The 1,153,433-nt window shown below is 36.5% G+C and overlaps 1 protein-coding gene across 3 annotated transcripts; it reads right to left on the bottom strand.

The window, feature by feature from the left end:
• Positions 1-560,504: 560,504 nt before the first annotated feature.
• Positions 560,505-1,099,450, bottom strand: LRRC4C (leucine rich repeat containing 4C). 3 transcript variants are annotated; one of them, XM_055717132.1, is made up of 5 exons: positions 1,098,829-1,099,450; positions 666,790-666,875; positions 665,495-665,633; positions 616,617-616,749; positions 560,505-563,500 (listed from the first exon to the last, which is right to left on the bottom strand). In XM_055717132.1, exon 5 carries the CDS (start codon positions 563,457-563,459, stop codon positions 561,543-561,545), a length of 1,917 nt encoding a protein of 638 aa, XP_055573107.1. In that variant the 5' UTR covers positions 563,460-563,500; positions 616,617-616,749; positions 665,495-665,633; positions 666,790-666,875; positions 1,098,829-1,099,450; the 3' UTR covers positions 560,505-561,542. The 3 variants fall into 3 exon arrangements, with proteins under 3 accessions (XP_055573107.1, XP_055573108.1, XP_027663774.2); XM_055717133.1 differs by lacking the exons at positions 665,495-665,633; positions 666,790-666,875; positions 1,098,829-1,099,450 and adding exons at positions 619,841-619,919; positions 656,196-658,030; XM_027807973.2 differs by lacking the exons at positions 665,495-665,633; positions 666,790-666,875; positions 1,098,829-1,099,450 and adding an exon at positions 656,196-658,030.
• Positions 1,099,451-1,153,433: the final 53,983 nt, after the last annotated feature.

Below are 1,153,433 nucleotides of genomic sequence, written 5' to 3'. Positions count from 1 at the left end.
ATTACTAACCATATGTTAATATTTAATAAATTCGCATTATATATAACAACCATTGACCTGTCCAGGCATTTAAAGTGTGATGAAGCAATTATCTTCTGATAGAAGATAGAGGGGCATAAGCAACTATCATCCCTATTTTGTATCAAACACCACTTGCAACTATGTAACTATTCTAACCCAGGTAGTACATTATGCCACGGTCTAAAACTGCACCTACCTCAACCACACTTAGTATTAAACAATACTGAACAAGTTTAAGGCAAAACTTGTCAAAAACATATCAAATATAAATACTTGCTCTACATCATACAAAACTAAATAGAACAAGCAAAATACTTTAGTGTCCGTATCTCATTAAGCACTGTGAAAAACCATGTCCTGATGGAAAGAGCAGTTATAAAGCTCCATCATTGTATTTCAGTAGTACAAGGGGAGCAGAACCATACCCAGACATCAGATACAGTCTCAGCTTATTTGCTCATTGCCCTGAGCTCTCAGATGCACTGATACTGCCAAGCTAGATGTCACATTACTCCATACACCAGGACTGACTAATGCAACCTAGCTTTTATCATCTGATGTTCAGGAATAATTATAGGGATTATAATAGCAAGATCTTAAGTAAATTAAATGCAGAAATCACTTCTAGCAATGTTGCATCACTTAAAGTACAGAATCAAGGACTGTGTGTGATTCCAGGGTTGTGTGACACAACAAATAGGAAAAGAACCAAACTGAGTATTTTTCTCTGGAGAAATTACATCAGAATAATAGAAAAGCTTTCACCCACAGCAGACACATTAGGACATATTACATGAACCTTTTATACATATATAAGGAGTAATAGGAAGACTTTGGAATTTGAATTGTTACTGATTTTCTGTGTTTCTATTGCGAAGGAGCCTAAAACCATGAGAAAATATGATTGTACAAAATAACATTAAGAGTTAATGTTACGAGCTAAAGGTTGGAGTTTATGATCTTAAAGGTCTTTTCCAGCCTAAATGATTCAATGATTCTATGAGTTTTCCAGCTTTGGTAACTTTTTTTAGCATTCAGTGCATCCAAAAGAGTTTGATATTTGCCATTAGAAGTAATAGCAACTTGGTTACAGGTATAAAATGAAAAATGGTTCAGTGAGCAATATCTCTCTTTCCTAAGAACATTCATGAACAAAAATAATTTATCTGCACCATCCTGCTCTAAGCAGGTGGTGATCAGACAGAGAAGCAAATGTGTTATCATATAATCATGTAGTACTTTATTTACCATATCTTTTGATAAGTAAATTCTTAGTTAATTAGACATACTCTGCTCCCACCCATTGCAGCAAAAGGAGCTTTCTAGATGCACAGCTTGCTAAAGCAGCTTCTGACTCTGCAAAGGATATTGCTGACCCAATGGCAACACATTGCTGCCATCAGGATTATACCTTTCCCATGTGACATTCTTCATTTTAGGCTGGAGTAGGCAACATTTGTTACACCCTCCTAGTGCAAATGTCTTTTAAACTGTGACTAGGTTTTGTCACAAAAGCCCAACCAGCGAACATATTTTGTGAGCTACTCGATATCAATATATTGCTCTATGATGCCATTCTACTGGTTTCTGAATGCGTAGCTCTTAGTTCAAAGAAAATACAGAAGCTACACGTTGAAAATGAAAGTAGAATTTCAGTGAGACTTGTAACTCAAACTGACTTTTTTTCAAAGATTTATAAACTGAATGAACTCTCAATTTTTAATAAGCAGCATGTAAATATTGTTGAAGTAGCCTGACATTATGACAGAACTGGTAGCCACCTTAAGCCACAAATACTCTACAGCTGGTGAGAGTTGGATTAAATATTTTATATGAGAAAGTTGTACCTCTTCATATGTCCTTAGCTTTGTGAAAACCACTTAGTGAAGTCATATATAAATGCAATTAGATACCTATAATTTTTTTTCAAAATAAACTTTACATTAAACACTTCCAAACCAGAAATTGTTTCTTATTTCAGGTTTTAAAAAGTGTTCATGTTTGGTTTTCCTCTTCTTGCCTATGTCCTATTTGATTAAATTGATTCAGTTTGACTAAATTGAATTTCTTCTCTGTTGTTTTTTTATTTTTAATCTCTAGTTTTCTAAGATTCTTCAACTTTTCAAAATTCTTCACACAGGAAAAATCTTTAAAAGAATAAATAAGGTAAGAATACCTTAGATTAAGTGAAAACATTCAAAGCTTTACCCTTTTTAAATTTTTCAAATTTCAAAACCAAAACTTCATTCTATTACCAATAAGATTAATTTAATTTTTTTTTTTTGGTAAGAAAACTTTAAAATCCAAATTCACAGGACTCAGCCAGCTTTCATGGAGACTCTTCCTGCATGTAGGAAGAACATGTCAGAAAAGGTAAGGAAGGTATCTTTTCCAGTGTTGGGAAGGGTAAAGAAGTTTGCCTGAAATGAATCAAAAGTGACAACAAAAAAAAAATTTGGTGCTTTAGTCTGAAGTCACTCATGACGTTATTCCAGAAACCATATCTTTGTGTAAGTGCATGGAGAGGGCGTGAGGGTGGCATAAAAACCTTAATGTATGTAGAAAAATAGCCTGCCAAATCCAAATTCAAACATTTTTGTTCCATTTGATGAGAATTCCCTCTCCTTTAAATTTCAAATTTCCTTGCATCTACTTAGTATTTTTAGTTATCCTCTTTCAGTCTCACAATCAATATTTTACTTTTACTTTTTTGCCAAAGTATATCCAAGTAATATAGAGAAAAATATATAGATAAGTAAGGAGATAACATATAGATAAGTAAGGAGAGAGTAAATGTATTTAAAACCAATTTTAAATTACTAATGGTTTTGTTCTCCTTTTCTGTAGATTAAGCAAACCGCTTAAATTTTACTGACAAAACTGGTTATAATGAGCAGACTCAAGTATCACCTGTGAAAATGGAATTGTATATTCAGTCACATGTATTCCTAACAGAAATATCTCTGTTCACAGGACACTTTTCTTCACAAAGAAGAAAACCAATGAAATTAAAAGGAAGCTTTATAACTCTGGGCAGTAATTCTCATTCTTTTTTCTACAGAAGCTAACAAACTTTTCCTCATGGTTGTACAAAATTTGGCAGTGGACACTGGGTTGACAGGGAAGCTTGGTTAAGACTTAATCTGGGAGAACCCTTTCTCTTTGAGAGAACTGATAGTCCCAGGAAACCAGTCAAAGGAGGATAGAGAATACAGATGCATTGAAGTACACTGAAGCTGAGGTCTTAGCCCTATTGTGCATCACTTTAAGTGAAAGGAGAACGCTTATCTGTAACAAAGATTGTAACTTCAATTAACTGGGAATGTAAATGCTTATTAGTCAGATTAACAATGCATTTGAAGGAAGAACTTCGCAGAAATTATGTTTGACTGGCCTCAAAGGAGTGAAAAAGAAGGCAATGAAGGTATTTATTCTGTAAAACAAAACTGTCAAGAAACAATGTGTGAAGTTTTTGCTTGTTCAAACTAAATTTTGTTCACACATTTTTACGGGTTCTTTCAAAGGAAAAATAGATGAGCAGCACATATATTCTCCTGTTGTTTGACAAGATCCCTGTTCTAAATTTGCAAGGAGCATGCTTCATGCAGGTTTTCCAAAATTTATGACATTTATTAAGTCTGATAAGCGTGTGTTTCACAAGGTTTTTTTCCCTGCAGATTTTGTTGTTGCCTATTACTTTTGAAGGATAGGTCATATTTGAGTTACTACTGTAGTACTCACAGGAACATCCAAAGAAATTTAATATAGAGTAGCTGGAAATGTTGCAAGTTTGTTATTCTGTATAAACCTCTAGAATTGGAATAAGCAATAATTGAAATGTTCCATTAGATGGTAACTAGGATTGAGAATTAGAATGAGTGAAGGATTCAGATGTTGAGATTAGAGGACTACATTTAATATTTGCTTATTCAATGAGTACAGTCTCCCTTATATAAATTACAGGTTCCTTCAGAAAACTGGATTATAAGCATATAATCTGAGATTATATAACAATGAACACCTACAAGGTAGCCAAATTAAGGTTAGTTCTGGCATTTAACTTGAGCATTTTTTTCCACATTAGTAGATTTCTATCTTTAGGTGTAATTATTACATTAGCCAGTGTGCAAAAAAGCAAGGAAGGACTGACGATTGTTCTAAATTCTAGGTGTATTAAAAGCCATGAAGCTCTGGAAAAGGGGGAGACATTGTCCTGTTCTCCAGACTCTAAACACAAAGACATCTTTTTCCTGTATCTCTTAGTACCTCCATGGAGAAAGCTGGGTTTCAAAACTGTCTTCCTACCCCACTAATTTCTTTCTTGGTACATAGTAAATTCTACATTAAAACTGCTACTAGGCTTTCTCTCAGACATCATTCTGTTCAGCCTCAAAGAAGGTTCTGCTGTGCTCAGTAGAGGGGGTTTACTTGGACCAAACTATATCCATTGCCTGACATGCTCCAGTTGTCATCTCTTCACAGAATAGAAACAGTTTAGGTTAGTTCTGGTATTTAACCTGAGATGATAAAGATGAATAATGAAATATCCATGGTGTAGATGTCCCCCTTGCAAGTCAGGCAGCGTGAAGGGGTTTGGTTTTGATTGTTGGGGTTTTTTTTAGAAACATAAGAAAAATTACATTTAGGGAATAATTCCAATAACATTTTAGAAGTCTGTTTTCAAATGAGAAGAACCATGCCCCAGATGTGCCTAATCCTTTCTGTTCTAAGGGAATGAGAAAGCAGAAATGGAGTCACTAAAAGTAAAATTAGATTAGATGAACCTCACTTGGAAAAACATTACAGACTATTCTAGCATGACAGCACATGTTGTGTAGTTAGTTATTTCATGCAAGGGACATCAAAATATGCATTAAGAGGGAATTATATCTTGATCATGTAGATATAACACCTGTGGTTTCTTTTTTTTTAATCCATTTAATCTTATTTTCCTTGAAACATGTATTTTTTACCCTAGTGCTAATGCACTGACTGTCACAATGGTGTTCAGCCTTAGGCTAGGCTCTAAATATAAGCAATACCAGAACCTGTGTTTTTTTCCAAAAAAATCTGATAGAGGAAAGGAACATTAACTTGAGTGTCTGCATATAATCAAGTTCCATAATGAAAAGATAACTATTCCAAAGTAAGCTTAGGAAGTGAACTGCTGTTGTATATTATCAGTTCTGAGGAAACTGCAATTTGTCATAATAGTATATTGTGAAGTACTTGATGTGGACAATGTTAAATTTTAAGTTAAAGTTGACGAAGATTACTGTAGACAGATAGAGACCTGAATATTGAGATAAGAGAACTATATACAGTCTTCAAACGGAAGAATATATTCAATAGAATATATTAAGGCTAAGAGTCTGAAAAAATGGAAGGGAATATTTTTCTATTACAAATAGAGAAATGAAAAATGCATTAAATACACTGCATATCTGATATCTTAAAGAAAATGTCATTGCCTGCACCAGTTTTTTGAACAAAAGAGAATAATCAAGTCAATCTTACAAAGTAAGAAAATGACTTGAATATTTTCCTGCTTTCACTACAGGCCTACCTCAGTGGACTGCCATCTCCATCTTAACAGCCCTTTACTGATTGAGACCATGTGACATGACTATTTTCCATGGACCACAAAAATCACTTCATTTTGTCTGATGTGCTAATTGCTGCAAGATCAGCTGAAGAAATAAATAAGACCTGACTAAAGCACAGCAGTGTAATAATTAGATACTTTAGCTGTGGGGTGTATTTTTCATACTGCAATTAAAAGATAGAAACTTGCATAGCAACATCACAGCTTTTTAAAATACTAGTCTTTGAGAAAATGTTTCTCACAGGCTTTTAGTGGCAAGTATTATGAAATAGTTTGATTTGTGATTGTGAGCAGTCAGGTAGTGCTATGTAGAGAGAAACTCTGGTGCCACAGTGAAAAACAGACAAGTGTGGAGGTATAAATTTTGGGGGATGTGTTCCTGCAATGTGAACACCAAAAAAGTTGTATTTCTTGAAGTGTTTTCTTTCCTTTCTAGTGGTTCTGCCCCTTTTAAGGATGAATCAAATAGAGTGTACAACTTCTGTCATCTGTGCCCTTTGGTTTTAAAGCACATTCTTACAGTACTTGAACCTTAATAAGGATGATTGCATTGGTTAGACTTACCTATGAAAAGCATCTCAGTAACTTTAATATTAGTATCAATATTAATGTTATAAGCTTCACAAAAGCAAGCATTAACTACATTTTTAGTCTGGAAAGCTTGACTAATACTAGATTAAGAAAAAGCAGAACTGTTAAAAGTAAGTTCATGCTGGGTGGCTTTTCCCCTTCCAAAATTGCTAGTGTCGACCTAATTTGAATTTCAACTGCTTGAATGCAAAGGTCACCCAGAACACAGGCAAATAAAGGGACTTAAAAACTAGATGTCATACCATTTCAGGCTGTTCAAGGAATTGCTAAATAGCTGCAGAATAAAAATAATGCCTATAGTGGAAGAACCAGTTGATGAAAACCTCACCATTTTTGTGTCTACAGTAGACAACACCTGTTTCACTTACACTTTTTTAAATGGGCCTTGACTGTAACAGTAGCATGATATACACTTACTGCTTTTTTAAGTGGAATTTTATGATTAAATGCCAAAGAAATATTGATATATGTGTAGCACATTGACTTGAATTATCATGTTAATTTTTCTTAATCAGTCTAAACATCTCAAAAATTTTTTCTTTATACAGCCTGGCACCATAATCAAATTAATTAGTCTTCATCCATTAGATATCAGCTATTTCTGGATATTCACTAAGGCCTAATAACTGTCATTCACCACTATCAGAATTGCTATTAGAGACATTACTATGAATATATCAAACTATGTAACAATTTTTTCTCCATCGACATTGTTTGGGGTTTTTTTGTTACAAATAACTAACGATGTTTATACACCCAACAGTAACTTCTCTATTTGCCACATAGAATAAGCCACAGGGAAACAGCACATAATAATGAAAATTGTAATCAAGTGTTTCAAGCTATCTTCAGATCATTTTGGGTACTGAATCTGGCAGTAGAACAGAGAAAACTGGAGCACTACCATTAATTCAACCAGCTTGTCTTCAAGAAAGATGAAGACCTTTATGTTCCAGTTGTACATGTAAACACTTGATAACTTTCTAGGACAACTGTCAGCTGAGCATTGTCTCTGACAAAGCAGTGCACATGGAGACCAAAAATGCATATGCCACTACAGAAACACTGACAACTTAAAGGAACAACAAATTCTTGATTCTCTAGAAACCATGCATGCCCAAATTTAAGTTCTTATTTAGTGGAACTGTGACTACTGACTGTATGAAGCTTTGGCTCAGACCAGTTTTCTTCTAAATTAAAAAAAAAAAAAGTGCCCCTTTCATTCTTTTCCCTCTCATCTATCAAGTGTCTGGTTAACCTCTCTATCTTAAAGAGTGATAATTTTCAGAAGTCCCATGCTCTCAAGCTGAAATAACTTTATGCAAAGGGAAGAGTCATTGTGTGCTTACTGATGCACAGTGAAGTGTACAAGGACACATGAACCAAAAATAATAATATATCTGTATTTATGAACTACGTAGCACCCCACTAACCCTTACTAAAAGACAGGACATTTTAGCTCAAATCTCAAACCATCATATCTCTGGAAGCTTTATTGGTCAGAGCTGTGAGGGAAATCATGTATTCCAAAAATATACCATCAAATTTATCTTGCCAAACACTGAGGCTGCAAGGAAGGAGTCACATAGGAGAGATATATACGTGTATACACGTTGTGTATAAATAGTCAGGATTTTCCTACAGTTTAGCTTGTTTTGGTGCCTCATGTCTCATAGATATGGAAACTGGTCTTTTTGTTATCCAAAGCTTATTTATTTCACAAAAGTATAGGAATCCCCCTTTCTATAACACACTCAGCTGGCAAATCTAAACGACACTTAAGTGAATTAACTTTTGGTTATCATGGTGAAAAAAAGGAGAGTTTAAAGTGGAAAAAATGGTCATAGAAGTGAATGACTTTATGGACACATTTGACTTTGATGAGAATTAAACTTCAAAGTTTTAAATGCAGCATTTTAAATCAGTCCTTAACCTAACAGCATAATCCAATCTATCTGCAATAATTCTACTGTACCTGCAAGGTCAGTGTTGAGTGTGTACCTAAATGGAATGCAACACTATGACTTTCTAGAATAGAAACAGCTGTTCTGACAAATAAATTAGGAAGGAATTAGATTGGATTAATTTATAATTCATAACACCACTCATTTTACAAATTCCTCTCCATATGTATTTTTTCCTGTTTCTAGAATCACACTATTAAATAACTTAAATCATCCAATTTCAAAAATAAATGCTTATGAATGTTTAATAATTAGCACCAAAATCCCATTTTTTAATAAATGCAGACGAAGGTTTTTTTCACTGAAGTCATGAGGGCTTTCAAGTTACTCACACTTATATGAAAGTCCCATCCAAAATGTACAATCAAAACTTAATATTTTACATCAGTAGCCTACTAAAACTTCTTCAGCCTCACTACCAGGCATAAAGAATTTATTATTCTTAAAAATGGGTAAAAATGTTTAAAGAATTTTTCAGTTTATACACAAAAGGTGTGTTTTCTGTAACTTAAAACTGCTGGTTGCCAGTGTCTCTAACCCCATAAAAATTCAATGTAATTAAAAAAACCAATCTCTTCTGCAACGTATTTTACTCATCAGCACAAACTGTACAATGCCACCTGCGGTTCTGAGAAGGTCTTCCATATAATTTTGCTCTTTCAGGACTTAATGCAAGACCCTGTCTCCCTTCAACAGAGAGACTCTTAGCTGATCTTGAGAAATAAGGACCTTACCCTACTTTTGGTCTGAGAAAAAAGAGCAATAGAAAAGAATTCTTGAAATATGTAGGCTACCTCTTTACTGTTCCTTTGCCTCATTGCAAAATTTATCTTAACAAGGTAAGTGTTGCTGTAGTCCTTTAAATGCTAGTATAGTCATGTGTTAGCACACTTACAAAGCTATGCAGGCATAAGCTAACACAAGGCCAAACTGCTGCTCAAGATATTTCCAGTCACTGAAAAATTTTGATGTTAGGCATTATATCAATATTAAGTCATTCCAATCCTACTTTTTAAAATTCAGTTATTTTTCATTTGTGCTGGTACAGCAGTGTATTTGAATCCTCTGTGCAAGGAAATACAACTTCTCTTTTAAAAAGCTGATTAATCTGATTCTGATCTAATTTGAAAGATATGAAGCCAGTATAATTCCAGCAAACAACTGATATCTAAATTAGGCCCTAAAGGAAAAAGATTAAATCACTTTTTAAACTTAGCGGCCTAAAATAGGTACCCTAAATAGATTAACTTAAATTCAGATTTTTATATTCATAGAGTTGAACTTTTTCTTTTGTTATCAGGCTTGAAGAAACTGGTCATACTAACAGAAAGGATAAGTAGTGCTGACTAAAGACAAAAAGTAACAAAGGCAATGAAAGATTTGCTATAGCTATCCAAACAAAGTAAATTTCAGCATGGTTTAGAGAAAAATGAAAATGGAAAGATAATCTAAATGGCATTCAGGTAAGGCATTTCATCTTTTTGATCTTTACAATGCTTTTCAACCATTTAGGAGTGAATCCACTAATGGTGTAAATTTCTTTTGACTAGAATGCTGCAATACCAAAAAGTCTTTTATTTCAAATTATTCTCTCTTTAATCAGTGCAAGTCTAGTATCTATTATACTAAATGAACTGAACACTTCCAACATTTTTATCAGTTTTGAATAAGGCAGATGTTGATGGGATTGAGGGCTTAAAAACCTTTAAGTGAATTACTTTTCAAGGATAGTCAGTATTTCATCAGTTTGCTGGACATTAACCTTGGATTCTAAATTTAAGCTCCTTTATACCCTTTCACAGACACATTAGCATTAGATCACTTCTGCTTTGTCTCTGAAGGTTAACAGATTAATGACAGTCTATGTATTCAAGCCAGTAAACTACAACCCTACCAGTGTGCAGATGCATCAGAAATTGCAAACAGAAGGTGAAGGCCCGCTGCCTGCCACACTCCAGAACTCAGCAAAGTAGTCCTCTTTGCAGCCTGGACAAAAACAAGTGCAATTGGATTAGAGAACTAGCTTCAAGTTAGTAACCTATGTTATTTACTTTAACACAAAGGAAAAGGTTGACTATACTTTCTAATTGAACTATGCATTTCTTTTCTGGAAGGATTTTATCCTTCCTGTACCACCACTGATAATATGCATAAAGCCAACTCAGTGTTTTTTTAGTTAGCTGGAATTTTCTCTAGCTTTGTTTTACAGCTGTATCTACATCCCACAGGTACAGATACAAGAAGTCACCTAGGCTAGTAAATACTTCTGACCCTACATCAGCCTATTCTGAATCTTAATTTTATATCAAAGTTTCTACACCAACAAGAACAAAAAGGAAACTGTCTCTTAGATTAGGATATTTGTTTTATTCCTTTAGAAGTGCTCTTACTTGTTAACTTGTTGCTGCCTTGGCAGTTACAGAGTTGACATGATGCTCTACTCATGTGAGAATGATATTTTTCTCGGTATATCATACTTGCACTCCTCTGGGTCTCCCTTTTAGCTAGCTAGCACTTTATCAGGTCTTACTGCTATTGTATTTCTTTTGTTTTCTATTCAAGTGAATTTTATCCTTGGGAAGGGTGCTAGACTGACAGCCCAGGAGAACTGAGGCCTCTGTTATCCACAGAGCCGTTTATTTCAAGCCACAGTTAGAAGCAGAACTTGAGGGGTTGAAAAGGCAGTGTTAACTCTTGCCCAGAATTTCTTTGAAAGTTGGGACTTCCTTCCATAAGAATGCCACTGTATTTGCATGTCTTCCAAAGAAGTCACCCGTAATAGCATTTTTTTAAAATCCACTTCTAATTGAAATAACTTCTAATGATAAAAGAATCACCTTTCCTTATCTTCTGTTTTTCAAAAAGGGATGATGAGGGGAAATGGATGGCTCCACTTGGAGTCTGTCCTTCTTCGTGGGTTCATGCACCTACAACACCCTGTCATGTTTTAGCTTTCTTCCTTGAATTCTTGTCATTGTGAGAAGTCAACCCAGTTTTCCCGTTGCAATTTCATCAGGACCTTGGCTCAGTCTACATGACTTCTTTGTCGCCCCCCCAGTCCCCAAGAAAAAAGGGATACAGAACAAAAGACATTTCCTCAAGTGTCACTGAAAAGTAGTCAGCATAATCTGAAACAGCCATTGTGGATGTTGGCTGAGGCAAATTAACTTATTTTACTAGTCCATAGTTTTCATAAAGCCAGTTTCCCCTTTATAATGAAATGCTTCTTTAGTTCACTGAATTTAGTTCAGAGTAGACTGACCTGAGGAGTTGTAAACTTGTCACAATTCCTCTGTGTTGACTAATACTTTGCTATATGCAGTGTAATCTGCCCTGAAATCGCAGCCTTTCTGAAAAGTGAAATGTTTAGTTTCCCATAACACTGTTTCAAAGTAATTACTCAACTTCAAGCATCTATAAGGCAAATTTATGTTACGTTTACCCACTGGTTTTCAAACCTGACTTTGTGTTTTCATAGTTATAGTTAGTTCCCTGTTTCACCTCTCTTCTCTCATTTACCATAGACCTTAGTTTTAGAATGCTTCTGTTGTTTCCACGTGCAATTTTTTACCAACTTTTAAATTTGTAACTATGGTCTAGAGAACACATTCCATGCATCAAAGCTTCAACATTTCTGTTCAAAGATCAACTAAACCACAGTATTTTTAACACCATCAATACGTCACCATGCCTTTTGTCCAATTGAGCATTATCAACCACAGGAAATCTAGTCTCCTCAGTAGCACAGACCAAGATTAGAATTCCAGAGAATTTGTATATATACAATGATGATATGTATGTCATCATAATCAGTTTATTTTTGCAAATAGAAATGTCCTCACAGCTTAACCACAGCTTTGGAAAACATACAGAAAATTGCATGTCAAGATGATAAATCTGTCAATTTGTAAAGCTGCTTATTGTTACGGGCATGACACCAACAGTAAAATAAGGAAAACTTCATCCTGGATACAACAGACATATCACACCTGACCTTCAATTACTTTATCATGTGACTGGCTGCATTTATTCATACTATTCTTTTGGCCATTTTAAAGGAAGAAAAAGAAATTAATACAAGCCAAATTTCCTGTATGGAAAGCTGGTTGTCTTTACAATAGGCAAGACAACATAACTTTCAGAACCAGCACTGTATTTTATTAGTATATAATGAATATTCTAAACATCAGCCACTGACTGTCTGCCATGACAAATGGTGACCATATTCACCCATCTTGAGGAAATCTCAGTGTTCGGCTAAGTAAAACTGATTCAGACAACTGCTTTCAGTGATACTGGAAAAAGGTTACTGAGTGGTGAATGGGAAGGTGTCTTGCAATTCTCTACAGCTGGATCTGCAAACTAGACAACAACAGATCCCAAGGAAGGGAGATTTGGTGCTGACACATTGCTGGACGTTCCAGTTCCAGGTTCCCTATGCCAGAACTGCAGGTTTGGAACAAGTTTTCAAGTGATATTTTTATTTTATTTTTACCTTCCAGGAAAAGTCCAGTTTGAACCCAAAGGTAATCTGAAATTTACAAATAATTTCTACTGTATGTTAAAGCATTTATCAAAAGCAAGATATTTACAGGTCAGTTATAGTGTAAATTTTCCATGTAAAATACAGGATAACAAATCAGTTTTGCATGGACTACTGAGATGTGCCTTCAGGAGTTTAGTGGATTCTGCACCAATGACTCTGGCACATATTTATTTAACAAGTAAAAATCACAATTTTATTTGTTAAACAAATAATTTATAAAAGGAATAATTAACAGTCATCATAATATGAATGGAAACAAATAACAGATAAAATTACATAATGCCTTCAGAACCTGACAGACTGAATTTTATGTTACCAGAAGCCAGTTTTTTCCATCTAGCCCAGCACTAGCAACTGGGGCACCAGGAGGAGCTGTGCTTCCATACCAATCACTTCCAAAGCAGCTGGAACCACTTCATAAGCTCCCAGTAACATTTTCAATTGGAGTATAGCAAGCCTCAGATTCTCTGTATCTCTGACGCCAAAACCCTAGGGGTCGACCCTGAGTCTCCCCTGGTGCTTTCTGCCAGAGGCTCCAGGTGGGGCCTTCTCCCTGGCTGTGGTGTAGAGTACATTTTTACATCTTATCCTGCAGACTGGCCCAAGGGCTACTGCATGAACTATCTCATGATTAATTTGTTCAAAGGGTTGTCACTGCTCAGGGCCCTATTTGAAAAAATTCCTCTTCCAGGTCACTTGATAGAGGGGGCTTACAATCAGACTGTAATTTGGATCAGTCCATGGCAAATGGTAGGGTTGTGTTTACACCCCTGGGGCAGTCAGTTCCAGGTGTACTGGATGCCACTCCGAGTGAAAACAAACTGTGGCCTGCATTTTGCTGGCAAAGGCGTTGAGAAAAATGCATTTGTGATATCAACAGCATCATACCACATGGCTGCGTTTGGCTCCAGTTCTTACTGAAGTTCTGGCATGTCTGGTATGGCATTGCTCAGCAGCAGCATGGCTTCATTCAGGCATGCTAGTCTCCATTTTCCATCAGAATTTTGCACTGGCCATATGGGATTATTAAAAGGTGAGTGCATCCCTGTTGATCACTCCTTGGCCCTCCAGTCAATGAATCATCTTATGGGTGGGAACCAGGGAGTCTCAGTTGGTGTGATATTGCTGCCAGCGTACTGTTGTGGTAGCAATTGGTACCTGCTGTTCATCAACCTTCAGCAACCCTGCAAGAGAATGGTCCTTCAAGAGACCAGGCAAGGTAGACAGCTGTTTAATTTCCTCATTCTCCAAGGCAGCTATACCCAAAGCCCACTGGTACCCTTTTTGGATCCTTGAAATACCCTCTTCTGACATAGTCTATACCAAGTATGCACGGAGCTTCTGGGTTAACCACAATGGGATGGTTTTGCCACTTATTCCCAGTTAGGCTTAGTTCAGCCTCCAACACAGCATCCACTGTGTACTGGTGTCTGTTAGAGACTTATGCTCCTGTAGATCTGATGTGCCAGGCCATTGAATCCACATAGTCCAGTAAATCCGGCTGTCCCTTTCCTGCAAATGGCTGGAGGGCCCCTCTAGTACTGGTTATAGTATTCACTTCTCACTTCTTGTAAATATGAATCAGAAGTTCCTTCATTAAGATCAAGGGTAAGATCAGATCTTTTGCTCTGTCTGTGGAAAGCCCACTGGAGAATGGAGCAGCAACTTTCCTCAAAGAACCCCCATTTTTTGATTGGTTTTCCTTGTAATTCATGTACCTGTGCCTCTAGGGTCAAGGTAGATTTTCCATCCCACTTCCTCATGTCCTCTGTATGGTCCTGCTGGTAAAACCACAGTGCATCTCGTGGTGTGTACTTTCTCTATCCTCTCTCTTGGGCAAAAGAGCACTTGCTGTTAATACCCAAGATACCTGCCCATATAGTTGGGGAGCAGGACATAACCTCTTTGAATTGCTGGAGCTCCTGGGACAGGTTTTTCCACTCATTGGATAGTTTTTCCACAGCCAAGGTGCAAATCCATAGGGAGGAAGAGAGATTTTCTTCATGTTGCCAGAGCTGGTGAGCCACTTCATCCAACTATCATGGTTTAAAAATCCAGCTGGCAACTAAGCACCACACAGCTGCTCACTCACTCCCATGCCTACCCAAGTGGGATGGGGAGGAGAACTGGAAAAAGCCAAAACCTGTGGGTAGAGATAAGAACAAGTTAATAATTGAAATAAAATATAATAAAATAATAATATTGTCATAATTGCAATGAAGAGGGAAACAACAAAAAGAGAGAGAGAAATAAAACCCAAGAAAAACAAGTGATGCACAATACAATTGCTCACCACCCACATGACCGATATCCAACCAGTCCCTGACCAGTGATCGGGCCCTTCCAGCCAGCTCTCCCCAGTTTATATATTCAGCAAGACAATCTATGGTATGGAATGCCCCCTTGGCTAGTTTGGGTCAGCCGTCCTGCACCTGCTCCCTCCCAGCTTCTTGTGCACCTGCTCACTGGCAAAGTATGAAAAACTGGAAAGTCCTTTACTTAGGGTAAGCGCTACTTAGTATTAACTGAAACACCAGTGTGTTGTCAACATTATTTTCATCCTAAATCCAAAAACCAGCTCTGTCCCAGCTACTAAGAAGAAAATCATCTCAGCTGAAATCAAGACAAACAGTTTAGGTGGGAAAGAAAAAAGGAACAAAACATACTGACATCTGAACATATTTTATCATTAAGTTAGCTTGTATATTTACCCATGAATATAGGAAATAGAATTAGAGTAGTTACTTGGGTCATAAGACTGAAGTGTGTTCTAAACTCGGAGCTTAGGGACTCCTCATTTAAATTCTGATTGTAGCAAATCATCATTCTGTGATTGCATAAAAACCTCTTGGCATCATCTAGTTTTCCAAAAGTTCCAAAGATGAGGTTATCCCAAGATTTTTATGATTGTTTGAAGCAATAATAGTTTGATTGTATTTTTCAACTTCAGAGATTAAACTATCTTCCATGAAAGTCTGCTGGTTATTTTAATTTTTTCCAGCCTTGAACTAAGCTCCTTGTTATGCTGAAATAACAGTTCAGTTTCTGCTAAGCTAGAAAATAAATGCAGTTATGGGACAAGGGGTCTGTCCTTCCATGTGCTACTGCAGAATGGTGTCAAAAGTGGTGCCTTTAACTGACGCCATAGGACTGACCTAAGAGCAAGAATGGTGCATCTGCAGGTAAGACCTAGCTGAATGGCTCCTTTTGCATCACTGCCATGGCACTAACACAAAGAACACTGCAGTCTGGAATCACTATTCTGCCTGAAGGAAACATGAACTCAATAAACATATCTAAATTAAATAAATCCAATTTATAACTTGTTTTCCAGTAGAGTGTAGAAAAAATATGAAAATAAAGACAAATAAATATAGTTTACCTGAATTTTCTTTCAAAAATTAAAATGCTCTGTCTTAAATTAGCTCCTCTAGAATCAAGTCTCTCTATATAATTACATTTGGCATTAGGTCACCGAAGATGTAGTTTTGAAGAAATTTAAAAAAAAACCCTAAAGCATAAAATAGATCTTTTAAAAAGTTTAGAAATACTTTATCTGCTAAATGCTACTTAAAGATTATCTTGTCAAGTCTTCCTTTTCCAATTTCCTAACATCCCTGTGGAAAAATCTAGAGACTACTGACATAGAAAAGAAATCCAATAAAATGTTAATACATCTTAAACCATTAGTTGTTTTCCTGATAGAAAGATGGAAATGAATCAAGAACAAACTGAATAATTAAGACCAAGCAGAATATTTTTGCATAAAATAAGTAGGATTCAGGTCTCTGTTTGAAAAATACTGATTATAAATCTTAATCAGGACTTTTTTTACATTTCATGAAGGTAATGAGTGCATCTCTCCTCTTGCTACTAATTATATATTCTGATTATCCTCTTTCCTTCTGTTTGTGGGTGTCAGTGAAGTATGCCTAGCTTTTTTTTTCCTTGAAATTTTATTTTGTGTTATTTTACTGACTGACATATGTTAAAATTGTTTAACTTAATTCTTTTTGATTAATCCTTCTTGAAGCATGATGCAGACATTTCTCATACTTAAAAGAAAATTTATGTATTATGATCTCCATTTTGGCTGTGGCACAGGTGGCACCCCAATACCACACAGTTCTAGGAAGTATATTGGTCCTTTACTTCACTTGGACAGCTGTAGAAACCCTATATTCATAACAGCCATATTCAACCCTGATTTCAGGATACTAAAGAAAAGTCTTAGAAACACAGAATATATTCATAACAGCCATATTCAACGCTGATTTCAGGATACTAAAGAAAAGTCTTAGAAACACAGAATAAAAAATAAACACTAAGCTGGTACTTGTTAAAATATCATAGTAACAATACAGTATGAACCATGCTTTATTTTGATCAAAATGTTTAAGAATCAGCTTAAAAATTTGGATCAAGTAGTGAAGGCTAGTGGCAAGTGTTCACATTTCTTGTAATGAGAAAGCAAGCTTTTCAGAACAGAAGATATTCTCAGAAGCCCCACTAAATCCGCTTTAGATATTGCAGATAAGATGCATTGAGCCCCTTATTTTAGTTAGGCAAAGGATACTCTGGATGATTTGCAGCGATGCATACAGACATATCAGTAGTTTATGCCAGTAAGAGCTTGGTAGAGAAAGTCTTGATGTTGGATCATTAATTTAATCTTCCCATTAATGCAGGCATATTTTCAATACTTTGTGCAGTGTTATTTTAGTGAATCATTTGATGCAATATACATCAATTATCTTGGTGATATCTTATATTCCCCAGCTATCAACATTAAGACATCTTTTCCTTGCATTGCACATAATTCTTCCTTACCATTATCCTAATTTTAATGTCAGTAGAACCTAAGCAGTTTTGTGGTTGGTTTTTTTTTTCTTGGTTGTGCTTTTTTTTTTTTTGTATATAGATCTTTCACAATTTGTAGATTCTTGTTTAAAAGCACTTTTCATCCTGACAGATCAAGGTACCTGCTTCTTCCTTCCTCCTTCAGCCTCTCACAAGCCATGTTTTATTCTTGCAGCTGCTGCAACAGTTTGATTTCAGGTGACTCATCAGCCATCCAGATACAAAAATACCACTTCTGAGGTAGCAGAAGTACACAGCAATGAAATTCTCTGCCACCATCATCAACTCAAGCCCTGTTGCTCTAAGAACTGTTTGTCCTTCAGATATGTCTTTATCCCCAGGGGAACTCCAGGCCTTAAAGAAGCTTTTCCAGAGCCCTCCACTTCCACCTGAATAGAGATGAGGGTGGAACAGGTCAGGTCATCCTTCTGGTTATGTCAGGAACCTCTTCTCTCCGAAATAGAGAGGGTCAAGTAGGTGTCAGGATAAGGCCTTAATATGGCACCCTCACCTCCTGGCCAGGAGCCCTGTGCAGCCACAGGAATCCACTACATCACTTACTCCTGAAGTTCAAAGCAAACTTACCTTTTCCCTGCCCTGAGGCCTGTTCCCGTGTGCCACCCTGTCCTTTCTGGAAAGCCTTTCCATCAGTATCTTTTCCAGAGCTTCATTTTCCTTCCTAATACAGTCCCAAAGTTCAGTAGCTGGGAAAAGTCTTTCCTTTCAGGATTTATCAGAGCCAGTAACTAGGGTTCTGAGAATCATTCCTAAATTCCCAGCAGTAAGAGGAGTAATTTATTGGAACAGGCTTAGAAGGGACAAATAGCGCCACTGCAGTTTTCAAATACATTTCCTGACAGCTTCTTCATTTGAACAAGTTAAAAACATTTTTGTACATTATAATTTGATCCTGCCTGTTCTGTAAACATCTCTAACTGCTCTTTCCTGAATTTCTTCTTTGCTAATATTTCTTAAAATATTCAAAATGGAAAAGAACATTCCAGATGCTAAGTGCCTATTTCATGATGATTGCATTTTAAGTAGTATCCAAGAGGCATCACCTCTTAGATGTGTTTTGGAAACCTTTATATTGCTATCTGAATATGGCAAAGGAGGTAGTTTTCACAGGCAATCGTATCTGCCACTAAATATCAACTGTACAAAGACAGGAGTGGAGTAGTTTGAATTACTTGCTGAAATGAAGCATGGAAATATTTGAATTGGCTTTGAGAAGCATTTGACTAGTACAGACTATAAAAAACCTTTTCCTGTCTTTTTGCTATCAAGTGTTGGAATTTGAATTGAAATCACCACATGAACTATATACAGCTTCATCTGAAAGGTGCAAGGGACTCAAATGGAATTCATAGGATCATAGAATTGTTTGGGTTTGAGACGACCTGTAAGGGTCATCTAGTCCAATGCCCTTGCAGCGAGCAGGAACATCTTCAGCTAGGTCAGGTTGTGCAGAGCCGCATCCAACCTGACCTTTTATGTTTTCAGGGATGGGGCATGTACCACCTCTCTAGGCAACTTGTTCCAGTGTTTCACCGCCCTCACAGTAAGGAATTTCCTCCTTATATCTAGTCTAAATCTACCCTCTTTTAGGGCATTTGTAATTTTATACACCTTGCCCTATTGCTACAGGCCCTACTAAAAAGTCTGTCCCCATCTTTCTTATAAGCCCTCTTTAAGTATTGAAAGGTCTTAATAAGGTCTCCCTGGAGCTGCCTTTTCTCCAGGCTGAAGAATCCCAGCTCCCTCAGCCTTTCTTCATAGGAAAGGTGTTCCATCCCTCTGATCATTTTTGTGGTCCCCTCTCTGGACCTGCTCCAACAGGTCCATGTTTGTCCTGTCCTGAGGACTCCACAGCTGGACACAGTACTCCAGGTGGATTTTACTAGAACAGAGGCAGAATGACCTTCCTCAATCTGCCAGCCATGCTATTTTGATGCAGCCCAGGATACAGTTGACTTTCTGGGCTACAAGCTCATATCTAGCTTTTCATCCCCGCAAGTGCTTCCCTGCAGGGCTTCTCTCAATCCCTTCATCCCTCAGCCTGTATTGATACCAGAGGTTTCCCCAACCCAGGGTCAAGACCTTGCACTTGGCCTTGTTGAACTTCATAAGTTTCATGTGGACCTCCTTCTCAATCTTGTCCAGGTCCCTCTGGATGCCATTCCATTCCTCAAGGATGTCAACCACACCATTCAGTTTGGTGTCGTCTGCAAACTTGTTGAGGGTGCACTCCATCTTGATGTTCACTGGCTATGAATTCTTTGAAATAAAATGAGTTTGCAAAGTTTTAACATCAAGAACTGTGATAAAATAGAGCAAAAGCATCTGAACATCTATGTATCCATTTGAACTAAACTATAACTGCTTATTTGGTTGACTGTGCTTTTAAATATATAGTTCTAATTTATATTACAGTTTACTGTACTGATAAGAGGAAAAGCTCCTTGTAATTAAACTGGCATATACACAGCTCCTACTTTTGGCAGTCAAGCACATATTCTGAAGTAGGTAAAGAACTTATTTCCCTTAATGGCCTTTAGAAATTACAGTGTGGAAAATTTGCTTATGTTTGGCAATGATATAAAAGACATAATAGGCTTGCTCCTAAAAATCTCGTGTGTGCCCAAAACAGCCACCTAAGTTTTCAAAATGTACTAGCTATTCTAGTGCCTCTGCATGCAGGTCCTGCTTTACCTGCATCCTTACATCCATAACCACATAGATATTTACTCCCTAGAACAAACTTAAGGCAATACTTGAGATATGCTGCCTTCAGAGGCTAATGTACCTACTCAATAGAATTCAGCCTTAATCCACTCAGTACTGGCTGTGATGTGAGAGATGTCTCTGACCTGAAACTGACCCTTCTGGTGAAAGTTCAATTTAAACAACTAAATTACAGACTTTCAGCTTTTTAAAAATTGCATATTCTGTCAGAAAAAACAGTACTTCAACACAACAAAATCTTTATGCGGTCAATTTTGAAGAGCTGGCCTAATCAGCCTTGTGTTGAAAATGTTTGGAAGAGCTAATGAAAGTCATTACTGTAAGTCCTCTATGGTGTTACCACTAATACAAGCATAACACATTTAAGATTTTTAAATGCATTTCCATGTACCTTCACATCTTCACTGAAAACCTAAAACAATGTTATGCAGTAGAAGATAGATCTTTTTAAAATATCTATTCTTAATTTTTTCCCAACCTTAGACATGCTATGGAAAAAAGTCTTATAAATAACAAGGAAAAGCCCTGTTAGTCATTCTTGAAGTGGTTAGATACTTGTCACTTTCTCTGAAATTTTTACTGAGTCCTGAAAATTAAGTAAACCACATATTTAAAGATTGGTACCCGAAATGGTCTTCATGACTAATAATTGCCAAAACATTGATACGATATTCAAATTACTAAATCTGGAAAGGTATTGTAGAAAAGGTTGCTACAAACTTTTCTGACACTTTTCTGATTTGATGTCAGTGTTGTGGGAAAATTACTTGGCGGGGGTGGTGGGGAGGGATGTGAATTAGAGAAAACTGGAACCTAATAGTAGTATTATAGAAAGCTTTTTAGGGTAAAATACAGCTATTGCTTTCAGTTGGCATGCACAGAATCTACTTTACCGTGGCTGGCTCCCTAAGCAGCACACCCTGCCATCTCAGCACATGCTCATACGAGTAACGGAAGGCAGGCAGAGCGGAGTGGAGACCTGCAGCCAGGCTACATTGTATGCCCTGCAGGAATGGGAACTTGATGGTACCACACAGCTGATAAGCCACATAGCAGCTGTCAAATGAAGAATATACGAGAAGATGTCCACTGCTGAGCCGACAATTGTGGCAAAGTTACTCTCCTCAGATGAAATAATCTCATTGTAATACCAATGCACATCTCCATCCTAAAGTTACCAACTTCCAAGGTACTGCCACACCTCACTGGCAATGATACCCAATCATTAACAAAAATATGTATGACTAGAGTCACTCAAGCTCCACCTAAATTTAAAGAAAATTGACTGAAATAAGTCCAAGAGCTGGGAATTCTTGTTTAAATTCCCAAATTGCCAAAATCAGATTTAATTTTTAACTGTATTTTAAACTAATCTGTGCACAAATTTTAGGTCAAACTGACCCACTTTTCAAAATTGTTACGAATAAAGGGACTTCTAATCAAGGGATTCAGCCTTGGGAAGGAGGGGAAACAAAGAATAGATAGTGAAAAGAATACCATTATGTAAGTTACGCAAAAAGAAACCTTCAAGTGAGGAAAGTTCTGGCCACAAGAGAAGACAAGTTGATAAGGTGTTGCAATCCACTGATATCAACAGCAAATTAGTTGAAAATAGGACAAAGATAATAGTGGTAGTGGGAGATCATGACCTCCAACTCATATACCCCCCCCCCGAAAGAGGGCAAAACCCCACTTCAGGAGCATGTGTAGTTAATAAAGAACTTCAGCAGTGCTATCTGAGAACACGTACTAATTTGCTTTAGAAGCGAGAAACTTGTAACCAATCCTGTGTATGATAATGAATATGCAATATACTATAAAGTATAAAAAGTAAGCAAAGGAGGGAAGACGTTAGGGAAGACTCCATTGTAACTTCTGGGATCAGTTGACTGGCTGAACCTGTCTTCTCTCCCATAGGGATGCCTACTGGGTAAGAACTTTATTCTGTGACTGACTCATGCTAGCTTTATTAGGTGTATTTTTTAAGCTTGTTTTGCTTTATCACCAGCAATCTTTGAAATTTATTCTGTTACAAGCTTGCATTTTGTATAATAAAAATCTTCAGCTGAAGTTCATTTTGTATAAAGCTCCAGAAATTTGAGTAGCTGTTATAAGGGATTTGACTCAGTGACTCTGTCAGCAGGGGTCCCTGAATAGGTTAGTTGAATCACCCGCCGAAACAGTGGGCTGTCAGAACACAGGTAGCAGATAGGCTGGTTGGACACAAAGGTCTCATCTTTCTTGTGAAACTGACAGGTTGATCAAATATAAAGGTTTCAAGGAAACACCCCTTCTTAACATGACAAGTGTGAAAGATGTTTTTTTATGGTAGATGGATTTTTAGTCTAATCCAGAACAGCTGTAATTCAACAATATTGAAATTCTGCAGGCAAGTCATGAGATAGCCACATTAACATATGACTTCAGAGTAACAGTGAAGTTAACTGTAGAACAGTGGTTCTATAGTTTGAATGCTATATTTTCCATTTAATTGCTGATCCACTATTAAGGGTGTCACCCTCAGCTGTTCTTCAGAACTGGTTTTCTGGAAGAAACTGCATTCTTAAAGTTACTTTCATAGATTAATAACAATTAAACAACTGGTAAAAGCAGTGGTACTTTTCTAATTGTTTTCTAACTGCTGTATTTGTTAGACATTTTATTCATTGCGGGTTATTTGATCAAGGGAAAATTGTCTTTTTTATTCCTACATTACACCACAGATACCGTGCTTACTAGTAAAAAAAATCTCAAGTCTATGCTATGACATTTGTCAGACAAATTACTGTCTGTAAATAATTAAAACCACAGGAAAAAAAATCAAAATAAGATGGTGAAACAAGCTTTCAGCAAACTCCACTGAGAAATAAACCACAGAAAAGAATAATTTTGATTTAGTTTGCAAATTCTATAGTCCAGTATAAAATTCTTGCCCCTCTCTCCTGGGAAACCTCTACATGCAAACAACTACACAAACAGGGAAGACACATGATTTTCCACAATGTTTGGAGCTAACAGAGGCAATCAAATAATCTAGTCTGACTTCTTGTATATTTAATGAGACATCAAAATCAGTCAGTTACTCCAATCTGAATCCAGTTGCCCGAGATAGGGTACTTTAGTCCTGTGGACAGCATATCTCTGAATGCAACAGCCAGCAAACAAACAGATGAAGGCACCAATGCCCTGAAGTGACAAGGACTGATTAAGCATCCCTGTGACAACAATGTTGCAGGAAAGGGCAAAAAACTATTTAGCCACAACTAAACTACTAAAATAATAATAATAATAATAATAATTTTGACAGTTTGAGACTGAAGCTTTGAGTAACATTCAATCTCTTGGAACCAAAGAACAACCCCTACTTCTCTTCAAAATACTAACTTTCCATAATTTGCCAGCAGCTGCAGTCAAAATAAATAGATTTTCCCAACTGTTGCACAAACTGTCTGTTGCAGTATGTTTATTAGGTACCTTCCCTTCCTCCTTATGGCCCAGGATAGGAACAACAGTCCATGACAGGATTCACAGCTCTGTCTTCAAAGACAGGCACAACCCTGCACCTATTTAGTTTATTTCTCCACCTTTGTCTTCTCCATTTTGCTTCTAAATAGGCCATAGATATCTCTTAAAATATGTTTCTGAAGAAATGCTAAGTATTGATTAGGCTTGCCATCTGCCTTATAAGTTGGGCCAGTATTTCCTTACCTTTGCTCTAGAAAACCACATTTTAACTCTGGGTTGAATTTACCTAACTTGATCTTTTCAGTAGCAGTTCTAACTATTCTTTTCAGCAAGGTTGAAAAAAGTGCTATCAAGTATTGTTCCCATGAGCAGGGCCCTTTGCAAAAACAATCTAGTTATCTCTCAGTCTTCTGTTCAGGAGGCTGAACTTAAGGTCAAATGACTAATATCTCAAATGCTGAGGTGGCTTTTCTCTACACATTACATGTTGAGCTAACAGACTATCTGGAAGAATGAAGAAAACAGAAAGGAGGTATTCTTGCCCATTATAGGCTATAATTAAACTAGGACATAAATATGTAGTGTATTCCATTTAATACATCTAAATATTTATTTGTTCCAAATATATATGACTAAATAATGGCACCACAGCAATCAAATGTAAGCAAAAGTTATTGATAGATAAAAGCAAAAGCTGCATTAAACAAGTTATAACAAATGTCAGTAGGTAATTCAAGTAGGGCTGAAAGACCCAGACAAGATAATTCTGATTAACCTTAGCTGTAATTTCAAGTCACTTGTGTGCTGTGAAAAAAAGTCATTTTTCAGTAGTAAAGACTTCAGGATAAAGATCACTTTTCCCCTCGCTAAATCCAAGTGAATTATAGACTGATGGGATTTTTATCCAGTGATCAAATAGTTGTTTTACTGCTTTACTACTGTGAAGTCACTTTGTTGTTAAATCATTCTTTAGGCATCTGGTATTGTTTTAATTGTGTAATTTACCACAATGTTCATCAGATTTGCTTCTCATTTCAGTGATGCCATGTTAAGTAAGGCACATAACAATAAACCTGAAAAAAATAAAATAGCAAAATAATCCTAGAAGAATAGTAGCTATGTAATCTTCCTAAGCACTGTTCCTTGCTACTATTCCAAGCAGAGTTAAAAGTAGTCTATTTCTTGCCGTCTCTTTGAGCACCAGAAAACAAACTATTACTGCCCTGCTCAGTGAATTAACATAGATAATAGTAAAGCTACAAAACCAACATATATTACTCTTGAAACAAGCCTTCAGAAACAATGCAATGTCTTTAATATCTAGGAAGAGGTGTCAAGGGATATTTCCTCACCAGTTTGAAAAGCTTCTTGTTCTCTAAAAGATAATTCTGGGGCATTTCACAGGTGCATTTCTTGCACAAATGTCCTTTCTGTGGTAGGTAGAAGTTATCTTGATTCATTATACAAAATCTTTCCAAGACACACAGCTCATCAATGCTTACAGTAAGAGAGACCAGCAGTTTGCATTTAACCTCCTGTTTAATTTTCTAGATAAAAGAAAAGCTGAAATATGTTTTACCTTCCAGATCACTGGATCTATTACTACTTAGCAGTGACTTAGAGCATCAAACTACCCGTGAAACTGTAGGCCAGTCAGTCTCAACTCTATGCCTGACAAGATCATGGAGCAGATCCTCCTGGAAACTAGGCTGAGCCACATGGAAAATAAGGAGGTGACTGGTGACAGCCAACATGACTTCACTAAGGGCAAATCACGTCTGACAAATTTGGTGGCCTTCTACAATAGGGTTACAGTGCTAGTGTATGAGGGAAGAGCAACTGATGTCATCTACCATCCTACAAGACGTCCTTGTCTTAAAACTGGGGAGACATGGATTTAATGGATGGACTACTTGGCGAATAAGGAATTGGCTGGATGGTCACACTCAGAGTTGTGATCAATGGCTGTATGTCCAAGTAAAGACTGATGATGAGTGGTGTTCCTTCCTCAGGGGTCTGTACTGGGGCTGGCACTTTTCAGCGTATCTGTTGGCAACATGTACCTTGAGACTGAGTACACCCTCAGCAAATGTGCCAATGAAACCAAGCTGTGAAGCGTGGTCAACACACCAGAGGGAAGGGATGCCATTTAGAGGGATCTTGAGAGGCTTGAGAGGTAGGCCTGTGCAAACATTGTGAAGTTCAACAAGGCCAAGTGCAAGATCTTGCACCTGGGTTGGGGCAATCTCAAACACAAATATAGGCTGGGCAGAGAACAGATTGAAAGCAGCCCTGAAGAGAAGGATTTGGGGGTGTTTGTGGATGAGAAGCTCAACACAACCCAACAATGTATGCTTGCAGCCCAGAAAGCCAACCATATCTTGGGCTGCATAGTAAGAATGTCAAGGGAGGTGATTCTTCCCCTCTGCTCCACTGTCATGAGACCCCACCTAGCGTACTGCATTCAGCTCTGGGGCTGCCAACAGAAGAAGAACATGGACCTGTTGGAGTGAGTCCAGAGGAGACCCATGAAGATGATCAGAGCACCTCTCTTAAGAAGACAGGCTGAGAGAGTTGGGGTAGTTCAGCTTGAAGAAGAGAAGGCTCTGGGGAGACCTTACAATGGCATTTCCATACATAGAGGGGGCTTATAAGAAAGACGGGGACAGACTTTTTACTAGGGCCTGTATCAATAGAGGAAGGGGTAATTGTTTTAAACTGAAAGAGGATAGATCTAGATTAGATATTAGGAAGTAATTCTTTACTGCAAGGGTGGCAAGATGCTGCAAAAATCCTGGAGAGGTGGTAGATGCTCCATCCCTGGAAGTGTTCAAGGCCAGGCTGTATGAGGCTTTGATCAACCTGGTCTCCTGGAAGGTGTCCATGGCCAGGGGGTTGGAAGTAGGTGGTCTTTGATGTCCCTTCTAACGCCAAACATTCTATGATTCTATGATGGGGTTATCCACTAGGCACAGTCTGGATATCATATGTAGTGCCTGCTTGCATCAGCTTCTCATTTTAATGATTTTGTGAAGAGGTAAAGCGAAGCAAAGGGACCATAAAGTGCAACTTGATTATTTTATCACTGTTATTCTAAAAAAAGCATGAAAGCTTATTACCTCCTTATAGTATTCTTATTTGGACCTCACAAAATCAATTTTTTTCTCTGAAACCTTCTCTTCAATGAATGTTGGAGTAGCTAGCAGCTTTCTGCTAAGCTGCTTTTTAGCATCTGGGAAAGTAGTGGGAGGCAAACTTCTTTGTGGGGAAGCCTACTATCCCTCTTAGAAGGACTTTCTTATTCAGTGCAGCCTGATTTGAAATCTGCAATCCAACACCCAGCTGAATCATTTCAAAGGAGTAACTGCTATTTCACTGTAATTGGTGTGGCAATAAAATATCAGTCATGATTTGAGCAGTTTATGCTTGCACAAAAAAATAGGAGTAAAGCCCTACAAGACTTTTGTTTGTGTATCTGAATCCGCTACATTATTTATGCTGAGGACAACAGACTGTATGGAACTGCTATAGAATCTTCCATTGTCTTCCATGTGTCAGATGACAGCAGTGAACAGGAAGATGTAAAGTCAGTCCTGCTTTATCTGCACACAACACATCAGTCACTATAGCTGCACCATATGCTGGTAACACATGCAGTGCTAGTTTTAGACAGTACACTGACCCACCTCTTGTCTGGGGCAAGTTATAAGGTTATAATTGTCATAGTCTAAAAAATACATCCTGTAGATCCATCTCAGGTGGAATTACCAAAAAAGCCAGTTCTAAAGGCTATTTAGATGACATTGAGATATCGAGACAGTTTAGATCAAGCTTGGAGCTCAGGTGGTGTGTGGTGCATCAGACTTACACAGTGAGGACATCTTTTGCAACCATGTAGTCATATGCAGCAGAAAGATTCATCTGTTGATGCCTCTGAGTGTAGTATACCCCCCTTCCCTCTAAAAAAAGAACAAGAAATGACTGACAGCTCTAGGAATTGTGTTAGAGGGCAATAGGAATCAAGCAGGAGTTGATGGCCAACCTGGGAGCTATACACTCTGGAAATTCAGAGTAACCATGAAGCTACAGAAATGACCCAATTGGTAAGAGAGACCTATTCTACGAAGCTGAAAGACTAACATTTTCCTGGAAAACAGAACTGTGGCTGTAGAGCATAAGCTCTGCAATGGAAATTATTCAGACTATACTGCTTCAGCATGATAGATTTCTGTAAAGCACAGTGGAGGATACAGGAACTTCTTTTAGTGAAGCACACTGTTGGTGCAAACATGAGAAAGCAACTGATGGCAATGAAGCTCTAGGACACAGAAGAAAAATACTACAGCTGAGGGAAAAATGAATCTGCTGCTATATCTGGATCATAAACAAGAATCGGTACCCAAAGGCAGATGGTAGATTAATGTTCTTTACTTAGAGTGTTTGGAAGGAAAGAGATTCTTCTGGCCACACTTGTGTACAACAGAATGATTTCTTATTTTCAAGGCCGTGCAAAGTTGAATTAGTCTGGAGTGGTGAATTCAGTATCCTTATGAGAAACCACTGCAATCAGAGAGGCTCTGTAGACCAAAAATACCTCCAAGACTTCATGTAATACCATAAAAATTTCTTCATGGGCTTGGGGAAGGAGCACAGCTTTATACTGAGAGTAGTTAGCAGTACAGCCTGGATCATGACTGAAGAACAGCCTCAGGTCCTACCAACTCCTCACAGAAAACTCACCATATCTGGAGAAATGCTTCTGAACAGGAAGCTCTCCTGGCACGGATGTGGGGAGGTAAAGGTATTGCTGTGCATCAGAAAGCTCTTGGACAGTACATATAAGCACCTGGGAAGTGTACGTATACTGAATGCATGGAGAAGGGAACATAACACGTATTTCAAAGACCTCTTACAGGTAGCAGGGCTCCACAGAAAAAGTCATAGACAGACAAAAGCACATTTCTGTCACTGCATGAGTTCTGGGAGATATGTAATGCAATCACCCAATGTTGTGCCTTAAGAGCAGTTCTGCATGGAGCAGAGTCAGCTGGTGCCTGTCTGTGCCTCATGTCTGCTCAAGTATTCTGCAAAGTTCACTGGGATAACAGCAAATTAAAGCAGAGTTCCAAGCAAGGAACAAGCTGGCATTCTGTTTATGTCAGGTTGTTCCCCTTTTATTTTACAATAAACAATCCTCAAGGGAAAAAGGCTACAATGATTTTATTATTATGTCTTTTTAGGTAGTAATATTCTCTGTAGGTTCTTTTCCATTTGTCTTAAACTAGTTTCCTCTTCAATACCATGTGAAACATTCAATGTTTCCAAAGAGAGTATTCCTAACCATTTGTACTGGAAAAGTTGTGGATACATAAAATGTAATCCATGTAGATTTTGGAGGGTTTTCATATATTAATCAAATCAGAATTTATATATATAGTCAGAACTGTGGTAAACACTAATGTTTTCTGAAAACGACATGCAACAACAACAAAATCAAACAAGGTGAATTAGATGCATTGTTAACCCAAAAATACATCAATAAATATTTACAAATATTATCTCCAGTGTCAGCAGAACTTGCTGGCAACTTGGCTGGGACAAAACCGTTTTATATGCAAACAAGCAAGATTAAAACAGAATCTAAATGACCTTTGTCACATTCATCACTGAATTTCAGATAACTGGTAACCAACCATCACATCAAATAACCCTTAGATATTGGACTAAGGAGAAGCAGTTATGCTTTAGATGCATTGGCTAGCTCACTGAGGGACTGGCAGCTCAACCTTTAAAAAACAGCATAAACCCTTTGCTATTGCAGTATATTACACAGACAGGTTCTTTCTATCCTACTCAGATCACTATTTGTTTCATTACTTTTGATCCCGAGTTAAACCGTTGAGAAATAATCAGTGTCATTGACCCCTGTTTGATTAACTCTATTCTTCAGTGGTCTCTGAGGTTAATACCAGTTTTATTACCTTTTTACTGGATAACTTTATTGAATGTCATGGGGCAGTACTAAAAGCCATGGACTGAAAGAAACAACACCTGCAATAGTCTACATGGAAACAGAACTCCAGAGGATTTGCAGAAACCTGCTTACATTTCTTCAGATTACTCGGGGAAAAAAACACAATTTCAGAACGTCCTATCACTCTATGGAATGAGGTTTATTAGACTGAAACAGAAAGAGCTAACAGTATCTGCTCAGGACTTATTAACATAAAAATATACCCTAGTGTTTAATATGCTGCAGTCCTCATACTTGTGTTTATTTCTAATGCAAACTGTTAAAAATTCTTTCCAGGCACATTAAAACTTACTAAGCTTCAATACTGTCAGAGGCCAAAGGGGAACGCTGGTATGCTTTTGTGGCATCGCTTGTTTTTTAAGCCGTGACCTTCTCAAGAAATTACAGAAATACATGTCAGTGCCCTTCTAAAGCCATTTTGCAGCCAAACAGTAAGAACTGAGTTCCTGCCTACCACTACAGCATGACATTAGCCATAAACCACATCCAAGCAACTTAAGAAATTTAGATTTTATAAAAAATCCAGACAACTATAGGCTTTTTCCATTGACACAGCACACAAAACTGGAAGTATGCTTACTGAATTGCAATGCAAAATGTTCATATTAATATTTTCACACATATAATAGTCTCAAGGCTTGCTGGAAACTAAAGCAAGTGAGGGGAAGAAAAGGATATTGCATGGATCGTTTAAGACAGAGGAAGCGACAGATTAAGGAATAGTACCAGAAGAAGGCTATTTTACATCAATATTTTCCTAGTTTGCTCTGTGAAATGTGTTTCTTCAGTCTAACAAAGTTGCACAGGCATAAAGGGTTGTAATGCAGATTATCACCCAAAATTTTCTTATCATACAAGAACATATGTTATTTGCTGAATCTCAGTAAAATGAGGGAAAGGGAAAGAGAGAAAGAAAGGAAAATCACTAGATAATCAGTTATGTCCTTCCTAGTTGTGGGTACAAAGTGGGACTCCATCCGACTTGAGTAAGTAGCCAAAGAGCCAACAATTTACTTTTGCAAAAAAAAAAAGTTGCAGTTTTTTTTAAATAAATTAGTCTGAAGTTCTAAGCAGCAACATAATGGACAGGCAGCTCCATTTAGGCTGACAGAAGCTCATCATGCTTTGCTAAATCACATTTCTTCTCTCAACAGCAGCAGAACTAGCCAGCAGCCCGTGCAGCTGACATAACTAACATTCCACTGTTTTGAGTGGAAAAATGTACTTGGAAGCATATTGACAGTGCTTAAGAGTAGTACCTGAACACCTGTTCCTTATATTGACTTTTATATCTTTATGGGTGTCAACAGCTAAGAGCAGGTAATTATGATTTTGATGTTTTATTACAAATTCAGAGGCCTGAACTTCACTTTAATTTTTTTTTCCTAACCCCTGCGTATACTACAATTACTTTAAAATAACAATGTACTAAATGAACAAAATGATTTTATGACACAAAGCATTACTCAAGTGTACGTTGCTCACATATGTATTGGCACATTTGTATGTATAACACACAAGCATATATATGTACATATTGTACCACTAATAATCTTGTTGCTTTAGGAACTTTTAAATTAGTAAAGAACAGAAAAGTAGCCTAAGTGGCAGAGACAACTTAAAACAACCCCTTGTTTGAAGGAGTCCTTATTTTTACTAAGTTTTTTAACTAACATTTGTCTTTGTTGGTGAAACTGTAAAACATTTCCTATCTTGTCTGACAGTTACATACTATCACATACACATTTATATACAGATAATTGAGAGTGAGTTCCAAGTAGAAAGGAAACCATCCCTTTCCTACAAAGCAATGAAGTCAGAAGAAGAGTAATAGGCAGAAGCAACACTCTCAGCAAAAGGCTTTAAGAACTTTAAACTTAGAAGACAAATGTATTTTGAATACTCTAGCCTATAACAATCCCAGCATAAAATGTACCTGTGACACTTGGCAGGGGAGGGGGGAACCCAAAGAAACCAAGAACAGTCTTCATACCTTCAACTCCACAAAGTACAGTTGACCAAACACAAAGATTCAAAAACCATTTTTTTTTTTTTTTACAACAGCCCTTTAACTTTATTCTTGGGAGAGGGGGGCTTGCTTTAACTTCCTCCAGCTTTTATAGTTCTGGTGACAATTCCCACCTGACACATCATGCCAACCAGGTTTGTCAGGGCCCCGAGGGTGCTGATTGTCCTAATGGCCCTGAACAGCCCCACCTGATTTCCCCCTTCTCTGCCCATGGCCCTGAGGTGCTATTTAGGCTCATCCTGGTCTGTTGTTTGGGGTTGTTTTGAATCTGCTTTTGTGTCTGTTCCTGTGCTATGATATCCTACTTCATGGGATGGTAGCTCTTGGTGTGGCCTTGTTTTCAAGGTAACAGATTAGTTTTATGTATTTATTTATTTATTAGGAAATCTCTAAATCTAGGAAAGCTTGATTTAACTAAAACTTTTAAAATTACTTGGGAGGGGAGGGAGTATGTTACCACAAAATAGAGGAAAATAGGCTGTCGCTCTCTGTCTGTAAAGCTCAGTTTATTTGAATTTACTGTTATATGCTTGAGTCAGGATAGGTATTTTTCATTGCTTGACTCTAATAATATGATTTTGGAGCCTAGTCTTCTTGCCTTTTATCTGAGAAGGAAATGAACAGGTTTTTGTTAGATCTCTCCATAGGTACCTGTGTGATCTTCAAAGCCTAATTATTCTCCGGCACCCCTTGGTCACAGCCCTCCACTATTGCAACTGTAAGCTGACACTGATGCAACAAGTATGCCTGTACTCTGCTAGACCAATGTCACATCCAAGAGCCCCAGCTTTAGATACCTTCTTGGAAAAAGTTATGTTTAGAACTAGAATATATTAAGGGAAGCTGGTGTTTTTCCTCTTTTGCCTTTGAACTTAGTTAAAGGTTGGACTAATTTGTCCCTTTCTTTGAAGTATGGGGAGCAGGATAAGGTTTCAAGAAAAGTCAGAAATGGTGTGTAGTCAACAACAGAGTATATTTAGTGTCCTGTCACAGAAGTACTCTGAGTGCGAGCTGGGTTTGCATGAGCACTAACATGCTGTACCAGTAACTTACAGCTAGGCCCACGTTGGCTTGCCTTTGGACTTGGGCTGGTAGCTTGGGAAAATTGCCAAGTTCATGTGGCTGCATGACCTTATGGTCAGCATGATCTTATGATCAGAAAAGGCCAGTTAAAGTGGGGCAGAATGGATTTTGGTGTCCCTGACAAGAGCAGGGACACTGCTAATTCAGCAGAGAATGGCATTCATTATGTGGAAAGGGGTTAAAGAGACATAACAGAACTTGCAGCACATGTTTTGGATATCAAGGTTATAACTGCACTGTGATTTTAAGAGGTAGTTGCATAGTGTGGTTTGTATTTCACTTACTCTTTTGGAAAGTGGGTGCATTCTGTTCTCTTATAATTGTTACTAGCTTTTTAGAAAAATTAATCCTGAAGCTTGTGATATTAAATATTCCTAGCTAGGGGACCTGCTGGCAGCCACTGCTGCTGTGCCAGCTGCACTGCCAACCCCCACACCCACCCCCATACACAAACCTGTCAGCCTGGGTAAATCAGATTAAAGTAAATAAGCATGTTAGACTATTAAACTGATGTTTATATTGGTATATAAAGTAGAAAGGCTAGTGGTGCATTAGGTAGCCATGTATGATACTCAATTAGATCAATTTGGAACCAGGGGCTTACCTGATTTTCTCATGAGAGCTGTGGCAACAAGTGCTAGTACCAGAGGCAAGGGGAAAAATCACCTCCTAAAGAGATCCACCTTTGGATCTGTTGACAGATAATGAGACCTAGGATGGGATGTGTGGACTGTGAGGATCCTTCAACATGGTTAATTATGCACAAAATGAGGTGGTGGGAGATGTGAGGCAAGGCAGCTGTATTTATTAGCATAGTTTGAGAATAGCCAAGGCTTTTAGAAATAGTCCGGGGAAAATAATTCTGAATATATTATCAGGGGACTGAAGATTAGAAAGGGTTGAATCAATGAATGCCTATGCTGTACTACAGAGGATTCTAGGTAGCTCTTTCATCTTTGGTGGCAGGAATTAAAAAAAACACCAAAGCAACAACCAAACAACCACCAAATGCCGTATTCATGTATTTGGGATTAGGTGTCAGGGAGTGTTTTATTTTACTGGGAAATATTATTTCCTAGCATTTATGGCTACCCAGTGCATTACTGTTTTTTATTATATATACCAGTGTAAATGCTAATTGAATACCTTGCCATGCTTATTTTCTCTCCACAAAGCTCAAATGTGGTATAAAGGAATGCACCTCAACCAAGTTTCCCTGAACTGACCCCTTTAGCAATCCAGCTCAGATACAGGTCCATAGCTTGTATTTTCCTCTGGTTTAGTTTTTAACTTGGCTCAAGCCTTGTGCTTTCTGCTGGCCTTGTGATCTGTAGGGTGCAATCAAGTATGAGAATTTATTGGAGAGGAGGATGTAAGTCCAGGATGTTTTCAGACTGCCACTTAACTCGATATTTGTGTCCTTCAGGAGCTCCCACACCTCTAAACCCATTTGCATTCCTGTCCCTTTCTGGCTGTCACTTTTGTGAAAATTCAACCATTTTATGAGGGTTTTTTTTTTTCAAGAGGGAAGAAAGTCTTTTGTCTACAATGCATTTTACATCTGAAGCTCCTCATATAATATATCAAGCGTCAAGAAGAATATTAGTTGCACTGAAGTGCTGGATCTTAAAAGTGTTTCAGTTGTGATCTTGACAAGTTGAAAGTTTATTAAAGCAAGTTTGTGTACGACAAAAAATTAATTTAAGTTATGCTTTGCCTAATACCTTCCTCTAGTGATGTTTCTCAAATGCCTAGTGAGTGCTGCCATCTTGTTTTTTGCCTCCCTCCAAAATATGTAGGGCTGCTAACCTGGATTAGTAGCTGAAACTCTGAATTAGCACAGCTGAGAAGAATTCTAATGAATGATTTTAACAGTCTGCATGTACTGCTTGAGGTACCTTTATTTCATCACTTTGGAGGTGAATACACTTCAGTGCAGTCGTTTGTTCAAGTTGAGATTATCCCTTTGCTCTATGGCTGACAAAGGGAAACAGGGGGACATCCCAGAGTCAGATGTGCAATCGTGATGTAGGCTGCTAGCCACGATGCCTAGACAGAGGGTAAAGCTTGGACTCTTGATCCAAGTGAGACATCAAACTGATGAGAAAATAGGCTCAAAGTGTGTTATTTTTTTAAGAGAAAATGTGGGGGAAACTCAATATCTGATTTCTGACTTCCTCTAGTTTCTTGGAGAAGTGAAGGAATGCATAAGTGTAGACTATTATTCTAAACATGTTCCATAACAGTTCTCTGTGTGCAAAACGACCAATGTAAATGAAGTTTGGCTTGTTTATTGCACCCATGTGATGTTGACAATAATTCCCTAAATAAAAGTTTATTTCTAGCAGAAAATTTAGGTGAGAAATTCAGTCAGCTATTTCTATTTCATGCCAGTATACCTTTAAAACTGCTTCCAAACAAAGACAAAACAATAACACCTTTCTAAAATAGGCTTCTTTTGAAATTTTAAATATTCCTATGTTGATGAAATAAAGATATTTACTCAGAATTTTGGAACAGGTGTCTGTCATGAAAGATATTAACCCTTATTCACAATTCTACAATTTAAGGGGTTTAAATAATTTATTCAAAATGAGCAACACTAGTTAATAATTATGCAGGTCCACAGTAAGATTAATTTTTGCAAGAGAATACATTGGCACTGTTCATGTGAAATATTCTATCAGATAAAATGCAGTGACAAAGAATATTTTGTAAATATTTGGGAAGACATTCATAAAATAAACCTTTATTGATTTTTTTTTTTCCTGTTTACAAACAACTTAAAAGTATTACTCGGCTGCCTCTGAGCTAGGTAAATTAAAGGACTCAACTGAACTTTTTCAGAAGGGCAATACTTCTTCCTAAATGTATGCTTCCTAGCATTATACTATTCCCTTATTTACACTCCCTCTCTTAGAAGAGAAAGCCTAATTCTTTTAAGTATCAATTTTTGAAGCACTTCAATAAAATTCAGGGTGAAAACCTGCACAAAACTACAAAATATCACTTAGTACCGTAAGTTCACGTTTTTGGCTTCATGCTCACAAATATCTTGCAGGCTATGATTTTTAAACAATTTACTCCTAACTAGGGCCATTGAGTATTGCCTTAAAACTTCCAATTCAGAAACTGTGCAGGCAGAGAGGAAGCAACTATGACTGCAGGGTTCTGTGTATTCGCTGAACCACATAGTTTAGTGCTATAAAATAGCCAAGTATTTTCTTGGCACATTAAGAAAGATACAGCTGAACAATATCTTGCTTGGCAGAGGAATCAGGAATGCTCATTTTCAGCTACACAAGTTATGATGTGAAAATGTGTTCCTTTTCATATAATTAGCAGAAACATGTGTTTATGATCTGTGTGTCCAAGGGAGGAGACAAATGAAATAGAAGCAGATGCCCCAGGATGATATAGTAGTGATGTGTATCCCAGGAGCCTGAATCTATTCCTGTCTATTATATTATTAAGCTGGAAGGTGACCTGAAATCAAAGGTGAAATGAAATCTGACTGTGCAAACTGTGCGGCTAGCATACAAAATAATTCAGGTCCTTGTCAAGCTACATAATGCTGAGCCCATTTCATCTGGCTGTGGAACAGGTGTTTTGTAATGGCAATTCACATGATATCACCTGTTTTCACTCCAGGCTGTATCCAAAACAGCTAACGAATATCCATCATATCCATTTTGTGCACGTACAGTGTCGAGTAGATGCAAGTAACAGGTCCATTATTCCATCCTGGATTTGGAAGGCGGCAGTCTGTGCCTCTGTCACCCAGAGCACCGCGTGAGACAGTGGCCAAAACTCCTGGAGGCATGTCTCTTGGCAGCATGCCATGCATGATCTGAAATACACAAAATGTGTATCTTGTGAGTGCAGGTACCATAGCAAGCATGTGAGTGGAATTGGCTTTCCCTTTGCAGTTGTCTCCTTGCAGCTTTGCTACAAGGTTGTTACAGTGTAGCAATACTGTTTCCCATGCAACCATAAACAAAGAACAGGCTGGTTTTCAGGTACTTGGGCATGGAAGTGAGGAAAAAAAGAGTGTCAGTTTCAGTGTGTGGAGAAAAAAATTAAACTTGCTTTCCTATTTCATTACTGTGGTCTAGCAACAAACTTTTAAATAAAAAGAGGATGGCCAAGCCACTACTTCAAGCCTGGGGAGTGAATTTTCTTTTTAATTTCAATGGGTGGAGGAAGTGAATCCCCAGGGGGAAAATGCAATTTCTTCTAGAGCTGAGTAAAGCCAGGATTTTAGACTTGGTATTTCCCAGTGAGCTGGCAGTGGGAAGCTAATATGTACAGGGCAGCTTTAAAGCATCTCACTGCACCTTGTACTGCTTTGGATGCCATGTGAGGTTGCCCAACCCTTTATGCAGTGTACAGAGGCTTGACAGAGCCTTTTGATCTCCATTTTTGCTGCATCTGCCTTAAAATGGGGTACTGGGTTTCCAAGTTCTTGATTTGGCCTTGAGTGCTCTTGGGCAGCCTGTTTGTACCACGGGCGAGTGAAAATCTCCCAGAGGAACAGCTGGCTGGGCAGCGGCCAAACTGTTTAACCGAAACCTGTGCGTTGTAGCTGCCTTCCACTTTAAATACATCACACTGATTTCAGATGATAGTTCATCTATAACTATCTGGTAAGGATTCCCTGAAACAGCTTCTACATTTTGGGCGTTCAACAGAAATGAATTATGACCCTCTAGAGATATCAATCTTGCTAAAATGAATCAACGCAGTAATAAATGGTAGGAACCTGAGAAAATAGTCTCCTAAGAAGGCCCAATGAAGGATAAAACTTTGGAGTTTTTCTCCATGAATAATGATTGAAGAGCAGAAGAGAATAACCTGCATGGGCTTAATTATTTCTATTCCCTGTCTTTAGCTGTTGACAGAAAGATTTAATTAAATCAGAAGAAGACTTCCTCCTGATACGACAACTACATAACAGTTTACAATGTTACTTTTAACAGCTAGAAGATAGATGACATGAGAGGCAAAGCTTATTCAGCTGTACCTAGCAGTGTCCTAATGATGCCTGCTAATGCTACTGTAGCTATGATCCTTTACCTTGTAGAAAGGGCATGTATTTTTCCTGTTAAAGCATTAGCTATGCATGCCATGAGCAAATACAGTTTAAGCAGCATTTAAAAATCTGGATTCAATCACTCAAAATTTGTAACAGAAGACTAAGACAGATGCATTTGGGGGTTTGGGATGTTTGGGGGTTTTTTTGGGTTTTGTGTTGGTTTTGTTTTGGGTTCCCCCCCCCCCCCCCCCCCCCCCGTTACCATGCTTGATAAAGTTTAGATAAAATACTCTGGGAAAACTCACATTCATAATGAGAAATTGAAGCAATGTTTTTGGTATTTGATAAACATCAGCTGTAAACTGATGTTCTCACAAGTTTAGAAACCAGTTTTGTCATAAAATGTGGGAGGCAAGTCAGAGAATCTCTTTTCTATCATTATAAATTCACTCTCCCATTGTTCTAGGAAAAGTGACTGGCAATGTTTCAAAGACATTTTGACATGTATTCGTTCACACTTAAATGAATTATTTTTACTGTGTTGATATCTTTCCTTTATATTAAAACTGTTTATATTTACCTTTATATTGCCCTGCCTGTCATAATAGTATATAATAAATTCTAGCAAAATATTTTGCTGATAGCAAAATTGTTGAAAAAGATACTTCTAGGCAGGGGAACAGGATGGTAGAGGAAAACTAATGTGTGGTTAGTCATCACATATTGATACCCAAGTGTCATGTCTATGGCACATATCCAGGTATCTGTTGGGGAAAAAACAGCAAGCAGGCAAAACCCTAAAAATCCATTCAAAACCAACGTGTAAACCAGAAAAGCACCATTGAATATATGCATTATAAACTGTTTGTTGGACTGTTAGCAAGCAGACATTAAGTACATATTATCATGTGAGAGTTTATGATCCTTTTGGTAGCTATAGTCTTTATTACAGATCTGCAGAATATCTCGGGCTAAGACTGTGAGGGTTTCTTTATTTGTACATTCTTATTTGAAGTAATTTCACTACTCTTGTGAGTTCTAAGCTACTGTGAATGTTTTCTAAACATGCTTTTAATCAGTTAGGAATAAGGGGGAAAGGAAGCTGCTATCAATGTATAAATTATAAACCAAACCATCACCTTGCCAAACGTTTTTGGAGCTACTTAAGAACCTTTAACCCTTTTTAACAAATGCCAAGAGAAACTCAAGCTGTGGCTTCTGTGGTGTTTTTAGTTATCCTTACAATGTTTTAACAGGTATTGCAACACATACTGTATAGGATGCACACATCAAAATTTATGTGACAGGGAGAATGTTTAACAGTTAAAGCAGGCAATTTGAAGCAGGGGTGTTAGCTTAATGTTATTACTGGGTGTGCTGCAGAAGAGAATTTTCCCTCCAAATGTTAAAAGCCCTGTTTTTCCACTTGTTCTGTGCTTGAAGTCCCAGTCCTGCCATAGGTTTTTTTGGGGGTTTGGTTTTTACTTTATGTAAATAGGGATAATTACAGATACTATTGTATAGGTGTTAGACAAAGTATTCAGTAATTATTATGAGACACTCAAATGCTAAGGTACTGTGGACACATAAAAACAAAGAAAGGCCACCTATCTCTCAGGAATCAGAAGGCTGAAGAGCTTTGCTAAGTTGTGTAAAGTACCCCAATATTCCTCACCAAAGGAACATTTATTCCTTAAAAGCAAATTTTGTTAAAAGCTTTGAGTGGCACAATAAACTGAGCAAATGCAGCTCTGATGAAGAAATTCCTTGCATTGTTTTGGTTTATATAAAACTCTCAGATGTAGTTTTCTTTTCCAACTTGGTCTTGTAAGTAGTATGACTATTATTTCATGCATTATGACAGCATATTAAATACCATTTGAACTTTTCTTACAATAGTGACCAGAATAACTGACGTGAGAATTGTTATCCTGATACACCAACACTCCTCACTAGTTGTGTGTTCCCTTGCCTCCAATTCATCTTGTATTACTGAAATAGCACTAAACAGGCTTAATGCTTGTTTGCAAAGAAATTGCAATTATGGTTGCTCATTGCATATAGCCTCCGTACTGAGCACAACCCTGTGTTTCTGAGTCACCTACACTCACTAGACCGTAAGTAATTGTGTGAAACTAGCTCTCTGTAGATGTTAAAATGTCTTTGAAGGTTGAGTGCCCTTTTTTGAACTTGGGTAAAGTGATTCATATGTTAATTACTCTGAGTACTAATGTTAAAGTATATTTGTTGGTTAAAAAAAAGTGTTTCAAACTGTGATACTGAAAAATGTAAAACCATGATTGTGCAATATGCAAGTTTCCTCTCTGCAGTGAACCACTAACTGAAGTCTGTTCGAAGCACTTCCAAAATGAATTTTGAATCAGGACATGATAACCTTTGGCTGGGGCTCCCTACAATGAGACTTATCAGGGAGACTTATTTAATCATAGTCCAGTCTACAATGAAAGGTCTAACTTCATACATGAAAGGACAGGCAAGACTCAGCTCCCTGCTGAAAGTACCAGAAGACAATCACTGTAGCCAGTTGTGATTCTGCCTATGTGCATTCGCATCTTGTTTTCTGAGACAAATTCATTTTTATCTTTCTTCCCGCCTCACCCCACTCCCTACCCAATCAACATATCACTGGGTTGCGTGTCTTGCCAGCCTGCATCAGTCATGTTGAATTACATGGGCAGCCCAAAGCTGCTGATATGACCTGACATAATTTAGCAAGTGATTTCTCAGCGGAGAAGGTAAAGATGAAAAGAAGTACAATTTTTTAAATTAATAAATTTGTTTTCAACAATTTTGAGAAAACATTATGAAACAAACCTAGAGGAACTTGTTTCTAAAACAGTAGTGAAGGAAAAAAAAACCAGAGAGACTTGTTTTTTCAAAACAAAAGCTGGTATTTTGACCATTTTCCTGCTTCTAAAAGGCATAAATTTGCAAACCAAGTGTATAAATAATGAGAATGCATTGACCTTTTTCATTACCAAGAAAATACATGTAGAAAGCACATCTTTTACTGAATATAGGTTATGCATACATACTTCCGTAAAGAATTATAAAAACCCTTTCAATGTGCTGTTTTAGATTTTTACCCGTTTGATTTTTTTCCTGGTGGTTCCCCCCCCAATAACTTTGCAGTGAAATTATATACAATAATGTTGCCTCTAAAGTGCAAGTCCATTCCTGGTGTCCAATAAGCCAGTCGTATGCTGAGGTGAGATATTTATTACAAAGTTGTGCAAGTCTGGATGCTAGCAAACAGAGCTAGCATATCGCAGTACAAAGTTACAAATTATAAAGTACATTATATACAGAATCGTATCACTTCCCAGAGGGCAGTTCCATATAGATGATTTGGTACGCATTTGCATATCCATTACCTAACTTATTTTACTATTACACATACCCTTGAGGAAGGGTCTTTTAGTGGAACTGGGTCTTTCCCTTAGGGATTTTTTAGTATTTTTAAGTGATTTTTAGTATTATAATGAGGATAGTTCACTTCTAGGGCAAGGCTAAAGACCAGAAGAGCTAACTAATCAGTGTGGCATAAACAAAATAGTCTAAGTGTAAGGATGTTCTTTGGGTTTTTTTTCTCCCAAGGCTGACTCCCTTGATTAGAAGTCCTTTCATTCATCATTCTTGACAACTCTAGAGGGTCAGCTTGACCTAAACTCTGTGCAGATGTAAACAGTAAATCAGAGATCAAGAATTCAGGAGTTTTAGACTATGATAGTTAAGGTTTCCCTACATTCACATCTGACAAGGTTTTAAACCAAGCCAACTTTATTGACATCCTAAAGTACAGTCACAGAACTGGAGATTGTTTGAGTAGTACATTACACCCACTAACTTCTCGGTGTTATACCAGTTAAATAGCTTACGGTTTTAAGCTTCTGTATGAAAAATGTGAGTATAATTCCAAATAACTTGATGTTAGATCCTGATCCCAGTGGGCAAGCATAGATGCTATACTTACCATTGTCTAAGGACTCTGTGACTTTCCAGATGTAAAGGTATACAATATGTTGTAGCAGAGCTCTGGTCAGTCTGGGGTCGTATATGCTCTGTGTCTGCAGACAAGAAGATGATAGCTTCTGTTTCTGGTATGCCTTTCTTTCCCCATCATTTCCCCACAGCAACTGATTGCTTCTTTCTAGATCAGCTTGCATTTGCTTACATCAAAAAGGGGGAATAGGGGACAAATCACTGTTTTAACGCGTAAGCAGAAAATAAGGAAACATGGGCAAACACCTAAAAGGATATTTGGGCAGGACAGAACTATTTAATTGGCAATATATGCTACAGCAGATAAGATGATTTACTACTAGCTGTATTGTATTAATCACTGAGAGATCAGTGTTATGTACTGAAACTCTCTAGTATATGTAAAAATCATTTGAAGAAATTAATCCTCTATCTTTTCCTTGTGCTTCAGTATTCATTACTTCTAACTACTCTTCTTACAATGTAAGCTACAATAAAAGCAAACATTACTGCTTTTATAGAAAGTGCTAGGAAATTTTAACTGATAAAGCATACTTGGAACTCCTATTCAAAGGTAATGCTGAGAGGAAACAAAAAAAACCCAAACCCAAAAGACAGAAGTAAAGAAGAATTTAAATACATCGATGAACCCCCAAAGTGTCAGGTTCTATTTCTTTTTGTGCTTTGATGGCAGGTGTGTAGTTGACTGGCTTAGTATTAGATCAAAACTTGAAATTTAGACAAAGTATTTAAATATCTGTAATGAAAAACAAGAAAGAATTTGAAAAGCAGAAGATATTACAAACAGTTAACAAAACATGGCCTGCCTTGGGAGAAGGGATGGACACCATAAATATGTCAAACTGGGGCACAACAAGCTAAGCTCAAGAAGAACCAAATGGTTAATGAGACTAAACAGAAACTTACTGGAACTACGTGTGAACTATTCTAATTAGCATACTAAAAGAACCATCCTTGAGCAAAGAGAGCCCCCTACTAACAAACCCTCTCCTCACAGAACATGTCTGGTGAAAAAAGAGCACTGTACCTTTAAATGGAGATGAGGTTTCTAAGAACAAATGAGAATTAACTGTAACTAAACGTGATTGTAAACAATTGTTCAAAGTGCATAAAATGTTTCATTATGCATTAAGAGGTGTGCTAGCTTTGTGGATTTACCACCTAGTGCCCATCTCTGGCAGACATGCAATAAATGGTATCTCAGCTGTGTGTGTAAGACTGGCTCTTGCACACAGGGTAGCGAGGTCTGCTTGTGAGTCAACAGGTAGAAAAAAACGAATACATGAACTAACAGGCTTGGCACTCTCCAATATGCCATGGGACACATGTGTCCTGGGATGTATCAACAGGATATCTCTCAGGAACAGTGGTAATGGTGATATGGAGAAATAGTGTGATGACGTGCGGAATTAGACTCTATAACTCGAAAGTTATAAAGTAGGTATGTTTATTGCGCGCAGATGCACGGGGGATCGCTCCTCCACAAGCGTGCATACCCGAAGTGACGAACCATCTCACATTTATACAATAAAACAAATGAATATTCAATTAACGCCTATACATATTCGTTACCTAAACCCCGCTTCGTATGTTAATTAGCTTATCAGTCCGTTTCCTGGAATGTGGTGGTCTTGCAGGTTTGTAGGTGATTCATGTTCTTGTGACCATCCGATCTTCTTCAGGTGATTCATGTCCTTGTGACCATCCAATCTTCTCCAGCAAGGAGACTTAGCACTCCCTCCCTCTAGATAGCATTTGAATGTCTCTCATCTTTTCTTATTCTCTTTTAAATAGCCCCTTTGTTAGAGGAAGAAGGGCAGGCGTCTCCCCTTTGTTAGAGGAAGAGGGGCAGGCGTCTCCTCAGAACTGTAGTTGTCACCGCACCCATGACTAGTCACCATACCCACATTCCTTAAGCAGACACATACAATCACAATCCATGTCCATTATCCCCATTTCACATTATTTCTCCATATCAGTGAAATGGGGACAATGGACATCGATTGTGATTGTATGTGTCTGCTCAAGGAATGTGGGTATGGTGACTAGTCATGGGTGCGGTGTCTGGTCACATAGGCACACAGCTCTGAGGAGACAACTACAGTTCTGAGGAGACGCCTGCCCCTCTTCCTCTAACAAAGGGGAGACGCCTGCCCTTCTTTCTCTAACAAAGGGGCTATTTAAAAGAGAATGAGAAAAAGATGAGAGACATTCCAATGCTATCTAGAGGGAGGGAGTGCTAAGTCTCCTTGCTGGAGAAGATCGGATGGTCACAAGAACATGAATCACCTACAAACCTGCAAGACCACCACATTCCAGGAAACGGACTGATAAGCTAATTAACATACGAAGCGGGGTTTAGGTAACGAATATGTATAGGCGTTAATTGAATATTCATTTGTTCATTGTATAAATGTGAGATGGTTCGTCACTTCGGGTATGCACGCTTGTGGAGGAGCGATCCCCCGTGCATCTGCGCGCAATAAACATACCTACTTTATAACTTTCGAGTTATAGAGTCTAATTCCGCACGTCAATGGGGTTCTTTCACACGTTTGTGCTCTGCACCATCCTTCATAGTGCTCAGCCTTTAATTTTCCTATTACATGTTCCCACGCAGAGAACAATTCCGAATCCTTCCTGATGTGTTTTTAAAACTATTTGCTTACAGTGCCTACACTGTTCAAGTTCTTCCAAATCCCAGTGAATGAATCTTAAATTCCTACAAAGGGACCTCTTTTTCCTTTTTGTCAAGTAAAGGCAAATGTCTTTGTCAAGAAACAAACTGTAACAGTAGTTTTTGTTATGCTATAGATTTATGTGGTGGCTATAAACTCTTCCAGTTTGAGCAGGAAAGTTGCAGATTAAGGGAGACCAAATTAGCAATAATGTAACTTTTAATTAGATAAAGTAAGTTTATCATAAAAACCATAGGTAGCACCAGTAAACAACAAACTAGTGAAAAACCTAACATAATAATCTAAATACTGCAATGTGTTTGATACACAGCAAATAAGAAAAGTCCAGGGAAATTAATCAGAAGGTGCCAGCATTGTGTTAATTCAGGTCACTTTAAAATCTTCTTCTTTAATCTTTCACATGCACAGGGGAAAAGGAGCTTTTTATTAGATTCTTTCTCTTAGGATATCAAGTTAACAAATGTGTCTTTAGAGTTGAGAAATACCAGTAATGTTGACTTAGAGGGTGAGGTTCAATTCTCAAATGTCAAGAAAGGTGACTGATAGGAAGATTTGCAAAGGAGTTTGCATGCAGGTGATTTTTGCCACATCAACTCTGCCGTTGGGAATTTCATATGTGTTTTAGGAATGTGTATTCATGAACATATGTGCATCAACTGTCCTGGTTAAAAGCAGTTTGGGGAAGGCTCAGCTTTGTATCCTATTCAATGTTAAGCAAATTTTTAGCAGTTCAGTAACTAAACCATGATCATATTTCCCTGGTTATTATATATTTTCACTGTTATAAATTACAGTGAAGTAATGTTCACAAGATTCAGACTGTGACACTGCAGTGTTTTGCCTTTTTTTTTTCATAGTCAAAGGGCTAGAGAGAAGCACTACAATTAATAAGCAAAGTGATGTGAAGTAGTTAAGTATTGTGAAACAATCAGGAACTCGGGATGAACAAGAGAAGGACTCGAGTTTAACATTTTGCTTCAGGTTCCCTCTGAAAACAGTTTTTCTATAAAAGTGTGCATATTTACACTTACTTAAATCCTTAGATTAAAAATACTTTGTGTACTGTGTCTGAGAAATCTAAGACAAATTTTTGTCATTGTTTGCTGTTTGAAAATCAAAACGTTACCACTGATTTGCCTAGTGGTTTAATGTCTCAGATTGCCTTTAACCTCAGGTTTAATTACCTCAGATTTCTTTGTAAAGACTCAGTGGAGCTTCTGTTTGGTTTCTTAAAAATACTTTTATTTACCACTGGACAATACCCTAAAAGCAATGGTTGTGGGCACTAGTGTTCTCAGAGATTGATGCCATGTGTAATTTGTGTTGAAGAATCTGTTGAAACCAGATCAAATCGAAAGAGGGCAGGACAAAGACAGTGGAAGTTCCCAATGTAATTTTGCTTGTTTTTTTTCTGAAAAGCATGTGGACTGCTTATTGATCTCAAGCAGTTCAAGTTCAGTTCTGTGTAGTGGTTCACAGGTTCTGCTCTGCATCACACTGGGATGTTGGTTTCTCAGGAGGGAAAGTGTCTCTTATAAAAGAACCACAGCACTTCCCGCACAATTAACCATGCTGCATTTTGTAAAAATAAAATTGATTAATATATGGGGTTTTTTTCTAAAACAACTGCAAAAAATCATAGATTTGGATACTTGTAATAATTAGCTTGTTGTGTTAATTGAGACATATTAATAAAACGCCACTATATTCACACACATCTGGGAATTTAATCTTCAGTAAGATCTTAACCTTTTCTTTATGTTAATGGTTATTGCTTTCACTAGATGGCACTTTGTGTCTCTTCATCAGAATGCTAGACTTGTTAAAACTCTTTAATTCAGACAAATGCCCACTTTGTCTCACCCCCCTCATACAGACTTGTTCTGATCTTAGTATTTGTGTTTACAGACATTTAATGAATAATAAAATCTGATTAATAAAGCTTTTTCAAATGAAGATGCATGTGATGTATGTAGTGGGAAAGCTTTGCAGTACAGCCCACACCCCCCCTGTAAAGAAATGGAGGACTCATTTAAAAAGGATTAGATGTGAAAAATAATTGTGGGAAAACCTTCATTTTTTTATTTTTTTTTTCCTCCCCTCATCCCACAGGATGAGAAAAGTGAGCGTATTGTCACTAAAGATATTTGGAGACTGATGGTTATTTCTAACAAGGGTGTAAGCCAATTATTAGAGTGCAGCTAACCCTGTTTAACACTATTGTGGTTTAACCCCAGCTGGCAACCAAGCACCACAGAGCCACTTGCTCATTCCCTTCCCTGGTGGGACAGGGGAGAGAACTGGAAGGGTAAAATTAGGAAAACTCATGGGTTGAGATAAGAACAGTTTAATAATTGAAATAAAATAATAATAAATTGTAATGAAAAGGAAAATCACAAAAAGAGAAATAAAACCCAAGAAAAACAAGTAATGCAAATGAAAAATGATGGCTCACCACCAACTGACTGATGCTCAGCCTGTTCCCAAGCAGTGCCCCTGAGGCCAGCTTTCCCCTTGGTTTATGTGCTGAGCATGACACCATATGGTACGGAATATCCCTTTAGTCAGTGTGGGTCAGCTGTCCCGGCTGTGTCCCCTTGCATGTTCTTGTGCACCCCCAGCCTCCTTACTGATAGGGCAGCATGAGAAGCTGAAAAGACCTTGACTTAGTAGAAGTGCTGCTCAGCAACAACTAAAATGTCAGTGTGTTGTCAAATTGTTCTCATCCTAAATCCAAAACACAGTACTATAGCAGCTACTAGGAAGAAAATTAACTATCCCAGTTGAAACCAGGACAAACACTCATGAAAGTTCCCTATATAAATTTGGTTACAGGTTGTATTATTCATTATAACTTGCAATTGAAAAAAAGAATTCCTGTTGTGAGACAGTTGATGTATCTCTTGTTCACTGGTTGGTAAATACGTAATTAGTGTGTTAAAACATGCACCAGAAGTAGGAAAGAGCATGTAAGTCCGTACCCTCTTCTCTACTTGAGTTTACTTCCTTGTCTGTTCCACCATTTCTCCCTGTTTTCCCTTTACCTCCTTTAATAGTTGCCCACCATGAATGTGTAGTTAAGTTCAGCATTAAACTTGTAACTACAAACGCCTTTTTTTTCCTGTTTGAGTTTAGTGTTTGCCAGAAAAGCAAAAGCAATTAAATCCATTTAAAAGAATAAATATTATTGGATCTGAGTTAGAGAGCTCAAGGTAGAAACAGTCAGTCATATCTGTTCTTATTCTTGCTTATCTTCCAGGTATCTGATCCTTCATTTTAATTTTAGTTATGATGCTGTAAACAACTTTCACAGACTGCGTGAGGTGAGTACTGGTATCAGCATGGAGAACTTTGTTAGCATTTGCAACAAAATTATATCACAAGATCTATGTGGGGGAAAAACTATCATTCATGTTTATAAAGCAACCATTCCTTCACTCAAGGGCATCTTCCAAGAAACTGAAGAATTTCTTACTATGTATGGTGTATATATTGCTTTCTCAAGACACACAAATTCCTTGGGATTTCTCATACATTGGCATGAAAACACAAACAAATGTTGCATACTATTTTACTTATTCATATGGTAGGGCAGGTAAAAGTTCAGGTAAAACATGTTCTGTCACATATTATAAAAAAGTGTGTGTAAACATATATACACACTACAGAACATTGCAAACAGTCACAAGTAAACATTTTGGCCCATTCTCTTCACTTGTATTCCTTTTCCTAACAGTGATTTTTAACATCTGTGTTGCCTCAAGAGCTTCTTCAGGTACAACAGGAAGGATGTGGGATCAGCATCTGTATTCACCATTTTAAAAATATACTTCCTCCTCTGCTCAAACAAATAATCAGTATAAGATAACCACCATAAGAATATTTGTGTTTGCATGAAATAAATTTTATAATAATCATAGTGTGTAATAAAATGTCTTGTCTTTGCTTTTGTTACATGGATTTCCTACCAGCTTCCATACAAAGAATAGTAACTATTTCAAAATATTATGCTGTTCTATAACTGCCATATGTTGGAATCTGTCAAGTCAATAAATAAACAGTTTACCTTCCTGCTTTTTAGTCATTACGGGCTGTATACATTTACATATATTATTACATAAAATTAGTACAGTCATCCAAAATTTTTCTGCATGGAACACTGCCAAGGTTTATATGCTAGGGCTGAAATTTTCTATGACAAGGATATCTTTCTGTTGGAAAACCAGGGCTTTATTTTCCAGTCTAAAATTTCAAAATATAAGTGACCACATTGGCTTTTCACCTGTTAGATGAAGTTTAGCTTGGAGTCACCTTTGCGTCAGGGATATGTCTTCTGGTATTTTATGATGGTTTACTCAAATGTTTTCATTTTGAAAGCCAGCCTTCAGCAGATGCTTCTTAGTATTTAGGAGTGAAACTGGTAAAAATTCCATTCTCACTGAACATAGCCACCTTCATAGATGATTGACCTGCAGCTATAATTTTATAGTAAATGTCTCTGAGGAGACAGTACTGACAGTAAGAACAGGCACCAATGCACCAACTTAGTTCAACTCCCAGATGTTTGGCCAAGAAAAGCAAGAATCTAAAGACTGCAATACTAGTGACTTATCCTGAAAACACCACATTAGGGGATTTGTTGTCAATACATTTTCTTTAGGGTTTTTTTTTTTAATGTTTTTCAAGCCTAAAGAACTGCATATCATATCACAGTCCTAACAACAGAGTTCTGTGGAAAAAATAATATGCAGCCACATAACCAAGACTTCATTATAATGTGGATTTGGAGTGGGACCAGTGAAAGTTTTGCAATGAGCATTCATTCTGGCAATTTCTGAATCATTGACATTGCAACCTTAGTCTTTTTAATGTAATGCAATTGTTTGTATGCATAATTTGGTATAAAAAGAATAAAAGTTACATATAAAACTAATGGTCCCAGGTTGATATCTACTGACAAGTCAATTAATATTCATGACATTTTGGAGAGAAGGAACAGCAGATGAGTCTTTTTTAAGGGTTTTAGGACCTGTTAGAGGGTAGGATTTAAAGTTAGCCTAAAAAGACTGCTATTATACATTTGTTTTCTGCAGGAGAAAGTTTTAAATGTTTATGCATTAAATTGATTCTTCAAAGCAATGAATACAGTCTTTGACAGATTTGTGCACAATTAACAATTTAGTGGAGACTATGATCTTTGGGCTAAAACTAGGTTGAATGCTTCTGAGGATGAGACTGTGGAAGAACATAACCTGGAAAGCAACAAAGGAATAGCTGATGGATGTGTAGTTCAAGAATTCGGCTAGTTTTGTGGGTTTTTAAAAAAAAAAAATCATGTATTGTTTTACACAATATGACATGTTATAACACACAGTTCTACTGTATAGCTATGTTGTGGATGACCAAAAAAAAAAAAAAAAAAAAATATCCTTTGGTTGTTTTAAATGAGATACCTGGTAACTTAATGAGGTGCTTACCGGTTCTTGCGTTAAGAGAAACTGAATAGTTATTCTCTATTCATCTCAATATCATTCATACCTTTCCTCATGTGTTTTCCAAAGTGAAAAATTATGATATATGTGATTTGCCCCAAATCAGTATCAGTTGTCAGTATCAGTGTTGCTTTTCCCTGCAGTTTTCCAACTCTAATTAGTCCTTTTAAAATGAACTTTAGAAGGTACTAAACTTGCATCAGGTTTATAATTGACAGTATATAAAGGATTTATATAGTGACATTTCCTTTTTTGCTATCAACTTCATTCCTAGTAACTCTCAACATACAATTTTCTCCTTTGACTACAAATAATATTGATTGACATTTTCAGAGACATATCCATGACTTCAAAAATCACTTTCCCGAGTATCAATATATTATTCAGAGCCATCACTGTATGTAATTCATTAGAGTTATAGTCTCCACATACATTCAGTTCACACTGGATTTTATCTGCCATTTTATCACTAAGTCATTCAGGATTTTGACTGTTTTAAACTTTAAAAGCAGAAGTCCCAATGCAGATTTTTGTGGACAATCTAACAGCTTTCCCCAATTTGTTTCTGTGCTGGTTTTTTTTAGTTTTTCATTGGTTATTAATTGCTGAGGAAAACCAGCTCTCTTACATCATGGCAACATAGCCTGTTTGCTCTTGAATTTTAAAAATTAACTCCTTGGAAGTCATATATAATGCACCAACTTTCTTTTGCAAAAATTTTGATAAGTTATGGAACACAGTGTCACCCAGCAGGAATGCTAACAAGGCAAAAATTACCTATCAAAGCTTCTGTTGTCACCTACCAAAATCAGAAACACAGAGCATCCAATAGCTTTTTGGCAAACCATTTGTGGTTGATTGACCTTTAATGGACACCAGGTGCCACCGAGCTGCTCTATCACTCCCCTTCTCAGCAGAACAGGAGCGGAGAAAATAAGATGAAAAAACTTGTGGTCAAGATAAAGGCAGTTTAATAAAGCAGTTTTAAAGATCACATGTTCAGAAGCAAAGGAAAACAAAAGCTGTTACTCTCTACTTCCCATCAACAGGCGATGTTTGGCCACTTCCTGGGAAGCAGGGCTTCAGTGCACATAGCAGATGCTCTGGAAAACAAACATCATAAATAACAAATGCCCCCCTCCTTCTCCTCTTTCTCTTAGCTTTTTTTATCTGAACAGACTTCATATGGTATGGAATATCCCTTTGGGAAATGTGGGTCAACTGTCCTGGCTATGTTGCCTTCCAAGATCTTGCCCACCCCCAGCCTACCAATGCCATGGGGAAATGTTGGAGAGCCAGCCTTGGTGCTGTGCAAGCACTGTTCAGCAGTAGCCAAAACACTGGTGTGTTAGCAGCACCCTTCTGGCTACCAGTACAAGCACAGCCCTGGGAGGGCTGCTGTGGGGCTCAGCCAGACCCAATATATTCTTGCAAAGGTGGCTTTCTAATAGATTATTAATAAACAATCATTATTTAAGTCAAATATGGAAATAAGCAAAACAAGATAGAATTTGGTAAAAATCACTTCCAAGTTTTGGACCAGTAGTTTCTTATATTTCTGATGACAGTCATACATACCCAGACATGAAGATCCACAAGCAGGCAAGAAAACAAGAGACTCAGAATCTCTGTATGTCTGCATCTACACCCTATTAATTAGAGCTTTTATATAGGACTATCAAATTCACCTAAGAAAGAGAATACCTAGGATTGAATCAGACAGGCTGAGGATCCATGTAAGCGTTCTGTCTACTTTGATGACAAAGAGGAATGTGTCTGTTTCCTTGGGAAAGGATGGACTTTGGTCATATATCAGCACTAGAAGAGGGCTAACAAATGAAATCTGGAGCAAAAATATGCAACACACAACAAGGTACATATCATTACGTACAATGAGATATCTATCTTCAAGCTGGCCGAGCTAGGTCTGAAACTGGAAATCATGAACATGCTAATTAACATCACAGGACTGGGGCCTGCCACCTTAGGTACAGTGTCAAACTAACATAAGTTTGTTGCTTTTGGATCCCAAGTATCTTCATTTGGACACACGATATTAAGCAAATGTAGCAGCTCTGTGATAGCCCTTCAAGGGTCCCAGAACATGCTTTCTTAACATGCCCTAGGCATTCCCACCTAAACTCCCTTTGTGGCCCACCACACATGAAAACACATTTTAGCTGTATGTCTATATAATGATTTGTATGAAAAAAATTGCTTGAGATGTGAAACTTTATCAGTTATTTTGGTTTAGCCATAGTCAGGTAGCAAATACTTCATGGATGCTGCTGTGTTCATCTTTCAAATCTGCTGCTAATTGTGCTGCTTCAGTTGTTCAATGTTGTATTTGCCTTCATAGGACAATTAGGGTAGTAAATGATTTTCAGTGAAAGGGCCTGTGTAATGAGGTGTTTGAACTCAAACATGCTAATAAAGCCACATTAGTAACATGATTGTCTTTAAAATAAATATAGGAGAAATAGGAATCTTGTTAAAGGACAGAAAAGTACTATTTCAACCAAGTAGTAATAAAGGAGATAATGAATATGGAAATAACATTAAGAGATTTTGAGACGACAGATTATTTAGACTAAATTTTAAGGAAATGTATTATTCAGTCATATTTCAATGCTTGAGGATTGTTTTCAGCCATTCTATTTCTTAACCTTGCTCTACTCTTTGTTTTACAGCTCTTGTTTGGGTAGCATGTTATATTAATAAACATGATCTTACCAGTGAGACTCCAGAAAAGAGGTCAATTCCTACTTTTGTTCTGTTATACAAATTCAGTGTCGATTGATCTCAAGATTTATTTCTGGCATGCTCTGACATATGAGAGATGTGAATGTGGTATCTGGAATTGTAGATATGTGTATACACTCATTTTCCACTCCAAATGGAACATACAGAGTACTCTATATAGATGAACTAGTTCTCAAAAAAGTTATAAACAAGAGACCACAAATCGTAATACAAAACGTGATGCTACATACAGGTAGACAGACATGCAGACCAAATACTGCTAGTAATTCCTGCTCATGTCCTGTAACACAGTATCTCAGTAACAGACAAAACTCAGTAATTCAGTCCACCATGGAAGCTTGCTAAAGCCTTTCATTTTTAAAGATGTTACTGGAAAATCCCACTGAAGTTTAGGTGACTAATAACATGTATCTCTTTTCTCTTGCTATACCTGAGCAAATTGGTTCACAGGAACTTTGTGATGCTTCAGCTTTCAGAAGCCATTGTTCAACTCCATATTCCTCACATATGTCTGATCCCTTAGGCAATGTCAGTAGAATTGAATATAATCTGAGGAAACATTAATACTTGCAGTCTTCCCTCAGCAGCAAAGTTACATCTGTGATCAGCTGTTTTCACAATTTCCTCTTGAAGAATTGAGTAAGTTATTTCCAAGCACTTATAGAATCACTGTTAGCAGAGGTGAGGAGGAGATAGTGAGGTCAGGATTGGTGTGATGACCCTTAATTAAACTTGGTATATGAATCAGGAGGATGGACTTCTTCCACAGCTGCAGGCCATCACAGAGGATCAAGTAAAATTTTTATGGATTACAAATTTACCTGTCTAGCATAAACCACAGAAGTTTGGAATAGAGAAAATAGGAATAGAAACAAGAAAAAGAAAAAAAAATCAGTTGTCTAATATGGCCAGGATAATTGCTAATTAGAATAGCCTCTCCTAAGTGATAAACTTAGACAAAAGAAGTGCCTAGCACTACTTCAAGTATTTAACTTTGCAGAACTAGTAGTGCAAGCTGTACTTTAAAAAAAAAATAATCTTTTGTATTTATAATGAAGATACCTGTAAAATGAACTATACAAACATATTGTATACACAGAAATATAAGGAAATCAGCAGTTCTAAAAGGCAAACAGGATAATCTAATGCTTGAGTAAGAAAAAGAGGCACTTTGAATGTTTTGTTATGTTTTCCAATCTGTACAGTCAGTCATCTGCTCTACTTTTTTTCCCCTGCCTCATCAGGATGTTGCAAATTTTCAGCTGCCTGCTCAATGGAGTTAATTAATTCCAGCACAGGTGCTTTTGATTGTATTGCATAATCAAACCCTTTTTTTCTTTTTCCTATTTCTCCCTTTGTATCTTTACATCTTTTTTTTTGTTTGTTTGTTTGTTTTATTTGTGTTTTTTTGTTGGATGGTTACAAGTTGGATGGCTGAAAGAGCTGAGGATTGGTGTTTATGTTGCCAGATGAAACCAGCTCTGTATAAAAGGGTAATAGGGTTAACATAACAGAACTGAGTTTGAAGCACATTAAAATGTGAGCAAACAGGTTCAGTGCAGAAACTGAGTTTTGCAGATACATTATTGACATTGTTTGTAACCTGAGATTTTCTAATGTGTCTGTATTTTTTGATAAGACTTTTGTGGAACTTTGACGCATTTTGAAAATATAACATGCTAAATACAGAAGATAGAGAAGATTGAAGGTTAAAACACTGACATCTGCCATTAAAAATCAGATCCTGGCCCTACTGAACTTGTGGAAAAATTCCCAGCAACTTCATTACAATCAGGAAACTGGGAATTTCTTTTCAAGGTAAGTAGAAATTAATTTTATGTTTAACTTTGCATGGCTCAAAGTTGCCATTGAGTATTTTCAGCATAAAAGTCATATTTTATTGTCCAAAAACCCCAGATTCTGGTTCAGGCTCCTTTATCAGAGAAATAAAACCCTGGATGATATGTTCAGATTAGGCTACGCTATTGCAAACCCTCTGAATTTCTAGGACATATGAAGAGAACAAAGGCAATCTCAACTGTGTAGAAAGTCTGTACAAGGGCAGCTAGGAAGCTTGTTTTGTACAAGCAGTTTTTGGATGGCAAATGTCAGCTGAAAACCACTTTGTGTTGGTTATGGAAAATGTATTAGAACTGACCAAACCCTGTGCATTTAGTTGGCAGCAGATTACAAGAAAACCCCAGCAATTTAGACACCGTTTTGGTTTACTGACAAGGAATTCCATTCATATGAAAAAGGAGTCACAGTGGAGAGAAGAAGCTCCTCACTGTCAGCACATTAACAAACAAAATGCAGCATGGAACACAGATAAAATTGTTTAGCACCTCCCAGTCAAAAAACAAACAAGCAAACAACAAACAAAACCCCCCTCCAGTTTTGAAAACAAACAGAAAAGCAGCAGTCAAGAAAACCCAAATGCAACTTTTGCACTTCCCACAGTCACAAGCTGAAAAAAAAGGGGAAAATTGCCTAACACTAAGAAAGAGAAGTGAAATTGCAGAAATGTTACGTTATGAGTTGTTTAATAAGAGATACCTAAAGGAGAGACTAGAACTAAGTATTGTCATTTAAGAGTCTGATGTAACATGACAAAACTATCAACTCACTCTAGCTTGTTATTCAACAGATCAAAAATGTTTCTCTATTAAAATATATTAAAAAAGAAGAGATAAGACAGCTTACCCAGTATTTAGTAATTCAGAAGGAAGCTCTTATCTTTGAGTCAATTGGGCTACAGATACAGAAAAACACACATTATATAAGAGTCTTCTTTTTAAACATAATAAGCAACTTGTTGACAACAATTAGATTGGGATGGTAACTAGCCTTGCACAGCTAATAAACACGTACTGAGTCCTGCTGTTAGGAGAACAGTTGCTGTCTGACCTCCAAACCCATTATATGATACAGCTGTAACGTAAGGCACATTTCTAGAGGTTCCTGAATACCAAAAGCTGAAGCTTTACAAGCAGTGAGTGTCCGGGCCCCATGGGTGCCGATGGCTCTGCACAGCATCCCCTGGTGGTGCTGCTGGGCCCTGGCTCCAGCCCCTGTAGGTCTTGACCACAGCTGCCTTCAGCCCTCTCAGACAGCTAGGAACTGTATGGTGCTGCTGCAGTTGTCAGAAGTTTTTCTAAAATGCAATTTAAGATTCTGTGTTCTAGGGACTGCTAATGGTATCTTCCCATAGCAGGAGTTTTGCTCTGCATCTCTAATGAGACTAATATATACAGGAGAGACAAAGTGAATAAAACCTGTCCTCAGCTAATAGCTGGATGAACAAAGCTCCCCAAGTTTTCATTTTCAGGTCATGCTATTAAATCACTCATGCTACCTATCTAACGTGCCAGAAACTCAAGAGTCAATCACTCAGGTAGGTGACATGTAAAAAAATGCTTAGGCAATGGTGAAGATAGGGGAGATCAGAAATGATTTAACTCCTGTAATACATTTCCAGCTTATTATTGGCATAGGAGGAATTCAAGGACTGAATTAGACAAAATACTTGATGTATTTAATATTCCAGAGGAAAGGTGTACTGAATAAAGTAAACTGAAAATTGAAGCAGTGGCACTGATGCATCTTGCCTTGTCAGTTAGCCTTGTACTATTTCAGAGATATATATTATTCAAATCCATAATATATAATTTCTTTTGTTGCTTCACAGCGTGCCAACAAGTAAAACATGTACCATCTAATGACTGTAATACAACAGTGCCTAACCTTTCAGATTTCTCTCTGGGTATCAGCATACTCTCCTACACAGTTCAAGAAAGAAAAATCTGTAGAAAAAAATCTGCTTTTGCGTCATTTGTTAGTATTCATAAAATAAAATTACCAGTTTTCCCAAAGTCCAGAAAGAACCATAAGTCTTGTGCTGAGCACTGCCAAGTTCAGTTTACTTTTCTTGTTTACTTAGTCTTTTGTTTCCCATGAATGGATTCAGAAGAAAACAATACACTTCCCATTTGGTAAACAGTAGCACTCCCTCTAATGCCTGGTCCTTTCCACCCCTTCCTTTTATCTTTTTAATAAAGACTGTATCACACAGTTTTTTGTTTGCTTATTTGTTACTGTTTGTCTGCTGCTGTCCATTATGATACCACCAGGCTTGCCAGAAGAGCCTGGGGTAATGTTATTGTTCTGTAAGTAATTGCAGTGTCCTCAAGGCTATGCAGAAGAGGATGAAAATGATCTTTCTGCCCCATGACTCATCATCATAAACACTTTTAAGCAGTTATTTTCTCACAAGAGCTCCTGATACCCTGATGCTGCAACTTTTCCAGTAATTGAGACCTGTTCAAGAGCAGTGTTGAAATACTTTATGGCACAGGACGGGTAAAACAGAGCTATTATCCTCAGACTTAAAATAAGAAGAGAACTGAGAAATAACTTAAATTCAGATTCCCTGATCTGATGCTGCAGTTGTGTTTTCTGCATGTGAGTTAGTTTTACCTGAATTAATTAGATCAGCTGATTTCAGGGAGAATTTTAATACATGGGGGTGCAATTTGAGAGAGTGCTAGTTGTCCGGTATATTTTCAAATTGTGACTCAGCGGAACTACCTGCCAAATCTCATGTTTATGTCCATATCAAAAGGAATTTTAATCTTTCAAATCAAAGATAAGTGCCCTATGACAATGGAATTATAACTCCGGCTCCGTTGTGTGATCATTAAGCTTAGCCACCAGCTAATCAGAAGTGTGAATTTCTGAAATAAACACAGATGCAACAGTTCTCATGTGCAGGAGCAGCTCAGCAGCTAATGCCCATGTAGGCTAAAGTGGAACAAGAAAAATCTTGATGTCTGGAGACAGTTTGTAGGTTTAGAGCAAGCCTGTCATGCTCTTTTGACTCCCTGTGAAATGCAGTGACACATTTCTGCTTCATTTTAAAAATGTGACTGCAAGTGAAAATACTGGGCAGTAGAGATGAGTTATATTTGTGTTGCCAGGAAAATGCATATTTTGCACAAACTGTGAAGCAGGCTTTCAAGGGAAGCATAGGGAGAAGCAAATATGTTAAGATGAATGGAGCATATAATTTCAGTAACCTTGCAACGCTTAGAGATCTTGCAGTTCTCTCCAGGCTAACAGTTGTTAATTCAGGAAATTCAGAGTTAAATATATGCATAAAAAATGGGTGGAAAAAAGTCCAATATGCAATGAAGGTTAATATACAAGCATATTCATATTCAGAGTACCAAAAGATTAAACTAGAATGTAACAACTATTCAGTTCCCACCATTGCATTTTCTGATTTGCAGCCCCAGTGCTGGAAGTGGGGAAGGTTATCAAACTTAGAAACAGAATTCCACAACAGTCATGGGCAAACACTCTCCTGACTCAACTGATACACTTGTGTCTTCTTTTTAAAAGCCATCTCAATGCACTCCCCTAATATTGCCTAATTTCTCATAAACATAACTAATATTCTTTTCTTTATAAAACAATTTGTGTAGATACACACAATGAATCAATTCAGAGTATAAATTAACTCAGTAGTTGGAGGGGTCCTATAGGAGACCATTTCAGAGGATCATTTATATAAATACTTTGAGAACTAAAACTGTGTTCAGAAACTGCTTTTTGCTTTATAGGTATTTTTTAGTATCATCACTACAACACCTTTGAACAGGAAAAGAACTCCAAAGCAGCCCACCAAAATGAATGATGGAGAAAGAGTGGCTACTTCTGTTGTTAAATTTTGTAATCAATACTATATGGATATATGGTTCTGTTTAACAGTCTGCACATGTTCTCAAAGAAACAGAATGCGTACATTATTTTGATTCAGGATGTCCCACAGAAGGAACTATCAAGTATGATTAACTGAGGTAATTGCTGCTTAGGACAAGGAGGCTTTAAAGAACAATTACATCTTGGAAAGTTGGCAACACAAACAAGATATATCTGATCCTTGTTGCACAGATAGACAAAGAGATGTCCTTAAGTGAACTACCTTCATTATAATACTAAAAATCACACCCCCTACACCAGATGTTCCAGCCCACAGAGAGGACGTTCCTCAGAAGAAGGGCTCAGGGGTAAGAAAGAGGAGGCATGTGAGTTTCTAATCCTCGAGTAATAACTTTTGATCCATTAGATCCAAATCAATGTGCTTATTGCACGGAGAAAGGTCACTGGAAAAGTGAATGTCCAAAATTAGAGCAGAGGACCATTCAAACACCAAATGTGATTTGTTGGTGATGGGAGCTTACTATTCAGAATCAAGAGGACCAGGGTATAGAATAGATATATCCCCAGCAGATCCCATGGGGGATTCAGCTGGGGAAGAAGACAGTACTTTTTTTGGTAGATACAGGTGCAACATATTCGGTAGTAACAAGTTGTAAAGGACCATTAAATAAATTCCATGTCAGTGACTGGGGCCATGGGAAACTGAGATGTAAAACATTTCTTACTTCCTATGAAATGTAAAGTTGGAAATAGAATATTAACACATACATTTTTATATATGCCAGAACCTCCCATGCCACATCTAGGTGAGACTTATTCAGTAAACTGGGATATAAACTTCAAATAACCTTTGTTAAAAATAAGATTCAAATTCACATTCTATAAGATAATGCTTGGAAAGCACAGTTATGTTTACTGCAGGATGCTGGTGGCAAGATGAACGAAGAAATAGCTGAGGAAATCCTGAATGCAGTAGCTCCCACAATATGGGCCACCCAGCAGCCCTGAAGAGGTATGAACATAATTCCAGTTAAGGTACAGCTGAAGTCTAATTCAAAACCTGTAAGAAAAACCACTATGCTAAAAAACTGGTAGTGAGAATTGGTCTTGAACCACTGATAATAACTTCTTACACTATAGACTGTTACATGATGTAGTTCTGAATATACTTCCCTGTTCTCCCAGTGAGGAAGCTTCATTTGCAGGACTACGTATTAGTTTAAGATTTATGAGTGATCAACCAAATTGTTGTGGATGTACACCCATTGTTTCCTAATCCATATTAGTTGTTGTCTAATGTCTCTGAAAAGGATGTTTATTTTACAGTTTTGGATTTGGAAGATGCTTCCTTCTGTATCCCATTGGAAACTAAAAGCCAGGAGATAACTTGCTTTTGAATGGAAAGTCTGACTACTGGAAGGAAGATATAGTTATGCTGAGCTGTGTTGTCTCAAGGATTCAAGAACAATCCAACCTTATTTAGTAATGCCTTAGCCAAAGAATTGGAAGACTGACAAAATAAGAATCCGTAAATTACTTTGTTACAATATGTGGATGGTCTACTTTTAGGAGCTGAAACTAAATAATAGTGTAAAGAAACATGTTTGTGGAATTTCCTAGGACTTTCAGGCTACAGAGTGTCTCAAACAAAGGCACAGTTAGTAAAGCAAACAGTGATTTACTTTGGATTTGAAATTTCAAAGGGACAAAGGAGGCTGGGAACTGTATGAAAAGAAGTGATTTGCCATATAGCTCCCCTTAGACAAAAAGGGAAGTTTGAGGTTTCCTGGAAATGTCCAGATAGTGCCGAATGTGGATTCCAAATTATGGACTAATGGACAAACCTCTATATGAAGATATAAAAGGACCTGGGGAGGACTTGGGTTGGACACCAGAATGTCATAAAGGCTTTGATTCTACTAAAGAGTCTTTAATGAAGGCCCCAGCACTGGGATTGCTGGACCTTACTAAACCTTTCCTGAATTATGTCCATGAAGAGCAACACAGCATTGGGAACACTAACCCAAATGTTAGGATACTGGAAAAGACCAGTTGCATACATTCACAAACAATTGGATGAAGTAAGGAAGAGATAGCCTGCATGCCTTTGGGCGGTGGCAGCAACAGTGCTGCTGATTGAGGAGGCTTGAAAATTTACTTTGGGGCCAGTTATCACTGTATATGTCCCTCATGCTGTTCTAGTAGTTTTAGAACAAAAGGGATGTCATTGGTTGTCACCAAGTAGAATGATACAGTACCAGGTAGTGTTAGCCGAACAAGATGATGTCTTGTTAAAAACTATTTCCACCTTAAATCCTTCTACCTAAGACTGATGAGGGTGATTTATTATGATTGCATTCAAACCCTCAACTGAGTATACTCTAGCAGACCAGACTTGAAGGACATGACACTAGTGGACCCTGACTGGACTTTATTTACTGATGGAAGCAGTTTCTTTGCCAACAGAGAAGGAAAAGCCAGGTCACGATATAGGAAGAAGAGATCAAAACAAAGGTCCTACCTCCTAACACTTCAGCACAGAAGGCTGAATTGATAGCTTTTATAAGGTTCTAGAATTGTTTAAGGACAAACGGGTCAGCGTATATATTGACTTTAAGTATGTATTTGGTGTACTCCATGCTTATGGAGCTATCTGGAAAGAGAGACAATTTTTATCACCACAGGGAACCCCAATTAAATATGATAAAGGAAATTCTGATATTTATAACAGTGATTAATGAATCAAAGGAGGTGGCAGTGATGCATTGTAAAGCTTATCAACCTGGTCAAATAAATATTGCCTGAGAAAAACAAAGGGCAGATGAATCAGCTAAACGGGTATCATTTAAGATGACAGAGGCACTAATTTTTGCTTCAGAATTAACATTGCCTGCTCCCAAGTATTCAGCAAAGGAAGATAAATTAGCCAAAATATTGTAGTGCAAGAAGAATGAAGATGGTTGGTGGATTACACCTAATGGACAATGTATAGTGAACACTGCAGTTATGACAGAATTATTACAAAGAACTCTTCGAGACATTCATACAGGAGCAGATGCATTAGTTCTGAACATCCAAAGATATGCCATAGGACCAAGGATGCAACAGTTTTCTGAAGGACTTGTCAAACAATGTTCAGTTTGTCTTAAAAATAATCCAAAAATTGAGAAAAGGTCTCCACACAGAGAGGTAAAGAGGGGTTATATTCCTGGGGAACACGTGAATAAAGTTTTCTGAATTACCCGAGGCTAAGGGTATAGGTATTATTTGGTGATGGTAGATAACTTTTCAGGTTGGTGTGAAGCTTTCCCATGCTGCACCGACAAATCTAAGGAGGTAGTGAGAATACTCTTAAAAGAAGTAATTCCTAGATTCAGCGTTCTGGATAGAATATCATCAGATAGAGGCCCTCATTTTGTAGCTGAAACTGTTCATTGTGTCTCTGCCTTTCTTAAAAAAAGCAATGGGAACTCCACACTCTATGGAGACCACAGTCTACTGGAAAAGTAGAAAGAATGAATCAAATATTGAAAAGTTTTATTGAAAAGAAAATATTGATAAATTATGTCAAGAAACCTGAGAAAAATGGGTAGACATACTCCTCATAGCTCTGTGTATTACCATAACACCCAGGACTAAGGAAGGGGTAAGCCCCTTTGAGATATTATATGGAAGACCATATGCTATAAACCTTATAGGAAGAAGTGAATGAATGCATATTAGTGGAAATAAAATTATTCAGGAATGTCTTTTGTCTCTGTCTAGAACAGTTTCTTCCCTATATAGATACATTCACCGGAGAGCACCTATCCCCTTAGACACTTCAGTTCATCCATTTCAGCCTGGAGATCAAGTACACATCTGGGCATGGAGGGAAGAATCCTGGAAGTAGAACTAGAAAGAACTTTACATGGTGTTATTGGTACCTAACACTGCAGTTAAGGTTTCAGGGATTGATTCATGGGTACATACACCCGAGTGAAAAGAAGTCCAAACATCTATTGCTCCATTGAAGAAACTGACTCTTTAAAATAAAAACTGAAAAAGGCTTCATGAATTGCACATGGTCTGAATTTGAATCATAGATAGAGATCAGTTTTATCCCAGGAGTGGTGATGTATTTAATTTTGGTAATTGCATTAACGTTTTTTTTTTTTTATAAGATTCTTGTGTAAAAATGGGTGGTATAATAGTTGATCATTCTTTACTATATGATAAATTCAAATCAGGAACTTTGAAATCACAATCTGTATCTAAAACTAATCCAGAGAACAGATCAAATTGTTGATAGATGAAATTGCTGGATTTGTAAAAATTCTCTGAACATCCACAACAAAGGTTGTCTCTACTAGCAGTACCCTTGCCTGGAAATGCAAGTTGGACTCCTATATTCTCAAATAATAGTGCATATATCTACCCAAAGGCAGATGAAAGACAAATTTGGGATGTAGAAATTAGTAACCCAAATATAACAAAATATGGGAGATGCATTCAAAGGTGTATTAATTGACCCAATCCTTTTGGATATGATCTAATCTGTAAATACACAGTCAAAACTGGAAATAACCCATATTGCACAAATATAGTGGAAGCAGGAGATGCAATTTGTAGCAGCAGATGAATGGAAAGCCCCCTATAGGAATAGATGGTATTGGGTATGTGGAAACCAAGCTGGAAAGATCTTGCCTTCAAATTGGGCTGGTACCTGTACTATGGGAGCTTTAATTCTTAACATTACTATAATAAATCAACCACAATCTAACAGATGGATTTGCTCATATACGCGAAGACAAAAACAAACAAACCCCTTAACTGAGAGTGAATTAGAAAAATCAGTAGCAAATATCTCAGCCACAGTAGAAACTAGCACACCTAGCACCTAAACTTGTGCAACTTTGCTTTAAAGGCAGTATCTTGTATTCTTAGACTTTGATTTTGTACACTGGGTAACAAAACTCATTTTTGAGATGACACTTCTATAGCTGCCCATAACTGTAGCTGGGTTTTTAACAGCTGTAGGTGAACTCATTTGTTTTTAGTGCTTGAAGTACTGTAATATTCTCATTAATAAAAAGTCCCATGGAAACATCCAAAAGAACATCTGTAAAATTTATTTACTGGAAAGATTTTTACTACTGTATTTGAATTCTCTCAATAAAATTTGTTATGGCTGTTGGTATGTCTGAAAGTAGATATTTTTATTAAAGAAAATATGGTATTACATACATTAAATGCAACCTCTCGTGCCATGAATAATTATTCAGTTTTTTGTGAGTGTGAAGTGAGGATGGCAGAAAGGAGAAGGAAAGAAAAAGTGATCTCTCTGAACTTTTCTTTCTGCTCACGCTACTGATGAAATGCCTTGAAAGCTTGTAAGTTGTCGTTCCACAACATATTTCTCAAACAGGTTAAAGGAGGTTGACTGTGGCTTTCCCCGAGATAAGGAGTTCTCTGTCCATCCAGGGCGTATCAACAAGCACTGTTTCATTCACAAAATAACTTGCTTAAATCAATCTTCTCTGGAATTCAGTGGCTGTGAATCAGTTTCAAGATTTCAGGCCAAATGTGATTATACAAATACCCCTTTCTGATGAAATCACCATGAAATGAACTGATTTGACAGTATAAATTATAAAGATATTGATTAAGCCACTTGTAATGCAAATCATTAAATGAAAGGTTGGTTTACACTTTGACTTTTTAAATGCTTACACTTTAATAGTATTGAAGAACTTAATTTAAAAAAATAAATTTAAAAAACCCCTGGGCTTTGTGGTACTATGTGCAACATTTCCTTTGTAGCAATATGCAAACTGATTTCTCAGTGAATGTTTCCCTGTGGTTTCCTGATTTTTTATTTGATTTAGGGATTACTCGGCATTTCTCCAACAGGCATCTTCCAGAAGTGATGGGAGCCAAATTACCCTCTGACTCCATTGTTATCTCCAGGCCATTTCTATATTCTTCCTGTCAGATACCAAACAGACTCAAGAACCTACAGTTACTTCCTATTAACTGGAGCTAAGAAATTTGATTTCCAAATAACCTTAATTTTATTTCCAAAAATTTCATGACTGAGATTCTTTTCTTGAGCCTTCTTTTTTCAACACAATTTTATTTCCATGGTGTTTTGGGTAAGGACATAAAAAAAAGGTTGAAGAAGGAGGGTTTTTATTTGTTATGAGAAAGTTTGCTTTTACAGAATCTCCATGATTTATTTTCTTCTCCAAGTGAATGAATCCTGATCAATAGATTGGCCTTCAACAAAATTAATACAGTTCAACAGACTGAATTTTCAGATGTCGATTAATCCCTTATTTTCCTAGAGGTCATATGAGAAGCTTTCTTGAAAAATAAAAGTCACCAAAACTCCCTTGATGGAGAGAAACAGGGATTTAGAAGATGTGGCAGGTCCAGTTTTACCTGTTAATGAGATTTCACTGGTATCTATGAGAGAAAACCTTTGGCCTGGAGGGTTGAATCAGCTGTGGGAAAATATCTTTTGTTACACACTTCAGTAAGACAGGTGGAATTGCATCATTTTAGAGAAGTAAATTATAATTGTATTCAGAATAGATGATAAATATTTATTATTTCCATGAGGAGAAAGGGAAGTAATGGCAAAATTTAATGTCAGAAGACCATACTGATATTAAGACAACATCAGGGAGGAAATGAAGCAATTAAGGACACAGACTGATGACTGTCAAGAATTTCTGGGGTTTGGACAACTGTTTCAATAAAACACAAAGATATTAAGAGGTTGAGGGAGGGGAGCAAGATTTATTTCAAAGCTGTAACAAAAAAGTCCAGCCATGGCCTCCTCACTGCTTTCAGCCATAGAAAAATGCTGAGCAGCCACGCTGGTAGATCAGAGAACTTCAAAAGCAACAAATGCTCCTGCATCTCCGATCTGTTTCTCTATTAAGAAAGCTGGATGTGGTGGCCCTTGAAAGATTGAATGAGAACCTTCTTTTCCCCCCTTCCCTTTTTGTATGCAGGTGGATGGAATAACTCCAGCTCAAATGTGCTACAGAGATAAAATGGGCTGCCAGCTGGCTAAAAAGAGGATGTACATTTGCCAGCCTAATGTAAAAATGTCCAGGTTGTTGGGAGACATCTGAGGAATGGGCTGCAAGTGCTCCACAGGGAATGGGAGCAGTGCAGCTCATCAACTTAATCCACCATTGGATTTGTTTATGTATTTATTTCCAGAGTAGGGACTTGTATTTGCTTCCCTCTTCCCCTTGCATTTCTTGGGATTCTCTGTGTTCCCTTACCCCCATGTTAAGGCTAAGTGGGAGAAGCTCTCCCCTCCCTCAGGTGGCCATACTCTCAGATACTATGCTCTGGGCCCCAGCTCAAGCCAGATCAGAGGCAGAGAAGCAAAACCACCACAGAGTAAGGAATACTCAACCTGAATGAGAGTAATAATGATTAAAATGTTATAATTTTTGGAGCTGAAGTAAAAAACAACAACATAATAACACCACAAAATTTCAAGCTCTGGTGTGTAGCTGCAGAAGACATAGCAGCAATGCTGGTAAAGTCCAGAATCTGGACAGATGTTCCAGCTTTCTGAGGCTTTTTTTTTTTTTTTTTTTTTTTTGTCTGGCATATTTTTAACAGGTAAAAGGAAAAGATAGATACTTTACAAGCAATATTCAGCAACAGTGAGACCAACCTGCAGTTCTAACCATTTGGATACGAACATGAAAACTGAAGTATAATATTGTATCTTTAGTCCAGTGATATACCTGAATGCAGACAACTTCTGGGAGAAACCTCATAAAGAATCCCTTCAGTTTAAGAAAAGCTGATTATCATGTAGATGCAGTTACCAAAATCCTATATAAAAAAGGATGAAGCTTCTCATGTGTTTCTATGAGAACAGGTTGCTTTTTCCAGTGCTTGGCAACCCAGACTGCTGGCCTGCAGCAAAACTTCCACTGTTTGTATGCAGATAAATTGTATATGTGAAGTAGAGCTAATGCTGTTCCTCAGAAGTTCATCTGTACATGAATAGAATGGCTCGCTATTGCAGACGTGATGAGTTTGATGTGTCATAGTTGCTTTCTGCGTCTGTGTGCATGATTTATCTAGAACTGCCCCAGTGCTCAACATCTAAAAATTGTCAGCTGTAATGTCAGGATGAAAGAAAAATGGAAGAGGCTGCACTACAATCAATTTGCTGCTGGCACAGCATATGCTAGAGACATTATGTGACCATCATATATTAAAATTGCCTTTCTACACATGACTTTAAGGCATATTCATGTCAGCAAGAGCAGAATCTGGACATCAAGCTGCAATTTTCCACCTTTGCCTGTTGACTGCAGGGCGTGATGGTGCAGAACAAGTAGGGGTGCTACCACCTTGTGATCAGAAGTTGAAATTGCTCAATTCAGGTAAGAAGGCTCCCTTTAGAAGAGGACCACTCCTTATTATCTGAAGAAATTGACATTTATTTTGATTAAATGTTATGACAAGGATTTTCTTTGTTTATTTATATGTTGTCAATTTCACCATAATTTAGATGAGAAATGCCACTTTTGCAGAGACTTGTTTGAACCTCAAGTTTTAAGCAATTTGTAACTGAACACTTTAAAGTGATGTTTTTATTGCACTCTAATGTATATTTCTGAAGCAAAAGCCTAGGGATGTAGTGATTATTACAGACCTAAATCTTTGTAACCACTAACTATTAAATGCAAAAGAAAAAAAACCATAAAATGCCAGTTAATGGCACGCTTCTTCATAGCTGCAAAGATACAAAATTACAGATTTTTTTTTTTTTTTAATTTATTTTGGACTGGGGGAAAAAATATTATCCAAAATGTTATCCAATATTTGAATTGTTTTAATACTGTTGAAGGAAGCTAATACTATGGTACTAGAACTTTCAGACAATAGTAACATCAAAATATTTTTCATTCATTTTGCAACAAAACTGGAAATTTAGAAGTAGTCAGACTATTTGACTATGTTCTTTTAAGTCTTTATTTTATAAAAGTGTTTTGAACGAACCTCTTGTACCACCTATCTGCTTAGCTATGTAAAAAGTTTAAGATCTTCTGAATCACACCAAAGCTAGGCTTCATCTTTATTAGCAAGCTATATGGCTCAGAAGGAGTAAATTTGTATGCAGACAAAGACTGTGCTAGAAATCTGACAACTACAACATTCTAATTTCAGGGGGGTTTGGCACAAAGTCTAGTTTGATCCTGTAGGTACCATCTTGTTTTATTTTTTTAAAACAGGAATCCTCTTTTCATGCTCCAGGGCCACTGTGTGACATCAGCCTAAGTGCACTAAATACAAATGATAGAGATTTCCTTCAAAAGTTAGAGATTTCCTTCAAAAGTACACTCCTAATCTAAACCGAAATGCTAATGTTTCCCAGACAGTCAAGTAGATGTTTCACCTCTCCCAGTGGCCTCATTGGTGTAGCAATTTAAAAACAGTGAGACAGCTCCAAAAGGCAAAACTGACAGAGGACTTGCACAGCACACTGAAAAGAGTATTCCTGTGACATTTGCTCAAGTTTCACTTTCAGGCTGTGTTCTACATTCTGTGTAAAATCTGTTAACACCAGGTCATATTCACAATATTTATGCTCCCCAAAATACCCACCTAAGTATGTTTCTGGATAGCTTAAACTCATTTACGGTCAAGACTCCATTACTCACATGTTTGTATTTGATTAAGTATTTACTCATTACTTATATTACGAGGTTTCTGTAGGCTATTTTATGCATTACTGATATGTTACAATATCCTAATAGAATATGGGGGAAGAAAATAATGTTTAGGCAATAATATTTTCTGAGCCTCTAAAGAAAGAACATTTTATAGAATTTTCTAAATATTTCTTAGAGTTTTCAATTCATACCAAAAAATATATCTAATAAAATTAAAGTGAATCTGCCAATTAAGATTTTTGAAACTTCCTTCAGTCTTTTTAGAAAGGGACAGAAAACCAAAAGCAATTTTTGGTTTATGAATGACATTAACGTCACCTTCTTGTCCAGGGTGTTTTAAAGGGAGAGAAAACAAAATCAGATATTCCCCATTGTTATTTCTATAGCCTGCTTTTAGTACACCATGTTTCTGCTGGAATGCTGAGTGTCTGAATTTGGTAACTAACATCATACGACTCAATGCTATAAGTATGTGCTTCTCATTATGTCTTTTTTTCAAATTCCTATTCTCTTTCATTTGGCAAAGATTATTATGGTATTATGATCATACTTTCGTATCCAACTCAATATCCCTCTGTGACAGTATGATGGAAAATTTGCTGTGAATAATCCCTTTCCCTGACTGCCAGTTCTTACACTTGCAACCTCTTTCATAATATGCTCAGACTCCTCTGGTATGTCACTTGGCTCCAAAATGAAGAACTGGTCAGTCTGCCAAGATCCTTACAAGGGATACAGCACAGGCTTTGCACACCACGATGGGTGGAGGTGGGGGCAGAATGTAATGAAAAATATAGGGAAGAAGGGATTTCCCCAATCTAAGCAGTGTATCCAGGCCTGAAATCCAAGTTGCAATTTAAAGCTTAAATTTAGATTTGCTATTAATCTGAACCCTATATTTAAAAATAAAATGTGAAAAATTGCCAAGAAAGTGTGAACATATTTACATGTCTCCATGAGATTCCATGCTGTGCTATTATGAAATAGGATTGTTTTGGTAGCAATATGATAGTCTTTAAAGATTACCTTTAAATCCTGGATTGCTGTTTATTGACATTATTAGGAAAACTTCACATCTTAGTACTGAAAATGGCTTAGAAAGTTGATTCTTCCCATTCTGCACAGTTGATTATTTTTTCTGCTCAACCCTATATATCGGCTAGATGTATATGTGCTCAAAGGTTCTTTAGTGGCTATTTTAAAGGATAAAATTACCTTCCTACAAACTAGTTGAGGTTTTCCCTGAGTTCCAGTGGTATCTGCCTATACTGATAAGTTGTTTCCCACTGATTACAGGATTTTGTAAAATAAATTGTACAAGTATGAATTCTACAGTTATAATTTTGTGGTGTTAGAAATTATTTCAAATTATGCATAAACCAAGTTTAATATATCCTTTAATATAGCATGCAAATATTAATAAAAATGGAAGTGAATGTTTTCAAGGTGTTCAAATAGGGGGGCAGAAAATGAAGCTAAAAAAATAGACATCTTTTTACTTACTGCCACAGTTATTTTAACTAAACAACAAAAGGGCTTCTTTTGCTTTGACATTATTTAAAATGTGGTGGTATGTAAATGTTTAACTATCCTGACAAAAGTCTGTCTGGGTCAAAGTGTGTATATATTTTATGTACATTGAAATCCCAAACTTTATTTCCACTGAAAAGGTGGCTTAGCAACCCTTGACAACACTTCAGCAGTTTTCTTCCTATGCAAATATTTGTTTCTTGTCATTCTTCAAGAATAGCTACATCATATTTTATTTCAACTGCCAAGCAATCTCACTTCATTTCCCAGGATTTTACACACTTAGCAGTAGCTTGAATACATCCTGCATTTATCAAGCACTGACGTTCTCTTTGATTTCAAAGTCTACCATTGATCCACTTATTTTCTTTCTAGAAACCCAAGTGAAAGGAACTATTTATCCAATTTAGTAGTGATTTTGCCATCAACCTTCATAAATCTGTCTCTTAACCTTTTCCTTTATAAGACTGCCACCAATTACTTCTTATACATTGCTATTAATATTATTATTGAGTTAATGTCATCTGATTTGTCCAACTCCTGTACATAGAATATACTTAAAAACATTTTGTCTTTCCTTAGGTTGATTTCTTTACCCCTTATTTCATGACACATCACTACTATTGATACCTAATAATGTGACTTCATGTTTAACTTTTAGGAGGAAAATGAAAGCATTTCTCACTTCCAAAATAGCATTTGAAAATCCTGGAATAAAAGCTATTAAACCCTTGTATTTTTAATCAGTTTTGGGAGAAAACAGAAGTAAAGGCCTCAGTTACTCATCAACATCCCTACCTCAGCACCTTCTGAGGATTCCAGTATATCACCATTTGTTATCAGACCACTTTCTCTGCAGTTGCTGCTGTTTGAAATTTGTACTGGATATCCATCCATGCTTTCTTAACCATTTTTTCTGAAATCAAATTGTAATATTATTCTTTTTTAGTCAAAAAATACCCAAAAGTTCAGGTACGATCATGGTACCTTGTACTGTTTGATAACAGTGATAATGGATTTTTTTAAACTAAGCAGGCCTTCAGCAAGTATTCCTCCAATACTGGGATCTGCAATATACAAGAAGAACTGATCTTCTCTTTAGTTGTGAAAAAACATTACTGATTTGGTTTGTGGTAGTCTTTGTTAGAATCCTCCTTCTGCCTTAGTAAGGGTGAGCAATTTTCCTCCTTTCTATGGCATGGTATATTGTGCCACTAGCATAACTATCAACCCATCAATGTTTTGGGATATTTGAACATGCCTGCTCTGAAATCTAGCACAGTGGTAAGCAGCACAAATATATCTGCTTCAGAAAAGAAATGAAAAGTAATATTTGCTAGTGTCAACGTAAATAACAATTTGAACCACTCTCAGTAGCAGGCAATGGGCTGCTGAAAATCTGAGCTCAAATCTGGAAGTGTTTGGAAGAGGTAAAGCACAAAGGTAAACAGCCTCAAGTTTCTGAAGAAAAGTTGAATCTTGATTTTTCTGATGCTAAAGGTTTTGCCAGGTGATCAAGAATGATCAATTAATGTGGTTTAAAAAAGTTATTGTCTATCAGTTTAGCCACAATCTAAATTTATGCTCATACTCTGAAGCTTCTCAGCTATGATGATGTTAGCTAAACACCTGCTTCTTCTGCTTCAGATAGGCTACAAAGGTATACTTGCTTTTATAGTCTCTATTTGCAGTGAATAACAAAGAAAACCAGAGTCCCAAAAGAATTATCTGAAATGTCTTGATATGCAACAGCACAGCCTAACTACTAGGCATTTGCTGCTTACAGACTTGTGGCATCAAATGTAGTATATTGTGTTTTAACCTTTCAAAGCAGAAGCCCGATTGTCTGTTTGCTTGGTTAATATTCTATCTGTTAATATAATGCATAAAAGAGAAAATACGCTTTTTCCTAGTTTGGTCGTAGCCGGAGAGCGGGTGGGGAAAAGCAGGTCCACCTCAATTCTTTGAAGAAAAGAATATTAACACCTATCTCCAAGGGGGAAACCTGGGAAACTGAGCAGAAGTTAATCCTGGTTTCACATGGAAAATTCCTGAAGAGGGATAAGGAATTAAGACATACAGCATTCATCAGTTCAATGTCAACAATATCTCCTTGACCAGTATGCCTGCCATCTCATTCACAACACACACTCTTCATTGACTGCACAGAGTCCCAAAGTGACTACCACAGAAGTTTGTGCATCCTGGAACTTAACTTTGAATCCTTGTAGCTGTTTATGTAATATAGAAGATATGCAAGTGTTTCAGTAATAGTTAATAAGAAATAATGGCAGATCTCGCTTGCAAACTCCAGCCTCAAGCAGCTCTCACTGATTCCTTTGCTGCTGATCTAATCCAAGAAAACCTAAAGCTATTCTTAAATACACACCCTTTTTTTTTTTTACCCTTCAGATTGTTCAGAGACCTGGCTCAGTCTGAAATCAACGGACACCCTGAGTGCACAGTGTGAAAAAAATGAAATATAGTAGTTATGATTAAACTCTAGCTAGGAAACTGTAGTGGGACAAGAAATATATTTAGCCATTGAAAAGGTGGTTAAATAGGTTTACTGTAATTATATTACAAATTAAAGAGGTGAATCAAATACATGTAATTCCAGTTTAGAAGACTTCACTTCAGGGTATTTCCCCTCCTAATAGAAGAGGAAACAAATACCAAAAACCTTGTTATAAGAATGATTTCCAGCCAAAGAAGTAACACATGGGATTTTGCAATACCTGTGTAATAAATACATGTTTACTGAAAACAGTAGCAATAACACATTTAGTAGCAACAACTCTACTGTATTATCTAATGATTATATGGTAAATATCCCACGATAATTTTGGTTAATTTCTTCTTCATTAGGTAACACAATTTCATCATTTCCAATTAGGTCTAGAGAGACACATGAGTTCTGAGAGATGTGCTTTTTTAGCAGCTGGCTCCAAACAGCATGTAAAGAGTCATTTTGCCTCACTTTGAAGCATTCTGGCAAACACTGTCAGGGTACATTTTCAGAAACTTATTTCAAACCATATATTATTCATGGGTCTATTTGTCTATGAAAAATAGGCTTTCTTATATTCACAGGGATTTACTTCTCCATTTTTTGAAGGGAAAACAAGAAAGGAAAAGTAAAATGCAATTCAAGCACACCAAAGCGCAGTATTAACAGAAGAAGGGTTACATTCACTGGCTTTGCACTTCTAAGCTGTTCGGAGCAGAATGCTCAGTGTTACAAAGAGTACCTAAACTCCCCAGTGTTTAAATTGCATGCCTGCTGAGAACTGCAGACAGGGTGGCAGCCTCCCCTAACCAGCTTGCTCAGCAGGGATTATACATTCATGTTCTATCTTCAGCACTGAAAGTCTTTATATATCTAAGTCCTATTGAAACAGCCAGCCTAGGATAAACGTTCTGTTTAGGAAATCCTTTGGTTTAAAAAAAGTGTTTAGACTTTCTCCAAATTCTTTATGAAACTGAGTTTGTGCTGTGTATCCCAGTGAAGCCAAAGAAAAATCTGGAGTCATTTGAGAAGACCAGGATTAGACCTGTATATGCAGAACTTTTGGCTTGCCTAAAACTGTAGCTGAACTGTATTTTCCTGACCAATTATAAAGACTTTCTTCACCTTGGACTTTCACATTTTGCAAAGTTAGCCTAAGAGGCTAGCTTGAAGCATTGCCTGAAATCAAGGGCCAAGGGAGCTAGCTTTAGTAAAAAAGTTTCTCTTACCTTAAAAAAGGTGAAGCCTTGCGTATCAAAACTGGCTTTTAGCAAGCAGTTCAGAGTTTCTGTGTGGATGCAACAAATTGAAAATAGCAAGTGGAGCTGGGTTTTCTGGTGTTTCAAATTGGTATGGAGTAAGATGTCTACTTCAAACAATTTGTGAAAACTCACACCTGATTTATATTAGGTTTCTTTATTTCTTTCTTTGGTGGGGCAGGTGAGAAGTGTTTGCTACAATATCTACCTAAGCTTATCTCTTCTTAAGAGTTCAATTTGTGTCATTTCCCCTTTCCTTACAGTATTTGGTTTTGTACCAGGCAGATCAACTCTGCTAGCTCCAGCAGGAATAAAAAAAGCAGCACTCTAACAAGGGTTACATTTCAACACTAAGCACTTCTAGCCAAAATAATGTCCTTGTTTACAGAGAACTCCATTCACTAGATTTAGATCCATATGACAGAAACGAGTCCAGAATACATTTCAGAAGTGATGGTAATAACAGGGTGGCTATAAAATCGAAACGTGCTGATACAGACACAAATAGCTAAGTTGGGCAGAACGTACAGATACCTTGCTGCCTTTCTTGGAGACAGATTTTGCTACCTTCATTTGTGTTCTTGAAAAATTAATCACAACATTCATTTTTCATTACAGACATTAGCATGTTATACCAGCAGGAAACGGGTAGCTTGAACAACACATGTAAATCACTGGAACATGGAATTATGTAAGTTTAAAAAATGGTTACATATGCCTAAACATCCTTTGTGTTGTTCCATTCATGAGTTGTAGGACTGGAAATAGGAACACAAGCAAGAAGAAGAGAACAATTGACCAAGTTCAATAGGAGCTGTGGCTGATACAAAGTTAAATTCTGTTTCTGATGCCATTTTGCATCAAGCGTCAAGGTCCTCCCTGCAGCAGTCAGGGGAGTACCATGCTAGTTTGATGGGCTAGATTCATGTAATACACATAGTCTGTACATCTGATCTGAATAGAAATGTACAAAATCCTTATTATATATGAGGATGGCTCATAAAATCAAATTATTCTGCACTACATACTCCTTACACTTGGTTTGCCTACCCTTTTTTAACACTTCTCAGAGTCATGTGAAGAGAAAAAATAAATCCAAAACTACTCAAAAATTACTTAATTGGATTATACCTACCAGAGTTTGTGTGTGCAAAACCAGTTCATATTGTTATGTATTTTCTTCTGACAGCTTCCAAGTCAAGGAAGGAGGTAAAAATAGGAAGTAGGCTCTTAGTCCATCTTTTCTGACAGGGGAGGGAGAGGAAGGAAGGGAGGAAGGGAGGGAGGAAGGGAGGAAGGGAGGAAGGGGGGAAGGGAGGGAGGGAGGGGTTCAGAATGACACAAATGGGGAAGAGAACTGTGGGCATCATCAAGCCTGCTTTGTCTCACTGCAGAGGCACACTTTCTGCACTTAACTTTCTTCTTTGCCCTCAGGTTTTTTACCTACATTCTTTGGTAGTGACCTGCTTTAACTGAGTAATGTCTTGAAGCATCTCACAGTTTGTCCTTTTACTTTTATCCCTTCTTTACATAGAAATAAAGAGTATATAAAACGTCAGCAAAATCAGTTGTATTTCACACTACATTTGTGAATCAATAAACATGCAAAACTTACTGCAGAAGACACAATTTTCCAATCAGCTTTTTTTTAGCTGAATGGCCTTATAAAGACAGCAACCCGGTTGCAGATTCAATACATGCTAAGAAAGAACGTGAACATTCTGGTAAATGTATTCTTATTTGACAAGTGGCTCTGCAAGGCAGGAAATTAAGAATATAATCTGCTACAGTTAATGTAAACAATTTCTATAATGTTACCATTACTTTTTAAAACAGAGGAGCAAGCACTCATCGGTCTTTTTTTTTTTTTTTTTTTTTTTCCTGTTTTACTTTGTTCTTCTAAAATCTCCCATGAAAAAAGAAACCAGGCTAAAAAGAAACTCTGCCTAAAAGTGGCAGAGCAATCTCTTGTAGTCACATATTTGAAAGCTTTACTTACGTGAGTCTTTTGAAACTCTTGGTAAGAAGCTACAGGCGCATTAACAAATAAAATATTATTACAATAATATATGGATGAGCAGATGAGAATGTTCAGAATTTCCCAACAAAACATCTTTTTTACTGGAAAGTTTCTTATCCTAAGTGTCTGAAGTATCCAAAGTATCCTAATCATTAGGATTAAAACTCCTCATGAATCCTTTTGAAGTCACTAGATTGTTTTAAGCCTGCTGTAGAATTCGTGACTAAATAGATTCCAAAATAGCCAATATAGAAAATGTGTTATATTTGCTTATGTGTTCAAATATCTGTGTTTGATCTAATATGCTTGTGAGAGCTTCCTTATGTACTATTAATCCACAGACTTCATGCTTTAATAAAAATCTTACTTTCCACTTTTCTGTAACAGAAATTACCAAATAGCCACATTTTTGTTCTGATTGAACCCTAAATATAAGTACAGTTATTTACAAGTCAGTAGGTAGGACCATAACACACTAAACCAATCTTTTAATTTTATTAACTTTTAACATAATTTACAAAAAATGCAGTTTCAGTTTTTAGATTTTGGTTTTAGTTCAATCAATTGTTTCTTTCCAAAAAAACTAATGAATAAATTGAATAATTATGTTTGAAAACTTGAAGCATTAGAAAAGATGAGGTATTTCAAAACTAAACAATATTTTGTATCAAAATAACATCCTGGGTTTAAATGTGGGGAAGGGTGTGTGTTTGGGCTTTTTAAGTGTTGTGTTTGAAAGGGTGGAAAGAACAATAAATAACCTGTAACTAAGAGAAAGATTTCGTATCTCTTTAGAGAAAACATGTGGATTGACATTCATGCAGTCTTCCTAATTATTCATCGGTCATGCTAAAATGATTCTCATTCTATTTTTCCATTGCCAGACCTAGTGCTCCAGTGTTTATTGCTCTCCCGTCTATAATACATGCCTCAAACTATGTCATTTTTCTGACTTCTGTGAGGTATAAAGATACTAAAATAAATTTAAATTACCCTTCTCAAATACTGGTAATATTCTAAATGGAACAGCACTACAAGCTGATTTGAACTAGATTTCAATATATTAATTTAAATAATTATCAAGACTAGAAGCAACAGCACCACAAACAGAATACTGAAATTTTACTCTGCTTCTGGAGTTTAAAGGTACCCATGTTATTTCCATGTTACTATGTAGACTTTGCCTGTATATAAAATAGAGTTTCACCAAATGACTCAGCACTAAGCCAAATAGTTCTGATTCTGCTGGACTTTCTAGAGCATACGTACATCTAGAAGGAACTGACAATAACTGCCAATTCAAAGCACACTTTGACATTTGAATGCAGAAAGACTGATGCTTACTTGGTTTAAATTATACCCGTTACTTATTCACCTTCATGGTGCTTATTCTAAGACCAGATACATAGTGCCAACACTGACTAAAACTAAGTGTAATACTGTTTAGAGGCAATAGATAGTATGCTGCATAACTAAAACTGTAAGAGCTGCCTGCTTTGAAGAAGAGAAACAGGGAAAAGAATCTGAGACCATAATCCACCAAACAGAATTTTTCTATTTCTTGTTCACTTTCTTTCCTGTACTGTCTCCTTTTTTTTTTTTTTTTTTTTTTTTTTCTTTTCTTCTCAGTATGCCTCTCTTTGTCCAGAATAAATACTTGAAATGCTGGTTAACTACATGAATAAAGGAGAGTTTAATCTAACTAAATTGCAAATGATTTACAAAAATGCATTTTCCCATCTTTACAGAGGAAGAGAATAGCTGCTTTAACATTTAAGCACATGGCATTTAGGAGTACATTAAAACCAACTACAATCCTATATTTCATCTAGGAAAATGGGAATAATTAACATGACCATACATGGATATATTTTAATTCTCTCAAGGCACCTAAAGATGCAGTTCTTTTCTTATTATTTTTGCTTTTAGCAATAGAAAAAGGAGAAAAAAATATTAATCAAGAAAGAAATTAACATACTTATTTAAGGATGTCTTCGGGTAGCAAGCAGTAAATTGGTTACGGAGCCACACATGATGAATGGCAGATATTTTGTGTTATCCAATTTACACACTTATAAAAGTAATGATTCAGCGAAAAAATAGCATGTGGTTCCATCACTGGACACTGTATCCTAATTTATATGAGAAAAGGGACAGAGTTAAGGGTATTACCATAATTTTGTCATTTTCTGACTTTTAATAATTTTATTTTATAGTCATTGCTCTTTTAAGGACATTATTTTATATGAATAGTAAATATCTTACCCAGTTCTCTTAATTTATTACAAAGATAACACTTCTAATTAAACTTTATACCAGAAATCTCTGCTGTTCTAATCCATTCCTTAATAAGGACTGTCCTTATTTAGACAACCTAGATTGATTGATTTTTTTCTAACTGGAAATCTGAAAACATAATTTCGCTTATCTGCTTGACATCATACCAATGAAACTGAGATTATAGCACAGGAGTTCATGGCTTCCACTTGCAAATTCAAGCTCACTAAAAAACAGAACTTCTTTTCTTGCCTGCATAAAAAGTGCCTGTAATTCAGTTCTTCACAGTGCATTTGTATAAGCAAAAATGGGCAATTTACCTCTATTAATAACTGAAACAAAGTTATTAATGCCAAAAACGCTGTTGTCAACCAAACTGTGTATTTGTGGAATGAGTTTCCCATTTCTAAGACTATTCAAGTAAGAGTTCCTTTCCATTTTCTGTGGTATAGTCAGTAAAGTAACATTTGCTATTTGCAGCTACAGTTAGTAAGAATCATGAATGTGATCCCATGCTAATCGCTGTTTTACACTGTGATTCAAGAGGCAAACTATTTTACCTGGTGGCCATGTGTCTTGTGTTTGTGACACAGCATTTCAGCATAACAGCTGGTGTTCAGTGCACACATTTGCAAAGTCACTGCCTGAACTTGTAGAAAAAAAGGTGCACTTAATATTGTAGTTAACTAAGAATATGAATCACATTAATTATTTTAATGAATATTTAATATTAATGTAACCCTGTTTATGGCTTATTTGGGTAAACATTTTGAAGCTTCCAGGTACTGCTTCATGGCTATATGTTACATGGGTGCAGGTATAGAAAATTACTATGTGTATGTAACAAGAGGGGGAAAGGTAGTTTCTTAAAATGATGCATGTTATTATCAAAGCTAGTAGCAATAAGCTAAAACTGGGGTATGTTGACTGTACTTAACTTAGGCTTTCTGAAATATTACAGTTCTGTTTATTTTCAGCTATTCGTTAATTTAATCAGTATTCCATCCTCTTATTGGTCCCTTTCTAAAATAATTTCTGCCAGGGAAAAAACTCTGAAAATTAGATACTTACATCATTTGTGAATTGTAGTATATTCAGTGTAATTTTCTGCTTTCATTTTCAGTAATTCTTTATGCATATATCTTGTTAAAACTATTTACTTAGATTGTATTCTATATTTTAGATCTATTCTGTGTGAGTCATTTAATATACCAATACCAAAATTTAATTTTCTGCAAAAGGATGAAAATTACAGTGGTAAGTTTAGTTAATTTTGCATCATTTGTAAATAACTTCAAGTTCCTTTGAAGAATGGTGATTTATAAATATAAATTTATATATAAATATAAATAATGAATTTTTAACTCCTTACTGTTTGGTGAAATGTATGAATTTTGGATTTAAAAAATAACAATAATATATGTCAAACAAGCAAACAAACAAAAATATATATAAACAATCAAATAAATAAATACATGACCAGTAACTAATATAAATGGGAACAGTATCTGCACATAACATCAAAAACCATGAGCTTGAAAAATGCATGGTTGATCTACCTTATCCAAACAGGTATTAAGAAAAAGCAAACTTAGAAAAGTATTCACGTAGTCTGTGAAGTACAGTGTGTATGAGGAGTAGCAACGGGCATTTTTCTTAGAGCTGCAAACAGCATGAGAGGTTACTTTATTTCACATTTCCAGTTGCTCAGGGATTTCTTATCGCTGCCCTGCTGTCACTTAGTCTTTTGTCATAATGCAGAAGAGCAAAGAAACAGAATAACATAAATTCTTTGAAGAAAGACAGAATAATTATTCTCTAAATGTTGGTCAATCATGACAATTTTTCGTTAACTGTGTAAAAGACAATGTGTTATAGTACTGAGGCAACTGCATTATTTCCCTGACAAACTCTACCACTTAGTCAAACAAGAAACCTGCCAAGTACTCTAAATGGAAGACAGTTTCATTTGAAAAAAATCAATAATATTTGAATTCAATCTGCTTTTAGTGAAAGATAGCATCTACCCACCTTCCATTCATATTACCAAATCAGATTTACCCCTTAACAGAAATTAGTTAAACATCTACAGTTTATATGACTAGAATGTCAAGACTCTAAAGTTCTAAAAATCTATCTTGGCCAAGGGTCATAAAAGTAACAAGAGAAAGATGCTCTTTCTTTGGTGACAGAGAAAAAAGAATAGGTTTGATCCTCATGGCAGTGCTGAATGAAAGTGAAAAATACTAGGGAAAAAAACCAAAGGGCTTTACTACATTTTCTTTATTTTTTTTTTTTAATCCTGAAGATAGCATTTGCTTGAAAATCTAAAAGGAAGAAGCTTGAACCCTTTAATTTCCAAACATGTAGAAAATAATCTCTTCAGCTGATGATTGAGAGTGCTAAAAATCTTTAAAACTACAAATACTTTATTGCTACCTATAAGTTTTCCTAAAAAAAAAAAAAAAAATAAATCTTGTGTTCTGGAAAGAAGGTATTGTGGCATCTGCAGCTAGCAAGTACTATTTTCACCAAAACTTGCCATTTCTATTTTGAATTATGAAAAAGAGGAATTAAAACATTATTTAAAAAAAAAATAAAAAAATTCAGAGTTAATCTTCCTGCTGTATGCATGGATTTGAAGCATGGTTAGATTGCGTCTGAAAATTTCTTCATTAAGCCCGGCATTTAGGGAATAAATTTACCTATTTTTATCCATTCGGTTTCGCAATATGGGGAAAATTTTTAATGGATCTGTGTGGTTGTAATAGAAAGTACTTGTTTTATTTCCTTCTGTTTGTGTTCTATTCCTTTATTAAAAGAAGGACTGAATTAGGGAAAGATTGCTTCTTTCCTCAGAGGTGAGAGTGCTCAGTTGGAGAAAAAAGGTTCAGATTCATGAGTGGGGGAAACAGGAGAAGAGAGTGCTTCTGAACAAGGAGTGGTAGCTCATGCATTTTCTAAGGGAGAGAAAGGACTAGGAACCGTAACTGAAGTAAGGTGAGAGACTTCCTAAGGTTCTGATACAGTTTTCTGCAACTCATAATAAAGCCACTGAAATTACTTTCAGGACAGAGGACTTACCTATTACAAGGTCAGAGTGTGTGTTCGGGAATTTTGATAACAAGCCTATTTTATTTCTCTTCTGCCTTACCACTATGTCTATCCCACCTTAATTTCTGAGTTTTCTCTCTTCAAGTTTACTTCAGTTTATCTTTCTAATAATGACCTTCGAGTATGAAAACATTACAATCTCTTAGCTTCAAGGAAAATGGACAGGAAGAAGTCATTCAGAACTCACAATCATCTCACTGCAGAGTACGTGGTGTTGCCTCGTGAAGATTTATACATTGTTATTGCAGTTCTCCAAGAAACTAACAGAATCAACAATGTATTTTTTAGCTTCTGAAAGGAAACAGATTCCAATTCATATTTTTCAACATGCACTGATTATGAAAATAAATGCTTATTTGCCATTAATTCTTGAAAAGCCTGTCTTAACTTTATATCCTCATTTGTTGTGTGGTTTGGTGTTATTTTGGTATATGAGTGTTGAAACATCAAAAGGATATTACATATATTGTTTCCTGTCTTATGCTCTCCAATAATAGGACCTTCTGAACAGTTAAATCTAGTCCTCTCCTTTTAGTTTCCTCAACCTAACACAAAACGTTATCAAAGCTGTAAAAAACCACCTCTTTTCTCTGTTATTATTCAGAGGTCTTTTCTAAAACTGGATGGCTTGCTCTACTCTTTTGCTTCACCATTGGGTATGTCCCTCAAATAAAATTTTCCTACTCTCCGCTCTCCGTTGAGATTATGTTTTGTTTTGGTTTTTTTATGTCCCCCCTCCCAAGTGCAATTTCTCAGTTACCCTAACAGCCCTTAGCATATCTGTTCCAGTTTGAGTTCATCTTTTTTTGATTGCAGCAATTACAGGTGTACACAGCCTTCCACATAAGGTCTTGCTGATAATTTTGTACAATTTTATTTTCCTATCTGTACTTAGCCTTAAACACCTGAGAAGTATATTGACCTTATTCTCAGCCATATCACATTTATAATTCACAATCATCTGCTAAGATAATACACTTCTTTCTTTCTTTCCCTCTGTTTTCCAACTGAAGAGACTTCAGCTTATAACAGAAATTTTTCTGTTAACCTATAACTTGATGTATTTAATCACTCAATTTTTATTATTCCAGTGTTCTTTACCATTCATTTATTGTGTAATGTTACATTTCTGTATTTCAAGATCATAGATCTTAAGAATCTTTCCTCATCCTTAAAAAAGTCACAGACTAGTAGCAAGAAGTCGCATGTTTGTATGCTATCAGAATTTTTTGTCAAAAGGAATTGTAATTTAGGTTATCAATAGGATGAAGCTGTTTATGGAAGTGCATAGTGGAGGGGTGAGACACAGGCTGCATAAATAGAAATGAGACGTTCAGACTGAATATAAAGGGAAACTTTCACTGTGTGGACTTGAGAACGCTGGAAAATGTTGTCCAGAGAGGTTGTACAACCTCCATTCTCAGGGTTTTTCAAGGCTTGGCTGGATAAAACCCTGAGAAATCTGGTCTTAACTCATAGCTGGATGTGCTTTTATCTGTAAGTTAAACTAGATGTCCTGCTGAGGACTCTTCCAGCCTGAATAATCTTCACCATAAAAACATGTCAAGGAATGTGTGTAGGACAATTCTCACTGTGGTAGCTGAATACAGACAGAAAGGTCTTGAATAAATATAATTTTTGATATGGAGTTATGCTTGAGTCTGAGGGGGGGTCAGGTGGGCAAGTCCTGCATAGAACTTTTAAAGAAACTTTTGTACTGGCAAAATCTGGTTTGAGTCCTTTATTTTTTCCTATCATTTTCCCTATCATTCCCATAGATTAAACTTACTTGTTCGATAACTATTTTTTGTTTAATAGTTTTCTAATTCCCAGGCCATTTATTCAAATTTAGGGTGCTACCTGACACTAAATAAATGCCTTCATACCAAATATTTCTGTGCTTCCTAGCCTGCTGTTTTTCTTAATTTATTACATTACATAGTAAAATACATTCATTAATTATATTAACAACAACAAAAGTTGCAGAAATATCATTTTGTAATGTGATCCATGGGGTTTTTTGTGCCCAAAATTAAACATTTTCAAACAGCTTAATGTTGAGGTAGTTATAGCCTTTAATGAAAATATTCTAACGTTCTTCACCCTTGGCTTCAAAAACTTTTGCCACGGAAATACCCTTTTTTAAAGTGTAGTGTTATGTTTGGGTTCCTTTTAGTTCCATATTATTTTTTCTTATATTATAATATAGTTTTTTATTACTCTGTGAATTATTATATTACTCTGTGAATTAAAAACATGTTAAAAGTATTAAATACTCTGTGATTATATACAGGATATGTAATTGCACTTACACCAAAGTCAGTATGGTCTTATTTGAGAGAGACAGAAAAGAATTTATTTACTTTGAATTGTTGTTTTTTTTCTAATAAGTTAATTTTGAATTAATTTCAGACCATTTCTCAGGAGCAACCTCAAAATTTAAACACATACAAGATGTTTTTATAAATACATTTTGGCTTAAGGACACAGATGGACCCTTGTGCTTAAAAGAGAGCATCAGCCATTTTGAGTAATTTGATTTTATTCTCTGAGTACCAAACAGCTTCCACAATTCACACAGCATACCAAATGGATGTTCCGCAGAAGAAAAGAAATAAGAACAATAATCCAGGCTTTCTGCTGTAAATATGAACCAAGCTTCTTCTAAGCCAAGAAAATGCTGGACTTATTATTCATAAGTGCATTTCACTGTGTCTGGTGTACCATAAAATGAAGTACCATGAAACTTGCATTAGGAAAATTCAGGTATTTTATGAAAAATTTGCTAGATAGATAAGAAGCCTGAAATGATTCTGTTCCACAGTGATCACTGTGGAATCAACCAAACCTGATCAGTGTTGACCTTCAAGAACTTAGGGGCAATCCAAATATCACAGTGATCTAAGGCTCTTATGGTTTCCAGGGGAAGAAAAGCATAAGGACAGCTGTTACAAGTAGTAACAGAGAAAAGGAGTTTAGATTCCAGCTGTGATCAGCATTATTAATGTAGTGAGATTCCATGGATTTAGATTGAGGTTGACAGACACTTCAAGAATTAAAATCCTTCCAAATTGTTTGAGATTCTGTGCAAAACGTTTAATACATGCCTTACTAAGAAATTTAGCTTAAAAAGCTGATTTGCTGGATGTTTACCCAATCTCCAAAGTTGTAAAGGAATTTTTATGTTTGATTTCTTTCCTTCTCCACATATCCTTTCTATGTATTTACTGTAGATAACTTTGTAATAGTTCTAGTTTTACAAGCATATGTTGCAAACCATAAAGCAGTGATGTATGCATGTTTACAGCCAGCAATTTCAGCTTTATCTAGGTTTTGTAATAATCCTCTTATTTGTAGCCAGTGAGATTTTGCTTACCAATTTGATGGAGCCAGTGAACTCAACGGAAGGATGATTAGGAGTTCAAACGGAGCCCAAAAGCACTAATACATCAGTCCTCCCTACAGTGCCATATGCATGCTGTTTCCCAGCTCTTTCACACATCTGCATCTTTTCACTCAAGTCCTTGACATTCCTTCCATACAAAGCATCTCAGCCCATCAGCCCAAGCTTCTAGCCAGCTGCAATTACATCAACACAGCACCACTTCTACCTCTGATTGACACCAGATCCTGGCCATTTTTAGCATAGAGGCTTCAATATCAAACATTTATTAATCCAACTTTTATTCTTTTTTACATATTTTGTGTATGCATGGGGTATTTTAACAGTAAGAAATATAACAGAGTCTTAAAAAAATGTGCCTATCTATGTATCTTACTATCTCCATTAAAATAAGTTAAAGATAACTGAGAGGAAAAAGTAATTATGGAGGGAATTCCAATTTGGCACAAGAAAAACAACAGATCCAGGGGGCTGTACCAGTGGGTGATGAATACGTTGGTGCCAATGAATCTTGCAATGTCTTTAAGTCTGCTTGTTATTGTTTATCTTCTGGTTGGCCACCACTTGCCACCATCCAATTCCTAGCAAAGCATCACATTGTACTTCCAAGTTTATTTCCAACTGTGTGATTATTCGGTGTTGGGATTGCTGAGTGCCTCTCTGCTTACTGATGGATGCAGACTGAAAGGTTGGCTGATGTGTGAAGCTTTAAGTGATTGCCAAAATACTCATTTCCAGTTTAGTCCTCATAGAGATTTTTGAGATTTCTGTAGTTTTTCCATTTGCTTTCCCTCAGGATTCTCTTTATAAGTACCATTTTTCCTTTCTGTTTTTTTATAATGAAGTTTTGGCTTAAGCCAAAAGGTCTGCTAGAGAACCAAAGGAGATTGCCTTTATGTGATGCTCGTTTCTCCAGTGAGTTAACGCTGTCCTATGCATCTATGTGCATTTCAAAATTTGTCTTACCTTTTCAGGGGAAAAGAAATTCCAGCAAACTCAAGAAGGCTCGCTGCTGTAAAGGGACAGTGGAATTCTTAATGTTTTTTTAAAGGGCAGAGAGTGACCCTTACAAATACATTGCCTGAAAGACCAAAATGCTCCATTAGCATTCAACCCTCACAGATGGAAGCTGTGCTTGTGAGTCCCTCCAGAACTGAAAGAGAAAAGAAGGCCCCTTTCCTCAGGTAGTGCCTGGCAGTAAAATCTTCCATAGCTGCAATGTCAGTTTCAGAGTTAGAGTCACTCTTGAAATGGAATAGCAATGTGTACACACAGACATATATTAGCAATAAATCTGTTATCACCTCTGCTTCCCAAGTACACTTTGCATTGCAGTTTGAAAACAGCCCAGAGTATTTTCTGCTTCTCCACAGATTCTCAGTTTCTATTTTTAAGTAAAGAGAATGTCTGGGGCATTTTATCCAATATTATACCAGTAAAAATCTGTGTTGTAGTATAGAAATTAAAGAAGTTTCAGACGGATTTCAGAAAGGTGATTAGAGAACCACTCTGCATCATCTCTTCACAGGAACAAATCAATGGCTTTTCCCTCAACAGATCAGTGTCAGATAGAGGAGAATTATGGAAAGTGGAAATTAATAAACACAGGGAAAATCCAGGTATACAGATAGTCAAATGACTGGATAAGCACTGGCACGATTCCAGAGCAATGGGAGAATTTCTTGGAGCAAGACACAAGGAAGAATAAAGAAGAGAAGTGGGAAGTGTCATGGAAAACTGAGACAGGAGTTAAACATTACAGGTTTTGTTTCAGGAATCATGGTTGAATTTGGCAAATTTCTCAAAATAATAAAGATTCCATTATTTTACATATATATATATATATATATATATAAAGTAATAATAAAGATTTTAATTGGAAAATTGTTGTAATGCCTCATTTGGAAAAGGCTGATTTATCTGATTTATTTCAGAAGTGGAAGTGGTTTGCTCTATCATAGAATCATTTAGGTTGGAAAAGACCTTTAAGATCATTGAGTCCAACTGTAAATCTTCTTGCAAAGTTCTTTGAAAAGTCGAATTCTTTACTATATCAAAACCCCATGCTTTATAGATATTGCAAGTATAAATTTGAAATTCTTGACAGTGGAAATGTATAAATAGCTTTTACATAAAAAATTACAAAAAAAAGCTAAGTCACTGCCATGATACACAGATAGTTACTGCCATGATACACTAACAGTGATCCTATTTCTGTAAATACCAGCCTTCTAATGCTATGAATTATAATTTAGAGGCATTTTAGTTGCATCAGTAGACTTCTGTGCATATGCTATATCTACAGATAAGAATGTTTTAGAAAAAGAAAGCCTTTGAAAGCAGTTTCCTAAGCAGCAAAAAGGCAAGCATAACACTGAATTTGCTGGGGATGGATCTAGGATTGTTGAAGTGAAATTTTCCACTTCAGATGGTAATCACAAGGGTTATTCCACTTAAACCTGAATTAGGCCTTAAAATTAAATTTTAATTTAACATACTGCTACATAGAGTATAGAGAAGCCATAAGCATGGGGCCCCCTTTCATGGGGGAAGTCCATGAATGCCCCATGACCCCTGTTGGCCAGAATTGCATCCAGCAAAGTTGTTGGATAAGGTACTTTATATAATGAATAATAGAACTGTAAGGTGATAAGATGGTAAGTTTTTTCAGGAGAGGTATGCAATCCTTTTAAGTCAGCTCTGTCTGCAACTCCATTACCCTTTCTCTGGGGAGTCCTTAGTTTCTTCCCATCATTACCATCAAGTCAGTGGCGCCAGAGTGCTTTCTGCCTCATTGTAGGGAGATACAGAGACAGCAACACCATTAAATTCCATTCTCTTTTTCATGTAAAATAGGAAATGCATATACAAAGGGTCATCTCTGCGTGTAAAAAGATGTGCTTAGGTAGAAGCAGGGAATAAAAATAAAGAAAACAATGTCTTCTTGGAGATTTAATTAGCTCAGAAAGCCTGCTAAATTCCCATAATTAATATATGTAAGTGTGTAGGAATAATTTTTAAAACATAAAAGCTTTATTTCTTGTCCTGTTCTCTGGGTTATAAAATTTACTTATAGTAGATCTTACTCTTGTTATAGTAGTAGCAGTAACCAGCTTCAGTAAGAACCACTAAAAATTAGGGAAACAATGACAGCCACTATTCTTGTCATATATTCAGTACAAAAAACCTGGACTACTCAAAAGAAAATAAAAAGTTCACTCTAGGTTTTAAGGTCCAAATAAGCTGCTTCAAATCCAGCAGAACTTCCAAACTGATTCTCCTTTTGAAGGTTTAATCATCAATAAGTTACCATTCTTTTATGCTGACTGAAGAACAATAATATATGGATCAATGTATCATGATGTCTGCTTGCATATTTAAAGAACAGGAAAAGGAGAGCTTATCAAATAGAATGAAAGGTCATATCTTCCAACCTCATGGAGTTTCTTGGGCTTTTTTTCCCCCCAGTGCTAAAGAGAGCAACAATGAAAAAAATCTTTAAATCAAAACTATTGAGCAGCATACTGAGTCTAGATTTTCCTTGGTGTATTATACATTTGTAGCATATTGCATCATAGTATTTATTTAAATGCACCATTTGGTTGTACTAGGCAAAGAAGACATGGCTGTTCCAACAAATACGATGCGTTTAGTTCTGCTGTGCATTAAAACTTGGAAACTAAGTAACACATTATACTGCTTCTCCCATCTTCTTACAAGTTCCCTTGTATTTTCTAATGGTTTGTCTGACATTTATTTTCTCAGGCATTCTGTATAATGTCTTCTGAGCTACTTTAATCAACAATTTAACAGACATATTCACATCCTAATATTAGGGGGGGAGGGGGGTGGAAGGGGGCTGGTACCATTGGCATTCTAGTACTTGCATAAGCTGTCATTATTTTCTCTTTGGATCCCATTTGACACATTGGTTTATGTGGCCATAGTTATACTGCATATATATGTGGATTTACCAGTACCAAACTCTAAGCTACAGAGTCTGCAGGCACACTGAAATTAATTTATGATTTGTTTTAAGAGAGAGAGAATATTTACTCCAGCAGATGAATTAAATTTCTCATTTATAATTGAAACACATCAGTAGAAAGACTGCTCAAAATTTCAATGGGTAGCAGTAGAATTTCCTGAACCATACTCCTTGATATGGATTTATCTAACTGCGTTGCAGAGGTTCATCATATATAGGTAGTTTGGTCTTCTTGCTCAGTAACCAGTTAACTTTGTTGTCATTCCTGTGCATCTAAGGGATCCTAAATGGTCATTTTACAGGTAATTTTTTTACCTGCAAGTATTTTTGAGCATGCTAGTGTGACCTGGATTCCAATGAACTAAGAAGTATCAGATTCCCCCTAAAAAACCACAAGACAAATATGTCTTTGTGCTTTCAAAAGTATTTTGAGACAAGGTTAATTCTTCAGATTATGCAGCAAAACAAAATTGGTTTTATAGTGTTGTGTGATAAACACTTCACTATCTGAAAAAGCACCCCACAGTTATAAAAACATAGTTACAATCCTTTGGAAAAGTGAATTTTACTTTAGTTCATGGACACTTGTGGGAAAGAAAACCAACACAGAAAGATGAAAGAAAATGCAAAAGCATAAGTATTGGCTAATGTTAAGGAAATTTTCTATCCAGTTGCCAGAATAGTTTTCTTCGTACTTTTTCTAAGGGACAATACTACAATTATTAGAGTGGAGAGTATTGGAGAAATTCTTCTCCTAAAACCATGGAGAAGAGTACTTACAAAAATTAAAGGCAAACAACCGTCTTGTAGTATCTTTGCTTTTTGTTACCAAGATAGCTGTAACGACACTGAACCAGTTTCTGTATCACTGTTATCGTTGCAGTTATGAAAATGATGAAGTTTCCAAGTGTGTATACACTCAGGGGTATACTAGCCACCATCCAGTCTGCTCATGGAAATTTCAGGCATGCAGAAGAAGGAAATTTTAGATGGATCTTTTTTTTGTTCCATGCTCTCCAAGACACTTCCTTCTCTCAGGAGGCATCCAGAGTCATTTTGCATCAGCGGAATAGTAGAACTTGGTATTGTCAGTAATGTCTTCTAAGAGCTGGGATAACAGCTGTTTGTGTGTCATAATTCCTATTCTACAAATTCTTTTAGCTTAGAGTCAGATGCATTTAAAAACTGATCCTACTGTTTCATCACTGCTGCTTGTGATGTTCCCAGTTGCTATAACTTGCAACATAGTGACAACCACAAAGTCCTTGGTGACTACAGATTTGTTACAACACTTTGCATTTATATTTATCCCAAAGGATACCAAAGTGTTTTATATACCAGGCACACAGCAATCACTTCATCCACCCATGAATCAGACACCACTGGGGTGGAATACAGCAGATGTTTAACAGCATAAAGCAGTATTACACAACAGTTTTAAGACAGAAAGTGAAAAATGTCTTATCAAAATGACACCACAGAAGGAATTTAGGAAGGCAGAATGTAATTAAGCTAACTGCAGTTTATACAAGAAACTGATGGTAACATATTATTCTTACAAAACAGTGTCATAAAATCTTTAGAAGACAAGTGATAAGACTTCAGTTTTATATCTTACCTGCAAAGTCAAACCTTCAGCAGCACAATGGCTTATAATACAATACCACAGGTAGGTAACTGTCAGTATTTAGAAGGTGCAATTAACACAAGATAGTTAGCTATTGAATGACAAAAACAGCTGTAAATATCTAAAAAGAAAATAAAACAGAGCTTGATCACTAGAAGAGCCAGACCCTAAGCACTGATTTCAGCACAGTTCTGGAAAAATACTTCTAGTCTCAGTGAAGTTATTGTGGATTTGTATCACTGTATGAGACACCAAATCCTGCTACAGACCCTACTAATACTTCATTTGGTTGAAATATTAAATAATGAATACACATTTTTTCCTGGGCAGTAGCAGTATTTTCTCCATTATCTTAAGAGCATAACATATGTTGCACCCTAGCAACACTCTGATTGGTTCATATTTTTTAAAAAAAGTCCGCCTAAGCCATATCACAAACCAATACAAATGTTAAGGCTTTTTTTCCCCCAGAAGCTTTAAAATAAAGGAAACCTCATGCCAATAAATTGCTTGGTTTTGAAACTTCCATATAGTGTTGCTTAAGCTTTCTTAGCTGTAACACCAGCAGGAGGGCAAGAGTTAGAGAAATGGTGGTGTTGGTTTTTTTAAATCTCTACATGACAGTTCATGGAAAAGCTATCATGGGTAGATCTTCATAGTTGCAAAGTTTTCTATCTACACATATTCCTAATTTTTTTTAAAAAAATGGCTACAAGACTCACTGTAAAGTAATTTCATGACTTTTTTGGTGGTACTGCTTAAAAAAACCCAGAAAACTAAAATTTCAAGTACTTGGAGAAATACTGCTGCTATGGAAATAAGGATAAGAACCATGAATATGATGGGCTAAGCATATTATAAGATAAAATAATCTATATACATTACAGACAGCATTAGTAATTTAGAAATTAGTAATTTAGTAAGGAAAAAATATTTTTTTTGCATCCTAGTCATCTTGACTACTGTGTAAAGGCAAGCCAGCAAACTAACTCCTAGAAGCAAACATAGCTGTTTAGGCATTATCATCATAATTCAGTGGCTGAAATTTGAGGCTACTGCATAACAAATGAAAAGAACAAGTAGGAGGCATACATGCAATAGAACTTCAAAAAAAACCAACTTGAGTCTGAAGCCTTGGTTGAACTAATGAGATAATTCTGTAACTTTCGCAACGCATTCCCAAGGAGGAAGTTAGTGCATTTAAATTTCAACACTTACTGAATCTTCGAGTTGTACACATATCTGAAGATAGCTGAAGGCGGATTAACTTGTCCTGAAGCCACAGTTTATCCTGAAGTTTGCTCATACTCAACAGTCAAGTCACTAGGAATGCATTTTTTATGATTTCGCCCGTCACAGAATTACTTTCATTGAAAGTTATGAGTAACGAGGACTTCTATCCCTGATCTTAATGCTGCTTAAAGTCACCTGCTATCTTTATTAATGGTCATGCTCAGAATGCCATTACAATATGCAGAAATGTCATTTTATACGTCTGAACAGCAGAAATAAATTCCTGGGAGTTTCAAAGTTCAAAATAAAGGGATCACCTGAGAGAGACACTCTCCAACACTTACTGATGTTTATGGGGTTTTGTTTGGGGCTTGCATAACACTTTAAAAACAACATTCACATTTCTTGAACTAAAGAAATGTTTCAGTGAGGATTCTTAGGTATTATTATTCCTGTAGATATGAAATATATACCTAATGTATGTAAATTTTTTACTTAAAATCCTAATACAAAATTTTTAATTAATTCTCTGACTGCAGAGATTTTCCAAAGAATTTGAAAGAAGATACTGCCTCTAGATATATATCCTGTGTTTTCAAAGAACACAACTTTGCCACAAGCAAAATAACATGGGATATAAAAATTACTGAATATCCATATGAAATTCCTTCGCTTATTCTAATATTGTATCCTAATTTATTTAAAATATTGATAACTTCATGATTATTTTTTCCCCAAGGCTGACAGTTAGAAACACAAATGCACTCTCAGTCCCAGCACAAAGTAAGCCACCATTTTCAATTGAACAGTTCTATGGCAAATTCAGGAATATTGGTAATAATATAATTCCCTGTTCTAAGTCAATGTGGTTTACAATTATTAATTCTATGATCTGTCATAGAACAGAGAATGAAATGTGACTTCTAACTGGCGGGCAGATGCTCCACCTTCTCAGTAAGCATTCTCTGTCAGAAAGTGGAGCAGAATACTTGTGAAATGAAATAAACTAACTCTCTGGTCAATACAATATTTTTAGGTAACAGAATGTTGTTGGTTTTTTTTCTTTAATTAAAGGAAGTTATAACTTCAATAGATGATGCAAATTAAGAGTCTTTGTCAATAGTCCAGTATAACCCAGCTCCACAACTCTCCCTGCAGCTGCTGTAACTGGAAAATGTGTAGAAGCAGCCCAGAAGATTTTGTAAGGAGTCAGCCAGGAAGCCAATCATACACCCAGATGCTACATTGGAAACACAAATTTTAGACCTTTCCATCTGGGATCTTGCATCTGCCAAATTTCTCACATAAGTGGTCACAGTAGTTAAGTTCTATGCTCCAGATGAGAGGGAAAGGGACCAAAGGGAGCTGTTTACCACCCTGCAATCAACAGGAAAATGCTGTGCCAACTGAAAGTGTAATCATATCTACAGCAATGTGCTAATGAGCTCTGAAAATGTTTAGCAGAATAAGAGAAGTCTCTGGAATACAGAGAAAACAGACACACTGTACACAGACATCAAATTATATGCTAACATTTGTGATTAAAAATCTTCATTAGCCATAAGCTGTCTGTAAAAATAATCAAATCAAGCTGATAGTAAAACTATGCTGGATTGCCTAGCTTGATTGCATATCTGTGGTTCTTTCTTCACAGGTAGCTCATCCATTAGCTAAAACATTCACTCCCCAGACTCTTGCCCGAGAGAGGCTAAATATAAGTTGTTTTTTTTATAGCTAAATATTAGAAGGTTGGTTGGTCAGTGAAAAAAAGAAGAGTTTAATTAAACAACAGTAACATCCAAAAAAACCCCCACCCCACAAACCTTCAAGCCCCCAAAACAGAGAAGAGACATTTCAAGTCCTTCTCATTCTGAGGGAAAAATTGTTAATGATTCATTCACAAAACTTCTCCTAAGTGATTGACAACACAACAAGTAAAACTAGTTGTCTTCTGACTTGAGGTGGCAGTGAGCTGTGTTTATATTTGGTAAGATGGAGCACTGTCTTTATTCACCTTTTCCCTAGGTGAGATTACAAACTGAACTGAGGCCTGTCTTGCAATGTTTCTGTGCAGCACCTGGTAAAGTAAACTTGACTACATTGTATAGAATCTACTATAAATAAGCAAACAAACAAGAAAAAAGAAAACACAACAGAAACAGCCCTATGGATACTATAAATCAAAAGAACAGAGAGTGCAACCTCCAGACGTCAGGAAACACGTTATGACCTAAACTGATGGGCAAACTAGTGTATTTCTGAACAACATAATTAGAAAATACAAATGATATATAAGTTCCATAGGGTGGACCCATTTGATAAAGGTGGTCAATAAAATGGTATTCATGGGCAAGCAAATTGGTTGAACCTGTTTTACAACTTTACAAGAGACCAAAAAACAACATGAAATGCTTTTTCTTTAAAGATGCCCTAATTTTCTTTAAGGAAGAGAAAGATTGTATGAATATATGGAGGTTCCCCTGAACTGACCCTAATAAAGCATGAGGCACACTCTGATACAGTTAATGCATGTTAATGAGGGAGCCATATGAATTCCATTTGTTATTCTTGCTAATGTATAGCCTTGGGAAGACAGTAAACTGGGGAAGCTACAGAGTGACAAATCATTCCACTCCTTCTGGCTGTTTGCTCCAGTAGTTCATTAATTTGTATAGCAAATGTGGGAAATATCAATATATCATCAATATTAATGTAGTACCACTATGGGTGTAAAATATTTATCTGGGACAGCTGGTAACGATGTGCTCTCTGTCACTGTCCTTTATGTCAGTCCTCTGAGCCTGAGGTAATTTTTCCTCAAACAACAATGTAGTACTTGCCTTATTTTTTTCCCCTAACAAGATGGTCTGCCTGTGCACTGCTTACAGGTCTTGCACAAGCAAGGTATATCTTTACAGAACAACCCCCCTTCATAAGCAAATAGGTTGCATGCAGGAAGTACAATAATCATAACTGCACAATCATTTTCTGAAGGTGTGGAGAACAATGAAGTCACTTGTGTTTCCCCAGACCAGGGAGCATAACCTGAATTCTAGGAGCTTGATAGACCATATTTTGGCTAGTTTTCCAGACCAGATGGCACTAAAGGGTGATACTAGCTGGCCTGCATCCTTTAAAATCAGCCGGCCCATTTCTTTGGACAGTTTATCCAAAGACTTCCTTATTTTCCATCAAGGCTGTTAAGTAAATGAAGCTGTAAATATGGTCTACTGTTATTTCTTGATGTTTCAGCTAATGAAGCAAGACAATAATACAAAGCAAGCCAAACAAAACCAATGAAATCCAAGCACTTCCAAATTAAGCAATAGCTAATTTGTGAACAATAAGTCTAGCTGAGATGGCTGTACATCTTCCTTTTGAATGTTGTGTCCATTTCTTTTACACAGTACTATTTTTACTGCATTCCATAAGTAAACAAGACAGTGTCTGATAAAATTCAGAGCGATTAATTTATTTTTTTTTTCAAAGATAGCACAATCCCACTCTCCTTTGCTGAAAGCAAGCAGGAATTTTCCTCCTTCTCTGACATCCCAGAATGCAGTGCTGCTTCAGACTCCTCCTCTTTCTCCTCCTCCACCACATTTCAAAGCATGAGGAGCTATAAGTTTAAAAGGTTCAGTGAAAGGTGTGGCAGAGGAGGATAGAGAATGTCTGAAGAGAGATATATGAGAGGAGGATGAAGAACGTCTGACCTGGCAGGAGATGAGAGAACAGCTGGGTATTGTGAAGGAGAGTAAGAAAGATAAACATGGTTATCTAGTAATAAATAGGTGTCTGCATGCTTGTAGTAATATATAGCTATGTAACTGCATGAATGGTTTCTGCCCTGAGCCTGCTGGTACATACAGCTGGAATTTGTATCCAGGCTCAGAGATATAAATATGAGCTTCTCTGTACAATAAAGTGTCTCTGGTTGCACCACAGCCTGAGTCTGTGCCTTCATATGCCACAGAAAGGAGGCTGGAACTGTTTGTTGTGTTATGCAAAGCAGTAAATCATGCAATACCCATTTGCTGATTGCTAATTTTTTCTTCAAGCACCAATACACTGCAATAGGTCCACCACCTTAGAGAAATTCATCACAAGAGCCATGGACAAAACCCTGCAGCAGAAGATGAATACATTCTCAGTGAAAATGTTTTAAATGTAGTTGCAAAGCAGTGCACAATAGTAGTTATTATGATTTTGAGAAAACACACAGGCAATAATAGATCAGAAATAGATCTTCAGCCTATAACATAAATAAAAATAGCATGTAAATGGAATGTGTCATAAACATAGCGAACTCGAAGAAAATGCATCTTGTAATAGGGCAGCAGGAATTACAGGTTTAAACAGTGACATGCTTGGTCTTACAAAGTGAATGCATTCGTAAGAAAACACACAAAGAGCTAGAGAAGATTTTGCAGATAGAAAAGCTGTAATGGAACTGAAATGGCACTACCGCTATGAGAGTCTGCATCACCCTGCATCAGACGCTTGGAGAGGACCATTGGTATGGAAGTTAAAGTTACAGAAGAAAAAACAGGAAAACCAAGAGCAAATATACTCAGTGGTGATTATCTGTCAACATGTGTTTGCTGGCTATTTTTCATGTGATATTTCCTCTAAGTAGGAGCTTATTTAACTTGGGATCTGTATATAAAATGAAAAGGCAGTATTTTCTTCACTTAAAATCAGTGATTATTGTGGAAAGATACTGAGACAACATTCTGTGCTTGATGTGTTAGTGTTTTCCCTCAGAAGTCATAAGAAAACAGATAGTAAACATTTAGATAAATTTTATATTGTATTTTGGGAGATGTTTTCTTAGATGGGCATTTGATTTTAACTTGTTATCTTGAGACATTTCAGATTAAAATATAACATTAATTAGATTGAGATCCCAGGTTCTTCACAGATGTTCATATAGGGAGAAAGAAACAAAACAAAATTAAAAGAAGAGCATGACCAGAGCTTTGAACTGTTTTGAAGATCTGGAGTTGTTAAGCTGAAATGAAACCACAAACTCGGAGTTCAATGAGGTAAAATTACCATAATCAAGTCAGCATTACAGATAGAACATCATTGCTGATGGAATCAATAACTTGTTTACCTACAGAGAAAAGAAACTGGGGTGAAAGAGAAGGGGCTAGTGGTGAGAGAACAAGGAAGTCCTTTATCTAGTACAGCTACCAAACCCAGCAATGTTGCAATACTGTTTAGGCAGAGCTATTGAATGCACAAAAGATTCAGATCTTAATAGAAAGCGTTGAATAAAAAAAGCATTGGTATGTGCAAGTTTCACTTCCAGGACTGCTTTCACTTGAACATCCAGTGAGTAGTATACCTCAAAATCTACCTCTAGTCATCTTTTTACAGCCAAACAGAATGACACAGAATGTTTAAGGCAGACATTGAAAGCTGATCCTGTATTCCGGATAGGACAAGGCTCAAGGTATGAGTGAGCTATACAGTTTTACATGTGAACAGTAAGATCCCTAAAAGCTCTTTCTGAATATGAACAGTGTGTAAAGCTTCATATATGGGTATAACTAGGTCCTGGAAATCCCAATATGGAGGAAGACAGAAAGCATTAAATCATCAGACTGTTACCTGAAAAATTTTCAGGCCAGTGATGACTGCAGTTTGAGATTGCTCAGTCCATAGACTGTATACTTTAAATGGTGCTGCAGGTGTCTGGGAAGATACAGACATCTCAAAGACTGGTTAAACCAAATGGCTTTTATGTATATGGACCCTAGAGCTTGTGTTAGTAGTCAGTAGTTTTAAGATTGGCTGTAGAAAAAAGAAATAGGGAACTTACTCTTTAAAGGGCTCCAATTATTTTGTTGTATAATTCATTCAACAAAGTGCTCTAACAGATTCAGGCAAAAAAAAAAAAAAAAAGTAAACCTTTGTGAAACAACCTGTTTTTAAATTATTGTAAACACAGTGTTCTCTGTTTCAGTTAAATTATTTCTTAAAACCTTTCTCTTCTTAGCCAGCACAAGTTCTGTAGAAATATTCAGTCCTACACCCTAAAAGCAATTACATGTGTAACAGAGCCTGTTTCTGCCCATGACCTTTATTTAAAAGCTTCTTTAAAATCTTTCAGGTGTGCCTTATTTAGATAAGCTTAGAAAGCTACTAAATTACTGTTTGTATTAAATTCAGAAGAAATAAATAGCTGAAAGGATAAGGAAAGGGACAATGGCGGATAAAGGTTTAATGAGCAGATGACATGCATTTTGTGATGAACTGGGACAATTGAATTACCTGGTCATCACATGTGTGCAGTATACATACTGTCTTACATATATCAGTAGGCAAGTTAAGATCCAATGGGTTTTCAATGGATAGTACTTCACATCATGAGGATTATTACTGCATTATCCATAAGTAAACCATGCTTACTAATTTGTGAGTAGGAACAATAGAAACCAGTCTTGCAAGAAGATATTAAAGCTAATAGGAAAACTAATGAGAAGACAACTGGTTTTGTTCTGTAATACGGCTGACACTGGAACTCCCCATATTACATAAAGCTGTTTTGATGCTGAATGGTGCATGTACAGTTTAAAGGGATAGAACATGGCGTGCTAACATGGTAGTGGAAAACGTCTAGTGCACTCAGCTCAGCAGGCAGACTCCAGTTTAAGTCACAGGAGCTTGATCAAAAATTCCTAACCATCTCATCCCAATGATCAAAGTTTCACAGTCAAATACTGCTGCAAATCTTAATAATCTCTTTCCCTTAAAAAAAGAAAACTCATTGTACAGGAACTCTATAAGGTGATAAAAACATTCTGGAGTCATAAGATCAGAACCCTTGATCATCTCTATCAAGAGATATTTATACTCAAATTCTTCCAAATCTGGTGAGAGTTGTCTCTTATGAATCAAGGTGAGCTGGAGCGCCAATATGGACTCAGCATTATCCTGGTTATTGCAGGTGAACAAGAAAGATAGCATTCGTTCCTTTCATTCACCTGAAATTGTTTATTTTTGCTGTGTGTCATTTGAAGTACTCAAAGTTACTTGTTCTGGTGTTAAATGCTAGCAGAAGAACTACTGTAATGCTTAAGCTCATCTCTGCCTTGAGGTCAGTGACAGGCTTATTTGAGGCTGTAAACAAGAGTTAGATTGGCTATATTATTCTTGACAAAACCAAGTTATTTATGAGAAATTTTAAGTATCAAATATTATTTTAGATTTATATTTTTCTTATATACATATATAAATATACATATATTTATAAAGTACAGCAAGAAACAATGAAATAAAAGGTTTAATGTTACCTGGGGCATGAAACAGAGAAGGTAAAGACATAAAAATTGAAGCACATTAAGGAATTTATTAAAATTATCTAACAATCTGTATGCTTTATTGCTATAAAAAAGCATCTAACCACACACTGATTAGTATATCATTTGGTTCTGCTGTCCAAGTGGAGACACAGGCAATTCATAATTTATTTTCTTGTAAAAAGCATTGGTTATAGTTGTCAGTTGTTAGTTACTGTATGAAAGTGGTTGTTCTAAAATAATAGATTGCAAAAGACCTTTTCAGTAAGTATCCCTACATATAAACTCATTTGTCAAATTTACTACAAGATAATGCAAAGGAAAACAAATATAGCCAAAAGAAGTACCATTAGTTTTAGAATAAATATCCACATAATGCTGTTAGCATTAGTTTATTAAAATTAATTTATGTGGGGGTTTTTTGAGTTTTCAGAAGAAAACTTGTTATCTATACACAGTTCTGAATGCCTAGAACACAACTTACTAAAATAAATATATTGAATTCACCTGATCTTTTCCCCAGTTTTCTTAATAGAAAAATGGAAGACAAAAACAGATAGGCTTTATAATATGTCTAGATTTCTAAAAACTGAATTCTAGACCAACCAATTTAAAGGAAGTTAATTTCTATAATCAAGTACCTTCAAAGATAATCTGCCAGCCACCTTGCTTTTTACACTATGAGGGTCAAGGTCAAGTACCTTCTGCTAACTGCAAGTGTCCAAGTCTTAAAATCTTAGGGGATTTACAGGCTAAAGTGAACACCATTAATTTAATCAGAAAATCTGTAAGAAACCAATATAGATCATGTAACTTGTACTTTGAATATACAACATCTATTTAGGACGGTGTTTTTGAAGACAAGTTAGTCAGTGATGTAAAGCACTGCAACTCCAGTAATAAACACCACAAAAAATCCATTTAAATCGTTCATTTTGTATTCAGAATAAGTTTTCAACAGCATCAAGTGTAGCTTCAGGCCTCATTTACATTGAGCAACTACCCATTATATAATTTTCTTTTAATGTTCATTTAGTAAACACCAACCACCAAGGCCCTTTAAAGAAATGTTACATAGATGATAATAAATCTATCCTACTGAACACTGAATATAGGTGACATCGCTGATTCTGTCATTTCCTTGACTTTGCAATCCTACTGTCTTTAAAACTAACTTTTGGAATGCAATCATAAATTACACATAGTTTAAATTTTTATTGTGGGTTGGTTTTTTTATAGTCTACCAAACAACAAAAAGACTTTAAATTTACAACTATTGCAATAGTAATAAATTTATTACTAACTTTATTTTGCATATTCTCAGGCCTAAATTTGCAAATGTCTCGATTTTGGTACTTGAGTGGACATGACTAGAAAGACACTAAAACCCAAATAATTCAGTATAGTTATAATTGTAATGAACTTATCTGATGTCATCCAAGAAACACCCAACAGGACAAACAAAAGAGACTAGGACTTCTTGGCCAGGTTTCTCTGTCCAGTTATACAAAACTCACATTTGCCAGAGGCAAACACATACACAACAATCTGTATAGTTATTGGATGTAAGAAAGGACTGTTGTGACTGACCTTGAACACGATTGCTGGAAGAAAAGAAGTGGTGCTGGCCTTGGGGTTAGCGATAGTGATGCCTGAAAGTGAAATGAAGAAATAATATCTCTGTCTGGAGATTAGTACCCAAAAGTGGAATGAGGAACACTCCAGCAACAGTAAATGAAATTAATGACATAAATCTGGCATGGTAAAGAAAGGTGTGAGGGGATAGTGGTGTGAAGTCCCCCATGATCACAGAGGAACAGTGATGATAGGTCTGGCTGCTCTGAGGCAGCATAGAGACATGGATTCTCCTACGGAGCTGTGGTATCGCTTGTAGATAGTATGTAACCATAAAAGGTTAAATGTGAGCGAGATGTGTATAAATTTGTGGTTTAATAAGATGGGGTCTTGTACTATCACTACTAATTTTAGTTATTGGTTTCTTAATTTTAATAGATCAAAGTAGTATTTGAATGAAGCTAGGCTTCATAGATTTCCGTCATAATCATACCCATTAATTGATCACTTCTTATGTGATCATACACCATTATGAAGTCGGTGTGTGGTATGTTGTCAGAAGGCATAAAAGGTTATCAAGATCTGCAAACTGATTCTTGTGTTCCAGCACCATGGTGGGCCTGTGGCAGGCAGCTCCTGCAACAGCTCCTGCTTCCCTCACACCTCCATTTCCCTCATTTGTCCAAATGCAGACTTACACACAAGAAAGTTCAAGATACAATGGGTTAGAAGGAAATAAAACAGATTGTACCCCATGTAATCAAGGTCTTTAGAAGAATTACTTATGAAGGATGTCAAGGCAAGAAAGACGATGAATAACATATTGGAGATAGATGACATCAACTGCGTAAGACAGGAAAAGGGTCATTACTTCATTGCAAGCACTGACTTAATAGTTAGACAAGCCAGTTCTGCCTTACATCAAGCAGTAAAAGACAAAGGAAAATTACGGAAGGGATAGCAGCAGTCATCAGAGTAGTCAGTTTTAAATTATATCAGTCAGACAATTATTTTATCCACGTCCAGTACTAGTTCTCACAACTGTCCTCAAAGTTTTAAAAATTGGTGGTCACATTTTCTAGGCAATCTATGCCTGTTAATTATGTTATGTGAATTGCTGACTCAGGCATGTTCCAGGATCCATTCCTTCTTCTCAGCTGCTACAGTGAGGCCTGTTGCACACTTATACCTAGGAGGCCTTTCCATCCCAGCCTGATCGACGCATCTCTCTTCAAGTCTGCAGATTCAGCCAGTAGCAGGTCTGAACTTGTATTGCAGATGGACACATTACACACACTCACACAACATTTAACATGGCTGGCCACACAAGCCACCACAGGCAGAGCAGTGCCTTTATCAGCATCCACATAAATATCAGCAGCACTAGCATAAACAAGTACTGTTTGTCCAGATGATTAAGGTCGAAGTTCCCTAGAGAAAACACCCCCCCTCTCACTCTACGTTCATAAGCACACTCGAGTTCACCTACATATCCCTCAGATACTAGCATGGGCCCTAAGTCCTTAAAACTTACGTTACAGAAAACGTAAGGAACACTATACTGTAAGATCCCACTTGAGATCAAAAAACCCCTACATAGTTATAAATATCACTATTTAAAATTATTTACCTTTTCATTACTTTCCAGCATTTTACATTTTCAGAAGAGAAGGGCCTGGGATTCTGGTGGGCAGCAAGTTGCTTTTGTTGACTTTGTCATTGGTGATTTTTTAAATACTCCTTCTTATATTCAGGCCTTAACTGTTTATTGCATCATGGGTTGTTGAAACAAATTTTTAGTTCCTTTCTGTTCTGCTTTGGCCCCTGTTACTTAGGCAGAGGCTCATGTACATTCAACAATACTTCATCTATATATTTGACACTAAACTGATAAAAGTAATACACGGAAGTAGGGAGGTATGATTATGTCACATTGTTTCAGGGTCTGAAACATGCTATTACAATGCAATTACATCTTCCATTTGCAGAAGATTAAACTTTGTATCCATATTTTTCCTTTACAATTCCACACTAAGGAGTGTCTGTTCAACACTTTCAATTTAGAAACATACACATATAAAATAATATCAGACATTTTAGCCAAAGAAGTCCCATTATGGACAAAGGAGATAAAGGTACACATTTTAATGTTTGCTGTTTGAGGAATGAGGCTCCTGACAGAAAGCAGTTGTTGCTACCTGACAGTACATTATGGATAAACTGAGTTTCTCGTAAACTCTTTCCACAGATCTAGTTTCCACCTAAAAAGTATAACTTCATTAAACACTTGGGTTTTATAATGCTTAATTTATTCAGGTCTGCTGAGCAGATAGATATTCAACAGCCTCAATTTAACCAGTTCTTCAGAACTGGGAAATACAGCCACACACTATAGGTTGTTGGGTTGTTTTTTCAGAGACCCTGGAAGAACTTGGCAACAGAAACACACAGCTTGGACATACCTTTGGCAATACACAGTGTCTTGTTCAAGACCAAAGCCTCTCATCTGAATAGCTCTGCACAGTGCTTTTTCAAAATGGCAAGCCTTAAGAGCAAAAGATACATAAAAAACAAATTATTAAACCCAGAAAAATAAAAATATGGAGTCATGCACATATTAAACAGAAAGAAAAGGTTGGATATACATCTCCAAACTTCTGGAGACTGATTCATATCATATTAACACCTTGTATTATCGTCCACATATGATGAACAATATTAGCTTTCATGGAAATCTCACTGACATTTCATATTAATTTCAATTATTTTCTTTGAAAGTTATTATTTGTGATCAGATTTTAAAACTCTTCTGAGGAATATGTCTAACACACAAACCATAACAGAAATTGTATTTATTTTCAGTGCTTTTAATTGTACTTTTTCTGATTTCAGGTTACCAGTTTTCATTGCAGCTAAAAACGTTTACTCAAAGGTAAAATATTGTAAAAGACAAAATTCTGCGAAGGTCAGTTACTGGAAAAAATTAAAAATCTAAATTTATTAATAGTAAATAAAATACATAATTTTAAAAATTAAATACTTTTTTCCTTTGAAAATGTTGTATTTAGTTCTGTAGTGTCACAAGTGGACAGATAAAATAATGATTGCTGCAAACCACTGATCAGTCCTTTGCAATTACTTTTAACTATATTTTCTGAGTCCTACCGTAGTCTGAAGCACTGTGCATGTGAACAAAGTGCTTTTTGCACAAAATTAGTCTACCCACAATCAGAAGCTGCTCTTTACCAATAAATGCAGTTTATTATTATTAGCTGGGTTAACTGGTCACTTAACAGGCAATGGAAAAGTACACTTGGAAACTCGTGCTGTATTAATTCAGTTGAGATAACTTTCTGTCCAGTACAAAGAATTGAGGAAAGGGAGCTGCCTACCACAGGCTGCTGGGGAAGATGAGAAGAGAAAACAGATTCTTTTTACAGTAATGGCATAAATGTAGTGTGATTAAGTACTAATAAGATGATCTAGAAAATTTTCATCACTGGGAATTTTATAGATTGCGTTAGACAAGATTTTGTCCCAAATAGTGCAAGTGACATTGGTCCTGTCAGGGGGACAGAGGGCTATATGACCTACAGATCTCCTTCCCAACCTTTCATAAAAAAAATAAAAATTATGTCAGTGGAAAGTCCAATTAATCCTGTCTTTTCCCCTGTTCATATAAACTGCTTCATATAAACCCTCTTGTGATAAGACCTTTTCCTTTCATTCATCAGTACTAGACCAATAAATCAGGAAATGTCAAAGCCAGAGCATGCAGCCAACTACAGGAGTTGGCATTCAGAAAATAAATTGCTATTTAACAGCTCTACGTTACTACTTATAAGTAAGTACAACTGTTTTCATGAAAGATATGTGAACATTTAATCAGGAATTGCCCTTGTCTAATCAAGACTCTTTCAACAGAAAGATTTTCAAGCAATAAAAAGGATGGTGTCTGTTCTCCAGTCAAAGATAGTTGATACAAGCAGTTCAGGAGAAGGAAAATCAAAACAAAACAAAGTAAAATTTATCTAACAGTAGTATTCAGTATTATGTTATATGGGTAGGTAAAAAACAGAGTGACAATATATGTTATATGTATACGTATTAACTGTAGGTGTTTCATACAGGCATTTATTTAATATTACTATTAGGGGGAAAGAAAAGAAAAAAAAATGTCTTTTTTTCCTTCAAGGCAGGCTATCTGGATTCGTGCTTAGGAATTCCAAATCTCCAAGATGTAGCTTAGTTAGTGACTGTAGATAGTACCCAGTAAAGTTTCATAATTTTCTGTTCTACTGGAAGTACTTCATACGTATAAAGAATGGTTTTTGTTATTTATTCTGCCTCATAAGAAAAATGCAAGCATATTTTATAAATATCAGTTTTATAAGTCTTACAGAATTGGAAGCTCAGGTCCTAGGGAATTTATCTGGGAAGAAAAAAAGATCTCTTTTCCCTTACACAAACACTACTCAATCCGCTGTACATGCATTGGATGACAAAGCACACAGTCATATGGTTACACTGCCCTTCAACACTACAAGGTTTACATAGACTTGGGGACAGGCACAGCTAGCAGATGTTAAGAACACCAGCTCTACACATGGCTTCCACATCCAAAATATCTGTGGAGAACAGCAAACATTAGAATGGGATATATTATATAGCTCTGTGATCACTCTACTTTTTAGTGATGGCCAGATTTTCAACTGTTCTGTTTGCAGCTGGACCTTTCAATGCAGACACTGAAGTATGAGCAAAGTAAAATCTGAAGAGAGGAAGAGTAACATATACCTCCTGCAGCATTGTTCTCAGATTTAGGAGAACATTGTCCAGCCAAAGAAGTACCCTTGAATACTATGGATGGCTCAGACTGTCTAAATGTCAGTCTCCTCTCTTTTCTGCTTTTTTTCAGCACTCCTTCCTCAGCAGGAGCTTCTTGCTTTAATCAATTGCTTAATTATATTTGTGAGTGGAGAAGTAGCACTCGGTTACCACTCAGGTTATTTATTTAATTTTCACAGGTTTCTGGGTAAGGGCTCAAAATTTTTTTACAGATAATCTCACAAGCTGCTCTCTGGCTTTTCTTATTGCCAGTCACTGTAATCTCACAAGCTGCTCTCTGGCTTTTCTTATTGCCAGTCACTGATTGCATATAACCCTTTTGCTAATCAGGCAGATAGAAGGGTGGTATGTCAGTACACCTAACTCTGCAGTCCCTGGAAGAACTATTGTAAGCAGACAGATGTCTAATTTTCTCTGTCAGAATGAGTTTGAACACACATAAGGATTTTTTTTCCAGGGAGAAGTACAGTGTCATCTGCTGGAAAAAGCTGTGTTCCTATGTTTTAGGAGCAAGTTTGTTCAGAATTTCACATTTAATTAATAGAAGTACTTGCAGCCACTGCATGAGCACATTTTGTTTGACACTCTGACCAGGATTTTGTTGCAATACAGCAAGACTGTATTGCAGACTCAATAGAGTGATTATGGAATTTCCCCAAGTACAGGAACTGAAAGAAACTGTAAGGCAAGACATCTGAGGAATTTTTGTCTGAGAATTTCAAGAAGAGCTCTGCCTTCAAACAAAAAGTTGTAAACTTTCATCATTGCCAGTATCAGACCAGTTTGTACTGGATCTTTGCTCAGCCACACATGGACTAGTAGAAGGCCAGAAACTACCTTCCACCTTATTTTTATTATGTAAAGTGTCCAAGTACAATCTCACAATTCATCTCTTAAATGCAAAAGCTGCTTATGGAGCGCGTGCAGTCTCAGATCTCCCTTATAATAACAGAGATGCACCTGACTAAAAGCTAGCACTTCTGCACAATTATTACTAATTTCAAGTGAAATATTAGTAAGATATTACATTAACTAAGCCCTATACGTTAAGTGATTGAAGAGAATACAGTATCAAAGACTTCCAATGCCCAACTAAATATTTAAATCTTACGTTTTGGATTTGAAGTCTGGTTCCTGCATAGCAGTGTATTCTAATATGGAATCAATCTTTACAGAAATCTGGAGCAACCCCCCTTCTTCCTTATTTGAAAGAACTGTCATCAGTAAGATCATGAATATCATTTCACTATATAGGAATACGAGGATATTTTTGTTGGGACCCATTTCAGTTATCCTTAGATGTATAAGCAGCTCACTTCTTGATTGAAATTCAAACATTACAGATTAAATTGCATCAGTATGAGCTAGGACTTTCTTGAAGGACCTTTTTGAAGATTGCCATTGCTTCCTGTTATATGAGACTTCTCAAATTTGCTAGTAATGCATTACAGAAATAATCTTGTCTCTCTACAAGCTGTATCTGCTTTCAGCAGTAGTGTTGCTGCACAGCAAAGTTTGTGATTTTGGTGGGGGAAAAAGGAAAGTCTTTTTAGTATCAAATAATGAGATAGATGCTATGTAACGTTTATGCTCAGGATTCATAATGTACCATCATAGCTCATTGCTTAAACCTAAGATCAAGAGAACAGCAAAGAAAATGTAATAATAATGAAGTTAAAGACTTAAATACATGTAAAGCAGGATAACCCTATGGTAAGAATTGTTTTAGTTTGGGATTTGGAGAGGGATGTCAAGTTTTCTGTAACCTGTTTAACATGGAAACACATTCTGATATAAACATGCTTCTAGCACATGCAAAGGAAGAACAAAACAAACCCAAATTGTAAATTAAAGCAACAATGGTAACACTTATGTTGCAGTCAAATACCTGCTGCCTTCAGCTAACATGCAATATTGTCCATAGAATACTCCTTAGGAATTCACACAGAAGAATAGTAAACAACCAATCTCTGTCCAGGTACGGAATACTGGTATGCTATACAGACTTCTAGTTGAAAAGCTGTTTCATCAATGCCAAACAATAGAACAGCATTTGCTTTTTTCAGGAAGGAAGAAAGTCAGGAAGAGCCATATTTATGTCTAATAGTCTACTGAACCTAACAAGATGCTGACAAAAAGGAGGAGCGCTCAGGTGAGCTTAAAGGGTTACTGTGTACAATCACTTTAGAGAAACTCAGGCTGCAGTGACTGTTACCTGTTCAGATTCACACATCTGCTGCCCACATTTTGAAAACACTTGTTCTTCAGCACCATCTTTTCTTATCTTGCTGCTGTCATGTAGCAACTACCCTTCACAGAATGCTAACATTTTTGTTAGTGGTACTTAAAATGTTCTGCAGCAACTAGACTATTTCTCTTTATTAACCAACAGCTGTTAGATGTTTTTAAATAATTTTCACAGGGTTTGTGAAAGTGTGGCAGCTAATTACTTATAATTTCACATCAATTTACTAATTTCCAGCCCAACAGGATGCCCCTTGTCATAGATGTGCCAAGACTGGCTTTTAATGGCCTCAACCCAGCTGGCTGCTACTGGAACCAATTTGTGCCTGATGTAATTTCCAGATATCCTTACCTGTATGGGTTCCAAGAAAAAGAATTTTAAAGAAAAGAATAAAATTACAAAGTTTTCAAAATGGTCTTAATAAAGAAGTCTTTAATGTTCTTCCCTTCACCCACCCTAGAAGCGGACTATTTATAGCACATTTGCAAAGATAGGTCTTGAAAATCTTTTTCTTTTTCCCACCATTTAGAAGTTCGGAAGTTTTTGCTGTACTGACAAAAATGCTGAATAAGATGTACTCTTCATCAGCCTCAAAAGCCATTGGAGTGGACTTTGTTTTTTTGAAATGCCAAATTATAAATAGAGAAAAGTTCACGTATACAGTTTTATCAAAATTAGGACAGAAACTGAAGAGTTTATGTGCGGCTTAGTGCTATTTTGGCTATTTGAAACTTCACTTTGAATTTTGATTTGCTGGTTGGTCCCATTCATAAACTTCTCCATACAGTATACTAATAAAAGTAATGTTTAGGACCTAGAACCTTCACAGACTACATTATCATCATCATATTTTATCTCTACTAACAGGACAGTGACAGAGGTTGTAGTGCCATGTTAAGTCTTATATAAAACCATAAATCAGGGGTCCTCAAACAGTGGCCCGTGGGCCAGATACGGCCCCCCAGGGTCCTCAATCCGGCCCCTGGTATTTACAGAAACCTCCACACACACCCACCCCACCCCCCCCCGCCGGGGGTTGGGGGGTGGGGGTGGGGGGCGGGCGGAACCAAACAGCCGCAGATGGCTGTCTGACACTTAATCTGGCACCGGCCCCCTGTTTAAAAGTTTGAGGACCCCTGCCATAAATGATTCACAAAAAAACCCCCATGGATCTCCAACCAGGCAATCATTTCCAGTTTTGGACAAATCTTTAATGACACTTCAAATTTAAAATGCTGAAACTATTAGCAAGGTTCATATCTTTCTTTGTCCTCCTGTGTTCATCACTCCTTCAAATACATACAACTCAGTATAAGATTTCAGACAAGGTTTTCGCTAAATTAATTAGAAACAGGAAACATTTTTCATGTTGAAAGTGGAAAATCCATACATTTTTAAAAATGACATCCAAGATTACCTATAGTAGTAAAAGTATCACAATTTTAGAGAGGAGTAACTGTCCTTATAAAACATTAATTTCAGGTTTGGGACTGTTCTTCCATGAGATTTCATTGGGATTTCTGCTTGTATCTTTTGCCAAGTATTAGCAGAGGTTTCCCCCCCATCATCAAAGTATCAAATCTTCCTATTCATAGTAACTCATTTTAAGATTTTACATTAATGTAGATTACTTATACATAAGCCAATATATCACAACTTTTTTCTGAGGTATCTCTGCAAATGCACATGTACATTTTAATGTAACACATTAGCACCACAAAATGGGTATTCAAACCCCAAAGTATTTATGTGTTTAGAACAGTTTTGTCTTCCAGTTGCTTTTCTTGTCTTTGTACTGATAAGCAAAAGCACAGATTTCGTATCTGAGTTCTGGTTTCCTAGAAGTATTTGGATCTAAGATTCTGATTCAAGCAAATCTTTGCTAAATGTTTTTAGTGTTTAGCAAATAGCTTTAAGTACATATTTTAGAAGTTCCCAGCTTATATTTTGCACTAAGGCACTATACCAAATACTAAATAAATTTTTTCCCTTTGTTTACAGCTGCACCGAAGTCTAATTAATAAGAAAAAAGGAATGGAAATAAGTAAATACTGTAATGTTAGATTCTTTTTTTCTTGTAGAACGCACACACAAATCAAAGCAGCTGCTTAAAGTAAGTCTATCTTTTTTACATTAAGATATGAAAAATAAGAAATTCTCAGATACCTTAGACTAGTGTGCTGTAGATAGATAATGTCTGCCCTACCCTGTGCATTTGAAAAGTTATCAGTCCTGGTTAGCAGCAGAGCAACTTCAGTGAGCCCTGGCCTGTAAATCAATAGGCTGAATTCTCCTGGCCCTTTCTAAATTCCATTTCCAATTCTACAGTAGGGATTAGTGTAGATTTAGCCCCGACAGACAGATAAAACCAGGAGTATGTGCAGACTTAGTATTTAATAGACTGGATCTAAGGTATCAGTGGCCTGAAATGGACTGACAGTTAATGTAGATGGGGAAAAGAAAAGCAATCTCCTGCTGTTCTTGAAACAATAATGCCTTTATTCTCTCCAGTCCCTAAATCAGAAGATTTCTGCCTTGTTCCTGCTTTAATATGCCCTTTGTATACTAAAAGATTTAACAATAGTGTAGTGCATGTATTAAGAGTCAAAAATTTTAAACTCTGAAGGTTTTTTTAATTAATTTGTTGCATTTTTTTTCTTAGCTGTGAATATTCTAATACACATTTTAATTTGAGTCTGGGGAATGATCTCTTTTTCCTCTTATCAGACAAATTAATGTAATTTGTTCTTTTGGTATAAGAATTATTTACTTAAAAAAAAGAAAAAGACTGGGCAAAAACCTGTAAGTGTCTATGGTGAAACGGAAGAATTTGAAAAACAGAGGATGGATTATATCCTTACAAACAGTTAACAAAACATGGCCTTGGGAGAATGAACAGACACCGTAAACACGCCAAACTGGGACACAACGGGGTAAACTCAAGGAGAACAAAGTGGTTAATGAGAGCAAACAGAAAATTACTGGAACTATGTGTGAACTATCCTAATTAGCATACTAAAAGATCCACCCGGGAGCAAAGAAAGGCCCCTATTAACAAAGCCCCCTCCCCACAGAACATTCCTGTTGGGGAAAAAAACCCACAGCAGAACACTGTACCTTTTAAAGGGATACGAGGCTTGTAAGAACCAATGAGAATTAAGTGTGACTAAACGTAATTGTAAAAATTGTAAACAATTGTTCAAAGTGTATAAAAAGTTGTATTATGTGTTACGAGAGGTGCTAGCTTGGCGGATTGCCACTAGCACCCATCTCCGCACAGACATGCAATAAACAAGCATCTCAAGTGTCTGTGTATGGATCAGCTCTCACACACCAGGTAAAGAATCCAGATTTGGGATAAAACTTTTGGGTTGTGAGACGCCTTTTATGTCATCTTCAAGTATATCACAGAATAATCATGGAGAGTCTTTTAGACCTAAACGGCATTGGAGAAAACTGGAAAACAGCAATAAAATCACTACTCTGAATACCTTCCGGGAGCTCAAAGGACTGACTGGACTTTTCAGATGAGATTAAAATGTTTGTACTTCTATACTTTTTCCTATAGATCAAATTTGATCTCTGCTAAAATGCAGCTGTGTTTAGTGCTGCCTGTTAGATACAGGATCTGCCTTGACTCACTTAAAAGAACCACACACACAAAACAAACAAATTAATTTTTTTCAGTCACGGCTACAATTGCAACTTTAATGGTATGTTTTCAATGAAGTATAAGGAAAGCCAAAAACATGGCCAGAAAAAGAAAGTACAACTGAACAGTTAATTACATGCTGAGTTTGGGGCTTTTTTTTTCAGCGGAGGCAAAAAAAGTGATTCATATGCAGAAGATGGCAAGTATAAAGAAGGAAAGAAAGAGAAGGATTCTTTAAGCTCACAGAGATCCATGCATATATTAGGAGGTAAATAACATGTTAGGGCTACTGGCTGCCATGCATCTTCTACTCTTATTTTATATGTATGAAGATGCCTTAATACTTCATTTACAACTTATACCCTCAACTCTGTTTTCTTTACTGATCAGGATAAGGATGTCCACCGAAATCCGGGAATAAACCCCCTCACCACCACGGCAGCATTAAGCAGCAGGCAGTACTTACTCTGGCGCCAGACACCCGGGGGTCGCTCCCCCTAACGTATGTCACATAGCTATCCATATTCATTATATTGCCTGGAATTATTTGCGTATGTGTGAGTCTTCTTGGGACCTTCCTTAATATTATAATAGCCTTTTATGCCTGCGCAGTTATACCTCTGGGTGGTCATCTTGACGGTCTGGTGGCTCCTCTTCATCTCGGTGTTTGGTCCATGACTCCCTAAGTTCTGGCACATATCCCTTACTTAGCACTTCTTCACAAAGTACAGAATCAGCTCAGCATGCTTTTACTGCTGCAGACCCTCTCTCACCACTTAACACATTCCTTGACTAAGGTAACACTTCCTTATGTGGTTAGCAGCTACAGCAGAGCTGGGAAGCCTGAACAGCTGGCCCCAAGGACCTGCAGCTGAAAGCTACTTGCTTTATACAATCCAAACTTTCACACGACTCTTTCATTCCCTCCTCTTCTTTTAAGGATTCATATTTTTACAGCTGTGATCCTCTATTCTAAATATATTCATTTCTACAACAAAGGTTCATGCAGCAATTACAGCATTGTATCAAGGAATTTAACTGTAGCAAAGTCAATGTAGTTGAAGCTCTGGAAAAAATTCTCCATGAGATTTCACAAGGCCAGGAAGAAGACTTAAAATGTTCCTTAATTTTATTTCTAAACATTAATACCCCACTCTGAGATGCTGATCTTCTAAAATTGGTGCCATGACCTCTCCCTTTCACCCTTTTTTGAAAATATTTTCTTTTGTGCTTATATTCGAGAATATTACTAGCTAGCCTTCTGTGGGGAAGTTGTGAAGTTTCTCCAACATCTTAAACACCGTTCCATTCCTTGATATCCTGTGTTCAAGGAACGGGACAAAATAAGTCTTTTTCCTTCTTTTCACACATTAGTCAGGAAAAAAATTCTAAAAGCAGTTTTAGCAGTCATCAAGGGAGTAACTGTTCTGGAAGTTTTGGTGGAAAAAGGAAGCTATAATCTGTCATTAACAGGTTTCTTTAATATGCCTCTGGAAATCACACAAGCTTAAAACCTGGTGGTAGGAAGACTTATATAGTAAATGTGTTTACACAGTGTATATTGCATACAATGAGTAAAAAATATATAAGGAAGAGGCAAGTGAACAGATGCTTCATGTGGTAAAGGGAATGATGGGTTCACTATCACTGTTCAGCAATCCGGATCTCATATTGTTAAATAGCTTTCCCTATGGTCTTCTCCCTCATTCATGAGTTTTTCAGCCTAATCTATTAAACTGTTCTCCTCACAGAACATGCTATATACTTTTGCTCATCCTTGGTATCTTAAAATCCTTTAAAGCTTTACTGTGACTTTCTTGAGACAGAGGAAGGAAAATTAACTGTATATGCTGTTGCATGGAGGCCATACATTTCTACAGCTGCATAATGATGTTCTTATTTTATTTGCTGTCGCTTTCCCCATAGTTTCTAAGATTCAGTTTGTTCTTCTGGCCCCTAATGAGTTGCTATTTTCATAGAAGTACATATTATAACTCAAGTGTCTCATTCCTGAATGATGAGAGTTAAGCACTGAGCCCATTACTATACATGTAAACTTAAAACTGATGGAGTGGAGTGAGGGATACTTTGTATTTAACTGTGTTCAGTTTCCACATTGACATTTTATTGCTTAATCAATGAGTAGTGAAAGGAGATACGACAGTTCTTCATTATCAGATTCTGTCTCTACTCACCCAAATAATGTAAGAACGTAGGCAAATTCTGTCACTGCTATTCACAGCTTTTTTTTTTTTTTTTTTTTTTTCCCCACATGATGAATGAGTGCATTGAACAATATAGATCTGGCAAAACTTCATGGGTAACCTTCACTGTGGGAACAGATTATTTACTCTTATTCTGTATGTCCTCTTTTTCTCTTTGGTAATAAGGACCATATCAAAAGTCTACCTAAACTTCAAAAAATGATTTTTAAGTCATTTCCTTTGTTCATACATTTGCTAAAGTTCTTTGAAGGAACTACAGAAGGTTTATGAGATAACTTTAAAAACATGATGACAGTCACCTAGTATGTTGTTCATTTATGAGCACCCTAACTCTGTTCTTTATTATATATCCTATATAATTTGCTGATAGAAATATCAGGTTTATCAGTTAGAGTTATTAAGACTTATGGAATCTTAGAAAAACAATTATGTTATTTTACTTAATAGGAGATTAGCTATTGCATATTTCAGTTCCTTTACAGCTACAGGTAAAATACTATCTAGTCCTGGCAGCTGTTACATTTATTTATTCCATTTTTTACATTTGTCTATCTGCTCAGTAGCTGCTTCTACCAACTCTTAATTTTGGAGGGATCAGCTAATGAGTCCTTCATGAAGACTGGTGAATCTGTTTGAAGGGAAATGAAGTCAATAGTTTCTCTGTTATGAGGTATTGACAGTTTCAACAAATAAACATGATTTTCATGTTACCCTACAATATACCTTCCACCTTTGAATCCAAGTCACAGTACTCTTGAAGACAATATGCTGTCAAGTAACAATTCAATTAGACAGACAAGCCATGTATCATCAATACTTGGTGATTAAAATGTCCTCTGTTATCAGCACTATCATCCATTAGTTAAAGGCAAGATCCATTTCAACAGAGGAAGATCAGAAAAATGAGTTGCAGCAAATTTCATTAATCAGCTCCTAACTGCTAAAGACTGACAGAATTATTTTATTTTATATTATTTTACTTTACTTTGTTTTGTTTTGTTTTAAAGAAGGGAATCCAGAATCAGCTACTATGGAAATGTCTGAAGGTGAAAATAATAAAAAGCTAGTAATAGTATGACTACTGTTCAATTTTTAAAATTATATTTGTGATCTTTGGTGGCTTGTCAGCATTGGATATTACTAACCTTTTCTTAGTGTTATGCAGAAAGCTTTAGACGTTTTGTACACTTTGCCTGAGATGAAATAAATTGCTTTCTTCACTGAATTAAAGCATTATGGATGCAGAAGAGTAGGCTAACTGGAAATAATATCTTAAAGAACAGTAGTATTCAAAATCCAGAAGATTTTTAAAGACAGTGAAATTGTATTACAATAGCATCTTCAGATTTGCTCATCACCACTATGTACAGGAGAAACCACTCAGAGGAAGGCACACATCCACTAGATAGAACATCTATGAAGGTGAACAAGATGTAGGGAAGAAAAGGTTTTCCCCTCTTTTTCCCCTGCTCTGTCATACTAGTCTTTTTACACCTTACTAAAAGAAAAATACTAGGATGTGTAACATATACTCTTTTTATATCTATATGTGATAACAGCAAAAGTAATAAAAAAGCAGCCTGCAGGTTTAGAGAAGGGAAGTGATGTTATTCAATTTTGGTGTCTAGGATTTTTAGGGTTCTCATAGAAGTGAAAGAAAAGCTAAATTATGCAGTCTAAATTAGCATTCATTTCTGATTTGCCTTTGGAATTTTCCTCTTTCTCAACATCAGCAAAGCAGTGAGACCAGAGAAGTCATCTTAATCTATGCATTTGAGTCCTATAGTTGAAAATTTGAATATATAAAAAAAACCCCAACTCTATTTCTTTCCACTTTTAAACCCTTATCTTACCAACCACGTTGTTGTTTCAGTCTTCAGACTTTGTTTGAAGACAGGATTTCTATCTCCATCTGGAGACCCCAAAATAAAATAAAGCATGTTTTTTTGATAAATCAGCAATTGAAAATGACTATTTATGAATGGGAATCTGTCATCAACACAATATTTGCTTAAATGGTAGTGATTTATTAGTCTCATTTAAGTTGCAGGTTCACATATTTGAACTTTTAGTTTAAAATATAGATACCAATTTCAGGATATTGCAATAATTAAAATCCAGTTCCAAAAAATTCTTCCTAAGTTTCAAGTTAGCTTTGAATTCTGTGGCTATTCACATTCCATTGAGATTAATAAGAAATTAGATGTAAAAGAGATCACTTATGATATTTGGGTTGAGTGAACTGCACTACAGTGAAGCTGTCACTTGCTTTAAGTAACAGTGGCTCTACCTGAAGAGTACTTTTGCAAAAATTCCATTAACTTCTTAGGGTAAACCTATTATGTAAAGGAAAGCAAGGCCTTGTCTTCTGTTACGAAGTATTTTCCACATTTGTGGGCCTTGTGCATAATTGTATTAAAACATCAAAAGAGAGCTGTGATAGATATATTCTTGCTGAATATATTTCCAGTTTAAACAAATACATTGTTTTAATCTTGCGTTTGTTTTATACTTTATTCTTCAGGATTTTGATGAGTAAAGCTTACAATTATAAGCACTGGCAAATAAATCACAGAATCACGGAATGGTTATAGTTTGAAGGAACCTCTGAAGATAATCTAGTCCAAATCCCTGCTAAAGATAGTTCATTACAGAAATACAGAGAGCACATTACAGAATCACATCCAGGTGGATTTTGAATGCCTCCAGAGAAGGAAACTCCACAACCTCTCTGAGCAGCCTGTTCCAGTGCTCTGGTAGCCTCAGAGTTAAAGAATTTTTTCCTCATATTCAAGTGGAACTTTCTGTGTTTCAGTTTGTGCCTGTTGCCCCTTGTCCTGTCGCTGGGCACCTCTGAACAAAGCCTGGCCTCATACTCTTGACACCTACCCTTAAGATATTTGTAGACATTGATAAGATCTCCTCTCAGTCTTCTCTTCTGCAGGGGAAGTCTTCCTTTCTCCAGACTTCCTCTCTTGCCTTCAGCGTCTATGAAACCAGAGGGCCGGCCTTGGCAGTGAAGACTGAAGCAAAAGCAGCATTCAGTAACTCTGCCTTCTCTGTGTCCTTAGTCACCACAGCGCCCACCTCATTCAGCAGTGGGCCCACATTTTCCCTAGTCATCCTTTTCCTGCTGGTGTACTTGAAGAAGCCTTTCTTGTTGTCCTTGACATCTCTCACCAGATTCAATTCCAAACAGACCTTAACCTTCATAATCACCTCCTTGCATGTTGTGACCACATCCCCATATTCCTCCCAAGTGAACTGTTCCTTTTCACACATCCTGTACACTTCCTTCCTCTGAGTTTTGCCAGAAGCTCCTTGCTCACCCATGCAGGCCTCCTGCCCCCTTTGCTTGATTTCTTACTCATAGGGATGCATGTATCGTGAGCTTGGAGGAAGTGATGATAGAGTATTAGCCAGCTTTCTTGGACCACCCTACCCTGTAGAGCCCTAACCCATGGGTTTCCTCCAAGTAGGTCCTTGAAGAGGCCAAAATCAGCTCTTCTGAAATCCAGGGTTGCAGTCCTACTTATTGCCTTGCTTCCTCAGTGCAGGAATATCATGGTCACTGCAGCCAAGGCTGCTCTCAACCTCCACAACCCCAATCAGTCCCTCTTTGTGAATACAAGGTCCAGGACCACACCTTTCCTCATCGGATTCTCCACCACCTGAATCAAAAAGTTATCATCAACACTCTGCAGGGACCTCCTGGACTGTATGAGCCTAGCTGTGTTGTCTTCCCAGCAGATACCAGGGAGGCTGAAGTCCCGTCCCACCCCAAGAACCAGGCCTGTGGTTGTGAGGCTGCCTCCAGCTGTCTGTAGAAGGCCTCATTGACTTCCTCTTCCTGCTCAGGTGGCTTATAACAAACACACATCAGGTTTTCCTTCCTGCTTGCATGCTAATTACCTAACTCTATTCTTATACCAACTTGTATCAGAGACAAATATTGTGGCAATGAAAATTGCAGTGTTAAACAAGAGAAAATTACAGAAGCCCACCTCAGATCATTGATGAAATTTAACTTTTCCCATATTCCAGTTCAGAAGAACTCTGTTGCAAGAAAATGGATGTGATTTAATAGCTCAGTAAAGCATGAAAGGAGTTTGTCATCACACAACACTTGCCTTGTAGATGTCATTATCTGAGATCTCATCTTTACTTTTCAAATTAGCAGCCTTCATGATGATTAAAATGATAAATTGTGCTATTCATGAGAAGTCATACTGATATTATTTATATTTTCTTGAAGGTAAATTCTATGTATTGCGTGTTTTCAGAAATCCCATTTTCTATGGAAAAATATGTCTGTCTCAAATTTATTAATGATGAAATGATGGCCTTTCACTTTTCAGTATGATCTATAATCAGTAGCAAAACCAAATTTGCCTGTTTTGGAGTTCTAGTGCTGGATTTACTTCTCCTTCCTTTCCCCGTTTCTCTTTCTCTTGCTTTCCAAGCAATATTTATAATGTTATTTACTTTTATTTCCTAACTGAAAATGAAAGTGAAAGGGAAGGGTCACCAAAAAGAAATTACTCTGGCTTTGATGGAAAGCAAGACTTATTCTTACAGCTTCATAAATCTATGGAACTTCTTCTACTGATTTAGAATATCCTATTTATTATTCTCACTATCTTGCCTCCCCATAAGGCAAGTGTGTCCTATACAGCTGTTGTGTATGTCATTCTTACTACAGATATCTCACTGTGGGTAGCATTTAATGTTAATTACAGTATCTCCCTCTCCATTAGAGTGTTTGTCTCTCCTTCCTTCCTGTGGCTGATTATTATGCCTACAATCTATCTGTGTACTTGTTATGGTTTGTAAATGTGCACCTTCTTTCCTGGTGGCTATTATATGTATAATCCTTTACCTTGTTCTCATTACATTTATGATTGGATGACACTTTTGACCAGAATAATATGGCCTCTATGGCCAAAAAAAGAGGAAAATTATTCTTGGTAAAAAACAGTGTAGCAAAATATTGGCTGGCTTTTGATAATTGCTTCTTTCAAAGCAAATAACTCCGTTCTCAGGCATGTATCCTTCCTTGGCTTATTTCATTTCTTCAGTGAAACAATTTCCACTAGTTTGTATTTTTTAAGACTAGGTTTACCTTTCCTGTTTCAAAATACTATAAGGCCTGAGCTACCTTTTCTGTTTCATATCATTATTAAAACAGGGGTATATATTTTTATTTTATTAAGAATATAATTGCTGGACTACGGAAGAGACATTATTAACCAAGACACAAATCTCCTCTCGGATATAATCATTGATTCAAATCTAAGAAGTTGAAAAGTCACAATTATTATAAGGCTATACGACATGATTTTATGATCATCCATGAAATGCTGGAGATATATATATATAAACCCAAAACTTTGTCAGCCCCTTAGCTTTAAGTGTCTACTAGGTGGCCTGTTATCAAAAATCAAGGCCAAAGAAGAAAAGAAAGCAATCAAAGCACTCAGCTGCAGGCAAGGTAAAATCTCTGCATCTACAGTTGTACAGTACTCGGAAAGTTTGCCAAGACTCATAGTAATGGGGTAATTTTAGACAGAACCGTATAGGAAAATAGGCCTGCTCTGACAGGACCAGAAGTCAAACAACTGTTATTATAATGCAGATGTTAATAACTAACTTTTTTAAATTTCAAACTGACTAAAAAGAAAGAGCCAAAAAGAAGAAACAGTTTATAAATAACTTTACCTTTGCCTCCTTTGGTCTTTCAGACCAAGTCCTTGTTTTCAAACTTGGTTTCAGCCAACTGACTTGCTGAGTTAGAATCTCTGCAGAGTATCGTAAGAAATTTCTTTTCATCACCTCTGGGTCCTGACTGTTGGCTTTCCTCAAAATTTCTGTCTCACTATGAGCTGAGGACTTTCAGCTCCTTTATATGAGCTACTCATTGTTTCTGTATGGCAGTCCTGTTACTCTGAACCCCCTCAGCAGAACGCTCAGCTACCCTCAGAAGAAGTAGTTGCCCTCTCATTTCAGGGGTACGCAGCTGCCTAATCACTCACCTTTTCAGAGGAAGTTGACAATACTGTGAACAAAAAATCTACAACCAACAACAAACAAAAATAAAAAAATCCCCTCCTCTTCACATTAGCCAATTAATTTTCCAAATGTTAAACCTTCCCAGCTCCTTGACCAAGCAAATCATCCCACATCCAGGAGCTAAAACCAATCCTTTTTTGCAACATTTGATTTTCCCACTACCATTTATAATCATATTCTATATATCTCTCTGTGTGTTCCTTCTTTAATTAAGACCATGCTTAATCCCTGTCCTCTTAACCCAAGATTTCTTCCTTATATAAAGTTCACAGCTTTTCAATGACTAGGGCCAATATCCCAAAGTATGTGACTGACAGTATAAAGGAAAAAGTGGTGGAACAGGAAATGTAGTCACTGTTTCAGTGTCTGTGGAAAAAAATCATTAGTATATAGAACTGTCAGTCCTGTGTCACATTAATTGTAAATATATTTAAGTAAATAAAACCTCAGTTCGGTAATTTGCAGTGTAAATATGAAGCTAAATTGAAATTGTAATCTATGTTTTAGCTCTGCCTTCTATATTTAAGTTTCTCTTCACTAGCAAGGGAGGGTAACTCCATAAAAATTATTCATCAACCTTTTTTCTTTGAAAAAAATAAAATAATTAGCTGTCAATTGTCATAGTTGGCAAAGAGGACATATGTGAATTTTGGTGAAGGTAATTTCATTTCCTGTGTCTCATTATGTTCTTTAATCTTCCACAGCATATGTCTTAAATTAGAACTATCATTTGTGTCAGCCTAGATTAGTTCATTTCTTTGTAGCTGCTGAGAAAAAGTAGAAAAATTTACCACCACAGTAGAGTGGTATGTTTTGAGTTGTCATAATTCAAAATAACAATAAAGAAAATCTGATTTTAAAGGCATTAACATATGGAGGCTAATGTTATACTCTTCATGATGGACTCTATTCTCATTTCTATACCTGCATGCTCAGTATAGGTGAGGCTCTTTCCAAATCCAATAGTGGGGGTTAGTCAGGAACTAGGTTAAGCCTTTAGGTATATAATATTTTATAAAACTGCAATTATTTTTTTAATAAATGTTTTAATATTGTCCTACCCACTAGTTGAAAATATTTTTTAATTTCACATTGAATTATGGTTACCTCTCGATTAAAATGTGTCACATTTAAACATATTTATAATTCTTTATACAATTAAAGCAAATATTCTACATCATGTAATGTATTTAGGATTTTCATTTAGGATTAACATCTGAATCAAACTCCTTTGTGGTCCACTATATATTATGCTCTGTGTTGTTTCAATTTAGTAGCTGCTTAGCATTCGGCAAAATTTTTAACTGCGCTTAGTTTTGAGATTAAATTTTTCCAGATTTGAAGCCACAAGGATCGACATATTCAAAATACATGCATGCATAAATTTATATGGGATTCAGTCAATATCTTTGTTATGGAAGTGTTTGTGAACATTTCTCTGTGAAAGTTTATTTGTATTGTAACCCCTTGTTTATCTGTTATAGCCTACAAAGTGATTAAAACTTACAAAGATTCACTGCCAAAAAAAGCATTTAAAAATGAAAAATACTATTGAAAATTATATTTGATTATAAATATTTCTGTAAGGTAAGGAATTTGAGACTATAATTAAAAATAAAGCAATAATGTATATTCTATTTGTGTCTGTATTGCTTTAAAAATCCCAATTTTGCCCCCTTCATCTTGACAACATTTTTTTAAATGTTAGGCTGTATTAAGGAACTTCATGCTTGCTGAAGAGGTGGGGGCGGGGGGGGTGGGGGTGGGGAACAGAGGGGGAGTGAAAGAATGACCCCAGCTCAAGCATTCATTATCAATATTGTATAATTTTCAAAGTCTGTAGACTAAGAATATGTCAGCATGAAAATGTGCTGGATCTACTTTTATCCTTCTATACATGAGTAGTAGTCTAAAGAAAGTGCTAAAACTGCATGTGCCTAGTCAAAAATTTAAATATAAATTATTCAGACCTGCTTTTGTGTTCCAATGTCAAGTCACAACGCTAATGGTAGGAAAACCAGCAGGAGTAAGGTGGAAGGAAAGCATAAACATCAGTGTTACATTCAGGAATTAATGGTCTAAGTGAGCTGTTCCTCAGTGACACATTAAAATAGAGAATTTGGAAATAGTCCTGGCCTGTTGGCTTCCTTAGCCGAACAAGAATTTTGTGGTATTCAGCTTTTACAATGTAAGTATATACAACAATTTTCATGTTCTATAACTGACCCATATACCATTAGTGATAGACATATAATGTGTTCATCATGTACCATGATAAATTTTCTACATGCTGATGTTAATTAAAAGTAATATCTGCCCAAGGAACTCTATAAGTATTTTGGAACCATATCTGAAAGAAAGCACAGTGTATTATCACAGTATTGCTGAGTATATTGGAACTGGGAACATACTGAGCACACTGAACATTCTATAAAAATAATGTAATCAAATTATTTAAAAAATATATCTAATAGCTAATTTCTCACAAACTACGAAAAGTAGGAGTAAAAGAGAGTAATGACTTCTTTATAGATTTTTTAAAAATATTTTTTCAAGATGATAATAAAAATTTCTGTCTTTTATTCTATAAAAAATTCTAAAGAGGCAAAAAAAACAACCAAAACAAAACAAAACAAAAAAACCCCCACCAAAACCCTTTCCAACTTTTTATCATTTTTCTTTTCTCTTTTGTCAGAAAAATTTGATTTTTCTTTGTTTTGCATCATTTTATTGAAAAAAACTCGCTACAAGATGAGCAGGCAGGAAGTTAAGTCCAGGCTTCAAAATAATGAGCTTACAACACCATCTTGAGTCCTGAAGACAGGAGATGACATCATCTAAAAAATAATTTCCATCAGAAGTCTGCCATATCTTTATTTCCGCAAAGGAAATCATATAGTGTATCAAAGCTCATATGAGAGCTGCTTCGCAGAGTCTCAGATGCTCCCTATGATGCTGTATCATTACGTACATTTTGTTATTCAGTGAAGTTTACAGATACCTATGTTTTAAACATGTGTGTAAAATTTTATAACAGAATGTACGAATAAAACTTGGTGTCTATGAAGATTCTGTCTTCCTGCCCTTATGCTCTACAAGCTAATACCTTAATAATTTTGGCTCTGACAACAAAGCAAAATTATTTAGTATTCTTTTCATGTGGAAGCTGTTGACTGATCATTAATCATGTTTAGTTGCACCTGCAATTATTTTTTCATGTATTTAATATGCCAATTTTATTGCACAGACTGCTCTCGGGAGGTTTCTAATAGTGATTAAAGCAATGTTAATTGTCGCATTTATTTCAGGATTGCTTCAATGTCAATGTGATCAAAGGTGATGGAAATGTCGAAGTTTCCACAAGTGTAAAAAGTTTGGATTAGAATTTCCAGAAATCAGACTGTATTTCTTTCCAGGTCACCAAGAAAATAACCTTTCATTAATATCCATGGGTTTTTGTGCCAATGTAAAGAATTTCCAAAGTTTCTTACATGGTACGGGTACTGCTTGTTTATACATGAGCACATATGTCCAAGGACGTTATCTATTCTTGCTGTTACCTTGACATCCTCTCTATTTCCACAGATGTCTGTATCTTTTCCTCTTGCAAGCTTCTTTACAAAGTGCTGATAACATCTGAGTGTAGTCAGTGGCTGATATAGTAAAATAATTGATCACATTTGGAACACAGGCATTTTAGTCATGTTGAAAAAAAGATTAAGGGGAGAGTGTCATGTGAGAAAGTATTAGCTTTACACTGCATGTTGACTTTTTCTAAGCACATCAGGGCCTCCAAGGATTTTTTGTTTTACTTAAGAGACTTCAAATTTTTTGCCATCAGTATAAGTTAGCACACTTATTTTTAAAGGAAGAATCACTCAGCCTAGATCAGGGGTCCTCAAACTTTTTAAGCAGGGGGCCGGCGCGCGGATGAAGTGGCAGGCAGCCATCTGCGGCTGCTTGGTTTCCCCCCCCCAACCCCTGGCGGGCTGGGGGGTTCTGTAAATTCCGGGGGCCGGATTGAGGACACTGGGGGGCCGTATCCAGCCCGTGAGCCGTAGTTTGAGGACCCCTGGCCTAGATCATTGCTACAGTATGTAACAGATCTCTCAAAAGTGACTTTTGAAAATGAAAACCAGTATTCATGAACACTCTTGTTTCAAGCAGGCTGTGCAGAAATGCTGTTCTGTAACATTTTATAATTCTGTGCAATATAGATGTGTCAGTCCACTGAGGACCTCTCAGTGCAATTTTTCCTACTCTAAAACTCAAGTGTCTGATGCTTGGACTTCTGTAGTGGCAGCATGAATTGATTTCAGCTTCTAACAGACAATCATTTGACTATGGCATGATGGTGACAAGGGTTTAGGAAGTTCTTAAAAAATCACTGTCCATTACCTAAGAGAAGGGCTTTTTTGGAAGTTGTGACTGGAATAGGTCAATATAGAAGTAACAACAGATTAATAATCTTTTAGACTGAGCAGTTAGAATAGAAGGCAGAGAGGATGATCTCCCATATTATTTGTAACTCTATACCTGCTGAGCAGAGAAAAGTGAAATGCTTGAAAGAAATTTGTTAGATCAGTAGCACAGACAGCTTTATTGGTACTGCATAATGTAATAAAGAATAATTTTTAGCAAAGGCTGAATATAAACTGAAATTACTTATCCTTTTCATCTACTTAAGGAGCCTGATGAGGATGTTTCAGTGGACCTGATTTAATTTCTCTTTGTTTACGTTCTTCAAGGCACAATCTGCCTGTTTATTTGACAAACTTCACTCAATTTATGTCTATATGAGAATAGTATATATTGAATCAGTTATAATTAAATGTCTTTCCCCAAAGGGGACTAAAGTACAACTAATTCTTCATTCCCATTAGCTTTTCCTATCAGGCTAGCAAGTGTCTGTGTCCAGCAAATGCCTGTCTTCTGCAGTTATGATGGCAGCTGCGTCTATTTACAAAAAACTTGTGTGACAAGGTTTTGGTAGCAGTGGGTGGTGGTGGGTGTTATAGGGGTGGCTTCTGTGAGCCGATGCTAGAAGCTTCCCTTATGTCCAACTGTGCCAGTGCCAGCAGCTCCAGGACAGACGGGCAGCGGGCCAAAGCTGAGCCCATCAGCAACAGTGGTAGTTATTTCTGTGATAACAAAATTTAAGAAAGGAAAAAAGCTGCTGCATAACAGGCCATGGTGAGGCAGACTGTTCCCCTCAGCCCAAGGACATTAAAGGTGGAGCAGCCCATGGAGAACCCATGCCAAGAGCAGTTCCTGAAGAACTGTAGCCCATGGGAAGGACACATGTTGGAGAAGCTCATAGAGAACTGTCTCCTGTGGGAAGGACCCCAGGCTGGAGCAGGGGAAGAGTGTGAGGAGTCCTTCCCCTGAGAAGGAAGGAGTGGTAGAAACAACGTCTAACGAACTGACCACAGCTCTCATTCCCTGTCCTGCTGTCCCACTCAGGGGCATGAGTTAGGGAAACCAGGAGTGATGTTAAGTCTGGGAAGAAGGGAGGGGTAGGAGGAACGTGTTTTAAGGTTGGTTTTTATTTCTCATTACCTACTCTGACTTTTTGGCAATCAATTATATTAATTTCCCTGAGCTGAGTCTGTTTTGCCTGTGATGGTAATTGCTGTCTCACTGCCCTTATCTTGACCCATGAGACTTTTCTATTTTCTCTCCTCTGTCCAGCTGAGAAAGGGGAGTGACAGAGAAGTTTAGTAGGCACTTGGCACCCAGCCAAGGTCAACTCAACACAATGAAAAATACTACTATTTTCTTCCCCCTTTAAATTGTTTTAATGCATAGTTTTACAAAATACATTTTTGTTGGTAGGTTCCCTGGTACAGAGGTTTTGTCCAGGCAGTTGGAACAGTAAAAATCCACTAAAAATCAGGAGTGTTTGTTCCTTTTTTCCCTCCTAAATCATTATATGCTTAAAATCAGATTGCATGACCTGGCTGCCTGAAAAGGCAGTGGACTGTAATCTTTCACCCTGCTTATTCCTCATAGATTTTGTAACTATATTAACCATGCTGGTTGACTTGGAGATATGAACTAGAAGTAGAATGGGATGAGTTGGAGAGCAGGGTACAGGTATGGTCATGATGATTCAATGCTGATTTGCTTTCTGAATACAAAGCCTCTCCTTTCTTTGCATATTTCCACACATTGCATGTTAAAGCTATCTAGGATTTAGGCGACTAGAGCACGGATAACTTGGCCAGACCAGATTTTGAAAGAGAGGGAGAAGGTTTACCTGTGCCTAGCAAGGTACAGACAAAAAAACCTGTAAAGCGATCAAAAAAAAACCCCCTCCTTGAAAAAGCACTGATTCCAGAAATAACATGACTGCTTCAGCAGCAAAACCAATACAAACATAGATTTTCACACCATCGTGACAAAAGGTCTCCAGTGTTCATTGTCCTTGTAAGGGTCTTCACAGAATTCACGGAGTTCCCCAAGTAAGGAATATGCTAATCTTTTTTTCTTGCCAAAGACAATTCTGAAACTTTTAATAGCCTTTTGACATCTTTAAGGTTCTTTAATTAATATCAGTTTATTTCAGGTAAATTAAATATATTTCATGCAACACGTATCCTGAAAGAATTGTGTCTGACACCAGAAATGCTAGACATCATTCTGAAACTACCTTAATATTTAAAGTATTGAGTAGTCCTTATTTTAAACTAAGGACAGAAGAATATTTTTTTGCAGTGCGTATGCATGTGTCCCTTCCCTCACAGGCTCACTGCAAACCTGTTTTGAATTTAGGTCATGAAATAAAATGGTACTGCTGGAGATGGGGTCCTGCTCCTCAGTTATCTCTTGCCTAAACCTCAGAATGGACCTTGACAGCTGACACAGAAGTGTTTCTAGCTCTAAAATACTGACAATTTAATATATACAAGTATACAAAATAATATGAACCTTTCACTTTGTCAAAATTTAACTGATTGACAACTCTCTGTATCCATTCAGGCATATTTGCTCCATACAAACTCGCAAACTGAAGCCAGAAATAAATTCCCCCTGAGAAGTAGTAAAACTGGATATATAATACAGCTTTACTGAAATCCCATTCTGTTGTCAAACAATTATTATTGAAAACCTAGGGGCAGGAGATTCCTGTGGTAGTTTGGGTTTATCACAAACAAAACCACATCTTTTTTTTCAAGTTTTCAAAAATTTGATCCTCTGCTGTTTAGGCTCTTAAATGAACTCACAATTTCATAATGCATTCTTAGAGTAAGTAGAAATTCACTTAACATAGGTAGAATAAATGTCTTCTGGAAGCTATAACACAACAACAGAACCTAATGTATTCAATCTATTTTTAACCTAAGCCTTGGAATCTATATTTTGCATTGCATTGAAAGATTGTATAAAAAGAGGAAGAGTATTAAAAGTGTAATTTTTTAGAATGCATTAGCTTTTCTAAAATGAAGCATCCTGACTCCCTTCTCCAGTTTGCTGATCCTACTGTCATCTTTTCCTCATGTAAATTTCTTGTCTTCTTAACAGAAAATATCATAAATTAAAAACCATAGCATCTGAGCGGTGTATCTATCTAATCCAGCAAATTAACTGTTAAGGAGGCTAACTGATTTGCAATAGGTCTCATATTATTTGTATTTATTTCCTCATTGTTAAATAGACTTGGTGGGGGGTGGGCAGGGGAAGTGAATGAGACTACACTTAATTGCTCAGGTTCCCCTCACCCTCCTGAAGAACAACAAATTTACAGATGTCATCACAGGTGCTTTTAGCAGATAAATTTATCTCATTTGTAATCTCTCTGAGGATTTTGATGGAATGACAGTCAACTGTCATTGTCAAATCTAGCCTTTAAGGAGAAATAGAAGTTACAGTTGGCTTCAGGCTTTGCTTCATTTAATATGAAATTTGTGATGGTGGAGGTTAGAGGAAAGAATTATATTTCTTTTTGATGAGCTCCTTTAAATTCCTGTATTTCATATTGAAATAGAACTTTTTATTTTAAACTCTCAGGAAGCAGAAATTCTAACATTTTGATTGACTTCTGTATAAATACTTGGCCTTAAATTAATGTGTACTAGTAAAGGATGCCATGCTACATGTAGAAGATTACTTGGTCTGCTTGTTAGCTTGCTTAAGGAATGATTTCCAGTTCTGGGACTCTGAAGTGAATATGCCAAGAACTCCTGGGAAAAGATTATAAAACATAGACAGCTTGCATCTCCTTTGGAGTTGTTTGATTGCTTAACTGAGGGTAGGTTTAAAACACCTTTAACACTTCGGTAGTTCCTTAGGAAAATTGTAGAAGACATGAAATTTCTATAGCTGTTAATTAATTTGAGTGACCTGATATGTTTGGAAGACACAGGAACTTAAAGACCTCTGAAATCTTCAGGCTGGCTAGAGCCCTGCAGGTGAGGGCTATCAAGTGATAAATAGGTGCTTTACAGGACATATATTTTTGTAAAATATACGGAGATGTAAACACATTTATTGATAAAACAGAACAACTTCCAACATAAAACAGTTTTCAGAGTTAAATACTCTATAGTTTCTTAATAGTGCTAATTATTTGAAAAGTTACTTAAATTAAGTGAATATCAAGGCAGTTGATGGCAAAGAAAATGGAAGATAACTGGAAGATAACATAAAATCATAGAGAAATGTTACTAGGGATCACTGACATACCTGTTACAAGGTCATGTACTAAATTACTAATTGTTTATATCAGTCATAGTCTGCCTAACTCTGCTGTTGTCTTTCTCCAGTGTTTTTTCTTGCTACAGAGCCTTGTAGGATAAAAAATCTATCAGCATTACATTTTGTCCCCTGAGTTGCCTTGCCATCTCTCATTGTGAAGTCCTCACAAGAAAATACCTGAAATCATGAAGAATCCCATTGCATTTCTGGCTTAGAAATTAGTTGTAAGAAATTCAGTGATTTTTTTCCTCATGAGAGTTTATTGTCTTCTGGAAATCAATTTGCTGCTCTTTTCAGGTAGCTAAGAAGCATATGCATATGTGAACAAATTACCACCTACAGAAGAAATACAGAAGGAGTTTTCTTGGTATGTGCCTGTTGAGTTTATAAAGCAGATATTTTATTGAGTAATACATTTGTTTGTAAAGAGCTTTAAGAAAAAAAAGCAGAAATGCAACATATTGTCACTGTTCTGTTCTCTATTGTGTTCATATTAAAAAACTGAACAGGAAAAACTTGCTCAATCTCTCCCTTCATACAAACACTTGATTTTTGACTGTAATTGTCGTTATATGTGCACAATGTTGCCAAGAATTCTAACTTACTGAGGAGAGTTTTGTTTCTAACAATAATGACATACAACATAGTGTATCTTTAGCTATTCGTCATAAGAACTTCTGGTCTCTGTTTGAACAAGAATTAATTTATATAAAGGAAAAGATATAATTCGGGAATTTTGAATTGTTGTGCAGCACTTTGATTTGTACTTTTTTCAAATAAAACACCTCAGTAAAATCTGCATGCAGCCAGATATGTTTCCTTCCTTTATTTTTCCTTAGCAGTGACAATGAGTGCTAATTGTTTCTAATTTGATTTTTGATGGGTTCTTACCTAATTAGGCACTTAAAGAGTTTTTACAAACTTAAGGAGATGTTCTGATGAAGAGGAATAAGACTCATTATCCTTTTTACATATCAGCACAAAAGCTTTCTAATGACAAAAAAATACATTTTCATATTCTTGCCTGACCTATCAAGCACTGTGATTTTCTAATCTCATTTCTGTACTTGAAAGCTTCAGTCTTGGAATGTGACACATTGCTAATGTAAGATAGTGCCGCTATTGCTCTGACTACTAATTAATCTTTATAATTATAGCATCTTCCTACAATAATCATGATGATAAGCTGGATAATAGGAGTTAAGAGGAAAGAAGTGTCTTCATTTACACCGTAGATTGAAATACCCTTACTTGATGGAAGTTGGTGAAAGAGAAATATCAATTTACAGTAATGGACTTGTACTTATGAGGACTTAAGTATAAGCTGATCACAATTTCTTTTTCTTGTTCTCTCTCTAGCTTTTTCAGGAAAAACATTAATGCTTTGTTATGACAGATTGGATGGAGGAACTCTTCAGTGCATGACAGTATTTCTATTCTTCCTGGAGAGAACACAGTTAATTGGTTTGATATATCATAAAGAAGACACTACTAATGGTCATTCATAGATCCATTTAAAATAGCAAATCCTTTTTATGCCAACTACTGTGTAGGCCTATAATACATCAGACTCAGTTAAGTGAATGATTTTTTTTTTTTCCTGGTGGCAAGGCTATTAATGCAGGTGTTCCTGTATATATTTGGCAGATGGATCTGTGTCTCCATCTGTCTACATCGTGTTTAATAATTTTCATGTTTGTAAGCATGTATTATCTTTGACCAGATCAGGATTTATTCCTTACCTTATAAACATAATTGATGTAGATTTTGACAGTTTAAGTCTTGCTACACATTACAGCTGAAGTCAATACTTGGAAAATTGTGTAGCTTTATCTATACTAACACAGTTAAGAAAGTAATTTTCTACTGTTAGACAAAGATTAGGCATTGAGAAGGATTTGATAGAATTTTTTATGTTGCTGTAGTTATTTTTGTTTGAATAGGGAAATTAAGCATGTTTAGACTTATATAACTTGAGGATGATATAATTCATGTGAATAATCAGTTAATATAGCTTATTTAAATATATAAAACCCCATTGAATTCATAAGGAAATGTACTTGTGTGTGTGTGTGTGTGTGTATAACTATATATGTTTGTTATTGTGATCTTTGTTTTCTCCAGTCCTTGACTACTAATTATAATGGTTAACAACTTAACAGACTAGGTTTAATCATCAGGGTTGTAAATACTACTTAAGTTTGAATCACAATTTAGGATTAATTAAAATTCTGCAAAAAGCAGCTTGATTCTCTGTTGTCCTGCATTTTGTGCTATCCTCTGTATAAGACTGGTAGAAAATGACAGCATTCTCTTTCTAACTCGTGTTGAAAGTACCCAGTCTTTTGGCAGGAGTTGTAACATTTAATGTTTCTTAGCCAGGTTTAAATAATATTAAAGTGGTGTTAACTGCTAACATTGGGCCCAAGGAAGTGAGAAGAGGGTAGAAGAGAGAACTGTGAAAACAATAAAACAACCATTCAGATATCCCAGGGGCTGTTCAGAGAAAAGAGTTTAGCCCTTCATCACAGTGCACAAAACCAAAAACTCCACAGCAATTGCCATTTCGCAGAAAGATAAGTTCCATGTGGCTTTCAGGATTAATATTGTAGAATGAGACTTAGAGTTTGAAAAGAATAAATTAGCAAGCAGTTGCACTTTTAAGGCTGTTTGGAAGTTCTAAAGTCCTTTCATTCATGGTCAACTACATAATCACAAATTTAGAGTGTTTAATCCCTGTTGAGCAATATTATAATGACCATTCTATTGTGGACTAAAGAAACTGAAATACAAAACATTAGAATGAAAAACATTATTAGAAAAAATACTTTTATCAAATACGCAGAAGTGAAAACTTTACATTTTAAACTCGAGTGTTTCATGTTGTCCTTTGTCCATTGGACAAAGTTACTATCAAAGATAGGAAGGTTTTAATTTTTTTTAAAAAATTATTCTTAAAAGATGTTATCATGTGACTGAATCTTTTCCAGTTTGACAAAAAATTTTGGAGGAAAGACAGTTTAAACATTTGCTTTTTCTTCCTGTTTCAAAAGATACTTCATTCTAACAGATACATCTTTATAAATTTTCACAAAAAATAATGATCTAATGACAGTCTAAACTGCTTAGGCATTTTATTTCTCAGTAACTTGAAGCACACAGGTGGTCAGTTGTGACAGCCCAGCTGATGGCCAGTAACTAACTTTGTTAGAATAATGTATTTGTACTCATACAAGCTACCCTCAGTCATTGTTTTAAAGGGTCATAGTATGGTATAAAAGAACAATTAACTTCTAAGCAAAGATGCCACTTTTAGAAAATTCCACATTTGGTGTTTTTCTAAAAGCAGATACTCAACTATAGATGCTGCAAACATTTCTTTCATGTGAAAAAGTGAAAAGAGACCTAATTCTGCTAAGAAAATACAAATATATTTCAATGATCTGTAAGCAGCTGAGTCTCATTGTGTTTTGTACTTTACATTGTGCCATTTTCATTTTGTTCCTTATTTATGGTGTCAGTTACAGTTAGGTATATTGTCCTTCATATGATGGGGAGAGATACAAACAATAAGGGCTTCATGAATGTCATATTTTTGATATCTCAGTCACTGAAAACTACAATGTAATGCACGTAAATATCATTCTCGGACAAGGACATTGCATCTTAATTGCAGTGGAGGCTGCCTTTTTTTTTTTCATCCTATTTTGGAATCTGTTTTGGACAATGATTGCTTTTCAAAAGACATACAAGACAAATGTCAACAATTCTGCCACCACAGCAGTTAACATGTGTTCCTAATTAATTCTTAAGCAGATAATCAGCTATAAGTGTATTGTGAAACCAGATGGCCTAAGATTTCCAGGATATCTGGCAGTGAAGGATGCTTCATTATAAATCCAGTGTTGAATCCAGGACTGCTCATAGGCATGTGGTATATGTTCTAGCTGAAGGTGGACTAAATAACTTTGAAATATGAAAAACAGAGATAGCATTTTTCAAAGCTTTTATTCACAAGTATGTCGGGAGACAGAATCTGGGAGAACTGTCATTGCTATTGTTCGCTCTCTTTTTACTATAGTTAGCATAAGTATGGAACGATTGTAAGGCTTATCTTGCATGCCAAAATACTTTCAGATCTATTTTTCAAGAATGCTAAATACATCCTTAATAATATTATTTTTCCAGATACTCTGCAAATGTACTCAAGGATAAAATTTCTCCCTTGAACTACTGAGGCCATACACAACTGGCAAATCAATGATGGGAACAAAAATTGATATTATAATCGATTTACCATGGATGAATATAGACATCTACTTTCAATATGGCTCCTACCAGCAAGGAGGAGAAGGACAGACAAGATTTACACTCCCTTTCAGATTTCACCTTCTCTGGTTTTTACCATGAGAATACATTTGCTTATGGAGAAAAAGATGTTTGTGAACTGTTTGCATGAATTGATCATCATTTGTTATTTTTTATATAACTGATAGAAGTATACATTTTTTCTTCAGATTTGAAGGAATTTATGACAAATAATGAGCAGTGAATAATAAAAACTTATAAAAAATAGTTTCACAAGGCATATTTCCTCTATACCACAAGTCCTCTGGCTATGCTGGCCTTAAAGGGAAGCAGTGACAGAAGTACAGAAACTCAGTAAATAAGAATTATGTTTAAATGTCAAAATATTAGCACTTTCAGTTGAAAAAAAAATCTTTCAACATTTTTGAATACAGATGGTTCAACTTTCATTGTCTAAGTCAGGAGCAGTGCTACACTGATGGCGCATTTTTTTTGGAAATTCCCACCATCAGTTCTCCACTACAAAAACATGTCAGATTTCTAAGCTCAAAGTATGACTGAGGATAAAATAACCTTTTTTTCCCCCTTTCTTCAAAAAAATTATTTTCCTCCCAAAAAATTGAAAGGCATTATTTTTGTTGTATTGTGCATTTTTCATTCCAAAAGAAATGCAGATCATTAACTACATGATGGTAAAAACCTAAGTTTCAGTCTAGACACATATGTAATGATTAGACACTGTTTTAATGCAGGGATGGAGAAAAAGGACACCTGCTGACAGAAAAAAACCTCAGCCAAACAAAAAACTTAAGTTGACAAGAATTTTTCTCTTATTAGGCTGAAATATGGCTTCTAACATTGTATTTTGGAAGACAATTCGCCTAACCAGGCTTTTCTGAGTAGTATTCTGGGGGTCTCATAAAAATTTGGACGTGTCCCAGATTTAGTGGAATGTAAAATTCCATTATATTTGTACCTCAGTTGCAAACAGTAAGCATTTTTCACAGTTACTTTGAACATGAGATTTGCAAGAGAGAATCAGGTTTGATGTCATTTAATTTGGTGTCTTGCTCCAGAGAAGTAAAATCTTTGACATTGGACAGGGCAAGGTATTTCAGTAGAATCCCAAGCATGCTGGTGTGAAACACCCCATTGATACCTTATAACAAAGACTTGAAACACGGTAGGGCATATCCTAGTGGGGCATGTTTTTTTCAATGTCTCACTACTAGTTCATGAATTTAAACCGAACTTTTTATTTCAGTTTAACTAAAGAAAAGCAGAAGTTTCAGTATCTTTAGTAAATGGCAATTGCTGTAACTTTAATAACATGTTCCCCACAAGCATAGCCAATCCTTTCTTAAAATTTATTCAGTTTATGACACTGTTTTCTGTAGCAGTCAGTCATATGTGATAACTTATACATCCTATGCAATACTTTGACCTTGCTACTTTGTGTTTTTTGAAAACTTGGTACTCTTGTCTTCTGACACAGCAAGACAGAATCTCCCTATAGCTTCTGTAAACAATTCTGGGTTTAGACCCTTCTTATAGTTTGTCCATTATACAGAAAACATTATATTGTTTTCACATTCCTGTTTTTTCATATTGTCCTCTATTGACCATAAATTTGTGATATCTTTTTGAGATTTGAAATATCCAGCTCTGTGCAAAACCTAGCTGACTTTGCAATACTGGATTATACACTAGCGTGATAGTATTTTGTTCATTAGATTTACCCTTTTTGTGCATTGTGTTTGTTTAGCTTAGTTCAGCTGCATTCATAAAAGAGATATAAATGGAATTATCAGAACGGGGATAAGGATCTTTTTCTTATCTAATTCTATAACTTAGTTCAGTATTGTAAGGAAATAGGGTATTAAACTATCCCTACCTATGACATGTGATACTTCACACTTATCAGAACTGAACTTTGTAATCCTTATAGTCTACAGAAATACAACTTGTTATTCAGTTAAGGACCTAAAAATAGAGACAGAAACTTGCACTAATTTCATTCAATGAGTCCTCAACAGAAACAGTGGCTGTTATTTGGAAACCATGTATCAGTGATGAGAAGTGACCATTGCTTTCTATTCAAAATGCAGTTATTTCTATTTTGTCAATGTGCAATTCAACTGTCCAAAAATGTATCTTGTGTACAGTATCCTGCTATCATATTTCATCTTTGGAGTTGAAAAGAATTTTGGCATCAGAACTTCTTCATCAAAAACACCCATCAAAAAATGTTATGCCCTGTATATGTTACTTATTATTTACACTTACTGACTGAATAGTAGGGCATCTGCCTCCATCTCTTTTCTGTGCAGCCAAAATTTTTTGCTTTAGATGTAGTCTATGCCTGGAGTATGTGAATTAAGGAACATTCCTGAAATCAGGAAGTATGTATATTTGCTACATTTTCAAACACTACTGTGCTGAATTCAGTGATAGCATTGGCACTGTCGCACTTGGCTGTTTTGATATACTCCAGTAAATTCTGAAAATAAATAAATTCTGTTTTTATTAAGATAGAAAGTGAAAAACATTTTGTTCCAGAGTGATCCTAATCTAGTCTGACTTTTCGCCCTGGTTAAGCAAAAACAGAGATGGAACTATAGCTGATTAAGCATTTACAACCATATCCTACACCATGCTGTCTCCAACTTAAAAATCTGATGTAGCATAAACTCTGTAAATTCAGCATATAACTACTGTGGATTTATTCTGACACAGGTGAGATTTCTCAGTCTGATGTAGAAGACTCTTAAAGTCCATAGGATTTTTTACTTTCTTTAACCAGTAACGAGATTTCTTCTCTGAAAAATAATTTTCAAAATCTGATGGTTACAAGCTACTTGCTGAGGGTAAGGCTAAGAATATTCAAATGTAATATTAACTAATACTAGTAGATACTACTTAGGAAACTCCAACCAAATATGCATCCTGTGCAGATTAGTGTAACTCCAGAAGCTGGTGTAAGATAATCCTTCTGTATGCTTTGCAATGATTATAATGAAAATCACATACATAAATATTAAAAGACATTAATCATAGTAATAATAAGGGGTAGGGCTCCTCAGCCTACCTCTGTGCACCACTGAAAGGTAGTACTGAACTTTAATAATGAAGCTGTACTCTTTTGAGTTAAGTTGTCCGAAACTTAACAAGAATATGCTAATATGGTGGGATAAATTAAATTTACTGTCCTTTAGAGCAGTTATATAAAAAAAAGAATGTAGCAATATTTAATAGTTTTGAGTTTATGGGTAAGGTCTTTCTTCATGTGGTTTATTGGAAGAAAAGGTAATTATTTTGGAGAGCAAATGAATGAAAACAGATGAAGTGAATTTACCATAAAAATAAAATATAAATGGAGCTACTGTTGCACAAACGCATTATATTACTATTAATTCTACAGTTCAATTAACTTAATTAGTTTATTATTTAAACAAAATTACCTGTTTGCAGCTGGTGGATCACATTATTTGAACATTAACCATTATTAATATTCTGTCAGTCAGCGAAGCATTAAAATAGAAACCTAACTATTCAAGGTGGTGTAAGTTATACAACAAGTGATATTCCAGTTCTCAAGGGCATTGCATAACGCTAAAGTAAGGCAAAGGCTGATATTTTTAAATTTGTGCACTAGAAACTTGGCACCTCTGCCAAAGTGAACAAAATGCCTAATAGTGAAATGACAGAAGTGTAGGTGTCTAAAATGTCTTGAGTACATGGGCCTTAAACACTGTATTTAAAGAAAAGCACGCAGGTTATTTCTGGGTTAACTTTGCACCAGGTAAAATAACAAGAAAAATAATCAGTATTTATGGAAATCATTTGCTCATTATTACTGGATAGCATTTAATCTCACAGATGTTGAATGTGCAATGTGAAAAAAAAATGCAGCTGGGAGCAGGTCTGAGTGCAATTTGGAAGTCACTGTAATTGAGGAGCTTGAAGTCTTTCATTTCCTAAAGGAATGTTTTAAATGCAGAATTGTCCCATGTGAGGATAACTGTCCTTCTAAGAGGCCTGAGCACTAACATACCGAACCAGTAAACATTCCATTTAAAAAATTATGCTATTAAAAGACAAAAACTTGGGTGTGAAACTTAACTGACAGGAATTTTTCTGTCTCTGTTATGAGCTTTTTTGTCTGATACATTTAATTAGTTACTATAATAGAAGTCATTCTTTTATAGTCAGTGACAATAATTAACTTTAATTATCTCAAAATAATATTTTAAGGATCATCTCTATGACTGAGTTTTAAAACAAACCATTCATCCCAAGGCATGATTGCTTGACTGATCATCAAAAGACTGACTTCTGAGTCTTTATCTGCCATAGGTGTGAGGGACACCCTCATTCCTGAGACTACAGCAGTTCCAGAATCAGAACTTCAGCAGCACAGCAGATATAAAAGCAAATTAAAGCAGTGCTTGAGGAGTTCAGGCATTCAGGTATCTGTCGCCAGGACCAGTCACCCTCTAAGTGGGCAATTACTAAGCTTTAAAAACTCACCATGTCTAAGTGTAGCAGTAGCTAAGAAGAAAAAAATAGGTGAAAAAGAGAGTTCTGATTATTCAGAAGAATTAAAGAAACAAGGAACACTGTAACAGTTCTCATGGTTCCAAAACTGAAATAGTCTACAAATGCGGCAACAGTGTTTCCTTTCTCAGTGCTTCTCCAGCCAGTAAGAACTGGCATTTCAATGAAAACAAATTTGATTAGTAAGTTTCCTTATATTTGGTAGATAGTCTGTTCTGTGTTGTTAGTTTAATCATCACAAATTCACCACATTAAAAATGTTCAAGGTATTGCAGAAATGCTACTAAGGATCACTGATTCTTAGGATATGGGTTAAGATTTTTATATACTTTTTACACCCTTTGTGTGTAAAATGAAGAAAACGTGGCATGTTATTTTCAGAAGTACAGTCTCTGTGGTGTTTCAACATCTCAAAAATGCTTAGCTATTCATAAGTAGTGCAAACCAGTTGTTTCACCTGGCTGATTTCTGACACTGGCCAATGCCAGATGCTTTAGAGAAAAGTATAAACTGCGATATGTAAAATGCTTACAGTAGCTGAATTAACAAAAATTGAATAATTTAAATTTAAAGAAAAAAATTACATTGAGTTCTCAGTCAGTTGCTAACCAGCTGAAACGAGATACCTAAATTTATTGCTGTTCTTTGCCATTTAGTAAATGTCATGGTTTAACCCCAGCTGGCAACTCGGTACCATGCAGCTGCTTCCTCACTCCCCTCCTCCCCCTAGTGAGTTGGGGAGGAGAATCAGATAAAGATATAACTCATGGGTTGAGTTAAGAACAGGTTAGTAACTGAAATAGAGTAAAATATACTACTACTAACAATAATAATAATAACAATAATAGAAATTAAAAGGGAGATAAAAAGAGAGAAAGGAATAAAACTCAAAAAACCCAAGTGATGTACAATACAATTGCTCAGCACCCACTGACCCAGCCAGTTCCCAGGCTGTGACTGGCCCCTCCCAGCAAACTCCCCCCAGTTTATATACCAAGCATGACAACCTATGGTATGGAATATCCCTCTGGTTAGTTTGGGTCAGCTGTCCTCGTTATGTTCCCTCCCAGCTTCTTCTGCACCTGCTCACTGGTGGGGCATGAGAAACTTAAAAGGTCCTTGATTTAGAGTAAGCATTGCTTAGCATCAACTAAAACGTCAGTGTGTTATTGACATTATTCTCATCCTAAATTCAAAATATGTCTCTGTACTAGCTACTAAGAAGAAAATTAACTTTATCCCAGCTAAAACCAGGACAATAAGCATCATTGTAAAAGATCTCCATCAGTTCATTTATGAATATGAAATATAAACTGTAATATGAAACTACTGACCGCAATGGTATGCCATGTCAATAATGCTAACTTCATAAGGATAAATTATTTTTCATGTATTCTATTGTAATCTACTGATTGAAGTGCAAAAAAAGAAAAGAAAGACTTCTTGATCTAGCATTCTTCCATTTTAGTCTTGAACAAATCACTTAATTGTGTAGTATCTGCTTTTGTATTCCTTGGAGAAGCTAAAATTATTTGGAGATTAAAGACTTACGGTGTTGATTTTCATCCATTTTGAACAGCTGTAACAGAAATCTCAAAATTCCTCCAAGAAGGGGGAAAAAAAAAAAAAAAAAAAAAAAGTATTCACCCTCACTACCTACTCAGCATACTGATAATAAGGCAGGGATGAGGACAGTAGTTAACTATCTGTCCATTGTCAGAGTAGCATTACTCTTTTTCAGCTTTCCAGAATCTTTTGGCCATGTTACCTTTTACCAGTTCATATTCTGATGCCTCAGTAGATTCTCCTAATTAAGTAACTTTACCTTTATTTCTTACTTATGATTCCTGAATCATATGTTACATTGTTGACTATGGATAATTTTTTATTCTATGATATTTACAAGCTGCTACAGCTTTTTTGCACTGCTGAGGCTCAAGAACTGCCTTGGCCTCCTTACTGAGCCATTAAATGCACTGCATTTCTGGGCCACTGAAGTACATTTGTCCTGCTTCAGTTCTGGCAAGGATTTACAAGTACTTGACCATTTCAGTTGATACTAAACCTTCCATTTCTGAATGCTTCTGCACATATGTTCATTTCAGATTCTGTTTCTTAACAGTATATAAAACTATGCACGACAGAAACTAATGACATTAGCAGTGTCGAGTTGGTACCAGATGAAATCTACATACAGAGTATGATATGTGACAAAGAAAGTCAGAAATAAACACAGTCTTGTATTTCCTGAACAAACTAATAAAAAAAAGAACCCTGAGTAAATATGACTGGGACAAATGCTGTGTATATATCTGAGAAATATGTCACTTTATTTTTGTGATGAACATACAAAACACCCTTCATGATTGCAAATGTATTTGACATACAAAGATTATCCAAATGATGTGGTTAAGAAATTGTTGGTCTGTGAAACTTACACACTGCTGCTTAATGTAAAGATTTTCTACTGCTTTTTTGACATGAGTGTACAGACATCTCATGTTTGCTTATTCTCCCTCTTCTTGATTTGTTTTAAAGGCAGAATTACTAACAACAAAACGATCTCAAAGGGATATTTTTGTTCCCAACTGCACACAAGGAATCCACAGAATTTCTGAAGGAAGCTTTATTATTTGGGCCCTCTGGAGGTGTAGAAAGTGAATGGAAGGTAAAATACAGATCTCTGATTAAACTCAGTACTGAACACAGCTCCTGGGTTGCTAGCAGTGTTACACAGAGGGGGCAAGCAGAAAGGGTGTGGAGGCAAAATGCTGGAAACCCTAACTGTTTCTGCTGCAGCCACTGTTGTCCTCCACAAAGAGGAGCTGGAGACCCATGGTGCATAAGGCGGTGGCTACTGCAAGGACCCTAAAGAAAAATGGGGGATGGTATTGTGGATATTAAAGTATTTTCTGCAGATCTTTTTTGTAACTGTGTGATGTTAATATCACATTATGAAAGTACAGACTGTCCCCCCATCCAGAGGGCATAAAGCCTTTCAAGGAGTTCAGAACTGACTTCACTAGCAGTACACCCACTCTGGTAACCTGAGTGAGAGGGTGTTAACAGAGGCATGTTGATATAGAAAAAACATTACAGCATGGCTTTGCTTCAAAACCAGAGTGCAAAATTAAGCATTTCATATAGTTGCCCTGTCTTCCATCACAACTAAATCAGCTTGGGATACCCTAGGGGTGGAAGTAATTTTCTCTCTGCCCCTGAACTAGGATGTGAATTTCTTACAAGAGAGAAAAATAACACTACTAAAAATGTTTTAGTGAAGGCATGGCTTCTTTTTCAATAGGTAAGTAGATTTTTCCCTATTCTTTTTCCCTTTTCTTTTCTTCTTTTTTCTTTCCTGACAAAAGAAGAAAGATCTTTTGCACCATATGAGACCTAATGCAATGACATCGGGTTTACACCTATTTAACTGGGTCCCCTGATTTTTATCCTGCGTTCATATTCCATGTGTGTGTCTGTGTGGTAACCCGTGAGACACAAATTTTTGATGAGTAAGACAGTGGACTTCCATTAGCAAGAACAATTTTTTCCTCTCCAAAACCATCCTTTTTCATTCTAATAAAAATTCATGTTTTATTGATATACATGTTATGTTGAAGATTTTATCTCCAATAACATCAGTTTCTAAATATTCAGAGATCACAAACTTTGTAAAGTTTTGGAAGGTGCTGTCACACACTCTTATTTCCTTCCATTTCAGCAACATTGCTATTCCAAGCCTTTTGTTAACACCAGAAAACAGAATATAAGCAAATGTTCCTAAGGACAATCACACAGACTCCTAGGTTATTAACAGTAGTACCTTACTCTTTAGTGGTAACTATATAGTTCAAGAGCCAAAATTGTTTAGGTAACAATACCCTGTTAATAAATACTGCAAAACTTGCAGAATATGAGACATAAAAACTTTTCAGTAAAATCTACTAGTATGCTGAACATTATTTGCTTTTCAAGTATTGCTGTTTGTGGTAATTAACTTGTAAATAACACTGAGTAATTCTATTCCAGAAATGTGGGCAAAAACATTTAAAATCAATTATAAATTTTACAATGCAGAAAAATTGTAGGAATTCTTAGAAGCTGCTATCATAATATTCTTGGTGTCTTTCAGTTATCTGGTTCTGGAAAAGAAAATCAGAAATTAGAGGTTATCTATTTGTGTACTTTAAATATATATATGAAATTATGTCATATATGTATATGAAATTAACTGCATCTGGGGAAAAAAAATAATTCTTTCCTAAAATGGATGGCAGATAATTCGCACTGGTGTCTTTGTGAAAAACATACTCATTTGCTACTGCTTCCAGAGCAAAAGATTATTTTAGTTTTATGACACAACATTCACTACTTGTCTTTCTTACAAACCTTATCTGTGAGTTATTACCAGATGCTTAATCTTTCCATTCTGTTGCAACTGTGTGAGAGTTTGTTTTGAATGAATTCCATTACTGCAGATTCCATAATGCTCTGTTCTTCCAAAAAAAAGTCTTAAGCTTTTAGTAGTAATTTTATTTCAGGTATGTGCTTCTTTCATAATAAAAAGGTTTATTTGTTTTTTAAAGATTTCATATGTACAGAAAAATTTGCAGTGTCTATGTAAAAGCTACAGAGGGAGAAGAAAGAGAAGAGAAGCAAAAAATGGAAGTGAGAGGAGGGAAGGAGAAAGGAGAGGAGACTGGAAGGATGAGGGGGGAGAAAGGGATGCTAAGGAGAGGAGGTAGAGAAAGGTTAAGAAGAGAAGAGAACACGGGAGATAAAGGAAAGGTATGGAGAGAGGAAGGATAAGGATAGGAAAGGAGAGGGGAAGGGCAAGAAAGAGAGGTGAAAAAAGGAAAAGAAAAAGGCAACTTTTAATTACCAGTCATACCTTAGGAAAACCAGATTTTATGCTTGTGGATACAATTATAAAAGACAATGGTGGTGAAGACTGCAATGATGCCTCTCATTTTTTTTTCTGTTCATGGGTCATCACTGAATTTGAGTTGCATATACTTCCAGATACTGACTTTTTAACAACTCAGTACTGACTTTCTAAAAAATGTGACATCCCCTTTGTTTGATGCTAGCAATCTAAAGGTATTAAAAATTATTTGTGCAACTCGGGTGCTACACACTTGAGAAATAAACATACTGCCATTTTATAGGTTGCAAAAAATCTTATTTTCTTGGACTTCTGGATGGATTTTGGCCTATCTAAAACACATATATCATGAAAACCTGTTTGTGAAACTTGACTTGTTTGTCTTGGAGCTGGACATGCTACAAAACTGCTTGATTTATGATATAAGGTGAAATGCTTTATAATATCGGCTTAAAAAACTTTAAGATAACATTTCATAATCCAGAGCTTCTCAGAAGAATCCAGTCTCCAACAGGCAACACCAATATGAAGAAGCTGGAATGGACCATCACTGGCACAAGGCAGAAAAAATGAAAAAGGAGACCAGACTGGTCTGAGTTCATGGAATAGCTGCATATAAACACCAAGGATACAGAATGGATCTTGGGGAAGAAAGAAGAGTACTACGGTTTCAGCTCCCCCTTTTGAAGATGAGTTGGGCCATCTTAATCACAGAGGCTAAGAACATCAAAAACTGTGGGTTTCAGGGTCTGTTGGTAGCAAAAAACTCATGGTATCTTTTAGACAAGGCTCAAGTGGTACGTTGGATTTATGTATGATTTGCAATTATTAATAGAGTACCAAGTAGTTAAATATAAAAAAATGCTTGCCCAAAGTTTTAAAATTTACTTGGTGTTTCAGTCACAAAATACTCTCATCACAGCAGTTCCCAATTCATGGCAGTAGGATCTGTTTGTAGTCTGCTGTGTTTCATCCCAGAGACAGCTGCATTCACCAGTACGCCAGTTTTGGCTAGGATAGTTAATTTTCTTCACAGCAGCTAGTACAAGGCTATGTTTTGGATTTGTGCTGAAAACAGTGTCGAAAACACAGGGATGTTTCATTATTGCTGAGCAGTGCTTACACAGAGCCAAGGCCTTTTCTGCTCCTCACACCGCCCTGTCAGTGAGCAGGCTGGGCGTGCACAAGGAGCTGGGAAGGGGACACAGCCAGGACAGCTGACCCCAACTGACCAAAGGGATATTCCATACCATATGAGGTCATGCCCAGCATAAAAAGCCAGCAGAAGAAGGAAGGGATGTGGGGATGTTTGGAGTGATAGTGTTTGTCTTTCCAAGTAACCATTATGTATGATGGAGCCCTGGAGATGGCTTGAATGCCTGCCTGCTGGTGGGAAGTGGTGAATGAATTCCTTAAGTTGCTTTGCTTGTGTGTGCTTTATCATTAAAATGTCTTTATCTCTACCCATGAGTTTTCTTGCTTTTACCCTTCTGATACTCCCACTCTGAAGTGGGGGCAGTGAGTGCGCAGCTGTGTGGTGCTTGGTTGCTAGCTAGGGTTAAACCATGACAACCAATTGCTGCTCTTAGGCACTTATGTACTTCAAAAGTCATGTACAAAAGCAATTGGAAAACATCCAATAAAATCTGGTCCAATAATATGGAAGAAGTCATACAGCAAATTGAGCACCATTTTGTCTTTTATCCTTTCCTACTCATTCCCCATATCTATTAAAGCTTATAAAGAATTGCTCAAAAAATAAGAGCCTCCTTATTTTTATTAATAACACATAAATTAATCTCATCATAAAGTTGCTATTCACAGACAATTTTACATTATGGGCTGCTTGTAAAAGAAAAAAAAAAATTGCTGAAATAACTCAGTAGATGATCTAGAAGCAATTAGGAAAAAAAAAAAAAAAAAGAAATTAATTAAATCTGTCCTGAGACTCCTGACACAGATGAGCAGCTGTTGCCTGTTCAAGCATTCTGGTTGACCGAACACAGGCCTAAATTTCTTCAGAGTATTAACTGATTGGGGACTGTAAATTTTTACTATTCTTTTCTCCTCCACTAGTTCTCAGTTAAAAGACTGAAGCATAAGATGAGTCATTACAAAAAATGTAAACAAAAATTAGTTCCTCACCAACATTAAAAAAAACTCTATTAGGCTGGTTGGATGAAAGCCAAATGAGTAACTAATAAGGTAATCCAAACTACTGTTTTAATCAGTAATGAATATCAGCTGCACAGTAGTTTCTAACTTTTATCTCCAAAACAAATCTGTTTGCCTCTTCTCCAACTGTACTGTCACCTGATCATTTCTGAAAGTGAGAGCTGCAAAACTCAAAATATCTCTGCACATCTCTGAGCTGAGGAGACCCAGTGCTGCTACCTCAGGCCATTACAGAAACAATGGCAGGGTGCAAAGACTATCCGGGGACTCCATAAAATTTAGAACCAATTATCTGACCCTAGCAGTTACATGTTACTGTTAGTTAGATTGCAGCAAATACTATATTGAGGGTCATGGCATATGTGTCTTATTTAACATATCTTCCCTAACAAAGCTGAAAAGGCTGGAAAATGTACAGAATGAAAAAAGATGCTTTGGGTTTAAGACAGGTAAATTCCAAAATCGGTGCTATGGAGAACTTGACATTTGTCAAATTTTCACTGACAGTAGACAAATTGCTTGAAAAGCAAAACAACGCAAAAGCAAAACTCAGTCTCCAAATTTATTTGATACTGAGCTAACACTGGGAGAAAATTTTTATTCTCATATGACTTGTCTCCCAGATGCTTTCATTACTTAATAAGACAACATTTAATGGCAGTAGGTTCTAAAATGACAGTTTTTAGATAAATTCATGGCTGGGTAGTACCTGGCAGTAAATTGGGTCCTTTTTGTCTAGGCTTCAAATACAGCCTGCTTGGTTAAAGCCTGAAGTTGCCATGGATGGATTTTACACACTGGAGAGCAAAGTTGTCAAACTCAGTCAGTTTCACATCTGAGTTTTTACTGGAGACAAATAGTCCCAGTTGATACTAACTGGCATCCTTACTGGCAGTGTGAGGAGGAACTAAATCTATACTGGCTGCAGAGACATCAAAACTACCTGGGAAACAGGCTTCTGCTGAGCAAGCCTAGGAAAAAGGTAATAGCTTATTCTGCTGTTTCTTATGTAGATCCATGAGACCTAACTGGGAGCTGGACTAATGCAGTGTTATCCAAATGCTAATGCAGATTATTCAAATAATGCTTACATTTATCATTAATTATTTTGTTTGAACTTCATGACATGTACCAGTGTCTACAACCCAAAAGACTAATCAAAAGGTACAGAGGGCTGAAAGAATTATTTGACATTTATTGTGCCCTCCCAACAAAGTAAAGCTAAAATAAGGTTTTGTGATCTGTAAAATTATCTGCATCTCTCAAAAATACAGCAAAATGAAACATCTTGTAAAATGTCTTTATCCATTTGATGAAGGATTTTAATGCTCTTTTCTGCCAATCCAGTGTGCTTTAGCAGTGCTAACTTTACTTGATTGCTGAGAAAGTAACGAGTTAATTGGTATTAAAACCTCCACTTGTAAATCTGTTTCCTAGTTTCCTCAATGAAAGATGTTTTGTTCTGTGGCAAATCTCAGAACAGACAGCTGAGCACACTAGAAGCTATTTCCTTTTAATACATGTTATAACTGTATTAGCTTCAGATGGCTAAACAGGTAGTACAGTATTTTGAGCAGCCATTTGTAGTGCATTTATGCATATGCTAAATTCAGTATCCAACATAACATAAAATAGTGGGTACATTTTTGAGCTGTCAAACATCTTGCTTCCTGGTGCTTTATTATATATTTTAAACATAAACTTCTGAATAAGAAAAAAAAAAAAGATGTTTGCTTTTTTTCAAGTGGTTCTGAAGGAATTGTAGTGTATTCTGGTAACGGCTAATGACATGAGAGAGAGTCCAGTGTAAAATGCAGACAAATTTGGCAAGTTCCACCATTTGCTCATGACAGAGCTATCAAATCTCCTGCTTCATGAAGGATGAGCTCATTTTTTTTTTTAAATGTGTTGTGCAAATTCATTCCATTTTGTATTTAACAAAGATTTTCATTTAGTAGAGGCTACTAGTCATAATTTGTAATATGTTGCATAAATTTATACTTTATTAATAAAATATGCATGTGAGGAAAAAAGCTACAGCTGGTGCATATAAACTTTTCTATACACTCTTCTTACTAGTTGCTCATGCAGCAATGATTTACAGTTGGGCCCAATGTGCTCAGTGGTGTGTTGTTTTGCCACCAACACACGGTTGTGGGCATGCCAGATGTATTTTGTCCAATAAATACATTGAGCAAAGTTGTTTTGTGGAAAACTAATATAAAACACATCTGTGTCACGTGGTAGTCTGTGAAGTAGGGATTTCTGAGCTTGTCCCAAAGATAAGGAAATGCACAAAGTTCTTAAATTCTTAGTTTAGTGTATTTTGTTGTTAGATTATACATTTACATCTCTCCCTTTACAAGTGGAAAAACATAATTTTTCCTCAGAAACCTAGTAGATATGATACAACCTAAATGAGAAAAAATACACCATTTCACATTTCCTAGAGGTTTGATGTCAAGCACGATTAGATACTTCCCACAAAACTTCCAAGCACTTGTTTTCAGAGCTGCTGTTCTCTACAGGTGCAAGAAAAAGCTATGCATGCATACCAGTGGTCCTCCTGCTTTAAATAACTATAAATCGTCCAATTTTCCATGCAAAGAATCCCAGGAAGTCATGTGTCAAAAAAAAAAAAAAAAAAAAAAAAAAAGTAATGCTGTATACAAATGACAGAGTCAGTTCTTGGAGAGTGTCCTGTCTACTATTTCCAGATTCCTGTCTGCAGCTTTCTCAGCCATGACATATGGCTGTTAAGGAATTCTGTCACCACTCCCAAATCAAGGACTACGGCACAAGAGCATTGTACTTCCTCTTGTGTGGTTTTAGTGCCTTGCTGTGCCAGAGTCTAATGCTCATTGCAAAGAAAAAGACTCACTGGGTTTGGACTTGTTCCCAGTGCAAGACCTGCCCCTGTGTATGGCCACACCAGCCTGGGTCAGCACTTACTCAGGGATCTCTGTGCAGTGCAGGTATGTTCTAGTTATGATCCTGTTCTAATTTTAAGCAAGCAATATTAATGGCTAATGAGGATTGTTGTAATGAAGATTGCTAAAACGTTAAAGCTTCAAGGCTAAGCTGTCACTCCTACTCAGCTTTCAATTTTTACTATATCAGCTTGATTTTTTCCTGAATCTAGTGCATTCATCCTATTTATAAATTGAACACATATTTTTTTCTAACAGTCAGTCTTAGTAGATCCACAGATCCACAAGCTTTTGGCTTTTTTTAATTTTTTTTTAAATTTTTTTTTCTTGGTCATGTACCTTGCATACCTGAAATCTGACCCTTGGACTTCCTGGCTTACCTTGAATGTGCCTTTTTTTTTTTTTTTTTTTTTTTTTTTTTTCTTGGTCATGTATCTTGCGTACCTGAAATCTGACCCTTGGAATTCCTGGCTTACCTTGAATGTGCCTTATTACTGCCAACTTGTCTGGTGATCAGCCCTTGTTAGTATCTGCTCTGGACCTGCTCTGTGCTCTTAGCTTGGGTACTGTGGAACTGTGCCCTTGTCAGTGAGAGAATTGCCTTGCTACCACCCTTGGCACCCAGCTTGCTTTCCCTTGGGGTGCAACCAAATCCTCCTGCTCCCTAATGACTTTGGAGGCAGGACCATGCATGTGCTAGTGAAGTCTTCTATGCTGTGATTGTAAATTTAATCAGGGGATAGGTTCAGTTTCTAGGGTTTGGTCCTTATAAAAATATTTCCTTACATATTATGACTCAGAGAAAAGAATAACTTCCAGTGTCAGGCACTAGCACTGATGAATCTAAAAGCCATCAAGCACAGATCAGGATGCTGTGGTAGAGATTATCAAGGTAGAGATTGCTGCTTGTTATGCTGAGTCACTGCCTCAAAACTAGTATGTCAAATAAGGTATACCACAGATGTATTACAAAATCCTGTTGACACCAAAGTTATTGGGAGTTTTGTCATAAATTTCTGTGTCATTAAGTTTTAGTTCTGAAACATTAATTTATACTTGTCATATGGATTCCAGAACCAGCATAGCTCTGTATTGTTCTCCATTAGAGCTACCACCTGGTAACTGGCTGGTGAAAGGTACTTATCAAGAACACTCTGTGGCTCAGGAACAGCTGTATAAGGGTTATAATTAATATCATGCAATAGACATGGCAGGCAGCATTGCAATGTCTACCATCTTAAATATGTGTTAAGCAAATGGACTGCAGCAAGGGGCATTTGTGATTAAGTGTAAAATTTTCAGAAGTGTCTAAATACAGCCTAAGAATAATTTTCAAAAACAAGGTAAGATATCGGGTTTCATAATTTTTAAGAAAGACCTAAGTTATTCTCACTCTTCATATTTGGGGCAGTGAAATATTTGCTGCGCTCATGTTCTGAGCTACCGGGAAAGGACCTAAGGCTGCAGCAACAGCACAGTGCTCAACATAACCTGATACATTTCTCTGTTGCCGGCCCTATTAGTACAGTTTCACTGACACACTTGTGCACTTGCTTTGTTCAGAGAGTGCCTTGAAAGAAATTTAATCTACTCACAAATATAGCAGGTAGACACAGCCTCCTTTCTGAGAATGAGCTTTAGCTTCTTGGGCACATAAATGAGTTCAAGAGAATTAGACTAATCTCAAAAATAGGGTTCTGTTTCAGACTTTTCCCATTTCTGATTAGACTGGCAATACTTTGAGATTATACCTTTGTTCAACAGAAATCTTTTGAATGACAGCAAATGAAAATGCAGTCATATAAAATTCATTATATGGATTCTAATGAGACCTCCTCACCAAGTTCTCAGAACTTAACAAACAGCAAAGGATGGCAACTTTTCAGTGAAGCCTTTAGTAAAATTAGTATTTCCTTGTGATTAATGTCCAACAATTTCTCTGGAGCGACATTTCTATGAATAATCTTCTTTGCTTCCTTTAATATTTGATTTTGTTTAAAAAAGTTTTTTTTAATATATATTAATTAATATAATATAGATATTATCAGCATATCTATAACAGTTTATTTTGTCTTCAAGGAAGGTAACTTTTGTGACTCACAAATTGTCTTAGTACTCTTTGATAACAATGTCAGTCACGGTCAAGACATTTTTATATTTTGCTTTATCCTGAATGCCAAGAGCAGACTATTAGCCATGCACTCGAGAAATTAAAAGAGGGGAGGGAAGGGGAGGGGAGGAGAAGAGAGGAGAGGAAATAACTTTTGGTGTCTAAGTTTCCTAATTTGTTTAAAACTCGTCCAGTTTCACAACCAGATATGCAAACCATTATTTGGCATTTCTTTCATCTGCAGCTTGGACATATTACAGCTTTTTAAAAAAAACTTTAAGCATTTACTGACATAGTTGAATTCAAATGTGGTTTTTATCTGTGGACAACTCCTTGAGATCTGTGCAATTAACCATAGTTTCTCCTCCATCATGTTGATGACATATACAAAGTAGAAGTTTCTATTTCTGCACATTTTACTTTTGTACCCTTTTTTCTTGATTGTGAGGATGGAAACTCATACGTTTATGTGCAACTGATTCTTCACCTAAAAGTGTAAGGCTTTATGGGCAGAACTGTTTAAGTATACCTCTCTGGGCACGACCTGTGTATGATGTACCCATCATATGGAAAGTGATTGCTGTCCACTGTTTTTGAAAGAACATAGCATGATTGAAAACACTAAGTTGAAAACACAAAAAAAAATTGTTGAAATGATGAGATAATCCCTGCCAGTGGAGCACAGGTTTATGCTTCTACTGTTACTTAATTGAAACTTACAGTTTAAAATAGACATTCATTTGAATAATATGGGTCACTGAGTGGTTTCCAGGGTATTGGATAGCAAACTCTTGTGGTCACTAATGACATCTTATTCCACTTCTACACTAAACAAGAAAGGGGAAAACTAATCTTAAATGATCTATTTTAGTTACAAAGCAAACACATGTGCTTTTGGTATTGCACAAATACAGATCTGTCAAAAAAAACCCAACACCACCACTCCCCCCCCCCCAACATATTTGTGCAAAAATATTTGACTCTAATACTGCAATGATGAAAGCAATGGGCACTGGAGATTTTATCAGGACAAATGGTATCTTTGAATGTAAAATTCAGACATTTTCCAGAACATATTAGGGTATGATAAACAGTAACTTCTAAAGAACGTGACTGTGTTCAGTTCATCCCTACCAATAACACATGCCAGATTTGAATACTGTAGAACAGAAAGGTACAGAAACTCAAGAAACACCACTGTGGGCTGTAAACATGAAGTTCTGCCAAAATGAAAGCTCATATATTCTTCCTTTAGTGAAGTGAAAGCCTTTTTCAATATGATGTAGACAATGAGGGAAATGCACAATTTTTAACAGTATCCATTAAACTGTGGCATGCCTATTGGTGGATGAAAGTGGGGGTTTTGCCTTCTTTATTTTTAAGAATATGCCAGTGCTACAGTGAGAGTAATAAATCAACATTTACAATTTAATGCAATCATATGGTGGCTTCTTCATTTTCAGAATTCACAGCAGCGATAAGATTTCAGACCATTTTCAAAGTGATAAAAATGAACCATGGTTCTGCGGTTGTTTCTAAGCACCATTTTCAGTTTCAAGTCTCTTTTCTATCTGATTCATCCATGAACATTTTTCTGACCCAAACAGTGGCAAACCATGCAGAATGACTTTACTTACAGAAGAAACTGTAAGTGCCTTGATCAACTGCAATTAAAAAATGAAAATAACTGATATGTCGTCTTAGCTGTGCTAAGCAAACTCAGACCAGTGTGTTCCACTGACCAGGGACTGAGAAGAAGCAAAAACATCTTTCACAAGTAGTTAGATTCTAACCAGAGAGGAAGCCTCAAATAAAACCTACTTACAGATAAAGGTAGGAGAAGGTGTGTGTGAGCTCTGTGTAAAACTAATTTTCCCTGATGGTCTATGAAACACTGAAAAGTATAGAAGAATATTGGGGGGGTTGCATACATAGCTTTTATGTTTCTTTTAATCCAATCCAAGAGCAGAAGCAATGGAAAGATAACTTCAAGAAATCTTTTCTTTCTCTCATCAAGAATAATTTGTTAACCTGAAATCCTGTGTTTATGTTGAAGTTTAAATTCATAAATAAGTATGAGTGCTGTAAAAAAAATAATTATGAATCTGTATTGTTTGAATTCATCATATTTTTTTGCAGGGTAAAAAAAAAAAAATCGATAAATTTTCTGATTGATTTAATGCCATAACTGCCCAGTCAACTGAACTTGTCATTGTTCTAACTCTGTATCTAATTGTATTTTATTTTTCTGTACAAGTGCAAGTATTAACTGCATCATGCAGTGGGCTTTAAAATAAAAAAGTTATCTTATTTAGAAAATAAATATTAGATAGAAATGTGTTAGATGAGTGATATATATGACATATATCTAATAACTTATTACATAAATATAATGCAATAGACAAGACATATATACTATCAAATATAGTATATTATATTTGTAATTTAGAGTAAAAACCTGAGTTAATTTTCATTACTAAAATTCTCATGCATTTAAAAGCCACTAGTACATTTAGATGGACTTGACTGAAATAAAAAAAAATAAAATAAAAAAGTTTGATACTTTAAAAACTGAGTTAAAATACACCGCATTACTGTATGTTCCCTGATTTTCTCTTTGTCAAATGCAGTTACTCAGAGTACATGGCTTATCTGGGTGCTTGTAACATTTCAAGCTGTAAGAAACCTGTCAGGATTATTATGTGTTTTACAGGCTTTCTAATTTTTTCATCTGGCATATAGGAATTACATAACAGTCCACTAATCTGAACCTGAACTGCATTTTATCAAAGAAGGCAAATTGTCCATGGAAGAAAAGTAATGGTTATAAAACAATCATGCAAAGTATGTAAAAGTCATTGAAGATTTTTGAACATGTTAATCTCACATAAATTGAATGCAAATGTAACTTTTAGGACAAGAGAAAACACAATCTTTTAATTCTTGTGGAGCACAGTTTCTGAAGCGCTGTATACTAACTACTTAGATTAGTGTCAACGAGAATTAGTAAATTAGAGTATATAATGCTGTTTTAACCATCCTATCTGTAACAAAATATGCTTATCAGGAAGAGTTCAGTAGGACTGGGTATCATCAACAATGGTTGACAACTCATACTGCACCTTCTGTGTAGTGTGTTTTATTAGATGCTGGTTTTGATACGACTAAAGCCAGTACACTCTAGAACATCTGAGAGATTGGCCTCATATGGGTTTATGCATAAAACCCCTAATATACTGTGTGAATAAGATTAATAGTGTTTATGATCTGCACATGGACTGAGATCTTTCAATGTATTAAGCGGGAGCAGGAAATAGAAGTATTAGAATATGAGAATTAATCATACAGACCAGATGAAATGTCTGTGGATATCTTGTCTCAGACATTTACCAGTAGCAGATGAGCAAGGAATAAGGTAAGAAAAGGGGGGGTGAGGGGGGGGGGGTGGAGGAGGGGAGAGAGAGAGAGGTGTAAATGATCCTCCTCTTGGAATACACACCCAGTTTCCAGGAATTAGTGGTGTACAAATTTTCTGATCTGGAAATTGCATCCACACTGTCAAGTTTAATGGGTTACAATAGAAACACCCCTTGAACTCACTCCTATTATCAAGCTTTTGTGACAAAGTGCTCTGCAAGTAACTATTTTCCATAAAGTGTGAAGCATGAAAAAATATTTTCTTTGAAGTGTGTCCTTTGAAACTGTTATCATATTTCCTAAAACACCCTTCTTTTTTCATTATAAAGTGCTTATTTTCTTTCATCTTCTTCAAACTCTTTATTCATTAATAGATTTTTATTATATCATTTAAATAAACAGTGATGGTCTATTTCATTTATTTCTAGAGTTGTATACAGCCATGATAATAAAGCAATGGGAATTTGTTCTTTCAGGTAATAATAATGCAATCCCCATCTTGAGTCAACACTAAATTCCGTGGGACACTTTCACTTTAGGTAGGCTTGGTGTAAGTTGCAAAATTAATGTTTTGTTCCATGTTAGAGATGGCAACACTGCATCATAAGGGAAAGAATTATATATTTGTAAAAAGTATTTGCAGCTTTCAGAATGCACATAATGATATAATTATCTGCATATTTTAAAGTAAATACATACATACTGCTGCAGTGTAGCCCTCAACAGATGAGCTCACCAATAGCCGTTGCCTCATGTGCAGCAAACAGCACATTTAATGATCTTTCGAGTCATTTCTTGGTGAATTCAGTGTTATGTATTTTTAATGTACCCACAGCTATCACATTCTTGTTTTAATTCACATTATTTTGGCTCAGCCCTATAAAGATTTGTAACCCATATAAGTGTAGCACTGAATTCATTAATTTTGTGGTACTATTCACATGTATAAATGTAAGCTTATATATATAAATCTTTAGAGGGCTGGGCCAGCAAGAACAGACAACATCAGTAATTATGCAAAGCAGCTTCAAAAGTCAGCTGAATTTGACCATTTACTTTCTTCCTTTCTGGATATCTGCTGAGATGTAATGCAGCTGAGAAACTATCTTTGGCCATAAGCAGAAGTCACACAGAGAAAGAAGTGAAATGTCAGTTTTTTCTCCTTTCCACAAAACCACAAAAAGTTTAGCTTTCACTTAATGTGTTTTTCACTCATATGACTATAATCAGTAAGTTGATGCTGGTGTGCAATACCCTCAGCCAACAAATCATCTAAATGTGGTTGCAGATGTCAGGAAAGAAAATGTACTAGTTTGCATTTGAAATTATAAAGGTTCTTAAGCGTTTCACTGTTTAGTTTGTAACATCACAAGATCAGTTGTAGAGGAATGAAGGCAGTGGGTTGATTAGCATTGATAATATGCAGCTGTGACCTTGCCTCGGGGGTGGCAGGTTGGTTGACATGGACAATGTGCAGCTGAAGCTCTTTCCTGCTAAGTAGTTAAATAGCCCTGGGGATTGGGGGGGGGGAAGGGCTGGATGGGGGAGGAGTAGTGTGGTCTGATCTTGGGAGGAAGGAGAAACAGCATGGACAGTAGAATCTGACTGATGGTAAAAGCCTCGTTGCAGACTACTGGTTTGTTTGTGTTGCAACAATTGGTGCCCTGTGTGAGGCTGAGTCAGACTACAACTGGCATCCAACATAGATGAGACAAGCAGGAGAACCTGTGACCCATAACAGACGCTGTGAGAGGTGAGCTGTTGACAGCTAATCAATATAGGTGTATTGCACTATTTGTTGTCTACCTTAACCCAAATTGCAACTATCAGTAACACAGGTTTGGATACTATGGGCTCAGGATACCAAGCCATGAGAGAAGCATCTGTTTTCTGACAGACTCTATGTCTATTGAACTGCCAGATTAAAAGTTGCTTCTGGACCTATTTCTTGCCCAAATACTGATCCTTCTGAATATTTTTTTTTTTCACATAACTTGGTCTTAGAGGAAATTGTATTCTTCTGCTTCTTGAAGATTGTGCTCCTATTCAGGTATTTAATGAAAATCAAATCAAATCTCCTCCTTCCCCATTAAAAAGTAGGAAATTTAATCTATTTTCAAGTATGACTAATTTTTATTTATATAAATATTTCATAGTTTTTCTTATAGTGAACTGGGTTCGATGGGAGTATACAGAACTGTAAATTCAAAGTATTCTTTATATAAATTAATATTGTATCTCACAACGTGACTTACAGCAGCATTTTCATTAGTCTGAAGTATGTAAAGCTTAACAAATGAAATACATAAGTGGTATTGACTTTAAGTGATATGTCCCTACCACAGTGAAAGGGCATCCCACTGCCCTGTTCCATGTTTTGACACTGATATAACTCTTAGGCTGTAAAATATGAATTACTAAATGTTTTGGGTTTTTTTGATGAAGACTGGTTAAATAGCTGTTTAATTAGCTTTCTTTAAAGTTAGGAGTGTTATAGTTAGGTATTAAGGAGAAACTCTAACTGAAAGAGTTAAGCTAAATATTCTACCAAACATTAGAATGTCTTTCACTAGAGCAAGGGTCCTCAATCCGGCCCCCAGTATTTAGACACCCCCTCCACCCCCCACCAGGGGCTGGGGGGGAAACCAAGCAGCCGCAGATGGCTGCCTGACACTTCATCCGTGCGCTGGCCCCCCGCTTAAAAAGTTTGAGGACCCCTGCACTAGAATCTAATAAGAAGAGATTGCACAATTATCTCTCCAGACATTATCTGACCTTAACGACCAGAACCAGGTAGGGCTGGGAAGTCTTTAGGATGCATAGAGTATTTTGGAAGATGATGTAGCTCTGTTAATCACCAAGAAGTATGTCTGTCACATTTTCTATTGCTGGCACAAGGTATTCTTTAGAAGTGTGAAGGCAGAATGATGTGGATGCTTGAAAGGAAACCATGAAAGCTAATATGGTTAATGGACATTTACATCATGCATTTATAAATTTCAGAGATTATCTCTGAAAATCTGTGAGTTTTGTTCAGAAGTCTGTGGCAGAAGATGAGTTAAAGAACTGCTTTGTAGTGGGTGATGTGGTGTTACAGATATTCTATGCCAAATTGTTTGAGAAATTTGTATTTTCTAAAGATAAAATCCTGCTCTTAATATATTAAAAAGTTATCAATTTGGGTTTTGTGGAGACAAATGTTACCTGTTCTGCAATTAGAAATATCTTAGGCCATACAACAAGATATACTTAACACATGATAAAAGACCTATACAAATTTAAGAGAATAATGCAGTGACTCCCAGCAAGTTTTAAGTCATACTCAAACATATTAGCTATGCACTAACTAGTTCCACAAACGTGGGAACAGTTTACATAGGAGATACATAGCATGCACAGTTTTGGTGGTCATTAATTGAATTATCAGTTGTATCAAAACCTAGGCACTGAAATTAGAACTATTTTGCATACCTTGGACTTAGATTCTTCTGAGTGGACTGTTTGCACAGTTTCAGACTTGTGTAATACATAGGTTGTTCCTGATTGACATTGTAGGCAACTGATATAAATTTTAAACAAAAATATTAGTTTATTTTTTTATCTTTTCCTGTTGTGTGATTTCCAGATGCATACTCTAAAGCTTTTTCTGTTGTCCATAAGGACAACCACAACATATAAGTATGTACAATACTCTCTAATTCTGAAACACTGCTCCCTTAACATACTTGGTACTCGTTATGCCTTAGTGCATAATCTAAATTTTCAGATAAGGCACAGTACAAAGCACAGACAAGCATAGCAGAGAGGCTAAGAAAGAAAAGTGAAGAAATATGACTAGTGCAAAGGAGTATGTCAAATAATAACTCGGATAATAAGGGAGCTAAATCCATAGTGAATGCTGATTATAGAGCTAAGTATTTCTACTAGTTTGTGTTTGTCAGGATACTGATAAATGATTATATGGTAACGTGAAAAATTTCATCATCTTAGAGGAAAATTAAATCAGACTGGAATCTCCTTGCATTCTTTATAATTTATATACATAGAGCTGACAAAGCTTAATTCATGCTCGTTTATATATGTGGATGAGTTTTCTTCAGAGACAGTCTAAAGCTCTACTTGAACAGTGGAATTCTGGTTTTGGCAAAGCAGCATGATAAAACAATGTACTTCAGAGAGTCTTGATAGTCTTCACATGATGTTATAATAACATCTTGAAGACACTTCCCTTGCTTGCCTTGTCTCTTGGAATATTCTTCTTTTCTTGAGTATAGATGTATTTATATTAGTGGCCCCAAGTCTTTGTCTATGCAAGAGAGAGCAATGAACTTTCAGAGAAACCTTTGGAGACTAAAGTGCTTCAGACTTTTGACAGTGACAGAATGCCCCAGGGTCCCTGTAATTCTGCGACAATAAAAAGCCTGCTGTTGAAATCAGTCAGTGGTTCCATGGTTATCTGTTCATTACACAGAAAAGAGTATAGGTATGTACTCATTTCTCCTTTGCTTGAGCCTAAGAAACTATTCAAATAAGTAGGAGTGATTACTTTTTTTTTAATCATTTTGCTGTCTTGAGATTTGAAAGACATAAACAGAGTGGCTTTTTTCCCTGTCCTCCATTTTTCCACTCTTCCCTCACTTTTCTTGTTAAAGTGCTTTCATAAATGAGACACTGAATGTTTTTTTTTTTTTTTTAAAATACATTCTTTCAGTGTTCCCCTATGGACATGCATTGTGACTGGGATGATAATTACTATGCAGTATTTATTATGAGATACCTTAAATAACACTAAAGTTCAGAGATAGCAACAGCTGATAGGGGAGAGGTAGAGACAGGCTTTTAATGCCTCTAGATCCATGAAGGGCTCTCATGAGGTATGGGCAGTCCTCTGGGAGATGAAGAAAATAGGCTCTGAAATGAGAGACATGTTCTACAGCCAGCAGGAGCACTGAATCAGGTAAGGATAGGGGCAAAAGGAAAATTCTGTTTATTATCGCTAGTAGGACCCGGTGTCAACAAATCTGCAAGATGACTTAATTTGGACAAAAAAATGGGAGAGAAATGGTCAAATACATATGAAGAACAATTCAGTAGTAAAGGCAGTAGATGGCATAAAAAAAGGATATGTATATGTATGTAACACTGAGAGATATAGCTTCCATATTTGAGCTATGAGATTTACTGGATTGACCTCTACTACCGGTGTAATGTCTGTGTTGCATACTTATGTGGGTTTGGGTGTATGCAGGAAAAAGGAAAGAAAGCATTTTTGAAAATTTGATTTGTGACTCGGATGTTTATTTTTATAACCCCTGAAGCCCTAGATCACTAAATTGATCCTTTACCAGAATTTCCTAAAAACCAAGTAACAAAGCTTCCAGATTAAGACTGATGACTTACACTTCAACGTTTGATTTTCTTGATAGCAATGTTAACATCAGCTCACGTGTCTGAAGATACTTTCTCTAGCTCACAGTGGAAATTCTTTGCATCTGAAGGCTTGGTATGAAAAGTGGAATAGTGTTAAAAGCTAAGTTAAGTGACTGTAATACTCATTAGGAAGCCAGCCATAAAAATGCTTTAATTTTAGAAAATTAGATAGACTTTCCAGAATCCAGTTGTGCGCCCATACTTGTTCACCATTTTAATAGTATTAATGTCTGGCTTTTGACAAAGCACATCAAGATAAAGTGCAAGTATAATCTGAGAATATTCCTCCCAAAGTCTATAAACCTGGTGAACAAAAGATATGGAGCAAGAAATTAGTAAAAAAACTGATAGTTCTTGACCAGGTACAAAAAGCAGACCTGACAATAAGTCCCATGGTACCCACACAAAATATCCTTAATCAAAATATTTCAGTTTATACTTCATCTTCTAAATGTTGGGTTTTTTCTCCCTCCACTCTGTTTTATTCTTTAATCTTATGGTAATTGAATATTCTGTGGAAATGTGTAATTTGATAATAAGTATTGGAGCAATGGCTACAATTTCTGGTGAGGCCTTGTACTCTAGATGCCTTGAATCAGGTGAAAGGAAAATAAATTAGCATATCTAACTTTTCTCCATCTCTTCAGTTTGTAATGCTAAGTGCTCAGCAAAACAGACTAGAAATTTGCACATACCTTGAAAGACAATAACAACTTTACTGTCTGTACTTTGTTGAAATTTGTATTTCGGATGTCTATTCATGATAAAATACTATTATCTGTGAACATTACTTAACAGTTGGGTTTCAGGAAGATTTTTCTTTAAAGGCAAAACCAATTGTATTTGACCAAATTTATATAAGTACATGTTACAGAGTGCATTTCATTAATTATTTTGATACAAACATTTAGTTTGTTTCTGCAAGTTCCTTGTAATCTTTCATGATAGCAACGTAATATTTAAGAGTTACTATTTAAATCTTTAGTCAGTCCAGGGCACTTCGGACAACGACTATTGCTAAATTTCTTTTCCAATAAACACAATATGCTGACTATCTGTGTGTGCATGTGTCTGTTTTATGGGTTTTTCATCAATCAGCAAAGGAGAGTTGAAGAAACTCTTGTGTAAACAAATTTTAGTATGCAAAAGTAGCAAGAAGTATACAGCTATAGATAACACTGAACACTCAAATATTAGAAAACATTCTTATGGCAAAAGAAAAGATGTGTAAATTTAAAACATTGCCTATAGAAAGTGTTGCTTGTACAGCTTTTTGCAGTAATTTTGAAAACTAAATGTTTTAAAAATGTAAGATCCTGAAGTACATGCCCAAATATCAGTACACGCTTTGCAGGGAAGAAGTAATTCAAAACCTAAATACATCTTCACATCAGCAAAATGTCTCTATGTAAAGATTTCATTTCAATGGCATTCTCTAGAGAGTGGTGAATAACTGGTTATGGAAACAGAATAATTTTCTTTGTGACTGGTGAGAAATTAATACACTCATTTCAAACAGCCTTTACCCTTTATAGCTGATATATATGAAATACACTTTGACCTAATACTGTGGCAGCAAGGGTACAACCTCTGTATTTTATGTTGCTTCTCTACAGTAAAAAGCATTTTGCTATCAGTCGAGCTCATTAGAAAAGGGGAAAAGAACAATGATTACCCTACAATTTATATAAAAGTATATGTGCTGACTAAACTGACTGCTGAAATTAATCAAATTAATGATGTGGTGAAAGGCCAAAAAAGTCAAGATCAAAACAAGACAGACCACCAAAACTTTATCACTAGTTGACTACTATGTTTCTTGCCCAGCACTATCAATGCTGCCTTCTACTTGCTTGCTTGCCTGCTTTGCCCACCTTCTGAATAGGACACTTAATTGAACTCGGTAAGTGGGATTTAATACATGATAAGGCATTACAATTTGCTGATCAAAGTTGATGTGAGAAACACACTTTCTGATTATGTTTACCTTTGTTTTTATCCATTTTTTTTCCTCCACGGTAATTGCATCTATAATAACTGTACATCCCAAGATGTATCTATCTTTAGGTTTGAAAATGTCCTGATAAAAAGTGTTTCATATCTAAAATACAGGCATTCTCATTAAAAGAACAGCTTGTAGTAGTCCCAGTTAAAACAATTATCTCCAGATCATAAACAAGACTGTTCAGGGGACAAACTGCCAAAAGAAAGGGAGAGCTTGCAAATGTAAACTGTACTTGGGCATTCTGTCAACATTTTAGATCTGCAAGTGTTATCTGCGCTTGCTGAAATACTTCTGGGCTGCTTGTGCCCCATGCTCTTTTAAAAGATACTCATATGTATTTTTTCTGTTCTCTCATTTTACCCATTTAAGGGCTGTTGCAGCAATTAGTGATTCTCTCTTTCTGGCATTATTTCATCCAAAATCAGAGATTTTTGTGACCTTTGATTTGGCTTCTTTAAGATTTTAAGCGTTGATAGAAATTTATGGTGAAACATCACTGAATTTGATGCTTCTCTATTCACAAATAGGTTTATCCAGCAGCGTATGTTGGGTTTTTTTTTCTTTCCCAAAATAGTTTATATTTACAATTTCAATGTAATTGACATCATTTTAAAAGAAAGGGGAAAAGATACTGCTATGGAAATAAGAAATTTTCTGCTTCAAACTCTGAATATAGCTTACAGGAAGAATAGGATTTGGTAAATTACTGTGGAATGATTTGGTTTATGATCACTTACAGTAAAAGGTACCTAGGAATGACAGATGTTTTTGATTGGATTTTGCAGATCAAATGCTGCAAGAGAAGAGTGCCTGATATGTCACAATATGAATTTTCATCTTCCAAATAACCACAGCTGAGAGAAGATACATACATATGTATTTTTGAATCGAGTAGGACATGTGATCTAATGGCTGAAGCAGAAACCCCACATAGCAATGTCTCCCAGAGAAGTCCTGTTCTCTTGCACTCTGTGGAAATTTTGCCACCAAGTTCAGTAAGATAATGATTTCACTCCAGGAACCAGAAGTCCTAAAATACCTTTTCTATACGTGATTTCTTGTGGCTGTGTAGACCCCAAAGTCACAGCCACATAAACTATCACAAGAATATTTTCTTGGCTTAAAAATGATAGTTATTAACTCTTTACATTCTCTCACTGCAGAAGCAGAAATAGCAGCAATTTTATTTTTAAACTACAATCATTAAGAACAATTCTGTCATTCCCATAGATACTTGTGGTTGGGTTTTGTTCCCCCCCGTTGATGACAAATCTGAACCCTAAGTGACTGCATGTTCTCCTATGGAAAGTGGGGCACTGAACTCAAAGTTTGTACAGTTCTCTTGACAGGAAATCCAAGTATGGCAAGGCATGTGGGACCTTTCCCAGGTCTCATATGCATAAGCAAGGGAGATACGTGTCCTCTGCCCACGTCATCTTCATATTGAAAAGTGAATGTCCATAATCTAAGAGAGATTAAAAGATGCACTCACAAGAAATGCAGGTTTATTTTCAATATTTAATTACCCATATTGAGCTAAGAGTTCTAGGACTGGCTTTTAAAAATATCTGAAATCCAAGAAAAATTATGAATAACCTGATTAGCAGTTATCTAAGAACAGAATAGTCTAGAAAAATAACATAATTTAGTCTTTTTGCAAGTTATAAACATATCTTGTAATCATAATTACTATGAATATGTAGGAACATGCAACACTAAGAAACATCATCAGAATAGATTTATATTTCAAATGATGGTAAATTTGGGTTTAAACTGCTTACCAGACTAGAGTTATAATGAGATATAATTTGGAAAGCTGCATACAGTCCTAGCACTAATAAATTCTGTTTTCAGGTTTCCTATGCCAAAGAACAAACAAAACAACTGCTATCCTGCAGTGATAGAAATAAGTAGTTTTCTGCTCTATATAAAGCCATTTTCCAAAGTCAGGATGCTCTTTAGCTTATGATACGGAAAATATTTAGCCATTATATGCACATACATAAGCCTGCCATGAAAAATGAAAGGTAAAAAAAAAAATAATCTACATTAGTTACCCATACAGTCTAGACAGTGAAGAATTGCAATCACTTCTCCCTAGTATGTAAAAAATAGAAATTTGCTGAACAGGAGAGAAACTAACAACTCTGTGAAAAAGACAGAAACAAAAACACAAAGTCATGAAGATAACTAGCACGAGCAGCAAACAAACTGTACGTACTTTTATTATTCAATAACAAGTACTATTACCCTCAAGAACAACAAAGATATAGAAGTCAGACACTATATCACAATAAGAAAGTATAGGATTCACTTATATGCGTTAAATGGATTTATTGCCAACTGCATGTCAGGTTACTACACCTGCTCACTATAAAGCACTGCTAAGCAAGAAAGGAAGCTTGAAGGTTTTAGCGAGGGTAGATTTGTGATTTGGTTAAGGCTGTAGCTGACTGAAAACCTACTAGAATCAGAACTGTAATACAGTAGTCTGCCTTGTCATAAGAAGACCCAACCCTTTGGTGAAAAGAGGAAAGGGGGCCTTCAGAAAGGCAAGCTTTGTATCTGGAAATGGGGTATGAAAAATGGTTTTGGTAAGTTTCAAGGTTTCTATGGTTTAAATCTATAGAGATGCATGGCTTTCTGTCTCTCTGGGAGTCTGAAGTGATCTGTTTATGTCTAAGAGAGAGAAAAGCTCTTTGAAGTCGCTTGGCAGCTGAGTTTCAGAAAAAAGTCTCTGAGGGGGAAATGCTGCACAGTAGGTGAAATTGTTAAAGGCCCTTGCTTCTTATGGTTATACTTTTAGGTAAAATTTCTATGCAGAAGTGTTTGAATTTCTTTACAGGTTTTACTACCTAGGCAACTGTCCTAAGAGGGAAGTTCTGAGACTTCCTTTGAATTAGAGGTAATTGAGGTAGATTGATTCACACATCCTGGGGTAGCAGGCTCTGGAAGGCATTCTTCTAAGCCTTCTATGGAAATTTGGTTGATTTAGGAGCAACAGAAGCAAGCAGGTTATCTTTTTTAAAAAAGTTCTGTATTAGTAAATATTTCTATATAGAACTCAGGCAGAAGAAGAAAATGTGTTTTGTCTAGTGGTCACTGCCAAACTGGACGTTACCACCAGATCTTGTGGTAGTTGCTTGCATTTTGAATTCTCCTCTGAGCTGCATCATAGCGTTGTGCAAATTAGAGATGACCAACCCCTACAAATAGTTGAAACCAATCATTCAATCTGATAATTAAAATCTACATCTTAAGTACTTGCATGTTAGAGCAAACATCCTATAACAATGTTTGCTTTCTCTTTGCTAAAATTTCATCCATGAAATAAACGATGAGGAAGGAAAAGTAACTGATGGCTGTTTACTGAATAGTGGCTGGTGCTCCTAATCTGTCTCAGCTGTGCTGTGAATGCACTTTCATGGAATTTAGCTGCCTTTTTAAGGAAAACCTGAATATCCTTTTTCTGTCACAGATGGATAACCTGGCTTGCCAAATGCATGTAGCTGAAAACTGAAGATTCATGATTCTCAAAGCTGTTGTCCAGGTAGTAAATCAAAACAAAAATACCATCTTCATTTTTTCATTTGCCCTATAACCATGTAACATAGAGACTACAGGAAACAAATGTGTTCCTTTTGACCTATTGTTTTTTTTCTAAAGCAGAGATGGACCCTAAAGTTTCAGTCCTAAATCTTTGTTCAACCAGTTAATCCTCTGAAGCTAATTTGTGTCATTAAACTAGATCAGGTATATGCCCACTCAATTATGTATATGATGAGTTATCCTGAGTGGGAAACAGTGGCTGAAATGTTACGAAGATAATTCATCTTTGAGTTACTAGTTGCTGTCGTTTACCTGATACAGGAACACTACAGTAATGGAAAAAAGGAGGGAGAGTAAATTTGAAATAAGCTCCAACCTCAGCTAAAGCTTGCACTTGCCTGTGAAAAGACTGGCAAAGCTTGAGACTTCCTGGGTTAAAATTCAAGCGCAAATCATTCTTCTACAATTCATTTGAAACTCCATGAAGATGAAGGACATGATTCCTTAAGTCCTACCATCTAGCTGCAGGCTCCTTGTATTTGAAGGTCCAGAGAACTAAGCCATCTGAAAAAGAATTGCCTTGCTTGTTTCCAAAGTCCAGTAAAATTAATTATCAGTTGACATGTCATGTATGTTGTGGGATCAAAACTGGATATTTAACTGTTGGTTTTTTTAAATGTAATAAGGTGGTGGAAGGCAGACAGATTAAGCATGCTGAAAATGGGTTTTTAAAAAATATTCCTGTCTGGTGTACAGAGGACTTGCTCAATATAAAGGTTCTAGAACAACAGATGTGTTTCTAATTGCGTTCCTAAAATAAAATTTGGAGTCTGCAGCACAGGAAATATCCTTCAGAAAAGGGCACCAGCTGCAAAACAATAAAATGAGCTTTAAACATTTATCCAGTGACTGGCAGATTTTTTGCCCTCTTAGACCTTATAAAGTTCATATTTATTCATGTAAAATGTAAAAGAGAAGTTTTAGCTGGCATAAGTCCTAAAATAAACTAAACCTTTTTGACCATTCATGTAGTAAGTGGCCTGAAATGAAAGACTGTGGGTACCTGCAGTACAAGCTGTTGTGATTTAAATGAGCAGTGTACTCTCAGGTAATAAACGTTTCAGTCACCTAAATACTACTGAAAGCAGTGGTACACTGACATTAAACAATTCTTCTATTCAGTTAAGTAGTGTTGGAAAATTCCACACTCAAACTGGCATTTCACTCAAAGTTATCTATTTATTTGAAATTTCTTAGTAGGAACATTTCTTAAAAAGCTTACCTAAAGAAAAATAGGGCACCAGTGACTAGTCTAACACAAGTCTTAAGAACCAAGTACAGAGTTGGTTGTATGGCTGATACTGCTTAATTTTAATCATGCTGGTGGTCAGTGTGTTCATGTCAGAGTATCTGTTGTAAACTATTCTCTTGCATTGACATGCTTGAACAAATCACTTCATAAATGAAGTACCTCAGTTACTCTTTTCTCACTTGACTGTCTCATCTATTTAAATCCTCAGCTGTAAATTTCAATTTAAATTTCTAAACATTGCTGCAATAAACATAAAGATGCCTGTTGGCTTAAATGAAAGTCATGCTCATTTAGGCAAAAGAGATTAACCTAAGGATAAATTTAACTGGTAGAATAGGACTAAATGGAAGATGGACTAAGACTGGAGTAGCAAGAAATCATAGGAAAAATTTAAAAAGGAAGTTGTATTTGTACCAAGATAATTCCTGGAAGAGAATTTCAGTTCAAAAGCTCAAATGATTCTGTGCTAATGGCTTTATATACCCTGTGCCCACTTTCGAAGGCCACCAGACACCATGTTAATCATTTTTGGATTAGTTTGAGGAAACAAAACACATAAAGATGGGTTTCCTTCCCTTCTTTAGTATAGAAAGAAAAGACTTTAAAAACAAAAACAAACAAACCACCATTAATAGGAGTTCTTTAGAAAAAGAAAAAATGAGGCTTCAACTATTTAAAAAAACAACAACAAAAACCAAACACTAGATGGCTGAAACACAGATAGCCAAAAGAACTATCATGAGTGGGGAAATTCACTTTTACTGGAAGACAACAGCCACCTTCTGTATTTGGTTTCCTTTGAGGGGAAAAAAAAAAAAGGAAACGTAAGAAACTTGAAATGCACGCTATGATTCAAATAATTTTTTCTTCTGTTAAGGTGGGAGTTTATGTGGGTAGAACAGGGGACTGGGAGTCAATATTATTGCTTTCTCTTCCCAGTTCCACAGCTGATTAACTGTGTAACACAGGTAAACAGAAACCTGGACATTAGCTGCATGTAATCTTGCTCAAGATCCAAACAGAAACCTTAAGCTGAGCAAGTAAGTGAATTTAGCATGATACCTTGACACTCAGCTACTCACTTAAACTGATCTACATCTCTCCCTATTTTAAATGCATCCATGGTTCTCACTGACTGAACAAAAGTGACAAATATGTTAGTAATAGAGATGAGATTCTACACAAAAAAATTAGACCCAGCAAATTTACTTGTGGGGCTGGTTACTGTTGTGGCTGGTTATATACATGACAGAAAAAATTTTATGCAGATTCTGGGTCTTTCTTAGTCATGGTAATAAATACGCCCCTCAAGCTTGAGAAAAAAAGAGGGTTCTTTGTACCAAGACAATTTTTTTCTGTTTGGCTAGGACTTCTGCTCTACTGCTTCACGCTCTTTGTTTTGCTTTTAGCTTTTCCTGTGTTTTGTGAAAGGGAAAAAAGCCATATATGTTTGAAGTGAACATTGCCTTTTCCTGTTGCTGTTACTGTTTGAACTAGATGCTGTATGAATTCCTGCAAGAGCCTGGTTCTTGCTTGCACTGGTGGAATGTCATACAGAATTGGTTAAGTGACTGTTGCTGTTACTCAGGAAAGTTATGAACCCAGGCCATGGTTATAATGCAGTCTGCTGAAACACAGATTATGTAAAATCTGACATAATTTCTAATAATATTTTGGTGAAGTTATGTGGCAGAAAATGTACTGGTATTATAAGAGCTTTCATTCATTTTATTGAAGCAGATTCCTCCTTTTTATGGCATCATAAACTTTTCTCTCTCTGAGTCTTGTTGTGACAGAACTCAGAAGAAAGGAAGCTTTATGAGATTATGGTAAATCAGAAAGTATTAAGGTACAGAACCTGTATTTTCATTATTCAAAAAACTGATATTCTGCAAAAAAGTTGGAATGAAATTTGGTTATGTATGTTTTATAGATGCGCATTGAGTAGTACAAATTACATAAAACCAGTATCTAGTATTAAGATATTTCCATATGAATGGCTTATTAACTTTCTTATCTAGTATTAAGATATTTCCATATGAATGGCTTATTAACTTTCTTATGCACGCATGTGTAACATACACTTTCTAGATTTTCTTAAATACATATCCATAAAGGATTCAGTGGCTAGAAGAGATAGAGATATCACATAGTTCTTCCATGCTTTTCTCCAACAGGAAAGGAGCACATTAATATCTTTTGAAAATTTTCCATTTGTTCATGTGTACGGAATTCCTGCCCCTTGCAATTTCATTTGTGCTTTCTGTCATCAGGGGATTAGAAACTTTGGATTCCTTCAAAAAATTAGATAGAGATTTATGATTTCTGACTCACTGACCTAAAATGATGCATTACAAACCTCATTTTTTGTGAAGCAGATAAAAGATATCAACTCAATCTTTTTGTTGGGAAAAATACAGAGAGATTAAGTGACATACAGAAATGATGAATTCCTTTTTATAAGTTAGAATCCTGTATCTGAGTATCAAAAAACCCCACCAAAACCAACCCAAAAACAAAACTAAAAAAAACCCTACACAAAACCCCAAACCCAACAAAAACACTTTTTAAAAGAAACCTTAGGAATAGACACTGTCACAGTTTTGCAAAAAGCATAAGAAAAAAGGAAGAGACTTAGTTGAAAACAGTGCTGAGTGTAAGATTCCAGGTGATATAATATGAAATCTCTATACTACTGGAGCATCAAACACTGAATATATTACCAGAACCAGTCATGAACACTCAATCACAGAGCAAACAACAAGCAGTTTTATGACATGTACACAGTCCCAATAGTCAGAGGAATCATGTATGAATGCTGCTCTGTAAATCTCATAATTAAAAAACCCACTTCATTTTTTACCTGTACCTGGTTATCTTGGCACTAAAATATGGGAGAGGATGGTGAAAAAATACATGAGACTGGGGAGAAAACAAATAAAATCTACTATCTCCAAAGAAAATCTTCATGTCATTGATATCTTGCACAATGTATTCAGGACAGTTACTAGTGAATAGCTAGACTGTATACGAACTCTATCCCTAAGAAGCGGTACTCTCATGTGACTAGTGGTTTTTTTTTTTTTTTTTAAAAATCAACACTATACATTTTCTAGAAGATATAACCACATTTAATTAACTTAAATTACATTCTGTGTGGGATTTTGTTACTCAAGGATGTAGCCTGTCCTGTTCAGATACTTCACAGAATCTAATTTACAGCTGTGAAAGAAACTACACACACATCCTTGCAGACACAAAGTTGGTACCATTCTTCAGACTATATTCTGTCCATCAGAAGAAGAAATTTTTCTTTCAATAAATAGAATCCTGTAAACAGAATATGATTTCTCGTATCTACTATCAGATACTGCTGTTGATTGATAAAAATATTAATATTGTTTTTATAGTTGCTGCAGCATTGGCTTTCATGAAGAAGCTTACAGTCATGCCTAATTCAGGTATGAGTGTGCTGTGCTGGAGTTGTTCATTAATGCAACAAGATCCTACCTAGGTTTTAAAAGGTTATTTTTTCTACCACAGTTCCATGTAATTCTAAGAGGAACTTAATTTTCTTTAGTGTTATGCACTAAAACAGTGTAGGATATTCATGTTACTGTAAATGTAAAGAGAGAGCCTGTAGATAACATAAGAAGATTCTATTGTATTCTGTCCTCTATGTAAGGAATGCAATGTCTAGCTAAAACAGCAGTTCCTTTGTATAGGTGATATACCAAGTATGAGTTGTGGGCTGAAATGGAAAAGGTGGATGAAAATGTGTGTAGAAATACAGAAAAAAGAAAGCAAATTGAAAAATAAATGAAAAGAAATTCATATTCAGATACTGTATCTGTGGGCAAAATGCTGCACTCACTGACGTAAGGCCAATTAGAGTGTGATGGCAGAAGATTGTGCATGTTTGGAGACTAGAAGTGAAAGGGGAAAATAATTAGACACACCATAAGGTGTCAACAAAAGCAAATATATTCTTGTTATTTGTGAGATACTGCTATCATCTTCATACTCTCTCAAAATTAGTGTGCTTAGACTTGAAGGAATAGAGGGATTGTGTCTGTAGCTAGAAATCATCACTTAGGAGGCACTAGGCACACGAGATTACTGTATTGCCAGACCAAGAGACAACCTAAAAGAGGTAGGCTGTTTGTGCACAACTTTCAAGCACATCATTGCAAAACAATCGCTGTCACACAACTCTGGCATAAGGCTGTTTAAACTACAGTGCAAAAATGTTTGCTAACTCAAATTCATTTTCCAAATCTTGTGCTCATTGAGCAAAGATTGTAGGGTTTGACAAAGCTTTCTCAGCATCAGAAAGTACCTGGATATTGGCTAATACATTCTGCATTACTGCTTTTCAGTTACAATGTTAGCTTTAAATCAGTGGTGTTTAAACCAGTTTAGGATTGGTTCTTGGTTTACTTCCAGCAGCTGTACTTAAAATAATTCATATTTATAGTTGCAATATTTAATTTCCAGTTATTATGAGTGAAGGGAAAATTAGATTTGCTCTTAGCTTTCACAGGCCTTTACAGGAACCTATACTTTTATGATTTCCTACAGGACTCTTTCTGAGTATTTTATGAACAAGAAAAACTTTGAATGTTTATTCTCTACCTACATTTATTTACTTTTGTGACCTGGATTAGGTTCCATTTCAGATATCTGTTAGTTTTATTTTTTGATGATGTTTGTTTATGCTCTCCCCCCACCTTCCCTAACCCCCACCTCTTGCTGACTATAAGTTTCAGTCTTCTGTTGATGTGTCTTTTGCAGTTGTTATTTTAATTTTGGTGTCCCAACTGTTTGTGCCTCACTACATCCTCTTGTTCTTTCTTTGCTTCAACTATCTCTTCTCTGTTGAGCTTTTACTTCCCTTTTAATTTAAATGTTTTATTTGCAGAATAATCCAATGGATTACATTCCACATCCTATATCATATATTCTAGGATAGATAGTTTTGCTCTGATAATTATTTATGCCATCAGAAGAAATGGAAATGTTTAGTATTAGCATATAAAATAATTTGAATCACTGACTTAAGGAAGTAGATACGAGATTAAAAGGACAATTTTTATTTGGGAGCTGGAATCTGAGCATTTCTTTGTGTCTGGTGACACACTATATTTCATTTTCACTAAAATGAGAAATAAAATTTAGGAAGCTCTACTCACACCAATGAAGTACAGCAATGGAAAAGCAAACCCCAGAAATGAATTTGTTTTGATCGAATTCTGGTGATTTACAGTGGTACAAGCAGGAACTGAATGTTACCCGTTAGATTTCCGGAACAATTCTTTAATATCATTTGCATTATTTTCAGCCTAATTCTATTCCCATTGTTCTTTTTCTCTTCTTCTCCTATTCTTTGTCTGTTATCTACTTACTAAGCAAAGCCAACCTTTGTTGTAGAGCTTTTAAATATTTTCCAGAATACAGTATTTTTATATGTATTTTTTTATGCTCCATAATAATGTAAAATGTTCCTTGAAAGTTTCAGATAAAATTTTGGGGTTTTTTATTTAATATTTCTTGAAATAATCTTTATTTTTCTAATGATAACTGTCTAGATTTGGAGGCATTTTTATACTGAATCCTTGACAGTAGTACCTAAATACATCCTGGGATTCTTAATTCTCTAGAAAGCACTTTGTCTTCATTCATCACCCCATTTGCCATACTGCAACATTTCCTTAGGTAACTTTCTTTTATCTGTCAATAACTATAAAGAATTCGGAGACATACACAAAGAGCCAGCAAACAGTACCAAATGCATGTCAGCGTTACGGCATTTATGTATGTTTACATTGGAGAAGATACTTGCATTATTATGTTCTCAATACAAAGCAAGAGCCTTCTGTTTAAATTCAATTTCAGAACAAAGTTGATTTCTGTTTCTAATAAAACAGTCAGAGGTGTGATTGAAAGAATTGAGAGTTACATCACAGGGAATCAGAATATCATAAATCTTACCAAAGACATAGGTAAAATGCCCTTTTTGGTTTTAATTTTTATACTTAAGAAATCTCCATAAGTTGGTCAACAGTGACAATAGCATTTTTATTCATCTTTTTGCATACACAGAAAATAGAGGGAGTGCTAGGGAAATTCCTGATACTGACTTACAGAAAGAGGACTCTGGAATAAAAGTTAGAAACTGGCCTGATGCTTCATTTTTAAAAATAACTTGGCATGCAGCTTAATTAAACTTCTTACTTGATAATGGAGGGTCTAGTTGAAACCAGAGTAGGAATCAAAATTTCTTGTTTAAATGGAATGAAAACTATTCTCAGCTTGACTGATTTTTACAGTACTTATGATTAGACTCAGCTGCAAGTAAAGCTGAAAAGCTTTTAAAGACACATCTGAGATATGTGATCCTAAATTACATGTATATAACTGTTATGATTTTACTGAGTGTTTCTAAATGCATTTATGCCTGTCTTGCATCTTCTATACCAGCATATAAACCACTTGTCCATCCACTCTATAGTGGTCCACACGCACCATAGGAAGTGTAAGGGGAGTACATTTGTTTGTACATTGTATTATGCAGCAAGGATTTCAAACATGACAGTTGGTTGAGGAAATGGTAGCTTTTTGTAAGAGCCCTAATAAGGGAAAGTCTATCAAAATAAAAATCTGGTTTCTTAGGCTTTAGTGAAAGTGATATTTTTTATCTTGTTGGGATGTTGAAAAGATTCTTTAAAATGACGTGAGCATTTCTAGGTCCTGCGTTATTTTCTTCTATTACCATACCTCTGCTGGCTGATACCACCAACTTGAATAACTGATTCCCTTCCCTATGACAGAACTACTTTCAGCTTCCCAGAACTTTAATTTTCTTTGGTAAATTAATCACCTCAGTTGTGAGTTCTATATCTAAACTACACAGAAGAGTCTACAAAGCTCTTCTGATTATGTGCCTTTCTCTTAGGTAGCAATGACAGTTGGTGCTGGTTTTGCATGGTGACTTCAGCTACGTAAGCATCACCTCTATTCCTGGTGGGTATTTCAGTAAAACAAATTACTGAAGTACCAGATTTAAAATAACACTTCTTTTTTTTAACACCAATGTTTCACTTATGTGCACTATCATTGAACTACAAACTCCTGTGCTGGCTCATCTTTAAGATCACCATAGGCCTAGAAATAAATAGCTGGGGGCAGGAAAAAGGGAAGTTTTTAAGACAGCACTATCACAAGGAAAACGGTTTGTAGATTTGCACCCTTGGTTCCCTCATAAGAGATCAGACTTTTATTAAACAATGTATCATAGGTAAAAGTTAGTACCTAGCTTTGAAGGTAGTGACACACAGTACTTATTTGGGAATATCGCTCCTCTTATCAATATATGTAATATCAATTAAATAAAATCAGAGCCATATAAGCTGCATACGCAGTCTTCCTGTGCAATTGACTCTTCCTTTAAAAGTAATCTTAAAATAAAAGGGTCAATATAGAATTATATTTGTTGTGTTTCCTTATTAAATGTGACAACTTCCTATAATATTTTGCAGGGATTACTTATAATGTATTACATCAACAAAATGCTCTTTTTCAGCCTAGGAATCCGGTAATTTGGTTTAATACAGTTTACATCCCACCAAAAATAAAACACTTTCTCTCACGTTATTATAGGACAAGATCTGCCCAAAGACTTTCATGTCATGCTGATGTAAAGTAGTTGGTACTTTAAATCTCAGTGTCAGAATCTTCTCTAGTTATAGCAGGGACATCATAGGTGCATCAAATAGTTTCACATAGGAATGAAAAAGACCTATTTTTCTGCTAAGCTGAAGAATACTTTATGATATAGCCTGTTTGGTCAATGCCTATAAATGTTTGTTTCCTTACACTTACCAGAAGCTGATATTTTTTTAGATGTCACCAACTGTTATTTGTACTCAAACCTCTTTTTCCACCTTTTTCCCCATCCTTAAAAAGAAGTGCTAGTGCAAACAAATCATCAATGAATATCATTGTTATATATGTTGTCTTGTGAATCTTCTGCTGAGATCTCCTCTAATCAGTTGAAATACCAGCAGCCATCTGAATAGCAGATTATATAGGAGCGGCCAGCTATGGTCCTATCTGTTCTCTAATTCATGCATTTATAATTCGTCATATAGCAGATGAATTACTTCAGTGAGAAAGGACAAAAACATTGGGTACAATTACCCTCATTTTGGCTAGTTCAAAGGGGTAACTATAAATAGCTTAGCAAATTGTGTTTGTTTTCTTAAAGGAAAAGGTGGTTTAGAAGGTCTGAGCTAAGATGCTTTTGAAGTTTTTGCTTATGTGTTTATCCAAAAAGAGTTTTATTAAAATTTGTGCATTTCTATACTGTAGAACAAAAACATTTCCCAGTTGTACTGCACACCCACATAAAATAACCATGCCTTTGTGCAGGAAAGACAAACTGATGATAAACAATGTAATAAAAGGCGTGCCTTCTTCCATTGTTTCATCTGTGTGAATTCTGAAGAAGGGAGCGGAGGGAGAGGAGAACAGAGAATATTCAACATCCGTGTTAAAAGTACAACAAGGCCATAAGTATTGCCTCAGTAAACATTTTAAAAGTATCATTAGTTAAGATACATACAGGTATATGTAATGTGAGTGAATCTTGCTATATGAATCTAAGCAAGTTTGCCAGAGTAACGATGAGCTCGCACATGATTTATAAAGCATTTCATCCCCATACTTCCTGTATTGTCTCTTTTTATGAGGAAAAGGACAAATATATAATCTGCAAATGACATATAGTGAAAGGATACAAAACAGTAGTAGCAAAAAATAGTAGCTATAGATCTTACAGTCCATAAGCATACTTTTTTCTTTAAAAGCTAAAATTAGAAGTTGAAAGAAGAAACTGGTATTAAACTTGTGATAAGTACTGGTCTTATATTTCCTCAGACTTTTCTGAAGTGCATCTACATTTTTGTTTACTTATCTTTATTCTGCAAGTGTTTTAGGAGTCAATGCTTCCTCCACGTGTTTTTTTAATGAAGTTATGCTTATTGTGCTAATATATTAATTCTTATGTCTTGCACAATCTCTAACTGAAATTAGTGGAAATAAATAGGCTCATGACCTTTTCAGCCAATATGGCAATCAGTGCAATTGTGAATGTAGCATAACAGAACTGACCTATCATATTTTCCTTAGTGGCTCAAAATCTTCCAATTCATGAACGGATGGGCCATCAAAATTACGGACAAAATAAAAAGTGCTCGCTAGTTACAGGAAAGGGCAAGAAACCCCTGTTTTAACCAAGGTAGGAAGTGAGCTTCCCATCTTACACTTCAGAATGATTACCTACTCAGCCTCCATTTTCTCTCGTTCAATTGCATCTAGAATCTGCACATGTCCATTATTATAGCTATCATCTAGTAGCCTGGAAACTGAACAATCTTTATTTTTGCTTCTTTTTCTTCAAGTTTTTATAGTATAACCCAATGGTTGTACTATATTGGCATCACCATGCCGTGAATCAGTCTGATTGGGATAAGCTGAGAATTCTAAGGTTTAGTAATCTGTACTGTCATCTATAGCTAAGGTTCCCTTAACAAGCCCAAGCAAGTAATTGCTATTTTGTCCTACATTTTCAAAAAGTAATTAGCTGTTTTGGAGTCCTAAATATTTTATTCCAAACTGGTGATGTCTTTTATAGATATGACATTCATAAAATGAGTAAGTGTTAGACCTTTTAAAATTGCCTCCATATCAGCACTTTGATACTGAACAGTGCTCATCATTTCTATTCACTTGGTAATCCAGATATACTTTTCTCGTGTTTCTATATTTTAATTTTCCAAGCTCAATGTAGTTATATATTAGAAACCCTAGGTAAAATCCTCTCTTCCTCTAGCTTTCTTTGGCTTCCAGTGTATCTACAAGGGACTTGCATATTAAATATTTAGAGTAGGATCCTCTTTCTATGTGCAGAAACAGGTCTGAAGTTCTTACACTATATCTATGGTTCAAGGGTGTGCATTTTAAATGATATTTTCACAACTCTTGGGATAGCGATATCATTCTGGAAATGTGTCAGTAGCAACCTCTTTCACCATCTAGTCTTATTTCTCCTATTATGCCTCTGTGTTTAAGATTTATTTGGATAATGCCCTTAATTATATAGTTTAACTTTTGTCAGCCCTGAAATGGTCAGGCAATTAGAATTAAAATATTTCAGTAGGATAGACAATTGGACTAGATGATTGTCATAGGTCTCTTCCTCTTTTTCTATATCAAAAATAAAGAGAAATCACCATTAATTATTTTAAAATGGTAATGTGAATCCTTTTCAGCAAGTGAAAATAATTTAGTTTTGTTCTGATTTAGCTTGCATGTAAAACTATGCCTTTCTTTGGCTTTATCTGAAAAACTTTAGTTTTGAGAAAAGGAGGCTCAGGAAACCTTATTGCTCTCTACAGCTGCCTGAAAAGGGGCTGTAGGCAGGTGGGGGTGGGTCTCTTCTCCCAGATAACAAGGGACAGGACAAGAGGAAATGGCCTCAAGTTGAGGCAGGGGAAGCTTAGATTGGATGTTAGGCAGAATTTCTTCCCTGAAAGGGTGGTCAAGCATTGGAACAGGCTGCCTAGGGAGGTGGTGGAATCACTATCCCTGAAAGTGTTCAAAAATGTGTAGATGTGGTGCTTAGAGGCATGGTTTAGTAGTGGACTTGGCATTCCTGGTTTGATGGTTGGACTTTATTATTTTAAAGGTCTTTTCCAACCTAAATGATTCTATGACACTGTACCTATCCTTATCAGAAGCTTAAAAGAATATATGAGGCAGCTGATAAATTCTGCATACAGATCTGTATGTATTTCTATTAATATGTTTGTATATGGCTATTGTTTTTCTTTTCCTAAAGGAGACACAATATCTGTAATTTTTTTTATATTAACTAATTATTACAGCATTCAGTGAAAACCAGATCTGTGAGAAATCTCATTTCTATTGTCATGTCTTGAAGTTTTTAGGAGTAGGATGGAAAAGATCAGATGGTCATAGTTAATCTTAACTATAAGTATCTTACAATTAATTCAGACATTACTGTGTGTCTGTATGGACAGAGATTTTTTAAAGACATTTTCTTTCTTTTGGAGATTATAACCCATGGGAAAATGTGCTACCTAATTAGAAGCAGTATGTCTGGTTTTTCATTATAACATTCAATCTCACAAATAATGTCTCAGCTCACTCTAGTCACGGGAGATAATCTAGTTTGTGGCTGAGCTTTGCAGAACTGAAGTGTGTGGGTTCCAGCTTACAGTCTTGGAGCACGAGGCCAATTTAAATGATAATTAAGTCTGTTTTCTGAAAGGTTCATTGTGATATTTTTACATCTCCATTGTACTTGATGTTGATGCTTGTACTAGTTATAAGAAGATACCTCTAGGAACAGAAAAAATTCAGACATACTTGCAGTCACCTAGTGTGTATTCCCAAGTGTGAGATAGTGTACCAAGACAATACACAAAGGTTTATATTAAAGACTTATATACACATATCTCAATGTAAATTTCTTCTACAGAGGCCTTAATGTCAGACAGAATTTTATTTCTTTCAGAGAAATGTAGTTGAATTTTGATTTGGTTTTGTGTAACAACAGGGTTTTGCTACTGCTGGTGCTGCTGAACAGACTGAAAGCCTGGATTTAGTCCGTTACTTCTGTATGTGTCTCATCTCATGAAACCCTCAAGGGCTCTTTGCATATTTGATATTAAATACTTAGCATTTGTAAAATATAGGAAATATAATACAAAAGGACTATTAATATTTGAGATAAACAAGCTTCATAGCTGAAGTCAAGAGATGAAATTTCACATCAGGGGTTTGGAGGAACAGCCTAACATATGAGTGACATGAGTGTGAGCTACATAGAATGTACAGACTTTAAGAGGTCAGGAAAGGAATTTAAATGTTCAGCACTTATAAATGAGGTTGAATTTTGAATGGGTTAACTCCTGTTTAGGCATTTAGTCAGTTCTCTGTAACTACTAACTACAGGAAAAGGGTAATGACTTAAAAACCATTAGGCTTTACAAACATCTCTATGACTTCAGAAACAGTTTTATAGTATAAACCCATTTTCCTTAGGATCCTAAAGAGGGCTTGTAGTAGTTTAAACCTAGCCAGCAACTAATTACTATGCAGCCACTCATTTGCTCCCCCATGGACCCCCGTGGGATGGGGGTGAGGATTGGAAAAAGGTAAAACCCATGGGCTGAGATAAGAACAGTTCAATCACTGAAATCAGGTGAAAGATAATAATGACAACAACAAGAAGAATAATGAGGAGGAAAGAGAGGAATAAAACCCAAGGGTGAAAAAAGAGAGATGCACAATACCATTGCTTACATTGGCAAAGCATGAGAAACTTGAAAAGTCCTTAATTTAGAGTAAGCACTGCTTAGCATCAACTAAAACATCGGTGTGTTATCACCATTATTCTCATCCTAAATCCAAAACACAGCACTGTACCAGCTACTAAGAAGAAAATTAATGCTATCCCAGCTGAAACCAGGGCAGTGAAAAAATAGAAGTGCTCTGAATAGAGAAAGAAAACTTCATAAAACTCCTTAATAAATGTAGCGTGTATTTCATTGAAGTATACTGCTGTACTTAAGTGCTCTAGTGAGTGAGTGAAATATTACACTGATGGCACTCACACTTTAATTTTAGTTTACTTGGGTTTATAAAACCTTTGCAAACAGATGTAAAAACATGTCACAGTTTAAGTGCTTTTGGAGTTTCTGTGTTTTAGGGGTTTATGGACTCATGATTCATGCTGTTGCATGGTAACCACTTCTGAAGCCCCAATAGCACTTAGCAAGAAATAAACTATGTTCCTTGTGCCCATAATGGGAGTGTACTAACAGCTAGAAGCTCTTTCCTCTTCTCAGTAAAGCTGGACTAATATTAAAGAAGCCTTAAGTGTTTAATATTGAAAGTAAGTTGTTATATCTAAACCTTAAATTGTTAGCGTGTTTTATTAGGACGTAAAAGATCTCATACAATCTTTCCTCTTAGGCCTTGAGTTAAGCTGTGGGCAGCAGCAGAAGAGCTATCACGGTCAATATGTCACAGCAAGTCTTGAGAAATGAGAACAGAAATGAAAATAAGAAACTTTTCTAAATATTAATTCAGAACCAAGGAAGGTCATTATATTGTCACTTTTTGTTTTATTATTGGATTATACTTTCAGCAATTTTTTTTTCTCTTGTTATGATTAGGGACAATTTGTGGTTTAGTGTATCTGAAAAAAATAATTTCTTTCTATCCTAAATGCATTCTGCCCAGTACATTTCCTGTCACAATTATAATGAATGGTATGATTTTATTGAATGTTAATAACTCAAATTTTCTGGCTATAATGGTACTTTCATGTGATTAGTACGTATACAAAAAAAATAACTGGACAAATAATGTTGTTCCTAGTGCTGCAAAGGGATTTGTGCAAATGGAAAATAAACAAATCTCTCTTTAAAGCTGGGGGTTTATATATCATTCATGTGCTCTTAATGTCTGATTAAAGTCCTATGGATCTTGGCTTTCTAGAATGGCTTCCACACAGTTGGTTCTGTTCAGTCAGCAGCCATGATGTAGCATGAGAGAGTGAGGGCAACAAACAAAGCCAAAACTGCTCATCTTTACACGGTATTTCTCCTTTCCATGTGGCTTTTTCAGACAAAAAATATAAGCCATTCAATTTCTGTCTCTGTTCGTATGTAAGATGCTTTCACATGTTCTAAGTCAGCTCCCAGACAGGGCAATTCCTTGAACAAAGCCTGCTGTTTCCAGCCATCAGTAGGAGAAAACACAAGTTACATTTAAAAACAATGCTCTCTTTGTAAAACCTGATAGATATAATTGAAACAGATTAGAAAGAAATAACAAACCCCTCTGGTTGTCATGACAAGTAAGCAGTTTGACAGTAAGGTTCTTATGGTCAGATGGGTAGCCAGCCTTCAAACCCTACTGACATAGGTTATGAATTATCTGAATACTTAACTGTAATCCCTCAAGAGAAGGACTGCAACTGTGAATATTTTTATAAACACTGAATTGTCTTTTGTTAGCTCAGTAGCTCCATTAAACTGGGGATTGTGAAGCTAGAGTTATTTGCTTACCCATTTACTAACAAATGTAGCAATTTAATAGTTAGAATGCTTTTCCATAAATAAAGGTTGCTAACTGAAATAACTTATTGCCATATTTTTCAAATCTTGATTCTACTAAACCAATAATCAGTCTGTTATAAAAACTGTTCTGGACCCCAAATGACATTAAGGAGTTTGTCACAGGAAAGACATATACCATGAGCTGTATACATGGTAGCATTTCTAATGAACTTTTGGCAACAAACATGTAGACATAATCAGCACACTTAAAAAAAAAAAGAAAAAGAAAATATAGAGCAGCATTTACGATTACTGGGTAATTTAAAGGCAGTTTGAGGATCTGGGGTTTGTTCTTTGCTCTTGGAAAATGGGGAGGTTGGTGCATCTTAGGGTGATCTTTTTAAAGAAAAGGAGGTTTATGAGTAACTGAAAGAGACAAATAGCATGGTCTTTTCTTCTCCTACACGACCCTGGTACCTACAAAAAATTTTTGAATCTCTTGGTGAGTGTTGACCATGTTTATCAGAGATAGGAGTCAAAAATTTTTATTCCTTTAAACATGGTGAAGCTGATAGCTGTATAGAAGGTAGGTATGATGACCAGTTTATATGTTCATACGTAACTCTTCAGCTAGCTAAATCATACACTTCATACTTGCTTATCAAGATGAATATGTTTGGTACAGGAAGAGATGAGGAAAAACTTGTAAGGTGTATGAACTAGGAGGAAAATCCTTGGAAGAACATAAGGACACAAACCTACAGGAAAACAGTTTTGTTCATTCTGCTAATTCAGAAGAATAACTTCTGTGGTTTTTTTTTAACAATGAAGTATGAATCTCCTTTCAAAATATGTATTCAGAAATGCCAGAGATGAGTCAAGTATGAATAATGCTACTTCTGGAAGAAAGTATTATGGGCAAGATTCCTTCAACAAAATGTTACTATGCATACAGTGTTTTAATATCAATATCTATAAACAGATCAAATTTGAGCATTTTTTGTAATATGCAAATATTTTGAGGCAGTTTTTAATAGTGCACTTTATGTGTATAAGTCTACCACTTAATGGAAAGTAACTCCTGTATCATGACAATTCCTCTGGTTTCTGACTTCTTTAAAGTCTATTTTGTGCATTCAGAAAGATATTTAAACCCCTCTTATTCTAAAAGAGAACTTGTGCTAGTGAGAAGAGTATACATATCCAACACCTTATTAAAAATTCTAGCCTTTGTGCGTTTTACCAACTTTACTGCATAAATGCATTCCCAATCTTTAACAATGTAATATATCAAGGAAATCTGGTTGTGTTTGTTCTAAGTATAAAGTGAATTTGACCTCACAGTAAAGTAACTTATAAATTAATGTACATTAATCTGTGTTAATATTCACTTCCCTATTTCTTCTAAGTAAGGCAACTGAACCTCAGGCAAGTGAATATAGTAGGAGATAAATGATAGTTTACATTTATCTTGTAGACCTACAATAATACTGGAGAAAGAGATTGTGACAAAGTACCAATGGAGCTGGAGGAAGAGAAGCATTTAACATGGCATGACACAAGTACCTCCTTCTCCTCTGTGCTCTATATTCTAACCTCTAGAAGACTTTCCTTCTTCAATATTACAGTCAGATCCTTTTTCTGTTTGAACAAGTAGGAATATCTTGCTCTTTACACAGAATGACTAAACAGAACCATCTACTTTACCAAATAGTACAGTATAAGCATGATGGGGCAAAGAATAGCTTAAGCACCTTTAAATGTAGTGAGGATCTTTGATGCTTGTCTAGAATTTTCTTGCTATTGTTAGAAGCCACATATTAGCCCTTGCTTCAATGGTGTCACATTCTAGAGTATTCTCCCCTGAGGCAGTAGGTGAGTCTTTTACTGTAACACAGGAGTATGGCTCATTGCTATCTATCCTGATATCTATGCCACCATCATCCTCCGGTTCCCTAAGAATCAGGATAAGCTTTGGCTTCAGTTTTTTAGCTCCCATGAGGGGAAGGTAAATTTCTTTAGACGTTTATTTCTTCAGACAAATGTTACAGGTACCAGGAAGTCTGATTTACTATGCGAGATGAGGATTTAGCTTACAGCTATTTAAAAGTGGAGGTGAGAGGAAAGACGATTGTTTTCCCGTCATCAGGGATAAAAGGAAATGTAGGACCAAAAGACTAGGAAAAGTGAAACATAAAGCTCCAAAGCTTACAATTTAAACTTAAAATGCTTTTATTTTCATTTGATTTTATGTTACTAAGGAGCAATACAGCTGTATCAAAGCAGCTATATTGTTCTTCCATAATTTAGTTTCATTATTTCATTTCTTCTAGTTCTCTGTAAGAAACAGGAAAAACTTTTGGAAATGGAGAACTATGCTGAAACAGCAAATCCTTTTTTATTTTTCTGCTATTAATAATTTAGGTTTTTACAAGTATAGAAATATGCTCACTAGATCTACTGGGCTAATCCATGGCTCAATCCATACATGCATTTTTAGATGGATGTGTAGTCATGGCTTTAAAAAAACCATCTCAAACAATATGACTTTACAAACATAATTATTTACAGAACTATAATAATATTTACCATTATTAATCTTGATTTTTAAAGAGGATTTTTTTCTTTTGGGAATGTAAAAAGTGAGAAAACAGTTATGAAACATAATCAAGTGTATTTTGGTTTCTTTGTGCTTAGATAGGCACAAGAGCGCCTTTAAAAAAATCCAGAGACACCTATTGACTCCTGAACAGAAATTTGTTTGAGGTAGCCCTCATGACACAGAAGGTTAAAACAAACAGTACTAGGACTAACCATAAGAAAAGCTTTTAAAATATTACCTTGTGGCTCCATTGCACATCTACTATGCAGAGGTGAATTCTTCCACAGTGCAGAGCCACCATCGCTTCCTGTAGCATACCATATATACAGGCCAAAATGACCATTAAATCACATAGTCTCGATGGACTTTGTATAGCTCTAGCCAGTTATCTCTATATTACTGTTTTCAATTAGGACGTCTTAGGAGGACATCTATTGTCAGCTTGAAATTTCAAGAACAGATAATTTACCTTAGAAGTTACTTTTGATGGTAATTTCATATCTGTTTATTCATATAGCATGAGGTCATGACAGAACTATCTTCATCTTTACGGAGTTTTAAGATATTTAATACTTTGAGTTTTAGACAACACGGAGACAGATAGCTGGGTTTTCTTGCTTATTGTATTACTGTGTTCAGGCTGAACCGGAAACAAAAATAATCTAAAATATTTCTGGGTTTTGTCAGCCAGGGACAAAATGAAAGCAGATTTACCTGTAGAATATAAAAATATGTTTAAACAAATACATTCTGTAATAATTTTATAATTCCTTCAGTTAGCCTTCCATTTTCACATAACTAATTTTAAAAGTTTAATGATAAAAATGTCTATTTGTCTTAGTTATTGGGATTTAACTGTCTTATAGTGGTTTTAATGGGAGCCTTTTACAATTAAAGCTGAGAAAGCTAAGAATTTGCTCTGGCAAAAGATAACCAGCAAGAACATCTCTTTAAAAAATCAGTAAGATATCATACATTTGAAGACTTAATATTTAATAATAAAATGAGCTGAATCACAGTTGGATGGTGTCACATTTGGAAAGTTCAGTTCTTTAGACCTTACTGAAGCAGACTTTAATTTTCTGTTCAGTGCTAATGAACTTTAAAAATACTATTTCAGAAAGCTTTTTTTCCTGTTAGTTTTGGGTTTTTTGAATTCACTCACAGCTCTTAAAGTGTGTTAAATAAATGGACAATACTATAGCAAATTATTGTAACATGCTTACAAAGTTACTGAACCAAAAAACAGGACACACTCAATAATTTTGAAACACCGAGCATGCTGAAAGACATAGTTTTTGTTCATTTAGAAACTTTTGAGAAGGGAGCCGTGAGTGAGAAAAGCTACTGAACGGCTATTGTGGCTCCTATTAAAGGAGCAGTAATGTCCTTTGCCCAATACAGCACGGTTTGCCCAAGGAAACTCCAGCCTCATCTTGAATCCAGATGGCTTAAGGAGAATATGCAGAATGATGGTGTGTTGAATGAAGTACTTAGCTTGTCATTTGTGTTTTCTGATTTCTAGATAAGCCGACAACCTTCCAAAAATCATAATTTTATTGGGACAAATGTTGAGAGACACTCTGACAGTGTAAAGCAAGGACCCATATATCTGAGTTTAAGAGAAAGAAGTGAATTGCTAAAGGGTATCCAAATGTTCTTGCACACTGGAATTTTACAGTGTTGTTGCTGTCTTGCTGTTGGTTGTGGGTGGGTTTTTTTGTTTGTTTGAACTAATGTTTTAATCAGAAGTCCTATTTAATCACATATTTTGTGTTCCATCATTAGGATGATTTCTTGTCTTTGTAATGGAATTGTCAACCTGCTATTAATCCAAGATAATAAATTATAATACCCATGAAAGACTGAGTTCTGTGAAGTAAAAAAAAAATATAAAAAGTCAAAAATGAAATTAATTTTAATTGTGAAAAAAGTGAGGTTTTAGTACAGATGCTATTTTTATCAAAACTCTCTTTTTCTAATCTTCTGTATTTCTTATCCTTATTCCTCTGTTAGGCATTTTCACAACAAGAAAGTCAAAACTGATATATGCAGAGCATGCCTTCTGTGTCAGTAACTTCTGTTTATATGAGCAGAGGAAATTAAAATGTGATGCATAAAACTGTTAAAAATCTTGTTTATTAATACAATGTATGAGGTATTTAAATTTTTCCTTATTAATAAATATTTCAAAAGTGATAAAATACACTGGCCTAAAATTACTTTTTTCTGCGTTTTGAGATTTTACCTCCTTTCATAAAGCTTTATGGTATTTTGTTCGTTCTGAACGTTGAAAGTGGCACAGTGGGCAAAAAAAAAAACATGAAAATTTTAGTTTGCACTTTTGATGGCAGCATCTTGAAAAAATGATAGGTTGTATTTCAAATTCCTGTAAAGTCTTTGGCTAGGAATAAATTAGTTTAATATATGAATATTTACAAATTACTGAGGGAAATTAACATGGACATTACATTTTAGATTAAAGCAGAAAAAAAGAACTGATAAATAATAACTGCTGTGCCTTTTCTATTTTAGTGATTTTGTGACTGCAGTTTTTAATGCTCAATTTAAGTCTCAAAATTTTAAATTAACATTTAAAATCAAGTCAAATAAAACAAAATTCAGCAAACTGGGTGAAATTACACCTCTGTTCTCGTGATAGAGTTTGTATGTTTGTTTGTTTTCATCATACTGTACACAAGTTGGCAGAAAAAATCAACCAGTCAGGGCTTGAATTTAGTTGTCTTAGTTTATTTAGCTTACCCCTTAAAGTGAAAAAACATACTTTATTTGTATCCAATGTTTTTGTGAAATAGAATTCTGATTTAATTAGGTAATTCTGACCAAGAGTGTTAGCAGTGCAGAATATTCTTCTGAAACTCTCCAGCAGTGCTAAATACTGATGTTCATTCGGTCAGAGTTATTACCACCCCTGAAAAATAGTCATGAAATTGAGAAGTGATTCCTCAAGCCACTGAACTGAAAAACTCATAGATTCTACTACCCCAAAATCTGGGTTTCTTTGAAGGACATAATCTTTGTTTATAAAAAATATTTCTCTTAACAGGAAAACACAGTTTTAGGTTAGACAAATCAACTCATTATGTAGTATTCTCTGAAAACTTAAGGAAAAGAGCCTTCAAATTTTCCTACATTATTTTATTGATGTGCTTTCTATTTCAAATTGAGGTCTTAATTGAACTAGATTTATTTGTATCCTTTTTTTAAAGAGGTAGAGAAATGCCTGAAAATTTAAAAATGTGTAAAATTCTATAAGGATTTTTTTTCATAGTTTCCTAATTTAAACCACTGAATGACAAATTAACCAGCCTTCCCTCTCTCTTAATCTTGAATGCTTTGCAGTTTTCAGTACATTGTTTTTCCAGGCTATGTACATCTAGAAGACATCTATAACAGAAGTTGGCCAGATCCATATTGTAGAGAAGGAAGCAGCAAGATCAAAATAATACATAAGATAATAACTGTAAATTCAGGAAATAAAAGTAATTACCTATAAAATTCTGTCACTGATTGAATTACTGATTGATATACGTCACTGATAAGATGTATTAGTTTACAACTCCACCTTAACAATTTTCTTCTGAGATCTATTTGCATTTTCCTTTCTCAATACAAAACACAGCTTGCTTTCAGAGTACTGTGTTTTTTTTTTTTCCTTGTTCACTTTTTTACCTCCCTGTTGACAGGTTAATCAACTTACTTACACTAGCTGTGTAAGCATCCCATTCTATTTGAACATGTTCAGGCTTCTGCAAATACCTAAACTGGATTTTTCAAAAATACTCAGCAATAACCTCAACCATCTCCTGAAACTAGCAGACAAATTACAGCAGTGTCCAATGGAACAGATTTAGGCCAAACCGCCCAGTTTCTGAATAAAAGATTCTTGATATTGATCATGCTTAGAAGCCTAATGACACATTAGGTTTTCTCCATTGATATAGCATTTGATTTATATAGCTCTTTCCATGCCAGTAACACAATGTTGATTCTTATTCTATTTGCTTAAAAGCTCTTCATTTTAAGGTTTTGCTGATGTTTTTCCCTTCTTTCTTCTTACCTCTTCTGATACTTCTAGGAGTTTTTCCAGAAGAGAACAACACACTGTGACTGCAGCCTTGGAGAGATTGATTGTCTTTAGCAATTTTCACTTTACTGCACACCTGGCTTGCATGTTTCCCTAAATATACAGCAAAGTGAATGTTACCAAACCAAGTCAGTTTTACTTGGAATATCAGTATCCTGATGCAGAAAGAGGTATAAAATTGCGCAGGCAGTGAGGTGAAACAACTTTGGGCAGCAGAAGTAGATTTGTAGGCATGTAGGAGAAAAAAGCGCTCTCACATAGCTCGGTAAGTATGTTTGCAAGTTCTAATGTGGGGGTTACAAAAATACCCTACCTCTCATGTCTCTTCCTTTCAGTCTTTAAACATTACTATTAGTAAATGAATCTTAAGACTAGACTGTAAAAATGGAATCAGAGGAAGATATCGTAGTAAATGAGGATTCATCCTTTTTATTACTTGAGTTCTGAGAGAGTGCAGTGTCTAAAATCACAACCCACAGGTATTGTTCCAAGTACCACTTAGCAATGTACTAGAATACTTTTGCAATTATCTAGATGTTAGGTGTAAGCTATCACATAGGTATTTGCTGTGACAAAAAGTCTGTGACCTGCAGCAGGAAATTTTCATTTTTGCCTACTCGGAGAAACTTCTTTAAAATATATATACATTTTATTTTACAATCCCTACAGGATTTTTGTTTCTGTAAAAACCCCAGAAGTGTTGGGTCATACATAGTCTATTTTGCTCTCAGGTTTTTAAAATTGGGAATAAATTAACCTAAACCTAAATTTATACAAAGGAAGGGTAGCTAAAGTGCTATGAAATCTTGAGAAATGTTAAGAAAAAAGATCACCCCAGATGGCAGATGTTATATGTAAAGCTGAAAAAGCAAGGTGTGCAGAAGGGAGAGATTTGAGAAACTGAATATATGATATGGTACTGAAAGCTTTCATAGTGCATTAGGATTACAGAAACATTACTGATATATTTTCTTAACAATGATTAATTGATTTTATTTCTAATACATCCTGATACAGTATAACACCATTCTTTACACAAAATTGCCTTGGAAGTGCCCAAAACTGCCAACATTTTCCCCTCCCACCCCACAAAGAAGAGAAGAAGGGCTGTTTTTTAGAATACTGGTAACACATTTTCTTAACTGGAGAGTTAGGTTACAGTTTGTTAGTGAGCATTTTGTGACAGTCTAATTATAGACCAAAATCTAGAAAAACTTTATACTCATTTTTGTCTGATTATATATTTTTATAATGCATATGCATTTACAATACCTGGAGAGTGTGAACACTTATCATAATAGCAGAATGCTGTAGGTATGATTTATGATAACATATTCACATTTAGTAATCTCTTAGGAAACTTGTTTGTTTTACAGATTTGTGGGTTTGCAAGCCAATCAATGATTTTGCTAATAACCATCATATGAAAACAGAAAATAAGATTGCATTTTTCCTTATGTAAGCAAGAACTTCATAATCTGAACATATCTGACAAGTCAACTGGTAATATCTGATGCAGGACAGAATCTAGTTCACTTTTCCAAGGAGTTTATATCTCTTGTTCTGTCATTAATGAGTTTCAGAGCAATTTGGAACCTAGTATGTTTGATCTGGTTTCAGATCAGCCGTTGGAAAGGATGTAGCAGTCAGTTTGCATTACTTGTGCATGTTGATGACCTTTTCTTCAGCAATATTTTTCTCTTTCCCATTATCATAGCAGAGGCTGAACTCTGGAAGGCAGCAGTTGATCAAAAGCAATTGTAATGTGACAGAAGTGATTTAAGAGAGTAAACAAATCCCTGGTTTATGGTTGGAGTGATGAGCTATGCTTGTTCTCTAGTACCAAGGGATCGAGCTTTATGGTTGAAAGTTTTCAGACCTCAAGGTATTCTTTAATTTCCAGGTAAGCTAGAAGTTCAGCTTTCTCATCATGATACAGCTTGACCTTCAAGAAAATTCTGTTTGATCCACTTCTGTTCACTGAAATTGTCTACTGTTTGTTGTGACAATTTATGTGTTTTCTATGTTTTCCAAATATGGACTCCCCCAAAAGAGAAGAAAGATCCCAAAGCTTGACTCTTGGTGAATCCAATTAATGCAGCTCATTCCAGAAGTGATTTGTATTCATTCAGTCATGGTAATGAGATCACATTTGTATCATCTTTGGCATAATGAAGGGCATTAACATCCCTTCCGAGTGACCCAGGACTAGAAAGCTATATTTCTAGTACAGTGGAAGTGAAGTGTATCTTAAAATAAATGCTAAAGATGAAGGTTCCACGTCCCATGTATTTCATGCCACTTACTGTACAGATGTTCAATTCCTTTGTTAATTTAATTATTAAATTTAAGGGATAATAACAGGTGGCTTTTCATTCCACAAGTTTAGCTGCTGCTGTCTTTAATTTTTGTCCTGAGCTTAAATAGTCTTATCTGTGTCCCATTTCTTTAAAGGGCTTCCTTCCTTCCTTTTTCCTGACAGGGACACTGCCATGACTTGAAAACATGGTCAGATCCTGGGAATAAATGTCTCTCTCTTTCCTTCCCAGTATTCTCTTTGTGTATTTTCTTGACCACTCTGGATTCCATATAACCCCAGGAGAAAATGGCATCGAGTAAAATAGCAACAAGTGCTGCATATGCTCTTGAATATATGAAAATGGAGGTCTGGTGGTTGCTAAGGAAACAAAAAACCACCACTTTTACTGTGCACCTGAGGAACTATCAAATCATTATGGACCAGAAAAGGAGAGGAATATAAATATTTCAGTAATATGATATGAATTTTCTACCCTTTTTTTCTGGAATGCTTTGAATGTATCACTGCTGGGATATTTAATTCTGAGATACTTTGCTACAAAAGAATGTATGTGATATATGTTGACTACCCTTTTGATAAATATCCATACAGATTTATTAGTGCATCTTTTAAATTTTAACACCAACATGGAGTACATTATGCTTCACTGTCAATTATTGAATGAAAGCTCATTAATCTCCTACGAAGCAGTGGGAGGCCCATCAGAAATGCTATGATGTACAATTAGAGTAAAACCTTTAGGACTGTTTTTCTTGCTTCTGTTCTGTCACTACATATGGAAATGGGCTATTTAGCAAGTATTAAGAATCATTCTAATTTGTAACTTTCTTTCAAAGGAAATTACAGGGGTGCACAGTATGCCGGCTTTGGTGTTTTTTTTTCCCCAGCTCCTAACGTATTCCGTTCTCGCCTGCTTCAGAAAACCCTTATTAAGAATCTGATGATACTGAGTTTGCCCTCCTAAGGGAGTTTTGGATACTATTAAATTCACTTAGCAAGGGAAAATGCTGACTGTTAAAGTGACACAATCCTCACTTCTTAGATAATCATATATAAGGGACCAATTTAAGGGCTATCAAGATTATATAAGTGCCCCTCTTTAAATAAACATTTATGTCAAATGACTGAGAGACTCAGAAGAGATACCTACCTTATCAGTTTTGAACACAAATTAACCATTAATATGTTACACCAAGTTAACATTATGCGTAATAGACTTAATTTTCAAAGTTTTTTCCCTCTCTGTCCTCTCCACCCCCCCACCCCCTTCAGTTCTTTGCTGGTGTCTAACTACTAAAAATCATAATTTCTAAATCATTTAATGAATTTTGTACCAAATTGAAATATCTAATATTTGCTTTCTGATATTGTAACAAAAAAGAAACAGATCTGTTAGAACATGCTAAACATGTTTCCAACGTGCAAAACATGCCAAAGAAGCCTGTTGATTTCCCTTTACATCTGAAGGGCCATCTTATTATTAAGGTAAAAAAATCAACAATTTATTTAAGTATATCCATTGAACTAGAAAACTGTATTTTTTGACACTTTAAAAGGTAAATTGAATAAATACTTGTCAATCACTGAAGCAGATCTTAAGACAGGACCACAAGAATTACTCCAAAGCACAAAGGCCTTATTAAAACACAGAATGGGAAAATGTTCTTCAAAATGGGCCAAAGCTTTCTTTTTAACAAATGACAACTGATTAAGCTTAATTTTTCCAAGATTGAAAACTGAGTTTTGTAATTTTTTTACTTTTATTTTGGTTTTACTTTGCTTTTATCACATACAGATGCCTCATATATTTCTGAGCAATGAAAAAAAAAAAGCTAAGTCAAAGAAAGACCTTTAAGGTGTTGCTGAGTTAATAAGCAGATATAAGTCTTCTCTTTATGACACAATTATATACACCTTACAGATTTAATTTCATTATATATGAGGGGCCAGATTCTATTATCTGTATTAAGAATAACATCCTGATTACATCAGCTGAAACCTTTGTTCCTGAACCCTGTTGTGGATCTACCTCAGAACAAATATGACCTAAAAGGTCATTGGCTTTATCCAAAAAATTCAAAATTCTGATGGAAATAATTTCTGGAAAAAAAAGGAACATTCATTTGTGAGTTCAAAAATAAGTTAATACCTTAAAATGCATAATCTCAATATTTCCATTTTATGCCTTTGGCTTTGTGTAGAAATAATATAAAACTCATTCCAAAGTCATAGCAATCTTTGTCTCTTTTCCACCTTATTATTAAATAAAAATAAAGGTGAATGCTAGATTTGATTTCCTAATTTGTTCTTCTGTACTCCATAAACCTGAATGCATTGAAATTCTAGGTTCAGGTGGTATAGTTTTATCCAGAGCAATTCTACCAGATACTTACACGCTGTAACACTTATTAAAGAACTGAAATATTTTAATTTCTGTTTATTAATTTGAGGGAAACTTTAAGCTTGCAATTTCAATACTAAATTATGGTCTTAAATGAATAGTGCATATCACATTCATTCAAAGAGTCACCGTTTCCTATTTTAAAATTAATTGTAGTCAATGCATGGATTTCACAGTTTATCAGTTTGAGAGTCATAAAAATTGCCTCAGAATTTCCCCCCACTGTAGAAGTACACCAGTCTACATGTGTCCACCTTGTTGGCTTGTGTGCTATGAATGCTGGAGACCAAGTCCCTTGCTTTTGAATCTATATTTCTACAATGTTGCATGTGGCAAGATAAACGAGCTTTTCAAATCACAGCAGTAACTAAAAATAAGAATATTTAGTATGAACTTAACAGTTACATGTCTTACAATACTATCATGTCTAAAGACTTTCTGGAAAAGATCCTGTTGACTGTGTGGAAACATTGCTGAAACAGTATCTCTCTTTGGACTTACTATAAGAATTTAACTTGGTTATTTCAAATTTACATAGAAAGTATTGAAAACCTAACATTGATGTATTTGCCTTCCTCTAAATTTCAGTCTTGATCAAGGTCAAATTGAAAATGCAACTTATCACAGCACAGGATAAGGACAATTTTTGCCTCTGTAACCAGCCAAAAAAGTACTTATCACACTAATTATACCAATCGCAGGGGATTTACTATAATGTCAGATTTGTCCCTAGAGGGGCATTGAAAAATGTCCATTAATATAACCAGCATTCTTTCTGTATTTTCTTTTTTATTCCATTGCTTCAAGATATCGAGTCCAAATCAAGCTCCTAGTCCTAACATAAAAGGCAGCAGGGGACCACATCAAATTTATTTTAAAAGAGCTTATCTTGGAAATACTCTTATGGGGTCTTGTAGCTAACATGGGCAAAGTGAACTAGAGACGAGATAGATTTTCATCGGAAAAGTGTATCAGAATGTGCTCTAGTCTCAGTGGTTTCATGGACCATTGCAAAGACCCACTATTCAAAAGTAATTATATGTCGCCAATAATTAATGGAATATACCACATCTGCTTAATATTTTGTGAGTCAGATACCATGACCTAAAGGACATTGCAAAATCATATGGGCAAAATGATTGGAAGCCTTAATACTTTTGTAGAAGTAATTGAGAAGATTGAAGACTATCTCAAAAAGCAGATAAGTAAGAATGAGCAGGGTAAATGCACAATAATAAATAGTATAAAGAAGGTAGATTAAAAAAATATTTTGTAAAAAATCAGAGAGACATGAGAAATCAAGTTGGCAACTATAAATCCTAGTAAGATATACTCTGGTCCCAAGTCGTGTGAAATACTGTGGAACAGTTTGGTACATACTGATACTGAAAAATTTAGTAAGATTTAAATAAGTACTTGATATTTTGGAAGAATGGTACTATTGGGAATTAACAGGTGGAAGGGAAGGGTACATTTTGGTATTTTTAAACTAACTTTACCTTCTCTAAAAGCATCTGTCTAGAGGTAAACACAATAGATAGGCAGTGGGTATAATTACTACATGAATAACAGAAGCCTTTCAGTCTAAGACGTTACAATGACTACCAATAGATGACTCAGAGGAGATGCAAAAAAGCCTTATCATCAAGAATTAATATGAGTAAAAAGCTTTTAATACAATAGTTATGTGTATATGAATTTGTGAAACAAATTATGATTATATTTAAAAACAACCTACCCTTATGAACAGAAACAAAACAGAACAGAACAGAAAGCAAAACAAAAAGATACTCTGTTTCATATATTTGCAGCACTTTATTTAACTCCAATTTGGAAAAAATAAAGAACATGCCAAAACATATCTAAGAAGAGAAACAAAATCCTGATCCTGAAACAACCTGCCTGCTGGGATGGCTGGGGTAGGGGACTGTGGGCCAGTGCTCTGAAGCCTGCAAGCCCTACCTTCACTGTTTCCAAATTGCCAAGTACTTTGCTGCTGTGCCAAAAAGAAAATAGGTTTTGGAACACATTCCCTTCCCCCAGCACTTCACTGACTTGGGAAAGATTCTGTTACAAAATCAGCATATTACACACACACACACAAAACTTTCTTTCAGGTACCAGTATTTATGAGTCCGTGTTCAGTATCTCCATATTAATGTGACTGATAGTATATCAACAGAATGGCTTTTTCTCATTGTTCTTTCAATGAGAAGAATAGGATTTCAGGAGCAAATACAGCCATGGTAAACCAATAAAATGTCCTACTGCTGTAATAAATTGACATCCAGTAAGGATTAGTATAGATAAACGGTGTTTTTTCTGGTGTATGGGGACATCTATTGCTACCACTATCCTCACTAGCATGTATATTTCTGCTTTCAATTGATTGAGCCAACTGAAAGACAAATGGCTACTTCCTTTAGCCATTAAAATTACAGATTATTTGATCTGAGGAACAAAAATAATTGCTTTCAGAGAGAAACTGTTTTCTGTCATGTATGCTATTCCACAGCTTTATGACGGTCTGTTTACTTTGATTTATAATCAAGATGCTCTTATTACCATTATGCTTGCTGTCTATCACTTATGCTCCACCTTGGGTTAAGACCAAGAGTGAAAGGGAATGATACAATGAAAGACTAAAGCCTGAGGTAGATTGAATTACTTCGTTTCCATGGATAGAAAAAAAAAAATAGAAATTGTTGATAAAATGAGTGTTGCTATGAGAGGCAAATACACTGGTAATTTTATTTATGTTTTTTATTTATGTATTTATTTTGGTCAGTTCTAAGTTAGGATCAATTACAGAATACATCTGAGGTCACTGAAAAACAATGTTAGATATTAGAAAGGATAATGTGTAATTAACAGGAGAACCTAAAATGGTATAAATGAAAAGCATAGTGAAATGTGCTGGAGCTGTGATGCAGAGTGATGCAAGACAGAATTCCATGCCATTTGGCTGTATTTGCCATGGCATTTGTCATTGTATTTAGTAACTGTCAGGAAGGTTTGAGGCCAGATATAAGTGTGTACCATCTGATGACTAAGAAGTTCGGTTTCTTACTGGGGTTTAGAGAATAAACTGCTGTTAACTTTTCCTCAGACCTACTCCCCCTCATGCAACACTGGTGAGCTGACTGTTAATGTTCTTATTCTATATGTTGCAAGGTTAATAACATTAGGGTGCACTGCAAATCATGTAAGCTATGTGCTACAATGCAGTGTCAAAGAAATGTCAGTTGGGTTTTTCTGAACAGAATTTATAACATCTTGCAGCGCAGTGATGATCAGATATTTTCAGCTCTTTGGAAAACAGTTTTAAATGTATGAGGCAACACAAAAGTATAAATCCCACTGTGATCTCTGCACACTGTCTTGTTCTGGAAATAGGGAAATGTACACAAGGGTATGGAAAAAGATAGAAATAAACCCACTATCTGTTGTAGGTCTGCATTCTGCTGCATGAATTTAAGCCTAAACAAAATCTATATATCCAAGCATCATAAGTCAAAGAGATAAAAGAAACGCATGATTATGCTGACATAGGTTTTATGCACATAGAACAGATGTAACAAAATACATTCCTTCATATAGATTACACTGATGTGGGTTTTACTGGTTTGTGGAAAGAATGGGGTACTGATAATCTTACAGTAATTCTGTAATTGTATCAAAATCACAGACTGTACTCTGTAGTGTTTATCCCCAATAGGGTGGACTTCCATTTCTCATGGGCAGCATATGTTGACATTTTTGTATTGATATCTTGCACTGATTAAGTTAGGAAAGGCAAGCAGGTGACATTCAGGTTGGCTTTGGAATCAGACAGAGATTCCTAGACTTCCATGGATTAGATACTGAAATATTTTTTTTCCCCAGTTTTTTTAATACCATTAATATGAAGATTCATGAAGTTTTTACTTTCTAATTTAAATCTGCACACAGTAAGTCTCTTAAAAGAATGGGTCGATTTTAAGGGGAGCTGAATACTCACAAATCCAACACAATGAAGCAAATTGGTATTTATGAGTTGTGCTACTCTTTTACTTGGGTTCTTAAATGAGTATTCAAATATGATGATGTTTTACTTATGTTTTTATGAGGTAATGTCTCTTTTAGCAAGTTTTATCTTAAGTATGGGATTCTAAAAGAACAGTCACAATATAGCAAGAGAGTGTAATTTGTGTCTACAAGCTGAATTACATGACATATTAGACTATGGCAAGAAATATAGCAAACACCATGTGTCACCAATACTGCTATTGAAAGAAGATACAGGATCAAAAGGGGTGAAAAAAGAAACGTGAAATTTTATTAAATGGAAAACCATAGATATCTCTATTTCAACATCTCCTTTTCGGTTCTGATAAACTGAAAGACAAAAATTCAGCAAGACAGACTGAAAGGAGTTTAGAGTGACAGGCCAAATCATGTGGCTAAAGACAATGAATAGTGTTCCATCAGGGAGAAGGACTAATAGGAAGAATTGCAGCAAGCTTAATGACACAAGCTAGCTAACCACCATGGCTAAAATATCCCACCAGCTTCAAAGTGTTCACTCTGCCATGTGTGGAGGCATTGTGAGACCAGAGAACAAAGAAGTCAAGGTCTAAAAATACCTTTTTCCAAGAATTATGACCAGAGTGCCTGATGGTCTTATAGTGGACCACATCTCTTCAAAAGTCTTCAGTATCTGGAATCATGGTAAACAGCATGTAGTAGCACTTCAGTCCAACTTATGCCACTTGGCTTAAAGGATATCTACTATCCTTTTCTCTAGTTTATCAAAAATGAAAGTGTAGCTACATGTAGAAATAGAGAAATTCTAGGTAGTTTTGGTAATAAGAGCTTTTGTTGCTTTGTCAAAAAACAGAAATCTACTCTTGTTGTAACTATACCAGTCCCCTAATAAACATCTTAATAACTCAGAAGGCAGATATGGCTCTATAGATATATACCGAGAAAATATTGCAGCTGTATACAGGGAGTAAGAGTTACCCATAGAATAAAAAAAAAATCAAAAAGAAGTAGGACTGTTTTTAATTGAAAAGATACAGATCAAGAAAATTAAAATGTAAAGTAAAAGTAGGTAATTTATGAATCTCAGACCTTTTGCTCATGTTGTCTATTAATCTGATTTGCAAATTCATATGGATCTTATGGAAAATGATGGGTTTTGATCTCACTTGACAAAGATAGCAAAGCCAGGTCATTTCTAAACTGTTGTGGTTTGGTTTTGGTGGGGTTTTTTTTTGTTTGTTTGGGGGGAGGTTTTGTGGGTTCATTTTTGGTTTTTTTGGTTTTTTTTTGTTTTTTTTTTTTACTTTGGAAACATTAGTGCATTCTTGAAAGGTTTGTGACAGGAGAAGTTGGGCCTCATAGTCACCTGCATATCAAGACCACTGTTCAATGAATAAGACTGTCAGCTTGCCATACAGTTCATCCAGTTGTCAACCACATATGTGGTATTTTCTTAAAACCTGCAAAGTCTAAATGCACCAATTAATACTCTTTGTTTGAATATATATGCTGTGTGAGTGAAAGGAGGAGAAACCTCAGATTTATTTTTTCAGATATAATGTGAAAATTTAAATTTGAATGGAAGCTATAATATTTGCATTTTTAAATTTATATCTCATTTGACACTGTCTGTGCCATGACGAGTAACAGATGCTGTCAGTACAAATTACAGCACTTACGTAATATTGTGACATACTTCAGTGAATTCAAGCATTCATCTCAGCTGACTGCCTCTTAACAAGGGCAACCACTTTTCACATCTATACTTCCCCTTTCTTATATTATCAATGCCATTGTTTAGAAAAAAGTAAAATAACACATTACTTATTAATATCTCTTTTCTGGAATTAGTATAAGACTATCTTTGCTTAGTACTGGAAATTTTGTGCATGAAAACCTTTACCCAGAATATCATGGACATTGATTTTATAGGCAATCATGCGGTGAGAGCAGTACATTTCAATCTTATCTTTAAAGCCCACTTATTTCACTGTGAACTTCTCCATTTCCTTGATTTTCAGCCATTTACCTTAGTACTGCGCTCTGATCATACCTATTTGCCAGAAATAACGTGATCTTATTTGCTGGGCTTGGGATGATATACAGGAATGTAGATACCTTTCCTTATTATTTCATTTGAAAAAAGATGCAAAAAACCTTAACAGAACAAAAGGGAAAATATAAAGGTAATAAGCATCAGGTGATGTAACTTTTTGCACCGTAAATTTATATTCAATTACTACTCACGAGGAGGAGAGTACCATTAAATTATCAGCAATAATCAGGATGATGACTACAGTGGGGGGTTTTTTTGCTCCCTGTTGGGAGTTGTACTGAGCTCGAGTTGAATTAAATATGAGAGAGGGATAAAAAATGGAGTAACTTTTATGACAGGGCCTGGAAAATATTTGGATTCACCAACTACTGCTTATCTTAAATAATTAATATCAGTCTTTCCAAATGGCTTACCGTAATCAAGGCAAGGATCTCAAGATACTTGTTCCAACTTTTTGAAACAGTGGCCAATAAAAGGAAAACTCAGTTGAGACAGATGGTTAAATGTGCCTGAGGAATATAGGTAGAATTGAATGCCATTATTACAAAATTCATTAATCTAAATGGCTTGGTTATCTGAATTTTAAACAGCTCTTGTCTCTGTTCCTTCTGATGTCACTGCTGCTGCAGGAATTTGGTGTTGATTTGTAAAGCATACAACTGTTTCTTTTTCTTTTCTTTTTTTTTTTTTTAAAACGTTTTTTTGGTTTGGGCTTTTTTTATTATTATTAAAATAAAATGCTAATAGTATATTGGAAAAATATGTATTTACCCTAGAAGCCCCAGCAGTACTCTAGGGTAGACTTTCTCTAATTCCATTAGGAATGTTTAGAGCAACAGCAGAAGCATTTTTGAAATTATATTTTAGATTATTCACTTCTCCTAAAAGCGTATGGACATAAGACATACACAATTAATCACTTGCATGGATGCACACTACCTGCAAGCCTTGTCAGCTAGGTGTTCAGCTGAGGTTTTTGGAAGCAGCTGCTAGAACTTATCTACAACATCGCATCCATGATAATATGAAAATTGTGTAAAAGAAGTAGTTAGAAATTAGTATATCAAAGCTCCTCAAAAAAGGAATAAAAATAAAGAATACAGCTGCTGCTGAAGGGCAGGGTTGGTTTTTTTTCCAAATATTACTACTCTTTTTCATAAAAAATAGCTGAAATTGCTCACAAATCATTCCAGGAGTGTTAAGCTCAGGTGGGAAAAGAATTCTGTTTTTAAAACATACCATTAATTATAGGAAAATGAAAGAAGATAAATGGTTGCTTGTCTTGTGAACTTTTACCTGAAGATTCCTTTTCAGTGAATGTTATTCAACGGGTAATGTAAGGAATTCTTTTATTTGTTTGTTTATTTATCAAATTTTGAATTTTTCATGTCTGTCAAAGACCCTCTTATGACCACTGAAGGGTAGGCAGATTTGATGCAGTCTACTGAACTTTCCTGCTTATCTGAGGCTACATAAGTAGAATCACCATTCATTCAGAACATGCCTGCTAAAAATACCTTCTTCTATGGACATCTTCTACAGAGGCATTGTATGTTACCCTTTTGATAGCCAGGAATATTACACTGTGGAAATCATCCTCATATTTTTTTTTTCTTTTTTCTCATTAACTTCTGTTGTCTTTTTCAATATACCTTTGTTTTGATCAGAGGTGTCTGCCTCTGTTTCTGTATTGCCCTTCAAGATAGCAGTTTTATGCTTTTCCCAAATTGTTTCAGGCTTTTCTCTTTACCAGAGAATATAGTGATCAGAGCACTCAGGGACACAGATATGCTGGAACAAAATTTTGAGAAAATGTAAAGAATCAGCAGGTAATCATTTGATATGAAGTCGAGCATATTATAGAAATTCGCCCTTTTATAAATATGTGGACAGGTATTTTCCAACCAGAAGACCTCAATTTTCTAGGTATTCACTTTTAAGTTCACCAGGAGCACACATTGGTGGAGCATTTTGGTTGAGTAATAACACACTGTAAGAGCCTTCTATTTACTAAATACTTTCATATAGCTTCATCCTTTCTTATACTACAAGACCTATTATTGTAAAACACATGTGAGTAATTACAGTCCAAATTCTTATGTCAAGTGCTTCCAACAAAGTAAATATTCATTAGTAATGCCGCCTTAGCCACAAAATAGTGTACATAATCAAATTTATATGAGCTTATAATTTAGGCAAGGGGACCTAAAATTAGCATGGTCAATTTTCATGCAAGAATTGTAGTCACTAAAAGTCCTCCTAAAATACAACCTGGAAAAGACAGCACACATCAAATGGCACACTACAGGGCTGGCACAGGATGGTGGGAGGCAGGTCATCCTGAAACAGTATTCAGTGCCAGTGACTCCCATCTCACTCATGTGAACCACACGTAGGAAGGGCTGAAAACCAGGGTACATTTCCTTTTAGAGAGACAAACTACCACAGAAGATTACAAGCAGCAGCTTGTCTATTTGAGAGGCAGCATTTCTTGGATCTGACTGAGTTTCTGCTGACAGACACAGAACCTGCAATTTGGAAAAGACAAAAGACAATCTGGCAAGCTCTCTATGAAAGGTTTTCAACACCTATATTAAACTGCATGCACAAAGAAGGTCTTACACAAAAGAAGTCTCAGCTGAATTATTTTTTTGCTACATGTTGTAATATCTATTTTAAGAACACGAACTAGCGTCATTTCATGCCTGGCTTTTGTGCAAAATATTTCCTACATCAGTATATCTCAATTTTCCTTAAGCGAGGCATAGAATAATTAAATTAGGTGAATTAATACCCACAGCATTAAACTTCTAGTATGTTTTCAACATATTAGAGTGCTGGTTTAACTTTACTGTATTACAATTTCCAGTTTATACACACATACACATGTATTTTAAAGGCAGAAAATAAATTTGGTTGTTACCATCCTAAATAATAGGAAGGGGATATATTAGGCTAATGAAAGTATTTCCTTTGCGTTAGTGTTTCCTTTGTATCAGCACTGGTGTTCACAGGAGATATTTCTCCACTGCTACCTATATTTTTTTTCTCCTATCGATAATTCTACCACACTTTTGTATTGCTATTCACCCTTTTCTGATTTGTCCACATCAGTGGTATCTCCTGTAAGGTTCCATATTACAGAAATTCCTCTTATTTAGCATTTTAAAGATTCAGTCCTGGAAACCTTAAAAATGCTTATCTCCTGTTATGAGGATACCTGTTACTGTGACCCCTGTATGTGAAATATAACTCATTCTATGGTGTATGACATAAATAATGCAATTTAATGTTTCCCTTGGAGGCGTATATGTTTAGCGTTCTAGTGGAATATTTCCTAAAGCACCGATTTATTTGTTTGGCATTTATCATCTCTGATACAGCATTGTGTAACAGGTAGGTTAGATGCAAAATTTGGATTATCTTCTAGATTTCAGCCCTACCACCTGTCCCAAAATTGTTGGCTAAGTGTATTGTCCTATTTCATGTTAAAAACAGAGAACATTTAAAGATTCAAGATAGATTTAAATTGCTGCAATTCAAGACTGGTTTTTTAAGGCACAATAAACAAAGATTATTTAATATTGTTTCTTTAAATTTTAATCAATATCATCATCATGAGCCATATTGGTATACTGATTAATGTATCAGCATTTAGCACCAAGGCAGTCTGACTGGGAAAATAAAAATCTGAAAGAAGGTCAAACTCTTCAGACAAAAAAAGTCCCATTCTTTATTGGATTTTACGTATCATTCATTATCTTTCAAGAAAAATTGTGTGAAGATTTGCTACTCAAAGGATCCTGTCTCTGTCAAACAGCTGTTTGTTTAAACACTAAAACTTCAAGGGTCAGGGAAATGTAATCCTGAATGACTACACACTTTTTCAAGTGTAACGTTATGTAGAAGACAACCAAAAGAGATAAATAAGTGAAAAGGCTTGATGATTTGAATAAGCCATCCACAGAAGCTGCACATATTCTCATTCTGGTTATAAACTTGCGGTTGTCCTGCCACAGTGCAGGCCCACTGCTCCCTAAGGCACAGGGTGCCAGGAGTGGCAGGGGATTGCCAAAGGGATGAGCAGGGCAGGGACCTGGCCAGCCCGGGATGGTGACACTACCCCCGGTGAGGGATAAGGGCAGGCTAGAGCTGGAGGAACAGCTAGCTTCAACCCAGGCTGCCAGGCCATTCCTTATCAGCAAGGCAGGCCCAGCTGTGAGATGGTGGACCTGGGAGCTCCAGCGGGGCCCAGCAGTAGAGCCTTTGCCTAAAGCAGCTTCCGTGGGATGGACGTCAGCCCTGGCCCAGGTGGTGCTGCTGAGGACCCTCACCCCAAGGCCCCCAGCAGGGAGGGGGCAGCTCTGGGCTGTGCAGCCAGGCCCCCAGGAGGGGGGACACGCTTGGGCCTCTGGCACCAGCTTCTCCTTTGTGCTGGTTTTGGCTGGGATACAGTTAGTTTTCTTCATAGTAACTAGTATGAGGCTATGTTTTGGGTTTGTGCTAAGAGCGTTCCTCGTAATACAAGGACTGTTTCATTATTGCTGGGCAGTGCTTACACACAGCCAAGGCCTTTTCTGCTCCTCACACCGCCCTGTCAGTGAGCAGGCTGGGCGTGCACAAGGAGCTGGGAAGGGGACACAGCCAGGACAGCTGACCCCAACTGACCAAAGGGATATTCCATACCATATGGTGTCATGCCCAACATAAAAATCTGGGGGAAGAAGGAGTGAGTGGGACACGTTTGGAGTGATGGTGTTTATCTTCCCAAGGAACCATTACCTGTGATGGAGCCCTGCTGTCCTGGAGATAGCTGAAAACCTGCCTGCCGGTGGGAAGTGGTGACACTATAACTGCTATTTTGTTGGATTTTTTTGTGGAAGGTGGAATTTGTCATATCTTTTTGATCACGTGCTCCTAAATAGACAAACAGAAAAGTCAAAACCCCAAGAAAAACACTTGAAAAGATTGTGTATTTAAAATTCTGGGGAGTCTAGGTACATCTTGATAGTCCTTGTGGAAGACGGAAAAGTAGTCCAGTTTAAAATGAAAGACAGCTATTCTTTGCCCAGAATATTTGTCAAACATGACATGAAAATAAACTGTGGAGCAGGTTGTTAAGGCCAAAGACTGCACAAGCGAGTGCACTGGTATCCAGCAGAATGACCTGGAAAAAATCTACACTATTATCCTTTTACTATGGAAAAATATTCTTCCAATTGAACAATCTGTTTCATAAGCAGATCTTGTTTTCAATGCCATCCTACTCAACTAAAAAAAATAAAAATATATCTCATATGAACTGGACATTTTTTCCCCTGGCCCAAACTTCCCAAAATAAAGACTACAACTTTTCTCTTTTAGTATTAAAAAAGCATTTACATTGCATCCTTCCTACATTTTGACCATAGCTGATAAATACAGAGGAATGTTCAGATTGAAAGGTGGAATAAAATATGTCATCAATATGCAAAGTCTCCTTTCAACTATTCACGTCTCTTGGTCATGACAGATGTGTGTTTTAAATCTGGTGTTGTCTAGCAATCATGGAAGATTTGCTAATATTGATGTTTACCACCCTGAAACAGAAACTGGCATCCAATACTAATGAAAAGAATCTAAAGTGATTGTTATCCCTCTTTCAGAATATTCTAAGAACTATGTATTTCAGAAATGTCTGTGAAATTTTAGACAGCACTTAATATTGTCATCACAACTTGATTGTCTGTCTGCTCTCATTCATTGTTACCAAGTCCCCCTTGTGCTGCTGTTCTAATGCTAACTGCTTTCACTGGTGATCCCACCTAAAGCAAGGTTGCTGAACTGACCTGTGATTTTCACTTTTTGATACAAGTCCCTTCCCATAGCATAGTAAGACTTTTTTTTTCTTTTTTTTTTTCCTACCAGTTTATCTGTCATCATTTCCATGAAGACATTTTCAGAAAGATCTGGCATATGTTAGAAGAAATGGGACAGTGCAGAAATAGTCTTCTATTTTCTGAATTGTCAGATCTAATCTCCATTTGGTGCCTTCAGTTCTTTTGTGTAATTCTTTTTGTACACCTAGCATGTTCCATACTGATCAGTATGGCCACCTGCATTCAGATGTGAATAGTTTCATTTATACACCTTCGTGGGAGCTCTAAGACAACACTGAAAGGAGTCAAAGACAGAGAAAGTCTTTGTTCTTTAGTGTGGAGGAGCAAAATGAAGCTTTCCTTTCCCATTTTTCACTTTCTAGCTCACCTTTCTTTAGTTCCAACATAGCAGGAGCAGACCTCCAATAGACCCTCAATATTAATACATTTTTAAAATATTAATCAAGACCGGGCTATTTTGATTTTATGCCATGGCCATTGCTGTATATTTGGGGATAATAATCAAATTTGGGGGCAAGTCAGAATAAATGTTCATTCTGACAGAGCAGAGACAAACTTTGGTATCCTAATAAAATGTCTCAAATCTAAATCTGCTGTCTATGTTTTCCCAGCAGGTCTATCAGAGTAGAATTGTTCACCAGGAACGTAGAAGGCACAGAACTATCACAGTTGTGGTATTCCTTCTCCTGAATGTTATAACCTGAAAGGATTCAAATTCAAATCCATACTACACTGCTGTAATTAGGCAACTATTAACAATATATGGTGAAGAACATATTATGTAGAGACATGCATACTAGTGTATGCTTGTAAGTACCCATTGCTTTGTAGAATGAATTATCAGCCTGACACATGCATGACAGACACTAACTCTGGGACTTCCTTCTATGGCACAGACACAGTTTCTATAAAAACAGAATATCCTTTCTCAGAGAAATTAAAGATTAAGAAATACATTTCTCTGAGAAAAGAAATTTTAAGAGTAAGATATAGTACTAGTCTTAAAACTCAAATCTGTGATAGGTCTTGTGGTTTTTGTACAGATAGCCAGCAACAGATAAGTTTAAAACATTTTATTACAATAACCAGTAATATCCATCAAGGTTATCTTTTATTTCTTTATTTCTTCCATGTTTTTGTTTTCAGTTTTATTTATTAAGGGTGTGTGTGTGTGTAGTATTTCTGTAAGTTACTCTACTAAAGCTGCCTACTCATTTATGATCCAAGCATACCTCTGGGAACCCATTTTCCTCCTCTTCCTGTTTATACTGGAAATAGCGCAATCAATCGGTGCAGTAGCAAAGATCTTCATGAGCAAATCATCCTCTAACAGTTACTTTTGGCCAAATCGATGAGTGAAGTGGCCTCAGCAGGAAAAATTAAATCTCAAAAAGGTTTTAAATCTTACTTCTGAATATGAAATTTTTCTTAATTGAAACAGTTTTCCTTACAAGTTATTAGTTTTAGGTTTTCATTGTTTTTCTCTCCTCCATATACTCTCCATTATTTTATTGTACTTAATTTTTCTGGAAGATAGCCACTGGAGAATATTTATAGACTCCCAAATATAGCATTTTTTTTTTTTTTTAAAGTCTATATTTTAGTTTTCATACGTTTTACCCTTCATTATTTAGTTGTATGCTCAGTGCTCAAAATAAATACAAAAGTGTCTTCTGCCTCCAAAGATTATCCCTATTTGCATAAGGTCTGATTTCTTCTTTTTGCTGAATTTCTGACAAAATGGAACCTAAAATATGGGTTAATAGTTATATAGTAAATATTTATATATCCATGAAGAATCTAGTATTGAATATTTTATAATGTATTTTGCCAGATAACTCAATTGAAAATCTAGCCAAATGTTTTCAAGATCAAAACACTTGCAAAAATTATGATATTTGTTTTGACTCACAAGTTAGTTTTTTTACCAGCTTCAAAACAAATGATAAATATATATTTGTCTGGCATTCATTAATAAACATGCAGATATGACAAGTCATGGGAAACTAACAGGACAAATGCACCAAGTTTTGTGGTTCTCTGTTATTTCTGTTTATCTAAATAAATATCTATTTATTTAGAACATTCTAATAATTTGTGAAGAAATGGTTTTAGAAATAATAAATAAATAATAAATATTAAATATTTAGAATAAATACAGACATTTCAGCTTGAGTAATGACAGAGAAAATACTTACTTAAAAAAATATTGTTTGTTAATTTTGGTTGTACAGATTAAAAATGAAATTAGATTAACTTTTCTCATTTAGTACATGTGAAATAGCTGTGTGAACACATGTGAATAGCTGTGTGGTTCCAGACCATTTCACAAAACATGATCACAGAAGACTTTTTTACTTTTGCTGGCAGTAACAGGAAACATATGAAAACCTAAGAAGGCAATGAGAAGTGAAAAACTTCCTTGAGTCATGGGTTCCCAGTTAAGGCTCACAATATATTGTTAGAATGCTTCAGGAAGAAACTGATATCAGATCATATTGTAAGAATGAGAAAAAAACTTCAGAGCAGGCTTTTGTCTTCTCTTTTATTCTCCACAAAAATTGTTGGTGAAGTAATTTTAGTCTAAGATTGAAATATGCTGCACAGGGGGGGTGGGGGGTGAGGAGTGCGGGGTGGGGCAGGGGGGGGGAATAAAACCAGTAAGCATCAGATCCCAATGCCTCTTCCACTTTGTAATAATTTTCAAAGTACAAAACTGATAACAGCCACAGATACTTCTTACACATAAGAGGGTAGCCAAGTGTCTATTTTGCCTTCCCTATTATTCTCCACTTTTACCTTTTTCTAATTTCCAAACCTTCCCCTACAAGTCTCACATCTTCTGTGCTTGCTTCTTACATGACAATTGTTATTGGCATTCTTGTTAAACCAAGAATAGTTTTTATATGTGTACCCTTATTTTATTATTATTTTGTCAAATCACTGCTTTTAGGTTTTTTTAGTAAAAGATAATCATGGTGAAGATGTCTTGTTGTGCTGACTTTGCGTTACATAGTAGCTGTTCTTTTACATTGAATGAGTGCAGAAAGGAAAATGTGACAGGAAGCTAAGTGTCTTGGAGACTGTCAACAGACCCCACAGCTCAGCAGCAGAGTGTGGGTTAATATATTTTAGAGTTAATGAACATTCTAATTTCTTTTTTCATGTTTTCAGTACTACTCTTCTACCTACTTCTCAGATTAATTTCCTGTGAGTTTATGAAACTAACCAATCAAAAAGCATAGAGTCCTTCGAAAGTCCTTTGTAAATCGTATGTTGGTGCTGTACTCAGCTTATAATAATTGACAATAATAATAATAAAAAAAGAAAATAAAATTGAGACAATAGAAAGCTAAAAAGGATGAGTTGCCATATAATTTCATGGCTTTCATGATTTGTGTTTCTTAAACTACTCAAATATGACACCTCAAGAACATATTGTTCCAACTTAAATATTGAATGAAAACTGAAGACTAAATAGTTATTTGCACTGGAAAAAGGAAGGTTCAAAGTAATTCATTTTATCAGTGGCTTGCCTATGAAAACATAGAACAGGATTAATTTGTGATTTGTAACCTCAGTATAACTGAGAGGAAAATTTTACATAAAAAATCTCATTTAAAGTGCTTAATTTATGACCTCAAAAAATACAGTTTAAAAATATCTTTCAGTGTAAATGTAAGTAATTCTCAAGTTCCTTATTATATGCATTTCCGTGTTTTCAGACATTGTAAACATGGAAGAGAGGGTTAATGTTCTGAACTGTAACTACTTAAAATGGGTTACTGAGGTAAAGCACATTCTTTCTTCCTATGGAATTACAGATACCACAGATTTTCTTAAGCTTGACATATCTGGGTGTTTTGTTTCTTTACTTTGTGTAGAAAAAAAAGTCACAATCTAGCTGTATTCAGACCTCACATTGTTTCAACTGTCAAATACTGCTATAGGGCCTCACACTGACTACCATTTTGATGAAGCTTCCTTGAAAGTGTTACTTGTACGAAGGTGGACTCAGTAAAATTTTGAAATTATTTTATGAATCTATATATGTCTAGGCAATGTAGCTTCATAGTTCTGCGTATTACTACTTCTCATATGCAATTGATCAACTCTGTCTACTTCTGAACTTGAACAAGAATGTGGAGAAAAAATCAAACTAGAAAGCCAACGTGCTGTTATGTTTTGCTTCTGCCAATGGAAAATAAAACATATCTGAATATAGCAGATAGAAGAGTTCCAATAGCAATGGGTTTACATAGAAAAGTACTTCAAAGGATCAAAATGTCAATAAAGGACAGATTTTGAAAAGAACAAATGAAAGGACAAAAAAATGGCTGCAGTCTGCTTGATGGTATCTTAATTTTCCAAAACATACCTTCTCAGCTCTGTTGTTCTTTTGAGATGATAAAATCCAGTGTATTCGGGTTTTATTTTTTTTAGAGAGACTGGGAAAACTGATATCCTTAAACCAAGGGCTGTTATGAATCTACAGCGGTTTGCTGCTCAGGCCTCTGTTTTGACATCATCACTTGCATTATACAAGAAAACTCACCATGGGGGTTGATTTGATCACTCAACTCCATGATAACTTCAATTATAACAGAGTTCATGATTTTAAAAGACCACCCTACATATCTAAGTGTGTGTGTCAGTAATAACACATATACTTGCATTACTGAAGCACAACTGTAAACCTAGTTGGATATCAGTTAAAAAATAATCGCAAATGAAAATCACTTGTAATACTAGTGTGTTATCTTGTGGTTTTGTGTGATAGCTCTGTATCTAATGCAGCTGCAATTTTCATGTCAGGATTTTCTTTATGTATTTCTGGAGGTGCAATAACAAGACAGTATGTTATTTGCAAACATACACATATCTGATGTGCTTTCAAAGCATTTAATATTAAAATAATTTGAGATGCTAAAATAAAAACTAAATGTAGATGTCTCACTTCACTGTAGAAATTGTCATGTGTCTTGACTAAGGCTACTTTCACCCTCTTCCAGGTTAAAATTTGTGGATATTAATCTGCTTACACACCTTAATATGCATACCTAATAGCACCTTTAACTTAGATGAATATATTCTGTGGAGATCAATGCCTGCTACAACCCAATAACTTCTAAGTGTAAGTCTCTGTTTGTGCAAATAAAGGATTAAGTCCTACTCACCACTGTGATAAATAGCTTATAAATAGTAGTAGCTTAAAGTGAAACCCCACTGATTACACATTTTCTCCACTCTTTAGTGAATAATTGCTCATTCTGTTTCAGGGCAAGACATAATTATTCTGACCAAACATTTGCAGGTTTTGGCTCTATGTTGACAAGCTTTCCCAAGCTTCATTAAAGCATAGCCAAAAGCTTATTAAGACACATGAATAACAACAATTAACTTAAGTGTGGGTTCAAGCAAGGTTCAAACTGGATTTCAATTGTAATGCCATTAAAGAAGCTGAACTGGGAGTTACCTATACTATGCATCAGAAACTTAAATATACTTCACAGTGTTCTATGAAATAACTACATTATTTATCATATTTAATGCAGTCCAAGGTCATAGAAAAATACAGCAGCGATAAAAAGTCATAAATGTGCGAGATACAGTGCACTCTATATTGTGCAGTATATTGTTCAGAATGATTCCAAAAGGCTAATAATGTCATGAGAAGTAATAGGCTAAATGATCCAGAAAAATTAAGTTAGTGGTGCCCATCAACTCAATTACTTCATTCTCAGAAAGAAAAGTTAATCTTAGATTTAACTAAGACTAAACTAAACTTTTTATAGTTTAGAGATTACATACTTAGTTAATAATTTTTTTTTCTCCCTATACTCTGAGGCAACATCCTATTTCTGTGCTATGATACAAAGAGTATGCCGTACTTTGAGTAGGCAAACTTGAGAATTTTTTCACCTGTTTCCTATTCAGATATATGTCCTATTGCATTTAATATTCGGAACATGGATCCTTAAAGTACAGCTCATGCAATGTACTAGGCTGGAATCATGTTTGTTCAGGAGCCTTTAAATTACATCACTTCTGAAAGAGTGAAAGAGGTTAACCTATAGGGTAATTTTTAAAATACACAACTTTTGCTACAGAAAAAAAATAAAATAAAACTAAAGAACCAAGGCCTAATAAGTAAAAATACCAATCCATGTCATATTTTACAATACAATCAGAACTAAAGTCATTATCATGCAACCAATGTATTAACTCCTAAAAATGAACAGTCCAGCACACCTTGTTCACCACTTTGTATCAACTTTCATGTACAGTAGCAAATTAGTATTAGTAATAGAGAATGAGAGTTATGTAGATGAAATTCTGGCTGTATTTAAGTCACTGGCAGTTCTGTGTGTGATAACGGGACAGACTGAATGACCTACTGAAATGTAATGAAGTCTAGATTTCAAAACATTGTTACATGTATAAGAAAGCATGAATTGTAAGCATATATCTCCATGTCATATTTGGAGGGAATCATAACATGATATTTTTCTGAAGACCAATATGGGAATTTTTAAAACAGTCACAACTTAGTGAACTGTTCAGAAAACTCAATTCACTGAAAAAGACTGTAAAGAGCAAGAAAAAGCTACATTAGTAAAACTATGCCTAGGGAAGCTGGGTTTTTTCCTTTGAATTTTGATCTTTTCTAGTGTCTGTGATTATTAAGAAAAATAAACCTTTCAGGTTTTATTACGTGTTCTCCCCATCTTCTCTTGACATGAAACTTTGTCATTGATTTAATTGCAGGTAAAAGGTGTTCAATTTACTATGTTAATAGCTATGTTATCAACTACAGTTGATATTAGCCATCAGTAAGCACGCATAATAGGAAAACAACAACTTTCCTTGCATTGCTCAATACTCAGGTTTATAAGACACCTAAGGAGTGCCATTGAGGGCATATGTGCATCTGGCTCCACACATCTGTTGTGGTAGAATAGATTTAATATCAGATGCATGGATAACATATTTTTTTTATTGTTGCTACTCTTGATTAAATCAACCTAATACAGAAATATAAATCAAGTAAATTCAAGGGTCTTATTTTTCTTGGACAGCTCAAAAAAAAATCTAGTAATATAGAGGAATACAAAGAAAGAAAAACTTTACCAGTGAAAACAAATTTCACAGAGATCTAGGTTGTGTGTGTAGGTCTGATAATCATACCTAAGAATGTATATGCAACAGAGAAAAAAGCTTGCTAGTCTTTCATTTGTACCGATGCTGGTTTTGGCTGGGGTACAAGTTAATTTTCATAGCAGCTAGTATAAGACTATGTTTTGGATTTGTGCTGAAAACAGCGTTGATAATACAGGGATGTTTCATTATTGCTGAGCAGTGCTTATGCAGAGTCAAGGACTTTTCTGCTCCTCACATCACCCTGCCAGTGAGCAGGCTGGGGGTGCACAAGAAGCTGGAAGGGCACACAGCTGAGACAACTGACCCCAGCTGACCAAAGGGATATTCCATACCATATGACATCATGCTCAGCCTATAAAGCTGGGGAAAAAAGGACAGGGGAAATGTTCGGTCTGATGGTGTTTCTCTTTCCAAGTAACCGTTGCATGCCTGCCAGTGGGAAGTGCTGAATGAATTCCTTGCTTGACTTGGCTTGTACATGCAGCTTTTTACTATTAAACTAGCTATTAAACTGTCTTTATCTCAACCCATGAGTTTTCTCAGTCATACTCTTCCAATTCTCTCCATCCCACTGAGCCACAGAGCAAGTGGCTGTGTGAAGTTTAGCTGCTAGCTGGGGTTAAACCCGGACAGCACCCTGCAGTATAAACTGCCTGTCTCTTACACAGGCTCAGAGTACTTGATCATCCCCAGTCAGGGGTTAGCTGAAACAAAGACCACAGGCAGCCTTGATCAAGGACAGCTGATGGAGTTCATTAAGAGCTGCTAGAGCTACCCTTACTTTAGTATTTGACTTACCTGGCAGCAGCAGAAACCCTCAAGAGGGTTTCCAAGAATTCCTGGATTCCAGGCAAAGCGCCCAGAAAGCTTGACAAGATCTCAAGAAAATCCCAGAGAAGTGGAGCCCAGAAAATGCTGTGCAAAGTGCTGCATCTGTTGGCTGCCTCTGGGAGCTGTGCTGTTACCTAACATAAAAACCTAAATTTATTTCCAAGCATGTTTTCTTCTTTCAGCAGAAATGTTAAAGCATTATGGTAGGCAGCAGGGCAACATTGCAATATATCTAATTTGGATTTGTTTTCTTGTGTATTTATAAATAAATATTAACTATTTCTCCTAAATTTATATATGTGAATTTTCCCTTTCAACACAGAGTTCTTGGGTACACTGCAGGATCAAGGTTTAAAAATCACAATTTATATCACACATTCATAGCAAGTAAAGAGTAGTTTCTTACAGCAATTTAAGTCTAGTCTAGAATCTGAAAGAGGGTTTAAACAAAGGGACACCACCCCGAAAATAATAACAAAATTAGATATTAGCCCGCGAGTTTACCCAAACTGCAATACTTTTTTGATTATATTTCTTCCTTTCTATATCACTTTCTTCAGTTGGACAGATTCAAAATGGAATTCTGACTCCAGCTGAAATGATTAGTTTCAGAGCTTTTAGGGCAGGGACTTTTACTCATCAACATATACATAGGTAGCCCAAAGGTCTGATTATGTATTTGGGGTGAATTTACAGCTTGCTTTCTGTAGTGACCATGCCAAGAATAATCTACTACATGTTTTCTTATCGGTGGTCTCAACAAATGGCAATAAGATGAGGAAATGCTGCACCAAAAGCAATTCAAAAGCATAAAAAACAAAATTCCTTAGGGTAATATACAAACAGTATTATATAGAATAGTAGAATATTTTTTCTTTAAAAACAGAAATACATTAAATATGTTAATTTTAAATGGAGCCATTCAATGTCATGTGCATTACATAGTTAATTTTTCCCTCCTTGTGCATATATTTAAAGAGAAGGTATCTCTTTGATATTGACCACTGAAGAAAATGTCTGTATTTGGGAATAAGTCTTTTATGCAAGCAAGAATGAATAGAATCAATTCTAACCCAAACACATCAAATTCACTAATTCACCCTATTGTCTGTATAATGAATTCCTTCCTACTGAAACACTTCCTACTGAAAAAAGGGCAGGAAAATGCCACAAATAGAATGAACATAACAACCAGAAACAACCCAATATTTTATTTTAAAATTATTGCATTATCAAGAAAATTGAATTGTTGAAAAATGCTGCTATGTGAGACAGAAGTCAGGAGTCTGTGTTTTCAGTTACAGTGACCAGTTTTCTCCTCAATACAGACTGCATGCACTGGAAGCAGCCTATGGAAATCCTTGCTTTGTTTTATTTTTTCCCAAGACACTGGGTTCTCCCCATTGATGGATATTATGACTCTTTTGCTTGGAAAATTTTCTTCCTTTTAAAAATTATCCCCCAAATGAGTGCAATAGTAGCCAATTCAGAAAAAAAAGAATGCAAAATCTTGTCCTGGCAGGTAAGTAAAAAGAAGGTGATTTTCCATGCTTCTCTTTATTATTTCCAAGTCTACCTATATGCAATCTGCTATCAGTCTGGGGTGTCCCACAGTTCAGGAAAAATTATTTTCAGTACACTTTTAAATACTTATTAATGCAATATTGAAAGTTCAGAGACAGCAATGCAAAGATTACCAGTAATTTTAAAAGCAACAGGTACCATGAATAAGCAGCAAATCATTATTTTCAAAAGGTCATTCAGCACAATGAGCTCCTGTATCTTACATCAAAATACATACAGGATGTTATTGCTAAGAATGCTAGATGACATTCAGAGCAAAGGCTTGCTATAAAGGGAGTACTATGATAGCTATTTTCAGTAACTTGCCATTTAGTTCTGTCAGTGATGAGCTGCACAATATCACAGGACATACTCTGCTTTTTGGTTTGAGCTGGAAACCTGATTCTGAAATGTACCTGATAATAAAATGAAATAAAGTGTCATTAAATTTATTGCAGAACTATATTTAATTTCAAAAAAGTTTAAGAAATTGGTGAGTTTTGACTGGAATTAGGCATGGCTTATTATCCTTTACTATCTGATTTAGAGTAACACCCTTACGATTTCAATTTAACATTTGTGTTTCAGTACATGAAGCTGTGGAGAAGAGTTTTGTACCTCTCCCAAAGTGCAATCAAACACATCCAAGGCAGAATAATATAAAGAAAAGAAAATGTAGGCTATGAGCTTCCACTGTTCATCATTCTGAAGTCAGTTCTTATTTCATTATGTATATAAATAATAAATACAAGGTGAATTTCAGATGTCTTGACTGTCTCATCTTCTGATATTTGTATTTAGCCATACGCAGTTATGGAGGCTGAAGAATCTAAAAAAAAAATAAAATAAAATAGTGATTTGGTTATGGAAGTATTGTAATGTATGATGAAATACAATAGAACAATGCAAAAATACCCAAACAAGTGTATGAATGGATGAAGGATGATATCTCTAGCAGAACAAAGAAGAATGAAACAGGAAAAGAAGCATAGGATCTACAGGTCTTTGTAGAGGGAATTTACAGAAGTTTTCAAGTCTGTGGTTTGCGAAGAAGCAGACTTGTCTCAAAACCTTCATACATTTTTTGAAGAATAATTATGATCAGAGATCTTTAGCAACATTTTAATAGTACCAGCTTGGGCAAGAAAGGAGGAGTGAGCATAATTTGTGTGTACTGGGGTGGAAGGACAGAAAATAGCATGAGTACAAATTCACAACACTTGTATCCAGTTCTAGCAAAATTCTGTGTCAAAGGAAGACATGAGCTGGAAGATGCTCAAAGGGTCTTCTGGCTGTTGCTGTATTTACTTCTGCTTCACACACGGAACATTTTTTGTCTGGTACTAATGCATGGGGTGCAATGCACTCTGCTGCTACTTAGGTAGTAATAGTGTAGTCTGTGATAATGGGTCTCACAATATGATGAGCATGGAACCAAAAAAAGGGGTAGGAAAATGTTATTTTGTGTCAACTTAAACACAATATGAATGGCCTTGTTTGCACAAGATGTCAGTGAGAATGTATATTCACTAAACGTAACTGCATGTAAGCATATGAGTGTGTTTCATTTTGTCAGGAATTAAAACCTAATTGAATAACTACTAAAATTGAGATTCTACCTAATGTTTTCCTTAAAGTTGCAGCAGAAAATTAGTCATCTGAATCGAATTATCAGAAATGCTCAGCAACTAGTAAATGTCTATTAGGTACTTCATCAAAACAAACTTTCTGTTTTCTTTAGTGAGGATGCTTAATCCACCAATCTTTGTCTGTGCTTGCTAAATATATAACTAAGCTTTCTCTTCATTCCCCTTCCTCCCTTTCCTTGAAAACAAAGACCCCATCAAAACATCTAGGTACAGAAATAGACAAATCATCTCACACAAAAGTCAACAATCCCCTTAATTTACTAGTTTTGAAGTTATCAGGAAGTCAGAGAGTGAGTGTCACTGAATGAAAGAGGATGGCTTCAGCACTGTGTCAGGAAGTAACAATGATCTATACTTTAAAATTAAGGCTTCGGTAGCCATGAACAGTTATTCCTGAGAACCGTTTATTCACATAGCTCCTCTCTGAATCACAAAAATTAAGACTGCTGCTGTAAGAGGCTGCTAGAAATACTGAAAATTCATGAAGTGATCTGTTTTATATAGTTTCCATTCCTCCATGAAAAATCTCTTGGTTTTGGTAAACATGGAGGTTTCCAAAGCTCCATGAAAAAGTCTCTTTATAAACTATTAGAAATCCATTCTGGTAATAGTATTTTTAATATTAAATTGTTTAATAACTCTTGTGACAACAACTCATAAAAGGAGTACTCACACGTTCATAATAACAGAGAATTCTGCCATAGACTGCAAGTAACATCATGCACAATTTAATAGATTAATAAATTCATTGTTAGTACACTAAAATATTAACAACAAGCCATCTATACTGAGTTTTCATTATGGACATCCATGTTGGAATACTTATGCTAGGATAGTCTTGTTCTCTTGTACTAGACAGTAGGATGGGCCCTGGCCGGCGAGGCCTGGTCCTGCTCCCCTGTGGAGCCCTCACCACTCCCGGCCCCCAGGGAGTCTCCAGCCTCACTGACCCTGGCCCCATCTTAGACACTTGTGGTGGGTTGATCTTGCTGGACGACAGGATCCCACCAAGCTGCTCTATCGCTTCCCTCCTCAGCAGAACAGGGAGAGAGTAAATAAAACAGAAAAAAACTTATGGGTCAAGATAAATGCTGGTTAATGAAGCAACAGAAAAAGCTGCATGCATGAAAGTGAAGGAAATCAAAAGCTGTTATTCTCTACTTCCCATCAGTAGGTGATGTTCATCCACTTCCCAGGAAGCAGGGCTTCAGTGCGCATAGTGGTTACTCTGGAAGACAACCACCATAAAGAACAAATGCCTCCCCAGCCCCTTCCTCCTTCTTTCTCTTAGCTTTTATATCTGAGCATGACACCATATGGTATGGAATATCCCTTTGGTCAGTCAGGGTCAGCTGTCCTGGCTGTGTCCCCTTCCCAGCTTCGTGTGCACCCCCAGCCTGCTCGCTGGTGGGGTGGGGAGCAGGAAAGGCCTCGTCTCTGTGTACGCCCTGCTCAGCAATAATGAAACACCCCTGTATTATCAACATTGTTTTCAGCACAAATCCAAAACATAGCCTTATACTAGCTGCTGTGAAAATTAACTGAAAATGAACTGATGGAAAATTAGCTGTGTGATTAAGTATTGCGCACTTACAATTAAAATGTTATTCTTGCTTAACTGAAACATTTTATAAAGTACTAGGGATAACTGGAAACTTACAAAATCAAATCCTGAAATCCTTTTTCTGACAAAATTCAAGGCAATGTAAGGTTTGCCTGGAGAAGGCTGATTCTGTTTGCCTGACTGTATTCAAGGTAAGTTCTCAAGCATTTAATGAAATAAATGTTAAAGAACTTGATCCATGTAGTGCTGTTGACTCCATCCAAAAATCATAGAGAGACTTCATTACTTCATTAAACTTTTCAGTTAATGTGTTTATGATGCTTATTTTCATTTCCTTCTTTTTTTTAAAAAAAATCTTTAGAAACTAGATTTTCAAGCTGCTATTTTCAACATTATGGACAGAAACTTGAGTTATCATAGGTACTGCTCTGCTATGATCTGCTGCAGTTCAGAGAAGAGCACCAAATAGCATGAGACACATGCTCATTTAATAATACCATCCATGATTTGGACAGAACAAATATACACTGATGAAGACTCTTTGTAGTGCCTTTGATGAGGGAGTTATATGGAATATCCCACAAGACAATTTCAGGTCTGACACCATTACAGTACATTTTGTTTTAAGATTCCTCTTCCAGAGTGTGTCCAGGAAACTATTACCAAGACTAAGAAAGAACATTTTTGGTTTTAAGGTAATATCACAGAGGAACAAATGCAGTTAGTAAAGGCTTCTTCTTGGCCTTAAAGAAGCCAAAAGTCCCATTATGATAAAAACAAAAACAGAAATAAGGGATACATTATTTTTGTTTGGTTTTGTTTCTTGATTCAGTACCTGTAAGCATGACTCTCCAAAGTTTGCTGGAGGAATAATTGCTACTGTTACATTTTTCTTAACTGAGAGAGAAGTACATTAAGGCAAAATTTATATAAATAAAGTGATATACAGAAGTTACTTCAACAGAATTTGCCATACTTTTTTGATTCTTACTTGTAGTATGTCATCAAGGTGGTTTATATTGAAGTTTGGGAATACTGTTGAGACTTTGATGGTGCCAGATTTTGTGCAAACAATATTTTATTATTATTTGCATATATATAAAGTTATCTGACATTAAAAAAATATGCACGGTGATGGCTGATGATTTTTTAAAATTTTTAATTCTGTCTGTATTTAGAGAGTTGGAGTGGACACTTGTCTGCCTAGCTCCTACCAGTATATTTTCAGAGACCAATATTTGTCTTCAGTTTTGCAAGTTATCAAAGCTTGATTTCATGTGAAATATAAGGTCAGCTTCACATATTTCAAGAAAGCAGCTGGCTGTTTCTTGATGTGTTAAGTTATGCCAATAAAAAAAATATAAATAAGGCTTTCATCTTAAGATTCAGCTTTCCACGAAAATAAGTGCAGTTTAACAGAATTTTATTCACATTGCACCATAACTGAGATGGGCCAACATTTTTGCTCAGGTACTGCAAATACTTAATTCAAGAATCTACAGATTATTGTATAGCATAATTTACGGTGTTTATTAATAACATGATTGTGTTTATTTTTAAATGACTGGTCTGTTAGTTTGCAATACAACTGAAAACATTACATCTTAGCTTTCTAAAACTTAGACTTCTGCTACAATAGGCAGCAATTTGAATGCAGGAATTTATTGCAGAAACAGTTTTCACTGTTATCACTGACTAGACAGCTTATTTATAATTGTGTGAAATACTGGAAGGCTACTGAAGGTAGTCCAGAGCAATTTAAAACCCTAAAGTGAACTTCTGAGCAGAATCATCCTTTAGCAGGAGGAAGTATCTGCTTACACAACACAACCAGTCTCCTAAATCAAGTTAAGTGCCTAAATGTAGAATGTATAAGTATCCTCCACCAGCACTAAACCAGAATTTTGTGGATCATATACTCTTTTATGTTTTAAAATTGTATCAGGAATAACAAAACCACACTAAGCTTTGTACACGACAATGGTTCAACTTCCATATAAAAGTTAAATGTTTCCTCCAGCCATCTGTCCAGGCTGCACCCAATGATTTACTGAAAGGTGCCATTAGAAGTTGTCAGAACCCTGAAAGAAGGAGGGGAAAATCAGATGGCAGACCAGGAAGGAAAATAGGAATTGAAAATGCTTTTTTTTCAAAGACAGTTGACAGACAACTTTGATCTAGTTTATACATGAATGGAACTTTGAAGAGCTTAGATATTCCCTACCTAATTGGGTGCCAAAGTTCATTATCATACTTTACAGTCCCTGACTATTCAAAAATTTGATTTTTTTTCCCCTAATGTTGATTTTTATCTAAAAAGTGCTGCAATGACTTTCCCAGAGGCAACTTCTACCTTTTGGAGTACAAAGCCTTATTTTTGATTTCTAAAAGAATTAGGATAAAGTATCTTTTTACTCTTTGTCATTGTAAGCTTTGGGTTTGTTTTTTTTTTCCTCTAGTGAGATATCATTTGAATTATCTTTTAATTCTGAAATGCCATGGGGAACTACTGGGATGTGATTGTGTTTGTCATGTATTTTCCAGCTGAAAAAGTGAAGTAGGGTGGCAAGTTTCAGCTCACAGTCTCTGGCATGGAAAAGTACTCTATTTCTGCTATAATAGTATTAAAATGAAATGAAAAACAGCTTGTAGTTTCAGGTGTCATATACCTTGCAAAATTTACATTAGAATGTTTGATACATTAAGGAAGAAAAAACCCTTTAAGTATTTGTAGCCCCTCTGATATTTACAACATATGGAAATGTGTTACAAATATCATCAGAAATACTTGGTTAAAACCATTTTATTCACAATAATTTCCTATGGATGCTTATTATTGCTGTGAGTACTAGAAGAATTAATCATTGATTACCGTTCTATTATATATATATAGAGAGAGAACTTGTTGATAGTATGGACTAACAAAACAAATAATAATCCTAAACAAGTTATTATATCTTCTCAAGTTAGTTTATTTCTTTAAAGAGGCTATTACAGAAGTAGACATTTTTTGTGTAATCACTACCAGGAGTAGGAACTTAGCATGGTTTTAATAATCATCTGGTTACATGCAGAGCTTTACTTAAGAAAACAGTTAGGTGTGCTAAAAGCAGACTTTAAAGTACTTTGCACAAGTCAAATGATAAACCCAAAGTTTAGTTTTTGCATGTCAATGTGCAAACAGAAGAGCAGAAACAAAAATAGATATAAAGTACTTTTTTTTTGGTAAGAATAGATTGGCTTAGAGCAGGGGTCCTCAAACTACGGCCCGCAGGCTGGATACAGCCCCCCAGGGTCCTCAGTCCGGCCCCCGGTATTTACAGAACCCCCCTGCCCCGCGCCCCCCCCCCCCCCCCCCCCCCCCCCCCCCCCCCCCGCCAGGGGTTGGGGGGGAAACCAAGCAGCCGCAGATGGCTGCCTGCCACTTCGTCCACGCGCCGGCCCCCTGCTTAAAAAGTTTGAGGACCCCTGGCTTAGAACAATGTGTTGTACTTCCACATGTATCTTCTCCTGGTTTTGTTCACTGGGGTAGAACTGTCATTGAGACCAGCTATGTCTATGTATCCTCAAACTCTAAAAGTATTTAAGGATGATGTGTGTCAATTTTTAAAGGCCTCTTGAAGAGAAAGAAGTATTTTTATAGTGTAGACTACTAATTTCATTTTCTTATTAGCATATCTACATTTAAAAATACTTTTTAAAAAATAATCTTAGAGGATTTTATGGCAATGACAATAGATATAGATCTGTCACTTTATGTCTGGTTTAGACACTTTCAAAATAGCCCTGTTTTTAATTGGAAAATTATAAGGAAACCCTTTTTATATATATAGTGTAGCTGCAATATAGCCTAATATTTTTTCTATTTGGATTTTCTTTTTCCTTCATTTATTTGACAAGGGAGTGAATATAGAGTGAAAATAGTGGAAGCTTCTTAAGCATTTTAAAGAAATTCCTTTCCCTTAGAATATTGTTTTGTATTAACAGTGGATATATAAGAGAAGGGTGCTAATTTTAGTTTGTTGGCAAAGTCTTATGGTGATTGATTGTGTTGTACCTTCATAAACTGTATTTGCAGGCAGTTGTGTTAGTCGCTATTTTTTCCTCAGCAAATATGTTTCGTGAGCAAAGACATCATGGGTTGTGTCTGCTGATCTCTTTGTAAGATGTTTCTCAGATATATATACAGCTCTCCAAAATTCCTAAGTCCTCTTGTAAAAAGTGACTGCTGGATAGAAATTATCTTTGTAGTAGTGCTTTTTCTACTGGGAAAGCAGGGGGATGAATTCAGCACTTATTAGACATTAAAGAATGCAAAAGGAAAGAAAGCTATTAACAATATTCTAATCATCTCCTAACCTGTTACTGGCATTGGGAGCTGACTAGGTATCATAACTTCTAAATCCCGAGAAAAAGATATTTTGTTACTTCTTTTGCTTACCAGGTATACTTTTTGTCCTTAATAAAAGAAAATTTGTTTTTAAGTCTTTAAATAGCAACTTACTATAGCAAAATTAATTTTAATGAATAAGTTCTAATAACTATTTCCCCTTTTTAATGACAGTTGAAACCCACAGAGCTGAGCCTTAAAATGAACATTTTAAAATGAAAAAATGTGGTATTTATAACACTACAAATTAAACTAACATCATTACTTTTTATGAAATGGAATTATCTACAGAAAAAGCAGAATGAATCCAGTCAAGAGATGACAGTATCAATATAATCCACTCTTTCTGTTGGCAACTGTGTGCTGGGTTGACCTGTGCCAGCTGCCAGCTGCCCAGCCAGCCCCTCATGTACTCCCCCTCCTCAGCAGGACACGGGGAGAAAAAAAGATGAAAAACCATGTGGGTTGAGATGAAGACAGGGAGATGATTTACCAGTTCCTGTCACGGGCAAAAGAGATTAGGCTTGGGGAAAATTAATTTCATCTATTGCCAGTTAAAATGGCTTTGAGTAATGACAAGGACAAAATTAAAACACCACCTTCCTCCTCCCCATCCTTTTTCCCAGACGCAGCTTTACTCCTTCAGTCCTGATTTCTCTACCTTCCCCCATGCCTTCCCTGAGAAGCTCTTTTCTGCAGCTCCTTCTTGTCTACACTTTTCCTTTGCTCCAGCGCGGGCTTCCCACCAACCACAGTTCCTTCAGGAAATAGCCAGCTGCTCCGGCATGGGACCCTCCCTGCCCTGCAGTGTGGAGATCCGCTCCAGTGTGGACTCATCTGTGGGCTGCAGGGAGATCCCATGTCCACTGTGGTCTCTTTGGCAGACTGCAGGAGAACCTCTGCTCTGCCTGGAGCACCTCCTCCCTCTCCTTCTCTGACCTTAGTGTTCACATTGTTGTTTCTTACATTATTTTTTTTTCCTCCTCTCTCTGCTTTCTGGCATTTTTGCCTTTTCTTAAAAATGCTTTTACAGAGAGTTTTCTTTTCTCAGCCTCTTTATGAGTATCTTTTTATCTTGCAGCCTTAGAACTAAAATTATTACCCTTGTCTTTGCTATTTGCCTCTTGTTTTCTGACATCATTCTCTTCATTACTTATACTCTGACCTCCACAATATTATGCCATTCCTGTCCATGAGAAATAGTCCATCAGCTCTATTATTTTTGCTAACCACTCTAGCTTTATCCCCCTTCCTTTTGTCTCCTTAGTTAAAAACCAAATGGGTTTCTCATATTCACTTTTGGAATTAGCATATTTTCAAGTTTTTCTATACTTTTCATTACATCAGAAATAATATCTTCATTTTCATATGTGTTTTCTCTTACATCTCTATGAGACAGTATATTCTCTGTAATACCGTATTTGCTAGACTCATGTTTATTATGTTTTCTCTACACAACACCATAAAAACCAGAATGTACTTCCAGATCAAATGAATAGAGACACAGGAGGAAGATAACCTCCAAAAGCTAGTATTGTTATTCAGTAAAGGCCTCTGCATAACCTTATGTTTATTTACAGTATTTGTTAATCCTCCATTTTGATCTGCACTTATCTTTGCTGAAAAACAACATATTTAAGAAGACACTTAGAAGTCACTTGCTGAAACTCAGAGAGTATTGGAATAGAAAATAAAAATCATGAGCTCTATTGTCCTACAATCTAAGTCTGTAACTGTAGACAGTACTGTAAAGTCCTAGATCAAAATCTTTTAAACTTCTCATTTTTTTACCAGGAAAACTCCTCTTACTTTACAGATTCAATTTTTTTTTTTTTTTAATAGAAATAATTTATAAAAATTACTTGTTTCCCTAAAGTAAATATCAATGGTTTTTAAAGAATATTCCATTCAGGGTAAGTGAGTAAAGAGTCCCATTTCCAAACTACTCATTAGTTTTGTGATTAATGAGTGTGAAGAATAATGAGGTATCTGAAATGAGAGTACCAATAATTAAATTGATTGCATGAATTTTTGGATTAATAAAATCCAATTATTCTCATATGTAATTGGCACAAATTTTATTTGTATCTCCTTTTTAATAAGTTTGCTAATGCTATCAGAATGTAAACAAAGCAAACTAATTGTAAATTAATACAAAGTTCAATTAAACCTCAAAACCTTGCCAAGCCAGGTTTGTGTACAGATTAGTTCAAAGTCCTTATTTATCTACTGAATGCATGCAAAGCTAATGGACACAAAAATACTCATTTGTGAGGGGATGATATGGAGAAACTGGAACAGCATCATTCACGCCTATGGAGACACCTAGTTTTCTGTGTTTTGTAATGGCACAGATTTTTCAGACTTTGAGATCATAGAATTTTTAGTTGTTATATGAGGAAATATAATTGCTGTTATATAATAGGAAAGATTGGTGTGCAGGAGCTAAAGCCAGTTTACAACATTCCAAGAAAGCAGGGGAATTTTTTAATTTTTATGTCAATAAGACTAAGTAATTGATTCCCCTTTGTTTCCACCACACGTTCTGTTTTGTTGATCATGACTGGAGAATAAGATGAGAATGATCAAGAAAGAACTGTTTATAACAAGAACTTTCTGAACTAGAATGAAAAAATGTCTCAAAAAATATAAAGAAAAAAACCAGTCAGATGCTCAGTGGGACTTACTGAATACAGTATTAGAAGAGTAACACTTGTTTAGATCAGTAAAAAAAAGGGAATTTTCTTTATGTTTTAAGGTTATCTCTGTTTGTTCTCTGAGAAACTGATGAAATCCTAACATGCCAGCTCTCTTGCTGTGAAGGTAATGAAAGAAAAGGAGGACAACATCATGGTAAGCTCTATTAGGAACATCTATTCAGGAAAGAAGTGAATTTGTTTGGGTTTTTTTCCAAACAACTACAACAAAGATTCACCAAGTACGACCTGGTGATAATAGGAACCTTTAATTATTGAATATCTGTTAGAAAAGCAAGGCTCAGATAAATTGAGATGTTCCTGGAAAATCTTGGGATCAGCATTATCATGAACTGTAGGAGATTATCAACAGATGAGCTATTTTAGATTAAATTTTAACCAAAGTGGTAGAATAATAATAGAAATTTATTTCAGTAGTGCTTCTGATTTTAAGGACAGAAAGGAGTGAAATGAAGACAGTGAACTTCAAAAAAAGCAGACCTCAATTACGAGAGGAAACTTGTTAGGGACTTGGGTCTAATTCAAGGGATAAAGGGTTGTAGCAGAACTGACAGGTACTGAAAGAAACCATATTAATTCAACAATAGCAAACTGTCCTATATTAGAAGAAAGACAAGAATCCTAGTAGAAGATTGATAGGGATGTATCAGGACATCCTGAATTTTCTAGAAGTAAAGATTAAGAAAAGTCACACACAAAGAAGGGAAAACAGGATCTGAAGAAGTAACTCAGGCTTATAGGAAGGATACAATAACTAAAAAAAAAAAAAACAAAACAAAAAAAACCCCACCCCAAAACAGCAACTAAGACTTAAATTTACATTTAAGAAAGGACTTAAAACAATAAAATGTACAGAAAATAAAGAAAATATGTCTGTTCCTAGATGGGAGGATATAATTGTGATGAAGAGAAGCCTTAAAATATTCAACTCTTAACTTCAGTCTTGGCAAAATAAGTTAATTGTAACCACATAATTAACAGAATCAATTTTAGCAGTGAAATAGAATACAACAGGATGAAAAAGCTTCTTGGTTTTTTTCCCCACATTTGAAACTCAGGGTTTTTTAACCGGTGCCAGGAAAAATGCAATAGCCTGACCACAGCAAGAAAGGCTTTTTTATTCTGCAGTTTTATGGTATATTTAATAATAATAATAAAAAAATCTCATTGCTTTCTTGCAGACTAATGTTTCTGTCTTTGAGGATCTCCAAACTCACAATACCACCATGAATCATAGTAGACATTATTGTTAGCTGAATTAGGAGTTAACATTTTGTTTCATGCTACATACAATGGCTATCATTACTTGATTTTTAAATTCTTTTTATTCAGTATTTTTGTAGATGTGATGAGCCATAAAGGGCCCCATGTTACCTGTGCTATTTAGAAATATCTAAAGACAGTCCACTCTCTGAAGATTTTTATGTTTACACATTTGAGAGGTTCATTGCACTCATATGAATTAATACATATAAGTACATATAAAACAGTGCTGATTAAAAAGTACAAACTAGCAGTGAAGGAAAGAAGGTATATCACCTTTTTTTGAGATGAATAGCATAAAGACTGAGTATACATAGGTGGTTTTGCAGGTATTAGATAACAATACCTCTTTAGGCTCTTTTGTAATGTATTGCAAGTATGCATGTAAATACCTATAAATAAAAATAGAAATATCTCCTTCAGAAACTTGTCTGTTCAAACTGCCTGAGACTGTTCTCAATGTAGTGTGAGGAGCAATAACAGCCACAGACATTTTGGCATGTTCTTGCTTTCTCTATTGCTGTATTAATCCATAGAGAGTATACCATGATTTCGTTATTTTGCCGGTGCTGCTGTTCCAGTAAATTAATTCTTTTTTTAGATTTACTTTCTTATATAGAAAAATACTGAGTTTCTAAAGTCATCACAAGTACACAAACCTAATACCTTACTGATCACTCAGAATCCACGACAAAAAATACATAATCCTAAATAGAGATGGTCTGATACCATGCTAGAAGATACTACTGCTGCTAAGTTTAATAAAATAAGATTTACTTGCTGTCTTTATCATGACCAAGATCACATTCTTGTAACAATCCAGAATGACACAGTGAAAACCACTACTGAAATGCTGAACTTGGAGACTTGACCCCCAGTTCGGTAAAAAGTCTCTCCAGCTGAAAGCTACTTGCCCCTGTGCTGCACTCAGACCACATACTCTCTTTTCTGTATATTCAAGTTGAAGACATTTCCAAGTCTTTGAAACACCCCCCGCATAACTCCAGTGTTGGAGAAATCCCCCTTGGCTTCTTCCTGCCTGAGACTGTACCTCCAGTAGCTATGGTCTTGCCTGAATTCTCCAAAAAGCCAACAGAAAAAATTCTGCTAAAACTTCTAGAATTTGTGAAGAAATAATGTGACCAGAAGCAATTACACTGATTCATGAAACATTTCCAGAACAAATCAGTGTTTATTGGCTAACTGGAATATTCTACACAAAGTCCTACTGTTTGCATGACCAAGCCAAACCTTAACTTAGACTGGCTTAGCAAAGTTGTCTGTGTTGCTTGCCCAAAGATTCTTAATTTCTCCATTGTGTTCTGCTGTAAAAGTTAATAATCAAGCTGTTCACACTTGGCTCCCTGGCTCCCAGCTGTTACAAACGTGATGTCCAGTCATTGTCCCTCAAGATGAATGCATAGCTCTTCAGTTCCATTCAGAGCAACAGATATCTATGTGTTATTGCTGATTTTCACTTTTCTCAGACCTCTTAAAAAGGCATGCTCTCCAGGAAAAATTTAAGTCATTCAGCTCTGGTGGGTAATTTTTAAGACAGATGAGTACATTCAGTCAATTATCTTGTTCAGAAAAATGTTACAAAACAGCTTTACATTGTACATATAACTTTTCATTTTCCATACAGAAGGGAGGTAGTAAATAATCTTTGTTGCAGAGAAAACTTAAAAATAAGAGTTCTAGTTCAATCATTAAAAGAGTTTATAAATGTTTAAAGGCTAGACTAGATTAAAAAATTTGTAATTTTTAGCTTCTTGTTAATTCCTGGAACTTGAATAATGACTTGGGGAAGTAGGCAGACTGATTTTTATTTTGTATAATTTTCAGTATAAGCTGAATTTCTCTTACTGAATTTAAGTGCAACTTTTAAACTAACAGAAATTAAAAACTATGTTAAAGTCACAGTGTATATGTTGATAACATTCAGCCATGATTTCTCTCTGGTTTTTTTTTTTAAGTTTACTCAGATGAGTCACACAGATGCATTCACGTGAAGGTTTATTTTCCTGTTGATGTCTTCTTGTGAAGAGACAAAGGTATCTATGCAGTGACCTATAACCAAAGCAGTATTAATGGGACATTTGGAGTACTGTATATTTGAAATACTGGTGCAGAGGTTATCACAAGAATTTGGCAAATACTTGGTCTTCCATTTGAGTGAGGTACAAATCGCTCATAAGCAGGTCTGATAAATAACTAATTATTCAAAACTCCAAAATATTTTTTTTTCTATTATCTGCATTTACTAAATGGAAGTTGGCATAGAAATATGTCACTTCTTAGTTTTAAAAACTGTGCAGTTCCTCTATTTTACTCTCAGGTTGACCACACATGCACAAATTCTGCCTCCTCACTCTGCAACTGCCAAACTTACAATAGTTCTTTGAAGGGGATATATAAAGCCAAGGTTTATGAGCTATAATCCATGAAGTCTCTTTTACAGTGCTATGTTAAGGATGCAGTGTCCATTAGCAAAATCTATACTTTTTCTACTAAAGGATACCAAAGATAATCCACCAAGGATATTCTTTTTCTACTGAAATTCTGTCCTTACACTTCACTTGTCACTTTTCTGTTCCCAATACACACAACCTTTTAATGGGCATTCGATTAACCCCGAACATTGAAAACAACATGACAACAGGACCATGTCAGCTGTCAGTTGCAGCAGAGCTTCTCTTTTATTCTAAAACCAGGATGCAAGTTCTTATCTTTCAGATCCCATTAGGACCAGCTCCATTGTGAAAAGTAGTTAGTTTTAAGCATTATAATAAACCTGCTTTGTACTTAGGATTTAACCAAAGAGCTGATCTAAACAGGCTCAACTGTATCCTGGGTTTGGTTTATGGTCAGAATAATATAACATAACAACATACACATATATTAGTATAAGTTAGAAATTTAGCCAATTTTTCCACTGATATCTGGTAATAGGAATAAAGGACATACAGTATGGCATCTTATGATAAAGCCCTCAAATAATCCCATTATGCACTGTTTATTGTATCATCATCTGCAGTGAAGTATGACTATTAACTAAAGCTAGTCCATGCCTTAGATCATACTTTTTCACCAAGGTCTGTGCAGCTGAACCATTCGGCATTTTTATTCAAGGCATATAAAATAATAGGATCTTACATCCTCTAGCCAATATACTTTAAAATAAAGTGTCACAAATAACCTCTCTCCCCCACTTCCCCAAGCCTGCTGCTTATATTATCTATCTATCAACCTATGTGTTTATTTAATTAATTACATATTTACATGTGTGCGTGCACACACACATGCACCACCCACCCCCTTCATGTTCCACTAGGGAGGGCAGATGTAGGTCTTTCATTTGGATTTGTGTTGCAATAAAATGTCTGATGATTGCATGTTTTATTTTCTTTATTCATTCAAGGAGATCACAAAGTCTAATAAAAAGCACAAAAATTTACTGTGATGTGTTGATGTTAGACCAAATAACAGGAGAGGAAAAATATCAGTTTCTAATTAGAACAGTGCAAATACATTGATTTCTTTCTGGTTTTGCTACTGAACAGGTTAAATTGACATGAAATATTCTTCTGTATGTGTTTTTAAAGTGCATTTACAAATGTTTGGGTTGTGGAATGCTGGTGCCTCTAAATTTCTTCAGTAATCAGTGGTGAGAGATAGTTTCTTTCAGGGTCTGAATAACTCTTGGAGCAGCTTTTCACTGTTTAATAAACACAGAAAGGGCCTAGAAAAAATGGTGTTCATAGGATAAAATTAGATTTTGTGAATGGGCCTTTCCTATGGAAACAAGGTCTACCAGCTATCAATTCTTTTTTCTTTCTTTTTTTTTTGATTTATTTTTTTTTTTAATTTAGGCCAAGCCAGAATGTCTTATTTTGAAGTGATTACAGTAAAGTCAAGTATCAAAACACTAAATGTCATGGCTAGATTCTCTAATCCACTGAGTAACAAACTTCATATTAACAAACCTGGGTCATATTCACTTGTCTACATGGCAGCCTCACAGCTCCTGATATGTAAGACACAATGGATTCAGTTACCCACTTTCAAAGCTGTATAGTGAAACCGGGAACACATTCCTGTCACACCACTGGGGAATCTGGTAATTAGAGTTCATTTTTTACTGCTGATTTTTGTTTTTACTTTACCTACCTATCTGTTGTTTTTTTTTTTTAAATCAACCTAAATCTCAAAAGTTTTGTAAGTGTCAAAATTAACTGATCCAACACTCAAAATAATAATTTTTTGTTTCAGTTGAAGCTCTTCAGTTAATCAGACACAAACTATTTCAGTCACCTTGCAATTGTCTTTTTAAGCTACTAACCAATTGATCAAAAATTCTCCAAACAAACCAAACAGACAAGAAGCCCTCTAATACAGTTGTAATTCTAATGTTTAAAAGAAACCATAGATGTCTGAGAAAACTGTTGAGTGCAATGTCTAAGCACTGTTAAGGGAGGCCAGTATTAGAATTTAGACAAGTATCATCTTCTCTTTCGATAACACAGCAGAACATAAAAGACATTTGTCAAGTCATAAACCAGATCCTGATTCTCATAACAGAGGTTGTCGGCATTCATAGAGTAGCTCTCAATTAATACCAGTGCAGGGATAACAAGTCAGTTTTGTTTTCATTTACGATAAATTGCTAAAAGGCAGATTTTGCAAAACAATGTTTTCCTATATTTGGTATAAGATCCTCTTTACCCTTATACCTGAAAGTGTCCCTTTGAAGAAAGATAGATACTTTTTTTTTTTCTATCCAAGGTTTTATAATAAGCTGCAGTTGTCCAGAAGCTATAGCATGAGTCATGAGAATTTTCTCTGTAAATATTCTGGGTTTGGAACATTTTCCTAGGAACTGGCAGACATGAGTTCTAAGCTTTCCTCAGTAGGTGCATGTGCAGTGCTTTGCACAGGATCACATTTCTCTTTTCTTCCTGAACGGGATGGTCAGTTAACATGTAGGTATGTATGACTAAGGTGTGTTCACAGGATCCTACCTCGCATTTATTGAACCCAATAAAACAATGAACGTCTTCCTCAAGGACTGACAACACTCAGCTCATAAAAAATGACATTCCAGCAGCATGGAAATAAACACAATGTCAATGTTTTAATATGTAGAGTCAGTATACAGGAAGTTTGCTCTAACTATATTAACACGTATTCAGAACCTATTTCATACCTTTATGTTTTTGATGATACAACATACTTGACTCCAAAGTGAATATTTCAAACAGAACTGTTAACAGGATTTATGACAGGACTCTTCACAAAATGTAGTTAGCAATAAGTTACTAAAAATATAGCAATGAAGAGTTGAAGACTTTAGCTAGATGATCTGTATAGCAGTAAATCTGCTATCCCCAAATCCTCTGCCTGAGATAACAGATTCCTTTAAACCAACAAGACAGAGAAACGTGCAAACACAATGTGCATTACAACACAGACACATCCTCTCTGCTATCTTTGCACCTTAAATAAAAGGGAAAAAATAAATAAATGGGTTAAACACAATACCTACCATGTTCTCCTTTACTTCTACCTTCAACCCCTGAAACATACATTAAAATTAAAGCTCTGATGAAACATCTATGTGTTAACTCTACTATAAACTCTTCCTTATTAGCAGCATGGTCCTTTGTTACATTTCAATAAGCTTTCAAAATCAATAGCTGTCAGTTGCATCAGTGGAGTTATATTAAGATTTATCTGGTGTGTTTCTTTTACATACTGTGAAAGAACTCTGTAGTTTCAGCAAAATCTTTTGCTTGTTTTCTGTTGAACAGATATTGGTGACCTCTACAGAAGGAAAATCTAATTCAGGGCCCAGTGACATCCATCATTTTGCCACAGTGAATTATTGTGGGTTAGTTCACAGCTGAATACTTCAGTGAAACAAGCCTGTCATTTTACCATGAGTTGCCCCAATATGTTAGTCTTGAGTAGGCGCAGACTCACAGAGGAGTACTAGGTAGAAGAGAAGCATTTTTCCTCATTTAGTTCAGTCAGATTTTTTGTAGCAGCAAAGGCAAAAAGACACGACACATAATCTAGCACTAAAAAGTATACACAAGATGCTCTCACCCATGCTTCTCAAAAGTGATAGACTGCATTCAGGTTTTAGAGCACAAAAACATTTAGCCCATTTAGAAGAATGGTAGAGATCATCTTGATGATCTTTCATGCCTATGCACAGCAGATTTCATTGCTCCCTGCTGATGTGTTTCACAGTACTTCAGAGACATAGGGTAAGGGTAAGCCATGCTCAATACTAAGTTGTTAAATAGGGTATACTAAAGCTACATCACCAATGACACTGTACCAGCGCTTGTCTGTGAAGAGATCACATCCTGTACTTGTAAACCCCCTTAAATCAGAACAGTTTCAGGGCAAACTTGTGCCCAGTTCATGAGTTAACTGTACACAAGTTTTAACTAAGCCACTAAATATTACATGCATGAAAAATGGCTAGGTATACTTAAAAAACATCAGAATCATGAAGAGACTTGAACCTTGCATTACATGTGTATGTAAACTTCTGTTAAATTCATATGGGTCCCTCTGAATAGTTTTCATTAGATTTCTGTATGAACTTCACCTGAAGGAAATCAGGACCTCTTTCCTGTCCTTAACTTAATATCTTACTTTTTTTCTTTTTTTTATATTATACCATGTAGAAATGTAGCCTGAATTGATCATAGGGTATTCTTTTCCTTATTACCAAATTCTGCTTGCTATTCTGCTGTCTATTCACTTACTAGCGAAGACAGTTTCCTTTCCGGACAATATTTTAAAGATGAGGTTTATTGCTTATAGAAATCAGCAATATGAAGAATATTAGCAGATATTGGGTACTTAAGGACAAAAAAATTGGTTTTGTCCAGACTCTTCAGAGATAAAGTGAAAAATTTTGTCTTGACTAAACAAGACTTCATCAAATAAAGTGCAGAGACTGACAGTCATTTTATAGCCACTGTTGGCTTTTGTGTAGAAAGAATTTAAATGGACTCATTTTACATTTTGTTTGAAGAAGAGACTCTCAGCACTCATCCCACATACCAAAAATACCTCCTAGAAAACAACAAGCCTTTCAGGGGGAAAATACAACATGAATATAAGCCAGCAGAACATGTACTGACTACCCTTCTTCTGTCATCTGCCATAAATTCCTGTTCATTGCAGCAATATTAAGAGCATCTCATTCAATGTAATAAGGAACATTCACAGAACAATCATTCCTGAAATGTAAACAAATACAATCATATTTCTTACATATATGGACTTTGTAAGTCTGTCTTCTATTTTTTTCACAGACAAAGCCCATGGAGATTCCTAACATATATCTTCTCATGTTCCTTTATATAAAGATAAATTTAAAAATATTTATTTTAAATCACTTTATTCTACTTTTGAGTGCAACATATTTTTTTACTTTAATATCCTAAACAGTACTCTTTCATTTGCTTTAGCATTACTTTCAAATTAATTCCTTGCTGAATTTTTACCTACTTAGTGACAGTGCTGTAACTCTTAAAGCCAAAAAATTCCGTTTTTCTTTATTTTTAATTTGTGTGGATTGATAAATTTGAATAATAAAATGGAAATTGCTCCTAGGTAGGGAATAAGGGAGAAAGTGTATGACTATGGTCTTTGTGTTGCTGTTGTAAGTACATGCAATTGCAGTTAAAATATCTAAAGTATTTTCATTGTTTTCTCCCAGTCATATTATAGCTTGCAGATAGGAGAGTAAAAATTTACCTTAGAGTCACTGTTTTCAGAGATTATAAGACTCTTCTTCACTCCTTGTGACAATGATTGAAATTGTGACTACTCAATAGTCTCTGAAAATCAGAGATTAAGTACAAAAGGAATAATTAATCCTTCATGGATTTCTCTAATAAAACTCCTACTAATTCAAATAGGAGCAGAATCTGGCTTTCAATCAGTAGGTCCAGCTGTAAATAGTCCAATTCCTGCTCTTTGATACTTCCAAATAAAAGGTTAGCCATGCTCCAAAAATAACGTAAATGCAACTAAAGTAAAGGTTAATCTTCCTCTCAGGATTACATTGTCTCAAGGTTACACATGTAATTACTTTAAAGATGTGTTCAAGCACATATAACCTGGCAGCGTTCGGAAGAACATCTGGAAATACTGATATAAACTGGATAATGTGTTATTAATTCCAGAGGACAAAATAGAAACATTAAGGCAGCTTCCTAACAAATTAAGCTGAGGCAGGTTTTATCTTCTGTACTTTGTTCAAAGGACAGAAAAACAGCTTAAGTGTATTGGCCAGCATTGTGTACCTCTAGCAATTACATAGAGAAAACTACTATTAAATCAGTTGTATCCCTTGGAAACTAGTGTTAATAAAGAATAGGATGTTTCTGTCCAGCTCCCAGTTTGCTACTGGATGATTTTTTACTGTTGTCACATGTGCCCTTTACTACTTCAGAATGGCAGTTTAGTTAAACAAAGGGATTTGAAATCAGTCTTCACTTAGTCTTCTTATAATCCCTCTCCATTCATTACTGTATGGTCAGAGTTTCCTTGCATGCCCAGACAAGGACTTTGCAAGAGATTTTGGACTGTCTTGTGTTCTCTAACCCCCTCCATAGCTTGCAGTCCACTTAAGGGCACTAAACATTTTTAGAAATGTTAGATCTAGGCCTGTTCTTTTCTTTTCAGAGTCTTGATATTTTGCACTTTATACTTCTAGCTTTCTGGCCATTGGTGCAAGAATTCAACATGAACAGACATGGCTTTCTCACTCCCTTTAAAGTTTGCCTGTTTTCCTCATTTACTAAACCAAGGAAATATTTTTCTATTAAACATTTTTCTTGTCCTTATTCTGCTCATAACACCAAAAATATATATGGTAACAATTTTATCCTTGCATTTAATGTCGTAGTGGCCTGTACGTTGAAGATGCAGGCTGAAACAAGTCTGTCAGTTCTCTGACTCTGAGTTGCTTATGATTCATATGACAATAAAATAAGAAACTAGCAAGGACACTGTGTCATTTGGGAAGTGGACAGCATGTCTAGTTATCAGTGAAAGCAGTCAAAACTAGGCAGACATTATCTCACTGAACATTTTATGTAATAAAATACCAGCTGGTAGACAGAAAGAAAAATCCCATTCATGGGAAGCAGTTAACTAGTGGCTGACTTCCAAAATATTATCCAATAATCAAACCAATAAAATATAATCATAAACATTAAATAAAATCATGATTGTTTTACACTAACTGGAGAATGGAAGCAGTCAGCATAAGACAAAGTGAATATCTGAACTGAGAATCCATGTATCTTTACATTTCTTCTGCTTTGTAAGAATCGTCAGTAGTATAATATTTCTGGCCACTTCAGAAGACCAGCTGGGGAGGTACATCATATGGAAGCAGTAAACTGAAGGTCTTACTGGATGTAAGAACATCAGCTAAATTCTTGATTACTGAACCCAATCCGAAGAGTAATTGTATACTCTAATGAGTGGGAGACATAACTCAGCCACTAGGCTAGGAATTTGTCTGAGAAGGCACATAAAGGTACAGCTTCTACAATAATCCCTAACTCTGCATAGATCTACTAACAAAGGAGTATTACCAGCAGAATTTCATTAGTATAGAAGATTGGATAACACAATAAGAAAAGTATTGATACAAAAGTCTTATTTCATTTATTCCAAAGTCTCTAGTTTTAGAATAGGAACCAAAGATTTTTTATATCAGTTCATTTCTTAGTGTGACATTTACCAATTTACTGATTTATTCTTTCCTGAGTTATATCCTAATTATTGGAACATATTTTATTTCTTGAGAGAAACAATTAGGTGGAGAATTAGAACTTGAATATCTGTGGGTTTTTTAAAGCATTAATATGCCAAATAAGTCATATATTCAGCAAAACGTTTTCCTCTGGTAAACACCAACAAAATGTGCTAGTGATTGAAAAGCAAAGTCTACATATTCATCCATTTATATTCTTTTTAAATTTTCCTCCAAGCTTGGTTTCATTGACAGGTAAAAAAAAAGCAAAAGGAAAAAAGAAACAATTCAAAAGAAAAGTTAGTTCGAAGCAAAGGTGAAAAAAGTTGAAAAGGAGTTTCCATGTAAAATACTAACCATCTGTGAAGTCTTTGTTTGCTACAATGTTTGCATACTAAAACTAATTTACCATGATGCATATTGTAATAAACTAAGAAAAATTTAAAACAAAACTAATCTTTTGGCTGAAAGAAAACAAACCAATGCAGACTGAATAACATGCAAATAACGGTCTATACTTCGTATCTCATAGGTGAAATGAGGGTACTCATAAGCCACTTTCACAGGCATAAAATATGTCAAGAAAAACAAAGCTGTGATAATTACTGTCCTCACAGTCATTTTATGTCCCTTATGGCTTGCTGGGAGTCTGAAGCCTGCTAAATCATGTACTGTTAAAGCAGAAGACCAGCAAAATATTCATCCCTCCTGCAGCAATTTCCTTACAAGCACAGTTGTTTGTAACTTTTCTGACTTTTGAAAGAAACTCTAGACTCTTGAAGTAATTGACATTTAGCACTTATGAAGTACTGAGTAAAATTCCTTTAGTAAACCACAGCCAAAGTCAGGGATTCATTGAATACCATGAGTCATATCTTTAGCATTATGGATGGCACATTGAACAAATTCATATGTAGTTCGTCATCTTTAATGATTCTACATAAATACAAATCTTATAAATTCACAAACTGGAGTTTAAGTCTAAAGGTTAAAAGCAGATAGGAGAAAAATACAGGTTTTCCACATGTCTTGTTAGCCCTTTAGATTCCCCAAACCGAGATTTTTTAAATGTAATTTTATTACATTGAAATTACTTTTGCATTATGTTATCACTTTTTAAAATTATTATTATTATTATTGTTATTGTTATTGTTATTATTTTTTTCTTCTGTTTTATTTTTTCCTTCTGTTTGTTTGTTTGGCTTTTTCTGTTTCCAAGCTTATGGTGCAAATTTCAAATTGTCTGCCTCCCACCACAACAAAGAAAATAAAAGAAAGCAGCTTAAAACCCAACCAACACCAAATCTAACGTAATCAGTAATGATTCTATGAAGCATTTTTTAGGAACTGCACCACAATCTTACCTTTTTTTTGTTTTTGCATTGGGATAGTAAATTTTCCTTAATATTGTACCCTATAAAATTATTGATGTGTATTAAGTAGGTCTTCACCCAAGAGAAGTCTTTTTCTCAATATGAGAAGTGATTGCAATATACCCTTAACTTTCTCACAGCTTTTTCTTATAATTAAATATTTTTCAAAACATTTTGAGAATCTTGATTCATAGTTTCTTTGGAACTTCAGCGTCGTCACATAAAAGGCTTCATTACTCTTCCCCCCCCCCCCGTGTATTTTTTATCGTTATTTAAAATGTGGGTGGGCTTTTTTCTTTTTTTTTTTTTTTTTGGGGGGGGAGGCATTATGAGTATTAGATGAAATAACATCTATCTGTCAGCCTCTGCAATTTGATAGTAATGTCTTTACCAGCTCAACAGAAAGCATTCTGCAAGTGGCTGTGTGAAATCCTACTGTACAAAACAGAGTGGAGTTCTTCCTGGCTTCAGTGTTCTCGCACAGCTGACTCAATTTACAACATTTAAGCAAGACTTGCCACATTAGACCATATGTTTGATAACTGGAACATTTGCAGTAGGGCAAAGCCTGGGTGTATATTGATCACTTGGCTGCTGGGTCCTACATCTGCTGTAACAAAGAAAATACATGTCAAATGCTGCACCTCATTTAAAAGGAAAATTAGTACTTCTGAAATGGTAACAGTTCAACAGATTGCCAGATATTTCATGGGGGATTGCCAAAATCTGATAAGCAGAGGATCTGAAGCAAGGATCAGCTTTAATGAGGTTGAAGTTTTTTGTGTAACTTTGAAAAGAATAAGGTTGCTGCCATATATTTCTTTCAGTATACAAAATTTCTGTAATATACTTTTGTACAGAAGGTAACTGCATAGTACATTATGAAAAAATAACAATGTGTTACCTTTTACAGCACCTTCCTGGTAAGGACTGAAGTATATTTTAACACTGAATAATGAAATTTCACAATACCCTTCCTAGGTGCAGGTATATGAGGAACTGAGGGACAGGAAAGCAAGCATACTTGCAAAACTGCATCGGGGCAAAGCAAAGACACTGGAAAATGAGTCAACGCTGTGTGGGTGTGAGGGTTTTATTGGTTTGGGTTTGTGTGGTTTTTTTAATTAAAAAATCCTTTTCACTTAGATTTTTACATTTTTCATTACTAAAACAAATACCGTAATAAAGTAAAAGTGAGATTTTTTTTTCATGCCTGTTTTTATCTCTTTCTGTTCTTTTCAGAACACAAGTTTTTAGTAGCTTTAAATCTCTCCCTGTTTCCTTTGTTTTTCTTTTTTAAATAATTGAGATTTTGTTATTCAAGTAAATGATTCTACACTGCATAGCTATGGCTTTCTTCTCTGATTTATAACAGACATAACTGTCATGTGGATTTAAATTTTTATGATGTTCCAGAGACTCCAGAAAACAAGTTCAAGCTTATTTCAGTGTACTCGATTTTACTTAAATTCACTGACATAGTAAAAGAAAAATTCTGACAGGAGGATGGTACTGTATACTAGTGCTGAAAAGAACTAACAAAGTATTTGTTTCAAATGTAAAAAGTACCAGATCACACCAAGGTAAACAGTCCTAAATAACTAGTCCATTTTACATAAGGAATAATATAAACATGAGCGTGCAAGTGTTATACATGAGACATTGTATTCTTGTCTAACATGAATACGTCCATAGGTCTTGAAAAGGTTAAGAGTATGAAGCACTTGGTATTTTTGAATATCAGTATTATTTTTTTTATGCAAGTGACTCTGAGTAAATGAACTTAAATACGGGTTGTGAGAGGAAATAAAATGCCTCTCCTTCAGTCATAAACATGTAGAGCACTAGGCTGGAGCGGAACTTAGAAGCTCAGATCATTTTTCTGCCAAAGCTACATCAATTCTATTGTTTCTGTTAGATGTTTGTCTACCAACTCTTAAAATACTCCAATAACACAGAGTTTGCGATTTCTCCTGAAATTTGATTCTTTATTAAAAAAATCCTCCTACTAAAAATCCTGATTTGTTCTTAATGTCTCTTCATATTTATTGTGAGCCATAGTCTGTTCCCCTCTTGGCTAACAGCCCGCTTATTACATGTGTTGAGTCTTCTCATCCTTACACTTAGCAGCTCCCACTCTTTTGACCACTCCCTGAGCATCATACTTACTAGACTTCTACTCACACTCAGTCTACTCTTCTGTCCTCAGTCACCCTTCTTGAAATGTTAGTCCAAAAACAGGACTCCAGCTGAGGTTTTGTGAATATTCATAGAAACTGTACTTTGTTTGAAATCTGCCAAGTGCTTTTTCTTTTCACAAAAAGCATAACCCTGTGGTCAGCCTGTGGATAACTAAATTTCCTAAATCTCTTTCTGTAAAACAGCTGCCTAGCCAGCTGTTCTCATTTACTGCTTCCCCTCTATGCATGAGGCCTTTGATTTTGTCAAAGGAGGAAATGAGATGAGATTGATAGGATTTGTCCTTGGCTAATCAATATTTGCTGTCAATTATTTACTTGTTTGCTTTTAGGAAGTATTTTTGCTTAAAAAATGTTTGCTAATGTAACTGTAGCAAGTAGCAATATAGTACCAAGAAGGAGTTTTTTTTTGGTGAAAATTTGCTTTACATCTAGATACGAAGTCTTGTAGTACATGCACAAGTACACTATTAGTGAGCTTGAATCAGCTTTCCTCTTGGAGGAGCAAAGATCAAAATCACACACTAAGGCACCAGACAAATGCCACACTTGCAGCATGGGCACAAGGTCCTTCAATAGTTAACTCTCTATGCATCCACATTGTTTACCCAGGACCAGCAAACGTTCAAAATTTTTTCTAGGTAAAACACGATATTCTAGAAGCACAATAGCCTCATGAGAGATCACTGCACATTGAAACTCAGTCCCTCCCTCTTCACACTGTTCCAGTAAGTGACATAGATATATACCCAGCAGCAACACTGGAGGAAATTGAGGCAATTACAGCTCTTTTTACTGAGCAGCCTTTAATGAAGGCTTAAAAACAGCCGAAATAGTTAAATAACAAAATACTGAAGGAAAATGAGTAAGGATTATTACATGCAAAAATGCATTGATAGGGATATGACACTCCTTCAGGAAAATCCATGTTATCCATATTTCTGGGAGCTAGCAAGATACAGAAAATCAGTTGCACTCTTTCTGTATCTTTTCCTGAACCAGCAGCTTCTGGTTACTGCCAATGACAGCACACCAGCTTATGTGGACCATCTTTCACACGGTACAACTTAATCTTGACTATTTTTATCTGAAATATATTCATAATATTAGATTTAAATTAATTTACTTGCTTTTTGCAAGTAAATTAAAAGGATAATTTGTTCTTGATAAAGAAAGAGATTGTGATATTAATGCTTCTTCAGAATATTTTATTAATCTTCGATTTTGAAGGGAGTCAATACAGACATGGAAGGAGAAATTTTAGTGGGTGCATGTTGCCTATTTCTGTGGGAACACTAGGTGTTTGTAATGAGTGATGGCAAGAGACAGATAAAAGTACTCCTTTGGCTAGGTTCTTTCTATCTAATGAAACATTTATTTATCTTATAGTGTCAAAATCTGAATCAGGTCCCCTGTATTAATTAATTTATGGCCAGATGACATACATGTAGCAATGTGTTAAGAAGAAAACAGTAGAAGGAGAATCAGAGCAAAAATATATAGTATCATGTCATAGTCATCTGAGGGGAGGGGAGGAAAGTGAAGAAATTCAGATCATAACTTGGATTTTTGAGATCTCCAGATATACTGCCATTGGTACTACTGCTAATAAAAGTCAACCAAACTCAATTTGAGATGTAGAATTTAATGCATCTAGTAAATCCTTAGGTTATTACTAACAAGCAAAACTTCTACCAATTGCAAAAGATCCCATATTCATGGTCAGAAAAAAAAAATTGCTTTGTCCTGTCTATAGCTAACTTTTCTCTGTTCTAAGCACCTTCATATTACACAGGAAATAATGTATTCATTCTGTCAGTGCAAGGGAAATATTCCCCAATTACTGCGTATGTCACAAGGGCTAAGAACAGCGGTACAACATCTGTGATGGAGCTGAAAGAATTTTGCAAACACTTGCTTGGACAACAAATGCTTTTTCTCTCTTTGTAACTTACTAAGCTCATTATGTTAATGCATGGGATGATTTTAAGGAAAGAAATTTAAGACTCAACACTAAGACAAATTTCCTATGGCAATGATACTGCTAACTTTCTGAGAGAAATGTGAAATATGTAAAACTGGGCTAGATAAAAGACTGGTGAATGTGTCCCAGGAACATCCATCCAGCTCTCTGGTATTTAAGAATTATTACGTACCCTGAAGGATCTTCTTTATCTCTGATTTCTATGACAAGAAATTGATGACATAGAGCTCCTGAACCATTGCTCATACACCCTGCACTACGGCAGAGTGCTGTTCTGCTACCTGAACCCTTGGTGCCTGCGATACCACAACAGTGCATTGTTGTGGTAAATGCCAAAAGATATCAAGGCAGTTTGAGAGAAAACAAGACAGGCAGCAATAACGCTCAGTATAAACTGTCATGTCTGGTTTTCTATGCCCAACCTTCTCAGGAGAGAGCTACTGTGGTTGCCTTTCAGCTCAGGGAAGGCAGTGTAGCAAGGGAAAGAGTGGCGGTGTGGTGGTGTGAGCACAGCCTGAGTAACAGGGGAAAGAGTACATGTTATGGCGGAGAATGCTCACATTTTCTGTCGTGATTTTGGTAGCTAAGCACTTGTTCAGCTCAGAGGGTCCCTTTGGAGATGAACAATGAACTCATCATCTCTGCTTATGTGTGGAAATTCCAGCTGAAATTACCTGTATCTGTGAGAGAAGAGCATAGGATACAAGTATGGTGATCTGGAAAGCTGAGAGACAGGTTAATAAAGGAAAAAAAATTGGCAAAGAAACTACAAGAAAGGCTGGACAAGAAACAGGATTATGGACTCTTCCTGTGTGGAATCCACTTGGCCTGGAGTGACAAGTGGGTGCTACTGTCAACCCAGCTGCTGTGGGCAGTACTGCTCCTTCTGTGACAGTGAAACTCTCATTGCGGATGTGTAACTAAGCAAGCAAAGGTTGCTGTCATCTTGTTCTAGAATCTCATATATTATGAAATGCAAAAGTTCTAGAAAGTATTTTAGTTTCAGGCTTAATTACAAAGTCAGGAGTGTTACTTAATTTTATCCTTGTCCATGCTTAGAATTGGGAAGAAATGAAATCCCTTTTAGCATGATTTTTGTACCTTCTGTTTCTCAGGACTGGATACAGTTCTGTGTATCACCCTCTCCCTCATACCTATTTGCACATCCTGGGAAATGACTGCCCCATAAAGCCTGTTCTCCCCATCTTGCTCTTCCATTTCTTTGATGTAGTATTTTACCCCTTTATTCCCATAAGTAGTGTCTGAAATGAAGTCATGGGCTGTATAATTATTTTTTATTTTCTGTGCCATATATCTAATCAGATCTTAGATATCTTATTTACTATTGCACAGTTTTCTAATGGGTTACAGTTATGTAAATGAGAACACACAACTTTAATCTTGCTTGATTCCTTCCTCTTAGATCAGTTTAGAATAATAGAAGTGAGCTGCTCATTTTGCATCCACTAGATGCCTTATGGAAAGCTAACACCAGGACTTTTAAAATTTGAAATTCATTGCTATGCCAAGTAGAAAGATGCTTTTATTTAACACAGGAAAACAATTGGATGCCTGAGGCATCTGTGTTCTATGTTCATCTGTCATTAATTCACTATGTGTCTTAAGCAATTCACTGAGACCAAACTGTTTACGTTCAACCAGCTAAATATATCTGAATAAACAGCATTATTTTGCAATTTTTTGAATGAATCTGTGGATATTTAGTGTATTAGAAAATCATACTTCACTATTAAATGCTTTTATGTGGATTTAAATTTCTCTTTTCTAACTTCAAACAGTTTAGGCTGAAGATTTTAATTTTTCCCTTCATTTCAGTATTTAATTGATATAAAATATCCATAATTTAGACTGCTTTAAGAAATTTTTAGCCTTTTAAAGGACTTTAATACCTTCAGACAAAAAATATTCTGTAAAAACAAAATTTAATAATATTTATGGAGAGGGAAAAATTATAGAGTATAGGAAATAAGGAAATAGTCACTGAGTTCTCTTTCTCCCTGTTCCACTTATTTACCTCCTCACATCCTGTTTCCTAATCGTTGTGATTCTCATCAGCAATTAAGCTCACTGATGATTTTCTGCTCAGCATTGTTGCACATTGCATCAGAGCAACATGATCTGGATTATTTTCAGCCCATTCATTCCCCTGTTGTGCATTTCTCCCTTATTTACTTTTGACCAATACTATGAGTCTACAAATTAACACAAGTTACTGAATTTTTGTTGAAACTAAAAATTTCTAAACCACATTTTTGGGTCAGACACTAGGCTTTGGACTGGGCTCTCAGACCTTGAGTAGCACATTCAGATTCTACTTGTAACCTTAAATTCTGCATGCATTTGAAAATATTTTCTAGCTTAAGATTTATTTTAAATGAGGATCAAATAAGTCAAGAATATCTTTAAACTTGGGATTCATTCTGCTGATGTTACACAAAAAAATGAAATAAAAACACCAAACTTGAATTACACTTGTGTCAAGAGAAGCCAGTTACCAAGTGCTGATCATACAACCTGTGCTCTGGCTACCACAAACAGATGGGATTAAAAAGCCTCTCTCTATATATACCCCAAGGAACAGACGGATATGAGTACTCAGATCCCATTTTCTCTGAGCCATCAGCAATTTCTCATCTCTTACCATGAAATTAAACTGACATGACTTTTTGGGTTTGACCCATTCATCTGCAAATCACTATTTGTATGCTATATGTCTTGAAAATATTTTCTGGCATAGCAACTAGTGTTGCAAAGAAGAAAAGTGTTTCCACGGACAGGAAATTACACATTATACTTATGTAAGCATTCTTATAACCTAAGTAAATTAAGTCAAAATAGTCTAGGAAAATCTGCAAATGTAAAACATTTTTAATTTTATTTCATTTTTGCATTTACTCCAAGTTAAATATTGTAGATTTTTCTTACTTTGAACTAGTTTAACAAGTCTCCTACCCCAAATAATTTAATTACAACATTAAATTGTCCAAGACTAATCCAGATTTCAATTGTGAAGCTGTAAATCAGATGTAGCTCCAGTGAAATGACTGTGAGAATCAAATCTGTTATACAAAACAATGTATCTCTTTCTCAATTGAACCTTACTAGGGATTTTTTTTTTTTATTATTTTGTACCTATTTCTATTTATCTGCCTCTCCAGAGGTCTGAATTCTTTTATAATGAGAAAATAAAATTTAATCCTAACCTGCCTGTGGACTTTACAGTAGGTGTCTCAATACCTCTCAAAAAGTGCTCTATCCCAGGCTATCTCCTACATACTGATCAATATATTTTTATTGTATCAGGAATTCCTTCAAGGAGACTTCTTGTGGCGTTTTTTTCAAGAACATGTCTTTTAAATCATTAGATGCAGGTATTTTTGTTGGGTTTTTAAAGTCTATATTTCTTTGCTTCTTGGTTTCTCTCTTCTTAAAAACACTGTTTAGTCTGAATTTGGTAATCATCCTGGGTCCACAGTATTTGGAATATTATTATGCAGCGAGGTGGTTCCAAATTCTCCTTCATGAAATGGTATTTTCTAAATCTTTATTCATTGCTTCCTGTTTTTGAAAGCCAAGTCTCCTAAAATTCCAGATGTCATAAAGCTAAACTCACTCATTCAATCCTATTCATTCATTTGAAAATCAGAACGGATTAATTAAAAAACAGCAATGTTAACAAAGATGAAAGAAAATTACATGTTTAGCTTTTGAATACTTAATTATGTGAAGGCTTGTCTGTGTTTTCTGTTAATTTCAGCGTAGGCTGAGATAGGACTTCATGTACCTCTTACACAAGTTTGAATTGGAGGGTGAATCTAATAGTCTGCTTTGTTATGCAATATGAAAAGCATGAAAAAGAAACATCTGAAAAACCATAAATAAAGAGTAACGGTTATGTAATTACAAGATGTTCCAATATGTTATGTCAGACAAAAGGTGCTTAAGTCCTAAAGTTAAGTATGTAAACTGGTGAAGTCTTATGGCTAAGCACAAACCACCCCCATTCAGGATTTCAAAACCTGCATAATGCCTTTCCAGGGTCAGAGGTGTTTCATGTAGATAAGCTTTAGTGACTTTTCATACTTTTGAAATGATCTACTTCAAAACTTGTTTTCTTCAAGTTCACTCTGCCTTTGATAACAGATCATAAAACATGATTGCTTCTGATTTAACCTTTTTAGTGTTACCTGTACTCACCTGCCAACTCACAAGTTAACTAGTCAAGCACTAAAGACCTAAAACTTTTTTAGAGTTGCGAGTTAAACATTAGCATACAACAAAAGATTAGTAAAGATATGCCTATTTCTGCCTTTCAGTCAGTAAAAATAAAGCATTAACTTTAAGTAATCTTTTAATATCTAAACTTTTAGGAACAAAAGTTAATGATTTTTTCCTAAGAAACTTAGACAAAAAGCTGGGGAGATTTTTCCTCCATGGAACTACCCCAGGCTACAGTCTGCCTAAAGTCAGTTATCAGTCTTGTAAGAATTTACACAAGGTATTTCACGGTAATATGCTGATGACATTTGCCAGCTAATTCTAAATGTTTATCGACAACTCTGCAGTGATTTGCTGCATTTCTGTAAATACGCTGTTGAAATTGAGACAATTTCAGCTAAAAACATTATGCATAGAAAATGTATGTTGCCTTTTAACTCAGTTAAAGCCCAGAGCTCTAATCAAGTCAGACATGCAATCTGGAGAAGGTGTGGGAAATTCAACCTAACAGAAAAACTCGAAGCATCACTACTCAATTCCTTTCTGTATTCCTAGTCTGTTCATATTTGAAATGAATTGGAAATAAAACTACTGTTTCTGAGTATTGCTATCTTTGGTCAGTTAAAAACAATCCAGTTCCTTTCCTAGTTGACAACAAACCTGAAGAACACATTCTGGCTGATGACAAAGACAGCATAGAGACAGATAAGGACATGATTGGTGTCTGTACATGAAGAAGCAGTCAAGAAACAAGAAGGTTCTTTAGTAGTCTTCAGCAAATATGTATCAGTTATTTCCAACTTAAACTTCCTTAACCAGGAAGATTCACATCTTTATACTAGGATACTGAGAGCAAGTAAAAAAAAGAATTTTTGCATGTGTTAATAAGGCTCTGGAACGATCTCACATGAGTTTGTGAAAGGCATGGCATATATGTCGGAGGTCTAGTAAGTGCCAGACTATTTCCATCCACTTAATAATTTTATTTATCACACAATTATCGGACAGTGCTTTCACTTTATAGACTGAGTTTGTTGTTCTTCTGCACTGATTATGTACCTTATAAACTGCAAGAGGAAATGTTATTTTATAGATTGCAATCAGGATGATAATATATAACTTTGATTAATCAAGGGTGTTTGATTAATTTTGATGTTGAACTTAGAATAATCCCATGCTGGAAGAAAGAGCTGTTTGCTGTCATTCAAGATTGGTAATAATATAGATTTAGTGGAATGCTTATTTATGAATCCTCCAAACATGGATCTGTAGCTTTTCTAAATTTTGTCTGGAAAAGATGAACAATGCTGTATAGGAAATTCCACATCAGTGACATATTTATGATTATATATAGTATGCAATGCCTGACTATTGCTTGATATGTCTGGAATAACCCTCATTTATTTATGTGTACCATTTTCTAACAGACTGTGGTGATTATTATGTTCAAAGTCTTCCCCACCCCCCCCTTTTTCCCCCCTGTGCTACCTATGGTGCCATTTGCACAAGTCATACTAAATGCAACTCTATGCAGCCCACAGTTACGTCCTTTTGATAGTCTGTTAGATACTGTATGTATAAATGAGAGTAATCTTTACCTGGAAGTCAGTTCTCTCTATTAATTTGTGTAGACTTGCCTAAATTTCTTTAGAATTTTCAAGGGACATACTGCCTATTTGTTTAGTTAATCTTTATGGCGTAATTCTATATTATTTAACATGATCTTTCTATGTCTTTAACAAATAGGACAACCACATGTAGCATACAGACCAGGAGAAACAGTATTGGGTGATGCACGTTGCATGAAATTAAAAGGGTCTATTAAAAAGATTAAAGAAGGGAAACCATAAAATTATGATAGGCCACTAAATATCATTAAAATCAAACTAGAGAATTCTAGCATTCCTATTAATTTGAGGACAGCTAGTAGAATTAAGTTATTCATATCAGACAACAGCGTACCCAACTTTGTGCTGACACAGATTACGATGGAGACAAGAAATGTAATTTTATTTACAGCATGTGTTAAACTTGCGGTTTTTTCTCCTGTATTCTCTTGAATTACTTATGTGGCAATAACTATCTTTTTGTAAAGTTAGTAGGTGTGTATTCCAGTGCCAAGCAGAATCACATCTACTGTGACAGAAAGACATTATAATGTATTTCATTCTCTTTTATTGATCTAGTTGTTGTTTTCTACTGTAAGTTTAAACAGAACTGCCAGGGTTACAGAGACTAGAAGTGATAAAGATACCTTTCAATCACTTTCTGTGCATGCCTGGATGAATACAAGGTGCTGGGCATCTGTTCTAAACCAGAGAGATGTGAAGTCTACTGTAAAAGCACAAACTAATACTCCCTTTCTGGCCTCAGTGTTTGGTGTGGCATAGAGACATTCTCATCTCTATTACACACAGCTAGAAAAAGCACACTGAAAATCTGTTAACTCCCATTTGTGATTACAGCTTAGTGGAATACTGCTATATGTTACACATGAAGGTTAGCATACAGTGATAAATAGAAGCATATCTTCAATGCTATTGCTCCATGCACAGCCAAAGAACACTGAAGGTTAAATACAGTTGAGCCACAGACATGAGATATGAAATACATTCCAAGATTTATTACCATTGTAATAACAGCAAGGAACATTCCAGATATAACAGATAAGAAACACTTCAAACAGTTAGGATGTTCCTAGGGATAAATATTAACAATTTCCTCATGGCTTTTGGCTGCAACACCTGCATGTAAATACAGAGACCTGCAAGAAAAAAACGTGAGAGGCCCTGTCTGTGTTTCCTGGTGTCAGAAAAATTTGAAACTTAAGTAGTGAATTATTATCACCAGTTCTTAAATGTTCTTTTGAAAGCCTTTATGTGGCTATCGCTGAGGCTTGCTTACGTTCCTGCCTGGCCTCAGGTGCATGGTGTGATGATGGCTATAACCAGTATTACTGTTGGAAATAAGAAGCTTCGATTCCAACATCTCAGTCCATGTATTCACTCCTCAGAGTTATGTGGACTCCTGGAGGTGTTTTTCAGTACAAGCGAACAACACAGAACTCTCAGATGATGAATACACTATACAGATAAAGATGAGAAAAAATTTCAAATTCAGATGTAAGTACAAGTGTCACATTTTTGTTCTGGTTTCAAAAAAGTTCTACAGGTCATTTTTTATGGTTAGCAAAAAATAAAGGATCTTTTTGATCAGACTAATTTAAAATAATGAAACCTGGAGCCTAGAGGTGGTGTCTAGCTTTCTTAAAAGCGAACTAGAATAGTTTTAGTGTTTTCACAACTCAATATACCTATACATATCCTGAAACAGAAAAATCTCAATCTTAACTCCTTTAAAATCAAATCGGTAAAGTTTATGAGGGAGTTAAAAGCAAATGGATTTAACAATACGTCACTAGACAAAATACTGCCCAATAAGAATGGTAGAATGAAGTTGAAGAACATGTCTCTAAAATTTGACCTGGACCTGTAATAGCAAGGGTTTTGAAGACAGGGGAAAAAAAAACACAAACCAAAACAGGCTTCTTTTTTTTTTTTCTTTCTTTTTTTTTTTTCTTTTTTAAATCTGGGAATAACAATATTGCTATAACTTAAAGTAGGAGTATAATTTTTTGATGACTTAACTCACTACTGTATTCCAGATTTAAACCTGGTTTAGGTATGACATTTAAAAGCATTTTGACTATTCTCTCTCAACAGCTGCTGATTCATATAAAATACAAACCACCACAAAACACCATGATGCCAGCATTTTCTGCACATTCTGTTATAGCAGCAACAGAAGGCTGCTTTGGCAAAAAGAATTTATACTGTTTGAAGAAGTTTGCACATTTGAGTTTCTTTTATCTAAAAAGCTATCAGCATATCATGTCTTTGACTAGCCAAATAAACTCATATAAGAACATTAAAAATATGGGTTGGGTGTTTTTTAAACCAGCATGCCTAATCAGATCCAGCTTACTAAATTTTAAGGCAAGAATATGTTCATTTCGTCTTTCATGCATGCTCAACAAAGTTCTAAACTTTTGTTTTTACATTATGGATTTGAATATTTTAAAGGAAAGAAAATAGGTTTTATATAATACGGCACCAAAAAGGGTCCAAGATCCCTTTGCTAATGCAATGGGCTGCCTTGAAAAGTACAGAAAACAACACAAACATTTACAGAGGCCTTCTAGACCTATAAACTACCCACAGAGCTTGGAAAGTTTTTCTTTTAAGAATGCCCATATGAGTTATAAATGCATACTTCACTTTTATGTTCTCATGGCCCATTAAATCTTTTTTAATGCAATATTATTTTGAATCAATAGGTTTTGAATGTACCAAAGTACAATAAGCTGCAGTTTTCATGAAGGAATAGATACTATTATTCAAATATGTCTATTTTCATCATACATTCACTAAAAAGTATTAACTTTAGTCTTAAAAATGTGGACTAGGATTCCATGATTTATTCAGGCAAATAGACCTTTCAGCTTCTGGATGCAGTGTTAGGCACAATTTATCCATGTAGGCATTCCTATTAGACTCTTGTCATTTAATATGGTGGCTGTGAATCTTTCCTCCGATCTGCTCCAGGTTTTTTATTGCAGATTCTGAAAATGGCTATATTGTTTTAATTCAGTGTCTATGTAGTACTATTATCAGAGACTAAAATTGCAAACTCTGTTTTGGGACTAAATGTTGCAGAAGATCAAGCAGAGGAATAATTTCAATACAGATCTACTCTTTTGAGAAAACCATTGCATTTCCAAATCTGTTACTGTTGGAAGATAATGATGAGCTGCTCCTGGCTTCCAGATCCTGCAGCACTGAGAAATCAGCATCATCTAGTTCCCACCTATTTTTGAAATCCAAATGAGCAGATAACGTTTTTTTTTGTGCAAAGGCATTATTTTGCAGCTATGAGAGGCTGCTACTCTGGCCAAATTCAGAACTAAATGCGAGCTGTAATGACCAAAATTTTCTTCCTCTTAATAGGCAAGATACCTGCGATCATCTGAGAGAGCTTCTTATAGCAGTGGCTAAAAGGTGTTAGAGTAGTGGTTAAAATATTATGACATGAGACTGGAAAGAGAGCTTAGACTCTAAGATTTCTTTCAGAAAACACACACACAAAAAAGAAGTATCTTTTCTTACATGTGTTTAACTGAAGTTTTAGTTAGAACCTTGTTCAGAATGACATTTTATGCTGTAAGCTAACATTTGTGCCAGAACTGAAATGTGCAAACAGCACTCTCAAGGTCTCCTTTTGACATTTAAACCTCAAGGATAACCTTTGTTTTATCCTATAGCATTCTAAAAGGATTTTATTTACTGGAAGCAAAACCTTAGTCTCCTGTTAAGGCCTAGGGCAGCCGGTGTGGTTTCACATCACAGCAAGGGAGAGCAGCAGAATTTTTACAGCTGTACCAAAAGATGCACACATTTTCCTTTGTAAGTCAGAAACACAGTACAATGAGTGTCCTCATGGTATTACACTTCAGTTATAGCAGATGTGATCTGTAAAGGAACCAGGAGCATCATTTTTGGCTTTGTCTTGATTGTCAGTTGACCAATCACAGACAGCAATTAAACATCCACCAGCCACTTGCTCACTGCCCACCCACTTCTCTCCCCTGCTTCCTCCCTAACAGGATGGAAGAGAGTACTGGAAGAGCAAAAGTGAAGGAAAAAAATTGTGGGTCAAGGTAAAGACTGTTTAATAAGCGAATGAAATGGAAAATAAGGAAGTGATACTAAGTCATCAGCCACCACCTCCCACAGCAAACCCATGTCCAGTCAGTCTCAAAATACTGGCTACTTTAAAAAGATTAACCCCCAGTTTTATCACTCTAAACATGCAAAATGGAGACCAAACTACTACTAACAAGCTCTGACACCTTCCTTGGTTTTAAAAAAAGAATTATTTTTTTAAATTATTTTCATCTGCCATTCTAATTCTTCTTAAAAGGTACTTATACCAGCAAAATAAAATCTGACATAAATTCCTCATTCAGTTTTTCAGGTCATGAGGTTTGAGCTATTCAGATAATGTCATCAGCTGTTCTTAATGTTTACCCGGCCTGAACTGACCCTGAACTGAAAGTTTGTTACTAATAATTAAAAAGTTCTAATGGGTTTATTATTGATTTTTCAAGTTTTTCTTTTTGGAATTTGTTCTCATACACATGCATGAGAATACTTTGCAATGTAATAACTCAGGATGCACAGGAGAGGTCAGTTTCTGTTCTCATAACTATTGTCATGCAAAATACTTTATTCCAGGTCCTTTTCAGCACAGGAAAAGTTACCAAGGTCTCTCTTTCAGCTGCTTTTGCCATCTGGGTCTATTTGTCCTTGTTAGCTTAGCCACTGACACAGAAGGCTTGCTCTGAGCATATTTACAGAGATCATAATAAATTAACTAACCTTTCTTGAGGATGAAAAATTTGATCTTGTGTTGAACATTCTAGAGATTACTGGCAACTTAACGTGAGAGTTTAAACAAGCCACTGTTTCATTGTTCATTATTCTAAAAAAGCAGTAAAACCCCCTCACGTCCATTAAAATCAGATATAGTTGGATGTCTTGACAGATGTCTACCTCAGGCATGTAGGTTTTCATGTTCCTATGCAAATGTTGTTAATTCATTTTCTAAAGCAGTTAGGCACATTAGAATTTTCATGGCCTAAAATTCATAAATGTGACAATTTCACTTTCAGAAGTTAGACAGTAGCTGGCTTTAAGACCTAATAATGGCAGCTGTCTGTATACATTAGATTTTAAGATACAGAAGTATTATTTTATACTTACTATCCAAAAACTAAGGCACCAAAATGTATTATTTTTACAGCTTTACCTGGCAGTTTTCTGTAGGTCTCCTTTTTGTCTCATAATTTTGAGGCAAGAGGCTATTATTGCCAGGGAGCAGCAAAAGTGGCTGCTCTACAAAGCAAATTAAGCTGGCAGCCAAGGGTGACAGCAGGAGAGACCAGGGCAGTGCCCTGCCAGGTGAGAGGTGCAATCCCGGCATATATGACAAGAAGGGCAGAGCAGATCCAGAGACAGTAACAAGGCTCAGTCAACAGTTCAGTACCCAGTGGACTAGTCTGTCGTGGTAGAGCAGATCTAAGATCAAATACAAGGCTGAGCGCAGACACAGCTGCAACAGGTCAGAGAAGGATCAAGGGCAAAGGCCTGAATTAAATACAGCTCCCAGTCACAAGGGGAAGTAGGGGGAGCATGTAGACAAGAGTTCTCATAGATCTTTTGATGGAAGCATCTTCAAAGGTCTCACAGCTGCACCATATCAGCTTTTAGCCCAGGCTAAGGGTCTGAGGAGGGAAAAAAGAGATTGCATGGTCTTCTGATGCACGTAGAGCCCTGACAGCACTGCAGGTATAGTGAACTTGAGAAAGTATAAAACTAGTGGAGACTTCTCATCTATTTAGGCAAATTTCAGATTCATTACAGTGCTAGAACGGATTCAGGTGAGAGAAGATAGATGAGTGAAAGCCCGGAAGAAAGTCATGTAGAGTGCAGGAGTTAGTACTAAGTATCTCTGCTTTTTTTTAGACTGCAGCTATTCTGCTATATTGCTTGGTCTGGTCTGTTTTCTTTCAACCTGGTTCTGAATATGCAAGTCTGAACAAATCAAGATTTTGTGTGTTAAAGATAAGCAGCACCTGGTTACACTGCATCCTTTAGCAAAGCCACTTCTACTCAAAGATTACTTAGAATAGTAAATACATGAGGGATTCATGAAGGAGCAATGACAACAAATAATATTTCTTCATGAAGATGTTATTCAGATAAGGCTCTCATACCCAGTCCTTGATTGCTTAAATATAAAGTGTCACTCTAAGAGAGTACAGTTGATTTGGAGGTGGCTTTAGCTTTTACATTTATAAGAATCGACATACTATTTTCTAAACAAGACATTGCATTATCAACGAAAATGTGAGCTATATTTGTTTTCATTTTTTCTAATCCACCAAAAAAGAGTAATATCACTGCCTCTTCAAATGCACAGTAAGTTTAAAGCTGTTGCTGTGCCACAGGTAGCAGTACATGTTTAAGCATAAATAGATCTAACCAGCTTGTGTCCTTATAGGAAGAAACCTGATCATCGCTTGTTCTAGTTCAGCTAATCAAGATCGAGTATTTACTTCTCAGACTGTGTAAAGACAAACCTGAGTTTAAAAGGTTGTAGTACCTGTAGTAAACTAATATTAGAGAATGTGAGAATGAGACATGTTTATGGCCTACAGTAACTGTGATTACAATAAGTAATGGTGTAGAATAGGAAAAGGCTCTGTGTATTGTCTGTTCTGAGTTCTGATTGCTTTTTTTAGCATTTTATTACCTATCAAATTACCTTATCAAAGCTAGACAGGGATGGATTTATTAATGGTCCCATTTCTACCCAGGCATGTACGAGCTCCAGCATTTTTCTAACCTGCTTTGGATTTGTTTTTTTTTACTAAGAGCAGGCAGTGGTTACTGACACCTTTTACCATAACTCCAAGAGACTAACTCAAACTCTCAAGATTAATTCTAAATAAAAGTAAGCTAGAAAAATGCTAGGAAGCTATTAATGTCAAATAACAAAATACTAACTTTGCCATCTGTAGTACTTAAATAATATGTCTGCAATTGTTAAATATTTTCATTTCTGTAGCGCCCTTTACTGCAGCTGTCTGATAAATTCTGTGGTATGAAGTGGTTAAAAGGCTCATAGTGAAACCATGTAATGGAAAAAAGTAGTAAAAGAACAGGTGGATCTACATACACTGGCTCATGTTAGACTCAAACAGGGAAAACTAGAAGAACTGTTAGGCTTTATTTTTACATTTGAGGCTCAACCTTCATTGGCAAAGCAGCACCTAGGCATTCAGGGATAGTTATTCAAGGCTTCCTTCTACCTGCTAATCTTCCTAAATGACCAGAGAGCAGTACGGGAGAGAGTTTGAAAATAAAGTAGTTATTAGACCGTTATCCTAGATTTTTCTGGATATTATTTACTATTTTTTTGTATAGTGTCCGGAAAAAAAAAAGTTATGATTACATATATGAAAAAAGCTGTAAAAGAATTTCTTGTCTTTAGAAGGAAATGACCTTGAATTCAATTTCTGCAAAATACTTAAGGAGCATTTTATCGCTAAAAGGCTCTGTCTTTTGAATTAGTTTTCCAGTGTGAACTATCTGGCTCACAGAACCATTCTAAAAATGCAGTCATGTCACTGTTCTCAGACTCGAATGACTAGGTTACCAGACAACCGTATTTATATAGAGTTTATAGTAAAGAGGTTTTGTACCATTTTATCCCACATGTGAAATATATATTTTTTTTCCCTCCTCTATATTATGTGACCCCTGGACATTCTTACAGAAAAGTCTATTCCTCCTCTGTATTTTACAAAGCTATTACAAAATGAGCAAGGCCTTGAATGAGCATCACTCCAAGGACCATACTAAGAGTATTTTTTAAATGTTCTCTCAGTTAATTTTTCTTTATCAAATATATGCATATATAATATGTGTGTGTGTATATATATATATAAAAAAATATATTTTAAAGCAAATACAGCATTACATTAGAACACCTATCAATACTCTCTACAATGTAATTAACTTCCTTCCTTTGGTGGAAATATCTTACTAGAAAATACATGATACATCCTAGGGTTATATTTACCTTCTCGATGATGCCTGACATTCAGCCACTGATTAACTGGTATCATGAGTTTTTTTTCTGGCTTTTTCAATTCCAGTTCATCATCTCAGAACAGTACTTCAGTTCTGTTGTCTTCAAGTGCTAGACTTAGCATGCAACATCATTACACTTTTGTCTTTTTTTCTCTGCAGTATCATCAAGTCACCTCATAGTTAACTATTTTTTGCAGTGACAGTGCTCCTTCAGTGTTTAATCTTAACATATTTCATTAGTACTCCTGGCCTTTGTGCAAACATGATTAATGAAAATGTAATAAAATCCAGCACTTTAAAAAAGGATGTCTCCAGACAGAAAGTAAAGATCTTGTGGTGTAGATGGGGTAGTGAGATGTAGATGCTTTGACACACCAAGTAGAAGAGTTGTATGAACTTGTATATAGCCACACTGCTTTGCAAGAGTGCTGTTTCAGTGAATAAAATCAATAGCTCCCTTCAGACGTTACCTTGGAAGATTGTAATATATTTTACTTTTTCATCATGAATTTTTCATATTAATTTACTTTGTTGAAATATGGAGAGGAATATACTCTCTTGTCTATATTTCTGCAGTTCCATTAGGGTTTTTGAATTCAGGGCAGGAGATCAACTTCCTGGTTGTTTCTATTTTTTACTTACATAAACGGTAACTGGTGTTCTACCTTAGTTAAAGGGGTGGGGGAAAAATGCATTTGTCTTCTAGGGGGAAAAAAACCCACCAAACAACAAACCAACATACAGTTGGCATGACAATCCTAAAAAACCTACTATACTACTATATCCAGAAGTGGAGGAAATACTTTTAAATGTAGAATAATAATAATAATAATAATAATAACAACAACAACAATAATAATAATAATGTAAAAATAATTAAAAGGGTTATTTTCTGAAATTACTTGTGTGTGTTTCAGAAAGAAAATGTTATCTCTTAATTCTGAGAGAGATAAAAAATTGCTTGAAAAGCCTTATCCTGAGGTTTTGTGAATCAAAAGGAGTCATTTAAGGCATTACAGATTTTTGCTGAAGTAGGAGCTTCCTGTGCAATGCTTGGGGGTTAAATGTATTCATCAGATACTTAAACCAGAAAAAGCACATAGCAGACTACTGTCACGTCTTTTCTTAGTGGTACGGTAATTATTTCTCAAATACTCTATACAATTTTTCTATCAGTCATTTAAAGAGGAAATTGATATGTCATATCCAGAAAGGAGGTAAGTCCCACAAGCAGACTTCTCTTAGCTTTTTGATGAGAAGTTTTGGTCCCCCTACTGATAAACCAATCTAAAAATTAAAACACTGATATCATTCAGTGACCCAATGGATGCAAATTATGGTCCTAAATTCTAACATCACCTTAGCCACTTCTAAGAATGAGCATTTTAGCAGCAGGAACTCCACAACTGCGAATTTGTGTGCTTTTTTTAAACAACAACAAAAAAAGTCCTAGATCCCAACTTTCTTTTTCAAGTAAACCTGGGATAGTGGTCTTGTGTTTCCTGCCCCACTTTTTTCAAACTCCCCTAGAAATTTATCCAACTGTCAGTTTGTTTGGGGCTTCTACAGGAAGTATGGTGCTCAGCAGTTCAAGGACAGGACAGGTACAAAATGATTCACTTGCCACTATATTAAATGATTTACCACTGTTTCTTTTATTGTAAAGCACTTTATATACAGAAACTGTCTTACTAAAGCAAATTCTTGATTTAACCTTAATCAAACAGTGCCTGGCTCAAGAGATGTTCATGTTAACCTCAAGATATAGTAATATCACCTCAGTGCCCAGCTGCAGTGGTGGATTTCTGTGGGTTTTATTTGGCTTTTTTTGTGGGGTATTGGTGGTTGGGTTTGGGGTTTGGGAATTTTTTTGTTTGTTTCTGAAACAATCCTAGAGGTACAACACAGCAGTCTTTCCAGTATCTTGTGCAAGGAAAAAATGAGGCTAAATGCTACACCGATATGATGTAAATAAAGTATCAAAAAAATCTGTTATATATACTTCAAATAGTGCAAGATCAAAAAACAGTAGGGTTTTTTTTATATATATGCTGAGTAGAATTTTAACGTGTTTGAATTAATCAGTGCTATTGTTTCATCTGCAAATAGTTGTATGCAAGTTTGAGTGCTCATGACCATTGCTTTCCATTTTCCTAATTTTCTCAACAGAATATAACTTCTGACAAGATAGGATATGGAACTCCTTCATACATGTGATAGAGGTTCTATTATGACATAAAGCCACTCGTGAAGCATAAAATCACCTCTTCTTTTGAACACTACCCAACTGTGAACTTATTTTTATTATTTCAATGTTTTCCCATGAACTAAGGCAACACTCCACATCCCCACAAATCACAGAACTTTCACAGATTTTATTCATTTAACATTCCATGAGTTTTTCAAGATCTGTCATTCAGCTAACATAAAAAAAAAAAAAGTTAAATTTATTAAGAGAAAAGATGCAATAAAATTTATATGGGAAAGCATTTGATATTACATTTTGGTTGGCAAAAGAATGGAATACTTTGGCAACTCAAAAGTGTATCTTTAGAGATTGATGTAATGCTAGCGAGTGCAAGGTTACAGGATCAGGATTTTAGAACTTCATTAATGGTCTGCCCTACTTCAGGAGGTATGGGGAAGCAATGTATTCCAGTGATGATCATTATGAAGGGCTTAGATACTTGTATCTAAGAAACATGCATCAGGGGATTCACTTGCATTTAGGTTTTATTCATATTGCCACTTCATCAAAGCCAAAGAAGCAAAAACTTTGTATGAACTTGAATTTATGGTCTGGAGTTGTTATTGTTATGACAATTCAGTTGACCACTGTGAATACAGGAGGACTGAGAAGCCACTACAAGCAAACAGACCTATAAGATACTCATACTTTGAAAAAAGAATAATAAATCAGCATTCCTTTATAAAAAAATTAAAAGTTATATTTACTGGATATCTATTAATAATTATAAAGACACTTTAAACAAGTAGTAGTAGATCTTGTAGGAAGGTCTGATATGAAAATTCTTAATAAAGCCTCAGTAAAAATGTTTTATAACTGAAAAGTAACTCCTAATACAAGCCAGTATTTAATTACTTTTCAGGATTAAATATTAAGTTTATCAATATAGAGACAGAATTAAGTTTGGTTTAGGTTTACTTCTACATTTTTAACTTTTGGATGTTCGTTCAGTAGTATTACTATGTTGTACTGAATGACTATTATTTCAGATTCCTAATTCTCAATTGTCTTCCTCTGGAAAACTAAAGTATAATTTTTCTTTGATCCATTTTGCAACTAAAATATTACATAAATGCAAGATACCATAATGGCTTTCCACAAAATCCTCCATTCATAGGTGTCTAGATATGTGCTAGAAAAATTCCTTTAGGCACTTACAGATCCACTCATGTGGATACCTGAAAATGTCATAATGCTGCAGGCTGTGCAGTGTCTAAAACATTAGCCTGTTGGACTCAGAAACTGTCCATTCTTCTGCTTTATTAACCTGAGAGGACTCATCAACACACAAAGGTACTCAAAGCACCTTTATGATTATATTCCCGTGGGATGCAGCATAGCACAACAAATTGCCATCTAATCAATGTGTTTGATGACCTGTGTTGCAGTCAAAGAAGCTGATTGTGGTGATTGTGTAGATGGTGCTTTTTGATTGGTGTCAATCCACCTGCCTAATGTCTCCAAACAGTAGACTGCTGCAAGGAGGCATGAACAGTACTGGTAGCTACAGTAAACAGCAAAATGTTTTGAATTGATCTTTTAGATGAAACACAGTGTGGAAATGTTTAAAAACTGAAGTTTTAAGTGGTTCTATTAAAAATGAAATAATAATAACATGCGTGCTTTATTCTAGAGAGAATTTCTTAATGAAGCCCCTTTGATTTAGCTGAGTGCATACACATACAGTTTAAAGGCCTAAATCATTAAAATACATTACTTCTTTCTTGCCATTCAGAGATTCTGTGGATACTGCACAGAAGGTCTGATGTTCCACCGATTAAAAACAACAACAACAACAAAACCAACAAAAAATACACCAACAAAAAATGTTGGGCCAATTCATACACAATTTTTGCTTTGCGTGCATGTGTGCTTTCTGCTGACATCCTAATTGTAAGTAAAGCCATTACATTAATGTCCTATTTCTGCAGCACAAGCTTGCAGACAAACAATTGTAGGTATTGAACAAGGAGTACAATTTAGTATATTGTTATTTTTTTAAACCACTTGTAAAGAGGTTATCGGTGACTGAGCCCAAACACCTTTTAGGCTTGTAGAAACAAAGAAATACAAACAGATAACCTGTGTTGTAAAATATTTTAGGGGTCAATTACAAAATTGTTTTACATTTTATTTGTATTGTTACAAAATACTTTAGGGGTCAATGAGTCAGAACTCTTCCTGCATGTTTTATATTACACTTCATTACTCAATACAAGAGTGAAAAAGATCAGCATTGGGGGAAAAAAATGGAAGACTGAAAAATATCACATTTTTCTGCTCCAAGTTAATACACCTTGTTAATATTTTAGCCTTCTCATGCTTCGGTTGATAGAAGACATAGGTTCTCTGTGGTGTCCTATTTTATTTAAACGTAGTGCATCTCAAGTTATTACTTCTGCTTGACCTTATTACTTCTTACCCTCTACACCCTTCAGGTAACAGGCAGTAAATAATTACACATAGCTGCAATACACAGATATGCAAAGTAACATGCCTTACCATTGAAATTGCCTTCACTAGAGGTTGCTTCAAGGGTAGCTTTTTTGGGGGTGAAGGGAGAGGAAGGGTATTCTAACAAGCTAAGAAAACATAGATACTGTAACTTAACACATGTCTTTAGTATGGTAACAGCTTGCAGAAAGACTGTTATTTTCTAAAATGAGCTAATTTTGTCACTGATTAGGATCTAATTGTATTTTCCTGCCTGATGAGGTTCAGATGTGGCACATAACCACCCCACCCTATTACCTATTTTATGTTTGGTTTGATTCTCAACTTCAGAGCATAAGAAATTTTATGGCATTTAAAGTTGTGCCACTTTGAAAATGCTAATTCAGGCACCTGCTCTCCCTTTTAGCTCTTACTTCCTGGGATAGAAGTTGATACTGAGTATCAGCAGGATGAAGGAGAAATCATCATAGCCCTCCACTGTATTACTGATACAATGAACTGCTGGTTGCAGAGCAGTAGTAGGGAAACAGCAGTGATGGTACTACTCTCTAATGGCAGGCTGATGAAGCTGCTTAACTTCATATTACAAAAAGTCAGTCTGCACTCCCAAAAACTGATTTTCATCAATTTTATCAACAAGTGTCCTGAAAACAGAAGGTCTCAGTCAGTATTAAGGAAAGCCAGCAAACTCCGGGGTTGGTGGACAGTGTGACCGATTAATCCACTTCTCACTAGCAAAGACACATGACTGAGTGACGGAGAATGAAAAATCCAAGCAGTTGTCAGCATCCTAATGCAATGTAACACATAAACACTAATGTCTACTGGTGAATTTGTACCCTGACGTTTCAGCATGCTGAATACAAGTTAGTGATTTCAGCATATTTCTAAAACTTAATTGTAAAATGAGAAAGAAAAAAAGTTTGTTCTTTCCCAAATCTTCAGGTAACTGCCACTGACTCTGAACAGAAAGTAACAGAGATGTGCGGTTTCTGGATCATAACCTTGCTTTCAGGGAAGCACAGATTCTGCTCCTGTTAAACACCACAGTTGCTGGTGTCACTTAACAGTGAAAACTTTGCAACAGAGTTAGTGTGTTTTCACTGCCTTTTAAGGATAATCAATGTCGGTTGCCAGCTCATTGCAAACATTTTTCATGGATCATCAGAAACACTGTACCTGAGGGGATTGCCTTTCTTATTCCACTGAAAATCTGGTGTACCTGCTATTTACTTTAAGGTACAAAATGTAGTCTTGAAACTAGCAGACCAAAACAATGACTACATCACACTCTAATTATTTTTGCTGGGAACCCTTACTTTATGGACATAAAAATCCCTAATGGTGCTTAGCAAAGAATAATTTAGCAATGTGAGTTGCATGTAAAGGAACACAACATTTAGATCTAGGGGGTTTTGCTTTATATCACAAACTTTAAATTAGAGAACAACGTTGCCCTGTCTTTCAAAATCATGTCATCCTCAAAAATTAAAGCATGACAATTGGGCATCTTTACTGAGCCTCTCACTTCAGAGTTATTGTGAATGGTTTCCTGCTTCAGAAATCTAGCTTATGTCAGTGAGGGTTTGGGGGTTGTTGTGTTTTTTAGTTGTTGGGGTTTTTATCTAGAGAAAAGTTGAGGTTAATTCTTTGCACTGTGCCTCCGAGCAGCCAAGAAGGTACAGATTAAGTTGAAAAAGGTGCCTATAGGAGCAGTCTAAGTAGCTGACCTCATGCTGCAAATCAAAGCAGTTCTGTGATTTACTCCAGCTAACACAGCCTAAACTAATTCTCGGTGGAGTTGTCCAGCAGTGCAATGCTCAGTCACGGTTACAAAATACCTGCCCCGGCCTTAAGTATCTGGGGAGATTTAGACATTGATACTTTAAGGGTTTTCTCCTAGTTCATTGATATAAGATATAGTGCGCTGTGAGAAATTCTCAAGCAGGGAGACCTAACACTGTTAGATTTTTGTGTTTGATGGGGTTTTTTTGTGGGTTTATTTGTTGTTGTTGTTTCTGGTGCAAGAACAAATCTGTGCCTGAGATGATCTGCTATTTCGTTACTTATCACAACAGAAGTCTGGGATTTAGGAAGCCTGGGTCCTGAGCAAGAAAATATTGTATGATGATCCATGAAAGAAGCAGGTTGTCATGCATTATTACTGCAGTATGCTTTAGCTCAACATGAACACGGTAACACAGGCCACTCACTCTAATAGACCAATGAGTAGAGCTGTTTTCTTCTGCCACCCTTGTTTTGGAAAAATTCCCCCTTGCTACCAAGATTCTGAAGCAGAAATGAACTAACTGAAGAAAATAAAGTAAACAAGCAAAAATAATATTTTTAATATATTTTCCTGATTCCCTCACTTTGTCTTTTCTCTCTCTCCCAGCAGGTGGAAAGTGAAGTCAGGTACTATTTATCAATGGGCATACTAAACATCACTGTCAAAGGGATCAAAATTCAGCCTCTGCTTTAAATGTATGTCATTGTATCTTTTCCACTCATTTTAGAGTATAAATTAATCCTTCATTACTTAGCATAGTTTCCTCTACTGAGCCAGAGCTACATATTTCTTAAGAAACTAATACATGAGCATCAACCGGAAAACAGCAGTGGTAGCTTTTTGTGTGGTTTTTTTGGCTTTAGTTTTTATTTGAATTTTTTATTAGTGGAGGAGGAGTGTTGAGGGTTTTGTTGTTGTTGTTGTTCTGAGGGTTTTGTGTGTTTTTTATTCAGGTTTGTTTTATTTTTTAAGAAATAGTCTTAAAACTTAAACAAGAAACTAAATTGGATAGTCTAAAAGTATATGGTTGTACACATATGTGGAGTATAGATGTGTATGACAGGAAAGCTGTAGAATGATCAGCAGTTTTAGTAGAAGTTAAATGACATACTTTCTTCATACTTTTTGGTCTGTGTCATGAGTGGCAATTCAATCTGTATCTTTTAACCATCAGGTTTTGCAGGGTTTCAATTCTCTAGGCAGCTCTAAACAGTAGTTAGGTCCTGCATTTCCCTGTAGATCAATAATGGGCACTTTACATGACATAGAAAAAACAGAATTCAAGAAATAACAATGAGCAGTTAAAAATCTAGAAGGCAAATGTAAGGGCAACGTGAAATAAGTAGCACTTATTAGTTGTAGTTTTATAAAATTAAATCATATTCCATGTGATAGTAGTGACTTTTCAAAGCCTATTGCTCAAACTACTAGATAAAGTGAAAATCTATAAAAACCTCTGTAGAATTGCTCTGGTTTTAAATGGTGCTTTTCAAGGGGACTCTCCCAATGCTTCAAACCCTGTAATGATTTTCTTCACAGTTCTCAGCAAATTAGTATGTTCTTTTGATAAGTAATCAATGGTTCTCACATCTACTGTACAAACAGAAAAAATATAGTTTGATTACTGGGAAGATTATTTGTGGGTTTTGGTTGTCGTTTTTGCATTTTATTTTTAGGCTTCTTAAAAAAATGATAGCAGGATTCCCTTAAGCTTATGAATCCTTGGAAATTCTTTCATTGCATCTTATGTTAAAATATCTTTAACATAATTTCACATAAATTAAAATTGTGAGTACTCTTTGGGCTATTTAATATTGTTTTGCTTTCAGTAGCACCTTTACAGATGTGTAAAATTTTGGCTTAGCTATCAGAATTTGCTGTTAGATTAACTGACCTAGTTGTGTCAAATAAAATATCTTTGGTTGCATCCATCTACAAGTTAGGGATATTCTGAACAGAGATCCGTGAACTCGATGAAAGGTTTCTGCTGTGGTATATGCAAATTATTGGTATTATTCGTACAATGTATTCATATTGTAAAATTCAGTGTGCAACTGCAGATGAACTCTTGGAAAATGGACGTTTTATTGATGATAGAAGAAAGAGTAAAATTAATACAGTAAAAAGTCATGTGGTATGCTGAGCTTCATGCAATCCATGTAAATACTCAAACTTCTGTTAAATAAATAACTGTATATATGTGTGTGTGTATACTTTTTTAGTAGTATAACATTCTCCCTCTACCTTTTCACTCGTTCTTCTAATCTCATTGGACCTCTGTGTGCTTCTTGAACATGTTGGGTTGTTACCATTTGACTGGTGGTCTTTCTGAACAGAAGTTTTCTTTAACTTCTATTGACTGCAGTCATGGACTCTGTCTTTGGGCAGAACTACAATGCAAAGCTGGTTGGACCTCTGTGATTATGAAACTGAATAAGATGCTACAGCCCAAAGGTGATGGTATTTGCTTTTTCAGATTGGATGTACTTCCTAAGGTATCTCTATATTGCTTCCATTTCAGTTATTGGTTTTATGGTACTCATGAGTTAACCAAAACAAATGGAGAAAGGAAACAGGAAAATAGTGTAAATTCTACAAGATGTTAATGTACCTTTTTCATTCTTTATTTTTAATTGTACCATTAATGAGGTCTGATATTCCCACCTGGAAACTATTTGACATGAATCAAAAGAATTTTAATTACTCCAAGAAATATGATTGATCAGAGCTACTTCATCTTTAATTGCATGTTCATTCACTTGTAATCTAATACAAATTATTATTTTTTAATTGCTAAGGCTTTAAGTGGTTTAGAGGAAGACCACCAGAAAGCAATTTTACAGTTATATAACCTATTGTGAGCAATCCTTTACCTTAATTTTGAAGTTTTTACTACGTTTCTGTTAGTTAAAATCATTTACTGTTTCACCATAATTAATTTTTGCTTCTTCAGAAGCAACTTGAACTGGAGCTTCTTGTTTCAATGGAACAAATGGCAAAACTTAGGACAAGACCTGATGCTTCCTGTTCAGGTACTTCCATGTGCTACAATATTGCAAATTAGAGAACAGAACTGTTCCAATACTTATGAAGACGAAAATGTGCTAAGAAAGAGGTTAAAACTAACTTAAAAGGCATAGAAATTAACTTCTATGTGAGTAAAATGCACATAAACATTTCAAAATAATTGTAAACACATAAAGAATTCCTATCCATTTTCCCATCTCTTTTCCATCAAGAACTTCTTCATGTATAGTATGCCAAATACTGCAAAAGCAAATGAGTTTTCACTTCCATATCAATGGCTCTATGGGTTTGTAATGTTTTCTATCTGCTCTAGTATGCATTACCATCTGGTGTCCAATTGGAGAACTACAACGTGTGTGTGTGTGTACATGTATATATATACATGCAGTCCTCTACATACACTTGTACATATGTACATGTAACAGTTATGCACATGTTTAATGCATGGCCATCTGATGTCTGATGCTAAAGTTATATTGTAGCGAGATTCAGAATTCTCTGAAGCAAACTCACAGTGGTAGGAACCTGAAATGTTCATAATACTTGTTTAACTAGAAATAATTTTTTTATAAAAAGTGTATAAGATGATTTTGTTAAACCTAATAGTCTGTGAATGAAATATAGTGGATATTGACACAGAGTCACAAAGAATGATTATATTGTGGATGTATTGAAGCGGAACTGATGAGTTTTGGACTTTGATTTTTGGCTTCTTTTTGCTCCTTCTTCTGTACTAGATTCTGTAGCTACAATCTTCCACAAGAAGATTAAGAAGGTAATTAGTTATTTTCCAGTTTATATTCTAGTTCTTAAAGAATTTGTTATCTATTTGTGCTGCATCTAACCCCCAGGTTCTAATGATTTAAATTCACTATAAATATAACTAATGAAACTCAGGAACTTGTATTTCATGTTTATAGATAGGTATCTATCTGTTCATGTGAAGTTTTTCTATTGACTTCCAAATTATGTATAACAAGATTTATTTATCTGATAGTACCTGAGACTGAAAAAAAGAAAGTACTATTTTTCTCCAGGAAGAATCAGTCATGCAACTGAACTGTTCAACAGTGTACTAGTCAATTTCTTGAAAAAATTTTTACCATAATTGCTGGTTGGGAACAAAAGTGAAAGGAGAAACAAATCAAATGGGCCATTGTTCTTGCAAATATTTGTGAACATAAAAAACTGTAAGAGGAAAAAAAAACCACCATACATCTGTATCAATACTTGCATGGAAGTCCATAGTTCATGTGGAATATTATAGAAATCAAGGCTGATTTTGAGAATGAAGGAGATTGAGTCTGTCCTCAAAAATTGAATTTACAAGTAAATACCATTGGCAATTAATATTGCAGTCACATTGACTCCAAATTAATTCATCTTGATTCATGTTGTTATGATTAATATCAAGGACATTAATAATCATTAACATTTATTGCAGCATCTTGCTGACTGGTATAATATTTTGTAAAACTGGCACTAGCATTGTGCATCTGTCTTTGCTATTTATGTAGACATAGATGCAGAAAAATTTATAGAAGTACTGTTACAGCTTTAAAAATGTAGGCTTCATGAGCTTGGCTGTTTCCGTGCCTGATTGCAAATTCACTGGCACATGCCAACAGGCTTAGTGAATGCCAGATGAGTTTCTGTTTCTTCGTTTTGTAAGCTTGTGTTATTACACATCAACATATTTTCATTTCTGAATATGGACCAGCTATTCAAAAGTGATGGGTTTAAATTATATACTTCAGGTGTCTTTTCCAAGAGTCATAGGTACACAAAAAAGTTACATATAAATCAAGAATTATCTTTATTCACATTGTATACCATTGGACTTTAAAAGATATTTTAACCTCTTTGACATTATCTAACCCACTCAATAGAACTATTAGATATAAAGTTAGATATACATATAACTCTGCAAAACTGACATCTGAAACTCAAATGTACATGGTGTCTTGCACAGGAGTGGAATAAATATCTACTCTAAATGGTAGTGAAAGTTTAACTACTTTCCAAACGCCCCACTTAGTAGAGGGAAAAAAAAGTGTGTGCTATTTCAATTGTAGTAGTACCTATAAAATAGATGTCTTTTTGCATTTTCAGAGACTGTACAAATATTAAGGGCTTAAACTTCATTGACACATTTCTAATAGAAATTAGTCTCAGACACAATTTTGTAAAATAAATACATGTAAGGAACAAAATATTTTCCTTTCTGTTCTTTTAAAATAAACTTTATAAGGATTTAACTTAAATACAAACAAACCTTATTCATGAATGAAAGAATAATTCTAGAAAAGCTAACAAGTGGCTGATCACTAAATAGTAGATGAAATCTAATGATAGGATTGGAATTAGTTCTGTTGAGCATCAGGAAAAACATACCATGTAATGTGGCTTACCATTTCTATAATTAAATGTGATTTAGAGGCAAGGAAGTAGCGCAATACGGCAAAATGAATGCCTGCTCTTTTATATAGAGAAATAATTAGACATGTGCTTTATACAATTCTGAAATCCAAGGACCTGGTGAGGGGGAGCAGGCGGGCATTGTTTGTTCATTTTCTTCTTTATACAGCATTCAAAATTTGCCAGATATATTGTTAAATTATAGGTTTTCTTGTTTTCTTCAGCTTTAACTGAGAAGCCTAATAATAATAGGCTCAAGCTTTGAGGCATACTACAGCTAATGCATGCTACATTAAACAATTACATTATTTTTTTAGTGGGAGGAGTTATACATTTAAATGTGCAATTTTAAGTGTATCTTCTGCTAGCTTCTGATGTTTTAAATCTGCAGTCTAAATTCTTCAGGAAAAACAAATTCCTGAAAGAGCCCATTAGTGTCCTTGAGTATATCCTTCATGTATTAGGTGTAACCCCTTGACACTGTTCCCACAAACCACCCAACACCAGATATGAGAAAGCACAGAAGATACTGAAAATTGTTTCTAGTGTGACATCATTATTCTACAGAATGAAGCATGGAGGCAATCCATGTCTAAGAGGTGTTTAATGCATTACTGTTCATTTAGTTCCTCTAGAGTTTACCCAGCCTCACTGCTTAAGGGGAGTTTTTTTTAGGTAATCTAAAAGTATACAATTTAACTTTTTTTTTTTTTTTGCAATGGAACATTTCTATAATATGAAATGAAAGAATTCCCCAACCTACCTCAGGATCACATTTTTGGTATGCACTGTGCACTTGTTTAACAGCACAAGCTTTAAAGGAAAAATAAGAAATACAAATTTGTTTCATTCATTGCCTTTTTGAGAACTCTCACTTTGAGAAGAGGGCTATAACACACCCTTCCCATTTCACTAATATTGTTCTGTACTGGGGCAGGGAGGGGGAAGTGCTGTGAGGAGAGGTGAGAGATGGTGAAGGGTTCTCTCCACATCTCAGTAATAAAGACCTGACAACAAGTGGCTTAATAAGATAACTCCTTTAATAAAACAGAGTAATAAAGGAATATAGATAGTGAGTAAATCTTGTATCCCATCAGATGCTGAGCACCCCACATTTGTGTGCTGCACAGAACGTGTGTTGTCCATGGGGAGAAGCCCTGCCTTATGGTCCCTTGAGCTAATATATAATTTCCTTACAAGAAAACAATTTTTTCCTTAAAGGATGTTTTCATAAGAACTCCTTGATACCTTTTCAAATACAGGTAAGGCCACACAGGTGGCATAATTATTGGTACCAAGTGGGAGCTGCCTGTAAGGCTTCTCTGTTACTATGAGCTGACTGAGGTTATTCTGCGACCAAGTAATTTGCGCAGCAAGACACAGCCCCGAGTGCCACACTGTGTGTGCAGCACAGCCCACACAGGCCTGCACCTGTGCAGCAGTCTCCTAGTCAGGATCAATACAAGTGTCCTGTATCATCATTACAGATGTTAAAACTTTGATAAAATTCTAAAAACATTCAGAAAGGAAAAGCATATGGTCTTTGGATATCTTTACAGTCATGCATGAGTGCTATGGAAATCTGTAATGCTCATAGAACTTGATCTCACTCTGAATAAGCCTACAGTCCTGTTGAGAGCTAGATGGGCAACAAGGCTGGATAACCATTGAGATAACTGAGTGTGTTCTGGAGTGCTTGGAGGTGGAAGAATAAAACCAAAGCTTGTCTTTCTGAATGCAATTATTTCTACCTTCAAAAATCAAGCTGTAAAAGGTGGTAGAAAAGAGACCTACCTCTTCCATGTTGTATTTGTGCCACTGGACTTCATAATCCTTCATTACCAGGTTCTCCTATTAAATCTTTTCCTAATTTGCCTATCATGCTCTTTTAACAAGTTCTTCGTCATAAAAATCTATGAGCCAGAAGGTCCCTTTCTGAGACAGGTATCACAAGGACAGGACTGAGATGCAGTTTTCTGTTTGCGTCGTCCAGAATTTTCTCTTTTTCAGTCACTACCAGAAGGAGAGAGTGATACAATTGCTTACTGTTAGTGAGAATACAGGCACCTAAGGAAAACAATCAATTAGGAAGAGCTTTTGGTGAGATATAAATAAATATACCCACTACTTTAGAATTTGTGTCAGTTTTTAAATCCTTTAATTAATGGAGATTCAGCATATGTAAAATAAAGCACTTTACTTTCTGTTGACTTCCTGACTTTTTGATGAATCTGAATGGGTTTCTGTTTGAACCAGTGTTTCTTTTAGAAACAATATTGAATAAAAAACGCACAATTACAGACAATCCACCATAACAGCAGCTAATTTTTTTTAATAGCTAATTCAGTCTTTGTTAAACAATGGGCATTTTGATCTAGTCTGTACTAATCTACACTCAGTGATAACCACTGGAGAACAAAGTTAACCATCTGGTTGATGGCTACCAGCTCATACAGCTCTCTCTTACTTTTCATTTCCAAGTTTATGCTCTTCTTAGGTTGCTACAGCAGCTCCTTAAGCTTCTTTTATTGTAGGGCTCTCTTCATATTATCAACATTTGCTCTGATTTATGGACACCATTGTTACAGTAGTAGTCAACAAACGTCAAATAAGAGGTTATATGTTCTCCTTAATCTTACTCAGTGTTCTCCTTTTTTTGCTCATCCAAGGAGAACATTTTTTATTTTGGACACCGCACAGCACTGAGAGTTCATTCATCATTATCCATGAGTTCTTCTCAGAATCATTGTTTCTCACAGTAAATTTTACCAGGATAGGTTTTGAGTTTATTAATTTATTTATTTTTTTTTTATTTTTGTTACTTGACCTTAAATATAGGTGTATCATAACATTTACTTATTAGTCTTTTTTCTGTATTTAGCTTTCCAAGAGATTCTGCATAAAGGCTTTGGGAGCCAATATCCTCTAATTTAGGATATGACCCTTGCAAATCCTCTCAATAAGCAAGTAGTGCTCTCCTACAGTTCCATGGCATTGTCCCAGAAACCTACTTGTGGAAAAATGACTGAAGTTATGTTATAACATTAATGAAATTTTAGGGTAAAACTGCAGCTGCTACTTCCAGGATGGGATGGAGTTGCTATGAACTGAACCTACTCCCCAGTATTTCCTCAGGCAACACAACCTGCAACCTTAGCACATGCTAAGAGGAACTGAACTGAACTTGGGTGGGTGGGTGGGTAGTGGTGGTGGTGAGGTGCGGAGTGAAGACACCAAGGCCAGGCCCTGTGGTACTCCATGCAGGAAGGGGAACTTGATTGTACCATGTACTGATAATCCACATAGTAGCTGTCAAGCAAGGAAGTTGTTGGCTGTTGAGCCACAAACTGTGGCAAGTCACTTTCCTTGTATTAACTTTGCTCATTACAATCTCATTATAATACCAAAGCACATCTCTATCTCAAAGCTACCTGCCTCCAAGGTACGACCACCCCTCACTGAACATTCACATTATATTTTTGTTTGGCTGTGCTTTTAAAGTGAGAGAACTTTACACCTATCAGTTACAAAAGTATATATGACTAGAGTCACTCAAGCTCCACCTAGAAGTAAAGAAATAATATAAAAGTTAGGAAGGGGAGAAGTTGGGGAAAACTCCATCATAATGGCTGGGATTGGTCGACAGACCAAACCTGTCCCCTCCCCCATAGGGAGGCCTATGAGGTAAGAACTATACTACACTCTATGTATACTTAGTGATTAACTCCAAGTAGCTTTTATTAGTGATTAGATTTTGTGTGTATAATATTTCACACTTGTTCTTGTAGTTATTGTACTATCAACGACAATCTCGAACCTTAATCTGTCACGAATCTGTATAATAAAAAATTCTCAGCTGAGATCTGTTTTGTGTGTTTCCAGGAACCTGAATAATTTAACTAGTGAATCTGTCAATGTGGATCCCTGAATAGGACAGGTGAATCACCCTCTGATGCAGTGTGCTGTCCAGTAGAGTCTCTGTAGTGAGCTCTGACAGGCTGGTCTGGTACAAGGGTCTTTCCTGGGATGTTGACAGACTGGTAGAACATTAAGGGTTGGGGGCAGAACCTCCCCCTTAATGTGACACCTACACTTTTGACTTCTTCAGCCCAACCTGACAACTGGAGCAACCGTGATAACAGTAATGGAAGCCAGAGAATGTGTTAACCCAATTCTGACAATAACCCATCCCATATGGACAATTAGGAACAGAACTGTAAGAATAAAATAGTTGGTGGTAAGGACCTGGCATCCACAATACAACCATTTGGGTGGGATTTACTTCATATTTGCTTTAATAATTTGCAATAACTGAAGCTGACATTGTAGAGGCATCTGGTGACTCTGATAAAGACATGCTATTTAAGAAAAAAAATAATAATTTCCTACACCTTTCTATTTCTTCAATAACTCCCAGACAATTACAACCATTAAAGATTTAACATTATAAGAATGTGAATCTTCCCAAAACCTTTCAATAATATAAAAGAGAATTAATGTATTCTTATAAATAGGGTATTCCAAAGCTTTTCTTTAAGTGTAAGTGGACAGGTAAATTACTTATTTTCTCCATATTTCATGATGGTTTGATTAATTTTGTTGGTAACATCTTGATTCTTGCCCCAAACTTGACTACTGTATGCTCTGCCCCTTTTGCCACCTATTAGCTTTCTTTAAGAGTAAACCTTCATCGACTATTCTTAGCCTACCCGTTCCTTAAAACAATACATGTCACTTTGATTGCAGAGGAAACTATAACTGTTGGAGACAACATTGCACAAAATCAGACCACTTTCTTTATACCTTTTACTTTGTCAGACATTCAACTCCTTAATCTTATAGCTTCTGTCTTTCTTGTGTACTGGTAAGTGTGAAACTATTGAGAAGATAATTTTATCATTTTCTTTTCCATTTTGACAGTCAAGATTCAGTTATGATTTATTATATATCCCAATCAGAAAGGTAACCAAGGATCTTTAATACATAGATTCTTAGCTATTGGCTTCAAACATATAAAATTTTAGAATTTTATCTAAGATTCTGGGATTTAGAAAGTAACCAAACTATCCTTTCTTCTGGTTCTTGCAGAGTGTACATTATACTATTTTAAAATATCTTGCCGAATAGTCAGAGCTTTTTGTTTAATATGCTTCAGACTGAGCAGCTGATCCACTGATTTGCTCGCTGAATATTTTCACCAGTCTCCATTCCATTAAAGCAACTGAAACTCCAAAAATAGCTGCAGTTTCTATGATGAAACATGCTAACGGCTGGAAACCGCTGGAATTCTAGGCTCCACATCCTAATGTCGCCTTTATGTCTGTTATGCTGCTGAAAATGACTGCCAGGTAATCTATTTGACATTATGAGTCTTTTCATTTTTCCTTGAATTACAAGTACTAATGTTCCTCAAGCTACTAGGAGATTTCAGGGACTGAAGTCTGTAACTGAAGACTGAAGTTATGTAACTCTAAAGACAGAGTTACTGTTAACAATCTCTATGTTATCAGATGCATCTCCTATTGGTAATGATTAGGCCTCCCACCCTCCCTTCCACTTACTAACAGAGTTACACCTGTGGTAATCTTCAATCCTGGGTGCATGTTTGTTTGAGTTAAGAACAATCTTTCAGCACTGAATGAGAAGAGTTTTGGTCTTACCAGGAGTCAGCACAGACTTCCTCTTGCTACAAGGGTATGCACTGTATGTGTGACAGATACTTGCATGCACAGAAGTGGTAAGCAAGCATTTTTTACGGTCTAATTTTCCAAATATTTAAAGACTTTTTCTATGTAATACAAATGCCAAAAAAACATAATATGGCTCAAGAATAGGAATGTTAAAATACACTTATTCCTCATAAAAGTTAAATACAGCAGTGCCCAAGGTGGTGTTCCATTTGCAGTTTTTTAAATTTTCTCTGACTGTGCCCATTTTCTAACGACTCCAAGTTCCTTTTTTCTCATCTTTCAAGTATTTAAAGGAAAACCTACATCATCTTGCAAATGCTTTTCTATGGTCTTGTATGGTGTGTATCTATTGCTTCCTTTAACTTAATTTTTCCTTCAGAAATTCTTCTTCTAACACACTAATTACTAGAGACACCTAAACCAAAATATCTCTCTGTGTCCATGCATGGCACAGGTACACCACCTTTTTACAGTTCTGGTTCTTCATGTTGTGGTTTTATACCTTATTTCTTCTATTTCTTCCACTTTTAAGAGATGTGAATGAAAGAAAACAGTAACAATGTGAAACAGTGGATGGACAGAGGATGAGGGCAGTTTGTAGTGTTCTTATTTACTGAATTATCATACTAAGAACTAAAAAAGGGGAAATATATATATCCTATTATTACAATTATTAATTGCAGATTCCCTGTGGTTTACTTCTAGACAAAAAAAATATTACTACTAGGTTATTCATTGAAGGAACTGGAAGTGAGCAGTGGTTAAAATTATTTCAGAATATTGGTTAAATTAAGGCAAAATGTTTAAATTAAAAAATGAAGACAGATTTTTGATCCATTTTTATTTTTCTTCCGAAAGGTCTTAAGATCAAATTAATCTAAATGTAATGTCACAAGTAGTCCTGCTAGTCTAAAAGCCAATACATGTAATTTTACCTTAAATTTGAGAGTGAGAGGTTATTAGAAAAAGATAAATTAATTTCACTAAGAGTTTTTTTGAGAAACATACAGAAATAACAGTTTATTTGCACATTTTCACCTCAGTCACATAGCACCCCTCTTGGGGTATAACTTTTGGTGGACTTCAGGGATAATAAAGCATCCCAGATTCTCTGGCTTAGTCAATGACCAGTCTCAGATCACTTCCTTTGTAAAAAGGGTACTGTGCTGTGCTGCTTTAGTGGTGAAAAATAGAAACAGTACAGCTCCACAAAGGACCTTTACCTCAAACAAATGTTGGCCTAACACATGAAACATATATCTGTATTGAATATGGATAACTGCAAATAAATATGACTGTGAAAGTGTAATAATGAAACTCAAGGACATTCCAGCTGCATGCTAGTAACCTACTTATGTAGGTTTTGTCCCAGCTGAATCTCCAAGCTAACAATTTGCATGCCTTTTGACTCTCAGTTGACACTGAATAGAAGTCTATTTTGAGCTCTCTATATACATTGGTCCAAATTCTGAGTGCTTACCATAAGTTTAGAAACTAACAGTATAGATGAACAATGCAATTATATTTCTTTTAGTTTACTTTTTACATTTATTGGGACCTATATATGAGTATGTACTATCCATCCAGTATTCTCATTGAATCTGTTTGAGGATTTTCAGTATTCTCTCCAGCAGATCAAATTAATATCTTCTTGTTTGTCTGTTTGATGGTTGTCTTCTTCAGATCATCATTTGCTGTTTTAATTACACCAATTCAGAACTATCATAGGCTATTGGGCAAATTGGTGAAATTCAATGGCAGGATTTTTTTATTATTTTTTTTTTATGTTCTGTCCTATCCAATATTAACATTTCAGATTAGGAATTCACTTTTACTATTCATTAGTATTACAGAGCATAATTAATTGATTTAATGTTTTGGTATTTAAAAAAGTGTTGTCTCAAAATAAGCTAATTATTTATACTCCTTCCATGGTCAGTGGATAGATATCAAATGGTCTTAATATAGTTGGGATGAACTATCCTTTGGAACTATTTCACCTCATTAATCATAAAGGGACCCAAATACACATCTGGCACTTATACAACTAGATTTCAGGTATCTAATGTCCTTCTATACTGTGAAAGGTTTTTGACTTTTTCCTTCTGAAAAATCTAAATATATTATGACCTTCATCAAGCATTTAGAGATATGTTCCATAACTCAGAGGACTGTAATGACATTTGCCCCTGTTAGAGATGCTTATTTTCCCATTAAGTTTATAAGTGATTGTAATGTCTTTAATTATTATTCTAATACTTCTTTCTTAAGAAGTATTTAAAAAATCCACAAATTATTCTAGTGACTCTCTAAAAGGTATTATATTCTATTGTGGTATGGTTGATGATTGAAGTGTGTCTTTCTACTGTAGTCATGGTGTATTCATTACCTTGTTAGCAGTGCAGAATTCACAAAAGCACAATGTGCAGCAATAAACTGCTGGTGACTCCCTCTTAAACTGTTCAGACAGAATGAAATACCAGAGAACTGACTTAACCAAACATTTAGGGTCACATGTAAAAATGAACTGCTTTATGATGATCACTCCTGCCATGTTTTCAGAAAAACGATTGAACTAAAAACACTCTGAAAACAATTAAAGCTTGAAGCTTAGTTTTATTTCAGTATTCACTATTTTTTCCCCAAATACAAAAGACAAAAGCTTACTACATTCCAGTTTCTGATAAACCCAGGATGTAGTTTCACGTTGAATGCTGTTTATGATTTTTTAACATCTTTACTGAAGCTCTGTTTGATGTACAATAATGTGAGATGAGAAATCCAATTTTTTTAAAAGTTTTCATTGGAAATTGAATGTGGTGAGGTTGGCAGCTTTTCAAACGATGCAGGAAAATATGCTAAATAAGCTCTTTTGAAGAGCTAAATGACACTTGAAATGTAGCCAAGACCTTGTTTCCTAAGGGCTACTGAATGCAAAGAATGTAGTTAGAGTGGAAACTACTTAAAGAAGTAGCTGCAAACAAATGAAAGTATGGAGCTGTTCTACTGTGTTAAAACCAGTCGATTTATATCACCTATGCAGTTTTGGATATAAGTTTGAAGTACAATACATTAATCTAGTTATTAACATTAATATTTCCACCTTTGATCTTTTCTATTTTAGTGAAAGTTTTCAGTAGCTATCATAACCCAGCAAGTTTTCTTGCAAGACAATCTAAATATACTTGCAGAATAAGCAGCCCTATCAGCTAATTCCTGCTTATTGCCAAGTGAATGTTTAGATAAATAAATTATCTTTAAGCAGAGGACTTGAAGTCTAGAGGAAAAATTTGCAATTTTCGCACATCTTATATTTTAAAAGTAGCATCTTATGTTCTAGAATATTGTTCATAAGCTACTAGTTTTGCGGCATGGACAAAAGTCCAGCAACTGTAGAAAGCATGGAAGCATCCAGCAGCTTGTTTTCTTCATACACCAGATTAAAAAAAAAAAAAAAAAATCATGACGGAGAAAACAGAAAAAGAAGCATATAAGTACTCCAAACAAAACAACATAGCACAAAGTCAGCTGGGTTAATCAAAATGATCTTTATTATCTCACTTGCAAAAATTGACGTAAATGGGTGAAGTCTTCACACATTCTCTTTTCTTGACTTCCTTCTGTGTGAACTAGCAGTAATAAAACTCTTCTGCACCAAAGGAATAAGATAAATCCATTTGTCTTTATTATGGTTTCAGAAAGTATTTTTACAGGCACTATATAAAAAAACTTGTAAGTAAAGGAAACTAATGACCTTGTTTCTCAAAAGCCACTGAACAGCCATCACATAGTCAAAACATGTCAGTTCTGAGCCACTAAAATTCTCTGAGGAATGTCCCAGAACAAACAGCATTCATCAAATTGTACTTTTTATGAGTCGGAATTCTGTTGCCTTAGAATGGTCATCTCTTTCCAGATGCTTTGACCTTCTACTTCTTGGTGGAGCTCCCTTTAAGTATAAATGACTGAAGGTGCAATCTATCTATGTCTTATGTTTATAATTCTTCAGTTCATAGGTTTAGTTATGCTTTCCCACTTACACTACCGAGGGCTTATGTATAAATCTATCATTGCATATAACTTCTGTCCTGAAGATGATTTGTAACCTTAGGCAAAGAAGAAATATTTTTATTTTATTTTTTTTTTTAAATTTGGGTGGGTGGGTGGGGTGGGGAAAATCTTGTTTCTCCTTTTGATGCCAAAATGTCACAGAGTAACTACTCAGAGACGAATTTTGTCTTTAAACGGCAAAGGTATTTATTTTGTGCAACATTGGGGAGCTAGCCTATTCACACCATACAAACTAGCTCCAAAGTTTTCAGTGAAAAGTCAGGTATTTTACACATTTTTCGTGAGAGGTTACATCATCTTTACATACATGTTCATTGTTTTTGACACCCAGTCATTCCATTCATAATAGGTGTGATCTAGGTGGAATAGACCTTTCAATTTTCTTTGTTCAATGATTTCCTGACTTGATAGTCTCCTTACCTCCTTCAGGAGCCCACATTATCTTTTCTAAAGAGTACATTCCTTTCTCAACACAAACAGAGCATCACCCAGAGCATTGTAGCAAACTCATCCTGACTAATCTTATTTAAAAAAAAAAAAAAAAAAAAAAAAAAAGACCTTGTTTTGTTTCACTTTCAGATATCTATCTTCACATTTATAATACTAAGTTTTGGGAAGAGAGTAAAAAAAGTGATTTCTTCTTTCTTTAAAATGTTTTAGGAATGTTTCTTACTACCATCTTACTATTTTCCTTAATGTAAAGACAGTCTTTTTAAAGTGCAAAACCCAATAAATCCAATGATTACACATGCACAGCATCAGTTATTAATAATAGAAGTCCACATTTGTTTAACTTAGTCATTTACATGTGAGGTGTTTACAATGAACTTTACAAGTCAGCAGCTTTTAAAATTGGATGCATTCTATTCAACTTCTCTAGAATTGCAACTTAATCTGTGCTAAATCTGATTCATAAAATTTGAGTCTAATTGTTGGTGGTTTTTTTTTTAATATCCTTTTCTGCTAGAATTACAATTAGCCCATAGCCTTTGAGATCTTTTAACCATTCAATTCAGATAATTTGGGAGTACACACTCTGTTTACCTTCTGTTTTCATAATAGTTTCTGTTTTGATAAATGACAATTTGTCTTGATAAGAATTTTGACCTGGTTAGTTAACCCAAGTGCTGAATAACAAGTGCACTTGTTATAGACCTGCTATGGACAATGTTACTTGCTAATGGACTCTGGGACCCATTAGCATTGCTTGGCAGACACGTATAATATTGTATTAATAGATTATAAAAGAGTGAGCTGAAGGACATTTTAGAGCTGCTTTACAGTAGCATTTAAGTGATTTTGAAGGTTTGATTTTCACACCAGTTGAATATAAGCTGATTTTCTCAAAGTTTAAAAAAATGTATAGCTAAGTACCTCAAATATTTGTTCAATAGAAGTCATCAATTAGTCAAATCTTAAAACTGCTTAAAAATGCAGACAAAACTACTATTAACTTTTTAATAAATTGGCAAACTTTAGGTACCTTGAAGGTCAATGAATTACAATTTTTGTTAAATTCTAGATTTCAGTCATCTCTGGTAAAAGCTGGGAACAGAAGTCAAGAGATCATTTCCCTAATTATGAAATCATTACAGCTTCTTGAAATAATTATGTTAGAAAATACTACTGCTGCTGAACATGATCTTCCAAATCTTTCAAATTTTTTATGAAGCTTCAGAATGAATGGCTTTGTTTCAAAAACAATAAAAAAACCCTTTCTGTTTTCTCCTTCTACAAGCTATAAGGAACAGCTGTGATTAATATAAAAAAAAAAAAAACAATGCCTAAGGTGATGTAGAAAACAAGGTCCTTTGAGGGGTACAAATGAGCTTGGTATTAATTGAGGGAAGCTGTGTCTGACTAAAGTGAAACAAGCAAAAATAGAGAGTACAAAGATGTGTGAGAGAATATATTAAATATTTTAGTAGTAGTTTTATTCCCTTTCTGCCTGAGTCCCACTTCTGAGTTTGCACCTCTTCTTCTCTTATATATATGTGTATGTGGCAGAGGGGCTTTTTTCTTCTTTTAATATCAGTACATTTTTATTTTGCTGTAACTTAATTTTGGCCAGCTATCAGCTTGATGCACCAACTGGTAAAGGCCAAGTGTGAACTTGCTTCCCAGCATAGCTTATGTATTCCTGTCAATTTTTGCCTGCTGAAAACATTCCTTTGTGCAGCAGCCAGCAACAGAAGGAACAGAAGCCAAGAATCAGTGATAAGGTTTTTCTTTCCAAATTGTATCATGTTGCACATTTAGAACCTAGAGAGTAGGCAGTTTATGTACCTCCATTGATAAAAGACAATGAAATTTAATTGAATTATTTTACTTTTATTTCTGATTATTTAAAAATTTATAAACAGAAGACAGATTTCATTGTTATGAGCATGATGGCAAACAAATCATAACATAAACATACTGAAATCATTCCTTTTCTTTGGCTCACAGAAAACCATAGAAATTACATTAAGCATTTTGAAATGTCACGTTTTCGAAGTTGGTAAATATACTCATCTAATTAGCTTGGAGTAGACTGAGGTATGTGCTACCTAAATATAAAATGTAAGATGAAGTTCTGAATATGAATGAAGCATTGTTTGACAGTATGCTACTGTGCAAAAAGCATATTTCTAAATCCACAGAAGGATTTCCACAGACCTCTATGAATCAAGAGTTCTGTATCTGGTGTTCTCAAGAATCCATTTTGTGTCATAATACAACACCCATTATAGATATGTTTCTTCTTAGGAAAACTGTCTTCTAAGTGAGATGAAGAATAAATATATGCTATTTAATACTGCTGACAAGAAAGCTGATAAATTGTCTCTATCTGGAAAGTGTTTTTGTTTGGGGTTTTTTGTTTTTTTGTTGTTTGTTGTTTTTTGTTTGGTTTTTTTTTTTTAACTGTTGTTTTTTTACTGGCTACAGCACAAATATGCTCAGTTCACAGGAAAATTATTGGTGTGTCTTTTACTTGATATGGCGTTGCAACTTAGATCCAAAAAAGACAAGCTAGATTTGTTCAGTCTTACACACCTTTTTAATAAAAATTCTAAAAACATTTTTCTGTTTATATACTTACAGATTTTCAGTGTCCATTAACTTACAATTCTTCCCTCTTCTGTCTCAAAGAACTTATGCATTTCAATGGCGATTCAAGAAACTAGCATTGTCTTTATAACTGAAATCTTTACTACTAATGACCTAACTGCACATATTATAAGCTAGCTTACTTTCCTGTGGTTTATCTGCTGAAAGCTGACTTATTTTTTAAAAGATTAAAAATTAAAATGAAATTGCACATCATTATTTTGACATAAACAGGTTAGCATCACAGAAAAAACCCAAACCTTCCATGTTCCAGATCCACCCAATACAATAATGCCTCTAAAATAGTTCAAAGCTCATCTCTCATATCTCCATGTTGTGTAAGTTTCTTAAAATAATCACTCAGTTAGATCATCATGTATTTTTAGTTGTGTTGAGCTTTATGTCAGATTTCACTGGTTGAGATGCAAGTAAACTTGCTTTGTGTGTTGACAGAAAGATAAACATCTCTGGAATATACTTGCTCAGTGACAGCACAGCTTTCCATTGTTTTCTTCCTCAATATGTAGATCAATTTGTAAAGTTATGAGGCATATGGATATTGATATGTATCACTTTATAATGAAATAATACACATAATGTTTGACCCATTCTTTGCACAATGAGAAAAGAAAGTGTTTGTAATAAAAACATAATTAATGTAATCAGGGAGGAAGAAAATTAAAAGAAAAAAAACAAGTGTCAATACAATAATATTATGATATTAAAAATTTTCTGGAGATTTGCTGACTGGACTACAACTGGTTTCAAAAACATAGTGGTGTACTCACTCGCTTATTTGAATTTTTGAAACAAATTTCCCGAACTGCATGGTACAATGGGAATTCTGAAAAGCTAGATATTGGGGTTTCTGTTTAAGTTTCATTAAACTTTAATTAAGTAAAAAATTTGTGTTTTAATGGGGTCTAGGACATTCCTAATTTTGAAGACTGATGTCCTCATCTGTCTTAATTTTTTTTAATGATTTGATGTACTTAAAATTTCTTATGCAGCTGAGGCTTGTCAGAAGATAATACACATTATGGATTTTCATTTTCTATTATTTAACCCTATTTCTGACTTAATATTATTTAAGCTTTAAATAAATGGTCTAAAAGTTTTCATGCTGTGTATCACTTGAAAGATATCTTTGGTATGAGGGCTGAGTGATTGAGAAAATGAAAAAAATGAAGAAAAGCTGGGTTGAGAGTGAAGGAAATCAAAGGGTGTCAGCTGTGGAAAGGACCCTTAGCATGGGGTATACTTTATTAGAATTTGGTGGAGTTCTTGAAAGAAAAAATAGAGAAAGATTTTTTTAGGGACTAGTAAAATAGAAGACATAGATTAACAAAGATAAAAATGTGTTTAAAATATATATGCCAAATGTATTTTCTAGCTTTTAAAGTTCTCACTTTAAAGCCTTTGTTTTCTAGTTCAATTAATTGGATATAATATATATACATAAATACTACTAATATCATTGTATGATCATTTGCAAATCCAAATTGCTTAAATACCTGGCTCAGTGCTGATAATTAGGAATTTACAGGCCTGTCACATTTACTTATTTTGGTAGACTTTACTTTTAAAATTCTCATCTAGTCATTGGCAAAACTGCATAATATGAGATCATTTTTAGCAAAATTTAAGATTGGCTTGCTTCTCAACCCTCAAAAAATGGGTAGAGTGAAAAGGTTACTTCCAAGTTAGTTTATCTTACAGAAAAAAAGGATGTATCTCACACACTGGATTGATTTGTGATACCTAGGTTTGCAATTTATAGCTTTTGGGGAACTCTACATTTGTACTAGTCTTTCTTTTGGCCTTTCTATAAAGGTGGACTAACTCTCCCCTCTTTATTTGTTCTCACTTCCTGTTGTTTTGGTCTTTCTGGTGTTTTTTTTTTTCTTGGAAATTTTGGTTGTTTTTTCAGTTTTTTTTAAAGAATACCTCAATTTCCCATATAACTAATATTTTTCTGTGTCTAATAATTTTTAATACAATTCACTATTAAAATTATTTTATCCAGAAAAGTCACAAAATAGTTCACTTTAGGAAGTAAATCTCTGGACATAATTGAAATTATTGTTAGAAAATCTGTTTTGTAGTGGTAGGTCTGACATGGAACTACTGCTTCCTTTTGATTAGTTAATTTAATGAGACAAGTCATATTCATAGAACAATTGTTTTCTCTGGTTATGATTATGCTTCATTATCTTTTAACTAAATCAACATTTTACCAGTCTTGCTTTTTTTCTACCTGAACTAAATGCTAAAAGAACACAACTATTTTTCTGGTAGTGCAAGTACTGGCTGAATATGAGAATTCTCTGATTGAACAGAACCCTCAGCCATGTAGTACAGAGAGGAAATACTTCAGGGCAAAGAGATAGGATCAAGTGGCTCCCACAACAGGGACCCAAATTCTTTATACTGTACTCAGTGTATGCAAACAAGGGTTGAGGTGGACTGTTCAGGTTTGTATGGGAGTAGAAGGGACAGCACTGGCACAGGTTGAGAAAGGCCAAACACTTTTAACTGCTGCTCCACAGCTGAGGTTGCTCTCCAAACTCAAAGAGCTCTCCTTGAGTTCTCTTTCTGTGCGATGATGAACCAGTGTGGTTAAGGGTAACATGCTAGGTCATAATCGATTAAAAGCACTCACAGGCTCTTTGTTAGTTGGTTGTAATTACTGCCTTCCAGCTGATACATACCAACTGCATGAATGCTTCCAATTACCATCATGAAAACATCAAGTAAGTTAGCTCAAACCCCTTTAAATCCCTTATGTTTTCATTCACTGTTCAGAGTTCATGTATTATATTCCAAGACAACTTAATTTCAAATTAAAAAAAAAACAAAAAAAAAGTAGAAGAAAATGACTGGTACAATATTTAGAATTTGAAGCAAATTGTTGTAGAAATTGCCCAGAAAGTAAAAAATATAGGTTCAGTTTTTCCTTTTTTATCTGAGGTAGCTCAGATCAAAGCTTGTATTTCCATGAGAGTGCCCTGATTTCAGTGAATTAAGTGGTGCTAGAGGGGTTGTTTTCTGTCCCTCCTGTTTAAACTGCGCTACTGGACAGTCAGGACTACAGGGTTCCTGGGACTTAGAGAGTGCTAGTGGAAGCAGAACTTTGCAGTGTATCTGAAACTCTCCTTTGAGAGTTCTTACCCTGTTCCCAGTTTTATGTATTTTACCTAATAACTATTTAATGCAAGCATGTAATTGAGACCCTGTCATTTAGGGTAATCAACTGAGATTTTTACAGTTAAGTTTTATACCTCTCCATGATAAACCAAGCTACAGTGTAGTGCTTCCCCTGGGCCCAATTAATCTTTGTTTGCTTTTCTGCAAGTGAACAGCCCCAACAAGAGGGGCATATAGGTTGTTTGTAATGGTCCTCTTATGGGAGGTAGGAGATGCAGGTTTAAATCTCTTAGGCAGGAAAGAAAATTTAACCTAAAAATCTGTTACATCCTACCCACTCGAACTGCCAAACAAGTATAAAAAGGCCAAAACTATCACTAATCATTTCCTTCTTCAAGAACTTCTACAGGAATTATCTGGTGTCATGATTTTTGGGTTTTGTTTTTTTTTTTTTTAAATTCCATACAGGCCCTATTCTTGGCTAATCAGTGTATCTCAAATATACTGTTAATGAAATGATGAAATTATAACTTAACCAACCATACTGATTTTAAATCATTGTACTTTAGACCACTTTAATCTTCAGAAATCTTAGATACCTATTGCTGTGATAGTGTTCTTTAATCTGTATGCTATAATACATACGGGTGTGGAGGTTCTAAGAAAACTGTGCAGCAAGGCTCCTATACTGTACGGAAAATAAGAAATAAGAGAGGGAGGGGGGAGGTGATTTCCTCAGTCCCAAAGGAAAATACTGCAAAGTTCAGTGTTGAATATTTACATGTAAATATATACCTGAGAGCTTTTGCCCTTCCCAAAATGTCCGTAAGTATAAATGATTTATTAACACAATATACCTATTACGATTTATTTGCTAATAGGGAAAACTTTTCTGCAGCATAACAAACTGGAGACCTACAGCTGAGGTTAGATGGATGGGGGACAATAACCAATAGTGCTTACTTGTTTAGGAGTTTAAGACAGCATGCATATCTAAGCGACAGATACAGGGCAGTGAAGACATATGGACAGAAACAGACTACAGGCAAATTCTTTAATTTTCATAAAGAACAGATTAATAAAAATGTTTTAACTGTCATCACTCTAAAACCAAACAAAAACTATGCTAAACCTTTGAAGACATCCAATTGAAAAAGAATTAATTTTCCAATTAATAAATATTATTACTTTCTAATTTCTCTTGCCAACTGTTTAGCAGCATGCTGCTTATTACTTATCATAAATAACAATGTTTTACTAATAGCTTTTTAATGAGTGATAAATAATTGCTCCATTAATATAAAATGCACTAATTTGTTCTACTCTTGGACTCACTCCTCTCCTGCTTGATATGCATATATTTTAAAATATTGTGGACATTTATATTATTTTTAAAAATGGAAACAAACCTGAGATAACTATCTAATAGATACTTGCTGACAGATTGATATGTTAAGAGCATGAAGATGACTCACGTTCTTCTTCCATCTTTATGTTTACTGATACACTATGAAATTGCTTAGTTTTTCTGCACTGAATTTAAATTTGATTTGCCACATTCATTTGTACAGAAAAAAAACAAATGGAGGTCAAAATATCTACTTAGGCCAATTCTCAATGGATGCCTCACTTGAATAAAAACTTACTATTCCATGATAATTATTAAATGTATGGAGAAAATTGCAGATCAAAATCCATAAAATTCTAGGGTAATTACATTGTAGTTAAAATATTTGGGCTAAGAAATTCAAGTTATAACTATTTATATAATGATAAAAACCACACAAAATTTGCTCAGTTTATTCTCCTCGCCCTCCCCCCTACCTATTTTCAGTAAGTCCTCATTCAGGTATAGGGTCCATTAATTTTGCATTTTATGCAGAATTCCACTAATTTTTCCTCCGCTACATGAGAACATTCAGAAAGATTTCATATCCTACTTCAGCTGACATACTGGCTGAGTGAAAGCTGAGAATAAATGCTTCAGGATTTCATTTCTTGAATGGGACTTTTTTCCTAAAGCAGAGAATCTGGGGGCATATTTTACATGAGATTATACTTGAAACTTCAGTGGCCTTAACTGGTACACAGCTCTTTAATTAAACTCTATGCAGAGATAAGAATTTTTCTCATGGGAAAATATTTTAATGTATACTTGAGATGTAGATACAGACTTCAGTTTTAAACTCTGAAAAATCATAACAAGAGGCGTATTTGTGTTGCAGTTTTATTAGCATAGTCTTGCTAAATTGGTAGCTGCCCTCAGTGGTACAGGATAATGACATGCAAAATTTTGTGTTTATTCTTCTTGTTCTCTGATGAGATACTGTGTCTCCTATGGGGCTCTATTTTCCAGTATTTCTATACCTATAGAATTTCTCTGTCTCTAGATAAATGCTCCTTGTGACACCATGCACCAGCCTAGAAATGGATTTTATGCATACGATGAGAATTCTGTTTTTGTTTAGGGAACTTCAGTGGATTTTTTTTTTCCCTCTGCTTATCTGTGGGGTTTTTTCGTTATTGTTGTACGAAGAATACACTCTTTTCCTTCAATTCTTTCTAACAGAATGCCCTTGATCTCACCCCAAGTTATACTGTAGAAATATAATAATGTAGAAAACCTGTTTCCTCTGCTAACTAAAACCTTCTACTCTATATTGAGAAAAGTCTGTGTATATAAAAATAGCCTTTGAGATGCATAGCTCTTTTGACAGATTTACTAAGTGAAAGCCCTAATTCTGCTGGCTGTTTTGCACATTGCTTTATCTACATCAGTATAAACATGCTGGTGCAAAAATCGGCCCAGAATTGGCTCAGCATCTTTAGAATTTACTTGCAAAATCTAATGTAATCATAGTTTTAGCATATTCAAACTTGCCTTGGATAAACAAAAGGAGAATGATATTCCTATAACTTGTCATCAAACTGACTTAAACACTAGGGTCTGTTTAACATTCCATATACTATGGGAATATAAGAGATTGCTCCAAACCAGTTTTAATCCAGAAAACCATTGGCCATTGGGGAAAGAGCTTGGCTTCTAAAACCTGAGAGGCTTAGGCGTGGTGCTGCACTAATGGGGCACACAGCTCTTTGACAGGTGCTCATAAGTTAGGAAAGGACTGAGGGTTTTGTTATAGTCAGTGGCCACATTGGCCATAGAGACCATGAGGTGATAGATATTAGGAAGCTAAGGAAAGTGAGGAAGGAGAGTAGCAAAGAACTTCAAGAAAGCAAAATTCAGCTTGTTCAGGGAAGTAGCAGGGAGAATCTGTGGGAGGCTGCTTTGAAGGGCAGAAGAGAGATGACTGATTTTTCAAACAAATTCTTTATAACACAGAGGCAGTCTGCTCCATTGTACAAGAAAATGTGGAGGTGTAATCAGAGGCAGTCTGGATGTTTGGTGAAGTCATCACTGAGCTCCAATGCAAAAGAAAACTGTCATGGCAGCAATGAAGCCAAAGCAGAAGAAAGAGACAATCAGAAATTACAGCTACACAAATCAGAAGATACTCAACATTAGGTTACCTTGAATCTAGTAAGAATGCCCTGATCTGTCAGTATTTAAAACTCTTCCCTCATAGCAGTCTCTACTTCCCTGAGATAGATCTAGATACATATATGCATGTATATGCACATATACAGACACACACGTATATGACATACGCAGAATTATATTCACTTGCAACAATGGAGACATGCAACCAAGAACAACTTATAGGCCTCCTCCAGATACATGACAGAATTATGAAGTTCAAAGCTCATCTGGAAATTAAATTGTTAACTAGCATGAAGGGCATAAAAAAAAATTTGATTTGATTGGAAATCTAACTGGCAACCAGTTACAAATGGCATCCCTCAAAGGATGATACTGGAGCTGATTTAACATCTTCATTAATTACTTAAATGGTAGGATAGGATGTACTGCCAGCAAATCCACTGATGACGCTGAAGTGAGGGTGGTAAACTGGAAAGCAGAGCGGGGTTGCCATTTAGAATGCTCTCAAACAGCTGGAGGTTCAGGCAAAACGCAGGCAGAGTGTGAAATCCTGTGTTTAGGACAGAATAATCCAATGCAACAATACAAACTGTACAGATATTGGCTTTGGAGAAATGGATCTGGTGGCCGACAAGTAATTGAGCATGAGCCAGGAGTACGCCCTTGAAGTGGTGAAGTATGGGGTGGTGAAGTCTACCATCCAGTGGTTCATTGGCATCAGTGTAGCCAGCAGGTGAAGAGAAGTGATTATTGCACTCTACTAGATACTTATAAGACTGAACCAGGAGTACCATGTCCAGGTTTACACCACAAAAAATAAGAAATGTTTTTCTTTCATGAGATTAATTCACAACTTTACCATTTGATTTTGAAATTTAAGAATGATCTGGCAAGAAATCTGCCATTTTGTGGAAATAACCTGTGATTCCAATGAGAGCTAAAATTAGTCTCTATTTTGATTGCATGATTTACCTTAGAATTATAGGAAAAATTAATTTGGCAGGGATTATTGGAAATCAGGACAGGTTCTACTGTTTGTTAATCTGGTACCCTGCTGTTTTATGTGTTGCAGTATAAAAATGATATCATCATTTATGATGTTTCGTCTCTGAAAGCATAATTTAGGATTTTGCCCTTATAATAATGAATAAAGGTTGTGATTCCAGGGAATCACAGCTCTTCAGATTAAGTAGCTTTGTATAACATTAGCTAAATTTATTCATGGTGACTTCATATTCTTTTGCTCTGTTACTATCACCCTTCTGAAACCCTGCTTCATGGTGTTTACCTACTATGTCATCTTTATGGACAGTAATCTTTTCCCCCTCATTCTATCAACCTTTATTTTACCAGGCTATACAAACAAAATTCTTCTGGTTACCAGTTCTGTAACAGCTTCTACTTTCTTCTCATTTTGCTAGTCATGCTCCATACCTGATTTATTTTGAATTAACCTTTCTTTACTAGAGCTGATCAGCACCTAAAAGGAAGTCTTATCAGTGATTTTTGCAATAGTATTAAAACTTCTGATTGAAGTACTTTCACCAGTACACCCCAAATTTGTTTTAATCTTCTTCACCATATTATACTGGCAGCTCAACATCATCTGTATGTTGAAAACGACCATGTAGCCCTTTTCCACTACCTGATGAGATCTTAAGTAATATGAGACATTTTATTTACTGGGCAGGCTGCCTTGCTTCTGTATAACTGAATTCCGCTCCATCTCTTTTACTTTCAGATTACTCATTGCTTTCTCTATGAAATTCTGCTCATCTCACATGGGTGATGCCACCCAATAAATTTTATCAACACTACCCTGTTCTTAGCGTTGCAATCTGTAAGTGAAATTACATAAAATAGAGTTTTCAGACTAATCCTCCAAGGATTAGCAGGTTGTTATGCATCCTTTTATTATATTCTGTCTCTGATGATAAAATTTCCCCCTACCTTTCTGTTTGTATACAATCCCAATCTTCCCCTATCCCACAAATTTAATATAACACTACAACCAATTCTTCACTGAAAAGCTGATAGATAATATCCATATTACTGCCTCAGTATAAAAATTCAGGCGTAGCAAAACCTGTTTAGAACTATTTTTGCAGCCCTGATAAATAAAAATTATTCTAATACCAACTGTGAGTCTAAAAGAATACATTAATGGCTGGCAACCCACATATGGACCTTTTTTCCTCTGTTCACTTATTGTTGGAAAAAACGAGAGAAAGGAAGTGTGACACAAAATAAAAGGATGACCACTAACTAAAAATAACTATGAAACATGCTTTATTTAAAGAACTGCTAAACTCTGTCATTATGCAACACCACCTCTGAGAGCAACAAAGAAATTCGCAGGAGTCCAAATCTGAAAACAGTGATTGGATGCTGAATGCAAAGTTTCCATTTAAAATATTAATAATTAATAAAGAATTTTAAATGCAGTCATCAAGTAAATCCAAACTCCTGCAGATCTTTACTGGATGAACTCAAACTCCTTTCTCTTAATTACTTGTACTTTGCTCAGAGACTTTATGTAATACAATAAACGTTTTTTTTCCTTTTCAAAACTGGACAATGTTTAACGGGTTTCTTATATTCATAATGGACTGGACCTAATACTTTTTTCCTAAAAATTCTTGCTACAAGTGGGTTTCTTGAAACAAAATTGAACTAAACAGTCTGAAGCATGTCCTTTTAGAGCAAAATTTGATTTCTTTGGGCTTCTTAAAAAGCAGTTAACTTACAGCACTTAACAAAGTTAAAAACAAAACTCAGAACTGGTCAAGCATGGATGTTCAGAATGAAAAAAAGAGCTATGGAGAAGCACTGTGCTAAGATGAAAACCAGGTGAATTTTACAGGAAAAAATTGGGCAAGTGATATAGGTAATAGGTTCTGCATAGTAGTGTTAATTGCTGGTAATACTCAAAGCAGGCAAATATTCTGCAAGCTTTATTTTTCCAGTCTCCTGCACTTTTCTATATTATTCATCCAGCATATGGTTACCTATGCTGCTCAGGATCAGGAAAACGGATAATATGTTGGACAGAATTTCTAATACCATCCATACTGCCCTGTAGTTCTACAGGATTTTAATCTGCTCTTCTGAATCCACATGTGTCTTTAGTGACAGAAGGACACATCAGTCTAGTAATTAGTAAAATTATTTTTCTCATAGAACAGCCCAGGTTGGAAAGGACCTCAAAAGATCATTTGGTCCAATCTTTCATGGAAAAGGGAGCCTAGATGATATTATCTAGCTAAGTTACATTTTGAAAACCTCTAGTGATGGGGACTCCACCATGTCCCTGGGGAACACTACATTTTTAAATAAGCATTCAAGCATCGGATTTTGTGGTTTGAAAATCTCAGTGGTGGAAATATTGACAAAAAATATGCCATATATATCTATAGATGTTATATGTAAAGAAATTTGGATGCTTTATTTCAAAACATGTTTACGTGTGAAGAGAGACACTTAGTGTTTAAAACATCCATTGGAATAGGAAGATCTGCAAATTCCATAGATTTGAACAATGGTTTCTTATGTTTAGGTGAGTAGCCTAAGCATCATTGGCTATTTGGTTTTAAGTACATCCCATCACACGTTTTTTAGTGAAAAATATGTTCAGTATGTAAAATGTATTGATGCATCCCGGGAAAAATAAAGTAACCCTTAATATCCTAACAGTATTTTATGATCAGAAAACTATATTCTACATGTTTTCTTATCATTCTTCTTATTATTACTCTAACAGGTACCTTTAAAGAATGTTGCTTTTGAACATGACATTTAAATTTTCTATGCGTACTTGGCATGTCTTTGTGATTGTGTAGGTACTGTAACAGATGGGCAATATGCCAGATTGCAGTGCAGGGAGTAATAGAACAGAAAAAGCAATATGAGGCCTAATATTCAGACATACAAAGTTCAGCATATTTACTGAATTGACACGCTTTTTGTAGTCTCTAACCATGAAATACATACCACCTGGAGGGGAAAAGAATACAGGTGAATTTATCATTTACCCTCATGTCAATAAAGTGTTTTTTCAATTATTTAAATGTTCACAAAACCCCTTTTTAATTATTTACTTAGATCACTGGTGTCAATGAGCAAAATATAAGAAAATGGAGCATCACTGTCATTATCAGATTAGTTTAGGTGTTTAATGAAAAAATATTAAATTATATTACCTTCTCACTTCCCCCCTTCCCATTTAATCTTGTCTCTAAGAGTAAATAAAATTAAATTTAATGACATTTCATTTCTGAAAGTACCCCACAAATATAATTTCTCCCTAAAAAGAGTGAAATCAGATCACCCAAATGCTTCACCACATATGACATAATTTGATTTTAGAAAGTTCTTTTTAATATGGAATTTCTTGTTTGTTGTTACAATTGTATTATTAATAAATTGTAGCACACAAACAGAATAGTGGATGCATTTCCCGGCTCTTCTATCTGAAAGTTTATAATCTCAACACTGGCACATAGAATTCAGGCTGTCATCAGTCTTTTCCACAATTTTTTTTCGAGTATTCCAAAAAAAAGAACATCTTAGCTGTTTAACAGAGAAACCATACATCCTTCACACATTATCATATTTACTCAACGATAACCCCATTAAAATTCAAAGTGTGCAAGATTATTTAATCATCAGTTCAAACCTGCGTAATTAGAATGTTCTCATTAAAATAATTAGTCCCTCTCCTGAAGGGCTAATCCATTGATCTGTATTACTTCTATGTTAAGCCTTGAACTAATGCCCTTCCTGAGATGAAGAACTATCAATAATAAAAGACCATTAATTAAATGCTGATTAAAGAGATTTCTAGTTCTGCATGTAATTTTATTAGCAGAAGGTGTTTGTATTAATAATATTCTACTGTTATTTTGTCTTTCATACCCACAACCTGCTCTGTATCTGTATCAAACATATTTCATCATGTCTGTTTCCTATGATGTGTAGAAGCTAGGGGGCATGTCTTAATTTGGATATCTATCAACCTCTTTCTCCTCCTACCTGTTTTTAAAACATTTTCAAACATGACCAAACTCTTTCTGCGTAACCAAAATCCAACTAGCCTGAGACAGAATTTCCAAAATAAAATGTGTCAGTAGAAAATTTAAGGCTGAACAATTACTGTTTAGGAGCTGAAAACTATACAGCTAGTGTTGGGCAACTTTAATTAAAGACAGAGCTTGCCCTTCAGCATTTGTGTATTGTGGGTTAGAGCCACAACCTGTGGTAGGTTACATTTCATCTCATTGCACATGTATTAATCAAGTAATAATGACTGAAACAGCTGTAGTATTGGGGGGATGTTCTCTCTACTTTTCCAGAAGTTGTAATAAGTTGTAAGAAGAAAAAGTTCATAAAGAAGGGAATGTTCAACTCTGCTCAGCTCTGTTCACTGTTTTTATTACCTATGAACAGTACAGAATGCTGATCTGTGCAGTCTTAACACACTTCTGTGTATTTATAAATGTTTTTATCTAAACCACAACATTTAATTCCAATGAAACATTGTTGTGATTATGAAGTCATAGCCATGGGAGTCTTGAATCTTGCATCTATTTATGGTTTTCTACAGACTTCCTTCCTGGCTTGCCCTCCATCCTTTGAACAGAATTTTTAGAAACTTCAAGCTATGTTCCTAAATCCAAGGGTAAGCCAAGGGTAAGAAATTCCCTCTAGAATTTCCAAAAAGACTTACAGGTTCTAATCATCTCTGCTCAACTTAGTACAATGTCTCCGAGTGTCAACACTTGAAAAGGGAGTATACTAATTCATTCTCCCCCTGCCACTGGTCCCATCTTTTCCCAGAATATCACAGGACACTCCAATCTATTAAGAAAGGTAAAAAGCACTTTTAATTTTCTCATTGGCCAGTAATTTTTTCTGATAAAATGCATTTTGTAGAATATTGACTCCTGGATTCCCTGTTCATTTTCTACCTTTTCAATAGAATTAGGTAACTAAGAGATCTAAAAATTGAGACAAGAAATTATCAGTATACCTGAAGCAGGTTTCCCTAGTTTAAAATTAATCAAAAGCAGATTTAAAAACTTAATATAGTAGTATTTAAAACAATAATTTATATCAGTAAGAGTGGCCAGTGTAATAGAACTCCACCATAATAAAACAAGACTTATGGATTTTGTTTTTTATTTAAAATCTAAATAATAATTCTGCTGTTTGAAAAGGAATAATTGTCACCCCCTGTACACATATTAATAGCTAGAGATCCTAAGGTACAGAAAAGCTAGGGAGTCTTTCCCATACACAATTAGAAATACACAGTAGAGAAAAACTGGCAAAATGAAGGCAATTCAGGTCAGAGACTGAATATAAAGAAAAAGTGAGAAAAGATTAAATTGAGAGTTTGTACAGAAAATTCTACCACAAGGAAGCAAAATTTATATTCTGTCTTTCATCCTGGACCTATTCTGTTCATCCTTAGCTAACAATGTGAATATCAGCACATGGGTATGACATACAAACTTATGCAGAAGGTTTAGTGTATATGTGCAAGAGAATCTCAACACAGAAATTCAGTTTCTGTTCGCTTAGAGCTACAGGTGGCAGAATTCTCTCCTAAGCCAAAGAATCATCAGTTTTACAAAAGTTATGGTAGCAGCAGAAACAAATTTCTTCATCTTTACTGAATTATATTTTTTAGAATGACTTCACTGCTTCAGTATTGTTATTATTGTTCTTTGTGATAGAATCATAGGAGAGCATTGTGAGTGCTTTCAAAACTCATGAAAATTGCAGGCTGTGCAGGGAGACTGTCATGGTAGTAATATATGGGTATTAGTGAATTTCAATCTTAAATGCACTAAATCCCATTATATATTTCTGGTTGGAAGTGTACATAACAAACACAGATTTTTAATTCTGTAATGAAGTATTAACAAGCCTCTGAAAATATTAGGAGCTGAAATTTAAACTAATATGTTTCGTACCTGTATGTTTTTTTAAATATTTTTAGCAGTGCAGTTTTGAAGAAAAATAAAAGTTACAGATAAGAGTTGCCTTAGACACTTTGCCTTGGTAGTAAACAACAACTTGTTCTCTGATATGTCAGCATCCCTATTATGATACAAATATTTAATAAGAGGCATCTTTAGAAATCTGTTTTGTTACATTTTAATACACAGTTTCCCAATAGCTTTGTAGGAGGAAGAAGAACAGAAATCAAAATATCAAACAAAAGAGAAAGCATTTATTAATAAAACAATAAAATATCTTTTGTAGGAATATCTGCATGTGTAGGACATCATTAAAGTCAAAGCTGAAGGAAACTTAAAACTGTAGTTCAAAATGTGTATATATTTGTGGCTTTTTCCTGTTCAAATATATACTAATATTTTCTGTTAAAGGCATTTAAAAAATGTATTTTGTTATTTATTTTATGCATTGGCTTGATGTGTGCAGACTTGACCTTTAAAGTTATAATATGATAAAATTTAATTTAGAAACAAAAGTTATTTGAAATGAAAAATTGAAAGAATTGATTCTGAGACTATTCTCATGGACCAGAAAAAGCTTACTGTTATTCTTACTAGAGTTTAAAATTTTTAAAATAAAATCTTTACAGAGAAAAATTTTTGTTGGAAAAGAATAGTTATTCACTGTCATGACAGAAATGCCACAAAAAACTTGAGAACCTCCAAGAGAGTTTTCCACATAGTACACGTAGAAAAGTGTGCTTAATTGATTCTTACCTCGCATGAAAATAGAATTTCTCAAAAGGGACATAAATATATGTAAACATGGCATTTTTACAAGTGGGCCAAAGTATCGCTGCTGTTAAACTCAAGAATGAGCCGAAATGGTCTGCTTTTATAAGAACAACCCTTACAAACATCCACTTCTGCTTCAGATGGTCTATTGTTGCAAAACTTCAGAAAAGACACAGATGGCAGCAAGGCAATAGTGTAACCTCTAGCAGTATAAAAGCTCAGGCAAATATGCCTTCACATGAGCTCCAGTCTCCTGTAATCAGTCTAAAGGCAGTATTGTCTGTGTTCTGTATAGTGGTGACACTGCTGTCATTACGTAGGGAAATAGTGACCCATGGTTATCCATGACTGGGCATCTATTCTTCCAACACGTGCTCCCCAGCAGGGCAGCTCATCTCTCCTATCTGTGTGCAGTCAGTTTATTACTATTTCAGCCTGATGAAGGCTACAAAAGATGTAACTAGATGCCCCTTGTGCATCAGGAAGCAATAATATATAGAAGTAATTCCATTAATAGAACAGTTTTTCCATGCCTTTGTTTTTATTTTTAACACATGTAATTGTATTTAAAAATGACAGCAATAAAAGAGAAAGAAAAAACATTTTATATGGGTAAAAGTGCAGTTTAGTCATAAATGAAAAGCATCATATTCAAAGCACAGATTGATAAAAGCAGTGCTTATTGCTTCCTTTATTATAGTTTAAATAATTTATCAGCTCTGCATCCTATTTATTGATTCTCTGAGCAGGCAGAAGGATAAGGAATTGAAAATATTTAATGCACTTCTCTCCATTTTTATCAGATTCATAATATGTAGTTGATTCATAATTTCAAATACTGGAAGCACAAGATGTTTGTTCCTTCTTCCTGCTGGGAACACTATTCAGTACGTCAATACTTTTCTTTAGGAAACCTGGCATTTTTCAGAAGACAATCAATTTTTCAGGTAAGACATGGAAGTTATACCATCTTTTAGCCTAGACTGAATCTTTGGGAACATCATGAATATGTTCTGCCACACTAGGCAGGATACTGCAATGCCAAATCACAATTCTCCCTATATTGCAAAATAAAAGTGTATGTCTCTTTTCTTATCTAGCTCGGTAACAGTTGCCAAACCAGCAAAGACAATAAGATGCAATAAAGTATATATATATATATAAAAACCCAAACCTTAAAATTATTCCCACACTTTCTATCTTTTCTGATCTTTTTAGACCACTTGACTTTTTTAGCTTTTAATAAAAGGGAGTGCATTATACTCTCCCCAAAGAGAGGACATAACTAATGTATTTAGTGGTGCACAAGAGATGAGATGGTTCTTACTAATCTCTATTTCCTTCAGTAGTGGTTCAGAGAATCACAGCCAATTTATCAGGTTACTGTTTGTAGAAGTTGGACATTCACCTAACGATCTTCTTCAAAATTGCATTTTAGTGGTTATATGGTTTCTGTATATGTTTAAGCATCTGACCCTCTTGCTGAAAACAGCAATCTGCTACCATAAACCTGAACGTTCTTGCCTTGGAAACACAGCAGTGATGGAATAATTCCCATGTAAGGAAAGGAACAAAAAAACCAAAAAACACCAACCAGTTTTAGAGACACATGGCAAAAATCACTGATATGCTTGCTATCTTTACAAGATTCAAACATTGAGTGAAATAACAGAAAAATTACCTACTTAAAGTAAGAAGTACCTCACACTTCCTAAAGTCTATAAATGCTTTCAGGTGTTGAACCAAACCCTTAGATAGCATATGTCAATTGTATTGATTGTAAGTAGGAACTACCCAGATTTACACCAACTGGGGGTATTATTCCAATGATTTCAAGAGAAACAAGATAAGTCTTTTATCACCATGGGCTATCAATTATTCTATTTGTGTCACAGTTTACTAAAGTGAAAAATAATACTATCCATATCACAGATATACTGAGAAGAGTACTAGTTATCTTTTGCAAAAGTGCTCTAGCAGTCTTGAGCATATTATGTATATATCATCATAATCATAACAGCAGAAACAAATAAGGATAGGTAGCAATATGACAGCTTTCTCAGTCTGGAGAAGACACCAGATAAATTTCAAAGGATAAAGCCTTGATAAGCCAAAGAAATTAAACATCTACTCGGAGCTCACTTTTACAACAGCAGTCAGTCATCAGCTGAGACAAGTTTACACTTGGAAGACCTGAAGAGAAAAAGTGGCTTACCTTTAAGGCACTTATTGCTTCCCTAATACTGCAAATTGCATTGCATTCCAAGGAGTGCCAATTTAGCTTCAAAGAAACCAGGTATCACATCAAAAGCAGCGTAGTCATAACAGCACGGCACTTGGCACTGAAAAAGTCTTCCTAGTAAGTAGCTTACTCAAGGTAAGGTGAATGCACAAAGTGTCTCTCTGGTACTGTGCCATCCACTAAGGAGACACTCCTTGGATTACAACAATAGTGTACCTGAGATTGTTTTCTGTAAGACTAGGGTTCTGGTGAATTACAGCAGATGTTGGGTGCTACTGAGCCAGTATCTTCCATTCTCCTCACTGATGGAAACTGTAACCTTTTTGTGACACTTTCTAGTTCCCTTGACATAGTTGACATGCTTTGTATTTGAAAAAGTTGGAAGTAGGGTACTTGCACCTTCAAGAGCTAATGTTCTCCTTCCTGGATAATTTAGGTACAGAGAGAAAATTCCTCCTGTTAAAGTCTATTTCCTTCAGCATCTTTTTAAGAATCCTCACAGCTCAAACTCAGACGAAAATCAATGGAAACAATGATAAACACCAAATAACACATTGAAGCTAATCACATAATCATTTTCTCACCTCAGGATTCTTTTTCTGAAGTGCAAATTCTCAGATGTCCTCACAGGTCACCTTTTGTCTGTTTTATGCCTGACAGTGCTAAGCAGCTGGGACACAGATCCAAGACTATAAGCATGTTTCTCATTGCATTGTCTAGAGACTATATAAAACTTAGGAAATTGATATGTCATGGAAATAGATGTGTGCAATTGTGATGTTCTCACTCATGTATATTGTGTAAAGGTTTTCTCCAGTTACATTGCAGCATAAGGTTTCAAGACCCATATACAATCTGTTGGTGCTGTAGAATTTTAAAGATTATATTGAAGCCCCCTGGAAAGCTATGCAAAATACTTTATTCAGGTAGCAATATCTCTGCTACTGTTTTACAGACTTGACATATTTCTGTATTTCTTTCAAATAGTTCTATCAATTCAAATTTAGATTTTCTCACAAGAAATAATAAATCTAAACTAAGTAAGTTTCTGAAATAGCCTTCAAATGTCAACAAAGAAAGTATATTGGTATGGCCATACTTTCAGTGAGGCTAAACTAAATCAGTAGTACATCACTAAAGATTTAGCAAATTATACATCAAATGACTTAAATATACTGATGTGAGTCTAGCTCTGTTTTCTTTTTTATATTTAAAAAAAAAAAAAAACAACAACCAAAAAAACCCCAAAACCTGTGCTGCACAGAAACATTATATAGCACAGAAATCCTTATTAAGTCTAGCAGGTTGTTTGTAGAACTTGATGTACAATTAAAAGTTGTTTCAATACCTCACTGAGTTGATAATTAGAAAATTCATTCTAATTCCACACTAAAACTGTTCACATACATTTCTGCTTGTGCCAGTGCTGTCTTTCAGCTTTAGTATCACTTCCATCTGAAATGTATGTCATATAGAAAATAACAGCATAGAATTCACTACTCAAAAACAATGTAAGAACATAAATTTTTCATACAGTGTTTTTAAATTCTTCAAATTGCTAAGCATAATATTTGGGGACATACATGCAAATTTCATATTTTCCATTTTAATTAAGATTTTGTTCTACTTTCTCCCACTTATGTGAAAAGAATAAAAATCAACCAAATAAAAACTATGCAATCTATTTCTCAGAAGTGACAAAGTCACAAATAAGAGTTATAGACTGATAGAAGAGTAAATTTTAACTTCAATGTGTAGTTCCTTTTCTGTATTCTTTCTTTAGATACCCTGTATATATGAAAAAAAAAAGGTTGGGAAGGAAGCCACAGCTGTGTCATTTTATTAAGGGCAATCCATTTTTATTAAAATCGTATTACAAGAGAAATAAAAGCTTCATGTCATTCAAATAGTTTCACCAGTAGGACTACAAGCTCAAAAAAGTCAATCCTCCTGACAAAATTTTTAAAGCACCCTTTCATTTTGTTTAATTAAATTTGAATTTTATAAAGCCTTCCACCTATAAAAAATACGGGAAGTTTTTACTACTGAATCACAGTGTGAATTAATGAATTGTTACAAAGCTAATCACTTCTGAAGATTTTAATTATTCCTTTATGTCGGTATGTGTTTCTTTTCTGTTGATTTATATAGTGAATTATCAACAAATAACATTCAAGGAGCTTTTTCCGATAATTAAAACAAATTCAGACATGAAAATTTATTTGATTAAGATTATGTCTGTACTTTTTTCTGGCAATAGCATTGTAGAAGTGTGAACCTTTGAAATTAATTTCTTAATTAATAACTCAGAGAAACGAAATGGTGTGTAGGTCTATCTAGATTTGATATTATCAACTTTCCAACTGATCTTGAATGTGTTCCTGGAAGCCTTTCACCACATGACTATTTTTAATTCAAAACAGAAATCTTACTGAATTAGAAGAGCACCTTCTGCAAACTAGATTGGAAATGGCATGAGTGCAGTTGGAAAAACCTAGGATCCTTCATGTGAGCGAACTATTTGGATCTTTGCAATACTGAAAAGACTATGGCTTCTGCAACTGATTTGTCCCTTAGGGATTAAATATGTAAGAAAGATGGGCAGATGAAAGGACAGATGAACGTATTACTTCTAACGGCCAAGTCACTAGAATAAGTTGTGTTTTGAAAAAGTGTAGTTACTTGTTTTCCACACGTGTTTGTGTGTGGTGGTGGGGTTCCAGAGAAAGTGAGCAGCTAGGTAATTCTGAGAGCAAGGTGATGAAGGATTTGAGGATCATGCCCCAAACTTCTGAATCTCAGCAGTTTGCACAGCTGTCATATGAATATAATAACACTTACCTTGTCCTCAGAGACAGTGTGTAATTAGTTATCTAGTAAATGCATGTAAAACACTTTGAAACCCTCAAATGAGACATGATTCTGTTACTGTGAGTAGGCAAAAATGCAGTTCTCTTCACTGATTCACTTTCTTTTTCAAGCGGCAGCATCTATTGTGTGGACCATATTTTTTTTAAAATTACCATAAAATCTTTGCCAACAAGGAGAGGTGTTGTGCTGGACCATGTCCTCGCCAACAAGGAGGGTCTGGTAAGGAATGTGAAGCTCAATGCCTTGCCTGCAGTGACACTGTAATGGCAGAGTTCAAGATCCTTAGGGCAGCGAGGGGGTGCACATCAGGATCACTAACCTCGGCTTCAGGAGAGCTGACTTTGGCCTCTTGAGAGATCTGCTTGGTAGATTACCATGGGATAGAGCCCTGGAGGGAAAAGGCAACCAAGAAATCTGGTTAATGTTCAAGGATCACCTCCTCCAAGCTCAGGAGTGATGCATACCAACAAAGAGGAAGTCAGGTAAAAACACCAGGAGGCCTGCATGGATGAACGAGGAACTCCTGGACAAACTCACAAAAATGAAGCCTACAGAGGGTGGAAGCAAGGACAGGTAGCCTGAGAGGAATACAGAGAAATTGTCTGAGAAGCCAGGGATCAGGTTAGGAAAGCTAAAGCCTTGATAGAATTAAATCTGGCCAGGGATGTCAAGGGCAGCAAGGAAAGCTTCTATGGGTATGTCAGTGATAAAAGGAAGACTAGGGAAAATGTGAACCTCTCCAGGAGGAAGCAGGAGACCTGGCTACCTGGGACATGGAGAAGGCTGAGGTACTCAATGATTTCTTTCCCTCAGTCTTCACCAGCTAGTGCTCCAGCCACACCACCCAAGTCACAGAAGGCAGAGGCAGGGACTGGGGGAATGAAGAACTGCCTGCTGTAGGAGAAGATCAGGTTTGAGACCATCTAAGGAACCTGAAGGGGCACAGGTCCATGGGATCTGATGAGGTGCATCCACTGTCCTGAAGGAACTGTCGGACGGGGTGGTTCTCCCCCTCTACTCTGCTCTTATGAGACCTCACCTGGAGTACTGCATTCATCTCTGGGTCTCCAACAGAAGAAGGACGTGGACCTGTTGGAGCGAGTCCAGAGGAGGGCCACAAAAATGATCAGAGGGATGGCGCACCTCTCCTATGAAAAAAGACTGAGAGAGCTGGGGTTGCTCAGCCTGGAAAGGAAAAGGCTCTGAGAAGACCATACTACAGCCTTCCAGTACCTAAAGGGGGCCTACAAGAAAGCTGGAAAGGGACTTTTTACAAGGGCCTGTAGTGGTATGACAAAATGTGCTTTAAACTGGAAGAAGGTAGATTTAGATTAGCTATTAGGAAGAAATTCTTTAATGTGAGGGTGGTGAGACACTGGAACAGGTTGCCCAGAGAAGCTGTAGGTGTCCCATCCCTGGAAGTGTTCAGGACCAGTTGAGTAACCTGGTCAGGTGCAAGGTGTCCCTGCCTGTAGCAGCGTGGTTGAACCTAGATGATCTTTAAGGTCCCTTCCAACCCAAACCATTCCATGATAAAACAACTGGTAAATCACAGTTAGTGATTTACAGTATTTTAAAGACTGTAGAGTGTATACATATACTTCAAATCAAAATATTACCAACATATCTTAGCATGTGTGGAACTTAACAAGTCAAAAAATGTAATGCTTGATGTAGTTATAGCTAAATAATTTTCCTCACTGAAAAAGAAATGTCAGCTAAAGTGGAAGTGTTCAGAATACAATGAAATCTGGGCTCATCTAATGAATGGAGTGAATTTAAGTGCCAGATTCATCTCTGTGCTGGTATTGACATGAGACAAAGAAGAAATGCATTTGCAATGGGATAATTTAGCAATGCAAGGTAAGGTTACCAATGGTGGATACTTTAGGTTGCATCTGCTTCTTTTCTCCTGATGGGTCCAGCAAGAACCAGCAAACCCAGGACAACAGGTTCACTGAACTCTCATTATCTCTTGGCTGTCATATAACTTCAATATGGTCTTTTTTCCCCTCCACTTCAGCTCTGTCTCTTACTTATTCTAGAATGTGTGCTACTTGCATATTATGATTCGAGTCTGTGTACTTAGTTTGAGAACATATGTGTTTTCTGAGAATGAATCTCAAAACAGGTGATTTAATACACAGAAAGATGATGTTTCCCACTCTGGGAAGAAACTGATTCATCATTTAGGAGTAGAACCCTTAAGGAAAGGTTTGTTTATGAGCTTCCAGACTCATGAAGTCTTCCAGAATATGGCATGTTTCCCTTTTCACAGCAATTATTCTCTCAGTAATTTCTTAGTTGATACAACATAATTAAAACACACCCAAAAGAAAAGCACAGCCAATGAACTTTGAAATGATATCTGTATGTAACATAATATTAATTTAAATAACCAGACTTCTCCTTGGCTGATTTCCTTTTATCTTTCTTGATTTGGCTTTAGACTTTTCAATCTTTACTCATTTCAGTAAGCCTTTGTTCAAACACAGTCTAAATATGACTTAGAATAAGGTCTGAAGCTCAAATGAAGCCAACAAAAATACTTTGAGACATAAGTAAGAGTAACTTTCTGTCATTGTCAGTAATGTTTGCATCTTCAGGTCCAAAACGGTAGGGTGATTCAGTGTAAACTGAAACAATAATAGGTATTTTTATATTATATATACAGTAAAAAAAGCCGCTGGATTTTACTGTCCTCTCTACTAACAAATCATGTGTAAATCATGATTGTCATCTAAGTTCTTAGTTATAATAAATATTCTTACTTTAAGGGAGAAATTAGATGTATTGGGTACTTGGAACAAAAAGGATGCTAAATTAGGGGTTACGTAATATTTAGAAAAAGATACCTCATTAATCAGATGTGAAAGTGCTTATGTCGGCTCATTTTCTTCTTTCAAGGCTGAAAGATCCTTATGCAGCTTTACTTCTGCTCGTATGCATGAGCAGCATAGTTTAGTCTTAAGTTCCCTGGTCATAGTCAAGGACACCACTAAGTTTCCTGTCCAGTATTGGAATAGGAACATTAGATGTTTAGCATGTACTTTGCATGACAAGAATTAGAGTCCTTCACAAAAAATAGTTGTAGATGTTTACTATGTTGAAACCAAAACAGGAAGAATGTTGTAGGGAAGAGGACAATAATGTCAGTGGATATTATCTTCCATTCTACAAATGATGAAGTAGTGTTACTCTTCCATATATATGAATATTAGCTCTCTGATTACTAGTAATATATAACTGAATTACCTGTCAAAGATGATTTTTGAATGGAAACCATCTCCTGTTCTTCAGAAGTAATTACATCGCAATCAACCAAAGTTTTTTTCTTTCTCTCCACTCTGCAGTGAGACCACAGTGGTGGTCTACAACTGGTAAAAGCATAGATAATGGGACAAAAAAATATTTTGCTTTTGAAAGAAAAATAATTTTAAACAGCCACTGTGAAACAGTATAAACTGCATTCTCAGGTGTTCAGACTGCACACTGTGGCTTCTTGCTTTTTTGCAATTTGCAAATGATTGCTGACCCTTAGTGGCATCTCTTCCATGAGTACCTGACAATATGAAATTGAAGTACCTGCCCTCAACAAATAGCTATTGGATTTCAGGAAATATTGGAAAATGAAGACTGAGATTAACTTTTATTTTTATGTGAGCATACATATGTGTATAATCAAGGATTATAAGGGCTTTATTTTTTTCTTTCTCAGGTAAAGCTTGTGTTGAAATTGGGGAAAAAAGTCAAGAGTGACTGGAGAATTATATTTCAGCCCATATTAAATTCTTAAGAAGGACTGTCTTCCTTAGACAGCAATCAGGTTCAATGGATTCAGCTTATATTTTGAAAATAAAAAACTTGTCTGGAATAAATAATGTTTTTAAACTACCCAAGCAAGGTTAGAATAGTGCATCCAGGGCTAAAACATGTATTTTAAATGTAGAATTTATCACAGAAATAAAACCAGAAGCTTCTAGAAAATAGGGAAATAAAATCTTAAGGCGCTACATCTGTGAGGTATGCTTGGAGTTGCACATATTTTGCACCTCTATACACTCTTTGTTCTTAAGACTGGAAAGATCTAGAGATTAAACTGTCAGCTGTAGGTAAAAGAAAACAAGGTTTAACACCTGGTCTTCATGTAAAACAGCTTTCCTATAGTTTTCTCACTTAAACAAGGGTGTTTTTATTAGGGAACATGTGGTCATCTTAGTATGAGTATAGTCATGTGCTATTGTGCTCATTTTAAGTATGTTCTCATGCCAAGGTCAAAATTAACACCTTTAAATCAAAGCCAATAGCCATTAGTCAATCAGTAATGTCTTAGAGCAATGACAAGTCAATAATTTGCTACATAATTAGTAAAACAATATTACTATGCTCAAGTTTTATCACCTATCATAGAGTTGAGAAAAATGGGTATAGGAGGTTTTTAGTAAAGTTTTGTGCCTGACATCTCCTGATTACAGAATTTTACTAAATCTGTTAATCTTTAGCCACTCCATTTTCTGTTGATGGCCTACCTGCAGTTGTTTGGAAAAAAACAAAACAAAACATAACAACACAAAACACAACCAAACAGCTACCAGATAATGTATAAATGCTTCCTCTGGGGAGATTCAGCATACCTGCTCCTGAATATAGGATATAAGTCTTAGCACACTCTTGTGGTTCTTCTTACAAAGTGTCTAATATGACAGTGTTGATCACCATGCCAATAGTAGCAAAGAACCAGACAATTCACAACAAAATTGTAGGTCCCAGTTTATTGCCTTCAACTTCCCAGGTAGTGTGAAGTATTGAAGTTGATGGAGTCACAAAAACAGAGGAATGAAAAACCAGGTCTATGCTGAATAACAAAATTATTGTTCCAATTCTAATTAGGTCTTTTGAATAACTATTCAGAAACATAACTTATGATGATGATAATCTGTTGTATGAGAGAACAGTTGCTTCTAATTGCTTTGTTATGAGAAAAGAGCTATGAGGAAGAGGTGTTAGAGCAGGTGCAGCTGGAGGTTAAATGCATTTCAGTGGATTCTGATGGAGAAGACAAGCAAGCCATAATCTCAGCATGCAGACACATTTGGATATAGACAGTCAAGTATATATGCATACTTACAGGAAACTGTATTTGCAGAAATAATTTTGCTGGAAGGCTCTAATTCTATAACAAGAAATACCATAATGAATGTGGACAAAATTATTTCAATTCATGACTCTGGCATTCCATTAAGAAAGATATTCTGCATAAGTGATGAGGTTACAATCATAGTTTTATATAAAAAGTGACATTTGAGATAAAGAAACTGTTAATGCTCTGGGCAGATATTCCATTTTTATATCTAGAATAACCAGCACATGTAGTGTTAAAATATTTAAAATTTACATAAGAATTTGAAGTATGAAAGAGAACCTGATTCTACTCTTCAAGAATTTGGTGGGCACTATTCAGGTTGATGGAGACTTAATAATTTGGTGGATTATAGAAAATGAAATGAGAGGCTTGGGTGTAAATAGCTCCAGCCAGCATGGGTTTAGACTGAGGATCATAAGGATTATGCGTACTTCAAAGACATAGTTCAAGCAGTACATAAGTTTTTAGCAGTGGCAATGGTATTACCTGGCATATTATATTCAGTTGTATGTTATAGAAGGTTTTTTAATCTTTTTTGTTACACCCTCTTAAAATAAACAACCTTTACAAGCAAGGTAAGAGAGCAGAGCTCTGAATTAAAATCAAGTTTTGCTTTAATTATAAATTAGCTTTAGGATTTGATTATTGGTGTTTACTTCATCAAAATGATTTTATTTGAATTGAAATTCAAATGAAATTAGAGATCTGTACATATCTTGCTGTAAAAAAAAAAAAAAAAAAAAAAAGAGTTTACCTAGTTTGCAGCACAGAAAATTATTAGGGAAAAGAAAAAGCAGAAAAGGAAAGAAAAAGTTAGTACTGAATGAAGTGTGAATTAATATTTTGGCATGCATAGATATTATTTCTGTTTGAATTTGAAATCCTTCCTGCAATCCTACCAAGATTCTCCTTGTGTTCAACAAAGATTTTGAGATGTCAACATCACACATCACCTATACTGCATGTATATTCCATCTAAACATGAGAGGCCTAACATCTGAATAGTCTAGTTTATGTCCAACTCAGCTGCTGGTGCTTCAGTACATAACATCTGTGCTACCATGAACTAAGTCTTTAGTGACCCTTTGTGATGCTGTGTCGTTTATTTTGAGCCAAGTTAAAGGAATGTGATGACTTCCATTTGACTTTATGAAAGTATTGGAGAAAATGTTTCAGATGATAGGCCAAACAAGAAGGAGATAAAAACACAGGATATTGCATTTCACAGACTACTGAGTCTATCATCATAATCATCAACATCAAACAAAGAAAAAAAGTATTCTTGGATTTTTAGTAGGGTAGTGACACTTTGAAACAGGGCTGCATCTGTAACTAGATCTCTGCAATACAGTCTGTGTTTTGAAGTGAATGCTGAGAAGATGAGGCCTTTTCTTTCAAGCTTACATTCTGATGACTGATACTGTCATGGCTTCATGTGGGTGTGTATACATATGCACACATGCACTTGCACATTATTAAATCTCAGATTTACACTGCTTTTCTGCTGGCAGCATTCCCAAGTCATTGACCAAAGGAGGCCTAAACTTGCTGAAAGCACAAAGAGAAGCAAACACACATCACTAAGTGTGTACTGAATATTCAAAGTATGACTTTACAAAAGCTATAGTAGAGGATCAAAAAAGATACAGCTTCTGTCATTCAGTTCAAATGCTCAGAAGGTATGCTATGTCTCATCTGGACAAAACTGAACAAAAGGTAAAGTTTGATAGGCTTTTGACGTACCTCTGTGACAGTAAACTATCTTTGCATGTTGGGATCTGATCCTGAAGTCCACATTCACCCTTTACTCTACCTTTATATCAATATTTTTGACTGTAGTAAATGCTGTAGGAAACCCGCTTTGACCTAGGTTTTTGAGTGGTACTACCATGGACTGCAAAATTTAGCCATAAGAAACTTCTTCCAGTTCTTTCATAAACATGAATAAATACTATTTTCAAAATCATGTTCAATTGCATTGAATTGAATTAATATTTGATTTTTAAAAATCTTAATTATCACTGTTCCAAGTATTTATTGATACCTGGCCAAAAATAATTTTAAACTGATTTAAAACAAGTTTTTGAAATTTCAAATCTCAGAAACTGATGAGACTTTAGGCTACACAAATTTGTCATAAAGAAATTCTGACTTTGGAACTGTTGCATATTAGCACTAAGGAGTAACTTGACAAGTTATTCTTACAAAGATCTTACTTGAACAAATATTCAATAATAGTTAATAATTAAGGTTATGAGTCAGATCTTAATTTAAATAAATACTCCTGAACTTACTTTCTTTATTTTTTTAATTTTTATTTTTATTCATGGACGAATTCTAATGGTGAAAAGATAATTCATTTTGGGGAAGTGTTCTTTTTTTTCATGTTGGTTGTTGGGGTTTTTTTGTCCCCACTGTTTGGATATTGCTGGCACAAGCAGTTTTGCTACTCTCTGTAAAAGTTATTTATTCCCAATTCATAAAACATAACACAGTGCTATTGTAAAACCAGACTTTACAATATCACAGCTTGATATTTTATATACTGATGTTAAGCTTCAAAAAACAAATGACCATTTTAAGTAATACAGTAGACCTCCCCTACCTTATTCTCTATTTTTTAATGAACATCAACCCATGAGTAAGGCTAAGAAGACTGCCTTGTCTAGTCACAATTTAAGAAGGAAATCCCTATTTACACTGCTTCACCAGCGGTAGCATTTTTTTAAAAATTTTGCACAGAATCATTAACTTCCCTAATTTTTCACTATCATGTTAGTTAAATTGCCTAATCCTTAATTTTAATTAACCTAGTGGCTGTACAGAGAAAAATCTAACAGACCTGAGTCTAAGGACTGCCATTTGTAGTAAGACTGATGTAGATCAGTGTTGTCTTTCACTTTGAAGAAAATGCATTGTCTGAATTTGCTAGTAATACTATTCATGAATTAATTTTCATTAATAAAATTTGATAACTGAAGCAGCCATAAGCATGCATTATGTGGGATAGTGGTCATTTTCATAAAAAATTGCAACTGTTCGTGTATTGCCTTCTCTGATTCTGCTTTGCCCGCTCAAATGCTAACTTGTCCCAGTCTTGTCAGAGACATTCGGAGTTGTCTGAACTAAGACATGTCAGCAGATTTCATTATCATAAAGTGTTACCATGCCAGGATATACATCTGGCACTTAGCCTGAAGGAATCACAAATCCAAAGTGAATGGTAAACCAAAGTAAACGTGAGATGCCAATACCAGTTTCTGACAGCACACTTAGGAAATCCTCTATAAATTGAAGTGTCAAAGTCATTTCAGTCCCTAGGCCAGTCTGGTATTTGTATCACTGGAAGCATCAATTTCCTATAGAGGAGCTATTGGCTTGTGTGAAACAGACGAAGGAACTGATCAACATATCGATTAATCTCAATGGAACACGCAAAAGTGATGTCTTTGTTTCCTTTGTCACAAGCTGTTATGTTTTTCATAGGGACATAGTGAAAAATCTATAAATGTGTTTTGATCAGTATTTTCTACGGAAGCTGGAATTTTTAACATCCTTGCCATTGATCACCGTCAGTTCAAATCCTGCTGCATCCTATAACCTGAAGGAAATGGAGCAATATATGCACCCAGATGGGAGAATTTCAGCCACCACCTTCCTGTTACATCAGGATATCACTGACTGAAAAGAAGACATTCTTTTCTTTGGCTTGTTAGTGAGTGCATGTTTCTGAATGGTGCTGAAGGCCAGTGTATTCCTGGAAGTACAAATATTTTGGATAAGACATAAAAAGATTCTTTAAAAGATCCTACCTCCCTTTTCCTTCCAGAGTAGGCATTTGAAACCCATTCTGGCTAAATGCTAACTTGACTTATTTTTTATTTTGTTTTCTTTTTCCTGTAGAAGCTCTACCTGAATTGTCAGTGGTTAGTACTATGGTAAAGATGCTTTGTTATTTGTGGCTCTGAACTCTTGACTAATTCTTGAGTTTGTGCTGTAAAAGCTGCATTTCAACTTGAAGTGGCTGTTTAACAGTAATGGTTGAAGTTATACATAAGATAGATCTGTACATAAAATGCTTTGGTCAAATATCATGGCTAGTATTATTCAATTTTATATATATTAATAAATATTAAGAATGCATGGTACTTTTATTTATTCATATTTACAACTAAGTAATGGAAAGAAGCTTAAGGAATAAGACACATTACAGATTAAAAAATGGGGTAAATAATACTTCATAAAATGGTAATGATTTTAACTCTGACTCAAATGTATAGCTAGTTTCTTACCAGACTGTTGTTTTGTGACCTGCTTGAAATGAATGTGAGATTTTCATAATCTGTTGCCCACATCCCAGCAGAACATCAGATTTCACTAACTGGGGTCTACTTTTGGCAGGCCCAGATGGCAGCTTGGCTTTGCTTTTAAATGGGTGACCTATTTTTTGACTTCCATAGTAGATTCTGTAGATCCAAGGAGGACTTGGCCTCCATGTGGTTGTGCTTGGGGCTGCAGTTTGAAGTGCTGTCATTTAATAGGTGGTGTTACCGAATCAACACTTGAGTGAGCAAATCATCACATCTTTCATTGGCTATAAATGGATTTGAAAAAATATACTACTGAATGTATTCTGCTTTTCTCTATATACTTTCTTTAGTCATTTTAACAATGGCAATTGCAACTAAATACTGACTTTCTGTTTGTACCAAAGTTATGTCTGTAATCCTGCTCAGTCTGTAGTGTGATACCTTTGACATTTTCCCATGGCTCTCATCAAGTTCCAAACTCATTCCAAATTTATGCCCTTATGCTTTTTTGTTGGATTCCTCTTCTCAGACCTTGGTGCCAAAGAGTAATTGGCAGGGTTTATTAGTCTTCTGCACTAGCAGTTACATCATTTGGTTTTCCAAATTGCTTGATTCCTCTCTTGGCACAAGACAATCTAGAATGTGTTCCCTTGGCCCTTTATACAAAAGCATGAAACGGCACCAACAGCAGATGATGTGGTGACAGCAGCCAATTTGGCATCAGAAGAGACAGCATCAGGAGTCTCAGTAGGAGCAGAGAATGCTTTCTGTGGCAATACCCTCTTGCTGCGTCACAACGCCAACATGCTCTTGGCTTTCTTGTGTGAGGGATGTTCTTCTGGTTTGATTAATTCTGTTTCAATTTCTCTCCATGGAATTTCTTATTTAAAGAAGGAAAAAAGGTTGAAAGCTGTTTTTCTTCCTTGCTTCAAAATGCGTTTGATTGCTGCCGTGCAGGTTTCTGTTGCAGAAGTATTTTGTAAATGGATCCCACACAGTTCTCTATACAGATCAACCACAGTAAACGCAATGAATAAACTAGAACAGTACAAAACCAGAAACTGGAGATGAAAATAACTGTAAAATACTTAGTGCTTTCTTTTAATGCAAGAAAATATTACAGTGGTTTTTTTCTAAGCCACTTAAAAACGTGTGACATGAAAAAACCCATGGCACTTCCCTAGTGAGATTGTTCTGCTATTTATAATAGATATGACTCAAGAACTGTTTATTTGATATTCACTTTACATTTTTACCCTTAGTTTTACCATAAGCACTGCTTTTAGCAGTTAATGAGGTTTCTACATGGACTGCAACCATTTTAAAAATCAAAGACTGTTTCAATCTTTTTTACAAAAAATATTTTATTACAGGAAAATTCTCATGGAGTACTATGTTGTATCAATTTCCTATAGCAATCAATCCATATAATTCAGGAAAATAACAAAAGCTGCTGAAGACAGCTAGTATTCCATCGATTTGGTTTAAAAAGACAGTATTTATTTTTTTTTTTTAAATCAAATAATTTCTTGTATGTTATTGTTGTTATGAATTATTCGTACAGTGATATCTTCACTCTTTTACCAACTCTAGATATTTTATCTGGAGTATTCTTCAAAACAGTTTCCAACAATTTTACTTCCATATAATAAAGATACCTTCATACTAGTTAAAAAAGCTCTGATCCAAGTGAGGAATTGCTGAAATGCCTTCAATATATTGTTTCCCAGTTCAGTCTCAAATCACTTCTACCTATAATTAATCACAGATCTATGGCAAATGTTACTGGCCACCATGCAATTCAGACAAAGGGGATTGAGCAATATAGTAGGAATGAGTGTTTTTTATTGTATTTCAGATTCTTTAACTATTAATAAAATTGGGACTAAAAGTTTTCCATTGATTTCCTCTGTGTGCTTGTATTACTGTACAGCACTTTTACTACTAGTAAAAAAAAATTCCTTATAGTTTCATTCGCAAGCAGAAGAAATTGGCTATGTAGAATAAGTCAGACAATGATAAAAATATGGAATTACATACTTTTTACACAGTTATTACTCTTAGTGGTTTATTGTAGTATTACTTCCTTCTAGCTCATATATAAATTGTCTAAGGTCTCCTCTGAGAATTTATAAGAAAAACTATATGAGTCATTATAACACAACCGAAGTTTACTGTGAGTGAGAACAAATACTATCCTACCACCACTATGATTTCTGAAACATTGCTCAAGTTGTGAAGGAGGTCTTGTTTTCTCTTACAGCACAAAAAATAGGTAGCCACCTGTGTCTCACAACGTATCTGTAAATAACAGACTGCACCAATTATGTTAAAGTTTTGCTGCCATGCATTAAAATGAAATGCAGCAGAGGGTATGATTTATAGCAGAATGCACCATTTTGGTTTCTAAAGCTGATAAGCAGAGAAGCATGAATTATTAAACTGAGTCACAGCTTTACAGAAAGGCCAGTAATCAAGATTTGCTTGTACAAAACAAGAAAGCTGTGACTAATTTCATATAATGATGTTTGCCTAACAAAATTGTACATTTAAGGGTCAGCTTAATAGCACAAATATGATTTCAAGGTAAAGGAGTACCTTTGCTTTTGTTGTGCAATTCAACTGCTACATATACAATAGAGTATTAAGTTTTGAGCAAAGTAACACAGAATTTCACCATTACTTCAAATAGTAGCTTAAAAAGAAAAAAAAAACCACACAAAAAAATAAAAGAGTTATAAAGAAAAAAATTCAACCGTTTGGGAAGGGTGACATTGCAAAGACAACAAAGACAAGGATTCAGATCACACAGAAGTCCTTCAGTGTGTCTTAAATTGTTAGGCTTAGAAATCATAGCAGATCAGGAATGACTTCTGGTACTTCAGTTTTCTAGATAGGCTGAAATTATTTTAAAGTGTGTCTGCATTTTTCACTGTGCTTCTAGCCCTCCTTCCTGTTTCTAGTTTATTGGAAGACAAAAAGCAGAGATGAGTACATATGATTATTATTTTTTTAAAATAACAGAACAAAAAAAGAAAAGTTTTTTCTTAGGACAGATGTTTTGTCTTCAACTCAGTTCCTATGGTTACAAAATTCTTCTCTACCTTCTGTACCAAACCAATATCAACTGTGAAAGTCTCAAAATTAGAGTACTTGACTGAAAGGAAACAGCATAGAAAAATGTCTAAGGGCATATCTATAGCTACAATTCTAGGTGAATAATTTCTCAAGATTGACAAAATTAGCATTAAAACTTTAGGTGAGTAAAGTGAGTGAGACAAACGGGGGCAGGGGAGGGGGGAAGTACAATTCAGTCATCTATACTTGCTATAAGACATTAACTTTTGTCCTGCATTTCATTTTATAAGAATGAAGACAGTTAACTTATGAAGCAATAAAGGTCGTAGTTATTGGATCTGAGACAATATGGGTAACTCAGGATATGGATTAATTACAGTTAAAGTGTCTCCATTTTCACAAAGTTAATAGTAGTCTGGTCCATACTTCATGCTGATCCCTGGGAAAGAAACTGTGTTCCTCTACTTCTTGAGGATTTCTTTACTACTGTTTTACTGTCTGGGAGCAGTAGGATTTCACCTAGTTTTCTCTGTGCTGTTCTCTTCAACATTGTATCTTTGTGAGCATCCCCACTACTGATGTCTCTTCCTAGAAATATTCTTGCTGAATTTCTCCTGCTTAGAAAGGTTTTACTCCTCCTCTTATCTAATCTCAGCAGGTTCTTTTTTAGCATGGGGTCATTTCATCAGTCGTAAGACATCTTTAGTCAGTCTTTAATAAGAACTCTTCTTTCTATATTACAGTCTCTCAAGTTTTCGTTCAGTGCTGTCATTGCTTTCCCTTACTCCTTTGGTTTCTCTAGGCACGGGACATTCCGTTCCTTCTTGCTTGACTCATGTATCAAGAGCCTGAAGTTCCAAAAGAAAGGGAACACAAAGAAATTTGTATCTGAGATACTCAGAGCTCTTCCAGCACTTTCACAAAGACTGTGAACGGTCTTGTTACTTAATGACAACAGCCCCAATTCTCTTTCTGATGGTCTTTCAGTACTTCCAGCATTTGCATCAACTTTTTGCAAATTTTCAGAAACTGATTGAAAACATCTACAAGGCGTTACTGTCACCTTGTAACATTATTGATTTGGATGTGGGTGCTTGCCTTGATTTAGCAACACTTAAAATATTTAAGTTCTATAGGTTGCTTTGAGTATAACGAAATAAAAGAAAGTCATAAAGGAATAAAGAATAAAATAACATGTTTCTGAAGAAAAATAACTTTGTTCATGCAGTGTAATAAAGGGTCTCACATAACTTCCACTGGAAAAGCCTTTAGAAAGACTTCTTAGGGAGATAAATTGAGGGGCAAAGAATGAAGGAAGAATACTTTATGAAAGCAGAAAATCTCTTCCAATAAACAATGGGCAAGAGTGTAAAATATAAAGGACGCTAAAGGATCTTGAAGTAGCTGTGCTTCCATTAAATCACACAGAGTGTTTAGCTATCATAGTGATAGGCTTTCCTTATTGGTTTTATTACTACTGCTAGTCTATATTTATATATGAAGGATAAGGTCATTGCCTGTGAAATATCTGCCAGACAGACATACAGGTCAGCTCTGTGCTACTGTCTGTATATAAGACACATCAGGTACAAAATCTGGGAAATTTATGCACTAAGCCCTTTATAACTCACAGAAGAGGGTAGATGAGGCTGTGTCAAGTACCTTTTTCCAAAAGTTTTTTTTTGCTTTAAACCCTGCTAACTAAGGTACCAGCTGCTTCTTATTTCATTAGGATTATAGGAATAAAGCCCTGTCTGTGCTGAATCACACCTGAAGTGGTTGGATGTCCCTACAAAATTTGGAAGCTAAAACCATTTCTGCCACACCAGAGCAACTGAGTTGAATAAGTACAAACAATCTCCCTCCCTTCTCCTTCCATGTCGTGTACAGGGCTGGGGAAAAAGTGATCGCTGCAAACAGACAACTGCTAGAATAGACGTGGTCCACAATAATTTAATTATGTTAGTGTAACACTTGTCCAGTTACACAATTTTTAATTAGTATAAAATCATAGGGGATATAAGAAACAGTTTCAGCTTTCTAGCACTGGTCTATTATCCAGTTGTTACATTTGATTGTATTTGTGATTTTTTTTTTCTTTATTTTCTTCCAAATTCAGGAAGCTTTGAGATTATTCCCAATACAAAACACAAAACTCTTGGAAGTGGCCAAAACTTTCACAAGATAATTCTTCCCCAATTTGATTTGTCAATCTGTCTTCTCAGGATCCATTTGAATGTCTTAGAAAGAGATCATAGTACTAAGATAATGTGGTAAACCCCAGGCTATATTACTGTACAGTTAGGTAAAACAAATGTTTTTTCTGTTAGCTTGTAGTCAACCGGATCTCGTTCTTCTCATTCTTCTGGTGCCCATAAATGATGAACTGTGTCAGCTACAGTGTGACCTTGCATTTTTTATTATACTGTGTTCAACATAACCTTAAAAGCACAAAAATGTACAGACTGCTTTAAGAACATATCTAGCTTAAAACAGTTCCTACTGCTTTTAGAATGTAATAAGCACTTTGGAATTAGCTTCTACCAATATAGATGCAACAGAGACCACATACCAAAATTACTAGTTAAAGATTAGAATTTTATATAAAGATATATATATATACTGGTTTGCTTCAGTTTAGCAAAATCTGAGACCGTGGTAAAGCTGATACAGTTTCTGAATGCCAGAAAAAGTATAGACAAATGGTATTAATTAACTTCTATGTATACAGTCAGTACAAACATAGGAAATACAGTCCATATTTCAAAATTATAAAAGTTCAGATTTTTGCCACTTTATATTAAGACAGTAGCTGAGTGGGTAAAATACCTGAATTTCATTCATTATAACTTAATTTCAATCCTTACTATGAAGTAAAAAAAAAATGAGTTGGCTTTAAATATTTCAGATAGTGTCCTAACCATTGGGCTATTAAATATTTCTATGTCTGTCTAACTCCTGGCCATCTCCTAAGATAAATTTCCTATTGAACTGACACATTTTTGTCAGAGCTTTTAAGGAGTTTTCCTGATGTACTAGCATTATTCTTATCCTCATTCTCTATGAAAGCATATGTTGGACAACTGCTTGAGTCATGCCATCTCAAAATTATTTTGGGATAGCTACATCTTAATGGAAAGAATAATCAGTTAACAATACAAGACAGAACATAATAGACAATATGCTGGAGTAAAGCTGTTTCATTGTCTGCTAGAAAAATACTTAAGTAACATCTGTATAATGAAATTTAAATCAAAAATTCAGTGACTTATTTGATTTTTTAGCAACTTACTACAGTTTTTTGCCAATCAAACTCATGGTTGAAGTACTTGCCCCTTGAAGCCAATATTTTTTTTTTCCATTTTTTTGTAACAAAACTATGATTGCATTGAATACATTAATACATTTTGTAAAGTAGTCTTTGCATCTATGATTTTTACAATTAATGAAGTATTATAGAGCTTTTAGAAAACAGCATTTATTTCTGAGTTTTTTTAATACTCTTTGTATTGGTTCTGATGAAAATGAACCTTTTAAAAATGAAAGTTCTTATGAATGATTTTGGGTTTAATATGTAAATTTTTCATTGAGCAATTATTTTGAATGAACAGTTCTCCATAGGTTTTACCTCATAAATCTGTTCTGCTATTACTACCAATATGCATCTGATTCAGAGCAGCGCTCCAGAGAAAGACTGCTCAAACCCATACTTGAGGCATGGTGTGCACTTGACGTGTTTGTGTTTTGAGCTAGAAAGCAGAATTAGATAGTTGAAATAGCAACAGTGAGATTCTCCAAACTACATATCAAATCTTTTCTATAACAGTAAATTCAGCCTAGTAAAAGGCATTTTATATTAATCCCTCAAATACATTTCACTGGATCATCAGAAAAGTAAGCAGAGCACGATCAGTGTTGAATAGAAAACATTAGGACCAAAACACTAATTTCTTTTACTTTCTGAAATGAAAATTATAGGGTTGGAGAAAAAAAGAAAAGTGTGCGTGGGGGGAGCACCACAGTTAGTTACTAACATCACAAAGCTGATTTCCGCTATTCAATCTATCAGTCTACTGATACAGCCTAGCAGAAACTAGTCAGAATCATGTTTCCAAATGTCATTAAACAAGAAGTTTTGACTAAACTTTTGCAACAACAGTTTTATTAATTTCAGAGCAATGATGTATCAATTAAAACTAATCCATCTCTGAAGCAGAAAATGCTGAAACTTCTTTTATCCTCAGGAAGGGCGTGGATTAATCAGTAATTACAAAGCATTGCTTAGCCCCTCCATTTACTTTCATCTTGTGAGGAGATTAATAGCCATCCTTGGGACACCAGCTGCTTTCTATTTATCAAAGGAATGCTAGGAGCTGGCAGTTTTGCTGGAGGACTAAGGGCAAGGCAGGCTATGAAGAGCTAGCAGCGCCTTTGGATTCAGGCAGGAGGAGGAGAAACAAGCGCTGGTTTGTACACCTGATCCTCCCAAGCACTCCCCCCACTCCCTATTTGGACACAGGTTTCTTGTCCTTCCCAGCTTAGTTGGTTGCCTAGACCTAAGGCCAATAGATTGTGCTATTTCAAAGCACTGCAATTTAATTTCATTTGAATGTCTTTCCCCTTGCCCCCCTGTCACACCTCAACGAACAGCAAGACTATCTTTCAGCAAAAATTAATGTAGTTAGCATGCCGTGAGTCATGGAATTTCGTTTTGGAGAGCCATTTTACATTTCACACCTCTAATGTCTATGGCTACATCATATTCATGCACCTCTCCATTTCATTTTAGCTTTAATGATTACATATTTCCCTATTTTTGTCTTCTGTTCAAAGTCTCTCCACAGTCAGAAATACATGGTAAAGTACAGTGAGGTGGTTTTTGAAAAAACATTTGTTGTTTCTTTTTAACCATTTCTTTTCAAATGTGAGTAAATGATTGAATATCATATTAAATATATTAAATGATCAAGCTACAGTTCAGTCTCATATCTATTCCTCCAGATTATTGAAAAAATATGTAAAAAATTGTTCTTCATTGTATTATTAGTGCCTGGATTTTAACTCTGTTTTCAGATGCACTGAAGATGGTAGCGTTGGACTCAATAATTTAAGAATTATTTAAAAACAGTTTGTACAGTTCCATAATATTGAAAGTGCTAATGGTTTGCAGTTGATGCTAATAATATAGACACAAGATTTAAAACTTGATATTTACATTTACATACAGAAGCCACACGGCTTCTATATACTTCAGGTTTTAATATTAAGCTTCTTATATTTATATTATGTTGCACAAAATAATGTTTTTAATATTTTTCCAAATTTTTCAGTCAGTATTCTTTACTTGCCGTTCAGCTGCTGAGACTGAGCACCATGTATTCCTTTATATGTTCCCAAAGCAGAATTTTAAAAAGTGCTTGTTCTGACGGCTGAAATGTGTCTTTTGAAGTTCATCTATACCAGTATTTTAGTTCATTCATGGGGAAAAAAATACAAATAATAATGTATAAGTTATCTTGATAGACTGTTCAAAAAGTATTATTTTTAAATCCTTATAGCAGGTTTTCATAGGTGAAAATTACATAGCATTATTGCAGTCGTGGTATGAAAAGAACAGTTCTATGCACTGTGAAAACTGTTATCTATTACTTCAACTGAAACAGAATAATTTTTGAAATTTGATTACTGAATATTTTCTGCAAGCTGCTTAAAGCTCAGATTGCTTACAGAAATCTGGAGATATAGAAAAATATATGGTTTGTTTCATGAAATGAGAAATGATCACAATTAGCAAAATAAGTAAAGATAACTGGAATTGCACTTTTCAAGATTAGTCCAGTCTTTCTTCTTCCTAAAGCAACTCTTCTTTTTCTTTTTTTCTCTTTTTTGAGGTGTCTTTGAGTAAAAACTGAAAACAGAGTAACTACTTCAGAATTATAAGGAAGTTTTATGAAAGTAGTGGACTTAGGACTGAGTGAGAAATATATGGATATCTGCCTAACAGTGCAAAACCATTCAAACTAGCTCTGTGTTGATGTCTCCTGGACAACAAATGAAGCAGAAGAGGTAGGTAGATTGAGCATGTATTCTAGGGGCCAAACAAAGAATTAATGGACGGAGGTAATTACAGGGTGGTCATTTATTCAAGCTAATATGCCACAATCTTCAGTACTAGTACACCTACAATCGATCATGTTAAATCTAGAGACATTTTAACAGAAATTCATTGTACCATTTGTTTCACAATTCGTTTTGGAAGGGACCTTGAGGGGTGTCTAGTCCAACCTCTCAGTCAAAACATGGTGGACTGTGAGGCTGGCCGACATTACTCAGGGATTTATGCAGTTAGGTCTTCAAAAAACTCCAGTGATGAAGTTGAACCAGCTGTGCCAACACTATCTTCTGCACCAGACTTTTGGAGAAAAGGAACTGAATTTTACGTTTACCTGGAATGGAAAAAAACACCAAGATGAGAATGATGGAAGTGTATAAAGGAGAAGTTCATGATAGTAATTTTCTCAGGCTGTTTATTAAAATCTGACTTATTGGCTTATTTGAAAAATGCAACATGTTTCTAACAGATCTGTGTCATTAAATATGTTTCAGGAACTGAATCTTAATAGTAAAACTGAAAGAAAGCAAAAAAAGGTTAGAATTTTGTTTGGTATTCTGTGCCAATGTAAAAATACCAGTCATGTTCTTAGATTTCTATTCTAGGTTTAGATGCTGATGGTCTGATCTACACCAATGAATAACAGCTCTTCTGGGATTTCCAGAGGTCAGAGACAGTGTTGAAGGGAAGCATTTCGTGAGATAATTTTCCTTTAAATATACACTGATGACATCTCTCGCTTGATCGCAACTGGCAAGTGTCCATGTTGTGAAACCTAACACGTAGTAAGACCTTAAAATAAGGTTCTCCAAAATTATGTAGTTTGGAATACTGAAGTTATGCAAGATTTATTTCTTCTTTGTAAGCTTCTGTTGCTCCATTAAAGCCTGCATTCATGTGAAAATTTCTTTTAGTCAAAAGTTATTTTTGTGGAGTTACAAATATTAGAGCCTAACAGATGATCACTCATGAAATCAACACTGGAAATGCCCCTCTCTTCCATGGCATGTAAGATCATCGATGTAAAAAAGTATAGTCAGTAGTGGGTATCTGAAATATATCTGGTTTTCTGCTTATGAATAATCATATCATAAGCTGTAACGTAGCTTTTGTTTATGTCTTTCAAATGACTCATTTTGTTTCAGATGTTCTGGTCATACACGATTCACTAGAGGCACAGTATAATCTCATTAGCCTTCCTCATGCCAAGAGTTTTCTCTTGTGTTGATGACTTCCAGCATGTTTCATGTACCTTTTGTTTTCTTTTACCTAGTATTCTTTCTACTTGGAAATAAAAAGACAAATGAGATAATTATGTGTAATTTTGGTTTAACATTATTAATATTACATTACAGCAGGATAGTACATCCCTGGGCAATACAAGCACTTAAAGTTGTGTGGATAATATTGCAATGAACTTTCCTGGGTGAACCATATATATATATATATATGATTAGCTACAGCATTACAGTCTAATGATAAGACCAGGAAAATCTGAGACACAGGATTCCTGCTTTCTGTTAAACCTGGTCAAAACAAAAATCAGCATACAGCTGATTTGGTACATTTAGATTTTTTGATTCCCTTGTAGTACCTGAGAAAGACTTATTTATTTCATCTCCTACTACACACAGCTATTAACAAATATTTGTACAAAGCTATTCCTATGAGCTGAATGAACTAGCTGCAAAGAAGTTACTTCTGAATAGTTTTATTTGGCTATATCTCTGGCAACTCTAATATCTGTACTGTGTTTATTTGGGTGTCTGGGTGCCATTATTTCTTTTCCTTGTTTAACTCAGAGATTAATATTTTTAGTTTAGACAAATTAAAAACACCGTTCTTACCTCTTTTTACAAATGTATAAATTATTCAGACTAATACACGTATCCCAAGCAAGCTGTCCACATGAAATGAAATGTCACTGAAATACTGAAATTTTGTTTGCTTATTAATGTTTGATATATTTTGATATTTTAGAAAAAAGATGAAAGCCTAATAAAAGGAATGCATGCTGAATAGGGATCTGGAGCTTAGATATAGAATGCCATGATCTTTTTGTATGGTTTTCATTCTGGATGATATCACTAACTATGTGATCCAGAATTTGAATTTAGGTAAACTGTTGGATTTAAAACAATTTTAAGCACTTTATTCACCATAACAATAGAACTTTGAAATACAGGTGAAAGTATTAATAGAGTTAAGCTGAATTTGCCAAATAATTTCAGCCTAGACAAAAATGACACAACTATAAAAGCAATGTTGAAAAAATGAGCATGTTTCAAAACAAACGGTTATTTGCTAACCTTTTGCTTGAGGTCATTTCTCTTAAAAGCCAATCAAATCAGCATTTATATCACAAATTTTAAAGATGCATGGAATTTAATGCACTTGATTCAATCAATTTTGCATGCTCAATAAAAATGGCTGAAGACACAAGGGATATTTATTGGATATCCCTAGAGGGGTTTGCAAATTTTCCTTCTCTGAAGTAAGTATCTATCATACCACAATATAAAAATGTACATAGTGCTTAAAATATTCATTAGGTTTCAGAAGCAAGTGAAGAAAACTAATTACTCTAATATGCAGTGATAAAGTGCTCACTCTGAATAAATGTGATTTTGGCTCAAATCTCCTGTTTCTCAGCGTAAGTGGAATTTGACTTGTCATACTTGTGCAGCTGTTCTTTTTGTCTTGTTGTGTCAAAATTACCACTACATGCGATGAGCAGGATCCCATACCAAACAGAAGCAATAGACAGGATCCAAACAATGCAGGTATATTTTCCTTTTTGAATGATAAACTAATAATTATGTGTGTATGTGATACCAGTGCATATACAGAATTGAATAATAGTGCTTGCCCCAATTAATAGATTTCATGGCAGATTTATATGTCTAAAGACAGCTTGGCCTATGCTGTTATGGGTAGTTTTTACATGTTGTTGCACAGTTCTAAACAAAATCAAAATATGTGACCCCTATACAATAGCATGCTTTCCACCAATACAAGGTCCTTTTTCTTCTCAACATCTGTAAGGGTATGACTTTCAAATACATAAGTAAAGGATTCATTAGCATGGCTGAGCCATGCATAACCCCTTCTTTTAAGAATTAATTTTGTTATGCTCTAAAACCTCTAAAGCCATGTGTGTTTGTATCTGTGGGGCCCCTGGTATCATCCTGTGCCTCTACTTTCAGGGCTTCTGCTATAATCATGGAGGCCATTACAATTTCATGATTGTTTACCCTGATAACTTAGAAGTGGTAGTAAGTTACACAGAGATATATGTACACATAAATATTATATCTTTTAATATTAAATAATATATATAAAATATATGTTGATGTTTTAACATACATAATGCTTTTGCAACTACACTTTCATTAATATCTATCTAAACTTGTTTGATTTTGTTGATGTTATAAAAGTCTGGCAGTTTTGATGAGCTAAGGGTTAGTTCACTGTTTTTTTGCCTTCTATCTCAAGCACTGAGTAGCAAGACTTTTCTGTGCCCTATTGCTAAATATTTCTAAGCTATTTTTTTTCAAGTCAGACATTCAAGCCAAAATAAAATGTTTAAGTTTTTCATTGTGCAGGAAGAAACCAAACCAAAGTGAGCACGTGATTCATGTTTTATAATTTAATGATGGTTATGTTTGAGGTTTACAATGAATGTACTAGTCACGTAAGTTTGATTTTGATGGTGTGCTTGCCAATTAATTTTTCATGAGGCTTCTTTGTGAACAACTGCAATGACTTTGTCATAGATAACTACATTTCTACATTTTTCTCTCTGGTCAAAGAAAAGAAACTTTACCCTACAGTTTTAAAATTTAATTAGTTAAGAGGTAATTTATTTTTTGAATATTTTTTTCATAAATAAGAGATACTAAATATTTTTAATTACATTTATAGAGACTAACTATGAAGAAGAACATTCTGGTTCTGTAAAGCCTTTTTGGGGAATTCGAGAATTTAGGGATTGGGGAGTAATAGCGCTCGTGTGTGTGTGTGTGTGTACACACACACATACATTTGAGGTTTCTTCTCCTTTAAATCTAAATTCAGCTAAAATCCTCTCCTGGGTTTTCCAGTAGGAGGAAATTGTAGGTGTTCGATCACACTGAAAAATTCTATGGGAGACAAGCAGAAGATTTACATTGTAATGCTACAGAAATTACAAGGAGAGTAAAAGGAGAATTTTTTTCTACATTCCATTTGAGCAGATTCTTGTTATTGATAGTAATTACTGTGTTTAAGAGACCACAGAACCTGTTTTTGCTACTACCCATTATTTCAATTATCGTGCACTTTTCGGCGTAGCAAAGCACATAGGCACCTCTCTTACAGTTCTTAGATCTTCATGACGATAGCAACACTATTATTAATTAATGAGAAGTTGTTCAGCTCTAATTTCTCTCTGTCATAGAAAAAAGCTGGTATATTCATACCACTTGAATTTTGATGATAAGAATCCCCATTAGCCATTATTAGACATTAGCACAATGTCCATTGTGCGGACTTTTCCCCTTTGTTTTTCATCTTGCTGCTTTTTGGGAAAGATGTTAATACATGAAGCACTGGGATTAAGCCAGCTGTTTTCCATCTTTTCACTTTCTGCTAGCCTTCAAGTCACAAGACAGAAATGCAGGCTCCCATATGAGAATAAGGCCAATATTCAGTATGGAGGATGATGTCCCTGCACTGCTACCCTGAGGAACTGGCCTTCGCACTGGTGAAACTCGAATCAGTGGCAAAAGTACCCATCACGGCCACAGTGTGGCTGAGATATTGGACACTTAATTGAATCACAAAATTATACTTTTTCCTGAATAAGTGCAAGCTCTTTCATGTATAGTTTTTACAAATAGTAGCAGTGTAGGAACTGAGGCAAATGAAATGTGTATGTGTGTGAGGGGGAGAACAATGCATAATGTATGGTTATTTTTTCATTCTCTATCACGTGGCATTTCTGTTCTTAAATAGCTCAGCTGTAATATTAACAATTACATGAATCATGCCACATGATTTTAACCTTCATGGCTGTTATATAACAATAGCTTAGAAGTTTTAGAAATCACTTTCATTATGGCTGTGAAACTCTTCAATTATTCATTTTTTTTTTCTTTAAGAACAAACTATTTTCTGAGTGTTCTTTCTACTGCTTTTGGCAAATCAACCCAGCAAATCTGTCATACTCTCACACCTCTATATCTTAACAGTAATGCAATTAGAGCTTGTTATTTTTTTTGTATTTTGTGTTATATTTATATCTCATTCCCTAAGCATCCACCCCATGGACTTCCACATAAGCAAATTGTGTGTCAGCAGTGTCTGCTTCCAGTATTTACAGGAGTCATTTGGTTTTCCTTTCATTTCTGGGAAAATGCCTATCATCTAAAGTCAATGGGAAAAAAAAAAATTAAGCAGAAAAAAAGCCTATCATGTTATTCCAATACCAGTAAAGCCTGGCAAAAAATATTACTGAATTTAGTGGGACAAATGAAATCCTTAAATGTAATTGTTATATTGATTAATTACTTCACATAGAATATAGAAAGGTCAGGAATTAGTAGTGAGACTTCATTGCTGTAGAGGAAACTTCTGGGGAAAAAAAAGTAAATTTTTCTCTATACAAAAAACTCTGGTTAAATGGCATTTCAATATAGCAAATTAAAAATTTCCAATTTAAGGAAATCATGAGTCCATGTATTCTTATAGATATGTACCATAATAGAGTCAGGAATAGAAGAGGAAGAAGTTCTACAGCTATCTAAGTTCTAAATACTGCTGGAAGCGTGCATTAATTTCTTGCCTCTCTTTTTAATAGTATGGTATCATTCATACCATAATGAAAAAAAAAGGGGTAAAGGATTTGCATATTTGTATTTAATAGAATAAAAAGAAATACCAATGTCTTTCACACTGCGTTTTGAAACTAGAGCTGGGCTTACTGAAAAATTCCAAAGGAATAAATAACCACCTATATCAAAAATCTCTAAAATCTAAAGGAACTAAAACCCCACATTGTCTCAGAAGGCTGCTGAGTGAGACTGTGCTGTTATTTGGGACTTACCACTGAAATTCTGATAGTTTTTTATCTGATACATATTCTGTAAGTCTTGCTTGTTTCTTTCTTGGTGCTAGAGAAAAGTTCATTGCACTCTTTTCTGTATTTTTCAGTGTCATGGTCACTTGTGTTCCAAAATTCAAGTGCCCTTTCTAGGATAGCTGCAAGACTCCATCAGATATTTTAAATTAATTTAGATTAAACTGAAAATCAGTATTTAGATTGGACATAAGGAAGAATATTTTTATGCTGAGGGTGATGACATACTGGAATAGGTTGGAATAGGCCAGGTTGGGTGGGGCTTTGAACAACCTGATCTTGTGAAAGATGTCCCTGCCCACGGCAGGGGGTAGGACTAGGTGATCTTTGAGGGCCCCCTTTATTCTGAACCTTTCTATAGTTCTATGATTTAACACATGTAAACATTTTGTATTCGGAAAAGTGTTGTCTAAGTTCACTGTAACAGACTGATTTTTACAGCTAGCAGAACTGCAGAATAATTCCTTTTGTTTTTTTCTTTTTTTTTCCTTTTGTGAACAAGTCCTTGTTCCACTCTTTCTGGCCTTTGCCTTATCCAGATAATTTAGACAATCATAAAAGTGTTCATTCTTCTTTTTCCTTTAGCAGAAGGTCTAGATATTAATTTACCTCATTCCAAGCTGATCATTAATTAACACTAAAGTGATGAGCTCAAGAGAAGAGAGACATAGAAGTAATAAGACAGATAGTTCTGCTGCCTTGAGGCTCAGAATTATGAGTTCAGTGCCTAAATTTCTGCTCTGAACTGTCTCTAGGCTTTGATTAAATGGGTATGCTATTCATCACTTGCTTTTCTGCAATACCTTTTTGAAAAACTGAGCCTTTGTTTTCTTCTGACAAAATATTCTTCTTTCCCTTCTTTACATAACAAGTACTTGTCTGCAGAGCTGTGTCAGGGTCTATGCCAGTGAGATCCACCACCGTGCAAGGGGAAGGGCAGGGTGAGGACCTCCGTATAAAGCAGCTCCTCAGGAAGGAGGGTCAGCCCTGGCAGAGGTTCTGGCAGAGCTGCCTTCCCAGGACCACCAGCTGCAGTCTCCGAGCTGGGCAATCTCAGTCTTAATAGTCAAACCTTCAGGAGAATAAGGATGCACTCAAGGCCCTGGCAGTGACTGCAAACTCTGTCTGAATTTAGCTGGATCTCTTCAGTGTTAGAAATGTTTGAAAATAGCTCTGGATTACCTTTGCTGAGTGCCAGGTATTAAGCCAGCCAGAACCTCCTCCGAGCAGGTATTTATAGCTCTCCCTTCTTAGCATGTCTTCCATAACTATTAACTGTGCATTTTTTAAAACCCTGGTCCTTCATCACCCCTTCTTGTTTCCCTCAAGTGGAACAATTATTCCTTCTATGATGAAAGAAGAAACAACAGTAACAAAGTTAGGTTTGTAATTTCACATTGGTACTGACTCTGTGTCCTCACATTGAGGATAATACTAGAAAAACTATTTAATTACTCATGAACAATAAAGCTCTCTCCTGGAACTGCACTTTCTATCAATTGCTTATAGTCACGTTTATTCACACTAGTCTATGTGAAATAGTTACAATAATTATCCAAAACACAGGAAGCATATTTCCTTTTTAAATTATTATTTCATAATTTAACAGTACTCTAAAAATGAATTTATCACTTAGAAAAAGTGATGACATCCTTGGAAATTTACTTATGTCTTTATCTACAGAGACTACCTCACTAGCAGGAATACAAGCTCCCATCATAATTCTCTAAAAATAAACCAGATGAATTATTTGCTCTGCTCGCTTATTGGATCTTTAATTAGGAAATGCTACAGGAGGTTATGCAGCTTAAAGCTTCATGAAATGGGAAAGCAGAGATGGAGGTTGAGAAGGAAAGATGAGTGAGAACACTTTCCTATTTAATTATTAGATTTCATAATTGTTTATGCTAGAATTTGTGTGTTTATGAATATACACACAAGATAATGAAATAGCTTAATGAAAGACACAAAGTCAAATTAATTAATTTTTTAAATAGGCCATTATTCCTGCCCCAAATGTATTTAATTGCTGATATAGAGAATATTTCATTCACATTGCTTATTTTCTTTTCAGTCTACCTGCATCAATATATTTTGAAGAATCTGGATATTTTAAGACTCTGGAGGCAGTCAGTATAGTATTGGCTATATATGGGTACCACTGAGCTTCAAACTAGCCAATTGTTGCTCTATTTTTCAATATAAATCACAGCAGGGCACATATTACTTCAATTTGTGACAACTGCCTATGAGTTTAGGTGTTGTTCCTAGCAAGCAGATACCCGATGTGGTAACAATGGCTAAGAACCCTTTGCTCTTTCTGTACTTCTGGAACAAGTGATCTGCAGTGGGACAATGCAGCTGGCAGCAATGTAGGACTGAGCAGAACCTGAGGCTCTAGAACTTGCAAGCCAAAGAGTTGTCCAGCAAATGCTCTGACCATAACATACTGTTGTGGTAGGATGAAGTTTCAAATTTACAGTAATGAATCAGATATTCAGACTTTTTTTTTTCTCAAAAGCAAATCTGGAAGCCATCAGACAATAACAGTTTTTACTCACATCAAAGCTAAGAGTACATATTCTCAAAAAAAGTTTAGTTATTTGTGTATCATAAATTCTGAAATAGACTTACAAAAATTATTAACTTGTGATCTCACTTTGCAATTTGAAATCTTACTCAGTTTCTACAGAGTTATCCAACAAATAATTTAGGCAATTCTTTTGGCCTATATAATTACTGCATAAAACTAGAATTTATGTAAAAATTCTTCAAGTAATTTAATTTTATTAGTGTCACATAATAAAGTACTCAGAGATGATAACTGCAGCAGTGACTTTTCCGCTTAAAGCAAATAAAATAGAACTTTTAAAAAGCATCTAGAAATACATAGCTAGCATTTACGAGCACTAACAGTTACTTATAATTAAGGGTCATATAAGAATAAACATATGCCCGCACCACACATTTATTTCAGCCTTCTGAAAACCTGCAACAGTGTGTTGAAAAATTACAGCAGTAATTCTGTAAGGCATTCTGTGTGCCATGGGAAAGTTAGGAGATCTAAAGTTTTGGAGGAGATGAGGTAGCAGACTGTAAAATGAAAATAGTAATGCATCTGTATGATTTTGTGGTGATTATACAATTATACATATATAAGAATCACAATTGCCTATAGAACAAAAACGGTTCATTCTTTTTTTTTTCCATTAATTTATTTTAGTTTAATTGTTTTTTCAAAATTAATCTCTCTAGCCCTTCTGTGAATTCTGTTATTCTCTTCTTCAGAACACAGGGTTATATGTACTCATCAGAGGTCACAGAGAATAATGTTCCAATTTACATATTGTAGCTGACCAGCAAAGAAAATGAATAAGAATTGAATATTTTCCTTTGTCCAGGAGAGGTTAGGTCTTGAAAAACCAATTTATGTTTTGCATATATATATAAAAAATGTAAATAAACCACAAATGCATGTGCAAATACATGCACAGCAAAATTACTTAATAGAAAATCTGTTCTCATGAAAGCGTGCATGGATGTTCTTCTGACTGACGTAGTGCAAAGCAGAGCCCATCATGAACAGCATATGACTCATTCCTGGAAGTTCATGACATCATCCTCAAAATCAGTGATGAAATATAGAACAGTCATTTCTTATCCAGTGTTCTTTTGAATGAAAGCCACTGAATCCACACACTGTGAAGGACGCATCTCAGGCAGTAGAGGTTTACACTCTGTAACTCTTGGCATTTTTGCAGTTTATAATTTTTCTGAGAATCACAGTGAGACCACAGTGAAACACAACTCCACATGTGGCAATATAAGTTAAATATGTAGGTATTTTTGTCTCTTTTATTACACAGAACAGGATTAAATTTATATTATTCTAGTGGTAAACAAAATACAAGCTTCAGTCAAAGATTTCCTCTGCTCTGCACACTATGCATTGTCCTTCTTGTACTCTGAAATTCAGGAATCAAACATTAGTTTAATAATTGCTTTATTGTCACATGTATCAAAATGTATATACAAAATGTAAAGCACGTTAAATTCCTTCTGGATAAAAATGTCTAAATAGATTTCACATGCTATTAATAAATTTCACTGGACAGTGAGACAAAAGATTTTAAATCTACCAAATAATGAATATATATATATTTAGCAACTAATTGAAAGAGTTTTGCCTTTTCTGGTCTGTTTTCTCATTTTCTCATATTTTACCGATTTCACACATTAGGGAAATCAGATTAATATTAGCAATCATTTGCTTAATAATATAAAGACATTAAGATCAAAGCAAATCAGTATCTTTTTTCTACTATGGGGAAGAGTTCTGTTTAAACAAACAAACAAAAAATCTATACAGTTACTCTAATGCTTTTTGTTTGCATGCTCTGTCATGCTAATTTCTCATATTGAAAGACACAGATGTAAAGACATGCATGTCAATTAACAATCAGCCAGAGGATGCTTCAGAGACTTTTCCCTAAGGAATAATAAAAAAAAAGGTTAAGGAGAAAGAGAAGAGACCTAATTGTATTAGATGCACAAAGCATCAAGCTGGGCTTCAAATGACAGCATACATATGTATATAAAATATATTATTGCCAATTAAGAGTTTTTTAAAAATTGTACTGATAAATATGAAATGAACTTACAGTTGTTAAAAGCAAATAAAATGGCATACTGAACATAGCATGACCTCCACGAGAGTGTTTGGTCTCAATCTGGACTTCATTTATCACTTCTTTTGCACTATAGATTATCAATGAATTTTTTTAATCTTCAATCCAAATAAAATGCATCAATACTAAAATTATGTAAAAGAAAAGACTCTTTACATTTTCTAGAGTTTTGTAAATAAAACCTCTTATATTTGGAGAGGAGTGAAGAAACTAAATAAAATATGAGACAAACTAGTATAAGTTGATTTACAGTTACTGGTTTCTCCTATGTTAGTTTTATTTCTGCTTTGTTTATTTATATTTTAGCCCCATGCATATTGGTTACCCATTTGTGAGAAAGCAAATTTAGTTGGGCTTTCTCAACGTAGTACTGCAAATACCAGTGGAACCATAACAATAAAATAAATATTGACAAGTGTGGATGTTTATTTGGGGAAAAAAATAATAAAATAAAATTTTTAAAAAGTAAAAAATTCCAATGCCGGAGGTGCATTTGCCACTTCTATTAGAGGTGTCATGCTAGTATGAAATCTCAACATTTTGCAAGAGAACAATCTTTGATTGCGTTTTGCGTTTGATGCACTGAGAAAAACTCAATGTTGTTCTAATAACCAGTCTGCTACTGGACAAGGAAGGAAAATGACGCGCTCTGCTTTGTGCATTAACTTCCATCACACTTCCTGAAATTCCTCTTCAGTCAGGAATCCTTCTAGGGTATTCAGCGGGGACCTAGTCTTAGATCCAGATTCTGCACCTGACTGCTTCTCTTTCCTTTGTTCAAACTATGATGATTTGCCATTAAAAGCTTAATTTTCCTCGAGCCACTTATTAACATAATTCTTATCCTCTTGATTTAATCTTGGAAAAATTCAGCTGTGTGCATGTATCAGGTAACTAACATCATCAGGATTCCTTTAATCATTTCCTTCCTTAGAGTTGACCTAAAATATTTTTAATTCTGACCACAGGGGGAAAAAAAACAACAACCCACAGTCATACTGGTACTGTTGTACAAGAAATGATAATATTCACAAACAGGAATGCATCAGAAAGAGGGAGAAAGAAACAGCTTTAGTTCATGAACCTAAATAAACCTAGCTTTAAAGGTCATAAACCATTAAATAAAAGTTCATAACCAAAACTACAGCGAATTGTTTATGCTAGCATCCTTATTTAAAAATACAATACCCCTCTCCTTTCCTTTTTGTATCTAAACATGATGTTGCTGTCTGTGAAATATGCCAGATGGACCAAACTGGAGGTACAGTTCTTGCTTTATTACAAAATAAATTTAGCAGAAACACCCATGTTTCAATCACTCTGACCCAATGTAGAGAGATTATGATGTAGGATGCTTAAGATGATTACACCGGCCTTGGTATTCCTCATTGAAATCAAGATGGTGGGGGTGTTTATTGTAGCACCATGTAATCTATTACAGATGATTTTTTTTTTTTTTAGAGTAAACCTAGATATCTATTGGTAAAGTAGTATATCAAGGGATCCCACCTCTACAAGCTTTCTCCCGTACTCATTTGTTACTCTAATAGTCTTCCTCCACTGTCACAGTTAGTAGAAACAGAATACACCCAGAGACTAACTTTTTTTATATTCATTGCAAATGCTGATGCTGTCTGTTTAAAGTAAAATTACAGAGCAGTCTTTGCCATTTTATTTTACCTACTTAGCTTTCCACTGATAAAGTACTGTTGCAAATTTATGGTAAAATTTGTTAAGATTCCCCAAACAAAACTTTTCACTTTAGGGAAGCACAATATTCTTCATCTAAGGACTGGGTGATTGATTTCTCTTGGTGATTTATTCATGAGCTGGAAAGGACTACTTTTCCCTCTAAAGAATCCTTTTTTTCACTTTTAAAAGTAGCCATTAATTTGTAAAAAGAGCTGTCACTGACGAAGGATGAAGGCAAGAGACCCTACGAATACTAAAGAGAAAGAAAGTCCTGAAATGGGTCATAAGTAGTAGGAGACAGTTATATTCATGGTAGATATTCATGAGGGACAAGCTCACTTTGAACTCCAAGTCCTCATATCAAGAAGCTCCCTTTCATTGTTACAAGGAGTGGTAGCCTAGCTGCCCAGTCCATCTGAGGGAATGGACATATTGGGGACTTAGGTTCAAACTGATACTGAGGTTCCTACATGCTTTTGCATGGAGTAGGAAGTTTTCATACAGCCTGTGCTACCTATCTCTGAGGAGTGATGGCTATCCAGGACAAGCCAGATTATCTCTATACAATTTAATTTGGGGCAGTTGTCCTTCTGGAGACTCATGTCATCATAATTTAAGGACTGGGAGACAGTAGGAAAGACAAAAATTTGGTTCTGAAGGGGAAAAAGAACACCAAAAGAATTCTGACACAAAAAGCAATCTTCTCTATAGCACGCTAGGAATGTTTCACAATGAAACTATAAACTGCTTCTGCTGATCTATTATGCACATAACTAGCCATACTTTCATGCATGTTGTCTGTGTGCAGTCTGTTCAAAACCATCTTGGCTTGCTGGGTAGTCTCTGATGGTTTTGGAGTAAGAAGAAAAACAGTAGGGTTCACCAGGCACAAGCTCTGGTGGTGTGTAGCAGCTCCTGATAGAACTGATGGCATATGCTGGGATGTGTTGGAGCATGCTGTGGTTGGCCAGCATAGCCTTACTCGGTTGCTATATGTGTTTATATTCATTTCTGGCAATAGCAATGCATGTCTCCAGGCAAAGCACATGCCGTGTTTTAGACTCAATACATGCAAGTTGCCATTCTCTCAGGCAGGTCTCTAACTCTTATCCCTTGGGAGAGGATGGCTCCGGACAAGACTGCATGCACAACTTTTCTGTAGTCAGGATCTCATGTGCAATTCCTCTGTGCTGCTGGGGGCCTTTCTGAGTGAAAGCAGGATCAGGCTTGTAAAGCAGGAAGAGGTTAAATCCTGCCTGTCTTGAACACTTTATGAATAGCGCTGTTGGGAGGTTGACTCACTAGAACTCTTCCAGGTCTGAGTAGTCCCAGATGTTGTGCTATTAAAAACTGCTGGAGGAGGGAGTCTGCCCCTCACTGTATTTGACGTGCTCTCCTATCACTCCTGGCTGCATTCTATCCTCACAAAAATGAGAAGTGTTGCAGTGTTGCCAGAAGTGGATGTAAATCTGGCTTCATATTCTTACCTACTACAGAATTAACTAGAAATATGTATCACTACAAGAACAAATCAAAGCAAAACAAAATCTTATTATATTTATGTTTAGTATTTTTCATTCTATTCCTCAGTTTATTTTTAGTTTCTGAGGGGATACAGCTGCTTTTGCATTGCATTCCTTATAGAAGGCCCCAGCTGAAGATCAAACTATATGTGGGCTCTGGCTCTTAAAGGCTGAGTTGCTGTTGCACTTCTTATGTGGGCAAAGGTTGAATACTTCTGCTGAAGACTAAACATTGAAACTGTGAGTAAGCAAAGAAGGAAATGGCATGGCCAGACTGCTTGGAGAATTGCATAACTGTTTCCATGGTTTATGATTTTGTATCGTGAAAAGGCATGGAAACTCCTGCTGGGTATGAAATAATAAACTGTTACAACACAAATAATAGAGTGTTTTGAGTTAGCTTAGGAAATGAAATGTAAGACAGTGCTGTGTACTTAATGATGAGCTTCTGGTGGTAGGGATGTAGCTTTTTTTAGATCTCTTGTGCTTTGTAATGCTACAATAACAGAAATCAATAATACTAATAAAACCATATGCTGTATTAGATGTTACATAGTCCCACATACATAAATAATAGAATGACATATTTTCTTGCCTCCCTGTTAGCTGGCTGAGCAGTAGTTAAACATTTCCAAACTGATACATTATGAACTGTCCAGAATAATAGCGAAAACCTATATATAAAGGTTTCTGGGTTTCTGAGGCAACCTAACTAATTTTTAAAGATAAATTTAGTGATTTATTGTCTGCCCTGACCACCTGCTATGTTCAGCGCATTTCCACACTATTACCTCCTTTCTTGAGCAATCTATATAAGTCCCATATTAAAATGAATTATAAGCATTCTGCCACCCAGAAAGCCACCCTTCTTGTTATTTCCTTTATTTTAAATGTATTATAAAGGAGTAACAAAAAATAACAATGCAGTTACTCAATTAGATTAAGTGAAAAGAAACATTAATCTAGAATTATATTTTTTGGAAATTTGTGAAAGAGAGATTTTACTAGTAACCTAAGAAAAAATAGTTTAAAGTTAGTATTATCTTGCTTTTCATAAGTAATTCTAAAAATATCTCAGTGAAAAGTATGTAAAGTGAAAGAAATCTAATTAGATTTCTCATGGATTGAAAATACCAGTTCCTTAGAATACAATTTATAAAATATGTCTTTAATAGCTTGCTCTATCATAAACACAAACAGCTTGAAATCCTATTCATTTTTTAGAAAGGGAAACTTGGCATCATGCCTGCCTGATAATATTCATTTCATTAAGTCAAAGATGAACAGGAAATATTCTAGTCTTTCAGACTGGAGTTGCTGAATGAAGGCAATTGCATGCTTCTTGAAAGACAGAAATAATTTTAAAAATATGTTTTTGCAAGAAAGTAATATACTGTGCAGTTTCAGAATCAATGCATCTCTGGTTGCAATTTTGCAGACCTCTCTGCTGATGAATAAAATAAAAAAAAAACAACAAACAACTAAAATAGTAGAGGGAATGGTAAAACAAAAGGAATGGAGATTTCTTTTTTACCCTTTTTATGTGTGGAGACTGGAAGTGATTTGAAATTGTAAGAATTCTGTAACAGCTTGACAAGTTCCCCCTAGCATATAGCCTCCTATAGAATAAAATCCTAGTTATTTTCCTAGGAAGGTGCAGCAGAGCTAGGAAACATGAAAAAGAATGGAAGGGATGAAGACTAGGTTTCTTCTTTCTAGAAGCAGACTAGGTTTCTTCTTCCTAGAAAAGATATGAAATAGGAGAGATATGATCGAAATCCTTACAATGAATAATAATAGGAAGGTAAATAAAGGATTTACTTTCATATAGCAAGAAATGTAAGTTACTCACTAACATTCTATGGTTACAAAAAAAAAAAAAAGTGTTTTTGTTTGTTTCTGCCTTAGAAACTCATTGCTGTGGGCTGCTTTAGGGTCCAAAAGTACAGACACAAAAGCGGCTTAGGCAATGCTATAGAAGACAGGAATATTGATCACTGCAAAACAGAAGAATATGGATGCAATCCCAGTTAAGGAAGTTCTAATCACCGATTAATGAAAAAGTATACCCAAGTAAATATGACACTGTATGCTGCTTTTTCATCTATTCATCCATTTTGTCTCCACTAGTATAGCAACCCAGAAGGAGATTTTCTCTGACAAACAGTATTAGATATAAATTCCATGTGCCTTCTACTGTATTTTCTGGAGAGGTAGCATGAGGGAAATTCTATGACTATAAATCCACTGCTTATGGGAAAAAAGTTTCCTATCTCCATGAATTTTTCAACTCATTTCTTTTAATCTAGTAATGTATGCTTCAGATATCCAAGGATTCATTTATTCAGGGAGAACTGAAATGCCCAGGCAATGTACAGACAGTACCTAAGCACAGGGGCAGTGCTTCTATTCTGTGGGATATAAATTAAACCCATATTGAAAGTGAAGAAAACCATGAGCTTTCTTAATGGAAAAAAAGGGGGCAGATAATTTTCTGAAGAATTTTAAGTCTTTTTCTGTGAAGGACAGCTCTTGTCTGTACGTCCTTCAGTACTAAGGACATCCAGCAATGAGTAACAAAAACAGCAGAGGACTTAGCTTGTAAGGTTTGCTTGTGTTTCAAGCTTTCTTTGTAGAGAAGCAGGCAATTTACTGCATGTATAAAAAAGATAGAAAGAGCTGTAGCTGATACTTTGTGCTCTCTTTCACCTTTTGAGAGAAAGAGAATTTGCATTACCCCTTTTGTACTCGAAGGATTTTACACGTGTGTCTTATCCCTCAGCTTTTAGATTTTTCATTCTGAAGAGCTCTTCTACTAGTAATGCAGTTATGAAGGACAGCAGAGACACCTGCATAGGCTCCTGTCTGTCTTTAAATGCTGAAAGTACTGATTTCTCTCGCACATCAAACAGTTGTTGGCAAAGCCAAAGGACAAGTAGAATGTAGCCAGGTTATCACCTGCTAGTTATTGCTTAGATTTGAAGGAAACGTACACTCCCCCACCCCAGAAGTAAACCAGAACAAATAGACTTACACTTCTGTATCTGTATGTGAATTTTAAACTATCTAATTTTATACATAACAGTTGTACCAGGCAGACTCTATTTACAGTATTCCTGCAGTTAAGAAGACATTGATGTTCTCTGGCAATGAATGTTTCCATAAGAAAACCTGCTATGGTGGTGCCTCATTCCAGTGCATCAGCCGTATGTTATTATGGTTTGGGAAAATCAATTAAATATTAAAGCTGAAATTAAAACAAATTCTAGATCTTTTTAATTATCTGAAGTTAAAAAATTTCAGAAGGACAGTATCAAAGTCTGCATGGTAAAAGTAGTTAATACGTAACATTCAGAACATACAAGTTTCAATGTTTTACCATGTCACTGATCATTACCATAAGCCAAGACTTTTCTGCCCCATAGAAGAGAAATGGATACAGTGATCCTAAAAGTCTGATCCTTTCTAGTCCTGAAAACTGACTAAATTAAAAGAAATCTAAAATTTATTTTATGATAAAGTGAAGAAGAGGTGGAGCTTAATCTTTGTAATTAAGTCATGGATTTGGTTGCATTTGACTCTATGTTTATGAGGGACACTCTTCTGGCAGTCTTTCATTGCGCAAAGACTGTTTTTTCTGAAGACTTCAGTCCCTACTACTTTTATAGAAAACTTAATGCAGGTTGGGCTATATGTAAATGTCATGTGATTGGATCCAAATATGAAAATATCAAAACTCAAAAGGAAGAAATGGACAGAGAGCATTACAGGAAGAAACTGTATCTGAAAGCTACAGATACATCATGGCACCAAATTTTAGTTGTGTGCCTATATTAAGAATTATTGAGAACTTCCATTGGTGGAGAGAAACACAGATCAATGAATTATTCACAGGAACATAAAGTACTGCACAGCTTATCAGGCTTTGAAATGTAGGAACTGAACCAGGAACTGAACCATTAACAGATCCAAGCATGGTGGAACACTTCACGAGATGGGACTGTGTTTGGGCATACATATGTTATTCATCTGGTAATAAGACGTTGATATAGTTCCATGTAACTATTGTATATCAATGTTATACATAACAGTTGTTCTAAGAAGATACTGTTTGCAAGATTCTTCTTTTACTATTACAAAATATATTGCCCATTCACCATTTGTGGTAAAAATGCAATATTGTCTCAGCTTCCTTATATTGCTTCAATAATCTACAATGGCTTCCACAAGCCACTACAAAAAGAGTCCAAATAATCATTATCAGGGAAATGATTAGCTCAGCTAAAATGTAACCTGTCTAATCTATGGATTTGGATTTAGGAAAATGGAAAGGACACAGCTGAAAATTAAAAAAAAAAAAAAAAAAGAAAAAAAAGGAAAAAAAGAAAAAAAAAGTTTTTCTGAGAGTTTAATGCGAGTGCATTTATTAATAGGAAAATATGGTGTGGAAGGCACTGTCCAGTTAAACTATCCAGTAGACTGAGATAAAATATTGTGCCTAAGTTCACTTTTGAAAATTTAGTCCTGCGATGAGCAGAATGGAGACTCTGAATGGGTAAGAGTAATTTTTGTTTATGGGTATTTTGTGCATTTCTATGATGCAGTTTTTTATTTATTTATGAATAATTTGTGTTTTGTGGCAATATTGCTAAAGTACAACTACATAAAATTCTTTCTCAGCACTTATTCCAGTATTTGGAAATAACCCGGCAATATCTTATGAAGTTGGGTACTATTAAACTAATTTTGGTCCAGTAGATAAATCATTTTATGAAGGCAGCTTACATAATTTTCCTTTCTTGCCTCGGAGTGACTGAGTATCCTGTAATACCACTAAATTATCCTGTGCCTCACAGCAGAAAATTATCTGTTCAGCAACATTATACTTATTTCTACTTTTACTATTCAACTGTGAAGTGACTCACAAGACTGCTTCAATTTAGCAGTCCTCATGTCTGATATGGAAATCTCGGTGGACAGACAACAGGCATAAGGTTAATCCACTTTCATCTGTGAATGGGAATTCTCCCTTTATCCTCAGTGGTACTGTTATAAAGCACATACTTTCAACAGCTGTGTGTAGATATTGCAGTTGTAATATATGCATCAAATAATTTGCAACTGAAATAACTTCCCTTAAATTATGTGAAAGCAGCTTAACTAAGGCCCTTTTGTTTAGTAACAGATATATTTGTTTTCTACAACTACATTTAAAAAATAAGTAAAGTTATCCCCAATATCAAGTAAATCCCCATGGTGCTATTTTTTTCTTCTTTTTTTTTTTTTTTTTTTTTTGGGGGGGGGGGGGGCGGGGCGCGGCACTCACTAGGGTGTTGTTTCTAGCCTCAGTTATGCCAGGCAGAACGTCAATAAATTACTTTTGCTTGATGAAAGAGTTCAAACTATATGGAAACCTTTTATGTTGGTTTTGCTTTATTTAAAAAAAAACCAATATAAATTCTTTATCAAGTACTTTCCTTCTTGTTATCACTATGTGAACATATAACTAGCATGGATGCCATGATTATTGTGTTTAATAATATATGTTTGGGTTTTTTGTAAATGTGAAGTAACATACTGTTTATCCAGAAATTCTTGAGTACCAAGACCATGCAGAAATAATAATCTTAAAAGAAAATGTTATGATATCTATGTGGCTACAGTGCTTCAGAAAATATGTGGAACACTATTTATGAAGATCAAACTATCTTTCTTTCCCTTTTCCTGAAACATTCAATACAGGCAATTTTACAAATATACCTTATTTAAATTTCCCTCAAAACCCCTTTTCAGAGAATGAGAAAAAAAATTGAGAGTAAATAAAGCAGAATGAAAAGTATGGCCCAAATAAATAATCCATTAAGCATTTCAAAAATAGTTTCACCAAAAATGTTGTGACCCTTTTACTCGCTTTACTTATTCCTCAGTTCACAACATACTCTGTAGATAAACTTTACCCTGTAGATAACCTACACCTGTGCTCAGTACATGAAAAATTTTGCTGACTTCCCAGGCCATGTAACGCCTGGGAAAAAACAAAGCCAAAGGGAGAGGTGGTTTCTTGTCACTTTCCTGTTTTCTTCTGGGTTCTTTTTCTTCCAAGATATTTTTTCCCTTTCCTCTCCAATTTATTTCCTTTTTGTCATTACAGCCTCTGGGTTCTTTTCCTCTCTATTCTGAACTTTTTCCTTCTATAATATTCCACTCTTTTATTATATCTGATTTTTAATATCCCAGTCTCTACAGCTCACTGTCTGTATGTCTGACTTGTGACACCATAAGCTGCTCTGGGTCCAGGCAGGCACCTTCTTGTTGTGGTTTCCTTTTAAAAGAAAATAAGAAAGACATTCTTAACTGGGAGAGCAAAGCCTGTTTTCAAGGCAAGTCCCAACTAAAATGCTCCCATAACAGATAAACTTCTGATAATCCTTCCCTAATTCTTTATTAATTAATTTGTATAAGAAAAATAATTTTCTTATTTAATATAAAAAATTATATGAGCTAAATTAGGTATTACCATTTAAAAGAAAGATCTTGGCATCACTGTGACTGGTTCTTTCACACAGTGGGCTCAGTCTGTGGGAATAGTCAAAAACGATAAATAGAATATTAGGAACTATTCAGAAGAGACCAAGCAAACAAAACAGAAAAACATTATGATGGTCTTTAAAAATTTTGCTAATCCCGTCTCAAAACAGGATATAATAGAACAACAAAAGATAGAAAACAACATAAAGGTGTGAAGTTATTTTTACAGTGAGAAACTGTACACAAGAACAGATGAGAGAAGATATACAACTTTTGAAATTATGAACAACAACAAAAAAGTAAAACTATTACTATTGCGTTTTTTTTAAGGATACCCCATTAGAAAGTAGCAAGTTTGACTTTAAATATAATAGAAAAAAACTTTACTATTCATGGGCACAATATGTTGCAAAGCACATTTCAAGTGGTCTCAGAAGGGGTTTAGACAAATATATGCAAAAAAATATTAACTGAGAGTTTATTAAACCAATGCTATGCTAAGAGCTGACATGGTAGTTATAACCTGTTGTTTAGGCTCTTCTCCTAAACAACTGTTACATGTAACTAATAGAGATGAGAATCTTGTCTAATTTAGTATGCCAGCTGTTAAAGCCCTTACCTCTTTTCCACATGTTTTTTTTAGGTGTGCAGCTTCTAAAAAGAAATGCAATAAAACTAAGCACTTCTCATCTTGGTGTATTTGTTCCTAGCAATTTTTGTCAGAAGCAGTACTGCATTTTCAGCTTAAATTCCAACTCAGGGAGTATCTCTGTTTTGAAGGAAAAGAAATAATCATTGATTATATTCCATATAGAAAATGATCCAAAAAACATATATCCAGCTAGCGATATCACTAAGGCAGCAAACGTCAATTATTATTTTTTAAAAGATGTCTTATCTATGAATACTGTTTAGATGCAACTTCTGCTAAGTGGTAGTTCAGTAGGAGGTAAACTGTTTTCTTAACACTGATGCCTTCCAATAAAGTGATTAATATAAGTTTTATGCCACTTACATCATTAAACTTGTATATAAAATAAGAGTTATATAAACAAGGAACTAAAAAGAATATACCATTCTGTGGTAACACAGTATTTTTCCTTCCTGAAGGTCGACTAGGTGTATTTTAAGGTGCCTTTGAAAAACAGATTTATTTCTCTTCATGTCTTCTGCAAGATGCTCTTGCAAACCATTCTACTTCCGGTCAGTCCATAGTTGTTTGTCTGGTACAGGTTGACAGCTTGTACATCTGTACTCTGGGGTTTGCCTAAGGGTGCATTTCCTATTTCATTTGAACAGTTGTACTGTGGAAACTTCAGGACTGTTTCTGGTGAACCAGTCATCTGCTGACTGTCTGGATTATAGCATCAGATGCCAACTGAAACTTGATGAAGTTAGTAGGGTTAATAACCATTGCAGTGATGGTTTCCACATCCTTTTCAAATGGTCTGCCTTCACTGGAAACTGGAGTACATTTTATTTATTTATCTGGAATCAATTAACCTCTGTTGTCATGAAAAAAAAAAGTAATAGCATTCACCTTTGGAGAAGGTATGTTTCCTTTGGAAACATATAATGTATGAATTCCTGCAGTTTTTGAAAGAATCCTGGTAAAAGCTCCAAGGTACATTTTTGCTGAATCCAAAGGAGAATGCAGTTAAAGGCTAAAATTCCTATAAAACAATCCATTACATGGGATGATACAAGAAGCTAGATTACCTTGTAATGGTCTTTGATTAACCTGAAGCACAGAGACTTGCTCATGAAAGACAGATCTTCATAACTTTTTTTCTTGTCAGTTTTTTGAGACATGATTTGTTTATAGTATGGAGCAAAACAGACTGTGTCTTGTGATCTGCCACTGTATTTTTGAAAGGAATGATTTCTTGGATCCTTGGTTGCATTTTCTAGCACCTTTTAGTGGCATTTCCTCATGAATGGTGAAGATTACATCACTACTATGACTTTCTGCTTAGTCGAGGAGTGCTAGTTTCCAAGTACTCTCAAGTTATTGCTGTACATTCTGAGAATTACTTGTTCTTCAGACGTGGGTTTATTTATTCAACAATATAGACAGATGGCAATGTAGCAGATTTAAGTCACTTTTTAAAAAACATTTATTGCCATTAAACTAAACCTAATTTATTTGTTCTTCATAGTTTAGCTTGTGTTCCCAAGATCCAGGCGATAGGGTCTGAAGACTATTATTACAGTGTTTCTCTAGTTGTTTTGAGCAACAATTAAGAGAAGACAGCCTATCATACTCAGAAGTCCTAGGAAAGATCATAGATGCAAATCATCACAGTATGCAGTCCCCTGTCCAGAGATACTAAACTCATGACAATGCCCACCATATCAAGTAGGAAATCTATAATATTATTAGGCATCTGTTAGCATAACCTATGAGATAGATAAGGTAGGCTTTTAAGAGAAGGATGGTTTGTCTGAAGGAGTAATTATGGAGTGTACTGAAATGTCCTTTGTGATGACATCTGTTTGCTGATACATTTTGTTGTATCTTCCAAGTGGGCAACGCTGTCAACATACTTATCCTTCAGGCAAGGAAGAAACTACTTCCATGCAACTCTAAGAATTATTTGGTATATCATTTTGTGGAGGCTCACCACACTGTCCCTTAATTACCCTTAGATAGTTCTTTGACACTTTGTGTTTCAAACATGCAATTAGTAACCGTATATGCTGAAAAGCATCAACAAATTCACATATTTGAGTGAACAAGAGCTCAGCAGTGGTTTTCCCAAGAAACCAATATTGTGACCTCCATCTTGGAAAAGCAACATAACATGGAAAGGTTATCACATTAAAGAAAAATTTATTTGAATCCAATTAGTTCTACAAATGACCTTTTATGTCCCAGGCATGGTCCCCTCCATTGATAATTTTCCTGTCTTAAACTAAAAGCTGGATTTATACTAAAAGGCAGGACAATAAAAGCCATGCTTTAGAAGGAAATAAGGGGAGACTGGGACATGTGGACAGCTAGCCTGATACAAAGTTTAAAGGGTAGGATCAGGTTCTGATCTTCTTGTTGATGAAGTCAAAATCCACAAGTCAATCTGACAGAAAAATCTTTATTTAGCAGCATGAATTTGGCTTTATAATTCCTGAATTTGAAGCCAGGTACACAGTATTCTACAGAGATGTTAAATAGTTACACTTCACTTAATTCACAAGCAATGGTATTCTCAATCCAGATTGCTCTGTTCAATAGGCTGAAGAGGTAGAGAAAGAACAGCAGGCCTATTCATGAAAACTGTGGTTTGCCTTGGTAAAGAGACCTAATATCTAGACTGTGCTCATTTTGATGTTTCTCTAGGGAAGTGAGAATTAAACTGAGTCTGAGTCTTGATCTACCACTTGCTTTGAGTGAATTCTGGCTAAATTGGGGGTAAATTTGTATGAAAATCCAGATATGCTTGGCTAACTTCTGCCCTCAGATTGTTTTTAAAATAGAATTTTCACTAATTGTAAGAAAAAAACCCCACCTAGACTGTAAGTAAGCAGTAGTTGCAAAGTTTAGTTTGATCCAAGGAGAATTAATCACTATTTAAAAACAAACAAAACCCAGACAAACAAAATTCTGCTTCCTAGATAAATCAATTATCTGCACCAGTAGTGGTTTTTATTTCTTTAAAATTCCTGATAGTCATGTGGGCTCTCCTGCATTAGATTCCACTTGATTTTATGAATGAACCTGAATTTCTCACATAGTTGTTCCTTTAAAAGAATTCTGTAGTAGAGTTCGCTTCATAAATTATTATAACAATAAACTTGCATAACTGAAGAGATGAATAGCAGTCTCCTAACCACAAAGTAGATTTCAGTTTGTGAATTCTAGGGTCTGCGTGGCTCGCTGGATTAACTTTGTTATGGGCTCTAGGCTTTGGTTGAGATGGGACTAGAATAACTGGAATGGTTAATGAAAACTTTAGCTTCAGATTATTTTTCTTGTTATGACAGGAGAAATATCTACAACTGGCATGGTCCATGTGAGTAAATGGAATATGCTCAAAAGCATTAGAAAGGCTGAACCAGATTGGTGAAGGCCATGTCTAAGTCAGGTGTATACTCAATAGGATGCAAATTTGCCAATTAATTTCACCTCTTGCATAGCGTAACTTGTCATTTTCCAATTAAGTGGAGGTATCAAAATAACACATTTTCTGCTGTCTACAGCACATTTGTTTCCCTAGTGGAATTTTATGTTATGATAGTTTGATATGTCATGTTTTTTTCTTGTATTTCATAGCACTTTATTTCCATTAAAATGAGATATACTGATTGAAGTCAGAACTGAAATTTAATTAAAAAATTAATCAGAAGTGTCTCTATAAAGAGAAACAAAAGCAAGTGTCTTCCTTTTTTGTTTGTGATTAACTCTGGAGATGGTTGTGTGTGTTTGCCTGAAGTACTAACAGAATTTCTAACATTATTTTTTAAGATCTTAACATATATACTTGCCTCTAAAGAATTATGACAAGCACCTGAATATTATTTTACTTATAAATATACCATTATATAGACTTTACTTTATATCTTGTCGAATCGAATTAAAACCTTTATTCTTAACAGTACTGAATAAATGGTGGACTTTTACCTGGTGAAAAAAAACATGCTGATGTTTGGCTTCTACGTTGATAACACCTAGATATGCCATCTAAAGTCAGTCAGCATGCAGCCTGTAGATGTCTGCACCCTCTTATATTTGTGGTTGTGTTTCCTAAGCTAGGAAAGAAATTTTGTATCAATGCAAGTAGACCAATGATAATAATAATAATAGTAGGCATATTGGTTTTATAATTAGGAAGAAGGCAAAAGTATGCAGCATCTAATCATGACCTGTGGAATTCTTTGCTAGAAGAATTCAGTAATTGACAGTCATATTTTTTCACAAAATAATTTTAATAGGGTTGAATAATTCTAAGACTAACACAAAATGTGTTTTATGCATGATCAGATCAAGATAATCATATTTTTTGCTTCTGGGTATAGGCAGACCAATACAAGAGTTGAAAAATTTACATACCTCTCTCCTCTCATGGTATCTTAGAAAATATTGCCCTGCTGTTTCATTTTACTTTGACATAAAGAGGGCAGAGGGGATATGGAGAGACAGGTATTTCCCTCTTTCAGGATTAGGTGCTGTTTTAGGATTATGAGAAAATTAATCCAGGTACTAAATTAGTTGTCAAGATATTATGACATAATACATGTTAGCACACTAAAAAGAAAAGGAGCAAATAACTAAATAACTAAAATAACAAGAAGTTTGATTAGGCAAAACCTTTATACTCTTTATTTTCATTCCACCTTTTAAAAGAAATTATTTTGTAGATTGATTAAGAGATTTACAAGACCAACATTTTATGCAGACAACAGATGTGGATTCATCACTATTTGTGAAAATGTAATTTTCAAATTCCAGTCTAGTCAGGGTTTGTGTATTTTTGTATGAATGTTGACAAAATAAATACAGAGCTTTATAGAGGTGGAAAGTTTTGACATTTTAGGATCTAAAAAAAAGAAAAACCTTTCTGTTATTTGCTTCTATTATACTTGGTTCATTTTTCCCTATAAAATTAGTTACTAACTTTGTTGATTTTGCAATTTGTGTCCTCTGAATCTTCTTCAAAAATTCCATTTTTCAAACACATTGCCTACACAACTGTAAATCATCCTGACTAAAATTTAAGAATAATGATCTGCAGAGTCTCACTTTTATCTGGTATTTCCAAAATTGTAATTGTCTTGTATCTCAATTCTGTAGCCTGACACAATTGTTCTTAAAGGCATCACAGTCTTAGCTATTATTCTTAGTTTGTTATTTTCATTAATATCTGATCCAAGGTAATCATTACTTTGGCAATCACACTAGATCAGATTGTTCAGGTCAGCAGCCCTTGCAGAGTATTGAACTGTGATCAGCACCTGAAGTGCGGACTTCCATTTGAAGTCCTAATTGCTGATGTAGCTCATGGGGCTGTTCTTGCAGTAGTCAGCAGAGACATACAGATGGGTTGGGATACTGCAATAACAGATAAAACCTGATACTTTTATCAGCACAAATTAGACAAAGTAGGAATGGCAACAGAAGAAGCACAATGATCAAACTTAGAAGTAAGGTGTACAACAAAACTGTCCAAGGCAAAATTATCCATCTTTAATACTCTGAATATGATGCTTGTGATGCAACATGAATTATTTTTCTCAAAACCAAACCAAACTGACACTGCTCATTAACCAGGAATCAGTCTTTGTTGGTGTTTAAGACCATGAGAGATTTTTATAGTTATCTGGCCTTACGTCCTTACCAGACCTGTAGATGTTCAACTCCAAATTTCTATGTCTTTTCTGATGACATACAGTAGAAATTAAACATAAAAGCATGATTGCTCACATTTGATTGTATTTTAAATACTTCAACTACTTGAAAGTCATATTGCCTTACAACTATAATAGCTTCTCTTATTTACAAGAAAAATGAGTGTGTATTTCTTTTGCAATAACTGTAAGGAAAATTCTGCCTTCTTGGATTATCATATTCTAACAGTAGTCAGTGGAATGGTGTCAGTGAAAATGTATTTACTGGTCTCTCAATTCATCTTGATGTTTTGTTTAAATTAAGGTGGTGTTGGAGGAAGTAGCCAACTTAAAAAGTACCAGCATAACTCCCAGCCTGCTGTTTCTTCCTTTCAGCCCAGAGGTGTTACATATTACTCCCCCACTTCTTGCAGCTTCAGTGATGTGAAGAAATACATTTTCATATTGAGAACACAAGATCCCAATTATGTCAGTCAGCTGAGATAGCATAAAGTCTTTAGTTAGTTGCAAAGCACAGACAATAACACTAAAACCAGTTTATCTCATTACACCATGAAAATGTGATGTGTTCCTATGCTTATAATTACATTTATATATGCAATATTCCTTGAGATCTTTCAGTGGCATTTTCCTTTGACAAGATAAAAACAGTGGTCAGAGTATCCTACAGTATCTTTACACTTTTCCCATAGTATTGTAAAACTCTTCTACTGAAAAGAAAAAAATTAAATGATACCATTTCTATAGGTCTTACCACTCTAATTAGATGGCAATGCTCCAAGACTTCTGATGGTGTTGCAATTAAGGTGCTGGATTTAAATTTAGGAAATTTGAGTTCATTTCTAGCTTTGCAAAGCACCTTTCTAGCTTTCCCCTCTGGGTTTTGGGGTTTTTTTCTTTATTTTTTTTCATTTGTATGGTACAGAATGATTACTATTCCTAATTCTCAAAGGATTCAAATGTTCATGTACTCATGCTGGTCAAAGCCAAAGGACTTCATATCTGTTAAAAAGAAACTATTAAAAGTCTGTAATTTACATGTAGTAGAAAATATTAAATAGCCGGGGCGGGGGGGGGGGGGGGGGGGGGAAGCCTAAACTGATATCAGTATGGCCCTTTGTTTGCAATCCAGATCCTCTTAAAATTTCCAAGCATGGGTGTCTTCAGAACTAAGCATTTATTACATTGTTCTATCTGTTCAACTTAATAGTTTATGTTTCTGACCACAAATACATGTCTTTCAAAATGCATAGTGAATGATTGGGGTTTTTTTCTGTTTAATGTAAGAGTTGAAACATGACTTTTGTGTAAACGGAATGTATTGTAAACAGTACATGTAAACAGTATGGGGAGATGAAGAAGATAAAAATTTTGGGGGGTTTATTATTATGGACATGTATAATACATACAGCATGAAGTTCACAATGCAATGCTATGTAAATATTGACTTTGTAAAATAAAACCACAGTGGTATATACAGGCTCTAGCACTGTTGCTCAGGATCTCAGTGGCTTTGCTAAAAAAAATGTTTAAAGATGGAAGCCATGGCCATTGATGGCTAAATGCTAAGTTGAAAATTTTATTTTGAAAATACACTTCACAGTTCATTTCACAGCTATGCACAGACATGCCTTTTGCTTTTACAATTCAAAAATTTCTAGGATGAGATTAGGATTATTCTTTTAAAGATTTTTTTTGTTGGTGTAAAAATCTTTACAGACAAAATTTTGAACACTTTTATTCCATATAGGTCTACAGAGAATTATATTACATTAATTAAGCTACATTAATTGAACTACAATCACTGTACCACCCTTTATTTACTTTAACTTTTCACTTTTTCCCTCTGTTGCTCTTTGCTCTGCTTTCTTTTTTCTTCTTTTCTTCTTTGCTGTTTGATAGAATATGCTTACGGTTCATAACGCTGTCTATTGTTTTAAAAAATGGGTCAAATATTGCCAAAAGTCTATATACTAGTCAAGGACCTACTGCAAGACAAATGCTACCGATACTCTAAATAATAATTTTTACATTAAAAGAAATTTACTTTGAATTCCAATTGCAAGAAAGTTCTTTGCTATATCTGTGTCTTTCTGAAAGTATCAAGAGATTCATCACATCCAGCAAACCCCAGATCTCTTTAAATTTCTTCTTAAAACTACACTAGCTCTAAGCTTCAAAGGCACAGCTGTATTTCTACAGCAGTCAATGAATGCTTAAAGGGAGGAGAAAAACTAGGATCTCTGTGTCAGTAATTTACTAGAATTTCCTGTAGAAAGAGAAGGGTGAAATAGAGCAGGGCCTTTACTTGCTTGTGCTCAAAGATTAGAGAGAAAGAGAGAGGGAAAAAAAATAAAATGGCCAGAATGAAATAATAAAAGAGAGAAGCTTATTCAAGAATAAACTGGAACTATTCTTCAGTTTTCACGTTTGCCCTGTCTAATCTTGGTTCAGCACTGTAGGAGCTCTTCAGCTTTTACAGCCTGTGCCCAGGCTGCCAGCGCCAGCTCAGTTCAATGCTTGCATCTGCTAGCAGTCCCTGGGTTTCCCACATCTCTGTCATACTTTCCAGCTGAGTTTTGCTAGAGTGTAGCCTCCTTTTATTCTCTTCTGTGCACTGCCTGTGGCTGAAAAGGAGTTGGTTTTACTTATTTATTTTTATTAAAAGGCAATATAATAAAGATGAGCCAGAACAACCCCCAAAGCTTTGGCTCCTATTATTAAGTGTAAATCAACTGTGTCCAGCTCTCTATCTAGTCCCTACATTAAGGTCAAATGAACCTCTCCATCTGAGTCCTTCTGAACTTCACTCTTGGGAGCTTAGTCCGATCTCTAATAAAATCAGCTTTTTTTTTGCCTTTTTTTTTTTTTTTTCTATACACAGAAGAAAAAGACTATAACCCCCTTGAATAGGAAGCAGTATCATATTAAAAGATACTCTTGCTTGACAGACATTTTTTCCTCATGGTACAGAATAGGCTGCTGTGACTACTAAAGAAATCCACTGTCATGTGCTGCAAGTGCAACCAGTAGAGATTCTGAAATAGGATATGCTCAATAGGGCAGTCCTGCTGCACTGAATTTCTGATGTGCCACAGTGTGTGTTATCAACAGGCTTAGTGGTCTCTCTCGAACAGACAGCAAACCCTGCATGGGTTTCATCGCTGTTATTCTTTTACCTAAAAAAAACCCCACCTTTTTCCTTCTGCTGCTGCAGAATGCTTTGGGGAGAGAAAATGGCCCTGTTATCTTCATACACTGAATAGTTTATTAATGAAAGAACCAATTCCTACCACCATGGCACCTTTAAAAACTTATTAAATTACAGCAATAATTTTCTGTTAGCCATGCTACTGATCCCGTTTGGGTTTAAAGTTATGGCTCGTTATGTTTAGCATCTGCTTTATGCACACTGTTTTCTCATTATGAATAAATTGATAAATCAATTAAGGGCAGTGAGTTTTGCATAAGCTTGCAGTAGAGAAATTGAAGATTATGTTAGTTAACCCATGATGCATCAATGAACTGTTTTCCTACTACAGGCCTATCTGGAAAAGAGAGAATACTGGAAGTGTGAGGATATGAAAAATAAAGCATCCCCCTGAAAGGGGGAAGAGTGTGTCATCCATCTGAATTAGACTTCCAGGCTATCTGCAAGCTTAAGTAATTATGTTTAGGGGTAGGGAATCGGATGGTTAACCCTGCCCTAAGTCCATGTTGCTTTCAGCACCTGAACGGATGAGAAATTATGTGAAGATGACTCCCCCCATCTATATAGATGACAGTGATTACCCTCACATTTGGAGAAAACTGATCTCAATAATAGGCCATATCAAACTACAATATATTCACTTTGCAAATTCCAAATCAATTCTCTAACTCAGGCCAACAAAATTGTTCTGGGTGCTACTTTGACTTTGCACCAACTCTTGAAGGGTTGTGGCTGTTGTAGGGATAAAATATCTTTGCTTCTAGACAGCTAAGTAGAAATTCCTGGATAAAGTGGGAGTTTGTGGCTGCGGGGTGATCACTGCCATAATCTAGTGTGAATTCACAGATAACGCAAACAATAGAATTCTGTGTAATATTTCTTGCAAAAAGAATACAGGTAGGGTTTAAGGCTACATAAAGAAAAGAATATTTGACAAGGCTGGAAAATTACCCCAAGTATATTGACAATCTTCAGAATTATATTTTGGGTTGTAAATAAAGAAAAAGGCACAACCTGAAACACTAGGCAAGAAAATGGGTAATTAGTTTCTTATACACTAGTATGCCAACTTCCAAGAAATACATTTCTTCACTTTGCAAATATGAACAAGGAAGAAAGTAGACAAGAATGTGAGAAAGTAATTCAAACAATATAAAAGCCCATCTAAATGAATAAGTAAAAATCATAACCACTGCAGAAAGTATGGCAAGTATCACATTTCTCAGAAAAGTTCATTGAATTCTTGAAATACTATAGAAAGTCACCTGTCTTCTGATATGCGTAAGTGAGAGCTATCTAAGGAAATGTGAGGGGTAAGGAGAAAGAACAGTAGAGCTGAAACCTTTTTGTTACAATAGTACACAACAATCTGGCAAAGTGAAAAAATGAACAGGTCTGTTAATTATTATTTTAATGTAAGTAAACACACAGCATATCTAGCTCCCAAAACAAGCAAGAGATATTGTGCATGACTTTTGGTACCGTCTTTGTTGCTGCCAAGTTTTCATGATTATTCTGGCTTCTGCAGATGCCTGTGTGGTGGTAGAGAGCTGGAGCAGTAATAGTAAGAATTCTTGCACATGACAGCTTTCCAGGGATACAAATTTCTCCCAAAATCACAGTTTCTGCATTGTTTCTCCCTCCCTACCTCCACCCCAGCCCACAGAGGACACTGTGGTTTTTTTTTTCTCTAAAACCCATTTATGATATCAAAGAAACACCCTTAAGAGTTTCAGGGACATTTTAAACATTCATTAAGTGAAATTCTGTTTCAAATGCACACATGAAATAGCACAAGTATTTCATTAAAAACCCTGATACTTGAAACTGAACAGTCCCCTGAGAGTTTCCTGTACTATTGTCACTTTTTCCCTCTGCTCAGGTGACACTGTGCTTCCTTGGAATCAAGAAGATCAAAGCAACTTCTGACCTCGGGTAGTTGTGAATTATGAAAACAACTACAGGTGCCTCAGAGACTTCCACATTGCCTGGAGTTTGAGTTGTAAACTTAGCAGAAGAGTAGGGAAGACGAGAATGGAAGAGAGAAGAGCAGTTATGGGAAGAAGGGAAGCCATGAATGAGATTGAGTGTTAATTTTTTTCTCTAGGATTAACTAATACATCTAATAAACTGTGAAAGCTTATCCTAATGTTAACTTCTTTCAGATTCTTCTTAACATAAAATATAATATATTTTTATGTTCTTAACAGAATGGGCAAGAAAATGAGCTGTCTAATTTCTTTCTATTCCTCCTATTCTGCCTTTCATGCAGAAAAAAAACCCCAAAACAAAACCAGAAAATAAATCTTTTGATGTTGGATTTTTGTTGTGTAGAAATGCTGTTCTTCCTGCAATTTCCCTTAGGTTAATAGCTATTTCTCAATTCCTAATCTAATAAATTGTATGCTTTTATCTAAAAAAACCCAAACAAACAAAAGCCCAAATCCCAAAACACTTTACATATCTTAGTGAATAATATTATTTTATTTAGAAAAAAAATATCTCTATGGTATTACTGATCTGCAAGGATTTGACATAAGTTTTTTATTTCAAACAAAAGCAAAGTAAAAAATTGAAAGCAATGGAAACTTTACCCATGACATCTGGTTCTGCTACACTTTTAGATCCTTTATCAATGACAACCTGCTACTCTAAAATATGTTAATGTTTTGCATATTCTTTGGATGACAACTTTGTGTTCCACAGAATATGACAAGTTTCTCTAGTAAAACAGATTATCTTCAAACATCATTTATTGTCATAAATATTTTGTGTAAGACTGAAATCCTTCATATGCAATATCCCTTAATTCTGAGGTTTACTTAACTTTTCATCTTTTAATGTTAACTTTTATTCAGGACTGAATTTTGAGCATTTAGTCAAAAATTGCACAGAATGGATATTTGGCTGTTCTGCTCCTTCTATTCATTCACCTTAAGAATTTGATTCCAGTCCCTCAGGGTCTCTTTGGGAAAATAAAAAGATTAAGTCTCTTTACACATTTTTGTCAGAATTTGTGGGGTTGGTTTTTTGTTTGGTTGGCTTTTTTGGTTTTATGTTTTTGGCTGGGTTTTGGTGTTTGTTTGTTTGTTTGTTTTTTAATTTAATAGTTAAGGTACATTGTCTTCAGGACTGTGAAGAACTGTTCATTTTCAGGGCTTGCATTAAAAGGTTTTTTTATATATTTCTTCTATTAATCAAGAACAAAATCTTCCACAGACAAAACTCAAAAGTGATGTGATTTGTTTTTTAAACAAGTCCTATTATCTTCTTTGTTTGGAATTTGCTCCTGAAATCAAAACTTTAGTAACCCAATTTGAATAAAATAAATAAAGAACTACAGGAGAAGTAAAACAAATTTTGTATTAGAGCTTCCTTTGTAAATGTGTGGCTAAGGTGTGGCCCCAGATTTAGCTGCTATGGGATGCTATTGCTCCAGCAAAGCTTGGATAACTGTATCCAAGTGTTCCTGCTCAGATTTGTCTGTAATATATGTTTGATAGAACTTGGCTAATACTCACACATATTTACTACAAGCACTAGTTCAAATTTTAAACGTTATAGAACACAGTCTTGAATTTCAGCTGTTTGCTCTTCATTACAATGTAAATAGTTGTAATATCTTAGACAAAAAACAGCAAGTATTAATTATAAATTATTTTAATGTCCTTTAAAAAAAAATACCCAAACCCCAAAACTGCTGGCTTTGAATTGAGTGGTGTGTGTTTGTGCACCTGAAATGTCACTTTTTATATAATTTTTCTTCTAAAACTTAAAGACACCCTCACTCCCACAAGTGTCTGAGGTCCAAAGTTTTCTCTTTGGAGGCTGAAAAGTTTATTCTCTGTGCATCTATACAAGCAAATTTATTTCTTTTTACTTCTTATTAAGACTTTCCATACAGTCTAAAGGGATCCCCTTTCCCCTTCCAGATTTTATCCGCCGTGACGCAGCAGAGCTCTGTAGGAGAAGCTGACTATGAAATTAGCATTCCAAAAAGAGAATCTGCTATACTGTTGTCACTGCAAATAAACAGAAGTGCCAGCACTACAGAGACAAGTAGGAATCTAAGATATACAGAGTGCAACTGTCAAGGCTTACAGTGCCATGCCAAAATTGAAGGAAACATTTTTTTTAACGTTTTGGTCAGCGTTCAGATGCTTTCAAAGGACAAAACCAATCCAGTTAATTCCTGCATATTGCTGTTTAGAGAAAGGTAACAAAGAATTTGCTCAAGCCCAGTAAAAAGTTTTTAAGTAAATTTTGCCCTGCTTTCAACATACAGTGGCTAAAACTATAGATAAATGGACAAATCCAACCAAATAATCTTGATATAGCTGTTGGGTTTTTTTCTTGAAATGTAACATGTTGGGAAAGACGTGCATATTAAGCAGGTGAGTATAAATGGAAAAAAAGAGTTTTAAGACTCCCTTGTACGATGTTCTGATTTCTCTCACTCTTTCTCTCTCTTCCTTCTTAAGCTTTGTCTCACTGGCAAGAAAAGCACTGAACACTAAAAAAAATTTTTAGTTTTAGTTTTTATCAAGTACTTGTGAAATGGAACAAACAATCCATAATGTGTTTAAAAAAAAAAAAAAAAGTGCTCATAGTTGTATTTTTCAAATTCTTTTGCACAAGAAATTTTGCATGAGTTAGTTTGAAGAAACCTATATAGACCTTAACATTAAAAAGAAAACAGAAAGTTGTAAAAGAGGTTTTTGGAGTAGTTTAGAATGCTAGCAAAAAATGTACAAAAAATAGAATACTACAAAATTCACTGCATAAAAGGTATGCAGCTTTCGTACTAAGATTATATCTCATTTTAATTTGTCAAAGTCACAGTAAGAGATGGAAATCTTCTGCAAAATCTGTTATTTTTTTAAAACTTTTATCTTCCTGGGCTTTTTTCACTCTCTTCTACCTGTAAACATGTGGCAGCCATATTTTTATCTGATTGTGGCTATAAAAAGAATTTATGTGTCAGTCCAAGCAGCCCTAAATAGCGTGAAACAAATGATATGTTTAAAATAATAATTGTCCTGGGGTTTTTGACCAATATCTCCGATATGGGTCATGTTAGAATCACTGACTCTTTCTTCATTTCCGTAGTCTGACACCCATTAAATATTAATCAGCAGCTCTGAGTACTGATGGACAGCAATCATCTTTCCCTTAGGATATGCTCATTCATTCATTCACAATCTTTCTGCTGGAATGCATCAGTGTGTGTTTAGAAAAGGCAGGCAGTAAAGGAACCAGTAGTTCCAACGGTTAAAACAGATAAATTCAAATCAAAAGAAGTGTGCACACTACTTTTTTGCCATAAGTAATGGCAATTAACTTTTGGAATATCTACAAAGAGAAAGAATGTATACAGCACCTTTTCAAGTCTTTTCAAGCCTGGATACTTTTGTATAAGTTTCAGTTATGTGAAAACACAGTGGTTTGTGTAGTAGAAGAGTTCCCAGCAGGTAATTCAGGAATTTCTTCCATCTTTTTTAGCAGAGATTTTTTGGTGGGTTTGCATCGGCCCATTTCATAGTCTAAAAGGATTCGGTGGAATCCTGACAGTATATAGCCTTCCTGAAGACGAAGTCACCATACACCTAGTATAAGATTTGTTAAAGATTTGCTATGTTGCTACTTAAAATCCTACTGCTGTTCCAAATTCACTTTTATACCCTATATCATAAGCTCAGGGAGGAATTATATATTCTCAAGGAAACTAACTTTCTACAAACTTGCTTACTTTGTAGTCACTAAAATTTGAATAAATAGCATGACCATAATTTAATTTCCTTCCAGGATTATATTATTTATTTCTAAATAAATCAAACTCAAAGTCTGTAAGAGCCAAATATGTAAAGCACCAATATTTGATTGAAACAGGACATAAAATTTAAGTTCTGACTCTCTTCGAGCAGCAAAAGCCATTGTATGCCTCTTGTCATGTCTGGGAATTTAAATATCCATTGACACCTTTCATTTGGCTGAAGCCAAATGAAAATGACTCCATTCTAATCTTACACATGTAAGCATATTTAGTATTGTTATTAAGTAAATGTAATGTTTAGTAGTATTAGCTAAACTGGTAAGGAAATTTCCAAATTTTTATTTTGTTTTGTTTTCTCTTTTCTTTTTGTAAAGTGACATACAGCATAATCTAAATTCAGGATAGTTACTATGTATTTCTTTCCCTTTCCAAGATCACCTGGATTACTTTCTGGAATTGCTAGGTTCATCAGCCAAGCAGAGAAGGTTCTTCTCTCCATTATTTTTTTCCCTTAGAATCTGAAAACAACCTAGTTACAGTACACTAAAATAACAATCTTTGTTGGATCTCTAAAGTAATGCCAAGTCTTTGAAACCCTCCTAACCAATTTCTCCTCTTCTTCAGGCAACATTTGCATTTAACAGTCCATTTATTTATAAGGCGCCTCCTGACAAGAGCTCAGAAGCAGTTGCCTGTCACAAACCATTGGGAGTCTCTGGAGAAGCTACAGAGCCAGGAGTCATTATAACTCATCTGTTTGGGTAGCAGCCAAACTTTGGCTGCCACGGTTCAGCCCCAGCAGGCCCATAAGGGCCCTGCATCTGCTCCCTCACTCCCCTCTCACCCAGGGGGCAGGGAGGAGAATCAGAAAGGAATGCAGAACTTGAGAGCTGAGGTAGAAATCTGTTCAAAAACAATAACATCTTGGGAAATACTGTGCTGCTGAAGTTACCTAGCCTACAGAACTGGGGTTTTGGGGTGGGGGGGTGGTGTTGAGGGTTTTTTTGTTTGTTTGGAGTTTTGTTTTCTACTTTTCCCCATGCTATTGAACTTAAATGTGTAGAATAAAGTTTCAAAATGCATAGTCTTCATTAGTAAACCTCAGTTCAAGAGTTCCTACCACAGGCTGTTCGTTTCTGCTTGCATTTCAGGTTCTGTGTCCCTCCAGTTGTTATGACGCAGTGATTTATGGCAATGTGCTATAGCCAAATCAGTAACAATAAAATACTTGTCCTCTTCCTTTTAATTTTTTCAGAAGGTTCTCTTGACCTAGATGTTTTCACAGATCCAGCTTGCGTTATGGTCCCATGGAAAGTAGTCTGGATACAACTGCAAACAGGAATCTGCGAGGGGTTAAGAGAAGTTTAGTGCTTAAAAATGGCTTTTCCATTCAAGTTAGCATGGTTTGAAACTGTTGCCTGCTTAATTTGATCTTTGTGCTCATAACAATACTCAATTATGCTGATAATAATCTGCATAAAAGATTTTCTGGCTGTCTGTAGGAGTAATACAGATGCAGTGGTGTTAGGCATAAGGAATTTGAGAGGCAAATGCAACTTGCAAATGCAATACCTTAATTCTATTAAAAGCATGTAATCCTGTAAGGAATACCAGTCTCTACATCAAGGAACTCACTGTATACATAATCAAGAAAAAGAAAGGAAAAAAAAGTTAAACAATATTATTCCTGTTTTGGAGACAAGGTTTTGGTAAGGCAAAATAGTTTTTTTCATCAGAAGATGAGAGCAGAACTGAAGTAAAAACTGCACTTGAATTTCATGGCCTTCATTTCAGATGATCCAGCAGGACCTGGACCTAATCACCTGTGCACATTTACTGAACTTTAAACCTGAATGTAATCTGACTTGATTGTTCCAGTATTTCAGGCCTGATTCTCCTTTAACCTTTAGCTCTATCATTGATGCACACTTGCACAGCTCCCTGAGAAGTAAGGCTAATTAAAGCAAAGTATCTGCCACACTATGTTTGCAATAAGCTTCACTTTTATTTTGTTGATGCTGTTAAGAAAAAAATGGTTCCAGCACTTAAATCTATGACTGGTCAGGCTGATTTCCAATACTAATCAATTTTAATTTTCCCTGAAAGGACTGACTAACCAAATGGAGTGATAAATGGTAGTAAAACTGTTCATAAGAAGAAAAAAACCAAACAACTAAACCAAAACCTGTTATCTCTGCTTGTTTTCATATGATAATTTGGCCTCTGTTTGATTAAAAATTAAAAATGTGCGTGTCAACTTTTTCAGTTTAGCAGTCATATAAAGAAGAACTTCAGAAATCATCAACAGTATAATACAGTGACAAAACAAAACTTCTTTTAAAAGTTATTTTATTCCGAGTCCAGTGTACAAAGTTTGGTCTTATAAAAAGCTGATAGCCAGAGACACTGTTACTGAGCCTTAGGCTTAATAAGCTCAGTTAAAATGTTCTTTTATTTTCCTTAAGATTACCTTTATTCTTTTTTTTTTTTTTTTATTTCTTTTAGCCTTTCAGAAGAAGAGCCATCGTTACAGGTAACTAACTTATTCTAATTCTAGTTTGGAAAGGAAAGACTAGGCCTCCTGCAACCATAGCAAGAGTTCCCCTCCTGATAAGGAAGCTCTGTCAGATTTCACTGTGTCAATTATATGTCAAGAAAGCATTAAGGCGCTGCAGGGAAAGGCAATACAGAAAATTACAAGTTTAATTTATATGTAACAATAAACTGGTTTCCACAGAAATAATTTCCATGTAATATAACCAATGTTTAAATGGCAATATATGAAGATTTTTTTTTTTCCTTTTTGGTTGGAAAGAATGAAATGCTCATTTCAGGAGTGCTATACAACATCATTTTCTCTCTGTTCTTCATTTGTCTTCAATTTTTTGACTTTCTTTTGAAAACAATTCTGAAGTTCAGGAACTTAAAATAATGCAATTTTGTAGAAACTCAAGGTATACCTTCTCAGAAATCGTATAGCCTAGAAGTGTGAAAAGGGAAAGAAATGTTTTATCATATGGAGAAATTCTGTTGGGGTTTGGAAAAGTCCTGCTGAATTTTAGCTTGTTTGGTTTTATATTTGGATTTTTTTTTTTATTAAAAGAGAAGCACCTGTTGCCTTAATGGTGCCACCTGAAAGGAAAAGCATTTAAGCTTCAGCTCCTCTGACATTTTGAAAATTAATGAGTTTCAACACATCATTTCTGCTGGTTATAGATGTAATTGTTTAGATAGTCCAGATAAATTTTGGATGAGCTGCTAGATCTCTAACATTTATCGTATTTGTCATCAACCCAAATTTTCAACACTTAATTTAATCACTAATTTAGTTTCATTTCTGTTTCAATAAAGGTTTTAGTTCATTTATGATTTTCTTCAGTCTAAGAAATACCATTTGAAGTTGTAAATAAATGGGGGGCGTTTAACAAGCTTGGCCACAAGCCAGTGGGAACCTTTGTGTCACACTGTGCAATGTTGATCCTTCCAGTGCTCTTACTGAATTAAGTAAATATCAGCCGTGTCTCCTTTTTGAGAGTAATTACTGAACAACATAGAAAAATGTAACTATTACCTTACAGACTGCTCAGACCAGATGAATTCTTGCCTACCATTTCAGTTTTAGCAGAAAATTTAAATGTGTGGAAAATAAATGTATTTTTAATTGCTTAACTTTTATTTTCATTCTCCTTTCACCTTTTTTCTTTGATGAAAAAAGGAAATAAAAAGATGGAGGGAAAAGGAAAGTATAAAAAAAAAAGGAAAGTTTTGCTGAAAAGAAAAGAAAAATGTCATACCTGCAAATATATTTTATAAATATTTTTTCACTTTTTCATTAAATGTTTTAGTGATCACTTTTTTTACCAATCCTAAGTGGAATTAACTTTTTGAAACATGAAGTGAAAATGCACAAGCTTATATTATTCGAGATTCTCAAATCTTCCTATATGTATATATGCCTGTGAAAGACATCTTTATGTGCATACTACTGTAGATGTCATTGGAACTATTCATTTGAATAAACTCTTGCTGGACCACAAGTGTTTGGTCCCTGTGTTTTCTGAGTGTTCTGATATGTTTTTTCATCACAAGGTTGAATATTTTATTACCTTGAATGTTCAACAAAAAAAAATGCTAATGAAGTTGAAAAAGAAATGTCCTTTATATTACATTAGTCAAAAAAATCTGGTTTGATGATGGAACTGAGTCTATAGCCCTTATTTGTTGCTTATTGACTTACTACTGTTTTCATTAGGAAGACAGATTTTACTGAAAAATGCTGATTTGCAAAAATCAAACTGCCTGTGACAATATGCTGTGGTTTGGGGGTTTTGGTTGTTTTGTTTTGTTTCGGGGTGCTTTTTTAGGGTTTTTAATGGAAATAAAGACAGTTTCTTTTAGAAATTCCCCTGGCTTCTTTACTATGTCAGCCTGACAAAACTGGTCAACATAATCCCCAGTTTTCCAATAATCTGCAGCCCCAGATAGGTAAATGGCTAGACAGCCCTGAGAAGATGCTTCAGGCTGTCCCTGAACATTTGGATCTGAAAACACTATTCATATAATGTGACCTAGGATTAGGAAATCCAGACCTTAAAGGATTTCTGCACACCCTGGTATGGAAATATAAATCTGGAAGACCTACAAAACTAAATTTTTTTCAGGCCTATACTGTTACAAACCTTCTGGGCAGTTTTGGTTAGATTTCTGTGGAAGTTAGAAAGCAAACTGTGAGATCAACTTCAGTAAGGAATGAACAGCCTACCAGGTCTTGAATGAGCATTGTTTAATGATGAAGCTTAAATAAAATCAAAACCAAACCCTTCTTAATTTATTGCCAGCTATAAACCAAATTCAAATATGTGTTTTTTTCAACCAAATTTTTAGGGTTTTTTCTAACAAGGTATAGAGAACTGTATGGTCAGATGAAATCACAGATCTGGGAGAGGGAGACAGAACAAGCAAAAGGTATGTTCAGGAAAAGCAAAGACCTTCCAGGGCAGAGTATACAGTTTTTACAAGCCCAAAGGTACCAATAAATATAGCGGGGAAGTAGGTTTTCAGAAAACAGAAAGTATGTTTGGGCAGAGTAAGAAAGGATGAAGAAAATAACAAAATAAATAAGAATTATTTCAGAAAGAACATAGGTAGATAATACTCAGAAGAAATGCCTCCAGTATTTCGCTATGAGCTGTGCAATCCATTGGATTTTATTATTTGTGGAAATGCATATAAAAGTAATCAAATGGGACACCACTTGTGTCCGATAAAAGCCAAACCACAACTAGTTCAGTTGCCTTGACAGTTTGTGGACTGTTCCTTTAAGACTCTCTGTATGAACTTTGGGAAATGTGATGAAGTTGTTCACTATCATCTATTGACATCTAAAACCAAAACATCATTCTGGATTTGACTGGAACATACTAGAAACCTTAGTTATCTTAATAAGAGTAAAGTTAGATCTGGTATTATTGAAAAATCTTTGTGCTAATAATAGATACTATCACTGCAGAAAAAACACAGGAAATAGCTCATCTAGAAAAGAAAAAGCTCTTTAAATTCAAAACTTTTATTACAAAAGGCTGAAAAATATTACCAATTACCATATGACACTTCTTTACATGGAAGGGGGGGAGGGGGAGAAGTGTTCTTGTGCTATTTCGTCCTAACCACAGGAAAGGAGTTTTAATGAGTTGGATTGATGGACATGTAATGTAATGGCTAATAATATTTTGTTTAATCAGTTGTGCACATTTAACTCCCAAGATACAACAGCCTTTTAAAGGAAAAAAAAAAACCAAAACACCAAACCCTGGTCCTGACTGTTTTCTAACTTGACTGTTTTTTTCTAGCAAGAGGAGTTCCTAGGAATTGGAGGTTCCTACAGTTTATTTTACCAAAAGTCTTTGCTAAATGTTGACTCATTTCTGAATGTATGCCACTTTCATATATTGCTGCAGGGTTAACACCTTGATTTGGCACTCAAGACTGGCATTAAGGAAAATGAAATACTTCTCTAACTTTACAACCTTTTGGGCAAGCAACCATTTTCCAGGGTATTTCTGAACAACATATATATATATATATATATATATATATATATATATGTTGCAAATCAGTTCTCCAATACTATCTGACATTTACTGTGTTTGTTAAATCAGCTTTTCATCAGAAGAACAAGCAATTTAACTAAAAACAAGAAGCCACAAAGTAGCTTTTTGAATTTAAAAACAGTAAAAATCACAACACTCTCCACTTAACTTGAAGGCCAATGGGGCTGTGGAGATCAATGAACATAAACAACACTACATGAACAAGTTACTGGTTCTCCAGATGTGTCTGCTAGAATTTCAGAGCTAGAGTACCTTTTGTAGTGACATACACAGTGGCAAACCAGAAGTTCCTTCTTCGTTTTGTTTAGTTTCATTAATTTTAAGTGCTGTGTCAGCTTAGAAAAGCTGAGAGGAATGACCTATCTTGCTGAACTAGCTGGGAGTGCACTTAGTGCTAGGCAGAAAGACCAAGCAGCAGCTCAGTGCTTTAGAAAAAAGAAAAAAAATGTGTTTACATGTTTGAGTCTTGTATCTGTTGTCTTCTTTAATGTGAACAGTTGCAAACATTCAAATAGGTCTGCAATTTTCTGACAAAAGGAAGATAGAAACACAAGTTTTCTCAAAAAATTTCAATTGATATATAGACAACAGTTACAGTTTTTGATAACAGGCAAGAATGAAAGTATCTGCTACTTTGTACAGAACAAGAATTATCTTTTGCTTCCCCTTCTCAAACACTAAGCGGAAAAGTCTGGTGTTCTGGCCTCTATAAAATAACCAAAATTTTTCACTGGTACCATCACTGGCTCAGCTATACTGGAGGGAGCTTGTTGTGTTAACATCATCCACCATAGAGTTAAAGGCTCACAGCATCTGTCTGACAGATGGAAAGGTTTTGCCTACCCTGGGCAAAAAGGTAAGACTGAACTGTTAGTCTGAATGGATTTCTATTTCCTTTTAGGCATATTGGAGAGGTTTAACTACATATTGCAAACACAGCTTTCAAGACCATGTCTTCTGGAAGAGCCTATGAAAATCTTATCTGTAGTGACTTTTTGATTTAAAAATACTGTTGCTGTTGGCAATACAGCTGTACCAGTATTAACAACTCTGGGAGCCTTGCTAAGATGACATTTTCAGCATGCAAAGTTAAGGGACAGAGGTCAGAAAACATCCAGCAGAAACAGATACCTACTTCAACTACCAGTGGTGATTTTTATAGAAAGGAAGAACCTGTATGGTAACTTCATTACACAAGTTGACCTATACCTGCACTGTAAATGGCCATTATTTCAGATTTATGCAATGGAAGACTACAGGATTGATGATTCACATAATCACTAAATTCTAGAAGTACTAAGTGTTGCTTCCCTGTCATAGCTGTAAGATAAAATTAGTTGGTATTCCAAACTCAGCTAATAGTGGAAAATACAATATTAAAGTAGGACTAGCAACCTGACTGGCAGCGTCTGTAAAGAGGTCAGAAACTGAATGCTTAATGGTAGATGAGCTGTTCTTTCAATTGTTGGGTTTATTTTCAAGGTAGACTTAAAGAAGTTTGGACAGAAATGGTAGAAACCGATGTCATTTTCTAATCCTTCCCTGTGGAGACAAACTTTTCAGTCTGGCACTTTCACAAACTGTTTTATATAAAAATCTCTTACAAAGCTACAGTCCTGAGATGTTCCTAACTTCTTGACATTGATAAAAGAAAACACTTTCTTAATTATTTATCCATATGCCAGAAATATGCAGAAAAGAACAGAATTTTAATTTCCAATAGAGCTTTTTTTATTCCAGTGATCTTAAAAAAAAAAGAAAAGAAAAAAAAAAAAGAAAGCATTTAATAAATAAATAAGAAGCTGTTTTCATCTGCTGGCACTGCAGTAAGTATGTAAGACAAAGAGAGCACCTACTATGCCTTTAGCGATACTTTTCATACATTAGATGTTAGACATCAGTGACAGAATGCTACTGTCTGCTTGTCCAGGGACACTGGGGCAATACATTTTTCTTTCACAATACTTGGTGCTTCTCTCATTCTTTTCTTATAGCATCAGATATTAACTGGATATTAAAAACTCCAGCTTGACTTTCATGATGTGTTATGTCATTGAAAACATAAGACAAACCTGTTAAAGAGAACAGACAAATGTGAATTTTCCAAGTGCTAATGTTCAGCTTCTGGGACTCTGAGCATAAAAATGCTTTTGGGGACTCTTCCTGACTCTTCCCCTCTCCCTGCTCTGCCTTTTTTTTTCTCCTTATTCTTGCAAGCACGCAGTATGTTCTTCTCAGGCTAATCTACTTAAAGTGTTACCAAATTTATTCTACTCACTGTGGCTGCTTCTGCCTGTTATTTGTAACATCAGAGATATGTGACCAGTTTTTAATATATGGAAGTCATCTTTTTTAAATTTAAATAAGTCCTTAACAATCCCTCTTGGATTTTCTCTCCTCCAAACATTAGTGGGAAAAGGAAGGAAAAGAAAGATGTTGCTATCACATTGCCCACAGAAACCTTAAGCTTCAGAGCTGGGTGCAGATTAATGTGGGTTTCCCAGGTGGCTGGATACATTCATCAGGGCCTTGGGGGACACCAGCAGTCTCTGCAACCTCTCCCTCTGCCCTTCCTAGGGGCTGAGCTGCCTGTGCTCCCCTGACTCTAACCCATCACAGCTGGGCAATCAGCATCAGCAGCCCTCTGCAGTGAGCTGAATGAGGCAAAACTGAGGAGCCTTGCTGGTGGCTGCCTCCTGTTCCCTCCCCTGCAGAGCAACATCTAGTTCTTGCCTGAGCTGCACGACATGTTTGTTGTGCCTGGCTGTATCTCTTGTTGGTCCTGGCTAGACCTGCTTACCTGGCTCCCCAGATAGACCTTGGACCTGACTCATCACTGCAGATTGCTTTGGCAACCATTATCTGCCCCTGGTTACTGGACCTTTCCCACTCTGCTTGCTCACATATTGCAGGTTGGTGTCCTTACTGGTGAGGCTGTGGTCTTGCCCACCCTGCTTACCACCAGCCTGGGTTCCACAGTGGAGACATCTTGTGCTGCCCCAGCACCCTCCCCTGAGCCTGGGACCAGCTGAAGGCTGAACCAACCCACATGATATCTGCCTTCCCCTGGCCTCAAAGGCACTTCTGTATGGCTGTTTCTTACAGCAACACCTCCCACAGCTGAGGGCAGAAACGATGGCAAATGAGGGTATAGTGATGCTAGATATGTAAGGATTCCTTTTGGTAGACAAAGTCCTTAGGGTTTAGTTATGATATGTCTATGTTTCTGTGCTTGACTGCACAACCTCTGGCTTTAGATTCTGAATATCATTAGGGGGCTTAGGGTTTATTCATGTAATTATTTTCCCTGCAGAAGTTGTATACAGTTCTGGAATAGAAGTACTTTGTGTTCCCAGTAATATAAATAATTGTATATATTGCTGTGCATAAACGATATCTTGCAACTGGATATCTTTTATACTCTTACTTGTATGGGAATGAAGACAGTGGGTTGATTGACATTGATAATATGCAGCTGTGGCCTTGCTTTGATGATGTGCAGCTGTGATCCTACAGCAAAGTCGTTAAATAGCTCTGAGGAGTGTGGGAGAAAAACCTGGATGAAGCAGAGACAAGGAGGAGTGTGGTCTGGCCTCTGGAGGATGGAGGAACAGCATGGACAGTAGAGTTTGACTAATGGTAAAGCTTTTTACTGCTTGCTGTTTTGTTCATGTTGCATTATTTCCTGACCACAGTAACTCAAGTGCAAAAATTGGTGCCCCGTGTGAGGCGAACTGATTTGGATGTGTGAAGTTTGTATGAGACCACAGGTAATGAGCGGTGATGGCAGTACTCAACATAGCTGAGACAGGCGGGGAGACCCTGCAATCTGGATCACGTAACAGACGCTGGGAGAAGTGAGCTGTTGGGGACTAATCGTGTTTGTGTTGCATTATTTCCTGACCACCGTAACTGAATCACAACACTTGCTTAGTGATAATAGAAGGGCAACTTCTTTAATATTCAGTGTTAGAAAGGAATTGTCTACATCTAGTGGCATGAATAAGTAGAATGGGATTTATTGTGACCAGAGGCTGCTTCTGAAAGACAGTGATGCTTATTTTTTAACTTATTTCTGTTTTTTGCAATGTGATGGAAAACTACTAAAATTAGATGGACACAAATTCAAGGTCATTTTGAGAAAAGTAAACTTAGTAATAACTTTGTATATTGTACGCCTCTGAACTGGTAGGTTTAACTGGCATTCAGTCTTAGTCTTGACAACACAAACTGTAGGTTTGCTTTGCTTCTCGTTAGTATTCTTATGGATTTGCTGATTTAGATTAGAATGGCAGGATTTTGTGGGTCACACCTTGAGCTGACATGAGTGCTTGAATTTGCTATTGCTTGAAGTAATGTTTAAGGGCTGACCTCACCTGATACTTTGTGAATCTAGACTGTGCATTTCTAACCTTCTATGAAAATGCCACAGATTATTTGTTTCAAAATGCTGAAGGAGGCCATAGTCATCCTTGATTTTGGAAGACTATCTCTGAAGATGAGTAACGTGGTAAACCTCCATCTTAAGGTCAAATTTTAAAACTTTCCAAAGCCTTTAATGACAGAGCCATTATTATATGAAAATTGTTCAGGTTTGTTTTTTTTTTACTTAGCTTTAAACAGGCTTCATGTAACCTAGCAAAAAAATCAATAACTAAAAAAATCACTGTTACAGTTACCCATGTCAAAAGAAGTGCCAAAGAGTATTACTATCTTGTTGAATGAATGAAAGTGCACACCTAATTATGTACACCACAGAAATATCACCATTATTATTATCAAAGCACAGTGAAGAGTTTATCAGAAGCTTGAATACCTCTTGCAATGCTCTGAAAAGTTGCATTTGGAAAGTTCTTGACAAAAGTTTTCTGGAGATAAAAAGATATTTTCTGTCTCAAACTATACGTATTGCAGCTGGTTTGAATTCTGCTTTTACTTATTCATTTGCTTGTTTTGTTGCAGAGGGTTCTTCTGTTTGTTTCTAAATTAATCTTAAAAGGAAGGTGCATTAAAATTTTACAGCAATTTCTCATTTAAAGAATCAGCCTAGAGCTATAGATGTGATATTCTAATGCTAAAATTGCTATGTCCCTATTACTTCTCTGAAAGTATTTATAAAGTTCGAACTATTATCTTAGGTGTAGGAATTTCATAATCTTAATAATGCTTGATAGTATGCCGCAATGGTCTTGTTTTGGGACCTTAAAAAAAAAATAAATCACCTTTTAATCTCAGGCTATTTAACATGAATGAGCCACCCCCAATGCCCAGGTAAGAACCTCGATAGAGGTCACCAAACATCCCTACTTTGGTTGTGATAAAACTGAAAAGTATTGCTTTAAGTTTAGCTTTATTCCTCAGAATTGCACATTCACATTGAAATAAATACTGGATGTGTGTGGCTGCAAATGTATACTTGTGTATGCAGATGCATATATTATATATGCATATGCAATACACTTCTGTCAGTAAAGACAAAGCCATTCATTCCTGAATTTCAGAAACAGATATGTAATCAGCAGCCTACCTGCTCAGGTTATACTATGATTCTCATAATCACAGTTCTTCAACAGTTTCAAATAATAAATGGCAAAAAGATCATTACAAATTTACCAAAACATGTCTAAAGTAAAATCTCAGAAAAAAAAAAATATTTTATTTACTAGATGTGTCTAATTACTAGACATATATTTTCAAATATTTATTGAATATTTACTCTTTTTAAAAGTCATATATAAACCAGCAACTCATAAACATATAAATACAAGTAAATTACCTGACAGAAGTATCAGATGCATACAACTTGTAAGATGATCATTACAAGTAGAGGGAATACAAAACCGCCACAGTATTTAAGTTAGTACTGTATAGGAAATCAATAAGGTACACAGGATATTAAACAGTGTTCTTTAGTACCTTGTGTATTGGATGCAGGCAAGTCATCTAATGAAAAATATCCAAAAGCAGCAGGGGAAAGAGGGGGGAAATCACTTTAGTTTTCTTAAAACTAGCATATTGGACTTTCTAAAACCAGTTTTTCTGAATGATGAATACTAGATCTTGGCTAAGTTACAGCCGTGCATTTTTCAGTGATAATAAGAAACAAAACCCCTGTAAACTTCAGTGAAGAAAGTTCATTCTGTACTTCAGACAAGTATTATATCCAATGGAATAAATCCACTGCTGGTGTAATTTGGAGTTAATGACTTACATTGGAGATTAGTTTTCCTTGTAGCTTTAAAGACTGTTAAACTGGATGAAGTTTAAATAGGAAGCTGCTTGTTGAACAGATACTTCCTACAAAATGTGTGATGTGTTTATGTGGTGGGTTGACCTTGGCTGGCTGCCAGGTGCCCACCAAGCTGCTCTATTACTCCCCTGTCCTCAGCAGGACAGGAGAGGAGAAATGAGATTAAAAGGAACTTGTGGTTCAAGATAAAGGCAGTTAAATAAAGAAAAAGCAAAGGTTGCATGTGGAAGCAAAGGAAGACAAAGATTTATTCTCAATTTCCCATCAGTAGGCAATGTCCAGCCACTTCCCAGGAAGCAGGGCTTCCTAACGTGTAGCTATTGCTCTGGAAGACAAATGCTTTAATAAAAAATGTCCCTTCCCCTCCTCCTTTCTCAGCTATTATCGCTGAGCACAATGTCACATGGTACATAATATCTCTTTGGGCAGCTTGAGTTGGCTGTTCTGCTATGTCCCCTCCCAACCTCTTGCCCACCCCCAGCCTGCTGGTGCAGGGTGGGTGGCAGGGGACAGAAGCTGGGGAGACAGCCTTGGTGCTGTGTGACCACTGCCCAGCAGTAGTGAACACACTGGTGTGTTATCAACACCTTTCTTGCTATAAATACAAAGCACAGAACTGTGAGGGCTGCTATGGGAAAGGTAGCTCCACCCCAGCCAATAAAGTTTATTTCATACCACAATATTTATGAAACATTACACAGTCCCTTAAGACTGTGATTTCTGTGGTTTAAACAAGAGGATCAATGGAAATCAGTTGACATCTCTGGAGGCTGGCTCTGTGCAGAGCTAGCTTTTGTAAGCATTAAAATATTCACTTCATGTCCCAAAACAAGATCAACAGAGAACAAATGAATTTAGGAAACCAATAACACCCAGTATATTCTCTAATAGGGGTAGTTCAAAACTAGCATTTGCCTCTTTACAACTGCAAGCAATTGTATTAAAGATCTAGACCAGCATGAGAAGTTGAGTTAATGACGTGCTACACCCTAGTTGACAGCTTTCCATTTTTGTATGTATTTCAACTGAATTTTGCAAAACTGAAAGATGGTGAAGCAAACTTTCCTTGGTATTCAATTTAATATCGCAATGGGCAGCGCTTAGATTAAGCCTACAGTTCACGTTATCATGCCAACAATCAGTTTCAGCACCTTGTGTTAACATGGGTTTCACTTGCTTGTCAGTTTCTGCTGTGTTTTCCTCTTTGGTTTTGGGTTTGTTTTATTATATTTATTTATTTAGAATGCCTTAGAAAATTTTTTAGTCTTTATACTGTTTACACTTACAGATAGATGAGTTGTTTATTTGTGTTTAGTGTTTGTATTTTTAAGTAGCTCGTTAAACTGTTACCAGTTGGAGAAAAAACAAACGTTCCTGAATGCTCCAGAAAGTAACATGCACTCAGAAAGTACATCTATTTAAAATCTTTTGTTATGATTTTTAACATAAGATTTAAAAAAGAGCTAACTTAGACATTGAATTTAAAATAACTCCAAATAAAAAAATACTTAAACTACTTTTTTAAAGTATCAAAATACAGTATTTTGGTATTATCAAAAATACTTCCTTGTTGTTGTCATGAGAAGAATTTTAGTAAAATTGATCTGTTTGTAAATTTTCAACTTTTTAAATTTGGGGGCTCAAAACTTTCCCCTGCATTTCTATGCTTTCCACATTTTAATGATATGTAATTCATGTAAATTATTCAGTCTAAGAGTCTGTCTAAGGTTATGTCAAACCTTTTTGACAAAGTAAGCAAAAGGTAGGGGGAATACTGACACAGACTGGCAGATTTCTATCAACTGAATTTTCAGTCCTTTAAAAAAATTAAAATGTGAAACAAGAAAGCTCTTCATGAGACAAGATTCTTTGTCAATATGGAAATAATCTGAAATGAAAAGGCTGCTGTATTAAGAAAAATTGCTTTTTAAAAATAAACTATAAATAACAGAATCAACAAATCACAGAAGGAAGACAGCCTGTATAAGGTTTTAAGTTATTCATCTGGCTTTCCACAGTAGAAAGTTACTCATCTACACATAAAATTTTGGAAGTGCAACAAGAAGAAATACGAACCAAAAAATAATGAAAAGCATGACTGAACATGTTTATATTAAACATGACCTTTCTCCAGATCCTACCACAACAGGTAAACACAAATAATGGAAATTAAATACAGGAAACTGTGCAAGTATAGTGAGACTTCTATAACCAGAAATAATGGAATTAATATTTCCTGTATGATTTGGCAGTGGCTGTCTTTTGACCTTTACAACACAGCAGAAGACTTACCTATTCTTTCAAATGCTTGTTTGGAGGACTGGCTCCTATTCTGATGGGGGAGGGACTGTTAGCTGGGCTTTCCTTTTCCCCTTCCTCTACTGGAAAAGAAGAAAAAAGTAATGTTTTACTAAATTTTTTTACTTGTGTATGTATATATACACACACATATACATATAAATATATATATATATTTAATGTAAAATTGAATAATATACAACAGAGCTCAGAACTCCCCTGGATATGGTTTTTAAAGCTTACTTTGAGACAAATGAGACAGAATGAAGTGTTTAAACTACCATTGCTGCATTCACCTACTGTCAGCATTTGTAATGGTGCAAAGGACATATAAAAGGATATCATTCAGTTTTTCTTCTACATAACCTTTGTATTCACATTGTACAATGGTGTAAATGATAATACATTAAAATAAGCAAAGCAAAAGAGAAAAAAAGCAAATAATGAATCCTGTTACATTTGGATACATACGTTTTTTTATTCCCCTAACCTAAAATCAAATGTAGGACCACACATTTTGCTTTCACGGTATGTCAAATATAGAGTAAATTAGGAGACATCAAAATTACTAATTAAATTTATTATTGGCCCTTTTTTAATGGGAAGTTAAAAAAAAAAAAAACAGTGAAAAAACAACAGAAATATAAAAGTAATTCAGAACAACATTCCCAGAATCACCATTGCAAACCCTGGAACAAATAAGAGGAAGAGAATTACCAAGTTATTCTTGCTCAGTAAAAATGGCTCCAAGAAATTGCTTTTTCTCCTGTAAAACATATCTCAAATGTTTAAAATAAATAAAACAATGGTGCTATCTTTATTAGGGGTTATGAAATGAGTAATCAGCCCTACAATTTGTAGCATAGTATTTTTCTTAATAATACCACCTCTTGTTTGCATGCATTTATTTTTAAAAACCCTCTTTTCACGCAGCATTAAAATAACACCAGGTGTTATGAAGATATTTTACAAAAATAACTTGTAATCAAAATCAGTTTTGACTCAACTTGAGTTCACATATGTCAGTTCTAGAATTGCTCTGCCAAGCCACTACTTGCTAGAAGTAGGACAGGCACAAGGGAAGACAGGAGAGAAAGAAAGATTTCTTCAAACATTCTGCAAAAAATATTGTGACTACTTTACATTTAATTATGCAATTAACTCCTTAAAGAGACAAAAATCTCCTATCATGCTTTTGAAAACTGTTTATTCACTGCTTCAATTCATGTCCAGAATATTCATAGACAGAAGTTACAAATATTTCACTTAAGTTCAGAGATTTAGAGAAGATTTGTAGTTAAGCAAGAAAGTGCAAGAAATGAATTAGGCTTTCAGCTGACAACCTGTAAAAGACTATCTATAGTTATGTATATCCACACTTATGTTTCCCATGCATGTCAGACCTTAGGACTTATGAGCAGGGGAGAATATTTAAAGCCCAAATAAAGTTCAAACTTCTAATCTGAATTAAATGTTTAATCTCCGCTGAAGGTACACCCACCTAATGCCAGTATATTTGCCTAACTTTTGTGGCATTTGACTACATCTCTGAAAGCCAGAATGGAATTGATTAAAAAGCTCTAAATAAAATACGACCACAAGCAGGTAGCAGCATCACAATTCATGAAGGCCTGAAGCTGGTGTCTCTTGATTTAGTTTTGTAACAGTAGGAATCAATTAATACCTTCAGGTTTTTTCTTCATGCGCGTTCTCTTGCTGAGAAATTACACCACCTTGATCCTTATTCAAAGTGTATGTCTTGAAAATATAATGTCTTTGGATCACAAAGATGTGCCAGTCAGAAGGACAGAGTCACTGACTTGGCTCTGTGCTCATCTGATGTATCCCTGATGCTTAGCAAGCCAGGTGACATCTGACATAAGTCCGATTTCTTTACCTCTGCTTATTACTGAAGCATGAAGAAAAGTGGATTTTTTATCTCAAGAAGGACAAGAGCAAAAGACACCTTTCACCTTTTTGTAAAAAAGACTATGTAAAAATTGGGAAAGAGATATTAAAAAAAGATGATGGATGAGTAGATGGAATTTTTTTATGCCAGAAATTTTACAGATAACACTTTCACAGCAGAGAAAGCGTCAAATAATTTACCCCATTTTTTCCATGATATATGAACTCTGTATTTGATATTTTTCTTCTGGAAAACAAAGTACTGTTCACAGTGGTTAAGGAAAATAAACAAGCTATTGTCTTCACTTAGGAGTTTTCTGGACAAAACTAGAAGCTTTTCATTTTCTAGCAAACTTTGGAATTGCTATGGTATTCATAAACTAAGTATCTGAATTTTACAATTGACTCTTAACTTACCCAGAATTCAAAATCCTGAACTAAACTCTGTGGCATTTTAGTATGATAAGAGTTTTTTCATCTATGTTGAGTAGTCTATTTTCTTTTTGTATATGTTTTTTTTTTTCTCTGAACACTGCTGCTGAGGTAATAATTTTTGCCATACATTTGGTGTTTCTAAAATTATTTTAATAACTTGACCTGTTATTTTCTCTGATAAGATCCAACTATTTATGTCTTGCAGATGTTTTCTTTTGTCCTGGTTGATCACCAGCAATAATAAAATATAGAAGATACAATCAATATGCACTAAAAACCCCTAACATTTCTATTCACAGATACATTACTAAATTTTTTTTCATTGCAGGCAATGCTTAAAAGATAGAATACTGTGAATCCTAGAAGGTCAAATGTTTTAAAAGATTTAGGCTCCTTGTAGCTTCCTTCAGCACGTTCCTAACATTCCAGGTATTACAGATATAGTACACAAAGAAGGGCAAATTCAATGCAAAACTTTTCCAAAGTACCAACCTTGAGATCAGACATCTTTTCCTATGGAATCCTCAGGGGAAGGAAGACTGTACCTGTCCACCTGGCTGTACAGTCACCATCCTGATAGTGATCAGTTAAGTCTACACAGCAAGCACAAACCAGCTGGGCCACAAGTGCAGCATAAAGCAGTACAGGGGATATAAACCTGTTTGGGTTTAATTCTGTAAAGCACAGGAGTTTTGATAAAAGTCTCAGGTCTGAGTTTCCCATGTTCTGATACCTATATTTGCATGAAGCCGTTACACTGCTTCTGCTGTGAAGATCCCCAGAATTCTCGTCGACATGAACAGAGGTGCCAAGGTCAAAAAATGCCCTATAAATAGATACAGAACTGGCAGTGTGCTTACTGCTAACAGAAGGTACACTTTTCATGATACTCATGTTTAAAAATCCCAGTATTCTACTTTGAAAAATATTTTTTTAATTTGAAATTTCCTTCAGCTAACAGTTTTAAATTGATAGTATGCTAAGAGGTTGTTTTCCAAATTATTTTTCTTGTGTAAGTCTCAGTATCAAATTAGTTAATATTCACAATTATTATATAATAGCTTGAAATAATCATAAAAACAAAAGCAACAACAAAAATAAGAACTGTGTGCTTAGGAAATATTCTGCCCTTTTCAAGGACAGATATTTCAAGGAATGGCTATTCCATTGTGTCCAGCTTAGAGCTCATCTGGCTGGAACTGGAAATGGTCCACACCTCTTCCACGCAACCTGTCTGGAAGGCTGCGATGTCCATGTGTTTTTTTTAAAGTTAGTTTTCTCATGACAGAAGATAGAAGAGGATCGATCCATCTGCATGGTCCTAGTCCTTACAGTTGGTGAGAAAAGCTTAATAGAACATCCTAAGGATGTCTAGAAAAGCCAGACTGAGATGCTTAAAAATCACAGTCTCAATGATAGGGTTCTATTGCTTGAAGTTTATTGTAAATCTGTATCTAGTACATAACCACAGAAGACATTACCAGTATATTAGAGTACACAGACCAGGTAATTTCATTCCACTGGTGTAACAGGGACTGCAGTGCGATACGAGATGTGAAATACCCTGCTGTGAAGTAAAGAATTGGCTGTTTTGTCTTGGGAAGTTAGGCAAACCAAGTCACCATCTATGCTTGGAGCATGTTTTCTGCAACTTGACAGGAACTTTTAGTTCTTACTGGCATTTTGGAGTATCACGCAGAACTAGAATAGAAGTCAGTTAAGGAAGACATTGATTCCTAGAAATGTTAATATATAACTAAAGAAACAGAAAGACAAAATGGGAAAACTGGATTTAAATTGTTAGTTGCAATGTTTTCAGAAATGCTATCTATAAGTAAAAAGGAGTTTTCTGTCAGTGTTTAAGAGGCTTTTGGATAATGCCCTTAGTAATGTACTTTAACTTTTGGTCAGCCCTGAAGTGGTCAAGCAGCTGAACTAGATAATTGTAGGTCCCTTCCAGCTGAAATATTTGATTTGATTTGCTGTGGTTGGATTCCATACTATGTTTTATCCTGTTATATATTTATTACAGGATGATTTATACTGATTATAATTTTTGAGGGAACAGTATCATTTATATTGACAATCTTCTAGCCGTTTTAGTTTTCTTTAACTTCTGTGGAAAGGACCCAGTTCTGTATTTAACCATACGTAGGTGTCATCTTGCACACAGAGCTCCTCTGTACTGACACAGCAGAACTGAAACCTTAATCTCTGCTTTCTTTCAACAGCTATGTATCACAGAACCAGAATGTTAGAGGTAGAAGCCAATTTAGATACAGTTATGTTCAAAATCTTTTCCAGCTGAGTCTCACAAATTTCAACCAATGAGCTTTACATTGATTCCCTGAAAGGAAATACTACAGCCTGTTAAAAATCACCACAAAAAATTACGGATTTTGTGTGCTTTGTAGATTACCTTCCAAAATTGTGTATGTGTGTATCTAAATCCAAACACAGTGTGTTCTCTACTGGCAATAATCAGATGGCTATTTTCACATTCATCAGAAGCCAAAATAAAGATATTCATTATAACCATGACACATATGCTAACTGCTTGTCAGGAAGACCTAATGACCTAATCATTAGGCCATCATTCTTTACTGCCTCATTCCCTGCAGCTGTTCACTGCAGTAGTGCAGCCTGCCCTTAAGGCACACAAACTGCTGCCCGAGGCCAGCTCTGCAGCAGGGGATGGATCTAGGGCCAGGCACTGCAGAATCCACATTCAGAGGATACAGTCCTCCAGACTTTTCTCTAGTACTTCTGATCCTTTTTACATGAGTGCAATAGATGGTTTCTTATTTCCTGACACACAATGATTTTTCAATGTTAGGATTTAAAAACATTTCATACGGTCAAGGAAACCACTTTATGTTAGTGAGCTGCACTGTACGGCTACATCTTACAGACCTAGAGTCAAAACAAAACCCAAACTTCATCTGTGAATCATTTGTCATATCTGAAATTCAAATAATTTTATAGATCATATTTCCTAAACCCCGGTACCTCCTTCTGCTCTATTTTAGTACTTATTCTGGTGTGGTAATGACTGTTTAAACACAAAGACTATTTTTCTGGCCTTGAACCATATTTTACTGAGGTGATTTATAAAGCCTAACTGGTTGTGGGCATTACTGGACCGATAAAACATATCCTATGGTATTGATATTCATTGAATATAGATAATGGACACTTCATTACAGTTCAAACCATTAAGTAAATAAAAAAATACACCATCAAAAATCAAAATCAAAAACTAACACTGTTTTGTAATTATTGCTTTTTTACAATTAAAGGAAATAGAATAACCAATGAAGTCTATAAAAAAACTGTTAAACACAAAGTTGAAGACAGAATTTGACATAAGATATTAAATTCCAAATTGTTGGAAGCTGAGAAGGTTGCCAGGGAAGTCTTACAATACAAATTTCTCTGTTCTGATACTGCTTTTTCCTAAGCATTCACAACTGGCTATTTTCAGAAACAAGATATTAGGCTGAATGGATCATGAATACCTGTTGCATTATATTCTTTAGCAGAATACATCCGTCTTAAAGAGATAATTTTAACTGTTTCTGAAATGCAGCCTTTCCCATCATTATTTGTTACGCAATTTGGTACAGTAAATGAAAGCAACTGCTCAGTTTGAACCTACAGAAGAATGTAAATAAGGAAGTTTTGTAATTAATTCACCCAGAGATTTAACCAGCATATTGGATAAAAAATAATGGTTTTTGTTCAACCATGTAAATACCACAAATAACAAAAAATACCAGGAAAAAAAAGTATTTTCTTTCCTTATCATTCCCACTTTTTTAAAATAGTATGAATGCTAAGTTGTAGAGTAGCTTTTGTTGTCAAATTCTGGTGTGCTCAACAGTAATATTTTACTAATTAGGACACTGCAGAACAGATTCAGCCTCCTTCCATTCAACAGTGGTGGTAAGTGATGATGGAGTCTGTGCATATTATTTCACTTTACATTAAATGTTGCATTTTTTCCAAACACGAGCATCCCAGGGCACACGGTTCTGGTAGACTTGCTATGCTTTCCTGCATACCCTATAGCAGTAATACCCTAGATATATCTGTTGTGAAGTTATTTACTGCTACTCAGGCATTGAATAATATAAGGGAGGTTATGGAAGAGGAGTTGAAGTGTACAGATTCTTGGCTACCTCTGAACAATAGTAGTTATATGAACATCCTGTGACACATGTAGAAAGTGTTTACTAAATCTTGAATACTACTTTAACGTAAGCTGTAGTTTTGTTCCCCATTCCATAAGTAAACGATTTACCTACTGGTCATAAGGCATTCTGTTTCATTGCACATTTTTTCAAGTGTTATTTAAAATTTGATTGGATTGTCTCACTGATTTTTAGGTACTATTATCTTTTTGGGTTAGTTACAACAAAGTTTCAATTGGCAAACCCAAATCCACTTGAAATAAAAAAAGCTCAGTTATGCCTTCAATTTTCAAGTAATATTTAGATACCATTGCAGAACAGATCATTATCATCTATATATTGGATAAAAGGGACCCTAAGTATCACATAATATGAATGCAAAGAATTTTAACTGAGTAAAATAGATAATGACTTTCACTCTGTCATCTGTATAGGGAAAGACTACCTGAGAACACTTGAATAAAAACTTAACGTGAAATTCCACTGGATTTACCACTGATGATGATGTTTTACAAATCAGTTTCCACTATTTAACTGCTTAAGCTTTAGTGAGTCCAAATTTCTTTTCTAATTAATTTAGCTTTCCTGACATAGCAATCTGCATTGCAATGGGATTTTACTTCCTTAGTGTATCTTCTAAGACTTATTCTATCTTTATTATGCCTGCAAAACTTGTGTCGTTGTGATTATGTTCTGCTATAGTAAAAGTATATAGATTCATAAGGAGATATTTTTTTAATTATTTTTTTCCCCCTGTTTTGATTTGGTGATTTGTGTTTCAACAACCCGACTAGAATCCCTCTAGTCCTTTCCCCTAACTGTTCTGCTTTTCAAAATGCACAATATGATCTATACTTAGCTTTTTTAAAAATGTAAGGACATCACTGTAATTCCTGTAAACAAACATGAACTTTTGCTTTGATCTTTAGACATCACAAGATCTTTCAACAAATATTCGTTAAGAACAGGTGAATAGTGTATTCCTGGACACCATTTCTGTTCATTAATCAAGTACTTAAAAATAAGAATCTGGAAGACATAGTTTGAAATTATTTATCAGGTATTTGGATAAGTGATTCTTGGAATAATTTGATACTGTGGACTACTGCTATTTTTCTCTTATTCTGTGTTCTTTGATTGCAAACAGACATGAAACATTGGATTTATCTTGTCTAATTTCAAATGTCTGAAAGATTGTCTCAATCTAAACTAGTCATATAATCTCTGTTTATTGAGAGAACTAGACATTGTAGGCAGACAATTTGTCTAAGCTGTCTTAGATGCTTATCTTCAATGAGATGGATCACTCCCTGAAGGTATTTATTTTTCTCCGTTGACTATAAAGGAAGACTAGATGACTAGTTTAGATGACAACTTTTACTTGTCTAATGTTTACTGAGATGGATCCTACACAAAGTTCCCAGAAGCATTCTGGTTTATGAGGCACTGAAGCATTACTGCTTTGAATACCAGATTTCCAACAAAAATAGTCTACAATTCCTTAAACAAAACTACCTCCCTCTGCAATCCGTCAAAGTTATTTTAGAAATGTTTACAATTTTAAAATCTTATTAATGGCTTGGTACAAAAGGAGAATTTTACCTGAAAGTTTGGATGCAGTGTTCTAAAGCCATATTACAGAGGATGAAATAATTAATGTAAATATAAATAAAATTCAAAGATTATAAGAATACTGTCTTATTCTCGTGATGATCAATCCCTTTTTGACTCAGGGTTATGATAATATTGAATAGATCAAAACCATCTTGCTGATTTATCATTTGTCACCAACTCTCATACTTAATCTTAGCTTTCAGTCATGTCCTGGTTTTAGCTGGGATAGAGTTAATTTTATTCTTAGTAGCTGGTACAATGCTGTGTTTTGAATTCAGGATGAGAGTAGTGTTGACAACACACTGACATTTTAGTTGTTGCTAAGTAGTGCTCACCCTAAGTCGAGCACTTTTCAGCTTTCCATGCTTCTCCTGTGAGCAGGTGCACAAGAAGCCAGGAGGGAGCAGGGCCAGGACAGCTGACCCGAACTAGGCAAGGGGGTATTCCATACCATAGAACACCATGCTGAGCATATACACTGGGAGGAGATGGCTGAGAGAGAGGCTGATTGCTGGTTGGGGACTGGCTGGGCATCACTCAGTAGGGTTTTTTCCCCCTCCATGGGTTTTATTCCTCTCTTTCCCTCTCCTCTTCGTTACAATTATTATTGTTTTTGTTATTATTTATTGGGGTTTTGGGTGGGGTGGTTTTTTTCCTTTATTTCAATTATTAAAGTGTTCTTATGTCAACCCACAGGTTTTACCTTTTCCTGATTCTCCTCCCCAACTCACCAGGAGTGGGGAGTGAGTAAGAGGCTGTGTGGTACTTAGTTGCTAGCCTGGGTTAAACCACGACAAATGATCTGCAAATCACCTTGTTATACACAGCATTTACAGTTCATACTCTTACACCCATAGGAAGTCACCATTAACCAAAATTCACTCTTTTCTGTCAGTGTTACAAGGTTTAAATATTTCTCCTGCAAGTTCTTATAATTGAGATAATATCTTCATGGGCAATATTGGCATAGTGTTGTCCAAGCCTGCCTGCATGAGGCAATTTCAGGGAAGACTGACAAGCATCTCTAACAAAATATGCACTTCAAGATGCATACTGGAAATACTGGAGACTGACAGAAGTCATAGAGCTGTTGCAAAGGGCTTTTGAACTTGAATTTCAAATACTGTTTAAAAAAAACAGATAAAACACACACACTCACTCACTCACCCTCTTACTCTCAAACCCTAAAGTAAAACAAATACAAACAAAACAAAACCCCAAAACTCTCAACTGGTTAATTTTATTTTAACTGGATTTATACCATACTGTGTTTGTGTTACTGTAACTTTTCAGATATTAACTGCCACCTTTTAGGGACAATCAACTCTCAAACATATGCCCCGGCTAATTTGAAAGAAATTACTTCATCTGTGCAAATTGCAGGTCAAATCAACTTTATCTCGTGTTCCAGTAAAGGCATCAATACAATATTAATAATACTAGTAATTTCAGATATTAATTAAAGTAAAACCATTACCTTAATTTTGTCTTCTTGGTGTGTAAAAGACTAGTCATCATTGATGTTTTTCATTCAACTCCTAACAGTTCCCTTTGCATGAATATTACAGAATGAGGTAAGGAAAAAAGTCCATCACAAGGGCCTTCCATTTCAAATGCAACTAGATTGCATTTAGCTGTCCTGTGAGCCTGTTCTTTAAACTAAGCTTTCTAGGACCTTTAATGTTTTTGCAACTGCTGAAGAAGATAATAAATTAAAATAGTACTTCTAGATATGAAAAAATGGTTAATCATAACAAGATGAGTAGGATTGGCTGTATTAAAACTTTAAAATTTTAGAAGCCTTTCCAATTCTAGGTGATGTTATTGTGTCATTTTTTACATCGGTATTTCTGTCCTTTGGTCTGTAGAGGACTGAAATTAATATACTATGATACATCTTGTTTTCATCAATTTCTCTCCTTTCTCTGGAAAGAAAGTCAGCCAAAATAAACTAAATTAAGGTATCACAAGCTGAAGAGCTTATCTGAACTTCCAAAGTATTTAACATTCATCAATTATCATCAAGGTTATTATTGATTTTCCTGCTATTAAAAAGCATAGCATTTGGGTATAATGATGGGAAACTTGATGCGTGCAGTATCAGAAGATTAAAAATGGTGTTCTTGTACATGAACTGTACTCTTATTCCATACTTTAATTAACTGAATAGTAATAATAGTGTTCAGAATAGCTCATTTGTTAACAAGCTACTAAATAACTTATCAACTATGATGACTATTGGCATGATGTCTCAATAAAGCACATTGTTACCTTGATTTGGTTTATTACATAAAATCAAATTTGCAATACAAGTCTCGGTGGAGGCATTTCTATTGTTAAGGTATTGAAGGATAGGACTTACAATTACATTTTTCTCAGAACCTTGCAGACAGCAGTTTATAGCAGGGCTGACCTTTAAGTTATGTGGGAAGATAGACTGGATGGATTGTAACTTCAAAAATATTATAAAGTACCTAATATTCTCTGTTTCTCTACAATTCTAAAACTGTAAAGAAAACAAACAAACAAAATCCAACAGGTTAGCACTTGCTTAATGCTTTAATAATTACAGTTACATTGAAGCACTTGTTTAAGTTTAAAAATACATATGAGTACAACATACTTAATCAAATTCTACAAGCTCTAGTTTCACCCAAAAGCATTTTAAATTAGGTGACTCATCTATTGTCTTATTAAAGTAAATGTGAGAATTCATCATAAGCCATGAAGATTATAAAATACTGTCCAAAAGATCACGTTTTAAGCACTAATTTTGCATTTCTATTCTCTACAGTGGAAAAAAAAGTATTATTGAATACAATACATTTTACTTTAAATATCCTGAGGAAGAACCATTCTGTAACCAAACTGAATAGATTTATTTTAGGCCTGTCACATTTTGGGGGTAGGCCTATCAAGTAGATGAAGCCAACATCCTGACTGATGTTAAATTACTGTAATCTGGTGGAATGTGTCCCATGTTTGAACAGGAAGATTGTTGGTTTTATTTTAAGTATTTTTTACATGGAGATAATAACAAAAATGCACATATACATGCATATATTTATGTAATATCACACATATATTTATAGAATTTCACACAACTTACACCTAATGCACACTGTGATTCTGCCTCTTACATGTGCATGTACTGTATTTATGTGTCTATTCACACAGTACTTTAGGTGAATGTGTACCAGTGTTATTGCAGGGTTGCGGTAAAAGTCAGTGCACCAGCGAATGCTCTGCTCAAGGTCCACCTTAGCCTTTCTGTACAGCTGCACTCTGGAGAGCTCAGATCTGCAGGGGTGGAAAGTGGACAAAGCAGCTGCCTGAGGAGCCTGATTTAGTTCCCATCAGGAAAAGTCCTGATGCACCAGCAGGATACGATACCTTGAAAAGCACAAATGTAGCCGCTTGATATTTAAAATTGTGTCACAGGAGAAGGAATAGGTGGTGGTGTTTCATCACTGTGCTTTTTCTAGTTCTATAGCAGTTAGTCTAGTTTGATACACTTCTGTTCGTTTACCATGTTAAGCCTCACTAATTAACAAGATGATAAAATCCGAAGGCTGAGGGATGGGACTCCTCCCCTCAAGGGAACTTTACCCTGAAAAGGGACCTCTTGAACTCTTCTTCCCATTCACTGTGATTTATGCGCAGTGGAACACCTTCAAGAGCAGAATCTAAAGCTAACTTAGATATGTACATTTAAGCTTATCTGTTGATCGAGCCCAACCTACCAGATTCTGATTATGTTTCTAAGAATGAAACTCTGAAGTAGCATGAGTGAAGTACAAAATCAGAATAAGGTGTCCCAGATAACTGTATAAGGAGGAATTTTTGTAGTGTATTCTCCAGGCCTAACAGGAGAGAAGAACTGAGTCAAACTACTTCCTATAGAATTGCAATTTATTTATGATTTCTAAGGTGCCTATGATGCAGATCCCCATAAATATTAATGCATTAGGTCAATCAACACTCCTGTGAGGTAAGGGACTATAATTACCCTAACTTTATAGACAAGGAATTTGAAGCTTGGAGAGGAAAAATTATTTCTCTGCTATTGCATGACCCGGACAGAGAAGTACAACTCTTGAGTTTGGCTTATTACAATCTTCTAACTTTTCCTGCTAAAGAAAGAATCACTAGTGTGGCATTAATTATTCTGAAGAGTGGCAGTCAAAACCTTTTTCCTGATTATTCATTTTTCCCTTACTGTGGGGGGCATGGGACAATCTCAGTTATGGTAATACTGTGATCTGTACATCTTCCAGAACAGTTCTTTATTCTTCCAGAACCTGACTGCTTCTTGTTGTTCTGACATTTTCCACTCACTAGTGAAACTCTACCAAATTTCCTGTGAAAACTGATATGTATATTTCTTGCTGAAGAGCAATAATATTCTTCAGAGTTACAGAAATTACCATGGTTCAGTACTTGGAAAAATGAAGAAGGTCCTCTTATGCATCTTGTAATTTCTGATAGATGATAACACAACGTATAACTCACCCTGAAAGAGAGGATTTTGCTATGGGCATTTATATCTCCTGATATCATCCTAAATTCCCTGAGATCACCATAGACCTCAGATTTTGTATGGCTGACAATAGAGGAACAAAAAAATTCTGGGTATTGGTAGTCAGATACTGAGACTTTAATTTTGTTATGTGAATATTTTCAGATAAAGTTCATAGTGATTAACATTCATTAGAACTCGTAGACAGCTCCTTCATGATGAAATTGGTGTTTATTCATTTCTAATAGAAAAACATTAATCTCCTTTAAAAAAAGAAAATTCACTACAATTGGTACTAAATAGCTCTTTTTCATTAAATCTTTTCAAAGCAGAGATCACCATGGTAGAAAGTTATAATGCAAGCCAAATATATTTCTTGAGATGCTCTGACATATCCTTAGGATACCTGGAGTTGGTAATGTGGCTTTGCCAGAATGAAAGGAAAAGGAAAAAGGAATACAAAGAGTCACCATGGTATCTCAACCCCTGTACTTTTCATAGACACAGACAGACTCAATTCTTCTCTTCCCTCTCTTCCAGCATAGTCAGTTTCTCATTAATAGCATGTAAATGCAGTAAATGCAGCTGCTAACGTGTTATTCTCTAGTCATTTGTTGCAGCTGATTAAGGAGAGAAATGTAAAAGGTTAATTTTCTAATTACATACTCCCTCGAGGTAAATTATGCATGTTATCACATCCATTGACACTCTATAATGGGCACTTTTATTGCTGTGATTTGCTATAAAACTGTGTATCTTCATCCAGTTTATTTTTAGTAAGCAAGAAGATGGTGGGAAGGAAAAAATAATATCCATCCTATCAAAATTTATTAACTCTTTCTGGAGAGCTTGCTAACAGGATATTAAAGAAAATGCCAAAAAAAAAAAAAAATTTCTTCTTGCTTATCACATCTAATTTGTAATTTCCAGTAAAACTGTAATAAATTGAAGAGAAAGCAATGTGACTGGGCTAAAAGACACACTAATGTTGGATGCCTTCCAGTAAGAGTTTTGAAAAGCAGCTACATCTGAAATTCATATTAAACAAGAATTTCCTTTGGACATGAATGCAGTGTTTTCCAGGAAAGAGTTACCTGAACTCATCAACTATAAGACCCTTTAATTGCCAGCCAAGTGCTGACCCCACCTAATCTGAAAGCTACTTTTCAGGCTCCCTGTGCTTTCCGAATAAAAATCAATGTGTTCAGCTGAGTAATTCTAATAAAAATGAAGTGTGTTTTGCTAGTTTACCTACTATAACTTTCATTACTATCAAAAATGGTGGAACAGAAAAGTACCATGGACACAGGTGATCACCAACCATTTAAGATGTTAACCTTGTTTCAGTCTAAAAACAAATTATTTGCATTTGATAATTTTTTCATTTACTAAAGATAATAAATTGAACAGTGGAAAAACAAGCCAGGAAAGGGAGAAAGATGAGATAAAAAATGATGAGGATTTTTCCCTTAGTATTTCTCCCTATCTCTAATATATATGTTAAAAGAGTAGAGCAAGGGAATGTTATGCTATATGACTTCTGCATCATTTGAATCAAATTCAGTCGTAACAATACAACACTGATATAAACATATGAATGTATAATTAAATTTTTTGTCAAAAAATAATTTCCAGGCCAGAATTGTTTCAACAGAAATTTTCAGCTGTCTTGAATGAGCATATTAATATACACTAGAAGTTTATTTAATGATGATATGATCTGAAGTTGTGTTGCACTAAAAAACTTACTAATCAAGATCCAGAGGACTAAGAGTAATTTAAAACTTTAAACTGGTAGATTAGACAGAGAGAATAGCTGGGAAGGAATTTAGAATTAGTGGAGACCATGGCCTTGTTTCGTTCCCGCTGACAATAATCCATTTTTCATGAGGCACTGGCACACTAGTAGTTCTTTTCTCCCTGCCAGTCTCTAATATAAAGAGGGTTTATGGCCCTTTACTGCTGTGTAACCCTTGTATCTCTTCAAATTTTTTATCACTATTAACTTTGTCTGCTGTAGACTCTGTACAACATCTAGTCGCATCAATGTAAAGCAGAATAAACAAAGCATTTTGTGTGTCTGAAATGTAGCTACAATTAATGGATACTCAGAGTTCTACTGAAACTCCGTTGAGTTATGCCCAGTAACACTAATAAATATTTGGCCCTTTCATACTTTCAACATCAAACTAAATCTCTGCTCTTTCCTTTTCCTTTCTCTTTCTCTCTCTTCAAAAAGGAATTCTGAAGAATAATCTCTGAAGCTCCATGTATTTGTTTCTCCCATGTCAATTTACTATAACTGTTTATTACAGAAACAAAACAAATTTTTTCAATATTTTGATGTTATACCTTATGAAAATCAGTCTTTCTCCTGCGCTGTGTCCTCCTTTACATTATCCTGAGAATGGTCAACTAGTGGAAAAAAGAAGGTGATGATTCTAAAAAGGTGATGACTCATGGATGAACAATAAGGACAGAAGGACAGAGACAGTCTCTTTAAGCTGCAGTAGATAGCAGCTCAGGAGAGAAAGAAACCAAAGGGGTTTTTTTTGTTTGTTAGTTTTTAGTTAAATTAAGGTTATATGAGATGCAAGTGTCAAAGCCTAAATTTAATTTAAGGGTTAACAATAACTCTGTGGAGCCTATTTAAAGGGTTACGGAATGTTTCTGCTCTATGACACCAATCAGTTGTCTACTTTATCCCATGTAATGAGTAATAGCTTTTCACAAGTAAGCGTGGGTCTGATTCAGTCTTTCATTACATGGGTGATGTCTATGATTCCAACACATTTTGGATCAAGATAAATACAGAAGCATTCAGAGGTCAAACTGCAGCTGCTAGGTAATAGATGGCCACAGAGCACCATCAAGACTCTAGCACATATACCTAAAGTTTTACAAGACATCCAGATGTGGAGGCAAAGAAAAGTATGGATTGCTGATGTGTGATGAAGTTAAGACAAGACACGCAAATTCATCAGCATCGGCTCCAAAATGGTAAGAAAAAACATATCCCAAACCTCTGCATAGTTGCCAAACTAAGAAGTACGTAGGACAGGTGAGGACAAAACAGCTGGTATCCTTTGCCGTCCTTGTCATTGCAATGGATCCTGGACCTCACACGTGAACGTAAGCATCATGGTGCCTGACTAACTGGACAGGCTGAACACTACTGTCATGGTACCTGGCAGCAGGATGGACTTTTTGGTCACCCCACAGACTTCTGTGTTTGTGAGTATGGAACAGTGAGAGAAAGTGAAAGTAAGGGAAACATGTTTTGTTCTAATTTTAATTTTAAACAAAATCAGTCCCCTCCTCTAATTTTGCTATTTGCTATACTGTTGATAAAATACCCAAACAATGTTTCATATCTATCTAGATATAGATACAACAGAAAATTCCTGGTATGGGAACTGCATCAAAAGTCATGTGAATGTGTAGAATTATTAACTGAGTTCATGACACCTAAGATTCAAGGAAAGCTGCTTGCTTTTTGATTCTATATGTTATACTTTGACTAGGTTGTGTAAGTCTGATGCCAAAATTGGCTGATAAAAGGTAAGCCAAATGAAAAGCATACAAAGAAAACACTTTTATGATGGTTATAAGTGTCTGTGATTATGGGTTCATTACTGCTCTGTTGTTTGGAGAATTAAATTTATGATATTGTACTTATGAAGAAATAAAGCCAGTGAGAAATGCGAGTAACTGTCCAAAACAGTCCCAACATGAGCATCAGACCTTTTCAAGAGCTGAATGTCTAGTTAATTCTTCATAGATCAGACAACTTTTTTTTGCTGGCCTTGGAATTTCTTTCTATTTCACATTTTACATCTTCAGGGAAGGAAGATACCATAGTAATTCACTGCATTTATGTACACTTACCCACCAGCAAACTACTTTGATCCCTGGTGTAAGCATACCCTTTCTAATGGAATTACACAAAGCGTGAATTTGGCCCATGTTATTTATTCATACAGTAAATGCTATGACTTTTCAACTATCAGATCCACACAAATATTCACCTGCAATCCATTCTCTGTGCAAAGATTGCTAAACAGCTGTGGCAAGAAGGGTGACTGGAGGCCAAGAAGCTCTGATACACAACAGAATATTTGCAATCTCCTGTGACTTGCATAGATTAATTGAAAAATCCTAGAGAGCAATAATTAGCTTACTGACAATTCCACAAGAATGGATATCAGCACAGAGGAGAATCTGATGTCTTTTTTTAATCTTTTTCATTTTATAAAGTAATAAAATAAAACTGATATAACACAAATGTGGATTGCATATATACACAACAAGGAGGCTCTTTGTTCCCCTTTTCTTGTTGAAAAATAAATTGCTAAAATTACAGTTGTAGTTGTAATATAAAATGTTATAATTATCTGTCTTATTCCAAAGTTCTCAATCTTCTGTTTTCTTCTGTTGACTGATTCTAAGAATCCTTGTGCAAACTCCATGTTACTCTGCTGTGATTTTTTCCTGTACAAAAAGTTCAATAAATAAAGTCTCTAACATATTGTTTCAGAAACATATGAAACAATATCATTTAAACTTTTCATGCCAACTCCTGAAGCTATTTACATCATGTCTGTACTTTTAACACTTTTATTAAAACTTCTTTGTGATGCTTGCAATACACAAACCAAAGCTGTTTGGTACAAAGAGGTTTTAAATATCGATGATGAATCTTAAGAGCTATAGGCTAGTTAGTTACATTGTTCTATGAGATTTCACTATATGAAATTTATTGTTTATGTTTACTATATAAGGTGTTTTGAAAAACAATGCCTGTACCATGGTATTTTAAATGGAATTTAATTATAGTAAAGCCCGTTTTATGCTGCTAACAAAGCACAGCTTTTATTTACTGTTTACAGGCTCTGCAGCTAATTTATAGTGATGCGGGGGGGGGGGGGGGGAGATATCATTTAAAAGAGCTAAAATTATGGGTCACAGGACGCTAAGTTTCCAATGTTGTCTCTTAATTTAGAGTTCAACATTTAGTTTTTGTATCTAAAACCTGGTTGTTTTTTGTGATAACACCATTATTAGTTGTGATGTTTTAATTGATAGTCATCACTCAAAAGAATCTGAAATCAACATCTTTCAAATGCCAACTTCATCTTCCATGAGTTTAAAATTGGCTGAAGATTCCAGATTTTGTCATCAAATTTCTAAATCTTCTCATGGGATTGTTACAGATTTGCTAATAAGTTAAGATTGATTGACTTTATTTGATTTTATAAAATCATTTTTAATAGAAATATAGAGGGATAAGAAATATATTTTAATGAAACTTATAGTTGCACAGTAAAAGCTGTTATGAAATCCTTTGTACAGTCCCGTACCAAGGCCAGAAGAATGGGCTAGAATCACTGTTTAAAACTTTGGTAATAAATTTAGAGTTTGAAAGGTTTCTTTGTATTTGACTAGTCTTCTGTATGTAGAAAGTGTATTGAAATGTCAGAATATAGGATTAATGGGAACTGGGGAGAGTCGACTAGAACAGCTTGTAGTTACCTGCCAAGAAACCATGAACTTTAGTAAAAGGTAATTCCGGCAGGGGGAGATCGCGACCACTGACTCATATACCACCTACCCAAATCATACCCCAGACCCATTTCTGGACTTTTCTAACCTTTACTGCGCAGAATCGGATATGGGAGGAGAATATGTTAATGGTTTTCAGGAAATATAATGTTTATGCATGAATACTTGATGAATATGTATGAATAAGTTCTATATATGGTGTCTGATTTTGAAACTTGGTGTGCGTTGATTGTAAGAGGACTCACTCACACACCCGGCCGTCAATAAAGAAGTGTCTGCTTATCTACATCACATTGGTGTCGATAAGTTCTTCATTCCGAGATTTCGGTAGCAGGATTATATTCAGCAAATATACAGTAACGATGCATCATTTTGTCAAAACTGGCTTCAAACTTACTGGTTCATGAGCCCTGCATAAACCTTCAACTTATGTTTACTGGACCATCAACCAACATTATTCTGATACTGTTAATTATTAAGTATAATTTGTTGAACAGTTTTAGGGGTTAGTTTTGTAAAAAATAAAATTAATGATATTTTTTCATGTAGGGAACTTTGTTTTCATTATTAATTTTAGTAAGCTTATAAATGTGATAAATGGATTTTAACCACTGGTGGCTGGTAGATGTCTGTGTTCACAAATTAAAAGTAGAAGGATAGTACGTGAGTTAAGGGGCTGAACTGATGAAGAGAATTTTGGTTGCTTTGAGTTAATACTTTTAGTGATTAAGAAGTGATTCAGTTCCTTGGTAAGTCTGATCACATATTCACAGGCCTGGGAAAGCCTCTAACATAGCTTGCTGTAACTTCAAAAAAGCAGGGATAATTTACCCAATCCCTTTAACAGTAGAGAGGGGGGGGAAAGGATGATTTTTCCTGCACGCTTGATCAGACCAGATGGAAAAAGTGCCAGCTTCCAGGAGCAAAGAGAAGTTCATGAGAACTTTAACAAAGTTCTCCAAAATGTCCAGGAACAGTTAGGAAATTTAAGCCACAAAAAGTCACGTGTGTGTTTCTCTTTCAGAATCATATTTTTTGCAGTAATATAACACAGTGTAGTGTGTTCATCAGCTGCCACATGTGCCTGGGGAAAGAATTTTAAACCAGATTGGGACTTTATGGAAAATGTATTTAAATAGTTGAACTATTGTGGAAAGAGCAACTCTTGGATAAGCTATTTTTTAAATGAGTCACAGGCAGCATTTGTCTAAGAAATGCTTCGGATAATCCCTGGAAAATGCTGTTGAAATATGTTCAAGACCTGAGTGACTTAAATGCCTAAATCCAACACAGCGGTCCCTTGAAACCTTTGCTGGTGAATTTTCTCTGGGTAGTGAGTCTCCTATGTGTTTCCTTTGTGTTTGTTGCCAGCTACCACAAGGTTTTGTATCTTTCATTAATGCATAGTTATCCAAATTTGCTCGTGTTTTTGAAACTCAGTGGGCCAATGAATAATATGTTTCTCTTTAATTCCAACAGGAAATACTGGCATTACTCTTTGGGATTATGTCCTGAATAGTCAAGTAGTTATCTGAAGTTTCAGCAATTGTCAGCAGTATTTTGAGGATTTTTTGGGTTGCAGGAGGTTGGTTGTTTATGCCTTTTTTGGGTTTTGGAAAACAGAAATTAATATAAATTGTAATGTTTGGTTAGTGTTTAATCTAGTTCAGACTTAACCTCACTTTATTCGAGAAAGGAGGTTTGCTGAGTCAGAAAATAAAGATACCTAAAGATATATAACACTCCATTTCAGTGCAATGTATTTTGAGGATGAGGTGGGAGAACCCACTCAATAATAATCTAATTATACATTTGGCTTGACTTGTAAAATTCAAGGACAAAAATACATAGTAAATAAATTTACTAACCCTTTAAAATCTTTGAAAGACTTCAGCTGTTATTTAAATTTATTCTTCAGACTCATCATTGAGTCTGAAGGAGTCCACCTACTTTCAGGTTTCCACCTTCCTTCTACTCAGATGCTTCCTAAATATAGAACTGCTGGCAGAAATCTCACCACAAAATGTCCAGTATGTCCTTAAATATAATGGAGATGTTCTTTGCTTTAGCCCTGCCAAGTGGCAGATTGCTGGCAGCTGACACAAGGGACAGATGGCTATCCAACTCTATCTGCACCCTATTGAGATGAACAAGTGACAATCTGCAAAATACTCAAAACTAATTTGAACTGGTTCAACCTCAGGAAATACAAGAGTCTCTCAGGTTTCTCTGGTGATGTGTAGGCAGAGTTTTTGCTTTTTCATGCAGTGCTCTTTGGCATAAAGATCTCAGTGCTCTCACATAAGTGCAGCTGATCCATTATGCCCCAATCACAAAGATACCAGAATTGCCTGTGAAAAACCTGTGAGGGCATTCTGGTTAATAATATGCAAGTGACACTGAGCACCAGTTGTTTGTGAGATTTCATCCACCCAAGGGTTCTTCACCAAGCACATGTTTTTAAGATAACATCATGCTTTCTCAGGCTGTATAAGGAACCAAACCATGAAAGCTATTGGGTCTTTGTTCTAGGCACCTTACCAGAAGAGATGGAAGCAGAAAACCAAGGGATGACTGAAATAAATCCAGTAATGTTAGTGAGGCTAGCTGGATCAAATTTTAACTCAGAATGATTTAAGAAACAGATTCTAACAATTATGTTATTATACCCTTGTTCTGATGCAGGTGGCTCTGGAAAATGTGTGGCAGTAGATCAAAGGTTTTCACTATTCTGTTGCATTGTAAACTTTTCCAATATTCTTTTCTTGAAAATTAGACAGAAGGTACTTGAGGCAAAAGCATCTCATATGTTCTGCAAGTTCTTTCCGATGTGCAACATTTCAGGCTATGGTTCCACAGCTATTAGTATTAGTTTTCTACATGCTGTATTGCCCAGCAGAATCTATATCAGATGGAAAGATATGACTGCATTTATGTTTAATTAGCTAAGGCACATAATAAGGATTTTCTGCTGACATTATGCTTTCAGACTAACTTTATGTTTACATAAGAAAATATGTAACACAAAGTATGCTGGTTTTTTTTTAACAAATCTGAAATAGCAAAGAAAACATACACTGGTTCTGCACTGGTGACCACAACATTCTTGTTCTCGAGTTAGTATCCCTGAATTTGGATTAATTGTATCTTTGAACCACATTCTCAAACTTCCTTTAACTTTTTGTTAGGAAGGGCAGAGGCCATCATGATTGGGCAGTGCAGAAGAAACCAGTGTTCATTTATCCAACTTTGCCTGAAACCAATTTTTGACACTTCTAATGGAAATTGAATCCTTACTGTTTCATCAGCTGTAGTGATGAGTAGAAGAAAATAAAAAGTTTCCTGAAGAGTGTCAAATTAAAACCCCTTATGTTAACAGACTGTATGATAGCTCAAATCTTACAGTACCTTAAGAAGGATCTTGATGAGGTTTCTGAAAAATCAAACAAAGCAATAAATCCCTTAAACTTGGAGACCGATGTATGCTTACTGTGATTTGTAGCCCCACATGCCCCCATGAGTTGTCTGGTATTATGCTTTTGTGAAAATAGGAGTGGATGAAAAGCAGGCAAAGTCAAAGGCACAAAACAAACTTTGGTTTTTCCCTGGAGGGGAGCAGAAACCGGACTGAGACATAGAACCAGGGTCAAAAGTTTGGTAAAAAGATTTAGATCACTGACAACCTCTATGTTAGAAATCAAATACTGTTCTACTTGGACCCATAAGAGGTCCAAGGCAGACTGTATGCATACCTACATACTTGGAGAGTTTACATTCTTATTAAACATACCTGCTACAGGCAAACCCCACCATTAATCATACCCATACTACTGGCCTCTTTAAATGTGTATAGCAAATTTACATATTTATACGTTGGTTTATCAATAAGTTATTAGTACAGTAAAATCTACTTAAATACTTAATATATCTAGGTCACATTATGTGAAGACGTTAGCATCAGGAATTTCAGTTAGTACAGTTGAACATTATAGAAGTACAGCTAAGAACAAACTCTATTCATCAGAATTGCAGAAAACCACTGGAGTAAGAATTAATTTTCATTTTCTGAATATAATTTGTCCTTGAACAAATTTGATCATCAGTTGAATTACAACTTGTTGCTGACAATCATCATTAGCATATAAAAACCACAGGAAAATCCATCTGAATGCAAGAAAAAACATTTTTACTGTAAGGGTGGTTGAGCACTGGAAAAGCTTGTCCAGGGAGGTTGGAGTATCCTTGGAGATACTCAAAACTCAACTGGCCACCAACTTTGGCAACCTGTTGTAGCTGACCCTGCTTGAGCAGGAGGCTGGACAAGATGAATTCAAGAGGACCCTTCCAACCTTTAATACTCTCTGATTAGTAACAAATCATGGCCTTTTCATTGTTTGCTACTCCACTGAAAAAAAGAGTTTAACAAAAGAAATCCTATTGGCTGTGAACTCTGACTACCAGGTTTACCCCTTAGCAATACTAGTCCAAGAGAAGGGCAACAACAAATCAGTGAAGAGTCTATTTATGAGATTATTTCCTAGGATACCTTGATTTTTATGTGGACAACTGAAAGAGGTTAGTAAGTATGCACATTTCAGGAAGGATGCACATTTCAGGAAGGATTCCCATTCCCTGAGCGTGACGCGTCTAAAAGTTAAGGACCTTGTCTAAATGGGTCACTGAGACTTTCTAAAATCAGTGGGGAATTCCTTTTAAAAGGAAATTAATACCAATATAGATGGGGAGAGAAACTGAGATAGAATGAATAAGCCTCCAGAGGCGTTGATCTCTGCTTGCTGCAGGAACAGAAAAGACCAGCTTAAACTATATCATCTTAAAAATTTAATGCTTTTAGATGACAGATGGTATGTCTACACTCTCTTCCTACCCACCTCTGCCAAAATTCCTGGGCTTTGCTGGGGTTTTTTTCATTATTGTTTGGTTTGGGGATTTACTGCCTTGTAACTATTAAAAAATCAGAACAGTCCTCTTCATATTCAGAATCTGTATAGATACCAAATTTTTATCAAACCCATATGAGAGTATTTTTGTCTTTATGACTTCTATTTTGTCCTAATGAGTTTTTCAATATGATTATATAATCTACTATTTATAACGTACAAAATGCCTGGGTGTATATTCAAACAAATCTCTTTAAGTACAAAAATAGCAGTGGTACAATATTTTTTAATCCTTCAGTACTGAAATCTCCCTTCAAAGTTGCTAGCAGAGTGTGTGCTAACATTTAAGATTAGGGACAGGACTTCTAATTCTGCTCAAATAAATGTTTTAGGTACACAGATGCGTACAGGTAGGAAAAGTACTTTTAGACAATTCTAATAAAGAAAGAAATATCAAAATATTTCATGCATTCAGTTTGTGTGCATTAAGCATTGATATGAAAAAGCAGAATGAAACTGTAAAAGTCTTAATTCTTTCAAGTGTGTCAAGTTAAATTGTTAGATTTTGACTTGTGTTCAAATTACTCAAATATTGTTTTAAAAGATTCAAAATTGATTGACACGCTTTCTAATTAGAAAGTGTTGAAACTTCTGTGAGAGGGGTTTTTTTGTTTGTTTTTATTCTTGATACAAATGTGTATTTCAGATTTTAAATAAGAAATAGTAATTTAAATAGAAATTTCCCTGAAATATTGAGTTTGTGTAATCCCACCAACAACTTTACCATAATTGTCAGCAAAGATGAAATATTCATTATTCACATAGTTTTAGGGTACATTGGAACTTTATGGGTCCTCTGGCAAATGCTATGATGAGTTAATTGATGATTTGCAAGGGAATTATTCATGTTGAGTTTTCATTTCACTTATAACAATAAAGTAAGAGATTACATTAGTATTGCTTCTAAACAATGGATAAATGCCATGCCTAGCACTGTGTGCAAGCCTATTCAGAGTACTTAACAGGTGTGAATTGTTGTTTGCTGGGATAAGCCTCCCACTGTGCAGCCCTTTTGTTGGCTGCAGGCTGCTTTTCTGCTGTATTGCTGCTTCTAAATGAGTCAATCTCACTTTAATGCAGGATTTTGCGTATGTTAATTCTTTGTACACTTGTTTATTTTTAAAGTAGTTGAGGCAATAACAGTGAATCTCTCCAAAAAGCCTGTATTTCTGCAAGCTTCTGACTACCTTGCACCACTCCAACCTCTTTTGTGTTTCTTTCTTCAGCAGGGTCTGATTCAATTAAAAGGAACTACTGTAGTAACTTATAGGAGCATCAATCTGACTCTTTAACTGTAAGACCAAAACCTCTTCTGTGGCTTAGAGAATCATAAACCTGCTGCACTGGTTACTTTACCCAAAATTATATAAGAAAAGTACAGAGAGTACAGACAAGCCTATGGATATCCGTATCTACAGGCTGCGTCAACTCTGAAATGAAAGTTTTAATTTTGGCTTTGAAATTCACAGTCTGGGAGGTTCCTGCAGAGCATTGGTAATAAATTTTTGATGCAGGTGGTGGAGGAGACAAGGCGAGGTATACTTAGACCTTGCCTTCACCAAGGGAGACTGGTTTGGAATGTGAAGGTTGAGGGCAGCCTTGGCTGCAGTGACCATGAGATGATTCAGGAACCTGCATGGAGGAAGTAGGATTGCAACCCTGGACTTCAGGAGAGCTAGCTTTGGCCTCTTTGAGGACCTGCTTAGAGGAATTCCATGGGTTAGGGACCTAGAAGGTAGGGTGGTCCAAGAGAGTGGGCTAATATTGAAGCATCACTTCCTCCAAGCTCAAGATATGTGCCTCCCTTATAGTAAGAAAACAAGCAAAGGAGGCAAGAGACCTGCATGGATGAGCAAGGAGCTTCTGGCAAAACTCAGATGAAGGAAGTATAGAGGTGTGGAAAAAGGAACAGGCCTCTTGGGACAAATATATGTTGTCAAAACATACAGGGATGCGACAAGGAAGGCTAATGTCCATTTGGAATTAAATCTGGCAAGGGATGTCAAGGACAACAAGAAAAGAATGATTAGAGAAAATGTGGGCCCACTGTTGAATGAGGTGAGTGCCCTGGTGACAAAGGGCACAGAGAAGGCAGAGTTACTGAACGCCTTCTCTGCTTCAGTCTTCATTATCAAGGCCAGCCCTCTGTTTTCCCAGAGTCTGAAGGAAAGAAAGGAAGTCTGAGGAAAAGAAGACTCTTTTGGTCGAGCAGGATCATCTTAGAGATCATTTAAGCAAACATGACACCTGCAAATACACGGGCCCTGATGGGATGCACCCCCGAGTGCTGAGGGAGCTGGCAGATGTTATGCTAAGCCTCTCTCACATCATCTTTGAAAGGTCTTGGAGGACAGGAGAGATGCCTGAAGACTGGAGGAAGCCAATGGCACTCCAGTCTTCCAAAAGGGCAAGAAGGAGGACCCAGTAAACTACAGGCCAGTCAGTCCCACTTTCATCCCTGGAAAGGTGATGGAACAGCTCATCCTGGCGGTTATTTCGAAGCATGTGGAGGAAAAGAAAGTTGTCAGGCATAGTCAACATGGATTCACCAAGGGAAAATCATGCCTGACCAACCTGATAGCCTTCTATGATGCAATGACTGGATGGGTAGATGAGGATGTTGCCTACCTGTACCTCATCAAGGATTTTGACACTGTCTGCCATAACGTCCTCATACGTAAAAGCAGGAATAGTGGGTTAGATGACTGGACAGTGAGGTGGACTGAGAACTGGCTGAATGGCAGAGCTCAGAGTGTTGTGGTCAGCAGTGCAGAGTCTGGCTGAGGCCTGTAGCTAGTGGTGTTCCCTGGGGGTCAGTATTGGGTCCAGTCCTGTTCAGCTTATTCATCAGTGACCTGAATGAGGGGACAGAGTGTGCCCTCAGCAAGTTTGGTGACGATACAAAACTGGGAGGAATGGCTGTGCTGCCATTCAGCGAGACCTGGGCAGGGTGGCAAGCTGGGCAGAGAGGAACCTGATGGAGTTCAACATAGGCAAGTGTAAGGTTCTGCACCAAGGGAGGAACAACCCCACACACAGCACAGGTTGGGCCTGACCAGCTGGAAGGCAGCTCTGCAGAGAAGGATCTGGGAGTTCTGGTGGGCAGCAAGTTGCCCACGAGCCAGCAGTGTGCCCTTGGGGCCAAGAAGGTCCATGGGACCCTGGGTTGCATTAGGAGGAGCATGGCCAGCAGATCAAGGGAGGTGATCATTCCCCTCTGCTCTGCCTGGTGGGGCTGCATCTGGAGTGCTCTTTCCAGTTCTGGGCTCCCCAGTTCAACAGAGAGAGGGAACCACTGTGGAGGGTCCAGCGGAGGGCTGCAAGGATGGTGAGGGGACTGGAGCATCTCCCTTGTGAGGAAAGGCTGAGAGAGCTGGGCCTGTGTAGCCTGGAGAAAAGACTGAGAGGGGATCTTATCAATGTCTACAAATACCTTAAGGGCAGGTGCCAAGAGGACAGGGCCAGGCTCCATTCAGTGCTGCGCAGCAACAGGCCAAGGGGGAATGGGCACAAACTGCAACACAAGAACTTCCATCTGAATATGAGGATGAACTTCTTTGAAGATGACAGAGCTCTGGAACAGGCTGCTCAGAGAGGTTGTGAACTCTCTTTCTCTCGAGATGTTGAAAACCCACCTGGATGCAATCCTGTGCAACCTACTCTGCGTGAGCCTGCTTTATCTGGGGGTTTGGACTAGATGATCTCCAGACGTCCCTTCCAACCATGGCGATTCTGTGATTCCAGCTGGGGTCATCTGTAAAGACACAAAAGAAGTCCTGTGTTGTAAAACATTTCAGGGTTTAGAAAGTCAAAAAAAACCCCAAAGCTTTTTGCAGCTTTGGCATGAATTACTATTTCTCTGTCAATAGACTGTATCTGAATTTCATTCAAGGATTTCTTCATATAAATCTCTGACTAAAACTTGTCCATAATTTTTTTTTCTACTGTTTGTATTCTAAATTTAGTTGAGGCATGGAAGATCCAGATATACAAATCAGATAAACTAGTATCTTTTCCCCATGTCTCTTTTTCATAATTGCTCTTCTCTCTTCACATAATTGCTGTGTTACAGTATTGTTTAAAATGGTTTCACATTTTGTAATGACATTGTAAGAAAAATTAAAATGTCATCCTAGTTGATTCTGTTTTTTCAGTTAATACAACCAAGATGGCAATTGACTTCAATTATAAATGTAAACTCCTTGTTAATATAGGTCTGAGCACTTCTACAGGTTATATTTCATATGTTTACAGCTAAATAAATAGTTAGATAGTCTCATCTCTTCTACAACATCAAAAATTCCAACCACAGAGCTGAAAATTTGGCCTAACTAGGAGCAGATATGTGTAGTCTTCAAACTTCTTTTAATGAGGCCTTGAGACGACTTACCCTTGCACTTTCTGATGACTTTTTCTGCCGCCTTAGAAAATCCAGTTTGAAACTTACAAGTACAAACAAGTGCTATTGTTTGGGTTCCCCCCCCAAGCTACTCTAACACAAGTAATTTAATGTGGCTTAAAGCCTGATGTTTTTGTAGATGTGTGGGCAGATTCTAGGGCATTTGCTTTCTACTGGTACCTCTGGCATCTATGAAATATTGTCTTCTTGATTTTAAAATGCGTATGGACTTTTTGTACTGTAGCATAGTTAAAAGGTTTATTTCTTTCTCCTTTCTTCACACAAGAACCTATACCACAGAAAAAATAAGTTGTTTAGACATCCTTGAAAACTGAAAAATATTGAAACAAATTAAATGCATTGTCCTGTCTCATATAACAAGTATTTTATTTTAGATGTTATTATTTGCCAAACGATAGAAAACTATATATTTTTTATACGGAGAAAGAGCAACTCTATGTTTACTATTACCCTCAGATTTCCCTTTGTGGACAGAAAGATATATTTATGACACTCTGTCTTCTTTCATTTTTAATGAAAGACCAAGTATCAGTGGTCATCATACAGTTTAGACATAAATTTCCTAGAAGACTTTCATCTGGGCGAAACACCCAATGCTCCTTGACAAGGTAGTTAAAATGTTGATCTAGATGAGGCCAAAGGTATTCAGGTAGGGTGTTGAAATCCTCTTAAAAGAGAAAACTCTGCCTGCCCAGTTTGTTTAGTTGGACTGGAGTGTAATTTTATTGTTGGACTGTTCGAATGTGTGTGGTATTTGTTTCTCTGCCTCCCCCAGCCCAGAGTTCAGTTTAGTAAACTCACGTTATTTTTTACTTTATTCCTAATTACATCTCCCAGAAATTCGTCAATACTTGTCTGAATTCTGCAGGGAATTATTTCATATATTGTGTTTGAACACTTTAGAAGATTAACACAATGTCTTAACAATTCCACACTTGCACTGGTAGAGTTACATTATGAAAATAGCTGCTTGTTAATTTGCAAAGTTGAGATCTGTAGCAATCCACAAAGTATAGAAAATGGAATGCAACAATTCTAGCTGCAGAAGTTACCAAAACTCATACAGCTGTTCGGTGCCAATACCCAAACTGTATGTGCATCTCCTGCTTTGTGCCTCCTGATCGGTCACACCCCTGCTTTGTACTGCTGCCCCAGAAGTGGGGCCATTCTCTATGGCTGGCTTCTTCCCAGGGGACTGGAGACAGAGATGGCTGTTCTCCATCTCTCCTCTCCTGCTGGCAGTGATCCCACTCCCACACCTTTCTCTTCTCTTCCATGTGAATCTGGTCTGTCTGCTTAAGTATTCCCTCAGTAGACTAAAAGATAAGCTAGTATTCATTAATTAGCAGTAGCAAATCTTAATCAATATGCTACATTCCTGCTCCCTGCGCTCTTCAAAACATCAACCAGTCCTGGAGGCAGAAACCGAAGGGATACTCATCTGACTTCAGGAATTTGTCATTTCTGGCTTCTGTGCTTTCTTAATATAACTATTGGGTATCATGATAATGAATTCATTAAAGAGAAAAGGAGAGAAGAAACTATAATCCATTCTACTTAAATCCCTTAACATTAGACAGAACTCTCTACTTTTCATCAAACAACTGTAGGTTTTTATAGACAACTAAGTCTTTCCTCTGTGACTTCTTCATGCTAATACTGCTTTTGGAGGAAAAGGCCCTCCTTGATACCCACTGAAATGCCTTCATTTTAAGTTTGAGAACATACCTTATGCCTTTTGCCACCTTGCTGTAAAGGGAAAGAAAACTTAAATGCTTCTGTGTCTCTTGAATACCTATACTCCATAATCAACTACCCACATTTTCTTTAAGGCCACATATTATGAACTCCTGAAGAGCTTTCATACCAAATAGATTTTTTTAAACCCTTGATAGGTCTTATCTTTTGATGAATTTGAATATATAAATAGTGACTGACACTGGACAAAGCTTTTGTAAGTATGCCTTTACTCCACATAAAGATTATATGTAGGTTTATTATGACCTCCTTTATTTAGGTTTAATTAACCTTATGCAGAAATAGTTCATATAAATTCTGGACAATGTTCATGTGTTGATAATTTACATAACCTGTATTTTCTCTGCTAGAAGAAACAAGAAAGCAAGCTGTCAGAAGTATGTTCCCCGCTTCTGTTTCCCTTACCTTACTCTCTGAGCCTCTTATTTTGCCTGTTTATAAATACACATAATATATTCCAGTTACTGCAAAAGAGATTTATCAATAATGGCTGAAATGTTAAAATGGTTTAATTTAGCTTTATCCACATATTGGTTGGGATCACCACAAGGAAATTTTTTATGAAATTATTTCACTGGCTGAAATTATTTCAGAACAGGTCATCTGTAGTCAAAATAATACCAAATATTCAAAAATGTTTAGGGAATCAATAATTTGCTCATTAGAATTTTTTTTCCAATTTCATGTTCTTTTTGGGTAATTAACATCATTAAGAAAAAATTGCCATGAGAAATACAAAATAAATAGATTTGTTTTAAGAGAAAAGACTACTTTTGTATTTGTTTATGTAACAATAGTAGAGCTGATAAACATTTTGCTGGTTTTGCAGATTTTGAAAGAGAAAACGTGTGTGTTTGTGTGTGCTGGGAGAGGGATTCTCTCTGTCCCTTGTGCAAAAAATATATCCTGCAAAATAAAAGTTCTGCCACTAAGCAAAAATATCCTGCATTTCATTGTCATCATATTACATTATCAACATACACTACTTAATTTTAAACCTCATTCTCAATTTTTATTCTCATTTCCTCATCCTGTTTAAATCTGCACTCTGGAAGATGGGATAACAGTAGCTGCCAAATACAATCATAAATAGTGAAAAGGGAGAAAGTAATTTTATCTTTCATAAAGAGTCTTTTCCCAATATTTGATAATGTCCTTTATATCCATCATAATATGTAGCTACTAAGAATGGACACATCTATTGGCAAGTGGCTAATAGCTGAATTCAGAATATGATATTCAGGGAGAATGAAAATATGCTGGCTGGAATGTATCTCTATAAAGACTGAAAATCCTTTGGAGAATCTCAGTAAGTTACCAGCTTGTTGTCATATTTGTAAATAAACAGAATTATTTTTATAATAATTCAGCAGAGTGTGACATTTATTTTAGCTGGAGATCTAAAGAACAGCTTTAGGGCTGAACAGTGACTATATAAATATAAACACTGAGACAAACAGGCAGATTTCCTCTCTATATCATAAGAGCACATGTTGTATCACTGCCAAACTAGCAAGCTTTATATACAAGAGAATGTCTTTTTTTTTTTTTTTTTTTTTTTTTTTTTAAATGGCACTGACCTTATGAGCCTCTGGCATTCTCTCTTCTTTGATGAAGAGATCTTTCCTATCTGGACTGCACAGAAAAAGGTTTTATGAATAATTGCTTGGCAGACTCATTCTTTAAAGTTGCCAGGTTGTACTGGGGTGATCAAGTGTCCCATTTCAACTCAGTTTGATTTATTGGGACAAGCAGAATTATTGATTGTAGGAAGAAAAATATAATATTTTCCAGCATTTTGAATGTAAATCAATTTAATTTTAGAATGTATTTTCAATGAAGTTTTGTGTTGAAGGAATTGTTTGTTTTGTGTATTATGGCAGGGACGTGTTCTTCAACAAATTTATATTTCAGGCTTTGAGTCCTGTAAGCATTACTACTGAATGCTGTGGAAACACTCTGATCTCAGTCCTGCTGCTGCATTGGTGTATTTTTTGGACCCTGGCAGAATCAAACTGAGCTTGCTCAAATTCTGACTGAGACATGACCTATTTCTACTGTATGATTGTTTTTATGATTATTGTTTATTAAAATATTAATGTAAGTTTTCAGAAGCACAATTGGCTTTTACTGCAATTCGTAGCCATACCAGTGTCTTGAAAGTGGGTAGAGGAGTGCACCTGTCTGACATAAAGTGAGTAGTGATAAGAATCAGGGGAAAGTAGTCTAGGTGCCGAATCTTTCATGAATCAGTTCAGAGTATGCTTCATACAGAGTGGAGGCACTTAGCAAGTTCTTAAAACTCCTAGCTTGGAACACCCCATATGTGTCTCTTATCTAGCTGTAGAATTGCTTCAGGCACATTAGCTTCCCAGGCTTACTGCTACAAATATGTTGTCAAAGCATGTAGATACCTTTATACATTAGGTCAGAAAATGTTAGTTTTCTAGGAGAACCCTGAGGGCAGCAAAGCTTGAAAATAAAATAGGAATGGAAAGGCAGCTCTAGAATTGGAAGATCAAAATTAACAGTAATCAACCCATAGAATTCAGAACATAATTTTTTTACTGCTCTTCCTCAGTCTTCACTTTTTCTTCCAAAATGCTTACTGATGTATCTCTAATGAAAAACTCTAGTACTCAGACACAGGCAATGATGGTTGTCTGTATGTGACAGGCTGGGCCACCATACAACTGCTTTCTCGAGCAGGTTTATTGGTTTATTGACTCAGGACTTACTTGGTTTCTTGCCTGGGGGCAATTGTTTTTTAGAAAGGATGAAGAGCTATGCTCTAGTGATATCTAGATGTGTTCTCTAACAAACAGGCTACCAGATATGAAATAAAATGTTTATCCCAGGCCCAGAGACATATATTTCTAATCAGTATCCTGCAGCCAATCTGCTCCATTCCTACATAGATCATAAGTACAAGCCTAAGAGGAATGACTGAGTTGTGATACCAAATAGAAAGGTTTAACACGTGAACGTATTTCTTTTAGTGCCATCCACTAGAAAGGAGACAATAATTTTCAGTATTCTCCAAGCTGTGGTTCAGGAAACTGCTTCTCCATACCATTCAGTGAGCTGAGCTCAGAACAGTGAAGCAGTAAAAGTACAAAAAGTTAATTACAAAGCAACCTTGCTTGCTATGCAGACCATAATTCTTACATACTGATCGGAATAAAAAATTAACAGAAGATTGACTCTGGTGATTTTTGGTTTTGGTTGTTGTGTTTGATGGGTTGTTGGTTTTGGTTTTTTTTTTTTCTGATTCTAGCACTAATCAGGAATGTAAGACTGCTAGTGCAAGGCAAAGAAATTGCAGTTTTACATTTACATTTACATTACCATGCAGCTAGCTACAGGGCAAAAATATCAGCTTTAAATCTTCAGAATTTACCATAGTGACTAGTAAACCAAGTCCTTGCTACTACCAGTAAATACAGTTTTGAGGAGTCAACTGAACTGCTGTTGTACCTCAAAAATTTGGGGTTTTTCTTTGTACTGCTTAAATTACAGTGTAGTCAAATCAGAGGCCTGTAACAGCTATCCATTATAAATAAGTTCACTAAGCAGGGTATAATTAATATTAATATGCCTTGAACCTAAATATAAGCATACTAAAGTAGTGTTACTAGCAACAGTGTGTAAGTACTTCATAAGACTGTCATAACTTAGCCAGACAGAAGATAAATGTTTTAAGTAAGCATATGAGCAATGTGAATCAAGGACCATGTATCAGGTCATATATCACAACTAATTTACCATATAAATGTTTTGTAATGAATAAATTTAGTAAATTTTGGTTTAAAATATAATATTCATGAGTGGTATCAGTCTTTACACTTCCATCACAGTGATATATGATTCCCTGATCCATATGTTGCCCAACTTATATTTGCTTGTAACAAGAATGTTAAGAGGCATCTTGTTCCCTGCTTCCTGTTTAAGCCACTTAAACTACATTCATCAGCTATGCTTATTTTTCACACCAGGCCATTAATGTGAACACAACCTAGACTTGTGTTTTTTGGTTTGGCCTTCCCATTGCATTATTAGTGGCATCCCTCTTCAGGAATGGCAAATGGATATTTCCCTTGCAGTAACATGGTTAACTAAAATTATAGATTCTACCAAAGGCAGGAAAGTGCAACAGTAGTCTCTGCTGTCCTGCAGTGTGAGGATGATAATAGGAAAGATAGAAAAAAATGTTAACTAGTAACTCTTTAGTCACAGATCATTTAGGTCAGGACAGTGTTGCTGCCAGATTTCTTTAAGAAAGACTACCTTTGAGGAAATGAAGAGCTTTTATTCCTGTTAGCGACAACAGTACATGGTGAGGAAGATTACTGTTTCTTGCCTCTCTGTGTTAGCAGCCATGAATGATCACAAAGCATGAAGGCCAATAAATAGGAAAGTGGCTATTTTGTAAATACTAGGGATGTGGAACACTCTCCCTCTACAGCTGCAACTGTTTGAAAAATGTGTTTAATAAAGCCTCACACATTTTTAAACTGATTAGGATTTTAAGGCACAACTCAAGAGCAAAGGTCCAAATCACTGAGCATAGTGGGAGGTTGTATGTTCAGCTTCTTAATGAAGTCATCAATTGCTTTAGAAGAGTTGTTGGAAGGCTGTATAAAACTAGAAAGTACTATGGTTTGTGACTCTTTGTCTTTCTACAAAATGTATGTATGCCTTTCTGTATTTCATTACCTGCTACTGAACAGAATGACCATTCTGTCAAACACATTTTACTACATGCTTCCTTATAACCACAGTTCATTGACACTTTAAGCTTATACTCCGCTGAGTAAGTTTGTTATGCAATATGCAGTCATCTATGTTTTGGAAATGTTGCTTTCCAAGTTCCCAGTGTTAAAAAAAAAAAAAAAAGAAAAGAAAAAAAAAAGAAAAAAAAAAAGAAAGGTACACTTAATTAAAAGAGCGGCAGCAGTTTGTTCTTTCTCCTTTGACCTTTGACTTCCCTTACTAATGCCTGACATTTTTATGCTGTTTTCTCTCTGCTCCCAAAACATCAGGTTTCCTCTTGTCTCCTTCCCATATCTGTTATCATCCTCCTTGTTTCTTCAGGTAGGTGTCCCACCAACTTGCAGCCCATTGTCATTATCTTTTCCTTTGTCTGGCAACTTTTGTTACTTGTATGCCTTCTGTGTGCAAAACACACCACACCTGTCTTTCTTTGCCCTTTTGGTGGTCACATTGCTCACAGTTACATGAAATACTTATAGATTATGGCTAGCTATGTCATCACAGTGTTGTAAAGTACCTCTATGGAGTTGTTAGCAACACAAGCTTATATTTGGGTTCAAATCTTACTAATACCAACTGCATCCTACCTAATGAACTTAAAATGTATAGGTGTCACAAGTCTTAGCTTTGGATGTATTCCTGATGCCTTTTCATTTCAAAAGGTATTTACATGTCTAATATCTGCTGACATACATATTTTAGAAACATGTCTCTTGTGCTCAGATTTTCCAGAATTCTGTGCTTCTTTTTTAAGCACTAAATGATACCACATATTTAGCTAGCTATCCTAGGATTCCTCTGGCCTAACTTTAGCTTAGATTAGATGTCTTATTTTTAGATGTCTGCTCCCTTATGCTTCATCCATAGTCAACAGAAAGAGAGGCACAATAAGAAAGTGATTCATCTCTTCCTAAAATAGGTGTCTCAAGTAGGTGGGCTTCATCACAAGTAACTACAAATGCAACTGGAAAAAAATATCTAAATTTGATAAAAAAGGACAGATTTATAAGAGGATTTATAAGGTTTTCTATCCTTTCCAGAGCAAACCAAAGTATATATAAAATTAGACTGTGTTATATCATTCTCAATCATTTGGCATGTGCTAATGCTGGATTTTCATTTTTGCACTGAATAAATCACATGCTGTGCTATTGCAAGAAGCAGATGAATGATACTGCTTTTTTAGGGCCTATAAAATGGATCCATAATTAACCCTTACAGAAGGTACAGACAACTAGTTTCATAGAAAGGAATTACTATCAAAATGATTCAAATTTCACATTAATGCAGAGACTTTAAAAGTTTGATTCATTTGTTGCTTTGCCAGTACCACTGTTACTACAGCTACTGGTATCTTTGATAAACCAAAATATTTACAAAAGGTTGCACAGGGGATTTTTCTCACTAAATGTGTATCATGAAATGTTGCTAACTGCATAATAGGTGACAGAAAAAGAATATATTCATTAGCATCCAATGTAACCTAGGACACATGACTCAGGATGTATCAGAGTGAAAGCATTTATGCTAGTATTGTCTTCTAAAACTTGATTAAGAAAACCCTGTAAGTTGTCTTATTCTACAAGGCAGTTCTGTAGCTCAGCTACTGTGTTACAAAACCTGAAGAATTCTAGATTGTAACGCATTTCATATTGCGTTCAGCTATCATTATAACTTATCAGAAAGAAAAGTGAGTATCTTCTAATTTTCTTCTTGTGAGGTGATGGTAAATCAATTACTTAACAGTTTCTCTTTTCTTTCTCTGCCTGGCTACAGGCCTTTCAGATTGTAACATGAATGCTTTCTCAGGTTACAGCAAGTGAGGGATGTTTTAGGTACTACTCCAGGAAGGTATTACAGGCTGCCATTTCCTATTGTACTGCTTGTGGTTTCAAACAGGATAGAATTCTTCATTGTAACAGTTTGACATGTTTGAGCTTCTGTTCTGTTTTACTTTTTCTGATGGCAAGTCAGTGCATGAGAATCTCCACTGAATCTGGTTTGTGAATTGTAAAGAATTTAGCAGGCATTTGATAAGTGAGTGCAGTGGTTCTTTGCTACCTTCTGGGATGATGGGAACCTTTTTAGAATAACAAGGTGTTCATTCTTGACTTTGATATGAATTTTAACCTTTTAGCTCATATTGGCATAGAGATTTGTAGTATAAGCACTAGGGACAGTATGAACAGAGAACAAATTGGAATAGCAGGGCATAAAAGCACAAGGAGGAATGGCAGATTGCTCTGATGGCACCCAAGCCAGCAGGGCATTAGTGTTACAGCACATCCACAGGCAGCTCCTCAGGATACTCAGATCTAAAAAGGAGGAGCTAAGACAAAAAATCAAAACCAAAGCTCTGCCTCTTCCTTTCATCCCTGTTCTTCCAGACATATTTTGTTTTGTCCACCTAAGTCTTCTCTCTGAAAGTCTTATGAAGGTTTTGGTTTTCTTCTATTTTTTTTTCAGGTCACTTTTTTGGTTCGTTTTTGGGTTTTTTTGTTTTTTTGCTTCTGTATGCATTATCTAGACCCAGATAAGGGTTACAACAATTCCAGGTTAGAAAAATTAAAATTGCATTTAAATGTCAATTAAAACATACAAATTTCTTATCAGTGTTATTAAGTATATTGGCTAGGACCTTTCAGGAATTAATAATCACTAAATCATATGCCTTAGTCTGTATAATAACAAGACTGCCTCAAATTCTGTGATTAAAATATGTGACCAAGTTCAAAACCCTAAAGGCAGTTTTAAAAGAAAATAATTTCATTAGAATGTTTCATAATTTCTTATTGTCATTGCAATGCATGCTATCAAATATGTCTTTTTCATCCATTGACAAGAATTGGCAACATGAACACTATGCACACAGAGATGACAAGTACAGATTCAACCTTGTCGTTCAGGGCAAAACTGTTTGGTGGAATGAATGTGGTGGGTTCAGGTGTATAAATCCTGTTTCATTTGAATTTACTAAAGAACTGAAGAATTGAAGAATTGAAGTGCCAAATACGAAATTACTAATGGTCTATTTGTTAGTCACATGAATATTTATTCTATTTAGAAAACAAGGATAGTGTCCAGTGTTGAGAAATAATGGTTTATGTACCAGAACTGGACGATGTATTAAAAAGTCAAGTAGTTTACTTTCATATTAGGTTGTGCACCTACTGTTGTAGAACCTGCTGATTCCAGTCCAGGTTCCTGCCTTAATCAGTCTGCAAATAAATTTGGGACACTCTCTATGACAAATACTTGGAAGGCACTGGAAGAGTATAACCAAGTATGCAGCTAGAGAGGACTAAATTAAACTGATCAGATATTACCCTGCCACCTGCTTACATTTTAGGTGCTGAAAATACCTAATGGACATCGTAATAGAAGTTAACTACTTTCTCAAACCGCGGAAAGTTTAATGCAGAGATACTAGGCTACATTTGAGTAGAAAGATATTCCATGAAAGAGGATGGGCTCGAGAAGAGATTGACCTACAGGCAATAGAGTGATGGACACATTCAGGTTATAAAAGAAGCTAGCCAGGTATGGGTCAAGTCTTTAAGATTATTTTTATACTCAGATCTCATGAAGAGGTATAAGAAGCAAAAATTACAAACGGTTGTTTCTGACGAGAGTGTTATACATTTGGTTGTTCTTCCTTTGTCTTTTCTCCAGATGTTTCAGATGAGGTATCTGTTATGTTCTATTTATTTTCTCATTAATGTATCAATTACACAGTTCTTTTTAGAGCTGATGGGAGCTAACCATTTCATGTTTTTGAGCTAACAAGAGCCCATAATCTCTTCTTAGCTATTATATATGAGCCAATGTATATGTGTATATTGGACTAATCGAAACACAGCTCATGTTCTTCAACAGATTTTATGTGACTCAACCGGAACAGTGTGCTTCATGTCACCTTTCAGAGAGAAAACAAGTCACAGATATATTTTTTTTGTTGTTTCATATTCTGTTAATAATGTTTTCTTGCTGTGATTTGTTCATGGAAAGGGCCTTAGTCTTCAAACATACATGACATAAAAAAGTTCTACTGGTTTACAAGCATTTCTTTGGTACCCACATAAATTGGCTGATATGCTAGGTCCAATATAACTGGAATGCAACAAATTAATGTAATAGTGATAAAACCAGTGCCGCATACATCCTTATATCACTAGTTCAGTTTATTTCAACTGTGAAGGTAGTTACAAAATTGCTTGATTCAAACAGATTGAAACAGTTACTTAGGCTTTCTGGAAATTTAATTGTATGGCATACTGAATAAAAGTAAAGACTTTCAGCTTACATTTAAATTTTGACATCTGAACAGATTAAAACACAACATAAAAAGTTCTCTGCTATTTAGTAATTAAGTAAATATTCTTACTGATTTCATTTTGTCATGTAAAAAAACCCAAACAACTGAACAAAAGAAACAAAAACTTAATGAAACTATTGCATACAGTTACCATGGCAAGAAAAGTTGTTTAAACCACAGGAGTTTGTTGTAAAATGTTTTAAATATATAATTTTTAATTCTAGCCCAGGCTCTTTACATACCAATTTTAACAGAAAAATATTATTCTCTCTGCAGTACATCAAGGGTAATAAACCAATATTTACTTTTAGTGTATATTGAAAAACTGAGCATTCTATACAAATAAAATAAAATAAAATAAAATAAAATAAAATAAAATAAAAAGAAAACAAGCCATCTTATCACAAAGTCATAACAACTCTTGGCTATCTTACCTAGTCAGCATCTGTTAAATAGCCCAGCTACTCTCTACTGAAACAAGAATTGGCATGCTACTTGGCAGGTGTTGGAAACCTAGGCCTCATTCAAAGCCCTGAACCTTTGACATGTATTACATTTCTGAATTACTTTTTCTAAAATCTATACAGTACCACGGTATAGCACTTAACATAGCGGTGTCTTTAGCATGCAACAATCTTAGTGAACTTGGCCTACATATGAGTTTCAGTACAAGTCTCTCCATCATGCATTAGCAGTCCTTGTTAACTAGGGAGGGCCCAGAAGACTGGAGGTTAGCCAGTGTGATGCCCATCTACATGAAGGGCAAGAAGGAGGATCCAGAATACCACAGGCGCGTCAACCTGACCTCAGTGGCAGGGAAGGTTATGGAGAGATCATCCCGGGTGCTGTCACACACCACATGCAGGACAACCAGGGGATCAGGTCCAGGCAGCATGGGTTTATGAAAGGCAGGTCGTACTTGACTAATATAATCTCCTTCTATGACAAGATGACACACCTGGTGGATGAGGGAAAGGCTGTGGATGTTGTCTACCTGGACCTTAGCAAAGCCTTTGACACTGTCTCCCACAGCCTTCTCCTGGAGAAACTGGCTGCTCACAGCTTGGACGGGTGTACTCTGTGCTGCATAAAAAGCTGGCGGGACACCAAGCCCACAGAGTGAGTGGTAGTAAGTGGAGTTACATCTGGCTGGTGGCCATTCATAACTGGTGTTCCCCAGGGCTCAGTACTGGGGCCAGTCCTGTTTAAATTCTTTATCGAGGATCTGGATGAGGGGATCCAGTGCACCCGCAGTAAGTTTGCAGGTGGCACCAAACTGCAGGGGGAGTGTTGATCTGCCTGAGGGTGGGAAGGCTCTGCAGAGGGATCTGGAAGGCTGGACCCATGGTCTGAGGCCAATTGTATGATGTTTGAGGAGAAGTGCCGGGTCCTGCCCTTGGGTCACAACAGCCCCACGCAACACTACAGGCTTGGGGAAGAGTGCCTGGGAAGCTGCCTGGCAGAAAAGGACCTGGGGGTGCTGGCTGACGGCCAGTTGAACATGAGCCAGCAGTGTGCCCAGGTGGCCAAGAAGGAAAATAGCATCCTGGCTTGTGTCCAAAACAATGTGGCCAGCAGGACTAGGGAAGTGACTGTCCCCCTGTACTTGGCACTGGTGAGGCCACATCTCATTGTGTTTGGTTTTGGGCCCCTCACTTCAAGAGGGACACAGAGGTGCTGGAGCATGTCCAGTGAAGGGCAGCAAAGCTGGTGGAGGGTCTGGAGCACAAGTCTTAAAAGGAGCGGCTGAGGGAACTGGGGTGGTTTAGCCTGGAGAAAAGGAGGCTCAGGGAGGACCTTATTGCTCTCCACAACAACTTGAAAGGAGGCTGTGGACAAGCACGGGTAGGCCTCTCCTCCCAGATAACTAGCAACAGGACAAGAGGAAACAGCCTCAAGTTGTGCCAGGGGAGGTTTAGATTGGATATTAGGAAAAATTTCTTCCCTGAAAGGTTTGTCAACATTGGAACAGGCTGCCCAGGGAGGTGGTTGAGTCACCATCCCTGGAAGCATTTAAAAAACACACTGAAGCAGTGCTTAGGCACATGGTCTAGTGGTGGACTTGGCACCCTGGGTTAACAGCTGGACTTGATTATCCTAAAGGTCTTTTCCAACATAAATGATTCTATGATTCTATGGTTATGAATTTCAGATATGTACACAATGCATCAAGATTAGAATTTATGCAGTGACAGGTATCACAGAGGAGGATTTGGTTCAGAGGAGGATTTGGTTAGATGACAGGTCATGCATTTGAGGAATAGGGAAAGGAAGAAAGGAAATACTGCCTTGCACCATCAAAGCATAGTTAACATTGTCCTTCATGTGTTAGTCTACTTATCTGTCAAGTTTAGATGTAGAAATATGAACTGAACTAGACGACCTACTGAAATTCATTCTAATTTTATTTTCTGTGACTGCTCTATTTTAAAATACTCTTTCTGATCTCTTTATCTAATACCTCTCTGCAACTGTTCTGTATATCTTCTTTTTTATTACTTTGGACACTCCAAAGGAGAAAAATTAGTTTATTCAAATAAGAAATAAATTAACAACCAGTCAGGTTCAAGTGGATTTGAACTTACTTTAAGCAACAAGATTTTGTCCTTCTTCAGCTGAAAGCCAGACACAGTTGAAAAGTTCATTATGAAATTGTCATATTGATAATGTCCTTGTTCTTTCTGTATTTTAAAAGCCAGAACGACAAAATGTCTGCTAACATAATTCCATCAGAACATCACTTAAAAGACTTTTCTTCCTCCACCTACACCTCTAGGAGAATAAATCTTTCTTTACTGAAAAGGGCTTGTTCTACTCAGCAATATTATCTTTGTCCCAAGGGTAGTCTCTGACTTTCCGAGCCTGACAGCTTCATCAAAGTTTTCAAATTGTGTTTTCCCTCTATTTCAAAGCAGAATATTTTTGCTAACCTCCAGCTGGAATCAGGTCACCAGCAGTACTCAACCACCGAGCCCTGGTGCTGATGAAGTTTTTGTGCTGACCCTTTCACACCAGATTTTGTATTGTCCTCATTTTTAAACCATATCCATTACAATTGATGTAGGTATTTGAGTCAGAATGATCATGTAGGCTTGGGATAAAAATGATGGTTATTTGGTTAAATAATGGTACTTGGAGAATTCACTGTTGCAAATAATCTGCTAATACATGGAAGGATGCTACAGCTACTTTAAGGAGCATATATAATAACTTCTGATTCCTCTGTGTGTGTGTGTATGGAAACCATAACAATGTGACTGAACCTTTCAGCGAGCTTTAGCTGCTTATGTTCTAATGCATAGACAAAATATTAAAAGATAGAACTGAAGTAAAACTGCAGTTTTTCAAAATCATGGAAAGCAGACTTACTTCCACACTGTGGATGTTTTGCCATGCCCCAGGTACACTAAGAGAGATCTGATGCAATTAGAAATCTGGTGCATAAAGAAATGTGATGGGTTTTTTTCATGAATAAAATCGTACAGGACACCAGCAACAGAAATTTACTTGATTCAAACAAGAACCCATAGTACAGAACTTAGAACTGTTTTTGTCTTGGGGCCTAACATTACTGGGGTAAAACAGGAGAAGAGCAGAAACAAAATATCAGACCATCTACAAGACTCTTCACAATTCCAACCCACATACATGACAGGTGATTTGTGCTAAAGAAACCACACATTAAAAAAGTTCAAACCAAACGATTACAGTACAAACCAGACAGCCTTTCATTCATGAAAAGAGTAGTTCTTTATATTTTTTTTTTATTTCAGACCACTCCCTTCACAAGTTTTTGAAAGTTATTGTTTTCTGTCACATCTGCATGCAAAGTTAAGTAACACTGAATATAAAAATCTGACTGCTTTTCATATGACCTTTTTCCATACTGGGCATCATTCTAACAACTTGCATACGAAAAATACTGGAATGTAAGTATACCATTTGAAATACAAAACTATGCTCAAAATAGAAGGCAAATATTTGAAAATAAAACTGTTCTTGACATTTGTAATAATGTTCTTTACCTATCAATCATAATCTATAAATTCATTCTTGTAATTCCTTTCTTCATTTCCTTCTTTGCTATCACATTAAAGTTCTCATTCTCACCTTCAAAGCTTTGCAGAACATTACATGACCTTATATCTCAGATTTCACTATATCCCTCCTCATTTGTTTGTGCTGTTGTGGTTACTGGTGTCACTACTTCTTGATTTTATTCTCCTATTCTCATTTTCAGGCTTTCTGCCATGCAGTTCCATGTATAGAAAACAATTCATAAAATTAAGTCTTCCCACAGAGACCCAAAGTCTATATAAAACAGAAGTTTTTTACACATGGAGGTTTTATAAGAGAAATAAGAAAGAGAACTCTTAAATTTCAACTCCAAGTTGACAAATGTCTCAGTATGTTCACATTTTATTTCTTGTGGTCTTTTAGGCTGAAAATTTTCTTGGCAAAACCTAGTAATACATACGTCAGCGAACATATGTACCAATAGGAAGTTAAATTTCCACAGGTGAAAACTAAGGTCTTTCCACCAAAATGTGAAAGCCAATCATTTTCTGTGCTTCATTAATACAGCATCTGCTGTGCCTGGGTTTTCACTCCAGGGAGAACAGTTATTACACATCATTGACTCATTCTCTGATGTGGCTGATTACAAAATAAGTTTTAAAAGCAGAGAGTTTTACATTGTATTTTAATGTGGGAAAATATGACCATGTCAGACCAAATGGCTAAGTGTAAAATGGTCACGCTGAGGTCATCAGTTCTAATGTAAGGCAGCTACTGATGACTGTTCTTAGCTGTGCACATGGCTGCAACAGGCAAAGTTTGTGTTTGCACAGATTTGTTCTCAGAGTTTTACTTACTTTGAGGAAAAAATTGAGAAATCACCTGAAAAAATTACGCCAATTGTGTGATCAGACAAATACATGATATGGAAGCCTCCTTCAGTAAGGCTTAAGAACTTTTCTGCAAGGGTATTAGGGGTTTTTTTTATGGTCATACATAATATTCTCTTGAGTATGGAATGCAAAGGAAGAGGAATGACCTCACTGAGATATCCTCTGCATAGAAAAATAGAAAAATACTGGATGGGAAAAAAAGCATCTTTCCACACAAAATTTTGTGTTGAAATCACATTTTGACTGCTTCATTCATTACATGTCACACTGTTTCAAGATTGCCAGGGAAAAAAATGTACCACCAGAGGACTCTAGTAGAGCCTTAATATCCCAAGGGCAATCCCACATGGTATCATTCATGTGTTTCTCACAGATGGCATCTATTGCTGTGGTGTTTTTAATAATTCCCTGAGGTGAAATTGGATGACAGAATCATCCATTCAAACTGTCAGAAGGCAAAAATTCAACACATTTCTGATAAGTGGATGGGAATTTTCTTGTTTGTTTTGCTGTTGACATTTGGTTTATTTGATAACTTCTATCATATAGCCACTGATGGGATTGACTCATGGTATTATCTGCATTGTCCTCCTGTGTCTGAAGTTGTGTCCAATTAAGGAGTTTTGATTTACAGAGCTTTTTACAGGATGTTTTATTCCAGTTTTTCAGTCCTCATGTTATCAAAAGTTCAGTTTTAGAAGTATACTTCTAATGCTCTAATACTCTGCAGCTAAGAGACCTGGCAATTTTTTTTTAAGTAAAACCACTGGATTTCAGGATTGCTAGCCTACTATAGTCATGAGTGTTGGGGAGAGATTAGATTAGGCTAGATGGAATGATAGATTCACTGCATTCAGATTAGGTTTATGTTGTAAAAAATTTTACGTCTGCAATATAAGCATCTCATATTTTTTTAATTATAAATGGTGCCATCAATCATCTTATATTTGTATTACACCATTTCCCTTGCTCTATTTTTTTTCTTTCTCCCCCCTGCATTCTGTTGAACAAAGATCTGATCAGTCAATTTGCTTTTATTTGTTTTGTGATTACTGTTACTGTTGATACTAAAAGACTCAGTTGTTATTACTGAAGTCGACTCCTTCCTATTCCTTGTTTTATTTCATTCATGAGTTATGTCCTAGCTAATAGTCAATAAACAGTTTGGGATATGGGCTTTTGTTCTCAACCAGTTTGTACATAGCCCTATACAACAGGCCTAGAAATGATCATGACTCAGTATTACTGTAATGGCAATATTACCGTATTTAACATTTGTAGAACTGTAGGAAAAGCTGATTCTTTTCTGGCTCACTGGCTGAACAAACTAAAGCAAAACCAAAGTGCGTTGCAAAGGGGATTTCAGGTCAGAAAATGCAACCTGAGACTCAACACTTCCTGTTTAACTTTCTAAAAAGTCAAATTCTTAGACTGAGAAACATGTGCTTGTTCTATAATCAGTGGAAACAGGTTTATTAAGAAGAGGATTCATCCAGCTTTTATGAACACCTACCTAAATACAAAAAATATTTAGAGAGGTCCTTCACTCTTGCTTCATTTTCAGTAGCTTCAGCGTTAGAGATAGTGTTCCTAGAGATGCAGATATACCAGATACTATTGTTTTATCTAAACAGCATTATTTATTTGGCCAAAGTTAAATGCAATTAATCCCACTTTAAATGCTTACCTTATAAGGTGTGGGCATAGATAAAAAAAATCTAAATTTCTAAATAGAATACTTTTTAATTTAAAAAAACTTAAGTTGAAAAACAGCTTTTTTTTCTGGCCAAGCTAATTTAATAAAAACCCTGACTTTTAAAATTTTTGTTTTATTTTATGGACCTGATAAAAATTTCACAAGAAAATTTGATCCAATTCTAGTGTTTATTCTAGTTTTTCTGTTATTGCAGGTCTTCATTTTGTTACAGCTGATTAACTGATTCTTTCAAAATAACATTCTATTTGCTCATATATCATTATCCTCATGACACTTGCATAATAGAGTCTAAGTATTTATGTATGTGTGTCAGACTACTGTAGAAACAGGGATGGTATTTGTAATAAACAATGTGTATGTCTCGTACAGAGTTGAATTTTCAAGACAATTTTATCCACCACTGCTCACAAAGTATGTGAGCTATGTGTTGCTGACCAACAGGGCTCTTACTCATGTCTGTCTCCTGGCATTATTGACTAGGGAGGAGAGAGAACTTATACATCTTCAAAAGCACCTGGAGAAAAGTTGTGCTGGTGTCTAAGTACATCTATGGGCATTTTACATTCTTATTTGAAAGTCAGTTTCTACCTGTAAGAATAGTTGGACCAGAGGGATTTATGTGCAGATTGCTAGCATGGTAATACTTTCAACATGAGGGCTTTTCAAGCTGTACTTTCAAGACCCCATAGAGCAGGCATGGCTTGCCCACAATCACTGACTCCTCAAATAGAGTCTTCTGCAAGACTCCAAATACAGGGATGCCCAGGGTAAAAGTGAGGAAGTAAAATCAGTTTTCAAGTGCACAGCACTATCCTCTGTCATACCCAAGAATGATGGAAAGAGTTGGCATCGTTACTTTTCTAGTGACATCCACCTCTGCCTCCAAAATAGTAGCACAAAGTCAGGTAGTAAAACACAAAGAGATCAGAAGCAGTACAAATGATAGTGAACAGATGACCACATGGTACTTACGCAGTTTTCTCCATACTTTGTAGTTGTTGTGACCAATAGCAGCTACCATAATTTGGAGTTCAGCTTTGACAATCATCCAGACCAGACACAGCAACTTCAAGGCCAGCTTAGTACCTTTGGCTTTGAATGAACTAGTGCCTGAGCACTTTAAAGATTCCTCATGTATCAGAAAATATTACAATAATAGAGATGGCAAAATTGTCAGTACTTAAGCCAAACCTTTAGGATCTGGAAAAAGGCAGTTTCCCTTAAGAACATGCACTTACAAATCTCACATTAGTCTTTGAAGGAGAAAGAAATCAATAATTAGATTACAGTGCTGTAGACTTTTCTCTCATGGAGGCATCAGCACAGTTTCTGAGCTTTGGTCACTAATCTTTCTAAAAAATTACCTCCATTTTAGTATTTAGGTGATTAGGACTGTTGTGAGAGGTGACTAAGCAATAAGGAACATAACAAATTAAGCAAAGTAGTTTGTGACAGCTTCCTCCTCATTACTTTTTTCCTTCTGTGTTGTCAGAGGACAATGTAAGCTGCATGAATACATTTAATCACACTCTCTCTGCTCCCTGAGGTTATTGGTGGCCAGGTGGCAGTGACTGTGAGAACTTTACCACACAGGCATAAAAAAAGAGCAAGCATCTTGAGAAAATTTTGCATTAGATTCATACTTCATTAATAGTTGCATTCCAAGTTCACAACAAAAACAGAACACCAATCATATTTTTTATTTTCTTAAAGTGTATGGGATATACACTGAACAGTGACACTATCAATAGAATCCATGGAAAGGCACTTGCACTGGAGCCAATTTGACTGGCTTTCTCAAAGGTGGTTCACTAAAGGTAGGAGGATATCTAAAGGGGAATGTTCTCCCGAGGCCTGAATCATACTGCCAGCAGAATTACCCTCAGCAGTATCAGGGCTTATGATATAAATAAATGTTTATTTACTTTGTATTGTTAACTATGAAAAAAATGCTAAAAAAATCTTTTTCTAAAGAAACAAAAATATCATAACATATGAAGTATCTAACTCATAAAACAAATTATCATCGTGATAAGGAATAGAAAAGCTTAAAAAACAGTATAATAGCAATAATTACATAAGTGTGTATGCACTACAGCAAAGGCATTTGGAGAATGGTTATTGAATCATAAACGTGTGATCAGATGTTTCTGCAACATATGATGATCAGCAGTGCATAGAAATTTCTTCACAATTTTACTTCTAATAATTGAGGTTGGCTCTAAAGATTGCAAAAGTGAGCAAATGAGCATTTTATACCATGATAGAGACAAATTCAGGCAAATTATATAAATGATATAAGGATAAACTGGTGTTATCACCAAAAGTATTTTGGCCAGCTGGTTGCTGCCTAATTAGTTAAAAAAAAAACTTTATGACATGCTATAACCCATATGCATTAGGACTAGTTAAATTATCAAAGCATAAATATTTGCCTGGTTCATATGTTCCAGGGAAGCCCTTAAAAAATTAAATAGATGAAAATAATTACAAGCAAAATAAAATAGAAAAGGGAGATTCCTTATGTATGGAAATTGCCATCAACTGTTCTTTCATTTTCACTGTTTGGGGTGGTTTGAAGGAAGCAGAGAAAAATCTCATGAACTATAATTTAAGCACAAAAGGCTATTTTTATATCTGCATGCATAGTTTGAATGGACAAGCTGAAGTATATATTGCTGACCTGTATGGAAGCCATGGCAGTAATTTAAAGGAAAGTCAGCACCCTGAATCATGTGGCTATGAACCATGTGAGCCAGTCCAATGCCACTTCATTTTGACTAGAGCAGAATAAAGCTGGCACATTAAACTCTCAAGGTCTTTGAAGACTCTCAAAAGAAAATTTGAACAGTTTGGTGCATTTTCTCTTTTTCTGGCCAAGGATCTCTCCTTCCATTTTCTTTAGCTGCAGAGCCAGACCCCAGAACACACAATCCAAGTTGGTTCCAAAGTAAATGTTGTATTTCCAAAGAGGCTTATTTCATAGGCTGCAGAAAACTAATTAAGGATGTGGCACACTTCCTATTATATGTAATATTCCTCACACAGCAAACTTAAAGACAATTTCAACTTTCTCTCCATGTAGAGGTCAACATCCCATCTTGGTTACTTTAGTGTGATGTTGAAGACAATTACATTTGCATTACATTTTATTTAATTTGTCATTTCAAAGATCATAATTTGATCCCAGTGTCTTCTGTGTAGGGATTGTTTAAGCAGGAAGACTTCATAAGATGGATGACAACTCTTAAATGAATGAGCACTTGATTGTGTACATAAGAGGTTTAAGATACAGCCCTCAAACTGTAACCACCCAAACTGGCCTTCCAGAAATAAATATTTTGTAATTGATGACCTTACTAAATTTAGATTACTTTTTTCTGTCTTTTAATAAAGTAATCTCCATTGCTCTAAAGTATAAAAAATGACATTTTGGTTGCCATAGTGACATATTTTTTCTTAGATGTTCCTAGCCTGAATGTCTTTGTCTTTTCTTCTTGCTTTGTTTTAGCAGGATAAAGGCCACAGCTACAATAAATGCAACCTCACTTTTCTTTATTATAAATAAATGTAAGAAAAAGGATATCTGCCCTAATAATAGAATGTGTTCATACTTAATTACTGGGTGCCATTATTTTGAAGGTGTAATGTCACTGACAAACATACTGGCTCCCTGCTCCACAGAGTAATTAATAGTGTTGTTTATCGTACAATAAGTTTTTCTCTTTTATCAGACACAAATTGTTAAGTAAATTAGATACTGAAATGCATATGGGCTTAAAAGATAGTGAATAATAAAGTATTAGCAAGGATTTAATGATACTGAAATAGCTGGAGAGAAAAGTAGTATTCTGATGCAAACAGTTTCCATGGTAATGACTTAAAGCTTTCAATACTGAAGGGAAAAAAAAAAATCTTAATTTAAAACCTGTATGTTTGTATATATATTTTTAAAACCCGAATGCATCAGGCATAGCACTACTCCATTTCAGACAAATCTTTCATCTTAGAATTCACTGCAGTCCAAATCACCATCAGTGGACAGGTATTTCTGCCACAGAAAATCTGTCACCTCTGCAAGAACCAATGTGCTCTTTTGCTCCTCAGCAGAGCTGAGATTGTTTTTCTAAATTCTTTTATATTAAAAAAAAACACTGCAAGAATTCATTCTGTCTATATTAAGCCTAATTACATGTAATCATCTAGCTATAAGCAGGTGAATCGTTTCTTCACAGGTTTGCTGTCTAAATTTATTAGCCCATCAAACCATGACTGTGAGTCATATAAAATACTTCTGCATCACTGAAATTTGGTCCCCTTGAGATACTTCTCAATAGATCAAACTGATATAGAAAAACTAATAATAAAAAAGGCAAAAATTATATACTTCAGATTCCCAAATCAGATATTAAAATTTCTCTTTCAAATAATGGAAAATGAGCACTTACATCCTTATTATTTTTGGGAATAAGCACCCTCTTGACAAATTTTCTTGACCATGTATGGCAAATTAATTTAAAAGCTTAAAGCCAAAATTTGTAAGTTTCTGTTCATAAATGGTTCTTTCAATTTATAAGGACTATAAACATACTCTATACCTTTTCAATGCTAAGCATAGCTTTAATTTGCAAGTCAAAAAATGTTGTTTCAGCATTAATTTAGAAGATACTGACTATAAACACTAATGACCAGGAATATTCTGGCTGCATTTTTTTTTCCCAAAGGCTATATGAAGATAGACACTGTTCTTTCATCTAGAGATGGAAAATTCCACCTAATGGCTTCAAAAAAGCATACATGTTCTCTTGGCTTTTTAAAAAGTCCCTGTGTTCCTCACAGGAAGGGGATGGCAACACTTTATTCCATTACTTTGTGGCTTATCTTTGAAGAAGAAAGCCATCCAGAATATTAAGTTTCTCTGGGGAATTTTAATTATTCCATTGAAAAAGTGGTAATGCTCATTATAATTATATACTCATACAAATAAGAGAAAGCATCTAAAATCCTCAATTCTGTATTTTCTTTTGTCACTAAATTTATTTTTAATCTTTTCTATTAAAAAAAATATATATGTTGCTCTAGACTGCCCCAAGACCAACTACCCACCACCACAATAGAATCCTCACAATGCAACAGAAACGTCACAAATTAAAAATTAAGTTGCAGTTTATAGACCTGGATTAGAATGCAATTTACATTATGATCTGGCCTGAAATCAAATACCTGTGAGGTTCTGTGGACTGGAGATCAAGAAAAACTATTTCTCCTGAATTATATTTTTCAAATACTCTAAAATGATGGAACTGTGAATACAATTTTGAACAAGTCAATTATTCATTCATTTCAGTTGATGAAATATGAATAAAAATACAGAAATCTAGATTTAAGGTGGGGGCAGGGGTTATAACTAATCTCCAAATCAAAAACAGAGGTTCAAATTTGTATTGAAATTATATTTCAGATTATTGACAGATCAGGAGTCAGAAAGTATTAGACTGAGCTCAGCCACTCTAATTAAAATTTGTCATTGAGACAATTATGTGATGTTCTTCACTGTAAATTATCTAGTACCTATATATTATAGAAATTATATTCTTATATGAAGAATCACCTTTGAGAAAATGGATTGCTTAATTCTTGTATGACAGCATTAAATCATCTCTTACACCTTTTTACAATGGATGAAATGGATCACGGGGCTTTCTTTTGTGTGCAGCTGAACTGCTGAAAGGGACCTTGCTGTGCAGAGGTTAAAGAGCAGAGGGAGAAAAGGACTCTGACACGTTCATCATTTTGTTATGGGAACCCTCCTGCTCCAGCCCCGCTTGCAATGTACACTTCTACTGCTTTTTGAGTCCTAGGTTATTTAACAAAATTGCACAACAGGAAAAGAGTAAAAAGCATCTGTGCTACCCTTTACAGTGTTTTATTGATGATTCTCTAGGATGACTTCTAAGCTTTGTTTGCAAGTATTTACTGCAAGTGCTATAATGCCACAGTACTGAAACACTCCCTTGTAGATCAGTGTCTTTCATGTATGCTATAAGGAAGTCTCACCCACACAAAATTCAGCCAGATAGCCAAATTTTAACAGAAATCATGAATATAAACAAAATTTGTAGGTGGTTTGATGCCTATTTAATGTGTGAGTGTATGAAGGTATAACTGAAGTACAGGCTTATTTTTTTTAAATGCCTCATTTACATTTATAAATCAGAGAGGGAACTAGAGAAGTTGTTGGGGAATGAGGTGATTTCTGCCAGGAAATTCAGAAGAGGAGGTGTGAGCACCTAGATTGTTAACAACAAGCATTTCCTTTCTTCTTTCACATATTCTTGTAATTCTTTTAATCTATACCACATACATCTTTTTTGCAACAATGAAGTATCTACAACTGACTGAACCCATCAAACGTCAGGTGCTGCTTTATATTTCAGTCACTCAGCCAGGAAGAACAGAAGCAAATGTTCGTATGTGCTGACTTTAGGCAACCATTATAGCCCACTGAATGAAGCATATAAAGCTGAGCTGGATGAATATTCCTCCATGATGATCCTTCAAGGCAGCTTAGTGGTAATAAAATGTACCAGAATCAGATTACTCTGTCTTGGTTCATATAGAAGAAAAGCTTTCTCTTTAGGGCGGGTTTTTAAGTTTGCCTGCATGAAATGAGACACAATTTTAGTGGAATAAGGATTGAAAAAAGGGAGAAGATGGAGTTGAAAAGTTTGATAAACAAACGAAGTTATAAACTTTTTCATGGTATAACTATACAAGGTGTTCTGAATATAGATGGCAGAGAAACAAAGACCTTAGATGCTTTAAAGAGTAAGTTTCAGATCTGGCATTTCTTTATCAGCCAGACCCTGCCGCTGTGTGGTAACAGAAATGAGCTGGTTTTCCCCTATTCAAGGAGCATATCAGATCCTGCATTCAGATGTGCTTAAGGCCAGGAGGAACCATTAGATCACTTTGTTTCACTATTAGTAGTAATCACTTATTGTACATCATGCAATTTATTAAGTCTAAAATTTTTAGTTAAGCTAGATCCTCACTAGGCAAAATTTGAAGCAAGCACCTGGAAAAACTCTGACATTATTTCCTGTCTATGTTCAGTTGGTGTTGTGTTAAGGAACAAAGGTAGCTTTTATCAAAAAGACACACCAGCATGCTTTTTTTTTTTTTTTTTTCATTTGCCACAGTGTTTGCTGTACTTTCTATGACAGAGGTTTGTGCTTTTGTATTCTTAGTAGATTTTGAGGGTAAAATCAGCAGAAAAAAGCCTGGTTCTCAAAAGAAGATATCTGTATGATCATCAGAATTTACTATATTCTTTATTTTAGAGAAAGGTTAGAAACTGAAAGTAAAACCAGCATCAGAAATTTATCAGTCTAATCAAGGAAGAAATTCCTGTCTGACTCTAAATTAAGTGAACAGTATTGTCCTGAGTATATAAGCAAGGCATATCAACCAGACAATCTAGAGAGATTTTCATACCATGTCCAAAAAGTAGTCTGCCATAACATTTGATTTCCTTCTGTGATTTGCTGAGGCCAGTGTCTGATGCTTCACACCATGACACAATAATATCATAAATACAACTTTATTTATTTCGCTGTGGTTGCTATCTCACAGCTCGTAGCTACATAGCTCATAGCCACCACTCATGGGTCCCCAGTGTAAATCACTAGTACAGTAAACCGGCTTTGCTCACTCATGTTTGCTAACCCCCCCCAAAACAAACAAACAAACAAAACCCAAACAAACAAAAAACAAAAACAAAAACAACAAAAAAGGAATGTTAACTTTGAATGACAAAACTTCATAGCAGAGATTTTATTTTTATTCTGGATCCATTCTATCTTTATGGCCAATTGAGACATAACCTATCATCTTGCTCTTTTGCACAAGACAGAGTCTGAAAAAAATCCATAAATAAACACCTTATCTTGTACACTCATTTTAAACTCCACAGAAACGCCATTGTATGCCTGTACCACTGGTGGACTGTGTTTTCATAATCATGACATTACACCCTAAATGTTGTTTGGGAAAAAAAATATCTACAAATGCAATGTGTACAAAAGTCTCGATAGAGTAATGAATTACTTACCCAACTGCTTTTCCAGACTAACCCGCCTGAAGCTGCCCACTTTTTTTAGCTGTTAATAGAATGGAAATGGCAATCTTCTAGTTCTTTTTAATTTCTCCAGTTTTCCAATACTTACTAAATATTCAGATTAAAGTTTCATAGAGCTTTTCAGCTAGTTAATTCTAGCTCTTCAGTTACATAATATTCATGCCTGAAGATTTAAAATTCTTTAAATTTAATACATGTTGCTGGCTTTTTTGCTATAAATAATTTTCCATGCCCATGTCCTTCCCATAGGATAGTATCCAATATCCATTTCAAGTGCAGAACAGGGATGAATTTGACATTTCTGCTTTCCCCAAATTACTGTCCATGGTGGGTTTTTTTTTATCCTCAAGTAGCAAAGGCACTGTAGCTGTTATAGGATATTTTTTTTTTATTAAAATGTTTACAGATGTAGTCTTATTGTTTCTAATTCCCCTGACACTGAGATTGCACTGAGGCTTTCTCATCAGTAAATTATATGTCTTTCCTTTACCGTTTTCCATTCTTTCATACACACACAGAAATGGGAAAAAGTAAGAGGTAAAGAGCAAAGACAAATTTTATACATGACTAACCAAGTGATGTATATTTAAATCACTTTCCACATACCTAATTAGATAGTATGGCTCTTTCTCTGGCATAATTTCTCTGTATGTGTGCTACACCTGTCACAAGGCAGCCACATTTACTTTCCAAATTGACATGTAACTGTAGAAGTTTAACAGACTGAGCACAGGGCAGAGTTTTCAAGTTCAAGTTTGCCAGCCATTTTAAAGAAGACAAGAAGGGAATGTAGTCAGGGAAACAAACAGATCCTGAACCCTAAACCAAATCATTTCTTGAAATTGTTAGCACAGGCTGGTGCACACCACCACTATTGATTTAACTCTTTTTCTACTTATTTCAGAAAACAATTGTTTATTGTAGAGGTTTTTTCCTCTTTCACACAAACATGTCCATAGTAAGCATACTTAAGTCCAATGTGACCTAAATATAGTATACATATCCAGGTACCTTACATGCATATAGGTCATATAATTGAAATGGCTAAAATAAATGTAGTCAGGTTTTTGCAGTGCTCCAAACTTGAAGGCACTGAGTATATAAAACTGGCCAGAGACTATACAAAATGCACTGGAAGGCAGACTTAAATCTCATTTTCGTATTCGTATTATTTTACTACTTACCAATTTTTCATAAAATTTCCATCTTCTTTGTTTTCTTTCTCTAGTTTCTGCACTGTCTTCGCTTCCCTAAAAGGAACAGGAGGTAAGAAGTACCTGATGTGAGCAGAGACTTGTTGTCAATGATTATCACTGTTTTAATAACATTTAAATGATTGTTCTTTCTATTACTATGATTCTTGTTTCATTTTATTTAATACACTGGTTGTAAAACTGAGATGGCTCTAGGATCAAGTTATCATTCTCACACATACAATATATTGTTCTAATGGTAAATGACGGTTCCTTTTGCTTCAGCAGTCACTCATGTTGATTCATTCAACAGGAAAGGACAACTGTCAATGGATTATTTAGTGACAGTGGTTAAATAATTTTGATTAGGTATATTGGTTTTAAATATTTATTCCTCTTAAATAATGTGTCTCAGGTCAAATTATTCAAACTACTGTTAATGAATAATGTTATGAATTTAACAGCTCTGCTTTGATGAATTATTTTTTTCAAAACCAGCTTTGTTTCTCATATTTTTTCTTTCATATTTCTTAGATATCTGTACATAATCAGAAAGTTGATGGAAAGTAGTTCATCAAAAACTCTGAAATACTTTGCTGAATACATATTAAGCAATGTAGTATTCACCATTTCAGATGTGTTTGGTTACTTGGTTTATGCATCATTGTTTTCAAGACTTGGAACAGGTGAATAGTGAATGGTGAACCTCAAGTGTTACATTTCAGGGAGAAATTCTAAAGGTGAAAGGAGTCATCAAAAAATCAAACCTTACAGTTTCACTGTATGTATTTTTCTTTACCTTATCCAAACACTTGTCAGTAACAATTATTACTATAAAATGAAATAATATCACTGAATTTAGTATTTTTACTCAGAAGTATCCACTCAGCAATCTTTTCCCTACATTGCAACTCAGGATTTGTATCGCTAACGTTAAAATAAAGCTGATTAAGTATAAAGTGTGGCTTTACCCAAACTTGTCCATACTCAGTATCAAACTGAAGAGTTTAATTTCTCCATGTTGGAACTTACCTAGGGTCTTTTATGAACACAGGCCTTTAAACATTTTTCTCTACCTCATCATAAAGTGTACTGGAAGTATTTGCTCATACATTACCGCTGCTATATTGGAACCATGTGAACATGCTCTAAGTCCAGATTACTCTGCTCCAAAGTAACTGATTTCAATACTGAAGGTTGCTTCTTATTAAATTTGATTTATTTTAGTATTTCTGCTTTCTTTTTTTGATCCTCACTCTGAAATATCTGTACATACCTCTATAAAAAGCCAAGACTTCATGGGTCAAGAATCTGATTTGAGAGAGGAAAGTTATGTTCTTATGGATCTCAGGACTGACAAAATTTGTCTTCGGCATATACTGTGTCATGCATGTACTAGCAGGATGCCTGAATATCTATATTTTGGGAGAGCATGAATAGACACTATGGCTATCTTCCAAATTGTACAGTTCGGCAAGACAAAAAGATGGGGCTATGTAAGTTCTCCATGGCAACTCAAGGACAGAAGATCAAACAGGTTTGTCTATGAGATGTTGCTGCTACAAAGTGGGTATTCTGTACATTGAAGTTGTATGCGAAACTTCTCAATGGCACCATGCAACAGAGAAAAACACTTCTTTTAAATTCAGTAAGAAAGATTGCTAGGGGCTAAATGAAGTTTACTTACACGTTTTTATCATGTAGTTGTCATACTACTACAGTTGTTTTTCCATGCTTCAGTCTTGCCCTGACAGTGCTGGAGGGCAGGTGTGAAAGTAGAGGAGGTGTGGGTGGGAGATATGAACTTAGAATAAGGATAATTTACAATTTTATTGCTTCCTTTTTAGCTCTTACAAGTTTAGTTCCTTAAAATATGATTAAAGGTGATAAGACATTAAAGTGATGCATTGACAAATCTAAACTCTGGACAAGAAAATACTCTTGTAGTTCTTTCCTAGGCTATGGATAGCTTTAACTATCTAGGAGGGGAGGAAAGGAGAAAGGGAAGGAGAAAGGGAAGGAGAAAGGGAAGGAGAAAGGGAAGGAGAAAGGGAAGGAGAAAGGGAAGGAGAAAGGGAAGGAGAAAGGGAAGGAGAAAGGGAAGGAGAAAGGGAAGGAAAGGAAAGCAAGAAAAATATTATTGTTATCTGATTTATATCAGAAAATAGGAGATGAAGAAGGAAAACAGAAATAACAGAAAATATAAATAGAGAGTATTAAAGACAAGCAAAATCAGTGGTTAAAAATATATTTTCCTAGAACACAGCAATACATATATCCAACCTCATTAAAGATGACTTCAGAATCAAATTATGGTTTTCAATGTTGTTGGTAAGACCGTTATTATTAAAAGAGGGAATTAGTAGCTTCCATTCCCAGCTCTGCCTTGTACTGAGTGCATCAGGAAAGATCTACTTTTTCTGCTAACAACTGGATCCATCAGAAATAGAGTATGACAAAGAACTTACACATTTTAAACAGTGAATAAGCCCTATGCAAGGTTTTAGGCTGACAAGAGAACTTGTATTTTAAATGCAAACCTCGTATAAAAAATACCTCTGGTATTGCCAGTGAATGTAAGAATTAGCACCACAGAATATTTTTTATTAAAATATAGATCAGTCTCTGTAGAGGAATGGAGCTGGGTTAATTAGCATTGATAATATACAACTGTGGGTTGGCTTCAGGGGCGGTCGGTTGGCCGATATAGATAAGGTGCAGCTGTGGCTGGTCCTGTTCGGTGGTTGGGCAGCCAATGAAGAGAAAGCAGCCAAGGAAGAGAGGAAAAAGCAGAGAGAAGAGGGAGAAGGTATGCTTGGGATGAGGAGAGACAAGGAGAAGGCAGCAAAGGGACTGCATGAAGAGTGTGTTGGTATGAGATGGTAAAAAGGCCTTGTTGCAGCTTGATAGTTTGGAGAGTCCTGTGACAAGTCTCCTCAATGTATTTTCCCTAGAACTAGGTTAAACTGATTCAACCTTCATCCTGCAGGAATCACCTTAATCAATACTCACATTGTCCAAAAAATGTATTTTGTCAAACAGCTTAATTCTCCTTGTCCAGACAGTACATACTATCTACAACCTCAAGGCTAGTGTATGTTGCCAAAGATTCATTCTTTTCAACCCACTATCTTCTTGATTAATCAAGTAAAACAAATCCCCAAAAATCTTTTATTCAGCTATTGTATTTCAAGTAACTTAAAGATGCAAAATAAGCTGTATTTAAAAAAAAAAAGTCTTAATTGATTTTCTGCCAATAACAGTAGCTGAAGCCATATATCAAAGAATATTTCTGCCTTTCACAGGCACAAAAATGAAGTAAATATCTTTGAAGTATATGTAATGTTTTAATCTTATTTATCTCAAACAATGAAGAGCCGTTTTTTGGATACATGCTTGTTTCAGTCTAGCCTGCAGTTCTGCCACTTCTACTTTCAATTAGTTCATAAGGCCATCAACAGCAGAGACTAAGAGCTAACGTGATCCAGCAAAGTATTTTGTGTTATAAATATTGCTCTGACATTCTGAAATGGCTTTGGTTCAATTACCTAAACTTGCCCAAAATTTCCCTTGATCTTAATGGGGCAAGTAATTTTTGGCTACTTATCTGACAGAGTTAGTTAGCTAATGTTGCAATTAATATACAACTCTCTTACTGTCAACAGGAGCACGTGGGCTAGAGCAGTTTGCTTCCATGCTAGTTGAGTTAGTACTGCCAGGAGAGGATGCTTGATTGTCTACAAAGTCAACACTGTACACCTCCATACAACACCAAACCTTGGAGAATGGAGCCCATATGTATCCTTGAGCTATCTTCAACCGAATGGGAAAATTTATATGGTACAATATGCATTTAAACAGGAAGAACTCTTTCTAACTCAATCTAAATAGCATAATCTTCACAAGTAAGATTATTTTAGCCTGTGGCTACACTGCTGGTTCCAGGGTGAGTCTGCTTGAAAGTACCCTGCTCAGTGCTCTGCCGAACAATGCAAAGCTCCCCTGACATCTGAAATTTGTTGTTATGCTTTGCTGTTGCTGAAACCCATGCATCTCCTGAGAGGCAGAACAATGTATTAGAATCCTAAATAAGGGCCTGGAATTGTGTCTAGACCACAGCTGAAACCAGTGAAAGGTGTCTTTTGTATAATCAGTAGGAAAGGAAGAGTATAGACAGTTTCTGTGCACTGGTGGCATTATCTAAAATAGCTCTACCCAGTGCAGCTCACACTTCTCCTAATGAATTTCAGATACAGAATTACTGAGAAAACATCCATTGTTAATCCAACATTAAATTCTCTGTCCCTTTAACCCTTTTCTCCCCCATGCCTACCTGACATTTTTCCACACATAACTAATAACAATATTGCATATTTAATCCAGAAGTCTAGTGGGGGGGAATAAAACTCACTCCAAGAGGGGTTTACTTCACCAAATGCCTGTCAGCTATTAAATCTTCCAGTTTCCTGAAGCCTTCAGAACAATAATCGAAGAGAAGCGAGCAGAGACAGGGTAAGGGGAGGGAGGATGATTTTTTATTTGTCTTGTCTTGTTTTTCATTTACAGTGAGAGATTAGTGAGCTGGAAAAAGCTATTAGGACCCAAACAGGGAGGTCTGATGCCTCCTACTTACTTGGTGGGGCCATGACTGTATCTCATTCATATTCTAGTGGATTGGCCTTTTGTGGCCTGCTGAAAAGCCATAAAGGCGATGACAGCAGGAATGACTGCATCACAAGTGCAGCCTTTCTCATTTCCATCTCTGCTCTCCTCTGAGACTGACATTATTAGAAAGTCAAATGCAATGGCTGCAGGCTTTCTTGGTTTTTTGGTGTTTTTTTTTTTTCCTTTTAGTTTTTACTTTATTTCATGCCACAATCCAGGCCCACTGCGTTCCTGTTAACAGTCCAGCCACTTCCCAGTAGGTGCACATGAGTGAAGTCTCTGTTGTTCTCTGTTTTTTGTTTGAACTCATTTCCTCAGCTGTTTTTATAGTAAGGAATTTAAGCTTGGGAGATATTTCTTTAATGATCTCATTCTCAAAAAGCCATAGGTTAAAAAAAAAGAAAAAATAAACTAAGAAAAGCAGTGGGGGAAAAAATCCCTCACTATCCATACATTGAATTAACCATGATGATGATTTTTTTGAATGTATTTACACCTTAATACCTTCCTTGGGATTCAGGATCAATAGAATTATAATCTTATTAAAGGACATCACTTGACTCAGGAAGATTACTTGATTCTAATGAAAACATGCAACTGAACAGTGTAATAGTGAAAAAATGGACATAACATGAAAGAGAGATTTATATGATTAAATTAACAGCTGTGATTTGAAGATTTTGAGACAAATCTTATTCTGAGTATATGAATATGGAAATATATATGATTTAGCTCTTTAAGCACCAGGCAAGTGTTTCCTAACTTGCTTTACTAATAGGTATTATAGTAGAAACAGAGAGGGAAAATGGAACAGAGGTAGTGAACAGGCTAGTTATTGGCCTTTACCAACTGACTGGATGCGAGCATCTTCTATAAGAAAACAGTTACAAAAATTCTAAAGATATATGTGAAAGAAATAGGCAAGAGACTGATGTGGAAAATCAACATGCAGACAAAATAATAATGATATATATATATCTGCACCAGAATGGTGAATAAAGAAGAGCACTGTTGGAAGGGTTGTGTTTTATGGGAAGCATTTAAACAGTATATAAAGAGCAAATAAATGGAATGCCATGACATTTACTATGCATTGGTCTTTCTGTGCTGCATGGACATTAAAGAGCCTATGGCAATTTCACTGTCAGCAGGATTTGTCCCCAAGTCCTTGACCAAAATTTGCCTTCCTCTCTCTTGCTGTGCTGCATGCTGATTTTCCCTGGTCTGTTTGTTTGCCAACATTTATCACAGAGGTAAATTTATTTCAGTGATGACTGTGGCTACACAGCTGTAGGACAACATGTTATACAGAAGTTATGAATGAAAAATGTTGTTATTATTGCTATTATTATGACATGAAGACAGAATTTGGAATTCCAGCTAGCATCACTCAAGTTCTAAGATCCAGCATTTAAGATTCAGTGTTCTTGTTTTGCTCCCTAAAGTTACAAGCCTGAACCACCTTGTTAGGAAACAGATACAAACCTTTACTATTTCTTTTTGCATGGTCCACTTTCCATGGTGCAACAGTTCTGATTTTCTTCTTTTTTAGGAGGTATAACATTAAAAAGAAAAAAAAGATATTACAGCTAATAGAATAGCATTGATATAATGCTAATCATATAACATTTTTTAGCTAACAACATACCATCCTGAGCAAAAACGTACTGTGTAAGATGAATATCTAGCACAAGAACTATTGACCTACATCAGGTACATGTTTGTGCTCAGTGTTATTAAAAAATATGGAACATAATTGATTTCTTTCTTCATGTTTAACCATGATCTTTTTATAAATGTGGTACTCATTACTAGGCTTCCACTTCCCAACTCAGAAAGGTGCTTACTAGCAGATAGTAAGAAGAGTTCTCATCAGCTTCCATGACAGTTGGTGAAAGAGAGGATTTTCACCTCCTCCATATGTGTTTAGCGCCTTCTGTCAAAAGCCTAAAGTGGGCAAAATTCTGGCTTACCCTCTGTACGCTTCACTTTCACGGTGCCCTGGAGTTTACTTTTATATCTTTGAAGATTTCTACTAGCATAGTAAGTGTTATGACTACTGCCTGGAGACACTGCAAAATGCTACATCTTCAGTAGAAATTTACCTTTTCTCCAAGTTTTGAGAACAGGATGCTCCTTTTTCTAGGTACTCATTATACCATGTACTTTTTGTCTTGAGTTGGTAGCTCCCCACCCAAACAAACCTGCATGCACTTAATCCCTCTGCTTAATGGTTATGGTTTAACGCCAGCCAACAACTAAGTGCCAAGCAGCCACTTGCTCACTCCACCCTGGGGGAATGGGGGAGAGAATTGGGGGAAAAAAAAGTAAAAACCATGGGTTGAGATAAAGACAGTTTAATAGGTAAAGCAAAAGCTGCGTGCACAAGCCAGGTCAAACAAGGAATTAATTCACTAGTTCCTACCAGCAGGCAGGTTTCAGCCATCTCCAGGAAAGCTGAGTTCCATCGTGTATAATGGTGACTTGGGAAGACAAAAAACGTAACTCAGTATGGCCCCCCTGCCACCTTCATTCATCAGCTTTATATGCTGGGCATGACACCATATGGTATGGAATATCCTTTGGTCAGTTGGGGTCAGCTGTCCCAGCTGTGTCCCCTCCCAGCTCCTTGTGTACCCCTACCTTACTCGTGGGTGGGATGGAGTGAGGAGCAGAAAAGGCCTTGGCTCTGTGTAAGCACTGCTCAGCCATACCAAAAGCATCCCTGAATTATCAACGGTTTTCAGCATAATTCCAAAACATAGCCCCATACTAGCTACTATGAAGAAAATTAACTCTATCCCAGCCAAACCCAGCACATTCATGTACAAATGTTAGAAAGCACTTTAGCACCTGTCAGCATAAACCACCCACAGCCAAACAGCAGGGCATACGGGGGTACTGCAGCAAAGTGTGTCTAACAGCCACTGGCCCTTCAGACACAGGGAGAGCGTCCAGCAGGTGATGCTGGTGCATCCAAGCACCAGCAGCACTAGTCAAGCAATTCCTTGAGCAAAGGCAGCTCCAAAACATGCAGCAGCAGCAGCAGAATCCCAATGCTGCTGTTACCGTGGAGACAGTCAGAGAGAGATCATGCACACGCGTGTGTCTCTGTATGTCTTTGTGTGAGGGGGTGCATCAAGGAAGGAAAACTGGGACGAACTTCAGGAACAAGCATTTTTTGGCCTATTTTACATGCAGGGTGACCACTGTTCTGCTTTACCCAGTCTTGCTGCAATTCCCCATCACACAAATGTGTAATGGCAACAATTCCAACAGTAGTTCTGTACAAAAGGTCAAGCATCTTTTGACTATGTTATTGTATCTGCCTCGCTCTATGTCAGACATCATAAGGAGTTTTTATTGTCTTGTCTTGCAGAGGCACCAGAAAAAGCATAAATCAAAAGACACACTGATTGCAGCTGAATTGGGCATTACTGTTCACCAGAAGTAACTCATTCTGTCCTGTTGTTTCACATAATATAACAAATATTTCCATAATATTTCTTTACCAACTGTATGAACAGTCAGTGAAATTGAGGACTCTGCAAAGGTCATTGTTACTGAAGGAGGCTGAGCAGAAATTCCTTACTTCAGTGTCCTTTCACAGATCATTTCTGTTCTTTATGTGCTGTATTCTGTCCCTGTGATGTCTTTGCTATTACGTTAAATGGGTAATCTTTGTATTCAGACCTTAGAAAAGGTTAATGGTTATTACTGCTATATGGTACAGGAGGTAGAGTTCAGAATGATAATTCAGATACATGCCCATACCTATTTACGTAGAGAGTTGTTTGAATATTAGCTGAGTCTCAACTGCTTCCCTCTAATCAACCCACCCCAACCCTAATTTTCCGCTCCTGTTCATACACAGAGCCACAATGCCACATGCCTCTCGTACCTGCTAAACCTCCCTTGCCTTTGGCTCCATTGTCCTTGATGGAAAGCAGCCAGTACATCTCCAGGGCAGGGTGTTCTCTTGCAAATATTTTCTATCTTACAATTGTTTAATATGTCAGATTAAATCATTATTAGCATGCAAATATCCAAAGGAAAGAAATATAATTCCCACCCCAGTTGCTGATATACTATTTTTAAAATATGCTAACTTTGAAAGAACTTAAATGCATTTGATGTTAGAGAAATACATGGAAAACAGCTGTACTTGCTGACTTAACATGATATGGCTGGCAATGAAGTTATGCACTATCCAGTCATATCTGCTTATGAATTTCTTTTATAAGAATCCTGGTTTCAGCTGTTGATACTTTTGCTGATTTTAATAATTTGGGCTGAGAATTTCCATTAAACATTCATCTGGAAGCTCATTTCAAATAAAACAATCCAGTGCCTTGCAAACATGTGTCTTGTTTTGTCCAGATAGAACAATATTCCACCTTCTCCACTTTGAACTGGTAGTGTCTTGCTGGAGGCTTGAGAAAGAAGGTTCATTTGGGGTTTGGGTTTGAGTTTGGTTTGTTATGTTGTTGGTTTACTTTTTTAATCACAGAAGTCTTCTTATGTTTAGAAAAAATTACAAATTAATCTGGAAAAAAGATTCCTAGTGAAGTGTCAATTTGTCAGGAAACGTAGTTCTGAAAAAAAAAAAAAAATCAAAGCATTTTTAGAGAAAGTGTTAGCTAGGATAGAGAAGGAAAGTGAAGGATGGGAAAAACCAGAAAAGCTAGTGAAGGGAATTCAGAAAACTAAAATATTTCCCTCTTCCGAGAACAATGACCAATTACTTGAAATGGATTTGCTAGTGTGACTAAACAGGCAGGGTCTGACCCAGGGCCTAAACATGCTCTAAACTTGGAAAGAACTATCCAGTTTTTTAAAACTGTAGGTTGGTAAATTGGATATGTGAAAAGCTTCATATATCCCCAGAATAGGTACTTTTTACACAGCCACTCCATCTTTCCAAATAAACTTCTGTCTGAAGTTGGAGGAATACTTCAGTATTATTTGGTTATTATTCTTCCTCAATACAGTTGAATTTCCTACTATAATCCACAGTGGAGAATGTCATGTAGGTATCAGGAGGTCAAGGAAGTGGAGGATATCTCTGTGGAAAATACACGAGTGCTGTGTTACCTTTAACACCTCAGAACATTTTACCACTTACAGAAGAATAAAGAGCTTTCTAAGTATTATATAGCCCTTATTTTCCATATGTTATTCTTGATTAATCTTTCTATGACTATTGCTTGAAAAACCTTTAATGTATCTAAACAGCTGCCTCTCAGAATTCCTTCAACGGAAACAGAACTTTATGATGAAAATAAAACCTATCGCTTAAAATAGAAAACAGACTGTTGAGTCTGTCTGGATGTATTGTCCAAGGATCCATAAAGACTAAATTTGTCTTATATGATCATCTGGTTTCAGATAGGAATAATTTTCCCTTCTGCTGGGTACATGCGAATGCAGTAATTTAAGAACCTTTTCTTGATAGCACAAATCGATGGATCTCTTTCATCTACCACTAGATGTCATGCACTGATATCTGTCCCAACAGTGTAGGCTAGGATTACAAGCTCAGATATAGAAATAAATGAAAATTCTTCCCGTTAAACCTTTTTCACTTCTTGTTGTCATTTAAAATGTCAATAGTTGCATTATTTCAATTCTGGAAAAGGAAATGCTGTGTCAGTGACATTACAGGTAGCAATCACTGATGGAATGCAAGACATCCTGAAATACCAGGCAAAGGCAATGAAACAGAAATGCGCTAGTGTAGTGGGTAAACATATATTAAAAATATGAGAAATCTGACATCTCCTGAACACTTGATTTTTTATTTTAGCAGATGTTTTTTTCATGTTCTCAATGAAACCCTTACTTAAGAGATATTTAATAGTGGACATATATTTCTATTTTAAAATGGTTTTTCCAAAAGTAAATTAAGTATCTGAATTCTTATTAGACAATATCTATGAATGTTTCCTGGTTGTTTTCATGCTTGAATAAACTGGACATACATATTATAAAAAATTTGAAATTAAGTACAGAAATGTTAGAGAGCAGCTGGACCATTAACATCTTTCTTTCCCTAAACAGTGAACTAAAATAACAATAGCAGCCAAATTCACCTCATTCACCTCTGGCATCATTTAGGAGGATGGACTGTCCCATCCCCCACCTGCACACATTTTATTTTAAGCTGCCTGTTTTGGAAAGATACTTCAGATATACAGTACCAGAACTGATAAAAAAAATTTCTTTCAAAGCTTTTTTTTTTTTTTCCAGCAGAAAATGGTTCATTCAATACATTTCTTTTTTTCTAAGTGTCCTTCTTACTGTAAAAAAAATATTTTTTTCAGTTTCAAGCTGACTTTTTGGCATTAAGGGCCATTTGGGTTTTGTTTTTACCAAAGAAATGAAAACCAACTATTTTCAAAGAACATTTTCTAAAAAAAAAAGAAAAAAATCAGCAAAAATAAGCATGAAAAAATAGGGTTTTGCCTGTGTCTCTGCAGAATCCTTTTGAGATAAATTTTTCCATGCCATTTTATAATGAGGTAAAGTGATTTGCCTCAGTTTATATAATGCATTGGTGACAGGAGCATAAATAGACTCCTAGCATCCAGATTTTCAGTCTTCTCTTTTAACTGAATGTTCCCAGTTAAACAGCTAGCAATATAATCTTCAGGTCCCAGCTCTCCCAGCGCCTGTTTGTGATTGCTGATAATTCCTCCTCCCAAAGATATGTATAACACAGAATTTAAAAACAGACTAGATATGTGGAGAACAACAGAAAACCATGGAAACAAGATGAGGTTAGTGGCACAAGTCCATGCACTATATATATATATATTGAATGTTGCAGTTACTTCACTAAGCAACAGCTTAATATAGGGTATAAAAACAAATGTTAGAACATTTTAAAATTCTAGATTAGACAAAAATGACATATAAAAGCACAAAAGCCCAGGACAGTGGCAGTAACAGTACTACCTCAATAAAAAACCATGCTGCTGACAGAGTTGAGCCTGATGCTGTTTATTAGGTTCTCAAGTGGTTCTAAAGGTCATGAAAGCCTTTCTATATAACATGATTATAGTATAATGGAAAAAGGTAACTTGCTCAATCCCCCAGTTACTGCTTGGTTTTATTGAATTTCAGTACTCATTTCTGCTTAATTAGAAACAAAATTAAATTTATTTCAATGCCAGGTTGTTGTCGCTGTTTGTTTCAAACTACATTAGCAAACAATATGAACGTTTGCAGGTAATATTTACATTTTGCAAGAAAATATGTTTGCCTGGTTTTTGTCATCTGAGAAAATGAAATAATTGTGAATGATGCCCTAGTCAACTCCTAGTGGGTAATGGTGAAAATGGAATGATGTACACTTAAACTGAACAGAGATACATTGTGAGCTAGAGAAGACTGACTTTAAATGCCATATTACCATTTCTCACTATAAAGGAACAAATTCCATGTTAGTACAAATGAAGTAGTTCATGGCACTGAGTTGAGCCATATGTGTCAGAATGAGCAGGAGAGATGCTGAAAGGTCAAATGTACCAAGTATCAAAAAGTTTGACAGAACAGACAGAAATTCTTCATCTGCAAAATCTTCCATTGGAGAATGTAGATTCCTCAAAATCTAATATTTACCAGTTTTCAACATTAGCAGAGTTCTGACAGAAAGTCAGGAAGGCTCCGGATAAATCTTGCCTGCCAAAAACCTGTCAATACCTGACTGCTGAGCATTCAGCCACTTTCTTGGGAGCTGTTTTGGCCAGCTGCTGAGCCAGGGCTGGGGGAGCTGGGACTGAAGGGCTGGCTTTTACCCAGGCTTTTGGTTTAGGAACCTCTGTGCCAAAAGCGTCCCTTTCCTTTCTGTCAAACTCATGCACTCAGGAGGATTCAGGTCTCTGGCCTTTCTTGCTGAAGCCTTCAGATGCAGGAATTGGTACTTTCAGGCCTTTTCACTGCTTTTAAGATACCACCTCAGCTTAAGCTGTGCTGTGCTATTCCTAAGATGCTACAGGAAGATGGCTTCTGCATGCAAGTGCACAAGTTGGCAAGCACCCAGCTGGTTCCCTACAGAAAGTGCTGCCAGAACACTGCTGTCTTTGCTCTGCTATGTTGGGCCTGGGCTCTCACGTTGCTCTGGCCATACACCATGGTCCTAACCAGAAACACTATGGTCATTCACTCCTTGATGATCTCCTGTAAGACAACACAGCTGTGACACATCATATGCTATTTAACTTGTCATTATGGCCTTAAATACACCTAACAAGGCACTTTGCATGGAGAAGAGCATGAGTATCCACAAGCAAGGTAACCGAAAATCCTACGGATGTGTTCTTTTGAATCTTTTGACTCTTTTGAAGAAGTTTATATAAACTGAGTTTTGAAGAGATTTATATAAACTGTTTAAAAGATAAAAAATAGCTGTTATCTGTAATTTAACATTCATCATCCCTCACTTGCCACAGTAGCTTAATTGTGTATGTAGAATAAAATATCTAAGACTCTTTCAAAAAAGAGAGAAAATATTTTTGTCCATAGTCTTTGACTATCTTGAAATTCTTTAATATTCTTACCCTACCGCAATTTCACTCTCATCTTTGTATCAGACTTCTATCACCTTTGTATCAGACTTCTTGTGGTCCAGAGTGTCTCTCTCCCCGAACAAGAACAGCCTCACGGGCTGTAAGAACATCCAGTGTAGAAAGCAAGTAAGAATTTAACATCCGACGACAGGGAAGATTTTCAGTCATGTTTCTGCAACAAATGTACTTCATGAGAGTTAATATTTATAGCTACATTCTTGTGATAATGGTAAAAGGAAATAAAAGGGGTGTATGCTAGGCTTTCTGCTTATGCAAAAGAGCAAAGCATGACAGTAAGTTCTCAGTGTGTTATGGAGAATCAGAACTGGAGTGTCTTTAAGGCAATAATCTCTGGCAAAGCCACAATGATGTCCTGTTAGGATTTAAAAATTGTATTAATCCAAAAATGGTCTGTGGGTGTATATAGAGTTATGAACATTATGAATGCTGAAAATTACTTTTGATCTTAATCATTTTAGGTAGAAACAAGGAATTTTATCCCTCTCTCCATTTATCAAATAAAACAGTTAATAAAGCCATTCTTTAGAAATTACATTCAATCATTAAATGTTGTATGATGCTAAGGAAGGTCTTAAAATGGTATGAAGCAGTATGCTTAGGCCACTGCCACTTTTCAGTAACAAGCAATTGGACAGTAAGCAAAACTGAAAATAACATGCTTGGAAAAATAACTTAATTTCTATTTTTATGCTAAAGCATTCCATCCACCCCCTGAAGTGCTAAATACTACTGCAAAGACATATTTATTGATTATTTTCTCAACATATCTGACTTCGTTCTTCTGACCTTTGTGAAAATACACTGTTTCATTACGCCTTGTGGAAGAGATTTGCTAAAAGTTAATGGGATCATGTAAAATAGACTAAGTGAGCGCAGAGAATTATGGGAATAGGATATTCCAATAAGCAATGGAACCCTGCTTAACAGGACCAGGAGTTCTTAAGGTTTCCAATTTCTTAAGGTCCAATTTCACATGCAAAGGCTTCCTTATGGATTGAATGCCATAATCTATATGCAGATGGTGCCATGGCCTCTGAACTGGGGGAAGAAGTACTGTCAACAAGCACGAGAATCTATCATAATGTTTTCAGAAGTCACAAAGGAGCAATGAGTGAATTCCCACATTTCAAAATTACACACGGATATGTACCTAGTTACTTGTCTTACCCTGCAGTAAATAGCAGGCATACTGAATTATCTATGCTTCGTCTGATTCAAGGAACAGTCCTGGCATCTTCTTCCTTCCTATCACTCTGTGGGTATGTTGCTTTTTAATTTTGCCTTTCTAAGTTCTTCCTTTTAAAGGGATTGACAGCTTTGAACTATCTTCTGAAAGATCTAAAGAAGGCAAAAAGAAGCCAAAAACCAGCAGTTTCTCTAATAAACAAAGTCACACACCCCAATCTGTTTAAAGTATTGCAGAAAGCAACCACAGAGGCTTGGGGCAACTAGAATCAAAGTCACCTTGATAGTAACGCTGTTAGGAAGTTGTTTTTTAACTTCGTAAGAGTATGTAGCCTCTGAAAACACATGAAGAGCCAAACAGTAGTTCTATTCATTTCTCTAACTTCCCCTCGTCCTTTAAATGGTAGCAATGCATACTATAAATGGGGAACTTTAGCCTAAATTTTCAGATGTTATTGCCGCTTTCCTTTACATTCAGCTCACATGGGGTAAAGTCACCTCTGATCTCCATGCTTCACAGTCTGGCTGTGCTACCTACCCAACATCTTAAGATGGTGATTAACCTACATGCTCTCCAGCATGCAAGAGAATTCAAAAACTTCCCTCTCACGCTGAGTTCTGACTGTCAATCTCTTTCTTGTAGGAACTGCTCGAGGAAACATTTTCCAAATGGAATGAATGCACCACAATCAGCTTGAACTGTTTACTCTCTGCTAGGAAACACCTCGTGTAATGCTCATTGTTTTGGCTGTTTGACTATAACCTTGAAAAAAAGAGGCCAGGCTATAAGCAAAAGTTATAGAAAAATGCCCATTTCCACTACTGAGGATATAACCTAAAAAACAGTCTTCTGTGGTACAGAGAGAGTACATTGCATAAAAACATAGCTTCTCTTTTTTTAATCATAAAAAACCCAACACCAATATCATGATGTGGATATATATGTTCTTTACTCATGTTATGATGTGTTAGCTAAGTGACAAGAACTAAGAGTTCTCCTGTATGTCCCTAAAAGGCAAACATTGAACACTGCCTTCTGTCTGTGACTTTTCCTCACAGCTTCTTTATCTGAGATTAGTCTCTGTGCTTGAGTAATTCCCATTGGCACAGTTGCAGGCAAAGCACTACTGTCTGCCAAACTTCTGAATTAATCATTGGAGAGGGTAGTACCCCAGGAGTGAGAACCTGGAGGCTTAAAATTAACATGAATCCATTTTTATTTTTTGTAGCTTTGGCACTGAGCAAAGGGCTCTAGAGCATGATCCGTTGCATCAGCTCTCTTTAAAAAAAAAAACACAAACAGACAAAACAAACCATTTCTGGGTTTCATGTCTTTCCTGCAGTGTGTGAGAATTTTGTTTTTTGTTTGTGTCATTTAGTTGCGTCAATTGTTATTTTGCACCATTTTGTATGAAGTCTGTTATTTTATGTGGGCATCTTTGTCAATAGCTGTCTAAAAATAAACACTCCTAAATGAGTTCTGAAGTATTCTCTCACTTTTATAGACAAACATAGCAACAGAAGAAAACGTTGCAAATGAGCGCTCAGGGTCACACATCTGGTAAAAGACGTGGAAGCTGAATAAACCTGGAAGCACCTTTCTTCAGTTGAATCTAGTGATTAGCCAGAATTAAAGGCAGAAGTTTGATTTGTGCAAAACTTTAGGTTTCAGAAACTTATTGTCTTAGAGTAAAAATGTCTTAGAATTGCTGATAACCTGGGAGGAAGGCAGGGTTTAAGGCATCTGCCAGGGGTGATTTGAAACACAGACTGTGACTATCAGCTGAGTCAGGGATAGGTGGGATGAGGTGAAGGACAGCTTTGAATTCAATTGAGTGCTATAATCACCAATCCATTCCAGAGTAGATCTTATTTCCAGCTGAATTCTACAGAACATTCCCATGAAATCTTTGGTTCCTTTGCTGAATCTATTCTTTTCCTAGGAAAAATATTCTAAAGACAAATTTCCAGTGAGCTCTATCCAGTGTATTTTTGCACTATGCACTGAGTCTTAGATACCTAAGCAGTTTAGTGGGGGAAAAAACCCACACCTTTCAACCTTTCATCCTTTTCATGGATGGAAAATAGATTGGAACTTGTAGCAATAATAAGGAACATTGTTGAGACACCTAGTATCTTATTTACATTATGTCTTTAATTTATAATTGGAATAAGAGGGATTGATATGCATGGTCAGACTATACACCAACCAGCATATGCTGCTTCTCAACTGCTGTCAGATGAAGCAAGATAAATTTTCTTTCCAGCTTTTCAGCACCTCTGATTCTGTTGACTTTACTATATTCAGTATTGCTCCAGACCAATGCAGCACTTTGCAGAAGTTTTGTGTCATTTTTAGTGCTTAAAGTAAACTCCCTAGTACTTTCTCCATAAGCTTTATTCTTCAAATATTGACTTATTCTAGTTGGCTTTGCTGGAATGCCCTCTAATTTTTTCCAGTGTCATTCATGCAATGAGAGGACTGTTATTTATATGAGAATTACAATAATCTGTCTTATTAAAAACTCATTTGATTACATATAGTCCATTTTCCATAGGTTTCCATGAAACTGTTAACTATCCCAGCCTTCATTGCTGAAAACAACATCGTACGTGAAAAATGTTCCAGATTTCCCTCCCTGTGTATTCCCAATCATTCCCCTTTATTCTCTCTAATGGTCTTCCTTAACAACTCTGTTGAACATTAGCAGTACCTTTTAAAAAGATGTTATATGCTTCTATCAAGTCATGCACACGGAAAATGATCATGCTGCATGGACTTCCTAATTACTTCCAAAGATGAAATTGCTCTCCAATAATTGACCTTTAGAAAGTCCTACTTTCCAACACATGTAGAAAAGCATGTCAAGTATTATGGCGTACTGACCTGTCAAGGAGTTTTACTGAAAGCAATACTGGATCTGTAGCTTACAGTCCCAAATTTTAAAAGTATAAAGTAGCACTATAATCATTTTTTTCATGTTTCTGTATACCCTTTATTCAACAATTATCATATGTAAGAAGAATGCCACTTATTTTGAGAAGCATTATTGGCATTTCATCACTATTAGTCAGAAATAGCTTTTTGAAATATAAAGGTTTTTGCTACTCTGTTATTCTGTTTTGGAACACTGAAATCAAATTTAATTTTAACAAGACCTATTTCAAAAGACAATCCTTACCCCACTGTAAATATAAAATAGAGACAGAACATGTTCCTTCTGCAAATGGGAAGATGGCAAGATCTTCCTGTCACAGGGTAGGTAGAAGTATAAGACACAAATGTGAGATAAGTTTTGTTTAAAATCAGACAATAAGGTAGCATATAAACAGCAAGCATGTTCTTCCCATTAGATACTTCTTGCTTTGATCCCTTGGTCATGTTCAGTTTATAGTCTGTAGAAAGGAATTTTAACTTCATTAACATCTTACACTTGCTTTATTTATTTTAGTGCCCCTTGATTTTCCTTCTGAGAATTTATTTTCAGTGAAAAAAGCATTTGATCTTTAGGTCTTTGGTTCAATTCTAGCCTCTTCTGGTAAAGTTAGCAAAGTACTCAGAAGATGAAAAGTGTTAAGTATAATATTATTAGAAAAAAAATTGTTATCATCTAATAGTGTTTCAGTTGTTTATAAACTGGTGGCTTCATTTCAGTGGCAAGGAATGGATCAGGTAACAAGAACTCTCATGGTAATTGGAGGTTCTGATATCAGTGTCAGCAGCTGAGCAAGCATTACATACTTCAGTGCATCTCTTGCTCTGGTGTTAAACTTCTGGTTCAGTTTGCAGATGATCTGCAGTTTCACTGTGGACACACTCGGTTTCCCTTTTGAAGGGAAACTGTTCTTTAAAAAGAGCATAATTCAGAGATCTAAGATCTTAAAAATTCATGCAAGAATGAAATTTACTGGATTTTTTGTGTATGGATGGGGTTTTATGTTTTAAAAAAGCAAAAAGTAACGCTGAAGCAACTTTCACATTAAAGGAAAGCCTAGCTCATTAAAATAAGGGAATTATTAATGTTAAACAATGCAATTACTATGTTAGAATAATACTCCAAAATCATAATGTCATGAGACTGAAGGTTGCTTGGCTGAGGTCAATGGAAAAAAAAAATCCTCACCATTTGATCTCTCCAAAGAAACATCTTTATGCACAATACTGATTTTTTAATATTTTATATTATTTGTTTGGTGGGGATGGATGTTATTAAGATCTTAATTCTCCTCTAACAGGGGTTTACATAGATACTAAATTAAGCAAGATCTACTTGTCTTTTTTGTGCCCCAATGTATCAAAGGAAATCAAAGTAACTCAGGTGATCTGAGGATAAATCCACTGCTGGTTATAAGAACTCAGACACTAATATGATTGACACTGCTCATAAGCTGCTAAATAAATTAATTAATTTGCAAGTAATGAGTTACCAGCTCACTCCCACAACAGATTGCTTCTGTTCCTTCAATTTCAGACCCTGTGACAAAACTCTCTCAACTACCCATGTAGTCTAAGCTTTAACTTAGCTTTCCTCAAAAGTTTCAGTGACATTTGTTCTGTTATTGCCATTGCCTGCCATCTCCTATTTATATTCAAACACCATTACCACCAATAGACAAAGTAAACAGCAGTTACATCTATCTGTTAGGCTGCCTGTGATAGGCATTATTACAGTTGCTTAGCAGCCAAGTAGACAAGATAATACATAACTTTCACACCGGGAATGAAAGAGAAAGCAAATTCAGGCAGTTAGAATATTAATAACCAGCTAAGAGCCTGGTAAGAAAAGTCTGAATCATGAATTATCCCAAGAGATCAGCATCAAAACTTTGGTTTCAACTTTCAGGTTTGAAATACCTGTATATTCTGTATGATTTTTTTCCCTGCAAATATAGCTTAATTTCACAAAGGGCTTTAGTATTACACTGCCATTCTTTTAAGCTCTGTCCCTCCATGGCCTCCTAGGCTCCTTAACTAATCTACAGATAAGTAAACCTGGTATCTTTACCATGTAAATTGGTAGAATTCTTTCTAAAAACAAAATTTAGGAGCCAGATGGCTTAAAAATTATATATCGGTGAAGAATCAGCATGATTTCTCAAAGAGCAATCATGTCACACAAATCTAGTGAAATTCATTGGAGTCGATAGGTATACTAGCAAGAGACATCTAGTTGGTGTAGTCTGCTTTGGTTTTCAAAAAACATTGTGTAAAGTCTTTCAACAAAGCCTCTCAAAGAAACTAAGCTATTATAGAATAAGAAGGAACATTTTCACGTGGATAAAGAAATCTGTAACATAAAGGAAATACGGTAAAAGCATACAGTCAGCCTTCACAGTGGAGGGATGTCTTACATGTGGTTCTGAATTGCTGTCTGTGTTGTTTCACAAAACCACAAATGAATCAGAAAATGAGAAAATGAATCGATGAAATGAGGGAGGTGGCCAATTTATTCATGGTAACAAAGTATTACAGTTAAGAATGATGACGGTCTGCAACAAAGGAGTTCACAAAAGTGAGTACCTTGGTAATAAAAGGGCAGACAAAATGAAGTATGAATAAATGTTAAGTGATACATGTAGAGAAAAATATATTCTTACTTATATAGAAAGGGATCTAAACTGATTATTACTACTCATGATTGAGATTTGGATTTATAATAATGAATCCCAGGAAGTTTCAAGTTAATTATCAATAGTTATCAAGAAAGCACATAGAAGGCCAGGAAATATTTCAAAAGGAATGGAAATCAAAAGAGGAAGCCTTGTTATGCCATAGTTAAATCCATGGTACATCTGAAAATTGAATATTTGTTCAGTTCTGGCCTTGCTATTCCAAAAAGAATATGATAAAATGGAAAAAATTCAGAGCAGCCTGGAAGCAATGTTCAAAGATAGGGTATGGGTTTTGTATGATGAAAAAAATAGGTAATTTAATAGTTTTCAACCTGGGAAAGAGAAAGATGAGCAGGGAATATGATGAAGGTCTTTAAAATTGGTAGTGGCATGAAAAAAGGAAATAGGAGTCTCCTGCAAAAGACAAAGTAGAAAGAATCAAATAAAACTAACATAAGGTTCAAAATAAATCAATGGAAATACTCCTTGACACAGTATCTATTTAATGTGAAATAGTTTGCCAGTGAATGTTTTGACTCCTGAAACCCTTCAGAGGTTTAAAAAATATGACTGGGAAAAGAATATCCATCAAGAACTATTGAATATGAAAAATTATTACATTCAGGAAGTCTCTGAACCTCATATTGCTGAAGAACTGGTGAGTATTGCAGGAAAGTAGATGGCAATATCCACTTCTTTAATGTTTAAAGGCTGTCCTAGGCACCCGTGAGCAGTCAGCACCTGTGAGCAGAAGACAGAGTATTTAACCTCTAAATAAGGCAGAGGAATGGAAGTTGAACTTCTTGCCCCAGAAGGTGTATAAACATGAATTCATCCTTAGATGCTTATTATGGTATAGACTGAGATGCTTATGGGAGCATTCAGAGGCAATTTTAGTTGCTCATGGAATTTTACTAACAGAAAAATGAGACGCTGTTGGATTATAAGCACCTCCTTGGGCCAGGTAACAGCTAAATTGAGAACTGATCACTATCTCGGGTTTAGATGCCTAAATATTTTTGTGGGCATAGCTCAGAACATTGAATTAATAGATCATTTTAAGACATTAGATACCTTGAGTATGGAAGGTATCCATATCAAAGGAGATATTTTAATCCACTTACATTCAATTTAAGATCTACCATAGTAGAATGTGCTTCTTCCCCACCCCCACCAAATCAACTCATGTAACAATCTCCAAAGCAAAGGAAGGATTAGGATTAAAAGTATTTTTAATTAAGTCGCTGAAATCCTTACTACATTTATGCATTCCTTTTTGGTAAATATGCAGTAAAATATGTAGTAGCACAGCCATGAACAGCTTCATTGCTCCCTATCCTTTAATAAATGTCCACTATAAATCTTAGCAGCAGATTATGCGCATGTCAAATCCATTTTTATAGTGGCTGAGTAGATTTAAAGTCCAAAGATATTATGTTGATAGCATCACTTTGCTGGTTATAAACAAAGATAAAGAAATGTGAGATTCATTATAAGCTATTTCTTATTTTCCAAGTCTTGCAAAACAGTCTTCTGATTAGACTGTACTATAAGCAGCATGTTATTAAAAGTTATCTTTCCATTTTTTTAAGTAAAAAATTCATGGTCAATTTGATCTGCCAGTCTCCATTTTTCCTCCCATTTCTGGTATTGTTTGTTGTGATTTTTACTTCAAAAAGTATAGGAAGGTACAGCAATTTTCAATTCCAGAGCTTTTTATCTCACAACATGAACATATAAACTTCCAAAAAATTTTTGCACTGCTATAGGTCTCAAAGCACACTCTAGACCTTAAGGATTCACCCTTCTTGCTCCTTCATTATTTAGATAATTACTACAAGCACTATTAGAGATGGAAAACTAGCAGTCCAAGGTCTAAAGACTTTAGAATTTAGAGGTTTAAGAGACTTTTCCTCACTACCACTCAATGTTAAAATCTGTATTGATTTTAATGTGAGACAATTGTACCCCAGACCTTTGAAGAAAAAATGTACTGGTTTGGATTTTACTAAGAACAGCTCTGAGAAAGAAACCATGCCATATGTCAGAACCCAAATTCAGCTTTCATTCTTTATGTTTAGAGGCAATTTGTGCATAAAACGGAGTTATCTGGGAAACGTGCATATGTGGGCTGAGACTCCTGGAAAGGCATATTGTTTGAGAGCTGCCTTTAAGTTCATTTGTTCCAGGGCTTGTTTACAGATGTAAATAAAAAAAAGTAACACTAAGGGCTTATATGAGGAAACTCACCATCATAATTAGACAGATATCATTACACCAATAGAATTCCCTGTGTAGATTTATTTTTAAACTTAATTCATTTGTATTTTTAACTACAGTAATACTACATTACATATTTTAGGGTTTAGATTAATAAATACCTCATGCATTTGGACCCTTAAAACATAGTCAGAATCTGCATTTTATTTCTTTTGAACCAGGAAGCTGGTGTTCAACATCTGAAATGCTATCGTGGGAAATGACAGACAAATGTGAGAAATGTCGCATGTATATTGGAGTAAAAGGTTGGTCTTCAAAGAACAGACAGCTATGTGATTCTATGTATTTCCATGTATTATACATCATCTGAAAAAGGGATCTTGACTTTCATAATTTGGATCTGATACTTGCATTTTGATACTGCAGTCCTAGCATTACTTTGTTCAGATCAGGGCACAAATTCTTACAGAGGTGAAGAGCACCATACTAGCCTCCCAAGCAAGAGGCCTCGTCTTCCTTTCTGTTCCAGGGTAATCAGCCAGGTCAACGTAAACTACAAATTCTTGATTTCAAAGAGAAACAGAGGAGAAAAAGTACTCATGCAGATGGCTTTGGTGTCATGATCTGTCAGCAACACATTTGAATGTGAACATTTTCCCACTACTCTTTACCCATAGTTTAACCTGATCTGTTTGACTTTCCTCTGGAGCAGAACAAAAAAGAAGAACAAATGGCTGTCCACAGTCTTAACAGCATTGCACTGACACAGTACCACTGTAGTTCACTCCTCCAAAGACCCCTGCATCCATGCCCCAGCCTTTCACAGACTCAAGCACTACAGAGGTAAGAAGCGCAATGGGACAGGATTAGTGCATTGGCTGTGCAAACAGGAGGTAAATCCAGCACAAACCCAATCTCAACCCTGGCCTGAACAAGCAGACTAGATGTATACAGATACGGTGTGCCACATGACTTATCTTGGCCTGAGCTTTGTACAGTCTAGAGGGATTTAGCAGTCAGAATGAAAACTACAAAATTTTTGGTTTCTGCTTTGAAGCAGAACAGTTTCAGATGAATTCTGCTTTGAGATCTTGCTTTAATTCAGTCCTGAAAGTCAAATTAACTGTACAAAGAAGAAACTAACAGAGATATAATAAAAAAACACTACTTCCTTGAATTATTTTCCCTGCCTAACTCATTTCTACCAAGAGTATTATCTGGAGTGTCTTCTATGCTGCCTAATGGGAAAGATGCTTAAGAATTTCTTGGTGGCCATGTAAAATACTAACTTGGGAAAAGGGAACCTCTATTCTATCCATATGTCTCTTTTGGCACCAATGTCATCAGATCTCAATGTTCTTTTATACAATCACAGATGCATCTTATCATTAGTTTTAATTGAACAAATACTGCACCACAGCTTGGCAATTTGGTCCTCCAGAGCACTGATAAAAAAACCTTTAGGGCATTGGTGCCAAAGGATGACATTTTTATTAGTTGTTCTCTGCCAGCTTCAGCAGTGTGCCTGCTGTCCCTCCATTCCACGTCTAGCCTGTGTTTCCTTCTCTTATTCTGCTTTTTCCACTCCCTTGCCCTAGATGACACAAAGCCCTATCAAGCAATGTTGTTCCTTGCTAATGTCCCTGTTGCCTAAGTCCTAGTACTTTCAGGAAACCCATTGTAAGAAAAACGAGCACAAACCTCATAGCAAAGCTTAAGAGATTCCCATGACTTCTGAAATGACATTATTTTGTAATTCTGTTTCCGATTGTGATGATGTTCTGATGCAATGTAACAATTTGGCAGCTCTATTTTCCTATGGGTCTGGCAGGAGGAAAAACATTGCTACAAAAAACACACATTCAAGAATAACAATTTATTTATCAGTTTATTTATTCATTTAAAAGAGCATACAATTATAGAACTGGTTGCATTTCAGAGACACTGTAAGTGCTGATCAAATCAAGTCTTTGATTTTTAAAGATGGCTTTAATCACTTCAAAATGTATCTGCAGGTAGGGAAAATTAAACATGATGCTTTTTTTTTTTTTTGCTTTTTTTTTTTTCCTTCAGAAAGTGATGCATTCTTTTCAGCCACAATACACCAAACCTAACCTTACAAGTGGCAGCCTGTCACCTGATGGAACATGAGCAGAAGAGAGGGACGTTCTTTCCAGTGACTTTGAAAGAGACCAGTGTACCTAATACATTTTTGCTAGCAAAGTCAACTTTACAAATTCCCAGTAATCTTACCCCCAGCCGTTCACTCCTATCCCAGCAGCACTTTATTGTCCCTTCAGCTGTTTTGATACAACAGTTTGCAGAGCCTTAGTATAAACCAGATGATTGAAATCGTGATCAGAATTAAATAAACAAACACACTTCTGGAGAATTTTTTTTTAACCTTGGTCATTTCGTAAATCTGCTTTACGACACAGTCACACAAACCATTATGCTGACACAACTGTATAGACTGCAAATCATACTGGACAGCCAGAATAATCAACCAGGCATATGAACTTTGGTTCCCAAAGCACTTTTTTAAAACAAGCAATTAAATTCCATGTGAACTAAGACTCACAGAAAATAAGTTGGCCTCCCACTGGCAGACTATCAACAAAACTCTGGAGTCATAAGTTCCACTTTCCTACTTAAGTAAATAATGCCCCTGAAAAGAAATGCTGCAAAATTTTTGCTAAAGGGCTTTGCATCAGTACGGACAATAGAGTTCTCCTTTCTACCCTGAGGATCTGGATCTGAATTTAGGTACAGTTTGCAGTGAAACTCTCTGTATTAAAAAAGTCTGAAATCAATCCCTGTCACAGTGTTTTCCCTTTCAACAAATATATCAAGGAAGAAAGATCCATATTCATTTTTTTTTAAAATATGAGCTTTAAATAAAGCTCAGCACAAATATTGCTCATTGTTTTGTAGTTGGCCCACTTTACCATTACGAGCTCCAGTCTTCAAGTTCATGGGGAGTTTAAATGTAATCTTACCATTTGCATGTTCTGATTGGCATTAGCTACACTCAACCAAAAATTTGGATTTTTGTATGGATGTTTGTTTCTTTTTTCCATAGTGTCTTCCTTCTAGTTGGCCTAATTTTAAATCATTTTTAGCTCTCCATTGATTCTAATTAAGCTGCTTCTAGGTCTTACGAGCTTCATTTAATAAATCAAGGTATTTATTTATATAATAAAAGATAACCAAGTCACCGAGCTTGCTTTCCCAGACTCCCTCAGCTCTAATAATAGACAGAAAATCAAAGGCACCCATTTTAAATTTAAGTGCCTGCAGCACAGTAGCATTGTGATAAAAGTATCAGAACCCTGGCTTAGCCAAATGCTTCACAGATATTTTTTGTTTGTTGACACTTTGCTGCATCCCCTCAGTGTTTATAATATTTTGCAATCATGCTGTATTAAGAAAGTCATCTGCTCTAAAAGGAAAGATCTTAATCATACAAGTAGGAGGAACTTTTTCTTTTTTTCTCTCACCTGCAGGGTTTATGATGCATAAGTGAGCATTTCTGTTAGAATTATTTAAGATTCATACAAGAGAGATCACATAACACATTAAGGTTTGTGGAAATAATTTATTTTTCTGATGTAATTGCATGATTGCAAAGAAGTGCGTAGGATACAATGGTGTGAACTCTGATCCCTGATCCAAGTGCTTTGTTCGATGAAAGATACCCAGTTTTAGCACTGTGCGGTATCTCAGAGTTTGCAGGCATCAGTTGTATGACAAAACTGGTTAACTTTCATTTCACTGTGCTCTACTTTTCTCCTTCTTTGCAGTCAGGACATATACTACTGCTTTGCAGACAAACAGACACTTCCTATACATGCCTTTCTTGGTTACAGACATCCTACAGTCAGATCTGTGTTAATCATTTCCATCAACACAGCAAAAAGTTATTAAGTGTTTGCCATACAAACAAGATATTATTTCTCCAGCTGGATACTGCCAACCTCTTTACCGCACTCTGCTCTCGTCACAGTGGTTGGGCAGTTTTAAAATATTTCCACTTTAGCCTCAGGCTAGTGTGAAGCCTTTTTGCTTGTTTGCTTTTCTTTCACCCTTTCTCTCTGCCAATATTGTGAAAGAAAGATGCTGATGGGGAAGACCTTGATAAGCCATGTAAAGCTAGGATTAGTTAAAGAGTATTGATAAGAAATGATTCATCTTTCCAATCAATTTGCTTATTAGAAATACGGTCCTTTGTTGTTTTTCCTTTCTTCTTTTCTGCTTTCAAAGTTTCTCAGACTAGTAACTTTTCTAACTGATTGAGTAAAAAAAGTGTAATGCCTACACTTACATTTTGTACTGGAGACACATACTGGGCATGAAAATATCTGTGCAAACCAACCCTGTATTTCCATACAGCCTCCTCTTCAAAGTTTCCCTGGACCGCATTCCAACAAAACCACTCCCTGCATCATAACTCCCTGCATTCTTTATCGAGGATCTGGATGAGGGGATCCAGTGCACCTGCAGTAAGTTTGCAGGTGGCACCAAACTGCAGGGGGAGTGTTGATCTGCCAGGGGGAGTGTTGATCTGCCTGAGGGTGGGAAGGCTCTGCAGAGGGATCTGGAAGGCTGGACCCATGGTCTGAGGCCAATTGTATGATGTTTGAGGAGAAGTGCCGGGTCCTGCCCTTGGGTCACAACAGCCCCACGCAACACTACAGGCTTGGGGAAGAGTGCCTGGGAAGCTGCCTGGCAGAAAAGGACCTGGGGGTGCTGGCTGATGGCCAGTTGAACATGAGCCAGAAGTGTGCCCAGGAGGCCAAGAAGGAAAATAGCATCCTGGCTTGTGTCCAAAACAATGTGGCCAGCAGGACTAGGGAAGTGATTGTCCCCCTGTACTTGGCACTGGTGAGGCCACATCTCATTGTGTTTGGTTTTGGGCCCCTCACTTCAAGAGGGACACAGAGGTGCTGGAGCATGTCCAGTGAAGGGCAGCAAAGCTGGTGGAGGGTCTGGAGCACAAGTCTTAAAAGGAGCGGCTGAGGGAACTGGGGTGGTTTAGCCTGGAGAAAAGGAGGCTCAGGGAGGACCTTATTGCTCTCTACAACAACTTGAAAGGAGGCTGTGGACAAGCACGGGTAGGCCTCTCCTCCCAGATAACTAGCAACAGGACAAGAGGAAACAGCCTCAAGTTGTGCCAGGGGAGGTTTAGATTGGATATTAGGAAAAATTTCTTCCCTGAAAGGTTTGTCAACATTGGAACAGGCTGCCCAGGGAGGTGGTTGAGTCACCATCCCTGGAAGCATTTAAAAAACACACTGAAGCAGTGCTTAGGCACATGGTCTAGTGGTGGACTTGGCACCCTGGGTTAACAGCTGGACTTGATTATCTTAAAGGTCTTTTCCAACATAAATGATGTTATGATTCTCTGATATCTGAATCAGATATACCGGCAAACAATAATGCCCCACTCTATCTACCAAAACATGGTGTTAACTGTGACAATGGTACATTAAATTAAAAATATTTATATGAAAAAAGAAGTAAAGGGAGTTATATTTAAAATTCTGATAACAGGTAGGCTATTGCAAGAACTATGCAACATAGTAGTTTCTATACCTGCACCATAGTAGTTATAACAATTTCTGATACATGTTTTCTTACCATAGGTACAATTTCATGGAAATCAGTAGGACTATTTTCAGATTAAGACAAAAAATAAGGATTTTGGAATATTACCTTGCACTGCAACTAAAAGCTAAGGTAAATTATTCAGAAACTCTATTATAAGAGAACATGATGAGCAGCTGGACGCATATTCCCTCACTTCAGAGAGCAACTAAAGACTTACCCATTCATTCTTCTTTTTCTGATCTAGCTTATCTGTACTTGTTTGTTTCCATTAAGTATAATTTTAATCACAAATCATGGTCCAGCTCAGCTGTTCACTGTGTATTCAGCCATACCACCCTCGGCAGTGTTTTCATGAGATATTAAAAATTAAGTAGGGTTGAACTCGGTCACCACCTAGGTGGAATGAAACCCCAAATGCTAAACCAGTTATTTAAGAGGCTGATGTTTTTCTTCAGCTACTACTACATGTCTGCTTGGAAAATAGCACTTACTTTCAGTGGAATACTTGGATATAAATTACGGCTTTTCTGTATTTCAAATGACAAAACATTTAATTTGAGAAAAGACAAATTTACATAAATACACGGATTTATGGTTATTCTCTTGTCATAAAAATATAAATATATCGAAAATAAAACTTTTTTTGGAATCAAAATAATTTTCATAATGTAATATAATCCATAATCCATGCAGCATGTACTTCAAGGCTAACCTAGAAGCACCCTATTTGGCTGATATGTAAAATTAACTAATGTTTCTCTTAATTATTTTTCATAAGAGAGCAAGTGATGTTTTTTAAAGGCTATAACAGAAACCAGATGGAGCATGCATTCTTTGTTCATAAAATAATAGCTGTAGATTCATGTGATGAATCTGTTTCCTATTTCTCTGTAATGCATAGTAGCAAAACTTTAGCCCACAAGTAACTGCCTTTAAGTATGGCATCAATAGCGTGGTATGTTTTCTTGGTTTTGGCTGGGACGGAGTTAACTTTTTTTTTAGTAGCTGGTGCAGTGCTGTGTTTTGGATTTAGGATGAGAATAATGCTGATAACACACTGATGTTTTCAGTTGTTGCTAAGCAGTGCTTATAGTAAGTCAAGGACTCTTCAGCTTCTCATGCCTTGTCAGTGAGAAGGCTGGAGGGGCACAAGAAACTGGGAGGGGACGCAGCCAGGACAGCTGACCCCAACTGGCCAAAGAGATATTCCATACTATCTGACATCATGCTCAGTATATAAACTGGGAGGAGTTGGCCAGGGGAGCAGAATTGCTGCTTGGGGACTGGCTGGGTGTTGATTAGTGGGCATGAGCAACTCTATTGTGCATCACTTGGGATTTTTTAGATTTTTTCCTTTAGTTTTATTTTTTCTCTTTTTAATATCTCCTTTTCCATTACAATTGTTGGTAGTAGTAGTAGTATATTTTATTTCAGTTATTAAACTGTTCTTATCTCAACCCATGGTTTTTACCTTTTTTTTTCTTTTTTTTTTTTCTCCTGATTCTTCTTGCCATCCCACTGGGGAAGGGGCAGGGAGTGAGTGAGCAGCTGTGTAGTATTTAGTTACTGGCTGGGGTTAAACTACAACATATGTATACCTGAGATATATTTGCCATAACAAAGCAGGGCCAGGCACTATTTGCTGGCCCTAAGTCCACGTGACATGGACTGTATCTCTGCTTGACAGAAGCTGGCTGTGGATCTGCTGTGGCTTTAAGTTATTGTTAGACTTATTTTAATCTTCTAGTCTAGTACATTTAGCAATATAAGGGCACAGTTGGTGTGCATTAGAATGGTTTTTAATAGCATGAACCTAAGGGTAAGTGCTGCTTGCCACTGGTTGTGGTATGAAGGCTTATTATGTTAACTGGAGAAAAAATTTCAATAACATTGAATTAAAATGTAAGCAAATTAAAACCAAAGTGAGCAAAAGTTGTGGCAGTCCTGTTCATACTGCCTGCTCAGAATGCTTTGTCCTCTCAGCCATACAAATGTATTGTCTTGAAGAGCACCACTTCACACACAGCAAAGCTGAACAGGGAAGACACTAATATTTAGTAAGAAGAATAGCTTGATAGTACTGTGTCCTAGCCTTGATTAAATTTTATATATATAATATATATCCTATTAGGCTACATAGGTATACTTCTAGAAAAATACAGTAATTACTTTTAACTGTTCCCCATAAAAACTTCTAAATATATGACTATTCTGAAGAATTTTGAGAGGACATATACTAACTTGCACAAAACATCACATGGCTCCTCTAAACAGCTGCATTCAAACTAACAAATATTTTAATGAATATATTTTTCATCTAAATGTACATTTGAGCTTATGGCTACAAGCTTTTTTCCATCAGATGTTGCCCGACTACAAATATAAACAAATATCACTTTCCATCTTTACCAAATCATTTTCAGGTGAGTAACAGTTGTTGGATTTGGTTAATAATTGCCATGTCTCTAAAAAATTGTTCCTGCAACTAGGTCATAGCACAATGTTTGAATATAAAGTGGAGACTGAACTCAAACCACTGAAATATTTAATAGAAATCAGCCAAAAGTATACTTCTGATCTTAATTGTGCTGTTTTACAATTACAAGAACATAAATGATATTGGAACTTCATTTCTGGATTCATAAATGCAATGGCTGTGATCCCAATCTGGCCTATAACCTGAAGGTGAGATTCTTTTCTGCATAATGTAGGGTTGCAGAGCTGTAGTGCTCAAAGATATTTCAAGGATATCTTAACTGGCAGCAGGGATTCAATAGATGTCACAAGATCACAATAGTGGGTGTGATGGCATCTTCAAGATGGCACTACAGACAGTTGACAGATAAAAGAAGTTATGAACAAGAAGACCCTGCATACTCATGAACCCTAAGTCCCTTGGAGCTATAAAAACTTAGGCTGTACATCTCACTGTGATACTTCCGACCCACACAAGGCAAAGACTGAGTGCCTAACGTTGTTTTTAACAACAGGATTAAAGTTAAGCAGATAGATTAGTGGCCAAGACTTATTTTAGCTATGTTCACATGTACTTCACATGATAATTTTATTTCAGCTTGACTTGATTAAAACATTTAATTCATAGTCAAGGGAGAAAACCAGCTGAAACTACAGGAATTAACACAGTTAAAGAGAAATCAGAAAGTCTACTAAAATGGAGTAGAATCATATTGTAAATGACCTTTACTGATGACAAAAAATGACATTTACAGCACAAAAGAGTATACATATATAAACCACTTCAACTAGTTTCTGCTAAAATTGTAGGCATCCTGGGAACCAGATGGAAACTGGATTGAGGCTAGATAGGAACCAGTAAATCTTCAAGATGAGATCACAACCAGGGGTCTAAGCCTGTTGACATCTCCCATCAGTGAAAACAAGAATGGATGTTTAAACACCTATTTGTATGATCCTCTCCATACAAAAGTCAGAAGCTGCTGTAACTACATCTTGACCTACCAAATTAGAAATTAGCTGGGAAAGGCCATGTTTTGAAAAAAAAATGTGCTTGTTATCAAACCTGTGCAGATGGGTAGAGAAGCACAGACATGAGTTGCCATGCCAAGGCGCAGTCCCTGTTGCAGCCTAGCCTTGCTTTGGCTGATGCTCTGCTGCGTGTCCCACCTGAGGCGATTTTCAAATCCTACTTAAGCCCCCAGTTCTTGAAACCCCTTAAAAGCCAATGCTGTAGGTACTGCAAGCTCAGGACCTTTGAGCATTTGGGTTTGAAAGTGAAAATGAATGAAACATCAATAAATCCCAGAGCACAACAAATAAGTCAGGGCGCAAGGTATCCCAGAAGCCCAAGACTTTTACCACTGGGATATTATCTAGTGAGGAGGAATCCAGGCTTCATTCATATCACAGGAAGGCTGCATTAAATTACAAATGAATGTTCTGAAGTTAATGAATTTAATTGATTTCAAGCTGAGTTGGGGAGTTAAAGCTGGCATTCAGACAGGGAGAGAGTATTTAAATACAGCTATCATTAGCACACACATGTTATGGTCACCTAATACCAGGACTTTTCCCTCTCACAGCATGGGGTAAGGCCACTTAAAGCCTTTTAGACTCCTTCAGCAGAATGGGGAAAAGACTCAGAATTTTCAGGCAGGACAACAAATGATAAGACTTTCAATTTTAGGAAACTGAGGTAACTACATAACTGCCCTCAGTGGAAGCTTACAGCACTGGTTAGAGTCAGAAGGTCTGAACCAAACGTTATGGAGAATACTGCTCTTTTCAAAATACCAGTATGTCAGGCCCTAGTCCTGAAGGAAAACCTTTTGATACATAACTATATTCTTTAGCAGATGCATTTCTTATTGGTAGTGTCACGCAGCTCTGCAGGTAGGATTAAACTGAATAAGCAAAGCAAATTATTTTAAATGTAGAAAAGGCAAAGAACATCAAGAAATGAAAAGGCAGGAGAGAAGTCCTATGATAAGTAGGTGTTGTTTCATATTCTTTCACTGCCAGAGTTTTAATGATTAAAAATTAGTCTGTGTTTTCCATCTTAAACATAAAAGACTAGATACCCATATTAATTTCTTAATACAGTAATCAAACTAAAGTTTTTTTCTCAATATCACTCTGAGCTTTCTACTACTGTCTTTAAAATGTTGTATGACAGAATTTGTATGTAAAGAGGCTGCTCAATATTAACAGTAAAACAAAACAAAAAACATTGAAGCTCTACAAAAACATGTAGCTATATAATGTGTTAAAAATCAATACAGGGCAGTGAATAAAAGACAGCTGTCATTCAAAATCAAGTTAGTGTTCATGCAGTAATTTCCTTCATATTCTCCATCACATAATTATGATTAAAAGTATAGTAAAAATAGCAACAATAATAATAACTTACATTTTATCAAAGGGAAGTTTAAGACTAACAGTTTATATCATTAGATTCCAGTGTAAATGTTACAGATTTTCTGTGAAAACTGCGAGTATAAGATAAATATGTGGGATAATTGAAATAACAATGATTCTTTGCCTCACACAGCATCTTAGAGATCCAGTGCTTTAATGTCTGTAAAGCATTTAAAGATGTCTGAGAAAAATGTGCTTTGTAAGTGCAGAGTATTCTTGATATTCAAGCACCATGTGACAGGTTTAAGACAGACAGATATTCAAATATGATACGGTAATACTGAAGGCATATAAAAATTAAGTGAATACGAATTTATGCTCTGAAATCTGCTTGCTTACTGTTTATGTATTTATTGACCTATGAGCACTTTTACAAATGATATTTCTCTGAGTGAACTTTTGGGAACAGTTTTTTCTGACTTGAGTCTGTGGCATTCAAATGCACACATCTGCATATACGTGTGACATCTGTTATTTCTTCAGAAAACGTCACAATCAACTTATAAAATGTTCACCATCCAATATTAGGGTAGAATTTACAATTTAATCAGTCTGGTTATTTACTATGCTTACTATTATTTCTAATTCTTCATAATATTTCTAAGACATAGTGTTGGCTACAAGATCACATCATAAGATCTGATTCAATTTCACTTATATAAACCTAATAAATGTTTTTACTGCTCCATGGGACTTCAAATTAAAGTGTAAGTTCAAAGACAGAAGATGAATACCAACTCCTAGATGAGAACTGAAGGGAAACATCATAGAAGTAAACAGTCAAAAGATATAGCTGTAGATTATCTACAAGTCCATTTCTAGGATAACTCCATCTATGGTTTTGTGGCACAGTTCAGCAAATCATGCAACTATAAGTATCATTCAAAAACTGAAGTCTGTCCAAGAATGACTCACTGAATATGTCCATAATACAGTCATAAGAGTGGTGCAACATAGTAAAGGCAGACCTGATTTAGCCTTTAAGTATGTTTTTCTGACTGCAGAGCCTGTGGCTTCACAGCTCTCACCATAAATCAGAATACATCAGATGTACAAAGGCTTGTTCGCTAGCGGTTGAAAGCTGCCCACTAAAGAAAACTCTGCATATTTTAACCCACTTTTACTTTTGTTTTTAGGATTCTAACTTTATTTTAACTCCAAAGGGACTGACAGTTGTTACACATCCATTTTCATTGACATATTTTCCCGCAAAATATTTGGAATTTGCTTTTCTTTTAGTTGTAAAACTCATGTAATATCCTATCCAGTGATCCCAAAGAAGTGATTGAATATGTTGTACACTGTGAAAAATTTAGAACTTGTCAGCTTGGAAAGAAAAATAATAAAAGTGACAAACACAGAAATCACAGCTTTCAGTCAGAGTGGTGGAAGAAAGGACAGGACACCTTAATGTCTGATCAGCTTCATCAAAGTATTTACCAATCCCTACTTTTGCACATCTTTAAAATAATTACGAGAAAAAAAAAAAAAAAAAACAAACCAAACCCGAAGTTATCATTTCAGTACAGACATACAGTACTCAGGCAAAAGATACATAGACATCAGTCAAATGAAATCAGTAGAAGGGAAAGAACTGAAGAAAAAAATGTCAAACTCGGCAGAATGAAAGGCAACAAAAATAATGTCAAAAAGTTACAGATCAGGAGTATGTGGTTCATACTCAGGTTGTCTCTTTCCAGCTTTATTGAAGGCATCAAACCTTACAAGAAGTCATAAATAGCTATTAATTCCTTTGATAACTATGAAAAAAAGAACAAAAAAATGTTTTTTGAGCTTGTAGAACTGTCATGCATAATTCCATCAGTATCATGTACCAAATAGTGTATGGCATGGGCTGATCAACACAACTACCCTGATACCATAACAGCAACTAAGCAATATATCTTGTCTTTCTAAAATAAAGCTTGATTGTTCCCCATTTAATATATATTTCTCTCTGCTAGGGCTTCTGCACTGGTAGGGTGTACTTTAGTGTGATTTTTAAATGAATGATTTGGAATGGCAATTGTAAACAGATGTCTGTAAACTTAACTGTAATTTTATGTACCTTCTTCTGAAAACAACTTACAAGTATTTATTTTTCAAATTTACAGATAATTTTCATACCTAAATAATAGGGATTCTAAAAATCTTATTCCTAGTACAGCCTTTCAAGGTTGCATTTTAGGAAAAAAATGAGCCACAGTTTACGCCTAACACAGATTTGCTAAGGCAGGCTACGCAGGCTAGACCACGTCAGTGTCTAAACAAGGTCTTGGCCACTGAAATTAAAATGGGAGATGAAGATTCTCCTGAAACCGGGTGTGGGTGGGTTACTGCATGTTCTGCAAACTGGTCAGGACAGTATTTTTTTCACATTCAGTAACCCTGGCCACCGCCGTGTCATGTCAGGGAATTCTAAAATAGGAATGGTGTAGGTAATTCATTCTCTGGGTTTTTTTGCCATCCTTATGCATCTTACCTAGTTCAGTAAAGCTTCACACTGAAAATTTTACCATATGTATAAAAAGCATACAAGTCTTTTTCCGTGTTTGCTTAAAGAGAAACTACAGCCTACATGGTATTAATAAAGTATGTTTTTGGTTTTACATTAATTAGTGTACCCCTCAGTGATGTTCTGCAATTATGCAATTATCTGCAAAGATAATAGTTGTGCCTAATGTGCTGGAAAGAATTACACTGACTCTCTCAGAATAATGCAGTCTTGATCTTTGCCATCTGTCTTGGGTGTCCAGTGGAAGGGGCTGAACTTATCGCATCAGTAGTACCCTAAAGGAAATAGACTGGAAATACTTTCCAACTCTTGCCACTATTTTCTTACGGCACATTATAAAATCTTTAAAGAGCCTTCTCTGTCCAGCTGTTTCAAAATGAAACAAATAGATGTGCAAGATGGTATCTAGGTTTCCCATTGGATTTCCTGTCCCATTATCACTTTCAGCTCTCAGAAATTATAATCTCCATTTATTTTAGGTTTTTTTTGTTCTTCCTGTCACCACAGACAAGAACACAAGTCAGGACTGAGCCTCCTTCCCTGCCATGTGACATGACAGGGACATTCAGCAACATTTGTGTACAGGGCGGGTTTGTGCTCCTGTGATCACTCAGTCCTGGGAATGGCCCTGGATCACCCTATGCAGAGCTGCCCAGCAAGGAGGTAGCTCCCGCTGGTACCAGTAGTGTCAGGGAGCTAGGGGTTGATGAGCAGCTCGTGATTCTCCCCACTGGGTCTGCCTTCTGCCTTCCCAACTACAATAAATCCTTGCCTTTTCTACTTGCCTGTTTTGTGACTCTTCCTTATTTTCCTGCTATTGCTTCTAAAGACTACATCTTTCTCTAGAGTTAATCCATTCATTGACTTTTGCACATGTAGATTTAATATATTTGAGTGGGAATAGATTCATATATTAATCTGTAGATTTATATATTAGTCTGTAATATCAATTTACATCACTTCATTCTGACTAAGCTTTAAGTTTAGGGTAGTTTATCACCATTCTGTCATTATTTCCTTCCCATGCTTCTCTTATTGAAGGGAAAGAAAGATAAAAAATATTTATTTCATACATTTTTATTCTTCACTTTGTATTTTACCATTACTTTTTCTGAGTAGGAGACTGAGTATTTTGTTTGATAAATACTTTTTAGGGTAATTGCATTTTCCTGGATACTTCCCACGGAATTTTACATCTTTCCTATATGAAACATGAATGAAGACCTAATTTGTATTCCTTGCAATTTAGATTTCTTTTTCCTCTAGATGTCTCAGGATTTTTGTTTCTCTTTTTTTTTCTTTTTTTTTTTTTTTGGAGATTTCTCAGCTGGTATGGCTACACTAACTCCAGTGATATAGACAAAGATTGTGCAGAATTGGACCTTGAACTGTGAAGGTTAAAAAGTGTACTGGAAAACTAAACCTGCAGTTTCTTTAGGAATATACATGAAAAATTCTAACAGATCTTTCCTTGTTTTTAATGCAGTGAACTGAGCTCATATTTGCGCTTGCTTTTATAAGGCATGAATTATCAGCAATTCAGATGTTCAAAATCCTTTAAAGTATGCAAAACTCCTGCTGGCAAAAAAAAAAGGCAACGTGAGGGGGGGCCTGTACTGCTGCCTATCCTGCTGTCATTGTTTTCTTAAGAAGCTATTGATAGTCTTGCTTTACTTCTTACTCCTACTGTCAATGTTTCAGTAGCATCCTCCTGCTCATATTTCTCTTTAATACATTTACTCCTGTAAGTCAGATAGATAGACACTGCAATGGCTCTTTGCAGTATTTGTTTTCATGTATTCCTTCATTATGGAACTCATTTCAGCTGGACCATTAAATAACTTCTAAGCAGCAAGAAAGAGGCAGTATATCCATCACATGGTGAATACGAAGCATTTAATGCAGATCTCAAATCAATACCTTTCTTCAAATACTAATTTTTATTTATTTCTCCTCCCCAGGGCTTAGGAAATAAAATATGATATTCATGCCAGTGTGGATTTATAACACCAGGAGGGAGATGAAATAAGAGAGCTGAGCATACTGTATTAGCTATTATTCATAAACTATTTCTACTTGTCAGATGTTTGCTGTGAGGCTAAGAATGCTGTACTTCCCCTCCCTTTGTTTGACCAAAGCTGATAAGTTGCCTCAAGTTCACATATCACCACAACTGAGGACAAATTCTGTGACTAAGAGAATCATTCCTGTTTCCTGGTACACTGACTCTGTGCCTTCCTCCTAAAGAAAGCTTAGTTAATATTCCAAAGGCAGAAACCTAGACTGTCTTCATAAGCATTGAAATTTTCAAAGGAAAAAAAAAATACTCTCACCTGGGATTTTGATCTTGGTTGTCTTTCTGACATTGTTGCTATTGAGAATAAAGCAAGATTGGGCCTAGGGAGACTTCAATCTCAGCTTAGATTTCTCCAATACTTTGTTAAGTGAAGCCATTTCATATTTCTAAATTGATTTAATGTCAATATGTTGTCTAAAGTTCAAGTCAGGAAAAAGTGATGTCATATTTTTAAATATTTTAGAGTTGGTATACTTTCATCTTTACAAACAACAGACTTTCTCCACCACCCTCTCTCTCTTATCTTCCTCCAAGTCCTCTGTCCTCGTAAAACCTTATCAAAGAATTTGGCTCACGATAGTTTTCAGCTTTTGCCCACGAATAGACTTACACATGGTCCTATGTGTTATTTTTTGCAGACATAATTGTTTTAAACTATCAAGGCCTGATAGCTTTTGGCAAGCTCATATGCTTTTTCTTTTGTGCTACTTATTCTACACATTTAAGCAGCTAAAAAATATAGATAAAATTTACTTTACACATGACACAGTCAAAAGAAGGGAAAGAATTTTAATTTTTTTTTTTAGTAATGTTAAATGCGTGGACCATTTCATACTTTTCAATCTGTGAATGTGTAGCAAGACAACATTTTGAGTTACAAATGAAGAAAGATATGTTCATATGTTTTCATTACTCCTCTGTGGGGGTTATTAACATTTCCAGTAAACACTCATACCAGCCGAATCATTAAAATATTTATCCAACAACATCCAGAGGTGTTCTGATTTTTTTAAAAAGAAAATCCTTAACAGATGCTACAATTAAAATGAGATATCAGGAACTTTGCCACTGGAAATAATTCCTTATGTTAATAATTTAGCATAAAACTATACAGTTTTAAAATTTCTTTGTCAGTGAAAGCTGAGTATCAGCTAAGCAGACTTCAAAAAGTAGATCTGTGGGTGGATTTTGACCATCCATCTTCCACTTTCAGGATTTCAATAGGGCAGGGTATAAGTAACCTGAAGACAACATATGATTTGGGGAAAAGTGTCTGCCAGGAGTGTATAACAATTATTAACAATCAAAATCCTTTTAAAATATAGCAATCTTTCCATTTGTTACTATTCGTTTGCAGTTGTGCTTTGGAATACCTCCCTGTGGCTTTGGAACTGCAGATACAGAGAGTAATCTCTTGACCTGCTCTACTGATTTTACCTAATGGTTGCAGGAGAATATTCTACAAACCACCCCAAGACTCTAATACTTCTAAGAGCTAAATATAAGCGCAATCTAGTTTTAAAGGTTATACGTGCTTTGATGTATATATATATATATAGATATAGATATAGATATAGATATCCAGCAAGACCAGAGCATTATAGGTGAATAGTGCTGCGCCAGTGAAGAGAACCCTCCTGGCCCTTTATTGAAACTGGCCTGTCTGGGAAAGATGGGATAAAGTTGTGCATTAGAAGGGAAAAGCATCTTTCCCACAAAAAGAGCAGTCATGCTACTGAAAGCATCAGACTGATTTCTCTTGTTAGTGACAAATTTGTTGGCAATTGACAGTCAGAGGTGGTTCAGTCATCATGGTTTGCCACTTAACATTACTGTACATCTCCTGTAAGCCAGGATTGCAGCATGACAACATTCCCACTGAAAATTTCTTGATCACCTCAATTGTCCCTTAGTTCCTTCCATGTTTCTGTTTGTGTCAGGAGATTCCAGCATAAAACTTTAAGCATGTATCTTTAGCAAAACACTGGCAATCTAGGAACCTGTCAGGGGAACCTTATTTGATCCCACAATCTCAAAAACCCTTGGGGATATAAAATTCTATGTCCCATGTATTACTATGTCTGTAACAGTGTATACTGCTTGCAGAGGGGTCGGTGTGCACCAACCAGCTCTACTTTGTAGCTTGCTTCAGTTTCTTTCTCCCTTTTTACTCTAGAATGTGTAGAGATTTCAATCTCACAGTATGCTGTCTAATAGAATATTGCCTTAGGACTGACCTGCTCCGAAGAATAGGTCTGGTCTTGTGGTTTTGTTTTTTAGGGGCTTGTTTGGTTTTTCTTTTAAATTTAACTTTCTGCAATTCACCACGGCTAATCATCATTGCCACTATTGCATTTCATACTGATTTGCTAGTAGAAAATGCCTAAAGCAGTTTGTTTGGTGTTTTGGGTTTTTTTTTTAATACTCTCCTTCTTCACATTTTGCCTGAGGATGATAAAGAAAGGCGAGTGGTCTCTGCACTCTCTAAGATACTGCTACTTCCACAATAAATCAGAAAAAAAAACCATAAGTGCTTTGGATTGATATAGTTCAGGCTCTGTGAAGGACTTTTATTCTCCAGTCCGTATTCTATACACAATGGAATCCATTCTGACTTTGTAGTGGGAAAACTTACTGCCTTGAGATTGAAAGGGACCCTAGCTTTTATGAAAGGACTCTCTATTTCCCATATTCCCAAGATGGAAGCTGGAGGGCTGGGGTTTGGGAGGGTCAGTGAAATAGGTTCCGTGAAATTTGTACAGTACCTTCTAGCTGAACATTTTGGAAGGAAAAAAAATAATTTCCACAGTACCATTTGCTAGCCTTTGTAAGTTCTCAAAGTTTCTCTCACTTTCTGAATATGTTACTTTACCACCATGAAGGTGGCTTGCCCCATCTATTCTGCAAAATAATCCTTCCCCTGAGGAGCTGGCAATCTCCCAGCAAAAATCTCAAGCTCTTTGTTACTTGGAACTGTGTGAAGATTGAAAACATGTCTCTGCGATTGGTCCTATCACTGTAAGGCAGGAACTATTAAGTGCTAGAAGGGATGAAATGTATGTATCTATCATGACTTTGACATCTTTCCTCATTTTTCCTTCCTAGGTAAGAAAATTCTGCATTTTCAAACTCGAACAAAGGAAATGCCCTGAGGGAAAGAAGTAGTTTTCATTCTTTTTTATGCCTGCATTTGTTTTCTCTCAGTTTAGTGCCAGACTACCACAAAGTGGGGTTAATCAATTACATAGTTTCACTATTCTTAATGATACAAGGTCTTTCTAGAATACACCCCTTCTCTTGAACACAGGACAATCTGGTTTGTTCCTTTTTTTTTTTTTTCTTTTCCAAATAAATGTAGTATCATCCTAAAACACAGATTAATTAATGAGGACAAAACTGGTAGATTTACCCCAAAATGTTTGGCCTCTGTGTATCATGACTCATTGCCACTCCTGCTTCCTAAAGTGTTTGTATGCAGCACCCAGTGGAAGCATTGACAAAAGGGTAGCTGTTGCAAGTTTTGTAATACAATGATATTTTTTTAAAATCAGGAATTAGTTTCATACACTACCACTTCTTGATAACAAATACTTCATACTTGATGACCTGCCACTGAAAACTGCTTCAAATCTTTATGCTTTCAGGCCTGGTCTCATGTGATGGAGCTTCTAAGAAGCATGGGATTCTGCCATCTTCTGGAACAGCAAACTGAAGAGGTGTGCCAGGGACTAGATGATCTGTAACAGCTTCTTGAGCTTGGCTAGTTTAGGGTAATAGCCTTTCCAGTGGGAAACAACCTTAGTTTCTTGGGCCTTCCAGTACATGCATCTTTCTGCATGTGAGTTTCTGACCAGGTGCTTTCAAGGCTTCTAGTGCTCCTGCTCCTCCAGCTCAGTAAGACAGTCTCAGAACTTCCAGAATTTCTCTCCCATATAGAAATTTACTTGGCTTTCCAGAACTTCCTGATCTGAATTTCCAGAATCCTTACCTTACCTTGTCCTTCATCATTCTGGGTATCCTAGAAATATTCAGAAGGTTTTTGTAGCTCGGTATAAAATAGGGGGAGACTAGAAGTGATACCAGCTCTGATGGTGCCTCACAATTGACTTATTTTGTATTGAAAAAATCAATTACAAACAATATAGTTGTGTTCCTCTACAACACTACATCAGCTATAGTTCTAAACATAAGCGCCTATTGGTATTAGAGATGGAGGAAAGAATGAATATGAGAAAATCCATATAACTATATACATCTATTCACATAATATGGACCTCTGATACTGATCCCAGTCTCTCAGTGCTCACGCATGTATTAAGACTGCACTTTCTTTACCATGTAAGGAAAGGATTGAAAAACGGGCCACACCATTCAGCGTGGTATCTCTCAAGTTAACTCAAATGTTTACTCAATTTGGTCTGTTCCCCGACTGGTAATTTCAATCACCATAGATGCTTCACTCAGCTGATAGCAGGTTATGATCAACGGGTAAAGTGAACTGAAGAGCTAGAAGTAGATGTGTGCACCTAAAGAACACCTCTGTTAACACAGTTTAAATAAACCATTTTGAAAGGAAAGCGTGGTTTAATGGATGACCTTGTAAGGGCCCTGGAAATACAGGACCACATCATCTGGCAGCAGTTTTACAACACCTAAATAGGTTATGCTCATCCAAGTAATATATTTACGTTGTTTTTCCCCTTATTCCAAATGCGCTTTTATGTATTTTTAGTCAAGCTTTCAGTCTCCTCATGCTGAAAAATTGCTGATGTTTTCACTCTGTAGAAATTGAGGACATTTCTGCTCTCTGTACCATATGAATCAGCAAATCTTCCTCTCAAAAAAATTTCAACACTTTCAGAACAAAGCAGGAATAAATAGTGAACTTGTAATTTTATTTTTTTTTATTCTGTTGCTGCTTCTTACTTAGAAAATGAGAGGAGAAATTAGTACAAGAATCATCTCTAGATCTTTCCAGAGCTCAGGGGAGATTTCTCTTTCTACAGCTTATTCTCCCTCAATTATTTGCATACTTGGATTTTTTTCCTATTATAATTTTTGAGAGGAATGATCATTTATACAGGGGATCAGTACAGAAAACAAAACCTTGGCTTTTTGCAGAAAAAAGCATGAATTTCAGATCCAAAGTTTTTCTGTTAGAAAAGGTAAGGAGTTTATTTTGAGTATGTTTTTTCAGATGCTTTCAGTACTTTTTTTTTCCAGCTCACTTTTCTTCACAGCACACATTTTGGTACTCTGCTTAGTTTGGTTTAGCACGTCATACCTAAAAAGGTGCCTTTTAATTTCTTGGGTTTATATGTAACTATATAGAATGAAAGTAACTATTATTTGCTAATCACTAGTGCAGCTTTTTGCTAGTTTAGGCTGCTTTGTCAAGCCAGTAAGTATCAAAAAAGGGTGTGATTTTTTTTCACATATGTATGTCACTATTTATTTGCCAGTAATTACGTAAGGCACAGTGATGTATAATCTGTAAGTGAACAAGGTACTAAGAAGAGCAGAGAACAACTGCAAGAAAATAAAGTATTTGTGACTTGCCTTCCTCAATGTTTGGGCAAGAGTATTACAGGTGATGGACTTCTGCAGAGTTGATGATCAGTACTTTTCTCAAATCATGCTCCTTTGTTGTGTAATTATTTATTTGGTTTTACTATTGAAATCTCAGGATTCCTTCCTTTCAAATGAAATAATGACATTTTGTTGACTCCTGTTTAGTTGACCATTCTAAGCCACTGTACCAGGGCTTCTGAGAGTGGACAAGTAATTTAACAGAAGTCCCAAAGAAGTTTCCTTTGCCCTATGCCAGAACTTGTTTCAAGAATTCAGGTTTCTGGAATTGATGATGGCCTAATTTAAGAAGGTCACACAACAAAAGAGGGAAGGATAGACCTAACAAAATGCCATGCCAACTATACATGTGCTTCTAGGTATGAGTTCTGTTATTTGTCCACCTCAGTTTTCAATTCACAGAAAAAAACTGTAAAGGCCCTATAGCTTCTATTGTTGTAAGATCAAACTCTGGTTTACTGGATACCCCCTGTATCTCCTAGCAGTTTGGTGTATCCATTTATATCAGACCTACCACCAGTGTTAGTTTAAGGCTCAACACAAGAACCAGGGAATGTACTGTATCCAAATATGGGGAGAACAACTACATCTTACTTGGAAAGTGTGATGCTAAATAGTCTGTGATCCTCCTTGCTGGTGGCCTGTGTTTACTCATGCTCTCCTTAAGGACATGCCAGCACACAACACTAATAATGCCTGAAAGCGGCTAAGAAGATAATAGCCAGATAGGATTCTCACCAATAGCTCAGCAGTCTTCTAATCTCCAGATTTGATTCTTCCTTCATCTACACCACTTAAATCTGCAATTAATTCCGTTGACAGTGGAACCATTGCACTGGTGCATTATGTAGATAACTGAGTGGAGTATAAGGTCTTTTGCAGCAACAGGACAAACTGTAAAATGTGTCTCCAAGTCATTAACGTAAATATTGTCCTTTTTTCAGGTGATAACAATGATGTGAGCATTATCTAAGGAAGTATGAATGCAAAGACAGTCTTCACGCTTAGAAGATATTACAAGAAACAATAGATATTAAAAGACAGAGGTAACAGGAAAGAAAGTGAATATTTGAAACTGTTTTATGCTTCTTTGACACACCTTTTTTTCCCTCTGTCAGAACAACATGGCAGAGAAGAAATTAGGACTATATTTGCTGGAATTGAAGAAAAAGTGAATCTTTGGAAAGAATTTCAGTAATAACAATAGAAACTGGATGTGAAAAATTAAATACATTCCAGATAAAGGGGAATAAGCAGTGAGGAGAGAGTGCACAAAGGACAAGAAGCAGACATTAGGATGAATTCACAGGTGGTGATTAATGCGTATTCAATGTGCTCATATATTTACAATGACCCTTTAATATAATAGGTAGACTAACAAATGTTTTCAAGAGTTTGTGTTAGGGACGTATGAACTTAAGCTGTTCATATCATTAGTTTTACCCAGAACAGTTTGGAGCATGTAACATTTTGTCCAAAGCCTTGTAATGGTGAGTACTTAGCATCCTTTATTTTTTAACAGAAAAGTATTTGCAATACATAATTCACAGCCAGTCTCTCAGCTGGTCTTTGATTCAACTCACAGGATCAGCGCTGTCTTTTACCCAGGTTTTGCACTGGCCTGCTAGCTTGTTTTCACAGTGTGCTATATAATCTACTGTCTTCTCCTGTTTAGTTTAAGCATTTGAGGGCTTGATCTTTTTCTTTCTTTTTTTTTTTTTTTTTTTTTTTACCCCTCTGTCTTCTTACTGTAGCAGATTTCAGCTCTTTTCTAGGTCTGTTCTTATTTAGCAGTCATCTTCCAGAGGCAAAGAACAATTTCACACAAATCTTCTGCTTCTTTCAGTGTTTGCCATCCTGCACACACATTATCTTGCTGTTGCAAAGGGTCATGCATGGTGTTTTATCACATTATATGTTTTCTTTGACCTTTTTTTACTATTCATAAGAATTTAGAGTATTCTTGTTTATATCTTTGGGTGGTTACACAATCAGGTAGTGTTCTTGTGAACTTCATGTCAAACAGTATGTTAGCCAGTGACAATCCCAGGCTCAAGAGCATTGCTACATAAATTTGTTGTTTCACTTAACCCCCAGATTTTTAATGAACTGGTTTTAGTAACTATGATACTACTTTCTATGAGACCACTAGACTGTGGATACCCTGGGCTTAGAACTTTAGTTTTATACCATTCTAAAAAAATATACATGCACAAAATCAAATCATGATTGAGTGTCTACCATTACTATAGTTGGCTTCCCACAGTTTTTATATCTGAGACATGTCCTGCAACTGTATACTTTAATAATGCTATCTGTGTCCAGTGGGATAATAATACAGAGCAAACATACATTCTTGGGTTTGCTTTTGTTGTGTCATTAGCTTCTCTAATTAGATTAAAAATGTATTTTAATTGGATCGAGCTCTTTATCATTATCTTTCTCTCAAAAAGGATACATCAGACATGCAAACTTTAGCTTGCACTTTCTACTTTCTAAAACAACAATTTTTTTCAATGTTACTTTATTAAACACCCAGTTTGCATAATATAGTAAAAGATTATTCGCCCAGTACATAATCAGTTCTCCTTGTCTATGTTCTATGTCTAATTTTTTCTCATAGTTTTAACTCAGGTATTTAGTGTGCTGTCTTATGCACTAGTGTCCTGCTCATATGTCCTGCTCAGCTGGAGGTCTGATTCCACTCACAAGCTGCCTTTTGAACAACGCCTAGTAGTTACACATTCCTGGCAATAATTCCTCTTGCTGTTTTGCTCATGTACTCTTCTCTTCTGGATTTTTTTCTTTTCTCTATATTTTGTAAAGTATCTTTCTTTCTAACAAGCATATCAGCTTTGTACAAAGGCAGGACATTGTTTAGGCTTCATGAAGAGACAAAAATCCTGCTTGAACATTTTCTATCGCTCCCCACAGTTCTAGGAAGTTCAGCCTGTATTTGAGTACTATATTCTCCTCTTACTACCTTACTACATAGGAATAATTTCACCCAGTCTTGGTGTTTACAATGTACATCCTTCTCTCCAGTACAGTCATCCAATCTCTCACTGTAGCTAATGCAGACCAGGTATAGTCAATATAATCTAAAAGGCAATTCATCTCATGGTAAGAAAGACACCAAAACTTGATCCAATTAACCTCCCTCCAAGCTATACTCACTAGTCTGCTTTTCTCAGCTTTTGTAACACTTCAAAGTTGCTGAGAGAATACCTTTATAAACAGGAAAAAATATTAATTTGCTAACCAATTGCACTGTAAGGTTGTTCACTTGCCCATCCAAAATCTTCCATCAGCTTGAAAAATTTTGATAGCTATTTTGTTTGAGACAATCATTTCAATAAACCCTTATCCTGGTTGTAGACTTTTAATCATAATCTAGTCTTGAATTAGGAGTCTTCCAGATCAGTGGCCTCAAAATTATGAAAAACATTTCAACAAGTCTTCCTCTTTTTCTATTCCTCATATGTAGCTGATATCTTAAAGAGGAGAATATTATTGTCAGTAAAGTCTTTTCCAAACTTCTGTGTATCAGTTTGATAACTGACCTGTTCTTTTTCCTTGGCTATTAAAAAATCCTGGAGATTTCAAGCCACTGATCTTAACAAGGCAGAATGACATACTTCATATTTTTAGTACTTTCACTTAACTTCATGAAGTGATACAATACTGATTTGAATCTCTTAATCCATTTGCTTTATTTTGGGCAATTTAAGCCTTATTAGAAATTGATGCTTTTTATTCAGGAACTTTTCTTTGTGCCTGACATTAAATTCTTCTGGTTTTATGCATTTTTCTTACATCTAAGCTTGTAACTTTGGCTTCTCACTGAAACTCTTCTCCATATAGTCAAGTCAGTATCAGGAAGAACATAAATGAGAGCCCAAATCAACAGGAAGAACTAGAGTTTTCAGGACCTACCCATGAAAACAGAAGAGACAGATTTACTGCCAGGTTATACTGCAAGTAGCACACAAATATTTTTTCAGATACAGGTACCATAGCATAACTGCTCCAAGAAAGTCTTCTTGACTGGGATCCATTCTTAGAGGAAAAATTTGGTGTGATAGTTGTTACTAACTTATAGCTAAAGCATGGCCAGGTAGGTATATGTTTTCACAGCATCACAGAATGGTCAGGGTAGAAAAGAACCTCTGCAGATCATCTACTGCACCCCCCTGCTAAAGCAGGTTCACCTAGAGCAGGTTGCAGAGAGTTGCACCCAGGTGGGTTTTGAATGTCTCCAGAGAAGGAGACTCCACAGCCTCTCTGGGCAGCCTGTTCCAGTGCTCTGGGACCCTCAGGGTAAAGAAGTTTCCCCTCATATTCACATGGAACTCTGTGTTGCAGTTTGCACCTTGTCCCTTTGTCCTGTTGCTGGGCACCACTGAAAAGAGCCTGGCCCCATCCTCTTGACACTCTCCCTTAAGATATTTGTAGACATTGATAAGATCCCCTCTCAGTTTTCTCTCCTCCAGGCCAAACAGGCTCAGCTCTCCCAGCCTTTCCTCACAAGGGAAATGCTCCAGTCCCCAAGTCATCTTTGCAGCCCTCATCTTTGTTTTCCTGCTTACCATACTTTCAGCTTGTAGCACAGGACAAAGCCAGATTCATAAGAGTGATACTGTTGTTTTCTTCTCAAAAACTAAGTGATGAGCTAGTCCAGCTTGTTACTTCTATGGAGATTTCTGTAAAAAGTAACAAACGGACTATTTTAAAACTTTCAGAAAATCTCAAAGGAAACTAATTGGGACCACATAGTAATTTAGGCTATCTATAGTCAGACCCAGAAGAGATAATGTATCCTTTGGAAATAGAGATCTATGGTATACAGAGGGTCTTTCTAGAGGTCTTCCCTTTTTTAATCTTTGAAAGTTCAAAAGACTGCAATTGTAAAAGATTACTATTTCTCTGCTTATTTGCAAACAGAACTTGGGAGCAAGGTTTCAATTTCAGCTATAAATGATAAAATCTCCCAACCATTTCTTCCCCTTTCAAGTATAAAACTTTAAACTATGACTTTTAAAAAGTCACAAAACCAAATCACACTCTCCAGGAAAATGCCATAAGAATTCAATGGAAACTGCAGAGGAAGAAAAGCTAGAAATTGTTTTGAAGTGGTTTATTTTTAATCAAGCATTTTACTGTTCTTCACTGGTCTGGAATTCTCTTGAGTCTAGAACATAGTAAATATAAAACATTGAACACTGGAGAATGTTTAAGTGCTCATAAACACAGTAGTTGCAATGTTGTATTGAAAAAACACCCTCAAAGGTAGAGGTCTTCTTTGTGTATACCAATAACCAGATGTTAGACTATCTCTTTTGCAGCAGTAATATCTTTGGATAGTACTAGACCATTTGCATGTTCAGTGAATGAAAAAAGATGATCTATAGATAGATTTTGGTACCCCAGTGTTTTCACCTTTCAATTTCTGTGCACCACATTTTTGAGTGCTGTGTTATTGGTGCCAGTTCTGCAAACTTCAAAAACTGCAGAGGTGCAAGTTTGTCATAAAATACATTCAGAACCTGGAAACTCAAAAGATGTTTCTGAAGTTGTACATGTATGAAGGCCACAGGTTAGCCTGTCTGAATTCTGGTGCTCGTAGCAAAGCCCGGTGAAGCCTACATGTCCTATGAATCCAGATAAGCCATTAAAAATTTTGTTCTCCTATATGGAACACCTCTGCCAGTAGGTACTCTTACATATTTCAGTGCAAAATTTGAAATTGCAAAATCATATTTGACTATTGCTTGGTGGTTTTACAATAATGTAAAAGCCAATTAGCCTGAACTTATTTCATAAAGGATTGTGGTCTCATCAGATGTCATAAATTAAGTTGTGCTAGGTCAGTACTTTGTTAGGAGTAATACATATGTGCTTCAGGAAAAAAAGACCTGAAAAAGAATTCGGTTCTCAGCATGACACAGACTTTTTGTTGTTCTTGTTTGTCCTTAGGCAAGATATAAAGAACTTAGAAAGGTAAAGGTAGATCCCTGTAGCTTTTGAGAACTTCTCACTCCCACCCACATTACTCCCTGTTTCTCTGAAGTGGAGCACAGAAAGCTGTCAGGCATGTATGTTATACAAGATCTCTCAAAACAAAATCAAAAGTAGAATACTGAAAGGAGACAGATTTAGAACTGGCTGAGAAAAAAATGAGCAATGGCTACCTTGGAAAACAAAAGCCACCTGACATTCCTCCCAAAACCATTGCCTCCCAAAGCTAAAACCATTCAAAGATACATGAAAATGCTTCTTGATGTTTGGAGCATACAGCATAGGTTGAGAGAATAGCAGAGGAAAGACAATCAAATACTGATTTTTAGCCCACAGTCCTAGGCTTGATTCTGTATTTTACATCTATGTAAACCTGATTTTTTGCAAAACTTTGCTGAGTAGTTATTAGAAGCTAAGTCTTCCCCATTTCTAAATAAATTTGTCAACCATACAAGTCCAACAACTTTATTTCATGCGATGTCTCTGTTGACTTGTTTGCCTAATAGTGACACTGCTCCAAGAGAGGAGACATTCGCATGCCTTAGATGACAGCCTGCCATTGCTGAGCTGTCTTTGAATACTACCTTGCTTTTGTTAGCACAACACAGAGAGTGTAGACTGGCAAACCCCTAAGAAAGAAGGATCGCGGCAAGTTAACACTGACTAACTTTTGGAAAAATCTGTGGGTTTAAGAGAACTGACCAAATCAATGTCAGTACAGGCAAAACTTATTAATGCGCTTCTTGCATTACTTGAATATAATATTCGAAAAACAAACACACAAAAAAATGAACAAACATGGTTATAGGTGCAGGTTACTTACCACAACAGTGTATTTCCTTAAGTTCCTCACTGTAAATTTAGCCTCACCCAGGGTTATCAGCTGAATGAAGCTTATTACTAAGGTAGCTAAGAAAGCCCAATTATTTAAAGCCTATGCATTTAATTGCTGAGAAAAATCAACTAAATGCCGAACGTAATTTTCTAAATGAGAAAGGAATAAGAAATGCCAGTGATAAGTGTATTGTCTTCATGACAGCATCTAATTGCTGACCCTATAATCCTATTGTGCCAAACGACAGCGGATCTTACTGATGAACTTCCTGATTCTGGGGAGCAGAAATGAAATTAAAACCTTGGATCAGACTGCTCTCGGATCAGTGTGTTTACTGATCTTGATGGGCTTCATCCTGGAAGATGCTGAGAGCTGCTGTGAAGCATAGTTTGTGTGTATCTTCCAGTAGAGAGCTGACAGCCTCCAGCATCTTTCATAGACCCCCCAGTACCCTGCAGAATGCAGCTTCCTATCCAGGGCTTAGAAAACAGCTTTGGGACTGATTACAGTGTATTGTCTCCTTCCTCAGCATTTAGCATTGATGTCATCTGTCTATAAACCTTATCAGATCAGGTCAATTTAAAACTAAAACCCTGACAAAAACAAGCTCAAAGTGAGTTCTACTTTTTTTTTTTTTTTTTTTTTTTGACTGCTACCTTACATTCCTCATGTATATACAACCTGTATGTCATATGGCTTACATACAGTGTGATGTAAATGCACATACATGTTAAATCAGTCTTTATGGGCTCATATATGCTGCTTCCAAAATAGTATGTTATCACACTGTACAATACATTGTACATTAACACTGTGTTAATATATATGAATTAGTTAAAAATAGAAAAAAATATCGACAGGTTAGCAAGTCAACTCATTAAGCTTAAATCTCCCTGACCCTTAATTTAGCCAATGAAACTTAATGATTCCCACATTATTAGCCTAAAATTGAAGACATTAATTAGTAGGAGACTGTCATCTATAGGACTAGTATAGTAGGAAGAAAACAGAAAAGTGAATGTTGCTCCTTTGCTTATTCTCCAGAAGACTGTGTATAGACAGAAACACAGTATCTGTAACTGACCTAATATTTCACTAATTATACATTAGACACACACTAGATGATTCAAATTGCCTTCTTTCTTAGCATTTTTTTCAGGTCAAAACTTGGTATGTAAAGCAACATATTTCAGTGATTTATTCATATGCTTCAACTTCCCTGGTGAGTATAGTCCCTTTACATTTCTTTCCTTGACCTCAAATGGAACAATTAACTGAAATTTTGCAAATATTTGGGAACCAAACATCGGATCAATTCAAATCTCATCAATCTAATTATTTTGGGTTTGTGCTTTTAAAATACTTAATTTGGTTTGATTTTTTTATATTACTAATTATCATCCTAATGAAAAGCTATTTCTAAAATATGTGGAACTCTTTTTGAAATATGTGGGGTCTGTCTGCTTCAGAAGTCTGTCAGAATGTTTTCTAAATGGAAAATTTATTAAAACAGATTCTTGGTTTTGATGAAGCTGTGTGTTCCATAAAAAAATTGATCAAAATATTCCTGAGCAGCTCCACTGTGAAGCTTTATTAATGTTTGATCAGCATTTTGAGAGCTTAGCTATAGAAGTGTAAATTGCTCTGAATATGATGATTAAAATCTCACAGCACAAAGTGACAGAAACAAAAGTTAAATAAAAGCAGAGAGGTGACAGTGAAGATGAAATTATTCTGTTACTCAACAGTCTTGAAATAGGTGTGTTCATGAGGTAGAATTTTGACCCATCATGCGCAGCAGAAGAAATAGGAAACATGGTCAGAATGACTACAAATACCAAAATTAAAATTAAATTATACATCAAATAACTCTGGTAAACACACAATGTAATTAAAAAAGATCAAGTAGATGTTATGAAACACATTGTTTCCAATATCAAATAAATCAATGTCTCAAAGAACCGTTAAGGGCATATGTGGATTTCACACTTTGTTCTAATTAAACTAGAACATGTGTAGTTATTTCATATAGACCAGTCATTTGTTGCTCTAGGGAAATGCTTTGTGGCAGGCACTTGAGTTCAGCAAAGGTTTCCTCATACCACAGGCATGAAACTAAGACAGTACAGACAGAAAGCATAATAAAACTGTAAAACTCTTCCTCACATGCAATCAGATCACAAAGATGTTGCACTTTAAAAAGCATAAATATTATAATCCACCTACGGTTGGCTGTAATTGGTGCTTTGCAGGTGGGCAAAACACTACTAGGATGAGAAATTAAACACAGGTCCTTTTGGTTAATGGAGGTGGACTGGTGGTAAGAACTACCTGTGTTTCCAGAATAGCAGCCTAGTTCTCCAACTACTGCAGTCAATTGACTTTTTTTTATCTGACACTGGTAAGAAAGGCTCAAGCTTTGGTCCTAGCTGCACCAAGTATTTGCCATCTCCATACCAACTGTAATCCACAGCAGAGGGACAGTGCCTTCAAACAACCACAGCTCCTCTGAGGATTAAAATATGCACTATCTAAATGAAAAGTAGGCAGTAATTTTATCAGTCACAAGTGTGAGGCTTCTTCAGGAATACAACGGTGTCTATTCTAACAGAAGTCAAACAAGCATTGTATTGCATTATATGATATAGAGCACTATATGATATATAATACATAATATTATATATTTTTATATATACTGTACATATATATGTATAGTATAAAGACCACTGGCTGGTTTGATATGCATTTTCAGGGAGATACTGCAGACTGATTTACCTTTCTGCTTGTCCAAATACTTAGAGGCTTAGTAATGATCCAGAGAAGGCTTTTTGGTCTACTATCTGTGATTTATCCAGCATTTTATTACACATACAGCAAACCACTGACAAATCACCTTTTTTCCAAACACTGGTATTCTACTACATAACAGCACATTTAAAGCTAAACTGGAAACTCATCTCTTGAAAATAACTAGTTTAAAGAAGTCCCAGTTGAGTTCATTTATTCTTCGTTTTCTGTTTTGCCAAAGAAGAAACATAGCAGACAAAACGCTGGAGCATTTACTAGCTGACTTTCCAGTAAGAATGACACAGTTTGTCCAGAAATGGCAAGTGCCCCAGTTTATAGTCTAGCTGCCAACCCTCTTTACTATTCAGAGTCTAATGTCTGCACAATTATCAAAGGCAGACACTTGTTTCTGTTCAGTCAGGCAAAGAAATATTCCAGTTAGTACAGCCTCTTTCCCTTGGGTTTTTCAAAATTATTCCAAAACTCATGTTATTTAATAAATAAATAAATACAGAGATTTAAAAGCTTTTCTATTTCTTTTCTATCAGACAATGCTAGATTAATGAGCTGCTTTATGTATTTGACATCACGGAACCATTTAAACCCATCCTTTAACACTCACTTCTGTGAAAAACATATAACTGCTTCTTATCATACACTTGATATTTTGATTGGTGGAGGAAGAAATTACTGAAGATACAATGAGCAAAATTGATTTGTTGTTATCCCCATGCACCAATAGGATTGAAAATTCCATCTTTTATTCAAATAATATGAAGCCCAAGTTTGTAAAAAGGCCATGTCCTGATCAAAATACAAGGAAAAAAAGTCTAAAAATCTGATCTCTGCTGAACTCCTTATGTGATTGCTTAACTTTAGCTTCTACAGTGCAAAAGGCAATGATTATTATTGGTCTCAATGCTTCAGCACATATTTACCCAGAGAATTATGCCATAGCTGTCAAAAATCTCCATGCGATAGGGATTCCTCAGCTGGTTCCCACTGCCTGTACTTTTATGCTAGCAACGCATGCACCATTTATTTTGATTGGATAGAAATGTTAATTTGAGAAATGCAGGTATTGCAGCATAAGCTCTGTATAGGTAATGGGTAAAAGTAAGTTATTTTGAATATAAACCATTACTTCTGTTTTGGAGATAACTGAGGTAAAATAGTGCATTTTTATTTGTTTAATAATTCAGGAGGTATTTAGTAAGAAATAATAACAAAAAATTATTTTGAGACTCCATTAAGTCAGTCAATTAGCCAGATTCTAAATACTCTCCTGAATACATTCTAAAATGTTCAACTTTATTGTTTTACTGAATTGGAGTACAATGCCTTACTAAAACAAACATATCTGTGTTCTCTGGAACTCAGAGGGGTTCAAGGCTCCAAGCATCCATAAGATCCACATAAGTTAATTAAAAATGTTGAAGCATCAATGAAGTTCATTAATAATTGAAGAAAAGAATAAAACAGGTAACAGCCCTATGTGGTCTTGTCTTTGTTGTCCAGCTACTTCTACAACGTGTTATGCTCCTTTGTTCCTTTCTAGAACTATATAAATCCCTGTATTGATTTTACTGGTATTTTAGTGCCTAAAGTTTGAAGAAAAGCTAAGACTCAAGAATTATCAGGCTCTAATACCTTTACTCAATAATTTTTCCTTCTACTCACATTTTCCCGTGGGGAAACCACTAGGATTGAACTAGGCCTTATGTGTGGACAAATGCTATTCATTTTCAGTAAGATTCTAGTCTCAAAAAAAGAGAATAACTGAAGATTTAGCCTGTAAAGGTGGTGCTTGGAATCTCTCAGGATTTGACCCAAATATGTAAGCCCCTTTTAGGAGTAAATTTATTTTTTCTGTTAGATGATTTATTAAAAGAGAGTACTGAGTAGTAGTAAGCTGCGAAGAGACCCCCAAGGAGTTTAAATAGAAACACACCCATCATTGATGATCGATTCCCCATTAGCAAGTATATTTTTAGAGCTACCAACCACTTTTTAATTTGTTGAATATGAGCTATTCAGTGCATTTTTCCACAAGGCTTTTGAGCTGAGACTTTCAGTTATGATTTGTGTTTCCTCTGGAGTTGATTCAGTTTTACACAATTTTCTTACAACCATACAAAAGCAGGGGGCAATCCACCTAGTATCATTTTTTTGAGCCTAGTCCTTAATTTTAGATCAACAGTGAGATGAGTCAAGTAGACAGAAGCTAATATTCAGTCAGCCTTAAACCCAACAACGCACAGCCCCACAGAGAACTCTTCTTTTACAACTTACTGTTCTCTGTCTCTCCCTCCCAAATTAAGATGCTTGTCAAAGTTTCCTTAATGTACAACATAACTGGAAAAAAAAATGGACATTTTGTACATTACTCACTACAATGATAAGCTGAAAAATCAGCTTGTGGTTATAGTGAATATTCTATAAAACTTTAAAATTATATTAGTTTAATCAAAACTTTTATTCTGTTCTTGATAGGAATAAGAGAGTTCTTGTCTAACAGCTGTGTCCATATGATATGGAATAGGAATGGAAGTGGCAAGACTTGTGAGGAAGCTGCTTAGGAAATCTCTTGGGGAAAATTAAACATAAATTAACAATTCACTGTGCTTTTAAGAGATGGCAACACAAGAATGAAATTCCAGTGTATCAAGTTTCTCATGTTACAGCTATTCATACCTTCACTTTTCTAAGAGAAATAAGAGTAAGAAAGCAACTTCAAAGCCTGTGCCTCAGAAATGAAACATAATTTCTCACTTTTCAATGAGCCTTATAACAAAGCTACATATATTACATTTTGTACTTGTGCAAGTACAAATGGAAACTGGAACTCCTGCTAACTTAGCTTAGTGGAAATTTTATTGCTTGTGATACCCTTTACCATAAGATAGGAAGCCATTGCTCTCAGAACTTTTATTCACTGAAAACTACATTTGCATGCTCACTGAATTTCATTCGAACATTTGGATAAGTTGGGCTCATATCTTGAAGCTTCTAACATTCATATTATATAGGAATAACAAAGACAAAATGCAGACAAATGGACATGTCTTACAAAATATTCAAGAATCCCCTAGAAGATAACAGCAAAAAGGAAAATCTCTGACAAGGCATATAAAAGTAATTGTTCTCTTGGATATCTTATTGACTGTTTGCAATATCTGTCATACTTCAAGCTGGAAGTTACCAAATTTAAGAGAAACAAGCTTCTTGGGAAGTCTTATATTTAAGAGATGAACTATTGAATCCTTTAGGTGTTTTTCACAGGCATTCACGTGAATTGTTTCTTTGCAGAACTACGGAAAACTAGGGATTGATTGGACCTATTCCAACCCAAGCTGCAAATACCTGTAGTTGCAAGGAGGCATTATGCCAGCCCTTTCATATTTGGAAATAGCAAAATCAACTCTTTGTGGGGATGCATTTATGCTTAAAAAGCACACAAGAATCCTACTTCTTTTCCTTTTGTATTCAAACCTCAGGAGTACACTCTGTCAGACAAAGCTAATCCAAACAGAGAGCATTGTAAAACTAAGCAATTGCATGGTGCGTTACACAGGCATCACAAAAGCCATTCTACTTTCCTGTGTGGCACATCAGCATCATTACCAAATGTTAATAACTGTAGGTTTTTCCTGTTTGATTTGAAAGATGGCTTTTGCTTTCCAGGTAAGTTGATCCTCCTTAGGTAGGGAAAGAAAAAAAAAAATGGATCCAATTCTGATACCAGCTAAGTGTAAGTAAGATAAGAAATCCATGTAAGTTAAATAATTTTCTTCAGGATTACACACAGCTTTAAGTCATGGGAGCCCTTGCAAGTTAGATTTGATCTTCCAAATACCTACACAGACACTTTGCACAAATAGGTTTTCTGGTTGCAAATACTTGAAATCTTGCTAAAATTGTGTGAATAAGGGTTTGTAGAAGGAAGCTGTTAAACTACTTAGTACTCACCTAAAGACTAGACATTTTATAGGAGAGATCAAGAAATGCTGTGTACTTTGGTTTGACTGACATCATGGCTCTAGGTTTGTAATACCTTTAAAAAAACCCTCACAACCTGAAACACTGAACATAGAATCCATGTGTTTGTCCATAACTTCAAGACACCTCAGTGATACCCATATCAGTTCCCCTCTGCTCCTTTCTAAAATTAAAAACAGAATACAAAAATGAAAAACAAAAACAAACAAAAAAAAAACACCAAAAAAAAAAAAAAAAGAGCTGATTCAGGGTCACCTTAGGGAATGCACTTCCACTGATCTGCATGAGATACCTGCATTTATTTGGCAAATTTTGAGAATAGAGGGAAGGTAAATATCAATAAGGAACTACCATACTTGATTTTATGAACTGTTTTTTGATTTCATGTTATGAATGTCTAGTGCTCAGTAGAAATTACTGAAGACTTCTGTTGCTGTTCAGTTTATAATTTGTTGGGGTTTGACCTTATGAGGCAGTTTCAGAGTGTCTTTCTTTTTTACATTAATATAATATGTTTCACTCTGAAAGACCCTAAATATTCAAGATTCAATTTGCCCTCAAGTGAAATAAAGGATGATGTAAGGTGGAAAACAGTATTTCCTTTAACTGCTTCAAAGCACATTGTAGGACAAAACACACAGAAACTCATGATAACCAGCCAAAGGTACAGAGTTTAGTTACTTATATCATTGGGGCTAACTCTGTTACCTTTTAAAAATATATAAATAACCTCGTGGGAGATTTCTGATGCTTACTCCTTTACACCTTTATACCTTTACAATTTCTTCCATTAGCTACCTTTAAAACATAAGAAAAATCCCCCATAAAAATTATTAACTCTTTGAAAAGCTTCCTCTGCTGTCAGAGCCTCATTTCATTATGAGGTTGAAAAGAAAGGGGAAAAAAACCCCACAAACAAACAAGGAAAAAAACCCAAACCCCAAGATTGCTACTTCAGCTCACATAACATACTTAAGTGGTCTTCTTTCTCTGCTTGTCACAACCTGTCTGACACATAGATTGTAAGCTTTCTGAAGCAATTATGTCCTTTGTTGCTTGTTTATATAATGCTTAACATTGAGAGGTAGGGCAGGATGCAGGGGTTGTGCTTTGTTCCGACCTACACCACAATAAACAGTACTACAGCTTTGTCAACACCCTTTGTTTTTAAAATTATTTGATTGGTAGCACTTAGAGTAGAACACAAAGTCTGAAGATTTTTAGCTTTATGTCAGGCCATTAATTCAATAAACCTACTGACTATATTGTTGGTATTGCTTCCTGCACTTCCTTGATTTTTCTTGTGGGTGTTGCAGTCAAATAGCAACAAAGTCCAGCCTTTAAGGTTTTGAGGAAATACTAGCCTTATGTAAATGTACTGATTATTCTACCAGAGGAGCCCTGCTTTATACAGTTTAAATTTTCAAATTTTTGCTAAGGGTGAAAATTGCAGAACTTCAGTAGTCCTTACCATTATAATTGCTAAAGCAAGTAAAAAAGTTATTTAAGACCTTGAGAATTCTTGCTATTTATGCTTAGAGTTTTGTTACGTTCTTCAGTCTCAAAGACAAACATCTGTTTGCCTTGGCACATTGCAGTAGTTTTCACCCTGAAAACGCTGAACTGCTTTTGCAAATTTATGATTAAGCTTTTGTCATTTCAGTGGTGGCTCAGCTATAATATTGAGCTGACTGGAATAAAAAGTTGTAAAAATGATTTACTACAAAATACTTCTGTTGCAGGCAATGCCATCTCTTTTCCATCCTCTTCTCCTACATTTATCAGACTAATTCAAAGTTTCCTTCAGTTTTTAAGTCTTCTGATCTAGTGGTAAAATAATATGTGAATCTGGAAATACTAACAGGATGAATTGAAAAAGCTAACAGTGGCAAAGAACATCTTTTCTCCAATAGGGGAATCACAAATAAAAAAAGCAAGTTAAATGCTCTATTTTCCAAAACAGAAATGGGTAAGGATTAGTGCTGGTTTAACTTGTGTAATACATTGTTGACATGATCATAAAAACTAACCTATGCCAATCAGCATAGCCAGCTTTCCAAACTGGAGACACAAAATGTAAAATGACAGAATGACATCTGGCGAATGACTTGTCTTTGTTGCATCATTTCTCCCTTTAAAATAGTTATGAATGATGTTATTAAAAGAACAGGCTTGAAAAGCCCAGTAGTATTTCAAAGGAAGTATTTTTTATTTTTTGCCAACTCCACTGAAGGAATCCTGCTTTAATATCTAGTTGAGCTGTCCTAGCATCTGGAACACCAAAGCTACAGTGTTCTGCAAGTAGTGTACTGACCCATCACAGGGCTGGGACAGATGGAAAGCCCAGAACGGCCAGCCCTGGGCCAGGCATGCATGACAGATCCACACTATATCTGAGAAAGCTGTGGATTGCTGAAGGTTTGAAATCAACTTTGGAGCTTCAAGGTCAAGTGAACCAATTCAATCGTGTTCTGAAGAATGTTAGTTTGAATTCATACTGCATTTTCAGAGAGTTATCATTAAGCATTTTTAATCCATGTTCAGAAAAATATGTGTAGGTGTGATTTTTTCCATTTGCAAAAGATACCATATCTTGATATACCTGTACAATTTTGGACACAAGTCCTCTGGGTTAACATCAATGAGCAATTTAGTGTCCCTTTAAAAATGATAGTCAGTTAATATCGATTGATATGGAAACAGAAATTTACTTCTGTTTCAAAAGCTAAAGCTCATGACACTGAGCTTTCATGTAACAGTTACTGAAACTGAGATAATACTGAGACAGCCTACGTATCTCTCTGCAGTCTTATCTCATACTGTAGGATATCTAAATACCAGAACTACCTTATTTACTGTTCAATGATGTCAGAAAAAATGGTATTTAACAAAGCAAGGTAAGTAGCACTTCTTTCTTCCCCAGTAGCCAGGGACTTCTGAATCCTTGATCTTTTCATTTATGCCTCTTGGAGATATACAGTTATCGAGTTAGAAGATGATTTTATTTCCTCCATACCCAAGCTGAGCCTGGTAAAGATCTCTGTCACGTGAACTTGGTGGTTTAAATCTTCACTAGCATTGCGCTATTTGTACAGTATTCCTTTGCACAGTATAGCCATTCCTTCATTTCCAGCATTAAAATTCCTTAGTTGACATTCTAGGCTGATGCAGAATAATTTTGGACCTGTTTTTAGGTAAACCTCCACAGCTAGCTCTAACAGGCCTTTCCAGAGGCTTCAGTAACACTATCTGTGGAAGAAGCATATACCTGCACACCATAGTTTGGAATTGAGCAGTGAAAACAAGTTGTACCTACACTGCATAGCTTCTATGGATTTGGATTAAATTTTGGATTAAACACCTATTCTGCATGTAAGGAAAGCACTCAAATGTACTTCAGCTCTTCTACTTCTCTCACCAAAGGAACTACCTATGTGTCAGGGAGAATCTCAGCATTTATTTATACCAATACGTAGACAGTGGGGACAGTTGAAGGACTAGAATACCAATAATACATAGGTCTATGACATACAGCTGCACTAAGGTGTAGCATCTAATGGATTGGGTTTTGCACCAAAAAGATTTTTTTTTAATTTATTTATTAAATCTAGCATGAGAAAGGATTTACTCAGGGGACAGATCTATGGTCCATTGCTTTGTCTGCTCAAAGGCACTGATTCACAGCTCGGGTGATTGCTACAAATTTCTAAAGTTCCAAGATGTTCTGAGGCAGAGCAAATGTCCACTGCTCCCCCAGTTAAGGAAATTCATACTATTCATTTGCTCATTAAATACAAAAAAGGAGTCTGATTCTGTATTTTACAAGATTCATGGGCTCTTGAATAGAAAAAATCCAAGTTTCAATATAATTACTTGCTCTTTTATATTAATTGCTTTGGAATTTGTATCTCTTACCCAAGGGTTCTTCCTATTACAAAATCATACATAGAAAACACATGCAGAGTATATCATCTTCAACATCTTCTGCTTCACATTTCCTTACAACTTATAGTTACAATCATTAATTAAATAATAAAATAATTCAATAATACATTTAATAAATTTAAATAATTAAAACTCATAACAACTTATAGTTACAGTTGACTATTGAAAGCTGAAAGTTCAAATACTGAGAGAGAGCAGAATATGGGGTTCTTGGCCTACACATGAGCATTCCACCCACACAGCTTCTGCTGTCTTCCGTAAAAGAAAGTAATCTTAATACAAAAGTTTGATAGTGGAATTAGCAACTGACTTGCAAACCATAATTAAATCCTGTATCCCAGAGAGAGACCAGTATTTAGGAAACAAGACTCCTGTTGGCATTTCCTTCTCTTAGTGACTACAATTTTCATTATTCTTTTGCTTAGATATCTATGGCGACACATGTGGCCTCATTATTATGAGTGTGTACAGAAAAGGACGTGATATAGAACTTAATTTTATGAAACACTTCCACAGAGCTAATTTTTGACTTATCAGAGATTATTATTGTCTTCAGAAATATATATTTATTGTTGTTCTTACTGTTTGAACAGCAACATGTACAATACATTGCCAAGATAACTCAAAGAAAATCTGAACATTTATGCACTGACTATGCATGATTTGGATCAGACTCCAGTGAAAACTTAATAATGAACTACAGCTGCTATCAAAAGTGCTATGTAAATGTTCTAATTTAATATAACATGAAGTTTCTTATTCAAAAGACAACTCATAATCCAAAAAAACCCTTCACAACCTTTCTGATGTGGTCCCAGTACATATAGTCCTTATTTTCCAGAGAATCATCTGTCTCAAAGTGAAATTCATGTCTGTGTGGATAGGCAGCATAAGGCCTGTGAACTACTTACCATAACTCACCCCCCTAAATTAAAATTTAATTGGAATGTAAGTAGTGTATTTGTCTTCTGCTAGTTCCAAGAACAATGGTAAGCCTTGCACTTTACCTGAAAATTCCTTTCTGTATGCTTACTAAACAGTTAAATTTGACTTACATTGTTCCCCATTTCTGTCTCTCATCTGCTACATTTAATGATACACAGAAAAAGAAAACCGTGAGCTGTTGAAGACAGCGATTCAGAAGACAGAAATAAATTTTTGTTTAGTACCCTGCCAGTACTGCCATTGTGAACATTAGCAACCAAGAATCATCAGTGCCAGAGCCTGCAATGGATTCAGTCCAGGGCTCCAGATCCCGAATCAGGCTGTTGTTGACTCTCTGTTAATATATAAATCATCTACTGAAGCATAGCCAGTCAAAACAGAATACCATTTGTGTGCACGTGAAGGTCCGGCTGTTCCTGCCAAGAGTGACTCATGTTTAAGGGGCACAAAGAAAAAGAGGGATCAAAGTGGATATTTAAGGTCTGATTTTTTGTTGCTTGTAGCTTGTACCAGCATTTCTACCTGAGCAAAATACTGCTTGATTGTTCAGGAAGTTAAAAACTTGCTTACATTGAAGTAAAAACAGTACAAATGTTTAAGAAATGGAAGCTCAGGTTCACAAAATATGCCTGTACATAAAAAAAGACTGTATAAAAATGATTAGGATATGTAGATGAGCTAAGAATGAATGCTTTTATTATATTTTCTGTATTTCATTGCAGGAAAAAAAAAAGGTTTTTATAAATTGACTTGTACACTCATCGTTTTTCCTAGCTGCTGTACTAACAGAAGAGAGCAAAACAGAACCTCTTTCTGTGATCATCACATGCATTGGCAAATGCAAGCACTATGCTGCTTATGACATACAGTACTGTAGCAGACAAAAATGTCTCTCAGGATTAGAGACATATTTGTGGTAACAGCTGTACATGCCTAACAAAGATATAGCCTCTCTGTCTGAAAACTTACCATCTAATTCCTCATCACCATGTAAAAGTTCATCACTTACATTCATTGTATCTCCTTAGCAACTATCCTCATCTTGGAATGCAGATGACTACTCAAGTTTAGCTGAAACTAATTCCCAGGCAAAATAAAATAATCAGAAAAAGTATTTTATGATTCTTTTTTACCACAGAGTAAATGGACTATTCATGCATCCCTGTATTAAATTGCATTAGTTTAATTCAACGTCTTAGCTTCTGACAGCACCTCTCAATATCTCATATAGACAAACAACAACAGATGAGAAGCAAACAGGTGGAAGAACCCACCAGATAAAATGGCCAGCACAGTAATCTGTGGACACAATAAAACAGGATCTTGATCCAGAGTCATTATATTCAATGAGATTGCCATTGATTTCAAAAGTAGGATGAATTCCTGCTTCCTATTCTTGCCATTAACTTGAATTCTGGATGATAATTGACTCTATCAAAGTCCCTGTGTGCTCAAATATGACTATAGAAACTCCTGAATTACAGATAAAAGGATTAGCTGTTTAAGTCTGCACTCAAACTGAGTGTCTATACAACAATCCTTTGAGAAGTGAAAATTTTATTTTGATTTCTTTGGTCTAACGATTACTTTGCAAGATTACATGTCAGACCAGGCTTGTGATTGACATTCCTCATTTACATCCATTTCTTTACCCTTGGCAAGACCACCATGGACATGTACCTGAAGACACTACATGCACAATTCCATTCTTGTGAGAGATTTAAAATAGTACCTGTTATTGAAATTCATCATCATTCCTTGCTAACTAAAAACCTGAGGGGAGGGAAAAAAAGATGACAAACTTTGGCTCTTCCTGACAGCTGACCTTTCAGGATTAAGAAAGAATAACAATAACAATGCAAAACAGGTCTTGAGCTGGTCAAAATATTATACATCACATCAGCCAAGACCATGCTTAGAATGTCAGTGTTTAAGGCTCCTTGTTCAGGTTCAGTAAAGCCAAACCTTTTTTTTTTTAATACATATGTGTGAACAAATTTAGTGCCTACTAGAGAATAACTGATCAGATGATCTTGGTTTCGTTGAAAATGAGAAGATTAATAATTTTTCATACAATACTCTTTGACAATAAAAACTAGGATGACTATTCTGAAAAATAGACTCTTTAGTAATCATATTTAATAGGAACAAAATAGTTTTTCAGTCTGTACCAAGCAATGTAATGAAGTGACAATGCAGTACTTCACATGGTATTTTCCAACACGTCCTTAACAGCTAACCACATTGGATACACTGAAAATGGGTTGAAAGAAATTGCTATAAAGTCCTGTGTTATGTATCTGCCAGCCTCATTTGCTGTGTTTAAGTTTTCTCATAGAAACTTAATTCTCAAAGACAGAATTGTACAGCGTAGGAACATTTCATTTTCAGTAGTGGGACAGACATCTTCTCTCAGTTGAGACTCAAAACAGAAGACATGAAAGCTTTGTAGGTAGTGAGAAATAGATGGAATTTTCACTTTTGGATACAAAGGAACAAACCAACCAGTCAGCCATGTTTCCAAGTATTTTTCTGTTTGGTGTGCAGACAATACACCTTTCTTCCTTGATAATAAAAAGACCATTGAGAAGTCTTTAATATATGTCCTTTAGTGGCTTTCAAACTCTAGTTCTGTAATGAGAATTTCAATTTTGCTGCCATCAAATCAATGAAATTAACAGTAATTTAAATTAGGTATCCAACAAATATTTGAACTAAATGAGAATCAAAACAATAACTGGAGTTCGCACCACTGCTGTGAGATTTCTTTTCTGTAAGAAGATTTTCTCCTTGTTTGCAATTTTCTTTCTTTGCAATTGTCTTACAGAAATATATTCCTTTGCTTCACTAGTTGACAAAAGTATGTGTTTTTAATATAATCTTCCCCCACCTTACCCCCCTCCCCCCCCTTCCTCCTTTCTTTCAGTGAATTTAAGTCTCCTGGAGTTTAAACTGGAATCTTAATCTTAAAAAGACAAGTTTTGATTTCTGCATCTTCAGAGTATTTAATTTTACAGTGTTTTCCCTGGGATGGCTTTAGGACTGGGGTACTATATATCATGTAAAGGATGCTGAGGATATGGTCCAAAAGGACAAATTTTTTCTTAACACTTACTACTGACATGTTCTTACTTGAAAAGCAAATGTAGACACACACTGCAAACGATGTCCTTAGAGACATAGATAGTTACAAACAATCTTTACACATGTTTTTAAATTATTAATACTGCTGTAGCACTGAGAACATGCTGGGTACTGAAGATGATTGGAAGGTTATGGTGAATACCTCAGTAACATGAGAAGGTCACAAAGCAAAACTGCACACTTTCCAGCCACGGCCCTGTATGCTGAGAAAAATGCAATTCTGGTGCTCTGGCATCAGAGTGTCGGTTGCACTCCTTTGCAGCCTCAGCAGCGTTTCATTAGGGCACAGCAGAACAGATGTTGGACTACAGACCCAGCAGAGAATGGTCAACAAAACCACTGCTGTATTTCAAGATGCCATCAGCAAATGCCATCAAGATGCCTTCTGTCTAGACTCTGCTTTAGCTTAAGCCAGAGGAATTCTAGTTCTGAGTTCTAAAGATCAAAATTAAGCATAAAACCTGACATGACTCCTTACATTACACTGACACAAGTCTTTCTTATCCCTGCCTTATGAAGTGACCATACTGTGGCTGTTCAGGAAACCTGAAATATGAATGGGTCTTCTCAAATACATTGATGCATACTGATATGGATTCATAGCCTTTTCCAAGAGCTAAAGAGGCAGAGCAGATTTGCAATTAGGTAGCTACAGTATTTACAGTATTTGGTCCTTATTTTTATCTTGAATTTACAATTTAAAAGGGCTTGTTTCAAATTTGTGAAGCCTTCAACCAGTATTATGTATTTTTCTCTCAAGAAAAATCCAACACTTACATATAGAACCTCATGCAGGTTCTTTTTGGGAGGAACAATTAATAAGATTATTATTCTTTATCCACTTAATTTTGAGCAAATATTTTATCACACCTCAGTAAATTTTATAAAATGTTATAACAACATGGAGATACAAACACCGATACACAGGGATATAAGAAAAGAAAATTAATATAGAATTAGTTGAAACTAGTAGGGTTTTACTTCAGTTTGGGCAGTGCAATGAGAATCATAACCAGTAGAAACCAGGAAGATATAGAAAAAGAATTATATGAAAAGTGTTTTTGAAATTTAATAAAGCTAAATCAAAGGGCAGAATCTATTAATCCACAGTCTTAACATTAAAAAGGCTGTCAAAACACAAAAGAGCAGAAGTGATACTTTTAAAAGATGCCTCAAGAAAAGCAGACAACTGCTACCTTAGTCCAAGGATTCAGTTCTGCTTCTGTCCTCAGTCATTAGAATTAAGACTCCCCTCTCTTGGATGCAGGTAGGGAGTAACCTAACGAAAAACAAGATACAGTTTACTTTTCCTTTTCTTGTAGAGAAACACCTCTCAACACCATATAACGATTTTTCTGTCAAGTATCCTCAACCATTCAAAGAGAATTTGATTTGACGTGACTGATTATATATCAAGTCAATCCAAGTATTTTATTAAAAAAACCTCTATTTTTTTTTTTACATTTATAACCAAAATGAACTTAATATGAAGTTCAGGTGACTGAAAAACAAAACTTGCTAATTTTCTATAACTTGTCCAAATCTGATTACATACAAACAATATACATATTTGTAGTGTTGCCATGGTTTAAAGGAGAAAGTAATGTAATGTATTTCATGACCTCCAAGAAACTGAGACAACCTGTTTTGGGTTATAAACCATTGGACCTTAACATAACACAGAACTCCCAAAGAAGATTTACAGATTAGATTCACTAATTAAACAGTTCTTTATGCAAATAACTCATACTACCCAATTTTCATTAAAAAAATATTAGACTCTGAATAGCACATAATGTTCCTGAAAAAAACCACTTTTCTTTTTTCCCCTGCAAGGAAATATGAAGTCCAATACTCCGTTCAGGCATATAACACTAAAAAAAAAGATTGGTTTACTTCGTTTAGCATGACTATTTTTAAAAATAATTTAATAATAAAGAATTTGCTATATACTGTTTTTTGAAATGTAACTTTCAATTAATGCATTCTATGATTAAGTTTATCATTAAGTGTAACTCACGTACAGTTAGATTTAGCTAAGTTAGACTTGATGATCTTAAAGGAATTTTCCAACCTAAATGATTCTATAAAATAGAGTTTCAGCCTCTACCTGAGTGACAAGTCATAAAAGTGTTTTAACCTGTTCCCAGTTCTTTGACTCATTGTGGATCTCCAGGATTGTATCAGTAGCAAGATCTGATGGAAATACTACTCACATTTCATAAGAACACTTTAAAAGTTTGTTTCTGTCCCCAAATTCCTCAACCAGGCCATAAGAAACTCACATCTCTCTTTTGCAGCTCTACTATAAGTTCCAAGGCTGTGCTCTGGAATCTCACCAGCAGATGGGAACAGACCAGCAGTACAATATAACCAAGCCCCCAGCAACTGCAATGCTGCTTCAGCACAAACTCCTCAACATGGTTAAATATTTCCAGGTGCTTCTTGTAAGCTACTGAGATTGTATCAGAACGAGCTGATTTCCGTTACCACTTGTAAAGTACTCATTGCATAAAGCATTCCTTGTTGGCTTTTTCCTTTCTTCCCCTACCCCAACCCAACTAAAAATATTATTTGTATGTTGAAGGAAGTGATAATTACCTTATGGTTATTAATGAGCATCACTAGAAGCTTTCTTTCTCAGTTGTTTTCTTCCTTTTTTTTTTCCTTTTTGTATGTTAAAACTTAAATTTCTAAATTCCAGTATAACTTTTTAACAAGTCAGCGTAAATTTAACTCTTTCAAAGCTCTGAGATTAACTTTCTTTGAACAGTGTTTCTCAAGTTTAATTTGACCCTAGAACAAACCTACCACTCACAGAACTTATACTGGACTCTCAGCAGCTATACTATTGCTCTGCAAAGATGTACTCAGTGGATTCAGCCTTCCCTTTATTTGTACAGCAAATTAATTAAATGACCAATACACCTTAAGTAAGGGGTAGGTTATCAACCTATTTGGAGCACAGTGAGGGTAGCTGGTGTTCAATCCTGACCTATTATGAATGCAATTTGACACACATGGTATAGTGCTCTTGTCCTTCTCAGTTTCCCTCCTGCTCTGTTTCCTTTTGTCTGTAAATTAATTCCTTTCCTGAGAGGAGAATAACCACAGAATAAAAAGGACCTAAACAGACCATACAGAAGTCATTTCTATAAAAAAAGCAATGAGCCTAAATTTAGTTGGTTTTGCAGTTCAGAGCTTCTATCTAGGATTTATTAGCATATCGTAAGATGAGGAATTCTGTTTTCCTACTTGTTTTGCTAGAAGCTTTGACCTCATTTTCTGCAATGTGCAATACAGGGTTGCATAAATATCTATGACCCTTTGATCCATTTTAGACACATTTACATAGCACTAAAACACTAGCTTTTAGACTTCATTGTCTAGCTAAATTTAACAACTAACACACTTCACCAGCTTTTATTACATACACAGATACCTACTGTCTACATGTTGGTCATGTTAATGTAGCAAATTGCAAAATTATGTGATGCATCACCTTCGTCATGTCTTCTGCCCTTTGTGCATTCTCCATATGACTTCAAATCTTCGCCATTTTTTTAAAGCATTTTAAAAAGTTTTGCCTCTGTTTTGCCACCTTAGCCTCCAGATGACCACGGTTCATTATAAACATTAAATACATTGTTAGTGACTGTCTAAAGTATGAAAATTTGGTGTGCTCTGACTCATCAAGAATAAAGTGTATTTCAGTAGAAAAAAGCTCTCTCTTCTGCAAGGACAGAAAGATCATGTCCATAGCTTATAAATCAGTAAAGTATGCAGAGCATTTTATGATTCAAAGGGTTAAAAAGAACCTATAGAAAATCAAAGATAACTATCATCATTTGTGCCCACCTATAAGAAGGGCTGGACAGAGGATCTGGGGAACTACAGGCCTGTCAGTCTGGCCATGGTGCCTGGGAAGGTTATGGAGCAGACCATCTTGAGTGTTGTGATGTGGCACCTACAGAAGAACCATGTGATCAGGCATGTGTTTATGAAAGGCACGTCCTGCTTGACTAATTTGATCTCTCTCTATGACAAGATGACCTGCTTAGTGGGTGAGGGAAAAGCTGTGGATGTTGTGGGTGTTGTAGCTACGTGGGTGTTGGTCTCTTTTCCCAAGTAACAAGTGATAGGATGAGAGGAAACAGCCTCAAGTTGCAGCAGGGGAGGTTTAGATTTGATATTAGGAAAAATTTATTCACTGAAAAGGTTGTTGAGAATTGGAACAGACTGGCCAGGGAAGTGGCTGAGTCACCATCCCTGGAGGTAATTAAAGGACACACGTAAGTAACACTTAGGGTCATCGTTTAGTGGTGGACTTGGCATTGCATAGATGATATTAAGGGTCTTTTCCAACCTAAATGATTCTATGATTTGCTCTTTCAGTCAGAGCACTGTAACAGTCAAATCCTGCAAAAATGAGAGCCACAGCAGATGACACTGTTAGGTTGCAAACCCTGTCACACAACCCTGGAAGGGCAAAACATTTCTCCTTCTATTCATAGGTCATGGCACTGTCCGTATTTTAGTCCGGTAGTTAATTAGTAAATAAATCATATAACATCTAGATGTCTTCATATGAGTATTTATGCAATGTTTAAGTTTCTCTTAATTTTTGCAGAACTAACATTTGGTAGATTGGTGTTTATTCCAAATAGATGAAAGCCAAACAATTTCCTATCACCACTCAATGCACTTTAGCCAATTAATAGGAATATTTAATCACAGAAGAAAATTACGCTGTTTCATATTCCCAGGAAAGTCAGGAGGAGAAAAATGTAAACCCGTATGTACATCCTAATGCTTTCAGTAGATTTAACTAAATTTTGCAGGATTTTAAGCTTTATCTCTATGGTTGAGCAGTATCTCTGGTAAAGATAAAATTCTGCAAATATATCTGTTTCTTAAAAAAAAGTATTTACCTAACCACTCAGTGCAAATATCTGTGAAATGCTAAGCTGTCTCAGCTCTCTTCCATGGAAATGAATAATACTCAGCACCTCAGACAATCAAGCTTCAAGCTAGTACAATTGACTGGCCATTTCCACTTATATTTCAATGCAATTCTTTAGATAAAATAAAAATAAAGAAAATGTTTAAGAAAACATCAAGTTGAACGGTCTATTGCATATATGTGTATTAAGTTTTTCAGGTATGCAAAGATATTTGTATCTCACCTGCTTTTATTGGAAAAGACTACAGTTAATTCACGATACTGCATATAGCTTTCCAAAATACATTTGCATTTATGAAACAAGAATTACCCAGGAAAAGTGGGAAAGCCCAGCATCAAACTGAAAGCCTTTTCATATTCAATAATGTGTTCATCCAAGTGTCATATTTCCCAGTGTCACTATAAAAAAAACCCCAAGTATAAGATATAATTATGCAGAAAAGAGTCTTGGCATCAATTTTTATAATCAATATCCCAAATCTAGGGAGAGCACAGAGTAATATTTAAAATGAGCTCGAAGTAGTCTCAGAGTTATTGATTTGATTCCACTACAGCACATTTCCAGCACTGTTATTCTCTGTGAGTCTTACGGGTATAATTATTCTGTCCTTCAGGAACTATACTGGTTAAAGCAAAAATGACAAAACTGAATACATTTTGTCTTATATTTTTTTACTACCGTATTGCCCTATAATACTGCGTAGGAAGGATTTTTTTTCTGTCATTTGTTACATACTTAAGAAAGAAGTAATGATTGAAAGTGGGTAGCTCTTGACAATTTTCAGGTAGGATTATTCTTTTATAAGCTGCACATTCAATGTTCTTACATAAACCTAGGATGCTTTTGTTGTCAGGGCATCCCCAAAAATAAAGACAAAACCGACTTAATTTTCTCCAGTCAGCTTTCCTATTTATAAGAAAGGACAAAAATTATATTTACTAGCTAACAAACCTACCACACAAGGTGTATGGGAGGATGAACTTGTTGACAAGCTGCATTCTGGAAGCTTAGTAAAGATCAAACATCTTTTTTAAATGTTCAATGTATGTGGATTTATATAAAATTGTATACATGTCAGAAGTCCTTAGTTTTGGAAATAAATAGTTGCTCAGAGTTGAAGTTCTCAGCCTCAGCTAAACAGAAAATTAGAGGTTTATATTTCAGAGCTGTTAACACCTATGAAAATCAGGAGACCCCAAGAGTGTGCAAGTCTGCTGCTCTAGCATACATTCATAGAATGCCCAATAGCAGTCAGGACATTGTTCATCATACAGATGATGGAGAAGAGTGTGCTGGAAATTATTACCTTATGTGTAGCATAGTCATTCAAAGAGTGAGAGAATGGGTTTAATTCCTTCCTCAGACTGAACAGTATCCAGCTAATGTATTTTGTTTGCAGATGTTCTAACCATGGAAGTTTATGCAAGATGCTCTCTTGCTCTAGTTAATACACTTTCCATTGAATGCTGTAAGACTAATCAGGCTGGTGACAGAAAGTGCAAGACACAGTATGACTATATTGTCTCTTAAAGACCTACAAATAAGTCCTAATCAGTATTTTAAAATGTTTGAGTGTTACTCGTTTTTGATGGAGCTTTAAATTCCCTTGAGCTACACAGCATATATGAGAAGTCATTGTCAATGCTCGTATAGAAATATGAAGCATATATACAGTGCAACATCATCAATTTTATGCATTGGAAGTTCTCTGGGTTTTAATGGTTTATCCCTTGTACCCCCAGTACAAAACCTTGTCTGGAACTTTATTCAGTTTGTATGAATGAAATTGAAAAGGATTTTAAAAGTAATGTATTAGAAGCGCAGCATCCATTCTTCTTAAACAAAATGTATCTTCAACAGAATACTCAAACATAATTCATTATGTAACATTAACGTCTACAGAACCAATTTGAGTATTTTCCTATGTACGTGCCAAGAAGACTGCATATATCTTGGTATGCACATATTCATAAACACATACATGTCTATTTATTACAGTACATAAAAATTGCACAGAGATTATGTGAAGTAGAATACCATTAGACAGGAAACTAGAAGAGGGAGTCTAGATTTGAATTACATCCAATGACTATTTCATCCACATATAAATATATTCCAGTTTCCAGATTGTGATGTTTCTTATCAGCTTGCCATGATTTTATATTCTGATCCATTATAAACACTGGCTCAGTCTGTAAAATGTTTTCAGTGTATTTAGTTTAACATTTGTAATTATACATGTAAGTATATCACTGTGATAGTAAGACTGTAAGTACATTAATGTGACAGTAAGATTGTTCAAGCTGGCTTTGCAAGTGGAGATCATTTATGGCATGGTTCCCTACTGTGCTAGTCCCCAGTAATGAAAACATTTGACTCGGATTTACTATTTATATTTTCTACCAATAAAACTCATTCATACGTCTTGGGAAATACTTATATTTTAAATGTCCTCATTTGTTCAGAAGATCTACCAAGCAATACTTTTTATAATATTATCCTCCTATTACCCCCACTGCCCAACTTCCATTCCACCTTAGCTTACTCAAAAATAATTAATCAATATTTCAAGCAGGTTTTATTATGAGACAGCTATCCATTGGAAAGTTCTAGTTCATAAATGCTGAAAGCACCTAACACTTGTATGTCTTGATCAGGAAAGATCTCAGTTCTGCTGTACCCCATAAGGGCAGATAAAATGACTCTACTAGCAGCTTAAATCACTTTTAGTTTAACGATTCCAGAGACCTAGTTGTCTCCTGTATGGTCTATACTACCATAAACCACAGATATGAAATCCCCGTTCTCATTTACCCCACTTGATTATAAAGTTAGTAAAATGGACTCGCCTGAAATGAGAATTTGGCTTGGCTTTTTAAAGATGATTGAAAAGGGGAAAAAATTCAATTAGTTTAGGCTTTAATGTAAGCTTTATGAATATACAGAGAACTTTAGAAGAAATAATCTTGCACAGCTCACACTGAATCACAAAATATTTTGGTAGTTCCAACTTTTGTTGGATATGTATCTACTTACATCTTAGATGTAAGGGCTCAGATAAATAAGACTTTCTTATCTGAATGCAGCACGAAAACCAAACTTCTTTGCAGGCACACCCTTTCAAAATTAGTAGGAACATTATATTTCAAAAAACTTATTGTTATAGTATATAAAGGCTTGAAACCTAATATATTACAGTCATATTGATAGTGTCCCTTTAAAAAATAATCATGTATCACGAAACTCTTTTTTAAAAAATATTTTACAGTTCAGTACTCAAACTTTTATCAGAAATTACATATCACTGTAAAGAAATTAAGGATTTGATCCAATGTCCCATGGAGCCAGTGCAGTCTTTATACCCATAATGTACATGTGATTGGTATTCCCAGTATGAAAGACTGAAGGAAAATCTCTTCCTAAATGGCTTTAAATTTGGTAAAATGAAATAGAAAGTAGCTAATGAAGATTATTGTGAAAGAGAATGTAATAAACATGTTCTACCAAACTTCAGCCTTTTGAGCAGTTAAAGAAAGTGGGTAAACAGATTTTGTCTAAACTCAGTAACAACATATATGAGACAAAAAAGAACCATGTAGCCAGCATTAAGGAAATTATAGTTCAGAACAGGAAAATTAAACATTGAGAATTTCATTGTAAAAAATAAAGTTCTTCAGCATGTTTGTTCCAATATAGGCTTATGAAATGAAGATTTAGGGTCTATAGCCTCCTTTCAGGCTGTTAGGAAATATTAACACTTGAATATAGTTAAACTGACTGCATGTTTTAAGGTTTGCCTCTGTGTGTGTCTCCCTCTCTGTGTCTCTCCTGGTTTGATCACGTTTAGAAACAATAAAACCACCTACATAAGTGGCCCCATTTGTCTCTTCTCCTTACTGCTAAAATAGTTGAACTCATCCCTTACAATTTCCACCTAAATCAATTTGGTCCTAGATTTTCTAGGTTCTTTAAATTACACTCAACTAAAACTACCTGCATAAAGCTTCCAGTTAAATCTGCATACTCATTGCGGTAGTCTTGACCCCATCTAGTTCCTATTCTTTGTCCTTCCCTAATTCTGCCTGTTCCCTTCTCTTTGCAGCTGCTGGATATTCTGCCCTGGCCGCTGTGTATTCTCCTCTGGCTTTCTCTCTGATTCTGCTGGAAAGTATTAACACTCATCATCTCTTTTCTGCCTGTGCTGGGGCTTGCTGGGATGAAATTATAAAGTCCAATTTCTTCATAGCTGCCTGGATTGTGCTGTGCTCTGGGTTTATCTGAAACATGGTTGATAACACGTCACTACTGCTAAGCACTGCTGGCACAGCGGCAATGCGTTCTCTTTCTCTCTTCACTGCCCAAACCCCACCAAAGCCAGCAGGTTGGGGGTGTGCAAGAAGCTGGGAGGGGACACAGCCAGGGGGGACACAGACAGGACAGCTGACCCCAGCTGATCAAAAGGATATCCCATACCATGTGACATTGTGCTCAGCAGTAAAAGCTGGGGGGAAGAAGGAGGAAGGTAGGGACATTCATGGTTATGGCACTTGTCTTCCCAAGCAGCCACTAGGTGTGTTGAGGCCCTGGTTCCCAGGAAGCAGCTGGATATCTGCCTGCTGATGGCGAGTAGTGAATTCCTTATTTAGCTTCACCTGCACACATAGATTTTGCTTTCCTCATTAAACTGTCATTATCTCAACCCACAAGTCTTCCTGCCTGTCTTAAATTTTTTAATGTCCTCACATCTTCTGGGATAGAGGAGTGAGCAAAAGGCAGGGTAGAAGTCTAGCTGTTGGCCAGGGTCAACCCACCATATAGTATGTTGTTTTCCCAGTCTGGATTTGTGTCATTTATTGACAAATTTATCTTCTGTTTCTATATGAGTTACACTCAAATGTCCAATTCTTGTATTTTTTGTCCAAAAAATCTCCAGAGTGTAATCACAATTCTTCCTCGCAGATGTCTATTTGAATATAACTAAAGCAATTCTCTGACTTCTCCCTTCCATGGAACATTACTTGTTACCATCTTCCTTGATAACTGTGAATACCTGTGCCTCACATCTGTAAGAAGAACATAATCTCTGGCTCTCTGCAGCATTTCATGGATAAGCTATGCCAAAATTTTGAAAAGTGATTTTCTGTAAAACAACATAGTCCTTTTTATCCATTACAACATCTATTCAAGTTATTATTATGCTTAGTTACCATCACATCCTTTCTCCAGACAAATTCTGTCTTGACCCAGTTCTATCCATGCTGATGCAAGGACCATTTTTCTAAATTTACTGGCCACTGTTTAAACACCTACGGTCTACTCTATCCAAAATACATAATTAGACAGATTATCAGAACTATAATAGATGTACATTTAGCCCTTCATTCATCAAAGTACAGGTAGTCAGAAAGGTATTTAAGCATATGCTTAAACAGACGGCAGGATAGCATTTAATGAACTACTGAAGCATAAACAGGGCCTAACAAGAGAATATTTTCATGACATTTCTTCAGCTGCCTTTAATGCACACTTTCATAAATAATGAATCAGACAGCTATTATCAGTCATTGTGATCTTCTGGAAAGACTGCAGAATTTTAAAAAATATCTTGCATCTTCTTCATGGTTCATTGTGATACGAGCGCACCTAGTAGAACTCAGACTCTTTAAGTTACATATTATGTGCAGTCAGATAAAGCAGCATACTCAGCATGATGCATACATGAGAGTGTGGCAGGTAACTTTGACAGGGAAACTAGCTTACATAAAATTACTAGAGCTGATTGAATACTGCAAAACAGTGTCTATGAATATTTATTTAATACTGAATTGCTATCTGGTTCAACCTTCTATCTGCTATCTGGTTCCTTCTTATTAAGTCGTATTAATTCATTTGTGCAGGGAAGCTTTAATTCTCATAAATTCTGATAAAAGGTTGTCCAGTATATCAGGTCTTATATTCATAGGTGACCAAAAGCATTTGTATAAAAAATATTCTTCTCTTTATTAAATATACTGTTATCTGTACAGTCAGCAACCACAGTACAACAATAATCTGGGAGAAGATGCAGGAAAAAGCCCACAATCTTTAAGTTTAAATAGAATTTCTAGAGAACGTATGTCATACATCTAGGTACCAGATAATAGATGATCTGAACGTCCACCTACTTACAGTTTGATGATATTTCCACACATGTAGAAGAAACATGAAACAGTTTACTATGGAAATAACTTACACCTTAAATTTGTCCCCCTTTGGTACAAGTGAAAATTATTACATTAGCTGAAACTAGTGAGTAACTATGTTCTTAAAGAGCAAAAAAAAAAGTGTTCAAGTCATGCTGAATATTCACTGTGACTATCTAGTTAGCTCCTATCTGAAAGATATGTCTAACCCATTCTCAGTATCTACTACTTGGTCTTGTCTATTGCAAGCCGTTGTGGAGGCACAACTAAAATAATGGAAAAAGCAAGCTCATATATAATATGACACATGTAGTCTACACTAGGTATCTTTCCTGACTACAGTGAATTTCCATTCTTGTTAAATACAGTTCATGCCCTGTAAGACAGAAGATACTCAGCGCTTTTCTGAATCAAAGGAACAGAAAAGAGAAACAGATTACCTGTAAGAGTCCTAGTTAATTTGATTTTCTCACATTATCTTTGCTTAGCTTTAGATATGTAAATGAATTAAAATTTGACAAATAATTTAGAATTAGCAGAAATTGTATCTGTGCCTTGAGAGAAGAACAGGTCTCTATTGTTTATAATTGATTCATTAACAGTGTGGACAATATTGTGGACAGATCTTTAATTAGCGTTAGGTTATGATGAGATTCTATGGTACCATTTCTCACAGTGTTTACATTTTTTTCAATTTTTACAATTTTATCATGTGCTTAGGTGTGCATTATGTGCTTGTGGAAGGACATTCCAGGCTCAGAAGGACATTCTCTCCTGTCATATCTTTATTGTTCAAACTAGAATATAGAGGACTTTCACTTCCTATTTCTCACCTGCCCTGCCCTGTCAGGGTATTCACACTTCTGATGTGGGCCCTCAGGATCCCCATAAAATGCACAGAGTGACTTAACTGCAAAAAAAAGAAAAAGAAAAAAGAAAAAAAATGGTTTATGCAAGTCAGGAAGTCACAAGGACAGTTCCTTAGCACAAAATGCCAACAAGAAGGACGGTGCACAACAAGAGTGCACGGAATTATACTTTGCTCTTCTTTGGAGTTGCAGACTGACTTCTTTGCCTTTGGACAATTCCAGCAAAACTATAATTTGAAAGATAATTTACCCTTTATTTGATCACCTGGAATGAGCATGTACATACCCTATGTGAGGAAAAAAAGAAAGTACAAATATCATCAATGACTTTTCCAAAGTAATAGTATTCTACTCTGCCCAAGTACAGGAGTAAGTGGTGAAATATTCACTGATTCAAAGTCCAGATTCCCACCCTTCAGTTTGTGTGAGGTGAGGATATTTTCCTTGAAAATATTCAGGAATTCATTTTGTCTTGCTTCAGATAGAGAACCAAAACACATCACTAAAACTTGAGGAAAATATGTATTATTTTCTGGAAAAAAAGTAAAAGTGTAATGACACATACATGACCAATGCTAGAGTAATCTGATGTCAAAATAGTTTGATCTCAGTGGCAGTTTTGCCCTGTTAGGGCAAGCAATATGTAAGACTGTTTTCTATCTGTTATTCTCCTACCAGATATATTTTAATTTTGGTTTTAAATATTTTCCTTGTCTTTTCGATTATCTATCTTTCTCAAAGTTTTTCATATGTCTATAAAATGAAATACTTGTGTTTCTCATGTCATATAGCCATCAACAAACAGCTGAAATAAGCAGCAACTTCTGTGTAGACACGTGTCATGAAAAGGAAGAGAAACACTGTCATGGCAATTCAGTGCATTGAAAATCTACTGTTCATCCTGTGTGAAGAAACTCATGGTCGTTGTACTTGCTGCGAGAGGTTTTGGGGAGTGAAGCAGCAATGATACAACCTGCCATATTTTGGGCTCCAGACCCAAGAGGATTATTGTTGGCAGAGATGATGTTTGAAGATGTTGTCTGATAAATATTCCAAAAGGGACTATTGTTGGCTGAGATACACCTGGAGGTGCTCTCTACAGAAGACTTATCCAACATTACTTAACGTCTTAAGGTTTCAAATGCTAACAGTCTAAAAAAAATGAAATTAATTATTGCTGAAGCATGAAATTTAAATTATTTGGCTCATTGATAGTTTTTTGTGACATCTAAGTCACAAGGGTAGTGATTTTACAGGAACAAAAACCTGATGACAGGAATATAAAATAATATTCCTGATGAGGAAATACAAAATAGCCCTGATAGGAAGATGCATTTAATTCAACAGTGGGTATGACTGATGTTATTGCTTAGCAGAGGCACAGTTTCTGAAACGCAAATTGCTTGTAGAACATCAGCAAATAAAAAGAATTAAACTGCTTCTCTGTTTTTGAAGAATAAATATGATGTAAAATAGTATTAAAGTAGGCAGCTTTCAAGAGCTTTAATTGCTTTGAATGTTGTAAGCAATAAATACAAAACACATAAAAAGATCATATACAATGTCTAGTTCACTTGCAGCAGTCATTACCACAAGATATCATTAAGGCCAAAACTCAGGCTTTAGGAAAAGATTAAACATTTATATAGTTAGTAATCAAAATGTTAGAAGAAAGGGGGAAGGGCAAGACAGTGAGACACTGATTTTGAAGGGAACATACAGAAATTAAGTGGTTAATTCCCACTAAAATCCCAAGTTCCAAGTTTATATGTTTTATACAGATAGACACTAAAACTATGAAAACCCTTACAAAAACCTGAAATTAAATAGCCCTGAAATCAAATGACATTTTGGCATGGTGTATAATGCAAGAGTAATCTACAGCATAAGGCCACTTCAGGCATGTATGAAAAAATACTGAAGCTGAATCAGAGTTGTCACCTCTGAAACACCAAGAAAACCACAAGGGTGAAATAATTTCCATTATTTCTCTTTCTATTTCTTATCAGCTCTATTCACAATTAATAATTTGAGTTGATCTAGAGGGTAGTTTCATCTTTTTCTACACTTGTAGACAAAATTTACAACAATTCATAGTTAGAAAAAAGATTCCTATGATTAGGCAGAAAAAACGGACTTGAATTTATTGCTAAACTGCTCACACTTGTTGAACAGTAAACTGCTCACATTTATACTTTGAGGTATAAATATATACCTGTAACTATATTTTTAGTAATTCATTAACATTCAGGTCTGAAATATGGAATGCATTCATATATGAGATGAAAGAAGGGGAGGAGGGAGAGGACAGGCTGGAATGCTGGGATCTCAGAAATGCAGTTGGATGACCACTTTGTGATTATGAAGCACTCCGAGGTTGGGGTGTGTGGGGAGTTCCTTTTTTTATTATTTTTTTTCTTTTTCTCTTTTTTTTTTTTTTTAAAAAAAAAGCTCCATTTGCTAACTCTGCTTTAACATTTTTTAAAGAATCAGCAGATAAATCCCAGACTTTGTAATTATTCTGATCTTCTTTTTTTTGAATGATATAACTGCTGATGCTATCAACCACAAAGAATTAGTTGTGAATGCAGAAAGACTGTAGGTAAGTTTTGTATTCTACGGAGAGCAAAAAATAAGAAATCATCTCAGCAAACAGAGGAAAAAGCATGAAAAAGAGAGTTCATTCCAAGGATAAAAGCAAAAGAAAATTTCTGGCTTTTTGAAATATGAATACCAATTGTGTGGTACTGCTGCACTTGGATACGAAAGTTTGTTACATCTAAGTGACTGTGATTTGGGTCAAAATGGAAATGCATTTTAAGGTACAGCAGAAGCTGGAAAACAGCATAAAACTGGGTATTTTAGGGATCTGAAAGAAAAACAAACAAACACAAATTTAAACTGAGAACTAGTTATTTTGAAACACATGGAAGCTAAAGAAATACTGTAGATCATTGCTTCACACAGAAGGGAAGTCCAAAAGTAGAATTTAACTAGTTCTGGTCTTGTTATCTGTGGTGGTTTGACCTTGGCTGGATGCCAGGTGCCCACCAAAGCCACTCCATCACTCCTCAACCAGACAAGAGAGAGAAAATATACTGAAAGGCTTGTGGGTCAAGGTAAGGACAGAGAGATCACTCAGCAATTACTGTCACAGGCAAAACAAACTCAGCTTGAGGAAATTACTTTATTATCATGCAAATCAGAAAAACACCTTCCCCCCACCCCTCACATCTTCCTGGGCTCAACCTACCTACCCAGTGGAACAGGGGATGGGGGTTAGTCAGTTCATCACACGCTGTTTCTGCTGCTCCTTCCTCCTTACACTCTTCCCCTGCTCCAGCAAGAGAACCCTCCCATAGGAGGCAGTTCTCAGTGAACTTCTTCAGCATGAGTCCTTCCCACAGGCTGCACTTCACAGACTGCTCCAGCGTGGGTGCCTTCCATGGAATGGACTGCTCTACCCTGGGTCTCCCACAAAGTCACAAGTCCTGCCAGCAAACCTGTTTTAGTGTGAGCTCTTCTCTCCATGGGTCCACAAGTCCTGCCAGGAGCCTGCTCTATCACAGACTTCCCACAAATCACAGCCTCCTTCAGGTGCATCCACCTGCTCTGGTGTGGGGTCCTCCATGGGCCCCAGGTGGAGGTCTGCTCCACCATTACCCTCCATGGGCTGCAGGGGGACAGCCGGCCTCACCACGGTCTTCACCATGGGCTGCAGGGGAATCTGCTCTGGTGCCTGGAGCACCTCCTGCCCTCCTCCTGCCCTGACCTGGGGGGCTGCAGAGCTGTTGCTCTCACATAGTCTCACTCCTCTCTCCCACTGGTGTAGATTTGGTTTGGTGTTTTTTTTTCCTTCTTAATATGGTATCACAGAGGCACTACCGCTGTCACTGATTAGCTCGGCCTTGGTCAGCAGCAGGTCCGTCTTGGAGCCAGCTGGCATTGGCTCCATTGGACACGGCGGAAGCTTCTGGCATCTGCTCACAGAAGCCACCCCTGTAGCCCCTCTGCTACCAAAAACTTGCCACACAAACCCAGTACATTATTACAATTAAGTCCTCAATAATGAAGTTGAAGATTAGGAAGAAACTAAAACCCTTCTGGTTGTATTTGATCTAAGACTGAAAATTATGGACAGATGTATACTTGGACTTTTATGTTGCACAGAAAAATTAGGCCTGTAGAGAAGAATTGTGAAATAAATACTGATGTGCAAGACTATTCTCTTCTAGGAATTTTAGTTAACAAGTCATTCCAGTATCGTTTTTGCTGAGCAAGTACTATTACCTGCTTTGATTTTTTTTTTGCAGTGAAGTTAGCATCAGTGCATCGGAATCCAACAGGCTGAAGCTTTTCACCATGATTGACAAATCCAGTATAAAAATAGGAATACTGTCCTATTCTCTTTCCCAAACATATTTGTTTCAGAGAAACAAGCTATGTGATTAGAATTTTTCCAGATTGTTTCTAAAATTACAAAAAGAAGGCAAAGTCATGTTCATTTTCCTGTTGCTCAATGTATGTGTGGTTTTTAGGTCTCTTTATCATGATTTGTGACCTCCATCCTGCTTTTGTAGCCATCATGAATGTAAGAACATTCACTGACTGACCCAGTTAGAAGGTTAGAGCCTATATGAGGATCATCAATGACACTTTCAAGAGGTCTGACGAAGGGTTGTTCAGTACTAGTGACCTGGAAATAGGCTTTTATCCAGTAACACAGTTAGGTGCATATACTTGGTCTGGCTGAGCCCCATAGCAGCCCTCATAGCCAGAAAGGTGCCGATAACACACCAGTGTTTTGGCTGCTGCTGAGCAGCACTCACACAGCACCAAGGCTGGCTCTCCAGTGTTCCCCTCTCCACCACCACCAGTAGGCTGGGGGTGGGCAGGATCTTGGGAAGGGACAGAGCCAGGACAGCTGACCTAAAGTGACCCAAGGGATATCCCATACCATATGACGTCTGCTCAGATATAAAAGCTAAGAGAAAGGAGGAGGAAGGGGCCAGGGGGGCATTCGTTCTTTATGATGTTTGTCTTCCAGAGCAACCTCTGAAGCCCTGCTTCCTGGGAAGTGGCCAAACATCACCTGCTGATGGGAAGCAGAGAATAACAGCTTTTGTTTTCCTTTGCTTCTGCACCTTTTCTATTGCTTTATTAAACTACCCTTATCTTGACCCACAAGTTGGGTTTTTTTTCCATCTTATTTTCTGCTCCCCCCCCCCCCCCCCCCCATTCTGTTGCGAAGGGGAGTGATAGAGTAGCTTAGTCGGCACCTGGCATCCAGCCAGGGCCACCCCAACCACAGTGCACAACAATGTATATGTACAGTAAGTAAGTACATTCCACTGCAGTTATTGCAACTATGTATATGACATAAATAAAATACATTCTTAAATTCTTTGCTGGATCATAAATTTCAGCTGAAAAATGATCAGTTTCAATATCTTACAGTGACCCATGGCACCACTATTTCAACTGTTTCATGGTAATTAAAAATGTTGTGTTGTCATGAAAAACACATTCTCCGTAGGCAAGTCTTCTAGATCTGCTCCCAATATAAGCATCATATTTGCATACACTGATTGCAATTTGAGAGAGGAAATCACATTCTTATGACCCTGAAAAAGACAAATAAAAAGGATGTGAAAGTTTAGTCAGGATCACCTCCAGTTATAGAGATTATCCTTTTCAACACTTTCAAATGAATCAGAACCATGTTTTAAATCATCTTGTCATCCCTGTGGTACTAATACAGGTTTAGCTACCCAGGGTGCCCTTTTTATTACTGCTTTCAAATTTCCCTTTGATTTGAGAAGCAACATAAATATTTCCTCATTATTCACAGTTCTTTCCATTCCTTAGGTGTTGGAAAGTTTATTCCTATCTTAAGTATCTTTGAAGAGAGATTCTCTTCAACAGCAGAAATGAAGCAGTCTAGAAGCACAAGCAAGCTTTGACAAAGGAAATAGTCCTTTTTACTACCTATTTGATAAGCTTTTCCTGCAACTTCTGTGTGTATCATCTTTTTTGTCTTACTGTGTGAACAATTTTCCCCTGGTTAAAAATAACATCATGTTCACTTGGCTCACCTCTTCTTCTGTGTCATGTGTGGCTTGTACTATCATTCATACACAAAAATGAACAAGCCCTACAAGCCCTGTCACCAGCTCAGGAATGTGTGATCACTGCTCTTGAGCAAAGACTGAGAGCAGTCTTGAAAATATAGAACACTTGAGCCTAAGGAAGAAGAACACAGAACACTGAAGCATTGGCTTTACACATATGAGTAGTGTAAATGACTTGTGAGGTGTTGGTGGATTGGGTAACTGTTCCCAGTTTCACTGCTTCTGCAGTCAGAAGGCTTAGATCTTCTGAGTTATCACATAGTGCAAAGCCAAGGAGGCTCAACCAATAATTCCTGCAGTATCAGGCCTTGAGTGAAGAATATAAATTTACAACCTTAAGTGCAACAGTTAGAAAATATAGACCTCAATTCCAGTCTAAACTTATATCATTTAGATTTCGGCCTCTAGAGGTGCCATTTCTTGGTATGTTAGAAAGCCATGAACTATTAGACAAACTTTGCTGATAATTTCAACTTTTATTTCAGATAAACAGAAAATATCTTCTTAACACTTTCCAGAATTGAAAACTTTCTGTATCTGCTCATCATGTGCACACCAAAACTGATGCTACATTTTAGTCACAGATACAGCAGTTCATGATGGAACCACAGAAGTGGGACCCCATACAAATAAGCATTTTAGCACACGCCTGAAAGTTTTTTAAAGTATTGAATCAACAAACAAAGGCCGTAATGTCTCAAGATGTGTTTTTCTCTACCAGGATAAATTGTACCATGACCTGGCAAGACTTCTGAAAAACGAATCTGGAAGTCTTTCAAATGTAAATACAAACCCGCACACATACTCATAAAATGCTAAATTTGGTTTACAGAAATGACTAGGAAAATAAAGAAAGGATTGCAAAATGAATTCACTGCTTAAGTGAGAATGAACATTCCAACTACTTCTTTGCTATATTTGTCCAGCACTAGTCATTATTCCTGACCAGTTCAACAGTAGATTGCATCTTGATGCAGTATTATCCTGTTCAATTCAAATCTTAGTTATGCAGTTTTACTTCTTTGTTATAAAGAAGTATTTGATTATGTCATATAACTTGAAGAAAGAAATGCTTTGTTCTATTTTAAATATTGGAGAAGAAAGTAACTCCTCAATTACACTGTTGCAGATGTCCCAGTTGGATTTGTGTTGTGCTTTGTTTTGCTCCCCACTTCTACCTTTCATTCAGCAATGCTTCATTTGGAAAAAAGCGTGTTTTCCCTTTTTATACATGCTATTGCAGTGTAATGAGCCATCAAACCACCTACATCATGCTCACTTTTGGGATTTTCATCAAAATAACCTAAATCCAGCTCACTTCGGGTATTTATTTTTATTTATTAAAGTATCATGTTATCTTAATATACACTTCAGTGTTTTAAGCATCAGTCAGTTTCTGTATATATTCATAAGGAAATAAAGATAGCTCAAAAATTCTAATGGGACTAAAGGCAAAATTTAATTTTCCAACAACAAGTGGAAAATTTGGAGGAAGTTGTCAAACTTCTTTTTGCGGTGAAGACAGAATAGAAGGAAAGCTGGGAGGGGTGATCAAAGCGTGAGGGAAGAGGGGGAGGTAATGGGAAAAGCATACAGGAAGGGCTTCTCTCTCTTTTCATGTCTTTTTTCCTCCCTTCCTTGGTTATGCACTCCTTTTTCGCCAAGCACCCACCTTCTCTTTTTCTGGCAGCCCTTCCTCTCCTTGTACAGATCTGCACAGCAGAGCTGAAGGGTAGGCAGGAAAAAACTCGGTCAAACTTGCTCCGTCTGAGGGGAAGAGATGGGACAGGGCCACAGAGGCAAGAGGTGGTGCCCAGCTGGTAGCTCCAGGACACTCACCCTGGAGCACAGCTCCTACCTCTGGCTGCGGCAGGAAGGAGCAGGGACAGAAACTGCAGCTGATGTCAGGAATGGCTCCAGCTTTCCTCCCCACTTCTGCCTCCCCTCCTGAAGCAAGAGTGGCACAAGTCACAAGTTTGGAGGCACTGAGGGGCCTTTGGAGGCATCCAACCGCTACTCTACATCCTTACCTCACCTCACAGTTAAACCACACCGGTAAGAAGTGTCGTTTCTTCCCCATGTTCACTCTCTGCAAGGGACGAAGGAACTTCTGTATCAATTTCAAATCACAGGGGATTATTATTTGCATTTGAACAGCACTTTTGGCTTTCTGGTGCATATACTACATTGATTTTTATTTACCCCTAAGCAAAATCTGTGTTGTTACTGCTGGAGGAAGGACACTGGGCTAGATAGACCTTTAATCTCATCTAATAGAGCGTTTATCATGTTCTTATTTTCCTCTCACTAGAAATTTAATGAATTATGAATTCCCTGGTTAACATGGTAACCAGGGAGAAATGCATACCCTTCAAACACACTTGTATTACTTAGACAAATGTCTGCTCAAAGATAGTGAGAAAACTACAATAAAAAAGTCAAATTAGAAATCATAATAAATGATGTATACAAATGCCAACCTATTCCCACTACCACATTTTAACCCTATGAACTCTGTTCCCAGGACCGTCATTATAGCTGGTCTCTGATGCAGGATTATAATGACTGAGAAAACAGACTAAGTAAAGAAGGAAGTCAATAGCTGACCTAGAATTAGCACACTTCAAGACATCAGTCCCTAAAAGAACATTTCCTAATCAGCAGGTTTTATCTGTACCTTCTCCATTTTCGTTATTACTCTTAGCTGTGAACCCAAGAACTGGATGAAGTATTCCAACAACAGTTGGGGCAGCAACACACACAAATATAAATTCTTGCACTTACTTTATCTAAACGTACTGATACTGCATTACACTCCTTCCAAGTAATGTTTTGGAGGAAGACCTGGGACTCTCAGTTCAGTGTCTCCTGCCTGACAATCATTGTTCACACTCCTGTTCTTTATGAATCCCTTTGTGTTTTGTAACAATAAAATATTTCATTTAGTTATGCCAGCTAAACAAGGATCCAGGTGGTTTCATATCAGGGACCTGTCTTATCATTACTTCACAAGGTTCTGTATCACTTTCAAACTTCATCAGCTAGGATTTGGTGTGCCTTTTCCAAGCCATGGGTGTTAAATATCACAGTAGCCAAGGAGTAATTACTCTGTGTCCTCTCCAGAAATACAACAACTCCATTTTGGGTATTTTTTTCAGACCTATTGCCTTGCTATTTAATGTGTGCTACATTGATTTTGTGATATTCTTCTCTCTAAATTGAAATGTTGAGAGGCAAAAGATAATACCTTATGGAAACGTAACATTGACCCTGCTGTCTTCTACAAGCAAACCCATAATCTTCCAAAACTGGATATCTAGCTTCTCACTTTATAGCGAGTCAGTATGTACAACAATCACAATTTTTTCAAGTACAACTCTTTTCTTTTAATCCTTACGAATTCTATATACTACCCTGCTTTAACTTTTCAGTTACTGTGTCCAGAAGCAGACATCTAGTTTCTGCTAGGGTTGGTTCTAATATACCTTCCACCGGAATACAAAATAGGTATAGTTATTGAATATTTTAGCTTTATGTGTTTTAAACTGACATTTTTTAATTTCCATTCAGTGCTATATTATAGTAGTAGTATACTATATTAGTACTACTGTGAAAATTCTTTACTCTTAACCAGTTTCTCAAAGGTCTCTGATTTTTTTCCCCTTCCTTTATTTATTTTCTACAATCTAACTCTTTTCTATTATATTCAGTGCTGTAATTTTCCTTTTTTCTCTTGGTTTGTTATTAACGTTCTTCCATTTCTACTCTTAACCAATATATAGTTTTAAAAATGAGTGTTGTCAGCTTGTTCCTTTTAGATAGTAGAATGGTATTAATGTGATTCCCAAAAGTCATTTACATTTTCTTTTTCAGTACTTTTTTCTCTGTATTATTTAGCTCATAGTTTCTTCATAAAGAAATCATACCTACTGTAAAATTTTTCTATTCTTTGGACAGTCTCTTTTGATTGATGAAGATATAACCTATAATAATCATCTGTAATTTTTAGGAATTGTAGCAATATATAACTATTGGCAAACTTTCAAGAAAGCCTCTTAGACTGAAGTCCCCTATGATGACATAGGTGTTTTATTTTGTTTTCTGTAAACATAAAAAGCATGTTCTTAGGGAGCCAATCATCTTTCAGCCTCACTCAGAAAGAGGCCTTTTTCATAAAATTTTACCAACTTTGTTTTCATTAACTTAACGTAGATTACCATTACCATTGACACTAGCATTCTAATCATATGAATCACACCACCAGGCTTCAATAATGTCAGATTTGTCAAATATGTACTCCTAAAGGAGTATCTTCTCAGGCTTTGGATTACAGTCACCCCAAGAATTTCACAAATAAATTATGGTTCCAGTTCATATAAACTCTGTGTATCAAAATTTTGAACTAAAACTTTCATCTTTCACTTTTGCATCCTGTTTCAGCATATTCTATCTCAAAAAATCACTTCAGTATGAAACCATAGCTACTTAAAAAAAGCAACCCTGGGCAGTAATATTGTGCCATTCCTCTTTGATACAGTTAAATCAATGTTTTGCAGTCTTCCCATGTGATAATGGACTTCTCACTGGGCTTGCCCAGTACTCTGAGCTCAGGACTCTCCCTTTCTCTCTGTTGGCCTGAAGACTGAAGCCATATGTCATTTCCGGACTGAGAGTTATATTAGTCTTTGAGGGGTTGTGGGGGTTTGGGTTGGTTTTTTTGTTGGTTTTTTTTTTTTTTTTTCCTTGGGATTTGGGGTTTGGGTTTGGATTTGGTTTTTGTTTTTGCTTTGCTGCCTACACAATATTAAAAGTGTAAAAAACATCAGGAACTGTGCTAAGGGGATGTAAGTAGACTCTTGGAACCATATTTTCTGCAGTTCATTTTGTCCAAAACTACCTTTCCTTGCTTTCACATATATTTTGAAGCCTGAAGTTTAACCCTTTCACACTTCAGCCTATACATTCATTTTCACAGGCCAAATCAGTCTATTAGTAGCCTATTTTCACCGTTCTGGATTGATCCAACCAAATAGACACTTGCTTAGCAGTTGCATTCTGTCCTGTCAAGTTTGTGAAATCAGAATGACAGTTTTCAACCAGAGCAGAAGAGAATTCAATGAATCAATTAAATCTTCCTGAGGACATATATTCATTTAATAAACTGTTGAATATGACAATAAGTGGGTACAATGATAATTTTTTTATGTACCTTGCCAGGCTACTTTATGAACTTAAGCATAAAGCCTCAAATAATGACACAGTATGTCCTTTTCTTTTTATCTATCCATTTATGGTATAATAAATAAAATAAATAAATAAATAAAACCCCCAAGGTACTTCCATGGCAATTAAGGCAAATACAAATTTACCAATCCTATTACATTTCTAACTGGTCATTTTCCACAGGGTGATGGGGGAACCTCTACTGATTGCCTACTTGCCCAGTGGTGTATTTTAACACCTTTTTCAGCTAAGTAATATTACAAGGGATTTGTTCATGCTTAAGGCATGGACGACACTTCTGATGAAGTATCACCACTTAAAACTTCAGCTGCAAATGTATTTGGTGATAATATAGTTCTAACATTCTGTCCACTGTAGCAGCAGTGATCTGTAAGAGACCATGACACCATGACCTGCTGGAAATGTGGGGTCTAGATTATTAAGGCACCAACTTTTCTTTTAGAAGAATTTCCCTATCAATGTCTGCTCTGAATAAAAAAATGTTGGCTCTTAAAACATTCTTTACCAAATTATGGAAACGGGGGGGGGGGGGGGGGGGGGGGGGGGGGGAGAGGGGCAGGCAGTGGCAGGGCAGGAAGAAGCCTACAAAGCTGTACAGAAATAAAACTTACTGAATAGGTATTAAGATATGGACAACACACATTAGACCCCAAAGTTGCAGTTACATGGATCGGAATAGAAGATAGTTTCCAGGAGCACAGAATGCTACTAGCCATCATTGCCAGAGAAGGTATGTACATCTCATGTTACCTGCAAAAATAAATGTGAATTTCATTGCCAGAGAAGGTATGTACATCTCATGTTACCTGCAAAAATAAATGTGAATTTGCAGTAACCCATAATAAATGAATCATAAAACATACAAACAGAAATCACTGCTTTTCTCACTGCCAAGCAAACACCAATGCTCAAACTTTAACAGGCAGCCCTTGATCCAGCAAGATCCTTCCAAATTTTGATTAGTTTGAAAATGCCCATTGTTTAACCTGTGTCATCTCTGACTACATTTTTCTTTATTTTGGAAGACATGATTTTGTGAGTTTAATTGGATTTCTGTGGCTAGAAAGAAATTTCATATAATGGTGAAAAAGTTTTCATATCAGGTCTGTCAACTCCTTTTATTTGGAGAGGATAAAAGCAGAAACAGAGCAAGCTCTTCCCATCAGTAAATGACAGTCAGGTTATGTGATGGGTTGTCAGAGGTGACAGCATCTCACAGCTATTCATAATATAAATATAGAGAATTGTCCATCTTCATCAAATTAGTAGGAAATTTCTACTGTCCCGTTCCTAATGGAATTGTACTTATTCTGCCAAGATAGGGGAATTTTAAGCACATCTGGAGAAGAAATCAGAGAAGCTTACTGTAAGTATCCATCATCAATAAAGAACCACACTATCTTGACTTGCTCTCTCTCAAACACAAACACACACAAGTAACCACCAAATTCCCAACCCTTTCAGACAGCTGGACTGTAATAACTGAAGTTAACATCCAATCAATGCAAATGTTATTAGGCCATGTGTTCCCTTCTGTCTGTTCCAGCTGACTGGATTCTTGAGTTAGTGCACAGAAAAGCAACGTGCTTTGGTTTGCTTTCAAGGACCATGGATTATAAGGTAACAGTCATTAAAACAATTCCTAAGGAGAAAAAATACAATTGACATTAACATTAATCTTGGAAAAAACCCACAAACCCCAAATCAAATTTAATTGGCCAGAGGCACTGACTACATGTATTTTTAAAAATTGTTAGGACTAGTTCTTGGCCTATTTAAAAAACCAAAAAGTCAGACAGGAAAGAAGAAAGGAAAAGTTATGTGTGAATGATGGAATGCAGAAGACACTGTATCTGGTAGAGAGTGAATCTACTATGTAACAGTAATCCTATCCATATGGGGACCAAATATAAAAAGGAGGGAAAGAACAACAATTTCAGCTCTTCTGCAGAGGGGGACAAAAGTCAAAGACGTTTTATAGGATGGAAGGAGAAACCAATTCTGCTGTGCTTGAAGGAAAGAAATACAGGAGAGATTTGTATCACCATACATGATCCTATCTTACAGGGTTATCTTTATACAAAAGTCCAACAGCATGCAGACATACGGGTTCAATAAATCATTTCAGATTTCAAATCTATCATTTGCCCACCTGTTTTGTTTGATCCTATGAAGCACTACATAATCTCCTTATGAGCCCTGTTGATGAATAGTCCCTTACTTAAAGACCATCACTACTAGCAGTATATTTAGTGCCAGAAAAATAGAGACCATGCTTATGTCAACCTTTATGGGATCCTGACAGTACAGCCATCATAAGGAAATCTAACCAACTGATATTTACAATTAAAAGAAAGAGGCATGGACCATCACTAAACCCAGTATTTTTTAAATGGTACCTTTCTCTTCCATTAACTTAATAACCAAGATCATAATGTGGATAATGCAAGGTCTGAAAACAATTTTCTGTTGAATAAAAAGATAAGAATGAAATATTACATATAGCAGATAGTAAAAATGTCTGTGGCAACAAATTATCCACCAATAATCCAATTACTAGCTGCTTGCAGAACTTCAATCTGTTAATTATCTCCATTCATTCTGAGTCACTTCTCTATTACTGAGATTCATTAAAGGTCCACTCAGGTCTCTGAAACTATTTAACATCTCTTGTGTCCAAAAAGGTACAGCATCATCGAGCTTTCAGACCTCAAAGGTAGGCTAATGTCCTTGGATATATTTATGCATTTCACATTGCAGTCAAATAAATTGGAACACAATGACTGATCCACCATGTTTTTACTGTTTCATTGCTATTTAAAAGATTCTTTATGTATTTTTATGGTTTCTAATATCAGCTGAAGATTAGCTGCAGTTTGATGCCCTTCCACCTAAATACCTGAAAGAAATCAAATCTAGTATCTACATAGAATCAGAGCTTTTTTGCTTTTTTTATATTGGCCCTTCATCATGGTTCAGTACATATTGAGAACAGTTCAGTTTTCACATTAAATATCTTTTGAGAATGCGTATCCATGTAACTAGAGATTTAGATTTGAGTGGAAGCATTCTAACAGACACTCATACAAAGACTGGACTCCTAAGACTACAGTCACCATCAGGACTTAAATGCAATGTAAAATTTAGCCATCATGATGTCCAGTGGAACAGTAGGATCGTTATTATAACACAATAATTTGGAGCAACAATTAGATGTAAAAGAAATAAAAAATCCATTCCCCCAAAACAGCAAGCTGAGCAACGTTGTAGGAAATATCAAGGTCTGGGAGATGCCCAGGTCTGTCCTGCCAAAGGTACTGAGAATCCTCAACTGAGACTAGAAGAAGACGTTATCTCTAACTGGGTTTCACAAGAGCTGAAACAGAATTTGTCCTTCTGACTTTGATTAGAGAGGCAGAAACAAATGTCTTTTGTTTAATATTTAATACAGTCACCAGGGATTAGGAAAATCAGTGTATTTATATAGCAATACGTGCAGCATATATGTGTATATCATATATATTGCATTTTATTATCAAAACATATTAATTCCTTTTCTGTGTTTCCATAGCATATGCAAATCAATGTGCCTCTAGTTACTAAATACTCTGAATTATGTGCAGAATCTTGTCACCAGTGAATGCATATTAACTCAAAATGGTTCATATTAAACACGTAAGCACTGAAAAGAACCCCTTACCACATAATTGTTGGCATGGTTTTCTAAGAAATGTGTTATAGAGAAATTTCAGTACAGAAAGGCAGATCTGAAATGTGTTTGTTCATAACCCACATGACTACTCTAACCACTTGGATGGATATAGCATGCAAAGGTGGGTATCTTTCATCTTCATCTGTGTGTTCTAAGGACACTCTTGAGAAGGCAGACTCAGTAAAAGCCCTGTAATAGCTCCTCAGTGAAGCTAAAAAAACTTTTGTCACATAGACATGTAGAAACTTTATTCAAGAAGTACTTTGGCATCATGAAAATACCTCTGTGCATTTTAATAATTAACATCTTCATATACTCTATCATTTATACACGTGAAATTTTGTAGAAAATACAATAGACTCCACAGTTACATACTAATAATAATACTAATACTGATATTTTCTAACAAAGTAACTTAGAAAACAATGGTGTAGGCAAAACAGACTTCTACAGTACTAAACAGTTCTGTTGCATTCAAGCCTTTAAAAACCCTGACCCTGATATTCCAGAGATGCCTGGATATTTTTAGCCAGCTTATTCCACCTACTCTGGGCTGTATCTGAAATAAAGCAAGCTGAATGGCCATACTCCATGTCTTACTAAAACGTATCACAGTGTGTTATAGGTTAAATGAAGCCAAAACAACTAAGACAAGTTTTGCTTTTAGGACACTGCACAAATATGAAATTTCTCTCTTTTTTTGCCTATTTAGCTGCTTTATCTTAACTGACACTATGTAAGTGGCTCCACAATGCTCTTTGTACTTTTGTGTGAGTTTTCACATAAGGCCCCGATTACAATTCTTTTATAACAGACTGCTAGGTTGTTTTAATAAGTTAATAGATGGGGAATCTCACTGAACCTTTACTGCCTTCAGGAGCTTAGAACAGAAACATTTCAGTGTGAATTTTGACTTTTTTAACAAAAAGACATTTAGAATAATGTTCACAGCTATGCATTCAGAATTACATTGCCTGACTTCTCCAAGATTACTATTGAAGGTTTTAGAATTGGTACCTTAGATTCATCAAATATTCAGTCTGCTAGAGGGATAATATTTTCCTCTTATTTTCATGTGAATTGAACTATTGAGAAAAGTATTTGTTAACTGGAGATTACAGCTTACTTTTTTCCAATAGACAAGAATAAGAATATGAAATACCCTGTTCTTAATACTCCTCATCAGTGATACTGTAGCCTATACTGGACATTTGCACTGACATCACTGAAACAGAATTTGGCCACCAAATCTTTATGACCAATGAGTGTGAAAGGCAAAACATTCAGTATGACTAGCAGACTGCAAATTGCAATTGTAGGCTTAAGACTCGAGGAAAAAAAAAAAAAAACAACTATAATTACAAAAGAACTAAACTAGAAGAGAAGCAGACCCCTTTTACCCCAAATATTGTTGTACTTACAAATTGAAGAAGACATTTGATTTGCAACCTTTGGAGCATATTGAAAAACCCCATATGCTTCCAGTAGCTGATTTTACATCTTCACAGAATTAATCTCTTTTAGAGTGCAAAGCTGCTGAATACCTCTGACACTGATTTCCACTAGAACCTGAGAAAACAACCAACCAAATACGGACTCAGTCTTTCCTGTAACAAGGCCACATAAAATGCTGGAAGTTATAAAAAGAATTTAACTACCCCAGAGATACATTCACACTGCATTGACAGCCACAAAGATGCCTTTTTGAGAACTCTCTTGTTTCAGTAAGTTAAGAGATGCAATTACATTTTTCACCTACGCTATGGTTAGGCAAATACGATAATGGATCCTATTGCAGTGTGTATGAAGTACCTGTAACACACCAAGGGTTGCTAACAGGCAGCTACAAGCTGTTGGTGTGAGCTATACAGAAGAACTCCTGGAGTTAGATGGCTTACTTTTAAAATCAAATTCTTTATGTGTAAGAAATACTTCCTTAGTATTGAAAAACTGCTAAAGATGGAAAAATGCTTAGTGGGGCAAATGCATTGCATTGATACTAGAACAACTTCCTAAACTTCGCTCCTTGAAAAGGATGTAATCTCCAATAGCTAATCAAATCAAATCTACTTCAAGATATAGGTCTGTCTTCTTGGAAACCTACAATAATTGAGACATTAGCTGGGTCATAATTTTCATATGCAAAATCTGATGCTAAATTGTATTCCTTACATTTACTTTTTTCCTAAGTCATGCTAGGGAGTGCAAAATGAAATAAAGCAGTGTATGTAAAGTAAAAGGCTCACTGAAGTTTCAGGTCATTATTTTCAGTGCCAGGAGACAAAAACACAGAGGGTGTTATTTCCAAATGGACATGTGTATATCTGTTCAGAAAGGACATGAGTTCACAGGGTGGTAGTGTCAGCCAATAAAACATAAGAAGAAAACCCTATTTATCCTCTTCCAGTTCCAGCACAGTCTCAAATCTCTGAACCATCCACTTCAGTGTGCACGTCTAATAGCTGCAGAGCAGAGATCTGATATCAAAGACACTGCAGGTTAAAGGGTGGTAATTAGGTCCGAGGTGAACATAAAATAAAAGGGCAATGCAAGGTGTGTAAGGAGAGTTATTGTCGTTAAAGGGACAATGTGAATTTGTTTAAGCTCTATAACCTCAAAGAATGTCAGTCTGAACTTTCGTCATTTGTGCTGTTGTCTTTGATAAATCCAGTGAGGAAGCCTGACAGCCTCATACCAAATTACTGGACTGAAGCTATCCACTAAGGACAACACAAATGTAAAAAGAAAGCAAAGTAATAATCCAAATAAAGAGTGATGAGTTCCTCAACTTCATGTTAAAAAATCTCCAGGAATCACTCAAAAATTGAATGTTTCATGGTAAACACCTGCCAGACCATATTATCCTTGCCAGTTTATTGCTAAGAGCACAGCACCAAAGCCATGCACACATCTATTAGTTAATATATACAAAAGATTAAAGGGCTTATTATATCTTGTAAACTTATGGGGAAATGGCATATTGGTTGGGCATTTCATAAACTGCTAGGCCTATATCCGTGAAAATCACCCGTATGTGAATTCTTAACCTAGGGTAGATCAGCAGCCTCCGCCTGTGCTCATTTTCAAAGGTTCATGGTCATTCAAGTTCTACTTCTGAGCATGCAGAGAAAGGCTCCAGCCTAAGGAGCTCATGCTTAGAGCTCTAGAAGCTCACTAAGGAGCTCTAGAAAGGTCACATCTACTTAACTGTTAGCAAATGCTCTCTCCTGATCATGCCCAAGAAATGCTTGACCTCATTGGCAGAGGTCAAACCTCCCTCAGAATGTGTTAAGGCCTTTTCCCAGTTAGCACCTTGCAAGCAGAAACATTGATTTGGGAACAAAAAAGTTTAAGAATGTAGCCAAGATGAGCCATGCCACTTGACTCAGGGCCAGCCAACGCTCTCTGAACTAAGTTCAAGAGGAGTCTCCAAATCCAGAGCCTAGTGATTCAGATTTTCTTCTGGATGACAGATTTTACCCCCGTTAGGCTAAAAGAGAGCTGAATTTTTACTTCTTTTTGTTTGACAATTGTTGCAGTGACTGTTACAATCACAAAGTTAAGTGAACATCATCACCTACAACTGGAGAGAGTAACTTGTTTCTGGCTATAAAAGGTTCCTGACTGTACAACAGAAGTAAAGTAGTACTTCCCTGCAATTGCAAATTCCTCAGCTCTGGGACACAAGAAAAAGGGGTGGTAGGATCCTAACACGTGAATCTTTGAATAGGTTCAAAGGGTTATGACGCGTCTTGCTCAAAGTTGAGTTTTAGTACCAGTACATGCAGGGGAAGTTCATTCTCTCCATGTACTGTACTGAGAGTGAAGGTGTATTTCTAACTTTGAACTCCAAAAAATCCCTGGGAGAGAGCAAGCCTGAGTGCAGCTTCACTGAGTGTCTAGTCCAAAGTATTGCAAATGCATTGAATCTTTACCAGATACCAGGTTAACTTTGAATTTGATTGTGTAGGAATTCACTCAAAGTCACTCATTTTGCAGTCAGTGTAATTTTTCTGTAAAAAAAGGTGTAAAATCTATAGATGTAACAGGGGAAAAAGAATCACATACTTTGAGGGTTTAATTAATCTAATCTTGGAGTGTAGCAGGTATGTATTAATTTTAGATTTATAAAAGGCATGCACTGGACACAGTGACATAATTTACTTAACTGAAAGACAAACTTAGCATAAAGACCAGCCCAAGCCTTGTCCACTCGCTGCATTACCTCTGGTACAGAAAGATGGAAATTATATTTAAGATTTACATCATGTATGGAATATGAGGATTAACACACTCAGACTTCTTTGGACCAAATAGAAAAGCTAATTCCAGCATCAGTGTCTCTAAAGCAGGACACTTACCAATTTCCACGTACTTTCTTGGGATTAACTCATTGTGCTGCTATGCAGGAAAGAAACAAATAAATTATGCTTCAGTGAAATTGGGCTGGAATAAGCAAAACATGAGCAAGAGCCAGAACACACCCTGTTTTCCACTTGCGATTCAAGACTACAGGCCCTCAAACTTTGCAGTCCATGGAACATCTTTCTGTATTATCTGTAGCTGCGCATTAGTTGTCTCTAGAGATGCTTATAAATGTGATAGATGAGCTCATAAGGTGGCTGCCTCAGATCCTGTGCAGTTTAGGATCAGTGGAGATGTTGTATAAAGAAGACACAGCAAGAATTTGGCGGTCACCCATGTGAATAATTTCTAAAAAGAGGGTCAGAGGTGTAAAGTAGAACAAAGTTATTAGATCATATTCTCCAACTTAGTGAGTTCTCTGTCCCTGTAACCTTCAGCCCTCAGACTGCTGAACTGCATGAAGAACTGTGCTTCTATAAGGCAAAATAAAATCTTTTAATACAAATACAATACATGCAGGTTATTTCAGTGTAACTAAATCTAACACAACAGGGCATGTTGGCAAACACAGAGCACCAGCTGTCAGCACTCAGAGTTGACATGGTTATTCTTTGTTCAGTTAATTATCTGGGTTGGTTCATTGCTATATTGCAGTCTAATTATAGCAGAAGTTATATGATCACTTCTTCCCCTGATCATTTGGCTCTATGGATCAAATCTTACTTTCAAAAGCAAAATTCCCTCATTTGTGTAAATTTGGAGCTTTAAGCTACAGAGATGTGTACTGAGACTAATCTCACTTTCATTCATAATTTTAATGGCAGAAGTTGGGGTTTTTTACTCTTAAGCTTGTTTCAGGTAAACAACATTATATACCGCAGAAATGCAAATTACAGCCTAGACTGCTTCCTAGAGCTCTGAATGCTCTGAAACACTTAGGTTCTGGGAAGAGAAAGATTTTGTAATTTCTCTTTTAAGTGTAGGATCCACACACAGAAACCACAGAACAGAGAACCTCAAAACACTTCTCTAAGTTTGTTCACAAATGGGATCATATGTAACTGGCTCTTGAAATTTGATAGGGATCAGAAAGTTTTGACTCAGTGGGCTCAAATGTGGTTTTGTGTTATCCATAGGCAACCAAGCCCACGCTTCTGTTCCTACTGAGAAGCAGTGGAAATTTCATAAGAGACTCTATTAATGAAGCAAGATAATAGCAAGTGCTACTTCTGAATAAAAAACAAGTTCTAACAAAAGCCAATTGTATCCATATACTTTGTACGGAGAATCCTGTCATACACGTTGATCCCATGGAACTTTTGGACCAAAAGACAGAATTTTTTCTTAGATTCTTTGGGCTTTAAGTAATTACTTTGAAGCTTCAGATTTCTGCTATTTTGTATGGATCTCAAAGCAGTAGCGATTGTGTTATTCAGGTTGGGAAGTACTGGGAAGTAAAATACATGCAAATATACTGTGTCACCACTTTAAAGAAAAGTACGTACAGGGCATTTTCTAAAAGAATTATGAAAATCTGAATGTTCAACAGAAAGGTTACTGCTAGCATCTGGTTTTGCACATGCAAAAAAATGCTAATGAGGCATCATGAAAGCTTGTGTTTGTCCTTAATCTAAGAAAAGGCTTTACTCTGTACACTTGTACTGAACTTCTCTCTAATGTGGCATTGCACCACACATCAAGTTTTTATCTCTTCAATTCATAATATAAAAGCTATATTTATAGCACAGAATAATGGGCATATTTTATTTCTAATTAAGATTACTCATCTGTTCACACCCACCGAGATTCCTACTGTGCTTTTAATTTATCATTGCTTATTTTAATGCAACCAGTTTAATCACAGTAGCATCAGGAATCAGATCATTATAAGCAGAGCTGTACTGAACTAATTTATTCTTCTTGGGGGAAAGAGAGTAGATAGAACATTTTAGATTCAAAGTACTTGGGCTTTTCTTTTTACAACATTACTTACCATCTTTAATTTTATTTCAAAACTGCTTAAAATGATAAGGCTGACATACCAGTTTGACTACTATGACTCAAAAAAATGTTAACTTTCTATTCAGAACTGTACAACATTGAGATAAATATTAGAAAAAGAAAGACTTGACTTAAGTAGCACTAATCAACAACAACAAAAAGAATGTAAAAGCAGTGTCCCGTTAATCTCAGCTCAGGACTAAAGTTTGTTTAAATTCCTCAGAATAGTCATATTTTATTTCACACTTTTGCACTTTTTAAAAGCACCATAGAAATTTCCCGATGTCTGTGTATTTCTGTGTGAGACACCCAGATTCAGGGGATACGGAAGATGAGGACTGAGGTTTTCTGAAAAAGCTGCCTCAGGAGTATAGGAAAGTTATTTTAGAAACTGCTCCAAGCCAAGATCAAAATGCTAGGTGAAACAGAGAACCACAGGTAAGAATTACTACTGGTTGTGATATACAGGAGAGGTGAAGGAGTGTGAGTCCTGACATTGCAAATACATGAAGGGTTAGGACTGCAGTGAATCACAGTAACAGCTGAAGCGTCCTCTCTTACAACCTTCTGCTATGAAGGCATTTGCAGGACTGCAATGTCACAGTTGAAATATACCATTTTAGAAGTAAAGACTATTTAGGATTAAAACTTTGCTGCTTCTTCAATTACCTTCAAACCTTTCACTCAAGGAAACAGAGGGCACAGGCTTATTTTCTTGGTAAGAGTTATTTTGCACTGTATAGTAGAGATTTACTCATGCTGGCTGCAAACGCTAGAGGCATTTTCAGCTCTACAATGCAGCAATGCAGCTCATGGATGAAAGTTCTTAAAGCTAGCAAATATGATTATTTTTGTCACTGAAAAATCATTCTCACTTGCATACAGGTAATTGAACTTATTTTCTAAGTGTATACTTCTAAACTGAAGTTGGCATTGATATTGTAGTCACTTGGTAAGCTTCCTTATGAAGTAGTCAGCAAGAACTTCAATCAATAGGGCAGCAAGAAGTCCCAAAAGTCATTTTCCAAAATGAATGTTTTAGGATGTGAATACCTGCTGGCCTACGAGTTGCTTTGTTTATTGTCACGAAAAACATCTTAACTTTCTAGAGTGTTTCAGGGAAGTCCCAGGCAGGGAGCACAGAGCAGGGAAATGCTACTACATTGACATTTGACTCTACCTGTAGCCCCTTCAAACTGCAGCCAGCATAAACAAACCGCCCTCAGGATCTGAGACTAACCAGAGTAAAAATAACCACTGAAGAACAGAAAGGTCATTCTAAACTGGGATGGTATAATATGTAGATCTCCAGCAGCAGTGAAACTGTTTGTGAACCCTTAATACTAATACAAAATACAGCTTTACATATGTGCATGTCCGTTGAAGAAAGTCCTAGCAATGAAAGAAAGAATGTGAAGAATCAATGTGCATCAGCAACGCGTCTCAAAGGCAAAGAAGTAAAATTTCAGGAAAGGTTTCAAGCTAACAAGAAAATCCAGTGTTAGGAGTCAAACACAATAATAGCTAATGTATGACACAAGATGTAGGAATGTCTAGCCTTAAATACTTTCAGAAGCCACAGATAAAGCGACATGCACAAAACTGCGGCACATATCAGGAAATAAGACACAAGTGCACATAAGCAATACTCATTAGAAGGAACTGCACTGTCTTTTTCTTACAGGCTTTGTGGTACCGCTTGCTTGCTATCCATCAGCTAGTTGCTGTACTGAGGCTTTTTCTATCAAGCCCTGTCAGACCTCATGACTTATGGTAATGAGTGACTTCGTTCGTTCGCTTGTCTCTTCTTCATTTCAAATGCTACTTGTATAGGAATTGATATGCTTCCTTCTGTAAAGCAACTGCAATTTTCAGCCCAGCTTGAAATATTCTTTTTTGTTCATCTGGAAAAGATGAAATTAATCTTAATTTTTCTCTTGCACGTGCTCTACAAATAACAATCTATTTACAGGTAACAAGTATTGTAGGAATATTGACACACAAATTTGTTACCCCTTACAAATAGTTATCACTAGTGATATACAAAATATCCATATCAGTCCTCAGATTATTTGTGTTTAGATTCTGGGAGGTTCCAGGGAATCCTATATCAGACATGCAAGTGGATACACTTTCAGATATTTTGTCAAAATACGCCCACCTTTTTAGCATGTTTTTAGAACTTTAGGAGAAATTTTTAGCCTCCTTTCCTATAAGGAAGGTAGAGCCATCATGGCCTTTTGTATCTTATATACACTGCAAGGGCTAAATATTATCTCCCTGCACTCCAAGACCATCAGTATTCTTACAAAGCAGTTGAGATGTGAAGACTTCAGAGATACTGTGGAAAGGGAAATCCTATCCAAATACTACAGGAAAGACCTGTTTGGGGGGGGGGGGGGGGGGGAACCCCCCCAAAAAACAAAAACCCCCACACCAAAAATACCCAATAAATTAATAAATTGAGCAGGGAAACAAATTACAGTTCATAAAGAGATACTCAAGACTAGAAATCAAAGGCCTTTGGAAGGAAGAAAAAGAACTAGAAAATCACAAGAATGTTAGTTGCATGAATTTGAATAATTAAATTCAAGACAATTAATCTTTTTACAGTAAACGGATCCTTCTAAACTAATTTTGCTTGAGGATTGGAGCTCACTGGTAAGCAGAGTGGAGTTGTGGGAGTCGGGTTGGGGGTCAGTTCAATGCTGAATAGTGCTATAAATACAGAAAACCTGATTCTGCAGAGTTGTCAATCTGGCCTTTTCACACAACATTAAATTAATTAAATAACAAGACCAAAGCATTTCTTTGGCTGAATTACTCCATTTTTCCCTGAAAGTGATAGAATATAATTATGCTCACAATGTAGGAGGCTCCTGTAAAAAGCAAAATCCATTAATCAGTTAATCAGGCCACACTCCAATGGAACCTTTAATGCTGTGCATCCAGGGGTGCTTCACCAAAAGGCAAATTAGCGACTCAATTAATTATGAGTTATTTTAATAAATGACTTGTAAACCTGGATTTAAAGGAGGTATTCATTTGCCAACATAGCAAATCAACATGGGTATGGGAACCCCAAAGCTAGGATGAACAGCCACTGGAAACATCACAAATGGATGAGATTTAAGATTGGTTTAATCTGAATCTAAAAAAAAATTGAAAGCTAATGAATTTTGAAGATCCTAATAAAAATGTAACCCTTCAGGACAAAGAGGATAAAGTAAGTATAATACGCTAACCATGCAAACTTCCTAGTGGTTACTGGCATGCTAGATAGTAAGAGCCAAAACTTATAAGATAAACAAAAATCGGGTCTAATGGATCTGAAAAAGAAAAGCTTACTATAGGATCAAAGCTAAGTAGGTAACTTCATGTATGCTATGAACACAAACTGAAGTCAGGTACAGGAGTGAACATTAAAAAAATCCGTGCATTTTCCATTCCAGGTACTGTGGCACATTGGCATACTCAAAATGTGAAATTGCTGTAGTACCACATTACTCTGCAGGACCAATGCAGAGTTTTTAATAGTGCCTACAAAATTAGCAATTTTCTTTTATGTAAGCATAATGTATTGTCTTTAGTGTCATTTAAGGAATTGGGTTTAGGGTATTGCTTAAATACATACAGCTGACTAGGAGCTTTGTTCAGCTTATACGAAGGGAAAAGAACATTTGTAAACTGCAGTCTCCCTGATTTCCTGAACTACTCAGAGATCTGTTCAATCAGGGCAATAAAATGTCATACAATAGCATTGCTTATATGAGAAAAAAAAATTACTATGCACGGTACTTGGGTATCACCAACTTTCTGTATTTTCACTATGTTGGCATTCAGGCAGGATACAGTTTCACTCCTGCCAGCCCTGCTTCTACCCTCAATGACTTCTCACCCCTTCCAAGAGTGAGCACTTACAAAAGGGTCTGACACCTTCCCATTGCTCTACTTTGATAAGCAGGTGAAAGCCTCCCCAGGCATGTGACCAGACTTTCAGAAAATAGAAAAGCGTGACTCTGGAGATGTAACACCATCTTTAATGGGAAACCATGTAAAATGCAGAAGCAAGGGAGGTGAGCAGAAGTTGGGACAAATCAACATTTGCATGTCCAGGCATAAAGCCTTCTGTGAATACTCATCTAAAAGGTTTACAAGAGGAAAGTTCTCACAACAGTTAATATGAAAATATCAGTCTGTCATCTTCTCTGTAGACTCAAGTGAAAAATCATGTATTTCCCCACAGTTACTCCATTGCTTCTGGACAATATTTTTCCCAAATAGACTATTTTTTTTCTGGCTCTGTAGTTTTATTACATGATATACTACTGCACTCAGTGAAAGGTTTCAAATAATTACCAAAGTATTTTCTTATTGTACTAAATCTGCTACCCCTGGGTTGCACGTGAAACATATTTACCCTTTCTACTTGTATTTATATGATAAATTTTTATTTTTATTGAGTACCTTATCAAATGTACATAAATTCCACTTTCCTCATTCTTTAGATTTTCATCACTGAAATTGCTCTTGGAATACAAAGTGGAAAAATTGGGTGACTTATGACCAAACAAGGGTAGGAAGAGAAAAGGCAAAATATACTACAGAGTATAGAAGAAAACAGATTTGCGGAAATCAGAAAGCAAGTTACATTTGGAATTTATCTTAGCCAGCTGGAAGAAGGCTAAGGAAGAACCTGTCTAAGAAGTCCTGAAGATCTCCATAGCCTCATTTACAGGGCCATTAAAGGTTTGGTTTACCTCAGGTGATGTTTTTTAATTGGAAGTTGGAAAAAGGCTCTGATATTTAAAATTTATCACGCAGCTTTGAACTCATCAAAGGTAGTATTATATCTCCTGAGCCCTTTGCACAATACAAATGCCACCATTTTCACAGTCTTTTTCAGAAGCATACATGTGTTTCTGGGTCACATCTGATTATATGAAAGATATGAAGATGTGTGGTAAGAAATGTAAATGCAAAGCTGGGTTTTGTGCAAATGCGAGTCTAGCCCAAAATCTGTACTAAGAGTGGTCATCCACCATTCTCTGCATTCAAACCTGAAGCTAATGCTTATAATAAGAACCAGGCTTTGTAACATATACGTTGCGTCAAAGCACAGAGACATTCAACAGTACTGCCAAAACCAAGAGCTAGTCAAGTTTACTCTTTAAAAGTCCAGTTCTGCCAAAATTTCAACACCTGATAAACCATGATGAAGAAAGTGTCCTTAATGGAAGATGTAAAAACTCTGTGAGCTTTCATCAATCTACTGTGAATTCTCCAAGTTACTGTCCTCAGCTTGTTCTAGTTCATAAATGACATGATCAGCAGTTGCTGAACTGCAGTTCTTATAAGTCACTGGTGTTTGTAGCAAATTTTGTGCCAGGCTTTACACAATTGTGTGACACTCAGTAGTTTCATTATTTATCATTAATATTAATGTATTAGAAATAGTATTTATTCCAACTCAATCATGTCGTCAGGAGATATTCTTTAAGTCAAAGACAATTATAGCAGCACAGAAGCAGTTTACAGTTCTGTGTACAAAAAATTCTCTATATTAAACACCGTATATATACAGTTCTGTATCTAAAACCACACTGATCTTAAAGGCCTTTGTTCACCTGTTATCTAAATGCACCCACAATCTTTTGGCTTTTAGCATTCCATCACTGAGGTTTTCAGACATTGAGACCTATACCCATGCTAGAACAGTCAACAGAGCCAGGACACTGGACATGGTCATCTAGCAAAATGTTTTCCAAGAATGTCTTCTCATGTACTTTTTAGCCCACTAGCACTCTCCCAAAAAACAAGTGGTCATCAGGCTGGTTTGGTCCCTCCTACTGAAACTGTTCCAAAGATGAATGGGGTAATTAAAATTTCACTGTCCAACTGAGACTCATCAAATGAGAGCTGATAAATGTGTGGGCCTACACCTCAGCAACAGGGAACTCACATGGGATTGGAAAACTCTGAACTTCTTACTTTGATCAATAATTATTATAATGTAGTTTGATAGCTCTTTTAGAAAGGGCTGGAATTTGTCTGCCATTGGGACCAACATGCTAATACGTCAAGGAAAACAGCAATACCAAAACACAGATTCACAAGTCCCATGTCTCTATTGAGGGTCTTGGAAGCACACAAACACTAATATCATTTCTCTGTTGTTAACAGCTAACAGATTTTTTCACATTACCTTATGTCTCTGTTGAAGGTTGCCTACCTTCAGCTGAGTGTCTAGCACTCTGCAGTTTGTCTCTTTCAGAAAGTAATCTGCAGGTATTCTTTCTGTGCAGCAGTAAAGACACTTTTCTCCCATGGCAAACAGTAATAATGTTAAAACATTACTATTTTTACTAGAACAAAAAATAAAACATGTTTTAGATAAAATAAAAAATAAAAAAAAAAATCTTTTTTTCATCCATTATTTAGTTGGAATTACTTTGAGACAGTTTGTAATACTATTATTCTCTGTTGACCTAAATCCATAGACTCATGTCACAGAAGTGATCACAGACTGAAAAATACATAAAAAATGAGGTGATTCTGCTTGCTTGTTTCTGCTGTGGTTTACGTTTTTATCTCATGCTATAATCGTTAATACTATAAAAACATTTTCTTCACACCAACAATGATAGATCTTTTAGAAAGCCATTTCAGAATCAGGTGGTGTTTAAAATGTTCAGAAATTATACACAGTGCTAATAATACTTCTAGAGAGAAGAACAAATGAGCAGCCCTGTCCTGCAATGTTTTTCTACTAAATCCAGTAATCTGAAGGATCCCTTTGACACCCATTGAAATAGGTATGCACTGGCAAAGTTAACACAATGAAAGAATACTTACGTGGTCTATGATCATCTTTAATTTGCTTTTTACTTTGCTATAGGATCAAAGAGATTATTTTTGGGGCACATATGCATATTTACCTGAGGAAACTGGAAAGTAGTTCTTTCTACCACTAACCATGACCATACTAAAATTTGGCAAATGGTCACATGCCCTTATGTCCGCAGAAAAGGATTTTCAAATTGTAGAGATATCTTGACATATTCAAATAAGACTGCAGAAAACATGAACATTTTAAAATTACAAAAAACCCCAACAAATTCTTATTTCAGTATTATAAAATTAATCTATGGAACTCCACCAATGGGAAGCTCTGAGGTCAAGAATATGACAGGCTGAAGGTTTTTAAGAAAGTCAAAGTTATCCTGAATTATAAGAATCAACTCTTAGAAGGTATATTAAACTTCAGGATAGTCTCTGATTCAGCAAGTCTCTAACCTCTAAGAACAAAACCAAGAATTTAAGTTATCCACATCCAGCTTTACCTTAAATATTGGCTATTGGACATTATTGGATTTTTTTACATTACACACACACATACACACTCCCACACAAATAGACCTTAAGTCTGGTTCAACACAAGTTTTAAAAAAAAAAAAAAACCAAAAAAAAAACAAAAAACTTTGCAGGTTTTTTTACCTGAAATGAAAAAAACCCACATTTTACATTTACTTTAAATAGTAGTGGAAGAGAAGTTGAGACTATATACAAGCAAAATAGGAATTGAATTACTAGGACTATTCTATAAAATAGGGTTTTTTTCATTTTCTGTAGGTCTGTTTTTCCTTTACTTTGTGAGACACATGTTTGGTGCAAACACAGAAACTGAAATTAGATATATTTAAAATGCTAGGCACTTAAAATAGCTTTTGGAAGGGAAAAAGATGTAAAAAAGTGGTGATACCAGATTACTGAAGCAAGAGAGATGGATTCAGGCTTGACTCTTCTTAATTAGTTTCTTTCTAATACAGTGCAATCTAACTTGGATTCTTTTCAAAGTTGTGACTAAAGATGTATCTTATTATAGGCTTGCTTAAAGATAAGCACCCATGCTGTCTGAGAAGTACACTTTGCTGTTAAACTTTTGGCTTAACCGTCTATAATAAGCAATGATTACTGATAGCTTGATTTCTGGATGCCTAATAATTTTGAAACCACCTGAATTTCAGAGTTCTTAAATGAGTATTTATCTCTTCTAGAACTTCTGAAACTGGAAACTGAAAACTACTATTCACCTTAGAAAACTGTCTGCCCTGAATAGTGACTTCCCTATCAGTACTGCATTGTAAAGCACAGGCTTCTAATTTAAATTTATTACATTAAAAAACTGTGCTTAGCGTCCAGTAATAATAACATTCATAACTCTTAAATCATATAAAATGCAAAAAATATGATTTATAGATACAGAAGCACATGTGCAAAATTAAAAGCGAAACTTTAGACAATCTTCTTAGTCTTTTCTTACTTTGCCTAGTACTTTCTGTGACATTTTTTTAATAGGATATGAGAACAGAAGGGTGCCACTATAATGAATTCATTTTCATTTTTCTTTAAAACACCTTGAAATCCTGAGAGAAGTTGATAAAGAAAGCAAATGATCATTTAGCCTATTTCAATTTTTTTTTTAATGTCTAGGTGTTTCCTCCTTAGTTCTAGAGTTGCTGATGTCACTGAAGAACTGGAAGAAACTGCAAGAAGCAGGCAGTGCACAGACTATCACGCCTGGGTGGCCAGCTGAACTCCTTGCTGTGAATGAAGGATGAGGTTTCTTGATACAATATATGAACTACTATTTTAAGGAAGAGTAACCTCAATAAATATTTTCCTCCAAATTCCTGACCTGTTGTCATAATTTTTTCATATTAAAACGAGATGATATTAGTCTTCTAGAAACCATTAATTTTACTGCCCTTTTTTCTTTTTTTTTTTTTTTTCAAATCAAGTATAATTAATGGTTCTAAAACAAAATAGTGTTAAGCCCTTGACTGATATTAAGGTATTAAAGGCATCAAATAATACACTAACGGTTTGATATTCTTTATTTCTGGAAAGATCAAAGTAACTTTTTTCTTTTTTTCTACTAGAGATATATTTTCCTCATCTAGTGTCAGACAAAAAACAGTGGTCTAACTCATCATATAACAGCTTACAGACCGATTTAGCTCACATCCCTGCATGTGAGGGAGTCATCGGAATTTACATTCACATTGATATTTTAACAGTGCCAAGCAGCAGCTTTCACTTCAGATTTCCCTCTATGAATAACATTAGCCATCAGCTAACGCCTTCAAACATTAAGCACGTTTGCGTGAGTTAGAAGCATACATACACATGCACATAAGCACCTATATGCTGAGACATGGGAAAAGATTTAGATAGTTTTAGGAGGCTAAAGGACGAAATTGCAGCTTTCTCCCTTTACAAGTTGTAAATATCAGATAACTTCTACTCGGCAAGAAGAGCCTCAGAAAATGCCTTTGAAATGACACAGAATAGCACCGGGTGGCAGACACTAAAGGGGAAAATAATGAATAAACAAACATCTCCAAAAGTCACTTAACGTAAATAAATTTTAAGTTTAGTAATATATGATATGAATGAGAATCTTACTGCCTGCAATACCAAAATAATGGATAGCAATGAATAGAAAATCATGCTTAACATCTACTGTTCATTACCTCACTCACTGTAAGGTCATTACTCTAGAAAATAATCAGGAAAAGATTTTTTTGGTCTCCAGAGTGACAGCAAAATAAAAGGTGTTTTGATTTTCTTGCTTCTAAGGCACTACTTATAAAAAAACCCAAAGATTAGTAAAACACACTCAGTAGGTACTTTCTTAGTCAGAAACAACAGATGAAGTGTAATGCTGCTGCATCATTGCTACCATTTCCTTCATGTGCTTCAAGAATTTTATTTCCTCCCATTCAGACGTGGAAATTGTTCGTCTTGCTTGTCACAGAAATTCAATGAGTTCAGAGCTTGGCCTTAGAAAGTGCTTGCAACTACAAGGATTAATAAAATGGAAATTACAGGTATACTGTAGTAGTTCTACCTGAAAGATAGAAAATTTTGTTGGTTCTGCCCTGTCCATGATGCCTTCAAACCAGATAGCTCTTCCTCAAGACAAAAATTAATACTTGCAAAGATTAGTGCCTATAATTCTGTGAAAAGAATAATTATTTTTTATTCCACCCCCACTTTATGTGTGTGTGGGAATAAAAAAATCCTTCAGAAGGGCATAACTAGTTTGAAATCGATGAACTACAAAGCCGGATTTGTTTTTGTAGTTTATCACTGAATGTGAGACCACAGGTTCACAGTCCATTCTTTGTTCTGCAGGCATAAAGTCTTTGACAATCAACAAAAAAATGTTGGAGATTGTTCAACTCTTTTAAGAAATATATCAGTTTCTAAGACTAAATGAACTTCAATATTCACTAAATGTCAAAGGCAATTATTGATTTTTTTCTTAAATTGGTAAAACCCCACAACTTTCTGATGGGAAATAATTCAATCATTATAGAAGAATAATATCTAACCCTTTGGGTAACTGATATTTTTCTAATTTTTAGTTAACTGAAGTTGTCATTCTGATGTGTGCTCTGCCCCACTAGAAACAAAATAACAGTTTCAAAAGTCATCTTAATAGAATGGTGAAAATGACAGGAGGAGGAAGAAACAGGGAATGTATTTTAACTATCCATGGTAAAAAAGTGAGGTAAACGTGAGGAAAAAATCTCTAAAAGTGCTTCTGACTAACAATTATAATGAAAATTTATGAAAACTGGAACCTTTTGAAATCAGTAGTAAAAAAAAATATTTGAGCTGTCCTCCAAACTAGACCTCAGTAAACATATACTAGTACAATCCTGATTACCTAATGTCATTTAATTCAATGAACTTTTATATAATTAATTTTTCACTGTTCGAAGTCGTATTGAAATTGAGTGACTGAGACACATTTTTCTCTTGACTATGCTGGTGTAAATCAGGATCAACTTTAGAGAAATCAACGTCAATATCAATTTTAGAGAAATCAGCATAAAACGTATGAAGTTGTTATTAAGAGCAAAATCCTTTACATTTACTGACATCATTCCCCATTTAACACTGTGATGTCATTTACATGCAGAGCTGAGATGCTAGGAAGATATTCACCACCCTTTCTTTATTATTACATATTTATTACCTTTGCTGTATTATGGACAGTACATAGTTGAATTAAAATTCTTTATAAAGAGATGGAAATTTAAGCCCCTAAAAAGTTTAATGTCCTGTATCATTTAGTGTCAAAATACGTGACACATCTAAGTCCAATTATATTATTTCCCAGTTTACACATAGCTTTCAGAATCATAGAATTGGAAGTGACCTTAAAGATCATCTAGTTCCAACTCCCCTGCCATGGGCAGGGACAACCAAATCTTTGCGAATTCTGAATAAATCCTTTGCTTGCAGCCTCAAAGAGCAGTAATCTGGTACAAAGGTTTATGAAAAAAAAAAATATTCACAAGGAAAGTTCTGTGAAGATCTATGAAGTTCAAGACTTTCCTTATCCTCTGAAGTATGAAGATAGAGAATTGAAGGTCTGTGTGAGGTCATCTAACTTGGGCTCCTCCTTTGACAGGTGACTTCCTTGCAAATTCTCATTCATCAATAACTTAAGCTCTATCTTTAAACCAGCTACGGTTTTCTCTGCTTCTCTTTTCCAAACATGAGAAAGCCTCATTCCAACCTCATTATGTGCTAAATTCACTTCTTGCCAGTTCATCTCCATTTATTCTAGTGCTGAAATTGTCCTTCAGCTTAAACAGCTTTCTTCCTTTCTGATTTTACCTTCTGAGACATTCATAGTGAGCGATCATCTCCCTCCTCAGCCTTAGTTTTATTAGGTTAAACATCATGCTCTTCTAGTCCGTAAAACAGGTTTTCTGTTCTCTTGATCATTTTACTCACTCTTGTCTTCATGTTCTCTTTGAATTTAGCTGCATGGACACTTGCTCTGGATGCATTCTTATTGTGATTTGTACAGTGCTATCAATACTTCTCTGTTGGTTCTGAAACTACTTCACCTGCTACGGTCTGAAATCATATGTTATTTTTTGATAGCCGCTTCACCTTGACCGGTTAGTCTTTTCTAACTGCATTACCTCATGTTGGAATACACTTCGTTGAACAATCTAATCTGACTAGGATTAACAAGTAATAGGTCTGAAGCTGTACGAACATGTGTTTAAACAAATTACATAATAGATGAAAGCGTTAAGTGGCTTCTTTTCAGTAGAACAATAATGTACCTAAATGAAGTCATTTAATTACCAATGTCTGAGAAAAACAACGCATGCTCAGCAAACTGGGCACAGCATGCAGTGTCCAGCCTCAGACAAAACTCAAGTGGGTTCACTTTATATTTTTTTCTAAAAACAAATTTATGATAGGGCTTTTTTTCAGTATGGTTTCGGCACACTCCTGTTAGGTACAGTGCTTCAGGTCAAAGTCCCGCAACACTTTTTAATAATGAACTGTTACCTTTAAAGGAAGATTGGGAAATTGATGTTGATTTTCACTGTCTCAAGTATTGTCCCTGTCAGAAGATATCTTTATCACTCAAAAATCTGTTTAAAGCCTCATGTTAATGTCCCGCTGTGTGTGATCTCATTAGGGCTCTCAGACTATGCTGGCAACAGCAGCAGACTGTAGAGCAAAAAGTTCATCTTGAGGACTCAGCATCCACAATGACATTACAAACAGGGTTTGCTTTAGACTGACTCTAGCCTTGTCGCAGGGACTGAGCATCCACCAGCAGCTGGAGTTTCCTCCTGGAAAACATCTTTCGATTGAATTGACTTTGAAATTGGGACTGACTGAGAGACTGTCTTCAAAATCACATTCACAATACAAACTGAAATGACAGGGTAGGCACATACTTAAGCTAAGTCTGTGTCAGAAATCCCCATGTAACATAGACACCACCTACTTGTAGTACCAGGGTTAGACATAAAGCAATGTCCAGACTGCACTGTGCAACAAAGTGATGAGTAAGCTGCTACAGAGGAAGTGTAAAACAGGAGAGCTTGACACCTTGCAGCTGTGACTTCTACCCTCTAAGAACACGTTATTAGCCGTTATCTTCAGTACAGAATGATAAAAAAATATACCAAAACCCAAAAAAAGGAGCACACAGTTTATTCACAACACATTTGAGGCCAAAATTTCAGCTGCAATTTTGCATACCTTCTTAAGGTAAATGAAATCGTGGGAGCTACAGAGTTGTTCCTAACACCCAAGTCAATCACACTTGTAGTGGCTCAGGAGTTTGATAAAAACCAAATCCTTCCTGAGTAGGAATTGTACATGTCTTCTTTACAATGTCAAGCATGCTAACGTTTTTAGTCATATAAATCATTTGGTTTCCAATAAGAATTGTTCCCACCTTACCTGTAGTTTCAAAATCAGGATACCTTAGAAAGACAAGCACATACCCCAAAAGAGCACAACACGCTGAAAAATACAAGCCACCCTTGAGATATTGTGCTGTAAAAGGGGTTAATGGGCAAACAAGAATGACTTCAATGAGCTGTGCAGGAAAACCTGCTGTTTCTTCCCCACAGCACAAACCCCAGTGAAACTTTGATGATGAATAGTGGAAAGGTCCAATAACTATTAGTTACAGCATCTATCATACATACTGCAGAAAAACTTGTATGACCTTCTCTGAATTGATTAAAATACCACTGACTCAAACAGCTCAGGATCTATACGCTTTTGCCTTACATTTGCAGAAGAAAACAGACGTTCCTAGGGAGCCGTAAAGCAGGCAAGCCAGGAGACGGGCTTCCCCTTACAAAGCATTTACTTAATTTAAACCTGGGGTGAAAGTAAGGTTAATTATTGCTATGCCAGCATTTTGTTTATGTGTAGCTACACAAACAGATTGGGGTGTTTAACTGCACCATACCTAATTTATTAAAAGATTATATAATAGAGGAACATAGGAATTTTTATTTTTCATGGAATGGTTCTTACCTCAGGAGAGACTGTCTCATGTATAGATTCATATATACATATCTGTCTCTGTGTGTATATATATACTTGCAGGATGTATTCACATCTACATTCACAATATAGAGGAACTCACTATAATATTTTTTTAACCTTATTTCAGCTTGAACTAAGAATACATACTGTCTAGTCAGTGACTTACTCTCCAGTCCATTTTACCTCCCAAACCTCAGTTTGTCTGTCTGTAAAACTGCATTGCATATAGACATTTTCTGTCCATATAACAGCTTACGGAACTCCTGAGATCTGTTTTAGAATCTATGTATTACTACCTATAAAACTCAGTACATGCATTTGGGGACATGCTTTTAAGGGAAAAAAGATTTACAAAATTAGACTAATAAAAACATAACTGAATAGTGAAATAGCAGATTGTTACAACCTCCAAGTTTTAACACCTATTACGAACAACATCTGATAATGCCAGAAAACACAGTGCAAAATATTAAGCAGTCTCTTGCTGCATGAAGCCTGAGTACAGGGACACTAATGATGAGTGGGCTTATGCAGCTAAAGGCAAGGGTATTTTTGATAGCGTTGGCAAAACCAAAGTGCTTCAAGCCACTGTGTTAATACAGAATGAATTCACAGAGTTCCAATTATATTGCAAATTATCACTGTTGGTATCCCTGTGGTAACTCTCAAGACTGACAGAAAGATGTCAGCTGTAGAAGGAATTCCAGCGTTTTGCCCAAGGCTTCTTTCCCTTCCAGACAGACAGGGAAATTATGGTAAAACCTTAGAGTTCAATTAAGTTAACAGACCCTTACTGGGAGCATGGGAGGCAGAATAAGCTGGCAGGGTTTGTTCAGGATGTTGCTTTCTATTGCACGTCTCTAATGGTTGCCACTGCCATGGGGGTCCTTCCGTGCTGCACGGTGCCACTGCCTCTAACTCTCCCACCACAGTAAGCCCCCACATGTGAAAAGGGGCCAGTTCATTCATCACAAATCTGATGAAAACATTAACAAGAAAAAAAAAGTCCTGGTTCCACTTCTCAAAAGTACTAGATTGTGCCTATTTTATTCTACTTTTTCCCATCAGTTATGAAGCAGTCTTATATAAAAAGTTTGGAATGAATGAACTTTCCCTACTTCCCATTTATCTCAGTGTGACACATTTACTTTGGGAATGGTTGATAACAAATAGATAATCCTGAAACTATAGAAGAAAATACTGTGGCTTTATTTTAAACATGCATTTTACCTTTTCACACTTCTAGGTACCCATTTCTTATTGATATCCTCCCTCCTTGAGTACAAATTTCCTTAGCCAATTTACAAGTGTATACTATATTTGGTATAATAAACCCTATTAATCTAAGTGGTCATGTTGAGCACAGATAATATGAGAACTGTTGAAATAGAAATATTATGAGAGAAGAGAAAGGGAAAGGAAATTTTTATCAATCAAAGATGCTGAAGATTAGAAGCCCAAGAACAGTCCCTATACAGTAGAATCTCTAATTTCAAAGGAGCCTTTGGGCTTCACAGAAACCATTCATAACAAAAAAATGACTGACCACTTATGTGTTTCCAAGGCTGAACTGCTTGCTCAATCTGATCTTTGCCATTTATCTATAGTATCACTTACCAGTTCTGAACTCATTCTCAGTTATGATATAAGTTATCAGTGGAACTTGCATCAACTGCTTGCAGGAATGTTTACCACCTGCTTGAAGTTTCAGCTCTGCTGACTGAAGGATGGCTACCCAGTAAGACCCAATTAGTTGATCAGTTTTGTGCTTTACTGAGCTGTGTGCTCAGTCCCTCCCAGCTCTGAGCCTGGGCTGGAGGACAGTCATCCCAGGTTATGCCAGAAGCTTTGGGCTTAGTCACAGCAGCCGTCTGGGGCCACGGTTATGTTTCTTGACATTTTACACTGCTTCAGATTAACATTTATGAAATGGAAGATGATAATACTTCCTTGACACAGATAATATTTAAATGCTGTGATATGTTTGGTTAATATAAAGACAGGTTAATAACACCAGGAAGACAGATAATTGACATCAAGGAGCAGGTGGTAGAGTTATTTTTGTTGCAGGGTGAACTCAGTACTCCAGAGAATAGTGTCTAGTGCAGAGGGACTTCAAAATTCTGACATGAGCACTTTAAAAGCAGATAAAGAAGGAACAAATGCATAATGCATTTTAAGAGGTACTTACATGTTAAACAGTGGCAGTATATTATTCTGAAACAGAGCTCAGAATTTATAAATTCTTTGGATTTATATATTTTTAAAGACTTTTGACCTGACTTTTTATAATTAAAGCAATGCAGCCCAAATGCACATAATGGAAAGTTGCAGAACATGTCAACACACCTTTGGGAACACACTTGTGTGTTACTTCTTGCAGCTTTGTTAGTCTCAGAGAATTAATGCTAGCATTGATAAACAATACCCATCATAAATTCTAGTTGGATAGTGCTGCTTTGCCTCATTCAGAGAGTAAAAATAATTTCAAAGAATTACTGTGCTGTGCTCAGAGGCTTGAATAACACCCAGGGCACTCAGACAGTCGCCAACATGGTTTTGTCAATGGAACATCAAATTAAGCTTTATTTTAATGCTAACTTGCATATGTACATGAAGCTGTGGTAAGAAATGAGTAGCTTCACTTGACACTTTGGTACCTGTAAATAACATATGGGTTTGTTTCTTGACAGCAGGATTGGTGACTTTTTTTTTTAATTTATCTTACTTTAGAACTCAGGTGGAAAAAAAAATCATAAATCTCTCATTTGTTTTCAGCTCTATAAGAAGCAGAGCACATCTTTCAAGAAAAATAAATTTTGAATCACAAATGGATTTGACTGGGTAAACTCCAGAGACTTGTAAGAAGATACAGAGCATTTCAGTCCTATGACATTGGTTTGAAATTAGCCCAGGTGAACAGAGAGCAGGAGTCATTTTCATCTAATGTCTGTTCAGCAGCCTGCACAAAATGAGTTGCTGAGGTTTAATGCATGCATCTCCTTGGGGTCACATAGCCACTTCATAGAAACCAACGTTAATCAGTAGTCAGACTGAATTATGAATATGCACAGACAAACTAACAGGAATATGCAAAGTAACCCACATGGGGAAGGAACTACTTTAACAAAACATACTCAGTAACAGACTCCAAAGGACGTGCTGCTATTCAGGAGAAAAGTCTTGATGTCAGCACTGGTAGTTCTTTGAAATCATCAGCTCAAAGCATGCAACTCAACAGCAATGAGAAAAGCAAGCATGTTCAAAGTTACTAGAAAATACACAGAAAAATAGGAAGCACCATTGTTCCACTGGACGAATCCATGTTGGATCCAAGCCTGGAATATTATTTTCTTTTTTCATTGCCTCATCTTAAGTATAGTGGAATCTAGAACAGTTCCTAGAAAGGTTCTTATAAAAGACAAGGGAGCAATGCTGATCTGAAATATAGCAGATTGAAAACAGAGAAAGATTAATTAGACTACTCTTCAGTTTGGAGGAGGGTCAATGAGGATGATGTATGAAAAACTAGTGAAATCATGAATGGCATGAAGAGGAAGAACTGGCGTGTTTATTCATTTTTTCCACATAAGACAAAAACCAGGAGGCATTAAATGAAACTATTAGGCAGCAGGTATAAAACAAACTTTTTTTTTACTCTATACATTATTAAATTATGGAATGCATCACCACAGGATGTTACAATATCCAAATGTGTTTAAAAAGCGGTAAGAGAGGTTCATGGAAGTAAGGCACATCAAGGATAATTAATACAATGCAGTTGCAACCTCTGGTGCTGGGATGCCCAAGCTGCTGATTACAAGTAGCTTATATTCTAAGCTTGGGGGATGCGTTTTTCTCTGCTACCATTATTTCTCTGTTTTCCAACATTTTTCTCACAGGCATCTACTATTAGCTCTGCCAAGAGAGACTACTAGGTTAAACAGTGTGGCTGTTTCTACAATGGTCTAAACTCTAAACAGTGCTACTTGCCTATTATTTTTGTGAACATATTCAAAGCAAACAACCAACTGTTTACGTGCAAATACATTTTAAAAGTATCCAGTATCTAAACAAAATGAGCATAAGAAGCAAATTATTCTCCAAGGGCAAAATACCTCTTAGGGATTTTTTTTTGTTGTTTGGGGGTGGGTGCTAAACGCAGCTGCTTATTTATCATTAATTCAAAAGTACCGTGATAATTGGCACTCTACATATGCACACTGAGAAATATTTGGTGAATTCATTAGAGTAATAAGATCAAATTCAGGGGGGAAATCTGTTTAATACTTAAGAAAAAATGGAGAACAATGTTCAGCATCTTTGTACTTTATACAAAAATTATTTGCTTCAAATTTAACTTTCTGAATGCTGATATTTCATAGAATTGTAAAGAATGTAAGGGCTTATTCAAATTATCTCCTGTATATTGTAATCTAAAGATGGATATGAAGTTCTATTCCTACTGAGATTGTCCTGTTCTTGGTATTAATTGGAATTGTGTATTATAACCTTTTTTTCCTTACATTGCATTTTCAAAATGAGAGTTCTTTCCCATAATTTTTATAGGGGAAGTTGACATTTTCTGACTCTGTGGAACCAGCTATGTACAGACACATTATATATTCATTCTATAATTATCTTCCCTGAGCTTTTTAGTTTCTCAGTATAAAAAAAACCCCAATGTTTAATTTAATTTGTGTGCTCTTGCACTTAAGTCTACCATATATAAGCATCTGCTATTTTCTTCTTTTAAATATATAGGTTGTATTTTCAAATAGTTTCAAAGCATCTGACATAAGAGTGTCTGCATTGCGCTTGGAAGCAAGCAAATAGTCCAAAATCAAGGCAATGGCTGCAGGAGCAACCAGGACCAGTTTTGCAGTTCAGTCAGTTCTCCAACACACTTCTGCATGAAAGCCATAGACATTCGTCTATACCACCTGCATTTTTAACTCAAAATCTTAAATATAAAATAATAGTTCACCCCAAACTGTCATATCCAGAGGAGTATTTAACTTTCTATATCCAGAATTTTCAAAGGAAAGGAAGAAAAAAAATACAGCAGTTTTAAAGGCAGGCATTAATAAAAGCAATAGAACTTGCCATTATTGTAGCAATCAATTTGAATGTCTGAATCATTATCACACATAATGGATGGAAGGGTTTTTTTTAACTCTTATTTCTTCCTATTTAATTTGAAATACTGTTTTGCATCATGAGAAATTATTTTGGAACATCATCTCTGAACTTATCAGACACTGGGAGATGTTTATCAAAGCTATTAAAATATTTTTTTAAGCTGCATTCCTGGTTAAATTCTAAGCTAACATGGAGCTTTTAAACAAGGGACCCTAACCATTTTTATTAAAGCCCAGAAAAAGTGGAGGATCAGTACAAAATTGAAGCCACTGACAACTGACAGAAACAGTTTGGTGCCATTCCCAAAGATCTCTTCCACACTGGCTACTGAATTCCTAGCTCAAGGGAAGGAGGTAGAAACCTTACACTGACCCCGAATAGTTTAATGAACAAATACCAACACATTAGAGAATAGTTAAACAGTACTATTCTTTCTAAATCCTGCACATAGCTTTAACTTCCCAAACAACTACTGAGATTAAATTGCTTTAGAAAATTATAAACTCGCCTTGGAAACTTGATGCAGTCATGAAGGAAAAAGATCCAATCAGCTTGAGTACAGTGTGAAACTTAACTTTTACAGAAATGTTCTTTCATATGCCAGTCACCAGAGGCTGCAGATCTTAGAAAAGAGAATGCAGATATTAATGATGTGAAGATGACAGATAATCCAACCAACAGATAGTGAGTGCCAAGACTATGAAGACTGGACATGAAAAGGGCCAAAAAAGCACAAGCCTGTGGGGAAATTTTTTTGACTAGGGAACATTCTACAATCACTACTTCCCCCACTTTGTGACCATGCTATCTGTCTCCAGCAAATATATCTACATTTGGAAACAAATCCCATTCTGTAATTACTTGCGTTCAATGAAATCATATTGTCAGTTTTGACAGGATGAACTTTTCTGGGCCTGCTATTATGATTACATTTATCTAGCAGACTAGCTGAATAATTCAAATAAATAATGCACCTTCTTTTCTCTTCCTTTGTCTTGTGAGACAAAAATCTCACCTCATAGATTTTAAGAAATTATGAAGATGGCAAAATGAAATAAATAAAAAACATCACAGCTCCTCTCAACGTATCCCTCCTTGCTGGGGTGCAGGGGCAGTGCAAATCTGGTTTGAGGAACCACTTGTGTAAACGAGCAATGCACCCCAACTTCTGCAAGTGTGATTATGGAATGGGAAAACAGGTTGCATCAGTATGCAGGTCTTTCTATATTTCTGTATTTTTTTGCCTTCAGTTAATTAAGTTCTCCCTTGAATGTCTGACTAAAGCAAGACAATCTCTACTTTGCAAAGATTAACCCCATTAATACCAATTAACATGTAACAAAGAAGGTTTTTAATGTTTTACAGCAGCAGGCTAAGGAGGATGGTACAGAGGAGGATTAGAGGGGATCACTTGTATCTTTAGTTTATGACATCTCATTAAATAATTTATAATAACTGCCAAAAATTTTATGTTGAAGAAGTTGTTAATGTTTAAGCAGTAGGATCCATTAACTGCAGTGGAGAAATTTCTCTCGTACTGTTTAATACATGGGAAAAGAGGAAAAAGACAGGTAATGCTGAGGTACTAAGGAAAGCAAAGACTCAAAGACAGTACCTTCATCATGTGGAGGTGCTGATCACTCTCCCACTACTGCGAAAGACAATAATAACAAGTTATATCTTGTGTTTATAGTAAAGGAAAGGAAGTCAGGACCATATTCAGGCATCACCTGGGACAGGCACTGCATTTGACCGTTCAGTGTTTTGCACGCACCCTTGTCTCCTGCTGAACACTGTCACAATAGCACCATGACAGATCCCTCCTGGTCAAACTGTCTATGATAAAGATGCTTATAACACAGCTACTCTTATGAATAGGAGAATAAGTCATCGTGACACAACTTTGTATGCATCAGACTAAAGAATTTCCTTAGAAAGCCCCACTTGTAGTCAATTGATTCTGAAATATAAATTTCATACTGAAATCTACCTTTGTTTTCTTATTTATAGAAAGTAAAAAAAAAAACCAAACCACAACCAAAACACTACCCTATACCCTTTTTAAAGCATTCCAAGTTCAATGGAGAAATTAACTTTTTCCTGACTTTGGATAATGACCACACTTGGCCAGTTTCTTTGCATTTAACCCTAATTCTCCCAAAGAAAATCCCTGACAGATGAATTAATCCATTTTTAAGAAATGGAACTTGAAGTATGTTCTATCTTTCATTTAAACTAACAAGTGTATATTTTTAAATAAATCTAGGATCTTATTTTCAAATTAATTACATTCTTTCTAGTGCTCAAATAAATTCTTTCAAACTTTTACTTGGCTGAGAATAGCGTCCTCCTGTGCTAGGGATCTCTACAATAATAAAAGGAACAACCCCTTCCCTGAGGCATTTACATGGAACATCAGAAAAGCAGGTGTTAAAAAGAAACATTACTATCCTACATTTACAGAATGAATTTATAAACAGGAAAATTTCTCCTCCCCCCCAACAGTGCCAAAAGTGTTCCCCTCTCCCCTTTCTAATGAGTATGCTCAAGCACTCATAAGAAAATAATTGTATTGGACATATTAACTTCATAATTGATTTTATAAGAAACCACTGAATTACTAGTTTAGGGTGTGGGTTTTTTTCCCTTTCAAACACAGAAGTCAGAATTTTTTGAATAGATGAATGCATACTGAAGTCCTTGGGAAATATGTTCAATATTTCTCGTACAGGCATAAACTGCAAAAGGAATTTTCTTCCTCTGTACAACATGCTACCTTTAAAAGGCATGAAAAAAAATATAGATCCTTGCATATTTAATAAGAGCCAATTAATCTCCAGTCAAATGTTCTGCTCTGTTCTCCTGCTTTGCCACCCTCCCCTTCTGCTGATATTTTATTCTTCTTCTAAAGGTCTGAGAATATATTGGGCATAGAAGCTGCCACTCTGAAGAGTTCATGTAAGGAGATGCTAGTGTCAGACCACAAAACACCCATACTTATTGCATTCCAGTAACTATATTAATTTTACAGAGCTAGCTATATAAAACCAGCAACCTATATGAAGTCTACTTTGCTGAACTAACACTGTTGCTGCCATGTACTAACTCAGAGCCCTCTTGCTCCCCCACATCCTTCCTGCTCGTTGCTAAGTAACCAGAAGGATTTTGTAAGCCAGCCCAACCTGGCTTTTGAATTTGGGCATGAAAATCAGCAATTTGTTAAACTAGCAAATACAAAAATCAAAATTAATCAGCTGACAGCAAAATTACATCTCGAGGTGTATGTGTGTAAGTGTGCACGTGCATTGCTGCCCACAAAAGCAGAGTCTTTTTGTCAGAGCAAAGCCATGGTGTCTTTCCCACAGGGATGTCAAATGTAGCCACCTCTTATGGAACATTATGTACCTTCTCAAAATTTCAAGAGGCCGTTGTGAACAATATGCTATTCAACAGTTGATATGCCAAACATGCTTTAAAACTTCAGATGCAGTAACAGAACACAGATAAGTACATATGTTTGTGCACATATGTTTTTCATACTTCATTTAAGAATACCGCAAACTATTGTGAAAATACAGAAATAATGCATGTGTTTGTAATTTTTCATTTCTGGCAGGATTCGGCAACACCTTTGAGAAAAGAAAAAGAGAAATCATGTACACACATTTGAGGACATCAGCCTCGCACAACAAATTTGGTCACAGCATATTTTTGCCTTCACAATACAGCCACAAAGAGTTATAATGGCAATGTCAAGGTTTATTAATCTCCTTACCACCCTTTCTATAGTCATAGAAAGGGATATTTTACATCATTTCATTCGCTCAGTTGGAGAAAACATACATACATCATTTTATCATCTTCTCCTATCTTTTCACAGAAGTACTGTCTTCAAAACTAATTTCTGACTTCCCTACTACAGCCCTTGCCACCGAACTTTCTAATTCACAGCATCTGAGAGCCTGGAGACCTTTGCCTCTGTCAGAGTCTTCCATGCTTTACTTCAGTCATTTCCTTAAAAAGATACATTTTCCAAAAGACTTGTAGCCCAAGATTACCTCCTTGCTCTCTTCCAGAGAAACATTAGGAAATCATACAATGGTGCAAATTAGACAGCTGCCTGCAAACCACAGAATTTCTAAGAGGTGTGCTAACATGACACTGTTCACTTAGTCACCTGGCTTTCATTACACCCCATCACTTCATCACTAAAACATCACATCTCTTTTTAAGAAATTCCCTTTGAGTCCATTAGACTTTTTTTCTGTGCTCACTGAGAAAACCAGCAGTGACAGAATTCTTCTAACCCACAAAGCTGGACTCAACATGTGACACAATCAGGAACTAGGAAAAAAAAAAAAAAAAAGAAAATATTATGATGCTCCTTCTAGGTCCTCTATATTCTTTGTACCATGCAAACAGTAATAATACCAAACAATATGTAAGTCCCGTGCTCAGGATTATGTATGACTCCTAGATGTTGAAGATAGTATAAGCAGCTAAAATAACACACACTGACAACAGCAAATATTTTCAAACCCCAGATATTTCATTACACATGATTTAGCAGAAGAACCTAATATTCAACATATTGTGTTTTAAAAATGGGAAAAAATGTATGATTATATTGACCCTACATCTTGCAGCCTTCTATGTCTTTAAATTAAAATCAGGAACAGAATTCTCCATTTACCTAAGAAAACAAAAAAACAAACAAACAAAAAAAAACCTTTAGATTTTCTACTATCCCCCATGCTTGACTGTCATTTTAATTTTTCTCTGTGCTTCAGATATGACCCTGAATAGCAAATTCTGGTCTGGGAATGATGTAAACTATGCGCTGTCTAGATGATTGCAGTTGCCAAGGGGATTGTGATGTAGAGTTCTCTTATCCTGGAGGTGTATAATTGCAGGTACTAGGAACAGACATGAATGCCTACCCAGCTTTTGATGATGCTCTATGGTCTGCTTTATTATTTCACAGAAAAAAGAGGAACAGAGCAAAATTTAAAATTAAAATGTATAATGGAGAAAGAGTGGATGGTAATTTATCTAGTGTCACATATGAGATATTTGGATTAGATCCTCAAGTAGTGTAGCACCTGTGAGATCAGCAGACATACTCAACTCAGACATTTTGAGAATCTGCACACAGAAATCTGTATCACCATCAACATACCAAATAGAAAGCAACAGCGTAGTATTTAGAAAGTTTTGTGCTGAAAGGCAAGTGCCCCCTGCTGTTTTGTCTGCAAACTAGTCAGAGAATCATAGAACCACTTAGGTTGGAAAAGACCTTTAAGATCATCAAGTCCAACCATTAACCCAGGACTGCCAAGTCCATCCCTAAACCACGTCTTTAAGCACTCCTTTAATGTGTTTTTTAAACACTTCCAGGGATGGTGGTTCCACCACCTCCTTGGCCAGCCATTTCCAATGCTTGACCACCCTTTCAGTGAAGAATTTTTCCCTAATATCCAATGTAAACCTCCCCTGGTGCAACTTGAGGATGTTTCCTCTTGTCCTGTCACTTGTTATCTGTGAGAAGAGGCCGACCCCCACGTGTCTACAACCTCCTTTCAGGGAGCTGTAGAGAGCAGTAAGGTCCCCCCTGAGCCTCCTCCTCTCCAGGCTGAACAACCCCAGCTCCCTCAGCTGCTCCTCATCAGACCTGTGCTCTAGGTAAGTCATTATCTGGTATTGCCTGTCTGGCTTCTGACAAACCACCAAGCACCAAACAAAACTTCAGTGATCCCCAGGGGAAGGTTTTGCCCAAGTGGCAATGTGAAGAGAAATGTAAGTACGAAAAGTATGATTTATTTATGCAACACAGCACTCTGGTGTTTGGGACTCACACCAGCCTAGGTGTTTCTAACTCTAGTGCAGAAACTGCAGACATCTGACAAGAGGTTTTGAGCAGCACTGCGTCAACATGGTGATTTCATCACAATTTGAGTTTCCATTTAGAATTTTCCTTTAATTGAAGAAAAATGGATCCAAACAATATGTCATTGATTCTTGTTTCGAGAAAATCCATGAAGTAATGTGAATGAATGTAATCCCCAGCCCAGGTTCTTCCAAAACATGATGAGAGAGACACTGACCATTGCAGTTTTTTATTTCGATCTGCTGAAAAAAAAAGCCTGCATCTTTAAGTGCAATCCCTATGTCATTCCCATCAACAAATTTCTGGAGTGAAAGGACTAATCATTATATGTAAACCATACATCATGTCTGATGCATGAGCATTGCTATGTCCATGTACTTAGATGTATTCCGGAGGCAGAATTCACCATTGTATATTGTGTAGATAGCTATGGGGTAAATTTCACATAAAATACTGATGAAAGTCACCGCTCTTAAATGCTAACATAATTCTTAGAGAAGAGAAATTGCCTCCAAGAGTAACTTTACTAAATCAAAAGAAAGCAGCATTTTATTTGCATGGCAAAAAACTGTAAAACCTTCAAAACAGTCAAACCCTACTACAGTCAAATGCTACTACAGTCAATGAAAAACTTCCAGCAAGTTCCAGTAAACCACCCACAGTACCCGTCACAGCTAGGAGTAAAGGCTTAAAATTACTGTGTACTCAATTACATTTTCTAAAAATGCATTTATGTGAGAGACAGTATTTTGCATCTCACATTAAGATCGAAGTCTGAAAATATGTTCTTTTAAATATATTTTACTAGTAGAACTGTGCAGAATCAAATAATAGGATTTGATTTAATGACTTCTGATAGGAAAAGCCTGAAAAAAGTTCAGTGGATTGTTCAAAGTTAGATACTCATTTGGAGCTCAGTGGAAGTGACTTTAAATAGTAGCAGAATTTGCCATCAAAAGTAAATACCCGGAGAAGGCAATTTCATATGCTTTTTTTTATTTTTTTTTTTATTTTACTCTTTTCTGGTGTTGGCTCCACTGGAAAACTATTGCATTCCATTCACAGAAAGAAGTTAAACCAAAACAAATAAAAATAAAGCGAAACAAGCATACCAGATAATTCCAGATAAGTTTTAAAAGAGTCAACGGGGGATGAATTTTGCATAGGGCTTAATGTCTTCCTTTATGATATATGGAAGAGCTAGCACATCCCTCAGCATCATTCAGCTCTCTCATAATATTTATATATCTTAATGGCTTGATATCTATTTCATTGCTTCTCTAATGATATTTGACGGTACATGCTAGCTCCCAAGAGTATGCTTTTAAAAATAACAAATAAATATAAAAGCCCAAGCTGTTGTGGGTTTTTTTTCCATCTACACTTAAAAGTTCAAGCTCACTCAGTGATAAAGGCGTACAGATTTGCCCCAAGAGCTTTAGAAACTTTTAAAACAGAAACTGTCCTCCAGTGCACACAATGTGTATGAGAGAGAAGGATGTTGATAAGACTGTATTGGGTTTCACTGAAGACATTTATGAATGCAGTTTCTCACACACATCTACATACACTCAGCCTCCTCCCAAAGAGGCTCAATCATCAACCTCAAATCAAATAAACATATATGACAATAAACTTAATCCGTGTGAGTCCTCTTCATGGTAATGCTCTTCATTAAGAGTCTCCAATAACAATTTTACTCACAAACTGACAACTGAGAACAAACATCTTACATTTTGAGACAAGTTTGTGAAGTCCAGTATTGTGAGAGGCAAATTTACATTGGCAATGAAAATCACCCCATAATTAGGAAGCCAGACTTCCTAATAAGTTACCTAATACAATATATTAAATCAAACAGTAATATTTTTAGAACCGTCCTTCCAGTTTAAATGAGCTATATACAAGGTACATCTGTCTTTTGGAGATCCTTGATTTTCGTGTGCCTTTTGTTCCTCTCCATGTTTCGGCTGCTTGCTTCTTGGAAGTGGGACAATGGAGTTAGTAAATTGCATACCACTTTCACCCTATCTGTCCATACTAACTATCTGAGTGCAGTAGTCCTAGCAGGGCTTCATTCCATGTGGTTGTTAGTTCCCAATGTTATGTTGTTTTCCTATTGTGACTATATCATACCTCTATTTGTTCTCACATATGTATCAGAAACTGTACTCTGCTATGAACTTTATAACTTGGGCAACTCTAATCATAAACACTTCAAGCTATATTAACTTCAGGAAACTAAAGATGCACAGAGGCAAAAATAAATATATAAGGGGGGAAAAAAGTATATATATAAACAGCCAAACAGGGATTTGAAAGTGGGACACAGGAACAAAAAAATAAAAACAAAACAACAACAAAAAAAGTCAGGAACTATAAGGAAACCAAATGCTTTGTTGCAGATCAAAGGTATATACTGTGTGGAAACACTCTCTCGTCTGTAATTCTTTATTAGCAGGGAATGTTTTAAACTGAACAAACCGCAGTATTGGAGACCAAGTTGTAACCTATTTCTTCAATGGGTGGAAATTTTAATTTTTAGCTTTGAAAAACGCACCCCTACACGCCCCCCCCCAAATGTATTATATGCTCTTACTCTTTAGATCAATTATTTTAGTTCTTTGGAAGTAGCATCCCCATGCCAAGTTTAAAATTTGTAACCCTCCTGCAGACTAAGCAACACCTGTGGAATTGCACAATGGCCCTCATCACAGATCTGGTCTGTGACTCCCCATCAAACTCCAAGTGCAAACTCCTTGCAGCACCGGGAGGAAAAGTAAATTTAACACTCTTACAAAGACTAGCAAGGATTGTTTCCAACTTACAAGGCATGCATAACTAATACAGTTCTTATATTGTGCTATCTGGACTACAAAGTCACCCTGGCTTTATTACTGGAAGTCATTGTACATCCACTACAAAAGAGAAGGTATAACATGCTTATGCATTCAAATAAATGTGCAGATTTAATTTAGCGGATTTCAATCAGAGCTGAATGTGGCGCTTGGCAGCACAATTCAGGTACAGCATAATTCAACTCCTTTTGGTTACAAATACTCTCTGATAGGTGAGCTATGCTCTTTCTTCTGCACTGCAACTAGATTGATTAATTGGCAAATAGGTGCAATTTAATCACTTCTAGACTATATTGACTACAGCACAAAAGAGGGTTAATAATCTTAGAAGCCTAAATGCATTTTAAGTGCTGACTATTTATTCAGAAGTGAGATTTCAAGTCTCTTGGGTACTGCCTCACAATTCCCGTTTGTATCCTCAAATAATTATCATCCCAAATGTACTTAAAACAAGCTCAATCTATTTCTTTATCTACTCTTTGTGACAGCAATTGCATTGAGGAATGCAATATAATTGTGTTATTTCAGGCAATAAAACGGTCATCCCCCACAGAAAAATAATCAAGCAATTTAAATTGTGGTCATGGTTGCCTGAGCAGCCAGATTCTGATTTCAAAAGACCTACTACATAACCCTGAGTAAATACTGCTTTTTAAGCAAAAATCATCTTGCAAAACAAATATTACTTGGGGGTATAGGGTGAGGGGGGAAGGTATACAGCATTGATTGTTTTTATGAGCATCTTGTCTGTTCTCTGAATATAGTAGTACGAGAAATTCCTAAAGGAAACTCTAGGAATTTTAGGAAACATCTGAGTTTTGCTTCCCACCCACCCCCTTTTCTGTCCCTTTTCACACACAGAAGCTTTTATTTAGTTACTTATTTATTTTAAATCTAAGACCTCAAGCTGTGGACTTTTTTGTTAATTTATTATGATACTGTGAGAAGTAAGTGAAGCAGTTAATAAATCCTACAGACAAGAAAGCAGGCTGGAAGACAGACGATAATTATATCAAGAAGAACATGTTCTTCATAGCATAAAACTTATTTATATAGACTTCACAGCCAGGCCTGAGGCACTGAATCCAAATGACATTGACTGACATCACATATACCCACCATCAAGTTAGAATCTGTAACTCTATCTACTAAGTATTTAAGGTTTTTTGTTCAGACTTGACTTAGTCTTCTTACAAGTGTTTAAGCCAGAGCCAGCTGTAGCAGTAACAGGTGACAGCATTTAAATCTGGACTCTTTTAAATGAAGCAGCATTAACCATGAGGTAGCACAATTCTATTGTGTCTTTTAGAACATAGGACCCATAAGAGAAACAAGGCAGGTGCAGATATCTTCCTTCTTAACTAACTTCCTTTTAACCATCAAATCTGATTTCCTGCAGGCCTTCACTCTGTGAAGAACCCTCTTTTCCAGCTTCCTAAGATGCACACTCCACCCCAGGACCTGCTCTTTCACTCCTTTCCACCCTCAACCACAGGATCTGCCCTCTCAGTATTCCCCACCTGGCACCATTTCTGCCTCAGGACATGCAGAGCTTCACTGACCTCATGAACTGCACCTGTGGCTCTAAGTGAAAAGGAAAATCATGACACCATCTGTCTGTCTGTTCATTTGTCTGTCCATCTTCACATGCACATCATTGCCAGAGCTCAGAGCCTTGGTCAGGGGACCCAAATTCTGACGAGAGAAATGGGGCAGAAGGCAAGAAAAACATGATCCTGCATCACTTGACTGGGCAACAACCAATGCAACAAAAAATCCCTCCAGGATCTCAAAGAGGCACTGAACAGCTTTGGTAATGTTAGATATCATGTACCTCAAAACAGTGATTCTATTAAAGTAGAAATACATTGTCCAGCACTAAAAAATAAACCAGCATGAACAGCATGATCATATCAGATTGGCACTTAAGCTCACCTATCCCAGTATGCCCACTGCCTGCAGCACAGCGACAGCTCTCTCCTGTGCATTGTACCAACCGCATGGCTTGCTCTCAAACCCTTTTATAATCTAGTCCCTGTACCTGGCTCCAAGCTAAGGCTTTCTTTTCATACCTTACAGTTGTAATGAAGGCCCCTTTTCTCACAGCTCCGTAACCACAGACCTCTGACAATTGCCCAGTCTCCTTCATAGACTGGGACTTTCTTCTTTAAAAAACTAATTATATCAGAATACTCTAAGTCAGCAAACACCCCAAAATCCCCAGAATGCGTAACTATAAAAAATAAGGTTCCCTCAGATATTTCATAAATCGACATGGATTTTTTCAATTCCCCTTAAAAAAAAATACTGTGAAACTAAGTCCTACTCTTCCCCACAGAACTTTGTCATTAGCATTTCTGTCTCAACTCACATGGACAATGACAATAACAAAACCATACTTGCTTATATGTTATATTTTCCTAGGTTATTATTGGTGGAAAAAAAAAAAAAAGTAATTTTTAACCATACAACCCATTTCCCCTAACTTAAAAAGTCAAAACATTGATGCAGATACTTTGTTAGTGACTTCTAATCTGTTCAAAAATTATTTTTCTAGGATGAGATTGTGATGAAATTATTCTACTTTGCCTTGAGAAAATAATTTTGAGAGCCAGACAAACTTACGGCACCATAGAGAACGTCACTATCCAGATGTTTTTTCTTGGACTTGACTGGGTTGTTTGTTTGGTTTTGGGGTTTTTTTAAGTGAAACAAGGAAGTACAGAGTACAGTTTCCTCCTGCCCCCCCAAAAAATGAACAACTGTGCCAATATTGGAAGACAAGTCAAATTTTCTACTGGTCTCCACATCAGATTTTTATCATAAAATTGGTCACAATAAATTTTTTGTACATCATTTTGCCTCACCACACTTCCTTGACATTAGAACTATTTGCTAGTAGCAATGTGTCAAGGTTAAATATTAGTCAAAGTAACATATTTGAATGCTTAAGCTATGCTGCTTATGTTAGATTTACTCAGCAACTCTACCTCCTAATAATTACTTATTATTAAATTAAATATTTCTTAAGATTTCAAATATCTATACTCTTCATAATCACACATACTCTTCAGTGTTTATACTGCTTTTTTATTCTTAGCTTTTCTGGTTTTGAAAAAAAGAAAACACAGCTTTTTGTCAGCTTTGCTCTTCAGTTCTATAAACTGGAAGAATGCAAAAATGTTTGGATTGCTAATACACAAAAAGTGTACATCTTTGCATTTGAATGCTAGAGTTAGGAAATATTTATTTTGCTTCCCTGTTCTTTATTAATTGAAAGAACAGCACTAAAATTTTAAATTCTGATTCTACAACATACTGCTGTTATGTGCTGTGTTACAGCACACTGTTGAGGAAGCAGGCTGCTTGAACAAATTTATTATAGAAATGTGTTCAACCTTGATTAAAGGAGTCGGACACTAGGCATTTAAAGAATTACATTAAGCCTTGAAGATTGAAAGACAAAAATAAGCAATAAAATCACCTGTTTGATTATGTGATTTATCAACTATCAGAGCTTGGAGAGTTAATGCCAAGAATAGACACAGGCTTGGATATTAAGCCTTCCAGATCTTTCATAGAAAACATTATTGTTAATACAACAATAATCATACATTGTAGCACACATATCATACATACTAGGGCGCAGAAGGAAGCACAGCATTCACACCGTGAAAGGGAAAAGAAGTAAAATTACCTTCTACCTGTGCCAGGATGTAATGTACTGATCTTTGTTCCAGATTGCTCCATTCTAAGGTAGGTACCATGCTTCGCTAAGGGGAACCAAAGGCATCCTCAACTTTGAGATTAATATTACAAGGCTACTCCCCATGCCAAGATCAAAGACAATAAAATTTTTTTTTAAACACAAAAGCCAAAGACTTTTAAATATACGCATATACACTGACATAATTAGTTTTCTAAAGAGATGAAAGCAAACGGAATTGAAACTAGAATTATTCAAAACTCAGTCCCCCGCCCCTTGTTTACCTAACTCACTGCTAAGTGCAAACTCGCGTCACCTCCGAGTCCCTAGCAGAGCTCTTTGTCCGTCGCGGAGGGGCAGAGCTCAGTGCTGCGCCCCTGCAGGCTCTCGGCAGACTTGTTTCTCGTCCCACCCGCGGGGGCAAACACCCCCCCCTGCCTCGGGCGCCCAGCTCGGCCCGGCGGGACCAGCCCTCGCCCCTCGCCCCTCGCCCCCTGCCTCGGTCGCTCGCAGCATGCAAGGCATTGGGGAGAAACAGCTCAGGCACCTTTTATGGCCCTTCCCTCCTCTAACAGACCACGAGGAAGGGGCTCATGAATAAGTGTTTGTAAATTGCCCGAAAGAGCCTCGTGGAAAGATTTGGTGAAGCAGCAAATGGCCGCGATCCCTCCTGCTCCCATCGGCATGCGCATCCACACGGTTTGTTTACACAAAAATTAAGCCCTAGCTCTTTAATGTATTGTTTCCTCTGCAGAAGGGCGTTCTGCCCTTTGGTTGAATCACTCTGCCTAACGATGGAACACTTAAGACAAGGTTGAAACGGAGAAGGCTGAATGTGCTCCTAAAAGGAAAAATCCCACAGCAGTCTGCAAACGCTTACTGACTTAAGAAAAGCCTTTCTCTGGGAGGAAGATGGGAAGCAATTCCTTACAGCTTTCCCCAGGTGAAGTGTATCCCACCCACAGCTCTGTGTGTCTTCTGATGGCTTCAGGTATCTGTGCCTGTACCCTTCCTGCATCCCTTCACTTCCTTCCTAAAGGATGGAAAATGCCATTTTGCCCACTGTCCCACAGCTAATGTTTGAGAAGCTACAAAAGAAACAGGGAGGATGTTGTGTTATTTGGTGGCCTCTCACATCTTCCGACGTGCCCCCAATGGCCTTGGCAGTGCTTTCACAGATGCACAACAGACACAAAACATGACAAGTAACACCATAAAATCATGTGGGTGTTTTACTTGGAGATCACGACTTGCTGACCCTTCCATTTGAAGTTCTCAAAGAGAAGCACTGAATGCTTGAGAAATACAAATTTAAAGTAAGTCCAACCTCAACAAAAAGAGCAACACAGCAGTGACTAGCATTCACTGCTTCTGCGTCTGCATTTCCCAACACATTCTGCATGGCGGAACTGTTTCAAAAGGTTGTATAAGGAGGTTTTAACATGGTGATTCCACAGGTCAGTGGCACAACCAGAATTACTACAGACCGAGACATTCGCTTTCTTCCACTTTAAGATACCTAAACTAGACCACCCTCTGCATTGCCTGGTGTTTTGTCTTACCTTTTTTCCCTGTTTGTACATAAGGAAACATAGTTTACTGTCATATAGCAGATCCTCCAGACTTGCTGCATTGTATGCAGGGGGTCAGCTCTTACCTCGGGAATAGCCGGGCCCTGTCCACCAGAACTTTTACTTTTGCCAAAAGCTTTTTGTGTCTTACTTTCCTCTTCTGCTTTGCATGCAGGTGGGCAGCTAGCCACTCTTCGGAAAGTGCAATGCATCTCCACTGCATCTGCACTGCTTTCCAGAGCAGACTTGCTGAAAAGCATGAGTCACAAGACAGTGTATGTATGTATCTATCTATCTATCTATCTACATGTGTGTATATATACAACAGAGGATATAATTGAATTTGTATTTGCTTTTTTTTTTTTTTTTTTGGTGTCTTGAGTGATATATTTCTTCTAATAGCTTTTTCATGGGCTTTGTCATCCAGACAAACATTATCTGGATTCATTTATGTCCTGGAAGAAACATCACCAGCTTCTTTCTTCTTATGGCCATTACTTGTGCCATTCCTTGGAAATGCCCTGAGAAATGAAATGGAATAAAGATAATTAATCTTATCAATTAGGATTGCAGAGAAATATGACTATTGGAAGTTTCTGTGAGGGATGGACAGAGTGCAGTTTGAGCAGACATATAGTGACAACTCATTTGCTTTTGCATAACTTAGGCTCCAAAGACAGGTTTTTAACTATCAAACCCTTTGCAGCTACTCTAAGATACAGCACTTAATGGGAACTTGAATGAGGATATAGAAAGCTAACCACAAGGCAAAACTCGGGAGGAAGAGATGTTATAACTACCCCACAATGAATATACTGTGTTCTATTTGCAATGTGTCTGATAGCATTTGTATCTTTGAGTAAATGTTCTTACAGAGACCTGCATTTGTCACAGAAGATGCAGAAACTGAATACCCTCTTGCGCGCAGGAGAGCAGATGCAGAAACTGAATACTTCTCATACGCTTCTGGTACATCCTTAAAGTCAAAGCTGCAATGCTGTTGCAGCAAATCAATGTGAAGGACTTGGTTCTCGGCCCAACAATTCTGTTAGAACTTAAATAACATTTTAAAAGAACAAAATACTTTCCCTACCAAACCATTGTAGCAGCACATGTCAGATCACAACTTTAAAATTAAACTAGAGCAACAGACCACTAGCAGTGGATTAGATGCCATGAATTTGCACAACTGTAAAATTTTGGCATCATTCCTAGTAATGTGCTTCCATAACTGCGCTATCAGTACTTAACAGTCATTTAAAAAAAGACCCATAATTAACTGTGGTCAGCAGACAGAAAATCCGTTTAAAAAAAGGCTGATACAATCCTTCAGTGCTGTTGACTGAATGCCAGTATTGCGGCACCTCCACCAATAATGCATGAAGTATAATTGCAGAAATCTAAACCACTAACAGATTTCAGCAATTTTAAATAAGAAAACAGCTTACTGAAAAAGTCGGCTTCTTTTTTATAAGGCTGTCAAACAGACTACAGGAGATGGAGTATTCTTCTCCTATTCAGAGACAGCATCTTCCCATGTTAAGATACAACCAGAAATTAATTACATCACACCAGTCAGGCTGTTCTGCTGGTTTTCTGCAACCAAACCCTAATTGCCACAGAAGCCTGTAAAGTTTGAGTGTACTGTGTTTTGCTGTTAAGCCTTGAAATGAGTGCTAGACAGCCACACTCTTCCACACCTCCATTTAACAGCAATGTTCTGTGTTTGTGTGGAGGAAAGACGCCTAATGACTTTATGGACTGACTCTCAATGAGACACAAAGAGTGACAGAACCCAATAATGCTGTGAGGGTAGTGAATGAGAGCAGATACTGCCATGAAGTTAGGGAGGATACATAGCAGGGCAATGCAGACTTAGATCCCACAACCATGTATCATGGAGAAAATATATAATTAAAAAAAGACTCAGCTCTTGAGGAAATATTTTGCATGAAAACTGAAGGCAAAGGAAGAAGCTGAAATTGTAAATAGAGGCAAGGAAAAACCCTTCTAATCTGAAACATAATAAAACCCACAGAAAATTTATTTGACCAATGGAGGAAAAAAGCATATCCAAAACCTAAAGAATCCTGAAAAAAATTAAAAGATGGACTTATTTGGCCTTCCTACTCTTTCATGATGGCAAATTTGAATGAAATTAAGAAAATAGTAAGAACACATAAACCTTGAACCATCAGAGAGTCAAATTTTCTATCATACCATTTCATTTCCTCAATTATATTTGTTTGTAAAGGCAAAAAGAAAGCAACTTAAAACAAAAAGCAAAAACACACTAACAAATGACCAGGTGTTTCACAAGATAACTTTTTTTTTTCCCAAAAAAATTCTTATACCAGTTATATTAGCCAGGAAAAAATGTAATCCCCACTTGAGGGGAGAAAGGGAGAAAAAATGTACAAATAAACCTCGTTTTAGTTCCTGATTAAAAATACTGTATTACTGAAAATAATCCCAGAGGATAGAAAATGATAGTTCTACTAAATTTAACATTTCACTACTATCATCGTATGCATTTTAGTGCTTCTTCCAGATTCACTTTGAGGGACCAATTTCACATTCAGCAGACAATGTCAAATTGATATTTACATGCAGAAATTACCAATTGAATGCTCCCAGAATTCTCTTGGGAAACTATTTTCTACTGGTAAAGTATGAATATTCTTTTTTTCAGAATTCCAACCTACAGTCGCCTCTTAGTGTCTTAGCACAATATCGTAACATCGTCAATAGTTCTCTGAGACTGGTTTAACCCATACAAGTCTAAAGACTGTGCTTTTATAACTTCTAAAATATTCCATCACTTTCCAATGTGATTTATTTAGAATGCATTCATCAGTTATGTTCCTACTGAGAATGCATTCATCAATAATGTTCAACTGTTACCCAGCCATACCAGGAGACAAAATGCATGGAATAAGAAAAGGAGGGGACAAAAGGAGAAAATAGCTTCTCAAACCTTTTCAACTTCCTTCTTTCTAATTTTTGGGGGTTTTTAACCTCCTTATAATGCTTAGTTATCTTCTCAGGATTCTTCTCCCCCCATTACCACTGCATTCTATTTTATTCTTCCTTGCCTGGTCCAGCTCTTTATTATTCTGTTATTTTATTAGGCGGGCCAAAGCTTCCCTTTCAGTACAGAATTGATTGTTTCCCCACAGGAGTCTCAGGAATCAGCAGGGAGTTGAAAAGATAAACTCCATGAGCCAATGTTTCTCTAGGTAGAAACAAGAGATGACAATATTTCCAACAATAGTTACACATATCCATCTTGATGGAAACACTGCTGAAACAGGCAACAGAATATTATCACAAAAAAAAAAAAAAAGCATAAAACCTCTGTATGGAACTCAGCAAAAGCCATGCAACTTCTCAGTGCCTCTGCTTTATTATTAAGTCTGATAAGGCCTTGATGACTTTGCTGAGTCAAATCGAGAAACTGTTCTTAACCAAAAAAAAACCCAACCAAAAAGGGGGATGAAGTACTGTTTGTTTAGCCATTTGCTTTCTAGGAATCAGAGACCATTGTTATTTATTGTTGTTTTAATAAAGTGTAATTTTATACAATGTGGAATACTTTTATAGTCTGAATATTCAAAGACATTGATATTTTTTCTTCAATTCTTTAGAATTTGACCAAATATTTCATCAGAAAATATTCAGAAAGCTATGTTCCAACAGGTTAAAAAAAAAAAAATACTATGTCAGTCTGGAAGATAGTTAGCAAATGGAAATGGCAGGTGATCAACAGCTCTAATCTTATATACAATATTAAAAAGAAAAAAAATTATGAAACTGCCTTCCAGTATAAAGTAATTAATTGTTTAGGAGTTAATGGACTTAAATACCTAGTACCCAAAGCTGCAGAGGCTCTGCTTAGTAACACAACACTGACTTGTCTTCTGTCCCATTGATCACTGGAATTCAGTCCCAAGACAGGCTGGAAGATGGATGCCTCAGGAAGAAAGCTTCAGAAAATGATAGCTGAACAGCTAGACAGAAGTGGCAAGCCAAGAAGGACAGGAAAAAGGAAGACCTACTTGACATCATATGAGTACTGTTAAGAACAGAATTCAGATTTCCACTTTTTTGCTTAGACAACTAACTGTCCTTCTGAGGAATTAAATGAGCAAATGAAATCAAATTGAATTACATCTTACAAAATTAAATTAGTCATAGGGCTTGGATTAATTCTGTGGTCCACTAACTCCAGTTCTGTTTTACTATATTCTCTCTCAGCTCATTTATTCCATCTTTCTCTTTGTTATACCTTTCTTCTTCTATTCCTTTAATCTCACCTGTAAAAGCACTTTATAAGTAATACACATATACAGATACATGTGCATGCACAGCATTCCATGATGTAGTTTCTCTCTGTTAATTTTTTTTTTTTTTAATAATAGGTTGTGTTTAACTGAGCTACTGTGAAAGGAACAGTAGTTTTCAAGTAAGATTTCAAGATTTTTTACTGAAGTAAAATACAATTGTAATTTATAATTTAAATTTGATGAAAATATAATACATGCAAAACCTTCTTCTCCAAACTATGGTATGAATCATATATTGTATCGTAGTAGAGGATGAAAGAAACTAAGGAATCTTTCACTGCACAAGCCATTTCAAGTACATTGAAAAAAGCCCCAGGAAATATTAAACGTGACCCTCCAACGAGTGGAGTCGGGATAACTTCGCAGAGAATTCCTTTGCATGCGCTGTCTGGGAAACTGTTCCAGAGCTGAAAGCTGAGATTGCATCATACACGTACAGCAAAAATTAAGAAGAAAACAGAAAACTATGGATAGGTCAGCCAGAATCCTTGCACAAGCTGCATGATACATAAAAAAGTAACTCAAATTTTTGAGTTTGCAAATTGTGTTAGAAAAGATGTAAAGATTATCTGGGATATATGACTCCCACTTCTTCCTTTATTACATCATACTATTACTTTCAAGTCCAATAACATTCTAATTTCTTCAAATTTTTAATAAGGTTTCCTATTTTAACATATTGGTTTTCAAAGTTCTCAAAAATGCCAGGCTTTATTTTTTTCTTTCTTATTTTACAAAAGGTAGCCATAAAATCATTTGATGAAGTATCATTTCAGTGTCTCCTCCTCATTCCAAAATTACATACCTCACTGGAGTTACGGTATCGGAAAGATTTCTGTCTTATGAAAGTCAGTCAGGTTTCACTTTAGAGAGCCCTTTAGAGAGCACTCCAATTAACAGACAGTCTAGGTCTAAGTTATAAATGTATGAAAGCAAGAACTAAACCCAAGACAAATTAAACACAATATTTTGTTTAAGAAATCTCACCTAAAAAAAAATGACCTATTGAAGCAAATAGCATGTAGCTATTGAAGTACAGAACTAATTTGTCTTCATAGAGTTAATATGGAAAAAAACTTTCCCAGACTCCTTCAAACCAGGACTAGCATTTCATCGAAATACGACTTTTCCATTTGTGTAAAACTTACACTGTAGCTCTGAGACTTATTTTTATTCTTCACGTTTCCAATTTTTTGGTGTGCACTAAGCCTTAAAACCTACTTGTGGTTCAAAGTGATAAAAAAAAATAAAACCCCCCAATCATTTCTAGTCATACACTGCATGGCTCAAGGCTGAGCTATTACACCCTGATTACTTCTGCATCTATCTCTTAAGTGGGGAGCAGCCAATGAAGTTGTTCCCAACCCAAAGCACTCTTGCCCTGCTGTGCTCTTTCAGCTGCAAACCACACACAGCCACAGTGTTTCTCCAGGGCACCACTACAGAGAGAGGCTCCACAGCCAACAGAAATTGCACATTTACTGGGTAGGTTTGCCAGGATCTTCCCAAGCCCCCTGCTTGCTCCTGAACCCTTGCTATTTCAGTAGTGATAGCTCTGGGTGTTAGTCTACTACAATACTAATATATAATACCACCTCCATAATAAAATGTTCGCCACTACCTTCAGACTAACTGTAGGTTGAATTTTAGATGCAAGTTTGAAATGAGATTCTTTTTGGCAACACCCGCACAAATGAGAAAAAGATGTATTAAATAGTTATACTAAGAAAAACAGAAACGCAGACTGTGAAGTCTAACTTTTCTTACTATACCTTAAAGATAAGGATAAATTATTTCTTCACTCACTTCTTTTGGTATGAAATTGCAAGGTAGCTCCTAATATTTCCTAGACCTTCACTACTTGGACTTAGAGAAAAAGTGAAAATTTCAAAAATGCTGCACTTAGTTCATGTTTAAAATGGAATACAAACTTTAGCAAAAAGTGAATAGCTTGAAAAGATTTTCCATTCTCCTCATTAAAAAGACCACAGTAATGGGTATATCTGGCATATAAAAGCTTGTAACAGCTGTTATGAAATATTTTCACAAGACTGTAAAGCTAGTACAACTAAGTACAATATTAATTTAGTTACCTTTTCTCTAATGCTGTGATCAACCTACATAATGCCACCAGTGGGGGCAGGGAATCTTGAAAACATTAGATATAATTTTCAATGCATTAGAATACTTTAGCAAAAATACAATTACTATAATAAATGTCATACATTTAGCCCTTTTCAAAGTAAAATGAAATGTCCATCTTGTATGGTGAATTGAATGGAACTCACTTTGCTTTTCACGTTATTCCTGCATATAGTGAGATTTGTAAGACTTGACAATTCCGGAAAGAAAATGGTTTGCATTTTGGATTTGTACAGGACAGTAGGCAAACATCTTCATCAAATGAACTGAAGAATAATTCATCCTTTATCATGAGCCCACTAGAAAGTGATAGCTCATAATCAAGATCACAACTTTTTTGATCAATTTTTTTACATCACACACCATCTATAAAGTGGTCACCTGCAAGAGAAATTTCATTAGAGCTTTCTATCAGTTGTTCTCTGCCAGATAGGAGACCTGGGCTTCATTCTTAACATTGTAGTCACTGGAGCAGTAAGAGGTTGCATTGCAGAGCTCATTTTAGTTTAAACTCTGATGTTCTCTAACTCTGGTATTTAATTAAACTACAAAAGTACTAGGTGTTTTGCAGAAGTAGGAAGGAGTCGGAAATAATCTCTGTGGTTCCAAGAAGGGTAGGGAAGCTGCTGGGAAAATCATAACTAATATAGATTCCACATAACACATATATAATCACCCAATCAAACACACCAAAATGCTTTTTCTTTATGCTTATTTTGAGCAAGCAGGAATATCTGGATTTTTTTTGATTAGCCAATAAATCCAGATTAACACTCAATAAGAATTTTTATATTGTTTGAAACAGTAACTGATATTATTTTGTGTTACTCCAAAGAGGAAAAAGGTTGTCACTGACACGTGTCCCACTTGACAATAGCTATACCTTTTTTTTCATAAGGGCTTCCTCCACATGACCTTTAGGAGTGAGTAAAAGCTACCTGTTTATAAAAACATAGTGACCATAAGTGCTTTCACAAATGCCAGTTAGAGAGTAGCCATAATTTTTTAACAGAAACCTGTTGATTGCAGATGGCCCAGATTTAGTTTTCCTGGAAATAATTTCTTCAATTTTCAGATAAGCATTGGTCATGGACACAATGTTACTGGCCAGATGGGCAAAGTACAAATAGCAATGTGTAATTACAGTGTTTCTGTACAGATTCTTATCACAACGTTTAAAAGAAATCACCAATGAAATGTTCTAATGCACTCTGAAGAAATAGGTAAAGCTAGGAATCACAACGGCAACATTTTACATTCAGGTCCACCTTTGTCCTCTATTAAAATTCCCTTAGAGTAGATATTATTTTTCATGTAGTACATCAAAGGATAATGTCTTGCCAAATGTTTCTTTGAGATTATTATAGAACTTTGGGTTTTATTCTGTATTATACTTATCTGACTCCTTGCAGAGTGTGATTCATTGTCACCTATCTCCACCGTGTCCTCTTTAAATCAGGCCTTCTTGCCACAATATTCACTTGCAACCTTGAGAACTGTGCCTCCAACAAAAGGTATTTACCACCTCAACCTAGCAGAAATTCCTTCTTAAATTTATAGAATAGAAGTATACTGTTCAATAGGGTCTTCGTCCTGCATGCTAGTGCATACTAGAAAGCTCCAAAGAGATTTTGTAAGAACTAAGAACATTATTTACCTGGCACAGGACCCTGACAAGTCACAGTAAGGGTGGTTAAGGAAGAAAATAGGTAAAAAGACATTCAGAGATGATATATATATTTTTCCCCCTAATCTAAATCATCTGAAAATGCTTCTCTTCGGTTGCCAATGCATAAAGTAGTTTGATTTGGCAGAACTTCTACTTGGAAGAACACAGTGTCCTGGAGCCGGTTTTCTTATGCGAAGCCTTCCTTTTAGCTTTCAGCTTGCAAGGTATACACCATTCCTACACCAATAAGCTAAATCCAGAGAACGTATATAAATACAAAGGAAAAGGGTGTACATTTCCTATTGGTAAATGAGTCTGAGTTTATATTAATGTAAACTTTTTACTCTACAGGGATTCTAATTGTCATGCAAATTGCAGTAACCTATACTCTCCTCTGATTTGGCTGGCTTTGTTCTTTCTATATATTTCAGACAAAGTCCTTGGAGTTTTTCCTGTGAGTTACTCCATTTACAGCATTTTGATTTCATTTTGCACGTAGGGATACAGCTTTGATTATTGTTATTATAGATAGCTAAACATAATTCATATTTATGTCTAGAAGTCCCAGAACAAGTGAACTGGAAACCAGTAGCTTTAATATAAAGATGAATTTTCTTATTGACAGTTATAAATAACAAAAAAACAGAACAAACTTTTCAGCTTTGTCTAATAAATTCCGTGATAACTGCAACTCCTTGCAAAACTTTTTCTGGTATTGTGAAATAAATCTTGGAATATAATAGAGATAATTGAAAACACCATTAGAAGGAATGATCTTAATCTTGCATTAAAAGCTAAACACCCTTGTTTGCTACTATGCTGCTTATATAATCTAAAATGAAAACTATGCTATTCTTCAGTAATGATCCAGAATGGTTTAATTATTCTCTTTAAAGTGATTATGTTTTGGACCATCACAGCAGAATATTATAAGAATTTTAACAAACTTTTGATGCTTAATGCCACACTAAAAATGAGCTATATCCAAGTACAGAAAAAAACAGTATTTTATTTATAATCTTAGCTTAGTGTTTGAACTACAAATTCTGGTTCTAGAATTGTTTAAAATATCATGGGGTTTATAGGTTTTCACAAGTAAATTAATTTCTTGGTCGTTTCTTGGTTTTGTTTTTTGTTTTTGTTTTTTTTACTTTGTTTTCCATTTCTTCACAGAACGGTGCTTTCAGTAAATACAGAGCAAATCATTACACGGAAGAAAAAAGGCTTGATTGTTTGCTTTCTCATTTGTAAAGTTGCTGTTATTATTCCATTCTCTATTGAATAATTTCAAAAAGGGCATGAGGAAACAAAAGAAAAAAGTGACAAAATAGACTGAATCTCACCACTAGAATTCACCATAAAAATTCCCAAAGTGTAACAGAATTCTTACAAAATTTCCTAGACCAGTTCTTTTAGGGAATCAAGATCTCCTATGAAAAATATGGCAAATGGGAGTCAGGGTAGGTTGGGGAGGAAAAAGGGAAAGAGTAGGGTAAATAAGTGCAGCAAAAACAGGTTCTGAGGAATACACATAATTTTGTCTGCTTTAGATCACAATAGAATTTTTAATAAATAAATTTCTTTTTCTTTGTAAAGACACTTTTTTGAAACAGTAGATTTAGCCCAGTCATTTGTGTCATTTGTTTTATAAACCATCTTTTGTTGTCCCCACCCCCACCCCATAATGTCATAAATGTTTTAGATCTGAGTCTCTTGTACATTGTCTTTTGAGTTCATTCGGATCAATAACGGTTCATGCACTGAACTGTGTATTGAATTTATTGTGTTAACTGTTGTTGTGTGGTTGAAAGGAGACTTATAAGAGTTATAGTGATTTAAGTGCTCATGCTCTATTGCTGGCATGGGCAAGTGACTCTCTATGGGCGTATCACCTGTAAGCTCATCATCCACATTAATGATCTCTACAGTCCGTGTTGGAGCGTGATGGTTCTGCCGGTGATGCTGTTTCCTCATTTTGTAGAAAATTACCAGCATCACAGCAGCCATAAGAGTAATAGCCACAAAACAACCAATTATGATTTTGGTAGTCTTCATAACCTCATCTATTCCCGGGATCCCGTTGTTTGCGTCCGTCACAGGAATGGTGAACGTTTTTTCTGTTGATCTTGTGCTCTGTGGAGTTAGTGAGGTTGTCATGTTAGTGGTCTCCCAGTTGGTAACTGGTGTGGGCCCAACCTGCTCGGTGGTCTGTGCCTCATCCTGAGAAGGTTCCACAGTCTCTACTGTGACGGTTGAAAAGTACGTGTAACCAGGGTTATCCAGGGCAGTCACATTCAGCGTGGCAGAAGCTGTGGTATTGCCAACAGAGTTACTCACCATGCATGTATACAAACCCGTGTCTTGCACAGTTACCTTTGTAAAATTTAATGTACCATCACTGAGCACAGCAATCCGAACTCTGTATGCCCCATGCGTCATAACAGATCCATTTGGAGTAATCCAAGATACAGAGGTCAGGGAGGTCGATGCCCGGCATTTCATCTCTGCAGCCATACCTTCTGTGACGTTGAGGTCTGCTGGTGGCTCCACTATGACAGGAGCATAACACGTGAAGTAGTTCAGGTCCAGCTCACCGATGTACCTTCCTTTTAAACTGGGAGGCGTGTGGCAACGGGCACAGCATGCAGTATTGGAGGGTGCCTTGTCTTTAATCCACCAGCTGAGCCAAAGGATATCACAGTTGCAGTTCCAAGGATTGTGATGCAAGTGGATCCTTTCTAGGTGGAGTGGTGTGAACAGGTCATGAGGCAGGAGTGTTAGGTTGTTGTGTGCCAGATTGATCTCTACAAGTGACTGCAGGTTATCGAAAGCATTCCTTTCTATCACTTGAATCTGGGACTGTATCATCCACAATTTCTGAAGATGCATTAACCCTTGGAAAGAACCTGGCCGAATGGCAGTCAGGTGATTCCCAGAAAGATCTAACTCATCCAGTTTTACAAGTGGGGTGAGGTTAGGAATCTCTCGAAGATTGCACATGGCAAGGTTCAAATACCTCAAGTTGGACAGACCTTCAAAGGCACCTTCTGAGATGTATGAAAGCCTTTTCAATTCCCCCAAATCCAGCCTCCGGAGAGAAGGGATTCTGTTAAAAGCATAAGAAGGGATGCTTTCAATGGGGTTGTTTCTCAACCACAGTTCCTTCAGTTTTGACAGGTATACAAAAGCCCCATTTGGGATAGTGGTCAGACGATTGTCAAAGAGTTCCAAAGTGTTAAGATTGGCCAGACCATTGAAAGCCCCTATTTCAATAGTTCTGATGTGATTCCTGCTGAGCTGCAGGATTTCTAGGTGCCTCAGGTGTTTGAAGCTATTAACTTTAATGATTTGGATCTGGTTCTCATGGAGATTGAGTAACCGGGTGTTGGTGGAGATGCCGTCTGGTACGTCTCTCAGATTTTTCCGTACACAAATCACTTTGCTGAACTGGTTGCTGCAGGAGCAGACAGAAGGGCAAGTTTGAGCCCTCACTAGACCAGCCACCACAAGAAGCTGAAGAGCCAACAGCACCACAAGCAGGGGGTCAAATAGGGCCCTGTTAAACCTAGGACCTATCATTATCTGCTGTGGATGTAAGGTCATCTTGTTCAACATTCATAATTTATTTGGTGTTGGTCCTTCTGGAGTTTGAATAGCTGAAAGAAGAAGAAGGAGGAGAATGTTAGATTAGTCTCAAACATTTAAGTGTGCTCTCTAAGCAAAGACTTCTAAAGTCCTTCCAGTCAGCTCTACCAATTTCACAAAACTCTGCAGGAAGAATATCTACAGAAATTGTAGCATTTTGTTTCCTGTGCAGCTATGTATGCCAGCTGTAATTGACAATGAGATAAGAAAAAGCCAGATACTAGCTTTTCCTGCTCATTCCAATATATAACATATGTAGCTGGATGGCAGATAACAAGTTCAACCACAGTGGATACCTGAAAAGGAATGTTCTAACTCAGGGGCAGAGTTTAAAGAAGTGACATGGCCTCAAAAGACAAAACTGAGTAAGATAGGAATCATCACAATATTCAAGGTGTTAACCTTCTTGACACACTGTAAGACAAAACATCAGATAATATGAAGAACAAGTAGGCACTCCTCTTTCGTTTGGGTGAAAATCTTTTGCCTATACAAATGTGATTCCTGCACTGGAGTCTTAACTAGAAGTAAAGCCTTTAATACTGAATGTAGCAGGTCATGCAAATGTCAGGGCAAGGTCTTTCCTATTTCAAATGTAAAAAAAAAAAAAAAAAAAAAAAAGCCAAATAAAACAAAAACCCAAACAAACATGATAGGCATCAATTCTTCCCTACCGTTAAACAGCATCATCCAATTTCATGGTATTTCCTCCTCAATTCTTTTGTTTGGCACCAACAGCAGAGAAACACTCATTAGAAAATGTGTGCTGAACACAGAAATAAGAACAGCCATTTAAATGCTGAAAAATATATCTCCGTAGTTTCAGAGTTGGCAGTTTCATTGGCATCTCTAAAAAAATCCTACAGGTTTTACTGTAAGGAGAAAAAGACCTTTACACTACAAATGATAATTACTCTTTTAAGAATTTCAGTACTGATTCATTTGTGGTAGTTCTTACAGCCCCCAGCCCTCAGTTCATTTTCAATCTCTGTTGCTCAGTGCAAGGTCCCTCTGTTGTAGAGATTAATGAAATTTGCTATAAATCAGCCAAAAGTGAAGCCTTATAAATTACAGCAAGCTTAAAGCATATTTATAACCTAGAGCACTCAGATGCATAATACATGTATCCAATAAAACAAAATACTATAAGGCAACATTTTTCCACTCCAGGCTCCAAACTGTTTCATTTTATGTAAAAAAGCACTATCTTTCTGTAAAAAAACATTACAGGAAAAAAATATATTAACTTGCATCTCACAGCAATTAATTTTATGAAAGTCTTTTTTTCTAATTATATATTCAGAAAATGTGGATTTGAGAATTAATTTCTGCACTTTAAAAAAAAATTCTACAACAGTTCAGAGCTAGCAAGTGTTCTCATCTTTTAATAAATTACTGCAGAGAATGCCAATATAATGGTTAAAAACCTGTGAATGGGAATTGGAAAGCTTGGGCTGTATCTGTTTGTTTGATCTGTAAGTGTTATTTATAAAACATCATTCTTGTTATGAAAAATTCACAAAACTAATGTGTTTTGCAACCTCGAGCAACTAACTCAACTTCTCTCAGTGGCTTACACTCCTGTCATGTGACTCTGCAGAATCCATCGGCTGTAGTGTTATATATTACTGCTCCCACCTCTCCATCTCTTTCCTCAGCCAACAACTGTACTGGAATCAGCTTCACCAGTTTAGGACAATGTACTAGACTAGATGAGGGGAGGGGTGATTGCTGGACACACTTCCTTTTTACTGAAGGCATACAAGGTCACTTATCTCTTCAGAGGTGTTGAACACATATGGAGAAACACTCAATTAATTACTAAAATTCAAGTTCCTTTACATCAAAAATCCAGCTGTAGTGAAACTATGTGCAAAAACTGGGTGAAAAGGACATGGTTCCCATCTTTCCTACACTGTCATGAAGAAGAACCTACCCATAGCAGTCAAAAGAATTACATCAGTGAGTCTAATATCAATTTCAGGTTCCTTAGTTAAGATCTGTGATCCAAGAACTATGCTGTTGAATAGTAATTAACCATCTTCCGTAATAATTAATGTGATTGTGCTAGCATTTTTGTTTGTCACTAGTATTTTTATTCTGTAGATTTGTCTTTTCTTTCCTTTCTCATTTTTTAAATTCTTATCCTCTAAGGACTTGGACTGGATAACAAATTCCATTAACAAGTAATAAAACAGATACAGAAACACACCAAACCAATTAGTTTACCATTTCAGTTGTGCAACGCTATTGTCTTTGCTGGAACCAAGATGAGAACTCAGCCCTCTACATCCAGCTTCAGAGCTCCCAGTTATCTTTGTGTGGCTGGTGCGGCACCAGGAGCGTGTGTGGCTTGTAGAGATGACGGGAATCTTCTGTGCTCTCTCTCTCAGACCCATTCACTATTAAATGCCAGCTTTGTGAGATGCCATATGGTTTCTCTACCTTTCTTTTTGCTACCTTCCACTCTCATTTCTGGATCCTGGGTGCACCGAAGGACCAGGAAAACTATGGGATTTGTAGAACAAGAAAGTGTAGGAAAAATAAGAAAGGTCATGAGAGAGCAAGTGCCCTCAACATCAGCCAGTGTATGCATAAACTCCCTTCAGCTGCCTCTCTGCCAGCCTACCTAAAGCTGATGATGCCAGACCACACTGCAAACACTCCAAGGCACTTCTTTCCTTTTCTGACTTCGTGCACCTGATGGTATATCCCATCATTCCCTTCACCTGCTCCTTTATCCAGCAAACCTTCTCTTTCCATCACTACACATATACTCCGTGGGTAAAAAAAATATTTTACTTGAATACACTATTTCATTATAACAAATACATTATCCAGTTATGAGATTGATCAGCAAAACTTATTCAAACCAAAACAAAAATTTCCCATGTCTCAGTTGCAAAAAGATTTTTAAAAGAAATGCTTTTCTTTTATCTTGTTAAAATAAATGCCCTACACTCCTCCCATTTTTGGTTATTGACTCAAACAATAAATCAGTCACACAGAACAGCTCTTTCCTTGTGCTGAAGGCCAAAATTGCCCATGGCTTTTACATTTCTCTTTTTCCCCAGTCCTGTGCTAGGGATGTCTCAATCAAACATATGCTTCAGAACTATGAACTATCAAAGACCTTCAGGGAATTCTGCAACCCTCAGGTTTCTGCAAAATTCAAATCTGTGTATACTTCAAATACAAGCTTGGTCACTGACTAGTTATTAGCTGCTCTGAGTGTATAATTTGAAGACTGTATCACCATTTTGTGAGATGTGGATGGAAAGTTCTAAATATATTTTCATACGTGTTGGTGTCTTTGATTCTTCTGTGTCTAAGCTGCATCTTGTTTAACATATAAGTACAGAAGATCTATATTGCCATTCCTCTGGAATGTTTTCTGAGAAGCAGTGAGAGTAAATCTTAGCTTTTGTAGCCACCATTTGATTTAACTTTGGATTTATGTACATGACTAAACTTTTTTCCCTCCTCTTTCATGATACAGGAAGCAAAATGCGGTATTTGGCGTAAGACCATGCTAACTGGGCTTGGTGCTGCTAACATAGGGGAGCTGGTTCAGAAAAGCCAATTTGACAGCAGAAAATATGCTAAGCAATTGCCTTCCAGGTCCTCACTTCCAACTGGTGATCATTCCATGAGGCTAACATACTGCAGAGAGATTCCTAGTGACAGTAGGAATGTATTAAAAAGGTCCTTTCTTTTATACTGGTGGTTTTCTACAGCTCAGAGTTTAAGTATTCAGGAAGTCTTGGAGCAGTCATTTCACATCAGGGTAATTTGAAATCATAAATACCCTGGAAATACCCTAGAAAAAAATTATCCAGCACAAAACCACAGTGGAGAATTCATTTAAAGCCTTGAAGAACATTATGGAAATATTTTAATGGGCTTTACATAAAGACCCATCTGGAACTCTGTACTAGAGTAAATTGCTATTCAATGTCTATCCATTATGCTAGAGACACATGAAGGTTTAGCTTTATAAATCCACACATGGAACACAGACCATCAACCAGGTTCTTTAGTCTTTGTTGACACTTCTTTGTCTTCTAAGTGATTTTTTTCCCCCTTCATTTTTCTAGTACCAGAATATCAACTCTATGGTCAATTCAATAACACTAGTGCCCTCTGCTGTATAGATTTAAAATGTAGTTTAAAATGCTAAGAATTTCCTTACTGCCCAGTCAGTTCCCCAGGCACCACACAGTTATTAAATGTGTTGCCAAACGTGACCTTAAGTCCATCTGTGGCATTGCTCTAATTACCAAAGTGCATATCATCTGTCATTTTAGTACAGTAATGTATATTCTCTTTATGGCCATGGAGACATACATATACATATATGGAGAGTTATTTGTTTTGGTATTTACTTCCACAGTACTCAAAAAATCTTTTTTTTAAATTGACATTTGATGTGCTTATCTGATATTTAGTCTCTATGTACTACAGATTTTCCTTTAAGCGAAAAGCATTGCCCTCTTAAGATCCAATGCAGAAGATGAAGCAAGGAATGACAGAGCTAATCTACCTCTGCAGATGTGCACACTGCAGTTTTCCTTAGGGACAGCCTGAAAGATGCAGTAGTTATGCTATTGGAAGGTAACCTTGCCAAACGTGTATGCAGAGATGTCTTCCTTATGGGCACTGTAACAAAATCCGCAATTCATTTTTCTGTTTTGTTTTTTTGGGGTTTTTTTTTTCGTAATTAGGTCTTAGGTCTGATGTGCTTTGATCTCTCTTTGTTATTTCACCAGGAGAAAGGGATTACATTCACTCTGATCTCTGGTGGATTTTCCTGTATTGGTGGGCTTTGGTTACAAAAGAGGACTTCTACACCATTCCCAAAGATCTGCCTAATGAGGTATGGCAGGTGGCAAAGACATTTTCCCAAGCTCGTGACCCCTAGCTGGATCACTGGCAGTTTAGTTGCTGTTGGCAACTCATCCTTAGCTTTCTGTTCAGTCTGTGGTTCTATGAATAACTGTCTCAGCAGTGGAGCAGTGCAGTGCAAAGGCCATGGCTTTATCCCAATAAAAGGTTTATGATACAGTATGATCTAACACACTTTGATTGGTGTTGTACATCTGCCATTAAAAAATATGATGTGATGCTATAATGTCACTGCATTGAAAATATAGGCAGAATTTATCCGATATCAGGTGATTAAACTATCACAGTAAATTTAAATCATCACAAGTGCATCACAGTTAAATCTCAACTAAAGCACGGTTCAACTATCACAACTCTCCCTCAGCCACGTGCCAGCAAATTTCAGGGTGAGGAGCATTCACGTCACTTTTTACAACGTTTTTCAAGCTGACAGATATGGGGATGCATTCAGAAAATGCACCTTTGCTTCCCTTTATATAGCACAGATATGTATGCTGTACATCACACTCTTTAAAAGAGGTTTTTGAGAGAAAAACCCTTTACAAAGATATCTGCATTTTTTAGTAAACAAGCCACTCTAGAGTTGCAAATTAAATGGCAGATTTCCAAACATATGAAGAGGAGCTAGGTGCGTTGAGCAGCTAATTACTCTGGGAAGTCTCTTCCAGTAGTATCAGCACTGGAGAATTCAAAATAGTGTCTGTATGGAACAGAGCATGGATTACAGCAATAAAAATAGGTCTAAATTCCAGGATGACCTTATGCAGAATTGACTCTTTTGACTATCTTTTCAAGAATGCTAAATGCTCTCAGGGTCTGAGACTGATCCCCTTTTGGCAGCAATGCCAGCAGGGGAAGCCAAGGGAATTCCCCTTTAGATACCAGGGGACAAGCACACGATATGTTTTAGCTCGACAAAATACTGAAACACATGAGTGTAAACCCTTGTCCCAGAACAGCGACTGAAATGTGGGCAGGGAGCTCCACCGGGGTCAGAAATCCTCTATCAACATCTGCTCTGCAAATGCTCCTGCAGCCTGACATGCGTGTCCCCATATGGCTGTGAAAGGCTGGGCTGATGGAGCCACACTGCTGGGGACTCACTCACCATACCCTCCCGCTTCCCACCCCGCCTTCTCCATCCTGAAACTCCTTTCCACCTGGCTGAGCCCCCGAGGACTAGAGCTTTCAGGTCAGGAGAGGTACAAACACCTCGTGCTGTTCCCTGCCCAAATACCGTACAACAACATTATTCTTTTTCACCATTGGATATCTTTGTCACCAACAAAGGAACACATACTATGTTCTTAACAGAACATTGCAAAAATCATGCAAAATTCGTCAACTGGGTAACAACAGACCTCATATGTTTCTCTTCCTAATCTTATTTTTTCCTTTCCTCATGGATTGGCTCCTGTCTGAGGTGTTTTTTAAAGGGACTGTTTTACAGTGAAAACGCATCACTACAGCTATATAGCTGTGTATCTTTCCCCCCATTCTTAAAACTCAGTTTTCCCTTTTCACTGCTATAGGACTTTAAAAGTCTCAACAACAGTTTAGGGAGCAATTGCAATAATGCCTAAAAACCTGGGAGATTTCAAAGCCCCGCAGCTTTTATCTATTTGGTTTTTATTTTATTTTTAGTTAAATACAGTGGAGGCTGAAGAGGGCTACATAGGCAGCCCCGCAATGCAAACTGATTGCTCATGAGACCAGATAAATCAAAACACTCACAATGCAAATTATACTCCTCTATGCATGTTTCACTGTTCTGCTCTGGAACATAGCTGGGATTTTGTGTGACCCCTTGAAGCATGTAAGTGTAGGAGGCAGGGTGGATACTGCTGTACCACAGATACTTCATGGTTCTCTTCTGCAAGCTTTTTAAGACTCAGCTGAATCACTAAGACACTGACCAGAAAGACCTAAATGTGACTGGACATATTCAATCTCCCTGAATCACCACTGATTTCAGGGGAGTTCAATCAAGGATGAGTTTGACCCAGTCTGTCTTTTTCTTCATTTCTTTTATTTTGTTATACAGAAAACAGCTTTATTTCACACACCCCATTTTCCAGCATGATTTCATGTTCCCTCCCTCATGTCTTCCTACTGTTTAAAATTTTCTCCTTAACTGCATATAACAGAAATTAACATGAAATAGACATTTTAAAAATGAGAAATTTAGTGTGCATTGATCTAGGCAAAAATATTTTTGTTTTACATGGAAATTAAGAGATTTCATAGTGTTTTAAACTAAATGAGTCTGGTAAGTCCCTTTATTTATAAATATTCTTTTACTCACAAGCATCATTTGCAGTTTGTGTCCTTATTACAACTCATAACATTTACTAATTTTATAGGAAAGTCATAGGAAACATCATACAACATGTAATGGATATTTCTTTAGGACATACTTATTTTTATTAAAAGGAATTACTGACCTTTCCCTGGATGTCACCCAAGTGGTGAAGGGGACAAAACAGTCCTAATCTCTCTGTTCAGGCTGCTTACAGTGGTGTGAATAGGAGCAATCTTCGAACTACTCGTGATGAACTAATTTAAATTCTTTGATAAAAGCCACCACAATAGAGCTTTGTATTAGTCCACCCAGCAACATTCTAGAAATTTAATTGGAATTAACTTTTAAAGTGGGTTAATTATACTGCATTAAATCTTTGTGTGGACACTCTTATTTAGAATTTAATTTAAGCTAAATTGAATCAAGGACACTATAATTTCAATTAGGAGTGCCCATAAAAAAAATGCAATTTTGTTTAGCTAGTCCCTTTTCAAAATTAATTTGGATTCATTTTCTTGAGACCCCATGTGGACATTAGGAATTTTTTGTTCTGTACTGTCTTAAGCTCAATTCAAATCAAAATTCCTTAAAGGTAAAAAGGTTTTCTACCTTATTGCTGATCCCTTGAGTTATTCAACTCCCATTTTGCTCTTCTCACTTCACTAATTCAGTTGATAAAAGTTTCTCTGAACCTTTTTTGTTTGTTTCATCTTCTATATTTTTCTGGACAGATACTTATGTAGGGGGAAACAGGCAACTGTACAGAAGAAATTTTGTAATAGCTCTGATTGATAACAGCATTCTCTTCATTACAGCAGCATGTCACTACATCTCACATGCCAACCATGATATAAGGGGAAGTCATACAAGCACCTTCAGGATTTCACTATCTTATGCCAGAAATACCTCCGTGAGCAGCAATTAAACCACAGCACATCTATAATGATTGAAAGGATGCTTTCTTAATCTCCTGGTTTATTATCGAAGAAGATCACAGATTCCCATTTGGAAGAAATCTGTGCACCACAACAAAATATGTGTAAAGGCAATGCTTAATAAAACATCATATAATATTCCAAAGCACTGGCCTAAAACACTGCAGTTTTCACTCCTGTCACACTGGAGGTCATTACTTTGAAACACTGTAATATTTCTTTGTATTAAGCAGACTAGCAGTGATTTAAGACAACGTCTATTTAAAGGTGCTACAGTGATACTTCATTTCAAAGAAACTAGTTTTGGTCTATTATAAATCTTTCTACATAGGAACATTAAATTGTATAAATTAACTTCCTTTTCAACAACATACTACAGGATCTCAAACTAGCAGGCAAAAATCTGCAGGTTAAGTATATGACATATTAAAATGTGCCTTTTAAGAGATGCAAAGCAAAAAAAATGCAAGGCTGATGGTATCCAGGATGTTAGCCCTGACTCATTACAGTTTTCTCCCTAGTCAAAACTATAAAAAGCAAACATAGGAAATGTCAGCTCAGAACACCATATAGTCTACGAATGGATATACAGTAGCCAGTTCAATGAAGAACAAGAAAAAATGTTGGCACACTATATACTTGCCCTTAAGAAAGTTTAATCCTAATCCTAGAAAATTGGAGTCTAGTTTTTAAAGTGCAAAACATCCTTTTCTAAACTACAATATGTGCATTTATCTACTGCATGTGCTAATGCTGAATATTCTTGTTACCCATACAAATCATCCTTTGAGCCTTGCTGAGCTCTTGGCCTCAGTGCATAATACACACTAAAAGACAGAAATATTTTCGTTTGATGAGCATATAATGCAGCTGTGGAATAGCAGTAGTTTCTATACTTTGGCAACAGAGATGCTCTGGTAAAATTTTGAAGTCATTTAGAAAGATTTAAAGATTATTTTGAAATTAGCAAATCAGAAGATTGTCCATTTCAGTGGCATAAAAAAATTGAGTTTGTGCCTTAACATGTGCCATTTTTCCAAATGCATTTTGCAATATCTAAAACAAAGAACACTGAGGGATGAAAGGGAAGTATATTAAAGCAGCCATGCAAAATCTGCACCAGTGCTTTTCAGGGTATGAATTAACATAGGTATCTGCCTAAATACTTCTATGCTATAATGCTGTGTCAAGAAAGGTGTCTTCCTTTTTTAAGGTATGAATTATTTGATGTTGAATTGCAGAAGTGCTTGACAGGTATTTCATAACCTTGGTAACTACAGGCTGTATTGCTAGTACGCATTATTCTAAAATACCTTCTAGGAGAAACAGACCCAGCTAGTAACTCACTAAAGCAGCTGAGTCCATTTTGCATCATTGCATTTGTAGTGACTGAGTCCAAATTACTCCCTCATTCTGCTAATAAACAAAGAGACAAAGAGAAAAAGAGACATGAGATAAAAAGTTAAGGCTGCAAATAGCCTCCAGTCTGGCAAAAGATGGTTAAACTTCTTGTCCTTGGTAACTATGGAAACCCCTTAAGGTAAGAGTGGAACACAGGCATTTTGTGGTCCGCAATTTACAAGCTGTTTATTTAATTATGAAGGAATTTGAAATTGTTAGGGGCAATGCAATTATCATACTGTGATAGCGTTTTGAGAGAAAAAAATAGGTACATAGAAATATAAGAAGTTAATTTTTTGGAAAATTACTTGTTTTAGTAATTTTCTGCAGCACATTGTTTTTTACTGAGACTTGTGATTTATTTTTTTTTTCCAAAAGGGTGTGTGGAGCCAAAATTAGTAATACAACATTTTGCCATAATATCCCTCAGTAGATTCATAGTAATTATGTCTATTCTATGCCTCACGAACAAAACCAAGGTCAGGGTGTATTTCAATTAAACCCTAGGTGTTACCAAAGTGCAGCACAGCCAGAACAGCAAGCACATTATTACCAGATCTGTCACTGCTGGGCAATGAACAGGTCACAGGTGTTCCTGCGTATGGTATTTGTACACCTTAAAATATGACAAGTGGGAAAATGTTTCCATTCAATTTAGGAGGCAGCTAGTGAAATAAAATTAAGAATGAAACTGTGGTGACTCAGGGGGGCTATAACAACTACTTACAAGTATTTTCCTGGATCTGAACAACAAACTTTGACCTGATACTTCTGTTGTTGGGAGCTGCATGAATGTAAGGACCCCAGGTCCCTTTGCATACAATGAGAGTTTTGGCAACCATCCATGTTTGATTGTATCACCTTAATAAGAAATCAAACACAAACACATCCTCACAAGCCCTCTGGAAAGGAGATAGGTAATATTATTCAGCTTACGGCTGAAGAAACTGAGGCAATAATGCATTAAATCACTTGCCAAAATTTAGCATGTGTCTACACAATACTTTGCAAACATGAGCTTCACACTCCATGCTGCCTAGATACAATGTGCATTGCTCCAAATGACAGCCACGTAGCAACTGTTAGCTTATTGCTGACTCCAGGCTAATGTGCCTCTCAGCACGGCTCCAGCCTGGCCTAAGAGCACAAAGACAGAGCCTGCCTCTGCGTGGAGCATGGATGACTCTTGCTCACAGCAGCCCACAAAAGTCCAAGTGGATATGCTATAATAAAAGGTGTCAGCAGTGCAGGCTGGACAGGGACCCAGAAATCCTGAATCACATTTCCAACCGCATGTGGACTTTATGCACATACTAAAGGGTGTGATCATCAAGTTTTAGAATACCAACACGCCATGACATTTAAAACTAAATCTGATGAAATCTTAGGAAATATTCTGTCCTATTATACAGATTCCTGTATTTATTATTCTTACCATAGTATTTGTACACCTCCAGAAACACATTAAATATCCTAAACTTGTCATTTCATCTGCATATACTTTCTTTTGTTCCTTCTCCTACAGGACTGTATTCAGATGCTGTTCTGGTTTGGCAGGTATTATCAAGTATCTGCCACAAGCTGTTGACACTATAGATTGCAAGTTTGAAGAAATACATTGTGAGTTTGAAATTACATTTTATGATATTCGCTATGCTCTTCCTTCTTGAAACTCATTTGGACTTCTCATGAGAAGCGTTCCTCTCTTCTACCCAGAGAACAGCCCACAGACACTGATATGGATCACCTGGGACCCAGTCGAATCCTTCCTACAACGGGAACGGGCAGGAACTCCTGAGGGCCTACTGTCGCCTTTCCCCTGTGAACCGTTCTCAGAGCTTCCTCTTGGCGAGTCTCTCCAATATATGCGCTATGATCTTCTGATCCTTGACCATGGGGATCCTTTCATATAAGCCTCATTTCAGACAGGGTCTTGATAATTCCTGAACTAATTTTTAAATATAAATGTTTAAAAAAACCTAAAGGAAAATTCCTGGCATAGAACTGTACAAGTACCAAAACGTGATGTTTCAAATTCATTGTCATTTGGGGCTATTGTCCTGATTTCAGCTGGGATAGAGTTAATTTTCTTCTTAGTAGCTGGTACAGTTCTGTGTTTTGGATTTAGGATGAGAATAATGTTGATAACACACTGATCTTTTAGTTGTTGCTAAGCAGTGCTTACTCTTAAGCACTTTTCAGTTCATGCTCTGCCAGTGAGCAGGTGTACAAGAAGCCAGGAGGGAGCAGGGCCAGGACAGCTGACCCGAACTAGGCGAGGGGGTATTCCATACCATAGAACATCATGCTGAGCATGTACACTGGGGTGAGTTGGCCAGGGGCTGTCAATCACTGCTCAGGGACGGCTGGGCATCAGTCAGTGGGTATTGTGTATCACTTGGGTTTTATTCCTCTCTCTCCCTCTCCTCTTCTTTACAACTGTTATTGCTATTGTTATTATTTACTTTATTTCACTTATTAACCTGTTCATATCTCAACGATGGGTTTAACCTTTTCCTGATTCTCCTCTCCATCCCACCAGGGAGGGGTGAGGTGGGGGAGTGAGCAAGCAGCTGTGGGGTACTTAGTTGCTGGCTGGGTGGTTAAACCATGACAGGCTATCCAACTAGGAAGATGTAAATCCATTGAAAAAGAACAACAGTTCACATTCAGGGAGTTATCCTCAGTAGCTGAAGAAAGAAAGGAAAGAAGGTAATAGTTAAGAGGTTCATAACTGTTTCACATGCAACTAGGCAAAGTGTCTTCTGGTACCACTGCACCAGTCCAGGGTAATATGAACTCCACCTTTCCCATCTGCAATAATGATATTCCCTCAAGTGTCAGTCCTTCTGCCACAAACGTCTGTTTCTGATCTAGTAAAGGACTGATGATGTCTCACGGACCACAGTACTTTTGAAAGATAGAATGCTCCAAAACCAGTTTCACTCTAAAGTGACGAGTTACTAATGTTTAAATTAATAAATTGCCGTGATAAGTGCATTAACCCCTGAATATGTTTGTATAAAGCATAGTCATAGGGTCACACATGTACATATAAGACTACATTTGAATTTTACTTTAACAGGTAAAACCCATCGTTTCCCTTGACAACTTACTCAAGCACTAGAAGCAAAACCAGAGACATAACTAAGTCAAATTATATAACTGTGTTGTTTACTTTGAATATTGCAAACAAAAATAATTATGCATTTTTACATCGACTTGTTTTAATTTTAAATTAATTCTGAAGTAACTTGTTAATACTGGAGCATTCTGTTTCTATATGTGCTGAAATTGGGCACTAGCACAATCCTGTATCATCCATCCAGTGTGTTTTCCTGAGGTACCCAAAACATAGTGTATACCTTTGCAGAATATATGGACTGGTTCAAGAAGTGATTAAGTAGATCTGCCTGGAAAAATTATCATTAACAAAGAAAGCTTTGGAGGCAGCCTGGTGAAAATCAAAGGCTCCAAAGGAGTTTGTGAAAAACAGTGGTAAATTATATGACTTATTCTCTTTCTGTCTAGACCATCTATAAATTGAATCATAAAAGATAAACACAGAGAAGACATCATCTTTCCAAAACTTTACACTGCAACAAGTCTTTCAGAGAAAAATAATAGATTACTTCATATTTTCATGTAGACATGTTTTTTAAATTGATTAATATACATTTATGTGATGGAGTATCTTCTCTATGGAGGTTGCTTATAGACTGCTTATTGAAATCACTGGCCAAATTCAAAGTATTATTACATCAATATGAAATTAATATCAGATCCAGGAAAGCTGGCATGTACTTCTTTAGCAAATGATCATTTTCACTGAAGTGCTGTTTATTTGCTTCAAGCTGATCAACAGGATACAAGGTCCAGTATCAGCAGTGCTGCCTGCTTGTTCAGCTGTTCAGACTTTGAAGTGCTAATACATATCCTATGTTCATGAGCCCACCACCGAGTTCCATTGTTAAATAGATGCATGAGAGAAAATGATGGTTAAAAATTAACTGCTACAGAAACCAATGGGAGTTTTGTCTTTGATTTCGGTGGGCTCAAGACTTCATCTCATATGTCAATAATGATTTGCAATATAAAGTCAACTGCACATTATTGCTGATGTAAGCACTAAGGCTTTGATGCCATTCTTTTAGCATAGTTTTAGGGAGGTGGAAAATTACTTTTAATCTAATTAAAACTGTCACATAACATAAAAAGAAATGTAGTAACTGAGAGAGCTAAAAAGACAGACTTCATATATGTGAAAGCATGCTATCAAATAAAAGTAATATAATTTTTTAAAATGTTAAGGTATTGACATATTGGATTCTTAAAAAAATTCCAAGAAATTACTCTGCTACTTTAAAAATGTATAGTGAGAGAATGAATCCAAGGTTCAAAACAAATTTTAAAATTATCTGTCCAAAGTAGAGTAAGTTTGATAGCTGATGTTATTCAAGGATATAAATATGCCTATTTGCAGTAAAGCTTTCCATTACTATGCTAACTTGTACAACGACATAAGTGTATTTATCACAGACAACTGTGATACTACCATTTATTAAGGATGTTCAACATCTGCCATTGTGAAAGGTGTTTTTTTTCTTCCGTTTCCTATAACTTTGTAAAATTTTAACCATTTACAAATTAAATGGTCCATGCTAGGGATACACCTATAGTATAGTCATTGAAAGTTGTACTTTCAATTGACACACTCAATGCAGCTTTAAAGTAGCTGTCATACCTTACAGTAACAAATAGTTACACAAAAAGGAGAACATCACTAATGAAAGTGCAAGTACTGAATTCAGGTTGGTGTGGTTTTTTTTTCATTTTGTACATTGAAAGACACAGAGTTATTATGGGATCTGGTCATATAGCTAAAGACAGTATCAACACACAAAGCAGCCAATGAAGCTTGCATTCAAATACATGTATTTATACATGCCTAGGTATACCTGATACACTTTGTAAAATATAGTTCAAAAGTGTTTCCAAAAAAATCCATTCGTTTCCTATCAGAAAAGTATTTTCTGAGTTTTGAAATTCTAACCATTGCTCCAGCCTGAGTACATCAATAATATAGTTGAATGACAAAAGTGCTAATGTGTCCAGATCTCTCTGGCTGAGAACTGTTTCCTGGATTCTTACTCATACTGTCTGCTCCAGAATGATGCATGAGGATAACTATATTAAATATTTTCAGGCAGTCATTAGCAGAAGGCCATGTAAGCACTTCAAGTGGAAAATTCATTGATAATGCAGTGGGGCCCTCCACCCCCACCCCTCGAAGTATACATCTGAAGAGTTTTGGCATCATCAGGCACTCTCTCACCAGAATATTTCACACCAGTTCCACGCGGTTGTGGGCTGCTAAGATCAATGGTAAATGTACATGCTAATGTTGCATTTAACTACTGATACTGTACAGGGTATATATCCCCAGCACTGCTCTGCCTTACAGACCTAAATTACGTAGTGGACCATTTAGTCTGGAAGATTATGTAATTAATTGAGGAGTAGATTTTGCTATTTTCCTGATATTTCCAGCTATATCTACTTGTGCGAGCATGCCTAATGGCAGCTATTACCACGTAATTGGCTGTCAATGTCTGCCCTTGATCTGCAAGAATGATTTTAAAACCTGGATTTAAGCATCTTGGGAAAAACACCTTCATTTCTTTACTCATGTTGCTGTCCATATGCTCAATACTTAAGAAAGCTCAGGAAGTGACAAGATGTAATAACTGAACCAAGCTAGAACCAAAGAAGACTACAGGGAGTTATGTCTCACATTCTTCACACAGAACCACAGAGATCTCCTTGCTAGACCTGATTTCTGGACTGGGATCTAAATCTCAGAAGGATTTAATGGAAGACAGGAGAGCTGCTGAGTTTCAGAGATAAGGGGCATGTACAGATTTAAGAACTTCCTCTAATACAGCAGCCATAGATCTAAAACTAGGCTATCACTATCAGGGAGGGGATGATGGAAAAAACAAATATTTATTAATGTTTGCTCCTCTGTGGTTCTGGGGAGGGGCAGGGGGAGGTTATAGACATAGTACATTCTTGTGGCTTCTTTTCTTTCTAATTCTTTCCATTCCGGAAGTGTGAAGGCAACCTTTTTCTCTGTAATTCTAAAGAAGTTGGCCGAATTTAGTCTAGTGCTCAGATAGGATAAACTGGCATTGCTCCATTCAAGTCAATGAAACCAGAATGATTTTTATTCCAGCTGAAGTGATCCTTGTTACCCTCTAAGCAAGACTGATCCATTCTTGAGGCATATCAGGAGGTATCGTATCACCTAACCAGTTGCTATGAAAATGCAGTTTTTATAAAAATGGTAAAGATAACACAAATGCTTTTGTTTTAACTGTGTAATAAAGATCTCTTCTGACTGCTGAAATGCTGAAAGAATGGTAATAATACACATTAAGAATGGATTTAGTTTTAGTTCTTAACAAATAAACTTTCCATTTTCTAAACAATAAGTTATCTCCTTTCTTTTTTTTTTCTTCCTTAGTACCATGAAATACAGAGTTGCAATGGTAGCTATGAAATAAAACCAGCAGACATAACCCCACAGTGAATGAAGTGAGGTCCATATCCCCAGACTTTATAATGTGTTGTGTCTGGTGTACATGGGATTTAGGAGGTTTTACATTGACTAATTGGTAGTAATAGCTTGCAGTTATATACTGACTTTTATCTAGAAGTTTCCCTGTGAACTTTAAATCCTACATTGACAAAAAGCATATACATATATCAGAATTACCTTATTCTCCACTGAAATCTAGCTATTTCTGAAGAGAAAAATAGCATAGCAGGTTTTTCATAGTTTACCATGTTATATCAAGAAATTCTGAAGACTGCTATCTTCAACTGAAATTAAAGACAAACTTTAGAAATGTGAGGTATATATCTATGCTCGAATTTGACATACAAAACCAATAAGGATAAACTTCCCTGCTGTTTTGGAAAGTGCATTTAAAAAAAAAAAAAAAAAGCCTAAGTGGAGTGGATTTCTCACTCGCTTGTATCATGTTAGAGAACAGTATTTCTCTCAGAACAGCACCAGAGCACTGCTGTAGGATTAGCTTGGAAGAACAATCTGCTTTTATGGAATTGCTAAAACAGCTTCTCACAACTCTCTGTCTTGTTCAGCAGATACAACAGACATTTTTCAGGACAGACAGAAAGCTAGGCATCCAATTTGAGCAGTCTAGTACTCCACATCCTACAGTCAACAGTAACATATGCATACTGATAATCTATCTATCAGTATTTGCAGAAGCATGTGCTAGACAGTGTGTCTTATCCCTGACATTTGTCTTGAGTGAGCCAGAGCATGAGAGATCACTTGGGAAAAAGTTAGCAATGAATTATCTTACCTCTTCTTAACAGTGAAGACAAAGAATGCAAGAGAGTAGCCGTCATTTGGTGAAATCTATAAACATTCCATATCTGCTGTTTAGCTTGCCTTCAGCAACTGCTGCTTCTTTTCTTACTTAAAACAAGTAACAAATTCATGCTTAGTGGCAAATACTAGGATTTAAAGTCCTTTCTATAGGTAACCACAAGAACAAGAGAGAAAAGCTGTATAAAAATCTTACCATAATTCTTTACAGCTGTTTAAAGGGGGAGAGTTTGCTGCGGCTTCACAAAGTAGTCTAGCAATGTAACCTGCAAGACTGCAGTATACTGCAGTCAGCAAACAGCCTTAATAGTTTGCCCTTAATGTATAAAAGTAGCATAGCAAGACACCTTTCAATTTAATTAAAGGTCTGCCAGGAACTTATAAACTTTGTTTTTCCTTCTTAGAGTACTAAAACCTCCTTATAAAATTTCATTTACCTGCAGTCTGGTGTCCAAGTTGTCAGCATTATTTTTTTTTTCCTGCTTAAGTATAGTACAAATTGCTAAGTCATTTCAAAATTATACAGCAGCAAAAAGAACAGATTTTTTCATTTAATGGTTTGGGGTTCTTTTCTTCTCACCAGGATCCCTCACATTTATACTAAATACAGCTTCATTTTTCAAAATGAAATTTAACAAGCAGTACTTAAGAGTGAGAAAAGCACTTACTAGACCATATTCAATTGCTTTTCACTGCTATTCTTTATCTCCCAATTTTTACTGAAAGGCAAAGTAAGAACCTACAAAGGAGCGAGAGGAATTATTTCATTAGTGATTGCTGAACAGACAATGCAGACAGCAGACAGTACACCTGAGAGTTGGTATAGGGCTACTACTGTCCTCGTCTAGAAATTCTGATTCTCTTGATTCAAGGATTTTGAACATGGGTTTGCTGCACCTTCCTTGCAGACTGCAAGGAATAATGGCTGACTCCATTTGCAACAAAACCACTTTCACTTAGTTTCTCTCTATATATTGTGGATGCAAGGTCTATTGCAGGACACAAACCCCAAAGAGATTGCTACTTATTAATTTGGGCATCCAGTCTTTCTCTCATACATTAGGGTGAACTTGCAAATCCATCCCAATGAGCAGCCTTGTGTAGAACTTGTGCCTTATGAAGGTCCTTGGTCATTGCCACTCTGCCCATTGCATAGTGGTGCAATCATCAATAACGTGAATAAAATTCAAAAAATCCAGACTTCATACTTCAACTAAAGTGACCTGACTTTTCATCCCCCTGAGAAAAAAGTTCTCTCTTCTGAATGCACACTGATTTTTGCTATCTTGGAATGTTCCTTTAATGAGAAGTTTCCATTTCAATTCAGTGCATTAAGATCAGGTCATTCAACACAAAATTATAGTTGTGGACACTCTTGGTGTCTCTGTCCTTTCCAAAGACTATTGGATTTCTGTCACAAGAAATAAACAAAGGGAGGTTTCTAGGAGGTGTGGATGATGGTCATGAGAAATTCAGCGTTTGATACACATGAAAGTCTTCTCTCTGGAATGAAGACATTAAAGGGTACAGAGTATAAATATTTAAATTGAGTTTTTGACTCCTCTCCTGATGAATTATGACTTGTCAAAGCTATACCATAATTAACAAAAATTCAGGAGCAGTACTCAAAGGTCCCAAGTTCAAGGTTGGTTTTTTTGTTGGGTTTTTTTTTGTCTAACCAATGTTTTCTTCTCGATAGTGTTAAATCTACCTTAGGTTTACTTTCATGATCAGGGACTAAACATGTTCAAAAGAGGTTGTTTTGAACTGTAGAAATCAAGTGAGTCATTTTACCTACCCTGTTTACCCGGGCAGCTCACTCAGGGAAAACTCATGTGCCATTGACCAATGAAGTGATTAAGGGGACTTCAAAAGAGAAATTGGGATGATTGCTTCTACATGTTTCTATTACATTGCTGTTTGCCACTTGTCCCTTTAGGCAAATACCATGCCCCTTACCAGTATTACATTTTCTTATGCAATATGCAGAAATCTCACCTTTCTGTTTGGAGTTACAGATCTATCTTAAACACGAGTTAACAATGTATATTGAAGAAGATCACAGCCTTCCATTATCTTGAATGTTTGATCTTAATGAGGCCTGACAGCACTTCAACTGCATTAGAACGAAGTATATAAACCTATCAGGACTGTATTAGAAAACAGTACTCATAATCTTTGATGTTTGATTCCTTTCTTACTCATACAAAGACAAGTATGAGCTAACAGAATTCTTGTTACTCAAAGCAGCTGGTTTCAAAATCTGGAAACTGCAAAAAGGTTTTGCCAAGTGATTGCACTTTAAAAATTACTCGATAGCTGATTGAAGACCTACAGTTTATTGCCCAAAATGCATTTAAAAGTGCAGTTTTGATATAGTCTACAGTAGAACTCAAAATATTGGAGTAGGAAGAAAATTATTCATACTCATTTAACAGGGTGGAACTCTGCATTTCTTGGACAAGAAAACGGCATTTGTCCAAACAACCCACTCTTTCATGGATTTTTTTCACCCCCTATACTTATTACATGCAGTATCAGACACCTGTTGTACCTGAACAGTGGCAAAGATCAATCTCCAGAAGTTAAATGTAAACATGTTCTGGAAAAACTGCATTAAAACTTGGCTTTTGCAAGCAGTTTAGGGATTATTTACCTTATCATTTGTTCCCTCACAGCAAAGCTGAGTGGTGTGTGCGAAATTTGCCATTAGTTGCAACTTTTAGGTGAAGAAAATAGTACTGTGCCACAGCTAATGCAGTTATTCCTGTAGTACATGTAGCCAAACTTTGTGCTACAATACTGAAGATTATAAATTTACACATTGCTGCTGAAAGATGCTGGAGGGAGGTGTCATTAGTCTGAGCTGAAACTGTTTTGATCTTGAAACTCAGCAGAGTAGCTTCCTGACTCAAGATCATAGAGCTATATAGTCTTTCTCAGTAAAGGGTCAGATCATGAAAAAAAAAAAAAATCAGCTCACTCAGTTAATTACTACAGCCATATCTGGCTCATTAGTGCCACTGATTCATGTGGTGTGAAAAAACAACTGAAAAGGTTGCACCCCAGCAAACTGAACATGAAAAATGATCTTTGTAATTATGAATAAAATAGAACCATTGATTTATGGTTAATTATTCCTTTGACCATCTGATATATCTAGAACTGCAGGGGTAAATAGGTAAATGCAAAAAACATAGGGCTTGCCAGAAAAAAATATTTTTAATTTGTTTAGAAGCCATATTTTCTTTATAAGTTGCCTTCTTTTTGGTTTTTTTTTTCAATTTTTCCTTCATCTCCTTCCCCTTTCCAAAACTACTGCAACAGAATTTACTGAACAATAGCCTGTTACGCAATACACTGAAATGTACACAGTGGTTTTGATGATAATAAACTATTCAGAAGCCTGGAAATACTTTTTGCAGAGCCTGGAGATAAAAAATCTAAAGAATTTAATTTCTACAGACTTACAAGAGAGTTTTATCCATCCTACAAGATAACCCCAAACCACTATCTAAAAGAAATAATTTTTAATTAGGTTCTGAGGAGGAAATGCTGGCCCCAATAAAATCATTAGAAAAACACTTTCTTTCCACAAGAGGTTCATTATACTCCATATGTTTTCAGAAGAAAAGAAATGCAGTCCTGTTCGATTTTTACAAGATCTCTATTTTTATCATCCCTGTTAAAAGCTACCTCCTGATCATCTCACTCATATGTATTTTCTTGTGGGCCAGTCACAGATAAGCATAGATACTTGACGACTTAAAGGATTGAAGCCGACATGTTTCATGATCGTCAAATCCTTGATTCCTGAAGCAGGAGTAAGGTTTCTACCCAGTTTTGAGGATCTGAGACAGAGTTACTCATTGTAGCTTGTTTTTGTATTGTAATTTTCCTGGAGTTTTAAAAGGCTTTTTATGTTGGGTTCCATTGAGTAATATATAGACCTTGTATTTCTAAGTTAGAAAAACAACCACGTTGTGGTGCTCTCTGTCCCTAATTCAGTCTCATCCCTTTTTAAGTTCTTACTAGTCCTGCACTCTAGATAGAAATAAGAAAAATGATGGAGATGAGAAAGGGCACAATTATAGTGTGCAATGGGTGTTTACACAGAAGGTCTGAAACCATTATCAGTCCTTTGAGACAGTCCTGAGAGACTAGGATTCAACAACTTGAATATTGTGCCATGCAAATGAAACAGAATTGCTTCTGGGGAGAGGTAATGAAATGGGAAGATGAGTGTCTTTGTTACCATTTTCTATTTCATAGAATAATCATGCCTTTAAGGCTGCTAAAACCAGTTCCTCATATACTTGTTTGCCGTGTGGGGTTCCAGACAAATAATGACATTTACAAATGCCATTTTATCCTGCCAAGGACGTTAACCCGACTGACTGCTCTGTTATTAGTTGACAGAGGAATACACAGATGTATAAACATACAAAGCATACATATTTCATGGACATACACGTTTAAAAAAGAGGTAGGGACTGGAATTAAGGTCTCAAAAGAGGAAATCAACTCATTTGCCAACTGACTTACCATAGCCTAGCCTTGTTTGAGGGCAGTCACGTGATCCATTAATTTGAAATCTAATTATGCTCTACTACTAAGCACAAATGCAGGGAACTGCATGTACCCAAGGAGACATTTCAAAGAGCTTTCCTCTGTGGAACATCTGCAATACCTATTTTTAAATCAGGATCCAAGATTGTGCTTTCACTAAAATGAAGCTAATCTCTTCACAGTGAACCAAAAGAACATTCTCCTAATTAGTGGTGTCTGTATTGGGCCAGATACAAACATGAGAGAATTACATTCCAGTCCCCAGAATCAATCAAAATTTCCTTCAACTGTGTCTTGTGGAATTGGCAAATGTATCTTCCAATGTGACTAAAAACATTTTTTTTAAAAAGAAGCTGCGAACTCAGTGGTTTAATTACAGTAGCTGAAGAAATTTTTGAGTTTTGGTTCATCCTTTGGACTGAACAGCATTAGGAAACAAGCTGACCAACAAAGGCACAAAGGTCTGTATAGCCTATCTAAAATTCACCCTGCCTTTTTTAAGACGGAATCACTTGGAAAATTTTTTTTATTGAAGACCTGTTTCTTTTTAAAAAGCAGTCCTTATGACATAATTGATACCTTTACGTCCACAAAATACTGTAGGTTCTGGATTTAGTGTTTCATTTGAAAAGATATCCAGCAGCACAAGAAAGATGTACAGCTTACTGTGGCAGGGATTCAGCATGCACCAAGACAACCAACCTCCTGAAACACACGTAATCAAAAGATTTAATCTAAAAATCTGTCACCAATGGTGACATCCTTCTGAAACCTTGAAAATCAACTTACATTAAACACAACATTTAGTCTTTATTATTGCCACAGCAAATACAATTCAATCAAGATTATCACAGCCAATAAAAATCAGCAAAGATCACTATTTTGAAAATTACATGATCACTAAAACACACAAAGCACTATCAGTTTCTAAGAATAGCTGTAGATGGACAGTGCTTTTATAACCCATTAAAGGTTTCTTAATTTGTACATCTTTATTAGGGTTCCATTATTTCAACAATTTGGTGCTTCAGAAGAGCTTTATCTGAACACAGTGTTCCATACCAGTGACCCTGCAATCAGCAAGAAAATATAATGAAACAACGTTAACAGCACAGTGTGTTAGTGTGTAATTCAATGAGTTTTGTTGCTTTGGCCAGGACATGTCCAACCTGTCTGTAAATTCAGATAGGAATATAGAAAAGACATTTCACCGAGTCTAAGTTGCACGTGTCCTCTCTGGCTTTCACCATGGTTTCAGTAAGGCGTTATCACTGAAGTCAGTCTGTCATTATTACTGAAGTGTTCCTAAGTCCAACTGCAGACACAGAAAGGACTCCCGGCTCTACGATCTGTAATAGAAGTAGCTGTGCTTCCATTTCAAAGGCACGCACAGCCGGTAAAATAAACTCCTTTCTTCTGCCACACACAGTTCCCCAGCTACATTGTGAGGTGCTTCAGCTTCATGTGAAACATCTGGTCCTGCTCGCCGCTTAAAGCAGGACACTGGCCTTCAGAGGCTCATGTGACCTGGCCCGGTGTGGTGGAACCCTGCCCCGTGGGCAGCACACCGCTGCTGGAGTCGCTCCCCCACCGCAGCTGCTGCCTTAGCGATCACCCTGCGCGCAACGGCGCGTCTGCGGGAGAGCTGACGGGTGCGCGCTGCAGGCTGGGCAGCCTGGGGGGGCGGCACGGCAGCCTGCGGGGGGGGGGCGGCACGGCAGCCTGGGGGGGACGGCACGGCAGCTTGGGGGGGGTGGGGGGCACGGCAGCCCGAGGCGGGGGCCAAGGGAGCCGGGCTGTGGAAGCACGGAGAATGGCTGGCAGGCCCCACCGGGCTGTACTGCAGGGAAGGAAAAAAAAAAAAAAAAAAGAGAGAGAGATAGAGAGCGAGGGAGCTGCTGACAGCCCACACACTGGATGATCAGTTTCTTTCTGAAATGAGGAAAGTAAAACAACACTCAGCAGCGATGAAAAGAAGTAAAAGAGCAGCCCTGAACTATCGCTTCCCTCAGTGTTGCAGGGGCTGGCTCCGTGCCCGCGGCAAAATTACATCTAAACTCTCACACGAAGCTGAGCAGCTGAGAGAGAAATGCTGGAATGTGCAGCGACGATCTGAGTGAGGTCCCCATTTCTACTTGATCCTAAAAACAGCTGAAGCTTCCAACCTCAGGATTCAGCCTAAACGTTATAAATGTAATTTTTTTGCAGTCTTGTGCAGCCAAATGTAATGTTGTTAAGGGATGCAGGAGTGCCCCTATAGAAGACTTAAAACTCCTTATTAGGCAAGCTGCAGCTCGCAGAAACTGCTCCCCAGTGCTGTGCTCTCACATTTGTGCTCCACTAAAACCGAAGAACCTCTATAAGCACGGACACCCTCCCCCAAAAAAGTTGTTCTTTGCTCTTCACCACTAAGAGCTGCCAGCAGGAGTAGAGGCTTTCCTTAATTTCAGTGTGGGGGTCCGGGGGCATTGGTGGTGGGAACATCTGAGGTGACTTCACACCACAACTTTATTGAACTGAATTAAAAAGCTACAAAACCTGTGTTTCCAAGCAGACATTGACATATATATCTCAATATATACATATATAAATTTTTCTGAACTTAAACCTCCTTAAGCACAGGTTATTTTATAACTGCCATCCATAGAGGAATCCCGCGCTTTCTCCTGAAGCACCCTGTACTGCCCACTCTCAGGGATGGGAAAATGGATGAGGATAATGCCTAGGCTGAGCTAGGGAGCCAGTTCCTCAACCGTCTCCTCACATATGAGGGCACATACAAGTGAAGCTACAGATCAGCTAGCTGCAAGACAGACAGATATTTCACTTTTTCAGATGATGAACAATAGATAGCATTGTCAGTCATCTAAAGCCATGTTGTTAGCTGTTCTTTATGCTGAGTTAGGGTCACTGTCTGAGATCAGCTTGTCTGAGAATAATCAACATATTGTACTCAACTCTTGCCAGGGAAAAAGAGAGCTGGTTTTGTTTCCTCTCATTTCAAGTTTAATTTTCTCTTCTTAATCTGAATTTTAAAGGGTCTCACAGAAGTGTCAACTCTGTATTGCTTGATGATGGAATTTCATTAGTCTAAGGTGACATTTTAGGTTTTATTTTAATCATTTCTAGTGTTATTGCTTCCTGCAGAGAAGGATTCTTTTAAATCACCGACACATTGCTGTGCACAGTAGAGACCTCCCTTGGCAGGATATGAGAGAAAAATCACGTACTGATAGCTATTCATACCCCAAAAGTGGGCAGGGAGTAACAAGGAATAAAGCAGAGAAACTCTGAGCATGGCTATCTTTTGCAAAAAGAGTAATTAGAGAACAAAGTATATTCTACAGTTGTTGAGGAAAATCTTTTGGCATACAGAAACAATTCCAGCTCTTGTGACTGTAATATATATATAAAAAACAGTGGCATTTCCTTCTGCACCAAACTTAAAAATAAGTATGTATATGCATATAGATAAAGCATGTGTGCATACATTGCAACTCTATTTGCATTGGCAATATCATTTAAATAGAACCAGAAATACTCAGCAAAATATGATACACAGTAATTGTAGAAAACAGTAACAAAATTCTCTGGACCACAGCTGTCAAAGTCTGACTCTATATTTTCTAAGTTAACTAGCATTTCTACAAATTTAGACTTACCCTAGCCAGCTGATTTCATTAAAACCAATGCCCAGCTCCAGAATGCTATTCTATTAATTGTTCTAAAGAAAGTTAATCCTTAGAATGCAAGCTCAAGTGCCTGAACACAGCATGCTCAACATTTATGTTAAAGTTTTATTGGTGGTCATGGCGCATATAAATAGGATTTAAGCATTCAAAAATTTAGTGAGTTATAGAAATTATTGATGAAATTATTTTTGTACCTCCTAATTCTCTTTCTTTTGAGCTCAGAAAAAGGCAAACCATTGTTTTCAAACACTTGTTTCTATAAACCTGTCTAGATCTTAAGATCTCAGTTTAAAAGTATGGCTTTTTCCTGCATATACACAAAAATTAATTTTTGTTCATTTGAAAGATCATCAAGAGTGATGTCGATCTTAATGATGAGATTATTTAAATTTTCCATTGTTTAGGTATTTATATTTTCTATTAAAGAAAGGAATATTACGAGAATGTACTGTCAACAGAAAATTTAATTTAAACCCAAGAGATTACGTGCCTATTTTTCACCTTTTCTTCATTATATCGTCACATTTTCCTGCAGTGCTGTGATCACAAATAACAGCATTGTGTTGGCACATGAACTGCAGAAACAAAACTCAATTGCTGTTCATTCATTGTCCAAGCTGCAGAAAGTGCAGAGTGCAAAGAGCACATGCATTAGCTATAAATATTCTGTCAGCTTTAATAATTTACATTATTATTAGTAACACTGTGCGAGCAGGCATGTTTCCCAGGATTCTCTATACACAAGGCAGAGGCCAAAATTTATGCCTTTCCTGTGGTTAGGCTTTATTATTGCATGAAAAATAACAAAATAGCTTAACATTTAAAAATGTGAATGTTTCTATATAGACCTCCTCAGACTTAGCTGCTGGTAGTTTTCCTCCCTCAGAATGCCTTAATCTTTCCTCTTCAACAGACCCATTCCTACTTCCTTTATATTTAGGTCATGTTAATGAGTTACCTGCCTTGGTGAGTCACTGTGCTGCTATTGACAATTCTTATGATTTTATAATGAGATATTATTTTTAAGTGTCAAATTGTATTACCGTCCTGCAGTCAGTCATGATGCTTTCTGTACTTTGAAATGACTACTGGCCACATTTCTATACTGGGATTTGCTGCAGAAGCAGCTACAGTCCATGTGTAAATATCTACTGGTTTTTGCTGTTTTTAATAAAATAAAACCAGGCTTCCCTGAGAGTTAATGGCCACCTCCTAGATTTGATTTTATGCTTAGTGGGCTGAATAATAAGACTGGTCAGGAATTTTACAGGACATTATTTTTTTCACAAAATCCTTGGCAATAAGACAGATTTGTCAGGGCTTCCAGTGGAGTGGGAAGCCCAGAAAACACATCAGGCCTGTTTAGAGACAATATCCAAGACCATCCTTCTGCCTGTTGCAGAGTGAGAGACCTGGTGGCCCTGGAGCACATTTCTTACATTACAAGCTCTGTAAGTCTGGCGTAAGCCGATTCTGCAAGAGTTTCTTGTTGCCCATCTTTGCACCAAGACTTGCATAAGAAGAAAGTTGGTTTCCTCAGCAGCTCAGGAATCTTAATATTTTCATTTTTTTTCTCACTTCAGTTTGCTTGAAACAATATCTCAGACTTCCTAGTCACATGGAACTTTTAAAGTTCATTCTGCAGTTAATTTTTTTTTGCTCTTATTTTTTCATCTGTGCAGTACTGAGTTTCAGCATCCAGCCAGTTTTACTGCATAAAGGGATGGATACATGTAGGAAGAACAGGGTAGTCTACAGGAAATTGAGGATAATGCAGATAAATGCAATTTGTAATGCAGGGGAAAAGCTATGCAGAGGACCACTGTGAAGTTATAATGGATAACTCTACAAAAACAATTTTATAGTAGCCAAAACAACACATTAACATAAAAAATTACTAGGGAAAGAATAGAAAACACAACCATTGCTGTTCCCTCTTTAAATGCCTGATACTCCTTCTTGTAGGAACAACTTGCCAGGTTTTAGAAAGGATATAGCGGAACTGAAGAAAGTTGACAGAACAGTAGCTGAGGGTTTGAAAGACATGGAACAGATTCTATATGGGACATGACAAAATGGACTAGAATTCTGTGAAAGAAACAAAGGACAAAATAATGTAATTCTATAAAACACACATGATACAGGAATAATGAATGGAAATTGACCAGTTTTTGCTGCCTCTCTCTATACAAGCATTAGAAAGTATGAAGTGAATGTATCAGGAGACAAAAGGAAATACTTTTTCAGAAAGCATGTAGTTAAACAAATGGATGCTGAGCGAGTATTTGGAAGAGCAAGCCAATAAGAGCCATTAAATATAAATCCACTTCAGGCTCAGAAATCCATCTGAGCTGGAAACGAAGACTGAAGCGTACCTACCTAGGGAAGAAGCATAATCAGCTGACCATATCTAGTTATTTGGTGTGTTCATGTAATTCCTTCTGGAAACTATATACTACCACAGACAATCCTGTGGTGATACAGAACCACTATCATCATCCTTATGTTAAGAGATGTTCATCATGATAAAAGCAGTTACCTGGGTGACCTTGCATTAAAAACTGAGGAGACAAGCTAGTACAATGAAAAACTAAGAAGAGTCCACAAAAATAACATCCCAAAGAAGTCTGAAGTTGAAAATACTGGAGAGTAAATAAACAAATTATTACTATGCTTTTGTTCTTTTCCTATATTCCATCCTACATACCTACTCTGTGGTGTTACAGGAAAAAGACACTGAACTACATGGATCTATTGTTTGACTTGGAAAGACCATTCTTATCTTGCTGTTGTTGAGAAAGGATATCAGAGACCAGAAATATTAGCAATATCATACATTATAGGGAGCATGTTGATCACATCTTCCAAAGGACCAATATACCTGAGACCCCCTATTGAAATGAGGAAAAAAAAAAAAAAAAGAGAGATGGCACAGTGATATGAGAAGAAAATGGAAAGAGCAAATAGAAAACTTACTTTGTTAGATAAGAGAAAGTTTACCATTTTGATTTTGCATTTCTGCATGAATTTGGGACTAAAATCTGAAAACAAGAATGGAGAACACATCCCACAAAGTGTGAATAATATTCAAGACAAAAGTCTTAAATACTTAACATTAATGGCGGTGGAGTCAAGAAAACATAATTAACCCTGTCCTAACTGGATTGGTATCTGCATATCAAGTGGAATGTTTTAATGTTGCTGGTAGTAGCTAGTTAAATGAATAATTTCCTTTTAATAAATCCAGAACCTTTGTTTGTTTGTTTTTTAAATAAACCCACACTCTAAGGGATCTCTCTTAAGTCAAGCAGTGTAGAAAGATTTGTTGAGTCAGCAGAGATGTTTTCCAATAACACAGCAAAATAATAAACAATTCTACAGGGGGTCTAGGAACCTGAAAGAAAAACTCTATCAACTATCTCCAGTGGAACTCTACCAGACAATATACCATTCATTACTGTAATTCAAACAAAATATCTAAGAAATAATAAAATTCCACACTATTCACCACTAGTGCAGACAGAAAAAACTTATTTTCCTGTTGTTGAACAGCTTACATCCTGTCAATGCTACAGAGTAAAATAAGAAAATAGACAGAAAACAGTGGATTTCTTTCTCCACAAAATATGTTTTAAAGTTAACCTTCATGACAAGAAAACACAGTGAACAGAAATGTTTGACATGAGAGTGCTATGGATGCATTCAGCACATGCACACCTAAGTACCTGTACGTGGCATACACACATACAAATCCTTGTTTCTCATTCCCACTCCTTCTGGACTAAGTTTAAACATCATAAATCACTTTAAACAGCTGAAAAAAAACCATTTTCATTGCTCTTTGTTTATGTATTTGGTCAGTGTTTACACACCAGCAGGGGAATTACCCCAGAGTTTGAATTCTTGATTTAGTGATTGTAGCTATTAGAAAACAGACATGTAATTGCCACTGCAACTTATTTTGCATTAAATACTACTTCTTTACTTATACCCCAAGATTCAATATAACAGAACATCTTCTAGATTGCCTAGCAGCTGAAATTGCAAAGCACATATACAGAAGCAAAGCAAAACTTAAATGTAGGGAGATGAGCCAGCCCTGAAAATAGCTTACATTTTCTTTTTTCTAGTATGTAGTTTTATTGGATGGCATAATGTGGCATTCTTATAATCTCACAGGCCAAGATGAACCCATCCTTGTTCCCAATTCCACTAATTCAACAAGGCTGAGGCAATTTCTGATTTCCCCTTCCATCTGAAGGGGAACTTCCACTTATTTCCATCCCAACATTTCATAATTTTTCTAGTAAGCATTTCTAGTAAGTGGTCATGGGGTTTTTTCCCTTGTTTTTGTTTTTCACCTACTGCTATTTGTTAGAGACTCGGTAGCACTTTACAACTAAACAACATTAAATTTCCACTCAACATTAGACAAACTCTGGTGCTAAAGAAATCAATGAAGTAGGAGCAAAGACAATTCAACATCCAATGCTTTCAAGTATCTCTCTCCTATTCATCACACAGACCTAGATATAAATAAATGATAACTCAATTGAAAACCTCAGAGTTTACCTCCACTGAACTTTACGTCTTCTGTGGTTTAGAATGCAAAGTATTTTTAGTTTTATGCTGCAGTCACATAGGCATTTTTTTTGTGCACTCACATCTTAATTACATTGGTTTCTCCCCTTTTTTTTCTAAAGGAGCTGTCACTGAGATTAAAATTGGTTTTCAAAGTACATCTTAACAAGAAGGTAACTTTAGGGTTCATTATCTAATTGATCAAACAACCTGCTAATTAAATGTATCTGGGCCTAATCAAAGTAGAGACATAATGCAGAAACACTGTGAAACTGTCAGCTAGGTGCATGAGACTCAAACCAACAAGGCGACTGGAGCTCACTATGTTGCTTAATTACATTAGAGCAAAGATTTTCAAAGCCTAACAGGGAGAATAGGCTGTGTATCTTACGTTGCCTTGGATACATGAGACCATGGTTTGGGAGTGTCTATGTCTTAGCAATAAGCTCTGTTTCACGTGGCTACTCTTGTCAAGCTTGCTCAGCTCTTACAGTCCTGACTCAGCACACGTGAGGCTAGTGTAAAATCTAGGCTGAATTATATGAGTGAATGGTCTTCTTCATGGTTCCACAGTCAAACTTAAGATCCCTAGTGTTCAATAAATACCCCATGTTTCCATTGTTTAAAAGCAATGAGCTGCAACAAGGTATATGGGAAACCACTTTATGCTCTCTCTTAACTCTACAGCCAGTAGCATTTTCTTTTTCACTAAGGCCTATCCCCATCCTGAAAATATAAACAAGTAGCTGACTAATATCTATGCATCTGTTAATGTCTATAACTCAATCTAAAAAGAAAAGAAAATAGGGATGAAGTTACTGTATTCCCCACATGAATATAACTTTAACCGTATTCAAATGATAAGACAAAGACAGCAACTGTGACAACTGAGATCAGATTTAACAGTCTATGATTGATAACATGGATTGGAGCCAGAATTAATATATGCTTAAGTCTATCTGAACAATAACAGGTTGCTCTTAACAATTCAAGACTAATCTATTCAATCAAGAATAATATATACTTTCCAATCAGATGTTTCTTATGCAAAGGTGAACTACATTATTTATCATTACAGTTATATATATCACAGTAACATCTGGAAGTCCAAATCACGATGGCAATGCTAAAAGAATCCTACCCCAAAACTGACCTTAAAAGTGAGGACAGATGCAAGATCATTTGTTTAATGCCATGCAATAAATCAGGAGCACAACTATGACCCAAAGTCGCTGGCATCACTCTTGTGCTCTAACTTGTGGGCAAAACTCCAGTTTAATGATGTGGAAAAAATCTCTAAGGCATGGCTCTGCCTGGTGTCATTCCTGTTTAGTGACCAACTGTACAGTGCTGCAGTGTAGATTGCCCTGGAGGCCAGCATGGTTTTCTCCTTATTTTATAGAGCAGCATCTCCAAAATGAAAGAAATTAGCCACTAACGCTATTCACACAGGTTGCCACATATCCACTAATGTGTTTTCAGAGTTCTGATTACTATCAGAGATATGTAGCAAAAACCTCCAATAGAGGAAAATATCTTCTGTCAAAGAGGTGTTTTGCAGCCATTTGTGGTACAGTACAGATCTCCAGTAATGATTTATATGGAAGTATTTCCATAAATTGAAGTAGGATGGATAGTATACTGGGCCTCTAAACAGAAAGCTGAGATCGGTAATATGGGTTTATAAATTTGAACTAAATAATAGTAGGTTCCAAAGTAAAGATCTAATGAAGCTCCCTTCAATGTGAATAGAATAGGAGGCAAGAATAGGAAGGAAGAAAGAGTAAAAACCTGTGTTTTCACAAAGACTTCACAGTCAAGCCAGACCTCAGAGAATCTACCTTTAATTATGTTCTCAGGAATGGTAATGGTTCCTTATGGGAAGCATCAGCTGGTTTTAAACCAACTTCCTTCTGAGATTAGCTCAATGTATTTACTACCAGCTCCCCAAACATGACTGACATAACTCTGATGTGAGTCTCAAGCATTGTGGGAATAGCTAGCCACTGGATCTGAGTCTCCTGTCAAATTCAGTGTCATTTCATATGCTTCAAAGGCTGTTACAGCAACAGAAATTACAACATAATTCCTTTAATTGCAAAATTTCAGCATTCAACAAAAATTTCCATGGAAAGTTCATGTATACATCTGGAAAAAAGTATGCATCTAAATAGGTGTGTATATGTAGATGAACTAAAAAGTGAAATTGCAGTTATGTTATCAAGAAATTTCATATCTGACTTGCAGTTTTCGGAGGCAGCAGGCCATTAATCATCAGTGCTACTCAATTCTCAGCAGTCCTTTCAGTTCTCCAGTTTTACTTTAGAGTTATTTTTACGAGGAAATGAATTGAATGACTTTGTCTAAAGTTAATTTAAAAAAAAATCTTAACGAGTATGTGTAAAATAAAAATAATTCTTGCAGCCTTTCTCTAGGTAATACAAGCTTAGCAAAAAGAAGCATTAGTTCGGAGACAGAAACTGCCTGTTGTTCCAAAGTTTAGCACAACTAACAATTTCAGAATCTACTGGATGCAGTCAAGGACACAGCTTTGGGGAAGAAGCTTCACCTGGTAAATCTACAAAACTCTAAACTATTAAGGTTGGCAGAAGCTAAGAGGTCTTACCCAGATTCAGCCAAAAGACCCTGTGAGAATTTTTCTTCACTGCACAACTAGGGCAGTCAAGGAAAAGTCAAGGAATTGGAAGAGCAGGTAAAATAGACAACAGCAGCAACATTAAGAGTCAAGCAAGAGCTTCATGCCACAGAGTCCAAACCACTTCTGTAGCAAGAACAATGGCTTCACTTTCTAATGTTTTGCTATATATAAATGAGACAGAGGAAGCATTGCTGTATTTCTGTCTTAACTGCTGTGCTCCTTTAGGCAACTGCCAACTTTGCTCACTCTAGGAGCCCCTTTTGCATTGAAAATGTCAAGAGCTCATTAGAAAGAAGCCCAAGACAAAAATATTTTTTCCTCATTTTGATGACAAGGGATTGCCATTTGGGCGTTTCCATCTCCCTAGAATTTTGTAGAATTGCAATTTATATATCTTTCCCTCAAGAGGTTTTGCAAGAGAAAGACATTTAAAACCTTGAGTACTCTGTAAATGTGCTATTTATGTATTATTTCTTATGTAGAGTGAAAAAGCTTTTTTTTAAAAATAGTTAGTATAGGCACAAGGGTGGCAGCTAGCAATGATGAAGCCTGAGTGGTTTTACTCAAGCCAAGGGTTTACCAAAAAAAATCGTTGCTCACAAAAATTAAAAATTATTTTTTATTTGACTTTGTCTAGACTTTCAGAAACATGCAGGAAATCAAGGAGGCAGGAAAAGAAGCTTTGTGTCTTGCTCCCACTGTATGTCTTTGCCAGAATGTCACCTTCCTTCCTATCACAAAAAGAGCCAGCCAGCCCCAAAATTCCTGCTTTATTAGAATTTACAGCAATCAAGCACAGGTATTTATTGCATAAACAAGGCAAATGCCTAGCATCCTGTCCCTCTTTGCAAATACACAGGAAGAGTACAAATACAGGAGCAAAGCAATCTCCCTTATGCTCTTCTACTGAAATATTGGCAATGCAGCAAAACATTAACAGTCATATTAAAAAAATATACTGGGGATATTATGAAGGAAGAAAACCAATAGAAGTTCCTGTAGGTTGGAAATATAACTTAGAGAGTGGAAATAACACATTGTGTGTTGAAAATTAAATATTTGGATGTTCTTTTGCAAGGGGTCATTGCCTTTCCTGTTTCTAGCTAAAGGGGAACTGAGTTAGAGAAAGGTGGGATGCCTTGGTACAGGGACATCAGTGGCAGAGCAGAGAGAAGAATTCACATCTCTGACTTCCAGCTCACTTTATTTCCTCCACAGCAGATGCATTTTCTACTACAAAGGGAGTGGATTCATCCAGATCAGTGAGTAATTGGTCTTGTCTTAATCCAGCAATCTGCATTTGATATATCTTCACAGTTCTAACAAACAAGTGCAGGATGCCCAGCCAAATAAGAATGGTTTTCTCTCCTTTCAAAAAGCAAATGATCCTTTCATGATTTGCAGTTACTCTATTAATTATGAAAACATATATTTACTTACGATCTTTCTAAACCACTCTAAAAGTAAAACCATTTAAACGTTGATTCAGTTTCAGTGCCCAAGAGAACTGCACCAAGGAATCCCAGCCACTGAATTGCTTGAAAATGCCCTTGTAAATTAGCAGGCATTGCACAAACACTGCTGGAAAATTCAATCATTTGTGTGTCATCCTGTATTGTTATCTCCTGCTCACTTAAAGAGCTGAAGTTCATTCTTCCTTAATTCCATGTAGGCTAGTGAGATGATACAAATTACTTTGCTTAAGTGGCACTGACTCTATTAAATTCTAACTACAGAGAATAATAAAAACAGAGCAAAAAGGTTTAGGAATTAAACTAACACTTGCATGGCATTTCCTCATGCTCCCTATTTTTTAAATATCTATTATCTCTTCAATAGTATTTTTCCATCTAAAAAAAAAATATTTTGTACAATAATTATGTTTTAACATAGAGCTATTAGAAGAAAGCAGTGTAAAAGATCAAGGTAAGGCTACAGTAAATCTGATGTCTCTTGATCTCTCTGTGCTTTCACAGAATTAGCCAGGGCCAGGATTTTCAAAACAGATGCCTATGCCTAGGCCCAGTCATTGGCACCCATTACAGATGTTGCTATATCAGCCCTTTCATAAATCAGAGCTTTGACAGATCTTAAATAAATTAAAATCAATCTCTTCTTAATTCTTTCATTGTTTGCTTCCCAAATTACAGGAATCTGAGAAAAATATTCTAAACCATAATATCACATATTTTTTTCAGCAACAAAGGTAACAACAGTATGTGAAACTATCATGTGAACCTCATGTCAAAAATAGATAATTATAAGCCTACTATAAACCTGCATTACACCTGCAGGCAGCCATTTGTGAGTGCAAACTATGTATCTACAGGATAAGTTAGATTTGAAAATCTGTTCTCATATTTTATAAAAATGTTTCTTGAATTTTAGACTTCATAATTATCTTGATAACGATATAAACTTATGTCAGTGATTAATATGATTGCATAAGTAAATATTTAAATGCCTGAGGCACTACCATAAGTTAAATATGAATATAGAAAAAAGGCTGTGTTCATATTTTTCTTCCATTGTCAAGATTAGGATACAGTTTCTAGTTCTATAGAAGATACACTACTACACAGCTTTTCATTACAGCAGGGTTAAAAATATGAACTCTCAGTGGAGCAGTGAAGATTTAATTAAAATTTGCAAATGTTGTGTTTCCAATATTTGTAAAGGAGCATTAAAGATAAGCAGAGTAATTCTTACTATAGTATTACAAGTGTTATTCTCTGACAGTCTATTAATATTTTCCCCATTTTATTCCCTAAACTCAAATAATTCTAATATTGCTTTCAGACACATTACAAACTTTCTACCTCTTCTGTTCTTTTAGTTTCATAAACTCACAGCAGTTGGCGATGTCTATGCTTGTATAGATAAGTAAATGTTCTTTAATTCTGGAGCAATTCTTTCTTGGCTGATAAATAGAAATGATTAAGCAACAGTTGGGTACAGAACTATAGCCTCAGTTGGCTCCCGCTCCTAGAGCTAATATTTCAGCCTCAATGAATTTAGGCATCTTACATCAGATATAATGGTGCCAGGCAAATTGTGAATGATGCCAGTAAGTTGTGCAATTTTCTGAAAAGACACTTCAGCTGTTAAATTGTCCTACTTCTTCATTCTTGTGATCTTGCTAGTGGAATAATTTGAAATTAAGGCAAACTAAAAGTATAAATAAGATATAAATACAATGGAGTATTTTGCTGTAACACAGGAGGAGGATACCATTCCTGACCTCAGAAGCACTTAATCCATCTACGTTTTTACTTATGTATAAGATTCACTTATATTGTGAGGCTAGATGCTTGTTATGAACAAAACTGGAGTAGATTTTAGTATAGGAAGGAACTTAAAATGGATAATTTGCTTGAGAAATAGGCCCATGTGAACCTCATGAAGTTCAACAAGGCCAGGTACAAGGTCCTGCACCTGGGTCGGGACAACTTCTGGTATCAATATAAGCTGGACAATGAACAGATTAAGAGCAGTCCTGCCAAGAAGGTGGATCAAAAGCTGGACATTATCTGGGAATGTGTGCTTGCAAACCATATCCTGGCCTGCATAAAAAGAAGTATGGCCAGCAGATTGAGGGAGGCAATTCTGTCCTACTACTTTGCTCTGGGGAGACACCACCTAGACTACTGCCTCCAGATCTGGAGCCCTCAGCATAGGAAAGACATGGACACATTGGAGCATGTCCAGAGGAGGACCACAAAAATGATCAGAGGGCTGGAGCACCTCTCCTATGAAGACAGGCTGAGAGAGTTGGGGTTGTTCAGCATGGAAAAGGGAAGGCTCCAGAGAGACCTTATTACTGCCTATCAATACCTGTAGGGGGGCTTATAAAAAAAAAAAAGATGGAGACAGACTTTTTAGCAGGGCCTGTTGCAATAGGACAAGGAGAAATGGTCTATAACTACAAGAGGTTTAGACTAGAGATAAGGAAAAATATTCTTACAGTAAGGGTGATGAAACATTGGAACAGGTTGCCAAGAGAGGTGGTAGGTGCCCCATACCTGGAAACATTCCAGGTCAGGTTGGACGGGGCTCTGGGAAATGTGATCTCATTGAAGATGTGCCTGTTTTTTTGGTGGTTGTTTTTTTGTTTTGGTTTTTTTTTTGTTTGTTTGGTTTTGGTTTTTTTTGGGGGGGGGTGGGGCGAGGCGTGGACTAGATGACCTTTACAGGTCCCTTCCAACCCAAACTACTCTAAGAATTCTTCACTTAATTATGTTACCTATAACATTCAGTAAAATGGGAAAGATGCCTTAAAATTCAGTAACCTTTGAAAATCAAACTACATTAGTCTAAAACTATAATTACAACTGGATTTAATTGTTCTTTGGTTGTATTCTGGACTGTTACATGGTTTCCCTAGATTTAGCTGTGTTTCAGGCAATGGCTCACATACGGCACTTGTATGGTACAGGTTTTTATTCTCCCCACCAAAAAGCATGAAGCTAAGGTTGAGATTTTGGTACCTTCTTTGAAATGTTTCACAGTACCAAAAAGTATTAATAATACTTTACATATTTTGGCCCATTTAAGACTCTTACTCCAGGAAGTATGCTTCACCTGTAAACACCATATTTTTCACTGCATGCTTCTAAACCACAGACAAGGTTGAAAGGAAAATAATCTACATTTTTCAAGAGGCTTATTTTATAATTAAGGACCACAATGATTCATATGGAATATGAATAATTAATCTTTAAAATTCTCTTTTATACACTTATGCACAAAAAACAATTGTTACTTAGAGGTAGAACTGAGATGTGAAATAACTTAGTTATGATCCACAAAATGAAGCACTATATGTGGGGAGAATAAAACAAAACAGAAGTCTGTAATCCATATGATATTGGGCTGAAACCCAGGAAATAGAATGGATTTATTGCCATGCCTATTATATGTTTGTAAAGGGTCTTCCACATGAGAACTTCAAATAACTTTTTCAAAGGATTCGTTAATTAGATGACAATAATCCAGGGAATTAAGTATTATGGTATTCATTTTAAAGACCATTAAACTTAGACATGGGCAGCTTAAGTGAAACACTCAAGAGTGTATAATATAAAAGAGCTGTAAAAGAAAAACCTGGGCATCTTAGTTCTCTTGAAAACTGAGAGCTGAAACTTCAACCTTCTTTTATGAAGAACAGAATAAAGGAAAGATATCTTCTATGCAGAAGGGATTTTGACCATCACAGGTTTTTTAAATGAAAGTGCAGTAAATAATCAAAACTCAGTGAGGAGCAAGCAACGAGCAGATTGAGCCTGGAAACCATGGAAAGTAAATAACAAATTTTATCTGTGAAATGCAATTTAGTCATTAACTGAGACAAGAGCATAATGCGAACTGGAGGTGGCATAGAACCATTACAGGAAATTACATGCAATATTGGGATTATTTTGATAGTAGACATTTGCTAGGTACCCACCTGATCAGAATAGGCAAAACGAGGTGGAAATGATAATTGAAATGCAGAATAGGCAGATGAAAAGATGACTTAACTGCAATCAATGGGAGGTTTAAACATCTGCCCAGACAAGTGCTGGAATCCATTAAATTGGATTAGAAAATGTCACCAGTGCAGCAGCCAGTCAGATTCAGTTTATAGTAGTTTGGCACACGGTGGAGAGGTCATGTTTCATTAGGATTAGTCCTGTTTCCTTTTAACATAGTTCCCAGAATATCATGCTAGAAGAGATATAGTTCCAATTTTCACAACTTGTCAGGTTTCTTGTATGCACCAGTGTCATTCTAAATACTTGTCTACAGCATATATTTTTGTAGCTATGCTTGCAGCAATGTAATGGCGCCTCCCACACTACATATATCACTTAAGCTAGTTAAAATTTGAAAATTCCAACTGTCCAAACCTAGATTATCACAGAGCTCTTTAAGAAACAGTATAGATGCTTGTCTTGTTTTCTTATACTTGCAGTCTTTCCCATTCTATTCGGTTCTGGATGTTCACCATTGACCAGTTGCTGCTTACTGTCCGTATAAATCTGGTCACTGTCTTCATAGTTCCCCCCTTCAGAACCCTACATGTTCTGAAGACATACATTAAAGCAGGATACTTAACTTAAACCACCAATACCAAATCAGGCAGTCTCCATACTAGTTTTTTCTTCCTTCATCCAAAAGGAAAAACATAAACCATGGTATTTTTAATATTACCTCTTCTTTTCTAATCATTTGTCTTAGATGCTCTAGCTCCCTCGTAGCCAGCTCTTTGCATGTGAGAGTCATGAATAAGGCAGCACTACTGATTAACTTGTCAATTAAGTATACGGCCAGGTGCTTTACGAGCTCAGAGTGTAATAGGCACTATGACAAGACAGAATGAAATGCATATGGCAAGATTATTTCAATATAATTTTCTACAATCTTGGTTTCAAAATGCAGCCAATTTTTCCTCTTATGTACATATTGTGCCAAATATCTGAGCCTTCAGACACAAAATGTTATGGAGTGCAGCACTAAGCTAGAAGTCTGAATTTTGGAAAGCCAAATTTGGGATCATCCAAAAGCCTTACAACCTGAAACTGAGCATAAGAATACTTAGACTCTCAGAGTATCAGATCTTCTCATCACTTCAAGTGGTACAATGAAACTTTTGTGAATGCTCTGGGGCTCATAAAAATTAGCTCTTTAATGGAATGGCACATGAATTGTTGTCCAAAGATGAGGGATCTATTGGAGTGGCACAATACCCTGCAGGATCTAACTTTGACCTGAGGTTTAATCTTTCTGTCTGATTTTCTTGGGGTTTTCTCCTGTTCCCTCAAAGTTATATCTGATCACCTCCCACATCGTATGGATTGTAATAGCAGAAATTGTCAAATAAACTGAACATATTTTGTGATTGAACACACCGACAGAAACAATATCAGGAAGTAAAACATAAGAGAAGAAAAATCCCTCCTGTTATCTAGAAAGTTGAAGGTAAATACTGCATGACTGAACCAGCCATTTAATGTCTCATATCAACTCATAGTCATATAATGTAACTACCAAACTTTACCTTGCTACAAATTTGAAAAAAAAAATAATAATAATCAGTGAATATACCTCATTTTATTTCATCATACCAAGCCCATGCTCTGATATTGAGGGATGTCTTGCACCAATGGAAACAGCTTAGAATTTCTGATGGGAATCATTTACAGTGATAAGCAATAACAGCAAGAACATTTGAGATGGAGCCAATTTGGGATCAGTTCCAGAGAGATGCTCAGAAAGAATTTAAGCATACATTTTAGATCTATACTCCTCAGTGGGTTTGACCCACTGTTCCCCAAATACATGATGTCTCAGGAAACAAGATGATTTTAATGAGATGGAACAGCTATTCCCCAGGACAATAGTACTCTACAGAATAACCTCTGTGTGAAGTAAATTTTCAGTGGTTGTTTATCAATTAATAACTTAACAGCACTATATTTAAGCACAGTGATGTAAAAAACGTATGGACAGCACAAGACCACGCATGCCTCCAATATTCAGAGTAATAGCCAAATGTCAAATTAATGATAAACTTAAAAGTCTGAAATCAGAAAAATTAATCACGGTACAGAAAGACTTCATAAATAGATAAGAAAAATTATATAGGGGAAGGGGATGAAGCTGCACTGCCATTAGCTGCTCTCTGTGATAGCTCATTAGTTTAGCTTTTACCAAAGGAGTCAAACCTAAGTATGTGTGTGTAGCTGCTGAAACATAAAAAGCAAGCAGGAAGCTCCTGCTGGGAACACAGGGAGAAGAGCTCTCAGATTTCTCTGGATGAGGTTAGAGAAATGTCTGGGGATATGTTCCCCTGTGGAGTTCAATAGCAAAGTAACCATTAAACAGCCAAAAGCATGGCACCAGCAAGGGAGAAAGACAAAAGGCAAAAAGCCTCTACAGCAGCAGAATACTGTGCTAGCAACAAAAACTACACCACTGGGTCTAATGGTCATTACTAGGTGTTTTTTTTTGCCGTCACACTGAGGTAGATTAGCAAAGTATTAAAAGTGAACACAGGTCCAAAGTGAGGATCAGGGATAGTCTGCTGATGACATGCAGAATTATTAAAATCAAAATAGAGAAATTGTCTATGTATGACTGCAAGGCAAGAGAAAGGAAGGAAACTTTGTTGCTGGCAAGAGTAAGTAATACAAGAAAAAAAAATATATCTAAGAGGAGAAACTGCAGTCATTTGTCCAGTAATGGGGAAGAATACCCGTGCCTTGTAAGTAACAGGATCACAAACTCTACATTGAAAAGCCAGTCCAAGAACTTACTTTCTGCACCTTACATCATCCCCACTGAAAATAAAATCCCTGACAAGTCACAATGCTTACAGTGGAACAGAAGCCAGCTCTTCCTGTAGCAACACTGGTTTGGCATAATTTTATAAACACATATATCTGTCCGTAAAACAGACTGCAAAGATCAACTAAGAGCAGATACTAGGTAAGAAGATGCCATCTTTATGTCATCCCTTGTCATCTCTTGGGCCTGAGGTTCCATTCAATTGGATCTTACATCTTAGGCTTCCATCTACTGTTTTCTCATGCCTAGTTAACTTCAACTGCTTAACAAGTTTTATGCATGGCTTCACATTCCTGCCATAAATCTCACAGCAATATCAATACTGTAGGTTGCATTTCTTCTAAGAATGATGGTGTTCCAAAAGAGAAGACTCATAAGAGAAGAGCATATGTCACATTTTATTCACAGAAAGGTGGCACCTGAGGCCGAGAAGGGCACTAGATTAGAACTGTTTTCTCAAACTGTGGGTCATAAATCCCCTGGAGGTCATTCAAAGGTTAGAAAAAGAGAGCTGTCAGTAAGCAATAGCTCAGTCCCTGCAGGGCTGGGAAATAAGAGGGACTGATTTTACTTACTCTAATTTTTACACTTCCCAGAAAACTTCAGATTACCTTTAATTGCTGGAAACAGTTCAACTCCTTTAAAATGAGGAAGTCAATAAGCACAGTTGTTTTTCACTCTCCTGTCCTGGAGGGACTGGTTAATACTGACTGGCAGAGATGGCTCAAAAACAAATGAGCTGAAAGGGCCTTTGACTTTCAGAAAGTTGTGTAAATGAAATCATTACAACAAAAAGATCTGGGAAGACACAACAAGGAAAACAGACTGTTGTTCCACAGCCATTTCTTTTGGCAACTGTGTCTTTTCCAGGAGGCTCCTGCTTCCTGTGTCCCCAGCCGCATGTTTCCATCCCTGAACACACATTCACTTGTGCTGGTACAATTCCACTCACTGCACAGATCTCTGGGGAACCTGCTTACAACTTTCATTTCAGTTGTTTCCAATACTTCTGAAGTTTATATTTTATCTGTAGTAATGTGTAAATCATCAAAATACATACAATTTAACCAATACTAAAGATGTTTCTGTCCAAGCTAGTATGAAAACAAAAGAAACAAAAATTCAAGTATCTATATCTTCATGTAGCTGAACAGACAGGCAACCTATTACTAAGACAAAGCTCCAACACCCCTCTTGAAAGTCAGAGAACACCTTTTCATCAGAATTAAGAGGTTTCAGATCAGGCTATATTTACAAAAGTGCTTTGTTATCAGAAAATGTTCTTTTTTCCCTACTTCTCTTGTTTGTTCTGGTGATGACTCCAGAGATCAGAAGTAACAAATGACTGAAAAACACACTGAAATCTGATTCTGAGACTAAACATGGAGGCTGTATCCTTCATTATGAAGATGTTAATAAAATTTTCTCATCTGGATGATCCCTAATTTAGTTTTGACATGTTCCTTGATTATAGCTACTTGTGTCAGCATTTTTTTGTGTGCCTAACTTGAAAATAGAGGAATGAATAATGTGATATCCTATGAGAACCTAGAATATTGTATGCTTTTTCAGGAAGTCATTTGTAAGCGTGATGGAATAAAGACTCCCTGTTGTTTCATTCTGACAGCATATCTTACAGTTTTAATTTTGAAATTTTCACCAAAACCCACATTAGATGCTTCTACAAGAAATTCTTTGTTCACACTTGGCTCAGGAAGGTCTGACACTTTGGCAAGCACGATAAGTAATGAATAATATTCCTCCTTCACCACATTCATAAATGAAGGAAGCTGAAGAACACATTCAGTAAACTGGACCTGAAAATGCAAAACACTCCTAAACAGAAGATAAGGTTTATATTTCCCACACATCAGATTAAATCCCATGAAAATGAGATTTCACCTTTCACCTTCTAGAACATTGCTCATATTGTGGTTTTAATCACACATAAATAGGAAATTTTAAAAAAGGAAAAAAAAATACAACTATTGCAAATGTCTGTATGTCTGGTTTATTCAGATTTTCTTAGCTATCTTCAGCTTTTATTTGAATCCTTTCAAGCCTGTTAACTGGGCCTGTGGAAAGGTCATTAGAAAAACATTTCTGGTGGCTTTCTGGCTGAAACAGAACCATTAGAAGACAAAAAGCCTGGGAATATTACAGAACAAAATAGCGAGGAAGAAGAATTTCCCAAGCATGGAGTTAAGAAAAGGTGCAAACTATCATTTAATTTGGATTAATATTCCAGAGGTTATTTAGCTAGCCCTGCCTGATCAGCTGACTCTGACATAGTAGAGTACGGCAGGTACAGCAACAGTGTCATTACTTCGACACAAATTCCTAAACCCAGCATATACTTTCTACTGTTTTGCTGTTAATCATGTTAATTAGAATTTAAATTTAAGCAAGTGAATAATCATTGATTTCACTCTGCAGCCGTGCAGGGTGCATAAAGTTTATATGCAGCTTGATTTTTCTTATCAGATGAATCCAATTTGGTGTGCAAACCTAATTTTTCACTTTTTTGGTTTTGGACCATGACAAATTTTTCTTGTCAAACCTCCATTCTTAAACAAGCACCAACTCAGTATCAAATTCCAATTTCTACTAAAATAGCACTTCTTTTTCATTCTGGTAATTTTAAATTCAACTTTTGCCTGTGGTAAAGGAATAGATCATGGTGGCTCTCAGATCTGTCACTAGTGGATATTTGCCAACCTTACCCGTTATTGTGGAACTCAGCAACCAGATGCAATGCTTAATGTGTACCTAGAGGAGCCCAGGACAGGAGAATTAGGAAGATCTGTTGCTTACAGCTCAAAACATACAGACTGTGTGGTGCTGAAAATTTAGTATTCCTAGCAAAACTAAATAGGGATACCTGTGCAACTGCACAATATTCTTTAGTTTAGCTGTTAACCCCTTGCCATAAAAGTGCTACTTTCTCTTTAATAAAGTGTACAGGACTGAAGGGAGGACCATCACTAACTACCTCTCTATATAAGCAGCTTTTCTCTGTTTAGACATGTTAGGATGATTGTCAACAGTAGTATCTCGGATGCTCAAAGACCTATAACAATATGTGATAATGAATTGAAACAGACTAAGTGGTGTTTTCTGTGGGGAAAAAGGCTCAGATCTGCAGATCAAAGACAGTAGAAAAGAGGCTCTCACTCCTAACTTTCTTAATGCTTCATCTGTTTGCCTCAGCTTCTTCGTAAAATTTGAGTAAAGATCAAACAGGAGTTGCAAAGATAAACAAATGACTTACGCACTTGCAGAATCTACCGCTTCTAAACATGAAGTCTTGCTAAAGAAACCCATTCCTGAGTGCAAGATTCAGAGAAGCCGAACGCTTTTGTGCTGCTTGGTTATTTAATACATTAGCCAGTATTGATATAAAAATTATTTACTTTAAAAAAGAAAAATAGAGGGGGGAAAATGTAGATATCTATAGTGAAAAACAAGAATGAATTTGAAAAATGAAGGATGTTTGTTAAATCCTTACAAACAGTTAACAAAACAGGGCTTTGGGAGAAGGAATAGACAACATAAATATGTCAAGCTGGGGCACAACAAGCTAAGCTCAAGGAGAACCAAATGGGTAATGAGACTAAACAGAAAATTACTGGAACTACATGTGAACTATTCTAATTAGTATGCTAGAAGATCCACCCTCGAGCAAAGCGAGCCCCCTACTACCAAAGCCCCCTCCCCATGGAACAAGTGTGAAAAAAAAAAGAACACTTTATCTTTAAAAGGAGATGAGGCTTGTAAGAACCAGTGAGAATTGTGTGACTAAACATAATTGTACGCAATTGTTCAAAGTGTATAAAATGTTAAAAGGGGTGCTAGCTTTGCAGATTACCACCAAGAACCCATCTCTGCGCAGACATGCAATGAACAAGTATCTCGACTCTGTGTGGATCAGCTCTTGCACACCGGGTGAAGAACCCAGGTTTGGAATAACAGTATACTGCCATTTTTGTTATGTTGTACCATACTTCTAAGTATTGATCAGAGGTTCACTGTGTTTAGAGAGACATCTTCTGTCACTTTATGCATCTAAGGCAGTCAATGACTGCAAAATGGTCAAATATCCTTGTAATCAACACAGTAAAAAAGATAAATAAACCATAGCTATAAATCAAGAGGATTAAATAAAGATATTGCTTCCCTCATTGCAGCATCTGAATGATGCATTCTCTTATTCTGTGCTTATATAACTCTTTTCATAAACTATCATACACATTGACATAATATAACAATGTTAGAAACCGATTGGAAGTAATATTATGACAGTATTATTATTATACAGTAGCCTACTCGGCCAATATAAAACAATGCTTTAATATATTAGATATATAGTTACAGTTTATCTTTAGTTCACCTATGTTACCCACTATGCTTTATGTTGTATAAAATCAGCCTTGTTTGCACTGCTCACTTGCTTCATAGAAAAAATCCAGGGATTACTTCCAAAATAATTTTTATTTTACTTTAAGTCAGTTCAAATATCTGTATGACTGAAATGAACAATGATTTACTGGATTAAAGTAATCTTCAGCCTAAAGAGGCACAGCATATCCAGGTCTGCCTGGTGATGTGGGCTGCCTCTGCCATCTGCTTCTAAACAGGAAGAACAGAGGACTCTTCTGCCAGGGGGAATTTCTTCCCAAAGGCTGATATTTGGCAGCCACAGTCCCCATACTGATGCTTAACACAGCAGTAGGAAGCACTCGCAGCACCTGTGTCTCAAGGTGCAGCTCCTTCTCCACAACCTGCATACAGATTCTTCTGATATTTTACCTTTAGCAATGTAGACAGCCCTGCTGTTTTACTGTGATGCATCTTGCTCCCCAACACAAGGCAGGCTTAAACATATAAAAGAAAGCTATACCTAGCAAAATTTGAGATTAAGGTTTTACATAGTGCAAGCAAAACAGAGCACTGCAAGCAAAAACAAACAAACAAAAAACAAACAAACAAAAAAAAACCCACAAACAAACCTGATAAAATATTGTTCTAATTTATGCCTACAACTATGCTGCATTCACATCACTCATGCAAATTTCTTTCAGTGTGCTCTTGCTCAAAGGCCACGGAGTCGTGAATTCTACTGCTTCCCCCCACTTCGTGAATCTCCATAGGAATAACTTCCATCTCTAGCTACTTTGATATGGGTTTAAATGCCCTGGGGACTTCCAGATTCAGTCAGACACCTTGTGACTGTAAGTTGTTTTTGCTTTGCTTTTTTAATAATCATATTGCCTAATCCGGGCTGTTGATTTGGTAGTCTTCAGTTCTTGTTACAGATTTCAATATCTTCATGATAAATCTTATATCACACATAAGATGTAAACAAAAGCCACTATGCATCTGATCTCTGGTTTATTAACAACTTCTTACAGAGACCTCACTTTCGATAACAGATACAAATGTCACATCAATAAAAAGTGATCTGCTTGATGCATCTGAAAGAAAATTCATTCCTTCCCCTTTACCCTTATAACATGTTTTCTTTTGTCAGAAAAGGCTTAAAAGTAGTTTGGAGCTGAATTTTTGTTATCTATCAATTATACGTTGCCAAATCAACAGCTAATCCTTTGCAATTAATCCAAGATGTCAAGGGAATTAAGGAAAGAAATTTTACTATTTAGTATTCAGATCACTTCTTTACCACCAGTTTTATTCTACGGTAGTAAAAAAATTCCACTAAAGCTAGTGTTAAAAGTTACAGGATAGGATCCTGGAACTGTACAGGAGCCAGACCACTCAGAGGAAGGTGCCTGAACATTCAGTCTTACAAAGAGTGAGTGCCCCAAACTGTTCTTCAGTATCAGTGAGCAGTTTTCTGCCACCTATCATAATAGAACTTGAGGAACTAAATGGGAAATCAGGAAAAGGAACTTAATTGGTAAGAAATTAAATAATAATGGAGGAATAACAATAGAAAACAAAAGTGAAAGATGAACAAAAAACAACCCTAGAGAGAGGAAGAAAAGAAGTAAACTGAGACACTGAATCATTGGCATCCTGACACGCTAAAGGGACCAGCTTTTCTACTAGATTTTAATGAAGGAGTCATTTCACAGTAAGTTCAAACCAATACAGCACTTTTCCCCACAAAACATACCAAATCTATTATATACAGTGTTATCAGCCATGGAGAGAGCAAGGTATTGAGTAATGCAGTTGAAGGCTACCTTGTAACTCATCTCTTTGATTTCTCAGAACATTTCAGAGATCCAATGGTCTATTCTTGTCATGACACAGTCTTTAGTCTTTTCTGAAGTATTGAAGGAATTGCTGCTAAGTTCTCCTGTCTCCATTTGTCTCTTGAGGGTTATTGACTTCGGTTCTGCCTAAGAGTTCTTTTCAGATAAAACCCTAGAGGTCTCTTGGTGAAAAGGGGAAGGGGGTTGTGGGGTGTGGGGTGTGAGTGGGGAGACTGAACAGAAGCTTTCCAGGTTTCATTTATAGATATAAAGAATGTAAAAAATTACCTAGTTGAGCATTCCCTTTGCCTGCTAACAATAGGCACTGCCTACACAGCTTTGCATGCATGCACATGTTTTGTGACTGTACTCTTATCAGTCACCAGCTGTGCAGAGATAGTTCTGCACACACAGGTCAGTATCTATAGCCATTCAAAATACAAGCTTTGTGCTACACATGGCTAAGTGAATTGTTACTAGGTAAAAACAAACAAACAAACAACAACAAACAACACCTACTGGTTTGATTTGAATATCTCATTTCTTCTGTTCCATTCCAGACTCTGGGACATGCCCCATTGTCAAATGAAGATTTTTCATTATGTTTAAGAACATAATTCATTCCGAAGCTATATGCCCTTCACTTAATTTGAAAGGTTTGAACTTTTCCATAAATCATGGACACAACTGGTTTCTTAGATGTTAGAAAAGGAAAAACAAAACCAAACCCAACATTGACTATGAGGCTATAGATACCCTTGAAGGGACACAGCGATTACCACAAATACAAAATTCAGAAACATTAATCTTAAAATAGATCCAAAAAAGTATTTATCACACAGAGCATCAAAATGCAGCCACTTGTAAACTGACCAGCCAAAGAAATGCACAGAAAAAGCTCCATGTGCTGGAACAATGTGAGACATCTGTGGTTCCCACCAGAAGAAGAATCTGGTCAGAATTCAAGAATATATACTTAGTACTGATATCAGATCAATATCATCAGACTCCAATGAAGATAAAAGCCTCTTACTGAAAATATAAATTACCTTTTACCATCAAGATTTCAAGTTATATCCAAACAGCATTCTTATCTTCCCCTTCCTTCAGTCAAAATGGCATTTCCAACAATAGTTCACATGAAACACAATTTAAGCAGTGAATCAGAGACTAGAACATCAATCCATTAAGCTTCCTGTTTCTCATTAAGTGTAGGGGTGGTGAAGTTCAAACTTTATTTAGTATGTTGCAGAAGAAGATATCACAATGTCATCTCATATAATTTCAGTTTCTTGGCATATTTCCCCTGAAGGGTTGTAACTTCCTTTCCCAGTGTAAAGCCTGGAATCCAAACTGTTCTTTATAGCATTGAGGTTAGATTCATAGAATCATAGAATATCTCAAGTTAGAAAGGACCCATAAGGATAACATGTCCAACTCCCTGCTTCTCACAGGACTACCTAAAACTAAATCGTATGACTAAAAGCATCCTCCAGATACTCCTTGAACTCTGCCAGGTTTGGTGCCATGACCACTACCCTGGGGACCCTGTTCCCGTGACCAACCACCTTCTCAGTAAGGAACATTTTCCTAACGTCTGATCTGAACTTCCCCTGATGCAGTTTCATTACATTTCCTCATGTCCTATTGCTGGTCACCAGAGAGAGGAGATCAGCACCTCTGCCTCTGCTGTCCCCCTTGAGAAGGCTGTAGACTGCCATAAGGTCACCCACCAGCCTTCTCTTCTCCAAGCTGAACAAACCAAGTGACCTCAGCTGCTTCTTATAAGTCTTGCCCTGGAGACCTTTTACCATCTTGGTCACCCTTCTTTGGACACACTCTCATAGTTTGGTGTCCTTCTTTATAAAAGGTGCCCCAAACTGCACATACTACTTGAGGTGGGGTCACACCAGTGCAGTGTACAGTGGGACAACCACCTCCCTCGACCAGCTAGCTATCACCCCAGGACATGGTGGGCCCTTTTGGCTGCCAGAGCACACTGCTGACTCATTCAACTTGCCATCAACCCAAACCCTCAGGTCTCTTTCCACAGGGATGCTCTCCAGCCTCTCGTCCCCCAGTTTGTATGTATAATCAGGATTACCCTGACCCAGGTAGAGAATCCAGCACTTCCTCTTGTTAAATTTCATATGGTTGGCAATTCCCCAGCTCTCTAGTCTATCTAGAGCTTGCTAAGAGGTCTCTCTACACTTGAGGGAGTCCACAGCTCTTCCTAGTTTAGTGTTATTGGCAAACTTAATTAATGTACATTCAATTCCTATATCTACATAATTTATAAAAACATTAAAGAGCACTGGCCCTAAAATTGAGCCCTGGGTAACCCCACTGGTGAGTGGCTGCTTGCTTAATGTAACCCCATTTTCTACAACCCTTTCAGCCCAATCCATCAGCCAATTGTTCACCCAACTTAGCTGTATGCTGAACGTTTTGTCCATAAGGACACTCTGAGAGACAGTATCAAAAGCTTTGCTAAAATAAAACCCCCACATATCTGCTGGCTTCCATTGGTCAACTAGATGGGTGACCTTTTCATAAAAGGAAATTTAGTTATTTAGGACTTCACTCTCATGAACCTTTGCTGGCTATAACCAATGACTGCATTGTCTCTCAAGTGTTTATCAATAACTTCCAGAATAACATTCTCCATAATTTTACCAGGCATTGAAGTGAGACTGACAGACCTGTAATTACCACGGTCTTCCTTCTTACCCTTCTTAAAAATCAAGACATTTGCCAGGTCTTATTTGACTGGGACCTCTCCAGACTCCCTAGACATTGAAAAAAGATGGAGAGGTCCCATGATAACATGAGACAGCTCTTTCAGTGCCCTGGGATGAATCCCATTGGGCCCCATACATTTATGCACATGCAGCTGGAGCAGCAAGTTCAGGGTCAGCTGGGAGTTTATCATACCTCCAGTCATAGTCTTCCAACACAGGGTTCCAGTGTTCCCAGGACCGATCATCAGTGTTAAAGACAGAGCCAAAGAAGGCATTAAATGTCTCTGTTTTGTCTACATCCCTATTTGTGAGGTGACCAACCACATCAAGTAATGGCCCAATGTTATCTCTGATCCTCCTTTTGCTGCTAACATATTTTTTACATCCTTCACAATGCTGGCCAGCTTGAACTCTAATTGAGCTTTAGGTGCAGGAATTTTCTCCCTACAGTGGCAAACAGTATTTATGTAGTTGTCCCATGTCACTTGTCCTTGCTTCCAATGTCCATACACTCCTTTTTCATCTAAGTTCTAGAAGAAGATCCCTGTTCAGCCAAGCCAGCCTTCTGCCCCACTTGACTTCTGACACTTTGGAATTGCCTGCTCCTGTGCTCTTAAGAGATGGCTCTTAAAAAGTGACCAGCATTCATGGACCCCAATATCTTCAAAAGCATATTCCCAGGGGACCTTACTAACTAGCTCTTCAGCAACCCAAAGGCTGTTTGTGCCATATCCAGGCAAGATATCAAAGTTTTGCTGGCAGTTTTTCTCCTATCATCACCAATGTTCTGGAACTCAACTACTTCATGGTCACTGTGAGCAAGACTGCCACCAATCACCACTTCTTCCCCAAGTCCTCCTCTATTTACAAACAACAAATCTAGGAGGGCACCTTTCCTAGTTGGCTCCCTTAGTACCTGCACCAAGGAGTTATCTTTAATGTGCTTAAGAAATTCCCTGGGCCTGTTTCCGTCCACTGTATGATATTCCCAGTTGATGTCTTGGAAGTTAAAGTCACCCATAAGGGCAAGGGCAGTAGATCTAGATATCAACTTGATCAGTTCCTTGCAGAATAATTCATTGGTGTCATCATCCTGGCTGAGTGGTCAGCAGTAGACTCCCATAATAACACCCACTTAATTTGTTTCCTCTTCATCCTTACCCAGAGGCTCTCAGCCATGTTGTCACCAACCCCTCATTTACACACAGTGCCACCCCCCTGCCTCACCTGCCCTGCCTATCCCTCCTGAAGAGCCTATAACCATCCATTATGGTACACCAGCCATGGGACTCATCTCACCAAGTTTCACTTATGCCAATGTTGTAGCTCTTGGACTAAGCCAAAACTTCTGACTCCTCTTGTTTATTCCTCATGCTGCGTGTATTAGTATAAAGACATTTCAAATGTGCTCCAGTGTACTCAGCACACTGTGGACCAGACTGAAGGACCTCACTAGCACACCATCTCTCAAATATTGGTGTGCTGCCCCTAGGCTTATCTCTAGCAAGCCTGGTTTTATCCTTTTCCCCTTCAAACCTAGTTTAAAGCTGTTTCACTGAGCCCTGCTAACTCTTATGCAAAGATCCTTTTCCCTCTTTGAGAAAGGATTATCACAAAAACATCAACAAATGAACATTACATAACTTCCATGAGAGTCTACCCATTTTATAGGTAGAAAAATGCAGCTGAGAAGACACCTGAAACACAGCTAGGGATTGATGCCATATCCTCTGGATCTCAGACCAGTTCCAACCATAAGCAAGCTATTCTTGTCTTTTCTTTACAGTAGATTACCTAAAATCAATTGGTGCAATTTTTGGTAAAGCCTACTGGACCCTCATTAACCACAAGCCATGTTAAATCATTTCTTCTACGTAATAAAAAACCCCACGAATTAGGTCTGGGGAACCTAGGTTAAATTGATTAGCAACAACTTTGAGTGGAAGAGTCTTGAAAACCAGATTATAAACTGAGAACTGTTACCATTTGTATAAATGCAGAAGGCAAGACCTATGCTTACTCTCACTTTCCTATATCAAACCTTTCTTCTGTCACAAACACATTCATAACTTCTCCCAGGTAAAAAAGTAGTTTCTGTCCTTTCCAGAGGGCAAGGCTTTAGGCTCTCTACCACAGCTACAGGTTATACAAACACATAACTCCCAGTAATGTTATATGAGTGCAGATTGTCTGCTTTTTTGGCAGCTGCCAAGCCTGGTGAAGCACAGAAGCAATGTGTGAATTGCAGCAGTGGAATCTCTGAATGGTTTTAATTAATGAATGCCAGGGAGCTGCAGGGAGTTCACCAGGAACAATAAAGAAGGCATTTCCCAGAGACATTTGAAAGCCTAACCTAGTACTCAACCAGCCAAAACTTCTATACTCCTGAGCAAAGAAAAAAGCTTTCCTAATTAAATGGTGTTTTGTGCTTTTTTAGTGTCTCATGGAACAGATCCTTATGAAAACTTTTGCATCAAAAACCTAATTTTATTTTCCACCAGTGTGATTTTCCATTGTTAATATTCTTACACTCTGCATATATTAAAGCACATTAATAAGTGAAAGCAGCAAGTCAGCCTGTCAGATATTTCATAAAGTACCATAGGAAATGATTGGGTTAGGATGCCTGGACAAAATCTGTTTGTTCAGCAAACCTATTTTTAACTGAGGACCAATAAATGTGTGCATAGCATGGACATACTGAAAGTTAACTGGGCTCAGAAATACACCATATAGCTGAGCTTTCAGGACAGCAGAGAAACAATGTTCTGGTACTGCATGGTTCAACTCTACCTCTCGAAGGAAGAAGCATTACAGTTACACTGAGAGATGACAGATATTTAATTTGCACATTTTCTTGGACTTCTGAAATGCTAGCACAAAAACGTCCATAGTTAAGGCTTCAGGGGAGAAGGAGAGTCTCCATAAACAACAGTTAAATCTGGAAGGTGAGATTGAAATAAACCAACCAAGCAGACTATATACAATTAAAAATAAAGCCATTAATTCTTCTTGTGAAACAACATTTTATTATGCTAAATCATTATGTAGCTGATAAACTGGCATTTTCATGAGTTTTAAGTCCTGCATGGAATTTCTTGGAAAGTTACTGTAAACTTGTGATTTGTATTCTCTAACAGGTCCACAGGAAGACAAGAAAATGCCTGTAAGATACAGCCTCCAAATTCTCCCTTACACAGGGAGGGGAGTTGAAACTTAAGAAGCTCTTGAAAGATTTTCAGGAGACTCTGTATGAATACTCAGATATCAAAGGTATGTGCTCCCATTCCCTACCAGTTTTCTGCCATTCGTTCCAGCTGTGATAACCCTGAAGCCTGAAAAACTGACCGCATAACAATATCCTAGCATGAATTACCTTTGCAGTAGGTTTACCGTCTTGGGAGGTGATGTTTCTCCTCGTTTCCCAAACCACCCTTGGACCTTCTCATCCTACTAGCCCATTGGAGACTGTTCCACAGAGCTGCCTGGACCCCCCCACAGCATCCACCCTGTGGAAGAAACAAATATTGAAAAACTGTGATGTAACAATAAAATCTTTTAGATACATAATGTGAAGACATTGGGAGAGAATAAGTAGACTAAAACATGATATAGAACTGTCATTACACTATCTGAGAAGGGAGGGGAGTTGTAGGATTACCGTATTCCCTCAATGTACTTGTACAGTTGCTGAAGGCACAGTTAATTTCAAGCAGACTTTAAGACACAAATATAAGCAGAGATCTCAAATGCAGCAAATAGTCTGATCACCTAATGTGATCACCTAATCTTGCACATCAAAAACTTGCCTATTGGAAATGCCTGTATTTTTGCATGCTTAGCAGTAATATAGCCAGGGGGTGTGTGTTACTGCTATATTTCTGTAATAAGTAGCTTCATCATACATCATACAGGGTACGGTAGTAGAAGTCAGGTCGCTCCCTGTCATTAGCGACAGTGAAACACAGACACCTCTTGAGGGCAAGGTATAACTTCTAGCATTGGAAACTTCCTTCATTTAGAGTCTTATATGCATATTGTGGTAAAAATGAAAATTTGACAAAAGTTATAGCCTGGATATATTGCACCAAATTCCTGTTATAGACAATGAAAATAAACTTTAGAAATAATAATCATACATGTAATTTCATAGCTCAAAAATGCTGATAGTAATGAGATCTAAAACTGGCCTTTTATTCAAAATCTTTTAAAAACATTGCTCATTCACTAAAGAAAAATAAATTATACTGTCTCTTGTTTATGACAAAAGACAATTGAGTAAATGGTGACTCCAGATAACCCGTAAGTCACGGATGCTGCGTTTCAATGACCTGCCTGCTTTCTATTCCTTTGGCCTCGGCTGCCTAGCAACCTCCACAGTGCTTTCTTAGTCTATCCTAATTCTAGAGAGTTTCCATTTATATATTTATTTATGAGAAAGTCTATAAGGAGGATGCAGAAACAAAGAGGTGTTTGTTCCTTCCTTCTAACGCTGGACTCCAAACATGTCACCTCAGTGTCTCAGTGAAGGACACAGTCCTTGGTTTTGCACAGAGAGGTAGCTACCTCCTTGAAATTGCTTGGGAACTCAGGAAATCCCACTTTCCGTGAGATAAAAGCTGGGTCTGTGTAGAAAGCTCCTGATGTAATAAGCACCAATATTTCTTTGGCTGCCTATTGATTTGATTCTTTTATAAGCTTTTTCACTGTGAAATACTAGGTGTTTATGTAAGGCTGCTGTTTTCATGCAACCTGGAGCTTCTACTTAAGACAGAGTTTGTGCTGCAAACTCTGGTCACCAGCAGTTTCTCCATCATCCAAGCATTGGAGAGAAATGGATATTAAAACTGGCCTCCTGCTGTGTCTGAGACTCAAAGTGGGACAGTTTGGAAGTTATGGATGGAACTACTTTATCATAATAAGTAGTTTGAAACTGGATGTGAACTGTTTCTCTCTAAACCAGCCATTAGCTTTTCCTGGAAGAGCCTGTTTCCATACTTTATTTTTTTTTCCTTTATTATTTGTGCAAAATTGAGGATTCCACAGAAAATATCCCTACACTACATAATAATTTTTCTTGCCAATTCTATTCAAACAGCAATTTGCAAATAATTCATACCCTGATCACATAGCCCTCTTCTCCAATCAGAAAGAGGAAAAAAAAAAAAAAAAGAGTCAGAAAGTGATGGTCAAAGATGTCTATCAGATAGCTTATCAAGCTCCTCCAAATGATGAGGTAAAGGCATGCCAAGTGTTCATAGCCTGGGGTCACAGGGCGGTGATGTGGTTTCTGTGTCTCACTACTTTTGACTCCTGAACATGTATGGAAAAGTTTCCATTTACTTCTGGATTAAACTGCAGCCTGAGACATAACAGGTCACTGTGTCTTGAGACACAGCAATACGCCTTGATCACTCCATTACATTTCTTTCTGATTAAGTTGATCTGTTGCTGTGTCTTGTTGTTAAGGAACATACAGGGAATCTGTGACTGAACATGAACCTGAAATCAGATCTCTTAAGTTCCACTTTCTGTTTCTTACCAACGAGCTATATACATAAAGATAAGGTTGTTTTAAACTTGACAATTGTAGGATTTATGGAAACATTTGTAAATCTTGGTATAGACATATACTCACGCATCAATATTCATTTACCCCAAATTTAACAGCATGAAACAAGTACATTCTTTAAAAAATCTCCTTAATATTGAAACAGGAAACAAAAAATACATTGGATGGTATACCAGTATCCAATGAAATAAAATATAAGCAACCACATGAATAATAGAAAATTATTCAAAAATAACCTGCTGGTTCAAAGAGATCTATTTTTCAGAGGTACTTATGAACAGTGAAAACGTCCATGTAAACTGAAATGTGCAAAATGATTCATTAAATAGGAGGAAGAAAGTTACTGGGAGTAAACAGTGATTTAGGATTTCTTTTTCTATTCATGGACTCGCTAGAAAAAAAATTCTAAGTTGCTTTACCTCTCGTTCTACACAATGATATAAGTTCATAGTTGCCAGAAAATCTCTCAATTTGTACTCCTGAGAGTTATTTTTATGCAAATAAATTCCAAGTATAAACTGAAATTAAGTAGTTGCTCATTGAGAAGCAGTTTCCCCAATTATATATTCATGTTTCACAGAGTAGCATTATTAAAGCAAAAACTGAATGCATCGTGTTTCCCTCCCATGCAAAGTATGATCATGATTTCATACGCTCTTCAATGTTAAGCCAGATTTCCTGAAAATAAAGCTAATGAGTACCAGAAGCATAGACTTAACATGTCTGTTTTCTCACTTTTGTGAGAAGTCTGTTTTTAACAAGTTCAAGATGTAAATAGACAACAGAATAGAAAGAATTTTTTTCATGCATTTTTATAAAAGATTGTTATTAAAGCTTTCCTACAGATTGAATAAGATGGGAATTGTGCTGAAGCAGCTACCAAAAGAAATCTTCTGGAAACAAGCAAAAGCTAGAGAAAATGAAGTCTCTCAAGATATATGAAAAATAAGTTGCAAACAGTCTCATCCTAAATTTCAAAGACTATAATTAGGTACTAATTCTACCATATTAACACTGGAAAATCTCACCTGCCATGCACTTATGCTCACAAAAGAAGAGGTATACCAAAAAGACTGATTTTGGCCATCTTCCTCCCTTCCTCTGTTCCTCAAAAGAAAAGACAGAGATAGAAAATAGCTTAGTTTTCTTGATATCAACTACAAAAAAATGAAATGTTAAAGAAGGTTTGAACAAAGGATGCTATAAGGAAAATGAGGTTTTAGCAAGAAGATGAAAGGAACATTATTGTTAATATAATGGCATAATCTTTGCTTAAATATCTCACCAAGAAGAACTGCAAGAAATCTTTTGAAAACAATCAATAGTATTAATCCGGTGCTCAGCTCCTTATTTCAAGTGCACTGATTTTTCTTCAGACTTATGCCAGTAACTGATCAAATTTTGGTCTAAAATCTTTAAGTATTTTCTAAAAATTTACTATGGCAATAAATAACACAAGTGCATTGAAGTTATCACCATGCATTAGTAATTGTCTCAAAGCAGGTGGTTTTTTTTTTCTAGATTTCGAAGGAATGAAAAAGACTTTAGTAAAGGGAGACTTAACAAAAGAAAAAATATAGTAGCATGTGCTAGCATGATGACATAGTAAATAAAATAAATGAACAGAAGAAACAGCTACACTGTTCCTGCTATTTTTAATAAATATCACTAACAGTAGTATTCAACTGCCAAAAGAAAGGAAGTTATTTTAGATACTCTATGTTACTACATCTGGTCCTGAGTTGCCCTTCCAGAAAAGGACGGTTTCTTGTAGATCCTATGTTTTATCTGCCTGCTCCTGTGGAAGCCTTGGATACCCTAGGACATGTGAAATAACATTAGATGCTTTTATTTATGAATTTGAATGACTTACAAGCTGTTAGTAAAAATGTGTCTGAGCTCTGGGTATTTACATGTTAGGTAACAAGTAAGGGTAAAATTAATAAAGCAGGAAAATTGCAGTGTGCTATGTTCACATAAGACTTTCAACAGTCCCAGAGGGTACAGAGAGAAAATGCTACTTCAGACAGTTTCTTAAACAAAGAAAGATATCTTTATACAAATTCTGTACTACCAATGAATATGAAGACGCTAAGTTAAATCTCACCTCTGAATAACTACTGACTCACCGTGCAGTAAAACCAGATACTGGTGTTTTCTTGGTGATTTGAAAAGGCGTTCTTGTCAGTTTTCATTCCTTTCAGTTGCTGACATACTCTGCTATTTCAGAGCTCTATTTTGTTTTATATGCTTATAAGAATAGAACTTTTTTTATACTAAGGAATTGGCCAAACCTCCATAAACCTTGACAGTTTATTGCAAGGTCGTAACTACATTTTTTTCCTGATCTTTCTGTTTAGTGAAATCCTGAGTAAGGATTATTTTCCTGTATGAGACCTATAATTTCTCTGCATATTGCACTTCTCATTTTTCTTCTTTCAAAAATGCCAGATGGAAACAAAATAAAGAATAGTTGCATGCCTGGTATTCTAATATTTTTATACTTCTGTATCTGAGTTAGGCAGATGAAGATTAGGTAATTCTGCATGGCTATCTCTCCGAAACAAGTTGAGTTAAGGTATAAATACCAATTTCTAAAATCGTATTCTCAGCTTTTCTATGTGAGCTGCTACAGCAAAGAAATTCACTCATATATTATTGATTGAAAATGTTTTTTGTACATTTAATCAATAAACAAGTTAATCCGTGTTGAATCAATCTTCTAGACCATTTGCCTTGTTCAGCCTAATACAAAGCTGTGAGTGATTCATTTCAGAGTAACAGTACAGTGCGAAAAACAGGTCTAGTGTCTTTTTAATATGTGTCTGTGTATGTGCTTATAAACACAAAATGTCATTATATATATTTCCCCCTGCCAATATTCCTCCATTATGATCAGTTCTATTGACTACTAACAATAGTCTCCAGACACTTGCCTGACAAATGACCGTTTAATTTATTTTTACTATGAAAGACTTGACCTGATTTGTTCATTTATAAATACACATTTTTTTGTGCTGTAGACACAAACATGCGTTTGTGTTAGCTTTCACCCCTGCTGTGTTTGTGCAACACAGTGTGACATTCACAAACAGAAAGAAAAGAGATTGAAGTGAAGAACATTTGATAGTGTCGCCTAGCATTTTAAGTACAGCAAAATAAATAAATTATTGCCAACTTCATCAACTGCTAAATTCAGTGTGGCTGAAATGAAACACAGTATGGGCCAGAGAGAAAAAAGTGAACATTGGGTGAAAAAATGACTCAATTTGCCTACAAAGCGATAGGAGGAGTGCTACTGAATTCCACTGAACTCTTAGGGTTAGACTTACATTTTCCCTCCTTCCTAGGGTATCTGAAATAGTTTCAGCTTAGCAATAATTATGAGGAATTTTGCCATACCATAATATAGGATTGTCAAAGGAGTAGGCTAGGATCATTATCTCTACAAAAAAAAAAAAAAAAAAAAAAAAGAAGATGACAGTCTTAGAAGACAGAGCCACAGAAAAATTCAGAAAACAATTTTGAGCTCCAGAGCCCTATTTTAATCACAGAAAGACACACATTCATTTTTTCTAAAAGCATCTAAAATGTTGGGGTTTCTTTTAAAAACTAAAACTGAAATTCTATTAATAAGTATATTAATAATAATTTTATTATTATCATAAATTGGATTATTCTGATTTTCTATGAAATTTCATTCCTCTGCTTGTTTATATGTTACTTATAATTTTAGGAATCTTTTAGCTATTTAATGTCGAATTATTAGAGTTTTCAGTAATTAATTTGAAGTGAATTAATGAAAATCAGCTCCAAAAACAAAGCACAGAAGCCAACAGCTTGAAAGGAGCTACAGGATGCCCCTACTCACTAGTTCATGTGGAAACTTCCAAGTCACAATGCATTTCCCAAGCCAGAGCGTTTCAAATATATTACTAATGCAAAAGACCTACCCCATTATTTAATCTATTTTCTGCCCTCTGTGCCCTCAAGGTATTGCAAAAGAAGGTAACATAATTTGCTGGTGTTACACATGAGAAAAACTTCTTCCCTGAGGTATCAAAGACACTTGCATTTTAGCTGACAGATTTCCTTCAGAAGACTATGAATAATATGATTCGTCTTATACTAATGAAGACAACTATTTGTCTTATATTGTATGTGCATAGTTACACATCATTGTTATACCTGGGACAATAAATCCAGGAAAGGAAAGTCTTCTCAGAAATTCACAAGATTGCATAGTCTTAAAGCAAGAGGATAGTGATGAACTGCATTCAATAGGTACTGCAAAGAAATAAACTAAATATTCTTGCCTTTGCCAACTCAAAATGAACAGTGGGAGCCCTCTATCAAGAATAATACAACTTCAGTTGATAGCTTACTATTTAACTTCATGAATGGCTTGACTATGCAGAGACTATATAATAATCATTTTTCTGGACAAAAGACTCACTAAACAAACAGGAGAGGCAAACTAGAACTCAAACAGTCATACTCCAGAAGTAAACACAACTTCATTTATCTGGTGGAACTACTGTGTGGGACTTGAGTAATTGTGTGGGACTACTTGAGTAATTCAAGTTCCAGCCAATAGATGAAGTGATGCTCGTACCACAACTGCACATCTTATAAAACACACACCTATGCAGTCATTATGATGATATGAATTCTTGCTAAATTGTTCTAATGATTGCCACAGAACAACACACAAAATAGTTCACTCTTAAGACATTACACATATTGTCCAGCAGTCATGCATGAAGCATACTGCTTTCTGCATTTGTAAATCTGTGGCAAAACACACATCTTAAGAAGAATAGTAATGAAGTGTTAAGCTGTACTTAATAATATCAATCTCAGACATCAAAATTGTCAGATACTGGTTTTGACTAAGATCTGTATTTTGTCTCATACAACTAAAATCTCATTTTCAGCTAATAGAAATTTACCATACTATCAACATATAAACATATGTGATACAAAAAAACCTCTTTACTTATGAAATGTGCACAGTGTTGAATTCATAGATCATATAAAGGTATATGTGAACTGGATTTCAAAGGGGGTTTTGTATACTATTTGTTACACCAGAGCTTGTTGCCTTTTTCTAATAAGCAAGAAAATACAAGAGCCTGCTAAGCAAAACCACTGGTAAGAATGTCAACAGTATGTCATTAGATATTTGCATTTATTACATCTCAACTAATTTCTAAGTTTATATGAAAAGAGGTGAATGTAAGGTGGAGACTGACAATCAAGGACTGATGCATAACTGATACTTCCTGCAACATTTTGAGTAGAACTTGCTGAAGCTTGCATTAATGGAGGTGCAATGCATTGCTACCTGCAAAGGAACAGGGAGCAATCCTCAAATTGTTACTGAAAATGAAAAAAAAAACAAACCCACAAAATAATCAGTGTCGAGCCATCAGGGATTAAAGATAAAAAGATTTTCATTGAGTGCTATTACAACAGTGTAGTCTACTAGTATACAAGCAAAGGAGTTAAAAATACCAGTTTATTTCCTCTCTATAAATGTTGATAAAATAATGACCTGTTTCCCTGCTAATAAAGAAGTTTTCAATAATACAAAAATAAATATAATTAAAATAATTAAAAACAATATGTTAACAGATTGATTTTGTGTGATTGGTCATATAGGTCATATAGTACAATGTGGGTGGTTTACAGTGGATGACCCATCCTTAAGAGATGGAAACAGGCCAAAAAAGTCTATGAATACTTTGGAAAAAGAAACTGGGGCTTTCAACCTGGAAAGGACATCAAAATCCTTTTATTTCTTCTAATGAAATTGCCTCCAAATTAAAATTAGTTCTGTTCCCTCAGAAGGGTTAAAAAGGAATAGCTATGACATCTCCACCAGGGATGCTGGCTTTCTTCCTGTTACACTGATTACCATGATGCAAACAATGCCATCAGTTCCAGCTCAACACCCCAGTTTTCCAAAACTGCCAAAATAAGATTCATGCAAAAGAAGTATGCACACAAGCATAATGAAACAAACTGATAGAAGGCAGAGCTGAAATTTAAAAAAAATACTATATTCATTATCTGCCCAGCTTTATGAGTCCTCATTAAGATATGTGGACTTGTAAATTTTTATCTCCAGAAAATGTAGTGGCCTAAAATATAGGCATTTTCAGATTGTAAATTTGGAATCAAGTAAAGTTTGCATCTAGTAAGCCTTCTAAAGTCTCACAGCAGACTTAAACTGCAAGCAGGTTATCTGGTTGAGCCTTTCAGAAACTTTTGCAAGCAGAATTTTACTATTTGGAGTATTAATTTATATTGACTGTGAACGACAAATGTACCTGAATTATCTATACATTAATGTCCCCTTTCTTGATTGCAAATGGACAACAGATACTTGCAGGACTGTCATCTTCCCCCACCCCTCCCTTTATTCTACACTTATATTTAGTTTACTTTTTCAAATCCAGTGCAATGCAACCCACAAAATTTCTGTTTGAGGTAATTAAAAGCCTGGGATACCCACACATCCTAGGGAATGAAGTTGGTTATTCAAAGGAACAGGAGTGCAAGCATTCCTCTTTTGTATATAATCTAGGGGTTAGAGTATTTGCAAGGAAACTCAGTTCAATTCCTGCTTTGGCTTGATGGGCTGAACTTCATCTCTTCCAGAAAATAAGTCTATTTGCTAGACTTCATGGGTATAAAGCAGAGCCATGTTTGCTAGCTATGTAAAACTTCTGAGGCTAGAAGGAAAAGAAGGAGCATGCAAGTTTGCCATCCGGCTTTGAAAAGGTAGTACTGGGTTCCAATTCCTTTATCTGGGATTAATACTTTTGTAACCAGACTACACAGAAGATACAAGCCCTTCAAGATCAGTAAACCAAAGCTGGTCTGGAAATCAATTCTATACTTCAGTCTATGTTAGACACTGTTCATGAGAGTATTTCAAAGACCTAAAAGTATCTATGGATACAAGACAATATATTGATTAGTAACCCAGAATACACCCCAGAGAACAACACTTATATTCTACTTAACAGCATAGTCAAAGCATGAATACCTTTTGAACAGAGTTCAAAAAGAGATTCAAGATCAATTGAGCCTACAGTAGACAAACTCCCTGCTCTCTGTTCTTGGTTGCCTCATCATACTAGGAGAAGGATGAAGAGAAGACCTCACTGAGCTCTACCATATCTTCAGTGGTTTTAACTACCTGAAAAGACTGTTATAAATATTACCTAGATAATTATAAGCTATAAGCTTGATCATTTTTTCAATTTCTGTTTGAAACTTCCTAACAGTTCCTATGAAAGGCTATTTTTAGCCAAGATTAGGAAAAAATAAAAATAAAGAAAAAATAATCACATCTTGTGTGACTGCAGTTGTACAGGACTGTGCTGTACAGAAATTCATGGGGCAATCTCTCCATGGAACAGGTAACTGCACTGTAGATCTACTTAATTTTTCTGGCACCAATGAACACAGGACCAGGGAACAGAGTTCAGAACGCATGGTATAAAACCAAATCTGGAACATATTTTACTCTTGCATTCAGTAACATAAGGAAATACACAATCACTGTATTTAAGTCCTGAGTGCAAAGAACGCATCCAGGAAGAAAAAGTTATGAACTTTCCAAACCACTCAAACCATTAATTCAAATGACAATCTACATGCAGCAAAATTTCAGCAAGGTATCAAAATATTAAAAGAAGAATCCGATTTTTGCTATAAAAACATCTCTATAAATGTGAAACTTAAAAACAAAAACCCCCAGATTTTCCGCCTTTCTTCAAATATTCTCCAGAAATAAAAATTATTCCTTGGCTGAGATCCAGTATAATAAGGCCAAGTTTCCACTTGGGAAAAAAGATTTTTATACCCAAGCAATTAACACACACACACACCCACCCCCCAAAACAAACCCACCAAATTACGCTGCTATCAGACTTCAGAAACAGAAGTTCACAGAAAATCATGTTTGTGACACACCTTTGTCTAAGATTGGTTTTAGTGGTTAAGAGAACAGTTAAATTCTTTTAGGAAGAATTTCAGACCTCTTCTTTCTGATCATTCTCCACATTTTCCCTGATAAATTTTCCCCAACCCATGGCCCAGAACTCACAACTGGTGAGTTACAGCAACTGAGGTCCTGACACAATCATGTGGAGAGAGCAATTCCAACATATGCAGCTCTCCATCTACTCTCTTGGCAGATGTTACATGTTATTACCTCCAAAGTCTTCATTTTCCTAAATCTAGATCATGCAATCCAGTCATAAGGTGAAAACTCATATTCTGTTGACTTGCTAGTTGAGAAAGTAGCTGGAATACTTGAAACACATATCCCTAAACTATGACAATCCCAATTTTAAATGACATTTAGGATTATTATTTTTTTGTCACTGCCAAGAATTGTAACATAGTTTATGAAAGCTTGGAAATGGCAATGCTGTTGTCTTTTTATTCATATTTATTCATCAGAAAATCAATATTAAGCAAAATAAAGAAAATGGACATATAGTTCTGGAAACCAGTTCTAGAATGAGACAGAAATTTGCAGTGCCCTTAATTTCTATGCTGAAAGAATAAACAATGCAGACAAAGAATACCTTATTTGCAAACATTCATTCAAATCTTTGCTAATCAGCTAAGGTAGTCAAGAGAAATGCTGTTATACAAAACTGATGTTTGCTCCAGTAGCAAAGGAAATGAGAACAGAACATTTTATAAACACCTCCAAGGAACTGATAGGGGATGATTGCAGTTATCTGCATCAGAGGCACAGGCAAGAAGCTTCTTGCCCATTGCTAATGCCATAAGGTATCCAGTCGCTCCATCTATAATGACACCTTGACACCCACAGGAAAACATTTAGGGGCTAAACCTTTACCTTTTTTTTTTTTTTTCTTTTTTTCTTTGGATATGTGCCATACTCCACATACTTCCAAAACATACAGCATTGAGAGTTTCTTCCTCCTGAATATATACTGTAAAAGTTTCTAAGAAACTACCAACAATTCATTATTCAGTTGATTCCTGACTGCTTACTTCTTTCAAAGGCTTAGAGTTGCTAGTACCTAGAAAAATTATTTTACTTGTGGTAAAAGAATTCTCTGTTTTTGTAAAAGGAGGGTGCAGGTTCCATATTGTACCTTACTTAAATCCAGATGGTCACAGAGAGAGGTACAGCAACAAATGTAATTTTCCTGAATAGTCACAAATATGCTAAAAATACAGCATACCTGGACTGTTACCTTGACTGACTTCTATGTCTGAATGACATTTTCAGAATTGAAGTAATTATTGAGCTAGTCCATGGGCTTATTGCTTTTTTGTATTACACATACAGGTTCCTATTCCAATCCTAAGAAATATGCATAGCACAGAAAGATTTTGTTGTACTGCAGCCATGGCAGGGTTATTTAAGCAAATGAAAATGTCTCCTTAAGAGCTGGTTTCTTTCTGTGCTCATTCACATCAGAGAGAGAGAGAGCTAATGCTATGGTCTTGTGAGTGCTTTATGCATTCTGACAAACCAAACGAGGTTTGTCAGGAGAGGCTCTAGGCAGCATGGAACTGCTGCAATTTTACATCTCATTGATTACCACAATTGGAATTGAAAACAGTTCTTTGCTTTCCACATAATATCAAAAATACTGTTGCAGACCTCAGAAAAATATGCAGGTCCTCCAGTAGAGATAAAATGAGGAAAAACAATTTTGTACAGCATTGTTTCCTCATGAATTTGAGTCAGGCCCATCTGACCTTTATGAAGGCTAATAATAAAGCAATAAGGTGACATGCAGTAAAGCATGTCATTCTGTGAGTATTTCTGCAATAGGTTACACGGAACAAAAGGGCAGCCCAATGCCCTGAGGCTTTGGGGATACGCTTATTTTGTCTTAAGTGCATCCTGTATACTGCTGGCATTGCACAGAGTATGTGAGAATCCACATCTCACAACAATATCAAAAGAACACGGACCAAACAAAGCTGGTAAGAAAATCACACTGCCTCAGTCATTGACTGGTTCGATATTCTAGAGAGGTTTTATATGAAATTTTCAGGGGACTAATTATTTTTATTGCTATTATACAAAAATTTCAAGTATTTCCTCTTCCCACATCTTTGGTGACTTTTTTTTGCTGATCCAGCAGTCCCTAATCACAGCATGTTACCATTTTATAAGGGATGGACTCACATTCTAAGCACAGCAAAACCACCCCAAAACCACACGGAATAATGTATAGTGGCAGCAATAGCAGCAGAAGTCTGTTCTATTCGGAGATTGCAAGCGACATATGTAGTACCATGTGCTAAGCAAGCTGTGATAGTCACTAACCCTTTGAGATGCCTAGCAACCTTCAGCAGCATTCAGTGGGAAAAGATTTTCAGCACTCTACAGAATTAAATTCCTAATAAAAGTGCTTACTCAGGATCAATCCTAGCTGTCCTCAATGCTCCCCAAAATCAGGTAGAAAAAAGCATTCTTGACACTAATGAAGAGCAAGTCCTTAGGTATTTACTGCACAATGTCAAAATCAATTTAATTTAAAAAGGAAATCTCTGTATTAAAAAATAATGTAAGTTTTATAGAAGTCTTAGTGGACTGGTCACCAAACTGTCAATTAGAAAATCAAAGTCCTGAATTTCATCATGACTTTCTGATATTCTATGTTAACTATATTATATACATATATGAATACCTATACCAATTCTATACATGTACATCCAACTCAGATACATTTTCAACACATATACCATATAAGCAACTATTAGTATAATAGGCAAACATAATCAGTGGAGTTTGAAACAATACAATAATCTAAAGCCAAGTTTCAGAAAGTTAAGGACATCTGTGTTACTCCCACAAATTGGATGTAAAAATTAAACAAGCACTCCCAGTGACTCCCATTAGAGCATACTGGGATCTATGTATCAGGTAAAACTAGGTCTGCATGACAAAGAAACATGCCAACTGAAAAAAAGAAGAAAAACCCAAATGACACTCAAATACTAACAAGCATCTAGTAAGAACTAAGCTATTTGATATGTGAGAGTAACCGGTAGTTTGATCAGTAGCAGAATAGAGAAAGCTAGGAAAAGAAGATCCCCCTGCCCATCCCAAAAGCAGCTTTGGAGAATGTAAAGGTATCTGTTTCCTGCCTGAGAAGGGTATGATAAAAGCAACAGTCCACTTAGAAATGCATTAAGGAATCTCATCCATCATCTTAAGGACACAAAAATGCAAGAACAAATTTGGGTTTAAAATATCCTTTTGAATTTCTTCCTATAAAGCAAAATAAAGACAAAGCAAGTAAGGACCAGAGAAGTACAGCGATGGGCCAAGCCTTCTGATTCCAGCTGAAAAACAATTTGTTAAAGTTAAGAACAAAAGTAATCTGCTAGCCAAAACCAGCAAGCATTTATTTTTTCTGTAATAATAAGAATCTCATTCACAATAAACGGTGTGATGTGCACCTGTGACAACCATTCTTACCTACTCGTTATTGGTCTGCTGGAGAGGCATCAATTCCAACTGTTAACTGTAATGGAATAATTATCATCCTTGGTTTTAGATATATATATTTATATACACACACACATATACACACTACAAAACATGTTTTCCTATTATTTTATTTTTGTACATATGTGTATATAAAATAAACCTTTGAATACTAGCCATGAGTTCAAGTTGTGGGAAACAGAAGATTTTAAAGGAAGAATAAAAAAGAAATAGTAAGAGTACTTTTTAAATTCCAATTAATTGTAAAGTTTTCTAACACCAATAATGAGTTTTAGATTGGCTATTCTTCACTATAACTGGCCAAATATACTTATGGCTCCAGCTGTTCCAGACAGTCATCAGCTGCCATGAAATGCCTGACCTGATGATAACAGTCACCACGAGTTCCACAAAGAAAAGAGCAAAATTTGGGCCATAGTAGTTTCATGAATATAGTTGCTTACACAGAGCAGACTACTGGAATGTCACAGCATCACAGAATGGCTGAGGTTGGAAGGGACCTCGGGGAAGTCATTGTGTTCAAAGCCCCAGCTCAATACCCCAGACTGAGTGGCCTCTGACCCTGCACTGTTGCATGCGGTTGTTCCTCCCCAGGTGTAGGACTTTGCACTTCTCCATGTTGAGCTTCATGAGGTTCCTGTCAGCCCATTTTTCCAGCCTTTCAAGGTCCCTCTGGATGGCAGCACAATACGCTGAATACATATGAATACATAACATACTCCTGGGTCACTTAATACAGTTAATTTTATTTCTTTTCTTACTTTTCTGTGAAATATTAAAAATATTAGCTCTTCATCCTTCCTTTATAATTTACTGAACAGATAATATGTACATGATGTGATTTTTAGCAGCAATTTAATTTGTTGTTTTTTTTCTGCAAAGTATCGATCACATTACAGATACTGCTACAAGAAAAAAAACCCTGCACATCAGGCCCATTAGTCTTGCAAGGAATACTCTTCATCTGAACACATAAACTCAAGATTATATATATAAAAAAGATATAATAAATGAAATATCTGTTAACTTGGTGCTATACTGCAAGTTTAGGGGTCTAAAGGGCTGCATTATACCAAAGGGGTTTGGTTTGGTTGGTTGGGATTTTTTAAAAAACTAAATTAACTGAGGCACTTTTTTAAACTTCTGATTTTAGGTACTCGGTGATGGAAACCTTATGGCCTGAACTTCGGGTTGCTGAACACCCAGTGAGTTCAAAGTTATGTATCATCAGCATTTTGTAAATTCAGACTTTTTAGGAATTTAAACTTGGTTACGCATATACCAACACACCCAACCCAGACCACTAAAAATATGTAGGCCAATCCACTCCTTTAAAATAGGATTATATATTTTTAACCAACTTGTAAGAAGTTGTATGATCATAATTTGTGATCATCTATAAAATATTTCATAAATGGAATTCTACAGAACTGCTAAATTCTATTATGCTGTTACCCACATTATTTTGTAATTGATCAAAATTAAATAAAGCAGGTATGAAACTATAAATAACTTGAAAACTTTTAGCTTTAAAATAAATATGCATTCCTAATACAGATATAATGAATCTTATTAATGAAGAATAATGGCAGTTTCACTGAGAAGAAACTGTGTGGAAGAATGTTTTAAAGCTAATTGACAAAAATACAAATTTGTCTCAAATTCAGCAGCTTTTTGCCTTTGGGGCAGAGGGAGACAAAATAATTGTCCCTTGCCTCTGCTCTTTTCATCTGAAAAGAAATTATTGTCTCTGAGGAGCAGACATTGTCAGTGGCCACAGCCTTGATAATGTATTTCTTGAAACTGAAGGAATATTGTATCCAAAACAATATTGGATGAGCAAGAAATTTTACCAGTACACTTCACACTAACCCAGTTCATCATCTTTACCATGTCCCCTACAGGGGTCTGATGCAGTCATGGGTGCAAAATCACCCTAAGTAGCGATCTTATAAAATAATAATGACAGAAAGGATATTCAGAGATAGAAGAGTAATAAGGAAAGCTTATTTTAGGAGGACAGATAGTCCAAAATGGCTAAATAAAAAGATGGGATTTTACGAATATCTGAAGATTATAGACCTTGAGGAAGAAAAACTTTATTTTGCATGGTACAGGGAGAACGAACCTCCAAGAAAATAACAATACTATAAAATGAAGGTAATAAGATGAATAGTAGCAAAACATTTCACGAGACTGAAATCTATTGAACAGACATAATTCTACAAGGTGAGAACATTTGGAAATAGATTAGACAACGCATGAGACAGCAAGAAACAATTGTATACTGATAACATAGAAGGGTAAATCATCTATATTTGCCTTTTTTCTCTTTGAGACTACATCTTCTCATCAATCATTCTGGAGCACCACTGTATTTTAACATCTCTTTCTTTTCTTTTCTTTATCCCTTCCCCTTCCTATTAAAAGTGCTTTCAAAATAAATGTGACCTCCTTTCCCTTCACCTTCAAAGGAAGAATTTGTATAATGGTATGTTTGCCATAATGTTTTCATATTTGGTTCTTTATATCTGAAAACCTGTTTTAAGCAACATCTGGACACGGTGTTCAACATTCTTCCTTTATAATGCAGCTTTCTGTAGCCACATGATTTTTATAAGGTCACCTATCACACTGGTATCTCAGTGACCTTATAAACAGATGAATGGATGAAGAAACATTTTGAGCTAGAGAAAATGTTTAGTATTGTGACTGTTTACCACATCCCTGCATCCACATACAGAATTCATTCACAAAGAGTAGACTATGGCTCTTCCAAAGTGAGTGAAAACCTTACAAGCCTGCAAGCATTTTATAGAAAAGATTTATGCTATCACAAGTCTGGAAAGTAGGATCAAAAGCTTTTGATGCCAGAAGAAAATAAATACTTATCTCTCCTTGTTTCAGAAAAATAAAAACAATTTCTACCTTTACTAGGAAACTGTATTTTAAATACCAGAAATATCTGCTATCTGTAAATTTTTGTTGAAATGCTCTATAACTGCTAAAGGGGAAGTGTGCTGAATTTATTTTAGTCATAGTGATACTTTTTTCCAAACACTTTCAAATGTCAAAGGCAAAGGGAGGAAAAATACAAAAGTAGTCTCTAATATCCTAATACTGTATTTTCTGTCAAAAGCTGCTAATACTTATAATTCTCCACTGACAGTTTCCCTCTTGAAACTCTAATGACATGTTTATATTATAATTTTTTCAATAGTAACATCATTATCTACTTTCAGAATGTCTTGTACCATGCATCTGAAATGTAAGATTTTGTATCTCAGTCCCCTCAACACTCTTACTATTAAACTTAATCTTAACAAATGTCAATTTCATCTCATTTAGAAAAACAGAAAAGATTTTGGTCTCAATGAAAGAAATTAAAGATCAAATAATATTAAAAATTATTTTCATATTTTATTCAGTTTGCCTAACTTGCATTTAACTTGTGGTCTGTAATAAAATAATTAATTGGGGGGTTATCGAAGAGCTTCCACTGCCTCTTGGTGGGATACGTATATACACAGTCAGTTTTTTAACTGGCTTGATGGTGATTGACGTGTAAGAGCAGGATCTTTTAAAGGACATAAATCTGTTCACGTTTGTTTCTGCACACACAGATGTGTGGCATAATTAAACCATATTTTTTTTAATTCTCAGGAGCTCCTATCATCCATCCTGTTCCAACTCCAGGAAAATAAGATTTTTTGATTGATAGTCTGAAAGTATGAGTTAAACTGATCTATTTGACTCTCTCTCACTGTCTCACACTTTACTAATTCATCTTAATTTCTGCATAATCTGGTGAAAATCAACAATTGGCAGACTGTAGTCAAGGCACATTTGAGAATGGAATAGCAGGTGGTTTACATACTTATGACTGAGCTGCATACTGTACATGTGGGAAAGAAGATCTGATAGAAAAAGTTTACAGTAATAAGGAAGTAAAAAATAAATAATGTGTAGTGCTACAAACTCATGGCTGACTGACACTTTTTATCATAGGAACCTGCATGGAGCAGGAATTCTAGAGGGAAGAACCTACAAAAAATACTTGGAATTGAATCTATCTGCATATTCCTGAAAAGCTAATGTGGGATATTACATACCCCATATTACATATAATACAGAATATTACCAAAGTGTTGCTACTTCCCACTATACACTGATATTGTTCGAATTCTAAGGAGATTTTTAGAATTTGGGTTTGCTTATTTGTAATACAATGAAAGGAATTAAAAGTCATTTCAAGCAGAAAAAACCCAAACACAATATTTATATTTCTTTCTGATAAATGTGAATAGATGTTTCTGAAAAATTTAAACTAGAATTTAAACACAGAATTTGACAGGAAATTAGTAAACAGTTTATCCAGCTCTGATCTGTACATTTTTTTCTGTTTGGGGACAAAGGGAGAGGAAAAAACAGTCAAATAAAATTGTCTAGCTGCTAATGACATTGCAACCAAAGCAGAAGCATTCACTTATTATTTCAAAAATATGTTCTGACATACTAGGGTAGATGAGCTATTCTATCATGGGATAAACTTTGCTGCTGTTTCTTCCAGTGCAGCCCAGTGTACTTCTGAAAAACTCAAAGTCAAAAACATGAAGAAAATACTTGAAAAAAAGTAATCTTTAGAGATACTAGTTATCTTTCCTGATACTTTCCATGCCTACTAAAACAACAAAATGTTCTGCATCTACAAGACAGAATTTAATGAAAGTACATCAAGACAGTACTAACGTGAGAGTTCAAATTAAGAGACAGAAAGCATACTTTACCTGAAGATGCAAAGAGTGGATAAGATAAGGCAGTCTACTGTAGTCAAGTAGAATTTGGTGGTTTTCCTGTCCCGATAATTCACATAATCTTTACCACCTCTGGGGACAGGTATTGTGAGATAAGAGAATGATGGTCTCAGAAAAACAAATGATTTAGCCTAACTTGTCTCAAAGGCTTGGTCATTTGTCAGAGACAGTTAAGTAAGAAATTATTCCCTCCAGCCAGGCTCTTGTTATGGTAATTATAGGAAGCATAATGCACAATGATATGTTATGCCTATTCTTTATGATTCAAGGAGGAAATTTTCTGTAAATGCCATATTTTATTCCAGGAAAAGGTTTTTCCTCTCTTTACAGAACATGGAGAACACTTCAAAAAGCTGTTTTACAGTAAGTCCCAACTTGGTAGTTTTTTTTCTTTTTTTTTTTTTCATCAGGTGATTCTCAGCATTTTCAGGCAGCCAAGAGCCAGCCCTCAGAGCAAAATATGTGAGTGGCAAAACTGGAGTCATGACTCAAACATAGCCTTGCTCTAATAGGCACAAGGAGTCGAACAAGAACTATACCAGCAGAGCTCCCTGCACTTGGATTTTTCCGCTGCCATGTCCTGGGCCTCAGCACTCAAATGCTGCCGAGAGTTGAAGGGTATCAACAATAACTGCTGTTGATAGTATGCTTACTATTAGAATGGTCAGACATATCAAAATATTGAATATATTTATCTGAATCATACATCCACAAAACAGAGAAATTACGTGATTCTTCTAAGGAACTTTGAGAAAATAATATATAAACCCAGATTTTTTTTTTCTTTTAGTGAAAAAGGGAAGTGAACCCTAATTTACTGAACCTAGAAAGAAGCAATCTAAATCCGGAAGTGTATCTTCAAATTATTTCGTCTCCTGGAAGAAGAGGATTCTGAGAGACTTAGGGACTGAGTAAACACAAATATCTTCAAGTTCAACAAGTGCAAACGTCTGCAACCACCATGGCTCAATACAGGCTGAGATCCAACAAGTTGCGCAGCAGCCCTGGGGCAAAGAACCTGGAGGTCATACGGGATGCAAGGCTGAATACAAGCCCTTTCCCTGAGCACTGCCCACTGTTACTGCAAGTCTGCCAAACCACAAGCACAATAATCAGCGCATCAAGGGAAGTTATTAATTATCCTTCTCTACCTGCACTAGTGAGGCTGCACCTAAACTACTGGATTGAGTTTGGGGGCCCAGATTTCGAGAAGGGTGTGAAGAAACAGAAGAGGGCTCAGAGGAAGGCTAACAGGAGTGTCAGGTCTACAGCTCATGTCAGGAGGAGAGGTTGAGGGAGCAGGGCTGGTTTTGTCTGGCAGAGAAGAGGTTAAGGGGCAGCCTACAGCCATTTAAGGATTTAAAAAGATGACCACAACAAACTCTTTTCAGGAGTGACAGATCAAAAAGGGGGCAACAGACAAAAATTGCAGGATAGTATTCACAGACTTATTCCCAAACTTTTTCTCTTAAATACAAAATTAAATAAATTAATAATTTTAAATACACAAAAATTAAATAAGTAGAAATGTAGTGATTTTAGGTAGTTTGAAGTGTCTATTTAGGCACTCATGTTTGGAAAAACGGTCCAGAAACCTTAGAAAAAAGAAGGAAAAGCAAGCTTTTTGTTCTCTAAACTTCCAACCTACAGAAACGGACACACAGGGAGAAAAATCATGGTTTAACACTTTTACATAGGCATAGACCTACTTTTATAGGTTTTCATAAACTGAATTTTATATGTGATACAATCCAGTATTATGCATAATAATAAGAAGTTTAAAAATAATAATCATTATTTGGAAAGAACAGAATGCTTAGTTCTAAAACCATTTTCATTTGTTTAATAATCTTTCCCAAGAGCCTAAAAGGTGCTGAACAACTACAGCCTCTAATGACTTTGTAATCCAATTTTGCACTTGGCTTATTATAGCAACTTGCATTTCTCTTCTATGGCTCAATCCTGCATGGTAGAGAGATCTAGTCCTGCTCCAGTAAAGCATCTTGAGTCCTGCAGGTCATATCCAGATCAAAGTCTCTAGATAGTTCCTTTTCAGTGAGGATGATAAAAGAAGTAAGTAGAAGAAAGAGTATTAACACTGCTTCCTAACACAAATGTAAGCTGCAAAAGGCTTTTATGTAAAGAAGGTAGTAAGATGAACAGATTGCAATAAATTGTTTTCCCTATGGGTCAAGGCATTGTCTAAGTTGGAGCTGAACTAAATCACAATTCCCTTCCTGGGATCCTTCTTGGATATTCCTTCCCTTACTGAAGGAGCTGAACAACTGTTGAGTCTAGATTTCAATTTACTCCCATCTGCATTGTCAAGTCATGCGCAATAAAATAATTTGAATTTTCAAGCTGGTAATTCATATGGGTATGAGTTTTATGGTCATGAACTAATTACACTTTTTAATACACTTTTATAAATACATTTAAGTTACCATTATTTTAAGTGTACTTTTTCTTTGTTAATCCATTTGTTATAACTTAACAATAGTTTCTAGCCAAACAATGATATATAATATTGACAGTGCATGTAACAGCAGTACTGAATTGTGCTGTACTTACACTGTTTTACAGAGAAACAAGCATGGAATGTTTGCCTTTTCAGAAAAGGGCATGATTTAACATTAGTATCTCTGGATTACTGCATCTTGAAGGGTCCAGAAGTCCTTAAATTCATTTTATCTGTACAACCACTCAGAACAGTAGTAGAAGCTATGGGGAAAAGAAATTACAGGAAAAGACAACTTTTTCTAAGAATTAACGCTGTATTAAATGCCTTTGGAGAAGGAAGGAGAAAAGGGGGAAATGGCTCTTTTAATGTATCAGGGCTTTCTATTTGGACTTAGGATGTAATGCATCCATATGAACAATGAGAACAATTAGTCAATGACTTTTAACTTTCTTAGCCAGCTCTGGGACACTGCAAAAGAAACCCAGATGTTTTTTGATTGCACATTTAAAATCAAATGGTGTTATATCTTGCTCAGTGCAATGCAGAAAGTTTCTAACACAAGAAGTCAGTTACTATGTATGCTGTAATACCCTGATCTTAGCACAACTAAAGTAGAATTTATAAATGAATCAGGTAAGGAATAAAGATAAAGCACACCATGGAAACACTGTGTTTATCACTCTAAAATACTCTTATACAGAAGGACTGGACATAGGGTACATGTGTTGTGTATATATAGATCACATGTACCAACACATGCAATTGCACTGTTAAGCTAAACTACATGTATCAGTTCTATTTAATAAATGTTCGCATAGCCTGTACCATAGGACTGCAAAGTGGTCATTCATCTTCTAGTCTGTTGAAGCACACTGACATATAATCTAGCAAAATAATTTTTGAAAAGGCAAATATAAAACCAAACTGCACTAATTCTTTTTTATTTGAATGACAGGTCTGATGAAATGATTTACTTTAAGTTAGTAGTCAACAATTTTTAATGATGTTCCAGGAGCTGAAGTCCATGAGAACTGCAGCTATTGAGATTCTATGACAGTATGGAAACGTGTTCAGATACATGTTTAGCTGTCTTACCCAAAGAAATGAAGTTTGAGGGCTTCACTTTACACCCTCTGCTATCACAGATAATGTTGGCAGCTAATTCCCATGCCTTCTGGAATACTGGCAATAGTGAAACTAGAAATACAAAGTCCGTAAAATTTAAATTGAGGGTTCTTTGTCCCAAGGCATGAATACTGTGTATCCTTGCTCTTTGAAGAGAATTGAACCCGGACTGTCACTTTTTGCTTTTAGTCATGGTGCATAACAACTGTGTCTCATTTACTCACATCTCATTCACATTTATTCAAGAAGAATTAAACTAACTAGGAATAGAAACTTACACTGTTTGGATAAGCTTATGGTAGCATAAGACAAAATACAATGATCTTTAAAAGGAAATCCACATTTTAAAAATAGTAATTTTAAAATTTTAGCTCTTTGAAAATATTGCAGATTAGGATTTTTGAAATATGTATGCATTTCTACTTTAGCACCAACTTTCTGAGGAAGGAGAAATGTTCAATTTAATTTATTTTCCATCTGGTAATAGGCGCTTACTTCATTCTAAAGATGACTGATATGCTGATCACATTTAAATGCAAGAATATATCACTAATTAGGCCAGCATTTTCCATTCACTTCTGTTGTATTTAGGCAATACTTGTTCCGAAGAATGTTCTAGTTTTTCACCCATATTTAGAAAACGTATTGTGTATCATGGTGAGATAGTCTGATTCCTGCCAGATATGAACAAAAAGGCAACACAACGTTAGATAATTTTAGTCATAATGATACCATTCAGTCGAATCACAGTTATGCAATGCTATGTTTTCACAGCATTCTGGAGTTGTGGTAGGATACTAATTTCTTGGCATTGCAGCCCAATTATTTTCATTTATGGATTCAGAGGGTGGAGGGAAACTTGCCATGCTAAAATTTGAAGCAGCCCTTTAGCTTTCTACTTTCAGTCCCTTGTTGTACATACACTATTACCGTAATAGCGAAACAATTCTGTTATTACAGAAGAGGCAAATCTGACTGATTTGAAAAAAATCAATGAACAATGTCAGGGATTTTTGGACAAATAGTAAAGGAAGGGAGTACAGGGCATAGAGGAGTCACGTCTGAAGCAGATCTGCTTTGTGGAATGCAAACCAAAGCAAAAATGCAAAAAAGAGGACCATCTTGTTCTCTTTATCAGCTACAGTTTATGCAGATATCTCTTAATCTAACACCCACCACAAAGATAAAGAAAAATGCAGTATGTTTTGGAGATAGTGTCAATTATTTTCTTAAATTCCTAGACAGTCATGGCTCTGACTCATCCAATTTACTCAGTTTAATAAAATAAGACCCCGTGGGAGTAGCCCATTGCAAAATTCACCATAACTATCTTCTGCCTCCAATGTGAGAAATGAATTCTGAACATGTGGACAATTTCTCCTTTATTTGCTTAATTAACTGTTGAGGTACCTCTAAAGAAATTCTGTCCTTATCACTCTGGCAACATTGAATTTAAGCAATGCACAAAACTTTAATAAGGAACTCTGAATTAATGCAAACCTTTTCCAAGACTTTTAAGAGGATGAAGTAATGCTAAGGTAAAAAAAAAAAAAAAGGAATAACAAATTGGATAATTATGAGATCAATAAACAATTAAGCAATTCACAAAAGCTATTCAAAACACCTTTCTTAACATGAAGTCTCCATGTTAAACACAATTCTTAGAAGATACGTCATGTGCCAAGCTAAGACAAGCATGCTGGTGATACTGATTTAGGTGTCTTAATTGTGTTGTTACCTCCACAGACAGCTCTAAAGAAAAAAAAAAAAAGAAAAAAGAAAAAAAGAAAAGAAAAAAAAAAGAAAAAAAGATCATAAACCTAGCACTATGTTTTTCCCCTGCCAGACATCCAATTGAATTTTGTTTTACTGAATTTGCAATTTATAAGCAGTGATTCATGTATAGAAACAGTAAACTGTGATAGGAACCTTAAATTCAGCTAAAGATCTGCACTTGGAAAGCCTTTCTCAAATACCAGTTTTTAGTCATCAGAGCATTTCTAATTTAGTAAGAGACATGCCTTCCTATGCAAAGTCATGCCAACTGACAACATGAGAAATGGAGACATCACCAAGCCCTTTGGTTGTGCTGGGAGCTTCATAGGGGCAGGTTGGTCACAATAAATTGTCCTTAGCTGTGAATTTCACTTTCCTCCTGAGACTCTGAATCTCTTGACCTCTGAATCACATTTCAGAGTCCACATACTCTCCCAGGCTCTCTATCTGCTCATTTGCAGAGCAGGGAGGGGATTAGTGTCTGCATAAATAGAGGGGAGCTTTAAAGGAGATGATTGGGTATCAGAGAATTCATTACCATTTCAATAAAAATACCTAACACCAGTTGCTGACTTTATACCTTTCCATACATTTTTGCAATGCCTAGATAAGCAAATTTAATATAGGAGAAGCAAAGCAAGTATTGTCATGACTAAATATCTCCCACAAAAGTTAAGGCCAGCTGTATCAGGTCCCAGCCCTTAACACAGCCAAAATTTTTACAGGCACTTGCAGATATATAATATACTTGGCAATTAGCTGTCTAGATCTTTGACACTGAATTGGTCCTAAACTTCCACAAATAAGGAGTAATGCAATCAGTTCCCTAGGTTGAAGGAAAAAAGAAAATCTATATATTCATGGGGCACTATAGAAACCTTCAATCTAGCAGTGGGAAGTGGTTTATCTACTAAACACGCAAGTTGACACATCAAGAAGTCAAATGGAAGTAACGTTGTGAATTATGACAAAAAGAACTTCATAGTTTTAAAGTTTGTAAACTACTCTGACATTGACAGAGTAGGTAGAATTTCAGAGTGTCTAGAGAAAAGAGTTTGGGCACTGTGCTTTTCAACCATTCCAGTGTATAAATGGAAAATAAATGAATAATAATTTCAGTGTAAAATACATAGAAAGCCTGAACAGATTTTACTTGAATACTCCTTATTCACTTGATTAGAGCTAGTATATCAAAGTAACATTTGAATAAGATCATGTTTGCAAGTGTTTACTCTTAAGAGTAAGACTTGTCAGGCTTGCAATCTTGCTTAATTTTAAGGAAGGAATTTTTTCTTTGTTTGTTTGTTCCATTCAGTGTACGCCTGAGGTAAAATAAGTCAGGAGGAAAAAAATCACTAAGAGTCTGAATATAAAATAGTTAGTGGTATTACAAAATTGCTGGCAGATCAGGAAAAAAACTTTCTTCAGAATGGAAAGATAAGAAGTTTTTGACTTATGTCTCCAAAATTGTTTCACTAATGGAATATTTAAAGATAAAATATGTACATGTTCTTTTGTTTTCCTCTCTTACTCTGCACTGAAGCACTGTGCTTTATATATGGTGATACTGACTGCAATAAAAATCGTGCTTACAAAACGCCTTTTATTTAAGGACCTCTCATGCAACTGAAAGCTTCAGTTCACATAACCTCTTAAATCCCACTCCCACTTCTTAAATTATATGAAACTGGTTTTAATGTCTGAACTCTTACAAATGAGTTAGGCTGCAAAAATTTCGGAAGGATTTGTCCTGCAATATGCAAAAGTAATTTCTCTTAAGTTACAGAGAGGTAAAATGGAGCACATGTAGTCTGTGTAATTTGTTTCAAACAATTCATCAGAAGCCACACAAAGATCAGAGTCAAGGAATCTTTGGTGGTGAACACTACAGTAGATAAGACTGTACATTCAACTGTATTTAAAGGTCTCTCCTAATTGCATTTAGCCTTTAAAAGTTATCATTTGATGTGGTAGAGGGTGAAAGTTGTGATACAAGATATCATATTTTTTCTTGCCTTTGGAAGGTGGGGAATATTTTCATTACTTGTTGTGGAAAAAACTTATTCATTCTTAAACCTTCCTCAAAGCAGTTAACTTTTTTACCTAGCTGCCATATAGTAAATGTTATAATTCCTATGAGATCTACATGACTACTGTGTGGAGATTTCTGTCCCTTTTCTACACAGAAAGTTACATAGAAGGAGGTATTTTGCTATATATAGGAAAATACTATTCCCTGCTATTTTTCTATAATGCAACCACCTGTGAAATGAATCATCACTTTAATATGTATTAAGGCCAAATGCACTCCAAAACTTTCAATAGCAATCTGCCCTCTTGAACACACACACACACTTATATGAATACATAGCTTTAGTAGTGGAAGTAGTTCAAGTCATAGAAAATTAATCTGACAGCTCCTGTAGTACATCTTTTCCTCAATATAGAATTTGCTTTAGTTACAGTGAGGCTGCATTCTGGTCTATAGCTCCATCTGCATGGAAAAGCTAGCAAGAACAGCAAGTTTTTAAACTGTTCTTTAAAAAGAGCTGCAGAAATTCTCAGAAACAGTCAACTGTTAGCTTTTCTCCAGTCCTCAGACACCTCTCCCAACTGCCATGACCATTCAATGACAGTCACAGTCTTCAAGAGACCTCTGACACCAAAGGTCTCCTTGGAAGCTCAGCATGAGAAAAAGAGCTTCTGAACTCTGCTGCCACTGGGAGGGGATGAACTATTGACAGGCAACATCTGTAAAGAACTCTTATCAAGGAGTGAGGAGCAGCTCACAGCCAAAGTTAGATCTCCAAGTAAGCAAACTGAATCCATGTTGGCCTCTGAAGTCATTTGGCTGGTCCCACGGTTGGTCAGTGGTTTGAGAAGAGGTTACATGAACCTCTGCCAAGGGACTTTGAAGAAGCAACTAGAACAGAGAAAAGAGAAAGGGACCATCCCAGACAGTGTCTGCTAGACTTAGGTCTTGGTTTTCCAACTCCCAAATGACCACCTATTGTAATAAGTTAATGGAACAGTGGTGCAAAGTTCAGCTACACTTAATTGATTTAAAATGTAAGGACTGAAACATTGCATAAAGCACAGTCAAGAAAATGAGGGATATGTAAAAGTATGCCTCATCAAGTTACAAAATGCTGGAGGAGTTAGAATACAAATAAATACATTATACGAAAATTATCCTAGATGATCACTTTTGTAGGATTTCAATAGTAGGGGAAGTTATTGGCTTCAGTGGGAGCCATAAGGGAGCAGTAAGGAACACATAACTTCCTTCCCTGAAAATCCGTAACCATACTATGTGGAACATACATGTGGAATAAAAAGTAACAATTAAGGTAGGGTATGAATTTTCAAAATGCTGATTACTACACTGACTATCCCAACAGACATTCTTAGTCTGTGCTTTGGTATAACGTAACCCAACATGCAGCAGCTATGCTAGCACTCAGTGCAAGTTCAGTGCAGGTTAGTGTGTTATACTCGTGCCATCCACATTGTTTTCTCCCATAAGCAAGCACGTGAGATCACTTCATTCATTTTTATAATCCTGCGAAACAATGATTATCTATCCAAAGCCAGGGTACAGCAAAGGGTGCAAGAAGGAGCACAATGTAGCGTAGAATAGCAAGGTCAGAAGTATAACTTTGTCTCTAACCTCATCCTGAGTGTCCTAAAATTAGGAACATTTGAAAGGTCAGCAGGCTTTTTGTGGTCCCTGCAGTATTGAAAAGGGGTGACTGAGTCTGCAAAGGATTCAGGTTCCCATGATCTTGTATAAAACCATTTCACCTATGTTAGGAGAGCGCAAAATACTAGACTTTCACTTTTGTACCGTCTGAATTCCATCACTCAGTGATAAATGACAATACAAGCCACAAGGAGAATCAAGCCTAATAAGTCCTAGTTTTCATTTGGAAACACTGATACAACAACTCTGAACAGCATCTTATGAAAACACATTACAAGAAGAATATGCACTATTATCTTATTCAGTGACAGCTTAAATGGTAAAGAGGAGACAATTAAATAGAGTATCAAATAATATACCATCGTTTCACATTTTTGTTAGCTATAGTTGATATATACAGCATGGGTGGAGAGTAATAAGTAGTGGAAAGAAGGTTAAAGATGAAAAAGAAAGTATGATTGTTACAATCTGTCACTTCAAAATATGCCTTATGCACATCTGTACTGATGAGGCATCACAGATGGGGGAAAGAACTCTGGAAGCACTAATTAGGTCAAGTTCTCCTAAGACTTGCAATTTTGGTGATTTTTTTCAGAAAAGGTGAAAGAAATAAGGACTGGATATCTGAGGACATAGAATCTGTTAACAATTTATAGTTGATAGCAATTGCATGTAGTTACCTCTGAAGGAATGCCCTTTGCTACCTCAGACAATACTTTCTTACAGTCCATGACCTCTCAGGCTAACTACATTCAGCTGTAACAATGAAATTGCCCACTACTCCGGGAAGACTTTTGAATACAGGAAACACAGTTTACATGAAAAATTGACTTGGATTATGAAACACACTATGAAACTCAAAACTAAACAGATAAAGTGACCACCAACCTCACCTTTAAGTATGAAATATGTATCTTTGTTTTAGATTTCCATCTGTATTTTTTTCCAGAAGAGTTCAGAACAAACCACGTCCAAGAAATCAGGTGAAGAGTAACTAGAAAGATGAGAAGACAGCCCACTGAGACTGAACATATTTTCAACCTATGTTACCAAAAGCTATTACGCAGAGATACAGGGGCAAACTTATTTAATGCTTTCCTCTGTTCTGTCTTCCCAAACCAAGTACGTGCATTAGCAAAAGCAGTAAACAAGTTAAACAAAGTCCACAAACTGAATTATTTTATGAAGATCGAAAATTACATTTCTAGTCTAAAATGCTTAACAACCATTCACAGCAAGAAAAAATGTGGACAGAGCAATGTTTAGTGGCTTGTAAGCAGAGGGAAACAGAGAAGGATATACCAACTTTGACACCTCTATATTTAGCCCATCTCAGACTTGGAAAGAAGCCTGGCACCAGGACCAACTATGGCAGGAGTTCCTATCTGGATTCATATCCAGAAGCCTAAGCTAGAAAAAAGCTCTGGGACATTTTGGCTTTAGGTGTTGAACTCCTGTGTCAGCTTAAACGACGGGCTTTTTCAGGCTGGAGGCCCAGGCTGCTGATTAGTCAGCATTTCAGAGGTACAACATGCAAAGCTTGCAAATCTCTCCACTCTAAAGAGAACTGTGAAGGAGGCAGACACTTGATCACAAAACTAAGTTAGTGGATGGGCTACTGAGTGGACAGGTCAATATGCACAGTGAGTACCTGTTCGCCCTCAGCATGACCTTCAAAATTACTCTCCATAAACATTTCAGATTTGACAAATTAATAATTTCAATGGATGTTTTTCTAACTAACCCAAACAGAAATCTGAGGTACTGAGATTGAGTCAGAATACTGCCACAAAAAGCAGATCACCCAAAAACTTCTTGGGCCTTCTGTTAGCACTCTCAGCAGAGAGGGAATGATGGACTGTGCAGTGAAATCATTTTGGGGTGTTCTGTGCATTCAAGCTAGACATGTTTGTTGATGACAGGGTTGGAAGTTTGGTCATGAATGCGCAGGCTACATTCCTTTTACCTGCAGAATCACAGGCTGAGGGTACAGGGGACTCAGAACCACCTAGTCTGCCCTTCTGAATATCAAAACATACAAAACACAATAAAGCATATTTCACTACAATGGCCTTTCACAAAGACCCAATATGTGTACATGGACTCTGAGAGATAGAGAAAATGCAGCTTCTTCAAGCAGTTTTTAAAATGGTGAATTATTTTCACCATTAAAAAATCTACCCTTAATTTGTAATCTGAATTTATAAGACCTCAGCTTCCAACTATTTCTTCTTCTTATAGTTTTATTTTAGAAAGCATTTAAGCATCTATCTTTTCCCCTCATACAATAATCATATCAGTTCTCAAGTTTCTTAATCAATAGACTAAAGTTTGAGCACTGAATTTTTCCTTTTTTTTTTTTTTTTTAACCCAGCATCAGAGTGGTTTTGTGTCTCTTTTCTTCCTTTTTAACATAATTTTCAAAATGTGGACTAAGTGAAATGTAAATAGTATCCCAGTTTTCCCACTGAAATTGTTAAAATCACTATTCTATTTCCCTGCTTATTCATCCAATGGTACAACATAGTCTTTTTTAACAATATCACTTTGGGAACTCATACAGAATTTCTTGCCTGTTACGGTCTCAAATCCTTTTCAGACTTGCTTTTACAGACAAATGTCCCTCATTCTGAAAGGTGTATCTTGTATCTGTCCTCCTCATACATAATATTTTGCATCCAACATCACTCTGCACACCTGTCTTATTTATCATGCTGATGCTTACTGTTGCAAGGAAAAACTTATCAAATCATGTGATTTAAATTATAGTGACTTAAACTATAACCAACATTTAATAAACTGGCACTCACTGCCAGCTCAGGATCAGCAATACAGCAGATAAACCATAATATTAGATACTTACAAAATGACAATAAACACCTAAAAACTTCTAAACACCTCTATATAATTAATCCCCCAAAGTAATACCGCTCAGATCCTCACGGACCACATGGGTTACAAGCACATCCTCACTTCTGGGAGTGCAGGCTCCCCTGCTTGCTCACTCCTTTCAAGACATGGGTGGTCCAGCCCTGTAGGATCCCATGCTATCTGTTAATGCACAGGCCGGGAAGAAAGCACTCAGAGTTTACACATGCATTTACAAAGTGTGGGTCCCTGCGTGTTGCACCCTGTGCAGTCAGTAACTCCACTGGCTCCTTACAGTATCCAATGCAGAGGCAGCTCAGTCAGGCCAAGCCAAAGGTTACAAGGACATGGGGCAACATCTGGCAGTGTCAAACAAATTTTTTTGCTCTGTTTCTCTCACCTGCCTAGCCACTCATGCTTAAAAAGTTTCATGTTTCTTTTATACTTTTTTCCCCAGATTTGTTTCAGAAGTTTGGTTTGTTTTTCGTTTTTTTTAGGTTTTGGGTTTGTTTGGGTTTTTTGTTTTGTTGTTGTTGTTGTTTAAATTCTCCTCAATAGCATCATCAGTTTGGTGACATTCCCCCTCAGTTATCTTGGCCACACAGTTCACCCTCATGTTCCCATCCCAACAGCCAGCTGTGGGCCCTACATTTAGGTTAAGTGTAATTCTCTGTCAATGATCTGTCTAGATCATTGATACAAATATTGTAAAAATGTTACAATATTTGTATAATTTGTTCAAATATATTTCCCTACAACACTTAGTTTTGAATATCTGACCAGTACTTCCAAGCTATTTAAGTATCCTATGTAATTCAAAGTTTAAGTGCACTGTATTTAGATAGTAACTTCTATCTACCAACCTTTCAGCATCATCCAAGAGTCAAAGTGTTTGCTTGATAGAAAATACTTCCCATAATAATGTACTATTGCAATTAAACATTTCCCCTGCATTAATTCTATATCAGCTGAATCCTGTGTTGGATTTTCTGTTATTTTACCTACAAGTTATGTCAGACTAAATGGTTAATGATTACCTGGTTCATTGCACTTGTATCATCGGAATGTTTTCTAGATATATATTCTGGAGTACTGTTTGGAAAAGTATAAAAAGACTATTGATCTAAAAATATTTACCCCTAATAGAAGTTTTCCAATATCCTTTAACTTGCTTTTTCTTTTCATAAGAATTTTTAATCATGATTTTTCCAGGTAATAAATAGAAATAATTCTCAGTTCTGCATCACTACTGCCAATAACTCTTCATAGGATAACTCCAATAAAAGCAAGAATAAGAAGAAGGATAGTCCCTCATTTCTAGTATATTCTAAGCCCACCATTTTACAGCTTTTTTTCTTTTTTAATAGGCCTTATCTCTTTTCCTCTTTTTTTTTTTTACCTACTATATAGTGCTTTGTTTGATTTGGGTTTAGTTGCTAAATTTTGGCATCATTTTGCCTTGTATCAAAGACAGGCTCAGAGTTGAATGTGAACTCATTTATGATTTGGGTTTTTTTCTCTTGCAAAAGAATATTTTCCTAGAAACTGTCCAGTTCATATTCACAACCTTCTGTTCATATGTTCTCTCCATCAATTTTTCTTATAATTTTCCTCAGGTTTAAAAGATAGGTCTTTCTGAAGCAGCATCATTGGCTGCATTTTACCTTTCATTTGCTATAGGCAATCATCAGCTTCATCTTTCTCTGCCACAAAAAAAGGAAATCTTATCTAGATGATACTTTAAATTGGATGCAATACCTTTTGTGATAGGAAACTATTAGCTATATTTTCTGCAATTCTAAATGACATTCTACTACTGCTGCATGAGATGTTTATACATATCCCCAAAAGTGAAATTTCCCATTAAGAAATACAATTATTTTTTTCCACATATGTGGAAAGTTACTTATGGACTAAGCCATCATCTGCTATGGTTTCATTCAGCAGCCTTTAACAGTTACCTCCAGGCCTTTCCTTAATGTATACAACTCAATCTTCAGGGCCAGACTACTCAGTAAAATGTACATTACAGAAAGAGGGATATCAACATGAACATTCACTGAAGGTGAGGTTTTTCGACCTCAAAAGAGAAATCCATTATGGTTTTAATTCCCTGCACCACATACAGTCAAAATTCACACGGGCGTTAAATGCAATAAAACTCTTATTGAAGTGGTAGACTGCACTGCATACGAGCAACCTGAAAGGCTAATGGGGTCACCACCCTTCCCCTTGAGTAGCTGTTGTCATCAACAACCCCAACAAAAATGAACCTCAGTTCTTTAAATGATGTAACAAATATAAAAGCTTGCCTCTGGAAAAATAATATATAACCACTTGTAGAAGAACCTGCCTGTCCAATAAGGGCTCACAAATAAAGCACTGGCAGAGAAAATTGTTGTAAAACCAGACAGCTAAGTAAAAAATCCTTAACACAACACATATGCCCTTTGGCAAAGAAGCTCATGGAATTTAATAAATTTTTGCACACTTCATTTGAAACTTGCATGCATTGATGGAGGAAAAACTATAGTTCCTTAACTTAACCCTTCTCTGTCCTTGAAGATCTTCTTCTATAGCCTTTAAAAAGCAAACTATAACATTTTTTGCTAAACTGACATGTCACAATATTCAGTTATTGATGTGAGTAGTCAATGCACAGAGATTACACTACCACCAAATTCTCTAACTCATGACTGAGGATTCAGCCCTAAAATATGACATTTTACAAAATATCTTGTTTTGTTAATACAGATTTATGTTTTGCTGTGGCAGTAACAAGGACCAGATTGCTTAATTATCCATCAATTATTACATTATACACAGATAAAAAAGAAACATTAATACCTGGAACGCCATCACAGACTCCAAAGAGAACATGGAACATTTAGAAATTTAAAAGTTTATGGCATATTAATTCAAAATGGTATTTGGATCATCTTTTTATGTCTGCAAATATAAATACTTATTGTTTATTTCTGGAACTAAAACAAGTTTTGTACTTCATTTAGGAGAAAGAAAACAAAAAAGCCACAGAACAGGATCAATCCTGATGAAGTAATTACTAAAGCTCCAGTTGAGATTAGCTGGAGCAGAACTGGGTTTATCTTTGCACAATGACAGAAGAGAAGAGAAAGAAATGTAAAAAGAATGAAACTGGTTGTATGAAAGTGTTACTACAGAACCAACTACTTCATATGTGTTGCAGTGCTGCATTAGAACAGAACAACAGGCATTAGTGAATAAAAATCAAAACTATCCTTTTAATTTATTCTCTGCAAGACAGAATTCGCACTTACACCAGTTTATGCATAGCCTGTCACCCCAGCCTCTTCCACTTGTTCACTAATAGTTGGGTTTGGAGATTAAAGAGAAAGTAAAATGTTGGTTTATAGCTGATGAAGACCCAGTAATTTTCATCCCTAGCTCCTTACTTCAAATTCCAGCCAAGACAATGGAATCTGATAGGCTTCAGTGATTTAATGCCTGGGCAGTAGCCCAGTGCATGAGAAGTGAGGTGAGCACCTCCCATCCCCACTCCAGCTGGCCACCTTTGTTGACATCTCAAAGACACTGGGGAAAGTTCAAGGTGCATGAACAGAATTAGTGCCTGCCCAAGTTCTTAAGGCAGTCTTTTGCTTAAGATCATGCCTGAAGTACAGTGATAAACAGTGTGAGGAAACCTGCACTGTTGTTACTCACGCTGCACTCTGCTTATCAATAAACCCGCTCTTTATGTGCTTGGCTGTATTTCCCATGTAACATGGCACATTAGTGAAAAGACTATTGCCGTGAAAGGGAAGAAGTTTGTAAGCAAAAATCAAATGTGCCGGAGATGTAAACTACGTTAATACATTCTAAAAATTACTGCTACTGGCTTTCAGGGTTAGTCATGACCCTTAGAGCAATCATTCTTATATATATAGTGAAGGAAAAACACCAACTCCTGGGCCTTCTACAAGTCAGTGCTATACATGCTATAGTGTCCATACAAACATGAAATGAAACCACATTCATATTTCTGAGGATTATTTTAATGCACAGGACTGTTTAGATCCCATAGCTGCAAATAATGGAAAAGAGATCCCTCAAACACAAAGAGCATTACTGAATGCTCAGAATTGCTACTGGTTCACAGAAGAAAACTCATTCATCTAACTTAACTTGCTGTGATACTTCAGAGTAAGCTTTATGTAGTTGCAGGTGAAACTGTTGATGCTGTAGTTTTTTTGCTTTGTTTTGGGGTTAGTTGGTTTCCTTTATAATTCTCCTGCTTTCCTGGTTTTATTGCTCCCCCACAGTTCTGACCTAACAAGTACAAGCTCTGCAGCAAATACTATGGGAGATTTTATTCAGTGGTCTGATGCTGCCTCTCTCCCTTTCACAAGCAGCAAGGGTAAATCTTGTCTCAGAACTGCGAAAACAGAATTTCAAGAGTTCTTACAGTGGTGTTAGTATTTGAATTTACAGAACCTCTGTTATATACCTGAAATGCATTTTTATCTGCCCAAGGAATAGATTCAGTCCTGAGAAATTAATTGTTGTTTCTAATTGTCAGCGACTGCTACAATTTGCTTGCCTGCAGCTATCCAATTAACATAACACCACTACATAAAATATTGTAATATGCTCAATGTCCTAACAAGAGTCTCACACTCCACTCCTATCCAACAATTTCCTCCTAATTGGGTTTCCAACATATTAGAAAATGACAGCGAAGAACATACAGACAGACATATGCAAAGAGATAACACAATCTTCAAACACCTTCTCCTATTGCTGTGCAAAGTTCTGTGGCAATATCCCTGGTTGTTGTGTATATTGAGAGAGAGAAAAACAGTGAGAGAGGGAAGAAAAGCTCAACTCCAGAAGTGGAAAACATGTAACTTGTGCCCTGAGATATTGCTATGGCAACATTTAAACAATGAACAGAAAGCCCTGCAGGATTCTGCTCTTGCTTCCTTGGATACCAAATGTAAATCCTGATTCTCTTTTATTGTGTGCATGCACAAGCATCTGATTTTTGCCTTTTCCTCTAACAGACAGCAAAGTATCCAGGCCCCCTACCAGGAACTATGCGTTAATTCACTTCCATGTATTGCAGCTTGTGAATATGCAATTAAAACACATCACTGGGACACTCATCTCCCCTCTTGCGTCCCCATTTCTACACACCAAGAGAAAAAAACACCCATGACAGTACAGCTAAATAACAGGTACTCTTCCTTTCTGAATAACATCATTAAATAAACCACTCCGCAATATCACAAGCCAGCTCCAATGACTTCTGCCAGTACTAGAAGCAGACACAGGATCCTTTCAAAGGGCAGATCCTTGCCCACACTGCTAGACTCAAACATGCTGCAAGGCTGCCTTGCAGACCACTGTGGCTCCTGCTATTACTAAAGCCTTCTCATCTGGGTTGTCCTGTGAGGGCAGCACTTTATAACCAAAAGAGGCTTGTTTTTCACTATGATTTTCATAGAGCAGCTGGCAAGGGCATGGTTGGGGCTGCAGGAGAGCCCTTGCTAATGCTTGCCCAAAGTCCAGTCAGCTTGACTACTCTAAAAATAACTTGGTGGGTGCTAATTGCATTTATTCAGAGTAATTTTCCTTCCAGACTGAAAGTGGCACTAATTCCAGCACCCTTCTCTCTCTCCTCGTTACCTCACTAGCAATTAGAAACAAAGGAATATCTCCAAAAGCCAAAGTGAAGGCACACTGACAAGACCGAGATGGAGGCTCTCTCACACGACTGCTGCCCACAGTGCACTCCTTCAATGAATATACTGCAACTTCACTCCTGGACAGCTTGGCTTGTGGGTTTTCACCAGCACCAAGCTCTCTCAATACAGGCTAAATTCCTGTCCTGAGCCCCATTCAAAATCTTCCTGTCTCATATGGCTAGGGCAAGAATCTTCATGTCAAATGGGAGACAGCTTTTTAGGTGACAGGCAAATCATTTTAAAGCCTATATGTAGGAAGCCATGGCAGCATTTTGGGAATCCCTTTCTTTTCCTCCAGTTCCACACAACTGCTTGTATTGGTGCCCATCTAGGGCATTCTATCTTGGGTCTCACCCAGTCTGAATGTTCGTTTTTCATTAATCAGTTCTATCAGGCTGGGAGATACTGTCTCCCAAACACAAAATTTGCTGTTCCAGCAAACTGAACCTGCTCCTGTTCTAGGTCAGTGCAAGTCATTCCCAATACGTGAAAAGACACGGACTAGCTAGCTCCTTGCATTGCTAACCTACAGTTTACCAAGAATACCTGAAGTCTGAGATGTGTGATCTCTGACCTGGAGAACAAGTAGAACAAATGGAGCAGGAGTCTCCATTGGAGCGCTCTCTTTCCTTCTGCATAAGCATTTGGTGTCTAAATATACACATAATGGTGGCTCCCTGTACAGGGCCCAAGTCCCAGCTGCCTGGGGTTATTACCAAAAGGATTGTCCATGGTTTGAAGAGAAGACAACCCGCAGGACCAGCATATGCTACTGAATGACACACCTGTCAGGCACATGCAAGAGAAGCAGCAAAGACAGCCAGTTCTTGCCTCTGCTAGAGGAGATTTGTTGCTCCTCATTTAGCTGGATGTTTGGATTGACATTTTTGGCCATTTATTTTATGACTAGCCCTTTGGCCTCTGGATAAGCCCCAGCACAAATGCTGAGAAATGCTATACGCACTCCCACTTTGAGACTGAATGAGTTAAACTCAGGGTTGTTCCATGTGTCTTTTGGCTACTGTATTAAATGAATCATTCAGTGAAGTGTGAAACTGTTGCCTCTTTAGAAGCAGACAGGCATCCCTAGCTTTTTAATGTTGACAAGGTTTGCCTATTTCAGCCCAAACTGGTGGCTAAATTTTCCCAGTGCTTCCTTATTGCATCAAGAAAATCCTCCTGCTAGTTATTGTACAGAATGAATGGGGCACCTATGGCAGCTTTCTATTGTCAAAAACTGGAGTTGCTCTATCAAATTTTCTGTTTATGTGTTCACTTGACAGCAATCTAGGGAAAAGCTTGGAGATGCCTTTTCCTTAGCCAGCTCCTTTTTCCTTCAGTAATTACTGAGCAGCAGCTTAACATAAATTTAGCTGCTCTATTACTGCAACTGCTGATGTAAGTGTAGCCCACAATAGGGTACAGACTTATAATGATACAAGAAGGAATGGAGAACAGAGTTTTGCACTTATTTTCAGATGCTGACAAACTTATTGCCCATTTAGTGTCCCACCAGGAAGCATGTGCCCAGAGAAATAAACGAGGCTAAAGTACTTCATACTAAACCGATTTAGCTATACTGAGAAAGATGGGAGTAATTAGAGCCGGAAGGAACAATTTTTACTGTGTCTACTTCCCTCTTTTTCTAAACACAACAGCACACAGGGTCTGCTTTGTTTGCGTGGCCAAACAAAACTCCCAGAGGTTTCCTTAGGAGCAGAATTGCACCCTAAATCTTAATCCTTTACAGGTAGCCAATGTTTAAGAGGCATGACCTCCAAACAGAAGCACATGGGACATATTTGAGAGACAGAAGGTCTATTTTTATGCCAAAAGATTCAGGACATTCACATGAAGTAACAGTGGTGATGTGAGTGAATGGAGAAAGAGAGGGGAAAAGGAAAATGCTAATATTTATTTATGTTTTTATCTAGGGAAGTTAGAGCTCTGGTTTGTGTTGTTTCACACAGAAAGCTTGTGAAGAGGGAAATGCTGCCAGGAAAAAGCCTTAAATTCCGGCTGTACCAACACCTCTTCTATCCCTGCCTTCTCTCCCCTCCTGCAGAGTATTGCAGCTAGAGGAAAGTAAGATGAGTGGCAAAGAGAGTTCTGCACCTTGACTACCAGAAAATACCTATATCTGTTCAATGGCTCATTTAATTAACAGTTTCTCTCGTTCCAACACTTTTGGCCTAATACTTTCAGCTGGAGCCTCTACATGTGAAGGCCAAGGTTGAGAAGGGCAGAGATGAGGGAGAAGAGAAGGGGAAGAAAGAGAAAGAAAATTCCCTATCTAAAAGCTAAGCAGTCATGCCAGGAGAGGGGTCAGAAGTGGCACTTTTCTCCACAGGAAAACAAGGACCTCTATAACACAGTGGTGTCATCCTCCCTTTATTCCACACCCCCACACCACATTTCTCCAGGAAGCGAGAGACATTTACTGGTCTGTTACACATCATTGCTGATCTGTGAATCCCACCATCTACAAGCCACTTTTTAATTATTTTCATTATGAGCATAATAACAAAAACCTTCTAACACCACAGTACCCTTCTCACTGGTCGACAGTCAAAGTAAATCTTCAACTGCCATGAAAGTCCTAGGGGAACCTGAAGGATTCACCACAAAATCACAAAGAATTTCCTAGGAGATCTGGAGGGTACGGGTGGCTAGTACAGCAGTTTCCTAAACTCCCCTTCAATAGAAGAATGTCCTCTCTGCCTGTTACTGCTTTTTCTTAGCAATGGAGTGTAAAACGTGCCTTTTCTCTCAGAGCTGCCTCCTCAAAATCCACTAAAACCCCTTGTCCTACTCCTCCCTGCCCCCCCCCCCCCCAAAAAAAAAGCGCCATTCTTCACCTCCCTGCTTGATTACAAAATTTTTCTATTAATACCATATTGATCTGCAATGTCAGACTGGATGCCAGCATTCAGATCAGAGCCCTTTCTGTATTTTAAACACTTGCTAAATAAATAAATAAAGCCCCTCTGTGCACGCAATTCTATGCAACTTGCATCCATTTATACATATGGGCAATCAGACAGCACCCCCCACTCACTGCAGGGGCTTTCTCAAAAGATTTCTTTGCTAGTGAACGTTCAAAAATGCTTTTGAGCCACACAGGCAGGCATCTGCAACATCTTACCAAGGCTAGAGTTTTACTAACAGGAACATTTGAGATACTGTGAGAATTCAGTTCTATCCTTATTCCTTCCCTTCTCCATTCCCAACCACCCCCCTCCAGCCATTATCAAAACCCAGTCAGATTCTTTATTCAGGTGGGGGAAACATCCAAGAAAAGAGGGATAACGAAGAAAGAGGAGAGCCAATGGGTCACATTTCCTTTTTGAAAAAAATAATAAAATGGAAAGTGCACTTACTGTATCCTCAAAGACTATCCGGCTGGAAATCCAAGCGGTTATGAAAAACCAGGGTGGGGGAGGGGTTAGAAAACTATTTCATTTCAGCAACCAAACCGAAATTAAAAACAAGAAAGGAAATAAAAATAAAGGATATCCAATTGCAATTTCCCAGCAATTTCATTCCATATAGGTGCCAATCCAACCCAACACTGCTGAACTCTCCCCCTCCGGCAATTTTGCTTTCTTCTCTGTCCTTTATTTTCTCTGTGGCTTTCAACTTTTCTGCTTAAAAATGCTGTAGTGGAAATGTTGCTGTTTGCCTTCACCGGAGAAGAGTCATTTAAAATAACAGGAAAAAAACACAAATCCTTGCAGAGGATGAATGGTCCTTCTCCTTTCTGAAACTTTTCATTCCACTGTGGATCCTTTGCCTAGTTTCTTTTTTTCTGAGGTTTTCTGCCTCTCTGGGTCCACTGTTCTCCATTGCTCACTGTTTGTTTTTTTCCCTGGCGAGCAGAAAGGGCTGTATTTCTTTTTAAGGAACCCTCCATCTGTGTTCTTTTAATGTAATTTTGTTATGACACTTAAGATCCAGGTCTTGCCAGGCAATTTTCTTCTTCCCCCTTCTTTGCTGTACTATCAATTATCCAGTCCGTGTGTCTCCACATTTGAACGGGGATTCCCATTCTTCTTTTTCTCTATCCCTCACCTCCTTTAGGAAAGAATCTCCTTTTGCATTTAAATGTTTATTTGTGTCTGTCAAAACAGTAAACTTTTAGTCTCTCTCCTCCCCCCCTCCAAAGATCTGATTAGATTTCCAATCACAATCCAGTGCGCAATTGGATTTTTGATTTCGGCAAAAAGCCAGCAATCCACAGCATCAGCACCCTCTCCTCGCTTCAAACTCCACGTTATATCCTTTTGCCTTCCCTCCAACTCCTCTGCATTTTCATAATCTCACATTAAATGGAATGGAGGAGGGAGGCAGTAGAGAAAAATTCAAGATTCCCACCAGCTGTCAAGAATAAATCCATCCCCTTGTTATTTTTTAAACACTTAGGATGGGTGTTTTTAACGCCCACTCTCCCCTTTGCCCCCCACACTTCTCAAAATCTTTCTGATGTTAAAACTCCCCCAAGGGGGCACAAAAGAAGCCCGGGGAGGCGCGATTTGTCCTCTTAGCTGTAAATTTCACAAGCACCCTTTGCTTTTCATTTCAGCTTCCTCTCCATCTTTTGTCCAACAGCTATACAGATCCAGCAGCACCGAGACAGATAAACTTCTATTTCTTCTTTGAGGAGAGAGAGGGAAAGACAGAGAGGAAGAAAGATAAAAGCTCTCCAGTCTCTGCCTCCCTTTTCCTCCCTTTCTCTGTTTCAGTGCAGGTCTGATCTCATTTCCAAGCTCAGCCTGGTGTATCTCAGATCTACAAGTTGGATTTCCCTTCTGCACAGCAGTGAGTTAGTCTCCCATCTTCTTCCACATGCCAGTTATCTTCCCCCTTTTCTTCCTTCCTTCCTGCCTCCCTCCCTTCCAAGATGATACATTCCCAGGAGCACAGCCGCTTCGTTCAGTTTTTAGTTTCATCCCTGAAATGCATAGCCCTTTGCACAGCCGAAACCCTTCTTCCCTCCCATTAGCTTCAGCTTGAATTCTCCCTGTGTGTGCACGTACGTACGCATGTATGTATATATCCAGTTCCAGACAGCTGCTGCTGTTGCTGCTGGGAGTAGCTCCGCTTTTCTGTCGCTCTGGTTTTCTCTTACTCCCCACCTTTCAGTGGCACCCCAGGATTTGCAAATGTCCCAGGGCCAGTCTTTCTGGCTACACTCCTCCTTCTCCCCTTCCGTTCTCCCCCCTCTGTTGGTTTTTTTTTGTGTTGGTTTTTTTTTTTTACCCCTTCTCCCCCCGCGCCCCCCCCCCCCCCTTTTCTTTGCTTGTGATCAGTAAAATACAATTACCCAATTACCTCCCATCATCTTAGCACTGATTGGTCAATTGCATTAACACTTGATGTCAGGGAAAGGCTATGGGAGCTGCTCCGACGTGGCACTGCTGCCATCTGGTTGACAGTCTGGGAACAAACTCAGGGTTACCTTAAGAAATCTCGAAGTCTGAAAGCAGTAATTGAAAAACAAGGGATCATCTTAAGGAAAGAAATGTCAAAACTCATTTTCTTAAAAGCCTGCCTGATTCTGACGGTTCAAGCAGTATTCACAGGTAGCAGCCCAGCCGCTGAAGCAGAGAGAATTACAGTAAAATGAAATGAGGTATAAAGTTGTCTTTGCAAAAGAAGTACAGAACGACCAGTATTCACAGATACAGATTCTAGCCATGGATGCAAAGAAATGACAACAAAATGAAACGATGTATAAAGTTATCTTCGCAAAAAATGGAACAGTGGAAATAATTTGCATGGAAAGACAATCTATTTTCTAATTACAAAAATAAATGTCTAAAACTTGTGTACACATAAAAGTTACCTAAAACTAACTTAAACATTAAACCTAAAGCATTTTGGCAGATGATCCAGGCCAAAAGTCCCATGAAGTGCTTCAAGGTTTTAGTGGGTTTAGGTGATGGCTCCAGTGAGCTATTAAGTAGCAGCAACGCAGCAGTGCAATGTCTGGGCTCACCTGTCCAACCGGCCACAGTTTGGTTCGGATGACTTCTGACAAGGATTTTTGAGGTTTCTGAACTGACTCCCTAATTTGGGCTAGCGAAGCACTGACATATTGGTTATGTACTTACCTACTTACCATGGTATGTTAGATGTACTTCTTATGTATGTCACCTAACATGCTCAGAATTGGACTTTTGTCTTGTTTTTTTCAGGGACCTGAATTCAATTTAAAATTTACAGAAAACTTTGTATATGTAAAGTTAGATATGCTACTCTCTCCAGGATCAAGGGATGATGTACGTGCCAGCATTTCTCCCTCTCAAAATCAGAAAGACATTATTTATAGATCTAACTCCCCCACACAACCCCAAGAAAAAAAATAGTCAGGTGCTTTCATGGTAATTATAGCAAACTTCACCTATTAAGCAGTAACTCTGAGTTATTCCATGCATGTGATAATACAGCTAGCTCAGTCCCCTCTCAAACAGCCAACTTTGGTGAGAAACCAGCATACTTGAAAACAAAAGAAAATAAATTTTTAAGTTATATGTCATAAGTTTGGTAGAATTATAAAATCCATAGTTCGACGAGTTCAGTCAAATAACACTTACTGAATCATTAACATTGACTTTCAGATTTATTCTACTGACTCAGTGGGCTTTCTGGTGAGAAAGTTCTACCAGATATAAGTTAAGCAACTGGAACCAGGTCCTGAAACACTGTTAGATCATTTAGCATCTGATCTTACTATCACTGAAATCGATGGCAAACACAAATTACCTACAATGGGGGGAAGACTGAGTGTGCAGTAATAATGAATTACCCAAAATAATGGTCTTTCAAGAACGCTAAAAAAGACTTTGGGGATTTCTGGAGAAGGCTGCAAGTGCGATAGGAGATGAAGTTGCTGACAAGTAACAATCTTTTTCTCAGTTGGTGAGCTTATTTTGCTCTAGTCTGATTCATTGACACTGCTGGTATATTTTGGGCCTACAAATGTCTTATGAGTCTTTCACATTTTGCAACGTAAACCCCCAAAAAAACACGAAGCCGTTCCTTTTCCCAGAAGGATAAAAAATCACAGCCTAATGTATGTTTGCTCCACTGTGTCTTTAAAAAGTGCTTGACCAATTTCCTGCTAATATTAACGAGCCTGTGAGAAAAAGCAAAGGTTTTTTATAACTGAATTAAACAAATACATGGGCATCAAAAACAGGAGACACAGAGCTTTTGGGGATATAATCAGAATCTAAGACACAAACATCTGTAATAGTTACAGTATCTCTGTGGATAAAATTAATATTTCATTTTTTGATGGAAACTTGCACATTTTTTTTTTTACGTCATTCAAATTACATCAATATACGTATTTCTAACGGATGCCAGTACTTAAATAAATGTACATGCACATATATAGAAAGATAATATATTTGCTGGCATAGATGTGACTGAACACAAAACTAGTATCCAGACTGTAATACGCTATAGACCATGATATAATCTTCGCTCAAAGTTTATTATTTTTAATACATCAATTATTCTTTATGACCTAATAAACATAGAAGATACAGTGAATAGTTTCTTAGAACATAACTTTAAAGCAATCTGATTTGTGATATTTATGAGATGACACTGCATACTTACTATACGAAAAGGTGAATGTCCTATTACTAAGCAAAATAAAAAGCATATATGTATTATCTGTTTTACAAGCATGCATGCCACCTATGTGTGAAACCTATTTAAAACAAATATTATAGTATTAGCACAATAAGTCATTCACTAATCAAATGTTAAAAGGGTGTCATCAGCACTGGACAGAACTGTTTGTGTGACTTTTTTCCTGCAGCAAGTTTTATATTGTTGCCTCCAAACAATACTGTTTCTATATTGCCTTCAATTTTTTATTTTGCAAGATTTCTGGGCAAGAAAAACTACTAGCTACATGTAAGTTCACAGAGGCCATCCAACATGGTGAACTGATATTCAAAATGAAAGCACCACAGGAAACTTTGGATGACACACATGATGCAATGTTTTATAAGCACTGACAAGGCAAGAGAGAGGAAATATTCTGGGCTCTACTGTTCAGTTCCTAAACTAGGAAATTGCTACCCCTCATGCCCATTCCCCACCACTGGACACACTTAGGTAGAGAGTAAGTATTAAAAGCAGTTGTTACCTGGTCTTTTCCCTTCCTGGGACCTGCCCTGACACTGCTACCATACATCTTGCAGAATAGTCACTGCTGCTATGGTACAAAATCCTAAACACACAGCAAAGGTCACTGGGTGCTGATTCCTCTTATGGACCAAGATGATCATGAGTCAAAAAGGTGAACTGTGATGAAAACAAAATACAGACTGGCAAAGGAATTTTGATTTTCATATAATGGGACAAGCTTGTCTGATCCTGAGTGTGGGATGATAACAAAATTCAAATATATGTACTGGCAAACTTTATAAATCATGTAATATAAATCTTAAATCACATAACAAACATGGACAACAGCAGATTGTTATAACACACCTTTTCCTTCTTGACAGATGATGTGAGTTAAATAACTGAAGTTCCTTGTGTGATTAACACTGAAAGAAACTAGTGGGAAAGACTAGCTATTCACAAATGTTGGTCATTTGGTGAAAGAGAAATGTGATTCAAGCCTAAGAAAAGAGAATTCTGACCTGTAGAGAAAGGAGTAGAGAAACTTTAAAACTGAATAAGCATAACGAAAATTTAAGGAAAAGAGTGAAAGCAGAGAATTTTGCTTATAAAAAGTCAAGTGAAAAGCAGTTTCAAGTTTTCTAAGTCAGTGACAGCCCTGCCTTCCTTTTAAATAAACATGAAGAAATCATAAAGGTAGCTGTGGAACATACTATCCTTTCTATTTTGTTAAGCATTGCTGACAAGAAACTGCTTGCACATGGGGATGGTACTTGAATCTTCTTACAGCTTGATACTTTCAAAAGGGAACAAAAATGCTGACAAACATACTTCTGACTGCATGGATCTAGGATCAAGCTCACCAGTCAATTTAGGGATTCAAGAGAGATCCTAAAAATCTCAGAGTATATAAAATGTCATACTTATCTCACAGGGAGACTCTGAATTTTGTAATGTAATCAAAGCTCATGGTACATGTTTTCCCGTATATGTAATTTCACTGGTTATTGTTCAATTCTTTTGACATGGACAAGTGGACAAAACGAAATGGACAAAACCCCACTAAAATCAGGGGTATAACCATCAAAATTAGCAGCTGACTATAATATTGCCTCATTTATTAATTTTCACTTGGTTTTGTTCTGGTGTTTACAGTTCTAGTGAGAAATTTTGTTTCATAGGTAATTTCTGTTGCGTACAGAGGCTTGGAAGAAATAAAAGATATCCTCCTTTCAGGAAAATTTGGGTAGAACCACAAGACCTGATTGTGACACACGGAAGTTTACATGACTGTTCAATCAGCTCATCTCTCCATAACAGCACAATATCTATTGTTTCTGGTAAAGATGGAACTGAAGGGTGGTTTTCATTAAGTTGTTTACTTTTGAAAGGAACCATTTTCTCAGAACTTCTCCATGTTCATTGTCCAGTTGGGTTAAAGAACAAGTTTAGAATTGTTCTACAGTTCTACAAATTTTCATCTTTGATGTTAAGAATCCATCACTGAAAAGCAACCTGCTATCTAGAAAGACTTTCTAGAATTTCTGCTTACGGAACTGTATCCTGTATTGTCAGTGTTTCCATTACAGCAGAGACAACCAATTCACCAACGAGCATCTCTCCTATGGAGAAAGGCTGACCGAGCTGAGTCTGTTTAACCTGGAGAAGAGAAGGCTCAGGGGAATCTTATTAACGTCTACAATTACATGAAGGGAGGGTGCAAGGAGGATGGAGCCAGGCTCTTCTCATTGGTGCCCAGTAACAGGACCAGAGGCAACGGGCACAAACAGAAACACGGGAAGTTCCATCTGAACGTCATTAAACACTTTACTATTGAGAGAGTGACCAAGCACTGGCACAGGTTGCTCAGGGAGGTTGTGGACTCTTCCCCCTTGGGGACTTTCAGAAGCCACCTGGACATGGTCCTAGATGACTGGCTCTAGATGGCCCTGCTTGAGCCATGGGATTGGACCAGGTGAACTTTCAGAGGTCCCTCCCACCCTCAGCCATTCTATGATTCTGTAATTTAATAGCTTGTACAAATATTTACATAGAAGGAAAGTAAGCCTTATACTTATTCGGTAAAAATATTTTTTCAAATCTGCTCTCAGATTCTCTTATTCACGTGTGTGCCTAGAAGAATTAAGTGACTAGCATTCAACTCAGAACTAGCAGAGGAGACCTTTTTTTCTAAAACAAATGCTACTTTGAGAAAAAAAATATGAAAAAGACAAACCACTAACAAACAAAGTTAAACCTCTCCTAACTTTGCCCTTTGGATGGTTGTGTCACAGTTCTGACACATATATTTTCACAGCTAGCATTAGAACATTTATGGAATTATGTCCCTGTCAAGAGCTTACTCTTTAGGTTTGGTAATTGCTATGAAGTTTATTGCAGCATGACTTCAGGGTACCTAACATTTAATAGTGTTAGGGTGTTAAAGCTTAAGAGTATACATATATTCATGTAAGTAACTACATATTTAAAAAAGGAAAAGCTTCCTTTGTACCCAGCAGAAGAATTCTGATTCCACTGAGATCAACGACAAAATTTTTGATAACTTAAATATGACCACAATTTTACAAAGCATCTTTTTTCATGTGTGATTTTAAATTTAAACTTCCATTCCAGACTGTCTGTGAGTTCAGCATGTTGAAGATCAATATCAATTGTCACGCTAACTTTTTTGTTATAGTTGCAGCTCCTCACAACATGCACCCACCCAAACACATTTTGAACAAAAACACTATTAACTCACCTTCATTTGGTTAGAAATAGACTGTAGATATTTTGCCTGAAATATAGGGCATAGTTAGTTGGTACTGTAACAGCAGTCATGTTGCCCTTCAGTACTATTTATTCACATGCTATTCCAGTTTTTCTTAAACTGATTAGTACAGGTTAGGAAGAAGTGCATGTCGAAACCACTATGCTATGACAAAATAAAATTCCAAAGGAGGATTTTCATGGCTAGTAACCCTAGCAAAGAACAGCACCTGTGCAATACTACTATTGTTGTTTTTATTGTTGTTGCTGTTGTTGATAATAACATTAACAATATTATTATTAATAATAATAATAATAGCACTATTAATAACACTATTAATATTAATATTTTTTTATTTTCTTGTTCCAGTTCTTTGCAATAATAATGTTTTTCAACTTCTTATAAAATGTGAACATTTTGGACTGAAATTAACTACTGTATTCCACATGAAAAAATCCTGACTCACAAAATGGCTTAGAAAAAAAATGTCAAGTGTTTGCACTCTAAAATAGTCCTGAAAAAAGTGGCCCAAATCCTCCCATTTTCCTATAGCACTAATTTCAGGTTTAGAATTTGAATCTAGACAAATTCTCTCCTTTACAGGAGTGGGTGCCACTGACATTAACCTGTTGTAAATTCACTCCATAGAGAGGAATAACTCTTGATTTCAATAGAGTATCTGCAGATTAATGCAGGTGTAGATAAGAGTAAAGCATGGTCCTTCATTTTACATTCATGCCCCATCTAATATGTATTTGGTTTTGTAAATCACAGAATCATAGAATAATTGAGGTTGGAAAATATAAGTAGAGTGAAAAAGGAAGACTTTTTCTTCTAAATTGAGTTTTTAGGAACATAAAATTTAAGAATATAGACAACTATACTTGAACATGAATGATGCATCACTTTGGAAATAATGTATTTACAGTGTGACAGCATTTTTTTTCTTCAGTGAATTTTAAATAGCAAGTGTATGATACTGTGACATAGAGATGAATGTATCAGACATCTTAATTTCTTCTGTGTAGATATTGTGACTGGAAAATACAATTTGCATTTATTGAGAATAAAATCTTAACTACATATGCTTCAAAACATTACTAAAAAACAACCTAGCAGCCATATTGTTCTAGCTTGTCCTCATGTTTAGCATACATTCAAAGTGAAATTCTAGTACTGGGAAAAGACCTTCAGTTTAACCTCTGAGCCAAGGAAAAAGTAATATAGCAGATTTCTAAAATTTCTTCACAAAAAGGGTAATGACTTGCTTTAATCTGCAAAATCCCAGAGAAAGTTATAGCTTTTAATACACTGGGAAGGAAAAGAAATGTTGTATGCAAAGAGATCATTGACAGAGATACTTGCCAAAATGAAAAAAAAAAAAAAAAAGTTTTTCATGGGAGAAATAACTTTTATTTTTAAGATCTATTTTCAGGTACTTATTATTTTTTAAATAAATTACTACATATCAGCAGCAGCCCCTGTACCTTAAATGTGGACATCATTTTTACATATCAGACTAATTTCTACTTAGCCCTTATCAGTCAATACAAAAAAAAAATACCCACAATGTAGTTTTTATAGTAATTTTTTTCAACTTTTTTTTTTTTTTCTTTTTTTTCCCCCCTTTTTTTTAAATCACTATTGGTTTATCTTTGGCCATTGGAAAATGACAGAAAGGGTTTTTTTAGACTTATCCAAATTCAAATGGACTGAGATACTATAATGCATATTCACATACATAAGAACCTATTTTCTTACCGTCAGTGCTTCCAGGACTGTGGCCAGTGATGACGACATCAAAAGTGTTATAGCCAGGACTCACTGGGATTATATTTCCAGAGTCTTTGCATGATCTCAATATAGGTTACTTGATGTCTCTGTATGCCTGTTACCCTACCTGTAAAATGGAAAAAAAATACTTACTGAATATGTTAAACAGGATGGACTCACCAATAATCGGACTAGGGAAAGTTTCACAATTGAGTCATTGCATGATGTGGCACCATTACCACAATATGATGTGCTCTACACCAGGCAAGGAAAATAGGAAAAATATAAGGCAGCAGGGAAGTTAAAACTTCACCCTCCTTAATAATTATAATTATTTTCTGTATACTAGCAGTGAACACCTGATATTAAGTCATTTAAGATCTCTGAATGCATTGTGATATAAATGTATTTTGACAGACATTGACTCAAACTAGATGGATGAAAAAGGGAACAATTTAGGACGTAGAATGAATGAAGGCAGGAATCACCACATTTATACTCACAAGTGCTCTGAAATATGGTATAAGTTAGTTAAAAGACCAATCTCCACCTTCAGTTCTCTGGATTTTCTTACGCGGTGTTCAGCTCTCTCTTCAATCTCCACATTTCCAGTAAAAGTGTACATTGTTTAAAGATCATATGAAATGTGAAATATCTAATTGTCTTTCAGTATCATCTTAAAGAGGTGGATGAAAACCGCTGAGAACAATAATAAGCCTCTTGAAATTCTTTTGGAATTGGCTAATGCTACTCCAGAATAGATCAATAACCTGCCTAGCCCACTATGGCGTCACTTCTAAAGAGAATACAGAATTATTCCATAACAGGTAGTTCCACAACTTTCGTTGGAAGTGGAAGAATAGCCCAAACACTTTTGCATTGGATTTGCGCTTAAGCCCTGGAACGGTTACAAGGGGAAAATGTAGCTCTATATTTTGGAGACAATAAGAGGAAAGCGGTTTGATACAAATAACCATCCTTGTCCCCATTAAGACAGGTTCCTTTGAGAAGTTCTAAAAGGAACTTGTAGTTGAGAACATTTGTCATTCTTTATTGACTACGTGTTAAAAATCCTGATAAGAAGTTAAGAAATCCTGTCAGTCATAACTACGGAAAATTATGGTAAGAATAATGATTAGTTTAAGAAAGTGTGTGTGCATGCATATGTATGCGAGTGTGTATTTATTTATTTATTAATCAATATTACTTTAGACTTAGTTTTCCTACCATCTCTCCAAACTTCATTCCCAGTGGGTATGGTACAGTTTTAAATTGCAACTCACCTTATTGAAGCATGTCTGATCTTCAAGATCTAGGGAAGAGTTTCTTGTTAAGGGAACTATTTCTGGTGATGAAGAGGATGAAAAACCTGCAAGGAATGAAACATTGTTTTAAGAAGCTCCACATCATGATTATAGGATTGTTTGGGAGTAGGAAAAAAAACAAGAGATGATATACAGGAATCTGAATTTGATCAACACTTGTACCAAGTGCTTTTTGGGAATTTTCAGACCTATTTCTCCGTCCTTGCACTTTTCCACTAGGTGAGATTGAAACTGCGTTTCCTTACAATTGTATTTGCTTTACACTGCTTTGTAGATATAGGTGGAAATTATCTTCAACATACTAATAAAAATACCTATCATTTAAGAGATAAGAAGTAGTATTAGCATCAAAGTTTACAGTACTGATGGTCTTTGGACAACAAGTAGAGGTAATATTAAGAAAACTAGAATACTAGGATGAAGTTTCAGATTTTACAAAAATTGCTCACAAATACATTTGGTGTTAATCAGGAGGTCAAGGTATGTGGGCCTTCATTTAAAATGTCTCAAATGGGCTTTATTTTCAAAAACAGGCACAGCAAGATTTGTTAAATCCAGCACCATTTAAAATGCATTCTCCAAAGATGAGCCAAATAAAATGAATCAACACTTTTGGAAAACACATTTAATAACTCCATATATGAATGCATAGATCTGGAAGCAGGAATTAACCATCTGTGGTCCTAAAGGACATACAGTATATTTTACTAGAATTACTTCTCTGGAATTCTAGTAAAATGTAAAATTCCTTTTCATTGTTACTGCATTTTATTGATACATATATATATCTCTGTATATACATGTTTATCATGACTGTGGTAATGCTTAAATGTTATCATTAGCACGTTTTTAATGGTCAAAAACACTGTAGGCATGGATATTGTCATAAAAGTACTTTTCAAATACTTGTGACTTAAAAGAGAGAGAAAATTTCCCATATATTTATTCAAAAATAATGTAGATTGTAGCTATCACAAAGTATATGCTTGTTAAATCTACAAAAGAATACATTGGAATGAGAGGCAGATGCAGATTGGTCCTTGAACTTGACAGTCTAGGATTTTCTGTTTTTTTGTAGGCAGGGTGGCACTGGCATTTTCCCATTAAATTAATGTATTTTAGATCAGAAGTTCCTACAGTTCACATAAGAACTCAAGCTTGCTGAAATTCTTCAGTTTAAACTTCTCTGAACAACATCAAAACATCACTAAACCTGACTTTATTCTACAAACAAGGCCTCTAGAGTAGATTTTTAAAAGTATTCAGGTGCTTAAACATGTGGATTTGAAATGTTCTGTGATTTACAGATTTTGCCCAAGTGCATTAATCACCTAACTCCCTTATGTCACCATTTTTAAAAGCCTTTCAAACAAGAACACTGTTTGCTAATATAACAGGAAATAAAACATGCTAAATGTTTGAGGTCCATGTGTAACCTTGCAGGGATAAGGAGTATTTCTTATAGTTAGTCAGCACCATTCATGTCAGCTTGATCATACCAAGATATCAGTGGCTATCCCATTTTTTTAAAGACTTAATTTCTATTTCTTACTTATTTTGCAAAAAAGAAAACCAGCAGCTTGTCACTATGGTATTAGGTGGGAGGCAGTGTATGGCTGTATAGCAGGATTATGAGTCAGTCATTAAGCCTGCTGGTCAGTAAAAAAAAAAAAAACACCAACCCCCTGAACAAAAACTTGTCATAATGACTGGGACAATTCTATGCAGAGAGAAAATACTAGACAATATACTCACAGATTCAAATCTATTTCCAAATACTTTAATATTAAGACAGAGAAAACATCTGAGATACCACTTTACTACCTTGCTGCAGAAAACTTCAAATGCCTGCATCTTACACATTCCTTTAGCAAACTGACTGATATTTACTCTGGGCAAATTCTGTATTATGCCCATGCGCACCTTCAGGATTTGATTCTGTAAGGTATTTAAGTGGGATATTTATAGGGCAACCATGCTGATGAAGACCTCGTATGCTAAGCTTTAGAACGGCAAGGATTTCTGCTTTGGTTAAATGAGAACAAGTACATAAATATTTTCCAGCCCTTTGCCACAAAACTGTGTGGGAGTACAGGAGTTTGTTAGGAAAGGTGCTGGAAGCAAGAGGTAAGTTAAGCTCTACTTGCAGCTATAACACATTATTATTCGTTGCACGGTGTGTCACTCAGGCTGTCACAATGCACACACAGCAGAGAGCATACACATTATCAGTGCTGAAGGGCACTGAGAGGGATTGCAGAGCCACAGGTCATTTTGGGGAAATACCTCTGTCACAATCCAGGCACACATTTGCTCTTCTTTGCAGAACGTATCTGGCAGCACAAGCTAGGGGATCATCAACTGGTTACTACCAACCAACAAAATTAATTCATTACAAATCAAGACACAGAACCGTAGAATCATCTAGGTTGGAGAAAACCTTTAAGATCATGGAGTCCAACTGTTAACGCAGGACTGCCAAGTTCACCACTACATCATGTTGCTAAGCGATGCCTCTATGTGTTTCTTAAAGACCTCCAGGGATGGTGATTCCATGACCTTCTTGGGCAATCTGGTCCAATGTTTGACCATCAACCACCCTTTCAGTGAAGAAATTTTTCCTAATATCCAATCTAAACCTCCCCAGGTGTAAATTGAGGCTGTTTCCTCTTGTCCTGTCGCCAGTTATCTTGGACAAGAGACCGACCCCCACCAGCCTACCGCCTCCTTTTGGGTACTTACACAGAGCAATAAGGTCCCCCCCTGAGCCTCCTCCTCTCCAGGCAAACAACTCCAGTTCCCTTGGCCACTCCTTCTAAGACTTGTTCTCCAGACCCTTCACCAGCTTCATTCCCCTTCTCTGGACACACTCCAGCACCTCTACATCCTTCCTGCAGTGAGACGCCCAAAACTGAACACAGGATTCAAGGTGCGGCCCAACCAGGTCTGAGTACAATCTGGTTGTAATCTGAGGACAATCACTTCCCTTGTCCTGCTGGCCACACTGTTTTGGATACAAGCCAGGATCCCGTTGGCCTTCTTGGCCACCCGGGCACACTGCTGGCTCATATTCAGCTGGCCATCAACCAGCACCCCCAAACCAACTGTCAAACAGCACCCCCAGGTCCTTTTCTACCAGGCAATTTTCCAGCCACTCTTCCCCCAGCCTGTAGCACTGCATGGGGCTGGTGTGACCCAAGTGCAATACCCAGCACTAAGCTTTGTTGAACATCATACAACTGGCCTCATCCCATCAGCCCAACCTGTCCAGATCCCTCTGCAGAGCCTTCCCACCCTCAGGCAGATCAACACTCCCCCTGCAGTTTGGTGCCATCTGCAAACTTACTGAGGGTGCAATGATCCCATCATCCAGATCATTGATAAAGGTATTAAACAGAGATGGCCCCAGTACTGAGCCCTGGGGAACACCACTTGTGACCAGTCACCAGCCAGATGTAACTCCACTTACTACCACTCTTTGGGCTTAGCCATCCAGGCAGCTTTTTACCCAGTGTAGAGTACACCTGTCCAAGCCGTAAGCAGCTAGTTTCTCCAGGAGAAAGCTGTGGGAGACAGTGTTAAAGGTTTTACTAAGGTCCAGGTAGACATCACCCACAGGCTTTCCTTCATCCACTAAAAGTAGGTCATCTTGTCATAGAAGGAAATCAGGTTCATCAAGCAGGACCTGCCTTTCATAAACCCATGCTGGCTGGGCCTGATCCCCATGTTGTTCTGCATGTGATATGATGGTGCTTGGGATGATCTGCTCCATAATCTTCCCCAGCACCAAGGTCAGGTTGACAGGCCTGTACTTCCCCAGATCCTCCTTCCTGCCCTTCTTATAGCTGGACATTACATTGACTAAACCACCAGTCTTCTGGGACCCCCTCAGTTAGCCAGGATTGTTTGTAGATGATGGAGAGTGGCTTGGCAAGCTTTTCTGCCAGCTCCCTCAGTACCCTTGGGTAGATCCCATCTGCCCCATAGACTCTATAGTTACATATTTGTAAAGGCTTCCCACAAAAGAGTCAGAATTCTGAATGTAAAGTACTCACTAAATATTATTCAATCACATCTATCAGTCTTGGAGAAAGTGATCTGAACATAGAACAGGTCAAATTCACAAACAATTGTATGGCTATGGGTGTCAGCACAACCTTTTGCATTGAAAGAGGTTAGAAGTAGAATCTGCAACGGTCAGAGAAGGCATAAATATAGAAGTTTAAAATCAGCCAGGAAGGACAAAAAATAAAGCAGCAAAGTAAGGAGATCAGACAGAGGCATTAAGTTTAAACACACACACACAGAACAAAAGAGGAGTCAATTAGACAAAGATGACAGTCTGAATTCTTTAAATAATAATAAAAAAAAATCTGTATCTTTGAAAATCAGCCTATATGAACAAAACTTTATAAATGTTATTTCCAGTAAAAATTTGCTTCCTCAAGTATTTGCAGAAAATGAAATCACAATGACAAATTCATTTTACACCCCACCTCCATCTTTAAAATGATTGTAATGTTGAGATAACTTCTTCAATCTTTCTGCTTCTCTCTGTCTTCTTTCCCCATATATAGCACAACTCTGGCTTGGGGGTTTATGTATTTATCTATTTTTAAACAAACTTCTGACTGGGAGTCAAGAATATAAAAAAAATTGAAGTCATACTTTAGCAGCAAGTCAGAGAAATAATTCTCAAACCTAGTTATCAGGTCAGGAAGCATTATTTTAGCGTCATTGCTACCAGCCCTGCGTGCCTGTGTGAGATCTAGCAGCTGGTATGACCACTTCTGAACCTAACCTAGACTTTACTCATGCTAATACGCTTCTTTTAGTATACAGTGAATAACAGGATACAAATCACACTGTAATCTTCCTTGTTAGAACAACAGTTTGAGCAATATTCATTAAGGTACACAGCATTTCCTGGGAAAATAGTGACCGAGGAGGTAATGATCATGTCCCTCTATTGGTAATATCAATTTGTTAGTAATATTATGTAAAATTTCAGTAGGCAAAATACAATCACGTAAGTAGAATTCAACCACTGTGCTGGGGTTTTTTTTGTTTTGGTTTTTTTGGGGGGTTTTTTGTTTGGGTTTTTTTTTTTGGTTTTTTTTTTTTTTTTGTCTTTATACAAAGGAAAGTGATATCAAAGGACCTGAACTAAACTTTCTGATTTGATCAGGAATTCAATGATTTACACTGCACAAAGCATGTTCCTCATAGTGTGGCCATTTCTTACCCCAATGAACACATGAACACTTTAAAAACAGTAAGGTAGCAGTTTAGGACAATGTGGCTGCTGACAAAGGTGGTATGGGAAGGTCAGAATGAATATCAAACTGAAAACTAGAAAGCATTTATATATTCATATCTTCCTTAACAAATCAATTTCTTTCAATAAGCCTTGTACCATCTATGATTAATTTTTCATAACATTTAGACTTGTTATCCGATAACCTTTAGCAAAACTCGGTATTAAACCCCTCATCTTTATACTTTTTATGAACAAACAAGCAAATTAAGGACAAATAAAGAACAGGAAAAAACCATACTACTTCAGTGCGTGATGCTCTGTTTACAGAATGCTGGGAGGTGGTTTTTGTTGTTTTAGGGGAATATTTGGGGGGAGGGGCGTTATTATTAATCTTTATATGGGACAAATTATATCAGAGTCATCATTTTGGTTGGAAGGGCTCTGCAGAGATCATTCAGTCCAGTCTCCTGCTCAAAACATGTCTAATTAGAAGAGGTAGCTCAGGGCATGTCCAGTGGAGACTTGAACAGCTACAAAAGCCCACAAGCTCTCTGGCCAATCTGCTCTGGTATTTAACCACCGCCGCAAGATTTTGTATTTTCCCCCTGCTCCTGCCGGGCAGGCTGGGAGCGCGCCCTCGGCGCGGCAGGGCTCGGGAAAGCCGCCTTCGCTGTCCTTGGTGCTGAACTAGCCACCGCGAATGCCCATGGAACGGGAACCTGCTGCATGATGTCAGGAATAAACACCAGCTGTGCGAATCTGTGCTGTAGAAATGCTTCGTGAGGAACGAAACAGTATGTTTTTAAGTGTAGAATGAAAAGACTGAAGAGGCAAAACTAAAAGCAGAAAAAGAGGGATCACGGAATTAAGAATGAACCGAGAACATCTGTATCTCCAGTCTCCCAGCAACATCAGATAGGGGAAGTGAAGACCATTATGCAAAATTATCAACTGGGAATTGTGGTACATCTGGTTACTTTCTGTGAGTTTTATTGATATTCTGCTTTTCCTTGTGATTTTCTGGTGTTCTGGACTTACTCAGTACTGAAAATCAAGTTAGAAGGAATGAAATTATCCAACATAGAAGAGTTCGTCTCAAATTCCAGTCTTTAAAAAATACACACAAAGTATAACTGGTACAGTGTAACTATTATCTTAATGTGTCAGAAGCAGCTGTATTTTCTATTTCAAATTACAATGGATCATTCCAGATGAAACTGGCCTAATCTGGGCTACATAACTTTATGCTGTTACTAGATATGATACATGTTTCTGAATTATTAGAAGTCAAGCTAAAAATAAATTTGATGAAAGATAAAATGCAGCAATTTTTTTAATCTTCACTTAAAAAAAAAAAGGGTTGTCTAATTACAGATATGTAAGCTAGAATATTTTTCTTTTTCTTAGAGAAAGTAAAAGATGTAATCCAAATAAAATTATATAGACTATGGGATGTAGTCACAGGTAATATTAGAATATGAACATACTAAGAAATAGATTTACTGAGGTTATCAAAATATACTGCTTTCAAATGATACTTGAAAAAAGTGAAAAAGTGTAAGACAATCTGTGGCCAAGCACGGTGTATGTGTACTGAAATGGGAGACAAATGCGTCCTAAAGATTAATTCTCAGATATTTCTACCTATTACTGGCCAGTTCCTACTTGCTTAAGCAAGTATACCAAATGATTGTCAGAATTACGTTAATTAGAAAAGCTGTATTATTTGTTCACCTATATAAAATGACTGTCAGCTATACTTCCAAGTACTTGTTTTATGCATACATACTTCTGTGTATATACATACACACTTACTTTGTCTGCTCCTTACAAGCAGAATAAGAATAATTTTCTGTGCAAATATGGCTCTAAATATAAACCTAGAGAAAATAACTTGGAGATACTGAAAAAATTTAACAGGTTTCATCTGAGGAAAGAGAAAATGAAATTATCAGAAGACATGAAAACTCTATTAGGGATCAGCATATAAATTAAGGTATTTCCTGACAACTGTCATTCTCATGCTAAAGTTCAGACAAGCAATAGAGATGCCTCATTCTGCCAGTCTTTCCACGCTGCCTGCCAGCCCTATCACAGCACTAAAGAAACCAAAACAGAACCAATTGATTAGAAAACTAGAACAAAAGGAGACCCAATTGTTTAATTTCTTATTACCTGTTTACAAAAACACCTGTGCATTGTAAAGAACTCCAAAAGGATCTTTTATTTCATGTTGTTTCATCAAGGAAATTTCTCTGTACAGTTTTCAATAAAGTTGACACTGATGGAAAATGCAGCTGAATACAGTTCTGGCACTGTATCCCTTTTTCTCCATGTATATAGGACATGGCCACAGACCTGTAGAAGACTAGCTGCGAGATTGCAGAGCAGTGTTTTGACATGTCTACTGGATTGCACATGATTTATACTAAATGGCTTATTTAAAGTGTTAGGTTATGTTGTCTTCAGCTTTCAAAAGAACAGTTAATGAAGACCCTTAATAGAATCACAATTCTCACATGAGGTCTTAAAAAAAAGCAAGACTGAATACTAATTAATCCTAAAAGAAAGAAAGAAAAAAAAAAATCATAACTCTAAAACACAGTCCTGTACCTCCTACAGAACACAGCTGGTGGGAGAAAATAAGCAAGACTAACTTGCATGCATATCATTATAAACCGACCTCTGTTAATTGTTCTTGGCACCTGCATGAGTTAAAGCAATAAATCAGTTTAATTCACAGTGATAGAAGAAAATTGGAGTGGACGGGGACAGGGACGGGAACTTTCTTGCTTTAAGAAATGTAACCACAAACTTCTACAAACTGCACAGTAACCTTGGTTGTAATTCAAGTACCAAAATGTTCAAATCACCTAACAGAAATAAATGAACTTGCATGTCCCCCAGTCCCACATTCCAGACAAATGCAGAAATACACGAGTCAAATCTTTGTTTTCTCCTTGCCCTCGGTAAACCCTCTAATGACACTTGAATCTGTTGCTATGTAATGACATTTTGTGGGAGAAAAAAGGTCACACAGAGACTTTTCCAAACAATTGTATGTCCTTAAATTACAAAGCACACATTTTATGTATGCATTCCCTACATTTTCCAGCTTTATCTTTAATTGATACATGCTACAATTCATCTTTGAATAATTCTCAAGTTACTAGAAAAGTACAAGACCAAAATGAAAAACTACTAATGCCATGTGAATTTGGCACAAATTCAGAGACTGAAAATGAAACCATTTTATCAATGACACTGTTAAGAGCTGTACAATTACTCTGCAACAGGGTCTTAGAACCAAACTGTATTAGAGTAAAACAAACTTCAGTCATTCTGTTTGTTAGCATGAAATCAAAACTTTTGGAGACTACAGGTCTGTCCTTAGTAACCTTCCTCACAGATTTGCCCATCTACCAGATATGAGAATCTGCAATCTTTACCACAATAATACAAATGAAAGCTGTCCTGTAAAATTTTATGAGCTGAACTGTTTCCATCCCTGGCATGTATATGTTTCCTCTGGAACATTTATGTAACTTCCTACTTGCTTTACAGCTGTAAAGCCAGCACAATTTTACTTGTGGAATCCAGCCCAGGAATTTTGTGCTCTGCATGATACCAAAAAACTCTGGTTCACGTCAGATTCTGTTGAAGTTTATTAAGGGAAAGTCTGAAACGTATGTCAAAATACAAAGCATGGCCTATAACAGTCAGAAAGCTGTGGTAGCTATCTTACTAACAAGATGGCTAGGCAGGGAAGAGTATTTCCTTCCTTCCTAGGTTCCCCAGAATTTCCCAACAGGAAATGCAAATGTTTCACACACATGAAAGTTACATGAATTCACATAAAATGAGCACAAGGGGCTGTAAAAAGGAGCAGAGATAAATCTCCTGTGATCACGCTTGCCTCTCCTGCTCTGACTTACATACAAAAAAAAAAAGAGGGTCAACATCCAGCTGTTCTAAATCATGCTTGGTGATTTCATTGTCTGGGAAAGAACAGTTAATTGCTTCATTTAGCCCTTCACTTAATTCAGTATATTACTCTGCACTTCAGCTGCCACTCAAATGAAAAAGACGTGGTGTTGGGGGAAAAACATTTAAAAATATATCATAAACATGCAATTGCTTCCCTCTGTGCAAAACAATAACCTACCTTTGAGTTTAGAAATAGCCACCTTGCCATTAGAATTGGAGAAAAGCCTCTGATTTGCCCACATCTACTTGTTGGACCAGCCATGTTATAATGAAGTCAGTCCCAGGGGCAGAATGAATTCATTTTTTTTTGGCAAAAAATATCAGAGTATTTAGCTCAGAGTGATTTTGCGATATTCTTGCACTTCATTCTCATAGACTGGCTCCCATGTGACCATAAACTATTTGCCTTTTTAAAGTGATAGTCGTTAGTTTAACCCACCAGTTTAATTAATTTATCTTATTGTAGTTGCTGATTCAGGAAAACAAGTAATTCTTGCAATCTATGGGAAAAATCACTGCTGTTTTATATAATGAGAGTCTGAAAAGTGGTTGTAAAAAGCAAAAATACATTGTTTTAAAGCAAAAAACACCGTTATTTTCAAGTTAGAGGTAGTACAAACCAGTCCGTTCACAAGATTAAAACTAAGAACAGGTTTGCACTTTGAATACCAATTCAAAAAGAAACACTACAATTTAGAAATAAAGTAAGTTTATGAGGTGTGAGTGTAAAAATAGACCTGACCTTGGCTCTAGAACCCATCTATCCTATTTTGTATTTAGAAAATTAGGCCCTTTAGCAGGCAATTTTTTCCATGACTATTTTTCTCACAAGGTAACCTGTCATCCTTTTAGACAGGCATTCTAACTTGTTCAGAAAGAATTCAGTAATAGACATACCACTGTTCCACAGTTCAATATTTCAGTGTCTTTATTAGAAAGTGATTCCCAATACTAAACATGGGAAAACTTGCTACAATGTAAACCCACTACACATCCTGCCCACAGTCAGCATGGATTACTTCCGTTTCCAACAACTTTTCCTGTGCTGAAAATTTTTATTGTTCCCCCATTTCCATCCCCCATTCTTCTCTTCAATGTCAGTTTTTTCAGTTCTTCCTGAAATGCCAGTTTTCTAGACCTTCTTTCTCCTCATTGCCATCATATGTAATGGCTCATTTTGAAGTTAAATTTCATTAAAAATTCATAAATCCTGAACAAAATGTAACATTGTATTTCAGATCAAATAAAATGTAACTTTTGGTCTGAAATTATTTTTTCAAGTTTGGTTTCAGTGGGAAGAGAAGAGAGAAAAACTTATTTTAATTTGACCACAGTATACTTTTCCTTTCTGATTTTGTAGTTAAAGGGATGAGTTGTAAGATCAGTTATTTTTGTATCTCTGCATTAAAAAAATGCATGCATGCATGTTTTGTGTCTTTCAAAATGGGGAAGGTTTGCATAAACTTAAAGGTGAAAATGTAAACCCTTTCAATAACCTCAGTATCCTGATTATTACAGATACATAATTTGCACTTATAAAAAAACTTACTCATAAAAAAATTGGTTTTTCAAGATTACTAAGTACACATTTAAAAACATTGATCAGCTTATAATTTTTTTTCTCCACATCCTTAAGTACTTCAGAGTCATTTCCTACATCATATTCTGCAATGCTTTGTCAGATTCCGTGTGAAGTAACTGTCAAGTTCTAGTAACATGGCTAATATTTTATAATTCAGATTGTTTTGTCTGTACTGAACGTAACAGTTTTCCATCTAACTTTGGTTTCCATTCTTTTTTCTCATTTGAAGCAAATGTATTAAACCCAGTATTGGGTCTTACAAGGACGAAAGACCACATACCACCCCTGTAATCATACTTGCTTAAATTCATACCCTTGTTCATATTAATCTTCTGACCTATGCATTCCTAATACCCAGATCTATTAATATCTGTATTTTGGATCAGCAATTTAGGAAAAAGACTAATAAACATTATATATATTACAGCAAAAAGCGAAGATGGGAAAGAAAAATATCACTATATATGACTCAGACTGGTGATTTTCAACTCTTCATGCTACGTTTGAAAAGTGAAAATGTTGATGTATGACAAAGTACAAATAACCATTACTTGCAACAATGTCTTTGTCATTCCAATGAAAATGCCTGTGTGGGTTTTATTAGGAGGAAAAAAAACCCCACCAAAAATAACAAATCCAAAACCCAAACCCAACTGTTTGAAAATCTCTGAGTATATTGCTGGGTTTAATAAAAGCATTAGTGCTGAATATCATCCTAGAGTGCTTTTTCAGCACTTACAATACATGAATCTTTTAATCCTAAATAGAATGAAAAGGACATGCTCTCTAAAACTGAATTTTAATAACTAAAATATCTGTGGAGAGAAAGTAGAAAATACAAATAGTCTTAACCTACTGTTACCCAACTCATTACATCATCATTGATCATAAAATAAGTAGAAAACATGAGCATATTGTTTAGGTGACACTATCTAAATGGACTTACATAGAAAAATGATATCACATTCAATTAGTATCACATTTATGTTATGACAATATCAGTTGAGGAAGCCTCATCTCTACCTGTACAAGACTGAAGTCTAAGCTGTTTTCCTTTTTGTAGATTTCTTTTAAAAAGGAATTAACAGAAACAAATATATCCTAGTAAACTCAACCATTCTAAGCTGTGCTGGGCACAGAAAGCCTTCTGATATTGGTAATTGCTGAGTGCTTGACATAAAAAGGAAGGAAGGACTATTTCCCAAAAAAGTACAGAGGAAAAGAATTCTGAGCATCTTATGTCCTATGCAATTCTCAAAAGCAATAGTATTTAAACCATCACTTATAGTACCTATAATCCTAAATAAAAAATTCACTGCAAAATCATCAAGTTAATCCTAGTGACTCTTTCTGAATAATATTTTCAAACTAGAAGTTAAAACTTTGTAAAAGCGAAAGTACAAATAAAAGGTTAATAAGGGTATTCAGAGCTATGATATTCAAGAAACATAACTTCGCATCCTAGGCTTGCATTTGGAAATCCTTCATTTTCCTATGAAATTCTAGATTTCTTGAACTACTTGAACAAATCATTTAGCCTTGTCAGGGTTTAGTTCCATCTCCTGTTGATGGGAGACTTTCAACTTCAAGTGCAGTTTTGTAAATAAATGCTTTAGAGGTTCCTGTTAGTTCAGTTAATGTGGTAATGTTAACATGAAAGAGGCTTTTTAACGAAGGAGGAGGAAAGCTTTTCTTCTGCTATTAGAAAAGTTATTCTAAGTTTTACATTTTCTTGAGTTTTATATACAATTAAACTAATTTGTTACAGAGTTTTAATGCACTGTGAGTCATAGCTAATTGCAAATGTACATTCATTTTTGGAAGATCTAGTCCAAATACAACCCTCACACAATGAGACACTTACTTATGTTCATAGCAGCTCTGTTTCATATTCAAAGAGATTTCTATGAAAAATATTCACATTAGATGTACTTCCTCATCCAAAAAAAAAAAAAAAAAAGTCTAAGCAGGAGAATTAATCTCGCTGAGAACCACTGAGATTCTGAAGTACTAAAACATTTGTATGAGAATTTGATAATTCTCTAATTTTAGAATCCTCTGCTTTTTCTTTAATTTGAACATCAAAGCAATGAAGACAACTTGTACTGTACAGTGAAGAAAATTGTGTGCTGAACACAGTATATATTTCAGTAATTATACAATAAATTCAGTCTGAACATGGGCTTCTACTATCAAAGTTCCTAATTTATCCCTTCAATACAATATTCAGTGGTGCAGAAGCCCAACAGAAGGCCCAGCAACCATTTACAAACCACCTGAGGATTTAAATACTCTGTGGTTCTTGTATGAATCTTTTGTACAGAGGACTATTTCAACCGCTGAGATGAAGAAGAGTTCCTGCTGTTAAGTTAGTAGCAGGCTACATGTTGAATAACTCCTATACCCAAATAATGTGAATGTATAACTAATTATAAATTCTAATAATTGGTGACCACACCTAGATCATCTGATTAGGCAAGGAGTAGTTATGTCTTTCACAATCAGCTTTCTGAAGCTCCACATCAGTTTTGTATTTTCAGCTTTCTGCACAACTAAAGTTACAAAACGTGATATTCTCAATTTTTTTTTCCGATTCATGTATGCATGTTTAGGTAAATGTTTAAGCACCTAACTTTCAGGATATTTTTCTGATCTTCATGTAAATTACTGCTTGTCAAAAGTATTGTATTTCAATTTCACTGAAGTGTAGTGTGGCAAGAAACTGCAACTAAATCTTGCTATAGAACCATATCTCCACATAACATGCAACATTTTAAGAGCTGTCAGAAAGCCAAATTTACCATCTTAAGTTGAAATAATTTCACTCCTCACTCCTTAATTTCACCCCACTTGATAATCACCCCTAAGTATATAAAATAAGAACAGACAAGTTTGCGCACAGAAAGATGAAATAAGGAGTTAACCATAAAATTTTATTATTGTTAAACTATTAGCTGTGTAACTCAAGGCATTTTTATCTTCTTCTGTAGTCATAATTAAGAAATATTTTGTTCCATACCATGCAGACATTAATATTTAAGACAATGTTGCTTACGAAAACAATTGGAGATTTGAAGCTGATAATTTGTATTATTTTAAGAAGAGTTTGAGAGAATTTCACTCTGAAATTGCTGAGATATTCCAAAGGTTCTAAATACTGAATTGACAAATCCAGTTACCTTTCTGGACAGCTATCTGAAACATTCTATGTCCACTCCAGATTTCTTTAGCGAAATGCTTTCTATTTTGCCAACTAGGTAATAGATGGTAAAAAAAAAAAAACAAAAAAACCAACAAATTGCACTGAACAAGATTCAAGAAATTTCTACATTTACAAAGGGACAAAAGGCATCAGCAGATTGTGCAAAAGCTGTAATCAAATGTAGCATCAAGACATAAATTGAGAGTGAATGTTTTTCTTCTATTCAATACTCAAAGAAAAAATAAGTCAGCATTAAAATTGAATTCTTGTTTCTACATCTGCATGCACAAAAATGGATAGTAGTCACTTATTGTTAAAGGTATAGATGGACAGACCATCATTAAGTAGTTTTTAAAACTTTGTGAAACATATCTCAGCAACCATTTATAATAATAACTAGAAGAAATATTTATTGGAGATCATTGGGTCACAAAGAGCTGCATAAACATGGTGACACGTTCTTGGTATGACTGAGAAATTAGTTTTGGCCTGGTTGATGTCTCCCATATGTGTCCTGCAAGTCCAGCTAATAAGGCAGGACAATCATTAAACTTGGCTGAATTAATATGACATGAACAGGAGAATCTGCGGATGCAGTGACAGAGATGAAAGTAGGTCACATTCTCACAATTTAAATAGAAACAGTCTAGACAGCATTAGCATGAGCCTCATAAGTCTTGTACTGAAATGCACAACACAAACCTGTAACATCAATTATGACTGATAATAAATACAAGAATAGAAAAACAACAAAAAATATCATAGATATAAATAAAATGAGAAAAAAAAGAAAGATTACTTTAGCTTTAGCTGATACTCAGTGAAATAAAAATGTTTACACCATACCCAGTAAATAATATGATTTCTAATACGACCAAAAATAACTTTTTGAGGTCATAGGTTTCACTTCAAATCCTACTGACTGTAACAAAAAGTATATCTCTCTCTGTTAGTATATACATAATAGTAAAAAATACTGCATCACAGTGACAACAGAGTAACAATATATTACAAAAGGCTTATTTTTTTTTAAAGCTTTTGATAGAACACACAACTTTAAAAAAAAAAAAAAAAAAGCAACAACCAACCCACCAAAGACCCATTGGTGTAAAGAAGTAAGAGTTCCTTATCCATTCTTTCTCCTCACCCTCACTCTTTTCTTTGCTGTTTTGAAAAAGACAGTAATTTAATGTTGGGTGGAAGTCAGAAGCAGCAATAACATGATGAAGACAAACAACCAAAATATGAAATGCCTAATAAAAAATGCTGAAATATGAAAAAATACTTGTGATTTTTGAAACTGTATTTTCTAATACAGAGATGTTCTCAATTTAAATAAATGGAAGAATACAGTTTACACAAAATACAGCTGTACATTGAGAATATCAGTCAATACCTATATAACATATGGTCTGACCAGTCCTCAGGTAAAGTTTGCTTTCAAAATTTTTCGGTACCACAGAAACTGTCTTTCTCTCTGTGGTGTTGTCCACATTTCCCTGCCCTGAAATGGAATCATTTGACAACCAAATAGTTTTCAAAGTAATTAATATTATGTATTGTGTTGCAATGAGAATACGTTATTGCAGTAATTAGCAGGTTGCCTTTTTAGTACTTGTTTGATCTGTGTCCTAATACTAGAGGCATTTACTATTAAAAGGTGGCTTCTGAAACTGCAGTGTCTTTTCTAAGAAAAGGTGTTAAGGTCCATTGTATGGTCACATTGCCATTTTGGGTAGTTGCATTCCACCAAAAAACTTTACTATTGAAATGCTACCCTACTTTTCTTAGCTTTTTTTCTTTTTCCCCCACCCCAATGTTCTTTATAAAACAAATCAGATAGAATGTAATGGTGAGTATTTGTGTAGTGATTTGACGTTGGATGAATGCCAGGTGCCCACTAGAGCCACTCTATCACTCCTCAACTGGACAGAAATAAGTAGTATCTTCAAACTCTACATGAGGTCAAAAAGCCAACTAAATATTTTACATATTTAAACCACAAGCTTGTTTCCAGGTAAGTTTCAGGAGGAAAAAAAAAAATTAAAAAATTAGTTGCAGAGTTCTGACATGTAGACTGACTACATTATATGTTCCAATATCAAAAGCTACACAAGTGAAAGGCATTCATCTTGGACATATTTTTACATTATTGTTAGCCATGGATTTGAACCAAGATTCTCACGGGGAGATTAAACAGACTAACAGCCAGATGCTGCAGAGCAGTAACTGGCATATGTAGAGTTGATAAATTTACCAAATTTGAAGTGAACAGCAATACTGCAAATGTTTCCAAGTATTATAATCAAAACAGCAGAATGTATAGGTAAAAAATTTTAGTTGAGTAGTGTGTGGCTTAAAGCAAATGTAAATACCAACTGGTACACGGACATTTAGCCTATATGGATTATAATGATATCCAGCTATTCTACTTCAACTTTTCAACGTTATACCAGTGTAGTCAGGAAAGTAAGACTTTTGCAATCCACTTAGGAAGACCTGTTATTTCTTCTTGTTTTGAAAATCTTGAGAGCTCTCTAGATGTCTGCAGAACATGAACAGGCAAATTACTTCTCAGACACTGTTATATTAATTTTGCAGATAACATAAAAATATTTTGGGTTTCATTGCAAAGTAGCCTTCTGGATGCATCTTTGCTATAGATAAGTGACATGAATAACTTCCTGATCTCCATCAAAACACCTCATTTTGTACTCAATAGTGAAACCTGTAAAAACATATCCTTCTTCATTTTCAGAACAATGCCAGCTGTATTTTCAAAACTTCCAAAGTCTGCTTTTGAGAAATCTCACAGTAAATACTGCTGACTCTTTTGTTCAGCTGTGCAGAATTTAATTAAAAATAAATGCAGGAAAAATATTCCTGGGAGAGCATTCCCAATCCCTTTAACAAAATTTCAGGTAACTGAAAACTACCTGCAGGCAAAGACCTATGCATTATTCTGTTATTTTCTTACAAGTCACCTGCAGCAATTAGGACAGCACTCATTCTTCCCCTTGCAATTGCAACAGTAGTCCTTTTCTCCCAAGCAATTTACAATATGGACTGGCAGGGCAAGAATTATGTTTTGCTAGATGGGGGTACATTATATCCATTGCCGCAGTGGTAAGAGTATAGAAAACCCTTTATTAATAAGCCAGTGGGAGGAAATGCTCCATCTATCCCAGCAAGAAGACAGCATTCTTTATCACCTATATGAAATAGATTAGCATGTTTATCTTACCTCTCAAGGGAAAGATGCCAGTGTCATAGGCAACATCAAGCTTAGAGCACTGGCTAGCATTTTTTGCAGTGAGACAAAGGCTGTGACGCCCACAGGGAGAAAGGTTACAGTTCTACCCTTAGGAGCAATCCCTCTGGAGACCTCTTACAGGGTTTACTGAATGTCAGAAGATTTTGCTGCTCCTGTCTGCCAGACCTGAGCTGCAGAGAGAAGCAGGATTTCAGCATACAGTTTGCCTCTTTCTATCAGCTCCCAAATTCAATTAGAAGTGCCTATGGCACTTCTCTGCTAGGAAACATTCAGCACTGCTACAGACACTCATTCCGAGAAGAAGTCATTTCAAGGCACCAGAGCACTTTTTAAAACCTTTGCTCTGTATGCATGAACACCACAGTCCACAAGTACCTGCACACAGTCACTATCAGAAAAAAAGTTACTAATGGCCTCCATACACTGACCTGGAGGTGACAACAAAAACAAAACAATGCCCATAGCTGCTTTTGATTACAATTCTGTTATTTTGACAGAGCACTTCTGGCCACATTCACGTTTTACACAAGGTACACTTTTCCTTCTATGTTTTGGATTTTTTCCCTATATGTACTATAGTAGCTCAAAAGAGAATGGTGCAGCCATATGTTCCACTCTGGCCAGTGAGATCTGCCATGAACATATAGTTAAAATCTGTCTGATACCCATTTCATTTACAAAGACCCACCTTGTCACTTCATCTACTGACACAGAAACAAATACATGGTCAAACCAACCTATATTTTTTGAGATATAGTAAAGAACTACAATCACTGGAGCATAACAGGGCCTTTCTCCTTGCCCACACATCCACTATGCCTCATTTACCCAGAAGAAAAACAGCATTTTGGATTACCTATAGATTCCCCATACAAGTTAATTACAACAGCTTTCTGAGTCAGAGCAAGGGATGAGAACAAAGGTTTGAAATTTAGGCAAAGCTCAGTCTTTACCCTGAGCAAGAAAATTGTGTGGTTTTCAAACAAAAATAATAGGATTTCAAGGAAGTTCCAATTTGCTTTTGCTGAATATTGTTGTCATTGCACCTTATTATTCTTATATGAAAACAGTGACTTCAATCCCTCTCCTGTCAAGCACAAACAATATCTTTCCAGTAGGTTCAATTTTTGTCATTTTTTCCATGTTGAGATGATAGCAGTAAAATTTTAATGCTGATGTATAAATGGAAGCTGTACAAGATTTATCTGAATTTTACCTTCATTTGCACTCAGAGAGCTTCATAGGAACTAAATCGTTTTCATATTTTTCATCCTGAAATTATTGTTTTAATTGGCAACAGTAGCTATAATATAAGACAAAGAAATAAAAAAAGCCTACCATAAACACTTAATCCCTCAAAACCTAAACAAGGAGTAAAGCCAGAGTGGGACTAGACAGGAAGTTTGAAAAATATAAACATTCATTTAGTTAAACCATTTGAAGGTGCTTTCTCAGTTACATTCATAACAATCAGTCATGGAATTATGGAAGATAAAATACTGTCTGCTGGTGGCTGTTTAGTAGTTTACATGAAAACAGGTGGTGATCTCAACCTCATGATTTCCAAACATTTTTGAAAGGTATATGCTCTATAGATGATTCAGAAAAGAAGCCAGTGACAGGTTGGGTCACAACTCACCCACTGAAAGTGACTCCTTCTGACTCAGTTATATCAGTAGAGAAGGATGATTTCTTCAGTTTCTAGTTTGCCAGTCTAATAGGTTTTAAAATATCTGCTATGATTCATATAAAGAAAGAGGATGCAGAGAAAAATAGCAATCAAAGATGCAGAATTGCTTGAAAACAATTATTCAAAGGGACAACAGTAGTACATAACCCCCTTTTTTTAGTATCTTTCTTTCCAGAAAAAAAGCATTTATGGTCAGAGTGGAATTTAATAAGGTTTTAACAGAAAATTCTGACCAACAGCCATATTGAAATAGCACATAGATAAAGTCTTACAGAATTTCCCTGACAATCAGACAAACATCTTCCAATTATTTTTCTGTAATGGTTAACTGCACAATTCATATTTAAAGCATGATTAAGAGGATTAAGAAGACAAATGCACTTTCAGACTATGAGAGCATCCTAGTCAATAGATTAATTTTACTTAGAAGACAAACTGGTCTTCAGGTGAAAAGTGTTTACCTCTTGCAGTAGTTTTGAGTCAATTCCATTCTATCTCTTGGGGGAAAAAAAAAAACAAACAATGGTAACAAAGTAAGGTTATGAAGTAGAGGCAAATCATAAAAGATAACTGACTTTTGGCAATCTTTCTAATTAGTCTATCCTTCTTTAGTTACAGAATCTCAGAAGTAGGATGTTCAAGTAAATGAAAGCTAACGTATTTACAAGTTCAAGAGGCATCCCAGCAGTCCTCCATCATTTAGTGTGTAAACACTACTGGTGGAAGCAACTATTGAGGGCTGGGCTGTGGCTGTGCTGAAGGCACCTGGCAATGTTCCTAACTGCACTCAGATGAAACAAGGCAGAGATGAGAATTACTGAAAGTGAAACCACTACTACGTTCTTCCCAGGTGTTATTCTGGTTTCTGTCATAGATCAAAGCTAAAATGCTTCTCCGATTTTTCAGCAGTTACCAATAGAAACAATTAGCCACCCTTATCAGGGTGGCTGGCTGAGATGTAATAGGATGCTACCAAGAACACTATTTTTCCAAGAAATATGCTGACATCAAGAGAAGAAAGAAGGAATTACTTTCTGCTCTGAAAACTCATTCTAATGTAAAAGCACAATGCTGTTAAAAAGATGGGTGGGGCCAAACTTGGGGCCTGAGACCTCCAGGTCTTCCTGTCCCACTGCAATTATGCAGGAGGCTCACATTAGAGCTCCAGGTGTTTGTAGTGACAGGAGGGACACCTGTTCCAACATCTGGGGAATATGGGCTTAAAGAAAAGAGGAATCAGTTAACTCATATCAATCCCTTTCTGCTCCCCACTCAGCTTCTGAACACTGCCAGCCGCAGAGCTGAGGGGCAGGCTGCTGTTCAAGCTTCAGCAACTGCCTGACCTTTCCTCTAAGCACATTAGCCTACAGCAGATCCAGCCTCAGCAGCCTCCTGGGGCCATGGACTTTGTTGAGTTTTATCCAACCATCAGTGTTCTGAGCCCCAGGCAAATCCTTCAGTGCTGCTCTTCTTATCACAAAGTAATTACCTGGCCTTTCTTCAGGCCAGTTTGAATTCATGGGTGGAACTCACCAAAAAGGTTAAGGAGTCAAAAAATGAAGATAGAACTTGTTTTCAGTCAGCTTTCCCAACTTCATACCAGATGGAGTCAGCAACTTGAGAAGTCTGACAGGAAGCTTGATTGAGTCTATCAGATGGTCAACTGATCACTTTCGTATTTGCCAAAAAGTTTAGGGATAAAAACCAGAAGCATATTCTATTGACATTAAAATATATAGACTAGAGACAGATTTCTGAAATGACACAGTAAAACACTCTGGAGTGGGAGGATTTTTTGCATATGAACTAGACTTTCTCTAAGCAGAGTGATGGGTGACTATGAACGTTAGGCAGTTTCATGTGGAGTTTTAGTCAGGGGAAGCACTTTATACACTGGAAAAGAACACATTTCGCTGAAGAGTTGATTTATACTCTCTCCAAAAAACAATATCTGATTAATTAGCTAGAGAAGCATGGACTGAGAAGTCCTGGAAAATCTGTATGCTATGGTCTGTCTTGTTCCAAGCACACTTTTGTTTGGATCAAGTGGGTAAACACTGAAATCTGCAATATTTGCAGGCTGCAAGTCAATTAATTTCAGATAGGTTCAAATTGCTGAGCTACCTGAATTTATTCATTTGAGATGCTGTCATGCTCAATGCAAATCCAACAGGACCCTTCAGCAGCCTTTCACTGAGGGCTGCCCCACTCCCTCTTTCCTCCTGACTAGACAAGAGAGTTAAAAAGAATGTATAAGAAGCCTAATACCACCAATAATATTTTTGTTAAATATACTGCAACTCTAACCTTTCCAGATAACACAATAAGAAGCTACACAGGAAAGAATAAGGATGATAAATACTGCATTGGATGCTTTGATATTTATCCCATTTTACATGAAATTGATTTAAACTTAAAAATCAATGTCAATCCCTCCTGCCCATCTATTCCTATCTTAAATTCTGAAATGCAAAAAAAGCTCAAAATCTCATATTTATGTTCTTAAGGGGATAAAAATGCTATTCTGATTGTTTGTGTAGAACCTTCTCTGAGAATATTATTTTGGTTATATTTATAGTAATTCCTGTTATCAGTTGAAGACAATGTGCAAATAATTGAAGTAATACATAACTATTATTCTCCACCTGTATCTTCTCTGTATCAAAATCAGTCAAGAATATTACTTATATTTTCATTTCTGTATTTTATAATGAGCTCTATGTCAGCTTGGCACTGGTTAAGATTTAAAATCGTAGAACAGTACTTAAGTTACATTTGTGACTGAAGGAAGCAGATTCACTTCTGAAAGCAAAAGGCCTCCAGAACAAAACATTCAAACATATACAGTTGTTTTATTTAATTCCTCCATCATTACATATAGCTCATATGTTGTAATTCACACATAGACTCTGTATATGTATGTATATTTATTCACTATATTATTGTGATGCATGTAGTGTCAACAAGCATAATACACTGGTCTTCCATTTATGCAAAAAGTAACAGAAACAACTACTGATGTCAGAACACTAATATTAAAGTTTACTATTCTCAGATTTTCCCTCTCAAGCAGACTATTTTTTTAAAATAAGCTATTTCAATGTCATGCTTTTTATAAATTGAGCCATAGTTCTCTTTCCCTTCCTCTGTAATAGGTACTTTATTAGACTAATTCATGTAGATTTAATAGTGTGTCTGTGCTATGTAAGTAAATAATTTTAATTTGGCCATCTGCCCTAGAAAATACTTCAGTATAATACATCTCCAAGGCCATACTCAGGCTTGCACTCAGAGACGTCAGTGAAGATATATAATGGAAGTTTATGAGGGTAACAGATGTTCATTCATGCTGTTTGATGTTGGTGACATCTGAAACTTTACCACTGAGAAATCCAAGAATAGAAGAAGTCACAAGAGCAGCATGCAAACTTCCTGCAATCACGCTACTAATCAGATCATTATTAAAAGAAACTGGTAGGAATTTATGTGCAGGCAATTCTAGGAGCTTCTGTAGTAGTTTACCCCTCTTTGGTATACATTCCCTTCCCTTCTAAACAGAACTCACAATTGACCTATTAGTCAGGCTTATTTTAGGAAAGCTAAACTCCTGATGTTGTGTAAGGCTATTTGGGCTGGGAGGTCTCTACATAATTAGAAGGTTCTTGTGCAACTACAGCACAGGTATTTACTCACCTATTTACTTGTTGGACCCAAAATTTACTGAGTAGAATGGTTGTTCTTTTCATTCACGTAAATTTGTTTGGTTGTTGGGTTTTTTTAAAATATTTACACATGTAACTATCTCAAATTCAATAGCTGATACCAGAAAATATTATGCCTGTTTTGTAGCAAAAGCATAGCATAAAAATATTGTAGTACTTAAAAGATTTGTAAGCCCAAGTTCTGTTTTCCAAAGTGACAGTGGCACTTACAGACCGAAAACTAATTGATTGTCAATAGGGCTCTGGTTTCTACTTATGTAATTAATTTACAATTATAAGACTTAGGCTCCTAAGTCACATAAGAACCATTAGCAAGTTTCTAGTAAAAATTCATGAATAATTAAATTCACAAAGATTAATCGAACAATTACGAGACAGATACACTGAGGGATGAAAAGTTATTAGCAAGGATTGCTTGTAGTCATCTCATGATGCACCTCCATTCTGATCTCTGGACCATCACTACCATACAAAACATTCCCAACTATTCACCTTTCTAGGAATAAATATGATTTTATCATATCGATGGAATTTAAGACTATCCACTATTGATCTTATTGATGGGGCTTCTTTTGGAGGGGAGAAAAAGGATACAGGTATGGAAATTATCATGATGACTTCAATGGAGTGAAAGGAATTTCTCGGTTTCGATGAAGGAAGCTAAAGATTTATCATCTCCTAAGGTCCATACAGATCAAAATATACAGTAAGAACAGCTATCAACAGCTGGAATCGTTTTGTCACTAGGTTTATACCACATACATAAAAAATCTCAAATCTCACTAGCTTCCATTACTTGTGTGTGTAACCTGGGAGTGAAAAAGAAAGGCAAAAAAGACTCCTGCACCTTTCCAGCTTTTTTGTTGTTGTTGTTGTTTTTTGTGGGTTTTTTTGTTTGTTTTTTATTTGTTTGTTAACAGCCATTACTAAATTAAATTCTGCAATAGTAGATCCTTTCAACTGACTTCACTGGGCTTTAGATTACGGTTTTGGTGACCAATGGGTAAGAGAAATAATATAATGTATTAGATTAAGCCTTCAGGCTCCTGCAATAATTACTCAGTATGAAAATATATCCACACTGTATTTGCAAAACTTTCTTTATAGTTCACTTCACAGTACATGTACATATGTACATTTTAAAGGGTTACATTAACTGCAAAACAGAGACAAGACAAAGAAAAATTCCTTCACTGTATTTTTCTAAGAAAACAGTGAACTACCTCCACAGTCCACAGCATTTGATCAGAATATTGTTCTATGCAAAAAGCAAATGAAAGGCACAGCAGAAGCAAATTATTCATTACTTTACTAGAGGTGGTGATAATTATTACAGACGTCAAAATTCTCCTCCTTTTATGTATTCCCAGTTTCTACACATTTACATCTCAGTTTCAAAATAATTTGGTTTCTAGCCAAATACGTTTTGGTATTTTCAAGTTTTCATTTTTGTAGTTGCTATGACTTATTGTGGGCAATGCAGCAGTAAAACAAAGTGCACAACCAACCTCCAGACAAATACGTGCAAAAACAACCTACTTTCCATGGAGTCATTCCTTTTTGCCTTAAAAACTTTCCACCTTATTTGAGCTCTTATGCTTGGTGTACAGCATGATTGAACAGGCAAATCACTGCAGCCCAGACATGTTTCACATACCCAGTTCCTAACTAGCCCCCTTAACCTGTATTTTTATTTTCAACATAAAAAAAAAAAAAAGAAAAAGGTCTTTATATGAATAAAACCAGAATCTCTCCAGAACATCACTCTATCTGTTGTAGTTGTCTGTCAATTCCCTTAACCTTCATTCAGTAATGCGTTTTTTGAAAGCTGTTTTGCTGTGTTATGTAAAGGGGCCACAGACACTGTTAACCAGTCATGCCTCCTCATTTTTCTTGAGGAATTATATTCTGATACTCTGCCCTGACTTTATTAGACTCCAAATGCACACAAATAGCCTTAATGGCATAATAAAGTATTATTGGCTAAATAAATGCAATACTGGTAGTGAACAACTAACTAGGCCCAAGAAACTCACTCTTTTAATGTGCACATTTGAGCCCTAGCCTTTTAAACTTCTAGATAAATCCTCACAGCTGGTTAGTACAATCTCCAAATCAACCCTTTTGAAATTTCATCTGAAAAATGCCATAATGCAACACAACTGCTTTTTGGCTAAACTTCTGCCAAACTACAGCATAAGGAGGAACTTAGCTCAAAATAATATCTTCCAGAATAAACTATGCGCCTGTGCTTTGGCAGTTAGTGACTAAGAATATAAGTCAAATTAATAAATGGATTAGATAAAACTGTATTAAGGATAAATTAAGTATTGATAAACTTGATAAATCATGATATTACTCTGGTGTGCCACAACACAGAATGACATATGGCAGAACAAAATGTCATTTAGAATGCTGTAACGTGCTACAGACTTGAATCAACCTAGTGATATGACAGGAATCCTAAATAACAAAATAAAAATCTGTAGGAGTGGTCTCTAGTAGTGAAAACTTTCAGGTCTTTGTTCTAGTTTAGGCAAATATAAGACTACAGAAAACCAAACCAAACCAAAACAAAAAAACCCACCACCCAGTAAATGCTATTACTACCTTTCTTGTTTATTATCCTTGTATCAAAGAAAGACACTTCTCAATTTAAAGAATTGAACACTTGCTAGGAATGGGGCTCAGGACAAATTTCAAAGGAAGATTAGTAACTGACATTCCAATTACTAATTTCTGCAACAAAGGTCAATGTAATTGACTCAGGCAGGAAGACCAGTCATTATGCAATCTCATGTACAAACATACCTATACACAGGAAGAAATGTTTTCTGCTTTGGACACTACATAGTAATAAGAACATATTACTGAGATTTTAAAATACTGTACCCATAAGTACTGCCTTGGTCCATTTACAAATCCTGTTTTCTAAAACACTGAATGTTTGTATATGAATGATTATAAGGATAGCCCTCCAGTTCTTTTAAGAGAGTTTTTTCTATAAATACATCATAAAACTTGCTTAAATCTTTACTTTTTCTTCTCAAAAGAAATATTTAGTTAAAAACTGACTTCATACTTTTAAGTTGTATAATTTCTCTATTTCTAGCAGAAAAATAAGTATAATCAGAAACATGGTAGAAGCAGATATGGTGTAATGGGTAACTTAACAGAATAACAACAATTTAATAAATCATATGCTGTAGTTGTCATACACATTTTCACTTTAATGAGATCAGGGCTATACCTTCTGTCCCAAAATCTACAATCTTCACAGGTTGTCAGGATTTGACAAGGGGCTCATCTAGGAAAGCATCAGAAAACAAAAATGAATTATTTGCTCCATGTAAGCACTTGACATCTGGATCTCAATTGAAACATGACCCTGAGAAACGAAGGAATCTGCATTACAGAGATAATATCAGTTTCCATTTCACACAGAGCACAGAGTAAGTAGGTGAAAATGCATGTTTAAAAAGAAACAAAAATAAAAATAAAATATTTCATAAGCTTGACTTTTAAAGCAAAACAGTGTTGTTTAGTGTATCTAACACTATCTAAACTGGCAGCCCTGGAGAGTGACATAATTTTCTTTAGTCAGAACACAAGGACAGTGTCTCACAAGATTTCCAATGAACTAAAGCATGTAAGAACCATTTACAGAGATGACAGAACATTAATTAATTCAAAAGGCCCTGAAAAGACTGTTAGGAAGAACAGTATATTAACAGAATTTTTATTGTGTAAGTTATAACAGAACTTTTACATCAGTTCTCCTATTTACACAGTTCTCCCAACAATCACTAGCGATCATTGGCAAGCATTTCACATCCCCCCAGAGAGTGGTCCAGGCTCTATAGTACAGAACATGACACAAGACAAACCAAGCAACCAAAAAGGTCCTTACCACTCTAATAGTGGGTAAAATGTCTTTCTAACCTCAATCACTAACTAGTGATTGCTATAGCCATGACACAATTGATCCTAGATTTCTATCACAAGCAATACTTCTTTGACACATTTTACTCCAGACTGAGACATTTTAAAAAAAAATTTCAAAGGAAGGAAAACACTCTAGCCTCTGTGTTTCTCCCACTCAAGACATCAGGTTAAAAGCATGTCTGTAGGGATATAATATACATATTTTAGACATAGAACCAAATAAATATAATGAAAACACTGTGAAAAGACAATGATCAAGTCTTCTTGAGGGTATCAGCAGATCAAACTTTCATTAAGTTAGCATCTCATTAGAAAACAGGAAGAAATGAAAAGGTTGCAATTGGGAAAAGGCCCAAATATGTTTAAAAAAAAGAGGTTATCAGCATCAGGGTCTGTGCAGTTTCATATGACCCACCCATCAGGCAAGGGATCCTGTGAAGTCTAAGAGGGGTTTTTAAGAATGGGTTAGATAAATACATGTTAGGAATTCGTTATATTAGTTATATCTTACTTTTGAAGACAGAGATAGCCTAGTTGACCACTTTATGTCTCTCAATAGATCTCCACTCATCCTGGATGACTGTTACACTACTCATAGTGGGTTTCCTTGCTGTATAAGACAGCAAAAAACTATTTAGTGACTGTCATTCTCTTTTAAAATATTAATTTAAGAAAAATCATGAAGTAGCTAAGGGAAGATGTTATACTAAATCAATGGAAATAAAAAACTTGGATAATCACCATTGAGTTCCATATTTTAAACAAGATTCACATTATATTCAGTCAGTCTTTAGCTACTGCTACAAATGAACCATAAGATTGGCCATTTCGTAGTATGCTGGTTGTAGTGATACATAGTGGTGCCACAGCAGAAAATAAAGTTTCACAGCATATTTAGCTAACAAAGTAATATGCAGCCCTGCTCCGTAGCCTTGATGTCAATTTACATTACTGGTTTTAGGGTAAATTGAATAGGATTCTGGGCAAAAGAAGTATAATTTCTTTCTCATTTTTTCTGTGGGAGTCAACTGAAGCTTAAGATCCAAATGACATATGTTAATGCAAATATTAAATTAACATTACTATAGTCACAAAATATCTACTAATATTAAAAGTATTTCCACAGTCTCTGGTCTCTGGTATTATTTTAAAAATAATTAACCTAGACAAGAAGTAGCGTAAGAGACATTATTAGTTCTAGATGGACAACAGAAAATGCTAGTGACAAACAAATGCAGATAACCTACCAGCTATGTATCACTTTCCTTTTAAATGGTAGTGCAGAAGAATGGATTGGTCCAAAATAGAATTTTGGGCAACTAGAATATAGAAAAACATGGAGAACTGCTACCAGCCAGCTGGAATAAGTTTCTTTTTACTTGCCTGAGTAACATGTTTTTAAGGATTCAAGCTGCAAACATGTTGAAGCAACCTGAAGATCATTTAACAATTTGACATATACAGAGAGAAAGAGCTGAGGCGAGAAGCATGTATGTGGTTCCCAGGAGGATAATCCACCTGAGCTAGAACATTTTCAAATGTGCTGCATAATGTAAGTATTAATAGGACACAGGTGCTTTTGCTGTTGCATAGAAACAAGTGCAGTGAGGCAAACCAAGTTATTTTTAATAATTTCCATTTTAGACAACATAAAGTAGAGATTCTAGAAACAGCTTCCAAATTCTGAAGTGCCTGATGCTGCCCACTAACACATACAAGTCTCCATGCTTTGTAAAAATACACTACCATGTTGGATTAAACATCAGAACCAGAGACAGGATAAAACCTTAGTGCCAAAAATTAATCCAGGGAACACTACTATTCAAGAATATCTACCAGGCTAAAGGTCTAGGATACAAAGAATTATGCCACTGAAAAATATAATTGGCATGCAGATTAACCAAATTAAATCAATGCCATAAACAGGAAGGGGGGGGGGGGGGGGGAATAAGTATGCTGTAACAGTATATTTAGCTTGCACCATGACTTCAAATCTAAGTAATTCTGTAAAAACAATATGCTACCTTTACTGCAGACTGCTGTCATCACATTGTGATACAGTCTCAGGCTCTGATGCTAAAACACCGCTAAAGGAGGCTTAGCTGTACTTGAATAGAAACTTCACAAAAAACAGTGGGTATTTCTGAATGCAGTGTCAGCAACATACTAACCAGGTTGGAGTCTTCAAAGAAAGAGTCTAAGCCAGTGTCTAAACTTGACACTAAAGACCTCTGACGTACACAACCCTTTCATCTCAGGTTCATCACTAGCCACATGTAGTTATTGAAATGGCATGCCTTTTGAGAAAACATGGCTATTACTAGCTCTGTTCTTCAGAACATTACAGTTCAAGAAAACTAACTACATTTCCAGCAGGTTCTTCTCTATTTCTACACTTAAACTATTTTGAAATATTGTTTAGTGTTGAGAAACAGCTGTAGTATTCCAACACAGAAATAGTTCATTTAACTGCTAAGCAAATGATAAATAGCTACAATTAGTTGCAGCCTGAGGGGACAGTGTTTTATGCTGATTACAGATTTGGTACCTTAAATTCATAAGTATTGGCACTAATAACATTTTGGCTGCAGAATATAACTACCATCTATTAAGTCTGATCTATACAAACCCGTTCTTGGGATATGCTTCCATATCTTTCTATGATCCAGAGGGATCCCCATTTCAGCTCCAGTATATCTCCATTCCATATGCGTGTAAAGCTTTTTGAAAGCCTCTGAAGGCAAAAGGCTCCATAAAAAATTATATCCACAATCTATGAAACAGTATGACCTAAAGGTAAAGGAGAAATTGAGATGACAATGAGGATACAGACGGATTATTAAAATTGTAATTTTCCATCTGTTAATACAGATCATGGTCTGCATTAACCCTGACCATGGGGTGGGGTTGGGGGGGGGGGGGGGGGGGGGCGGAACATAACAATGCTGAAAAGCACAAGAACCTTGCAGCAATAAAGAAATACCAGATGCAACCTACATCATGGATTTAAATACATAATATTGCTAGCAGAACCAATATTAGGAGACAGAGTACTTAGGGGACAGCAAATTTCTGGGCCACTGAAAAAAAAATCTGTATTTGTGAATAAAGAAATGAGCTAACAAAGTCTTTCTTAGTTAATAGAGTATTTAGTAAAATAATTTAAATAGGTAGCTTCAGGAATCCTCAAGACAACTACCATGACCAAATCCTCAAGTAGGGAAACCTGATTATTGTATGAGACCATACTTCATTTTTCCATGTATCAACAGCTTGTTATGATTTCTGAAAAGGTTATTCAGAAGCTCTTTTGTTCAGATAGTACATCCTTCTTACAATGAATGGACAATTTTATATTAAAGAACTGGAAGACCCACTTAAGTTTCTATGTTTGCTATAGACTTCTTGTGTAATTTGGAATTTCACCATACTTCACTTTCCCATCTGTTTTGAGAATGCCAAGTTACTACAATAATGAAGACCACAGAAGAAACTAGACATATGTATTGCAACCTTCCTTAGCAACAGAAAACTCAGAGCTTTTTTCTCCTTATGAAGATTGATAATAAGGGATGTGCAATCTTAACATCCTGACAAGAAATGTTTTTATCAGGGACTTACTGTGTATCTTGATTAACTGCATATCCACAGTATAAAAAATAAATGTCAGGGCCATTAAGTAAGAACTTGTAGCTTTTTTCAGTTCAAAAATCATACTCCAAAATTGTTAGAGTATTATATATAAAAAAATTAATCAAATATGTGTCTATGGTGAGTCTACACAAATAATTCTCATAAATGGAAAAGACTTTTGTAAGAAGTATACTCTCAAGTTAAATCCATCACACTCTTGTGTACCATCTGCAACTAGCAACTTGTTTTGAAGATTTAGGTCCTGATGGGATGAAGTTGTTGAGAGCACAGAGATAAATTTGTGGATATTCATAAAAAAGACTGTTTAATGTTAAGACATTTTAACTAAGATCAATTTATGTGACTTCTTTTCATTCAGTCAGTTTTTATATTATTTGTCCATCACTAGCCTTTTTTAAATTTTATTCTACACTCATGATATTCTAGTTTCAACTGGGATAGAGTTAATTTTTTTCTTAGCAGCTGCTGCAGTGCTGTGTTTTGCATTTGGTGTGAGAATAATGTTGATAACACACTGCAGTTTTTAGTTGCTGCTAGGTAATGGTTATACCAAGTCAAGGACTTTTCAGTTTCTCAGGTCCTGCCAGCAAGAGGGATGGAGTGCCACAAGAAATTGGGAGGGGACACAGCCAGGAATGTTGGCCTGAACTAGCCAAAGGGATATTCCATACCATATGATGTCATGCCGAGTATATAAGCTGGGGGGAGTTGGCTGGGGTCTGCCGACCACTGCTCGGGAACTGGCTGGGCACCACCCAGCAGGTGGTGAGCAACTGTATTGTGCATCACTTGTTTTTAATCCCTTCCCTTTGGATTTCATTCCTCTCCCCTTCTCCTTCCTTTTCATTATAATAATAATAATTATTGTTGTTATTATTCTTTTTTTGGGGGGTCCTCCTATTTTATTTTATTTTAATTACTAATCTGTTCTTATCTCAACCCTTGAGTTTTACGTTTCTTTCTGATTCTCCTCGCCATTCCTCAGGGTGCAAGGCAGTGAGCGAGCGGCTGCATTGTACTTGATTTCTGGCTGGGGTTAAACCATGATAATAAAGCACTAAAAGCACCAGCAACTGCCCAGAAAAGAGGATAGAATGAGAATGAAGTGAGGGGACCAAGCCATAAAAAGAAATATGATTGCTTCTATCTCTAGTGTAAGTGCTGTAAGCTCTGATGCAATGTGTTCATCAGAATATATTGTTTCTGGTACTGTGCAGATGAATGTAAATTATGTCTACAGTAATTTATAAAGGTATTCCAACATGTTACATTTATCCCACACACAGTAATAGATATGTGGAGCATGGTCTGTAATACTGGCTGCTGGCTGCTTATTTTGCAAAAGAGTATTGCTCTCCTGTTGAGAACCTTTGATAATTGGCAACATTTAGAGAAGCAGCCAACAATTTACATTAGAAGTTCCAGTGGGTGCATTATGTGCTGATTGCTTTCTCTGTCAATTCATTTTATTTGCACAGTAATAGTATAGAAATGAAACTATCATAAATATTCAGCTCACAAAATCAGACGGACACCCCGTTCCCCACTGACCTGACAGTATTCAACCATGATGGATCCAGTTCAAAGACTCCCAACGTGCCAAAATACAGAGTGGCCCTTTCATTACTATCCTGCTTTTCACAAATATTACCACCACCAAAAATCCTAGGATGTGTTAATTGTTGATGGTTAAGGTTGCGTTTTTGCAACAACTAGCGGTGCAAAATTAGCAGTACACAGACAGCTGTTCATCCTCCCAATGCAGAACAAGTTCCCCTAATACTGAGTTCCTATAAAAAAGCATTCCTTTTATGAAGACCAATGATGTTTTAAGGTTCTAGTTCAGGGATGGAAAGAAAGAATATGCTACCTTAAACTGAAATTCATTTGGAAAACACAGAGACACTAGAATAATGGCACTGTTCACACTAAAATACTTCTAGGCAGAAGGTGGAAAAAAAAAAATAAAAAAATCAGTCTACTGAAACTGCAAAGCAAATGTAAATGGGCAGAATATAATTACCAGAGCTGGAATTTGGTCAGCACACTGAGGTTCAGATTTACAGCTGATGTGAAAGATGTTACAAGAAGCACTGCATCTTCTCTGATGCAAAGGCCTTGGTTTCATAATGACAAGGAGAGAAGAGCATTGTCTACTGAAATACAAATGCCAGTTGCTACACCTTTCTAATTATTTTTTATCTCTGGGAGAAAACCATGGCCCTGCTTCTTGACTATAGCTATTGAAGGCAACAGGAACAATTGTAGGTTTTGACAGATCCTTTGTAAACCACTACACAGCCACAGGTCTTGTAGTAATTACTAGCTGAGGGATACAAGCCAAAGATGTGCAGCCCTGAAAAAATATAAATAAATCACTTTCAACCCTGAAAACTCCAGTTGGAAGTCCCCTACCTCTAAAACTATTTCCCCAAAATTCCTTAAAACATTTTTTCCCCCCATAAACACATTATCTATGAAGAAAGGCATTGATTTGCTTTCTTGGAAAGAAATACAAAATTAAATTAACAGTACCCTAAGACATAATTGACCGCATGTTGGAAAGTGTGAACTCAGCCAAAAGATGACTTAAATATTCCCAGAGTTATCTACTTTCCCTTCCACTTCAGGAATTTACAATGATCAGCTGCTTTACTTCCTTCTCTCATAAATTGAATAATAAGCTCTTTAAAAGCAGGACAATCAATTGATCCAATTATGTGTATAGTATATTGCCCTTCCAACACAAAGACCAAGACCAGTGTTTTTATATTTTGTCCATACACTTAATTCAGTTTGAACCGAATGAAATCTTTTAGCACATTGCTGCAACGGATGTTGCTTTAAAGACTAAGAGTGCTTACACCCTCAGAGATCTTGGTCTTAGAAAAAGCAATTTTAAAGCAGGGCAAAGGTCATTCATCTTGGTCATTTTAATTCTCAGATGCATGCCTGCTGCTCAGTAGGATAGCATTCAGCGAAACTATGCTGAGCAAAGCCAGCTCTTTGACAGATGGCTCTCTCCCTTCAAGAAGGTCAGGCTTTCTGAGGAACGCTTCTCTCCTTATTTCTTCTGCATGAGACAGGAACAGATGAAGGTAGTTCTCCATGATCTAAACACAAGGGAGGACTTGAACCTTGGTCTTTGAAATACTTTTATGCACTGTATAGGAGACTGTGAATGCTTTTTTAGCACAGTGAGCTAGATAAACTGTAGATTTATACTGTACTTTAGTACAGACAAAGGTGTTTCAGTGGAAAAATTATATCTGTTTTCACTTGGCAAATAATACAACATAATGCCATAAATAAGGTTAGGCAAATATTAGTGCCTTACGAATTATCAGTGTTCACCCCTAATTTATTTTTTTCCCTTTCCTCTAGGTTAATTTCTGTTTTTTTCTCTGGAAATAGAAAGTCTAGCACGTTGGTTTACTAGGAGAGATCTTTCTCAAAAATAACTGGTAGATTGCAAATATTTGCACTAGGACATTTTCAATTCATCCTATGCATTTATTCAGAGCAAAAGCTGAAGTCAGAGACTTACAAGGTAGGACTAGATCATCTCTCCACTGTATCAGAAATTACTAACCTCTTTTAACATTTTAAAATTCAGAAACTCACAGTAAATTGCTGCTTATTGAACTACAGAAGAATTATTACTGTAATTTAAACATGAAATAATTGCAAAAACCCAATACATTGAAGAAGTTACCAATCTGATTTTAGATCACAAGTGAAAATGTGTTGAAAATAAAGTATTATTTACCCACTGAGTGTAATCACATTCTATCTGTCTATTATAAGTGTGCAGAAAAAATCATTGAGGCAAAACAAATAAGTCCTTTATGAAGAGGTTTACTACTGAGGCTTGTGAAAAAATATCAATGTTTATTTCAGCAGATTACTCTGGGTCTTCAAATAATGAATTAATTTGGAGGAAAATCTGAGTTATGCAGTGATACATAACCTAATTCTTAATCTCCATAAATGTAAAATTCAAGCCTTTTCTTCCAAAACTTTGGTAAACATTTAAGACTAAACTCAGTCCAGTTTTATACAGTACTAGAAGAAATCATACTTTTTGAACTAGATTAATCCTGCTGATTTTTTTTTTTTTTACCTTTTATTTTCCTATGTAGGTCTAGTACCCTGTCACTAACCACATTTCAAAGAGAACAAAAATACATAGAAGGAAAGTTTTTTTCAGTCTTGTGAGTCAATTGTATAATTTTTAAAGATTGTGAGGAGAATTTTAGTGAAGTCAATGTTTATTCCTTGGGATTAACAGTAATGGCCCCTTAACCCAATTTTCATTCTACTGTAATTCTATTGTAATACTGGTCCCAGTCTCACAAAGCATTTAAGCAGATGTGCAATATTGTTACATGCAAAAAGACTGCTCATGTTTTTTAAGTCAAGCAAGAGCCCAAATAATTTGTGGGCTCAAAGTCAATATCACAAGTATTCTGGTTGATACTTGAGACTAGAGCTGCAGAAGGGCAAAAACTCAAAGCTTTTTACCAGTCATATGTATAAACTAGCACCTGGAATTCACTATTAGTTCATACAATCCCACTTAAAGTATGCAAAAACTACAAAAATATTGGTTCAACCTATTCATTAAAAAAAAAAAAAAAATCGCAGACAAATTAAGTGGACTAATCAATTTTTTTAAAAATCCTGAGTAAAGAAGAATTGGAGAAAGGAAGCTTTTTACTGTTATGCAATCTATAAACAACTACTTTGTAAATAAACAGGAATTACTTATGTTCTTGGAGTACATGCTCTTGTGGGAAATGTGTATGCAAGGTGAATGTAGAACAACAAATTTTCTGTCATCAGCATTCCTAAACTTCAGACATTTGGGAATAATGTCTCTACTTTTCCAGTGATAACAAGAAAGAAGATTATGAGACAAGATGAGACACAATCTTCAAACTGATGTGTTAAAGCATGTTCCTATAACACCTATAACAGGGAAAAATTTTTATTTAATTTAAATGCATACAAACTCCAACAGGATTACAACATGCAGGCTCACATGGTTATCAGATATTAGGGAAGCTCTATGCATAGGACTTTTCAACCCCAAAATATTTCACAAAGCATATGGAAAATAAAAACTTATTAGAAAAAAATCTCCTTCTTCAGACAGTAGTTTAAAGTAGTTTAAACTCATTTTTTTCCTCCTGTTTGGATGGGAACCATCACTATCTAGGAGACAACTATATTGTATAAATTAATCCAGATGTTGTCCTTATGCTGGCAACACTGAGACATAAAATATTGCAATTGACAAATTTTAGACTTCTATCCCTAGATAAAGGAAGGGATCAATATTAGTCGTTTCTTCCTTACTCCTGGCAAAGTGTGCATGTGAAGAAGAGGCATGCTGAAGATGATGGATGTTGGATAGATTTATCCTTTTGCCTCTTGTTTGCAAAGCGTTATTTATCCCACCCGCCATCTGAGTTAGTATATGACTTAAAGATTTGTGAACATCTGTGATACAGCTACTTTCAAAGCAGAAACATCTACTATAGATACAAAGACATCATCACAGATTTATCTGATGCTATGAAGATGCCAAGACAAATAATGTACTTAAATCAAAAGTAAGCAACAACAAAACCAAACCACAATCACCTTGTAATCTGCACAATTAGATAATTAGCATGATTGCTAAAGACACTGCAACCCTGTCCTGGTTTATAAATTTTCTTCATAGTACCTGATACAGTGTTGTGTTTTGGATTTAGCATGATAATAGTGTTGATACACACCAATGTTTTTAGTTGTTGCTGAGCAGTGCTTACATTAACTCAAGGACTTTTCCGTTTCTTGTGCTCTGCCAGCAAGAAGGTTAGAGGAACACAAGAATTTGGGAGGGGACACAGCCAGGACAGCTGACCCAGGCTGGCCAAAGGGATATTCCGTACCATATGACATCATGCTCCGTATGTAAACTGGGGGGAAAGCTGGCTGGGCACTGCTTATCATTATTATTATTATTTTCTACCTTTTCTGTCTCATTAAACTGTCTTTATCTCAACTCACGAGTTTTCTCACTTTTGCTCTTTCAGTTCTCCCCCCCATCCTGCTGGGTGGGGGTGGTGAGTGAGTGGCTGTGTGGCCCTTAGTTGCCAGCTGAGGTTACACCACAACAGTCCTTTTTTGGTGCCCAGCGTGGGGCATAACGGGCTTAGATAATGACAAATCTGACTAGAACAAATTTGCTATAAACATTCATTATATTGGTTCAATAGTCGCTGGTCACATAGTTGATTCATTTGCTCTCAAAACTGGTGTGCTTGTTCTTGAAGTTGTGTCATGTAGTATCTTACTTGCAGCATATGCTCCCTGCTGTACTGTTTATCACCCGTGGGAACGGGCCTAAGGTTATCATGTCGTTGTACTTTATAACACTGGGTTATGATATGATAGAATTGCTACTCGTGAGATTAATCTGGTATTTATACTCAGCACTGCCATCACCTCTGTACTTTGGGAACCATCCATTAGAAACTATTAATAACTACAACTTTTACCTTTTCTACTTGAAGATACACTCTATGGGGTAGACACCTTAATCTTCCCCTCCTCCTTCAGGCTAATTGTAACAGCTCTTGAGAATTTGTAATATCGTTGGGATGTTCAACCGGCTTGTTGCTATTGCTGTATCTTCTGAATGTGTTCCAGGTCTTGTTTAAAGTTAAACAACTATTTAAGAATATCAGCCAAAGGTCTGCCCCAAGGCTGGATAGTTAGCAGGGTATGTGGGATAGTACGGGTTAAGTGCCTAGGACAGTGGCCACCTCCATAGTTTTGGAACTTCACCCCTGAACAAGTGCAGAATCCAGAAAAACTAGTAAAATATTTGGAAAAGTATGCTGTCATCCTTGCAATTCCAGAGGCACACAAATCACTGCAATGTGCTGGAGCCTGGTCCACGCCTACCCAGCCCTGTTCAACACTATTCAGTACCCTCAGGGAGGAAAGAACATCTCTAGATCTGACAGGCTCTGCTGCTACTCCAGCTCTGGCAACAGGCACTGTGGCTACTCCAACCTGGGCAACAGGCACTACAGCTGGACCAGAGAACCAACCCGTGCCTGTATCAGTCACCCCTATAGACAAGAAGAAATATACACCAAGGCCAGATCATGTAGTAATGGATGAAGAAGGAGGGTTATCACAAGAAGAGGAGGAAGAGACAGAACTCATAAAAGAGACCACCCAATCCCTATCTATGAGTGAGCTGCAAGATATGTGGAAAGATTTCAGCTGTTTTCCAGATAAGCACATTATCACCTGGCTGTTCCAATGATGGGATAACTGGGCCAGTAGCCTGGAATTAGAGGGTAAGGAAGCCAAGCAGCTGGGATCCATTTCTAGGGAAAGAGCCATTGACAAAATTATTGGAAAAGGGGCAAAAGTCCTCAGCCTCTGGAGGTGACTTCTGTGAGGTGTGAAGGAAAATTTCCTTTCAAAGAAAATGCTATATGTCACCCAGGCAAGTGGATCACCATTGAGAGATGTACCCAGTACCTGAGGGGACTTTAGTGGAGGCAAACCCCAAGCCTGTCATATTGATTTTCCTGTTTGTCAGCATTTGGAAACAGCCTATCTATTTCCATTTCAACTTGCCCTTGAGGTATTTAAATTCCTTTGATTGACTGAGGTGTGCAGCATTCATTTTTTGATTTCTTACAGCTAAATTAATTTTCAGGAATAAACCATTTCAATGTGCTGGATCAAAGGAAGCCTCTACAACTCATCAATTTAATGAAAATTGGTCATTCATTTTTATTAGATTTCTTCTCTTCCTACCAAAATAAATACTAGTACTAGAGAACCATTGCAAAAAGTATTTCTGCACACTTGCACTAGTCTGGAGGGAGAAAGAAGAAAATGGACAGAGGTCTAGAGGAGTGGGAGCCATTAATTCAATTTCTTGTTTTCAACTAAAAGTACGTGCATATTTCTTTTAAGAATAAAATTAAAACAAAACCATTAGAGAGCACTACTTTTATACTTTGTCATAAGAAAACAATTTCAATGTGCAAACTCAATTAATATAGAGAATACAGTAATAATACAGACCAGTTAATTAGCCAGACAAAATAAGAATGATAGTTGTGTTATGGTTCAACAGGGTATTAAGAGATATGAGTGTTCAATTAAAGTTTAAAGTAGATATGCTGAAGTTTAACCAGCCCTTAGAATTAAAAAATAAAAATAATCATTTTAAACAAAGGTTGCTGTAGGTTTATTGCAAGGTCTTCTTCATAGGAAAATTATACTGCAAAACATGACATAAGTTTCTAATCATTATTTGGTTAGGTGAGCTAAAATCCAAAAAATGACAAAACACTTGAAGATGGATGGGACCTTTGGAGATCATCTCATCTAACATCCCTGCTTGAGGCAGGGTCAGTCAGAGTATGTTGGCCAAGACAGACACTCCACAACCTCTCTGGACAACATGTTCCACTGTTTGACCACCCTGACCATACTTTTTTTTTTTTCTCCTTACGTTTAAATGGTATTTTGAAGAGCTAGAAAGATTCTGTAGTGCAGAAAGAGGAAGAAAAAATAGCTACAAAACTCTTAGGAAAATGTGGAAGGAAGCTTAAAATGTTGAGCTCAAACAGTAGTCAAATTTGAGATGGAAATTTGACATTTTTGGGGGGACATTTAGAGGAATGGTGTTACAAATAATCTTACAACAAGTATAGGAAAGGTTTTGAACCCGAAAGTTGACCTAATGCTCTGCACATAAAATCTGGAGTACTAAATCCAGATTTTGGCCTTTAACACGGTTATGTCCAGTACCAAAAGGATCCAATAAATCCATTCATCATAACCACATTCCACTGTCAAGCTATTTGGCAGTCCTACTTACCTACAAGTTTCACTGTTAAAATGTTTTAATATTTGGACCTGATTGTGCCTGCCTCATACTAAAGAACAGCAGAATCACAGAATGGTTGGGGGTAGAAGGGACCTGTGGAGATCATCTAGCCCAGGGGTGCTCAAACTTTTTAAGCAGGGGGCCGGCGCACGGATGCAGTGGCAGGCAGCCATCTGCGGCTGCTTGGTTTCCCTCCCAACCCCCGGCGGGGGGTTCTGTAAATACCGGGGGCCGGATTAAGGACCCTAGGGGGCTGTTTGAGGACCCCTGATCTAGCCCAACCCCCTGCTAAAGCACGTTCTCCTAGAGCAGGTGCCACAGAGTCACACCCAGGTGGGTTTTGAGTCTCCAGAGGAGGCTTCACAACCTCTTTGGGCAGCCTGTTCCAGCGCTTTGTCACCCCCAAAGTAACGGTTTTCCTCATATTTTGATGGAACTTCCTGTGTTGCAGTTTGTTCACAATTGTCCTGTTGTCGGGCACCACTGAAAAGAGCCTGGTCCTATCATCCGAGCACCTGCTGTCCTGGTTTCAACTGGGATAGAGTTAATTTTTTTCTTAGCAGCTGCTGCAGTGCTTTGTTTTGCGTTTGGTGTGAGAATAATGTTGATAACACACTGCAGTTTTTAGTTGCTGCTAGGTAATGGTTATACCAAGTCAAGGACTTTTCAGTTTCTCAGGTCCTGCCAGCAAGAGGGATGGAGTGCCACAAGAAATTGGGAGGGGACACAGCCAGGAATGTTGGCCTGAACTAGCCAAAGGGATATTCCATACCATATGATGTCATGCCGAGTATATAAGCTGGGGGGAGTTGGCTGGGGTCTGCCGACCACTGCTCGGGAACTGGCTGGGCACCACCCAGCAGTGGTGAGCAACTGTATTGTGCATCACTTGTTTTTAATCCCTTCCCTTTGGATTTCATTCCTCTCCCTTTCTCCCTTTTCTTCTCCCCTCCCCCCTTTTCGTTATGATTATTATAATTATTATTTGGTTTATTGTTTTTATTTTAATTATTGATTTTTTCTTATCTCAACCCTCAAGTTTCACATTCCTTCCTGATTCTCCTCCCCATCCTTCTGGGGCAGGAACTGAGTGAGTAGCTGCATGGTACTTAGTTGCCACCCATCCCTAATATATTTGTATGCACTGATAAGATTCCATTGATAAGACTTCAGTCTGCTCTTCTCCAGGCTAAACAGGCCCAGCTCTCTCAGCCCTTTGTCACAAGGAAGATGCTCCAGTCCCCTCATCATCTTTGCAGCCCTCCACTGGCCCCTCTCCAGTAGTTCGCTGTCTCTAACTGGGGAGCCGAGAAACTGGACACAGCACTCCAGATGCAACCCCACAGGGCAGAGTAGAGGGGGAGAATAACCTCCATCATTCAGCTGAAATACCTGTCTGTATCAAGTTAGCCAGTGTGAAAGGTCCGACATAGAAAATTAATTGCTATTTTCCACATCATCTTTTGATGCCAAGGTGAACAGACTTTGCATGTCTTTTATTTCCTAAAAGTCAGCATGATTTTTTCTTTTTGTGCCCTGAGCTCTGAAAAATAATCCTCTGCAGGGTCCACATCAACTCTATGACTAACTAGCACATTTCAGTCATTGCAGTTTATATCCTTTAGAGGTATTAAGGTGGTTATATGCCTCTCCCTTTGATCCTTTTTCCCCAACTCAATTCATTCCACTAAGCTATACACTACATATTTAGCTAAACTAATCTTTACTTGTAAATTAATCCTCTGGCCTCTAATAACTTTTGTTGCTCTTATCCACATCCTAAAAGTGTTTATTATCTACTCCTACCACCTTTGAGATTTTAAGGTCAGATACCGATCAAGTTCAACATATGGTGAGGTATTTAACCAATGTGAAGAAGAACACTAAAAACATTTTATAAACGTAGGGGGAGGTTCCCCTTCACCACTACTGCCATCTGCTTTGAAAATAACACCTAATAATAAAGACACAGAAAACCTAACAGAACAACAAGAGGTAGAATAAAAAATTTACAAATTAGCTATCACCCCTTTATGAAGTCTTCAATTTGTTGAGGAAAACAGATTGTCATTTGATATTTATGATTGCTATGAAAAAGCCTCCTAATATATATCAATAAAATCTGTATGAGATTCCTTTCCTCTATGATCTAGCTTATACTTGTATTCCATTTGCAGAATATCATGAGGAGGGACTGACCTAATCACAACACATGACCTTTCAAGATGCTTTAAAAACCTTAGCAAATTAACATCTATTAGATCGTGAACTTCTCACAAGGGGTGATATATTTAAATACCTATCCAGTAAAATTATTGTTAACAATTGAAATAATGTTCAAACTAAAAGCAAAAAATAATGATTAGCATAACTTGTCATCATCTACTTTTTAAAAATAGATAAGCTGAGTCACAAAGTGCCAAACGTATTTTTACATGACCAAAATGAAACAGATTTGTTCCAATGTACCATGCTGGTACTTTACACCCAAATCCTACACAAACGATACTTACCACACACATGAATATGTGTGAAGATATGACAGTCCCTACAAAAACTGTCCCCAGTGTCATCTGGCTGCGTACAGGCTGTGACTACTTGTAAAGCAAAGCAACATTGTTAAGGCAAAAAAACCTAATTTTAAAAATTATGCTATATTATATATAATAAAAATAAGCTACTAAGAAGCAACACAAGCTTGCCTAATGATATTTTTGAAGTAGGCCAAAGTCCAGTTAAACGGGCCATACAGTGTAATTATTAAACATAATAAATTTAGCATAGTATAGGCAGAAAGTGAATAATTCAAGGAAATTTCACAAGACGTCATTTACTGGAATAGCTCCTCCCTTCAAAATATGCTGAAAGTCATTTTAAAGTCTTTGTTACCTCTTTTAAGAAAGGTTAATCGCTATAAAAGACTTTGCAAAAATTTGAAATACTATCTACTCTGGAAATGGAGAGCCTCTAGCCACAAGCAAGAATAAAGAAAGAATAGATAAATTTGTTCACTTTGACCTGGCATTCCCTGGACAATTTCTGAATAAAGTACTCACTTGAAGGAGAGATTGAAAAAACTGCCTAGCTGCCAGTCATAACACTAGCTGAAAATCATTTTCCCTACCCATGAAAAATATTCTGTATGAAGTTGCTGGGTTACAAGGAACAATCACACAAAGGAACAGAACAATTCTAAAAACAGATAAACTGTTAAGGACACAAAGAAACTCTTAAGGAATCAAGGATGAGACTAACACGGACTAGGTTGTCCACTGCTGATTTGTACAAAACTTAACATAAATGAGCATGTTTTTATTTGATAATAATATTTTTTTGATAATAAATGTGATGAAGATGTTAATTTTGATGTGGCGGCTTCCGAAAAATGAGAACTGTATTTGAACAAACAAATTCAAAGGAAGAGGATGTTTAATGATACAACATTTTGATAGGACAGTTTAGTTATACTTCAGTACTTTTATTTGAATCTTTTCCAGCTTCCTTGCTGAAATCTTATATTAATATTTAAGATACAGACTTTTACAAAATAAATTTATACATTTCCATAAAATCTTAAGATAGAAGCCACAGAATATTTCAGGGTTAATTTCAAACAGGAAAAAAACCCTAGCTTTTTAAAATAAAAAAGCCCTTTTAAAATAACATTTAATCTACTTGCTGCTCTAATTTCAGGAAAATGTTCCTTTAAATGCATAAAATACTCATCCATCGTCTGTATTTTCTCCCTCAGACATGGTTCCTCCTCACAGAAGAATTCAATATTCGAAACTGTGTGCATTCCAATTAATTACTTTTGTTTGTTTGTTCAGTCTTACACGTATCTACCCTTAGTAATGAAAGGCTAAAACCCAGCACAGGAAGTGAATCCATTTTCATAGTGTACAGAGATAATAATAAATCATCTTAAAGTCCAGGTTTATTAGAAATGACTGAAATACATTACAGGGCAGCAATAACTTCAATGGTTGGTTTGCCAACCAGTGGGGTGGAATTAAAAATGCATTAAAATTTATAGAAAGGAAAGTAAATAGCAGAGAGTTTAGATTGGTTTTGACATAGTTAAATGAAGCATTATTTCTCTTTGTGTGGCTAATAAAATAAAACTCTACAGAATGGGAGAGACATTCTTTTTTGGAAGATGAAAGGTGAAAAAAACCCATTATTAATTAAATTTACTGCTTATTCCCTCCACTGCATGTCAGTGATGCATTTCAGAGGAAAAGTGCAATGGAAGGTTCTTCTCTTTACTTCCCCAGAGCACTAGCTACTCCTTTAGATTTTAACAAATGGGTTCTGTTCAACCTTTGCAGATACAAGTGTAAAAGAGACACACACATTTGCACAGGAAGATGGGTTGACCTACTGTGATAATAATGACATCTCACAATTATATAGCCAACTGACTCCCACAAGTTTCCCAAAGCTTGTCAGACCATTGGCCAAATTCTTCACAGCTGGAGGTGCATGAAACAATAATGGAGGTGTAGGAAGTACCTGCTTGAGAGACACTTCCCATATAAGAAGGATTTTTAGGAAACTCTGGGGATGTTAAATTTTCTAAGGGCTCAGCTGTCCTAGTGAGGAAGGGTCTAGCAATGGAGCTGCACAGCCATGCAGCTGCAGAGCTGAGCACGGTATTATTAGAGCTCATAGAACCACACATCTTTCAGTTTCTAGAGAAAGATAAAAATGCAACTGGAAGGGTGCTTTGTCCCCTGCCAATGTTTTAGAAAGATACAAAACTCTCTTTCTATACAGTAAGGTGTGGTCTACATCCCAGAGGTGGCATGAGACAACACACTGGGTCCCTCAAATGTGGTATAGGCATTGATGAGAATAAGCTATCAGAAAGAACCCTTTTTCCAACTAAAGCTCTAGACATGGCAGAGGAATATAAATCCCTTTAATTTTCAGGAGTGCTCCAGCTATTTCTGGCTACACCAGTTCTTCATTGGCTTCTAAACTACACAGACATCTCTACCAGGCCAAAATGAGGGAAAAACTACACTGCTCTGATCTGGGAGTCTTTTACACTCACTTTACATTAACCAAGCAGACTGCGTAAGGAAGAAAAAGGCCACTCATTTTAACCAACGGAAAGAGCAGAACAAAATTAGAGGCAAAATATAATTAACCAAGATGTATTTGACCATGACATGAAGGTTACCAACCTGACATCTACAGTGTCAGAGTCTTATTTTAGAGCTTTAACATTGAGCATGGTCAAGACTTTCTCTATGTTTGTCTAGAAGCACAAAATCAAACTTCTAGGATATATTCCAGAAATATCCTTTGAAATATTCCTAGAAATATCCTTATCACTTCCAGAAGTCTGGGTCCCCCCCGGCCCTGTATCTCATTCAACTGTTGTCCAGGGCCTGCTCAGCTTCACATTCCTATTAAGACCTTCTTGCTGGTGAAGGAATTATTGTAGCTAACCCAGTAAAAGTTGTACCAACTAAGAAGATCAGTTTCTACTATTCTATAGACTGGCCTCTATCCCGAAGAATGTAGGCCTATATCATCTTTTGTTTGCCCAACATATAACTGACATGGTAGACAATATCCCTGATTTCAAGAAGAGAACTCTTGAGCTCTGAGTGAGAACATTTGCCAAGATCATACCAAATGGTGACTCGTTAACCTCCTTACCCAGCTCGTTTTTCTTTTGGTAAACAAGCCATTAAGAAAACTACATGGAACAAGTGCCTAACTGCTCTCACCAAAAAAAAGGAGATAATGTTTGCAGGTACAATCAGCATTTAAATACTGGACTGAAAGACAAGTGCTTTCGCTCATAAGAAAATGAGAGCTTGTCCTCAATTAAACATTCATGCATCTATGAACACATCGGCATTAATACATAACAAGAACTGGCTTTATGTATCATTCAAGTAAGTCCATATTTAGCCTATGAAAAAAACAAAGTATGAAACTGTCATTATAGCAGCATCAGAATCTGAAAGCTCTGTTCAAAATTTGAAAATGCAAGTTTGGTTTTATTAATTTTACTGCATACACTGCACCACAGATTTTGGAAGAAAGAAAATCCCTAAATACACAATGTGTAGTCAACCCATAGAATCTGATTTTCAAAGCAGGGAAGCTGTAGCCATGCAAGTTACAGTACTGCTCTCATACTTCAGGAATACAAACTGCTAATTTCTGCTGGCCATAAAGAAGCCTCTTCTTCAGAGCAGCAGTGGGGTTAGAAGTACACAGTTCACAGTGAATTATTTAGATGCTGGAATGTTTGAATCTTAATAAATTCCAACCAAAACCCAGAAACTGCCAAAATGCTCAGAGAATCTTAAATTTTATTTTTCAAGATATGGTGTTAGTTATTTGATTGGCTGGAAATCAAATGATGGAAAATTACTGGTTTAATAGTTACATCACCAATTTCCATTCAGGAAAATTTCATTATCTTCTCTTATTTAGTCTTCATTTTTGTTGCAGTATTTTATAGGGTTAAAAGAATTATAGATAGGCATCCATAGCCCTGTTCATCCAAGCCCTGTTGCTTTTGAAATTTGGAAAACTGAAAATTGAAATATGAGCCAATTTGTGAATTCCAAAGCAGCAGCTACACAAAAGGGAGAGTCTGCTTGCAGTACATAGTGAAGATATGTACACCCTTCAAGTTCAGAGTAGAGGGACAATGCCCACACTAAGCTGTGCAGTCCTAGAGAACAGCCATGCTTTTCACCTTCTCTGGGTTTCTCAACTACTAGATGAGATATTCAGCCTGATGGCAAACAGTAAATATTTGAGTTTCTTCTTAAATGACAAAGGAAAGAGCTATCTGCTTTTATACCACCACTGAAAGTTTATGTTGGGCTTTTCCCAAGGTCACGTGAGGGCAGTTGGGATCAAATAACTTTTAGATAACAGCCTAGAGTTTTTTAAATCATGTTGATGGTGGGTGGGTGTGTGTATATATATAAATATTCTTTTATCAAAATACTTCAAGCAATATTGAATACACTTTGATAAACCCTGTCTGCTACGTTAGCAGATTTTCTTTCATCATGGCTGGTTTTTAAAGTGGATAAATTTTCTAAAATACAAGTCAGATGATTTTGAGTACAAAAATCTTGTAAGTAGGACATACTTTTATGTATTTCATTTAGGCATCTAGTCTAATGCTGAACAATTCCTGTTTTCTTGCCAGATCATTAAAGCTTTGGAAACTATTCTGATAAAACTGTAATACATTGTTAGTAATAGTTCAGTGAAATGTATAAAGACAGTAAAATACCACCAATCAAACCAAGACTTGTAAGATGTTAAAGGGATATCAAAGTTTTCATTAGTCTCAGCTTTACTTTAGATGTATGCCATCTAAAGAATGAAAGATTTCTCAGATACCTGAACTCCACTTTCTGGTTTTCTTGTGTCATGGGTTTGGTTTTGTGACACAATCTGATAATACCCCATTTGGTATGGCAGGAAGCCCTGCTAGAAGAAATATGAAAATAAGTGTGATAATTGTTGATGTCCTGCATTGAATACTTGGATCTCGTCATCATCTATTATACAGAATGACAGCTTAAATCAGTTTTTTACAATAGACACACAGAAAAAAGAATCCATGTTTCACTTTGCAGAAGGTTTCTGCAATACAGCTGTGAAATGGAAGTATCAAACATCTACAATCAGATTACATCTATAAATCTTAACATGTTTTGCCCTTTATACTGCTATGCTCTTACATAGCAAGTGATATTATAGCAGGACCTGTAAAATTAGGTCTTGGCAACCATTAGTTCTTAAGAATGTCATGATGCTGTGCATGAGCAGTCATACCTTTTTCTTGATGTTCTGACAAACTTCTGAGATCCCTAGTCAGGTTCAGAAAACCTAGCTTTCTCTTCCATTTTTAAGTGAAGAACGTATTCATTTTTTTACATCCTAATCCCTGTTGCACAGCAAAATATGATGGCTGTTTAGATGTGCAGTAAGGATAACACAGATCTTCATCTGAACACAGCCTGGCAAAAACAGATTACACGTAAACAAATTATCTGGCTATCAAGTGACTACATCTCATCAGGCATAGCCAGGGCTCTTCTGTAGCTAGAAAGTCCCCAACACCACAGGCAGCAGACATTTTAGAGCAAGGGTCCTCAAAGTACGGCCCACGGGCCAGGTACGGCCCCCCAGGGTCCTCAATCCGGCCCCCGGTATTTACAGACACCCCCCCCCCTCCCCCCCCACCGGGGGTTGGTGGGGGAAACCAAGCAGCCGCAGATGGCTGCCTGCCACTTCATCTGTGCGCCAGCCCCCTGTTTAAAAAGTTTGAGGACCCCTGTTTTAAAGGCTGCAATACCTAGATGCCTTCCCTATGATGTCCATAGCTAAAAAAAAAAAAAAAAAAAAAATCACCTTGCATGGTCCCCATCAATTATGGTGGATATCAGTCTCTTCTCCCAAGTAAGAAGTAATAGGACAAGAGGAGATGGCCTCAAGCTGCACCAGGGGAGGACTAGACTGAATATTAGGAAAAAATTCTTCACTCAAAGGGTTATCAAGCATTGGAACAGGCTGTCCAGGGAAACAGTTGAGTCACCATCCCTGGAGGTATTTCAAAGATGTGTAGACATGGCTCATAGGGACATGGTTTAGAGGTGGACTTGGCACTGTTAGCTTTACAGTTGGACTTGACGATCTTAAAGATCTTTTCCAAACCAAATGATTCTATAATTATGCTATTATGACAGTATATTCTAGTCCTGGATGTATTTTGATTATCCATTTTGAGCAGACAATATGGCCCCAGAAAAAAGACAAACAAGTCAAAATGACTTGTCTCAAACTATAAAGAGTTATTGCAGAACTTGTTGCAGAAACAGGAACTGAACTCAAGCCAGCTAAGCCTGGTTCTTACTTCCACACTGTCCCATGGTTCCTGACTTCAGCAACCATCCAACAGGCAACTGTATTACTCTACTGTAATACACTGTATTCATTTTTACCTGTCTGTTAAAGACAAATTGATATTTAAAACAGCTGAAATGACACTAGCTGTCTCAATAGCCCTCTCTCCCCACAACTTCACTCTGAAATAAATGCAAAGAATCAACTGCATGAGGCAGACATCTCCCTTTTTACCAACATACTGAGTATAACAAAAGCTTTCTCATTACCAAATGGAGGTGTATTGTCGTGTAGGTAGTAGGAGTAGTGATATCTTTTCATTGGAGAGAAAAAGTACTTTTATTTTAACTCTGAACAAGTTTTTCCTCATTTAAACACTGCTTTAAAGGAGGCAAGAAAAGGATGTTTCTAAGGTTATCTTTATAGATCATTTCAAAATAGTAGTTTGGTGGCATAACAACGTTTCAATTTGATACACCTTGCACCAAGTACAAAATACATGCTGCTTTTACTATCTGCAGAGAAATCTGCGGATACTCAGAATTCTAAAAATAAATCCAGAATTAGTTCAGTACAGATACATACAGCCAGTAAATACTTCTGAAGCTTTAAACTGTAGACTCACTTAGGGAGAAATTCACCCCTATTTGACAGTGGGCACAGAACTACTACCCTCTTAAATCCTGACTGATTTCTTAGTTGGTGCACTGACTTTTTTGAAAAATGACTGTCCATCTTTGTACTTAATTTTATCCACAAAGTAGGTATAATAATTGCTCTCAGGACTACTGTGGGATGTACTTTGTTAAGTCTGAATGACCTTGAGATTCATATACAGTCGTTTCTGTCTAAATGCCAAGTATAATCCTTTAAAATGAAGACTTAGCTACGGGTGTCCCACAAGCCTTCAGTTTGGGTACACTGTCCCACCAGGAAAAAGACTGATCTGGAGTCCCCCAAAATACTCTTCCCTTTCCTCCTGGAGTGGGAGCAAACCTCACTTCATCTGAGCAGCAGAGCCTACATTTCCAAAGCTCTGTCCTAAAACACAGAGCTGTGTGGTGAGGCAGCAAAGAGGTGTTTGTACTGACTGATGATGACCATGCTTTCTGTTGGACAGTTACTGACAGTTTAAGTGGGCAAAGCAGAGGAAGAGAGTATGGGTAAGTAGGGCTCTGGCTGGGTGGAGAATGGAGTAAGCGGAGTTGAGCCACAAACTGTTGCTGATTTCTTCATTGTTTTATTATTTTCAATGAACAGCCATCCTTTTATCATTGTGCAGCAATTGCATGTTTTCTGTTTTGCAAAAGAGCGCCCTACATGCTGGAAACAACCACTTTGAACGCAGTAGGCTTTGCAGCTAGCAGGAGAATCCATTCTTTTTATCATAGGCTGGCACTGGGTTATTAGTTCACGTTATCATTGCTCAGGTAAGGGTCACTGAATTTTAACATCAGTGTGGCCTTCTATGGCCTTTTAAAAATTTACAGTGAGATGAGCCTGAGCATTCAGTGCAGCATTATGAGAGTCTGATTCTCTTTCTGTTTCTCCTATAAAAGGCAAAGGCAGACAGTTGAAGCAGGAAGCCCTCTTTGTTGGCATGATGAGAGAAGTTAATTTATGTAGTTGCTTATCTATCATGGCTAAGATTTCCTACCAGCCTTTTCTTCTTCCCTCCCCTCCTCCACTGACCTGCCCCGCCTCACCCCCAGCATGTTCACGGGTACTAAACCATAGAGCTCTGCAAGATTTTAGAACAAATTCAGATTTTAGAAACAGAATAAAGAGCTGCTCTGACATAGTCCCCATAACCAGTAAGAGAGAGTGCAGACAGATCATATAGGCAAATAAAAGAGCTAAAGCAATGGAATCTGGCTTCTAGCTATGCCTTATGGATACCAGTTTGAAACTATCATCCATAAAAATAATCTATATTCTATTAAAAGGGCTAAGCATTGCTGGGCAGGCTAGTTTTATCCCTTTCAGAGACTGAACCACTGGTCTTCCAGATGATCATTAACTTAAAAGAAAAGACCATTAAGAGTTTCTAATCAGCATAAACTCCAAGCAGTAGGACCTACATTAGTTAAAGCCAAGACATGAATTTCCACCTATTCAGATAGCATTTTACAATTTACAGCTTTTGCCACAGCTGACTGCATGCTTGACCCTTACGCTCCTCCTCCTCCTCCAAATGCTTCCTAAATATTCTGCACTGCTTTGCCCCCCACACCACCCCCCTTGATTTGTATGGTTGTGTAGGCTGGTAAAGAGCTGAAAAAACATTTGCACTGTCACAGTCAGAACCTGTCAGGGTACATATGGTATCCTCCCTTCTTTGGGACCTCCACAATTTAAGTCTGCACTCAGAGTTATCTAGAAAACTGAATGAGGTAGTGCTATCATTCAACAGTTATTCATGACAAAATGAAAGTTAGAAGTTGACATAAAATACTATCAAGTTATATGATGTTACTCTAGATAACTTTGAGATTTTTTAAAAAAACTAATATTTTAATTTCAACTCACTGCAAAAGACTTCAACAGTGCAGCAAGACATCAAAAATTGTAATATTGATCCTGAAATTACGGCAAAAGTTCAGTGATGTACTCATAGCAATACTGTAGAACAATTACAGTCAAAAATGAAAAAGAATCTCTTATTTTAGAAAATACAGGGAGAAGTACTCAGGAAACAAGAATACAGTTATTAGCCAAATTGGAATTTGGATAGAATTCATACCACAATTTATAACAGCCAAAACACTACAAAAATTGTGTAGAAATGTTAATGAACACAAATGACTCCTACTCATTTCAAAGCCTTGGCTTTAAATCTCATTTAGAATGCATGTAGTATTTCCTATAATTTAAAAAAAAAAAAAATCAGAAAAAACATCAGATAGGTATTTTCTCAATCATATATTGTATCTCAGGTATCAATATGATTTAACCCTATAGAAGGTTAGAAATCTTTCACTGCTTCTCCCATGGTAGCAGGATGAATTGAATCAGAACTAGGTTAATTTTCTGAACTGTCAACAACAACAAAAAAAAAAATCATGAAAATACCTGGAAATCCATAGCCACATGCTGTAAGAAAACGTCCAGTCCTGTCAGTCACCATGGAGCTTTATTTACACATGGCTTTAATGGGCAAATTCACTGTAACCATGCAGCAGACTAGCAGCATAAGCTACTCAACTACTATCACCTCCATGCCATTATAGAAAGCAGCATGCATACACACAGGCAAGCTGTGTCTGATCTAATGATCGATGTGGGCATCAAGTGATCCTCTGATTAAAGCCACAGGATATCCTAAAGAACAAGTTCATCGGTTTTCCAGAAACTGAACCTAAGCGTTTGTTGCTACCTTTCTCTCCATCTTTTATGAGGAAAAGGAGAGAGGGATAAAAATCCTAACTCTTAATTTACTTTATAACCTTCAGCATATAAAGATGCATGGCCTTTACAAAAAGAAAGTTATTTTCCTTAAATAGATTCAGTCTTGTGATAAGACAAAACATAGAACTAAGTAACCTGGCTTTACAGTCAACACATCATTATTAACTAACCTCAAATTTTCTGACTACTGTTATTTCTACAGAAATGTATTTTCCTGAACAAATAATACAGTTTCTGCTTCTTTGGCACTGTGAAAATATCTGAATCAAGGACAACACAGAATCAATAACAAGTTCAGCAGCAGCTTTGTCTTACATGTCACCAGATTAAAATTGAAAGATATTATGAAAAGTCTGCATTTTCAGATTTTGAAGTATAGATTTTCAGTGGAAATGTAAGTGAACAGAAATCTTCTGGCTAATTACCTGTGCAAAAGAAACAAAACAGCAAGAGCGCCATACTTCTTGCTGAACATCTCCTTCATGATATCTCTCCACACCCCACGTCCATTACAGTGGGTTAATCCAATTTGTCATTGACAGAAAGTCTCCAGGTACCGAACAAAGATATCCAGTTGGGGATCTGATGCTAAATAGAGAGCTCAATTTTTCACTCACATGCTAGCTGCATCAGAGTCATTTTCCTATACTCCTCCTGCAAGAAATGTGTTCAAAGATCATCACTATTTTCTTGAAAATGGCCATACTGGCTGAATGACACGCTGACATACTGTGTCCCTCAACCAGGGGAACAGCAATGTTAAAACTGAAGCATTGTCTACAAAAACAATGTCCCACAAACCAGATTTCAATCCTAGAAACAATCAACTTAATTTAATTCTTAATAAATTTCATTCTCAGATGAAGGAATAGAAGAGGAAGGGGAAGAGTGGCGTACCTTCTTAAAGAGCCACAGAATCTGGAGGTTCTGGGTTTTAGCTCACTAGACTTCAGAAAAAACAAAGATGATAAGCGTCTTCAGGTGAGGAACTCACTTCTTAGAGGGTGTTCACAGTCTGGTGATGACTCCAAAGAATTACCAAGTAGCTGGGGAGCTTTGGGAGCAGTTGATAAGCAGACTATAACAATGGTCCTTATGTTGTGTTACAAGATGTTTTGGGGTTGAACATGTATTTTGATAACGAGGCAACAAGGTAATGTTAATCATCAGCATCCTCTAGCTGTTTTGTTGTTCTTTTAACCTGTAGCTGAAATTGCTCCAAAGTTGCTTCTCACTCATGAATGCGTAAGTTGATTATCCCCACGTAATAAGTGTCTTTGGTCTTCAAAAATTTCATAGGAAATCTTTTGGTCCCAGTCTGATGTCACCAGTAAATGGGAGAGTAAACTGTTGTCTAATTATGGTTTTCCCACCATTCACTCCTCAGGCAGTAAATGCCGTGTTTAAAAATTCATCAAAAATTTCCATTAGTTATACGTAGAACTTGCTTTCAAAAGCTCTTCTCTATGCAATGCCAGTGCTTTCTTCAGATCTGCAATTGAAATAAGAAGTGCACAACTATATTTGGGGGGTGTTTTTGGTCTCTGCTGGCCAATTTATTTTATCTGTAAATTTAAAGCAACGTGGTGATGAATATTAATAGCACTGTTGCTATGTAAAGGCAGCACTGATATTGATGGATGGCTAAAAGCACAGAATAAAAAGGAGGGATATTCCCTTTCTTCAGTTAATGTCATTTTCCCACTCCCCGATCTTCTTCCCCCACACTGCCTTTCATAATGTGTGACTATTTTTAAAAATTTCTCAAGAAGAGGTAGGTACTTATTAAGTCTTTATAAAATAGTACATCAGACGTTTATGCCCATATTCTGTCTTCTTTCACACTGCATGTAGAACTTAAGGAGGAAGACAGGCAATTAGGATCGTGTTTTGTTTTCTGTAGCAGATGTCATGTGTTATGTAAGAGTCTGTTATAAAGTAATGATTACAGATACATTACACTGTATTATTTAATGAACTTCCTGACAGGACAAGTTAGATGCATTTTGGCAAGAAGCACTTCAGCTCTTACTTTAAAAGAAGCCATGATCTATATCTATCCTGATGATCATGTTTTTATATAATCATCAAAACTCCTTCGAGCAATAAATTTAAATAAAAATGCATGATTACCTGCTATCCCCCATCTATTTGGGAAGCTATACTTGTTTTGTTCTGTAGTACTCTGCACAACAAGATTTGCCTTCAGAAGCAGTGAGAAAGATAAACACACCAAATTCTTACTGTTCCAGACTTTCCAGGGTCTACTTTAATCCACATAAACCCTGAAAATGTGCTCTGAAATACTTTCAAGCAGATGCAGGCAACAACTTCATATTTAATGTTTGCAAAGAATCACTAACTGAATCTGGTTTGTTATTAGTCATAAAGTAAATGATCAACGTCAACGTGAGAAATTAATAGCAAGCACAGACAGACATCATCCTAAACTGTCGTTGGTATTATGACTCTTCCAGCTGCCATATAACCCCTTACCTGGGAAACTTGCAAATGGATCTAAAGACCAACAGGAACAGACCCTGGTGCCTTTTATATGAATTGAGTATCTTAGCTATCCATTTGTACTTTAAAATATAATGGCTGCATTGCCTTCTTCCGTGGCCACCTTTTGAAATGAAGGCAGCTGTAGCTCACCTACTGTACACCCCCATCTTATAGATTCATATATTCAGAAAGTTTTATTAACCGGGCTTTAGCTTGACCATACTAGTTGCAACACTTCTTTTTAGTGAGGCACAAGAAAAGCAAGTGTGACTGGTCTGCAATATATGAAATGAATATAAAAAGAACCAAAGACAACAGTGAACTTTTATGGTCTTCGATGTCCATAATGTACAGTTGGAAATCAATTCCATAATATTCTTGAAAGATCCCTATAGTTTGTAATAATCATGTCTTCCAATGCACACATAATAGAGAATGTAAAATTTCAATTATGTCTTTCATAAGTTCAAAGTGATATCAAAGAGCTGAATATTAGAAACACTTAACATGTGAAGCCAGAAATAGCTACTCTATATTTATCTTTAAAAGCAAAAAAAACCAGTAATTTGACCAAGTTCCTTAACCTGCAATTTAACTATATTTTCTATTGTAAGCTAATCTTCCATAAAAAATGAGATCTTTTTCAGAATAAAGAACTAGTTATGCCCCTTAGAAATTGATTTTAAATACACTTGTTTTCATTGACACAAGTTTACAGCATAATCATCGTCATTTACACAAATCCCCATTGTCATTTCTCAGGGACCTGCCAGTCTTGTTCAATTTCCTATACTCGGTCACCAGGACTCAAAAAGAAAGTATTATGTCTTATTAAACGACATTACAAATAGACCTCTCATCCTAAACTGAAATGGAAAATAATTTTAAATTAACACTGGCTAATAAACTGCTGTGGCTTATGAAAATCCTTTCTATTCTACACTCATCAGGGAGAGAGTAACTACATTTCTTAATTCTCAGGGACAGTAGTATGGTCTAAAAGGCTGTTGGTGTAAAAGGGACTCTGTACAGGATGACATGTCTGCTTATGTGTAACGTTATTAAATTAGGCAGATTTCTGCCACATACAGTGGTGGACTTGAGTGTTTCTTTTGTAGCAGCGCCTTAACTGAACAAATATTTCAAGCAGTTGATAGGACATCAAGACAGAAATTTATAAAAGGGAGGATAAACTCATAAAAATATCTCAGAAAGCATATCTAGATTCCCATTACAAAATACATGATAATAATTGTGTTCCCTATGGCAATGACCCTGCTAGAAAATTCTGACACATTAATATGACAACTAAAGGACAATACCCAAGTTTTGATATCCAATTTTCTTGACAGTTCAATAGGACAATTGTCTGCAGATGCAGTTAATCACTTGTGCATCAATTCTTGATAAAGCTGCCCTTCCCCACAGGGACAGTATTTATGAAAGGGGTTATATGATTTGATTCCTTACAATTGCAGGTGCTGGATTTTATGAGCCATGCATCCCAATGAAGAGTTGTGCTTTTAAATGCATAATCCAAGTGCAAAAACTTTTGAGCAAGCTTTAAACAGCTGATAAAATAGAATTTTCTAGTAAATCCTAAGTACCCTCCCTACTTTAGATCTCAGAATTGTATAGGCACTACTGTTGGACCAATTGAGTGAGTAAAATCTCAGCTAAAAAGGTAAACGTCTATACAGTTACACATTCTTAGGTTCTTGAACTAAGTCAGCATTAGCTCAGGTGGTTTTGGCGTAATTTCATGCTCCTTGAAGCTATGTCCTAAGGTAGCAATAAGTTTTAGCAAAAGGAACTTCCTTTCCATTTTGTTCTTGTCGATTTTGTATATATTGTCCTATAGACTAAAAATCAAACAAACAAATCACATTGGTCTCCTCTGAGAAGTGCAGGGACATCACAAGTTGAAAGCAATAAATACAGCATTTCTTTTCTGTATCAGATGGCAATCTGATACTTGTCTTTGTAAGCATAAATCCAGAAACTTACCTTTCAGAGTTGGTGGTTATTTTGTTTATTTAAGCAAAGTAAAATTTTTAACTGATCTGAGGAAGCAAATCTTACAGAGAAGGCTAGACTGGCAATATAATTGGAGCAGCTGGCAAAACTCTTTAAATATATGATTATGTGTAAAGAAAGGGAAAAGTTAATTTGTTCCCTCTCCAAGCTTATTCTTCCTTTGAGGGAAGGGTTGTGAGTTGTTGTGGGGTTTTTTATCACATCCCAGAGACAATTCCCTCCAGAGTTTGTGAAATTGTTATTGCATTTACATTCTTGCTAAAAGTGTTTTGGCCAACACTTCCCTGGTAACAGGCACTTTTGTGTAACAGTTCAGAAAACTAACTGTAGATCTGAAACCATAATGAAAGTTTTTCTAAACAAACTTCTGTAGCCTTCATGCTTACTCTCCAGTTAGGTAGAACATGATTTTAAAACTATTTTTATGTCTGAAGAGGCAGAGAGGTTTCTAATGGAATTTTGGAAGTCACTTACCTTCTACACCATATGACAGGGTTACTTTATTTCTGTGTAGAGCATTTGTTGCTCTTCTCCCACTAACTTTCTTTGTATCTATCTTATTTGCATTATAGCACTTTCAAGTCACAGCCCTGAAGGTGTCATGTTTAATTTACTTAATGAATATATGATAATTTATGTCTGTTCTGTTACTTGATCATGTATAAATGTTCAGCTAGATTCATCATCTTCAATTTTCTTTAAAATATACCCTTAACTTGAAAATGTTCAGATAAGTAATAGCATTTTTAAGAGCAAAGGATATCCAAAGTATGGAGACACCTGACTTCTGTTTTGTGACCTAATTCTCTAGTTTACATAAACAAACAGCTTTATAATAACAAAACAGTCTTTTGTTATTGTAACATTGTAACATTTGTTATTAAAACATTGTAACTACTGAACAATTTGTAACATTTCAGTATATTTGAAGGGGTGTATATGTGTTTGTATTATTTCACAGGACAAGAACAAAAAAAAGCAACTCATTTAAGGCAAGACTAACTCATTTTTTTTGTGCACTGCATCTTTCAATTTCTAAGAAATTCTGCAAATAGTAACCATTTTAAATTTCTGTACTTGGTGATAGAAAAGGTATACCCAGTGTGGTATGTATTATGGACATTTTACTTTATTTCTTTATGTGTATATATTAGTTACAGTCATTAATGTAATCATTTTGATTGACCATAGACAGTTATCCCAGGTAAGCTCAAAAAAGTGCAAATGTTTAGCTGAAGTGCTTGAGTCAAGTAATATGAAACTGAAGTTGCACAGAAAGTCTTGCCCACAGAAACATTAAGGCATTTCCTCTGAAAATTCCAAAAATCCTATGAAAACATCCTATCCAGATGATTTGTTGCTTCTAGTGTCCTACTCCAGTAACCAAAAACCACAGAAAACTATAATAAAAAAATACTGAAGGGAAACAAGTAAGTGAGACCTTCCAGAGAATTACTTTTTTTTAAAAAAAAAAAAGTTACTATTGCAGAAACAGGCAAAAATTTTACCAAATATCTGAATCTTCACAAAAAGTGTGTATGTCTCTGTTTAGGACTGTCCTTATTTTCTCTTATTTCTCTGCCTACACCTTAAGCTGTTTGCTTTTGCTGTTGTTTTCTCTTCATTCCTTTATCTTACTCTGAACTATTACAGGCATCATTATAACTTCTGTCAGTATATGGTTCTTGTTCTCTCTGCACAATTCTCTGAGGAAGCAAACTGACTGGAGTTCACTCTGGAGCTCAGTGTGAAAATACAGGGTTTCTGGTTCTAAGGTGTTTGGGGTTGTTGGGTTTGGGGTTTTGTCATGTTTTGGTTTGTTTTGTAAAGGGAAGTCCTACCTTCAGTTATACTGATAAGAACCTTAGTATTTGGAACAAACCCTTCTGTCTCCTTGGTGCCAAACATCCTACATCATCTCCCTCACTCTCTACCTTTAACCAAAGAGTAAAAGTCAGATTTTCAGAATCTCTCGTAAAAGGTGTATTTCAACAACAGTCAAAGCCAGCAGACTTTTCACGAAGTATCCTTCCTAAGAAAGCAACTGAAAGATGAGATGTCACGTAGAGCACCATAAAACTTATCTCATTGGTAAAAATTATTTTCACAGAGGTGGTGTGCCATACCTTATTTTATTCAACTGCATTTTACCATATGGTCCCTTCTTTGCTTCTCGCCTGTTACATTCATCGCGGTCACTTAAATGGCCCTACTGGACCAGGGGCAAAAACAAATACATAATTAATAATAATAATACTCTGCCTTTGTCTGGGAAGAAGTCGGGATCAAGACTGTGCAGCTGAAGGGTTTTCTGGCACCTCATTTGCAGAAAGCTCAAGCTTTCTGAGCAGCTGGAAGAGATACCACAGCTGTTACAGCCCTGACGATCAGCATGCTCTGCTGAGGATGGCTGCTGTGCGAATGGTCCTTTGTGGCATACACACAATACTTCATTGGCCATAAGTGGCAAACAAAGTGCAGTTTAGGAATTCCTGATGCAAAAAGTCCTGTTTAGTGGAGAAAGCTGGTTCTAATTGCAGTTTTACAGGCCACACTTCATAATTAAAAATCAATGTAAAGTGCTGTGGATAAGATGTAAATTTTTTATCTGGATTTGTTTACTTGTCTCCAAATGTATTGTAAATAACAAAGAACTGCATAAGGTATAATTTTCTTTGCAAAGTTCTTCAATATCACTACTCGGAGGAAAGTAAATAAGTAGTATTACTCCATCAGCATATTGAAAAGCTGATACCTTTTCAAACGTATCCCCAAAAAGATAAGTCAGGAAACAAAAAGCAAAGCGTGTTCCAAATCATAAGCAGGTCCAACAATAAACAGGAATGCTAGACACCCAATGATCAGGAACACAGCACACTAATCATTCCTGTGGGTCAAGACATCATCTCTTTCTGAAGTGATGGCAGATTCACCCTAATGAACAGATGTCTTAAGTGGGAAAAACAGAAGCTGAAGGTCAACAAACTAAGCCCAGAACAAAAGATTTGTATGGTTTTTGAAGGTTAAAGGGGTGAAGGCCTAAAACTATCTTATACAGTCGTTTTATCCTTGAAGAATCGTAAAGAGATTCATCATAAAGGTTCCTTGGTTATATGTGTAGAAAATTCTTTTTATGGAAAGCCAAAGTGTAACTCTCTCAAAGATGGAACAACACAGGGTTTGATGTTTTGGGTATGGTTTGGTTGGCTGGTTTCAGGGTGGTTTTTTTGGTTGGTTGGTTGTTTTTTGGTTTTGGGTTTTTTTTGGGTGGGGGTTAGAGTTTTGGGGGTTTTGTGGGTTTGGGTTTTTGTTTTGTTGGGGTTTTTTTTGGGGGGGAGGGGAGAAGAGACTTCAGTGTTTTGTTCCAATTTTTACTGTTTCAGCACAACAGAAAGGTGCCAGACAAATTTAAGAGTGTATATAGAATACAATCAACAGGATTCACAAGTAAGCCGAAATCTAAGCTTGATATTACATTTCTTGAAAAATCTGCTGTCAGATTCAATATATAGTGACCACAAACAGTCATTATTTTGCCAGTTGGTAAATCCTCAGAAAGACAAGGAACAGCTATTGAGTCTCAGTTTCTTGCAGTATCTGAAATTAAAGTTCCTCTTGAAATATTTCCAAAGATAAAAAAAACCTGTCCCTCTCATATGACAGGACAAATTATAACACTGTTCTTAGGACAGGGATTTTTTTTTTTTTTGTATTATTATTTTTTAAAGTACTAAGACCTGAACATAACAATTATTTTATTCAAGTGAGTTCTTTTCTGTTTCTGATTGACAGTATCACACTTCTAAAATGAAAAGCAAAACGTTGTTTCTTAAATGTTAAATTATAATGAAAGCCATTTATCCTCAACTGCTCATTATTTCTCATTAAAACACCATCTAAGTTCAGTATCAGGTACAATGTATACTGTGGGAGCACAGTGGGCATTGTTCAAATCTCTGTTCAGAAAGTGCATTCAAGTAATGAGATTTTGTAGAATGCCAGTAATCTAAGAACACCCACGTAAATTCCCCAAGATTGTATGTTATTCTATAGAATGTAGGCAGAATTATCACACCTAATTAAACATCATAGATACAAAAAGATTTGTTTATACCTCACTATAGCCTTTGAGTTTTGAAGCTCGTCTTCAAACTAGCTATTTATATCAATGAATAAATAAATAAGGTCTGATTCCTCACCATCATAGTAATTTTATGCCTTTCTGTTTTTTAATCTGTTATGACCACCAGAGTCAGAATGAATGAAATGTATGTGCAAGCCCAGTTGCAAACACAAGGTAGTAAAGAATTAGATTTTGGCAGCATTATATACTCAATTCTCATTCACTTTCTTGGTATGCATTCCAACACAAGATTCTGTGGAAAGCAAAGTTGGATTGAATGTGATCTAAAACTTATTGCTGAGTGAGAAATCCAGAGTCCAGATCCCAAAGATACCAGAACTTCTGGGTCACAAGATCAGAAAGCTCCCCTATAGGCAGGGAAGAAATGACTAACAGTATCTACTTTGCTTAAATGTTACAAGGTTTCAGTAATCATTTTGAGAGAGATTAAAAATACCAAGTGTGTATAAATTATTCCTGTTCTTTTTCATCATATAATACAAATGGCACTGTAGTCTTCTCTGTATGACTTGTGATTTGCTGCTTGCTAGTTTTATCCTTGCATTAGAGCCCAATACTACACTGATATAATACCTTATTAGTTGGCACAGATTTGAATACATAAAGGGGAGAAGGTTGGTGTTGTAGCAGTGTATGTGTGACTGTTACAGGTGACACAGGTCATTCACAGAGGAGGTGTTGTCATTCACTGCCTACCTTGGTTTACTCCTGTGAGTGGTTTTTGATGAGGTGGTCAATAGTCAGACTACTTGTAGATGCCACACTGCATAGATACTTTTGGTTACCTATTAATTTCAAAAAGCTATATCTACTCTAGAAATCATTTCTGCAAGACTCATTCTGCTAGATCTTCATTTCTTGAGAGCTTTCTACTAATAAGTACCACAGGTATTTTGTAAACATGTATTTCTAGGACATCTATACACTGCTATTTATATAATCTTACTAGATACACCAGATGGTTTAATTATAAAAATAAAATTTGCCAGATAAACATTACTGCTTGTTTTATACATGCATTTTCCTGTCAATAACTTGTTTTTCCAAGCTAAACACTTTCATGTAATAGCTAATTATATTCTGTGAAAAACAAATAATCCTTTAACCCCGAAGCATTTAGGCCATCATTATCTGTCAACCACATATGCTAAAGCTGACACTACCAAATATCCTTTTGGACAGCCAAAAGAAAAAACCATACTTTTTTGCTACAGAATAGTTCACATAGCGTGCACATTATTTGTTATTTATGAAGACATTCTATTCATAAGTCACACACTGAAGCAACCGAAAACAGTTACACAATACAGGCTATCAACTAAACCCACCACCATTCATTGAGACAAAAACAGCAGTTAATTTCTTACTAATTTTGTTGCCTCCCACAGTGTGTGGCTGCAGAATTTATCAATTTTGGGGTTTAATAGCTTTTTACTTCTTGGTATCTTTTTCTAAATATAACTTTAAAAGTACCCTGCAATGGATACAGAGCACAAGATAAATTCAGAAAAATACTATTCAGAAGTAAACAAGCGAAGCCTTTTGCTTTGAAAAAGGCCTGTGCCCCAGAATGTTTACTGTACACATAGCACTGACATATTGCTCATACACAAAGGGTAAAATCTCATGGGTTTTACCCAATGGATTAAAAACTGACTCTGAGCTGGCTGGGATTTCAGCCTATGGATATATTTGCATTGAGTATTCATTGATACTTAGGTCTCTTTAAACATTACACCTTTAACATTCACACATTAAGTGGCAATTAGTACCGACTCTACAGGAGTGAAAGGGAACAATTACCTTTTTGTAAAAAAGCCCCACGTTTCCCCACAATCTCTGATATATGGAGCTTAAACATAGTTAAACACCACATAAGATACAGGTGCTTTGCAAACCAGAAAGCTAGTCCAGAGCTGGATAAGGTTTCTGAAACTTGCCTTAGCACTTTCATTCCCTACTACAAATCCTACTCCCACAGCATCACAGGCTTTCACCTGCACAACTATGTCTTTTCCTTTTTTTATTATTTTATAAACCACAATGAACACTAGTAGAATACTGGATGCCATAGTTGTTAATCTAAAGTGAAAAAGCAGATAAAACCAACCACTAATTAAAAAATACATAATTATCTTTTTCCGGATTTATTACTGTCAAAACAGGCTCAGAAGATTCAGACAGTGAGATATAATGCAGCTGGTTTCCAACATCACATTGCTTATAGGACTTTTAATAGACAGGAAAGAAATACATGGAGAAGCAGTCAACCTAAAAGAGATGTGCACGCTCAAAGTATTTGGGAGAATACTGCTTTCTCAGACACTCCCCATGCCATACTTCTCATTGCATTCCCTAAAGCATGGAAGCTATCCAGAAGGCATTTTTATCTAGTACAGCTGCTTCTAAATCACCCTCACTTTCCTTTCAGTTTTCATCTGGCTATTACACAAACACAAGCCTGTTTGCATCACCTGCCAGAAACATCCTAGGTAAAAAGCAATCTTTAGAAGTCCCCTACTGAGCTTGTGCCAAACAAATACCACAACCAAAGGCATGCAGTCTTCATCATATCACCTAAACTCCCCAATTACCAAACTCTGACTTAGTTAAACAAGAATGCACACAAAGTTTAGGTCAAGCTGACCCAACCCTCTGAAGTGGTTAATGTTCAAGTACTCACCATCTCAAGTCGTCAAAACTGGAGACCGAAAGGACTTTTAATCAAGGCGGTCAATCTCGGGAAACAAAGAACAGATAATGATAACAGAGGGTCTACAGCAGCAAAAGCGACCAGGCTCGGGCCGGGTTCGTGGAGTGCTGAGGGGCAGGTGCAGCAGCTGAGGCGGAGTCATGGGGCGAACAAGGGGATGAAGAGTAGTGAGGAGGAAATAACGACCATCAGGATGGTTGCGGTGACCACATGGAGACGTAACTGCCCAGGCATAAACGGACATTAATGAAGATCCTGGGAAGACTCACACATATGCAAATAATTCCGGGCAATGTAATGAATATGGATAGCTATGTGACGTAAAATGGGACCCGTCAAGTAGTTCGGGCTGCACGTTAGGGGGAGCGACCCCCGGGCGTCTGACACCGCAGTAAGTACCGCCTGCTGCTTAATGCTGCCGTGGTGGTGAGGGGGTTTATTCCCGGATTTCGTGACGATCAGAATCAGATGTGTTTGTGTCTGAAGGCAACAAGTGGTGTGAGTTAATTACAGCTAGGTAAATTATCTCGTGCCAGATACAGAGAGATTACCTAGCAGTTTTGTTTTACCTGTGGAAAAAAACCCAACAAACACAAAACAACAACAAACTCTGTTTACATTTTACTCCCCTCCAAGTACTTTTAAAAGTCTATTCCTCTCCCTGCCTCATACACACACTTCAGATGGAATCAGGAACATAAATGAGAAAGAAATGGAAGGCAACTATTAAAGGCAGAAAACAAATACAAGATTGTCTGGGTTTCTGCTGTGATAGAGTTAATTTTCTTCTTAATAGCCGGTACAGAGCTGTGTTTTGGATTTAGTATGAGAATAATGCTGATAACACACTGATGTTTTAGTTGTTGCTAAGCAGTGCTTACTCTAAATCAGGGACTTTTCAGTTTCCCATGCTCTGCCAGTGAGGAGGTGCACAAGAAGCTGGGAGGAAGTAGAGCCAGAACAGCTGACCTGAACTAGGCAAGGGGATATTCCATATCATACTGTGTCACGGTCAGTATATAAACCAGGAGAGCTGGCTGGGACCAGGCAGTCAATGCTTGGCTTGGGGACTGGCTGGGCATCAATCAGCATGTGGTGAGCAACTGTACTGTGCTTCACTTGCTTTTCTTGGGTTTATTCCTCTTTTTTTCCTTTGCATTACAATTATTATTACTATATTATCATTTTACAACATTTCAGTTATTAACCTGTTCTTATCTCAACCCACAGGTTTTACCTTTCTCCAATTCTCCTCCCCATCCCAGCATGAGGCAGGGGGTGGGGGGGCGGCATGGGTGAGTAAGTGACTGCATAGTACTTAGTTGCCAACTGGGGTTAAATCACTACAAAGATGCAAATTAGAAAAAGCAAATTAATATTCCTGAAAGCCAAAAGTAACATTTTTGCAATGTTACCGCACATGTCTGAATATGTCTAATTATGCTTTGGACACTTGGAAACAGTTTTGCTCATGCCTGCATCCAAACAGGTCATACAGGAGTACTGCTGCAAATTGGCACAAGTGAGGCTTCACCTGGTAAATGGAATCGAGGAGTAACATCCTTGTTACTGCACTCACTGCACCTCTCTCAGCATGCTCTGCAGTAGAGCATTTCAGAGGGCTGTGCTTCACGGAGTGCTAGCACTGCAGCTCTGTTCCATCATGCTTAAATATGTACTTCACTTTAAATATCAGAGACATCACAGAATGCATGAATGCATTGTATAGGGAGGCCCAGAGTGCAGCCTGAAGGGCAAACCTGCCAGCATTGCTCAAGGAAAATCCACAGGGCTGATCTGGCATTTTGAAAGAAACACTGGGTATTCCCAAAGCTCACTTCAGAGTTCACAAACCCAGTACTGTGCATCCTATAGCAAAGCCCTCTACTTTTGCAGCACTAAGTTCAGTGAGAAAGCTGAGTGGTTCTTCTCATCAAAGGCTTTCCTTGTACTGGTTTCTAAAGAAAAACCTATGTCCCCAAATACAACTAATGAACAGGTTTGCAGTAATCTAATTTCAGTCTTAAACACAGGCTGTTGAAAGGAGAGATTTTGGTGCTAGGAACTCTCTGGAATTCAGATTATGCAGCCATGTTGATTTCAGTAGTGTTATTCTGTATACAAGATTATTTATGATCATAAATTTTATTATATAACATGCATGTTCCATTCATGCTGCTGTGGTACTATAGGAAATACACTTTTTCTTTTACCCCTCCAGAACACACTGAACAAAGCAGAATTGGTATAGTTTTTCTTAGTCCTGTAACTATTTCTTGTGCGCACTAGGAGATGACATATTGTGTGAATGACATCAGTGCTGCAGAAAGGTTGACAAAATATTACTAAAGATGGATATTTCTCCAAACCTCAAAGAAGCAGATAGATTTCCAATTAACTATTCATATCTTTGACAAATTTGCACACTGGTAAAATATTCAGCCCTCCCTAAATAATTCCTGCCATTTCAGCTGGAGATAGGATTCTTCTGCATTTTTTCTGTAAGCTTTGTAGTAACTTTCCACTAGACATTCCTCAGCTTCTTTCCCAGACTCATCTGCTCTTCAACACTTTTGCACAGCTTTGTTTAGAACAGCAAGACTATTTCACCTGCATGTTTCTTAGCCAGTCCATTTTCTTCTAAATGACCTTCTCCCAAACACACGAATTTTGCAGAACAAGGTACTGTTGAAACCAGAACAAAAGAAACAATTCCTTAATCATTTTTGCTATCAACAGGGGGGAAAAAAGAAATAAGAAAGAAAGTCTTACTTGAGATCTTGTGAGCCCTTCACTGACAAGATCTACTGACAATGATTAAACGTGCAGCTGTGAAATCAATGGCCACATGAGCAAGGACTTTATGAGCACGTGTTACTGTTATGTACCATGGCATCTCAGATGAAATATCTTGACATATCGCACCCAGTGGTTTTGTGCTACAGTTCTATTTCAGCTGTAGTTTACGTTTTAATAAAATATCTTCATTTAAAGAAGTGATTGAGAATCACCATATCTGTAGGCACCTCCCAGTGTTGTTTACCAATGCAAATAAAACAATTGTCCCACCTCTAGATGGAATTCAAACTTTAACTAAACATTCCTGTACCTACATGTATGTAGTCTGACATCCAGAGCTGTTAATCCTGTTACTTATTGAAATAATGACAGTTCAGTATGGTAAAAGTTAAATCACACCTGGGCATTCTTGGTCTCACTATAAAATGTGATGTAAATGTGACTGGAAGCTTGTGAAGAAGTCATGGAATCTTACAGCTGGAGGCCGACATAGTGGTAGGTAAGCATCTCAGACTATACAAAATGTGCTAGAATAGTCAGGAGGATTCTCATTTTCCAGGGTGTTACAGTCAAAAACAATTGCTATGTCTTACAGTCACCATTTTAGGAAGAATTACAACTAAAGACAAAGATTATACCATCAGATATGAATGATTCACAGGCACAGCTGTGGGATAAAAAAAGTTTTTTTCCCCATCTATTCAGCACATGAAATGGATCAGTGGGCAGCAGTTGATCTTAAAAAAAAAAAAAAATCCCTCCCCCCCAACATTAATGGTTTTCTGAGTATAATCATGTGAACTCACTAAATAACAAGACATGCCTCCTTCACTCCTGGCAGAACTCTGGAGTAGATTTGATTAGGTGCTGCTGTCTGACCTGGAGTATCTTGCCTTCTCAGAGGCAATACCATCTATGAAACATCACACCCGAGAGCATAACACTGTGTTCACACTTCTTTCACTTCAGCCCCCTTCCTCCCACTTACAGCCCTGTTCTAGGCATTGTTTTTCACACATGAATGTCAGCAGCATTATAAAACTCTTTCTAGAAACACCAACGATTATAAAAAAAAGGTGTCTCATTCTTCCCACACAGGAGCTATGAAAATGCAATTAATGTGATACTAAGACAGTAAGCCCTCCTGAGAATCAAGTATATTGCATTGGTTTGGGCTCAGCATCACACTAAGTTCATGTGGTTTCCAATTAATACAAAAGCAATATGCTTACTTTTGTCTGCCTACAGTATGTCACATATACGTATTTGATATTAAGTGCTGCAGTGGATTCCGAAATCAAGTTTGCTGCCACTGCTTTCTGTCAACATTTCCAAAGTGGTTTAGAGTATTTAAGTTTAGGTTCAAAGCAGCAATAATAGTAATGTTTTCATTCTCAGTACTGATTCAATACTTCATGTCGGAGAGTCCAGTTCTGATGAACTTAAAACTGACACTCCCCTGGTATATATTCATCAATTATAATTTCAAAGTAGGGATGAGATGAAATGGAGAAACACAACCAAAATGAAACACCAATTAGAAGAAAAGCCCAGATTTTATTAATGTATTTATTATGCAAATAATTATGGTTTTATTCCTGTTACATTAGCTTACAGTGAATTATTTCTACAATCCTTGATTAGCATAACATTTATTATGCATTTTTGAAATGTTTTCTTGGAGGGAAGTGGTTTCCTTTGTTTGTTTACTTCTACTCTTGAGATACTCAGTTTCATTTAAGAGATCACAAGAGGATTTTGTTTTCTGTCACCTACTGGGACATATGAAGTGTCAAAAAAAAATGACTGTTGGCTAGAATTCCTTTTTTTTTTTTTAAAATGTAGAATCTTTAAAAATGGAGGGGTTTTGTAATTGTTACCATGTTTTCACTTGTCCACTTATTCTCTTTTCTAACATGGATTTTGAAACCATTAATACAAAATACAAAAATACTGTTATGAATCAAAGAATACCATAAACAAAGCTTTTATTTTTTTTTACCTCTCTACAGTTTAAACACAGAAGTACAAAATATTTGCATATGGAAAGCATTTTTGTTTAAGCCCCTTTAGGCCTTTGCATTTCAATAAAACCTTGATGGTGATTGAAACTTCTGCAAAAGATATTGGAGACTACCTAAATTCTTTATGCTCTCAATAACATAACTCTCAAATCAAGATAAAGTTTCTACTTTACTAAAATATAGTTGTATTTTCTATATGGATTTCTAGCAAAATCTTAATAACTTAGATTAGTGCAGTGTTTCTGCTTTTTTAAAAAATTGCTAATACATCATATATTATGGAAACTCTTACCAGAGATGGAAAATAGGAAAGTAAAAACAAGATCATGTACTACTTTCAAAATAAAAAAGGCTACTTAAATGTATTAAGTACATACTACATTACTGTGGAAACTGCTAGTTTATTGGTTCCTCAAACACAAAGAACAGAATCACTTCATAATACAATGTTTTCTTACTTAATTTCTTAAGCCAATCATAAAAGTAAAAAGACCCAAACCAACCCAGTTTTCAAGTGTGAGTATCTTTACATAAAATTACTGGGGTTTATGCAAGTCAGATAAGGCATTTTGCCTTCTAACATAACTTAAATGCCCTAAATCAGCTTCTGGATGCACTTAAATGATTCCATACACCACATCAGGACTTAAATTTTGTTTATTTGAGTCACATTGAAGTCTATTAATTAGATGCCTGAGTAACCTAAAAGTTACGGCAAGGAACCCCTCCCTGAATTCCAATGTTTCTCAATACAGAGGAAATGAAAAGTTTTACTTCTTATTTGAAAATTTTACTGAATAAAAGAAAAAAACTTGAAACTTGAGAGTCTGCAAAATTAGTATCCCACACATAAAGACAATTAGCAGTGTATTACATAAGCATTAAGCTAAAATGCATATTCATGAATGAGAACATTACATTAACAGAAGGAAGCAATAACATGTTTAACCAAGCTTAAAACTAACTCCCCAGACTAAAAATTTTGGTATTTCTGTAGATAAAGATATTCAGCATTTAGTGACACAAAACATGATTACCTAGGTCACATTTCCTCTCCACTGAAGTCAGTAGTACTGCTTCTCTACCTCACTGAAACAAAAAAACCCCACCCAAATCCCTCAAACTACTCTTCAGCAAAGCATTCTGATATTCAGTACAAAGTCAATATCAGACAAAACCTCTGATAAGTAAATATAAATCTTAATGATATTTACAGGTAATTCATCTGCTATTGGTGGAATAAGACTAGGATGTGATTATTATAAATAAGACAAAATTAGGTCTCCTTCAGATGGAATTAGAATGCTGACTAGAGCCCATGAAGTTTATTACATGGATCCATTAGAACTATCCAAGGAAAAACATGGTAAAGGTAACATGGAGAAAGTCTGCCCTAAGCAAGATAAATTTAGTTCTGAAATAAGACGTTTTGTCAACTTTTTCCTAGGATTATTTTTTTTTTTTTTTTTTAATAAAAAATGTTCTTAAGACACAGGGGGAAATTACACATGCAATTTTTCTCTGGCTGGATACATGCCCCTTCCCTGCTAGGGGAGAGGGGAGAAGAGGGGAACAACATTTTGAATATCATCCTTTTCATTTATGCCAACTACTTCTGCAAATTTTCCTCTTTTCCCTCAGAAAAAAAGGAAAGTACTGAGAGGTGTTGTTAAACAGACAGAAAGGGGTCACAAACAGATTGAAGGGAATGAAACTAAAGATCCTGACTCTTCAGCAACTTCACAGACACCTGTCCAAGAGTGGGGATGAGCATGAACACTGAAAATGTGTCCGAGGCAGGCAAATCTCTAAGGAGCACTGATACAGTTTCATTGAGAGCAAAAATGAAAAAGCTACAGACAAGAGGCTGTTAGATCAAAAGCATAAAGTAATGAGGACTATAACTTAGCTAAAAATCCCGTAGAGCTGTCTGTATGTTACCTTTTTTTCTTTCTTGAGTACATAACTAAAATAAAGGACAAATCTGAGAATGGATTTTTTTATTGTATGCAAGTTGCTCATTCCAGATCTTCTTTCTATGCTAAAATTTTTGTTAAATGAAGTCAGTTGTCATTAATAACTTAATCACAAAGAACTTATAAGAGCATATAGTAGTATTTGGCTTCAACAGGTTAACATTCTTTAATGTTAAACTTATTTTCTGCTGAGCTAAATACATGTTCTGCATGGAAGTCCCAGCAAAGAGAGATGGAATTTGACAGCTAAGGATGTGAAGAGAAAATACCATTTTTTAATCATTTTAGAAATTTATCATTTTTTGTTCTTTTGTTCCCAGTAGACACCATCATGCACAGCACAAGCTCACCATTCTATAACATATTATGCCATTCTGCAAATAATTTCAAGGTCATCTTCACTTTGAAGACTCTTCATCATTAAAATCTACTAAAATCTTGTTGTCAGTGTGACAACCATACTCTTCATTCCTGTACCACAGAGCGAAGAGCTGTGTAACTAAACATCCCCTAAGTGCCTGCAAGGGGTCATCTCTGAGACCTTCCAGAAATTCCACAGATGGAGGTCACTTAAAAACATGCGATGGCCACATGTATACATGTCCATACTTCCGATTTATACATATCAGTACAAGACATATTAGAAGAGGAAGACAGGATCTTAGCAGGAGTTACTTTGGCCATCCATTCTCCGTCAGTTTCCAGTTACCATGGGGGAATCACTCTTTTCTCTAATGCAACACAGTGCAATGTCTTCTTCACATCTCTCAGAAAGCCTAAGAAACTTAGAAAAAAGTGACTATGCAGGACTGGAAATGCAAATAGTAACCAGGCTCCAGCAGGTTAGATAAGGAGCTAAAATCCTTCGCCAGATCAAGTCACATTTTTAAATCTATGCTCATTATGCAACACTGCAGTTAATGATGTATTTTCTACAGTCGTCCAGTACAAACGTAGTTTAATCAAATACATATTAATGACCTGTTATTAGCCAGGACTACAACTGAACCACACTGCTTCAGTCACAGATCAACTTGAAGAGTAACCAAAGAATTTGCTTGGTTTGACTCCCTAAAAATTACTTATTTCATTGCCTACCCCTAATTTAGATCAGGAAGCTCACATGGAGAATTTGGGGAGCAATCAGATGTGAATAAAGAATATCGGAAATTATCCACCTTCTAGACTCACAATCTGGATGTTCTCTCTAACTCTGCCTTCATGGCAGGAAATTGTAGAATGCTCTAATGCGTTTCTGAGGAATGCAAGAGTTTTTAAAACACGTACACAGAAATTAAGAAGGTTGGTTATCAAGATTCTGTGGCCTCCTGGTGAGAACACAGGCACGGCATGTCAGAAATCTATGGTGCAGTCCAGCTCCACCTGAACTAGGGCACACATTTGCACCCCAGGTCACTTCAAATGGGGCAGGACAGAATGTCTATCCCATCCCCACTTGAAATCCTTAATTTGGTACTCTGTAATTGTGCTCTCTTGATGGAAGTTTCATCGAAACCAATTCTGTTCCACTGTGGTGTTTCGCCATCAAAGCATTTTCCTTTCACAGCACAGAAGTTATCATAATTGATGATGTAGCAAAGCTTACATGAAAGCTTACCAAGGTATCAAGTGTGAAGCTTGAACTTCAATACATTTGATTAATGGTGACTCTGACATTTGTGAAAGCTAGGGACAATAACTTGTCCTCTTATTTGTGTTTTCTATCTTTACCAGCATCATCTTTGTTTCCTCAATTTAAGCCAACAGTTACTCTTCAAGAAGCTAATTTCTTGTAAACATTCTGTTTTTCCTTTAGTCACAACAAGTTATTGAATATATTCATTGGATAATTTGGTCCAGTTCAGTGAAATAAAGCATATTCCTGAAGGCCCTGGTTTGAAGTAATTTTTTCCCACTTTTCCCAATTCTTTATTTTGTGTCTGAAACTTTTTCTCAAGTCAAGCGTGTTTTCAAAAGAACTTCCCCTTTTCTTAAACCACTTATCTACAATCTTTCTAACGTCATTGCTAAACGTACTCACAGTAACTGCATGAATTCTAAAGCTGGAGGGGTTTTTTTACAATGGTCTCCAAGGGATTTATGGATTATTTTCTTTACAAGTTCAATAATAATTTTTGTGTGTACATAGACACATAAAACAATGAAATCTGTCTGTACTAAAGTATGATAGAACTGTTTAAGCAGACAATTACTACATAATTAGTTATATATGTAGTAGTCACTGAATAAAATGTTACATACAATTTAAGTCACAGTGTGTTTTTTGTAAGCTAATAAGAAACTATGTTGAGCAAGCAAAAGGAATTATATGAAGAAGAAAAGGATGTTAAAATCCAGATATTCATTTAACTGTACCAGAGGGATATTTTGAACAGAGCTGTTTTGTAGTACAATACACAATTATTTTTTTTAAATAAAGCTAAAATAGTGAAAGAAACTATTAAAAATTATCCCTGAGTTAAGATATTGTACATTACATTCTTGAAAATAAAAACCTTGTAAATGGCAGGGTGGACAAGCTCATAATGAAAACAGGGAAAGACTATCAGCAATGGTAACTCTAGCAGCAGTCTACAGTTACAGTTTTGCAGTCAGTCAATTACAGTCAGCACTGCATTCAGTCAAAAAGCCAAAGCAAATGTACAAGTGATGCCACCATACCACTGATTTTTGTGTATTTCCTGGTAAAGGCCAGGAGTTACCACATTCCTTTTAATATCAGCTAAAGTGGAGGAAAGGAAGAGAGTAAGTAAATATTTAATCCTTCAATGAGCCATCACCTAGCATTATCTTCACTCGTCAGCAGCTTTTATTCACCACTCCTGCATCCTACTCTCTCCAGGTGAGAGGGGCATCTACCTTCAAAAGTATAGATTTGCTATGTATATACAAAAACACAGCCAGATTCTACTACAGAAACTACTATAGTTTCATATAAGTCAATAGAATTGACATAGTTCCACTAAAGGTAATGAATTTATGTTTCTTCAAACTTTATTTCATGAAATGTTTTCCAAATAAATATGACTTTTCTCCTCCCAGATAAATTTTGAGGAGAATGTCTACAAAGATATATATAGAAGGAAAAAAAAAATATATTTTTTTTTCTTTGATTTTCACGACTCCCCCCCAAAACAAAAAAAACAAAACAAAACAAAACCCCAACCCCTCCAAAATAAACAAAAACCCCACACCAAAAAACTGCACCAGAAGAATATTTAAAATCTATGTTGCTGGTGTGAAAAAAACCTTTCTAGTGTAGGACGTAATGGATTGCCTACTTTTCAGAATTATGAGATGTTATAGTTCCTTCAAATGAATACTTCCAGGTATCTGAGAAGTGAGGAGCATTTGCATCAGATAATGAAAGAAAAATATTACTAGGTTGGTTTAGGTAGTAAACAAGTAAAGCAGCAGTGCATAACTGTGGCATATGTAATTTCTGTATGTTAGCATATGAAGCTTCCAGGATTAGAATAAATTGTGGCACTGGAACTTAGCAACAGGAAACCATGACACCTGCCAGAAAAGTTAGGCTGCAAAATGATCGTTTCAGAAGCTATTTTTAAGCAGGCTCAACACTCCAGACAACACTACTTCCCCTCCACCCCCAAGAGATGGAGAAAATGAGATGTCAGCAATCAACAGAGCCAATACAGATTTGATGCAGCATCTGACAGAATTTATGTTAATAGCACTTTCTCATCCTGCTGTCCAAAGAAATGTGCTGTCAAAGCTCTTCGTGCAACTGGGACATCTCACTATGGTTGTCTAATCTTCAGATAAGAATCTCCTGACAAAAAAATTTGTACTACAGAAAACAGAGCTAAGCTTTCTTGTTTACCAGTGAATTAAATTCTTCAGGAATCTATGATCCAAACTTCAGTCAGAGCAAAGATTAGTTTGCTGCAATTTCTTTGAGCCAATTGGACATATGATGTTCTATTAAAATTTCAGAACAGCTGATCACAAGGCGTTTAAGGAGGTCTGGTCCCATTCTGTTTCACTGAACGTTAAACATTTTATTTCTAGCCTCCTATAAAAAGTTCTACCCAGATCAGTTTGTATTTCATGAAAGATATTTTAAGCCAACATCTAAAGATGATCAGACAAGAAAAATATTTCCACTTACTTTGAAGCCCTTCACTAAAAAGCCATAATTAGATGTCCAGCTTCTTGGAAAATTATTTCTGCTTACCTCAAACATCCATACCAATGCCTTTATCCAGGAAGAAGTAATATATTCCTATGGGACCAATCAGCACACAAATGTATCCGTTATATTAAATATAGGAAGCAAACACTGACGCTTTCTCAGAAAACTGAGATTCTCCTATTATATAGCAAGAAGCTTAGTAAGTATGTTACAAGCTTAATGATTCCTTTATGATAGGTGACTTAGAATACAATAATTCATGTTAAGAGAAGGAAAGAGGATGTACAAGAGTATCTGAGATTTCTTTTTTCAGTCAGACATTTAATTTGGGAGAAGAGGTGAATTCATATGGAAGTCAGCTGTTAATTCTTATTTGGAAAAAAGTTTGAAAACCATAGGTGTTTTTCGCATTCAGATAATAAATGATTCTTATTTTGAAATTATATTCTGTATAAATGTGTCTAGATTTAAGTTCTGAAAAGAAGAAATTCCATAAAGAAAAGCAAAAAAGGTCAGTTGTTATTTTGATTTTCAGTTTGTCAAGAGGACCAAAAGTGGGAATACTGAGTAGCTCTGATCTGCAATTTTATATGATTTAGAGGAAAAAAAAAAACCCCAAAAAAAAACCCCACAACAACAACAACAAAAAACAAACCAAAAAACCAAAACAAAACCCAGAAACTATACAAACCAACTAATTCTTACCACTTTAATGAGACATCTTGCTTCTTCTTTCTCCACTGGGCAGAAATAAAGTATGTCAGGCAGAGGAATTCTGTTCTTAAGTTAGCTTTTTTTGACATTGTGCATATTTCCTTGCCTTTTGTCTATTGCAAATATACTAGAAAAATAATCCTGATAATATAGTATGGTTGTATGTTTTCTAAGATGCCATATGGCTAGAAAGTGCAGACCCTTTTAGCTTCAGAATCTCCCACAAGAACATTGTGTGCTGCACTTGGAACATCAAATCAGAGTATTTTACACTTAACACTTGAAAGTTGTCTTAAATGTGTGCTTCAGGATATCACTGAACCTAGATTATTTCATGCAATCTTAATAATCAATAGTGAGGGTAACGGTTCGCTTATCAGATCCAAGGGGACATTTATTTCCCATGGATTTCAGTCCACCTTGTTCAACAGTACTGAAACATCTTGTTACAGAGGAACTGCAAGAACTGGATGAGAATTATTTTCTTGCCCTACTATTCTATTACTTTTCTTGTTTCAAAAATATTTTAACCACACAGTCAAGAACTTCTCAACAGGCTCAGCTGTGGACAGCTAAAGTGATTAATTTTGCAATCTTGATTTTATTTTTTGTTTTTCTTAAGTTAAATTTGCCAGTATGCTAAACTTAAAAAGTGCTATTAAAAAAAAACCACAATTGAAACAGGACATTTCAACACTTTTAGAAAGCCTCTCCTTTCTATGATATATATTATTTCAAGTTGATTGATTCATCAAAACCATTTCTGGTGTGAGCAATTTAGTTTCAGCAAATAAATAGCTTTCACAGATATTAAAATAAGTTATTTTCTGGTTTGAAGAATACTTTTCACCTCTGAGAAATGAAATTGTAAAACCTACTTGCCCATATGAAAACAGCAAGCTCAGGGATTGTTTCTTAGGATTTAAATACTACTTCAGACATCTCCGTGCACTGTATGAAGTACCAAGATTAACTTCCCACACTAGCCCATATTGCAGATAGTCACAACCAAGAACTGTTCCATAAAGTTAACTGAATTTGAAACTTAGAATGTACAGAGACAAGATTATGAAGTTTTTAGCATTTGAGAGTACAGACACCATGCTCAGCCATTAAAGTAGTGCTGTATCTGCAAAATAGCTCCATACCACCTACATTTTGAGAACAGAACCTAGTTTTAGAAATTAAAGCATAGCTTAGTTTTTATGAAACACTAAATTGTTTCTTTTACCCTTTTGTGATTTCCAGATGATGTGTCCATCTAGTGCTACTGATGACTGACTGCATTAATGATGTCTATGTCTACAAAGTAAATGGACCAAGACAATCTGCTAGGATATATTCTGTTTGTCATTCAACTAGAATGGAATTGTGCTAGTGACTAAAAAAAAAAAAAAATTAGCATCTCCATATCCCTTTTGCAATTCCCTGAGACACCAATCCCTATTATTACACTATTCTGAATGATAGCTCACAGTGGGATTCTAGCCAAACGGAGTAGGACCCCTTAGTTGATTAATCTTTCCATGAAGTATCAGACTGCTGGAAGCATGAAGATTTTATGCATCGGTCTGCCTTTTATCTGACTTTTGTCTTAAAACATAAGAGTGGAGAAGGTAGGCTAAAGAATTTTCTTTAAGGTTTATGTAACTGAATTAGCCCATTTCACTCCATGTAATTTTCCAGTGACTGCTGAAACACCCATGTAATGAATAAAACTGTAAGTAATGAGAGCAACAAGTTGCTTGAGTCTAGACTGTCTGCTTCGGCAACATGGGCAATGGGAAGATTAACTAGTTTTACTCCATCCTAAAAGGAAAGGTCTTCCAAAAATGCCGTGTCCTTTCATACAATAATGATTTCCTACTGCATACAGTTACATACTATGATAGGTTGTTATATAGCAATAAAGCAATAGACATCCTATGTGTTAGTAATGCAGAATTTTTTTTCTTGAGTGGACAGTATATATGCAATACTAAATACAATAAATTTACAAACACCATATATGGTTGGACCAGGGAGTAGAAGACATGGCCTTTGCACCTTAGTGTTACCAGGGTTTGAAGGAAAAAAAGGAAAAAAGAGGTACAAAATTACTTCTTATACAAGAACACTCAACCTTGGAAGTAGTTTTAAAATGAGAAAGCCATTAAGTTTTAAAATCATTAATCCACAGAATGGAAAAGCTGTTTTACAAAAGCAAGAAAATACTTAAAGTGACTTCATTCCCAGTAAATAAGATTTACCAGGATCTGTGAGGTACAATATCAGTGAGCTTTGACAGGAAGACAAGCAGAGAGAAAGAAAAGCCTGGAAGCATCTCCATGGAAGGTTAGTTTAAGGTCCCCACATAAACGGTCAAATAGCTATAGACAAACAAGGACTTGGAAAAGAGGTAATTGTTTAAGATACACTCTTTCCAAAATACTTTAACATTAAACAAATATAGCTTAGTCTTGATGACATTATTTGATTTTAGATTATCATTGTCATAATTCAAAGGGGAGGGGAATTGTAGAACCTGGACACAAATCAGACCTGCTGAATGATCTAACCTGAAGAACACAACTGCATTCTGTGAACTGTTTCCACCCCACACACTGGACATCATCAGGGTGTTAAACTTGAAATAACAGGAGCTTGAGGACACAACTGTAATTAATCCATTAGTGACAACACCTAGGTGCAGTCCCAAGAGCTCACTGGTTAGGTTGGACACCTAGTTGAGTCTCCCTATGCCTTTAGAAAACAAATAATGCTTACCTTCTCCTTGCCACGTCAGCATGATAAAAATACCAGTGTTTAATAAGTATTTTTATTCTTTAGGAAGGCAGTAAAAAAACCATAACCTCTACAAGTAATGTCTAAGATCAACTTTCATAGTTCTACAAGGTAGTTAACAAATGTGACTATGATAATCTCTTGACATTATACAATATCTCTTCTCACTTTAAAGAGATCCAGCATACTTTTCACACTTCATGTACATTTGGATAATTTCTTCTACTACTGAATGGGAACATAGTGACTATGTAGCAAAATTATAAAATAGAAGTCAATAAATATCTCACCAAGTAAAGCTGAGGGGAAAAAAGGCATTATGACACATATAACGCATGGTCTTAGCTTGAGTTTCAAGTCCTGTCTGAAATGCAGAATCTATTTTACCTGATGAAGCCAAAACAGGGCAATGACAGAGGAGAGTTCATCACTCACACCTTGCAAGTCTTATATATCTGCTATGTACTACTATGCAGTATAGTAGTTCATACAACAAGGAAAGCATCTTGCTAAGCAAGAAGCAGCTCTAAACTGGTTATTTCAGTGTAGAAGCTTCCACTGTGTAAAAGCTGATTCTCTCACATAGTTTTCATCCAATAATACCAAGGTCCTTACTGAAGTTCTAAGTTCCTTTTGCATATACCTTTAGAGACGATGACCTGTGTTCCACTTCACAAATACAAAGAACTACACCAAACTCATATCTGGACCATAACTATCAGCTTTACCCCTCTTTTTCACCCCTCTAAACTAGATAAAAAAGCCAGTCATGGATTTGAAACTGGGTAAGTCTGTTACCAGAGCAGCCAGCCCGACAGGATTTCTGCACATGGCTCAGAGGTGCACAGGCTCCTGACTTCAGCTCCACAGAGTTAAGAGACCTGTGGCTGTATGTTCTTCATCATGTTCTTAACCTCTTCAATTCAAAGCCTACCTGCATGTATTTAGGAGCAATTTTATTAGCCTAACATGGAAACGTCACTGAAATAGATAGGGCTACACTGAATGACGCAAGAATGACAATGAAGAACAGTGACAAAACAAATGTAATTTCTGAATAAAAGAATACGCGGTTTATATGGCAGATATTTCTTTTTTTTCAAAGACAGGGATTCAAAAATCTAAACAGGTTATCTACAGAAATTAATTTTAAGCCATTTTATCTCTACAGTATCTAACTTAATAGTACCTAGTACAATGACAATATCTATTCCAAGGCTGCATGAAGTTTATGAACTTAGCAACCCTAAGAACAACTAAGTGAAATAATTCTGCATGATGAATCAAATCACTGCATGGCTGCTGAACCCATGAATGAAATGAAAGGGAAAAGCCCCAAAGGCTTCAAAACTATAAATCACCCCTTTACGCACTTTTCTCAATTTTCTCTGTCACATCAACTGTCCTATTGTTTTGGTTTTGGTTGGGCAGCCAATAGGATAGCTCATTTAAGACAATTAAAGAAGGAACAAAACAAATCTATATATATTTTCCTGAACTACATTGAAGCAGTTTAATTTCTGTTGTTTTTTTCCCCTCAACTCAGTATATTTATAAACCAACGCTAAGCCTGCACAGAAATGGTCTCTGACAATTTACCCTGCTTTATTCAGGGAAGTATCAGATACAAAAGGCCATTGTCTCAATAGAGCACTCAGATTTCATCAGGGAAAAGGACAGACACATACAAATAACTGTCCTTGCATAACCTCAGTAAACTGTTTGGAACTATAGTTTGTTGGGAGCATAAACTTTCCAAATTCAGAGACTGGATTACAAAAATATCAGAGATCTTCTGGGCCCCTTTGGAGAGTGTTTACTGTTTACATTTCATTTTCTCTGTGCCAGAGGCACAAGACAGATACAGGGAAAAACATCAGCTTTGCCATACCCACATGTCTTTGCAATCAGCCTTATCATCAATTTAGTAATAATTTCCTTGTAAACTTCTTCAGAAATCATTTATCCTTTTTGGCAAGTATGCCTTCAAGTGTAACATATACAACCTGAACGTGTAAGAATATTTAAATTCTAAAACCATGACACAAATCTTCTACTTCTGCCACTCTTCATATAGATCAGAAACACAAAGACAAGCTGTTACTGAACTAAGCCAACTTGCACAAAGCTTTCATGACAGACTGAACTATAAAAGTATTGTTTAGATAAGTTCAATGACACATCATAAGTGCATGATGACAGGTGTTTTATACTTTCTGTAGGTGATACATGCTTTCCTTGTAAACTACTGTAATTGGAGTGCCATCCTATCTTTGTGCTAGACTTAAGTGAATATTTTGGGGAATAACGCTGGCCAATAAAGATTTTTTGATAGCTATTCTGAAAAACTCCAAATGCATCAGACCACAATATTTTACCTCAGTACTGATGAAATCAGTAAGAGGTGCACAAGGTAAATCATTTTGATATTAGAGAAGATTCTGGGTGTATGAACCTTGTATTGAAAGGTAGGTCACAGAACTAGCTATATTAATTTCAGCTCAGAAACATGAGGAAGAGGGAAACACACAAAAAGTGCTTCAGAAGATCAATGAACAAGAAATAAATATTTGTTTTCCTTCGGATGAGAAAAAAATAAGTTACAAAACAAATTTCTTGTTAGGATAATAATGATATTCTGCAAAACCTGGGTTTCTTTTTGTGAACAAATAATACTGAAGCTAAACCAAATCCACTGACCAGGGCATGCAAATAGGTCTCAGGGTAGCTACTATTTCAATGAATCTTTTGATAATTTTTATGGAGTCCATCACACTTCTGAATATAATTCTAAGTCAGTGTATTTTTGGTTTATATTTTGAAAATAAAGTTACCATTAATTTCTTTTTGAGGTACATTTTTTTTGTCTGAGTTCTGCAGTGCACAGGCCTGTCTTCTAAGACTGAACTAATATGACAGAACAAAGTTTTAGTTTGTTTTCCCCTCAATTAAAAAAAAAATAAATTCCTCTTATATGTTATTTGTTCTTATCAAGGAAAGGTAAAATTTAAATAAAACACCATACACCCATAAAACTAATGGGCACTGATTCCTTGTGATATCCACTGGCTACAACAAAATTAGAGGATGCAAAAAAACTAAATAGAGCATAGTGTAAGAACAGACATATGCAGATCTTTTAGGAATTTATTTGCAAATAAAACTGAACTGACAATTTCAGGGATGCTTAACCACTGTAAACTGAGTACTCAGTGCCTCAAAGTAACTCAGTTTTCTAGAAACAGCACGTTGTAATGAGGTCCTATAGCCAGTGTACAATTTCTTAATAGGGGATTAACACACTGTTGCATTTTGTCACAAAGTATGGAAACAGCTCCAGAATAATCAGGCATGGATACCTTCAGATCTTTATTATGATGATCTTTCCTTCTTTTACCTCTTAGTTTAGGTCTCTCAGTAACCTTGTCAGATATTTTTTTGTTATACATGCAGGTTTCCCCAGGATTTTTAGAAAACACTATGCAAGAGGAACTGTAGTCATTAAAATGACCTGACACCCATGTGTGTATATATATATATAAAACCTCTTTATCATAAATAAAGTTAGATCCACACTGCTTCAGCTCCACCTTATGAAAGCATTAAAATGCTCCCCAGGCAATATGAGTTCTAGTGCAAGTGTACTCACACATACAGCTTGTTTTGCAGTCTTGGAGATGTCTGAACATCTCACACCCACAGTTTTGTCAGTATCCTGTATCACATCATCCATCACAGATACATAAAGCTACTAAGATGACTAAAGAAAAAGACATCAGCAGCATTGCTTGAGGCTGTGCATTTAGTAGCTCAAGCTCTTCGCTTGTTCACTGAACTGGTACGCCTTTCATGGTTGATTTGTTTGGGCAACTACCTATGGAGATTAAAATAAGATTTAGGGGAAAAAAATTGTGCTCTATAGGACATGAATAGACAGAACACCTACTATGTTCCCTACCAACATAAAAGTAAACACAGCCATAACTGCAAGCAGTCAGCCTGCATCCACCCCGAGATCCCAACCTACATGTACAGCTTGCACACTTGCTTCAAAGAGCTGTGCTAGGGCCCTGGAAGAAAGTAATTGTCTGCTCTCTAGCTGAGTGAAGGAGCCTGCCCTTGCCACTACTCACTAGAGGAAATTAAAAACTGAAAATTATCGGGGATTTTTATTTTGTTTTGGTGGGAGGTTTGGGGGGGGGGTATTTTTTGAGATTTGGTTTGTGGGGTTTGGGGTTTTTATTTGTTGGGCTTTTTAAAAGGCTGTTCTCTCAGTAGTTGTTTTGCAGCTATTTCCAAAAGTCCTCTAGAGGAAGTAAGCTCTGTCTTTAACTTCCAGTACTTTTCCTTCTCTTCTTTCACACTGATAATTGCTTTTTCATCTCTCAGCTATTCTCTAGATTGTTGTATCACCTCCCCTGGCCTAATCTCAATATTTTACAATCTCCAGCCACTTATTTCAGTGCAACAGCTTTAAAGTTTATCCTTTTCTTCCTTTCCCTGCATTTCAATTCACACAATTCCATTCTCAGTAATACATCATTATATGTTAAGCAAACTCGCCTGATACTCATACACATTTACATTAATTATCTTTTTGAAAAATCTGTACATCATCTAAGGTGGTATTTCTCATTATTTTCAGAGCTGAATCTAATCTATGGCTACATTATTCTATTTTCATTTCTGCAATACTTGTTTGACTATGGTATGATACAGTTTCTAAATGACAGATTATTGCTTCTGCTAGATAAGGGGATTGATATTTTCCTTTAATTGTAAGGATTCTCATGGAGTGCTGAGTGTTCTTGGGTGAGAAGCCAGACTGATTAGGCCTCATTAAAAAAAAATGATACCTGAAAAAAAGGCTTCAGTAGTGTCAGTAACTTCATTATTACCTTCATTTGCTCTAGATGAATTAGATTGAGATCCCCCCCCCCCCCCCCCCCCCAAAATTACAAGGTGTTAAATTATGTATAAACTTAAAATGCAGCACAACTTACGATATGGAAAGACTTGACACTTTCATAGATGAGAGATTAAAGTTAAAACAAACCCATATTTTTCTGAAATGTGGAGAATGGGAAGCACATAAATTAGATTATTTCTTCACGATGGAAGTGAGATACACCATTACCTGGGTACTCATCAAGGGCACCAAACACTCTGCACATATGTTCTGTCAGTAACGGATGTAACCCATTCTTCCTGCTTATTGCGCTTCATCTATTCATCAAAAATTCACAGACTGTAACATCCACTCCTTTGCTAATTAGATTCAGACCTGCTGAGGGAAGCTGGCATTGCCTTTTCCACAACTGATTTCTATGCTAGTGAATGATGAAGTCCAAAGAGAGACATTCATAAACTTTCTGCCCCTCAGCCCTAGAATCCACCTGGAAAAAGTGCCACACGAGCTGCATGGATTGCTCTTCTAGTCAATTCAAGTACTGATGATCTTAAATTTTTATCTAACCAGGGAAAAAACAATTAGGCTATTCTACAGAAATGACACACATGAAGTGATCAGAAACCTTTCTTTTAATGGTGAATATCTTAAGTGATTTCACATTTATAGTTGTCAGTGCTAATGTCATTCGCTGAGGAGAAAAGGCACAGTTTCCCCTGCCACAAGGCTATGGGTTGGGGTTTTTTTCTCCCCTCCTCTTTTCATTTTAGATGTATAACAGGTGCTTGTGGAAAAACCACTATTCTAACCTAATCATGCTCACTGTGACAAAATGCTAAGAGGCAACTCAGGGAGGAGAATGACAAAATGCATTTGCATAGTTTGCACTGCAGATTTTATTAAATTTAGGAAGAAAGGCCTGTGAGGCTTATGATGTTGTCAAAATCTGTAAATATAAAGGTCCCTCTGGTATTTCTTAAAGTCCTAAGTAAAAGGTCCTTTGGATTCAGAGTTAAAGCCAGACTAATGAATTTAGTCTTCACAGTCTTTTGAGTTGATCTTTGGAGGGAAAGTGCGATACGAGTAAACTGTATTACCTCGAAGAGAGTTTCAGTTACTTCGTTCGAAGAAACATCTCATTCAGCTCTGGACTTTCCAGATTGCATTCCTCTGCAACCACAACATATACACACAAAAAAATAATAGCTTTTGCCATTTGGTAGAAATTCCCGAACACTTACAAAAAGCACCAGATACCACCAATGACTTTTTCCAGATTTATACACCTAATGTGTGAAAGTATTACATCTATATAATGTACAAATAAAATAGTTCATTCAGTGTTTTCTCCTGCTTTAGTTGATCCAAGTATCTTGCATCAATATATATTCAAAGAGTTTTCTAGAATATGCTTGTGATTTAATCATCAAATTATCTAAATGCTTTCTAGAACAAACAGATTAACATGGATATTATCCGGATCAGACACAGGATGCCTAGACTCACTAAAAATAACTGTTCATCAAAGAAGAAAACAGAGTAAAACAGCTCCAGAAGGAATTACTGAGAAAAATCTTTGCCAAGAAAACTGTTAAGCGTGTTTATGTCAGATGTGGAAGGCTGTGTTAGAGTGCCTGGGGTGCTGTGAGATGCTGCCCGGCAGCTCCCTGCCAGCCCATCCCCAGGAGCCACAAGGCACCCTGGCCCCCCAGTGCCCATCCCACAGAGAGTGAAGCAGGACAGGACAGGGGGTCACCAGGTTCAGATGAGAGCCCAGATTGCCAGACAAGCCCATGGTGATGAGGCACATCAGTGAGAGCAGCCAGGGATGGCCAGGCCAGGCAGTGGCCCAGCTGTGAGGTGATAGCAATGGGAGGTCTGTTGGGGCCCAGAACTGGACCCTCAGCCTAGAGCAGCTACTGCAGGATGGGAGTCAGCCATGGCCCAGGCCTCCCCACAGCACTGCCAGGGACCCTCATGCCAAGGCCACCACTGGGAGGGGGCAGTTCCTGCCTGCCGTGGCCTGGGCCCTGCTGCCAGGCCCCCACTGCCAGGCCCCCAGGAGGGGAGGTCGCGCTTACAGCCCTGGCACTGCTTCATCTGGACACCTTACACACTAGCATTGCACCTAGCAGACTACTCAGGGATAGAGATTTCTCCACAGGCCCAACTCACTCCCCACATACATATGTTCAAAAACACTGAAGAGAAAGAGAATTCAAACTTTCTAAAAGTGCTTTGGGATATTAATTATCTACTCAGAGCTGGATAAACACACAGATCTGGCAACAACACTTGCCATCTACCCTGATTACAGGGAGAAAGTAGCCATCAGGGAGTGGAAAACCTACCACTGAAAACCAGGATAACTCTAGCCATCAATAAAAAAATCTTCACATTATCATTGCACTTGGTAATAACAGCATACCTGAATTGATACACGGGTGGGGATGCATAAGGCAGCCTTAGGAGTCAACCTGCAATCCTTAAGTCTAATTTACAGATAATGATTTACTCTTTTAAAGAATACTGAAAATCCTTCAGCTAGGAAAACTACCCGTACTGGAGAAATCCAGCTGCTGAACCTGAGTTTTACCCTCAGTTCACACAATGAATTAATAAAAAGGGGTACAAACCCTGTATCAGTTCCATTTGATTAGGGAAAGCCCATCACTTCATCTTCTATATATTCACACAGAGTTTAGATATTGTCTCCTCTTCCTCTTTTGTTCCCAATCCCTCTTTTCTTCTCCACGCCAAACTCCCTGATACAAATTTTTCAGATTTATGCCTTGGTTTCAGAAACACGACAGCTTTATATGTCATGCAGTCTTTTATATATGAAATCATCTTAGGAACATGCTATTTACCCTAACCAAACATTATATAGCTGGAAGGAAAGTTTTTCTCTTCAGTAGGTGTTCAATAACCATATGAGTGCGTGTCCTCATATGCTGCAATTTTTGCACTGCACTTTAATAACTTGTGAAAATAAATTGCCAAACATATGCAAAATTAAAAGGACAAGGACAAAAAGATTATTAGATTTCAGCTTACTGCTACAGCCCTGACAGTTCTTACTTGCAAAAGAATAACTGAAGAACCCTTCTAGGAAATTAAACAACATAAACTTGGAGGGCTCTATGCCCCTGAATTTTTACCCTCACACAGCCTGTTAGATTCACTGTCGTCCTTTTCAGTTTAACACTATCAACATGGATACCAACTAGTCAGTCATGGATTTTGTCAGCGTTATAAAAAGATTGCAGTTACTATCTAAATATAATTCTCATCTCTTGTATATATAAAAGCATGAACAGTTGTACTGTGCACTGTTAAGTAGTTAAGATACTACATTCAATGAATTAAGTGGAATAAGCAAGGGATATAGCTAGGGTTAGGCGAGGTTGACAGTATGAACCATCCACACTGATACTGTGCTATATCTTTCCTGCAGTTTCAGGTATTGCTCTCTTGGTTTTTGGTCCATAGCTCAGATCACAGCTCATTACACTCGGGTCTTCTTTGCATTGCCCTGTTTGCAGTGGCTTCCCACACTCAGATCTTTTGTCTTGGTCTCAGCTCTTGGCCAAGGCACAGCTGCCATACATGTCATTTGGCATATTAGATTTACAGTAATTAAATTTATAGTAATAAAGAATGCAGTTTTCAAGCAGCGATCGCCATTTGATATTTTAATGCAAGTTGTTTTCTTTCACTTTGTCATATAAGCTATTGATACCTGTTTCCACTTTTTATCCCAACACATGAAAGGTTAGTTTTCATAAAATTTGTGCAAGCTGGATTCATGTCAGCTGTAGCATTTATCACAGTGAATATGCCCATTAGCACTTGTGGACTTGATCTCTAAGTGCTTGAAGGCTGCTTCCAGGGCAGGAGTCAGAGCAATACAGTAACTAGGACTCAGACCTACCTGCACACTCAACACAATTTCCAAACCACCAGAGGACAGTTCCTTACAGACAGACTACTTTCAACAGTGGAATGTCAAATTATTAAGGCCAAGTGAGTTTAAATACTGACTAGACTTCCTGCTGTCAGAAATATGGAAGAAATTTTTCCAAATCCTCAGTGCTAGGTAAGCCAAAATGCTAAGTTACATAGAATGTAACTTGAACACAAAGAGAAGAGTGATGATTTTCAGGTTTACAGGTTGTTCTGGAACTATACTGGTCAGCAGTTCACAAAACAACAAGAAAACCACAAAACTTCTTTTTTTTTCCAGATTTGGCCTCAGACACTAAACTAGAGGTTCAACTTGACTGAGTGTTACTCTGTGTAAACATATGCAGTGTACTTCATACAATATAGCATGCCAGCTTTCCTAAAGGATGCCCAAACTTTTAACTTAGGTATTAATGTTTTGCACTAAGTAAGGGCACTAGCGCTTAGCACATTTTGACATTGGTTTTATTTGGAAAATTTCAGATTGTGTTAATATTCCAACTGTCTCCTTTTCTTGTACATACACCCGAAGTATTATTACACAAAGGCAGGGACCAAAACTGAAGTGAAACAAGAAGTGGCTATTAGCTCTCTACCAGCAAACCAATTCTTTGTTCCATAGATAAAAAAGCTAGAGTGCCCTGTGGTGCAGCTGTCAGGTGGGTCTAAATGCTGTGTTAAAATATCTATTCTATCTTTGGAGATAATTACGTCAGGAGTAAGGATGCTTGTTTACAAGTGGAAAATTCTTTTAGAGCCATTTCTGTATACAGTATTTTTTTCAACTAAACAATGAATAAACTCTACTTCACAAAGATTTCTTCTGTTTCAAATAAATTTCAAAAGTCTAGTCTAGTTCTGTTCTTCATCCTGTCAACTTACTTCAAAGTAATTTTTATTGTTACCAAAACATTTAAAAGAGCACTTTTCCTTCAACGCTCATTTGAAGTAGCTTTTTGGGCTAATTGAAAATCCATTACTGTTTTTTCACTTGAGACTTGTAGAGGTTTTGTTCTGGATGTTCTTACATCAGTGGAAATGAAATGACAATGAAAAGCTGACGCTGTTTGATTTTTGTTTAGTGGGGTTTTTTTTCCTTAAATCTGTGAAAAACATAGATACATTCTCTAATCTCCTATATTTGGCAAAGGAGAAAAACAAAACCAATGATTCACAACATCCAGTATCATGGACTCAAAGCCATGAAGGTAAGCGGCTATGTAGATCAGAAACTAGAGCTGCAAGTCCCAAAATGCATCATTTTACAACTCATGTTCTAACCTTAACGTTCTCACATTTTCTGATGGTACTGCCTAAGGGAACATTCCAGCTACTAAAAATAAATGTAATAAACAGAAGTATAATAAACTGAGAATATTGTACCCTTGAGCTTTGGATTTTTATACCCTAGAACCATGCAGTCAACAATTTCAGCTAATATGTTGTGCAATATGCTTTGATCAGCTTACAATACCTGCTATCTCAAACACAGCACAGGCATGATATCATCCCAATGAGCAAGCCACTACTTAAGTGATCAACAAATAACAATTTTTTTGCACGTCCAAGCCGCTTTCAGATGTGTAGTTTATTTTAGTTATTTTAATACTTAACTATCTCATGAAGATCAGTGTCTACACTACTCAGCCTTCAATTTCCAACAAAACGTTTTGCTGATTGTGTCATTGAGCATTTTAAGATTGTTTCAGTTAGGTATCAACTGTATCAGAGGAGCTTCTGAAGCATTTTAGGACAAATTATTCGAAAGAGAAAAAGAAGGGAGAAAAATCGTTGTCCTTCACCATCTAAAAAACATTTTAAAAGCCAAAATATGCTGAGCTGACACATCATGCAGTCTGAAGAATATAGTTATTGCCTTCTCTACAATGCTTTCAACTTCAAGAGAAATCATACCCAAGCATTTAGTCATTGAAAACCTCCAAACCATCCTTCCAAACTTAGCATTCAACATAAAAGAAAGCACAACTATTTTTATTTTAGCAAATTAAAATATCTTCAATTATAATCTCACCAGTAAGGGTCTTACCTCTTTTGTAAAGATAAGACTCTTCAAAAGACTCAGAATACGAAAGCATTATTAACAGTTTTGAGATGTACTTTTCTGACCAAGTGAAGATGGCAGCTGTGTGGCAGCCAGAACAGCTACTGGACAGCTGAGGAATTATATGCTCTTCTGTCATGTCAGGAAGGTATATACATTTAACATATTTCTTACCACAGATACTATACCATACATACACATCGCAGATACATTTTTAATTAAACTCTGCTTTTCTAGCACCAGAAAATTTTTGGTTGAAAGTCATTGTGATGGTCAACAACTACAACAACCATTAGCAAGAGCAGTGCCCTTCATTCTTTAAGACTATATATACTGTCTATTAAAAACCCTGGACTGGGAGCAAATAGGTCTCAATTAATTTGATAGTCATATATGCACATCCAATAGAAAGGAGTAACAACATATGTCCTGTCTGCAGAACACCCAGGGCCCTTACCATGCAAACCGGTCTGACAAAAGCAGGAAAATCATATTAAGTCCTTCTACCAACTATACTTTCAAGAACTCTTCCTCAAAAACTTATAATGCTTCTACCAGGAGCACAAGTAAGCAAAATACTAGTATTTCCCTTGTCCGCAACACTTCTTGATCACAGAACAGTCAAGGTTGGAAGGGACCTCTGGAGATCATCTAGCCGAGGGGTCCTCAAACTACGGCCCGCAGGCCGGGTATGGCCCCCCCAGGGTCCTCAATCTGGCCCCTGGTGTTTACGCCCCTCCCCCGCCCCCCCCCGGCGGGGTTTGGGGGGGGAAACCAAGCAGCCACAGATGCAGCCACTTCATCTGTGCACCGGCCCCCTGTTTAAAAGTTTGAGGACCCCTGATCTAGCCCAATCCTCTGCTAAAGCAGGTTCACCTAGAGCAGGCTGTAGAGTTGCATCCAGGCAGGCTTGAATATCTCCAGAGAAGGAGACTCCACAACATCTCTGAGCAGCCTGTTCCAGCGCTCTGAATCAGGATTTGACATTAGCTAACAAACATCTTATACATAGCAGTGATGATTATGGGAATCTTTCCAGGAACTACTTCCTGATGATGTTCTCCAGTTCTGAATAAGGACTGGCTAGCCTGCTTGGATGCATTTGTGCAAGACCAGCAACTTGTGAAAATGGCATTTGGTCCTGGCTGTTCTCATGTGTGGAGTCGTAAGCCAAATCCTACCTCCATAGCAGAACATTCCTTAAGGTAGTCAGACTCAACCCACAGAGAACAGATTCAACACAGAAAGCAGCCAAAAGCACAACAGTAACCAATGATGTGCCTTTAGCCCATACTTGCCCTTTTCTTTAGTACCTGCAATTTGTCTCCTGCTGGTGACCCAGCAGTCACAAAAACTGCGTGAAAATTCTGTCCTAAAAGACAGGTCACTATTTTTAACCAAACCAATATTTAGAAGACTAACAATTCAGGTATTAGTTTTGATTTGTAGCCCAGTTTCCAAAGGTAGAATGTCTTCTGAGTCCTGTTTTATTTCCAGCCAAATTCTAAGCTCCTAATAGAGTTCCACTTAATTTCTGTGGCTACTTTAAGGACTGAAACTTGAAAGGCTTCTCCTACTCTTTCTTTTCTGCTTACATACCACACAAGAGAAAAATAATTTAAACAATGAAGAATAGATCCATAATATTCTAAGGAGGCCTGTATTTTAAACTCTTTGTTTCTTTACTCTCCATTTGACCACAAGGTCACAAAGCATAATGAGCTACCCTTCAGAGACAGTAGTTCTCCTATCATTCCTCATCAAGTATCTTCATCAAGAATGACCATCAGGGGACAGCAACAGTCAGCTGCTCTCCAAGTAATGAGGAGACAAAAGTTAAGTGCAATAAAAAGGTTCAGCAGGCCAGGGGCCTCTCAGAGAGGGAGCAAATCCAGAGATCATGACCAGGTTCAACCAAGAGTGCAGATCAGCAGGAAAGTTCATAGCAATAAGGCAGGTCCAAGAGGAAGCCAGGAAAACAATCTGCAGATCAAGAGCAATTAAGGGTAATCAGGGTCAAATACTGTCCAGAGATCACTGAGCAGGTTCAGAGGGACCAGACAGGTCAAGCCAGTCCATGGGTTAAGGTCCAGATCAACAGTGTCTACATCTAGACACAGCTGAGCAAGCCTCCTACAGCATAGCTCAGACAGAGGCTGAAGACTCAGGGCCGAGCTTAAATGCAGCCTTTGGGCCTATGGGCAGGGATGTGGATAGAGGCCCCAGGTGAGGCTGGTCAAAGCTCTTAGAGCTGTTCGTGCACTTAACGTTTTGGCATAGATGTTATTGTCCATCTGCTAATGATTTGGAGATAGCATAATGACCTGCAGTAATGACACAGATATTTTGCCAATGAAGAAGAGATATTCCAGCTTAGGCATGCTCACTGGGAGAGCTTTCTTGGAGTTTCTTGAAACAGCAGCAAAGATATACATACATTTTCATTAATCTCTACTACTCAAAGAAGAACACAATCAGGCCGATATTCAATTAAATCCAAAAGCAGAATTTTTTTAAAAAGCTTTTCTTTTTTTTTTTTAATTTAAAACATAAAGTACCTTTAATCTATAGTTCTAGCTGTGCTAAGATAGCACAGAAAACAGAAGCTTAGAATTCAGATAAGCATTAGACTTAATAGGCTTAATGAGAACATGTAAAAAAGAATAATTTTTGAGATACAAATCCTAAAGCTCCAAGGCATACACCAACCAGGAAATGAGAGAAGCTAAAAAGTTCATTCCATTATAATCTACTTTTTAGAATAGGCATGATCACAAATGAACACCTGATCACAGGTTTGATCCAGTGTAAAGTCTTGCCTTTATTTATTTACTTTTATTATGGCCTTACTTACATATAAGATATCAAGCCAAATTATGACCTAAAAATGTACATATAGGTCTTTTGATTTTCCTGCCTTAACCAGAAACTAGTTCACTATATGCACCTACATACATCCCTGCATTTATGTATCTTAAAAGGAAATATTTTACAGAAAATAAAAAAGTGCAGGAAAGTTTCTGCCTAAATTTAGAAATCAAAAAGCCTAACAGGGCACAGACAATTTTGTGCATACACAAAATATTAATGTAATTAAAGATGAACCCTGAGCCCTGGAAATAGAAATAAGAATTCTTGGTTTCTTGTTGGAAGAGACACTTGTAGCTCATAGCTGGTAGAGTAAGGTTCATTACAAAACCAGGATAGTTCTTTACTGGCTCTTATTGCATATCCCAGGATTTCTCAAAACATTTCATGAACCTAATGAGGCCTCCTTTGAAATAAAAAAAATGTTCTTATCCTTATTTGATAGCTAAACTGAAGCACTGTGAATGGAAGGCTCTTGCTTGTGAAAGACAATTGGCTGTAAATAGGGACAGTGGTAAGTAACATTTTTGCCTTGGATATAGCATACCTGGATCCAAATTTCTTCTCAATACAGTTACCTAAGTCAAAGAATAAAAGGTCAGTCAAAGTTCCCATCACATGTGTGCCAGGCACTGGACTTTTAACCAGTAAAGTCCTGTAAGCACTGTGGTTGTTTCTGAATATACTCAGCATTGTTTCTGTTATGTCAGAACTGAGGCCATTCACATTTCTTTCATGTCTAAACGTGAAATGCACAGATGAAGTATTTTCTTGGGTGTACCACTACGAGGCCCAAATCAGTAAGTAAATCATTACCTAAGAAATATCTACAGAATTGACATCAAAAGAAAATAAAATTGTATTCACCTGTTACATGCTGAAATTTGACCAGAAGAGAGGCTTTGCCTCTTTATTAACTTTTACTTGGCATGTAGGAGGTTTGGGTTGGTGCCTCTTATTCCTGTTGTCTTTTCAGAGAAACCAAAGAGCCCTCTTCAGTTTGTAAAAGGAACAACTTATTTTTAGTACAAACTGTTCTTGTATTGGAGGGCTTTTACAGTTCCCCTCTCATACTTACTGTCATAACTGTGGATACTCTCCAGATAGTACTTATACATTAAACCCTATAGTTCAGATGCCTCACTCGGTTGCTAGTCCAAGAGTCAGGAATTTCCCTTTGTGGATCTAGTGTTCAGTCTGTATCTTACTTCCTCATTTGTGCAACAGCATTAACAACACCTTTCTAGTTTCCAGTCTATTGAATATGTTAAATATTGTCAGGGAAGCAGATATTAGAGAAATTAGGGCAGACAATATATCAGGTTTGGATTAGGATTCAGCAAAGCACATGTAGATTCCCAATGATAAACTTTCAACCATTATCTTACTCTCCCCTTTCCACCTACAAAACAGAAAAGCATATAATTTTCAACAAGGGACTTAAGAGCAGGGAATCATTAAACATTCAATCTTAGGAAGCTGCAAGTGTTTGGACTGGACTGCAAAATGCCATAACAAAGTAGTCTTGATCCTGTGTTGACTTCAACAACAGCCTATATAGCTGGACATTTAATCAGCTCCTTGACTCATTTCCCAATCCAGACACTTGCAGAAATACACCTTATTCCTTCCTGGCACACCTCCCATAAACTATTGAAATAGATAGTTCTGAAGAACTGGCATTAGATATTTTTTTTTATGTTTCCATACTTGCAGTTCAGCCTTCTCAGGGCTGGCCTCTTAACTATAAGAAACAAGTCTATGCTTTTGCAACACATTTGCACAAAGTGCCCCTTAATGGCTTGCCAGCCTCCACACTAAATTGGCGGTCTTATTTGCATAAGTAGAGAAGCCGGAAGTGCAAGGAGACAGATGGGTGAATATTAATTAATGTTTATAAGGCTGTTGAAAAAAAAAATATTTGAAATTTTGAAACCCTACTTCCCAAACTACCTTGTCTTATTTACATTATCATGTAATGCTAGCAGACAGAATGTATGAAATGCGTAAGAAGCTACAAGCTTTACATTAATTATTTCTTGAAAGATAAGCACAGATGCACAGCTAAGTCTATGCCAGTTCAGCTCCTCCAGACACACAGAGGGCAAAAGTAATTTCTTACATGGTAGAAGCCTGTTATACCAGAAAATGATTATTTAATCTTGCTATTAGGTGAAGATCCCAACTGAAACTTGCCAAAAATATAGAATTTAATGCTATTACTGAAAATCTGATTTGATTCCTGATTAGATACCACTAATATACCTATGAATAGTAAAGGCTAGGATCTCTATGGTTTCTGAAATGCAAATCACATATCACATACCATCTTTATGGCAAACAGTTACTATTACTGTTTAGCTCTTTCTCACTGCCAGATTAAGCACAGTACTGCAGCTGTGATACTGAATGTACTCCATACATTATCTCAGTACACAGCTGCTTCAAGATCAGGTACGACCAAACATTACATCTGCTTTAGTTCTGAAAACTGGGGTATGTCCCCCCTTAGAACATACCTAGCATGCTATTGAATATATAGTGCTAGGAATGTGGCTGCATTTTCTCTACAGAGTCAGTACATGTGCTGAATGACTATGCTAATTATGTCCACCTACAGCATCTACTGTGCTAGCATATGCACTAGATATTGGCACACTAATGTTTGCTGATATTACTTCATTCTGGTACAAATTTTTTGGTAAGCCTTCATTAAATACTTACTTATCATACTTCAGTATGAAAAGGGCAGATTTTGTATGGTGTGAAGATGATTGCAGTATAAGCCAGATGAAACAGCCTTGAAATGAGAATACATTTTTCAATATTTTCAGGCTTCATTTCCTTTTTAGGCAGGAAGAACAGGACCTAAAACAGTATAACTGGATAAAAAAGTTATGTCACTGATATGTAATAGGATGCTATTTTATTCACATCCAGTAACAACTCAATGGACCTGTTCACATATAGATGAATGAAGCCTAAAGTTTTATTAATTTTGCTGTGAATTTATTCAGAACGTGCCTGGTAATGACTCTTAAAAGTTGAGAAAAATATATTAACAGCTGTAGAAACATTTGCAGATCATTTTTCAATTACAGTTTTTCAAATATGAACTAAAATGCATTCTGTTAATTAGCATATACTTATGTAACATCTTTATTGTAGAGAGATCCCAAATTATTATATATGAAACAGTTCATAAACAGAAGGCAGCCACAACTGGGACAAAAACCACAACATAATTAAGAAGCCACACCAATTCCGCTGAGCAGACCTTGCTTGTAATAAAGGTAGGATCAAGCCTTATAAAAAAAATAGAAAATAAAAGGGGAATGAAAAAAAAAAAAAGGAGGAGAAGGAGAAGGAGGACAAGAAAAGCTTACGCAATATTTTAGTTAGGCAGATCCTCAACCTCAGGGAGAGAATTTTTTGAAGGCACAGTAACCATTAAAAAAACTGGAATTAAAGAACAGCAGAATTACAGAACCATCAGGGTTGGAAGGGACCTCTAGAGATCATCTAGTCTGACCCTCTGCTAAAGCAGGTTCACCCAGAGCAGGTTACACAGGATCATGTCTAGGCAAGTTTTGAATATCTCCAAAGAAGAAGACTCCACAGCCTCCCTAAGCAGACTGCTCCAGTGCTCTGGCACCTTCAAAGTAGCTCTCCACTGGACCCTCTCCATTTGCTCCCTGTCTCGCTTGAACTGGGGAGCCCAGAACTGGACTGTCTGCATTCTATCTGTATGTCATGATTACTGCTCTTGACAGAAAATTGCTGGGCAAATGTTTTTAGAAATACCTTCTAAATTAACTTTCTTCCTTTCCTTTTCATTATAACCATTACTAAACATTACACTAAAATTGTAACCTCTCTTAAAAAGAACAGGGAATTGTTTTACGTTGCAAGAATACTTAGAGAAATAAAAATTATCTTCCTCTGTGTCTCTCTGTGTGTGTATGTATTCCTGGTATATGCACATAACCTTCAGGCTTATACTTAGATTCAACTAGCAGAATAAAAAAAGAGGAAAAAATAATTTTTATATTAATTTTACTGTTAAAGCAAGTAGATTTCCTGAAATCTCTGGAAAGTCTTTAATGAAGTGGAAAACTTTATCAAGCTTCATCCACCATTTCAGTCAAGGAACAGATGAGGCAGGGCTCATAGACAACTGCATGGTCCCTGAGAAAACTCAGAAAAAAGTTCAGCTGTGATTTCTTAGAAGTTCACTGACTTGAAGGTGATGTCATGAAACAATTCAATTTTAGTCTACAGAGGTTCCTAACGACAAAAGGATGAAAGATGTCCAAATGATGAACAAACAAATGTCAGTAGTTTAAACACAGTTTTTCCTGAGTTCTAGGTCCCTGGATACTGGTTTACAGTATAAAATTTCAGATAGAAATTATAGTTTAAGGAAAGAGGAATAAGTTTTATAGACATTTTCTAACACTTTAAAAATTTTAGCATCTTTACATTTTTAAGCACATTGGACTTGACAGTGTACTGCATGACATCCTTGTCTCTAAACTGGAGAGACATGGATTTGGCAGATGGACAGCTGTGTGAATAAGTAGTTGGCTGGATAGTTGCAGTCAGAGTCGTGGTCAATGGCTCGATGTCCAAGTAGAGACCAGTGACAAGTGGCACTTATCAGGGACCTCTACTGGGGTTGGTGCTCTTCAACATCTTTGTCAGGGACATGGACAGTGGAATCGAGTGCACCCTCAGCAAGTCTGCTGAGGACACCAAGCTGAGTGGTGCAGTCAACATCCTGGAGGGAATTGGCGCCATCCAGAGGGATCTGGAGAGGTGGGCCCAAACAAACCTCATGAAGTTCAACAAGGCCAAGTGCAAGGTCCTGCACCTGGGTCAGGGCAATCTCAAGCTCAAATACAGGCTGGGCAGAAGATGGATTGAAAGCAGCCCCAAGGAGAAAGACTTGGGGGTGTTGGTTGATGAGTAGCTCAACAGGACCCAACAATATGGACTTGCAGCCCAGAAAGCCAACTGCATCCTGGGCTGCATCAAAAGAAGCATGACCAGCAGGTTGAAGGAGGTGATTCTCCCCCTGTACTCCACTCTTGTGAGACCCCACCTGTAGTACTGCATTCAGCTCTGGAGCCCCCAACCATGGACCAGTTGGAGTGAGTCCAGAGGAAGGTCACAAAGACGATCAGAGGCCCGGAGCTCCTCTCCTATGAAGACAGACTGAAAGAGATGGGGTTGTTCAGCCTGGAGAGGAGAAGGCTCCAGGGAGACCTTATAGCTGCCTTCTGGTACCTAAAGGGCTCTTATTAGAAAGATGGGGACAGACTTTTTAGTAGGAACTGTAGTGACAGGACAAGGGGGAATGGTTTTAAACTGGAAGGAGGCAGATTTAGATTAGATATTAGGAAGAAATTCTTTACTGTGAGGGTGGTGAGACACTGGCACAGGCTGCCCAGAGCAGCTGTGGATGCCCCATCCCTGGCGGTGTTCGAGGCGAGGCTGGACGGGGCTGTGAGCAACCTGGTCTAGTGGCAGGTGTCCCTGTCCATGGCAGGGAGGGTGGAACTAGCTGATCCTTAATGTCCCTTTCAACCCGAAACATTCTGTGATTCTATGAACATACTGTGTCTTTATCTAATTACCTTTCTCCCAGCAAAGAATTAATATCGTATAAACTTTCTTCAGCAGCTTGTAAATCCACATATACTGAGAAACCAATCACAGACTGGGAGAAGTGCTTTTTTGATAAAAGTATTTCTCAGTGATTTCTGTGAACCTTTTCTAAGGTGGTTTGGCCATAGCTGCAACACACAATGAGAGAAATTTTCACAACTGTAATGTACCACAGAAGGAGAACAGAAGAGATTGAAGACGACTGTAATATCATGCATATCCTATATAAGAATGAAAGCAAGGAATTATTTTAATAAAATTTCCAGATCACCCTAGAAAATGGAACTATACCCTCCCAGTACAGTGAATGAAGAGAAGCAAAACTCCATCACCAATAAAAAAAAAACAAAAAAACCAAAAAAACCAAAAAAAACCCCAAAAAACCCCCAAACAATCAAAAAACAAACCACTTTTAAAAACAGACAGAACAGGAAAAGACAGCCATAGTAACATACTAACTTGACAGCCATGCTAACTTGAACTGAGATTAAATTTCCTTCTGATCTTAAATATGGAGAGAAATTTAAGCTTAAAAATATAAGTAGGATACACCAATGAACCAGTTAGAAGAATTTAATTCCAGTGCAAATTGTTACTGTATTGTCTCTCCTTGGGTTTTAATTCTAGTAATTTAATTCTGAATTCTGCAATTGCAGAAGAGAAAGAAAAAACACCTCCCTGGCCTCAGTAAATGACCAGAAAAGCTTTGAAGATTAAGACTAACACAAATAAAAGCACAAATTAGAGACTGTCAAGACTTCTTTCAACATCCTTTAGATATACTGGAACATCAGATATTAATATTCATACTTATTTTGCCAGGAATTCCTGGACATATTTATATGTCCTTTCAGAGGCTTATTTCAAACTTCACCTTAAACCCATTTAGATTCTTCGACTCCACTGTACTGAGACATCATTTTAGAACCTCACTTCACATCTTATTGAAGACCTCCTTCAAATCTACTCTCAGTTTATTTATGATCAGTTAATAATTATTTATGTGGTTTTAATCATATCCTTTAACAGAAGTATTTTCCCCCTCCAATATGTTTATAGAAAATCCCTTCATCTCCTCTCAGATTCAGCTGGATGACACTACACAGGCGATGTCTTTTCATGTTCTTTGAATTTCACTGTAGCTCTCCCTACTCTAAGCATGTTCCAAATCACATTTTTTCTTCTTAGAATAGTATCCAATATGTCACACTACATACAGTTTATTAAATTATAGCACTAACATTCCTCTAAGGCTGCTAGTAATACCTAGTGCCTTCTAGAACCTCCTTTGTCATTTCCCTGCTACCTAACACTGTCAGCAGATAGTCATTCTCTAAATGACCAATATGTTCAGATTCCCTCCTTCTCCCACCACCTCTTCCTGCTAAGTCCTCAAGTTATACCTAAGTTCCTAGTAGAGGTCCCTTCATGCCAATCTAAAGCAATTATTCAGAGCAGGATCACTCCCTGTTTTTCACTGTTGAATGATACAATCAGCCTGTACCTAATGACAGCACTTTTGAAGACACACTTTTGAATACAGCCTTGTCTAAGAAATCATATATCTTATTTAAAAATATGTTAAATCATATTTTTGCCTCCCGCTCTAAATCAGGAAACAAAAGTGTGCAAAGTTTATGTTATTACCATTATTCACCTGTCCTTTAATAACAAGTTCTTATCAGGACTACTTGTGCACCCATATACATGTATTTACATATACCTATATATATTTTAAAAATGCCACCACATCAACAAATACAATCCTTAAAGCTTAGAGGTGGAACACAGTATCTGTTTAACAGCTTCCTATGGAACTTAAACAGAGTGCCTCCAAATGCTATTTTAAAATTGAAATTACTGGTGCGGAAAACATGCTTGCTAGCATTAAAATGTATTAGAAATATAAAAAATCAAAAATAAAATGCATAAAACATTTTCTGAACATTATAAAACATTGTTTTCATGCTACTGTGTTTGTAAGCAATGTCCTGTTCACCCTTTTAATATTTGGGGGATTTTTAGGAAGTCATCAAAGTATTCTGCATCATTCACTGAATATTAGATCAACCACAAATTAGAAATGCCAAGAAACATTTCCATAACATTTCCAATAAAAAATAATGCAAACAGCATATCTATGGAAAATGCTGAAACAAAAATAAAATGCCAAAAGCAACAGCTCATTTCAAAAGTGTTATTGGGAATAATGACCTTTTTCAATGAAAATAATCCTTTCAAAAGCAATCAGCTCTACAAACTCTTTAACAGCAATACACTGAGGGTGACTGTGAACTAATCAATCAGTCCGAGTGCACAGGAAAATGACATGGTACATCATTTTGACACAGATGACGTCACTTCATGAACAAAGTAACTCATTGTGCTTAATTCAGCAGATGAGAATGGAGGACTGGCTGTTCTTCAGTCTGGCAAATGTCCAAACAAGGATTATATTCCTATGACATTTATTGAAGAGTGACTGTTAGGAAGTTCTTCATTCAGAAGTACACATGCATAAGAATCAGATCTCCACAACTGTTACATGCATGGTTATTTTGTACCAGATTTCCAGTGGGCCTCACATCGTCTCCTTACAAATCAGATTCATAATACATGGTCTTTTATTACTCTCAAGAGTCTTACCAAATGGGGTATGATGTTTGAATCAAAGTGGGGTGCTGAACATGTGCCAAGGAAGGCAGCAAAAGAACTACTTTATCATTTCAGCACTCCAGCCTTCTATTAAGATTGCATTGGCACCTTTCCTAATGTATAAGTGAGTTTAATTTGCAGCAGTGCTAAACGGAAGGTGTGCTGTATGAACCTTGAATTTTAATGTTAAACATTCTGGATACTTTTCCACACGGTATATGGAAATTAGTGAAGTTCATGTACTTGGCTGCCTCTAAATCTGAAAATGCCACAGGTATGCACGAAGACTGATTCTGAAAATGAATAATCATCACATGTCGACATAAGACGTCCCTAGTAAGTTAGTGACTTCAGGTATAGGAGGTGTTTAAATTTGCAGTAAACCTGCAGCTTTTCTTTTCAAAGTCACCTAGCACACAATGCTTAACAGAATTACAGCATAAATACAAATGCAAGATTCTTCCACCTTCCCTTACTTAATTCACTGTATTTCAACATATTAATCACTGGAATATCAACTTTTGTGGCCAATGGCTAAACTCTCACTTGCCTCTATGAGTCTCTATGACCTGTTTTTGCTCTGCCCTCTCTTCTTATGGAGTCTAGGAGGGCCTGCAGGGGTAAGGGAAAATTAGCACTTCAGAAGTTGTAATACAATTACATGGTTGTATCCACTTTTACTCTACAATCTCCATTTTTTTTTCTATCCCTCTGCCCTCATCACATTCCTCTTTACTTGGCCTACTAGACTGTCTCACTCCTCTCTAACATAGTTACCACGTATGTTACAAGATATATGATAGCCCTATGAGGCAGAAATAACACTTAAAATGCATACAGGACCAACCTTTCTATCCTAGCACCCTAGCTCAGATTAGCCTAAAGTTAATAAGAATTCTTAACAGGGCAGTTCATGTAGTAACAGACAATTTGCAAAACACTAGAAAGACACAAAAAACTAAATCTTGTAGGCTTCTGTAATTAAAGGATTGCACTGCAACCCAAATCAACAACATTCCTATTGTTTCAGTCTCCAGTTGCCCTGTCAACACAGCCCCTCTGCCTACACCAGACAGTTCTGCTATGTACATTCCTTTGTGCCACAGCAGCAGTTTTGCAAAACAGTTTATTTCCACAGTTTTCAATGGGCTGCAGCATTTAGGAAATCCATCTTGACAGTAGGCTATCTGTTTCAGTAGGTATCTCAGACTACAATCATATCTCCAGAAATGGAAAATCAGTGGAATAGCTTGTTTCATCACTCTTAGTTCCCAAGGCAAAGCTTTACAGTAGCAATCCCCAAAAATACAACTACATGCATAGCAGAGGTGCATCCCTTCTGTAATTCTTCTCACCCTAAACAAAGCTCACTCCTGAAAGATGAATCAACTTGTACAGCAGATAATGGGTGTGATGCTTGAGCTGCCTTATGGCCTGCTAAGATCTAGCTTGATGGAACAGTCATCATTTCACAAGCATGTCTTTAAATATTTCATCAGCAAAGGGGGAAAAAAAAAAAAAAAGAAAAAAAAAAAAAAGAAGTGGAGGATGGGGGTGTTTTGTTTTCTTTTGTTTTGTTTTTTCTTCTACATGGAAGAACCAGCATTTTAACAAAAGAAGATGGTAGGAAAAGGATGGTAGTGAAATATGTGTATATGTCTGTATTTAAAAAGAAAGCAAATGATAGGTTATCAGCTTGGATATGCCACGCTTCATCTGATCACTGCTAGATGTGAGCAATGAAAACAGAGTTAATGTTCCATAGTGAAAGCAGAAGTGACAGTAATGCCCAGGAATGGACTTTTACACAAAGAACTCACTGGAAAAGCTCAAATGTCAAGTGTAACAGAAGTTTACATTACTTCAGGTTTTTTTACTTTTGCCCTGTGCTTCCTTTTTTTCTATCCATACAAACATACACAGTAACACAATTTACAATGTGGTTTTAGCATAGCATTTCACTTTTAGTGATAACCTAGACAGTGAATCAGCAGGAACCCCAATGTGTGTGAAAACTCCTTGAAGTTAGAGAAAATAATTGTTATTCTGTCACCTTCATGGGCAGTGTGTGCCTCGAGGATGGACATATCGTAACACAAGCAAAATTCAATTGGACCTGACATTTATTAATGCTACTTGCCTGTACTAGAAAGGAAGTAAGTTCCAAAATAGTTTTTAGCCTATGCCTACTCCCTACTGGAAGAGAATTTACAGCTTCAGTGGATCCCTGCAGCATAGATCTTACTCAGTTTCCCCAAATGTTTCATAGGCACTACCCAGCCCTTTCCATCTGCCCTAATGAATCGTGTTTCTTTACCAGATGCATGAATGTACTATTAAAACTGGAAATTGTAAACAACGTGGTGGATCGTAACACAGAAAACATATCTGGAAGAAACATGTTTCAGAGTGAAACTAGAAGGAAAAAACCCAACCAAACAAAACCAGGATTCTCCATGAGCTGAATTATACCTGTGTACCACACATAACTGTGTAACTGTGTCTAGGTCGGTGGGCTTGCAGACTGTAAGGTATAGTGGAATTTAATCCTTTTTTTATAAATTCCTATGACCTATTAGAAATCACGTGCCTGATTTTCAGAGATATTGAGCCTGTCTCTTCCATTTACTTTACCTGGAGATGTGCACGCTCTGTCAACTATCCTAGAAGTCAAACCCCAGTAACTTCACGTAATATTAATGGCCAGATTCTCAGCCTTCAAAGGAGCTATACTGATTTATATGGGCTGAGGCTACATCTCTCATGCTGTGTTTCTGGGTACTACAGCCTCTCTGCTTACACTAAAACAGTAAGATAAATAAGAAAGGTAGAGATAAGATAGATAAATGAGTTAAATTAGACAATAAGAAAAAAAAATGATCTTATTTCCAAGGTCTGTCTTGACTCAAGACTTTAAAAAGCTGGTGAAATATAAAGTAAAGCAAACCCAGGGTATTACTATGTTATAAAGTATCTTGTCTGGCAAGGACTTCCTTGCAAAACTCGGACTGAAAATGTGCAGCATGTGTAAACCATTCTTTCATTTTATAGACAAGAACGCAAGTAAAAGGCTCGCCTTCTGACAGACGTCAGGACATATGACTATGACATAACCGTTAATTCATTTGTTTATAATGGAACATAACATATAAAATCACTTTTCCTGAAAGGTGATTATACTTATCACTGGAGAAAAGAAGAAAAAAAAAAAGAAAAGAAAAAAAAAAAAAGACATCACAATGTTGGATAAATAAATTATTTAACTATCAACTCTTTTACCTATCAGAGCACCACTGTAATGCATGGCACCGGCAGCATATTACTGACCAGTTTGGTACACACATCTATCTAAATGCCATTCAAACACTGGAACCCTTGTTTCTACAAGTATGAACAGCCCTGAAGAGATCAGAGGTGGCTCCTTTCCCTGCTCCCAGATATAAAGAGTAGATGGGACTAGAAGCACCTCCCTTTCCAAGGAAAGGGAAAAGAAAAAGCATTGCTTTTGCTTACAGCTTGCCTGTTAACTCAGGTGTAATTAACAGGCTGATGCCACTGTCTGCATGACACAACATGAGACTTTGGAAGAGATTGTTTGGTAGACACCTAGGAGCACTCCTAGACAATATTATTTGCTATTATGCATATGTCTGTGAAGAGGAAAGGTGCTGGTGCCACTGACACTTTGAGATGTCATGGGACTTGGTCTGCCCATCTGCAGGGGACTGAGTTTGGGAGCCTCTGCCTTGTTCCCCTCCAATTCTTGCCACTCAGTACTTTGATGTGTATGGCACATGTACCATCGAGATCACAAGGGCTGGCCACCATTGTAAAATGAACTGCTGTAAAGTTCAGTGCTTGTATTTGCTGCTCTCTATGACAGGACTGCTCCCACTGACTCCTTCCCATCCTGTCCTGAAGCTGGTGCTGCTGCCTTCTTCATTTGCCTTTGGCAGGCTGCCACTGCCACCTCCTTCTTACTTCCCAGTTTCCAAATGCAGCCAACTTGACAGAACACAAGCTGACTGCATGGTATTCAAAGCCTTTGCACTGAACCCCTCTGCTCCTTGATCTAGACACACAGACGTGGAGATTGGCAGTGAACGGAATCAGCTAAATTAGCTAGACCGTGTCACAACATTTATTACTCCAGTTCATGATACTGAAATACCAGATTTTCAAAGGTCACTGTTCATGTAAATCCTTATAGCATTCAGCCAGTTTACCTGAGAATGTTCTCCTGTCTCACAAGGCTTGATTATACATAGCAATGTTTGCCTTTTGAGTTACATATATTATCGGTACTAAGTAGCTTTTCTTTTTGGCCTATGAACATTTGTCTCAGAACAATATAGCATGATGTGGAAACAATCAAGATTGTCCTTTGGATATCTACAGGTTTTCTGGCATCTGATAATGAGGTGACAGACTGAATGATTGCAAGAGATGTTGGGATATGCAATTTTGATGCAAGATACTTTGATCTTAAACTGGTAGCTTGGGAAATTCCCCACAGTTTCACAAGGGACACTATTCTGTACACATGGCCATCTACAAAAGTCATTCCCCCATTTGCAAAAATCCTATAACCCCCAAAAAAGTAAGGCATTGAATTCTAGAAATACAACGTTTCAGTTGTGTATGTTGGGATTCTTAATCCCAGTTCAGATTTAGTCTTCTTGCTTCTGGATATGAGACAGACACAAACACAATTTCTTGTCAAAGCTGTGCCAGGGAAAGCTGTTTCTGCTGCACTTCAGAGTTACAGTGTGCTCACATCTTGGTGTGAGTCGTTCTCATCGGTCAGACATTCACTTATTCCACTAGATTGGTTCTGCACCAGCACAGAGGAGCCTGTGTGGCAATGACACATAGAACTCCTCAGTACAAAGAATGCTGCTAGTCTGGGTATCTGTTTCACTGAACAATAAAAAGAGGATGTAGAATTTTATGTTTTCCCTCACTTTATATTCTTTATCAGTAGAATAAATCTCACTTTGTCAAGTCTGTAAAACTCCTTCCCCTCACCTGTAAAGAAAGAGGATACAAAATCAGAAGAATTCCATGTCTGACTAACCAACCCTGAATTCTCCATCTTTTCTCTGCTGGACCCATTTCTTTCTCTCATCCATGAAAACTGAATGAGAGCCCTCAACTTTTAGAGAGGTACCTGCCTCAGCTTGCTGACAGAAACACTCTGTATTGCTCAGCTCCTCTGGAAATTACTGCTGGTTCTTACAGATTTTAGTTTCCAGTGACCACTCTTCCAACTAGCTTCTAAAATTATCTTCAGATGGTGTGAGTAACCAGTAGTCAGACATCAGAATCCTTTTACTTTTTCACTATGCAGGTCTTATACCTGCTATCCTCCTATTGCTACAATCACAAATATCACTACATCACTTACTTAACAACTAGCTTCTAGTCATGTCCAATCTCTCTTTATTTTCCCATTTAATCTGACATAAGCACTCCCCTACAGTGCATTTATATTCAGAAGCATTTAAATTGGCTGAATCAACTTGGCTAATTTCTATTGGGTACCACCTATCTAATTTACCTCACACAGCCATAAAATGAAATTACTCTGTATTTTAATTACATAAACAAAAACAAAGAAAAAAATCCACAAGCATTAAAATATATTTTCAGTTAAGTTCCTTCAGTGTTCTATAAACAGAAAGGTTGGGTTTTTTTATATCCTATGTGAAATGACAAAACTACTTGTTAAAGGGTTTAACAATTTTGTTTCCATGTTAAAGACTTTAGACCTCAATCTCAATTACTTAACCTTTTTATGTCTGTAAAGCTAGAAATCTTAACTTGAATCTATAGACTTGAGAAGATATCTGTTCTCAGCACGGACATACATATAGCCATGTGAGTCTTGCCAGTTGGTCTTTAGTGCTGTTTTGGTTGATGATTCATTTATGCTGTAGGTAGAAATAAGTATAGCTAATGAGATCACAGAAACCTTCTGACAGCTTTGATGTGAATACAATCCCTATATTAAGAGCAGTGTGTGGAGGAGTAAAGAGGGGGGATGTTCTCACTTGTTATTTGAAATAAGTTTGGTGGATCTCAGCACAGTGCATAGCAGACTGATGTTCAGAAAAATCACCATCAACAATCAAACTAAAACTGGCACCATTCTTGGCAATAGTAGCAAAAATTAGCAATTAAATGGGCATAGTAAGATCAGAACAGGCCTGCAATGCCTTTGTTGAAGGGAGAGTGACCTAGGAAACATGATATCAAACCCATCTGTAATAAAACCATGGCCAAGCCAACATTTTTAATTACAAAGAATTTTAGTTTTTAAAATGTATGGAGTAAATTTAATTTACATTTGTAATTATACCCAATTTAAAAACCTGTAGAGTAAATTTTCAGATGGTTTAAATCTGTGCTGCTCTATTGGCTTCCGGAAAGCTATGCTAATCTTCAGAAGTTTTTCAAAACTTCTCATGACATTTCTTTAAAAATATTTCTGGTTACCTACCACCTTAAATTTTACTTGTTCCTGTATGGCTATGCCAATTGTATGTCGGTTTTCCCTCACAGCAGGCAATAGGAGGGATTCTACCGAACAAATGGAGATGGAACTGGGTACTGAATTTTGCTAGGGTCACCTGCAGTTGGATTTCATCTGACTTTAGCTATCTAAAAGTCAGGCAGCTGGTCTAAAATACATACCTAGGCAGCCTTTACACTTATTTGGCAAGCACAGGTACCCCTTCAGAGAGCCATTAAATCTATCAAAGACACTATTTCTCTCCTGTCGACAGAGAGGGCACAGGCAGAAAAGCTACCATGGTGCGGTGCTGCTGAATACACATCTCTGTGGGAGGAGCTGTGAAGCTAACATCATAGGGTTACTCGGGAGTCCAGCTGAATCTCCAGCCTGAGCCCCATACTTAACAGGGAACTGAAACCCCCTAAGCTGTTATCATCCTCCATCTACGAACTACATTGCTAAATGCTAGTTTTCTGAGGTATGCAGTATACATCTTGCAGCTCTCAGCCACATGAAGATTTTGGCACTGTAGGCCACATGATCAGAAAACTTGGGATCCTTGCTATAAAGTAAGAGAGTTTTTAATAACATATGCTTTATGTTACCACTATCTTCCACCACAGAATAACAGAAGAGCACTACAGCTGCATGGAAGCTCCTTCTTATATCTGAAGGCAAAGGAAGCCAAAGGTAGAAAAAAGTATTAGATGGTTTTATTCTCCACACTCTTCAGAAAAAAAACACTAACAACATGAAAATTTTAATATGATACAAATCTTTTGTAAATCAAGCAGCATTAAAGAAATTTCCTTCTCAAAGCTGATCACCTTTCCATTTTTCTACAGAGCAGCACTGGAAAAAGGAGAAATTACTTTTTCTTGTGTACAGAATCTAGGAGTTCCTAAAATCGTCATTCATTTTTCTTTATCTGTACACAGGAACAATAAGTTAAAAATACTTTACATCAGCAGCATGAAGCTGGAAGGAAGAAACCTTCTAAGCTCTCTCTGGAATGACAGAAATGGCAATAGGACTGAAGACACCTTGGGCAAATGAAACAGACAAGACTGATCAGCCCCAGACAAGATGCTACGACACTTGTCTGCCCCTTCCTTACATTTGAATCCACTTTGACAGCATGACATCTAAAAGCCATTACCACAGTCTGCACCATGACAAACCTTGCAGTGTTGCTTTCGTCTCATGCTTTGGCTTTTCCTTTAGAAAACCCTGATTCCCTATTATTCTAAATATAAGAACCTTTCACTGTTAATAAATTGCATAAAAATTCAGTGAAACTTCACTACACTTGGCCTGGATAGAAGATCTCAAGTGCATTTATGACTGGAAAAAAAACCCCAAACAAACCAAAAAACAAAACAAACAAAAAAACCCCACAAACCACAAACCTGAAGTTGTAGTGAAGTGTAATGGTCTTAAATCTTGCATTCATGTGGCTTGCAAAGATGTAAAAGCATTTAGCGAGTATAGATTCTTTATTAAGCCAAATGTATGGTTTCCATAAAGCCAACCCTTAATTTACATCTACACAATGTTTACATATCTAATGCATAAGAGCATGAAAATACAAAACTTGACAGAAACCACTCCTTTCTTCCTCATGATCATACCTGCTTGTTACTTTGAAAGGTAAGTAAAGCTAAGACTAAAAACTGCTTCACGTGCACAACAATCCTCCAGTAACTACACTCAGTTTCGCAGTCAGTCCTTATTTCCTTATATCACTGGAGGCTAGAGGATTGCAGGCATTCTAATTCAGTGGCAGGGCAGTTCCTTAAAGAACTAAAAATACAGTAAATAAAGTATACTGACTTGGCTCCACCTGAAGAATTGCCATAAAATGCTTGTTTGTCTAATCTGCTTGAGTAATTCCTGAAGTGAAACTCTGCTGGAAAGAAGTATGCTGCTAATTCAACAAAATCCCTTTCAACAATGAACTAACATGCATCTGGTCAAATCTTATTCTTCATTTTTCCTCCTTTTCTTAGTTTAGCTCAAGCTGACTGTGACACTAACCAGTGTCAAAAACCTCAAAGAATTCACTGAAATAAGCTATGAGTAGTCAAAGAATTACCTCTCTTCCCTGCCTTAGTCTCAAGCATTTCATGAGTTAATGAGGCTAAGCAAACAAAGGTTGCTGCAAGACTGTTCCTTACAAATCAGCAGACCTGGTTTGATTGGGTACAACCTGAAGATAGTGCTGCTAGTAAGGGTCTTCCCCGAAAACCAAATGAAAAATACAAGTCTACTGATTCTTCCAGCTCTCTGTGAATCTGCGAACAACTATGCCGTTTAGTGTTACATACCACTTTGTATCAAATCTCATTTTCAAAAACATCAGAGCATTTACTCCGAGTCTAACCACCATTCTCCTGACAAAACAAAATCAGGTTTTAGCTGTTAGTAAGCTCTAGGTACAGACATTCCCACAAATTATTGTCTCTAGTGTAAAAATTAAATAACTTTCAAGAGCAGAACTAACCAAAAAAAAAAAACCCCAACCAAAACCCAAAAAACAAAACCATTGCATCCCAACCACAAGTAAATAAGGAAACGGAAAAAATGTCAACAATCCACAGCTCTTTCTTCTAAATATGCATTTAGAATCAATATCCAAAGAGGAAAGATTTTATTCAGGAGTTTCACAAACTGCAGGCTCCATCTGACCTGGGGAAGGGCCTGCACATCAGGAGTTCAACCAAGTCCACACTCCCTTCATAAATCACAGATGTCTGCTGTGAAGGACAGATGACAAGGAGAACAAGGAGCTGGATGCAACATCATCAAATGTCAGTGAATACAGCCCCGCATTTGGCAAAACCAGTTACATTACTTTCCTTCATTCTTCTTTCCCCCCTGCTATTTTGCTTTTTTATTGTTTAGTTATGAAAAGTATGCACTTCACAAGATCTATAGCCTTGTATAATTGCTGGAATAATCTCATGAGTGATCTCCCCAGTCACACTGGCAGTATTCCAGAAAAAGGACTATAGTAAACACTATGGGTTTAGCTTCCCTATTTACTTTTATAAACCTACTTACAAAGCTAAACTTATGGCCAAATCTGTAAGTCTACAAGCATCTGAGAATTTCCTGATAATGCAATTGCTAAAGAATCACAGACTCACCTAATGCTATCGACTATTGCTAATACAGAATCCTAACCATACTGATTTAGAAGAAGTAACTCTCATTTGCCAAGGAATAGAAAGAACTAGATTAATAGTAATACTGAAGTATAACACAGCACTGTATTTTGATAGTCGCAGGAAACAGAAAACTATATTCTTAGTGTTTCTCAAGTAATCTGGTGACAGACCGTTTAGCCATAAAAAACATAGTGGATTAAAATCTTATACCTGGAAACAGAACAAGCAGATTAGTGGATAATAAAATATTTCTAAAAGTTAGAGTTCAGTATTTTTACAGATGTACAGAAGTTACTGAATTTAATTAATTTGTTATTTTGTTATTCAATTTGTTGTTTGTTATCTCTCTACTAAAAAACCCTGTAATTTTCATGTATGTTGATTCACATAATGCCAAAACTCATCATAAAACCTGGTCTGAATGGACAGGTGAGTTGTAGTGGAATAGCAAAAACTATATAGACAGATTTCGTTTTAGAAGGAAAGTATTGATAAGCTTATCTACCATGGAGTCAATCAAATTCCCCAAATTAAGGCATTCTGCACAGTTTATATAAAAATCTGAAATACAAAAATCTCCATCAGTAACAATGAATAATAATACTGATGACAGCCGTGATAACATTGTTCCCATAGTGCAGATGCAGATGAGAGCCGCATCATGCCTGCTTTTTACAAATACAGGTGAACTGGATGGTAAACACTGTGGAACAAGAACACAGCAATATGACAAACCAAGAGCAAGAGGCTACTAATCTAGAAGTGTCGTTCCCTTTGCACCAGCAGTTTGTACACAATAGAAAACTATTGCAGGTACCATGAAGAGAAAAGCTGTAGAAAGAGCTTTTAAAGAGGTCAGCTCTGAAGACATTTGTGAGGGACTCATTGAAAGCATAAAGATTAGTCTGGGAGAAAAAAATAAATCCATGCTAACAAAAAAGCTATATTTTTAAAAGTAGTGAATTGTAATTGATAAAGCAGAGGTAAGTATTTTAAAGCACAGACAAGAAGATGTTTAACACAGAGACAGAATACAATAACCGAACTCCAAATAAAGGTGAGTATGGCAAATCAAATAATTTGCCAGCATTTTTATCATATGTATTCTTCAGACTATTTTTTTTTTCTGAAAATCTTTGCATACCACAAACATGAATATGATCATTCTCATACTTCTCTATATAAAGGCACGGGCTACATTTCAATTAATATGTATATATCCAAAATCAATTACAACAGAGAAGTAAATAAGTTATATGTCAATAAGTCTTAGATTGGCAAAGATGGTAATTGAAAATCTGCATTTTTCCATGTACAGAATAGTTAATGGTCATGCAAACTTCTGCTATACTTTCTTCTACCTTTGTGTCTTAACACTTTTCCAGTTGCATCATCAACGCGACTTTATTTCGATTCCTATCTTCTGAACATACGCCTAAAAATTAAGTGCAGGCCAGTGGTGCTTAGAGATAACTTGTTTATAAATTTTGCCATATGAACATCCATCATTCAGAACCTGGAGTAATCACCACTACCATTAACAAAAAAACAAAAACAAAAACAAACAAACAAACAAACAAAACAGATTTACTTTTCATAATTCGGATATACAGGTAAGATATCCAAAAAAGGAAAATCTAGAAGGAAAAAGTTTCTGGTTGCTGGATAGTTCAATGAATCATTTGTTAACAGAGAACATATGATCATTTAAAATAAACAATTTCAGAAATATATTTTATTTATCCATAGCATTATGTATATATGAAAACATAGGAACTGGAGTCCTGAAATTCTTCGTGCCTTAGCTTCCATTGACTCTGAATTTGCAGGAAATCAACACTGCTGGAAATGAGGTCAATGGCTCAAAAGCATAACCTCCCAAAACTAATATATCCTCCTACAAGTAGCAACCATTTGCTCAAGCTGGAAGAAGTTCATTCTCTGCTTTACCCACAAACCCTTGTATTCTCTGATCCAAACTGAATCCTTTTTTAAAGAAATACATGAGCCTAGTGAGGTTTTACTGACCCAATAGGCTCTAAAAAATCCCTGATGATTTCCTGGCATTTGCTATCACTTGTGACCTTTATTTTCTAAGAAGGATTATTATTACCTCCCTGCACTGTACATTTCCCTACAGGGTATCACCAGCCATATGTCAACCTTGCTCAGGGGGTTCTCATATGCAGCTTGAACAGTTCTTCACATACTTCTAGCATTCACTGAAAATTATGTACCATTTATTACTGTAGCAATTCCTAGTTTTTTTCAATGAAATGTAGAGTTCTAACATGCAGTTAAGCTCACACTAACTTCTATAAAATACAGAGACTTGCTGGTATCAGTAATTTAAGAGTGCTTAATATTCATTACATCACACATATTAGATCAGATATGTCAATCAAGACAGTAAAATATACTATTTTAAAGACCTTTCTAGACTTGCAACTAATAATTTTATTATATACCGTTTTGTGTGATGTCCCTATAAAAATGCACTTAACCATGAACCTTTGATCTTCACTTGTCCCCTGCACTTTGCTCACTAAATCATCTTCACAGTCTATATTTCTGTTTCATAAGCCACTACAGGAGCCTCATATTCTTTATTTTATTTCAGTAATCCTCACCCTCTGTCTCATGATGTGGGAAATATTCAGTGCTGAACCTCTAAGTTTTGATATCCCATAATTTTGCAGAGTTGGAAATATGAAGCTTTATGGAAAAAAAGATAGAAGAAATTAAAAAGATAAACTGAAAAAAAGACAAAAAGGAAGTTACCCATTTCAAGTGATTTATCAAGGATCTAAAATGCCAAAACATCTATATGCAGACAGATAAGAGAAACAATAGTCCTAAGAATACTTTGTTATTTGATGTGTTACACTCAAAGATGGGGCCTATTACATCTATGTTTAATCACATGGCTAACTTTTCTGTTGTTTTTTCGAAGATGTCGTAAGAGAGTTGTAATTGAAAGAAATGGGGTATTATTAAGAATTGTAGAAGTTCTTATACAACATTATTTCCTGCCAAATGCAAATTTGAAAGCATTCTTCCATAATAACAGTGTCATATCCTTCCACAAGGAATTTAAACTGTAGCAGATTTTCAGTGCAATGTTTGATCAGCAACATACTCATGTAGCTTCATGTGGAAAATACCTGTGATGGCAGCAGTAAGGGTGAAGAGAAACAGTCGTTTGGGTCACAAGGTTGGTTGCTTAGACAGCAAGGCAATATAGTCCATACTTGAATTAGAAGTAGCGCTGTCCATAAACTTTGTATGCCTCAGGAAAGAGACAATAATCACAGATTTATGCTAAATATTTCAAATAAACTGTGGTAAATGAGACCAATGATTCACATGTATGTCAACTGGAGTTGTGCTAAAATTTTCACTTGTGAAAATTCCCTCTGGGGGCACATATTAAAAATAGAATCAGGATTATAAAGAAGATAAGATGGATCAAAACCACTGATGCTTACAAAATTTCTGTCACTCTATTTTCTTCCAAAAGAATTATTTTCAGTATTTATAAGACACCTTTTAACGCAATATATTTTTACATAGTGAGAGACATTTCTGTCATCTTCTAGACACAATTCTTAAAGCCATATTTTTAATTTAAAAGTTATATGAAGTTCAATATTCTAACAACCTGGAACACTATCAGAATTCCTCTCCTTTCAGGTTTCATACAATTCAAATACAGACCAAGTTTTCTAGAGATTTTCAAACCATGTTGAGAAACATGGATTCAGCAGCAAATGACATCTCTGAAAGGGAAGAAAACCCATGGGGAAAAATTTGAACCATAAATACATGATGTCTTGTGGACCAAGGTAAAATATTACTGTTCTGGCAACACTTATACTTGCCAGGATCAAGCACTTTGAAGTGTTACCAAGAAAGTGCAAGTTCAAGAGAACATAATCTTGCAAACATTTCAGTGAAGTGTGCAAGTAAAAGCAGTGAGCTAGCCCTCAAGTAGAAAGCAGAACTTACTTTCTATGGCTGAACAGTAAGAAGCCATATGAAGTTGACATCAGCTACTGGCTGCAAAAGTTTATACCATCTGCCAAACTCCCTTTACCTGTTGACAGCAGGTCAGTTCCTTGAGGACTGCCTCTGAGCACTTCCAGTCTGTTCTTCATCATTCTAGAACACCTGTTTCCCCTTGAACATCACATAAGGTTGCATAAAAACTCCTTAATCCAAAAGGGTTTCAAATATTTCAAAATTATTTGCTTTAGCTTTTCGCTTTTGACATTTGGACTTCTGTCCTTTGCTTTTTTGTCCTCCCCCATTAGTCTCACAGTAATTAGTCTTTTCCAGTTTCTACGTCTGAGAAGTTAAAAAGTACCAACATTCTAATATGGAAGTTTTTAACATTTCTCACCTAACAATAGAAGCTGTTGCTAAGAGTCTTGTAAATGTCATTGGTCAGTTAGAAATCCTTTTACAGGAAGAACAGTTTTCCAAGAAGGTCAGGCTATATTGATTTGTGACTGCAAGGCCACCATTTCAAAGATTTTTCAAACACCAGTCTTTAAAACATAGTGTATTCATGATCAGTCTGATCCTTCTGGGGCATCTTAAAGCCTAAATATCTACAATATGTTTTTATTACTGTATTGCAGTGCATTTTGAGGACTATACTACCTGGATTACAAAGTCAGTATGTACAGAGCCATTACTGTAGTTAAAGTCTGTAGAAGCTGCAAGCATAATATCTGCATTTCTCACAGTACATTGGTTCTCATCCTGCTCCTTGGGAAAAGCTCCAAGGTAATTTTGCTGATGCAGATAAAAAGTCTGAGAGGACACAGGTTCAGCAGGTCCAATTCATTACCCAGGATGAGTATGAAATTTTGAAAATAAATGCTATTGATCTATCACCTGTTGATGGCTCATAACAACCATTATTTGGAAAGTTTGCCTTCTCCTTTCTCAGAAATGTTAGCTATCCAGACTAGGAGATGCAATGTGGAATTTGACCGATAAAAGCAAAATGCCTAAGGCACATCTATTTATCTTCTTAAATGATAGAAGAGAAAGATACAGATCAGCTTAAGGGCTTTCCGAGACATGTTTGGAAAGATCTGCTATATTAAAAATAAATTCTAGATGGGCCAACTCTTTCAGAAGGGAGCTGCATTTCACATAAGTTCTTTCCTGTACAAAAGATAGGAAAATTTTCAAGTTTTAAATCTTCCATTTCCTTAAGTTACATCAGCTGAAGAAGAAAAAGTTAGTTTTTGTTGTTAATGCTTTTATGAAGGGATGTGGTTAAAAATCCTTACTGCTAAAGTACAAGTAACACACCTGAATATTTTTTGCATTAAAACTGTCATAAACTCCAATTTTGGTTTCCATTACAACAAAACTTGATTAAGCGCTATGATATTATTTAAAGTTAAGCCACTCATGAAAAAAAAATGATTCCACCATAAAAATGCATTTATTGCACACTACTTTAAATGATATAGTTTTGTCCAATTTACATCCAATATTAGATAAAGAGGTTTTGTTGATCCAGACCTGTTTGAGCTGAAGGGGGGAAAAAGTGTTTAACTGCTGTAATGCATCCCTGCATCATCATTACAGCTGAGCTGGGTTGACCCTGGCTGGGTGCCAGGTGCCCACCAGAGTGGCTCCATCACTCCCTTTCCTCAGCTGGACAGGGGAGAAAAAATATAACAAAAGGCTTGTGGGTCGAGATAAGGACAGGGAGATCACTCAGCAATTACCATCACAGGCAAAACAAGCTCAACTTGGGGAAAATTAATTTAATTTCTTACCAGTCAAATCAGAGTAGGTTCATATGAAATAAAAACTTAATTTTAAAGCACCTTTTCCCTACCCCTCCCTTCTTCCCAGGCTGAACTTTACTCCTGATTTTCTCTTTTTCTTCCCCACAGCGGCAAAGAGGGATGGGGAATGGGGGCTGCGGTCGGTATATCACGTTACCTCTGCTGCTCACTCTTCCTCAGAGGGATAACTCCTTGCACTCTTCCCCTGCTCCAGCCTGGGGTCCTTCCCATGGGGACAGCTCTCCACGAACTTCTCCAGTGTGAGTCCTTGCCATGAACTGCAGTTCACAAATTGCTGCACTGTGGGTCCTTCCCACAGGGTCACAAGCCCAGCCAGCAAACCTGCCCCAGACTGGGCTCCTCTCTCCATGGGGTCACAGGTCCTGCCAGGAGCCTGCTCCAGGGTGAGCTTCCCAAGGGGTCACAGCCTCCTTTGGGCAACCACCCTCTCCAGCTTGGTGTTGTCCATGGGCTGCAGGGGGACAGCCTGCCTCACTATTGTCTTCACCACAGGCTGCAGGGGAATCCCGTCTCTGGTGCTTGGAGCTCCTCCTCCCTTCCTTCTGCACTGACCTTCACATCTACAGGGTTGTTTCACATATTCTCACTCCTTTCTTCTGACTGTTGCTGGTATTGCACAAGGTTTTTTTCCCCTTTCTTAAATATGTTATCATGGAGGCGCTGCCACCATCACTGATGGGCTCGGCCTTGGCCAGCAGCAGGTCTGTCTTGGAGGCAACTGGCCTTGGCTTTATTGGACATGGGGGAAGCTTCTGGCAGCTTCTCACAGAAGCTACCCCTGTAGCTCCTTTGCTACCAAAACCTTGCTCCACAAACCCAAGACATAAGCCTGGAATTTCTCACTTTATTCAGAAGATCATAGTATGGGCAGTGAGATGCTTCCTCAAGCAATGTAAAAACCATACATTTCAAGCATACGTTTATGGAATGTTAATTTGTACACAACAATTCTCTTCTGCAGTATAAAAAAGCAATCCTACAATGTATTTTCTAAAATATTTCTGTCAGTCTAAGACTTACAAGGGTACTATCTGTACCCAGACATATAATTTAAGGAATTTTATCTACTAGCCAAAAAATTTCCTGATACGACCTGTCAGTAAAAAGCATACAAAAACAACCCTGAAAGACATACGTAAATAAATGAGCAGAATTCCACCCAGCAGGTGGCACACAGATTGGAGATAAGAATTCTCAAAGACTAGCAGCAATAACAAAATAAATACCTATTGTACAACGTTAGTTTAAACTGTTTTTTCCTAAGGGAAACAGAAAGAAACACGAAATATCAAATCAGACAAGTCTACATCCATCATATTTTCAAATTCATTAGATGTAGAAATTCATTTAGAATTTCATCTTTCTTCAAGTTGCCTCTAAATTAATACTAAGAAATGCAAATTTATTCAAATGTAGCTCATCACCATCTTTGAAAGCTGTCCAACTCTATTACATCAACACACTAGAAACCTCCATAAAACACCTCTCAGCAGTCTGCAAAACATGACATTCATCATTGCCCATTAATTTCTAATAGTATTATCACAGAATATAGTGATATTCTACTATAAGGCATACTAAAAATGCTCTTCAGTGAAAAGATTTTCTATACATTTGAAAAGTATCAAAGAGAAACCAAATTATTATTTAGAAGAAAATAAAGCTCTTCCTAGATTTACACAGATTGCTTTTCTTCGGAGAGACAAAATATAACTGGAAAAAACCTGACATTATTATAATAACATTACTTCTATTCTTGGTGGGTTTTCTACTATCTGGAAAGCTTTTGTTAGGACCTGGATGGTTGTGGAACTCACAACACAAAATGATTCTCACTTAACAACCTACTCACATGTAGGAAAAAATCTCAGAAAATACCAGTACAAGGAAAACCATAATTAGAACTGATCCTTCACCACTAAAAGGTTTCAAAATCTATTTAATCATATGAAAAGTGAAAATGTAAAATTCCCATTCCAGTGCTGGCAGCCATCAGAATTCACTTTTCACAGCCATGACTGTACAAAGATGCAAAGAACTGAAAAACCAGATTCATGGTACTGAAAGATCTTGTGTATACTAGATTTCTCTCATGATTCAGTATTCCTCTGTACAAACACAAAATAAAAGACTGTGCTTACATCAACTTATTTTGATGTTCTAATAAAAGGCTTCATGATTGCTGCCCCCACCATCCCTTGGGCTGCATGCGACTTTTCCAAATATTAATGAATAATACTTAAGCTTCCTAGATAATATAACCAACATAAGAACAAAATGTCATCTATTGTTATGACTACGTTTAATGTTAGTCACTGTGATTCTGTTACTTCATGTAATTTACAAGCTCCGGTAGACTGTCCTGTCTGCTACAGGGATGCCTGAGCTACTACTATTCTGACACACTATATTTAGGAATATATTTCTGATATTAACATGGTAAAAAGGAAGGAGGATGTGCCTTTTTAAAATTCATTCTGTGTTCCTAAATGTTTTCTCTCTGTAGCTTAGAGCTTAACAGCATACATCCATGGCTTCATTTAATCGCTTTATGAAGCTGGAAAAGTCAGAAAGAAAAAGTGAGCACAAAAGAATTTTCAGAATGCTTTCTCCATTATTGATACAACTGGCATCCAGATCCAGAATATGCTTTAAGCACAAACAAACATGACCACAAGTCTGACATAGCTGAGTCCCATGAAATCCATTTCCTATAATTTACTTCCTCTACCAACAGAGAGACTACAGTTACTAATTTAAAAGTCAGTTTGAGATCTGTCCTAAAACTTGATTACCAATCACCCCTTTAAACACCTTTTCTCTTGTACAACCATATGTGATTATATGAACAGGTACAGAAGAACAGCCAAAAGAATGTTTGGAAAGAAGATAACAGCAGACCTCAGCAGACACACATTATTAATAAATGCAAGAATGGAAAGTGATTTTCAGTTTACCTGTCTTCAGCAATTCATGGTACAATTAATTATCCTTCATGCCAAATATAGTGTATTTATTTTCTCAAATGCTATGTCATATCTTAGGATATTTCTGTATTAATTATCTCCAGTGCACATTCCTTTTTTCTGGCAACCTGTGTGTGTTGCGAAGAAAAAAGATAATATTTTATGGTGTGGTGTGTCTCATGCTGACAGAGCACAAGATTATAATGTGCTTTATAATGAACATATTTAGAAACCTCGTGATTAATTATGAAATAGAAACACCTCTGAAGTACAAGTACTTAAAATTTCTTAGGCAGACCACCTAAAATATATAATTTATAAACACAGAACATAAAAGACTATCTTGTTTTGACTAGTGGTTATATTCTGTTTTGCTTATCTTAATTGACAATGATATTAATAATAATGTTAAACTTTTCTTGAGACACCACAGAAGTAGGTAGTCTATACTAGAGCCATTATCCCATTTACCAGACCAAGTAACTGCATACTGTAGTTGCCAATTCACACCATGACTCAATGACACAGAAAAATCGCCATCCTTTTCTGAACTGCATACATTGAAATGCAGCTAGTTATTCTGTTCTGGGTTAGGGTTTTTTTCAACATTTATAGCACTTTATAGATTTGGCAGGAACTGTGCATTCAGCAATGCTATATGTACAATGCTAGGGAGCACCTGTGAACTTGGGTGTTCTTTGTGCAGAAACTGTCTCTGACACAGTAGAGCTACTTCCAGACATGAATTACAAACCAGGTATCCCCCTGACATACATACATCTTCCCTACCAACTGCAGATCTGAACAATTATTTTTTTTTTAATCCCCTAGGACTACCTTTTCATCAGTCTGCTTCCATTATGGTTTTATATATGTGTAACAGTGATTAATGGCTATGTATTTTATTCATCTGAAACTACTACATGTTTTTCCACTGAAGAACAGCAAATTTCCAAGGTGGATGTGTACTGCGTTAACCTACATTAATTTTGCACATGATGCAGCCGTTCAAATACCTGGAAATGCAATTTCTCTTCTGAAGTAAAAAACATCTGGCAGTAAATATAATGATGATCCCTAATTAATCAACAGATCACGGATGTATGGTATCTGAGAACTTCATGCCAAAACTCAAACACTTTCACAGAAAATACCATTAGTATAAGTCACTTGAATTCCAGGAGGCTCATTTCATCTGTGCTTGAAAGCAACGTGTGAGGGAAAACTCAGGGAGAAAAATGTGGCAACCTTCCTTTATAACTAATATTGAGCTTAATTTGAGATTCTGCAATATTTGCAGCTTCTCTTTGAATTTCAGATATTACAGCAGCGTACTTCGTTTGCCATTGCCTATTGTTTCTCATCATTTATATATAATACTTCTGAATAAATGAAAATGATGTATCCAGTTAATATGTAGTTTGGAAATACAAGAAATGTTTTGATCCCATCCATCATGTTTTCTCCATCTGGAAGATATATTGTTACCTGCTTTTATTAATTATTTTGGATTTATTAATTAACTGTAATTAATTTTTTCTATTCTCAGCTTCTTGTCTCTGCTGACCACTTTCTATGTATAGAAGAAAAAATACCTTCAGGGTCTAGAAAAGCAATAAACCATTATTTATAACTTAAATGTTGGGATCTAATCACTTCTTACCATCAGAAAGATTTTCTTTTTGGGCACAGGTATTAAAAATAAATATATTCTTCATCAAATTTATGAAATATAAAAATAGAAACAGAAACATATTTAACCTTATAGAACAATATATTAATACAATATACTGGGAATAGCATATAAAAGCAAAAATGTGCTATTCTTCTAAGCAGGAAAAAACTCTTTATACATACACCTACACCACTGATATATTATTCATCTTCCATAATAAATGAGAATAATCAGGGGACAAAAATAGGCACAAGAGACAAAAATGCATCAGACATATTCACAGTCACAGATTATACCACAGTTTCACTTACTATTATATAAGGGAAAGCTACAGAGACTACTGCTGGTCTAAAATTTTATCACCAGGATGATTCCAAGAACTCCCCTGTAGAAAGGTATTTTACTCCTGTGCTGCATCAGAATTTGGCCTAATGTTGCTATTAAAACTGTGAGAGCTACTCTGCCAAAGGAGAACAGGATGGACGTTTCATCTTACAATAATGCTTTACTAAACTTTAATGATTCTCAAATATTTTACCTGCCATCAGTATTTTATCCTTCACAAGACTGTTATGAACTACCTCTGGCAGCAGTACAAGCATAGATCAGATAGCATTCCGGCCCCCAAACCAGATCACATACTTTCCCTCTTTGCACAAAGATAGTGAATATTATTCTATCATTACAGAAATAATTGCCACTTGTTATTAGAAGTGTTAAGGTATTGCTTTAATGAAAAACTTTCTTAATTTGTGTTGTCTTTTTTAAAATATATCACAGAATAATTAGCACCAAATAATAATCCAGCTTTACCAGTACAATAACTCCTGAAAGTTAGTTGAGGTATTTCAACAACAACACAGAGTTCACACTCACATATGGACTGTATATACTGGTAACTACTACCATCATTCAATTCCTGTTCTGCTTTTAAACGCGATTGAGGAAAAGGATGGTGCAATGGTTACCGATGAGACCAGGACTCTGACTACTGAGGTTTCAGCCATATGTTTAAACTGGGTCACCAAGGGTGGTAATGGGTGTTATGCATAGAAAAGCATAGAGCATATGGATTTTCTCTTTCAGCCTGTGTTTTCCATCTGTAAAATGGCAGTAGTAATTCATCACACATTTGATCTTTTTATGCGTTAACAACAGACAGAACAATTTGTACAACACATATAACCGTGGTAACAACCTGACACTGATGTTTTCATAATAAAAGTAATAACAACAGTAATCTTTTTATAGTTAAACAAGTGTTACATTGTAATTGCAATTGAGAAGCTGCCTGGAGTTAAATACAATTACTTATATGATTAATTACAAAACAATTTTCATTCTATGTTTGGGAATCATTGAAATAATCTTTAAGGTTGGAAGGGACCTGTAAAGATCATACAATCCAACGTCCCTTGTTTGTCCACCCAAAAAATTAAAAGCGTTCTTCATAGTTTTAAATGGAATTTTCTGTATTTCAATTTGAGCCTGTTGCCTCTTGTCTCCCTGAAGCCAGGTTTCAAATACATCTATAATATTTTCAGGAAGTGCAATTAAAGTGAGCATTTAGCTTGTTTGTTTCTCATACTCCCCCTAACATCATGGAATCCTATTTCCTGATCATGTTCCTATAATACAGTGACCACTGAAGAAAAGACTGGTCTTTCATCCAGCAGCAGCACAAAATTTTCTTGTTAAAACACCTACTGATAGTGTTTCAAAATTTTAAATTCATTTTTTGATCCTTTCATTTTGAATTCTGATTGGGCTCTGCTTTCTGGTAGTTTGACAAGATATATTACTGCATTCTATTTTCTGCTTTATAAATGTTATGTCTCAATCTGATGAGCTCATCTTTCCATTGCTTCTACAGCAAAGACTACATGATTAAGTATGGACAAATGCTCTCATCTATTGGCATGTTGTACTTAAAGTAAACCTTATTTTCACAGTCATGATCATTCCTCACAGAAATAACAAGGTCAAATTTTTTCACATTACAATTTTTTATGGACAAATTAGAAAAAATCCACAGCATTATTGCTCCGTGCTGAGTGGTGACTGAGACTGAATTATTTGGATCTTCCTTCCGCTTGAATAATGCTATGTATGTCTGTGTACTTATGAAACAAAATGTATTCTGCAAGCACAGGTAGTTATCCAGAATTTCCTAAATGACGTAAGTTTTCAGCACCTTCTGCAGGGCAATTTCCTTGTTTTATGATGTTTCTGTGCTGAAAAGGATTGGACTCCTAAGTAGATTATGTCAAAGTACCATATCGTAGGAGTCATGGCTGGATTTATACTTGGGATTTTTATGGAAATCATTCCATTGCTCCTACTAAGGCAGTAAATCATGCAGCTTGTTGGCATAGTCACAGTTGCAGAACACGGCATAAAACGTGCATGCGTATTTCTCATGTTTATCACCTAGGGGAAAAAAAAGATTAAAACATTTCCTATACTGTATTTCTGATATGGACTCCTAGTACACTCATTAAAGTAAGTTGTCAGCACTCAAGTATAAGATTTTTTTGAAATGTTTTAAATTAAGATTATTTTTTCTGTCTTAAACAACATTCATGTACTCACACACAAAAATGTTTTGCATGCAGGTACCAGTACGCAGCTTTTAGAGATATAGTTTCCAGCCATGTAAAACTGATTAATTAAAGACAGGCTGATAAACCATTTCTTTACCACTGTGTAGGATATAGGCCAAACTTTAGGCACTTTTTTCCAAAGATGTTTTCTTGCTCTATCATTACTTTAAACCCAATTTCTTTTGAGGGGGTAAGGAGTTCTCCATTCTCAATGACAATTTCATTTCCCTCCTATATAAAATCTTGGCTACTACTCCATTCCTAACAAAATAAAAGTAATGTCGCCACAATGGTAGTTAACTTTCACTGCTATGACCTGCCCTTTTTCAATTCATTTTCTAGTGTCTAGCATTTGGTGGAGTCAGTAACAACATTGCAGAATTAATACTGTACAAGTGTACACTGCAAGCAAACCAGCACAGGAACATTTCATACCTGTCATACACAGGAGTAAAAGATCACATATGTTGTGAGGCAGAGTGAAAATTGCTATATTTAATTATGGGGATATCCAATTACAGCCTGGGATGCATTTGCTTCCAAAAGACAACAGCAGCAGGACAGCCTCCCCCTCACCCTTGCAGGGGAAGCCACATGGTCCAAACAAATGGGCAGGAGCAGCACCAGCCAATTCAGCGCCCTCTCCCAGGCACAAAAGGTTTCCTCAGAGGAAATCCTTCTCACATCATGTTCAAATCTGTCCCATCACCTCCTAAATGTAACAGAAACAGCTTGAGATGCTACAGCTTTGAGACAGACTGGGAAACAGGACAGTGCAGCAGAGCGTTTCACTGGTTGAAAACCTTTTAAATTATGTTTTACATAAATATACAGTTTGCATGAAATTGCAATGTAAAGACTACTGCTATTTTAAGCCTCTGTGTGAACAATCCTAACTTAAATACAACATTACATTTATTTTAGTCATTTTTAGCTTGTTTAGAAGTAAATCAAAATACAACACTAACTCTGAAACATGAATGTCTACACTGGGCTTACACTGAAAGAACTGAAGATATGAGTTATTACTGAGTTTCAGTACAGATTTATATCTGGACCCAACTAATCTTCATATACTCTGTGACAGATGCTGTTCACTTAAGAAAGGAAATAAAGATAAATTCCCTTACTGCAAAGAGGGAAAGCAACTTCTGGACACAGTGAAAAGACATATAATAATCACTATTTATATATGCAGAAACAGAAACTATTTTTCACATGGCAATCAACAAATTCAAATAATTTAATTTATCAAGACAGAACAATATTTAGCTTTAATCAGAATTCATTAAAGGTGGCCAAACCAGAAAGATTTTACATCTGCTTACAAAATAAATTCCATATTTATTTATTAACAAGCGAACAATCCAAGTCACAGAATTTATGTGTATTCACTTAGAATTCACAAACGTCTAAACATCTTAGACAATACCTAATTCACGTAAAAAAGAATTATCCTATTATCACAAATATATGGATATGGATAAATGCTATTTAAATAAGTAGCATCCTACAGTCAGATTATCCTGTGTTTATAGGAATTGCTATTAGATTTTAAAAAGTCTTGGAAACAGAATTTCAGCCTCATCGTAGGATGATATCGCAAAAAGTATTGTATTATCCCTCCCTTAGAGCAGTGTGTGCTCAGAATTGCAGACAAGCTGAAACACATTCTGCAATTACTGAATATGACAGTTTCCTATCCCCGAGAAAGTCAAAAGAAATCATGCTATCATTATTACTTAGATATGACTGAAATTAAAAACAAAACAAAAAAAAGCTGTAACCTAATCTTTTTACAGAAATATATTTTCCTTATAGTCATTTGCGGGTTTACAGATTTCTTTATACTTCCTAGTAAAATCAGTACATGTACACTAGAAATAGCATACACCAAGCAAACATCAATCTAAACCTCAGTTTTCTCAAAAGCTTTTAATCCAAATAGAGATCTCTAACTGGATATAGTCAATATATCTTCTATATGAGCTTTCAAGGGGAACATTATATAGAAAGTTGCTATGTGGTTCTGATCATGCTCAGTACAGTTTTATTTATTTCATAACATACAATTCACAGTGCCATATCAAGGCACTTCTTTCAAACACTGTCTTAGGAAATTTCCCACCCTCCAGACTCATTTCAATTGAAAGAAATTTCTCATATCATAAAACACCATCAAACACTTTTGGTGAAAGATTGTAGATTTTTTTTCATCAGTATTTCTTTATTTCAGCAATACAGCATCCCTGTAGGTTACAGATTATGCTAAATGGAAGAGAAAAGCTTGGTTTTTTTCCTGAGAACCTACTAGTTTACTTTTCCTTCCATCTCCTCTTCCCAGATCCACCTATAAACAGAACCCCCTCCTAAGAGGGTCAAAGCACAAATATGATGTTCTGTAATAAATTTTAAAATAAACAATGAAGTCACTAGACAAACAAAAAGAACGAAAAAAATAGCATACAAGCCATAATAACCATAAAAACTACTAAAGTAGTTTCATACAGGAGAGGTGAAAGATTTTATCACTCCTTTGTCCTTGAATTTCCCCACAGGTGAACTATTATTTTAACAATTTGTGACATCTTAATCATGATGTTTTCATGATGCAGATGAACTGAGGATTACACATCACTGCCCTCGGAAAAGTGAACCTGAGAAATAGATCAGCATACAGTGCATCGATCCCTGAAGCAGTCAACAGAAAATTAACACACATTGACCAATGAGTGGAATAATGGCTCTGTTGACAATTTCAGTAAAGTTCAGCCTCTGCAGCTAAGTGGATAGAAAGATAAAAACATGGAGATATGATGAAAATCATCTCCCTATCACCCCCGTTCTTTGCTTTATATAATCATTCCCCTCCAGTCATATGCACGGCCAGATGGCCACAGACCAAGGATGGTACAGCACTTGTGATCAGAGCAGTTTCTTTGCCCTTCTGGCCACAGATTATATGAAAATACTTTGTTCATCAGAAAAAAAATTTCTATCTTGTCAAATGGTACTACAGCTCATTGTAAAAATTACTATTATTACATTCCACTTCTTAATTAAATTCAGATGAAGCCAGCAAATCCACAGTGGACTTACGGTCCCAATTTATCCTTGTAAATATTGTAAGATTCCATAAGTATTATATACCCACCAATTTGCCTGTTGCACATTACTTTTCTAAATGCATACATTGTAAAAGAAGAAAAACAAAAGAAGCATAAATCATTGTCTGAGATAGCTGCAAAGCAACAAAGAGAAAAAGTATTGCAAATACATCCAGACGTCAGTTGGAATAAAAGACAAAGATTACTTTTTTCCTGTTTAAGTAAACTTGAAGTTACCTTAAACTTAACCTTGGTAGGGCACTAGATATTATATCAATCATATTAAAATATAGCAACTCTGAAAGAAAATAAAAGCAGTCTATATTTTTTCAGTCATAATAATCAATACTGCAGTGACATGGTCTTTATATCACTGCATCAATGAAGAAATATGTATGAAGAAGTCTTTAAAACAGTGGAAAGTAAGACAGCGCTTTAGACGGATAAAAATTTTAACTATATATTGCTGCTTTGCATAGAGTCCATTGATCAGGAGTGTAGGTGTCAGGGATATTCGATGGTGAAGTGACTGGGCTGTGCAATTCAGATATCCATACAGGGAGTACTACCCTTTGATGCCAAGAAAAGAGATCATTCTATCCTTTTATTTCAGTCTATAGGAGTTTAAGGAGATTCTTCTGGAAAACAAGAACCTTCTTTTGTGAGAATTATTATGATTTCTGACTTTGATATAGCAAAAGCAACGCTCTGAAAAAAGGGGGAAAAAAAGAAAGGAAGATCAAAGATCTTTATATATTCTATCAGTGTATGCATACATGTATTTCCTTATAGATTAATAACCATCAAAGTTACTCAAAAGAAGTGGAAGCATTGCTCTCAAGAGCTGCAGGTCTAAGAATTTTCAGAGAAAATTCAGAAGAAAAAAGTAATCCAAGATGCAGATACATGAAAAATGTAATACAATGCAATGTGGTTTGACTGAAGATACATTACCCATCCCTAACTGACAGACATGTTTAGTAAGAAAACGTATTTTTCCCCCCATGTGTATAAAGTTTATTTGATGTGTCTTCACTCAAGCACTTGAAAATTGAGAAAATAGGATGATATTTAATGGTACATCCAAGGTCTTTTACTCACTGACTAAAAAGGATTTCTGTTATGCAGTTCAATCTTATAAACAGCATGTGGAAGGACTAAGGTGAAAAGTTTAATGTTACTGGACAGTTACTGAATAACCAAGAAAACATAGCCATAATGTATCAGGTAGTATTATTCCACTTTTAATGGAACTGCACAAAACCTCATGTGGGTTCAGCAGATGACCATACATGCAAGGATTATTAATTCAAGCTGTAGAAAAAGCCAGGATCAGCATCAAAAGAACAGAATCCAATCTTATAAGAAGAACCGGGAAGTGCTTAGCTCATTCATGAAGGTGAAGAGAAGATATGATTAAAGTCTATGAATATATTGATTGGTTAAAAGTGTAGAAAAGTACAGAGAATTTTTAATTTGAAATACTGTCATAAAATCAAATTTGCATACCGTAATGCATTTAATCATAAAAACAGAAGAAGACTTCTGAACATTAAAATGGTGGTTCTGTAACAGCCCTTCTACACTCAGAGAAGTGGAGACAGCCATCTTTTCTAATCTACAGTCAACTAAATTCAGAGACATTTTTTTCCTTAAGACAGGCTAAATTGATTTGAAGAAAGGGAATACATGATGAGGTAGTCTTATAGAAGGGGGAACCAGTGTCTATAAAGACAACATAACAAAATCATAATTTTACTTGGTTTTAATCTCTGGTCAGTTGTATTCTCACACAAGGTGGTACTTATCTTGACAGAACATGTTCAGATATTTATGAGTAATTTCCAGAAATACAGATTTCTTCATTTTGAGAATCAGCCAGTGGCATAAAACACTTTACAAAATTCTCTTTGTGTTCCATAAAAATGCTCAAGAGATTAACCTTAGAGTGCAGTATTTAGACTGGAAATTAAGAATCTTTCTGATGTTCACTTTCCCTTCAGAAGCAAAAAAATGTTTAGAGATAGTGGTACTTTAGGCCCATTAAAATATAAATGGTCTCAAAAGAGACTGAAATATATGCAAAAATGGAGTTCTACAATTATTCCTACTAGTATGATTATTTACTTCAGTAGCTCCTATTGCTACTCATTTCTCATCACCCCCAGCTTTAGGGATGTTATGGATGGATGCAATGTTATCCATGCACACCAAGTGGGTGTTGCAATACTCCAGGCATTTTCTTTTACTGATTACCTGAAAAACAATGAAAGTTGAACATGGAAACATAATCTTACTAAACTTTATTGATTGAGGCTCTGTTTTCTCTTTATTTTCTTGTCAATGTTTCAAAATAGTGGTGCAGCCGAACTACATTAGCAATTCCAACACATAGTAAAAAGAACATGAATATTAACATCCTCTAGAATAACAAATTGGCTGAGGGGGAAAATAGAACAAGGTTTGGAAACATATTAAGATCTGCATTCAAAATTTGGTGAAGACTAAATACAGACACACCCCAGTGTCAACATTCAAAGACAGCACTTTATAATCTATCCAACTAAACATTTCTAATCAGATAAGATTATGAAGGTCATATTAGTAATTTCTCAGAGATGACATGCAGATAGAAACAAGGGTGATATTTCCTTTCCTCGCAATAGAAGTATTTTATGTTCCATCTCAGGGCTTCACTGTATTGACTTTGCAAAAGTAAATACCTACCCCTGCCTGAATCCAGTACCAAAGGAAAAAACAGTGTTGATTTATATAATTGCATAGGATTTTCAATATATTTGCTTATTGTTATGTGTGCTAGTGCTCTGTTTGCTTTCATTTCTCTGCTGCACATCAAGCTTTTCCATATTTTCATTATCTGCCTACCACAATACCTAGGTGTCTTTCTCTTGACTGGCTCCAGTTGACTTGGGATCTGACAATGTGTATCAGTGTATTCTATCCACTTATCAATATGAGTGGTAATTTCAATTAATGGAAATTAACATTTTAGAGATATGTAATTATAATTAATATACATATCACTTCACTGGCCTTTCACCGAGACCATCATCAAGCTAGCCAAAAATCAAGTTTAAAGGAGCTGGGTGGATGAAAGCTCACCATTCATCACAAAAGGCTGGAGAACGTATAGACACAGTTGAACCCTCCAAACTGATAATTACATTGTTCAAATCAACACATTACCAAGAGCATTAATGAACTGTTTATTAAATTATTTTCAGCTTATGTCTTCTTATCAGTTCAGTTACTGTAAAGGATACATGGCAGGATGAGCATGTAAGCAGGGTACTGAAAATTGGTGAGTTCTCCAAAGAAACAGAAACAGTGGATCTGAGAAGTATATACTGGCCTTCACTAGTTAACCCATCATTATCAGATACTGATAAGCATCAAACACGCCTGCAGAAAACTTTCCAAAAAACTAGTATGAGAGAATCATGTATGTGACAAAGACAAGAAATGCAAAATGTAATGTTTTTCCTATTACTTTATTTTAAAGATGTATATATAAAATATATATATTTAAAAGTAACAGTTTTAACATAGTTTCAAATTGTTACCCATTTTTTTGGAAATGTCTCTGGACTCTTGATGAGCAGTTAACCAAGGGGATGCTGAAGAGAAGGGGCCATGTCCATCTGTAACTATGTACTGCTGTAAAAAAACCAAGCTTTTGAAGTAATGTGAAAATTTTACAGCTTATGGCATTGAGAAGATACTCCATTCTGTTGCTCTGCTTTATACTCCTTGAGATGTGGAGGAAAAGTTGGAATGCAGTTTTGGAGTCATTCACTATTTTATGGTAAGGGTCTTAGATCGTTTTACTCTAGGGCTTTTTTTCCTAAATAGATGGGGTTGGTGGTGGGAAGATAATATAATAACATTGTTTGGTGAACAAATTCCCCATGTCAAATGAAAACATACCTATTCAACTATATTAAAAATAACTCACTTTTAAGCATCAATGAGATGTAACATAAAAGAACAGCAACATTCTCAAACCCCTCCAGCCGTCAGACCTTGATGTCTTCTTGGTTAAATCATCGTATCTCTGTTAAATACCACATCAGAAAGAGTTGTCTGAAGCAGATTCCTCCAAAATACAGTGTATTCAGTTTCTGAATCTTTATATTAAGTGACATGGGCAAAAGAAGAAAGGTGATAAAGTGTCTCGAGACCCTTAATGTCATGAAAGAATACAGGAAAATTAGAATGTGAACTAGAGTGATGGGATGGCAGAGCCTGTACTCCTCCAAAGAATAAGATAGGCTAAGGTGTCAAAAAGCCATGTTGTATCAAGGCAACCTGAATTACAGTTTTGCCACTGCCCCAGCATATACTAGGATGACAGTCTCTGGGTAAAGTTGTATTATAAGACCATTTCCAGTCATTTTAGAGCCAAAAGGAAAAAAAAAACAACAGCTATAACAAAAATCTCTCCTTGCAAGTACAGAGAATAAAGACAAAACAACATGGATCAGATGTGTTGTTTATATATCAAAACCTTGTCTGGGTAAAACTAACACAACTTAGAGATAAGAATTCTTGATATTCAAATGACAAAATACAATTACATGTTTATTTTTCCTCCTAAAGAAAAAGATAGCAAGAACTGGGGAAAAGAAAGGATGTCAGCTGTCGAGTATGTTCTTCTTACCCATTTGGCAAACTCAAGTATAGAGATCATCAAAAAGAAAGAGGATGTTATAAACACCTGTGGAATAGCTTAACCATTAATTTGTTCCATTTCCCTAGCACTGTTTAAAATATTCACTCTTATTACATACTTCTATTTACGTTCTAATGCACATATTCATGATACTATTAAAATCAGATATCTTTCCATGGTAAGTAACTCTTAGTCCTCTTCACTAGCAGTACTATGCTCATTCTTTTGATGGGCTTTTACTGTGTTAACCTTAAATTGGAAGCAAGTCTTAAACTCCTGCTTTCAGAATAACACATGAAATAACCATGCATGTTGCCTTTCATAAGGCTTCTCTGCAGCATGAAGTAGAAGTCAGACCAATTCCATATTCAAAACTTACTCGGCCTACTGAGTCAGCTCAGAGAATCAGCTCATAGAATCATAAAATCATTTAGGTTGGAAGCGACCTTTGAGATCATCAAGTCCAACTGTTAATCCAGGACTGCCAAGTCCATCACTAAACCATGTCCCTAAACACACCACCTAGTGTTTTTTAAGTACCTCCAGGGATGGTGATTACCACCACCTCCCTGGGCAGCCTGTTCCAATCCTTGACCACACTTTCAGGGAAGAAATTTTTCCTAATATCCAAACTAAACCTCCCCTGGCGTAACTTGAGGCTGTTTTCTCTTGTCCTGTTGCTAGTTGTCTGGGAGAACAGACAATAAAGAGGCCTACCCCCACCTGTTTACAACCTTCTTCCAGGTAGTTTTAGAGAGTAATAACACCCTCCCTGAGTCTCCTCTTCTCCTGACTAAACACCGGTTCCCTTAGGGACTTACGATAGTATCAGTTTGGAGTATTAGTTTTGTCATACTGATGCCTGCCACATACAGTGGCACAGGGCATGCCAGGTCTGTATGCTTCCAACTTTTCAATTACTAACCAGTTGTCCTAGGCCTATTATGAAAACTTCAAAAAAATTATAGGGAGAAGGAAGAAAAATTCCATTAGGAAGAACTTTGTATTTTTTTCAATATAGCAAAGGAAGAGAAATACTAACATGATGAGGATGGTAAATGGATGTTAAAATTCTTATTTTAAAAATGCTTCATTTTGCTTCTCCTTGCATTTTGTAGAATCAATTGTTAAACTCAATGGAGTAATACTGGCATGCAGTCATATTCCTAAAATCACCTTAATCTCCTAAATCTGCAGAGGAATCCAAATCTAAAATCTAAATACCTCTGATTGCTCTCTGTATACACTCAGATTTTAGTTCATCTGTAGGTATCATATATTCCTGATGTGCAATAGCTTTAAAACTTTTTACAAAGTATGTGGAAAACTTCTATGTGATCTCAAGAGCACATGAAGAACGTTTGAGAGGTACAATTTTCTGATGTCAAGAAACAGACACAAGGTGGTAAACAGTAAGAAAGATGCACTGGGTATGTTTTATTCTCCCTTATCACTCTTTAACACATTCCACTGCGGGGGAGGTACCCTCAACCAACCAATAAAATTTTCCACATACTACTGAGTATACTCATATGTGTTTAACATTTTCAATTCTCAGCATCAACGCTGAGGATATCACTGAGTAAAATAATGTGGCTAGATATCTAAATGCTGAATAACTACATGACTAAATACATATGTGTTCATTAAGGCTAAATCAAGGATAATCGACATTCTTGTCTGTGCAGCAAACAAATGACTACAAGAATTATGGAGAATTGTAGATCTTCACAAGTTCTGTTTCCATGCAGAATTATGGGTTATCAGTTCTGTTGCAGGGCTTATTTTGAGGTATCGGATCAGATACACTTAGTAGAACTAAAACAAGGGACTGAGACATGAGTGTGTGTGTCTGAACTGACAATCACACACTTTTGCTATATTTTCTTTTGTTTTTTAAATACTAAGATAACGAGCTGAATTAAATTGTTATTACCTAAGCTTGAATCATTGCTTTTACATACCTAGAAATATTGCTACAAAATGACAGAAACACAAAAAAGCATAACAAGCGCATCTCCAGTATCACACTTAAACACTATGGCTGGATCTAACCATTATCTATTTATTGCACATATCTTTATGTATCACAGAATGACTCACAGAGCTAAAATAATAATTGTAAAAATATCTGATTTTCTTGCTGGATTGACAGCCCTGGTGACTTAAGTTCTCTCTTCATCCACAGAGCAGGAACAGTATAAGTAGCTGTACTACAAGCTCTTTCTCACTACCACCCACTTGGAGAGACTATTGTTAAAGGTAAAAGACTTCTCAATTTTACAGGATGATGCCTACAGCCTTGAGTCATCTATGGCCTTTTTTGCAGGTTGATAAGTACCTGACTTTCAAAGAAATTAGGGGCAACTTGAACCTATGGAAAGAAGAGAGGCCAGTCCTCGTGGTGAAGCGAGATACCTCAGATTCTAGAAACATAAATTAGCAGTCATGTCAAAAAGAGAAATCTTTTGTTTCTCAACTGAGATCACAAAACAAAGTCAGTCAAGTAATTGCTATTAGGTACTTAATACTCCAAAAATGGGGGAAAACATATTGTAAGATTTTGGAAAGCATACTGAAAGAAAAAGAAACTGATTATGTAAATTTTGTAACCAAAGGGAAGAAGACTTAAATACTAGCATATGTATTTTTTCAGTGTTAGTTCCACTAAGCTATCACCTATACTGATAACTTAACAAGTGAGCAACTTCTTACTCACTATTAAGTAAATATGAGACTGTTGTTCAAAACTGTATTAATTTCAGTGAGATCAAAAGGAGCATAAGAAAATAATAGCAGTGAAAGCAAGTTCAAGCCCAACTTCACTTCAGTCAGATAATGTAACAAAGACTTACAAGTTTTCTGTGATTTTAACAACGGAGACTGAAGCTTTCCCTCTTTTGCAACTGTACAAAAGTCAAAATATTATGATAGACAAATTATATGGTATCAGTCTGTTAAAACTGTGGACATAAAAATATTTTGAAGACAATAACTTTTCGTTATCTCACAACCAGAAAGTGCAAAACTAAAATTTCCCTAGAGCAAATACTGCCATATTTAAGTATTTCAAGATTAAACTTTGATTAATATACGTTTTTCAAAAGTGTACATCTATATAGATGCAAAGATATATAGCATCACCTTTCTGTAAAAAGGTCTGATTAGGATTAAACTTGCCACTGTGGTAAATGTGAAATTATTTAATTATAATCCAAATTATCTAAATTGAATAGCTTCTATTTCAAAGACTCACTTGCATGATGCTAAGTAGCTCATTAAATTCAATTAACAGTAATGTATGGCTGTCACGCTTCCTTTCTGAACCACAGTATTATAATAAAGTTCTTTTATTATTTCCTGTAGGGCATTAATATCACATACCATACAAAATAAAAAGAATAATCTTAAAGAACTACTTACCTTTTCCCCTTTTTTTAAGCATTCAGTCTCAAATAAAAGAAACATTAATGGAAACATGATAATGCTTTAAGTAGATGCAAAACAAAAGTACCTTATGATTAAAAGTAGAAACATGCAATAGTTACTAAAAATCAAAAACTTTCAGCAGATATATGAATGCCAACAATACAGCAGAGTGTCCCTACATAATAAAAATTGAATCTCTAATTCTTGCTGGCAAGAGTTCACACATTGATGATGGCCACTGTACCAAAACCAGGATTCATTTAATGTTAAAACATTTTTGCAACCAATATTCATTGTACATTATTTAAATCAAAATTCAGCCTAGACTCATATACCTCATACCCTTTCAGTCTTCCTGTAACAATGATGTCCATATAAGCCATATAAGCCTGATGTTCATATGCCTACAGACAATATGGGTTTACATCTAAAAGTCTGTATTACACTGACAGACAAGCCTGTGATGTTTTGCTTACTTCTAGCTGCCGAAGAGCAGAAGCAGCTATTGTTTTCACAGTGGTAGACACTCTGAAGTATAAGTGAAAAAGACATGAGAACAGAATGTTATTAACTTATTAACCTAATTCTGCCATGTGTTTGCATTTGAAGTTACACTTGGCCACAGAAAACACTCAGTCAATATTATATGTTGATGCACAGTCTGGTAATCTTAAAAGAGATCTGACAATGCTCAAGATTCTTGTAGACAATTTACTCAATGGCACCTGTTTGGCACCTCCAGATTGTAAATTGGCAGTGCAACATCATTCTTCTTGGGACTCCAGATGCCAAGCACAGATGTGACTGTGCTCTAAAGAGCATCAGCAAGAGTGCACTGACTCCCCATGGGTAGTTCTGCACTGTGGCTTCTCTTCTGACATTGTTTCTCTCTCTTTGCAAGCTACATGAAACAGTCCACACTGTCCTATGCATTAGACCAAGAAAACGTCAAGGTGTCTGAGAAAGGACTGATGGAAAGAATACTTAATAGCATAGACCAGTATTTGGAATTAAAAAGAAATGCATTACCAGTATAGGAAGAGCTGACACTCCAGCAGTGTCCTGCCTTCCTGAGCTCTGGGTTCTGAAGAGTGTGCTGGAAGGGCTGTTACTAAGAAAACATTGCAAGGGAGGTATAGGGGAAGAGTGACTACTTGAAAAGATGTATGAGACTGTTTCATTGGTACCATTTGCTATCCACAGTTGTAACACTTTCTGTTTTTCTAAACCCACACACATTTCTTTTATTTTTCTTTTTTTCTTTTTTTTTTTCTTTTTTCTTTTTTCTTTTTTGTGGGGTGGTGGTGTGTAACTCTGTTTATTAACTGTTAGCAACAGAAGGCCTGATACGTGAAGAAATAAGAAGTATCACTAATTATGATTAAGAAACCTGCTGGATAAATGAGACAGAAACTTGTCAACATAGTTACTCAAGTCAGAGATGCTGAGTACTGCTTTTGGCCACAGGGTAAAGAGAATATTTAGTCTCCAGTCTATGCTTACACTTCAGGGGAAGGAGAAAGAGGGGTGGAGGCAGTGTGCACATAGAGAAGAGTAAACTTTGGCTTGACCTGAAACATGCTTTTAATTTTTACTGTCATTGCTATTGTGACATAGTCTACTGCATAACCAAGTAACCACAGATGTCCAAGGTCTTAAGTTGTATGAGACAGTCTTTGTCACAGCCCCAACATCTGACTCATCAACAATAAGCAGAGAGAAGAGCACCACCTGCTGAATCACATATGCCACTAACAGGGAAATTTCAGTTCTCTTTCATTCAATGTCTAACCCTGGAGCTTTTATACAAGCTACTAAAGTTAGAAAACAAGGCAATACACCATTTATTTCTTTCCAGTACACACATGAAATCTGATCTTGTTCAGGTCAGGCAGCTAAGTCTATGGCGTTTTCTTTATAACGTTTTTTGCTTTCTGTTTGTGCCCCAATTCTTCCTGCACTCAGTTAACCATTTCTGGACAGATGAAAATTCAGATACCCATGGATCCTGGTATAATTTTTATGTTCTGTTTTAAAAGTAGATTGTATGAATTTAAACTCTTATATTCATCTGAGGCATAAGTCTTGGGGTTGGGCTTGTCCAGCCATGTGTTTATAATAGAGGATTAAAGCTCAGAAGTTGCCAAGTTATCAAGATATTAAAAGGAAAGACAAGTGAAAGCAGAGATACCTACAGCATACTCCACTTAAATGTTCAGTCAAACGAGCAGTAGAAATTATGCACAAAACAAATACATTTGTATGTTTTTGTTCTTTTTTTGGCAGAAAGTACAGCAATGTCCCTGAAGACCTTGCTGCTTCTCTGTACATCTTTGAATCAGTCCTCTGCAAAATTTCTGACCAAGCACATTAGTAATGCAATGTTCATGAGGAGTACTCACTGCTGTATGTTAAAGGATTCATGGAGTCCTGGCAGCTGTTTGTTACAAGCTTAGGGGAAAATATTTCTCAATGGATTTCAAAAGCAGAAGTAAAACCTTTTTTTTTTTTTTTTTTTTTCCTTTTTTTTTCCACACAGATACATTGGAGTCAGCACATTAGAAGAAAGGGCATTACAATGTGACAAGCAGGTCATGGCTGGATGACAGACTGAAAAAGTTTTGCACCCTTCTAAAAACTCCGTTGTTAATTTCCCAAACCTCTGACATCTTCAACCTCTTCTTTCAATTCCTGATACCAATTCAAAGTTGAGAAAGATAGGAAGGGTATCATCAGAAATTTTGAAAAAATATTCAATGGATGAGATGTGTAGAGTTGAAAATGAAAGACAAGGCAAAGACTGATCCATTTGGCAACCCTAGCACTGCATCTATTACAGTGTTCTGGAAATCAGAAGGGAAAGATGCAAAACAGGATCCTTATGTTTCACCCTAGTCAAAGCTACTTCAAACCTCAGTTTATGAATGTACCAATCCATTTTTACTCTAACCTAAGTTTATATCTATGCTACTTTCCTCTGACTCTTCAAGAATCTAAAATGTTTGTGGAAACCTCTGTCTATAAATTAGGTTAGTTCTTGAGATAAAGTCACCTTCTTTCCTGGTCAAATGAGTGACAAAATGTACATATTTTAAAAAAAGATCTGCACCACATCTTCTTTGAAGAAGCAGCATTACTTATTAGAACATGTCAAAATAAAATTACCGTTACTAACTTAAAATGCAGCTAATGAGAATAATTGCTGTCTTAAGAAGAAATTTTAGGTCTTCTTAGTTCAACAGTAATACTAGTATTGACTTAATGGAACCAAGATGTGGGTGTAGGTCTCTTCTCCCAGATAACTAGCAACAGGTCAAGGGAAAACAGCCTCAAGTTATGCCAGGGGAGGTTTAGATTGGATATTAGGAAAAATTTCTTCCCTGAAAGGGTGGTCAAGGGTTGGAAAAGGCTGCCCAGGGAGGTGGTGCAATCACCATTCCTGGAGGTATCTAAAAAACGTGTAGATATGGTGCTTAGGGACATGGTTTAGTGATGGACTTGGCAGTCCTGGATGAATAGTTGAATTTGATCTCAAAAAGTCTTTTCTAACTTAAAAAATTCTCTGATTCTAGGAATTTAAGACTACTCATTTTAGCTGTTGGTCAGCCCCTACATGCTTTAGTAAAAAAATCCTCCTCTGTGTCTCTCCAGAGGGGTTCAGTTTTCTGTGACCCCACACTAGTTTTACACAACACAGGTGCATAACATTGGCTAGGACTTTTTAGAAACCTGCTATATTACAAGAAAGAGCTGTGGCAAAGTACATAGCCTAAAGCCATGCAAGACATGAAAGGTAAAACAGCAGCCAGAGCTAAAACAGAAGAAAAAAGGATTGCTAGCAGCAAGAGGATTCAAGAGAAGAATTAAGGATGTGAAAAAAAGTGTAAAAATTTAAGGGGAAAACCAGGGCTGGAGCATGGAAACTCAGGAACATCACAGATCATCCTGTTCCAAAGAGCAGCAGCTGCTGACCCTTCCCCGTCTGGCCTGCAAGGACTCACCAAGTGCCTCATCAGGGGTGATGAAGTATAATTAGTGGTTAGCCTAGTAGACTACTAGTTCTAGCCACTTTGTGTCACGGTCAATAAATTATTACTTTCTACTTTTAATTGGAACATGTCCTGTTTGCAGTCTTTTTGTGTGTAGCGAGAGTTGTCTAAACTGATCCAGAGAGTGGAATGCTATTCCCAATGGACCTTTTCCTGTTTTCTTGATACAGATCATACCAGTCTCTCCATGGCACACCCCAAGTGGCAAACATCTTAATCAGTCATCGCATCATAATTTGATCCCAATTTTTTACTGGACTGTGTTTGATGAAAATTTTAGTGGAATTTTGGCAGATTAATTAATAAAAGTTGTTGTAGTATAAATACCTAAAGTATGCATTTCACTATTTGAGCCAACACCACACAATGGTGCAACATTAAATGTCCAAGAATAACAATGTAAAAAACTAAGACATTTACCTACTACTCCTTTGTTTATTTTCCTTTGGGCTTGAATTACCAGAGGAACACCGTAGAGAAGGAAGAACAAAGATGGATGTTTGCTCTTACTCTAAAACATACAATTTAATAGCAGTTTTTAAAAGTGTGAGTCTCCATATTTTGCATGCTGTTCTTCACTTTCACAGAAACTAACAAATAACATTATGAAAAGTCAAATAGGAATCACTTATTTGGAAAAAACACATAGGCTATTTAAATGGTCTGTAATTCTCTTCTGTTGTCAGAAGACAAGGGCTTAGAATTTTCTTCCATATAATACCTTTTAAATTGTGAGAATGTCATCATGCTCTTTAACAGGGAGAAGAGGAAGGGCTGGGGAAAAGCACATAATTCCAGTGCTGTACCCTAGCACTGAAATGGATTGCTGCCAACTGTAAACATACTTAATTCATGTCTTGTTATAAGAGAAGATGAAGGCCAGTTGTTAGATACATTTTATGGTACTAAACAAATCTTGGCAGTATTTTACAGTGCTGTCATATTCAGAAAAGCGATAACAGAAAATATGACAGTTAATCCAATTGCTCCCTTCCTATCTTCAGAGAACTATCTCAACCATTTTTAACGGTAATTTTCTTCTCCCTTGAACTTTACATAGCAAATATCACTACTGGAGAGTAAAGTGTATTGTACTAAGCTTCCTTTCCTGGAATCATCCTCATTATTGTCAGCTAAGTAGTAAAAGCAGTTGTGAAAGCAACATCTTGGGATGGGGGCTGGTTGAGAGCAGTGAACATTAGGAAAACATAATCTGATAACTCCTACTCAATGCAACTGATGAAACATTAGTAATTCTACAATATCTAGAACAGAAAGTAAGAACTAGACAATGATTTCTGAATTTTGAACACTCATTTAAAACTTCAATCAAAATAGATGAAAACATCTAACAATATTTCACAGAGATTCCAGATATGACCGTTAAGTATCTCCAGATTTTTTCCCAACTTGGAATTATAACCTAAAATACTGATATATAGAAATCTTCACAGGAGTTTGACCAATTCTACAAATGACAGAAATACACCCAATTCATCTAAGTGGCCTTTGGTCACAATTTAAAACTAACACACAGAAACAAACAAACAAACAACCCCAAACAACAAAAAAAACCAAAGAAGCATTAATGAAATGCCATTGTCAGCTGCTAATGACTATTGACCACAACTGCCAGCATTCTTACTCACTACTAAATTAATCTCATATTTAAGGAATACAAGATTTTTGCCCTGGAGGCTTCAGGTTTTATTAAATATAACAACAGAAAAATCAGCAGCATCCCCAATTATAAGACTGAATGTCACAGAAATCACAAGTAAAATAAATATTCTAAAGCACTTAGTACTTTCACGGACCCTCACCCTGCATGATGATTTGAAAATTCTCTAAAACAATTTTTACTGAAATGATTCATTTTTTCAGCCTATATAAATCATTTGGCATTCATAATATGGAAACTGCAGATCTACTTCCTTTCTGTCAGGATTCAGGCATTTCCTGTAATTCTGCCCTAGAGGCAAGAAATATGTTACCGTATATCTATATAATGGGTGGCCCAGACTGTATTCTAATGGGTATCCTCTCTTTAACATGGAAACAAAAATATTCCATCAATCAAAGGATGAGGTAGTCTTTTACATAGATTTGCTTGTCCCTGTCATGTGATACTGGACAAAACTCTTCCATAAGGAAATTTCTGTACTGCATAGGGACCTATTTATTTTTTATCTTGAGTGATTTAGATGTACATACTCTACAAAAAGGCCATTTTGCCACCAAAAAAGCTTCACCTTGACATGAACTTAGATTACCAAAATCCAATAAAATTGTTAGGAGTTTTGGTAGATCAGCACTTTCCAGGATGAGGCTAAAATATCCTGCTAAAGAAGATTAGAATCTTTCCATGAGTGTGAACAAAAGCATTCTTTAAAGAACAGCACAGCCATGCTTCTGTGAGCTAAAGCAACTTGATGCTTTCCCAGTAACACAAATATTTAATTAAAATGGGATTAATTTTGATCTAATGTTTTTACTTTGAGAGATGCAGTACTTTGGCCACATAAAAAGATTAAGAAAGTGAGGGTCTATACAGCTTTCTTGTCTACTCTCCAAAAAAGAAGTTTGTCCTATTTTTCACTTCTTGGTGTGGGCCTCCAGAATGAACTGTCAGTAATCAGAAATGCAGAGGAGCAAAATATATGTGGAATTAATTAATAACAACATGGAGTTTCACACAAAACAAGTAGTCAAAGGAATAAATGAGAAGGAAAAAGTATTTAAGTTCTAGCTGGCATAATTAGCAGCAATGTAATAACATTAAGATGAGAAAAACATAGCACATTACACAAGGGTGGGATGGACAGGCAAAGGTTTCCTAAACAGAAGGAAAGAATCCACTGAAAGATTTTAGTTCTTTGCTCTTTTTCTACAGTTCTAAACAGGGACTTCCTTCCAAGATAACAATGAATTTAATTGCAATAAACAAGACCATACCACATGTTCAGAACTGTGCCATTTCTTTCATTGACTAATATTCTCAAGCAAATGCGGCGATGGCAGGCTACTCCCTTAACTGTCTGCAGCGTGAAGATTCATTGCAATGCAAACCTGCATCTCACATGAAATTTCTCATTAAGCATACATGATTCATGATTTTGATTATCATTTTAGTAATGACCAGCTCTCTGTATAAATTTGTGTGCCAACAGCAGGATAAACTAGCAGTTAGCTATACTAACAATTTTACTTATTATTTCAAAACCTGTTTCATCATCCTGAATGTGACTTGCCCATTTATACCACCAGATGGTAATTCACTAACATTAACAGATGTAAAGATCTTACAAGCTTTAGTTTTTCATTTAAACCTTTTATCTCCTTTCTATGAAATAATTTCGCATACATTGTATCATCTCTTCCATTTATGTTCTCCTCTCTTTCTTCCCTTCATATTTCTCGTAAGTCTCTTTTTTCTATTTGAACAGAGTGACTTTTCTAGCTGCCTTCAGCAGAACTCAAATCCAGAAACACCTGAGCATGAGTTCACTATCTCTCACGACTTGAGGAAGCTGGCAGCCTTACTCTGTACAAAGGCTCTTGCCTCTTATAAAAACTGCATTTCTTGCTTAATAATGTCTCAACAAAAAACATCCCTATGAAGAAATAATACAATCAGTGTGCATCAAAAAATGCTTTAGCAGTAGCAAAGTGACTTTTCCTTGATGGACAATGTGTAACTAAAATACACCATTTCATTATTACTGAATGAAAGGGACTTTGTGACTCTTTCAATAGTTCTGTTTTATCACATGCAATTCTCCACAAAATACTTTTAGGAACCTGCTAAGCTTGACAAGTTGTCTTTTCTATTATTTGCTTTTAAATCAATCAAATACCTTGCTAATGAATCTTTTTTGGTTGAATATAGGTAGGGGGTGAGAGAAAAAAAAAAAAGCGCAAGCCACATACACAATACATACAAGCCAGCGTTGAATAGGAATCTTATTGTTGTCATTCAACTAAAAATACTCACTTCGAAGCAAGCACTGATAAAAACCTGCAGGAAGGCAACTATGCCAAACTATTCATACACAGTATTTGAAAAGAGACTCACCAGTTTGCCATATGTTTTCTAATAGGAAAGAACAAGAAAAAGAAAAAAAAAAAAAAAGAAGAAAAAAGAAGGAAAGTAGAAGAAGGACAGAAGGACAGAGAGAGGGAAATAACTCCTTTTTAGGAAGATCAAGTATTTTGATAACAAATGACACAACGTTGATTGGTGAGGAATTTAAAAACTATACCAGAAAAGCCAATAAAGAAATTTGGTACTAAAGACTGTTTGCCATGCTAGAAGAAAAAGCAAAACCTTAAAAAGTACTTAATAACCTTTTTTCCAGTTAACCTCTGAGTCTCCCGGTTCTGATAAAGTACAAAGATATATTCACATTTAAGAGATTGAACCCTGGCTCAATTTCAATCCAAGACAAATTGTCTTCTGCAAAGAAAATTTCTGTCAAGTTTTAAACATTCCAAAAGACCTTAATCAAACTTTCTTCTGCCTCAAAGAATTCATAAGTTGTTCTTTACACATACACTAAAAATTCTGGTCTAAAATCACTTGAAAAATACAATATAACTACATAGTGTTAAAATGTTTCAGTGCTTCTGTAAGTAGAAAGGAAGCCTGCTCAAGACCAAAATTTGTCAATCATTAGATGTCTTATTTTGTGAGTAGAAGCTTTAAGTTCCAAATTAAATATTCTGCACAACATGAATGTACCCTTTATCTCATTATGTACTTCTGAGTTCATGAAAACATTAGAATTGTGGGGTATGAATCACTTCTGTTCAGTTGTGACATCAATTAAATTCAGCTGGTTGGGGCAGCTTCTTTGCTTGAGGTTAAAACAGTTGCAAAACATCCATTCTAAATAAAATTGGCAACATGAATACAATTTGCATAGAAGTACCTCTTTTGGCTTCAATATGTAAAACCACTAAATGGAAAAGAAGAAAATGAAGTACTAATGAAAAACTTGGTATAAAGTTTGCTTGTGGCAGAAGCGATGCTTGTGTTCAAGAATATGCCTTTCTCCTTTTACTATCACCAGCTCAACATGTGTATAAAATGCCACTGTTTCTGATGAATAAGCATACTCTTACGAGTGAAATAGTATAGTAATTAATCTAGATTGGAAATAGACACTTCAGCCTGCAAATATTCACCTTAGGATCCAATCTTGACCACGCAAATATTTGTTTAGATACCTAAACTTCCAGATCTAAACATGCTGCTGTACCTACCTATAGACCTAGAGTTTTCATTTTAAATCTGAAGAGTTTGAACTGTGGCTTTGGTCAAACAATTGCAAAAAGCCTCTATAGCTGTCTAGGTTTCTATTTTCCACCCTAAAAACTTTCTTATCACAGGTTTCTGCCTCACAACAGAAATAACGTGTAGATAACATCGCTCATCTGTGTCAATGCAAACTAGACATGCTGTATGAATGCACTACAGTGTGCTTTAATGCAAAGCCATACAACTACATTAAACTCTTTCTGAGATTAATTGCATAATCTGCCCTGTGGTCCAAGAGATGGGAGGACAGAGTTGTTAAAAACACAGCTTAAATCAGGAACATCTTAAACATCTCTGTCAGTTTCTACAGCAGTAACTTGACCATCATCCACTAATCCTTACATTCTAGTAGTAGTTTTGGTTGACCGTTATACACTATATGATAACCATATATGCAGCAAAACAATTAAAAATTGTACTAGATTTTATAATAAAATGTATTATTTACGTATTAACTTTATTATTAAAAAATATCTAAATAGCAATGTGATATTTAATAACACTTTACATTATATAATTAAATATAATAACTGATATAATTTATACTAGTTGATAATTAATATCATTAATATTAATAGTATATTTACAGAAATTATTTTTCTATATTCATTCACTTATATTGTCAAGTCTCTGAAACAATATTAAAAGATCAAAATAAGACTCCTCACCTTTCTCAAAATCTCCAGCAACTCTGCAAATAGGAGGGAATTAGCCAAAAATAATGGCCTATAGAGCATTTAGAGCAAATAGGAACAACACGAAAATAATTTTGCAGATACTGCTTATTGAAACTTAATGATTTATACATGATGGAGAGATCTGTGATACCAGCCATTAAAGATGATCTCTGATACAGAAGGCAAGAACATCAACCAGTTGGCACCTCATCCCCCATTGTTAATATCACTTTACATAGCTTTTTCCCTTCAGAACTCTTTTGGCATTATGAAATATGTTTGATTACTAGCTGAGGGATATAGCCATGCAAGCAAATGCTACACAACAAATCCTGCTAGTATTAATTTCTCTACTTCAGACACAATAATGGTAATATATTAGACATTGCGAGCAGCAAATAAGTTTCCTCCTTCAAGGTGAAGCACTGTCCTAATGTTTGATGCACAATGATGCAGTTACCAAAACAGGTTCACATGATTTTCATACTGATACACTTTAACAAAGTGCAATAATGCCATGTGAAACCACACTTGATTTGAGCCCAACTTAAAAATTATGGAAATTAATTTATTTATCCATTAATTACAATGCTTTTTAAAAACAGGCAAAAATGTAACATCATTCAAGAATAAAATCACTACAATCAATGAGCATGAATTATTCCTAGCAGCTTTAAAAATTATCTATTATCTCAGGAATACACAGTGCATATAGAAATAAATTCAGCATGGTTATATACCAATGTGACATATATCTTCAGTATATAAAGAAAATTATAATGCACAAGAGAGGTAGCCAGGAGTGAGCTATAAGTATCTTGATAAACGAAGATTAAAGTCACAGATCTAAGCTACCATGTATTATAATGATACAACAATAATAATAGTTCCTACTGCTAGAGCATCTTTTATCTGTGGAGCTCAGAGCACTTTACAAATGCTAATTGAAACTCACAACATCCCTGCAAGGTAGACGTATTTTATTATCTGGATTCTACAAATTGGAAAATGAAGGGCCAAATAATTAAAACAGCTTGCCCCAGGTCACAAAGCATGCCATCAGTTAAACCAGAAATACAACTTTCAACTTTGTCACTGAGTTCCCAGTTTTGATTCTCCTTGTTTAATCCTGTATGCATAACAGTATTGCTAAACTCCTAACACAACACAATACTCCTCTCATTAAAACCAATGGCAATACTTCTCATTTCGTCGGTGAAAGTTCAACCATATCCCTAAACAATTCCAAACCCATGCGAATATTTTAACACAGAAGATATCCAGCACACGCATGTGTGTGTACACGCATGGTCATGTGTGTGCACGCCTGTCTTAAATTTGGATAAATTACTTCTCTGGGGACTCATCATCAGACATTTGATGATCTCTACATCAAAAGAACAATATAAAATTACAAAATCACAGAATCGCAGAACGGCTGAGGTTGGAAAGGACCTCTGGAGGTCATTGGGTCCAACCACCCTGCTTAAGCAGGGCCACCCAGAGCAGGTTGTACAGGACAATCTCCAGATGGCTTCTGATCCTCTCCAAAGAGGGAGACTCCACAATCTCCCTGGGCAACCTATTCCAGTGCCCAGTGACACTCACAGAGAAAAAGTCTTTCCTGATGTTCAGAGGGAACCTCTTGTGTTTCATTTTGTGCCCATTGCCTCTGGTCCTGTCACTGAGCACTACTGGTCTAGGTCAGTCTTCTTTACACCCTCCCTTTCAGATATTTATAGATATTACTAAGATTCTCCCGATCCTTCTCCAGGCTAAGCAGTCCCAACTCTCTCAGCTTCTCCTCACAGGAGAGATGCCCCAGTCCCTTCATCATCTTCATTGCCCTTTGTTGGACTCTCTCCAGCCTGGCCATGTCTCTCTTGTACTGGGGAGCCCAGAATTGGGCACAACATTCAGGTGCGGCTTCATCAGTGCTAAGTATGATGCAAGGATTACCTCCTTCAATCTGCTGGCAATACTGTCTAATGGCAGTCCAGGATACCACCAGCCTTCTTTGTGGCAAGGACATATTGCTTGCTCATGTTCAACTTGGTGTCCACCAAGACTCTCAGGTCCATTTCTACAAAGGTGTTTTCCACCTGCTTGGCCCACAGCATATACTGATGCATTACATGCACCTCAGATTTATTCTGAGCAGATCAAGACACTTGTTATAGATCATTTTAGACATTTTATTTCAGAAAAGACAAATGGATGCGTTAAGAATCTAAAACTCAAAACCAAACTACAGCTAAGAATTTTTCGAGTAATTGCAAAGCCAGTAGATTAGACCTCAAATTCAAGGATTAAGGAATTAGGCTTATAATACCTACCAATTTTTGTGATAGTTAAATATCCAAATAATTCCAATGACCTGAATGTAAGCTAGTTAGACAATATCAAGTTGACTCCCATTCTTTCTACCAATTGTTAGGTTATTACTTCCAGTATTTTACATGATAACAAAACAGCTGTCTACCACATATTAAACAAAAGATTTATTCTGCTTGGAGTATAGAATTGATTATTATTTTATAACTACTTTGGAAAATTGCTCATATAAATATTTATTTCAAAGGCTTCTAGTATTTTTATAATACAAACTTGTTGTCTTTTCACAACCATTTTTTCTCCCCATGTTTTCACTGTAAAAACATTATTCTTGTTAAAAATATAAATAAAATAAGAATATTTTCAATAATATTAAAATACATCCATTGCTTTCCAAGATGCAAAATTTATCACTTCATCAATTAAGCTTCTAGTGCACAAACTAGCCAGCAGTAATAATACTCTCACAGTTACCACATTGTGTGTGAAACGCTATAGAGGCAAGGTGAGTGGTTTTGTTCTGTTTCAGTGCAAAGAAAAGCTTTAGCATAAAGAACTACAAGGATTTTAGTCTGTGGTGATGTAAACTAAGGTCACACAGAAAGCCTTACAGTGTCTTCCTGTAGAATTCAATAGAATATTGAAGCACATTGGAGGAACAGTGGCAGAACAGGTGAATAAATTAAGGTCTTAAACCACAACTACCTAAGAAAAAACATATTTGTTTACCTTCCAAAGTCTTTCACAGAAGAAAGACTAAAAAATGGGCTTTCACAAATCTAAAAATCTTTACCTCATTCTTCAGAGTGTAACAGACTATGTTTAACTTTTCTTGTGAGCTGCTTTTAAAACCACTTACATTTTCCATACCTGTCTAACAGCTGTGTTTTTTTCCTTCTGAAGACACAGCAATATTACTCTGAAAAACTGATAGCAGTTTGGCTATCTTAAATTTGTGGGGTTTTTTAGCTAATTTCTTCACTAAAAAAAAACCAAAAACCAAAAAACCCAAACACAAATTTTAATGAATTCACATTAACCTTCACTTAGTTCCAGATCTTGTTCACTTCTTCAAATTATATACTTTCAATCCACTTCTTTCTGAGTTAAAGCAAGTGAATGGCCAGTGCATATTCCAGAATGGTTTATCAATAGTCTTTTTGATAGTTTTCTCTTTAATTTACTCACTTGGAACAGAATTTAGGTGTTCATCTCTCAGGTGAATGTTGCAAAAAAAATATAAAGAATCACTTTTTGTACTTAGAGGAACATTTAGAAAATTAATATAGCTTATATGAAGACAAGCGTTAAAAAGGAGGTGACATGTCTAAAGCACTTTAAAACAAAATTTAAGGAATCATTCTGAAAAGTGATACTGAAAAAAAAAAAAAAAAGGTAAATAGAACCTAGATCTCAAAATATGAGGGAATACCTTAATCACTGTGGATACAAGTGAGGCCACTGTCTCTAATGTTAAGTGGCTTAGATTGAATTTATCTGTTTACCTATTTTTACATTGAATAGCTGCCTTGGCCATAAGATTTGATTTATAATGAAATCTTTCTTTTTCTCTCCCCCGCCCCCTTCCTCTGTAAACAGGAACCCTTGTGTAATTTTTGGTTGAATCATCCTTTATTTATCCTGAGAAACAAAACTAATTATTCATACAACCCAGTTGTTGTCTTAAGTCGTATGCATGAATATACCAGTATGTAAAGTGTATTCTTGATTGTTTCCCTAATTAAGATATTTTAAAAGTAATTAAGAAGAAAAACTATCAGAAACTATCAGAACTGTCTTACAGGAAATGACAACTGAAGTGTTTATGGAAAACAGGGAGGCAAGGGGACACTAAAGCACCTCTGTCTACAGGATTTTCTCCTATGGTATAATCTAGTGGTATTTCACCCTGAATATTTGCCTCAGCTCCAATTATTTCAACTCCCTACACATCATCAGTGGTCCAGAGTATTATGGGAATAGCACACAGCTAAAAGCAAGACACAGGACTAAGAAAACCACCAAGCTATTTCTGCACTACAAGGAAAAGCGTTTACTCTACTGGAAAACACAGAAGTGCCTGTAAACAGATAGGACCATTAAACCAGTTAGTCAGCAAGGTCCCTTTTGAAAGAGCAACGTGGAAAACATCTTCTCAGGTTTTACTTAACTTTCTGTTCAAAGGGTGGATGCTGAGCCTCAGGGATCAGCCGGTGACATGAAAATCTATCTTCCGAATCACTTGGGTGTTTTTCAGTAATGAGTTCCCATTTGCCTATCCCTGAAAGGCATGGCAAATAGAGTCATAGATCAAAGCAGCACACAGCCGAGTGAGTACAGCTGTGGAAGCTAAAATGGCAGGGCTGCTGTACGGTAATGAAAAGGGCCATCACTAAGGGTTTACTCTGGAATTCAAAACTATCACTTTCCGTTTGAAACAAGGGATCCATTAGCTTAGTGCATTTTTTATTGTTATTGATTTGCAATCCTTTACTTTCTTTTAATTTCAAACTGTCATTGAATGCATAACTGTTTTTTACTTCACAGAATAAGCCTTGGCGATTTTGCTTTCAAATAATTATTCTTAAGCCACATTTTCTTCCTGCATCAGCTTCTCAATGAGTTTCATTAATATAGGCTTCCATTTACCTTAATTATGCTTTTGGCAGACTTGCTTTTAGCCACGCATCACCTTTCTACTGTTACATTTTGTCACATCTGCTTAAGTCAGCGTGGCCTGAACAACTACCTCTTCTCCTAAAGCAGTGTGTGGGTGTAGGGGGGGTAAGGTGCATGGAGACATTTATTCATACTTCATAAAAAACCCCTGCCATTCTCTCATCTACCTTAAGCTGCAAAGAAATCACCTACTTTACCTCTTGTCTGCTAACAGAACTACTCAAAACAATAACTGAAAGTGGCAGAGGAATTCCAGAGCTGCAAGCCCCAAATATTAAAAATATCCCAATAATATGAGCCAAGTATCAGACTGAATTATATTTACACAGGACCCTACCATACAGCCGTAACACCTATATTTGCTTCATGCCTCTGAATGATTATTTCTTGCCTCAGTACACTCAGTTCAGCAAAGCAATGAGTATTTTTATCCTGATCCAGCGAAGCACTCACATACACACCTAAATTTCAGTATAAAACTAATACAATTTGTATAAATTGAATACATCCTTACACACTTCACTGGATCAAGATTGTAGTTCACTGCAAGACCAAAGTCAATGTCAATAAACCTTAATCTGAGAAAACAGTTTAGCAATGCTAGGGATAAGGACTATTTTGTCAAGTTTCATCTCTGCTTCTGAATGGAAATTTTAAGTTTCCCAGATACAAGCCCTGACCATGACACAAGCGCATCTCTATACATACTTATAAAAGTTTGTATTTGTGTACATATATATGCACACCAAAAAAAGACCTCACATTTTTCAGCTAGTATCGCTTTTGCATCTTTTCTTTCTTGTCCCCACATTTTTTTCTTGGCCTTTTGCAGCTTCACTAACTTGAGTTGCTGTTCTAGTCCTTTATGGTGTAGAGTAGAGAATTACATGGTTAGTTACTGGCGCAACAGACACCCTTTTAAAATAAAAAATGCATCATTTTATGTAGCAGCATGTGCTGCTTTTCACAGCTTTGCCAAATCAAGTGTAAGTAATTACATTCTTATTTTCTAACATTGCCTCACCTGTTGCAAATAGCTATTACTCCTTTTTGAAGTTCAGTCTGACAAACATTTTCTATTGTACATAAGAACTGTGCTTGTGAATCCATCTCACTGGTATTAAATATGGTAGAAGTTTATACCACAGTCCATACACCATTGTTGAGCTAAGATCCATCATTTTAAACAGATATCATGATTCTGTCTTAAGGATCTTGCACTTTTGCAACGCATGAAATGATTCCATTTTTTAAAGGACTAGCAGGTGATGCTGCTGTCTTAGAGAATGACTATTTGGTAGTGTTAATAATAGTAGCATGTTAATAATAGAATATTAAAGTGTGTTTAATTGACTTTTAAATATATTTTAAAATAGTGATACATGCATCTATTTTATTTAAAGTTAAACTAACAGACCGAAACCCAGAAGTATTTTGCTAAATTGTAGCTCTTTCTCTGAAATACCATCAGAATATGCCTGCAGCACCAGCTTTTGATTCATCAGTGCCAAACATCCACAGTTAAACAAAACAGTCTGGTTTTGCTTCCTAAGTTCTCTTGTAATGGGTTTCCATAGCTGAAAGTACTTCGCTGCAGATATTCCTGCAAAAAATGCAAAACACACTATCTGCAGCTAATTCAGTTGATCTCCAAATTCTGAAGACCCTGCACTTGCAAGACACAACTCTGTGTCTATCTTGGTAACATAGACACAACCTGAGACCTAAAAAGGACCTTAAAGCTGGTTCTGGCCACAAAAGATCATTACCCATTCAAAGAGGGTCCCCCGTGGAGAGTCGGCCAAGTCACAACAATCACACCAATATGGCTACATGCCATGCTCCCTTTATTAAACAAACAAATCATATTTATAACTTAAACTGACCGCTCACCCTACTTTACACACAGGTGATTGGATAAAAGTCTCTGGGCCACGTAGGGGTCTGTGTCGCTGACTGGTGGGCATGCTGCAGGTGCCTGATCAGAGTGTGCCGATGAGAGTGTGCTGATTTCGGGGTTCCCAGGACTTGCTCTGCACCTGGCTTCTTGTTCGTGCATAGCTTGTTTTCCTTCTCCCACTGCTTGTTCCCAGGACAATTTAAAACTGCTCTGCAGCTTCAACTAACAGGCCTGGGTTGTCCAACCCAGACAATGGTAACATATGTCCTCAGTCCTTTAAAAATCCCTCTACACCCATTTACACAGAATTTCTGGATGCCTGGCCCTGAACAATACCTTAATAAACTTCCCCATCCCTGGAGGTGTTCCTGTTCAAGTTGGATGGGGCATTGAGGAACCTGATCTGGTTGAAGATGTCCCTACTCATTGCAGGGGGTTTGGACTAGATGACCTTTAAAGGTCCCTTCAAACCCAAACCATTCTATGATTCTGTGAAACTCATTGTAATATCACCTTCAGAGTTTAAATACTTCACTGTAGTCTTATCTTTTGCCTTGCTTAGACACTTGATTGCAATGTGAAAGTTCAGGTTCACTTTATAATCAACAGAAGAGATATACTTCACCAGAACATCTCAAAATGTGATTTTATAAAATTAATTCTCCCAAAGAAATGTATCATGAAATGTTCCCTAAAAAAAAAAAACTCTAATAGTTACTGTTCTAAAGACTGCATGACTTTGTAAAACGAAAATAATGAAAGCATCATAAAAGCACCTAGTCTTGTCAAATAAATAACATTTCTCTGCTGTAATATAACTCTGATTCTACAGTATAGTTTTTGTTTTCTAGTGGTAACCAACTTTCAATTATTTTTAGGGCTCAGGATGACTGCATTATTCCAATTTCTTTAGCAGCCGTGAAAAATAATTCTTTATAAACTCTAGCCAATTTTAGATCTTCAGAGCATTCCAAACTATCCTCTCATTATATTTTCTTTCTCCGTGTTCTCACTCACTGCACCATAATTTGTATTATTACATTAGGAACTACATTTGGGTATAGATATTTTAATGACAGTGGATCAAATACTGTCAGCCACATAAGTTTTCTATTTATCTGTTCTATGGCAAACTAGAGTGATTGAGGCAGGTGATCTTTCAAAAAATGTTTCAATTAGGACTTAAATGATGACTATTGAATTCTTCCACAGAGTTTTCTCATATGATTCATTTGCTAAATTATTTCTTCTGTCTTTCATTTTCAGCATTTCCTTTAAACCTATCTAAACCCCAAACAAAAGGAATTCTAGATTTTAAAAAAGTCTCTAGGAATGCCCATTTTATAAACAACAGAGCCAATGAGGTGAAATGCATTATACAAAGAACTATTTAACAAAATATGCACATTACCTTCTGATTTACTAAAAAGCATGTGAAGAATAAAATAAAAAAGCCTGTCTCAAAGCATTTCCTGGTTTCTTCATAGTTGGAAAATGAATTCACCTACATCAAAATTTACATGATAACAGTGCAATAAAGCAAGGAAGATGCCTCAAATCCTCCTGAACTATTTTTTTTCTCTCTCAAGTATCAATTTAAAACCCCAGACACAGGAAATGTTTGGGATCTCACTTTACCCAAAAACTGAAGATGTAGCAAATGACAAAGCTAGTAAAAATCTCTGGCCTTGATAATTCAGTTCTAATCCAATAGTTTGAAAAAACAAGTAAATATTAACAAAGCAATTTATGCCTGTGCATATTAAGGGTGTTAAAGTACCTTTTTCTCTGGTACGGCAAAGATATTTTCATGTATGTTCCAGAGATAAAACCTAGTTTTAAGAAGGTATATGTTTGTACAAAATGCTACAGTTCGCCAATGCATTTGCATTAACTGCTTATCAAACATATCCCTGTTCATTCACTGGAATGGTTTCCTGTGCACACAGTTCTTCTGAATGCCCTCACACTTTCTGCCCTTACTATTGCTAACACATTTCCCAGATATACCTTCTCTGCCAGTTACCAAATGGTATTCAGCAAATCTATCAACTGCCTTCCAACATACTCATAAGTTAGAAATATTATTTCCAAAACTTCAGAAACTCAGGTAGTCTTGGCTTACACAACAATAAGTTTAGCATGGACTGGAGACAGAATTTTTGCACATTTTTTAAAACATCATTACTCTTTCTTCAGTACAAAAATAATAACACTCCAGATATATTTCTCCTTCCCCCCAAAATAACAGAGACTTATGTATCTCAACTCTTGTTCCTACAGCCAGGGAAAAACTATGAAACACCTTCAAAAATGTAGGCCAGAAACTAGAATTCATACCTCTATAAAATATGAGGGTCAGAGACTCATTAGAGAGATTAATTCTATGGCACATGATAGTTTCTGCCCCTTAGCCACCCACTTTATGTGCCCCACCCTTTTCTACTACACAGGTAACCACCCCATTTCCCTAGCAGATGGCCTAAAATTAAGTTAAACCTAGACCACTTGTTTTCAATTTCTATTTAACTTCCTACTTGCTGTTAATGCCCAGGCTACTGTGCATTTCACTTCATTTAGATTTGATCCTGTGAAGAAGTTGACAGCAGGTGCTCAAGAAGGCATCTGCAGAACAGATTTTTAAATAACATATCAACAGTTGACATGCCTGCTTTCCACAAAAATTTTACAAATTCCTGAATGCCACCTTGGGTACCTAAAGAGCTTTTATAAAAAAGCTGTAATCAATTGCACTACATTCCCTTTTGGTACGTGACCTGTTCCATGTGCATAAGTGTGCCTTCATGGAGCGTATGTGATCACCATGATTCTAATTTCCACAGCTTCGATTATTTGTCCTCCAACCTTACATTAAAATTCAACCATGCAATGTTATTTGAATTCACTGGAATAGTTCAATCCAAATTTTAAAAAAAGCTTGTTTATGGGGGGAAAGGGTATAAAATAAGAAATATATTTAATGGGTGTATGTAGACAGTGAACTCTAGACACCACTGAAAAATATTATTTTCAACATTCAGAAAAATACAAGCATATTAGTTCCTGCAGAGAGGAATAACACAGAACTAATACAAACACACAAAACAATCATTTTAACAATTGCTTATGTTTTTCTGTTTCTTACTGAAATGAAGAATTTCAGAGGAAAAAAACCAAGTAGCTTACGATTCTGTTGCCTGCCTTTTCTGGTGGCAATTCTAGCACGGGAAGGGAAATTTCTCTACACGCCACTAAGACTTATGCTGACGAACACAGAGAAAGCAGCAGTCACTGGCTTTAAGTCAAATTCACAGCTTGCGTGCCTGCAAAAAAACACAAGCTCAATTTGAACTTAGCACTCTAGGAAAACCAGTGCATGTTAGATATAAGAGGGGTATTGGTTTTGGTACTGGTCTGGTAAAGAGTTCTTTTAAAAACCAGCAATGACAATGAGAAGGAGTCTCAGCACTCTTAGGGCCTGTTCTTAAGTGGTTTGCACATAAAAGAAGCTGGAATTTATTTTAGGGTGAGAAACCTCTGTATTGTTTCTTGCTTGATCCAGACTTTCTTTAAAAATATATTTTCTTTAACTACATCTGAGGCATTTTTAATCAAATTAAGGAATTAGACTTTGTCTACTTTCTTTAACACATATATACTGCAAACTAATTTGTTTCACATTCAGGAAGCTGTTTAGAAGTCGTCTTAAATTTTCTACTTTAAAATGTATGGAGAATGTATATTTCTCTCATTCCACAGTGTACAATTAAGTTACAAGGAAAATTATGAGACCTTTATCTTTCACCAGAGTCATGCTTTCACTTCACCCACTGCCCTAGTTCTTTCCACCTCCTAGATATATTTGTCACCATTTTATGACATGGATACTTTATATCAAACATTTAGAGAAGTATGCTGGGTATGTAAACATTTATGAGTTATGATTGGCTCTAGGCAAAAATATTCATACAAATCTCCATTTAGTGATAGTCAAAAATATAATTTTAAAAATAATCTTGGTTTTGGGAGAAGTTTTTCATGTTTAAAATATTTAAAATAATACAAAAGTAGGCAGTCACATAATTTTTAAAACAAAACATTTCTTATATTTGACTTGAAGCTACATAAAAGTATATTTAGTAATTGTTAATAACTTAAGTTTATTATTCAAAGTCAGTAGTGTTGTGTAGAACACTAAACATTAAGTTTTAGAGTAACTCAAATTATCCATAGATGGGAAAATATAGCACATTGTGTAAGGAAAAAAATGCTGTTTGCAGAAGTGGGATACCTATGTAAAACCACTTTTAAAAGGCTAAATCATATTGTTTCACCTGTCAGCTGAGCTCTCTAAATACCATTTTCTGGCAGAGTGATAGATATGTCATCAGTATCAACCATCACTCCTTGCTCTGTTTCAAGTTTTCATGCAATTTAAGCATTTGTTTCAAAAATTCCACTGCTTTTATAGAAACAAAGTCTGAATTTAAGCATTTCTGATGGGTTCATTCAACCTGGCAAGACAAATGAAAAAAATTAATGTTGGGAAAGTCTAAAAATATTTAATTATGTTATTTTTCAGCTTGGCTACTGAACAAAGAAATCCAGGAAAACCAGTGCATGTTGTATATAAGAGGGGTATTGGTACTGGTCTGATAAAGAGTTCTTTTTATAAACAGCAATGTCAATGAGAAAAAGTCTCAGCAGCTTAATGTGAATAAATTATCTGCATAACTTGACATGTTATTAAGTCAAAATGTAACCAATTGTAAACCATTTTTCAGTTGGGTGCAGTGAATTCATGCTAACAATTGAATACCATACCATAAAATGCTATTGCATAAAAGACTGAATTTAGTGGGGGTCCTTCCACTTGAGCATGCTTCACCAGGAGTTTATTTTTCAAGTGAAGGAGATATCAATTTGATAATAAATAATAAAATTTGATAATAAGCCATGAAAATGAGCAAACAGACTGCTTGCTGCAAGACAGCAAACAAAGCAGGTTTATATTCTGTTATGGTTTCCCCTTTAGGATCTGAAAATCTTACAAGTGTTTTAAGTATAAATACTTACAAATATTTAAGTATAACTTGTGTAATATATATACAAGTTATAAGTATATATATTTTTCTATATATTTAAGTATATAGAAAAGCCATTCCAAATTTTTACTAATAACTAATAGACCAACAAGTCAGATGTTTGTTGCACTTGCTGCCTTTTGAAAGTAATTCCATGAGAACAAGAACAGAAAAAAATAAAAAAGACACCTTTTGTTGATTCTGGTCTAGTTTGTCAGTCTTTGAAGCACTGGATCCATAACTTAGGCAAGGGAAGAAGTCACCAAACTACTGCTAGACTGCATGATCGTGAAAATAACTTTCTGTATGCAAACTTGATACAAGGTAGTGCTGCAAATAGCCTGAAAAAGATCACAAAGATACCCCAGAGAAAACAGGTTTTCTCCATTCGTCTCAATGGAGCTGTTTACATTAATGGTCATCTCTAGAACATAACAGTCAGTTTTAATAAATTACTTGAGATACATGGTGTGAAAGTCAGAAGTCTATCTTCACACTCCACTGATACTAAGAATAAGAATGTTGCAGAATTTCACAGAAGCTCCTTTGCACTTAAAGTATTGCATTATCTGCAACTTCAAATGGCAAGGGTTGCAAAGGCAGCTTGACTTGAATAAATTTTGTATAGGAAAGTACTGAGGGAATATAACTGAGTTCAGCTCTATTTCAGTAACTGCCTCACAGTACTTCTGAGAGCAATGTTACTGAAGTTGAACTATCTTAAGAGACTTGCCTTGTTTGGCTTACAAAAAGACACTACATCCATTCAGAATCTAGTATACTGTCTAAAGTGTATTTTTCTGATGTGACAAGAGTATTGGTTGGCATTAACATGTCACTTCACAATGTGATTTTCTCTTAATTGTTTTTGCCCAGTCAGAGCCCCCAAAACATTCAATCCAATGTCATTAAAAAAAAAAAAAAAATACAAGCAGCATTACAGCTTATAAACTTGTCAAATCAGGCCAATGAATGTGTTTTCATTCTTTTCAATTCAGCACATATATCTTCTTTATTAGTAGGTGTTCAATATGTCAAATAGAAATGTTTTATTATTCTGTTTGGAATTATTATTGATTTAAATATTTGATCATCAAATAAAAAATAAGATTAAATCAATAGGAAGCTTCAGAAATATGTAAAAGTCTCTCAATTGATGGAGTTAACCAAGGTTTGTTCACTGTTTTTTTGTGAACAGGACTGTGAAGAAATAGTTAGGAATATTGAGAATACAGTCCTCCACAGCACAGAGCAAAAGAAATAAGCAGTCAGACAAATCAGATAGGAACTTCTGAAGCTAACCTAAATGCTACACAAAGACAGCCTTGGTTTCTTTACAATTTTGTCAATCTGTGTCTCTACCAAACTTCAGAAGTTGTGCTCCCCATTTCATACTTTGTAGAAACAAAGCAAAACTCGCCACTTTTTGTTTGTTAATTTTTACTTTAACTCAGGTTGAATTACTGTGTTTCTTCAAGGTTAACCAACAGCTGATCAAGGGGATTTTAAGAAGTGATTTATTAGGACAATCAAGTAGGACCCCAACTCCTATGTACTCATTAAATTCCTGAGCATGTAAAAGATAAAGTGAGCATGTGTCATAAGCATGTCACATAAGCTATTCAGGCTTGTCTGAAACTTAATGAAGAAGAAGAAGAAAGAGGAAGAAGAAGAAACACCTTCTGAAGAATCAGCTAAACAAGAAAAGCTCTATCACCATAATAGGGGAACACACCTTAAGATTTCTCAGATTTCTAAAAGGCTGTGTGACTGTTCTTTCTGGAAGTGAAATACTTGATTACACACAGAAAATAAGGCACAGAAAAAACTGAAAGTATCATCTAGTATATCTTCACAAGGTAAGTTTATTCCTAAAATATTATTGATTAGTATTGTTTAATATGCCTTTAATAACCTCCAGAAAGTGAGGCACCTTAGTTCAACAGCATTTTCAGATCAACTGGGTTTCAGACCTCTACCTCTTACTTTGTTTATAATGTTTAAAATGTACCTGTGTATTTGAGATTCTGATGTTAGGAAGAGACCATGAGAATTAATACTTCTTTAAGAAATGCGGGCTTTCCTGTAGAAAAATTAATCTTTTGCTACCTTCTCCTCCAACCCCAAACATTTCCTTACTACTAGCACATAGGACAGAAGTGTCACTGTTTACTCCTCTCAACAGACTAGAAGTTTGAGCACACAAAACTTCAGTTGTTCAGGGAAGTGTCATGATCAAAACTAAAGCCACCCAAGGCATGGGTTTCAAGAATCATCCTCTTGAATTTAGGATTCTGAACTTACCTATAGGGGTACTGGAGTCTTGCTAATTTTGATCCCCCCGTACATCTCCGAAGCACCAGGCCTATTGAGAACTGCCACTCTAGGGAGGCAGTCAGCTGTCCTGGCTGACACCACCAGATCACTGCATGCAGGTGGCACAGAACATGCTGCAGCTTTCCATTAACTGTAGTTTACCCCTACGGCTAGGCAATACAGATATTTACTCTTCTGGCTTCTATCCTTTCCTTTTGAAACTGAGATTTCAATGTTAAATTATCACATCTACTAAGTAGCATAAGATAACCAAGCATTCAAAGAAAACATAGGGGGAAAGGTCTGCAAAGTTTACTGAAGTTTAATTTCCTCCAGTAAACATGTTGATTCCTTGAAAAGAATTAAAAGTCAACTTTTCAGGAGAGTAAAAAAAAAAAAAAATACCATCCTCTAGGCTTTTTCCTGGTCAGAGGAAAGCTTAGAAATCTATAGCTTCATAGGTCACTGACGCTAACATTGAAGTTATCATCTCTGAAACACCATCAACAGAAAGAGTAAGAGATCACAGACTGAACAAATAAATACAATAATTTATTGTGGGTGTTCTTGATGGGTGTATATTTCTCTTAAAAACAGGGGGGTTTATCTCTGTGGACTTGTGTGTTGGTAGCCAGAGGAAAAGCCAAGTCACTCTGATATATTGTTGAGTTGTAAAGTAAAACAGAACAGCAGTATGGAAAGGAAACATTCAGTTGTCCTTGGGAGGTGGGTAGTATGTCAGCCCTGCTACCTTAAGAACCTGATTCATGCCACTGCTGATAGGCTGTCACTCTATAAAAGTTTATTAGAAAAGTGCTTTGAAACTGCTTTCTTAAAATTCAGGCTGGCACAGAAACACTCACACATGCTATCTAATATATCATTTGTCTTTCATTCAAATTACTATTAATTACATATAATGACCAAATTTACTAATCATTTTGTAGAAAGCAAACCGTTCGAAAAAAGCACATCTTGCATCATTAGGAATACTGACAGCTACTATTGTTTCAGCACATATTTTTTTAAGCTGAGTTTATCTTTAAAGCACTACTTGAAGAATGAATTTATTTTGCAAAATCTTGATTTTCACATTTTTCTCCATAATCAGATTCAAATGCTACCTTTATAGAAAGGAGAAAAAAAGAAACACACATACACACACACAAAAACCACAAAACAAAACCCAAACAAACCTGTAAATACTATTCAACTAGTTAGAGATGCAGAAACTAAACCTCTCTGTTTTTAGAATCTGATTCAGCGTTTTAAAAGCTTGAGATGGTGGGAATGTTAACTGTGTTAATCCAGTTGAGCGGATTGTCACAGCTTCTGTACACTCAAATAAAATATAAAAAATTAAAATGCTCTCCTATGCCAGGAACAAGTGCTTCATTTAAACAGTTTAATATAGCTTTTCCTGACATGTTAAATTACTGAAATATTTTGCAACTATATCACTAGAATCAACAGTGGGTTTTGCATAAATTCTCCCAAAGAACACAGTTTATCATAGCTTATTTTCTAGCAGTGACTTAATTCTTATTACTCTGGGTAAGCTTCATTAAATTAATTGACTTCGCTGGAACCACTCACAGTAATGTTTGCAGCATTGCAAGAATTAGCTGTAGAAAGACTTGGGAACAACAGAACTATTTCTGCTTGTAGTGAATAAGCCTAGTGAGTTATTTGATTTATGATGCATCAAGCCAATAAATTAGCTGAAAAGATTTAATTGGCATAGCTTTTATAATGACAGACCATACACATAAAAAATATAAAGATTTATATTTTCTGAGCTTTGCTAAAGGAAGTAGTAAGTGTGTTGGCAACACTTCCATTTTCTTGCCTTAAAAATATATCCGCTAAACACATTTCTACCCAGAGCCACTACTTACAAGGAAGAAGGATGGTCTTACACTTGCAGTCCTGTCATGAAACTTCCCCACACCTCTCCTGTATTTCAGACTACTCATGCATGCGGTGTTCGTTTTGCTTAGGATAGGCTTAATTTTTTCATACAGCTAGTATGGGCTATGCTTTGGATTTGTGCTGAAAATCGCATTGATAATACAGGGTTGGTTTTATTACTGCTGAGCAGTGCTTACACAGTGTCAAGGCCTTTTCTGCTCCTCACCCCACCCCACCAGTGAGCAGGCTAGGGGTGCACAAGATGTCAGGAGGGCACACAGCCAGGACAGCTGACCCCAACTGACCAAAGTGATATTCCATGCTATATAATGTCATGTTCAGCACATAAATCTGAGGGAAGAAGAAGGAAGTGGGGGGAAGTTTGGAGTTATGGCATTTTGTCTTCCCAAGTAACTGTCATGCATGATGGAGCGCGGCTTTCCTGGGGGTGGCTGAACACCCACCTGCCGGTGGGAAGTGGTGAATGAATTCCTTGTTTTGCTTTGGTTTTGTGTGTGGCTTTTGCTTTACCTATTACAGTCTTTATCCCAATCCACACATTTTCTTACTTTTACTCTTCTGAGTCTCTCCCCCATCATACCGGGGGGGGGGGGGGGGGGGGGGGGGTTGGGGGCGGGGAATGAGTGAGCAGCTGCATGGGTCTTAGTTGCCAGCTGGGGTTAAACCATGACAAACCTTAGGCAAGTGGCTTCATTACATTGGGTCTCAGTTTCCTGAAATTCTGTCCATGTGAAACACGTAATTGGCTTCTGCAAGAATTTTGCTCAGTTTGGGTGGTTTGCACATAACACAGCAACAGCAACGCAACACAGCTGCTCAATATACATACTCTGAATACATAATTGGGTTTTTAGGAGGTCTAAGAAGCTAGTAGTTAAAACATATTAAATAATAAGTAATTTAAAATTATATAATAATAAAATTAATTTGAGCCCTGTCTACTCAAGTTTTGTTTGAGATATTTGGGGAAAACAGACAACAGCATTTTCTTAAATCTTTTCCTTATGAGGATAAATTTACTAACTTTGGGCTCCAGTATGAAGTAGGAAAGAAAACCACAGTACTGTCATCCTCTTCACAAATGAGAAGCCAGCTTCTCTGAAGAGATTTGCTTTCAGGGTTCAGTTTTAGTTATCATAAATCCAAGCTTCAGATTTTCCATCAAAATTCACAACTTTGTCACATCATTTGTGCATGTGGTTTTAAACACAACATGGACATCACTGCCATGGGGTGAGTCAAACCTTGACACAGTCCAAAGTAGTCTGTCTTACATAAGAACAAATAGGAGATAGTCAACCAAAATTCAGAAATTCCCATCTCTGATTATTCATCATAGAAATATCCTTGACAATGACAAATTGTCATCCCAACTTGGTGACAATACCCCTGCCATCTGCTACTTTCATTTTGAAGGACCTGCGAGTGCCCCCAGTAGGAAATCACTCCTCTTTGTCTGCCGAACCTGTTTTATCTCCTCTGTATATCCCTTTATGTCTCCTTTGTCTTGTATGACTAATTTATGATCTATCTCCTCCTTGGGCAGCACCAGCCTCATTAAAACTGACTCCTGGTGCCTTGGCTGAGTATGGCTTCAATGGGAAAGCAACATCTGATGCACTGGTTGACCTGAAACTTACTCTTTAACTCCAGCCCAATCAGCTGTCAAATTTCTATCAAAAAGGAGCCACATTGTAAGAAAGGAAAGCTTTATCTACACTACTTAATTAGACATGTTTTAATAAAGACATGACCTACTGTCTCTCTTCCCACCTGCAAGCACTATAATTATAGTTTCTCTAACAGAACAGCAAGGTATTTTTGCTCTCTTGCCATTTTAAAAAAAGTGAATACAATTCTGCAGGAACTTGAGAAGCAAAAAATGAAAATATGTCAACCTTATACTATAAAAATACTCTAGTCAGTATGAACGTTTGTTGCATAGAAGCTGTGAAAATCAGCACATTTTTGCCTATTTACCCACATTTGGGTAGTCAAGGTCCTTAGCATAAAAACTACCTGGATCTTCACAAGTTCTAAATACCTAATGCTTCTTATTTATGTCAATACATGTGTAAAAAAAAAATTACACGTGTGATTGATTCAGTGATGGGTTTAGGAATGCATCCCTGTGTGTTCATTGGTTTGATGTAGAACTGACATGACAAAACTACTAACATAATAAAAAACCCACCTTTGAGTGAATATGAATTTCACTGAAATGGAGGAAACCCCCACTTTTTCATGTTGGAGTGCTTCTGTTCCTGAAGATAAATATCAGTGAATAAAAATAAGAAAAAAAAAAATCATGGTAAAATGTAGCAAAAATCAAGTTGCTAAATCAAAAAAAAAGTATCATTCTGAAAATGATAAAAGAAATATAACCTCTTGAAATTGATTTGGTTTACCAAATTCAACAGACGTTCGATAAATCCCTAAAATGCCATGTTAGGAGAATAATCTATTCACAAATACACACAAAGGAAAGTGGATTAGTAACCTTATCCCAAAACTGTGAATCTCCACTGTTATTTATTGTAGATATGCCGGGACCTAAATTATTTAGATGAAAGCTTCCAGCTGGAGGAAAAGCAGCTCACTCATCAAAGAACAGGAATATAAAGATAACAAAATGTAATCACAAGCATATGTTAGTGAAATCCAATTGTGTGTTTAGATGTATAGCGATTACACTTTGTGTTTCTCGCATTTCTACAGACTAGCTGGCAGAGCTAAACCAAAAACTAATGTCTCTAATATAGACGGCCAATAACCTGAAGCTCTCATTCCAAACAGGCCTTAGTTTTATTCTTACAGTAATGTTATTTGAGGAGACTAAAAGTCAATGTGTTTCAAAGAAATAGGGTTTGAACTTAATTTACTGACATACTGCATGAATGACAACGATGAGATGAAGCCAACCAAAGAGATAAGACATATTACAAAAAGCCACAGGCAGGCTGGTACATTACCAGAAACTCTCAGCACATTTCAGGAAACACATATATCAGTAAGTTAAGTTATTTCAAATGAAGTGATGGAAGAATATGTGCCTTAGAGACTGCCTCTAAAGGGCTCAGCACACAAAGAGTATTTACAGCAGCAGTTAATATGCCACTTCAAGTAAAATAATTCCTGGTAACTGAAATAGTTAATGGATAGTAGGCTTCAACTCTCACATGCAGAAGAACCGTTAAGTCTTTCAATACATTTCTGAGCATAAAAACTAATCTTAGCAATATGTGCCAACACAGAATGTTCACTATGGTTAAATAATTCAGACTGAACTGAAGTCTTCTTAGAAAGGACTGACCAATCAGGGTCAGCAACAAAGGGATTATTATGGGTCAGAAACTGAACACACGTCAAGGTCAGCAGCCTTAATGAAAAAAGTAATTATGAAACCTCAATTTATAGACTAGAAATTGTCTGTGAGACAAAAGGAAATTATATTTTTACTCTATCCTGCCCTGGTAAGGCTTCAGCTTAGAATCATCTCTGAATCATCATCATCTAGGCACCTGCTAGAAAGATGTCTATCAGTTTGAGAGAGCTGAGGGAGGAACGGTGAATACTGATCTAGAATCTGTACTATGTGACAGTAAATGAAAGGAACAGCCATTGTTCAATTTAGAGAAGACATGACTGTGGAATGTAAAAGACTATACAAAGAGATTCAACTGTTCTCAGTGAGCATTCTGGGTAGCTCAGAAAGAAGTATTACGTAATTGTCACAAAGACAACACACTGCAAGAATTTCTGCAAGTAAGCACTGGCAGACATAGCCTAGTCTGCGTCACTAATTTTCTATAATCCGGTTAGATGATCGCATTTCAGGAAATATATACGGCAGGTGTGCCTCCTTCTGGAGAAGGAGGATAGAGACATGCCCAAAGATGGACTGGAGGACCTTCTGATATCCTTTTACACTTTTTTATGTGTCAGGGGGCAATTTTCTTTGATGTTTAAAATGTTATTTAAATGGTAATTTTTCTTTGACTGTATCCCATTTCCAGCAGTCTCAGACAGAAAGTGAAATTTGGAAAGTACAGTAGTGCAGATTTTCTCCTCTCTTTCATTCTCTGTTCCTCTACTCTGTTAAAGAATGCCCCTAACTTTGATGCAATCATATTACTAATTCTGAAATATACACATTCCTTTTAAAACCTATAAACAAAAAAAAAGAAGAAAAAAAAAAAAGAAAAAAGAAAAAAAGAGGGAAAAAAAGCCTTTTAAGTAATGTCTTTGCTTCTTTACTCTTGGGAAACAGTGTAAGAAATTCAGGATTTCTTACTGCATTTCCTAGCTTTATTTCATCTTTGGATTTACTTAGTACAATGCCAACAGTCTGCATTTATGACAAATGAGCAGAACCATTAAATGCAGCTCTTGCATACAACATCTGATGAGATGTGACTGCCTGTATCTTTCTCTACTAACCTTGCCATTCTCCCATTTCGCAGGAAAAAGATCTTCTTGTACTATTGCTACTAATTTGTATTTGGTAATATCCCTGCTAAGTATGTGATTGCATTACAAGAGGAAAGAAACACAGTTTCTTCTGCAAGTAATGAACACACTAATACCTGCATAGTAATGAAATGCAGTAATACTACCCTTCAAAAGAAGTCAGGGTGAAAACCATCCCTATGACTGAGCTGTCCCTGAGAAAGGTCAGGTCCTGTGTAACAGCCGGACGCTTACATCGTTCTATCTCAGAATAATGCTTATCACAGGGTAAAATATAACATATAGCAAAACCAGCACCATTTCAAAGAGGCTTCCACTCAGAGCAACATAGCGCTGGCCTGTGTGCAGGAAAACATACAGTAAGAAACTCCACAGTCAGTCCCCCAAAGGACAGCAGAATCTACCATGTTAAACAAAGATACCAGTTTAGACTCTGAATGATTCAATCATTTAGAATTTAGATGATTTAGAACAAGAAGGGGAAAGGTTGTCAATTCATATTTGCATTTTGGGTTATTCTAGGGAAGTTCAGACCTCTGTATATATACAAAAGACAACAGAGAATCAGATTGGCTGTAAAAATCAAAATCAAATCTGAAACCAAAGTTCAGCAAAGCTAACAAAAGCTGTGATACAAATTTAGTATAGCCCTTTTTCTTGGTAAAATGTATGGTGTTACCAGTATAACAGGGCAAAGTAGGCAAAGATCATGTTGCCTACAGAGCAGCCTCCTGCACTAAAAGGGACCCCTTGGGAAAAAAAAAAAAAAAAAAAAAAAAAAACAACTAAAAACGAAACCACAAAAAACCCCAACTGTGAACTTCCCAAATGCAGTCAGAATTCTAAGTAAATGAAAATGTCAAATTTCTTACTTGCAATTATCTATCTTTTCATTCATCGTCTTTCTTGAACATTAGGTTGTCAGGTATAAGCCCCTGAAGAATTTCAGTTGCTGTTCAGGGTAGTGACTTGTGGAAACTAACATCTTAAGTGTTTGGTCTAGCCTCCTCACTATGATTTGTTGTGAGGGGCCATCCTTCATCACCAAGGTTTCCTGCAGTGTAAAGAATCATGATACGCTAGTGGAATAACTACAAACCAGTCATCATTTAGAATAACCTTGAGAATTCACATCTGCGTACTGTAATAGGAAGACATGGGTGGAAAGGTGATCTCATCATCTTTACCTATTTGTAAACACTAAATGATTGTGGTGTGTTCACTCTGGCTGGACACCACGTGCCCACCAGGCCACTTTATTACTCCCTCCTCCTCATCAGGACAGAGGAGAGAAAATATAACAAAAAGCTTGTGGTTTGGCATAAGGACAGGGAGAACACTCACAATTACCATCATGGCTAAAACAGACTTGAGCCAGGGAATTAATTTAATTTGTTGCCAATCAAATCAGAGCAGGGTAATGAGAAATAAAAACTAAATCTTAAAAAGTCTTCCCCTGACCCCTCCTTTCTTCCTGGGCTCAACTTCACTCCCAATTTTCTCTACCTTTCCCACGACCAGCTGTGCAGGGGGATGGGGAATAGGGACTGTGGTCAGCTCATCACACATTGTCTCTGCTGCTCCTTCCTCAACACTTCCTCTGCTCCAGCATGGGGTCCTTCCCATGGGAGCAGTTCTCCATAAACCTCTCCAAGGTGAGTCCCTCCCATGAGCTGCAGTTCTTCACAAACTTCTCCACTTGGGCCCCTTCCCACAGGGTCAAAAAGTCCTGCCAGCAAACCTGCTCCAGTCTGGGCTTCCCATGGGTTTATCCACTTTCTCCACCGTGGGTCCTCCACAGGCCTACCTACTGTTCGACCATTAACCTCCATGAGCTGAGGGGGACAGCCTGCCTCACCATGGTCTTCACCATGGGCTACAGGGGAATCTGCTCTGGTGCCTGGAGCACCTCCTGCCCTCCTCCTGCACTGCCCTGGGTGTTTGCAGAGTTGTTGCTCTCACATATGTGCACTCCTCTCTCCTCACTGCTGTTCCACAGCAAGTGGGGTTTTTCCTTCCTAAATACGTTATCACAGAGGCGCTACCACCATCTCTGATGGGCTCAGCTTCAGCCAGCAGCTCTGTCAGGCATTGGGGAAGCTTCCAGCAGCTTCTTACAGAAGCCACCCCTGTTGCCTCCCCTCCTACCAAAACCTTGCCACTCAAAATCAATATAATGATGCTCATCTTTTATCTCTATCAGATTAGCCATTGAGACCATGAAGGAGGTAGCAATTATTTTCCCTAGTGTACAGTCTATCATTTAGCATGTTCACTGAAAGAAATGAGTAGCAAATAGTTTAACTTGCAAAACCTTCAGGTGAACCACAAGCTTTCTTTGTACAATTATTAGTTCCAAAAATAGGTCTAGTACTGTATGATCACTAACATTGTTCAGTGTTGAGCAACCTTAAAACCTTCCTACAGAGCAAACAGTTCCAGCTAGAAGGCACAAAAGGTACAGTATTGGCATGATTCTTTGATGACTTTTTGTATTTTCTAAGCAGATACATGTACTATTTAAAGTAATGGGTTACTTTCAGGTTCTTTTACAATCATTTGATTGGAAAGTATCGACTTCTGTCACAGAATCCATGAAAATGTCTAACCATTGAACATGTTCATTATACTTAGAAACACTTTCCTTAACGCTTGCATTAACACAAAGAAATGTCAGAACAAGAGTGACCAATGTAGCATGTCAGGTCATGTCTTTCAGTATCGGTGTCAACACGCTGTCATTCATAATGGAAAGTCAAGCATTGCAAAGAGGGCACCTCCAGCTGCCATGAAAAGTGCACATGTCTGTGTCCAGTACAGTTGATGGGCTGCTTCCCATGAAGGTATTCTCAGGGGAGTAAAAGTTGCTTTTCTTTCACTGTAGTTAAATGAAGATTCAGTACACACCTACTTTTAGCACACAACAACAAGAGGGTATTGGTTCTGTATGTTATTATTATTCACTGTTTACAACTTTGAAACTAAACACAGTTTGAAAATAGACAAGTTTCATAAAACAAGTGAAGCACATTTAATTACCTTTTCCATATGTTGGCTTTTTACCATAGTTTTTCCATGGCTCTGCATTTTTTATCCATGTCTTTCATTTTTAACTTTGATTAGTATTATTTACTGAATTTTGTTGGATAATAACATATATATTTCATGGTGCTATTACTGGTAACATCTTAATACATTTCAAAACATCAGTTGCCTAACTTCCTGGTGTCGTCCTTCTAAGAAAACTTCCTAAGAATATCAGCAAAACCTCAAACATTTCTTTTCCATCTCTGAGCTAGCCTCCACAGAGCACAAAACAACTCTAGAGGCAGTGAAAATTACTAGCATTTCTTAACAATTTTAACTTTCAATCAATACCAGAAAGACAAGATCCTACAGTCCTCCTCCAAGAAGTGGAACCATATCAGTTTCTCCAGAAACCTCTCCTGCATCTAAACTCTGAGGCCTAGTGTCCTACTTGGGCTTCTCAGCATGCTTTGGCAATTGAGAATACCAAGTTCATGAAGATACATTTTCATAAATGTATTACATCTGTACTGACTAGTCAGCTTTTCATTTACTGTTGAACTGTGTGTCAATATACACAAACTATAAATACATAATTTCTCACATGCTTGTGTAATAACAGGTAGCTTCAGATGTTGTAACTGCCAGTGTATGTCCTAATGTATGAAAAATGAGATCCTTAAGCAGTGAGATAAATGGACAAATGGAGAAAGTAGAAGGCTAAGTGATTTGACCAAGGCCAGATATGATGTAGTGAAGCGAGTTTGATTTATGGCACAGTTGAAAATGGAAGCTTTGACTTTCCAACTCCCATTTCTGCAAATTGTCAACTAGCCTTAACTTGCTATGCATTAAAGATCTGGTGGAAGTTCAGTATTTTCATTTTTCTTTTTCCTAATCTTTCATTTGTTGGGTAAACTGGAGATAATAATATCAGGAAAAAATACTGTACTACTATAAGCTGTATTATATTATATTACTATAAATCATTTTAAATGAAGTAACTAGACCAAGTAAAGCCCTATTCTGAATTTTTTCATCATCATTCTCTCACATCCCAATATTCTTCATTTTATTCTTTGTTTACATTTGCTTCAAATGTGAACCAAGTCCTCAAGTCCTGAAGTCCAGATGTACTCGAGCTGCTGTCTCTGCATCTGGTTTTGCAGATTCAGTAAAGCTAGAAAGATCAGTATGCATTTTGTTTCTATAGGAATTATGCAACTAAAACCCAACACTTCAGAGCTGTTTCAAGCTCTAACTGTCTCTGCTGTCTTCCAGAGCAGAATAATCCCAAATTGTTTTCCCAGGGAGAATGAGAAGGACACCATCAGCTTCTTCACAAACACGGTAATTCAACAGAATGACAGGCATGTACTCCATTACATTTCTAGTGTATCCTTTGAGAAAGAAGCAGAGATTGCATTTTCTGTCAAAGATGCTTTATTGGAAGAGATAAGTGAGGGAGGTGTTAGGCCATTTGGAGGGTTCAGAAACCGATATAGCACATTCAGTCAAAGAAGGAAAACTTGACCCTCCAATGACCTTAATGCTGACTCCAGTCGATGCAATAATGTTTGCCACAATTCACTTGCTAAACCATCAGGCAGAACAACAAAAAGAACAGATTTTCTTAATGTCACTCAGGTGATTGGTCTATCTTGTAATTCCTTTTGACACTAAAACCAACAGATTAAACAGCTGGAAATGACACAGTAGCCCAATTTCAAACACCTGCTGCCCATTTCAGCTGGGTTGCTGAACGCCTCCAGAATCACACATCTGCAATATATGTAATGTCCAAAGAGTCACTGCTAGAGTTTCTATTTTACCTGATATGCTACAATTTTTTTTTCTATTAAAAAAAAGGTCTTTAGCAAAAAATAAAATAAAGAATATCAGACACATACTCATGCAGGACTTTTATGGTGAATTTGCAAACAGACCTCAGATCCCTTCTCTCTAAAAAATGATCTCCCAAGGAAAATGACCCCTTGTTACTAGCAGTATAAGGCTTTTGAGATGCAGCCGAGCAGTGCCAACTTAGCTTGATAAATTTAACACATATATACCACTCCATTCAAAGGAAAACAGTAAGAAAATACTCACATTATTGCTGTTTTGCACAGTAGTTAACCTATGGCTAAAATAACAATTTAACTCTCTGTAAAGCTGTATTTATAAGTTTGCTAAAAAAATAACTTTCAGATTAACAAATTAGAAGAGCTCCAGAGGGAACTAAAATAAATTAGTATAGTGAAGGGAGACCAATAATCAGTACCAAGTTATGATAAATCTGCAAATCCAGGAGAGAAAAAACAACTGAAATATTGGCTTTACTATGTTCTTTTATACATGTTTCAAGATCTATGATATAAATATTTGTTTTAAAACAATTATAACAGAATCATCTAAGATAGAGAAAAGACTCTTTAAAAACCAGGTAGCCTATTTGTAGATTTTCTTCCCACTATCTGCTAAGTTTAAAATGCAGCTTGTATCTCTAAGTCATATTCTATAATTCATTCACATTCAGCATGCCTTTTGGCAGGTTGGCCAGACTTCTCCTTGAACAGCATTTCCCACATCTCAGCTTGAAATCTCATGACCTATAGTTTAAACCTTTTCCAATACATATTGCATGCCTTTTCTTTATCCCCATCCCTATTTTTCAGTCTTCTCTTGTGGCTTACAGCTCCAATCTTGAACATCAGAAGAAACAGTACTGGTTAGAGGAGACTGTAAAGAACAGTTGAGATTATGTTTAGCGAAAGAAATACCAGAACCACAATTTTTTACTGTTGGGATACTTTCTGGTTTCCAGTCCCCCCACATAACCCATGGTTTTCTGTTGACTTCTGCTTACTAGATGCTTTAATCACTTCTACCATCATGCAGATGATTGTTCCTAAATTGTTGAGGAAGTTGGTAATAAAAATGGTAGCGACAGCATAGGAGGCAGTAAGATTTTCACTGATTCAACCTCATATTTGATGTCCTACACTAAAAGCATAAAGAAAATCTGAGATGAAGTGATAAATTGTGTGCAATTACACAGAGGAACTGAAAATTTAAAGGCAACAGGAAAACACAAAGTTGTAGGCATTTTTCAAAGAAAATACAAGGTTTGAGTCTGAAATATGGATTCTTTCTTATAATTTTGGTTAAAAGGCATAGAAAATAGGCTAAGGGAGAGGAAAGAATTGCCTATTTCAGCATTTGTAATCTGTCAAGCTGTTAGGAAAATTAACACTACCACAGAATATACAAAAGAAAGACATAATGTTTTAGCTTGGTGACTCCATAAACTGCCTGATTCCACATATGTGCTCCTCTTTGCTTCTTAAGATGTTGTTTTCTTTTTAAGATGGATGCAATGATGTTTGTACTATTGCTTCATTCACAGGGCATTTCTACAGAATATGCTCACCTGCAAAAAGAAATGTCATTACCAATTTGTATCATTCCTGGTGGCTGATCTCACAGCTCTTAAATCACATTGAAGGGACAATGTGAATCTTCACACTTTGCAGAATGGGGTGGGGATGGGTGTGTGTGTCTTTGATATTTGGAGGCATAGCAGCAGATTACTCTCCTCAAGAACATTCAGAAAATGGTTTTACTTAAGTGATCTATGATCACTCAACTCAACAAAGAAAAAAAACCTTAGTGCCACAAGCCTCTAAATACATATGCATGTAACTGCATTTGAGCGCACTGTTAAAACCAGTGGTCCTACCTCTAAATATAAAAGTTAAGGAGGAAGAGAAGTTTGTGGTGCAGAGGGTGCGAACTCATAAGGGTGTTCCTACAGATTCTGTATATGGGAGAAATGTATTTTATTTAAAAGCATCTGGACAACAAAAATGTAGTAAAAACACTTCTATATGCTTTTGGAAAAGTATTTTGTAATTTCTAATTACTTTCAAATGAAGCAAATGCTAAGGACTAAATTAAATCAAAACAGCGTAGTGTAAACACTACGTCTTGGTGATCCTTTACAAAAAAATCCTATTACTTAAGAAAGTATTTATCCCTGTATGAGGTAGGTGGTGGAAAAAATCTAACACTTTATTATAAATGTGGCTGTTTGCAAATACTAGCTTTCTCAGGCTGACAAGCTAAAATACAGATGTTCTAAGAAGACAGCAGGTGCCTAATATCAGTCTTAGTTTCAGAAATTAAGCTGTACAGGCCTTCAGTCACTGTTGATTTTTTTTTAGCATTACATATGCAATCTACTTTTTCACCATTATGTGTATATGTGGCAAACAACAGTCTCAAGTTGGAGAATTTTTACTTGATTTAATTTACTGCTAATTAACACTGATTTTTGATCACCAAGTCAGGTACAGGGGAAAAAACCACAATCAATCAAGCACTTAACACTCTTCCTCTCCCTTCCCCAGGGTCACCTTAACTCAAACACGGCTCCTCCCTACTTCGTAGTCTAAGCTTGCTTTGTTTACACTGCAGGTTACTAAATCCATCCCAGTTCCACAGGGAGGTGATAGGCAGTACAGGATGTCAGGATCATCTGCATAATGGTTTCTCTCAAATGCCCTTTGCTTTTTCCTGGTTTCCTCTCCCACACTTTGCTTCTTGCCCTTTTTCGCAGATGGTCTTTGCCTCTTAAGGTTTTCCTGCAGCTCTGTCTCTTAGTGTCCCTACTGCAGCATGGGTCATCCATGGGCTGCAGTCTTTCAAGGCTGTTCCTGCCCAGCATGGTGCCTCCTTACAAGACCCAGTCTCCAGATGGGTGCTTCCACCCCCTCAGCAGCCTGTTTCTTTCTTAAGCATGCTTTTAACAATGGTGCCAGGACAACAGATGACATTGTGATTACTTCTGTGCCACCAGTAAACTTGACCTGAAAAAAAATTAACTAAACTCATCTTTAGGAAAGAAGGAGAAATGTTTTTCTCCATGGTTCCTAAGATCACAATAGTAATTTGCATCTGTACTTCTGCAATATTTACACACAGCAGCAGAAGAAATCATGTCTGCTGTTGTCTCCCTGATGCATGGCACCTGCTGCTACTACCAGAAACAATGAGAGACTCGTGGAATGACCACACCCAAGTTTCTTGTGATGCTTTAAACCAAAGAACCACAAAAGTCTCAACGTATTGTTGTGGGATTTACTGAAAGAAGTTCAAAATACATTTCTACAAGCAAAACCACAGTGGTGACAGAAAGACACTTTCCAGAGCTATAGGGAACCCAAATTCCATATGCTTAGCAAGAAGATTGAGAGAATGGAATATGATCCCACAGTAGTTTCCACTCAGTAAGGTTATTGCCAATTTAGAACAGAATCTAAGTCCAAATTTACAGAAAAAAGATGTTTCAGACATTAAAAACTATTCATTTGTTGCAAGTTGTCGCTTTGAAAAGCCACTGTGTACCAAGACATTTCCAGGAGATTGGGATGGGATGGGGGGTGGGGATTGGGGGAATCAATAAAAATGCATGTTGAGCGCTGATACATGCGTTTTGTGATAAAAAATGTGCATATGTAATCACAAATCACTGAAGACATTTGTGGACTTTATACCTAGTAATGTCTTTGTTTTCTTGCATTGATCTCAAGATTCCAGCTGAACTGTGACCCACACCTTACATGTTATTCAAATCCATTCATAATCAGCAGTTCTCAGGATTTAAAAATGGAATCAGGGAAGAGGGGATGTGTTTGGAATTCATGTACACATGTTCTCCTTTATGTTTGTCAAGAGATTTTGAAATGGCTTTTGCTAACTGAAATAACAGCTAGAAACATACTTGGCATTTCACTTATTTTTCAGTATTTGTAACCTTGGTGCAAATGTTTCATCTCTTAGATTATCTTGTATGCTAGGATGCAGTTCATGAAAAATTTATCTTCTGTGTTGCATCCAATATTTGGAGATTATACCACCTGGAATCTATTTATTCAAACACACCTGGTGCTGTCTCTCTTTTTAGCCTGTAATACGACTTAGCTTTGCCACAACCATGAATCATAATTTCTGGGCTGTAGAGAAGCCTGTTTACTTTTTTCCCCAATATGTTACATACCATATAATGTAGAAAATGACTGCAAATACATGGATACCATGAACTCCCAGTGTGATTCTACTGGGATTTCTCTACCAAGGTGAACAGGACTTTTGTTTTTGTTTTCTATTTTTGATGTTTGTTTCATAAATGCCAGCGATGGTGAAAAGGACTAGGCACTTTCAGTATCAGAAGCCAAAATTCTGTTACCACTGACTATATTAATTGTTTTGCTTTCTGTTTACTTTCACTGTTCTCCAAACATTTCCTCATCAATACACTTCCAGAAGAAACCACAAGTCCTGAGATAAGAGGGTTTTTTTCTACAATGGCATGACAGAAGGTTCTTAAAACCCTGTGCACCTTAATATAAGTCTTATTTTGGCAGCTCATATGAATTCCCTCTGCTAGGACCTGAACATGAATGAAATAATTGCTTGAAAGCCAAATACATAGAAATCACAAACCACACAGATCTGAATATAATGTACATCATTAGAAGCAACACTAATCCATTTATCATCTGGTGATTCATCTTTGCCCTTCATTTCATTACAATGGAAAACAATCTGTGATCCTTTTCTAATAGTTTGCCATTATAAAGTCCATGCTACAATATTTTATTAGTCCACTTTTGCCTAGCCAATTCTTTTTCAGATCATTGAATAAAGAAGTTCAGTTTTATTTTAAAAATTGCCAAATATTTAGTATAAAGTAAGAGTCCAATGAATGAAAATGCCCCTCTCACTACTACTACCCAAACCCAAATTTATACATACTATTTTTTAATCATTGTCTCTGTAATTTGTTTCTATTTCTTATGCTGTCTTTCTGCTATTACTTTCTCTGGAAAATAAATTTTAAATCCTCACAATTCTGTCCTCTGTTTGTTCACAAAGAATTAATAAAATGTAATAGGTGCATGTTGATCATCCATTTTGCAGCAAGTACAGGATTTTTTGGCCTGAAATATTCCCTTAATGGTCTGGGTGGGAGGTGTGTGGATTTTTTCCTTCAGCCCTCTGAATACCTAAGGGAAGTTCCAAAGCAATTTGTGAGAACATTTTAAGGTTAGCTATTTGGGGCTAGCCTTCCTAAAATACTTCTGTTCTCATTTATCCTGTATCTTTAAATCTTTTAGCAAAGAAAAAAAAAAAAAAAACCGTTAGTGGCAACAAAGATTCTGCCTGAACACACACTACTTACACAGATCTCCAACACCGACCTCCAATATCATCAAGCTCCCATTGCAAAGTCATAGCAGTAACCTACAACATTCTAACATGCATTCTTTCAGTGTCACCACATCTGACTGTCACACAATTCAAGCATGTTGAAAGTTATAGTAACTTAACACCCACAATTTCATGGTTGGTGCTCCCATCAGACTTCACAAGTCTGACCACTTCTTTCTTAATCAGCACTTGCAGGTCTAACAGAATGTCATCCCTGGTCAGCTTCCTTATTTGCTGTATCAAGAGTTGTTCCCAATGCTCATGTGAGATTTGGACTGTAATAGTGTCTTTCCAGCAGATGTTCAAGTTGACAGTAAGGATGAGTGCTTATGATCATAACACTTTCTCCAATTCTCCAAAAAAAAGGCTTCATCTAGTTTTTCTTCTTGATCAGACTGTCTATAGAAGATGCCCACCAAAATTTCACACATGCTGATCTGGTCCTCAGTCTTAAGTTCCCAAATGGCTCAACATCTATTCTGAAACACAGCTCCAGGCTCCTCACTGGACAAAGCACATCTCGTCTTCACCTTCCTGATCCTTCCTAAATAATGCGTATCTGTCCAAAGCAGCACACTAATTATGTAATCTGTCCTACCAGCACTGATTCCAATGAGATCATAGCTTTACAACTCTGCATCAACTTCTCATTTCTCCTGTGAGATTTCGATGCTGCACACATTCATGCACAGCATAAATGAAGCTTAATAAAGGGAAATTCAAAGTCCTTGCATTTGGGATGAAAAAAACTGTTCAACAGGACAGGCTAGACAGTATCTCATAGAATCACAGAATCACTTAGGTTGGAAAAGACCTCTGACATCATTAAGATCATCCAACCGTTAACCCAGGACTGCCAAGCCCACCACTAAGCCATGTCACTAAGCACCACATCTACATGTTTTTTAAACACCTCCAGGATGGTGATTTCACCACTTCCCTGGGCAGCCTCTTCCAATGCTTGAACACCTTTTCAGGGAAGACATTTTTCCCAATATCCAACCTAAACCTCCCCTGGTGCAACCTGAGGCCGTTTCCTCTTCTCCTGTCACCACTTCTCTGGGAGAAGAGACCTGCCCCCACCTGCCTACAGCCTCCTGTCAGGGAGCTGCAGAGAGCAATAATGTCTCCCCTGAGTTTCCTTCTCTCCAGGCTAGCAACCCCAGTTCCCTCAGCTGCTCCTCACAAGACTTGTGCTCCAGACCCTTCACCAGCTTCGTTGCCCTTCTCTGGACACGCTCCAGCACCTCTACATCCCTCTTGCAGTGAAGGGCCAAAACCAAACACAGGATTCCAGGTGCCGCCTCACCAGTGCTGACTACAGGGGGATGATCACTGCCCTGGTCCTGCTGGCCACACCGTTTTGGATACAAGCCAGGATGCTGTTGGCCACCTTGGCCACCTGGGCACACTGCTGGATCATGTTCAGTCAGCCGTCAACCAGCACCCCCAGGTCCTTTTCCACCAGGCACTTTCCAGCAACTCTTCCCCAAGCCTGTAGCGCTGTGTGGGGTTGGTGTGACCCAAGTGCAGGACCTGGCACGTCTCCTCCTTGAACATCAAACAATGGGCCTCAGACCATCAGTCCAGCCTGCCCAGATCCCTCTGCAGAGCCTTCCTGCCCTCAAGCAGATCAACACTCCTTCCCACCTTGGTGTCACCTGCAAACTTACTGAGGATGCACTCAATCCCCTCATCCAGATTGTCAATAAAGATATTAAACAGGACTGGCCCCAGTACTAAACAGAACTTGTGACCAGCCACCAATGTACCTCCATTTACTACCTTTCCTTTAACCCACCAGAGAGTACACCCATCCAAGCCATGAACAGCCAGTTTCTCCAGGAGAAAGCTGGGGGAGACTGTGTCAAAGGCTTTACTAAGGTCCAGGTAAACAAGATTCACAGCCTTTCCCTCATCCACTAAGTGGGTCATCTGTCATAGAAGGAGATCAGTTTCATTAAGCAGGACCTGGATTTCATAAACCCATGCTGCCTGGGCCTGATCCCCTGGTTGTCCTATACATGACATGTGATGGTGCTCAGGATGATCTGCTCCATAAACTTCCCTGGCACCTGGGTCAGGTTGACAAACCTGTAATTCCCCAGATCCTCCTTCCTGCCCTTCTTGCAGATGGACATCACACTGACTAACCTCCAGTCTTCTGGGACCTCCCCAGTTAGCCAGGAGTGCTGATATGTGACAGAGGGTGTCTTGGTGCGCTCTGTCAGTTCCCTCAGTACCCTCAGGTGGATCCCATCCAGCCCCATAAACTTGTGCACATCTAAATGGAGCAAGCAGGTAATTAACCATTTCCTCCTGGACTGTGGAGACTTCATTCAGCTCCTCTTCATCCCTGCCTTCCAGCTCAGGGGGCTGGGTACCCAGAGGGAAGCTGGTCTTACTGTTAAAGACTGAGGCAAAGAAAGCATTAAACACCTCAGCCCTTTCCTCATCCTGTGTGGCAGTGTTTCCTGCTGCATCCAATAAAGGATGCAAATTATCCTTGGACCTCCTTTTGTTTCTAATGTATTTTTAAAAATATTTTTTGTTATCTTTTACAGCAGTGGCCAGTCTGAGTTCTAGCTGGGCTTTGGCCTCTCTAATCTTCAGCCTGCATAACCTCATGACATCCGTATAGTCCTCCAGAGTTGCCTGCCCCTTCTTCCAAAGGTGGCAGACTCTCCTTTCCCGCTGAGTTCCAGCCAAAGCTCTCTGTTCAGCTAGGCTGTTTTTTTTCCCCAGCAGCTTGTCTTTTGGCACATCAGGACAGCCCACTCCTGTGCCTTTAAGACTTTCTTCTGAATAATGTCCAGCCTCCCTGGACACCTTGGCCCTTCAGAACTATCTCCCAAGAGATGCAGTCAACCAGTCTCCTAAACAGGCCAAAATCAGCCCTCTGGAAGTCCAAGATAGTGGTTCAGCTGATCCCCCTACTTGCTTCTCTGAGAACTGAAAACTCTATCATCTCATGATCCCTATGCCCAATACATCCTCTGACCACCACATCACCCACCAGTCCTTCCCTGCTGCTAAACAGCAGGTCCAGGGAGATATCTCCCCTGGTTGGCTCACTGACCAGCTGTGTTAGCAAGCTGTCTTTCACACACTCCAGGAACCTCCTAGACTGTTTCCTATCTGCTGTGTTGCATTTTGGGTTAAAGACCCCCACAGGAACAAGAGCTAGTGATCTTCAGACTTCTCCCAGTTGCTTGTAGAATGTTTTATCTGCCTCATCATCCTGGATGTGTGATCTATAACAGGCTCCCACCAGGATATCCATCTTGTTGGCCTTACCCCTGAATCTTACCCATAAACAGTCAACCCTATTGTCACCATCATGAAGCTCTAGGTAGTCAAAACACTCCCTGACATACATTCTGGATAGAAAGAACAACAGTAGTATGTCCTTGTGATAAAGATGACCAAAACCATACTGGACATTTACTGTACAGTAATAGTACTTGTGGTGAGCAAGTTAACAGAAGTGGTTATTCCCCTCCATTCAGTATTTTTGAGGCCACATCTTCAATACTGTGTTCTATTTTGAGATTCCTAGTGTAAAACAGACATTGCCATACTGGAATGAGTCACCATTCCCAAAAATCCAACAAAGAGTCACCAAGATGACTGGGGGCCTGGAGCACCCAATGTACTAGAAGATGCTGAGAGAACTGGATTTGTTCAAGCCCACAAAAAAGAAAGACAATGTGGGATCTTATTGCCATCATCAACTACTTAGTGAGAGGGTACAGGAGACAGATCCAGAATTATCTTGGAGATACACGGTGCCAGGATGAAAGACAACAGACAGAAGCTGCTACAAGGGAAATTCAAATTAGATATAAGGAAAGAACCATTCCACAATGGCAGTGATCAAACACTGAAACAAGTGCCCAGAGAAGCTGAGGAATTCCCGTCTTTCGAGATGTTCACAACTGAGCTAAACAAGACTAATTAAGCTGTTCCTGCTTCAAGTGGGCAGACAGACAAAATAACCTCCAGAGGCCCCTTCCAACCCAAATCTTTCTTTGATGCTACTGTATATCACTACTGAGGTCAGCGAAACATGTCAAATAGAAAGACTTTATTTTTTCTGCTCTGTAGTTTTGTAAAAAGTGCTAAATATCCTTCCCACAAAACAGTGATAAAGATCCTTAAAATTCCAAATTTCTTGAAGTTCCTACACAAAGTCATACAAAATTGCATTAATTATTCATCTGCCTGAACCTTAAAAAAAGAAACAAGATTAGAAGCCAAAACCTCAATGAATCCAAGTGAATATATTTCCTTGCTATTCAAACAGCTACTATGTATTTCTAAAAAAAATGGCAGGATAATTCTCAGTGTACCACTTCTTCCTCAGGATTTCTGTTTCCTGTAAAGAGCTAAAAAGAAGTAATAATGCTAATGAAAATGCCAACATATATTTTAAGTTTTTTCTCTTCTTTTTTAAGAAGGTAAAATGGTTGAGTTATTTACCTATCTGGCAAGCAGTTACAAAATATTTTACATCCTGACAGACCTCAAAGCACTTCACAACTCTATAATAATAGAATCATTCCATTTACTACTGAACTACAGCCAACTCTGAGACAGAGCACAGCAGTGGTTTAACAGCACAGATGATCACTGTCAGCCCTTTAGAATAGTAGGTAGATGTAAATATCTTATCCATTTAAAAACCATAGGGTGCTTTGAGACAAACCCAGTAGAATTAGCCAAACTTCTAAATAGCATAGAAACCAGAAATAATAACCCTGTTCTTTGGAGGTACGTATTTTATTTTATTTTTAATGTAGAATCACTAGGAAATATTACTAGGGATACATAAATGCAGATGTATCTTTATTACAAATGAATACTGGATTTGATGAGTTTAGACAAAATTAATTCTATCTACTGAACTCATACTAGGTTTGCCTTTGATTGCCTGTAGTTAAATCCTGATCCATATTGGACTAACCTACTGAATTTGTTCTGATCCCAGCTCAGAAATATTTTACTTTTCTACAGAGCTTCTTAATGTCCTTCAGTGAAGCTTAAGTGATGTATACTCTTGGTATTTAAACACACAGGGCTCAATCTGTTGCTTAAATACAAACGTCTAATGCTGTTTGACATACTCTAGGATTATGTGATACATTGTCCTGAGTCTGGCAGACATAACAGGATCTATGGGAGACTCATGCCCATCTGGAAAGGCAGCTGGAGGCAAGATTTAGGCGACTAAATCAAGCTTCCACAGCAAACTCTTAAAAAGCAGCAAGCTGGTGCTACATGCACCACTTCTTTCCTACAATTTCTGCCCATCTTATCTAGTGATACAAATAAACAGAAATTATTATGAAAGTGCCAACATAAAAATTTCTTTTGTTTTTAGGAAGGACTTCCTATGAGTGTATCTGTTAAAAGTTACCAATTTCACTGGCAAAGTTCTGGTTAAAAAAATATGTCCTTGACAAATTAAGTTATCAGAATCTTAGTTCGCATTATAATTGGCCACGGATAGTTTTATAACTAGAAAAAACTGACTATATTTGTACCAGTATTTGCCATGTGACAGATGTTTCAAGTATTAGCTGGTAAACTAATCTGGTAAGCATAACTTTGCAAAATTGTGTGCTACCCAACTGAAGATGTATTTGTCTGCAGCCACAAGGACTAATATTTCAATTTAATCATTCTGCAAAGACAGTTGCATTATAACTAATACAGGAAATTGTCTGAAGACAATAAATACTGGAGAAGTACTAACAGTCCATTGTTCAGCCATGCAGCCTATGTGTCCTTAGGTTAAATATGAAGAATGAAAGAAAAATTAGCTTAGGTTAAATTCAGTTTGCTATGATAAGAATCTTCCTTGTTTGGGGGTGTGTGGGGTGTGTGGGTGTGTGTTGGCTTGCTTTTCAGTATCTTAGAAGGGCTAGTTTGTTTGAGTCATTCAACACCTTTTTTCTCCTATATCTTTCTCTCCATCCCACCACCTTTCCCTAATTTCAGCAGGTATGTCATCAATCCTATCATTGATAAGAAGGTCAAGGGATCTGCTACCAACTTGTACATAAAGATGTATTAGAAAATAGTGTCACAGAAAGACCAGATGACACAATAAGAAGTCGTTCCAACACTCACTATATTGAGCATCATATGTACTCTATTTGTAAGAACTTCTTTTAGTATATCACGCTTAAGATGCAACATTTTTTTAATAGTCAGAGTGGGTATAGAGATAGTTTCAGACTTCTTTACTGTGCTAGAATAATTCATAAATTTAAAACTAGGGAGATGAAAAAATAGATTTAGCAATAATCTGTTTAAACATTGAAATGTATACAGGGACTGTATAAAATGCTAAAGATTCAGATACCTTCATTCAAGAAATATAGTAGAATATGCACATAGCCATCAATCATTATGCAATCAAACTACTTTATCTTAAAACTGTAGGGGGTTTTGGTTTGTTTTTTTTCATTTATGGAGAAGCCCTAAAACAAATGGTTGTCCTTGTATATGCTGTGTTAATTTGCTGTAGCTGTCAAAGAAATTTTTAAAAAGGCTATGTCTTTAAAAGTTAAATATGTACTAAATAAAAATATTGCCCACTATTTTCCCAGTAAGGGATGAAAATATCTTTTAAGCAGTTAAATCTGAGCAAGCTACTTAAGATTTTGTACTTGATTTTTAACTTACTCTTAGATGGACATACAAAGAAGCAAACAAACATACATTACTGAAGGATATGGATGGGTTTGGTTATTTTTTAATAGCATACTAGCAGTCAAACACGATATTAATTCCCTGTGTAAATACTTCTCAAATACCTCAGCAACACAGCACCTCAACTGTCCTATTCAAAAATGGAAAGAACAATGGTGTTTAGCTACCTTATTATCTTTAGATAACATTTTAAATGCAAAATGTTGCAAATTGGTCACAGAAGCAATGCAGTAACTATGTCCTACTATGTTGTTTAATATATCTTATCCTTGATTCAAGCAAAAACATGTACAACCAAGTAACCTGAGTACCTGGACTGGTTTTTGTAGAAGATTGGCTTTAGGGAGCAAGCACCACCAACTCAAAAACTCAGAGCAGTGATTCCCCCTTTCAGAAATGAATGTAGTATCATGTCCTTTAATATTGAACACAGTAACTCAGGGTAACTTTGACATGGTGCAGAGATAAAATATCAAGTAAGCAACCAAACCAACAACCTACTATCAAAGACAAGTTTTCTGGTTTGGGCAAGTTTTTAGCTAGGAGAGATCTCAGCAAGATCTCAGTGCTGGAGTCAGACACCAGCAGAGTGTACAATACAGAGCACTGTAAAAAGCCCTAAGTATCCAAAAAACGTCTGCAGTGAAGAGCTGCTGCTGAGAGCAGCAGGAGAGATGATTTCTCTGTCCATTAGTACCCCTCAGTGTAGCATGCACTGTTCTGTGGGGCCACAAAGCGTCTCTATCCCCCTAGGAACTGGATCTGTTGTTGTGTTATTATCTTCTGCACAGAGGCACGCACAGTAACTGTTCCAATACTCTGACCCAATTCTAGAAGGACTTTCCTTGCAGATTAAATAGTTTCTAATTAAAACTTAGTATTGCTTTTTTAATTGCTTATTGCCTTTTGTCTTCAGGTTAACACAGATACCACTGCAAACATTTTCCCTTTTGAAACAGTTTTTCACCCTAGACCTATGGCCTATTAGATTACTTGCTTTACAGACGATTTATGCTGTACTGCTGTTCTTTTTTTAAAAAAATGTTGTAGTATTATTATTAATCTGCAAGGCTTTTCCCTTTCTCTACAGAATTCATGCAGGGAAGAAGCACTACTCCATGTAAAAACTGTTTTCAAGGTCTAAAAGTGCATTGCAGCATTAGAAAATTAAACTTGATTTTTTATTTTTTTTTTCCAACTTGAACATCTTAAAGCCATGGTGACTTAATAAATTATGCCAGAATTTATATAAAGAATTTAAGTCCAAACTCAGCTCTTTTAGCAAAAGCTAAAAAAAAGCTGGCTAAAACACCTTCTAACATACTTCTTTCTGTAATGGGCCATGACTGGCTTTCTAATCGTTAATCTTGTTAACTTGGTGATCAAAGTAACTAAAAAATCACTTGAAATACAGCAGCCAGCTGCTGTGAGTTACATTATAACAGCACTTTACCAGTGATATTTCGGTATCTGTAAATAAATGGCACCACTTATAGTGCCAGAAACTGATCTTCCCATTTGAACTCAGATAACGTAAGTTACAAATTCAAATATCAAATACAAAACAATACAAAGTATACATAAATACTGTAAATAAACAAAAGATGTGTTTTTAAATTGAATCAGTTTCAAAATTTTTAATGGTTGTGCATGGCCCAAATTTGCTAGAGGCAAGAACATGTGTACATGTGTGTCGTTTAAACCAATAAATAAAGTCCACAAAAAGAGTCAGATTCAGTGAAAGCCCCGAAGTGAAACTTAAGTTCAAATTGCATGACTAAGAAAAGGAGACAGGTGATAGCAGCAGGCGACCGTCTCGCTAACCTGATGCACTCTCTACAGAGGAGTGCTACTTACCAGGGCCTCTTATCAGAGATGCTGCCAGGACACTACCAAGCCTGGCTAGTACAGCCCACTGGCTATGATCCACTGTTGTTGTCTCACACAGGCACTAAATATAGAGCCAGGAGCAGTTGAAGGAGCATCAAGGAGGATTGCAGAGCCCTGGGAGAAGCAGTAAGAGACTGTGGAGCACAGGCTCTTTTTTATCAATCCTTCAAGGCAAAAAGAAAGGGTCTGAAAGAAGCAGCAGAATCTAGCAAATCAACAAACGGTTACAAGACTCGTGCCACAGCCAGGGGTTAGGCTACTTAGACCATGGCTCTTGCTTTGAGAAACCTGGTCTTCTGGGGGATGATGGGGTTAATCTGACAGAGAAAGGGGACAGCTTCTTTGGTCACAGGCTTGCCAAGCTGGTGAAGAGGGTTTTAAACTAAAGTTGCCACAGGAGGGGAACATCAATACATCCCACTCCTACCAGTTTGTACATATACAATTTATATTATATACAATATATATTATACAGTGATAATTGTCTAATACAGTACCGTAGTATTAAAAGAATATTATCAACACCTGAAGAGCTATAGGCTATCAATCAACTGTGTACCTCTTGGTTTCCTCATTTATATGGAACACACTACTGTAACCATCTGGTAATTACAGTGCTGTTTAAATAGAAAAAAACAGAAGGATGAAGAATACATCCTCTTAAATGCCTATAAACTGCACTAAATTGGGTGTGAAGATGGAGCTTCTTCAGTTTATAAACAAGGTTTCAATGGGTCAGGCTTGAGGTGCATTGACAGTTTAAAAAAAATTTGCATTGCATTTGTATACTCTTTACCTGATCTGCAGATAGAGAAAGGATTAGAGTCTTCAGTGTTGTCAATTAATAGCTTTCACCAGCACAAAAGTCATCATAAAAGAACGGAAGGACAGTTACAGAACTATTGAACTGAAAGACAGACAATTGTAAAGCATTCACATGTGAATGTGACTGAATGAAGCATCCCTCGTTCATGTTGCGAGCCCAAAAATAGGTCACCTCCTTTCTCTGCACCAAGCAGCCGGATCTGCAGACTTCAGTGTTTGAAGAACCTAAACACAGGGTTTTCTTCTTTTTCAGTTTCTGAGAAACTGCTATAGAAAGACCTTTGTTAGATTATGACTTCTGGTATTTTCATCTTTGCTTCTGCCCTCCCAAATTAGCTAAAACCAGTAAAAATTTGAATTCTCAGATAAACCTGAATTCAAGTACCTTTTCAGCAGATTTCAGATCAGCTGAAGTATGTTAAACATGAGCAAGGCAGAACACAAAGTCTTGACGGTATGGGATCCTGCTCTCCCACAAAGCTTCCAATATTCCAAAGGACACACCAAGGAAAATAGCCATAATACACAATACTTAAAAATGTCCTTTTCCTCTCTGAAAATTCCAATAATTCAATAACTCTCAAAAGTTATCAACTAAGAACAAAATTAGCTGTAATATTCACCCCAATGTAGGCCTTTTCAAATGCATTCTGAAATGAATTATTAACAGATGAAATTTGAATTTCAACATCTGTAAACTAAATCATTCCTGCGTAACAACAGGTTCTTGGAGGATTCCTTCAGTTTTGCTTATTAACTTCTGCAAGCAGAAGTAAACCAAGAATTTCTAGCACTGATCTGAAACAGTTTTTTGCTTTATATACGTGCTTCAGTGGCGACCATATGGTTACAATCCTGTCTTTTTAATCACTTTTTACTGTCCAGTGTTTGTATGTGTTATTGAGGAGCTGCCATACATCATCCCAGAGGAATAGCTATGCTTCAGTTTTGGATGATACACTTGCTTCAGCGTAACAATTTTTTTGCAGTTATTTCTCTTAACAGTAAAGTCCTTAAAGACTGACCCTTTCTGAAATAAAAGACATTTACATGGTGTCAGCTTGTTACATCCATTTCTACTATTAATCTCTTTAATAATTTTATTCAATGTGGCTTGGACATCAAGAATAAAAGAAAGTTAATAAAATGTGATGCCCCCTAGATGCTCCCTGTATGGAACAGAGATCCACTGCTCCACTGGCTTCACCATATTCTCTTTTAATACCATGCCTGGTTGGCTGAACCCACAGAGGATTGTATGACCATTTATAATTGCCTACAGTCTGTCTACCAAGAACTTCTGGACTTTTTGAATCATCAATGAATACACTTTAAGTTGGTCCCAACTGTTCCCATATATTCAATGAGAACACTCAGCAGAACAGCTGTTTTTACTCACGTTTGTAGCTTTCCTTTTGCAGTTATCCTAGATAAGACCAGCTGAATGAAGGGGAAAATGAAGAAGAATCCTCTTTCTCTCAGAATGCCAGAAACAGAGGATAAGATTTTGCATACTGAGATGCCAGGGGTGAGAGGAAGGAAGGCAGGTAGACAACAGAAATATAACTCAGAATGCAGAGGTCAGTGGATCCAGCTTCTTGCTGCCAAGCAACCGCAGTCATAATTATCAGAAGCTGTCAGGCACTGCGCTAAGAATTCTTCCTTTTTCAGAAAGTTAGCTTTTTGCTAGCTAGAATGTAGAATTCTTTTTTAAAATAATCCACCTAAATGTATTCATGCTTAATTTCTCCATTTATTCACCTGCAAGCACTGTGCTTTAACAGTTTTCTTCCTCCTCTGGCTCTTGTTTTTTCATTCATTTAGAGAAAATAAGCATGTTCCCACTCCCTTCTCATTTTTCTACATTAAATATGTCATCATCTTCCAGATCTCCCTTATAATGGAAGCCACTATTCCTCTGAGTACCGTACTTGATATTGTTTACTCTAATTTGAAATCATCATGTGAATATGGAATAGATAGAAGAGACCTTTATGGTATAAACATGTTACTGAATTTGTATTTTCCTACCTTCACTGGAAATTCCTCCTTCACTGCTCAGAATATTTTAAGATTCAATTTGCCTTTGGTGATCCTGCAATCGCCTAAGTCCTACTCAATGAAGTGAGAATTTTCAAAACTGCTGCCCTATTCATACATGCTGATATTAGCCAAGAAAAAAGGAGTAAAAAAGAGAAAAAAACAGCAAAAGGCATTAACTCTCCATAAAATATTAAGTAAACAAATCAGACTGTAAGAAAACAGTAGAATTTCTAAATATGTATACCCTTATGAACAATACATGGCTGTAAGCGAGTATATAACCTTAACGCTAAATTCTTGACAAGGATGGCTGGACTTTGCTGTATATCAAGAATGTATTCATAATTCAGATTGTAATGTTATCTTTGCCTACCTCAACAATTAGTGAATAACAATCTCATAACTGAAAAAAGAGATATTGAATAACAGTTACTTGCTATAGCTAATATTCAAAAGATGACTGTAAGAATCGTGGAAAAGATTCCCTAAACCAGGATTCTTTTAAATTATCCTATAAAAAATTGTACACTACTATGAACTAAAAGTTTTATTGAGCAAAGATATGAAAGTTAGTCAGCTACTGTAACCTACAGCCAAATTAGTTTGCAAGAGAAAAAGTGCTAGATTCAGGAGTTAGGAAGAGCAACAGGAATCACTAGGCTGCTGCTCTTTAGGTGTATTTTGGCTAAAGGAAAATCTTTTTATGGGGTTTTAGCTGTTTCTATCAAATGTGTCTTAGGGTAGTAAGCACTTCCCTAATGGACAGATATTTGAGTAAGACCACCAAAGCAACATATCACAAACAGCACAAAGTTAATTTGTGGTCTGTGTAGACAAAAAAAGCCAAAAACTTTCTTCTTCTAATTTTTCTAATTTCTTCTTATTTCTTCTAATTACAGAACCTTGACCACAGTTAATCATCTCTGACACAAAGTGGCTGGGAAAGCTGGAAGCCATGCTATATGCATGTCTCCAGGGCTCCTAATACAACAAAAAAAGGTAGCCCCTTTAAAGAACAAAGCAGATTATTCTCATGTGAGTAATGCAATTATGAAGAAAGCACAGAATACTTATCAGCTGTCACAGAAATTCCTTTCTGAAATTTATAAAAGTGTAAGTTTTTTTGATACTTCTACTTCATCATTTCATTGTTTTGTTAACAATATTAAGTCAAGTTTTATACAGAACCATATGAGTAGCATCAACAGATGAAACTGAAAACAGATTTAAATCCAACATGACAAGCATTTAGATAGAAACCAAATCTATTCATGTAGAGGTCTGTTACCATTCAAGTGCCTAATGTGTATGTGGTCTTTACACACCCCACACATTATCATGACATAGCAGTCACTCCCCTCTACTCCTCATGAGAGATGGCAAGAAACAAGGTGCAGGAAGCCAATGGGAAGCTGCCAGTTCTCTGCCATTATATCAGCAATATTCTTCCCAATCAATATAAGGTTTTTAGTATGTTCCGGTTTTGCTTGAAAAAGGGAACATGGCATGAATATTTCTCTGACCAGGTCTTTCAAGTGAAAGGCAAAGCGGGGTGATCAAAGAAGTGTGCTGATGATCTGAAAGTAGGGGGAATGCACTTCCCTGACCTATAAACCAACACAAAAATACCTGCCCTTCTAAAGTGCTCCCATTAAAACAAATGGAGCTGAACTGTCAGTGGCTCCATTTTGCAATTCCATCCACTCATGTGCTCTTCCAACTGTGTTTTCAGAGCCACAAAAAATATGTGAAACATAACACTTCAGACACTACAAGCCTTAAATGCTGAACACAGAAACTGCTGCAAAAGATTTTGGGGGATTTACGATACTGTTTTATTCCATGTAAGAGACATCATTAATGATTAGTTCAACTATAAAAAGGAAAAAATAATTTGTTACATGAAACTCTAGAATTTAGCAAGTTCTGTTATCTCTACGAGTGTTATTGTTTCTTTCTATTTTTACAAAATATAATTGAACAAGTACATGCTTTAAAAAGAAATTAAAACTATTATTTGGATAGTACTTTGTTAGGATTTCTCAGTGGACTGAATCGTGTCTTCTTATCTTCTTAGGTTCACCATAATTAATGTGGGTTTTAGCAAAAAAATGGATCATCTCGTGAAACATCATATCTGTGTCTTCTGCACAATAACTGCTAGATAAATGGGAGATAAACATTGAATGGGCAAGTAACATATCTAATATTCTGAAAATAAGCCTCAAGAAAAAATTCCTGAGAAACTGGATGCTTCAAAGAGGGTAGCCCTCCATTATATGAAGATGTTTACATATAACTTTTTAGTATATTTTATGAATGTTACAGTTTCCACAAAACAGACTCTCTTCCCTCTTTTCTGTTTGAAGATTATTATTTAGGTGATGGCTAATGACTGCCCTATTTATAAAAACAAATGCATTGGGTACCCTTAAGTCTCTTATCTTGGTTCCATTTAAGATTTCTCTATTACTTTGAATAACTTAACTACAAAACCTGTTCTTTTTACAGATACATTTTTCTCAGCTGTTACAATGAGACAGTGCTTCAATAGATACTTCTTCTGGTTACCTGGGGCTAACAGCTCTGCAAAATGGGCGTAATTTGCCAACAAACAAAGCTTCTTCCGCTTATATCAAGCTCTCACTTTCTGGAAGTGTTAATTCTGCCTAGACATTAGATAATGGAAAATCACTGGTCCATTTTAAAAACAGCATTTGCTGTGGTATATTCTGACAGGCTTTGTTCAGTTCCATTTTGAAACAGCCCAGGACAGCAGTCCCACTATATTTCATCTTTCCTGGGGCTATTAGTTTGATGGCATCAAAACAGTTCTCACTAGCATGATTTAAATCTTAATTTCTTCATTCTTAACTCTTAGAATTACTATGATTAATATGAATACAAACTAAAATGAGAAAGCCCCCAATAATCACTAAATAGTTTTGCATCTGATTTTATTTAGTATTCTGACTTTGTTTTCTATTTTGTTTTCCTTATTCTTTCTAGCATTTATTTAGTTTCTCACAACCAGATGGGACAAATATTTGCTGACAGTTTCAAAGGCAGTTACAGTTTTATCCTACCTTCAGCTACAAAAGAGGATGCATATGAATAAAAGTCACATGCTTCTTCAGGCAAAAACTCTGCAGAAGGCATTTTCCATTTTTGAGGATGGTTGTGGACCAAACCCTCCAATAACACCAATGGGTATCACTTTAACTATATTCAAAGAAAATACAACTGAGAAGCAGTAATTTAATCTAAAGAGTCATCATCAGACTTTTTTCTTTACAAATTCAGCACTACTATGTTTTGAACTGGCTATTATTTTTCATTGACACTACAGAGAACTACTACATTTCTAACAGTGTTCTGATAATAATATTGGTCGTCTTACAGAGTTTTAATCAGTATTCAAGGTTTTGGACCTTGCCCCTTTTTAACTTCATTCTTAATTGCATCATACAGCCAAGTCTTTAAAACAGAACAAATAAAACACTTTTGTATAGTGAGGTTTATGAATTGAAACTAAGGTTTTCCAAGAGTATTTAGAGCTGTACTGGGCCCTATGTGAATTAACTGAGCTAACTATAATTAGCAGCCAACAAAAAGGAGAGTGTGGGTGGTGGACACAAAAATTTTTGACATCTTTGAGAAATCTTAAAGAGATTCAAGACCTCTCTGACTGTTGGCCTCCAGATATAAGACTTTTATCTTAAGTAGAACTGCCTGTGCATTGTTTCGCAACCTTATTTTTCAATTATTTATATTTAAAATAAGGGGGGGAAATAATTTATTTTTCATATGCAGAGAAATTAAAAACACAAAAAAGATGTTTTTACTGATATCAACTTACTTAGCAAAGAATGAACAGCACAGAATAATATGAGAGTGGAAGAGATCTGCCGTGCCATATGGTCCTGTTCTATCCTGCCACAATAAACACGTCGTGTAATCCCTTAACAAAACTGCATAGCAAGAGGTAAAATATTTATGTGCCTTTTGGGTTTGGATATTGTGATGTCACTTTTTGAGAAGCTATTCCCTTTGGTCTAACATTTAGAAATGTTCTTCGCTTTGACAGCCTAAACATATTTAAAGCCAATAAATACGCATTTGTAATTGTCCCAGCATTGTTTCTTAGCTCTCATCTAGTAATTTACCTCCCATTATGGCTTAGTCCCCGATGGTCTTTGCTAAAAAAAAAAAAAAAAAAAAAAAAAAAGCCAAGTCTTTTTAGATTCTTATCACAAATGAGCCTTCCTTTCTTTGTTACTGCTTTGACTTAACTCCAGGAATTTGGCAACCATCATTAGTTTTTATTGCTCATGATAGGCACAACTGTACAATATTCTATATGTGATCTCACCAATGTCCCATAAAAGTATTTCTCGTACTAGATGATTCACACTGAGCCAGATCTTTCTCTGTCACAACTGACAAAGCTTTAGCAAAAAACATTATTCGCTGTGACCCTAATGCAGGACTTGGATTTTACGCTATGAACTCCATCCCATTTTTGTATCTCCAGTTTGTAAAATAGCTGCGTTATTTCTGGATATTAAATCAGTCTTTTGCTGAACAGATTGACATTTTTTTTTTCTAATTTTGTGTCAGCCTTACATCATTAGCACACTGACTAGCATTTTTTATGATAAAGCTATTCATAATGGTAAATATAAATATATTTAAAGACCAATATTGAGGAGCCCAAATCGTTATGAGGAGCCTCCATTTAACAAATTTCAGTCACAGTCCTCCTTAAATTTGTTCTGTTCAATATTAGGTGAAGCAAATAATTGCTATTCAGCCTGAGGAATCATATACTATGCCCACCTCTTCAAAAAATAAGTTTGCAAAACTTCAAAATGAATGACAGAACTGCATAATTATGGAATCAGTGACTTTTGAAGAACACTTCTATTGATTCTCAGACCCTGGACTTACCATTATTATTAGCATTTTTTCACTGGCCTCAACATGTGAAGTTTAAGTCTTCTGTAAGAACACAATTCCCACTGATATTTAGCTAATAACTTTTTTAGATACATAAGGTAAACAATAATTAATGTTACAGATAATTGCTGTTTTTAGAAATTACCTTCTCTTCAGTGTTCATCCATCCACCCTGTAATATTCCATTCGGTCTATATTTATACACTTATCCTGTATATTAAAGAAAGCTATACAAATGTAAAAACATCTCAAAACTCTGTCCTCTCTTTCCTTTTTATTTTAAAGCGCTTATAAGACATGCAGACTACAACCCTAAATTATTTGTACCTGTTATTTAATAAAGATATTTCAAAGAATATACAATTAATCATACCGCTATATAATTTCTTATTTTTCCTTTATTTAGTCTCCTCCTCCAGTAAAAAGAAATATCAGAAAAACAAGCAATTATTAAAACTGCAAATCATCATTAGATTGTATATCACTGATATGTTCCTGTCACCTGATGTTTGATAAATTAAGGACTGCTGACTCCAGAAAGAAGCCTATTCTGAGATATAATACTTCAGGGGAATGATCTGGAACTACATAACCAGCTTCAATGAGAGAAATATACTCCATGACATACTCCTGCTTGTCAGAAGCAAATCTATATCTCGTTTAAATCTTGAAAATGAGATGTACTGCTTTTCCTTTTGCAACTCATTTCCAGTTGTGTAATCAAGTACCTTTCAGTACTGAGTGGTCTCAGTATGATCCAACAAGCACAGAGAAGTTTCTTTCACTCACAGAGCAGCAAATCTACATTAGAGCAGTACACAGACACATTTCCAGACTGCTTGCTCTGCAAAGCCTGTTTTGGGGCTTTAAAGGGTTAACAGGATTTCCTCCCTGACCTTGCAACCAGTCAGTCACTCCTGACTGAGAGGTGATGATGGTAAATTTTGGGTGACAGAGGAATGCCCTCCCAGCACTCACAGACCACTGCTTCAGATCATCTGGAGACTGATGACGGCTCGGGAGACACCAATACAGTTAGAGCCTCATCTTTTTCCTGCTGCCATTCTACCACTTTGCCTATGCCAGATTTTGACAGATAGTTCCAAAGCAAGCTATTTCTCCCAGTTCTGCAAAGCTGTTCAATGAGTGATGAAAGTTGATAATAGAAATAATTGTTAGTATACTACTCCAAAACTGACAGAAGAAACACCTACGAGCATTATAATCCTATACTCATTTCCAGAAATTAAAGATATATAAAAGCTTACAGGTTGTTCAGCAGTGCACAACTATCATCTTCCTTTTAGAATAATAATGGTTGTGTATCCCTATAAATAAAGATAATTATAAGCCACAAAATTTGTAGACTGATTAACCAAAACCAAGATGATGCTCTGCGCTGCCAAGACAAAAACATCCATCACTGAGGTTTCTCCCTTTCCTGTTTAGAATTTTCCCCCGTTCTATTTCTGCTGCCTTTGGCATTATAGTATTTCTCTAACTCCAAAATACTTTGCAAGTGCCATGTTAAATCTGAGAGGATCCATTATATTATCCTTAATATTACAGTGAAATGAGAATATTTTACAATTATATTTTAACCAAAGAAGCACATTTACCCCTAATTTCTGGGATGCATTATGTCCTGAAATGAAAAATGCTATAATACTTACAGATCTGCTCTCAGGTAACACCACTGTAGATACTCTCATTAATTTTACTTGTCTAATCCCTTTCTGAATACCTGGCTTCCATAATTTCTATAATTATATAGATTATTCAGGATAGCTATGCACAAAATACAATAGCATTTCCTTCTTAATGCTGTTTCTCCATTCAATTTAACACCCATTACTAACACCGCACATTTACTTCTTCTGACACATGAGCTTTTTTAGAGGGATGTTTTGGATACCTTCCTTTGAAGAAAAAACCCAGACATTCTATCAAGGCTTTCCATATAATGACAAGGACACTCCCAAGTCATCTTACTATTTAACGAGGAAGAACTCAGAATTCAAAATACCTGTGGAAAGGAATTAAATAAAATATATTTTACATCTTCAAAAGGACAAAAAATATAGGGAAATGGACCAAAAGAAATGCAAGGGAGAGGTTTCAGAAATCAACAAAAAACCCCCACACTTAGATTGCATTGCCATGCTAATTCCTATGTATGTTTTTTGAATGAAACACAATGAAATTTATAGTTCAAGTGGTTTTTAGATAACTCTCAAATGTGGATATCATGTACTTTCACCTGAAAAATAAAAATGGAATATCACTAAGTGAGGCCAAAAGATCAGTAGTTGTTGTATCTTCTGTTTGTATTGAAGGTTAAAAGTCACAACCTGTGATGGGTATTCATGTAATCAACAAACAATACTTCCACCATATAACATAACCAGAAATAATCAACTGTCTGTGGGTTTTACTTTGGAAACATATTTGGTTTGTTTTGCGAGGAAGCATTAGGAACTTCTCATTTTCTCTAGTGCTGTTTGACCTAAATTCAAAGCATTTTTTGCACTCACCATCACCATGGAAGTACTTTACATTTTTATTTCCAGTCCCTCTGTGGAGAATGCTACTGGGCATTCATTCCATTTCCACTGTAAAAGTGCACACTGTCTGTTTTTCTCTATATGACTGGAGAAGAAGAACAACACTATTTACTGATTTACCTATTTTTTTAAAAAGTTTGTTGAACAACTTTCAACTAATGGATCAGCCAGTATTTTGTGTTCCTAGTACTTGTGGGTTTCTAGCAACATATACCTGACTGGCTCCATAGGTGCCATAACACCACACTCTTACTGAAGTAGTAAGAGCAGAAAGAATTCTGGTTCCAGTTCACAAATTATTCATTAATATCCCATGTTTGTTACAACAGACTTGTTTCTCCTTTTTTTCTGATTTTCACAACAGTGCTTTTTTAAAGAAGAATATTTTTTAAATAGATCAGCAAGCCACATTTGCAAGAATGAATATTTTTGGTGCCATGCTTGCCTATTTTGAGTATGGAAAAAATTCAGTGGGCTACGTTATTGAAAACATTTTTAACGGAATAACTTTAACTTTGTTCGTCCAAAGAAAGGAAGAGAAAATGCTACGTTTACACTGAAATGAAACAAGTTTGTCATTTTCATTCTTTTTTCAAGATGAAGGATGAAAAGGGTCACTCATTTCACATTGTCATCTCTTGAACTTCTGAAAAATAAAAACAAATGCGGCTGCAGTCCAAGAAGCATAAGCGGTCATCCAAGAAACTGACAGTCTCTTTTGGAAATGAAAAACAATTGTCAGCATGAGAGACAGTTCTTAGTTTGCCTGTCATTATTTACTTCTAAGGTCTGACTAGTTTGGGGAGATGTCAAGGGAGCAGCTGTCAGACTGAAGGCAGCAGGATTGGGAAAACAATCTGAATTCCTATTTGAATCATGATTGACGATAATCTGTACCATGCAATCAGATAAGTATAACAAGGAGACAAAGCAAAAAAGTAGTTATGCCTTCTCAGTTAAAATACTATCAATAGTATAACTATTAGTCTGATTTATAGTTTGTTAGAAATGTTCTGCTAAAATGAAGTCTCACTTTAAAATAATGATTTGCTGAATCTCTGGTCTCTTAAACTCTCTAACAAACTGTAAGAAAAACTTATTTATGTTCATAACGGGTTTGTACCCTGGGGGTGGGGGGGCAAGGGTAAGTAGAAAAGCTGGAGAATTACTTGAAACATACGTATGGAATCATAGAATCATTTAGGTTGGAAAAGACCTCTGACATCATCAAGTGCAACCGTTAACCCAGGACTGCAAAGTCCCTCACTAAGTCATGACATTAAGTACCCCACCCACGTGTTTTTTAAACACCTCCAGGATGGTGATTTCACCACCTCCCTGGGCAGCCTCTTCCAATGCTTGAACACCTTTTCAGGGAAGACATTTTTCCCAATATCCAACCTAAACCTCCCCTGGTGCAACCTGAGGCCGTTTCCTCTTCTGTCACCACTTCTCTGGGAGAAGAGACCTGCCCCCACCTGCCTACAGCCTCCTGTCAGGGAGCTGCAGAGAGCAATAATATCTCCCCTGAGTTTCCTTCTCTCCAGGCTAGCAACCCCAGTTCCCTCAGCTGCTCCTCACAAGACTTGTGCTCCAGACCCTTCACCAGCTTCGTTGCCCTTCTCTGGACACGCTCCAGCACCTCTACATCCCTCTTGCAGTGAAGGGCCAAAACCAAACACAGGATTCCAGGTGCTGCCTCACCAGTGCTGACTACAGGGGGATGATCACTGCCCTGGTCCTGCTGGCCACACCGTTTTGGATACAAGCCAGGATGCTGTTGGCCACCTTGGCCACCTGGGCACACTGCTGGATCATGTTCAGTCAGCCGTCAACCAGCACCCCCAGGTCCTTTTCCACCAGGCACTTTCCAGCAACTCTTCCCCAAGCCTGTAGCGCTGTGTGGGGTTGGTGTGACCCAAGTGCAGGACCTGGCACGTCTCCTCCTTGAACATCAAACAATGGGCCTCAGACCATCAGTCCAGCCTGCCCAGATCCCTCTGCAGAGCCTTCCTGCCCTCAAGCAGATCAACACTCCTTCCCACCTTGGTGTCACCTGCAAACTTACTGGGGATGCACTCAATCCCATCATTCAGATCATCCAGATTGCCTCAAAACATTGTATGTGTAGTACATTACTAGAATACCAGACCGTTTTTCACCTTTATACATGCCTGATACTAAAGGTGGTGTAGTTTTGTTGATACACTGCAAATGTTACTGAGTACGTGCAAAGATAACAGGCTGATCATTCATATAATTTGTTGACAAACTGCTGTCACATACAATAAGTATAGCTTGTTATTACCAGAACCATTCTGAACTTCCAAGATTTCGTTGTAACACACCTGTTTTTTGGTTCCTATAGGAATTATTTTTGAAAGCACAAACATAAATGTTGCACTCCTGCCTGGAGTGTTCAGCAGCCTTTCCTCAATCACTAACAATATGCAGCCTATAAGATACACTTAAGCAATCTGTTTCTGTTTAATGGGGTGGCAGTGGGGAGGTATATATATATATATTGAACACTTTATCCTTTCAGTAGAAAAACAGTAGCATTTTCAGTTACTTTCAACAGCAGGTTTTGAAGGTTCTCTTACAATTGACCTGCAAAAGATTAACACTTGCTTACAAGTACCAAACAAGGAAAAGAAATATTTAATATTCAGGCAGTTTGTCAATGATGGAACCAACAAACAGCATCTCTCAATATTGTTCTATTAAATACTGTATTCTCTATCAGATTAGTGTCGGTAGTCTGATCAACATTAAAATATGTAACATATACAAGAAAATGCATCAGGATAAACCACTTGGACTTCATCAGAAATGGCAAATGATCTCAGAAAAGCAAGTAGAATCTTCCCAGGAATTGTCTATCAGAAAATGTCCTAGATCTTAAGCTACTAATGCTGATGTTATACTTTCTGTGTGTTTTAGTCTAATACTGTAAGCTTTCAGAAAGACAAAGTAATAGCAAGTGAGAAATTACTTTAAAAGTTTACACATACTTCCTTGGGAAAACCTGGGGGTGCAAAACTTTGTAAACACACAGTTTGCCAGGAGGAATGGGGAAAATTTTTTCCTCCAAAATGTGGAAGCCACTCAAGAAGCAGACAATGCTGAAACTGTTCTCCTTGGATTATTTTATCATTATTTTGCTTATTTTTTTAATGAAACTACTCTGATTTGTAAATGGTATCTAGTTTTTACTTTTCTAGTGTTCAGACTATGTTCTCTAATTCTCTGTGATCTTTCAGTGAGACTTTTATTGATATTACCCTTTTTCATTTTATTCTCCTTGATTTAAAAAAGTAACATGAATGAAGTTTGCTGGAATATTTGTACTCACTAAAAACAGTTGTTCTGATTTGCTCAGAAGCTACACACAAGGCAGCACAGAATAAATTTCCTCATGAGGAACAAACTGGGTTTGGGTTTTTTTTGCCCTACAGTAGCAGACAAGTCTTGCATCTGTCCTGTGAAAATCAGGCTTCCATTGCATAGCCTGTCTCAAAAAAAGTTCTCCTAAGGGTAGGGCTCTGGATCCCAGCAAGCCTTACTAGGAAAGGAACGCTACTGTCAGCTCCTGCTTCTTTGATTTCAAAAGGTATATTATCCTTCTTAATAAAAACAAAACAAAACAAAAAAAAAAACCACCAAAGAAACAAACAAAGCAAAAGAAACCCAAACCCACATCACACCAAACAACAACAAAAAACCCACTAAAAAAACCCAAAACACACAACACAAAAGGAAACACTGCAAAGCACTTGTCATACTATTTCTTCAGAACCAGATACCATGTTCTACAAAAAATTCTTTGTTACTATTTCTTTTGCTACTGTATTCTTCAGGCTTTCAGTTGGAGTTTTATTTCCTCTAAGATTTATTTCTGTAAGTTTATTTTTTAGTGAAGGTCCTCTGCACATACCCAGATCCAAAAATCCAAGAGAAAGACATGGGACAGTCTATTAGTTCATACAATGTTCCTACTATTTCTGTAGCATTTTATGGATGAATTAGTGTGCCAGTTTGTCAATATATTTACAGATACCAATTCTTTCCCTTAAATATATTCAATTGCTTCTACCGTCCTGTTTATCAGGCTTCTTTGAACCCTTCTGTACCTATGACAGTTAAAAGTTCTCCTGGATTCTCACCCTCTTACAGTTGAAAAATACAATTTTAGATGCTGATTCATTAACTTTGACTTTCTGCATATACTGCTACCTTTTTTTTTTTTTTTTTAATCTCTGAAGGAACCTCCTTGTCTCACAGTCCATGATATTACCTTGATGCAGTATATTTCAACATATGTGAAGACTTTATAACAAAGAGTTTTCAGCATCTGTTCACATGTTAAGGAATATTATTCATATGACTGATGATGCATCTCTGTTCCTTTGCTCTATACAAGCAAATGCTTGGGGGTGTCAATACAGCTACACTGCCAGAAGATGCTAAGACATTGGTGGGATGCAAAATCAGAGGTTCCATCTGCAGTCCTTCCTGGCCTTGAACCACCACCTGACTCTGTAACAGAATTGCCTATGTTATAGCTGAACAAGACACATTTAACCTCAATGAATGCTGGATGTTATGGGGGAACACATATATAGTCTATCACATATTTAAAAAAACAGGTGAATATTTTTAAAGGTGTTTTGGGTGTGGGTTGGGGTTTTTTTTCTATGTAAAGCAATCACCTTCTGTGCTTCAGCAGTGACCATAGACATGTGACAGCATGCGCAGAACCAAACATAGCAAAAGATAAATCCTACAGTGCCATCACAGCAAGAAGCATAAAGTCTTATTTGAATAATATCAAGCAAGCTGCTAGTGTTTAACACATAATTATCATCTGGGAAGTATTATACAAACCAGAAATATAGACAAAATGTCAGTAAAGATAAGGAGCTAACACTCTGTAAAGCATGTCTTACTTGTTCTGTAAATCTTATATATTTTCCAGAAATGTATTTTTTCTAAGGAGAGTGAAAATATCACAGTTCTAAACATCAATTACTCTGTTCAAACAGAGCAAAAGATTACAAGGTCTTTCTGGTAATGAAATCCCAACATATACTATGAATGAGGAGTAAACCAGATGAAGGTAAATAGATTTCATTCTGGCTATATCATGTAATACATCTCCACCATCACCATATGAACTAGAATTTTATCTTTCTGAGTAGTCAACTGCTACTTAATGTTGCTCGATAGACTTTTTCAGTCCATTTTATATGTTTCTGTGCCTTCTGGCTATATGTATTAGAAAGAGTGACTTTTGCACTTTGTTGGCCATTCAGATATCTATTTATGAAAATGAAATAGAAATGAAAAAGCCATGTTCAGAATACCATGAAAGAATTTCTATGAGATGGAAGAGGAGTTAATGACATTGAAATTGAGTCAGTATGGTACCAAAGCTATATTGTATTGTTCCTTAAAGTGCTTTAGGACTTAGGAGGACAATAACATCAGGAACATAGATGGCACGATGCAAGGATTACAGAAACATCACTCTGGCTCACCCAGAATGACATCCTTCTATATCTGTTCTCCTTTTTGCTGCTGATTCATAACATGCATTGAGGAGTAACAAATAAACATTTGCTCTGGCTCAGCAGAAAGGCCACAGACAGTGCAGAAAGTCATGGCTTGTGGCTCCTCTTTCTGATGTCTTTTCAACTTCTCTGGCTGAATACTTCCATAGAAGTTTGAGAAGTGACTCCAAATGGTCGTAACACAGTGAGTAAGAAACAAAATGTTTTTTCTTCTCTATTTTCAATTTTTTTTTATCTAGGGAATATAAATTCAGTATAATTCTCCATTTGTATTACTTTTACCAATTGTTTTACTAGGATATTAGCACTAAAAGACATGTACAGTAATTGGAGCATGAAACATGGGCATTTATCCAAGTCAACAATTAGTGTTTGAGATAGAAAAAACATCTAAGTACTTTCTAATAGAGATGCAGAGACTATGAAGCTTGTGTAAAATGCAATCTTTTGGTAAGTGATAGCTTCTGTGTTCTAGCACTCTGAAACAGGACTGTTCCCTTAGGAGGAATCACAGGATCCTCAAAGATTTCTTCACCTATTTTTCTGGGGTTAGTTAATTTTTTTACTTAAATCAAACCATCCAAAACTCTCAGATACAATAATTTTTATGAGACATTTCTTAAGATATAAAATGAGAGTGAAGGTGAGAAAAAAAACAAGAGATGGGTCTACAAATACCTAATACCTATCAGGTAGGATTACAGCTGCGTTCAAATGTCTGGCTCCCACACTTCATATCAAGGTGGTAAAACAGACTATTCTGTATCTCTAGCATTGTTATAATTCTTGTTTTGGTCAACAGTTCAGTCCTATATGCATAAAAGGCTGCCTCTACTGTCTCCTATGATGTAAAAAGACCTTCTGTCCCTGCACTATTGACTTACTCAAAGCTTACAGGCTGACTGAAAAGTGCTACTGAGGTTTTCTACTCCTGGCTCGATCAAGGAGGTTTCCAAGAGTTAAACCTTTAGTGCCTTGAGACAGCTGGTGGCAGCCCTCTAATTCTCCTGCCGAGACCATTTGGATTGTGTTTTGGAGAATGGAACTGATCCATTGTCAGGTTCATGGTGTGCAACAGCAGGGATGTCTAAAGTTCCACTGCTGTTCTGATACCTCTCAGATGTCTTTAGAGGGACAATAGCTGTATTCTTCATGTTGCTTAACAGCATTTACAGCTTACTTTACTCTCGGGCGCCACCATGACTCAGAGCCATAGCATATGAAGTAGGTAACAATGAGGAGTTTCACGCAATCTAAGCTTATGTAGGGCTCGCAACAGAATTGAGGTGACTGTTTAATAAAACAACTGTTTATTAAAATCATTTATAGCACTTAATTCTTTCGTGCTGAACTGACTGAAGTTTCAGGTATTTTCTGTTTTAATGCATATTTGTCTTTCTTTGCATATTTATGGAGATAAATGCAAGAAGATGAGCTAGATAAATATATGCTTTATTTATCAGTCATATGCCTTATTCATTAGCTAACTGTGATTTACCACGTATTTTTAACCACATCACCTAGTAACAAACCTACTTCATGAGAATTTATTTTAATATTCCAAATGAAGTTTTAAACAGCTGCTATTTCTCATAATATGCATTTTTATTAGCTCCTGTTTTCTTCTCATACTATCCTCATTACAGTCAATGTAAGGAAATCATATGGCTTTTTCAGGTAGAAGTATATGGTCATGCCCATAACACGATTAAAAGTATTGTTTTCTCAAGGTACAAGACATGTTGCCTTGAAAACTAGGAACAAATGTATACATACATCTGGATGCAGACCACCATAACTGAGAATAAATGGAGACAGACAGATACTTTTGATTGCAGACAGGATCTAACCAGAGGGATACAAAGCACAAAACAGAATTCAGTGGAGAACAGGAGTGTGGGTGTATGTATGTGACAGTGAGGATATCAGTAAATTAATATTTCAAAACTCCAAATAGATTTGAAATTCAGTTTAATAAAGAAAGAAATAAGCTTAGTTGTATTTTAGCCAAACAGCATTATCCATGCTTAATTACTCTTCCCTTACATTTTAAATATTTCCATTTACAGAACCGACAGTTCTCTAACAAAACTGGCAATGAGTACTAGAACTGAAGTGATACATCTCTATGACATTGATATTTAGATTATGCAGACAGACGTAAGGATAAATCACAGCCCGACATCTTATCTTTGAGGGAAGCAGATCTGCTAGAAAAATAACTGTGCACAGCAAATGTCAAACTATGCTATCTTATAAAGCTCATATATTTATCATAATGTTTATGAGAAAAACATCAGGAATAGTTACTATGGTCACAACATAAATGCAGAGAGTAGGTTGGAAATTATTCTCAGGCATAACGCAGTTTCCTAGAAAAGAAAACCATGGCTGAAAATCTTGGCACCCATTCCTCACACCATAGACACAACTTTACCACATCAATTCTTCACCTTTGCCTAACTAACAACAAATGCAAGCTATACCTCATAAGAATCACAAGAGTATCTGGCTTTTGTTTTAATAAAACAGTTTGGAACATTTACCACGCAGACGAATTGTAACAGAATGAAACTTCAGCAAACACAAGGACTGGCAGGAAAACAGCAGCAACAACAATACAGATAACCAAGACAACAGCTGTTTTGATATCAATACCTTAAAACTGTGGAATTTCAAACACCCCTTTTTGGTACAGCTGAAAAGTGCCACTCTCTTATGCATCTTTGTTGTACAACATTCAAAGTATTGCAATACTTTGAATCAAAATTTTACTTCAAAACAAGATCATTTCATCATGTATAGAGTCATGGCATACCCCTCACCTCCAAAGCAAATTGTAACCTTTCAGGCCAGCACATGACGCCCAGACAGCTGCTCGCTGCGCCGAGAGCCAAGCCGCCAGCTGTGCAGCAACAGCCCCGCACCTCTGCCTCATCCAGAGCCACAGCAACTCTGAAAACAAGGAATAGTGGCAAGTTCTCTAGCACAGCACTCTGAGTCTACAGCCAAAGAAACTTCTCTTTGTTTAATAGAAAAAGAGCCTGTAACAAGTACACAAAAAGCCATAGTATTTTCTTAGTTTTCAGTCACCCCTGAGAGCTTCAAATTCTTTGGTCCAAGAGATCACAGCTAAGCATTACTTCAAGTTTCTCTGCAAAGCCAAGGACAGTGAAGTTGGGGCAAACTTAAACCCAGAATTATTGTTCTGATATTTTAAAGGGCAGTCATGAAGATTAAAAGTGGATCACACGTTTTTATTCTTAATCTTCAGAGGATGGTTATAAGGTTTATGTAAACATAGCAAAAGTTTAAGGACATTATGAATAAAGCATGGCCTTTGCTAGCATTTAGGGTATAACTTAAGAAACTTCAGCTAATTGATCAGTATCAATCATGCCATATCTACCAGAAACAACACTTTAAATATACAACTGGCAATGCACAGAATACCTTCTCCTTTCTGCTCCAAAGGGACCTTCAAATTGGTGACAAGATAGATTTCGTACTAACTTCACTCTCATACAGATCTGAAGTCTGACAACTGAAAGCATACAAATGAGACAATAAGACTTTAATTTTTCTGAATAGGTTTGTATTTAACATACAATAAATGTTATACATAATATATAGTGTACTGGGTTGCTGAGGATCGCAGCATCTAAGAAATGTAAATATTTTTGATTAGTAGTATTAAAGTTAATGCAATTAAAACTTGCAAATAAATATTGCTGCATCTTCAACTGTGTTTATATACATGTATGTTTATGATAAACAGACTGAACTGAATGTGGTCTTGATGTAACTTAATCAAAGACTTCTTTTTCTTCTTTCAGTTTCTGCCCTGGCTCTGTGGAAGGGGTTCATGTATCAAATATATATTAGCTATATTTTGTTGGGAACAACATTAGTACTTGAAACAATTCAAAATTATTTTTTGTAAGCTCAGTACATCAACAGACACACCAGGTTCTCTTGTAATCTGGCAAGCACGGCATATTTTTGTCAGGAAGCTACAGATGTACCACTGCCTAATTTAACAGATTCACGCAGAGAACATGCTTAAAGTACCACATTTTCCCACCACCTCAATGCTTTTCCTATACCCATACCCACAACTAGATTAGATCACAGTGAGGATACAAGAGCAATAAAGTCTCACGGCAAATAGTTTTGCTGTATTAAGTTTAAAAGGAACTACTTTAAATGGTGGGAAAAAAATTGCAAATTCCCTTGATAGGCTGCTCAAAAATACATGTTTCAAGTGACCTACATAAACACCTGAGACAATGGAGTATATTTTCTTTCTAAAACAATACCAGTAGAATACCTCTAAAAGCTCTATATGTTGCCAGTGATAATTGCGTGTTCCCAGACCAGAATTTGCTTGCAAACTCAGAGCATGAAAATTAGTGGATTAAGAGGCAAAGCACCAGGAAGATCTTTGGTGTCATTACAACAAACTGAAAGATTTTGGGGGAAAAAAAGAACACAAAAACTCCTTGGTCAGAGCAACACAGAGATGTCACACAGCATTACAGATGCTTAACTGCCAGCACACAATTTGAAGAGGCAAGGCTGGTTCAATTTTAAACTAACCCTGTGTAACTAGTAGTGCTACTCTCTGGGAATAATTATCATGTTGTAATAAAATGGGATGATTTTTTTCACAGTATATACCTTGAAGCACAAAAGAAAAAGCATCTTTTGACATGCATTCACATATTAAATAAAAGAAGCCACAATGAATTACAATGGGCAACACTTGGAAAATTAGATGTTCTGGTAGATCACAAGGTAAAAGAGGTTTCTTATACTGATTTAAGTGTTATCACCCTATCAAGCAAAATTTGCTTTCTGCAAAGGATGGGACCTCCTGCCTAAATTTAAATATCTAAAGTATGTTGCTTAAGTCTGAAATAGTCACTGCAGACTCTCCTTAAAATTGATAGGGAAAAGAATACCCACTTCTATGGGCCAATTCATCATACCAGTCTTAAAAACTCATGTAGGAAACACCTTCTAGAGAAGTCAGCTTCTGTCCTCTCATACGGCAGAATATTAAGTAGTTAAATCCTAGACAGTTTCACATACCTAAATTAATTAAGCTGAATCTAAACCTAAATGCCTTGGCAATTATTAGTCCTGTTGATTCTTTCACATCATAATAACTACCTATCAAAGTCTGTCTCAAGAGTCTAACTGGTAAATTCTCATGCAATGAATCGAGGAAAAGATGAAGGTTTCTTCAATGGGACATTTGCAACTGACTACATTTTCAGTGAGTCCCAACTAAGCTCAGAAGCAAAACTGCAAAAGAAAGTGAAGGTGTTCATTTGGCACCCTCCTTGGAAATGCAGGATAATAAGCCAATTGGAGAGGATCATTTGTAGTTCTGGAGAAGGAAAAAGAAATTAAAAGTGGTTTACATAGCACACTATAAACATGTGGGAAGAAGCCAGGCTATCTTTTCATGAAATACAAAAGTTTTTGTTTGAAATCACAAAACACATTAATATTTTTTTATCAGAAAAGACTACAGGGTCAGTGGAAAGAAAGAACTTGCAGCTCCTGCTGTGGTCTCCTCTGCTGAGGAGCCCAAGGTGAGCAGTTACAGCAGTGAGACAAAACCATTCTATTAGTAATGCAGACCAGGCTGAAAAGCTCCCCTTCAGACAACTTCCTTTAGGAATGTTCTTGAAAAATAAATAGTAGCTCTTCTCAAAAAATGAATGTTTTCTCTCTCAATATTCCACAAAGATCATCACCACATAAATGACTGCCATCTGTATAATTCTTTCATGATGAAAATCAAGAATGTTGCCTTGATCATTTTGGATACGAAAAAAAAACAACTGAGGCCCCTCTTCAATCTCAAAATATGATGCTATTCTTTTTGACATTTTTATGAACTTCCTAGAATCCACTGACAGCAATAGATGTGGCCAGTATTCTATGAACATTTTTATTAGATTCTTAAGTGACACTTTAGTGGTTGTAGGTTTTTCTGGAATATTGATTAGAATTTACTGTTATACAGGTACAGTAAAAGCATTAATCAAAGTAAGTGCCAGAGAAGCTGTGAACACATGAAGTGCCTACACAAAAATATGATGTAAGATAACCAGTATCAAAATAACAAAAAAAATATCCAAAATAACAGAGAGAAAAGTACATAAAACAGACATTTATTGAACATAAGGTGACTTAATTATTTGTGATAGTGATGGAATATATATGTCCAAAAAAGGATGCAAGTGTTGTCTGAGAAGTTTTGAACACTGTATAAAAAGCGTTGTCAGAAAACATGCATGCTTTGCAGTGGTCTCAGGAAGACTGCATAACACTATACTAATGCTTTGTCAACACACATCACACGCAAGCATCTTGTGCTTATTAGGGCCACACCTCATATACACTATATATGGAGGAACCATTGCCACTGAACCCATCCTATGCTCCTTTATGAAACAGGAATGGTGCTGAAGTTTTCAGAGTACAAAGTAATAGACCTCTGACTATAACTCAACAGAAGAAACTAATACAAAAGCAATAGGGTTCTTCTCTCTTTCCTCCCTTCTGAAAGGTTGAAATTGAAAGGCTATATTAGGTAGCTAAAAATTGTCACAGCCAGGCCAAAAGCAGCAGAAGAAACCAAGCAATGCTACTAAATTAACAGTAATTACTCGACATTATTGACAATAAAGTTAGTCTTTCATTTTTTAAGTTGGCCTTAGAGACCAAAAAGAACCACATTAGCCGACCAAAAGCCCTCATACATAGTAAGAGCAGCGTCTTTCTGTGTATCACAAAGTGGCTACCAGAAGGAAGCTTCATAAAGATGTTCAGTTGAGACTCTAATAGTACTAATCCATACAGGAGTTCTGCTATGCAGAATGCATACAGAAGTGTTTGCCTGGGTACATGCACTACAAACTCCTCAATTTCAGACAGTAATTGAAACTAATGAAACTCTGAAGAATTAAAATTACTTAAGACACCACCCCTTTTGCCCCAAAGGCAAAAGTTAACCTTAGTATTTCAACCCTACATATTAATAATCAGCCCTTATAATTTAGAATCTTTATTAGGTCTTCAAATTCCATGTTCTTACTGCACCTCCCACAGTTCCTTCACAAATTTGCTTAAATAGGAAGAATTTCATTCTGAACAATACACTTGGACCAAAAATAAAAGTAAAACATTGTGCACACTTACAAGTATGCATCAATACATTAGCATCAGGAGAACAAACTATTATTATTATTATTACAAAATGCATGCTTAAAATTGCAGGAAATCAAAAGCATTTTTATTTTAAATCACTTTTTAAAGACTGTGATTTGTCTAACACATTATTAGGACTTCTTCAGATTAAAGGAGAAAAATGGATTAATAATAAAGAGCATACGGATTGAAACCTAATTTCTATTATCACACCTAAGTGATATTTTTGCATGCAAGCTGAAGCTGTTTATTTTATGATACAGTCCCCTAACATATGTCACTCTTTTCTCTGCTCTTAGAGTCATTTTCTGATAAATTGAAAATAACTAGTGCCTCAAGTAACTATGCAGTATAAAATGTTTCCGTTTCGTAGCAAATTCTCTAAAAAGAGAAGGAAATAAATGAATCATTCCCAAACAGTATTTTCAGCTGAGGGATATATGCCTGGACTATTGTCAACACTACTAGGAATTTTTCCCCCCCAAAATTACACATCAATAAAACTCCTAATAGAATTTCTATTCCATGAACAATGATATTTTGTAAAAACACTGAATTCTCTGAATCATTAAGAACTCTACCAAATGAAAGACATTAAAGACAGTAAGGAAACAAATGAAAAATATCAGGAGCTGACCCAGGTTCACAGACTCTCAATGCAGTGTCAGCATTTAAAAATCCTGTGTGCTGATCCAGAGGGTTGGGGTTAATTTACCCCCAAAAATGAAGCTCCCTGAGCAGGACCAGCCTTCTCAAAGCACCAAGAGCTCCAGCTGCAAGCCCACATCGCAGGCCTTCAGAGAGGGTCCCTGCTAGAGGGCCACTCCAGGGCCTGCCAGTCTCCTGCAGACCTGGGTTTCCAAGGCTGCCAAGCACATTAGACTGCATGCAACTGGTAATAGGGAACGATCAGTTTGAACAGGCACTACTAGGGCATGGTATCTCTTCACATTGGGAGAGCCTATCACCAAAAAAAGCACAGCCAGGAGCACAGCCCAATTTCTACCATCCAGACTTTGTGGCAGACAGCTTTCGCTGTGGAACTCTGTTTAATTAGCTTCTCACATATTACAAAAGCACCGGTATTACTAAAAGTTATCAGGTGGGCTGTTGTGATGAGAGACTGAGAACACATATTTTAGATTCTGCCAATTTGCATTTTCTGATACGAAAAATATAGATCAGTTCCCGTCAGTAGCAGCATCACCCTGTTGCTGCCAGAATACCTTTGACTGCTGAACATGCAGAAAATCAAGCACCAGTTGCACATGTGTCTAGTTATCTTGTTAAGTGCTACACTGAGGCATGTGTAACTACACTAGTACTGTGTGTAGTACATCTTTTGCTACCCTTTTATAGAAACAGGGACTAGGAATCAATACCTTCCAGAAAGCAGGGGGAAGAACCAGGCATCATAAAATTACAAGGGCTGTACCAGCAGAAAAAGTAAATGATGGGATGTCACATATGGAAAGCTCAAGCTTGCTGATCAGCTACAGCCAATAGATACACAGTCATATTAGGTCAATCACAATCTAACTTTTAGTCTGGACAATAAGATAGTACTAATCTATTTGATTTTTATTTCAAAGATTTTATTTCAAGATCTTTTCTATCATAAAATTTAATGACCCCATGAAGTAAAAGAATTCATCTTCAAAATGCAGTGATGAAAAATCTGTTTTCTTTCCCTAACAATGAAAAATTTGATTGTAAACTACATGATCATGACACTGAAAGTATTTATGAACAAAACCAACAAGTATATTTTTATATAATTATTATATATTATATATAATATATTTATTTTGCCACCAGTCTAATCCTGCATGTAGCTATAAACACCCATGTCTAGTTCCTAGCTAAAATAACAATTGTGAAAGCACAGCTGCAATTTTTTGACCAGAGGGCCACTTTTGCTTGTTCTTGTTGTCAGTCTTTCAGCAGAGAACACAGACGTGCTGCAGTTCCCACTGCATAGCTTTTAGATCCCAGTTGGGGAACCCCTGCCCTACTCCAGAGTAGAACAGACAGATTCAAATCACTCTTTCCTTCAATATATAACTTACCTGCACAAAGATCATCTTTTATTAAGCAATTTACTATTTAGAGTTTTTGGCAAAGTTCCCAAAGAACAAAGACAAGCTGACTGGCTGCGTGCAAACCTCACATTTAGGCTCTCGCTAGTCACTATATATGACACATCACCTCCATCAGCTGTTATCATTTCTACTCCTGGACTGGAGCTTTTCTAAAAACAGTGACAGGAATCAAGCTGAAAATACTGAATAACAGGATGCTCAAAATCCTCCTTCTCTGTGAGTGCATGACTTTGAATGACAGCTATTCAATCTCCAAATATTGGAGCCAATAACATTGTCTCCACAAATGTTTGTGCACAGAAAAGACTGAAACACCACCATGAACAAAGCTGAATCAATTAGCCTTTCAAAAGTCAAGTGAATACTTAGAGATCCAATATTAACCTCAAGAACTGGACCTTTATCAGGCAAGGAACGTTTACAGCAATGAAATCAAACATTAACAGAAGAAAATTTCAGATTGTCATCCCACTAGCAATATCAGAAACAATATTGCTACTGAACACCAACAGTGCTCAGTACATATTGTTGTGGGAAAGAATAAATGGCCTTTTTGCCTTCCCTTGTGTGCTAGTGCATTAAGTCTGAGAAGGTCATTAATATTACTTAGTATCTTCTCAAAACTGAAGATTTTAATCAGTTTACATTTCTGTCAGCCATTGTGTAGTCTTGTTTTTGCAGTTCCTACTATAAAAGATCACAATACTGTTGTTTTGGAGGAGGCTAACAAATAAAGAAGTTTATCTAGTGTCTGGTCACTTTGCTGACCAGGTAGAATCTGTACAATTTTTTTTTAGAGCCTTGCTTGTCAACTACCACTAATCTTGACTTGTGTTGCTATGGCCTTTCCTGAGTGAAGCTTATGAATGTGTAGTAGAATCTGATGGAGATTATAGAGACTAAAACAAGCGGTCAAAAATACCGTCAGAAAGGTATAACATCAGACACAATCTATCAGAGTACCTTTCTGCTGCTGCGATTAAAATAAATTAAGAAATACCTCTAGGCAATGGTTTCTTTGTTAAAATCAAAGCATAATCACTAGCTAAATTGAACACTTAATCAGTGTTACATTAAATGTATCACACCTACATGTTATTTAGAACACCCAGCAGAATATCAGCCCATTTGCTTTCTGCATCTACAAATAATCATGATTTCTCGCAATAAAGAAATTAGTTTCTGGAAAGACAAAAAAAAACCCCAACAAAACAAAACATAAGATTTAATGATTGGCAGTATTTTCAGTAGTTGCATTGTAGTAACATATGAAAACATAAAATCTCAGCTGGGAAATTTACAGGAACATGCTAGAATTTCATTTAAAACCTGCATAATTAAATCTGTATTTCTGAGTGTGAACATACTATTAACATTTTATGAGAGTCAATAATATATTTCATATATAGGTAAGTTATTTAAGATGAAGGGAGTTTATTATTTCTACTTTATTTTCTTCTGTCAGGAACAAAGTTTTTGCTTTTTGGGAAGCATGCATGCCCAGTTTCAACCAAAAAGACCTTTCACAAATATCTCAGCCAAAAACCTCCCACCTTTCTCATGAAAATAAATCACATTTCTTTGACTGTTAATGACAGAAGGATTTGAAGGAAATCCTGTAGATTATATGCCAGAGTACCTCCCTTTATTCCTTTTCAATATTTATTAATGAGAATACATAAAGAAAAGAAACAAGTAGGCTGAATAGTAAGATCTTACAGTGAAGTCAGTTTAGCAGCAGAGCAGACTCCCAAGAAAATGAAGAATCTCTGTAGGTAGATATAGGCAATTTATGAGATCCATTTCATTCCTACTGCTCTGACAGAAGCTTAAGAGAGTAGTATTTCCCCTAGTAGGAAATAAGACCAATTTTAAATTTTTTTGCCTCTTGCATCTGTAAACAAGTATCTTCTAAGTAGTGTGGTTAGTAAGGTTTTATTTCTTGCTTATCTTAAAATATCAAACCATGACAAGACTTCCAGTGTGTGTTGTAGAATGTTCCTCACTGTCAACAAAGAATTTCAAACATTTTTGATAAGTCACCATTTTCCTGCAGATTCCTGAATTATGGATTTAAATCTGGTGATGACAGGCTTGGGTTTTTTGCATACCCTTTGTGAGCACCACCCCCCATGAACCAGTCCTCAGCCATCCTACATATGAGGGTGCTAAATGCTGAGAAAATAATTACTTAGAAACTTTTAGTAATTTTAAACCTTTCAAGACTGAGAAAAAATACTATTGAGGGTCAGCTGCAGTGAGAGAACCTGTTAGGTTGTCTAATAAGTCAGCTTAGTACCTAAAGCCTAATCAAATGCCTCATCAAATACTTACAAAGAAACAAGCGATGGCACACAGGTGCTCATGGGATCAGTGCAGGTAGCATGATACAGGTCTCCAGTTTTGTCAGCCCTTCATGGAACAGTGATTCTGACATACTGAATTTATCTAGCCATGAAGAAATGCAGACTGCCTATAAGCACACATGGCCAAGTTTAGCTTGGTTTACAGTGTTAGAAATACAGATACGGAATGCAGCAGTACAATTATTAGAAACATCTCAAAAGAATCCCCTTGTTCTGCTAATTTTCAGGCACACATTAGCAATCGGACTTCTAACAGATCTCACCCTTCAAGAATTTTGGAATTAAGCAAATAAGAACAAAAGTTAGAAGCTTAAAAAGGTACAAAATACAGTTACATCTACAGGGTGGTAACGGGGTATGCAAATTATTTGTCATTGATCAATCCTGCAAGCTACCTGGAGAACTGTTTGTTTCTCTCAGAAGGTGCTCTGTGACTCTTATTACTTAGCCAACTAAAAGGGGATAAATTGTGCGCAGAGGACTAGAAATGAGTGTGATGACAAAGCACAAATATGGAAGCAAAGACATATATTTGAAAAGCAAATTATAAAGCCAGTGTGTTACAGTGGAACTCTTTAATATATCTCATGTGAAAAGCAACTAAGGCTGGTCAGCCTGCATTGGCAGAAAGCAATTGGATTGCTTGCCTAAAAGGTGCAGTCTTGATAGAAGTCATCTTCAAACCATAGGATGAAGACTTTTTTTTCCAGAATCTGCCAAAGGGAATTGCCTTTTCTTCACTACCTTAGTCTTATAGAAATATGCATTCCTTTAAATGGGTGGAAAAAAGCCCACTGGTGAGGCAGTAGGTAAAACTTCTTAGTATGGGGGGTGGGGGGTGGAGGGTGGCGGGGAAGAAAAAAAAAACCAACAAAGAACTACTGCTTAATTCCTCTGTTTAGGATAGTCTCAATAACCCTTTGCATGGTTTGATGACTTCCAGTTGTTCCAAAGTCAAATATGGGTTCACAGGAAGTAGAGAAAAGCATCATGTGAAACACAGTCATTTCTAAATTTCTAAGCTAGATATCTGCAGCCTTTTCTTCACCAATTTCTCATATTAAAAAAAATGTCAAAGATTCATTCATATACAGCTCACCTCCTCTGACTCTCATAGACATGTCTCCACAGGATCAGGTAACAGATGACTTATTCTTGTCTATGCACCAGTTTGATGTAGTCTCATAGCCTTGGATGATACAGTTAAGCTTTGTTTCACAAAGTATACACGGCCGTATTGTACTAGTACTGCCACCTAAGAATATAGCTGTGCTTAAGGCCTGCAGACAACTGCACAGAAATATCTAGATGCTGACAGCATCTATACATTGTGAATATACAGTATATGGAAGCATATACAGTACATGGTAGCATATACAGTACATGAAAGCAAGGATAAAATAAATAGAAAAAAGTTACTAGAGTAAATTAGTAGAATAAAAATATTAAAAATTTGAGAGAGAAAATCAAAGAAATGTAAAATTTTGAAAAAATCCATTTACTGACATTTAAGAAATCATCAGTGCACAGCATCACAGAATACAGCTCTGGGAAAAGGAAGAGTTTGATGATTTCAGGAAACAAACCTGCAGGAGAAAACCTAAATCCTTCAGAATAGTTTGTCTCATAGCTTATTCTCAAATAGTGACCAAAACTATCACTACTGAACATAAAAAGCTGAAACTAATGAACTTCTTATGTACAAACATTTTAAATTTTAATAAATATTATTACAAGTTTAGTACTATGAGCTAAAGGTTTAACAGTGGCGATCATAATAACAATAGTAGAAAAAGTAGTAAGGTAAGAACGTAAATAAAGGTGAGATAATATAAAGATAAAAATGTTTGATCAGCATGACACATTATTGCAGTCTTTATTAAATTTTTGTGCTTTATTGTACCAATATATTTTACACAAACATTACTCAAGGCTCTTAAAATTAGCGATGCCTACACATCATGGGGGACTTCTGCTTGAAAAATTGCAGCTAAGGGCTTGATAATTATTATACATGGCGAGTTTAGGGACTTAGCAAAATACGTAAGATTTATCCAACATCCATACCCCCGGAATAATGCCACTTTTCTTTATTACATCCTAGAAATACAGGACTCCAAGATAATTCAACTAATCATCTAGCCCACACACTAATTTTCTGAAATAGAATCAAGGATCTTCAGACATCCTTCTGCCGCTTCCCCTCTAGTTACTTTTAGAAACTATTAGCAAAAAGCATCCATGACATTATTTTTCCATTGTTCTGTTATTCTTAGTATCATTTTTCCCAATGTCTTTAAGCAGCAAATAAAAACAGTAATTTCTTGTCTCATCTACAGTCAGCATGAAAACCACTGATCACAGTCCTCAATGTCACAATCAACATTATAACCCTTCAGAGATTTCACCATCTTTTTTTTCCTACTACCAGAACCTTCATACTTGTGAAAACTTCTCCAGTAGCCAGATGTACACAAAATGCCCCATCCCCTGCTAAGTGGAGTGGAGACATTACTATGTCATACATAAGTTTCTGCTATATTTGGGGTTTTTTATTATTTTTACTTGCCACTTCTGCCACAGCATAATGCAAGGGTCCTCAAACTACGGCCCTCGGGCCGGATACGGCCCCCCAGGGTCCTCAATCCAGGCCCCGGTATTTACAGCCCCCCCGCCCCACCCGCCGCCGGGGGCTGGGGGGGAAACCAAGCAGCCGCAGATGGCTGCCTGCCACTGCATCCGTGCGCCGGCCCCCTGCTTAAAAAGTTTGAGGACCCCTGGCATCATGTATCAAACGCATTTACTTTACAGTCCACTGTGAGCCCCAGGTAAGTGCAATGCTGACCCTTTTCAAGCCCTCTGGCCTGCAAGTTCTCCAACAGTAACAGTTTATAGTTACTTAACTACTCCCTAATATCCTGGATATGATAAATATAAAACTTTCATACATCTGTGTTCACTTATTTTCCATTATTCTTGCCTGTATTTATTCTCTTAGTTATTAACTATTAAAAATAAGATTGTAATTCTGTTTTTTGATGAGGATAATAGAATAAGGTCATTGAATACTTACCTACTTTTCAGGTATTTGTTGTATGTTCACTTACCCCAAAATATCATACAGTATCTTTCATATTTTCTTACATCTAAATTGTTCTAAAACTTTCCCTCACAAAGTCTTATAACTTTTTTGGTAGTTATAATTCACATTTTTCCCCAGCCTTTCCAATTTTATCCTTGCATAGACATTGCTTCTATACATAGCTACAACTTCATTATGCTCTTAATGGAATTTCTTTTTTGATCTTTAGATTCTTAAGAACTTAGGCTACCACATTACTTTTCTACCATACAACATATCCCTACAGCCCCCACCCCCCACAAGCAACCCATAGCACTACCATGCAATGTAAATGAAGTTTTCTGGATAACAAAATGAGCAACTGAGTTGATGCAAGACCAACCAATCTGCCCACGAGAAAATCTGAAACATCGTCTGGATTTACAGTGTTCAGTGCGACTTAGTCCCTTTAAATTAACTTAAAGGAGCATAAAGTAATAGTGCAGAGGGGACTAAAACAATGATTCTAATAATCAAAATAGGAAGACGATGTAACAACAGAGCTTTTTCTACTTTAAAAAAAAAAAAAAAAAAAACAACCAAAAAAACAAAACAAAACAAAACACACCACTGAATCGTGCCTAATTTCAGCAGTGCTGGGGAAACAGAAGGGCCAATTAAGGACTCCAGGTTCCATTTTCATCATGAAAATGGATTAGTGTACCTGGATCTTATATAACATTGCTCTTACATTTAGAATTAATTCTTTACCTTAAAAATATCAGAATGCCAACATAGCAGAGTGGCATGGCCAAATACTTAGAATCCTTCTGGGAATTCAGAACACAGATACTGTGTCTAAGAGCCAACACAACAGCAGTGCAAAACAATTCAGGTTAGCATTGGCTTTATTCAAACAGAAATTTCACAAGTTATACAGCTAGGCAGAATTAACTGTAAGAGCTTAGGGTTTGGTCAATATTTCTACTGCTAAAAAGCCAAGCAATAGATAATGTAATTACTACAAGAAAGCTCAGCTTGAGTTTTATGTTTCACCCAGAAGAGAAGGTGATAGCTTCACTCTTTTCTAAGGCACTGGTTCAATACACAGTCATTAGGATAGAGCAGCACCTACAATTCACAAGCTTATCTCCTTAAATATTTTGTTTGTTTGTTTGTTCTACAACTGCAGCATAAGGAACATTTAGTGAAGGCTGCTCATTGGAAGTGAACTGAGTAGCACTTTAAGCTTCCAGGTGTGTTACCAAGCTTGTGAGAAATATCTCAAATTCTTGCAAAAAGTGCTGCTGCTGCAAGAAGTCACAACGTTTGCTTTGGGGTTTAAGAGTTGCACTGTTTGTCACAATTAAATTACAGAGGCTTAGGAATTTTTCTATTGCAACAACACAGGACAGACTTACACTTTCCTAGTACAACCTCCTCCTCTTTTCCCTTCCTAAAATAAATGCATTGAATGATGCCAAGTACTTCCCAGGCAAGACATTATTTTTAGTTTAATCTACCTATTTTCAGAATTTATTAACATCATGAAAGAGTGCAGAATCTTTTCTGAGCCCAGAACAGTGCTGCTGCCTCTCAGTAAGAGCTATTTCAAGCTGGCACACTGGCTGTTGATGGAATGCTGCAAACAATGTGGCATTAGCTAATGTTTTTTATCCATTTTAGCCAAATACTTTACAATTCTCTTTTGACCATTATTCCGGTATTTCCCATATTCAAAAATGCAGGATCAAAGCTTTGGAGAGAAAAAGGAAGCAAAGAAAATTCTACTTCATTTCTGGCAGTCTGTCTGTTTTACTGGGGAAAAAAAAAAAAATCACAGAAAAACAGGCCAGATGTTTGTGAATCCCAGTCACTCACAGAAGTGTGAGCTATTTTAAATCAATGGACTTTAAGATGCCTTAACAAGAAACATTCAAAATCTACAGGTTAAAACATGCAAGAGTCACTTCATTTTCCATATCTCCCTCACGAACTTTGCCGTGTTACTTAATCTTCCAATTTAGTGAGGGTAGAATAAAAGTTTCTGGAGATGACTGATAACAAATAGGTACACAGCTCAGAAAAAATAAGGTCAAAGTATAAGTTTAAACAGTCTTTCCATGCTTTCAGGTCTGAAATTACAACTCTGCATGTAAAAAAACTAAAGCCAGTTTGGTTGCAATATTCCTCAAAAGCAAGTAGAAAGGAGAGCCATGCTGTATCCGTTAAAAAAGAATTGAGAAAGCCATACATAAACATTACATTTCAATTCTGAGACTGTCTCATAATTATAATGTAAGATGTTACTTGATTTCTTTTCATTGTGTTTATAAACATTGAATCCAATCATTGGTAATTTCTTAGAATTTTGTGAATGTTGCAAAATGCTGCTTTTCCAGCAATCTCCAAACATTGGTTACCTCCTTAATATCAAAATACTTGCATGAAGTTGCAAACAGCATTAAAAGAGTAGAAAACTTAAAAGCAGCCCAAGCAGTGCCATGGGAACTCAATGTCATTCATGTGAATTCGATGGATGGAGTATTTAAAAAATAAGAAACATGACTGTAGAACTGCAATAAAGTAACAATGTATTGACAGTTATATTAAAACAAGGAAATAAATCTGAAGCATCAAGCCATACGTTTGTTGTTCTTCAGATCTCATAGGGTGATGGCCTTTTGAAGATTTTGTCCTTCAGATCTCATAGGGTTACCAAGTGACTTTTTTTAAACCCAAAGACAAAAACTACAAGTTATTTTATAAAGTTCCTGCTGGTTGTTAAGACAGATGCTGTTCATAATAGTATCTAAAAGACTATGACATTCAGGAAATCAATTATCAAACAGTAATTACTGTTCTATTGTATGCTTGTAACCATTTGACTTAATTATACTCGTATACCTGCATATAAGTGCCTGCACATATGACAATTATATTCAGAACAGAACTTACACATTCAGTTAAGTTAAAATTTATCCTTAAAGATGGTTTAAATTTTGCTTTTAATTATGGCTTTTAAACTGAATTAAAATTTTACTGTTCTGTTCAGAATAGAAATGGTCTTATGAATAGGCATAAGACCTTCCTATACCAGTTATGGAAAAAGGAGCCAGAGGCAAGGCACAGTGTTCTACTGAAATATGAATCCTAGGTGCCTTGATATCAACCAAAGCAGAAAGGGGTTATATTTGAGAAAAAATGCTTTCTGCAAATTTTCACATTTATTCTCAGATGTTTATTTAACTTATTTAAATATTAATTTAATTTCTTTATTTAAATATTTGTATTTTGGAGGTATTGGTCAAATTCTACCACATTTTTGAGGGTGTTTCATATGAGTATTATCAGGAAAGAAACTAGCCATCATGAATAAATCTAAAATAAAATATTAGAATATATAATGAAATAAATTGAAAATCACATGGAAAATATCAAGAATTAAAATGACACCTACCACCTCCTCCAATACACAGTTCCAAATTTTCAATTGCATTGATTAGTTATATAACCTTCCAATACAGAAATAAAACTATCACGATAACTGAAATCAATCAAAATTTAACAAATATGAGCTATGAGCTTCAAAGTATTTGCAAATTATCTAGAGGAACTGTTATGAACATGAGATAAACAGACTGATTGGAATATTATTATTAAGAAATTATGAACTCTTTAATCAAAAATGAGTTCACATTTGTTGACCTACATATTCAAAAAAGGCTAATGATTCATTTTTACTGTCACAAACCCACAATGAATTATCAGCATTTTCATTACCAAGCACTGCGTGAAACCTTGTATCAGAGTGTAAGCAGAATCTTGACTAATCCAGGACAGCACTAAAACAAATAAAACAATTCAACAAAATGTAATAATATTTATCACTATATTTTTGTGTCATCTTCTTTTAATTTAGAGTTTAGTCAAGAATCATGTTATTGCTAACTGATTTTTAGTTACAACAGCTGGAGAGCAACCCATACTGGAATCCTCTGCAAAAAAGTATGTAAGGACAGTTTGAAAGATGATGAAAAGAAAGGAACCTTAACACAAGCAAGAGGTCATCCGAAGTACTAAAAGAAGCAGGAAAGAAGGCCTGGAACTGAAAGTGAAAGAGTTAAAGGAAGGAAATTATATGTAGAATTGAATGGATGTTGTGGTTTAACCCCAGTAGGCAGCTAATTAGCACACAGCTGCTTGCTTATTTCTCCCCCTGCAATGGGATGGGAGAAAGAACTGTAATGACAAAACTGTCAAAATTCATGTGTTAAGATAAAGATAGTTTAATAACAAAAAAGGGGAGGAAAAAACTCCAAATAAACAAGGAAAACAAGTGATGAAAAAACCCTGACCAAGCCCAATTGTTCACCACCAATCAACTAATGCCCTGCCAGTCCCCAAGCAACAGGAGTCCCTGCAAACTTTCTCCACCACCCAGTTTTCCTTGCTGAGCCTGATGTCATATGGTATGGAATATCCTTCTGGTCCGTCGGGGTCAGCTGTCTCCCCTCACAATGTCTTGTGCAGCCCCACCCTACTTACTGGTGGTGCAGTGTGAGAGGAAGAAAAGACCTTGATGCTGCAAAAGCGCTACTCGGCAATAATGAAAAAAACTCTGTATTATGAACACTGTTTTCAGCACAAATCCAGACAAGTTCCTGTGAAGAACATTAAGGCTATCCCATCCAAAACCAGTACAATGGACTTCAGAGGGTAAGAACTGACAAAAAGGAAGTTAAGAATTTCAAAGAGCTCAGAAGGTGAACTGCAGGTGGTATACAGCTAAAGATCAGATGGGATTTGAGACAGATGATGTGAGGTGAATTTAGTCAAACAATAAGGGAAGTGATTTCATCATATGAACTCTGAAAAACCTTCTGGTCGTAAAGGGAATTAGCTAGAATTACGCTAGGAGAGTATCAATTGAGATTATTATTTTTACAGGACGCAGCTAATCTGTGAAGAAGAAAACTTGCTGTTTTTTCTAAACATCTGTCCATTCCTCATGTTAAATAGTCCTTTTGCAATTCAGATTCACTTAGAAGTCCTCCCAGCCCTCTCTCCCATACAGATTTTACTGTTAAGGACCAACCCAACATCATCATCAAACAGGAATAAAGAACTTCACATGCTCTTCCACCTGATTTTCATGCACAGACTGCTCTTTCAGTTTCTCTCCTAACAGCAGAAAGAATAAAATGGCCATAGATAAGTTTCTTATAATATGAAATTCACAGGCATTTCATTAAAGAAGCTAGACTAATAATTATAATTAATTATTTTTATTTGCATGTTCCAGTCCTTTGATTTTTTGAGAATCAAAAAACATTTTCAAGGAAAACTTTCATTATGAAAAATTGCTCATATTAAAGGTAATTTTCTGGTCAAAACTAGAGAGACAAATATTCAGCATTCTAATTAATTTAAACATTTTTACCTGGGATCTGCGAACAAGTAAAGCAAGGTCTTGAACCTGAAACTCCCACACTGGAAATCAGTATCCTGCTAATAAGGATAGTTTTCTGCATTTTTTTTTCCTTTGCTTGCTTTAAGAATTTGGGGTGTGGGGATGGGGGTGGAAATGTAAAGTCTTTAAAAAAAAAAATCCACAATAGCAAAAAGCATGATTTGGTAACTGGGACTGACATCAGATGCAAAACTAAATGCAACACTAACAACATACTTTCATCAACTCACACATGGTCTCTCAATATCTGAGAAGAAAGTCATGCCCAGAAATTGTAAATTCTGTCTTTTTTACCTCCACAGTTCATTTCTGTATTTACAAACAAATTCTCTGGGGGCAGAACACAGAACAAAAACTTCTGTATTTTTCAAATCTGTTGATCTTCAGTTTCAGTGTCATATTTTGACACACCTTTTGACTGTTTACTACAGTACGTGTGAATAGAAAAATCAAAAGACCTTGAATAGAAAAATCAAAAGACCTTTGAATCCAAACAAATAAAACAATGTTAATTTTCAAGAGTGTTTAAAATATTTGAAAATACTTGGGAATGGAAATTTGCTGTAGTTGGTTTACTATAAAAGTGCAATATTCAATCATGTGTGAAATCTCATTCTATTTAGAGTGCGTTACTCTGGCTTCAGTTAACTTTACAGGAGAAAGAAAGGTAGGACTTTATTGCAAGACATAGTTACAGATATATTCCTTTTTTCTGCATATAAGCTTTCTAAAAAGTTAATAATCACATTGAAGTAATTTAATGATCATCACTTAATCTATTTGCTCTCCGTGACTAATATTAACAAATCCTGGCCAGCTGTATCTTTTGTGTTTAAATATGCTTGTGAAAATATTTATTAACTCTGGTCTCACAACCAGGACTATGAATTTTCAGATCGTCTTCCCCAGACATAGAAAACACCTGGAGTGTTATGAATAATATATGCAGCTGAGAAAGGTGAGGGTGGGAGATAGAAAGTTTATGACATTAGTAAGGGAGAATCTTTCTCCTGGTTCTTGCTTCCGAGGCAACATCTATCTCAAACTGAGACCTTGAAGTGATAGAAGTGATACAGACCTAGACAACTGTTTCACATCAATTTCTAGGACTTTAATGTTTATTTATATTAAATTTTCCTCTGTCCTTTGAGGGAGCTGAGAAAAACTTTCAGACAAAGAAGGTGCTTTTTAAATACATATAATAAGCATATTTTAATGGGGGGAAATGCCATACAGATTCCAGGATTATAATGATGGTGATTATAAGGAAAAACTCAGATGAAGGACTCAAATAATGCTTCCAGATTAAAGAAGGAAAATAGAAATGAACAGGAATTATTTGGTAATTGTTTTAAAATTAAAGAAACATTGAAATCAGAACTGTTTATAATTATTAGTGTTGAATAATTTCTTATGGTGCATCAAGAGAAAACTGGAAACTAGGTTGCTTTGACATACTGACGATTAAAGGGAAAAAGTAAATCAGTGAGTCAGAGCTCTGGTCTCCTTACACCTACTGCATTCAATTCAGGATATCTGAAAGAAGAGAAAGGCCTTGAGAATGCGTATAGGATTTAATTGTATCTGCCTAAAAGATATCAGTTTCTTTACCCTGTTTCTTTCCCTTCTTACTGCCTTAAGGGGACAGACTGGAGAAATACTAGTAACAAGAATGGGAATCGACAGTGTACTTTGAGATTGTGGAATTGAGATTGCGGCAGTTGTGTTTTCTCAGAAGTCAGCCATTGACCCAGTGCAGGTTTGAATATTGCTTTCTTACAACAGTGATTGTTATGGTGACAGCAGGAAATGTCAGGTCCTGAATGCACTTATAATGCAATAATTGTAGCACAAGTAGTCAAACAGACAAATGTTCTAAACACTGTACAGTTTTAAGGTTACAGTATGCCAGTAATTCTTAGTGCCAACACTGCAAGGGTATAAATTATCTATTCTTAGGAACATTTTACAGTAACTAACCTATATTCTTGCCAGTAGCAACCCACAAAAGAAAAGTGTGATTTCCTAAGACATGCTCAGTCAAATTCCTTGAGTAGAAGCAACCAGCAATGAGACTTTGACCAGGAGTTTCCCAATTCAAAGCTCAGGTACCACAGCACAAAGGCTTTACACACATATATCTAACTTTCCAGGCACACCAGAGCTCCAAATATGCAACAACCAGTTAGTAAACACAACACAATCAAATCCAACACTGTCTTACCTTATCCTTTGTGCTAACCTTTTAAAGATTATCCAAAAGTCCAACACTCCATTCCTGTCTATCTCCTGTTCATTACAAAAGTTCTATCCCCTCTCATATAGAAACCAAAGGATACTGTTTTAAATACCAAGAAGAACCAGACATATGTGCATAGGTGGCTTAGGTGCTGTTTGGTCCCAAGGAGGATGGCTCTTCCACCATCAGGACATTGCTGAGAGCCCTGCTTCAACTGCTCGTAGAACCTTTGCTGGGGCATAGCTGCAAACCCAACTAAGATCAAACTATCAGCTCCTAAGTCTCTGGTTTGGAAAGGCTGCTATTTTGCTAGTTCCTACTTATGTTTGACCGCAACCCTATGATATTTACTGCTATCCCATACTGTGGGTCTCTTCTATCCACATGTATATCTATTTGTTGTTAAAGACAGAATATACAACTCATGCATAGCAACCACATTATATAACAACTACCTCAAGTTCCCAGCATTTGTCAATTTCTAATTTCTCATGTTACTCTAAATTTTAAGCCAGAGAACAGTATTGTAGTCATCTGATCTGACTGATTACATCATAGGGTGCCTCCACGGTCAGCAACACTTTTATTAAGAATACTTTGTAAGATAATCTATTTCTTTCAAAGGAAAACTCAAAAGTTCAGGATATGCGGCGAATAGAGAGCATAAAACATTGGGAAGGAAGCACTCTCCACAGCAGCCAGTGGAATATGGCCTCTAGATGCTTTGGAAGGAGTTAAGAGCCAAAGAATGTGCCCACGTTTTCAGTAGAATGTGTTTATCTTCTCACACTAGGAATTAGAATACAAAAAGGAACTAGATATTTACAGAAATAACTCTACAAAGTTTTAATAGAGTCTTGTGGCAAGTATCAGAAAGTTTAATGAAACTTAAAACCTCATGTTTCAAGACTGGATCTAATCCTTCATTTTTAAGAGCAAGTGAGGCAGCCAAGATCTCTGTGAGAGTGCACATCACTAGCACCATTTCTTACATAGTATTTTCAAGAGCCTTTACCTGGCCACTTTCGAAGCTCTGATGGATGCTCTACTGAATAAATGACCAGGAAGTATTCTGAAGAATCTGTTTTGTGCATCTTAAATAGGCATTAATTAAAAAAAAAAAAAAAGTTTCTGTGACTTTCCAGATAAGTCTTGAAAATAGCTACATATCAGAACATTTTATTTCCTGGGATTTCAAAGTCGTTCATCATAATAAACTCCCTAAGCAGAATCAAAACACAAATAACAAGAAGCATGAACACTCCATTCTCTGTAGCCAACACTACTGGGCATAGAAGCAGCAAACTGAGGTGTTTCTTTTTGGGAGGGATTATTTATGAAGAAATCAAAGCACTACAGCATGTGACAAAATGGATGGGCTGTATGGCATAATGTGGAGGTTATTACTTCTGCAAATGGACTGAACTTTTCTGATATTCAGAGACCCCACACATTAGATGACCACACACTCTTGGCCTCAGTAGTGCAGCATCAAGTAATTCATTACAGAAGATTAGAGCATATATACACAAGGTCAACAGAATAATTCAGTTCCTGTGCTACAATTTTTCTGGTCAATGCTGTCTCTAAGCATATAATTTCTTGTCTGTTGACCACTGCAGTGATGGAATAAATATAAAAGTTATGAGAAATTTCAGTGTCCTGCAACCTAATAACTCCCACCATTGCTAAGATTTTTCTTCAGTGTGCCTAAATTTATCATTTTTTACCTTATTTCTATATAAATCCATTAATCTTTTTACTGGAAGCAAGTAACACTAACCTGTTTGAAGGTTAGGGAAAAGATTCTTTCAGTTCAGTTTTGTATGCTCTAGTAACAGTTTCTTAGCCAGCTACAGTTCTGATGGGAATTGACAATTCCCACAGAGATGAATTTTCACTTCTGTAGATCTCTGTGAAACACCTCCTAATGTAAAGATTAAGTGGAGCAGAAATAGCTCTGACTATATCATTTTACTTTCTGTCAACACTATTTTGTCAGAGAGTTTGAAAGAATCCCCCCCAAATGCATATGATTTAGAATGAACAGTGTTAATGGGAATAGTACGTATTAAGAAAGTTTCAGAACATGCTATATCTTCAAGGGAATCCATTTCAAGCAAAAGAAAAAAATTATAAGAACTTCACTGAAAGTGTAAAGGGGAAAATCCACAGTACGAGAAGTTGGAGGAAGTGAGGAAGTGTTTCCAGGGTGCTGGTAAATTTTGATGCTTTGAAGTTGTCCTGAATAACAAAGACACAGTAGTCCTGGCATACAGAGTGTCACAGAGGGGATTATCCGCTTGAGGGCCAGAGTTTGCTGTTGGGTCAGCAAAGAGCAGCAGATAATCACTGCTGACAACAAAAACTTAAAAAAAGAAAAACTATGTAATCTGGATTTTTTCAAAGACAATGCAAAAGAAGCTTAATCCAACAAAGAGAGCAGCAGCTGCTTGAAGTAGTTCCATTTGTTATTTACTGAAGAATGATTATGTCTCCTCCAGGATGCATATTAAACACTTAATCTGTACTGTCTGAACCCATATTTTTTATTCCACAACACTAGTACAAACTATAAAATTCAAGGCAATAAATATATATAGGAAAAGTTTCTACTTCTTTTCCTAAAATCAACATAGATAAATAACATTTTTTTCTTAAAACCTTAAAAGTTAGGTAAGAATTGCTCATAAAATTACAGAGCAGAACCAAGAAATTTTTTCCTAACCAAAATGCATGACAGTTTCTGAATAAGGGAGAAAAAGTAGTTCAAGAAAGAAGCAGCAGAAGAAAACAGCATCCTGTATATCCTCTGTCTGTGGAACTCAGTAACAGAGTTAGTTTTCAGCAAACAGGTAAATGTATTTAAAAATGACAGTTGTGGCACTGAACTGTTTTCTTATTTACTTAATAAAAGCTGCTCAGCAGCTATACTCTGCATCCTATCTGTCTTCTAGATAATTAAAACGGTGTAGTAATGGGAAGGAAAAAAATATATACATTTCTATTTCCTGTATAAGCCATTTTTTCTGTGCAGCTTTGAGACAGGCTGGATTGTTTCACTAACATGAAAATACTATATAATTCCAAGTCAGTACTACCACAGATATGGAGGAAGGAAGGAAGCTCCAGCAGAAAGTGTCATTCAAGCACAGGAGTGACAGCCAATTTCTTTAAATTAATAGACAACTATTTTAAAAAATCAGAATAGACCATTTAAAACATGTACTAAACCATACTAAAACATGTAGATTTGAGGTTGACCTCACAATGTCAACCTACTGAAAATGGAACCCAAACAGTATCCAAAAATACAGCATTACCAATTACATACCAGTACCAGAAAATTGTGTTAAAGAATTTTTAATTTTAATTTAATTTTGTTTTTTTTAACTGTGGGCTGTGTTTAAAGGTGAATATTGTGGCAAATCACAGTCCACAATGATTAAAATGCAATTTTGAGGTTTCAGAAAGCTCTGTTCACCATACACAGTAATTCTCTGTCCTCTAAAGCTAAAGAGAACACAAGGAAGATTTTTTTTAAAGCATCCAAGTGAATTAGGGGTTTCAATCTTTTTTAATACGGAAGATTCTGAAAGCATATGAATCATATAAACACACTAAGAAATTTAAAAGAGGAAAAAGAAACATAAATGGAAAAGCGTAACAATCCTCAGAAACATCATTTTTGACACTTAAAAAACTTCATTCCTAGCAAAACTTAACAAAATTGACTCAATTTTACTTGAATGTCACTTAGTCTTCCAATAGGAAATCGCTTTGTCACAGGAATCTATGAATAAAGAGAAATGTTTGATCTAGGAAGAAAAAAAAAAAAAAACCCACTACCAACAGAAAAAAACTTTCTTCACAAGTTGCTCATTTCATATTACCTCAGTTTGACAGACAGTAAAGCTCTTTGTAATACACGAACTATGCAAGACAGGAATGAAATTAAATACTTCTACTGAAGACTACATAAAATGATACAGCAGCCTGCTGAATTCAAAATAGCTTTTGCTAAGACTATCATTACATGTGCTGGAAGTATTGAAACAGGTGGCTGAAAGTGATCATCTGTAAGGACTGGTCCGTCAAGCTCAGTCCCTGAAATCACAGCAGCAAAAATCATTTATCTAAAAGGATACACCACTTTACCATTACCCAAACCACAGCACATCCCACAATATATTGTAGTAAACTTTAAACACGTAGTATAAACAGGCAAAAAACTCACCAAGCATGACAAGACCATGCAAGAGAGCAAATTCATGAAAAAGCAGTAGTCTGTAATATCAAAATTACTTACAAAGGGGAAAAACAAGTACTTTTCATTAATTTAAGTAAACCTAAGTATAATAAATCATATCTATTTGATTAAATTGAAAGGAAGACCCAAAAGATTGGACACACCACAATTATATGCAGCTGTTAAACAAGCTAGTCTGAAAGTCAAAGGTATAAGTCCTTGGCCCATTACCATTCATCTCGATCAAATTATTTTTCTTCTTTTAGAGTTTATGCAAAAATATCCATCCATCATTATACATTTCACAGCATTCCTCATATAGTTGAGCAGTTGGTGGTTAAAACCAGAGGGGAAATCAAGTTATGTCCTGAAGCCACTGTGTGTTAATTTTAAGCTAATTTCAGTTTTATTTCCCTATGTTTTTCAATGGGAAACAAAAGGCGAGTAGAAGAAATGACAGTATGAAGATATTTTCGTGTCTACCCATTCCAATTTAATAGTACAAATGGGGGTTTTATGTGTAATAGTTGACTGACTAATATTTACATTTTCCAGAGATGTGAACTTGCCTATAGCATGAAGAACTGGCAATGTAAAATATCTTTATAAAAAATAGAACAAACAAAAAAAAAGCAGCAATGTTCAGAGTGTCATAATAACTCTAAAAGGACAGGCAGAGAAGGGCAGTGAGATGACTGATCACAATCCACCAGAATGATGGAATCTGAGACATGTCTTTAACTTGCGATCATTCCTCTTCCAATGTGATATAATATATTCATCTATCCAGTTTAAACAAGAATAAATGCATTCTGATTTCTTTCAGTACTACCTCCTTTCTGAGTTTTGACACTTCTATTTGTAAGATTTGGTAATATGGTAATCAAAGTTCATTATTACAACGCATTAACAAAAACAGTAAGGAAGAGTTAAAAATTCAGCACATATCCAGTAATAATCATATCTACTGTAAATAAAAAAAGATTTTTTGTGGTTTTCTTATTTAATCTTCTCTGGTTTACCTTGATTTTCTTTACTATACTGCAAGTTATTCAAAGACTACACATCAAAACAATACAATTGAACTAGATCATTACATGTACAACAAGAATTTTATATGAAATTGTCATCTTCGAAGACTTAGGTTATGAATTTAATTCAACAAAGCGATCCCAACAGAAAATCTGCAAGTGAAAACTGGACTTAGGGTGTTTTACTGCCTACTTAAAAGTAAACAACCCTCCCCAAAAAGGCACTATAATAGTACTGTAGTAAAGGGTCAATATATCATTTTTAAACTTTTTGTTCATTGAAATTATGAAAGAAATTACAACAAAAAGCTTAAAGGCATACAAATAAATATATGTATACATAAAATAAGCATATCAGCCAAACCTTTGTTTGCTAAATTATTTACTGCATAATAATTCTATGCTGTTATCTCATTAGAGCTCTGAAATTCATATTGCATTCAATGGCAGTATGAAGCCACATAAAGTCCCCAAAACATCACTCTCCACTTTGATGTCAATGAACACTACTCACATGAAATATAACTGAAACTATGCTTGCAACAAAGGTGAAAACACCTCCACCTTTACATTTCAAGATCACAAATACTAAGACAATTCTGAGAATGAAATTAAAGCAAATTTATTTTTTGTTGAGGATTGTTTAGAAAAACCCAGGGTGAAAAAGAGGAAGGAAAAAGTGTAGGAGAAAAAGTGGTCTCCACTCTGCCATTGCAACATGATTCTAGATTTTCTGCCTCTCCTCTTCCTGAACTAAATGTCAGAGGGGAGAAGGGAGTCTGTGCAGAGCTAGCATGTGCTTTCTCTCCCCTCAACAGAGTCGGTTATGCTCCTACTCAGCTGTTTGTTATCTCCAGCTGCAGCCTGCATCCCACTGAGCACCACATTCACTCGCCATCTCAGTGGACCACCCAGTCCCTTCGTAAGGGTGTTACTTAGGTGGTCTCAGAATCCTACAGAATCGCACTGATGCAGGTAATACACGTGATGCCACACATATGACAGTTACTGTGCTGAGGTACTTGTATAGAATGAATAAAGAAAATTGGAGTTGGAGAAATCTGTCCCAGATCACCATGAATGAAAAAAAGAATGCCATTAATTCTAATAACCAATCCAAAATCTAACAGAGTGATCCTTCTTTCTGAATAAAAGTGCAAACACCTGACTATGTTTACAAAATGCATCTTACAACTCTTCAGAATTTGCTTTCAACAACAACATCATACAACGTTTCAGAATTTATCATGTATTAAGCCAATGTATACAGCAGGAGATTTTCTGGTGGGCCCAAGCAGCAATTTTCCACATAGCTGACAGGTGTGATGCTATACTAAGCAGAACCAAACAATGTGGTTTCTGGTGAGAAACAAGTCTAGAGAGCTATTATGCTCAAACAACTTTCAGCAATTAGTTCTGAAACTCTACTTTCTTTATTATTATTATGATTTTATTTTTTTCCAAGCTACATGTTACCATAAAATACATTCTCCCTTTTTATGTATGGTTCAGTATTTTAATATTGCATGTCTGGAATTATTGCTGACATACAGCCTTCAAGAATGCATGCCATGCCCCCACCATCCGCCCAGAGAAGTTTATTCAGGCAGTAAGCTTACAGTTTTCCAGATTTACATATCACTGTAACAAAAGTGAACGCTCAGTCACTATTTATCTTCAGATATCTTAAGCATCCATCCATAGAGATAAGATTTCAGAAGATGGAATTTTCAGATTGTGCTTAATATTTAAAAAAGCAGAAAGAAACAATTTCTTGATGCCAGAGTAGTCACAGTGCTTACAGGAAAATTCAGCTAGCAAATGTGAGCATCTGAGTCACTTGTAAGGTGTGTAAGGCAGATATGGCAGATTTGTAAAGTATTTTATGAAAATCTAGCTTTCACAGGAATACAGCACAGGGAAACGTTTCCGATTGAAGACTGGTAGCCCCAGTTACTGTGGACAGACACACGGCCCAGCATGGAATTAAAGGACTCTATTTTTAAGTATCAATACAAGATTCACTGAAGCTTAACATTCTAGTACTTGACGTTTTAAACTTGCTGGAGACTTACACGAGTGACAGTTCTACCTCAAATGTGCATTAATCTAAGTAGAAAAAAACAACACCTCTTTTGACCTTTTGAGTCAGAGATGATTACTGACAAAACTTTTTTTTCCATGTATTTTTCTTTCTTAATATATTAGCATGACAGTAAAATAAGGGCAAAGTAAAACTTGATTTCATTTGGGCATCTTAGCTCCAAATCTATGGCTTCATTGGTGGTGATGACTAGTGATAACATCTAAAGCCAAAAGAACACAGCCAGATAGCTAGGTGCTGGCTAGATATCTGTAAGGCCAATCACAGCTTTCACACTTAGAACACAAGATCTACAAGATAATGGGGGTGGTGGGGGGTGGGGGGGGTGGGTGGGGGTGTGGGGGGGTGTGGGGTTGGGTGTGGGGGGGTGGGGGGGTGGGTGTGTGTGTGGGTGTGTCATTTGGGGGTACTTAGATTAAGTTGGTTTTTTATGAGTATCAAGTGGTCTAGTCAGAGACACATACATACTTTTCTAAAAATCTAGCATAATACATCTACATTTGTGAACAGATATAAAGCACCATGTTAGTCAGCAAGCAGAATACACTTGTACAGTATTTGTAGTGATTAAATAAAAATAATTATGTGAATTTGTTGTTGAATATAACATAGAAGGCCTTTGATGACTTAGACACAGATATCTCGGTATATGCATGTACAGGCATTAATTTTAGTGGGTTTGCATTTACAGAGATCAGTTTTCCCCTTTTTCCTTTTTGAGCTACAGTTCTTTTATATTGCTACTCAAAATGACATTAGAAACATAATCAGTGACCGCAGACAGTTTTAAATACACACATCAAGTTTTAGCAGTATGAAAGTCAAGGAGGAGTGGGAAGGGTAGTCTTGTGATCAATTTAAATTTCAAAAATAGTCAACATGTCCTTCCCATTAAAGAAGAATGATAATTTCACAATATTGAAAATAGGTGTGTCTTATTTAAAAGCAGTTACTGTAGTGATGATGATGATAATAATAATGAGGAGAAGAAGAAGAAGAAAAAGAAGTAGTAGTCACTCTGAAAATCCTCATTAGGAAACTACATCTGTCCATTTTCTAGTTCTAACACTGTACCAGTATTTACTTTTGTTGGGTTCTGCAAAAACTTCTCCCTCACCATACTATGCTTTCTGGAACAGAACAGGGACAAAAAATGCAGTGCAATACACTGCACAGTAAGGACTTTCATGGCATTTTTCTGTATAAAATATTGCTACATTAAATTCAATTTCAAGAACATTCCAGTGGAAACTAAAAAGAGTTTTGTGATGTCCTTGCCTGAACATGAAGATATCTTCCGGGTGGAGGTTTCAGTTTCATAAGCAAATGTGCTTTTCAGTTCCCACAGCTAATGCTTCAGATCTAATTTCTAACTGGTATAGGAGGAGAGGACAGGGAGCTGTTGTTTTTCAGTGGGGTTGGGGGAAGAGTTTTATTGTTGCTACAGTAACAAGGATATCTTTTTTGCTTTCTTTTGTCATACTCTACAGTTGGCAGGCCTTAAGCTTTCAGACTGGACAATCAAGCTTCCTCTCCTACACATCAACAACCTGCTATAAAGAGGGGAAAAAAAAGGCTGCAATCACATAAAAATAAATTTGCTTGAAACTAAGTAGATTTTAAGCTTTTACAGGGCAAATCACAGTAAGCTGACTGGATCACAGTAGGATGTGTTTCTGCAATCTTAAGTAAATAAAAATTGCAATCCAAATAACCACTGAAGAAAAAATTGCTTGCCTGAGGAAAAAAAAAAATAATTGTACCATGTGGTAGGATTTCTAGTAGAGAGAAGGGTGAGGTCTTTTCTGTATTGCTCCCTTTTATATTCCACTCTGAAGAAGAGGCAAACTCCCAACTCTGTTCTTTCCTCCAGAAAGTTTTACGAGTTTTGTGAGAAGCAGTGTGTCCCCAAAGAACTGAGGTCTGAGTATATCTCCAAATTTATTTATAAGAGGACTATAGCACAAAGCAGGATTTGTTAGGTTTTAGTTACTGAAAATAACACATTCTTTTCTTTCCCAATACAAACAAGGCAAGACTAAACTGGAGCAAATCCAGTGAAGGACACAGAGATGGTCAGGGTTAGGGTCATTTCCCTGTGAAGAGGAAACTGAGGAAGCTGGGCCTGTTCAGCCTAGAGAATAAATTACTTAGGGGGTTGGGGGTGGCAGGGGCAGTTCCTACAGGAGGATATCTTCACAGTGGTGCAAGCAAGGAAGTCAAGAAACAACAGACAGAAGTTGAAACCAGAGAGGTTCTGACTTCTCTACCATGAGAACAATCAAGCATCAGATCAGGTTGCCCACAGAAACTGGACTCTTGGTGTACTTGGAGTTTTTCAAGAGTCAGCTGGGTAAAGCCATAAGCATCTTAGTCCAACCCCATAGCTGTCCCAGCTTTAGGCAGGAGGCTTGACCTCCCAAGGTCCCTTCCAACCTATAATGCTTATTATATCTGCAGTTATTTTTATATTACATACATTAATTATATACATTATATATGTATATGTTATACAAGCTCCATCCCTTTATAAACTTGTAAACTTATAAAGATTATCTGAAACTGATGTAATACATCCCTTGTATAACTTATCTTTATCTGATGTAAATTTATAAAGTTTATCTGAAAAAGTCTGAGAGCTTTCCTTGTCCCTTTCTGTAATCAGAAGTAGGCAGATCTTAAAATGGGATGAAGGATTTTTTTAAAAAAAAGATTCTTTACTTTTGGGAGAGAGATTCATTACTTATAGGTTATTTTTCTTATCTCCTTAACCAGTGAGTTCTGCTCTAAAAATCTATTCTGTAGAAATGGCAATACACATGCTTAGTGTGTGTGGGATCACGCTCTACTTCAGACTTAAAGAACTGTTAGTTCTCTAGATTCAATCCCCACACCTTCAACTTACAGCTACAAGTCAACATGATTTCTTTTCTTAAATTCTTTTAGTTTCATAACAACATCCTTTCTAGCAGATTCTATGAAATTTTTCTAGTCTATTTATGAGAAGTTGGAATCTTCCCACTTTGTATTAGTCCTACTTCAGTCAATTTAAGACATTTTTGAAAACACATTTTTTTTCACATTTACTTTTCTTTGTGGTAATAATTAAAATATCCTGTGTATTAAACAACAGTCTTCTTTTAATGAGTTCTGCTATATTGTCTTCTGAACATTTCTTAAACATTGTTTAAAATGAAAATTTAAGCTGCTGGCAAAAGACTGAAATCTTACTACTGAAGCACTCTTTCATCTGCATTGCAAATGAACAGCTAAGAACACATCTACTTGGAAATAATAAAGCAGATGTACAGAAATCTCACAAGTTTAAGGATGAGGTTATTCTTCCATAAAACCCATGAACCTGAGCCTTAAGTACATCTTTGTTCCACATTAATATTCTCTTTGCTTTCACAGACTTACTAAACGTTAAATAACATTAAAGGAATGTATTTCAAGGTCCTAGTCTCTTTTCACGTTTGAAACTGTGTCCATTGTGCTTTACAACTGCAAACTCCTAGTGATAATTATGTAAGATTTCAGTGATAAAATGGTCCTATGTATGAAGGAGCTGTTAGCATTGAACTGCAGAAACGTCGGACAATAGCCCAGAAACCACACTGGTTATTTCATAGATCATCTTTATTATTTTTCTTTCAAAAACAAAAAATGTGACAGCTTCTTTGAATCAGATGCTATGTGAAAAGATCCCATTTTTGAATTAAGAATATATTTTTAAATGTGCTTAAATTTGAGTATAACTGCTTTTGCTGAATACCATTCTTAAAAAATCAAAAATATATTTAGATGAAAACTGGCATCAGCATGCATTATTACTATAAAGCAAACAACTTCAAAAAAAAAAAAAAACAAAACCATCCTAGGAGGAAAATCTTTATTGCCCTACATTTAATGCTAGCTTGCCTAAATCACTTGTTAAACTGCCTAAACAAAGTTACTCTTCTGCTCTACCTACTGAAATTATTTGGCCCTTCTGTTGCAGTACCTGTTACATTGGGGTAATCACTCTGGATGACAGCTCTGCCATTGGTAAGAAGCATATGTAATGATGATAAACAACTATTTTTATGCTACCATGTAGGATTCATGAAACACAGCATAATCATATCTTGTACTGGCTGTATGTGCCATGCTTCTAAGTGTGATCAAGGCAAACCAGCCACCTATCTTGATATTGGCTTTTTTCACAGCAGTAACGGTTGAACAGAGCAGTAAGATACCGCCAGCACCTTCCCATCTTATTTTATGTTTTATAGGAGACCGGAGTGCCAAAATCTGACAAAACAAATCAGTTTGGCGGCTGCAATTCAGACCTCATTCACATAGCAACGGTGCCAATAAAACCACCCAAATTCAGCAATGTAGTATTTTCCTTAGGAGACTGCATTACAGTAAACAGAAGAAGCAGGTCCCTGCTTTCCCACTGAGACTTCACTACACATCATTATAACACAGCAATAAATCTGTCTGAGCACCTACCTGTTGTTATGGGCTATAAATCCCACAAGCATTACCAGCCACTCCAACTTCATTTTAGCAAACGTCTGTTACTGATTAAATGCTCTGTGTTTCAAAGAGTTGCATCTTCAGTTGAAGAAGTGCGGAAACAGCAAGGCTAACAAATCAGGTGCTGATAAGGGTTAGCGACTGTTCTCAGTGTTCTTTAAAGTGCTACTTTACACTCAATTAGGTTACTGATATCCTCAAAATATACCAATTACCATAACTGGGAGACTGGTGTCGGCATGTCTTGCTTTTTCTGATGTCAACCCTTGAGAACTTTGAGTGTACAGCACTAGTAAAGAGGAAACTCTACTATTCCATGATATATTGTATGTGTCTTATTTCTAGCCTCAATTAGTTTCATATTTTAATTGTGAGGACACACTTAAAACTTTTTGATAAAGAACAATCTGTGTGCAATCCCTTCCTTACGAGCATACTTGAAAATTATGATGAGATCACCTCTTAATCATCACTTTTATAAATTCAGCAGATCGAAATTCTGAAGTCTTTCACTGGTAACAGTTCCCAGATTACAGGTCATTCTTGTAACTCCTCTCATCTAAGTGTTTTACATTCTCATAAAAGCATAGCTAATCTGGACATTAATATATTTAACAGTTACACTGATGTACAGAAAAGCAGTATCACCTTCAGGATCTTGCTTGATGTTAGGCTTCTAATCCAACAATATTTTTGGAATAGAGGCCATTTACACCACAATAAAAAGCTCATGAGAAACAAGCACAAGATCACATGAAGTAAAACATGATGCAAAATACCTCTGAATATTTAAATATTTTTTTTTGCAAAAATCAAGAATTCAGACATCAAAATATTTTATATTTTCTGTGTGCCCTAATGTTGGAACATACAAAACTCATTCAACTGTTCACTCCTTCAACAATTTGTCTCTCTGCCAATGATCATCTAATTCTACTTACACTGTTAATAAACAAAAGCACACGATGTACATGATTTTCTTCTCTATTAAGTTATCCCTTAGTTTAAATTTTACTTTAAAATGTCATGTCAGACATTTGCTATTAAAATAAATTAGGAACAAGTACAAGGCTCTTGCCTGCCTGGTTTTCATATAATAAACACAAAGAGTGGAAGGAATGTAGACATAGTCTCTCAAATACTATTGTTAAGTGGCTTGCATTTAATTCTAGTATTTCTTCAGCAATTACTGCATGTATTCATGCACAGAGTTCTATCTTGACCCTATTTCATTGAAGGTATGACTGTCTCTTTTCTTCAATTACTTTTTCTTTTTGGGGTTTACATTCATCAATGAAGTTCCACTTAAATATCATTCACTAGGCCACTTTCCCCCCATGTCTCTCTCTCGTTAACTTTTTTTAATTTCATATGAGATGTCAGACACATGTGTTGTTCATTATCTCTGCCTTCACAGAATGTCTGTTGATGGCTTGATTACAGTTGGACACTTCTGTTTCCCCCCTTTAAAGCCTTTATTTGATGGGGTCCCTTATGTAAAACTGTATGTAATTAACAAATGTCTTTGCAATACAAGTATCTACTGAATTTAATTCTGACCTAGCTTGACTGGCCACATTAATTGAATTCAAGTGGTTTCCTGGAAGGACATTGTTTATTGATGAGATGACCTAACCAAATGTTAGCTTGGCAGGTACCCATAGTCAATACGAAGCCATATAGAAATCTAGAGTGGAAAAGCAATCAGATTGAAATTTACTTTCCAGTTCCTTTTGAAATTAGGCTACTTCAACTCTTAAAACATTTGTAATACAACCTACACAAGCCTTTGGTAGATATCCTGTCATCTAGGAGCCTGTACCTGAAAATTTTGTCTAAAACTACTGAATTCATCTGGTGAAGGCACAGGGCTTAGGTGAAAGCAGATACATGCTGAAGAAAATGTACTTTTGCAAAGGAGGGTCCAGAAAGGCTCTAGCTACTTTGACCACAGGATGATGTTTCATGACAACAAAATACAGCCCAAATAGATTAAAAAATATTTTGTGCACCAAATTACAAGCATCCTCTTAACTTGTAACAATAACAGAAAAGACAGTAACAGAAACCCATAGAGAGGAGGAAAAATTATGACTAACCCTAAAAGTTTAGGAATAAGAGGAATGGTCACAGCAAGGAGTAAAGGAAGGACAATGAATCGGCATGCCAAGCATCTAAGCTGATCACATACTGATCCAAGCATCATAAAGGTGTTCAGACCTCTAGCAGGATCTAGTCACCTAGTATAGATTAAAAATTTAAGAAGATCAGGCCAACATAAAGAATTGGGCCTTGTGATAATTAAGAAATTTAATCAGATAGCTGGCTATTAGGAAAGGAATACTGTGTGAAAAAGACTGCTCAGCAACATATAGTGTCCTATGACATTTTTTTGATGCTTGACATCTTATTCTATGACAATATTTCTACATAGCACACAGGTAGAACCAGAGGAAAGCAAACACAGTTTCTACACTTGGGAGTTTCAGATTCTGAACTACATTACAGTTTTCAGAAAAATACTGGGAGGAAAAAAACCCAACAATTAAATTAGTAACAGCTCGTAATTTCTTTCTATGACCAGATGAAAGGTTTTATGGAGGTTTCATATACTACCATTTGAGTTCAGGGTTTTGACACAGCCTCATCTGATATGCTCATAAACAAGGAGAAAGCACAGTCTAGATGAAAATGGCTTAGCACACAGGCAAAGCTGCTTAGAGAACAATTCTCAGAAAGTTATTCCCAATGCCATTTCATCAAAATGAAACAATACATCTACTGAAGTTCCCTATTGATTCAGGCTTACTCGATGTTTTCATTAATGACGAGGATGCTGAAAGATAAAATGTGAGAGCCAGCTGGAAGGACAAGCCTAGAACTGAAAGTTATCCTGACAATGTGAAACTGTGCTGTGAAAAACCAAACTAAACCAAATCAAATTACCCTTAAACAAGGACGATACTCTGAATCTAGGGTCAGTGATCTGCTCTACAAATAGAGCATGGAGAAATGGTTTCACAGAAAAGGATTTGCAAGTTTTTTATGGTTCAGTAGCTAAACATAATTTTATGCTGCTGTAAAAGCAGTAAATTGTATTTGGGATGTATCTGCTCATACAGAGCCTGTAAAAGGTAGGAAATTATCATTTAGGGTAGTTATCAAAGATAAAGACTCACACAGAATATCATGTCAAATTTCAGGCATTTCAGTAAAGATGAGGGTCAGCTGCAGATAGTCTGGAGGAAACAAGAAAAATTACAAAGAGAATGTAACTTGTGAAAAAGGGAGGCAGAGAGAAAACCAGAAAAGAGTAAAAGAAGGTTATGATAAGTTTCCAAATTCCTAAAGAGCTGCTGCAAAGAGGATAGTGAATTGATTTTTCCATGCCTAGGGATTACATGACCAATAGTGACAGATTTAAACTGAATCAGAAGGAAGAACCAAGTTAGTCCTAAGGAAAAAAAAAAAACAACCAACCTTAACCATGTGGAAAATAATACAGTAAAATATAATATAGAGATGGTGATGTATCTACCCAGCAATTATTCCCTTCAGAAGGACTTTAGCATGCCACAGACATGGGCTGACAGAGACCTAATGAAGTTTGACAAGGGTAAGTGCAAAATCCTGCCACTGGGATGGAGCAACCCGTGCCAACGGCACATGAGGCTGCATTAGCAAAATGACAGCCAGCAGGTTGAGGAAAGTGATTATTTCCCTCTACAGCACTTGTGAGACTCAACTGTTGTCCATGTGCACTCTTTGTATAAGTACAAGATAGATGTTGATGTACTAAGTGAGTTCAATTTGATTTAGAGCCTGGAGCACACAATGTACAAGGAGAAGCTGAAAACTTGGGATCATTTAGTCTTCAGAAGAGAAAGCTCATGGGCCATCTTACCTGAACCACCTAACAGGAAGTCGTCAAGAATAGAGAGTGCACCAGACCCTCTGCAACAGTGCCAGTGACAGATGAAAGGAGATTTCACACAAACTGCAACTTCTGCTTAGATGCAAGGGAGAAAAAAAAGTCACCATGAGGGTTGTCAAATACTGCAGCTGGTTGCCCAGAAAAGTTGTGGTACCTCCATCTTTGGAGATACTAAAACCCTGGGCAAACAAAGCCCTCAACAACCTGATCTAAGCTGGCCATACACTCAGTAGCAGTTGCATGAAATGACCTTCACAGGTTCCTGCAAGATATTCCATGGATTCAAATCCTCCTAAAAAAGCCTTTATCAGGAATTACATAAGCACACTTGATTGTATCCTACATCACAAGGATGCCTATTTTACCTTGAGCAATTCTGTCAGCTTTATTTTCCACCTTGCAGGGGTATTTTGAGGATATACCAGTTAATAACAGATGATACATTAGCAAAATTTAAAGAATGACAGAGTAGTTGACATTTGAATGGATCTCTGATGATCACCCAAGTTCAATCCTTGCCTCAAAACTAGAATACGTTACTCAGGACCATGTGTATCTGGTCCTCAGTAGTTGGAATATCTCCAAGGATGGAGTTAATATCAAGAACAGTAGACTGCTGGTAACAAGTTTAGCTTCCTGTTTTGCAAGTTCAGATCTCACACAGTAAGTCAAGTTTCCACAGCACATATTCCTAGCAGACCCACAAACATTTGAAGATGCCATATAAAAGTGTCACTGGAACAACAAACAACTTATAAACCAAGAAAATGCTTGCAAATGCTTTGACTCACTTTTATTTTCCTATTTTTGCCATCACCATCACTACTTACAATAATTATGAAGGGAATATGCTATCCTTTCTCTGCACAGCTGGAAAATTATCTCAACTTTGCCTTACAGCACCCCTTTCCCATGCACTCTGCATGCAGTTTTTTGTCGTAAACAAATAAATTAGCCTTAACTGTTATGGAGCACACAGACTGCTTTCAATTAGAGGTGGCACCTTCAGACCCCGTTCATTCAGGAGCAGAAGGACAGGAAAATATTTCTTTTATTGAACTCCTTGGCACTGTATTGCTTGGGGATATTTATTTTAATAAACACAAGGTCATTATGCTGGCATGAGGACACCACAGGTTCTCCCTAAGTGTTACTCTCTTGATTACATGTTATCCATCTTGCTATTGTATCTCTGGCTGAATTTTGTCAGCCTCAACTAAGCAGCTCCTATTAAAATTAGAAAAAACCTCATGGGAGGCCAGTCTTATAAACAGAGGACTGTAATTCTGGACCGTTAGCAGACAGCTCCATATGCAGTAACAGCTCTAGCTACCTTTGCACTGCTTGCACTATCAAGCACTTGTCACCTCACGGTAAGCTGCAAGAATTGCATCTACACCTGCATGCTAAGGACAATGTTGCTGATGTCTTATTCACCTTTTTTGGTTTGTATGCAGAATAGAACACAGCAATAGAGGTACTGGTCATTAAGGAGCTTTTTTAAAAGCTAAAAACCTTAGAATATTATTCCAACTGAATCCAGAATGAACAATTACATATTCTGCTAAACACTTCTCTTTTAGTAGACTAATTATATCACCAGACCAGCCAATGCCACTCAGTTTTATGGATGCTTTGGTCCACTGCTGCTGCCACAAAGCACCAATTTGCCACAATGCAGAAAAACAAACGCAATATGATGAAAACTCACACATGGTCCTAAAAAAAAAATCTTGTAAAAAGAGTCAGTATACCTCCAGCAATAACAGTCACATTATTACAACTTTTCTATGCCAATGAACTAAACTATGCCAGAGAACTAAACATTCTTAATAATACCTGAGAGACATGGTACATCCTCTGTCAGTGGTGAAACAACCAAATAGTCTTATTCAATATTCAGAATGAAAAAAAGAAGAAAATAAAAAGATCATTGAGTGGGGAGGGAAACAAAATGAAAACCTACAAGCCTTCAATTCCATTAACACATCACTAACTAGACACTGAGCTTTTTCTGAATCTAAATATAGACCACACACTATCATTCTATATGTTGGAAAATACAAAGGAAATCTTCTTGGAATTCTATTGACCTAACAGAGATAGGCAGTGACTGCCTTAATCTGCGTATTGTGTGCCCCAAAGCACAATATTGCCATTTGGCAAATAACAATTTGCAGGGAGAATACTAGGCGGGGGGGAAATATTTTGTAATTACTCTAAACCAAGGAAAGTTTGGAGAAGAAATTATTTCAAGCCAAAAAAAAAAAAAATAAATCCCAAACGTACAATGCAACTATAAGTCTCACTTCCTGTTTTACTTTTACTAATTACTGCAGTGATTTAAAAGAACTGATAGAAAGGATGAATTGTTTTTTCTATGAATTATATTTTCCTTTTTTTAAGACTTCAATTATCAATCAGATTATTTTTTCTAAAACCAGAATTAAGCTTCTAATGTTCATAGCAAATAAGTATACCTTTGAAACCTGTATCTATTGCACACTGTTGCATTTGGGAAATCATGTATACATTGTGTATCTGTTTTCTCAGGCTCAGAGAATCGTAAAAGCCTTCTCCATAGTCATGGTAATGTATAAGAATGGAAATACGTTTGCGCTTCCTTCAAAAATTGACAAAAGCAATTAATTTACGTCCTAACTCTGTCATTTATAACAAACCTGTAATTCAAGAAACATTTTTATTATCCTTCACTTGAAACACTTTAGTTTCCTCAAGATTCCCTCAAGAACTTGTGCTGTACTTCTGCTGAAGACAGCTAACCAAGCTCTCATTTTCAAATCCCATCATTTAACCTATATAAACTATCAAAAAACTGAGGCCCTCTATACCTGTAAGATCTGAAAAAGAATTTCTCAGAGCTCTTTACTGAACAGATGCTTATATAAACAGGTTTCAGTGCATTTCTTTCAATACTGAACATGACCGCTTAGCTGTGCTGGCTGGAATACTTTGCAGAGGCCAAAGCACCAGCCACAGCAAATGCAATCCTGTGTTGTTTGCCATCAACTATTAGCTCTTCCTGGTACGTCTGGTACACTTATTTAGATCCCTTTCTAAACTTAAAGCACCCTAGGTACAAATTGTCTTCCCAGTAACCCCAACCACACAAAGGGCTTCACAGTTTGCCTGTTAAAAATCTTCACCTGTGTTTTGAATTTTCCACTTTCTGATAATTTTTGTTATTAAATATCTCTACTGTCTCACTCTTATATCATATGTAGAGCACAATTGTCTCAGCTTTCTGTGTCTTTTTGCATCACTTTTGCATGCACCCCATCTCCACTACATATTATTATGCACATCCAGACATACTCAATTCATTGTTGTCCTTGCAGTTCCCACAGGTGATTTTGTAAAACAAAAGACACACTAGAAGACATAATCATATGCTAGGAGGAATAATAATAATAATGAAAATAATAATAAGAATGTATTTATGTTAAAGCCGAGGTTTTAGGTGCAAACATATCTCTTCCTTGGTTTGCTATAGGCTTTACTACAGATCATCACTACACACGGTGAACCTCTCTGGCAACAGATATCCTTCTTGCAGACATGTTGCTTGGCATCTGAAATTTTCACAGATGTATTTGTGCTTCATCAAGAGAGTGTTGTACTTTGACTTCTGATTATGCTTCGTGGGGAGAGGAGGAGAGGAGGGAAGGAAGAAAGGAACTGGTGTACTACTAAAAGGCAAATCAGAAACTTACAATAATTAGGATTAAAAATTAGAATCAAATGTTAAACTATTCAATATTTGTTCTTATAAACTATTCAGAAAAACATTGTAGAGTACATTTTTTCCAATGCATTAATAACCTATTAAAACTACTTTATATTTGCAATATAGAGAAAGAGAGCTTGTTTAATGTTTAGACCACAAGTTTCAACTGTGGGATTCAAATCTGACAATGCCATTGTTGAAGTGCATCTCTTTGCACTGAAAATCTCCTTTGCAAAAGGAATGTAACACCCTCTTGCATCCATCCTCCCCCTGTTGTATAGTATCACTCAGTCTTAACTGATGTCCATGCTCAGGCGCTGATATCATTCCTTTGCTTTGAGCAGATTTGCCCCAGGGATTAATTTAACCAAATTCAGAAAATACTTTATTATCATCAAGCACAAGTTGTTGCATAAAAGAAGGGAGGGGTGCACCTATTGTTTAATTCAAGTTAGCAATTTAATAAAGAAATCCTCTGAGTAATCATATACTCCTGAATACTGTTGTGTGTTTTCTTTTAATATCGCCAAAAGTAATTATTATATATCTACCTCAGTATTTCAGAAAACATAACATACAATTATTTTGTGATTGCATGTTATTTTTTCATATCTATCTTGTCACTTCAAGCAGCCTTAAAATATGATGAAAAGATCAGAGATCCTGTGATTAAGCTAAAGAGAGGCTTGTGCTTTCAAAATTTGGCATTCAGCTACATCATTTAATAGCTCTTCAGAAAATTTTAGCTTAAAAGACAATAAATAATAAATGCTTAATCAATTGGCAGAATGAACTGTTCCCATTTCTTTCAGAAGGTATGTTATTACATTCATGCATCAAGAACCGCCTCTTTTTGAGCTGCTCTATAAACACACACTGTTACTGGCAATGCAATAAAAGAAATCAACCTAGAGGTATTGGGCCAGTGGGGCAGCTGAGGTACCAACCCATTCACAAAAACAAGGAAGCAAGGCTTGAGCAATCTGCCTATTCTTTATGCCGTTCATAGCTCTCTGACAGAAAGGATGAGCAATTACTTGCAGACACAATGCACACTGCAAGAAGTAGCTCAAAACTAGTCCTTCACTGAAAAATCTACAGGAAACATACATGCTCTCATAAACATAAAAGGTTTATCTTGTCATTCTAATCCATAAACTTTTTCTAAGTTACACCTACTCAAGTGCAAGCATACTAAAGTCTACACTTAAGAAGTAGAACAACTATGCTAATTTTTAACAATGCTGTCCAGGACATGAAAAAATCTAGCCAGGGAAATGAGGCATGGAGCTGGAATTCACTTCCCTTGTTCCCAGATACACAACTGTCCCAGTAAGCTCTACCCCAGGCATCTCTACTGTAACCCAAAACCAAACCAGTAACCAAAAAATGGTGGTTTCAACCCAGTGTGGTATTTTTTCATTAATTATCAGCGGTGTCAAAACATAAAGCTTTCAGCATTGAAGTACAAACCTTTGGAAAACACTAAATAAGTTACTTCAACAACTTTGAACTGTAAGACACATGCATTAACACATAATCTAAGTACCATACAACACTGTTAACGTGCATTTGCTTAGTATCAGCTGAAGAATTACTTTTTTTCTCTAAAATATGGACAGCAGAGGAACTGTATGAATTTCATTTTATCTCCACTATTACACTTTTTTCAACTGGCAGGATAGGCAGCAGAGGCAAGGACCTTAATATCGTTATCATGTAAGCGTTACAGAGATATTCACCTGCTATCAGTGATCTGCCTTGGTTCTTGGTCATTCCACATCTCTTCCAGAGTGTTGTCATGTAGAAGTGACCTCTTCAGGCCCACAAAGCAGCTGGAAAAAGGTTTGTGGATTTCACACAAACAGGCTGCTATCTGCCTGAGACAGCAGAACATTTACTTGGGTATCAGTAATACCCTGGAGAAACTCCTCATGATAATGGAAACATCAGAGTTGTTCAATGAACCAGATAGCAAAGACTGAACACCACAAACATCTTGCAACTGCACTGAAACACTCTTTATCTTCAGTGAATCATTAAGACAGTAAATCTACAGACTTCTAAAGGCATGTTTCTCCTCCTGCGAAGCATCCTGAGAGACGGGAATTTATGTGCAGATGTGTTTAGCATGTTTTCACCTACTACGTGAGAAAACTGACTCCTACATAGGAATGTAGATATTGGGATCTTTTAACTTCCCTAGAATTAGCAGACTTGGCTCAAACTATAAATTGAATGTCACCTCCTCATTATAGGTAGAATTACTGCATTTTGTTACACAGGTAGAAATATGCTAATATGCTATTAGATTAAATGTTACTTACTTTACACATGGTATGTGACATCTTCCTAACAGCTTATTAATTGTTTATGAAGTTAATGAACTATTTTGCTTTCCTCTGTTTTATATTTTCCCATAGAATTATTGAAATTAAATAAACATCCTTGTGCAGGTCTAAAAATAAGATTGATATAATGATATATTGTACTACCAAGCAAATCTGAACATAAATCCTTTATGTCTTTTCCCCTCGATACAGTTAATTTCCCAGTGATAACAGCCAATACTGAAATGACCCTTTTAAAGCTCAGATCCATACTAACTGTACAGTATAGGCTACAAAAATATATAGATTGCAAAAAAATGTACTAATTGCATGTTAAAATTTAATAACGTATTCCGTGATTACTTGAAAAAGTAAATAAGTCATTGAATCTGTGGAATGGCAAGAAACACTCTCTGTCAGTATTACGTCTTTAACATTGGATTAATAAGGAAAAACTTGATGTATTTTTACCCATACACCAGTTCTGAACAATGAGATTCTAAATCTTCACACCTACCACACAATTCCTTTTATTAGTCTTTAACAGTCTAATCTAAAGCACTGGAAATGAGTACAAATCTAGCAAAGAAAAGATAACCTTGTATTTTGGCACACTCTGTTCATGAGTATTCATGCAACACTAGACCTTAGACACAGAAACAAGTTAAAAACACTAAACTTCCTTGAAACCACCGTGAATTTCCCTTTTGTAGATGTTCCAATATTATTATTAACTTTAATTACATTACTGTCTTAAAACACTCTTTAGTAAGACCTTCCTCTGTTATCAGCAGTTCCAAAAGTAACTGCAAGCACCACGTGGTTGTTTATTTGAAATGCATTTGATGCAGTTATTCTGTTGCTATAGGCAACAGGGCCTCTGATGAAGCCTGCTTTTAAACTGTTCCTAAACTTCACTTTTGCTTGCACTTCACACCACACTGCATTCTACTTTTTAAAGGCATCTAGCTAATGTGCTTTCTGCAACAATCACCTATTAAAAAAAAAAAAAAAATCTTCATACTACATTTCCCCAAAGGAATGTAGCAAAGGACGTGATCCAAAAAGAAGGGGACTGAGGCAAAAGAAATTTCATATTTTGAGGCTTAGACCTGTAGAGGTCCAAGGCAGAACTGGAATAGTTTCTTATGACAGAGCATAGGCTATTCCTTTTGAGATTTTTTTTTTCATCCCATCGCTTCTCCGTCAAAATGTGGATGTGTAATATGTAAGCTGAGATGTTTACTGGAGCATCTGTACAAGATATTAAATTTTTATAACCTTAAAATTCACTTGACAGGACAACAAGGAGCTTTTTAAGATTCAGGTCAATAAAGACATCGCTATCATCTAATAACAGGTGAAAATTCTGTATAAATGTTATGAGAGAATCTCACAGAAAACTGTAAATATGGTCAGATTTTTAGTATTTAAGAGTCCTGGTAGCATCTTTTGCGTTGAATTCTAAGAATCTCAGCAAGCAAGAAGATAATACAATGATCCACTTTAAAGGTCAGAGAAGAGTGAGGGAAAATGCACATTTAATGACATGAACTTTTGTATTAATAACTAAGTCTGTTTTAGACCTAAGAATAAGCAGCATCTTCAATTTAAATCAGGTCTAATTTCAAAATTGTTTTACTTCCTGGGAATTATGGACCACATTTGATTTAAAATATTTGAAGTTTTCAAGGTGATAAAATCATCTTTAAGCAGTTACTATCTCACAGCTGAATTGACAAGATACTGCTAATTACTGTAGAGAAAATGTAATCTTGATGCTCCAGATTCAAGTTGCTTATGGGTTTAAAAAATAATAAATGCTGTAACAAAAACAATGGATTATACAGCTTTAGATTTACTATGTTCTTTCCGCAGCTGTTGGCTGAAAACACTGTCAAGGGTAGCAATAAGAAACAGAATTTACGGGGTACCAGGTAGCCTATATATATGTACCTGTTCAATTTCCACTATTCAGCTTCTGAAGGTTCGCTTTCTAGACGTAATTTTTAAACAATTATTCTGCAATAGAAAGTAAAAGCACAAAGCAATCAGACCCTTTAAAATATCTCAAAAAAAACCCCAAAAAACACCACAACGAAAACCCAAGGCTGCAAAACAATCTTTAAGCTGTAAGGAAATACTGTCCTTACTTTACACTTGGAAAACTGAGGCACAACAGGTTAGAATCCAACTATAGTAATATGTATGTACTATAGAAATGAAATTAAAACATTTATATATACTCTTTAAGTTGATAAAGCTACAGAGAAGAAGCTATCTGGAAGAAGAAAGATCACACATTTAAAAGGTGCCATGTAAAGAAGTGACCTATTTTATTTGACTTATTTACAAGGAGCAAGGTAAAAAGGAAAGTGGAAATCTTCTGTAGCAAGAGGTATGAATCACTGCAAGGACAAGAGGACACTCACAGTGCTACAGAAAACTTGAATAAAGGGAGCCCAGATGGTTTTGAAGTAAATACAAGTTCATTTCTGGCTACCTAAACTTATTTATCAAAAGCAAGGCATACAGGAGCGAGCAAGCCTACTGCACATACATCATTCACATGTCCCCATTTCATTAAAAACAGAAAATGAACTTACAATATGTCAAGCTGAAATAGCTGTCAGCGTAAGTCAGAGAGGAAAAACCATAAAAGATCAACCAGGAGGAAATGCAAAATCATGTAAAACTAGTCAACTGTTTTCTTCTCCCAGCCTCTGGAAAAGGAAAATGCCTCATTTTATACAGATGGGGAAACTACCTCTCTGAAGAATGTAAACCAAAGGGAGAAACAGCATGAATTGGATGCAGAAAGACAGTGCCACAAAAACATTCTTCTTCCATAAGGACTTGATCCCATGGCTGAGTAAAACTGAAAACGCAGAGCACACAACTGGAGGGATTAAGGATTCCTACTGATACTTGTAGTCACAAGGAGAAGTCCTAGAAGAGCAAGAATAAATTAAGAAGATCAAGAACCAGACACCTATAAGCTACTACTGACCATCTGGGACACAGCCATTGGTCATTTTTTTGGAGGGAGGCTGAAAACCCTGGGAAGAGCACACGAGTGAACCTGTGGCATACATGCCTACAAACAAGCCAGATTAAGACACAAATCACAATTTTTAGAAGTGTGTTGCAGTTCAATAAATTACCAGCTCACAATCAATCTCATTACTGAGAAAAGTAATTTTACTTAATGAGAAGGATATTTTAATATTTCAAATTAATATAAGGAAATAAGAGAAAGTCATCCAATTTTCCCTACTACTTTTTTTTTTTTTCCTAACCTCAGCCACATTTGATGCAAGATGTTTTTTATGCAAAGGGACAAATATTAAGATTGCAATCAATGATACATTTTAATATGTAATGCCCCATGTGGTGAGGGAAAAGTTATTTAGTACAAATTATGTACATGTCCAAGAAACGCACTTTCCTATAAGCATTGATGACAACTAACAAAATGGTTTTCCATCAGAAAATCCAACATTTTACAGGGATGCATTGTTGTGGGCAGAATTCATACAGAGCAATGTCAATCTTAACTACTACACATTCTAATTTAATTTCAGTGATGTCAAAATATTGTTTTGATGAGGTAAATACTAATCATACAATCATAGAATGTTTTGGAAGGGACTTCAAAGACCATCTCAGTTCAACCCCCCCTGCCACAGGCAGGGTCACCTTCCACTAGACCAGGTTGCTCAGAGCCCCACAGACCTGTCCTTGAACACTGCCAGGGATGGGGCAGCTTCTCTGGGCAGCCTCTGCCAGCGTCTCACCACCCTCACAGTAAAGAATTGCTTCCTAATATCTAATCTAAATCTGCCCTCTTTCAGTTTGAAACCATTACCCCTTGTCCTATAGCTACAGGCCCTGCTAAAAAGTCTGTCCCCATCTCTCTTAAAAGACCCTTCAGGTACCAGAAGGTGGCTATAAGGCCTCCCCGGAGCCTTCTATTCTCCAAGCTGAACAACCCCAACTCTCCCTGCCTGTCTTCATAATAGGAGTGCTCCAGGCCTCTGATCATCTTCATGGCCTTCCCCTGGACTCGTGTCAACAGGTCCATGTCCTTCTTCTGTTGGAGGCCCCAGAGCTGAATGCAGTACTACAGGTGAGGTCTTACAAGAGTGGAGTAGAGGAGGAGAACCACCTCCCTTGATCCACTGGTCACGCTTCTATTTGAGGCAGCCCAGGACACAGCTGGCTCTCTGGGCTGCAAGTGCACATTGTTGGGCCATGTTGAACTTCTCATCCACCAACATCCCTAAGTCTTCCTCCTCAGGACTGCTCATAATCCGTTCTCTACCCAGCCTGGTATGGAGGGTTGCCTCAACCCAGGTGCAGGACCTTGTACTTGGCCTGGTTGAACCTCATGAGGTTCATTCGGGCGCACCTTTCAAGCCTGTCAAGGTCCCTCTGGAAAATATCCCTTCCCTCCAGGATGTTGACTGCATCACTCAGCTTGGTGTCATCAGCAGACTTGCTGAGGATGCACTCAATCCCAGTGTCCATGTCCCTAATAAAGATATTAAACAGCACTGGTCCCAGTACAGACCCCTGAGAAATGCTCTTGTCACTGATCTCCACTTGGACATTGAGCCGTTTCATCCAGCCAATTACTTATCTACTGAGTGGTCCACCCAGAGACAGTTTAGAGACAAGGATGTCATGTGGGACAGCGTCAAATGCTTTGCACAGGTCTGGGTAGATGATGTCGGTTGCTCTTCCTTGATCAGTCAAGGCTGTAACCCTGTCATAGAAGGCCAACACATTTGTCAGGCATGACTTGCCCTTAGTGAAGCCTTGCTGGCTGTCACCAGTCCCCTCCTTATTTTCCATGTGCCTTAGCATAGTTTCCAGGAGGATGTCCTCCATGGTCTTGCCAGGCACAGAGATGAGACTGACTGGCCTATAGTTCCCTCGGTCTTCCTTTCTTCCCTTTTTAAAAAAGGGGGTTATGTTTCCTCTTGTTCAGTCCATGGGAACGACACTGGACTGCAATGACTTCTCAAATATGATGGACAGTGGCTTAGCCACTTCATTCATCAGTTCCCCCAGGAACTGCAGATACATCTTATCAGATCCCTCAGACTTCTGCACCTTCAGGTTCCTTAGATGGTCTCAAACCTGATCTTCTACAGCAGGCAGTTCTTCATTCTCCCAGTCCCTGCCTTTTCTTTCTGTGGCTTGGGTGAATGTGGCTGGAGCACTGGCTAGTGAAGACCGAGGCAAAAAAGTCATTGAGTACCTCAGCATTCTCCATGTCCTGCATAACCAGGTCTCTTGTTTCCTCTCAGAGAGGGCCCATGTTTTCCTCAGTCTTCATTTCATCACTGCTGCACCTATAGAAGCTTTTCTTGTTGCCCTTGACATATCTAGCCAGATTTAATTCTATTAACCAGCTTTCTTGGGTGCCTCTTCCCTCCAGGGCAAGTCTACCAGGCAGATCCCTAAAGAGGCCAAAGTCAGCTCCCCTATAGTCCAGATGAGCAAGCTTGCTGTACCCCCTCCTCGCTGCCCTAAGGATCTTGAACTCCACCATTACAGAGTCACTGCAGGCAAGGCTGCACTTGAGCTTCTATGTTCCCCATCAGCCTCTCCTTGTTGGTGAGGACAAGGTTCAGCATGACACCTCTCCTCATGGGCTCCTCTATCACTTGGAGAAAAAAATTGTCATCAATGCATTTCAGGAACCTCCTGGATTGCCTATGCTCTGCTGTGTTGTCCCTCCAACAGATATTGGGGTGGCTGAAACCCCCCACGAGGCCCAGGGCTTGTGAATATGAGGCAGCTCCTATCTACCTATAAAGGGCCTCATCTGTTTGGTCTTCCCGGCCAGGTGGCCTGTAGCAGACCCCCACTATAATATCACCTGCCCCTACCCTTGCTCTCCCTTTAATCCCGACCCATAACTCTTGCACAGCTTCTCATGCATTCCCTGGTGGAGCTCCATGCACTCCAGCTGGTTGCTGACATAAAGGGTAACACCCCCTCCTTATTTCCCATGCCTGTCCTTCCTAAAGAGCTTGTATCCTTCCATTCCAACACTCCAGTCATAACAGTCATCCCACCATGTCTTCATGATGCCAATAAGACCATAGCCCTGCAGGCATGAGCACGTCTCCAGCTCCTCTTGTTTATGCCCTATGCTACATGGGTTTGTGTAGAGGAATTTAAGTTTGGGCCCCTGATGAATCTGATTTACTGGCTGGAGCAGCTGGAATTCCTTTGTGCTGCTCTTCAGATGCTCTCCTGCTCCCCTGAAATTCCTCTCCAGGCCCTGGGTGTTTCTTGCTGGCACTCGCATCAAACTGGTAGGAGTGGGATGGATTGATAGTCCCCTCCTGTGGCAACTTAAAGCCTTCTTCACCAGCTTGGCAAGCCTGTGACCAAAGATGCTCTCCCCTTTCTCTGTCAGATTAACTCCATCAGTCCCCAGTAGATATTAATTTTTAATATCTCTTCTGTTTTTAATTATGATAGTATAGCTATTATTTGATCTGCATGTACTAAGTAATATCTTTTGGTATTCTAAAAAGAATTTTTTTAAGAAAGAAGAAATTCAGCTTTCCATCTGAACTTGGTAATGAAATAAAACAACGCGAATTTGTTGGGATTTCCCATTGGAAAGATGATTCAAAGCTGTTTGTGATTTCAAAGGGCTGTTTGTGAATAAATATATTACATATTGAGAAACCTAAGAAAATTATGATTTTTAGCATATATAAATATAAAACACAGGTATCTCAGTACTTTTGTAGCCACTAATAAACCATTTGCAGCTTCAGTGGTGGTCTGTACCAAAAAAGTTAATGTTGAAACATGAAACCTAACTATATCATACTGCAAGCTGGCTTCATTTTGCAATATGTTATTTATATATTCCTGGCATACATCACTCACTGTTTTCATATCTAAAAGTCACAGTCTTTTATGTATATAGGTGTTCATTGCTGAAGACTTTTCTTACAAGAAATTCATACTTGGATTTTCAGGAAGACAGTTAGGGAAGCATATTTACATTGCCTAACATTAGATCAAGCAGTAAAGATGCTCATCTCCCTTAGGTCTCTATGTAGTCCACAGTGAACAAGAGAATTCTTTAGAGAACAACTTATACCTCACCCATCAGGTTTCTGTTCATTGATCACCTGATGAAAGCTCCTCTTTGTCCTCTTTAAATATAGTAGACTTCTCAGAAACTAAGCTAAAATACTTTCAAGAACTGAACATTCTTACCTGAACCAAAGAAGTGCAAATATCCTTTCCCCTCTCCCAGTTTAAACAATGTTCTAATTCCTAGTCAAAAAGGATGGGTACTCAGACGTGGAATCCAAGACTCGGGAGACAGATATTATTATTGGATTTAAGAAACCCTCATGCAGTCCAAAAGGATCAGGAGTTCACTACTGAGTCATATTTCCAAATTCATCATTGATTAGCTATCACATGGAAAACAGTTCCTTTAAACTCTCTCTGTCTGATTTCAGACATGTCAAAAGAACTCATTTTGGTTTGTTTCTCCATCTATAAATGGATGTCTTTTAGTTTAGGTTATACCAATCACTACAACATACATATGAAGTGACAGAAGTACACCCAGGTGGCATTCACACTAATTGCTTAATAATTGTAAAGCATCCTCAGAATATGAAGTGCACATTAAGTATTGTAGTCTTTTACCTTTTTTTAAAAGAAAGTTACTAGTGCTTGCAAAAGCAAAAATAACCCTATGTAATTAAACGACTAAGACCCCTGCTAACTCTGCAGCATGCAAGCCTGTACACCAGTCAGAATCCAGCATGCTCAGGACCAATCCTGCTGAGCTGTCCTCGTTACAACAGGGCAAACAAAGATGTTTTCTTTATGTTCTCTCGATAATTACATTTGATCTGCCTCACTGAGGATCTCCTGCTAGCAATGAAAAGTATGAAGTGTTCCAATGAGTCAATCTCTAGCTGTTTTATTTTCATTTCAAACATAGCAGAGACTTCCGTTTTTAACTTCCAAAGCAATAACCAGTGTAGTTTCCCCTCTTAAGCCTGTTCAGTGACAGTGAGCCAACTACGTATCAACTGCAAGTTCGGCTAGCAATTAATCATGATTTACCTATGAGCACAAAGAAAAATATTCTTTTTCTAAGACTTCACATGTTTTGTGGCTGTTATTATACTCAGAAGAGCTTTGAAGGTTCATCAAAGTTAGTGCAATGATTTATTCGTATTTTTTTTACTCTTCTTCAATCTGCAGTATACCTCCACTGCAGAAACTGGTTCACTGAAAAGATTAAAACCTATCACTTAAAATGGATGTAAAAACAGGTTCTTAACATGAGATATATGGGCTTAAAACAACATCCATTAACTTTAGCAAGCATTGTGACTGGTTAGTAGTTCTGAAAATCAGAATAAATTGTCACTGAAAGGACAATAATTTCAAGTAAAGAATTTATCTAAGCCATTTTTCATACATTAAAAACTCTACAGGTTAAAGAACAAATAGTCCATCTTCAGCTCACACAGAAGGCCTGGACTGGAGGAAAGTAACCTAAGTTTGCCAAGACCTGGAATTTGTTCCACAGGTGATTTGTAATAATATTATGCAAACAACCCCAAATACTGTAAAAACAAAACAGTAATATAATAAAGCTACCTAGAATACAACATAAATTTGAACAAAAATCTATTTCAGAAACAAAAAAGGTTTGTTCCATTTCATTCCATTTTAATTCCTCAGAGAAACTTTATGGGTACTAACACAAACACTTTTAGTAAAAATTAGAAAAAATCCTACAATACTGTTGAGAAGATTTGTGAATTGCCCGAAGGCTTTTAATATATTTTATAAAGCCTGTGATGCCCATACCCTCCTTACAAGGAATGAACAAAAGGGAAATTTTCCACCAGCTTCAACAGAACACTGTCACATACTTACTACCAAGAAATTTGGGGACATTAAGCAGAAAAGAGACATTCACAGAAAAGGGTGGGTTCATCTCAAGTTTCTCACTTTTCAGGCACCATAGAACAACAAGGACAGTTGCCTTTGCACAAGTGTAATTGGAAAATAAGCCCCAAGATAGCACATGAATTATTGGAAACTGTAAGTTTAAAGTGAAAATAGGTAAACCTAACATTTCAATATTCTTATTGAGCTGCCTGTTGAGAGAATGCTGGAATCCTCCCAGCAGGGATCTTGTAGCTGACGAAGGGTAGTTCATTGCAAGGTAAAACATAAAACTTAAGGAAAGAAAATAATGAGCAGCATTTTCCAAAGCACCTTCAAAGTAAGGTAAGACAAAGTGATTAGTAAGGTCATTTCATTACTTCCTGTAAAAATTAGTGAGGGCTCAGAGGCAGCTTGTTTAAACAATATCTAAACAATTATTTCATAGCCTTTTAGTACTGTTTCCAGCTTAGTATGTCCCAGCCTACTTGAATCCTTGCCTGTTTTATGTCTTCTCTAGACAGTTCCAGGAACTGAGCCTTAGCTTAGATTCCAGTGTTCATATGTTAGCAGTGGAATGAGTGTCCCTGAGAGCACATACTGTCCAAGAGAACTGACATAAATTAAAGCTTCCCTACCAGCATTAACCACTTAAGACTCATCTCGTATGCTTACAACCACCAAAGTCTGGCTTTGATAAGCAATAAGGTAATGCATCTTTTCAGAGCAACTTTTGGACAAATAGCTATGCACAAAACTTTGCTCCCCCACCACAGGCAAAGGCAGATTACAAGGCACAATAAAAACATCTCTACCTACCAAGTCTTTGGCATCATGTCAGCAAAGAAAGCTTCCACTATTGCAAGCACGCATTTGACCTTGGCAAAAGCTTAGTGTTGACTGGTACCAAAGGGATTAGTAAATGCACCAGTTTTCCAACACAGTTTTCAATTACTTTGATGAGCAATTAAATTTTTTTAATTAAAAAACAATCTGAAACTCGGTACTCAGAAGGTTATGAAATAATAAGCTTTTGTACACTCACTGCATTGAAACATTAAGAAGGTCATAACGCAGCTGGAGCAAAGAGGTGCAAAAGGGAGGGACTGTATTATGCTTGGGGTTGTTTGTTTATTAGAGAGAAAAAGATACTTTAAATAAATCTGGCAATGTGTTTTCTAAGTGCTGGCTAGGACCGAGGGTTTATATAAACAGTACCTTGGCAGATATTGGCTTCAGGCAGAATTCATCACCCACATAGGACAGGAGAAAAAGCACATGCATTCTGATGTCAATGTGAGAAGTTCAGAGTTCATCACTCAAGTTCTAAAGTAATCACGAGGTTGTTTTAATAATCAGGAGAATTTTTTAAATGGCTAAAGTTTGGGCTTACTTGCTTTCAGCTATCAAGCTCATTTCTGCAATCAAAGTAATTTGAAACTTGCTTTTATTTCAACTTCCTGTTGTAATTCTTATGTTTTTGTAGAAATCTGGAACTTGGCATCTGAAAAAAAACCCTAAATACTGTGTCACAAAAGAAGTTATGAGAGCTAGTAGCACTGCCTCCATCACCAAGTGCCAATTAAGTCCTGTTCTGGAGGATGAAGGAACACACAGTAGTGATCTAAAAGGAAACCAAAATACTAAACAGAATTCACAAAAATGCTTTTCCTATTGTTTGTGCTCAAAAGAACAATACCCACTGCTTTTAATTCAATTCTCTACAGGCTACAGTACATGAAGCTGTGCAAAAGAAACACTCCTTGCCATCCCGGCTGGGAAGGCCCTGGTGTAACCCTGGAATTCCCCTTTACTGTAGTCAGTGGTGAGAAAGGAGCTCACATTTGCATACAAATAAGATTCAGTCTGTTGCCCCAAAGCTACTTAATGATATCTTGTGCATTTACCAAGTCATGTTTTCCATCACAGCTATAAATATTTACTACCAACATGGGTTTTTTTAAATGCTGTCAAGTTGCAATCAGTGTGGCACAGGAAACCAAAATCTCTGTCACAATGCACTCACTTTATCATGAATGCTGCAACAAAGTAATTTTTGCCTAAACAAGCTCAGTGATACTAAAAATTCATTATCATTAAAAGAAAAACAAAGCAGCAATATAACCTCAGCCTTCTAGTACCTCAAAAAAACCCTCTAATTCACTAAAACCAAACAAAAATGTTTCTTAAGAAACACAGGTTCTTGTCATCTATTCAATAGCTGTCCTGCATGCTGTAGGAGGTCTTGATTTACGTTATTGGTATCTGTATATCTGAGGTTGAAGATGGAGATCTCTTCCATTGTTTGAAAGAACTGCAATGGGTTCTCCTATGAAACAATATTAATTTGCTTTTCTATTTCATAATATAATACATATTATTCAGAATAATTTGCCAATGACTTACACCTCAGTTTATCCATCTGTAAAAAAAAAAAAAAAAGAAAAAAAAAAGACTAGCAAAATTACTATCAGAGGAACCATCAGCAGAAGACAGACAAAAGCCCTCATGCCGTGGAATATAATTCAGATCTTACCTCAGAAATTAATTCCTTATTCTAGTGATATAGCAACTGAAACTGCCTTGAGCTGTATGGCTACACAGACCCAGACACAAGGCCAGAAAGATGAGTTCATAAGTAGCCTCACTGAAGTAGGCCATATATTAGCTTGCAAAATCAGTGTCTAACTCCACTGTCTAGAGCATGCCAGTAAAAATATAAATTTTGTTACAGAGACTGAAAGCCAGACCAAACAGCTTTTTTTTTCCTATTAATAACATTAATCTAAAAAATAATTTGAAAATTAAAATTTGAATCCTGAAATTACACTTTCCACTTCAGTATATTACTAAGACTTTTTCTGATTAACAGATCTTACATGACAGCTGTTAAGAAGACCTAGTAAAGCTGCATGAAATAAACCTATTCTCTCTATTGAAAACTGCAAGGTTATATTTGATCCACTACATGTAATTACCACGACTGGATTTTGGCCAAGACATGAACATTAACACTTCAAATTATGATTGAAATCAAATTAATATTTCAAAGAAACATTGCTATAAACCATGCCATTAATTGTATTTGGATACATCTTCCAAAAAAAAGGCTACTAATATTATTAAAAATATTTTACTTAGCACTGAAATGTTCAAATGAGTAATTTCAGAAAAAAGAACATGTGGCTGCATGTCATTTTTAGGAGAAAAAAAGTCCCTAAGGTGTTAGCTTTATTCTCCTTTATTTCACCGTAAATCCCCTTAAATCTGCTAATCCAGCTTCATGTCTCCCACATATTTACATTTTGTATGCGAATTTCCCAGCAGGTTTTGGCTGTTCCAGGTATTTTCCTTAGTAGAGTGTCAGAGGATTCTCACTTCTCTTCTATGCCACAAATCCCTGTAATGCCACCTAAATAGTATTGTGGTACATACTCGTAAGGTAGATCACATTTCTTAGTTGACAAAGTGAAAGTAGTCTTACCCTAATGCAAGAGAATCAAATAGAAAAGTTATATTATTAAGCATATTAAGGAAAGTTGGTGGTTTCACCAGCTTTGACAGAGTGTGACTTCCTAATACTAATACCATTAATCAATAAAAAGCATGGAAGAAAGTCACTGAAGGAACTGACCAGCATTCAAATTTTTAATTTATGTCTTCATTACATATAACAAGGAGTGAGGAGGGCCAGGAAGATGACCCGGGAGGGGGGGGGGGGGGGGGGGGGGGGGGGCGGGATACAGAGTACCTTCCCTATGACAACAGGCTGAGAGAGATGAGGTTGTTTAGTCTGGAGAAGAGAAGGCTCTGGGGAGAACTATACAGCGGCCTTCTGGTACCTAAAGGGAGCCTAATAGAATAGCTGGGGAGGGGGCTCTTTATCAGGGAGGTGTAAGCGATAGGGGTAACGATTTTAAATTGAAAGAGGATAGATTTAAATTTAAATCAGATATTAGGAAGAAATTCTTTACCATGAGGGTGGTGAGGACACTGGAAACAGGCCTGCACAGAGCAGCTGTGGATGCCCCATCCCTGGCGGTGTTCAAGGCCAGGCTGGATGGGGCTGCTGAGCAACCTGGGCTAGTGGAAGGTGTCCCTGGGGTTGGAACTAGATGGTCTTTAATGTCCCTTCCAACTCAAAACATTCTACAATTCTACAATGTTATGCAAGATGACAATCATATGTGGCACTGGCAAGAACAGTGAATGTAAATGACTTAACAGTACTAAGAATTGAATTGATTTCCACCCTTATAGAAGCCAAATTCCATATAACGCAAGTTAAACAAGGAACTCTACCAACAGCTTTTGACAGTATAAAACCTAAAAACCAGCAACGAGCGGTTTGTGTTTCTGTGCAGTCGATGGCAGTTTCTCCCTGAATGCATAGCTATTTGGTTAACTACAGTTTATTCAGGTTTTCTATCAAATTTGAGACAAATATGAAGTTATTTCTAAGATCAACAGTTGGTTTAAGGGTACTGAAAATGCTTTTCTTCTTTCTCTAGTCTTCTCTAGCTTTTCTTTGTACTAATACGGAATTAGTTGTCCTTAATTATCATCACAATAGCAAACAAAACTGTTAATATGTAGGATCTATGAAACACATCTCAGCCCTAGGGCCACAGTGTCAAGGACACTTCATCTGAAAACAGGACAATATGAGAATAATTTTTGGGAAAAAAAAAAACAAACAAACAAACAAAAAAAAAAAACCACAAAGAGAAAAAGTAATTATGGAATCCAGAAATCTGAAAGAACCAAAAGGTTTCTCAAGACAGACTATAAAAAAGCAGATAGTATCAGAGAAGCAGAACAGCCAGGGGGTTTCCCTTTCAAAATGTTGAAACTAACTGCTTTCACATAGAGATGGGCTCAAATTGTTACTTTTCTGCAGTTTGCTACTAATATTTTTTTAGTTGTTTTTTGTGTCACAGTAAAGAATTCATTGATATTTAGTCTTGCGTTTAGACACAGACCACTATCCATACTGCAGGCCATATCTATATGGTCTGTATGGTCTGAACTCCAGAGAGCTGATGCTCAGGTTTGTAGTCCTACCTTGTTTGTAGTCTAGTTGTTTTTTGGATTACTGTTATATTTTGGTTTTCTTTTGTTCTCCTCTTTTTTTTTTTTTGCCCCCCCCCCCCCCCATTATCATCAACTTACCAAAAATTCTGTTGAGATATCATCAACACAAAATGGGTGGTGTTTTTCTTAATAAAAAATTAGAAGGAAAGGAGACACTGCAGAGAAATCACAACCCACTCACCTACAGAGGCAAAAAAAAAAAAGAGAAAAAACTAGTTGGGGTGGAAAGCAAAAAAGAAGGAAGCATGACAGCATAGTTTCAGTAAGTCACCTTTCCCACTTTCTTTTTACTAGAGAAAAATAATTCTGGCAAATAAAACACAGGCACCTCTATCTGCTGGGGGTTTAGATACTGCAACTGATTGCTGTTCTCATTCAAAATTGCTTCATTCCAGGAATGCATAATTTATCACTCCTCTTCTTCCTGTGCCTTTTTTCATCACCGTGTTCCTCTGTTTTTCTCTTCCCCCCTCCCCCAGCATTTTCTTTTCCTTTTCCTCCAAACATTCTTTTCAATATCATTCTGTTTCCTTTGCTGATATTTTTATATTGGATTCTGTGAGCCAGACTATAGTTTTACAGCCAAAATATTTTGGTTAATAGTATAAAATGGCAGATGTTTGAAGTGTTCTAGTAGTGATAGTCTCTTACGAGCAGTCAGTACATGGAGGAAGCAAAAGGTTGCCAAAACCGTCTCCCACAAAATTTTGGAAGTATGTAGAAACACTAGGAAATTCTAGAAAGCTGTTGGAAATGCCCTTGTAGAAACATATAAGATGCACATAGAGTATGCAAAGTTGCACGTGCATGAAAGGAAGAAAATAGGTTAAGACCTGTCTCCATTACAGTCATCGTCAATAATCCCAGAATCAACTATTCTTTTCCATAAGAGAATGTTCTAGCAAAAGTTACTCTTTATTTACAGTTTGTAGGCCATTTCCACATGGTTTTACTACTTTATTACCATTTCAGATCAAGTAGACAAAGAAGGAATATAAAGACTAGCTGTGTCTTTAAGGACATAAATAAAAATTGCAAAGCTCAAGGGCAGAAATATTCAACAGAATATGGCTTTTTAGCAATTTAACAGAAAGTTAACCTTCTGCCCAAAGTGTCTGCAGGAACTACAGCCTGTAGAGGACAGCCTGACAAATTGGTAATCTTCATATTTTTATTCTCTTGAATATCTCTTTTCTCAAAAGTTTGAAATTATAAAGGCAGACAAAAATGGGAAAAAGAACCACATGGTATCACCATAAGGAGAGTAGGTGGAAATATTAAAATGGAGACATTTATTTTATAACGTGTATTTCCTCATTGCACCTCCCAGATGCACTCTTCCATCTTTTCACTCTAATATTTCTGTGCAGTCACCCACCTAATCTGTTGTTGTGTTTTTCAGTGTATAAATGCAGCATCCAGTTTGCTAATGTAGGATACAATTGGATCAGAAATTGCATACTGACCCATATTTCATAATTTAATGTGAATCTGCACATAATAAATAGTAAACTTTGCTGCTGCCTCTTTTTAACTTCCCAAGCTTTCAAAAGACACAAAAGGCGGGGGGGGGGGGGGGAGGAGGAGGGGATTCAATCTTGTGCTAATTGGCATGGATTGGTAATTTTCTGTGAGCTGTGACACAATTACTTACAATGTAGTGGGGTTTGAACCATTTGCATTGCAATGAGCTTCTGCCACCTGTTTCAGGCTCCTCCCTACAGAGCACACAGAAGCCACAGCATAGCAGCTCCAATGAAAACAGAAGGGGGGAAGAAAATTTTTTAAAAAGGCATTCCAAGGGAATAAAGGGAAGGATGAGCACCAAGTCTGCTGTTTGGCCCAGTACTTTTCTTCCCTCCTATTTTCCAGGACTGGGCAGCATGCAAACATCCCACTAAAGACCTGACTGAGGGTTCACAGTCACTTCAGTAAGTTATCGCATGGCTCTAGGTCTAACAGAATGGGAAGGAACTCCTTCACTCTGCATTTTGGTAGAAAGGTGGAAGCCCACTTCTCAGCTAATACCAGATTCAAAATTTCAATGTGGAACATCTCAACAGAAGTAACAGACAATCACATCCGATCTCTGCATACAGTTTCCACTCCACAAGGCAATGATCTGTACAACTTTCCATAGAGGGCTACTATGCACAAACTCATCTTGTTATCAGAAGTATTCTTCCTAAATTAAACCTATTCTCATTTTAACAATGGACTTCTGCTACTCAGTCACATTTGCCAGTTTCAGTTAACATCTGAAAATCTTCTCTGTTCACATTTCACACCTTTAAAATGGTCTAATACCACGTTAGCTTCTGCACACATCAATTTAATATTATTTAAAAAACAATTTTATTTAATTTTAGATTGCCAGGATTCTACTCAGAGTCAGGAGACAAAAGTGCAAGACTGCTTTAAATACAAGTTGAATTAAGATATTCACTTTTAGCATTACTATCTATCAAAATAACAGGAATAAGGATGGAAGATATAGATCAGAGCAACCTTTCAAAAGTGTCAATTAATGTTGCTACTGCAGGACACTTATTTTTATGCTTTTCCAGGCTGCCTATAAAATATGCATAGTTACTATTTGCATAGTGGTGATTTTATTTAGATTTTGTTTCCCGAGTTTGCCTCTGAGTGTCATGTGCTTTTTTTTCCATTTTTTATACAATTACTGATTTTTCTCAAGACATCATATGATGTCTATCTTTCCTCCACAGCAAAATTTATCATTTTGCCTTTAACATAATGTCTCTGAAAACTGTCATATCACCAATAAGCCATTATGCCTTAAGTTAGTTTTCCAACAGGCCTATGGAAGCAGTGCTGTGTTATACACCCCAGTGCCAGCAGGAAGGGGAAAAAAATAAATCTCATTTCTCAATCCATCAGATATTCTACCAAAGCTTGTATTTATCATATGCCAGATAAAGTAAATTAACAGATTTAGTAAACAATTAAATGATAAGTAAATATAAATCTCATTCTCTTCAGAAATGTCTATCAAAAGAGAGCAGCAGAGTAAGATGGGGAAAGTAAAGGAGATGGAATGCAACATTTTGTATGTGTATTCTTGGTATGATTTAGAAGAACCACAGGGATTTGTGTAAATCCAACTACATGTAAAAGACAAACTCATATGTTAATCCCCATAGTCCAAAATATGAGTTCTTTCATCTCATCACTGTGTAGTCCTTGGTAGAGGGACTCTCTTGTACACACTTCTCCCATTCATAACTCTATCAACTTCCTCCTCTCCTCTTTAGGAGTGATATTCCCTACCACCTATCTACTTATCCACCACTGGTAAAAAAACTGTGCACCTCCAGATTTTTCACATTTATATTTAAACTGGAATACTTAAAGAATTGCATACGACAAGAACTTCAATAAGTGAAAAATATAACAGCTGGAAATCGGAACAAGAGTTAATCCTACATCACTACATTCATCATTCATGAGATTAAAAAGTTTTCAGTCATCTATTCAAAAATAATAATAAATTATGTACAGACCCGCCATACCCCAAGCAGCAAATAACAAATAACTGAAGCAAATAAATTGCTTATTTTCAATGGTTCATTTCATGTTATTAGTTGAAAATTGTTTGCTAAAAATAGCAGATATTTATGAATGAGTATGACAATCACAGAAATAGGGATATATTAAAAGGTAAAGAAGAGGCTGTATTTGTAATTGATAGCACTGGTAATTAATAGTTTGACTAGTCTGATCTGTCACGCATTTTATTCCAAGTGATCAGACTTGCTGAGTCTGAAATTATCTGCAATGAAGACTCCACGCCTTACAGTACAAAAGAAGCAACAACAGCTTTAACACAGCATGCAGAAAGTTCTAGTGTTTTCAACCATCTAATATGAAAGGTGCACAGAGATGACAGCTGGGTCTCAGTCCTGTTGTGGTCCATGTTACACTATTTTGTGCAAAGTGACTTTTTCATTCCTCAGTTCACACACAAAGTATAGCTAAAGAAACCTGTTGTTGTTCTAACCATGGTATTAGTGCCACACATTGTTTTCTTGACTCCTAAGCTGCACACTGGATCAAAAACCCCTTCTGGAAATGCCTCAATTTTTTGGTTTCTTTTTTCTGGTTTTTGCCTCAGTTTCTAAACAGGCAGATCCCAGCAGATACGTGACAAAACTTCGGATCTTCTTCTCTCCTGTCTTGCTTTCAAAGTGCAATGGAGATATCAAAAGCAAGATGCTAAACAAAAGATTAATAAAAAGAGGAAAATAAAGAAAACAAATAGCTTTTTAAACAATCTGCACGTGTGATGTAGTTATTTTCACAAACTAGAATAAAATACTTCTAGGTCTGAGCAAAACATGATGAGTAAAACATGGTAATTTGTTAGACATGGCAATTTATTAAAGGAGCTTCTAAATCTAAGATACTAAATGCGCTATTGTGTGTGAATGTGAAAAGCTGAAGAATGAACCCAGCACATATGCTGAAGAGAAACTAATTTTCTCATTTTAAGAATAAAATGTAACATTATAGAAACAGAAGTCAACTGACATTTTACTTATATTTTTACTGTACCATAAGAAAAGAACGTAAGATTGTCATACTGGTTCTGTCCAAATGCTCCAGCCCAGCTCAGGGAGTAGCCAAAAGTTGATCTCATTCTGATGATGAACACAAGTCATGAGCAATCACATGTCATACTTCCCTTACTATCTTCCAACCTCCTGCCATTCATAGCTCACTCACATTTGTAGATATTAAAACATTTAGTTGATATGGGGAATATAAAATATCCAAAATATGGACAAACTCTAGATTTATACAATGACACTATGAGTTGTCTGTTTTCTAATAATTCCTAACAGTTAGTTTGTTTTTCTATTTCTTTTGATTTGCTACCGGATACTGAGCGGATACTTTTATGGGACTTTCTATAGTACAACCTCACAAGTCTGCTAAAAGTCATCTCAGCATTCATCATTCCATATATAACTTTAAAGTTTACTTTTCCCATTTGAAAAGTGTTACCTTTAACTATACCGAATTTCATCTGTCATTTTACCACGCAGCTACTGAGTTACATAAGATCCTCCTCCATTTCTTCAAATTAATTTTAATATTTCCATTTACAGCCATCAACAAACTTTCTTACTAACCAGTTGCACATTGTTACATATGCTGGATAGCCCAGGTCCCAGCAAAAGTATTTTTGGAACTCCATTGGTGACTTAGGGAACTGATCATTTGTTCCTGCCCTGTGTTTCCCATGTTTAAACTGCTGATTTACCCATTCAAGGACTTTCCTTCTTATTCCCCTACTCTTTGCTTCCTCAAGGGCTTTCTCACAAGCCTTTAGGAGATGGAGCTAAATTTAATTATCAGTCACACTGCTTTTCCTTCAGATGATTGCAGTACATTTGTACAGCATGATTCACTTCACGGAAGTTATGCTAACGCTTCCCCAGTGCATTCATCCACAAGGATTTTTGGTTTTGGTACACTCTAATAATTTGCCGTGTACAGCTGTCCAGATCTTCCTGTTTAGGAACTTACATTTTGCCCCTCACAGCCTTCAAGTACCTAGACAGCAGGAAGCAAGAGGACACAAACCACATTTATCGGTTACGTGTAGTGTAGTTTCGCTATTTCATCTTTGCTTTCCTTCAGAGTTCTTTTCTGGTCCTGTCCTGTTCATTTCATCTCTTGGTTGCACAGCCTTTACTGCTGACAACGTTTGGTCTCTGAAATGACATTTCAGAGCAGTCATCAATCTAAGCCCTCAAAAGCTGTCATTAACCAGGACGACCAAGCAAGAAAATAGAGCACATCCCTCGTCACCACATTTCTAGACTGCTTTATCATAAGCCTTTTGTACTGATCACTTCATGCCCTGAAACATGAACAAAAGCTTATCAACAAGAACAAAGTATCAGTAATTGGTGTTTCTCTTCTCAGCTCCACCTGCCAAAGTTCTTTGCCTGTGTTTATATAGACTATCACTGTTGCTAATGAAACCAGAGACAGACCAGAAACAGATCCTATGGACCATCAGTCTCGGCTAACTTTTATGGATGGGCCATTAAAAAACAACCAAACCAAACCAAACCAAAACAAACAAACAAAAAAACCAAACACACACACACAAAAAAAAAAAAAACAACCACACACAAACCACCAATGTTTTGGTCTGTATCACTTCCATAACACTTTAAGCTACTTATTTTAATATTGAGTAAAATGTTTTAACATTGAATATAAAAAAGTACTTTAGATTTAACATTTAATATATTTGCAAATGTATGACACGCTCACATAGGCATTGTTCAGAACTGGAAAAAAGAACTAATCACAAAAGAAGCCTCAGACACCTGAGAAAGTATCTTAGCAAGCTGGATAGTTTTCTGGATAGCTGTGTAACCTTATTCTAACCTATGGGAATTCAGGCACAGAATATAAAAACAGATCTTCCCAAATTTAAATTCATTTGAGACTGATACAGAAATAATGTTTCAACATGCACTGAATAGCCTGTTAGTCTTCAAGGGACTGATGAAAGTGCAGATTCATAATGATACCCACTCCTTTTTAAAGCACATTTCCATAGCAGCAATAGACCAGACCTTACCAATAAGGAAGCTAATCTAAATCATTAATAAAACTGGCAAAATAGCTTTGCAGATGTGAAAAGTCAAGAATTTACATGGACAAAATCACTCACAGTAAGCCAGTTCCCTGTAACTACTCAGATTCCCTCAGGTCCATTGGACCTGCTTAACCCACATGCATCTTCTCCCTTTCTTGCCCTCCTGAGTTTCTGTTGTCTCTTGACATTCAACATACGGCACTGAATAAATGCAATCTTACACTTTAATAGCCTGGCATCTTCTGGTAAAAAAAACCCACATTTTTGCAAAAATAGTAGACCTTCCAGTATTCAACTCCTCCTACCCAGTGGTAGAATAAATACTTAATATTAATCCTTATTATAATAGAATCTCTTCCAATGGTTTTATCACTGCCTTGGAGCCAGGACTTGTATTTCACATTGAAAATAAAATGCTGACCCAAGAGAGGAGACTATAGATTTCACATTGTGGGAAAGAGGAAATCAAGGAACAGAAAGGAGCATAATTTAACAAGCCAGATGACTAAATCCATCCCTAAAATAGCTCTACTGAAAGCAAAGGGGCTATTTCCAGCAAAGATGAATTCAGGCCAGAAATATCAGATATTGGATTGCATTAGCAAACAGAGCTTTACAGCAGTGAAAATTGCTTGGATCCATAGCAAGGAACAGAAATGAAGTAGATGTCTTTCAAGGCCACTGCCTTAGCCTTCTGTGATGAACTTGGGAAATATTATGTCTGCAGTGTCCCTGACGGAGTGACTCCCATCACCTGTCTGGATAAACAAAGCAAGAGAAAGGACAAAGTGTACCATAAAGAGATTAAGTGATGGAATTAAGAGAGCCCAGGGCCGGGGGTGGGGAATTGAGAACTCCTAGCTAGACAATCTGAGAGCCAGCAGGTCAGATAATAACTCAAGCAAACACATTGCCCTTCTCTCCAGTTACACAAGGATGCAGTGAGAAACCGATGAGTTGCCACATTCAATGAAGAATAAGGAAAGTAATCAAACACCTTTTCCATGCTAAAACCAAAATGGCTGGAAAAGAAATAATGAGGCAAGTAGGGAAAATCAGTACTTTTAAAAATGGTCCTGACCTTGACTTACTAACTGTACCACAAAAGACCTCCTTAAAGAAACTTTGTATTCTGTACCAGAAAGCAGGGGAAATCAGCAGCTGTAAAATTGCAGGCACTAACAGTACCAGTAGAGTGCTGGATAGCTGCTGCTCTCAGAATACATTCTGCTGCCATTAGGTTTATAAACATGGACAACTGAGGAGACATTTTTGTCTTCAGAAAGTATCATTCAATTAGAAAAAAAGAAGGGTGATGTGTTTGTGTGTTCAGAATTCACCCCAGTATTGCCAAGAGTCCCAATTTCCCCTTCCCAAAATACAAAATACTAAACAGCATTAAAGACTGGGGGGAAACGTGATCAAACAAGATGTAAATCATGATCTCCAACTGGAAATTCTACATAGTACAAGTGACAAGACAGAGGAACACTCAAATAAGTTATCCTCTTTTTTATTATGTGTAGTAGAGAAGAAAGATCCATAAATAAGCTACACAGAGCTGTTGTTTGGAGAGACAACTAAGTTGTGGGTTCATTTAGGAACTGATCATCAGGCTGTGTTTACTGTTGAAGTTTTACCCTGTGAGGAAATGTCAGGTCATCCTGCTGACTCAACTTCTGAGTATACAAGGAAAACAATATAAAACTTTTCAAGAAGGATGAGAAAGTTTATAGGCAAGGAAATACTGTACAAATAAGAATAACATATGCTCATGTAATAACATGGCTTTGGCTTCAAAGCTACCTGGAAAATAATATGCTTAAAAAAAAAGAACAAAGAAAAAAGTCACAAAACCTAAGTATGTCGTAAGTAAGTGTCCACTACAATGTCCCAGTATGGCAAACTTATTACACCACTTCTGTGAATATAAAGGTAAACTCTTTAGAAGTGATATATATCAAATAAATCCCCTGGTAATACTACATTGAGAAATATGATTTATCATTATCATTTTTAAGGACCCAATAACACTCGTTACACATAACAAAGATGAATACATGCTCTAAACTGACAATCTTGGAAGCATATAGATAGTAGGTAGTGATATGGGCAGAACAAAATCTCAAAGAAATATATACATAAAGAAAGGGTAACTCAATAGCCACAAAATCCTACATAAAATCAAATCAGATCTAATTATTTTGGAGATCAACTCTTCAATTAAGAGCCAGAGATCATCAACATAGACAATTACTATTTGATATAAATCTAAAAATTCACAAATAAAAGAGACTTCATGTCACTAAAGGATAAAACCCTAAAAGATAGAAGATAACTGTTTCTAATAACACTATATATAGAAAAGGCAGGTGAGAAGTCTGAAGTAACCTTGAAAGTATTCTACTTTTATTTAGTATTAAAAGTTCTTTTGTATGTCATTTCTGACTGCACCAGAAAAAATAGTTTAAAATAGTTAGCATTTAAAATATTTCCTGTTTTCTAGACCTGCACTGGTATTCGTGGCCTTATGTTGCACAATGTGCGCACAATTTGCAAACTCAATGTGAAATATACTACTAGTATGTGTAGATAATACAAATCATAACAGCTACTTATAAAGTATTGATGAAATGCAGGTATTGAGCATAAAATTGGCTTCATATAGAATTCGTTACACAACTATCATTCTCCAGTGCATGCAATATTTCTTTTGTTGCATAGTTCTTGAATCACATGAATGTAAAGACAAACACCTTGCTACAACTCTGTTCCACTTTTACCGAAAACTTCTCTGGGAAGTATCTTTAAGAACTCTTTAATATTAAATCAGGTCAATCCCACTACATTCACTCAAGGTAACATTTGCTGTAAATGCAGAAACAAAGGGTTTTAAATTTAGACACCACATTAAACATTTAGGCATCTTACAGGCTAAATCAACAGAAATGCAGCTATATCATTTTATTTTAAAATCAGCTCTATGATTGTATACCTGCATACATTACATCATACTGCAGCTCGTAGTCTGCTCCTTTCAATTAGGCGAGGTCTCATGTTGTGACCTAACAAAGTGCCCAAGTAGAGGGTTGAGGAGAAACTCATGAGAGTAACTGTACTGTCTAACCTCCCAGATCAGTTTTCTTATCTAATATCAGTCAGATTTTGTACGGGCAGCCTCACCTAATCACTCTCTTCTGCATATTTATTCTAAGCAGACCATTTAGCACAGGTCACCAGCAAATATGTGAGCTAGTGAGTGCTTTCAGCTCTTACTGCAGGATGGTGTGTCCTAGTCACAGGGAATCGGGACATGAAGGTAGTCTGGTACCTAACTGGGAGTTATTCATAACTGGATTCAGCCATTTACACCACCCAGTAATTTAAGGTGCTCTGGTTCAGGAAGGAGGAAGAGGAAATCGAACAGTTGTAGCTAGTTTTCTGAGTATGCCACAGGACTTTACCCTAAAAAACCATGCTGCTTATTTAGTGTCTAAAGCAGAGAAATAAGCCAACACTAATGGTTACTACTAATTAGATTTTTAAAGAGCTCACTGGGAATTTGCAGCTAAAAATTATGGTGCCAAACTCCAAAGAACTGGCCATATTTTAACTGCTTGACTGTGTGGCTGAAGCAGACAGAAATAGTCTTGAAATGTGGCATAATTATTCATCTGTGTTACCAGCTACTACTCAATGTTAATTATGCATTAAAAGCTAAGAGTGTAATTTATGACTGTTCAGGGCAATATTTATTTATAATGTGTACTTGGGCTTTCTGACAGAAGGCTGCCTTATATGTGCTCCATGATTCAGGGGTAGGAAAGAGGTCCCCAGATTTCATTTTATATGTATGGCACTATTCTTCCTGTATGGTAAATACAAGCAGTCACTTAAACTCATTTTTGGATCTAAAAGATGATCAACCACCAATTAAAAGAGCACGTTGACTTGCAGATTGGCTATGCAACTGACACCGACTTTGAACACTCTTAAGAAAAGAATATGTATGAAATACCTTCAACACCGTCCCCTCACTGAATTTCACAGGAAGTTGCATGAAGCTCCACAATGGATTCATGCAGTCATCAGTCAACATAGCTTTTCACAAGATTACAAAAACAGGCCTTTAACAACAACAACAAAAAAAAGTGCTGAATTTGATTTTTTCACCAAGAATTTATTCTGGATCACTGTGGGCCATAACTAACCAATAGCTAAATTTCTTTATCCTGGATTTAGGAATCTTCCTTGAATGTAAAACCGTAAGTTTTGCCACAATGGCCACCTCTAAAGTTCATTCTGCAAAGACCTGCTTTCCAGCACACCGTGACACAGTAGCAGATAGCAATACCAATTAACTAGCACAAATTCTACATAACACTTGTTCTTGTGTAATAAGGTCAGAAAGAAGCATAATGGCATAACATGTGGCAAGGTCTATTGGTTATTGTTGAAATCATATTTAATACAATAGCATGCCAGGGGGCTCTTTGAGGGAGACAGCAGAGAAGGAGAGAACTTGAAGATTGCAAAGACTAACAGATGTGAACATTTGAGAGCATAAATGTTTGATGTTATATTCAAGGGCACTGCCTCAAAGTTATTAACGCATAGTAATCCAGTAGCAGACAAGTTTGGGCAGGAAGCATGAGGGCAGGAATTAGATATAATGCAATTGTAAATTGGCAAGAATTGTACACGTAGCTAAATTACTCTATGTCCATTCAAGACCAGATAGCTCCTAAGAAATTTAGAATAAATGCAAATTAGCCAGAAACAGCCATTTAGATTTGTCCTGCACATGAAGGGAACAGATTTAAACCACAATTCAAATGGTTCCAGACTTAAGCAGGCTACTACTTTTGAACTGGGCAAAACCAATAAACAGTCTGACAAAAGATAACACAAACCCCTGTTTCTTTTTTGCCATAAACCCACACCAACTGTGAGACTGAGCACAAATTTTCAACTCATTCCCAGTTACAAGTGTTCCTGGTCACTTCTCCATTACTCAGCCATGCTTATATTTTTGCATATGTCTACTCCTACAGGACATACACATTTGAAAGAATAGTGACTGCTATTTGTGAAGTTCTCACACAAAATTAGTAGAGAGAAGGACAGACATAGCTTCTTCCCTTTTCTTCACCACAAGACTTTGCACTTTAGCTCTTTTAAAAACTGTTCTCACATTGCGCCTGTACCTCTGGCTGCCTTTCACTGTCAGAATGGGTTAATGACCTGTCAAAGGGCAATGCACTCCACTGTTCCAGTGCTCCAGGCTGTACTGAAAGAGTACACAGATTTGGGTTTGCCAAGGTTATTCTGAAAGGACAAGGAAAAGTTTATTCTCTTTTTATTTTTTTCTCTCATGCTACTGCTTCCATGACTAATCTAACCTTTGCCATTATCTTATTGTTAACGTTTCTCAGCAGACCTCTCTAACCTCTCTTTTTTTTTTACACAGAGAGGCAGACGGATTGTGATGGGACAGCTGAGACAGCATTATTCTATTTTCTCATGCCAAAGTATAAATTGTAAGGACTCAAACTGAGCAGCCTGCAATACAGAGGGAAAGTATATTGCTGCATCAAACTCCGTCATAAATAAAGTAGATTAGGAATGCTGGAGAATAAGCAAACTTGAAATCCTTGCTAGCTGTCTCATTGCCCACAGGATTTTAGAGGCAGCTCAGATGAAACTGCTATCCTTGCAGCCTTCAAAACCTCTACCTGTAATAGTTTTTCTCTCATGAAGATTAACAGGTTTTCTCTAATAATTTAAACCTCCTTGCAGAATCACAGCCTCTCATCTACCACACCCCAACCTACATTTATTGCATATATGTCTTCTTATTTATGTTTAGATGAAAAACTCCATTTACTTTGGTTTTTTTCACTCACTCCATGCACAGATTCATAGGAAAGATTTCAGTGTCATTTGTGTACTACAAAAAGAGTGGTATCATCTCCAAATGAGATAGTGAGAATTTACAAAAGGTAAGGATGTAAACAATTTGGCTCCAAATATGAGGTGGTATGATAAATGCAACCTGCATATCCAGTCAAGAGCCCAGTTATGAAAAGGTTCTGCAAACGCAGTTCTCACTAGGGGTACAGCTGGAACTCTGAATGTTCAGCCTCATCAATCAAACTCAAAAATGTTTAAAAGAAAGGTCAATAAAATGTCAATACAAATGTGCTATCCAGGTTGCAGATCTTGATAGAGCTGTGTAACCATCAGTACCACACACATCATTGACATCAGGTAATGTATGAATAAAAACGCCATTCAAAAAGCCTTCCAAATTTACCCTTTTTAAAGCAGGCTTCCAAATCTAAAGAATGTACCATGAACCGAATTATTTTTCCAATTTGGAAGATGTAAAACATGCAAAGCATTAAGATTAAAATACTTCTGCACTTGGATTGTGTCTCCCTGCTCTTTTGGATGACGAATGTCGGTAAAAGGGACAGAACATTACCCTACCACTAGCCCTATAAAACTTTTATGGCGGACATAATATACAAATCACTACATTAATATGACCACAGATCTATGCAATTTACAACTCTGCTTCACCAGACATTCAAATTCTAATTCACAAACGTAGGTGAATTAAATCCCACCCCTTAGATAATACTCCCACTGAGAATTTTGAAGTGGAAATGACTGCTCTGACCTATCTTTCCAGATGTCTCCTTGAAATTTTCAAAGGCTGGACATCACTAATGATCTTTTGGTTTAACAAACAGGACAACAAACACTGGTAGGAAAAATGCTATCTTTGCATCAAAGTATCAGCGAAACATACCAATTGCATATTACTTAGAATAAACCCATTACAGTATGAGAGATGCTCAAAAATTATACACCTGACAAACATTTTCAGATAAATCAATCATTCATCATTTCTGAAAGCCAAGTTCATTGAACACACAGTGGTCCCATGACAGGGTCCCTGCTACCCCAGCACATCATCTCTCTGGACACATCTGTCCTGGCCTTTGCCACGTCAGAAGCCCCAGAACATCCCTTCCCAAGTGATACAGGACAAGCAATGTGGGCCCAGACGAAAGAAATGAATGGGCCCTGACTATCCATACAAGCATTGGCTTTCTTATCTATCCTATGTGTATGTTCATACCACCTGTATACTTAACAGCTACAGTACCTTGCTAGTCTTTTGCTCATGATGGAGGGAGCCCCTAACTTCTACGAGCCTTGTAATTCTCTGCAGACATCCCATTTTCCACTCCCTCTGTAGCCTATTTATTTTTATTCTTATCCACCACAGTACTGCAGACCCCATTTATGTCCCTTCTCCTTTTCCCCAAAACAGCAATACCCTATATCCCCCAAATGCAAATAGATGTATCAGTTTGTCTTCTGCTATACTTCTTGCTTCCCATATTCATTCGCCATCACACAATCTTCGTCCTGTTCGTGTCTGAATCATCTGAGTCTTCATCTTTGTTTTCCCATTAACTGACTCCCAACACACAGCCTGTATTCCCTGTGCAGACTTCACCACTGTTCTGCAAGGCTTTCTGAGCACAATGACAGTCCTCTCTTCTAATTCTTATTATTAGCTGCCAGGAAACTAGACATTCAGCTGTCAAATATGTTTTAGAGAATAAGCAGAAACAAATAAGGGGAATGTTGTAATGGTCACCCAGAAGTGAATAGTTCCAACTGCAAGCAATTGCTAAGGTGTTTTAGCAGATAACCGCTATGATGACAGGATCACCATTTTTCTCCTATTTACTCTGACTTAATTCTCTATATTTGTAGTTATTTTTTATTTTTTGATATGAAGAAATGCATTAAATTTTTAGCTTTGTGACATGAGGAAATATATTCAATGCTTAAAAGAACATGAATATACCTGGTAACGGTCTAGAAATCTATCTAGGGTACTCAGTGAATTTAACAGAGAAAGACTAGGTAAAATAACTTTCTGTGAAACCGACAACAGTTTACAATTATCTCCAAAAGACATGATATAAATAACAAGATGCTGACAGAGCCTAGAAAGATTCTCAAGGGCTAAAAAGAGGTCATGGCTGGGCACCATAAATGGATTAAAACTCTGTTCACACAGCATATAACAAAGAACATTTACAATATAAGTAAGACGCTCATAGTCAAAGGGAAAAGATATAGTCCATTGATGAAAGAGAATTCCTTTTCCTCCACAGAAGGAAACCGACTGTTAGTAAACACATTCTCTGTAAAGGAAAGTTAGTCAAGAGAGCAGCAACAAGGGGTCAAGAGGGTCTGTCTTAGTAACAAAACAATACATTACAGCACAGGGCTTACACCAACTGGTTTTTTTTGTTGTAATTCAGAAACATATTAACTCACAGTATTTTAACATTAACAGAGGAAGACAAGCTTCATAGAGCTGTCTTGCTTAATATTCTCTTCACTGCCAGCTCTCTTCCCTTGGTATCTTACTAAATCTGTTCAGAGCTATTAAATTAATAGTAAAAGAGCAATACAGAAATATAAACTATTCTGAATTCTTTTTTGTCCAGTGCATGACTTACCTCAAATCCATTTCAACAGAGTAGCCCTCTCATTCGTATTGTGATTCTATTCCTTATCACAACATAGAGCTTTTCTACAAAACTCAAACGTTACCTTGCAAAATGCTGATTTCAGTGCTGCAAAACATTTCCAGGTCCCTTATGCCCTAGATCCTGGTACTGACAGACAGCATCTCCACCAAAACTGTCCTACAGAACTCCTAGATTCTAGTACTGGCCTTAAAATGCTGTGAATTATGTCATCAACGTATGAGGGTTTGTTTTGCTTATTCACATCTTAAATTCAGGCTAACTGATGAACTTAAGACAATACTAAAAAAACCCTCATTTGAGGTAAATTTCTATAGGGACAGTAAGAGAAGAATGTATGAGGCCTTTCAGCCAGACAGGTCCATCCTTTTTCTTTTTTTTTTTTTTTCTCCCTATGCAATACTTGTCTAAACAATAATATTTCTCTACAGCAGTATAATCAGTGTTCTCTAAAGTTATCCTGAAGGTCTTTCTACTTTTTTTTTATTCTTTTGAAGTACAGAGTCAGTAATGTCTTCATAAAGAACCAGTATTCCAAAACAGATGTACAGGTTAGATGGACTTCAGAAACCCTAACAGGCAAGAATAGACTGAATTTCTATTGTAACAAAAGTGATTATAGCAGGAAAACAGCCCTTTTCCTAAACACTGTCATTACCATATTTAATGACGAGCTAGCTAGGTAGGACACAAACAATTCTGCTCTGTCCTACCTAGGGCATTAACTAACAATTCAGTCATTAATTCCTGGTAACGACCATGTTTTTGAGGATTACTGCTGCAGAATCTACTGTTACAATATATATGAGCAGCCATATCACTACACTTTTGATATGAGAAGATGTTTATACTACAACACTAATGACATCTCCTTTTTATGAAACCTTGCCTAGGGAAAGAAAATAGACCCCATAAGATACAATGACATTAGTGTCTCCTCACACACATGCTGACTTTTTCATTCCATGCACGTACATACATTCATTATCTTGGGACAACAACAAATTCCAGCTAACACATGCAAGCATTTATGCTTAGGCATCTGAAAAACAAGTGAAAATCAATGATTTTTTTTTCATAATTATTTTTTAATAAAAAAATAAGCTATGTTTGGTTGTTAACAGAGGGGGAAGAATGTTTAGAAATGTTTCTGGGCTCAGCGTGTGTCAAATAGCAGAAAATTAATCTCTCTATGGGTACAGGGTAAACCATGGAGATTGAAATTTACACACCACATTCACTGCAGTTTTTCTGTCCTTGAACTTGGCCACTAAATAGTAAAACTGTTAACCACAGGCACTGTTTCCAGAAGACAACACGTTATAGGAACAACCAAAAGTACTTACAGGTCCTTTGTGACAGGACAGGGTACCAAGTCACAGTTTTCAACAAGCTTTCTGACTCAAAGAATCTATTAGTTTTGGATGGTCAGGAGAAGCTGTAATGTTGGGTTTTCTATGCTGTCTCTTCCCATTCCCTCAAAGGAATAAAAAGGTATTTTGTTGTTGGTTGGGTTGGGTTTTTGTTTTGTTTTTTAATAAAAAACTTGTTGGAAAAGGGGAAGAGACAGAGGGTCTTACATCAAAGTCTGACTTTCAAGAGTGAAAAAAATAAAGTGCTGAAAACTCTTCATGAAATAATGACAAGATGGAGTTTATTCTGAAGAACAATCCCCGATCGTAATCCAAATAAACAAAATGAAAACAACAGGCCACATACTACAGACAAAATACAATCCAGAAACAGATAGGCTGCATGAGACATCTAGCTCTCCATGAGAGTTAAAAAAGCAGTACATCCCTTCTGGGTGAACAGCTAAGCAGTCAGATAGTTCATGTATCTTGGCCAGCAAATGGATAGGTGATGACAGGGAAGCCAGATGGCATCCATCTAGTCCAAGTGGCTGGCTGCCTCTTAGCTGGCCACCCCATGGTGCTTCTGTCCCTACAGTTGATATGTTGCCCTCAGGTTAGTTGCACTACTGTATCTTGGAGCCTTGCCTTTTTTAGGGGGGTGTCAATGGCAGACAGCATGTTGAGGGAAAAGGAAAAAGAAATGGGAATCGGGGGAGACACCACTTCACACAGGGAACAAAGTAAGAATGGAGAGGGGGGGATGTACTGCAGGAGAAAGCGCCTCTCATCTAGATCAGCTGGAGTATGTAAGAGCTCACTTCTGCATTTGAGTTGGAAACTTTGACAACAAAAGAAGCTCTATTGATATTACAGCTCTTAATGGCTGCACCAGGTACATTTAGAGTATAAGGACACTTGACAAGGGAACAAGTAATTCTCTCTCCTGTCCTTTCCCTGAAACTGCCAGAACCAAAGCTGTCATTCTAAGCCATCAGAAAACAAGATTTTTTAAAAGGTTTCCTAGCCTCAGATCAGGACACAAACCCTTTTTGTTTTTTCTAGTTCACACAGTTGAAGCCTCAGTGGGGGATCAAATGACTACGTGGTCTTGGAGACTAACTTAAGGCACTGTGACTGGTACAAAACGTACTTTGGTGTTTGCAAGAAAAAAACTTGATAAACAGATACTGGGTAGGGAAATCTTACCCTGTCTACTGTTTCACCTCTCTAATATCACAAGCAGCTGTAGACATGGCATTCACTTTTTGAATATTTGATCATGAAATCCTCAAAATATTCTTTACTTTCTTTTTTAGGATTTGTGATACTAAGTATTACTTCTTATTCTTTTAAAAAAGCTACCCCATTTCCTATGCACACAGTGAAAACAAACACTGCTTGCTGGTCTCCCATGAGGGTAAGGCAACACAGATCATCACCTCTACCACTTCAGCTAATAATACACACCTGTGGTAGACAGCTATCTTCTATGAGGAGGGTCAGCCCTACTGCCACTGAAGGAAGTTTTCTGAATTAACCTGGATCATTCAGTGCCATACAACACAGCCCCATGGAAAAACAGTTTTGTCAACTCACCTGAGAAACTACTGAGCAAACACTAAACATCACAAAACTACACTGAGAAATAACGCTGGTGTTTGCTTGCTTGAGTGACTATCACAAGAGCAAAGAACAAAGTAAGATCAAGAACATACTACTCCTTTTCTACCTCAAACGGTAATGTCAGGCACTCTTTGGAGTTCAGATCTAGCTAAACTATCAAACAGATATAAACACAGTGCCCTGACAATAATGGGTTTGAAAATGCCAGTTTCTGCCCTGACCTCAGCAGACTCACATTTGTTCTGCAGCCTGGATACCTTTCCTTTTCCAGTTGCTGAAAAGACTGCCTGTGTTTCAGCTGTTTTTCATGTAAAGAACTTGAGATTAGACTACAGTAAAAATTCCCTTTTTCATTATAACTGCTTTTCCAAATCAGTCATTTCATATTGCTGGAGCTTTTCTCGCTTCACTGAAGAGATCAGAAATTTGGCAGTACTTTCAGCATTTTACACAGTTCATACGGTGGGTATTGAATCAACAGTGATGTTATGCTTCATTGCTTTACATTGCAGGAGTAATGGTTTTGATCATGGCTGATGAGGACCTGCTTAGTTCTCCCACTAAGGATTTGCCTCAGCCCTATACATTCTGTGACTCATTTTATTGGCTCCAGTTCCTCTGGTTTATCCCTAATGGGCAGGTTCCCAAATGGAGTATCTTGCACTGATCTGGTGTAGCACCTTTAATATTCTTTTCTGCACATAACAACTTTGTAAATGCACAGCTTAATACTTGAGTTTACTTTTTTTCTTGAAGCTAGTCTTAACATTCTTATGCTGTGTACACAAAACACAAACATAACTTCCATTACAGATTTGATCAAGCTTTAATCACTTTAACAGTAATGCAAAAAACTAAAAAGATTTTCACAAATAGTAAAATTAAACTTTAGCCAAGAATAATCATCTAAAACACCACAATTCTATTTTTAACAGCTTGTCTTTGTAGTAAATTGCTCTCAAACCCTTCCTCACTAGCAAAGGTGGTATGATTTCAGTTTCATTAAAGCTCCAGTCCATCAACCCTCTTTGGTTGTAGGAGGTGTCAGGATGGGGGGGGGGGGGGGGGGGGAAGTACTTCAGTGGCATATGTGACAACCACTTCAAAGCCATAAATCCTACCAAAGTACCTCAGAGAATAATGATCAGTCAAGACTTTAATCATCAACAAAAGCTATTTGAGAGAATAAGGAGGGTCCTAAGGGTAATAGCTGTAAAATGAAAGTGTCCACTGAGCGCATTTTTTTCATTACAGACAATTGAACCATTTCTCAACATTGTTTATCTTCAGCGTTTCCTGTTAGACCAGAGGGAGAGTAAGGGATATTATACCCATCTTCCTCCAGTGAAACAGAAAGAAAAATGCCAGAAATGCCTTAAGACAAACAATGCTGCTTTCACAGATCTGGTTATGTGCCCATTTTGGGGGCAGGCTTTCATGCTGAGTTCCAACCCTTGGTGCCTTGAACATCTAAGATCTGGCTGAAATCCAGCTCTGTTCTTAGCCCAGGATACACAGCATACTTTGGGTATCCTAGCGTGCATTTTCAAGTACTGAGGAACATAATCCTATTCTTCACATTGTCCCCTGAGCTTTGATCTGATCCTTCATGCTGTCTTTTGGCTTAAATGCACCTCCATTGCAGAAGACTAGGGAGACGTAACAAACATGTAAAGATCTGTCATGTCGATCAGTTTTGCCCCAGCTTCTAAAATCTCATCACTCTTTACTTAATAGTAAGTGGAAGAAAAACATTTAAAAATATTACCTGGGGATTTAACTTTCACTGGGGCCTGTAATGACAATTTTATCTGAAATAACTGAGTACCATTTGTTTTCCTCTTTCTTTTGCCTGCCAGTTTTTGCATAATAAATAACTTTTTTTTTTCTGATGCAAAAGTCAAACAGATATTAGAATATCTGCACCTTTAGCAAAAGGATCAGAACCACAAATGTTAGAGTTTTTATAAACCAAAAGACTAAATTTTTCATTTTTGTTGACTATTAGTTTGCATTTATAATTTGAATTAATGTCTAGAAGACCAACACAACTCAATTTGTTTAAACTCTATCCATTTATTGATTATAAATATAAAAGACCAGAACGGATCAACAATCTGAAACCATGCGTAACCAACATTTGTTGTGTTACAGTTTAATAGCAACTCAAAAAATAAAGCAGACAGTCCATGATTACACTGTAGCTGTATTTCTGGGATGTTTTTAATCCTACCTACTTAAAAGAATGAGAATGCAAAGCATGAAACAAAATAATACTACTATATTTGTCTGAAATTCTTACTCAATTAAAAAATATAATCAATACATGATATACTCTTGCTGCCTAAAGATAAAACTTTTTGTGTTTTAAGTAAATTGCAAAGCCGAAGGCCAGTAAAGTTTAAATTACTCTTTCAACTGAAGATCTCAAACATGACAAGTGCTTCAAACATTAATAAAGAAGAAACATTCATAAGCACATACATTAAAATACATAGCCAAACTAAGCATCCCTGGTTAACATAAAATAGCCTAGGAATACCTATAATTTTTCAACCATCCTGGCTTACTAATGTTGTGTGAAGATGCTGGGAAGTGCACACCTGCTTCAGATTCCAGGTTAAGTTATTTTTCCACGCTTCAGTGAGTTAGGACACAAATGGGGTTGGTATTCAGCACCTTTAAGGAACTAAAATTGTTGTGGAAACTACTGTCTATCAAATTTCACTAAAACAAGCCTGCTCTCAGTGGGATAAATGTTGACTCTATTATTCTATCTTCCATTTCACCCCAAAATAATTAAAGAAAAAAAATATATTTCTTTTTTTCCCACCTTTAGGAACCATATTCTGATCTTGTAAGGACTCAATAGGATGAATTAGGTCACTTTCATCCATAAGGAAAAGATAAGGTAAAGGGGTTTTATATGCTGAAATTATTAAAGACAAAATAAATCCACCTTATTGGGGGTGGGCAAGGCACAGAAATTAGGTATAACTAATGAACCAAAAAGTCAGTTGGAAAATGGAAGCAGACTGCTTCAACTTCAATATTTGATTTTTCTTTCCCCTCATTCTTAACTTTCTTCTACTGTAAATTTAATTAAACTATGGAACATAAGATCATGAATTTTTAGAAATATCAAATAGTGAAAATAGGATGTTTGCATAACAAATCATTTCCGTCTTAATTTTTTCAGTAAAATAAATATTGAATGAAAAATTCCTCACAAAAGCTAATTATAATCCTATGTCTTCTAAAAATATTGCTTGTAGTAATAGGAAGCATTCATTTACTGCTATAAACACAGCTAGTTACTTTTGGAAGAATGAAAGGGGTATGCACTTCATTCCCAGTAGAAGTATAACCTCAGCATCATTGAAGAATAAAACAGAAAGCAGAAAGAAAAATCACTAATACAGATTCTTCTCTTTTAACCAAAACTTTCTAGCCCATAAGCAACTGGACATTATGGGAATCTTCTCCCATCATTCAGTTATTTTCTCCTTCCCCATCATTCCTATTCTCCCCCTGCAAATCTTTCCATTTCTTCAGGTGTTTCAAGTGATCAGTTTACAGGATTACAACCTATTAGGATGCAGAAAATCACATGGTGGAAACCTCACCTACAGCAGGATACCAATGAGTAGCTGAGAAAGGAGCAGGGAAGCTGTAGGGCTACTTTAAATTATAATGAAAGATAAACCAGCTGTATTTGATAAAAATTGCAGTTTGCAAGCCCTCTACCATTTAACAGCCCATTCAAAATTAGCCACTGTGCAATCATCTTGCACAAAGACAACCTTTTTCAGATCAAGAAAAATCCAAAAAGAATCACATCTCCCAAGAGAGAAAAATTAGTAATTTTTAAAGAGCGTCAACTGTATGTATTATGTCACATAGGCTCTCCGATTCCTTGTGCCTTCTTCCCCTGCACAGCACACAGAAAACACTATTCTTTTAAAGACAATCTAGAGAAGCTTGTACTACTACAGTTCACAGAATATCATGAATGTGCACCAGCAGCATAAATGCATATGAAGTCATTTAGCTTTGGGAAGGGCTTGAGAAGTGGTTTTTCAGGTGGGACGACCTCAGTAAGAGAAACATTTCACAACCACCCTGGTTTTGACATGTGATAGAAATCTTCAGGGATCACCCCTCTCAGATCATATTTCTCCATCTAGTAAGACTTCAAATATATCTAGGTCACATACAACACTCCACCACCTCTCACCCTCACCCCCATACACCTCAGTTGGCCTGACAACTGTAAATATTTTATCACAGGGCTTTATATCCTGGCCTATTCCTTCAGGATATTTAAAGCATCAAATAATCATTTGGCAGTAAACAACTTATAATAAACATTTTTCCCTCACTCTAACACTGTTGAAGTCTGGCTGTTTCAGGGCAGAATATTGGATCTTCTTCCTGTCTCCCTGCCAAATAGAGGATTTCCTCATTTTAAAAGGTCTGTTTCCTCTCTGCTACTGGACAAACTATCGAAGGTTATTGACAAATCCTACAGGCTACCAAATCTTCTGTTGGCAGCACTGATTTGCTTGTTTCATTCCCTGTATGTTTATCTTTGATTTCAAAGATTTAATTCCTGATTAACGTTCAGTGTAAAGTACCTACAACTGCTGGTCCATCAGGCTGCTCAGTTGGCTACGTGTCCCGTTAAAAAGCTTAGCCTTCAGCAGTGCACTTGCAGCACATCACTCCCTTTTATGTGTCAGTTAGGGAAGCAGGATGTAACCCTGCCCACTGCAGAAACACACAGGGAAATGTTACTGTAAACTAGAGCGTGGTGGGGAAGAGACCAAACCTGAACTTTCTCCTCTAGCAATTCGTCACAGAAAGAGCAAACCAAACCCTTTAGATGTATGCATTCTCAAGAAATTTGGATATTATTTTTAGCCAATAATCCTTGCGAGTCTGAGAATTCATCTTTATGAGAGTAGGAAAAGCACTCAGCATGCTACAGGAGACAGGACGCAGTGGACCCATTCAAGATATACGCCATTCACACGACAGTAAATTTCCTTTCAATGATAAAATGACCTTCATATTGTTCATATTATTACTCATATATAAATTGCAGCATAAAACTTCCTTCTAAACCCAAAACGTTGATGTACACATAATGGCTATTTAAGGAACATTATAAAATTGCTATGCACCTATTTACATATCCAACATGTCCCTTGTGCCTCAACTGAAGGGTACACATTAAGGTAAGCTTAGGGATTTATTTCTGTAGTGCAAGGTACCCATCAAACAGTCAAGATGGCAAGATCCACAAGTCATTCCCTATGGGGAAAGGAATAGTTACTGTAGTATAAGATAAAGTTCATAATTATAAGTGATACGTTATTCCTTGTTTCTTGTTTATTTTTTCTTTTCTTTCTCTCTTTATGTCCAAAGAAATTACCAGATGTAAATGCTGTAGCAAATTATGATAAAAAACAAGCTGCATTAAAAGAATTTTTTTTCTCCATTACTTCATGAGTGAGGTGATATTTTAGGCAAGCTGAAAAATCCATAAGGTTGTGTGCAAAACAAAGAAATAAAATGTGATGCTGCTGTAACCAGAGGGTCACATCACTGTCTTGTAGTAGGAAGAAATACATGTCTTCATCTACTGTCTGGCCATATAGTCTGCTAATAAGGATCTCAAGGGACAATCATAACAACCAGCACCCTAGTTATAGCCTGGCTGTCACCTGATGGATATGCATGAAAGCAGGCAGAATGCCCCTTTCTGATGCCCCAGATTTCTCTTGCCTGCAGGGCAAAGCTGAGAGAAAACTCAGTGTTGTAATACCCACAGAATACAGATGAGCTCAGAAAGACGCCATCAGTTTCTGCAACTGTTTGCTTAACACTGAGCAATAGCACAATATTACACAAAGCCACCAAGAAATAAACCATTTCCTGTCAATAGGGCTACATAATTGAGTTTTAAAGGGAATCTAAATCTCAAAGGCAAAAGAAATTCATCCTAATGTTGAGGGCTTGCAAGAAGCCCTTCCTCAGGGCAGCTTCCTCTCTCACTGCAAGGTTTTGTCAGTGAATCACAGAATGGTCAGGGTTGGAAGGGACCTCTGGAGATCATCTGCTCCAACCCCCTGCTAAAGCAGGTTCTCCTAGAGCAGGCTGCACAGAGTCGTGTCTAGGAAAGTTTTGAACCATCTCCAGAGGAGACTTCACAACCTCTCTGGGCAGCCTGTGCCAGTGCTCCGTCACCCTCAAATTAAAGAAGGTCTTCCACATATTCAGATGGAACTTCTTCTGTGGCAGTTTGTGCCCATTGCCCCTTGTCCTCTCACTGGGCCCCACTGAACAGAGCCTGGCCCCATCCTCTTGGCACCTGCCCTTAAGGTAATTTGTAGACATTGTTAGAATCCCACTTCAGTCTTCCCTTCTCCAGGCTAAACAGGCCCAGCTCTCCCAGCCTTTCCTCACAAGGGAGACAGTCCTGTCCCCTCGTCATCTTTGTAGCTGAAACTGCAGATGAGGATCAAGTTAGTGCTCACAAATGCTGGATACAGATCCCCACAGCCCGGAATGACTTTTCACAAGGAATTTGATTATCTGCGTGGCTGCTTGGTAACACTTCCCTAACTCACAAATATCCACAGAAGAAAAAAGATTGGAGACTCAGAAATATTTAGTCCCTAAGTCTTTGAATGTAGTCCTAGTTTATAATCTAAAACACACCAAATGGAAGGCAAGTTCACTCCTTTTACTAAAATCAGATGTAGGTACACAGAATGATTATGGCATGTTTCATTCTTAGCATCCATTTTCCAGAGGCTCTCCTCTACTGTCTGAGATGGACGGTCTTGAAAGCAAACAAATCCCCCCTCAAAGGAAAAAAAAGTGATGTCACATTATTCACTAGATTACATATGGTCTGAATTGAATGGCCCTTCCTTGGTGAGATATGGGAAACAAAACTCAATAAAAAAGAATCTGTTAAAAGGAAGAAAAGCCTTGATCAATGCAAAAATCACTTGGCAGATATGAATACAGTTTTTATTGCTGCTGGGGGGGTGGGAGGGAGAGAAAAGTATTTTGGGGTTTTTTGTCTGATTTTTTTTAATTCCGCTACTGCTGCTTGAAGAGATGACAGCCTAATAGCATCTGCCTAGAACTGGATTGTAAGTTTACATTACACAGCATGTGTTCTGTCATTATTGCACTGTATGGTAGGATGATGGTTTTCCCACACAGTGCCAGAGGCAGAAGATGCTTCTGAAAATCACTCAGGAATCAACATTGCAGAAGATAATCTGATTATTATTTGTTTTTTACTATTATTACCAAGATAAAAATTCAAAATTATTATTATTCAATAAGAGAAGCTACAACTTGCGTATTTTCCTACAATGCCTCTCTAGCAGCATCCTGATCCAGGAACATTTTGCAATGGATCAGTACAACAAGCTGCCTGCTGCAAAAATACAGCATATCAGTGCCTTCAGGAGGCATTAAAGTTAAGGAAAATAAAAAAAATACAAGTCAAAGCTCACACCCATTATCTAGAGTTGGGTCACATTTTATTCCTCAGGTCTCAAAGTGAAGCCATTTTCAGTTATGATAAGAAAACTGCGTGAAATAAATCCCAACATGAAGACTAGAACAGAGTGAGTGAAACCAGAGCACATGTGAAGGATAAAAAAAAGTACCTGAAATAATAATAATAAAAATAAAAAAAAAAAAAGACTCCTTTGTTTCTAGGATAGGAATTTGCCCTTACAGTGCAAATGTTTAGAATATGCAAGACGCTGCTGAAAATTCTGATTATATTAAATATCTGATTTCTCCTAATGAAGAAAATAGTATTGAGGAAGGAGGGAAATGTGGAATGCATGCCTACAAAATTATTCTTTATTATCTATTCTCTAACCAAAAGCTCTACTGAGCACTGCAGAACTGAATGATTAAACATACCACATCCATTTTAAGTTTGATCACTTATAAGAAAAGAACATCTTTGTCAATTCAGAAAATGTAACAATGCCATAGGTGCAACATGATTCTAAATTTAGGCAAGTCCAAAATTATTAGGCATTGATACGCTTAGGAATAGGAGAAATGTACGCTTTAACACCCCAAATTCTACATGAGGCAGCAAGTACAGGAGAATGGACCACTGAAAGCATCCAGGTTTGGCATGCTCTTCCTGTAGTTTTCCCCATCCTCAGGGCTCTCACGAACCCTTTCAGAGAATTTTAGAATTTAAATTCAGAGAATATTAGGCCAGATTGACAATTGCTTTGCTGGGCCAGAGGGTTGTTTGCTGTGATTCTCCTGTAACTAACTTTTACTTTCTTGCTAGGCAATTGCAGAAGAATTTTACAGCCAAACAAGATGGACAGAATACGCAATTTGAAGAAAAAGTTGCCTGGTCTCTGTGATGCAATGCAACTTGTCTTGCCTGACCTGTTTGTGGCTTTGAGCTAATAAGGTGTCTTCTGTAGGTACTGTGCTTCCCTTGTGTACTTCCCCATCAGAAACACTGGTGCTTACAGAAGAGAGAAAGGAGAAATGATTCTTTGTATAGACTTCCTCACATGTAAGTTTACTTTCAACTGCCCACCCATTCAAACTGCTTGAAAACCCAAGAACTGACCATCCTGTGCACCTGGAAACCACTCAGTCACTGAGGAAGGTGATTACATTCCCCTCTCTACAGTGGATCATCTCAAAGTCTAGTATAAGATTTGTACCAAATGCTAGTCAAATCTTTGAAAAAACACCACCAAAATACAACCATCCCTGTTCCTAACATTCAACCACAATATGTGTTTTCGATACTGTATTTGATAGTATTTTCATAAATTTCTTAGCTTGATTTCATTTTAAAAATCTGCTTCATTTGGGTAGCTTCCTTTCAGGAAAATGTAAAATAAAGATTACGAGCAAAATTACACTATTCACTATTTATTATATAATAAATATAGTGCCCTGCTACTAAAACGATGCTTTGCTATTCCTTTTTCTGAAATCATGACTACAAGCAAACCTCAGACAGCAGCTGTCATTTAGCTTATAATATCCAACTTGATTCTAGACATTATATGGTTTAAAGGGCATATACAGGAAATTAGATGTAATTGATTATGGCTGACTGAAATCAAGTTAATGTTTTGATATAACCAAAGATATCATCATTGCTCCACACCAGGCTTGGCTTTGCATTTTCATCCCTCTAATATCAGAACAATAAAAAGCATTAATCATTCAGGAGAAAAAAATTACCAAAACCTCTTGAAAGAAAGGAACGGCTAGAAATATTGGGCTGAAGATGGAAACATTCAGGGTCTGTTTGCTTTGGAATTTAGATCCCTTCAAAACAAGCAAATGTTTTGAGAAGTGTAAAGCTTTTAATACTACACAGAATATGGTGTGTGCAATGCGTGATGGATTACAGTGAATTAATGCTATCATTTTCAAGGTAAGAGCTAATTATATTAAGAATGTATCACAGAATGCAAAATGCAACGCTGCTGTAACTCTCCCTACTTAACTTTTTGACTGCTTCCCTGAGCCACCTGCCTTTTCCTTTTCATAGCTAGTAAAGCCAAAAGGCAACCTGCAAAGTTTAATTAGAAAAAACATGCAAAAAAGTGGCTGTATGGGGCTCAGTCCATTTGTCTTGTAAGAACAAAGGGTTAAGCTTAGGTAGGTAATTTTGAACTCCTTGTAATACAAAAAACTCCAACTTCAGCCAACCATCCAATAAAAATCAATATGGATATGCTGATGTATGCCAGTGATTTACTAACAACTGAGAACATAGTTTATGTGGTTCAAGACTTCGGGATTTATAACATTAACAAACAACTGGAAGGTTTACTGGAATTTATCAAACACAAGCAAGCTCCTCTTCTCTAAGAAAAGTGGGTGAGGAGTGCAGATATAGCATAACACTAAGCTTCTATAAAGAGAAAATGCACATTATGCTACTATCTCTTTTTCTTCTGATCCTATTAGTTTCAGGGTTTACAGAATCACTAATTTCTGTTAATAGTCAATGTGCTGTATTGACTGTATTTCACTGTATTGAAATCAGTACTGCCATCAAATCAACCGGTATTATTTCAGCATAATGCTGTGTTTCCATACTCAGCACTATTGATCTGCTATTTCGATTAGAAGCAACTCAGAGGAGAAACCAGTTTTGCCCTGTTCACTTAACAAATGGTAGAGCTGGGTTACTGACTACTGCAATCCCACAGCTGATAAACGCAGTTTAGGCAATTTCCATTCAATTCCAGCCACTCACTGATATTTCTTAATACCACTTAAGGTAACCTCTTGAGCAAATACTCATAGAAATGTACTTAAAAAAAAAATTCTGAAGTGACCTGACTAAAATAGTACAAAAACTTGGGGGAATGAGAGGCTGCACGAGAGCAGAATTCTACTGAATTTGCCAATAGAAAAACATAATTTATGGGATTCCAGTGTTCTACCACTATTTAAATAATAATAAACCAGAAAACCTGTAAGTACTATGGAATCGTCTTCCAGCAGAAAAGAGAAAATAATGCTAATTACAAACAAGCCTTCATTCTAATTCAAAAACATCAACCCTCTTCAAATTCCCTGCATTTCTTTCCAGTTGGGTATTCTGCTGAATGAGTTTATTCCCCAAAACATTTGCCAGAATTATGTTTGAATTCATTTAATTAAAGTTTGTAAAGTGCTGTAAGCTCTACAAGCAGAGAGATGCTATGGAGGTAAAGTATTGTCTCAGATCTGCAAGAATAACTTACCCATTCATCAACTGAATGAGATTTCTCTCACTGATTTCAATGGGCTTTGAATAAGGTCTAATTTCCTGCAAGTCTTATATTTTGCTTAGAAGTCACATGCTGAAGTAAACACTACTCTACCATGTATCTACCACTAGCTGAATTACAGTGTCAGCGAATGAATCTCTCCTTTAATACATGGATTTAAAGATATCTGTTATTTTCATATGCAAGTCAAAGTACATCTTCAAAGTATTAAGACTTCATCTAAGCTTTAAGATTTTCTGTTATCTTAACAGAGATAATTGATTTTCTTACTTCCTTTTATGGAAAGAATTCCTTCTGATGATGAATTCCCAAAGAATATCCCTGCCAAAGTCAGAATTATTGAAGAATCATTGCAGAGATGGCTTTTTTTTTTTTTTTCCTGAAATACATTAATTTAGAGCTCAGTGGGTCTTTCTAAATGCACATAGAAAATGTGACATGGCCTCAATTGACAGCATCAAGGGCTAACAGAGAGAGCTACAGCCACAAAAAATGCACGCAATTTACACTCTTAAGCTGGCTGGACTCAATTCTCTGGAATTACAAATCTCAACTGCTACTAAATTCTTAAATACTAAAGAAGCCATGTGCTGGGGCTGAACTACTGTTCATCTTTATTTGAACTCCACGGTATTTGAAGAACATAGTCTGCTTATGAATTAAGAAGGTGGTTTGTTTGGGGTTTTTTTCTTTCCTTGTTTCTCAGGGGGCGAGGAGCCTCTCAGATAGCTGTGTTTATACCTCCTGGCAAGAATCCTCACAAAAAGATCTGGATTTGTACCCTGAAATTCTGCCTCGTATGTAGCTTCCCTGACCTCCTATTTTAAACCTGCCGCTTTTGTTTTTCAGTCTTAATTATCAAACCACCATTATGCCCTGTCTCTTCCCCCAAGTCCTCCATCTGTGACTGCACATAAAACTTTCATTTCCTTTTCATATGCTCCCTAGTTATTCATCCTCCCATTTAATGTTATACAAACTCTACCTCTGTACTGCCTTTAATACCATCACATTTCTGTAGTTGATTTGCTTACCTTTGCATTTCATACAGAACTAAATATATTATTAACAGACTTGGTGACTATAAAAACTGTCTTTTGAAATAGTTCTTCAACAATGAGGCAAAAAAAATTGCCAGATACTATGTAAAAGTAAAAGAGAGGGACTGACTAAAATAGAGCTACAGTGCTATAAGCTTTAAAAGTCTAAGAAAGTTTAGAGATTTTTAAACCACTTGCATTAATTCAACATTAAATTTTGACAGACAAGAAAGGTGAAAGGTACTGTCTTGTAAATGCATTACAACCTATTCCCTGTGTACATTAAAATCATGTTCTATCCTTCAGTTCTGAGTATATGTAAAATATACATTCACTTACAGAATTTCCTTCCTTTTTCACTGTGGTAGTTCAGACAATCTGTTTTATAAAAATATGCACTTAGTGTGCTGCCCCTCCCTGCATACTGCATGGGCTTCTACTAGTTATCAGAAGATTATATAAAGAGACACAAATGAGAGTCAGTAACAGGGAGTCTAGCTGAAGGCAAGTAACTATCAATGTACCCCAGGGGTTAATACTGGATCCAATACTGTTCAACATGATCATTAATGATCTGGATGATGGGACAAGATGTTACCTCAGCAAATCTGCTGATGACACAAAGCCAGGAGGAGTAGCTGATACACCAGCAGGTTGTGCTGCCTTCCAAAGGGACTTCAACAGACTGAAGGGCTGACAGCAATGCCATGCAGTTCAACAAAGGTAAATGCAAAGTCCTGCACCTGGGGAGGAAAAAACCCATACATCAGTGCAGGGCTGGGGGCCAACCAGCTGGAAAACAGCTTGACAGAAAAGGACCTCGGTGTCTGGGTGGACATCAAATTGAACATGAGCCAGCAATGTGCCCTTGCCACAAAGAAGGCTAATGATATGCTGGGGCTGCATTAAGCAAAGCAATGCCAGCATGTTGAGGGCTGTGATACTTCCCCTCTACTCAGCACTGGTGAGGCCACACCTGGAGTGCCATGTCCTCAGCACAAGAGAGACATGGACAGATTGGAGAGACTCAACAAAGGGCCATGAAGATGAAGGAACAAAAGCACCTGTCCTATGAGGAAAAGCTAAGAGAAGCGGGACAGTTCAGCCTGAAGAAAAGGCTCAGGAGGGAATCTTATGAAGGTATTTATAATACCTGAATGGAGGATGCAAAGATGACAGACCCAGGCTCTTTACAGTGGTGCTCAGTGACAGAACCAACGGCAATGGGCACAAACTGAAACACATGAGGTTCTGTCTGAACACGAGGAAACACTTTTTTGCTCTGAGGGTGACCAAGCACGGGCATAGGTTGCCCAGGGAGGTGGTGGAAGTCTCACTCCTTGGAGATATTCAAAAGCTGTCTGGACATGGTCCTGGGCAACCATCTTTAGGTGGCCCTGCCTGAGCAAGGCAGTTGGGCAAGATGATCTCCAGAGATCCCTTCCAACTTCAACCATTCTGTGATTCTGTGAAATAGTATTTATATCTGAAATTTAAAGGTGGTTTTAAAAGACATATTTTACACAGCAAGCAACATTAAAAATGGGTGATATTTGCCTTCATACCAAATTATTTAATCCCACACCACATACATAGTTTCCTACAACTAAAACAATTTGTTCACTTGTTTTATGTTCTTAAACAGTCATCAGGGAGGTATGAAATCATTGGAGGTTTAGCTCTCAGTAGGCAAAGCCCTTTATCAGAAGGGTTTACCTTCTTAAGTGATTATAACTGGACTCAACAGAGAATATTACCTTGCAATGCAAATCCTAAAGTCCCTGGGAACTGAGATCACATTTATATACCTGGATCAGAGAATAACCGTATTCTGTGTGTCGGAGAGACTGGAATTTAAAAAAAAAAAAAAAAAAAAAAAAAAAAAAAAGTACTCTTCACTGAAAAGGAAGTAAAACATAGTGAATTACTTTTTTAATTGGAAATTGCACAAATAGAAAATTTCAAGGTGGTGGCATTTGTTTTGTTTGTTTCCTTAAGTGAAGAAATATGAATATGAAGATTATGTTTGCTGGGCTACAGTGACACAGCCATGTTCTATCTTTACCAACCATTATTATGCATGCCATAACATTAAACAGACAAAATTGGTTCACAAACACTACTAGATTGGTAGTACACTGACTAGATTATTTTTTTTTGTGGTAGCCAAGTTACTAAAGTGAGGAGAGCTTGCTCCAGAAAAGTGGAGTAAACTCAAAACATTTCCAAACCAGTGTATTTCAGCTAGATTTCATTTCTCCACCTAATACATGCACACAAATTCTAATCTTGCAATGACATTCCAATTCCATTATTTATTATAAATGTCAAAGACTCTCCATCTTAACCACTCAAATCAAAACAAAAATACAAAAGATTTCAACTTTTTTTTTTAGTATCTTGCAAAGTATTTTCCCCTGAAGAAAACCATAATTACATATTCACTTACCCACTTAATGATCCACTACGATTTTTCATTTGGTACGTGTAGTACTCATAAATCAAATATCTACAATAATAAGTGTAAGGACAACCTACTACACAGACCACGTGATACGCAGTTCTTAGGATAGTGCTGAAATGGGATGCAGGAGTTCACCTGTGCCCTTAACTATCTGTTTGCACATATTAATGTGAGAACTAACACATTCTTTTTAATATGTAAATTGCATTGAGAACATAGCTTAGCAAACTCCTTTGAACACACATTTCAATGTCAAGAAACCGATAAAGCGTTATACATTTTTGAAGCATCTCTGGCACTTAGCATAATGACATGGACTCCTAAGTTTTAATAAAGGTCTAACTTCACAGAAGTAAAGAGAAGAACAAGGCATATAACCAAGAACTGAATTTCTGTCTTGGATCCAAAAACAAAAATGTCCTTTCATTTTTTTAATCACAACTATTTATTTGTTGTTGGGGAACTGCATGACCTCACCTTTGAGAATCAGACCAGGAAAAGGGAGAAAAGGGAAGTTAATTCCTATTAAAACAAGGAAGGCCCATCTCACAATCACAGCCAGTCTCTCCTGAAAACTTGAATGTCTGTTGTGATGACCCTTTCACCTATATTCCAGGTCATACAACAAAAGGAAAATATCCAATAACATCAGGGAAGTGTATTGCATTCCTCAAAGATGTCATCCAAGATTCTGACAGAAGAGTTGTGGTTTCCACTTTAATGCAGTGCAACTGCCATGGTATTGACTCTGAACTACCTTAATATTTACCTGGTATTCGCAGACCAGATTCTTCTGAAAGTTGAAGCTAAGTATCAAATGATGATCTACACAGTAACCATTTTAATTTTTGATCTATACATTGCTTTCCAGAGCACAGGTGTTTAGAGAAGCACTAGAATATATTGGCTGCATTGTCTAATGTTTCAGATTCAGTCTTTGTTACCATTGTTGAGCCAAGGCTGAGAAGGGTATGTAGAGCATGGCAACTTGGCCAAATATAGGGACTAAAGGCTACTGAGCACAAGATGAACAGCTACTAACTGAACTGCTTCCAGTGGTGAACTGATACAAGATTTAACCATGAGGATGACTGACCTTTCCAAGTGGTTCTGAAAATAGCACCATTTCTTATGTCCTATAGTTCATAGTCATGTACATAGCACACCCACTGAAGCTCTGTCTTTCCAAAGGAGTAACAGATACTATTCAGTACGGACTAGACACCAGTTACTGCAACTGCTACCAAATGCAAGAAACACTGAAGCAAAAATGTAGTGTGTAAGTACTGATCTACCATTCATTACATTTTTAATAGATACAACAATTCTGAAGACAGCAAAACAATGACTACTAGCAACAATATATTTGTAATGTACTACCTATCTACAGATGCACATGAACAAAGAGGGAAAAGCAATCTTCTCCATTATCTCTTGAGGGCTATCAAGGGAACACAAACTGTAAATATCCAAATGTAACAGAAGCCAGACTCATGATATATCAATTTTTATCCCTGAACTGGTATTTTGAACAGCCCAGTGGGAGTGTGCACATTTCTGTAAATACCCACATGCTCCAAAACCAAGAGCATTTCCTATTTGTAACAGGACCACTACACTAGAAAGATTATTGCTAGAAAATACTCAAGGGAGAATTCAAGCTTTCTTTTGTAATTAAACATTTTTTGAAACTGAAACAAAAGACTTCTCAAAAGAGAGACTTCTAAAGCTCTCAGAAGTGTTTTCTCTCCTAATAGTCATGCAAGATTTAGCAAACATTTATAACATTTGACTTTGCTCAAAGGCAGAGAACTAGCTTGGTTCTTCCTTTCCAGAAAAGAGGGAGGTTTTTTGTGTAACAAGACAAACAAAAGCAAAAACCACTCTGCATATTAGAAATGGTGTGGGTTTTTGCTCTCACTCACATGAACTGCCATACTACCTATTATCTTTCCTCCTTTCAGCTGCCCACAAGAAGTTCTTAAAGAAAAGGTCAAATTTGTTCTGTGGGTATTATCAATGTGAGGCTGATAGCAAAAAATCTTCTCTTGTTTTCTGCACAGCAGTTTTCATGAACCTGTTCTCAGAAGATATTATTTCTAAGAATACTTTTTCCATAAACCATAATTATTTATAAGCAACATGCACATTCAGAAAATTCTCAAATGATCTTGACATTCCAAATTCTTTTTTCCCAAATATGTCACACCTCCCTCTGAATCTGATTTTGAGTGGTGAAAAGTATTTCTAGAAATTCTGATAATTTTTTTCGACTATTTTCAATCCATAATTATTTGAAAACTTGTTCCAAAGCAAGACTTAAAAACTCTTTTCATGACTGGAGTAACTTGCTGCACAAGGGAAAACTGACAGAGAAGGAACAGCCAGATGAAATAGATGAAAAGAAACCTCTGACCCAGCGGGAAAAAGACAGAGATTTTTCTCAAACTTAAGGAGAAAATGTGAAAAAGTAGAAAGATTAATCTAAAGGAGAGAAAGCAAACATGATTTAAGTCTCAGTACTTGAACTTGACTCAGATGAGAGAGACAGAGTACACTGCCAAAAGACAGCAAAAAGAAAGCACTAGCTATAGTTACCATTTCACTTCTGAAGACCTCATCAGGGAATTACAAGTGGCTTAAATGAGAAATGATTGGATGGAGAATTATTTGTGAATCATTCTTCCCATTGTAATATGATGATCTAGTTAAGAAGAAATATGAAAAATGTGATATCAAGGACTTTTGTTCCAATCTTCTGTTAAGGTCTAGCCAAAGTGAAAGAATTTATTTTTATTCATTCATGCTATAAAGTCAGCAGAAAAAAAATTATGTGAGAAAAAAAGGAAAAGCCATGAGAGACAAAATAATTTCTTATTGACAGATAAAACCTCAATTAAACAAAATGAACATTACAAAGCAAGACAGTTATTCATATATCAAAATTCTCAAGGAGAAAAGAGAAAATGCTTAAAAACAAATATTTTGGTTGCAAACAGTGCAAACAGACAATACAAGCACAAAACTTGGAACAAAAAAGTCAATTGTGAAATTATATTCAAAGATAGAATATGAACAGTGGGCAGGAGACCTATCTGAACAGATAAGAAAGATTAGATTTGCAGTCCAGCCCCAATATGAAGGGAGGGGGGGAAATAGTAATCTGACACTCAGTGAACCCACTATTCCAAAACATTTCTGGATTCACTAGGCACCTTTGAAATAAATTTTCACTCTAAAATCGCCCATTCACTGCTGAGAACGAATTCATAAATCCCATCTGTGCGATATGTACATGCACATCAGTATCCTACAGATATGAACATGTGTAAGAGTCCATCCAAAGAGAACGATATTGTCCCAACATTGCTAACAGAGACCTGGAGATGGAATGTGGTCCTCATGGACCCCAAGACACAAAGACCCTGGGAAGGAGAACTGCATGGTACGAGAAGTACTGTGCCACTCCCTGCTACCCAGCACAGAAAGGAACAACTATGATAAGGCTGCATAACAGCTGTCCAGACGATAGATCACAGCCACTGTCATAGCAACGAACCAGAAAACTTGAATTTCAGGTGAACTTTCTTCATTATAATATCCTTATAATACAAAAACACACCTCCTGGTCTGAAGCTACCCGTCTCTAAGGCAAACCACGCCTTGGGCACTCATCTTGGGACATGCGTGGTAACCTTGCTCGAGAAGGCAGAGACTGGCAATAATCCATGGGCCAGAGGAGCAGCAAGGTGTGTTGCTTGGCATAAAAGACAGCGCCTTAGCAAACGAACTTTGGAAATCTTCCCCACCAAGGATCCTGACAAATGGAAGGACTGGTGGGATGCTGCCTGGACCTGGGACCATACGTGGTAGCTATAATCCTCTTTCCTTTTCTTTTTACTTTACCTTTTCTTCCCTTCCTGTCACTCTATTGCACGCCGCTTTACGGGCAAACAGTAAAGTTGTGCTGTTTGATCGAAGCATAATCCCTTCGCGTGGTCACCTTGATTTTTTTTGCACTTCGAGATCATAGTAAACAGACCATCACGAGTCCACTGAGTGGACTGTGACATCATGGGAAATCATAAGCTAGATGTACCCAGCTATCTTCCCAACTGATGCTCTCCAAAATCCACATAAATATCCAAGGCACTTTACATACTCCTGTGAGAAACTTTGAAATTCAGCAACTCATGTAAAATAAGGCAAGCAGACAAATAATGACAGAAAAAGATAATTTCTACTATAACTACCACAAGTGAAAAAGTAAAAAATTAGAAAGAAAATATTAACTGAAACCGAAATTTGAACGTGGAATTCAAAAACTTAGAATTTCTTTTCATGTGCCAAATACTGACCCTATAGATTCTAGAAGAGTTCCTAGAGGAGCCAAGACCTAATTTACATCCTTAAAATAAATTTAAGCTACTGAAGTTAAAGAGCAAACCCTTCCTTGATTTGCTTTCCTTGTAAATCACCAGCTACTCCCACATGGGGAACACGATTACTGTAAGCAAAAGCATTATATTATCAGTTTCCAGTGCAACTTAAAGTATGTGTAAAATTTTCTTAAGAACAAAAATTACCTCACACAGGAAAATTACTTAGGGAAATGAAGTTCGTGGTAAAAAGGGACAGTGTGCAAATGGAAGAGACACTAGCAAGTACTTTGGGATTTGACTTGAAATTGCTTGCAACTAAAATAAATGAACAAGCCTGTTAGGAGACAAAATTCTTCTGAATCTGAAGAAACAACAGAGAACAGAAAATCAAGAAAGGAAGAGTAAGGCATTTAAAGACATATGGGAACATTCTTGTTCCACTTCCTCCTTCCAGCCACAGAGAAAGAACTAACCATTTCAGCAGAAAAAAACTAAAGCAAAACAAAATTTTCCTGCACAGATTGCAGAAGCACTTAAAAAAATGGGCAGTTTCAGTGCATCCACCTTACTGTTTCTCTAGCTGCAAAGAGGAGTGGCAAAAGTGAAGGAACTGCTCTGAAAACAATGACAATTTCTTGTTGTGATGTAGGAATATAGACATAAAAATGCATCCTGACATCAAAGCTCAAAACCTCATTTCAGTGATTAATGCTTCATCTAATCTTTGCATTATTTTCCCCAACCAAAAAAAGTTCCAGAGCTAGCATTTAAAATGGATCACTTTGATTTACTGCAAAGCACAGTAGACCTTTGACTTAATTAGCCAAAGTTTAATTAAACACACACCCCTTTTGAGTTCACGTGATTTTTGTTAACAACGATTCTAAACTTCATGAACACAGAAAAATGCCTTTAAATTTTAAACCACTCGTGACTGATCCAGAAATATATGATAGAAGCTTGAAGCAAATGTCTGAGAGGCATTACCTGCTAGATGCATCCCCACCATAATGTCAGACTATATCAGGATTTATTCCTTTCAGGAACGTTTAAAAAACAATCCTGAATTGCTTTTCTTTTTAAGTTTCCAATTTGAAATTCAATATTTAGCTTCCTTTTTGCTAATGCAATTCAATACTGAAGCAACTGCTACTAGTTATAGAAAAACAAGAGAAAAGCTAACTGCTGTAGACAGTCCTGAGCAGTGGAACACAGATGCACATGCCAGTGTTCTTACCAAGATGTGACTCTCTCCAGTAGCATTTTCTCACAGTTATATCTGAAGCCTGTTAATCAGAATATATGAATGGCTAAGTGAAAATATTTTTTTAAAAATCCATATACCAACATACATATATACAAATAGGCACATGCAGGAATGCACACATATATGCATTCAAACACATACTGAGAATCATTCGGTTCTTCAGAACAGCTTTTCTTGCATTTGAGAAAAAAAAATAGAATCTTTTCCACATATGGGGGAAGAAATGCAAAAATAATGATACTCACTCAACAGGCATCAAAGCAAAAGCCAGGATTAAAATGTAGGTATCTGCAATCTCACAACAATCCAATGAATTAATTTACCAGTGCTTCTTTGACTTCTGAGCTTTTTTTTTGTTCGCCCTATAGCCTTAGGTTATATCATGCACCGGTATAACAGATGGCAAAGACTTGGCCACTGCCTTAAAGTCTTAGTGGAGGGAGCTGTGGCCTTCTCCAGACATTTATATAATTAGCAAGGGAATTTCCACCAAAAACCTAGGAACCAATTATGTAATTGCCTGAAAAAGTGCATTTTCAGTATGTTTTCAGTAGAAGATAAAGGCAAAATTGCAGATTCACTGATCAATTTAGAAAAGTTTGAGACACTTTATCAGCAATGCATTTTCCAGGGCTACTTTGGCAAGAATGAACTCCACAAGGAAAAACAATTAGGAGGAAACGATACAGGAAGAACACAGGCAGGCCCAGGTCACATAAGACATAAGAATCTACTAAAGAAAAAGTTGAAATCTTATATTTTAATCAGCCATCTTTTAATATATCCATATTGATTTGGCATTTCAGGTCATTCATGTAATTTTTAATGACTCAAATGCACTTAGAAAGTAAACTAGATATTTATATAACACTTTCCCCTTTCACTACACAGAATTGTCCTATACTTTTACCCAGTCTTACTTGGCAAGGCAACTATATTTAAGCAAAAACTCTATCCTAGCCTGCTACGATGCCAACTGGTGATTATGGAGCACATTATGTCTAAAAGTCAAAAAATGTTTGCGGGTCGACTACGTTGTGCTTGTATAGTTACAACAGGGGAAAAGGCTGAACAATCAGAAGTTGTTCATAAAGCAACATACATAGACAGGGATTTGCTCGCATATGGTATTTACCAGGAGATCTCTCAGTGAAACATAATAAACCCAGTATATCCATTTTTATTTGTATCTTTCGTGAGGTTAAAAGATTACTTACTCCATTACATCCTGTTTCTGTGAACACAGTTCTGCTCTGAAAAGAATCTAACAGTGCTATTAAAAAGCCAGTATCTATGACACTGAGCATTTTAAATCAATGCTTTGTAGCATAAAAAAAATAAACTTTTATTTCTAAACTACACTGACTGTTTTTCATTGGAAGAACATAATTTTTTGCCTATTTTCCTTTTCCTTCTTATGTTACTGCTTGCTTTGTTTACTGCCCTATACACATGCAAAACGGGAAAAAGAGATGAAACAAAAAACTGCGGCAGTGGAAAAAGGAGCATACACACCAGAAAAGCTCTCTACTTTTTTTACTTCCTTTCCCATTAAGAGAAAAGCCATGGAAAATTGGAGGAAAAAAAAGTTCAGTTCATATTTTGTAGATCAAAATACTACAGAAGTAAGCATTACTGCAGGCCATAGTAGCAGCTGAAATCAGTTCAAACTGTACTGAGGCACCAGCTAGGAATCAAAAAAGGGTCAAAAAACCTCTACTATGTTTTCCATTATTTTAATACTTAATATTCAAAAGACAACTTATGTTTTTCTTCAGTGTTGCTTACAACTAGAGACAGAATACTAGACTAGGCTTATCACATTATTAACAACTGAAATAGCTGAAAGGGAAACCTTTGAAATCAGTGACACAGATCTCCTAAAAGGTCTGTATAAAAGAAACTTCAAATTAATTGATTAGTGTGTTCAATTATATATTTTTTAGAACTTTTCCAGATTCAGGACTTTGTATAACAGCATGATAACACCCAGGCAAGAAGGAAGAAAAGCTGGAAGCAAACACAGAAGTTTCCTTTAAATCGGACATTAAAAAGAAAAAAATTGCATAGGATAAAACTGAGTGTAGAAAAGGTACAGGATTTTTCCTATGAACACTGTTTTATCACATAACCAGGCATTCTGAAGTCCCCAAAACTGACAACCATTAAAGTTTTGCTTTACTATTTGCCCAAATAATTACCTAATTACTGTGTGAGTTTGTGTCATAGAAATACAGTATCCTGACATCACCTTTCAAATAAAATGTTCTACTGGAATACGCCATCTATCTCACATATACAACCTGCATTGAATATAATCAATAAATTTGGTATTAAAAAACAACCTACTGAATGACTCAACAAGCTGGGCGAAGGTGAAAGTTGAGTCACAGACAGAATTCAACATTGTACAGATTTGCTGTTTTATTAACTAAGACGGCATAGGATTTAATGATAATGAACCCTGTTTTCAGGAAATGAACTAAAATGTCTTCCTAAAGTGAGAACATACACATCTGTCAAAAGGTAATCATGACAGTACATGTACTGCATATATGCATGTAAGCATGGGTTGCCTATATTCTGAGAAATTAACCAAAAAATTCAAAAGCTATAAACATTGATTCATAGGGTAGAAGAACCAGCTGTGTATTCACATTTGCCTGAGATACATTAAACCACAAGAAGTAATAGCAAGACAGTGTAGAAAAAAAAAAAAAAGGTTATTTTTAAAAAATAATAATTACCATGGGGAGGGAATATCCGTAACAAGGTGCTTGCTATCAACTTTGACATCACTGGAACAAAGTAGGTAGAGAGGAAGAAAGTTGTTTTGTTTCACTGAAAATTTACAATTCAAGTTACATTTTTAAAATAGTAATGCTATATTCTTCATGGATATAATTTCATGACCTCCAGGGTTTGCAAAATCTTGTGGCTAAATGCCAGAATTATTCTTCTGTGCTAATTGAGAACATTAAGAACAAGCCTGCTTATTTCTAAATTGAACAAAGTCCATATAGCTACATGCAGAGTTTTTTTCCCCCCAAAAATAATCTTTCTTTCAGAGAAAGTCATAATTAAAATTATTTGACTGTTTTAATGATTTAAATAACTGTATCACTTAAAAATTAGTTTTAAACCTGAAGATGTTAAATTCATGATTTACTGATAATCATATCTAGAGGACCGCTGCAGCCTCCTCATCAAATCTTAATGATAAAATGCACCTCTTGCCCAAAACTACATTTCCAGTATAGCAGTTATTCATAATGCAAACACAGCAGGGATACTGTAATTTGAAATGGAAAGCTGGAGGAAAAGGGCAAGAAGACCCATTGCCAGCAAGGAGAAGGTCTTCCAATTAAGATGCTGGACTGAGTCTCAAAAAGCTTACTTCACACATATGCCACAGGATTTATTTTTTTACCCCCATCTTCAACAGTTGCTCTGTGTCTGTTCCTGACTAGAAAAGTGGAAATAATAATATTTCTTTGATTAGAGCATAGTTTTCTCTAGCCTCACAAGTAACACACTTCTTTCTGGAAGGAGCGATCAAAAATAGAATGGTATTCTTCAGTATAGTCATAACCTCCTCTAGTGGCTCAATGCATCAGAGAAATGGTACTTCTTTTAGCATAACATAGCATAGTATCATCCAAAACAACACTTCAGTTCTCCTCACAGGGAGGAAAATAAAATATAGGATTAAAACCTAACAATATTTCACACTTAACTGCTCAGTAATTGCTCTAATGATTGACAGTAACCAACCATAATAAAGGCTGCATCAGCTGGAACACGCAAAGCTACCTACATTTCTCCAGATTCCCTAACAGGTAATTTTGGCTCTGTTAACTTCAATCATATTACAGTCTATCAGATTTTGTTATTACTTGACATTTCCCTAAAATGTCAGCAACATTTGACATAAAACCGCTATCACCTCCTGACAGCCCTATGAGAAAGTAAACATCTCGTTTGACCCATGTATGACAAAGGATGCAAGAATAAACAACCAAAAGATAAGTGGTTATGTTAAAATATGTTACTAAAGATTACTTATATTATCATAATGTCCTGTAACTTAACATTTCAGAGGAAAATTAATACAAAATCAATAGAAGTCAAGAGACAGATACAAAAAATTATTAAAGATATGGAAAGACTTTTATATGAAAACACAGTTTAAAAGGATAGATGAAAGAGGGATTGTTACTTCCAAGTAGAAGATTAATAATTGGTAGTTGAACTAGCATCCTTCCTCCTTCCCTCCTCCCCCCAAACAAATCACCTGTGCATTGGCAATAGATCTATACCAGGTTGATTAGGAGATCCTTTAAATAGGGCAGATACTACCCTGAAGAGTCCTGCCACCCTGACCAGAGTTGTGCCAATAGTGGGAATTTTGGTAAATGGATCAGCAGAGGAAGGGGGTAGGGAATCATGTAAATGGGTACTACTTCTACTCCTTATGGGAACAGCAATATGCACACACAAACACACACAACCTATAGGTTCATCAGATGGTACAATTTTCTTTCTTAGTGCAGAAAGATGACACAAGTCATATTAAACGGTAGAATTCATTAGCATTTTGTGGTGATATTTTTTCAGATGATAAGCATAAGACAAGTAATAGTAGTAAAACCAGTTTTCTTATCAGGATAAAAATAATGTAATGTGAATATGCATCCATATTTCTTTAGAGCAAAAATTACTGTTTATGTGGAGAAGTATGGGAGTCATACAGTTCTGTTATTCTTGCACCTCAAAGGAGAAATGCATTGTGAGAAAAGCTTTGCTGAAGCTTCTTGCACAATGAACAAACCAATCCTTTGTGCTCCACAGGGAGCATGTTAATCACCTGCTGCAAGTTGCAAGTAAGAGTGAGTAACTTTGATAGATTCCAACAGGAAGCACTCTACCAAGTAAGGACAGCACTATATACTATGTTACAGCATCGTGCATAGGTTACTCCAAGGCATATTTTCAACATGCAAAATTCCAATTATTTCTGTTGATGAGACTGGTTTACAAGAAGTGAAACAGAAAAATGATAAAGGCAGAACAAAGGATGAATGAGAGCAATTACTGCTGAGTGAAAAATGATGACTCAGATTAGCTCATTGATGAATGACAAAAGCTTGATAGCTGAACTTATGTCTTCACTTTAGTGAATTTGTAGCAGTTCAGGGGCTGTTCAGCTCAAATCAATTTGTTAGGAAATGAACTTTAATTATTTGTTTCACATCAATGCAATTTTAAAGCTGATTCTAACAATTTTGCAGCATACTAGGGTGAAAAAGGAGAAAATCTCTGTACTTCTAAGAGGCCTGCTAACTCTCAAATCACAAATACACAAAGAGATTGAAAAAATATCTTTTAAAAAGTCACCAAATAATTTTACTCCATGTGAGACACAAATATGTGAGAGAATTACATAAGCATCAACGAACACAAGATGTTGATTTGTACAAGGAACAAATGTATTGTCAAGTCCAGGACCAAGCATAAGTTGTCAAAGTTATCTGCCAATAAAAGGAATCAGCTGGAAAGGTTTGGAGAAGCAGCCCTTAACGGGGTAACACCAACAGCTCAATCAAGGTACAAGGTAGTATCCATTCCAAAAGATATCAATGACCTACCTAACACAAATTCCTTGGTAACAGTGAGTCTGTAACAGATGCTCAGAGGAAGCTGTAAACAACAAAAGCACACCAAATCACGTAATAGCATTTCACAAAATACAGATTTTTCTCTGGATCTTCATAGTACAAGGCTTGAAAACTCCTGGCAATTTATGCTTGGTAGCCTAGGAGGTTCTTAAAACTCAATTTTTAAACACACCATATTTCTGCTAACTTGTAAATCATCATATTTCTGCTAATTTCAGAGACTTTGGAACTTCAGACCAAGCTATATCCACCAAGGATGTGTCTTACAGAACATCTATCTTTTACTTTGTCCTCTGTTTCACCAAAAGCTCCTACTTGTTGTAACAACTCTAAAACTTCACCTCTGAAGTAATACTTAACTTGCTAAAGAACAGTAGCCTTGGAACTGAATACTGCAGTGGCTGCAAATAAGTTCAGCTGAAATATATAAAAGGCTAAGGATTTTTTTCCTATGCTTCTTGAGACCAATGAAAAATTAATTCATAGTTCTCTTCCTGAGAATATGAATAATCAAAAGTAAAGCACATAAGGATAGAAAATCATTGCCAAAACATGCCCTCACTTCGACCTGTGTTCAAGTTCTTAATGTAAATAAGTTTGCACAAAAAATATACCACCCCACAACTACTAGTTTGCATAAAGCCTCCACACATCACAGTGGGGGAACAAAAAAGGAAAAAAAAAAAGACAGTGAGAAAGAAGTAGCAATAACCCTTACTTTGCCTTTCTTTCACATTCAACTTCCAATAACAGTAACCTACTCACTACAAAACCTTTTTGAAATTTCATATGAAAAATATTCCTCCTCTCCAATCCAGCCTCTGTCATGTCCTCCATCTCATTATATAGTTACTCTATATGATTCATATCTGTCCTGTGATTATTTCAACATCTATGGGAACTGAGCTGTACTGAAAAACAGACCACTTAACAGAGGTCCTGTTTTCTGCTGCCTACTATTTACTTAGTCATTTTGTCTTTTGCAAAATCAAGATTGCTCAAAGGAGCAGAACCTGAACCTATACATAGATTTGAAAAAAGCAGTCCATCTCTTGGCCTGTATCCATGCAGTCACTGTTCTTTTTGCCCCACTCACATAAAGCAAAATGTGTTTTGAAAGATTTGTTGTTGACAGATATCGTTGTGCTATCTTTTATCCACTGTTGAAAAAGAAAGCATACTAAATTTTTGCAGCAAGGTTTCTGCTCTGTCCATTTTTTCCAGATTAGTACCTAGCACACAACACATATCAATGTGCAAGTGTTTTGTGCCTCAGAAACTAATAGTGCTTTAAAAGTATTCATTAGATTTTATGCTACCCTGGAGAAGAATTTCACATTTCACAGATGGAGGAATCAAGAATGAATGATCTAATCACTTGTCCCAAGTAATTCAGTGGTAAATTCAAAAACAGAACCCAAGTCCTCTGCTATATCCATTAGGCCATACGCTTCAGTATCAACAGTTAGTATCAACAGAAACTCCTTTTGCAACTTCTCCTGTTTAATGAATCTTTCTGATCAAGCTTGATACTAAGATGTCCCATTACAGAGAGAACAGATTATTTCTTCTGTGCTAATGAACTGCAATCTTGATCTAAAATGACAATACTCCACTGACAGTTAGGGGTTTGGATTGCTTGCCATCTGTTCATTGATGTATAATTTCAAAGGGAAAATCATCAACTAAGCTAAATGAACAATTTTGTGATTTGAACTTTGTAGGTCGTTCATCTCTGAAGGTTTAAGATATTTTGGCTATAGCAACTACCACATTTTTATTATCAAATGTACTATATAAGGAAAATTTGTTTTCCATACAGAGTTTCAAATCCTGAGACCCACAGGGACTTTTCTAGATGTTAAGTATGTGCAGCTCCCACTGATTTCACAGGAACAGTGAGTGGTCAACATCTTATGACTTTTTAGAAAGATAAAAATAACAGCATCAAATCAAGTAACTGGTAAGCCAATGATCTGCTCATCAGTTTGTAATGAGGTCACTACTACCTATTTTTCAGGATTTTACCTGCCTGTTTATTTATTCCTTTTATTATCTCATACTGGGACATTGGTTTTTTGCTATAGGCACTATAAGATAGGTTTACAAACAAGAAAACAAGCTATAAATATATGTTATTTCCTCTACTCTGGTATTCTGTTCTGCTCTTGGTTGATAAGTTACAGAAGTAATGTTTTGAAGGTAAGAAATAAAAAGATAACTATTCAAAAAATTTTTCTGGAAAAGGATACTGCTTGTGAGTATTCAAATAGTAGATAGTATAACATAAATTCTGACTTGATGCTTAATGGGAGCTCTGAAACATAATTGCAATTGTTAGAGAGCAGTAGGATGTTATTATTCTCCTGGAACCTTTCACCATTAGTAGACGGTGATCCTAAAAGGAAAAGGCTAAGCGGTTTGAGGTATTACACATTTATTGATACATTTTGGTTTATATATCCACTTAATAATAATAGATGTAGGAGTGGTGCTTACTCAGTAACAGCTACAATTTGAAAAGAAATTACTGACAAAGGGAAATTTAGAGACAGCCTAGACCTGGGAGAAACTTTCTGTGGCATTCAGTTCTATTCTTCTAGAATCAAGTCTTCTTTAGATGTAAAGGTCTGAAAAAAGAAACAAGTAATTTTAGCACTAATATTTTGCTTTACCTATAGGAAATTAAAATACAGGTGTCATAAACCAAGGATGTGATCTTGAACTCATCAAGACAGCAACAGTTCAGATGCTTCATTTTGTTGTTTTTCAGAATTTAGCTCCAGAAATTAAATGGCAGACAAGAATTCAGTAGAGCCAGAGAAATCTAAACATTGTGTTGGAAAAAAAAAGAGTAAGACATTAAGTAGAAGATTTTGGAATTATAATTGGTCAAGGAAATCAGTGATACTTCCAGGATTGGAATAGGGGTAAAAGGGTAGGAATTTATACTTTTAGTAAGTCTGACAATTAGTTTTTACATTTGGACTGGATGGCCCAGGGAATACTGGATTTAGAACTTTTTCAAACTCGCTTGTGTGAAGCTGTGCCTTTCATATCTGAATGTCAGGACCTTGCTTAGTGACTTTTAATACTGAACTAAGCTTAGCTATTTTGAGGAAGGTAACCACCTAAGAAACACCATGGAAACTGTTTCCATAGTTGGCATTTTAGTATGGTAAAGCTGAAGCGTGCCACAGAGTAAACCTCTCTCTCTCTGTCATACTGCTTTTGGAAATCAGACATTATATAGAAATAAATTTTGAAAATCAATTGGAAATCAAGGTAAAATGGAAAGTGGGTACAGGCAGCTTTATCTCACTGAGAGAATGAAAGGACATCTCACTTAATAGTGTTTCTGTTTTCCCTTTACCTTAGGAGTCCTAGCCTACAAGCTCACTGCCCCGATTCATAATATTTCCACTTTATTGTTATGGCCTGACATCTTTGACCATTAAAAAAACATTTATCACTATAAATTGTGAAGTGATGCAAAATGAAGCAATGATCCATTTCCAACTCGATAACCAGAATGGCTGGAAGAAATAATGATGGTCTGGCTGCTGTTCAAATGCCTATGAGTCTCTAATGATCAAAGGAGCATGTTATTCTCTTTAACTGGGTTACCCAGCCTTCTCTTTGGGTAGTTAGGGATGAACACCCAAGAGTGCTTTGGATTCAGTTATAAAATATAAAGCAGCAAAACCATGAATTTGCGGCTTAACCCCACTGTTCATAACATGCTTCTGTTACTTCCCTGCTTTTCTCTGAGAAATAGGAAAAAAGTACAAATACCTGTCTTCAGTGTTTCATTAAACTTATTTATAAAACTGATATGTAATTGTCAGAGTTCATATGTCCAAATGGAGAAAAACAGAGGAAGTTTTCTTCCTCAGAGAAAGAAACACATCCAAACATACATTCAAATTCTGACACACCTCCCTGAATTGAATGTATTGTGGAGAAACTGCTCCTTCCTTCACATAGAGTATTTCTTTTTACTGTGATACTGCAAATGTCCTTTACTTCTAAGGATGACATGTAGGTTGACCTTTCCCTCATCCTTACCTATTTCTGCTCTCATCTTTCACTCTCTCAAACCAGCAACCAGATCCATTTATAAAGCAAATAAATTAGTTATACAGCTATGCAACTATTTTCATTTTAATTAAAGCTTTGTTTAAAAATAAACACCCTGGATAGTATAATGGACAAGGGCAAACTTGAATAACCATTCACTTTCCAAACTTCTCTCTATAACTTGTAAGTTATTTTCCCTACACTTGTTCTAATTCTAATTAAGTCTTTTCAGAATTGCTACTTCCTAGTCATTCTTTTTCTGCCCAAGCTAAGCAGAATACTTTACTCAAGTGATACCCATCTGTCTCAGGCCTGAATTAATGTTTTACTGTTTGGATTTCTTTTAAATGAGCCTTGCAGCTAATGCATGCCATTTCCAAATGCCCTCCCAAATCCAAAAGAATAGTAAGTTTCTTCCTTTCACAGAAAGTCAATTTTAACTTGTCTTTTTGTCACACACACGCCTTTTTTTTTAAAGTTCTGGGTTTTAAAACATGAGTAATACTGGATTCTAAATGTATAAAGCTGGAAGAAGTCATAGCACTTCATATTTCTGTCATTTGCATCTTTTATCTGCATTTCATTTAAAGCGATGGAGCATTAACATCTACATTAATGTGCAATGAATATAAAGCTATTGGCAAGTAAGCAGGATTTCTGGCAACTTAACAGTGTATTGGCTGCTACACATTCTTTTCTCAATAACCAAATGATTTCCACTTACAGAAATATTTTTTTACTTCAGTATACTAGAGATTTTTCCTCTCCATTTTTCTTTTAAGGCCATGCTGCACCCGTTACCTGTGACGTGTTTCCTTAGAGCATGAAGCTCTACTGAGATCCAGTTCCAATTCCAAATTCCAAGCAGGTTTGAGATGTGTTATGTTGGCATCTGTCCAAAACATCAGGATACCATCCCCAGGAAGGCTTCCACCAGCAATTGTGCTAGCAAAATGAGAAACACAGTATCTGTAGTTCCTAGAGACGCATGTGCATGCTTTGCTGTTTGGTTTTAGTATGACACAATACGCTGGAGAAGGGTGGGGATTTTTTTGTCAAGGACACACCACAATACATCCTTTCTTTTCACAAAACTCAAACACTACATTCCATATCAGTTGATAGCATGTTCAGTCAGGCTAATAATATAAACTTCTTCCCAGAATGTGGCTTATAAAACTATCAGGCAATTCAATCAGGACTGTCTTGACTAGACACTACCACACGGTCAGCGTAGACAGTCGCCTTCTTGGTACAGGAAATCACGACACGATTCATTGGTCTCTGACAGGGGACTGCAAATGGGGTAGAATAAAGGGCACCTTTCTGATACAAAAGAGATGGAAGAAACTGGTAAAAGCAGTTTTCTCCTGGATACAGCACTCTTTCATGAGGTCAAGGGTATCATGTAGTAAGTTTTCACTAGTCTTAGCTTGTGAAAACAATATATGAGAAAGACATAAAACCAAAAAATAGCATTCACATAAAATCACTTTAGAAAATGCTTATTCCACCTACTCAGATATCAAGATGTGGAGATTGCAGCATTCGCTTGCTTGATTTTTAAGTTGCTTCTAAGTTAAAGATGGTTTTCACATGATCCCCCTTCTCCCCCTCAAAAAAATCCCACATTTTATAACCATGCTCGCTGTCAAGGAACCTTATGGATATTTCACCCAATATGAACTTTCTGTGAAATCATGGATGCTCTTCAGGCCAGATTATAATGGCACTGACAAAGGATCTTCCTGAACCAGCAAATACTTAGCCATCTTCTAGTTTCTATTGCAAGATCCTATAATATGCTGTTGTACATACAATGAGAACATAATTTGCTTGACTGAAAGAATTCCAAAATAATTTCATCAAACTCAGATTATTGGGGCAACTTGAAAATTAAAAGGTCAACTTTTTTGATTTAAATTTCTGTATGTGATATTTATGTCTTCCCCATATCTGGGGGAAGAATTCCCCCCCAGAAACCCCTTTTGTTTATTACCTGTAATTTTTTACCTCAGTGAGCTACCAGAGATTTTCATAAAATAAATTTTCTGAAACATATTATATCAGAGTCACTTCTGCTTATTAGAGGACAACAGTCCCCATAACAAGGGTCTCTCTAATCTTCATCTGCCTCCAGTTACTACATTTGAAGGCAAGAGCTCTGCATGCTATATGTAAGCAGGTAAACAGTAAGGTCACTACCGAAACCAGAATCCAGATACTCCAGTTCTCTCAGTTATTAGAATTAAAGTAGAAGCTTTACTGGCTGGCAAAGAAAGTCTTCCAACTTTCATGGCAGACACACACACAATATTGGACTACTGTCAATTTGTATTATTTTTTCCCAATGTTTTAAGTGAGTTTGTAAGCTTCCTATCAGGACTTTTAGCTTTAATACCACGTCACACAGAATTACAGCCTGATATACAAATGTTAATATAACAGCAATTAACCCTGTAAGCATCTACAAATTCTGAACTACTAATGGCTGTCAACATGAGTCAGTACTAATAGCAAACTTGGCACAAGAAATATTTAAAATATTTCCCACAGGTTGCAAAAAATTGCTTTTTTCATCCCTTTTTGGTTTTACAGCTCTAGGTTCCCTCATGCTATTTAAACGTAATTTTGGAAAGTGTCTGTAGGGATTTCCTCTAGAGTTTCTGAGTCTCCTCATTCCCATGGATTAGTTACATCCAATTTTGCATTGTTATAAATCTATATGATTTGTTGTACATTGAGATCTTATGCAGCTATCCATCTCTACAGCAATATTTGCAAGCAGAAAGCAGATTCTTCTCAACAGATACAGGTGATAATTTTAGCAAATTACTAGAATATTTGTCAAGCTAAAGTATCAACCCTGCTGGGCAAAACCCAGACAAATTAAGAGTAATGAAGCTGCCAGGCAGAGTTTAGATGGTCTTGCTTATCAGCACATCAATGTCTGTAAGATTTCTCCAGGTCTAATGCAATTTTTTCAACAGCCTATTATCCCCCCATCCCAAAAAGACAACAGGAATTCCTTATCAGGTTGAAAAATGGGCCTGAGGCCTTCCTCAATGAAGAAAAAAACAGTTTTGAAAACGACCAAAGAGTACTTCAACCAGATTACATTCTTCAAAAACCAGGCTAGTAGATATGGTAGATATACCCCCTATACTTCAATAGAAGAAAAACTCTTCTGAATATTTTCGACAAAAATGTGGAATCATTCTTGGAGATGGTTTTGTGTAAGTTTTAGATTTAAGAATAAAATAATTATAAGGATTGTAAGCATTAGAACATCAGAACTTTCACATGCACAGTTCTTATAGGACAATGAATTTCTTCTACACTTTACACTATCGTACTTTCTGTATGTATAGAAAAGCTTCTATTTTTTTCTTTAAATACATTCTCTTGATGAAAAAATGCTAGGAATGGAGAATTAATTTTTCATGAGAAAATATGGCTAAGGCCATGACAGGGTCAAACTCTTCCCCTCGAGCCCTGCCAGTGTGCCATGATTATTTCCTTGAAGAACTACCATTTGGAGTCAAACGGTGGAGAAATATTCAAACTCTTTTCCTTGAATGTTCTTCCCTGATGAATATTGAGAAAGTTCTAGTTATCTGTGCAGGAACAGAACCAAACATCTTTAAACACTTTAAAAAAAACAATTAAACAATCATTTTTCTTGTTATTTTTTCAGTGGAAGATATGTTCTTAAAGCCTCAAAACAAGTTCCACTACTCCAACAAGTACTTAATTTTCTTAAAAGCATCTGAAGAAAAAAATCATAAACCTTTTATCAAAATTGGCAGGGGTTTTTTTCAGTGCCAAAGATCCACAGCAGGTATTTAGATATGTCAGAAGAAAAGAGATAAAGGTGTCTTGCTTCAGGCTGTAGGATAGCTTACATTTTCTTCTAATATATATTTTTGAAACAGATATAAAGTCAAGCCTGCCTCCTAGCAGGACCTATTCAAGATTTATCATAGTTATTAAAGACACTGCAATTAGTAAAAACTATCTGATGACTTCTAAGAAATGAATGAGGGGCTTTAGACTAGTTCATAACATACAAATACATTCCCCACCGATGACTTCAGCAGTGAGCTCAGGGACTCTATTTAACACTGTCCCAGGCCAACAGTTCCTTCCAGATCAGCACAAAACATCTGTGTGGCATAGAGAGAGGGCATTTTCCAGCTATGCTTCTAAACAATCTTTTCCTGCTCAAAGCTTAGAATGAAGCTTCCACTCTCATCCTGCTTAGTCTGGCAGCCACTTAAAACTTTTCTGCCCCAAATTCTGTTTCCTTCTATTCTTTCAGCTCTTTTGATTCTGAATTCCTGTTCTCCTTTTATATTCTTCTATTCATTCCTTCAGCAAGCTGTCAATAACCTCTCCCGTATTCACTAAGATTTTTGTAGATGCTGTATCTGTAAGAAACAATTGTTGTCTACCTCTGTATTTCAAACTGGATTTCTCTCCAAAATGTCTTGGCCCGTCTGTTCAACGTGTGGAAGTATGACGCACACATGAAGTTCAACACAACTAGGGCAGTGTATCTACCCTGTCTCTGCTCCCAGTCCTTCATAATTCCAGACCTATCTCCAAAGCTCGAAGCACATGTGAAACCATCACTGCTACACAGATATAAGCCCAGCTATCCATCATGTAACCAGCACCACATGCTACCACATGCTTAATAGCCTTCACTGTCTTTTCTCTTACAGCCTCATGTTTCACGTCCTATAAAGAGGTTGTCTCCCTACTACAGTTGACCAGTTTTATCACATTTCCAACTGTGCCTATTGATCAATCTTTCCGTACTGTCCTTCCCCCTTTTGGAGAGAACTCATCAGAAACATTCCCTAGATCACTTCATTAGCAAGCTTAACATTTCCCTTTAAATATCCACTCTGACATCTAATTTGTTTTTCATAAAGAAAATGCATTGATAGCAGGCTGCTGTGTGCTTTTACCACACCTAACGGACAGACCAACAGCAATCTGTGCTTTCTCTGCACTCCATAGACAGCATATACATTTGTACTATAAAATCTTGATAATAAGAACAAACTGACTTTGTGATTTCACACTCTAATGTAAAGGTCATGATTCATGACAGACTCCTGAATTTGTTGGCAAAAATGATTCTAATAAAATAATAGTCTCAGAATGAAGATCTGCTATTTTTGAGATGGTTGTATTTGATAACTCTGAGTCTGTGCAAGATACATATCCAAAAGAGGAAAATAAATTTAAAGTTATGATATAATAAAATTATATTATTTCATTAGATGTGAATCAGAGTTTAAGCCTCCCTATTCCTGTAGTAACAGTTCACTGAATTCGCAAATCCTTCATTTCTAAAAGATAATTTCCAGCTGTGTAATTGGCTCCTTTAAACATATATGGAAGACAGATTAGATATTTCATGAACAGTATATTTGAGTTTAATATTCTAAAGATATTAGTGTTATTAAAGTATTTCCTGTACCTGATAAAAATAATTGTATGCCATTATTTTGTCTCTATTATAACAACAGATTGGGGTCTACATAATCAAAATGTCCAGTTTTAATTTATTAATTTTATTTCTTTTTAAACCCTTTGCAGGTTACATAGCCTCTCACTTTTCTCAAGTAAGTACTGAGCTGTAAAAGATGGCACTGTTAAATTATTAATTTCTGCCTGCTTACGGGCCTTTGTAAATACACTAACCTAGCATATCAAACGTAGCTTCAGCTTTTTACCCTAATGGTCAAGCAGCCAAAACCCTGCTATAGTCCTTTCACTCTGGCATTTCCTTTATTCTTAAGGACACATAAATTTCATGATGAGTTTAGAAAACTAAGCTCTGATCCAGAGCCAAAGAACTTTTTTGATGAGTTACCTTTATAGGTAGAAAAAAATATATACCTTTTAACTTAAAGCTTAATTTGCAAGTTATCCATCTTTTAAACACTCCTGTGCTACATAATCTAGTTGGAAAGCAAATCAGACAGGTACCCTGCCCTTACATGTGTTCCTGGATCACACTATTTAAAAAGGAAGTAGCTAAAAATCCAGTTGTACGTGGGATTTCATCAGTTTATGAAATATCAATAAAATTTAACATAAATCTGCATTTTCTGTCTCCTTCCCACAGCAGATGTTTTGCTCATCTTCCCATGATTTACACGCTAGAGAGCACACATCACATTTAAATTGTGCCTCAGTGTCCTTCCCATCTCAAAATATTAAAATGTCTTTGCTTTCCTGCCAAAATGGGCAAAATTCCAGGGTCACATCTAGTCTGTTACTTGTGCTGAGTGGTAGTTTTTTCCTAGAGTAGTTTCATGTATTAATCAAGAACAGGAGCATTATTATTTGTGAACATTTTCTCCTTTGCAATTTATTTGTGAAACTCTTGAAGGGTAATGCAAGAGCAATGTAAAAATCACAAGACTAGTTGAAAGGTAAAGAGCACATCATGAACAGGAAATACAAATATGTCACCCTGTTTACAACGTGGCTTAGATCCATAATAATCCTGCTCAGCTCTTGTAATCCTAAGGGATTGTCCTCACCTTTACTTGAATGAAAGCAGCAATTCAGTCAAATAGACCAGCCTGTTCGACTGCAGCCTCCACTACATGTCCCACACTGCCTTCCCAGCTCTGATGGCAGGTCCAAAAATTGTCCTGTGAAAGTTCATCTTGTGATTACCACAATGATGAAAGGATCAAGAACATAATATTCAAAATTGTATGTTACTTTATCATTAACAGTGCATTAGAAAGCCACAGAAATTATGACCTTTTTTTAATGCTTATCAATGCTTGTGGAATTGTTGGGAAGCACTTAACTATTCTGGCTCAGTACCATCATTTCAGTATGTATTTTCTCTCATGTTCATATAGTATTCTTTTGCTTCTAGCTTCAGCCCTAGAAAAAGTGAATTAATTTCAGTCTCCCCAGAGCCAACTGAGAAGCTTTCTTAGCTAACCAACCTTCCAACCAGTAAAGACAAATGACTCCTTTTAAAGAATTAAAAGTAAAGTTTCAACTTAACACGTCCATTCCAAGATATTACACTAGAAAACCTCTTATATCACACACACTCACACAGCCTGTAACATTCAAGAAATGGCACTGTCGCCTTTGTCATGCATGCATTCAAGTTTTGGAGCTATCAAATAATAATGCAAATTATAGAAATTACAGAGGAGGGGGAAGAGAGGGGGAGAAAAAAAAAATAAATAAGAAATTGGAAAGCTATTAATAGTTTTCTTCCAGGTGCCAGGGCATTTCATTCCATTAGTTTCAGCAGGACTTTTGAAAATGTAGCACTTTAAAAAAGGTAATAAAATATTTAATGGTGATTGAAAACTTGTCTACCTCTATATGGACACATAGATGGATTCCTAATCTGTTCCTAAACTCAATCTTTTTGAAGTAGAACATACACCTTTTGTAAATGTATGCAAAGAAAAAATGCCTTATAGAAAAAAAATATAAGAACACATCAAATCATTTTGATTATATTTCTGGCTGTGCTGTGGACTGAATGCATGACCTATTGTAAAGTCTATAAAATCAATCTTCAAACCTTTGGCATGAGGATACATAGCACCAGTTGTAGAGAACAAAAGTTATGATGTTTAAAAATTCTGAATCCTTGGCTTTTTTATTCTTAATAAGATCTGACACAGTCCAGCAATGTCATAGGAAAGCTTTAAAGTCAATAGATCATAAGTTGCAAAGAAATATGCAGCCCAGATGATGTTATATTACTACTAATTTAATCACAAAATTAATTACCACAGCAAGTGAAATAAACATCATCTCAGAACTACTGCAGAGGGAAGAAAGGAATAAAAGTATTAAAATAATCATTGTGCTTCAGTGACTGTACTTGTATACTTGGATGCTACAAGAGTAATTTGGAAAACTATCATTTACCCACTTTCCTTCCACCACATTGCATTCTTCCAAGAATAACAAACATAGATCTGGCTATACTTACTCTGTATCATCGGCACAGGGGTCCGGGAGGAGCACTGACAGCAAATGCTTTCAGTGAATTCTGAATTCAGCATCAGAAAAGCACATGCTGCTTATCTCATGTTGATGTCAGTATCTAGAAGAGGAGGAAATTAAGGGCAAAAATACTGGCTTTTTACAAGACACTTCTCTGACATCAAGGTGTACATTTGGAGTCAGAGGGAAGAAAATTAGTCCTGAGCAGTGATGAGGTAGAAAAAAGAAACTGTAGGAGAAAGTAAGAAAGAGCAGGACAACTTTTGGATGTAAACTAATTGCAGAAGTTAAATAGGTTAAAACTTCTGTCATTATTACAAAAATAGTACAATACACCATTGGGGGGGGGGGGGGGGGTGTAAAAGAAATCACTCAGTAAGCCTGTTGAGCACAAGCTGCAGCAACTGTAAATACCAACTGTAAGTAAATATGCCTCACTTCCCATTTTTGAAGAATAGATATCCTATTTGTTTCATAATAATTATTGGTACTAAGTTGGCAGCGTTCAGAAGTTTGTTAACCCATGGCAGGCGCAGCCTGGCTGACAGCATGACAACCTGAAATGTCAGAAACCAGTGAGCTACATAGTCCTGCAATTTAAACCACTGTGAGATATCTCATGTTCAGTGCTGTTGTAAGTAATTTCCATAAATCAATGCAATTCCTCTGTCTTCAGTTTGATTTCTAAAGAAATTCTGAAGTGAAAATTTGAAATTTTTTTTAATCCTCTCCACAGCTGAAACATGGATTTCCTCACTACCCTCCTTTTTTGGTTATCATTATCACCCTGTATGCTAGGCAGTTGCTGGTAAGTTATGGAATTACTTTTCCTTGTTTATGTAACTCCTACTTGGGTCAGTCATTCAGCTCAGCTTCAGCTGTCTCATTAATGTAATTTCTCATGAAACTTCTTAATGTGAACGTGTTCTACTGATGGCCACTCATGCAGAATATAAAAATAAAATTATTCTTACTTCATACATATTTATGTTTTTTCTTTTATTACTAAACTTTAAAGAGTTCTATTCTCAGCATTAGGGACTGCTGACTTAATTAATTAAGATTAATTCATTAATTGTTTACTAGTGTCTCTTTCTTCCCTGAATCCAGGGACTGAAAAGTCCATATATGTAAACAGCAACCTTGCATAACCATCCTGATCAAAAATGACACCGTTAAAATATAAGGAATACGGTCTCTATTTACTTTGCGTTGCTAGTTCTGCAAGGATGATCTCCAAGGAGAAGCTTCCAGAGAGAAAGTCAGACTTCCAGACCTCCCTGATCACTCTACCAGTTGCAGAGGAGCTGAAAGGAAGTTTCCTTCAGTCACCTGAGTCAATTATCACATTATCAAAGATAAGGTGTATGTCTCGTTCCCACTTTTCCACCTAAAAATGTTCACTTTCTTGTTTTCCTTAATCCAAAACTAAGAGTGTTGTGGAACAGAATGTACAACATCAGCTCTTCTTGGACTGAAAGCATAAATCAGAAAAGCTACTCTAAAGTTAGTCTGAATTCAATTTATAAGTAATCAATCCAAAATTATTTTTTTTAAATAAAAAGGGAACATTTCAAATACTCATTATTGTAGTCTTTACAAAAGGGGGTTTGAGACACCATAATATTTTACATTAGGTTTACATTACATTAGGAAATTTTTTTTAAAATCACGTCTTTCATTCATAACAGAACTTTTTTGAAAAATTTGAAAAATTGAAAGGAAAAAATAGTTACATTGAGTAGTTTAAAGAATGAGTTGACACTACACGTCTCAGTTCAGGTGTAAGGATGGAACTGTTTTGGCTAATCCTGAAACTATCTTTTTCCTTCCATTATTTTTTCAGTTCTGCCATCAAACTGAACATATTTCTTTCTTCCTCTTCTACTGTATTGTGCTGTTCTGCTTTTCCAAACTGCTGCAGGGGGAGCTACCAAGAAAATATTTATTTGAATAAGCTGTTAGACAAAGAAAGGAAGGCAGCAAGAAACAAATAAGTAATCACTTTCCTGACATCTGTGGCCCCCAAAATGAAATAATAGCATGGACACAACAGAAGTACATTCTGTTATACCTGCCTGGGGATTTCTGATACTTATTTCAAATCTACATTTTTTAAAGTTATTAATTATATCCCTCTCAGATAACGATGAGAATCTCACACCTAAACAAACTTTTAAATCTGCCTTGCCTCTGTTGTACCCTAAACATAGGAGCAGATGCCATTTATTTCATTCATCAGATTTTTCTGGTCAGGAAGCAAGTGGTTCCACCACATTTCTCATGGAGATCTCCTCTACAGAAAGGTTTCAAGAGGCTTGGTATATCTTCGATGCACTGAAATCACTGGGCACACATGGGAGAGCTGATTTGCACACGTACACATTCAGAAATTATCTTCAGAAAGAGTAACAGAATATTTGAAATGAAACCTGGGCATTGTCAGCACTGCTTATGAGGAATCACACCTTTAGAAGGATTTGTTAAGAGTCATCCAGAACGATGTTCAACAACACCAACTAATTAGAACCCATTAATGAGCCATCATACCAAGAGCAAAACAAGTAAAGGACTGCCTGAAAGAAGCAATGGAGTGGTTAGTGGTCCTGACATACAATAAAGCTTCTACATGTCAGGGCAACTGAAGAACAGCAAACATTACTGCTCACTGTATCTGTAATCTTTGTGTGACTCCAAGAAACCCATGGTTACTGGTTCACAATAACGCTAAAGCCAGGCAAAAGAGACTGTGAAAACAGATTCTGAGTTTTGCACTTAATGAAAAAATGAGCAAAGGGAAGATAGGTTTTATGTAAGAGAATAAAAAAAAAAAAAGATTAAGAGTTTGTGAATGATCTAAGGTTGAGGACCAATCTTCCTGTTTCCCAAGGCTGAGATGAGCATACATACTAGGTTGCAATTGCAATCCAAAAGTAAAAACTAGGAAAGAAATTGCTGAAAAAACCATTATAAGCTATCAACAAACCATTAGGAATCTGCTAAGTAGAGAAAGTCACTCAGTCCCAACTGTAACATACATGGGATAGATCATGATCTGTCATGACAGAGAATTCAAAACGATACAAGAAAAACACCTAGACAGAAAATATGTGAAGCCCAGAAGTCAAAGTCAATACAAACAGCACATGGAACTACATACACTGTGACAGTGCCAAAAAAAGTAATGCTTTTCTGTACTGTGCAGGCAATCCAATCACCTTGTGCTTTATAAACATTATTCCCACCCCCATCACTAAGATGTAAGAACCCTAAATCAGTATGTATGATTAAACCTCTTTTCATTGATGTAAGAAATACCTACCTCCTCCTCTAGATCTATTCTCTCATGTCTATCTCTGTGTTGTCGACAGTCCTACACAAAAACATACCTTACCTATTTCATCAGCCTCCATCATTTTATGGCAAATATGCTTGTTTAGTTTTCTTTTGAATTGCATCTTTTCCAAGAATTTCTACTCACTCAATTCCCCACAAATGGGCAATTTTTCATATTACGTTCACCTTGATAGTTGTAACTGCACAAGGACTAATAGCCTATCAGTCAAATACAGAAGTGAAAATTTTATTGTGTTTAAGGTTAAAACTAAGCAACCAAGATCTATTTTTATAGTAGGTCATTCTCATGCCCATTATCGCAGCACTTTCCAAACTATCAAGCTGCAACAAGGTCTTTTACCATCTCATACCAACACACTCTTCATGCCAGTCCCTCTACTGCCTTCTCCTTGTCTCTCCTCATCCAGGGCATGTGTTCTCTCTCCTCTTGTTTTTTCCTCTCTCCCTTGGCTGCTCTCTCTTTCTTGGCTCTCAACCACTTAACAAAACCAGCAACACCTGCACTTTATCTACATCAGCCAACCCACTGCCCCTGAAGCCAGCCCACAGTTGTATATTATCAATGCTAATTAACCCAGCTTCATTCCTCTACAGCCCAGCACCTTTATAACAATCCCATTTTACAAAGATGTGAGACCTATTTCAGAAGTGAGCCTTCAGCTCCAGTGTACACTCAGAAACATTGAGTAAAGTCATGGAAATCAACAACTTGACAGAACAGGCAGAAATACACAATCTGCAAAATATTGTGCTACAGGTTGAAAACATGGAAACTTCCACACAAGTTTTAAGAAAAACAACCCATACTATATGTTGTACGGATGTCAGACAAAAAGGTGACCTAAAACTTGGATAGTGGGAGGGTGGGATACAGATGGGTACAACACATCACTGCACGATTTCTGGGTATGAAAAATCCTTTCTTTTGCAGCTCTGCACAAATACTGTATCAACTTCACTCCATGAGAGGTGTAGATGTCGAAGTAAAACATTTTTACTTAACATTTGTTTAAATGAAAACATTGTTTTAAAAAACTCTACCAGTCCGTAATTTTTCAAGTTGTTTACTCCCATGATAAAACAGCCTTGCAATCTCAGGGGACAGGGCAAAACGCCCTAAAACCCATAACATTCTTCTACCCAAGTCTACTGAACAGGGCATACATTTCTGTGAAGTCTAAAAGATTAAGTGCCCCTCGCCCCCAACCCCAAAACAGCTTTGATTTGCAAGAACATTTAAGCTAATACCAAGTTCCCTTTCCCCTTAGCTCCTTTACATTTTTAAGAAAATCGACTGCTTTTCCATCAGCTTTTTATGCCACTGTCAATGTATTAAAACAAACAGTATCCTCTTAAAGTAACAAGGTCATGAGTTGGAGAGAATTAAAATTAAAGATGACAACCCCTCTCCTTGGCCCCCACTGCAACTTTCATTGCAATATCCTGGTCCAAGTATCATGTTCTACTGTGTTACTTTAGTTTCTGAATATATACATTAAGGAAAATTGAAATAATAGACAGCATAATTTTATATCAATCAGTCTAGGCCTGTTAAAAAAACCAGAACTCCAAACACACAAAAGTACCCCGTAATTTCATATAAATACAGTTCATGTAAAGTCATCCTCAAAACCCATCTGTAATTAGAATTCTCCAAAGCAGTCTAATGTCTTCATCTATGGTATATTTCTAATGAAAAACTAAGAGGTACCTTATAAGAGACTCTTTGAAAGCAAGAGAGAGGGAGACATAAATAAGCCATACTTCCTACACACCAGAATCAAAAATTAATGTATGTTTTCTCTGCTTGTGTTCAGTTTTCATGCCTTACCACTCCCAGGTGTCCTAAATTTTAAGTTATAGAAAACACTATTTTCCCCACTTTTCCTGCTACTACTCAGTTCTTGCGCTAGTCCAGCAGCTCTTATGTTAGTAAAAGCAATTAAGACTGTCAGTTTACAGATGAGATCTTTTACTCCTACTACTTTCCTTCCCAAAGACCATATGCAAATCACAGATATAACTAACTCTATTTGAAAGGTTGACTTCTAAAACAAAACTGAGAAAAAACCCAGCAAATTTTCTTTTGGGTACTAAGATCTTGAGAAGGAACAAGTTATTGCTGTTTTTCTAGACTTCATGAAACAATTCAGTAAATCACTAAAATCTCAACACTCCACGAGGGCCACATTTCTATGGGGCAAGTCCCTGGGCCACACAAAGCACAATGGGTTTAGCAGGGAGCAACACAAGAGCCCTGGTTCTAAACACACTGTGTGATACACAAAAGCTTGTCATATAGGCAGTGTGATACATGTGGGACACCAGTGGTGTTTCATACCTAACGCTACAAACAACATTATGATCATTCAACCTATTCCAGATTAACCAAACACAAAGAGAGAAGCAAAGTCCTAATAATTGGCTTTACAGGCAATCGTCCTTAGATGTTTGCAGTGCATAGCCTGTGATAAAACTCATTAATTCCATTCAGTGAAGACATGCTCTGTGAAACAAGGACACAGCAATGTCAGAAAATCCCCAAGAAAAAGACTTAAAATGCAGCTTCTAACACTCATTTCTACGTAAATAGCTAGCAAAAGATAAGTCTCTGAAGGGATGAACACTGTGACAATACTCAGAGAAATGTGACATTTGAGTGTCATCTTCAAAGTTCATTCAGACTATGCAAACCTCTTGTATTTAAACGGTTTGCTCCAAAGCAAACCTCACCATGGACATGGTGACCATCAAAAAGTTTATGCTTTAGTAAAGCAAACAACACCTTCAATTTTTTTCGTCTACTATCAATTAGTAGCAAATAAATTACAGTCAGCATTTTCAAAATTCAGTGTACTTGCACTGATCATGGAGTTCTGAAAGGCAGAGATGAAAGAAAAAAAGAGATCTTCTGTCTTAAAAGATTTAAAGGGTGTTTTTTTGCCAAACTGAAATCTAGTTTAGAGCACAGGCCTAAAAGCAGTTGTACTGCTCAGCTGAGTGTAACAACCTGTAGTGGTTGGTAAAAAGAATTAATAGCTTGAGGCATGTCAGGATACTGCCCGTCCCGTATTACACATAAGTACCAGTAAACCAGCGTTAGCTAAAAATAACTTTTCTAACTGAAGATAGACTCTGTTAGCAATAAATTCTGCCTGACTCGTTTCTGCCCACAGCTGGAGAGCTACCAAAATCAGAACTGTGAAATAATCTGTGGGGGTTTTTATTTTAATTATTTTTTTCTAAAATAAGGGATCATACCAGTATCCTGAAGGTGAAGTGAATTATTGGCAGGGGGAGTAGTGTGGAATGAGTTGGGAGTAGCTGGCTGGAGAAAGCAGCAATGAGTGAAGGTCTGGCTGATTGAAGAAAATCCATGTGAACATCATCCAACATGTCTGAATAAAAGGGTTTCCCCATAAAAAATCTACGTTCATTAAGCCATCTCACAGAACACCTGTGTCTAAGCAAACACGACAGCCATAGCAGTGTGAATTCTCTTCCCTCCTCATTTTAATGAGGTGTTAATATCAGAGCCCGCTAGAGATTATGTAAGTGCTAACATTGCTAAGCAAAACCACAAAAGAAACAAAAATAAAGTCAAATAATGTGAACACTGTCACCATGCAGTGCCAGCTACAGGAATGTGAATTGCACTTTGAGGCAGAATATCTCCTGTGCTCCAGAAATGATACCACTTGCTTGCCAGCTTCTCTGACCAGCACCTTCCCACTTTCTCCCGTGGTGCCTGAGGACATATCATGTCACAGCTGATGTGATCCATAAAACTATGCGACTGGTTCTCTGCAGCCCTGCTCCCCTCCTGCTTGCACTCCTGGTGCCTGCAGGAGATTGGCACCTGGCAGCAAAGCAGCAGCAGAGAGGAAAGTCAGAGGGAACAGCATATATTAAAACCAATTAATTCTATGGTGGAAAGATTCTAGACAGCACCTTTAATACTAGAAGAAAATTTAAGCTTAAACTGAGCTCTGAGATCCACAATTAAGGTACCTAAAAACATTTGAGTTTCATATTATTTCATAATATTATGAGGACTATGGCATTGGCACACACTGGGCCTGAACTGAATATATTAAGATTTCTTTAGTAGAAATGCAATACTTGTTTTTTGTCCATTTTGGAAATGTTATTATAGAATCATGGAATGGTTTGGGTTGGAAGGGACCTTTAAAGATCATCTAATCAAACCCCCCTGAAACTCAGTAGCAAGTGAAATCTGGTACTGCTTCTGTCTAAATAGAGGACATCATGGTCAACTCAATGTCTTTAATTGGTATTATGTAAAATAAATCCAGGAAAATATAAATTATTTACTAAATATTTCCTGTGTTTTCTGGATTTTTAATGATGAAAGCTAGATTTATATACACTATTTACTTTCCTTTATAAAAGTTGTTTCCAGTTTGTTAGGATAAACCACAAGCAGCCAGAATATGAGAGAATGGGGACTTCCCGATGACTGACAGCTAAAAATTTAGTTAACAGAAAGTTAGTTAAGTGAACTATTACTCAGTCTGTCTCTTCTTTCATTAAGCTAAGACAGAACATACTGATAAGCAGCTTTTTTTCCTCCTATTAACTCATAGGATAGTGGTACATTATTTAACTTTTCATTAGCCCAGTACTGTACTTTTGTGATAGGGTCTACAGTATAAACCAAATTTTCCACTCTACATGTTTAAGGGGTAAAATTCTATGGTAGAAAGATTCTAGACAGCAACATTAATACTAGAAAAAAAAAAAATCTAAGCTTAAATTAAGCTCTGAAATTCACAGTTAAGGTACCTAAACAACATTTGAGCTTCATAATAATTAGTATTAAGTCTACTATAGTAGCAGCTACTAAGAAGTTTCAAATGCTAGGCCAGGTACTTACCTGTCCAAAAAGGGTTGTTAGACAACTATTTTTAAAAATATTTGTCACATTGAATGCCATTAATTACCACCTACTTCTGCAGATATACTTCATTAAACTAAAAAATGGATTAACCATTCCTGTCCAGCATTAGTCACTTGCCCAAAGGAAGACGAATACAAATTCCATGTTATAATCTTAATGAAGAAAAAAATTATATGGATGTATGGTCAACTGTCAATACCCATCTTTAGTAAAAGATATGAGAAGGAACGAACAGATAACATTTAAGATGTTATCAATTGTAATCCCGTACACTCCATACAACCCCTTGGGGTGGGGGATGGATGTGGGGGAATAAATCTTTTCCTCTAAGGTGCAATTTCAAAGAGGGAACAGCCCTTATTAACCATTAATCAGATGGCATAAAAACAGCCTAGATAAAGCAAACATTATTCACATCACCAGCCTAAAAGTCAAAGTTATAGAAACATAATATCTAAGGGATATTAATTTTTATTAATGAGAAAGTTCTGATAACAGGCAAGACTGACAGAAACCAACGCCTTGGCTGGCAGGCACATGGTGATTCAGACGTGCGCCCAGGCACCAAGCTACTCAAGGGGCTGTTCTTTTGTCTCAGTATTTTGACATGCTGTTGGAACTGAAAGTAGTCTTAAATGGTGGTAATGGCCAATTTCTTAAGAATTTTTCTTTCATTATTACATCTCAGCATTTCCACCCTACCAGAATTAAAATGTACTATATGAGGCTGTTTCTGCAGGTACATACTTGTTCCATATCAAAAAAGTACTGCACAGATCATGTTTTTAAGGCATTACTATGATTGGAATGAAACTATCTTAAAGCCTTGTCCTCTCCCGTATTTACTTTTCTATCCAGGCCTAACTCTTCTTTCCTTATCTCCAAGACACCATCAATATGCATTGCTATGTGTTTGACATATTCCAAGCACAATACACTCCAAGCTGCTTGTACCTCCCTACTGCACAGCCAGCAAGGGAATATATTATAACATGAGCTCCTATCCTCACCACTGCCAGGTGAAGCCAAACCACCCCATAATTCTGCCATAAACACTAACACATTTTACTCTCCTGAAAATGCAAAATATTTCTCATTTATCTATATCTTGTCACCTGTAACTTGCAAGGTACTTCTAAGTGCTGCACTGCCTATTTACTTATATATTGTACCTATGAACATGTCTACCTTTACAAGTAGCACTTCCAATTTATACTCACAAGGTTTTGTATTTCTTTCATGTTACGTCATTTCTCCCCATAAATATCAAGAAAATGTTACATTCCAATACTAACTTCCTAAGCCTCCAATATTTCTCCCAAGATAATATCATGTACATCATTATTTCTTCACACACATTATTAATGAAATTACAAAACCAAAAGAAGGTGAAACTTTTCTGCTTCTTTAATTACCAATAACATATCTTTCATCACCATGTTGACTAGGCACAAAGAACATGTCTCACTATGCTAAACACTATGCAACTAAAAGGTAAACCCTGGAATAAAGCAATCAGTATACACCAGATAACAAATGGATACAGACCAACACATCCACACACACACAAAAAAAAATCTTTGAAAAGTGTACTTTATATTTTTTTGTATATCAGCACATCGCTAGTCTGAGATAACAAAATTCACACATACAGAAACAGAGACCCAAGAGAAACTGTTATGTGAATTTGCAGCTTATCTGTTGCCACACTGCATTGGCCTACCTACATACACTCACTTTTTTTTTTCTGACGAACAACTAAGGAAATCTGCCTCATATTTGTAAATGAAGAATTCAGGTGAGAGACTGAGACCAGGCAGTTATGTAACAGCTAGATAGCACACACTAAAATAAAAACATATTTTGTGTGATGGAGAGCACAACTGTTAACATACATAACACCTGAGTTTGTGAGGCACAAACATCACACTGATGGACACATATCACATAATGTGCCATCCTGTATGTGGACTGTATACTCTTTCACCTCTAGTTAATTCCAGCTTGTAATAGTAAGGTGGTTGTTTATGATACCTGAAACTTCAGAGAAAAGTTTGCACACATGATGATAATTATGATGTTTATATATACACCCAAGTAATACTTGGATTTCTAGCACAGAAACTGCTAGTGTATGGAGGACTAGCATAAATCAACTTGAGAACAATGAGAAATGATTCACAATAGCTGAATTATTTCAGCTATGTACAAGCTTGGGACAAAACAATAGGTTTAACAGATTCAAAAGCTAGAATCTACTTCATCGCCTCTTAGGCATATAGCAAGTGCTGCAAAGAAAACTTTTTTCCTTTTGTAAAAACAAATTCCTATCAGAAATTCATTACTACTTGACAGTTAAAGCCTATATGCTTGGCATATGGCTTTATATAATGCTTAGCATCGTGTACTGGGGTTTTGTTTCTTGGGCTTTTGGTTTGGTTTTGTTTGGGTGTTTTTTTTAAGTATTTCCAATGATGGATCAATGTGAAAAATGGAAACATCCAGAACCACAGAATGGTCGAGGTTGGAAGTCACCTCTGGAGAACATCTGGATCCAACCACCCTGCTTGAGCAGGGCTGCCTACAGCAGGTTATCCAAGACCATGTCCAATTAGTTTCTAGTATCTCCAAGGAGACTCTACAGCCTCTCTGGGCAATGTGTTGGGGAATCAATCATCCCGCAGTTATAAGTTTTTTATTCTGCAAAATGAGAAATTCCAACATTTCAGTTTGTTCCCATTTAATCTCGTCCTTTCACCTAGAAAAGTCTGATAAATCTTCTTTGTTCCCTCTCATCAAGTATTTATACATATTAGTTAGGCTCCCCTGTTACGGAACTGTTAAGAAATGTGACAATTTTGTGCAGGAGAGAAATGCAGAAAAAACATGGTGCAGCAGGCTTAGTGAAAAAAAGTTGCTGTATTGGGTTTGCACAGCAAGGTTTTGGTAGTGGGGGAGTCTACAGAGGTGGCTTCAACACAAAGCTGCTGGAAGCTTCCTTGATGTCCAACAGAGCAAGTGCCAGTTGCTACTGGCCAAGGCCGAGCCCATCGGTGACAGTGGTAGCCTCCGCGACAACGTATTTAAGAAGGAGGTGGAAAACTACTGTGCAAAAAGAAGCAGCGGAGAGAGGAGTGAGAATGTGTGAACACAACAACTCTGCAGCCACCAAGGTCAGTGCAAAAAAAAGGGAAGGAGGTTTATCAGGTGCAGGAACAGAGATTCCCCTGCAGCCCATGGTGAAGACCACAGTGAGACAGGCTGTGCCCCTGCAGCCCACAGAGGTTAAAGGTGAAGCAGATATCCACCTGCAGCCTGTGGAGGACCCCAGCCTGTGGAGATCCACCAGAGCAGGTGGATGTGTCCAAAGGAGGCTGTGAACCCTTGCGAAGCCCGCGCTGGAGCAGGCTCCTGGCAGGACTTGTGGTCCTGTGGAGAAAAGCCCACACTGAAGCAGGTTTGCTGGCAGGGCTTGTGACCCTGCAGGGCACCCACTCTGGAGCAGTACATTACTGAAGTACCGCACCCAGTGGGAAGGACCCCATGGGAAGGACCCCATGCACGAGCAGGAAGCCATGGCAGAGAATGTGTGATGAACTGACTGCAACCCCCATTCCCCTGCACTACTGAGGGGGAGAAGGCAGAGAAAAATCAGAAGGGAAATTGACCCCAGGAAGAAGGGAAGGGTGGGGGGAAGGTGTATTTAAGATTTGTTTTTATTTCTCATTATCATACTCTGATCTGATTGGCAATAAATTAAATTAATTCCCCGGGTTAAGTCTGTTTTGCCTGTGGTGGTAATTGCTGAATGATCTCCCTGTCCTTATCTTAACCCATGAGCTTTTCATTATATGTTCTCTCTCCTTTCCATTTGAGAAGGGGAGTGATAGATCAGCTTTGGTGGGCACCTGGCATCCAGCCAGGGTCAGCCCCACTAGAGTTGTCCTCATACTGATTTTGTATTCTCAATTCCCATATTATACAACCAATTGCAATAAATAGAAACTTTACTATTTGACATTGTGTTCAATGCTTATGAAATGAATTTCTTCTTGCAAGGGTCTTTCTATATAAAAAGCTGCATTATGTTTGGGTTGGTTGTGTGTGGTTGTGTGTGTTTTTTTGTTGTTTGTTTTTTTGTTTTTTGTTTTTTTTTAATTTGGCTCATTTGAGCTTTATATGACAGAAACACTGGAGGAGGATTAAAAAAAATCATATGTTTTTTCCCCATATTACCAAGCACACCCACATGAAGCGATTTAAACACGTTTTCCTAAGCAGGTCCGTGTGACTTGAGGATCTCTGTGATGGAGCTCCTTTATCTGCAAGAGGAAATGTTCTGCAACTGTGTAGCTTTAGGTTGCCTGGCACCAATCCCTTCTCACCCAGCAATGTGCACACATACACATCTGGCCTCCTGTGAAGGTTTCTGATACCCTGGGCAGGCATATGACAATTACAGCCTGCAAAATCAGCCTTTTTAGATACTAAAATACATAAAATAGATCCTGTTCCTTCATTCAGCACCTTTGCTAATCACTCACGCTTCAGGAGATGATCCCAGCATGACACCTAGTGGCAGCAGCATATTTAACCCCGTCGGTGCCTTTTGGGAAGGTTACTGTTTCCATGAGATTCACACCCGGTTTTAAGTTTCTTCTAGCTTACCTGCAACATCTTGAATGCACTAAAGTAGTAAAAGCCTGAGCATTCCCAAAATCAGGGAATTGTTTTGTTTTCTCCACTTTTAGCCTGAGTTAACCACAACATATCAGGAGCATTCCTAAAATACTATATGGTGACAATCAAATATCCAGTTACTACTTATTTCTTTGTAAGTTTTTTTTTATTCTGTTTCTGATCACACTCAGTAACAGGAACTCTTCAGTTAAATGATCTCAATGAAACTGTAATATTCTCTTCATGTTGAGGTTTAATGGTATAGATATTTTCTAAACAATGCTTTGCTTCTGTAACTTGAAATAAGATCTACAAAAAATATTTAGGCAAGTAATTCCCACTGTCTCACTAAGTCAGGAGATACTGACACGCAGCCTGAAATATAGCACATTACTATATGTATGTTAACTAGAATTTATATAGATGGTGTTATATGTGTTATCTCTAATATAATAGGTGTTAGAAATATTATTGACAACGGGCAGATTATACACACACACTCAAGACTTTAAACTTTTAAAAAACACTAATAATATTGCTGTTCATGGCCCAGTATCTGCTTTGTTTCCCAACTGATATTTTGATATCTATTTTTAATCCTCTCATAGAAAAATAATTTATACAATTAATATGGTGCTTTTCATCTCTAAGATTAGTGTAAAATCAGTATGTCCACGAACAATAAGAAGAGAAAGAAACTCATTTCTTACCCCAAACCTGCAGGCCATTATTATTTGACATGCAGAAACACCTGTGTTGCCTGTTGTACTGGGTTTGAGTGGCAAGGTTTTGGTAGTGAGGGAGGCTACAGAGGTGGCTTCTATGCAAAGCTGCTGGAAGCTTCTGTCTGACATGGCCAATGTCAGCCTGCTCCATGGCAGACCCTGCCACTGGCCAAGGCCACGCCCATCAGCAACGGTGGTAGCACTGCTGTGATAACATATTTAAGCGGGGTGGGGGGGGTGGGGGAACTGCTGTACAAAGATAGCAGTGGAGAGAGCAGTGAGACTTTGTGAGCAACATCTCTTCAGACACCCAGGTCAATGAAGGAGGAGGGCAGGAGGTGCTCCAGGCACCAGAGCAGGGATTTCCCTGCAGCCTGCGGTGAAGCCCTTGGTGAGGCAGGCTGTCCCCCTGCAGCTCATGCAGGTCCCCAGTGGTGCAGACCTCTACCTGCAGCCCATGGAGGACCCATGGCATACAGCCAGGGTCAACCCAGCACACCTGCGATAGAAGCAATATTGCTCCTACCAGTTACATGGATGAGCAAAAGGCTATTGCAAATACATAATTTCTGCTTCCTTCAAAGAAAACTGAAAAAAAAAAAAAAAAGCGACAATAACAAAAGTCACAACAGCACTAAAGCAAGACTCATTAATTTCATTACATTTTCAGGTGAGAAAAGGATCTCATAATATCACTCTCTCTACAGCAGGCCAGAAGTTAATATAATAAAGAATTTCAAACTACATATTCTCAAATTTGGGGAAATATGTTCTTAGACTACAGTTATGTCCTTGAGGCTCAAGGTTCCGTATTAGTATATGCAAATATGCTTACAGAGTAGAAAGAAAAAAATAAACTAGAAATATTCCTTCAATAATAGCACTTTACTATTATCTTCATTAGTCTATACCAACTCCTGAAACACTAAATCCACAAAATAAACAAAGTGACCTGTTGTTTTGTATTGAGGCTTTTTTTTGTTTTCTTGGAACACAAGAATGGAAAATCCCTTAAAAATATCTGCCAGGCTTTACAACTGCATCCATCAGCCTTATCGATCCTAATTTGTGACTCTCCTGTGCAGCAATAACAGGTTCAGAGGAACCCTATGCCTCCTCAGACCAGTTGTGTTCTGGAGTTAATGTGGCTTCATTGCCTAAGAAGCAGAGTCCCCTTTTCAGGGCACCTCTTCCAAGGATGCACATCCTTGTAAAATCTTCAAGAAAGACTTAAGAAAAAGAAAAGCAGGAACATCATCAATTTGGTAATGGCCTGGTGATGTAAAGAAACCCAGAAAACATCTGATATTACAAAAGTCTTTTCAGTCTGACAAAGAAAAGCATAAAAAGTCTCAATAGCTAGAAGTAGTCAGAAAAATTCAAACATTGGGGGTAAAAAAAAGAACAATGCAAATTGACGGTAGTGGTAAGTGAATGTACATTGAGATAGATTACTGGTGAAGTAACAAATCCTTCACAAGTTTTTAAAACAAGGTTGGCTATCTTTCTAAACAGAATGATACAAGTGTTAGGCATACAAGATACAATCACTAAAAAATTCTATAAACTGGAAAGGTATTAATAAGGTTTATGAATCAGGAGAGAAATAAGATTCTAGAACAGACTTTCAGCAGGAATACCGAGAGGCCACCCCCTACCCCCCCCTTTTTTTTTTAATTTGATACGTATATGAAAATTATTTTCAAGCAAACTTATTATTAAAGAGCAAGGACTGATCATCATAACTCCACAGATGCCCTTCTTGTCATACACCAATGATTTTAAATTCATTCATCTTCTGTCCTGGTTTCAGCTGGAATAGAGTTAATTTTCTTCTCAGTAGCTGCTGCAGTCCTGTGGTTTAGATTTGGTGTGAGAGCACTGTTGATAGCACACTGATGGTTTTCGTTGTTGCTTGGTAATGCTTATACCAAGTCAAGGACTTTCCAGTTTCTCTGCCCTTGCCAGCATGAGAGCTGGAGGGGCATGAGATATTGGGAGGGGAAACAGCCAAGATAGCTGATCCAAACTAGCCAAAAGCATACTCCATACCATATGATGTCATGCTGAGAATATTTACATTGGGGGAAGAAGAAGGAAGGGGGAGACATTTGGTTTGGTGGCATTAATCTCCCCAAGTAACCATTACACATGATTGAGCCCAGCTTTCCTGGAGATGGCTGAACACCTGCCTGCCAATGAGAAGCAGGGAATGAATTCCTTGTGTTGCTTTGTTTGCATGCATGGCTTTTGTTTTGCCCATTAAAATGTCTTTTTCTCAACCCACAAGTTTTCTAACTTACTTTTCTGATCCTCTCCTCCATCCCACTGTGGGGGGAGTGAGCAAGTGGTTGAGTGGTGCTTAGTCACCAGCCAGGGTTAAACCACAACATCTTTTCTTGAGAAATAACAAAAAAACCCAGTAATTATTATGAAGGAATAATTTTGCTATTGTTATGGATATTGAAAAAATTCCTTGAGGTTCAAATAAATATCAAAACTCCCACTATGAAATACTCTGCACATGCAACATCTGCTTTGAAAGTATTCAGATTATCTAAATAAAAATTTAGCAGGAAAATGAGGGAATAGAGAAACATAAGCCAGGAGTACACAATAGCATTGAAAATCTTTTGCTTCAGGTCATATATTAAGAATATGAGAACAGCTTTATGTACCCTATGTCCTACCTTCGAACAGTGGCCGAAGACTGATGTCTAAAGAAAAAAAAAAAAAAACAAAAAACAAAAAAAACCCTTGAGTGATTCTTCCCCTGAATACACTCTGCCTCCAATAGAAAAAAAGGAAGTTAGGAACAAACCCCAAACGTTCTCGTTTTTGATCCAGCACTTTAAAAACAAGACTGCACAGTACACAGTATTTTTTATATTTTATATATTATATATATATATATAACAAGTACGTATCTATAGGAACAGTCTCCTATAGAACATTTTAACTCTGGTAAAACGGAAATGCTGAAATGGGATAATTAATGAAACAATCTTCAAGAAATTGGCTATTACTACCATTTAAGACTATTTTTAGTTCATTATTTAAGTTGGTTAACTCTCTAATAAACTCACTTAATTTCCTTAAATGCCTATATTAAAATTATGGTTTTTGCAAACTAGTCAGCTGGCAAAGAAATACCTATTCAGATCAATTCCTTTTACCTGAAGTTACTGCCAAGTGGTTTTACCATCTGGACATTTACCTCTCTATCAAATGAGTCACGACCACCGAAATACTTAATTGGCGTCACATGGAGAGTAGTTCAAAGAGAAAAATAAATAAGAAAAAAAATGAAAATTTCACAAGTCCCTAAGCAAGATATGAGCTGTAAGTCCCATTTTCAGAAGGCACTGTTCATTTACCTCAAGTGAGGCTTAAAAGCATAGGCACTTAGCTTAAGTACAATAGATTAATGAACCAGCACCTTTGAGCTGTGCCACAGTAACTAATAAAACCCATGTTCTTAGAACAGACCAACAGACTTCTCTCCAACCTATCTAGACTCAGACTCTTTGAAGACACTTTTAGTGTCCCTTACCCATCAGCCAGCCATTAGTCAGAACTTACCAGCTTCACAGCTAAGCAAGTTAAACACAACAGGATAACATTTCCACTGCTTCAGATACCTAACACTCCAAACCATATTACTTGCTTATTTAAGCTGAAATGACTGGCTGTCAGTTCAGTGGATAAGGAGCCCTTCTAAGTGATGTTCTGCTGACTGTGATTTTGGGGTGCAGCACCTACCTGAGTTTCAAAAGAGACACTGTGGGGATGTAATATTACATGCTCCAGCTGTGGCAGAGTGAACCTACACCTAAACAACTGGCTTCCCCCAGCATTAGCAAAACTTCTTCAGTTAAGCAACATATCAAAATATATTCCAAGTGGCAAAGTATATAATCTTACATTTCCAACCTAAAAACTGAGTAAGAAGAAAATTAATTTCATTTACATTTATATACTTTACAGATACCATCTAGGGGCAAGAGTAAGAAAAAATACTTAAGAGGGAATTGAATGGATTATTTCAACACACATAATAAATACAAGGGTATAAGGCAGTTCAATTTTCATGCTTCACAGCATAATCTAAACATGGGATTCAGAAAGGAATTTTCCCAAGATCATTAACTCTCTAGTTTGAAGTGGTATTTTTTTGAAAAATACCAATTATTATAGTTGCCCCCAAGAAAAAAGATAGGTGTGCTACTAGCCTGACAATATAGGGCAGCTCCTGAATTTACTCCTAGTTTAAAACTAGCTAAGTGACCATAAATAAGGACTTGCCATCTTTTCTTTTTCCCCCCTCTGCCTGGGGTGGGGTGGAAAAGGATGGGAAGGTGTTATTGATGGGGGGTTTTTTTGAGGAAAGCTTGTTATTTCAATAAAATTTTACTGTAACCACTGTTTCTACTTTACTTAGAGCTTTAGTAGATAGAAATGGCTGATCTCATTTACAAGTGACTTTTCCAGACCATGGAGGAGGACACTGTCAGCACAGTGACAAAGGAAAATTGAATTTTCAGCCACAGTAACAGCAGTTTCAAAATAAAGGGGTCATCACCGAATCCCACTGAAGTGGCTTTGTACAAGTACATGCTACCTCACAGTAAATGCAGGTTTGGATCATTTAGATGTGACACTGTATAAGTCATCTATTAAAGTTTTGCATGATCTACAATGCGTACCTTTTACCAATAATAACCAAGCTTTGCAAACACTGTTAAAAGCCACACTGGTATTTTCTGTATTTTCAGACAATAACAATGAAATTACTTTAACATTTTTTTCAAGCATTTTCATTACTCAGATAGGCACTGAGACAACATTAAAGACAAAAGCTTAATAGAAGTAATTATTAATAATTAGATATAAAAATTTTAAAGGCAGCCTTCTGATCCATGTAATACAGTAGTCATTTAATAGATAGGATTGCAATAATTAGCTTAATTTATTATCATCTTTAATGAGATTATTTTTCTGACTTGAGATAACAGATATAAATTAAAACACTCAAAAGGTGAAGTGTGTCTTTTTCGCTATGGTATTCTTCTCAGAGCAGGACGTTTAGTAAGTTTGTACAGCATATACTGTGAAGATACATTAGTATAAAACCTTTGTTAAAAAGTTCATTAGAAGTAGAATGAGTCTGAATATGAGAAACTTTGGCTAGCTGTGAAGTTTAATCTGAAATTTCGAGATACATTATCCTGTTTGGTTTTATTAGCTATTTAAAAATATAAAAGATTATATCACTTAAACCCAGAACTGGGATGACCTCAGAGCTGTAAAGAGACATGGACAAGATGCAGAAATCATTGGTGTTACCACATCTTTAGCACTTCTGACTGAGGATCTGAGAGCTTAGACCTGAGATGCTGGGCTATGGTGAGCCTCTCTGTGCCTCTAGTCCTGCCAGACGCCCAGACCATGAGGACCCAGGGCTCCCAGGGGAACTGCCACAGAGGCAGGAGCCAGGATTCCTGCTTATGGGCTGATGCTGAGATCTCTGAGAGCAACCCACCTGGGGGACAGAGGGACAGGTACCAGGTCAGAAGAGCTTTGATAACAAGGAATGAGAAAAAACACATCAGTCTACATCAGGGGAACTCCTTTATGGTTTTCTCATCACTTTTTGATAACCTAGTGTCAATCTGAAGCTTAAAAGCCTTGAAAGACCACACCTGGATTTCCAGGGTAAACAGACTTCTGGCTCCCCAATAAAATGAAGAATTTCTTTGTTTAGGGTCAAGTGCTCCCCCCTTTGACCCAGAAATACTGGGTCAAAGTCAAATAAATACCCAGACATCTGGCAAGTTCCAGAGTCCTCTGCACCTTTTACCCCCACCATTTACAAGGTGGGAAGCAAACCAATAAAAATATGTCATGAGAGCTGTAATCACAAATTCAACAAAACTCTTAGTCTTCTATGAAACACTTCTAAAAACACTGTAACTTCTTGCTAAAAATCTTAACAGTGGAAAATTCTTAAACAATTCAATATCCAACCCTGTTAAAAACCAGCACTCAGAAAAGATCAACAGAATGACAATGAAAATTGGAGAGAAACTGATTCAACTTAACATGAACAGAAAGAATTTGGGTAGGATACCCTTGGAGGAGAAGGAAAAGGACTCATCTAGTTTTTGTCACTGTCTCAGGGACAACATGCTCTGTGGCCAAGCTGCAGTAATCCTCAGAGCTGGCAGAGGGACTGGCAGTACCCCATGGTACAGGTGGGGACCTGGGAAGCTACAGGATCAAGTCTAGAAGCAAAATCCAACCTCACAGCCTGTCCAGAAGCTACTTTGAGAGAAGATGAACTAATTTTACTAGAAAGAAAAGGACACTAAAGATCCAAGAAGAGAAATATCTTGGAGTTTTGAAGACACAAAGGGACTCTGCTGTGAAAATATTTGTTACAGTCCCTGCACTTCAATAAGGGAAATACAAAAGGAAAGACTAAATATTGAAGGTGTTGCACCACCTGGGAATATTAGCCAGGACTGTACTTTGAGTTTAATTTTATCCTTCCTGCACCATGCCCCACTGAGTGTCTACTCTTTCTGTACTTAAAATCAGTCTGAACGAACTATTTAACATCAGTATCTAAAACCATAAGATCCTGATTAAAATTCAGGTAATAATTTCATCCAAATAGATTTGGTTCACACCACCATTTAACATAGTATTGAATTTATTCTCTTTCTCTGTTTTCTTTTCTGACAAGTATCTGCATGTCTGGATTCCAGTCAGAACTGTGTGGGTTTTCATACAGGATTCATCACTATAGTAACAAAGCACAAATCATCAAGTGTGAGGGGTTTTCTGTTTCCCTCTTTTTTTTTTTTCTTTTCTTTTCTTTTAAACTGACAGTTAAAGTGGGACACTGAGATTGTTGAGATTCTGAGAAGCTTCCACAGAATTTCATTGACATTTGGGTTTATAAGCCCTTCAGAATCCATCAGAAATCCCTGCATAAATATAATTACGTAGGAAGTATCTGAAGTGCTTTAAGCCCATGACTGCATTAGGAGTAAATGTTGTTCCTAATAATTTTATTAATAGGAAGCACAGGGTAGATGAAAGGTTGTACTTGGGGTGTTTTGAGCCTTATGTTCCAGATGTGAATGATTTCAAAATAACTTGCAAAACATATCAAGGACTGTTGATAACTGGTTAAACAGATTATAAAAAGACTGAGCCCAACAATTTGAATAAAAGCCAGGGATAGATATTGCCTGTCCTTTTTAATCATTTTGAGCAAAATAGTAGATTATTTTTTTCCTCACAAAAATATTCCTAAATGTGATGGTCCTCAAAACACATACACAACTAAGCCATTGAATACAGTATTTAAGAAAAGGTATTAACTGAAAGATCATGTTTGTATGTGTATATGCATGTGTGCATGTGTTGTGTATGTGTATAAATAAATTTGCAATAAAAGACTCATGAAGGTCTCAGGCTGCTCAGCAAAGATCAACTGAGAGCAATTGCCTAAGTTTGTCTTAAAATTAAAATTGAAAACTTTTATTTAGTGTTTGTATTATCCCTGAAATTAGCAGTGTTCTTTATTTGGACTCTAGTGGTCTTCAAACAACTATGGACATAAAAATCCAATAAAATTATTGTGCAATATACAATGTAATGAACAGATCTTTCACTTCACTTGTTTGCTAATCTTCCTAATAGCATACATCACACTGAAGCACTAGAGCAGGTGTGCTGCAATCGGACAGAGATTCCTAACTGTGGCATGCAGTTATAGGAACATTTGTTGTAATGTGGTCCAAGAATTGAATGATAAAAACTATGCTTAGCAAACAAACTCCCCAAGTCCACGTAATTCAAATTTTAAAATGAAAAATAGCATAGATTAAATGAGTGTCTGGTGATCAAAATTCAGTCAACTGTATCAGCTAACATCATACATACACAGGTGTAGAGAAATGACATTTGAATAATCATAACAAGTTTCATCTTGAATGAAAATGACATTAAACCTACTTATATAGTCATTAAACACAAATTTTTAAAATGCAAATGTCACAAATTGGTTAATCCCATTATTCAATTTCTACCCTTTACTAATTAGAACATTTTCGTCCTGCAACCTTATCAGCACAGAAAAAATGTAATAGGGTAGGAAGACTTGTACATTTATCTGTGCAGGCAAGTAAACCCAAAACAATATCACTGCATTCACAGAAATAATCAAAAATAGAGATAGAGCTGCTCAGGTTCAGTTAACCTAGTCCAGCCCTCTACCAAGCAACAAAGTATTTTAAGAATCTCACGATTATTGGCTCATCTATACTGAAATTACTTTGCCAGACCTAGGTGCTTCAAGTAAGCAGCTATCCACATCCTGAAAAAAAAAATCATCAAACACAACACCATATCCTGCTTACAAGAATGAAAACTCAACTGGGGTGACAAGATACAATATCATGAGGACATGCACAGGTCTAATGAAGTTGCAGCATAGAGGTAAAGCTACAGAGCCGTTTGTTCACAGCCTACAGGTTTGTGTTTAATGAGTTACTAATAGAAATGTAGATAGTGTCAGTCTCCTACCTTCAACTCAAGTACTTTTCTCTCAGTTTTCATGAATTTTTACATATGGTATAAAATATTTTTAATACATAAACTAGCAACAAAACTATTGTATCAAAGTGCTATTTATGGTCAGTTTCATCTTGTGAATTGCAAAATAAGTGAGAGGTAAATGAAAGAAAACTGCATTGTTACTGATTTATTCAAGTTAAGGATGAAGTGAGCATTCAGTCTAGTCCCCCTTCCTGTCTGTCACCAATTTGCCTTTATACTGAGCTCATTAATTTGCATTTAATGAAAGTTTAACTTAAATTTGGCTAAGGCATATTTTCTAAAAGTGATATAAATTACGTCATAAGCTGAGAAAATACACCTTCCGTGACAGTTTATTCTAGCAGTTAATCATGTTAAAAAGTACCTATTTCTGATCTAAATTTGGCTGCCCTCAGCTTTCTAGGATAATTATCTCCTTTTATCGCCTCATAATAGAAGAAAGCAGTTGCTCCCTTTCCCAGCTTGATTAGAAAGCCCTACAGCATTTTGTAACAAGACATTTCTAACTAGAGACTAGTCCAGGATTAGTTTCTCCTCTCCCAGTCAAAATTTCCGACAACCAACATACTGATTCTACTCTAACCAGAAAGACACAAATGATGAAAAATTAATTAAATGACAAAGAGACTAACGAATGATGGAAGACTGAAAATACACCAAAAACTCACATAGGAAATACTTCTCCAGTTGACCAAGATGAAAAATTACTAACCAAAAGAACTCTTCTTGGAAGGAGCATATTTAGAGGAACCTTATCACCTATAGGTTACATATGATGAGCTCAGTCCTAAAAAATGCCTCTTAAGAAAGCGTTTGGAAAGGAAAAAATAAGCAGCATATAAAGTTTTAGACCAGACAAGGACATGAAGACAGAATCATCACCCTTCCCCTAGGAAGAAAACTTTATACTTGTTGAAATGTTTTGCAAGGAATTGCTGAAAAATGCAGAATTAAGAGCCTGCATTCAATTCCCCAAAGGCAGCAACTGGCTAAAATGACACTGGCTGGTTGAAATGGATTCTCTATTTTATGCATAGAGGAGCTACAGGAAGAGTGAGATTGGGGTATAAGACTAATGGGGCAGAACAGCTATAGCTGCGAAACAACTATAAAACTGAATTATCACCCCAAGGACCAGCCCATAAGGACACAGTATTCTGTTACACTACAAAAAGTCTATGTTCTGTCATATCAGTTTACCACCTCACGTTTGTGGAATATATACCACCAGTATTTGTGGAATTAACAACAAATGAAAGCTTATTTTCTGTAGTAGCATCCTGGGAAAACAAACTTTACTCGGCATCAGGATATATAACAAAAACAAATTAATGAAAACATTGATTCCATTAACAGCCATACTATTCTTGTAAATAAGAGAATTGCACAAGAAAATCTGTCTCTGAAATATGGAAAATCTCAGATTAACACCACCACCCCCCAAAACAGAGCACCTAATTAATGAGGACAGATCTAATTTATGTCCACAGTGACAGCTGTCTTAGAAGGAGATTCACTGATTCTCGATAACATTTTTCAAACTAGTTTCCGTAGCAACTGCCACCTCATACTCCCATCCACAAGGCACAAAACATCTAATAAAATAATAATAATAGCAACAATAACAACAATACTATCTACTTCCACAATTTCTACCAGGAGAGTAGGTTAGATTTCTGCTGGGAAACAAGGTTGACTCTTACAGTGGGGATTCAATCCATTGCAAACACATTATAAAGTATTTTTTATTATTTATTTTGTTTTGTAAGATGGAAAACACAAGTACACAACCCTCTAGAAAATTAAATCAGCGTGAACTGTCCTTTCATTCAAACTATTTGCTGCCATGGCGGTACTGAATTTCAGGAAGGAAAGCAGAGAAACATATAAAAGAGAAAAAAGGAAACACAGCAACAACAATCAAATAAGCTATAATTTTAACTTGTTGGTCAGGTTCTGTCCATTAGGAATTGATTTAGACAGTCCACCTGACAGGTGTTGAAAGAACTGGGAAAACCTGTTAACTTTTCAAGTAAGTGATGTCCACTATCAAGATCAGTGACATCTATTCTTTCTTTGGCAGCAGTGATAAAGGAGTGCAGTGTTTTCTGGCTCTCAGAAAATTCCAGCAGAGTTGTAAAAACAGATTCTTTGCTACAACTACTTCAACAAAGCACATGATTTTAACCAAGTAGGACATCTGGTATAAAACCTAGCAGAAACACCACTGTATAATACCATAATAGTACTTTACACTCATATAACCTCTCTTTATTCCCTCATGGATTATGCATGACCCATATATGCCTCATGATGACTGTAAACTGCTGAAAGCCTCTGGAAGCCTCCCCTCATGGTAGATGGGTTAAACACAGATTCACAGGTGTCTTACAACGTACCTATTAGTAGGCACATATTCTTGAGTTATTGCAAACGGAGTCTCATATGGAACTATTCAGTGTAGCTCTATTTAATATCTGAAAATTGACTATTGAACCAAAGACAAAAAAAAAAATTATTTTCAGGTACAGTCTCAGGATAGCATACAGACCCACAGGATAGTAATAATGAGAATAGGTACTATTACACAGAGATTTGAATACCAAAATTCAGCACACAACCTTCCCCCCATACCATACACTTTTTAATACAACCTGGCATAATACAATGGGTTCAAATATTTGATAAGAAGCGTAGTTTTCTGTGAAGCTGCAAGACTCAAGAGACATTTAAGGTAACCACATACCTTTACCTACAATAAATTTTAAGTCAAGGAAAGTTACTAAGATTCCTGAGTGTGTAAAAGGAGGCTATTAAGTGTAAAAGTGACCTTAGTAATGCACTATACTAGTGGTTTGACCATCATTGATGGTACTCAATCTTCCAGAAAAATTAGTAAGTTCCAAAAGAAAAAACACCACAAAAACTGACTTGAGGACTGAAAAGCAAGCCTTACAATGCAATGATAGAGCCCATTTGATGCAAAAGGAAGCTGAGAAGCAGTTTCATGTCTCTGTAGACAGACCTACACATGAAAATCACAGCTACATGGAAGTTTTCTGTTCTTAGTAGCAAAGCATAACTGAAAAACTAAGTCTTGAAACAAAATGCAATTTCCTAGGAATAAGGGAACTAACACTGAAATGGTCTGAGAGGTGAAAGAAAATACTCCCACCATTTCCTGTCCCCAGAAACTAGGGACTTAACTATCATGCTGTGAATATGCTTTCTGGGAACACCTTGCAGTTTGTTTGTTGAGATATAAAAATGCCAAGGTAAAGCAGTCTCTCCCAGGCCTATGATCGGTGAATCCATTAATTTCCTTGTTTATCTGTCTTTATGTGCAGTGCCCTGGCCGTGCTTACAACACTAAATTTGTGTTTGAGTAAGTGTCATTAACTTTTCCACAATTCATTTGAGACTTACATGTATCTTTGAGCACGACCCAGCTCTGAATACATAATGGAATTATTCAGTTACATATTCAAATATTAAGTTAATCATCAGATTTGGTAAGATGACAATAGTAGGAAAAAATGCTTTTTGCTGTTGGTTCTTTTCCTTTTCTTTCATTTTGGAATAAGAGTTTTTAGTTAACATGCTGACATCGCAAAGCCTTGCATAACACTGATACCATGTTGTCCCCTGTTCTCTGCTTGTCTCGAAAAACAAGTTAGTTATACTTCAGTGTGATAGTCCTTAGGAAACTAAAGCTATTGACTTATTCACAGGATTATCTGGACAAAATTTAATAGCCTATAAGAAAGTAAAATTAAAATGCCAGCTAATCTCTTCCTGCTTTAAACTATACAACTCCTTTGAAATGCGCCACAGTTAAAATAGTACAGCATGCATGATGCAAGGTCTTAACTACTAAGTTTCCAGACAGCTCAGACAACACAGACTAAAACATGGCATTATAAAATCTCTACAAAGAAAGCTTTGTTTCTTTATTAGGTGCAGAGAAGAAAACTAGAAATTTGAAGAGAGCAGCAGAGAAGGGTGGCACTGACAGAGGCGCAATCCAAGGGAGTAATGTGGCAAGCCCAGAACAGCCCCCTTCTATGTGAACTCCTGCACACTGTGTCGCTTTAAAAATTCAGAGGGTCAGATTTGCCTGTGCAGCCAAGGCAGCAGCAATAAAGGAGCACTACAATGATCCTGTTCCTTAGGAAAGCGTGAGCATGTCTAAAGCAGAATGCTTCAGCTGGCAGACTGACTGCATCAGTGTGTTGCTTGCTTTTCAGACACAGCTGCGTTTTGTTTCAACAGGATGCAACTATCGGTTTCCGACAATCAGTGCCACCCCACAAGGCTAAGTCTAGGTGACATCTCCAGCACAACCACTTTGACAGAGCAGTAGATACTGTGCTGAGGTTCTGCATATCCTATTCTTTCTCCATCACCAAGAACAATACATGCACTTATTTACACACAATATATCTGAGCTGTACTTCATCATATGCTTTTGTTGGTATTAGGGCTCCTTGTTGCAGATTTTATCTCACTGAGACTGCACTGGTTTGCCACGTTACACCTATGCAAGCTTGAAGTTACTAACCTTTCTCCCCCAAGACTCTCCCTCCCAATTAATGTGTGGGGAAAAAAAACCCCAAACAACCAAGGGGCAGATATTACAAGAAACAGGACTCACTTCCCAGACATTCTACAGTCTCTTTTTACAAGAGCAACCAGTGTCCAGATACTCACCTGTTCTTTCTCCACCACTGATTTGTTATAAAGCCTTGGGTAAATCATTTACATCCTTGTAAGTTCCGTTCTGTCACCTCTAAAACTCAATACTAAAGCTTGTATTAATGCTAATATTAAATGCTAATGCTAAATTCATGCTAATATTAGTGCTTATATTAAAGCTAATATTAACACTTTCCCAATAAACATTTGCAGATCTACTGTGAAGATATTCTAGTTAATAATCATGAGGGTACAATAAAACTTTGCTCTAAAATAAAGCCAATTTGAGACAAGTGACAATATATCCCTTTTGTATCTTTCCTGTCTTTGAACAGCTTATTTCCTTAAAAAGATAAACTTCACAGTGCTGGATTTTTTTATAGTTCAAATACAATAAGAGGGCAGTAAAATTCCAACAGGCAGTAGTGCCATTTTATTACATTTTAACACTAAAGCAGTAAACAGTTCCAAGATCACTGTTGTTATTGCTTCTTGAATAGATTAATTATCTCAGTTGTCCCATCAGCTATGGCAGAAGTTTATTGCTTTGTTGTATTTTTAAAGGAAGAAAGCTAGAAAAGAAAAAAATGTTCTTATGCAGAGTTTATGAGAGAGACTAGATTTTATTTGAAAGCTCCTGCAGAAGGAAATCCAAGTAAGAGGGGAGACTGTGTGTCATTTCAGCTCGAAGAGATGCATGGCAGCTCTGCACAGCTACAGACCTGTGCGGTGCATGTTATCCTAACTGAGCCAAGCACCTACCCAAGCTAGCTGTGGCACGCTGCCTAGCTGTGTGTGAGGCTTGCTCCTGGCAAGAGACAAAGTGCTCTCACTCTGCGGCTCACCAGGCTGGAAAGGAACCGCTGCTGCAGGGTGAGCCAGAGGAAAGCTGGGGGGGAGAGCAGGAGGAAGAGCAAAATTCCAGCTGCACTTGCTCACATAAGAGCTCCCTGTTCAACAGCCTTGGAAAGAGCCACAGCACAAAGTTCAGAGGAAGCCTGCACACTGCCAAGTTGGCACCTGCTGGGGAGGAAAGGAAGCTGCTGGGGGGAATCAAAAAACCTAGGGGGGGGGGGGGGGAAGTGAAGAGTCACTAGAAAGAAGTTAAATTTTTTAAGTATGGAAAATGGACGTTAAATGCAGCTTTTGTCATAAGACTACAATTTGGCAGGAAAACCTAGGTTAAAATATCTAAGAAAAACGCAGCCAGTACTGTCTCAGGTATTGGTCTTGATAAAGTGTACAAACCAGGCAAAGTGCAGCTTGGTGGACTGCTATGTAATGCAGATGGAAGGTTAAATTAAATTACAGGAAACCATGCCAAAGACGAAGAACATGGTGTTCTCCACCACACAAAAGAAAGTAATTTCAGTGGCAGATTTATCTTTTGGTATAGGTATAAAACAGAATTTAAACTCTTATTTATTAAAAAAGTTCACAGAGTTTAAGATGACTTCCCTAGTGCCCTAAACAAATTCAAGCACTCAGTTGCAATTTGCCTACTGAAAATCCACCAATGGTTATATGGTGTAGACTACTTCTGCTCCCACAGTCTCAGAGGTAGGGCATATTATGAGAACCCCATCACAGTAATTTTTACTCTGGTAGCCAAAAGTTTTATATTTATAACCATTAAAATTAATAATTAATTTTTTGTGTGATTTCATCTGCAGGGATTTTTTTTAGCACTCAACCATGAAGCCAAATAGAAACTTCTGATCTTTGATGGACACAGCCACAAAATACTGTTTTTAAAGAGGAAATAAAATATGTCCCTTTGGTAATTTTATTCTGTCCCACAAGATGTCTTTTCAATTATTTTGCTGGCGTTTCCTTAATGTTATCTCTCATTGGAGGCTTATATCTGCTTGTTACCACTATGAACAAAATTGTTAATACAGATTAATGTAAAAAAACAAGTTAGGTACTAGAAAATTTCTCTGAGGAGTTTTTTAAAGATGGTATGAATCCTGCTATTAGTCATTTTGAGGTGAGACCAGAACAGGCAGTAAACGCCCCTGCAACAGAGATGCTTATGGTGACTGTGTACTTCCTACTGCCCCATTAGCACCTGCCAGTTAAGATACAGAACTGCATTTAGCTGAAGGTGGTGAAGGCCAGGTAGGCAGTGTCCAGCATGGCTGCTGCTGGCTAGCAGAGAACACAGTAACTAGAGAGAGCAGTGTCATGTGAATGCATTATGTATATTCAGCGCAACATTTTCAGCAGAATATGAGGTAGAGCTCTTTGTAAAAAAATTTTTTTCATTTGATGACTACACTGAGGGTAGGAAGATGAGGGACAGATATGTCAAACTGCTTTTATAAAAAGAAATAAAGAAATTAAAATTTTCATAATTAAAAACTGTATCTTATTAACCTGAAAACAAAATACTGGGAGGAGGCATGAGCAGCATTTGTTGTTTTTCCAGTCAATTAAAGTTCTGAAATAAAAACTTCAAAAGAAGAAAGAAAAAGGTCAGCATTTAAAACTGCTGAATTTGATCCAAATTCACTGTTTTGCTCATAAAAATATTTTTTATCAAATTTGATACATTTTCCACAGCACTGAAAGCACTTAATTTCTAGACTTGCCCTGGAATGTATTGGTCTGCTTTTCTAGTTGGAGATAAAGCTCTGCATTGTTAAATCGATTACACCCTGTTAAGTCTATGTTCTGCAGACATTCTTGGACAGTACATGTGATAAGGAACAGCAAAAAGCAGAAAGATTTAGATAAGGTTTGCATTGCATAAGCTCCGGCAGTAGCACTAACTGCAACTTTAGAAATAGTAAAAATTTTGTGTATAGGTTTTATTGGCAGAGAATAGCAATATAAACTCAGACTAATTTTTAAAACCTCAAAAGATACATTAGAAAAAAAAAGAATATGCAGCTATGTCTGGTTTGAATACAGCTGTTAAGCAATTTGAAGAAATATCATAGGAAGTTTAGGGGACTAAGAAAGAAAAGGATAACACTGAATATGAGAAAACTCAAAATCATATAAAACAAAATATTGAGGAAATACCAATTTAAACTGATCTGTTAGCTTACTTTCATTAAAATGCTTCGTAATTACTGCCTTTGCTGTAGCATGTGTGCAAACAATTTGATACAAATGTGTAAATGAAATGTGGCCTTTATTAATCTTGGATTATTTGCTTAAGAGACCAATTTCTAATCTCTTGTTATAAACAAGAAAACTGTTTCCTACCTTTTCTCCTTTAAAGTTCTAGTGGTTCTGAAGTTTCTCCAAAATTTTGCCCTGTAACTGATTATCATTTATAGCAAAAATTAATGGAAATTAATGCATTTCTTTGGAAGGTTATAGTTTCAAACAAACTATATTTTTATTTGAATTATGTTTTATGGGAAAATTGCATAATAGTTTTAAACACTTTTTAAACAGCTAAGTAGGGTTTCTTTTCCATTATTCAATCAGCTCTATAGCTACACAAGTAAAATCATATTATCCCTAACTTCCTGATCATCATGTTAAAAAAAAAAAAAAAAAATTGGGGATGTATTTAGATTTACATTTGCAAAAATGGACAACTGTATGTACACACTGATTTTCATGAAACTTGATCAAAATTTGCTCTAATTAATTCTGGCATACCTGATTCTAAAATTTTAACAATTCTTCTGTACGTTTGAGAAACTGAGACTGCCATACCCTTTGCATGTGCAACCCTACCTATACACTTTACCCACATCAATTCCAAATGTGCCTTCCTATTCACTGATCCATTGGAAAGTAAATTTTAATTGCAAAGTTTAGTTTGTTTTTTATTAACACATTAGTCCCCTGGATCTAGTTCACTGTGCAGCCAAAACAAGCAATTGCACGTCCATAAAAGGGCAGTAAGGAATAAATAAAAACAGGTGATGGGGACTAGGAAATGGATCATGGAAGCAGAAATTGCCATCAAGTCAGTTGCACATAACCGTTGAGTGAGCACACAGAAATCAATGAACTGAAGTACTAGCTACTTTCAGCATTCAACTTTGTTTTCTCATCACTTCATAGATGTACCAGCAAAATGGTGTCACCATAGAAAAAACACCTAATGAATCATTAGCATGATCTAGTCTAGAAAAAACTTTTGCCCAAGTAAAAAAAAAAAAAATCCACACCGTTTTTCATGAGAAAAGGGACTACATCATAACAGAAGATTAGGGAGTATAAATACAGTAGTTAAATGAGTGCTTGCTGAGGTGAATGAACTAGTGGGAGAGGAGAAAGCAGAAGTGAGATTTGGTATTGTTTTCATCTCTCAAGCTATTCTGCAATTTCACAGCAACAGTGTAAACCACTACTTGGAAAAGGTGGGATGAAATTTTGTCCCACAGTTTTGTAAAAGGAGAAAGGAGGTGGGAAGGAAGGGATGCTCAGAATGTCTTGGTGGGAAATGCACAATTCAAATTACTTGCATTTGAAGGTCATACTTGGTGCCATGCATAAGCACAGTGAAACTCAGATTGTTTGTGAAAACCTTCCATTGCTTCCAACTATAAACAAGTCAAAATTAATATATCTGTTAAATTAAGCCTGACAGTTTAAAATGAGCCAATCTGTTTTCAATTCTGCAATCATGCATTGCTCCTATTTTATTAAAACACAAGACAGAACAAGCTTAAATGCATTTTCTTAGTTAAACAAAGCCTGATTTTATGATGCAAATGTCAGTCTTCACAGTTCAGTAAGTTCTTTTAAATGTTATAGGACTTGCCTACATTACCTCAGCTGACAGGTTTTTTTATAGTCCTTTTTTCGGCATGTATCAGGGTTCTTGTTTCTACCACCCACAGCCATACTGATCCAAATCCGAAGTTATGCACATTTGCTTCACAAGAAGCTCCGGCTTTGCAGGTTTGATACACAGTAACCACTGTATTCAGAGCAGCTCACAGGAGGCATCCTGCACAGCCCTCACGGAGAACATTTTACTGCACAAACCATCACACAGAGGCACACAGGTACACACCGGGTACAACCAAGTACCTACATTTTAAGTCATTATATGTCAACAGCTCCATGTATTTGTTTCCCATCTGGGAACTAGGGCACCATGAATTACATCACCTTCCTCCTCCTTCACTTCATTAGCTGAGGGGAAAAAAAACCTCACACACAGATTAACTTGTCTGATTTTTCATTGGCTTAAAACAAGCAAGCTAATGAATTAATCAATGTTGGGGTGTGTGTGTGAATCTTTTTAAGTTACTAGGAGAATATATATAAACAACAAAGAAATGAATGAATGAATTGTTCAAAGGTAGTGAGTCATATATACCAAATACTCTATTTTAGAGACACTCACAGGAACTAAGTCATAAAAACTTTGGGCAGACACATAAACTCAGGTATTGGTAAGGGAAATGAAAAAACCCACCCCATTAAAATGCTGATAATACCTGTGAGAATGTATTTAAAGCAGCTCCTAATTAAGGAAGAGATGCTTCCAGTTTCAGTCACACCAGAGCACTTCAACTCTTGCAACATCTAGAGACCCCTTGTTCAGTAACAGAAGAGTTCAATTAATTTAATTCATTTTTCTTTTGCTGAAAGAGAAGCAGAGGGATCTAACTTTGCTATAACACAAGTAATACAAGAGAATACTGTATTAAGGCTAGCATGACACAGGACTTGATGCCTTAGCTATGCTATAACCCAATGTAAGCAAGCAGTGAAGAGATTCTATTAAATCACAATACACAGATAAACATTTTTTTAAGAGGTAGTTTCTGAAAACTAGGACTGTCTGATGGCCATCTTAGTTGTCAAGAAGCATGTTTAACTATCAGTCACATATGAAGTAAAAAGTAACATCTTGTGTTCAAGCTAAGCATTTGAAGTTATAAGGTAAATGGCCAATACTGATATACCCAGCTGTGAAATGGAAAAATGTTTTCAAAATAGACATGCACAAGCAATAGGAGAGGAAAGAAATGCCCTGTGTCGCACTGCTGGGAAAGGACTCCCTTTTTCCTCTCCCACTCTAGGTGGTCACAAGCCTACTTCATCTTGCCTGAGGCCCCTCAGAGAGCCTGTGAAAATCATAAAATACTGCTAATGTACAAAAATAGTCAGGATACACTACAGATTAGACTAAGCTGTATGTACCGCCACATGCACATAGTTTTTCCACCAGAAATTGAAGGGAAACATGCAAGGAATTGTTTTGATAGAATTCAGAGACTGTTTGGGAGATAAAAATTTCACATTGCAGTTTCCTCCTCATTTATTTATTCATTCCAAGTTTGCAGGTTTGGAAAATTATCGGTAACACCAACCTCCATCAATATTCAGTGGAGTGGAGCTCTCTGTCGCTACGTGCAACTACAGATGGAGTACAGATGGGCAATAAATTTATTATGATGGAGAATAAATAGTAAAAAAATATCTATAATAGCATTATTAAATAATCTTACAAGTATTTTAAACCTGAACGCTGAGAGAAAATAAAAATTATATGACTGTCAAGAAAGCACAAACTTCCATTGCTTCCTCCCATTTGAATGGCTTTTTCTTGTATGCAGAGAGAACCGTTACCACCAACACCCATCATGAGACAATTCACTACAAACTATTAATAAACAGGAGTAGTTGTTACAGTAGGGACAGACTTCCACCAAAGCTTCTACACCTTCAACTCTTTCTTTTATCTTCCTCCTCCACCAAATGTGGACAATAAAGACAGCCCTAAGCACAGCCCTGTGGCAATACCAGAGGCGGCAGCACAGGCAGGAGCTGGGGGTGCACCCCATCTGTGCAGCAGCCCTCCCACAAGGGATCCTCAATGGCAAAACCACATTACAGCTGCCACTGCCAATTGTATCAGATTTCCATACGGGTGCAGACTCAAACCTGTTAACAAAATTTATTCTACTGGGTGAAATTAATCCTAGTTTTACCAAGCCTTTAAGTTTCAAACACATGACATGGCTGCATTTCCAGACCTAAACAATTGCTCCAAACCCATTATTTCTTTTTCTAACTTACAGCCACCCAACCCTAAAAAGAAAGGGAACTGAAGTGCTACATTTAGTCGGGAAGTTTCTCACCTCAAAACATCAGCTAAGATTTCCAAATAACTATGATGCATGTTTATTATTTTCAAAGGTACATAAAAAAGGCTACAAAAATTATGTATAATTAGCGTGGTGCCAGGATTACATGTTATCAGTTTTCACTTTCTTGCTATAGTAATACTCTAAATTATCCAGAAAGCACAACAACTAACAAACAAGTAGGTGAAAGGTCATAATTCCTATTCTTTGAGAAAATCCAGCATTTGAAATTACATTTTCATTTTCCATTACGATTATCATTTGCTTACAGACAGGACATTTAAGAATGCCATTTTACAAGGGCGTGTAGGAAAAGGACAAGGGGGAATGGCTTTAAACTGAAAGAGGATAGATTTAGATTAAATGTTGGGAAGAAATTCTTTACTGTGAGGGTGGTAAGTTACTGGAAAAGGTTGCCCAGAGAAGCTGTGGATGCCCCATCCCTGGCAGTGTTCAAGGCCAGGCTGGACGGGGTTTTGAGCAGCCTGGTCTAGTGGAAGGTGTCCCTGCCCATGGCAGGGGGGGTTGGAACTAGATGGTGTTTAGGGTCCCTTTCCAAGCCAAACCATTCTGCAATTTTATGGAAGAACTTTGAATCAAAACTAGTTTACCATTCCCAAGCAACACCACCTGTGACAGCCTTATTTCAGACTGTACGAAGTCTGCATTAGCTGCCGTAGTGTCCCATGACTTAGCCCCTTCTGCAGACCATCCTGCCATTGAGCTGTTTCTCCTACGACAAAAGTGGTCCATCCAAAAGTTAAACTGGCACACATTGTTCTGGATGCAGTACAGTCAGAGAGTCTAGTCCACGCACATATTCCTTTAAGGCATCATTGCAGTTTAGAGGAAACAAATCATGAACCCACCCAGTTGATTCAATTAAATTAAATTTGAATGTTGTGATTCATGTCTAGTGTACCCATAATTGCTTCCATTTTTTCTCAATGGAGCGGAGGAGGAGAAAAGGAAGTTAACTATGCTATTTCTAATATATATGGAAACAGAACATATCAACTCATATACTGCTAGAAAAGCTAATTAACAATTCAACATCTTTCAATCATTCAACATTTTCATTTGATACTTGGGAAGCCATAGATATTATAACAGGAATCCCATGCAGCATCTGATACCCGAGAGCCCTGAGATTAAAGTGGGATCCCTTCTGTAACATCTATTTTAGTCAAAATATATGTGATCAAGTTCACAGATGCAAGTGGGTGAAATGAATACCATGTAGACATTAAAATTAGGTGAAGTGCTGCCTAAATTTTTGGACATGCTATTTTTTCACTCCTAGAGAATATGAAAAGTCTAGAATTGCTAAAGTAGATCTTTTATCTAATGCATAGAATTGGATATTTTTTTGAAGTTACTTCAGTGGAGGGTAGCTCAAATTGAACACCTCAGTAAGTGTCATTTGAAAGCATCCCCATCTTCGACAAGGAAAAGCTGATCAATGATATTAAAACACCAAGTGGTTGTTTATAACATTGTCATCAATCTTGAACTTTTGAAGCCATGGTTTTTAATTTTTTCAAACCACTCTAAGCAGATAAAACATCCTAAACCTTATTTTTACCATGAAAGCAAAAGACTAAATAGTATGTGCAAAATTTTATTCTAACAGCTACCTAGCACCTAAAAAATGTCATCACAGTGCAGAAAGTTACATCAGTGATATTCTACTAGAAAAGCATTAGGATGGATAACACAATAAATGCTGGAGTGAATCAAAAAGCACTGACTGACTGTTTTCAGAGCGCTCTCTACTACTAAGCAGCCTGCTATGTTTAAAGTAGTCTTCCCTCTGCCGTGGCTAACTGAAATTACTACTTGTCTTACACTGATGATTAAATAACAAATACAACATTGTAACAGGGAATGATAAAGTGGAAACCCATAGTGAACTACATTTCTGTAGAACAGCTGTAATTCATTCCAACATGATTTCTATAAATTAAGCACAGTAGTAACAGAAATGTTAAGTTTATCAGGATAGTTCATGACAATTTTAACACCTGCCATGTTTCCCTGCAAAGATTTTACTCTAGATATTAGTCACTCAGACTAACAGACACTGCAAAGAAACTTCAGATAATATTTGCACAGAAAAAACACATTGTGATTCTGAAGAACTTCCAACATTCACTCTGGGATGTGCCCACTGCGTGTACTCCATCACCAGCTTTCTGCTCTGACTGCTTTTTATTCCATTATCTTAACATACAGCAGAACTCTTTAGGCACCCTTTTTAAACCAATGGTATTTCCTGGCTTCCCATGGCACAGGAAGTGGGAGACACCAAGGTCTCCAGCTCTTATTAAGTCACTACCTAAAGTGTACTAAACAGTTTGGCTGGAACAGAAAATTCCTAATGACTATTATTGAGTTTGTAAACATATTTGTTACAGACAAAATCTAAGCTCTTGTGAGCTCCTTTGCTTTACATTCTCAGCTCCTCCTGATATACTGCTTCTTTCTTTCAATGACATTGTTCATAAACAAAGTGTTATATTCACATGTATGCCACAGAGCTAGAGGTCAACTGAAACCTAGTTCCACCTCCAATATCTGAAGCATAAGCTAGGGAACTGTATGTGGCAATGTTTCACTGCATTATCTCTTAACAAACGTAAAAGGGACAACAGAGATATTTCTTAAAGAAGATTTTATCTACCAAGAAAGCTCATGCCCAACCAGTGAAAAGGGAGCGTTGGAAGAAAGCAATCTGACAGCCACTAACTGCATAACAAATATGCCAGTACACTTCAGACACTACTGTGAAAATCTTTATGACATCTATAAGGAAGATTTTTAAATACACACCAAAAAAATCTAGCTGCTGTTTATCTGCAAATTTATTAGACAAGCTCGCATTTAAAACATCCAAAATAGCTCACTTAAAAATAGCTCCCCACAATCCACTAAATATTCTGCATTGGTATCTACCACCCATGAAGGTAACATTACAGGCAAAAATACCTGTTCTGTCAAAAGGATGGGTTATGGTTGATAAAGACTACCATACAAGTTATGTGCCCTAAAGATTACAACCAAATTTCAAAGACATGCCATACAGTATGATGCTACTACACCATCATGATTCAGATGTGTCTGTGAAGAGGTTGATAAAGGAGGGCGAAAGGGACTTAGGAGTCTGCAAAACCACAGAAAACAAAACAAGGCATAAAGAAGAACAAACATATTCATTTGTAGGAGGCATAAGCATCTTGGCAGTAGGCCAGCTAAAGTAGTTAAAATGCCTTGGGCATAAACCTGAGCTAAACCTGTTTAGCCAGGCTAAAGGGAAGCTGAGAAGAAATTTAACACCAGACTACAACTATTTGAATGGGAGTTAGAATTGACATCAGAGATGCTTCTCTCCATACCACATGGTACTACAATAATCTGTCACCACTTCTCACAGATTGGAAGGTTCTGATTAGACAGTAGGGAAAAGCTATCAGAAGGGTAGGACAACCCAGGGACAGCTGCTAAAACCTCCGTCCTCAGAAATCTTCAGGATTCAGCATGGCAATAGCACTGGTTTAGACTAGACAGTGAGATCTATTTTGTCCCCAATTTCTACAAAAAGCAGGAAGAATTAGAATGGCAGAAACCAAATAATACAGCTTATATATATAACGTGCAACACTGCTGATATAAATATAAAATTATAAACACATGACTTCCAGATGTAGGTAAGGTATACCACTGACTTGATATGACAAACTGTAGAAAGGTTTAAGATGTCTGTTTAATGTATACTTGCCATCTTCAGCAAAATTCAGTTAGAAATTCTCAAAATTAATAAACTAAGTGTTCTTGAACTTGTCTCCAGTTTTAGTACTTTATTTACTGACACCAGAAAGAAAAATTATTTAGAAAACCAAAATTCTTCTTTAATTTTCTGCTTCACCACATATATGAAACTAAATAACTCTCCTATCCCATTTTAATAAATATAATTTTTTTTCCCCCTGACACTAATGTCAGTCTAAAGCAGAACTTCCAAAGAAAAATACAAAGCATGAACTGGAAGCAAGCTATAGAGTATTATTATGACAAACACACTCCTGCTCATCAACAAAGAAATGAAGGGGTGAAAATTACAGTGAAAGTGTTCTAATTTTCAAGGACACCATGAAATATTTGTTGTGGTAATAATAACAATGACCTAACATCAGTATTGACCTAAGATAGTCGATTTCATTGGGTTTAATGACCCATTACACACAGTTTAACAGCCCAGAGTGCTTTGCTCTAAGCAATCAGATCTAATAGACAGAAGCATTTTACCTGTCATTTACTGTTCTTTGTACTTATTTGCTGCTCACATTCTGAAGTTTATTCTTAAAATTCAGCTTTACTTGCTAAGTATCCTTCATGAGATGCCCCAGTCCCAAAACACATGCCAATTGAATAGGACTGGGTAAGACCACTACGCCTAAACAACTTAGTTTGCAGAAACACTTCAAAACTATGCAGAGCCTAGCTTTACCTAGCTAGGTATGGAAAATTAGTGTAATTTTCTATCAGTGACTAGCTTAAATCAAATGTTAATTCCTAGATGCAAATTTTCAGAAGAAATAACAAAAGCCTTAAAGACTGTAAAGTTCAATTTCAGCTATAAATTACACCAACAAAACTCTCATTTTAGTACTTTGCAATTTGCAAATGCTATTTTTAATACTAAAAACACATCTGATTTTTACAAAATATCATTTAAATGTCTTAAACTATTTATCCCTTGTTAAGGCATTCAGTTTTAAAATTAATTCTTTCAGAACGATGTCTGCATTTCAATAACGGCTTCTAACCTACAACGTATGCATTTGTAGCCCACACAGAAATGCCAAAGCCATTTCAGTATAGTTTCAGTATCAGCAGCAGAAGTAGCCACAGAGCAGTTGGTTCAACATGCTGCTGTCTCACTAGCACCCTAACCATGTACCTAGAGCTCCGTCCTGTGCCTGACTGTAAGCCTCAGCCCTGGTGCAACTGTGTAAAGCAAAGCCGATTTAGTACATTACAAATGTGTGACTTCAGCTCAGTTTTGCTGAAAATGTTATTTCAAGATGTGAGGAAGTGCATGACCTAAGACTACGAAAGACTGAAAAAGCAGAAGCAGTGTAATTTTTGATACAGGGATCCTTATCAGCTTAAAGACTTGATAGTAAAAGTATTGATGTAAAAAGCTAATAATAATAATAATAATAATAATAACAACAACAAGAAGAAGAATTGAAAAATGATAAAAGATCAGCCCGTTTCAAGGAAAAATAAAGGCTGACTCCCTCACATCACTGGGGACTGCTGGCCAGCAAAGACTTACCAGATGTCCCATCAGGGTCAGTAAATCTAATAATGCTACCTATTTATTGTTCATATTATCCAATACATATTTGCTGGCTTTTTATATATCCTGCCCCTTTCCCAGTGGTAAAAAGTATCTGAACGAAACTGATATGAATAGGGAAAAGGTTACACTACAATACACAGACATTTTAAAGGCCACATTGATGTGCCTGTAAGAGCTGCAGTTGCTAGTTGCCCTCCACAGGACATACGTGAATATCATCCTCAGTACAAAACGAGGTTTACAAAACTATTATATTAGGCATCCAAACAAAAGACTGTAGCGAGAAAACATGAAAAATAAATATTATAGTAGGAAAATTACTTAAACTGAATTATTTAAACTTCAACAGCTAAATACTGAAGTCCTTGAGTTAAAGCACTACATTTCTTACTGTTAATGTTATAATTTAAAGTGTGATTAACAAGATTTGAGCATTTTACCTCTGCAATACAGTCAACATTTTCTCACTCTCTGTATTCATGCAATGAATTAAGGCTATGATACCTGGAATATGTACACAAAACCAAAAAAGTTATCAAGTGTAGACTGAAATTCAAATACAATTCAGGCATAAAAGCAAGTAAGGTCTTAGTATAAGTTGCTTTACACCTGAACTATTAATATCTAATTCCAGATATAACTTTTAATTTACATTTCATGCAGTAGTATTTGGAAGGATTTGGTTCAAAGAAAGAAAAAGGCCATAGGCAAGAAGGCTTGAGCTTTGCTCAACTGCCAGGGTTTCAGAAGCTCCAGGAGCTTAAACCTTATCACAATCAAACTGCCTCGCCTCACATCTTCCCACCCTTTTGGAACTAGGCCACTGAGAAGTCGTCAGCATCTAACACAGCAGAGACAATTATGTTGTAATTATTCGTCCCACAGAATGGCAAAATTCTCCTTTTTGTACTCCTTTTACCTAGTCCTATATGTCCATTCACGGGTATCCCATACCAGTCTTTAATGCTGATTGTTAGTAACCATCATTACCTTTTTATCAAGACTGCATATACAATAATATTAGTTCAATGTTCTTGAAAATTCCTCAACAGGCAGAGTTCAGGTTTACACTTCACGGAGTTGAGCCAAGTTACAGAAAGAAAAGAGCTGTAATCACAATCTGTTCATGCAATGACATCCAGCCATTTCACTGGTAGTCTTATTTACCTCTAGCACTTCAGTAGTTCTTTCATATAGCAAAAATTCATTACTATAACCTTCCAATTAGCAAATGAAAATAATTTAGGAATATAAATTAGACCTTAGGTTATGAATAAAGCACAATTGCTCCATGTCATTACTCTGTTCTACAGGTCAACTTGTGATGCAACAAAATGGACCTATCAGAAGTCTTTATAAGCACACAACAAAGTCAACATTCACAGAGTACTTAGTTTTTTGAGAACATTTTTTGAGAGCAGTTAAGTGTAGTTCTTTAAATACATACAGTAAGTCAGTACAGCTGCTGCTTCTCAGCTGCAGTAATCATAGGCAACTGCTTTTTGTAAGGCTTTCAAACCCAAAAACTTTCTTTGTATTTCTGCTTGTTTAATTTAATGCAGACATTCTCAATTTACAGATGCTAATTTTGTCTTTGACTTCCGTCAGCAAAAGTATGCCATAGACAGGAGGGAGAAAAATAAAAACTGTCTGGCTGTTGGTAATGCAGTAGTTTTAGCCTGTAAGCCGACTTGCACTCTAGATAGCCTTGGACTGATTAACCAATTCCTAAGCAGGAGTCCAGGTACTGCATCCTTGAAATTGTAAGTCCAAATCTATTCATCTGTGGAAATTAAAAGCTAGAGGTAAGGGTTATATCTAGAAAATGGGAGAAGCTACATTTCCAAAAAGTACTTCTTAATTTACTAGGAGTGTGTTTGCAGATTATAGCTAGGGACAGAAGAGAGAATTTTTTTTCATGTTCTTCTATTAGAAATAGGCAAATTCTTGCCTCCCAAATATGAAACTTACTGTCCCCTAAGCACAAAATCAATATTTATTATCATCCACTGAATTAATCAATCTTCCATAAACCTAAGCATGTATTTATGCCAGAATACTAAATATGTAAGAACAACCATGGGAGATGAAAAAATAAAACGCTGGGAAGGAGGAATGGACATTCTGAAAGGCATTCCAAAAAGGCAGGATGTCCTGCAAAGTCATTCCAGTCTTGCAATTCTGTTATCAGGGCTCTCAACTTCTGACCCCCTTTAATTTTCATTCCTATTCTTCTACAAAGAGACATTTTCCTTATTTACAGAATTATAAATTCAGCCCATACAATTTTTCCATGTAAAGTTGTTTGGGTTTATATCTAAATACCAATATTAATCCCTGAAATTACAGCCCATCTTTAGAATTCAACAATAACATTAAGAACATATTTTATAGCTAAACTTAGAAACATACACACAAAGTAGAAAAAAGCTGATACCTGGCACAGCAGTAGTATACCAATCTAGTATACCAAGTCTTTATCAATTTATGAAAAGTTCTGCCTATTTGTGAAAACAAATTTCTCATTGAAATTAAGAATTGACACATTGTTGACATCAGGGCAATGTATACTCAATTATCTGGCAGATAGAGCAAATAATCAGTGCTGAACCTTGCATGGCAAAGACCACTGACAAAGGAAATTTCAAAGATAAATGAGCATTTATTTCTGTGAAATAGAAGCGACAGGCAAAAGTAATTTCTGTCTGATGCAGGACCATGGTGGGAGACGACACCAACTCTTGAGTTCAAACTCTGCAAAGAGAAACAGCAAAAGAGAACTGATGTCCCACCCCATCCCCACCATCCCATGGCTCTATCTGACTCCAGTTCCCCCCACCAAGCCTGATCTTTTCCCCCACTATGGGCCAACATGCAGGCCTAACCTTGGCCTGTGCCCATGGAGGTGCCTGATGCCCCAGGGCTGGGGCTACCCCCAGCCAGCCCCCCAGCCCTGCTCCCTGGCAGGGACCTTGTCCCCTGGACAGTCCCTGGCTGACGAGGCTTGGCCCTGCTGGTGAGACCCCACAGACACCCACCTGCAGGGAGCCCCCAGCCTCAGTGAGCCCTAGCAGTAAGTTTTAAAAGGGAAAAAAAAATAGATCTGATAAAACATTTTCCAGTAAACAATTTCCCCATAAGACCAATGCAGATTATCTGACAGATATTCAGATACACTCAAAGCACTAGAAATCTCACAGCTAATTCTTGAATTAAGGATATTAAACAAGCTCCTCCAACCTTCAACTCAAAACCAGGCTTTTTGTAGAAGGCTTCCTCAAGTAGAGCAGTCTTTAAGATTTTTCTCAGCTTATTCTAACCAAGCACCTTCAAAACATTAGGTGCATAGGTGTATCCATCACCTATAACTCTGCTGAAAACAAAGTAAATAGAAAAAAATAGCAGTTCATTAGCCTGAAGTAGTTTGTGAGGATGTTTGTGTTCCACATGGATAATTGTAATTAGTTCTGTGGGTGGCACAGCTCTCCACCATTACTCTCCACCTTCATCCTTTGTAAAACAATTACCCAACTGCAATATGCACCATATCCTTTAAACAGTGCTCTATGCTTTGATTCAGAAAGCAGACATACAGTCTGAATATTCATTCTAAAAAAATGGGTAAAACCATAAAGTGTATAAGTAAAGTCAACCTGTGTCAGCGTAACCTACACAAAGTCTGCAGCCAACTGTAGTACCAATCAGAAGTCTTGGGAATGCTATGCTGCTTGTTACTGCTTTAAAATTTAAAAGAGTTACTTAAAGTTGAGAGCATTTGTAGAAAAACAAAAATGGCCTTTTTTGGCACAATGCTTTGCATTTTATATCAGCATGAAAAGTCACTGTCTTGTCTATTTACTTTTTTCTAGGCACCTGCATTCACTGAAGAAGCATTAACCAAGCATAATCTATCCATAAAGGCAAAAAAAAAAAAAGCCTGTCTACAGTCAGTACTGCTTACACTTGTATGAACATTGTATGGCACCTTTTATTCCGTCCATGAAAGGATTTCATACAGAACCTCACTATCTGCTTTGTATTGTTAGTGATTCTAATTATAGATACAAAACTTAGTACTCTATCATAGACCACAAGGAAAGAGAGCTCTGTTTCTCTGAAATCTCAGCCAGAACAAATCTGAAGTTTTTTAAGCAGATGTAACATGGGCCTAAACTTGCTCTCAAAAACCCATTGCATGTGCCTCGTGCTGGCTTGTACATAAAACCAACTTAGAGGTATATTCACACTCCTCTCAGATTGTACCATATGAATGTGCAATTCAAACACGCTCAGAAAAGCTGCAGTATCTTTTAAGTGAAGAGGTAATTCTATAAAGCTTGAGGAATAGCTGCATTCATGTGCATCTCTTACATTATATAAAAAAGCAAAACAAGCAGAAAATAGGCCTACTGCCCCCCAATCCTACTTATGAATCTTTGGCCAGTGAAGGAACAGAAACTCTTTGATGAAGGGAGAAAAGTTCTATAGAACTTTAGTTGGAAAAGGCTTGAATAGGAATGATAATTGGCTGTTGCAAGGAACACAGAGGAGAGCTTTTCTGAACTGTCCTTGAGCCTCTATCTTCCAGACTGAAAACAGCAACAGTATTGTTACCCCGTTACTCATCATTAGTTGTCCGATGTAATAGTAGAAAACACAAAAGAAATGTCCGCAGATAAACAAAACCTGACTTAACTCTGCAGATCTGGGTAGTAAGAGTCAGCATAGCTTACTTGTCAGATAACCTATTAATATTTTGCAGATTTTTTTGCCTGCATACTAATAAACATCCCCTGCTAAATCCACAATATTTGAAAGCTACAAAAGGCGATAATACAAATCAAGTAGAGAAGCTACACCTTCCAGTAACATGTCAACATAGTCTGAAAACATTTTTTGACAGATCTGTTTGAATAATTACATCCTTCTCATAAAAATAAGGACTCCCCCAGGAGACAGCACACAAATCAGAGCAAAGAACATACTCTGTGACCATACACTATATGCCTAGTTCACCTGAATTCTGCAGTCCTTCCCTCTGCTTTCCACTCCCTCTCCATAAAGTAGAATGGCAAATTCATTACATGGACTGACGATAACTTATTCAACCTCAAAAAAGGTATCCAGTGTAAAGGAAGCACTACTGATCAACTGCAGAATCCACTAGTCTTGTTGGTATTAAGTGGCTAGTGGCAATAATCTGTAGGAGTCCAAATCCCACTGCTGAAGAGCTGTGCCTTTTCACGGTATTACATTTTTTTAACCTTTTCCAATTTCTCCTTAAGGAAAACTAAAAAAGTCTTCAATGTGATATAGTGATTTGAAAATATCATAGTTGTTCTTCAGTCTGTGTAAATAACAAAAGGTTACATTAAAACCAGACACTAAAACCACTATTCTTGAATATACAAATTGGACATAGCATATACTGCTCAATAAAGTAATATCCAAGGTAAATATAATGCTTTAGTTGAGTGAATTAAACAGTTTAAAAAAAAAAAATCAGTCAAAGGGTTGTAGAGGAAGAAATCTGTTCAAGGGTCTTGTTTCTGATCCATTAATGGTTAGGTCATGGTTGACTTCTAAGGTTCAGTGTTTTTCATTCATGAGATCAACATAAAAGACACAGAGCTGACCTACATCACAGTTTTTCTCATGCAGTTCTTTAGTTATGCATCTTCACATTGTCATTTCACAGCATGTGGAAATGCTGAATGCTGACCCTGTTTGATTTTCACATGTAACAATCTTAAAAACGTTTATTATATTTTTATTTCAGCGCTAACATTATCAAAGGAGCTATCCTATGGCTATGGGATCTCCCTACATTTTTTATATAAGCTATTCATCAGCACTTTTATAATTAGGCAAAATGATCCAAGAAGCTTATAAGAGCAAAGATACATTATCACATATCTTGATCTGACATTACACAACAGAGCATCATTAAGGAAAGAGAACAAGATAGGAAGAGAAAGATCAAAGTGACAATAGCAATATGATTCTCAAAGACAGCAGTGTTCATGCAAAACTGTTCTCAATCATTAACTTTTTTTCTTTAGCCTTCCTTCTATTGACTAACCAGCAGAACCAAGTTTTTAGAAATGCACGATTGCGATAAATAAATTTGGCATCAAGTTTTAAACTTCAGGCTGCACTAGGCAGGACACAATGAGTCATTGCAGTAGAGCAAAAGCACAGAAAAAATTGTAAAATGGAATCAGAGCTAGACTAAGGGAAGGGAGAATAAGGATAACCGTTCAAATTCATTCTAATGACATAATTACTGAGCTAGACACAGAACCTGGTCTTTATTGCACTATAGTCTGGAAATTTCTATAGGAAGCTGAACTGTACCAGACATACCTAAAAGAAAAATACAGCTTCTGGAAACAGTGCTATTTACTGCCAGAGGGGCACTATTGGAACAAAAGAATTTAAAGATCAGAATTAGAGTTGCATTTATAAGTATTCTTATGGTTTTAATACACTGGTCTGGTCACAAAGCAAAAGGCCTCCACAAAGTGGTAAAACTTAAACCTGCAACGTTGTAGAGCATTAAAGAACTGACTGAAGTGGATATGGACTGCCTCATACTTTAAGTCATCAGCTCTTAAGGAGAAATTGGATAGTAAATTTCTGCTAGCATTACACACACTGTACTCTCTGATTCACTACTTCACCTCGCTGTTCTCTAATTTCTAAAGATGCAGACTATGTATAAATCTTCACATGAGATCTGGAAACAGACCATGGAGCTTTCCTTCTTAGGAAAGGATCAAACATGAAATAGTGCTACAGACAAGTTTTGAAAATGATACACTTGACATGTCAGTGAAGACTAAAATAAAGAATGGTGCATTTAAATCCTGGAAAGGAACTGCATGACGTAGGGAAACACAAAAGGAGAAAACCACTTCAATATATACCCTTAATCTTATACTTAGTGGTCTCTTCTCCCACAGGAAAAGTAAATACCATTACTAATCTCAACAGCTGCTAAACACTTCACAGAATCAGATCCTAGGAATTTACAAATTCATATGTGCTAAAACAGAGATATATATAGTCTTCTGTAGAATAATCATGAACAATGCCAAGAAGTCTGGTTATGTATCTAAACAACTACCACTAGGCTGTGATAAACTGGATAGCTGATAAATATCTGACTTTAAAAGCTGTTAGAAGGCATCTAATGTTAGAGGGAAAGACGTCATCATGAAAATCCTACATCTTGAGGTCTTCTGTAGAGGTTCCATTTACGCACATATTTGAAATGGAAATACAGGGAAAACACAGTGATCAGAATTCACTGTTTTTATGCTAATCTGGATTTGATGGTACTAAACTTTCAAATACAAAGTCCTTCCTCTAGCCTGGCCTGAGACTTGGAAGACACTCTCATTCAAATCATAACTGTAATTATCACCCACTCTAAAAAAAAAATCACATTAAGTTGCCTAAGCTTAACTTTTCCTAAAAATTCTCTTTTGTCTGGACTCCAGAACTTCAGATTTTCAAGAACCTCTTTGGTTCCTTATCTCACACTGATGAGCAGCATTCACACACAATATGCAAGTTCAAGACTGGTACAGTTTCACTGATTAATTTAAAATTTTTATTATTTTTTTTTTGGGGGGGGGAGTGGTGGTTGGTTGGATGGAGGTTTTTTGTTTGTTTTATAAGTATAGCAAGAAACAATTTTAAAACTTAGCTAAAGAAAGCATTCTAGATATTTTCCATGAAGTTATTACATAGTTTTGGTGATTTTACCATCAAGCCTGTTGGAGGAGGAATCAAAATCCAGGTTAAACTGGGAACATTATATCACCTACACCAAATCAAAGAACAAGTCATAGGTGGGAAGACTCAATTAAATGCACTCAGACTTCATGTACAATCTTGACAGTCAGCCACACTAACCTGTGGAAACTAAATCACATGAGAATCAGCCTTGTGCCTGCCTTAACGACATATCCTAAATCATTCCTGGCATCTTATCAAAAAATCACTTTCATTGGGAAACATATATAAAAACTCAAATCACTCTATGGCAGGGCAAATTATTTCTTAAGGCATTATACATTAAGAAGTATTGTCTAATGAGGTATTAGACTACCTCCCTATAAAGAAATGTTTGGCAGAAACAAGAATTTTGGAAACAAAACCTCAGAATAGATTTTCTGGCTTCCTTATGCTACCTTCAATCATTAAAACAGCAAGTAATGGCCACTCAGAAATGTTTCAGAAATAAATTTACACTCAAGCATTTATTTTCATTCCGTAGTTCAAGAGGTTGCTAAAATAACTGCATACAACAAATAGCAGGATTATGGTTTTGTTGATGATTTACTTTTGTTTCTTTATTAGATTAAAAAAAAAATATCCCCCTTGTCTTTCAGGTCTATTGAGATATTTAGCATTCCTGTTCCCCTCCACTCAGTGTCATTGCTCAACAGATTGTTCTCCACTCCCAGTCTCATTCAATTTACATGATTTTCAGACTGCTTCCTGCTTGCAATTACTGTACCAAGCCTTTAGCTGGTGGCTTACGAGATCAACATATCTTCTAATTGAAACAACTCTGTAGCAAGAAAGCTTTTTAGAATTAAAACCAAAAGTGTAACTGGTTATAAATTCATTAAAGGCAGGGCCTCTGACACTAGCATATTTTAGTCTGTATTACAATAACAAGATTGAGATCAGTGAGGTTTTTCCATTAGAATTTCCATTAGACTTTGCAGAGCTAAGTGTGTGCAAGCGTGCCTCCTTTCACTGGGAGATATAAATGATCAGCATTTGGTACGACAGTTCCCTCTGCAGAACTGCTTTTCTCATGGTTTATATCAGAGTTTCTTGCATTTCTTTTCCTAAAATATGAGAGAGAGAGAGAGCGCGTATGTACATACAAAAACCATGTGGCTATTTAATAACTGAACAGACTTTGAATCCCTTTGCTCTGTCATACAGATTGGCTGTCTGTTTTGAAGCTATGAGCACACGCTAATGTTAGCAGGGAAAGTAAATTAAATTGATTACATTGTGTGCTGGGACTCAAGTATTTCAACATGCAGTATTCCACCTGCATGCTCTGTTACTCCTTAGTTATGTTATTTCCTTTAGGCGTAAATTATATTTTTTCTGGGTTTTCATTTAGCCTGACAACAGTAGATGTGTTTATTTTATTTTCCCCAGATAAAATATATGCAAACCTTTTATTCACTGTACAATAACTATTCAGTTACTTTTCCAAGGCCTGCAAAACAATATTACTAAGGACCCCTAGGAAAGAACAACAAACCATCTTTATGCGTCCTGGTGTGGGTGTACTATATTTTACAACCAGTAACCTCAGGAATGAAATCTACCTGTACCCTAAGAAAGCAGGAAAATAATACGGGCTGTCACACAGGAACATAACATCTGAGAAACTGGTGAGGTCTAGCAACAAGTTTACTTGTGGGCCAGACTGATGCCCAACATTTGAGTAGTCCTGCAATGAGTGCTTGGTGGGTTCATATTTCTGAAATACAGTATCATAGCATCCTCTCAGTAAAGCAAAAACAACGGAAAATGCAGTGTCTCAGAACTAGATATTATTAGTATCAAATATACTTTTCAATTAAAATCAATTGATAATAGCCACAGAATGAAAAGCTCTTTAAAACTTTATGAGTTATCCTCCCAATCCTGGGGTGTTTAAAACCTAGTGAATCTTGTGAATCTTCTAGCTTTGTTGTAGTTTTATTTAGATTAATAACAGAGTTAGTTTTGTTCTTAGTAGCAGATGCTATTCTGAGAACAAAAAAACAAGGACAGTGACACCTACCCCAGGCATTTCTCATTTGTGCCAAATAAGGAAAAAATCCACTGTCTTCTTGCTTGGTTTTTAACACGTACTCCCCTCTCACGAGTGCAGAGATATCTACAGCCACAGTGTCTTGGATAAACTGCCATCTGCCCAAGTCAAAGTTGCCTTGCCTTAAAAGGGAGCAAGGAGGATGCATAAAAATGACATTATACTTGCCCTAGTAGCAGCCTCCTGCCTATCCATATCACATGAGATATGCTTTAAGGAAGGTCAGACTGACTTCAAATGTGCAGATCCAGTACATTTCATATCAGCAACAGCTCAGTCACATGGGTCATCCTTCCCTTCCAATAGAGCACTCTCTGTGCTCTGTGCAGAGGAAAAGGCTGAATTCCAACACCAAGTTAAAGTTATAAGTCTAAGAGTCAGTATTTATGGCTCTATCACTGTAGCTTGCTTTCCCACTTTGGGCAAGTCAGCATAAATTTATCTGTTCAGTCAATGAAATATTTGAGGCAGCTATTTCTCCTCCTACACATGGTAGTAAAACTCTTGTTGCAAAAAGCCCCAATTTTTGTAAATTACTCAAGATAGGTTAATAATGCAAATTCAACTAGACAAAAACCCCACTCAACAACCAGATCATTTGTTAATGAAAGTCACGAGGCCTCCTTTGGTCCAGTGGAAAAACAATAAAACACCATGCATGATTTAGAACAAAAAACACCACAAAAAAAACCCAAACCACCCACAAACAGAATATATGTTCATATTGGAATGATTAAGTTTAGACTTAAAGAACAATTTATATATTCTGTCACTTTTAATATCACTACTTTTTTCTGCTATATGTAATATATTTTGTAAAGTGCTTCTGCTATTAATCACACAAATGTTACTACCAAACATACCTCTCCTTCACCTTTTTTAATAGTAAAGGCTATACAGCATTTCATTTTTCATTTGCTTGTGTGTGTCAAGGGCAACCAAATACAACACACAAAAGCACAACATGATCCATGGGTATTTATGGTGGTACACACTCTGTAATTCATCCTAATAAAGTTATTACAGCACAGAATGGAATTAACAAGGTTGAGGGTAATTGAGCTAATATGTCATTGTGTACTAATTTTAAATGGGTTTTTAAAACAGTGAACAGGTTGTTCAAGAGGTTCATATTTGCATCTTCTACAGGAGAGACACATAACTGAACATCTTCAAGAAGTTCATTCTGAAGCTGTTGCAATTGAGAGAGAGTAAAAGCTGGGGGAAGACCTCCCAAAGACAAGCAGTCTCATCAGATAAGTTTAGTTTTCTGGTCACAGAAGCACAAACTACTACTGGTTCCAAAACCAGCTCTTTCTGGAGATTTAGGGTAATGACTTAATTTCTTTGATTCAGTCTTTTTGTATAATACAGATGAAACCTAGTATCAGTTTGTTATGAGGATTCTGTAACCAGCACACAGTTGCTAGGTGCTATGAAGACGAAAAGTGTAATTACCTAATTACTATATATTATGGTGCTAAGAAATATTCCTAGTTGAGTGCTACCTAAAATATAGTGGCTTTTGTGATTTTACGAAATGTCAATAGGGAATGAGTTGGCAAGCAGTTACATGGAACCTGATAACACAAGGGTAGCTTCTTTTTCCTCCCTTTTCTCCCTCTTTCTAGAATATACATTCTACTTTTCAAATCTGATTTCTAAGCACTTAGCCAGAGGAGCTACTGCCAGGATGAGTGGCTTGTGTCTAATGTTGGTTAGCAGGGACAAGAAAATGTTAAGCCTGGCAGCTGTTGCAGGACCACACAGAAACTGTGTTTCAGCTCTTGTACACTAGTAAAGGTTGGTATACTCACTAGCTTTTCACAGAACGTTAGCTTAATTCTACATTTATACACCAGAAATAGTAAGATCTTTATTTTTATTTGGAAAGATGAGAAAGAATTTTACCTGTGTGGGAAATTCCATTACTGATTTGAGAGCATCCATCAGATCCAAAGCATCAATTAAATATCTCTTTTAAAAATCATATTAAAACATAATACCATTCAAACTATTATAATACTGTTTATGGAAGGCTAATGTGCAAGTGGATGTGGCAACCGAAGTGAATATTAAAGTGGAATCATTTGTGCAGCACTAAGAATGGTGGTCAAACTTGAGATGAGAAATTTATGTTCTTGCTTCATAGAAGACTGTCACATGGAAATCATCCCACTGCTACATTCAAAGTCCTGGCCAGACAACCCACAGAAAAGGAAGTCACCCTCTTAATTTCTCTGTCAAGATTAATTTTGATAAAACTTTATCATAGTCTATGTAAACCATGTTGGTTCTATCCCTGGCCAGTTCCTCAGAACTTTCCAGTAACTCTAACATGGATTTGTGAACTTGAATGGAAAACTAACTCGTTCATTTCTTTTACAACATCAATGCTACAACCATTGTCTTCAAGTTCTGTACCAATACCCAAAGGCTGCCTAAAGAGTTCTATTATTTCGTTATCATTACTTTGATTTCATCTTTCTGTGAGAAAAACCAGTAAACAAATTATTTAAAAATGGAAGAGAATTAATTTAAGAATACGTGTCCCAAGAACAAACAGCAATGCAGGCTGCTCAAACAGATGAAACATGTTTGTCCTTTGGCTCTAGCAAAAGTAACTACACTCATAATTTTCCAATAATTTGATATTTAAACATGTTCAGAAAGAGCCAATCAAACAAGGATTTATCCTCAAGGAGAACCACTCTGATGAGGAAATTAAGCAAATCAAAGCTTTCAAAGGCACATGCATTTTTGAGGCTGCAGAGCAAGGACAGCATGCACCCTCCCACCTTCTCCCATGCAGGGAGAGATGTGGGAGGTTGACATTGCAGAAAAATCCTGAGATCTTATTTAACTAAAAATTAAAGCCATCCAATTCTGTTTGCAAACTGAAAGTGTCTTATTAAAAAGCATGACACGTCCAAGGCTTTATGAAAACATTTTCTTGTATTTGCAGTGAGGAGAAGTCAAGTTATCTCAGATTCCCCTCTGCTGAATGAACCAAGTCATTAAACTGGCATTTGCATTGAAAGGCTTTTCACAGGGTTTTCTGTCAGGCCTTTCAAACAGCAATGAAACGAATGAGGGCCAGCTTACAAATGATGCATTGTTGAATGTATGTGGGAGCAAACAGCCACCATTGTGAGTGCAGGTGGGAAAGAAAAATGAATAGACAAGGAAGCTCACGGAGACTGAGAAACTCATTATTGATGGACTATGTGCATGTCTTTAATGAAGTTTACCCAATAAAAGATGGATTTTCCCCTGATCCTCCTCTTTAAAAATTATGTTAAAAAATATACAATGGTGAAATATCTCAGAGATTATATATGCTTCTCTTTCATCATTATATTAATTAAGATCTAGAAAGACTCTTCCTTCAAGTATCTCAAAGCATTCAAGTATTTCAAAACTCAACTCAATCTCTTACAGAAATACACTTATGGCCTTTCAACCAGGTGAGGAAATCAAGGCATAAATTACATTAGCATGCAAGAAGAATGACTTAAAACCTAGTATTTAAGTCCAGTCCTCAATGGAATTACATATTAGTCTTACTTTTATCTTCTCCAAAGCAGGATGCAACAATGTGCCCTAATGCCAAAAGTTTAAACAAACAAGAACAAACCAGAAGCAACAGACGCCTTGATGACACTGCATGGAAAATATTATCTCCCTGTCACAATATTTTTCTCTGTAGATAGTCTCAGAGAGTCTTCTGCCATATTCTTCACAACTATTTCATCAGTTTTCTCTCTTATTGTCCAGTGGCAGCTTTTGTCCACATTTTCCTCGTTGAAAAGGCACTTCAAGTCTCATTTGAAAACATATCTTCCTCCTGCTCTTGTTTTGCAATGGAACACACTTAGACAGTATTTTTGCACTGTAGTTTCTGTATCATTTACTACAGTCTCTCACCATTTAATTTTGCAAGCCTCTGTGTGTTACTATTTACATCAGGAATTCTTAATTACACTAATTTTCAACTTACAAACTGTATCTCCCTTTCCTAAAAATATCATTTTACTTTCACTTGATTCTTAAAAACTGTTTATTTTACTCCTCAACCTCCATATCATCAGAGATCTTCACAGCTTTACAGTTTTCCTCCAGGTTAATAACATTGAACAGTGTGGGATTAGAAACCGAGCCCTGATGGGCTGTAGTAGAAATACATCTGCAATAACCTTTTGAGATGTTTGTGCCTTTCTAATGAAGTCAGCATGCACAGTGTTATATTTTTATTATTCTATTTAAAATGTAAGAAAAGCAACACCCTAAAGTGCCTTACAAAAGCCTAAGGACATGTTTCTGCCATGCAATACATGTAAAATCAAGTCACCTGAGCTATTGCCATCTTAGCACCAAAAGTACTGCCATTGTTGCATCAGCCCACTGAGACAATAAGCCTTGCAAGGAGAGCTGAACACTTCACAGAACTTTTACTTCCACTAGAAGACCCAACTAGTCCTTGAAATCAAAGGTTTAACCCAAACCCAAAGTCAGGAAGGGAGCATAGACTATGAATCCTGGACTCACCCACCTAGAGTGTCCAAAGAGCCAGGATTCAGACATACCTCTGCACACTTTGATCACTACCTCTTAACTTTGTGTGAATTATGCATCTCATTTGCTGCTGATCATCATGCATTCCAGAAAGATTATGCAAGTATCATCTGGGACTAAATTGAAAATGGGATTTTGAACCTAAAAAGGTTCAAAGTTAAAGTACTATCAGATACACTTAGAATTTAATTAAAAATACAAAGCTAGCTTGACAATGCTTTTTTAAAAAAAAATTACTGCTTAGAAATAATCATATTACTTTTTACACTTAAGACTAGTATTTGGTTGGACGCTCATCCACTCTTTGTTCTTTTTAAATACTGATACAATGTTGTTAAGCTCCTTCTGGAAGTTTCCTAATGCTCCAAGATTTATGATATACCAATGTTACAGATGACTTATCCAAGTAAATTTTAAAATAGTTGCAAGAAGTTCAATCCAAATACCTTGATGGAACTCAAAGGTTAAAAATATTTTGCTTCAACAAATACACTGCCAACTAGGAAACCAGAAAACTCACTGTCAATTAACTATATAAATTGGTACTTTTTTTACAAAAGAAAAATAAGACATATTCATCTTCCTGAATTATTGGTAATACCACTTCCACGTTGTTAGATTTAGGTCTTTTCATATTTCCTTTTGTCCTGACATACATGCTTATTTATAAAAATATGTAATATATTTTATAATACATGTATTTCAAACAAGATTTCTATACGTCATCCTTCTGTTTATTACCCTGGGACACCTCTTTGTGTCATTTTATATCATCATTTTTAGATCCTTAAAAAAAAAGTTTCTTCTTTTTAAAGTTTCATTTTCTCTACAAACTATTTGTTTTGACCCATGCAGCATGCTTTTTAACATCATAACTATAAAACATTCTGAAAACAGTTCCAAAGCAACAGTTAGTCTTCTCCTCAAATACCCTCTCCTAGTTCAGCAGTCTTACCTGTTTTCAACTGTACCTAGCTGCACTGAAAACCTGGCATGGTTTCTTTTGGTTTGGAGTTTTCAGTTTGCACATTAAGTCAATCCTATTATATCATATACTTTTTAGTTCTCTCATGTTTTATTCTGTCAAATTTATGCACAGTACAAAACTCCCTACATTGTATGTAAGGTTTTTGAACATGGAATTTGTAGTCTATAGAAGTGCTAAAGTTATTTGGGTTGGGGGACAGGGGACACCACACACCACTGGCAGCATTACATCTCCAGCAAATGCAATTCATGCTGAAAACTTCTATGTTAACATATTTTTCTCCCATCATTTTATAGATGGCAAAGAACTGAATGTTCAATTTTCTTGGGTCATTTGGCAATTGATAGGAAAATAATAAACACTACATTTATGTTTTATATCATGAAGATACAAGTATTCTAGATCATTTGGCTTCTAGTTACCAGGAATTTGGAAATAAGTAACATTGTATAAAATGAGTGCAACTTTCTTTTTCACCCACTTAGTCATTCTTAATAAGGTCATAAATATTTATTTTAACATTTCAATTCCAGGGACTGAAATAGCCATATTTTAGTTACTACTTCATCAAATTTAAATTTGGAAATGAACAATTCCAATTAATCTTAAAAATAATAATAATTAAACTCCTAACACTGAGTTTTGCAATTACATGATTTCTTTTTATATTCTGGCTGCCTGATCATTGCTTTTCTCCATTTTGACTCTGTGCTAAATAAAATGTATATCTACTCCATTCTGTACCTCCTCAGCACTTTAGTCACGAGTTTAAAGAGATTCTGATGTATCTGGAAGATCTGTCCTTTGAACACAATTTCCCTCTATGCTGGGCAAATCCCACAAGTTGTACAGTACCATCCTTCCACTGAAGATGAGCCAAAATACATTAGCACCATGTGTGCACTTGCTTAGTCATTGGTTCACATTAAGTATCATCCTCTCTGTTGAACAGCAAAGAGATCCAGAATATTTGGGATAATTTTCTTCTGTCTCCTCTGGGGTATCTGAAGTGACCTGTTTCTCCAGAAACATATTTTTTTTATTTTTTTATTTTTGTTTTAGTTTTGTATTACCACCTCACAGGGAGTCCCTGTTCTGTGAGCAACCTATGTTTCACATCTATCGGACAATTTCTCCTGCTATCTATCGCTCTCTTGGAAAAGATTTCTTTTATTTACCTAAATATAAAATTTCAGGTGAGGATTATTTGGGCATATGTACTGGTACAATAGGTGTGAAACTGGAAGACTGTATACAATACTATTATACAGTACATTAGTTATTACAGGAACCTGTACTCCTGTAAAAAAAACCTGCCACCACTAACCCCTTTCCCCACAAAACAACAAGAAATATGGCACAAATTGCAAATCAAAAGTAATGAGCTTTATTTATGCTACAACCGTACTGAGTACAGACCCTATACTTAAACAAGCCTCTCTGACTTCTCTTTCAAACATCCTTCAGCCTGATTCCCTGGAAATTCTGTTGGCTATCTTCAATTATCCTGAAGTTGCTTGGTCACTAAGCTTTGTACTCAGCACTCCTCCACAGTGTCTTAACTGTTTTTGTTTTTCAAACTGTTCAAAACCAACCACTTCAGTACTCCTAATTGCTGACATCAAGATGCAAACACTACTGTTTTCTCTGTATTCTTCACAGCCAGTAAGTCTTCAGCGAGGCCCAGCTTCAAAGAGTGAATATTTAACTTTGTAAACCACATGTAATATTTTAATATCAAAATCAGCATCTGATAAAAATTAACTAGAAAAAATCATAAAGCTAAATTTCATTAAAATACATCAGAACTTCTAAGCTCTTCAGTTGCAAGCTCATAATATAGCCCTGTTTTGCTTGCCATTGAAATACTATGTATTTCAGTCAGACAAGACTCTCAGGTTGTATTATGCTTCTCCAGCTCATGCACACACACACCCTCTATCTGCAAACTCTGTTGTTAGGAATTCAGTCCAAATTTATTTTTTATTCTATATTATTATACTACTATAAGCGAAAAGGTCTGTTTCATTACTATGCATAGACCAGAAATTAAAAAAAAAAACAAAAAAAAAAACCCAAAAACCAAAAAAAACAACAACAAAAAAAACCCACACAACCCAAAACTACCATAAAATCTTTAACAGGCGTATCACAGGCTCTTTAGAGTATGTCTCCCACCTTAGAATCACAGAGAGCAGCTCAGAAAAAAAAAATGAGTTTGAACTATTAAATCAAGTGTTGAGCACACTGTCAGTGTAACAAGCTGCTAAACTCAACTGTAAAGATCCAATAGCACCAACAGTGTGGAGCTCCTCCTCAACAAGAGTTCTAACAAGCAAATGGGAGACACCTAGAAACCCATAAATTTGATAGTAGGTAACAGAAAACAGAAAGGACTTTGTTACCAAGTCTACCATCTGTGATTACAGGATCACATGGCTTTTATATAAGTAGATAAGCAATTTACACCAGAAATTTATTAGACTAGGTTAGTGAAATACCAGGCACTTATTATACTGGTGATACCAGTCACTCAGCGACATGAAGTACCTAATATTAGGCAAGTGTAGCCAGGCAGCAGCCAAACACCAGCTCCTGACCAGGCTACAGTCCAAAACCTATCACCTACACCTAGATGTAGCTATCTCCTACAAAGTCTGCATCTCAAAATAAACACAGGAGTGGGATGCAAGTTGTCTTTAAAAAAGGGTTACCTTAGGCCAACTAAACAGTAGGTTTACTTGGTTAGTACTTACCTGCAGGCTAAACACTAACAGTGGAGAGACTTGCAAGTTTAGTTTGCTGCAAATTGTTCAGCGGGTTACTCTGCTACTGAACTAGCAAATTCATCTTATTATTTGTGCAGCTACACAAAGTAAAAAAAACACGCACATCCCAAAACGTATGCAAAACCAACAGTAGAAACAGCTAGAAGGGAAGGAAAAAATTAGAGCCCACCCTACAGCTGCATGTCGTTCCTAACTTAAGTATGCAATTACTATCATTTGTCATTTTAGGCTGACATAAAGCTTGTCAAGTAGCACCCAACCTATCAACGTGCGCTTCTGCCCTACCAATTCCTGTGCATCTTTCAGACTCTGCAACAAAACTGAGAGTTTTAACCAAGGAAAACAAACTGTTATACCTGCCGCATCTGTTCCCTAATCTTGTTCAACAAGTGGACACACAGCTCCCCTTACTCACTGGCAGAGTGTCTCAAAAGTGTACATCCATTTTCTACTCACTGATTCTCCTTCCGTTCTCCTTTACCACATGAACACAGAAAATAAACTCCAACACAGCACTAAAAAACTTCAGCATCAAGCATCCTGGTGATTCCTGTGGGGACCCGCTGCATTGGTTTTTTGGTTATGCCATATTTATGGCTACAAAAGGTTTAGAAAACATTCAAGGGTTATATTTGTCTTCCAAAAGGGATGTTTTTCCTGCTATAAACACTGCAGTCTGTTACAGTTCCCATGACCCTTCCTACAATTAACCTTGGTTATGTTTCCACTATGCAGGATCTATCATTGTTTTTGGTAGTGAAGCCTATTGTTATTCAGGATAATAGAAAGCCCCTTTACTAACTGAAAAACAGCAGTCACTGTGTATAAATTTTTTCCATCAATTTTTTAATTTGTTTTAGATGTTGTTTCAGAATTTGTCCTTGTCAGTGTGCAGATATCATTCCAGTCAAAATAACAAACCACTTCAGAGGATGAAAACAGAGCCAGACACCAGTATTGTGCACAAAAGCACAGAGTAAGTGGAGTTCTCCTAAACATTTTTTATCATCATTATTATTGTATTAGACTGGGGGGTGGGAAATCCAGCTATTTATTTTGTTGAGTTTTTTCTGTTTTCAACAACAGATCCACATACATAACCAAATACAAAATATCTCTTTATACCTGACTGACAAAGCATTGCAAGAGCCAAATTAATAACTGGGGGAAAAAAATAACCCTTTTAAAGTATGAGCTATTTGCTCTGAACTTTACTTTGATTCTCAGTACCAGTGATTCAAAGCAGCTGATCCTCTAAGTTCTTCAACAAAGCATTTAACTTCACTACCACAAGTACACCACTTGATATCACTGGAACCAATCAATAGCAAAATCAGTCATAGCAATTTTGTGGGGAAGTTACTTGCAACATTAAACTGTTGTGCTAGAAGTGGCAAGTTTCTTGGTAATGGAAACGGCCAGTTCACTAGCACACAAAGAACAGTAATGCTGAGATTTATTTGCATGTACTCAAAGACGGTAAAGTAGTAAAGGGGGTTTCACCTGTTTAGTTTTTCAAGTTTTTTATACTTAAACGTGCAGCTTAAGTTGAGCTATTTGTGACTCATTCTGAAATATTAAGACATCAGCATTTTGCTCAAACTACCGCCTTTCTGCTTAAATTACTATATTTTAAAGAGCAGGTCCCTATTGTAAGGAAAGAGAAGTAGATTAGAATACTTCCACACTTTGCCATGATTCTCTGCAGCACTACAGTTGCCTAAGCAGAAGAGGCAGTGTACAGAAGGACATGGGAAATGACTACATTACACTGTTTCACCAAGTGGAAGAGAAAGTAATTTCATCATACAGGGTCATCTGCCTTATTAGCACTACTGTTTTCCTGGGTTTATTCCATCTGGAGTACAGCAGTTCCTGTTCTTTTCCTACTCTGCAGCGTATTACCAATGACTACATTATGTTGTCAGACATATGCAGGTGGCTCTCATTGGCATCAGTAGACACATGCTTTCATCAAAATCAGTGTTTCCCTCAGACAAACAGTAAATAAACTACATACTTCATTCTTAATTTAGCAAACAGGTGTGGCTCACATCAGCATTCTAAAAGACCTAGCTTGCAAAACATAAGCAGAACAGATTTCAGAAAAAGAATTCACACAGACTTGCACTTCATTTATATACAGGAACAAGCAGAAAAGCAGAGCAATCACTAGGACTCCTGCTTCCAGCCTCAACTAGACTTTCAGCTGATGCAAACTGTGTTAAGTTCAGCTAAGTCAAAGCAATTATTTGCCCAAGGCAGCAATGGAAGCTTACTCCAGTGGTTAATATGACCATTTAGAAAGTCCCTTAAAGTTAGTTGTACTTCCAAAAAAATAAGTATCCAAAACACACTTAAAAGGAGTGGGTTTTTTTAAACTTTTTATCAATGGAGAAACAGTTCACAGAAGGATTAAACTATAAAGTTGCACTGGCAAAAATTCAGATGCACCAGCCCGGCTGATAAAGATGAATCAAAATGAAACAGGAGTATATCAGGACTTGCAGATCTATGAGTATAGACAGGGTGGGCAGGTGAATTACAAGGTAACTAACTTGGTAGAGGCTGAAGTTACTGCTGCCTTTTAGAAATCAATCGTCAAACCTAAAGCACTATGAACTTCTTAATTAATCCCTTCCAGGTATCTACTGAAAAACGCTTCTCAAATCTAACCAATTGCTGTATCACAGAGATGTAGCCTAAACACAGAACACAGTCTGACACAGAAAAATTCCCTAAAAGGTTTCAATATGAGATCAATGTGTGACTTTCCCATCTATTAAATTTGGATGGGACAAACAGTGGACTACAGAAGAGCACTCTACTCTCGGTGCAGGAGAGATTGAGCAGGTTATCAAGGTGGGAGGCACATTATAGCAAAGACTTCAAAAAAGAATATTAATCTAGGTTTGGAACATTAGCCATCTATAAGTGCTTGACACCTGGGAATGTGAGTTGCCATTTGAAATTTGTCCTGCAAATGCTGGTCCATTAAAAGCAGACAGACATTCCAGCTCTGGTAAAAAGCAAACTCTTCTTTACTTCCCAGGGTGGAAGATTATGTTTCCACTGTTGAGACCACCAGACTTTGTCAGTGTCACCTACATATTTTAACTGCAACTGCACAAGGATTTGTAAATATGAGGTTTAAACGCTGCTAAAAACCCAATGACTTTCCTTTTGTATGTGCCGTTCAAGTTAGTTACTAAATCTTGTTTAAGCTTTCATAGAAAGAACATTCAAGACGTGCAAAGGGTAAACTGAAAATCTGACAAGTCTGCTGTTTCTCTTTTGTACATCAGTAGTCAGTAGCCTATATTCAAATTTCATACATATCTACACACACCTCAGCAGTATGACATCACAACATACAGATTACACTGTCAATCATAATCATTAGAAAGGGCAAGAAATCCACTGCATACAGCAGCCTTGTCAGTGTGCAGATCCCAAGGACTATTTATGACTACAGAGGCTGAGAGCAGAAGGAGATAAAGTAGACTATTTAATCAGGTCAAAAGCAACAGACCTCATTAAATTTCACACACACAACCATCTTTCCCTATCCCTACTCCTTGCTTATTCTTTTTCATGAAAGCATTTTCTGGAAGAATAGAGTATGTTCACTTCATGGTATACACGCCATTCATATTTTTGTTACTGGAGGAATTTTGCCAGTGTGCTTAACTGTCAATATTGCAACTATGTATCCATGACACTGCCGAGCCGTACAGTGCTGTATTATGTAGTTTAGCTACTAGTAGAATGCCGCATTGTACAGTTTAGCTACTAAGTAGGTGAGAACTGGACCAAAACTAAGACATGAGCCAACAGTGCTGAAAAAGGACCAGAAAAAGAGAAGGTCATGAAAAGGAGAAGAGGAAGATGAAGAAAAGGATGAAGAAAGGATGAAGATGTCCCAAACGACCACCAGAGGACCCCCAACCCCTTAGTCCACACATGCATAGTAAGATCGTAGATATGATAAGTAGTTCTTAGAACTGTAATGAATATGTTAATAGTTTCTCAGAAATGTCATTAATATGTATAGATCGGCCATATAAACAGTGAACAAAGTCAGTATGCATACTGAGCAGAACTTAGCCCCCATGCATCCGGTGCTGAAAATAAAGAATGCCTACTTTCTAAAACTCCAAACCAAGAATTAAAGACTCCTGTCTCCGATTTTTTGGTATCATTTTATTTTTTAAAAGTTGAGTTAATCTTCAAAAAATATTTCAATAAATCAGCAGCTGCATTACAGGAGACACCTGTGTCCAGCACATCTCAAAATGAAACAAAACACCACCAAAACACACTCTACACCTCACCTACATTCCTATCCATCACTTGCTAGAAGAATGGCACCTGATACACTCAGAAGCGATGAGTAGATGCACTCCATTGCTATATTGTGTGCAGATTATAGATGATAATCTCCTATAATTGGAAATTCATTGTCCAGACTGTGACAACAGCAGCAGGATCCAGCTAGACTTCCACACTGAAATTCAGAGAATCTCTTGTCTTCACAGCTGGAACACCAGCACTTTGTTGTTGCTTTTTAGCTTTTCCCCTCTATCATAAATAAATTTTATGGTCATAAAACCAGGGATCTGAACATAGATTCATCTGAGAATGACCATAATACAGGCAAATGCCACCTGATATAATCTTAATCTATTCACAATTCTTTTAACATGCAAGCTGGAGAAAAAAAAAATCTGCTATTCCAGCCTTGGCTAGACATGGTATTTTATTGACATAGTGTAGTCCCAGCACAAAGTTTCTGTCCATATAACTTCCCCTTCCTCATACTTTCAGTATCCTAATTTTTGGTCCTCCATAACAGCAGATCCAGCAAATCCTGTCCATCCCATCTCTAGCATGCAAACAAATTTTATTGAATGCAAAATGCAACATGTAACCCACCCCTACTTAGTTATGTGTGCACCATTCTCAAGCAAAATACCAATATGAATCCAGATTAAGAGAGATGCATACCATTTCCTCCCCCCCATATTTACAAATTATTTCCCCTTTTTCCCAAGGAAAGAAGGGAGGGAGGGAGGGAAGGTTACAATAACAGCCTATTAAATTAGAACACAGCTTCTGTATAACACTCTGTATCACCACCACAATTGCAGATTACCTATTGATTCTAAGAAAAAGTGAGGATGCTGAACTTGACTTGCAGCAAGCAAGCAATGCATCACAGGAACAAGGAAATACTCTTTTTCATCAAAGCATAAAATTCTGTTTCTGGGCTGTAGGTTTTATGCCTTCCTTTAAATTATCTTATTTGGTTTTCCCCAACATCATTCCCCATCCCAATAAAGACATGCAGAACATATCCATTCTGCAAAGCTTCCCTCACCCATTAACTTCTCCACAGGGCAGTCCCCTGCCCTTCTCTCTCACTCCTAAAAATTCATGCGATTGATTTGGCTTCTTCTATTTTAAGGTCTTTAGTAGAGACTGATAGAGAATTAGGTTTCTATTTTGTATTAACCATCTAGAAAAAGAGAACAATAAGATTTTTAAATTACCTGTTCCAATCACTTAACATTATGACCCTAAGAACCATCATAGTAACTCACCCAACAGCCTTCCCAATAAGTCAGCAATAGAAAAAAAAAAAAAGAAGTGAGAAACAAAAAGAAAGAAAAAACGCTTTGATAAAATTTAACACTCTCAGTAAGAGTACTTACCCCATAGTATGAAGTAGGGCTAAAACGTTAATATCATCTACCTTTGGTGGTTGGCCTAAACATACAGATTTGAATAGTAAAATACTTGTCCTGGTTTAACCCCAGCCAGCAACTAAGCCCCATACAGTCACTCAATCACCGTCCTCCCTTGATGGGATTGGGGAGAGAATAAGAGCGAAAGTGAGAAAACTCATGGGTTGAGATGAAGACAGTTTAACAGGTAAAGCAAAAACCACGCACACAAGCAAAACAAAACAAGGAATTCATTCCCCACTTCCCACCATCTCCAGGAAAGCAGGGCTCCATCTCATGTAATGGTGACTTGGGAAGACAAACGCCATAACTCCAAACACGTTCCCCTCTTCCTCCTCCTCCCTGCAGATTTATATGCTGAGCATGACATCATATGGTATGGAATATATCTTTGGCCAGTTGGGGTCAGCTGTCCAGGCTGTGTGCCCCTCAGATTTTTTTGTGCACCTCCAGCCTACTCACTTGTGGGGTGGTGCAAAAAGCAGAAAAGGCCTTGGCACTGTGTAAGCACTGTGTAGCAGTAACAAAAACACCCCTGTATTATCTACGCTGTTTTCAGTACAAATCCAAAATATAGCCCCATACTAGCTGCTATGAGGAAAATTAACTATCCCAGCCAAAACCAGCACAATACCAAAGTCCTTTCCTGGTCTGACTGCCATATACAGGAGATATCCTTCTCCTGTGCAAACTTTTACTGGGTATCTTTTTTGTACATACTCAAAATAGGGAAACCAGGCCTTGGATCCTATTCATCTAGCTGCTGACATAAACAAGAGAAAACAGTCAAATGATGACCTGGAAGCAGTGTCAACAGCTACATTTTAACCTGTGCTATTTAAGAAAGGAATAGATAGTAGCAATCACAGCATTTTTCTGTCCTCATCGGAGGAACGCAAGTGATGAGAAGTGAACGAGCAACCCATTTAATGTGCATAATATGCTTTAAACTGTATTGCATCAAGCATTATCATTATGATCCATTCTTCCCATTAACTCAAAGGCCAAAAGAAGGTTTTAATAAAACCCAGAATATATATAAAAACCAAACATTCTTAGCCATCACAATCCCCACTAATGAATATGTTGACAAAAGCTTCTCTTGGTTTCACTGCCGTTAGTTCTGTAGTCAAGCAAGCCAGCTGGACTCTGTTCTGACTCATGCAGCTTCATATCTAATTAAGTTTCATTTATAGAATCAAACTCCTCCAGTGGTTATAACCTTGTAGAAGACAGAAGGTCACTGACTTGTAAAAATCTTTTTACTGGTATGTGTGATAAATAACAATACCTACTTTTACTGTCACTTTTCAAAGCAAATACGCATTGTTAGGTCATTCATTACACAGTCATTGTGCAATACAGAATTATTCCTTAATATGGTTATATAGCTTCCATTCTCTTCCACAGATATTTCTTTTGGCACCATAGATGGCCCTTGCTTTAAATATTCAGCAGCTGTTTTGCTGATAATTGAAGAGTTAATGGGAGCCATTAATCGAAGAGGTACAGGTGCACTTGTTTTCTGAAATGCTGTGAAAAGCTCCTAGTTCTCAATTCACCAAAAATAAAAAGGCAACAATTTATATATATCTGAAAAGTATCTTCTTTTTTTGTTTTTCCCCCTTTTCTTTTTACAAATCAGCTTTAACTTGCATTCCTGAAGCCAATATTGAAAAGCTATCTTTAAATTCTAACTGGAAGCTTTCATTGTCCATTTGTGACCACAATGAACTTATAAACATATTTCTGGGGAAAATATTTTTTTTTTTTTTTTTCAAAATAAGTGAGTGATAATGTTAACACTACCCATAATATTATGACTTTTGCTAACTTCTTAATTCTTATTCCTGAATTTCTTAACCAGAAAACAGTAGAAAAATAATTGGTGGCTAAATGTGCATATTATTTTATGTAAAAAGAAGTTAGTCCAAGATATAGATATAGATATAGATATATAGGGAGATAGATATAGATATATAGAAGAAAAAAGAAAAGGGACAGGTGATAACAAATGGTAAACAGCCAAATATATCTTCTGGTTTTTAATAAATTTTATCAAGATATCCACTATCCACAATTCCTGGTGTGTTGTTATTTTCCATACTACATGGGAAAACAAAATGATGAAAAATTCAAGAGTTCTCAAATTTCTAGAATCATCAATATCTTAAAAAAAAAAAAAAAAAAAAAAAAAAAAGGTTCACCACAGCATTTAACTCAAAGGCAGTTCTAAAATCTATTTGTCCTCAAGTAGATTGTTGAAGTCAAACTATTAAAGAATTTGAATTTTAATAATAAATTGCAACAGTGTAAAAAAAGCTGATAAGAATAATTCCTAAATTTTGATCCTTCCAATGCCCTTGCTGATGCTATTTTACACAAGTAAAACATTCCACTTCTTTGAGTTTTGCCATCTTCAAAATTAAAGTGCCTACACTAAAGCAGAACTATTGTGAACAAAAATTAATCTACAAAGAACTTTAGAGATCTTATGTTTGCATACCTCTTGACACATCTTGTCATCCTTTCCCAAATATAAATAAATGTCAAATTAAAAAATCTTGGGATGTTTGAAATCATTTTGGTAAGGGATAGGTTGCTTTATTTTATTTTTTCATTCCCTCCAGAATATTAGCTGAAGATCAAATATAATCTGTGGTAATAAGAGAACTTAATATCTCAAAATCATATACTTAATATATTAAAAGCATAATCCTTTTACATCCCAGGCTATACATAGACATTAAAGTCATCTGCTAATTAATCACAGATTAATGACAACACACAAATCTGAGCTGAAAGATCAGCCAATGTAGTCACACATTCCTTATCACCTTTTTGCAGTCAGTTCCAAGTGACACAGTCTCTCACTAAGATACAGAAAAGTTTAATATAAAAGCTACCTCTTATGACTAACATGTACAAGTAAAAATATTACATCCAAATATATTTCTAATTTCTTTTTGAAAAATTTTAATTAGTCATGACATGATGTATCTTCATGCAAGGAGTATGAACTGAATCAGGACTCTGCAATTCATATTCTGGGTTTTATGGATCTAGGGGTTTATTATTATTGTTGTTGCTGTTCTTATTATTACTGCCATTATACGTAATTTTCTCTGAAGGTAACATGTCCCTTTTTGGTCTTAATACATTTCTACTGTTTGATGCAGACTAATTAGAGAACCCGCTTTAAAACTTTAGATAAGTGACATTTTATGGTTTAGTTGATAAGAAATATCCAGAGGCACTAGAAAAATTCTTACAATTGCAACACAGCTGTTTGTATGAGGGCCAATTTACCTTGCTTCCCTCATGTCCCTGCAGAAGTCACTCCTTTCTGTTTCACTATTTTTCTGTTTTAGTTTTATTCCAGGGTCTTCATTCTCTACAAGGCAAAATATCAGAAAATTATCTTTTTTGTATGTTTATTCAAACTATGAATACTAGTAGCAATATTTTTTTTTAATTCAATACACTGTTGAACCTACTTATCTTAAACAAATCATACACTATGACAGCATATATTCAGAAGTACACGACAGTACAGGTATTAGGGTGAGAGATGTGTATACAGGGAAATATTAGCAATAGATTAGCTACAGAAATGAAGGAAGATGATCTAACTAGATGATAGTGACTATGAAGATCTGTATTTAATGACATAGCTGCTTTGATGGTAATTTAGCCATGTAGTGATACAGTTTAAACTTTGAGAAATTGCTTCTCAGTTAGAATTGCTGATATCAAGAACAGTCCAGAAATACTCCTGGCACACAAGGCTCTCGGGAGAGCACTGCGCACAGCCCAGCCTGTGGTGAGAGCTGCACAGGAGGGACTGAACAGGCTGAAGTATCCAATAGCTGGAGCTTGGGAGTTTGGATCAGCTAGAAGTACAGGATGACTCTGCATTTGGGAAAGGACCTTGGCATTGTCAACAGCAGAACACACAAGGCTCCTCCGTGTACAGGTTTCAAGGGACATGTGTGCTGAGAAGGCAGGAAGCGTTACTCAAAGGCGCTGCCAGAACGGGGTCTGTCAAAAGCACCAGCCATAACGTCCTCAAGGTGAGGTCAGATTCCTTACCAGCTTGTGATACCACAGTAGCCAGAACACACTGGCACTCAGTTTTAATCCAGTATAACAAAGTTTATTCGTACTTAACCAAGCGAACAAAGTAGCTGACAAGGCAAGGCTGAAGCAATTCCTCCAAAGCTGTTACAGGCTGATGCACAGAATTACCAATAGTAGGTGTTATTTCAAAAAGAGAGGAGCTGTTGCAGTTGCAGTCCTGTGGGGCTGAAAGTCAAGTTTTACCCAGATATGCTGCATTAGCCACTGCTGTTGGGGATTCTCTATTTCAGAAACCATAGGATGTTATTCCTTGTATTTCATGTCCTTTCAGATGGTAACAGGTCAGTTACCCATATGATACGCAGCAGTGACCACTTTAGGTAAGTGGTGAGAGAAGGGATGGTAAGATGAGTTAACTTGACCAATGCATGATTTCATCCTACATTAAAAATCATTCAATAAACTTTAAGGCAACAAAAATATTCCCCTAATGAAGGCAAAAGTATTCCTCTAATGAAGGCATCTTGAGTATTTCTGACAGTCAGGTCCTAAATAGAAGTCAACATACTAAGTAAGAAATCCTACAATATTCTCCCAGATCTGTTTACACCAGCAAGTAAGACAGAAAAACAAATGAGCAATTTTGACATCTGTGTCACAAAAAAACATGAGTGCTTCATGTTTTCACCAGCACCAGCAGAGAACCACTGGCGCTTCTGAAGCAGAGAGACCTGTTACACTCAGAGTAAAATCAGACTCAGCAAGACATAATTAATATTCACATGCCTTAAGCACAGGCATAAACAAACTAAAATAGCACAACCAGCAAGAGCTGATAACTACTGTGTGAAATTGTTACACCGCTAATTGCATAACCAGCAACAAGCATTTCTAACCCAGCTAAACATAAATAACATGAATTGTAAAGGGGAAAATAGAGAATTTTGATGGAGTTGCACAAATGTGGTAGAGTAAGACACAGATGTGGCTTTCAGCAATCCAGTCTAGTGGAAGGTGTCCCTGCCCATGGTGGGGGGGTGGAACTAGATCATGTTTAAGGTCCCTTCCAAACCAAACAATTCCAGGATTCTGTGATTCTATGTGAAAACAATACAACCTGCAAGGTAACAAAGGATTTCAAACAGATAGGAAAAACTTTCTGCTGGACTATTTTTTGGTTCACTATACAAACAGGAAAGATGCTTGATGAAACTAGCCAATAAGACCATACTCTTATTTTGGGAAGAGAAAGAGAATTTAACAATAATGAACAAGAAAGGATGGGAAGACACATAACACATTAGCTTCCATTCAACTTTCCCTCCTTCAAAAAAGCACCTAAGCAAGATCACTTCCACCTTCAAATGAGACCATCGAGGACTTGCAGATATCAGTGCCAACAAAGCAGCATCACCTTCACTGGACTGTATACTCACAACTGATTTAGGATAGATTGTTATGGACTAACTGTATGCATATGTAGTGATAACAAGAGGTAGCCATTGGTAACATATATCATTAATGAACGTCAGTTAAGTAAAGGAAGTGGTGTTTCCAAGGCTGAAACTGATCAATTGCTTTTCCTAACCATTCCCCACTGCTGCACCGTGACTCCCCTTGACATGTATATTCTCCACACTAGGGCTGTTTTAAAGGAGAAATATTAATTCCTGGTGAAGTTTGAACTTCTTGATGAAGAAACACAAACAGCAACAAAAATCATCAAACTGAATGAAAAAGAATTGAATGAACAAAAGGAGTTAAGAAATAACTTACTCTGGATGGAAAAGCATTCATCTTTATTTGTGCTCCAAAACACTCCAGCAGAAGGGGAAAATACACACACTCTTGTCACCTGACAGATGTTGAAGTCCATGGTCAGGCTGTGATGGATCCAGATTGAAAGTGCTGCTTTGTCTCAATCAGAACACAGATTGCTTGGATTCTCTCAGAAATCCCAAGCCAATAAACTAACCAATAGACTATGAAAACACAGACTTTGTATTCCTCTTAAAGCTGCTGACAAAGATGCCAGTAATAATAAAATTTAAAAAGTCTCCATTAAAACTTTTTACTCAAGCAAAAAGGCTTATAGATAAAGTTCATACAACTACTAAATGAAAGCAGAAGCATTAGGTACTGACCACTAAAGTGGTAACTGATTCCTAATGGTTTCTCAGTGCTGTTGGCTAGAGAGAAAAAGCTTCAGACCAGTTACAGAGCAAGTTTTCCCGAACTGAAGTTGTCCTCATCTGAAGCCTGTGTAGTATATTTAGCATGCTTGATACTTGGTGTATATTCTATCAATAGTTATATACTGAAAGAGAGGTAATCAGGTGGCCAGTTTACTCAACTTTTTTTTTTTTAGAGTTGCAAAGGAATAAAGCAAGAATTACTACTGAAAGTGGAATGAATTTTCTTGTAAAGGATGAAACTGCACCAACACATGCACCTTTTTTTTTTTTTTTTTTTTTTGCTATGAACTGAATTTTATTAACTGACCTGGCCTAATCCTGCTGAGCAATAGAATATGACAGAACAGCCTGAGCAGACTACCAAACCACTTCTCACTCCAGTGAAGGGACTGACCTGAACCCCAACACAAGCATAAATAACACAGCGAAGCTGCATCTACACACAAGGACAACTTACAACTCTAAACTTATTAATCCACATGAAACAGACCGAAAGACCAAGGGATTTCTTTTGTTCTCCTATGAATTTTGCAAGGACAAAATACTTTTGGCGCCTTTTTAGTAAGTATTCTTCCAAGGCAAAAACATCATTAACACAGCAAGCCTATCAAACTGGAGCCGTCACCATCTATGCACATCTCTTATCAGGTACAGTTTGGAGTGAAACTGATAGGCAGACATGGGTGAAGAAAGAAACCTTGTGTGCTTCAATGAATATTCATTACATCCTCTTAATTTATTATCATGTTTACAGCCAAAACTGCAGAGCAAATTACATTCTACATAAGGTCCCGAGGGGGTTTTCATTTCCACAGCTTGGACTGGTACCAAAATAAAGCACATTAGAGAGAAATTGCAATGAGAGTCATTAATATTTAATGGACTACTAACAGCAGTGCTCCTCATGACAAAGAGGCAGGGCAGGGGAGAGATGGGAAGGATCATTCAGAACTTTGCTCCACAAAATCCTTTCCATTAAGCAAACTGAATCCAAACAGCCAAGCAGGTGGCTTCCTTAAAGAAATAAAACAAAAACAAAAAAAACCCCTCCACCCCAAACCCCTCACACAACAAAAAATGAAATAAAACCCACCCAATGTCAAGCAGAAATAAGCAGCTACAATTGATCCCAGGAGATAACAGACAGCACGAAGGAGAAATTATCTTACTACAGAAGCAGAGCAGAATTTGAAACCGCTCATGCATTGAGAGAAAGTATCATATGGAGAAAACCCAAAATAATCAGTGGTTGGCAAGTGTAAACAAGTCAATGAACATGACAACTCTGAAATTTCTATTTCCTAGCACAGGAAAAGCTTCAAACTGCCACTACAAGGGGGTGGAATTAAAACACAGAGGAAAAACAAGCAGCCAGCAGAACTTTTACAGCAATAACATGAACGGCATAAACTTGTAACACTTTTCCAGTGATTCAAGTGGGATAGCAGAGGCAGCATAATCACTACTAAGAGAATGACAGATAAGGATACTCATGCTGGTCTAGATTCATATTCAAAACTGAAAGCACATATAGTAGGTCACTTGCTTAAATCATCATTTTGTACCTTTCCTGTTCATGAAAAGCAGCATGGAAATCTGCTGTTATTATACCTCTAACACTTGGTAAAGTGATAGTCATGCAAATCAGTTACACTTCCAGATTGCAACTACAGCTCCAATGTAGCCTCTGAGCGCTGACCAAGGACTAATGACCTTCACCTGATGGACAACCTCCCTTTCTGTAGAATAACTCTGTGCCTTTGCCCTTATTCCATTATACCTGCACTGGTATTTTAAACAACTTGATCATTCTGACTGCCTGACCTTGCACAGGCATGCTGGTTTGATAGCTGCTTAATTCAATCTCCCAATCAATGTTTCCATAGTTAATTCAAATTACTTTTGAGATACCATTGAAAATTTTCATCCACAGTTTCTTATCTCTTCCTATCTACTTTGTACCTCTCTGTGGAAAGAATGAGATTGGAGATGTAGGTCCTTATCTGCCTTCTCTCCCCCTCTCTAATGCCTTTTACAGGAAGAAGGTTCTCTCCAGTAGAGCAGGCATATGGCTAGAAAGACTGAGGTTTCATCCTGAAGTATCCTGAATATCACTTATTCTCATTTATCTAAGAAACTTCCTCTGAAAGCCTTCACAAGCCCAGCCCTGTTTCTCAGGACACTGCACAGACCTCAAAGAGTTAAGAGACTGGGAACTGCATAAGACATTCCAAATTGAGACTGCCTAAATGGCAAATAATTTGTTTCTTAAGCAAAGATAACTTCTTTCATGGCCCAGATCAGAATTCACATCATGTTTCTATCTTATCTTTCTAATATTTTCTCTAAGATGTAGTTTTCGAAACTGTTAGGAAGCTTTCACAGCTGGTACAACTGCCAGTGGAACTAACAAAGGTACCTACAAAATAAATGCACACAGGTCACTACAAATTAAACAATGTAGGTCCTTGTCATTTTTTGTCATACATTTTCCTGATCACACAATAAAACTGTAAATTGTATGAAAGAACATTAACCACTAAGACAGTTGTTCCATTAACCTTTGTATTGAATGTCCCAGAGCATCATTACACTGTTTTGTACTTGAAGTATTCTTCCAGAAGGAATTTAATCTCACAAATGTATTTAAACTCTGATCTCTATTCAGTAATAAGAATAAATCCCCAAACAATATGTTGGGGGTTTTTTATTCACATTACAGAACTGCATTTTGCTTTTTAAAATAATTACTTTTAAAAGAAAACAAACAGAAAAACAAAGGTTGTAACACCACATGGAGTAATATAGTTTTAGATTTACAAGAAACACTTTATGGACTCAGGAGTAAATGCCCTATCAACTCTCATCACTGAGGTACTAACAGAGACAACTTCATCAGGTCCCCAAATTGTTGGCATTAGATTTTTATATTACCATGGTCTTGCATTGAACCCCAATCTTTTATTATCAGCTGAGGGGCCCATAGGAGCCCTTTACTGTGGCCACTGTTGATAGGAAACAGTCTCTCAGCTGGACCTGTCATTTTTCATCCAAGTCCCAGAAGTCAAAGAGTGATTCTTTGACCAGAGGAACTGACACAGACCAAACTTTGAAGAGCTGGTAACTCAGAAGTAGCAAGAAGAGAAAAAACACGGTTTTATATGCTAAGAAAGGAGTTTCCAGAAGAGCTGAAAAAAAACAGGAGTGATTTTGCCAATCAGGAATGCATTAGCATAAACAGGCAAGAGGTGACAGACAAAAATAGTTCATTCCTAGGCAGAGGAGATGAAAGTCCCCTGGGGTTTATAGACCTCAGGCAATAGTCCTGCCTGTGTTCATTCCCAGTCAGAAAACTTTTCGGCTTTACAGATTTTAGAAAGCACATGGCACAGAGACAATTAAAAAATACCAAAGACTCAAACCTGCAACTCCCCTAAATCATGAGCTGGAGAACAGGTGCTCACTGGAGATATTTTCCTGGAAAGAAACAGGTGGCAGTGGACCTACAGCAGGCAGCACAGGCATCAGCATTCGGCTTGTGCTTCCCATACCCAGCCAAGAAAAATAAATGATGAAGGAAAATGAGAAAATTAAAGACAGTGGATTAGACCATTCATCTTCAACCTTGTAATTATCTTTCCTTCTGACTAGTAATTTTTGGGAAGAGTAAAGAGCTGGTGAATAAGTACATCCAGATCCTCAGACAGCCTCGCGTACCAAGATGCAGAGTAACTAACTAAAATCCTGGGGAATGATCTTTCTGTGATTGCAACATTGTGATGAAGATAAGTTGGACTCGGAAGGAGAGGTGTCAGACGTGGTTATTGGATCTAATTAGAACTGATTATTGGAGCAAGTCACAAGGAACATGACAGCTTTTAGAAATAAACTGGTTTCCCATAAAAAAAAAAATCAATACATCAAATTCTCAGATTATAATTGATCAGCAGTAAGGTAATATATAGAAAAATAACGCTTCAGAATGAGGGTCTCATTTGCCATTCACCTTAGATAGGCATAGCGCACATGAGGTATGTTTGTAAGATGTTGTTCCTGGATGAACAATTTATTCTTGGGAGAGCTAGATAAATCTAGGTCAAGGTTAAGAGTTGGAAAAGGTTTGGAACTGGGTATGGAATAGAGGTCCTTTCCAGTTCCACACTTAGCTGTGACTGAAGATAGTCTGATGTAGCCTGACTGCTGATACAGAGGGAACAAACTGACTAGGATTGATACTGAATCAGACAGCTATGCAGGGAAGGCTAAAGGTGTTCAACCCCAGCTGAGTAAGTGTCAGGGACAAACTGTAATTAATGTCCAAAGTCAATCCTGATAGCAGCTATTACAGGGTGGATTACACAGAAACATAATGTAGTATTACCAGGCATCTCCCTCAATCAAGCCTCTCTCCTGAATAGGATGATCAACACTAATCCCATTGCCATACTACTACATTAGTAGACTCAGAAGCTTTCCATTCCCCCACATCACTGTAATGCATAAAGCTGGTGCCTCCTGGCCATTTGGAAGATCAAAATGATAGGGACAGCATTCAGACTTTCCTGAAGATTGGTAAAGGTCTTAAACATGAAACCTGTTGAAAAAAAATTTAACTAACAGTACATCCCTCAACACATGCAGCTGACAAACCAAGCAGCCTTCTCCACAGACAGTAGTAACAGACACCCTGAGCTAGCACATCCTTTTGCATCAACATGATAACTACAGTATAATCACTATTTTTACACCACATATGCTTAAGCAAGCAAAATAATTACAGCCACATCAGTCAATTGGCTAAATCCAAAGCAGAATTTATGCCAGCAACTTTTGTCTAAGAAAGACTTTACTCCAAATGGAAGTTTTATTATTTTGTCTGGTCATATGCCAGACACTGCAAGATACTTGTAAAAAATAGCAAACATTTTCTGTAGCTAATATTATCTAACAAGAACTTGAATCAAATGCAGCCAGTTTCCAAATGCAAAACATCCATAGCTCAGACACTTCTTTTACTGTTTGTTTTTTTTTTTTCTCTTCTGTTTTGTTTATAACCTTAAGGTTACCCTTTCAGTAATACAGAAGCAGCAATTACTAAGATTATTTTTTTTCCCTTGGGTTTTTTCAGTTTTTTAGACCACAATTAGGAGCAAACAGACTTAGGAACTGGAATTCTTTTATCTTTTTCCAATTTCTCTGATATGTTTTGGCTTTTGAAATCACCCAGTGAAAATTAGCAAGTTAATTTTAAAATTATTTTTGTGATAGATTTTAGAATGAAAAAGGGAGAGGGGTTAATACTGAAAAGTTATTGGGTGCCATACTAGACATTTACATCTTATAGAAACCAGTTGTAAGACACTAGCTGGCTTACATAAAAATCAATTTAGAATCAATTCATTTAACTTCATTAGCCTAGACAATTAAATTCTCAAACACTCTTTAAGTAATCATTTTCTAGAAATATCTATTGCCAAATATATGTCTCACCTAAAATTAGGTGCATAAAAAAATCTAGATAGTATGAATCATTGGACAGAAGTTATCTTTCCCTTACCTTGACTCTGTAAGTATAGGGAAAGGGATGGCACTACAGCTTAGGCCAGATGCTAAACTCTGAGCTAGACACATTTAGATGGCATAACCATGACACATACAGTAATGATTTCAGTACTGACTGGCAGTTTCCATCTTCAGGTCTTCTGTATCACAACCACCATGTTATAGATGTGTAATATTACACCTCTCTGCAGTGTAAAGTACTTCAGTCATACAACCAAGGCATAGCAAGTTTGAAGTGAACCTAACTGAAGTAAACAGCTTAAGTAGCTAGCACTTATTTCAAGACTTCTTCCTAACTGCAATAAGAGAAACAGTGAGAGGCATTAATACATTCTCTCCCATAAGTACTTCAGAAAATCCCTTGTGATACAAGCTGTGCTGAATACACACTTAAATCAGTTCTTTACAGTGCAGTTACTACTTAACATCATCACCAGGAACAAGAACCTCTGTCATAGCAATTTATCAGCTTCCAGCAGACCTCTCCTTTCCCAAGACAGCAAAACCCAGAGCCCAAACTGCTGCCAAGTGCACAAGCACCTGCCTCAGCTGGGCTCTCCAGGGCAGGCTCAGTCCTCGCTCAGGCTGAGCATCAGCTTGCCAAATGGATCCTGACAGCTTGCCAGAGGCAGGGGCACTTATATGCAGTCTCTTTTCCCGCATCTGTAAAACCTGCAGCTAGCCTAATGTCTCCAGCTGCTCATACCTCTACTCCTCTCGCCCGCACTAGGGGCACCTACCATGTCTGAACAACACATTTAAGCAGAGAAAACTCAGTTGAAGTTACTGCAAACAGAAAAGCATTCAAAACTCATTGACTTCTGATAGATATTGGGTCCTCATTATGAAAAAGAAAAGGAACCTGTGCCCAGTTCTGGTCTCCCCAGTTCCAGAGAGACTGGGAGCTGCTGGAGAGGGTCCAGTGGAGGGCTATGAAGATGAGGGGACCGGAGCATCTCCCTTGTGAGGAAAGGCTGGGAGAACTGGGCCTGTGTAGCCTGGAGAGGAGAAGACAGGGGATCTCATCAATGTCTACAAACATCTTAAGGGCAGGTGCCAAGAGGATGAGGCCAGGCTCTATCCAGTGGTGCCCAGTGACAGGACAAAGAGCAACGGGCACAAACTGCAACACAAGAAGCTCCATGTGAATGTGAGGAAAAACTTCTTTACTTTGATGGTGACAGAGCACTGGAACAGATTGCCCAGAGAGGCTGTGGAGTCTTCTCTGGAGACTCAAAACTTGCTTAGATGCGACTGTTCAGCCTGCTCTAGGTGGATCTGCTTTAGCAGAAGGTTAGACTAGATGATCTCTAGAGGTCCCTTCCAACCCTGACCATTCTGTGAAAAAGAGCTAGGAGTTACAGGAGTCCTCTACCCATATTCCCACACAGTCTCACGCCCTTGGAAGCTTATACCACCTTTACCATTTTTTTAGATCCTACATTAATTAGATATCCTTAAAACCCTAAAAAAGGCTAGATATCCTTCAAATACCACCCTTCAAGTACTGTATGCTGTCCAAAACTAAATTTCCCTTAATTTATTATATGGGAACTTCTGCTTTCTCACTGTTACAGTTCTGGATTTCTCTGCCATTCAATATGTTCCTCAGAATAGAAAGCAAGATCTTTTTTTTATTACTATTTTTTAAATTATAGTTTCCGTAAGCGCCCCCATGTTTTCTCACCAGCAGTATAACATGAGAAAGAAACAGGAGATACTATTCCACACATGAAGAGGAGAGAGCACAGTAAAGATCTGCTATTCAGATTTGTGATATTAATACACCTTTACAGTTTTAAATTCTTAAAAATTCAACAGTGCATGGCAGGGCACAGATCAGGGAAGATTTTTGTGTACCATGACCATTTAGCTCATTCGGGCTGTTACAAATGTTGACCTACTCTTACTTCCCATATCACAGGAGAGCAAAAGGCTTGTTTGGGAAGACTTTTCTCAGCTGCTCAAGCATGGACAGCTGTAAATATTTATAAGGGTGGAGAAGCATATCAAAATGTAGTGGATCTGTGAGCTTGTATGGACTCTCAAACATCTTATGAGACAAGCATAAACCAGACTATTTATAATACATTGATATAGGTTGTGCTATGTTTCTCAACTCAGTACATACAGAAGGCTGCAAAAACTGGTATGATTTCACTTATGTGCAACAGAAGTGTCAGAGAAAGTTAATATTACTCACATAAACATGCACAACCTTACTGGAAGGTTTAAAATACACATGACTAGAGACGTTGCCCCAAGGCACAAGTCATTTGTTTCACAAGGGTTAGCACTGTGCCGCAGCTTCCTCTGTGTTCTTTATATATAGACCCACCAGTTGGTGCTTGAAAACTATAAAAATATCAGTCCCAGTATAACAAGAACGCTGAGGGGATTTAATTATTTCATGGTATCCTGAATACCTTGCTAAGGAAGACATTAACATAGTGATTTTCAGCCACAAATTCCCCAAACTTGGGAAAATATTTAAACTGGAACACAAACAAATTTCAACCATGCACTAAATATGACAAAATACTCTTAAAATATTTAGGGCACACAAGTACTCAGGATTACAAGGAAGTTTTAAGAAAACATATAGGTACTATATGGAAAAATTCAAGGTGAAAGAATGCAGTTAGTCAAGATCAAAACTCAATCATACATTTACTTTCTAAATTAAAAAGGGGTATCACATAAAATAAAGAACTCTCTTTAGTAATTCCAAACCAAAGCAAGTAGTTTCAGATCAAGTTAACTTTTTCTCAATATGAAATGACATCTAGCTTAAGCTTTAAAAAGTTTAAGATATTCCAGTGTTTCTAAGGAGGGTTAAAAAAATCTAGATGTTTCATATAAAAAAAGAACACTGAAATAAGATGTTGTGAAAAGTTCTTTTTTTATTGTTTTAAAGTAACTGTTTAACAAAACCAGCAGAAACTTTTAAGTACTAAAATGGGATATTCAACAGCAGGACATCTTTTTGTCATGTCTGCTCAATTTCCTAAAACAGAAAGCACATGCAGCACTTAAGAGTACCTTGAAGACGTTGGTCCAGTATTAGTTTAGAAGGAGAAACGCTTTAGTACAATTACCCTCATACACAAATTCCCTGTAAATACCATCATTTGTTCAATGTTCTGCTTCAAGTTAAAACATGCTTTTGCAGCCTCTGCTTGCACTGCCTCCAGACTCATCCACAGGCACAATATCCTCTTTGATTCTTCATTTCTCCTTCCCATTAGAAGGGGGGGAAAAAAAAAAAAAAAAAAAGTCATCTGCACACCCCCTTCCCTGCTGCACAATATGTTCTGCTTCCCTCATCCCCATCAGTTTAATAAAGTGCCAGCATTAACACCACATTGCTCAACCCTCTGAAACATTCTGGGGTACACTTCTACGAAAAATACCTTACACAGTATACTACACAAATTTTACCAGTTTCTGCTTAGCTTGCAGGTATTTATGGAAATAATATACAGTACTGTGGCCACTGAAGTTGAAGTTTTCTTTTTTTAAAAAAAGAAAAAAAAAAGGAAAAAAAAAAAGATTATTCCATTTGATTCACTCCCCCTAAAAGTTTTTGATTCCCAAGCAGTCTCATTTCCATGGGATTACTGCACAGATGCATAGTAGCTGCTTCCTTAACCGTGCTAGCTCAGCTCGTTTTAAGACTTCTTTCTGGGGCTGATATCCTAACAGAATATAGCAACCATCAGGGTTTATCCACCTGCAAATTGTATGTAAACCCAGCTCTATTTTCACTCAAAAGATTAGAGGCAGGTGGGTTTGGGGGATTATTCTACCCATTGACCAGAGTGTTAGAGAATATACCAGCAAACTATTGCTATTTTAAATTCACTTACATAAGCTAGGCTGATAATAAGGTTCTCCACTATAGTTTAATAGCACTGTATCAAAGTTAAAAATATTCAACACACATATTTTTTAGGGAGGGAAAACAATTGCCAGGATTTTCCCCTCAGAGTTACAGACATATCTAATTAAGAGGGAAATCAATTAAAATTGCACAAAAGAAACACTGAAAAACAACAGGAAAAGTGTTGTGGGACAAAAGGAAGCATACACTGAAATTCAGTAATCACGAATTTACAGTAAAAAGAAAACAGAAGTGAAAAATCAGATATTGCCACTCAAAAAAAAAAATAAATCCAAAGCTTGGATTAGACAACAGCTTGGAGAAAAACACCTTCCATCCACACATTACAAAAAGAGATGTGAAGTGATCATTAGGTCAAGCACTCCAAGCAGACAGAGGCACTATTAAGGTTGTCTCTTCAAATCTAACTCACTCCTAGCGATCATTGTATTCATTACTACAGGAGTCAGGAACCCACAGCTTTGGTGCCAAAAGCTACATCGCCAAGCAGTGCTGCCAAGTAGGAGCTACAGACCACTAAGAGGAACTCTGCATTCAAATGGTACATGTGCCAAAGATGTCCTTCTGACTAGCCACAGTCCAATCCCACAAACTGAGCACTCAGTTGAGGGCTGGAATACAGGAGGCATGATTGCCTTGGGTAGGCTCATCTAAAAGTCAGGTTTTGAGCTCCATGACCAGTCTATGAGATAAGCCAAAGCAAGGCAAATGATAACAATTGGAGCATCAATACCTTACTAGTGTAAACACATCCCTTGCAGAAAGCACATACACAGTTCTGACTAACACACAGCCAGTATATGCAGGGCTAGAAGTCAGAGCATCAGAAAACAGATGCTTTCTAAAACCAGCAGCTTGCATACACAAGTTACTGGCTGTATCTCACATTCCTCATCCACCGTGAAATATCAAATTATAGAGGTACAGTCTACTTTAGGAACAATCAAATAAATAAATCTGACTTGTAAGTACTGATGCATGTAGCTATCATCTCCACTGTGAAACTACCTTTATAAGGTTCATTTTCCATGGGTTTTTTTCCCATGGAAAAATCTCATAAAGTCAACAATATGACCAGGAAACTTTTTACTAGCTAAAACTTTTTTTCTACAGAGTTACATCCCAATTTGCTATCGTGGCCGCCTTTGTTATACACCTTAAAGTCCACTATTCCATTTCCCAGAAGGTACCTGCACTACTCAGTGCACACAGCCCTAAGGCTTATCAGTGAATGCCACAGATTAGTATCTTCCAAATTTTGCTCCTTGTCACGTCTCACAAAAGCTGGAATTTTACATTTAATCAGAGCTGACCTTCAGAGTTACTGGGGTCACTAACACCATCTCTGATTTTATAAGCATACAGTCCCTTCTTCCTCTCCCCTTCCCCCCGTGCTTACTCCATTACTTCTTATTATTCCTCATTCAGAAGGCAATGTATCACATATACTACAGGAGTGTTGAAATTCAAATGAAAAGTATAAGGAAACAGGATCAATGAAAGGATCCTCCAAGCCATCCAAAAAGAAGGAAGAAAATTCTCAACATTTCAGTTTATTATTTGTTCAAAGAGACCTATGTGAAGTTATCTGGGTCAAATAAAAAGGTTATATTGAAGAGGCAATAGAAAAGATGGAATGAGTAATAATTTAGGTAACCGACTCTGAATTTGTTTTCTCTGGTTACCCTGAACCTGGTGTTATTTAAAGGAAACCAGGAGCCAGTTGCAATGCAATGACTAGAATAATGCCTGGCAATAGTGATATTAAATCCATGTTGTTCTAATTATTCTCAGTGTGTAATCTGGTTCTCTCCTCAGTCTTGCTGTCTAAAAGCAGCTGGACTTGCTTCATTCCAGCAGAGAAGAACAGGAAGACAGAAGTCACCTTTAATTTCTCTTTCTCATTCACTGGGTCACTGAACAGGATACCTTTAGGTACAAAGGGAGAAAAGAAGTCACAAGGCAAGTACTTCGCCTCCTGTGAGTCTAAAAATCAGTTTTGAAGCATTGCCTGCAGCATTGTGTCACAATAAACACAGCAACAATATGCAGTAAAAGCTTATCAAGGAACTAAGACAGCTTGACTAGTGAACAGGAAGACTGAAGTCACCAAGGCAAGCAAACTGACACACTAATGGATCTTACAAAATATTCTGTGACAGAGCACCCTTACAGATTCAAAACAGTTCAATACATAGAAAACAAAACAAAGGATATCAGAATGCCTGTCCCTAATAAGTCACAAGCTTTGATCAAAGCTTCCCCTCCCAAAAATATAAAAAGTTACACATTTTGTGATGGATTCTCTTCTACCTAATATCTTACACTTCAATCAATATTCAAAGTTTTTTTTCAGTCTAGATTTACTTGTACATCCATCACACTAATTTTCATTTAAAAAAAAATAAATCTATTAACTAGTATCTTTGATCTCTCTAAATTCAATTAATACCAGTGATGACCAACTGGAAGACCAAGAAGTAGAGACACATGGACAGGGGAAGGAAGTTTGTGGGCCTACCCTAGAAAACCAGGCTTAAGAAAAATTACAACGGATTCTCTTTTAAAATGTTCACTGAAACCAAGTTGAACAACACTATGTTTTAGCAGTCCAACTCTGACCATAGCCTAGTGACAGCAAAGGTCCACACAACAAGGAGAAAACAGAGCAATCCATTCCTTGCTCCACTTTTCTCAAAACAAAACAACCAGGCAGGGGTGGGTCAGGAGAACGAAAAGCAAAACCCACAAACAAGAAACACAAACATTTGAGAAACTGTCAGTCTTTCACTGATGTTTTTTGGTGGGAATGGAACTCAAAAAAATATATGTGGAGGAAAAAAATTCAGGGGAAGGTGATGGAAAAAGAAGAGCTTCCAATGACTATTGTTGGCACACAAGTCAGTGCTGTGCTCAGCATGCTGTTGGTGGTGCAAGATACATCCAATTTTAACAAAGTTTAACAGAGAATAGAAAGGGATTTGCTGAAAACACTCAGGAAGTATAAAGGTCCATAAAGAGAACTCCCTACTTCAAAAACCAGCTTGTATATATTACAGTGTAAACCACAACCCCCAAGCCTGTATGAAGGCTCCATTTGTTATATTATTATAACTGTCCTCTAAAATTGTACACAAGACTTTCCAGTTCATCCATTAGTTTGCATTACTTGCCCTCCCCCCAAAAGTACTTAAAATACAATCTATAGACTCTTTAAAAATAGATGGGGCTAGAGAGCCTGAGTACCTCTGGTGGATTTGCACGTTTTCCAACTTTCACAAATTTCATTCTCAGAAGTTAACTTCTTCATTAATACAAATATTTGCAGTGAAATTGATTTTTTTATTTATTTAATTTTTTTTTTACTAAATTCAGTACATATTCCCTACATCTACTGCCAATAAATCTCCGGTTTATCACATAACTCCACAATGTCACTTGGTTATGCCAAAAAGCTATTTGGGATACATCCTCTCCCTCAACTAGAAAGCATCAAGGAACAGACATTGAATAACTTATACACTATCATGAGCAGGTAAATACAGAATATGAAGGAACCATACAGCCTCCCATGCTTGCCCAATGTAAGTTTGTTCAAGACAGTAACAACTGCTACAGCAGTAGGGATCCACTTCTATTTCAATTTGATACAATTATTTAAGTGGCTTACATAGCTCTGAAGGTATTGCCTTCAGCTTCCAGCTACTGCAGAAGTTCACACAGGTTCCTATCTTCTTAGGCACCTTTAAAAAAGCAGGCCTTTTTTAATTCCTATAAAGCAGTGATGGCATTTCAAGAGGCAAGACAGTAACTGTATCCTTCATATAAGCAGGATACATTTAATAAGTAATTGCAGCTCCCCTGTCATGAGTTGCTCCCAGCTGGTTGTCCACGAAGCCCTTTTCTGCAAACAAACTTCAAGCATTACCAAAAAAAACCACCACACCAAAAAAACCCAAAAACAACAAAACCAACAAACTCTAAGGAATCAAGGTCACCATAAATTCATTTAGTAGTCTACAGATCGAGTCTGGTCCTCTGGTCTGCTGTTTTGTACGCTGATCAGGTTCAGATCAGGATTAGTGCATTAGGGGAAGCATTTCAGACAGTATGTCTCAGCAGCACACAAAACCAACTATCAAACTACACACCACTAAATAAACAATTCTAACACCTCAGCTTCATATAAGTCTAACTGAACAAAACTTGGAAGGATCACTGATACCACTTCCCAGGCTGAACCCATCTCCCCTGAACAACAGCTGGAGCAGAAATTGACTGTGGGAGAGATGCTATTTACACATCAGGCCATAGTATCTGTGAATATCATCTGGAAAACACATTAGTATTACTGACACTAAATTAAGTACCATGACCTTCAAATCACAGCTGCTGCAGTGTCCCCCCACATCAGGGAGCTGCAGACACCTCCCACTGCATACTACCTCATGGTTTCCCTGACTGAAGACTGTGATTGGGGTCTTTGAAGTCTGAATGGGCAGAAAAGCTACTTCTTGGCCTTTGTTACAAGTGCATCAATATCTCGTCCCGAAATAAACATTGTAAATAGATTCCACTAAGAATTTTTCCGCCTAGAGTCACAGAGAAATTGTAATTTCATTCCATTTCTGTGTGCACACTTACACTTTCCTTTTGGGTTAGGTACCAGGATTATGCAGGGTAACAGAATAAGTTCACAAGAACTCTGATTTGATAATGGCTATTGTCTACATTAATCTTTCACCTAAATGATCATAAAAGTACAAGACTCACACTGGTTTTCATCAAAGTTGATGCAGAAAATTACAGCATGCTAGATAAATGGTTGTTCTGGAAGTTAAAAAATACCTTTTAGAGGTCATCTTACATTTTGGTTCAGAGTTAAACCAAGCATGATTAAGGAAAAGCGCATACAGAGAACATGCCACCACATACGTACTGGTCAATCTTAAGTTTCATGTCCAAGATCCATGAAGGTTAAGGAAAACTTTAAAAACAAACAAACAAACAAAAACCAGCAGATGACTACAATCCTATGTGATCTTTGCTTCTTAAGCTTTGGCATTGCCTTCACATAACTAATTTATGGAGTGTGAGTTTAATTAATTTATTAAATATAAATAGAATTTGCCTTCATCTATTTTAATCTCTGTGGTAATTTTTTATTCATATAATCATATGCAGAATATATTCAACTACTTACTATAATGACCAGAAAAAAAATTATTCTAAAATCTCAAATAACTGTATATATTACTGCAACTTTCAGTGATCAACATACAGCATTTGCTCATTGACAGACATGGCAAACAAGTTTCAGAACACAATCCTGTAACTGTGAGTCTACAGAAAAGATCTATATACAGGTAAAAGATGTTAGAAGTTGATAGGATTTTCAGACAGTTCTTTTTAATAAAGCATTCACTGAAAAGAATATGTGTTTTTCTGATATGTTCAGGTACAGTAAACAAAAATATTGGGTGAATGAAGTGTCCATGGGCAGATGCTCTAATGAACAATATTGGGACCCACCTAACTTCACTGAGACTTTAACAAAGTAAAAGTACAAAGTATTATTTAGTAGGAAAAATAAAAATAAATAAAAATTCAGTGACAGACAATTGGAGCAGGGGAACAACAGTGAAACAACTAGCCCCCAAACACATACTGGAAAGCTTAATTAATTAGTTTTCCCTACAATTACCCATGTTGAAGTAATACTGTTCAGGATGTTGAACCCTGAGCAGACACATGCTGTAATCGTGTATGCACAGGGACAATTAACTGGAAACACTAATTTGCTGCAGTACAACAGTTAATACTAAACGCTATTGTGCACATCTCTAATTGTGCTAGTATCCTGGTTTCAGCTGGGATAGAGTTGACTTTCTTATCAGTAGCTAGTGCAGTGCTGTGTTATGGCTTCACTGTGAGAACAGTGTTGATAACACACTGATGTTTGCAATTGTCACTAGGTAATGTTTATGCTAAGTCAAGGACTTTTTAGTTTTTCAGGCCTTGACAGCAAGAAGGCTGAAGGGGCATGAGATATTGGGAGGGGACACAGCCAGGACAGCTGACTTGTGTTAATCAAAGGGGTGTTCCATACCATGGAACGTCATGCCCAGTATATAACCTGGAGGGGGTTGGCCAGGGTGGGCTAATCGTTTCCCAGGGACTGGCTGGGCATCAGTCAGAGGGCAGTGAGCAGTTGTACTGTGCATCACTTGTTTTCTTCCCTCCTTTCCCTTTGGATTTCTTCCTTCTCCTCCTCTCCCTCCTTTTCATTATAACTGCTGTTGTTATTATTACTGCTCTTTAATTTTTATTTTCTTTCAATTATTAAATTGTTCTTATCTCAACCCTTGAATTTTACATTCCTTTTCAATTCTCTTCCCCATCCCTCTGGGTGAGAGCAGAGTGAGTGAGCGGCTGCACGGCACTTAATTACCAGCCAGTGTTAAACCATGACAGCTAGCCACTGACATGTATACTTTAGTCAGTTAAAATATATTTTAAAAATTAGCATACATAAATACCATATGTTATATTATGTTCATAACCAGAAGGACTCCAATATAGGCTTTATACTACTGAGTTACGCAAACGTGCAGCAATAATACACAGTGAAGCTTGCTTGCTTTTCTATGTGCTCAAGAATTGAAGCATTTTGAAACTGCATTTTCTGAACATGTTATTAAGGAGCTATACTGAATTTCCATCTATACATTCCTCAAGGCTGTACACTTAAGTTGCCTAATAACAGTTTTCTTCACAGAAAATAAAGCAACACATAGAAAAATCTCATCTTCCTGCTCCATCAGATCTCTTTAGGTACTCTGATCTTTTGTGTTCTCGCTGAGTTTCCCAGTTCTGCTCAGCTGTGAGTAAAATAAAGTGAAAATCCCTTCTAAACAGTCATAGGGTAATAGAAAACACTTGACAATTACAGCAAAAAAAGTAATATAGCAGCAAAGAATGAGAAAAGGTTATAGTAATCCTGCACATAATTCCTTTCTAAGGCAGTTTTGTTCTGCACCGTACATTCCTGATCTTTCCCAGTTTGGGGTTTTTCTTTGGTTGGAGCATACATGAAATATTTCCATAGTACTGAAGTACTGAGACTGGCGATATCCCTGTATAAAAGCACCGAAGATACACTGGCATCCTTTATTTGTCATGGATGTATTGTTAAACAATAGACAAAACCAAACAAACCAAACAAACAAGCAACCCAAAACCACAGCAACCCATAGGTAGCAAAAACTGACAGCTGAGAAGAAACTGTAAATTGCCATTATAATATTTGGCACGCAAATATCAACATATTCTAAAAAAAGCAAGGTGTAAATTTCCAAAAAATTTCAGACAACTAGTACATTTCTACCAAGATTATTACATTATATTTACAATATTTATTTGGGCAAGGAATATTGTCCCATAAGCAGAGAAAAATAACCAAGTGAGAGGGGAGAATCAGACATCAGTCATCCTAATAAAAGTGATTCTGATGACTTTTTTCTTGCCTAGCGTTTTCCATCTATGTAGCTTGTGGCCAGTGCTAGAACGCAACTAAAACTAAATACAACCTGCCCCTATCCAAAGATCTACTCTCACAATCAGCAGTCTCAACAGAGAAGGCTACCATACTTTTCCATCCTAGCATTAAACTAATTAATTCAGTCCCAGAGAGCCTCTCCAGGACCGTTTGTAGATAAAATGGGTGAATTGAGAAGCTTGAGCTAGTATTGCTTTTGCACATCAGATTCTGCAAAAAGAGTACAGAATTCAGGATTTTCAACATTTTCAGCACAACAACTTCTCCAAAGAGAAAGGAGGAAAAAATCCCAAGAGACAAATGAGAATACTTTCACTAAAAAAATCCCAAGGATACAGATGCATGCAAACACATGTAACAGCCACCCTACCCATAAGTAAAACCAACTCCGCCACCAGCAAAAAACCCCCACTATATTAAATAACTGCCTGAAAGCATACTGCTAACACTGGAAAGCAAATAAGTATTCTCACATTTCAGAAATGTTATCACAGTTTTATACTGCTGACATACAGTCCATTTTCAGTCATTTCAATACCTATAATGCACACAGCTGAAATTCACACAATTCCTCAATACATATTTACCCAGTACCCTGAAGACTGCAGTTCTAGCAAACAACTAGTACATACTCCTGTTGTGTGCTAAATTCATTATAGGGAATAATGGAGCACAATATTGCTTTAATTCTGTTGCCTTAGGCCACCCATATCATAAACTGTAGGACTTGTGTCACTGATGCCTGCAACAGAGTCAAAGCCATTAATCTATGCATATTTCAAGACTGCAAAAGTAATACATCTCATCTCAGGAGCCTTTCTTTTCACTTTAAAATCTTTTAGAGAATATTGCAGTTCTAAGATATCCCAATAGGGTCTCTAGTATGTTTTCTGTATTTTCTTCAGTACTTCATGTATAAGATGGTCCTTTTTGTCAGGTCGTGACAACAGTTAAAGATATCAACCAAATAACACAAGACAAAAATCATATAGGTAATACAGGCAATTGCTACTAAAACTACAGATACGCAAGACATGGCTGTTGACCCAGTCTCCACCTGATCCAAGAGCTGCAAGGCCTTTATATTAAAGCATATAAAGAGGTGGACTGCAGACCTGAGGGTGTCCCATGACTAAACAAGGAAAATAAGCCAGTGGTCTCACATTTCTCACCAAAAACAGCATCCTGCCCAAGAGGCATTTCAGATAAAAGGTTAATGCCACACTCCCTTGCCATTGTAAGGAAATTACGCCATTGCTTCTTTCATATACATTTCCTCCCAGAGGGATGTTAATGATATTAAGTAGTACTAGCTCTGTGAGGAAAATATCGTCCTATATCCAACAGTCAGCAGCTGACACATATTTGAAAGCACAAAAATTGGTATACCGCTGCTTGCTCATAGTCCTATCACCATTATAAAATCAGTGCACTTGGGGATAAAGCTTTTTTTTTTTTTTTTTAAGGAAATGTACATTATTCAATCAAATACTGTCACAGTTTCTTGTGTTTTAATATCAAAGCTATTTGATCCTCTTGTAGTGTTCTTAGAAATTGCCTTAAAATCCCACAAAAACAAAGCCACAACACAAAGAATGGAAAAAAAACACACCCAAACATCTACATGTCTTGATTTTCTCTACCATCTCCAATTTTGAGAAGAATTGGCTTAGTCTCATTCGGCCGGGGGAAGGGGGGGGAAGGGGGAGGGGCGCAGCAGCGGGCCTGGAGGGGGAGGTAGAGCAAACAACATAGCTCTTTCCCACCAATTTTCTACATTTTCTTTTTCTTGCTGTTAGGAAAAGCATCAGAGAGAAGAAAACATGAGATTCTCAAACTTTTTATGTTTCAACAGAAAACAAAATTAATTTCTACATAAGAGTTGCTTGAAAATGCTGTTTTCCAATCTCCTCATTAAATAAGCATGTTACCCCTACTTGTCCAAAAGCAGAAGTCAGTATATGCAGTCCACATTATTTTACTTCATCTTGTAGTATTTTATGATCCCTTACAAAAGCACAGTGTTATCTTTATTTTTCCCTATTTAAGAGGCTCATCACAATCCCCCCATAACAGCCTACATGATGCATTCCTGAAGTCAATCAAAGCTTTTCCACTAAGAACAGAGAAAAATCTAGCTTTTTTTTACTGCTTTCCAACTTTTTCCCCCTAGCCCCACCTGTTCTTTCATCTCTGAAATGGGAAGAAAAAAAAAAAAAAAACAAACCCAAGCAAATATTTTATATATCCTCTGCTGAAACAGCAATTGCACATTCCTGTAATACATTCAATTCCTTTATTATTAAAGGCTATTGTCAAGTGGTATTTTTTAAATAATTTTTACCACAGCTGAGCACTAAGGAGATATTTTCAGTAAGTCAATAACAATGAAGCCTGAGACTGTGAGAGAGAATAGCAGCATTTAATTTAGAACCCATCAATGGGTTTGAACACTTCAAACTTTTCTTCCTAGAGTTCTATTACCTTACTTCTCTTTATAGAATTAGCTTTGTAACAACTTCATAAAGCTCTTTAAAAGCCACTTTGAACAGGATAAAAAAAAAAAAAAGATTCAAACTTAACAATTTTGTTATTCTTCAAATGTTTGCAACTTCAGATGTCTTTTGTAACCTATGTACCTATGTCCTTTCTTCCATTTTCCTCATTAAGAATGACCTTAATGAAATAACAGGGAAAGAGTTTGGGTTTGCTTTCTTGGATTTTGTGGGTTTTTTACTGAAAATTAAAGTCTTTTTGTTTCCTGTTTTCAAACATTTAGAAGTGAGAAAAATAATTAGAAGTAACTCCTAATAAACATATCCAACAGCATGCCTCATTGAATTACACAGCTCTGAGACAAGATGCTCCCAGCAGCTTTTTTTTGTTTATGGAAAGCTGATCAATTCCAAACGTGATTCTGTCTCTCAACCAGTTTCTAATCAACAGTCTTACCTTCAATATGCATGTAAATGACTTCCCCCAATAAGCCTTTATAGAAAGCATATTGTAAATCAGTTTAGTCCAAAGTATAACCCCCAATTCTCTTCTCTTTTAGTGTATTGATTCTGACAGAAACATTATAACGGGCTTACTAAATTTTTTTTCAGACACAAACTACAATGTCTGATTTGGATCATGTTAAATTAATGCAACACCTTCTTTACATTCCCCAAAGGTTTACAGAAGGTGATGGTGGTCAGCAAACGTAACGGTGCTCTCTGAGCAACAAAGAAATCCTGCTTTGTTGTTGTTCTACTAAAGGAAACTTCTACAAGCTTTGTTGACTTCAAGCGCACAAATTCAACTGAACACAGCAGACATCTTTTTAGAGATAAGGAATCACACCAACAAAAGAAAAAGATTATGAGACAGAAAACAGTAAGAACTGTGAAATCTTTACAAAAGTAAAAACAGAAGAGTCTACAACTGTCTATAGAAACTTTAACCAATACTTTCAACACTAACACCTCAGAGGTTTTAGGAACCTATGGACTAAAACAACTTATAGGTGCTAACACAGATTATACAAAGGCCTGACAAAAACAGTAAGTTGATGTATGATGGACAAGGCTGATGCCATAGCTCCTTGCTCCAAGATTTGGTTTGAGGAACAAGCTACAAATTCTTCAGCATAGTGAAGGAATAGACAGCAGTCTGATAAAGCAATGCCTTTGCAACCTCTGGTTAGGATATGCAATGCCATGAACACGGATTGTATTTTGAGGTTCATGTAGCTTTATCTAACTTGACTGAAATGTCTGTGCACTTCTGCACTTTGAATTTTAAATGCAATGAAACAAAATCCTATGGAGCAAGCCAGCATCAAGCCTACCCTACGCTCAACTTAGGTCTTGATCAGGAGACAGCCCTGCAAACATGTGCTCACAGTCACAGTACTCAAGTGGGATTAAATCGACCATATACAAAAGTAAATTTCATTCTCAAAGTGTCAGAAGGGAAACAACAGAAGTGAAGCTTTTTATATTAAACTTGTCATGCTCAGAAGCAAGAAAAGAAAATTTCAATATGCACTCTGACCTCCTGCAATTTCAGACACAATTATGTTTGAGAGATGTTTGATAAACTTTGGAAATCAGTTCTGATTGTTGGAGAAAGTAAACACAAAGGTACAGCCATCTCAGCAAAGGGCCACCTGTGAGATTCATAGCACAACATTGAGGTTAGGTTCCTTGTTTTGCCTAACTGAGGCCAACAACTTTCATCTACCAAATCACTCTGCAGGAGACAAAACAGGGACCTGAATCTGAAGCTCCCGCTCTACAGCAATACCCTAATCCCACATGGAGAGCAAGAGAAAGGCACAAACATTTAATGGTAAGCTTTAGTTTTGTTCTAAAATGCTGTGTCTTAGATTTTCTGTTGGGTCAGCTCTATGCAATACCAGCGTTCAGTTATCTACATAAAAGCATAGATTTGATTCTTTGTTAAGGTACCGATGTTAATGTATTTAGGAAAGTAATATGCTGCAGATGAGGGTGTGTACTGAAACAAGTACATGAAGCTTACAGTACACTGCAAATGAAAAAGAAAGATTGCCTTTAGGGTGACAGGCTATCCTTCAAGAAGAAAAGCCAAATAATTTATGCCTGCAGAAGTACTGTAAGGCTCATATTTTAACAGACAAAATTCCTCTAGATAACATAGCTAAAGCCCTGCAGGGAGGACCTATTAATCCTTTGTATACTTCACTATTGTTTATTGAGCCAAAAAAGGTAACACAAAACTTTAATGCCATTTTCTCACTCAAGTTTTTTTTACTCAAGAATTTGAGAAGCTCTACTGATCAGATACAACATTTAAAGACTAGAAAAACAGATAGCTGGCATACGGTGCATAATTTTACATCAAGCAAACCTTCACTGTTTGATACAAACTATGCAGAAGAACAATACTTTTAAAGCATCCCACTGGGCAGATAAAAGTGAAGAATCAGAGACAATTAAATGAATGAGCTCCCTATAGGCAGCCAAAAAACCCAGTTATGTCTACTCTACCACTAGCCAAAAAAGCTAGGTTTGGAAGTGGATATTGCCAAATACAAAAGGCAGATTCCCATCTCTAACCTGGGTGAAACAGAACAACACAGGCAAACAGTAACAGGTGGAAACAGACCACAATGTCTCCCCTCCCTTGAAAAACCCACTTGTTTAGACATGTTTACATCCTTATAGGTGAAAAGGCTAAAAGAGGTCACATATCTTGCCCAAAACAAGGCAAGTCTCTATTCTCAATTTAAGGAATGATGATTTTGCTCCAGTTCACACAAGTAAATGTCTGCAGAATGCTATGGGAACCACATTAGCTGCAGAAGTTGCAGTATTGCATTTACATCAGCCTCCATGAGTTGTGAGAAACCACTTAAGTACTGGAGCTTAAGACTAAAAATATTGTACAAGATTACTATTGTTAATATTCCTCCTCCAAAAATTATCACTACGTCTTTCTCCAAAGCCTCACAAGACTTCACAGTGTCATCAATCCTGCCCCTTTCCATAGAAGAATATACACTCAGAACAAAACAAGATTATTCTTCTGCACAAAATGTCATCAGCTTCCATATCTGTAGCTTTATTTAAAAAACAAAAAAAATAAAAATAAACAAACAAACAAAACAAAAAAAAAACCCCACACAAACAACAAAACAACACATACCTATAAAATCTTGTCTCTATACTGGTTCATTGCCTTGGGAAGTGTTTGGAAAAAGCCAGCCATTTGCAGACAGCTTATTTTCCTGAAAGTAGACAGGCATTCTCTTAAAACACTTTGAGCTCCCTATCTGCTGCCTTCCAAATTCTCCAAATGCTGTGGGGCCCTTCTACTGGGACACTGATATGACACAGCTTGTGGGAAACTGACTGTTCTTCAGCAGTTTGAATCTAGATCTGTCTCCATCACAAGATGTGAAGGTGGCTGCAAATTTTAGAAGCAACAAAGTGTGCCATTTTTGAACACTTTCCAATTTTCCCGAAAGTCAGACTGCAGTAAGTACATAGGAAGCACTGCACTAACAGGACAATCCACAACAAAGGCAACTCAAGATTTACAAACAACTACTGCCAGAACACACTCTCTCTGCCACATGTAGAGGAAGACATGCTAATAGTTGTTCCAAGTATTTGACTATAGAAACCATATATTCCTGAAGTGAAGACAAATGGATGTGTTGACTACAGCCCTGGATGACTGGACAGCAGTTTTCCTTGCCAAGGTGAGAAATTCATTTAATAATTCTGCTCAACTGAGTGTCTGGCCTTAGAGTAACTCTACAGCGCCCAGTGTACTAGATGATTTTTTTATAAATAAACATAGAGAGACAAAGAGATATAGTGTTTTTATATATATAAAATTTTCTACAAGCTTTGCAGTCTCAAAAAAGCCCCAAACAAACAAAAAAATACCCCATACATTTATTCCTAAAATTTTAAATCAGTTTTACTTTAAAAAGAACAATTTATTCACAGTGAAACAGTAGCAGAATATTTTTAAACAAAGTCTATTTTACACCAATTTTACATTTGCTCTGTTTTTTCCTGGTTGTTAAAGGACTAAATATCATACAACTGTGTGTTTCTCAGAGGAAGCAATTTGAGATTGTAACTAGCCATTAGGAAGCAGCAGAAGATGAAGATACAGCAAGTGACCAGTCTATTTTATTTCCCACACAGACATACAAATTTACTATGACAAAGCCAAGCAAACTGGTTTGAATATTCACCGAGATTCTTTTTCTGCAAGGCAAACATCTCCATGCTATTGTTGCTTCAGCAAAACATGGGAGGGAAACAAAGACAAATAAATGTATAATAACCATTCAGGCAAAACATGCCTGACAGCGACAAATAACTGATTAAATACAAATTGGACAGCTTTGGTTGTTGGCAGAAACTTGAAGGCATTTTTGTTTTTAAACAGAGAACCAGTGGCAGCATTGTGTGAATACAAGGTTTGACTACACAGGAGCTTTTAGGGTGTGACAGTTGGTGCTTGGGTTTGTCACACTGGAGGTTAGGGGAAGTGGTAAGTATTGATTTGATCTGTAAAAGAGGATCAAACAGAGCACTGCCAAAAGGGAAATTACGGCTGTCTAGGTTCTTAACCTATTGTAAAAATCTCTCCTTCGACACCAAGGTATGAATATACATACAGCACTTCCACAGAAGTGGTAAAAGATTCCTGGTTCATCATCAAGATGAAAAATGAGTCTCAGTCGAGAGGAAAATTGCCAGAGGTGTCAGAAGACATGTTGCAGTGACGTAAACAGTGACACAGACATTAATTTCAATAATCCGACAGTGAAACGGTGCATACCTGAGCTGCCTAAATTCTTTATCATCTTCCTTCTTGCTCAACAAGACTTTGTCATTTGGACTCTTCAAAAGTCCTATCTCCATCTTTCCCTAAGCTCCCCTCCCCCAAAGAAAAGCACCTAGACACTTCAGTCCAGCAAGGAGCTTTTTGTTAATTATACTAAATAGAGTGATGATCTGGAAAGGTCATACCAGCCTTTCAGCATGCCCTCTCTCCCAGCTAAGTACTTGTGAGCTACAATTGATTACCTTGTATGTTAGGTTTGCATGATTCCGTCAAGCAACAGTGCATGTTGCATCAATAACATTATTGCTATTGTGATAAGCCACATCCCATCCTGGTGCAGCCTTCATCTCACATTCTGTGATATTAAACCAAAACAGAGGTTGAAGCCTTCAGAGTGATGCCCTAGAAAGGAAGAGATGGTACTGCGGAGAACTAGCACAGTAGTTGGTATTCCTGATGATGTGACATAACATAACGAGTACCCCTTGATAAGGGCCAACTGCTCCCTCACCTTACTAAGTGCTTTAAAGCCTTTTGGCTGAATGCTGCATTACATCCATTCAAAAAAAAAAAAAGTTACTAAAAAGAGGTAGTCAAGAGTTTCTTGCAAGTATCCTTTGCTTATCTGCTTCAAAAGCAAAGATTCCCACATGAAAGATATTCACATGCTTATTTGTAAAGAAAGCTACATGTGTGCTTTAGCATGCATGCTCGCCTTTTACAATGTTAAGCAAGAATAGTGAGATCTACTTTTGACTGTACCTATCCCAACATACACTCTACGCATTTTCTCAGATCCACATCTACTAAAGACTGGTTCTCAGTATATGCTACTCATACACTGCTACCTGTGAAAACAGCTTTGTACCTGGTACACCAAAAATCTCCCTGTTGTATATTTGTTGTATATTTGCCCACAACTGCCCATTTGCCCGTCCCATATCCCCATATCAAAGACATGGCAAACTGTTGATTTGGGGAAATAAAGGGTGCAGGAGTGTCTGTATACAGGGACAGTCAGAGGCTTAGCTTCCCTGCTCAGTTAGTTCAACAGAGGACACAGACAGATGGTCACCTTGTGCTGAAGCAGCTCAGAAAACGCTTTTTCAAGTGAAAATATAAATGGGTCATGTCACTTTTAAAGTCTGAAATATTCCACTGGCACCCATTCAACTGCCTCTCAGTTAAGAGGTTTTTGTATAATAAATAAATTTGCAGAAGTGCTAGGTCAAAAAAAAACCAAAACAACCCAGTCAGCTCCTTCTGCCCCCATTTCTCTCATCCTTACAATGCACTCTTGGAACTTTCAACTTCAGGGAAATGCAAATTCTTCAATGATGAATTATGCAAGAGGAAGGAAATACATTTGGGTACAGATATGACAGAAAAATCTCTTGCAGCACATACGGGATGACAAGGCACAGAGACAGTGCTCTTCACTCTTCCGCAACTGAAGACAGAATAGTTACATTATACCTGTAGTGAGGTTTTATATACAGCCTTAAGCAACTCCACTTACAGCGTCAACACTGCAGAAAGGGACACGTGACTTCTGAGCTCCTGGTTACAGGATGACAGAAAGGAACCTGGATATACAGACACAAATCCCACTTAAGGTAACATTTGTCCTTCACTGCAGCCTCTGCTGATCTGCTATGTCCTACTTCAGGCTTGGTAAAGCACACACACTTCTATCCTGCCTGTTCAATACCCAACATAAATCAAGTCACTAATTGGCACTGGAGCTGTTTATTTCCACAAGGGCTTTGTACCACTGGCCTACACCAGATTGCAAAGCTGTTCTTTGCTCTACATAGTGTAAAGTCACCAGGAAGTGGAGTGGGTGGGTGGGTGTTAAAATAATGTATTTCAGACCAAAACAATGGTTAAACACTTACAGAATCACAAGAGATCCCATAAAAGCATCAGCAGAAAGCGGGAAGTGGGTAAGAGACAAAGTACTTCAGCTGAAGCAGAGGGAAACCACAGAGGAGATGCGGTAGCTGGCAACATGCCACACTATTGCTGGCATTAGTGATTCACATCCTCATCTTTACTGTGAATATTCCAGCACAGCCACAGCAATATTTCACCAGCATTTTCCCCAGAAGGTACCCAGGTTGAGAGTAACAGAGTCAGAAGTTTTACCATAAGTCATACTATTATAAAAATTAGCATAAAAAGTGAGGGCTCACAGATCAGACTCTGTCATAACTTTCCGTTTTTGCATTGTTATGAAGGCAAAAGGAAAACAAACAACCCATGGGAAGCAACTTATTTACTCCCACTGTTAGTTGCACCAGTTCCCTCAAGATGAAGACATTTCTTTAACTACACAAGGAAATTGAGGGGGGCAGGGGAGAAGCCCTGTTGAGGACTGACTTACTACAAGTATGACACAAAACGCCAACGACAAGTCTAAAGTGGTAAAGGCAGCATGTTAAAAAGAAAAAGTCAGCAAACAGCATTAAGAAAAAGCTCTCGACGCCGTAACAGCCGCTGGTTAGCATTCACCGTGGTGCAGCTGCTGGAGCTGCTGTGTCTGTCTCATTCTTTGCTGGGGATAAAAGAGGGAAGAAAGAGTTGTTTGTTCCCCACCACCACCCCCTTCATCAGCAGGACTCCCGAGCTCCTCTCAGTCTCCCAGCAGCATCCTGATGCTTGACAGCCCTGGAGCAGGCCCTGTTGCAGAGCAGTGCTGCAGCACAGCCACGGGACACCCACTTCAGCAGGAGCTGCAAGCAGCTTCCAAAAAGCAGACAGCACTGTTCTGCTTCTGCAAGCAGAATAGCAAGGCGGAAAAGGGTTTTGTCTCAGTTAATTAGTACAATAAGGAGCCACTGAGGAACTTGCTCTTTCATCTTTCATAGACTCCTCATCCCTTTGCATTCAAAGAACACTTTCTCAGGGAGCTGATTGCTAGATCATGTCAGGTGATGCAGTTTTAATGTGTCTCTTGGAAAGGTGTGCAAAGGACTATAATTAGAGAATCTGACTCCAAAAAAAGATATTTTTTTTGCCTACATCATGTTTAATATACTAAGCACCCTTCAGATACTGTATTTTCTTATCTATGCGTCTGAACAATCATTGGCCCCCATCTCACACATTAAAGCACAGGACCCTTTCAGGGAGAAATAATTTCTCCTACATTTGCACAGCATATAGCACAATAGGACTACACTCTCTAGAGCCTAAGAATTAATGCAACAAAATAACAAGTAGAAAACCAGTAACACATCATACACCAAACAGACAACTGAACAGCAACAGAACAAAAATAAAGACTCTGGAGAGGAAAAAGGAATGTGTTCAATTATATTTTTAAAATCCAAACCAGAAAGTCTACAGGAAATATTTCTATAAGCTAGGTTCACATCAGAGAAAAAAAAAAAAATCCACAGCTGGACGATAATCAGAAATAAAATAAAAAGGAGAGGAGCTATATGCGAAGTAGACACTGTGACAAAGTATTTTGTATACAGTTGTGTACTTAGAAGACTCTAATCACTTTACAACCAGCAAACATTTCTCCAGACAGCCAAAGACTGAGGAGCATTACATTACACTACATTCACAGACCCAGCTTTACAGAACCTTGGTTTGGGTTTTTTCAGGTGGCGTGGGGGGTGACAAAAACCTGCTTACAAGTCAGGAAGGAGCATGCAGAAATTTCACTTTCTAGCCCCAAGCCAAGACCATTCAAGAGCATTTCTCCCCACAGCCTAGACACAAGGCTCAAAGTTTCAACACTGATTTGATTCACCTTAGAGTATCTAGCTGGTGTAACTGCCTAGGAGGGGAAGACTATCAAGCTGCAGCTACATTACGGAGACTTCATAAATCTTAGCAAGTAAGAACTGCAAGCAACTAAACACATATGGCAGATCAAACCACACAGAGCACTTGCATAAATAAACAAGACTGCTTAGTTCCAGTTCTTGTGCAAGGCCTGAGGTTTTCAAAAACTCGCATGATTCCTACCTTGCCCTAGCTCTGTTCCTCCACTTGGTCATGTGGGACGGACTCCAGCCATGAGAGAACTTTCCTCTCCTATGTCCTCCTGCTTAGTGGCTTCCTAGGTCAACAGCTCTGTCATGGTTCTTTGTCTACAACGCAAAGGGAGGGCACACTTGCACCTGCCAGCAGAACAAAGCAGCAAAAGCAGCATAAGAAGGTATGAGCTCAATCTAAAATGGTAATTATGTAAAGACGGCTGAGAGCATGCTTATACACAGTATTCTTTGATTCACTTCCCTGTCTCAAGCAACTTCTTTAGCTGTTTTCTTTTGATAATGACAGTGCCATCTGCTCTTATCACTTATCTGGTATCCCTACCTTTTGAGTATGGAAACTTATCCCTGCTCACATAAAATATCATCAAATCCATTACGTGCTGTTTATGAAAACACTCTGTGCTGGAGGGAAGAGGTTACAAGGAATATTACTTCAAATAGCAAACCACAAGATACTAGGAAGAAATTAAACCCTAAACATGAGTTCTTCACATTATTGTCCTTAGCAGCTGCCACTTTCCTCAATCACATTTCAGAAGAAATGCCTGCAAACTCCCCACAACTAGCCTCAAGTGAAACCAAATCCCTAGCAGTAGTCTGGCAGAATACACAAATATGCACTGGGCCTGGGAACCTCATGCTCTGGCAGAGTTTGCCATGTTTTAATTAAAGGACCATAATCTGTAAAATCATCAGGCACATGCTGGTGGGAATAAGGATGAGTGTGTTGGTGAATGGATGGGGGCACTGACAGCATTATTATAAGTTGTATTTATAATATACAAACTCTACAGGCACCTTCTCAATGACAGCTCACTAGCTTCATGTAAAGGGAAAATTTGCTTAGGGAGTCTGTGTAGTCTTCATTATTGAAAGTCTTTAAAAAGAAATTAGATATCTGCCAAAAATGACATGAGTATAACTGAATCTTCTGTGGACAGGACAGACACCATTCTGATGTCCTTCCAAACTCACAGCTAAACAAGGCTGTTCTTTGATCTGCCTACCTTTTGGCCTCAAAGTGGGTTAGTCTCTCCCTCCAGAATCTCCATTTCACCAGAAATCATTCCCAAAATGAATATAATTCCTTATAATATGAAACATCACTAAATAGGTAAGTAGACAAGGATCATAAAAAGCACATTGTGAAGCTTTGTGTATTTAAGGTTTGTGAATCACCCCCCCTTCCCCAAACTGGTTATCTCTAATTCAGAGACAGAACACCAACGATGCTATTCAGGTTCAGTTCAGACAATTTCTCCAAAAGAGGAGCTGTAAAGTGGTAACTAAGGCTCACTGGAAGCTAGCAAGCTAATGAAAGGTGGATGATCTTGGTTATTTATCAGCACCTCAGGACTTGAAAGAAAAGCAACACCTGACTGGCTAAAAACTCAACCCAGAGAGACAGGGGCTACAATTTCCCAGCTATGTCAGTGAGCAACCAGAGCATCTCGTGATGACAAGTCATGCTTTGTCCAAAACTGCATATATATAAAGCAGGGAAGGGGAGGGTGTAAAGCTAAAATACGATAACTGAATCTAAACAATGCCAGCGGGAACAAAGGCCTGAATTTTTAAAAGCTCAATTCCGATTCATATGTCCAAATAAAGATCAGATTATGAAAAGTCAACTACTATGCATGCAAGCCTTTTGAAACAAATATAGTTATTAACGTTGCAATAAGAATTAGTAAGTGTGGAGAACTTTTCAAAGTGACTTCTGCTTGCTTATGCAAAAAAAGCACACAAGGTCTAAGAAAATCCAGCTTTGAGATCTCTTGATAATCACTCTCAAGTCTAAAAGGCTCAAATGTGTCACACAGTTTCAAGCTTAGTACAGCTGTTCTAAGCACACTTCAGTTAACCAGGAATATTAATCAGCTAAACATTATTTCATAATTCTTGGTAATGATGTATATAAATGCCCAAACTACAAATTACACAGTTGATGATGCTTCTAAGTTCATGTATTGAAACTCATTTACAATCACCTTCTTCCAAACTTAAAAAATAAAGGAAGTACATATTTCTCCCTCCACCTCAGACTAAAAGGATGTCCAATGCAAAGATACCTCCACAAATTTGATGTTCTCCCAAAAATGTAAGGAAAAATTTGTAATAGCTATTTAGCCACATCATGATTTCTAGCTTTAGTGTCATCATACACATGAAACACATAGGTAAGACAAGTTCCATTCTCTGTCAGGTATGCTCAATACTGAAAGTCAACTAGCCAAATGCGTGCTTTCTTTCCCTAACATATAGCCCAATTGCCACTTAGGCTACTATGCAGCAATGTTTTTATCAAGTAGCACAAGTAATCACTACAGCCTGGGCTCAAGTACATGTCTGATAACATATCTGCCCAGAGCTGTATGCATAATAAAGTAAAATATAATAAATCTAGCACAAGAATCTCTTGTTTTTCAATCATCCCATGTTTAGCTAACTGAGAAGCTTTAGAAAACACATGACAATTCCATTATGTCCAGTAAGCTACCTTTGATTCCATTTTTCTTTGCAGAACAACCATCAGTAGGAGCTCACCTGACAAGAGACCCCATCTAAAAACTAAAGGACTATAAGATTCAGTAATCCAACTTGTGGGTCAGGTCACTTGTATTGCAAGTACTGCACATTTGTAACTCCAAAACTTGATTTATTTGATTTTTCCCAAGGCTCCTGGAACTTCTCACTCAAGCAGCTTCAATAAGGTGATTCTGCTGCCTCATCTTGTTGCAGAGCCACACCTGTGGTCTCTTTTCTTACCAAAGAAGAAAGACTTTATAGTTACTGAATTCTCATAGGGTATATGGTAAAGTGAAACCAAGTCTGAAAGTCTTCAACAAAACTGAAAAGTCATCGCTCAACTACAAGGGTCACATCTCTATCTATTGCTTGCCATTGTGAACCTAAATATTCACAAATTGTACAATATAAATGAAGTAGTTATTTACTGTCCCCCCAATCAAGGAACCTACAGATAGCCTCTAATGCATTTGATTACTTGGTATCTGTAAGCACTTTGATGATAAAAAGCAATGTAAAGTGTCAAGTATTAATACTGTGAAACCAGCAGCTCAAAAGCATGTTGCCAAAGTACAGCAATAAGCTTGTCCTTTTAAACCTGTTCATAATAATTATGGCTGTTAACAACAGATATTGTTCAGCTGAATGAACATGGCGAGACTTCAGCAAACAGCTCTCATCAATCTGACATTCTTACAAACGTCCCTTGCTAAATGTCAAGTGAGATTTCTAGAGGGAAAGAAAAATGCTTTCTTGCCAGAAAAGGACAAAGTTTATGCAGATAAGAAAAGAAAGCGAGATAGAAGTGGAAGTAAATAACTGTTTCCAAAAAAACGCTAAAATTACTGCCAACTCCACAATCTATTAATAAAGGCCCCAGTTCCAAGCAGGAGAAAGGATCAATTACAGTGCTGCAAAGTGCATCTTTCAAACACTAGTATTACTCTCTTTACAGCTAAAGAAAAAACCCGAGAAGATACTGTGATGTTTTAATTTTTTTTTTTCTAATTCACACCTCTGTTTCAGTCCTTTAAAGAGTTATATGGAAGTAATTTCCTAGGTGATAGCCTATTAAACATCCTAAACAAAGAAATACCTTAACTCAAGATGCAGAGGTAAACTATGGCACATTTCATTACAAGTTTTTTTTTACATGCACAATTTAAATATGCAGAAGGATTTTCCTGAAGGGGCATTTATACTATCCAGTTAACTGAAATACTCAGTGTTGCACCGGACCTCTAGTTCACAGGATACCTGGTATGTCCAAGATGCTTAACCCTTATGAAAACATAATGAATGGGTGCATGTTAGCTTAGGAGCAAGGAACTCTAAGTGTTACCCCAACACAAACCAGAATTGCCAATATCTTGAAATTATTTTCCATCTGGAAAGTGAACAGTTGTTTTTTTTCCACAAGGATGACAAAAATAACATTTTTAAATGGTTATAAAATGCTTTAAAAGATACATCTTTAGCATGCCTTACTACGAGCACACATCTTCCCCCCTTTCCTATGCATATATTAGAATTCGGATCATTTCCATCATGTTAACGCATCTCATTTCCAGTAACAGATGTATTATGGTCCTCTATGCATATGGTTTTGATTTGTACCATGGCCTTTCATATACATATAAAATCCTGGCATCAGCTGCCATTTAAGCAGCTGCCACAAGGAGTAATGTGTTTTCAGAAAAGCAAAGGCTGGTGGTTCTCAAAGAAATTCTGATAGTTGAAAGAAATCCAGAAGAAAAATAGTCCCGTTTCTATAAGGCTTTTCAAGGCAGTCCTGAAAGACTTCAAGAACTATTCTCTCTCTAAGCTTATAAAACTTCACGGACACTTCCATTTTACAGATACAGATTTTATTTATTAATTTTTTTATTTATTTTTAAAGCGGGGGACAAGGAAGAATATATTTCCAGGTTAAGTCTAAAATTAATCATGCTTACATTAAAAGAAGTAGTGGTGTGGGTTGGTTGTTTTTTTTATACTGCTGGATTCATAAGTATTAATGACTTATGAAATCACTTGGTTCATCTAAATCAAGCCTCTGAATTTCCTACTGCAAAAGCAGTTCTACATGACAGGCAAGAATAATAAAATAACATATTTCAAAAGTCAGATTGATTAACACAAAAACAAAGATAACAGTTATTCAAATTCAGTCACATAATCTGTTATACTGTTAGTGAAGTACACTACAGATATGTCAGCACTTTCCAAATCATTAGAGACTAGACATGACTGGACATCTCATAGAGACATGATGTTTCATTTTTATAGTCATAACTTCTAGGTGGGCCAGTTTTGAACTGAGATAAAAAAAACTTCAATATTTTACAGCTGTGGAATCTGCACAACATTTAGCCCTTTGCTGAAGAGCTTTTATTAAGGATAGAACTGATGATTTCAGGTCTTGCAACTTTAAGACATTATGACAGAAGAACCACCTTAAAAGACATGACCCAGGTAAAAGTAACGTGATTATACACACCAAAATCCACAAGAATTATGAAACAAGAGTTCTGAACATTTGATACTTGTATCAATGGGAGTTTACTCTGATTCCTAAAGAACTAAGTCTACTAGCTATTCTAGCATAAAGCAGCCAGCTAGACTTTTTCTCTCAAGGGGGAATATTCACTGTGCATCTAGAAACTAAACAAGACACTGTTTTGAAAAGCACTTTGTAGATCCAAAATAGTGTCATTTACTTTCTAACATTCCACACTAACCAAATCCAACCTGGCAAAAGGACCCTGTGGTGGAGGAAACAGTACAGAAAAAAAATCAGAGGAAAAAATAAAAAGGGAAGGTAGGGCATTCTGTGTTCTCCCATCTACAAAACAGATTTGTTTTATAATTGAAAAAATTTTCATTTTTCCAAGGTGTGAATAAGGAGCACAGGTTATACTTTCAAGATTGTGTTAGTCTCCTTCATGGAACCAGGTACCTTAAACAGGAACCTCTGGGGGGCAGAGATGGCTTAGGGACAATCCACATTCATCAGTCCAGTAACAGGCACGCAAAAAAAGATCAGAGCAATCAAAACTGATACACCACAAACAAAAGCCTCCTAACACTTTCTCTAAGGATTGAGGCCTGGTTTTTTGACTCTTCAGTGTCTGAAATAAGCTTAAGATTACTGTTCTGCTGCTCAATTCCTTCCCCTACTCGGTGAACTGATTCAACTGTTATTTTTATCAACATCTCTTCCTAAGGGTGTATTTCAAACCCTAAACGTTAGCCATCTTCTTAGGTCAGAACTGGGTAATAACAGAATTAAATTTCTGTATCAGGAAAAGTTATTGTATGAGAAAACGGGAGAGGGGGGGATTGGGAGGGGTAAGAAACACATTTTACCTCATTTTTATTGGATTGATGTACTTCCCTGTAAGCATACTAAGCCACACCAGTACTTGCAGCTAATGAAAGAGTTGTCAGAACCCCTGCCTCATGTCTTCTTAGAGGAGCTCTGCCGCAACGAGGCCAGCCCGGCAGAGTCCGGAGGTGTCGGCAGGAGCCCAGCCCTGCCCGGCCGCGGGGAAGGGAGCGGCCCCACAGCACCCCCTAGTGCCCAGCGCCGAGCACGGCACCTGCGCCCACACCGGTCACAGAACGGTTGGGGTTCGAAGGGACCTCTAAAAATCATCTACTCCAACGCCCTGCCCCGGGCAGGGACACCTTCCACAAAACCCGTCAGCCTTCCCTCCTCACTCACACCCCCTCCTCTTTCCTTGCCGTTGTGTACACACCACACCGGCAAAGACCAGGTTCCGACTTCATTCTCAGCAGTGTGAACCCCACGTGCCTCTGCCACCTCCAGTGCCACGGCTCAGCTCCATGACCAGGCGGAATCCTGCCTCTTGCTCTCTTCCAGTCAGTCTGCTCCCTGAGAAGCATCAGAAAGGCTTGCCAAGTGACCGGCAGGCCTGTGGAATCTCTTCACAGCTTCATTCCCAGCCAGCTTTTCCTACTCTGGGTGTGAAGGCAAGCTACCACCCCATTTCTCACCCAAGGGAAAATATGAACCCACTCGTGTTACTAGATTTCTGTTGAAATCCCAGCAGGGCTGCCCGGGAGCCTCTCTTCTCCTTCCCACCTCTCCCCTCAGTCCAGCAGCCAACACCCTATCCCCCTTGGGGCTCCTTACCCCACTCCATTCCCCTTCAAGTTGCAACTGGGTGTGGGACACCATGCTGAACCAGTGCTTCACATTCCCAAGGCCTATGCTGCACCACGATAAATTGAATTTAGAAATTACGCTTCTTTAAGGACTATGCATAAAGCAGTTCCAGGTCATGAAGAAAACAAACTGATTTTTAAACTGTCTGCTTTCAATCATGATAAAACGCAGTAAGGAGTCCAGAAAAAATGGCAAAGGCAAGAACTTGTAAGATTTAAAGTAGAGATAGGGCTCACTGAAATAGACTTTCAATGCTTGGCTCCAGATACAATCTTTCAAAAAGACTTGCCAGAGGAAACACCATGCAGATCTGCTCCTACAGGAAAGGAGGCAAGGGGCTATAGGAAGAAAAACTTGCAACTAATTTTTATAGACAAGATGGGAGGAAGGAGAAACACCTGTTCCAACTCTTCAGTTGAAACTTGACCTTGAAGAGAAGGCTCCATGGAGACTTCATAGCAGCCTTCCAGTACCCAAAGGGGGCTTATAAGAAAGATGGGGACAATTTTTTAGTAGAGCCTGTAGTGGTAGGACAAAGGACAATGGCTTTAAACTGGAAGAGGGTAACTTTAGAAATTAGGAAGAAATTCTTTACTGTGAAGGTGGTGAGACACTAGAACAGGCTGCCCAGAGAAGCTGTGGATGCCCCATCCCTGGCAGTGTTCCAGGCCAGGCTGGACGGGGCTTTGAGCAACCTGGTCTGGTGGAAGGTGTCCCTGCCCATGGCAGGGGGATTTGAACTATATGGTCTTTAATGTCCCTTTCAACCCAATACATTTGATGATTCGTTCCACAGACTGCAGGAAAAGCAAAAAAGTCATCTAAAAAAATTCTGATAGTTGTTCACCTTGCAAGTACAAGAAGTTTTAATGTTCTGAACAGAAAAATTTGCTTCTGTTGTAGCAGAAATGAGTATGACAGAGGCACTTGAACCTTCTGAAGAAATAGGTGTGTGCGCACACATGTACATTATTTCCACCTGTAGACATGAGAACAGGAATGCATTTCTAAATAAATATTGTGCTACCCCCTGACCAAAGTCTGGAAAAGTTAGCATCATGCAGCATTAAGAGAACAATGACAAGAGCAGTATCTGTATTTATGAAGATCTGAGATCAAAATGTGAATTCAACTCAAATTATTTCATAAAGCAAAGCAGCCCAAACTATTTTGATAGACAACACAACCTTGTTCTGACAGTGACAGAACATCATAACAAGACTAAAATGTTAGTAAATGTATTATTTAAACTGTAGTTAGATTCACACAGAGGATAGTAGGAGCGATCTTGAAGGATCTGGTGCTTCTTCATCTTGTTCTGATTTGGATTTTTTTTTTTTTATTTTAAAACTTTATAAAGAAAGAGTATATACATACTACTGAATGTATACGCTGTTTCAATGTTGCCTCTATTGTGCCTGAGAACTGAAAACTTTAAATAGCTTTGGCATTAAGATGGTGGCTTCCATAAATAGAAGTCAAAGCTACCATCTTTATGAACCTTCCTTTCCTATTTCACACGCTTACGAACAATCTCTCCTGATTATGTGATACTCGTTTTACCTAATGTAGATGAGCCTTAAATATAATGTTAACAGCAAGTTAACTTAATGTTTTAAATGTATCCTCTGTACCACAACAGAAGTGACAGGGCAAAAAGTTATACTGTTCTTCTGTGCTTCACTCCACACAAAAACTTAAATGTAAATATACTTGCTCTGTAAGGAATATATACAAAAGGGAAAAAAAACCATAACCTGCTTTGTAATCAGTTTTCTATTTTTGGATCCTCCCACCAAGTTCAATAGAAAATTACATCCCAAACATTAAATGCTATGGTGTAGTTCAACAAGTCCTACAGGAAAATGCTAGATTAATGTTTTATTATGTTCCATAAATTTAAGAGTAATCACCATGTAGTCCTATTACTTTTTGATGGAAGCCTATAATCTCCATATCCATTAAATGCCATATGGATCATCTTCAGGGAACATAGGCTCCTCTAAATGCACGACTGCAGGTTGACGTACCATAGCCTTACCTCTTTAAAACTCTTGCTACAGGGGTTATTTTACTAAACACTGCAAGTAGATCCCTTGCTGGGATCAGCTGGCTGGACTGCTGGAGGGTCTCTAAGCCCCAATGCTCCTGCAAGGTCCAACTATTCTGAGTTTTACATGTCAGTGTCCTCAGAGAGCAGTGTCAGTCCTCTGGTTTGCTTACACAGCTACAGAGCAATTGAAGCAGCACACCACCAGCATGGGTTTTGTAATATTCATCTCTATTACTCAAACTGATCCCACAGTTCTGCTTTTGTTGTTTCTACCTTTGAGGGAAACACAACCTACCTCTCAATTCCAGAGCATGATTTGTAACATTATGTGTTAATGCAAGCTGCAGTACAGACTATGACTGGAGCTTCACGCCACAGGCTGTGCAAAACAATGGAAAGTAAGACATAACCTCCAAAACAGCACGTCAAAACTTCATGGTTGGTTTAGTGACTCAGCTCTTGTTTAATGCTTCTCAAATTATTCTTTGACCAGCTGGTGTAGAATAGAATGAGTCAGAAGTTGCTTGCATATTTCATCTCCATCCTTACCAGCACAGCAAAAGCAAGCAAGCAAAGAAAAAGAATGAATTAACAATGCCAATGTTTAGAAACAAAACCAAAATAACCTTGCTAGTAGTCTAGTTCCTCCTTATACCCTAAAATTACATGAAGGCTGCCCGCTATCTTGACACTGTGATCCACCTTTATTGCCCTCTCATCCAACATCACGGCAGTTGCATCAGTTTTATCCAGGGCTCGGTGCAGCCAGTACAGATGTAGGCATCTCCAGTGTGATCCATTTCTCTGTCCTCTCTGTCTTGCACTACTGCAGTATAATTTTAAACACATTTGGCCACTAAAGGTAATGCAGAAGGCAAAGCAACACCAGTGTTCTGATCCTCAGTCCTGCCTGTGGAGGAGCAGCTTAATATAATAATTTTGCCTTTAAAAGGTCACAGGTAGCAAAAGAACATATATCTGAACCACAGCCTTGACCCTTACTGCATTGAATTGATGGTGCATCCTGTTTTGTTCCAGTTCTGCCAAGTTAAATAGTACGATCTCAGAAGGCAAATATTACTTTATCTCATGAAATGACTGAATTTTAATAGCCATTCAACAATAAATTTTAAAAAATTATTACTGTTTGCCGAGTGCCTGCAAGCAGAGACTGAAAGCCCAAGCAAGTAAAAGCATTTCTTCATCTTATGAAACTCAGGACATTGTATGTATAATGAAATGCCATTAAAGATATTTGTTACTGTAACACAGAGAAAGCAAGTTAATCAGAAATAGCACGTGTCAGTACACAAGGTGGTGTCAGGGAAGCTTCTCATTTCTGTCCTGAGGGGCAGTAGCCATGCATTGGGGGACCAATTTACCAGTTTAATGCAATAGCTCAATAACAGTTTTAGTAGCCCATACAGTATATAAATCTATACATTCTTTACCCTACAGGAAAACAGGTCATACAGAAAGCAAAAGCAAGTAAGACAGATCACAGAGTAGCTGCATATTGTTATAGTAGATCAAATACAAGACTGTTCTTCTAATCACAGCTACCTGAATCTCCATAATGTCAACAAGCACAGAAAAAGAGCCTGCTCCCCCCAAAAGGGTCAAAACATTACCCTAATTTAAAGGCAGTGCATATTGACTATTCTATTGGGGTTCAGTGAGCAGGACAAGAAGAGTATTGGTTAGGTGTATTTTTTCCTTTATTGGGAGACAAGTCTATGTAAAGAATGGTATTCCACAACAACTTCCAATATGGGGCAAAACCAAGGGCAAAATGCATTAGTTTAATTTCCTATCATCCACACAACTTCTCAGTATTAACCTCAAGGCATAAAAATAAAATTGAGACTCTAGAGAACTACAGGAAACAAGGAAAACACTAGATCTCAAGTAGCAGACTTGAAGGCGTGATGTTAAAACCACCCAAACCACCATAGTTCTACACTAGTAGTCTTGCCCAAAGCATTTTTAATATAGCCATGATAGCTTTTTGCTCTTTCCAACTGTATTATATGTTTAAGAGGTATTACCTTTTAAGACGACAGTTTCCATAAAAATTAGGAGTGTATTCATAATTCGTTTTAGAAACTGAAACAATTGCAGCATTTCCTTTCCTTTGTAATATTATAAAAAAAAAATCACAGTATTACACTAACAGTGCAATTTTCAGTCCCATTACTAACAATGGCATAAGGCCTGTATAACCTTAAATTCTTAATGTTTTCTAGTGTCTGTGTTATCCTACTAAAATCACATGCAACAGAGTCTTTTGTAGAAGAAATGCTTCTTCATCCAGTGACCTTTCCTCCACTGCTTCTTGTAGTGCTTACTACTAGGCTTAAATAATTAAACACGCCTAAGCCCGAAGTGATTGCAGAAATGCACCTACATTTGAAAAGTACTATTTAGACAATAATATGTAGAACAACAACTGGAGGCCAAATGCTTATTCTCATCAACTGACATCCTGATTGAAACTACCTACTGATTTCTGTGGCCTGAGGGCCTGGACAAGATCATGAAAGCAGCCTTCTAGTACACCAATTACAGTTAAACAACACGGAACTATCAGCAATATTCAGAAGTAAAAGAATTTAAGTGTTAAAATCTCAGGCACAGTTTCCTATTAAAAAAAAAAGAGCACACTCATTGTACAATAGACATTTAACCTGGACAAAGAACCTTAGGAAATAAGTATGTCACATTTTAAAATATGTGGTATTTTCTCGAGTATTATTTTTCTAAATCTGTGAACTTTCCAAAATGCACTTTCTCCTCCCTCAACATAATACAAAACTCACTTCCACTATCAAAGTAAACGTTTATGAATATCAGAGTAGTAGCTTCATCCATTCCTATTTCCTCTGCATTCTCAAGATCATCACTTTGTAACATTTTTCTCCTGAAGTTTCCCTTCCCATTTCCAAAAGTGTATAGAGAAAGATGCTGGTGGAAAAGCCTGTTTCTGGCAACACCAGAAAGACTTCGAAGTGGCTTATCCTTAGCCAGAGACAAAGATGTAGATGTATGTCACAGACAGATAAGAGATGATGAAATAAGTTAGGCTTATCCAATGCTAGACCTCAAAAGCTTCCATAAAGTTCCAGGTAGAATAATCACTGAAACGCTCACGATTCACAGCAAAGCTTTGCTTTCAAATGGCAAATTAGATTGTTGCCTGAACTCCCCAGTTACTAAACTGACTTAGTTAAACAAGGATGTGCACAAAGCTTAGGTCAAGCTGACCCACCCTCAAGTCGTTAATGCTTAAGTACCCCCCATCTCAAATCAACAAAACTGATGACTGAAAGGACTTTTAATTAAGGGAGTCAATCTTGGGGAAACAAAGAAGAGATAACGATAAGAACATTGTTATGTAAATTCTGCAGAAAGAAGTCTCCAAATGAAGAAGTTCTGGCAGCAAGAGGAGAGAAGCTGATGAGGTGTTGCAATCACTAATTTGCGCTAGAAGCAATAAACTTGTAACCAATCCTGTGCGTGCATGAAAATGAATATGTAATGTACATGAATATGCAAGTACTCTACTGTATATAATGTGTACCCTCGAGTAGCTTGGTGTGCATGTTAGGAGGAAAGATCGCCCATGCGCCCAGTGCTGCAGTAAACTAACTGTCAGCTTTCCAAACTATCATTTGGTTTGCAGTTTTCCTTTTATGGTTTTCGGTGACACCACCACAAATATATGTATTTTGGACAGACCTTTTACTAAGTTTCCTTTGTCTTTCCATATTCTGTAACCATCTCTAGTAGAACATACACATTCCATATGTTAAATGAGGTGCTTCATAAATAGAAAATATTAAAGCTAATGTTCTTGGAAAGTTTCATCTAAGTCTTCACAAGAAGGAACTGGTGGGATCAAGGAAATTCCACCTTCTCTTTCTAAACTCCTAATCTAATACTTCCCATACAGGAAAGCAACATAATTAACACCACTTGCCTGGTGGCAAATATTCCCCTTGAGAGGAAAAAAGCTCAGATGTAGGTAGAAATGCAGAGATGCATCCCTCAAAATAGGACAAATCTAAAGCAGTAATCCCTGACTTTTGACGATTCATGCGTTAGAAAGTGGTATCCCAAGCCTGCACACTACAGAATGCAGTTGATCTATCTGGAGACAGGTGTGGAACTTCTCTATTCATCTAAATGAAAGGAAAGATCTTGTGTCTCCGCCTCCTTCAGAAAAAGAATAAAATAAGAAGAATTAAGGCAGATTAAGAGACTCTTTTAGGCAGCTTAAGACCCTTAAGCACACATTCCCATCCAAGTATTTGTAATATAAGAAGCCTCCTAGTTACCTCTCTCAGCTGTCACTGTTTTCAGTATTGCGTAAAGCCGCTTAAACTATAAAGCTGATTGTCAAGGGAATCCCAGTTTGAAGGGATCTTTTGTGGTTTGAAAGGGTTGTGACTTCTGTAAAAGGAGGGCATCAGGTTACTACAGCAAGCCCTGAATATCGATGACAAAGGAGGAAAAAGGAAAGCTAACAAGTCAGGCTATACAGTCTCTCCCTTACTACTCAGCTAAAACGCATGGTAATTGTGGGGCAGGACTAAGGCAGTCCTTGCACCCCTGAGGCCACTTTGTTCTCCAGTGAATATTACAGATACTTTGCTGTAGGTCACAGGAAAACAAGAGGTGGCACTGAGCAGCTCTGCTACCTATGGCCCACTCTACTGCAAGCATCCACTGATATTTCAGAGGCAAAAGAAACATGGATCAGGCATGATATGAAACCTGAAGCACATAAAGAAAATGCATGGTATTTACTACCTGACAACCAGGTTACATTAATCTAGCCACACATTAAATCAGCCAAACTCCTTTGCATATTCTAGAGGCAATAATATAAAGTAATTCACAATTTTTAGTCACTAAAAATCTTCAAAGCTTACACAGTTTTGACTTACATTTTTCATTGGAAGACATGTGGATGTTTACATAAAAATTGCCACAGGTAAATATTCTAAGGTCTCGCTCCTGAACTCCAGAAATCACAGTACTGGTTTTCCAGAAATGAACTAAAATGCCTACTCATTTAGTTAAATTACTTTATATTTCCTTTAAGATACAAATTTTCAATGCATCAGTCATTTAATTTGAATATTATCTCTGGATTCTTAGGTTCTTGCATACCTACATATTAAATTACCTCTTCTGCATGCCTCAATTTGCTTCAGACTCCCTGAATTCAGCTGATCCAAATATCAACTATCACAAACCCAGCACTCCCATAATTCCCCCAACAACCTCATCTAAACTCAAGTTCAGCACATACCCATATAAACTTCTAACTAAACAAACTCTTGTTTTCCTGGGCATGCACCCTTCTCCAGTTCACATACTCCTTTTGCCTAAATGTGATCTAAACTATGTCTGTCTCCCATCTAATTTGTTTTCAGAACCAGATTGCAATTCCACCTGAGGAATGATTGCATTTGAACATTACTTAATTAATATTTACAAACCCATTGCAATACAGTAATTGAATAGTCTGTGGTGAGGCAGTACTCCCAGTTATTCTTAATATATATTCTTTTGTTTAAGGAACTGAAGCTCAAATTTCAGTCAAAATCCAAGGCTTCTTAAGTTTTCAAAGCTTTTTCAAGAGAGACCCAAATCCTTTATGCAGTTTCAGTAACACCATTCCTGTTATTAGCCTTGCTCTGCCTACTCTTGCTCAAATTAAAATGCAGACTTGGGACCTGATTAAGTGGCATTTCTGAAGCATATGCTCAAGATGCTTAGAATATTCTATTACCTGTTTTCCCCCACCCAAACTGCCAAAATACACTTTCACTGCATGCAAAAGTAAAATTTTCTTCCACGTGTAGCCTGTACAATGCAATACCTGCTTGTACCCTTACAAGAGTATGAAACTACTTTTGTCTTTAGGGTAATCTCTGCTCTATTTTTCCTTCCTACTCTAGGTTCACCCATTCCACTATTTTCTCAACAATTTTTACTATTGCATCTTCTGCTTTCCAGAAAGTGGGTACTCTTGCAGGTTTTAAGTAGGTAGATCATTTAGCTTCGAAGTGCCTCATTTTCTTCCTGAAATAACTGAGGGTATGGTGAAGATTTATAAGTTTACATTAAATGCACAGTTGTTAGAGTGAGTAGATCCAGAGAAAAGCCTATAAATAAAACCAGATTGAAACAAACACAGCCTCAGTGAGAAAATCTCTGTAGAAAGGCCTAATTGCACAACATTCACCTTCTCTTTGTCCCTTCAACTAGAAGCCGCATGATGCTTTCAGCAGTGCTTAACTGATGAACAAGGCAGGGAGTGAGGGCGGTGGGAATCACACAGCCAAAGGAGTGCCAGTCCTAGCTTAGTTTTACCTAATAATACCAAAATGATGTTTTTATGGTTTAATAAACTGGCGATCCACCACATATATAGTGCAGTGTTGCTTTTCTTTCTCATTTGCCAACTTCTTTCTGGGACTGCAGAAAAGACAGTAAAGATTATATACTAGTAGACAAATTAGAAAAAGAAAACCAAGATTGTATGGAAAATATGTCCACTACTTGATAGCCCAATGTTGCAATGATAAGATTTTCTTCTATGACTGAACTATAGAAAGGGGAAGACTCTTCTGCTCCCACAGGGAGTTAAATCAAATTAAGCAAATATTTGCAAAAATAGTTACTGGCCTTCCACCTCACTTAGCTGAACTGGTATGAAGTAAAGATACAGGCATTTCAAAGGAACTAAACAGAGAAGGCTATAACCCTGTTCTTACTCTTGTAAACAGGATGAACAACAGGACTGCAATTGACAATCTGTAATTACTAGCACCTGCTGGACTTCATGAGCACTTGACATAAATTTAACCTACCAAAATAACATCTCAAATTACCAAACAGGTTAGAATAATGGGCCTCATGGAAAATTTCCCTGCCATGGGTTGCAAGCTTAAAAACTATGTCAATAATGCAGCAACACAAGCCCTTTAGATCTGCAGTTATGAGCTTCCTTTAAGCATGTTTTTGTTTTATACTGATGTTGCTGCTACCCTTTGCAATGCACAAAGTACAAACAGAATACCTACCATTGATGGTCAGTTGAGTAAAGAAACTTTGGCAAATTACAAAATAATTATTGTCCATACAGAAGGTTTCTTCAACACACCAGGAAGAGACCTGGATTCCTTGCTACAATTCTGCCTCTGCAGTATATGTTCTGAGAAAGTCTCCAGTTTCTGAAGAAATCTCTGCCCACCACCCTCCTCCAGGATGAATAGGATTCTACCTTACATAACCACTCCAAGTTTGGCAGCAAAAACTCTTACATGGCAGCATCTTGCAGATTTTGAGAATACAGCAACAGTAAATTTCCTCCTCAGGAATATGAAATAGCTGTAGAAAATTCAGCATACAATTTGAGCATTTGAATCTTAACTTTGAGAACATCAGTCTCACTATGTTACCAACCTGAACAGTAACAGCCTCTAGAAGCAGATACCTGCACATGTATACCATGCTCTCACCACTCTCCTTTTGGACCATTCCTGAAAGCTACCATGTCTAAGTCAGTATTTTCTCATGGTTTTTTTTGTTATACATCTCAACAAAAATACACGACATTTTGCATTTATTTTTTTAAAAACATAAGGAACTCTTGCTGCTAAAACATGCATTCTTGGCTACCTTGATCTGTGAAAGGCCAAATAACAGCACCACAAAAGCTGTCTTCCCTAAACAACCTGATTAACTGTCCTTTTGAAAAGCTAAGAAATTAAACAATCTCCAAAACAAACTTCATTTCCACACTTCCAACTAGGAGTACTGAAAGCAGAAAATTAATTCCTTTTAATGTGCTGTTTATGAGTTTTGAATTTATTTAGTATCATTGTTTGATAGCCCAGGAACTGGAATTATGGGTTCTGAGTCTTCTTCATCCCAAAACCTTATTCTTTGCCACGGAATTAAAAGAAATGGAAAAGAGAACGGGGAGAGGGGGGAGGAAGGGGAGAAGCAATTTAGTGCACTCAACTGACTTGTTAGCTGAAAGGATATATTTCTAACTTCATTTGTTTTCTTAAGTATTAGTAAGTAAAATTTACTTTTAGCTAATTCTCTTAAAATAATAATATTTAAGAACACTAACTCTACCCATAGGAATTTCCAGTGATTGTACCATTTGTCATTAGAGAAGTACACATTCATTAGCAGTGTGCATTTACTGATAAACTACTCTTTTCTGGCTCCTTATTTCAAAGGCAGGCCCAGTGTCATCATGTTAGTATAAGATGTTTGTTATTGCAGACCAACACGATGAGTCAACAATCAAAACTACATGTTCTGCCATCCCACAGAGCTTGTTCTTTTGGTTCAAGTCCTGGAACTGCTGGTACATCTTTCTCCCATCCTCCCCTTGCTTGCATGCTGCTGCAGAGCTCCAAGATTGACTTACCAGTTGTCAGCCCAGCTGGTTTCAGAAGGAAGGAGAAATTCGTGTGTAAAGTACCCTGGGTCTTAGGAGTGCATGTTTCTGTGTTGGAGAAGCTTAGTGCCTGGTTGGCTGACTTTGGCAATGAGAAAAGGAAGCTGATCAATTAACAGGAACTAAGTGAGTAAGAAATTTCAGTGTTCTTTCTCTTCCACTTATTCTTAAAACAACATTTGGATAATTCAGCTCATGAGAATCTCATTGTACCCATATTCCTGCTGAGAGACTTTACCTATGATACACTCACTGCAAGACCTGTGCAGGCCTTTCCTTCGTCTTTCAGCAAGATGTAGGAGCATAGTGGATTGAGCTCATACAAGCACCCAAACTTTACCGAAAAAGCATTTGCTGCATTAGGTGAAGCTGAATGCATATGCGGGGCAAAATGCAATTAGAATGGAAGGGCCACTGAAACACTTAACTTTTTCACAGGTTTTTAACTGAATATTAAAAAAAAAAACGAAACACATGGTCCAACTGGTACTAAAGCCTGTTTCCACATAAAACCTGCTAGCACTATTATCCATTTCCATTCTTGCCAGAGTAACAGCAAGGGTGCTAGAAACCAAAATTGATACAGTGATATAAAATGTTATGTTATAAACAATATTGTGTATAAGTTGTACAAACAAAACCAAAAAAGAGCAAATATGACAGTGTAATTAGGAAGTCGAAATTGAAACCCAGGAACAGTTGTAATCAAGGTCTATATAACCAACAAAAATATTTAGGTAGGGTTGGGAAGCACGAGATGTCCTCTTCAGTGATTCTGTTAAAATGTAAAATAACCACAATTTTCTTTAGTCTGCAGTATATAAGGAGGTAACAGTACATGCAAAAAAAATTCACGAGTCCCACTTCTATAGGGTTGGTGATCAACAGCACCAGATGATTGATAACATCTGGACACCATAAAGAGAGCAGCGACATCTTTCTTTCCCACCATACAGGCGACTGCCCTCCCACTCTGTTTAGGGCAACATTACTAAATTATATCCTACACATCAGAATATGTTGAAATACTAGCAGAGCAAACGTGTCGTCTTTTTCCCCAGAACATGAAAGTTGTTTCATCTCCAGGCAGAACATTTCACCCCTGCTTTCATCCAGTCAATGTCTCTGCTTTAATGGTCTCATTACATACTTCAATTCTAACACCAGTGTAAGGCACTAAAAATCATGAGCTGTCATTTCTCCATGCTCCCCTCCACCACTTTTTTTTTTTTATATATATATAGCAGTCATTACACACAGACTGTTCCCCATAGTTAAAAGAGAGCATAGCTCATTGCCTGATGAAATAGATCCATGTGCTACATGTGATGGGGCCTAAGCAAAGTGGAATGAGGGAAAACTATGGTAAACTGCATCCTACCCAGAAAAAGACTTGTCATAACCATGTAAAGGCATATGGAGCACAGAGCACCACTTCCAGAAAATGAGGGAAAACACACCTATAACAGTTCTCCCTTCTTCCTTAATACCCCTTTAAAGCTATTATGCAAAACCAGCGGGAAATTGACTGACTGACAGGATGCAATAACATAAAGAGATTTGATTACTCTGAAGCAGAGCCTTTTCATTAAGTTTCTATCCTTACAACACAGGATCTATTACAAGAAGGGTCATTATACTTGTTTGTACCAAATGGATCAAAGGTCGATCCTATTTGATGTATCCTTGTATTTATAAATCTGACGTAAGTTCCCTTTTCTTTACATATGTTACACATGTATACATACAAATGCAAGCTCCTCAACATCTGATTATTCAGTAGAACTGTATTTCAATCCATGTCTTTTTACACTAAATAACCAGCTATGCAGTCTTTCAAACAGATACCATATCCTTCAATATTAGTCATTTATATTCATATAATTGAGAAGGAGTAAGTACCTAGCCATTCCATTCGGAGAATGAAGCATCTTTGAAATGTATTTACAGATGGTTTTCTCACCTCCTTGGGAATGCTAAGTACTATCTGTGCAGCAATAAAAAAAAAGCTCAACTACAAGACCACCGATTCTATTGCAGTGCAATGGTATTTTATTTCTGTTATTTAATAGGACGATGATAAAGACTACAACAGTCATAGTGTTCCTGCAGAAACTGCAGGGGGGGGCGTGATGGGGCGGGTGGTTTGGAGGGGTGCAGGGGGATGGTAAGTATCATGTTTAAACACAGAGTAGCACCACAGCCATATGACTGATAGATCTCCAGAAATACCAGAGTGCCATGAACCATGCTGGGTAAGACATTTACTTTGGTCACCTCAGTACTCAGTAGCACCTCCATCCCAAATATTCAGGGCCCACAAGAACACATTTGTGATTGGCACTCCGTTCCATATGAGTTAGTACTGTTTGGCCCTAAATATTTCACAAATTCTGTAGCCGAAAAAAAAAAAAATATAAAGCAGCGGCATTCAAAAGGTTAATGAAAACAAAACCAGATGAACTTCACATAAGTGATGCACAAATCCTCAAATTTCCATTCTGTTACCTTCTACTTCCGCTAACAGCAGCAGAAGCAGCTTTTTACTTACATATTCATCATTCCAGAGCTGACTGAAATGCAGAGAAAAAACTAGGCAAGATTTATGAAAATATGGAGACTTCATTGAAGATATTGTATGAGCTATATGTCTTGCCCATTCTAGATACTTTCCAAATATTTTAGTTGGTTTAATAAAAATATTTCTCTCCCTAGAAATTCTAATACCTTTGAAATGAAAGGAGCTTTATAGTGCTATTTAACTAACATTTTCCAGCACTATAGATCAGTATTTTGCAAGCATTTTTACCGTGCAAATGGCAGGGGGGAAAGAAATTTAAAAAAAAAAAAACAACCAAAAAACAAACCAAAAACCCACCACACAAAAAACAACCAACCAAAAAAAACCCCCAAACCAAAACAAACCAGAAAAGGAAGTAAAAAGGAGATATAAATTACAAGCACAGACTTTACAAATATCACGCTCCATATGCACCCAGTACTCATCTTTTAGCTTTTTTTCCCCGGCTCAAGCAAGCAAGCAGGCAACAAACAAGGAAACAGAAGGGGTAGACAAACCCCTGGACTTACCTTTTGTCCGGTCTCTCCGTAAAGTTCTCAGAGAGAAATTTAAATTCCTCCAGCTGGATTTGATTCTTTTCGGTTTTCTTTTTCTTGAATCGCACAGAAGCAAAACAATTAGTTTTCTGAGGTTCCATTTACTGCTTTTCCATCCCCAGCAAAATGTGTCCAGGAGACTATGCCAAAAGTAAGCCCAGAACTCAAAGGCAATTGGAAAAGGGAGCGTAGGGGGTTGCTGCAGGACCAGATTGTGAAATTCAGTAGCTTAAGCACAGAAAGATCCTACCGTACAATATACCTGGCTTCTCTCTCACCAAAAAACTGTACTGCAAACTGTCAGTAGTAGCCTCCAATAGCTGCTGTGTGTGCTGCAGATGGTACGTCTCACTGTTACCTTCCCAGATGGGTAGAGGATTCAGAGAGCAGCAAAAGCAGGGGGTCGCCTCCAAACCAGGTGGATTGCCAGCCACACATTCACTCAGTCCAATTAATCAAGACAAGAACAGCTCAGTCACCAGAGGTATCTCCTTCCAGGGTGCACAGGATTATGGCAAGGTTATTAATCTTGCTTTGCTGCATCCCCCCCACCCCCTACATTCAGCAGCCTGCACCGAGATGATTGCCAGCTCTGTCTCTGTCCCTGTTCTACTGCATTTTGCTCAGCCCTCTGTTGCTGCAAGTGAAACACAGAGGAGGGAGGAATACTAATAAGGTGGTTAGCTACAGTTTCTTTAAGGCATTCTACATACTGTGCGCGCGCGTGTCTGTCTATGTGTGTGCACGCATTTTCCGTGGGGCGATCTGGTTTTCTTTGCGGCTGAAATAGGACCCGTTTCCACATCAAAGTCTGAATTAATCTGGATTATCACTTAACGAATATCAGAGCCAGCAATTGCTTTTTACTTAGGATAAGAGAAGGGTACTAAATGGTCTAGAAGATTAGTTAGGCTGTAGTGGTTACTGCGGGGGAGGGGGGTGGGGGCGGCGGGGGGGGGGGGGGGGCGGGGAGCATAGAAACCAGAGTACATCCAGAAGAGCATGCCAGGTTAGAAAATATCTTCTGAAGCAACTCATTTTAGCACTATTTTAGAAGTCATTCTTATATCCTGTACCTGTCAGGATTTTAAAATCAGCACTATATTATCCATCTCTAGATTAGATAGCAATATGCCGAGTCAAAGTAAATATTTTTAGAAAAGATAGGATTTTGGCAGGAAAAGAAAAATTTAGGAAGTCGATGGAGTCAGACATCCAGAGCTGTATTTATGAAGGTGCTTGAAATTCCCTATTTTGCTGAGAATTGTTCTGCTGAAACCTTTCACTTGTGAAATGAGTTTAGAGTTCACAGTCCAAGAGCCAAAACAGATTTTTCCATGTCTTGTCCAGGTAGCTGACTTGCATTGGTGTAGGAACCTGGGTATTCTGCTGTGGCAAGTACAACTCCTAGCTGTACTTCACTCCCATGAAATATGAAAACAGTCATATTGCTTTTTCTTTCCCACAGGTAATTCAGACCATCTGAATTAGGTTCAGGATGCAAGCACTACTGTCTCAGTTGGCTTCAATAATTGCAAGTTTTTGAGGCAGATGACACTTTGAGACTCCTTCAGGAACCTGAAAGCAAAAATAAACCATTTTTCAGAAGCAGCTCAGCGATTACTACAGTAGTAACTATGTGGGACTGGTAAGACTCATAGGTCTGAGTACCCAAATATACTTGGACAGAGCTCCCTATTGAATGAGCAACGTGAAATTAGTTTGGTGCTTCATATCACAGGAAGAGCTATCACAGCAATTTCTAGCAACTAAACTGTGATTGAACAAACAGAGGTGGAAATGCCTGTGTAGCTTTAGATAGCCTACCCACAGTGGGCTGGCAAGGAAGCCTGGATGCACTGACCACAGCATCATTGCTGTGACTTTAGCACAGAGGACTGCAATCTAAAAGGGCACTGTTGCCACAATATTTAGTACTAACACTAAGCAAAAGCCTTCTACTGGTAAGTAAACCCTGCAGTTTTAACAGCTAGTGAACTTAAAGAAAAAACACACAGCACATAAAGGCTGGACCTTCATGGTATCCGGAAAGAGAAATATAGTGCATGATAGGAAACTTTCAGAAGGTGGAAGATCAGCCCTGTTCCACTAATCACACATAGTCCCTTGGACTTTTGTTCACTTTTTCAGCTTAACTTGCATTATAATTTAAATCTAAAATGATTGATTTATATGAAAGGCCACGGAACTGAAGACATTTTATATGTAACTTTTTTCTTTGCTGCCATTATTTTTCTTCTCCACAACCCATAGTATTCCCAACACTGCATGACACCTTGTGTTTCCGTTTGCAGTTTTCTTGACTTAGGGAGCTTACGCTCATTCATCCATGAACATAACCAAGCGTGGCCACATAGGAACATGAGCAGCCATAGTAATTTGGACTGAAGGTCCATCTAGCCAAAGTTTTGCCTGTGTTGGACACTGTCACAGACAACCATCAGATCAAGGGAAGCAAACAGTAGTATTTCCCAAGCACGCTGTCCCAACCTTTAATTATCTGTGCCGTAAGGAGCTGCAAGGTCAGACACAGGAATGCTCTGCATATTGGGGTACACCACTCACAGCTTCAGTCTTCAGTCATACCCTGCCTGAACTCATTTCTTCATACTGAGAATCCCTGATGTATTTAACTATCCTCCACACTGATTTTGCTCTATTCACTTGAACACACCTATCACAAACCTTTTCCACCTCATGCAGTGTCCAAAATGCCACAGGCATGCCACAAGCTTTACAGCACTACATTGATACTTTCTGTTTTGAGAACACAACATCCCTGAACACCTACAAATGAAGCTAACAGTTCATGTTCTACTTTCTAAAACTGTGAAATGAGTAATTTGGCTACTGTCAGAATATAACTTTTATCAGTGATGTAACATTTGTAGCTCTAACTAGTCAGTTAAGCTTTTGCAGGACAGACTCCTGTCTAGACCCAAGTCCACTGTGGACAGCCGTTGCCACCACTTTAAAGTTGTTTTTCTAGGTGCAATCAAAATCTCCAGTACATAATAAAAAGCACCCAAAGCTAACTAAACCAATTCACACATCAAATATTTACAATCCATGGGACTGGAACAACAGCAAAAAGGACTAACTGGCTTGCATTCTAATTTCCATTTCCACGACACAGATTACATGTTAAAGAGGAGGGGAAAAAGATTAAGTGTTGTTGCAAGAATAAGTTATCGGTAATAGTGTCTTCCAAGTACTGCTTATCATAAGCCCAAAGGTGCAGGCAAGGACCTCCATCCTACCTCATCCGCCCTTACATCTGTGTTAAAAACATACCACCTGCTAACTACCTTCACACTAACCAAAAGGAAAAAACATTATTTGCACTTCCAAGGGTTGGTGGCTTTTGGGGTTTGTTTTTTCCCCCAGGCGAAGCACATGTAGCACTTCGGGTAAAACATCTCATTACTCCCCAGACTACTACAGTCTGGTCTTATAAGCAGCTTTCTTCATATCCCCACATGATGCTTAAAACAAAGGCAGGTTACAAAACAATATGAACAACAAGGCAAATATATCAATCCTTGGTGTGCCGCTGCCCCCCACCCCCCAAAAAAAAACCACCAAAAAACACCCAACCACAACCAAAACCCACCAAAAACATTATTTCAGCTCACTCTCACTCTGGCCCTCACCTAACTCAGCTGAACTTGATGACTTGTCAGTTAATATTACAGCTCTGAAAACAATTTCTGAAATTCAGCGCAAGTTAAGCATGCAAGCTTATTGCTCAGCAGAGCCCTCAGTAGATAAAGTACTGACCCAGGACGCATGCATACCCACAAAATACCTCCAAAGCCCTTCAAAGATTTTTGTAGTGTTCCCCTTTGTTTTTATTATGTTAACCTCTTTTGATTTAGTGAACCCCAAATGCATGTGCTATTTGTATGCCCAGCCCCCATGCTTCCTCTTAATTTTCAGTGGATTTGTCAAGGAAAAGTCATATTTAAGACTGCAGTTTCCACACTGGAAAAGCTATTAGCGGGGGTGAAAGATGATCTGAGAGGCTCATATAGACATGCTAAGTAAGGCTGTCACCAGGTACGACCTGAACCTCTGGTTGATGAAGTTTGGGGAGTTACGGCTGCCTGCTGTCTACACTACCCAGATGAAGACCCTAGCAGCAACCATCAGAAGCAAACACATACTAGTTTCTCAGCCACCACTTTCCTCAGCCCAGGATCAATGGTGTGGGGTAAAATTCAAGCTAGCCTACAAACTGCAGAGACTGTGAAGCAGCACGTGAGGCTTCTGCTACCTCTGTTAAAGGGCAGCAGCAGCTGTTCCTATGGAAGTCCAGCTCCCACTGCGGCTGCTACTGCTTAACTGAGGCACTTTCGGAGCTGAAATGTACAATGCTGAGAGGACTCTGATGCTTTTCAGCGAACCTTTCTCCCAGGACTTGTGAAGCCTACTTGTAACCACAAAGATTTTCAGGAGACAAACAGTGAAAGAAAGTGGAAAAGCAGACAAGTGGGAGAAATGTGAAGGGAAAAAAATTATTGGCAAACTCCTGACATGTTTGCAAAAGGTTTTTTTTATTCTTTCTACTGTATTCTATTATTTCTGCTCTTCTGAGAATTTTGTAGAAAGTATAGGGCTACCCATGCCTGTTGCAATAGGCATGTAAATAATAGTTATTTCATCCTAAACCTCTCTTCTCCAGGGAGAAAGTACAACAGCATACCTACAGCAAACAGATTCTTCATGTTCTTTGCATCTGAAAACTCACATAGTCTAATCAGCAACACAACAGAGTTCCTCAGAGTTTGAGAAACACACTAGGTATTATATTAGGTATTAACTACCTTAAAATAAAGATAGGCATGTCATATAGTGGCAGTCATCTTTTTTTAACCAACTTCTTTGGCAAATTGAGCCGGTTTCGTTGTACATATTTTTAGTTCCAACAGAGGCACAGAGACTTACCATCAGATTCCAACCTTCTGACTAAAAATTTATTCTAATTCAGTGCCTCAAGCCTGTGATTTGAAATTCATCCTGCAATGCTGAAATACAAATCACCATCACCTTGGTTTTGTGCTGTTTGGCTGCTGTTGTTTGAAGACAGATTTTCCAACCCTAACTCCTGACAGACAGAAACTCCAATTTGATTAAAAGTAAGAAGTTAAAAAATATGTATTTTTCCTTAACTCTTTCCTTTGGAGAAAAGAAAAAGATTTAAACCTTTATTTTGAAAGTGTTAAAAAGAAAGGCTATTTTAGAAGCCTACAGCTCATCATCATTTAAAAAAAATAATCAAAAACCCATACCCAAAGACTCCAAATCCCAATATCCTACACAGATTTTATTTTCCAATATATGCTTGTTCCCTCAGCACCACCACTCCCCAGAGGAAATTATATTTTTTCCTCTCTGATCCAAAGGCTAGAGAAAATACTTGAAGGATAGGAACATTGTCTGTATTTTGCCCTGCCTTTCTTCTTACACAGGCATCTACTCACACCCACTGCTGCAAGCAGAATACTGCAATACACAGACCCTCAGCCTAAGCTAGTAAGACCATTCTTTTTACATTTCCTTGCGTTGTTCTGTGACAGTTATTATCTCTCTTCCTCTCTGTAGAGAGTCGGGTTGCAAGAATTAAAAGGTGTGGTATATCTCTTATCAAAAACAGAATTAGTCAAATTGTTTGTCCAGATTTTATTCTCACATCATTGAGTACTTACTAAAAACAGCTGGATTCTTGAAGTACACAGGCAGTTTTAAATACTGCATCACTGTTTAAGAAACAAGGTGAGAGTAACTGAACTAAATCTAAATACCTTGGAATGATTTGTCCTATACTGAAAAAGCATTGATAGCAAAATTATCAGGGTATTACACTTACATTTCAGTTCCCTAGAAGATTTTTCTTTTCTAAGGAGCAAGGAGATTTTAATTTGATTTTTTTTTTGTAGTTGGTCATAAATCTCTTCATAACCTTTAACTTAACATATATTCAGGTAAAAAAAAAAAATTAAAACAGAAAGAAAAATCAGAAGCTGTGATTACCACATATATCTTAAACCAATATTTCTAGTTTCAAGTGCTCTAATTCTCCAGGAGTTTTGACTACCCTCTTCTGTACCCCTTGTGCCCATCAGCAGTTTATTATTTACACTGACTCAAGTTTTACTGACTGCAATTAAGAATGCCTGAGGGATAGTTTCATCAATATTCCTGCTCTTGAGAGACTGCTATTTTCCTTCCAACTCTAGGTTTCCTTTCAAGTCCCACACGTGTGCATAGGAATTCAGCAAACCAGCTTGATACAGTAGTGGATAGGCATTGCTAAATGAGGAAAAATATTAGAATGAGGGTAAAATTAGCTTTATTTTATCAAAAAGGCAAGCTTTCTATGTTTATCTGAACACTGCAGGCTGACACTAGCTGACTACCAAGATGACTGGGAAAGGTCAAAATCTCTTCTCACATGTTTATAACTGTGCAGTATTTTGGCAAGTTATTTTAGAAAGTTTACAAAGTTGCAAGCACACGCACTAGCCATTAAAATATGCCTGCATGCAAAAACAACCTATAAGGAGTCAAAACAAGAGGAACGTTTAAAAAAACCCTAACATCAGGATTCACAAGAAGGACAAAAGAGATCTAAGCCTTTCTGAGTTTTACCAATATTCAGAAGAGTTCTGTAACAGGAAGCCTCCTCCTTCACATATCAAAATCATGTTCAATTATGGTGTTTTAATACTGTCTAGCTTAACCCAAGCTATGTCTGAAATAAGAAATTTCACTTCACAGTGGGGACATTGGAGATCTGGGGCTACTGCAGAAGTTGCAAAATAAAAGCTACTTTAGCTGTTAAACAGGTAGATGGCTATGCTAATGCAACTATTGGGATAGAAATTAATCAAACCTTGCACACAACTGCATTTGCAAAACTTTAAGGGTTAGTATGCTCCATGAAGGAGGAAGCTGGTACATTAATGGGGAAAACCTAAACAAGAAAATCTAGTTATGAGTTTAGGCTGCTCAAGTAATTAGATTCGATTGTCACCTTGGCAATTACCCCATGAAATTCAGAAACAGAAGAGAACTATTATGTCCATCTCTCAAGCACATTCACTTCTCAGTTAATGCTCTCTAATGTACATTCCCCAGCTTGCAGTCGAATTTTGAAGTCTGAGCAACAGGGTCTCCATCACTTTTCATGGGAGATTGTTCCAGAGATCAAAGTTAATGCTGTGAAGAGCCACTGCATGAACACTGAGTTCTATTACCTCAAAAATACATATGCTGATAGAGGTTGTTACAGTTTTAGATTACTTATTTTCCTATTAAACATTTGTTATCAGTCATTACATCCCTGTCACTCACGTGCATTGCAGCATTTTTCATGCAAGAATTTCATTCACTTTTCATACTAACACCTACATATCACCATGGGCAACTGGCAGCAAAAGATTAGCTTTTCTTGTGCTGAATTTTAAGCTTACAGATGACAGAGGACAGCAGATAGTTTTGGACTTCAGGTTAAGACTGGGTTGGTTTTTTCTGCCTCCTCACTTAAACTAGTGCAGCACTTCCAAGTACATGCTTTAGCAATAATAATTTTAATTATATTACGATACTTACAGATGCATCTTTCTTATTGGTCTCAGAACAAACAGCATTTAACTATCCTTAAAGACAGCAGTCTTTTCACTTGTGGTCATACATCTACATGCAAGCTTGTACTTTCAGACTCCTTTTATAGTTGTTAAAAAACAGTTGATACCTCAGGGCATTATGCTTTTTTTCATTTTAGGCATCTACATTTGGCAGAAGGAGACCAGACCCTCCAAGGCCCAGGAGTGCTTGAGTGACCAGCTCAGATGTAGATACCTTTCATGCAGGCGCTTATGTTTGGTGTTAGCAGATCATTAACAAGAGTTAATCTGCAATCACTCTACAGAAAGTATCCTGCCATATACATTGTCTGGCAAATAGATAAGCTCCTTCTAAAGACTCAGAGGTCCAATGGCTGTTGGTGCCACCCATAAGAAGTGAATATTTATTGACAGTTTATAAAAAAGTTCATTGCCTGTTCTTGTTAATGCTGCCTTCATGTTCTTTGTCAGTCCTAGAGCAGGAACATAATGTCTTCCTCTGCTTGACAATTTTTGTCCTATACTTACTTGGCCTAGATGATCCAGAGACAAAAGGTTTCTCTGTAATGTGATCAATACATGGATTCACATCCCATTTCTGTCTCAATCACCTGCATGGGCCCCCAGCCTGGTTGTTAGTGGGGTGGTGTGAGAAGCAGAAAAGCTTAACTCCATGTAAGCACTGCTCAGCAATAAGGAAAACATCAACACTTTTCAACACAAACCCAAAACATATCCCATACGAGCTACTATGAAGAAAATTAACTGTATCCCAGCCACAACCAGCTCACAATTTAACTTCACCTGCAAAAAATCTGTGTGGGAAAAATAACATTTTTCTTGACCAATTCAGGAGTAAGAAGAGAAAACCTTAAATTTAAACTTGATTTAGGTCCATTAGATGGAAACAGAAGACTGGCAGAAAACATAGCTCTTGAGGCATGTGTACCATGGAAACAAAATAACCATAGATTAATTTCTAATTGGGAGCTGAAAGTTATTTCACATCATAAACAAATTTTCTCTAAGAACTGTTAGATGAATATTAAGGTAAATAAAAATTTTGTTTGTAAAGCACAAAATCATGTATGATAATTAGATCATTTACAGCTCTGGAAATGTCATTCAGAGGAAATAGTATAAGCCTTAGCATAGGTCTCACTTTAAATTAGACTGGACAAAATAGTAGTACAATACTGAATAATCTTGTACTGAGGGTGAGGGGCATTAGGTAACCTAATGAAGGAGGTTTTTTCCATTGCTAGTTTCCATGATCCAACGGAGGAAACCAAAACAGCTGATGGCATTCTTTGAAAAAGACATCAATACAGAATAAAACCAAGGATTTTGTTGCTACATGGGGTATTAGAAAGTCTCTAACAAGAAAACAGTGTTAATTTCTATTTGCCTTTTCAGAAAGACTACATGCCAAACTATTAAGGTGCTGATTATACCATGCATAATGAAGGTTACTTGATTACACCATTCACTTTAAGCAAAACCAAAACCCCCTAAAAATACTTTCTCATTGACAGTTTAGAATTTTACAAAAATGTAGCACTTTTGGATTACACATCTCCTGTCAAGTACCTCCTTCAGGCTAAATGTTTCAAGAAAATTAATTCAGAAACTCCAGAAAGCAAAAATTACAGTAAAAATACTTTGATTTGCTAAGGACAGCATTACAGCTAACCCACTGAATTTTTCTCGCATAGTTGGACTTTGGAATAAGATTTTTAATTTAGCAGGCAGTTCTCCACAACATCAGAAAATTTCCGTCATCCGTATTTCAAAAGCATTCTGAACTTGTAAGACAAACACGCAAAACCTTGATAACACTCAGTTCGCACCCATCGAACAGAGAGTTACTACCAGTTGGCAGCTAGGCTACCCAAGGGGAGCAGGTCAGACTAGCTAGCAAAAATGCACAGGCTGAAAATACCAGGAGGGGGAAGAACAAAAAATTGCAGAAACATAAAGCTGAGTTTGCACTAAATGCTAAGAGGGAAAGAAACAGTGACTATCACAGAAGTCCAAGGGACTAGGGTAGTCCTCTAAGAATTAGAAGCAGCAGCCAAGAACTCACAGTGATAAAGGGCCCGGGTCTCCTCCTGTCTGACTGTTTAGCTCAGCCAGTGTCTTCATACAGAAAGGGTATGCATTTTCCCACCCAGTATTTCCTCACAGTTATTTTTGGATACCACAATACAGCAAACTATTAATAAAGTTTTACACAGTCTTTGAACAGAGAACGTTTACCCTCAGAAGAGGGCTCCAAACCACATAACGGTTCCAGAAGTTTAGAAGTTTAAGACTCCTGAAGAAGAGGAAGGGTTTTACATACCCACCTTTTTTCATTTCCATGCATGTTCCCGTAACCAGTATTTCTGCTTAGTTAGCTACTGGCAACTTAAACACAACATCACATACATGTTCCTCACCAGTCCTGCCCTCAGACTCCTCACGGTCTCCTCAGCACTTTTCCCAGCAAGTACCTTCCCCAGAATCGGAAGTCTTTTGCCCAAACCCCAGAAAGCACATAACCCTACTGTTAGGCCCAAGTAAGACACAGCTCCTCCAACAGAGTAGGGGGAAAAAAAAGAACATTCTCCATTACCTCAAACCCCTTTAACCACCACAAGCTCATCACGCTCTCCCCAGCCTGCACACACCCCTCCCAGCTGAGCGTGGTACCCTTGAGTGCCCGCCAGGAACAGCTGTGCCCCCCAGCCAGCCCCGCAGCTGCCGGCAGTCAGGGTGCCTCACAGCCCGCCCACAGAGCACGAGATCCAGAATCCTGGGCTCCTTGCACTGTGGCTCTAGCACTTCAATCTGAAACATTCTGAACTTCTGTTCCATACGTAGAATGGGGATCACATGACCGCCTTATGGAAGAACAGAGGAAGGTAATAGTGGAATGTTAATATTCATTAAGCTCTCAGGTGGTCTAAGGATAAACCCCATGAAAAAGCCTATTGCTTAGTATTTCTGTTCCCAGGAAAGCACTTGAAGTACTTGCAGCAGGTAAGGCATAAGGTCAGGCACAGTGAGAACACAAGTTTAACAACATATCGAATAAACACAACTCATGCAGTCACCAGCATAAAAACATGCAGAGGTTATTCCTGCAGCTTCAGCTAGGCCACAGGGAAACCAGAAAGGCCCGAGTGGCTCTGGGGTATTAGAGCTACTCAGCGTTACGCTGCCTGTGGCCTAACCGGCGTGCTTTCCGTGCCTGCTGCTGCCACCCCGTACGCGGCCTTAGGGAGTCATCCAATTTTTTTTATGCTTTAGTTATGCATCTGTATTAATAGCTAACATTAGCTGGTCCTAATAAGGCATTCTTAAGACCTATTTGTATTTCTGTTCTTCTAGGAAATCAGCGTTTGAATGATCTTCTTCCTACTACTGACCTTAGGAGGTTTCCTAATGAAACTCTGGTATTTCTGCTATCTCTTCACACACAAACTTGCACTGGTTTCCAATACATAGCATGCGCTGCAGTAAGAAAGCCTTAATGCTAAGCTCATATAAGCTTTTCTTTTGGCCCCTAATACTTACTGACATTAATCAACTATTCCCTTGAAGTTACATATAAGCACCTTCATTCCCACATAGCTGGAGCCACGTAAGATTAAGCTTGTCACTACATTGGCTTGATCATTATCCTATAAATATGAGCACCTGGACTGAGGTGCTCAGAGCAGGAAGTTGCTGGGGGCTTAGACTTGTGGAAGTTTTGCCATCTTTTAATGAGTTACTGAGTACAGCTGAGCAGAAATAATTTAACTCAAATTGCAAATGAAAGGTAAAATACCTCAGCCTCAATCTCTTCTACTGAGAGTTAAGCTGAAAGAATATATTTTGAATCCATTGTCATCTGCTAACTTAGGGCTGTTAGAAGGTTTTATATAGAGAGTGAGGGAAGGAACATATTTAATCTTACAGGTCAAAGGGCTTCATTGAAGAATATCCCTGAATGCAAAGATATTAGCATTATTTTTGATGGTCTGTAACCCAAGTAAAGGTGTTTATTTATTTTCATGTGTTGCAAAATGAAGACAAAAATCTTTGCATAACTGTCTAAAAGTATGATAACTTGAGGGGGCAAGGGGAAAAAAAAAGGCCTATATGCTTTTAAATATTTTTTTTTAATTTATAAAATTCAAGTTCAGAAAGATTGTGTTTCTCATTAATAAGAGAAATATGCTTGTTCTTTCACAGAAGAAAATTACTGGTTATGTATATTTAACCTCAGGCTTTTAAAACAGCCATTTCAGCAAGCTGTTGTCTCACACATGCTGACCTTGATCCTAATGTCTCCAAGCTCTTGATGAGTAATCAACAGGCTGAACTCTAAATGAGAGTTAGGTGACAGATTATTTTCCCTAGTATTAAAAAAAAAAAGGCAGCTCTCAAAAGAGAAAAGCTGCTATTGTTCAACCAAGTACAATAATGACTATATCTTATTTGGAAAAAAAAAAAATCTTCACATATGCAAACAGATGCAGCAAACTTCTTAGAATTGTATATGGTGCAGACTCCAAAGTTAACTAATCAAAATCAGCTTCTTCCCCATGTATTTTCTCATCTACCTGAACTGACTACAGTGATATAAATACCCTGTATCACTTTGGTTTTATTAGGTTTCAGGTTTTATGTCCAAATTTATTTTTGCAATGGACAATGCAACCCAGTTAGCAGTTTTGGAAAAGAAATGAGGAAGAATTAAAGGGAAACAAATTTTCAGAGAAAACAATGCCATCTGAGCCACAGCTATGTCTTCCACTATTCTCACTCTCAAAAAAAGAAAAATGAAATGAGGTCTCTAACAACAGATTATCTTACTATCACAACCTGTATCCACCCAAGAGCTGGGACCTTCCACCACACACCTAAATGCCTTTACAAGCACTGATGCAAAAAGAATCTCACTATTAAGAAGTCACTGAAACTTTTTGCTGCTGTATCTACACATTGTGTGAAGAGTTCCCACACCAATTCAAAGCCACTGACCCTCCTGGTTTGGGTACCACAGAGTCTGTTTTTAGGGCACGGCATTATTGCTTTTTAATTCTTTTTATATGCTGTTGTTTAGTTATCCTATGACATTTTGTAGCAGGGATTTAATTTCCTAATTAAATTTTCTGAAATTCTACAGATGGCTGTAGAAAAACTCAACCAATTATTAAAAATTGACAATTCCCATTAAAGTTTAGAAGAGCGTATTGGGCCTGACCCGGCTTAACTAGCAAGACCTGCAGTAGTGCCCAGTGTGGGAGGGCATGTACTGTCCTGGGCCTGTCACAACCAATTCCAGATGGTTCCAATACTGGTATAAGCAACCTATCCAGCTCCAAAACCTCAACAATGTGAGACTCATGCTGGGGCAGGGACACCCCTGAGGGACTGCAGCCATGGGTGACCTGAGGAGCAGCAAACAGAAACAGTTCTGTGCCACCTGCTCCACCTGTTGCCTCCCCAAAGGAATAGGGGTGGACAGCATGGCAAAAACTGAGGGAAGTTGAGCCTAAGAAGTGGGGAGGAGAGGCATGTGACTTAAGTTGAACGTGGGGAAGGTGGGTGACAGGTCTTTTTCTCAGGTTGTGTTTTGTTGCATACATTTTCCTTCTTTCTGAATACTCAAATAAGCGGTTAGAAGTTTGTGTTAGTTGGCAATAAGGTACAGTAAAAATCTGTCAAGTTGATTGTGTTGCCTGTGACTGAATCCATAATGCTGTATGTACCTCACTATCATACTAATCCATCCGCACGTCACTGTGAATTGGCCACCAGGATCAGAGTTCACACAGTGTATCAACTACATCAATAGTACAGACAATATGTTCTTTGAAAAAGAAACAGTTCTTTCCCAAAAAGCTCATGTATTGCATTTTTTAAACCTCCTATTTAAATTATATTTTAAAAGACTATTTTCCTTAGTGCTGACTATTTAGAAAACAAACTCATCCTTGATCCTATTTAATTCACAATTACTAGTATTTCTGAAATTAGTGAACACCTACAAGTCAATGGCCTCATTGAGCTAGTCCAGGTTTAGAAGAGGGAGCTGATTTCTCATCTGTCAGTCATCATCACCATTCAGTTCTGTTTGAGCATCTTCATTGATCCCACATCTGGAATTTTGCATACTAATATAATTTTATTATAAAATCAGGTTCTGCTCTCCAGTGTAACTGTTAGAAAACAACACTTAAGAGGCATGGAAACCATTTTAGCTATAGACTCACTTCAGTAATAAAATTCAAAGTCTCCCAGGCTTCCTGGGAGATTATGGTTTAGATCAAATGTGTTTTGGCAGATGACTTATACATTTAATCACCCCCAAAGAACCAAACTCTCCCTTAAAATACACTTCTCCTTGCTATTTGGAGCCAGAAATAACAGACAAAAATAAAATTCCAGAGAGATTTATTTTCAGTCTGGATTTGAGGAATACTAGAATACAGTATAGAGGGATTTGTATTACTGAGACAGACATTTAGATGTCATAAAAAGAGATCTTCAGTGTACATTACCCCAAGGAAATATTTTGTTCCCCTCCTACCTAGTCAAGAAGATTGTATATGCACACTATAGAGAAAACAACTGAAATTTATAAAATACAGTGCTTTCTGCATCTATTTTTCACTTCTCTATTGATTTGTAATTATCTGGTCCTATATTTCTGTAAACATCTTGAAAATATTAACCTTATTGTGTCTTGAAAAGAAACATATGTTGGTAACTGAAAATGGCTAGTGAGGGACTGGGACCTGATGAACTTGAATAACTTAGTGAAGTTGCACAGTACTTTTGTAGGACATTCAAGAAAAAAGGTTGGATTTTCTAAGGTCCAATTCCTTGCTTCTGTACAAAGCCATTCACATTGTATGTTCACTCTGTGCAATGCTATCAGCAGCAAAGCATCTGTTTGCAAAGACAAAGGCCTACCTTATCAAAGGTTTTCAGGCATATACCTTCTAATTAGTTGCCTAACTCTCAATTAAAGTAATAGGATATAAACACCTAAGGAGTATAAGAGTATTTCCAAGTACAAAGAACAGTCATTATAATTATCAGTCAGATGATGAATACCCAGGTAAGAAACATGTGGCCTTGTGAAGTGTAAGTGAAGTCCTCTAAGTACACTTCCTTTATGTGAGTGAAGAAAATGCACATATGGAGCAATAAAGCCTGGCCATAGTTATAATGACTTCCCTCTATAATTTAGGCTTCAAAGCAACTTGATTTAACACTGCAATAGCAACCAGTTATCTCTAGGCTTTCCTATGCCTGCCAACAACCCTGTCCCTATCTCTGCTCATCAGAGGCACAATACTGTATTAGAAAGATCCTTGGTCTGACTAACACAGCTATTCTTGGGGTCTGTGTTTTCTTTCAGTATTTGGTACTCCAATCTCCTATCCACTTGAGGATCTGTATATTAGTATGAAAGAACAAGGACCTACAGTCCAAAGGAAAGTTTGCTTAATGCAGACTTCAGAAGTTACAGATATCTGGGGCATGAAATGTCTAGAAGAAATCAAATGAATCACTCTAAGGTATGTTGCTTTTTTTTTCATTATTATCACACCTAATGCTGAAGCGTTCTGGTTAACTTAGATTAAGTTCCAAGTCATCTTAAAAAAAATCACCGCATTTAGCCTTACACTGCATTTTTTACATGAATTTTCCATTAATCTCTGCAACATCCATCTTTCCAGACACCAAATGCTATTTTGTTTCAATATTGTTGCCATGTTGAAAGCTCCTCATTTGCAAATGGCAAGCTCTTCAGCAGGCAGAAGGATCACGTTTGGCAAATTGTCATCCTTCAGATTATCCCCCCCCTTCTGACACTAAGTTCTTACCTTCATCAGAGAGCTTCCAATTCCCTCCTTACTTACAGGAGATAGAAGCCCTTATATTCCTCACAACAACAGGTTTTCATCTTCTTTATGCTCACAATAGATTTCAGCTTTCTTCCTTCCAGCCCTGCCAATTCCTCTTATTATCTTTCAGTGGTGCTAAGAGCTCACACATCTATCTCTCCTAGTCACTGTCATAGTTCAGCCTCACTGCATCAGCTATCTACCCTCCAGACAGTTTACAGCACTGACGTGGGGAACTACTCCTCACAGTGAAGTGCATTACTAAATAACACGTTCTCTTCTCTTTCTAAGCAATTCCTGCATGCCACTTCCAGCTTTGTCCTCACTATTCATAGTCCTAGTACTACACAATTGATTGCTAAAGGTGTTACAGCCCTCATACTGTTGGTATCAAATATCACACACACCATTTAACAAATCTTGATAACTTAAGATGTTTTTCTGTTCTTCCTCTTCAGTGTGGATTTCTACTTGCTGCACAAATTCTGTTGTGCCCTGTAACCAGTATCATGGGTTTGACATTAAAAAGTCATGGTACCTTTGTGAAAACTATAGGTGGCTTTGAAACACCCTGCTACCACTAGCCTGTTAATTTGATGCAGTATTCAGACTTAAGCATTTGCCTTTCAGTGACAGGTAAATTTACCTGTGTGCCTTTAATGTACACACTCTGCACACAATTAAGGGAGGAGATGTGAACAATACCAGCAAATCCCTCATATAACTCATGTACATAAAGTTACTCATGGCTATAATGATTTGCAGAAAGAAGATAATATTTTATAGATTAGGACCATTTCATAGAATGCCTGGAACTGTGGGATGTTAAACTATACCAATAACTTATTGTTTTTTAAAGAGTTGAAAAGAGAAGGAAATTACTGCAAATCAAATAAAATGTTTTTGAAGGCCATTATTTTAAACTTATTTGACCACTGAATCAAATAACTGACATGATGCTGAGCAGAAATCTTTTTTCTCAGGCTGTCCTTAATGTTTCACAGATATTTCCAAGTATATTGTTTTAGATTATCAAATGTAGTTTCTCCAAGAGGAACATTCATTTTTCTTCTTCAAGCTGGTCATAAAAAAAGATGAAATTAATTTAATGGAAGAGTGGAGACTTTGCTATTTCTCTTGTATTTATCTTTTTATTTTGCTTTCTTGCTCACTCTTACACGCATATGAACATATATATAAAGGGACAGAGAGAAGACTGACAGGTTAACTTTGTTCTGTCTTGCTGCATTTATTACTCAGTACTCTTCCAAGACGAGAAGCATTCAGTGATTTCTGCATAGTACCTACAAGTCTTAAAATAAGTGCTATTAGTGACTGGCAACAAGTGTCTGAGGTACATGACAGGATTGAAAATATTTTTCACTTCTATTCCCAGTATTCTTAATTCAGCATGTATAACTTCTTAAGGTATCTCTTCTGATCTTTACCTCTTCCCAACAATATTTTACTCCACTGGGTTGTTAATAGAGTTAATACCTTGAGCCTTGAACCAAAGCACAGAGAAGTCTGTGGAAAGACTCCCATCAACTTGAGTGTGCATTTGGTAGTCAGTTAATACTTCTTTTAAAGTGCTTTGTCATCCTTTAGTTGACAGGTAACATTTAAACAAAAAATGTTATAAATTTATTTGTTTTCCCTTACTTTGTTATGGATGCTCCATGCTATATATCAAAGAATGAACTCACATAACAGAGGCAAATAAATAATAATATAAAAAGCCAGCATAAAACTAGAATCTACTATTTTCTCTACATATGTCAGCATTAAATCACAGAGGAAATACAGCAATTATGTTAGCAAAGGGCAGATCCTGTTTTTTACACATCAAACATTTTGGTAGCTTGACAGTTTTCTTTCATTATCCATGAACTATTCTAATATTTACTTAAATATTAAGTAAATATTTAGCTAGCTCAAAATATTCTTTTTTTATACCATAATGAGAAAATGCTAGGAAAATATTGAAGGAAAAGCATACTGTCTCACATGGTAAGAGGTAGTCTGAGACACCTGATTCCCAAATCAATCATTCTTCTTGGGACTTTCATAATATGGCATTTGCAATGGTGAAACTGATGCACTGGTGAATATAGGCAGGAATATTTTTTATATACGAGTTCTTTAAAATCAGTATTTTCATAATATCATCACATACAACCTAGTGTCAGGAAGCTGAGAGGTTCCAAAACCATTTGCAGAATGTTGCAGGTGAGTTGGTCAGGGCAATCAAAACCTATGGATGCCTTCAGATCCCTGACACTCAACACTGTCATTGGAGAGGCTGGAATCAGAGTCTTCAATCCACCTCGTGTAAAAGGGATGGTGGAATTGTTCCATCAACAGGAAAAGAAATGGCTTTTGATCTGAGATATATTTCCCACGTCTGCACAATTGTGCTTCTAGCTTGTGTAGGCATTTCTGAGCTACTCTGAAGCTCGTTAAGAAAAGGGAGTGAGGAGACAAAATCTGTTGATGATGGTAAAAAATTCATGTAATCGAGCTTCTGCAAGCAGAGCAGGCCTGGCAGCATGCATGCAGCTTAGCTTGGGCTAAGAGCCCAAACATTAACTCAGCTTGGATAATTTTACACTGATTTCTCAGCTTTCACATCTAAAGTGGCCATCAGTACCAAAGCAAGCATGCCCAGTGCTAATGCAGGGTTATTGGTGCTGAACAGCATTCACAGCAGTACGCAACAGTTTGTGATTCTTTCTTAATCCAGGACTAGGAGGTAGTTCTTACTGTTTGTTTTGTTGTCAGATTATCCCTGACTCGCTAATATTTTGGGGCTTCTTGGTCATTCCCAGGCCATCTTCTCTTTGTCTATCCTAAAAAATGAAGTCCATGACCTGTCATGGATGAGTGCTGAACATGCATTTAGGGCCTATAACTGTAAGGTATCAAAGCTATTCAGGATATACCTGCGGAGCCTATAGCTCCTCTCCTTCCTTGTCTCTGCCTCTCCAATTGCACTGCACATGCACTCAGGTATTGCTTGAGAAATAACTGTACAGGTGCACAGCCATGCCCATCTCTTCGCATTTGGATCAGGGCAGTATTCCTGCCTGATATATGGCTTTCCAACTGCCCTCAGATTTTCACTCTGGCTGTGAGATTTTTGCAGTTAGGAAATATTCTTCCTTTTTTTTTCTGGAGAAACCACTAGTTTAAGTTTTATAAACACCAAAGTCCTATATATTCTCAATGGTGAATATTTCTTCTAAGAGCAGAAGTTTTTGACATGAAAGTTGCATTAATATAAGAGAAACCACCTGGATTCCATTCCACACTGAGAAAAATATCATTACTATTTGATACATAACAAAGTAAAAATCCAGATTTTGTCATCTTTTTCCTTTGCAAAAGACACCTGTTTACCAGTGCATATTTCATTGATGCAGTCCTGTTTATTTGCAGAGACCATGAACCTGACCATAGAAGGAAACAAAGAACGAGGCAATTTATTTGATCCCTCTTTCAAAGCAGAAGCATTCAGAAGTTCTTTTACTTTCTCACTTGACTTCTCTTTGCTTCACCCAATGACTGGTACTCACAGCATCACCAAAGCACACCAAAACTCTCCTTTTATGGGCACTTTATTATACAGATAAATATACAGATATTCTGGATATTCTTAGATAAGCCTTTTGTCTATGTACACACGAAGATGCCACAAAGCTCTTGGGTTTTCAGTTGTCAAGAGTGCTAAACCTGTGTCCGACTCCATCTATTGTTCATGAAATCTACCTAGAAGGCAGGTTTTTTTCTAGCTTTTAAAATTCTCCAGTTCTTTTGTGGGCTTTTGACTGGGTGACAAATCTGGACCTATTCCAAAAACCTAGATGCTGAACAAAGAATTAAGTTTTCACTGTTACTTAATTCTGTCTACTAGAATTTTTGCTCACTACTTAGAGTTTATAATTTACTTGCCTTAAGTAGCTTTTCCTGTTATTCAGTGTCTCTGACATTAGATTACTTTTACAAAATGTTTCCTGACATATTATTCAATCCTTAACCTTATAATAATTGTGTTTCTTTTTAACCTTCTCTTAACATCAATTACCATTTTTTTATGCCTAGCACCTATCGCTGCATGGTAATTTTCTCTGAAATTCTGTTCTTTGCCTTCCTGCCAAAGTTATATTCTGCTGCCAGTTCCCCAGAAATACAGTGTTAATATAAATTTTGCAATGTTCCTCTAGCTATGGAGCAGATAGTCTTTGAAGTTTTTACTAGTAGTCCATTCTCTTTGAAAAAAAAGTTTGTGGTTTTTTTTCAAACTACTACCTCCATATTTAAGATCAGTTAAATAACTATAGGAGCAGATAAGATTGCAGAGTACTACAGAGACAGGCAAAGGCAGACAAACATTTCTGGGATTTAACAGTAATCTTAATTTTTTCTCAAAGTGATGTTTTAAGTTTGGAACATTCAAAAGGGACATTAGTAGAAAAGATGTTAAGTTTGAATTTGGAGGTGGATAGATTTGTTTTTTCATAAATTTGTCTCTGTCACTGATTTCACAAGTCTACAATGTGATTAGGGCATCCAGGGAGCACTTTTCATTGTCTGGACTCTGGATTAGAGCTCTGGTCCAATTTTCAGGAAAAAAAAAAAGATGAAATTTTAACTATAGTTTCACTTAAGAGTAAAGTGTTTACTTCTAGACACAGGCAAGCTAAAGTACTTTGAAAATTCAAGAATGAGGTAGACGTTAATTTCAACAAAATCTCTACATAATACAGTAATTGAAAATACACTTTGCATGTGAATGTTTCTCTTTTATTACTTACCATTTTAAACCGCTAAGGAATATGGGTTCTGTAAAAGATGATGCACAAAACCAAGTGCTATTATTGTAGTATTATTTTATATAATCTTCAGCTGAACAAGTGTTTCTGATGTTCAGCCTACAACCTAATTCTTTAAATTCTTGGTTGTCACAAAGAACGAACAGATCCATATCTGGTCTTTTCTGGAAACTTTAATTATCTGCAGCCTTTAATTAGGTCTTATCGCATTTCTTTTATTGTACCTCTTTGTGAAAACTTATAAAAGGAAAAAAATAATTGTGTGCTTTTAAAATGGATCCATATGTGTACTTGCCACAGCCAAATAAATAAATTTCTACCAGTCTCTTTATAAGGTGAAGGTCAGGGATACGATCTTATATTTGGAGACAATAAAGAGGACTCATTAAAAGAACCAACATTCTTTCATGTCACTATGGCTCAGGAGACCATAAGATTTCTAGTTCATATCTGCTTGAAGTATCTACAACCACCTGAGGCAGCTATCATAACTTGTGTACCTTCTTATTGCAGAGATACTACTTCGTTTGACCTCTCATCTTGTTTTACCAAGACTCTCAGGTGCCTGAGAACTGTACAGAACAGCCAAAAGATTGAGAATGAGCTGCCCCTGGGGCTTAATGCAAGGATTTGGGGCTCAACACAAGGATCTGGGGACTGTGAATGTGGTGAGAGCCTCCTCTGATGATGTTCTTCCTCAGTTCGGACAGCTGTTGGAAGCCAGTTAGGTTGGCAAATGATTGTTGCTTAACCTCTGATCAGTGACATCTTCACTTCATCTTAAGAGTGGGTGAATACTCTGTGGACTGTTCTCAAAAGGAAACTGCTGAATAGTGAAAGAAGAAGATAGGAGGGCAGCACCCACTTATCTTCTAGCCCCTGCCATATTCTGGGCTTGACCTTGCTGTTGACTTGTTTTATTACAGTGAAAATGTTAGTAATACTTTATATTGAATTTATGAATTAAAAGAGAAAGAGTTATTTACTACCTTCTATAGGTCATTAGACTAACTTAATAGAAATACAATTGTTCTATCCTTGGTACACATCATAGGCTTTTACCTTGGTGTCATTAGTTTTCAAAGCAACTTTATTTATAACACTGGGAGTGAAGAATAAGTATAGCTAACAAAACAAAATGACAAGGCTCAGAAGAGGGGGAAAAAAGGTATGTTTCTAAGACAGTTAAGCTGACAAGTATCTTCTACAAAATACTTTTGTAGCTTCTGCAGTTCTGCACATTCCCACCAGAGGGGGAAAGAAGCTACATAATTTCAAGATATTTGCATATAAAATCTATGCGGTGTGCTGTGAAGGGGAAGGAAAATGTTGGTTCGAATAAAAATTCAGGCCAGGGGCGTAAAATTCCTGCATTTGCATTTTTCCATATGTAATTGGTCTTAGCTGAAGGGAAAATATGATAACTTTGGTCAAGTATGCACAGAACTGAAGACCTTGGATATATGTATGATATGAACATGAAATAAGTATCTTATAGCTCCTGGCAGAAATGAATTGCTTGTGAGTACTGAACAGTCACCTAGCTCTACTGAGTTATGCACAAATACTTCATTCATGTATGCGTTTTACCTTGACAGTATGCTTACAATTTTTTTGTGTCCCTTTTCAAAATAAAATTCTCTTGCACCCACGTATATGAATTTCTTAGTCTTAGACTACAGTCTTTCTTTAACCCAATCGAATTGTAACATCCACTGTGACGTGCGGAATTAGACTCTATAACTCGAAAGTTATAAAGTAGGTATGTTTATTGCGCGCAGATGCACGGGGGATCGCTCCTCCACAAGCGTGCATGCCCGAAGTGACGAACCATCTCACATTTATACAATGAAACAAATGAATATTCAATTAACGCCTATACATATTCGTTACCTAAACCCCGCTTCGTATGTTAATTAGCTTATCAGTCCGTTTCCTGGAATGTGGTGGTCTTGCAGGTTTGTAGGTGATTCATGTTCTTGTGACCATACAATCTTCTCCAGCAAGGAGACTTAGCACTCCCTCCCTCTAGATAGCATTGGAATATCTCTCATCCTTTTCTCATTCTTTTTTAAATAGCCCCTTTGTTCGAGGAAGAAGGGCAGGCGTCTCCCTGTCTCCCCTTTGTTAGAGGAAGAAGGGCAGGCGTCTCCTCAAAGCTGTGTGCCTATGTGACCATACACCACACCCATGACCAGTCACCATACCCACATTCCTTGAGCAGACATATACAATCACAATCGATGTCCATTGTCCCCATTTCACACTATTTCTCCATATCAATTGCTTTCATATTTTCTTCCTTTCAAATCCATTAGTTCGTCAATAGCCCTCTCTTACTTCCTCCCAGGCCTGATATACCTTCAAGAGAAATAAATTGCCCTTAAATTTTTAGGTAAATATATCTCCTGTTTTCATCTTTTCTTTTTGCTCAACCACAATTACATTCTGCATTTTCTCTATGCCATGATTTAACTCTGAATATGATATACTATAGCAAAATTTCCACTGTACCTCTCCCAGTCCCTGAATAAGCACAAAAGATTATTCTAAACACAATATGTGATGCAATATTTGTGTTTCAGCCATCAGAACCTGATAAGACTGCCTTTAAAAAGCCGTGAACCATGTGCTCTCACATAAGCTCTCCTAAACACACCCGGGTTAATGCACTGAAATTCTCACCTGCGACAAGATTAAAAACATCATATTCACATTGTGTGACCTGAAGACTTGAATTTAGATGGCTACAATACAAAACATACCATGCTTTTTAATGCTTCTTAGGTATCAAGACATCCTATATCCTCTAAAGAAAATGTTTCATTTTTGAACATCTGAACACCTATTTATTGTTTCTGTATCTGGTGTCCTGGTAAACCTTAAACACGTGACACTGCACAGCCTGAAAAGTCAGCCACTCAGTGTTTTCAGCAGGGTTCTCTCCCAGGACCCTGAAAGGTAAATTGGGTCCGCATTCCTTTCCAGAACTCCTGCTATTCTTCAAGTAAGTTCAAGACCTCATACTGATAAAAGGCAATTGTCACATATGGTAACACCTATTATCTCCCTAACATCCAGATAAGGGTACTAACTTTTTACTTGGTGAAGTGTCTAAAACAGAATGAGAGGAAGAGAGAAAAGCATATACCCGCTTCTAAGTTGAAGAAAAATGAAAATATATGGGGCAGAAGTAGTTTGTTCTTAAAAAATACTGATCAGTCAGCAAGCAAAACATGGTGTTGTCTCCCTTATAGACTAACAAAACCTCATCTAATTTTTTGATGGTCTGTTTCTTCAGTTTCTAATTAATACTTGTATCTGAGGGTTTAATCACAGGATTCTTCCTTTCTTAGACAAGTAGCTGGGTTATAGTACTGTGATAACAGTTCTTATCTAGCTCAGCAGGTCTGATTATGTCTGCACCCTACAAACCTATTCTCTTCAGGACTGTGCATTAGTAATCAATGGCTAAAGTGTCGCTGCCCAAAGTTAAATATTTTTTGCTTACAACAAATGCATTTCTGGCGGGGTGGGGTGGGGGGGGGGGAAGAGAGAGATAAAACCCAAATACAACAGACTGTCTAGACTGTGAAGAGTACCATCCTTTTAATATAAGTAGTCCCAAATTCTTTATAGATTTTCGCTGCAAAATGTCTCTTTGTCAGTATGTTTTTCAGACAGTATGTAATATCTCACCTCATTTCATAAGGCTTTTGGCTCTTTAGCATTTAACAGAAACGTTCCCAGACTTGGAAAGCAAACCATCAGTGGCATTTTCACTGGGGATTGGAGGGTAACTGTGCCCATTCTGACTTCCCATAGCCTCTCGAAATGCCAGGTCAATAAACAGTTTTAGAAGATCCAATACATAGTACCTTCCACCTCTGATGCAGTCACACAAAGCCAACAATTCTCATAAATTGCTGCCTCTCAGTATTCTTAATGTTATTACATATAGCTCTGCTTCTGCCATAGAGGGACTACCTGTAAGAGGTCTGGAGATAACTACAGCACATGGAATTCTGTTTATGAGGTACGAGATAAGAGATCTTACCCAGAGCAGCTGATAAAAACACAAATACACGAAACCACAAGTATATGCATGTAATCTGTTGCATCTAGGCAGAGCCTTTGGTGTACATTCAGGTGACTCCTTTAGCTTCAGTTAATTTGGATCATTCAGTAGAGCACAGATCATAAAGAACAAGTGTATCTTCTAGTAATATCTAAAACAAACAAACAAAAGCTTCGGTTGTTCCAATCTGCTTGCATCCAAATGGTAAATTATCCTGCCACTGTCCTCTCTAAGGAACTCTTTTTACCATTCATTTCCATGGTATGAATATAGCAGGACAAGCCTAGCATCCCACAGTACCACACTGAAAGTCTCTGTAGGTTTGCATCCCTCTTCGCATTCTCATATCCTTAAGTGCTAAGGTATCTAATGCCAACCTGGTCACTGAGCATTTGGCATGTTAAATCCCAGCTTTTTCCTGGATAACTTCTCTGTCACTGGGCTGGGTTACTTAAGAAATCTAAGTTTTCACTTACAAGGGTATAGTGAAAGTTATACTTCACCTCTCTAAGCCCTGTATCCATTATTAGGAATACCAGGTGTACAGAATTAATATAATCCCATCAGTGGCTTTTGTCTGTCCTATAAAAACACACTAGCAGTTCTGTTCATCTTCAAGTAGGTCTTAGAATAAATATATATTAAATATTATTATAGTCAGGAGCTATAGCACCTCTTCTGCTCAAGGCTGTACCTTTCCACCTCTTAGTTTGTGTGCCTTCACCACAGAAAGCCATGAAGGGCCTTCCTGATTGTGTTGAAGATATTGTGCAGCCTGATAGCAGGAACATCACCAAGCAGCATGTCTTAGAAACACCCATATGGCTGCTCAAGTAGCTATTTCTTCTTATAATGCTGAGGGGTCTTGTAAGACTGGTGAGGTAGGGCAGTGTGTATGTGCTAGAAAGCTCCTTCTAATGGCGCCCAAAAGGCAAGTCATACAGTTTGTCCAAATTTGTTTCTCCCCAGGTGCAGTGCAGCCATGCCAAAGGCTAGCTAAAAGCTATGGTGTGGACACACCTTACACATGATACTCTGTAAACTGAACTTGGAAAGAATGTAAACTGAATTTGGAAAGAACCTATATTGCCTAAATTTAGCTGCTTAGTTTCAACCTCCCATGCCTGAGAGTATACTCAATGTTATTATACTTTATTGATACTTAGATGCAACTAGAACTGGAGAAAAATAGTGGCAGAATTTGACCCTGAGGTGAAGATAAGCAGCAAACTTGGCCTCTGAGGATTTAAAATTAAAACAGCTTTCACTGTCATTGACATCTGGCCTGCCTGGTTCCAGTTGGGAAAAGGTGATAAAACAATACTGAAAAAAACTATTTTCTTCCCTCAGTACTTCTAACTTACACCATGCATATAGAATGCACTAAACCTCATTACTCCTCATATAATCTTCAAAGAAGTAGGCTATTTCACAGTTTTTAATTGCATGGAATTTAAGATTTTGGAATGCATCTCCATTTACTACAATTAAGTAAAATTATTTCAACCCTTTAAAAAGGCACCCAATATTGTACTAAATTGCAGAAAGAAAGGTACTTTTCCCAGAGGCCCCTGGCCTTTAAGGTGGAGGATGGCTTTCACCTTTTGAGGCAGGGCAATGCCATTCTGCATCAAGTTCAAAGTCATTCTTAATAACCCAACATGGTTCTCTAGGGATCCAAAGTCCACCAGTCTGCAGGACAATTGATGTTCACCAAAAGCAAAGAACCTCTAGCCTCTTTAGAACTTTTAATCTCAGTCCTCAGAAAAGTATGAAAAACAGTTTAACTGAAACATAATGAGACAGACTGTAACAGTTTGGAGCGTAAGTGGTATCTTTACAACAGATCAGTGCTCCCCATCTTTCACAGCACATAATCTCTACTGTAAATGGGTCCAGCTACCAACCAAGAGCAATTAGTGGCATACAGCATGCAAATATTGTTAATACCTATTTCTTCCTATAAAGCCTCTAGTAAAAGTAACATTTTTCTCTAGCTAAACCCTGCAAGCAAAACAGATGTTATTATGCCAGTGTTCATACAACAGTTCCAAGTAGTATTAGCTTAGAATTGTAATAAAACATATTACACTTCACAATAATCTTTAAAGAAATAGGATTTTTAATGAAAGAGTTTAATAACAGAATGTTAAATTTTGAAATGTGTTTTTCTTTGTTGGAACTAAATAGAATGTTTTCATTCTTTAAAATTAAGTGCACAAAAAAAATCTTAACTTTAGGACCACCAACTGTGATTTCATGCTAACAGCATGAAACGATACATAATTTGAATTCATGAGTCTACCTCTTGTTCTTCAATTTCCCTGCTGCAGTTACACTGTTAAGTGGGTAAAGCCATTTTTTTTCTCCTTTTTTCCATAGTGGATACTGCCATGACATTTTTTTCATGGATAACCAGCCCTACAGTGTCCTTTTATGACACTTGTAGCCACACCAACTCTGGAAACAACCTGTGAAGAGATTTAGTAAAAACTTGCTAGTGGGGAGAATTTCAGATCATATTTTTGTGCATTTTTACAATTGTTTGTTGGGTTTGTATACATATAGAAAGACCAATTAACTTAGAAACTATGAGTCCATGGGAATTCCTTATGTAAATATAATGAATGGATTTTGTAAGGAAATGCCTCTGTGAAATAGATTATTCAACCATTTTGGCAGACAGCTTGTCCTTTATTCAATGCTTCAGTGGAAAGCAGAGAAAATACAACTGGAGCAGCCTTGTATCAAAACATATGTAAGTTTTTTCTGAGCTATTTGATGGCAATTTAAATACCCTTAAGCATGCAGGCTGATGGACTTGGTAATTGTTTTCCCAGTCATTTGGGAATCTGCTAATCATTCCTTAAATTTTGCATCAGTAACACTTGTACTTTCATCATCTCACACTTTTGTGCTGCTTTTGGGACTGTGGGCAGAACTAGCTGCTGATGTAACTCCAAATTTCACTGCAAAGAACATGTGCACAGGCAACACTTGGTTCAGTGGATATGTTATCTACATGTGAACAATGAATATTAACAAGTCACTTCTGCCATGCAGATCTAAGTAGAGTTGCTTTGTACTGTTAAATAAATGCAAGCATTTTCTGTACTTTATATTATCCATTGAGTAAATCTGTATGGCACTTAGGGAATACACATTTCGATGAAAGGAGCTATAGAAATTAAGCTGCTGCAGTGAATCTAAGTACATATTAATTCATTCATCATGAGACAGATATCTTAACAGATGAGTATTTTCCTATATCCTGCTCAGCATCCTTTCACATTTTGCCATTGTTATAAGAGATAAGTCCCAGAAACTTTATCAGTTACCAAACTTACTTTTCTCTTCATGTGACTGACAAAGAAAATAAAAATGTTTGAGAATCAATTGTTCTTTGTAAAGCTCTTAAGAACGGTCTACAGCCTTCCAGCAGTTTTATTCAGCTATATGAGCATCAGCCAACTATGGCTTTTTTGTTATTAATTAGATTTAATTCATTTTCACTATGTCTTCATTTATACACTCAATATTGTAAAATTCAGCACCACTATACACTCACTCCTTTCCTTATAGGTTAGTAGATTAGGCACACTCAGACAACAAGTATCTTCACCGCTGTCAGACCTGGAATCACCTCAGATGAAATGTCCCCAGGGGCTCATTGACTTCAACAAAGCTGTCACTTGACTACAAAAAACAGATCTAACCTTCTGTTAGGGAAAGCTTTATTGGCTGGTGCCTGTGGCATCCATCCAAAATGTTGCAGTCCTTACACTTTGGAGAAGTGGCTGTAGCAGATCAGCATAAAAGTTCATCTAACCTGGTATCCTGCCACAAGAGATGGCCATAAGTGAGTGCCTGCCTAGCTGTCACACAGTGGTAACTCTCTGATACAATTTTCCAGCTCCAGGGGTTTGTGGCTTAGGGATTTCCTGAACCAAAAATGTTATCCCTGTAGTTAATAACACCCTCATGGATCTATTTTCCATTCTAATTAATCTAATTCCTTTTTGACACTATGTAAATGTTTAAGCATCCACAACATCCTGTTGCAAGGAGTGCTTCAGCTTAATTATGCATTGTGGGTACATAGAAAGTCTGATCTGCAAAGGGCAAACTCAGCTCCTAAGAGACTTCATAGTTAGCATGGCCTTTGGAAAGGATGAATTTACTATAATGGACTCTTTATGATTAGAAATGCCATTTTGTACATTATCTGGGACTAGATATCTGCAAAGAAGTTCCTGAAATGAGAGCTATAGGACATAGATATGCTTCTGCATTGGAATTAAGTGCTTCCTTGACAGACAATCTGGGTGAAGGGAAGAGCCGCCAAGAGCAGGGGATGCCTGGGACTGAACAGAGGGCAAAGCATGAGACTCAGAACCTGAGCTGGCAACGTTGTGTGCGAAAACTGAAATTGCATTTACCTCACGTTGTGGACTGATATTAATCATCTGTGAGCTGAAGTAAAAGCTACCACCATGCAAACTGTAATGGGAACACACCCTGTATTTGCTGTTATTCATGGCAGTTTTACTTTTTTTTTTAAACTGAAAAGACTATGGTAGGTAATGAGGCTCTGCCTCACAGAAGAACTAGAAATAATGATCTCATATAAAGGAATTAATGTAATGTATTTAAAATGAAAAGGATTAAGCTCTTGCTAAATTATTTAGATCTGCTTATGAATATACATGCTAGTATAGACAGAGCTTCTCCTTTTATTTTTTACTCAAAGATTGGTTGTCTTTTAAGAAAAAGGATAAAAAAACCCACATCAAATAAGGATGAAATTCTTCTATATCTCCCTTATTTAACTGAGCCTTCTCTCTGTAAACAAATGTGACCCCCGTTTTGTGTTGGTGGCATTAAAGATGCTGATTTCTGCACTCAGCCCCAGACATTTTTTCACTTGAGTTACAAGAAACGAGATGGGAACCTCTCCTCAGATAAAAACATAATTCCACTGTGATTCAAACACATTGTAAAGATGACTGGATTTCCACACAGAAAAAACTGAGCCACCATTAGATCACTGGTGTATCTATAAAAGCTAGTCACACTGAGACAATGACAGGCACATATATTAACATCCCAAGCTCATAGTTAAGATCTGAATCTGAAGAATTTCAGGCTGAGTGATGCATAAATATATTACGAGAAAGACAGGAGGGCAGTGACAACTGAAGTTATAATTGTAAAGGACTTTCTAACTCCATCATTCAACCACTCAAAACTCTCATATACTCACTCTAGTGATTGAAATATTCATAATTTTAGTGTCTTCAACTACTAGAAATATCTGAGCAGGAACATTTCAGCCATTTCATTTGAATGGTAGTGTGAGAAAAAATTAATGCAACTTAGCCATTATAAAAAGATTTCAATAATCTGAGCAGCTTAAATAATGAAGCATCAGTAATTGTGAAGATGAGATAAAAAGAAACTTTCACTGAATACGCATCCATGTGTTCTCATTCACATCCATACAATGTAAAACAAACTGAAAATTGTCTTACACAGCAAAATAAAAAAATCAATATGGCACAACCCAACATCTTCTGACAAAAATGATCCATTTTAACCAGTATCTTGTATGTTGATTTATGAAACTCTTTCTGTATCATAAATCACAACATATTGTAAGCAATACTGGTTTGATACCAGATAAAGATGTCAAAGAACCTCTTACAGTGGCTTTGTTATACGTTATTTCAGAAATATAACTTACATATCATACGGAATCTGACAGAGCAAGTTAAGTTGAGATAATATTTACTAGATACTCTAAGTATATAGTAAATAAGTATATATAATAATATACTCTAAGAGATGAGAAGGGTTGTGTTCTCTTGCTACAGCCAATCAACCCTCCCTGCAGTCTTACCTGAAGACAGGTAAGCTACTGAGCCCGACAGATAACAGGTTCAGCTTAATTGACTGACCATGCATGGAAAACAAGTGGCCCAGAAGCAAGCGGTCCAAATACTCTGTTCATTTTGACAAATAAATTGTGCCTGTTTTTTGATCTGACAGGATATGCAAATTACAAATATTTTAATGTAGTGACTGAAAATAAAAAGCTACCATCCTTGTTTAACTAATACTATCTATACCTCAGCAGGCAGTTTTAGAAACCCTAAGTAGTCTTGCAAGCAGTTTTTATAAAGACTTAAATCCCAAGGATTTTTTAGTTTTCTTTACCTCATTTCACCTGTCAGTAAGTGAATCTAAAAGACTTCAAGTCTCAATAAAACTCCAGATTCAATGTGTGGCATTTTCTGTTCTAAATCCTGCTCCTCCTGAAACCAACTTTATACTGGGTTATTTTGGCTTACCATAGCATCATACCGTGGGTATAAGAGAAGGGAAAGCTCTAGCACAACCACCAGCCAAGTAGAATAACTGCTGCCCTGTATAACTGTTTCAAAGTTTGTTACTTAAAACACAAATGTTTTCTGAAACATTCAGCCAATGTATTACTTGGTGTTAAGGAATGTATGCATTTTTAGATAGCTTTTTTCATAGCACAGTTCCTTTTACTTATGTCATAATGTAACATGTCTTAATAGTATTGATACTTCATGGAACAGTAAAAAAGCAATGTAAAAAATAAATCCCTTTGCCGCGTTGAGGCAGGCCTTTCCCATTTACACATCCAGACCTCTGCCATATGTAGGAATTGCCCAGGTTTTTATTTAAAGTTGCAGGATTAGATGTATCTTGCTATGAGAATGAAACTATGGTTTTCGACCTGTAGTATCAAATTCCCCATGTTATTTTCCCTATATGAGGAACACATTTACAGCTGATGAAAATTTAGAGGAATTTTAACAAATAAACAGAGTCCTCAGCATTCACATTTTGCTGAAAGTTCATCTTCTTGTGTCACCGTCACCACATCTCGATATGAGTCAAGACCAGCAAGCCAAAGTCTACCTGGTGAAAGGATAGAAGTAGCACAGTGCTGAGTTTCTTTTATATCTCAGCAGAATATTTGATACTCAGTTTTGTGACTGTCCCATATTTTGTGCAATGTGGGAGAACAAGAGACAAGAGCCATAAACTGAAACAGGGGAAATTCTAACTGGATGCAACGGGAAAAAAGAAATCACTGTGAGGATATAATACGATCTCTGTCTTTGAGGTCTCCAAGACCTGAATGGACAAAACCTTAAGCAACCTGGTTTACATACAATATGGATCCTGCTCTGAGCAGCCAGCTTGACTGGAGACCTCAGGATGTCCATAGAAACTTGAAGGAGTGTCTGATTCTGTGAACCCATTTGATGCTTATAATTTTGAATAAAGAAAGATTCACTTTCTGGTTTTAGATATTATAAGAACATGATAACAGTAGCTGATTTGCACTCAGAAGACAAGTTTTTCTTGTCAATGGATCAAGAAAGGGGTGTTAAGACTGGCTGTCTGGAAATCAATGGCATAAATTCCCATGAGTAACATCAGAGTTAGGATTTCATTTCATCTGTTACTTTGATAAGCACTTATAGAAGCACAAGCTGTTCATATCCAAATACTAGACATCATTACGCATCAAAAGAATGCCAAAACTAAGCTACAAAGCTTTAAAGGAAATAGGTACTCATCTATAGCACTAAATCTGGAGCTACGGGGAAAACAAAGTATGCTGTTTAGTCACCAAAATTTTAGATACCTGTTTGGAAACATTTGTCCGGCCCCAAGATTCAATTTATGAATCTGCAAAATAACCATATTATGAAGGCTATAGAAGGAATTATCAGAGGGTGATATTATGCTACATTATAAGACTTTCACCTTGACAGTATTGCTAGTCTTCACTTTGCATATGAGAGTTTAGACTTCAATTTTTTGATAAAGAAGATACTGAAAAGAAAGAGAAGGATTGACCCTTTCCTTAACCTCTCTTACTAGAGACCACCATGGGGATAAGTTTTTTTTTCTGGAAAACTGAATACAGAAATTCAGTCTAAAACTAGAAAATAACTATCTGCTTTTTGATGGTCACCTCTTTAAAAAAAATACATTTAGAAGTTCTCTAGACTGTATGTCATCCAAATAGAAACTGATCTGCAAATTTTTCAAGCTGAAAACTAGAAAATTTTCTGCAATTACATTTGTTGTTATTTCAGCATAAATTTCAGTTTGATTGCATTTGAAATTCCTCCAGATATATGTATTCCATGTGCATCAGGTCCTCATGCTTTGCTATCATAAATATTATGAAAAAGACCTTAGAAGCCTGAATAATTATGTATTGTATGAAAGAAAATGTAAATGAAGTTTTCATACACTCATTTTAAAATCAACAGTTCACACACATTATGCTGGATAGAAGTCTGACTCATTCAAGAAAAGAAAAGAAATAACATTTATTATACAAGTAGTTACAATTAAACAACTATATATGATTTTTTTAATTGGGTACATTTAAGATATAAGCCATCATTCATTACCAATTTAGTTTATAGTTTTCATTGATATTTTCTATTTTTTTAATCTGTTTTTCAAAATTATCTGTTGAATATTATCTGCAATTATGAGAACATCAATGAGCAAATTATTTTCCAGCATGAAAAACATTTTAAAACTTCTTCAGACAAACATACTTAGCATGTCATAATTTTTCCCCAACTCCTTTTCTTCTTTTTTTTCCAAATAGCTAACTCTTCTCTAAGTTCTGTGGGGTTTCTAGTTTCAAGAACACGGAAAGTGACAACATTAGGGCTAAAAGATTAACTGTTTTTTTGCCATACATTTGAATAAAAAAAGAGCATATAAACAGCTGTTTTTTGGCTGTATGGACTAATGACTGGAAGAGCATGGACACAGTCTGTTAATGAAACTTCAAGAATAAAGAGCTAGACAACAAAACATTATTAAGACAAAGAACTTTCACTTTTTTTAGAATGTTTTTGGAAATTTTTATGGGGGAAGGGAAAGAAATGGCTGATTCGACTGCTTCATTGCCAATAATGTATTTATTTATTTTGATATGAACATACAAATAATTGACACTTCAGAGATATTGCTAATATATTTGTGAAAAAGTAAGCATGAATTTATCATACTGAATAATGAGAAATATACATACTATTAAAGAGAGAACTACATTACTGTCTCAGACACATACTTTTGGTTTATTCTTGAAGATGTAAGAATAAGAATGTTAAAGAAAAGGAACTGATACCCCTGACTTTCAAACATAAAGAAACGTTTATATAGATGACATGCAGAAGTGAGATCATAACAGTATAATGCAAATGTAGAAGAAACTTTTGTTTCTAGAGCAAAAGTTTTGAAAAAGTGATACCCTGGTGGACAGGCATCCTAGTGCAGCTAGTCCAAAACAAAACTGTCAATATTAAGTAGTTCTTTCTGCCTGTGGAATGTGCACATATGTATATATACACACACACAAATAACTACACAATTTGTGTGTGTATATATATGCTAACATATATACTTGAAAAAAGTATCACCATGTTCAATATTTTTGGTAATAATAAGTATTTTGAAGGACTGTAATGCAGCATAATATGGTCAGAATTTCCTTGAAAAATCTTTTAACTGTATATTCCAAGAGAAAAAGGTTTCAAAGTTGTTTTCTTTTTTTCCTTTTTTCTGCCAGCATTTCTAGTTTTACCTCACCAAGATCTTGTAAGCATCTTTTTTTCATCTTTGGTTTTGTTTTTTTTTCCCCTGGAACTCCTCATAACTCTAATCATTTTTATGTATTCCATTCCTGCTTTTACCACTGGAGTACTGCGTATCAGCTGTCAAGTCTCTCTTCCTTGAAAGTGTTTACACTGTGTCTTATTGGCAATGCCAGGAATATTCTTAAAAAATAGAAGTAACACATTCAGTGAAATAATATATTTTCTGCTTTTTCTATATGAAAATAATCGCCTAACAGAACTTGATTTCTGGAACTATGTTAGTTGTTTGAGTGGTTTGCTGATGTACCCTATGGATTTTGGCATTCTGTAATCTTAGACTAATAATTGTTCACTATTATTTTGTAGGCAATTTTTGATCCCAACTCAAGCACCAGATATAAAGATAGGGATGGTGAAGAACTTGTTTCTCAAGTTATGGCAGCCTTGCACAAAATATAGGAAGTTAGGGTCTAACAACAGCTCAAGGCAGTTTCTAAGAATCTATAGGTTTTCCTGTGAATCCTGCACTTCTCCTTCCACTTTCACCACCACGTTACACTAAAGAGACAAGGCAACAATGATTCCAGGCTCTACTCCAGTCCAAAATTCATACTTAGTAAAAAAATGTGCTATTTGGTGGTGTTCAGGCCTTTTGTGATACTTAAAAGACATGTTTACCACAGAACAGGAGTGAATGATTTGCCCTGCAATGCTTAATAGGACAATTTATTCCTTGTCTGTAAAAACAACACAGTTACAGAATTAATGACAGTAGTTTAATTTGTTTTTCACTTGTTTACCTCCCTTTCCTAAATTTTCTTTGTTTTCTCCTAACTTTTAGGTATCGTGAATAGTTCAAGCTCATTCTAAATCAGATGAGAGTATCGTGCCCTCTTTTTCTAGCCCATGGATTCAGTTGTGTGTCCTCTCTTGTTTCAGCAATGCTGCCTGTTTAATCACGAGCAAGTCATTTCATAGAGATAGACTGGCAGAAAATTAACTCTGCAAAGAGCAAGCAGGAGTGCGCAACCATGGGGGACACAGGAGGTCGGCACTGCCAGGCCAGCTTGGCTGGGAGCATAGTGCTGTGGAAGCATCACACAAGTGAAGGTTGGAGGTATTTTTGCTAACACACACAAGCATTTTAAAGGAATTGTAATATGTAAAAAGTAGTCTTGACTTCTTTTTTAAGAAAGAAAGCTTTATCCAATCTTTATCCCAAGTAAAAGGGGAGATTATAAAGTTGTGCTTCATTCCAAGTTCATATATTTCACTTTCCCTTTTTTTACTCACTGTGAATACAATAATCCATGCAGAATTTATGATAGAAAGTTCTGAGCAGCTTTTTGAATTAGCAAGAGCTTAAACTGCTCACAAAATTTAGTAGAGTACACTGATGCTTTATTTAGAAAAGTTTACTCTTCTTTTTTACCAAGTTCTTTCAGTAAGTACTCAATCTTGATTATTTAATATCACTGCAAAAAAACCCCAACAAAACCTGAAAACAACTTGGTATGTAGCTTAGTCACAGAGCATTCCTTCTACATGATAATAATTTAGAAGCAATGATAAATGACTTTTTCCTCATGTCTTATGGACAAATAGCTGACATGGGGGAAATGGTGAATGACAACAATGGAAAGTAAGAGTTTGTAGCTAGGTGAAGTTGAAGAGAAATTCAGGAGGATTTTTCATGTAATTCTTCGTATTTGCTTGAGATAATTACCATAAAATCATGACTAAAGTCAGAGAAAGACCATACTTTTTATGGAGAGGAGCGAGCAATTTGTGTCGTGATCATAAACTACAGTATCTTGGGATTGAGATCTCAGTAAAGACTCAGTAAAAGATGTATTGTCATCTAATAAACATTAAAAATATTTGCCGTGGCTCCTTGATTAAAAAATGCTGCTATAATTTATCAACAAACATATGTTATCTAGCATAAAGGCTACCTAAAAGATCTTGAAAAGCAGTTCTTATTATGATACTCATATTCAAGAAGGGAGTTTCTCCTTGGCTCAATCATGGATTGATATTATGCATCTACTATGCTCCTTCTACTAACATTTCTGCCAATGACATGAGGGAAAGCATGAAAACACTAATGAAAATCACAATTAAACCCCCCCCAAACTAATAGGAAATGCTGAATAATAATAATGACCGAGTAGTTTGCTTGAATGAATTACTTAAACATTCTAAAGAAACTGTTTTAATGCAGTCAAAACTAAAAACACCCAAATCAACAAAGCCAGCCAAATGCATAGAATGAGGACCTCATCTTAAGAATGAGATTAATGTAAAAGGGTTATAGCAGATTAGCAACTCAAGATGAATTAATATGCAGTTTTGTCAAATAGGCTATTAAGATCCCTGGACAGATAAACAGGTTGCAGCAGGCACAAGTAAAGCATAATTGTATGTGATTGATGGGATGAAAACCATAAAATGTTATCAGATTCTCACATATTTAGAAGATTTTTAAGAAGTTAAAATGGTGGGGAAAAGAACCTCAGAAATTACATAAGGATTACAGAAATGGTTCACAGTGAGAAATCTTAAAAATCTGTTGTTTATCTTATCAAAACAAAGCTAAAGAGATGACTTTATGATAGTATAGAAGTACTTTTTGATTAGTAACAGAGTAAAAGCATCTTTTTACCCATTCTTTTCATTCAGTCATTAATACATGCATACATCTTCCCCATTTGCAGTCACTTGCACAGCCTTGACAATCACCCCTGCTCATAATCTACAGGGCACATATAAAAAATTGTTGAAGAATCAGGAGGAGAAGTGTTTCTTATTTGGATATTCCTTTATCACTAGACTGTTAATGCTGCTGTTCCTTGGCCTTAGAAAAAGTACACAGGCTAATAGTTTGAGGTAGACAAGGACAGTTCCAATGACAACCTGGAAAAGGTGAGGAATTAATGACATAGGGGTAAAACTAATTTGTATTTCTATTTTTAAAGCCATCCATTAGAATGTCTCAAGAAACTAATTAATAGCCACACAGTGATGAGGATTTAAAACCATTTATGGCAACTTACTAAAAATACCAATTTCTCATTGTCACAACTAGTTATTTCATAACTACTGTAAACTATTCTGTCTCAGCTCAATTTAATTTATAACTGCACAAGCCTAATAGTCTGCATTCATACTGATGCTAATACCTGTATAGTTACTCAGCAATTCTAAGCTGATACGGAAATGTGGATGCTTTTTTTGAGGCTGCCTTTGTGGGTTTTTTGAGGTGCTAATACTTAACTAAAAACCTGTGATAAAATTAATATTCAGTTAAGACTTGCTAGACAAACAGATACTTTATTCTATACTTCACTTTCTCTGAATCCTGCCTGTAAATCTGATGGGTTCGCTTAGGAGATTTTAGAGCTATGTCTAGATTATTGAAAACACCATCTAACTCATATTCAGTTTGAAACACAGTTTCATGAAGTGTGTAGGCTAAATTATCTGCTGTTTTGCCATTTGTAATCTGCCTCTGCACAGAATGTGTAAGATTTTGCCATGGGTAGAACAGCTGTATTTTACATCTACTTTCAACTTTCTCTTTGCAAATGTAAGGTAGTATAAATGTAAAGTAGTAGAGAAATAGACTATATGACCTAACTAAGAATCCCATCGTAATTAATTTGTGTACCTCAGTGTTTCCGCTAATGCCCTTCCAAAAATGTGCTTCTATGGTGAAAAATTGTGTAGCTGAACTGTTTCAAAGAATAGAATAGTTATGACATTTTAGTATCTGACTTGACTGTGCTCTCATTCCAATAAACAGCAACATTTCTATTCATTTGCCTGAAACATAGAAACTATGTAAGTGGATTGAATCAGTTTTCCACATAGCCAAGAGCTCTGACCCCAGGGCAAAGCAACACCGTGTTTCAAAGCAATGTTCGAGAGACCTTGAAGAAGCAGTTATGAAATTTCTGCTCATTCATATTGGCTTATGACCCAAAGCATGACAAAAATGTAGAGCTTGTCAACAGCTCTTAATTCCAAACCTCTGCATCTGTAATTTTGGAACTTCTCATTTTTTCAATATAGGAAGAAAAATGAACGTCATATGGAAGATCAAAGCAGCAGACTGCAGCCATTTAAAAACAAATGCAGAACGTGCCTGTTGCATTCTGATTTCATTCAGCAGTCTGCAATCCACAAAACATAAGCTTTCACTAAGATCCTTGGTACCAGACTGGGTACAGATGGGCAGTAATAAGAAAGTAGCTCCCAAGCTGGTAGTGAAATCACCTCAACATAATCTAGGCCATGATGTGATAAGCACTTTTTAGAGATATTTTACATAGGAGCTGGGTGAGATCCAACAATACCAGGCATAGATAGTTTATGACTTGACTTTTGCATAAAAGAATAAATAAATGTCACAGCCCAAACAAACCAGTAGTCTGCAACAAGGCTTTTACTATCAGTCAGATTCTACTGTCCATGCTGTTTCTCCTTCCTCCAGAGATCAGACCACACTGCTCCTCCTCCATCCAACCTTTCTCCCACCATCCTCAGTGCTATTTAACTACTTAGCAAGAATGAGCTACAGCTGCACATCATCCATGTCAATCAACCCACTGCCTTAGGGGCAAGGCCACAGCTGCATATTACCAGTACTAATCAACCCACTGCTTTCATTCCTCTACAAGAAAAGCCTTCAAGCTCCCTGTGATTTGTACAGTACTCCTTTACATCACTTCATCCACCTAGCAAGTGCTAACATGCTTGAAGCAGAAGGGTGAAGCACTAGTTAGGGATTTCACTGTTAAAGATAACATGTAGTGGAAGAAATATGGCTGTTGGTAGTTAGCCAATGCATTCCCTGGACTTTGGCAGCATTAGCAAAATTATAAAGAGTGGCTGTCATCTGAAATGATGTCAGTGGTGATAAGCCAAAAAAGTGAAGGAAGCAAAAAAACTCGATATCAAAAAAGTAATTAACTACCATTCTTTTATTAAAGAAAAATGAGCACAGCAAAATAACTGCTACTCAGATAATTCTTAAGAAAAGCTGAAGTAGCTGGCTGGGGCAAGCTCCATTTAAATTTAAGGGTGAATCAGCAATGAATAGAGAGGCATGAGACAATCCACAACAGCTTGATTTAGATAAGTACGCCAAACTTTGTCTCAATGTCTCAGCAGCTTCATTAAATCAGCATGGGATTCTTGTACCTGCAGGATTTCTCCTAAGAGGTGTGTATTTGTCTGCTCCAGTATTCACAGCAGCCCTTCAGAGATGATTTTGATAGGGCCTTCGTACATGTTTTGGACAGTAAAGATCCAATTCTTGCTTCATACTATTGGACATTACAAATAACCTTCTTGAGTCTGGTCAGGTTTTGCTGATGTCAGACTTGCAGGAGAACAGATTGGACACTAGGAAATAAAATTAAATACACAATTGAAGGAGTAAATATCTGGCAACACTGGAATGTCCATTGCTTATCTAGAATTAAATCAGATACAGTTCTGCAAAGTACTTCTGTTAAATAATGTTTTTCAGTGACGTGTAACCTTCAGTAAGCAAATGTTCTTTTAACTAATGTCATTTTACAAAGATTTATTTCTAAATGTATATTTCAGGTTTTTTTACAAAAAGAAAGTTCCTCTAGGTGAATTTATTTTGCAATTAGATTCCTTTTAACATCATACTACCGACAACTGCCTGCAATGGAAGCGAACTTAAATTTAAAACTGCACCCCCCTGCTATAACATCATAAACCCAAGAGTAACATCCAACCTATTACCTTAAGAAGACTATAAACAAAACCTCATTACAGCTGATCTGCCACAGTCAAAAGACTGAATGAACAGATGAGCTTTCCACAGCCCCACAGAGGTTAGCACAGTCTGAAGCTTTTGTGGGGATTTGGGGAAGCTGGCTGCTGGCAACACTTACCACAAAACCTCACATGGAAAGCATTCAGGCAGAAAGGAGAAACGTTGGATTACCCAAGATCACCTGAATGCTGGTAAGTAGTAACTGAGGTGGCCATAAACAGAGCTGGCCCTTAAGCCTGCAACTGGGCATTAAGGTTTGTTGCTGAAATACAGTTTCTGTTAAGATAAACTTCTGTTGTAATATCTCCTGTTTCTCCATCCAACTGTTGCGCTTCTCGTATCCTTGGAATGCAATTATCACTCTCCCCAGTGTTTACTCGCAAAGTTTGGAAAATGGAGAGCTATTCCTTTAAGGAGAGCTTACATCTCATGGATCCCACATCTGAAGATAGACACAACTGAAAAACTGAAAGTCAGTTTTCCATTTGCCAGCACTGTCTGGAGCTGGATGAGGCATGATATTCTCTGGAAAGTCTTCAGCATTATGGCAAAACTAAGATTTTTGACATTTGACCCTAAGTCATGCCCCTACATGCCTGAATGCTTTCAGTAGCAAGCTGCTGGAGAAGATTTCATTTGGACTTATTCATTTGCCATGTCTTCTAGTGGGACTGGTCCACTGACACAGATTGCTTTAGTGATTCCCTGTGTGTCAGGCAATCATATGGGGAAGGGAAGAATCAAGCCCACAAGATAATAAATATTTAGTTTTAAAACATATCTCCAGTAGCATATGCAGAGACTTACATGTAGTAAGAACAATAAAGGAATAATTTTGAAAATATTGCTGACTATTAATTATAAATTCACAGAACAAGTCAATATCAAAGGCAGGCAGGCAAAACTTTTGCTTCTCATCATGTGCATTCCACTTGACAATGATGCAGTTGTGGGTCTTCAGAGGTTAATGCAAATTCAGTTCAGATGCTGGAAATTACATACATACATGTACGTAATGATGACTTCTTTCCTAGCTAAGGTTTTCCATGAACCTAGAGACAGAAAGTTCTGTAAGCTGATGATTCCTCACTGAGGAGTAGATTCCCAGTAATTTGCTTACAGTGTAGCAGTATGTACTCAATTTTAGAAAAGGGAAAAAAACCCCCTTTTTTTTAAAAAATACATCGGTGAAAGGTCTTCATTCCCCTCCTTCAAAAGATTGTTATCTAACCCTTTCCTACTATGGTCAAGAATTTCTGATGGATTATGGCACTTAAATTAAGAAGCAGCTTGCCTTAGGCAGAATTGTGAAACTGCATGCTCCATTGTCTTCTGGCTTCTTACAGATTTCCGACAATTAAAGCTGAAAGGAGATCCAGGACTGTATTCCATTTTGTCCATTATCAGTCAGAAAGAAGACTCCCTGCAGGCTATTTTTCACAGGTCTGTTAGGCAGCCAGTCTATGTAGTAACTTACATGATGATAGCACTATAAAATATTTGTAGATGTAAACGTTTGGTATGTTTGAATGAACTAGCTGTCTAAATTGTTGTCTTCCTCGTTCTTTAGGAGAGTAAAATCGCTGCCTCAGAGATGAAAAAGAGCTTCTAATGGCTTAGGCAGCAACTGTTTCCTTTAGTCTTTGCTTCATTGTACAGTCCTGTCTATAGGAGTTTCCTTGCCAGGTATGAGTCAAGTAAATGAAACCCACCAAATATCAAGACCTCAAACCTTGCATTCCGGCTGATCATTTATCTTTCTTCCATGGGAAAGAAGTACTAGCAGCCTCCAGTGTTTTCCTCATGGAACTTATAACTATCATTTCTAGCACTTTGAACTGCACAAGGATCAATACAGTTATTGGCAAGAAAAATGTTCAGTCCCCAAACTGGAAATCCCACACACTTAATGGAAGATGCTTTTTTACAACTAAAATAAAGACAGGAAGGAAGCCCATTTATATCCCACACATTCCCATACTATGGCTTTGAGTAAGATGTCATATAAAATTTTTTTGGGGTAAAAAGACTGCATTATTTCAATGCCACCTTCTAATTTCATTGTGTTATATTTAAAATAATTAAATAAAATATTTATAAAAATAAATAAAGTCTATTTAAACTATTCTAACCATTTTCCACATTCTGTAACAAAGTGCAATAATCAGAGGTAGTGCAAATTATTTAAACACATATTTAATAAACTGTTAACTCTGCATATTGATAAATAAAATAAAGATTCCAACCCAGTAAAAATATTACTAGAGAGAGTAGGACCATTGAGGATGGTAAGCACTGTGCCCAGAACTAGCAGTTTACAGATCTAAGTGAAGTCACAGTAAATGTCTGACATCAATACTGAAATAGCCACATCATGTATTCTGAGCATCATTGAGATACACCTATAGATTGTAGTATATTAGGTTCTGCTGTGCCCACAAGCTGAAATCAGAGCATTTGAACAGTTCGTTTTATTAAGATAATGTCTTAATTGCTTTATTTTCATGTTTCTAAGAATGTAAAAAGTGCATTTTTAGTCCTTTTTTTGCTATTAATGGAATTACACTCCTCACAATATATGTAAAGGCAAAGTAAATGCCAAACAGTAGAAAGCCCTAAAGCTCTGTTTTCTTGCTAGTGATCTGATTAGTTATAAATTGATAGAAAGCACATCTTTCTTTAAAACAACATAAAAAAATTGTTATTTCAGCTATAACATTTGTAAAAGACTCCAAATAAGTTTCAGGTCCTATACAGGCTCTGGGTTCCATTGAAAATCTCTTTAACTGTATTTTCAATTATTCTGATCCATGAAGCCTGTCATAAATAGACCCAGAAAAGTAATTTTCAGATGAAAGTGTTTCTCTTGATGCAATTAATTTTTAAGATGGGTCTCTGTAAGTGCAAAGCTTTCAAATTACCAGAATTTTCTACAGCACACAATCTACTCCACATTTCCAAAGATCTACTTAAGTTCAATTATTTTTTTTTTTCCTTTTTCTGATCTGGTTGCATCTTCTTCACTAAAAACTATTTAAAAGTCACACTTAAAAGAGTTTAACTTCTGTATTTTTAGTGACTCTGATATACTGTAACAGCAGCATATTGGGAACACTTCCAATTGTTTTGGAACACAGAAATAATTTTGTCATTAAGGAGCTAACACTGTTCTAGCTTTTATTAGAAATTTTAAGAAGTCATAAAATCACATAATCACAGAATGGTCGGGGTTGGAAGGGACTTCCGGACATCATTTGCTCCAACCCCCTGCGAAAGCAGGTTCTCCTAGAGCAGGCTGCACAGAGTCGTGTCTAGGCAGGTTTTGAACCATCTCCAGAGGAGACTCCACAACCTCTCTGGGCAGCCTGTGCCAGTGCTCTGGCAGAGTAAAGAAGTTTTTCCTCACACTCAGATGGAACTTCTTGTGTGGCAGTTTGTGCCCATTGCCCCTTGTCCTGTCACTGGGCCCCACTGAACAGAGCCTGGCCCATCCTCTTGGCCACACCCAGATCTCCAATTCTTCCTGTTTGTTCCCCATGCTGCATTGGAGTACAGGCATTTCAGAGAGGTAACCGAGCACGCATCTTTCCCAGGACAGGTGCGAGAGGATCCGCCAGAGCCACACACACCCTTGAGGTGGTTGGTCTTCTGGTTCTCATCTTGGGAGGCAGCCAAGGAACATCTGTCGCTGCTCTGGCTGGGCTGGCTTATTCCCCAGTTGGATGCGATGCCATGAGCATTTCCACTTTGGATCCTGCCCACTGAGCCCTTCAGTTTAAAGCCTATCTCACCAAGCTGGCCAGGCTGCTGCCAAAGATTCTCTTGTTGCCTTTTCTAAACAGGTGGGTCCCATTCCTCCCTAACAGTCTATAGTCATTAAAGAATGTCCCAATGTCAAGAAATCTTTACCTGAGATTCGATCCTGAAGAATTCAGGAGTGTCTTGCTAATGTGATTACTTATATTACTTATATTGTAATCACTCATTTTTCTTCTGGTTTCTATAATTATAACGTTAAGAAATTAACTATAGAGTTGGCATATGTAATCTTAATAACAATGTGTTTAAAAATACGCTGATAGATATTTTGCATTTCCAACAATTAGCAAATTTATCTCCATTGAAGACTTCCCCAGACCAGCACTTTCATCCTCTGATCACCACTGAGTCACATTTCTCCCTGAACTTCACCCCACTCTTTCTAGTCCCACATATCTCTCAGCAACACCAAGCAGCATTTCTCAGCCCAGAAACCCTCCCTTTGTAGGGATCTAAATTTAAAGAAAAGCAGATATCTGATTCAATGAAGCCAACATCAGGTAGAAATACAGAAAAGTGGTGATATTTACACTCTGTCTCTACCCTTCACTTTTAATGAGGAAATGCTCCCAGGGTAAAGCCTGTGACAAGCCTTTGCAGACACTGTGGAGTCGGAGTTATTTTCACTTGTCTCACATATGACAGATAAGAAGGTATTACTCCTTCCCATGGCAGAGCACGCACTGTTAATTGTCTAGTTTGTTAGGATGCAGACAAAGGGTACATTTTGTTCTAAAAGAAAACTTCTACCTCCTCAAGCCTTCCTTCTCCATCAAGTCTTTCCATAACGAAGCAGCCTCCATCATTCCTGCTAGCCTTGCTGCTCTGTTATAACTGGCTCTGCACTGGACAAAGGGGACCCCTTGCTTTGTTGCACAGACTTGGGGACTGCTTTTTTGATAATAATTCTAAAACTATTCTGCCTGTCCCTTTTCACATTTGCATTCACTATTCATGGATAGTTTGCATGGTTTAAATGCGCAGAGAAATATTCTCCTTCTCCCAGAATGACACACACAGACAATGCATATGTCAGTAATCTCAGCAATGTGCATACAAGGAAAAAAAGGAAGACGGGCTTTGGGGAGGAGGAAATCTACCCAGGAGATGCATAGGTGCTCCCTACTCCCCTTGAATATGGATGAGCCAGAAAAGGAGAAAATATTTCTGAATTTTAATAAATACTTTCTCATCTACACTGTTATACCTCCTCTGAGGGGGACAAAGAGGACATCTGTGATCTGTCAAGTTCCTCTCTGGAGCCTTGTCCAACACCAACATCTGCATGTGCTTAACTGAGAAGCATGGGGAAACAAAGGTACTTCTGGAATTACCATTTGCTAGAGGCAGAATGAATGCTTATGGCAGCCACATGGATGACCCTTACAGACTGTAAGTCTTTACAATATGGATTTTTGCGTAGTTGAACTCTTTCAAGATGTTCCCCATGTTCAAGATAAGAATGACCAGAAAAATTTCTTTTAGTGACGTTGGGAAGTCCTGCATTATTTGAACGGAAGGAAAAGAGTTCCAAACTTTGAATAATAACCTTGAAAAGGAAAAACCTTCACATTATTTTTTGTTTATTTATTAAAAAATAACAAACTGAACTTTTCATTGTTTCAAAATTTCTTGCATAAAATACTCTAGATAGAGATCTCTAATCTGAAGTTATAAACAATAGATACCACAGTTGTTACCCGATCCATTTAGGTAATGACTTAGTCTCTTCTCAGTCTCCTCAAATAAATTAAATTCCCTGACCTGGGCTGCAGCCTCCAGGTTTGCCCCAGCAATTAGGGAGCTATAAAAATCAAAGACTTCATTTTCAAAATGGGTTTCACCCAGTAGTTAGTCATTACCAGTCAAGTTAGAAACCCTTTTAGAGAGAGAGCCGACAGACCTTTTGCTGCTAGGCTGACTGTCCACTTGCAGAGAAGAAAGATGTATCTCATCTCCTTATACTCCTCAGGTGGTAAGTTAGCACTGACAAGATGTGAAGAGATGAATCTCTCCTTTCCTGATCTTTGGCTTTATTCAGGATACAGACTAAGAAGAAGAGGTACAGCACAACCTCCATAATTCATACACAAGTCCCTTCAAAAAAGTCAAGTACCCCAACTTGAAGGTGATAAAAACTGGGGGGATGGACGGGGTCCTGCTGATTCCTCAGAGGACTGGGCTAAATGGTGGCAAGATTACACTGACACAGCACAGCATGTACTGATGTACTTTCACATTAAAAATAGAAGAAAGTCATTGTGGATGTATGAGGCAGGCCTTTTATTAGTGATGTACTTCTTTCCAAAATGATCTCAGTAGAATTGTTAAACTTAGGTCTGAGATCTTCTTTGTTCTCCATAACTGCTTCTGTTCACATAACCAATCTTTAAATAAAACTTATTGTTAACTTTAAAAACCTGGAGGGTTATTTAGTCATTAAATTCTGCACAAAAGTTTAATCGATTTCTAAATAATAAATCAACTCTGGGTGCTCTTAATAATCTTGGCGTAACACATTTTAATCCAGAAGCACAACAGAGTATTTATCTTTAATGATGAGACATTGGTATTGACTGAACAAATGATTAAATATTCCATCAGTAACAGAACATGGAAATAATTTTTAATTATTAATAAACTACAGATTTTGCTTGTCAAGTGCCATCATCTTTTTACATGAATGACTTCTTTTCTTAGCTGTCAATCATAGGGCAGATGAATACTAAAGACAATTAAGGCTAACACCTTATGTACTAAGTATTTTAGTACATAAAAGGTTCTACTATCTATCTCTGAGAAAGAAGAGTTGTTTCACAAGATACTAGGGATCTTACATCCTCTCTCTTTCAGTGGGGTCTTCGTTTCTGCAGTTCTGCTCTAATACATATTCATATTTGTTAGAAAAAGACAGACATGAACACTGATGGTCAGCTGGCCAACCTGAGAGAAAGTCTGAGCTGCTAGGTTTCTTCTGCAGCTTTTGCACTGGCTGCTGTTCTTCTGGTTACCTAGAGATTTTTTCACAGTAAGATTTCATTACAAGTTCTGAAATTGCCTGAAGCAAGGCCACCACCAAAAATGCCCCTGAACAAGTTTTTTTCTGCACTCATTACCCAGAGGCTTATAAAGTCATCTGTGAGCTACTTGAGTAGTACAATGTGGTCTTTGACTATATCTACACCAATGGACCATTTGCACTAGCCCATCCTTCTGGTCTCCCAAAGCCCTACTGCGGCACCACCAAGTCCAAAATCCACACTACCAGTAGTATAGCCCCTCCTCCCAAAACAAGGTTTTTGCATTTAGGCAAGAAATAAAGCTGTTGCATGCTCTAGCAAGGAACAACAGCTCCAGCTGTGGATGACCAAAGGCCCAGCACTATGACCTGTGCCGCAATACACAGCTGTCCCTCAGTGCAGGTGGATCTATAATGGGCCGCAGCAAATCTTCACTTACAGTAAAGATTTTGTATGTGGCAATATGGTCTGTTCATAACTTGCTGGCACTTTCACTCAGGTATAACAACTAGTGAATACTTTACATTTGTTCCTTTATATCATGCTATGGAGTGTCATGTAGCACAATCAATCTGAGAATTATATAAAAAACACCATCTGAAATGAGATTATTCTGACACTGTTAGTCAATATCAACCTTTTGTGTTTAGCTGTAGTTGATAAGAGTGCTGAAACTGGTAACTGCCTAAGGTACTGGAGAGTAGTCTTAAAGTATATTTATGGTCAGAAAACAAGCCTGTACAAAGCACCTACTCCTTGTCTATGTACTTGCTAGAGTACCTTTGAATTGTCTTCTAATTTTGTGACTGAAAAAGTTTCCTCCCATTAGATTTGAAGGGCACAGCCACTAAACTAGGATTAACTGGATCTTATTTTACTTCTGAATTATTGAATTTTCTCTCCAAGTCTCAAACACAAAGAAGAAAATCTTTAACATGAATATGTCAATTTGACTGATATTTTGTTAAGGAAAAGTGAAAAAGGCTTCGTAAGGGAAGTTGCTTCATTCTAATCTTTTTGGAACAGGATGTTTCTCTTTTAATATTGAAGTGGCCTTTCATTTTAAAGTTTATATCAATAGAAGTAAAAAGAAAACAAACTTTATCATGATAAATTTATTTCAAATAGAAATATTTATTCCTTACAGCACCATTCCTTACAATTAATAATTGGAGACAAATTGCCAAGAGACAAAATAATGGTATCACATAATTTCAGCACTCTATTCTAGCTATAATTGCAGTCTGAAGGGTCTCACCCACCATTCCTTAAACACCAAAAGCCTGAGAGCACTACAGAGCATGCAAAGAAAGAAGGCAGTACTGTCACAGGGATCACACGTGAGAAAACTTGGTTCTGTTCCCAGGTCTGTCATCATCTCTGAGCCTGAGTATAGGGAGCACAGATGACTTCCTTGTGCCTACAGTTCCAAAAATCCAACACAGAATTACTGATATTACTCCACTTTTAAGAAATAATTTTACTTTATACACAGGCCAGGCTTAAATTCTAAGTCTACTGTAAATTCTTTGAGGATTTGTGCTGAAATAACTATGAGCTATGGGGCTGATGACATTCCAGAATTCACTTGTAATTATACAGAAGGTCATCACATCTCAGAAACCCTAGTCATTGTTTGGGATTTTTGTACAGCAGAGGCTACAGAAACTGTGAAAATCTACACAGAAAGATGTATTAAAAATGAACCTTCCCATCAATTTTCATTCTTCTTGCAGTTTTTATAAAACTCAGCCCATTGAACTTGTGCCAGGAAAATAGATTCATGAAACTTGAGTCTCAACTCATTTTCAAGGATTTATTTCTCTGTGCTTGTATAAATGTAGAACTGACAAGGCTGAAGAACTGAACTGAAACTCTTATTTGATGTGTCAGTCACAGAAGTCATGGGCCAGTGAGCTTCCCACAGTTCCAGATCAAACGGGACCAGTTCAAAAGTCAGAAAGAGTTATTCCTTCATGTATGCAGAAGATGAAGGCCACAAGAACTTCCTTTCCTTACTTCTCTCTCTTTACCTCTCCAAATTTATTGAGTACCCTGAAGACATTGGGGTTGGTTTGATGGAGAGAAGTGTCATCCTGATGACACACTCCAAGTTATTCAGCAAATCTGGTTGTTTTCCTTGGCAAAGTGAAATTCCATCAGCCTTTTTACAGAGTTTTGTGCTAGGAAGCAACTCAGCCAAACAAAATGGAACTTCCATTTTCTGCTCAGGGCAAACAAAGCAATGAAGAGCTTAACATCTCTTGCATAGCTGTACTGGATCTGCATGTCTAATAAATATTAAAAACTTTCCTGTTGTTGCTACTGGAACTACATATGGGCCTGAAGAAACACAAGGAACAATTCTGTTGTAGAACGATGTCTCACTGGCTAATCCTGTGCTTGCTCTATCACAATCTTTCAGCAGCTATAACATAGCAGAAGTAATATGGAAAGACTGGCAGAAAAAAATTTTGAATGCATTCATCAGACAAAAATGAGTTATCATTAAATCATTAAATCATTAAATATGTCAGAATGTTTCCTTTGATAAGCTTTTCTGAAGATGGGAATTAGGAAACAGGAAAAGAAAGATAATCATATTTTGGCAACATTGACTTCTCCTATCAAGAACATACCTTTCCAATACACTATCAGGCAACGACTCTGCAAAAGACAAGAAGGTTGTGTATATGACTATGTACCTAATACACCAAAAGCTGGAAAAGACGCTACTTCCGTAAAGTTTATCTCCCCAGGTTTTTTCTTCACACATTGTTTCTGAATTTGGAAAATACAGCCTGAGAAATACATTTCCATGGACAGAATAGATGTTTGTAGCATCCCAGTTCTCTGCTAATAGCATTCATGGTCTTTTGGTTTGGTTAGGCTTTTGAGAAACAAGGTGATTTTATTGTTATTTTGCTCATTATTTGCAGTTTCAGCTTGAAAAAAAAATTAGCTAGCACAATTTCAACTTTGCTAACAAGCACAATATTTGGAGTGAAGAGTTATTTCCTCTACACAAAGTATCTGTTTCAGATACTACATTTTATTGCATGATAATATTCTGGATTAGTTCTCATTCTCAAATAAAATGTTGGAAGGTGTTCTGTCAGGTGACCCTAAGGTCAAAGAAAAAATTTTTACATTGCTCTCATATATTTTAATTATTTTAGAGTTGCTTTGTTTAAAATAATAGAAAAGACAAGCTGTCAAAATTTTCTGCTCTTGAGAAAGGAAAAAGATACAGCTGGAGTACAAGAAAGGCAATTTCTAGGAAATTACATAAATTGTAATAGGGTCATAAAGAAAGCATTGTTAAGAGGTAAATACAAAGCTGATAAAAGGAGAAATTTTCTAAACATGATGCATAATTAACCTGCGGAACTTACTGCCACAGGATATAATTGAGGTTAAGAGCTTAAATGGAATTAATAAAGAATTATACATATACATGGATAATGGGAACTTAGACATGATAAAAATTTACTAGTATACAAACTTTTGTACTTAAAGGCCGAGGTTAACTGCTAACAGGTAGCAGCCTGAATGACTCTAACAGGGTTCTATGACAATTAAATATATTCTGATTAAAACCTCATTTTATTAGTTCTAGTGGTACACTACACTGATTTTCCTTTGTATTTGCCTGCACTTTTGTTCTGCTGCCTGTACTATTTATTTCTAGGGAGTGGTAAACATTTAGTTATCCTAGTTTCTTCTAATATCCCCCTTGGTATGGAGAGAAAGAGAGAGCTCATATTAATATACTCTTTCAAACCTAATTTGCAGCACTTTTGGAGTCCCTGCTGCATCATTATACTGATATCTAAATCTAACGCACACTTGAGAAAGGAGTTGTCAGGAACTGATAACAGCGGTGGGAAAGATGCAAGTAATGCTGCCAGACAGAGAAGACAAAAGAGCTGGGAATCGACAAAGATGGCATGGAAATGCAGTATCAAGAGGACAAGGGAAGCTAAGAGAGTGAGGAAAAAATTAATGGAAGAAAGGAAACCTATGTGAAGCTCTGGGGTCATGGATATCTCAAAGGCTACCTTAGACTGTAGGAAAGAAGATGGGAATAACTGCAGAGAAAAATCTGAGCAGGGACAATATGAAGAATTTGAAAAGTATTAGTCCCACAAAAATTATGATTCTTATGAAAGCATTAGTATAACTGCACAGACCAGATACTACCCTTGTTTTTTCGAGGTATTCAGCTTGCAAAGATGCATTCATCAACAGCCTTTTAGCTGTTTTGGTAAAAGCAGTGAACAGATTTGTTTGCCTTGAAAAAAATTCAGAACCTACATGACATACAAATAAAAGGTGTTTTGTCAAGTCACGTCAGACCTTGATGGATCTGGCGAAGCAGAAACATTTCTGTGTTCAGAACCTAGTATATGTCTGTGCTCTGTGAATGAGACAGAATCCTACACCATGTAGTGCTGGTCATTGGAAGCCTTGCAGAGGAAATTTTAGATTAGTCTTCTGTGGAGACATTGCAAATATTAGGTACTACGTTGTTAATATTCACATTGCTGGTATGACCACTTCATATGGTCTAGCAATCTTACTTTGTAAAGAACCTTTTAAGCAAACCCAAATCTGTTTTATTTCTATGCAACACACAATTTTTTAAGACAGTTCAATGAGAGGAGGATGAAGACCTCACTTATGAGTTTTTGACAGGAAATACTGCATGACTACAAAGTAATGGAGTTTAAATGAAAGCAGGACTCCACACACACTTTACTGGAGAAACAGGGACTGCAACCTTGGTGAATCCAACACAATTCAGTCATGCTTGCTAGGCAGGGGTGTCCTCAGGGGGAGTTACCTGGTGCCTGAAACATCTGTCTGTGAGACAGGTTCGTAACAAGGGGAAAACACATCCTGTGGAGGTTTAGAAACGTATTGAAAACACGTCTGCAATACAGAATGTCAGTATTTAAAGATGTTATCTACATTTATCACATTTGTCACTTGCCATTAATTTAAATCCCCTTTATGCATCTGTTCAGGAAATAATTAGGATTTTATGCCGCAGTAAATATGCTTGTTCATGCATTAGCGCAAAGCAGAAGATTAATTGCATTACAATGGGAATCAGGAATACTGTATTCGGAGCTGCAGTGATAACGGTGACAGCTGTGCTGCCCGCAATACTTTGCTCCAGTAAGCTTCAAAACCAAGTATGGATGAGAAAATAATTAAAGTCCTGACAAGGAAGAGTTATCGCTGTTCTTTTATGTGTAACGAGACACACAACAACCAGAACAACAAAAGTTCTCGCTAAAGCTAACAAAATCATATTGTTCCAAAAGTTCTCTTAATCAGTTAATCAGCTATTTTTATACACAGAGCTTTATATACACGGAGTAGGAATCATCACATTTTATATAAAACTAACCTGAGCTTTCTTTAAATACCTCTGGTAAAATTCCAAAGTGTACAAAGATATCATAAGGCTGTATTAATTTGGCAATAAAGCTCTAGAAAGCTGAAAAAATCTTAACTACCGCTAACTGAAAATGACACTGCAAAGTTAGAGCCAAGACCAAAGATAATGAGTTGAAGAGAGACAGGCAGCAGAAAAAACACTGTAAAACTTGCCCTGCCTCCCTGTGTCTGGCTCAAGACAAAGAAACAGTGGGGTGGTGGATCTCCACACCACTCTTCAGTCCTAAGGTGCTTATGAGTGGCCAAAACTATCTCCAGTTGTTATAGAAACTGAAGAAACATGAGATTACTCCTTTTACTCAGATTAAACATCAGTAACTTATGCAAAAGCATACCCTAAATGAGGGTCCTTGTGATGGCATTTGTTTGGGGGGATTGATTAAGCCTGCTGATAAATGCATGGAAAATGTTTAATCCGAACATACCAATCATTTGTGATTAGCCAGGGGGTTTGTGCAACTAAAAACCCAGTCTGTATCTGGATGATTCATATCATTCTAGTGCATTATATCAAATAGCCTATTGATGAGGTGAGGTTTTTAGCAATATTTTGTGATATATAATGAGTTAAAATCAAATATAAATTGGCAAGATTCTTACAGTTTTGGCAACTAGAAATCAACTGTTAGACTCAAAGTACACTCAGTCTTTGGTGGCTGCTCAGCAGTTATGGCCCCATTGCCCTGACTAAAGATAAAGCATTTTTACTGCCACCATATTTGCTTGAATAATTTTTTGCAGCCATTGCAAAATCTTTATTTAAATTTTTTGGTTGACTTACTTTGTGGTATGTAGCTGGGCCAAAAGCAAAAAAAGGTACTGCTCAAATTCAAAATTAGTCATATATCTTGCTTTTAAAGTGGATGAATGCTTAATAGATGGGTGCAGCTATCAATGGGAGCTTCAATTTATTTCACATATAACATTTCTGTGGTTTTTTTTTTAAGGATGATCAATGCCTGACACATTTATCTATGCTACAGTTAGTGCAATTATCAGAGACTAAAATAAAAATAAAATCATGAAATGTGTAAAAAGTGCCCTGAATTGACCTAGTCCCTTTGACTTGGTCTGGTAAACTAAGTCTAAACAAATATTTACTTGTGAATAAAAGACACTAGATGTAGATTTGTATGAAGTACCTGCACAGCAGAATGTGAATAATACGATCTTATCAAACATTTTTTCATGCTTAGAATAGAGCAAAACAGTTTATAAAAGAAGTCAATGAAAAATAACTAATTGTCTATCAGGGCAAATAGGGCGTAAACACCTTGACTTTCATGATTAGAGCTAGTATTGCAGATACTCATTGAACTTCTGGGTAACAAGATCTGACCCAAAAGGACATCTGACCATTCCAGATTGTATACCAAGGTATTTTTCATTCCTGTGCAGTAGTCTACTCATTCATTCTGTAAACTATGTTTTGTGATAGCTCAACTTCAATAACTGATATCAGAAAAATGGATTTTCTTTTCCAGGGTGTGTTGAAGTGTGTAAATCTCTTTGGTCAATCTCTGTCTTATTATTCAGGATGCTAATATTGGCTGATCTTTATCTATATGATTATCTTTATAAGTCGTCTCTCTCCCCCTCTCTCCTGAGGAATGAAATTAGGAATGCATTTTCTCCTCCCATAACTATCTAGAGCATCGCAGATAGATTTCTATGGGGCTTAAACAGAAACAATCATACATTTGCAGCCATATGCAGCATCCCCTACCCCAGATTTGTGTGATCATGTGTAACTTACACTGTTGCTAAAGTAGCCATACAAAACAGAGTTCTTTTGTATTGTAAATAGTTATCTAATAGATCAGTACTCTACCCATGGGTTAGTAGAGGACAGCAATAGCTTTGCTGCTGGCATGAAAATGCACACCACAATTCCATGTGCTTTGTGGAGTGATGGAGACTGAAGCAATGTAACAAGCAAATACTGCAAGTTGCACACGTGAAGTTAAGTGCTCAGCACTGCACTTCCTCCCTTACCCACCCCCACCCCCCACCCCTTCCTTGCTAGAGTATAGCGGTGAGCTAATAACAAATGCCCATTGTGAACCTAGTGACTGGAAACACTGCACTTAATTCCAGTATGTTAGGTTTCACTGTAAACAACTATTTCCAGGACAAATCCAGAACTGTTATGTGTAACGAAGAACTGGATATCATGACAAATGCCAGAGTTGTGACCATATGGAGACAGGCAGAAGAAGCAGCAGAAGGGAATGTTCCTTTTGCACTACATTATTCTGACACTTTTTCTCAGTATGAAGATTCAATATGACACAGACAAATCAGATTTGCATGGTTACTTTTCTTTATGA

This window comes from Falco cherrug, chromosome 7, assembly GCF_023634085.1.
Source record: "Falco cherrug isolate bFalChe1 chromosome 7, bFalChe1.pri, whole genome shotgun sequence".
Lineage (NCBI taxonomy): Eukaryota > Metazoa > Chordata > Aves > Falconiformes > Falconidae > Falco > Falco cherrug.
Note: the sequence above shows the minus strand (reverse complement) of the source record. Positions and strands in the feature narration are given on the sequence as shown.

What these genes read in the sequence shown, in the direction of transcription:
- LRRC4C (XM_055717132.1), bottom strand. Translation starts at nt 563,459, where the DNA reads ATGTTGAACAAGATGACCTTACATCCACAGCAGATAATGATAGGTCCT.